Genomic DNA, 972209 nt, shown 5'->3' with positions numbered 1-972209 from the left:
GAGAGAGAGAGAGAGAGAGAGAGAAAAGATGGTTGTGTTACTAGTATTTGGCATGAAAAGGTGTTAATGATATATGTGACATGAATCTGAACCCATGTGTATTTTGACATTGCTTTCACTCACATTTCATTCCAGGTTCAGGAATCGATGCCACAGAAAATGTTTGAAGCTTCAGGAGGAATGAAACATGCTATGAACCAGATATACCAAAGTCCGAACACCCTGGTGGAAATGACGCTCGGGTAAGAAGTTGCTTCGATTGCGGACAAAGTAAATCAGCTTTCTGACCAACACTTGTTAGAGGAAAAATGTGAGACTTTTTTCTCATGTAGTGTTTGCCAAAGTGGTCAGTTCTTTCTGGTTTGCTTCATATAGGGTTACTTTTTTTATATGTGACAAATTGTGAAATGTCGATACAATTTCATGGTCAAGTCCAGTATATGAAAAAGTGCAGCAGATACTCTGAAGCGTTAGTAATCTTCCATCGTAAGTGTCCTGATGACAGCAAGCCCAGTTAACTGACAATGCAATAGTATAGCATAGCAAATGAGCCTTCTTTCAGCTGTAATCTAATACCTGCTCTATCTGCAAGTGATGGGCTTGTTGTGAAATCTAGATATCGTTGTTCTTCTGAGGTTAATAGTCATCTTGTTGCCTGTTTAAAATCTTTCTTTTCTTTTATCTCTGGTACTGCTCACAGCGTCCACTGATTTTTCTCTGCAACAGATAAAAAATTGTAATATTCTATCCATGTTTATGTCCTATCAAAATGTCTTGATTCCATCCTTTTTCATTTTTTTCCGAACTCTTTCTTCTAGACAAAACATTTTGACATCATCCGATGTGCCAAAGTTCTGAAGGTTCTATTTAGTCACTAATTGCTATTCTGTCATCCCACCAAAAACTAGTACTTTCACTTAATTTATTACAACTGAAGCTCACTGTATATAGAAATAAAACACTTCCAGCCAGGTTTCTCAGAGGTCAACTAAAGGATTTGTTTCTACCTCTGCTCATTTACCTCCACTCATCTTTTGTCTGCCCTTTCACCCGAGCTCGACATATGCTGTATTCTTTTCCTATACAATTCTGCAAATTGTGCACCCTGTAAACTCATTTGCAATCTTTGTACTTCCTATTACTATATGAAGCCACGTGTGGCAAAATCAGTGCCTGAAAAGTACCAATCAAAATATAAAAGCACTACCAGGAAATTGTTTAGTTTTAGGGAATTTTTCGTGGTGATTGAGGCATTGTGACTCCAGCATGTACTTGGCTTCAAAGTAAAAGGTGAGGACATCATTTTCCACTCTTAAAAAAATTAAGCCACCCCACCAAAAAAGAAATGTGCTTGAGTATTTAAACTGGGAAATATGGAAGGCAAGAGTATTGAGCTTTAATCCTGTCACCCCCACCCCCTTCTTAGTCCTAGTCTGTGACCTTCAGTCAGTGCTTAATTTGAGCCAGTGGATTCTGATGCTCAGCACCGGCACTTAATTGTCAACACCAATGCTTGTGACAGTCTGCCACAACATGGCGGTGTCTGGCTAATTTGGAGATGACACCTACAACAGTCGATTAGTAATTCAATTTAGAACATAGACAGAGACACTGTACAAATAAGTAGACTGCTGACTTCCCACAATCAGCAATGATATTTAATACAGAAAATTCTGTAGGTGATTAGTTCAGCAAGCAATCTTCATCACAATTGTTCAGTTGTTACAACATTGGTACAGCCACAACCAACACGTGTTCGCGACTTTTTCAAGGCTCCAATGGTAAGTATGGTCAAAGCTCGAAAATCGTGTTTGTCTAAACGGATCAAGTCATACGAGGTCTGGATCGCGATTGTCCAGATCAATAGAAAAATCCTTCAAGTGTGGAATGGTACTGAAAAAAAACACATATGTGCGTCGGTTTTCTTAGTACTCCAAAGATATGCAGTATAGCGTGGCTGGATCAATAAAGTTTTCACACGCAATGGCGCGGAGTCTGAGTTTCCTACATGTAATCCCAGTATGTTTGCAATCGGTAAACATGTGTCGCACAAAATCGGCAAGTCTCCAGCAAACTTTTTGTGGTCAAAATTTGTCAAAGCTCGAAAAACGTTACTCTCCGGTCCACAACTTTGGTAAAAGTATGAATAATGTCAGACATAGTAAAGTTTTTCGAGCTTTGACAAATTTTGACCACAACGAGATTGCTGGAGACTTGGCAATTTTTGTGTGACACGCCTACCCTATTGATGCTCATGAAGTGACCTCAATCGTGGAAGCGCCTATTTTGCCATTAAAGGTTTGCTCATTGCTTTATCATGGTACAAAGCCCAAATCCATGTCTGAAGCAATCTAGTCACAGAGCGATTGGAGGATGTCTTGTTACGATTGAATACAGGGGATTAGAGTGGGCATCGGACCCCGGCTGGAGTGGGTAAACAACGGGGCCGGAAACCGGAAGCCTTCGGCCCGACTCTATATTGGACTTGATTCCTCCCGGACTCAGGAGGCACCACCCCCTCGATCAGACCGATGGCTCACTCTGGGGGCTCATCGCTCCCGCACAAGTCTCCGCAGTGATTGCATTGCAACCCCGGCCCTCATGAGCACTACCTGCCCCCGATTGGCAAAAAGGACACCTGTGGCGGTGAGAAGTACCCCGGAGTGTGGTATACAGGTTGAGTGTGGCGGATGCGGCACCAGGGACGGATGGTGGAATATGCTGGGGCCCGAGCCGGAGAGCTGTAATGATTGTGAGTCTGAGGAGGACTGGTAACTACTTGAGAGCTTGGGCAACGGAATTTTGCCCTGAGATTCGGGCATCGCGCCTGGGACTGGGACTGGGAGAGTGTGCCGGTACGCAAGTTGAGCGATCTCAAGACTGGCTGTCCCCCCGGTACATCGGTTCACGCGCTTGTTAGCGGTATACCCGGGCGGGTCGGGAGTGAAGATAGTACCACTCGCTCAGCTGTATTCATGATTTAGCGCCATTGTCGCAAGAATTCGGACACTGAGTGAGTCGCTCATACCTCAACCCTAAAATGGCGACCAAGCCTGATGTGGAGAAACTGCAATCTAAGGCTACTAGAGGGGCCCGATACACTCAAGCCAACAAGTTGGATCGATATACACAACCCAGAGGGTCGCCTACTGGGTTGGGGAAATCGCAAGATGGGAGTGGAGAAGCTTCGGCCGCTTTGACGGAGCCTACGCTACAGGATGTGATGGCCGCTATCGATGGGGTGAAAACCTCTCTTGGTCAGAAGATGGAGTCCTTAGATCACAAGCTGGCCACAGTCACTATTGAGGCCAACCTAATTCGTGCGGATCTCACCAAAACTAGTGAAAAGGTGAAATCGTTGGATGTCAAAACGGCCAGCCTTACTGATAACGTTACACAATTGCAACAGTAAGTTCGTAATCTTAAGGCCGCTTGTGACATCGCAGGTCGTAAGCTGGACGTATATGAAGGAAGGGCCCGTAGAAATAACGTGCACATCATTGGAATACCAGAGAAGGCCGAAGGTCAGGCCGCGGACCTTTTCGTGGAGGAAAATCCACTTGAAACCTAAAGGCCTGGGAAAATTCTTTACAGTGGAAAGAGCGCACAAGATTCCAGGAGGGAGGCCTCGACCCTGGGCTCAACCCCGACCGATGATCGCGAGGGTGCTCAACTTTAGGGACAGAGACGCTATCCTGCAGGCCTCCAGACCTGGGGGCCCCTGAAGTACGAAAACTCCACCATCAACTTCTTCCCGGACTTCACGCAAGCGATTCAGAAACCGCAGCAAAGCTTTATGGGAATAAAAAGGAGGCTTTGTGATAACGGAATAAAATACGGCATGATGTACCCTGCTAAGTTGCATGTGGAACATGAAGAAAGGGCTTACTTCTTTGACAATCCCGAAATTGCTGGAAAGGCTGGAGAGTCTCTCCTCTCGGGGTGAGCCTCGGGGACGGAGCCGAGAAGACGAAGAGGGCTCGCAAGAACAAGAATGATGAGTGACATTGTTGCTGGGGTTGTTGATCTGTGTGGGGGAGAAGACTATGGATGGGACATTTCTGCGAGTATGTTTATTGTATATGACGGCCAAACCGGACTAATAATATCCTAGGGGTTAGGCGGGGAATCGGAGGGTCTTTCTCCTCCTCGAACTTACTTTTCGATAGTGCATTAGTTAGATTAAAGGGCGACAGGCACACTGCGAGTTGGGGGGCGAGCGAAACCCGTGAGCAGGGTTGTAGGGTGGGGGTGTTAAGTAGGGTTGTGGGAGGGGGGTTTATTGTTTTTTTGTTTTATTTTATATGTTTTTTGTTATTGTTTATCAGGGCGTTGAGTTTCAAGGCATCAAGTTAAAACGTAGCATGTATATGTTGCAGAAGTTGGAGAATGATCATGTCCGTTTCATCATTGATGATGGGGAGGAGGGAACTGAAGGTGTTGAGTTGGAATGTGAATGGATTGGGTGATAAAATCAAACGTAGTGTGGTTCTCCAGTCTCTTAAACGTTATGCTCCTGATGTGGTCCTACTTCAGGAAACGTATCCAGTAGGCAATTCATGTAAGGCGATGCATAGAATGGGATACAGGCTGGTGGCGCATGCGGGATTCACTTCGGGATCCAGGGGAGTGGGAATCCTGACCCGGAAGGCGCTCCCGTTGGTGATTGGTATTTTTGAAGATGATAGAGGTAGATATGTTGGGGTGACTGGTCGTTGGGAGGGGCACACCCTCTCCTTGTTGTCGTTTTATGTTCCCGCGGGTATGCAAGCTACCACTTTCGCTGCATTGGGAAAGATCACCCGAGGGGACTACTGATTTTAGGGGGGTGATTTCAATGCAGTGGTCTCTGGAGTTATGGATAGACACCCTCCTAGGGATACTGGGCGGGTTCAGAGATGGCTGCCTGATTTCTATGGGTTTGATGGATGGTTGGAGACTGCTCCATCCGCACCAAAAACAATACCTTTCACTCTGGTGCCCATGGTAGCCTTTCCCGTTTAGACTACTGCCTAGTGCCTGCGGCCCAAGCATCTTACATCGCGGAGGGGACACACCTTGCTAGGGGCCTATCCGACCATTCCCCGCTTTGGATCGATTCTGTGTTGCTTTGGGATCGAATGGTAGGGTAGCCCCCATTAATCCCTGGTACTTGCGTAACCCTATATTCCGGATGGACCTGCTTAAGGCTTTAGATCATTATTTCCTGGAGAATGAGGGGTCGGTGCCCTCCTCGGTTTCACTCTGGGAAGCCTTTAAGACGGTTATTAGAGGTCAGGCTCTGTCATTCATAGCAGGTGTGAAGAAAGACAGGAACAAAGAAATTAGTGCAGTAGAATCTGTGATTACTCTTGGAGGAGGGACTGGAGCAGGAGGTGACTTGTGCTAAACTGCACGTCCTAAATCTTAAGCAGCTCGAGTACAGATCACTGGTCACAGATAGCGCCAGAGCCCTGAGTAGAAAACAGCAGGGTCGATTATATGACGTAGGGGATAAAGCAGGGAAACTTATTGCTTGGTTGGACAAGAAGGGTAGGGCTAATCGTGTGGTACCGGAACTACTGACGGAGGAGGGAGCACAACTTACAGACCCCCAAAGTATAGTGGATAGTTTTGCGGATTATTTCCAGACTGTGTACACTTCGGTTTCGGATCTGCCTGAGGAGGACTCCCGCTTGCTGCTACGAGATTTACAACTTTCTTGCTTGACCGAGGAGGATAGTGATTTCATGGACAGCGCCCTCACCACAGACGAGGTGGCCTTGGCGGTGCGTTCTTTGAATGCGGGTAAGGCACTGGGTCCTGATGGACTCCCAATTGAACTATATAACTTCAGCCTGATAAGATTGCTCCCTACCTGAGAGGTATGCTTGTGGAGGCCCGGGAAAAGGGGATGCTACCCTATGATCAGAGAATGGCCTCTATTGTGGTTATAAGGAGGGTTAGCCTAAATCGAACTGTGCTTCATATAGGCCTATTTTGTTCTTGAATGCGGAGCCCAAGATACTTGCTAAGCTTCTTTCTAATAGACTGGTTAAGGTGATCAGCGGGCTGATACATCCTGATCAATCGGGCTTTATTCCTCACAGAAACACGGCCCTAAACCTGCGCAGACTACATGGGGTGATAGTGAGGGCTCATACCCTGAAGGAGCCGGCCATAATAACTTCACTCGATGCAACGATGGCCCTTGACACTGTAGAATGGCCGTATTTGTGGGCGGTCCAGGCTAAATTCGGCGTTGGACCCGATTTCATTCGTTGGGTCCGTCTGTTTTATACTGAACCTCTCGCTCAGGTTGTGGTGAATAACCGGGTCTCTGAGCCATTTCGTCTTGGGCAGGGCACTCGACAGGGCTGTCCCCTCTCTCCCCTTCTGTTTTCGCTAGCCATTGAACCTTTAGTGGCCTGGTCCGTTGGGAACCCTCTATTCGGGGTATTCGATGGTCCCCGCAGTGGGAGTACCGGATCTCTCTGTATGCTGACGACATTTTACTGTATTTGACCTCACCTAGAAAGTCCCTCATTGTCGTTTGTGATGTGTTGGCCTCCTACGGTAGGAACTCGGGCTGTCTATAAACTGGGGGAAATCTCTTTTATTCGTTCTTAGTGGGGAAACTCCGATTCCCCCGCGGAATTGTCACATCGTTGCAGACGGGTTTAAGTATCTGGGGATTTTCATCTCATTAGATTCTACAGTTTGTTATGCGAGGAATCTCCTTCCCCCTCTGGGCAGATTAAGGAGTTACACAGCCAATTAGAAGAAGCTTCCTCTGTGCCTACTGGGGCGCGCAATCTTATTTAAAATGATGTCTCTGCCTCGTTTTCTTAACGCCCTCCAGAATACGCTAGATATAGTGCCGGCTAGTTATTTTCGGGAGGTGGAAGGGTTGCAGCGTAGTCTGTTATGGGAGGGTAGACCCCCGTATTGCTTTAGCTAAATTGACGCTCCCATGGTATGACGGTGGTGTGGCCCTCCCTGATATCAAGCGATACTACTGGGCGTCTCACCTGGCAGCCATCAATCAGGGTACTTATGGACCCGTCTCGGATCTTGGATATTCTATGGATAGGTGGCTTCTCCCTGGCGGCAATTATAATAGGGCATTGTATGCTAAGTCAGCGGGGGGATGTCTGACTGAGCCGACCAAACTTGCAGTGCAGATCTGGCATGACGCCACTAACTCCCTGGGATGGATGGACCGATTGACGCTAGCCACCCCACTGTATGATTCGGAAAAGGTGGGCAAGCTTTGGAACACAAGAGGTTTCGACAAGTGGGATTTAATCGCGACATCAACCATTGGCGACATTTGGGTCAAGGGGAGGATTAAAACATTTGAGGAATTGCAAACTGAATTTGAGTTGGAGAGAACTGAGTATTTTCGCTATGCGCAAGTCAAACATGCGTTAAAAGCGGCTCTGCCAGAAGCCTCGCCCCTAGAAGATAGAATTTTAGATGGTCATTTGACTGAAAGGACTATCTCCCTAATCTATAAGAAGTTGATCAATCATAGAGCAGATCTCCTTGTAGAACTGAGAGACAAATGGACGCGAGATGGTATTGAATTTGATGAAGAGGACTGGCAATCAGCTGTGTCATCTCCAAAAGAAGTTGAGATCCCAGCACGATTGAGGCTTGTTCAGTTAAAAATACTACACAGGGTATATGTCACAGGGCCCCGACTGGATCGGATTGGGCTATCTGAAACTGGTTTGTGCAGACAAGGGTGTGGTCTGGTGGGTACGTTCCTTCATATCCTCTGGGAATGTCAGTATATAGTCAAGTATTGGAGTAAGATACATGATACTATGCGAGGGGTCCTAGGGGTGACAGTGCGGCCGGAGGCGAGGAGATGCCTCCTTAATATTTGGGAGCCTACAGATCTTAATTCAGCGCAAACTAGGTGGGCGACACTGGGAGCTATTGTAGCGAACAGGAATATAGCTCAACAGTGGGGATCCGAGCGGCCGCCCACCCTTGAAGGATGGAAAGATAATATGGATTGGTGTATGTTTCGTGAACAGACTGTTTATTTGGCAAGGGGCCAACCTCGTAAGTGGGTATCAGTCTGGGGGTTGTGGAACCGATACAGGGGAGAGATCTGTGTGCCACCTGTAGACTCTATCTCTGATACTCCTGCTTCCCCGTGATTTTTAATACATGTACACTCTGCTCCCTGTTCCCCCCATGCCACCCCCCCCCCCATCTTCTCCTGTAAATTGTAATGTTATGTGGGAAAGTGTCTCCTCTGTAATATGCGTTTATTGTTGATGCCTTGTCTTAATAAAAAAGAAATATAAAAAAAAAAGAATGGTTTGCGGCTCCTGCCGCCGTAAAGAAAAGTTTTGTGGCCCCTACCACAGCTGAAATTAACTTGCGGCTTCTGCCGCTTGGGGGAAATGTTTGGAGGTTCCTGTCGCGTTTGAGAAACACTCGCGGCCCCTGCCGCGTGCGAGTGATGTATTCCAGAAGTGGAGAGGCTGGCACTCTCCTGCGTCCTACCGGGGCTGGGATTCTTGATCGGTAAAGTCAAGCACCTGTGTCAGATAGGGGAGGCTCTTAAATAGCAACCTCCCCTCACCACCTGACGTGCTGTAACCAATACCAGGGGACAGGGAAAAAAACAGATAAAAGACAAAGTGATAGCAGGAATTGGACTTGAGATGGTGAAAGTGGTAACACTAACGAAAGCCCTGGCACTTATTTTATTTTTGCAATGTTAGTACTGCCTTCAGTGATCTGTTCACCACCCTCTGTCACAGTCCTTTGACAAAAAGGCCCATTAAGGGAAGAGGAGAAATACATTGACAGTTGAAACTCAAGAGGAAATTAGTACCATGTTAATTTTTTTTAATTCTCTAGGAATAATGTATACAGAGGCTTCTTGGTTTATTCTGGCAATGATATATTATTGGGAAATGACCACATAAAATATTTTGTTAGTTGTTGAGGAGTTACATTTAGAGTTAGAAAGCTGTCACTAAAATCAGTAATGTTGACGGTTTGTATTAAGAACAACCTGAGATGGACAGAATGGAAGCTATTTCTGTTACAACATTACATGTAGCAGATTAGTAAATGGAGAGTACTTTTACATAGAATAAGTTCCTTACAGCTTCAAAGTTCTTTTTTTTTTTTTTTTGTTGAAAATTTTCTTCACAATGCCATCACCTCTTGTCGAGTGTCCCTTCTGTGGGAAGAAAAAGGCTGCCACAGACCCACGCTCTGTGTATGTGGTCTGCTTACTTTCCTTACAATCTGTGAAAGACCAAGGTTTGTTAGAAAACTTGAAAAAGAACCCTGAAAGACAGAGGAGTCCATCTGAACAGAACAGAAAACCTTGGAGGTCTTAGGGCAGATGAGAAGAGGAATAAACACCATAAGTGGGCCAGAGAGTGGGCATCCTCCCTGCATGCTTCTGAAAGGGATTCCCGAAGAGGAAGATCCAAGGAGAGAAAGAGGCAATGACACTGTCCCCATCACTCCAGGCACTACTACCACTCCCAGGAGCACAGGTCAACATCATAACCGGGTTCAGAACCGATATGCTCGCAGTTGAAGGCCATGTTAAGCAGTAGGGACAGCACAAACGGGCAAGTTATGAATCGGGTGTTGATGGCTCACAAGACAGCTGAATGCTATACCTTTGCATCCTCAGGGCAGCACACTAATGTGCTGAGGTTCTGCATTTTATCCAGTCCATTTACCCTTCACTACTGTTGAATGCCTAATGTTACTTTTTGAATGCATTTCTTTCATAAAGAAACAGTCATTTTGTACACTGCCGACCCTGTGACACACTTTCACTTCGTCATACTACCTCATAGTAGAGAGCTTATGATTTGGGCTTTTAAAAGTATAACTCAACTCTGCTGGCTTTTTCTCTCCACCTGATCCTTGCTCACTCTTACAACTGGGCTTGTTGCCCAATAGCCATCCTAGCACTTGGAGGTGGATTTGAGTGAGGGGGTCCCAGAGATTTTAGCTGCTATACCTTTGCATCCTCGGGGCAGCACATTAATGTGCTGAGGTTCTGCATTTTATCCAGTCCATTTACCCTTCACTACTGTTGAATGCCTAATGTTACTTTTTGAATGCATTTCTTTCATAAAGAAACAGTCATTTTGTACACTGCCCACCCTGTGACACACTTTCACTTCGTCATACTACCTCATAGTAGAGAGCTTATGATTTGGGCTTTTAAAAGTATAACTCAACTCTGCTGGCTTTTTCTCTCCACCTGATCCTTGCTCACTCTTACAACTGGGCTTGTTGCCCAATAGCCAGTCTAACACTTTGAGGTGGATTTGAGTGAGGGGATCCCAGACGAACATCCAGCGCGGTGGCGGCCGTGGAAATCGCCTTGGAGGCGGTCGGGGACAACAGCGAGGCCAGTCCACACCTTCCCCCGCAGCATCCGCCTCCAAACCCTCCTAGTCCATGCTTTCAGGCCCATGTGACGCCAGTGGGGGGCAGGATTTGCCATCACCACTCCCACTGGCGCACTGTCACATCGGACAGGTGGGTGCTGCAAATCGTCCGAAGGGGCTACTCCCTCCCCTTCGAGACGACCCCTCAAGCCATGCCACCGCAATACCACCGCGTATCGGGGGATCATATGCGGCTTCTGCAGGAGGAAGTTTTGGCCCTCTTGGCCAAGGGGGCCATCGAGCGCGTTCCTGGGCCAGAAGTAGGGTGTGGTTGCTACTCCCACTACTTTCTGGTACCCAAGAAGGGCAAAGGGGGCCTACGCCCTATCTTGGACCTACGGAACGTCAACGGCTTCCTCCGGAAGGAGAAGTTCAAAATGCTGACTCTGGCTCAGGTCTTAGCATCCCTGGACCCAGGAGACTGGATGGTAGCGTTGGACTTGCAAGACGCTTATTTCCACATCCCCGTCCTGCCGGCCCACCGGCGCTACCTGCGGTTCACGGTAGGCCACGAGCCCTTTCAGTTTACCGTGCTCCCCTTCGGCCTTACCAGCGCCCCACAGGTGTTCACGAAAGTGATGGCGGTGGTCGCAGCTCATCTGCGTAGGTTAGGGGTTTCAGTCTTCCCCTACCTCGACGACTGGTTGTTGAAGGCAGGCTGGCCCCAGACAGTCGTCAGCCACCTCCAGACGACGGCAGACCTCCTGCACCAGCTGGGGTTCTCCATCAATGTTCCGAAGTCAAACCTGTGCCCCTCTCAGAAGCTCCTCTTCATCGGAGCGGTTCTCGATTCGGCGCAGTTTCGGGTTTACCACCCCCCCCCCCCCCACACCCCCCCTTCGAACAGCGGGTTCGGGATATACAGGCTCTGATTCTGATCTTTCAGCCGTTATCGTCTCGGTCAGGTTGACGCTGCGGCTTCTGGGGCTGATGTCCTTCTGCATCCTTCTGGTGCATCACGCCCGTTGGCGGATGCGGGCTCTGCAGTGGGACCTGAAGTGTCAGTGGGCCCATCATCAGGGCAACCTGTCCGACCATGTCCTGATCTCGGAGGGCACTGCGAGACAGCTGCAGTGGTGGCTCACGGACCGCGATTGGGTCAGCGGCAGATCCCTCTCACTTCCCCAACCGGAGCACGTAGTTGTGACGGGCGCGTCTCTCCAAGGCTGGGGAGGCCACATGGGAGAGGCGGAGATCAGAGGCCTCTGGTCTCCGGCGGAGTCCCGGCTCCATATCAACCTTTTGGAGCTGCGGGCGATTCGTCTAGCACTGAAGGCATTTCTCCCCTCTGTCCGGGGGAGTGTAGTGCAGGTGTTCACGGACAACACCACCACCATGTGGTACAGCAACAAGCAGGGTGGGTGGGGTCGTGGACCCTCTGCCAGGAGGCTCTGCGCCTCTGGCAGTGGCTGGAACATCAGAGCGTGACCCTGGTGGTTCAACACCTGGCAGGTTCTCTGAACGCCAGGGCGGACGAACTCATCCGCTGGTAATAATAATAATAATAATAATAAAGGGGCTTGTAAAGCGCATGGTGACGCCATCCCGGCGTGTCCCCGCGCTGTGGAGAAAGGTCTGGGCCAGGAGAGGAAATTATAGGGAAAACAGATGGGTTTTCAGACGTTTTCTGAACATGGTCTCTGTATCCGCTAGTCTGATGCTCATGGGGAGAGAGTTCCATTCTTTGGCAGCCACTACACGAAAAGAGCAACCACCCATTCTGGCTTTCTTGATGCGGGGAATTTTAAGCAATCCAGTTCCCCCAGAGCGGAGAGTTCTGTTAGGCTCGTAGGGGATAGCCAGATCAGTCATGTAGGGGGGAGCTTTGTGTGAGACGATCCTGTAGCACATGAGAAGTGCTTTAAATAGGACTCTCTTTTTTATGGGAAGCCAATGCAGAGTGGCTAGGGCTGGTTTAGAGGCAGCTCTTTTTGGAAGTCTAAGGACTAGGCGTGCTGCCGTATTTTGGAGTACTTGGAGTCTCCTGATGTTTTTTTGCGTTGTTCCGAGCAGAAGCACATTGCCATAGTCTATCCTCGAGGTCACTAGAGCTTGGGTCATAGTGCGCCTGGCTTCAAGAGGGAGGAGGTCTAGGGTACGGTTCAGGGTCTTCATAACCCCGAAGCATTTCCCTACCACTTTGTGCACATGGCGATCATAGGAGAGTCTGGGATCAACCCAGATCCCCAGGTTCGTGGCTGCTTTGCAGGGAGTGGGTAACGGCCCCAGACATGATGGCCACCACTCCTTGGTCCAGCTCGTATCCCTGCCTCCAATTACCAGAACCTCCGTTTTTGATCCATTTAGCTTCAGGCAGTGTTGGGTCATCCATCCTGCCAGAGCCTGCATGCAGGTTTTAAAGTTGTCCGCAGCAATGGAGGGGGCTTGGGACAGGGAGATGAGAAGTTGGGTATCGTCGGCATATGAAACTAATTCAATGCCGAACGATTGAACCACTTCAGCCAGGGGGGCCATGTACAGATTGAACAGGGTGGGGCTCAGGGCAGAGCCCTGAGGTACCCCCTGTTCTAAGGCTATGCTATCAGAGAGGTACATGCCTCTCTGAACCTGGAAGCAGCGGTTGGTGAGGAAGGCTTTCAACCAGCCCAGTGCTTCCTGGGTGACCCCAGCTTTGTTCAGACACTGCAGCAAGATGGAATGTGCCACAGTGTCGAACGCGGCACTAAGGTCAAGCATAATCAATGCCATGGTGCATGATGGATCACGAATGGCGTCTGAACTCGGACGTGGCGCAAGGTCTCTTTCTGCAGTGGGGAGAGCCTTGGTTAGATCTATTCGCCACCGAAGAGAACGCGCAATGTCATCAGTTCTGCGAGTTGGAATTTCCAAGGCGGCACTCGCTCGGAGATGCTTTTCGTCGCGAGTGGAGTTGCGGTCTGTTGTATGCCTTTCTGCCTATACCACTTCTGCCCAGAGTGCTGAAGAAGATCAAATACGACCGGGCCCAAGTCATCCTTGTGGCTCCGGACTGGGCACGAAGGTGCTGGTAGTCAGAGCTACTCAGTATGTCAGTCGATCCCCCGGTTCGTCTGCCTCTTCGGGAGGACCTTCTGTCGCAGCAACAGGGGACGGTCCTCCACCCGAACCTGTCCAGTCTCCACCTCCATGCTTGGAGATTGAGCGGCGACAGTTGAGGCCATTTGACTTGCCTCCTGAAGTCTGTAATATCATTCTGGCAGCCAGGCGTCCCACCACAAAGTCGGTATACGCCTGCAGGTGAAACAGATTTGTGGCATGGTGCACAACAAAGGCTGTGGATCCTCTCTCTGCCCCTCTTTCTGAGGTTCTTCTCTTCCTTCTTTCTCTTGCCCAGCAGGACTCTGCTCTGGGCACTATCAAGGGCTATCTTTCTGCCCTTTCAGCCTTCCTAAGGCTGCCTGATCAACCATCTTTGTTCAAGTCCCCTTTTGTAAATAGTTTTCTGAAAGGCATCACACACACGTTTCCACCTGGTCCCTTCGTGATACCTCAGTGGGACTTGAACCTGGTTCTTACTTTTCTGATATGCGCTCCCTTTGAGCCACTTCACAACTGTCCTATCCGCCTTCTTACTCTGCTTTCCTGGTTGTCATCACCTTTGCCAGGAGAGTGAGTGAGCTCCAGGCTCTATCCTCTAAACCTCCTTTCCTTTCTGTCCATCCTGACAAGGTTGTGTTGCGGACAAAACCCTCTTTCCTGCCTAAGGTAGTCACAGCCTTCCACATCGGGCAGTCCATCACCTTGCCCACCTTCTTTCCGCCTCCGCATCCCTCAAAGGAGGAAGAGCGGCTCCACCGTCTGGACCCAAAACGTGCGCTTTCATTCTATTTGGATCGCACACGCCAGTTCCGGGTGGATGACCAACTCTTTGTTGGTTACGTGGGCGCTAAGAAAGGACAGGAGGTGCACAAACGGACCATCTCTCGTGGATCGTGTTGTGCATCCAAGCGTGCTACTCTTTGGCTAAAAAGGAACCTCCTGTTGGGCTGAGGGCCCATTCCACTCGGGCAACGGCGACTACTACTGCCCTGGGCCGAGGAGTCCCCTTGCAGGACATTTGTCAGGCAGCTACGTGGGCCTCGCTGCACACGTTCGCAAGACACTACTGCCTGGACAGCCAAATCCGGAGGGATGGCTTCTTTGGCCGTTCCGTTCTCCAGGACTTTCTGGTGTGATTATTGGTTCGCACACCCACCACTGGGGTTAGTATTGCTGGGGTATCTATTCTAAGGTAAGGAATCTATCACTGTGTCTATCAACGTGTCTCTTTCAGATGCACAAGTTACTACTTGTGTAACGATATTTCTGTAAGAGACATTAGTTAGTGATAGATTCCTTACCGACCCACCCATCCTCCCCGTTCTGCGAACCGATATCTAGGGTTAAGGTCATCCCCTTTCAGGGCCCTAGTTTCAATGGCACCAGTGTTGGTTTTTAACATGGCTCTGCGTTTCTGGCGCGGAAAAGCTGTGTCTAAGAACTGACGTCAGCACGGGGAGGCGTCGTCTAAGTACTCCAACGTCATCACCTCACCCACGACGACGGACGCGGAGCCGCAGACGACGCCTACCGACGCGCAAGGGTACTGCTACGCAAAAACTTCTGGATCCAGACTGACGCCTGGGGATATTCTAAGGTAAGGAATCTATCCCTAACTAATGTCTCTTACAGATATATCGTTACACAAGTAGTAACTTGTGCTTATAACCTAACTTTGGGTACGAAGTAGGGGCCAGATGTAGCATTATGCTGGTCGCAGATTACAGCGATTATTCTTATGACCAGTATTGAATTTTACAAACTGACTTATGTACAAATGGGTCAGTTCCAAAATTTCCTAATTGGAGTGGGTCACTGTTCGACATACCTCATTAATATTCATAAGGTAGTTTGCAAATTGAGACTGACTCAGATTAGTGGCAGTCAAATGGATGGTGGCCCCTTTTCTGAATCGGCCTGCAAGGATCAGCACATCACCAGGTTTGTCATAGATTTTTTCCTAAAATGGTTTTGCCATAGGATGGCGAATAGAAACTAAGTGCATACTCCTGTTGCGCACCTTAGCTGGAAGTCACTAAACAGCTTAGAGTGACATGAAGTGCTAACCAGTTTTTCCCAGCAAACAGAGGCTAGATTGAGGGTTCACTTGGACATAGCCCATGTAAATGATGTGCAATAATGAATGGTTCATTAATTGAACGGAAGTATATGACGTAGCTCAGCCACAATGTTCTTAGAAACTTGTTGAGACCGCGGCAATCGATGGCCCTGCCTAGAAAAGGTCTAAAGAATGGACTCTTCCCTGAGCAGGGTCTCAAGAGAGATGGGCAGGTGTGCTCTTGACTTAGCCCGAGCTACTAGCTGGTGACTCCGTGGGGGTGGTCTGGTCCCCTTTGCCATTTTTTAGGATGAAAGGACCCTGGGCCCGATACAGCAACTAGAGTCATGGGTCTGGTAGAGCCCCTAGGATCCTGGACCATGGGAGACAGGCAGGTCACCAACCTTTCTGTGTAGGTCTGGCTATGGAACAATCCCATACTGTTTGTTTAGTTTGGGTGCTAGCTCCTATCTTGGTGGTAGACTAGGATCAGCTTAAATGTCTAGACAACGCTTTGTGGAAGAACCTGGAAAGGGAAATCAGAGCGCGTTGGCTCTCAGAACTGTGTGCTTTACCCTTAGGGCCTTTCCTGTAACTGGAGCATGTATCTAGAGATGGGAATGCCAAATTAATTCAGCCTATGGAGGTCAGTGAAATAATCTTAGGAAATTCAGATGACGTTGAGTTTACTGTCCTGTACTTAGCTTATTTCATAGCCCCTTGTGTTGCAGGTGTGGGTATGCCTGCCCACCTCTGCTTGATTGTGATCTTTGCTTGTGTTGTGAGATCTTGACTAGAATGGGTATAAACCTTCTGAGCACAGTTTTATTACCTATATATTTTAGTGCGGGAGTGCTCTCTACACTTTAAATTGCCCAAGTAAAGGAATGTTTGCCACACTAATTTGGTGCCTGTGGTCCTTGGGAGATGTAATGCCTTTATGCAGTTTCTCTTCAACTGACACGTCCTATTCTGCTCTCATTAGATAAAAACACTACATGAAAGCTTTGAAGTGTACACATCCATTCTTAAGGACTGTTAGCCCACACCTGGCACAAACACACGGCCCCATGATAGAGACAAAAGGGGACTTTGCTCGGTGGCCCATATTAAACATAAGGATCTGGAGCTACTAGTAACTACACTTGGATCCTGGGATCTAATTGCTGAAATGCATTTACTCACTAGAGTAAACAAAATCTTTGTCACTTGCCTTCATTACAATTGCTCCTCAACCAGCATGTGTTAACGTTTTAATGGTATTTTGTTTATTTGCAGCATGAGAAAACTCAAGGAAGAAATGCAGGGAGTGGTTAAAGAGCTTGCTGAAAACAATCACATTTTGGAAAGGCAAGTATTAATGTACTTCTAGTTTGTTTGGTTTGTTTACTTTTGTTTGGACTTTACAAATGTACTCTTCATGTGACTCCCATGGAATATGTGAGATGCAGACTGTCTTCCTTTCTGGTCTGAGCTGTAGCATCAGGATCATATGATGTTCTTCACCTCGCCAGTCCTACTTATCAAGTCACGTGGTTTTCAGTCTTAAAAATGATTGGTCATTAGCAATACAAACACACGTTCATGCTAAATATTGAAAGCTTATAAAAATGCTAGGATTGTAAACGTGTTCTATTGTTTTTATATTTCCACACTGGAACAGTAAGTACTCCTAATTATAGATGAATGATGGAGTTGTTTGAAGTAGTATGTAGAGGCAGCAGAATATGGAGGAACGCACTTTAGTGCTTGCCTTGCAACCACTTTTCAATATATTACATTTTTCAACGGTTGTACAGTAAGCAAACCTAGCTCTTTATGTTAACTGATGAATATTGGGTACATGACCTGCACAGATCAAGGTATTTTCCAAGTGAAGAATATAACTGCATAACACATCTTTAAAATGGGGCATTAGCCATTCTGACACATTTTTAAGGAGCTCTTACCTTTCTTGGTAGAAGAGATCATAGGGGCAAGAAGATGGTGTTTTGACAAATGTCCAAAATGGAAACCACACCGTATTACTGTACCCACTACTATCCTTAATCATAGTTATGTCTTTACTTTGTCAAATACATTACACAGTTAAGACCACCATATTACCTTAAATGTGTTAGATTGGTCTGCCTGCTAAAGACCTTAGTGTGAGTACATTATCTTTATTGATATCTCCTGTCAGTATTACCTATTGGTCCTCCCATTATCTCTGGTATCTCACAAATCAAGACATACTCCTCTTTTATAAATGGTTTTGCCACAGGCTTCTTCATGTGATTACCAGATGTGAATTATTGTGTCTGAGTGTTGACAACCTGACCAACATGTGGTAGAACCTTAATAAAAGGAGTGCAACCTTGCTGGGTGAAAATCAATCAAAATCATAGTTTCTGATGGATACTTCTACCCACAGGTTTCACACTTTGTGAATCTCCCCCAGGTGCCAGGTTGGACCCCCTCTCCCCCCTTGACTCTCTCTCCCTCAACCCCTTGCTTTGAAAATCTTGTTCGTTTGTCCTCAAGCAACCATGAGCATCCTGAAGGGTATGTTTTGCTGCACACTGTTGGAGCATTAGGTTTGACAATTTGGTAATTTAAATAGTGCAGAGTTATTGCTCCATTCACTTTCAGGAAACTCCTCTCCACATTATTCCCATTTGTTCTGTCACGTCAGCTGATCTGACAAGAAATTACTATGTTTTCTAGGAACATGAGCTATAGAATTGATTCTCCAGGCAGATATGGGCTTGGGGTGTTACTCCAACTACTTTTGGGTTGCGAAGGAGGACAAGCATCCTTTGCCCTTTCTAGATTTTTGCTGTTAACATATTTCCTCTACAAGGAAAAAGTCAAGATGCTCCACCTTAATCAAAGCCTTGGAATCAGGGGATTGGTTGGTGTTGCTTGATTTGTAGGATGTGTATTTTCATAGACCAGTCCTGCAGTTGCTCGGGAAGTATCTGTGTTTTGATGAGGGCTCCATTCAATGCCAGTTTGTCTTGCTTCCCTTCAAGCTTACACCAAGCTCTCTGGTCTTTACAAATGCCGGGTCACTGGAAAAGGCTCATCTTGACAGGCCGGGGATACCTGTGTTTACAGCATGTGTTGTGCATTACCTTGCCATCTTGTGTTGAATTTGAAACATTACAAGATGTTTACTTAAACAAGAGTTTAATTTTCAGTTTTGAGAAGGACTCGTGATCACATAACATCATCACCACACAACTCCACCTCAGAGTATTCATTTTTGCCATCATGTTCACAGCTTTGACTATGTAGGATCCATAAAAACTGGATTTTAAGTACTGCAACAAATAATGGATTTTACCAAACAACATTGACTTCTACAGCGCATCAAGACATGGAAAAATATTGAATTGACTTATTGACAAACATCAAATCCTACATATTCTCTTTCCAGACTCATTAGAAGTTGCGACTTAGGCACATGCGGGTTCCAGGAAACCTGCCTTTAACCACAGGGAGGTTAAGCCTTGAAAAAATACCTATGCTACTGAAGAAGGTCCTGCCTCGAAAGGCTGCCTGTGAAGACATGTTGTTCTCAGTTGCTGCTTCAGAACAGGCTAACTTTTGACACCGAATAGCTCTCAACCCCTGAAAAGTGTTGAGAGAATGCTGCAAAAAGTTCAGGATTCCAGATGAAATCAATTTTTCTCAGCCCAAGCAGGCCATATTCTACCAAGGTTTCTTGAGGCTGCTAAGTGTACCAAAACACGCCGTTATCACATTATTACGTTTAGCCAGCTTACAAAAGTAAACCTCTTCTGTTCCAGCAAACATTGCACTACAGGACATTCCATATTCATGATCTGTGCTGCCACCTCAGACCAATCCATATAGAGGTCCAACCATGTGCACTCCTGGGGCCTTATTTAGAGTATGTGGACGGCATACTCTATCAAATTGATAGCCCATTGTCTGTGTTTCAAGTGTCATAGGTTGTAAGGTACATGTAATGTGGCAGATGGGGCTCCAAATTATAAAAAAAGGGCCCTAATTCCACTTTTTGAGGCTGCATGGGAACAAATATTTAGTAGAGTCAGATGATGAACTTCTACAGCAGTACCCCATTAAAGCATCAAGTCCAGACTTAGTCTGTATGGGCTCATCATGGGCATAGAATAGAAGAAGAACGACTTCCTCATTCAAAAACAGTGCAGTATTTACCCATATTAAAGATAGTCTTAAACTATACAGAAAATTAAAAACAAAAAAACAAGTGAAGAGAGTGTATAACACTGAGAATTTAATGCAATTATAAATCTGCACCACAGGCTCCATTCTTTTATTAAAAGTCCCATCCTTTCTGTTATATGTTAGTGTTCATACAACTTGAAAGAGATCCATTAATTGTGGGGCGACTTAGGGCCACCTCCAGACAAAGAGAGCAAGTGCCCTGATATTGCAGGGAAAAGAATGTCAATGGTTGAATCAACCTCATAGCGCATTGCAAACTATTGCCTTCCTCAGCATGCATGACCATTTGGTCCGGTGATAGTAAATGGAAAAGCTATTCCAACAACTTTCTGAAAAATGTCAGATAGGGGGAAGGAATTGTCCCTTCTGGCAATACCATATTGAATCGGGTAAATACTCAGCTATTTATACAGTTCAGTTACAGCATGCTGCCAAATCATCTCCAGCCTCAACTTAGATCGCCCCCTAGGTATAGCAAAACCTTGATCTCCCATGCAATAGATATCAGTTGTTTGGCCCGCATGTGCATGAGGCCCTTGGAAAAATTAAAAACAGCATTGACACAGTCAAGTCCATGGACGCCCTTCAGTAGCAACTAACATGAAAGGCGCATCACACCTCCCAGTAGACAAGTTTATCAAGGTACTCAGTCTTTTCAGCAGCAAGAGGAGGGGTTTAATGTAATATAATTTCTGGGGATCTTTGGATGTATCAAGCAGCTATTTTTACGTGTGCGGTCCCAATCTTAAAACAGTGGATGACTGCCTAAAGGAGTGGAGGAAAATAACTACAGACAAACAGGTACTATCCATAGTTCAGCGCAGCCACTCCATTGCGTTCATGCAACTAACCCCAAATATACTGCTGAAATAACCTAAAATCATGAAGAAAATACACCATTGTTGCTAGAAAGAATTAATTCTCTATTGATCTTGGGAGCAATAAAGGAAGTGCCCATTACATTACGTGTACTTCCTAAAACCAAAGAAAGATAGCGCACGGTGTCCCATCTTGGATTCGCGGTTCCCGAATACCTTCCGGCAAGGTAACACCCTAGCAGCCTTTGACCTCAAAGACGCCTCAGTTCATTTGGCATCGCAGCACTCATCGCAATTACCTTTGATTTATGGCATGTGCAAAGCATCAACACTTAACATTTTTACATTTTAGGCATAAAATCTGCACCAAGAGTTGTTGACAAAATGCACACATTGTTCAAACTTCACCAATTAGGTTTCAACATCAGTTCCAAAAAATTCTCATCTGCAACCACTGCAGTCCAAGAATTATTTGGGAGCATAGACGCTGGAATTAAGAATGTGGGGTGCAGCAGCACCTCCAAAAATAACCAAGCTAGAGCTCAGAAGGTGATATAGAGCACTAAAGATGCCTTTAAATTGTGTGGTTATCTTGTCACATTTGCTGTGGAATCAAAGACTGAGGTAAAATGTCATGCTGTGTCTTCTGACAAATTGCTGCTTATTTGGAAATTGGAAGTGAAGGGAAACCTGTAAATGAACTCTACACATTTCAAAATATATTAGCAAAGATCAAATGAAGTTCGTTTTTTTGTAATTCTGAGATGTGGTGGAAACAAAAACTTTAATAGGATCAAAACAAACCAAGACACTGACTTGGTGATGTGCAAATGATAAATATGTGCTGAAACCGGATTTCTGCATGGTATCGTTTGTGCGCTATGGAGTTTTACTAGTAAAACTGCATTTCTATGCAAATTTAGTGAACTTTTCAACTGAAAATATGCTGGCTGTAAATTACAGTGCACTACCATACTAGTGCACTCCAAAATGCACCGCTGGCTGCAAACAATACCGATACCACTCTCCTGCTAAATGGCACATTTACTAGACTTGTGTTTTTGTGTACGCTTGGATTTTTCACAATCTCTAGGACTTCAGTGAGATCCCATTGATGGCAGCACCCCTACTCTGAAAATTGTTCCAGCACTATTGTTTGGAAGCAGCACTAAATACCCATTTTGCTCAGGCTTTCCCAACATAGGTATTTCAGAGCATTTTTCAGATGGCAAAACCTCTGACCTTGAGAATGGTGATTAAGTTGTTGGGTACAATGACTCTATGCGTAGATTCAGTTCCCAATGCATGTCGACAGATGCATGGGTTGCAGGAGTGTTTAGTATTCCATTTCTCTTTTCACCTGTGCTGCCAACACCAGATCCCCATCTTGTGTCATGAAATCAAAGGCCATTATCACACCAAACTTATTTTTGAAAACTGATTACTTGGGGTAAAAAAATGAGAATCTGTAGTCTTCTTTCTTTCCCCAATCCCTCTTCTGCCAGACCCCCAAGCTTCGCACTATCAAGTTTCAACATGTAATGTTGGCTGCTATTGTCTCAGGCTAAGTCCTCTATTCATGCCCTCTAATTCTGTGTTTAGGCCCCAGAAGCTATTGTGTTGGGCCATCATGCAAACCCTTATTCGGCACTTCAGTTCCTTGTAGCGAGGGCCTTATCTTACCTCTTCTCAGAAACTAGCACTCCTGGTTTATGCCATTTGTACCGATCCTTCAGTGGGTGTTGAACCCAGTTCAAAGCTCTATAGTGCAAGCAGGGGCTGCTGGGCCACAGCTGTGGATGTTAAAGTTGTTTGATATTCCAGAGTATTTAATACTGTGGTTCTGAAAACTGGGCCAAATATGACCCCTTTAGCACTTGACCCTCAATGTTCGCGATGTCAAGCAGTCCCAGGCTTCTCAGGAAGGTTAGTGTGAAGTTACAACAGTCTCAGCTCTCAACAGTGCAATAACGTGATTGTCCAGTCCAGTGCTTATCTTTCTTAAGAGGAAAAGTACTGTACTACATAATAAAACTTAACACTTCAGTCTGTCACAAAAGGTATGATATATCTGAGGTACCGGTGAAAGACAACTAATATCAGGTGAGGATCCCCCCTTCACCTTCCTTACTTTGCGGTCACTCTTTCGTGAGTCTCAGTGTAGGTGCAACATACCATATACTATATACCTCTTTTGCAACCATCAAAAGTACAACAGTACCTCGGTGCTACAATAAACACCTCAACAGCGCTAGCTTATCCCACTCCAGTAAGGATAGCCAGCATACAAGCTCTTCTCACAAAATGTCAGCCACAACACTCCCTTCCAGCACGAGTGTTCATGCAACTCCTAGGGATGATGGCCTCGTGCATTATCATAGTGCCCCATGCACGACTTCAAATGCGTCCTCTTCAAATTTGCTTATCACGTCAATGGAACCAGGCTCAAGGTCAAGTAACAGACCTAGTGTTGGTAGACGGTTGGACTCATGCCTCTCTGCAGTGGTGGAACACCAAAAACCTTTCCAAAGGGCGACCGTTCCTAGAGCCAGTTCCTCAAATAGTCTTGACAGCGGATGCATCATTCTCCGGCTGGGGAGCCCACCTACTGCAACACACCATGCAAGGCAGGTGGACACTACAACAAAAGTTACTCCATATCAATCTCCTGGAGTTATTAGCTATATTCCTAGCACTGAAAGCTTTCCAAAAGCAAGTATCAAACAAAGCTGTGTTAGTCCGCACGGACAACATGACAGCCATGTATTACATACAGAAACAGGGCGGAACACACTCTCTGCAACTCTCTCAACTAGCACAGGACATATGGCGGTGGGCTATACCTCAAAACATATTCCTTCTAGCCCAGCATGTTCCAGGAGTACAAAATACCATAGCAGATCTGTTAAGTCGTCAGACACAACAGACCCACGAGTGGGAACTTCATACGCAAGTTCTTCAACCATTCTTTCGGATGTGGGGACAGCCTCAGATAGACTTCTTTGCCACCCATGAAAACGCCAAATGCCCAAGCTTTGCCGCCAGATATCCACACCCACTGTCCAAAGGCAATGCGATATGGATGAACTGGTCAAACAGAATTTTGTTCGCTTTTCTACCTCTCCCACTCATTCCACTAGTAGTACGCAATCTACATCAGCATTCTCTGACCCTCATCCTAGTTGCTCCAACGTGGGCCAGACAGCAGTGGTACACCACACTGCTACAACTGTCTGTAGTACCGCACCAAAAATTATACCTGTCTCCACACCTTTTAACACAGAACCATGCAGAGATCAGGCACCCGGACCCAGCTCAGCTCAACCTAGCGATTTGGCTCCTGAAGTCCTAGAAATTGGATATCTTAACCTTCCTCCAGACTGCATGAATGTCATAAAAGAAGCTAGACGCCCAACCACGAGAGCATGTTATGCAGCTAAGTGGAAACGCTTTGTAATATATTGTCACAACAACAATATTAATCCCCTAGACGTGTCTATTCAACACATCATAGGATACTTACTGCACCTCCAAATATGTAACTCAGCCTACACGTCTATTAGACTGCATCTTGCTGCAATAGCAGCATATCTGCAAAACAGACAGTATCTATCTCTGTTCAGAGTGCCTGCTATAAAAGCCTATATGGAAGGCCTTAAAAGAATAATTTCTCCTAGAGTACCACCTTCACCTGTGTGGAATTTAAACATTGTTCTCACACGAACCCTTACATAAATGTGAACTACAATTTTTAACATGGAAGGTTGCGTTCCTAGTAGCTATTACTTCTCTACGGAGAGTTAGTGAACTACAAGCACTAACCATTCAAGAACCCTTCTTGCAAATGCATCATAATAAGGTCGTTCTCTGTACTAATCGCAAATTCCTGCCCAAAGTCATTTCTCCCTTCCACCTCAATCAATCTGTGGCACTGCCCGTTTTCTTCTCGCAGCCACAGACAGTAGCAGAAAGAGCTCTTCATACCTTAGATGTCAAAAGAGCATTGCTATACTACATCAAGAGAACACAACCCTTTCGTAAGACCAAACAACTTTTTGTGTCTTTCTCACCACCACATAAGGGTAATCCCATTTCAAAATCTGGGATTGCTGGATGGATTGTCAAATGCATACAGATGTGTTACCACAAAGCTAAACGTACGTTATCTGTTCCTCCTAAAGCCCACTCTACAAGGAAAATGGGGGCTTCAATGGCATTTTTAGGGAACATTCCCCTAGATGACATCTGCAGAGCAGCTACATGGTCTACACCGCACAGTAGTAGATGCGCAAACCAAACAGCAAGTTAATGTGGGCCAGGCTGTTCTCAAAACATTATTTCAAACTACTGCAACAGATAGGGGTGGTCTCCGCTAAGAGTGGGTACTGCTATACAATCTATGCAGAGTTACACACGCCCACCCGCCTCCCCTTGTCTGTTCCAGTATTATCTTAATTAGATACAGCTTACATGGACATCCTTCCTTTTCTTGCAAAGCTCCATCATTTCCCTAATGGCGAAAAACAATCTGAGGATGGAGCCGATGCCCATGCGCAATGTGGTCCAAAGGAGGAGTCCCCTATCTCCAAAGAACTTTTCAGGACAAAAACAAACTGCAAACATCCAGGCCAACACTAGGTGTGTAACTCTGCAGCTCTACATGCCAAGAACAGATGCATACTGGTAAGTAGCATTTTCCATATCTATATATCAGTTGCCACTGGGGTAGTTTTTTCCATAGGACTTCCAACAACGTTGGCACCTTTTGGCCAATATTCATGAAACATTCCAAAAACAAAAGTTTGCCCACCTCAGCTCCTTCCTCCTTCAAACGAGGTCTTTGGGCGGGTGGGGGGGATAGTGTCCCCCATTAATTTTTACATAGTAAAAGTTAGACATGGCTACAGCCAAAACGGATGAACGAAATTACACCAAATTTGACAGAAAGCTAGATCTTGGTCCAGAAAGTGTGCATTTCATGATTCTGTGTAAATCCATTCAAATCTTTTGGGAAATGAAGATTAAAAAATAGTGATATATATATATATATATATATATATATATATATACCAGGCCACTGAGGATTTGCTTAACTGACAGATCTTAAGATAAGCTCAGATTGGCTGCCACTGCATCCACAAAGATGTGATGGCAGCCATTTTGGTACTCGGAGACTCCGTTCCCTTTCCTGAAAATGTTTTTTTTTAAAACACATAGTGGGCAAGGTAGGTATACCCTGGCCCCCTAGGCCTGGTGGGTGGGTCCCAGGGAGGACCTCACCCCCTGGGCAAAAAATCCATCCCCTGGACGCCATTAACATGTCAGGGTATGAGCCCCATCTCCCTGACCCTTTTCTGGGCCCATATGTACAGGTGAGGGGGAGGATGCACAGCCACCCTCCCTGACCTTTTTCTGGGCTTGGGACCCTCATCCCCCGGGCTGCTTCATATGTAAAGAAAGGGGCGTCCAGCCAAAAGGCTCAGGGACCACATTCCCTGGGGCCAGCTCAGTTATGGTGTTCCGGGGATCCCATCCGTCACTGTTGTTTCCCTCCCCGCGAGAGCACAGCCAGAGAAGAATTTGGAAAATCTTCCAGGGCACAACATTTTCTCCTTGCCCTTGCTCTTGCAGGAGAGAAAAGCTTCTGCTGGATCCTGCTGCACCCTGCACGTGTGCTGGCAGGGTACCTGTAGGGGCCATGTGCCTCCCCTGCAATTTCCAGTATACAGGAATATTGTAGGGTGCCCCGGGTGGGCACTAGGGCACCCTGAGTTTTGTTTTAAAAGGAAAGGCATACCGTGTTGCCTGCTCCAACATGGGCCCATGGACTCAGGATGCTTGTAGGGAGCCGGTGGGGCTGTAAGAGCCCTGGAGCTTTCCCCCTTAGCCCCCAATAAAAATGAAAGCTGTGGATGTCCCAGGTGGGACCAGGACAACCACAAAAAAATAAGTAAATGTTTAAAACAAGAAAAGTAAGAATAGTAAATGAGCGGCTGGAGGCACTCATTTCATATTCACTAATTTCTGGCTAGGAATGCCCATATTCCCCTTTGTGGGCTAATTTGCATATACAGGTCTGCATGGTGGTGCCCCAGTCTGGGCTCATACTGAGCTTTTGTTCTCCATATTAAGAAAACTGGATGGTTTTATATCTGCATTTTATGGTCTGAGAAGTGTTAAATAAGACTGACACATGTTTGATGTTTTCAATCTAGCTGCGTTATTCACAATTTATTGACAAAACCAAAGTGTCTTGCTTTTTGTTTATTGACAATAACTTACATAAAAAAATTTAAATTCACTGAAAAAAAACAAAGGTTACAGTGACATTTATAGTTATATACTAAAATAACACATTTGAAATTCAATGATAAAAACGAAGATTAAAAGGACGTTCTATTTGGGTGAAAATGTCAGTTAAAATATAACATGTTAAATAAAAGCACTAGAATTCATCATTTGTATTTATCTCAAGTAACTATAACTCAAAGCTATTAACGTTTGTGGGGAGCCGAAAACGTTGTAAACTAATCTTATATCACATTCATAATAATAAAAAAATTATACTATTTTTCAAAATTGATCTTTTTCTTCGTTCAATAATTTATTTTATATCTCACATATGTTCTGAATAAAAAACCAATTAATGTAAAGCATTCATGAGTAAAATAATCCAAATCAGTGTCCTCCTTCGTATGCATTCAATTCACACTGGGAAGTAAGGTCTTTCTGTGTCCTCCAGTCTTGCGATCAAATTGGTTTGTATACACACACAAAGCCTGAGGAGATTTACCGACCAGCAGGGGGCGACTCCCCTACAATCTAATCGAAAACCTCTGCCAATAGTACTATGTAATCCGGTAGTGGGTTCTCTTTTCATTTGGTCCTCAAGAAAGCCACAGCACCTCTGCGGAGGGCACCAAGGCTGAAACATATCGACCCTATGACCACACCGAACCATGCAAGGTTGAATTTTCCAGGCATGAATTGCACACCATTTTTAGCCCTGACCCCCGAATGTTACATTAAAATGGAGTATTAACATACCAGGGAGTTTGTTTTAACTTCACATCTACTATCCTTCACACACTCCCTCCACACCCGGCTCATCTTAAGGTTTTAGTATACCTCTTGTCGCCTACAAATAAAACATCCCTGAGCTCCTCCCTCACAGTGAGGGGGTTGTTGCCTGCACTGCTACCAGGCTCGCAGTACGAGGAGAATCCTGATTATGAGGCATGCCACCCACGGGTGGGTGAAGGAATTCATTCTATAAAAGGGAACCCTGGGCACTCCTCACCCTTTTGTTTTTGCTCCAGGGTGGCCTGTTTTTGTGTCTTTAAATCAAAATTTTTGAACAGTACGGCAGTACCACCAAAATCCATACAGCCAACACGTGTATCGCATCAACGAGTCACTTCTTCAGGGCTGTAATGTGGAGTTGGATAATATGAATATTATCAATTGACAACATTCCAAGATTCCAATTTACATATCTACATCCAATATAAAAGTGCATATATTACACATTACAATATACTGAAACATTACCACTGTATGTTGATCTCGCTTAAGTATGAAGAGAAAGTAATAACATTAAAATTGCATCTTATCTTCCTAGTGCTTAGTGGTACATTATACACTTCTGTTCCTGTATTGGTCAATTCTCAAAGAAGAGTTTGCAGACAGTTCATCAATTCACAGATCCATTGTTATTCTTTATAGACCATGTCTATCACATCCATCAGTGCATTCTGGATTACTGCATACCCCTCATATAATAGATATTTCCTCTAAACTCTGGATTCATTATGTACTTTATAGTTTCAATATCGTAAATTCCTCAGTATATGCCTAATAGTAAGACAATTTATCTTTGTATCCTGTAGCTAGTTCTCAACTAACCTCCTACATATGAGACATTGTACCCCACATATCTATAATCTGACAATTCCACATCGAAACACTCATCTTCAGCTTTAGAAAATACTCTCCCCATAAATGAAAATATAACAAATATTCAGAACAATACCCAGAACACCATTCAGGTGATTAATCGATTAGCTCATTACTTCTTCCTTTCTGGTCTCATTCAGAGAGGGCATTTAGTTATGAACAACACTTACATCATCTTACAAAACCGCACTTTGAATCTTTATCATCCCTGACCTTAAAGTTCGGAGTAAATTCGTCTCTGAATTATTTTCCATAATCAAATACACATTGCTGGTATAAAGGTTACATGTTACTCTCTCACAGTAGTTTCCTAATATTCTCTCATTCCTAAAGTATCATTGGTTTTTCATTACTAGGAATATGATGTAAGGTTGAATTACAACTTTTTCGGCTCCCAACAAACATATATAATTATGTGTAATTTTTCATCAGTAGGCTTACTGACTAAATAGATGGTAGTCTGCGCAGGGTCACTTCTTATCAGTGTAACCAAACTAAACTGACTACAACTCATGTCTTAGAGTATCTATAACTCGCACCCTTGCCATCCATTGCTTAGTACCTTTCTTATTACATCACTCATGAGGTGTTCTAGTAAATAACTGATAATATCTCTGCAACATCTGAAATTACATAATTACAACATTGTGAGTAGCGGAAATGTGAGTTATAGTTACTTTAGGGCTAGAATTATAGTTACTTGAAGTAACTATAACTTGTGAATTTTATTGGTTTTGCTCATTTAAAATGGTATGTTTTAACTGACATTTACACCTAACTATAACGCCCCTTTAATTTTCGCTTTTCATAGACAATCAAAGGATTTGAATACCTAACTATAACTGTCACTTTAATCTTTGTTTTTTTTTTTTTTTAAGTTTGAAGTTTATTGAAATAAGAACAAACAAAGGCAAAGGCAGGAAATGAAGAAACAATCATAAGTTATGGAAGCTAAAAATCTCTCTTACAAAATAACTGCAACTCATTAAAGCTATGCCATACAGAAAAATAATAATCGTAGTAAATATCAGGTAACGCAAAGGAGTAAGGAAGTATCTGTAGTAAAAAAAAGCATAAAAATAGAATGATAAACATTACATGTAGTGAAGAAACATTATAAGTAGATAAGAAAATGTGCTCACGGTGGTTTACGAACTTCAACATTACGTAAAGGGGATTTGGGAGGAGGTCTGGCAATCTTAGATAAATAGTCTGTGATGGGAATCCATAAAAGGTCACGTTTAATTGCCAAGGAGATGGGGGAAACAAAATTAGTATCTAGACGGTGGTTAAAACAAACTGCATTCCACCAAGCAGTAAAGGAAACATCATTAGCTTGTTTCCAATGAGAGGTAATATGATGAAAGGCAATGGCTATTAAGAGGTCAATCAATTTATGTTTATGGTGCGTGTCGGTAAAAGCAGGGGAAAGAGATCCTAGGAAAATGTGAATGATTGAAAAGGAAAAAGTAAAGTGGAAAATCTTTTGTAATTGGGACCATACCAAGTGCCAAAAACGTAAAACGTGGGGGCAATCAAATAACATGTGTTTCAAATCAGCTAAGGGGCAAGGACAGGACCAACAAGTGGAGGGAGTGTCTGGGGAGAAGGATGATAGAGTCGATGGAGTAAAAAGTGTACGATTATATATAAAAAATAAGGTTTGTGTAGTGTTAGCAGCTCTGGATGTACTGTGAATTTTGGACCAGATTTTATCCCACAAAGTGAATGACCAGATTTGAGATAGATCTTTTTCCCAAGCCAACTCAACCTTAGATTTAGTACGGTTTGTAGAAGACTGCAGAGATTTATAGATAAATGAAGCGGAAAGGGATTGATCGAGAGCATTAGAAATTGAAAGATGAGTGACAGGGATAGAGTTGGTGGATGGGAGCGAAGCAAGGTACTGGGTAAGGGAAGGAATTAGAGTCAAATATTGTTTATGAGAAGAGGAAGGAAGCGAGAATTGTGTTTGGAGGTCGTGAAAGGGAAGTGGATGGTTATTGGAAAGAAGCTGGGAAATCCATTTTAAACCAAGAGAATGCCAGGTTTTCCAATATACTGAACGGTTACGGATTTTGAGGAATTTATTATGCCAGATGGGTTGGGTGTGGATAGAGGAAGCCGAGGGATAAGAAGATAGGACATAAGGACGAAGAAGAGAACAGGAGTGAGAAATGATGGGGGAACGAAGAGATGATACATTGGAGGAAAAGGAGAGAACTTCTGAGAATTCATAAGGATGTAATAAGGAAGATTCCAACGTAAGCCATAATGGAGGAATGTGAGGAAGATCCGGGGAGAGCCAACGCATGGTTTGTTTTAAGGAAAAAGCATTATGATATGATTTAAAGTTAGGGAATTTGATACCACCTAAAGACTTGTCCTTTTTTAAAGAAGAGAGAGCTATTCAAGCTTTTTTACCCTTCCATAAAAATTTTATTAGGAGAGAATCTATCGATTTGAAATAATGATCAGGTATACGAATGGGAATCATGGAGATAGTATATAGAACCAAGGGTGCTAGCATCATTTTGATGGAGTCTAAACGTCCCCACCAAGAAAGGAAAAGAGGGTGCCAACGATTAATTGATGTAGTAATTTTATTAGATAGAGATTCGAAATTAAATTTAAGTGTGTCAGGAAGGCGGGGGGCAAACCAAACACCCAGATATTTAATCTTAGAGGGCGGCCAGGAAAAGCCAGAAGAGTCAAAGAGATGTTTTTGACATAAAGGGTTTAAGGGTAAAATTTCGCATTTGTCAATATTGAGACGGTAACCAGAAACAGTCGAGAAAGAAGAAACTTGATTAAGGAAGGAAGGAAGAGTAGTTTTGGGGTTTGAACAATAAAATAAAATATCATCTGCGTATACTGATAATTTAGCTTGCTTCTGAGGTCCATAATGAAAACCAGTAATATTCTCATCAAGACGAATTTTTGTTAAGAAGGGTTCTAGGGCTAAAATAAACAAAAGAGGAGAAAGGGGGCATCCTTGACGCACCCCTCTTTGAAGAGGAAAGTAATCGGAAGTCATACCATTTGCAAATATTGATGCGTGGGGACTAGAATAAAGTAGGGAAATAAGAGAAATGAATTTAGGAGGGAAACGAAACCAACGAAGTGCTTGAAACATAAAATCCCATCCTATTCGATCAAATGCCTTTTCGGCGTCTAGAGAGATAGCGGCAAGGGGAATAGATAGGGAGGGGGCTTTACTCAAAATATTAAAGAAAACACGGGAATTGTCCGATGATAAACGACCTTTAACGAATCCAGACTGTTCAGGGCCAATGATGTCTGGTAGTATAGGATCTAATCTAAGAGCAATAATTTTGGCAAACATTTTATAATCAGTGTTTACTAGGGAAATGGGACGATAATTTTTACATAGGGTGTGATCTTTATCAGGTTTAGGAATTAGACAAATTAATGCTTCTTGGAAAGTTCCCTGAGAAGATCCGGAAGCCGAAAAAGATTGAAATAACAAAAGTAGTTTAGGGAGAAGAAGGGAAGAGAAATGAGTGTAGAATTCGATAGTAAAACCATCGGGTCCAGGAGCTTTACCACGACGAAGAACAGAGACGGCATGTGAGATTTCAGATAGGGTAATGTCCGAGTCCAACGGTTGGAAGTCAATGTGAGAAGAATCCGGAGAGGGAATATCTTGAAAATATGCAAGAAGAACAGTAGGGTCAGGAGTAGATTCGGGAGTATATAGAGCTTTGTAGAACGAAACAAATTGAGCTAATATCTCCTTGTCTTTAAACAAAGAAACACCAGCTGGGCCTTGTAAAGATTCAATTTTAGTCCTTTCAGTACGTATTTTGAGATAGTTTGCAAGAAGTTTGCCCATTTTGTTTTGTCCGCCGTAATAGCGGGAGTTGCATTTGAGAAGCGAATTTGAGGCCGCATTGGTGGTATATTTATTAAAGTCAATTTTGGCAGATATAAGTTCACGGAGGGAGGATTCAGAATTAGAGTTGTAATAGATATATTCTAGCTTTTTAATTTTATCTAATATTTGAGTTGACTTAGAAATAGATTGTTTTTTCTTTTGAGAAACAAAATTAATAATGAAACCCCTTGCGGCTGCTTTAAATGAGTCCCATATCATGGGAAAGGAGGATTCCGGAAGGTGGTTAAGTGTAAAAAATTCAGTGACAAAGGAAGTAAAACGGGTGCAGAAATTAGAATCAAGGAGTAAGGAATTATTAAATCGCCAGCGCCCTGAGTGAGGGGAGTATGGGATAAGGTCAATATCTACAAAGACAGGAGCGTGATCTGATATTAAAATGGAACCTATATCGGAATGTATAGCAAGTTGTGCTAGGGGTTTGCTAAGAAAAAGGTAATCAATACGGGATTGTGAATGGTGGGTAGGGGAATAAAAAGTATATTCTCTGAGATCTGGGTTACATAGCCTCCAGATGTCAACCAAAGCATTATTTCTCATAGCTGTGACAAATTGAGAATGCATTTTGGAGGGAACAAACTTAACTTTTGAATTTTTATCTAAAAAAGGATCAAAAACTTGGTTGCAAACACCACCAAAAATAACCTACTGTTCATTAAGAGTTACAAGCTTATCAGAAATAGCAGGCCAAAACAATTTATCAATACCTGTAGGAGCATAAACATTAAAAATAGCTAAAGGAATTTTATCAATAAGAAAATTGACAACAACCCAGCGACCATTAACATCGCATTCTTGTGAGGAAACTGAAACATCTAACTTTTTATGACATAAGATAATTGTACCATTTTTCTTACCTAAAGCGGGAGAGTAAAAAACATGACCCACCCAAGAACGTTTGAGTTTGGTAGCCTCCGATTCTGTAAGGTGGGATTCTTGGAGGAGGGCTACATCTGCTTTAAGTCTAGTCAAATGTGTTAAAACTCTTTGACGTTTAATAGGGTTATTTAAACCCTTAACATTCCATGTAACTACTCGGAATATAGATTAATAAGAGAATGATAAAAAGATAAGCTGAAGTAAAAGTAGTAAATGAGTATAGAGGAAAGGGGAGAGGTAATAGGAATGCAAAGAAAAATCTGTAAGAAAAATATAAAGAGAGAAGATCAAGCATAGGGTAATTGAAAAGAAGAGAAAAGAGTAAAAAAAAGAAAATAGAGAGAGAGAACAGTAGAGAGAATAGAAGAAAGTTAGAAAGGAGTAAAGACATAACAACAAATACAGATGAGAACTGAGGGGTGACGACGCCAGAAGAGGACGACATCAACAACAGAAACTCACGCCATCGAACACCAGAGGAACCAGCTTAAGGTCAATTGAAGGGAGTAAAAATACACCGGGATGGATAACATGAGGAGAGGATCTGTAAGAAGACAAAAATGGAAAAGAAGATATTAGGAGTACATAAGAAAAAACAAAAATAGAAACTGCGCAATATTTAGGACAAAATATACTAGGAATAGGTATGGACAATAGGATGAAGGAAACCGGGACTAGATACAATAGGATAATTAAAGGGTAAACAATTTAGTCAAACCGGAGAAAACATGAACAATTAAACAGGTCTTGCAGTGTCCATGTTGACGGTTTCATGATGAAGGAGAAATTCTTCAAGGACTTGTGGGTCTTCAAAAGTTGTAGTCTTTTCTTTGTAAGTGACCTTGAAGAGGCAAGGATGGAGGAGACCAAATCTGGCACCAAGGTCTCGTAGTCGTGGTCGTAGATCAAGAAATTGTTTCCTGCGGTCTGCTGTCACTTTAGCTACATCTTGAGAGAGATACAAGCGGTGACCTTCCCACATAACCTGTTTCTTAGCTTTGGCTGCCGAGAGTACTTGAAGTAGGTCAGTATATTGTAGAAATAGCATTATGACTCCGCGGGGTTTGGAGGAAACTTTCATATATTTTATATATTTTACATATCTACATCCAATATAAAAGTGCATATATTACACATTACAATATACTGAAACATTACCACTGTATGTTGATCTTGCTTAAGTATGAAGAGAAAGTAATAACATTAAAATTGCATCTTATCTTCCTAGTGCTTAGTGGTACATTATACACTTCTGTTCCTGTATTGGTCAATTCTCAAAGAAGAGTTTGCAGACAGTTCATCAATTCACAGATCCATTGTTATTTTTTCATAGACCATGTCTATCACATCCATCAGTGCATTCTGGATTACTGCATACCCCTCATATAATAGATATTTCCTCTAAACTCTGGATTCATTATGTACTTTATAGTTTCAATATCGTAAATTCCTCAGTATATGCCTAATAGTAAGACAATTTATCTTTGCATCCTGTAGCTAGTTCTCAACTAACCTCCTACATATGAGACATTGTACCCCACATATCTATAATCTGACAATTCCACATCGAAACACTCATCTTCAGCTTTAGAAAATACTCTCCCCATAAATGAAAATATAACAAATATTCAGAACAATACCCAGAACACCATTCAGGTGATTAATCGATTAGCTCATTACTTCTTCCTTTCTGGTCTCATTCAGAGAGGGCATTTAGTTATGAACAACACTTACATCATCTTACAAAACCGCACTTTGAATCTTTATCATCCCTGACCTTAAAGTTCGGAGTAAATTCGTCTCTGAATTATTTTCCATAATCAAATACACATTGCTGGTATAAAGGTTACATGTTACTCTCTCACAGTAGTTTCCTAATATTCTCTCATTCCTAAAGTATCATTGGTTTTTGATTACTAGGAATATGATGTAAGGTTGAATTACAACTTTTTCGGCTCCCAACAAACATATATAATTATGTGTAATTTTTCATCAGTAGGCTTACTGACTAAATAGATGGTAGTCTGCGCAGGGTCACTTCTTATCAGTGTAACCAAACTAAACTGACTACAACTCATGTCTTAAAGTATCTATAACTCGCACCCTTGCCATCCATTGCTTAGTACCTTTCTTATTACATCACTCATGAGGTGTTCTAGTATATAACTGATAATATCTCTGCAACATCTGAAATTACATAATTACAACATTGTGAGTAGCGGAAATGTGAGTTATAGTTACTTTAGGGCTAGAATTATAGTTACTTGAAGTAACTATAACTTGTGAATTTTATTGGTTTTGCTCATTTAAAATGGTATGTTTTAACTAACATTTACACCTAACTATAACGCCCCTTTAATTTTCGCTTTTCATAGACAATCAAAGGATTTGAATACCTAACTATAACTGTCACTTTAATCTTTGTTTTTTGTGTGAGAAAAACAAATACACAAACACTCACAAACACTGCTTACAATGTTTAAATCTGATTTTGTACAGGTGTGTATGCATTTATAGAAACACAGATATACACATAAACATTTTAAGCAAACATTTATGCTCATTTGTTGCCTCAGTCAAACTCTGCTTTGAATTAAAAGATAGATCGACAAACAAAGATCAGTGTTGATTTTTATCTGTGTTACTTCTTGACACAGTGACAGCTTTGGTAATGGAGAACAGGTACAAGTCCCATCTGCCCCCTAGGTTGCCACTACAAATAACATGCCTTTTTAATGGTTAAAGCTATTTTTTTAAGAAAACCATGTCTTTAGAAAATTTGCAATTATTATGATGATGATTAAAACAAACATTAGCACATGCGGTGACCAGAATATGCATTGCCAAAGTCAATAGGTCGGCCTGGATGCCAGCCTTTTGGCTTTGTCGGTGCTTGCTTTAGTGTGTCATGATTTTTTAACGAACTGCTTGGCCCTGGATAATATAAAATCATTGGCTAAAAGCAAAGATATTTTTGGGGCCAAAGAACAAATTGCCGTTGTAGCTCTTGGTTCAGAAGGGAACTACTTTGCATGTGACTTTGCTTCCTGTGAAAGGGCAAAATGCAGTCACTCACCATGAAGTTAACCAGTGGATGATGAGCGCTGACCAATTACACTGTGCTCTCCTTTAGTTTGGACGGGAAGGGAGAGAATGTGAATGACACAATAAATGGCAAAGGGACGACGAGGGCTGGCTGAAAGCCTATTATACATCTACTGTCAGGCCTAAAAATCAGAAAACAAAATCTGTTTATGGTTCACTGTACCTCTCGGTTTCCCTTGGATCTCTAAAAGCCCTTCTTAAAGTAACTTGTTTGGAGTGTTTATGCAGTTTTGCTCGTTTTGTGGGAAAATAAAACCTATCCCTTTCTGGAAAGCTGAGATGCAAAACGTGGCATTACATTTCTAACCAGGTCAGCTGTTTGGTGTGAATATAAGCGGGCCCAAATGACAGGTAAGTAATTTCTTTTCAAATATGCATAACACTGTACTTGTGGTATTGGAAGAGAAAACGGAGAAAATGTGTACAGAAATGATTTGCACTTGAATTAGCACATCTGAACAAAGTAATCTCATGGTATTTTCTGTTTACCTATAGGTTCGGCTCTTTAACCATGGACGGCGGCCTGCGGAATGTGGATTGCGTTTAACCTGCTAATTATCAGACTTTTATCAATGTATTGAAACAACTCACATTAGTGAAATGTTTTTTGGGGCCAAACCCCTCGCCTGACATTGCACTTTTCATGTAACTGAACACAAGGCGAAAATTGTAATGTACTGTAAACATTATTGTAAATATATTCCAAATTATTGTTTCCCCTCAAAAGCTTTTGTCTAATTCGTCTGTGGCATTTCTTATCTGTGTGATCCCCAGAGTCTGAAATGTCTATAAATATTGTTGTTTTCACATATGTTAACCGTTGAAAAGAAATGTGAACTTCAAAGAAACATGCAATGCCACCCTTTTGGAGACCTGGAAATAGTATAGAGTCAGGTGTGTATTATAAAAAATTGACCTGGTTATTCCTGTCAGAAGATTTAGTTTATTCTTTTTATTTTCCAGACAGCTCAGTATATCTCAGAGTTCCAACTTTCCAGTTGGATATGTTTGATTTCTCACATTATGGTTTTCTAATAGTCACATCCTTAAAATGTTTGACCTCCTTTGATATCAACTATTTTTGGTGTTGCCAAAGTCATGATTTCCTTACTGTATATAAAATACGCACCAGAGCAGAACATAAATCCCTCGGCTGAATGAAAATTGCTGGCTTTTTCTTCAATTTAGAAAGATGCAATAATGGCTCTCCTATTGTGCTCATTCAGTCTAGGACCAGCGGAGGAGAAGACAAGTTTAAATAATGAAATAATGAAAAAGAAATAAAGAAAAAAACAAACATAAGGGAACTCCAAAAACTTGATGTGCCAACATTTAGGACATTCAAAAACGTGGAAATATATGAAACATTGTCTTATCATATTTTAATAAATTTGTGTTGAGATTTTCTTTTAGGTATGTTCTTTGCTTATAGCCCACTCACTAATTGTAAAAACAGGTCTGTGAAATTAGATAAACGACACACAGCCCGATAGGTCTTACTTCATTCATAACTTGCTCGTTTTTCGCAGTTTGGCTCAAAGTTTTTACGGATTACCAATACGTATCGAAATCTTTTTAGAAGGCGAGTGGGAAAAATGGAAACAAGATAAATGCCAAGTGAGAAAATTAAAACAGAAGCCTTGTTAACAAACCAATATCATAATCTGTCAATCTGAAGTAAAAAGCACAATTTACCAAAGGAACATAATGCAAAATGTTTGTTTTTATCATGAGTCATAGCAACGTTTACTTACACTTCATTGCCTCAAGTCAGAAAGTTCCCACCTGTAGTTAATAGAAATTGAAGGCAAATAAATTATATTTTTGACTTTGCCTTTTCCCTCAAACGTTACTAGCACCTTTGAGGGCTAAGTATTTTGCACTTCTATATAGAATAGTTAATGATTCTGTGTATTATATGCATGCACGGACCAAATAAGTCATGTGCAACTCTTTAAAAAATAAATTGTTATTCTTTAGTGTCAGTTTCTGTTATCCTTGGCCAATATAACAGTCTTAGCATCTGTCTTATTTTTAACTTGTTTAAACTATGATTTTAAGTGGTGTCTCCTTGATTTTGGGAACTGCCTCCATTGAAAGAAGAGGTCCGTCCGTCCCCATGCGTAACAAATCTGCTGCAGGTGCTCAATTTCAATATCCTTCCACATTACATACCATGAAAGGACAGTGTATCAAAAATTGGAATCCGACTTGGAGAGAAATGAAGATATCTATTTATGTGTAACCTAATAAGTGTTCTACAGGTCCTGCCACACAATTCCTTTGCTCTTTGAGCCTGCTGAATTTGATGCTAAAACCAAGCTCTGAATGCTAGGACATATGTCTATTTACTCCTGTAGGATTATAAGATCATTCCTTTTCATTCAGCAGAAACACTTATATTCTCAATGGCTCCATAGATGTATTTCTTGGTAATTGGATATTATGAGCAAAAGGGCTTGAAGATAAAGGATGTTATGAACTGTAGGCCTGATGTTTGACTCCTGCTAGGACCCCCACTGTGCTGAAATCCACGTTGATACCCAGATAGTTAAAGTCTGTATGCACTTCTAATGAATACTTTTCTCCCTCTCTTGGAATACCCGAAGTAGTGGAGCCGTGTTTTGCTATTAATGCACATTGACACTGCCCCGATGTTAGTGTCCCAAGGGGTGAAGTCCATGTATGTTCCTACATTCACACCTTTTCCTCTCCTTTCCCAGCACAAAGCAAGGTCTCTTAACAGAATTCCTGTCATGAGTCCTTAACATTTGGGGCTGGGATTTTGAAAATATAGCAGAGAATATCAGTGACGGACCTCTGTAAATGTGGTGTTTAGGTAAAGTTCTTGACTTCGCTGTCTCTGACTAGAACAACTTAGATCCTTAAAAATAAAGCAAAAGAGGTGATTCTCACAGCCTTCTTGCCCGTGTACCAGTTATAACTGCAATCAGGTCAAAGGGAAAAGTTGATGTTTAAGATGCCATTGGACTGTCGTCCTCACAGACACATCTTTGGTATTTAATCTAGACATCTCATTCCAGAACCTAATACCTAGAGCCTATGAGGATGACGGGCGGACTTTGTCCGCCCGTCATCCTAGCGGGGATTGGGACCGCCCGCCATAAGGGCGGGGGTATTAGGATTTGCCCGCCACAGTGGCGGGCACATCCTGCATTTTTAGCATTGTGGCGGGCGGTGCTCTCAGCACCGCCCGCCACAATGCTAAAAATGCATTTCAGCGTTTGCATAAACAAAGCGGCAGGCACAGCGCGGTGCCTGCCGCTTTGTTTGTGCAAATGAAGGGGGGTACCACAGGTGTGCAACCCCCACCTCTCCTTCACTCTGTGAAGACCGCATGCAATGCCGCCACGGAAAGGCATGTCTGAAAGCCCATGCTAATATGGCTGGCGGTGTCTAATAGACACCGCCACCATATTAAACATTTTCCGCCCCCGCCGCAAGGCGAACGGGGCAGAAAAGCGGCGGACGGTCTTTCCGTCCGCCGCGGTCCCCCCGCCATTCTAATATGGCGGGGGAAATTCTGGAGAGGATGTCGGGCGGATTGCCCCCGCAAGGCTGGTGGTGGCTACCGCCAGCCTGGCGGGGGCAATCCGCCCGACATCATAATGGGCCCCCTAGTCTTCAGAAGGGTAAAAAAATGACAGAGGCACTTTCAATGTGTTGTTTTCTCTTATTGTGGACAACCCCCCAGAACATATTAAATTTCACATGCAATTGTGCATATGATAAGAAAAAGAGTAGTAGAAAAGCTCCAGATTGTCCAAACATGTGGCAAGAATTATTTGCGTCTCCCTCACATACGGACAAATGTAATGCTCATACGTCCTGGGTTCTGGGGTGAGGGCATTCATACGACAATTGTCACTATAATGTTTGCAATACAGTGGTCACATAAATTATCCTTGAATACAATCTACAGATTAATTTTTAGGATCTGCTTGGCATCGTTGAGCCCTGGGGTGGGACAACCCAACATGCATACATACATACATACATATATCTTTATAATCCATAGCAGCCAACATCTGATGTGGTAATATCCTTAAAGTTAGTGACAGTACATATGACCTAACAGCTTCATCCTGCTCTGTTTGTAACCTCCCCATTAGAAATCTCCATGCAATGCTTGTGGGACAGTTGCTTGGCCCAGGCATGTTGTCATAAAGACACAAGTCCCAATGGGGTAGAAGCTGAATTTGGTCATGCCTTCTGAATCTACAGTGAATCGCAAATTTCGAATAAACTTATGATAGGTTCTGCAGCATAGATTACGTATCCCAAGATACTGCTGCCAGTTCACCAATAAATAAATAAGTATTGATTTGGAGTAGGAAAGATGTTCAAGAAACTACTTGAGGCCTTATTTCTGCTCACAGGAAAAATTGGGTGATTCTGCAAAGAATATGTATTCCAGTGGGTCACTGGAATCTCAGAAACCCCTGCCTCACGCCACAATGGTCCCTCAGAGCAGTTGCTTGCAAGATAGTCCAAAGCATCCACACTTGCTACCACAATACCAAGAAAGTCCTAACCCTCCTGCCCAGGACACACTACATGTAAGAAAGGTGCAACCATGGCTTTCTTAGGCATTATACAGCAATTTACATCTGCAAAGTGGTCAATTGGTCCACCCAACACATGTATACTAAATACTGGTGTGTGGACATAATGGCTCGCCAATAGCTTATGGTTGGCCAAACAATCTTAAGGAATTATTTCAGGTATCTGCATCAAATACGAAAGTTGCCGTTATATAAGGATGCTGCTTTTTAACGTATGCAGATCATGTCTATTTACAGCCACACGTGCTTCAAACTGAAAATGTTACGCACCCTGTAAGCATCTGTTGATGGTGTGTAGTGTTGTAGATTTACAATTCTGCATACTCTGGCCAGCTAGTTTTGGGTTCAGACGTGTCAGTTTTTGTGTTTGAAAACTGATTGTTTCCAAAATTTTAAAAAAACTTGTATTTGATAGCAAAATTATTTATTTTCATAAACTGACAATCTAGTGTTTGCAAATGAAGGGACTGGATTTTCTGAAATATATTTGAGACTGATATGTAAATGCTGTTAGAGACACAAGTATCTAAGATTGCTGTAATCCATTTGCTTTCTGAACTTGTAAGTTCTTCATAACCTGGTTAATAATACTGTCGTACTGGCCTCTAAAATCTCACCAGCTCAGCTCTGTTCTTTCTGAAATTAAAACAGTTTTGTAATTGTTTTTTACATTTTGACTCGGCCACTTCTAAAGAGATTGTTAGTCATTGCATATGATTACAAATCTACTTGGACAGGAATACAACTGAAGAATAGATGGAGCACAGGTGTAGAAGTGAAGATAATAGTTATCTTAAATGATTGGCAAATAAAAGGTTTTAGATAACTGCAACTCGAGGCTTTTAATAGGAAAATTGTGCTGGAAAATGCTCCCTTTTTCCTCAGACTTTTCTTGGGGTGGGTGAGCCTCCATCATATGTTGTAAGGGGGTACCTTTCATGCAACACGATGAAAGTATTGGAATATTTCATTAAAGTTTCGTCAGAAGGTACGTGAACATTGTGCTGTAAGATACTCTGCTTCATTTTCTAAAACGTTTCTCAAAGGGAGAACCAATTTTGGGAAGTCTGACTTGCCCGCTTACCATTCGTGTCTAGTATTAATGCCCCACACTTTCAGACCTCTCCAGCTACCACGCCTGTCAAGGAGACATATTGTTGTTTTATTTCATTTAAGTTTAGTGTAGCTCTCCATCACCAAATACGTATCCTAGAACTTTATTTTAACTCCGATTAAACGGTTCGGTGAAACAAGTGGATATCCATTCAACATGATGCTTAAAGAATAGAACTATTTAAAATAATCACGATTCCTTAGAGCGGGAACATCACCTCGGAAAGTCGTTGTGGATTGAGTGCAAATATACTTTAGGAAGGGAACATGTTAATTCAGGAGGAGATATAAGAGATGCATTTTCAGATGCTTACTCAAGGCAAGCAGGGCTACATTCTGAGTGCCTGGTTCTGCCTAGCTCATTTTGTTGTAGTGGCTGCTTTTCCAGGGACTTTGTGGTCATGAATCCTGAATGGTAACAGTATTCACTCTCTTTTTGTTAACAGACACACAGTAAAGACGAGCCTGCTGCAAGTCTTGTCTAATTGAATATGTTCTTATTTGGAACTGCTTTATGATGAGGCTTTCCAAAACGGTTGTTGCTTCTGCCCACATGCTGCCATGCAGAATTTGACAAATGCATGGAACACAACAACTCCTTGACAATAGGAGGATCAGTGCTCTATAGTTACTTTGACAAAGCTTGATCTGCACTACTATAGTCCAAAGAATATCCCTCAAAGTCTGGGTGTTCCAAATATCCCAGAACACGTTCCTTCCTAAGCGCCAATGACTCTAAGCCAATTCCTTACAAGAGTTATGTGTAACCCGCTGCGGAACCACGGGCATCCTCTGGCCCTAAAAACACTGTGTACAGAAGTTATTGTAACCTGGGAGAATTAGAGCTATGGTGGAAGGGCCGTTTAACTGCATTAGAAACATGTCCATGTTATGTACAGAAGTTGCATATATGCTAAAAGGCAAGAAAATTAGTTTACATAATACATGGTCACTTTGTGACACGGGCACAGTTCTTACCAAAATTAATACAACTACTGCTAGAAAGGAAAAAATGGTAAAATAGGCCATTACTTTGTGGTGCGAATTGAAAAAGACCCGACGTACCTGCATGCTCTGGATTATGGAGTAGATATTTTGCCAGTCCATGCTGCCTACATTTTGGATGCGCAAAATGGAATTGTATTGTAACCATGTCTCTTCCTTAGGTTTGGATTTTGACAGCCTAGCTGTCAAACACCCCTATTGCTAATAATTTACATAGAGTCGCTTTGGGTCATTGGCCTCCAACTACTAGCTTTCTTTGACCTATTTCAGCTCCTAGGTTCAGACGTTGCCAATCATGACTTGGCTCATCACAGTTGGTGGAGTATCTACCTTTCACCTATTTCTTTTGATTGTTTGAGTGTATCCTTCCACCTTCACTCAAGTGCTTGTATTGAACAGCTCCTTGGGCTACAACAACTCTGTCCGCTTCTGCTGGCTCCTTCGTGTGTGGCTCACTGTAATGTACTAACACTGTATGCTTTAGGACAGTAAATCTAAACCCATGGGTTTGTCAGTGGTCGTTTTTATTAAATTGTTTTCTGTTCTACACTTTGAAGTATCGATTTTGTAAAGGTGCTCAGATGGGAAAGATGAAAAATTAGCTGCTGTTACTGCAGAATGTTACATGTGAATAAAAAAAATCATGAGTTACATATACTTATTTTATTATGTGAAATTCATATTCTGTGACTGAAAATGCTCAGAAAATATTTGAAAAAAAGTGGCTGGAATAAAGGACTTTGTTTTGCTCGTATTCTCTTATGTTTCTTAACCGTGTGCCTAGAAATAAATGAATAATTGTACGTCGCGTAAAGGCTGCAATATCAGAAAGCAGAAGCAGAAATAAAGGCTAGGTTTTCCATAAATGCATAGATGGAATAGATTTACAAAGATGCATCAAACCAGCCGTCTTTAATGTCCTTTGTTTCTGCAACTTTTCAGTGGGCCGTATTGTATCATGGGATTTGCTTTAATCCTAGTGAACATTAGAAGTTCTTGACACAACCACAGCCAGAACACCATCAGACTGGGGAAAAAGAGGTGTAAAAATGAAAAACAAGGCAAAAGCATTTTTCTAGCTTTGCACCCAGGATCTGGAATAACATCGCCTTATCCATGAGGACCATCTCAAACCTGCTCAAGTTCAGGAAAGAGCTGAAGACCACCTCTTTCAAGAACACTACATCAGATCACAATGCATTAACCATCCACAACCCAGCTTCCCCTCCTACTACTCACTGACTTTATGCTTGACTTTGAACATGTGCAGCGCTTTGCCTCCTTTTGGATGGGTTTGTGCTATAGAAATACCATATACATACACCCCTTTCATTTGAATTTTTGGGGAGAGATGTAATAAAAATATATATTGTGAAAGAGAACCCCTTGAAATACGGTAACAGTCTGCAAATCAGCTACCTCTTCAATCACTTGGTCTGTATCCTTACTTTTGATCCTATACAGAACTTCACTGCATTTTGACTAAGCTTGTGCTATGCAAATGCCCCATACATACCTGCAAAATCACCCAAAAAAGGAACAAAAACTAAATTGATGCTCTTATCTGATAGAGACTACTAGCCGCAGATTCCTTCACGTAGAATTATCCCCAGGTGCAAGACTGGATCTGGAAAACTTTCTTTGCCACAGCATCTCTGCATGCTGGGGGCGGTACCACGTGACTCTGCCCTGACATCGTCCACGAGCGTGACGTCCGCGAGGTCACATAAGGCCCACCCCGGCGTGCTGACGTCAGTTTCCTTCTTTTCTGCGTGCCACGCGGATCCGGATCGTGTCCTGGCCTGTTTTCAGGCCTTCTTTTTTCACTCTTTGCATTTCTTTTTGAGAACAGCGTGCTCGTCTTGCGCGCGCCAAATGTCGGCAACGGACCCTCACCCCATTTGTATGTGGTGTTTGGGTGAGCATCATGACTCCACAGACTGCGAAGCTTGTCAGCAGTTGAAGCTGAAGTCCCGACGGGAGCGCCGAATGAAACTCCTTTCGGCCCACATGTCCAGGTCAGCGTTGTCACCACGTCCGTCCTCCGCTGAAGGGGCCAAGAACCGCCGTTTCTGTCTCCGCCATCGTCCTCCTTCGAGGCTACAGGGGCGTCGCTCGCCCGTTGGTAAATGTCGCAGCTTGTCCCTGAGGCCTGGTCCACGCCCTGTGGGGGGCGCGGGTTCTCCACTGTTCGCGCGGCATCGCACGTCGTCACCCTACCCGCCCATTCCCGGTCTCTGGGCGACCAGAGCTCTTTGGCTCCTCCTACACCTCCTCTTCCTGGGACGCCCGTGGATCCCTTGCCTCATGCGGGCCCTCTGCCGAGTCACCAGCGGCTCTGGCTTTGGCGCAGACAGGCTCAGCTTCAGGTCTTGGAGGTGTGGCGTCGGGGTGCGGCTCTACGGGGTTCCCCCCTTTGGCACACGGCGCCTCTGCTTCACTGCAAACCCCTGTGGGGGTCCCTGTGGTGTTGCCGGGACTTGGGGCTCATCCCAGAGTCCTCCTCGGTCCTCTGGGTAGGCAGCAGCCTTGTCCGGGGCCGAGCTGATGCCGCTCAGGTGCCAGCAGCTGTCGGCCCTGGCGGTGCCGCAGGGGCTGGCTAAGGGCTGGGGCGCATCCCCGGGTCCCTCATCTCTCCACGCAGGCGGCTGCCTCGTCGGAGGTCGTGTCGGTGCCGTTCTTTAGCCGCCCCCTGCTGCTCCGATCCACCCCCGCTCTTCTGTTGCACAGGTGGTGGTGGAGGTCGCCGAAGCATCCCCTTCGGTGCCTGTTAACGTCGCGCTGACGCCAGTGGTGGACTCCACAGTGCCGGGTCGTCGACTCGTCTTCGGAGGCCCCCTCTTCTCCAGATGTTCGGCAACTTTTTGTCTCGTCTTCCCTAGAGACGGGACGACGCGTCTTGGCTTTTTACCCGGCGTCTTCCAAGGAGGGCTCTTCGCTGTCCTCGCGCCCACATTCCTCTCCAGAGGCACCTCAGGTTCCCCACTCATCTGTCAACCCTCCACCATGCCGTGCTTGGCCATTTCTGGCTGGGGAATGGCTCGCTTAGTTTACAGCCGTCGCCCACGGAGAAATTGCTCTCCCCACCTCGTTGTCCTACAGAGGCGAGTACTGTTATTGCCCGGGCTGTCTCCATAGCCGCTGGGATTTTGTGCATGGGCGCCCCGGCTACCCATTTCCCCACGGACCATTTGCTTGAGGTTCTCCATCAGGGCTCTGGTGGACGGGAGCTGCTTCTTCCCTTCGAAGCTTCGCTCCATAGTTCTCTTTTGGGGACCTTGGGGCATCCTGCCGCAGGGTACCTGGTGGCCCAGTTGCTCCTGCGCTGCCACAGTCCTGTTCCGCATGATCCTATCTGCCTTTCCTTCCACCCTTCTACCTGGGGCCCCCTTCTGCAGACTGCATTTCCCTCCCTGCCTTTGGTGTTGTCTCCTCTGTCACAGGAGGCTCAGTGCTTAGATTCCTGGGGGCGTAATATCTTCGCTTCCTCCAGCGCTGCCTTGCGGGAGCTCAACACGCTTTGTGTGTTAGCGAGAGCCACTTCCAGCTTGTGGGATTCTGCAGAGTCCCTTTTGTCCTCTGCTTCTCAGGAGGGTGCCCGCACTGATCTGCATGCCTTATTTTGGGAGGACCAATTCAAGATGTTCAGGTTGACCCAGGTTCTGTTTGCACTTGATTGAGTAGCCTGGATGGTGGATTTGGACCTGCAGTATGCCTACTTTCATGTACGGATGCTACGTACGGTATCTGAAAGAGACACGTTAGTGATAGCTTCCTTACCTTAAAATATCCCCAGGTGTCAGACTGGATCCGGAAATTTTTGCGTAGCAATACCCCTGCGTCGGTAGGCGTCGTCCGCGGCTCCGCGTCCGTCGTGGGCGTCGTTAGCACCGGAATGATGTTGTCGGAGTACTTAGACGCCGCCCATGCGCGCTGACGTCCGTTCTTCTTTTTTCCGCGCCAGCTAGCGCAGATCCGGAGAAGCTCTACCCCTAGTCATTTTTTGACTAAACTTTTTGATCTTTTGATCATTTCTCTACTCGAGTCTTCGACTCTTAACAGTGCCGGTAGGGATACCCGGGTTCAAACCCTGCTCGAAGTGCGACCGACTGATGTCGGTTACCGACCCCCATCGCCGGTGCCTGAAGTGTTTAGGCCTCGACCACCACGACCGCACCTGCTCCGACTGCTGGGCCCTGACGTCTAAAGCTAGGCGTGAGAGGTCCCGCAAGCGACTCGAGCTCCGGCAGTCGGCCCGCGCCGTTCCAGGTCCCGGTCCCACGGGAGGTCGAGGGACCGGTCGCGGGGTCGGAGTCATCGCAGCTCCGGGAGCGGACATCGGTCGTCAGGATCCAAGTCCTCAGGTAAGAGGCATGAGAGGTCGTAGAGACTTCATCGTTCCTCCGACCCACCCCGACACTCACACAATGCGGCCGGGGGTTCGGGTGACCCCACCCACGCGGCTCCGACGGAGTCGCAAGCGTCGCCACCTGCCCCACACCTTCGAGTCCCTGGGCACAGCGCATCGCCGGAGGAGATCGAGCGGTACCACATGGCCATGAGGTCCCTCCCTCCTCAGTCGGGTTCCGCGGCGCCTCCGGGCCCGACGGTCCCGGCTGGAGGCCCTAGCGGGTCGGGTGCTTTGGCCTCAACGCCGTCGGGGGCCCTGACGCTGCCGGCAACTTCGGTCCCGGCGCCGCAGGACCTCGCCGGATCTGCTTCCGGATCCGGGTCGTCGTCGGTCGACCTCACGACCGCCCCGGCCCCGCGGGTGTCGCCCCCAGCGCCCACTGTGGACACCATCCCCAATCTTCCCTTCGGTCCGACTCTGGCGCTGGAACGGCGCCGCTGGGCGCCGCTTCAGACTGCCTTTGGAGATTTTTATTTCCATGAGGAGGCCCCGTCTGTTGCACCTGTTTTACAGGAGACGGGTGACGAGGGTGACTGGGAGAGTTCTGAGGACCCTCTGGCACTGGAGTGCCAGTCTCAAGAGGACTGGACATATGAGCTTTGGGAGGCCAGTGGTATTGACACTTCGCCAGACACTGGATTTGTCTCCCCTCCCACCGTGGCTACGGAGGAGGGGGCTGCTTATAGTGTAGTGTTGACGAGGGCGGCCAAGGAATTAAACCTTGAGCTCCCCGTCGCGGCCGTGAGGACTAACCTCCTCCCTGAGGTACTCAAACCGCAGGCAAGCTCCAGTGAGCCTCTACTGCCGATTAATGAGGCCTTGTGTGACGTTCTTGTGGGCACTTGGTCCAAGCCCGCCACAGGTCCGCCTGTGGATAGGAACGTGGCCAGACGCTACCGCCCTCCCCTGGGCGACCTTGCTTTTTGTCCACCCATCCTACCCCCGAGAGCCTGGTTATCCAGGCTTCTATTTCCCAGACCGCATTCCCGACGGCTCCACCCGATCGGGAATCCAAGAGATATGAACAATTCAGGAGGTCGAGGGACCGGTCGCGGGGTCGGAGTCATCGCAGCTCCGGGAGCGGACATCGGTCGTCAGAATCCAAGTCCTCAGGTAAGAGGCATGAGAGGTCGTAGAGACTTCATCGTTCCTCCGACCCACCGCGACACTTGCACAATGCGGCCGGGGGTTCGGGTGACCCCACCCACGCGGCTCCGACGGAGTCGCAAGCGTCGCCGCCTGCCCCACACCTTCGGGTCCCTGGGCACAGCGCATCGCCGGAGGAGATCGAGCGGTACCACATGGCCATGAGGTCCCTCCCTCCTCAGTCGGGTTCCGCGGCACCTCCGGGCCCGACGGTCCCGGCTGGAGGCCCTAGCGGGTCGGGTGCTTTGGCCTCAACGCCGTCGGGGGCCCTGACGCCGCCGGCAACATCGGTCCCGGCGCCGCAGGACCTCGCCGGATCTGCTTCCGGATCCGGGTCGTCGTCGGTCGACCTCACGACCGCCCCGGCCCTGCGGGTGTCGCCCCCAGCGCCCACTGTGGACACCATCCCCAATCTTCCCTTCGGTCCGACTCTGGCGCCGGAACAGCGCCGCTGGGCGCCGCTTCCGACTGCCTTTGGAGATTTTTATTTCCATGAGGAGGCCCCGTCTGTTGCACCTGTTTTACAGGAGACTGGTGACGAGGGTGACTGGGAGAGTTCTGAGGACCCTCTGGCACTGGAGTGCCAGTCTCAAGAGGACTGGACATATGAGCTTTGGGAGGCCAGTGGTATTGACACTTCGCCAGACACTGGATTTGTCTCCCCTCCCACCGTGGCTACGGAGGAGGGGGCTGCTTATAGTGTAGTGTTGACGAGGGCGGCCAAGGAATTAAACCTTGAGCTCCCCGTTGCGGCCGTGAGGACTAACCTCCTCCCTGAGGTACTCAAACCGCAGGCAAGCTCCAGTGAGCCTCTACTGCCGTTTAATGAGGCCTTGTGTGACGTTCTTGTGGGCACTTGGTCCAAGCCCGCCACAGGTCCGCCTGTGGATAGGAACGTGGCCAGACGCTACCGCCCGGCCCTGGGCGACCCTTGCTTTTTGTCCACCCATCCTACCCCCGAGAGCCTGGTTATCCAGGCTTCTATTTCCCAGACCGCATTCCCGACGGCTCCACCCGATCGGGAATCCAAGAGATATGAACAATTCAGGAAGAAAGTGTTCTCGTCCCTGAGTTTGGGGCTGCGGTCTGTCAATACCGCGTGTCTCTTGGGCCGCTACACCCACACCCTGTGGGACACGGTCGCGGACGTGCTGCCACAATGTCCGGAGGAGGTCCGTGCTAAACTCGCCCAAGCCCTTGTGGAGGGCCGAGTGTGGGCTGGATACCACGGACTCACTGGGCAGGGCGATGGCAACGACAGTGGAGGTTCGAAGCCACGCCTGGTTGAGATCCGCCAACTTTGTGGCCGATATCCAGGCCACACTTCTGGACATGCCTTTCGATGGCCGTCGCCTCTTTGGCAACAAGGCAGACCATGCGCTTCAGCGTTTTAAGAACTCCAGGGCTACGGCCAAGTCCTTGGGCCTCTCCGCCACACGCCAGCAATCGGGTGCCTTTCGCTCCTTTCGTGGCCACGGAAGGGGCACCCCCACACGTGCTGCCAGCCACGCACCGCAGAATGTTCAACAGCGTGGTGGCGGCCGTGGAAACCGCTGTGGCGGCGGTCGGGGACAACGGCGAGGCCAGTCCACACCTCCCTCCGCAGCACCTGCCTCACAACCTTCCTAGTCCAAGTTTTCAGGCCCATGTGACGCCAGTGGGGGGCAGGGTTCGCCTGCACCTCTCCCACTGGCGCACTGTCACATCGGACAGGTGGGTGCTGCAGATCGTCCGAAGGGGCTACTCCCTCCCCTTCAAGGCGACCCCTCCAGCCATGCCACCGCAATTCCACCGAGTGTCGGGGGATCACTTGCAACTTCTGCAAGAGGAAGTCACGGCCCTCTTTGCCAAGGGGGCCATCGAGCGTGTTCCTGGGCCAGAAGTAGGGTGTGGTTGTTACTCCCACTACTTTCTGGTACCCAAAAAGGGCAAAGGGGGCCTACGCCCTATCTTGGACCTACGGAACGTCAACGGCTTCCTCCGGAAGGAGAAGTTCAAGATTCTAACTTTGGCTCAGGTCTTAGCTGCCGTAGACCCTGGGGACTGGCTGGTAGCGTTGGACTTGCAGGACACTTATTTTCACATCCCCGTCCTGCCGGCCCACCGGCGTTACCTGCGGTTCACGGAAGGCCACGAGCACTTTCAGTTTACCGTGCTCCCCTTCGGCCTTACCAGCGCCCCACGGGTGTTCACGAAGGCGATGGTCGCAGCTCATCTGCGCAGGTTAGGGGTGTCAGTCTTCCCCTACCTCGACGACTGGTTGTTGAAGGCGGGCTCACCCCAGACAGTCGTCAGCCACCTCCAAACTACGGCCGACCTCCTGCACTTGTTGGGGTTCTCCATCAACGTGCTGAAGTCGCACCCGTGTCCCTCTCAGAAGCTCCTCTTCATCGGAGCGGTTCTAGACTCGGCGCAGTTTCGGGTTTATCCTCCCGAACAGCGGGTTTGGGATATTCAGGCTCTGATTCCGATCTTTCAGCCTTTATCCTGAGTCTCGGTCAGGTTGACGCTGCGGCTTCTGGGGCTGATGGCCTCCTGCATCCTTCTGGTGCATCACGCCTGGTGGCAGATGCGGGCTCTGCAGTAGGACCTTAAATTTCAGTGGGCCCAGCATCAGGGCAACTTGTCCGATCATGTCTTGATCTCGGAGGGCACTGCAAGACAGTTGCAGTGGTGGCTCACGGACCGCGATTGGGTCAGGGGCAGATCCTTCTCCCTACCCCACCCGGAGCACGTGGTTGTGACTGATGCATCCCTCCAGGGCTGGGGAGGCCACATGGGAGAGGCGGAGATCAGAGGCCTCTGGGCTCCGGCTGAGTCCCGGCTCCATATCAACCTTTTGGAGCTGCGGGCGATCCGACTAGCACTGAAGGCATTCCTCCTCTCTGTCCGGGGGAGTGAAGTGCAGGTGTTCACGGACAACACCACCGCCATGTGGTACTGCAACAAACAGGGCGGGGTGGGGTCATGGACCCTATGCCAGGAGGCTCTCCGCCTCTGGCAGTGGCTGGAACATCAGGGCGTGACCCTGGTGGTTCAACACCTGGCAGGTTCTCTAAATGGCAGGGCGGACAAACTCAGCCGTCGGTGCATGATGGATCACGAATGGCGTCTGAACTCGAACGTGGCGCAAGGCCTCTTTCAGCAATGGGGAGAGCCTTGGTTAGATCTATTCGCCACAGGAGAGAACGCGCAATGTCATCAGTTCTGCGCGTTGGAATTTCCAAGGCGGCACTCGCTCGGAGACGCTTCTCGTCGCGAGTGGAGTTGCGATCTATTGTACGCCTTTCTGCCTATACCACTTCTGCCCAGAGTGCTGAAGAAGATCAGGCGCGACCGGGCCCAGGTTATTCTTGTGGCTCCGGACTGGGCACGAAGATACTGGTATCCTGAGCTACTCAGCATGTCAGTCGATCCCCAGATTCGTCTGCCTCTTCGGGAGGACCTTCTGTCGCAGCAGCAGGGGACGGTTCTGCACCCGAACCTGTCCAGTCTCCACCTACAAGCTTGGAGATTAAGCGGCGGCAGTTGAGGCCATTTGACTTGCCTCCTGAAGTCTGGGATGTCATTCTGGCAGACAGGCGTCCCTCCACAAAGTCGGTATACGCCTGCAGGTGGAACAGATTTGTGGCATGGTGCACAGCAAAGGCTGTGGATCCTCTCTCTGCCCCTCTCTCTGAGGTTCTTCTCTTCCTTCTTTCTCTTGCCCAGCAGGGCTCTGCTCTGGGCACTCTCAAGGGCTACTTTTCTGCCCTTTCCGCCTTCTTAAGGCTACCTGATCAGCCTTCTTTGTTCAAGTCCCCCATTGTCAACAGATTCTTAAAGGGCATCACTCATATGTTCCCTTTGTGATGCCCCTGTGGGACTTGAATCTTGTACTTACTTATCTAATGTGTGCTCCCTTTGAGCCGCTCCATAACTGTCCTCTCCATCTTCTTACCTTAAAGACTGCTTTCCTGGTTGCCATCACCTCTGCCAAGAGAGTGAGTGAGCTCCAGGCTCTTTCTTCTACACCTCCTTTCCTCTCTGTTCATCCAGACAAGGTTGTGTTGCGGACGAGACCTTCGTTCCTACCCAAGGTTGTCACGGCCTTCCACATTGAGCAGTCCATTACCTTGCCCACCTTCTTTCCGCCTCCGCATCCCTCGAAAGAGGAAGCGAGGCTCCACCGTCTGGACTCACAACGTGCGCTCTCTTACTATCTGGATCGCACACGCCAGTGGATGACCAACTCTTTGTTGGTTACGCTAAGAAGGGAAAGGCGGTGCACAAGCGGACCATCTCGCGGTGGATCATCTTGTGTATCCAGGCGTGTTACTCCTTGGCGAAGAAGGAACCCCCTGTGGGTCTATGGGCTCATTCTACATGGGCCACGGCGACTACAACTGCCCTGGGCCGATGAGTACCCTTGCAGGATATTTGCCAGGCAGCTATGTGGGCCTCGCTGCACACGTTTGCGAGACATTATTGCCTGGACAGCCAAGTCCGGAGGGATTGCTTCTTTGGCCGTTCTGTCCTCCAGGACTTTCTGGTGTGATTACTGGTTCGCAGACCCACCACCGGGGTTGGTATTGCTGGGGTATCTATTCTAAGGTAAGGAATCTATCACTAATGTGTCTCTTTCAAATGCACAAGTTACTACTTGTGTAACAATATATCTGTAAGAGACATTAGTTAGTGATAGATTCCTTACCAACCCACCCATCCTCCCCGTTCTGCGAACCGATATCTAGGGTTAAAGTCATCCCCTTTCAGGGCCCTAGTTTCATGGCACCAGTGTTGGTTCTATCATAGCTCTGCGTATCTGGCGCGGAACAGCTGTGTATCAGAACTGATGTCAGCATGCATGGGCGGCGTCTAAGTACTCCGACGACGTCATTCCGGCGCTAATGACGACGGACGCGGACCCGCGGACGACGCCTACCGACGCGCAGGGGTATTGCTACGCAAAAAACTCCGGATCCAGTCTGACGCCTGGGGATATTCTAAGGTAAGGAATCTATCGCTAACTAATGTCTCTTATAGATATATTGTTACACAAGTAGTAGCTTGTGCTTTAAGTGACCTAGGAAAATTTTCAAGTATTAAAGGTAACCAGTCCTAAATGACAGACCGGCGGTACATCAATAATTTTGTCAGAGAGATGTTTGGCTTCACCTCGCAACTGATAGTGCTGATTGGTTAGGAGTTATATACTCAGACTCTTCCCATACAGGTGTCATGTTCGTCTCATACCTGAACCTATGGCACAGCACTAGTTGTTTTTGCATTTGTCACCCCGAGTGGGATGGGTATGCTCAGACGTGAGTCCCATGCTCTCCACACCACTGGAGTCAAGCTATCCTGGCTGAAGACAGCTGATAGCCAGAAACCGGTCCTAGGATGCTTGATTCCGGTCCAGGAAAGAAATGGCTTGGCAGTTCGGGCTGGACTGTTCCCATGGGGCACAGGGTCAAGGCTGATTTGCATATTGCCCTGTCTGAACTGGGGTGGTGTGGAGTGCAAACAAACTATGGATTTAGGCCCAGATCTCTTTACTGGGGTGAATGTATGACATTGTTCTGCATTCTGTCCATCAACTGTTGTTTTTGCATTTGTCACCCCGAGTGGGATGGGTATGCTCAGACGTGAGTCCCATGCTCTCCACACCACTGGAGTCAAGCTATCCTGGCTGAAGACGGATTGTAGCCAGAAACCGGTCCTAGGATGCTTGATTCCGGTCCCGGAAAGACATGGCTTGGCAGTTCGGGCTGGACTGTTCCCGTGAGGCACAGGGTCAAGGCTGATTTGCATATGGCCATGTCTGAACTGGGGTGGTGTGCAAAAAAACTATGGATTTAGGCCCAGATCTCTGTACTGGGGTGAATGTATGACATTGTTCTGCATTCTGTCCATCAACTGTTGTTTTTACACAACACTAGTACAGGGAACAAGCAACAATGCTCAATGTACATCAGAGGAAAGTTATCGTAACCACTGGGCGGTCCAGTAGGTTTTAGAGGTTGTTCTGCTTTTCAATTTTTTTTATGTAAACGTATAAAGACTGGGGCAATGACATAAATCATCCCAATAATAATAACGGTGCCTCCGAATGAAGGACATTTTTTTTCTTACAGGGCGCGGTCTCCTATATACCTGAGTGGTTACCAGGTGAGGTGAGGCCACTACCTCATAGAGGACAGGTGAGTGGATCTGTCCTTTTGATGTATAGATGTATGAGATAAATGCATTTTCTGTTTTTATTGTTCACTACATTTCTTATGTGTCACATATCCATACAGGTGTGAAGATCACCCTGCCTGTATGGAGGTATTTGTTCAATCACTATATGTTCATTCACACTTTGCAGTAGCTTGAATATGACAAGGTCCTGAAGAAAGCCAGTGGCCCTATATGGTTGAAACTAGTTGACCAATTAGAACAGCAGCATATTTGATAAAAGCCGTTCCTGCACTTTTTTAGTAGGTTTGGAAACAATACGTGAATAAAATTGTTTGTTTGCTTCCATATCCTTTTTAATCTTCACATTTTATGGCACTGCACTTTTCTCCTTCCATTAACCACCTTGAACATATGTTAGTAGGTGTTTTCCGATCTAGTTTGGTGAACAACTTGGTTACTGCTGTCTGACTAGTATGTCATCCAATCCACAGTAGCACCCCTCTTGGTTGTGAGGTGCAGTGGTAGACATGCAGGAATTCCAGATGATGACACTGGCCGCTAAGGGCAGTAGATGGAAACCCTATAGCGTTTTTGATGTGTCATTAAGAGTCCATTTGAATGAGTAGTTACTGGATGAAACACATGTTTTTGTGACTGTATGTACAGAATTAGCATTTTTCTTTTTCTTCTCATTAGAGTTAGATGACCACCAGATTCCATTTGTGTTTGTACTGGAAATTTTAATTAACAAACTATCGAAACTTGAATGCATATGGACTCAACGAGTACAATCCTTATGTAATGGAAATAAATACTCAAGATGAATGGGGTAAGTGCATCACTCACACAATGGGTTCAAATACCCTCCAGTACATCATGATTTGTATCACAAATTAATGTACAGACAGGCACTGGCCACATTGTTAAGACTGTCTGTTTTTTTAATGAATATTGAATGAATAATGTTCTTTCTTCTTTTATCTTGACCTTCAGCATATTTACCAATTTATAATGCATGTACACTGCTTGGGTTTTTAGCTCCTTTTTAGGTCTCGGCTTCGAGACCTATTGTCACGGAGTTCACTCTCAACGGAGCCAGAGCGGTGAACAAGCGCCGATTGCATCTCGTGGACGCGCACGCCGAGCCTCCTGGAGCCCTGCACATCTCTTGCTCCACATTCACACTCACGGAAGCACACACTCACGCACGCACACACACACACACACACACACACACCCTCTCTGCCCACTCCCTCTCTGCCGCCCCCCCTCGACCCCCACTCACCGGGCTCTTTCCCTCGCAGCAGGTCAGTCATGGCAGCAGGCAGACTCAGCGTCTTCTCCGGGGATCTTCAGCTGATGTGCACCCCCACGCTGCGTCTCGTGCGCGCCCGCCACGCTGTTTCCGCCTGTTGATCCTCAGCTTGTTGCTTACAGCCAGTGGGTTGAACTTGAATGTACTCGACAAAATATCCTTATATAACTAAGAAGTGAGCATAATCTTCATCTCACGTTTGTAAAGGTAACCATGAACACCAATTGTGTTAAAATATATTGAATACGATAGATCACCTTCCACTCGCCCATACATATACTTTAAATTCCTTATTCATATTATTAGAACAAAGCAACGCAGAAGAAAATTTTTGGTTGTCTGTGGGTGGGGAGATGGGGTTAGCACTCTCTGCCCTCTTTTCCTATCATTGACTCTTTGGCGCCTATAGGAAAAACCCAAGCTGCTTATACTTTAGAGGAATTCTGCATAAGGATTATTATAGTGTGAGTGCAGAGTGCGCACAGTTCAGAGTGCGCAGAGTGTGAAGTAGTGAGGGCAGAGTGAGTGAGCAGAGTGTGAGTGCAGAGTGTGAAGTAGTGAGTGCAGAGTGAGTGAGCAGAGTGTGAGTGCAGAGTGTGAAGTAGTGAGCGCAGAGTGAGTGTGCAGAGTGTGAATGCAGCGTGCAGAGTTGAGTGTGAGTGCAGAGTGTGAGTAGTGAGTGCAGAGTAGTGAGTGCAGAGTAGTGAGTAGTGAGTGCAGAGTAGTGAGTGCAGAATAGTGAGTAGTGAGTGCAGAGTAGTGAGTGCAGAGTAGTGAGTAGTGAGTGCAGAGTAGTGAGAAGTGAGTAGTTAGTGCAGAGTAGTGAGTGGTGAGTAGTGAGTGCAGAGTAGTGAGTGGTGAGTAGTGAGTGCAAAGTAGTGAGTAGTGAGTGCAGAGTAGTGAGTAGTGAGTAGTGAGTGCAGAGTAGTGAGTAGTGAGTGCAGAGTAGTGAGTGCAGAGTAGTGAGTGTGAGTGCAGAGTAGTGAGTGTGAGTGCAGAGTAGTGAGTAGTGAGTGCAGAGTAGTGAGTGTAGATTGCAGAGTAGTGAGTGATGAGTAGTGAGTGCAGAGTAGTGAGTAGTGAGTGGTGAGTAGTGAGTGGTGAGTAGTGAGTGCAGAGTAGTGAGTGCAGAGTAGTGAGTAGTGAGTAATGAGTGCAGAGTAGTGAGTAGTGAGTGCAGAGTAGTGAGTAGTGAGTGCAGAGTAGTGAGTAGTGAGTGCAGAGTAGTGAGTAGTGAGTGCAGAGTAGTGAGTGCAGAGTAGTGAATAGTGAGCTCAGAGTAGTGAGTAGTGAGTGCAGAGTAGTGAGTAGTGAGTAGTGAGTGCAGAGTAGTGAGTGGTGAGTAGTGAGTGCAGAGTAGTGAGTGGTGAGTAGTGAGTGCAGAGTAGTGAGTAGTGAGTGGTGAGTAGTGAGTGCAAAGTAGTGAGTGCAGAGTAGTGAGTAGTGAGTGCAGAGTAGTGAGTAGTGAGTGCAGAGTAGTGAGTGCAGAGTAGTGAGTGCAGAGTAGTGAGTAGTGAGTGGTGAGTAGTGAGTGCAAAGTAGTGAGTAGTGAGTGCAGAGTAGTGAGTGCAGAGTAGTGAGTAGTGAGTGCAGAGTAGTGAGTAGTGAGTGCAGAGTAGTGAGTAGTGAGTGCAGAGTAGTGAGTGGTGAGTAGTGAGTGCAAAGTAGTGAGTAGTGAGTGCAGAGTAGTGAGTAGTGAGTGCAGAGTAGTGAGTAGTGAGTGCAGAGTAGTGAGTGCAGAGTAGTGAGTGCAGAGTAGTGAGTAGTGAGTGCAGAGTAGTGAGTGCAGAATAGTGAGTAGTGAGTGCAGAGTAGTGAGTGCAGAGTAGTGAGTAGTGAGTGCAGAGTAGTGAGTAGTGAGTAGTTAGTGCAGAGTAGTGAGTGGTGAGTAGTGAGTGCAGAGTAGTGAGTGGTGAGTAGTGAGTGCAAAGTAGTGAGTAGTGAGTGCAGAGTAGTGAGTAGTGAGTAGTGAGTGCAGAGTAGTGAGTAGTGAGTGCAGAGTAGTGAGTGCAGAGTAGTGAGTGTGAGTGCAGAGTAGTGAGTGTGAGTGCAGAGTAGTGAGTAGTGAGTGCAGAGTAGTGAGTGTAGATTGCAGAGTAGTGAGTGATGAGTAGTGAGTGCAGAGTAGTGAGTGGTGAGTAGTGAGTGGTGAGTAGTGAGTGCAGAGTAGTGAGTGCAGAGTAGTGAGTAGTGAGTAATGAGTGCAGAGTAGTGAGTAGTGAGTGCAGAGTAGTGAGTAGTGAGTGCAGAGTAGTGAGTAGTGAGTGCAGAGTAGTGAGTAGTGAGTGCAGAGTAGTGAGTGCAGAGTAGTGAATAGTGAGCTCAGAGTAGTGAGTAGTGAGTGCAGAGTAGTGAGTAGTGAGTAGTGAGTGCAGAGTAGTGAGTGGTGAGTAGTGAGTGCAGAGTAGTGAGTGGTGAGTAGTGAGTGCTGAGTAGTGAGTGGTGAGTAGTGAGTGCAAAGTAGTGAGTGCAGAGTAGTGAGTAGTGAGTGCAGAGTAGTGAGTAGTGAGTGCAGAGTAGTGAGTGCAGAGTAGTGAGTGCAGAGTAGTGAGTAGTGAGTGGTGAGTAGTGAGTGCAAAGTAGTGAGTAGTGAGTGCAGAGTAGTGAGTGCAGAGTAGTGAGTAGTGAGTGCAGAGTAGTGAGTAGTGAGTGCAGAGTAGTGAGTAGTGAGTGCAGAGTAGTGAGTGGTGAGTAGTGAGTGCAAAGTAGTGAGTAGTGAGTGCAGAGTAGTGAGTAGTGAGTGCAGAGTAGTGAGTAGTGAGTGCAGAGTAGTGAGTGCAGAGTAGTGAGTGCAGAGTAGTGAGTAGTGAGTGCAGAGTAGTGAGTGCAGAGTAGTGAGTGTGAGTGCAGAGTAGTGAGTGTGAGTGCAGAGTAGTGAGTAGTAAGTGGTGAGTAGTGAGTGGCGAGTAGTGAGTGCAGAGTAGTGAGTAGTGAGTGGTGAGTGCAGAGTAGTGAGTAGTGAGTGCAGAGTAGTGAGTGCAGAGTAGTGAGTAGTGAGTAGTGAGTGCAGAGTAGTGAGTAGTGAGTGCAGAGTAGTGAGTGCAGAGTAGTGAGTGGTGAGTAGTGAGTGCAGAGTAGTGAGTGGTGAGTAGTGAGTGCAAAGTAGTGAGTGCAGAGTAGTGAGTGCAGAGTAGTGAGTGCAGAGTAGTGAGTAGTGAGTGCAGAGTAGTGAGTGCAGAGTAGTGAGTGCAGAGTAGTGAGTAGTGAGTGCAGAGTAGTGAGTAGTGAGTGCAGAGTAGTGAGTAGTGAGTGCAGAGTAGTGAGTAGTGAGTGCAGAGTAGTGAGTGCAGAGTAGTGAGTGCAGAGTAGTGTGTAGTGAGTAGTGAGTACAGAGTAGTGAGTAGTGAGTGCAGAGTAGTGAGTGCAGAGTAGTGAGTGCAGAGTAGTGAGTGCAGAGTAGTGTGTAGTGTGTAGTGAGTAGTGAGTAGAGAGTAGTGAGTAGTGAGTGCAGAGTAGTGAGTAGTGAGTGCAGAGTAGTGAGTGCAGAGTAGTGAGTGCAGAGTAGTGAGTAGTGAGTGCAGAGTAGTGAGAGGTGAGTAGTGAGTAGTGAGTGCAGAGTAGTGAGTGCAGAGTAGTGAGTAGTGAGTGCAGAGTAGTGAGTAGTGAGTGCAGAGTAGTGAGTAGTGAGTGCAGAGTAGTGAGTAGTGAGTGCAGAGTAGTGAGTAATGAGTGCAGAGTAGTGAGTAGTGAGTGCAGAGTAGTGAGTAGTGAGTGCAGAGTAGTGAGTGCAGAGTAGTGAGTACAGAGTAGTGAGTAGTGAGTGCAGAGTAGTGAGTAGTGAGTGCAGAGTAGTGAGTGCAGAGTAGTGAGTAGTGAGTGCAGAGTAGTGAGTGCAGAGTAGTGAATAGTGAGCTCAGAGTAGTGAGTAGTGAGTGCAGAGTAGTGAGTGGGGAGTAGTGAGTGCAGAGTAGTGAGTGGTGAGTAGTGAGTGCAAAGTAGTGAGTAGTGAGTGCAGAGTAGTGAGTAGTGAGTGCAGAGTAGTGAGTAGTGAGTGCAGAGTAGTGAGTAGTGAGTGCAGAGTAGTGAGTTCAGAGTAGTGAGTAGTGAGTGCAGAGTAGTGAGTGTGAGTGCAGAGTAGTGAGTGTGAGTGCAGAGTAGTGAGTAGTAAGTGGTGAGTAGTGAGAGGCGAGTAGTGAGTGCAGAGTAGTGAGTAGTGAGTGGTGAGTGCAGAGTAGTGAGTAGTGAGTGCAGAGTAGTGAGTGCAGAGTAGTGAGTGCAGAGTAGTGAGTAGTGAGTGCAGAGTAGTGAGTAGTGAGTGCAGAGTAGTGAGTGCAGAGTAGTGAGTAGTGAGTGCAGAGTAGTGAGTGCAGAGTAGTGAGTGGTGAGTAGTGAGTGCAGAGTAGTGAGTGCAGAGTAGTGAGTGCAGAGTAGTGAGTAGTGAGTGGTGAGTGCAGAGTAGTGAGTAGTGAGTGCAGAGTAGTGAGTGCAGAGTAGTGAGTAGTGAGTGCAGAGTAGTGAGTAGTGAGTGCAGAGTAGTGAGTAGTGAGTGCAGAGTAGTGAGTAGTGAGTGCAGAGTAGTGAGTAGTGAGTGCAGAGTAGTGAGTGCAGAGTAGTGTGTAGTGAGTAGTGAGTACAGAGTAGTGAGTAGTGAGTGCTGAGTAGTGAGTAGTGAGTGCAGAATAGTGAGTGCAGAGTAGTGAGTAGTGAGTGCAGAGTAGTGAGTGCAGAGTAGTGAATAGTGAGCTCAGAGTAGTGAGTAGTGAGTGCAGAGTAGTGAGTAGTGAGTGCAGAGTAGTGAGTAGTGAGTGCAGAGTAGTGAGTGCAGAGTAGTGAGTGCAGATTGCAGAGTAGTGAGTGCAGAGTAGTGAGTGCAGAGTAGTGAGTGCAGAGTAGTGAGTGCAGAGTAGTGAGTGCAGAGTAGTGAGTAGTGAGTGCAGAGTAGTGAGTAGTGAGTGCAGAGTTGTGAGTGCAGAGTTGTGAGTGCAGAGTTGTGAGTGCAGAGTTGTGAGTAGTGAGTAGTGAGTGCAGAGTAGTGAGTAGTGAGTGCAGAGTAGTGAGTGCAGAGTATTGAGTGCAGAGTAGTGAGTGCAGAGTAGTGAGTGCAGAGTAGTGAGTGCAGAGTAGTGAGTGCAGAGTAGTGAGTAGTGAGTGCAGAGTAGTGAGTAGTGAGTGCAGAGTAGTGAGTAGTGAGTGCAAAGTAGTGAGTGCAGAGTAGTGAGTGCAGAGTAGTGAGTAGTGAGTGCAGAGTAGTGAGTAGTGAGTGCAGAGTAGTGAGTAGTGAGTGCAGAGTAGTGAGTAGTGAGTGCAGAGTAGTGAGTAGTGAGTGCAGAGTAGGGAGTAGTGAGTGCAGAGTAGGGAGTAGTGAGTGCAGAGTAGTGAGTGCAGAGTAGTGAGTGCAGTGAGTAGTGTGTACAGAGTAGTGAGTGCAGTGAGTAGTGTGTACAGAGTAGTGAGTAGTGAGTGCAGAGTAGTGAGTAGTGAGTGCAGAGTAGTGAGTAGTGAGTGCAGAGTAGTGAGTGCAGAGTAGTGAATAGTGAGCTCAGAGTAGTGAGTAGTGAGTGCAGAGTAGTGAGTAGTGAGTGCAGAGTAGTGAGTAGTGAGTGCAGAGTAGTGAGTAGTGAGTGCAGAGTAGTGAGTGCAGAGTAGTGAGTGCAGATTAGTGAGTGCAGAGTAGTGAGTGCAGATTGCAGAGTAGTGAGTGCAGAGTAGTGAGTGCAGATTGCAGAGTAGTGAGTGCAGAGTAGTGAGTGCAGAGTAGTGAGTGCAGAGTAGTGAGTGCAGAGTAGTGAGTGCAGAGTAGTGAGTGCAGAGTAGTGAGTAGTGAGTGGTGAGTAGTGAGTGCAGAGTAGTGAGTGCAGAGTAGTGAGTAGTGAGTGCAGAGTAGTGAGTAGTGAGTGCAGAGTAGTGAGTAGTGAGTGCAGAGTAGTGAGTAGTGAGTGCAGAGTAGTGAGTGCAGAGTAGTGAGTGCAGAGTAGTGAGTTCAGAGTAGTGAGTGCAGAGTAGTGAGTTCAGAGTAGTGAGTAGTGAGTGGTGAGTAGTGAGTGGTGAGTAGTGAGTGCAGAGTAGTGAGTGCAGAGTAGTGAGTAGTGAGTGCAGAGTAGTGAGTAGTGAGTGCAGAGTAGTGAGTAGTGAGTGCAGAGTAGTGAGTGCAGAGTAGTGAGTGCAGAGTAGTGAGTAGTGAGTGCAGAGTAGTGAGTAGTGAGTGCAGAGTAGTGAGTAGTGAGTGCAGAGTAGTGAGTAGTGAGTGCAGAGTAGTGAGTAGTGAGTGCAGAGTAGTGAGTGCAGAGTAGTGAGTGCAGAGTAGTGAGTGCAGTGAGTAGTGTGTACAGAGTAGTGAGTGCAGTGAGTAGTGTGTACAGAGTAGTGAGTAGTGAGTGCAGAGTAGTGAGTAGTGAGTGCAGAGTAGTGAGTAGTGAGTGCAGAGTAGTGAGTGCAGAGTAGTGAATAGTGAGCTCAGAGTAGTGAGTAGTGAGTGCAGAGTAGTGAGTAGTGAGTGCAGAGTAGTGAGTAGTGAGTGCAGAGTAGTGAATAGTGAGTGCAGAGTAGTGAGTGCAGAGTAGTGAGTGCAGATTGCAGAGTAGTGAGTGCAGAGTAGTGAGTGCAGATTGCAGAGTAGTGAGTGCAGAGTAGTGAGTGCAGAGTAGTGAGTGCAGAGTAGTGAGTGCAGAGTAGTGAGTGCAGAGTAGTGAGTAGTGAGTAGTGATTGCAGAGTAGTGAGTAGTGAGTGCAGAGTAGTGAGTAGTGAGTGCAGAGTAGTGAGTGCAGAGTAGTGAGTGCAGAGTAGTGAGTAGTGAGTGCAGAGTAGTGAGTAGTGAGTGCAGAGTAGTGAGTGCAGAGTAGTGAGTGCAGAGTAGTGAGTTCAGAGTAGTGAGTGGTGAGTGGTGAGTGGTGAGTAGTGAGTGCAGAGTAGTGAGCGCAGAGTAGTGAGTGCAGAGTAGTGAGTAGTGAGTGCAGAGTAGTGAGTAGTGAGTGCAGAGTAGTGAGTAGTGAGTGCAGAGTAGTGAGTAGTGAGTGCAGAGTAGTGAGTAGTGAGTGCAGAGTAGTGAGTGGTAAGTGGTGAGTAGTGAGTGGCGAGTAGTGAGTGCAGAGTAGTGAGTAGTGAGTGGTGAGTAGTGAGTGCAGAGTAGTGAGTAGTGAGTGGTGAGTAGTGAGTGCAGAGTAGTGAGTAGTGAGTGCAGAGTAGGGAGTAGTGAGTGCAGAGTAGTGAGTGCAGAGTAGTGAGTGCAGAGTAGTGAGCGCAGAGTAGTGAGTAGTGAGTGCAGAGTAGTGAGTGCAGAGTAGTGAGTAGTGAGTAGTGAGTGCAGAGTAGTGAGTAGTGAGTGCAGAGTTGTGAGTAGTGAGTAGTGAGTGCAGAGTAGTGAGTGCAGAGTAGTGAGTGCAGAGTAGTGAGTGCAGAGTAGTGAGTGCAGAGTAGTGAGTAGTGAGTGCAGAGTAGTGAGTAGTGAGTGCAGAGTAGTGAGTGCAGAGTAGTGAGTGCAGAGTAGTGAGTAGTGAGTGCAGAGTAGTGAGTGCAGAGTAGTGAGTAGTGAGTGCAGAGTAGTGAGTGCAGAGTAGTGAGTAGTGAGTGCAGAGTAGTGAGTGCAGAGTAGTGAGTAGTGAGTGCAGAGTAGTGAGTAGTGAGTGCAGAGTAGTGAGTAGTGAGTGCAGAGTAGTGAGTGCAGAGTAGTGAGTGCAGAGTAGTGAGTAGTGAGTGCAGAGTAGTGAGAGGTGAGTAGTGAGTAGTGAGTGCAGAGTAGTGAGTGCAGAGTAGTGAGTGCAGAGTAGTGTGTAGTGAGTAGTGAGTGCAGAGTAGTGAGTGCAGAGTAGTGAGTACAGAGTAGTGAGTGCAGAGTAGTGTGTAGTGAGTAGTGAGTACAGAGTAGTGAGTAGTGAGTGCAGAGTAGTGAGTAGTGAGTGCAGAGTAGTGAGTGCAGAGTAGTGAGTGCAGAGTAGTGAGTAGTGAGTGCAGAGTAGTGAGAGGTGAGTAGTGAGTAGTGAGTGCAGAGTAGTGAGTGCAGAGTAGTGAGTAGTGAGTGCAGAGTAGTGAGTAGTGAGTGCAGAGTAGTGAGTGCAGAGTAGTGAGTGCAGAGTAGTGAGTAGTGAGTGCAGAGTAATGAGTAGTGAGTGCAGAGTAGTGAGTAATGAGTGCAGAGTAGTGAGTAGTGAGTGCAGAGTAGTGAGTGCAGAGTAGTGAGTGCAGAGTAGTGTGTAGTGAGTAGTGAGTACAGAGTAGTGAGTAGTGAGTGCAGAGTAGTGAGTAGTGAGTGCAGAGTAGTGAGTGCAGAGTAGTGAGTAGTGAGTGCAGAGTAGTGAGTGCAGAGTAGTGAATAGTGAGCTCAGAGTAGTGAGTAGTGAGTGCAGAGTAGTGAGTAGTGAGTGCAGAGTAGTGAGTAGTGAGTGCAGAGTAGTGAGTGCAGAGTAGTGAGTGCAGATTGCAGAGTAGTGAGTGCAGATTGCAGAGTAGTGAGTGCAGAGTAGTGAGTGCAGAGTAGTGAGTGCAGAGTAGTGAGTGCAGAGTAGTGAGTAGTGAGTGCAGAGTAGTGAGTAGTGAGTGCAGAGTTGTGAGTGCAGAGTTGTGAGTGCAGAGTTGTGAGTGCAGAGTTGTGAGTAGTGAGTAGTGAGTGCAGAGTAGTGAGTAGTGAGTGCAGAGTAGTGAGTGCAGAGTAGTGAGTGCAGAGTAGTGAGTGCAGAGTAGTGAGTGCAGAGTAGTGAGTGCAGAGTAGTGAGTGCAGAGTAGTGAGTAGTGAGTGCAGAGTAGTGAGTGCAGAGTAGTGAGTAGTGAGTGCAGAGTAGTGAGTGCAGAGTAATGAGTGCAGAGTAGTGAGTAGTGAGTGCAGAGTAGTGAGTAGTGAGTGCAGAGTAGTGAGTAGTGAGTGCAGAGTAGTGAGTGGTAAGTGGTGAGTAGTGAGTGGCGAGTAGTGAGTGCAGAGTAGTGAGTAGTGAGTGGTGAGTAGTGAGTGCAGAGTAGTGAGTAGTGAGTGGCAGCCGCGGTGCGTCCATTGGGGCGTAGGGGCGTAGCCCCACTAAGCCATGGACGCACCGTGGCACTGTCTGCAGCTGAGCTAAGTAAACATAATTACGTGACTAAGACTTCTTCACAAGCAGCGCGGGAGTGACACGTCATCAATGGTTGTGCGGTCGGAGTGCGCAGGGGGTGGGGGGAGGGGGCGGGGCTGCTGGTCTGCTGCAGCTGCTTGAGTGACAGTCTGCAGCAGGCCAGCAATGTGCGCAAGAGACTCCTGGGCTGAGACTTGCCCGCGCATGCGCCGATGCCAGCAAGCATAGAGAAGGGCCGGGGGTGCGGCTTCAGCTGGGCCAGGTTATCAAAGGCTGCCCAGGGCGAGCACACAGTGTGCACCCCTAGCCAATCCTGGTGCTGCATGCAGCACCAGGATTGGCTGGTCCACTGTGGAACATCCATTATTGGATGCCGTGCGTGGGTGGGCGGGGGCAGAGTGGCGCGAGCGCGACCCCGAGCAGGTGGAGAAGCTGGCAAGCAGACCCCGGCGAGAGCCCCCGGCCCCCAGGCCCGGTGTGTGACCCCCCCCACCCCCCCACAGCCTCCCGGTGCCAGTCGTCCCTGGAGGGGCTGCGAGAGGAGCAGAAGTTGTAACTTGTGGAAAGTTTCCGCCGAAGACGGTGAGTGCCCAAAGCTAAAGTGTTACTGTGTTCCTGTATGGATGGCCGGTGGTTGTGGGGTTCTTATTTCAAGAGACCTGGTAGAGGTCAGGTGTCTGTAGCAGGGGGGAAATGCGGAGAGCAGTGTGAGATGTGGAACGGGTCAGTCTTGCCACCCTCGTGTCTGTCTCAGAAAGCCAGAAGCAATGGCTGCAGTGCAAAATGCTTTTGTTGAAAATGCATTTAAAATGGGTGCAAACAAAATGTTAGTGTGGGCCGTACTCCGCCTCTAGGCGCTCGGGGTGTAGGTTTGAGCGTTGTGAACGAACACATGTGCCATTGAGTTGTTCTCAACTTTCCGTGTGAAAGGGGCAGGGCTAGTCCTGTTAGCAATCGTCACGTATTTGATCTTAAAACCGCAGCAGGCGAGTTACCAATGCCTGTGTTTACTGAAATCTCATTTTTTTGTCTTATCTTTGAACGGCTGGGTGGGTTGGTGGAGTGGGTGGGAGGCCGGGTGGTGCCTCGTGGGGAGGGTGGGTGCTGTGTCAGGTGGCGAGCTCATTGTGAGGGCGCTTGCAGCAGAGGCTGGAATATGCCCATGTTTTTTTCTCTCGAATAGCAGAGTTATATTTTCTTCTCTCTATGTAATGAAGTGGGTCCTTTGCTACTGAACAATTATTTCATTGGCCATGCCTGTCACGAGCTGTCGGCGTGACACCTGTTCTGGTTTTTTAGTCACGATCATATTTCTTTATTGATGGCAGAATTAACATGCTCTTCTTTTGCTATTAAAATTGTTGTTAGCAATAATAAAAACATAACAATAATACATATTGTTGCTGCTGTTAGGTGTATTAATATTAGCAATATTACCATATGTGTAATTAATAACGAACACATAATTGTACCACTAGCCATTTTAATATCAGCAATGGAAAAGTCTAATAGTGCTACGGATAATAATCAAATAATTAAAGATAATAATGCAATACTAGTGTGGTGTAGATATCATGTATTCGGAGTCCTTTATTAATATGAAACACCTTCTTGATTTGAGATTGCATGTCCAGATTTTCAGTGCTGCAAACGCCATTACACAGATATTTAAAGGGCCCCATTTTGTGGTTGCGACCAGAGAGCATGTTTGACGATAAAACAAATGTTGCATGCTTCCCCCTGCTTTGTCTCTTTAAATCCGCCGGGCCTCCTACCTTCTGAGGTGGGCATGGTGCCTGGCCCTCGTCTTGTGCTCCGAAATGTGCGTATCTTGAAGGTGCTTGTGCTGGGAGCGGTGTCGATTCCGAGAAGGCGTGTAGCCCACACCGGTGCTCTCTGCCCATGTCCCGGTGCTGGTGTGGCATCCTGCCGCCCTGGAGGGTCCAAGGGGCTTGGTCATGTGTCTTTAAGGGACATGTCCCCAGATAATTGCCTTCGCCATATGGCACACCCGTGCTATGGGAGGTATGAGAAAGGCTGGGTCCTCCGAGCAGGAATGCCCCCTCCCCACTGTGCAGAGTCACTGTGGGTGCCATCCTGGCACATGCCACTCCTGGCAGCCGCCTAGCTCAAGAACGCGCGACCAGTCCATGTGTTGCTGCTGCAATGTACTCCCAGCCACACCACATCCCTCTCCCTTTTAGATCCCCGACATGTAATTCTGCAATCTGCTAGCTTTGCTTTCTTTGTCTGATGGGGCATTTGATGGGCCTGTTCTGCACTGTGGCAGGGCAGAAAACGTGTCCCTTCACCTAAAATGTCGGCTGGCGTGAACGCAGCTATCATACAACCACCCACAGTTTCCCCATCTTCCAAAGGCTAAAAATTATTCATTTTCGCAGAAAAATTGAAATTCATTTGTATGTACTCCTGTTCTCTTACACGCCCAGGAGATGTTCTGAGGGCAGGACTTCTTTTTAACCTCTTCCAATCATGGTTTCTATTGCCACCAACACATCATTTTTCAGTTCACAACTGGTCATTTTTCACCCATATTCGTATTGTGCACATTGATTTTCTTGACAGCTGTGCCCAGGATTCCCGATGATTATTTAACAGTATGGAAATCGGCAAGTCCTATAAACACCGGAAGTGTTGGTAATAGAACTTTTGTTCTCTTCCATCCTGTGGTTGCAGGTGGTGGTCACCGGCGCTCAATTTTTGGGGACCTGTTTGGAAAATCTGCTCTGCATGAACAGCTGTTAGCACAACCTGGATCTCCAGTCCAAGTGTTGCTGACTATCATTTTATTTATGGCAGAGCTATGAACATTTGCATTATTTATTTTTTAAAGTATTTTTTGGATTGGTTCTCTTTAGTCTGTATCGTTGCACTGAGTGGTCTGCTTTTACTAAGGTGAGTGAGCCACAACACGACAATTATATTAATGACTCGAGGCAAGTCAGTTGTCTTGTTTCTCATATGTAAGCCTTTGTTTTGTTTATTTATTATTTATTTATTTGTGCAATTTTATATAGCGCGAACTTTACCTGAAGGTGTCAGAGCGCTTTACATAAGAACCAGTTGAAAACATAAGGACTTCGCGTTACATGCGTAAAAAAAAAAAAAAAGCAAATTTTTGCTTTACATAAGAACCAGTTGAAAACATAAGGACTTGGGATACAAACAGAAAAAATTGTAAATGTACAAGAGGTAAAGTCACATAGAGAATAGATACAAATGGATATACTCTAGGCATATACTGGTGATAACTCTATCTACATAGGGAGGGGATACACATGGATATACTCTAAGAGACATAGGAATGGTAGAGAGCACAGCGGACTACTGCATATACTAGTGATTAGAGTTATATCTATATACATAGGGAAGGGATAAGACTGGATATACTCGAAGAGTCACATAGGAATGGTAGAGAGCATAGCGGACTACTGCATATTCTAGTGATTAGAGTTATCTCTATATACATAGGGAGGGGATATGACTGGATATACTCTAAGAGTCACATAGGAATGGTAGATATTACAAAGGTCTACTACATATACTAGTGATTAGAGTTATCTCTATATACAAAGGGAAGGGATACACATGATATATTCTAAAAGTCACATAGGAGACTGGTCGTTAGAGTTATCTCTATATACAAAGAGAAGGGATACACATGGATATACTCTAACAGTCACGCAGGAGACTAGTCGTTAGAGTTATCTCTATATACAAAGGAAGGGATATGACTGGATATACTCTAAGGGTCACATAGGAATGGTAGAGAGAACAAAGGTCTACTGCATATACTAGTGATTAGAGTTATCTCTATATACATAGGGAGGGGATATAACTGCATACACTCTAAGAGTCACATAGGAATGATAAATGGTACAAGGTCTTCTGCAAATACCAGTGATTAGAGTTATTTCAATATGCAAAAAAGCAGAGTTCCATAAATGTGGATGCAGTCACAGCACAAAGGGAGGGTGGGAGGGATGCAAGGGTATGGAGAGAAGGTAAATCAGAAAAGGGAAGAAACATTTGAGGATCATCGACTGGGAAAAGGGTTAAAGGACGAGGGAATGGAAGGAGGGTCAGAGTCCAGAGAAAACTGTCCGAAATCAGCAGCAAAGTGTCGGCCAGGACAGAACAAAAAGTAAAGAAGTCCAGGAGAGAAGGTGGGAGATGAAGCTGGAGGCCAGCCGCAGGCGCGTCATCATCTTGGAGAGCTTGCGTCAGCCGGCTCGGTGGGGGTGAGAGTGCGCAAGGGGGTGAAGGCCATGTCATGCGTTGGCCGTGAGGCGCTGCACGGCAGCCAGTGCGTTGTGTGTGGATTCAGCCGCAAGCAGTGTGGACTCCGGGAGCAGCGGCACATTCAGAACACTGTTTGTTGTTATATATAGAGCAATACTATGGCCTACCATATACAACAGAGATGTTTGATTGTTTGTACAGTGTGCATCCTGAATTGAATCATTTTAAGATTCTCTCAAAATTGATTATCATCGATAACAAGCCACAGTGTAGAAAAGTAATTGCCCAGAGTGTCACAGTTTGGTCATGCTAGAAAGCTAGAAGTGAAACCAGAGTCTCTAGTTCATGGCTCTGCCCCTTAGTTTTTGCCCCAGTTCATCAAAATGTTCGGACTGGCCTTGGCATGCTGCACTAGTGCCTTTATTTAATTGCCTCAAGCTGTGCATGGTGCGAGCGTGAGCCACACTGTTAAAACATGGTATTTCAAGCTGGTATTTATTTAAAGTCTTATAGTTTGAATTCAGCACCTGAGCATAATAGGACGGAATGTATGAAGCTCTGTGGTTATACTGAATAAGCAGCTACCTATGTTATGCCATCTATTAATGTAATAACTGCACTTTCACAATTGCTTTATTAACCTTCCTGCTTTCTCAAATTTGCTTGAAAATGCACGATTTTTCTTCTTTTTTTTCAAAATTTTCTTGGGGGGGTTATCGCCCCAAACCCCCCTTTTGGGGTTCAAGCTCGCTCGCTGCGCTCGCTCGCTACGGTGCTGGATGCAAATCACTTTGCGCCCCACCACTTTCAAATGTCACCCACCGCCCCTGGTGAGTGGTGAGTAGTGAGTGCAGAGTAGTGAGTAGTGAGTGGTGAGTAGTGAGTGCAGAGTAGTGAGTGCAGAGTAGTGAGTAGTGAGTGCAGAGTAGTGAGTAGTGAGTGCAGAGTAGTGAGTGCAGAGTAGTGAGTGCAGAGTAGTGAGTGCAGAGTAGTGAGTAGTGAGTGCAGAGTAGTGAGTGCAGAGTAGTGAGTAGTGAGTGCAGAGTTGTGAGTAGTGAGTAGTGAGTGCAGAGTAGTGAGTGCAGAGTAGTGAGTGCAGAGTAGTGAGTGCAGAGTAGTGAGTGCAGAGTAGTGAGTAGTGAGTGCAGAGTAGTGAGTAGTGAGTGCAGAGTAGTGAGTGCAGAGTAGTGAGTGCAGAGTAGTGAGTAGTGAGTGCAGAGTAGTGAGTGCAGAGTAGTGAGTAGTGAGTGCAGAGTAGTGAGTAGTGAGTGCAGAGTAGTGAGTAGTGAGTGCAGAGTAGTGAGTAGTGAGTGCAGAGTAGTGAGTAGTGAGTGCAGAGTAGTGAGTGCAGAGTAGTGAGTGCAGAGTAGTGAGTGCAGAGTAGTGTGTAGTGAGTAGTGAGTACAGAGTAGTGAGTAGTGAGTGCAGAGTAGTGAGTGCAGAGTAGTGAGTGCAGAATAGTGTGTAGTGAGTAGTGAGTACAGAGTAGTGAGTAGTGAGTGCAGAGTAGTGAGTAGTGAGTGCAGAGTAGTGAGTGCAGAGTAGTGAGTGCAGAGTAGTGAGTGTTGGACAGGCCACGTGAAGGGCCGCTCCCCCTCTGCCCGACCAGGCCCGAGCCCGGCCCCTCAAGTGTCACACACCACCACTTCACGTTTTCCGTCCCCTCCGGGACCCTTGCCTCTGAACATATCGACCTCGTGGGCCCGATCCACTACCGGCCCGCGCACCCAGCCTGGGCGCCATCTTGGACACTCCACCACGAGGCCGCGTGGCCCCCGATCGACCCCAACCCTGGGCCTGGCCAGGCCTCAGACATCCCGGCACCACCATCCACCCAGGAGGTGAGCGGACTACTTGGCAGGTCAATGGGAGAAAGAGGTGTCGATGGCTCTCCCCCGCCAGGTACCGCTCGCCCACAACCTCCCCGGGCGCTGGCTCCACCCCCCTGCTGGGTGTCTGGACTCCTTCATCCCGGACCCCCCGACCTCCAAGTGCGAGGGTCCGGACATCAAAGGGCACCAGCCCTATAACTGGGGCAACTCCAGAGCAGGAAGGCAGTTGTATCCTGGAGTCGAGAGACGCAGAGAAGAACTCATCCTTGACGGGCTATTGGCGCTGCCGTAGCTCTGCCTTGCGAACTATCGTCCTGCCTGCTGGCGCTGCCGCAACCTTCGTAAACCTTCATCGTCGTCGGGACCTGCTGGCGTGGCCGCGGACCGTTTGTAACCACCATCTTCATCGGGACCTGCTGGCTCCGCCGCGGACCGTCGCTTCCTTCATCCATCTCGGGACCTGCTGGCTCCGCCGCGGCCCGTCCATCTAGAACGCCGAGCTCGAGGATTGAGAGCTATTCATCTATTGGTAACAAGACTGTCCCGCTACCCTTTTCCCAATCCAGAGACCAGAATCGAGGGGACCCCTGAGTCCAGACCTCCTTGTATCATTTCACCGTACTTAAAGAATTGCTTATAAAGTATCGTTAAACCTTAACCTGGTGTGGTGTCCGTCTGTGGGGGGGAAGTTACTTGTCTGTACGATCGCTGGAGACGGCTCTCCCCGGAGACCTCTCCCCTTATCCTCGGCCGACCCTCCCGGTCCGTCTAACATTGGTGGCCAGCGGCGCGATCCGAATCACCGCATAATCGTACAGAAAGTAGCTCACCCCACGACGAAATCACGATGACAACCAAAGAAAGCGGATCCACCGAGAAATTTCAGATGGAGAAATTGGACGAGTACAGCCATCGTGAATTAAAACAATTCTGCATCGAACTAGGTATCGCTACCACCGGTCTAAGTACCAAAGACGATTTCAAGCATGCCCTAGAGTCCTGGGCAGAAACCGGGGCCGTCGGAACCACCGACCAAAGCATCGCAGCAGTAGAAAAAAACACCACGGCCCCCGAGGAGCGAAGAACGGGTCTCTCGCAAGACGAGATCCAGGAACGAGAAAAAACACGGCTACATGAACTAGAAATGGCCCGGCTCAAAATGGATGTTGAACTTAAGTTGGCCGAACAAAAACTGAGCTTAGAGCACCTGCGTCTCCGAGAAGAAAGAGAGGAAAAACAGAGACAAAGGGAGCTCGAGGAAAAGAGACTGGCATATGAACATGAGCGCAAATTAGCTGAGATAGACTTACGCAAGCAGAACAAAGAATTAGGGGTGCCCGAGCAACCCCACACCCCAGGGACAACAGATAAGAAGGTACACATCCCCAAGGATGTCGTTCGAGAATACTTCCGAGAGGACGACATCCAGCAATGGTTCAAGGCCTACGAAATCGCTATGACCGCCCACCGGATCGATCGAAGCGACTGGGGAGCCGGTCTATGGGGGAGATTCCTCAATGAGGGCCGCGATGCCCTGCTACAGCTCCCGGACCACCAGATGACCTCCTATGACCACATGAAAGCTGCCCTCCTCACCCGCTATGGGCTCACACCCGAGATGTACCGTCAGAGGTTCCGAGACTGCACCCGCATCCCGGGTACAACTTGGGTGGACTACGTGAACTATTTTAGCCGAGCCTTCGAGGGCTGGATCAAAGGAAGCAATGTCACAACTTACGAACAACTATTCAATCTCATGGTGTGGGAGCATCTATCAAACAATTGCTTCATTGAGCTCCGGCAGCACCTCCTCGACAGCAAATTGACTGATCCACGGCAGCTCGCAGCCGAGGCTGACCGGTGGGAAATCACCAGAGTGGGCCGAAATGGATCCTATGAACAGAACCGGAACAACAACGGTCAGCACCGTCCCCGAGGAGGAGGAGGGGGCCAAGGACGAGGAAGAGACAACGCTCCGGTCGCCTCCGCTACCAGCACCACCCCCCCGGCCAACCGGGGCAGCACCCCGGCGCGACCGGGATACAGAGCCAAGGTCACGTGTCACCGATGCCAACGAGTCGGCCACTATGCAAACGACCCAAATTGCCCACAGTACCAGAGCCCAAGACCCCGCCAAGTGGCCGCTGCTGCCCTGGGGGAAGAACAGATCTCCGAGGAGCAGGAAGAATATGAGCAAGAGCATCAAGAATGGGAGCCAGCCGCCATGGCTCTAGCATGCTTAGGGGGGAAAGACATGGTCCCGCGGGTCCCCCTACCCGCTAACACCCGGAAGTACAGCCAATGGGTGAGCATCAATGGACGCCAGGCCGAAGCCCTCCGTGACACCGGGGCCAGTGTAACAGCCGTCCGCTGTCACCTGGTGACCCCAGAACAGTTCCTACCAAACATTCTCTGCCCTGTCCGTTCAGCCGATAACTCGGAAAGTCTGTGTCGGATGGCCTGCGTCCCTTTCGAATGGGGAGGGGTCTCCGGCATGTTGAAAGTGACGGTCCGGGATGATGCCCCCGTAGACTGCCTCCTGGGAAATGACCTTGAAAGCTCTCCGTGGGCAGCCGTAGAACGAAGAGAACACCTGGGGATGTTGGGCATCCCGGACTGGGCGTGCGTCACCACCCGGTCCATGGCCGCCCGTGCCAATCCCCGACCGGAGGAACCCGAATGGCCGGCGCCTCCTCCCCCGGTCGCCCCAGTCGAAGACACCGACCGTGCCGTCCCCCCAGAACCAGCTCAACCTCCGGACCTCGCTGGCCTCGACCAGTGGCATCAAGAGGGGGGGCCCACTCAGGAGCAGTTTCGACAAGAGCAGAAGACCTGTCCCTCCCTCGAGGGACTCCGCCAACAAGCCCTCGCCCAGAGCGCAGGGGATACCTCCGGAACACATTGGATTTACTGGGACAATGATCTGCTATACAGTGAGCAAAGGATCGCGGAGCTGGGGGCCAGCCGAGTGCTAGTGGTGCCCCTCCGTTTTAGAGACTTCTTGCTAAACCTGGCCCATGATGTCCCCCTGGCTGGACACCTGGGTCAGGATAAAACCTACAGCCGCCTAGTGACCCACTTCTTCTGGCCCAAAATGAGGAATGATGTACTCCAGCATTGCCGATCTTGCCCCACGTGCCAAGCCAGTGGAAAGAGCGGCCGCAAACTAAAAGCCCCCCTGCAAACATTTCCCGTGGTCACCACCCCGTTCGAGAGGGTCGGGATAGACATTGTGGGGCCCCTGGACCCCCGTACAAGACAAGGACATCGGTTCATCCTGGTACTGGTGGACCACGCCACCCGCTACCCCGAGGCTGTTCCCCTGCGAACTGTGACAGCCCCGGTAGTCGGCCGGGCCCTGATGGGGATCTTTTCCCGTGTGGGCTTCCCCCGAGAAGTCGTCAGCGACAGAGGCACAAACTTTATCTCTAAATATATGAAGTCCCTCTGGCAACAGTGTGGGGTCACCTACCGATTCACGACCCCCTATCACCCTCAAGGAAACGGACTCGTTGAGCGGTTCAACCGCACGCTCAAAGGGATGATTGGGGGGTTGGAAGAGCCCCTCCGTCGCCAGTGGGATGCGCTGCTGCCGTGCCTCCTCTTCGCATATCGAGAGGTCCCCCAGAAGTCCCTCGGCTTCAGCCCATTTGAATTATTGTATGGACATCCCGTACGGGGGCCCCTCAGTCTAGTCAAGGAAGGCTGGGAAATGCCCCCTCTAAAGAACCCTCCAGATGTCTTCAAATACCTCCTAACCCTCCGCAACCAGACCCGACGGTTCAGAGAGCTGGCAAAAGCAAACTTGGAGGCCAGTCAAGAGGACATGAAAAAGTGGTATGACCAAAATGCCTCCTCCATCGAATTTGAACCCGGACAACAGGTATGGGTGATGTCCCCCACCGAACCCTGCGCCTTGCAAGACAAGTGGACGGGGCCCTTCAAAGTAGTCGAGCGCAAGGGTCCCGTCACCTATCTCATCGACATGGAATCTTCACGGAACCCCCTCCGAGTCCTCCACGCTAACAGACTGAAACCCCACTTTGTACGTTCAGAACTCAGCCTCCTGATGGCCACAGACAATGGAGCCGAAGAAGACTCCGAACCCCTCCCTGACCTCCTACGGACTCGGGAGAAAGATGGCTCTGTGGATGGGGTCCGACTCTCGGAGGCCCTCACCCTGGAACAACGCCAAGAATGTCGAGACCTTCTGTTGCAGTTCGCCGGCCTGTTTTCCCTCACCCCAGGTGTCACTTCCTGGTGTGTGCACGACGTGGACACGGGGGACAGCCCCCCTATCCGCCACCGGGCCTACCGCGTACCAGATCGGGTACGGGCCTGCATCCAGGAAGAAGTAACCAAAATGCTCACGCTCGGGGTCATTGAGCCCTCAGACAGCCCCTGGGCCAGCCCAGTAGTACTGGTCCCCAAAGCAGCCCCTCCCGGCACCACACCGGAACTCCGGTTCTGCGTCGACTACCGGGGCTTGAATGCGGTCACCAAAACGGACGCACACCCCATCCCCCGGGCAGACGAGCTAATCGACCGCATGGGAGCTGCCCGCTACCTCAGTATTTTCGACCTGACGGCGGGCTATTGGCAGATCGGCCTCACACCCCGGGCCCAAGAACGATCTGCATTTTCCACTCCTGATGGCCATTATCATTTCAAGGTCATGCCCTTCGGCATGAAGAATGCTCCAGCAACATTTCAGCGGCTCGTCAATCAGGTCTTGGCCGGGCTCGAAGGATTCAGCGCCGCCTACCTAGACGACATCGCTGTGTACAGCCACCATTGGTCCGACCACCTCCACCACCTCCGAGCGGTGCTACAGGCCCTTCAGCGAGCTGGCCTCACGATCAAGGCCAGCAAATGCCAAATTGGTCAGGGGTCCGTAACCTACCTCGGACACCAGGTGGGAAGCGGCCTGGTGGCCCCTCTGCAGCTCAAGATTGCCGCCATCCAGTCCTGGCAGCCCCCCATCACCCAGACCGAGGTACGCGCCTTTCTGGGACTCACGGGCTATTACAGACGGTTCGTGAAAGACTATGGTACCATAGTGGGGCCCCTCACAGAACTCACGTCCAAAAATCAACCCAAGAAGGTCAACTGGACCCCAGATTGTCAAACAACCTTCGAACAACTGAAGGCCGCCCTGTGCTCCGCCCCTGTGCTCCAGGCCCCCGACTACAGCCGGGAATTCGTCGTCCAGACGGATGCCTCCGACCACGGCATTGGGGCGGTCCTGTCTCAATTGAACACCGAAGGCCTTGATCAGCCAGTGGCCTTCATCAGCAGGCGACTCCTACCTCGAGAACAACGCTGGAGCACCATCGAGAGGGAGGCCTTCGCTGTGGTATGGGCCCTCAAGAAGCTCCGGCCCTACCTCTTTGGCACACACTTCCGGGTGCAGACCGACCATCGACCCCTGCAGTGGCTGATGCAGATGCGGGGGGAGAACCCAAAACTACTACGTTGGTCCATCTCCCTACAAGGGATGGACTTCACAGTTGAACACCGGCCTGGGCCAGATCACGCCAACGCGGATGGCCTGTCCCGCTTTTTCCGCCTCGACGAGGAGAGTCCCCAAGAGGATGGGTGACTCTCCCCGCCTTCAGCTGGGGGGGACGCATGTTGGACAGGCCACGTGAAGGGCCGCTCCCCCTCTGCCCGACCAGGCCCGAGCCCGGCCCCTCAAGTGTCACACACCACCACTTCACGTTTTCCGTCCCCTCCGGGACCCTTGCCTCTGAACATATCGACCTCGTGGGCCCGATCCACTACCGGCCCGCGCACCCAGCCTGGGCGCCATCTTGGACACTCCACCACGAGGCCGCGTGGCCCCCGATCGACCCCAACCCTGGGCCTGGCCAGGCCTCAGACATCCCGGCACCACCATCCACCCAGGAGGTGAGCGGACTACTTGGCAGGTCAATGGGAGAAAGAGGTGTCGATGGCTCTCCCCCGCCAGGTACCGCTTGCCCACAACCTCCCCGGGCGCTGGCTCCACCCCCCTGCTGGGTGTCTGGACTCCTTCATCCCGGACCCCCCGACCTCCAAGTGCGAGGGTCCGGACATCAAAGGGCACCAGCCCTATAACTGGGGCAACTCCAGAGCAGGAAGGCAGTTGTATCCTGGAGTCGAGAGACGCAGAGAAGAACTCATCCTTGACGGGCTATTGGCGTTGCCGTAGCTCTGCCTTGCGAACTATCGTCCTGCCTGCTGGCGCTGCCGCAACCTTCGTAAACCTTCATCGTCGTCGGGACCTGCTGGCGTGGCCGCGGACCGTTTGTAACCACCATCTTCATCGGGACCTGCTGGCTCCGCCGCGGACCGTCGCTTCCTTCATCCATCTCGGGACCTGCTGGCTCCGCCGCGGCCCGTCCATCTAGAACGCCGAGCTCGAGGATTGAGAGCTATTCATCTATTGGTAACAAGACTGTCCCGCTACCCTTTTCCCAATCCAGAGACCAGAATCGAGGGGACCCCTGAGTCCAGACCTCCTTGTATCATTTCACCGTACTTAAAGAATTGCTTATAAAGTATTGTTAAAACTTAACGTGGTGTGGTGTCCGTCTGTGGGGGGGAAGTTACTTGTCTGTACGATCGCTGGAGACGGCTCTCCCCGGAGACCTCTCCCCTTATCCTCGGCCGACCCTCCCGGTCCGTCTAACAGTGAGTAGTGAGTGCAGAGTAGTGAGAGGTGAGTAGTGAGTAGTGAGTGCAGAGTAGTGAGTGCAGAGTAGTGAGTAGTGAGTGCAGAGTAGTGAGTAGTGAGTGCAGAGTAGTGAGTGCAGAGTAGTGAGTGCAGAGTAGTGAGTGCAGAGTAGTGAGTAGTGAGTGCAGAGTAGTGAGTAGTGAGTGCAGAGTAGTGAGTAATGAGTGCAGAGTAGTGAGTAGTGAGTGCAGAGTAGTGAGTGCAGAGTAGTGAGTGCAGAGTAGTGTGTAGTGAGTAGTGAGTACAGAGTAGTGAGTAGTCAGTGCAGAGTAGTGAGTAGTGAGTGCAGAGTAGTGAGTGCAGAGTAGTGAGTAGTGAGTGCAGAGTAGTGAGTGCAGAGTAGTGAATAGTGAGCTCAGAGTAGTGAGTAGTGAGTGCAGAGTAGTGAGTAATGAGTGCAGAGTAGTGAGTAGTGAGTGCAGAGTAGTGAGTGCAGATTGCAGAGTAGTGAGTGCAGATTGCAGAGTAGTGAGTGCAGAGTAGTGAGTGCAGAGTAGTGATTGCAGAGTAGTGAGTGCAGAGTAGTGAGTGCAGAGTAGTGAGTAGTGAGTGCAGAGTAGTGAGTAGTGAGTGCAGAGTTGTGAGTGCAGAGTTGTGAGTGCAGAGTTGTGAGTGCAGAGTTGTGAGTAGTGAGTAGTGAGTGCAGAGTAGTGAGTAGTGAGTGCAGAGTAGTGAGTGCAGAGTAGTGAGTGCAGAGTAGTGAGTGCAGAGTAGTGAGTGCAGAGTAGTGAGTGCAGAGTAGTGAGTGCAGAGTAGTGGGTGCAGAGTAGTGAGTAGTGAGTGCAGAGTAGTGAGTGCAGAGTAGTGAGTAGTGAGTGCAGAGTAGTGAGTGCAGAGTAGTGAGTGCAGAGTAGTGAGTGCAGAGTAGTGAGTGCAGAGTAGTGAGTAGTGAGTGCAGAGTAGTGAGTAGTGAGTGCAGAGTAGTGAGTGCAGAGTAGTGAGTGCAGAGTAGTGAGTGCAGAGTAGTGAGTGCAGAGTAGTGAGTAGTGAGTGCAGAGTAGTGAGTGCAGAGTAGTGAGTAGTGAGTGCAGAGTAGTGAGTAGTGAGTGCAGAGTTGTGAGTAGTGAGTAGTGAGTGCAGAGTAGTGAGTGCAGAGTAGTGAGTGCAGAGTAGTGAGTGCAGAGTAGTGAGTGCAGAGTAGTGAGTAGTGAGTGCAGAGTAGTGAGTGCAGAGTAGTGAGTGCAGAGTAGTGAGTAGTGAGTGCAGAGTAGTGAGAGGTGAGTAGTGAGTAGTGAGTGCAGAGTAGTGAGTGCAGAGTAGTGAGTAGTGAGTGCAGAGTAGTGAGTAGTGAGTGCAGAGTAGTGAGTGCAGAGTAGTGAGTGCAGAGTAGTGAGTAGTGAGTGCAGAGTAGTGAGTAGTGAGTGCAGAGTAGTGAGTGCAGAGTAGTGAGTAGTGAGTGCAGAGTAGTGAGTAGTGAGTGCAGAGGAGTGAGTAGTGAGTGCAGAGTAGTGAGTAGTGAGTGCAGAGTAGTGAGTGCAGAGTAGTGTGTAGTGAGTAGTGAGTACAGAGTAGTGAGTACTGAGTGCAGAGTAGTGAGTAGTGAGTGCAGAGTAGTGAGTGCAGAGTAGTGAGTAGTGAGTGCAGAGTAGTGAGTGCAGAGTAGTGAATAGTGAGCTCAGAGTAGTGAGTAGTGAGTGCAGAGTAGTGAGTGGGGAGTAGTGAGTGCAGAGTAGTGAGTGGTGAGTAGTGAGTGCAAAGTAGTGAGTAGTGAGTGCAGAGTAGTGAGTAGTGAGTGCAGATTAGTGAGTAGTGAGTGCAGAGTAGTGAGTAGTGAGTGCAGAGTAGTGAGTTCAGAGTAGTGAGTAGTGAGTGCAGAGTAGTGAGTGTGAGTGCAGAGTAGTGAGTGTGAGTGCAGAGTAGTGAGTAGTAAGTGGTGAGTAGTGAGTGGCGAGTAGTGAGTGCAGAGTAGTGAGTAGTGAGTGGTGAGTGCAGAGTAGTGAGTAGTGAGTGCAGAGTAGTGAGTGCAGAGTAGTGAGTGCAGAGTAGTGAGTAGTGAGTGCAGAGTAGTGAGTAGTGAGTGCAGAGTAGTGAGTGCAGAGTAGTGAGTAGTGAGTAGTGAGTGCAGAGTAGTGAGTGCAGAGTAGTGAGTGGTGAGTAGTGAGTGCAGAGTAGTGAGTAGTGAGTGGTGAGTAGTGAGTGCAAAGTAGTGAGTGCAGAGTAGTGAGTAGTGAGTGCAGAGTAGTGAGCGCAGAGTAGTGAGTAGTGAGTGCAGAGTAGTGAGTAGTGAGTGCAGAGTAGTGAGTAGTGAGTGCAGAGTAGTGAGTAGTGAGTGCAGAGTAGTGAGTAGTGAGTGCAGAGTAGTGAGTGCAGAGTAGTGAGTGGTGAGTAGTGAGTGCAGAGTAGTGAGTAGTGAGTGGTGAGTAGTGAGTGCAAAGTAGTGAGTGCAGAGTAGTGAGTGCAGAGTAGTGAGTAGTGAGTGCAGAGTAGTGAGTAGTGAGTGCAGAGTAGTGAGTAGTGAGTGCAGAGTAGTGAGTAGTGAGTGCAGAGTAGTGAGTAGTGAGTGCAGAGTAGTGAGTGGTAAGTGGTGAGTAGTGAGTGGCGAGTAGTGAGTGCAGAGTAGTGAGTAGTGAGTGGTGAGTAGTGAGTGCAGAGTAGTGAGTAGCGAGTGGTGAGTAGTGAGTGCAGAGTAGTGAGTGCAGAGTAGTGAGTGCAGAGTAGTGAGTGCAGAGTAGTGAGTGCAGAGTAGTGAGTAGTGAGTGCAGAGTAGTGAGTGCAGAGTAGTGAGTAGTGAGTGCAGAGTAGTGAGTAGTGAGTGCAGAGTTGTGAGTAGTGAGTAGTGAGTGCAGAGTAGTGAGTGCAGAGTAGTGAGTGCAGAGTAGTGAGTAGTGAGTGCAGGGTAGTGAGTAGTGAGTGCAGAGTAGTGAGTGCAGAGTAGTGAGTAGTGAGTGCAGAGTAGTGAGTGCAGAGTAGTGAGTGCAGAGTAGTGAGTAGTGAGTGCAGAGTAGTGAGTAGTGAGTGCAGAGTAGTGAGTAGTGAGTGCAGAGTAGTGAGTAGTGAGTGCAGAGTAGTGAGTGCAGAGTAGTGAGTGCAGAGTAGTGTGTAGTGAGTAGTGAGTACAGAGTAGTGAGTAGTGAGTGCAGAGTAGTGAGTGCAGAGTAGTGAGTGCAGAGTAGTGTGTAGTGAGTAGTGAGTACAGAGTAGTGAGTAGTGAGTGCAGAGTAGTGAGTAGTGAGTGCAGAGTAGTGAGTGCAGAGTAGTGAGTAGTGAGTGCAGAGTAGTGAGAGGTGAGTAGTGAGTAGTGAGTGCAGAGTAGTGAGAGGTGAGTAGTGAGTAGTGAGTGCAGAGTAGTGAGTGCCGAGTAGTGAGTAGTGAGTGCAGAGTAGTGAGTAGTGAGTGCAGAGTAGTGAGTGCAGAGTAGTGAGTGCAGAGTAGTGAGTAGTGAGTGCAGAGTAGTGAGTAGTGAGTGCAGAGTAGTGAGTAATGAGTGCAGAGTAGTGAGTAGTGAGTGCAGAGTAGTGAGTGCAGAGTAGTGAGTGCAGAGTAGTGAGTGCAGAGTAGTGTGTAGTGAGTAGTGAGTACAGAGTAGTGAGTAGTGAGTGCAGAGTAGTGAGTGCAGAGTAGTGAGTGCAGAGTAGTGTGTAGTGAGTAGTGAGTACAGAGTAGTGAGTAGTGAGTGCAGAGTAGTGAGTAGTGAGTGCAGAGTAGTGAGTGCAGAGTAGTGAGTAGTGAGTGCAGAGTAGTGAGAGGTGAGTAGTGAGTAGTGAGTGCAGAGTAGTGAGAGGTGAGTAGTGAGTAGTGAGTGCAGAGTAGTGAGTGCCGAGTAGTGAGTAGTGAGTGCAGAGTAGTGAGTAGTGAGTGCAGAGTAGTGAGTGCAGAGTAGTGAGTGCAGAGTAGTGAGTAGTGAGTGCAGAGTAGTGAGTAGTGAGTGCAGAGTAGTGAGTAATGAGTGCAGAGTAGTGAGTAGTGAGTGCAGAGTAGTGAGTGCAGAGTAGTGAGTGCAGAGTAGTGAGTGCAGAGTAGTGTGTAGTGAGTAGTGAGTACAGAGTAGTGAGTAGTGAGTGCAGAGTAGTGAGTAGTGAGTGCAGAGTAGTGAGTGCAGAGTAGTGAGTGCAGAGTAGTGAGTTCAGAGTAGTGAGTGCAGAGTAGTGAGTTCAGAGTAGTGAGTAGTGAGTGGTGAGTAGTGAGTGCAGAGTAGTGAGCGCAGAGTAGTGAGTGCAGAGTAGTGAGTAGTGAGTGCAGAGTAGTGAGTAGTGAGTGCAGAGTAGTGAGTAGTAAGTGGTGAGTAGTGAGTAGTGAGTAGTGAGTGCAGAGTAGTGAGTAGTGAGTGCAGAGTAGTGAGTGCAGAGTAGTGAGTAGTGAGTGCAGAGTAGTGAGTGCAGAGTAGTGTGTAGTGAGTAGTGAGTACAGAGTAGTGAGTAGTGAGTGCAGAGTAGTGAGTAGTGAGTGCAGAGTAGTGAGTAGTGAGTGCAGAGTAGTGAGTAGTGAGTGCAGAGTAGTGAGTGCAGAGTAGTGAGTGCAGATTGCAGAGTAGTGAGTGCAGAGTAGTGAGTGCAGAGTAGTGAGTGCAGAGTAGTGAGTGCAGAGTAGTGAGTGCAGAGTAGTGAGTGCAGAGTAGTGAGTGCAGAGTAGTGAGTAGTGAGTGCAGAGTAGTGAGTAGTGAGTGCAGAGTTGTGAGTGCAGAGTTGTGAGTAGTGAGTAGTGAGTGCAGAGTAGTGAGTAGTGAGTGCAGAGTAGTGAGTGCAGAGTAGTGAGTGCAGAAGAGTGAGTGCAGAGTAGTGAGTGCAGAGTAGTGAGTGCAGAGTAGTGAGTGCAGAGTAGTGAGTGCAGAGTAGTGAGTAGTGAGTGCAGAGTAGTGAGTGCAGAGTAGTGAGTAGTGAGTGCAGAGTAGTGAGTAGTAAGTGCAGAGTAGTGAGTGCACAGTAGTGAGTAGTGAGTGCAGAGTAGTGAGTGCAGAGTAGTGAGTGCAGAGTAGTGAGTAGTGAGTGCAGAGTAGTGAGTAGTGAGTGCAGAGTAGTGAGTAGTGAGTGCAGAGTAGTGAGTAGTGAGTAGTGAGTGCAGAGTAGTGAGTAGTGAGTGCAGAGTAGTGAGTGCAGAGTAGTGAGTGCAGAGTAGTGAGTGCAGAGTAGTGTGTAGTGAGTACAGAGTAGTGAGTACAGAGTAGTGAGTAGTGAGTGCAGAGTAGTGAGTAGTGAGTGCAGAGTAGTGAGTGCAGAGTAGTGAGTAGTGAGTGCAGAGTAGTGAGTAGTGAGTGCAGAGTAGTGAGAGGTGAGTAGTGAGTAGTGAGTGCAGAGTAGTGAGTGCAGAGTAGTGAGTAGTGAGTGCAGAGTAGTGAGTAGTGAGTGCAGAGTAGTGTGTAGTGAGTAGTGAGTACAGAGTAGTGAGTAGTGAGTGCAGAGCAGTGAGTGCAGAGTAGTGAGTGCAGAGTAGTGAGTGCAGAGTAGTGAGTGCAGAGTAGTGTGTAGTGAGTAGTGAGTACAGAGTAGTGAGTATTGAGTGCAGAGCAGTGAGTAGTGAGTGCAGAGTAGTGAGTGCAGAGTAGTGAGTAGTGAGTGCAGAGTAGTGAGTAGTGAGTGCAGAGTAGTGAGAGGTGAGTAGTGAGTAGTGAGTGCAGAGTAGTGAGTGCAGAGTAGTGAGTAGTGAGTGCAGAGTAGTGAGTAGTGAGTGCAGAGTAGTGAGTGCAGAGTAGTGAGTAGTGAGTGCAGAGTAGTGAGTAGTGAGTGCAGAGTAGTGAGTGCAGAGTAGTGAGTAATGAGTGCAGAGTAGTGAGTAGTGAGTGCAGAGTAGTGAGTAGTGAGTGCAGAGTAGTGAGTGCAGAGTAGTGAGTGCAGAGTAGTGTGTAGTGAGTAGTGAGTACAGAGTAGTGAGTAGTGAGTGCAGAGTAGTGAGTAGTGAGTGCAGAGTAGTGAGAAGTGAGTGCAGAGTAGTGAGTGCAGAGTAGTGAGTAGTGAGTGCAGAGTAGTGAGTGCAGAGTAGTGAGTGGTGAGTAGTGAGTGCAAAGTAGTGATTGCAGAGTAGTGAGTAGTGAGTGCAGAGTAGTGAGTGCAGAGTAGTGAGTGCAGAGTAGTGAGTGCAGAGTAGTGAGTAGTGAGTAGTGATTGCAGAGTAGTGAGTAGTGAGTGCAGAGTAGTGAGTGCAGAGTAGTGAGTAGTGAGTGCAGAGTAGTGAGTGCAGAGTAGTGAGTGCAGATTGCAGAGTAGTGAGTGCAGATTGCAGAGTAGTGAGTGCAGAGTAGTGAGTGCAGAGTAGTGAGTGCAGAGTAGTGAGTAGTGAGTGCAGAGTAGTGAGAGGTGAGTAGTGAGTAGTGAGTGCAGAGTAGTGAGTGCAGAGTAGTGAGTAGTGAGTGCAGAGTAGTGAGTAGTGAGTGCAGAGTAGTGAGTGCAGAGTAGTGAGTGCAGAGTAGTGAGTGCAGAGTAGTGAGTGCAGAGTAGTGAGTAGTGAGTGCAGAGTAGTGAGTGCAGAGTAGTGAGTAATGAGTGCAGAGTAGTGAGTAGTGAGTGCAGAGTAGTGAGTAGTGAGTGCAGAGTAGTGAGTGCAGAGTAGTGAGTGCAGAGTAGTGTGTAGTGAGTAGTGAGTACAGAGTAGTGAGTAGTGAGTGCAGAGTAGTGAGTAGTGAGTGCAGAGTAGTGAGTAGTGAGTGCAGAGTAGTGAGTGCAGAGTAGTGAGTAGTGAGTGCAGAGTAGTGAGTGCAGAGTAGTGAGTGGTGAGTAGTGAGTGCAAAGTAGTGATTGCAGAGTAGTGAGTAGTGAGTGCAGAGTAGTGAGTGCAGAGTAGATAGTGCAGAGTAGTGAGTGCAGAGTAGTGAGTAGTGAGTAGTGATTGCAGAGTAGTGAGTAGTGAGTGCAGAGTAGTGAGTGCAGAGTAGTGAGTAGTGAGTGCAGAGTAGTGAGTGCAGAGTAGTGAGTGCAGATTGCAGAGTAGTGAGTGCAGATTGCAGAGTAGTGAGTGCAGATTGCAGAGTAGTGAGTGCAGAGTAGTGAGTGCAGAGTAGTGAGTGCAGAGTAGTGAGTGCAGAGTAGTGAGTAGTGAGTGCAGAGTAGTGAGTGCAGAGTAGTGAGTGCAGAGTAGTGAGTGCAGAGTAGTGAGTAGTGAGTGCAGAGTAGTGAGTGCAGAGTAGTGAGTAGTGAGCTCAGAGTAGTGAGTAGTGAGTGCAGAGTAGTGAGTGCAGAGCAGTGAGTGCAGAGTAGTGAGTGCAGAGTAGTGAGTGCAGAGTAGTGAGTGCAGAGTAGTGAGTGCAGAGTAGTGAGTGCAGAGTAGTGAGTAGTGAGTGCAGAGTAGTGAGTAGTGAGTGCAGAGTAGTGAGTGCAGAGTAGTGAGTGCAGAGTAGTGAGTGCAGAGTAGTGAGTAGTGAGTGCAGAGTAGTGAGTAGTGAGTGCAGAGTAGTGAGTAGTGAGTGCAGAGTAGTGAGTGCAGAGTAGTGAGTGCAGAGTAGTGAGTGCAGAGTAGTGAGTGCAGAGTAGTGAGTGCAGTGAGTAGTGTGTACAGAGTAGTGAGTAGTGAGTGCAGAGTAGTGAGTGCAGAGTAGTGAGTGCAGAGTAGTGAGTGCAGAGTAGTGAGTGCAGAGTAGTGAGTGCAGAGTAGTGAGTGCAGAGTAGTGAGTGCAGAGTAGTGAGTAGTGAGTGCAGAGTAGTGAGTAGTGAGTGCAGAGTAGTGAGTAGTGAGTGCAGAGTAGTGAGTAGTGAGTGCAGAGTAGTGAGTAGTGAGTGCAGAGTAGTGAGTAGTGAGTGCAGAGTAGTGAGTGCAGAGTAGTGAATAGTGAGCTCAGAGTAGTGAGTAGTGAGTGCAGAGTAGTGAGTAGTGAGTGCAGAGTAGTGAGTAGTGAGTGCAGAGTAGTGAGTAGTGAGTGCAGAGTAGTGAGTGCAGAGTAGTGAGTAGTGAGTGCAGAGTAGTGAGTGCAGAGTAGTGAATAGTGAGCTCAGAGTAGTGAGTGCAGAGTAGTGAGTGCAGAGTAGTGAGTGCAGAGTAGTGAGTGCAGAGTAGTGAGTAGTGAGTGCAGAGTAGTGAGTAGTGAGTGCAGAGTAGTGAGTGCAGAGTAGTGAGTGCAGAGTAGTGAGTGCAGAGTAGTGAGTGCAGAGTAGTGAGTGCAGAGTAGTGAGTAGTGAGTGCAGAGTAGTGAGTAGTGAGTGCAGAGTAGTGAGTAGTGAGTGCAGAGTAGTGAGTGCAGAGTAGTGAGTGCAGAGTAGTGAGTGTAGAGTAGTGAGTGCAGAGTAATTAGTGCAGTGAGTAGTGTGTACAGAGTAGTGAGTAGTGAGTGCAGAGTAGTGAGTGCAGAGTAGTGAGTGCAGAGTAGTGAGTGCAGAGTAGTGAGTGCAGAGTAGTGAGTGCAGAGTAGTGAGTAGTGAGTGCAGAGTAGTGAGTAGTGAGTGCAGAGTAGTGAGTAGTGAGTGCAGAGTAGTGAGTGCAGAGTAGTGAATAGTGAGCTCAGAGTAGTGAGTAGTGAGTGCAGAGTAGTGAGTAGTGAGTGCAGAGTAGTGAGTGCAGAGTAGTGAGTGCAGAGTAGTGAGTAGTGAGTGCAGAGTAGTGAGTGCAGAGTAGTGAATAGTGAGCTCAGAGTAGTGAGTAGTGAGTGCAGAGTAGTGAGTAGTGAGTGCAGAGTAGTGAGTAGTGAGTGCAGAGTAGTGAGTGCAGAGTAGTGAGTGCAGATTGCAGAGTAGTGAGTGCAGAGTAGTGAGTGCAGAGTAGTGAGTGCAGAGTAGTGAGTAGTGAGTGCAGAGTAGTGAGTAGTGAGTGCAGAGTAGTGAGTGCAGAGTAGTGAGTAGTGAGTAGTGAGTGCAGAGTAGTGAGTAGTGAGTGCAGAGTAGTGAGTGCAGAGTAGTGAGTGCAGAGTAGTGAGTGCAGAGTAGTGAGTGCAGAGTAGTGAGTGGTGAGTGCAGAGTAGTGAGTGCAGAGTAGTGAGTGCAGAGTAGTGAGTGCAGAGTAGTGAGTAGTGAGTGCAGAGTAGTGAGTAGTGAGTGCAGAGTAGTGAGTAGTGAGTGCAGAGTAGTGAGTAGTGAGTGCAGAGTAGTGAGTAGTGAGTGCAGAGTAGTGAGTAGTGAGTGCAGAGTAGTGAGTAGTGAGTGCAGAGTAGTGAGTGCAGAGTAGTGAGTGCAGATTGCAGAGTAGTGAGTGCAGAGTAGTGAGTGCAGATTGCAGAGTAGTGAGTGCAGAGTAGTGAGTGCAGAGTAGTGAGTGCAGAGTAGTGAGTGCAGAGTAGTGAGTGCAGAGTAGTGAGTGCAGAGTAGTGAGTAGTGAGTGCAGAGTAGTGAGTAGTGAGTGCAGAGTAGTGAGGAGTGAGTGCAGAGTAGTGCGTGCAGAGTAGTGAGTGCAGAGTAGTGAGTAGTGATTGCAGAGTAGTGAGTAGTGAGTGCAGAGTAGTGAGTGCAGAGTAGTGAGTAGTGAGTGCAGAGTAGTGAGTAGTGAGTGCAGAGTAGTGAGTAGTGAGTGCAGAGTAGTGAGTGCAGAGTAGTGAGTGCAGAGTAGTGAGTGCAGAGTAGTGAGTGCAGAGTAGTGAGTAGTGAGTGCAGAGTAGTGAGTAGTGAGTTCAGAGTAGTGAGTTCAGAGTAGTGAGTGCAGAGTAGTGAGTTCAGAGTAGTGAGTAGTGAGTGCAGAGTAGTGAGTGGTGAGTAGTGAGTGCAGAGTAGTTAGTGCAGAGTAGTGAGTGCAGAGTAGTGAGTAGTGAGTGCAGAGTAGTGAGTAGTGAGTGCAGAGTAGTGAGTAGTGAGTGCAGAGTAGTGAGTAGTAAGTGGTGAGTAGTGAGTAGTGAGTGCAGAGTAGTGAGTAGTGAGTGCAGAGTAGTGAGTAGTGAGTGCAGAGTAGTGAGTAGTGAGTGCAGAGTAGTGAGTAGTGAGTGCAGAGTAGTGAGTAGTGAGTGCAGAGTAGTGAGTGGTAAGTGGTGAGTAGTGAGTGGCGAGTAGTGAGTGCAGAGTAGTGAGTAGTGAGTGGTGAGTAGTGAGTGCAGAGTAGTGAGTAGTGAGTGGTGAGTAGTGAGTGCAGAGTAGTGAGTGCAGAGTAGTGAGTAGTGAGTGCAGAGTAGTGAGTGCAGAGTAGTGAGTAGTGAGTGCAGAGTAGTGAGTGCAGAGTAGTGAGTAGTGAGTGCAGAGTAGTGAGTAGTGAGTGCAGAGTAGTGAGTAGTGAGTGCAGAGTTGTGAGTAGTGAGTGCAGAGTAGTGAGTGCAGAGTAGTGAGTGCAGAGTAGTGAGTGCAGAGTAGTGAGTGCAGAGTAGTGAGTGCAGAGTAGTGAGTAGTGAGTGCAGAGTAGTGAGTAGTGAGTGCAGAGTAGTGAGTGCAGAGTAGTGAGTGCAGAGTAGTGAGTAGTGAGTGCAGAGTAGTGAGTGCAGAGTAGTGAGTAGTGAGTGCAGAGTAGTGAGTAGTGAGTGCAGAGTAGTGAGTAGTGAGTGCAGAGTAGTGAGTAGTGAGTGCAGAGTAGTGAGTAGTGAGTGCAGAGTAGTGAGTGCAGAGTAGTGAGTGCAGAGTAGTGTGTAGTGAGTAGTGTGTAGTGAGTAGTGAGTACAGAGTAGTGAGTAGTGAGTGCAGAGTAGTGAGTAGTGAGTGCAGAGTAGTGAGTGCAGAGTAGTGAGTGCAGAGTAGTGAGTAGTGAGTGCAGAGTAGTGAGAGGTGAGTAGTGAGTAGTGAGTGCAGAGTAGTGAGTGCAGAGTAGTGAGTAGTGAGTGCAGAGTAGTGAGTAGTGAGTGCAGAGTAGTGCGTGCAGAGTAGTGAGTGCAGAGTAGTGAGTAGTGAGTGCAGAGTAGTGAGTAGTGAGTGCAGAGTAGTGAGTAGTGAGTGCAGAGTAGTGAGTAATGAGTGCAGAGTAGTGAGTAGTGAGTGCAGAGTAGTGAGTAGTGAGTGCAGAGTAGTGAGTGCAGAGTAGTGAGTAGTGAGTGCAGAGTAGTGAGTGCAGAGTAGTGAATAGTGAGCTCAGAGTAGTGAGTAGTGAGTGCAGAGTAGTGAGTAGTGAGTGCAGAGTAGTGAGTAGTGAGTGCAGAGTAGTGAGTGCAGAGTAGTGAGTGCAGATTGCAGAGTAGTGAGTGCAGATTGCAGAGTAGTGAGTGCAGAGTAGTGAGTGCAGAGTAGTGAGTGCAGAGTAGTGAGTGCAGAGTAGTGAGTGCAGAGTAGTGAGTGCAGAGTAGTGAGTAGTGAGTGCAGAGTAGTGAGTAGTGAGTGCAGAGTAGTGAGTAGTGAGTGCAGAGTTGTGAGTGTAGACTTGTGAGTGCAGAGTTGTGAGTAGTGAGTAGTGAGTGCAGAGTAGTGAGTAGTGAGTGCAGAGTAGTGAGTGCAGAGTAGTGAGTGCAGAGTAGTGAGTGCAGAGTAGTGAGTAGTGAGTGCAGAGTAGTGAGTAGTGAGTGCAGAGTAGTGAGTAGTGAGTGCAGAGTTGTGAGTGTAGACTTGTGAGTGCAGAGTTGTGAGTAGTGAGTAGTGAGTGCAGAGTAGTGAGTAGTGAGTGCAGAGTAGTGAGTGCAGAGTAGTGAGTGCAGAGTAGTGAGTGCAGAGTAGTGAGTGCAGAGTAGTGAGTAGTGAGTGCAGAGTAGTGAGTAGTGAGTGCAGAGTAGTGAGTAGTGAGTGCAGAGTTGTGAGTGCAGAGTTGTGAGTGTAGAGTTGTGAGTGCAGAGTTGTGAGTGTAGAGTTGTGAGTAGTGAGTAGTGAGTGCAGAGTAGTGAGTAGTGAGTGCAGAGTAGTGAGTGCAGAGTAGTGAGTGCAGAGTAGTGAGTGCAGAGTAGTGAGTAGTGAGTGCAGAGTAGTGAGTGCAGAGTAGTGAGTGCAGAGTAGTGAGTAGTGAGTGCAGAGTAGTGAGTGCAGAGTAGTGAGTAGTGAGTGCAGAGTAGTGAGTAGTGAGTGCAGAGTTGTGAGTAGTGAGTAGTGAGTGCAGAGTAGTGAGTAGTGAGTGCAGAGTAGTGAGTGCAGAGTAGTGAGTGCAGAGTAGTGAGTGCAGAGTAGTGAGTGCAGAGTAGTGAGTGCAGAGTAGTGAGTGCAGAGTAGTGAGTGCAGAGTAGTGAGTAGTGAGTGCAGAGTAGTGAGTAGTGAGTGCAGAGTAGTGAGTGCAGAGTAGTGAGTAGTGAGTGCAGAGTAGTGAGTGCAGAGTAGTGAGTAGTGAGTGCAGAGTAGTGAGTGCAGAGTAGTGAGTAGTGAGTGCAGAGTAGTGAGTAGTGAGTGCAGAGTAGTGAGTAGTGAGTGCAGAGTAGTGAGTGCAGAGTAGTGTGTAGTGAGTAGTGAGTACAGAGTAGTGAGTAGTGAGTAGTGAGTAGTGAGTGCAGAGTAGTGTGTAGTGAGTAGTGAGTACAGAGTAGTGAGTAGTGAGTGCAGAGTAGTGAGTAGTGAGTGCAGAGTAGTGAGTGCAGAGTAGTGAGTGCAGAGTAGTGAGTAGTGAGTGCAGAGTAGTGAGAGGTGAGTAGTGAGTAGTGAGTGCAGAGTAGTGAGTAGTGAGTGCAGAGTAGTGAGTAGTGAGTGCAGAGTAGTGAGTGCAGAGTAGTGAGTGCAGAGTAGTCAGTAGTGAGTGCAGAGTAGTGAGTAGTGAGTGCAGAGTAGTGAGTAATGAGTGCAGAGTAGTGAGTAGTGAGTGCAGAGTAGTGAGTAGTGAGTGCAGAGTAGTGAGTGCAGAGTAGTGAGTGCAGAGTAGTGAGTGCAGAGTAGTGTGTAGTGAGTAGTGAGTGCAGAGTAGTGAGTAGTGAGTGCAGAGTAGTGAGAGGTGAGTAGTGAGTAGTGAGTGCAGAGTAGTGAGTAGTGAGTGCAGAGTAGTGAGTGCAGAGTAGTGAGTGCAGAGTAGTCAGTAGTGAGTGCAGAGTAGTGAATAGTGAGCTCAGAGTAGTGAGTAGTGAGTGCAGAGTAGTGAGTAGTGAGTGCAGAGTAGTGAGTAGTGAGTGCAGAGTAGTGAGTGCAGAGTAGTGAGTGCAGATTGCAGAGTAGTGAGTGCAGATTGCAGAGTAGTGAGTGCAGAGTAGTGAGTGCAGAGTAGTGAGTGCAGAGTAGTGAGTGCAGAGTAGTGAGTGCAGAGTAGTGAGTGCAGAGTAGTGAGTAGTGAGTGCAGAGTAGTGAGTAGTGAGTGCAGAGTTGTGAGTGCAGAGTTGTGAGTTCAGAGTTGTGAGTAGTGAGTAGTGAGTGCAGAGTGGTGAGTAGTGAGTGCAGAGTAGTGAGTGCAGAGTAGTGAGTGCAGAGTAGTGAGTGCAGAGTAGTGAGTGCAGAGTAGTGAGTAGTGAGTGCAGAGTAGTGAGTAGTGAGTGCAGAGTAGTGAGTAGTGAGTGCAGAGTAGTGAGTGCAGAGTAGTGAGTGCAGAGTAGTGAGTGCAGAGTAGTGAGTAGTGAGTGCAGAGTAGTGAGTAGTGAGTGCAGAGTAGTGAGTAGTGAGTGCAGAGTAGTGAGTAGTGAGTGCAGAGTAGTGAGTAGTGAGTGCAGAGTAGTGAGTGCAGAGTAGTGAGTGCAGATTGCAGAGTAGTGAGTGCAGATTGCAGAGTAGTGAGTGCAGAGTAGTGAGTGCAGATTGCAGAGTAGTGAGTGCAGAGTAGTGAGTGCAGAGTAGTGAGTGCAGAGTAGTGAGTGCAGAGTAGTGAGTGCAGAGTAGTGAGTGCAGAGTAGTGAGTGCAAAGTAGTGAGTGCAGAGTAGTGAGTAGTGAGTAGTGATTGCAGAGTAGTGAGTAGTGAGTGCAGAGTAGTGAGTGCAGAGTAGTGAGTAGTGAGTGCAGAGTAGTGAGTAGTGAGTGCAGAGTAGTGAGTAGTGAGTGCAGAGTAGTGAGTGCAGAGTAGTGAGTGCAGAGTAGTGAGTGCAGAGTAGTGAGTTCAGAGTAGTGAGTTCAGAGTAGTGAGTGCAGAGTAGTGAGTTCAGAGTAGTGAGTAGTGAGTGCAGAGTAGTGAGTGGTGAGTAGTGAGTGCAGAGTAGTGAGTGCAGAGTAGTGAGTGCAGAGTAGTGCGTAGTGAGTGCTGAGTAGTGAGTAGTGAGTGCAGAGTAGTGAGTAGTGAGTTCAGAGTAGTGAGTAGTGAGTGCAGAGTAGTGAGTAGTGAGTGCAGAGTAGTGAGTAGTGAGTGCAGAGTCGTGAGTAGTGAGTACAGAGTAGTGAGTATTGAGTGCAGAGTAGTGAGTAGTGAGTGCAGAGTAGTGAGTAGTGAGTGCAGAGTAGTGAGTGCAGATTGCAGAGTAGTTAGTGCAGAGTAGTGAGTGCAGAGTAGTGAGTGCAGAGTAGTGAGTGGTGAGTAGTGAGTGCAGAGTAGTGAGTGCAGAGTAGTGAGTGCAGAGTAGTGAGTGCAGAGTAGTGAGTAGTGAGTGCAAAGTAGTGACTGCAGAGTAGTGACTGCAGAGTAGTGACTGCAGAGTAGTGACTGCAGAGTAGTGAGTGCAGAGTAGTGAGTGCAGAGTAGTGAGTGCAGAGTAGTGAGTGCAGAGTAGTGAGGTCAGAGTAGTGAGTGCAGAGTAGTGAGTAGTGAGTGCAGAGTAGTGAGTGCAGAGTAGTGAGTGCAGAGTAGTGAGTAGTGAGTTCAGAGTAGTGAGTAGTGAGTGCAGAGTAGTGAGTAGTGAGTGCAGAGTAGTGAGTAGTGAGTGCAGAGTCGTGAGTAGTGAGTACAGAGTAGTGAGTATTGAGTGCAGAGTAGTGAGTAGTGAGTGCAGAGTAGTGAGTAGTGAGTGCAGAGTAGTGAGTGCAGATTGCAGAGTAGTTAGTGCAGAGTAGTGAGTGCAGAGTAGTGAGTGCAGAGTAGTGAGTACAGAGTAGTGAGAGGTGAGTAGTGAGTAGTGAGTGCAGAGTAGTGAGTGCAGAGTAGTGAGTAGTGAGTGCAGAGTAGTGAGTAGTGAGTGCAGAGTAGTGAGTGCAGAGTAGTGAGTGCAGAGTAGTGAGTAGTGAGTGCAGAGTAGTGAGTAGTGAGTGCAGAGTAGTGAGTAATGAGTGCAGAGTAGTGAGTAGTGAGTGCAGAGTAGTGAGTGCAGAGTAGTGAGTGCAGAGTAGTGAGTGCAGAGTAGTGAGTGCAGAGTAGTGAGTGCAGAGTAGTGAGTAGTGAGTGCAGAGTAGTGAGTAGTGAGTGCAGAGTAGTGAGTAGTGAGTACAGAGTAGTGAGTAGTGAGTGCAGAGTAGTGAGTAGTGAGTGCAGAGTAGTGAGTGCAGAGTAGTGAGTGCAGAGTAGTGAGTGCAGACTGCAGAGTAGTGAGTGCAGAGTAGTGAGTGCAGACTGCAGAGTAGTGAGTGCAGAGTAGTGAGTGCAGACTGCAGAGTAGTGAGTGCAGAGTAGTGAGTGCAGAGTAGTGAGTGCAGAGTAGTGAGTGCAGAGTAGTGAGTGCAGAGTAGTGAGTGCAGAGTAGTGAGTGCAGAGTAGTGAGTGCAGAGTAGTGAGTAGTGAGTGCAGAGTAGTGAGTAGTAAGTGGTGAGTAGTGAGTGCAGAGTAGTGAGTGCAGAGTAGTGAGTGCAGAGTAGTGAGTAGTGAGTGCAGAGTAGTGAGTAGTAAGTGGTGAGTAGTGAGTGCAGAGTAGTGAGTGCAGAGTAGTGAGTGCAGAGTAGTGAGTGCAGAGTAGTGAGTGCAGAGTAGTGAGTGCAAAGTAGTGAGTAGTGAGTGCAGAGTAGTGAGTGCAGAGTAGTGAGTGCAGAGTAGTGAGTGCAGAGTAGTGAGTGCAGAGTAGTGAGTGCAGAGTAGTGAGTGCAGAGTAGTGAGTTCAGAGTAGTGAGTGCAGAGTAGTGAGTTCAGAGTAGTGAGTAGTGAGTGCAGAGTAGTGAGTGCAGACTGCAGAGTAGTGAGTGCAGAGTAGTGAGTGCAGACTGCAGAGTAGTGAGTGCAGAGTAGTGAGTGCAGACTGCAGAGTAGTGAGTGCAGAGTAGTGAGTGCAGACTGCAGAGTAGTGAGTGCAGAGTAGTGAGTGCAGAGTAGTGAGTGCAGAGTAGTGAGTGCAGAGTAGTGAGTGCAGACTGCAGAGTAGTGAGTGCAGAGTAGTGAGTGCAGACTGCAGAGTAGTGAGTGCAGAGTAGTGAGTGCAGAGTAGTGAGTGCAGAGTAGTGAGTGCAGAGTAGTGAGTGCAGAGTAGTGAGTGCAGAGTAGTGAGTAGTGAGTGCAGAGTAGTGAGTAGTGAGTGCAGAGTAGTGAGTGCAGAGTAGTGAGTGCAGAGTAGTGAGTGCAGAGTAGTGAGTGCAGAGTAGTGAGTGCAGAGTAGTGAGTGCAGAGTAGTGAGTGCAGAGTAGTGAGTGCAGACTGCAGAGTAGTGAGTGCAGAGTAGTGAGTGCAGACTGCAGAGTAGTGAGTGCAGAGTAGTGAGTGCAGAGTAGTGAGTGCAGAGTAGTGAGTGCAGAGTAGTGAGTGCAGAGTAGTGAGTGCAGAGTAGTGAGTGCAGAGTAGTGAGTGCAGAGTAGTGAGTAGTGAGTGCAGAGTAGTGAGTAGTAAGTGGTGAGTGCAGAGTAGTGAGTAGTAAGTGGTGAGTGCAGAGTAGTGAGTGCAGAGTAGTGAGTGCAGAGTAGTGAGTAGTGAGTGCAGAGTAGTGAGTAGTAAGTGGTGAGTAGTGAGTGCAGAGTAGTGAGTGCAGAGTAGTGAGTGCAGAGTAGTGAGTGCAGAGTAGTGAGTGCAGAGTAGTGAGTGCAGAGTAGTGAGTGCAGAGTAGTGAGTAGTGAGTGCAGAGTAGTGAGTAGTGAGTGCAGAGTAGTGAGTAGTGAGTGCAGAGTAGTGAGTGCAGAGTAGTGAGTGCAGAGTAGTGAGTGCAGAGTAGTGAGTGCAGAGTAGTGAGTGCAGAGTAGTGAGTGCAGAGTAGTGAGTGCAGAGTAGTGAGTGCAGAGTAGTGAGTGCAGAGTAGTGAGTAGTGAGTGCAGAGTAGTGAGTAGTGAGTGCAGAGTAGTGAGTAGTGAGTGCAGAGTAGTGAGTGCAGAGTAGTGAGTGCAGAGTAGTGAGTGCAGAGTAGTGAGTGCAGAGTAGTGAGTGCAGAGTAGTGAGTGCAGAGTAGTGAGTGCAGAGCAGTGAGTGCAGAGCAGTGAGTGCAGAGCAGTGAGTGCAGAGCAGTGAGTGCAGAGCAGTGAGTGCAGAGCAGTGTGTGCAGAGCAGTGAGTAGTGAGTAGTGAGTGCGGAATGCAGAGTAGTGAGTGCAGAGTGAGTGTGCAGAGCAGTGAGTGCAGGTGCAGAGTGGTGTGTGCTGTTGAGTGCAGAGTGGTGTGTGCTGTTGAGTGCAGAGTGGTGTGTGCTGTTGAGTGCAGAGTGGTGTGTGCTGTTGAGTGCAGAGTGCTGTGTGCTGTTGAGTGCAGAGTGCTGTGTACTGGCAATGTAAATGACAATGCCATCTATTTATGATTTAAAGAAAAAAAAGAAATGTCATGAGCAATGCCAATAGCTCCACCTTTAATGATGCCGAGACCATTGCATTGTAAATGCTTGTTTCATATCATTTTGGTTATGGTCGAGGTGCAATTTTACAGAGTAGCGAGTGTTTGAATTTGCCACCATTTTTTTTGTTTCCATTCCTTTGCAGTACATTTCAAGCTCTCAATACACTCATCGCTTAGACACAGACGCAATACTTCTGTTCATGTGAGCTTTTTCCTCTGGTATACACGGTCTAGTTTCCTGATGCATGCTCCAATACTCAAATCCTTCGCCATCACTATACACATTCTAACTCACTGATGCATTGACGCAGGGCTTCTGCACACGTGACTCTCTCCACATATTTTTTTTTTATCAAAGGTTCATTGTTTTAGCAGTTGTCAGGAGCACTATACCGGCACGCCTCAGGTAAATCCAGCTTTGTGGGTCTCTTGATTTCATGACATTTAGATGGGATCTATTTGTTCTTATTAAAAATCTTTGCTTTATTCTTTCTTGGCAGTGAGGCTGATTATCGCATTTCTTAAATTCAAGTTTATTCTTGCCTCTGTTCATGATGATTTATCATATGATATATGGGCTGATATGCAGCATCTCCACTACACAATCTATTGCACTGTTTCCTTCATTGTTACGCATTACACCACAACATGATATTCAGCTTATAGTGGTTGCATCACTGTACATGTTTTCATATTGGCATTCTTGATTGCTTCCCGTTCTTTTGGAATTGTTGGTGGGTCGGTTGCATGTTACACTTTCTAGTATCGCACAGTGCATGCACTCATTGACATATTGGAGTTGCTGTCTCAGTTTTCCTTGCTTTGCTACATTTTTATGACTCATTGGCTGCTGGATTTACTCTTGTAGATTCTTTCTGTCCTGAGTACATAACATGAATGAATATGAACCAGATTGTGTTAGCCCAGTGAGATTCCGTTTCCTTAAGGATATATTCATATCATTTTGTTGTATATTGAAGGGAATCACTGATGGTTCATGTATCTTCCTTTGTAGGTTGCTACCTCTTTGTTGCCTGATGAAGCCCAGTGATTAGGGTCCACCAAAATCATTGACTGTTGGACTATTGAAACTCAAAAGCTCATACCACTGAGTTTTCAAGAAATTATCCTGTGTCCTATGGGTGGGGACCTTTTGTACATTTTATTAATATTGTCAGGGTAATATCTTTTTGTTTTTTTTATGGCTCACCTAGTTGCACTTGTCAAATTTGCAGTTTAAAAGCCTGCACTCCAAACCTAGTGGTGGTAGGCCTACAGTCATATTTGTATTTTCATTGCAATGGATGGCACAATGAGTGCTGGTGACATTTAACTTACATACGTGGGTAAACTTTTGGCACCATATTATAGGAACTTTGTGGTAATGTAAATATGCCAATTAGGGGTATGCCTGTTTCATCATGTAGAAAGTGGGATCTCACTCATTTTCCCACTATTCAACAGAAGTAAAGTATACAGAACCAAATAAAAGTCTGGGGTGACTCAACAGAAGGTGCAGATTTTCAACATTTAGGTACCGGGCTTTTGTGGACAATGGCTTTTCCTCCAGTTTTCATTGCAGCATCAATTCTCATCAGTATTTTGTAGCATATGATTCATATGATATTGGTCCATTGTTATCTTTTAGCATGGTTTCCGTGTTGAAAGGCATTTCTATCTCTGTGACAGAAGATCAGATTCCTGATTCCTGATAGAGACTTCTAACCACAGATTCCTCATCTTTTGAATATTCCGCAGACTTCACACTGGATTCAGAAGTTTTGGAGTAGTACCTCTGTGCGCCAGTAAGCGGTACTGTGTTTTTCTGCACTGACACTGTTCTGCTCCTGAAATGACATGTGTGGCCTGTATAGGCACCACTCCTGTGTGCTGACACAAGTTCCTTTCTTTTTGGGCCACCAGATGCGTAGCCAAAGTTCTCTCGTCTCTTTGAGACAGTTTATATCCAAAATGTAAACTGTGATTGAGAAGTGGCACCTCCCAAAATAACAGATTTAAAATCCTGTATGGACTTTTGTAAACAAATGTCTGTACATATCTTCGTCAGCTTTTCCGGGGATCGAGTTATAACTCTAAGTCATACAAGACCTAGAGAAAAAACTGTCGCCAAGTGCGGGAAGACTCTGTGGCGAAACTGGTCCAAGTCAAAAATGCTGCTACGACCATGACTGAGGCTGCTCTCTGCTTCCATCAAAGTGCCACCTCCTTCACTTGACTTGCTGCCACCACAAGGAAAGACACACGCGTTGTATTGCTTATTTGACACAGATTCATTTTTGATTTCAGGCAGCCATACCATGCAGAGAATTGGTATAAAGGCCTTCAAGAAGTCAGTCGACTTGGTACTTCCCCTAAGTCGGGCTTCCCTGCTCCCCCTAGTCCTGCCACTGACGGATCTTCTTATGCCATGGTCATATGTTAGGGAAGCCAAAGTTCCTCACCTCCAGCTTTTTTGAAGGGAGTTTTCCAGCTGGGGTAAACATCTACTGTGCCCCTCTTGCCCTTCAATGAGGCACTTATAAATTTCGAATTTGGGGCTTGGGCCAAACCTTGCTCTGGCCCCCACAGTCAATTGCCAGATTGCAAGACTCAACCGCCTTGCTCCTACATTTTTGTGTCAGCACCTCCCCCTGAAAGCTTTGTGGTGCAGGTGTCTAGAAGTCAGACGAATCAGAATTACTTTCTGACTACCCCTCCCTCCCCCAATATGGAGTCCAAATGAGTGAAGAACTTTGGCAAGAGAATATTTTCTTGCACCAGCTTGGCCTTCAGATCTGTGCATGCCATCTGCTTCATGGACGCTATTACCACCCTCCTGGGATTCAGTGATTCAGGTCTTCTCTGGTATCCCAGAAGACCTCCGATCTGCTCTAGCCCACGCCATTCAGGACAGTTGTGAAGCAACCAAGCTTACAAATCCTTTGGGCGGCGCATTAGCACTCACTATTTGCTGCCACGCCTTGCTGTAGTCCACTGTTTTCTCAGGCCATGTCCAATTGTCACTTATGGATAAGCCCTTTGACTGGATCCACCTGTTTGGTGACAAGGCACAATCTGCTTTGGATCATATCAAGGAGAGCAGTGCCACAGCTAACACTTTAGAGTCACTTGTCCTTCCTAGCCAGCCGCATCAGCCCTACTGTTCCTTTTGCAGCTTTGGCAGAGGTACACCATGTCACTCAATCCGGCACCAGCACGGTTTTCAACAGGTTCGAGGCTGTGGCACCCACCATCCCTGGGGCCTGGCTCAGCATGTTTCTCAATCCACTGCCTCCTGTAGCCCAACCTGCCAATGCCCTTTATTGTGCCTTTAGTGGAGCACAACCACCTTGTTGAAGGCTGGATCTGATGTTTCATGCCGGATCAGCAAGCCCATCAGGTTGGACACGTGGGTCTGGAAGTTTGTTCAGAATGGGTACACCTTGCCATCAGTTGCCACTCAACTGCACCTTTCACCATCCCCAGAGTAACTGATGGATGACTATCTGTCCATCTTACGGCAGGAAGTTCAAACCCTTTTGGCAAGAAGGGGGTATTGAGAAGGACCCTGCCCTAGAAGTGGGTTGTTGTTATTCATGTGACTTTCTGGTGCCGAAGAAGGATGGAGTTATTTGTACTATTTTAGACCTGTGCCCTTTCAATGCCTTTCTCCGGAAGAAAACATTCAAGATGCTCATACTGATCCAGGTCTTGGCCACCCGTCATCCTGGAGACTGTTTGGTTGTGTTGAACTGCAGGACACCTATTTCTATATACCCGTTCTACAGGCCCATCAGTGTTACCTGCGGTTTATGGTGGGAGAGGAGCATTTCAGTTCACCTTTGGTCTCCTCAGTGCCCCTCAGGTGTTTAGGACAAAGATGGCAGTGGTAGTAATGCACCTTTGGACATAGAGGTCCCATTCTTTCCCTACCTCAATGGCTGGCTGTTGAAGGCTGACTCATGCCAGGCAGTTGTCAGCTACATCCAGACAAAAGCAGACCTCCTGTCATCTTTGAGATTTAATATCAACGTGCTGAAGTCACACCCGACTCCTCCTCCGATGCTCCTCTTCATTAGAGTCTTTCTGAACACAGTTCAGTTCTGTGCCTTTCCCTTGGAAAGGCATGTCCAGGACATTCAGGCTATGATCCCAACCGTTCAGTCACTGTCCTGGATTTCAGTTAGGTTGACTCTTAGGCTACTGGGACTGATTGCCTCCTGCATCCTGCTAGTCAAGCATGCCCGATGGCATAGGTGGGCTCTGCAGTGGGATCTGAAGTCCTAATGGACCCACATCAAGGGGACCTCTTCAATCACATCCAGGGCTTGAAGGCAACTGTGAAAGACCTGCAGTGGTGGTTGCTAGACAGTGATTAGGTCAGCTCTCTTACCCTACCCATAGATGACAGTGGTGAATGATGCATTAATCTGGGATTGTGTGTCCATCTGGGAAAGTGGGAAATCAGAGGCCTCTGGTCTACAGCAGAGGCCCATCTCTATATCACTCTCCTGGGGCTAAAGGCCATCCATTTGGCGGTAAAAGCCTTCCTTCTGTCCATCAAAGAGAGGCTAGTGCAAGTGAATATAGACAACTCCATCACCATCTAGTATTACAACAAGCAGGGCCCTGTCGCAGCAATAGGACAGGGTTCTGCACCCAGGCCTTCACAATCGCCACCTTCATGCATGAAGGTTGAGCTTAGACAGCTGAACACCTTTGATCTGCCCCCAGTGGTGGTTGATTGCATCTTGGCAGCCAGGCATCCTTGACGAAAACTATGTAGGCTGTTGTTGGGACAAATTTGTGTTTGGTACTTTCACATGCCAGACTGACCCCCTTCAGGCAATGTTATCTGATTTTCTTTTGTTTATTTTCCTTTCTCCGGCAAGGCTTTGTTTTGGGCACAGTTAAGGGGTACATTGTGCCACTTTCAGCCTTTTTACTGTTGCAGTACCAGACTTCGTTATTAAAGTCACTGATTGTGATGTATTTTTTTAAAGGTCTCCAACACTTGTTTCCTTGCTGTCCTGTCAGGATCTTAACTTGGTCTTCACATATTTGATGTGAACTCTCATTGAGCTGCTTCACATCTGCCGCCTGTAGCTCCTCCCTCTCAAGACTGTGTTCCTTGTCGCCATAATCTCGGTGAGTGAGTTTCAGGCTCTCTGTGTTAACCTGCCATACACCTCCTCCTTCCCAGATAAACTAGTTCTGCAGCAGTGGTGGCTGCCTCGGAACAGAAGTGGTGAGGGCAGGTGGGGGTTGGGGGGTGAAAAAAAATAAAAATTCCTTCTTCTTTGCCGCCACACATCTCTCCTCTGTCATCTTCTCACGTGCACCGGAAGCACCCAGGCTCCTGGAATTTCCCAGCCAAGCATGAGCAGGGTTGTGTTGGTCTGAGTGGCCTGCATGGCACCTTAATCAATACCTGGGAGATTGGGCATGTTCTCAGTGGAGAACATGCCAAGTGCGCATGACTGTTTGGCCGGCCCCAGAGGCCCGGCTAAGTCATCATGCGCACTTAGGGAGGGAGTGCAAACCACTCCTGCTCCCTCTGACGGCGGGGAGCCCAGCCCTACCCCACCCCTCCCGACCTGACTGGAGTCGCAAAGAAAAAGAAAATGATAATAACTTCCTGTTATTATGATTTTATTTTTATTTTCCACTGCTCAACGAGCAGTGGGGCGACGCTACTCCGCCTTAGCATAGGAGCCCACACTGTTCTGCAGACGTGAGCATCCTTCTTGTCCAACATTGTGATTCCATTTCATGCCAGTCAAACCGTCACCCTGCTGGTGTTGTATCTTGTGCTTCACCACTCTGAGGAGGAGAGACTCCATCGTTTGGACCCCAAAAGAGCACTGAGTTTTTACATTGATTGTACTAAAGAACATCAGGCGGACGACCAGCTACTTGTGAGGTTCACTGGAGCGGAACAAGGCGAGGTTATGAAGAAGAGTGCCACCCCCTCTTAGATCGTATTCTATATCAAAATCTGCTACACTTTGGGCAAAAAGCAGCCTCCAAATGGTCTGCGAGCCCAATGAAACCAGGGCAAAAGCTGCTACCACTGCGTTGGCATGCTGAGTTCTTGTCTCTGCCAGGCAGCTATGTGGGTGTTGCTCCAAACGTTCACAAAGCACTGCTATCTGGACACCAGCTTAGTGGAGAGGGGCATTTTGCCCACTGGGTTCTACAGTACTTCTTGCTTGAACCACCTCACATACTCACCTATATTGCTCTGGCATCTATAGAAAAGATGAGAAATCTGCAGTTAGAAATCTTTATCAGAAGAACAAGTGACTTCCCTTTGATAATGCTCTCTTTCAATTAGAGACTATCTAACCGCAGATTACTCACCAAAAGTATCCTCCCTATTCTGTGAATTGGTTTCTACTGAGTATTAAGAGCCCAATTTTAGGAATCAGCACACCAGTAAAATGTTCTACTGGAGCCCTGTGTCTGGGGGCAAGCACAGCCATGTCCGCGCGCGGGAGTGGCGTCTATATAAACCCTGCATGTAATTTCCAGAGCGGACAGCATCAGTGCGGAGACACCGGCTGCCTATTGGTGCACAGAGGTACTGCCCAAAAGTTTCTGGATCCAGTCTGACGTCTGGGGAATATATTTAATATGTGCAGAATCTGCGGTTGGATAGAGTATATACCAGAAAAAGCGTTAAGTAATTTGTTAGTTCTTCTGCATTGGTAAGGGTATTTGAGAAGTGGTGAGTCATCTTCGATGGTATAAGTGTGCTTGTAACAGGTGAGGTACATAATTGGGATTGAAAGGGAGTGGGTTAGTCATTCTGTAAGATGAGCAGGCCTAGGAGTCACTTTACACCGTCAAGAAGGTGGATAGAAGTTCGAAAGGGTTGGTGTTTGCGGGCCAGATCTTAACTGGTGAGTGATTGTGGGAGCTTGGAGGAGGGTTGAGGTGAAAGCACACAGATACCAGGAAAATGAAAGGTGGAAGAAGCAGATGAGATACACTTGATACAAGGTGGAGTTGCAGGGGTGCAATAAGAGCCGTAGAGAGCAGGCCAGGCAGAAGAGATGATTTGCAAACGAGAGAGGGAATGCCAAAGGCTGCCTTTAAAGAGTGGAAGTGATGGACAGCCCGCGAGAAGAGTCAGCAGGCGAGTGCAGTCTGTATGGAAGGGACTGTTATTGTGTGGAAGCGAGCAGCTGGCATTCAGAGTGGGGTGTTAACGGGGGGCATGGATGGAGAACAGAAAGAAAAGTAGGTAGAGATTAAAATAATGAGGTAGAAGGAGAGGGGTTCGCAGAAGACCGGTATGTGTGGGTAAAGAATGGTGGTAACAGTGTTTGCACTGAGAAACTGCATTACTTACTTTAAAATATTGTAAAAGCTGATGCCATGTTGCAGTAGCAGCAGCCATTTTGTTTGTCAGTGAAAGCCATAGCTGTTCAGTGTGCCTCATCTCTGACATATTTAGAATTTTTTTCATACTTGGCAGCTCTGAGGAAGGACTCATTTTCCTACCGCAGCGTCTCTACGCTCCTGTTCTTGTTTCACTTTTTCGAGGTCCTTTTACCGTTTTCTCACGAGGAAGCTACGCACCTGCGGTGGTATCAAAGGTTCAGTTTCTGTCACGAGTGTTACCTTGTGATGTTTTAGTGCATAATGTCTATAAATTGCACATGTATGGGGGGCGGGCAGCATTAGATGCCCAGTTGCTGTGAGGGTAACATCTTTGACGATTATTTTTGCTTAATGAATATGTTGAGACCTGAAATGGGCTTGGGAGCTCTTTTTCTTTGACAGTAGGATGAGCTGGCAGATTTGAGGTGAATTTAAAGAGGTGCCGAAGTTGGCAGGAAACAGTTCTTTACTTCCGCGCCATTGCAGTTGGTAGTGCTTGGATTATTTTTTGCATTTTTACATGATGGGCTGTGTACTCTCTAGCAGTGAGTTCTGCTTTCAATATCACCAGTTCGGATGGTACTTTAGTTTCTGGGACAGATATTTTAATCTGCTATTTTCCTGACATGGGACCAGTCGTGTACATTTTGCCCTAGCAGTTTGTTTAATGGTTTTATTTCTGCTGCTGTAGGATTTTCAATGAGAATGCGAATTTGCCTAGCCTTGGTGCTGGTAAGTTCCAATTCTATTAAGGACTCGGAGGCGAGGATTATGCCATTCTTTCATCGCTTTATTCTCTACAGCAGCAAGAAAAAATATAACACAACTACTTTTCCCATGAACATTTGGGGGAAAGAATAAAGTCAACATGAGTCCTATTACAGTGTCCATGTACAGGTGACTCCCATCATGCTCCACTGTACTTGTCTCCTCCTCTTTCTTCGCGCGAAGCCAGAACATCCATCCACTCTTGTTTAGAATTATCTGCTCCTGCAAAAGAACATACCATTAGATCCATCCTATACCAATAGAACGTCAGCTGTAAAACAGGAAGAGCAGTACACCGCAGAGCCAGAAGCGCACATTCGAAAAGGAACATAAACGCTTTACTTACATTGCATATGGGGAGGGTACACTTCCATGTAGTCACTGGGGGGATAATCCTCGCCTCCGAGTCCTTAATAGAATTGGAACTTACCAGCACCAAGGCTAGGCAAATTCGCATTCTATGTCAGGACCGGAGGCTTCGGATTATGCCAGTTCAAAGCTTATCGACCACCAATCTGGCCACATCAATAACTGGCTTGAAATAGAACCTCTTGAACGTGGAGTCCGTGGACCAATCAGCCGCTCTCATCAGATCCTCCAACCGAGCCCCAAGGGCAAAAGCTTTAGACGCCATGGCACCTCGCGTAGAGTGAGCCCCAAACTGTCTAGTATCAATCCCCGCCTCCTGCATGATCCAACGCACCCAACGGGCGATCGTCGGAGAAGTAACTGCCTTATACGGTTTTCGCAGGGCAATAAGCAGCTGCCGTTCGCCCGGAGGGCGAGTATCCTCTGTCATATCTTCATAAGCACGGAGGCACTGCACCACGCACAGCTTAGGGGAGTCCTGAAAAGCCGGGTACGAAATGACCCTAGTATTGGTTTTGGTCCGCCTGCTGACGGTAAAGGAAACTCCTTCAGGAGAAAAAACCCTGGCCGTTATATCCAACGCTCGCACGTCCGAGACACGCCTGCAGGACACCAGGCACAACAACATGGCCAACTTAGCCGTCAACTCCTTACGCGTTAAAAACCTGTTCGGTTGCCAGGAAAGGAACAAATTCAGCACCCTGTTCACATCCCACAGGGCGGAATATCGAGGCTCCGGCGGCAAGGCAAGCCGTATACCCCGCAAGAGCCTACAGACCAAGGGGTGTTCACCAACCGGGGACCCTTGAACCAGGTCGTGCCCCGCAGACACCGCCGACCGGAACGTATTGATCGATCGATAGGCCAGGCCCTGATCAGACAGTTCCGCCAGGAAATTCAAGACACGCACTACAGGTGTCCCCATGGGATCCAAACCCTGTCGCACACACCACGACTCCACCGGAGCCAAGCCGATCTGTATCGTTTGGTCGTGCTGTCGGCCCAAGCCTTGGAGAGCAAGTCCTCTGCCGTTCTCGAAAGGCCAGGCAACGTCCAGCGTCGCCGGAGAGCCTCCACGCCATCAGGCGCAACGAGCCCTCCTGGACTAACTTGTGGGGAGCTCCCTCGGGATTCAGCAGAATGTGGGGAGACTGGGGGAGTAGGATCGGAAAATCCCAAGAAAGTTCCAGAAGAACCGGAAACCAAACTTGCGACCTCCACCACGGAGTGATCATCACTACCTGCGCCGACTGGCGTCGCAACAACGCTGACACTCGCGTTATCATTGAGAACGGTGGAAACGCATACCCCTGTATCCCCGACCAGTCTTGGAGGAACGCATCCGTCGCCTCCGCCAGAGGGTCGGGGCGCCAGCTGAAATACTGCGGAAGCTGGTGGTCCAAGCGGGATGCAAACAGGTCCACCGAAAACGGGCCCCAAAGGTCCGAGATCTCCGCAAACAGGGAAGGGTCTAGCTTCCAGACGCTGGCGTCCAGAACATTCCTCGAGTGCCAATCGGCCACCTCGTTCTGACAACCCGGCAAATACTCTGCCGTAACCGACACCTTGGGGTCTAGACAAAAGTGCCAGAAATCCCTGGCCAGGTCCGCTAACATCTTGGACCTGGTGCCGCCCAGGTGGTTGATATAACGGACTGCCGACACGTTGTCCATCCTCAGAAGGACACAGGATTGCACTCTGTCCTTGGTCCAACATTGCACTGCGAAGGAGCCCGCTAGCAATTCCAAGCAGTTGATATGCAAGGACTGTTCGAGAGCAGACCAGGCGCCGCCTGTGGAGAAGTCCCCGTACCGCGCCCCCCAGCCGGAACGGCTGGCGTCCGACTCTATCACGATATCTGGGGCGGAAACGAAAATTGCACGGCCATTCCAAGCCTCCATGTGCGTAAGCCACCACTGCATTTCGTCCCTCAGGTCCTCCGACAAAGGAATCAGTTGAGAGTACGTCAGGCCCCTCCGCAGGTGGTACGCCTTCAAACGCTGCATGGCGCGGTAGTGAAGGGGCCCCGGGAAGATAGCCTGGATTGAAGAGGACAACAGGCCCACTAGCCTCGCCAGGTGGCGCAATGAAATCATCCGCTTCGCTAGGGTCTGACGCAACTCGTGTCTGATCCGCGCCATTTTCCTGGCTGGCAGGCTCAAGGTGGCCGCCACCGAGTCTATGGTGAAACCGAGGAACGTAGCGCATTGCATGGGAACCAAGAGAGACTTCTTCTCGTTGATCACGAACCCCAGGCCTTGCAAAAGGCTGACCGCGGACTGCAACTGTGACCGCAGTCTCTCGGGGCACTGATCCATGAGCAGCATGTCGTCTAGGTAGACTATCATCCTGACCACCTGAGCTCGCAAGGCCTCCACCACCGGCCGCAACACCTTTGTGAAGCACCACGGTGCCGAGGAGAGCCCGAAAGGAAGAGTAGTAAACTCGTAAACCTGGCCGTCCCACCGGAATTGGAGGAAACGCCGATGAGGCGGAAAAATGGGGATCGTCAGATAAGCGTCTTTCAAGTCCAGCCTGACCATCCAGTCGGACTGTCGCAAGACGTCGCGCGGCAGATGCATCCCTTCCATTTTGAAGTGCCGATACACCAACCACTCGTTGAACTCCTTCAGATTGATCACGGGGCGACTGCCCCCATCTACCTTGTCTACCAAGAAAAGATTGCTTAAAAACCCTGAGGGGTGTTCGCAAGCGCAACAAATCGCCCCTTTTTGGAGGAGGGCAGCGACCTCTTCGCTCACCAAAGCCGCATCGCGCTGGGAAAAGGTAATGGGGCGAGGACGCTGTAGCTGACACGGACGGCCATAGAACTCCATTTGGAAGCCCTGAACCGTCTGCAGCACCCAAGCATCGCTGGTAAGGGAGGCCCATGCAGGAAGAAACTGCGCCAAGCGCCCCCCCCACTCTCAAAGTCGCTGAAGGCAGAACACTCACCTCGGCCACCGCCTTGCTGTTGGCCACGTTGGCCACCACGACCGCCGAACTTCTGCCCTCTCGTGGGGTAGAAATTATTGAACTTGGCCCTGTCCTGGTACTGGCCACGTCCGGAGCCTTGACCTCGATCTGAGCTGGCGCCCCGGCCGAACGAGCGGCCCCTGCCTCGTCCGGCCTTGTCAAAAACCCGGGGCGCGAAAACCTTTTTGATATTGGACTGGGCACGATCCAGGGATGTGAAGGTCGCCACGAACTTCCCCAGCTCCTTGATGAACGGGTCACCAAACAAGCCCCCCTGGGCTACAGTACCCGCCTCCGACGAGGCGAGGTCACCCAGCTTGGGATCCACCTTGATCAGCAGGGAGCGCCTCCGCTCCGTCGAGAGGGCGCAGTTGGCGTTGCCAAGGAAGATAATGGCCCTCTGGGCCCAGTTGGAAAGGACCTCAGGGGAAATCGCGTCACCCGACATCTTGGCTTCCTCCGCCATATCCAGGATCTTGGTAAAGGGCTCAACAGCATCCAGAAGCTTGTCCTGGCAAGTGCGCCAGGACCGGTCGATACCCTTCCGCGGGTCCTTGACAAATTTCTGTAGGAAGGTCGCCATCTTCGGATCGATGTCCGGGGTCATGGCCACCTTGCCATCCAACGACGGCCGGGGACACTCCGCGCGCAGGCGGCTCCTAGCATCCTTGTCCACCGGCTTCCGCAGCCTATTAGCTACGTACTGGGCCACTTTGTCGCACGGGACCCACTCTGAGGAACGGGGATGGACGATATCGTCCGGGTCGAGCATGTCCGACGGACCTGCGGAGGATGAGGGTTGAGAGGGGAGCCACAACCTGGAAGAACAGGCCTCCTCCTCCGAGTCCGGGGAGTCGTCGTCATCGCGCTGCGGGTCCGGAGACATCGCAGGTGGAGAAAGCGGCGGAGCCTCCGAAGGAAGAGGAGCGGGAGCTTGTGCGTCCTCCAGGGCCTTGAAGGCACTCTTTACCCTGGCGAAAGCCGCCGAATCAACCCCCTCAGTGCAAGGCTTCTTGGGAGGAGGCGGGGTAGGGGACGAATCAGGCCCGGAGGCCGGGACCGGCGCCGGAATCAAGGCGGCAAACTTGGCATAGGCTTCGTCCAGGCGTGCTGAAAGACGTTGTTCCAGGGGGACTATAGCCTGGTCAACCGCGTGGTAGATGGAATCGTCGACTGCCTGGTAAAAGTCGTCGTCCAACGGGACATAGTTCAGAGGGTCCTCCTCCGGATAATTGTCCGCAGTCCCCTGCATAGCGAGTTAAATTAGGCTCTAGCAGCGGGAGCGGCAGGCAAGACAATGACCCTCCTGAGGGCGCTCTATAGTCTGGGGAGTCCCAGCGATATGGGTGGCCAGAGGCACACAATGAACGGGCAAGGCCCTGGGAACGCTGCAGCCCACCGAGTCTCGGGGCGCCTCCCGGCAAAGCGATCCCACAGCACACTTACGACCCCGTAGGGTGTTCGCCAAAAGTACAACCCAAAGGGCGTTCAGAAGCAAGGGAAAACCTAATTGCGACCCCGCAGGGTGTCAGAGCCGGGAGGCTAGGCCTGGGTCCGCTGGTGACAGGAGCGCGCCAGAACACCCTAGAAGCTTCTGGGAGCGCCCCTTCAGCAAACGAGACACCGGCCCCTGGTGGCCGCGCCACCACACCGCACACTACTGGGCAAAGATCGCGTAAGGAGCGCACTAGGCGTCCCGCGACCAATCAAGGGAATCTGTGGAGAAAAAACAGAAACCCGACACCGGGCCCAAGGCCAAAGGCACCACACAGAAACCCAAACCCAGGAGAGAAGGAAAAAACCAACTTAACTTGCTGCGAGCAGCGAAGAAAGAGGAGGAGACAAGTACAGTGGAGCATGATGGGAGACACCTGTACATGGACACTGTAATAGGACTCATGTTGACTTTATTCTTTCCCCCAAATGTTCATGGGAAAAGTAGTTGTGTTATATTTTTTCTTGCTGCTGTAGAGAATAAAGCGATGAAAGAATGGCATTATCCAAAGCCTCCGGTCCTGACATAGAATTCATTTCCTGTAGTGCACTCTATAAACACATATGCACTGCTACCCTACGGTACAGATAGCTAAAGCCACTGTTTTGCACTGAAACACATTTCTTAAGGGCAGAGGCATATTTTTGCAGCGTTTACCCCCCTGACTACATGCATCTTCAGTAGATCTCCTGTTCTCTTTCCCAGTGAATTTGTTGTTATCGGCCTGATTCACAGAACGTTTTCTGTGGCTAGCTGTGTCATATTCCTGGCTTAGGTGTGACTTAATCTTTAAATTTCCAAGAATAAGGCATGCTTCGTCATGGCAAAATACTTTTTTTAATTGGGAAAAATGTTCTGTGCTAATGAATCCTTCTAACTGCAAATTTCTCACCTGGAATACTGAGAATGTTTCCAGCAATGACTCCTTAGTGTCCCGCAGGCAATGGAGAAGAGCTGCATCTAAGCGACGCCCCAGCGTGCTGACATCATTTCTCTCCTTTCTTCCAGTGCCCTTTAATGCAGATCTGGGGTTCTGCTCTCTACTTTGTTGATCTTCCAACAACTTAGAAAAAAAATCACGGTGTGGTAAGGAACGCTGTCCCTACCAACATTAACAGGATTCAAGCTGGGTCGAGACTGCAGGAAACAGATGCCAGCCAAGGATATGGAAGAAATATGTCTGTGGGGGCAGATTTACAAGTCCTTTGCGCCTCTTTTACAGCGCTGTTGCCTCAATTTTGTGATGCAGTGGCAGCGCAAAGCCAGCACCATGCTGCAGGGTATTTACAATGTGACGCATCTGGGAGATGCGTCACGTTGTAAAACCCTGCGCCACATGTAGGCGTTCTGGTGCGTGGGGGCGTTCTGGCTCAGGAACACCTCCTAAAAGTGGGTGAGTGAAATCTACAAGATTTCACTCAGTCACTTTTAAGGCCATGCTCCATCAAAACCCTGCGCCTGCTTGAAGCAGGCATAAGGATTGACGCAGCATGTTAGGGATAGGACACCCCGAGCCTTGCTGGAGCTGCGTCGCGCTTGCGATGCAACTCCATCAATACGCCGCCTTTCTGACGGGGGATGTGGCACGCATGTGCCCATCTGTGCGCCACGGTGTGCCGCCTTGTATAGCCAGAAACCGGTCCTTGGATGCTTGATTCCGGTCTGGGAAAGACATGGCTTGGTAGTTCGGACTGGACTGTTCCCATGAGGCACAGGGTCAGAGCTGATTTGCATATAGCCCGTGTCTAACCCAGGGTGGTGTGGAGTGCAAAAAAACGATGGATTTAGGCCCAGATCCTTGTACTGGGGTAAATGTATGACATTGTTCTACATTCTGTCCATCAACTGTGTTTTTTGCAATTTTCACCCCGAGTGTGCTGGGTATACTCCGACGTGAGTCCCAGGCTCTCCACACCACTGGAGTCAAGCTATTCAGGCTGATGAAGGCTGATAGCCAGAAACCGGTCCTTGGATGCTTGATTCCGGTCTGGGAAAGACATGGCTTGGTAGTTCGGACTGGACTGTTCCCATGAGGCACAGGGTCAGAGCTGATTTGCATATAGCCAGTGTCTAACCCAGGGTGATGTGGAGTGCAAAAAAACGATGGATTTAGGCCCAGATCCTTGTACTGGGGTTAATGTATGACAATGTTCTACATTCTGTCCATCAACTGTGATTTTTGCAATTTTCACCCCGAGTGTGCTGGGTATACTCAGATGTGAGTCCCAGGCTCTCCACACCACTGGAGTCAAGCTATTCAGGCTGATGAAGGCTGATAGCCAGAAACCGGTCCTTGGATGCTTGATTCCGGTCTGGGAAAGACATAACTTGGTAGTTCGGACTTGACTGGTCCCATGAGGCACAGGGTCAGAGCTGATTTGCATATAGCCAGTGTCTAACCCAGGGTGGTGTGGAGTGCAAAAAAACGAAGGATTTAGGCCCAGATCCTTGTACTGGGGTGAATGTATGACATTGTTCTACATTCTGTCCATCAAGTGTGTTCTTTGCAATTTTCACCCGAGTGTGCTGGGTATACTCAGACGTGAGTCCCAGGCTCTCCACACCACTGAAGTCAAGCTATTCAGGCTGATGAAGGCTGATAGCCAGAAACTGGTCCTTGGATGCTTGATTCCGGTCTGGGAAAGACATGGCTTGGTAGTTCGGACTGGACTGTTCCCATGAGGCACAGGGTCAGAGCTGATTTGCATATAGCCAGTGTCTAACCCAGGGTGGTGTGGAGTGCAAAAAAACGATGGATTTATGCCCAGATCCTTGTACTGGGGTGAATGTATGACATTGTTCTACATTCTGTCCATCAACTGTGTTTTTTGCCTTGTAAATGCGGCGCATCAGTGGTGGCGCACGGGTGGGCAGATGCATCGCAACTCTTCTGGCGCATCCCTGCTGATTAGCAAAGATGCGCCAGAAATAGCAAATCTGCCCCGTGGTGCTTGGGCTCAAGGCATGGTGTCAAGTCTTTCAGCAGATGTACCCTTATGCACCTGAAGCCACTTTGGGACCAGAAAATAATATGAAGATGCTGCGGTCGAAGCATAGTGTTAGGCCTCATCGAAGTCCCAGTTCATGAGGCTGTGTAAGTGAAAAATCCACTTCCTGCTCAGTCTACTTTTCAGTTGATGTCAAAGTCTAGACTGATTCAGGACTCGACCCCTGTTCGATCACTCAAGAGTCCGCGAGAAGGCGCCAAGATAAAGATCGCACTATTCCATTGTCTCCTTAATCCAATGTGATCCCACAATTTGTACGGGTGTGTTTCGAATCCTCTGGGCTCGGTGGAAGAAGGGGTAGGACTAATGCCTACTACACAGAGAGCAGTAGCCTACTAACCAGAGGCTTCCCTTTTGATGTACAACCTGCCGAGTATTGATGGGGCAAATAAATACTGACCTTTAGGCAAGGAACAACATAATTGAGGTAAAAAAAATCCCAATTATTTAAAATAAGCAACACTTTTTGACATAAGGTTCTTACTTTTTGTAGACCATACCATATAGGTCCTGACGAATCGCAAGTCATTGCTACACAGCGAGAAACATGTCGACCGTTTTTATACTCCCTAGCCTAGTCTAGAATATGGAAACATTATTTTCCGGTTAAGTCTAGTCTAGCTCCACCTTTTAATTGTAACGAGGGACCACCCGAATAAAATAGTCTTAGGTACCCTGCGCTACATTTTAACTAACACCCAGGTCTGCAAACCCCTTGGCCCCATACCCACACTTCACCCATAGACAGTTGGATTCAAAAGATCTCCGCTAAAGAGCCCCTCTCTGAGGTGAGCCCGTTGGGAATTGCACCGCCTACCCGACGAGGAGCAACGCCTATGATGAAGCATGACACCTGCAAGGGTGTGTGAGGCAAACATATCCAACACAATGGATACCCAGTGGGAGGTTAACATTGTTTAAACCACCACCTTTCTCTTGACCAGTGCACCTCACTTCCCGTTCATCCCCGAGGAACAGCCTTGTCAACTTTTGATCAATAAAAGAATCCTCTGGGCTGCCATCGACCATGTAGCAAATTCGGGACTTCAAAGAGCCCATGTTGCAGATTTGATTTTTGGTGTAATTCTGACTCCCTCTGGCATGCCTTTGGGCCCCATGGAGCCACAGGGGTCTCCAGTTGGACTTTCTCAAGCAGGTCGACCCCAAAGCCTTCTGCTCCTTCAGTACCCATTACAGGGCTCATATTAACTTCTGTTATGGTGAAAATGTCCATGTGGGTTTGTTTCATAGCGGTGCTCCACCCGTGCCAATTATTGAGCTGACCACAAACTGACGTTGGCCAACTCCAGACCTAGTTGGTGCTATAAAATCACAAAAGCGCAGCAGCGATTATACAACCAGAAGTCAATCCAAGGCCTTTAACCTCGACCTCAATACCAACAGAGAACTCAGTCTTTTTGCTGTGATTCGGACTCAATGCAAAAGGCACTCAAGGTCACTCAGGACACTGCTGATGATGAGAAAGGGGACAGATCGCTTTCCCCTCATTATACTCATGATGTATTCTATTTAGATAAAATGCCAGTGTGTTAGAGGCATCTTCTGAATCAGAGCTATACTTGCTGTCTGGGCCACCAATAGAAGTAAGTGCTTCATTTGTAGTGGTGGCTTGGAGGGCAACTGAAACTCTTGAATTGCAATTTCGTACTATTGAGAAAAAAACAAATGTACTGACTAGTATCCTTCAACCACAGCCAATTTCTTCTGAGTCATTATTGCCATTTAATGAAGCCCTTACTGGTGTGCTTAAAGCCTCATGGCCAATGTCATGCCCGCCAGTCAGTCGACTTGGGGGTAGGCGGCATAGACCAGGTACCGTTGACCTGGACTTCCTAACCAGGCGTCCTACACTGGAATGCCTGATTGTCCCAGCTTCATAAATCAAGGTCAATCTGAATTATTTTCTGATCAATCCTCTGGATGGGGAATTTTAAAAAATTGATGCTTTTGGAACAAAGACATTTTCTTCGACTAGTTTAGCAGTCTGATGGATCAATGCAGTTTGTCTTTTAGCTAGGTTTACCCGAGCATTGGGGTATATGACCAGCGACATCTTGCCAGTCATCCCGGAGGTCCTCAGGGCTTCATTAGCCTAAGCAATCCATAATGGTCAGGTTGCAGCTAAGTGCTCCGAGTTGGCTACACTACACACTGCATGGCCAGAGCAATTGCACCAATGCTGTGCTCAGAGAGCACATTTGAATGATTCAACTGGAATTTCTGGAGCCGTGTAAGCCTTCTTAATAGACATGTCCTTTGGTGGCTGGAGGCAGGGGTGTAGCTTCATGGGTGGCTGTTTGGGGTGTTACACCCTCCTAATATATGTATTTTCTGATAGAAATGTGGGTGCAGGTGCTTTCAGTTGGGCATGGTGAGGTGTCAGTCGGATTTCACCTGGAATTTTTACATCCAAACAGACAAAAAATGCACACACACTCTCTCTGGTTTTAAAGTCCTCAAAAATATTGGCTATTTTACAAAATATTGTGTTTTCTTTTAGTACGTCTCTCTTTCCGCTGCCCCTTAGGCGCCTCTCATGCGCCCTGCTTGTCGTATAATGTTATTTAACATGATATGCCAGTGGGATTGTTGGGAGATCTGAAGCTCCTCATTCTTTACATTTGAATAGTGCTCCACTGTGCTCTTCTCCTGTATTCTTACCATGGTCTTATGAGTTGAGCACTGAGCCCAGCAAAGGGACTTTGAATTAGGTTTGACCACGAATATGAGCCTGAATGTTGGCAGGGCTCTTGTGCAATTCCTTGTGCGCTTACCAAACCTTTCCTATCTGCTCATCAGTCTTCTCAGTGCCACATATACCATGCATCTTCAGTGGTGGTGTCATATGGATCAAGTGCCATATCTTACCTTCAGCCTTATCTCCTTTTGCATAAAGTGTGTTCTCTTGGCTCTTTAGCTCCGTGCTCATTCCTCTACACTGCCATTCCTTGCCCCCTACGCTAGACCAAAGATCTCTGCGGTACCATTTTAAGGATTTTCGTGGCCTCGGGCAAGGTTTATTTTGGGGTTCCTGTTCAGAACAATGTTCAGACTATTCATGCTTTTGTGATGCCAAACAATATTGGATTTTATGCTAACTTTTCTGAATTGAACACGCACATAAAATGCCAAAAGGTAAAACTGCCGAGCGTTTGCCAGCCAAATAATACTAAAAGAAAGCTTCAGCAAGCATTGATGAAGACTTTTTTTTAGGTTGGTTCTATTGTTGTGTGTGTTGTGCAACCATTTTTTACGTGAAAAGCGGTTTTGTTTTACCATTCTGTTTCAACCATTGTAAAAACACACATTAATGGGGACATAATGGATAGTTGGTGTATTAGTGCATACTCTAAATAATATGTGCACAGTGCACACGGCGCTTGAAACTGTCTTTTTAGTTGTCAGATATCCATAATCACGAATAAATCGTCCTCCAACTGGCATTCTCTCAGCAACAGTGAAAATGAAATCACCTTCCTGAGGATTTTTCTCACTCCATCTGCTTAAATGTGTGAATTTTCCCCTTAATTTTATTAACCTCCCTTATTCCTCCTTGCCTCTTTGGTTATGTATGCTTTTCTGGCTAGACCGTGACCTTTTTGCTCATTAAGAGAAAATAGCGTGACAAGGGCAGAGAACTAAAAAAAAACTATGCAGCAAGGGAAGCAAAGTTGTAGAAACGTAAGGTAGAGACGGGAATGAGTTTGAGAGATAGGTGAAGAAGGGGGGGTGTAAGGTCAAGATAAAAAGGTAAGGTGAGGTAGCTAGAAAGATACAGAATGAAAGAGGAAGAGATAGGTAACGAAAAAGAGCTAGATAGATGGGTAAGGCTTTGGAGTGAGTAGATAGGCAGCGAAAGGTAAAAACCGGGAGAGGAACTGGAGAAAGGGAGAGGGTTGGGTTATGGTGAGGTATTGAGAGATGTGCGGCCTTCATGGCCCCAGATCTAAAATCCAAAGAGGATGGCGACCTCACAGACCTCCTCCTCACGGGAGCAGTCCAGACAATACTAGCAAACTGGAAAAACACAGGGAAGGCAACGTTCAAGGGCTGGGTCAACTGGATTACCTTTCTAAGAGGGGCCAACAACATAGCAGCAACTCACACTCTCAACCACACAGCGAGGGGTGAAATGTGGGCATCGGTAGACAAATACCTGGGCACATCTGAACCCCCTTGAAAAAGGGAGGCGCAATACGGGTCACCAACCCACCACAGGCCACCAGTGCTCGACACTGCACAATCACATGCTAACCAGTCTCTATCTCCATTTCTTTTCCTTTCACCCTCTCCTCTTCATCTCTCACTCACCTTTTTGACGAGGGTGCAACAAGATTCAACAAAGAGCCTATACTATCGGATATGTGATATATGCTCCGCCATGAAGCCAGCCGAGCCTGTTGTAACCCTAAGGGCGTCCACGAGGCACTATCAACACTATTACTGTACTATGTATGACTTCAAAATTTGCTAATAAAACATGTTGCAATTAAAAAAGAAAGAGAGGTGTGTTAGAGGTAGAAAGGTGAGGCAGCGAGAGACGCAAAAGGAGATAGAAGGTAGATAAACAGTGGTGAGCTAGAGAGAGCGGAACATGAGAAGGGAGTTATAGTAAGGCCTGCCAGGTCATGAGGGAGTGATACAGGGTTGAAATAGAGCAGGTGTTGCGAAAAAAGATGAGCTGGAAAGCCAGGGTTGAATTAGAGAAAAAGAGGTGAGATGGGTGCGGAGGTAAAGAGACAGGGTGAGGTATAGGGAGATTTGTGAGCTAGAAATCTGTGTAGAAGTGAGGCAGAATGTTATATAAATAGTGAGGGTAGAGATATAGGAGGTAAAGAGAGAGAGACATTAGACGTAGAGAAAGAGGTAACGAGAAAGCATAACAGCAGTGTAGAGGTAAGTAACAATCAGTGCAGTAAGAATAGATTAGAGGAAGATTAGAGAGGAATGAGGGAGAGAGAGGTGAGGTAGGGCAGAGAGGTGTGGGGTATAGAGAGATATATAGAAAGCGATACGGACAGAGATAGACAGGGGAGGTACAGAGATTTGCTTGAGAGAAACAGATGCTATAGATGTAGGAGAGATAAATTATGTTTATGTGTGAACAGCAGTGAGGTGCAGAGAGAGGGATGATAGAGAGAAATCTGCAGTACAGAGTTGAGAGGGGTTGAGACTAGCACAGTAAATGGTAAAGAAAAGTGAAGTTACGTGAGGTAGAGTGGGGCATTGAGAGAAGTGAGTAAAACAGGTTAGGATGAAACAGTTGCAATCGAGTGGTATATGTACATCAATATGTAGACTTAAATACAGTGAAAGAAAAAGAAAGAGTGGTGTGGTGAGGTGAAGTGAGGAGGAGATCTAACCAAGCTAGAGTTTAAAAGGAGAATGAGCTATAACGATGGCTTGAAATGTTGTCTTTATCTTGATATATTTGCGGTTTTTTCTGAGCCATAGGTCAAATATGTCAGGCTATGTCTTCTGACAAATTGCTGCTATTTGTTTAGCATGGAGACTGGTGTTTTCTTTTCGTTTTCTGGCGTAAAAGTGAGAGGATTTTGTGAAGTGAACTACGTGGCAATGTTGCTGGAGCACAAGGAGTGTTGACAGGAAGGCTGCAGGATGCCAATTTTTTTCTAACAAAATCACTTTTAAATACATGTAAATGTACAAATATTTCAAAATATACCAGCACAATAAAGCACAAATGAATCACTGTTTTTGTAATTCTGAAGTGTGATGGAAGCAAAGATTTTTAATAGGATCAAAACAAATCCAGACATTTTACTTAGTGATGTGAAATGATAATCACTGAAACCTGATTGTTGTTTGTGCATTGTATAGCTTTGGCTGTAAAACTGTATGTCTGAAAATGTAGTAGACATTTCAATGGAAATGTGCTGCTATCTGTAAATGACAGTGTGCTACCATATTAATATATCTGTACAGTGCGCTCCAAAAGACACCACTGGCTACCTACCACACCCTTACTACTCTCCTGCTGAATGGTTGTGGCTCAACTGCTACACTTGCTCTTTGTGTGAGTCTTGGATTTCTCACAATCCTTATGACTTCGATGACATAACACTGTTGTTAAATATAACACTGATGGCAGCACCCCCACTCTGAAAGCTGTTCCAGCACCACTACATATTCATGGGTTTTCAGCTGCAGAAGCAAATGTGGTCCCTTATATATTGTGGCGCGTCACAATTGATTGTTTTGGGCACGATGACAAATAATTTGAAAGCGAATAATGATTGGACCTGGAGTTGTTGGTGGCATGGTATGAACACTGTGATGTGTTCTCTTCTTTTGGTCTGCCTCCACTGTTCTTTTTTAATTTTGCACGTGTTTCTCATAGCAGGTGGCAGTAGTTGAGGTTCTCTACTATCTGAGATAGCCGGACCAAGGTATGTTCCTTGGTTCCTTAGCTTTGTAGCAGACAGATCAGTGCTTTAAATGGGCCGGTACTGTCCGGTACAGAGTAACTGCACTTTTTTATTTTGAGGGGGAGAGTACCGGCACTTCTCAAGAGAAATTATATACTTTTAATTGGAGAGTACCAGGAATTCTGAGAAAAAAGCAGGTACTCTGTTACAGAGTACCTGCACTTCTATTTTCCCATTTCAAGCACTGAGACAGATGTTATGGTGAGTTTTCATAATACCACATGTGCCCAGGGCCCTATCATACAGACCGGAGCATGGTACCACTCAGTAAACATTAAAGCAATACATGCAGGCACCCTGCGGGTACCATGACCTTGCACCACAACACAAAAGTATGTCAGCACCTATCTGTGAACCGTGCCCTTGGTTGGCCTCTCCACTGAGCGGTGCCCTCAGGCCTTGCTTCAAAGACACTGTTATTAAGAGACAAGGGAACCCGAAGGTAATGCACTAGGGACCTTGGGCGTTAACTTATTACAAAAAACAGTGGACCCTAGTATTTGAGGAATCAGGGTAAGGATAGACATGCACTAAATATGGCGGCGGCCATCTTGGAGTGGTTGCTAGATGAAGCACCCATTCCATCTATGCCACATTCATCTAGCAACCACTCCAAGATGGCCGCCGCCATCCCTCCTTCTTCTCTATTAGTGATATCGCTATGTTATTAATCTTTTCACCCCTTCAATGCATTCATGTCACGGTTGGTCTATTGAAATACATGCCTAGCATACAAATTCACACTATATTCACTCTTTTTGTCTCCCTTGATCTCCTTTCACTATGTTATTTGTTTGCAGCATAATAGGCAAATGTTATTTATTTTCAAGACAAACATGATTTATATTCTTGTCCTGAAGATGATGCCATGTATTTAAGTTTCGGCATCGAAACGTCGTCGACACATTAGTACCATATGTACCAAAAATGTTCGTAAATGCTATGTGCAATGGTGCTCAAAAACGCAATCAAGTCTGTTCACTGAGTATAAGTATACAGACCGCCTTGTTCGCTTTTGCCTGAATTTTTGTTGTTTTGTCTTGTTCATTGTGGGTCACGGGTCGTGCCCACTTGATATTTATGTGAATTTTCCGTTCAATCTATACTACTATTATAAAGAGAGAACTTGCACCTTTTGGCCAGGTAAACTCGGGAACCACAGCGCCAATCTACACACCCGATACATCTAAGAAAATGTCAGGGTGTGTAGATGGACATAGGCGACATTAAATTTAAAAAAAAACGTAAATTAAAAAATTCAAATTTGTAAACAAAGTAGTCCCCTAAAACAAGCGCCGGCCGCGACGTAGCGCTGATCTCGACCTAGACGTAACGTAATGACGATATGCGGGGAGGAGCAGTGACTTGCGGCGAGGAGTGGCGGTGAAGTCCGGAGCGGGCAGCTCAGGTAAGGCAAAGGCAGGCGAGAGGCGGGAGGCGAGAGGCGGGAGGCGAGAGGCGGGAGGCGGGCGGCAGGTGGCGGGAGGCGGGCGGGAGGCTCAAGGTGCGAGGCGGTAGGCGGTATGGCCAAAGTCGGGGCGGACGGCGGGCGGGAGGCTCAAGGCTGAAGGCTCAAGGTGGGAGGCGGGAGGCGGTATGGCCAATGTCGGGGCGGGAGGCGGGAGGGATGCGGTCTGGGCAATGTCGGGGGGGGGATTGCACAGGGGCTTAAAATGCTGCCCCCAGCCCCCTTCTGCCCCGGGCAAAGCCGGGGCGGGCTGCTAGTTGTATATATTTATCAAATAAATTCCTGTCCGGTCGGACAAAGGACATACTAACTATTTAGTGTATGCCTATCCTTACCCTGATTCCTCAAATACTAGGGTCCACTGTTTATTGCTTCAAAGACACGTCATGAGCTTTGGAAGGGTTCGGATCCCCTCTTCCCCTCACTAGTGGTCCAGTTCTGGCTACTTTCCCATGGAGGGAAGACCCGTCATTTTCTCTCCCACCTCGTAGGACACTTACCATACATGCACAGAAGAGTAATTTTGCATAGCCCATGTTCCACGTTGGAAAAGATACAAAAGCTCCTGGAAGTAAGGAAATCTTTCTCTGAAGGTGTGATGATCAGGATTACTATAAAGGCACTTTAAGAAGACAGGTTAAACCGTTGTCTTGCTCAAATGATTTCCACAGTCTACCAAACAATCATACACAGCGTTCTGTTCTCTCCTCAGTGAAGTCCATTTCCTTTCAATATATGACCATTTTCAACTTTCTATCCTACGCTAGGAGCTAAGGGGTAAAGGCTGGGGTTAGCAACAGTTTAGGAGAATGGCTGGAGATGCCACACCGCAGTATCTGAAGCCAGGCCTTCCTGGTGTTATGAATGTTGAACAGAACAAATAGGCATCCTGCATCAGTCCTAAACAACAAAGCGTTCGCAAGTCTTTGGCAATGGGTTTAGATGCCTTTATGATTAAGGTGTGGTTGAAAAGGGATTTTGTCGAACAGTTTATAGGGTTTATTGTCCACTTAACTTATTTTCTACTAATATTAGACTATGCAGAGGTTGCAGGAGTTTCATGGGGCACACCCTCCAAATCATGGCTGACACTTCATACATTACTAAATGTCTCTTGCATGAATCACACCGTTTATATAATATATGGCTCCCGACAGAATACATTTTATATTAATGGCAAAGAGTAGGTGTTTCTAAATTGACTCCTTTAATCATGTCCTAGAATGGGGTTGGGATGGGGCAAGCTAAAAGCATGCATGGTCCAGGCTCCCTATGACTTCATTCACTTTAATAGTAATTCCCTTCCTCAGCATCTATTTATGTTCCTTTATGGTACATTTTATGTTTCTGCCCCATCATTGTGAATAAGCAGAGCATGACGTATCCTGGGCCCTTGAACATCTTTATTTTCTCTGTATGATGTGTTGATTGTGTTCCAGCTCGAGAGGACAAGCCAATACACCTTCTGTATGAGTTTCCCATTGTTTCATACCTCTCCTTTAGGCAAGGCATCTCCAATGCACTGCCCTATACTTCACTTCAACCTCTACCTACACTCTCTGACTAATCCCCAGACCCTATTCTATTACTACAATCCTCAAAATAACCCTTTCTACAGTGTTCCCTCCTCTACCCCTCCTTGCATCATCTCATACCTGTATTGAGATCTCCCAAACAATCCTTTATACACTCTTCTCTCTGACTCTTTCCCCCTCCACCTCCCCTTTCTTCATCCTAAACCTTCTCCCACTGTTATGAGCTCCAAAAAAGAGATGTTCTAGACTCTTCCCTCTTCTATCCCTCCACTATCCTTTTCAATCCAACTAACAGACCAACATATCAACCGCTCAAATTAATTTTGTATTTCCCTATACTAATTCCCTACTAATCCTGTATGGGTTCCGGAGTACCGTGCTACCCGCCGAAAATCTCTTGAACTCCTCATCAGGGGTAGCAAGGGGTGTATAAATGCAAACCCTTCCCTCTCTATCCCTCCACTATCCTCTTTTAATCCAAATGACAAACTCACATGTCCACCTCTCAAACTAATTTTATATCTCCTTATACTAATTCAACACTAATCCTCTTTGGGTTCCGGAGTAGCGTGCTACCTGCTGAAAAAGTGCTTTGATGCCTCATCAGGGGTAGTAAGCGCTATATAAATGCATTTACAATTGCATTCTTGCTTCACTCCCACGATGGCCAGCAACGAATTTCTAGCCCAGCTGCTGTACATGCAGGCTTTCTAAAGAAGAACATGTTCATTTTGCATACTATGAAATTCATGCATTCTTTTTTTTTTTCACCTAAAGGTTGTTATGTGAGCGAGTGAATTTAGTGCAAAGCATGCTGTGCACGGGCAGAGCATGTGCTTAGTATTTTCAAGATCCTGAGTTCAATCCCCAGCTTTGCACTGATGTTGCCTGCCATCCCCGCCACTTGACTCCAAGAGGAGGAGAAGACATTCGGAAATGCATCAATAGGGAGTAAATGACCTGCATGGCTTTTGGATCAATTTTGCAGATAAATACTGCCGGTCCCCTTCTAAAATGGCACTGTGGCACCAAGAGCCCCTTTACTCCCAATCAGCCTGGGGTGTCATAGTGGAGGAGGCCAGGCCCTCGGCTTTCTATACCTAAAGTGTACAACTCCCCCTTCTGACAGTGAAACCAGCAGTGCTCCTGCCCTCCCAGAGGCACTGCCGATTGAGAGCCGCAGAGAGGGCGCGCCCACTTATTGCTTCACAAGTTTTGGACTTGACCCCATGGACTCCACAGTTTCACATCATCACAATTTTTGGGTCTTATCTTTGAGACCGCTTTTAGGTGTAGGCAAAAGCCTACTGTGGGCCATAAGCTTTAAGTAGGATGAAAAAGGTAGCGGGTGGTCTCTAAAATGAGCGTGGGCTAAGTAATTAAGGGCACAGCCTAAATCATGTGTTTACAGTCTTGTGCTTTGCACAGCAGGCTGCCTGACTTTGTGCCTTTTCTGCTACTGCATCCAGCGATATCTCACAACAATATAAGCCTAAATATGCCAGGCCTATTGGCTTTGTGAGTGCACACTGGAGAGAGGCCAAGTATTGTAGGAGCATGAATTCTGAACCCTATTATGGCCTGCTGACACTGCTCGCAGCTTTAACTCCAGAGCTCTCAGTTGTGCCCCATTATGAACACCCTCCCGCAACCAAAAGTCACATGGCCACCTAAATGTGATTCAGCTCACATGCACCATACAAGCACTGGAACCCCCAGCAACTTAGCTTTTTTAGAACCTAAAACTCTAGGTTTTGCCATAACTTAGTAATGTCAATTCAAATTACAAAACAAAATTGCTCTAAAGCAAAGCGAGTTTACAAATGTTAGCCAATTTAAAGTCTTTACTACCGTTAAATATGCAATGTATATTCGGTGATCTATTGCCAAAACCATTAGCAAAGGTAATAGGTCCCAAAGTCAAGACCCATTGACTTTGCCAATGCTTCTTTTGTATTGTCTCTGCGATATGTTTCCTGTTCCTTATCTTTATTCATTTAACTATTTATCATTGTACTTAGTTTTATTTCATATTTAAAGACCTGTGCTAATTATCTATCCCATTTAATAATAGTCTGGGCGATTGTATAGGAGTAGCTCACTTTATAATCTGCAATTTTTTTTAAATAAACAGGTGATTGCCCTCTTGAGTTTCTTGTCTTATTATTCTTAGGTAGGTACCTTGAATTTATGTATTTGTTCAAACACATTATTTGAGAATCTGCCTTTCGGGGCACAAGTCGGAGGTTAGGCAGACTGAAGTGAACCATGATGAAGCGGGCCAGATTCTGTTGCTTGCAGTCACCAGTACTTGTGCCGACTGAACGGTGGTATGTTTGCTGGGGAAGCAGTAACCAGCAGGCACGGTCACCATCAAGCTAAAAGATAAAATACTGAAAAGCGTAGGCACAAGTATTTATGAAACTGGCCATTTTTTTGATCAAATCTACAAAAAAAGTCTGTATTAAGAAAATGTACAATTCATTTAAGTATGTTTTTATAGCATCTTTTTTATAGACGAGACCAATTAAAGTACCAACTTTCCATCAAACTGCCATTTCTGTTTGATATAATTTCCCTTTTCTTAACTGGCACTTGTGTAGCTTACAACCTTGCCAAACAATCGTTAACCCATGGAAAGGGTTTCTTTACTTTAAAATTTATGAAAGGTATGGGAGTGGGGGTTCGGATTGAGTGGTAATATGAGGCGACCAGTTCATAGTGCTGGCAGGAGGGCACGTGGGTTCCTGTTCTGGCCTTTTAGAGCCGGAGCCAAAGCAAAAGTCTAAGTAGTGAAAAGGATCTGGTCTGCCAAAAACAGCAGTCGAGAATGGCGTTGTTAACTTGAAAGTGAACCACTCGTCGCTGACAACGTAGCTAATCGTACACCGAGTTGCCATGGGAACTGAAGAAACATTTACTAAAATTAATCACTGATTAAATTAACCCTTGTATAACAGCCATCTAACTGGCCTCAGACGTAACAGCAAAGTTTGAGGCGGTAATATTTTATGCGGGTTTGAAAAATGTACGCTGTTAGGATGAACTGTAAAGGGCAGTAGTAGTAAACCACAGTAATCCGACGACGTATTTAATTGGTTGTTCTTTCTTTCAGGTTTGGTTGCGCCTGAGTTTGTGATGTGTATGATGCTTGTGTGGCTGCGCACATCTTGTGTTGTTTACGGGCTCCTTTGTTGCCAGGCTGCGGTTCTTTGGATGGGTCGTTGAAAGGCTTCTGGATTACCAGGGGCAGGGCCGGTCCTAGAACTCCTGGGGCCCCGGGCGAAAGAGAAGATGTGAGGCCCCTCTAATTTGCATATATCTTCCAGTCGCAGCCAGGCATGACTCGCGGGTGGAGGATCTTGCAGGAGTTCGGAAGGGGGGGTGGAGAACAGGAAGCAGGCAACCTCCCTCCCCTCCCCTAAGCCAATCATAATGCTGCAATGGCAGCGTTGTGTTTGATCAGGACGCCGACCAGCCAGGCGCCTATGGGGAGGCCATTTTCCCCATGTAGGCTGCATTGCAGCCTACATAGAGAAAGGCCAGAGTGCGCATGACTGGTTTGGCCGAACAGTCAGCGCCCTTAGCAGTTGGCAAGGCAATCCTCTCCTGCCCTAAAACAGACCCGCCCGCCCCCAACAAAACACTTCTGCTTTCTCGCAGTGCTAGAAGCAGAAACCTAAAATGGTCGTTTTATCATTTTGTGTTTCTGCTTTTGCGAGAAAGTAGTGGGGCGTCGCTCCTCCGCCCTAGTGAAGGAGTCGCCCTTGGTAACATCACAAGAAGTGACATCATAGAAAATGACATCGCAGGACTATTGATATTATTTGGCATCCCTGAAGAGACCTAACGTGGATATCAGTAACATGGACAAAAAGATAAATATACAAATGAAATAAGTCCATATATTTTAAAACTGTTAAATGGATTACATTTGTCTCATTAGATGGAAAAGCTAGGTGCAGGTCTCACAAAGATGTATATTATTGATCACCGGAGTTTCATGACATTTTTGTTGTTGCCGAAAATTCCTTGACACCAGGAAGGAGGCAGCAAGTGCTTTTAGAAACATAATATATTCGCAGACATGACCCAAAGTCAGTGCTCAATGCGATCTCACCGTTTGCACCGCCCTAGAACCTCCCTGCTCAAGGGTCCTGTGACCTCAATGACAGAGTCACTGTTGATCTAGGATGTGCTGCTTCGTAGGCCTGCCCAAAAGACTTGCGGTGGGCTTCAATAGGGATTGTGGTAGACAGGCCTTCAAGGTTAACCCACACTTGCCACTGCTAGGGTTCACCTGCTGGTGTTAAGACACCAGGGCTTCTAAGGTCGTGCGGGTCCTTCCAAGGTCTAGCATGGAAATATGCTCCCTCAGGGAGATTGGTCTGGTGGACTGGTCATGAAGGCTGAACCTGGCTCCCCAGTTCCAAATTCGGCAGCTCTGACCTTAGTGCCACATCCTCTCTCCACTGAACACCATACTACCCCACTGAGAGAAACTCGCACTGCCTTCAACTACAACCCAATTGTGGCCCGCTACTAACACCTAGAGGCGACTCATTTCAAATTACGCACTAGTCAAGAGCAATATGCTGCCTAAAAAAAAAGTGACAACGTTCTGGAAAAAGCAAACACTCATAAGGAATGTAAGATTAATTAAAGCATGTGAAATGTAAGCAGGAACAACATGGTTACCTTAACGCTTTAGCACTTATTCAGAAATGAATGAGTGCTTTTGCATGAAAAGTTAAGGCCATGAATACAGGGTCGGAACGGACCTGCTTCAATGCCCATTGAATATATCCTTACAAAACAAAAGCAATATGGTTTAAAAAGATCACATTTGTGAATACAGAGCAGCGGTATGCACTTTATTTTCCAGTCTGCCCATCAAGGAGGTATTGCAGTACATCCAGAAATGGTGCACTTCCCCACCCAGGGAGAACAATGCTGTTTAGAGAAAGACAAGAAAACAAAAGTAGTGCTTCACTGGTAAACTCTGTGTAGTGGCACTAATGTGATTTGGGTGTGAATAAAATCAATCTGGCCCCTTTTCGACCCACTCTGTCTTGCTTTAGTTATTTTTTACAGTTTGAATTTTTTATTTCTCTCTTTCCCAAGGCTGCACTTTGGAAGTGAAAAATGTCAAAAAAAAGATGACCTTTCCAGCAAAAAAGTTTTTCTTTTTTGGATTCATTTCACAGGGGAACAAATAAAGGAAAGGAAAAGAAAGAGGGAGTAGTGGCTACAAGGCGCTGGGAAGGGGCCCCCCACACCCTGACCTTGCAGATTTCTATAGTGCTTAGAGGCCCAGGGAAAGGGGGCCCCACACCTGGACCTTGCAGCTTGCTCTACTGCTTCAAGGCCCAGGGAAAGGGGGGCCCCTCCCCTGGGCCTGAAGCAGTAACAAGGCCTTTCTTAAAACACTGCCCCAGCACCAGTTTCTCTGGCTGCTCCCTCCTCCCCTCACCCACTGTTCCTAACCTGTGTCCGGCTGGTCCTGGAAACAAAGGGGCCTTCTGTCACCTAGCAACAAAATGCAGACAGGGAATGGCTGGTACTTAAGAGAGGTGTTGCCTCGCCCCTGACACTCTGAGCCTTAATTGCTGGCCCTGCCGCTTTGACTTCCCCACTCTGTTTGTGCCCCCCCCCACCCCTGCACCCCCAGGAATGCCACCACGCGGTCGTCGACACCAGACATCTCTGATGTGTATTGTAATGTGTGGGGAGGGGGCCCTGGTGGAGCAGGGGGGCCCCCTGCCTCTCACCTGAGCGCGAGGCCCTGGGCGGCTGCCCATACTGCCCATGCCTAGCGCCGGCCCTGACCAGGGGTGCTGGGCGGAGTGCGACCGGTCTGTGTCAGATGTTGTACGTTGTTGTGCACGCTGGTCCACAACGTGTTCAGGGACAGGCGTCTGCCTGCTGTAGTTATCTGATGGGAGAGTGTACTTTAACAAGGCACTCATTGCAGATAGAAGCAGGGCGCTGGGATCGGGTTTCACCTGTTATAGAGGATTGTGGTGTTGGTGATGGTCTGCCTTTCTTCCAGGACCATGTTGATGCAAACATAGTCATCGCGGCTGGTCATGCATGTGCACCAGGGAAGGGTATTTGTTACAGATAATATTGGTCATACAAGCTGAAGTCAACTGGATAAATCTAATCTAAACAGACCTTGAAAAAAAAGAGTAGAACATACATTCACTCCCTAAGCTCCTTCTTGGAAAGTTTTGGCCTGATCTGTCAAGTGGGGCTGAAAATAAGGGGGCGGGGGTCCTCCTCATGCAGTTTCGTTAGGGAATTATGGACAGCACTACAGCAAAAATGATTGGACACAATGACACCAATTTTGGCAGGAATCTAGATCCTTACTCAAAAGTGTGCTGTTTGTGATTTGGTTTAAATCTGTTTAGTAGCTTGTGAGAAATTCAAGTTCAAATTGTATAGATATATTGACAGTTTGGCTGAAAAGCAAAAATTCAAACCTTGTGATTGGGTGAGGAGGCTTTTTTGCAGTGAGCACTCTGATTGGTTGGCCATAACAAGAATAGAAATGTTGAAGCTGCCATTGCAGGACACAGGGACTTGGTACCCTGTCCTGAAAATGTTTTTAAAATAAGGATATAAGGGGGCAAGGTAAGGATACTTGTGCCTGTTGAAACTTGTCCTCTCTGCAGGGACACCCCCAAACATTTTACTTCCATCTCTTCTGTTTTTCTGAATTCGTTTTTTTCCGGCACTAGGACGCTAGACACATTTCCACTGATAACAAGTGCTAAAGGGCCTGTGCTCGCTCCCTAAAACATGGTAAAATTGACCTACACCTGAATGTCACATTTAATTTACTTAAAAGTCCCTAGTATATGGTACTACATGTACCTAGGCCCTGTTAATTAAATGCTACTAGTGGGCCTGCAGCACTCATTGTGCCACCCATTGAAGTAGCACTTTAAAACAAGTCTCAGGCCTGCCATTGCAGCCTATAGTGCAGTTTTAAACTGTCAATTAGAAATGGAAAAACAAACCTTTGTGCAAGGCCTAAACATTAATTCTTAATGCATATAGATAACCCCTAATGTACGCCGTAAAGACTCATAGGGCAGAGTGCAATGTAAGTAAATTGTAAGACATGTGAGATTAAGTTTTAATTGCCTTGGCAGTGAAAACCTCATAAGTACGTTTTTAGCAACTGTAAGGCCTACATCCCTCATAGACTAACACTGGGCTATCTTATTACATTTTATAAGTACTAAGTTTGGATTGGGAACAGGTAGACAGGTCATGTTTAAACTCAAATGATTTGTAATTTTAAACTGTCTCTCTAATGATAAGGCCACTGTTAAGTCACAAGTCTGAAAATGCTACTTTAAAAAAGTTGGCATTTTCTTTTTCTAACCATTTCTATCTTCTGCCAGTGTCCTGGGTCACATGGCTGTAAATGGTTCTGCTGTTGGGCTTGGTGTATTCCTCCCAGATAGTGGCATAAAGGTAATTAGGTGTGGATAGGATAGGCAACCCAGCCAAGATGGCTGGGGGCATAACCATTCCCTGTCCCACTTTCACTTTAAGGGGCTTGCCTCCAGCACACACAAAGGAACCTGACACTAGTCTTTTGCCACCCCAGACTTCTTTCTTTGAGCCTTGACAGGGAAAGGGAAGAACTTTCCAGAACCAGATGTGGGGATATGATAGGATGTTACCTATCTCCCCCCTACACAAAGTCTGGCACCAGGTACAAATGTTGGATCCACAGAACACCTCTTCAGTCCACTCCTGGACTGTGGAAGACTTTAGAAGGACTGCCCTGCTGCTTGAAGAACTGCCTTGATGCTTAAAAGAGAACTGGATCATCTCATTGAACCCAGGTCCACCAGAAGTGATCTCCGAGGACTAGTTGGCTGGCCTCCTTTGAGAGATACAGGGACATAATTGCTGCTGGAGTGAATCCTAACCCCATCAAGTGTTGCCCCCCAGCTCCTGGTCTCTTGGTAGTAGTATTGGTGGTATTTCTTAAAAAACTGGGACTTAAACATTTTTGGGATAAAAAAATACCCGGAGAACCAACCGAAGACCAGGACCTGCCTGCCAGCCTGTTCTTTCCAAGGTGCGTTGCCGGTCAGCCTGACGTTGCAGTAGATCCCTCTAAGTTCCTCTCTGTGAAGCAAATCCAAGTCAGCTGGACCTCCCTGCAAAGATATCTGGTCTTGTGGAGACCTCTTCAACTACAGCCTGCAGCTTCGTCCCTCTGGAGAATTTCAATTTCCAAAAAGCTGAGTAAGTCCGAAAGTAAAAATCTTCACCAAGACCTCGTCCAGCGGCTCCCTGACGATGACGAGGTCTCCTCCTCAGACACCGGCTCTACATTGCCCTGCTGAACTCTCACTTCTCAGGAACTTTTCTTGAGAATTTTTCTGAGACTGAAGGTAAGCCAAGACTGGGCCCAACCCACCTCTTGTATCCAACCCCTGCTCCATTGCGTTTGGCCATAACTTTTGACTTTGACCCGGTCTCATGTGGCCAGATATTTGTCGTTCGTGCATTGATCTTTTAGGCACTATTTTAGAACAAATGACTTTGAAAATGCATAACTCAAGTTCTACTGATTGTATTTTTTTTTTTAAAAAACCTTTATTATCGTATGCACAGTACACAGCGTCTGCCTACAACCCATTCGGGCCGGCCGCTATGACAATCGACAACATTCCAGGCCACCTTGCGCTGCGGAAAAAGCCAGAAATAACATCACTACGGTGTAATGGCATCAAACATCAGAAAAAGGATATCGTAGGTTTCATTTTATAATTTTGATGACATTTGAAACAAACAACACAAACACTCACATGGTAAGAACAATGTCTAGGGCACGGGAGGGGGGGAGGGGGAATCCATCTAAAAGAATAAGGGCAACCTTGTGGGGGGGCGGGGAGAGGGCGAAGAGGATTATTAAAGAGGTATAGTAGTCAGTCTTTAGGAACGTCAATTACGGGGACGAGGGGATGTTAACAGTAAAATCAAGTGGTGGGGTACAAATGTTTCCTCGGTATTCATTCCATTGTGACCAAATTCTACCCCATTTCCTGGGCCGGCCCCGAGCCTCATATACCGTCTTCTCCCGAAACATGCACCAGTCCATGTTTTCTTTCCAAGCACTTATTCCAGGTGGTCTGTGAGAGCCCCAGAGTTGCGCTATATCTCTCTTGGCAATCATGTTGCCCAGAGTGATCCAAAAAGTCTGAGCAGCCGTACAATCCGTAGGCTCCCATACATTAAGCAGGCAGCGCCTCGCCTCAGGGAGGAGGGAAACCCCGGTGACTCGCCCCATTACATCATGCACTCTGGACCAGAAAGCGGCGATCACTGGACATTCCCATAGGATGTGAAGAAAGGTGCCATCCATACCACATCCACGCTTACACAGCCCATCATTCGAGAACCCTATCCGAACCAGACGCGTACCAGTCATGTAAACTCGGTGGAGGATCTTTACCTGCACAAAGCGAAGGCGGGCCGGAATGGCCACCTCCTTGGGGGAGGAAATCGCCATTTGCCAGTCCTCGTCATCCAGTTCGAGGCCATCTGCCGTCCAAGAAGTCCTAAGCCTCACCAGGAGATCAGCCCTGGTATTGATAAGTTTTTTATAAATTAGAGAAATCGTGCTGTCCGGCACATGGCCGTCCAGAATCCGATCCTCAAGCGGGGATGATTGGGGGATTTCCGTCCCAGGGGGGAAAACAGAGAGCAAGGCGTGGCGCACCTGAAGATAACGAAAATATTCCCTGTCATCCATTTGATACTCCACCTTCAGGGCCTCGAAGGACTTAATTGTGCCACCGGCCCAAAGATCCTCCACCTTGCTAATACCGATCATTTCCCATCTATCAAACCCTTTCGTTCGCCACAGGCCACCCAACCGCTCTGAGTCATATAACGGTGTCATTCGCGTCAATCTATCACTCCAACCTGTGGCCTACTGATTGTATTTAATTTGTTTTGGTATCACTTTGTTCATTGTCCGGTACAGCTCGCTCCCACCTAGCCCCACTCAAAACCACCCTCAATGCAGCAGCCAGAATGGTCACCGGAATCAAAAAATTTGACCATATATCTCCAGCACTCAGAGATCTAAAATGCCTCCCAGTGGAAATGTGGGCCAGCTTCAGAACTGCCTGCCTCACACACAAAGCCCTGCACAAAGGGAAACCGGAATACCTTGCCTCCAAACTCAAGAAAGCCGGGCAATCAAGAAGCCATAGGAGTTCAACTCCTTCCTACTCATTCCCCTGAAAACACGTAAGCAAAAGACTGCAGCCCGCTCTTTTGCAGGAAACGCTCCGAAAATCTGGAACGCCATCCCAGTTGACATCAGAACCACCCCCTCCTTTTCAAAATTCAAAAGCCTCCTAAAAACCCTTTACCTCAACCGCACCTCCCAGAACGCAATTACGTGACGCACACGCCTCCTCCAGGCAGTCACCTGACATCGCGCCCCCCACCGGGCAGCCATCAGACATCGCACAACCACTACCTACCTCATGCCCTCTCCCCGATCTCTCAACCACTGGCTCGGCACCGCTAAGAGAATATTCCAGCATAAGACTTGCCTTCCCTAGGCTTTGAGACTACCTCTTCACCCCTCTACCTCATTGCTACTCCTCGAATCCCTCGACCTCTCTACCACATCGACACACCTCTGACGCTCAGCAGAACTGTAAAATTTGAACTCTTCTGTATTTGCCTACCATACCATTGTCCTGTATTTTGCCTCCTCTTCATCATGTTGTAAAGCGCTCCGATACCCTCGGGTCTGGCTAGCGCAATAGAAAACCTCTAAATAAATCAAAAAAATTAATTTAAATGTACTTTATTTGTCCTAATTGGTTTGGAATTTTTCTTGTGCTGTGTTTTTCACTTTATTACTGTTTGTGTGTTGCATAAATACTTTATGTATTGCCTCTAAGTTAAGCCTGTACTGAATTTGTACCAATATATTAGAGGGTTAAGTACTGATTCATTTTTGTGACTTTTGTGTTTCACCCTGACAAGGATTGTAGTTGGTGCCTTAGTTAGATTTCCACCATCCTCAACCAATAACATACATTCTTACACTGACTCCCCTGGCACCTGTGAGGTGGTCCCAGAGACCACTCAAGGGCTAAAATAAAAACACAATTCAATTTCATAGACCCTTGAGAGTACCACAGGACCACCAGAAAAAGTTTGAAAAAATAGGAAGATGCCCTTTTAACTTAAATTCCCCCCTGAGTGGGCTAGGGCCCTGGGGTCACTGCATTCATTTTATTAAATATCATGGGGAGGGGATGTATGTTTGGCACCCCTCCCCTGCCCATTCTTGGGCCCCGGGGGCCCCACTACCAGGGTCCAATGCAAATTATGAGTCTTGTGGAACCACCTACACGCCAGGACAGCACAGTAGTGTTTACAGGCATTTTGCCTATTCCTGTGCCAGTGTGTGGGGGGTGCAGGAAGGTCCGGCCCATTCACTCCCTGTCCGGGCTCCTAGCGGGAAGGGAAATGCACCGCTCCTCCGAGAGCAGGATTATGTAGATGTCGTCTCCTACAGAGTGCAGGGAGCCAGATGGATTGCTGGAGCCTTGTGATACTCTCCCATTACCAGCACCAATGGAAAAAACAATGTAGCTGGGTACCCTCGGTAGGACCGGGGCCCCCTCACAGAATATCAATACCGGTTCATGGAGACTTCAGGGAACAGGCCATTGGGGGTCACAGGACAGTGGGACTCCCGTCGCAGCCCCCAACAAAAAAATAAGACTGGTTGGTACCCGGGGTGGGACCAGGGCACTCCACTAACAAATTAAAAAAACAAGAAGAGGAAAACCAAAACTGCTCATTAGGAATTCACTGACCCTGGCCAGGAGGAACTCATAATATAATTCATGGGTAATTTATATCTGTTCCTGCTTTGTGGTGCCCCAATCTGGGTAGGGGCACCGTCAATATGTTCTCTGAGTGTTGTGGTGGGTGACTTCAAATTCAGCAGACTGCTAGAAATGATTTATTAAAACTAACGCTATGTTTCCTGGGGCCTATAGAACACGACACCAGGAAAGTTTAATAATGTTTTAAGCCTTACCAGAACTGGAGCTTTTGCTATTCAGCTGAGGATTGAAGGGACCCATTGGGGTTCGTCTTTTGGCCTTATTTTGTTGCCTAAAGAATATGAAAGAAAGATCCTAACATGTGTTTATTGCTTTCTTAAGGTAGAAACCCTTTGATAAAGCCAATAGACTTGCCTTTATGTGTTGATGCGCTGACCCTTATACAAAGCCAGGAGATCTGCCTTATTTAAAATGGCACACCCGTGTCTGGTATAGTTAGGGGGGCTGTTATTATTGGGTCATGACCTATTAAGGTTCAAATGTAATTTGAGGCTGTTCACTAAAGGGAAAAAAAACTAAAAAAATGAACTGAAAAAAACAAACGTTAAAGTGACGTTATATTTGGGTATGGAAATAATATTTAACCTTGTGTTAGGAAAACAAAACAGAATTCACTCAAAAAAACATAGGTTAAAGTGACGTTATGGTTAGACTTGTAATAATATAAAATCTATAGTTTAAAAAAAAGAAGAAATTCAGCAGTTATAACTTACTGAGCTAACTATAGCTTGTGCCCCTGCGATGCACTGCTTATGACCTCACATATTCAATCAATCAATCAGGGGAATTGTAAGTGCACTACCCACCCATGAAGGTCTCAAGACACTACAGGGGGGGTTTGCACCTCTGTTCAGTCGAAGAGCCAGTTCATGAGTGTCTTCTTGAAGATGTTCAGGGAGGAGGCGCAACTGATGTCGAAACATCCCTCGCTTAATCAGTTCAATGCGCTGTGCCATAATGGCAATTCCAGTCGTTGGATAGATTGAGAGGTGGAACATAATCTTCAAACCTATCCCGAGGACGTCCAGTATAACATGCAGATCCAGACCCCAATTAAAAAACACATACACCCACTCACTGACCCACACAACTACTCATATGCTCACAAAACCACTCACATACCCACTCACACAACCACCTAAACACCCATGCAGCCACTCACATACCCATACAGCCACTCACAGACCCATACAGCCACTCACAGAACTACTCATGGACCCACAAAACTACTCACATACCAACTAACAGACACACCCACAGCCACTCACACACCCACGCAGCCGCTCATGACCCACACAACCACTCACACATTCACACCCATAGAGCCGCTCACACACCCACTCACAGACCCACAAAACCACCTACTCAGCCACTCACACACCCACTTCCACACCCACTTCCACACTCACTCACACACCCATATAGCCACTCATACACCCACACAGTCACTAACACAGCCACCCACACACAGGTAGTGACACACCAAAAGAAATAGCAATAGCATGTGTTTGCATTAAATGTGTTGTTATTTTAGTATTGATTGTGTGCAATATAACTGGCAGACCTCCTTTTTTGTCTGAGGACTCCCAATGGATCTCCCAATCCATAAAATGAATTTAAAAAAAAGACCTGGTGCATTGCATTTATAGAAGGACTACATAAGTTATCTTACCTTGATGTTTAAATTTTTTTGTTTTAAAATATATAATAAGAATGAATCTGTGATTAGAATTAATTTACATAATTGTGAAAATGTATATTAGTAAATTGAACTTATGGGTCAAATCATAGTACAATTTATATTTTAAAAAACTGTGAAGTTAATAAAAAACAAAGATTAAAGGCATGTTAGTTATATTTAGGAAATAGCACAAAAAAACCTTAGAAATTCACTGAAAAAAACAAAGATTACAGGGTTACAGGGACATTGATCTTGGTTTCAGATGCCATGCACTGCTAACTACCCCACATATTACATCACTAATGACTGATCTTATAACATCATTGATAATATCACTGCAACATTTGCAGTGAAATTATTGATGAGACAACTGTGCATGGCGAAGGTGCAAGTTATAATTACTTACTGCTGAATGTCTATGGTTTTGTGTGTGTAAAACCTGAAACTAATTACAACGTGCCTGTAACTGTGGTTGTTTGGTGTGTGAATTTCCATGTTTTAAAAAAATTCTATTTCCTAACTATATTATGCGTGTAACCTTAGTTTTTTCAGTGAATATATATATACATATCCAGATACTCCGGTTTCAATGCACAATCACACGCAAACAAAGAAGCGGATACGGACCACAGTTTGGTGCTGGTAGTTTATTTTGTGCTCAAAGTCGCCATGACGCGTTTCAGCCCTTCCCACGGGCCTTGATCACATGACACAGTGCCATGCTATACATTGGTTTAAATAGTTTAAACTTGCTAACGTTCACATTGGTGTTTGAGACATACAGATGCAATAGACATAGAAAACATGTTCATACGCCTACAAACTACAAGTCTATCTTTACACTTTTGCCTGTTCGCAAAATTCATTGTGCAAATTACAGATAAATAGTCTCAATAAACCTGGTTTTGTATGTAAAACAATCAATACATTGCATAACCGTATTTGAATTAAATCGAAGACCTCAAATGTGAGTAATGTCAAAGAACGTCATCATATTAAAACCAATGTGCAAATAACGTGAATAATGTGCAAAATAGTGCAAAAAAAGTGCAAAAAAAATGTGAAAAATATTCATAAAGTACTATTGGGCAGCAAGTCTACTAACACGGACAGCTATTAAAAAACATGACCCATTATATTTGTAAAAATAGATCTGGTCATTGTTGTTTAAAGGGAAAGTGGTATATTATGAGTATAAAACCAATACTGGAGCCCCAGTACTGTATTACTCAAACTCTGGTGGATTACCACATATCTTCATAAAGTGCGAGTGCATGACAGAGTTTTATTAATGAATTAGCAACCATAGGTTGTCGGTTACTACATCCGTTGGAACTTGGTTAAGATACCGGTATGAATACCCGGGAGCTATATATGGGATACATACTATATTGTCAATATTTATATTTGCTTTAGTTAATAGGGCTAGGGAAAATGTCCTGCTCTTAGCCATGAGTAAATCCAAAGAAACCTTCCCATATATACAACTATTCAACCTAATTAGTACACAATAAATATTACATAAGCAGAAAAATTACAATCCAAAATAGAATAAAATGAGCTCAAAATATTTTGTTGCATAAATAATTGTATAAAATTTGTATATAAAAGCTCACCTAAATGCTCATAAATATTTAATAAATATAGTATAAAACCCCTAATTTCAAAATTCATTATAAGTAAAAGCCATTCTTATTTTAAGATCAAATACTAATAAAAACTGTCAAGAGATCCCACTATAGTTGATTAAAGGCATGTGAACAGATCTTCAGTATCGTTGAGACTAGATGGCTACTTAGCATTTATTTCAAGAATATAGCTGTTCACAAGCTGACGCAATTTTTCCTCTCTGTTCCTACCACTTCTACTGGCCGGAACAGAATCGATGACAATGTATCTCAGATCACGGCTTCTGGACTCATGCTTGGATTTAAAATGCCTTGCCACTGGATAGGTATTGTCTTGATTGTTTATCGCCCTGAGTTGTTGTAATATTCTTTTATGCACGTGGAGCTTGGTGCTCTCTACGTAAAGTAAGTTGCAAGGGCATGACAATACATGAACAGCATACTCTGTTTTGCATGTGTATATATATATATATATATTCACATATATTCATGTGATCAAGGTCCGAGTGGGACGAAACGCGTCATGGCGGCGGTGCTGGGCGAAAAAGAGCAATAAAATATTTAGCACGCAATTGGGTTTGCCTCGTCTCTATTAGAACGAATTCCTGGTAATGTGAGACGAGTACATGGAATATATATATGTGATCAAGGCCGGGGAAACCTGGTTGAAACGCGTCATGTTGGAAGGAAATAAATTTGCACTTTAAGAACTTTACCTTTTGTGTGGTCCGTTCTTGTTGAAGAAGCGCTGGGTGGAGTTTTGCCCTACTTCGTGTCTCTAAGGATTTGTTTTTCGTATATATATATATATATATATATATATATATATATATATATATATATACACACATTCCAAAGTCTTTTGAGAAAAGTATACAATGCGCACTCAGGAAATAAGGAAAATACCACGTAATGGAATTCACAGGTTTTAATCCACACAACGCGTTTCGCCTTGCAGCTTGTTCACATCAACAAAGGACCAAACATTTTGCCACAGTGGCGGCCATATTAGAACGGGCAAAATGAATTCGTCACTGATATTAACATCATTGACTTTGGACCTGGGGCACTTGCCATGATTGGGTTTTGGGCCATGCATGAGGAAGGATAGTCATGTGGGATCTAGCAGGAGAGGTGTCTATCTTTTTCTGATAGAATCTAGAAAGTCAGCAGTTAATTAGTAATGGAGCACTGGCCATTACACGATTGCAGTATACATGATGATCAGGCATGTAATACATGGGTTACTGTTAGGGGGTTACTCACACACACGTGCTAAACGTGTTAACTTGTAGATACTCTCTTATACTCGAGTAACAGCATGATTCACTTTGTTCTGTATTCCCTGTTGTGAGTAATTCGCTTTATATTTTGCATATTCCATAGCGTATACTGCACTGATATTATTCATTCATGTTTGTACACTTTGCTTTCTTGAATAGCGTCACTGTGGCCATTTCCCGATATTTTACCCGTTCTAATATGGCCTCCACTGTGGCAAAATATTTGGTCCTTTGTTGATGTTTATGTAAATCTTTATCAGTGCGAGTTTGTTTCCAACACATCTACACGTGAACAAGCTGCAAGGCGAAACGCGTTGTGTGGATTAAAACCTGTGAATTCCATTACGTGGTATTTTCCTTATTTCCTGAGAGCGCATTGTATACTTTTCTCAAAAGACTTTGGATTTTGATTTACCGGCACGCTCCGCCGGAGTTTGCGCCAACCCTCGTGGGTCCCAGTATCTCGGAAGGAGCTCATATATATATATATATATATATATATATATATATATATATATATATATATATATATTACCTACTGGCTATCGCCAGTAGGTATATATAGTTAGGATTTTTTCCCTATGGGATTTTTGAAAATTCTATGTCTAATAACTTTGGCGTTTGTGGCACATTTTGTTTCTGAGCAGACCTTGAAAATTTGGGGGGGTTTCATCAAGGGGGGCCGAGAAAAAAGGGGGGTCCCAAAACGCGTTTTCCCCATGTTAATTTCCATAGGGCGGTTGGACTCACTTTTAGCTCGAACGGCTGAATGGATTTGCACGAAACTTGGCAAAATTGTAGGGACTGTTAGCCCGATGTGCCTTTGCTAGGTCTCAATATATGTGCTCCAGTAGTTTTTGAGAAATTAACGTTTAAAACAAGATATATATCTGTAACAGCGCTCCGGGCAGCGATCCGGTCCGCTTACTTTTCGCGAAACGGAACTTTGCGCGCAGAAAGCTGATTGGCTCTCCGGTGTCTGTCAACATTCTAAACAGTCCGGAGCGGCCGCCATCTTATCTCTCGGTAGGATCGAGAGAGAAGAAGAGGTGAAAAACGAAGGGGGAATTTATTGAAAGGGGGCAAGGTATACCCCTCTTGACCCCCTAGGAATGTTGTTGGGGTTATTAAAGGGTCCCGTGGGGAAAATAAAAAAAAAAAGATTTTTCACGGTAGAAGCGCTTCACGGGCCGCGAACTGGGCCGCAAACTGGTAGCGAAACGGGAATTCGCCATTTTGTGCTTCGTTTTAATTGTTTAGAGACAAAAATTATCGCCGCACATCGGCCACAATGCATGAATATCGCTGAAAAGTCAGCGATATTCATGCATTATCCAGCAAATGCTCTTAGCCATGTTATCCACCTTCCATTGGATAACATGGCTAAAAACTGTTCTGTGCGTGAGCTTTTTTTTTTTTTTTTTGCTGCGTGACGTTTGTTAACGTTCGATTCGATGGAAATCAGGAAGTGTTGACCACCATTTTGTCACTGCGAGTAAATATTTTGTTATAAATGAATCCTTATTGATAAACATTGTCTGCGCCATCTTGCGTTTTTGTCCAATGCCACAATTTTGTCGTGCACGGCAGCCATTTTAGATGCCTTGACCAGGGCCACTCTCTGCACGCCGCCGATCCTCAGCATGGCTCCCCACCCTCGCAAGCATCTCCCCCACGCACTGGTCACCCCCGCTCTTTCTCTCATGCATGGGCCATATACTTCCCCCCATCTGCGCTGCTCTTCTCTGAGAATCACACCCTGTGCCCGCCCGACACCTCTCTTTCACCCTATTCACTACCGCACCCTCTGACACTCCTCTTCCTCTGTGTCCGATTGTCCAGGCCGGACCTAGGCTATCACCTAGCCCTGCGGATGTAGTTTATGGCCCCAGTATCCAGACATGCCAACCCTCCCGATTCAGGCGTGAGACTACTGATTTCAGTGCTAGTCTCCCGCCTCCCGATTCCTGCAAGCAAAAACCCGGGGGCATATTACCAACAACTAGCGATAATTTTTGTCTCTAACTTGTTTAGAGACAAAAATTATCGCCGCACATCGGCGAATTTTATCGCACATAAACCTTGCTATTAGCAAGGTTTATCGCAAATGCGATAAAAAACGGCCGCAATGCATGAATATCGTTGAAAAGTCAGCGATATTCATGCATTATCCAGCAAATGCTCTTAGCCATGTTATCCACTTCCCATTGGATAACATGGCTAAAACTGCTCAGGGCAGGTGTTAGGTTTTGGAGATATTCGCGCTTAGCGCGAATATCTCCAAAAGTTGGTAATAGGAGATAGCGATGGTTAGGGACTGTTTCCAGTCGCTAAAATCTTGGCACGCCCACTTTGCATGTCATTAGTGATAAATATCACTGATATGCAAAGCGGGGCCCAAGATGGTCGCTATCTCCTTTTAGCTGTCACTAACTGGTGTTAGCGACAGCTTGGTAATAGGGAGATAATTTTATCTCTTTTTTTTTTGGCTTTTAAAGCCAAAAAAGCGGAAATAAACCCCCTTGATAATATGCCCCATGATTTCTCGGGGGTTTCAGCTGACAGGGCTTGGTATTGTGTTACGTGCTAATTCTTCCAGGAAACGTCAGAGGGTCGATGCAGGGGTTCTAGAAGGGGTGATAAACCATTTAAGCCTCATGAACAAGCGCATGGTCTTTTAAAGATCTGTGAAGTACTCGGGGCGGCGGTGTGTGTGTGCCCTCTTTCAGGAGCGGGCGGGGGGGGGCACTGCCAGCAACTTGCCAGGCCAGGCAGTGTTCAACACGTGCATCACCCTTTCTCTGCCTGCTATTGCGGTCCATGCTTCGGAAAGGTAAGAAAAAGAACGTGCATTTGAGTTTGAAATGTCCGATCTTGTAGCAGTACACTTGCAAAGCCCACACATGACAATAACCCGATTCAAGGCCCCATTCACCCGATTTTTTAAACATATATAGCACTCCAACAAAGTTAGATTTTAAAACTTTATTAACTTTTAACTATAATGAACGGAACAAAAACTGTAAAAACATTTAAACATTTTTCACCCAAAAAAGCAACAATGGTCAGAAGCTGTTTTTTGTGCGAATAGTCCCAAGGCAGCACAACGTGCAGAGTTTTGGACGGCACCCAGGTGATGTCGCCTGGGTGCCGCACTGGTTTTGGGATCCTACAATGCTGCTCCGAAAATTGGCGTGGGGCGTCCCGGGTGGGGCGGGGGGAGGCCTCGTCAGTCGCGGTCTGTTGTGCGAATAGTCCCAAGGCAGCAGAACGCGCTGAGATGTTGATGGCACCCAGGTGATGTCCAGTAAACTGCCGCACTGGTTTTGGTATCCTACAATGCTGCTCCGAAAATTTGCGTGCGGCGGCCCGGGGAGGGGGGGAGGCGGCGTGAACGGGCCTCCCCAGGTGGCGGCCATCCAGCTGAGTTGCGCCCGCTCTTGCGGCTACAGCGTCTCGCTCACCATGTTGTTGAGTTGCTCCCACTCTTGCAGTGCAGCGATAGGCGCCTGCCACATGACTCTTAAAATGGCGGACGGCTCTTCAGTTTTGGGCCTGGTCCACTGAAATGGCCCTGGGACACCTTGGAACTCGGACGCTTGCCTGCTAGGGCTTGGGCTCCATTCTCGAAAAGCGTCCCCTCAGCCGTGAAGATTCTACAAAAGTCTTGGGGGCCCCCGACTCCCGCAGGCTTCCGGTGGGGAGCGGCTGCCATGATTGCTCGCGGAATGACCACGACGGAGCCACGAGATGGTGGTGCTCTCATGCTGACACCAGCTTCAGTCTGAATGATCCAGAAACAAGGTGGGGCTTTCATCGTTTGGGAAAAAAAAATGTTCTAAACCAATGAAAAGTGTTATTTTTAGGTCATATGACCAAGCCTTCCATCTTTAGGAAACCAAAAGTAAAATGATCCAATGAAAAGTTTTATAAACAAGTCACATGACCTGTTATGCGGCATAGGGCTACAAAAAGCGTAGAAAATCCGTTGGCACGTGAGGCGGCGTCAGTAGCGGACCGATGTGCGAATAGGCCGAAGGCAGCACAACGCGTCGAGATCCGGATGGCACCGAGGTGGTGTCCAGCAAATTGCCGCACTGGTGTGGCCATCCTACAATGCTGCGCCGAAAGACGGCGTGTCCAGCTGAGTTGCGGTCACTCTTGCGGTACAGTGACTCGAACGCGCCGAGATCCGGATGGCACCGAGGTGGTGTCCAGCAAATTGCCGCACTGGTGTGGCCATCCTACAATGCTGCGCCGAAAGACGGCGTGTCCAGCTGAGTTGCGGTCACTCTTGCGGTACAGTGACTCGAACGCGCCGAGATCCGGATGGCACCGAGGTGGTGTCCAGCAAATTGCCGCACTGGTGTGGCCATCCTACAATGCTGCGCCGAAAGACGGCGTGTCCAGCTGAGTTTCTCCCGCTCTTGCGGTACAGTGACTCGAACGCGCCGAGATCCGGATGGCACCGAGGTTGTGTCCAGCAAGTTGCCGCACTGGTGTGGCCATCCTACAATGCTGCGCCGAAAGTCGGCGTGGGGTGCCCCGTTGGCTTATGAGGTGATGTCAGTAGTGGACCGATGTGTGAATAGGTCGGAACCAGCACAAGGCGCCAAGATCCGAATGGCAAGTCCTGGATGTTGAGTGCCTCAGTTGAGAGTTGTGAGCAGTGCTTGTAAGACTGTCTGAAGCTTATTTGCACCTGCTGCAGCTTCACTATTGCCCTGGTGTGGCCAAAGGTCGCACATGACATAGGCGGCCGGCTCCCGAGGTCCGGCGGAAGTTTTTTCCTTTTCCTTTCTGCTTCTTTTCCTACAATCCGTTTCATCTGAAGACACGACCAGGTCCCTGAATGTGTGCAGGGGGACGCTATTGATTGAATGAAAATGGCGGCTTGACACAAAGCTGACTCAAGCGTTGCTGTTGATGCTATACAGACAAAAATTGGTTTTCAGTTTGTACATTCTTCAGGATTTTTTTTTCCATCCAAGTCTGATTGAGAGTTTGTAGAAAAATGGTTTGAGATTTTCCACATACTACTCTTTAACATTCTTCCTAAATGTAACAATGTGAAACTCACTAGGAGAACGGCTGTTTCTGTTTCCTTTCAAAATGCTGCCAACAATATTTTCTGAATGGAAGACACCATCTTGTAGCATAAAGGGCCGAAAGGGGTTCTGGTCTGGCCGATGGTTGGTGGAGACATTTTGACTATATCTTGGACCTGCCCGGCCTCGCCCAAAATGGCGCCGGTATAAATGGGACTCGTAACTCTTTGCCCGCAAATGTATATCTAGAAAATGTTATTGTAAGTGGCCCTGTCGTATTTTAATTACAAAATGTACGTTCACCGATTCCGCAACTGTTAGACACCTTTGTTCTTGCAACCTAATGGCCCGCTCGTTACGTTCCTCTACAGTGTAAATGTCTCCTCATCATATACGATTTCAGTTTGCTCCGTGGCCGGCCCACGTGGTTATAGGCCCGTATTTGTATACTGACATTTTCACAATAAAGGTTTTTAAAACAAAACACGGTAGTAGTATTTACATTGGTAAAGTTTTTACTTTTAGTCACTGTTTTCGAATCAGTAAAAGGCAAGTGAAATAAAGCAGTCCAATTACATGACGGATAAAAGGTATAATATGTAGGAACGCATTAAAGATAAATGGTCAAGGGCAGTTGTGTTTTTCATTCCTGCAACATAAAGTGATCGATAAGAATCTGATAATCAGGCGTATCGGCGACTAAGACAGCAGGCCGAATCTCTTTTACTCAACGGCTCCGTCATGGAAGGAAGAAACGCCCTTTTTCTCAAAAAAGGAATATATTTTACTTGCAGGACAGTTGTAAATTTTCCGGGAAAGTACATTAGCCTGGAATATTATAACATATGTTTAAAAAAAAATAATGTTCGAAAACAATAAAAAGCGTAATTTTTAGGTCATATGACCAAGCTTTTCATCATTAAAATAACAAAAGTAAAATGAACCAATGAAAAGTTTTATTAACAAGTCACATGACCTGTTATGCTTACGTTACGCGTTGCGCGCCGCGCCTCGGATCACTTCCGGGTGCGCTAACGCGGCGTGTCATATAACGCATTACGCGACAACGTAGGTCAAGAATATAGTCAAAATGTCTCCACCAACCAGCGTTCGGAACACAACCCCTTTCAGCAGTCCAAAAAGTTCTGTTAAAGGACAACAGAGGGGACAGGCAACAAGAACCATCAGTCAAAGAGGGTAGGGCAAGTTCTTCTCTTCCGGGTCATGTTGGGGCGCTACCGGAACTGATCGAATTGGTAGTCTACAGTGTTTCTGGATGTTTCAGACTAAAGCTGGCGTCAGCATGAGAGCACTACCATCTCGTAGCTCCGTCGTGGCCATTCCACAAGCAATCATGGCAGCCGCTCCCCACCAGAAGCCTGCGGGAGTCGGGGGCCCCCAAGACTTTTGTAGAATCTTCACGGCTGAGGGGACGCTTTCGAGAATGGGACCCAAGCCCTATCAGGGAAGCGTCCGAGTTCAAAGGTGTCCCAGGGCCATTTTAGTGGACCAGGCCCAAAACCGAAGAGCCGGCCGCCATTTTGAGAGTCCTGTGGCAGCCGCCTATCGCTGCACCGCAAGAGCGGGAGCAACTCAACTACATGATGAGCGAGACGCTGTAGTCGCAAGAGCGGGCGGTAAACAGCTGAATGGCGGAAGAGGCACAGTGTAGCAAAAGCGGGCGGAATGGCAACTGAAACGGTAAAGGGGCGCCCCACTACAGCGTGTCTTCAGGTCAAACGGATTGTGGGACAAGGTCCAGAATTGAAGAGTCATCAAAAGGCAAAAAGTTCCGCCGGACCCCGGGAGCCGGCCGCCTATGTCGGGGGCGATCTCAGGCTACACCAGTGCTATAAGACTTGGGGAGGGTGTCGGAGCCAAGCGTCTTCTCCGAGTCCATGGCCATCACACCGCCCCTCAGGGGCCTCCGTCAAGCTGTTTAGGAAGGTAACATATCACATTGTTTTCTAATGCAGTCAGGTCCACAAACGACACTCACTTACTTTGAGAATAGTGAAGCTGCAGTAGGTGGAAATAAGCTTCAGACAGTGTTACAAGCACTGCTCAGAACTCTTAACTATGGCACCCAACATCCAGAACTTATGCCATTTGAGAATGGCAGTGACATTGAAGCAACTCAGGGACCAAAACCATTAACGTACTTTCACGTATGAAAATCTTACTTGGGGAGGGGGCAGGAGCGAAGCGCCCCCTCCCAGTCCGCGCCACCACACCGTATGTTGAAAATCTGAAGCCATCGTTCTACAAAGTCAACCAACCTTGGATTGAAAAATCTAGAAAAATGTACAAACTGAAAACCAGTTTTGGTCTGCATAGCATCAGTAGCAACGCTTGCTATCAGAGTGCATGAGTTTCATGCTCGATCGATTGAGCTAGCCGGATCGGGCAATAAAAAGTATAAAATAGTTATGTAAATAGTTATTTAATAAAATGTTTTACCCTGTTTCTTTGCTGGTGTGTTGTCTATATTTTTAATATTTGCATAGGGTTTGTCGTTATTTTGGGCGGGGTGGGTGACGGAGTCGAGCTGTCTTGCAGCCCTCATGGTGTGGAGCTCAGTTCATCTCACTATTTTCGTATTTCTCATGAAGGGTTGTTCCTAATATTTCTATTTTAGCGAGGTCAAAAAGAGATCCAATTAGTGGCCTACTGATTTTGCTCGATTACTTTTATTTTTTTACACGATTTTTCACTATCTGCAAAGACTAAACAGAGTATTGCGACTTTGTGCTTGTTTGTAAATAGAGAATGATCCAAAGAGAACCAATTCTAAAACAGTAAATGCTTGGATAACAATCAATCAAATGGAGAGACAAGCAGGCACGACGGATTACAACGGGGGCAAAGGCCTGCGTTAACTACCGTTCACTATCTGCAAAGAGAGAGTACTACTAAGAGAAAAGAGGGGAGGGGGGGTGCAGCGTTCAAAGCACATCAGCGTGCATAAATACGAAAATGTTTTTATCTATCACGTACTTGACATTTTAAAGCTTTTAATATTTGCTATTAAAAAACCAATGAAATTCACAGAAAAAACCATAGGTTATAGTGGATATATAGTTAGGAATTTGCATTTACAAAACCTTGAAAATTCAATGAAAAAACCGTTGGTTTTAGGCCATATATAGTTAGGGATTTGCATTTACAAAACCTTATTTTACTCGCATAAAACCATTGAAATTCCATATATAGTTATAAGCGCTAACTATATATCGCGTACCCGCAATCCACTGCTGATGATGTCACATATTACATCATTCATGACATGGTTAGTGACATCACTGATGACATCACTGATGACATCTCAAATGACATCACTGATGACATCACTGAAAACATCTTATTTGACATGACTGATAACATCACTGATGATATCATTCATGTGATAATACCATGAACCTCTTCAGACTCTAATATAACCTTAGATACAATCAGTGTAAACAGACAGTCACAGACTGTCACTCATCCATGGAGTTACTCACACACCTAGTCAGTTATGCCAAAAATCAATCACACCTCCATTTTCTCAACTATACAGTTATACACACCTTACTTATTCAAACATATACTAACACATATTTACTTTACTCTCTTATACAATCTCTGATACATGTTCACAATGATCCATACAGCCACTCACACATTCACTGGCTCTTATGCACAGTTATTTATAGATGTCAACTCTCACATGTACTGTGTTTTACATATGTACTTAATTTGACATGTAGCACTGAGATATCCATTCACTCACTAATACACTCATGCACAGTCAACCGCCCATACAGCTGTTTGCACATGCACTTTTGAATCTATACATATAGTGAATCAACTACTCACACATCTATGTACAGAGTCACACACCTCCCAGCCACCCATACACACACACTCAGTTTCCCATACAAATACTTGGACAACCAATCAATAACCCATACAGTTACTCATATAGCTACTGATCAACATATGCAGCTGTTTGTAGAACAACAGATATAATGATGCACAAATTAAAACAGTTTACTCACTAACCCATGCACTCAGTGAGACACATTTAATCACTCACTCAATCAGTCAGTCATGCACCTAGTAAATCCTTCATCCAGACACTTATATATCCACTCATTCTTCAATATGTAAAACATATTTTAACTTTACAGAAACATACAGTCACTGGATGTTGTAATCAGTGATGTCATCAGTGATGTCATTTGAGATGTCATCAGTGATGTCATCAGTGATGTCACTAACCATGTCATGAATGATGTAATATGTGACATCATCAGCAGTGGATTGCGGGTGCGCGATATATAGTTAGCGCTTATAACTATATATGGAATTTCAATGGTTTTATGCGAGTAAAATAAGGTTTTGTAAATGCAAATCCCTAACTATATATGGCCTAAAACCAATGGTTTTTTCATTGAATATATATATATATATATATATATATATATATATATACATACATACATACATATATATATATATATATATATATATATATATATATATATATATATATATATATATATATATATATTCTAGTGGTTGTTGCCATAGGGTCGATGTTCACCTGGGCTCCTTCATGTAGAGTTTTTGGGTGATCCTTCAGGTTGGGTCTGAGAATAAAATGGGGTTTTAAATGCAGTTTCCATAGACTTTTTAGGCAGCTCTAATGCAAATAACGTTGAACGGAATGAAGGCGCGCTTCGTATGATATGGTGTAAATCCATTCATTAGTTTTTGCAATATTAAGGTACTAAAATGATTGTGTATCTGGATGGGTAGGTTCAAGGGACTCCCTCAAGAGTTCCTTGAACCCAATTAAAAAAAAATAGAGCTTTCTGATTTCCCAAGAGACTTTTTTCCCCTTTGGGCCAATTCGCTCCCAAGGTGGACCGGCTTGCAGGAGTGAGCACTCTGATTCGTCGTCCTCTTCCCCAAGGCCTGAGGTTTCAACATCAGGGAGGAGGGTGCGCGCTTTCCCTCCCTAGGTCTTTTATGGTCCCAGGGACCCTATTCCCCAGAACCGATTCTTTAACAAAAGTGGAGGGGAGGGAAGCACACAGCCCCACTCCTTGAGCCTTTATAGGCATGGGATACCCATCCCCCAGGGCCAACATTTATTTTAATAGGAGTGGGGGGCACAGCCTCCCACACCAGCCACTAATGTACCCTGGAGGGCTGATCCCCCAGGGCCAACATTTAAGTATATGGGAGGGGGCACAGAGGCCCCCTTTCCTAAGCCTTAAAAGACCCATGGCACCTCATCCCCTGGGACATGATCATATACTGTGTCCCAGGAAGCCCACCCCCAGGATACAGTGGTTTTGCTACCCCCAGGAGCTTGGGCAAGGAAAGTAACTGTGCTCCTACCCGGTGGGACTTTTATTTCCCTGCCCGCAAGAGAGCAGGCAAAGAAACTCAGATTGAGCCCACACTGTGGAAGGAAGCGGAAACATCTGCTCCCTCTAGGCAGGGGATATGGTTGTGACTGCAGCACGCAGGGTGGATGCATGTAGGGAACTGTTGAGGCTTTAGGGGCCATGGGGCTCCCCCAAAACCTCCATTGAATTGTTTAGTGGGTGCCCCGGGTGGGAGCCCACTGAGGCCACATAGGATGGGGTCTTAAAAGCCACATTGGGTTCGGGAAAGGGGACTGCTTGCTCCTCTGTCCTCTAAATGTATGTTTTGGCCCCGGAAGATGGTGGGGCTGCGTGCCCTCTCGGGGTTAGGTGCAGGTCCTGCGGCCAACCCCATGCTGCGCACAATCAAAGTCTGTGCGCAGGGTATTGTTGACTGACTGACTGAGGCTGTTGAAGGCAGGGCCAGGCCCTGATACTAACTCCACGCCATGCACAGATGTGTGCAGAGGGTGGTTCACTTTACATCTGGTTATAAAATGTTACTTACATTTAAAAACAACCCTAGACCTTCACTGAAAAAAACCAAAGTGGTGTTATAGTTAGGTGAAAAATTCAGCAACATAACCTGTGAACAAAAAAACACTGAAATTAAACTGTTCAGGTTATCTCTAGAACTATATCTCATTCCCAAAGGTTACTATAACTCGCTCCCTCGCCTTGCGCAGCTAATTACCCCACATATTACATTACTCATGACATGTTCTCTAACAACATTAATAAACATCACAGCAACATCTGTATTGACATAATCGATGATGAGACCGGATTACAGGAGTGCTAGTTATAGTTGCCTTAGGGAAACTGTTAGTTTAAAACTATATATATATATAAATGCTCTGTACGGATGGAAGGAGGTTTTGGTGATATATATATGTGTGTGTGTGTGTGTATATATATAAAACTGAAAAAAACAAAGGTCAAAGTGACGTTATTGCTATGTATGATAATATCTTATTTTGCATTATAATCAACCTTAGGAATTCATGGATAAAACAAAGGTTAAAGGGATGTTATAGTTAGGTGCGAATGTCAGTCAAAGCACACCAGTTTTAGACAAAAAAAAACACTGAAATTCATCAGTTGCAGTTATGTGAAGTAACAATAATTCTAGCCCCCACCATGGACAAGGATTGTCATCAGTGATGTGATTACAGATGTTGCAGTGATTGTATCAATGATGTCCTAGATCACGTCATGAGTGATGTGGGGTAATTAGCAGTGCATTGGGAGGGTGCAGGTTAATAATTATCTCAGAGCACCAGTCGGTATGTTGATATGTTGTTAAATGATCACATTTAACCCCTTCCGCACTACCTTGCTGGTGCTGCGAATAGCCAACGGCCGACAAGGCTCCATCCACTCCATGGAACGCCCGCACTGCAGCGAAATAATCGCTGCCGTAAACGGGTAAATGAATAAAACCTTGTCCAAATAATGAGTTGCACCTCTAAATATATATTATCGTTTTATTATTATTATCTTGTATAACTATGGTTATAAGATTTTTCATTACAAAGGCAAATTATGCAAATGTGGTGCATTTCTCAGCACACTGTCATTTGCTTCTGAATCTGTATTCACATTGCGAAACCCTGATTTAGCATAGATTGCCACTTACTAGATGTAACTAAGTTTGCAAGCAAATACAGAGTAGACACAAAAGGCCACTATTGTTACTTTTGTAAAAGGTTTTGGGAAGATTCGTAAAATGGCACCAAAGTTATAAGAAAACAAACAAAAACTCTTCCTATGGAAACGTAGACCTAACTACAACTACCAAATGGAGACAACCCCTGGATGATATATTCACTGCAAAAAACAAAGGTTATAGGGACATTAAAGTTAGGAAATAGAAGTAAAAAAAAGAAAGTAAAAAAACCTTAGAAATTCACTAAAAAAACAAAGGATACAGGCACGTTATAATTAGGTTCTTATTTTTTTACGCACACAAAACATAGAAATTCAGTAACTGAAGCTTGTGCCCTAACTATAACTTGCACACCCATCATGCATAGTTTTCTCATCAATAATTTCACTGCAAATGTTGCAGTGATATTATCAATGATTTATAAGATGATGTCATGAGTGATGTAATATGTGAGGTAGTTAACAGTGCATGGCATCTGAACTCAAGTATATCGTTCCTGTAACCTTTGATTTTTTTTGTCAATTTCTATGTTTTTTCATGCTATTTCCTAACTATAGCTAACATACTTGTATCTTTTTTTTTGTAGTAATTTCACTTTTTTTAAATATAAATTGTATTACAATTTTGACCCATAAGTTCAATTTACTAATATACATTTTCACAACTTTGCAAATACATTTTATTCTCTGATTCATTCTTATTATGTATTTTAAAACAATAAATGTAAAAATTAAGGTAAGGTAACTTATATAGTCTTACTATAAATGCCATAAAGTCTTTCTTTTTTTAAATCCTTTTATGGATCTGCGGATCCATTGCGAATCCTCGGACAAATAAGGGGTTTGCCGGTTATATTGGCCACAATCAATACTAAAACAACAACACATTTAATACAAACACGTGATATTGCTATTTCTATAGGTGTATCATTGCCTGTGTGCAAGTGGCTGTGTGAATGACTGTGTGAGTGTGTGAGTGGCTATATGGGTCTGTAAGTGAGAGTGTAAGTGGGTGTGTGAGTGGTTGTGTGGGAGTGGCTGTGTGGGTGTGTGAGTGGCTGTGTCGGTGGTTTTGTGGGTCTATGAGTGGGTGTGTGAGTGGGTGTGTGAGTCGTTGCGTGGTGTGAGTGACTTTGTGGGTCTGTGGGTCTGTTAGTTGGTGTGTGAGTGGTTTTGGGGTCTATGAGTGGGTGTTTGAGTGGCTGTATGAGTGTGTGAGTGGCGTATGGGTGCTCAAGTGGTTGTAGGAAATTTTAAACAAACGCGGCGATCAAGGCTGCTAAAGTGGGTTACAGAGGCTGCTGCTGTTTATCGTACTCGCTGCTGCTGATTTTAAAAGCACGCTTTGACAAAAGCATTTAATTTTATAAATTGTGTATGCAATTGTAACTTCTTTTTTAAAACTCATCTTACTTGCATTGACAGCCGCTCGTGGCCCCGTTACGCCCCGGCTTGGTGCCGTTTGTTGCGGAGGGTCAGTTTCCAGAGCGTCACTTCTTGCTCGCTACAGCACTTCCGCCCTGCACGCAACCTTTGCAGGTCAGCGGTCTAATGCTGCCGAGCCTGTTTCGGTATTTAGTTCCTGCTCTGTGCCTCCGCCCATTGACAAACGCGGCGATCAAGGCTGCTAAAGTGGGTTACAGAGGCTGCTGCTGTTTATCGTACTCGCTGCTGCTGATTTTAAAAGCACGCTTTGACAAAAGCATTTAATTTTATAAATTGTGTATGCAATTGTAACTTCTTTTTTAAAACTCATCTTACTTGCATTGACAGCCGCTCGTGGCCCCGTTCTGCCCCGGCTTGGTGCCGTTTGTTGCGGAGGGTCAGTTTCCAGAGCGTCACTTCTTGCTCACTACAGCACTTCCGCCCTGCACGCAACCTTTGCAGGTCAGCGGTCTAGTGCTCCCTCACCTGCAGTGTATTTATGACGACATGGAGGAAGCGCAGCGGACGAGCGCCGACTTCGCGCCGAAGTCGCGCACAAGTCAAGCCCGTCCGCGGCCGACCTGGCCCAGGGCCCTGTCGTAATGCCCAATTCTACTCTTATTCCTCCGCCGATCTCCTGAGACTTAAATCATCAGGACCCATTCCTGCCCGTGCGGTTAAAGCGGCTCAGACATGTGGCATTCTTGTTCCATCTGACTTCTCGGCACTGGTCTGTCTCCATGACCCCTCCCCCTTAACTCCTCAGATTACCGCCTCTCTATCGATCTACTACCTTAACACCCGTTCCCTCATTCGCCATCAGCTTGAGATCTTCCAATTACTGCATCAGAGCTCCATCGATATCCTTCTGCTAGCAGAAACCTGGATCACTGAAGACTCAGCCCCCGACATTCTCGCAGCAATCCCTACGGGATACTACATTATGCACGCCAACCGGCCCGTTGGGAAGACTGGTGGCGGAGTGGCGGCTATCATCCGCTCTGAACATACCTTTTCCGAGATCACGATGACCTCTATCCCTAAAACCGAATACCTGGCACTAAAATTTAGCTCCCCTAAATCGTCTTTTGTCTGTGTCCTCGTATATAGACCCCCTGATTCTATGCCTCTCTTTCCCCAACTCTTCAGCGACGCCATCGCTCAACTAGCAATCAACCACGCTAATATCGTGGTTATCGGTGACTTCAATTATTGGCCATCTGATGTCCACGAAAGCCAATCGTCGGTGGAATTCACAGACCTTCTAAAAGGCATGAATCTCTCCCAACATATTCACACCCCCACCCATCTGAAAGGTCATATCCTCGACCAAGTCTGGACATCAAACCTTGACATTTCACCTCCTTCAGTCTTCCCTTGCTCCTGGTCTGACCACTATTTCATTTCCTTTCACTTACAGCTGCACACTTTGTGTCCTCCCCCCCGTACTAAGAATATTATGGCTCGCAATTGGAAAAGGGTCAATCTGCCTGATTTTCACGACTCACTGGCTTCTACTGCACCCACGTCGCTGACCTCACTAGAGAATCAGGCTGACAAACTTGAAGAATGGCTGCGTCAGGCTTGCGACAAAGCTGCCCCTCTCAAAAGAATTAAAGCTAAGCGCCCCCACGACGCTCAACGTTGGTTTACGGACCAACTTAAAGCGGACAAACTTGCCCTGCGGCAAACCGAACGCCGCTGGCGTCGCCATTACGATCCTCAGCTCAAACTTGTTTATACTGAGACCTTAAAATCTTACAAACAATCAATCTTGGCAGCCAAGACGGCATATTTTTCACAAAAAATCTTGAACTCAAATAACAAAACGAAAGATATCTTCTCAATCGTAAATGAGCTCTCCCTACCAGATATCAACAAAACCATTTGCCAGTACTGTGCGATAAATGGCGATAAATTACATTTGAAGAGCACTCAATTGCTCTATCAAGCTGACCACTTTTTCAGTCAATGACACTTTGAAACAAGAAGCTTCCAAAAGATATTTGTTTATTAAATTTGACTTTCAATTTTGACTATTTATTCAAACTTTGTTTTTTGTTTTTTTCGATATATTTGTCGAAAAGATCATACAATATATACAACAATATACAATCAGTTGGGAGGAGAAACAAGTGAATGGGCAAGGGGAAGGTCAATAAAACATTTTAGACAACATTTAGACACTAGACGTACAATTAGACACTAGACAACAGAAACATTAAGTAGTATACAAAGATTGGGGTTGGTAGAGGTGGCTGGCGTTATTTTAAGCTATTTACAACAGAGCAACAGTATTTTTTCATCGTCCTATAGTCAAGTTTTTTGGTTTTTCTTTCGGAACAAATGAAAAAGGTATAACTTTCTTTTTTTCGATCAATGAAATAATCAATATTCTGATGAAGCTTTACAAAATTCAGCTCATTTAGCGCCAACGATTGGCCTCAATATTGTACAAAACAACCACTATAGTGGCGCCAACATTCAACTACCACCTCAATAGGTCGACGCGTTTCAAATCCTACATTGATATATAGGATTCTCTTCAGGACCAAACAAACTCAATCTGTCATTAGTTTGACTGCATATTTAGGCGTGGAGGTGTAAGAATAATATTGTAAAGTGTCCCCTTTCAACGTGTAACCAGGTAGTACTCCCTACCAGATAGTCACCCCCCAACCTCAGCCGACCCAAACCCTCTGTGATTCGCTCAATTCATACTTCATAGAAAAAATAACAACTATAAAAAATAATATCCCGACCCCGGCATCTCCTACTCCTCCTCCTCTTCCCCCTACAAACACCAGTATCTTGACTGAGTTCCCACCTATATCTCTACAAGAGTTCGCCTCCCTCCTTCATAAAGTCAGCTCGGGATCCCCCAATGATTGCTGTCTCCCGCAGGTCCTGAAAGAAGCCTTTCTTGCATGCGCAGGTCCCCCTCTAGCATTACTTAACAACTCCCTTGCTACCGGGGAGGTCCCATCCTCTTTCAAGCAAGCTGCAGTCTTACCTATCTTAAAGAAACCCAATGCAGATCCCACAATACTTAGTAACTACAGACCCATTTCCCTCCTCCCCTACCTAGGAAAGATCCTGGAGACCTACGTTACCCGCTGCTTGAGCTCTTTCATAGAGAAATCCTCCTTCTTAGACCCTCAACAAGCGGGATTCAGACCCCTCCACTCCACCGAGGCGGTCATAGTAGCAGTCATGGACACCCTCAGGAAAGGTGCTGACAAAAACACCTCTCAAGCCCTTGTCCTATTGGATCTCTCGGCGGCATTTGACACGGTCGATCACACCATCTTGATCGACCGTGTCCACAACGCCGGCATTCAGGGAGTGGCCCTTGACTGGCTCAGATCTTTCCTTCACCAGCGCTCACAGTCCGTTCACCTCTCCACTTTTTCCGCACCCTACACTTCCCTTCCCTGCGGTGTCCCACAGGTCTCTGCACTATCCCCTCTCCTTTTTAATTTGTATCTCCAACCACTTTTAGCCTCCCTCCGCAACTCCCCGGTCACAATTTTCAACTACGCGGACGACCTCCAGTTAATTTTTCCCATAGATTCCCTCCCCTCCTCCCGTATTAACTTCCAATCCACCATGCTGACCATTGCGGAGTGGATGTACCACAGCCACTTAAAGCTGAACCCTACCAAAACTGAGCTCGTCCTGGTAGGAGGCCCCAACCACCCATGGAATGCCACCTTCTGGCCTACATCTCTGGGGACAGCACCCACTCCTGTGAGCTCAGTCAAAAGCCTGGGGGTGATCATTTCCGAAGATCTATCAATGAGACCGCATATCAACGCGGTCACCTCTGCCTGCTTCTTCCACCTCAGGCGGATCCGCAAGATCAGCAGGTTTCTTACCAAAGAAGCCCTGACCCAAGTTGTCATCGCGCTCATCACCTCCAGGCTCGACTATGCCAACATTCTGTACGCAGGAATTCCTGCATGCCACCTCCACCGACTTCAACTGGTGCAGAATCAGGCTGCTCGCCTGATTTTCCGCCAGCCCAAACATCAGCACGTCACTCCCCTCCTCCGCAGTCTAAATTGGCTCCCTGTTTCCAAACGCTGCACTTTCAAACTGGCATGCACTACCTTCAAGGCCCTCTCGGATGCAGCCCCCATGTTCATCTCTTCGGCCTTGTCCCGTCACATCCCTTCCAGAGCTCTTCGCTCAACATCACTAAACCTCCTCGAGGTCCCCAGATTCAAAAGAAAAAAGTACGGTGGCCTGAGCTTTTCTGTCCTGGCCCCCTCCACCTGGAACTCCGTACCTCCTTCTCTCCGTCTCTGCCCAAAGTACGACTGTTTCCGCAGACTTTTAAAAACCCTGCTCTTCCAAGCCGCTTATGACTAACCCTCTCACTCTGGATCAACGCTATATGTCAATGAGCGCCAAGAAACCGATGGTGATAGTGCGCGTTATAAATAATTTTAATAGAATAATTTAATAGAATAGAAACAAGGCTACAGCCCGAACTGCTGAACAGAATTATACCAAATTTGACTGAAAGGTAGATGTTGATCCAGAAAGAGACCGTTTTTTGTTAAATGGTGTAAATCCATTCAGTAGTTGCGGAGTTATTTAAAGAAATTTCCAGCTGTATATATAGGGACGCAGAGGATCTGCGACCCCTTCTAATCTCGTGTTGAGATCTGATTGGCTTGCAACAATTCAAAACAGCCATCTTGTTACTCGGTTTATCCAAGAAACAGGAAAAAAACATTTAAAAAAAGGAAAGGGGCCAGGCTAGAAACACCCCGACCACTAAAACCTCTTGGGGGGATATGACTTGGCAGGAACTTCACCACTCTTGCCAAGCCATAGCAAACTCTGCTCCACTTTTAGCAAGCAAGAGCATTAATAATGCTTTTGATTGCTAAAAAGTGGAGCAGAATTGCTTTTGGACAGAGGGAGCTTCATGTTCAACAGCTCCATCTGTTCAAAAGCAATGCTGGCTCCCTCAGGACGCGTGAAGCCGGCAGGGATAGCTGGGGCCTTTAGAGAGACTCCTCCCCTAATCCCCCCCCCCACGGTCCCCAGTGTGAGACACTCGGTAGACTGGGTGGGACCAGGGTACCAAGAAGTGTAGCCAGGCCCCTGAGGATGAAGGGCTTCTTTTTCCTTTAAATAAAAAAAAGATGATGTCAGGCTCAGTCATTCTTGTCTTCGGGATGGCGCTGAAGATATATGGGTTCCACCTCCCGACGTCCCCGGTGTCTAGCTGAGAGCATACAGATCACCAAGGCAGTCGAGCGAGGGAGGGAAAGGAAGGGGACTGCGGGGAGGGAGAACTGTAACAACAATGCAAATGCACTAAGTATACACACTATGGAGCAAGCATATAACATAGAAGTACTTTCCTTTACCTCTATCCTAAGGTACGTCTAGATTCCTACCTGGAAAGGGGAAAGATGAGGGCCTCAATACCAGAAGAGATAAGGGAATACCAAAGACCAGACCTATCATATGAAACAAAGAACAATCTAAGAATACTGAATAGTAAACACAACAATATGCAATAAGTTCTTCGCATCATACCATTATCAACAGGTACATGTCTCGGTCCGAGGTTCCCTGTATCCCCCTGTGAATCTCTCTTCTGAGGTTGAGACAAAATAAACAAGAAAAAAGGTTGCAAAGAGAAAATAAAGATGAAGGCAAGGAGATCCAATTAATAAGCCTTAATCAGATCAATACCCTCTTATTAGTGTAATGTTCATGTTAATACACAATGTTTCTGTAAATGAGTGACAATTCAGAAACCAGCGGAACCCGCTAATATCACTCCTTTTGGCCAACAACAAATGTCTGATACTCAATGAAGTCTTTTAGGCAGTTCAAGGATTTGTATGTACATTGGCAATGTTCATATTTGGCCCACAACAAATGTCTGATACTCAATGAAGTCTTTTAGGCAGTTTAAGGATTTGTATGTACATTGGCAATGTTCGTGCTCCACGATTCGTTCTGCTTAAATAAACCCAAAACCAGAACCCTATAACCTCGTTTACTTGCTGCAGACGGATAGGAAAAAAGGTTAGGTCAAAAATGACAAGAAGCGTCTCGTCTCACACAGCGGCCACAAGTGAGCGGAACAAGTACCCAACCCAGCACGGGGTACTGCTCACGCTCCACAGATGAATTGGCACTTACTTCACCAGAAGCAAACAGCTCACCATCCACTCCGGAACCAGCATAGAATAATCGGCGGCGTCCATCATCCGCGATGCACATTTATTCCGGGTTTGCGTGCGCAGACGCACGTCACGTCCCTGGCGTCCTAGGCATGCTGGGAAATGTAGTTTCCTGCCCCGAAATGACGCGAAGGTTGCTGAAAGGTAAACAAAGTCAGCGGCACACATCCAGATCGTGACAGATGATGCTGGAGGCCCTGCCCAAAATTCTACAGGACTCTGCAATAGCGCCTCCTGGTGCACTGCTGGTTGGACGATGAATTCCCCCTGGCTGTTGAGGGTCCATGGGGGCCAACAAGACCTCCTTTTATCTCTAGTACATCTCACAAAGTGGGATTGCCGAGAGGTGTTCGGTGCTCATACCCCCTTTCTTCATCACTCTACAAACTAACCTCTCAGCGCAATGGCATGATGCTGGAGGCCCTGCCCCCTTTTTCTGTACTGTGCACTGCTGGTTGAGGGATGTAGTCCCCTTGGCTGCCGAGGGTTATTGGGGGCCAACAAGACCGCCTGTCACCTCCAGTAAGTCCCACACAGTGGGATTCCTGAGAGGGGTTCCCTTTCTCCACCACTCTGCAAATGAACCTCTCAGCACAATGCTTGCGGGGGTGTGAGGTCCCCTTTGATGCTGATGATCCTTGGGGACAAACAAAAGATCCTGTTATCCACAAGTGATCCAGTAAGTCCCACAGAGCCAGATTGATGAGAGGACTTCAGAGGCCACGACCCCTTTCTGCACTACTTTGCAAATGCACTTCTGACCCACTGCTTGTTGGTGGATGAAGTTCTCTTGGATGCTTAGCGTTCTTGGGGACCCAGAATCCCTCCTGTTACCTCCAGTAAACCAGACTCATCAGGATTCCTGAGAGCTGATGGGAGGCCCCGCCTCCTTTGTCAACGACTCTGCAAACTTAACTACTGCTAATAAAACATGGACGTTCACTTAAAAAACAAAGGTTACAGGGACGTTATAGTTAGGAAACAGATTTTGAAAAACCATAGGAATTCACTTAAAAAAGCAAATGATTACAGGGTCAAATAGAATTTTTAAAAACCTTAGAAATTCACTGAAAAAAACAAAGGTTACAGGGACGTTATAATTAGGCTCATATTTCACTTGTACAAAACCAGTGTAATTCGGCAGTTTGTTACTTGAGCTAACTATAACTTATGGCCCCAAAATGCGCTGCTTATGACCATACATATTACATCACTCATGACATGGTCAGTAACATCCCTTTTGCATGTGTGAATTGTCAGCCTAACTATAACATCCCTGTAACCTTTGTTTTTTCAGTGAATTTCTTTTTTTTAATTTCTTTTTTTTAATTTTTGGAAAACCTTTATTAGTAATGAAATCAGTTACAATCGAAACATAGCAGAACATCATAATCAGCCATCGGAACAGGTTCAAACAAGACAAAGCAATTAGACCATGGCAGTGCAGGGCTCCGTTCCGCAAATGCTCGATTGCAACCCAGGAGAGCAATTGTGTCAGAAAATAACAGGATTAAAGAAGGTTTTGTTTTAAAAAAAAGAAAAAGGGGCAGGATCTGTGGCATTACACTTAAGACAAAACAAATCAAGGGAAATTCGAGAGGCAGGATGATTATAGTCCAGGATTACTGTCGGCGGGACGTAATGATCCAACTCAGTACCAGGATAGTCAAAAAGCAAGCAGTCCGCCCACCAACCAGTTCCTGACCGCGGTAGCAAGGCAATCAAAATCCCCCTTATTGGTCGAAATAAGGCGAGCGTGCGGAGGACTATCTCCACAGAGATCCCAAATAAGAAAAAGAAAAGGAGAAAAAGTAGAGTCAGCCAAAAGCAAAAAGAATAAGGAAGGCCATAGAGACAAAGAAAAATAGGAAAACAACAACACCCCTCCCCCATCCCCCCACCCTGCACCCCTGCATGTGGCTACGGCCTACCCCCCTAGCAATCGTGCCTGTCGCCCAATCTGAACACGAAATATAGATAAGAGAATAAGAGAAATAAGGAAAAAGGGAGTAACACACCAGAGGTAAAACGAAAGAGGAAGGGAAATTAACCAACAGCCCACGATAGGGAAGGAAATATGAGGGAGACTCCCAGTACGGGAACCCCAACCTGCCCCCCGGCTTCACACACCGTTGCAATTGATCAGAGAGTAAAAACATAATATTGGGAGCACCCACTTAAGCAGGATGTTATCGATCGCTACACATTTCAAATCCCACAGGAGGGCATAGTTCACCCCCAGTAACAAAAATGGCGCCCTGAGCGCACTCGACTCCCACGGGCCAACAGGATCAATGGTACAGGTCACACCCGCCCCAAAATGCCGGGCCGGGTCAGAAAGCCACAAAATGGAGCACCCAAGTCAGTCAAGGAGAAACCAAAACCTCTTCAAAGTCACACGAAGCGATCCGCCAGCCACCACCAATCGTCGTCCACGGGGTCTGTTATCCTGTAGTCGATCCGCTGTGAGACACCAGGAAGTCTCCCAAGGGAGCACGTCCGCAATGCCGCCATCATTACGCCACCTCCATATCCAGCCGCAGCCCCTCCGCTGATAGCAGTAACATTTATCACAGAGAAAGTGACGGGCAAAGCTGGTGGCGGCTCACAATAAAGCGTTGGTTCAATAATAATCAGAACATCTTCCAGCCATCACCAGGATATAGGTCTTCGGCCCCTTGGGGATATACAGTCGCCATCCCCCAGCATCCTGTACACCCGGCCGCCGCCACAAGATATAATCCATCAGGTCGCCACTGTCCCAACAAGCAGCACCACGGCGCAGTACAGGCAGGCTTAAGAGTCTTCAGCCCCCCCCCCAGATTGAGGATTGCGAATCGCCGGTGCCCCAGCAATGAAGTAGCACAGGATACCATTCTCCCCCACCACTGGGTATTGCTTGCGGGCCCCCCCAGCACAAAAAGACACATTAACATCGTGCCCGCGTCGGCGCCAGTGAGCTGGAGATGAAATAGCAGTTCAATATGCAGGCATACGAAGTACATCCAGATAAACAGGGAGCAGTTCCCAAAGTCCGGCAGCCAACAACGTGCGCTGGGGGGTGGGGAAATAAGAGGGGGGGAGAAGCGAGCAGCACAAAAGGACTGTGCATCGCACCTGTAGAGGGCTTCGGCGGTGTCGAGGGTATTTTTGGGCTCCTTGACGGGAGACCGGCGCCCCACAGGTCCATGTGGCCGCTGTTGTTGTACTGGCGGCCGGGTGCAGCGAGACGCGAGGTCCCGGTCGCCGGCATCGGGCAGGCCGCCCTGCGCTGAGGAGCATATCTCCGTCCCCGGAGCGTGAAATTTCGCCGGAGTCGGACGCCTCACCTCGGCGTCCCTTTCCGACGCACGGAAGCTCCGTCCTCTCACGGAACAGGCATGCAGATCAGGCGGTGAGGGGAGAAGGTCGGCGGAGCCGGGACCCCGTGCGGCCATCTTGGTCGCCGGCCCGGCTCCGCCCCCCTTTTTAAAAATTGTTTTATTTATTTTATTGATTTTCTTATAACAAACAGATATGAGACTCAATATGACAAAATGACATCAGCGGTTACACATGTTGTACAGAAAAATGCAATCATAGCACCATTACGACAGTAAGATCATCTTATTTCAGCTGTATAAACTCATTCTCATGACCACCCTTGAATACTGAATGTTTCTCCCAACATAGCCTCAGTGCGGTATCAATGCCTAACTGAAAGTCAGAATGCGCCGCTCTCAGTGTGGCGGCCAGGAGATGTAGTCATTTGATCAGTCATGTCCTGAGTCATGTCTGCAGCTGTATCCTCCTCACTTGTCTTAGTGGCAAGGTAAGTTTTATACAATTCCTAGATGTTTTTAGGTCTACTCCGTGGAGGCAGGAGTTCACTAAATAGTTCCGTCTGTGTGCTACAGTATATCTGCTGGTCGGTCCATGCGACCAGCAGATTGCCACCCTGCATTTGGCTATTAGCAGCCCATGTCCACTAGTCTACGGGCCCCCTAAGGTATCAGTTTAGATTAGCCTAGTAAGGCAAGTGCAGGTTCTGGTGTGAGTGTCAGTTCAGTAATCTGTTCCAGTTCTTTGAAGACTAAATCTCAGAAGGTTGAGATCCCAGGGCAAGACCAGGCCAAATGAAAAATATCAGCAGGCTGTTTGGTGCAATGTACACATGCTGGATCTTCCCGTAGGCCATATCTGTGCAATCTGTCTGGAGTGTAGTATACCCTTTTGATGTATTTGAAGTATATCAATCTATGCCTACCATTCAGAGAGATACGTTGGGTATTGGCGCAGCAGTAAGTCTACATTGCGTCATCAATGTCTCTGTTTAAGTCTCGTTGACAGGCTAGCCGGGCCTTGGTGTAGTGGTTTTCTCTGTAGGACATAGATATTTTATAAATTGTGGAAACTAATCTTAACAGGAATTTCGCCTGAATGGTAGGGGTTAAGGCTAGTAGTTCTGGGGGTTCGAGTTAGTCATCTCCTAACATATTTATTAGTGCATGTCGTGTTCGGTGGAACTGAAATTGTGTTAGCATAGTGGGTGGCGGGTCACCGGGGTTTACATCCCCGCAAGATTTGGCAACGCCACCTTCGAATAGCTCGCCCACAGTCTGTATACCCAGTGTGCTGAGGGCACTTGTAACCCCTTTATCTCTGCAAGGAGGTAGCCATAGACACCAATCGAGCGGGTCTGCTGATGAGTAGAGAATCACACCTGCCTGCTGTTGTAATAGGTGGTGCCACGTGTGTGTTGTTGCGTTAATTGAGTCCAGAATGCATGCTTGGTACAGCAACGCCAGCAGTGGATGTGGAGCTCCCACAACTGTTTCTATACGGAGATGCAGGAATTCTGGAGAACCATGCATCCAATAATATGCATGTGCGCTTTGCGCAGCTCTGTAATCTAAATCAAAATCCGGCGCGCCCAGACCACCCATGTGGTGTGATAGGGTAAGAATCTGCCACTTAACGCGCACCTGTTTACCCGCCTAAGCCAGCTTCACCATCAGGGTAGTGAGTCGGCGAAAGAAGGAGCATGGAAGATCAATGGGGATATTAGTGAATAGAAATAGAAGGCGTGGCAGCACTACCATTTTCATGATGGAGATTCATCCAAGCAAGGAACTGGGAAGTTTGATCCAACCATCTATATTGTCTTCTAGTTTGCTGATCGCTACTCCATAGTTTTCCCTGAACACTACCTTGAAATCTGTGCACACTCTTATACCCAAGTACCTCACTGCATCCGTAGCCCATTGCAAAGGGTAGTGCGGCTCAATTCAGGACATGATCGGTGTGAGTGGAAATAGAATGGATTTCAGCCAGTTCACACGTAGCCCTGACAAAGCACCAAAGTGAACCATTTCATGTAGGACCGGTGAAAGGTTAGATTCTGGGTCTTTTACATATAGTAGTGTGTCATCTGCATATGTGGAGACTATGAGTTGGTAGCTCAGGAACCTAATACCCCTGTACCTATGATATTCTCTAAGTGTGCAGGCAAGAGGCTCTGCCACCAGCGCATATAAAATAGGAGACAGGGGGCAGCCCTGACTCGTGCCCCTTGAAATATTGATGGATTCCGTCACTAGGTTACCTATTTTTATTCTGGCAGTGGGAGTGTTATAGAGAAACCCTAGTAGTTGAATGAAGACCTGCCCCAAGCCCATCCTAGTGAGCACCTGCCTCATGAAGGGCCATTCGACGGAGTTGAAAGCCTTTTCCATATCGAGGTATACTGCCACTGCCGGCGTCTCCAGTCGGGTGTGCTGGAGAGCACCAAAAACTGTGCGCGAGTTGTAATTCATATCCTGCCTGGTAAAAGCCCACCTTTTCTGGTGCAACTAGGCTGGGGATTAGAGGAACCAATCGGTTCGCAAGGATTTTTGCGAATATTTTCGTATCGACATGGAGCAGTGAGAGAGGGCGGTACAAGGCACATTCATCTGGGGGCTTGCCCGATTTTAGGAGAGCTACAATCACTGCTTCTCTCATTGATGGTGGCATAGTTCCAGCAATGCACATATCGCCAAAAAGTGTAGTCAGCTGTAGAAGTAGTAAGTCTAAGAAGGCCTTATAGAAGGACACTGTAAGGCCATCCGATCCCGGAGCGCCCCCTGCCTTCATGTTGGATAGGGCTAAAAGAATGTCATCTCTTTCAATAGGTCTCATAAGGAACTACCGGTGGGCGTAAGTGAGCCATGGCAGTTTTATGTGTGTCAGGTAATCTATTATTTCCTCTTCTGTGCCACTACTGTGGGAAGTGTAGATTTCAGAATAGTATTGGCGGAATCTCTCTGCCACATCTGTCTCTTCAGTCAGGATCTCACCGTCTGCTGACCTAATCTCAGGCACCAGCGTCCTTTCTCTGTGTTTCTTAAGCAATTGGGCAGTACTTCCCCGGTCTTTCACTCTCTCCATATGTGCTCGTTGTGGCATATTTACCAAGGCATTTTATTTCGTCATCTGCCGCTGCATGATATTCCTCAAGCAGTTCTGTGAGTTCCCGCTTGGTTGTATCACTCGGTTCCGACAGTTGACGTTGTTCCAAAATCTTTAGTTTTTTCTCTAAGTCCGTCAGGCATTTACGAATGGCTCTGAAGACACCTGAGTGTTTGGACATTGTGACCCTGTGGATATGAACTTTGAACGTCGCCCAGACGACTTGGTAGCTATCAACCGAGCCACACATTCGTAACAAAAAACATTTCAATTGCCTCAGCTAATTCTTCTTTAAACACTTCATCGAGCAAGAAGTATGGCGGGAATCTCCACGTGAAGGGAGAAGTGGACTTGCGGGGAGTGTCAACCACCAGTAGGATTGTAGAATGATCTTAAAATGTGCGGGGAAGTACAATGCAAGAGCGAACCCACTCATTCAGTATCCTAGCTCCCAGTCAATAATCAATTTGGGTGTGTAGATTATGATATGCTGAGTAGTGTGTAAAAGCTCCTCTGTTTGGTTATCTCCGTTGCCAAACATCACTGAACTCAAACTTAACTATCGTGCTCTCCACTGCTCTAGCAGCCGCCGTGATATGTCTCTCCGGCCCCCTGATCTATCTATTCTCGAGTCCCTAACCAAGTTAAGATCACCCCCCCAAAGCTGCAGTCCCTCACCTGCACGGCCTATTCTGTCCGACAGTGCCGAAAAAAACTCTGGGTTGTCAAAGTTAGGTCCATAGAAGTTAACTATGAGTAGGTCCATGCCCTTCCCCCTGCACCTAGAAATTGTGTATCAACCATCGCTGTCTTTGTCTAATATCTGTCTTTGTCTACTGGTTCAAGGGTAAGGGTTGACCCAAGAGAGTATCCCCGCGCACACTGCATCATGAATGTTGCCATGCAGGCCACTGCTATGCAACATTGGGCAGTTGGGCGTGAGATGAGTTTCTTGTAGCGGGGCAACATCTATTTCATGTCTCATCAGGTATGTAAGAACTTTACGTAGCTTCATGTAATCATTAAGCACTCTAACGTTCCAGGTGAGTGCTTCGAGAGAGTCTACTTTTATTTCCCTACTGGACTCAACAGTATGCATCATGAGGTGAGTCTATGTTGTCATTCCGACTCTGTAGTGCGAAAATGAAGTGCAGTGTGCGTGTGTAATCAAATGTGCAACACAAGATAGATTCTGTGGACTGAGTCTCGTGTTCCCAGCATTCTGGGCTTATCTGTCGCTCTTTAGCCCACGCCTTCAAGGCTTATTGCAATAATTTTGGGTCTGTGAAGATTCGGGAGTGCCCTTGGCGGTTCACCCGCAGGCGGGCCGGATAGATCACAGCGTAGTCAACGAACTGATCTCTTAACTGTCGCTTCAATGGAGCAAACTGCCTGCGTGCCACCTGAACCCTAGACGAGATGTTAGAACCTTCCTATTGGAGTGATTGTTTATCTCTGGCTGCTGACAGCGCCATGTCTCTGTAGTTCAGTAATCTTGCAATTATTGGCTGTGGAGGGGCTCCGGGGTTAGGGTGAGGACCGAGAGATCGGTGCGCCCTTTCTACAATGAACATGAGGGGAAAAGGTCTCCTCTCCAAGGAGGTAAATATTTGGAAAAAGGGGACCCCTATATAATATAGTAGCACTTGCTATACATAGGGAAGAAACAGAGTTAGGAAAGGTCTATAGCAAAGTGACAGACATTGATTAGATAATACAATTTATGTTTTTTTTTAAATAAAAACCTAGAATGAAACAGTATATTAAGTCCACTTGTGTACAGAAACCAATGAGAAAAATAATTTCTGATAGAGCTTTATTGTTTATTGTTGTTGACTATTTTTCTTTTGTTTTCTACTGTTTTTTGTATATATAGTTTTTATAAGTGATTATGTGTTTAAATTTTATATAGTGTTGAATTAAAAAATACAAAAGAGAAAATACAAAATCAATAGACATGAAACATATATACAGTGATGAAGGCAAGGCGGTAGACACACTACGCGCGTTTCGGCTCTTGAGCCTTCTTCAGGTGCCCGTCTATTGTTAGAGTTTCAAAGAGTCCAGGACTCACAGTTAAGTGTGGCGTGGATATAAAAGGTCAGTCGGTAAAGGCAGCTTCTTAAGATCTTGAGATGTGGGACGATGTAGTCCTATAGCTTGTCATATGATGTTATGACATCAGAGAAAAGGAGGTGGTAGAACAGTATAGTGGAGGTAGCTTAGATTCAGATCGTTATTTGTGTTGACATTTGTAGAACCTCCACGAGGATAACTTCCAGTGAGTAGATGGTAAGGTGATGAGAGCAATAGTGAAGGAAGCGAGTATTTATCTCCACAAGTTGATAAAATATCCGGAGGCGAGCAATAATGATGTATAATTGTTAGCACAAATATTTTGTATCCACCTAAAGATAAAGTAGAAAGGATGTCCCAGGAGCGGAAGATACTATGGAGGATGATCTGGTCATAGCATTGCCCGTGAGGTTTGATGAAAATAGTGACGCTCCTGGTAGAAAAGGACTGGTAGCAGTACTCGACCGCCAAAAGACCGCACACCGGTATGCTAGAATGCAAGCCTCCTCTCCAAGGAGGGCAATCAGAAGTTTCTCTACACATTTCTCCATATTGCCAGTCGGTGTTGACTCCGACAGGCGTGTAATTCTCAGATTATTGCGTTGCGAACGCGCTTCTAAGTCCTCCGCTTTATCTTGTAGCACCTGTAGTACCCTCACCAGTTGCTTGTGGTCTGTGTCGATTTTGGTCTGTGCTTCCTCCACCGCTGTCACTCTCCGTTCTGACATGTCCAGTTTTTCCGAGTGTTTGTCGAGTCTCTCCGACATCCTGTCCATTCTGTACGACAATGAGTCCATTATGGGCACTCCCAAGACCGAGAGGCTGCTCTGTAAGCCTTTTTCCATAGCTGCCAGCATGGTGCGGATGTCTCCATCGGATTCATCAAGTTTCTGTTTGTGCGGGTTATCACCGTCTTCAGAGGCTTTGTATCACGTTTTCATTTTCTTTTGTTTAAACGTGAGTTTGGGTTGGGATCAATCGACTCTCTCCATTGTGGACTATACCGGACAGCGGTCCGTTCGTGGAGCACATTAATGTCAGCAGAGAAATCGACCTTCAACTACCTCCGCAGGTGTGTCGCCTTAAACCGAAGGTTGCCCCCAGTGGACAGCACGCCCCCTCGCACAAGTTCTCAGCGAATCCTCCTCGTTACACAGTGCCCAATCGAGTTTCGGAGCTTGGATTATGTCGGTGTTACCAGGTTAATGCATCCAGTTTTCTCCTCCACACAGGCAGAGCCCCGCAATAAATCTCCTGACGCATTAGCGTAAGGACTGGCGAGCAGCCACAGCAGGTCGTGAGGCAAGTACTAGTGCATCGCAGTGGTGTAAGGGGCTAGCATCACATCCCACGCTGTGGGAAGTTTTTCTCATGCCCAGTGTATGGCACTGGGGAGCCAGCTAACCTCCACTCAGAGCGCCTCTAGTCGGAGCCACGTCTTGGCCAGCAGTTCCAGACCGTGAGCAGCAGGCACACAGGATGTCTCTCCTCACCCAAAATGGCGGCTTACATTGGAGGAATCAAGTCAGGCCTCACAGTAACCGGCCGGAGACAAGACGCCAGGAGGCCATGCTCTTTCCCTGGTTTCCCAAGACAGCTATGAGGCGCCTCACTTTCGAGCCGCCCCAGGGGCCCCTAATGCCACAGGCAGATCTTCGCGCCATTCAGTGGGGGATTGGGGCAGTCCAGGCGCCAACCAACAGTCTCTATGGACTCCGTCACACCGCAGGATACTCACTGCGCCGCAGCTGCCTCCTGCGGGAGGCCGTCTGATTCGAGTGCCGCAAAGGGGGGGGGGGGGCACCACCAGTCGCGCCGCGCCTCTAGTCGGTCTACAAGGCTGGGCTGCAGTCGATGAGGACCGGGCCTCAGGAGCTCTTCCGGGTGTCATTGCAGAGCACCGCTTGGGTAGGCCCGGCGCCGCTACTAAGGTCGGCAGGGTCCTCTCACTAGGGTCGGCACAGGGAAACAGCTTGTCTCCTTTCCGTCTCCCGCCGGCCTGGGCACTATGACGGGGGCTCCCTCCAGCCCGGCTGGGGGACTGGCTTCCACTAAGGGGCGGATCGCCTCTCCACTGCCATGACAGGCCACGGCTTAGCCTCTCCGGTAAGGCCGCAGCGGTCTGGGTGCGATATCTGCACCATCCTCGGGGTGCTGGGGGTCCCGGACAGCTCGGCTGACTCACCAAGCCGTCCGACAACCACTGAGGGTCTCAGCAGGGGTAGTGACCCAGTCAGCTGCAGGATAATGAACGAATTGTGTGCTGGCAGATCGGAGCAAGTCACTTAGGTGGCCATCTTCTCGGCTCGCAAGCTCCGCCCCTTTTTCAGCTAATTTCTACATTTTTTAATGCTGTTTCCTAAATAGAACGTCCTTGTAACCTTTGTTTTTTTCAGTGAATTTCAAAGGTTTTTTAAATTCTATTTCTTAAATGTAATGTCCATTTTGAGTGTGGATTGTTGGCCACAGCTATGTCTATTGGGCTAAATAGGCAGCAAAAAAGAGAGGTATTGACAGGAACTTGGGTTTTCCAAATGTGGAGATTACTTGGTTTGCCCAGAGTGGGTTAAAGTTTCACCAGTTGCTGGCTGTGGTTAAAACCATTGTTGATTGACAAGCTCCTCACCTCATGATCATGCACTGTGGTGGCAATGACCTAGGCACATTAACTGGGGTAGGGCTGGAAATCCTAATGAAAGATACCTTTGCAGAACTAAAGTTGCTTTTCACTCACACTGTCTTGTTGTACTCTAATATATGCCAAAGTCGGAAATGTAAGTGGTCAAATCAATTCTGTCCACAGATTGACGAAGCCAGGAAACATGGTAATAAAACTGTTTCTGCATTCCTCAGCTTATCGTTCAATCGATCAATCAATCATTTGTAAAGCGCACTACTTACCCGTGATGGTCTCAAGGTGCTGGGGGTAGGTGGGGTGCTGCTACTGCTCGAAGAGCCAGGTCTTGAGGAGTCTTCTGAAAGGCACGAGGTCCTGGGTCTGTCGTAGGTGGATGGGGAGGGTGTTCCAGGTCTTGGCGGCGAGGTGGGAGAACGATCTGCCGCCGGAGGTCGCTCTTCGGATGCGGGGGACTGTGGCGAGGGCGAGGTCGACGGAGCGGAGCTGGCGGATGGGGGTGTAGAAGCTGTCGTCTGTTGAGGTACACTGGTCTGGTGTTGTGGAGTGCCTTGTGTGTGTGGGTGAGGAGATTGAAGGTGATCCTCTTGTTGACGGGGAGCCAGTGCAGGTCTCTCAGGTGGGGTGTGATGTGGCTGCGGCGAGGGATGTCGAGGATCAGGCATTCAGAAGCGTTCTGGATGCTTTGAAGCCATTTCAGGAGTTTAGCCGAGGCTCCTGTGTAGAGGGCGTTTCCGTAGTCCAACCTGCGGCTGATGAGTGCCTGGGTGACCGTTCTTGTTTTGGTGGGGATCCACTTGTAGATCTTGTGGAGCATGCTGGGGGTGTTGAAGCACGAGGAATAGACGGCGTTGACCTGCTTAGTCATGGAGAGGGTGGCGTCAAGGATGATCCCTAGGTTGCGTGCATGGTCGGTGGGTGTTGGAGCTGTTCCTAGTGCGGTCGGCCACCAGGAGATGGGGTGGGTCCGAGGATGAGGACCTCTGTCTTGTCCGAGTTCAGTTTCAGTCGGCTGTTCCTCATCCATTCGTAGACGGCCTTTATTCCTTCGTGGAGGTTGGTTTGGGCAGGGAGGGGGTCCTTGGTGAGGGGGAGGAGCAGCTGGGTGTCATTGGCATACGAGATGATATTGAGGTCTTGTAGTTTGGCGACGTGGGTGTGCTGTGCCATATAGATGTTGAACAGCGTTGGGCTGAGGGATGAGCCCTGGGGTACGCCGCAGTTGATCTCTGTGGCTTCGGAGCAGAAGGGGAGTAGGCGGACGCTCTTTGTTCTGCCAGAGAGGAAGGAGGAGGTCCAGTCCAAGGCCTTCTCTTGAATACCGGCGTTGTGGAGGCGTGTGCATAGTGTGTGGTGGCAGAAAGTGTCGAAGGCAGCTGATTGGTCCAGGAGGAGGAGGGCCGCGGTTTCTACATAGTCTAGCAGGGTCCTGATGTCATCGGTGGCGGCGATGAGGGCAGTTTCGGTGCTGTGGTTGCTGCTGAACCCGGACTGAGACGGGTCCAGGAAGCTGTTCCCCTCGAGGTAGCGAGTCAGTTGTTTGTTGACGGTCTTCTCGATGACGTTTGCCGGGAACGGGAGCAGGGAGATGGGCCAGAAGTTCTTGAGGTCCTTGGGGTCTGTCTTGGGTTTCTTGAGTAAGGCGTTGATCTCGGCGTGCTTCCAGCTCTCTGGGAAGGTAGCTGTCTTGAAGGAAATGTTGATGGCTTTCTGGAGATGGGGTGTGATGGTGGTGCTAGCTTTGTTGAAGAAGTGGTGAGGGCATGGGTCTGACAGGGATCCGGAGTGGATGCTATTCATGATCTTGATAGTGTTGTTAGTGTTGGTCCACGAGAGCAAGCAGTTTGTGCGTATGGTGGTCGTGGGGGCAGAGGTCTCAGTGGTTGTCGGGGCAGTCGTGGCGTTGAAGCTGTCGTGGATGTCTGCGATTTTACGATCGAAGAAGGTGGCCAGTGAGTCGCAAAGGTCCTGCAAAGGTGGGATGTTGTTGGTGTTGGAGCTTGGGTTGGAGAGTTCCTTCATGATGTTGAAGAGCTCTTTGCTGGTGTGTGCGTTGTTGCCTAGGCCGTCTTTGAAGGAGGCTCTTTTGGCGGCTATGATGAGGTGATGGTGTCTGCAGGTGGCGTTCTTGTGGGCTGCGTAGCTGTCCGTTGTTCGTTCTCGGAGCCAGTTCTTTTCTAGCTTCCAGCAGGTTTGCTTAGAGGCCTGAAGGTCTTCAGTGAACCAGCTGGCTTTCTTGCTGGTGTGAGTGTTGGAGGGTTTCTTGACCGGGGCGAGGATGTTGGTGCAGTCGTCGATCCACTGTCTGAGGTTGCGAGCGGCAGTGTCGATGTCGGTGGGGTCGGCGGGTGGGCTCTGGGTGAGGGTGGTGGTTAGCTGTTCTTTGGTGACTTTGCTCCAGCAGCGGCGAGGCATCAGTTGGGTGCAGTGGTGCGTGGTGGGTTTCCAGAAGGTGGAGTGGATGCAGTGATGGTCGGTCCAGTGGAGTTCGGTGGTGTGGTTGAAGGAGACGTGGGGACTTGGGGAGAAGATGGGGTCGAGCTTGTGGCCGGCGGAGTGGGTGGGTGTGACGAGTTGTCTGAGTCCGAGGATGGCTAGGTTGTCAATCAGGATGGTGGAGTTGGTGTCGTTGTTGTCCTCGAGGGTGGTGTTGGGGTTGGTGTGGATCTGGAAGTGCAGGTGTTTGGTGGTGCTAAGAGTGTCGTTGGTGTTGGTCGAGACTCTGAGGGTGTTCCTGTGGACGATGGCGATTCCTCCTCCAACTCCGTTGGTGCGGTCTCTGCGGGTGATCTTGTAGCCTTCCGGGATGGCTATGGCGATGTCGGGTGCCAAGGAGGGGTCCAGCCAGGTCTCCGCCAGGAAGGCGACATCTGGGGTGGTTGAGCCGAGTAGGTCCCAGAGTTCAACGGTGTGTTTGCAGGCGGAGCGGGTGTTGAGAAGAATGCATCTGAGGTAGTTGGGTTCTTTCCTGCTCAGTGGGTTGGCGGGCCGGATGCTGGTGAAGCTGCAGTTCCGGCAGGAGAATGGTCCTTGGGTGCGCCTCGGGTAGCCAGGAAGCAGGTGTGTGGTCGTCCGACGTTGAGTGCGCCGAGGGTGCTGGCATCCTAGCGGGGGTGGGCGTTGTGGCGTTCGTGGGAGCCAGTGGGTCTGGCACTGGGCCCGGTCCAGGCACGGATGGGCGCAGACGGGCTTGCTTTAGGCATGCCTTCGGTGCGCCAGCGACGCATCCGCTGCGCGGCCTCCATATGAGGGGAAGTGGGAGGGAGGAGCAGCAGGGAGGCCGGAGCGGGGTGGTGAATGGGATAGCAGGAGGGCGGGCCGCAGGGACGCAGCAGCAGGGAAAACAGGTGAGGCGGGAAAAAAACAGGGCAAAGGAAGCAAAATTAGGCAAGTAAGTAAATTCTGGCAAGCGAAGCAAAGACTGTCAATAGAACCAATGCAGCAGCGTGGGGAGCGACCTGCCTGCAAGCAGGGTCAGAGGTCACTCCTTTCACCGCTGCACGGCCTCCATATGAGGGGAGGAGCAGCTGGGAGGTGGGATCGGGGTGGCGAATGGGATAGCAGGGGGCGCAGGGACGCAGCGGTGGGAAAAACAGGTGAGACAGGAAAAAAATGGGGCAAAGGAAGCAAAATTAGGCAAGAAAGTAAATTCTGGCAACAGGATTAGGCAAGCGGACTGGCAATAGAAACAATGCAGCAGCGTGGGGAGCGACCTGCCTGCGAGAACTATGTAGCAAATTATGCTAATTATTTTAGTTGGCAAGCAGGATACTGCAGCTAAATGGAGGAGGACCAGGTCGCCCATATGTAAATCCTAGTTAGGGTGCATTTGACGCTTATTAGCCATGTTTAAAGTACCAACATAAGTAAAATGGCCTTTAAGAGGGTCTTAGAAAGTCTGGATCCCCCTCCTGGATTTCATGTCAAAGGAAAATCCATAATCTTGTTGGCACACAAAGGTTTTAGAATAGGAGTTTTGAAGTCTTGGTGTACTCTAATATATGCCAAAGACGTTTTGACATGCATGGAATTTATAGAAGTGATGGAGTGCACTTTACAGATGAAGGCAATAGGGTTTTTCTAAGTAAACTGAAACTCTGCATTCGGTCTTATGTGTAGCTGTCTTATAAACAGAATCAACACAAAGGCTATTGTCAGAGCCTCCCTAGTACCCAAAATATACATATTTTTTTGTAAAGATCCTTTTTTATTTCGTTTTTGCGAATCTTTGCGACAACGTCGCAATGGTAGCAAATATGCCATGAAATTGCTAAATAAAAGCAGACATTCAACGGCCACCAGGACATCTAAAAATATTAACTAAAAAAATCCATTCTTAACACGGCGCTGCACATATTACTATATACATGCTTGTTTAAAAACATGTATAAACGAATGTTTTTGTACTAAATTTCTATCAAAATCATCTTTAAGACCAATTTTTCTTTTTCGTAGTTATTCAGGTAGTCGAGACGACGCCGTTAGCCGAGACGATCACACCTTTTCCATCATGTAAAAAACACATATGCACACATATTACCGTATTTTACACACTAGGGGCTTCTTACTATACGCTTCATAATTCATGTTTTTCTAGTGTATTTCTAGAACAACCATCTCTAAAACCTATTTTCTATTTTCCCAGTGAGGGTGGAGATCGCGATAACGCTGGTAACACCGACCATCGCAAATATGTTGCGAATGCAGAAAGCAAAAGCAGGAATTCAATAGCCACCACCACTAACTATGGGGCATATGTATGAAACACATTTTTAGTCGCAAACGCTGCAAATTGCAAAGAACAGCATTTGCGACAAAAAAATTCACAAAACGCGATGTATGAGCAAAATCGCATCGCAATATTAAGGATTTGCAAATTTTGTGATTCCTTAATTTTGCGTAAGCCTTTAAGGAATCGCAAATTGCAATTCCTTAAACGCTATGGAACAAGCACCCAAGTTGTGTGATTTCTCCTTAAGAAATCACAAATTACCACGAACTTCAAGTTGGTGGTAATTTGCGATTTCTTTCAAAAATGCTCTTTTTGGCATTTTTCAAAGTTCCATGTGGCACACATACATGCCTTTAGGGCATGTATGTGCACCATATGCGCACACATGCTCATTTTAGGGGTGCATCAGGGTGTCCTTATGACACCCTTTCACCCTTGAAATTATTCTCAATTTGTGATTCTAAAATTGCGAATCGCAAATTGAGAATGATTTCCCATTCATTCCTATGGGCCTACTGGCCCATAGGAATGAATGGGAAGGTATTCCTTAATTGCGATTTCGCAATTTGCTAATCGCAATTGAGGAATACTAAGAAATCGCAAAATAATTGCGAATTTGTAAATACATTCCGTTTTGCAATTCTCAAATACCGATTCTCAAAAAATCGCTATTTGAGAATCGCAAAACCGGATTTTCATACATATGCCCCTATATAATTAATTCTAACCATCACACTAAATAAATCACTATCTAAATAACTCTAAAAAAACGTTTATCAGAATCTCAATATAATACAATGTGTATTAATGATTCACTGATATATTTTTTATATATTTCCACCAATATTCGCGGTGTCGACACAATACATTGTCCCCACAATTGTACATGGAGGTCCACGCAGGCTGTCGCAGCATCATCAGCAATATCGTGCACGTGCAATGAAATAAATCAATTGAGAAGACATAACTTGTGTCACTAACACACCCATTCTCAAACATGGAGTCAGAGTACCTCCAACCTGATCCCTTATGTTTGCTTTCACAGTAAATTTTAGCCCTGGGAACCATTCCCGAAAGATAAAATGGAGGCTCCAATTTCTATTCAGGTTGCATCCAGCCAATCACAGCATTCCTGTTAGCGCACGCATTCACAATTATCGTGAAATTGTCGCATGATATCCTCGATCAGAGATATCATTATAATTTTTAACTTACCTTTCTCCAAAACTAATGAACGGATTAACACCAAATAACCAAAAGGCAAATCCTTGAACCAACACCTACCCCGCCTGCTAAATTTGGTGTAAGTCCATTCCGCGGTTCGGGCTGTAGATGTGGCTAAAGGTTCATATGGGAATTAACATTACAAATGCAGCCTTATTTCGCAATCCAATTTCTCAGTCCCCACTGGACGGATCACCTTCAAACTTTCCAAGGCACTCTTAACCTACCTTGACACTTTTTTTTGAAAATTTCTTGAAGATTGGTCAAACGACACCAAAGTTATAAACAAGTAAAAAAACGCTTTTCCTATGGAAAGCAGATCCTAACTATAATATAACTACCTACTGGCGACCGCGGCTGTGGTTGAAACACGTCTTTCTGCCAAATAAAATACTTTACTTTTAATCAGTGGGCTCCTGAATCATCAATTCCTGTGATTCCTTTCCAAGATCATACACGACGACCGCCTCCGAGCCCTGACTCGCCAGGAAGGGCGTCCGTTGTCCTTCTGACCACTTTGCATTTGAATACATATATATATATTTCACTTCCCTTCTTTTTTTACTTACCTGCATTGTAAAGGCATTTGCGTGGTAAAGACATGCGTTGTAAAAAATGTGTGGTAACGGCATTGGCATGCGTTGTAATGTCAGACATCTGATTAACCAGCCTTAATTGATGTATACTGTATAATGCACAGACTGAAGAAATATGTTTTAACTTCTTGTACATATGATATTTCAACTCATGTACATCTTTTTTGCACAAGGTTTATATACACATTGCGCACAGAGTACACTCTGAAGATATGTTGTTTTTCTAGTGAAAATTACTATTCCAAGACAAAATACTTTTTCTTTTTAGGTCTTGCCTAGCGACACAGCGTCATGCGCTGCTCGCCTAAGCGAGATCGGCTCGAAGGGAGACAGAGATGTGCACTTTTCCCCTGCAGCCCATGTGCACGCTCACGCCGTCTGTTCTCTGCCGATGCACGCTCCCAGCACGCTTGCCTAGACAGCCGACAGGAGATGTGCACTTTCCCCCGGACAGCCCATGTGCACGCTCATGCCATCTGTTCTCTGCCAATGCGCGCTCCCACCGCGCTCGCCTTAACAGCCCGACGCCACAAGGACAAGCTTGCACCACTTGCAGGATGCTGCATTTGGTTTGCTTTACCATGAAAGCCGTCCCGAAGCTGCTCTGGCCTAACCACATCCCTTAATTTAGGCCAATAAGCCATTCTCGGTTGAGTTGGTGCTCCCGATAAGCGCACATACAAGACTATACAACATCTCGCCATCGTAGCGGTCCAGACACTACCGCTTAACAACCGTTCAAATGGCCTCAAATCACAGTCTCAACCACGTCACCAATCTTAACGCACCCCATCTAATGGGCTCAAACACCAACTCTTTCGATGTCTTCACTACCCACGTTGACCCCTGACCCTTTACCGCCATCCAGCTTCCCCCGAGCACGTTTGGGTGGTTACAAAGGATTGGTTGAATACTCAACTATTTGAGTTCTTCCCCGTGCGATACTCACTATGTTGTTCCAAAGCCTGGCAGGGGGAGTCTCATAGGAAGGGAAGAACACGTGCCAGTGCTCCCGACTCATGGAGGATTGAGGACATCCCTAGCTGAGCACGCGTGTTCATCAGAACAGGACCCCCGCCCCCATACCAACCAGCCAGCCACCATTACCGTGCTCGGCCGATCTTCACATCTGCCCGGCACGCGCACACAGAATCACTCACCTGCCGGTCTCACCCAACTGCTCCAGCTGTATCTGGGTGACATTTCTCGCAAGCCGGTTGTCGTGTCGGTCAGCCCAGGAAATCACACAGAACCAGGTCTTGGTCAGCAGGTACGCCTTTATTGTTTCTGTTACAGCATGTCTAGATCGCGACCTCTTCCCCCGAGGTCCAGCAGCCAAGTGTCCCCTTGTCCCCACCCCTTGACCGGATGTGGTGTCCGGTGTCCCCTGGCTTCTGTCCTGTCCCAGGGTCCTAAGGACCTAGTGCCCTCGGCCAGGGCACGACACCGGTCACTGCCCGGATAAAAGCATTTAACTTGCAGTTATCACTCATGCGTAGTGATAGAAGTTGAGCTGAGAGACGTCACATACGTAAGTAAATTCTACAGAAAACTGTGCGGGCACATTGAGAAAGTGAAACTGCATAAGGCTTAAAACGGCTGACGTGTGTGCGCAATGCAGGGAACAAAGTCTTACTCTGCATGTCTGGCGCATAGCAGTTTCCATTTGGTTGGCAGTACTTCTAATTCAATGGTCGCCAAACCAATGCTGTGCGCATGTTAAACTGCGCTGAATTGACATGGTGTGGTAGAGGTTTTCGAGACCACAGTGTATGGTAGGTCGGTGTGTCTATAGGGGTCTGTGATAGGTGGTTGAGTCTGTGGCATGCCGGTGCAAGTCTCTGGTAGGTCGTGTGTCTGGATGCGGCTTGCTGTGCCCAGTTGTGAGTGAGTGCCCTCAGGTGCGTCTGTGTGTTTGAATGTGTCAGTTTGTGAGACCAGTTGTTGGGATGCGTTTGCCTGTGTGAGTGTCTTGTGTGTGCAATGCCTAGCTGTGCATGTGCTCGCCTGCCTGTGAGTGTGTGTGTGTGTGCGGAGCAGCGTGTGAGAGCCCTGTCTGTGCCATAGCTGTAGGTGTGTCTGTGTGTGTGTGTGTATATATGTGTGTGTGTACAACCATGAGTCCGTGTGTGTGCAAAATGTAGGTGTGTCAGCGTATGTGAAGCATGAGTCAGTGTGTGTGAAGTTGTGGGTGCATGCATGAGCGCGTCGGTGTGTGTGTATGTGTGTGAGCATAAGTCAGCTTGTGTGCAAGTATGGGTGTGTGCATGAGTGTCAATGTGTGTGCCAGTTATGGTGTGCGTGTGTCAACATGTTGTGTGTGGGAGAGTGTCAGCATGTGTGCAAGTTGTGTGTGAGTGTCAGTGTGTGTGTAAGCACGAGTCAGTATGTGTGCAAGGTGTGGTGTGTGTGTGGCAGCCTGCTGCGTTGTATGTCTCTGGGCCTCGGCAGGTCCCGGCTTTTCCCCAGTCCAGGCGAGGAACGTGCTCTCCTCCCACATCCTCAGCCAGCCTCCTCCGTCACTCCCTCCTGCAGCCTCTCCCTCCCCGGGGACAGCAGCCCTCCCCTCGCCCATCCCCAGCCCGCCCCACAACCTCACCCAGCCTCCCCGCCATAGCTCCCCACCCCAGCCTCTCCCTCCCCAGGGACATCGGCCCTCCCCTGGCCCATCCCCAGCCCACCTTACATCCTCATCCAGCCTCCCCTTCTTCTATCATGTCCTTCCCTTGTCATCTACTTTACTAAGATGTCAGCTTAAAAGTAAATGCTGCTGCCATTCACTTATAATTTATTTTAATAAATAACTCAAGGACGAATCTCTATAAAACAGCCTCTGTGGATGCTAATCCAAAGGGCGTCCTATTTACTGGTAACAAATGAATAGTGTAACAGAAGCAGTAAACTTCCTGCTCTGGATGCAGGTACGTTTGAAGGTATACCATTGATAAATCAATTGTGACAAAAAACTTAGTCCAATATTTGAATTATCCTTAGTGAATGGAATTTGACTGTTGTGCTCTTATTATCGTCTCTAAGGTTGAAGCGTAAACAGATTTTGCCATTGAATCATCTCACAACCGCAAGAGGAAGTAACAATTCAGAGGAATCTATTGGTTCTTTTGGCTTTCTCTAGTATTTCCTGTCCACTAGTAATGCCATTTTTTATGCTTCTATAAATATTCCTTGCTGTGAGTATTTTGTTTTGGATCCTTTCTCATTCTAATACAATGTAGGTATCTCTTCTGTTTGCCAATTCTATCACTCAAAGTCTTGGTTAACTCTTTTATTATTCTTTCCTAATTCCTTTACCTGATATACAGTTAGCATCTAAAACAATAAGGAACACTTTCTGCCCCATGATTCACAAAACTGGAGTTGTCATAGTATTTACATACATACTTCCTATTGCTCAAAGATTCTTATACCTGTATACTAGTGTGCTATAATCTCACATCTCAATTGTTTCTCCACTATATTCTTCTGGGTGTTTGCTGAACTTGTTTTTCCATACTTTTTCTTCCATTATTGAAAAAAGAAAACTGAACCTGTCACTATGTCTAGTCCCACTCCTCTTGTTATTCTGCACATGGGTTTGTTACATTTCTCTTTGACTTTCACACAGAGTCTGATCCTTAACATAAAGAAGCATTTGCAATGCAATAGTACTCGCATTTGCAAGAGTTTGAGCTATTGGCATTGTAAATGACTATGCCTTTTATTTATGTGTTTTTCAAACCTGAAAGTGGTGCGTAAACACGCACTTTGTACAGATAGTCCTTGCCTACAAGAAGCAAGGCTGGCAGTAAAAGAGGCGCAGTTATTGCCAGCCTTGCTTCTCGTAAACAAAGGCTATAAGTAGCGAGTGCATGTTTACGCACCTATTGCAAGTTTTCAAAACACATAAATAAAAGGCATTGTCATTTTCAATGCAATAGCTCAAACTCTTGCAGAAGCGAGACCTATTTTCTGCAAATGCTTGCTTACAAATGCAAGTGCTCATTGTTGTTTCTTGTATATATGTGCTTTCCAGGACTTGTTTGGCTGATAAGAGGATAGGGTGTGCGAGGGCTGCCTATTAGTGAGAACATTTTGAAACTTGGTCTGACAGGACCATACTTTCAGTACTACGCCGATAAATGGTGTATTGAGCATTGCCATAGACCACCTCAACAGAGATTATTTTGGGTTTCCAACCCGTGCGAAAGACAGCTTATCATTGAGTGATGTGTAGCAAATTACGCAAATTGTTTTAGTTGCCAAGCAGGATACAGCAGCGAAATTGAGGAGGACCAGGGAGCCCATATGTAAATCCTAGTTAGAGTTTATTTGATGCTTATTAGCCATGGTTAAAGTACTAGCAGATGTAAAATGACCTTTAAGAGGATCTTAGAAAGTCTGGATTCCCCTCCTCAATTCATGTCCAAGGAAAATCCATAATCTTGTCGGCACACAAAGGTTTGGGAATAAGAGTTTTGAAGCCTTTCCCACTCTAATTTTTTGGAACTGCTTAACTTAGAGTGTTCTGCTTTTCAATATGATTGTATGATAGCCGTATATCATAAGGATTTATCCTGTTACCACCTCCAACCCCACCCCAGCTTCAGTGAGTCAGAATACTGAGCTTGCATCCTACCTTACAACATGTTAGCCTATTTTTGTTCGGACAACCCCCTCTTACCGGCACTCTTCCTTAAAGCGACTTTGGGACTGCTGTTCAAGCCCTCATACTCTCGCATCTGGGAGGTGGTAATACTCCGCTTATTGGATTTCCAAACTGCACACTGGCATCCATTAAGAGGCATTCCAGAGGGTGTAGTCATCCAAGGTCTGAAGAAATATGGTTGTATGGAACTCCTGCTGGAACTCCATTGGCTTCCCTTGCCAGCCTGCACACCATAAAAAAAATATCTGAATCATTTACAACCCGTCATGACGACCACTCTGATTCCACCCTAGGCAATACTAAATGAATCCAACTCTACAGACAGGCCCTCCGACACATTTAATCCGCCTATTCCCAACAAAATGAAATCCCCCTCCTATGCTTCTTGGTAAGAGTATGAAACACCCTCCTTACCATGAGACATCCTGTCCAGGCACAAGTGCCCCAAGATAACCCAATTCCGAAACTTCAAGGAAGGGAAAGAGAGGTTTAAAGGCTGGAACGAGGAAGAGAGGAATTAGAGAAATTGAATCATCTGTTACTAATTGTAACTTTACCTCTTTCTCTATTTCCTCAACCCAGTCATTAATAAATTGAGTAATACCCCAGCTACTGAGTGTGCCAGCTCAGGTCAGTGTTAACATAACACACAGAGAACTAAACTGGTGCAACACCTGTGCAGACCTTTATTCCTGAAACTCATAAACACAGTGCTAGGATTCGAATGTTTTACTGCACAGAAGATAGAACTTTAGAACCAAATATGCAGACCCTGTCCCTTTACCAACTAGAATGGTACTGATAGAGCGCGCAGGTCGCCCGACCCTTAGATTTACCAGATTTCACGCTCTTGGGCCCATGACGTGATTATGACAATATTTTTGTGAATCGGGCGAGTTTACACACCACCATCAGTAATTTGTATGTGTTTTCTCCAACACTGTTACTATGGTACCTGACTTACCCCAAGCACTCACCTTCCTGATGAATCAGGAGCTAGCAGTGGACATGAGATAAGATAATCCTAAATACTTTATTCATTCAAAAATACTTTTATACCATATTATATTGACCACAGACACCTGGAGGGTTTTAAAAGTTTTATATAGCAAGTAAAATTTAGAGTGACAAGAGTATAAGACTTATACAGATCAAAATATCAATATTCAGGATTACAACTATAATGTAGCTATGGATGAGGGCAAGCACCATTGAGTGCGGGTGGAAAACTACGGGGTAAGGGTAACAAGGAACATGCTATTCAGATTCAGGCTTATACTAGGGTAGGTGAGTTAAAACACATTAGTCAGTGGAGTGCTAGAGTCCTACAAGCGATTCAAAACCCTGATCTTAGTCTATCTGTTAAACTAAACTTAGATCCTAGACATCAATAAAGTTAAATCACACTATTTAAGTAGTACAGTTTCAATATGCCCTACAGGAAGGGAAAAATGGAACACAACTAATAAACAGTTTGTATATACGGCATTTGAGATGACAGAGAGAGTATCATGGGCATAGAGGCTTTATTAAAAAGAGTAGGAGGAAGGAGGATAGAAGACGGACACCCACAAATTATATTTACCTAGCACAGAAATGAGGACTAACCCTGGCCACGGGTCAGCTCTGAAAAAGGCGAGGACAAGGACCCTCAAGGATTTAGGATGCCAGTAGGTGAGCAGGTACAGCTCACGGACAATCAGGACAGGATACCCCATCAGGATTTGGGTCAGGACTGGGCTCACCAAAGGGCACGACCAACACCTGCAGCTTCGGATGCAAAGCCTGCGCTACCCCCTCTCTGCATGGAATCTGCCAGTAACCCCGATTGGGTTCTCGAATCTCCCAGCAAAGTGCTTCGCCAGCACTTTAAGACTATTTCCACCCCTTGGAGTTTGTGGAAAATTCGGACAGAGTGCTCCGCAGCCCTCTGTATCAATCACCTATAGAGTTCGTAGGGTCGGTGACAGGTCAGCTACTCGGACAAGTCGGACAATTTCTCTAGCTAAAACTAGGCTAGTTATACCCTTTGCGGGTCCCTAGACCATCCACAAATGTTGCAAGTGACAGGGTCCCACACTTATGATTGGTCAGGAGCGGTGGTTAGGTCATTGTCACCACCTAAAATTCTGGGTACCCATATTTAATATTCATATTTCGTACCCACCCTTTACATTCCAGTTCCCAGGGCATACGTGTAGGAAAGACAATGGAGCTCACAAACATTATCATACAACTTGATACATTTTAGGCACAAGTCGAAGTCTTCTCCCAGGCAAGAGCACCAGTTCCCAGGAGCATCTACGCTTCGGCAGCCAGCTGGCTGAGTTCCACTGTTGCAAGACTTCATTTCTCATGTCACGTGGTGAGTCCCTGTCAGACTTCTAAGATGGAGAGGCTCCCCACTCCCAGGCCCACAGATACGTGGTACATGAAAAGTAAGCGAAAACAAATTAGAAACACAGAAAAAATGAATACACTGTACACCATGATAAGCTATACTGCACCCCTTACTTTATAATAACTATAGCGGTTAAGAGTTATGCATAAATAGACAGATGTGCAAAAGCAGCAAGGGCAAGCAGAGAGCGTGTTTAGAGACAAGCGGCCATTTTAGCAATAATGCGCATGAGCGAAAATATCCCTCCAGAACTGCGAGTACGTCACATCACATGGGTATGATCGACGCATGCGCAGACTGGATTTCTGCGAAGCAGCGATGCTGTAGTATGCAAGTCTCATTAGGATTAAAAGACACATAGGCAAGCATCTCTGGGACACCCGCGTGTACTGCAAAAGTGCGATATTAATGACAAACGGGATTGGTTAATACTATTACAAGTTAACGAGGTTCATGAATGTGAACAAGTCGCTTTACGTGCGAATCCTTGCTCCATCAGTACCATCTGATAAATGTAGAAGGAACTGCTCTGGTACCAGCCCTGCAAGTGTCGATCAGTGAAGGGCCATCAGCCTCTGACCAGGAAGGAGCAGTGTCCTTGTTAGAATATCTCTGAATCTTCAGAGAACAGGGACCGTTCTGGCTCCCATCAGCCAGGGGAACGAGGTGCTGAACCCAATGACAAGTGGGAGTTGAAGGTTGTACCCCATGCCCAGCAGGCCGAACATGTATGAACAAAGAGTCAGAACTGAAAAAAGATGCTGCACTAGGAAGATACATTAGAATAGCCCTGCACACATTCAAAGCGTTGATTCAAGCTTTCTCTCGAGAAAGAGGATGTCTCTTGGCAGAAAAAGATACTTTCCTCTTAGTATAGTAGTTAGCCATTATAGGTTTTTATTTGATTCATCACGGCAGGGAGATATAAGTGGGGTTTGGCGCATTAAGATAATTCAAGGTTGCAGTATGGTGACTTTGTCTTCTCTTTCTCTCTCCCAGGTTGGTACTGAGGTAGGGTGACCAACCGTCCGTAAATTTCACGGACAGTCCGTAATTTCGGCCGTCTGTCCGTTGTCCGTGAAGGAATCTTTAACGGACGCCATTAGTCCATCATTTTAACAGGGCACCGGTTGCTCCACCCTAAAGACGGCACAGCTTGCACCCACCTCTTTTCTTCACTCCGATGCTGCACCAAAGCTCCTCAGATGCCACCACAGCGGGATGGCTACCCTCACACCTCCAGCCCTTGATGACCTGTTAAGAGGTGCTTCGAAGGTGACTGAGAGGGAGGGGCTGCCGGTTCAAGAGCAGCGACATCTATTCACATGCAAACAGCCCTGAATGTGTCATGTCTCTGCTATTTAGAGGGGGGCTCACACATTCCATTTCTACCCAGGGCCCCAAACATCCGAGACTCGGCCAGATTACACCCCTGATTACACCCAGGCACCACGTGGTTCTCTTCACAGAGCTTAATTACTGTCACTAAATTGTAAGCAAACCTCGGTTCTTCAAACATGCAGTCTATAATGTAAGAAAATAAAGAAATGGCACAATCGCACCCACACTGATTAACAAAGTATGGAGGACAATCAGTTCAATCAGTTCTCTTAGAGTATCTCCTGTAAGTACTGTACATCAAACATCACAGTGGAGGATGGCATTTTGGACAGAGAGCCTGTCTTCTCGTTGTCTTGTGCAGGAGAGGAACCCAAGATGATACTAGGAAACTGCATGCCCACCCCTGTGTTCCCTCTCCTGTGATGGCTCCTGCCCTCCACTCAGTGATGGCACCTGTCCCCCCATGTGGTGGCTCCAGTCCACCCAACGCCTGGGATGGCTCCTGTCCCCCCATGTTGTGGCTCCAGTCCACCCCCACCTGTGGTGGCTCTTGTCCCCCCCTGTGGTGGATCCTGTCTCCTCCCTGGGTGGCTTCTGTCCCAGTCCTGGAACGGCCCCTGCAGCGAGGGTGAAGTTCTTGATGGGCCTCTTCTCAAAAGGGCTCAGCTCAAAATTAATATGGAAAGGTCGGCGAGTAAGTAAGTGAAGGGATGGCTGGATGAATTAGTGAGAGGGTGAATGGATGAATGAAAGATTGAATAAATGGCTAATGAGAGAGGATGGATGGATTGATGAGTGAGGGGAAGGATGGAGAGAAATGTAAATAGCTGGATGTATGGGTGGAAGGGTAGCTGGATGATGGATGAGGGGAAAGATGGATGAGGGGAAGGATGATGGATGAGGAGAAGGATGGATGGAGTGGAAGGATGGATGGATGGATGGATGGATGAGGGGAAGGATGGATGGATGGAGGGGAAGGATGGATGGATCAGGAGATGGATGGATGGATGGATGAGGGGAAGGATGAATGGATGGGATGGATGGATGGGTGAGGGGAAGGATGAATGGATGGAGGGGAAGGATGGATGGATGGAGGGGAAGGATGGATGATGAGGGGAAGGATGGATGGATGGATGGAGTGGATGGATGGAGGGGAAGGATGGATGGATCAGGAGATGGATGGATGGATGAGGGGAAGGATAAATGGATGGGATGGATGGATGGGTGAGGGGGATGATGGATGAAAGGAAGGATGGATGAGGGCAAGGATGGATGGATGAGGGGAAGGATGGATGGATGAGGGGAAGGATGGATGGATGAGGGGAAGGATGGATGGGTGAGGGGATGGATGGATGGATGGATGAGGGGATGGGTGAGGGGATAGATATATGGATGAGGGGATGGATGGATGGATGATGGGATGGATGGATGAGGGGATGGATGGATGGATGAGGGGATGGATGGATGGATGAGGGGATGGATAGAGGGGAAGGATGGATGGATGGGTGGGTGGGTGAAAGGATGGATGAATGATGAGGGGATGGATGGATGATGAGGGGGTGGGTGAAAGGATGGATGATGAGGGGGAGGGTGGATGGATGGATGATGAGGGGAAGGGTGGATGGATGGATGATGAGGGGTGCGTGAAAGGATGGATGGATGGATGATTAGGGAATGGATGGATGATGAGGGGGTGGGTAAAAGGATGGATGGATGATGAGGGGAAGGATGGATGGATGATGAGTGGGTGGGTAGAAGGATGGATGGATGGATGATGAGGGAAAAGGATGGATGGATGATGAGGGAAAAGGATGGATGGATGATGAGGGGAAGGATGGATGATGAGGGGAAGGACGGATGGATAGATGGATGATGGGTGGGTGAAAGGATGGATGGAGAGTCGGTGGGTGAGAGGATGGATGGATGATGAGTGGGTGGGTGAAAGGATGGATGGATGATGAGTGGGTGTGTGAAAGGATGGATGGATGGATGAGTGGGTGGGTGAAAGGATGGATGGATGGATGAGTGGGTGGGTGGATAGTGGGTGGGTGAAAGGATGGATCAGTGGATTGGATGGTGGGTGGGTGAAAGGATGGATGAGTGGGTGGATGGTAGGTGGCTGGATGGTTGGGTGGATGATGGGTGGGTAGGTGGATGAGTGAAATGATGGATGGATTGATGGATTGATAAGGGCAAGGGTGAATGAATGGACGTATGAGTGAAAGGGTGGATGTAAGGATGGATGAGTGAGTGAAAGGGAGGGTAGATGGACAAAAGGATGAATAGATGTGTGAAGGAGTGAAATGATAGATGGATGAGTGATAGGATCAATGGATGGATTCATGAGTGGATGAGTAGATGGATGGATGGATGGATGGGTGGGTGGGTGGATGGGTGGATGGAAGGAAGGATGGCTAAGTGAAAGGGTCGATGGAGAGAGAAAGGGAGGATGGATGGATGACTAAAATAGTGGATGGGTGGAAGGATTAGTAAGTGAAAGGATGGCTTGATTGGTGAAAGGCTGAATGGATGAGTGAATGGATGGATGGGATAAAGAGTGGATGGATAAGTGTACAGATGGATAGGGTGAAATGGTGGATGGATGGATGGATGGATAATGGAGATGAGTGAAAGGATGGATGAGGGGATGGATGAAGGGATGGATGAGTGTAATGATAGATGGAAGGATACATGATGGATAGGTTTTCAAACGGTTGAATATGTTTGGAAATGGCTGGGCTTACTTATATACTATTGCGCGACCTCTGATGTGTCTGTAAAACGTACCTATTGTCCTGAAGTTTTGTCCTGAATTTTGACCTCCTGTCCTGAATTTGTGTCCTGAATTTTGACCCTTTGTCCTGAATTTTTACACTCACCGTCCTGAATTTGCACCAATGCCAGTTGGTCACCCTATACTGAGGTTCTCCCGCTAGTGCCCTCAAGAGATAAATCAAGCTACTGGTTAGTGTTTCGGGTTTTTAACAGCTTTCTTCCCCTTGCTGTTCACAAGGCGAGCCCTTTCTGTCTGTTACCATGAACCTCTATAAGTTACCATGAACCTCTATAAAGGACAAGCTGCTATGCTTTCTGTGCCAGCCCCTCTGCCCTTTTGTGCTAAAGAGAGACCTCCGTTTTGTGCTTCTTTATTAGTGACTGCGCCCAGGGGAGGTCAATTGCGCTCGGAAGAGGCTTAACTCGGATATAGTGCCAAAACCCAAAAGAGCAATATCATTGTATTCTCTTGTTTTCTTATAGAGGGTCCAGAAATGTAGCGCCCAGAAAAGAACGATGGCGTTCGTGCCCTCAGGACAGGGTGCTCCACTAGCGTAATGAAAACTGACGGGGCCTCCCTGCACGGACCTTAGAGGGGCCCCCTCCGAGCTCAATCAGGAGCTCTCCGGCCAGAGGGCAGTGCCAAGGGGGCCTCCTGGAGCTTTGGACGCCCCCGCACCGCGGGGGATGCGGGGGCCTGTGTTACGCCCCTGGGATGCTCAAGATAGATACCATTGGTGCATAGTGTGCTTTAAAAAAACGGCCAATGGCGTGGTTGCATTTAGCTCACTTTTTATGGTCTCCCATTACCGCCCACCCTTCCCCCAAAAGAACCACATACGTCCACGTACCAGGCTGAGCCACGCTCCTTCTTAATGCAATTCCACAAGAATGAAAACAAGGCCAACCAACTAGAGTGAAATAGAAAACTAATGCAAATCTCTTTTCCGCAATACTTTCTTTAAAAAAGTTCTCTGTTTTTGTAAATGGCATATTAAGCAATCACTCAAGTAGGCATATGGTTGGAGCCCTTAACCAAAACCAAGATCAACATTGTTCATAGCTCACAGATGTACCAGAAGAGTATTGTAGAAATGTATTCACCTTGTCACCGAAAAGAGCGATGATTGTAAACATGCCTCCTAACTTTCCCTCTCCTGAACTGAGGTTAGGATATAGGATGCTGAAACCACGAGGAGCTGTCCCTCCTCCCTGCAGCCTTGCACATCCACAACTTGGGAATGACTAACTGGTTGATTGATTGATTGATTGATAGCATTTATGCTGTGCTTCATTCCTCTATGTGGGACAGCAAAGCACCTTCCCAGACTAGCAGGGAGATTTGTGTGGAATGCATGGCTGGAACAGTGTTGGTTAGCTGTGAGCCTATGTGGAATGTATATTGATGTAATGTGTGAGTCAAAAGATAGGTGATCGTGTCCTGTCTTAGTGATATGATGGGTGAGAGATATAGATGTGCAGTTTTGTTTTGTGTTGGTCAGTGTATGTGGTTCACTCTCCATACCCATGGGTGTTGCTAGTTTTCAGTCACCTTCTTACTATGCTGTCTGCAGCTGAAGGGTGTCCACTTGAGGTGAGATGCCTCAGGTGGGTATGTCAATTAGAATACTGGAGAAGGCTTTTGTTGGCATTCTAGTTAGGGCAAGATGTCTCTCATTGTTTTAATTGGGTTTAAGGTGTTTGATTCCATATGAAAATAAAGCGTCAGAGTTAAGTCCATGGGCACTCAAAGGGTCCTCACTGAGAAATTGCTAGTGTGGCATCAAGTTATTTGGACCATACAGTCCTAGGTTGGTGTTTAGACCACTGTCTTGCGGAGTTGTGTCTTAGGCAGCTATATGCTACCCAAGCATCTAGGTCACAGGGATAATCATGGAGTCTTGATGTGTAGAGGTCACCTGGCTTGCCTATTCTTAGGATGATTTATGTATCATCCAAGTAGTTGTAACATGTGAGTTTGAAGGATTTGATTAGATCTGGTAACGGGGTTGAGGAAAGGTTAAATTGGAGTGGGGATGCCTAAGAAAGTACGAGGCAGAAAGAACACTAGGCTTTCTCTGCCTTTAAGGGAAGAGGTGATTTTCTTTTCTTTTGATCAGCCTTCATGCCTCACAGCGAGAGCGCTCCTCTACTTCTAAGAGTGAGTGGCTCTGCCCAGTAGATCCCGCCTCAGGCCTCAGACCCTTTAAGGAAGCATACACGTCATGCTCCTGCCTGGTGAGTGGCTGTTCGGTCAAAGCTTCACAGAGCAGCCCACCTCACAAAAACTTCAATATGTTGTAGATGTGTGCCACCCCTCCCCCCTTCCACCTTCGGCCTTTCTGGGTAAAAAGGAAAAAGAAATAAAACTGTAGAAAAGAGTATGAAGGAGGAGACTGGGAACCTATGCTTCAAGGTTCTAGGACAGACACAACAGGATGATTTCTGGCCCTGTAGGCATGTTATATTCTTATCCGAAAGCATAGGAAGGAGCTATCATTTTTTTGGAAGGAATAGATGGATTTGAGCAATCAGAGAGTTTGTCTGTGGAGGAGTGTTCAACTCAGTAATGACTGGAACAAGAAAGTAGATGGTGAGGTAATGCGATTGGGTGAATTCAATATAATGTTATAGTGTTGGCCTCACAGTATCTCCAGATATTTGGACTCTATCATCCATGGGTTGGCTCCAAATAGCGTTTCACTAGTGTCTCAACAGTGCTCCAGTGGTTTGAGCCTCTCCTGCTCCTGTGTGGACTACGCTTACTTTAACTTGTAGCTAAACCGTGGTCCCATAAATTGGAGTTATGTTGCTCTGGGTGGTCTCGTATTGATTTTACTTGTGGCTTAAGTGTGCCACCTGAGATTGGGTTCTTATCAACCCTGGATGGACTCCCACCAACATTACCTGGGACCTCATTGCCCTCTCCAGACACCCAAACAATGGAAACACTTTAGAAATGCTACAATACAATACAATTATCCAGGTAAGAAAGATAACTAGCCCCCCTCATCAGCACTGCAGAAATAGTCAACAGGCAGGTACTAACCCAGGAGACTCACCGGTAGAGACAAACTTCTCAGCAACAGTACATCTGGTATAAAACCAGGAGAAACACATCCAAAAAAAGCTGCCATCTTTAACCAATCCAAAAACGTGCTAACTGTCTCTGAAATCTCTATATTAAGTCGGGGGCTCCATTTTGATTCCACCAAAGGCCAAATATCTTCAAATTCACGCTGAAGTTACAAAAGTTTTTTCCGGAAGGTCAGGTCGGAAGGTCAGAATGAAGTATATTTTAATAAGAACCCATAGCAGGGCAAGATTGGTGCAAACGGTTTAAGACCTCCATATTGATTCACTCGCCCGTACATTCAATATCTAACAAGATCCTGACCTTTGAGCCGGTTGTACTTAGAGACTTATATCCCAGACACTCCTCCGTAACCTTTATTCCTCTAATTAAACTATTAGAAAGATTTAATATGAACCATACCAATCTAATGTACAAAACATTATATTATTTTTGTTTACCAATTGCATAAAATACGTTCATTTTTTATCAATCAAAACCATTTTGCATTCATTTTTCAGTACATCATCAACAGTACTTATTGGACAGTACATATTATCATTATACAAACCAACAGTCAAAACCCCCACCATTTTCCAAACCTCACTAACATACCATTCAGATACCTCAGGCAGGCACACTCATAACACTCATTCACTCACTCACCTAGCCCCACCTCTGATTTCTTAAACCATAATAGAGAGATTATCATTTATTTCTTCCACAGCAGTTATAAGGTCATGTTTCCCTTGTTAGATTCCCTTTAAACCACGTTCTTCAGGACCTGCCATTTTAAAATCATTGCTTCTTTTTTTCCAGGTGCAGAGTTTGTTCTCTAACCACAATATACAATTCATACTAATAGCCTGGGTCATTCAAATGGACACTTAGCATTCACTAGTTCTTTATGCCAATTTCTTAGTGCTTTACCACTCCACATAGATCGTGATTACATCAGTCCAGATATAAAAGCCCAAAAGTGCTCACCTTATATTAATGTGACCAGAGGAAGCCTGCAAGTGTAAAACAAAACTACAACCATCTGTCAAGCGTAGCAGTGCATGTTGGGCATGCTCACCTTTTAGTGCCCCTTACCGGTTTGTGATAACATGATTAACAAACAGTATCTGGCCACTCTCTCAAAATATTACAACATACCATACCTCATTCAGAAAATGCTTTGGAAAGTCCATTAGTAGAAGAAAACAGTGCACCGGTAAGGCTTCTAAACCTTTTTTCTTTTCAAATTCAGTTTTTATATATTTAGCGATTTGGACTGAGAAATATATAATAGTGTATTCCCTTCCTTTTTTTAAAAAACATATTTTTATTCAGCAATTTTTACAACATTGCACCCCCCCCGCACAAGACATTTTAGCACATATACAAATGTTTGGACAAGATATATGCATACAATTACTGTGTACTACCGCAAAAAGAAAGAGTGTGAACAACCCTACCTGAGCTGTCAGAACAACCCGAGCGACACAAACGGAAAAATAACCCAAAAGGCGCAACAGAGGTAAAAAGGCTCAAAATAGGAGAATAAACCTATGTCCTCTCAGTCCTATTTTTCCACTCTACTATCGGGTTCCATACACGCAAACCTAATGTTCTTCCCTTTTTCCCCTTTCTAGCGTATATCGCTTTTTCCAAATTATGAATGTGTAACAACCTTGCCATCCATTGCTGCATAGTAGGTGGGAGTCTGTCCCGCCAGGCAGAGGCTATACATAAACGAAGCACAGCCATAGCCACAAACACGAAGTATTCAAATTGCAACTGTATTATGCCCTGCCCCACTCCTAATAGTATCACATCCTGCGTTAATCTTAGTTTGCAGTCCAGAGATCTATCAAAGAAAACTTCGATATCTCCTATCAAGGGGAGCAGGTTCGGGCACTCAGCAAAAATGTGTGTTAAATCTCCTTCTGTGCTATCACACCTTGGGCAAGTAATCCCCTGCGTACCTCCCCACTGCGCAATTCTAGCTGGTGTATAATATAGCTTGTAGAGGGTTTTATAGTGTTGAGCTTGTAGAGCTGACGAACAAAGAACCTCCTGCCCTAGCTGTAATGACTTACCAAACACCTGCTGTGGTACCCCTAGTTTATCAATCCATTTTAATTCAAACCTTCCTAAATCATCCCCTCTATTCACTATGAGCTCTGCATACAATCTTTTTATCGTACACCCGTGTCCCCCCTCAATAACTCGTAGTATTACATTATCCTCAAACCCTCGTGGTCCTCCTTTCTTACTAGCTAGGAAGCTTCTCATCTGCAAATACTTGAAGAAGCTCCTTGTGCTAATACCAAATTCCCGTTGTATTTCCGAGAATTGGCCCACCCCTGTCGATCCTATCAAATCTCCCATTTTTTTCACTCCAAGTCGACCCCATTCCTTAAATATCGAATCTGCAAAGATCTCTTGCGGTAGTGTAGGATTATTACCTAGTCTAGTGTATGCATTAAATCTTCCCAGGCCAAAGCTTTTTTTAAACGCCTTCCATACCCGAAACGCCGCCTCTATTGTTTTAAATCTGTTTCTCTTGAAATAGCTTGGTTCCGTATATCCACCCCTAGAATCAATCCGTATATCGCTGTTGATCCTTCGTGCGTCTCTATTACCATCTCGGCTCCACCCATGAGACCTGTCATTTGCTGTATCGCTGCTGCCCAGTAATATAGTCTAAGATCTGGTAGCGCCCAACCCCCCCAATCTCTTGGTAATGACATAAATCTTATCGCTCTTCTTGTTTTACCCTGTGACCAAACAAAACGATTAATCATGTGCTCTATCGTGCTAAACCATATGGAACTAAAAAACAGAGGAATCGTTCTAAACAGATACAGGAATTTTGGCAATAGGTTCATTTTAACAAAGTTTACCCTACCTACTATTGACATATGCAGATTGTGCACCTGTAATGGCTGCCCTTTTGGCTCCTTTAAGGGGAAGAATGATGGAGAGTGACTCCAGCCTATTACCCCCATAGCATAGGGATTAGGACTATAGACAGGGCCCCTGCCTTCCATATATTAGAGCATTTTCGTGTCACTTTCCTTAGTGTAGGGCTTATGAATTTAAGTTAGGGGTTAGATATATAAGTATTAGTCATGATTTGCCCATTTGCTAACATGTTAGGATATTTTCCATGGAGTTACGCATATTGTGGGCCCTGTAGGCCTTAAACGAGACAGACTCCATTTTGCTTTCTGCCCGGTAGCTCGAGAAGGCTTTCTAGGTGAAGTGTAATGTTTTAGTTTCAAGCTGTTGTTCGCTTGGAGAGAACCGGCTCAGGCTGGCCCTTATCGAAGGAATGTATTTTTCTCCACACCGAAGACACAACTTCAGGCCGGCCGGCTGGGAACGTGTCCTTGGTACGGGGAGGTACAAGAATTTGGTGGGCGGCAGGTTACTGGCCGTAGCTTTCCATGAAGGAACGGGCTTTGATATTAGCGAAGGTGTTAGTCAGTTTGTCAGTTAGTCCGTAGGCGGCATCTAGCCGTTAGCATCTCTGCCATTAATTATCTCATGGCGGACAGTCGCCATCTTTGAAGTCCGAGAAAGATTTAAGACCGAAACTCTCTGAGAAAGACTGAAGGAGAATTAGCGCGGAGCGCACTGATACAGAGAGAGAGAGAGACGGTAGCTTATAACCAGCAAGGTTCCGGTGCCCTGGAGGGAAGCAGACGAGGTTGAGCCTAGCGGTGCAGACGTGTACTTGTGACGGCTGGGGTGTGACTGCAAGGCGAGCCAGGACACAGAGACGAGAAGGGAACCTAGATGACTGCCGAGTCCAGACTTCATATTAACCAGGTGACCTCCGTCCTTTTCCCAATTAGCACGCGTTCTAATCTTTACCTTTTCTTTGCAGAAATTATGTTGCATAGTAATGTGATTTGCATTTATTGTCAATAAATATCCTAATTCTTATAGAATTACAGTGTGCCTCGTGTTCCTGTTCAATCTCGGTAAATGCATCTCCTAGTTGAGAGTTGTTTATGTGAACGGATGTGAAATCCCGATCAGGTAAATGGTGATCGAACAAAGAGGGAGTGAGTGGACCTTTGATGCCAAGAATAGGAGGTACATCATATAATTTGGGAACCGTATTAAAAGTCATTATTATAGTTTTATCCCGAGTAGATAACTGAGACATTGTCCTGATGGCTGTTCATAGGAATGTGGTCGTCGTTGATATGCGGCGTTAGTGAGAACGCTGGGTAGGAGACCAGCGTGTATACCCACAAGATTGTGGCTTGAATAAGTGAGACCGTCAGGGGGGAGACTGGCGTGGAGGTTTGCCGGATTGCGAACCGTTTGGAAAAGGGAGCATTGGGTTCTGCAGGCCCATGTGTAGACGCACCGGATTGTGTGTCAGATCTGCCCTAGGGTAGACCGGTCTGGGTCGGGGTGGCCGCGAGACCAACTGATGTGAATAAGATATTGTAGAAAATCTATGCATGTGTATTGTTATTCCCCATCCTTAGGTGCGACCTGTATATATATCTGTATATCTATCCATTGTGAATACATTCTAAGGAGGGAAGGTGAGTACGTTTTGGCTGGGTCATAGGGGCCCCTGGGGGCTGATCCCATCTAAGCGGAAAATCCAGCCATTACATCTGGCGTCACGAACTGTTTACGAAGCCTGTGTGCATTGTGTTGTTTTAATCTTGTTGGTTTGCGCTCGGCTTGTACGTATAAAATTTTGTTTATAGTTGTGTATATAATTTTTTTGTGTCAATATGTTTGCGAAAAAATCATCGTCGGTTTTCAAGTTACCGATTCAGATTCCCGGCTGGGAATGTACCCCTTACGAGGCCTTGGCCCGCGAGTGGGCTGATTCTACTGGTTTGAGTGAAAATTGGTCTTCATGCTTGGAGCAGGCGGAGCCTGCCGATGTGGTATCGTGCTTACAGAAAGCGCCAGTAGTGAAGGGTGATGAGCTTCCTATTTTAGGACGCAGAGGTTGGATTGTTCTTAATGCATACAGAATACTGCATGAGAGGTTTGTTCAGCTACAAAAGCAGTTTAAGGACATGGAAGGACAGTGTGTTGAGTTGCAAAATGCGCATACTCTTTTGCGTTGTCAAAATAAATTGCTTGCCGACAAACTTGAAACATATCAGACCATTGCCGAAAGAGCTGCGGTCCGTATTGCACGATATAAGTATAAACATCGTCGTGGTCGTGTATCTACACGCAAAGTGCGTATGGTTGTAGCAAAAGCCGGAATGGATTGGAACCCCGATGAGTGGGACGGTAATATCTGGGATTCTCATACTTCTGACTCCTCGGCGGAGGAGGGTGACAAGCGCGAGTCTTCTCGCTCCGGACGTGATTGTAAATCTGCTTCATGTACTGATATAGGTCCTCACAGCGACCGTGCTTGTTCTTCCCGTTCGGATGACGTAGCTTGCCCTGATTGTTCTACTAAATCTAAGATGCGGGCTTCCTCGGAAGCTCTTCCGGAAGTTTCTGCTCACCCTGTTTTTCGACGTAAACTACAACAAGCCCCTGGTAACCCGGCTGGTATAGCTTTAGACTGTATTGAAGATTTTACTCAGCAGGAGGTTAGTGACATTTTACAACGATTTCGACAACGGCCTAGTGAGGCCTTGCTTACCTGGATGGTGCGTCTTTATGAACTTGACGCTGCCGGTATTATGCTCGATGCGGTTGATTGCTTACGATTTTGCTCTTTAAGTTCTGATTCTACGATTCAGGATCATTTTCGAAACTATAATGGTGCTGGTCAAATTACTTTGCTCCAGCTTGCGTCTGACGGCTGTAATCATAAATATCCAACTGAATCTGATTGGCCCACTGATGAGAAACCATGGTACACTTTGCGCGATGCGTCGCAACGTTTAAAGGAGGAAGTCATGAAAACGGCTATCTTTCTTAGTACTGCTGATAGGTTATTGGATGGTCTTTTAACATCTTCTGTGCGCAATCGCATTATCCGTTCTTCTCCTGTTGCTTACAAGCAGGTCATGATGACATTATTGATTAACCAAACTGGCAATCCTTTGTCTGCTGTGCTTGAGTCTGTTCGTCAGCTTGGTGAGCTGGGTGAGTGGTTTAAACCTGAAAGACAATCTCGACCTGAGGGTCATACTGGTGGGGACTATAAGTTCTCTAGACGTGACATGTTTCTGGCTCTCATTGCTGATGGTGTTAAAAGGGAGGACATTGACGGTGGGCCTAATAATCGCTTATGGGACATGTTTCGTAAGCGTGGTTTGGATCGAAAGGAGGGTGCCCGTCGTGTGCGAAAGAATGAGTATGACCGTGGTTCGGATGACAGTGGTGATGAGAGGCGACGTGTGAATTCGGATCGCCGTGATGATCGGCGTTATGAACGTGATGGATCCCCTCATCGTAATGACGGGAGGGGGAGAGAGGATGACCGTGAGAGGGGGAGAGATGATCGTGTTTCCAACAGACGAAAAGATGAAAGAAGTTATTCCCCTGATATGAGAAAAAGAGAGGATCGTAACAGACTTTCTGACCGTAATTCACAACTTTTTGAACATGACACTAATCTGTTTCGTACTGGAGACGGATATGAACAAGATATTTTGATACCAAAGAAAACTGAGAGCATTTACCCTGATTTGTCTTGGTTGACGGAACGCAGGAAAAATGACTAGGAAATAGGTCAAGCTCCGGTACACAAGTGGGCTCACAGAGACAACAGACCCTATGTAGATATTGAGATTTTTTGGAAACATCGTAATATCCAAAGGGCCCGAGCATTAGTTGATACTGGGGCGGAGGCCACTTTAATTCATGGTAAGTCGAAGAAATTTCATGGACAGTCTTTCACGATTACTGGTTTGGGTGGTAAAGAAACACCCGCAGTTCAAACTGCACTCGAAATTAAAATTGGTAGGATTCCTCGTAGAGAATACTCTGTGTTGGTTGTACCACTTTTGGAATTTATAATTGGAATTGACATTTTGAAAGGAATGACTTTGCATTTGGATGATGGTTGTTATCAATTTGGAACTAGACAGTACATTTCGACCAGACCTGTACGGGTTGGCCGTTTACGAATGCCACCTATTAAAATCCCTTTGGCCACGAAGGTGATTTCTCAGAAGCAATATCGTATCCCAGGTGGTCATGAAGAGATTACTGCTACGATTCAGGATTTGGTTGACGCGGGAGTCATAACTCCGGTCACGTCTGCTTGGAATAATCCCGTTTGGCCCGTGCGCAAAAGTGACAATTCTTGGCGCATGACTGTTGATTATCGAGAATTGAATAAAAACACACCTAAATTGACTGTTGCAGTGCCTGACATTGTCACGCTAATTCAGAGAATTCAAAAGCATCCAGGTACGTGGTATGCTTCTATTGATATTGCTAATGCTTTCTTTTCAATACCGATTGCCCCCGAATGTCAGGAACAGTTCAGTTTTACATGGAATGGACGTCAGATGACGTTCCGAAGTCTTCCTCAAGGCTATGTGCATAGTCCTACGATCTGTCACCGGCTGGTGGCAGAGCATTTGTCTGAAGTGCCCACGAATCCACGAGTTCAGGTCTGTCATTATATTGACGACATTTTGATTCAAGGTGAAACGCAAGACCAGGTACAATCCCATTTAGATCAGATCATGGACTGTTTGCGAGCGAAAGGTTGGGAAATTAATCCTGACAAATTACAAACTCCATCCCAGAATGTGAAATTTTTAGGAATTAATTGGCATGAAGGTCACAGAGAAGTGATCCCACAGGTAAAACGAAAAATACTTGATTTCGCAGTTCCCAGGAACAGGAAAGAGGCTCAATGCTTCATTGGTTTGTTTGGATTTTGGCGTCAGCATATTCCCCATCTAAGTCAGATTTTGGCTCCATTGTATCGAGTCACTCGTAAAAAGAATGCGTTTGAATGGGGTGAGTCTCAACAGACTGCTTTTAATTTGGCTAAAGAAGCTATTCAGTATGCCTTGGATTTGTGGCCCGTGAGTGAAGGTGCTGTGGATCTGAATGTGTCCGTGGAAGGCCTGTATGCCAATTGGAGCCTGTGGCAAAAGCAGGGCAGACAAAAAGTGCCATTAGGTTTTTGGACTAAAAAGTTACCTGAGGCTGGTGAGCGTTACTCACCCTTTGAGAAACAGTTACTTGCTTGCTATTGGGCTCTGGTGGATACCGAGCAACTGACCTTAGGCCATGCTGTGATTTTGAGGCCCGAAATTCCCATTATGCAGTGGGTTTTGAGTTCACCGAAGTCCCATCGAATTGGACATGCTCAGGAGGCTAGTGTGATTAAATGGAAATGGTACATTCAGGACAGGGCACGTGTGGGTCCGAAAGGTGTGGCGGTTTTACATGAGCGAGTGGCGCAGGCGCCCTCCAATGAGACTGACAGTGAGTGTTCGGTTCCCGTGGTGCAAGAGTCTCCCGTTAAGTGGGGTAAATCATTTGATGATCTGTCCGTGGAGGATAGAAAACATGTGTGGTTTACGGATGGTTCAGCGAAGTTCATCGGTGACAAAAGGCATTGGAAAGCTGTTTCGTATAACCCGATCACGCAGAAATTATTGAGTACAACTGGAGATGGTAAGAGTAGTCAGTATGCTGAACTCTATGCAGTTTACCAAGTTTTGAAACAGGAACTACCTGGCACATGTCATATTTTCACTGATTCCTGGTCCACTGCGAATGGACTGGCGGTATGGTTACCAACATGGCATTCTCATAATTGGGAATTGCATTCAAAAGAATTGTGGGGAAAGGAATTGTGGCAAGAAATTTGGGAGCTGCTCCCGCAGAGTACTGTAACAATCTTTCACGTGGATGCTCACACTCCAATTGACTCCCTTGATAAATTTTTCCATAACATTGCAGATGAAAAATCTAAAATTGCTGAGGCAGTGGTGGACATGCAAGATTCTGATTTGGCGGGATTGGCGAAGTGGGCCCACCAGAAAGCAGGACATTTTGGAGAGAAAGCCACTAGCAGGTGGGCTGCCGATAGAGGAATTCATATTCCTTTTTCTTTAATCAAGGATGTCATTCTACATTGTCCCGTTTGTCAGCATTCTAGGAAAAAGGAGGTGCCTCAGATTGTTCGAGGCCACTTGCATTGAGGTAAATTGCCCGCTCAAATTTGGCAGATTGACTATATCGGTCCGCTCCCTATGAGCAGAAATTGTCAATATATTTGTACAGTTGTTGACACTTATAGTGGCCTTTTGGTCGCTTTCCCTTGCAAGAACGCTACCCAAATGAATACCATTAAAACCCTGGAGCTACTTATTCTATACTATGGTGTCCCATTCCAAATTCAATCAGATAACGCATCCCACTTTCGTGGAAGATTGGTGCAGGAATTCTGTGCGGAAAATAATATTGATTGGGTGTTTCACATTCCATATTACCCACAAGCTTCAGGTCTGATTGAGAGAATGAATGGTTTGTTGAAAGAACAGTTGCGCAAATTGACTGATGACAGATACAGCCAGTGGAGGGATGTCTTGTTTCAAGCTTTATTGATCCTGAATAATCGCCCTTTGTTACATGCTGAATCCCCTTTAATGCGTTTGTTTCCTCCAAATGTTGATGTGAAGCCTAATTCTTTATCAAACACTGTCATGTATTGGGAAATTACCCCCGGTGCTTTGGCTCCATGTAGAGCGACCCCAGGCTCCGCAGGCCTCGACCTGCATGCTTTAAATGATGCAAAATTTCCAGGAAAAGATCGAATCATTGTTGAAACTGGCATTGGTGTCTGTATACCTGCCGGTAGTTTTGGATTAATTGCCCCTAGATCTGGCCTGGCCCTGAAAGGCGTACAGGTGCTCGGAGTAGTGATTGACAGTGATTATCAGGGAGAGATTAAGGTTCTCCTGCTTAATAGCAGTGAGACTGATTTGTTCATTAAAAAGTCTGACCGTGTTGCTCAGTTATTGATTATGCCTGTCTTCAGTGGTGAGATCAAAAAAGGCTCTGACCCAACGTTGCTAACTGTGCGAGGACAAAAAGGCTTCGGATCATCTGATCTTCCTGGAGCTAAGATATGGGTGCAATCGCCTAAAAATCCTCCTGAACAGGCTGATATTATTGCGACCGGTCATGACAACACCGTTTTGGTGAGGAAGCCAGGGAAAGATGGCTGGGAAGCTATCCCAGCTGATAAATGTTACTTACGAGAATGATTAAGGCCTGTGGTTCTATTCTTTCAGATCATTCTCTGGACTGCTGCTGCAGGATGTGTCGGCGCTGGACTCCTTTTGGCCTGCTACGCCGGGAGAGGAGAGGATCCACCGACGCCGGTTGATGGGATAATCCGAGCTCCGCGGTCCGCGTGGACCTCCTCTTCCAACTTCTGGATTACACTCGCAAAGCGGGTGACGAACTCTCCGCATTTCTGTCTTACCCCAATGAAATCTGTCACTGACATTTTAGCGACCTGTTTGGTTGCCGTCCCTGCATCTACCGAGACTTTGCGACATATTTTTAATATCTCGAATGCCCGACCCAATGTTATTCTGGGCGACTTTGCGGCCCATGAGTTTTGTCCCTCATGTACTGTTCTTCCAGACCTTGATATCACTATTAATTCCCGAATTACTACTTTTAATATTACCCCTGGAGACCTATGTTTTATAATGACATGTGACCCTAAGGCTATCACCGAATGCTTAAAATTAAAGATACAGGCTGCTACTTCTTTTTCAGCTCATCAACGATTGCTGTGTTTAAAGAGACTTCCAAATTCATGTCTTTCTGTAAAGAACAATATGACATGTCAACGTTTATTAGTAGCCCCTAGTTATTATCGTGCAATGTTATTGCCAGCTGGATGGCTGTTCTCCTGCGGGAATTCATCTTGGCCCTATATTCCTGCGAATATTTCTGGTGGCCCATGTGCCATCACTAGATTGAGCCTATTAATGTTTTCCTCACATCCTAATTCACATTCCCGTATTGTACGTGATTCAATGTCATTACATGAGGATTGTGATTCCTCTGTCCACCTCTATTCTAAATCAGAATACCTTGGTTTAGCTTTTTCTATTTTTGGAGTGCCTGCATTGGCCGTTTATAATGCCAAAACGATCGGCAAGATGGCCTGTTGGATGGTTAAGTCCATCAATCAGACGTCTACTGTTTTATCTGATCTTTTATTAGATGCCCAAGGCGAACGTAGAGCTATTTTACAGAATCGCGCTGCTATTGACTATCTGTTGTTAAAACATGGACATGAATGTTCTGATTTTGAAGGCCTATGCTGTTTTAATTTGTCTGACCATTCTAAATCAATCCAATCCCATATTGACAAACTCCATGACTTGACTGCAGAAATTAGACAACACATAGATCAGGGTTTCTTTGACTGGCTTTTTAATTGGCTGCCTGACTTACATTCTTTACGACAGATTTTAGGGGGAGTTATTGTTGCTATTTGTGTCCTGATAGCTATTTGTTGCTTTATTCAGTGCATTCCTTCCCTGCTCCAATTTTTTAGACTTGGTAAGAGACATAGATCAGTTAATTTTGTTTCCTATTATTCTTCTACTGATGTAAGTTCTATATAGTTTGTGGTTAATAGACTGGAGTCAAGGGGTGTAATGTAATGGCTGCCCTTTTGGCTCCTTTAAGGGGAAGAATGATGGAGAGTGACTCCAGCCTATTACCCCCATAGCATAGGGATTAGGACTATAGACAGGGCCCCTGCCTTCCATATATTAGAGCATTTTCGTGTCACTTTCCTTAGTGTAGGGCTTATGAATTTAAGTTAGGGGTTAGATATATAAGTATTAGTCATGATTTGCCCATTTGCTAACATGTTAGGATATTTTCCATGGAGTTACGCATATTGTGGGCCCTGTAGGCCTTAAACGAGACAGACTCCATTTTGCTTGCTGCCCGGTAGCTCGAGAAGGCTTTCTAGGTGAAGTGTAATGTTTTAGTTTCAAGCTGTTGTTCGCTTGGAGAGAACCGGCTCAGGCTGGCCCTTATCGAAGGAATGTATTTTTCTCCACACCGAAGACACAACTTCAGGCCGGCCGGCTGGGAACGTGTCCTTGGTACGGGGAGGTACAAGAATTTGGTGGGCGGCAGGTTACTGGCCGTAGCTTTCCATGAAGGAACGGGCTTTGATATTAGCGAAGGTGTTAGTCAGTTTGTCAGTTAGTCCGTAGGCGGCATCTAGCCGTTAGCATCTCTGCCATTAATTATCTCATGGCGGACAGTCGCCATCTTTGAAGTCCGAGAAAGATTTAAGACCGAAACTCTCTGAGAAAGACTGAAGGAGAATTAGCGCGGAGCGCACTGATACAGAGAGAGAGAGAGACGGTAGCTTATAACCAGCAAGGTTCCGGTGCCCTGGAGGGAAGCAGACGAGGTTGAGCCTAGCGGTGCAGACGTGTACTTGTGACGGCTGGGGTGTGACTGCAAGGCGAGCCAGGACACAGAGACGAGAAGGGAACCTAGATGACTGCCGAGTCCAGACTTCATATTAACCAGGTGACCTCCGTCCTTTTCCCAATTAGCACGCGTTCTAATCTTTACCTTTTCTTTGCAGAAATTATGTTGCATAGTAATGTGATTTGCATTTATTGTCAATAAATATCCTAATTCTTATAGAATTACAGTGTGCCTCGTGTTCCTGTTCAATCTCGGTAAATGCATCTCCTAGTTGAGAGTTGTTTATCTGAACGGATGTGAAATCCCGATCAGGTAAATGGTGATCGAACAAAGAGGGAGTGAGTGGACCTTTGATGCCAAGAATAGGAGGTACATCATATAATTTGGGAACCGTATTAAAAGTCATTATTATAGTTTTATCCCGAGTAGATAACTGAGACATTGTCCTGATGGCTGTTCATAGGAATGTGGTCGTCGTTGATATGCGGCGTTAGTGAGAACGCTGGGTAGGAGACCAGCGTGTATACCCACAAGATTGTGGCTTGAATAAGTGAGAGCGTCAGGGGGGAGACTGGCGTGGAGGTTTGCCGGATTGCGAACCGTTTGGAAAAGGGAGCATTGGGTTCTGCAGGCCCATGTGTAGACGCACCGGATTGTGTGTCAGATCTGCCCTAGGGTAGACCGGTCTGGGTCGGGGTGGCCGCGAGACCAACTGATGTGAATAAGATATTGTAGAAAATCTATGCATGTGTATTGTTATTCCCCATCCTTAGGTGCGACCTGTATATATATCTGTATATCTATCCATTGTGAATACATTCTAAGGAGGGAAGGTGAGTACGTTTTGGCTGGGTCATAGGGGCCCCTGGGGGCTGATCCCATCTAAGCGGAAAATCCAGCCATTACAGCACCCTATCCAGATCTTTCTTTACTTTCTTAATAATTGGGCATATGTTATTTCCACCAACTTATCCAGATCCGCTGTAATAACTACACCCAAGTAAACCCCCTCCACCACCACCCGTGAATCTGTACATACTGCATGCATATTCTTTATAATTTGCGTCTTTGCTTTATTCAATGCGTATCCTGCCACCCGTCCAAACTGCTCCGCCTCCTGTTCTATTGCTCTAATAGCCTCTGAGGGTGAAGGTGTAATGACCGCGATGTCATAGGCATACGCGAGAACTTTAATGAAACCCATTTTGGTGTCTAATGGCCGAATTCGATTATTTTGCTCTAGTTTACAAATCAGTGGGTCTATATACATCGCAAAAAGTACGGGGAAACACGGGCACCCTTGCCGGGTACCACGAGTGATTGCAAAGGGAGCAGTACGACCTGTATTCACCCTTACACAAGCGGTGGGACTTTTATACAATGTCTGGATCGCCTTCGCAAATCCTGCCCCAAAACACCCTCTCCTTAGTACGGCCCACAGAAACTCCCACGAGATGCGATCGAAGGCCTTTTCGGCGTCCAGGAGGATAGCTGCTATTGGCTTCCCCTCTACCCCTTGTGCATCAAATAAAGTGATCATCTTCCTAACATGTAGTGTGGTACCCCTTTGCGGAATAAAACCATGTTGGTTTACACTCACCAACTTCCATATTACCTTGGAAAATCTAGCAGCTAGTGATTTTGAGAAGATTTTTAAGTCAGCATTTATAAGGGTTATTGGGCGATATGATCCTGGCTCCGTTGGGGGTTTTCCTTTTTTAAGAATTATTATAATGTCCGCCCCTGCCCAACTGGCTGGGATGGACAACCCTGTCTGTGCCTCCCTGATTGTTCTAACTAGGTCCAGATTGATAGATGTAAAGAAGACTTTATAAAATTCCCCGGAATCAAATCTGGCCCGGCCGCTTTGCCTGATGGTAAGCTCAGCATAGCCTCCTTAATCTCCTCTACCCCTAGATAGGCATCCAGTGAATCTCTGTCTTCCTCCTCTAATACTTTACTTGGTGTATCCTGTAAATACCTCTGCATTTCTTCATGATCTCTATCCTGCTCCTCCTCATACAGCTTACAGTAAAACTCCCTGAAGACTTCCATAATTCCCCCCTGTCTGAAATCAAATTACCATTGTTATCTTGTATTTCTTTAATTTCCCCTTTGGCTTCCCTCTGTCTTGTTCGTACTGCTAGCGTGCGACCCACCCTTTCACTGTATTCATAGCATTTCTCCCTGTGGGCAGTAAAGATTTTGGCCGCCTTTGTTGCTATACTTTCCTCTGCAGCTGCTTTGGCCACCATAACCACCAATAGCCGCTGTTCCACCTCGCGACCCCCTAGAGTGGCTTGTGCTAACCTCTGCTCCGCTTCCAGCAGGGCAGTGCTTAGCTGATCTGTCCTAACCTTCTCTTTTTTCTGTTTAGCTAGACTAAAACTAAGAGTCTCACCACGAACCCCAGCTTAAAAAGTATCCCTATCATTCCCTATACTGGTGCTCCCCTATTAATATCCCAAAACCCCTTTATCCATGAGTACATGTGAGTAACATATTCCGCAGCCGACAATAGCTCCCTTTCAAACGTCCAAGACCTTGCCTGCCTTTTAAGCCCACTGCCCATTATTGTTAAAGTCAAAGGGTTGTGGTCCGACACAATTCGTGGAAGTCTTTCCACCTTTAGTTTAGCTAGCAGTGATCTAGAGGTAAGAAAAATAATCTAACCGGACACATTTTTTATGTGGGGCTGAGTAATAGGTAAAACCAGCCTCATCTGGCTTCAGTTCCCCCCAAGCATCCACCAGTGCGTTATTGCCAGCCATGCTCAGGATTGCTCAACATACCTTCTTTTTCCTTTCGTGATATTGACCCTTAGAATCCAAACCAAGGCCTGAAGCCCCATTGATATTGAAATCCCCAGCTAAAATAACCCTTGGTGCCCATGTGGCCAGTTATATATCTAAAACATCAAATAACTCCAGGTCATCCTCCGTTGAACCATAGACCGACCCAAGAGTAATCCAATCTTCTCCAATCAGACATTCAATCAAGGCCCATCTCTCCCAGTGGTCCTCCAGCTTTTTCCTTGTGCTGATATTATACAATTTCGTTAGAATGGCCACCCCCCTGGTTTTTGCCCCTTGTTTTGAATATGCTAAAAGACGCAACCCTAGTTGCTCTAACAAGAAGGGTTTCATGCCCTCTATGAGTCTCCTGGAGACATATAAAATCTGCATGCACATTTTTCAATACTAGCGCTACCCTTTGTTGGGCAAAAGGTGGAAACACAAACTGTACGTTTCAGATCTTTCTTTTCTTTCTTTTTGAGTAGCTCTTCACGCGGTGTCCACCACGCTCTCTTTATAGCTTGCTTTAATAGTTTAGACGGGTACACGCGGTCCAATAATCTCTCCTTCAGAGCATTGGCATGATGCATGTATTCGTCCTTAAAGGTAAAATTTCTTCGAATTCGAAGAAACTGACCGACGGGTACGTTCTGTTTCAAACTTCTCGGATGGTTGCTCGAATAGTGCAGAGCTAGGTTGCGGTCTGTTTTTTTCTTGAAGAGAGTCGTTACTAATTGGCCATTGGTACAGTAAACTTCCACATCTAAAAAAGAAAGTCTAGTATTCGAGGATTGAATACTAAATTTGATATCTTTTGTCCGGTTGTTAAGCCAATCGTTCAACGGCTGTCAAAAACTCAAATAGAAGAGATAGAAGCACTTGAAGCGGAAATAAAATCTAATCCCTTAATCCAAGACTCAAAAATTTTACTTGAAAAAGTTGAAAAGGACATTTTGGAGTTCAAAGACTACACAGTACAACAGAAAGAGAGCAATTTTGACAGAGATAAACGCAATTTTTCTTTTGACAAAACCTATCCATATCCTCAACAAGATTTTTACTCTCGTCCGGAGGCTAGACGCTTTCTCCCAGACAATCAAGGCCGATCACGAACCAAATACTTAACCTTCTCAGATACTTCGTCATCAGGAGGTAGTGATTCAGACCAAGGGACTTACTGCCCCCCATTTGTTCAACGGGGAGGATATCAAACAAACTACCAACAACAATATCAACAAAACTACCAACAAAATATCCCACAACAACAACAGCAGCCTTTTTTAGCACAAGGCCAGCCAAAAGCACGCGGGAAAACGCGATATCAACAACCATGGGAAATGTCCACGAGGAGGCAAAACTACAAAAACTAGAGAAATCATCAATCTACAATCTGTCAACCAAACTCCTCACATCAACAGAAATAAGTGTTTTAGAAAAAGGACTCACTTTTGTCCCTTCAAAATCTACAGACTTTGTCAGAATGAAATTAGAATTCATTGAGTTCTGCAGAAAGATCCGATTAATTTCATTCTTTTCGGACAAGGAAATGATGCCCCAAACAGAAACAACCGGACTAAAGAAAAAATCAAGTTTCTGTCCACCAGCCTACAAAGTACCAAAGGGGTTATATATTTTTAAAAAACAGTGCTATCTGCGATTGCGGCCCAAGAAGGAAAAAAGAAAAATTGCTATGTCAAATCTAACTTGTCTATAGCTGAAAAACAAGCGTTACATTCTCTCAAAAATGATGAGAATATTATAGTAAAGCAAGCCGATAAAGGAGGCTCCATTGTCGTCTGGGGAACAACTGAATATATAGCAGAAGCAAATAGACAAGTATTAGACAATGAGTGCTATCGAAAAATCAATGTAGATCCAACTATGGAACTCCAAAATGAACTATGTAAAATTCTAAATAGAGGACTTGAACAAGGTTTCCTTGGAAAACAGGAATTTAACTACCTAGTCAATAAACACCCGCGAACACCGCTATTCTATGTGCTTCCAAAAGTACATAGGAAAGAGAGATTGCCTCCAGGCCGTCCAATTATTTCTGGGTGTGATTCATTATTTGAGCCAGTCTCAAAATGTATCGATTTTTTTTTCCGAAACCTTTCACGGACACAGTCAAATCCTATCTCAGAGACACGACGGATTTCCTGAATAAATTACAGAACTTACCATTTACTGAGAACAAAGACCTTTTGGTGAGTATGGATATCGTCTCACTCTATACGCAAATCCCCCAAGACCAGGCACTAGAGGTTCTAGAAATCTTTCTGGACAAGAGAGACCGTCCATTCAAAATACCTACGGAATTTATTCTGGAACTAGCCAAGATGGCTTTGACGAAAAATTACTTTAAGTTCAAAGACGACTTCTTTTTCCAGATAAAAGGAGTCGCCATGGGCTGTCCTTTTGCCCCGGAACTTGCAATCTTGTTCATGAGCCAATATGAGGATACATATGTGGAAGTTTACTGTACCAATGGCCAATTAGTAACGACTCTCTTCAAGAAAAAACAGACCGCAACAAAGCTCTGCACTATTCGAGCAACCATCCGAGAAGTTTGAAACAGAACTTACCCGTCGGTCAGTTTCTTCGAATTCGAAGAAATTGTACCTTTAAGGACGAATACATGCATCATGCCAATGCTCTGAAGGAGAGATTATTGGACCGCGGGTACCCGTCTAAACTATTAAAGCAAGCTATAAAGAGAGCGTGGTGGACACCACGTGAAGAGCTACTCAAAAAGAAAGAAAAGAAAGATCTGAAACGTACAGTTTGTGTTTCCACCTTTTGCCCATCATCCAATTTTTAAAAAAAAGTGATTCATCAAAACTGGCACTTGATAAAAGATCTAGATGTGCAATTCATGGCAATGCCACTTTTCGCCTTCAAAAAGGACAAGAGCATTGCTAATCAAATAGTGCGAGCAGCCGTACCAAAAACAAAAGTCCCTACATTGCGTGACTATGTGAACCTTCCTCCAATCACAGGACATAGGAAATGTGTAACATGCTTGTGCTGCAATTCGACAATTGAAGGTAATGTGTTCCAACATGAAGGTATATCGTGGAAACATGATGTCTTCACAAATTGTAAATCGCGAAACCTGGTCTATGGAATCCTCTGCCCATGCAGGCAAAACCAATCAAGAAGCTAGACAAAGAATATCACAACATAAATCTAGGTTAAAGAAAAAAGTAGTGACAGCACCTCTAGTCCAACACTGGATCGAGGAAGCACATGGGGATTTGGACTTCAGATGGACAATTATATCAAAAGGGGAAACTGACCTGAGAGGCGGAGATGTAGAGGCCAAACTGAGACAGCGAGAAGCAATGCTCATTTTGAAATTTAATACTACCACCCGAGGTTTAAATGAGATGTCTGAATTGTATAACCTGTGATAATGCACCATGAGAGGTGTTCTAAGCCTCACAATAATCTTGACTCGAATGGCTGATCTAAAGAAAATACATAGTACCACTGGACAGCAAGCTCTGCATCCATGTGCAATATAGAAGGTATTTATTTTTCTGTAATAAACCACCATCTGATCTAATATTCAGAATTTACATCCCTCCAGCTTGTGCTGTTTGCTCAAACTAAGACCCAAAAAAAACGACCACTCTTACTTCACTACCCATTGCAAGCGAGCCGAGTATTTCAATAATAAGCCTTCCACATTATAAATTAATTGATTACAATCAGAACGGGAACAAATTCCAACCAAACCGAAGGACGAATTAAACTCATAAAATCTACAAATATCAGCATGCCTTTGAACCGGAAAGGATTCCAAGTTCAACCCGTTTAATCGGAACAAAGACGTTAAAACTACAAATCCCAGCATGCCTTCAAGCTGGAACAGATCCCTATTTCAACCCGCGAAACTGGAACAGAGATACGGCGTTCCCATCGAGGAAAGCGACGCCCATGGAGGACTCTTGGCTTTGAACAGGAGGTAAGAACGTATAGCTTCGACATGTTTTCCAAAGTTAAACTATGCAACTCATGATACGTCCAACTTGGAAATCGGTTGTTCTCCTCGTTTTAGAAAAAATGAACATTCTTAAGAGTAAGGTTCACCTAAGCTAGCGGCCAAATCTAACGTAGAGAGAAAGCAAGTCTTGACTATCCCCTGTTTGAATCTTCTAAAAATCCGCAAATCCCAAGTGTTTACCGAACAGTGACAATCAGCGTGAACGCATATATCGAGCCTGATTTAACATATCTAACAAAAATGTGGTGTCATTTTTAAACAAAGTAACGGATATCCAGCACACGATACCCCTGAACTAAATACTTAAAAATGAGCCAAATATCAAACGCTTATCTCCGGCTTAGTGTTCAAAGGATAGAATGCCATGGACTCAACGGAGTAATGAATATTTCCATCCCTTTATGATTGGTTCCAGAAAATATCAGCACATGAATTTCTCTCCTCCCCAAAAAATGGCACAATAATTGGCTGACTAGAACGACCTGAAGAGATCGAGATTTCTAAATATCCAAGTGAGTACCATACGTGTTTCTCTCGTATAACGCAATGCTCCATTCGAGCGTGAAGATTCATGAACCCTTTCTCTCAACTTTAACATTTTAGTACAACATCTTCCACCCTCGCACGTTTGGGACAAACAAACATCAAGACAAGCACAGGTATGAGCCGTGTGAGTGCTAGACTGAATGCCAAGTAGAGAGTTGCTCAGATGTTTGACTGACAGTATGAATTTTCAATTTATGTTTTACAGATTATGTCCACATGATCCTGAAGAGAATCCCACTACTCTATGGGATTCGAAACGCGTCGACCTCCCTCACCTATAAATTTAGACCAATCTTGAGTCATTGTATAGTTCAAATGTTAAACTGTTGATGGTCTAATTTCTGATAGAAGCAAACTCTTTTGTTTTCCATTTAGTGAATTTGGTTGTACCTGCTCCCATAAATAGGATTAGCGCAGGGCCACCACACACTTTTTTCACTTTTCCCTTCCCCTCCTCACCATTCCTTCTTGTCTGGTGTCCCTCTCACGTGTATTAACTCAATGTATTGTCTCCAGTATATTCAATGTTTCTTTGAATTTTTCTCCCCAGAACTTCTTTTCCAACATTACCCTTATCACTAATAACCTGGTTCCTCCGCAGATATGTGATCAATGTGGGTACTATCAGATCAAGTCTATTCGTATACAGTATTCTCTGGTCATTAAGAGATGATGTGAATAAACATGATGGCATATATAGTTACATATGGACTTCACATCACAATATATATTTTTCATTCTCAATATATATGCGTTAGCAATAGTGATGGCTTTTCAGATTATTATGGGGATTTCTAACAGAAATGGCCTCTACCTATCATAGGGTGGACCAAGGAATTGAATCATTCAGCCCCTCCGTGTCGCTCTTGAGTCTAAAAACCCACTTTTGCTCTTTCAATAAAAGAAACTTTGAGATGTCTGTAACATGTTGTGGGATAAATGGCTGTTCCAGTACAGTCCATTCCATATCTTCTGGATGGTGTTTTTTTTCTAGGTAATGAGAAGTCAGACGTGTAGCCTGTTTTTTACATCTTATGGTACTCATATGCTCCATAATTCGCAGTTTAACCTTACGCGAGGTCATCCCCACGTACCTCATGTTACAAGGACAGACAATCAAATAGACCACCTTTTCACTGTTGCAATTCATGAAACTTTTTTGGATCCAAGGTCTGTCTGTGCCAATGTCCACTGTTTTTGATTTCTTTGTCAATGGACAGACTTTACATAGTCCACAGGAAAATGCCCCTGTACAGGGGGTAAGTCCCACATGGTATTTTGAGTTTGTGAAGTGAGGCTTCGAGGTCTAGTATGTACAAGTTTGTCACGCAGATTACTGTTCCGTTTAAAAGCAAAAAGGGGTTCTGGCAACTTTTCTCCCCCAACATTCAGTATCTTCCAATGGCGACGGATGGTCTTCTTTATCTCATTGGACTCAGTGCTGTAGGTGTTGACAAAGGTCAATCTACAGTTAGTCTCATTTTTGGTGTTTATTTCTAAAAGACAGTCACGATTGTTATTAACAGCGCGTTTTGCTGCGCGGCGTACCAATTTAGCTGGATAGTTTCTTTGTAAGAGATTCGATGTTAGTTTTTCAGCATGTTTATGAAAGGTATCTTTGGGTGAACAGTTCCTACGCAGTCGCAAAAACTGACCGAACGGTAGATTCTCTTTCAGATCTACTGGGTGATGGCTTTTGAAACTCAATAATGAGTTCCTGGCCATAGGTTTGGTATAAAGTTCTGTCTCTAGGCCATTAGGTGATGCAACAATAAGCAGATCCAGAAATGCTAGTCTGCGCTTTTTAATGATTGTACGTTTCAGACAAGAATAAACTAGGTGTCTGATAACGCTTCAATTTTAGTATTCACTCTATATATATTTTTTTTGCACTGCATCACTCTTCCCATACACTTCATAAACAACACCTGCTCACATCTGTATTAACGAACTTTGAAAACAACCTTGGGCTCCTCCATCATTAGGGTGGAGTGTTAGCCCTGTTAAAGGAGACCCAGATGATGAAGCATGTCACCTGGAATGGTGAGTGATGGGAATCCATACAAATTTGTTGTATTTTTTTGAGAAGTCTTGGTTTGGTTTTTTCATGTGTTGCCTTTTTCTGAGACTACGGGCTATATAGTGTGTTTTATCGCTGCCTATTTAATTAATGCTGATAGCATGGCGTGCGCCGTCGGCAGAAATCGCGTCACAAGCACTTTTTGCATTTAACCCCCGTCCTTTTCAGACTTGGGACGTGTTTTTTAGGGTTGAGTGACTGAAGACGTCACAGATAAAAAGAACCTAAAAAACACGCCCCCGAATCCGAAAAAGACCGGGCTTAAAGGGAGTGACGCCCCTCGCCTCCAATGGCTGGCCAGCATTTACGAGGCCAGCCAATGGAGAAGAGGGGCGGGTTCAAGCCCCGTAACTAAGAAACATAAAATCTTAGAGCTCCGCTCACACTGCTACGCAGTGCGACGCAGTCCTCGACCTAAAAAAACTTAAAACTACTCACCAAGTCGTTCCTTCCATCGTCGTCCGTGCAGGAAGTCTCCAACACCGCCCACCCCCGCCCACTCGTTCCAATGCTATAGCGCTGGCTGCCTTTACCACGCATACGCCTTTACTGCCTTTACAACGAAAATTGTTGTAAAGGAATATTTGTGGTAAAGGCATATGCATAATAACGCATTGAAACGGCACCCCTGGTTTACACCACGTTCTTAATGCCTTGTCCCGTTTTTCGCCATTCTGTTAAGTTCTCAATAAGAGTATTTTTTTAAACACGTTTTAAATGTTGTGACATATGCAGATTCTTTATTAAGCTCCTCAGATGTGCATGTAATACAATGGTATGTTTATAAGATTTTGCAATAGGACTAGTCACATTGTTTATAATAGATAATTGTATGGACATATGTTATTAATGTTATGACTAATCGGCACAATGGATCTGAACATACCATCCTCTTTTATCATTACTTATGTAGCGAGCTTAGTTACAAAAGAAGTAGGGTCCTCTTTGACCCTTATAATGGCAACTTTAACATTAGGGTATTTTGATGTCATGGTGGGGAGCAACTTCAGATTAACACTAGGGACTTTATAAAATTTGTAAAAATTAGGGAGGTTTTAAGGCCGCCGCACATATTATGCAGGGGCAGGTCTTAATCCATGCACACTACTGGAATTTTTTTGGTAAACAATTAGTAATACTTTGAGTCCAGAAGAAGAGGAGTGTCCGATAATGAATGGAGCACAGACATTTGAGGTCAAGGTGAGGGAAAGGACATGTTCGGCTTTCTTCCCGCCTCCCTTTGTTCCCCTTTCCTATCCCTGGGGGGTTCACACAGTCCTGTAGTCTCCATTTCACTCTATGGCTAGACAGAAGGACATGGGAACACAATCCTAGCCTAATTCTGACTTTAGTTGACATAAGTTTCATCAGCACTACTTTTCTTTATTAGATGGGCAATTTTATTCACTTTATTCAGGTGGAATGTTTGTAATCCTATCAGAATGTTCACTATTCCTTGTCTCTGGGCATTTATTTTTTTACACAAAACGTCGACAGAATAAATGTAATCACAAAAAGTGAAAGATGTTTTTAGGCTATGAGAGTAACTATTTCAATTTAAAAATCTGTGAACTTGCCCAGTACTTAACAAAATATTGGTTACACGTTTTATAATCATATTTTGGGTCTGAGCAAAGGGTGATGGGAATTTCTATCGACAGAACTAAAGGAGAATTTTTTTTGAAAAGCCCATTCATAAGGCGAGGAGTGTGCTCGAGGAAGCACTATCTCTGAGCCTGTGTAGCCTCAGGGTGGGAATAACCCTTTGAGGGCACAAGGTCGCCAACGTCAAGACCTCAATGTCGAACTCGAACAATGAATAATTAAGTGATACATTGCATTGAACACAAGTAAACAGGTTTCTGAGTAGATGATGATAGATGTGTTGAAGTGGTGGGAAACCGTGCAACCTTTAGACGCATTTCAGGTAAGTTCAGGCTACCCTTAAGATACTTTTTTGGGACTTTTCAATGTGGGGAATCGAATGTCTCGGGACGGAGCCAAGACCTCACCCTGGCACGGAGCCGCCGTGCACGCACGTCTGTGCAGGTTTGGTCCTCAGCCCGGGGCACTGCTGCCACTGCTGGAGAAGGGAGGCGGCGCGCACAGGTGATGGAGGCGGAGCCGCGGCTCTGCTGCCACCGCCTCCCGCACCGCTCCGGACCGCGGACACTTCGGCTGAGGTGCACCTGACATGGCGGCCTCCCCCGTGCCCCGCCAGTGGATGAGTCCCCCGGGGAGCGCGCCCTCCCCTCCAGGGGCAGGCAGAGCCCCCCTCGGGCCCTCCCCGCCGGGCAGGAACCCCGGGCACCGCCGCAGGGTGCTGAGGGCGCACAGGCCGCCCCCCGATGTCAGGACCATCTTCGAGCCGGCGGGAAGCGAGAGCCAGGAACCCCCAGGCCGAGGCGAGGGACACAGCTTCAGGAGGGAGCAGGGGCTGCGGGCCTGGTGCGACCTGTGCACGCGGTACATCTTCAGCGGCAGTCTGCGCTGTGCAGGTAAGGACACGAACTGGCTGCCACAGTTAGAGAGCCTCCCTTCCACTGTATGGCACCCTCTACACACTGCCAACGTATTGCCAACCTACCACTGCAAACTGTTCACCACCCTAATACCACCATGTGGGGTCCGGCTACCATCACTCCAGCTGACCAGCATCTTCATTCTACCTCCTCCATACCACGTGATCATCGTACTGTAATGACCACTTGCTCCCTGCCATCCACCCGTCACTGCTGCTGCTCGCATACCGCTCTTAACACCCATCCATCCCACCACCCGCACTGCACTATTCTCCTCCCCTGCTATTCCCTTCCACTTTTGCTTCAACAGCAAATTCATGCAAACCAAAAGAAAACTACAGTGATCAAAAGCTTCATTGATTTCAGTACTTAAGTGTGATTTATTGATATAATTTAATTTGCAAATCTATCTCAGTGTGCATATCATCAGATCAGAACAGGTCCATGTTTTTTTTTAAATCTTTCAATTTATTTTCGGTTTCCAGGGCCACAGTGAACTCAAAATGTCAGGTAGCCTGATGTTAGGCAGGCAATCAATCAACGTGTGTTAAAGATCTTCCACCTTGCAGTGTGTCCCTGCACCTTAGCGTTTTACCTTCCTGCCACCTGTTCTTCTTTAGTAATCTTCTACTACTCACCACAGCCAGCCTCATGTCACCTATCGTTCGATTCTCCATCTACCTGCTCACCACTTGTACCCTCCTACCATCCACTCATCACTGCTCCCCTACTACTACATGCACACCACTGTCTGTATGACTAAGTCATACAAGCTCACCCCTTCCCACCACTAGTATCTGCTCACTACTACCCGTGCTGAATATCTGCTTGCCACTTAAAGTGCCCACCTAACACTTACAGGCTAGTACTTGACCGTACTCCTATAGATACATTCACCCATTGGCCAGATGACTCCTACCTTCCCACCACCAATAGAAACACCCACTGGTCCTGATTATTTTTTTTATTATATGTATTTTTAAAGTGCTCACTATGCAGCAATGAAGTTTCTGAGCTCTAGAAAGCGAAGGGACTTACAAGTGAGGGTAACCAAGCTGTTAATTCAGTGAGCTGAGAGATTTAGAATTAGTCTGAACTCACCTAATGCTTGATGAAAAAGGAAGGTCCCCGGTCCATGGACATATTTCCTCAAGCTCATCTTAAGACTTAGGCTGGCAGCCGCTGATCTGTTGAACTCGACGGACAGCGCTAAGAAGGTCCATTTCACTTTGTTTAGATCCCTACCTGATGACTCTTGACTAGCTATAATTCAAATGTTTATACATCACCATTGTTTTTTTTTATATGCTTGTGCTGTCCTTGTGGACTGGAGCAGGATTACTCACCTCAGGAGTAATAGAGGCGTGATAAAAATGGGATCCCTGGCTGGCCAGGGCTCGCGCCAAAGTCAGTCAGAGACCACCATTCCTAAGTCAGGGCAAGGGAGTTACACGCCAAGATAACCCCTGCTCACCCTCTAGGTAACGTGACGCGAGCAGCAAGGCTAAACTTGGAGGCTATGTAGGTTAAGTGTTTGCGCGCGCACCCAGCAACAACACCCAAGGCCCACCACAAAGGAAACTCCACACAAGGTTATATGAAAAATAGCCTTTGTATTATACCAAAACACATTAGATAAAAACACACACTTTACAATGTGCCAACAGGCACGGGCAGAATTTACAGGGGATATGTACAAGACAGGGCCACATGGACCACTGTCAGGAATAGGCACTTTTAGAACTAGCACTTAGAACATATAATTTAAATCACTGTAGCACAAAATAGAAAAATAGAGCACACAACCAGTAATCACTGGTAACAGGTAAGTACCACCTGCGCAACCCTAACCACCTTAGGAAAATGTCACGCAGGGAACCAGGACTTCACTAGCAACACCTGTACTAGCAAGAACAACCACCTAAGTATCACAATACCTGTAGGGGCATAAGCACATTACACATGATGCATCACAACACATTCAGAGGTGTCAGAACAAGGCACATGATGCATCAAAACACATTCAGAGGTGCAGGGAAAGATCACAATTGCGCAAAACTCACATGAGCCACCACCTGTGGTAGTCCCTAGGCCAACTGGCCTCTCTAGGGCTATGACGCCCTGTGTCCCAAAGTCAGGGGCAGGCTGTAGGCAGCCAAGAAGAAATGCGCCAAGCCTACACGTGGCAGCTGCCCACTAAGTGCTGGGCAGGTGAATCCAATGGGCAAGACACGTGGGAGCCTCGCAGGCTCTGGCCAGGAACACTCGTGGTCCTGTGAGCCTCGTGGGCTTGAGCAACCTGCTACCAACTGTAGGGGGAGCGGCCCGCTGCCAGCTGGGGCCGCTCTACCTCCCTAAATGCACCCTAGATCGTTGGAGTCCCTTGTGGGGGGACTCGAAATAAACTAATGTGCCCGAGCCTCTCAGGCTCTAAACAAAATCAAATGTGTCCTTGAGCCTCTCGGGGCTCTGAAGAACCAATGGCCCCTTCGGTGGAGTCCCTCGTGGGGGGACCCGAAATACACTTGTGCCACCGAGCCTCTCTGGGCTGTCTGCAAGAATGTGCCGCTGCGAGCCTCGTCGGCTCGTAACGAAATGTGCCCGGAAGCCTTTGTTGGAGTCTCCCTCTCCGGGGACTCAAAATGCTGATGCCGTCGAAAGCCTCTCTGGCTTCTAGAAGAAAGGAGGCCAGTCGTTGGAGCCCCCCCCTCTGGGGGACTCGAGAAAGAACTGTGCCTTCTTTAGGAACTCAGGCTCACGCCCAGAACTCCCCCCAGCCCGGGGCACTCACTGGGCTGTTCTCTCCGGGGACTTCGCTTCTCTCCCGGCTCCTCTTCAAGGCGGAGGCAGGGCTCCCTCTCTCTCCGACGACGAGGCTGTGGAGGCGGGTCTCGTCTCCGGCTCTTCTCGCTTACCCTGGTGCTGCGGGCGGGGCTCCTCTGCTCAAACGGAAGCCCTGCAACCCTACTCCCGGCCGCACTTCCGTCCTGCGGGGCCCGCCCACGGTCAGGCAGCCCGCTTTACTTCCAGCTCCTCTCCAGATGACGCAGCGGGAGGCTTGGCTGGCTGGGCCAATCCCAGCGCGGCCCTCCGGGTGATGCCGGCGGCTTCCTCAATCACCAGCGGCGCTTCGGGCAAATGCCGGGTGGGCACCGGCTTGTTTTAAATAAACAATAAATCGAGATGGGCACTCGATATGATCAGCAATCCTGGGCAACTATGTGGCGAGGGCAGCCGCGAAAGTGGCATAAAAGCGCTACCAAGCGCTTAGGGGCAGAGTCAAGTGCTCCCAGGTGCTAGGGTAAAATAAAGCGCTCTTAAGCGCTAAGGGCCAAAATACAGCGCTCCCAAGCGCTAGGGGAAAGTTCAAGCCCCCAAAGTCATTTTAGCAGAGCAAGGCAGGGGGGGCAAGGCTGGGCCAGGGGCCAGCTCACTGGGCCCTCCAGGCAGGAAGGCAGTCCCAAGTGGCGGTTCCTCCTGGCACCTAGCAGCAGCCCCCCTCAGTAGGATCAGGAACAGAACAGTTTGTAAGGGGACACAGCCCCTTTTTATACACTGTATTCCTTTGTCTTTGCTCAGGGTGAGGGGAAAAACCAGTTGCAGCTGGTTTGTGAGCACTCTTGATGTGCTCAGCCCCTCACTCTATTCACTGGCAGGGCTAGGGACATTAGACACACCACAGGGGGCGGAGCCAGCATTGTGTGGGGAAAGCCCAGCCCTATTCAGGACCCAGGCGCACCCCTCCCCAGCCATCAGCATGCTAATCTCCACACTCACCACCGGGCAGACCCATCCAGACTCCTGGAGCCAGGCTCACCAGCCAACTCCAGCCAATCACGTGCCAGCACACTCACTGCACACGCACACCCATGTCTAGAAGTGGAACTTCCACACTAGACGCATCATGTGTAATGTGCTTATGCCCCTACAGGTATTGTGATACTTAAGTAGTTGTTCTTGCTAGTACAGGTGTTGCTAGTGAAGTCCTGGTTCCCTGCGTGACATTTTCCTAAGGTGGTTAGGGTTGCGTAGGTGGTACTTACCTGTTACCAGTGATCACTGGTTGTGTGCTCTATTTTTCTATTTTGTGCTACAGTGATTTAAATTCTATGTTCTAAGTGCTAGTTCTAAAAGTGCCTATTCCTGACAGTGGTCCATGTGGCCCTGTCTTGTACATATCCCCTGTAAATTCTGCCCGTGCCTAATTGCACATTGTAAAGTGTGTGTTTTTATCTAATGTGTTTTGGCATAATACAAAGGCTATTTTTCATGTAACCTTGTGTGGAGTTTCCTTTGTTGTGGGCCTTGGGTGTTGTTGCTGGGTGCGCGCGCAAACACTTAACCTACATAGCCTACAAGTTTAGCCTAGCTGCTCGCGTCACGTTACCTAGAGGGTGAGCAGGGGTTATCTTGGCGTGTAACTCCCTTGCCCTGACTTAGGAATGGAGGTCTCTGACTGACTTTGGTGCGAGCCCTGGCCAGCCAGGGATCCCATTTCTAACATTGGTGGCAGCGGTGGGATGCTTGGCTGGCTGGGCCAATCCCAGCGCGGCCTCCGGGTGATGCCGGCGGCTTCCTCAATCACCAGCGGCGCTTCGGGCAAATGCCGGGTGGGCACCGGCTTGTTTAAAATAAACAATAAATCGAGATGGGCACTCGATATGATCAGCAATCCTGGGCAACTATGTGGCGAGGGCAGCCGCGAAGGTGGCATAAAAGCGCTACCAAGCGCTTAGGGGCAGAGTCAAGCGCTCCCAGGCGCTAGGGTAAAATAAAGCACTCTTAAGTGCTAAGGGCCAATATACAGCGCTCCCAAGCGCTAGGGGAAAGTTCAGGCCCCCAAAGTCCTTTTATCAGAGCAAGGCAGGGGGGGCAAGGCTGGGCCAGGGGCCAGGCCCTCCAGGCAGGAAGGCAGTCCCAAGTGGCGGTTCCTCCTGGCGCCCAGCAGCAGCCCCCCTCAGTAGGATCAGGAACAGAACAGTTTGTAAGGGGACACAGCCCCTTTTTATACACGGAATTCCTTTGTCTTTGCTCAGGGCGAGGGGAAAAACCAGTCGCAGCTGGTTTGTGAGCACTCTTGATGTGCTCAGCCCCTCACTCTATTCACTGGCAGGGCTAGGGACATTAGACACACCACAGGGGGTGGAGCCAGCATTGTGTGGGGAAAGCCCAGCCCTATTCACGACCCAGGTGCATCCCTCCCCAGCCATCAGCATGCTAATCTCCACACTCACCACCGGGCAGACCCATCCAGACTCCTGGAGCCAGGCTCACCAGCCAGCTCCAGCCAATCACGTGCCAGCACACTCACTGCACACGCACACCCATGTCTAGAAGTGGCACTTCAACACTAGAGGCATCATGTGTAATGTGCTTATGCCCCTACAGGTATTGTGATACTTAGGTGGTTGTTCTTGCTAGTACAGGTGTTGCTAGTGAAGTCCTGGTTCCCTGCGTGACATTTTCCTAAGGTGGTTAGGGTTGCGTAGGTGGTACTTACCTGTTACCAGTGATTACTGGTTGTGTACTCTATTTTTCTATTTTCTGCTACAGTGATTTAAATTCTATGTTCTAAGTGTTAGTTCTAAACGTGCCTATTCCTGACAGTGGTCAATGTGGCCCTGTCTTGTACATATCCCCTGTAAATTCTGCCCGTGCCTGTTGGCACATTGTAAAGTAAGTGTTTTTAGGTCTCGCCTGTCGATGCGCATGCGCATCGAGGAAGCGAGACTATGGGGGCTTATCCACTCTTTGTCCAACTTGCAAGGAATCGTGGCGATTCCTTGCAGTGCCCGTGACTTTTAAGCTCAATGCGCATGCGCATTGAGCTTAAAAGCGCGTGCACATGCCCCCAGCCGCCTGCCTTGCCTACTCTCCGCCCCCTCACTTCTTGATTGCACGGCCGCTAGGCCATGCCTCCCCTCCCCTACTCTCCTCCCCTCGCCGTCTGTTCCCGCACTCCTCCCACACCCCCGCTCCGTCCCCTCCCCTGCCTGCCGCGTCGCATTTGTCGAAACTGGTGAGTCTATGTCTGTGACAGGAGGAGCCACGTCGTCTTCAAAGTCAGTCACATCAGCAGATGTTACGGGCACCCGGAGCTCACAGCCACTCTCTCTGCCCGCCCGCTCTCCACTCCATCAGGCAGCCAGCTTTAGGAGAGCAATCTGCGGGGTGCCGCCATTTTGTATAGGGTAAAGGCTCAGGCGCCAGCATCTAAAAGTTATATTTAAACAGCCCCCTCTCGCAGCAATTGTGTACTTGCAATGTGTAGATCTGGCGCTCGAGGCAGCGCGGTCCGCCAGCCCCAGGCACCTTTGCGTGCTTTGGTTCGTTCTCCGCAGTTTCCCACAGCTGCGGCCTTCAGTCTCGCTTTCCGCCTCGGGCTCGATTTTAGCAGCGAAATAATGGTGCTCGGCTGCGGCTGGTTCAGTGTCTCCCAATCGGGTCCCACCTTCCTCCGGATCTCGCCCAGCGGGACACTTTTCGCTCCGTTGTTTTTCGTTCGTGTGGCCACCAAAGCTTACCCCACCGTGTAGAGTGAACAGCACGCCAGTTACAGCTTGTATTGCAGGATAAATTAAGAGGATTAATCCCCCGGTCGGCGGAGCTCGCTCACATGGCGGCCATCTCGCAGCTCGGCTAGCCACACCCCCCAATGAATCACCGAACTTAGTGGAGAATGAATCAAAATAGAGTGGGACATCACAAGAAAAACACACTCACACTCACGCAACGTCACACACCCGAAGCCTCACACCCCCTCACTCACACTCACCCTCACACCGCCTAACGCTCACACCGCCTAACACTCACACCCCCTAACGCTCACACCCCCTAACAATCACCCCTAACCCTCTCCCCCACACTCTCACCCCACACCCTCACCCCCTCACCCTCACCCCTAACCCCCTCACCCTCACCCCCTCACCCTCACCCCCCCACCCTCACCCTCCACCCTCACTCACCCTCAACCCCTCACCCTCACACCCTCAACCCTTCACCCTCAACCTCTCACTCACCCTCACTCACCCTCAACACCTCAGCCTCACCCTCACTCACCCTCACCCTCACTCACCCTCACCCTCACTCACCCTCAACCCCTCACACTCACTCACCCTCACCCTCACTCACCCTCAACTCCTCACCCTCACTCACCCTCACCCTCACTCACCCTCACCCACACTCACCCTCCCTCAACCCCTCACCCTCACTCACCCTCAACCCCTCACCCTCACCCTCAAACCTTCACCCTCAACCCCTCACTCACCCTCACTCTCACTCACCCTCACTCAGCCTCAACTACTCTCACTCACCCTCAACCCCTCACCCTAACTCACCCTCACCCTCACTCACCCTCAACACCTCACTCACCCTCACCCTCACTCACCCTCACCCTCACTCACCCTCACCCTCACTCACCCTCAACCCCTCACCCTCACACAGTGCAATAGGTCTCAGACCATTTCAGTTAGAGCTTTAAGAAATGTTTATGGCTTTTTTTATTTGTAATTCTTTAGCATTGGCTACAGGAAACAAAAATGCTAAACATTTACAAAAAAACCCATAAACAATTCTAAAAGCACTAACTCTAATGGTGCGAGACCTATTGCATTTCCAATGCTTGTTATCTAATGTGTTTTGGTATAATACAAAGGCTATTTTTCCTGTAACCTTGTGAGGAGTTTCCTTTGTTGTGGGCCTTGGGTGTTGTTGCTGGGTGCGCGCGCAAACACTTAACCTACATAGCCTCCAAGTTTAGCCTAGCTGCTCGCGTCACGTTACCTAGAGGGTGAGCAGGGGTTATCTTGGCGTGTAACTCCCTTGCCCTGACTTAGGAATGGAGGTCTCTGACTGACTTTGGCGCGAGCCCTGGCCAGCCAGGGATCCCATTTCTAACATTGGTGGCAGCGGTGGGATGCTTGGCTGGCTGGGCCAATCTCAGCGCGGCCTTCGGGTGATGCCGGCGGCTTCCTCAATCACCACCGGCGCTTCGAGTAAATGCAGGGTGGGCACCGGCTTGTTTAAAATAAACAATTAATCGAGGTGGGCACTCGATATGATCAGCAATCCTAGGCAACTATGTGGCGAGGGCAGCCACAAAAGTGGCATAAAAAGCAGAGTCAAGCGCTCCCAGGCGCTAGGGTAAAATAAAGCACTCTTAAGCGCTAAGGGCCAATATACAGCGCTCCCAAGCGCTAGGGGAAAGTTAAGGTCCCCAAAGTCCTTTTAGCAGAGCAAGGCAGGGGGGGCAAGGCTGGGCCAGGGGCCAGCTCACTGGGCCCTCCAGGCAGGAAGGCCGTCCCCAGTGGCGGTTCCTCCTGGCGCCCAGCAGCAGCCCCCCTCAGTAGGATCAGGAACAGAACAGTTTGTAAGGGGACACAGCCCCTTTTTATACACAGTATTCCTTTGTCTTTGCTCAGGGTGAGGGGAAAAACCAGTCGCAGCTGGTTTGTGAGCACTCTTGATGTGCTCAGCCCCTCACTCTATTCAATGGCAGGGCTAGGAACATTAGACGCACCACAGGGGGAGGAGCCAGCATTGTGTGAGGAAAGCCCAGCCCTGTTCAGGACCCAGGTGCACCCCTCCCCAGCCATCAGCATGCTAATCTCCACACTCACCACCGGGCAGACCCATCCAGACTCCTGGAGCTAGGCTCACCAGCCAGCTCCAGCCAATCATGTGCCAGCATACTCACTGCACATGCACACCCATGTGTAGAAGTGGCACTTCCACACTAGACACATACACGCCGCATATATCATTGCGCAGCATTCAATCACACGAGTCCGCACATACCAGACTCGAGCCTGCACACCGCACGCATCAGGACCTACCAGGGACACAGACATTCCACATGCATTCCTATGGTAGAGCAGGCCAACCTTACTCCACGCACTCAGAGTGCGCACGCACTTTCCACTGGGACACAGTGAAAGTACGCAGAAACCAAAAATCACTACCACCAATTCACATTCATAAGTGAAAAGTTTTAGGGGTGAACCTGCCAGAAGGGCCAAGTCCAACAAGGCGGAATAGTTTACTCCTGAATTGCGGTCTCTGGAGACAATAGCTAGCAGAACTCACAGGCCTGCTGAAAAATGAGTGACATTGCCACTAGTCTGTTGATACATTTACTGTTAACCATCCCTTGTGATTCACCCTGAACAGGTCCATGCACGCTGTGCCATATTTGCACATTTCTTGGCAGGTGTCTTTGACAGCTTAACAGTAAACAGTTCAAGCGAAAGTTTATTAAAGATACTTGCTGGTATCAAAGGAAAGTACAGTGTAAAACGTTGAACTGAGAGCTGTTAAATCCCCACTATGAACTTCACACAATCACCATTCAGCAGTCACCATCTTTTGACCAACTTTAAATAGCAATATCTACTATCCTACTTACTTCAAGATCACTGGCAACCTTGGCTGAAGTTTCTGGTTTCTAGGTTCAAGTTGATTCAGTTGTGTGCACATGATATTTTGCATATTGGACCTCATATGTCCAGTGAGAAAACAACAAAAAAGTTCCAAGATACATTTGGAAGCTACTGAAATGTTCCCCATATCAATTCAGTAGGTGTCAAAAACCCATTGTACAACTGTATTCAGTATAAACAGTTTGTAACCAGTGAACTGGAATTTTCCCATTGGCCCCCAACCTTCATTCACTATCCTGCTCCTGGAAAAGAATCCCACTGCTCACAGGTGTGCAGGAGCCTCAGACTCTGCTGACCATTGATTACTTGGTAGTCTAAATTCTGGTTTGACACACTCAGTCCTGCTAAACGCAGTTTTACATCATCACCTGAACACCTAACCATCTGTGTATCCCCATATGCCTACTAGTACCTTCTACCAACTATCAGTGTATCCCCTACTGACCACTTTGCAGACACATGCAGTCTCACAGAACACCTAACCATCAACATATCACAAGATACCTTCTAAAGAGCACCTTTGTTGCATACTTGAAAGTATAACTGACATATACCTGTCAACTTATGATAAGCTGACCATCATAGTCCTGAAAACTGTGACCATCTAACCGGTCTTCCTTTGACCATCTGAACAAAGTCTTCCCATATGTTCCCTGAGGTTACTTAAGCATTGTGTCTGTCGCATTAGACCCCATTACCACCATAACCCAAATCACCTGTGATAATTTAATACCTTATGATAATCTTAACCTTTCTAACCAACACATTCCTGCCCAGGCTGACCATTTATCTTGTGATCACCCGCTGTCCAATAAATCAAGGTCTTACTATGGCCTGAGACCATCTATTTAACATTATTTTATCACTTGCTGAACTATTAACCAGCAGCTCATTCATCACGTATTGTCTACATAAACAGCATCTACACATCATCTTTAACCACCAACCCAACATCTGTATGTCAGATGCTGACCACTTAACATAATCTTCCTGTCTGCCATCTGGCACCGTTGAACAGGTTTCTGCCATATGACCATGTAACAATCACCTTTATATCACCTGGACCACCTAACCCACATCTACATGTCATTTAGACATAGACAACATCAATGCTTTTCTATTTATCTTATTTTCCTCACATGTGAATATTTAACATACAAGCAGTCAGTCAGTCAGTCAAAGTACTTTATTTCGGTAACATACCATAAAAAGGCCATACATACACAAATAAGCACATCAAGATAACAAAATAAAACTGGTAATACTATGTTAGAAAAATCTCATATAAACAGTTCCTGCAGATATCAAAAACATTGGTTAAAACACCAAAATTCCAGTATATAAAAATCTTTAAAATTGTATAAAAAGTGTAGCACCTCCTAAAAAGTACCCCTTAAAGCAAGGTATTAGCTTCCAGCTTTAGAATTGCACATCTCGTGTACCACATAGATTGGAGAAATCTTGCTCTGGCAAACACTATCAGGGGGGTAGTGTCGTATTTGAGAATCCTAAAGACCTCCCTGTAATCCCTAAAGCCCCTAGCCCCTTTCTCCCTTGCCCTGGCATAGGTGGGGCAGAAGAGCAGAACGTGCAGATCTGTCTCTCTGCCGCTCGAACACCCCGGGCAAGTACTCGCCGTTGAGGGGGCGTTCCGCCATTTGTGCGTTACCGACCTCAATGGCAATGAACTGTGTCTGAACTGGATAAAGAGTTTCTTGTCCAAGGAGGGCTGGATATCATCCAAAAAGACTTCAAAGAGGGGATAAGCCTTGATATTAAAAAAAGTATCCGTTAACCTGCCCATCGAGGGATTACTTGTTGTAGACTCCAGACGGTACCTCCATAGAGCGAGATTCAGTAATTTTTTGGAAAGCAATAGGCTGGAGTCTTGGGGAGACAACCACATATCTCCTCTACCTAAAGCATGACAGAGGTACTTGATGTAATTCAACGAGGGTATTTTTCCCTCAGTCCCTCTCCGCAGGATGTCTCTCCGGTCCTCCCTATAGCTCGAAAGCTCAGGGGTCGCCCAAAGACGCCTCCAATACAGGAGAGGGCGATTTGCTACGATCTCCTGGATAGGTGCCAAGCCCAGGTCCAACCGCAGCGGAATCAAGGGCGAGCTCATAGGCAAACAGAGGAGGCGCCTAATAAAGCTATTTTCCGTAAGCATCAGAGGGGCGGCTGATGTATGGCCCCAAAGCTTTATGCCATAAAGCGCACCCCCTCTTGCCTGGGCCTTATAAATCTCGAGAGGTGGGCTAAGAAGTTTCAATGAGGTGTCATTAAAAACCTTTAAGATCCGCCCGATGATAGTGCCAATTTTAGGTTGGCCCTAGCCTTGTGGGACCCCAAATCCATCTTGTCATTGAGTGTAACCCCCAGGTACTCAAAGGTGGACACTCGGTCCAGCACCGGTCCGTTCATATGCGGCCGTGGGCAATTGGACGATTTGTTATTGTAGACCATAAACTTTGTTTTGGAGATGTTAATCTCCAGATTTCTCAAATGTGCGCTGTATACCCCCTGACGATTTTGACACCAGGATAGTATCGTCAGCGAACATTAGGGCAGGTATCCGTCTCCCCGCTAAATTCGGAGAGTCCAGATCTTTTGCTCCCGAGAGATGGTCTATTAGCCCATTAAGAAAAAGGGAGAAGAGAGTAGGAGCCAAGACGCACCCCTGTCTTACTCCCCTCTCAACTGGAAAGGGGGCCGACAACTCCCCACTCCTCCCATACCTCACCCTAGCGTATGTGCCCTGGTACAATCGTTTAAATAGGTGGCACAGATAGGGTGGCACACCCATCCCCAGGAGTAGTGCTCACAGCTTATCCCTATGGACCAGGTCAAACGCGGACCGAAGGTCCACAAAAATCAAAAACAAACTGCCCGCCCCAATAGTGACCGCCTTCCAGTAGACCAACTGTAGTCTAAACAGTTGGTCTATGGTGGAAACCTTTGCTCGAAAGCCCGCCTGAAGGGAGGTTAGGATGTGTTGGTCATCCATCCAACTCTGCAACCTTGATAACAAAAGGCAGGCAAAAATTATCTGGAGGACATCTATCAAACTTATGGGGCGGTAGTTGCCCGGGTCGAGGGGGGAAGCTTTCTTGTGAATGGGGATTATTTCGGCTCCCAACCAGGTTTCAGGGATCTCCAAACCCTGAAAGATGGCATTGAAGTAAACACAGATATAGGGGGCCCAGACCTTTTGTTCGCTACAGTAGAGGTCGCCAGGGATCCTATCGAGGACCAGGGCTTTCCCTAATTTCAGGCTTCCAAGGGCCACCCGGACTTCATTGACAGAACAAGGTGGGCAGACCGGGGCCTGGACTTCCAGGAAAGCCAATTCTGGGGGGCAGGTTTGCATTACGGCCTCCTCATGGTGATCACTATGGCCAGATGAATACAGGGGCTTAAGGTGATCGAGCCAAGTGTCTTCACTAAGATTAGGGATGATGGCAGACTTCCCCTCGGCCGACCCAACTCGCACAAGATTCCAGAATGACCTAAAATCACGGGTTCCCAATGCCGCTCAGATATTATCCCCCCTAGTGGCATCCCACTCGGCCCTAGCCTCCTTGATCAAACTTTTTTACAACTCCCTCGCCTTTCTGATGCTGGGAATTGAACCCGATTTGACCTCCCTGATCAAGCACCTCTTCGCGTCTCTACATGCTTTATTGAACCAGTGATCCCGCTTCTTTGTCCCACCGCTCCTAGCATCAGCAGAATAAAAGTAGCAGGCCAGGGAGCCAAAAAGGTTGTTTTGTATGAGTTGCAGCCCCTGGGAGTAAGAAGGGGGTGGTTCACTAGCTGCACCCAGGAGGTTGGAGACCTCCGTCAGAGAACTTACAACGAGTTGGTATAATTCTGCCAGCCTCTCAGGCGCCAGCACAATCTTCTCCCATCTGACCCTTCTCCCTCCCGCTGCTATGACTAAGTTACAGTCAGTGGCAGTCTCCTCACGCCCTTGTTCATTGTGACAGCCAAGGGGAGCTAACAATTCTAATGACAGTAGATTGTGATCGCTGTTGACCCTCGGGATCACGGTAAAAGCTCTGAGGGAGGCCCAAAACTCTACATTCACCAGTATGTAATCTATTGTCGAACTTCCCCCGGATCTATTAAAAGTGCTAGTCCCTGGAACATCTGGGGCCAATCTACCATTACAAGCCCTTAATAAATATAAAAAAAACAACTTGTTAATCGCAAGGACCAGTGGTAGTAGGCGTTTTTCAGGGTACATGGTGCAGTCCGGAATGAACCAGCTTTCGTCCTCATCCAAGGATATAGAGGGAATCCCCGAAAGTGGCTCAAAATGACAGTTAAGGTCTGCACCAATAATTTTATGAGCACACGGGGGGAGGGATTGAAAGAGAACCTCCAGTGCTTCCAGAGTTGATAGGGCCAACTGGAGAGGATGGGGGCGCAGACATATATTGAACACTGCCAACACAGTCCCCCATTGAAATTCAGTAGAACACAAAGAATGTCCAGGCAGTGAGAGTCTATGACCTTTACCGTGCAACCCAAATGGACAGCAACCCAAGTACATAGCCCCCCGATGGTCTGCCCCTCAAGCCCTGGACTGCTGGAACGTGGAAGGACGCGTGTCCCTCCCTAACCGGAGCGGTCAGCATCCAAGTCTCTTGGGAGAGACATAGATCGTAGGATTCCATCAGCTCTCCCCACTCCGGATTTGGCAGTTTCTTCCCAAGTCCTGCTACATTCCAAGATCCAATAAATGGAAAGTGAGTTGGAGCAGGGATGGGGGAGTCTGCCAGTAGTAAAGGCTCAATAGGGCTGGAAGGTATAGGATGCAAGAGGTTACCCACTTCCTCTACCAAATCGACTAACCCTCGATTAGGTGAGGGCGGAGCAATAATTGCATTTGCCCCTTCCAGGCTGACTATCTGACCAGAGGCACCTTCTCTCTGCTAGAGGTCCCCCCACCCTCACCCTCCAAATGGGGTAAATCAGATCCTACGGGGGACCAGGTTGGTAGTGGTCAGTCTACATTACTTAGGGCAGAGAATCTGTTACCCACTGGGATGTTAAATTCATAATCATGGCCATCAAGAAAGGGGCGAAAGGGATCAGGCCCGCCTTAAACTGAAGGTTATGAGTAGAAATACCCCAAATGGGCAGTGTTAATAGAGTTGACATAAGGAAACCCTCCATTGTGTAATACATGTTCCACAGCCCTTGGGTCCCGAAAATTCACAATCACACAGTCACCACTAATGTCCTTCGGTCTCGTCCCCAACCAACTTACTCTACGTGCAAACATAATATCCCCCTGCCCGGCACCCATTGAAGGTCTGTGCCTACTTAACCAGAAGATAACTTTGTTCTTCAATTCCGGAAAAGATTCCCTTATATCGCAGGGAAGGGCAGGGACGCCTGTGAGCACCACCACATAGGGCGAGGCTTCTGGAGGAAGCTGAGGTAGGGGAGGAGATTTAAAAGAGCCCAACATATTGATATTTCCTGGCGGGCGCTCTAAGAGCCCAGTTGACTTTGTCTGCCATGGCAGTTCCTGTGCTTTATATCCCGGGACAGATGGAGACATAGTAGGGCGACCAATGGGGCCTGAGCCGTTAGTAGCTGTTGTGGGAATTGGGATCTTAGGGGGGATCAGTGCAGGGGTGGAGGGATTAGAGCAGAGACTGTTGCCCGGGGGTTGACCCTTCGCAGCCTCGTGAGTGGGTCCTTTAGCCCCTGCCGAGATAGTATTCCCCAGCGCGGTGGCCGGCTGTGCTTTACTCAGGCCTTTGCTATTTAAAAGTGAGACCAGTCTATCAATCTTAGAAGACAAGGATTTAAAGTGAGTATTGATGACCAGTTCCATGTGGGCCTGGAGATTGGACAGAAGGTCGGTAGCCCACAGGGGGGGACCAGAGAAGACACAAGGACCGGGATTATAGTCACAAGTGCCCTGATCGTAATCTCAACAAGCAGGAGTAGGTACTGGGACCTTAGTAGGTTTCCCCTTTTTCTTTGACTTCTTTGGTCTAGCACCACGCACATTCTCCTGAGGTGGAGGGAGAAGGGGAAGATCGGGATTGAGCACTCTCTACTACAAAATCTAAGTCAGGCCCAATCTGAGCGCCGGGTAGGTCTGAAAAGGAGGACATAAGGGAAGTCATAAAATCGGCAGGAAAAGCTGTGGCTACCGAACAGTCATCCAAAAGAAGAGGAGGGCATAGCAGGGGTAATCGAAAGGGGCCTTTCCGTGTTTTCAATAGCGTTCGCCACAACCCCTATCGTTTTTTGGAGCATTTTATCAATAGCCGTAAGGCTAGGTATGGGTTGTGTCGAAGCCGCTAGTAGCCGAGTCGTAGGGCGGTGAACAGGCGTCTTATCTACCTTACCCATGTTGCTGATAGCAGCCACTTACAACCAATTGGGGAATAAAATAAAATACCTTAAAAATTAGATTATACCAAGAGCAAGAACACAAACCAAGATGGCCCAAGGAAATATCTTGGATACAACAACTAATGTTATTGATCACTTCGACTGAGCAATATGAAGTAACATTAAAATGAGGCACCGCTGTAAAGTTCACCCAGCAAATCTTGAGAGAAGGCTTAGAGGGGTGGCCCAGCCCGGCCTCCGGCCCCGAACGGCCACAGACGGTCCCACCCTTGTCCCGGGCTTCTCCCGGCACGTCCCGCGCGCGTCCTCGCGGGACGAGTGACCAGCCGGGGCTTTAAGCGCCTCCCGGCGCGCACTGATGCGGCGTCGTGCCCCAAGGGATCCTGGGGGTTGTAGGCAGCAGCGACGACGTGACCGGCAGAGCCAAACCCAGCCGGTCAATGTCCCGAAATCAATCCCAGTAGCAAAACTGCAAGGGAGCTGGGGGGCGGAGCCAAGCCCAGCCGCTGAAAACAACACAAGGGTCAAGTACGGGGTAACACCACAGTCCCACACGCTGCCTCCACCTTAGCAAGGGACTCAGCACCAGCCGGGGCTTTAAGCGCCTCCTGGCACGCACTAATGCGGCGTCGTGCCCCAAGGGATCTTGGGGGTTGTAGGCAGCAGCGACGACGTGACCGGCGGAGCCAAACCCGGCCGGTCAATGTCCCGAAATCAATCCCAGTAGCAAATATGCAAGGGAGCTGGGGGGCGGAGCCAAGCCCAGCCGCTGAAAACAACACAAGGGTCAAGTACGGGGTAACACCACAGTCCCACACGCTGCCTCCACCTTAGCAAGGGACTCAGCACCAGCCGGGGCTTTAAGCGCCTTCTGGCGCACACTGATGTGGCGTCGTGCCCCAAGGGATCCTGGGGGTTGTAGGCAGCAGCGACGACGTGACCGGAGGAGCCTCCACCGTAGCAATATTTAACATTCGAGCTCTTTCCATCTGTTACTATCGAACCTGAAACTTTATACCAAATTATTACAATGCCAAAAATACCTTAAGTCACTCAAGTTCAAGTTTATTTATTGTGTCAGCCTGCCATAGGCATGCCATAAAATATACATAGCAAATGTACATATTTTTAAAAATTAAATAGCATACTTCGACGGTAAAAAACATAACATAAAAATAAGCCATTCTGGTGTCAGCTCTAAAATATAAATACATGAAAAATTACATTAAGTAAAGCTGATCAGAGAGTAAAAAAATTCAGGCGACATAAGTTACTGAAAAGGTCGCTCAATTGAATTGAAACAATGTTAAAGTGCTTGCCATAATGGCCCTCCTACTAAGAAAGTGTTTGCTCTTGTGCGACCACATTTTTGCGGCCGGACAGAATTATATATTTGTTGCTGAATCACCTTAAAGATTTTATGCCTTCTAGGATTCACTCTTAGGGAGCGTTTCACTGTAACCATGATACTATAACTTTATTGCAATAGCCAGAACAATATTTAGCTAAAAGTCACAAAAAGAAGTATAAAAATTCATACAATTTTAAAAAGCTTAAAACAATGGCCCTACTATTTAAACAAAAAATGCCAGTGCCTGAGCTTTAATCAGCCCTTGAATCGATAGATCTTGCAAAAAATTGTTGTTGCACCCGGCCAGAGGAAGTATAATAAGAATGAATATTTTTCCGGGCCTAGTTGATAATTGTTTGTACCAACCAAAGTGACCAAAGTACTATAACATTGTTACAGCTGACCAAAGCAACATCTAGTTAACAGGTCATAAAAATTCATTCAAAGTTAAAGTGCTTTTCTCTATGACCCTGCTACTAAGAAAGTGCTAATGTCTAAACCTTAGTCAGATACTAAAGCATTAAATCCTCTAAAAACATCTTATTACAACCAGGCAGAAGTGAATTGATTGCTTGTCCACATAATGCATCCAAAGTAATCCCAGGACCAAGCAAAAGAAGGCGACGTAAGAAGTGGGCCTTGGCTAACCTTTTTGCGTTTTTATAGCCCCATAACGCTGCCACATACAGGCCTGTAAACAGAAGGAGATGATGGATGGAGCGCTGAAACTTCTCAGACACTCATCCCAAGTCACAGATCTGGGTTGAATCCATCATCGTTTTTTAGCTCACTTCGCCACCTCAGTTCAGACCCAGCTATATGCAAATCATTCTTGACCATGTGCCTCATGGGAACAGTCCAGCCCGAACTGCCAGGCCAGGTCTTCCCTTAAGCGGAAACAAGCATCCTGAGACCGGGTTCGGGGTAACACCCCTCATCAGCCAGGCTAGCTTGAGTGTCTGAAAAGTTTCAGTGCTCCATCCATCATCTTGTGTTTGCTTTGTTTGCCATACAGGCCTGCGGCAAGGGTGTGTGCTCTAAAGGCTTCATGGTGAGGGGGTAATCAGTCTGCTCCCCTCTATTCTGGCAAAAGGAAGTACCCCACCAGTATTTTGACTCAATGTCGCCTCAGCCTTGAGTCGTTGGGTGGACCAGGCCAACTTGAAGTCAAACGTTGCTCCTTGTCTTAGTTCTGTGGCAGCAGGGGGTGAGATACACCGACATGATGAGGCCGCAATCTCTGGCAGCAGAGGGTGAGATGCACTGAGAGAGGTGTGTCAGCCTCAGTTTCTGACAGTCGGATGCTTGAGATACACTGACAGATGATAAGGCCTCAGTGCTGTAGCGGGGGGGAGATGAGATGCACTGAGAGTGGTATAGACATCAATGCTCTATGGGGGGAGATGAGATGCACTGAGAGGAGTGTAGACCCCACAGAATGATGATGTTTATACCACTTCCCGCTCACGGACACCAAAGCTCCCACCCTTCCAGCAGGCCTCAGACACACACCTACCCGGGGGTGAGGGCGGCGGCTTGGGGCACTTACCTTTGACTTGGCTCTCGTACTCCGCCAGCACCCCTCGCTCCTTCCGCAGCTTCCCGTGTGACGTCATCCTCAGCCCTTGAAACTCCCCTTACTCCACAAATGAAAAGTTCCTCTCTGCTCAGTGCCCCCCAGCGGGCTCCTCTGGCATTGGGGGCTCCTGCCCACCGTAGGTAGTGGCAGGGCAGTGGTGCCGAGTTCAAGGGCAGTCCCAAAGGGCAGATGTTTAAGGCAGAGTGCGGAGTCTGCTCCGGAGGAGGGCAGGCATAGCTCCCAGCAGCACCGACAGGCAGGGCGAGGACACGTAGGGGTTAATCACGAGATGCAGCAAGCACTGCCAGCTTTCAGCATGAATGGGGTCAGGCGCTGGGAGTCTGCGGGGGGGGGAGGAGGTATGGGCAAGGTGATGCAGGCAGTGAGAGGTACGATGGGAAGGAAGCGAGTGGATGGTGAGAGCGTGCAGGCGCGTGACAGGTGAGGGATACCACTGCGAGGGTGAAGCGAGGGAGAGGGCGACGCGAGGCTGGGAGGTGTGACAGGGTGGGTGACGGAGGAGTGGGAGATGTGAGGTGGGGGCTGCACACGGTGAGGATGTAAGGGTGGAGAAATGCAGGGAAGGGGTGTCGGTGGGCAGACGGTTCGTGGTGATGCAGGGTGAACACTGTGGGGGGATGGGGGCTGAGAGGAAGAGGGCGTGAGGAGGATGGGAAGAGACACCACAGAGAGTGAAAGCAGTATTTTAATGCAGGGGGTGGGGTTGTGAGGGTGAGAGGTGTGAGAGGGGTGGGACTGTGAGGGTGAGAGGTGAGAGAGGGGTGGGACTGTGAGGGTGCGAGGTGTGGGACTGTGACTGAGGGTGAGAGGTGACAGAGGGGTGGAAGTGATAGAGGGGTGAGGGTGCAAGATGACAGGGGAGGGACTGTGAGGGTGAGAGGTGACAGAGGGGTGGGACTGAGGGTGAGAGGGGTGGGACTGTGAGAGGTGACAGAGGGGTGGGACAGTGAGGGTGCGAGGGGTGAGACAGTGAGGTTGCGAGGGGTGGGACAGTGAGGGTGCGAGGGGTGGGACGGTGAGGGTGAGAGGTGACAGAGGAGTAGGACTGTGAGGGTGGGCGGCGATGGAGGGGGGAACTGTGAGGGTGCGCAGAGACAGAGGGGTGGAAGTGGTGGAGGGATGGGGGTGCAAGATGACAGAGGGGAGGGACTGTGCGGGTGAGGTGAGAGAGGGGGAGCCCACACTGCGAGGCCCAGGGTAGGCTGAGGCGAGATGTGCTGCAGGGACAGAGGCTGTGAGGGTGGACTGTGAGTCCGTGCAGGGGTTCGTGGTGAGGCGGAAGAGGGGGATATGCAGCGGTGGATAAAAGAAGTCGAACGAAGAGACGAGAAATATTTTTTGGAGTAGATTTGGAGGGTGTACTCATTGTGCTGGAGACGGGGGGCAGAGGTGAAGGTATTGGAGAGTCTGGGGAGGGAGAGGCGATGTGGCGCTCAGATGTAGTCATCGAGAAGGGACAAAGAGTGAGATTTTACAGGAGGTGTGATCTGCGCAGAGAGGGAGCTGCTCTGGGTGTGAGAAGAAGCGGAGAATTGACCTAATAATGAAGTATTATTACCACAAAATGTGCCGCATCATCACGTTGCAAACTTTGCTTTTTCTGGCCAAATAATTTAGTCTACACTGCCGAATAATTTGATCCTCAATTGCTGCATAATTCCAGTTGTCGAGTATTTCAAATTATTTTGCGTGAAAGCGCCAAATAAATACAAAAAATTGGGATGTTTGTTCTTTCTGGCCACACCTCTGACTCCACCCATTGAGCCAGTCCTCAGGTTATTCTCAACCTCTGATTCTCCGCCCACAGTTTCCCTACTTCCCCCCCACCCCCTGCCCTGCACAGACAATAGCTCGGCGCTCGCTCTTTCATAGCATGGCCTACTTGGTTTTGCCAATGCTTGTTTCGTTTACAATATCAAACCTTACTCCGTGGGTTTTGTTTCTTTAAAACCAAAAGATGCACCACCCCATAATACTCCAGGATGAGGGCTAGTCCGCAGGTCGATGGAGACCCGAAGAATAGGCTGGAGCTTCGGGTGTTTCATCAACAAATGTAATTCATTTCCGGTGATTTAAAGGGCAGGTGAGGTGCTGGGGCAGGGGCAGTCACTGGTTTACATGCCGGAGTGAAGCTCCAGTTGGAGGTGAGCGAGACACTTAAGGCTCGAGCCAGGCTCAAGCCATAGACCTGGCTCTGTCTCAGCTCGATGTGCTCTCAGATGCTCAAGCCCAAAACGAGCCCAGCTTTAAAGTGGATTCTGCCTGCCATGCACGCACTACCGTCACGCACATAGAATTAAAAACAAAGCATAAACATTTGATGTTAAAAACGAGAGACGGAGGTAGCCACCTAATAGGTTAATTGCATAACGAGAAACTAAAAATCCTGGCTCCACGTGTGACCAAACTGTGTGATCCTGACTCGAATCGTGCTCTCAGAGCCCAGCCAGACTCTTATCTCGAGTCTGGCTCGACTCTCCATGTTACTTGTTGCCTCGCCCACCTCTCCCTTCAGCCACGCTCTCCTGTGTGCCGAAACAGTTGTCACTTCCAGGCCATCACCCCGCCATATCGCGTTGCTTTCCCCGACTAATGAAGTCGCTCTGCGCGAGCCTGTTTATTAGCTTTTCATTACAAGATTGCAGAGTGTGCCCTAATTACATGATACATGTCACTGACTGGCGACGCAAATGGCCACACCGACCTCTGAGCAGACTGCTGGGTAGCGGCTGGAGCCGGGCTTCGGCCGCTGAGCTGGTGTTTGCTGACCTTGAGCCGAATCCAATTAACCGAAGAGAGGGGGCTGTGAACTCCCCGGGTCTTAGGTCCCCTACAACTGCCCGTCATCCGCCCCTAAAGCGACAGCCGGGTATCATGGCGGGAAATCGGCGTTGCCATGGCGACACTGCTTCCACTGGTGTGTGGTACAAGGGCCCCGTGCCAAGAGGAGCAGGGGACACTTGGAAGCGCATACCTGTCTTCTACCAGAGCAGGCTGAGTGTGGATTGATCTGTTCCAGTCAGAGAGCTCCTGTCGTGAGGAATGTTCTTAACGACGAGGAACACCTGTCCACGGGGGTCTGTGGTGTGCGCCTCGAGAAAGAATCAGCTACGCCGTCCTGGATAATCCCTGTCACATTTTTGACCAAAACGGAATGGAGCCCAAATGCGTCCACCATTTGTGCAAATATGCATAACAATACGATTTACTTTTTGTGTAGCGCCTACACCAAAACGGCTTTACAGCGCTCTGCGGGGAGTAAGGGACGGGTGCGCGGAGGTCATGGCCGCTGTACCTCAGTCGGTGGAGGTGGAGTCTCTTCTGATAGGTGACACTGGCTGTTCGGCTGGTGAAGGAGCAAGGTTTGAGGTGTGGCAACAGCCCGAGCCGGCCTCCGGAGAGCAACTACCGCCCCGGCAGCAGCCCGAGCAAGCCACACAACCCACAGCTGTTGATTCTACCCGCACCTTGAAATAAAAAACACGGACATACAACACGAGAGGGAGGGTTCCGAGTTGGCGGAGATATGGCTAAACAGACAACAGTTAGGAACCTTACCTGGGGGCAGAAGGCAAGAACGGGAAGCCAGAGTTTGTGTCTCCGACGCCTGGAGCTCGGAACGGGAGGAGTGAGAGCGCAGGGCGATGAGAAAAAATGGCGCCCGCCAGCTTCTGTATTTTTCGTATTTGGGGGCGTGGTTTTGTGGTTCTGAGTGACAGACAACGTCACTGTCTAAAGAACGCAAAAAATCACGCCCCCAAATACGAAAAAGACGGGGCTTGTTTGAAGTGACCGTTCTCTCCTCCAATGGCTGGCCTCCGTTTAGGAAGCCAGCCAATGAAGGAGAGAGAGGGCAGGGAGTCGGAACCTTCTGCGCTACTAAGAATCATTAAATCTCATGCCTAAGACTGCGCAAGCGCAGCCTTTTAGGCCTTCGACCTAAAAAGGCCCCCAGGTAATCAACGACATCATTGATGAAGATATTAAACAAGGCTGGTGCCTGTACACATCCTTGTCTGACCCCGATGTTTATGCTAAAGCTTTAGGTAACTTCAGCATTTGAGCCATACCTGACCTGTGAGGTGTTATCTCTGGATAATTCCTTCATAGCTGACACTAGTTGTGTTGGTCATCCCTGAGCTAATGAAGTTTTTCAAAGTAGCTCACGGCTTACAGTGTCCAAAGCCATTTTTAAGTCTATTAGAGTGGGGTATAGTTTTGACTTTTTGAAGCGGGTTTGTATATTTCAGACATATATTAAATAATCTCATTGCCTGAACGATTGTTACCTGCCCTGCTTGTGAGGCATTAATTATCCCTTTTTCACTTAGCCAGTCATCTAGGCGAGTATGCAAAAGCTTAGCATATATTTTCTCCACTGCATCGAGCAGCGGAATTGGTCGGTAATTAGAGGGGTAATTTTGGGGACCTTTCTTGTATAGGGGAACAATGATTGCAGATTTCCAGGACGCTGGTACCTTCTCCTGGAGCCAAATCGCATTATACACTGCAGTCAGTATAGGTACCCCAAAAATGAGCTCCGATCTACATCTATCTGCAGGAATCTGATCAGGACCTGGGTCCTTGTTATGTGCTGTCTGAGGATTGCTAATCATACGTCACTTTCAAAAAATTCCTTATTTGTTAATTCTCCTTCTGACATCATTAATACTGGGGATGCTTCGAGTCTCCTTCATAGGACAGTCGTTATTCTTGTGTTCTTCCTTCCCCAATGTTAATCCCCCAATACTAGGGTTTCTCCAACTTGGAAGACTATTTAGCGTGGAAAAATGGTTAAACCAAGAAACAGGTAATAATAATGTTTTCCAAATGTCTTGGGGTACCTTGTGATCCAAACGGCAGTAGTTCCTAGAAGCACTTGGTGTTTTTGTTCTCGATGGCTTCCATAAGTGCCTTCCAGGCCTGTACTTGGTCTTGGCTTTTTTGTGACCTTTAGTCACTATTTCTTCTAAACATAGACTTGCCTTGTCAAAACCGACAATGGAAAGTGCTGCACTGTCAAATGAACTCCAAGTTGTGGCTGCACAAATGCCAGTAACAAAACAGAACATGAAACCGGGATGCTTCTTATAACATGCTAACATCTGAATATCATCGTATCTCTCCAAACCATTTAATTCGCACTTTTTATTCACAAAATATTCATTTATCCTGGTTCTTCGGATCACACTCTGGACAACAATATACTAAAATCTTGTTTTAACATAGGATGAAATGTTAGTAAACTTCTGTTGAATTAAGTGTGCTTGGTCGTGTTTTCTTCAACTATTTATTTCAGCTTAACAAAATGACGTGTTCATTGGGATGAGGTTTGGTGTTTTAGATGAGGGTGATTTGATTTATCAGTATAGAGATTAAATACCTGTGAAGGGATGTGGAAGCCAATTTTGTTTTCACTTGACATGTGTGGATAAGTCTCGTCCTGCAGGATTGCTGTACTACTGGACTGTTACCCACCCTCCCTGCCAGACACCAATCATGGCAACTGGAACAGATTCAAGTGACTAGGTAGCTAAAACTGGAGACCCTAGCGCGGTATTTTGGTTCACGCTGTATGCATGTAATAGCACGGAACTGGCCAGAAAGCTGCACAGCTTGGTACAGCGTCCAAGAAAATGATACATTCAACAAATGATTTAACGCGTTGATGGATTCAGGAAGCTGAAGTGGACTAGAGGTAGAAAGGCAGGTGCTAGCTAGTGAAATGCTTCTAAGTATAAACAGAGCAGGACCCAAAAAACTATCTTTTAACTTTTTTACTGGCAAGGAGCTGCTCTAAGATGGTGGTGTGTGCATGCATGCATGCTTCCAACATTTCTCATAGGAATTTAGGAGCTTTTAGGTAACAATTTTCAATGAGCACAAATTAAGCAATGCTTTATGCACCATATACTTGAACACCACTAAATCCCTTCTACCACTGGCACCCTCCTGCCATTCATCGGCTGACAAATGACCTAACATCTAACCAGCATCGTCATATCGCTTGGGAGCATTGGTTCAACATCTTCATTTCATCTATTGCTTTCTGCTTGGGATCCTCACATTACCAGTAGATATCTAATGCGCATTACCGTCTCATCTGTAAACATCTGACAAAATACTTCATTTCACCTTTTTACTATGTACAATTATCTTTACATGCTGAATCATGTTGTTTTTTTGTCTTTGTAAGTTAATATGGAAATTAAAGAGCCATATTTGCTGACATCCCATTCTGCACAATTTTCTTTTTCCCTAGAGAAATGTTTAAGCAAAAAGAGTTCTTTTCCTCGCAAAAATTGGCCTTTTAAGTTCTTTACTAATAAAATGCTAAACTGGTGAGAAACCAGTGTGCTTTATTCTTGAGTGGGTGCAACACCTATGTGTGTTGTAGTTTAAGATTATGCTTGGAGGAGAGCTTGCATGCTCCTTCCCATGATACACAATTTGCAGAAAGTAATTCACAGTGCTGTTTTCCCTATGTTTCTTTCGTGGTGTATAACTTTATGTAATATTGACCGTGTTGTTCAAAGCCTAACTTTTGAGTCTGTTTTTTAGCTCATCAGTACTTGCCTACTTATCCATCAAGAAAAACGTTAGTTATTGTGATTTGAGTTGGCAAAAATGTGTCTGTCCAACTGCTCCCTGACCTCATTAATATGCCATCGCCTGTTCTGCACTACCTATATAGATTCCCATGGAATATCAAGATTTATATCAGATTGTTGATGGTCAGGTTCTGCTATTTCATATGGGCTTAACCCTGGGTAATGCAAGAGTATATTTGCTTCCTACGGCATGGCCATTACAGGGCGCTAGATAGCCCCTGAAAGGGACAAGGCTGTATCTAGTGCTTGGTAGCTGTGGCAGAATGTCACTTTGCCTAAGATGGCAAAAGTGCTTTGACAGGCCCTGATCACATGTTCAACAAGATACAACATTCAGCAGCGGCCTTGTCCTCCTTGCACCTACCGTGCCCAGGGGTAGGTTCTTGAGGGGGCCAAGTCTGTTTGGTCTTCCTTAGACAGCCCAAACATTCTGCATCATATGCTTTGTGGTAAGGCCATGAGATATTTTGTGCTTTACAATTTTGAACACGAGTGTAGTGTTTCTTGAGGATGCAATGCTTTAGCTACATTTATTTATTTTATTTGTTAAGCTTATAAGGCGCTCAGCTACCCAAAAATGGTACTCAACTACAAGTTCCCCAAATCGTTACAATGTATTTATTTCTTTATTGATTTCTTAGCAGGTTATATGATTTAGGGTACCCATAATAAGTTTGCATTTTGTCTTGGAAAATTGAGTATTTTGGGAGTGTCCACATCAGCAGCCGTTTCAGTTGGACATTATAAACCATCTTCAACCGTTAACCGTCTTCAACAGGTTATCAAGTTTCTGGGGTGAGCACATCAACAGCAGATCTCTCCCAGGAGTGACAAAGTCTGAGTATATAAGGAAACAAAAGCCTTTACATCTACTCCACAGAAGTCATAGAATACCCCTTTTGCTCACACAGTGTTCTTTGCCCACTAAACAAGAGGGGAGGAGGGAAGATCTGTTTGTAAGTAAACAACCGTAAGTAACCCTTGCTCCAGTAGCTTTGGCTACTGGAGCAAGGGTTCCCGAGTCCTGGGCAGGGGCTGAAATCCTGCCAATATACAAGAAAGGCGATCGGTCTGTTCCTTCCAACTACAGGCCGATCAGCCTTATAGACGCGGTGCAAAAAATCTCAGCCCGTCTTGTTCTTGGCAGGATTCAGGACTGGATGGATGAGTTCAATATTCTAACTCCGCTCCAAGCTGGTTTCAGGTCTCATGTGAGTACCTTAGACCCGGCCGTCCGTTTTATTCTTCTTTATTGGAAGACGGTTCTCCTAGGAAAAGGCAACCTTTATGCGGCCTTCGTAGATCTTAGGTCTGCTTTTGATCTTGTTCCGAGGGCTGGGTTGTGGAAATGTTTAGTAGAACTGGGCATGCCAGCCCCCCTTGTCCGTCTTCTTGTGAATCTTCATGCACACACCTATGCTCAAGTACGCTGGGGCAAACCAGGGGAAGTAACGGATAGGTTCCCAGTTGCCAAAGGTGTAAGGCAAGGTTGTGTACTAGCTCCTACCCTTTTTTCTTTATATATTAATAGGGTCATTAAGTATTTTGATAACCATCCCACCGATGCCCCATCCCTGGCTGGAATGAAAATCCCCTTGCTCATGTTCGCTGATGATACTCTTCTAATCTCACAGACTAGACAGGGTCTCCAACAGGCCCTGATGAGGTTTGAATTGTTTTGTAGCGAACATGAGCTTGAGGTGAATGTGTCCAAGACTAAAATTTATGGTTTTAAGAGGAAACAAACCGATCTCAGCAAGGGTTACCATGGGGGGTACCTCCCTGGAACAAATGAAGTTGTTCACATATCTGGGAGTAACATTTAGTGAGAACCTAAATTGGTCCCACCAGGTTGATTTTATGGCCCTTAAGCACACGCAGTTAGGAGGAGCCTTGATTAAAGAGCACAAAGGTTCACACACCCGGCCAATCTCTCCGCTAGTGAAAATCTATGGATCTAAGGTTCTTCCCTCTGTTCTATATGGAGCTGAACTTTGGGGCTATAGTAATCTGGATCCCCTGAGAATAGCTCAAAATAAATTTCTTAGGGTGGCAACGGGTCTTCCACAATCAACACCAAGGATCCCACTCCTGTATGACCTTGGGCTCCAGCCTGTGGAGGACCAGGCCAGGTTTCGCCCACTAGCATTCTGGCGTCGCCTTTGGACAACGCCGGAACTCCACTTTTATGCAAGAGCCTGTTTGGAGGTTGGAGACCGTCCGGGTGCTTATAATATAGGCTGGTTTAAGGACCTAAGAACCACTCTGAATTCCATGAGGTACGGCGAATTGTGGCTAGATCCCACAAACGTAACATTCCCCTCAAAAAAGGCTTTGAAATTATGCTATTTGGAATGGGTGGTTCAAACCAGACACTCGAGACTGAGCTCTAGTACCCTCACCAGTTTATTTGTGGCTATTAAAGACGCACCCATTCCTGAAAAATACTGGGATGCCATAACAAAGCCCTTGGACCGCAAACTATTCCACCAATTTAGATGCGGTTCACTGCCTCTAAGGGAGTTTACCAAAAAGTGGGGCTCCGGTGGGACTGGGCACTGTCCAAAGTGTCCGGGTCATGGTGAAAGCCTAAACCATTTTTTGTTTGTCTGCCCCTTGTATGTTGCCCCTAGAGCCAAATGGCTAAGTCCGGTCTGTAGAAGCCTAGGAACGTGCTCGGCTGTCACTGCCAGCAGAATATTAAAATCAAATGTGTCACCATTAATTGTAACAGGCGTAGCAAAATACTTAGGTTGGGCCTGGATCCTTAGAACCAGGTTCATTAAAGCATCCTAGGTGTTTATTTAAATTCTACGTTTTTTTTTTTTTTACTTCTGGGCAGTTTGTATTAAATTGTGATATTGTGGTATTTTTCTAGTGATTCTGCAATGCTTACATTTGTACATAAGAAGTCTGTACAAGCTATTTAATTTGGTTTTAGAGGGTTTTATTCTGTTTTATATTAATGTTTACATTTCATGTATATTATGTAATGTATGTCTTTTATGATGAATCAATCGAATAAAGACTTCTTGAATTAAATTGAAATAAAAAATGTTGGGCCTTTGCTAACGCAGCTTGGTTGTAGAATAGCATGTAGATGTGAAGATTCTCTGGTAAACAAACATTGGCAATGCCAATGGCTATGGCTTTTGGATAGGGCAATTATTTGGTAATATTTGGACCAGTTTGTGCGTGTTGCCCCCAGCAATCCTAGAAAGAAAATCTCAGAAAAGCAACATTTTTGGCTAAACAGTATGGAGGCTGGAAGTAGGGTAGGTATCTTTGCTGCACAGATTGCATTAGCAGATTTAAGGTGTACCTTTAAAGAAGAGTGTTATGAAACAGAGTCTGATACGGTCTACTTCAAAGGCACGCATATACAAATATTGCATAGAGTAGATATCTTTTACAACGTGCCAGCATTTTTGTTGCACTGTCAAGAAGGTTTATACACATGGAAGTATTTACATTTCAAACAAAAATGCCATAAATCCACAAACAAGTTAAGGGGCAATCAGTGACTAGAACTCTGTCTTTATGGATGTTGATGCCTTCCAACGAAACACACTTTCCAAACAAAAAAAGCTATAAACGAGCAATTAAAATGTTGTTGTTTCAGCAAAGTAAATTAGTTAACCACCACTTATTGGCTCTCAATCACAAGGCCCGAGTCACAATACATTTGGAGTCTAATAAACAGGACTACTCCGGTCCCCATCACCTAAACCTAATGGAAATGTCACCATCCACGAAATGCCACGGCCTTGATGGACAGCCTTTCCCCCCAATGGCAACGAATGAACACTGTGTGGAAGGCAACGGCTGAACGGGGCTGAACCGTAGCCCACTCTCTCGGTGGTCTCTGGGTGCATCGTTTTTGAGGGTGTCTTTGAAGAATGGATGGCAGGTCGTCCAGACAGACAGCTAACGCAGTTAGTAGTCAGACTTCCTAGAAGCGCACGTGCCTGCAGGTTCTTGATTTTGCAGGTGATGACTTTTGATGGACATTCCCCCACATGCATCAATCTAGGATTTTGCATTTCTTAAATAGCGAAAATTAAGGAATCGCTATTTAGGAAATGCAAAATGCTATGCATCAAGAAATCCTAAAAGTTTTTAGGATTTCTTAATTTTCGGAAATTGCGATTCCTTAATTGCGAAGTGCAATTAAGGAATGGCATTACATTGATTCCTATGGGCCTAGAGGCCCATAGGAATCAATGTAGTCAATTGGAAGGCAGTAGCAAATTGCGAGTGGCACTTAGAAAATTTCATGGGTGCAGGGGGGGGTCCAAAGGACCCCCCCTGCACCCCTGAAATGCATTTGAAAGTGCATGTTTCACACACACATGTCCTAAGGACATGTGTGTCTGTAACTGGACAGTTTAAAAAATGCATTTTTAAGCATTTTTAAACAATTTCGCAAATTACCACGAGGTTGAACCTCGTGGTAATTTGCACTTCCAATTTGAATAATCGCAATTTTTTTTTAAATGATGCATAGCTTTTAAGGAATCGCAAATTTGCAATTCCTTAAAAGCAATCGCATTTTTGGAATTCGGTAAAAATACCGAATTACTCAAAAATGCTTGATGCATCCCAAACACATATTTAGGAAGTGCAAACGGCCGAATTTACCGATTCGCACCGTTTGCACTTCCTAAATAGGTTGATGCATGTGCCCCATTGTTCCTCCTCTTCAGATAACCCACAGCGTGTTCACATAGGAACCACAGCACCTGCTGATGCTTTGTGATGCGGGAATGGCTCTCCTAGAGTCCGGTGCAGGGTTGTGACCGTGTGTTTGGCAATCCGTCAAGTTGGTGATAACGCTTTCTCTGCGTCTTTAAATGTAAACTATGAACTATGCTTGCAGTAGAAATGACAACAAATATGCGCAGTAGCCCCGTCTAAGCGCGTGACCACGTTTTAGGAGGATTGCTTTGAAATCGGTCTCATGAAAGTGGAACCACCCTTCCCCTTGACGTGCTGAAAATATGTCAGTTCCAGAAAGCAGGTTCGCCCACTTAGAAAAAACGCATTCCTATGCACGTTCACAGGGGTTGCAAAACAACACCTTCCGCATACCACAAGTCACGTGCTGCGATGCCTGCTCTCTCTAGGCATTTTTAGTTGTAGAATCATTTCTGTTCCTGAATACCTGTGGACAAACGGCCCTGTCAGTTGGCCCTTAAGGTACAACGAGTTTGATGGAGGAGGTGGGGTGCAGGGGAGGGGGGGGGGGGGGGGGAGGAATGTGGTTTCGTTGTTCAGCTGTCACTTGCGGAATCAGGAAGTCCCACTCCCGCACCGGACCAAATAGTCAAATGAAATCCTATTGTTTTCTGTAATGAAATCTGCACAATGACACTTTCCCAAAAGACGAACACGTTTTCTTTTATCCACGGAATATTTTGTTCTTCGTATAAATTAGAGCAGTCAGTACCCTGGGTGAATTGACTGGTAAGGTCTGAGAAATTCACTGACAGTCCATTGCCTCTGAACTAGCAGGCCCAGCAAGCTGACTGCTCAAGCCATGTGGGTACGTTTGGCATTGGCCTGTCTTTTTGCACTTTGCGCTCGCTCTCACGGCCTTGTCCACTGATGGTTCCAGCCTTTCAAGGGTTCTCAGTGTACCCGCCTGTCCAATGGCTCTTCCTCAGAGTCTTTCAAAGGCTTGGCCTGCCCTCTAACTGCTATATCCCTTATGGTCTTATAGAATCACTTGCCTATCATTTGACGTTTCTCCTGCCTTACTGGTTCTTAAAAGATTCTTTGCCTGAAGGGGAAATCTCCTCCAGCCCCCCTAGGCTAGTCCCCTGTGGCCAGTGCACTGTGATGTTTACCTTCCTACCCTTACGTAATGTGTTCTCTCCTCTCGAGAGCTGCTTGGGCAAACATTGTGCAAGAACCTATTTTCGAGATGGGCCTCCCCACATTATAATATACAGCTTTCCGGTTACCTTAAACGAGTTTTGACAATTTTGGTGACATTCTAATCATTACAGTTTTCATCTTTTTACTAAATTGGTTTGAGAATGTTATTGATTGTTTTTTGATTTTACTGTTGGTTTGTGTTGCTTAATTTCTTTAATTACATTTCTCTGTAGAAATCTCTGTTGCTTTATGCCATAGTCATCAGGTAATTGAAACCGCATTTACCTAACAAAGTATTGGGTTTTTAACTCCGTGTGTATTCAAACTTTGCTTTCCACCCCTGTTCAAATCCAGGATCTCTTAGAGTGAATGTCAGCGTGCTGGTGTCAGCAGTAAAGATGCCAGATGGGACAGTCCAGTTGTGACCTGGTGTAGAGGTGTTTTCTTGAGGGTATCACTAGGGTGCTCTTTGGAACTTTGATGGAAGAATGCATTTGGATGGGAGGGGAATGGCATGCAGGGAGTTTGGGGGGAGAGTTTGGTATTGACACATATAATGAATGTTGGTGGGCAGTGTGTTGTGTTTCGAGTGTGTTGCATTTTGTTTGTTTTTAATGCTTCTGAAGTGCAACACTGTGCCATCTGTAAGGCTTTGACATTGTGTAGGTTGCATGAGAGTGTATTTTGGTTCATCTACTGTGCTCCTTGTGTGCTAAGATCTAGGTTTAGTGGAGTGTTTCTGGTCTCTGGGTTGTATATCCTGTGTTGAAGGTGCCTGATGTTTACTGCTGTTGTAGAGGGATGTGCTGGCATCGAGTTGTCTGTGTTTAGCTGTGCTGGGTGGTCAGTAGTTTGGTGCATCTGATGGATTCTGTTGAAGTAATAGTGTTGCTGTTCAGAAAAAGGAACAGTGCATGCAAGGGTGCTACCAGTTGTCATTTGGAACTGTAGACAGTTACTTCAGAATGCATTTTAGCAATAGTGCAGATGTTGGGGCACTCTAAATTTGTTGAAAGCTGTGAGATATCAAACGCAGGGCCGTCTGTAGGCCATTGAGCTGTCGCTACTGCATGATAACTGGGTGCTTGGTGATATTAGAGCTGTTTTTTATTGAATGTCGGATGAATTAAGGTTAACAGTTTAGATTGCATTCGATCCATGGCCAATGTGCAAAAGCCCTTCTGGTAGTGTGCTAATTGTACTGAGTACTATTGCAGTCGTTGATATTTTCTATGGCGCTTTGTTGCAACGCTCTGGGTATAATGACATTATATTCAGTGAGTTATGTTGTACTTGCTGTGATAGGGAGAGACACAGTGACATCTGCCTGACCGTTAGCGCTGTGTTGGTTGTACTGTGCAAGGTGCAGAGTTACAGTGGTGCGTTCTGTGTTTGGTGTGTGTGTTAGGCGTTGTTGCGTTTTTGTGGAGTTTTAGAGTTGCTTGGGAACAAGCTCAGCTGTATCATTCATGAATGTTTAGTCATTCGGCATTTAAATCCAAAATTAAAGCTACGCCTAAGTTTTAAATTAGCATCCTGACTCTGGTGGGACACGTCCATGTAGTAGACTTTGCACTTGCAAAGAAGGTCTGAGAATAAACACTTTAATCAAACAAAAATGGACACTTGTAACACTGCTTGACCTTTGGTTCAGTGTAAAATAAGGAAACCCTCAAAGAAGTCAATGTTCGATGGAATTGCTGTATATTTGTTTCATCAGCCCCACATTGACATTCCGGCAGTTATCATAGGGTTATTCCTATTTCTGTGAACTGCTCGCCTCATCCAGAGGCACCTCCAGTCTCGAGTGCAGTGTCCAGAGACAAAAGGATTTCCCACAGAAAGGGTGAAAGAAAAAGTTAAAAAATGGAAAAAAACCTTTGTAGTTTTATTTTACGGCAGATCTCCATTAATTAAAATGGTAGGTATACTATATAAGGGCCAAGTTACTGAGCCAAATAGTATTGCAAACAATTTTAATTAATGGAGATCTGCCGTAAAATAAAACTACAAAGGTTTTTTTCCATTTTTTAACTTTTTCTTTCACCCTTTCTGTGGGAAATCCTTTTGTCTCTGGACACTGCACTCGAGACTGGAGGTGCCTCTGGATGAGGCGAGCAGTTCACACAAATAGGAATAACCCTATGATAACTGCCGGAATGTCAATGGGGGGCTGATGAAACAAATATACAGCAATTCCATCGAACATTGACTTCTTTGAGGGTTTCCTTATTTTACACTGAACCAAAGGTCAAGCAGTGTTACAAGTGTCCATTTTTGTTTGATTAAAGTATATATCATCTTGGGGAAAGAAACGGACACTGAATTTCCTCATCCCTCCCTGTTGATTAACCGGTCTGAGAATAAAGTCACAATCTAAAGCAATTGGTACATTAAGAGGGTTACAGTTATTCATTGAAGCGATGCAAGAGAGCTGTGGGCTACTTTGAATGTCGTGGTGAATGTGTCTTTTCTACCGTTCTTGAATTAACTAAATTACCTTTTTAAATATCACAAACTAATTAAAAGCTAGTATGTCCTCGGACTTTGGTTAAGATTCTCTTTTAACCTGATAGCAATCCACCATAGCTTGCGAAAGGTATACGACCGTGTGTCGTATGGAGCCGCAAAACAATCTAGAGTTATGGGAGTATGGAGGAGAGGTATGTTGGGACTGTTGGGATAAGAATGTCCCGCCCATGGTATAGAGGCATGTTTCTCTGTCAAGAGCGCCCATACACATGTGAAACTGGTATCCTGACTTTTATTCTTGGCCCTGGAATCACACTAATCTAGCATGTGTGCAAAGGCGCTCACCTGCCCAAAACAATGCGAGGTCCGGAATCTGTCATACGACTTGAAGTGGCGCACCAAGCAGGTCTTCTTACTTAACAGTGGACTACTGTCTCTGGTCCGGGTGGAGCACATAAAAGCCGTGGAAGCAGCTCACCGTGTTTTGTGAATTTTTAGTGTGACCAGACCTTTTTTATCTGGGTCATTTAGAGTGTGGCCTACTGATTGCTATTGTGTAAAGTACCATTATGTGAAACCCAGAACCATGCACTGATATCCCATGTGCATGTCAAGTGTGTGTGCATGTACATTGAGCCTGTGACACATGTATGATAGTGGGACTGTGTGTGTGTTTGAGCACTGCAGCCAATGGGATCAATTTGGATGCCCCTACCTGTAGAAAGATGGAGGGTGAGGATACTTTCCTAAGATAGAGGGAATGTATTCTCTGTATTCCATTGACTGGCTTGAGGAAACACATACACTGAAGTGAGGAGAGAAGAGAGAGAGCTAACTTAAAAAATGTCATTAAGACTCTATTACCAAGGGGCTGCTTAATATTTCTTCCTCAGCATAACGTTTAGTAGATGGCCGGAGTGAGGGGTGGCACTGCAGGTTCTGTTGTTCAAGGTGAAGACTTTTCTAGGCCCACCGTGTCCTTTTCTCTATCTTGGATTACTGCTCAGGAAGGCTGATGACAGTCATGTATGAGAGGTATACCATCATCTCTCTTTTGATATTTTTTAGGCACACTTGGGCCCTATTATGAATTGGCCGGATTTAATCATACGGATGCTGGGGACCCGGTATCTGATTCTGGTATGTTTCCCTGCACCCAAACCAGCCATTTCAGTTTTATTTCCCCTGAGTAGGGACTAAGCACGTAGAACTGGAATTACTGAGTCAGATTCCGCTTGTTTATCCAGATTCTTAAAACATCTACCGATATTCACCACATACTCTGAGCATGAGGTACATGTCAGTAGCGGGGGGCAGGTGTTGGTGGAGCGGGAGCATTGATTGCTCCCCTTGTGGTGCTTGGGGAGGGGGGGCAGTGGTTGGGCTGTGCCTATGTCCACTCCCTTTACCCCTCTGTAGCAATGGTTTTTGCCAGGTACAGATCTACATCCAGAAAAATGGGGTCCAGTGTTTTCGGACCTGGTAATATTAGGTCCAAAAACACAGGACTGCTCGTAGCATGACAAAGCGGTATCCCACCCAGGGCTATCACTCCACCATTCTCGCAAAGAGAGCCTCAATTTGTAATAAACTTGCTCAAGAGAAGGTCTTTCTTTCAAGTGAGTAATTTCAGAACTGAAGCAGCCGAGCAGCATCCTGGCCAAGCCAGAGTTAAAAATTATAAAATCTGTGACAATATTAACAGTGTAATTATTTTGTTCTATGTATTTATAATGAGTGGTCATTGTCCAGTGCTTGCAAAAAGCTCTGTGCAACGTAGAAGATAAAAACTGGATGAAGAAGAATTTAGAATCTCAAGTTAGATGTAAAAGACAACTTAATTTAAAATTTCCAAAATATAAACCGAGCCAGTGGTAAGCGGGTAAAGGTGTCCGTGAAATAACTGCATGAGACACAGCTGAAAAGTAACAACACCGGGCAGCACAGTTCAAGAAGTCCTGATTAGGAGTGATATCCCTCCCTGACAAGGCGGAATGTTGACTTGCTTCTGAAAACGCTGTGATCAGACTGGCGTCCTTTCATTAACATGCCGCTACGTATAAATGGGAAACTATTGATAAACTATGGTGTCAGTTTAGAGAGTAGCCTTTTAATAAATATCTAATCACATGATTTTATGCTTTATAATACAAACTTCTCAATTTCGTTTAATTATCGTGCATTTTCTCTCCTATCTCAAACATCCCTCCAAAAGACACTACCACTCGCCTTCCCTTAAATATTGAAAGAAGAGGCAATACACCTGCATCCTTTAATTATAGAGTAAACTCAAACTTTATTTCCCCCCTTGTCATCTGCAGCAGATTCACAAAGACCAGGCCATTCCTTCCGAATAGCTCATTCTACTTCCACCTCCCTGATTGATTTTTACACTAAATGCAGCACTCTGCTATGATTTAGGCAAGCACGTTCCCTCCAAACTTTCTTTAGAAATAATCACTGATTGGCACATTTTGAGGAACAGCCTGTGATTGTTGGCGTCAGAATATATGACCTGCTCCCAGGCAAAGGTGTTTCTGAAGAGGGCATTCACTTTTTTTTCATTTGCTACAATAGTTAGTTTAGCCCTCATAAGGAATAATAAAAGCACTTTCCCATTCTGCCATGACATCTTTTTATTCTTTCAGAGCAGGATTTTGCATGGTATTTCTTGTGCTGAAAACCCAGTATCTCTTAGATTACAGTCGTTATTTGATTTTAGAAGAATTCATCCATGGCATCCAACCAGCCATTGTGAGATATATTAGCTTTGTGTAATACCGACTGCTCGCAATTTTGTACTACACTTCACTGTGGAGAACATATATGACATTTTAGCCTCATCTTCCCGATTCTTATTCCAGGTATTCAATCCCATCCGCCTTCCCGATCTCCTTCCATTGTCTCATACATGATTTGCGGGGGTGAAGTAGCCTAGTCATACAGTGCAGAGGGCAGAGATCAAACTCGCAGTACCTGACAATTGTGGCTACCAGTCTGTCAAACTACATATATCCTATTATCACGGCTACCCCATATAAAGATCGGTGTACCCAATGAAGGATTCACTAAAATGTCAACCGGTCTTGTTCCGTAAATCCAAATTCATATTTACATTGCACTGATGATTTAATTTTCTCCCTTACAAAGATGTCCAACATCACCAGACACTTCTCATCTTCCACCTCTTTAAACGTTTTTCATAAAATGATACTAATAAGAGGGGATAAGTGAAAACTGTTCGAAAAACTACGTTGTGAATCTATTTTTAGAACAATGTAGAGACCTATTTAAACATTTTAAGTCTTGTGTTGATTGTGATTTACTGGCACAGTTCAAATATCTTTGCCAAAAGAGGACTGGTTTCCTTTTTTATTTATTAATCACCAGTTTTTGGGAGATGTTATCATTAGGCAGTCCAGTTCGCAGCTACCTCTTCCGGCAACCTACCTTTCCTAGTTTGCTGCACATTTTACAGGTATGTTGGCTCTTTGTCAAATTTGAGCAATGTTATACTTTCCTTTAGGCGTTTTAAAACTCCCAGCAGACTTTCTGTCTCTCAATTTCCAGGAACAGAGAAAGCAACAAGAACATCAGAAAGGATAGAGTAATGAAGGAGGCAAATGAGGTAGGCAACAGGGGTAGATATTATCATTGGTGGGCAACATAGGCTAGCAGTGATTGTTGTAATGGTAATTCAGCAGAATGACAGGCTAGGCTAAGTTGGGAGCACATGTATAGCAAATGTCTGCAAGGAATACAATGAGCAGCATTTAATAATTCAGCCAGGTTAGGCTCCCTCCTATTTCTGATGATGGTGGCAAGCATTTTGGGGGCACAAACACAAAAGATGTACTGAGCTTAGGAAAGTACAGAGAACCTGGCATCAGGACACAGACTTATACGGTATGTGGGTAAATTGTGAAAATGCTTTTACATCAGGGTAACTGAAGGGTGTTTGACGGAAAAATGTGCAGTGTTTCATGTTAGATATTTCAATTATCTTGGCTCCTAAAATTCAGGGGTGTTAAAATCAAAAAAATACAAAGGGTGTAGTTTGATGTGTTTGCCTGTTCGTTTATAGTTTTGAATTGAGAATATCAGAATACATGTTCACTTCTGCTTCCACAAAATGCATAGGGGCTGAAGTACAAAGCATTTAATAATACAGGAATTTGTACTAAAGGAGTATTTTTACATACTTGTACACGCCTCTAATTGGCCCCGTAATGTCCAACTGCCAATTAGTAAAAGTGCAAAAAGAGCAGTATCCCTTCCATTCAGTTTGTATTCATTAATTATGAATAGTCCTTGACTATTCCAATTTTAGATGTTTTGTGGCCAATCTAGAATGAAATCTAAGAATACCTGTAAGAGCAGTACAGAAGTAATACTTGACATGCTTCAAAATGTATTGCATCTTCAGGTTTTAGTGCTGGTTTCACCTATTTCCGCAGAAATCTGATAACATTATCTCTGATTTTCTTAAGACAGCTGTGTTGAGAGGTTTAAAGTGCATGTCTGGTGGGCTGTCGCAAGACGGTTGGCCAAAGAGACATGCGCACTGTCGGGCTGTCGCAAGACGGTTGGCCAAAGAGACATGCGCATTGTCGGGCTGTCGCAAGACGTTTGGCCAAAGAGACATGCGCACTGTCGGGCTGTCGCAAGACGTTTGGCCAAAGAGACATGCGCACTGTCGGGCTGTCGCAAGACGTTTGGCCAAAGAGACATGTGCACTGTCGGGCTGTCGCAAGACGTTTGGCCAAAGAGACATGCGCACTGTCGGGCTGTCGCAAGACGTTGGCCAAAGAGACATGTGCACTGTCGGGCTGTCGCAAGACGGTTGGCCAAAGAGACATGCACATTTTAAACAGTGGATAGGCAGCCCTCTGCCCAGCAATCCTCCCTGCTGTCACTCAGCAGGCTCTGCCCTGTCCTGGCACTCAGTTCAGGACCGGACAATGAAAAATAAAATGGTAATGAAATACCATTTTATTTTTCATCTCGGGGGCTTTGGGGGCATTTAAGTTGGGCGACTCTCCTGCTCCAAAGGAGGAGCCACTCCGGAGTTCTGACTCCGTGCCAGTGTCCACATTGCTCAGTGCGTGCAGCTGACCAATTCAATATAACTAGAATGTGAGATTGTTGAAAGTAAGATCTTTTGGCAGGTGTACTTGCTTTAGATTAATTACCTGGAATCTTCATTCTTGGCAGTGCTTAATTTGAGCCAACGGTTTCCAGAGGGGTCCACTGCTTATTTCTCCTCATCAGACATTACCAGAGAGCAAGAGAGGGAAAATAGACGAAAGGGAAAGAAGGATGGAAAGAAACATGGAAAAACAGTCACAAAAAGGAAGAAAGTAGGAATCTCCACTATGAGGTCAACGGGCAGGGTGTGTCTGGTAGTGTTTTAAAGAGGCATGAGGAGGATTCCTTACCATGCATTGGGTGCACTGACATTTCAAAGCATTAGCGGTGGGCTTCCGAGCAGACCTAGAGGCACTGGCACTTAGTCTTTTACAAATATCGCTTAGTGCAGGACTTACCAAAATACCATAACGAGTTGCTTTGGTTAGTACTGGCAGTGTTAAACATGATTGCTGAGAAGTTTCCCCTTTGTTGGCTGGCTGACATATTGGTCAGTTTTCACCCCGCACATAGGCATACCATTTTGACCTGGTAGAAAAAAGAAAAATACTACACCCAAAATCATTTTTCCTCCAGTTTTTGTCCCTCCTCTTCTTCCTGGACATATAAGAACCCCCATCAGATATACTTTTCATTACCAAGAAGTAGCTTAACTGGAAAAGCTGAATCTGGTCTTTGAAGATGGGATGGCAATCCAGGAAGACTGATAAGGAAGACTTGAACCCAGAGAACTAAGATTACTGGTAAGAAATTAGTTTATTACCACCATATCCATCTTCCTTGTCATAGGCCTTACATAATCAGAATGTACTAGGTAGTGTCCTCACTTCTCTCTCCCCAGTATACTCCTTAAAACAACTGCGAACTTGCAAAAGAGAGGTCAAGATAAAGTATTTTGAGAACCACAGCCCAGTGAGACAGTGTGATGTACAGGAAGAGCTCTGGTCCTGGCACACCTCACAGGACATGCACTAATAGATGAAATACTGATACCTGGGCCCACCTCAGAAGATGGCACCTGAAAAAAACATACTAATAATAAGGACGAGAGGGTGAGGTCCCCGTATACACTGGCACCCACAGAGAAAAGCAGATGGAAAAGTGCCCTGCCAGCAAGTAGTAAGTAGTGTTTTATAAAGCGGCAAATGCTGAGGCGTCTTGGCTCTGAGGGAATATGACGTGTGTTGTTCAGGCAGGTTATGAAACTTATTTGGGGGGAAACAGCCCGGTCTTAATCATTTTCCTGAACTGGGGCCTATTTGGCTGCAGCCTATTAGTGGCCGGAGCTTGTTCTAGAGTTTAGCAGCAAGATGGGATTGGCTCCTGCCTTCCCATCTTGCCCTGCGAATTGTGGGAATCTGCAACAGCGCAGTATTGGTTGATCTGAGATCTAAGATTCCATGTTGGGGAGAACCATAGAAACAGTTTCTGCATATCCAAGGCTCCCTCACTAGGCAGTGCCTTGTGTACCCGACAAAGTGCCTTAAATTCCATCTGTTGTGTTTGGAGCCAATGAGTAGACTGATGCTATCGGAGATAGAATGATATTTAGCAATCTTGAGTAGTAGTCGCGCCGCAGTATTTTGTAATGACTGTAGTTTGGCCATCTGATCCTGATCAGGAATAGTGCATTGCCGTAGTCTATTTCTGAGAGGATCAATGTATCTATGACCGTTTTCCTAAGATCCTGTGGGATAAAAGGCATGCTATTATGTAGAATCTTTAATAAAAAGAAACAGGAGGACATCAGGCAATTAATCTGTCCTGCAAAGTTGAGTTGATTGTCAAACTCACTCCCAGATTTCTCACCTTGGTAGCCAGAGAATGCCAGTTGCCTGCCTCGCTTGGCCAACATGCTTGGATCCACAGGGGTAAACCCTTTCCATACTCCATAACCTCTGTTTTATCAGTATTGAGCTTGAGGGAATTGTGGTTCATCCAGCTCATAATACTCTTCAGGCAGTTGTGAAAGCTAACAGCTGTGACTTCAGCCCTCTGTAATATAGGTATAAATAACTGGGTATCATCAGCATATGAAACCAGAGTGAAACCATGCTCTCTGATTAGAATGGCCAGAGCGGTGACATAATATTAAATAGGGTCGAGAATGGAGCCGAACCCTTTGGCAACCCGCATGGGAGGTGAAATTTGGCACGTGAAAAACTGGAGTTGCAGGTAACTTCAGATATGTTATAAAACAATTTAAAAACAATGTGCAAGTGAGCAAAGGTTTTAAAAACAGTGATCAAACGAGCGCAAGATGCCAGTCCTGAACTGGACACGACACGTCACACGCTGCATGGTAGCGTCAGCATGTGTTGTTGTGCTAAACTATGCTCTGCGGGCTGACAACTAGTGCACTAACATCTGACCAGGGCTGTCCCGCTCTTACTAACAGGCACTGCGGTCGAGCATGTGAAAAACTGGAGTTGCAGGTAACTTCAGATATGTTATAAAACAATTTGCAAGTGAGCAAAGAGTTTAAAAACAGTGATCAAACGAGCGCAAGATGCCCGTCCTGAACTAGACACGACACGTCACATTGTAAACATCTACCCACAGAAATCTTTGAAGAAACAAGAACGTTAATTCAACTCCTCTGGGTGTATATAGGTCAAATACTTTAATCCCAACAAACCATAAAGCAACAAGGTTCATATGTGGTAATCAACGGTATGTCTTGCTTGGCAGATGTTGAGACATGTAAACCACCGGCATGATCGCATAATCCCATTGATATCACACAGGGACCAGGAGTATCTCAGATAAAATAAAATAACACAATAGTCCAAAGACAACATAAAAAAGTTAATTAGATATGTAAGTTAAAAGCCGGCCTCCCTGTGACCGCAAAACCTTACCCAGATATGGCCTACTAAGAGAGGCACAGTTCCAGCTGCCCATCAGAGGAGAAACATTCCTAAGACCCACAAGAGGTGGTAACACAGAAACAATACAGCAGTATCGTCCCTGAAGCAGTGTGTATGGGCAAATAATTCACCATATTAAACGAACATTGGCAAACCCAATAGGTCTTGTGTTGTCCACCAGCCTTTTGGCTTACTTAATTCTTATTTAATTTTGTCATGGTTTTTGCAAACCTATATAGTTGGGGTTGTTGCCAGACCTTTGGCAATCTAAACAAAACATTGGCAAAAAGGAAAAATATTTATATATAAATGATGCTTTCTTATCACAGTGTGATCTCTTTGTGTGCCAACTGACCCAGAGAAACATATGAACAAAGCTGGTTATCAGCACCAGTGCTACCCAAAGCAGGTCATTAGGGGAGGACTGTGACAATAAGGTTTTTGTTTAACCAGGGACCCGGCCCATGCCCTGTTTGAGTCTGCCTGCCGTATTGTAGTATTGTTGTTTGGATGTATTGCTGTACTATAATATTTTGGGAATTTTTTTGTGTTTTGCTATTTAAAATTGAGTTTTTTACGTGGTTGTTTTCAGGATTAAATTGGTGATGTGATGTAATTGTAGAGTTGGCAGACGTTATCAGGATATAGGCTTATATTGTGTGGTATTGACTCTGTCCCAACCTGACTGCTTGTCAGAGACACTGGCCTTCAGGTATCGCTGTAGATCATCGACATCTGTCCAAAAGTGTGTCCACTCCGAAACCTGAAAAATAAGCACTAGTAAAGAGTGAACACAGCCTCTAAAATAGTTACTTTTCAGAATTTTAGGTTGAGAGACTCTGCTTTTAAAAAAAATGTTACTTCTCCAGTACTTCATACAGGTGCAACACCCATTGGCCTCAAAGGGCTTCAGCCCCCCCCCCCCCCCCCCCCCCCCCCCTGTCGTGTGTGGCAGCCCGGGATGAGACACTTCCCGGCCCGCTCTCAGTCGCACCCAAGCACTTCACAGGTCTTTAAACGACCTTCTGCATGTTAATGGGGCTTTGTTGTTGTTTCACCCCTTCTAAGAGCCCCTGCAGCTCGACTCTGCGGATTGCCTAAAGATTCAGCCCCCCCGAATTTTTTTCTTAGCCCCCCCCCCCGAATTTTGACTCTAGTTGCGCCTCTGACTTTATAGTACATTTTCGAAGGAGCTCCAGCAGTCCAGTGTGGCAAGACAGCAGCAATCTGATGCTTTTACTGCGCTTGTCCAGGCAGTAAAAACACAAGTCATCAGTTTCAATGCTTCCTTCTGCAGACAGACAGACCTGGTTAGTCGGGTGATCCATGTGCAGCCAAGGCGGGGGCGCTTCGGCTTTTTCGGTAGCAGTCTTGTTCAAGTGAAATGTCCCGAACTAAAAAATATAGTCAACGGGCGCACAATGGAGCGCATATCATTTTAAACTAGTTTTCCAAAGATGGCACGCGTAGTGGAACCAAGAATTTAATGTCATCTGTGTGTTTACCAAATAAGTCAGCTGTGTGTGTACCAAAATAGTACTCCAGGTGTGTCTCCACTACACTAAAGTCATGTGCTTAGAAAATCTCACAAAATAAAATGTGCATCAGGTGAAATCCCTTCCTTATTTATCTCCGTCAAGGCAGTGAAAATCGTGTGATACTACCAGGGCCATTTCTAGGTGTTTTGCCGCCCAAGGCGAGCATTGAAAAATGCCACCCCCTCCCTTTTACTACCATCACTCTCTGCCCCTGCTTCACATTACATACACATTGACAATAAATCGTGCAAGTGTGAAAATCAATGTACAAGATGTGTTGCATGACTCCTTGAGGGTTAAAAGATGTGGCAGTCACTTATCCTGCATAGCTCACTGTGGTATATTAAAAGGTTTACTAATTATGAACTGCAAATAACGAAAGGATCTGTGTTCAAAGCAGTAACCCACTTACTTAGCTACATTAAAAAAAAGATTCTGTAATCTGCACATTACATGATGTATGTATTCATTCATTCATTCATTCATTCATTCATTCATTCATTCATTCATTCATTCATTCAAGCTTTAAAGAACGAAGGCCAGCTTCCTCCAGCATCAAGATGCCACTGGGATCTTAAACGATCATAAAAATGTGCACTGATCCTAAAAAGGACACAACACACTATGCATGTTTATTAAAACAATATGCAACCTGAAAGATAGAAAAGATCCTTTTGAGGTGGGAACTTCTGCTTATTTTACTGCTGTCTGCAACAGAAATAAAATATGATATGTGCTGGTTAGTGCAGTGGAGATACACAGCCTGCCAGTTTGTGTTCAAAGAAAAAAGGGGCAGATCACAAAAAACGAGCCTGGCTCTATTCCAAGTCCTTGGTGGTATTGCAGTGCCTGGTTCTAGCACCTTTCACCACAGCATTAGCAAATAAGATTTGTGGAGGTGGCAATGCATGGAAAGAATATTTTCACATTTTGTATTGCATTTTCACATGGTGGTCATGTGTTTTGCTCGTATTATGCGCTGTTGTGTTTTTATGCTGCATTATTCAGACCCCCCAGGATATAGCGGCATGAATTAGCAAATTTAGCGGCACAAAAATGGAAATTTAGCAGCACAAATATGGAAATTTAGCGGCAATTTTGCAGCATTTTATGTGGCCATTTTTCCTACAACAAACACAGCTATCTTAGTTTTTTTTAGTTATTTAACAACATGAAGCTATGTATATTTGGTTTCTTTACAATGTAGACACTTTGGGGCAGATTTACAAGCCCCTTGCGCTGCTTTTACGCCGCCGTTGCGTCACTTTTGTGACGCAGCGGTGGCGCAAAAGATGCACCATGGTGCGGGGTATTTACTACGTGACACATCTCCCAGATGCGTCACGTTGCAAAACCCTGCGACAGAAGAGGCGTACCATTGCAGATCAGTTTGTGTCTTGCAATAGCCTTAGAGCTTGGTGCCACTGTACCTGCTGCACTAATGATGGCTATACCTATCGCCCCTTTTATTAGTAAGCACGTTAAATAGTACAGTGTATTTTGAACACGACCTGATATCCCACCGGATGCCCGTTCGACAGACCTAACCACTAGAGAAAGAGCAGTCAAAACCGCCAAGTCGTCACTTGTTAAACAGTAGCGAACTGCATGTTGGTACTTGTAGTTTCCTTGCAAAATGTCAGCCTGCAAATCGTCTCCGATTTAAAAGCGGGGACTGGTTGAAGTTGACACCCATGACATGGGGCCACTTGACACCTGTGTTAAATTTCTCGCCTCTAGGATTTTTCCCATGGCTCACTCCCAGGGGGAAATGGTCTGCAATAGGTGAGCTCAACCCTCTGACTTCATCCCTTGTCCAGCGCGCCTCTGCAGATACCCCGTCCGTGTGCGCCTCCGTTCTCTCGGCTGAGTGGTTCTGTCTGTTTATCTTGAGGGACAGACATCTCTGCACGGCGCTCCGTCTCCAAGCCAGCGAATAGGGTGACCAACTGGCATTGGTGCAAATTCAGGACGGTGAGTGTAAAAATTCAGGACAAAGGGTCAAAATTCAGGACACAAATTCAGGACAGGAGCTCAAAATTCAGGACAAAACTTCAGGACAATAGGTACGTTTTACAGACACATCAGAGGTCGCGCAATAGTATATAAGTAAGCCCAGCCATTTCCAAACTTTTTCAACCGTTTGCAAACCTATCCATCATGTATCCTTCCATCTATCATTTCACTTATCCATCCCTTCATCCATCCCCTCATCCATCCTTTCACTCATCTCCATTATCCATCCACCCTTTCACCCTATCCATCTGTACACTTATCCACCCACTCTTCATCCATCCATCCTTCCCCTCATCATCCATCCATCCTTCCCCTCATCATCCATCCATCCTTTCACCCGCCCCCTCATCATCCATCCATTCCCTCATCATCCATCCATCCACCCTTCCCCTCATCATCCATCCTTTCACCCACCCCCTCATCAACCATCCATCCATCCATCCCCTCATCATCCATCCATCCTTTCACCCACCCATCCATCCATCCTTCCCCTCTATCCATCCATCCTTCCTCTCATCCATCCTTCCCCTCATCCATCCATCCTTCCCCTCATCCATCCTTCCTTTCATCCATCATCCATCCTTCCCCTCACCCATCCATCCATCCATCCATCCTTCTCCTCATCCATCCATCCTTCCCCTCCATCCATCCATCCCCTCCATCCATCCATCCATCCATCCTTCCCCTCATCCATCCATCCTTCCCCTCCATCCGTCCATCCATCTCCTCATCCATCATCCTTCCCCTCATCCATCTTTCCCCTCATCCATCATCCAGCTACCCTTCCACCCATACATCCAGCTATTTACATTTTCTCTCCATCCTTCCCCTCTCATCAATCCATCCATCCTCTCTCATTATCCATTTATTCAATCTTTCATTCATCCATTCACCCTTTCACTAATTCATCCAGCCATTCACCCATCCCTTCACTTACTTACTCGCTGACCTTTCCATATTAATTTTGAGCTGAGCCCTTTTGAGAAGAGGCCCATCAAGAACTTCACCCTCGCTGCAGGGGCCGTTCCAGGACTGGGACAGAAGCCACCCAGGGCGAAGACAGGATCCACCAGAGGGGGGGACAAGAGCCATCACAGGTGTAGGTGGACTGGAGCCACAACATGGGGGGACAGGAGCCATCACAGGCGGGGGGTGGACTGGAGCCACCAAATGGGGGGACAGGAGCCATCACTGAGGGGAGGGCAGGAGCCATCACAGGAGAGGGAACAGGATCCACCAGGGTGGGCACAGGGGTGGGCATGCAGTATTCTAGTATCATCTTGGGCTCCTCGCCCCCTCCTGCACAAGACAACGAGAAGACAGGCTCTCTGTCCAAAATGCCATCCCCCATTGTGATGTACAGTACTTACAGGAGATACTCTAAGAGAACTGATTGAACTGATTGTCCTCCATACTCTGTTAATCAGTGTGGGTGCGATTGTGCCATTTCTGTATTTTCTTAAATTATAGACTGCATGTTTGAAGAACCGAGGTTTGCTTACAATTTAGTGACAGTAATTACGCTCTGTGAAGAGAACCACGTGCTGCCTCGGTGTAATCAGTGGTGTAATCTGGCCGAGTCTCGGATGTTTGGGGCCCTGGGTAGAAATGGAATGTGTGAGCCCCCCTCTAAATAGCAGAGACATGACACATTCAGGGCTGTTTGCATGTGAATAGATGTCGCAGCTCCTGAACCTGCAGCCCCTCCCTCTCAGTCACCTTCGAAGCACCTCTTAACAGGTCATCAAGGGCTGGAGGTTTGAGGTTTGCCATCCCGCTGTGACGCTTCAATGCTGCTGAGTATCTGAGGAGCTTTGGTGCAGCATCGGAGTGAAGAAGGGAGGTGGGTGCAAACTGTGCCGGCTTTAGGGTGGGGCAACCGGTGCCCTGTTAAAATGACAGACAAATGGCGTCCGTTAGCAAACACTTCCTTGTTCGAATGCTCCATGAATGGTGTGGGCAGACAAGCGTGGCAGTGAAGGCTGGGCGTGGCGTAAAACTCAACACTGGATATCTTTGGCTGCTAGCCCAATTCACAGGCGATAGCCACATAAAGCAGACCCCAGGATGTAGCGAAAAATGCAGCGATTTCTAAAAAAATGCCGATTTCACAGGCATTTTTGTAAAAATCGCGGCATTTTTTAAAAAGTGCCGATTTCGCAGCAAGTCGCGAAATTGCAATATCCTGGAGGGTCTGATTATTGAATTGATGTATTGCAACAATCGACTGACAGGGCAGATGGCCAGGACAATGCAAAACAGGACCCTCGCGTTCCCCACCCCCTCTCCCGCCTCAAAAATACTCAAAACTGAAACAGTGCTTGACCTGGGCCGGTAGGACGTGATGAGAAAAAGTCAGCGCTCATTTGTGAAGAGTCGATCGAGGCCCCTTCCCATTCACATTCTCACAGCCTGGGAGATCTGAGGAAGACACGTGTTCACTTGTCCTGTTATGTACAGGTCTCGAACTCTTCCTCACAGACGACACGCCCGAGAAATACATGCAAAGGGGAGACGTGTCTTGTATTCATTCTTCCTAATAAGTGCCCGCTCTTTCCCTTCTTTCACCTCAGCTTCCCTTTGGGCCCTTCTTTTTCTATGGTGACAACATATCCTTAGACATCACATCCTTAACGCTGAAAGTACATATACTTAACTTGGTAGATATTTAATGCATTGTAGCAGGGAGCAGCTGTTATGGCTGTACGGGCGCACGTAATGACATGTGTTCGTACAGCAAATAGAACTTACCATTTTATTTGCTAACTGCTGAGAGACCATTTTTCGCGGCCATAATGGAAAAAATCGCGGTCATCGCGCTCTTTTGCCGATTTCGTGGTAATTTCGTGATATGCTGGAGGGTCGGTTCAGTAACTTCATACCCAGATTTAAAGCAGGCTCTGCCCCGTATTCATTTTGAATCTGTTTCAGGACGTCTGGTATTACCGCCATAGACGGAACACCATGTGTTTTTGTGTAGATTGCAGCAAAGACTGTACCCCAAGTGTCACAGTCTTCCAGATGTGGTGCGATCCCCATTGGTAAACAGGTTGTTAGAATCCTGTGTTTCTTATGAGGTGTACTATTGGAAAATACTGCCTCGATTTGAGTAATGTTTTAAGCTAATCAGAATGGATTTTGTTCCCTTTTTGCTGGTAATTTACCAATGACTGATTGTATAGTCTGTGGTGTAATTTTGTTTGTGTTCCCCTGACGAGGGGTGTGCTGTGGAATCCTTATAGCAGGTTGGACTGTTAGAGTCCGCATGACATATTGAACCAATTGTCTATGTATTTTGATTAATTGTTTTAGCTGAGCTAATAGTTTTACATCTGTCATTCTTTCAATGTCAGGATGTGGTGTATAGCTGGCTAGTACCGGCCAAGTTTCTTCTGGTCTACCTAGTGGACCGAGCCTGGTAATGTGATTTTGATGTTGTAGGGCGCCTTTAAACTGGAGCGCATGCTTTTGGTATGTTAATGGAATTTCAATATCCTCGAAAGGAGTGTACTCCGCTGGAGGTTCCTCTATCTTGAAGTGGAACACATGTGTTCTTGGATTTGCTTCAGGGAAGACAATCCATGAATAGAATACCTCTGTCTGCCAATATTCATGTGCCTCTATGACAAAAATTACCCTACCACCTCTTGGTGATAGGCCATTTTGTATAAGCGTATAGCAATGGTTTTCCGTACGTTTTTCGGGATGATTATAGCATCCGCATTGGTTTTTTGGAACTTCTAAACCCGGTTGGGCTGCAGTTCTTGCAGCTCCACCATTCTCGTTGTCACTCATTTTGGTGACTGGAAGTTGCAGAGCAAGTTTCAAGGAAACAAAGATAAGGTGCACAATATTTTGGAACACTGTATCCTTCAACGTTGAACAAACCAAAAACTAATACATAGGATTTTCGTCCTACTCAGTAATGGCGGATATTCTATCCTTTAACCCACTCCAGACATCTATTGGAGTATTTTGCGGGAAAAAGGGGTCTCTGAAAAGCACGACTGAGTTACTCTAGTATCTAGCGTTAAATTAGTGCCTTACCAAACGTTGGGTGCCATGTAGTGTGTGCTATGTAGTGTAGTTCCTATATTCTCAATAGGCTCTACGCATTGGAATAATATATACTTTAGATGTGACGTAGGACTTAGGTCTACTATTGAATATATTAAACTTAACCACATGACTGCTAAGCTGATTCCTCTCCTGTGCTGGAAGTTGTTAAATCCCATGGTTCATGACGAGCTCAGCTCGTCATGAGCACATGACCAGTGTACTGCATGACGAGCTGAGCTCGTCATGAGCAGCAAAGGAGTTAATAATGAGTGCCAGCTAGCTCAGAGGTCACTAGAAACTTTCTCGTATAAACAAAAAGGGATTAGTTTCTTACAACCGCATAACATAACAACTTTGTTTCCCCAAGATAAAACGTATCTTCAGAGTCGTGGACATAATAGATAGATATTTTACTCAGTCAATCGTGCATGCTTCATTTCATCAGAGGAGCAGAGAAAATGGACAGACTGGCGTTTTCAATAAAAGTATTATTGAACAGTCTTCTTTCTCATGCAGAAGAAATGAACTGCTACAATCGTAATACTGGCTGTAAAATATAATGCGTACAGCAAGAAGAGTATTATAAAATAATACTGTAAAAGCATGGTATGCTTTTTCTAAGCCATAAAAAACATACATAAATAAATAAATACTAAAAAGCACTCAACTGGTGCTTCTAAAATGCGCCTACCCCAATGTACCTAACCTAGGTCTAGTGCGAGGGAAGAAATAAGTGTGGTGTAGCATAAGTTTAGCATTCTTTTGCCAAGAATCTATCCAAGATTTCTCTTAGGGTCTAATCAGCTCCGTACCTTGGTTTAGAATGAAGGAGGTCTGGTATCTCTCGGTCTCAGGACTCGATTTCCCAGCACCTGCAAGGGGAGCTTGGAAACACCGGAGCTGGATTTCTTGGCAAGAGAAAAGACAGCGTCTCTCTCAGTGAGTCAGCTGGAGGGTTGGCTTCCTTCGGCACTTGCTGTAGCGAGTTGCGTCGAGCAAGTAGATAGTCGAACTGCTCCAAACCACCGTGTGTTTGCTAGGGCAAGTGTGGACATATTTATAACTTGACGGTGCCGAGTTTGACGTAAAGTTGGACATAATAACGTCATCAAAGAATGGCAGTTCTTTGAAAACTCCATGAGTTCTTGTACCAATCAATATTCAAGCAAGGGAAAGTCCCTAACTGCTGAAGCCGAGTTTTCCGAGAAATTGTTGTGGCTTTTCGGAAATAGTGGAAGTATCCATGCCTGTATTTGGAGTGCATGAGCTATGTCTAAATATGGTTGTGATTTCTATGCCTATATAAGGACATGGTGATTTATACCTATATAAGGGCATGAATTGGGAAAATTACACTAGGGTCCTAAAATGCTATACAACAATCATAGCATCTCTGCCTACGTGTTTAGACCATGACAAACTCTTGCCATTTGTGATAGGACTATCTGGCAAAATTGGTCTTCCATCTGTGTAAACCCACACTTCATAATCTGCTCTTCGTGTACATCCTGCTTTGATCCCCCATCTCTCTCTGTTTTACTGACTGAGTCTTATAATTCTCTAATTTCTTCAGATGTTTCAACAGTTGAGAACATTAACTTGCATTCTGCTTGATCAGATAGTGTTTTTAAATGTTCCCCATTTATTGTATACAAATTTTGACCACAAAGCTCGCAATTTCATCAGCATATCTGTTGCCAACGGTGATATAGTCAGATTTACGTGCTTGACATTTTACCACCCCAATTTGGGCCTGCAATTGTAGTGCCATCAATAGTTTTTTTTACACAATCTCTGTTTACCAATTGTGATAAAAACAACCATATCCATTTACATTACCAAAACGCCTCCTAACATCTAGAAATGCAACTAGTATTCTCACTCTGCGTGAAGCTCCATAGCGGCAAACTCTTCCATCAGTGCATTCCAATCTAGGGATATCAACCTTTTACGCAGCACCCTTTGTTCTTCCTGTTTTATCTCTGCACCCTGTGCGTATCGTTATGTATCATTTCTTTGCCAGTCTGCAATGCTAGGTGGCTTTGCTGCTTTCCATCGCCTTGTAATAGCACGTTTTGCCAATATAAGAGCAAGGTTCATGAATTTGTGTGCTGGGCCAGCCTTCTTTCCTGTAGGACCTAGCCCTAATATACAGCACTCAGGCGAGTCATTGTTCCGTATTGGTGCAATTGCGTGCAATATTTTGTGCACCTCAGACCAATTATGTACTATTCTAGGGCAGCTCCATGGCATATGGAATAATTTTGCTTGTGGAGCATGTCATCTAGGACAGCAGTCCGAAACTGCAGGGTACATTACATGTAATCTATGCGGTGTTAAATATGCTCTATGTACAATCATCAATTGTATGAACTTGAATTTCGGGTTTCTGGAGGTTTGTCTCGGGTACTCCAATATTCGCTTCCATTCTTGTCAGTGAGCGCACAACCCAAATCTGAGTCCCACTCATCTCTAAGGGATTGCAACGGGATCTCAACCAGAGTGCGCACACCTCTATATAAATCATGTGACCAAGGCCTCTGCGAAGGCCGAAACGTTATGCTGGCGTGGTGTACTGAGAAATAAAGAAACTCACCTGCACTCTGGGTCTTCCGTTCTCTTTTTGGTTGATGGCTCTGGATTGAGGGCACGTCGCTGAGAGGGTACAAGTGTGATTATATATATATATATATATATATATATATATATATATATATATATATATATATATATATATATATATATATATATATATATATATATATATATCCATCTCTTAACATGACTGCCATTTCCCATTAGATATTGCAGGTTCATCAAGCCATGCATCAATGGTTCCTGACCTGTCAGAGCCCATACCTTGCATATATAACGCGTTATCTGAGCATGAATCAAAAATAATGTGTGAGTCACCCCATGTGCTCTAACAAATACATTGTGCGTTGCAAGAGTACCATCGCCTATGCTTTGAACCCCCTCCTCACTTCATGCCCTAATTGTCATGCTATTGATAGTGCCAGATTGCAGGGGTAAACCCAATATAGGAATGTTAGGTGCGTATGGAGTAAATTCCTTACTATAATGTAGTGCTCTTTTCCAATATGTCAACGCCATTTTAAGTAAATGCGGTGCACCTGCAGGTATCCTTCCACCTGGTAGCAGTAGCCTATGTAAGAAGCCATTTTTCCATGACTGGTGTGACAATGCAATTTCATGCAGGCTCTTGCCCGCTAACTAATAACTCAACCATTGTAGTTGGCCTGCATAGCAATAAGCCTGTAAATTTGGAACCCCCATTCCGCTGCGTCTAACATCTAACTGTAGTTTTATTAACCCCTTCGCCGTGGGGGCAATTCCCCCGCTGTGATGGGAGGAGGGGGGCGCGCGGCTCAGCTCGTCATGCAGCCCGGTGGCACTGTGCTCATGACGAGCTGAGCTTGTCATGACCACACCCGTTTTCGTGGAACGTTCAGCACAGCAGGGGAATTATCCCCGCGTGTGAGCGCCAGCTGAGTTCGTCATGAGCATGGGAGGGGTTAAATTTATCCTTCTGCGTCCTTTTCCCCATATTAGTTCAAGCAGTAAAATGTTCAGCATACGAAACACCGAGGCCAGGATTAATATTGGGAGGTTTGTAAAATAATATACCAATCTGCGCAGCAACACCATTTTACTGAGTGCCACACTACCCGCTATTGAAATGGGAAGAGAAACCCAACATTTTATTTGGGACTTAAGCGAGGAGATCATTCACATTCAGTTACCGTCCAGTAAGTCTTGCGATTCCCTGTATACCTGATTACCAGTGGCGTAACGAACCTTGAGGGGGCCCCCTGCAGGGTAAGTGAAGGGGCCCCCTCCGGACTCAATCTAGAGCTCCCCAGCAGAAGTGCGGTGCTGACGGGCCCCCTGGAGGGTGAGGACCCCCTTGCACCGTGGGGGCTGCAGGGGCCTGTCTTACGCCCCTGCTGAATACCTAGATATCTAAAGGTCACAGGTGCTGTTTGGAAGGTCCACTGCCCAAATTGAAGTGCCTCTACACGTGTCGTATCTCTAAAACTATATCAGTATGATTTGTTCTCATTTATTGTCCGCCCCGAAATCTTCCGGAACTTGTCAAAAATAGTCGGTAGCGGTTCATATGTGTCATTTAAGTCATTAAGGTATAGTATTATATTGTGGGCATACGCTGAGACTATATGATTATTCATGCCAATGGTTATGCCCTTATGACCCGCCACTGTACTAATAGCGTCCAATAACGGTTCCAATGCCAAAATAAATAATAATGGGGACAGGAGACATCCCTGTCTTGTGCCACGTGCGACTGAATATTGCTTGGACACATAAAAACCTGTACGAGTTCTAGCCGTCGGATTAGTGTAAAGTAGCATCAACCATTTAATGTATTCTAAAGGGATATCAAATTTTTTAAGTGCGTACAGCATATAACTCCAGTGTAAGGAGTTGAAAGCCTGGCGAAGGTCCAATTAGATACAACCCTGTCTGCCCTCCAAAGTAGGTGCACTTTGCATAATCTGATGTAGCCTCCTAATGTTCATAGCGGTGCTCCTCCCCGGAACAAACCCACATTGATCTATGTGTATTAGTTTGAGAATCAAAGATGTCAAACGATGCGCCAGGATTTTGCTTAAAATGTTGTAATCCGTATTTAATAGTGAGAGCGGTCTATACCCCCCCCCCCCCCCCCAATTCTACTGAGTCCCTTCCTGGCTTGGGAAGCGGGACCACCAAAGCTTGTAGCAAAGAAATTGCCAGCATCCCTGTCGCTAGAGACGTGTGATAAAGCTGGTGCAACCGTGGGGCCAGCACATCAATATATTCCACATCAAATTCAATAGGTAGCCTTGCGCTTTATTCTGTGGAAGTGATTTTATTGCAATTCGGATCTCTTGCACAGTTATCTGTTTTTTCAGGTCCTCTTTATTTTTATCCAGCAGGAGCCGTAATTGCATTTTATTAAAAAATGAATCATAGGCTATACAATTTGGGTCGCCCGGAGAGACATACAATTGTTCATAATAATTTTGAAACGCAGCATTTATCTTTAGTTGTATACCTACAACTGAACCCTCCAGTGTTTTAACTTCAAGGATGGAGGAGGTTGTCAGGGCATCTATTGATCGTTGCAACTAGTGGCCCGCTCTGTCAGCTGTTGCATGCTGTTTCTGTAAGTACATAGCATGGTCAATTATACCTAGCTCCTCCAGCAGTTCGGCGTATAATATATTCACTTCCTGCAGTGTGTTCTGTTGTGAATTGTGGGCTGCTGCTTTCTGTTCCAACACTCCCAGTTGGGCTTCTAACTCTGTAAGGCGCCTAATCAATGTGTTAAGCACACCTGCCTTTGTGCTAATTGCTACTCCCCTGATTACAGTTTTATACACATCCCATTCAACTTGGTAACTACTGGCAGAGCCCATGTTTTCATCAAAATAATTCTGAGTTGCATCTAACAGCGCGGCGCAAAAGACCTGATCCTCTAATAGTGCAGGTTGCAGTTTCCACGTTGGAACAGGTGCGGGTACTCTGCCCCATTGTACTACTATTTCCAAAGGTTAATGGTCTGATAAGGTTTTCCCCAAATAAGTGGCACCACTTACCGATGCCACTAAATTCGCTGTACAAAACATTCTGTCTATTCTAGTGTGGAGACTGTGCGGGTGAGAAAAAAGAGTATTCTCTGCTCATACTCATAGCGTGGCTCATTCTCCATTCATATCCCAGCCCCCACCCCATCGCCCAACTCTGCATAGCATCCGCTAGTTTCTTGCTACTCATATTCAGCAGCGGGGGGATGGGACCTATCTAAGTCCACACTTAATACCTTATTAAAATCACCTCCTATTCTCCGTGGATAAGCTTCCCAACCCACGAACACTGTGCTAACAGTCTCAAAAAATGTATCCTGCTCCGCGTTCGGAGCATATACACTTCCTAAGACTATATTCTCACCATCCATCATGCCTCTCACCAGTATATATCTGCCATTCACATCCCTCCTTTGCTCTATTGGTTTAAAGGGGATGCCATTTCGAACCCAAATTGCAGTACCCCTCGCGAACGATGAGTATGAGATATAAAAAACTGGCCCTCCATTTTCTCTTCAGTTTAAGAACTTCCGCTTCCACCAGGTGAGTTTCCTGTAATAATACCACTTTAGCCTTCCTACGATTGAGTTGCGCTAAAAGTCTATGCCTTTTATTAATGGAGCCTAGCCCCCTGATGTTCCAGGAGACATATGCATATTTACTAGGTTGTGCCATCCCTGCACAAGGTAAGGAAATGCTTGCAATCAGAGTACCTCGATCAATCCAGTACATGCCCTGAACCCAGCTGAGTCTACATTACCCCTAAAAAAACACAATACACAGTTCCCATCTTCAACCTTGAGGGACCAAACCTGAAAAGCAAACATAGTTAACAATACACACCTAACAAAGTGTGAGGCAGTTGCCAAGGGAGGGGGGGGGGGGAGGGGGCGGCAACCACCATTGCTTGTACACACGTTAATGTGAAACAATGACATAAACATTAGAACTCGCCTGCGGCCAAGCAGTCATAATATACATCATACAATCATAACGACATTGAATTGAAATTGAAGTTTAAATTGAAATTGAAAGCCGGGACCCACCAGCCCTCCGTGTAACCCCTTCATGTCTCAGAAAGGACTTAAGATTTGGTAGATTTGGAGCTTGTTTGCCCTAGGCCAATCTTTCGGACTTTGATCAACACACCAGGCTGAAACATAGCCACCCATCCGTAATGCAAAGTTATTTGTCAGGATTCTACAATCCTAATATGACTTACGTCACCAGTGTTCCGTTGTGAGAGACCTCAACCAATATATTCATTTGCCGTTTGTGGAGTCACTAGAGGAAACAAAGCAAGGCTGGAGTCGGAGTCAGATTGTTCATTCTCGTCCTCGAGAGAGTCCGCCGTCCTGTCCTTAGATTCTTTCTCCAGTGCTGTCATCGCTGATGCGGCCTTAAGGACGTCTATCTGGCTTTCAGCTACCTGCAACACAGATGGGGTACCTTCACGGTTTATTCCCAATGAAGTGTTCTTTGCCCTTGTAGCCCCGTCCGGACGCTGCAGCATCAGGTCCCCGTTTCCAGGCGATTGAATAGGCGACTGCAACAGCTGAGAGGAGAATGTCATTTCCAACCAATCTGCCACCTCTTCAGGGTTGTCAAAAAAAATTGCCTTCTGATTATAGATCACCTTGAGTCTAGCCCGAAAAATCAAAGCGTACTTGAGGTGCTGCATTCTCAATTTCTTTTTGGCATCTTGGAAAGTTGCATGTGCCTTTTGCACCACCAGCGTAAAATCTGGGTACAAACAGATAGTCTTATTTTCAAAGAGTCTTGGAGCTTTTTCCCTGGCCGATCTCAAAAGCGTGTCCATATGCCTATAATTCAATATTTGTGCAATAAGTGGTCTTAGCGGTCTCCCAGGCTGAGGAGGTGTGGGGGGGTGTGTTCCGGTCAAATTCCCTTTTGCAGACTTCAGGTGGCGCCTGAGCGCATAGTCACATCCCAAGCCCCAAACCAATACTAGCCAGATATCAGCTCCGGGCCTTGCCATCAGTCCCCAGGTCAGGCCTGCGCACTCATAGCCACCGCCAGAACACAGGCAGAGTGTATGCACTCCTATGGGTCACCAAGCCACTCAAAAGTACCCATGTGCGCACTCCAATCCCAGCCGTAGTTTCTCCTCCTCACCCAGCTTTGACTATGCAATACCACTCCTCCTCACAGGTAACCAAAACTATTTCTAATATACCCGTGGCATGCCAAGAGTTCCAGACTTGCAATTTTTTTTTACCTGGCCGAATATTCAGTGAGTCCAGAGTCCCATGTCAAGCCCCCCATTAGTAGCACTGTGGGATTGCACAAGCCTCACTCACGTCATTCCTGGCCTCGTACTTGTGCCGAGTCATCCCCGCCATGTTGTGACGCAGCATCCAGTCCCCGGTTTGCTTTGCACACAGGTTCTGCAGCCATAGCAGTATACAGTCCTGCTCCAGGCACCGCTTTCCTCAAATCTGCACCGGATTGTCGACGTTCTCCCTCCGTACCAGCGACAAAGTCTCCGATTATGGTGTTGTTAGTCCTCAGCCTACCAGTCTTTCACCAACGGGGCTCCGATACCACAGCGGGTTCCAGCGCGTTCGGTCCGCGCACTGCTCCGTATTTCCCTCTCCGTCTGTGCAGGCTAAACCCCGCCCTTTTTCAGGGATAATTCTGCACTTGGGGGCCTCGGCTAGTGTCAGTCTCGAACAGCAGCTTCAACGCGGAGCTATTCTATCCCGCGTCCGCCATGCTCGGCGGTTAGCCACGCCCCCCCAAAATTCGAACTTCTTTTTGTGTATTTGGTGGATTCAATTGCAAAATGGCTGTGATCCGATCTTGAGACACTTTCATGATTCCCTTCTCAATGTTGTGACCCAAGTAAAGAGCCTCTTTTTGACAAAATTGTAGTTTTGCCGGTGACACATTATGCCCACCTACTGCAATTGTATCAGTCTCACATGCTTCTTTTGTTCCAGATGCAACCAATAAGTCATCTATGTATTGTACTAAAACTGAATTATTAATCATTACCAATGACTCCAAACATTTCTTCAATGTATGATTGAAGATTGAGGGGCTCTCTATATACCCTTGAGGAACTCGGCACCATGCCATGACACAGTTTCCGAACCGGAACGCAAACAAATATTGGTATTGAGATAAGCTTGGCACAGAAAAATTACTGAAAACCATTCTGCTTCACAAGGAATGTTATAAAGAATCACAGCTGGATTTGGCACTATTGGACAAAAAGGTATTACAATCTGATGAATTTTCCTTAAATCCAGCACTATTCTATATTTTCCTTTAGGTTTCTGTATTCCCCAGATAGATGAATTGTACAGACTCCCTAAAATCTCTTTTCGAATACCTTGTTCATTTAACATTTCAATCACAGGTGTTATGCCTGCAATTGTTTCAGGACTCATTTTGTATGGTGACGTTCTCACAAATTCTGCATCTGGTTTAACCGTAATCTGAATTGGAGCTACTCTTTCCATCAAACTAATATATTTTCCTGAAAAATCACACACATCAGACAGTAGTGTATCTCTCAACTCAACAGGTAAATCATTCGCTGCAGATAAAGGATATTAATCATTCACTTCTGTTCCCTTTCTTGCCATTTTAAAAACGACATCCTCATCTTTTATATGAAATGCTATTCCATCTGGTGTACAGTAAATGGAACAGTCCCTCTCAAATAAATTAACTGGACTTGGACTGGACTGGACACACCATACATTTTTGTAAATCCTGAAATTCTCCAATCTGTAATTTCATTGGTTAAGTCACTGGGGTCTTAATCATTTTATTCGAAACTCCTACAACTTGGATACTTTCTCCCGAGAGGGGTAGGTTGAGAATTTCCACAGTTCTTGCAGTGGAACGGGTAGCACCAGTATCTACGAGGAACACAATTGTGTTTCCGTCAACCTCGCCTTCCATATAGGGACCACAATGAACTTTCTCAAAAGATGCACCAAGCATGCACTCCTCATCCGACCTCAGGCACCGTCATTGAGATGTATCTGAATCATCCCTATCTACCTGCATCAAATACTGCGAAGAAACCTGCACATTGAAATTTAATTGATTACTTGTATGAAAACCTACATTTGCAGTGTATTTTTTTGTTTAACTTTGTTTTATTTTTTTTTGGCATTGGAGCAAATACAGTACAATTTTCCATTATTCCCATGTTGGTACGTAAGTGTATTTTTGCACTTGATCATTCATATTCTGCATAGGAGCTTGAGGTATTTGCTGACCCAGTCCTCTACCAACCAACATCTGTTTTTTCCAATTCTGTTGATTAATCTGCATATGATTTATTCCATTTATTCCTGTATCTAAAAACTGCGCGACCCTTGACCCTGCTTCAGGCAGGTCGCTCCCCACTCCGCAACAGCAGCACCTGTTGTTCCTGTGATCCCCGCTCACCTCTGCTGCCACTGCCGCGAGATAGAGGCCCTCCTCCACCCGCAGGCTACCACCTGTGCCTCATCCCTGGTGGCCAGTGGCAGGACGTAGGTTGGTTTATTCTGCACTGTATTGCTTCTGTTGTTGTTAACTGTATTGCTTCTGTTTTTTGTTCACCGGTCCGTTTTCTCTCCCCTCCGTTGAATTTGTTGTCCATTTCCCTCTTCTTCCCTGTACTCTGTGCCCCTTGGCCCCACGCCATCCTTGCCCCAGTTTTCCCACTGCTGCGTCCCCTGCGGCCCCGCCCCACTGTACTGTCTTGCCTCAGTTCTTTTTGCTTACTGTAATTGCCTCGTCTTTCCTCCCCTGCTGTATCCTTTGCCCTTGTGACCCTTTCTGCCTTCTGTCTGCCTTGTACTCTGTGTCCTTGTGATCCCTTTTTGCCTTCTGTTCCCTCGCCCCCGGTTCTTCCCGCCGCTGCGTCCCCTGAGCCCCACCCCTGCTCGCCCATCCATCCACCTCCTCCTCCCAGCTGCTCCTCCCTCCCGCCTCCCCTTCTTATGGCGACCGCTGCTTGGCCGTGCAGCGGGTGCGCCGAAGGCGTGCCTAAGTCAAGCCCGTCCGCGCCCCTCCGCAGCCAGCGCCAGAACCCCTGGCACCCACGAGCGCCATGACACCCGACACCGATACGATGCCAGCCCCCTCCACCCCCTCAATGCCGGACGATCATGGCCCTGCTGCCTGGCTACCCAGAAGCGCACCCAAGGACCCTTCTCCTGCCGGAACTGCAGCTTCACCAGCATCCACCCGCCAACCAGGAAACAACCAACTGACTCAGATGCATCCTTCTCAATACCCGCTACGCCCGCAAACACGCCCTTGAACCTTGGGACCTACTCGACTCAACCTCCCCAGATGTCGCCTTCCTGACGGAGACCTGGTTGAACCCCTCCTCAGCACACGACATCGCCATAGCCATCCCAGAAGGCTATAAGATCACCCGCAGTGACCGCACTAACGGAGTAGGAGGAGGAATCGCCATCGTCCACAGGAACACGATAAGAGTCTCGACCAACACCGACGACACCTTCAGCACCGCCGAACACCTGCACTTCCAGATCTTCACCGACCCCAACACCACCCTCAGAGGAACCCTCGTCTACAGACCCCCCGGACCCCGACCACAGTTCAGCGACTCCTTCGCCGACCTAGTCAGCACACACGCCCTCGCCTCCACTGACTACATCCTCCTCGGAGACCTGAACTTCCACCTCGAGAACAACAACGACACCAACTCCACCACCCTGATCGACAACCTCGCCAAACTCGTCACAACACCCACCCACTCCGCCGGCCACACGCTTGACTCCATCTTCACCGCAAGCCCCCACGTCTCCTTCAACCACACCACCGAACTCCACTGGACCGACCATCGCTGCATTTACTTCACCTTCCGGAAACCCACCACGCACCAACGCACCCAACAGATGCCTCGCCACTGCTGGAGCAAAGTCACCAAAGACCAGCTAACCACCACCCTCGCCCGGAGCCCACCTGCGGACCCCACCGACACGGTCACTGCCGCCCGCAACCTCAGACAGTGGATCGAAGACTGCGTCAACACTCTCACCCCATTCAAGGAACCCTCCAACAGTCACACCAGCAAGAAAGTCAGCTGGTTCACTGAAGACCTCCGGGCCTGTAAGCAAACCTGCCGAAAGCTGCAGAAGATCTGGCTCCGTGAATGAACACTGGACAGCTACACAGCCTACAAGAACGCCACCCGCAGACACATCACCTCATCAGATCCGCCAAAAGGGCTTCCTTTAAAGACCGCCTAGACAACAACGCGCACAACAGCAAAGAGCTCTTAAACATCATAAAGGAACTCTCCAACTCCAGCTCCCAACCACTGAGACCTTCGCCCCCACAACCACCATCCGCACCAATCACCTGCTCTCCTGGACCAACATCAACAATGATGACACCATCAAGATCATGAACACCATCCACTCCGGATCTCCGTCACACCCAGGCCCACACCACATCTTCAACAAAGCCAGCACAGCCATCGCACCCCATCTCCGGAAAGTCATCAACATCTCCTTTGAGACATCAACCTTCCCAGAGAGCTGGAAGCACGCCGAGACCAACGCCTTACTCAAGAAAACCAAGACGAACCCCAAGGACCTCAAGAACTTCCGGCCCATCTTCCTACTCCCGCTCCCGGCAAAGGTCATCGAAAAGACAGTCAACAAACAACTGACCCGCTACCTCGAGGAGAACAACATTCTGGACCCTTCCCAGTCTGGATTTCGCAGCAACCACAGCACTGAGACGGCCCTCATCGCCGCCCCCGATGACAACAGGACCCTGCTGGACAACGGAGAATCAGCAGCCCTCATCCTCCTGAACCTGTCAGTCGCCTTCGACACGGTCTGCCACCACACACTACAAACATGCCTCCACGATGCCGGGATCCAAGAGAAGGACCTAGACTGGACCACCTCCTTATTCTCCGGCAGAACACAGAGCGTCTGCCTTCCCCCTTCCACTCTGATGCCACAGAGATCATCTGTGGCGTACCCCAGGGCTCCTCCCTCAGCCCAACGCTGTTTAACCTCTACATGGCACCGCTCACCCATTTCGCCCATCGGCACAACCTCAACATCATCTCCTATGCCGATGACACCCATCTGATCCTCTCTCTCACCAAGGACCCCCACACCACCAAAACTAACCTCCACGAAGGAATGAAGGCCGTCACTGAATGGATGAGGAACAGCCGACTGAAGCTGAACTCAAACAAGTTGGAGGTCCTCATCCTTGGATCCACCCCTTCAGCCTGGGACGACTGCTGGTGGCCGACCGCACTGGGAACCGCTCCAACACCCACTGACCACGCACGCAACCTAGGGGTCATCCTCGACTCCACCCTCCCCATGACTAAAAAGTTCAACGCCGTCTCCTCCTCCTGCTTCAACACCCTCCGCATGCTCCGCAGGATCTATAAGTGGATCCCCACCGAAATGAGTCACCCAGGCCCTCGTCAGCAGCAGGTTGGACTATAGAAATGCCCTCTATGCAGGAACCTCAGCCATACTCCTGAGTCGGCTCCAACGCATCCAGAACGCCTCTGCACGCCTGATCGTCGACATCCCTCGCCGAAGCCACATCACACCCCACCTGAGAGACCTGCACTGGCTCCCCGTCAACAAGAGTATAACCTTCAAGCTCCTCACCGACGCACACAAGGCACTCCACAACGCCGGACCTACGTACCTCAACAGACGACTCAGCTTCTACACCCCCACCCGCTAGATGTGCACCGCCAACCTCGACACAGTCCCCCGCTTCCGAAGAGCGACCTACGATGGCAGATCGTTCTCCCACCTAGCCGCCAAGACCATGAACATCCTCCCCATCCACCTACGGCAGATCCAAGACCTGCTTACCTTCAGAAGGCTCCTCAAGACATGACTTTTTGAGCATTCCCCTCCCCCAGCGTCTTGAGACCCTCACGGGTAAGTAGTGCGCTTTACAAATCATATGATTGATTGATTGAGTGATTGATTGATTACCTTGTATGCTTTTACACTCACGCTTCCCATGTCCCAACTTGCCGCACCTGTGACAAGGCAACTTCTTTTTTAAATTTGTCAATATTACCACCTCAACCTTTACCTTGTAATATCAGTATCATTCGTGTTACAGTATTTCCATTTGACACTACACCTCTCAATCCAGTAGTAGTCTGACCATTTCCCTGATAAACTTCTGTAAAATCCGTATTCATATTCAAAAATCCTCCTTTCTTTGCTGCTTTCATCTGAGCCAACATCAATGTCTCTTTTAACTTTTTATGTCGCAACTCAATATCATCTCCACAGTATTTTGCAATGCAAAGTCTCTCATCAGTCGACTAACTCTGCCAACGTATTAAATGCTGTTGAATCATGGTACTTATTTCTGGTCTCAATCCATACACAAACCGATAAACAAAATATCCCATATCTTTCTCAGTGATATTCTCAATTCATCTGCTGTTTAAACACCTGTTAAAGCCTTTCATTGTATGCATGCACTGACTCCTTCAATTCCTGAGTAGTCCTATTTATTCTCTCCCAATCTGTTTCCTTCGGTGACATTTTCCCTTTCAAATATGTAACGACCTGATTATATTTTTTCATGACTTTTTCAGATGGTGCTCCTATTTTTGGATCTCTTAGATATTCTTCTTTTGGCCCATCCACAGCAATTTTACACTCGACCCACAAATCAGCCGTAACTACAATATCAAACAAGCCATCCAAATCCTTCCACAAAACTTTTGAAACATTAACAAACCTCTCCACTTGTTTGTACCATTCCACAGGTTTTTCTCTCAACCTAGGGAAATCATTTGTAAATTATATTATATCCTGCCTTGACTAAGGGATGTGAAAAAACCCACCTCCTAGAACTTCTCTCATAGGATATACTGTTGCATCAATTGTTTCAACTCCTGTTTCCCTCACAGGATACAGTCATAAAGCCACTGAAGTCACTATTGTATCCTCCTTCCTTTTCACCCATCTGTCTTCCCATTGATCCAATTCATCCCAATGCTTTAGAGTGTTAATTAATGCTTTGATCTGCAAACGCTTTCCTGAAACATTCAAATTTTCTAAAACTCTGTCACTAAAGTCTAATTGATATGTCTTTTGTGAAGCTTTTGACTTCTCTATGTCAACTCTATATGTTTGAGAAACTTCAGCAAACTTCTCATGTAAGCTCCTTGCACTCTGTGTAATATTCTTACACATGAACAGTAATTCTTCATTCCAATATTTACCTAATCTCTCTTGACTAATCATTCCCAAAATCATTTCTTCCAAATCTGCTTTCAACTTGCTCAACTAGTCCGGTGTGCGGACGCGCACTGGTAAGGTAAGGTAATATTTTATTTGTATATGATTAATTAAAATCTTTACAAAAGTATAAAAGCCATATGACAATAAAAAAAAGGAAAATGATTTAACTTTTTTTAAAATGCAACAATTACTGTGGTCAATTCAAGGTTTTACTAAGCCTGAAGGAGTCTATCAAATGTGGTTGAGTCTTTCCTTTGTTAGATCAAAGAACTTCACAACCTGGCAGTTCAGTTTGATGTTGCTAGTGGTAAAACACAGTTTAACTGCCTGCCTACAAGTCCGAACAGCATATGATATAAAAAATGATAGCAGCAGGTTGTGCCTCAGGTCCCTTAATCTCGGGCATATGCATATCACGTGGACAATGTCCTCCTTGCCAGATTTACACAGGCGACACAAGTCTGAGGCATGGGATCTCTCCCATGGAGGCAGGTGCGGTAATATCGGGATAGCCCCAAGGCGCAGTTTTAGAAACTTTTCTTTAACTTTTATTTTTATCCCGATGTTAAGATAGGCTTGTGGCCGTATGTTACCGTAATTCCCCACCGTTATCCATCCGCGAGCTCTGTTGGCTCGATCTTTCTTGTCTTCTATTGCTGAGATTATCCGAGCAGACTTTTTGGCCAATTTTTTAAAGGACTGAAGGTCTATGGCTGTTTCCCAAATGTCTGATAAACCTAGCACTTCAAGAGATCCAAATAGGTAGTCCCTAGGCAGTGAAGTGCGACATGTGAGTAGCTCTTCCCAGACGCTGGCATTTAAGGAGTCAGGGTCTGAATCGCGGATCTTGCGCCAGTTGGCTACATATGCGCTCCGTCTTTCTAGTGCTTGTTTGATAAGCCCAAATTCTAAACGAATTTGGGCCGGAGAAACATATTTGGGGAGGTTAAAGATGGCCCTATAAGAGTTGGCTATAACTGTGTCCAACAGTGCAGCGTCCTTCCCATGCAGAGATTCACTCCCGTAAGTGAGCGTTGGTTGAAGTTTTGCTCAGAGGATTTCAAGGAAGGGTTTGAGGGTGAGGTCAGGGAGTTTGGGCTTTTGTGATTATAGTGCAAGGTAGGTCATTGTTGCCTTCCCCCGGATGGACTGAAGCTGTGGCCTAGACGTATTCTTAGAATCCAGCACAACACCAAGGTACTTTTATGTGGCTACCCATTCAAGCTTTTCTCCGTTCAGGTACCAACAAGGGATCCTTTTCTTCCTATAGTTCACCGTCATGACCTTAGATTTGTTAAGGTTTATTTGTAGGGCATTCTTTACCGAGAAGGCGTGGGTACAGTTCAGGAGATGCTGAAGGCCTATTGGCGACCGGCTTATCAGTACTAAGTCGTCCGCGTATAGCAGACTTGAGAGGGTGGCTTTTCCTAGCTTGGGTGCATGATTGCGGCATTTGTCGAGTTCTCCAGGTAAATCCAAAATAAACAAATTGAATAGAATGGGCGCTAATAAGCACCCCTGCTTTAGTCCTTTAGTTGTCCTAATCGGCTTCGAGAGGTGTTGGCCAGTTCCAAGTTTGATTTTAACCCAGGTGTTAGAGTGAAGCAGTATTAGGATATCCAGGAGGTGTTTCGGAATGCCCCAGTTAAATAGTTTTTCCCAAAGTTTGTTTCGGTCCACATGGTCAAAGGCGGCAGTATAATCGATGAATGAGAGGAATAGCGGTAGCTTAGTAGCTTTTACTTCACCCATCAGTAGGGACAAGGCCATGATGTTGGTTGTTGTCCCTTGGCCTTTACGGAAACTCGTTTGATTGGGAGGGATGATGGCTTTTTCGGACGCCCATGCCGACAGTTCCTCCAGAATGAGTCCAGCGAAGTATTTTGCTTCTATATCAAGCAAAGCAATGAGACAATAGCTATTCGGATTACTCTTGCTCCCATGTTTATAAATCGGGCTTATAACGGACCCATGCCAGGAGTCCGGAAGGGACAAAGTAAGTCTAGCATCATTAAAAACTAGCTCCAGGGATGCACTCCAGAAAGCTACGTCAGATTTATACAACATGGGAGGTATCCCATTCGGCCCCGGAGCTCCATTCGGTCGCCCCTTGATGATTCGCCGTCCGATGTCTGTTGGGGTAAATCCTGTGAGCACTGTCTCCGCGTCCTTTACAGATCTTCCTTCCAATTTTAGATAGTCAGGTTGCGGTGGGGTGGTACCATTACCCTCCCGCATTCCGCACATATTTTTCCCCCTATGATTATTAAATTTACCATCATGACCAAGCTTTGTAATCTTCATGCAGGGTGACTTTGTTGTGGTGTCTCCTGTATTGTTGTCATTATTAAAATGTGACAATAAGTATTTGGTCCATACTTCCTCTGCTATGTGCGAGTTTTGACCCAGATGGTCAGGGTTCTGTATTCTTTTCACCATTTGCCAGAACCTAGAGCTATTTTTCTGCTTCCCTTCATAGAGAAGTTTCCCCCAAAGGTTGTCATTTCTTTGCTTTTTGCTTTCCCATTTCAGCCGTTTGAGTTGCTTTTTTGCTTCCCTCAGCACTACTTGCAGGCTAGGGTTTCCCTGGTCCTTTCGCATCCGCCTCAGAGTTTGGTTAATCAAACGTTTTTGTAATTTCATATTCAACCGCATCTGTCTCGTGCATGCGGTTCCCCTCACGAGGCGAGGGTTAATAGACCTGGTACTTCCCATTTGCTCACCGATGGTGTTAATGAAGTCTTGCCAGACGTTCGCTAGTTTGGATGAGCCATGAACTTGGTGGAAGAGGGTTTTCGGGGTTGCACCGTATCCGCTTTAGGTTAGCGCTGACTTCTGTCTCTGGGCCAGTATAGCGTTCTTTTTCCTCTGCCGAGTTGGATCTTATCTCGGCCACAAGGGCAGATGATCGCTGAAGTCGGTTGCATCTATTTTAAATGATGTTATCCAGCTGAACATGTCTAGAGACATGAACATATAATCCAGATGCGAGGATTGTGTACTAGAGTGGAAGGTGGCTGCGGGTGGGTCGTCTTCCGCATAACGTCCGTTTAAGGTTTTTTGAATATTTCGTTAGATTATTGTTTTTTGTTCGGCCTTGTGGCGGCACGCCCCATGCTGTGTCCAGTTCGTAAATGAGGTCAGTGCCTTGCTCTTTGCTGGTGAGAAGCATGTTGAAGTCACCAGCCAGAATGAAGGTGTCCGACGCCCTAGAATCCCTTATTTTTTGTAGAACGTGCGCCAGCTCTTCCACCGATTTTTGTTTCCGTTTGGGGTGGATGTATGTATTTATAATAATGACTTCCTGATGCTGCTTTGTTAGGGGGAGTGAGAGCTTTGCCACCTGTATGACACTTGGTGGAGTTATGTGAAAGTCCAGAGCCCTGATTTTGCCTATTGTCGTTATAGAGGCGAAGACCATCAGTCCTCCTGAACCGCGGCCAAAGATTGAGTTTTTGTTTGCCGGCATACAGAGTGACGTGAACCCCTGGAGCTCAAATGCTTTATCTTCCCAGGTTTCTTGTATCAGCAAGAGGTCAAATGAGGTTAAGTAATGTATGAATTCCGGGTCGTTCCTGTTGCTAGTTAAGCCATTGATGTTCCATGAACAAATTCTTATGGCCCCGTGTCGCGCAGAAGGGTTGAAGGGCGCTTGCACATTCTGTCAGACGTCAGCAGTCGTTATGGCGATGGTGCGCTGGATACATCTCCAATTAGGGTCAGTAGATAGCGAAAGGTTCGTGTTTTGATTATGGTTTCGGCCCAATTGAGGGCTTTTAGTATTTCAGGAAGTTTGCCCCGGTGAGCAGCTCCTGGCTCCCTTTAGTATTGAGTTAGGGTTTTTTTGAGGCTGACGTTGAGTGGAAGGTAAAAGGGGAGTCGGATAGCGAGGTTGCCTTTCCAACTTCAAGGCAATTCCCCATTGCTGAAACATTGCCTCCTCTTCCAAAATTTTATTAGCTATCTCCAGCGAGATCCAAGTTGTTTTGGTGATATCAGGCTGGTGGAGCATGGTGTTGGGTTGAAACCCTACTTGCAAAAGGTCCGTCGAGCTGATATTCGCAAGGTTTATTAAAGAGTGCAGAAGTCTTAATATGTTCCCCCTGTTCAATATGTCTTCATTCCCTCTGGATGTGTATTTTGGAATGAATAAAATTGACGTTGGAATGCTCTGGCGCTGCCCTCTTTTTGGGACCGTCAATGGGCTCTTGTTGGCCTGTGAAGGTGGTTCAGGAAAATGACTTGAGGATGCTGCACCTAAGGTGTTTGAGCCCCTGCCTTGGTCGTTATCTAACTTTGTAATCCGGAGGGTACTGTTTGTTTTTAATTTGGGCTCATGGCATGTCTCCGAGGTCGTGACCGTGGGGGTAACATCCCGCCTGATTGTTGCGGCCTCTTCACCCAATATAATTTTACTATTATCCGAAGTCTGGCCTGGCTGGATTTTTTTGAATTGGAAAAGTTTCTGTTTATTATATTTTTTTGGTGTCAGATTTTTTATGACGTTGAGCGTTGATTTTGGACGCTGCAATGGGGACTCTATTGGAGCGCTACCTCGGGCTTTGGGCGGGGGGGACCGGGGGGCACTGGGTGACGGACTCCGAGCATCAGTATCTGAAACCGTAATGGAGAGTGGTGGTTCTTCTAAATTAAGTCTTACCCCTGTTAGCGTGCGGTTCCTGCCTTTCCTTTTGTTCTTTCTACGGGACTTTGCATTGGGTTGTGTGGAAGGTTCGACTGTGCTTGTGGTGGTACTCGCTTGCTCTATTTCCAGTAGCCCAAAAGGTGGAGCATGGGATGACAAAGTAGTGGCTAGGCTCTGGTCGCCTAGCACCTTGGTCGCTGGCCTTAAAGCAGTCGCCGGGGAACTGCGGGGGGGTCGAGGGATTGCTGCCAAAGATTGTAGAGCTAATGATTTTAAGTCACTTATCAGGTCCCCTAACATTGATGGTAAAGATGATAATTTATCTAAGAGGGGGTCAGAAGGTGGGGGTTGGGTGATGGATTGTTTATCTACAAACACTGCGTCTTGGCCTCTCCTTATCAGTCCATTTAGTTAAGAGATTTTCCAATTAATCCCTGAGATTGAATCGGCCATTGACTGTAAAACAGTGAGCTGTAAGTCCATTTTTTGTGACTGAAATTCCAGGGCGGTGGCTGACTGTTGTAAGGTGCTTAGGATTGTAGTCCATAGAGTGTCTGAGCCTGGTTTGCCTAGGTTGGTGCCCCCTTCTGATCTTAGGGAGGCGTTGGTCGTCGGTTTCCCTTCAGTAGGTTTGGGATTGTAGGCGGCAATTAATTCCTCCCACTCTTGTGCTACGATGGAAGACATATCATTGTCTATAGAATTATTTATAGATTGGGAGTCATTAAACTGCAGTCAGTCAGTCAATTTATCTTTATTCGATTATTAAAAATCATAAAAGAACGAGCATAGATACATAGCAATTCATCAGAGCACAAATTCATACATGAGTTTACATGGTCAACATATTTAAAAAACATTTAAAAATCACAATATATAAACGAAATATATTAAAAATATTAAAAAGTATTAAAAAGAGCCCCTCCGGAAAACAAAGAATTAAAATTTAAGATGGGAGACATTATTCAATGGTCAGTAAGGTGGCTAACTCTAGTGCGGTTCTTATTTATCCGTGCTCCAGCAACTAAGAAGCTAGCCACGTGGAAGGCAACTTTTGCGTTAGGAAGGAGTTGCAAAAACATCAGGGCTGGTTTAACCTGAGTAAAACCTTGGTTACGCAGGATTGGAAGCAGATATTTTTTTCTAATATCAATGTAATGTTCGCAAAACATAATGAGGTGTGTCGTGTCCTGAATAGAAAAGTGGTCACAGTCACATGGTTCAGCATCAACAGGTCTACTCCAAGTTTTATAATTGCCTAAGATAAGATGGATCAGGTCAAAACGAAATCTCGTTAATAGGAAACGATGGTATGGTTTAGTTACCAGGAAAAGGTATGGTTCCATTCCTGGGCCAGATTTCAACATACAATGTTTCCTTACCGTGGGTTTACTTAACTCTATAGCTTCCCTCTCCAGAACATATAACTCAGTCAGGGTATTTTTTACTGTTTTAAGATCATCTTGAGTTATTAAGTCTGGGGAAGAAAAAAGCTCCGGGCGACCGGCAAGAGTCAACTGTGTTTGTACAAATTTTATCCACGGAATATGTAAGGCTCTATCCAGGGCTAAACAATCTTTTAAGATAATATGATTTAATGTAAGCTCCTGGTTGAGCCAGGTTTTCATCCATCCAATAACAGGGGCTAATTTTAAAGAGTCCATTATATAGCCCAAACCTAGCTCTGCGTGTAATACATAAGTGGGAGTCGATTGGGGGACTGAAAGCAGAGATCTCAGGAATTTATTTTCTACTTTCTGGATCTTATCGTGACTAGTATACCCCCAAATAGCAGAGCCGTACTGGGCAATGGAAACACATTTTGCTTTGTAAACTTTGATGATGCTTTCCATGGGACGGGCACCTAATTTCTTAGCAAAACCGAGCAACCCTGCAGCCGCTCTAGCAACAGCGTTGCTTTTAACGGAGTGCTGGGGGCCCCAAGTGCCCTTTTCATCAAAGGTCACACCTAAATATGGGAAAGATGGGACTCTCCTAACCTCTTTCCCTGTACAGTAAAATGTTTTGGTCTTTCTTTTCCTACCTGCTACTCCTGCAATCATCACATGGGATTTCTCTGTGTTGGTTTTCATGTCCAACGAGGTCATGAAATCTCCAAAGGATGAGAGGAGTTTATTTAGGGCCACTCCGGAGCGTGCTAGTAGGACTGCATCGTCCGCGTACAGGAGGACGGGTAACTTTGTCTCGCCTGCACGTGGAATGTCGATGTGAGATGCGGCCATGACTTTCTCCAGATCGTTTATATAAAGAGTGAAGAGGAGGGGGGCAAGGATACATCCTTGCCTAACTCCCCTCTCCGAGTTGAAATGGCAAGTGCATCTTCCTTCCCTAGTCACTCTGACCGATGTCTTGAGCTCCCTGTGTAGTTCCGCTAAGTAGTTGACCAAAGGGGGGTCAATGCCCATGGCCAAAAGGATCCTCCACAGCTTACCCCTGTTGACCAGGTTTAGGCATTGGTCTATGGTACCCCTTTTTGCTCTGAAACCATATTGTACGTTTGATAAAATGCCCTTCCCCTCTATGAGCTGGGTCAGTCTTCCTAAAAGGACTCTCCCCAAAATTTTAACGCTTGAGTCTATAAGGGAAATTGGCCTATAACAGGCCGGATCTGTCCTTTGTCCTTTTTAAAAAATAGGTACTATGGTAGACTTTGTCCAACTAATAGGAAAAATGAGGTCCCTAGTAACGTTAAAAATATTTGTAAGAATCTTGGTACTAAATTCTGGGGCACTTTTGAAAAAATCTGCAGGGACCCCATCGGGCCCTGGTGCCTTTTTACAGAGTGTATCATTAATCGCTTTCTTAACCTCCTCAGGGGTAAAGGGAGAGATTGTGATTGTTGATGATTGCGAAGATAGCGTCTCGCAATCTGAGGGGGTATCAGGGTGGCTATAGATATTACTAAAGTGTGTCACCCATTGATCGTCTGGTATGATACAGTCTGCTGTCTGGTTATCTTTTCCAGCAAAATATGGGTGATTTATGATTGCCCAAAATTTAGCACTATCTCGTTGTGTTTCGAGCAATAATAATTCACTCCAGGCATCATTTTTTATCTCTAGTTTCCTGAGCCTGATAGCGTGATTGTATTGCTTCCTCAGCAAAGCTATCTGTGCTTTGTCTCTTGGTTTGTTTTTTAAAGCCTTTAAGAGAATTGAATGAGCCTTGGAGCAGTTTGAATCGAACCATCTGGGGCCCCTGATCCTGTTTGCCTTTGTCTTTACAGTTAGATCTAAGTTAACCTGACGGCAAATGGCGTTATAGGCCTCAATCAAGTTGGGACCAGGGTTCTTATTGTCCAGACAAATTGCAACCTCCCCCTCTACTTTTGCCAGGGTTTCCTGTAAAAAGGTGATGGGGGTCACTTGGTCCCACTTTAGTCTTCGATTCTGGTCTTTTAAGACTAAATCTATCGCACATAAAGTATCGGCCTTTCTTTTTCCCAAGACTCCTTGAGATATGATCTCTAAAATCACAGGATTGTGATCGCTAAAAACTGTAGTTTCCACCTTGTAGTTAATGGCTTCAGGTAGAAGACTAGAGGATAAAAAAATATAGTCTATGATTGTGCCCGTATTATTGCCTACGTATGTCGGTACCCTCGGGCCTATAGGGCAACAAGATGACTCATACAAGTTAAAAGTGGCTAAGAGCAATTCCAACATCTGTCCACGTGATGTGGGTTCAAAATGTGGTGGAGAGGAATAAAAGAAGAGATCCTCTTGTTCCATGTGACAATCCACTTGGCAAGGATGAATGTTGAAATCTCCCATAAGGATCACCTCATATCCATGTGTACTATTCTCACTGTGGGTAGACAGGAATTCCTCTAAAGTTGCCAAAAGCTCGTTAATAGTTTGACTGACAGGCGAGTTATAAAAGTTAACTAATACTATGGGAGAGGAATTTGGCATGGATAGTTCTACCGCTAAGCAGTTAGTTGAGTTAGATTTAATGTGTCTTGGCTTTCCTTGGAGATCTAATGAGATATATATAGCCAAGCCCCCCTTTGCCCTTCCTGCTTTACTAGGGTCTGCAGGTACAGAAAAATGGGAAAAACCATCCAGAACCAAGCTGTCTGATGTTTCCCATGTTTCTTGGAAAGCAAGAACATCGTAGGAACTAATTATATCCAGCCAATTCTTGTCATTTAATTTGGCTCTAAGACCAGCGATGTTCCAACTCATAATTTTGCAAACACTGACTTCTGCAGAGCTCTGTACTAAAGAACTGGGAGCAAGCAAAGGGCCATCGCCTCTATTATCTTGTCTTGGGGAGAGTCAATCGTTTTGATCCATAAAGGATAATGGAGCATAGCGGTTGAACAATTGGAGGGGTTGTGCAACCGGATTAAACTGTGCTGGTTAACGGTGGTAAGCTGCTATGTTTTGCCTAGAGTCCTGATCCCATCTAAAATTCGAATCCCAGTTACTATCCCAACCCGGGGCTGGGGTTCTTGGGTAAGTGACGTTCTGCTGTTCACCGTAAAAGAACTTTAAAGTCAAGGGAACAACAGTACCCGGTCTGCGTTGGGGGGGAAAGATATTAGCAAGGATATTGGGAAGGACATCATTTGTTGAAAAACTCACTGCCACACAGTCTCCTTTGAATTTTTTTGGTCGGTTTCCCAGCCAGGGGACCCTGGTTACTGACTTGATGACACTAGCCAGATGACGCTTTCCCCCTGGTGCAAACCGTGTATTACTGGTCAGCCAGTGTAGGGCCTTACTACTAAGGGAAGTAGGGCTTTCCACTGTTCCCTCTTCTAATGGGGGCACATTTGCTAGGACTAAGACCACAGGTGTAGCTTCTACTAGGAATTGTAGAGGGTCTGATGAGTGAATTTGTGCTGAGAGGGTATTTACCTGGGGGGTTATATCTATGGGAATGTTAACTGACAGGGGGCCCTCGCTGTCAACAATAAGTGTTGGTGGTTGAGATGGTAATATCTCCCCTGGTAATTGATTTACTACATTTTCAGTTACAACATCTCCAACAACATTTCCCCCTATATTATCGCTTAAGTGTGTGACTAGCGTGGTTATATTTTCTATCCCACCAGCAACCGCAGTGTGAAGTCCACTCAACTTCTTGACCTCTGCTTGCAACTTATCGATTTTTGATATTAGAGGTTTGATGAGAGTATTTATTTTTATCTCGAGGAATTCTGTAATTTTTTCATAAAAGGCATCCTCAAGAGATAATTTTGGTGTGTCGTCATCATCGCTAATCACTTGCTTAGCTTTTGGGGTAGTAACCCTGTTCCGTTTTGCACCTGAGCGAAGTCCTACCCTCTTTGGTGGGTTTTTAGTACAACGTCGTCTTGGCCTAGGACCGTGTCTTGTGGGAGACAGCTCATCCGCTGATACACAAATCTGTTTTTCTAGTTCGAGTTCAGTGTCCATGTCTATATTACCCTCAGCCTCCTCGTGTAGTCCCTCAAGTGCTGGGGTAACATTAATAGATATGTCAATAGAACCTTGGGAGATAGGGCCGCTGGAAATCTCCACACAGTGATCTTCTTGCAAGATAATGTCATCAGTCAAGGTAGATGTAGGGGGTGACAAACATCTCATATCAGGGGATTGGCTCAGTCCCAGGGATTCTCTTCTCTGCATGTTTATTTTTTTGACAGTTTGCACCAGATAGTTATTAATGGTGTTGGACTGAACTTCCTCCGGTTTCTTAGGCATAGTGTACGATTTTCACACAGGACCAGTGTTTAAACAAACAAAAAGGTAACTGGAGAGTAAGTCTTACTTGTAAGATGACTGCAGCAAAATTTTCGACAGCGTTTCTGGCCCAGCCCAGCCTCTTTCTGCCGCTGAGGGCCGTAGAGGGCCCGCCCTTTGCCCGGGCTCGCCCCGGGCGTCCCGCTCGCGTCCCACGAGGCGGGTATGTCAGGGGTTTTAATCCGCCTTCTGGCGCGTTCCCCCGGCGTCTGGCGTCACCTCCTGCGCGCCGCCGCGTGGCCTGCCGGGTATTGAAGTCCCCGGAGCAGCGGCGCGGTCTTTGCGGTTTTCCTGACTCTTGGCGGTGGCGGCAAGTGCCTCTGGCAGCTTCGAGACTCTCGGCGGTGGCGGCAGGTAAGTTTTAGGCTCCCCCCGCTCAGCCGGTATGTTAGGGGTTTTAATCTGCCTCCTGGCGCGTTCCCCCGGCGTCTGGCGTCACCTCCTGCGCGCCACCGCGTGGCCTGCCGGGTATTGAAGTCCCCGGAGCGGCGGCGCGGTCTTTGCGGTTTTCCTGACTCTTGGCGGTGGCGGCAAGTGCCTCTGGCAGCTTCGAGACTCTCGGCGGTGGCGGCAGGTAAGTTTTAGGCTCCCCCCGCTCAGCCGGTATGTCAGGGGTTTTAATCCGCCTCCTGGCGCGTTCCTCTGGCGTCTGGCGTCACCTCCTGCGCGCCGCCGCGTGGCCTGCCGGGTATTGAAGTCCCCGGAGCGGCGGCGCGGTCTTTGCGGTTTTCCTGACTCTTGGCGGTGGCGGCAAGTGCCTCTGGCAGCTTAGAGACTCTCGGCGGTGGTGGCAGGTAAGTTTTAGGCTCCCCCCTGCAGTGGGATACGGCGTTGAGATGCCGTTAACACCGTTGGACCAATGCTTGAGGTTAGTTGTTCGATGGTTCGGCTCGGGTTCCCTTGGGATTTTTTTGCGGGAGTCAAGGGGAATCCTGGCGGTTGGGGTGAGGAATGCCCGCTTTCTTCCCTTGTTAAAGCCATTGGTGACTCCATACCTGCGCCTCGAGTTTCCATTACAGGGATTTCAGGAATTGGGGAACTGCTGACTGGATGGAGGCCAGGCGAATCTTCTCTTGCCCCCTCCCTGTGAACCATGACCTTAGTTTCCTTGGACCTGTCTTGGCTTCTCAAAGGAGATAGACCGTGCTTACTCGGTGAGTCAAATTAAGAATAGCTGAGGTTTGCACGCGTGCTGGCTCAATTGTTTCCACTTCGTTTGGGGGACTCTGCTCCAACGTATGGTTTATCCTGTCTGCCCCATTCCCCAAGGAGTTGAGGATGGAGTGAGCATGACTGGCTGTGAGATTAAGTGCGGCAGTGTCCCCTGGGTCCGTTGATGTTAATTGTGTTGAAATTGGCATTGGTGTAGCCACCCCGCTGCTAGATGGAGAAAGGGCATTGGAGCGATTGGATGAGCCTACTTGGCTCTTTGTCATGTGGGTTTCCCTACAGAAGCACCTTTTAGAAGCGGGGTTTAGAGGCCACTGATGTCCCCTGTCTTAGAGAAGATGGCTGTCCCTGGGTCTTTGAGAAAGGAGAACTTTGTGTAGATCTTAGGCTGATAGGAGCATATCCTTTTCTTAGGTGGCATTCCGTCAATTATTACCAGATTTTCCAGAGCTGTTGGTGGAATCTTCGGTATTGCTTGTGATAGCTTTTGTACGCGCCTTTGTGAATATTGGGGGACAGTAGTTGAGCAATGTGGCAGGGGGTCAGTGGATGCCTGGTAGCTTTTGTGTGTTGAGTCAGTTGCGGTTAGCGGTTGGTTGGGTGACAGCATTTCCGTGACTGCTGGCATAGGGTCCTCTCTAATATTATTACGCACTTGAAGATTAATGGCCTGGACGTGTCCTAGGTTCGGTGAGGTTCTCGGCTCTAGGTTACCCTGTTTCCTTTTCCTCGTTTTGGATTTGGCAGGTGATTTAGGCTTTAATTCTAGCCTAGCTGTTCCTGATCTCATTGTTCTGCCTGTTTGTAGACCCTTAGTTTTCCTTGTTAAGCCCTCACAGGGTTGCCGGTAATGGAAGCGGTTTGTCCTGAGCCCCCACACCCAATACCCGCGCCACATCTGGCTGCTGTAACAGCCGCTGTTGTGATGAAATCGGTGTTTGTGGCGGTCTCAGGGGTCTCAGGGGTCTCAGGGGTGAGTAACTTATGTTGTTTGTGAGCTGGCTGTGCTGGCTGGGCAGGCTTGGAGTGTGGAAACTGGCTGCGTGTGGGGCGTGCAGGTCAACCTGCGGCGGTTCTACTCCCTCTGGTCTACTTGTCCGCTGCCCACTCGCTCCTCCTCCTGACCCAGAATAATTGCGGCGCTAGCGAGGTACCTGTGGTGAAGGCTCTTCAGTAGCAGTTCACGTCTGCCGATGGTTCCCGACGCCTAGCCAAGATACAGGTGTTGTTCTCAGCTGGGCTCGGGCTTGGTGCTCTCACCAGGACGTGGCCTGGCCTTCTCTTGCTCCTTTCCCCCGGCAGTAGCTACCTGGAGGGGAGTTCTGAGTTTTTTGCCAGGTGTGGTTCCCCCAGCGCAGGTGTTGTTCTCACAGCGCTCAGCTCGACTGAGCTCAGCGCTCACATCTGGCGCCGCCTGTACTTCTCAGCTTCACGACCCCCAGCCAGCCAGCCAAGGAGGATGGCAACCGGTTGCAGGCAAATGGTGGCAGAGTACTCACTAGGGGCTCGCGGTATAATGACAGTTCGCTATATAGTGACGGCGAGCGGTGCTCACAGGGAGGACCATGGCAAGCCGGACCTAGTCTGACTGCCTTCCAGTCGACCCCCCGGGCTCTTACTCAGCGGCTGCCTCTATCGGTAACCGCACTCGCGCCTTGTCTCTGCCGCCTCTCCCACGCGTCAAGCGCTGCCTCACCTCACCTTGCCTCGCCTCTGCCAAACAAACACGTGGAGCACGGGGGCCAGGGGGGTGGGGGCACAGCCTCCTCACCCCAGCCGTGGATGCTGATTTGGGGTATGGATCGGGCTGTGGGCTGCGAATTGTACAAAAGAAGAAGCCGGTAGTTTTCTCGCCGCTGGCAGTTTCTCACCGCCTCTGAAGGTCCCTGACACCACTGACGTTTCTGGCGTTTCCACAGCAGCAGCGCTGCACTCGTTAACCCCCTCCACCACCGCTGCTAGGACTCGGACTAGCGCTGAAATTTGCGGGCGGTGGCGGCCGGCGGCACCAAGCACCCGGCACTCGGCACTCGGCACTCGAAGCCCGGCAATTCCAGGTAACTCCTGTAACGCGGTCGCGGCTCCACAGTAACTCTGCAGCGGCTCCTCTGGTCGCGCACTGGAATAGTTGCGGTATGGTGTGCTAGCTCCTACTTCTTATTAGTCATTGATAATTCGGGCAGATTTACTGCTATTGCCTATTCTTTTTTAAAACACAGTCACGCGCACACTTTTAACTGTGGCATTTATCTTTGGCCTCTCTTGTTTTTAATAAATGTATCACTGGTAATTTCCTTTCACCTGACCCAGTCTTACCTGTGAGAAACCTTCAGACGCACTGCCTCCCCCGAGCCGTTCTCCCCGGTCCGCCATAGGTTGTCCCGATTGAGTAGACAACCTGCCGGACAAACTTCCGGCAGGGTGGAGGTTAGCGCTCTAGCCTTGTCTGTACGACATAAAACTGGATGGAACTCGAAGCACGCAGCGGGCGCGCCAAAGGCGCACCAAAGGCAAGCCCGTTTGTGGCCGTCCGCCCCAGACCTCTGCCAGGAGCCAGGGACTCTGCCAGTTTAGCCTTAGACCGTGATATGTACATTACCCGATACCCAAGGACAGAGCTTTTGCTCATCCGAGAAAACAGACACCACCTAGGCCTTGCATGCCATAATGGAGTTGCACATCACCTAAAACATCTGGAAGGCCCCTTCTACTGCATATACTTTAGGCACCAAAGTATTAACCCAGTCCTATCAGAATCCTGGCCAAATGTCCCAAAAACGTCAAGGAACTGCGACACAGATATAAACAAACCCAACGTGATTAGAACGATAGATCCAGATTCGAACCTGAAGGATAAACCCACCCCTCCCAAGCAAAACTGGAAAGGCTTCCTGGGAAACGAGAGATTGCTCCCTAAGCATGCTACTGAGATCTGGGACCTATTACATTCAAACACACCTGATGTGGGTTTTTTGACCGAGACATGGTTAAAACCATCAAGTACCCCTGCAATTGCCATCGTCATCCCAGAAGGGTATAGGATCCAGAGACTCGATAGGCAGACTAAAATCGGGGGAGGGATCACCATTATTCACAATGAAAGAGTAAAAATCACAATCCTAGAACAGCGCAGTAATGAACAGAACGAAATCCAGATTTTTAAGATGGATTTATCATCACAATATAGCTGGAGAGGGACAAGGTGGTCGTGCTCTATCCTTTATAGGCCCTACCATCTGGAACAAGCTTCCATCCAACCTGAGACACAATGATAATCATCTGTGTTTCAGGAAAACATTAAAAACTTTTCTGTTTCAGGAAGCATAACCCACCCTGTGGTACCACACGAAGCCTACATTTCTTCAGTACTGATGCGAGCAAAGCGCGGAGATACCTCATTGGTCGATTCTGGCGCGATATAAGCAATTAAATAAATAAATAAATAAATAAAATAAATAAATTGGTATATCGCCCACCGGACCCCATAGGGGAATTCTCCCTGCAGCTCATTGAGTTGATAGCTCCCCATGTGATCTCCTCCAGCAATTTTATGCTGCTGGGAGACTTTAACATACATAGTGAATGGCTTGACATAGCTGAAACAGCATCCTTTTTGGCAGACTTGGCTACACTGAATGTCACAAAAATTAATGATGGCCCTACACACTCAGCAGGACATACTCTGGACATTGTCTTTTCAAATTCGCCTTCTCTTATGTGTGAAGCCCCAAAACCAGTCTGCTAGTCGGACCATGCACTTATCGATTTCCAAGTACAGGGACCCCTAGAACTCCAGATGCCTATCCCTCGTACTCAGTACTCATATAGACAATGGTATAAAATCACCCCAGAGATGTGCTCACCGGCCTTCACACCTCTTAGGTACTTTCCACTAAGTAACATTGAAGAGAGCTTAACCCACTTCAACAAAATGGTCTTAGCTGCTATTGACTCGATTGCTCCACTGAAAACTTGTTCGAAAGCACCCAGACAATCCCAGGCAGTGTGGTTAACTCCCGAACTTCACAAGAATAAAAGCCACAGCAAAAACTTAGAAAGGAGGCAAACCCATCTTGAAGTTGATAACGAGAACTACAGGTCTGCCCTCACCCTTTATCACAAAAACATTAGACAGACTTGCAAGACCCACATAGCCCAACAACTAAGCCAAGCTGATAACCCCCCCCCAAAGCTTTGTACCATATTTTGGAAGCTTTCACCTTCCCCAAAGCCTGCGAACTAGAAGAAAATTTCTCCCGGTCTCTCAGCGTTTTCATACAGAAAATCGACCCATCTATAATAAAATCACTAAGAAAAGCTGCCCCCTGCCTTTAGTACCACATCAGTACCCCACCTTAACATCAGACCAAAAACACTGCTGACCTTTCCTCCCCTATTGCGAGAAGAGACTGCAACGTTAATGTGAAATTCAGCCTCTCTTGCTAATTTCCTATCTGATCCCATGTGTGCCTTATTGAACTTATCTCTGAAGGAAGGCCACCTACCTTTAACATGGAAAGCTGCTCAGATCATCCCAATATGGAACAACACCAAAGCGCTAATGGAACATCTTTCTAACCTACGCCCTGTTTCCCTCTTACATTATCTGAGCAAAGTCCTGGGAAAAACATGTCAACAAACACGTATCTGACCATATCGAATTGGCTGGTTACCTTGATCCATCCCAATCAGGCTTCCGGTCCAATTACAGTACGGAAACTGCATTGGTGCCCATAACAACAACATCAGGCTTGCATCAGATCAGGGCTAATCAACCCTCCTGGTGCTTTTAGATCTCTCCGCCACATTTGATACGGTCAACCACCAGACCCTGCTCAGAAGAATGAGGGAAGCAGGGAGTGGGGGTGCGGCACTGCAATGGATGATTAGTTTCCTTTCTGATCGCACCCAGACTATCAATCTGGGCCCATATCGGTCCAAGACTAAAGAACTGACCAAGGGAGTGCCTCAGGGCTCATGTTTAAGCTCAACTTTGTTCAACATCTACATTGCCCCCTTGGCCTCACTTCTAAAGAACTACGGGTTTGTTCCAATATCCTATGCTGACGATACCCAACTTACCTTCTCCTTTAACAAGTCATCCCAGACAGCTCAAGCCTCCTTCTCTTTCGGCATACTGGCCGTCTCACAATGGATGAGAAATAACTTTTTACAGCTGAATGCCGGAAAGATGGAAATCATGCTCTTTGGAGAGGCCCCGCTATTATGGACACCAAGCTGGTGGCCCAAAGAGTTGGAAATTGTCCCAACCCCAAAAACAACAGTAAAACATTTAGGAGTGCGTCTTGACCAGACTCTAACAATGAAAGAGCATGTAGCCCACACTGTTGGCACATGCTTTCATATGTTGGGCCTGCTGAGAAGAGCTTTCCCCTTTTTCCCTGAACCCCTGCAAAAGATTCTTATTCAGACCCTGGTGCTGAGTAAACTAGATTATTGCAATGCTCTACTGATCGCGGCTAACAAGTCCACTCTAAATCGCCTTCATTTGGTACAAAACACTGCAGCACGTTTCGTTTTAAATGTACCTTACAGATCAGCTTCGCTCCCTCTCCTACAACAACTGCACTGGTTACCTGTACGGGAAGGGGTGAAGTTTAAGATCTGTTGCCTGACACACAAGGCAACATGGGGGAAAGGACCCTCCTAATTAGCAGAGAGGCTCCATCATTATATCCCCCAAAGGGACTTGAGATCACAGTCGAAATCCCTGCTCAAAATCCCCAGGATTAAAAAAACACAAACAGAAGGAAAGACCTTTTCATAGCAGGCACCTCTCATATGGAACCAACTCCCATTGGCCTTAAGACAATGCCCCGACCACTTGAAATTTAGAAAGGCCCTGAAAACCACACTTTGTAGATCAGTTCACTGCCACAACCTCTTATGCAAATCTTCAAGCACCGAGATACCCCTCAGGGGGTAATTTATGCGCTATATAAGCTTATAAACATAAACATCTATGTTCGAACTATAATTCTGTATGCTACAACCACAGCTATTTCTTTTATCCACTCGTTCAGTTCTTCTGGAGAAAGGCCTAATGATCTCTGAGTTCTTTCACCAGTTTCACTCATCCTTGACCTTCCTGATGTAGGTGTCACTCTTTTCTCAATGTGCAACGTCTTCCTTGAATCCACATATGCACCTCCTTTTCAGGGTTTCAACTGATTTTTCTGAAATGCAAATTAATGGCTCCGATTCTTCTTCCGTAACTATGCTCACATTTGTTCCACTATTCTCAATCGATCCATGCTTATCCTCATGTATTTTTCTTAACACTGTATGACTATACTCATAGTTCTATTTAGTATTGTCAATGCATGTACTAGAGAGACTCCTTGTTCATTATTGTATAACGGAACAATAGGACCTATAGTCACTAGAACTGACAAAGCATCTGGGTTCATTAGTTTTACTATTCTGAGCAACTCCTCTCTAACTGGAACTTGATTCTGTCCTAAGGGTATTTTTTCCTGTATTGTTTCTATATGTACTTTTGGAGCATTTGGAAAGGAATTAATCTCTACTGGATTCTGTTCTTTATGATAAGGCGGAGGTCTATTCATTAATAATTCATTTAAAAATTCATCCTCTATGTCATCAACTCCGTCCGAAAATTAGTATTTCTACCTTTTTGTTCCTCCACATTCTTCCTTTTTTCTTTACATTTCTCTCCTTCATTAATCTCAGCTACCATAACTGGAAACATTTATGTTCCTTCAGTTATATCTCTTCTCCACACTTTCTTCTGAGCATCTCATTTCACTTCCGAGTATCTACTCACAGTGTTCTTGTTTCAAGTCTGATACCTTTCCCTTTCTCTTTTATATACCTATTGTTCCCATTATTTGAGAGCTTCATACTGCATAGGTCTAGGATTAGGTCTAAAATTATTCATTTGACTCCTTGTATTCTCTAAACTTCTAGTATTAAAGGTCCCATTCTCTGGAAATGCTAAATTGCCGCTCAGTATACTTCATCCAATTTTCTAACCAAGTGCACATATGATAACCCCTTTCTAGTGACATAAATGAACCAGAGGTCCCTTCAGGAGCCAAAGGAATTCCTCCTCTAATTGCTATTGGCTCATCCTTACTAAATAAAGTCTTCAAAAATTGAAAAACTTCATGATTATTTACGCTAAAAACTAAAACTATATAAGGAAAACAACTCTCAAACAATTATTTTTCCTTGTTATGATTCTCTGCTACCAATCAAAGTTATTCACACTGTCCAATCCCAGCGCAACTCACACCAACCAACCTATACCAGCGCGCACATAGTGATGATTTCTCCCCAACTGATTAATACCAGCATGGCTCGTTTTGACTTCAGCTTAACTCCTGCGAATGATCCTCCCTTTACAAAATCAACGTCAGCCTCTTTACGAAGTCTTTAACAAAACGTACAACATGAAGACAACTTGTCTGCTCAGCTAAAAACAAACGATAGAACCATACACAAAATCTCAACCAGTGCGATTTTATCCTCACTAAAATAAAAAACTCTCACTATACCTCCAGATGAATTTTCTGAAGCAACCTGAAAAATCCTCCCTATTCACATTTCAGGATTACCTGTGCAAGTACCGACAATATGACCATTGCTCAGTACTGCATCAACAGCAGACAACACACTTAGGGGGCCATTAGGATGGTGGGTGGACTTTGTCCGCACGCCACCCTATGGGGAAATGGGACCACTCGCCATAAGGGCGGGAGTCCTGTGAGGGCAATTAGGATGCGCCCGCCACAGTGGCTGGCGCATCCTGTATTCCTGTCATTGTGGTGGGCGGTGCACTCAGCACCGCCCGCCACAATGCCATGAAGGCATGTTGTGTACTTCATGCACAACATGGCAGGCACCATGCGGAGCCTGCCATGTTGTGCATGGAACTGCTGGGGGTACCATAGGTACCCCCCATGTGCACTCCCCACCCCCCCAGAGTCCATGGGGGCAGCAACGAGCCCCAATGTCAAACATCACATGCCTTTCTGTGGCGGCATTGCCGCCACGGAAAGGCATGTCCCGTCCTGCATAGTAATATTGATGGCGGTGTCTAACAGACACTGCCACCATATTAAACCCTATTCCGCCCGGTCAACATGTTGACCGGACGGAAAAGCGGCGGACAGTCTTTCCATCCACCGCGGTCCCTCCGCAATAGTAATATGGCGGGGGAATTGGGTGGCGGGCGGGGTCGGATCACGGGTGGATCGCCACTGCCATGCGGGCAGTGGCGTTCCGCCCGTGATCCTAATGAGCCCTTTAGTGTATGCCACAATAAGACTGCCCTTAGGCTTTATCCTGGGATTTTAGGCCAATGACTGATCCGTTACTACCATTAAGGTCAACGATGGACCACAACACAGAACATATAGGTATGTATTTATAGTCAGTCTATATCTTTTAATTTCCATCTCTTCATTACCTAGTATTTTTAGTTAAAATAACCATCCACTAACGCTACCAGAAAATTGATCCGGCGGAAGCGGTGTAAATTTTGCAGTCGTTCACAAATATCCAATATATCGTAAACCAAACTATATAATTATTTACAAATCAAAGAGTTTGGGCCCATAGAAACTCTATAACCACTTACAAAGCATGAGGTCCTCTGATAGATCTTTGTAAGAGCTAATAGGGATTCAGATAATTAGAGACGGATGCTATTTCCTTCAGGAGGACCTGTAATGAAGAAAATTCCTAACTAACTACAACAGTCAAAAATACATTTCATGTCAATAGATTACATCAATAAAGACAAACCTGTATATTTCTCAAGGTACTTTTATCTCAATCATCAAATATGAATGGTCAATACACATGAAAAATTGATTACAGGTAATTCCACAATAGAAAATACAAATCATGGCAAATACACCAAAAAATCAATAACTGGCATGAGGGGAAAGAGAGAGAGACAAAGAAAATATTCACATTGCAATTTCAATATGCAATTCGAGATTCATATGAACCTAATGTCAAGGGACTATTGCACAGCATGCAAAATTCTGAGTCTGTTAAACCTTCAGCCGAAAAGGTTTAGCTATTGCAACTTCACCTGCCTATGAAGTGCGAAGGGAAAATAAGGATAGTTCAGTTCTGGGAAAGAGTCAAAGTTCGGACTGACAGCATGTCACACCCAGAATCACAAGGAAATAGCCAGCAGCCAGGAAAGCATTGAGCGAGTCGGAGAGAATCAACCAGCCTTAGTTATTTTTCTCACTGTGTAGTTATACCCCAAAAATGAACACAATTCTAGCCCCCCTAATGTAGCTTCTTCACAATTTTACATGTTTCCATTGGTTAGGATCCAATGTGTGATCGTTCTCCAGCCTAGTTCATCCGGAAGTTTAACAAGATTCTTTTGTTCACTCGCAAAACGTCATGTTACCTCGGAAATAGGAAACATATCGAAACTTGTTCATATCCATGTGCTCGCTTCCACGTTCGCTTGTAACATAGTCGACACAATTATTCATAGAGAGAAATACTCTAACCGTAGGAAGAAAGCTCTAGTGATAAACAAGTATAAACTGAAGCAAATAGATCAGCATTTTAGAAAATATGAAGGACAAAATACATTCTTCTGATGTCTCTGTTAGAAAAGAAAAATAATACACTAACAGTTTTGAGACCATAGAAAAATCAAACAATCATCATTTTCTAAAGAATAATTCACACCATTATTAATAATATATGAGAAAATAGAGAATGCCTAAGAAACGCTAGACGAACATCATTTCAATAAAACTCCTAAGCATAGTCTGATTTCAATCTTTAAAAGTATAAACAATCACTTTTTTAATGTGACTTTCGTGATCAAACGAAACATAAGCAAGAATCATTTTACTTTAAGCATTTTCATTATCATGTTTTCTACAATTCTATTTGCCAGTTACTTTTGTACTATATTCTTTAGTACATTTAATAAGTTTCTCTCTATTGACATAATCATTTCTCCTATACCATTTTGCAACCCTTCTGCATGCTTTTTATTGCAGTTTGTTTTAACTCTAAATGTGTTGTTTTATTCTTGCACATTTTCACGATGCACTATTCAAAACCCTCAAATTTTTTGAAAACTTCCACACTTTTAGTAATATTTTAAAAATATATGTTAGTACACACTTAATGAGCAGACTTGATCAAACATGATAATTCTCAAAAAAACATCCTCCATCAGCATCTATGGGGTGGTTGAAATCACCCCCTAAAATTATTCTGTTATTAAGAGGGAGTGCAAAGATATTTTTTTTAAGAGAGGACCAGAACGGAGGATCATCCACATTGGAAGCGTAGGTGTTGATAATATAAAATTCAATGTCCCTTTTTTTGGATAATATGATTGCCCATCAACCATCTTTGTCATATTTATGGAAAATAGCTGAAATGTTTTTCAAGGTAAGGGTTACAACTTGATTTTTCTTATGGTGTGCAAACGTTTATCGAATGATATTTAGGTTTCAGGGAGTCAACATAGTCTAATTTCAACTCCTGCAGAAGTATAATGTCACCCTTAAGTTGATGGCAATAATTGTCTATCTTCCTTCTTTTGATAGGATGATTATGACTCTTGGAGTTAAGAGAGAGTATGTTATGAGATTGTAAATTGGTGGAAGCAAAACATTTTGCAGCAGAAATATAGTCTAGTGTGTTCTCTGTTAGAGCCTCACATATCATTGTGAAGTTAATGAGAGTGTAGTAAGAATGGCATCCAAGTGATAAGTTGAGTTAGAATGGAAACCAGCTATGTCTTGTGAAGTATAAAAACTGTCAATAAAGGTAACTAGATATCAAGTGATTGAATGATAGCTGAGGAAAGAAGAGAAAGGGAAAACAGAAAACATACCATGCAAAAATATGCAAAAACCCCCAAACCCCAACCCAGAAGAGCACTGGGCTCAATAACCCACCCAACATTACCAGTAAAATTGAGAAAGTGGAAGCACTATGAGGGAGCCTCAGAGAACTGAGTTGGTGTCTGAGGGCTAAGAAAACCTTCCTGCAGATGATGGTTTCTCTTGCATAATCTTGAGAGGTACCAATTTTTTATATATATACTTAAGCTTTTTCATATATATCTCAGAATCTCCTCCGTGTGCTGGTATCATTGGAGTTTAAAGATCATGGTCCTTGGTTGTTTGTTAGCCTTAGAAGATTCCGATGGTTATCTACCAATGGGGATTCAATGAGCTCTCTCAATCTCAAAGTCTTTTGAGAATGTGATGAACAGTTTACAGGGGATCCATGTGTCAAAAAATACCACACAGGAGGTGGCAACATACTCACCACCTTCTGGCAGGCCACACATTTGCAACTTCCCTATAAGATTGTGGTTTCTAAGTTGGTAACTTCTATGAGAGACATGCCGATTTGGAGCAGATTGAGTTGGAAAGCTTTTGAGAGCTCTTTCTATCGTCTTCCAGGCAGCTTAAATGAGATTCGACTTCCATAATCCTGGTGGCTAGGTCTTTGAAATCATTCCTTAAACCCTTGATGTCTGCATCATATCTGTGTCCGTTTTTGTGCTTTGAACCAGATCATGCAGAGCAGTCAGACGTGGAAGAATGAATTCTGTATTGGTAGATTTGTCAGATTTGGGTTTTAACAGTGAGTCCTGTAGTAGTGATGTGGATGTAGGTCTTTTCTGGTTTGCTTTAAGCTCTTTAAAGTCTTTAATTTCTTTGTCTTCACCTTCAGCCATATTTGTACAGAGAAAAGAGTGTACACCACCAATAAGCAACTGCTAGTAGGTTGTAGACTGTGGTAGAGGTTAGACAGAGGGGCTGCAACAGTGTAAATAAAAGAGTTTTTGTTTTTATGTTCAGTAAGGGCTTGAATGAGATGAGTGGATTATTGGCACATGGATTTCAATGATCAAACACATAATATGCTGTTAAGAGACGAAAATAGAATCCTGGACCCTTCCCAGTCAGGGTTCCGCAGCTACCACAGCACCGAGACTGCCCTCATCGCCGCCACCGACATCAGGACGCTGCTGGACAATGGTGAGACCGCAGCACTAATCCTCCTAGACCTCTCCGCCGCCTTCAACCCCGTCTGCCACCACCCACTATGCGCACGCCTTCACACCGCAGGGATCCGAGATAAGGCGCTGGGATGGACCACCTCCTTCCTTTCTGGCAGAACCCAGAGCGTCCGCTTCCCCCTATTCCGGTCCGAAGTCTCTGAGATTATCTGCTGCGTACCCCAGGGATCCTCCCTCCGCTCAACCCTGTTCAACATTTACATGGCCCCGCTCGCACACGTCACCCGACAGCACAACTTTAACATAATTTCCTACGCCGACGACACTCAACTGATCCTCTTCCCTCACCAAGGACTCCATTACCTCCAAAGCCAACCTCCACGAAGGAATAAAGGCCTTCACCGACTGGATGAAGACCAGCCATCTGAAGCTGAACATGGATAAGATGGAGGTCCTCATTCTCCGCTCCAACCCCGCAGCCTGGGGTGACTCCTGGTGGCCGACGGTCTGGGAGCAGCCCTGAGACCAACCGACTAAGCAGGCAACCTGGGAATCATCCTCGACTCAACACTCTCAATGACCAAGCAGGTCAACGCCGTCTCCTCCTCCTGCTTCAATACCCTCTGCATGCTCCGCAAGATCTAGAGAGGGATCCTGACAGATACAAGAATGACAGTCACCCAGGTCCTCGTCAGCAGCAGACTCGACTACGGAAAAGCTCTCTACGCGTGAGCCCCGAACAAGCTCATCAAACGACTACAAGCATCCATAACGCCTCGGCGCAACTGACGTGCCACAGCCACATCACCCCCCACCTGAGGGACCTGCGCTGGCTCCCCGTCAGCAAGAGGTTATCCTTCAAGCTCCTTATCCATATCCACGCACACAAGGCACTCCACAAGACCGGCCCAGCCTACCTCAATAGACGGTTCTCCTTCTACATCCCCAACCGTAAGCTACGATCCGCCGACCTCTCACTCGCCACCGCCCCGCGCATCCGAAGAACAACCACCGGCAGGAGATCCTTCTCCCACCTCGCCGCCAAGACATGGAACACCCTCCTACTGAGCCTACGACAGACCCAAGACCTGCTGACCTTCAGGAGGATACTAAAGACCTGGCTGTTCGATGAGTAGCGCATGGGGGCCTTGAGACCCTCACGGGTATGTAGTGCACTTTACAAATGACTGATTGATTGATTGATTGAAGAGATACACCTGATTGAGGGATAGTAGAGGCAGAATTGCTGCTGCCAGCATGCCCCGATGTCATTTGTGTTGTTGGTTGCAATGTGGACCCTAGGGGCTGTTATCCCACTGTAGCTGTCACGGCTGATTTATACAGAGCAGCAAAACATAATAAAGTGTTCTACACACAGTAAAAGTAACACACAGGGTGCTCACCTGGATATTGTCAACTGAGCTAAATTATAGTGTATGGTGCTGACTTCATAATGCCATGTCGTGCCATTAAGAAAAATCACAACAGACAACCCTTTATCTGGACATCAACAAGACAGTCCTTGCGAAATTGCAGCTAGTCCAAAATGTAGCTGCTAGACTGATACTTGATATCCCTAAATTTCAGTCTGTCTCTGAAGGGATTCGGAAACTTCATTGGTTTCTTGTTACCAGGCAAATTACCTTTAAGGCTCTCTGTCTGGTCTACAATGCCCTTAATAACAGAGGCCCCCAACAACTCAGGGGTCTATTTCACCGCTATACCCCCGACTCACCAGACAGCTTCGGTCTTCAGGCAAATATCTTCTAATGATGCCTAGGTATAAGAGATCAAGATGGAGAGGCAGAGCCTCTTCAGTGGCGGCATCCATGCTGTGGAACTCTCTTACCCCATCAATTTCTAGTCTTCAATCCCACATCTTATTCCATAAGGCTTTAAAGACCTGGCTGCTCACTTGATAACAGCCATTAGCTAGCTTTTTTTATTTCTCTTCTTCCGGAGACTATTTGCTATTAGCGTCTTGACGCCTTTTGGCATTTGTTGGGGTCTATAAATCTTTTTCATTCATATCACAGTCAATCATAAAATTAACTGGGAATATGGGAGGATATACAGATGTTTGCCAGTAGATCTATGCCTTTTGCTTATGAAGAGAGCGAATATTTGAATCAAACCTAGAATATCTGATGGCATACTTACCAACCTATACCATCCGTCTGTTATGTTTAACCAGTCACAGTTTTGGTACAGAACTTGGAGCAGAAGTAGCGGTGATGGCCGTTGGTGGATGAGAAGGAAAAACAGGCCTTTAGGAATGGATTAAAACAAGAAGTGGATGATCATATGGTTTCTAAAACATGCTAATATATAATCTAGTTGAGTAAAATAGCTCATCAATATGAAACATGAAAACAAACGTTCTTATATTTGAACAAACAAAGGTATACAAATCCCCTTCAGTGTGTTTACGACATTTAATAGCCTCCTGATATACCTGTGTGTGTTGTAGGGTTGTGTTTGGAGGCACCCTCTGTGTCCCCATGCCGTATTTGGCAGAGGTACTCCTACCCCAGCTGTAGCAAGCAAATTACTTTTAATGGTTATTGTGTAAGAGGAATTAAGATATAAAACAATTACTACAAATAGTATGGTATATAAAGGCTGTGTGTTAGAGACTGTATGAAGATATGAATGTAGGTGAGAATTGCACTCGAGGAGTCCTCTATACAGATTAACCCTGTATGTGTGCTGTGTTGGAATAATGTCTGCTTAGTATTAGTGTACTAAAATGAAAGTGGCCTAGCCCCACTCTGGCGACTAGGACTCCAACACGCTACAACGAAACTATATGATATTCAAATTTACCAATTTATTCGATATTAAATCATGTCAATTAAATCAATGATCAGTAATCACAAAATAACAACATTTCAAATTGCAAAATCAATCTAGACAGCGGAAATGTGTCAAATCGTCATTGTACATAAATAATCCAGATTCACTTTAGAACCCAATGCATTTCGGGACTTGTTGTTCCTTCATCAGGGGTTTCTGTTGAAGGAAAGACAAGAAAAGAAAGGAAACATATTCAAGTGATGCACTTAGTCATAAGGAAACACAATAAATAACATTTACATATGAACAACAACAGTTCAACCAATTTATCAATGCTCAAATTCTGGTTAAGGTGCCTGTCTCTTAAACACTCGTATATACAGTAACAAAAATCACTGACGTATCCTATGTTAGAAGTTCCGTCACAATTAATACTGTTAAACTACTTAAACTGTATGGGCAATGCCACCTTTGACCTCTATTTTGAAAAAACTGATATTTAATGTCACTAACCTTAATGAAAACGCGACGATCAAAGAATAAATAAACATCACTTGGTGACGAATTCTTAAATACACGAGACCCTGTTGAAAACGGAATTCAATTATAGAATGCTGTTTATGCAGAATGTACTCATAACAGCCTAACTACCCAGAGCCCTTGATGTTTAAAACGAATGCTCACCTCGAATGCGAATGAACCGCGATGTAAACGAATCAGGAAAGTAACGTATTACACCACTCTCCTACAGATCGTTTGTAACGCCAGTGGAATTTACTTTCAGATAGACCTTCGGAACAATTCTAAAATAATGCAATGAAATGTAATTACCACATTTGCACACACAGCGTGTGTCGTACTCGTAGTATTACCGAAATCCTGAGTCACCTCGAATGCCAATTATAACATATCCGAAACGGGTCTAACGTTACTCGATGCACTGCAAAAAATAGAAACTTTACGAATGCAGCCGTCAGTATAACAACATTGGGTTCTAAAGTGAATCTGGATTATTTATGTACAATGACGATTTGACACATTTCCGCTGTCTAAATTGATTTTGCAATTTGAAATGTTTTTGTTTTATGATTACTATTCATTGATTTATTTGACATGATTTACTATCGAATAAATTGGTAAATTTGAATATCATATATTTTTGTTGTAGCGTGTTGGAGTCCTAGTCGCCAGAGTGGGGCTAGGCCACTTTCATTTTAGAGACTGTATGAAGGACATATGTGTGTGATGTCTGCAGAACAGTATAGTGAGGGGAGGAGGAGAAAGTTGCCACAATTGTTGTAGGATACCTTTTAGGGATTTTGGGAGGGGTAGTTCTTACCCGACCTTAAGTTAGGGTTGTCTGCAACTTGCAGGCTACATAGCAGGTCAAAGTCCACTGTGGAGAGGACACACGCTGTTATACTTAGCTTTGGCGCTTTCCCTGCTACTCAGCTGGTGTGGCTCTTGGAATGCCTGATGTCATAGTAGAATCCTGTGTGTCTGGCTTGTGTGGAGTGGCAGTTGATGGCAGGCAGGCTGAGTAGCAGGGAGGCCACTCCTGGTGGGGTTTATTTCTATTCATCTTAACTTATGTGCTTAAACCTGAACTTGTAACTAAGCCTAATTAAACCTACGTGATATTTATACCTGGCTTATGGACTTCCTTTAATTACAACATTTTTGGCGACGATTAGAGAACCTACAGTCTACTGGAAGCAACCAAAAGGAAAAGAATCTACAGCGTGCAAGAAAGGAACCTACACAAGATAAGTCTGTGTTTATAGTACCTATGCGTGAAGGAATGAGTCTGGGTTTGTGAATAAAAGAACTGACGACATAAAGAAAAGAGAAAGAATTAAGGAAACTACAAAAGAGAAGTGTCTGTCTATTTTGTGTCTGGCTTGTGTGGAGTGGCAGTTGATGGCAGGCAGGCTGAGTGGCAGGGAGGCCACTCCTGGTGGGGTTTATTTCTATTCATCTTAACTTATGTGCTTAAACCTGAACTTGTAACTAAGCCTAATTAAACCTACGTGATATTTATACCTGGCTTATGGACTTCCTTTAATTACAACACACGCCTCAAGGGGGTGAGAAGGAGAGGGGATCCAAGTCTACTTCCTTTGGCACCTTAATGCTTGAGAACTCCCCTTCGCCCACCTCCTTTCATCCTGCCATTTGTGTTTAATGCCCCCTGTGGTGCGTGCCTCAGACCCCTGTGCATTTACAGAGTCTATGACCTCCGGACTCAAGGCTGCCTTCTCTGCTCATCGTGTGCCTAGAGGAAGACCAGGCATTTCCTTGTACTATTTGACCATACATTAAACTACAAAGCCTGTCTCCTCCTCAGTGAAGTTCCTTATGAGAGTTGTTGCCGACATCCTGGGAGCAGGATGTTGTTCCTGTTGGCCACAGAGTCATTCAGGAGAATATGGCAGACTCTAGGGTGTAGGCTATATCTCGTGCTTTAAATGAATGGGTGTCTGGTGTTTGTTATTTAGGTCAAGTGCTTAGTATTTGCCTATTCCTATCCTACTGGTGGTCTTCCTTTAGGTGGCAGAAGTTCTTCACCTAGTAGGTGGAGGACTTCACCTTGGTGGCGGACTTCTCCACCAAATAATTCAATAATGGTCCCTCGCGCACTCTTCCTCTCCACTCATGCAAAAAAAAGTTTGAATCTTCGTTATTATTCTTACATTCCAGCCAACACGTGTCGTCAATGTTGACTTCATCAGGACCAGAAAACCAAATAATATATACTCAAGTTCTTACAAAGTATTATACATGCTCAGGTACCCAACATCAAGGCATATACTAAAGAGGAAACCAGAAGGCTAACTCCAAAGGTTCATAAGGCTGTGTCATATACAAAATAGGTAAGACAACTAATCAGTGAGACGCTCATCTAATCACTGTGACAAACTAAACCCATAAAACATGTTGAGAATCATACAAACCCAATGTGTCACAGCAAACAGGTTCCTCTTCTAAAACGAATTCTATTTGTGTGCAACTCGTGTCATCGTGAGTCAAAAAACTTCTAGCAGCCTTGCATGTGCCGGCAAATCATCATGCTCACCTGTAATAACGGAAGTAAATATAACTCAAAACCACAAATCCAAAGTGTAACCGGAAACCGAATGTATACGAAAGATGAAATGCAAATATTGTAACACATAAGTAAAATTCTCTCCATATACCACCACTTACTAGGACTCACACCTAGAATAATTCATCATTGTCCTAATACGTTATGTTATCAGGTAATTCACTCACCAATTTGTCCAAATCCAAGCTTAACTCTACGTTTATTTTACAAACAGGGTGCTCATATATTTAGCTACACTTTAAATCGAGTTTGAAACAGACTCACGATTTCTTATTTGATGTGGTAACATTTTGGGTACTGGAAATATAAATTACGGCGGCATTATATTCCTGTAAATTAGGGGATTTTGTGTTACACTTGATAGGTGAAAATCCTGAAATAACACCATTACTGTTTGCTGCAAAATTACAGCGCAGGAACTACTTGAACAACCAGAATGTAAGCAGTTGATTCTCTCAGCACTTGTGTTAATCGTGCAAATTTTGAATAAATGAAATGTGTCCTCACGGACGCATTTCTCAAAAATACACAGTTAAACGTTGGATTTGCATTCACGTAATTACGTGTAATTTTGCATAATTTCCCCAAAATTTAATGTAGTCACACAGACGAAAATTACGCAAATGTTGCACACCCCTAGAAATAATTACCAATAAAAGTCATAAACCCATATTTTTATATATGATTATCTTTTGATTATGGTTACGGTATATGGGGTAGATTTGACATTATCTCCATGGAAAGGAAGACAACGTAAAGGGAATGGAAAGTAACATTTTATTCGCTTTGCATTCTTCAACGCATTTGTTGACACAACACTTCATATTTTGGTTGTAGTAGATCAAGATTAGGCACATTTTAGCTTCGTTGGCTGACAACACATTGATCTGTCTGATAAAAGTGACCATGATTTATGACCTTTAAATGCGGAGTTTTGAGCAATTTGTGTTTTGTGGTAAACCTTGAATTAAACATTTTTCTTATCATAGATTTCTGCCTCATGCTCATCTACGGTTTACTCTAGACAACTTAAATTGACAAAATAACTCGTAATTAACAAATATGGGCACATGTGTTGTTGCTCTTTCTCATTCCACGGCCCTGTAGTATGTGTGTGGTGTTTGTGGGAGAGTGAAGGAATTGCATAGATATAGGGGGATTCCTGCATTTCCTGGGCCACCTTTCCTGTCATTGTATGCTAGCACTTAAGTAGGCTTGTGTCGGGATAGTTACAAAAACCCTCACATGACGTGTGTATACGAGAGGCTCTGTGGAACACGTATTTGTGCAGTTCCTGGGAACGATTTGCCTATGTTTAAGCTTGCACTTATTATTCATCGATTTGCACATTGGCCAATAAAGTTTTTTTTTATATAAGAGAAGCAAGGTAGACAGAATGAAAAATGCACCCAGTTTAAAGCTTTAAGAGATGGTGGCGATATTACTATTCGGAGTATTTGAATTTTTATTTATTTATTTATACATGATTTATAATGCGCATGGCTGCCTCAGCGACGAGGCGTCCCAGCGCAATGTTTATTTAGTAAAATTCTTGACTTGAGTAATCAGTACATATGTTTAACTAAAGGTGCTGGACTTTTTCCCTTCCAGTGGTTCATCTCTGTGCAAGCCCCATGTCAGCTTGAGTGGAAGTGCGTCCTGCTAGCAGCACAGGGTTGCACAAAGAGCCCTAGTATTGCAAGGCTCTTTGGAGCACCTATTTAATAAACTGATGGATGAGGAAACCGTTCTTTAGTTCTAACTCCCAGCCATTGACAATATGTCTACCACATTTCAAGAAATGTTTGGCTGTATCTGCTTTAGTTGTTCGAGCCGTATGTGTCCCTTTTATATTGTCATTTATTACCCTGCTTACCACAAGCACTTTCAAAAGGTGCCTTTTTTTTAAGTAAATGAAACTCCCTTGATATTGTATCAGAATATTATCATTCTTAGATGTAACAATTCTAAGCTCTTACAATATTCGTACTTTTAAATGGTTGTGGAGGGCTGTGGTTTATTAGCTCTGTAGTCCTCGAAGCAAAATTCCCCTTTTCATATTCCTCATGTTGCTGCATTTGACAGAGTTCTGAGAGTGTCCCAGGACTAGGAAAAGTGATTTGTATTGATTCCGCACAAAAAGCACATCCACCAAATAAATACCTCAATCTGATTTGATTCCACTGAACACAATTACGCCAGGATGATGTTCCCACCAATCATTCAACAGTAGCATAAAATGGAAGATAAAGTGTGTCCTTGGAGCATGACAAATGTAGAGTAGGGTTTGCTCTGAAAGGAATGAACTGCCAGGCTCTATTCCTGAGTCTGACCTTTGTACTACAAGCCAGTAATGAGGTCAGCCAAGTCCCTTGTTCAAGCATCTCGCTTAGATTTTCCTTTATTCAAGATGACCTCTGGATTGTATTATGCTGACATAAGGCTTAGGAAGAAAGAGAGGGCCCAGTAAGGATCTATACTTTTGCTATGCCATGCAAGACCATGCCCACTTAAATATCAGCACTCTTCATTCTTAAATCACCTTTCGCAATGCATAAAGTGTGCTCCTCTGCATGGAGGACCAGGAACCAGACCTCTTCAAAGAAATCAAGGTGAGGCCAAGATCAGAAAGGCATTTGAGAGCTACAGCAATCTGGTTTTCATTTTTGAGTGCGGGAAGTGCAACAATGGATGTAACATTATTCTGACAGCAATTGATCGGAGCTTTTAAACAATGAAGAGTTTGAATTTTGGAATTGATTTTAAAGGCCAACCGTAATGTGCTAGGGTATATGCTTTGACCCATCACAGTCGGTGACTCTACAACATCCTTCAATTGTAGACAGCTTGTTCAGCATCCTGAGCCCAGAAATTCAAGACCAACTGCGTAAATGTTGTAAACACCCCAGATCTACCATCCCACAACTGACACACTGTCCCTTTGAAAGATAAGTTCGCTAGGATCCAGATCATTCCTGCTGGTGCCAAATGCCAACCTCACCACACCATCACAAACCCATTACCATAGCACATCACCATCAAAGACTTCAAGTGGGTCATGGGGCAACTTAAAAACATTTTTTTTTTCAACATATAGGATAAAAGTCTGTAATCCTACGATACTGAGGGTACAATAGGTAAAGAATAAGCAACATAGTTAGCCGCATGACAGTGCAAGGACAGCGCACATTGATTATCTGCAATAAAAGTTCAATAAGTGAGCATAATAACTTGCGATAATATGCATGAACATTTGATGCTAAAGAGTGCATTACATTTCTTTATAGAGAATTTATATACAGCCAGAAAGCATTGCATATAACATGAGCATATATTTCAAGGTCTCTGAGGTCTCCGAGTGTCCAGAAAATTTAGGCTGTCCGGTTTTAGGTTTAAACCTATAATAACTGATAAAACCCCACCGAAAGGAAAATAGCCCTCACCAGTGTAATCATATAAACACTGAAAAAACACCTACGCAACCACAAACTGAATGCCATTCAAAGAAAGGAAAAGGTGAGTGAAAGAGTCATTTTTATTTCTTCCTGAAGGGGGCAATACAGTGTAACTTTGTTACATAAGCATCAGCAAGAAAGACTGGGCTAACATTATTCTGCTCGAGTTTTGTTGTTTAGGGATGTCACTAAAATATTGTTTCTTCTTTCTTTTGTTTTCTTGTGGTCTTTGGTCTAAATATACAGGGTTTAGAAGCATGTTTTAGGTCTTATTTAATTATTTTTTGAACTGTAGAGAATCAGGAAATGCATTTGATTTTTTCGCTGATTGGTAAAATGGCTGGTTTCATATGAATCTTTCCCAATGTGTACCATCACATTTACCCACAGACAAAGAATGGGGTGAAACCATTTGATACATCAGCCCCCTTTTCTAGCGAATCATTTTTGATAGTAGATGAATTGGCAAATATCCTAGGCTTTAAACATTAAATGAAAGGTGTAGTGACAGGTATATGTGAAAATAGTGCTGTCACCAAGCATCTGGGAAAGTTGAGAAAACAGAACACCAGATGTTTAGAAAACATGGAACGCAGTGTCAATTGGAATGCTGCTGCTAAAAGGTCTTACCAAGTTCAAGATAGATTTGAGGATATTGTTTGTAGAAATTCTTCTACATATATGAAAAAGTTGTGTGATGACCTGTCAAAATCAATAACTGAGCTGAAGTGCTTCCCTGTAAAAGATCCTTGCCACTTGTTAGATGGTATGCTGAAAACATCTTTACAATCTTCAGAGTTAATGAAAAATACTGTTGACTTTGTAGTTCATTATGCGCAGGAACTAAAACACAAATATTTCTCATTTGTGCTTTGTGTGGCATCAATGAAAGAGTGATCCCAACTGTGCCATTTAGCCGGTGATTCTCAGTCCATGTGGCGACAGTTTACAGAATTTGTGCTTATTGATGATGCCAAAAGTTAAGAAATGTGAGGATCTTTGATCACATATTTATTCTGATGTAAAAAGAAGTACACTCTACTGCATTCTTAGATTTTTACAGGAAAACATGATTGCTGTAGTGAACTTAATGAAAAAACTAGAGCCTGAAAACACCCTTGTCTCCCAAGCGTTCAGCGTAATTAATGTAGATGTGAAACATCTCCTTGTGAGTTGGCTTGGCGACACTTTTAGTGACTTTGGCACTGCAACATGTTCTATGTTAGAATTCATGCCACTTGGTAAGCAAAGAAATGTTGAAGAGAAATTCAGGAAATTTCATTTTACAGTGCATGTGAAATGGCTGGCAAGGATGAATAGAAATGTCCCTTCACCAACCATGCCATTTGAAGTCAATGAAACCTCACTGAGGTATTCTGTACAAGTTCTAGATCCTTTCTGTAAATGGGAATTTTCTCCGGACATGGTAAAGAACGGCTTAATTTTTGACCGCTTCGATAATTGAGGGCATATGCACCCAGTTTAATGCATGTTTTGAAGAACCTTTCCCAGAGAATCGCAATCTTCAGGTGCACCAGTATTGGATTGGAAAGCTATGTTAGTGGCCAGAGTTAGCAAATTGTGTACTGGCTGTTTTGACCTTGCCTTTCTCAAGTGCCAATGTTGAGAGGGCCTTTTCACAGATACATGTTTACATGGGAAGGAAAGAGCAAATGTGCATGACCAAAGACTCACTAAAGAAGTATTGTATGTTGTACTACAATAAGTTTGATTTTTTAAAATTTATTTGAACCTCATACACCCTGTATGCACACTGTTTATACACATGCACCATCAGTTCAGAAAGCAAGTAATAATACAAGCAAAACGTTCCATAAACACTGCAAAAACACTGTTTATGTTGTTTTTAATGGCGCGAAAATTTGTAACCACTGAGAAACAGGGTTTTTTGTGTTGTCAATACCTTAAAAAAACAGTACCAGATTTTACCAAAAATAGAAACTGAAAACAGGAAAGCCTAGAAATGTTACATAAGGCAAAGGGGACTAGAAGGTGTAGTATTCATGTAAGCCATACTGGTAGGTATTTTGTTTGCTTGGTCTGGAGAAACACAAAATCAAGATTCAGAAAGTAATACAGTGGTTAGGGTTGGCTTTACTAATAGTTTATTTTTATCCAAACAAACTATTTTTAGCAACATTAGTATAATGAAGGACTTGGAATAAAACATACTGTTCTAACTTGTCCCATGTGGTATGCATCAGGCTTTTTTATGACACTTCATAGCTCACTGTGCTAGATTGAGACTGTAACTTGGGAATTGCACAGTAATGCACATATAATATTGTTCTGTGACCTGCATGATACATGTCCCTTGCAGCAGGCATATTAACCCTTTGGGCTACCTTAGGTGAGTCAAAACTGCAGCTAGACAAAAATTCAATCTCTCTCCAGCAGGTACATTAACCACCAGAGTTATCTTGCCACTTTTATTGTTGCCTGAAAATTACAGGTCTATACAAGTAACTCTGCAATGGGTGCTTTCAAAATTGATGCAAAGTTACAAAACCGGCCCTCAATAACAAATGATCATGAATTAGAAAAGTTACACAATCTTCTTTACACACTCTACTGGCACGCTCCTATTTTTTTAAAGGAATCCAGTAAGTGGCATGTGTAGGAGTGATTGGATGCTTAACTTGTGACCCTCTTTAACCCCATAGATTGCCGTGGAAGAGGAATGCTTACCTGCAGCTCGAACTCTCCTCTTCCATGGTGACCTGTTTATGCGCAGATAGTCAAACACACATGCATGCACACAAATGTTCTCAAATGCAGACAAATGTTACATGCAGACAAACCACACACATGCGTAGTCAAAAGTATATACTCAAGCACACAAACCCATGTCACATATGTACAAATGCACATTAAAGTGTACACAGACACACAAACACACAACTAATGCACACATATACAAGTAGTTGTATACAACTAGTTGTGTGCACATTTAGCATTTTACATGACAGTTATTGATCCTTCTTTCTGTGGCGAATGTCTCAACAAGACCCTCATGGTGAACAGACTCTAAGCATGTTTGAGACAGCTGACCTTTCACAATAGAAATTTCTTCTCAAAGTGTCCCCAAAGCAATGTTAAGAAAATTGCATTATAAGTCCTTGTTAGTTTATCGGCCACATTCAGAGAGTCCACTTTCCTCTTCTCCACAGCATTGATAATAGTGAGGTCCAGGAGAAAGCCAAGGGAGGTGCATCTTAAGCATTCTGCTCAGGGTGACTTAAATTTTTTTTTAATCTTAGATTTAAACTTCCTCAATTTGCTAAATAAGAAAGACTGTATTTCTGAAGGGAAAACACTTAACTTTCTAGGCTCAGGGGCAAGGTCCATATTTGACTCTATATTTGTTTCCGCTGGTTTATTTTCCTTATTGTTAAAATTTAGCACTGATTGGGGTGTTTACAGTGACCATAATCCCCTCCTGGCGTATTTTAAGTGGGATCCAAAGCGAGTGGGTCCTACCCATTCCTATAGTAACCCTGTCATTTCTATTTTTTTTAAACAATTTTTATTGAAACAATTTGTAGAGCATTCCAATGACAACACGCTCTGCATGGCTTGCAAATACATTACTATAGTAGTCACAGTTTTCTTTACAGTTCGCATAAACCATCACACCTATACTCCCCCCTTCGTGACACTCCCCAACCCATGGGGACATATTTTAGGAGGTCGTACAGCATATGTTGTTCAAATACTTGCATCTGAATCAGAGTCCTCAGGCTGCAGGGGTTCACATATGCCTCCCCGGTAGGTGTTCCATCCCCCCAAGACCTTCTCCCACTTTTTCGGACAGCCTCAATGTATTTAGACTGATCTTTCTGCGACCATTGCCAGGTCCATATCCCTACAACACTGAGCAAGAGTGGTGCTAATCCTAGATCCCCAGCGTTGTGCGATGTTCCTTTTCGCTACCGTCATTCCTAAAGTCACCCAGTCCTGGGTCGTCGTGTTCAAGTCTGTTGGGTCCCATATGTTAAGCAGGCAGCATCGCGGACTTGGCAACATAGTGATTCGCGTAACCTCGGATTGTCCTCATCACTGCCATCCAGTATCCCACAATCTTGGGGCAGCTCCAGATTGTATGGTAAAACGTCCCTGACTCCCCGCATTCCCTGAGACAGTGGGCCTGTGTCCACCCTCCCTATCTTGTGTAGGAGTGTCCTAGTGTAATATGTGCAGAGTAAATTTTTAGCTGTGCTAGTCTAAGCCTTGATGGAATAGCAGCTTCTCTAGGGGAAGCAAGCGCCTCCCTCCAACCCTGTCATTTCTAAGGAACAAGGCCATAGAGTAAAATGGGCTAGGATTGTCCCAGAGGATTTTATCTTTAGCATGTAGTCTACCTGTCAGTCAGATTTTCAGATTTGTCTAGACGCGAATGCATCAGATGACCACATTTTCGTCACATTTGACTCATTGTGCATATATTAAGACTGCTCTTGCTAAAAAAGGAGTTGCTTTGCCACCACCCATGTAGGTTGTTTGGCAAGGTTTGTTCAAGAGCCCATAAAGAGCAGCTGGCAGCTCTTAAAAAAAACCCTGGGATGATGGTGAGGTGACAAAGGCTAGGGCCACCTATCGTATGATACTGAAGGATATGAAGAATGACATAGAAAAGGAAATATGGGAGCGTCTTCAGATGGCTAGTGAATTGCACAATTTTGGAGGGTTATTCAACACTGTTTGTTTAGCTCCGCATAGGCCACAGTCTAGGTTGCGAGAGGCCCTGCGCAGGCCTGGACTGATCACTGTATGATTTCAAGGAAGTGCAGTCAGCTGTAAGGTTGGTAATACAGAAGTGAGGGAATCTATCATATCCCTGCCAACAGGGGAAGGTACCTGGCCCGGATGTGGTCCCGTGTGTCCTGTTTAAGTGTATGGTAGATCTCTGGGCACCCATTGTGATACAACCTATAAATGCAGTACTCTGTGGCTCCATTCTACTGGATGGCACCACTGTGTGGTGATGGTGCCTATATTCAAAAAGAGGGTAAGATCTGACCTGGCCTGCTTCAGACCAATTTCTGTACAGAAGTTAAAATAATTGGTCGGGTGATTATGGAACGTCTTTCTAGCTGGGACAACGAGCATGTCATTGTCCGACATTCAGTATGGATGTAGACCGGGTGGGGGAAGGTGGACGAATAGCTCAATCTTTTGCTGATAATTTCCAAATATAACAAAGCAAAAAAAGGTTCCATGCATTTGGCCTTCATTGACCTGAGCTCTGCATTGGACAGAGTGAATAGAACTAAGCTGTTGGCAGAGTCGTGGTCCATGTGGGCAGAACCTGCACTTTTTGCCTTTCTAAGAGACTTACATGATGGTCTAATGGTATCGAAAAGATATGGGCCCAATGGCGAATGCATCAAACACTTTAACTTGAGGAGAGGAGTCCGTCAGGGATGCATTTTGGCTAACCCTGGGCGAAGCACTATGCTACGCTCGCGGAGTTCGCGAAGTTTGCGCAACTTCGCACTATGCGAGCTGCACGTAGCACAGTGCGAATACGCGTAGTGCAGCGTAGCATAGTGCAGCAGTCATTTTTTGCTTGTTCGCGGTCCTCAATGTCATGTTCGCGACCGCGAGCAAGCAAAATGACATCCCGGCGAGATTCTCAATGTGGGGAGGTCAGGTTTCTCATTGTGAGTGGTTGCGCATGCTCGCGACCGCTCTCAATGAGAAACTACCAGTTCGCGCGGAGAAAGCTGCCGCTCGAGTAATCTACTCGAGCAGCAGAAAACTACAGCTCTCACTGTGCAAGATGCCGTTTTCAATGACTGCACAGTGCCGGATGCTTGTCCGCACTGTGCAATCATTGAAAATGCATCTTGCACAGTGCGAACATGCTACTACGCAGCTCGCGTAGTGTTACGTGAAGTTCGCGTAGTGCGAAGTGCACTTCGCGTAGCTTCGCGTAGCTTCGCGTAGCGCTACTTCGCGAACTATGCCCACCCCAAATTTTGGCTCCTTTTCTTTTTATTGTGTTTAATAACTGCCACAAAACAGTGCTTACTGAACACAGCCTGAAAGCCCTGAGACTGGGTAATAGATCACTTCCTGCTCTCCTATATGCAGACAATGCCGTTTTTGGTTCCCTGAAAGGAACAGGTCCTTCAGCATCTTTCAAATGATTTTATGGATAGTCTTGACCTGTTAATTAATGTTTAAAAATCTCATTTGATGGTGGTGGGCCCCAAAAATACCAAAACAAATCGATCTAAAAGGACATCAATTGAGAAGGGTAGAAAATGTTTCCCAACTGGGCATTCTTCTTGACTCATGCTGTAGCTGGAAGCCACTGCTCAAGAAGAATCAAATATACTTGAAAAGGACCACAGGAGGCTTTGGGAAATTTTCTTGATGACTAGCCAGAAGTCAATTAGTATTCTGGTTAAGTCTTTAGAGCCAAATGCCAGCTTTGGATGTGATGTATGGGGGTATTTCCAAATTGAACAAATCCAGATAGTGGAAAATGTGTTTCTGAGGTGTCTTCTGGGTGTCCCACAGGGGATTCCCTATGAGGTTGCCCATGAAGTACTTGGTCTGGGTTACATCACAGACCAGATACAATTCCGACCCCTTTTGCTTCGGCTAAATATTTGGCTGAAGAAGGAGTTGATGCTAAATAAGTTCATTATCGAGGACTATCTGGGTCTGGACAACATGATGCGCACCCCCTAGTTACACTACATTATGAAGAATTTGAAAACGCTAGGTGGACCAGAACTCTTCTATGATCCAGTCAGAATAGTGAAAGAAGATGTTGCTTGGCGAAAGCAAGCCTTTATTTCAAGGATGACAGCAACCTGTGAGGTATCTGCTTGTTGCAAGAGTTTAGTCCGACAGTATTTTTTTGTGAAGACTGTCATTCGGATGGAACCTTACCCTATTGGGATAATGTCCAGCCATCATCGACGGTTGTTGATGTATTTTAGACTGGGCATGTTCCATCAGCTGCTGTGTCCTAATGGCTGCTGGTTCAAGAATTCATTTGCCTCTTGTGTGAGTGTAACCGTATGTCTACTTGGGATATGTTGCACATCATTTTTATCTGTCCAAAATTTGACATGCTCAGGCACAAATGTATCAGGACGCTCCTGCTGTCCATGAGTTTTGGACAGTCAAGATCCTCTTTTATATTTGCAGTTTTTATCGACTTCAATAAATTGTTTTAATGTGTCTAGTTTTTTATCAGGAGTTTAAAAAAATGTATGTATAAGGCTTTGTTTTAAAAAGTTAAGTGAGGGTTTCCATTTGCGACTATGTTTGGTATGTTGTTTTACTTTGATTAGTTTTTAATGATATTGTGGCTTCTGGTGATGTCTGTTTTTATTGGTTCTTTATTTGTTTGTTTATTATTAACTGAAAATGTACTGTATGCTACTTTTAGGATGTTTCCTGAATATTGATTAAAGTTGTTACCCAACTAAAAAAAAAGATATAACATTGTATGAAAATTATTCGGACTAGAATTAGATGAAATACTGACACATTACACAAATGCTCAACATCACTGCTGACGCTTTCTTTGCTATTGGCCTTGTGATAAAAGTCTAATACCATCGTGGACCGGTCTCTGAATTGCTACTCAAGTGTTTTTCCTTCTAATGGGACTCATCATGCTGATCACGCTATTGCTGCTAATAAATGGATATTACATTCCTGAAAAAACTGCGTACTTCCCAGTAGTTCAAGAATGCAACCACATTCTTCTCACAGAGCAAGACGGGATCATCATGCTGCGAACATCACTGCATATCCTGTGCTAGATGGTGTAATTTTGGAGACGATACCATATATGATCAGGGAACTGACTAATTCCAAATATTCCTTATCTTTTAAAAATTGCCTGATGACATATAATAATTGGTTCCCTTTCATATCATTGGGACATAAAACTGTTAACAGAATGTTGAAGGAACTCCGGGCTAACATCACTTTTGACAATGAGAATCATTATTTAAATGCTGACAGTCATAAAGAAATGTTTTGTTTCCACCTCTTTGGTCATCATGACATACACATAACCAGCTCTCCCCGAGATACATATAATTATGCACAGTGGAAGCATTGTGGAGTCCACCCGTGAGCAGCCATCCCTATTTCCATAAGAAATTACTTTATTTTAATTGTACTGACAGGTCAGATCCAACAACCTTCTAACATGTGCAGAAAGAAGAAAAACAGAAAAACCTGACAACAAATCACAAATTAATACATTCCCATACATTTGTTGAAAAATCTTGCAGTACAAGGCTATGAGTATTGGAAAGAAAATATTGAGAGAAAAAAGTATTTGGGAAACCGAATTTTGGCAAATTCGGAGCAAAGGAGCCTTATTTATTGCATGCATAGTTCCTCAAGAAATTATTTTTCTGGGTAAAAATGCCCAGCAGACTACTGTCTAGGATTTAGTTCTATTAGAGATTTGAAGAAACCTTAAATCCCAAGAGTTAATTTGACCTAGTTTCCAGAATGAAAAAGAAAAGAAAACATTACAGATTCTGAATTAAATTAAATGATACAGAATGGTAATTACTATTTTAAAATTATGTTTATTGGTTAGCATTTCTAACATAGATGATTGAAAGAGCAATTGAGGATATACATACATTTAAGTATACCAGTCACTACAAAGTTGCAGACCTTAACAACTTATCATGGGTCTGCTTTTACATTGCTGCATACTAAAACAATACAAATTGTAAACTTCTAAACTCGTTAACAGATAATGCCCTATGAATTTGTTGTATGGACTCTTTATACAAAGAACTCGATCTTGCATAGGTGGCGTCAGCGTACTATGTTACATAGTTACTCAATGGGTATCCTGATATTTATGCAAGAGGTGAGACCCCACTATAACCTATCCGTACTAGGTGAGGGTTGTGAGATTTTTCGTTCAATTGTCCCTGTGGATGAGCATAGGGAAGGGTATATGATGGCCGGGATGATGGGGCTTCTAGATTCAGGTTTTGCTATAGGGAGCAGTTGATGGAGAGGAGACAGGAGCAAGGCGTTATCATGGGGGTTGGTTCTGCGCGATATAGAATGGTGCTTACTTACAATTAGACCATGGTAGCTCAGTGGGCAATTGATATAGATATGTGCACCAACCGATTTCTTTCCAAAACTCTTGGAGCTTTAGCTAATTCCCCAGACTCGAGGTATAGCAAATATACACCTGTAGCTGTCACCACATACAATGGGAGATTGCGAAAAATATAACTGGGGGAATTAATTTTCCCCCATTGTTTTATATTGAAGTTAAGGCAGTATTAGATGGGAGACCCCTAAATTAAAGCCTTTTTTGGCTTCAAGAATTGCAAGTCTCTCGACCAAATCAAGTCTAGTGGCATGTAAGCAGCTGTGAAGGAACATCTATCCACAATTAGTGAAACAATGTTTTTCAACTCCTTAATTCTGGGTCCACACCCAGCCCAAGTTAAAAGCTTTCCATTTGAAGTAGGTTATGCAACCCATAATGAAATGTAAAGATACTCAGAAACAAAAGCAGCCAAAAGAATTTGAAGAATTGACAGGGAAATTATGCAAACCACATTTTAAGTTATTGACAATGGTATGCAAAAACTCTCCAAATTAATGTCTTCTATAAGTACTATAATGTCATCAGCCCTTGATCTTTTAAAAGAAGACTTAAATCTTCTACAACATGTATAGACTCGGTTGTGTGCAATTACACAACTAAAGTGGGGGCTCCAAACGATGAAAAGTGGTAAACTGCCTAGGCAGTTCATCAACTAAAGTGCCATTTTTGAGCCCTGCAATCTGACTTCAACACAAAGAATTATGGCTAAAAAGGAACCCACCTATACACTATATTAAAGAAATGAAAGATGTCCTCCTTTCAGTAGTGGAAAACTCACATATCACGTGGCTCCTACATGGAATAATTGTACTGCCTGTGATGACCTTTCATGTTCATGAATGTCAAACATTTAAGAACTTGGGCTGGCATGAAACAATGAATAGCACATTCCTCCACCAAGTTACTGTTTAAATTAGCTTGTTACACTCAAGACAACTCTGCATTCATAAGCCCAGATGGTTGTTCATATGCACTAGGTCATGTACTCCATCACTGTGCACAGAGCCTGTCACCCTTTGAAGCCATATTAATCGGTGCATTGTGGGGGTGCGAGTTATAGTTAGCTCAGCTAACTATAACTGCTGAATTTCTCTGGTTTCATACGAGTGAAGTGTCAGCCTAACTATAACCTTCCTGTAAGCTTTGTTTTTTTCACTAAATTTCGAAAGTATTTTAAATTCTATTTCCTAACTATAACGCCCCTGTAACCTTTCCTTTTTTAAGTGACTATATATATATTTATCAGTGGCGGTCTGTAGTTATAGTTACGACCACGTTTCCATTGTGTGGTAAATATTTGATTTACCGTCCTAATTTCTATGCAGGTAAGTACTTAAACAAAAATAACTCAATCGGAAAGAAAGACGCAAAGTCCGTGGTGTTAGAGTTCTTAGGGGTTTCATTCCTTAAAAAGGAATGGTTCTTGAACCGGATATCATGTTCCTGACACCACTGGGGTGCAGGAAGGGATAGAGCAATGCTTTATTGACAATACATAACTTTTATACTTAAATCATATAATGCAAACCAATACAGTAGGCGTAACAGCTGAGAGAAACTAGATAAGAGCACACACGTGTTAGCAATACGTAAGCAGGAGGCGTGAATGAGGCGTGTACATAGAGGTGTGTGCTAGAAAACGTCACATGAAAGTGTCACAAGTGGGTGGTTACATAGCAGAATCTTGCAATGTCAGCAGAAATCGGGGATCTGGATGCGCGCGCAGCTGCATGACGTGTAATAGACGTGAAGCAAGAGGGTGCAGGGGACTTGACATTTACACTAGAGGAAAGAGACAGAAGTCTGGCATGTCAGATCAACTCGTTCCTCTATCATATCTGATATCTGATGTTTGGGAACCATATTATCTAGAAGGAAAGGTTTCTTGGGCAGAGGCTATTCTATACTGACTGTGAGTGCGTGTATAAGCGTCTACGTGTCTGCATGAGATGCGAGGGGGCATGGGCCTACCATGGTAACAGGAGCTATGAATTACTTGCACGGAGACAGTAAGGCCTGACCCTTTGCTCTGCAGCTGGAAGGATGTTTACTTAAGCTAGTAGGCAGGAATGTATTTTTGAGGAGCGGAGCAGATAATTCGAAGGTTGGATGCAGTCTTGGCAGGCAACAGGCTGAGCTAAGCACCGTTAGCCGCGCAAGGAGTAAGGTAAAGGTCACGGATACAGAGGCAGCCCCAGGCTGAGGCATTCAGAGTCAGAAGGCAGGAAAAGGCTCGATGGCAGAATTCAGGGCCTACTTCGCCTGGGCTGGAAAACGTGTAAAGTATACTACATAAAGACGTTGGCAAGGCATACTTAGGAACGGAATATCGGACCCATTCATGGCGGATCTGAAAGAGGACATGTTAACGTTGGACGCAAATGTATTTGCGTCTTCATAGCTGGCACAGGAGGGAAGTTACATGCACTTTAAGCTTGTACATGGAGACGGTGGGGTACACGTTAAGGAACATTTCTTGACCGTAAAATTTATATTTCCTCATTCCCTCCTTGTTCCCTACGGACCCTTCATGATATATCGATCCTCATGAATCGATCAGTCTGTTCACGTAACATCATTTGCTCTTCTTTCTTCTTCTCGCGTTTTGAGAGGAGACTTGAATGCGGAATACATGATGTGGCGCACAGCCCACAAATCGCCGGCCCACATTGTAGGCACAGGCAGCAACTGAATACTATGAGAAGGGCAATGCCTAGGAAGGATAGAATCTTCCATCCCCAAGCGGACAACGTTGTCCAGAACCAACCGGACCAAGTCCAGGTGCCTGGATTCTGATGTCTCAAACTTGCAATTTTATGAAGACGTGTGATAGCTTTATAGACCGTTGGCGCGTTTTCTGGAATGAAAACACAGCAACTCGACCCGATGACCTTACAGGCTCCGCCCCTATCTGCTAGGATGACGTCAATAACAAGACGATTTTGAAGAACAACAACCCGCATGGCAGATTGCTCCTCTGTTAAGTTACCTAGAGCGGAAGTAGTTTCATTCACTACTGCTTCGAGGGTTCTAGTTAATTTTCGTATCAGTTTACTATTGAAAACAGCACCTAAGTAGGGGAAGAAACCTTTATTGAAATCGGTATATTTCTCCCATGCCGTTTCAGTGTAGTCGACAATCGGGAGATCTCTTCGGAGTCTGTTGTTTACTAGATTTGTATTTCTGTGGTAATCAGGAGGGGCTAGGAAAACAGGTGGCAGAAGGAATGCAATGTAACAGGTACCATCCCAATCTAGAGGTAAGCGTATGTATGCGGTATGGCCACAAACAAAATAAGAATGACGAGTAGCTCTGAATGTAGACTTGCCTTGATCACTGAATTCGACTATAGTAGTACATTTACTATGACCTAAGTGTACTGAACCATTCTTTCTGACACATAGTTCACCTGTGACTGGTAGTACTGACATAGCAGGGAGAACTGGCGCAGCTTCGGATTCAACAGTAAGAATCATGAGGTTAAGTGTATAATTACCTAATCCATATACTTCATTTTCTAGATCAGTTCCTATCCTAATGGGAAGTCCCTTCTTGTCAGGGTAACAGGCTTTAAGCAAAACTAAGTTCAGGTTTCCCCAAACCCAATTTCCTTCGAAAACAGCAATATCAGGATCTAAAGAATTAATTAATCTAAACCATGCACCACAGGAGCCATTGTGAGTGAACGGGTATGGAAAGAGGGGCAGAACTCCCTTGTATTTCTGGTAAGGAGGGAGTCGGCCACATATCCAACAGTTTGTAGCATTATTAGTCTGATGGGAGTGATGTAACATACTAATGAATGTGTTGTTGCGCAGCGCAAGTCTGTAAGATAACTCATGTAGGGGCAATTCACTAAAAGAATGTTCGGCAGTGACATTGTAAGCAGATTGGGCATGCTTGAAGATAGGGTAATACAGATGCAACAATATACTGACAGCAATTATCAGAAGGCTTAGAAAAAACATAACCAATAATGTCACTATACAGTGACTACGAAGTGATTTACGATATGCACGTTTCTTGAGTTGTCTCTCTCTCTCTCTATCTCGGTCTAGGGGATACATGTCAGAAACTAATTTAACCGATTCACCTAGGGGAGGACTTAAACAATTAAACTGTCTGACTTACTAGACCGTAGCTTCAGTTTATACTCCTCTTGCGGAGTTTTCTCTCTCATGGGAATTTTAAAGTCACTAGGATCGGGACAGTCCTTTGAGGGGGTGGAAGAGTCAGTCTTTGGCAACAGTTCAGTAAATTTTTTTAATATGACTTGTATGGATCCATCCTTTGCGGCCTTCCACCTTAATTGCGGTCCTCGTGGTAAGAAGGACGAGCTTCGGCTCCTGCCAACGGGGCTCCAGCGGACTCTTCCTATCGTAATTCCGTATTAATACTGTATCCCCAGGATGGACATCATGTGGCTTCACATCAGTGTTGTCGGGAAAGGCTGCAGCAACCTGTGAACGACATGATTGGAGTGCAGACATCAAGGAGGCAAGGTAATCTGTCAGCATATTACAGTCAACATCAGTTATTTTCTTAGGCATGGGCGTCCCCCACATATTTGGTGGTCTGCCAAAGACCACTTCATACGGGGATAGTCCTGATCTCGAATGCGGAACCATTCTCATGTAGAATAGTGCAACTGGCAGGGCGACTATCCAGTCGACCCCTTTCTCTTTACATATTTTTGCAAGCCGTGTTTTTAGTGTCTGGTTGTGTCTTTCTACAAGGCCGGCTGCCTCGGGATGTCGGACGCAATGGAATTTCCACTGATATCCTAGCAAAAGTGAAACCTGCTTCATGAGCTCGGATGAGAATGGCTGTCCGTTATCTGAGTACACGATACGAGGCAAGCCGTACCGTGGGAAGAATTCTCGAACCAGCTGCTTGGCAGTGGTCGGGGCAGTGTAATCTGGGACTGGATATGCTTCGGTCCAACGGGAAAGTGCACAAACAACTACGAGGACGTACTTGAATCCTCGACAACGTTCCATCTGGATATAATCCATCTGGAGGACTTCAAAAGGGTGATCGGGAGGATGAAATCCACCTTGCTCTACAGGGACGCTTTTACCTGGATTGAACTGACAACAGATCATGCAAGTACACACTTTCTGTTTTGCTGCTGCTCGTAAATGTTTGTTGTACCAGAGATTCTGTAAACTGTCTAACATAGCTTTTTCTCCTAGGTGCGCTGGACTATGTGCTGTATTTATTATGACTTGAACCATAGAATCGGGGAGAAACCATGTAGATTTTCCCTTCGTCATCCATCCCTGATCTGACTGGATCCCTCCTAGTTCAGTCCATTTCTTTATTTCATCTGGAGTAGCATGTGTCTGGATCTCGATTACATCTAGTGTGGGATCCCGAACTGTCATACAATGTGTCGGCACTATGATCTCTGTTACATCAGTTGTCTGAGTGTGAGTCAATGCTGTATGTTTTGCTGTTCGATCGGCCAGGTCGTTACCCTGGGAAATAGAGTCTGTAACTTTAGTATGTGCTTTACACTTCATGATAGATATGCCTGAAGGCAGATGTATTGCTTCTAACAGTGCTTGAATAAGGGGACCGTGTTGAATTTTGGCACCGTGAGAGGTCAAAAATCCTCGTTCTTGCCATAACACTCCGAAGTCGTGTACGACTCCGAAAGCATAACGTGAATCGGTGTATATGTTAACATTTCTATTCTTTGCTAGTATACAGGCTCGGGTCAGAGCAATAAGCTCTGCTGCTTGAGCGGACAGTGTGTCTATACGATGTGTTTCTTTGACTTCAGTTTCAGTAGTCACTGCGTATGCGGCTACTAATTCTCCTGTGCTTGTTCTCATACATGAACCATCCACATAAAGTGTCAGGTCTGGATTTGTCAGTGGGACATCTGTTAAGTCTCGTCGGGGCTTTGTTACTGCATTAATGATCTCTATACAATCATGCGGGGCTGAATCTGTCATACTCGAAGGTAACAATGTTGCAGGATTTAGGATGTTGCAGCGTCTGATTTCTATGTGTGGCTGGAATAGCGTTAATTCATAACCTGTCAGTCGTGCTATAGTCAGATGTTGAGTCTGTGTTCTGTTTAGAAGGACTTCTACAGAATGTGGAACTTGTACTGTCAATGGATGTCCTAACACTATTGAATCGCTCTGTCTGATTGCTAGGGCTGTCGCTGCGACTGACTTTAAACACGCAGGCAGGGCTTGAGCCACTGAATCCAATGTACTTGAAAAATAAGCGCAAGGCTTATGTGAACCTGCTTGATCTTGTGTGAGGACAGACAACGCTGTACCATCACGTTCTGTAACAAAAAGTGTAAAAGGTTTGCTGTAACATGGTGTCGCTAAAACTGGTGCTTGACATAAAGCTTTCTTTAATTCCTCAAAAGCCTGTGTATGTTCCTGAGTCCAAGGGAGGGCAGTCGAAGTCGCTGCCTCCTGTGTTGTTAACTGAATGAGTGGTTTAGCTAGAAATGCATACTGAGGAATCCATTGTCTGCAGTACGAGGTGAGGCCTATAAAGGCCCGCACTTCCTTTTGTGTCTGGGGTTGTGGCATATCTACAATTAACTGGATGCGATCAGGAGTGAGCTGTCTCCCCACTTTGGACAGCAAGTGACCCAGGTACACAACTTGCTGAACACAGAATTGTAGCTTCGAAGGAGACACCTTGTGTCCCTTGTCGGCCAGAAAATGTAAAACTGTCAGTGATGCTTGTTCACATTCGGATTCACTTCGTGCGGTGATCAACAGATCATCGACGTACTGTAGTAAGGCTGTGTTAACTGGCATTTGGATACTGTCTAGTTGTCTTTTCAGTGCTTGACTATAGATGCTGGGGCTTTCTGTGAATCCTTGAGGTGCGCGTGAAAATTTGAAACTTCGACCATTTAAACTGAATCCGAAGAGATATTGGCTCTCTGGATCAATGGGTACACTGAAGAAGGCGTTCTTGAGGTCTATTACAGTGAAGAACGTTGCTTCTGAATCAATAGCAGTCAATAAGGATGAGATATCGGGAACCACAGGATACTGTGGAACAATGCATTTATTCAGTTCTCGTAAATCAATCACCAGCCGATATACTGGCGGTGCATTGGGATCAGTACGTTTAAGAATTGGAATGATAGGAGAGTTACAGACATTGGAGTCTGTTTCTACGACCACTCCTTGGGCAATCAGCTCTTCAATGATTTCCAGTAAAGCCACTACAGCATCGGGTGGTAACTTGTATTGTCTGATTCGTGGTAAAACAACTCCTGGTTTGAGTGTGACACGGTATGCTGTGATGTGCATGCAACCTACATCGGTTGGGCCTTGTGCCCACAGGTGTTTCGGAACATTTTTCAATCTGACATCAAACTCTCGTAATACATAGTGACCCTTAAAGTCACGCAGAAAAAGTCTAACTCCTTCCGGAGAACAACATATCACTGCTCCTAGAGCCTTCAATGTTTTGATACCTAACAAGTTTTCTGGACATGATTTTGTGAGTAATAAGTCTGTAACGCGTGATAATGGACCTACTGCTAGGGGAACAGGTTTCGATACTTCATTCACAATAGGTTGTCCTGAAAAACCAAGGGAAACATTCTGTGAGCCTGAGAGGGGTGCCCCTGGGACTTCGTCATGGCTTATTGTCGTGCGGCTTGCCCCTGTGTCAATTAAAAACTTTCTGTCTTTTCCCAATACTTGACTGTGTACATAAGGACCCTCTTGATCTACAGGAATCTCAATAAGAGGCAAGCCAACCTCCCTCTCTAGGCTGTTTCATGTGTATCGCTGAAAATCGGGATAATCAGATTTAGCATACTGGCACATCTGCTGTGAAACTTGCTGGGTCGCGGCAATGGGCTGTGGCTGTGATACCGCAGCGGTCTGTACTGTATGTGGTGGGGCATGCTGCATATTCTGTGAAGTCTGTTGCTGGGCCTGATCTTGTCTAGGCTGACGCGGTCTTTCTTTAGTTTTACCTGTTGCTATGTTGTATTTCAGGACTGAACATTCATGTACGTAGTGACCTGGCTGTTTGCAGTAGTTGCATGTCCCTTTAACGGGAGCTGCTGAATTACCTGTCTGGGCCGCTCCCTTTTTCTGACCGTCGGCTGGAACCGACTGGGCTACTAACATTTTCATTTTCGTGTCCTTCATACGTCTCTGTTCGTGATCCTGCTCTTCTCTAATTCTGTTCTGGTGATATTGTAACATTTGTAGCATCTGGGATGGCGTATTTGCTTGCCATGTACTTTCGACTTTATATACACGGTTCTTAACTTGTGTCAGGGAGTTCTCGACTAATTTTGTTACGAAAAGATGTGGGTATGATTCGCTACCTGGTTTCAGGCCACTATTAATAATGAAACATTTCTCGAATCTTGAATAGAAGTCACTAGTATCTTCATTGTGTTTCTGTTTGCAGGCTGAGATTGCGTCCCAGTCTTCCTTTTTAGTTGTCAATAACCTTGGCAAAACCTGTACTATTAAACCTGGTAGTGCTTTAGCTTTGTCCCCAAGGCCTAGCCCTGGAGTACGACCTTTTTCCTCGTCTTCTATTTCAGTCCAGATAATCTTTTTATCTCCCACCTCCCATTCCTTTTCCTTGAGTTTCTCATAAATGCCGGTGGGCAGCAGTACTTTTAACAATTTCATAATATCCGAATACGTGTAATCTCCCATGAGTAACATGTCTTTTAGTTCTCGTTGAAAACCTGCAGGGTCTTTATCATGACAGGGTACTAGTTTCTTCATTTCTAACAATTCCAGTTTTGTTAAGGGTGTGTACACAAACACACGTTCCAAGGTATTATCGGCATTCATAACTGGGTGTACTTCTCGTAAAGGATTCTGCCTGTCAAAATGAAACATTTTTCTTTCTGGGGGCGGAGCTGGAACATATTGTGGGCCTAAGAAAGCGTTATATCTGCGCCGTTGTTCTAGAATTATTTGAATTAACTTGGTACTTAGGCCTCTCCATCTATTCATAAGTAGCGCTTCTAATGTGTCAGGTAAAGGACCTGGATCAGAATGTTGTTGTCTGTATAACGTGATGAGATGTTGAATCATGTACACACCAGCCAATTTCTGCTCGTCTGGGGAAAGGTTCAGAAATGTCTGTGCTACTGTATCATCATTGTATGTGCTCGAATTGTCAGCCCATAATACTGCTGACCGGGCTAATTCTTGTTCATCCATAGAATTGAGTACATGGTACCCCATTTGTTCTTGAAGAATTTTATCGGTACTTTGGAACAGATATTCAGGAGAGTTCGGTTTTGTTATGCCAGAGAGAAAGACTCTCTTGCTTTCCGGACGGATGCCTTTCCTAAGGTAATTTCCCTTACTTACATATGCTATTATTTCTTTAGCCGTGTCGGGTTCTTCAGGTTCGTCCTCCTCAGAGGAGTTATTCCTACCGCTTTCTTTTTCTTGTTCTTTTTCGTGTATTTCTATTACTGCTTTTCTGATTTTCTTGTACATGCTTGCTATACTGTTTACTTTGTCATGGTTCCCGTCGGCTATATTTTGACCCCACCTGTTTAGTCCTTCCATTTCTTCCTGGTCTACTCCAGGCCTGTCTCGTTCTCTTATTAGGCAATTTATGAAGAAACGTAATATACAACCTTGAATGTCAACTTTCTGGTGAGCCAGGGCCTCTTTAATACTTTCAGGATCTTCCCCGGTCTGGACAAAATGATAGATTCTATCTAGGTGTTCAGTCATTCCTGGAAATAACACTAGGTAATCTGCAACTTTTCGTAAGCGTAGTGATGCTAACAACATTCTATCGTGTTTACCAGGTACTGGATCATATCTGCAAAATGGAAGGGGTTCTGTAAGCATGTCTAAACGTGGTGATTGCTGTGTACGTTGTTTCAACATGTCCCTAAGGTTTAATCTGTGCGTTGCTGGCGGAGTCTGGAATCCTCCTGCCGCACCTCGTGGACCGGAGGCTTGAGCATTGAGTGTCTGTGGAGTCGGTATCTGTATCTGAGTTTGTCTCTTACTAGAATCAGGCGAAAACGGATTTAGTGTGTCAGTCTTAGATGTGGGAAGTGGTGGAGGTGGAGGAGCAGGTGGAGCAGGCTGTCGAACGGGTGAACCTTGTTGCGGTAATGGCGGGATATTGTCTTGGGGCGGGTTGCCACCTCCGTCACCGTCAGTAGGCGGTACGTGGGCACGTCGATTAGTGTAAGCGGGAGCTACATCGTCTAGATAGGAGGCAAGAAATATGTCTTTGGTGGTCCTGTGATTTACTTTAGTTGGAACCAATGGCGGCGGCAGATTCTTCGGTATTTCTGAAGTGGCTTCAGGCGAACCCTCAGCCACTAAATACATGCCATTTACAAGATTGTTTCGCATGCGGTCTACTTGTTCTGATTTTACTCGGATTCCTTCATTAACTAATTCGTTTTCTCGGACTTTATCCGGCGCTTCTCTAAGTCTGTCTTCTCTACGGAGTGCCTTTTCGGCACGTTTATGCGATTCTTTACGCCAAAACTCTATGGCAGCTTTCTGAGATTGTCTGGCTTTCTTTTTCCAGAGGGCTTCTTCTACTTTCATGATGCACTCGGCATCCCATGTTCCTGTAACGGGCCATCTATATTTCTCGTCTAGGTGCTTGGTATAATCGGCCCATAAATCTAGATACAGTATGGCATCTAAGCCATGCTTATGGTACATGAAATTTCCAGGAGTGTCCCTAGGGGGGATAGGAATTTCTTCCTCTAGTATCCCTTTCCTAGTTCCTATCTGTCTTAATTTATTGAACAACGGCATCTTGTTACTTGTTACTGGATACTCGATACTTGTTGCTTACTCTGAACACAGCTAGTTACACAAAAACACAGGAATGTACAGTAAACAATCACTCATACCACGACATTAATCACATGAAAACATTTTGAACACATATGACTACCCTTGATACTAGATGTACTGCTAAACAGTACAGATACACTGCCTAAACCAGTGCAGAACTTGAATGCCTGATGTACTGCTAAACAGTACAGATACACTGTCTAAAACAGTGCAGACCGTGTTTGTGTACCCAAACCCGTCTTTACCGGATACGTAGATGCACCCGTCTAGATGCGTCCCCAGCAATGGTACTCACCGGGAAGCACTGAACAGAAGGCCTCAGAAAACTCGACTGGACTGGACCGGACTGGACTCGACTCGACTCGATACGTCAAAACTTTGGAACTTCGGAACTGGTGGGCCTCTTGACACCTCGGACCTTGCTTCTTTCGGCTAGGCTCTGGTCGGGATCCTCCGCACTCCTCACCGCCTCGTCTGGGTGCTGATCGCAGTCTCCGTCACCTCCGTAGGCCTGAGGGAGATACAGGAAATCCTGCGGGTACGCGTAATTGTCCGTCTTGACTTGTGGCAGGGGGCAAAGGCTGCAACGCACCAACCGGCTCGTGGGGTGGGGGAGGGGTCCCTATTCGGGCGCCAAAATAATGTGGTAAATATTTGATTTACCGTCCTAATTTCTATGCAGGTAAGTACTTAAACAAAAATAACTCAATCGGAAAGAAAGACGCAGAGTCCGTGGTGTTAGAGTTCTTAGGGGTTTTATTCCTTAAAAAGGAATGGTTCTTGAACCGGATATCATGTTCCTGACACCACTGGGGTGCAGGAAGGGATAGAGCAATGCTTTATTGACAATACATAACTTTTATACTTAAATCATATAATGCAAACCAATACAGTAGGCGTAACAGCTGAGAGAAACTAGATAAGAGCACACACGTGTTAGCAATACGTAAGCAGGAGGCGTGAATGAGGCGTGTACATAGAGGTGTGTGCTAGAAAACGTCACATGAAAGTGTCACAAGTGGGTGGTTACATAGCAGAATCTTGCAATGTCAGCAGAAATCGGGGATCTGGATGCGCGCGCAGCTGCATGACGTGTAATAGACGTGAAGCAAGAGGGTGCAGGGGACTTGACATTTACACTAGAGGAAAGAGACAGAAGTCTGGCATGTCAGATCAACTCGTTCCTCTATCATATCTGATATCTGATGTTTGGGAACCATATTATCTAGAAGGAAAGGTTTCTTGGGCAGAGGCTATTCTATACTGACTGTGAGTGCGTGTATAAGCGTCTACGTGTCTGCATGAGATGCGAGGGGGCATGGGCCTACCATGGTAACAGGAGCTATGAATTACTTGCATGGAGACAGTAAGGCCTGACCCTTTGCTCTGCAGCTGGAAGGATGTTTACTTAAGCTAGTAGGCAGGAATGTATTTTTGAGGAGCGGAGCAGATAATTCGAAGGTTGGATGCAGTCTTGGCAGGCAACAGGCTGAGCTAAGCACCGTTAGCCGCGCAAGGAGTAAGGTGAAGGTCACGGATACAGAGGCAGCCCCAGGCTGAGGCATTCAGAGTCAGAAGGCAGGAAAAGGCTCGATGGCAGAATTCAGGGCCTACTTCGCCTGGGCTGGAAAACGTGTAAAGTATACTACATAAAGACGTTGGCAAGGCATACTTAGGAACGGAATATCGGACCCATTCATGGCGGATATGAAAGAGGACATGTTAACGTTGGACGCAAATGTATTTGCGTCTTCATAGCTGGCACAGGAGGGAAGTTACATGCACTTTAAGCTTGTACATGGAGACGGTGGGGTACACGTTAGGGAACATTTCTTGACCATAAAATTTATATTTCCTCAATTGGAAAGATTTTTTTAGTTTGGTTATAAATTTGGAGCAATTTGACAAATCTTCAGAAAACTTTCCAAAGAAATCGTCTTCTGCCTCATCTTTTTCCTGGAAAGTGTCATGGTGATCCGGCAATCGGGGGATGAGAAAAAGGGAGTGTCCCACAATGTATTTCCTTGTAAATTTTTTCATAGGGAAATTGGACACAGCTTTAGCCAAAACAGCTGAACAGAATTACACAACATTTTCAAAGAGGTCACTGCCATGAGTGGTAAACTGTGTGCCTTTAATACGACTATTACGACCATGGTGCCCAACATCAAATCCAATTTATTGCATATGCTCTTGTGCCTTGACTCAATGGATAAGAGGGTGGATGAACTAGATAGGGTATATACGCAGCAGCCAAACTGGGGGTTGGGCTGACATTCAGAAACTGCATAAGAAAGACACGAACCTGGAGGACCGCTCCTGGAGGAAATACATACAAATGCATGGGGTCCCAGAGGGCATGGAAGGGGACAACATGCTCAGATTCCTTTGCACACTTCCGCCTAAGCTGTTTCGCTTGACCTTCTCAGAACTACAGGAGTTCCAGAGGGCACACAGACTGAGGGCCCACTCGACGCACCCTTCCAATGTACACAGGGTGATCATAGCATGCCTCTTATACCACCAGCATACCTGGGGTTTTCCCACAGGTGGCAAAAAGCCATGGGAAGACAATATAAGGGGTCAACAATACATGTCACATCATATTTTTCACAAGAGATTGCAATTAAACAGAAAAAGATGCTGGACTTTTTATCCTCACCAGCAGAACACGGGGATCAAATTCAGCCACCTAGACCCTGAGAAGATGATTGTGACCATCAAAGACTGTACTGCCAAATTCAATGACTAGGACCAGCTCTAAACCTACCTGAATTGTCTAGATGGCTCAATGGAAGTACATTCTGCATCAGACTCGACCTCTCCTCAGACAGAAGGGGGTCCTGACCTCAACTGGTCTCCCAATCAGAAAGATGGACCCACCCACCAAATCAAACCTCGTTCAATCCAGCAGTGTCGCTTGGACAGAGAGGGCCTGGATCGGTGATAAATGTTTTGTCCTAAAACCATGGCAATGATGAATCCATATCCCCATTAAAGGACCGCCCTGCCCCCCTCCCCAGAGACCTAGCCTTGCTTTCCTGGGACTCAGAATGCAGACGACAAACGGGTGGCCTTTAATTGGATGCAGATAAGGCATTTGACTGGGTCGAATGTCCCTATCTATTCAGTGTCCTGAAACGCTTTGGTCTCAGTCGTGGCATTATTGATGAAGGAAAATGGCTCTATGAAGGGCTGATGGTGCAGGTTAATGGGGTACACTTACCAAGTATGATCCAGATTAAACTAGGTACACAGCAGGGCTGTTCACTATCTCCCTTGATTTTCCTGTTTGCTCTAGAGCCATTGTCAACTGCAGTTGCCCCTCATACAGGGTAGCCTCACCATGGTATGACCCATAAATGAATTGCTCTATGCTGATGATATCTTAATGACTGTCTCCCACCCTCAGACATCCATCCTGACCTTGAGGGTCTTGATAAATTCGATCTCGGAATTCTCTTGTTATCGGGTGAATTTAGGGGTAAGTGTGAGACAATGCTGATGACCATAGTTACGACCAGAGCCTGTGTCCAGGGAGTGGGAGTGAAAATGTATTTCAAAGGCCTTAAATACTTGGGTGCATGCTTATCCAGGGAACAGTAACAAATGGCACAGGATAAGCTCTTACTTTAACTTGCCCCTACCCTCCTGGACTTTGCTAAATTGTCTCATATCCACTTATCATTGTGAGGTCGACACAGGCTATGAAGATGGTTTCAGCCATGTATTGGGGATGCTTCCAATTTACGTCCTTCGTTCCCTTCTACTTCCGTAGACTTGAAGATCAAATGCTTCATATGGGGAGAGGAGAAGCCCAGACTCCAAATGCTCAAACTTTATGCTCATACAAGTGTGGGAGGGTTTCACATCCCCCCACATGGGTACGTACTACCTAGCTAATCACCTGTCTCAAAAGGCCTGCTGGTTTGGAACGATAACAGACCCACCTGTCTGGTGCAGGATCGAGAGTGCCATACTAGACTGTGGAGGCCACAAAGAAGCCCTCTATACTGAGAGGACTGAGACACAGGTACTAATAATCCCAGTATTGCAAGTACATTTTGTGTTTGGAAGTAGGGGCACATGCCCCTCAAGATGGCTCCATGGATCCACGCGGTGGCCCCAATCTGAAATAATCTGAGGGTTTGTGTTGGAGGCCAGCTGGTTAACTGGCCGTCCTGGAAACACTTGATCAACTGATCTCTGAGTCCTCATTTAAGTAATTTACTGACTTTTCTCTGGAATACGATCTTCTGACTACATCCCATTTGCAGTACTTCCAACTTCACCACAATCTCCACTAGTTAGGGACCCAATCTCGCTTGCCTCCTCTTCGTGCCTATTACAACACCTGAGGCACAGCCAAAGAGTGATGTTCGGACTGTAAAGCCTGTTGATAGACACTTACTTCTCACAGTCCTTCCTGGAAAAGTCTTGCCTTCATTGACAGATAATTGTAATCCATGCATACTCTCCTGGGCTTTCTTACTTGACATGCACGACTTTCTCTTCCAGGAAGCCAGACTGAAGTGTGCCTACTTTAAATTGCTACGTAGTGTGTAATGGGCTCCTGTGCTACTACACAGAGCTGGCTTGCTGCCACACCATGATTGTTGGCGATGTGGGAGTTGGAGGGTGTGACATTTTGCACATTTTGTTGTCTTGCCCTTTACTTGCTAACTATTGGTCAGAGGTGAGGGACGTTCTTTGTGATTTAGAGGTGCTTTGGTCGACTCACTGGGCCAGGCTGGTTCTTCAGCATGTTCAGCTGTTAGATACCCACAAAACATGGACAACTGTGATTGACAGTGGGGTTAGCTACAGTCAAGTTTTGTGCCCTCCTCTGGAGGAAGCTGACGGTCTCAAGTGGGGCCAATTGACTTTCTGATCTGGCAAAAATCATGGACTGCGAACGTATAGTCTACTGGAGGAACGATCAAATGGACATTTATGCCTTGGTATAGAAAGCCTTTTTGCATACACAGGGTGCACCAAACTAGGCAAATGAAACCACTCTTTTAACTAGTATAGCCAACACATGGAGTAGTTTGGGTGGCCAGGGACCCTTACTACTAAATAGCCTGTTGCTACCCCCCACAAGGCATGTAATCTTGAGTGTCACGCTATGCAGGGGTGCTCTGTATTGTGACATTGGGTTAGCTTTAAGTTATGCAGATTGAGAGAATGTAATTTAGTAATGTGCATCTTTTAAAATGTGCAATTTTAGTATTTACTGTTTACTGTACTGCAAACTGCATCATTAAATGCCAATAAAGGCCTTCACAAATCATAAAAATGTTACTAGACCTGCAGATCTTATGACCTAAATAACCTACTTGACCTAATGTTAATGCTCTTGACCCAACAATTGGTTTCAAATGATGTGATCCTAGGAAACATTTTAATTCACTGAGCTGCCATCTTTTTGGATCACATATGAGAGCACCTTCAGATACACGAGTTCAGCATATCTGCTGTTCAATAAACACTTTTGCTTGATTTAATAGACTACATTTTTGCTCCACATATAATACAAATCTAGCCACTTACAGGATACACATGACTGCTGACTTGACTCTTAGTTCATTAACCCCATTATCATCAGGCCGGGGCGGGATGTTTCTCAACTAATGTTTAAAAACTATCACTTTTGATAAATGCATACCTGAAGCATGAAGTGGTAACACACTTATTTGTAATTAGCAGATTTCCTATTGAAATAACCACAACATTTCCCACTGACATGCAGTTTTGCTGATAAAACTAAATAGTGTAGAATGTTTGGAATTGTAGTTTCAGCAAATATTTGTCATTTGCACATCACCTAGTAAAGTGTTCTGATTTGTTTTTTCTCCTACTGAAATCTTTGTTTGCATCACTCTTCTGAATTACAAACAATGTTCTTTCATAATTACTGATATATTTTGAAATACATTTACAAGCTGTTTAAATGTTGTGTTATGAAAAAAAATTGACATCTGACAGCCTTTTGTTTCATTATCATTGAGGACAACACTGCATGGTGGGGACGTGCGTTATAGTTACCTTAGGGCACAAGTGATAGTATATTGAGATGACTATAACTGGTGAATATCAGTGGTTTTGTTCTTTGAAAACAGTGTATTTTAACTAACATTTTCACCTAGCTATAACATCCCTTTAACCTTTGGAGTTTACAGCGAATTTCCAAGTTTTTTTTTTTTAATGGAAAGTAAGATATTACTACCATACCTAATTATAACATCACTTTAACTTTTGTTTTTTTTCAGTGTGTTTCTTTAAGTTTTTGTGCACATATATATATATATATATGTGTGTATCTGTGTGTGTGTGTATGTATGTATATGTTTTATGAATGAAGTTATTATGTGCTTTATGATAGTGTAGATGTTTTTTAATGCTGCTATCTCATTAATCCGGGTATGTCATAAACACTGTCACATGGCCTGTTTAACCTTTAATTTTCATTGTATCCTTGCCCACAAACTCTTTTTATCTCTTTCTATTAGAAAGTAATAGAGTTTAGACATGCGTAAGTGTTAGCATCATGTCTGCCTCCTATCTAGGCTGATATATTTTTGTTGTTTATATTATGGTCACTGCCATGATAATATGGAGGCTTGCGGTGCAGTTTAAAATGTCAACATGTGAATTGAGAGGATGCATTCGTGGCCATGCTCATTATGGTTTATTGGGACGCCAAACTCATAACCTTTTCTCTGGGCATCCTGAGGGCTACATCCCGGTCCCAAGAGTTAATCCGGCAGGAAATGATGGGCTGTGCAGGTGCCCCTGATGATAGCCTGAGTGCTAGCGATCAATGAGCCCTTCAACACTCCAAAGACGGGTAACTTTTTCTTTTCCAAAAGGGCAAGGGTCATCTTTCCACAAAGCCCACTTTTTTACCAGTGTTTGTAGATTCTGGAACACCCACTATTCTCAGATTGTTCTAGTACCGAAGGTGTTCGAATGATAACCAATGCTTTGCGTGCCATGGGTACCCATGGCAAATATGGTTGAATGCTCTTACATTAAACTTTTTGTAAAGAAACTAGGACTGGAGCAAATAATCCTAGCCACAGGCCAGTAGAAAATCAATGCTTCTTGGCTGGACTAACAGAGCTAGATACCAGATAGTTGAATTTACTGAAAAAATAACAACTTGCTTTCAGATGTGGAAGCCAGATCACGCTCTTGCAAAGGCACACCAACTGTCTTAGTCTCTAAAGTGGAAGAGACAGGAATGCTGGCTGATCTAAATGGGACAATTGTTTTGATTTTACTCAACCTCTATGTTGCTTTTTATACTGTCCACCATCTCACACAAGATACAAAATATAAGGATCTAAGGAAAAGCCTGGATTGAATTTCTTTTTCTTATTGAACTGGAACCCCATTGTCTTCTCACCATCCTGCACTAGCAAACCGAGGAAGTGTACGTATACTAACATTCCTCATCTACCTCACCCTTTGATTCAGTGGTCCGTCTTGTTGCAACTATGCAGATGACAAACAGATCAACATCAAATTCAAGAACCTCAATGTCACCATGACATCTAAGTGGCACCATGTTTAGTTGCTGTAAAGGCTTGGATGACTGTAACTAAATAAGTGCACCTAAGGGGATAAATTAAAAAACGAAATTTACAATGAATAATTGCAATAATTCAACATATGATAGATGTTACCACACATTAAACTTAACAATAAATGTAGCCTAATCAACTACTGAAAGAAGGTGTACATGTGAATGTTATTTATTTATTTATCTATATATGTGTTTTTATGTGCTGGAAACGAGTGTCGATTGCCCCACTGCTTAAAAAAACGACACTCGATATCTCAGACCCCAATAGCTATCGGCCCATAGCCAGGCTACCACTGCCAGCCAAACTTATGGAGAAAGTCATGAATGCACAGCTGTGTGACTTTCTCAGGTCCTCTCAGTGCTTGGACATAGCCCAACACGGGTTCAGGGAAGGCCACAGCATCGAGACTGCCCTTATCAAATCCACGGAAGAGATTAGGATGGCGCTGGATGCAGGAGGACGGGCAGCTCTGGTACTCCTCGATCTTTCCGCGGCCTTCGACACTGTCCACCACAGTATTCTGGTGGATCGTTTAGAAGGCTGCGGAATCCAGGGGACAGCCCTGAGCATATTGAAATCCTTCCTTGCCGATAGGGTCCAGGTGGTGGCCCTGGGAGATTTTGAATCTAGACCTTTCAAACTCCTAGGGGGGTCCCACAGGGCTCCTCCCTAAGCCCCACTCTATTTAATATTTATGTTTCCTCCCTCTCCCCGGTGATTCGGTCATTTGGATTTGAATTAACATCTTACACAGATGATACACAAATTGTGGTATCTCTGCTGCCGGGGAGAGAAGAAGAAATAGCGGCTAGGTTCCAGGACTGCATGACTGCGGTGAGCTCGTGGATGGCAGGCAACTGCCTTAAATTGAACTCCTCTAAAACCGAGGTTCTTCTCTTCGGCGCTGACGTTAGTTTCTGGAGCCCCAAATGGTGGCCCCACGATATGGGAGCCTCACCCATCCCGGCAACGAAAGAGAAGAACCTGGGAGTTATTATCGACAGCCAACTATCCTTTAAACCTCAGGTCAATGCATTAACCTCTTCCATCCACTGGATTATGAAAACCATTAGGAAAGTTCTCCCCTTCTTATCAGACAGTAGCAGGAAATCGGTGGTGACAGCACTTGTGCTGTCCCGCCTTGATTACTGCAACAGTCTCTTCCTGCAAACCCAGCAGGGGCTGCTCAACAAACTACAGATGATGCAAAATGCAGCCGTTCGATTAATTACTGGCCTGCCCAAGTTTGCACCGGTGGCACAGGAACTGATGAAATTGCACTGGCTACCGGTACGCAAGCGGATAATGTTTAAATCATTGTGTATGGTGTACAAGGCAGTGAATGGACTGGGTCCATCCTTTCTTCAACAGCACTTTCAACTGTACACGCCAGGCAGACAGTTAAGGTCGGCCAACAAAAGGCTAGTTAAGACTTTTCGGATTAGGAAAGCACGATGGGGAGGCCGTAGCTTCATCTCTGGAGCCTCCACCGTTTGGAATAAACTGCCCCTGGCTTTGAAACAAAGTACACACCTGATGGCCTTCAGGAAAAACATTAAAACCTGGCTCTTTGGCCTTTAGAAACCGACGGACATCTTAGGGGAGATATCATATCATTTGAGCGCCAGGACACCGCTCGGTAACAGCGCGCTTTATAAATGGTGTAAATAAATAAATAAATATATAGCGCAAACTTTACCCGAAGGTGTCAGAGTGCTTTACAATAGAACCAGTTACATTAAAAAGGGACTTCAAAGTACATGAATTCAGCCGCGGCCCATGCAGGTACGAACGGTGGTGCCGGGTTAGGGGGGATTTCGACAGATGACAAGGAGGGAAAATTAATTAATTATTTAATTTTTCCTCTTGGTCGTCTGTCGAATCCACCCCAAACCCGACCCCACCGCACCAGTGCTCTTACCTGCACGTGCCACGGTTGCATGAATTACAGAAAAGCTACAAAACAAATAATCTCTAAACTTGCATAAGAATAGTAGTAAGTACATACATCTACTACATGCCTCGTGGTAAGAGTTACATATATACAAGTTACATATTTACAGAGCAAGATCTTCTCGCCATTGCAGGGGTTTTTGCAGAGCTCCTTCAACCAGGCCTTCAGGGTGATGTTGCACTCTCGGACGATGATCTAGGGCTATGAGGGATCCCGAGCTGGTGATGGCTGTAATTGTAGAAGGCCAGGTGGTGGTGGGCGAAGGCGGCATGCTGGAGGTTGGGGCTCTTCTTGAGTTCGTGCTGGGTGCCAACCATGGGAAGGGGGTAGCTGAGCATTGTAGGGCATGAAGGCTCCGGTGCAGTGGAGTTTGTAAATGGAGGAAAGGTAGTGATTGGTTCGGTGCTGTGGGAGAGAGACTGGAGTAGTGGGAGCCGGACAGTCTGGGGTGCACCCCGAAGTTACCACCTGAGCAAGGGTGTCTCCCTCAACGGAAATCACCACTGTGGCCGTGGGTATAATCAGGGTGGACCCCACAATCAAAGGGAGGCTGCCATCTTAGTCCTGGGTCTAGGGCTGTAGCCAGGAGCAGGGGTGAGGGGCCTGCCGACCCATCCACAGGTGCCCCACAGCAGCAGCAAAAGAAAAGGGCACCACCCCCTTCAAACTCACCGCCGCTGGCATGGGTAGAAGTGGACAGTCCAAGTGCTCTGGGCAGGGACAACAGTCCGTGCTCCAGCCGCCGCCACTGTATACGTAGCGAGTCGTGAAGGGCGGGTCTCCCATGTCCATGGGCCCCTGAAGTAGTCTGCTGGGAAAAACTACCGAAATAAATCATATGTATGGAAAACATATGAATTTTTATTCAATTTACTATTTGTCAAAAACTCACAAACTTTCATCCAATCGCTTCTAGTAAAGGGTACGTTTTTAGCAAATATATGTTCAATGGATGAAAAGAGTCTTATAATGTCCAGTAATGTGAGGCGCATATGTGCTAATCCACTCCTGCACATGAAATTTTCCATTAACAAGCACGAATTCCTTTTGCTTGCGTGTTTGTTGATACAAAGAAGTGGAATGCATGTTGATGTTTTGGTCCCTGTTTCAATCAATAAGTGAGACCATGCTTAGGGCCAGGGTGGCTGACCCCGTCAATTAAGGGCACTCCGATCAATCACATGCGAATGCAGAGGTGCCAGGATAGGTCCAAAAAAAGGTGTCATTACAAGTGAAAATTGGGCATACAACAGGCATGAATTAGTGTTGAATGGCCACATAAGTAGCTTAGTATTTCAAAATCTAATATCAAAGGAATGAGTCAAGGGGAAGGAAACTACAGCAGCAACCAACAGGTTACCGGCAGCACACGCATATGCCTTCTTTTGTTAGCTGATTTAGTCTTCATTTATTGTTAGTTGAATCTGTGGTTACATCTTTCATATGGTGACTTATTACAATTTTTCATTGTAATCTATTTTAAAATGATCTTCTTGTTTGCACTTATTTTGTTATAGTTCGTACACAAGCTCACAGGGAGTTATTGGATTGATCATTTTCGTACATGGGCTTGGATGGATGGTGACCATCTTAAGCTCAACTCGAACAAAACTGAATATCTCAGATATGAAAATTACCAGCTGGCACAAGAGCTCACTTCGGAGAACAATCCCTCAACATGCTCAGCAAAAGCCTAGGAATCATCGTAGATCTAGATCTTGCTCAGGACCTACAAATGGAGGTGGTAGTAAATTCCTCAACAAATGAACTGAGAAGCTCAAAAGGATTTTTCATAGTTATGCTGATCCTACACCTGGAACTGTGGGACCACACCCTCCAGAAAGTGTATCCTTTTGCTGGCTTCCAGTGTCTCTCCTGATTGTGTTCAAACCACTGTCTATAATGTTCCCCACCACCTCCCACATGTACAAAGACTCAGATCTACAACTCTTGTTCAACTCAAAGTTTCAACAAAACTCAACTTTGAGTTTTCTCATTCTCAGTCCAAGTTATGAAACAGCAGAACTCTCTCCCTATCCAGATTAAAAAGCTAAAAAACAGCCCATAAAAACTTGCCACTTCGAATTTTCAGGGTGTTGGGTTATATTTTTGCAACTCGCAAGACAACACACGTCAACCATAGAACCACTGAACCACAACAGGAAGAATAGTATACTACACCCCACTGGTCCAATTTTTGGTATGTTCCAATAGATCTGCAAGAAGTGCTATCTGTCACTTCTCACGTGCCCACGCCACAGCACCAAGCTTGCCACAATATCATCAGACCGCTTGTCAGGGGCTCATATACCACACCCAGCTCTTCCCACAAAAATCCTACTACAACCACATAGCTCTTCAACAAAACGTACAAGTCTGTCTGTAATTGTTACAGAGAGTTAAAGTAGCACAGTACCCCAGTACTAGTAGTTGCACACTTATAAGTGTCAGATAATAGAACTTCACATGCTTTCAGCCTTGTTGTTTGTTACATGGTCTGTTCTTGTATACATTCCCCCTCTTTTAGATCTCACCTTTTTTACCCCATATGATGCACTAACAGAGTGTGTTGTTTAATTATGGAGAGATGTCCTCCTTATAATGGGAAGGGACGTGGATTATGAACAGAAAAGAGTGCTTCATGAACAAGGAGAGAGCACTTTTCACATAGCAGGAGGGCTCTAAATAAATGGTAAGAGGGCAGCTTTGAGAATGAAGGCTGGTGTGCATGTGGCTGGCCTCTGTCTAGAATAGTAGAGTGGGTGAAAAACAAATAACTGGGATGGGGTTGGGGTTGCAATAACTGGGATGCAACCCCAAGCGATCACCAATGGCTGAGATTCATTGAAGCATTTCTTCCATCACCTTAAAGGTTGTTGCACTACATGCCCTAAGTGTGGGTATGATCAGGTGTGGCCCCATGCTCACTGTGCCACAGGGACAAGCTGCACCTCACTGACGAAGTCTAAGTAGGCCAAAACCAGCCTGGGGTGCTTGTATTTCCAAGGTGAGGGAACCTGTGCTGTCAATCTGTGCTGGACCGTTCTTATCGGTGCAGGACCAAGGTTGATATGCATAAGGCTGGTCTCTGTATAATGTGGCACAGTGGGCAAAAAAACAGCGGTCTGGAATGCGGCCGGGGGGTGATTACCAGTGGCCGAGTTTAATTGATGCATTTGTTTAATCAATTTCTTGTTTTTTAAGAATGAAGAGTCAGCTGTTTAGTCAAATGGGAGAGTGAATGTTCATCAGGGTTGCTTTATTAATGGGGAGAGGAGCATTATGGGTAGGGCAGGGTAATTTGTACTTTGTGGATAGGGCTGGGGATGCGGTAACTTCACAAATGAGGAAACTTTAGGAATTGGAATGTCCGTTTTATGTGTGGGGCCGGTGGGGAGACCCGTAGCAGTTAGGGGGGGGGGGAGACCGACAGCAATTAGGGGAGCCCATATTAATGAAGCGATGGCAGGAAGACATCTCAACCATTCCCTGTAATCAAGAGGAAGTCAAATCACCTTATTCCTATAATGATCTCAAAAGGGAAGGTGCAATACTGGATGATGAACCAGCGCCAAGAGAGGCCTCAAGCGTGCACACCTTAGCTTGAAACATTCCTGCACCTGCATTGTTCTGTGCCACATGTGGGCACATACACCCTCCTTGCCAGAGCAGAGCACATAGTTCAAAAGGTCACCTGCTAGTACAGTCTGCAGACTGGTATGTGAAATATGTCATAACATCTGTCCTTGATATTGTTTTATGTGATGAGTGAGCACTGCACACCCTCATCTTGTTTGGCAAGTCGCACTGGTCCAACCACTGCCAGAGCACCAACCCTGCTTGTTAAGGTGACGCCAGTCCTCCCTGGGCCCTCGGGGTGCCAGGCGGGTGTGGGGCATGTCTGCTTCTGCATTCTATTTATAAAGCTCAAATGTAATGATTCAACCCAGCTTTAGGCGGCACAGTTATTTTGTGCTTTCATCATCATTGCATTTGTATAACTGTGAAGAGTAGACTCAACTTTGAAAAGCAATGTTGCAGCGGCGTTCAGAGCTCATTTACAAGAGGTGCAGCGGCAGGATTGGCAGGTCCAGTGGCGGGAGCTTGCTCAAGGGATTTCTTTATTTTAAAGGTTTTATATAGCGCGCTGGCTAGACCCGGAGGTATCAGAGCGCTTTACATGAGTATCGGATCATAGTTACATGTTACATTGTTACAAGGGTTACACAGTTATTAGAGCATGGCAAATACGTAAGAGAAAAAGCAGGCAAGTGGAGAGAATCAGGGAAGGGGGGTAGGAGCAGGGGAAGTAGACAGATAATGAAGGCAGGAAAGAGGAGAGGAGGACGAGAGACACCGCATGGAAAGTGGAGGGAAAGAGCAACGGGGACACAAACCGGTAGACAAGTCAAATCAAAGTCCAAAGTCCAGTAAGCTGTGATCCCAGGGGAAGTGGTATCACGTCCCCTGTCTTTGTTGCGAGAGGCTCCCTTTATTCAGTGGACTCTCTCAAAAGGGTCTCTGAGACTCCAAGGCCTACATACTGTATCCTTCTCCAAAAAGGGGAGAGGGAGTGCTTTGGCAAGGGGTGCCATACCATGCCTCGACTGTGAATGGCTCCCTTGGCGCAGTGGACTCTCTCAGCGGGTTCGCTGAGATTCCAGAGTATAACTATTAGATCTTTCCCCAACAAGGGGAGAAGGAGTGCTTAGTCGAAGGGCACAAAGGACGGTAAGTGAATCAGTTTGCACATGATTCACTTATGCGGATTATCTATCATTCTTATGCAACCAAGGCAACCCATATTTAACTAACCAGAGAGAACAGCCAAGATGGATGAGTTGTGCCGGTGCTGAAGACTGCCTTCTTGGAGGTTAAGGACAAGTTGTTTAATTCTGCGTGTCTCTGGTGTCTCTTACAAAGATGGTTACTAATGTGGATGGTTAGGTCAAATAAAGCCATACATTTTGTTGATGCTGGTACTACCTGCACCAGAACATCCTTGGTAGACTCCCCAGGTCATACTGCAAAAAAGTAACAATTTACCTGTGACCAAAAGACTGTTGTGTTTGAGTTTTGTTGTTTAGGGATGTTACTAAATTATTGTTTCTTCTTTCTTTTCTTTCCATCAGTTTTGTGTGAGTGCATAAAAGGTATAGGGTTTAGAAACATGTTTTATGTTTGATGTGATTATTGTGTGAACTGTAGAGAATCTGTGAATAGTAAAATCACATTTTACCTTTCAGCCGTGTTTCATTTCTTCACTGCTTGGTGAAATAGCTGGCTCCTAAGAATCTTGGTCAATATGTACTGTCACATTTACCCACTAAAGCGGAAAATGGGTAAATCCCTTTGATGCATCAGCCCCCATTTCTAACAAGTCAGTATAGTTAGCAGGCCATCTAACAAACACCTCAGGTTTAAACTTTCAATGCAAGGTGTAGTGGCACATACCTAGGAAAATATTACTGTCACCATGCACATGGGATAGTGGTGAAAACATGGCACAAGACTTTCCACATATCAGCAAAATTCATACCTGCAAGGTGCCCAATTGTTAATTGTGATACCTTTAGCTAATCCTGATTTTTTACCCAAATGCACTTTACTGTTGTTTTTTTTTTAGCTCATATTTTAACAGCAAAACTTGATGTTACATAATGCAGTGTGATGTCTGTTAAATATAAAAAATGCCTCAAAGTGAAACATTTGCCATGGGGGCACTTGGTGTCTATGAGCGTCCACACAACAGCAGCTTAATGCAGTAAGGCAAATAGTGCAGGAAAGCAGTGCCAGTTTCAGGTGTCTTAGAACTAAGGGCTTAAAACTAATCGGGTGTAATTAAAAATGTTAAAGGTTTCACAAGATACTATGCTATTGGCAGGGTTGACCACTCCTATAATGTCATTATATTCAGTAAGGGGTACATGAATGACCCCCAACTGTGCCCAGAAATTCGTCTAATTTACAGGACTATTAATGGATTAAGAAATGTAAGAGTGCTTTATTTTAATATTTTATTAAAGGAAGTCCTGTTTGAGTGAGTGTGAGAGGTAATGAGGTGTCTGAGACGGAAATGAGATGCAAGAAAAGGAGAGTGCCATACACAGATATTCTATGCTTAAAACAGTCAAACACAAGTCCATTGGAAATACTGCCAATTGAAAGACACAACACACATGCATTACTTCTCCTTTAATTATAAAATATGCATTTGAGCAATCCCTGCAAAAAAACAACTTGTTTTGTAAACACCAGAAAAACACAGTTTTTGTCTATTTTTGGAGGTTAGGCAACTGAATAAACACTGATTTCCAAAGCTTTGATAAATAGTTAGAATACACCACTGAATTCCACAAAATAATTCTTAACTTTTGCCAATCCCATAATAACATATGTCATTGTTTCGGGGTCTATTGTGTAATTATCTGCAAGGATCTAAGTCTGCAGTCCCTTGTTAAGTCAAAATGTAAGCGTAAACATCAAAGCAAAAGCGAGGCCTGCTCAGATTAACATGTTCCTCGTTTAGCAAAATTAAAAAGAAATGGATGGAATTCTTGAATTAATCCTAGCCCCTAGTAATTAATGATTCCAGATCATCTTTTTTTGTACACTATGCCAGAGACCAGCCATGTGCAAGGTCCTGGTCCAGTAAAAACAGTCCAGCCCTAAGCACCATGTGAGACCCATTGCAGTTGGGGGGGAAAAGTAACCATAGACCAGTTTCGTCCCAGTTCGGGCTCTGTTGTGAGGTGCAGCATGAGTCCCATGGAAAGTGAACACGGGAACCATATCTGGGTATGGTAATTGCTTAGGCATCTCACTCACCAAGCTTTGACAATGCCAGTGGCCATTGCTCATCTTTACATGCAAGCGAGACCGATTGGCATTGCTAATGCTTATTTATAGTAGTCTGTGAAGATCGATGTTATATGTCCCACATTTCTTGTACGTTTTTTTCTAGTGACCACTAGGAAGCACTGAAAGGCAGCATACTGGTTTAAAAAGCATCTGTGTTTCCAATGCTGTGTTCAGAGCAGGAATAACAATGAATCTACAGAAAAGACCTAACTACAGGCAGCTCAAGTTTCTGAATTACTGAGTGCCTAAACTCAGCAGTGATTGGAGGTGCACGTTGAGCTAAATGCCAGACCTATTTGCATTGCCAGTGCTTCTTTGTTTTTTTAAGTCATGTGTCGAAGTGAAATCCAGTGGCTGATAATAATTGAAGCATTTCACCCAACACTATTTTGTTTTCTCGGTCTCACTACAGACCCCTCCAGCTGTCTATTAGGAGACAGTATTTTATACTGCACTCGACAGAGCTAATCTTTGCTCAAGATTGAATGGCTTTTGTGTGACTCTTGCTTGCTTTGCTCCTATGTTTTGCTTTCCTTCCTTTTTGTGTTTGACCCACCTCCAGGAGCTTTTTGATTTTACGGTCAGTAGATTCTTCTTTATCTCCTGCTACAGAACTGGAAAAACAGCCACAGTGTGCTGCAGTTCAGTGCTACCTAGTGGTCAATAGAAAAAGTGAACAAGAAATGTGGAAGAAACATTGATGTTCAGAGACTCTTATAAGCAACTATTGGCAATGCCAATCAATCTTAATTGCATTTAAAGTTAAGTGACACTGATTGGCATTGTCAATGCTCTTTCTAATTGAGATGGACCTGACCCTTTTTGCAGGGTTATACCCAAACTGTTTGCCCTGTTCCTCCTATTTTTCTGACCCTCTTCATGATGGCTTTGGGACTCTGGGCACTTTACCACTGCTAATCTGTGCATGGCTTGATATGATTGGCTTACACCTGTTAGGCATATTTTATTTAATTGTAAGTCCCTTTTACAGTGGTATTCCATTTACCCAGGGCTTGTACATTAAATGCTTATAATAGGCCTGTAGTGCTGCTTGTGCCACCCACAGAAGTAGCCTTTCAAACCTGTCTCAGGCCTGCCACTGCAGAGACTGCATGCACAGTTTACTGCCACATTGACTTGGCATTTAAAGTTTCTTGCCAAGTCTGAAACTCCCCTTTTACTATATATAGGTCAACCCTAAGGTTGGCCCTAGGTAGCCCTAAGGGCAGAGTGCTTTGTAGGTAAAAGGTAAGACGTGCCTTTATTGTGTGGCATGTGCTGGTAGTGACAAACAGCCGATTTGGTTTCTCACTGCTGTGAGGCCTACTTCTCTCATAGGCTAACATTGGGAATTTCCTTAAAGGTACTTAAGTTGTAATTCCTGATCTGAAAGGCGGTGAACAGACAAAATATCGACTCCAAAATATCGACTGGACATAATATCGAGTTTTAAATATAGACTGGACAAAATATCGACTGGACATAATATCGACTACAAAAATATCGTTTTTCAGGTAAGTGAAGTAATATCGACTGTTTAAAATATAGATAGCAAAAATATCGAATTTTTAATAATATATAATATTTTATAGTGTATTTTTATGTAATAATATGTGTGTAAAGTGTGTATTAATGTTATAAAATATTTTATTAAATGGAATTTGTTTTTTTAATAATTGCGTTATGTAATTCTGTAGCGGGTTGTGGGTTTATAGGGGAATAGGGTGGGAAGTAATTTAATAATAATTAATTAATTAATATATGTTTGTAAATATTTATAATTAATAATTAATTGATAATTAATAATAATTAGTTAATTAATTAATATAATTTTGTACATATTTTGAATTAGTAATTAATTGGTAATTGATTAATTGTAATTAGTTAATTACATTAATTAGAGTACATTTTAATATATAATTTTGTGTTATTATTAAGTAATTAATTGGGAAAAAATAATATTAATTATTAAAATAATTACAGCTAATGTGCTAATATATTTACTTTATTGTTATTGTTAATTAATAATTAATTGGTAATTAAATAATATTGCTAAATTTTGGGTAAAGGGGCATTTTTAGGGTTCAGGGTCAGTTTTCAGTTTTTGGGTAAAGGGGCATTTTTAGGGTTCAGGGTCAGTTTTCAGTTTTTGGGTAAAGGGGCATTTTTAGGGTTCAGGGTCAGTTTTCAGTTTTTGGGTAAAGGGGTATTTTTAGGGTTCAGGGTCAGTTTTCAGTTTTTGGGTAAAGGGGCATTTTTAGGGTTCAGGGTCAGTTTTCAGTTTTTGGGTAAAGGGGCATTTTTAGGGTTCAGGGTCAGTTTTCAGTTTTTGGGTAAAGGGGCATTTTTAGGGTTCAGGGTCAGTTTTCAGTTTTTGGGTAAAGGGGTATTTTTAGGGTTCAGGGTCAGTTTTCAGTTTTTGGGTAAAGGGGCATTTTTAGGGTTCAGGGTCAGTTTTCAGTTTTTGGGTAAAGGGGTATTTTTAGGGTTCAGGGTCAGTTTTGGGTTTTTGGGTAAAGGGGTATATTTTAGGGTTCAGGGTCAACAAATAAGATTGTAATTTTTTTTTTTATTATTTTCATTTATTATTTAATTATTATAATTTAATTTAAGTATTTTTAAGTATATTTTAGTCATTTAAATTTAATATTAATTTAATTTAACACTGTTTTTAATAAAGTCGATATTTTTTACATCTATATTATTGTTAACGATATTTTGTACTCGATATTTTTGTACTTACCTGTTTGTAGATAGAAAGTCGATATTTTGTCTGTCGATATTTTGGCAACGATATTTTTGCAGGTCGATATTTTGGCAGTCTATATTATTTCAGTGATCCCTGAAAGGCGTAGTGTTGCCATGATTGGCATCTTTGAAATAGTGGTGATAAATCCTGCTTATTGGTGTACGTGGATTTTTCATTACTATTGTCGAAATGCCACTTTTAGAAAGTGGGCATTTCTCTATGCTTATAATTCTATGTGCTTTGCAGCCATACTCCAATCCAAGTCTAGGACAGAGTGATAGCTACGCTTTGTGCATAATTTCCAGACAGTCATCACACAGGGAGGGTTGGGTGTAACAGGGTTGCATCTGCATTCATTTACATACTGAATGGTCTTTCGGGGCTGGGAGAGGGGGAGGTGGAGCTCAGTTAAATGTGTCTAGGCTTTGTCCTGACCTCACATAAAGTGCTGATTTACTCCCAGCTGTGCATCTGGAGCCAGAGCTAGGTTGAAAATGGGGTGTTGTGGACTTCTAAGGTTTCTTTTGAAGTTCCCCAAGATCAAAGACATTTTGAGGGTAAGTACAAGGACTCTGACCCCTGTGTTTTTAGACACAGCGTGGACTTGTAACCAGATGCTGTTGGCTCTACAGACTGCACATTGCCAGAAGAAACTGCTATGCTGCCAGGAGGAACCGCCATTGAACTTGCTGCTTGTTGTGCTGACCTGTGGCCTGCTGGGCAGCAAGAAGGACTGCAACTCGGCCACAAGGACCCTGATGTGCTGGACTGCTGCTAGCCCTCTGCTTTGGTGCCCCCAGTTGTTCTCCTGGTACTGGTGACTGCCCAGAAGTGGCTGTGGGACTCTGAATCGGGCCTCGCAAGTCAACTGCAAATAGCGCATGGTGAGCGCAGTTTTATTGTCCTCCCTCCACCCTTCAAGCAGTGCATGTGGAGCATGTTGTTCTGGGTAAACATGGAGTATGGTCGAGGTACTGTGAACCAGTGCATGGTGAGCGCTCTACCTTGCCTCCAAGATTGGGAGAGCAAGTGTGTTTAGAGGCACCCGGACCGCACCAGCATGGATAGAGTGCTTTAGTGCTCCGCCTCTCACTATGCATCAGGGCAGATCAAGCGCCTTCTGTCATTTTGCAGAATAGCACGTGCTTCGATTACTGTGTGTCCCCCCCCCCCCCTTCCCAGTGCTACCCAATCCAAGGGGGGAGAGATGCTAGCAGCAACAGCAATGAGAGAAGCAACAGCAGCTGTGCCTCATGGCCAGCTATATTCCAGCATTCTTCTGCCGTGGACTCGGCAAGATCTTCACCCAGATTTCATGGGCGGGTCTGTGGCAGCAGGGGTGGTCATTGATCTGCAGGGTGCTGGAGGGCTCCCGACCCTCTTGCAATTGTAGAGCAGCATATCTGGAGCCGTCCAACGCGTTCACAGGTGGGCTCGCTTCTCCCCAGTAATCACTAGTGGTCCTAGAGGCCCCGGATACATGGCAGCCTCAGCAAGTACCTTGGGGGCTTTGGCTAGATGCTGCAACCTAGGCCATTGGAAAATGAGACTGTCTTGGTTAGTGGCTGCACTGCCGGATCGTGGGAAGGTGCCTTGCTCATTTCTCAGGCGGGGGACCCAGTGGGTCACCCCACCACATTTTGCATTGTGTGTGTCCCTTATCTGAAACGTACTTGAGGGGGTGGGCACTTGCTGGTAATGGCAAAAGCAGGATGGGATAAAGCCTCTGCTGCGGTACTGAACTTGCTGCCAAGGTAATTGCCACATTCCTGGTAGTAGGAGCGCAGATATTTCTGGCCCTACACTTTGTTTTCTGTGCCACATTACTATATAGTGTCTAATAGGAGCACAGGAGCGCTGTGCTCTATAATGTTATCGTGATATGTATGGTCCTGATGTGTATATGGGGATGCTTTGGTGATTCTATAGGTTTTGCATTTTGGGCCCTGAAGTGATGATGTTTGTCGTTTTACCCTTGCACTCGGGGCTTTAAGTGGAATGAAAAAACTGGGGGGGGGTCTCTCAAAGGGGCATGGATGATGTACTTAAGAGCTCGGCTTAAAAACACATAAGCTAAAAATCTGTGCTTAGCGTAGTGTGCTGACTGATAGGTATTTTTCAACTTCTGCCATTGCATCCAGATATACCCAGGACTATTGGCATTGTCAATGGTTGTTAGTTGCAGAAGATAAATAAGCATCAAATATGACTTCTTTTGATAGCATATTGAAAATAAATGCTTCTGTTTTGAAATGATGAGCCTGTGAAAGAACTATAACGAGTCACTTTGAAGTTACCTCAAAGGCAGTGAAGGGTGGTACTGCTGCAGAGTTAAGATTTTTTTTCTCACCCTGAGGATGAGGGCAAAAATGGAGAGCCCGATAGGGACCTGTCTCAGCACCTGCTGTTTAGAACTACCGGTGCTGAGTACTGGCAAGACTGGGCTCACTTAATGCCCTGTCATGAATACAAAATATTATTTCAGGGGCTGCAGAAAATGCACAGTAATGTTTTCTTTCAAGATGTTTTGTAACATAACAGTCATTCTTTTATTGCACGCATTGTGAGGTGTTTGACAATTGACCAGTTGGCAAAGTAATCACTGATTTATGTCGTCTTGGTCTGTGTTCATATGCACAATATACTCTATATTTTTTAAATAATAATGTGTGGAGTCTCTTTTGTGGTGTGTTTATTATGTTACTGGTGTGTGTGTTGCACAAACGCTTTACACATTGCCTCTAAGATAAACCTGACTGCCCTTGCCAAGCTACCAAGGGGGTGAGCACAGGTTATCTTTGGTATCTAACTTACTTTCCCTGACTAGATTGGTGTGTTCTACCTGATTTTGGTGCATACCCTAGACGACCATAAACCCCATTTCTTACTATATACCTAAGTAATCTATATGCACAGACCTGGCGCCTGTGCTTGCGCTCTAAGGGATTCATGTTGCACCTCACTGCAGCAGTCCAACTAAGCTATAACAAGTCTGGGGTTCATTTTGTTCCCACCTGGAGTGGGCCTTGCATGGTACTTTTGGCTAGACTGTTCTTACTGGAACAGGACCAAGTCTGAATTGCACATGACTGGTTTCTGACATAGTGTGCAAGAAAGAGATGAGCTGGAATGCATTAATTACCAGTGTCTGAGATTATTTTAAGCATTCCACCCATCACTTTTTAGTGTTTCTAAATCAAGCACTTATTAATCTGAGCACACCCCATTGGTGCTTTGAAGTTTATGCTCAACAAGGCAGTGCAAACACAATTTTCATGCAGGTAATTACAAATACAGCCCTGGGGCATTGCCATAAGTTATTATGGGAGTGGCAAAGGTGGAGGGAGCATATATTCTAATGATTATAAGTGTATGTGGCCTGTGCCTCCATTTAGCTCAAAATACATGCAAGACCTTCTTCAACTTTGTTTCCAACAAAGTTTCTTTCCTTGGCTCAACGTTATCTTCCTTGGCCTCTCCTCCAACTATCAGAGCTAAAGCAACTAGCACTTGGAATGTTTTCAGGCCTATCTTTCAAAATGACCACTTCAACATATCGAAAACCTCAATGCCACCTCACCTACAACGACCTCATCCTTGCGGCTAACATTAAAGCGAACTTTGCATTTTTCTCTGTACCCTGGGGCAAAATCGTCAACATCTCTCTCTCTCTCCCTCTCTCGCCCCCTCCGTCCCTTCCTCTCCCCCATCCAATGGGGTAACATTTTACCCCTTTTCAAAAATCCCAACCTCAATTAAGCAATCTCCAACCTTCTTCGTTTAGGAAAGACCATTGTAAAATTGGCCTCTCTTCAAAAGTAGTCTCTTTTCAAGTTGCTGAATTCATAAATAGTGGAAAAAATATGAGAACTCCACCAATCAGGATACTGAGGTCATGGAACGGAAGCAGCTTTTTTAAATATCCTGGCTGAGCTGAGATTCGCCGAATATTCGATGGGGATGAATTCTGCCTGCTCGTTTTACTGAACCGAACATCAGCCTTTGCCTTTGGCACAATTGATCACTGCAGATTACTTAATGTAATCGAACACTGCTTTGGATTTCAAGGCACCGTTCTCAAATGTTTTTCCTCCTTTCTCTCAAAGCCCTCCCAAATTGTAAGAAAGAGTGAGAATATTTCTGACCCAGCCCCTATCATTTGTAGATTTTCTAAAGGGTCCATCCTATCTCCTACAGTTTCTAGAAACACTAGTCAAAATTTGCAAAGATGCAAGTGTCTCTGTCCACCAATATGCAGATGGCATGCAAATCTACCTGAAAATCACAACATTAAAAGATATTCTCACCCTAAGAGCAGTTTTACTCAACATTCAAACATGGATGAAAAATACTTTTCTCACTGTTAACCCAAAAAAGAGAAGTCATCTTATTTTATCCAAAATCCCCAAAAATTATTTTACTCAGATTTTTACAGCACCTCAATATTCCCAGATTTCACCCCTACTTTGAAACCTTCGGTTTCCTCCCTTGAAAGCCATCAAAAGTACTAATTTCAAACTTCAGAGGCTAAAAAACTGAAACCAATCCACCACTAGGTCACATGAAAACTACTGTCTAAGCTCTGCTACTCTCTTTATTGGTCTTTGGCACAGCAGATATAGAAGAGGCATCTCAATCTGCCCATATGCCACTAAATGTGGTCCTACATGCCGCAGCCAAAGTACTCAACACGGCCAAGAAATTTGCTCATAGAACTGCACTAATTCCTAATTGAGGTCAGGATCAGTTTCAAGCACAGCCTTCAAGGTAATCAATTTGAAAGCCCTGTCCTATCTGACCAACCTACTCATGAAATTAGGATGAACCAGGAATCTTAGAAGTAAAGAAAACCTTTTTATTGCTAAACCCTTATTCCGAACTCTGCTTGCTCAGCAACGGTTCTTCTCAGTACTGGCACCCACTTTCTGGAACTTCTTGGCTAATAAAATCAGAACTGCTCCAACCCTCTTTCCTTCCGTCGTCACATCTGTTCAGACTATACCTGACTCAATAACTCTACGTTGTAAAACAGGATCGCAGTCGGTAACCACTTCAGTGTTCAAGCTAATCGATAAACTTGCAACTTTTACCCTCTTTCCCTCATTTTCCCGTCCTTTTCCAAGGTCTTTCTCCGCTTCCTTTCTTCCCTCTGGCTATTCCCCAGATCAATTACCATTCTCCTCTCCCTCTTTTCCCTTCACATATTCTTTCACTTCAACTAATAGTACTCCCTCTCTCCCTTCCTCCAAGCATCCTCCTCCGCCATTCCCCTGTATACTTACCTTGCTAAACCATATTTCTCCCCCTCATCTTCCTCCTCTTCCTTGTAATTCAAATTTATTTATTATGTTTTGGCACTCCGAAGAGGTCCACATAAAACAAAATACACAAATACAAATACACATTCTCAAAAGTAAAAATGACAACTACAACATTTTCCACTAAACAAGATAATCAACGGCACAAACCTCCATATTTCATCAATAAATAGCTAAAAATCCTTTAAAAAAGTTAAAAATATTGAAGCAAAACATTTCATTTGGGGGAGTATATAGGGCCAATAAAAAGTAATTCACATTAAGGATACCCAATTGCAAACAAATAGATCTTAACCACTTCAACCGAAGTGGGCGCAATACACGACATATACACAGTACGTGAGAACGATCCTGAACAGACATATTACAAAAGTTACATGTAGGAGAGGACCCATACCATTTTGCCAAAAGAATGTTTAGGGGTAGCAAATCCTGCCTTAGGAGGAACCAAAATCTCCACACACCATGAGGTACATTCCAAGCGACATAGGGTTGAGCAAGCTTGATTGAGTACGTATTAACAAGGAAAACACCTCCCCTCTTTACTTGCATGGACTTCTTGTCCGACGTGAAACACAAATCCCATGAAGCCTGTTTCAAAAGAGATTTTAGCTGGGAGGGAGAGATAGTAAAAAGGGTACTCTCTTCCAAATCAAGAAGTGCCACAGCTTTTCTAAAATTCTTAACGATTTGGGAGTATTCTTTTAAGCTACCCAACAATTCCCCCTTAAGAAGGGATCTCAAAGATCCCGTTTCTCCTCTAACCAGGCTAGCAACCCATCGAACTAGAGCAGACAGGCCCTGCGCCCAACTGCTACGGAGACCGAATTCAAGTCTACAAGCGGCCACAGAGCAGGCGGGGTTGAGAGAAGTTATAGACCTTAACAATCTTCCTTCTACCGTCTGTAAAAAACCCCAATGCTTTAGGTCAACCAATTCCATTCCATACAAGAGGGTAGATGGAATTTTTGCCCTAAAAACCTCCAGTAAACAAGCAAAATGTCTACTCCCTGTGGCGGAATAAAGGGCGCTCAGACTTTTGCCTTGGGATAAAGATTTACGGGAATTATTCTCGATATGGGGCTTCTCACTCAGGTTAGCAGAGATTATTTTTCCTAAGAAGGTGTATGTCTTAACCACCTCCAGTTTCTGACCACCTACTGACCAACCATAATTCTCAGATTTAGATTTTTTCTTCCCTGTAATGCACATAATTTTGCTTTTTGTGGCATTTATCCTCATGTAGTGGGTCTCTGCAAAAACATGTAAAGCCTGCAGACGATTAGCCAGTCCCTTGGGTGTTAAGTCTAGGATAAGGATATTGTCTGCAAATAGCAGGCAGGAAATAGAAAACCCCCCTACTACCGGGGCTATGCCAACACAAGACGAAAGCGAAGCTGGAAGATCAGCGATATACAGGGAGAAAAGTAATGGGGCCAGGAGGCAACCCTGTTTTAATCCATTAATGGAGGGGATAACCCACGATAGACCCCTTTCTCCACCTTGTAGCACTCGGCACCAAGTGTCTGTGTGTAGAGACCGCACCAAGTCTAATAGGAGGGGAGGCATACCCAAGTCTAATAGCTTTCTCCACAGCAAGGGACGGTCAACTTTGTTGAACGCTGTGGAGAAATCAATAAAAGCTGCATACACTCCTCCCCCGCGGACTCTTACATATTTGTCTGAGATAACCTGAAGGGCAGTGAGATTGTCCAATGTGCCATGCCCTTTACGGAAGCCAGTTTGTTCAAGGGGTAATATCTGATTCTCATCAACCCAATCAGTGATTAACGATAGAAGACATTTGGAAAATACTTTTCCAATGGCATCAAGAAGGGCTATCTGGCGATAATTTATTGGAATGTCCCTATCGCCCTTCTTGAATAGTGGAACCAATATGCTCCCCTTCCAAGAAGAGGGCACAATTTTACTAATGAAGCAAGAACGAAATAATGGAAAAAGAATCTTGCTCCATGAAACAGGATCCCGCTTCAATACTGATATGGGAAGTTCATCAGGCCCCATTGCTCCCGAGGAACGCATGTCCTTAATGGCCAATTCAATGGTTTTCTCTGAGGGTGGGTCAATAGGAAACTCATCTTCTTTCATAGTCCCCTTATATTCTACCCTCCCACCATTCCCAGCATACAAGCTGGAAATGAAAAAGACCCATGACGATTCAGCAATGGGAATAGGGAGAGGACTAACTCTTGCTCCACACCCCTCACCAATGAGTGACCAGAATTGTCTAACTTTCCCATGAACTGCGGCCTCCCGTAGGCTTATCCAGAGTGAATCTTCTTTTTCTTTTTTAAGTTTCTTCCTAATTCTGCTTCTCCTTCTTTTTAACAGATATATTTTATTATTTATTTCAATAGATCTACGCAAAAATTGCTCCCGCACTAATTTATTTATTTCCTTATTTAAAAGGGTAATCGGTCTAGGGACATAAATCTTTCTTACAGAGGGGCTAGACCTTTTGGCAACGAGGATGACCTCCTTCATAAAATTCTCAAAATGAATTATTTCGGAACCCTGCCAATCATTCAGTTCTAGTAATGTTTTACCTAGAATACACTCCAGGCCCTTTCTGGCTTTAAAATTCCAGAAGCATCTTCCAGAGTCCTTATGAAAGTTAACTACATCACTGTTAAGGGACCATGAATCGGGAGTAGGAGGTTGTAATGAGAGGCTTATAGAAATCACATTGTGGTCGCTAAATAGTGTCGGAGAGACCACCAGATGCTTCATTAAGGAGAAAATACAGTGATTACATAGTCTAGAATTGACTCACTTTGAGAGGATCTATGAGTATATTTAGCAGGAACATCAGAGGGAAGCCTGCCATTCACTATTAACCCCTCCGCCGCTGAAAGTTCTTCTAGCAACATTTTCCCTCTCTTATTAGTTTTAATTTTATTGGGGAAGAGGGATTGGGGAATAAGATAGGCTTCTTCTTTAAATTTGTTTCTGAATAGCTTTAAGCTGGAGTTAGAACCCTTACAATTAAAATCACCTACTAACAACACATATGGGGGAGGTTCTAACTCTTTAATCTGTTTAATATATGAAAAGACTTGCTTCAATATAGCATTAAAACATTCGTCGGGGGGAATGTAAGTGTTTATGATTACCAGAGATTTATTATTTCCGATACTGGTTAAACTACTGAGAGTCACCGCCTGAAAGAGGTTGCTTGGATCAACATAATGGGAGAAGTTCCACTTTAATTTATTAGTCAGAAGGCACGCAATTCCCCCTTTTGCATGCCCTTTCATTGAAGGAGAGGCCACTGCCTCAAGGACAAAATAATCTCTCCCAGCACACAATCTACTAGCACACCAGGTCTCTTGGATGAAAATCGCACTAGCGTTCAGAGAGAACAAATACTGTAATTTCTCGGGACTATTATTTATCCCGGCAGCGTTCCAAGAGAGAACTTTCAAATTACTGCTAAAGATGTTGAAAAAGTTTAGGGTTGTCTGAGGTTTTACTAGACAAAGCACCGGGCAGCCAATTCCACCGCTGGTTATCTTCTATTGGAAGGCTGTTCTGAATTAACGTGGCAGGCATTACATGCGTCACCAGACATGTGTTTTTCGATACCCATATTTTTAAATCATCAAAAGAGGATGGGGGACCATCATGACCAATGCCCTGCTGAGAAAGTCTATTATGAGGGAACCTATCTCTTCCGGAAGACAAAATAGGTAATACATCAATTCCCCTACACTGGAAATTCTCAGCCTGTTGCAATATTAGATTTGCTATAAGTTTGGAATAAAACTTTACCCTAACATAAGACACGGCAACTGTACTAGATAAGGAGACTAGATCAATATTGTTAGATTGAATTAACTTTAAACTCTCTATGTCTTTGAAGCATTTAAGTAACCATGCTCTATTTAAAGGCAGGTCAAAATCAAATAACGATAGAAAATCCACAGTCAATGTATCTACAAAAACTTCTGGTACTTTTATAGGTAAATGATGAGGCCATACAACGCCATCACCTATGGCGTGAAAAGCAGGAGCAGAGGGATTAAGAGCCACAGATGAAATAGGGACTGACCTTTTCGTCTCTACTACGGGGATAGGGATCGTCAGTCCTCCTACATCTAATGGAGGGCCTCCCACGGGAAAGATAGAACAATTGGAAGAAATTTTAATGCCTGATGCAGAGGGATTCAAATTATCGGAAGAAAGAATGGCAGCTTCCTGACTCAAAGACCCATTCACAGGCTCTTCAGTGATAGGTTCATTGATATCAGGAATTTGAGAATCCTCAAAAATTATTTCTCTGCCTTTTCTTCCTGTATCTGCGGATTGGTTTCCTCTTTTTTCCTTTGTTTTTCTGTGTTTTCCAGGTTTTACTTTTTCTTCCCCCCCTATCCCTTGAATTTCCGACACAAAAATTGGAAATAACGCTTTTTCCAATTTTGGGGCGGTAACATCAACACTTTCTTCTTCAATTTCAAGGACAGAATTTCTTACACAGTTAGATCTAGAAAGTGTGGGTATTAAAGATAGCTCATTTTTAGAAATAGCCACAAATTTACCTTGGACTGAGGTAACATTTCCATTTAGATGGCCATTACCCGACTCAGGCCCCTGTAATCCAGCCTTAGTATCCAAGTCAGGGACCTTTTCCGGAAGCTTTAACAGTAGAACATTTAGTATCTGTGTGACCGATTCCAAAATACAATCGGAGCTTGTCACAAATTTACCCAATAACAATAAAATAGAAGACAGCAGATGTTCCAATGCAATCAGGGATTCGGAAATCGGTTTTTCAGATTTATCAAAGCCTGGGGGACCAATGGGACCAATGCCGGATATATTAAGCAGTGGGCTCTTTGAGATGTTAAACTGTGAGGAAATGTCTTGCGATTTTATGGAGGGAGTACTGCTATAAAGCTGAAGACCAGAGGGAGTAGCACCGATTGGGGACTTAATAGCTTCAGAAGATTTCGAGGTAACATCAGCTAGGTATCGACCACATAGCTCCAGGTCTATACTCGACAAGTGGGAGTCCCCCTTACCATCCACCTTTGGCAGTAAACCTCCTATAGGGACATTAGATAAAGGCACTTTATGGTTTACAGACCCTTTATTTTGTTGACCACCCTCAGGACTAGAAACAGCGCACTTAATGTCACCAGTCATTTCAGGAAGCACTGGGCAAGGCTCCTCAGAAATCAGGGAGCCCGAGTATTCTTCGTTCACCACAAGAGGGACCTTCTTGACCACCATGAGTGCTGTGCCAGAAGAATAAGCTATATCAGAGGCTGTGTTTTCAACGATTAACAAGTCTTTATCCTTAGGTTTTTCCCACAATTGCAGTAGCTGGCATTGGCCCTTTAATAACAAATTATTGGCAGCCTTGTTTCTAAGAGGGTTGGATCTTGTCTTCATGCAAGACCTACCCCCCAATAATCTCCCCGAACGTAACTTTTTTGCCGTCATGCTTACACGTGGAGAGTAAGGGAGACCGCAGCCCCGATAAATGTAGTTAATAACAATTAAGCAGTAAAAAGATGAGTGTTTAGAGGTAAGTCACGGAGATTTCCTGCACAGAGGGACAATGTCTATATCGTCATAAGACAATGTGCATTATGTGACACTAAACAAAAAGTAATATCAGTACAAATAAATAATATAAATAAGTAGGCCCAGCCCAGCCTACTTCAGCCACTGAGGGCCACAGAGGGCCCGCCCTTTGCCCGGGCTTAGCCCCGGGCGCTCCCGCGCACTCCCGCGACGCGGGTGATGACGTCAATTTAAAGCGCCTCCTGGCGCGTGCCTGACATGTCCGCCTGCTCAGCCCGCTGGGAAAGGTAGTCCCCCGCTCGGCGGCCGCTTCGTTGTAAATAGCGGCGGCGGAGGGATTACAGGGCAGGGCCAGCGGCAGCAAGGAAACGTTCTGGCGAGTGGCCTAGGCAGCAGGCAGCAAGGAGGGTTACAGCGAAGCACCCACACCGGCAGAAAAGTTTAGCAAAGGCGGAACACCCGCTCCTCCGGCGATGGCGTCAATTTAAAGCGCCTCCTGGCGCGTGCCTGACGTGTCCGCCTGCTCAGCCCGCTGGGAAAGGTAGTCCCCCGCTCGGCGGCCGCTTCGTTGTAAATAGCGGCGGCGGGGGGACTACAGGGCAGGGCCAGCGGCAGCAAGGAAACGTTCTGGCGAGAGGCCTAAGCAGCAGGCAGCAAGGAGGGTTACAGCTAAGCACCCACACCGGCAGAAAAGTTTAGCAAAGGCGGAACACCCGCTCCTCCGGCGATGGCGTCAATTTAAAGCGCCTCCTGGCGCGTGCCTGACGTGTCCGCCTGCTCAGCCCGCTGGGAAAGGTAGTCCCCCGCTCGGTGGCCGCTTCGTTGTAAATAGCGGCGGCGGGGGGACTACAGGGCAGGGCCAGCGGCAGCAAGGAAACGTTCTGGCGAGAGGCCTAGGCAGCAGGCAGCAAGGAGGGTTACAGCGAAGCACCCACACCAGCAGAAAAGTTTAGCAAAGGCGGAACACCCGCTCCTCCGGCGATGGCGTCAATTTAAAGCGCCTCCTGGCGCGTGCCTGACGTGTCCGCCTGCTCAGCCCGCTGGGAAAGGTAGTCCCCCGCTCGGCGGCCGCTTCGTTGTAAATAGCGGCGGCGGGGGGACTACAGGGCAGGGCCAGCGGCAGCAAGGAAACGTTCTGGCGAGAGGCCTAGGCAGCAGGCAGCAAGGAAGGTTACAGCGAAGCACCCACACCGGCAGAAAAGTTTAGCAAAGGTACATCTATATCTTCTTTGACCATGCGGTATCTAGATCTGTGCAATAAATAAATTTACCAGCTCAGTTATACTGTATCAAGCGTAACATTTCCCACACAGCAACCTTCAGTCAAGCAGTCATAATATCACAGCTGGTAAATCAATATAACCCTCTCTCCCTGTTCTCAAGAATGCCTAGCAAGGAGTATCACATTGTAAATCATTTTTACCCTAAAGGTTTGTCAGCTGGAGTAGCCAACATCAAAACCCTTACCTACAATGAAAGTTTTTCAGATTCCTTTAAATATAATATCTCTATAGGTTTTAACACAGTGTTCCATTAATCCATACTAAAATGCCCATTTGTTCTAACATATAATTTTCATAATTTATATGGCAGGCCTATTGTCTTTGTCGTAACTTTTTTATAGGAAACAGATCAGATCCATATGTTCGATCACTGGGTTGCTATCCAGTTCAGTATAAGCAATGCAGCACAAGCACACCTTTTCAGCAAAGCACACAACCTGCTCAATCAAATTATGTAAGCAAGAAAATCAACATGTGGGCAAAGCCCAACCCTCTCTGAGTAATGCTTCTTAAAGCTCTTTTCTGTTGAAGGTCTGGTGACAGCTGTGCTGTCAAGTCAGACCTAAAACTTGATGGGTAAAATGCTTAAATTATTATCAGCTGCTGGTAGTATCAGGGCCCTTGTTTTTTTTTGTTTTTTTTTAGTAAGCCTTTCCAGATAGAGACCAGCCACATGCAAATCAAACTTCAGTGGAGTGAAGATTGGGTTCTGTGGCACAAACCACACAAGACCTGCATATCAACATACCCGACGCCTTTAGGTTCGAGTTAATCTTAGATACTAGTGACTACTCGGGCTGCATTCCAGTCCAATGTTTTTTGCTAACTACACCACTCTTGACCAATACGCAAATCTGACTTAGTCCAGCTCCAAAAGAACAGTTTGGCATGGACTGTTAGGCCAGATTAAAAGATGGGTAGTTTTTACTTAAAAAACAGGAGTATACTCTTCACGTTGTAGTGTTATTGTAGAGCCATTAGTGAGTTTTACTTTAGTTACTTGTTGTAAGAAATTGAGTTGCTGTTTGAGGGAGTGGTGAAACCCTACTCAAGCAGGAACCACAACGCTTGTCAGATGCAAACCCCACATTAACCTATGCTCAACACTCTGGTAGCTTGGCACAGGGCAGTCAGGCTTAAAGTAGAGGCTGTGTGTCACGTATTTATGCAGCACTACAAACAGTACAAAATGGAACCCTCACCAGACTAAAAAAATAGATTAGATTTAGAAAACAAAAAACAAGGGCAATACAACAAAAATCCAATCAGTAGAACTAGAGATACGCAGGTTTAAAGATATGAGTGGAAATAGCACTAAGCACCAAATGTAGTTATCTTATTGAGCTGGACTGGGACAAAGTCATAAATTCAGGCCGACCACGATGGAGTGTGGGCCGGCTACAGAAAGCACTTAGGCCCTCTGAACAACAGTGCCTTAAATCCTGGTTGTGGAGCGTTGCGTGGTCATGCATCGAGGATACGGCCAGCAGCCCAAGTAATACTAGGTATGGGTCGGAGATGCATCACGTAGCATCAGTTCCAGGGAACTGTAAGTTGGCAATGTAATGTCCTGCATCATCACTCGAGGAGGCTGTAGATGAGGGTGACTTAATAATAACAATATTAATACAGACACTTATAGAGCGCGACAGCTACTTCAAACAGAGGTGTCCTGGCGCTAATGTGGATGCATATCACAGCTGCTGTTCCGATGAGACTGCTGGCCGCGATGCGAAGTCCTGGCACGGTCTTTTCATCGATTCTGCTCTGATTGGCTGCGTATCAAAGGAGATGCGTTGGTTCTGCTTGATCAACAGATAGGGTGGCAGAGCACCTTCAGGCCCACTTCCGAGCGTTCAGGCCTTGTGTGGCACCACTCAGCTGGGTAGGACTCACAGTTGCAGAGTCCAGTTGCTGGTTACAATAGACTAGCAAAACCAAAGGGGATGATGGATGGAGTGTTGAACATTGCAAGCACTCACCCCCAGTCAACAGATCTGGGTTTAATCCATCGAATTAAGGAGTCACTCTGTTGGTCCTGGGTACAGGTTGCAACTCTGTTCCTTCGGACCCAGGCAAGAGGGCAGCAGGTCAGCAGGCAGCAGGCCTTCGGGGCAGCAGTCCAGCAAGATGGCAGTCCTTTCAGCATCCCAGCTGTGTTTCTTTATGGCAGTCTTCCACAAGCCCAGAAGTGTACTCAAGAGTTTATGTCTGAGGTCCAATATTTATACCCGGTGGCCACTTTGAAGTAGAGAAAGCGTTTAGAGGTTTCCATTCCCCTGAGATGTCTGGCGTCCCCTGCTTCCGTGTCCTGGCCCCAGCTTGTCTGGGGGTCACAAAAGACTAGTGACCAACCCTTTGTGAGAGTGCTCAGGCAGTGCCTTTCTGATGTGCAAGATGGGCAGGTGACCCATCCTCCCCCTTATTAACTCAGAGTTGGCCCTCCTGCCAACACCTATCTTTCCTTTGTCTCACTGTCTGGGAGCAAATCACAAAGACCAACTGCCACCTACACATGTTACCGATGATGCAGGCAGCAGAAACTGAATGGTTGGGACAAGAAAATGCCAACTTTCTAAAAGTAATGAGTTAGGTTCAGGTGCTAACAAGGAATTCACTAGAAAGGAAAATTTCATACACAATTATTATTACCTGGTGATGTCTATAAATGGCATCTCAAATCAACTGATTATTATTTAATCTGTACAAAGTAATTTGAAGAGATTTCCCGCACGCTTTCAAAGTATTGATCATTCCACAACACTGAGACATTGAAGTCTGAAGAATTGACTCTATCTACGGACATATTTTTACTTATCACTATTGTTCGAAAAAGTTTTGGTGATTGAGCCCCAAATTGTGATTAATTAAAGTGCAGGTCATTCCTGATGTGCTCACCTTGCTAGATTCAACTGCTGCGGTACCTGGATTCCCAATAAGGGACCTCTCTCATTTAAAACCACCATACTAATCATAAGCGGCATGCTCTAGAGTTTCAAAGCAGTTGCTGCCCAGCCCATATGGCTCAGTAACCCCATGAGACACCACAGTCTTCTCATCTAGTCTAACCTTATAAAAAATCATTGAACACAAGGAAGCATCAGAAGCACCTGTTTCACAATCTATAAGCATTGCTGAACATTACATATACTAGGACCACAATCTTAAAAGATTTCTGAATTTTCAGTTTCCCAGACCTGTGTCACTTTTGAGTCTGTGCCTTGTAATTCCTAGCCAAATACTGACCCCCGGGTCTCATAGGGGTCCTTCAGCTTCATTTAAACAGTACAGTCCTGAAGATGGCATTGGGGATGTTCAATAAATGAGATCGAAATATCAACACACAATCTATCTTTCCTCTGGACAATTGATAACAGACATAAGATTCTTGTTTTTTTCTTAAGACATTGTCTGGTTCTATGTAAGAAAGTGGATACAAAGTATGTTGACATTTGTTTAAAATAGTTTGACATTTGGCATACACTGTAACAGACAATGTCAATGTACCATGAGATATTATTTGTTTTGAACCTCTGTCATTATCTGTTTTAATATTTGTAATACAAATTCGAAAACAAATACACAGCATATCCGAATGTTTTCTTTCTCTACTAATTACTTTGTATACATTAAATATTAATCAATTGATTTGAGATGCAATTTATAGACATCACCAAGTAATCATAATTGTGTTTGAAATTTTGTTTTCAACTCAATCCTGTTTTGGTACCTTTACCTACCAAATTACAGTTACCCAAGCCTGCTAGGGAATATTGGGTTGCCCCTTTATTATATTTTAATTTATTACTTATTACATGTAATAAGATAACTCCAGTGAACTCTATCCGCTCAGGAGCGCCCATCGACGCATGACTCCATTGCCTCTTCAAACTCTGAAGCAACAAGATCAGCCAACAACGCACCACCAACCTCAACGCCTCCATATTTACAGCCACATTTCCATATGCATGAAACACATGAAGGTTAGACCCCTCCTCAAGAAACCTTCTGCAAACCCAAGCGAGCTCCAGAACTACTGTACTCTTGTTTCCCGCCAAAATCCTGGAGAAGGCCATCAACCTCCAACTCATCGATCATCTGGAAAGAGACAAACTTCCGGACCCATGCTAATTGGGCTTCAGAACCAACCGCAATTCTGAGACAGCCCTGATCGCCGCAACAGATGACATCCGAGCCCTACTTGACCGAGGAGAATCTGCTGCCTCCTGGACCTCTCCACACCGTTTACCACCACACGGTCATCTATTGATTACTCCAGAATGGAATCACAGAGGATGCACTCAGATGAATGGAAAACGTCCTTACTGGATGCACCTTCACCTCGCAACCCAAGCACACCATCTTCGGAGTACCCCAAGACACACCCCTCCAGCCAACCCTCTTCAACATCTACATGACACCACTTGCCGATATCATCAGATCGCACAACATCAACATCATCTCCTATGCCGACGATGCAGAGCTTGTCCTCTCACTCTCAGCGGACCCCCCATCGACGAAGACCAACATCCATAACTGCATGAAGGAAGTCACGACATGGATGAAAGACAACTGCCTGAAACTTAACACTGACAAAATGGAAGTTCTAATCTTCCGCAGACACATTGTACTTTGGAATGAATCTTGCTGTCTAGGGGAGCTCAGACTACCACCACACCAAAAGACCACACCTGCAACCTCAGCAACATCCTGGACAATGAACTCTTCAGGAAACATCAGGTCAACACTTCTCCTCAACCTGCTTCCACACAATCTGCATGCTCCACAAAATCTTCAAATGGCTCCCCATCAGCACAAAGAAAACTGTGATGCAGGCCCTTTTTACCAGCTGGCTTAACAACGACAACACACTCAATACCGGCACCACCACCAAAGATATGCAAATACTCCAGACAATCCAGAACGCAGCAGCCAGACTGATTCTCAACCTGCCTAAGAGGACACACATCACCCAGCACCTAAAAGACACCCACTAGCACCCCGTTCAGAAGAGATGCCATTTCAAGTTCCTGACACACGCCTACAAAGCCCTATACAAACAAGGACCAGCTTACATGAATCACCGCCTGATCTTCCACCAACTGGCCAGAAACCTCTGCTTTGCACACATCTCCATCGCTCAGACATCACATATCTGCTGCAGGTGCTCCAGAGAGGCTCCTTCTCCCACCTTCCCGCCAAAGCCTGGAACACCCCTCCCCTCTCCCCCTCCGCACTGCACCCTCGTTGAACCATTTCTGGAAGAAACTTAAGACGTGGTTCTTTGACTGATACTTGCAGCACAGCAGCTGGATACCCCCTTGGGCAATTAGCTGTGCTATACAATTACTACTTGATTGATTGATTGACTCACCTCATGTTATTGACAGTTTGCTCTATCATTCTACCACCTATTGAGTGCATGCGCTGCAATACAAGAGGGGCTATTTTATTCTCAAAAGTTCACTGAATAATTTTGAATTAAACTCTATAACTGATTGATGCATTGCATTCCAAAAGTTTATTTGTGTTGTTTTCACTGCAACAGAAAGCTTTTATGTTTTAGTCTGGACTCAAAGTTCAAGCCAGACATGTTGATTTTGCCAATGCTTGTTCCATTTGGAGCTGAAATGTTCTTGAGGATTTCCTTGGATAGCGTATCAAGTTCAAAAGATGGCATAATAATAATAATAATCCACATGTGTAAAGCGCACAATCGCCCGTAAGGGTCTCTAGGCGCTGGGGGCCGTCGGGAAGATTAAGCAAGCTATTGCCCAGAGTCACATGGTGCTGGGCTAACCTGTCGCCGGCACCGGGGATCGAACCATGATCCCCAGATTCCAGCTGTGAAGTAATTCTAGCACGTTCCATGTCCAACGTTGTGACACTTGAAGTAGTGTGCTCGCGCCTAACAAAAGCACAAAATACATACATTATTAAATATAACATTGAAAGGCGTGATCAGCATGACGACTATGCGCTTCAGATATTGTCAGTAAGTTTACGAGCCAAGATAACCTGTGCCGATGTCACTCAGGGCGCCTTCCAAAAATATAATTTAAACCTTGTACTTATATTTTAAGATGACAAAATAATTGTGTTCAAACTATTACTAGACAGTAGAAGCAGAAGACAGGGTCTTAAAGCACAGAGTTGCAGCCAGCAACAAATGGAGTCCTCAAATAATGTGAGGTAAAGCCACCGCCCCAGTAATCCCATGTAAGGCACGTGGCATGCCCCATTTCATGCCTACTGTTGTCAGTCCCACTCCTTTATGCAGGCTCTCGTGCTCCGCCGGTGCGGGTGCTGGCAGCAGGCCGCATCTCATCTCTGGGTAAGGTGAGCTTTCGCCCATGCAACCTAATATCCAGCATCACCTGCGGGCCACACAGACCACCGGGCCAGGCTCGTCTTTTCCTAGGGGACATTCAATAGTTAATCTGCCCTGTTTGTGTTTGTACCAAAATGAGTTTCTTGCAGTCTTTGCATCTTCTTGGCTGCTTTGCTGCCTGCGGGGTTCAAGCCATGCTCGTGCGTTTACACAGCATCTGAGACGTTATCATGCATTTAGATAACATTACATACTACTGAAAACGATATCTCCGTTAGTTCATAATTTTCAAAATCGTAACATTTACATTTTCTTACAGGCTTTGCAGGTCACTGAATACTGCACACAAAAGAACTCAATTTCTAATTAAAAAAAAAGTATTAGCTTTTCCTCTCCCCACTCTTCCGCATTACAATTACAATATAAATAGTGTGAAATTTGCTATATGTTTCACACAGAAGATTAATACAATACAATGTGTTGATAATCAGATCAGTCTGCGAGTCCACTGGGAGGAGAAAACACATGTTTTCTTTAAACCCTCCCTCTGCAAGAGTCTAAATATTTTACCCACTTTTGAAAGAAAATAGGTTTAAGCCAATATCTGCACTACACGGGCACACCAATAAAAATACATTAGCAAAGCAAATGGGCACAGAGGGTGGGATGAAAGCACATAAGGGTTTCGGGGGTGAATGCAAAAGCAGAACTGCATGGTACAGGGCAGAAAAAGCACAACGACAACAGAGGGTGGGGGAAATCACACATCAACAAAGGGCAGGAGGCGAAGGGAAAGCAGAGGGCAACAGAGGGTGGATGGGAGAAGAGCAGAATACTGGAAAGAAAACAATGTGGAGTGCTGGAGATGGGCAGAAAACCACCAGTGGTGGCTGGCGACATTTTAAAGTGAGGGGATTTCAAGATTTGAGATGAGTGCCCTGTGGTGAGTGAGCAAAACTGACTGCCATATATGGGTTCCTAGAAGATTCCCCCCTCACAGAATATTTTGTGAAAAAAGGTGGGAAAATGAAGCATTTTTAAGCAAATCTGAGAAAGCAAGAAGGTTAATAAAGCAATTGTGAAAGTGTAGTTATGACATCAATAAAGAGATTTCATATGCACTGCTACGTGCAACTCTTGTATTTTTCAAAATGACTTAAGACTTCGGTCAGGCACACAACACTCAGCCGCGTCGGTAGTGGGTGTACCTGCAGGGCGGTGACGTGGGGAGGGTCAGGGTGGGAGGCAGTAATGTATGGATTACGGAGCTTTACAGGTAAGTAAACATTTAAATAAATAAAACGAATTTCTTTGCATGCACTGCATCCCCAAATGCGATGCAGTGCGCGCAATGAAATTCGTTTTATTTATTTAAATGTTTACTTACCTGTAAAGCTCCATAATCCATACATTACTACCTCCCACCCTGCCCCTCCCCACGTCACCGCCCTGCAGGTACACCCACTACCGACCGCGGCACACAACACTGACAACAGCACCCCGATTCTGAAAATGGTTTCAGCACCACTAGAACAGATTACAGCCCGAGGCAACAAGTCGGTGCCATCCATGGAATCTGTCACCAGGCACGCTCTGTGTTATTCGTTTATGGCTTGGCAAATGGCTTGAATTTTACTGTTTGCATTTGAAAGAGTCTGTTTATTGTGTAGGCTGCATGCGAGCATTTGTCAGGCTATAATGACAGCACACAGGAGAACCATCTTTAGCGCTGATGGCGCCGGGAGCATCAATGTTTGTTGGCACACCCAATGACCACCTCCGCCATGGATACCCTCACTACCACCTTTTAACAGTGCCCCTCAAGTCTCCATAGCCAGTCTCTCTCTCAGATGCATTTAATTTGTTTTAGAGCACTACTCGTACCAGTGCTTTACATCTCCGACACATTAAACAGAGAAAATCAATCATACATGTTTAAATCATTGTATAGAAAATGTTACATAAGATAGAGGACCACAAGATGGAGTCACATGTCATCCATACTGGTAAGAAGCATATTTTAAGAGTGCTCGGTCTGGGAGAGATCAAACTCAGAATCTAAATTGTATACCATGGTTGTGGAGTTCTCATTAATAATAAGAACTGATTTCTACCTAAATTAGCCCTTTTTGCAACATTAGGAGAATTAAAGACTAGGAGGGGTGGGGGAATCCTAACGCTCTAAACTATACCTTGCAGTTTGCATGCAACTCTTTGTTGACAGTTAATAGCTCCCACTTCTATATTAGGATTTTAACCTATAAAATGCAAGTAACAAAATGGTCTCTTTGACAAAAGCAGTAACCCACTGATCTATTTTCATGATATGCACTGTGTGATCTGCATATTACACGTTCTTTGCAGCAGGTATATATTAACCCTCCGCACTACCTTATGCTGAGTCAAAACTTCCACTAGAAAAAACTCCGATCTCACTCCAGGAGGAACATTAATCAATAATCACAGGAGTTATCTTGACATTTGTATTGTTACCTAACATTTCGGGAGGCATTGAATGCACACAGGGCGGAGGCCAGTAAACATGGTGAAGCCCAAGTCCATTCTGATTTTTTTTTAAATGCCTGCAGGCTCCTCTCATAATAATAGTGTTTCAGTAAAACTACTGTTTTATAGATCCTCATAGAGAGAGAGGGCCGCGTCATGCATGACTTGCCTGCTGCTGCAAGTGGTACCGGCAGTTAGGGTGATTTATGTAACTCGAACAATCAGTATTGCACAGCACTTACACTATGCGGGCGCTGTTCCAAAGGAAGCGAAATGAAAAATAATTCTAAGAGGGCAGGAAAAACATGCATAACAAAACATAAGGATAAAGAAACACAGAAACTTGTTATTCTAGTCTTATCTGTGAAATCCATGTTTGTGGAGAGCGTGTTAAAGAGATGCTTGTGAAGGTTCGCAAGAGATGTCATGACTACCCTGTGTCGCTCAACGGCTGGTAGTACACACGTCCAGCTGACCTCCGGTACAGTATAGGCCACACTTGAGAAGTGGCACCTGTGTATAGCATTGCTGCACCTGGAGAGTTCCGCGTGCACAACTATCCCCCCACTCACCCCCTCCCCCCAACCAAGGCCGTTTGTGGCACGATAATACAGGCCCGGATCTCAGGCGCCGCTCCGGGTTCTACATACGAGAGATAAGTCCTCGACGGGAAACAGGCATCGTGGCTTCATAACACCTCACAGGCCTGAAGCGAAACCACAAACACGCATAAAAGCATTGGCCAAAACTGCTACACCCAATCTATGCCTTTCATTTTTTTTACATTATGTACCTTTTATGCATACTTTGATGGATCAGGCCAGAGCCTTAAGTGTGCATTGGATAAAACAATCTTGAAGGTTGAGTTGTTCATAGGGCTTCCACATGCAGGAGTGCAGCATGCGAATACGAACCCAAAGGATAAAACAAAACTTTACATGTGACGCTTGAGGGCCACCTTTGGGAGACTTGAGGGTGGAAGCAGAGGGTGGGTGACTGGCACACCAAGATCCAAGGATGCTGCTGGAATACACAACAGGCAGAATGAGCAAGTGTACGAAGTGGCTAGGAAACCAGGCAATTAATTCAACCTTACTTACTATGGATAGGAAGTGTAATGTTAGCGTTCTTGTGTACGCACGTTGCGTCACGACGCGACGTGCCGGCGGCCATTTTAGGGATGCGCGCGCATCCCTGCTCAGAGGTGCGAGTGTTGGAGCAGGAAGCACCACCGGCTCGGCGCTCTCTGGGACTAATTACTCATTAAACAAAGTACTCCCTACCACAGCGTCCTGTCGTTTTTTCATGAGACCACCTACTATTACAATGGCGATGAGGTCGGGATAAAGAAAGAAATAAAAGAAGAGATACCACTAAAGAAAAAATAAAAGAAAAACGAACAGGACAGGGAAGAGATACAAGCCTGGAACCAGCACAACTGACAGGTCAACTGTAAGTAAATACCACAGACAAACAGTGGACACCAGAGAGCGCGGCAGAGCCCACATCCACATGGGGGTAGCCGAACTGAGCACCGGGGAGGAAGCGAAAGAGCGCGCAGAGGGGCACACCACCCAGGACACCCCTCAACACAACACAACCGAGGGCAGGAGCACTGGCGACCTCTGGGAAAAGCGAAGGGGCAGAAACAGAGAGCCCCCAGCTGCAAAACGAGAAACAAGAGGAAAACCGTGCACCAGGTAGCCCCAGAAGCCACGGTGACACCCCACCCACAGAAAGGCGCGAAAAGATGTGTGCGCAAGCAGCGTCAGCGACGGCCCCCGTGCAGTTCTTACCCAAACCAGGGGAGCCCCTCATAAGGTGGGAAGATTGGAGAGACTACATAGACAGATTCATTGAAGTGCTGGAGGATGAAAATGACGAGAAGTTTACCAGTAAAAGGAAGAGGCGGATATTGTTACACAATCTAGGCCCGCAGGGGCTAAGGATTTTCAAGAATCTGGTACCCAAACCACGGGAGAGTACAGAAGACGACGTGTATGCCCACGCAATTGAAGAATTAAACGAACACTGCAAACCGGCGGTTTGCGTTTCAATTGACAGATACAACTTCCAGCAAAGGAAGCAACAACCAGGGGAATCGGTGCAAGAGTACGTGGCGGCATTGAGGAAGTTGGCATCCACGTGTAGATATGACGCATTCCAAGATGAATTCATCAAGGATCAAATTGTAATGCACACGACGAGTACTGCGGTGTAAGACAAGCTGTGGGCTGGCGGGGATGCCACGCTGCAGGAAGTAATGATCATAGTCAAGAGAGCGGAATTGGCGCGAAGATGCGCGGAGGCGGCAAAAAGAGAGACAGCAGCAAGTCCGATGGTGAACAGGATAGATGACGACGAGCACCGTAAGGACAACAGAAGCAAGGGGCCCACATCGAAGGGACCGAACAGGTGGCAAGGGAATCCGGGACCACCGGGAAAACAGACCGGGAACAACAAGAAAGCTTGCTACAGATGCGGAAGCTGGGCACACGAAGCCTACGACAGGAAGTGTCCGGCGTTTCGCGCCAAATGTATGTACTGTGGGATCGTAGGGCACTACGAGAAATTGTGCCGCAGGAAAGCCTCCAGGAGTGTGGTCAAGTACATTGACCAAGGACAAGAGGACAGAGAGGAGAATGACCACAAAGACGAGGACACCGTACTTTGCATCTACGACAAAGTGTTGAGTGTAGGCAACAAAAGGTCGACCAAGCCGGTGCTGGACATGACGATCTGAGGAGTACCGATAAGTATAGTGGCTGATACTGGATCGCCATACACCATTGTCCAGAGAGCAGTGTGGAACGAAAGCTTCAAGCCGCACCTGGGCCCAGACCTGGAAAAACTGGACATAAGACCAGTCACGTACAACGGAGACCCCATACCCATGGTAGGATTCAGGCCGTTAAAGTTTGAATTCAGAGGACGCAGCGCCAACTGTAAATTGTACATATCTGAGAAGGGAACATCGGTGCTAGGATGGCTAGACCAGGGCGACTTGGGCATCAAACTGGACCCTGGTGGTAAAGTGCAGATCCTACTCACCGAACCGGAAGCGTGGCCAGACCTGGACAAGTGGAAGAGAGAGTACCCCAAGGTATTTGGAGGCACAGTGGAGAAGCTTGAAAAGTTCACGCACAAAATCATTCTCAAGGCAGGCGCCATACCGGTGTCTCACAAAGTGAGAAATGTATCCCTCACAGTGAGAGAAGCGGTGCAAATAGAACTACAAGAATTAGAAAGAAAAGGAATCATCGAACCGATCACGTGCGCTGAGTGGCTGGCGCCACTGGTAGTGGTCATGAAACCCAGTGGGAAGGTCAGGCCATGTGTGGACCTGCGCAAATTGAATAAGAACATTGTGGTGGAGAAGTTTCCCTTACCAAGGATCGAAGAGATGCTGGCCAAAACAAGAGGAATCCAGTGGTACTCAACCATTGACCTAACGTCCGCATACCATCAAATTGCATTGCACCCAGAGAGCAGGAGGTTGACATCATTCATTACCCCCTTCGGGTGCTACCAGTTCTGCGGTATGCCGTTTGGACTAGCATGGGCGGCTGCGGTGTTTCAGAAATTGATGCACCAACTGTTCAAGAATATGGATGGCATCCAATATTTCCAGGATGACATCCTAGTGATGGGATGAGACAGGTTAGACCACGATGCAAAACTGACCAAGGTGCTGAGAGTGCTAGAAGGAAAAGGCCTCACGGCGGAGTGGGAAAAGTGCCGCCTGGGCATGGAATCAGTGACCTATCTAGGGCATGAAATTGGGGTGCAAGGGATCACACCCAAGACTGAAAATGTGAAGGCGATTTGTGATGCACCACCACCCACCAGCAAGGAAGATGTCAGGTCCTTCTTAGGAATGGCGGAGTACTACAGTAAATTTGTGCAGCATTTCGCAACAAAGACGCACCACATGAGGAAATTAACTAGAGAGAGCTCAGTGTTCTGCTGGACGGAAGAAGCACAAGGGGAATTCGAGAGCATAAAGAAAGATGTTGTGGGAGCCATACCCCTACAAGGATACGATCCTCAGGGAAGAACGGTACTCACGACAGATGCCAGCGATAAAGGATTGGGTGCGGTGTTGATGCAGGACCGAGGACAAGGAGTGATGGAAACACTGAGTTTCGCCTCTCGCACATTGAGCGACACAGAAAGAAGATACAGCGTCATTGAAAAGGAGATGCTAGCTGTGGTGTGGGCAATGACAAGATTTAGACAATTCCTGTGGGGTACATGATTTCAACTCAAGACTGATCATAAACCCTTGGTGAAGGTACTAACCTCTAGCGGGCACGTAAGTGCCACCCCCAGGATCTCGAAAATGACACTAAAGCTATTGGAATTTAGATACGATGTAGAGTACATTCCAGGTAGTCGGAACAAAGTGGTGGACTATATGAGCAGGGCGGTGGCCATGGAACCTGAAGAAGAGGACCAGGCAGGTGGAGAAGAGATGGTGGCCCTGACGGATGACCAAGAGAAGGTCATCAGCAACCAGGAGTGGAGCGAAGCCTACAGTGAAGACCCAGCCATGCAGGAGGTGAAAAAATGTATAGTACAGGGCTGGCCAGAGAAGAAACACACCAGCGAAAACCTAAGGATGTACTATGAAGTCAGGGAAGAGTTGTCTATGGATGATCAAGGAGTGTTCATGTATAGGGGAGACAAGGTCATTCCCCCAGCAGGCATAGTTGCAAAACTATTGGCGATACTCCATGAAGGCCATTTGGGGATAGACAAGATGAAGTTGAGAACCAAGCAAGGATATTGGTGGCCAGGTATGGACCTACGAGCGGAACGGTATGTCAGGGAGTGCCCACAGTGCCAGGGAGTGGACAAAACACTCAAGCCACTGCGCCCGGCGCTGGGAAGATTTGATCCCCACAGAACCCGTGGGAGGAGCTATCCATCGACATATTGGGGCCCAATCTTGGATGGACAAGGTATCCAAAAGTATGTGTGTGTCCTCATCGACAGATACTCGAAATGGCCTGAAATGAAGGTGGAAGAAGTAATGGACACGGAGACGATTTTAAGGTATTTGAATGACACATTTGTGAGGGAGGGCATTCCCAAATCCATTCTAAGCGACAACGGCCCTCAGTTCACCTCAGACAAATGGACCAGCTTCATGGAAAGAAACGGTATCCTCTCTAAGCACACGTCGATCTATCACCCGGCGGGTAATGGATTAGTAGAACGCTTTAACCGAGTGGTGATGGGATCCGTGCAAGCAGCGATATCTAATAACAAGGACTGGGAGAAAGAAATATGGAAAATGGTATGGACGAACAGGATCACCCCCACAGGAACTGGATATAGTCCCTTCCAAATCTTGAGGGGACGGGACCCCTTCACGAAGGACAATCGAGTGTGGAAGGAGAAGACCATAACGAGCAAATGGTCCCCTGCGGTGGTTCAGGCAAACTTGGAGAAAACACAGGCCGTCTACGCAAAGCACTACGACAGGAGAAGAAATGTGAAAGACACTGGATTAGAGGAAGGTGAATGGGTGCGAGTTAAGTTGGCGACGATGCAAAGAAAAGGGGATAGCAAATACAGTAAACCCTTGCAGGTAAAGGAGGTGTATGACAGAGCAGCCCTGTTGAGTGATGCCAATGTATGGTCTCTGGACCGCATGGCGAGATGCAATAAAGTGCTACAGTGGAACCAAGGTGGACGAGAATTGGAAAATGCGGAGGAGTCTGGTGCAGGAAATGAACAATTCAACGAGGAGATGGACATGGGGAGAGAAGAAACCGGTGTGGAGCAAAGTAACAGAGGAAGCCCCGGAGTGGAGAAGGAGACGAACATGAGGAAATCAAGGGAGAGCCTGGCCGCGCTGAACAATGGGGGAGGTAGCGCAGAGACTCCCGAGAGAGAGGCCACGGCTACCCCGATAAGCCTGACTCGAAGGGAAAGGACAGTGGTGAGACCAGCCAGGTTCCAAGACTTTGATATGATATTGTTTGGACAAAAAGGGAGATATGTAATGTTAGCGTTCTAGTGTACGCACGTTGCGTCACAACGCGACGTGCCAGCAGCCATTTTAGTTACTTATTAAACAAAGTACTCCCTACCACAGCGTCCTGTCGTTATTTCATGAGACCACCTACTATTACAGGAAGCTCTTTTCATATCTGCGTGCCGTAGGTCATTAGCAAAACTAGCAGCAACCAACAATGCCTTGGACTGTCTCTGTCCGTGGGGCACGAAAATGGTAGAGGACAGCCTCCTCTCACCCTGCACTAACTCAGTCATGTGCACACACAGATGTGCACCAGAACAGAGGGCCGGCCTGGGAACGAATCCATGCACCTCTGAGCCAATCCAGACGCTGCTCCTGCTGTTACATAGCGCCTGGATTGGCTGGGGCAGGCGTTCTCAATGCTCACACCGAGAACCGGGGGCTGCAGCTTTGAGTCACCCCGGCTCACTGAAGCTCAGTTGGAGAGATGACTAGGGGTCTTCTAGTGCTCATGTCAGGTGCCTCTAATGAGTGTCTGTCAATGATGTTAGGCAAGCCCCACCTCCTTTAGGCTTGCGCTGGCTTAGGACCTGCCTCAGCCTCGATTATGCAGAGGGCCTGCGGCAAAGGCAGACTGCAGCAGGCTGCCGGCAGAATGAAAGCAGCAGTACACTTTTATAAATAGTACTTTGCTCACATTAATCGGAGGTAGAGAGGTCATAATATAAGTGGGGCAATGCCCCAACGCTCTCATGTAGGAGCTGCGCCTGAGAACCACACGAAGAAGACAGCTGGAAAACATGCCGTCTCATGAGGTGCTTTACCAGAAAAAATAGTTCTTGAAAAGCAAAAACTTATGGAAGAATAGAAGGAGCCAGTCAGAGAGGCGGTAAACAGGCTTTGCTCCATGGGAGGAGCAAAAAAGATGAATGGGCTAAAAAATATAAAGCCAGTGAATAGTGACAAACCACAAAGCCAATGGAGAGCAATGGGTGGAATGCATTCCTCTGTCATTTTTCAGCATGTTCCCAAGATGTCTTTGCAATAAGACAGCTGAGCTGTCTTGTGGGCTTCGACCTGTCAATTGAGTAGATATTTTGAGGGCAGTGTCATCACACATCCAGTGCAGAGAACCTGTGAGAGATTATAAATGGTTAACAGGCCTTGAAGACTGAAAATCAGCCACGACCTGTGGTAAAGGGTTTTCATTTTTGATGGTAACCTCTCATCTACAAAGATTTCTGGAACATCCTATGTTCAAACCTTGAAGTCCTACTTTCATAGGTTTAAAATTGAGTCTCCTCGAAAAAGGCAAAGCTTCAATGTTTTCAGTACACACCGTTCAGTATTAATCCGTATCTGGAATTCATGGGTTCCAGTATATCCCATGTGTATGTGTTTAAGGTGTAGGAATCTTAGTTGGGCTTCAATTTAGGGTAATCACAAGAGGTTAGGGGCAGATTCAAACTTCCTAACGTAAACCTGCATATGGGGATTAGCCATGAGAGTGCCCAACTCTTTTATATTCCTATTGCAGCACCCTGGTCATTGCTGTTCAGACCTAGAAGTTGAGGAACTGATCACGGGGAAGGGAATTGAGGATCCTATGGCTGTGTTGGGGAATATTGAATTCTGTGATAAAGATTACTGATTTGTAATCAAACATTGATGCATGCATTGATTAATGCATTGCCCCACTTCTTTGTTTTAGTTCTTACAGTGTGAACATATGTCAAGCAACAGCAAGCCTTCGACCGACTCAGCGGTCACCCTCAAGTGATGCATAATTCATGGCTATCAGAGGATTTTTGGTTTCAAAGCACCACTTAGGAAGGTCTGTCGAATTAATGATGACCGCCTATTGTTGCTATAATCCCATATAAAGGGATCATTAATCCATCCACACTCAGGAATGAAGTGTAAAGGATGTGCAAAGAAGTGCTGCAGGACTGAAACATCCGAAACAACACACCAGCGAACACATGGGTTCAGCAGAAGGTATCTGACGTATGAATTTTGCTCACCTACCTCCCAAAGCAACAGCAATGTTTGTGCATTTGGGCAGCACTTACTACAGTTGTATTCCCACATCTTGTCCTTTTCCACTTGAGAATCGTCTTCACCTTCTCCCTCTCCTCATATTAAACCTGCGTATCTTACACTCTTGTTCACTCACACCAAGGCTTCTAACCATTGTCCATGTTTCTGCCTTCTTTGCCTCCAGGGAATCACACTGTCCTCTTGTGGTCCTTTCCCCTCCAGCCGATGATGTATTTGTGCCTTCCTTCTTTTTGCAGCATCTCCCAGGCACATTCCCAGGCACATTACTCGCCTAGGGCTGGACCTTTTCCCCCCAGCAGTGCTGTTCTCTTTCTCCACAGGTTTTGTAGGGTCAACTCCCTACAACTGTTTCCACCCTAGGATTGGTCTTCAATTGTCGGTGCAGCTTGGTGCAGCTGTCGAGACCTGCTGACCCCCCGCCCCCCACCATTCCCTCCTTGAAGGGAGGCACATGGGTCTCAACATACCTCGCCTTGGCGCCCAGTATCTCAGTTTTCCCCCAAGCAGTGGCCATTTTCTTGTCCATCTCTGCTCTAGTTGTTCTACTGCTGTCTTCCTCAGCTTTTGAGGTTGGGAGGGGATTCTGCCTCAACTCTTCACCAACGGTATCCCAGTCCCTGTGGTATGCTCTCTGACTGTCTCCCAGCTTTCCACACCTCTTGTCTCTGGAGGCGCCCGTGGAAACCTCCAAACTCCGTCTTAGAGAACATTCACTACCCCACTGCCCGAATCTGTCACCTCTCTCTTCATCATGCTCAATATTTGGCTTGTGGGCTGTCAGTGATGTACAGCGGACAAGTGGAGTGTTCATCGTGTGTTAAATTACAGACCCCTGCACCTCCAGGCCTCTTGGAACCTGGAGCACACTTTGTTATGTTTATCGACCACCATCTTGGCTGGAAACCCCTGTTTTGGTTTTCATGTCTCTGCTGGCCATCAAATTGACTTTGCGGATGCTACCTTAAGATCCCTCAGTCACAGAACTCCCTGCCTGCAGGACCACCATTCATTTAATTATTTATTAAGGTCTAGAATATCCAGAAACTCCATGGCACTAAGAGAACACAGCCTACTAACACATTGCACATTACCTATACCTACAAGCTCAAAATGACATGGGGTGGCCAATGATAAATTCCGCTCCTGCGGTGGAGTTTTGCCCACTTTGCATTAAACTTGTAACACAGAGTTCTGGCAAAACTCCGCCAATATCCTGTGCGGAGTTTTTCTCTTGCGCAGTTTGCCAATATTAAGTTGCTGAGTACGAGTGAGAATTAGAATCCCCGTGTGCGATTTCTGAGTTTTAGAGCAGCACCCGGGGAGATTTTCTCAATGCAGGCGGTCGTGACCATTCATTGTGAGAAAGCGTCCGCTCGAGTAGAAAATCTACTCAAGCAGCAGCAAAGAAGCTGCGCCCTCTGGCGTGCCGCGTGGTGCCATTTGCGCTGATTTTGCTGCGCAGAACAAGCTCCCAACACTAAAACCCAGCGCAAGCAGCGCATCATACCAATTTCTCCCCGCTTGCAGAACTCCTTGGAGTTTTATGCACTGGCGTAACGAAAAGTGAGGGGGCCTCCCTGCACGGTACTTAGGGGGGCCCCCTCTGGGCTCAATCAGGAGCTCTCCGGCCAGAGTGCAGTGCCGAGGGGGCCCCTTGGAGCTAGGGCCCCACCTGCACCGCGTGGGCTGCGGGGCCTATGTTACGCCCCTAGTTTTATGTCTCTCTGCAAAAATTCTATGGCGTGAAACTCCGTGAATGCCACCCATCCCTCACCCCTTAAAATGACCAAATTAGGATGAGAGGAGCCATGTTTTCACTTTCTTTCAAAACATCACATGAGACTTTTGCGTGCCCGGTGGGCTTCCAGGCGTTTATCCTCCATTGCTCTGTAGACATCCAGAGATCCTCTTCTGTATTCCAATACACTTTAAAGTTGTTGCACTTTTCTAGTTTGGATGACACTTTTTGCCTCACTTTTCTAGCCCACATTGTTATTTCTACAACTCTGGTCATATCCATCATGTCCTGCATAGGGGTCCAGTGAGTCATTACCTGTTCTTAATTTTCTTCCCCAAAAAGGTTAACCAAGCGTCCTGGATTTGCTGGGACAGTCCTGTTTTCCACCAGCTGTAGTGACATATTTCTTCAATTTTGGCTCAGGTCACAGTTTTCAGTGAGGGTTGACTGAAAACAATGAAGGCACGTTTTTATGTGTTACAAAACAGTACTGGTTAGCAGCTCTTATTGGAAAACTGTTTAAATAGCATGTATGATAGTAGTTTTAAAACTGACTTGTTATTTATTTCAGTAGTGCCTTGTCTGTATTTTTATATTGATGTGTGCTCTCATTCTGTGCCCCTTGGGTGATGTTGAATTGAGTCCTTCTTCTATTTTTATAAAATGTCCAGGTTTTTGGTATTCAAAATCTGAGCACCCTACATACTGTGTTTGCATTTTTAGGTCTCGCCTGTCGATGCGCATGCGCATCGAGCAAGCGAGAGTATTGGCACTTATCCACTCTTTATCCGCACTGCAAGGAATCGTGGCGATTCCTTGCAGTGCCCGTGACTTTTAAGCTCAATGCGCATGCGCATTGAGCTTAAAAGCGCGTGCACGTCCGTCTTTGTTTACCCGCTCCGCCCCCTCCCCGCCGTCTCGCATTTCCCCTGCCGCATCAAAGGCTTTCACGGCCGGCCGGCCGGCCGGCCGGCCGGCCATGCCTGAGGCCCACTCAGCAATAAGAACCGATAAAATACAGACGTCCCGACCCCCTCCCTTCTTGCGATGCGACACCTTTTTATTCTTTTACAGTATACCCCTTTTAATAGTTTGTTTTCTTCACCCCTCCCGCTTTTCAACCCCGCTTCCTCCGTGGCCTAGCCGAACCTGCATTTATTTTCATTACCAAAAATTAAATGACGCGCCACGGGTGGGCTTTACGTATTAATTATGCTCGCAAAATATTTTGCATTGCGTCTCAAGTAAACCACCTACAGTAATCAGAGTTTATTATTCGTTGTGACCTCAAACAATAAACAAGCCCTCGATCCGCGATCTAAAAAAATCGCCGTTCTTTCATTTGGTCTGTTTTTGTTTTCTTTCTCTAGATTGTTTGAATTAAACAAAAAATCTGTTTCGTGCTTATCCCAAACCTGATACTACCTCTTTTCTCCGACCCCCCCCCCCTTTCCAACAGACTCCATTTTCGAGGTTATAGGCGGCGTCGAGAGGGGGAGGGGCACATTGGACGGACCCATGTTACCTCTATACAAACAAAAATGTAAAGTAAAAATACATTTGGCAAAAAACAAGATGCTGTGCGTTCCACGCCAACGGCGGGTATATAATACTTTGCCTACATCAATTTTCTAGTTCTCGTTTAGTTACAAGCAGTATTTGTCAAATCAAGTATGTATTTTCATCGTACTGTGATAGTTCAAGCCAGCTCAGCTGGAATACTTGGCCCTCATCTCGGCCTCAGGGGTTATTGCAGTAGCTGTCGTTCACCCATTGTGTCATGGCGGACTTCTTCCGGATTGCAGCGAGACTGGTGGTGTGATTGTGCGCTGGAGTTACACTTCCCGTTTCTGCTTATTGTATTATTAAACACTAGGTTGTGCGTTTTAACCGCGTCATTGTCTCAGAGTTGAAATGTCCATTTAGTCACATTTAAAACGGTGCTTTTCAAACCACCTTAACAACTATGTTAATTATTTTAAACAAGATTATTTTGGGGAGTTAAATAATTCACAATGATTTATCGTGTTATAGGATTTTTTTTTTCTTCTAACATGATGCTTCATTTTAAGAGCATAATTTCGCCAAATCGGACAGCTATCGCTGCCAGTCGCAAATTAGCACTTTTCGCAATTAACGGCGATTTACTCACTATTATGTTATTTGCTAGTAGTTCTCGAGCACCTCGGACTTGAATACTGTGATAATTTAGAAAGCGAAACTGCAACCAACGGCAGGCACTTAAAGGGCGACTTGAATTTTTTTAAACCAAAACCGAGGACTTCTCACAAACATAGAAATAGGACTACTATTTGCATCCGTGAGCGACATGGAAATGCTTAATTAACAGTGCAATCAACATGGAATATACAAACAATGAGGCACTAAGGGGTCATTATATGCTCACATCACCTTCTGTACTAATTAAATAGTTTTCGGTTGAGGACAGCTAACCAATTAAGTAAGTATCGTAACACATGTAACTTGCTTCCTGTGTTCAGTCGTCTGAAAACCGGACGTATTAAATATTCTGAAGTCTGCTAGGACAGATGGTGAACAAAAGGGGAATGACCAGCAAATCAGGGTCGCCTTTGCATTTGAGTTAGAGCTTTTAGAAATGTTTATGGCTTTTTTTTTTAATTCTTTAGCATTGGCTACAGGAAACAAAAATGCTAAAGATTTACAAAAAAAACCATAAACAATTCTAAAAGCACTAACTCTAATGCTGCGAGACCTATTGCATTTCCAATGCTTGTTATTATTTAACTTTTTGGCCCTCATTTAGAGGTGTCCGCTAAAGTGCATAATATTCCCTATGCGGTGATGAATTTACTGTACTTTAAACTGCACGCTTTTTGAAATATAGAGCCTGACGCACTTAAAGTCCATTTGCAAAATTAGTTGCAAAATGCGCATCAACGTTTTGTGAATACACTCTGATTTTGCAAACTGACCTGTGTACTATTAGGTTGGTACACAAAATCATCCTTCCGAAGCAGTTGAAAAACGACCTACCTAATGCATAATTATATAAGACTGGTCGTAATTAGTGATCCACTGTGATTGGCTACAAACACAGGAATAATGCCCTGCAATGTATAGCAGATCACCATCCCTGTGTTTGCATTTTTAAACTGGAACCTTTTTTTAATGCAGGCCAAGTTACTGAAATAAACCGGTGCTGCTTTAATATAATCAAAGTTTACGGTTTGGAAAACATCTTGAAGAGCAAGCAGTAGCCCCGTGAACCACTGCCTTCTCGCCCTGAGGCTGCCAACAGGATTCCCAAAGGAGTGACCCCTTCCACTTTGCGAATCAGTTGCCACCTTTTTTTTTTAAAGATTGCAGTTGCCGACTATTTGCACATACCATACTGAATCACAATTGGAAAGGAAAACTCCTTTCATACTGTGATTCGGCATGGGTTGCAAAACCATTTTATGAGCCGGAAAAACTTTTCAGGCTTGCAAAAACAGGTTTTGTACATTGGAAATAGCCAATATGCAGTTGCAACTCCTGTAATTTTACATCTGGTGCTTAGCTCTTTGCCCTCATAAAAGAGAAATGTATGTGTTGTGTTACCACTGAGTCAATTCAATGGTAAATAGCACTTATTTAGGTCTAGCCTCGGCAACGCATGTGCTGTCGCTTTGAGACATGCTGTATCCACTCTGTGGGCCTACAGCCAGCCCATTGCATTTTAATTAGTCCCTTTGATTATCTTTCAAAAAAGCTTGCTTGCTAGTGGTTAATCCTTCCTCTTTGTCCCTTCTTTTTGTGTTTTATTTCCTCCCCCCGGAGCACCGCCCAATTACTGGTATGTTGACACTTCTGTATTTGTGTTCTTTTGGGGGTCTATTTGTAATTTTTTTCCTGATCATGTTTGTGTTGGCTTTTTTTTGTGCTATCTTTGGCATTGGCTTGTTCGTCATTTCCTCCCTGCTGGTTTTCGGCCAGAGCCAAGTTGCTCTCCGGGTGCAGATCCCATGTGCTGCCACAGTGGAGCCTGAGTGCAGCAGCAGCCATGTCCCGTCAAAGCACCCTCTTCACCTTCTTCACCAAGTCCCCTCCACCACCTGGTCACAGAAGCTCCTCTCCCACTGATTCAGAAAAGGGGGTGGTGATGGACAGAGTATCTGAATTAAGCAGAACACTCCTACCCAGTCAACAGATCAGGGCTTGATCCATCACCTTTTTTTAGCTCACTGCACCATCCCAGCTCAGAACCTGGCTACATGCAAATTAGTCTGTCCCTGGCCCAGTGCATCATGGGAACAGGGCAGACCAAACTACCAAGCCAATTCTTTTACTGGAAAGGAAACAAGCTTCCGGGGCCGGTTTCTGGCATTACAGCCGTCTTCGGCCCAGCTTGCTTGAATCCTGATGGTGCAGTGAGCAAGGGACTCATGTCTGAGCATACCCTTCCACGCTTATGGTGGACAAAACGATTCAGAAAAGGGGGTGGTGATGGACAGAGTATCTGAATTAAGCAGAACACTCCTACCCAGTCAACAGATCAGGGCTTGATCCATCACCGTTTTTTAGCTCACTGCACCATCCCAGCTCAGAACCTGGCTACATGCAAATTAGTCTGTCCCTGGCCCAGTGCATCATGGGAACAGGGCAGACCAAACTACCAAGCCAATTCTTTTACTGGAAAGGAAACAAGCTTCTGGGGGCCGGTTTCTGGCATTACAGCCGTCTTCAGCCCGGCTTGCTTGAATCCTGATGGTGCAGTGAGCAAGGGACTCATGTCTGAGCATACCCTTCCACGCTTATGGTGGACAAAACGATTCAGAAAAGGGGGTGGTGATGGACAGAGTATCTGAATTAAGCAGAACACTCCTACCCAGTCAACAAATCAGGGCTTGATCCATCACTGTTTTTTAGCTCACTGCACGTCTGAAATGCCAGAAACCGGTCCCCGGAAGCTTGTTTCCTTCCCAGTGTAAGAATTGGCTTGGTAGTTTGGTTTGCCCTGTTCCCATCATGCACTGGGACAGGAACAGACTAATTTGCATATAGCCAGGTTCTGAGCTGGGATGGTGCAGTGAGCTAAAAAACGGTGTTGGATCTAGCCCTGATCTCTTGACTGGGTGAGAGTATTCTGCTTAATTCAGAAACTCTGTCCATCACCACCCCTTGTTGTTAAATATTTTGTCCACCCTAAGCGTGGAAGGGTATACTCAGATGTGAGTCCCTTGCTCATTGCACCATCAGGATTCAAGCAAGCCGGGCCGACGACGGCTGAAATGCCAGAAACCGGTCCCCGGAAGCTTGCTTCCTTCCCAGTGTAAGAATTGGCTTGGTAGTTTGGTTTGCCCTGTTCCCATCATGCACTGGGACAGGAACAGACTAATTTGCATATAGCCAGGTTCTGAGCTGGGATGGTGCAGTGAGCTAAAAACGGTGTTGGATCTAGCCCTGATCTCTTGACTGGGTGAGAGTATTCTGCTTAATTCAGAAACTCTGTCCATCACCACCCCTTGTTGTTAAATACCTCTCCCACTGAGGCCTGTCTCCCCGGTCAGGGCAAACCTGGCTCTAGCACACCGCGGAGCCAGGAGTTCTCCACAAGCAAGGAAAGAGGCCGGGAGCGCCGCCATGAAAGGTGATGCTGGAGGAAAGGCAGCGTGGCCTTCCACACCCAGGTAACTGCGCCATCCTGCACCTCCACCCCACCTCCCCCAGGCCTCTGTGCATTGCACCTCCGGCTGCAGCCCCAGGAATCTGTCTCCATCTGTAGTGATGTGACCCGCACCCCAGTTAGCTGTCACCCACACACTACTGCTTTCTGGATGCCTACCTCTCTGGCTGGGCCAGCACAGGCCCTACCCACTACGCTTATTCTCTCTCTTGGCACCTGTTGGAAAACGAGGCAGCATCTGTGAGGCCTGCACAAATAACATGACTACATTTGTCCTTCACTGGGAACCAAACACCCAATTGTAGCACCTGACTCTCAGAGGGTAGCATTGCAGAGCAGTCTGAGGCTTACTCAGGGGAGGTGGTGTGGGCTAGTAATCGCCATTTGCAGGTCGCAAAAATAACACTCAATAATTGATTGTTCAGTCTGTACTTTGCTTTATAAAAGTAAGAGTACATTTATTAAACACACACACTACTCAAAACTATGCACCAATTTACAAATATACATAAGCTGTTGGAATTACTTTGTGACATTGCATAACATCTCCACCCTTCAGCAGGGGGGTGGGGTCTAGTACCACCACTCCCATGTATGCACATCATCTTGCCCCCCAATGCAATTAGCTGAACATAACCTGGAGCGAGGCACCTGCGCACTGGCACCATCACAGTGGCGTCCCCACACCATTAACTCAACAAGCATTAAACCGGATACACCTTCCTTGGTGACACATGACCCTGACTGAGCATCTCCTACTAACCATACAGTATGCACCTCTACATCTTAAGGGCTAACAGTCTGGGGTCTTAACCTAAGCGCAGCAGCAAGAATACATGTTTACGCACACTTTAGAATGACCATACTCGTAACATTTGGATATCATTAGCGATGCATTGCAATTACAGCCCCTAAAGGCATCACAGATGATCACATGATTAAGTAAATACAGTCAGACCGTTGCTTATGACACTTAAAAACTGTGAACTTCAGTCCCTTCAAAAGAAATAACCATTATAAAATGCATTTCAATGGCATTACACCATTTCACCTCCAGGGGATGGCCTTCACAAGACATCTCCAACTCAGCCCTTCAATCTTTGATGCACTTCTCAATGAACCCCCAGCTGTAGAACAAAAGTTCCAGCCTAGGAGGTGATGCAATCTTTGCCAAGCGTTGAGGGGTTATTCTTTTTAAAGCCTCAAGAAACTTATGGTGGGACTTAGCTTTGTGCTGGGGGCGAGACTGCACTTCTCCAGCAAATCCCCCCAACACCTATTCACTCCCAAGAGTGACCCCTCTCCTCTGGGGGCCACCAAAACGCCAAAATGATTCATTCCCCATGCCTTGCAAGGCATTATGGGGCGCTTCAAGCTCCTGCTGCTGAATAATAGATGAGCAGCTCTCCTGCTGTGCCGGGGAGAGCTGCGCTGGCGCTTTGCCGCTTTCTGGGTCCTCGTGGGCGGCCCGGTCCCACCCGTACCCCCAGGTAAGCAGAGACGACTCGGGGAGCCCACCCCCGGCTGCTCCTCCTCTTTTCTGGGGCCTGGTCCCACCCGAGCCCCTCGCACCGCCGAAGGTCTTCCCTTGGGGGCTATGGTCCTACCCGGGACCCACGCTGCCCTTCTTTATTGGAGGGCAGCCTGGGGAGCCCACCCCCAGCATTCCCCACCAGCTCCCCACGTGGCCAGCACTCTTCTGTGCTGCCGCGGGAGCCAGTCAATCCCTTCCAGTCTGCCCGCTCCGTGCAGACGCGAGGACTCCCGCAGTCCCGTCGGGACCTCGGGGGAGTGCGCGGCACTCCCCTGGCCACCTCCTCTTTTCTGGGACCCGGGGATGGGGTCCCGGGCCCCCAGAAATCTTCGGGTGGGGGCGCGACGGCGCTCCCCCCCCACCCCCATCGTGGTCGCTTCGAGGCCCGGAGATGGAGTTCTGGGCCCGCCTCCTGTCTTCTTCGCGGAGGCGCAACGGTGCCTCCCGCCCTGACTCCTCACAAGGGGCCCCGAGTTGGGCTCCTGGGCCCCTCCTCTCGCACCTCTTCACGGGGAGCACGACAGCGCTTCCCGGCGCAGGTTTCAGCGGGGGCCAGGGTGGGCTCCTGGCACCCCGTGGGGCAGCTTCATGGCGTGGGCGACGGCGAACCCTGGCTTTACTATTTTGGGGGCAGCCCCCGGGACTTGACCCACTCACTCTGAGACCCGCAGCGGAGCCCCACGCGCTTCATCGTCGGTCTTCTTATGGGTCAAAGGTCGCCTACCTTCCGGGGGCCATATGTCAGGCCCTAGGGGTCCAATCTGCCCCATTTTCAGGTCTTCTCGCTCCTGGTGGCGTCCCCCAGCCGCTGGGAGCACTATCCTTCACCCTCCGGGTCTCCAAGAGGGTGCATTCTGCATGGAGCGATCTTCACTGGCTCCCTGTACCTCTCTTCTCCCTGCGCCGAGGCCTCTTCTTCTGTGCACCGGTCCTGGGCTCTTTTTCTGGCGCTGTTAGGTGCCTGGGGGGCAGTCAGGGGTGTCCTCCTTCCAACTGCCCATTGCACCAGGCTCCAGCACCTTTCGCCTCAGCAGACCACACCCCAGAGAGAGCTTCGCTTCCTGTGCAAGTACTTTTAAAAGTGGAGTAGGGGGTTGGCAGGAAGTCTCCGTTTTTCCTATCAAACAATGACACATCACTTCCCTGCCCCAGCTCCCACCTTCTTGTCCAGCCTCTGGATTTGTTCAAAATGGCGTCGTCCAGTGTCTCTGGCCACATGGCCTCTGAAACCAAACTCCTTCCCCCCTCACTGCCTTTCTTCCTTGGTGCAGCCGGGTGCCTGGCAGCCAGTGACAGCAGTTGATGGATTGGCTTGTAGCTCCACCTATCTCTTCTCCTTCGAGGGAAGATCTTCGCTCTGGGAAGAAAGGTATTAATCTAACCTGCCAATGCCAGAAACCAGTCAGGGACTCAGAGAAATATGAAATTTCTGGACGACCCAAAAGCAGTCCAAATATGACTTTGGACTCTGCAGAATACTAATTTTCACATCCGCTACACTTGACTTTAGTGCTTGTCTGGAATCTGTAGGCCTTGTGGAAGTCATTTTAGCCATGGGCCCCACGTCCCCATAGGGGAATAATGAAGTGAAAACACAGTAAAACACACTGACTTTCCCTGGCATGTACCTTCCCAGGGTATAAAGCCTATTCCATGTCACCACCCCTTCTGCATAAGTCCTGCCACACCATTCACTCTGTAGCTGCTCCTGGACTGCGCACGCTAGAAATCCCCCCTGCGCAGCCCCTACACGTGTGCACACGCATGTACACCCGTGTCTGCATGTAACCTGCACGGTGCCCCATACTCCAGCTGCTGCGCAGTGGCCTAGTCAAGCCAGGGAGACACCAGTAAAATCTCCATGCAGTCTCCTTCATTATGAGTTCCCTGTGGGTGAGTCCCAGATCATGAGGTTCCTCCATAGTAAAAGATCAACAATTAGGTGCTCAAAAAGCAAAAAATCTGGGCGGCCCCTAGTGTCAGAACCAGCTTCTAACAGCACCATTTTGTGAGATTAACAGCTCCTGGTACAGCCGCTTTCTGCTGCTGCGTATGCCTGGGATACACTTTATCTCCTCAGACATGCTGAAGTCAGGTCGGAGTGCTGTGCTCTGCTAGCATTGTGGTCAGGCGCGCCACACCCATTGGGCTCACGGGGCTTCAGCACCCCCCCTCCCCCCCGTCGTGTGTGCCAGCCCGGGCTGACACAGCTTCGCGGGCTGGCGAGCATTAAATTGCAGCCGCACCCGAGTACTTAACAGGTCTTTAAAAGACCCTTTACTTGTAAATGAGGCGTTTGTTGTGTGTTCACCCCTTCTTACAGCCACTCTGTCTGTGGTTGGAAGAATTAGCCCCCCACGAAATATTTGTCAGCCCCCCCCCGAAATTTGGCTCTAGTTGCCCGTCTGATTGTGGTCTTCATACAAGTGCACTCCTGTGTCTGGGCAGGCATGGGAATGGCGTTTTCTGAAAGCTCAAACGCTTGGCTCCTGTGATGGCTTCTCTCTGGCATTTTTAAATCTATACCGGAAATAACGGATAAATTACTGTATTTTAGTTCTGGCTGCCCTGTAGATGAATGTTGCCTAACCTTAATACATAGAAATAGTTCAACAGGCCCTCCTTGGAAATGCTCTCCTAACCACCAGTTGGGTAGGAAAGCAGCCAAATCAGAACATCCATTCCTGCCGGAAATCTGCACAACTCAGTTTAGTATCTGGTTATTCGGCAGAAGGGTTTATGCATGTTGTGTGCTGGTAATGTTCAACAGTATAGCAAAAGCATGTGTTGATTTCTTGTGATGCACTTTCCTAAGTTAAGTTTCGCCTGGCATGGAGTCCCACCCTCCTCCCACGCTCTCCATGTTTCTTTAGTATCCATCCCCCACCCAACTCCATGTTACTTTCGCATTCATCCCCTCACCCGTTCCTGTGTTGCCTCTGTTCACTGCACTACCCTCCCCCTTGTTCTGGACTGTTGTGATGCAGTATTACCACGTTTGATATGCAGTAGTACTGCATTACTCTAAATCAGTTGGGTGCGGCGGTCGAAGTGCATTAAAAAATGTAAGGGCAATGTGATTCTGTGCAAAATGGGGCTGGGATGAGTAAGTGTGGGGCGGGGGCAAAGGCGTTGCTAAAAAACTAAATATTCTGCAACTTTTTTCAGTTTTTTTCCTTCAGGTAACTGTATATGAAATAAGGTCTAGCTTACATGTAAAATAAATGCAAGGTAAATTAATCAGTGGGAAATGCACTATCTACCTTATAAAACCTCTATTAATAAATGCACCGCAAAGGTCTGTGTCTGTAACCAGACAGCCACGGAATTTAATCCTGGTCAGAGCAGTGGAGAACAGTTAGGGGCGTAACACAGGACCCTACAGCCCCTTGGTGCAGGGGCTCGTTTTACGCCCCTTAAAAAGCACACTTCACAGCAAGACGGTAACTCCCTTCCAATACCACTCTAAAAGAATAAATCTGTCATAAGGGAGCCTCAATTGATTCCATTAATTAAAGCCAAGCTTCCGAGCTCCCTTCACATTTGCAGAATGACCCGTTGTGCACATTTACATTTCTTTCAGGTACTCAGGCACCCTGGCAAGGCGGCTTATTTATCTGTCAGCCCCACCCAAGGCCTCACTTTAGCTGAAGCATTTCAACCCTGTCTTTTCATAGAAAGTAGTAGAACTGTTTTCCTAAAATTAAAAAAAGTAAGGGCACGTCGTTCCCCTACGATCCAGCCCACTTCGACTGGTTGGGTGTGGTAAATGCGTGCATTAATCAAATGGTAATGTGTGACAGGGCTTTAGGTCGCCTGAGGTGACTTGTTCGGTTTGTATCCTCTTGATGAGCAGCAAATAAACTAGATTTGATTATTCCGGTTTCAAGAAAAAACTTGCTTCCTTCATGTCTCATATTTCTTACTGTAATGTTCAGTTTGTAGCATTTGGACGGCTTTCAGCTTGTTTTCAGTGCAAGGGCGCCCCCTGACGGCAGGCTGTTACTGTCGCACGCGAGATAAATCATGCGAGAAGTGACCATCAGGCAGGTTTTGTAGAACAGACGCCACTCCCTGAATAGGATATGCTTAGATAGGGCACGTGTCCGCATGTGTGTGTTTCGTCTGATGCCGAGTACAATACATGTATGCAATATATTGCTAAATGCTGGGTTTGTTAAACAAGATGAGTGTTGCCACCGACAGGCAAGAGGGGTTCTAACATGTCCTGATGTGCACCGCTTCCAATTCGAGTTTACTTACTTACGCATTTGATTTTATAGCGATAATGTAAATGACATTGTTTCTGTCAGTCACAAATATGGATTGTCGTCAAGAGGCTGTTGTGACCTCATACACCACGAGGCCAATGGTCCCAATTATTTTTAAGTTCATCAGCGCTCCAAGAGCCCTGTAATGGAGTGGTGTCACCACTCTGCACATGTAATGGGGACATAGTTTGGGGGTAAACCCAGGGACGTCTTAAGGATTTTGGGGGCCCCGGCCAAACGCACTTTGAGGGCCCTTGTTCAGCACAGCTATGAAGTTATGATCCAGTTTCAACTCTGTCGTGCCCTCTTTGGCCAGGTCACTGACAGTGCACAGTCACACTGGTCCAACTCTAAATGTGTTTACATCTGATATTCAGAGATAGTGATGTGTGTTTTCAGTATTCTAACACAGCTGCAGCTCACTAATATTACTGCAAATAATCTCTGTGACACCCTCACATTTCTCACATGTGAGGTCCTGCTTTCACCTAAAAGAAACTTTTTTATGGATGATGCATGAAACATAAACCCAACATTTAAATGCTATTTACAAAAATCTGTTTAAGAATTATTCAAGGTCATCAGGCCTCTGTCAGGGGGCCCCAGCTCACTTTGCCCATGCCTTTAAACGTCTCTGGGTAAACTATGTTGTAAAGTCTTACTGGAGAATTGCTAGTTGTCAAGAAAGTTGGCGAGCCGGAAGGTGTGGTGCTGAGGGCCAGTCTGGTGAATGATAACACATCAGCTCTCAGAATCCAAGCAGGCACCTTCAACACTCTGGAAAACCAATAGCTGGTGACTGTAGTGAAGCAGAACCTATTACAGAGAGCTGTTTTCTTTCTCTACAGTAGTTTGCCCCTTCATCAGCTGCTCTAGTCTCTAATTGCCTGTAGGGTCGTTCGGTTCCGGGTTTTGATCCAGGGTTAGGTTCCAGGGTGGATGGGCCATAGGGGTGTTTTGCTATTAAGACCCTTAGTAAAAGGTCCTGGCTAGGATCTCAATAGCCAGACATGCTGAAGGATCGGCAAATTACAATCTCTTCATTATGTTTCCTTTCCCGCATTGTATATTTGTGTACATGTGTTAAGGAAGCTGTGATTCCAGCCTTGCGCTCTTCTGGTGGTCCATCTTGGCTCTGCCTCTAATCTCTCTTTACCCGTTTGCAGATTAGACCTCGATACCAAGGGGGGTGTCGGTAAATCTGTGCAAGGTGTACACAGTCTCCCTTTCTCTGCTGACCCTCCTCTCCTTCTGTAGCATCTAAAAATTCTTATTGTTCTCTCCATACCAGCACTTCCATTAGCACTGGGATCTCTGCTTCTCCCCTCTAACACCTGAATCATGCGGGTTTGCTGTGACGTAGGCATTTGCATCACAGCAGACTAGGTGTGTTTGTGTGTGAAATATTGACATTGCTTTTAAAAAATCTAATCTGTCTATTATTTTTGTTTGGTTATCACAAAAAACAGCATGTAAAATTTCAGCTTCACGGTTGTACATACTTAAGTAAGTTCACTTGGACATCTTTAAAGCAGTACCTATAGCTTACAAACAGCAATTCACATTTCCCTCTGCACTAGATTCCCAGTTCAGCTATGCATTCGCAGAAAGATTGGCACATGAATTATCCCCTACCTTGGTTGTCAGGCTTCCCCCATAGCTTTACCATTGCTTAAATTAACCCTAGTGCCTTCCGCTGAGTGTGTGGTCCATCCCCATGCTGCACAGAAGCTTAATCCTGGGGTTCTTCCAACATGGTAAATACTTCTTCCCACAAGTAGGGTTTGGAGCACCTACAATTCCTTGTCTTACCTCACCCTGCACCGCCATGTCCTCAGCTCTTGATCTTTCACGGCCTCACCTTTTCTTCTACTATGGAGTGGGCCTTCCGGTGTTGTTCCGTTTGTGGAGTGTTAAATAGGTGTTATGCAAAAGTAACATTATGTGTACTTGACTCTGGTGCACCCAGACACTTTTTGAGGATATTCCAGTATTGTTTTCCTGTTCTTTGTCTGTCAGGTCCCTTTCTATATCCCTTCCCAGTCTGTTCCTGAGCTCATCAGGCTACAGTTAGTCATCGACAGAAGACCCTTGTAAAGACAAGACATCTTTTGGGTTCGGAGCGTAATTGGTGGCAAGGTCAGGGCAACTTGGTATGTGGAGTTTCCCTGACAGATCTCCCCAACATTGCAGTGCTGAGAAGTTTAGTTTTCCAGTGTAAGGTCTCATGTCAGTTGTTTAACAATAGACGTGCATTTGCCCAAATTTTAGAGGTAGCAGAAATCACATTCTGTGTCCTCTTACTGCTGATAATGTCTAAGGGCGGTCACCATGTCTCTCTATTGGCCCCTCAGCAGCCTCTTTTTCCTGTTAAATGGCAGAGGAAGGTGAGTGAACTTGCAATATTTCCTGAGATAGTCCAGGGCAAGCTGTCTTGATTCTACAGGCTTGTTTCAGTGTGTTTCAAACACATGTCTGTGATTGTTTTAGTTAATTGCTACTCTAAATGGATTGAATTATGATTTGCTGAGCCATTGAATGAAATGAAAAGACAGTTTATAGAGCGCGATTGCTGCCCTGGGGCGTCCAAGCGCTAGGAAGAAATGGTACTACCTACCAGACACAGTCGTCAGGGTGATTTAGTTATATGTAGTGAAGAGAAAAGTTTTAAGTTGTTTCCGAAAGGAAGGCAGATTAGGGTTGGACCTGAGTTGTGTAGGAAGCGAGTTCCACAACTTGGCCACGTTGTAAGATAACGACCTGCCCCCTGCTCTGGTTCTCCTAATTCGGGGAACTGTGGCCAGAAAGGCATGACTTGAGTGAAGCTGTTTGCTGGGGTGGTACGGGATGATCAAAGAGTGGTTAATCGCCTGGCCCGTCTGCCAATAGGCTTGATGAGAAATGCACATAGATTTAAAACTGATTCTTTCCCTAAACGAGCGCAGGCTTTGCTGACGTCCTGCGGGGAAGCTGAAGCAGCGTGCGTGCGGCGCAGTTCTGAATCAGCTGCAGTTTCCGCAGAGTGTAGTCGGGTGCACCTAAATACAGGACATTGCTGAAGTCCAACCGAGACTGGATCAGGCCTTGGATGACTATTTGCTTGGCTTCAAAAGGTAAAAGTGGAAGAACCTTCTTCAGAAACCTAAGAAGACCAAAACTAGTGGCAGATAGCTTAGTTGCCTGGGTGTTGAAAGTCAGAGACTTATCCAGCCAAATACCAAGACTTTTTATATTATCTTTAGGTGTGGGTGGCGTACCCAGGCTAGGGGGCCATACAGAGTCGATAGTCGGCGAGGCGGAAGGACCAAGGAGCATCAGCTCAGTTTTGTCTCCGTTCAACTTGAGACAGGATGCAGTCATCCAATTTTTTACTTCCTCCATACAATTCATGAAGTCAATCTGTGCTGATTGACTGTTTTCCTGCGCAAGGTAGACCACTAGCTGGGTGTCGTACGCATATGTAATGATTTTAATACCATGTGGGCGGACGATCTAAGCCAGCGGTCTCATGTATACGCTTATTAACGTAGGGCTCAATGACGAGCCCTGCGATACCCCGCAGCCCAAAGGTTTACTGGAGGACACAGTATCTCCCTCAAAGACCTGAAAGGGCCTGTTGCTCAGAAAGGATTTGAGCCAGATTAATGCAGTCCCTAATATTCCCAAGCTGAGAAGACGATGCAGTAGCGTATTGTGATTCACCGTGTTAAACGGTGATTCACCGTGTCAAACGCGGCACTCAAATCGAGGAGGACCACTGCCACCGTGGAGAAGTGTGGCTCACTGGTTAGAGGAGGCAGACCTGGAAGCAGAGGCCAGCCCGGGACTAGGGTTCAATTCCCGGCTCGGCGGGGTCTTGAGTCCTAAAATGTCCATGGACTCGACAATTCTCGCTCCGGTGCCTACTCGATTCACTGGTTCACACTCTGAGACTCTGGGCAATAGCTTGCTTAATCTCCACAACGGCCCCTCGCGGCGGGATGCCTGGCTTTCACCTTGCGGATACCCTGCCGGGGTTATCTCCCAGGGGAATACCAGGACGGGTTCCCTAAGCAAGCGCTTAGAGACCGGTTGGTGATTTGCGCTATATAAATACCTGTACATTTACATTTACATTTACCGATCCCCCCCGATCCAAGATTCCCCTGGTTTCCTCGGTTACTGCAAGCAGGGCGGTTTCCGTCCCATGTCTAGGGCAGAAACCCGTCTGAGTGACATCCAGCAGATGGTTCCTCTCGAGAATCATCGTTAGGTGTGTGTTAATATGTTTCTCGAGGATTTTGCTCACCCAGGGGAGCAGGGAAATGGGGCGGTAGTTGTTAAGATTGCTGGGATCTAAGTTCAGCTTTTTCAAAAGCGCTCGCACCATAGCCTGTTTCCAGGTGGGCGGGACTATACCTGAGGACAGAGAGGCATTGAGTAAACTCCTGATAGTAGGAAGTATGACGTGAATAACCGTGACCAGTATACACGGGGGCTGGGTCGCAAGGGGAACCTGACTTTACTTGACGCATTATCGGTTCAAGGGTCTCTAGGTCCAATGGTGGGAACTGATCCAAAGTATCTGAAGAGAGATGAACTGCTTCTAGAGATGAAGACTGATCTTGAGCAGAGTCCAATGGTGAGAACTGATCCAAAGTATCTGAGGGAGGAGGAACCGTTTCTAGAGATGAAGACTGTTCTTGGGCAAAGGGATCAGAGTCAGCATCAGAGAATGATAAATAAATTTGGTGTATTTTTTTATACAAAATTCCGCTAGATCGTTGCAACGGGACACTGTATTATGGTTAGAGACAGGGGGGAGGGAGAGCTTGGTAAGACTTTTTACTATTTGATAAATTTCTTTCGGTTTTGATTTGGCCGTCGTAATGTTTCCTGTATAGTTGGCAGATTGCGTACTTTTTATCTCTTGTTTATATGCTCTTATCGCCTCTCTGTATAAGATTTTACCTGAGGCAGTATATTCCAAGCGCCACCTCCTTTCTAGTTTTTTACACTGTTGTTTTTTTTCCCTGAGCTCCGCTGAGTACCAGGGGGCAGTTTTCCGCGATCGTTTCAGGGTGGGTTTACAAAGGGGAAGTGTGGCGTCAAGGGACTTTAGGATCCATTCGTTGTACTCCATGTTGGCTGAGAGTGGTTCCTCGCTGAATAGGGGTCTAGAAATCATAAGAGTATTGGCCCACTGTTCTGTTGGGAGTCTGGACCAATTTCTCAATTTTCGGGGGATGGGAATTAGGGTAAGTGGTTTGTATATAGACCAGGTGAGGGGAATCAACGAGTGGTCAGTCCAAGGAAGACGAGTAATAGAGCCTACCTTAAGGTCAGTACAGTTACTGAAAACATGGTCCAAAAGGTGACCTTTGATATGAGTGGAAGATACAACAAGTTGCTCCAATTGTAATGCGGCTAGACTGTCCGCCAGCTCTATAGCAGTGTGATCAGAAATATTATCAAAATGGACATTAAGATCCCCCAACAACGTAAAGTTGGCGGGAGTGGTGACCAAATCCGCAACAATGAATGGAAGTGCTTCAGTGGACCTGGGGGCGATATATAAGAGTGCCCGAGAAACAATTATTCGGCGAAAAGTCAATACAGAAAGACATACTTTCACAATCTGACATGGGATCAAAGGTACACCGGCATGAATACTGATCTTTATAAATAATTGCCAGGCCCCCTCCTTTCTCATGGGCACGATCCTTCCATTGGGAGTCTGGAAGGTCTCTCATGATCTTGTGCATTTGATAATAGAGTAGTTTAATCTTATAACAAGAGGCAGATTGTTTAGGTGACATTTTATCTCAATATCAACTCCAGAATATGTTGCTGCTAAAATATCGTGGCCTAATTAGCAAGGTAGAGGTGCCTGCAAGGGATTTTGTTTACAATAATGATTATACAATTTAGATGACTCAATTCAAGACCCAAATAAATAATGGTCTATTGATGAATTAAACAAACGTAATTATTTGTTAAAATTTAAGAGAGTCACAGTATGTGATCAAATTATAAACTGCAAAAGAAACAGGTGTATGTAGAAAAAGTATATTTTATATAGATTGTTAATCAAAAATAGGGTACTGGAAAGTATATCAACAATGTTACAAGAAGGGGGGCGTGGCTAGCAGCCGGTGATGGCGGCCGCATAAAGGACAGGCTCCGTGGTTAAGGCGGCCTCTCCTACAATCCGACTAGTGATCCAGCGTTCTTTTTCATCCCTGCAGGAGGGAACCAAAGCCCAGGACCGGGCGGGACACGCGGCTGCAAGTTACAGGAAAATCCGACATCGGGGAGCAGAGTTCTGACGGAGCCTCGACGTGATCTGAACTGCAAAGAGAAGCCGGGGACTGTCCCTTCCAGCGCAGCCCGGCAGGAAGTGGAGCTGTGCCGGGGGACGTACACCGGAAGCGCCCGGCCAGTGATTGTGGTCAACGAAAGTGCACCGATCTCCGGAGATTACGCCGGCCGGAGCAGGAAATGCTGTAGGTTGACGGTGGGGAAGAAGCAGCGGACCGGTACATCCTCTCCTCGACGATCGGACCACACATCGCGGGCTGCCAGGGAGACGAAGAGTGAGGAGGTGAGCCGCCATATTGCGTGGGGCGGACAGGACTTTGCTAGCGAGGCGCTGACTGCTCCCTGAGGTGCCTACACTGTACTCGGACTCAGGAGGCGCGGCGGCTGCGGGTAGCAGCTGCCAGAGGGACCAACCCATTCTCGGCGTGCACCTTCAGCTGCAGCAGTGCGCACTTGGCTCAACAGGCGTAGGAGACCGCCGTAATACCGGGGCGACCGCCTGACCCACATCGTGACCCCCGCCTGCAGGGACCGTGTCACTAAGCTTTTGGCGCCGAAGGGGACAAGTGGAACTATAACTTAGCCACTGAATTACCTGGGCATGTACCGGGTTCGCGGTGCTATGAACGTTTTGTATTGACGAAGATAGTGGCGCACTTCGAACACGAGCCCCGCTTGGTGACTGCAAGGCGCTGTTAACATCGCGGAGCGGCTGAGTGACCCGCACGGACGCGGTAAACTCGTGGTGGAGGACATCCTGGCTTTTAGGATACCATAAAGAGGTGCCGCACACAGAAAGGTCATACATTGCAGGTGGGTCAAACATCCAGTGCGCACCATTGGTGAAATAAGGAGCAAAAGGACGTCTGACACCCCTACACCGTGCCATGCCCTATGCGACCACAGACAATCTAATCTATGCCTTGGAACTGGGTGGCGGACTAAACCCTAGGCCCAAGAACTGGGAAAAACCAAAAGTAAAGTGCAGGTCTCCTCATATAGACCCGCCCCATCACCGTGGGTTGGTGCAACCGCGCAGTTCTTTAATCGCATTCAACCCAGGGAGAGGGAGAAGCCTCCCGCCCGACCAACTATACCGGCGCGAACAACAGAGACCAACGTCGCACTCAGGAGGGACGGACGCGGTCCTCCAACTCGGGAGTGCCCGAAAGCCGAGGAGACCGCAGGCATGGCAGGGAAAGTCCCGAAGAGTGGTACCACGCAGACCCGAATAGACAGATATGCGTGTGACAAGCCTACCACCTCCCCGACGGTCGGAAGAGAGCCGGCTGGCAAATCCGTGGATGCACCAGGGGGCAAGAAGGCCACACCGGATGATGTGATGCAAGCATTGGCACAAGTACAGGCGACTGTGTGTTCGATCTCGACCGAAATCATGTTAATCAGAGCCGACTTCCATAAAATGACGGAGAAGGTCAATGCAATGGATATTGTGACGAAATCATTAGTGGAGGATGTGTCGGAGCTGCAGTTGGCTGTGGGAAGGTTATCGACAGATAATAAGGTACTGCGGGGGAAGCTCAATGAGAAAGAAGGGCGCTCTAGACGGAACAACATCCGTATAATTGGCGTACCAGAGTCTGAAGGTACGAGAGCTATGGACTTATATGTGGAAAGCCTGATCAAAAATGAGCTAAAGCCGAAAGGACTGTCCACATTCTTCTCCGTGGAGAGGGCCCACCGTGTCCCGGGTGGCCAACCGAAACCGGGGGCGGCCCCGCGGCCCATTGTTGCCCGGCTATTCAACTTCCGGGATAGGGACGCCATCCTACAGGCAGCACGAGTCTCCCCCCTGTCAGAATCCAAAACTCTACACTGGCCTTCTTCCCAGACTATACGGCGGAGGTCGCACGCAGGAGAAGAACGTTCTTCGAGGTGAAGAAAGAACTTAGAGCGAGGGAGATCCCATACTCGATGCTCTTTTCGGCCAGGCTGCGGATAGTGGCAGATAACAAAACATGGTTCTTTGACACCCCGGAATCCGCGCAGGACTGGCTGGAGGGATGGAGAACGACCACCCAACCTCGACGATCCAACCGGACACAGAAGGGTCGTAATAACGGACGTCACCCGAACTCCCAAGCATCAGGAGGAGGGCTGGAGGACGGCTCACCTTTGAGAGAGAATGTAGGAGAAGAAGATAACGAGGAACAATGACTTCCCGGTACAGTGCTAATGGAACTACTGTAATGCACGCCTAAGGACCGCCAATGGACACTGGGCGATGGGCCTCCGGGGAGAAGACTGAGGGGCCGCTGACTCCGGAGAGTCCTTCACCCCGGCGCGCAAGTACACTGTTTTGGGGATGGGGCAAGCACTCTGCTAAGTTGGGGGGGCGGGCAGTTCTGAGTCCGTATAGCAGGGGGGCAGGGAGGGGGGAAGTTACGGGAAGGGGGGTGGTTATTGTTATGGACTGCTTGATCGAAAAGGTTACAGGTTTGACTCAAGACAATACGACACAGCACGACACTATCCCTGCGAAGCGTCACAAGCCATACGAAATGTCGCGCGAAAGTGTGACTGTTCAAGGTACACCTACCTCACCTCTGGTCGGACGCACTGCCTCACATGGGGGACAGTGGGTTCGCCCCCGGGAAAGGTCCATCCACAGGGCGAGAGGTATAATGACTCCGAGTGCAGTAAGGTGGCCCCAACACAAGCCAACGCCATGGCCATTATAGATCAGGCTACCCCGACGGCCCCACTACAGATCATGTCTTGGAACGTCAGGGGGTTGGGCGACAAGATTAAAAGGGGGTTGGTCTTTCAGGGGATTAAGAGATTGGGACCGGCCCTGGTCCTTCTTCAGGAGACACACCTAGCTGGCGCTGCTAGACAGGCAATGGATAGACGGGGCTACCAAATGATAGCACATGCAGAGTTCACCTCAGGGTCACGTGGCACAGGTATACTCAATCAATCAATCAAAGCATTTATATAGCGCACTACTCACCCGGAGGGTTTCAAGGCGCTAGGGGAGGGAGGGGTCCACTACTGCTCGAACAGCCAGGTCTTGAGCTGCTTCCTGAAGGCAAGGTGGTCCTGGGTCAGGCGGAGGTGGGTCGGGAGGGAGTTCCAAGTCTTGGCGGCCAGGTAGGAGAAGGACCTTCCTCCTGTGGTGGCTCTGCGGATGCGGGGGACGGCGGCGAGGGCGTGGCCGGTCGATCGAAGCTGGCGTGTGGGAGCGTAGAAGCTGAGGCGGCTGTTGAGGTAACCTGAGCCTTGGTTGTGTAGGGCTTTGTGTGCGTGGGTGAGGAGACGGAAGGTGATTCTCTAGTTGACGAAAATCCTCCCAATTCATAATACAGTCCACCAAGATAGACGATCAGGGCCGCTTCGCGGCGGTTCATGGACAATGGGAAGGCAAGCCATTGAACGTGGTCTCGGTCTACATCCCACCGGCACTCCATGCCGTGGCGTTGCCGGACCTCGGTAGGTTTCTCTTAGAGCTCCCGGAAGGGGATTTAATCATAGGGGGAGATTTTAATGCAGTACTACACAACACACGTGATAGGTTCCCTGCACGAGCGCACGTAGACGGCCCCAACAGACTCAGTGGCTTCCTGGAGGCACAGGGTTTGGTGGATGTATGGCGCCAAATGCACCCAGAACAACAGCAATACACCTACTACTCCGCAACGCACAACAGCCTGTCTAGGATAGATTACTTCCTCACACTAGGGAATGGTCTCCTCACCATAGATGATGCGCAGATAAAACCGAGGGGTATTTCGGATCATTCACCGCTTACTTTAACGCTATCAAGTCAAGAGAAGACTCGTAGGAGGCTATACCCGATCTATCCAGGGTTTCTTAAAGTAGCATCCATTAGTAAAGACTTAAAGAAGGCGACCCGACATTACTTTGAGGAGAATCTGACCTCGGTCGAGTCCCCTTTGGTTCTGTGGGAAGCATATAAAGCGGTACTCAGGGGACAAGCCATTGCAGTGATCGCAAACTATAAGCGAACTCGGTGGAGGGAGGTTTTAGAGCTGGAATTGGAACTCGAGAGAGGAAACGCAGCCCATATGGCGGACCCATCGGACGACACACTCCATTCCCTACAACTACGTCAACGCCTCCATGATGACCATCTGAGGCAACAGACCATGGCAGATATTGCAGCCACCAAACATAGAGTCTATGACATAGGGGACAAGGCTAGTAAGCTCCTGGCGTGGCTGCATAGGAAGCAGGGGGCAGCAGGAGTATACTACAAATTACGGACGTCCATGGGGTAGTGCATACACGGCCTGAAGAAATAGTGGACGCACTGGCTGATCACTTCAGCGAGGTATACACCCCGACGGTAGTGGTGACAGAGGAGGAAGCACTGGATGCCCTCCGTGACATATCATTGCCAACACTGACAACGGAGGCGACGGAAGACCTTGACTCCGACCTGACAACTGAAGAGATTCAGTTGGCGATTAACGCGCTTCATTCGGGCAAGGCTCTTGGCCCGAACGGGGTGCCCATTGAATGGTTTAAAATGATGTCTGAATCCCTGAGTGAACCCCTTTTACAGATGTATGTGGAGAGTAGGGATAAAGGAACGCTGCCCCCTGACCAACGGATGGCGACCATAGTGGCTATTCCGAAGCCGGGCAAGCCGCCTAACCAATGTAAGTCATACAGGCCCATCTTGCTCCTTAATCCCGAAGCTAAAATACTAGCGAAATTGTTGGCGAACAGGCTGTTGCCGTACTTGGAACAATTGATCCACCCAGACCAGTCTGGCTTCATGCCACATAGAAGTACGGCACTGAATCTTCGTAGAGTGCAGGGGGTACTGGCGAGAACCCCACTGTTGACGGAACCGGCAGCAGTACTGTCATTAGATGCCAAAATGGCATTCGATATGGTGGAGTGGAATTACCTTTTTGCAGTACTTACTGCATGGGGTTTGGACCCAATTTTATCTCCTGAATACGGTTGTTATATACTGACCCAGTGGCACGAATAGTAGCAAATGGCCACATATCACGTGAAATACATTTGGCACGGGGGACCAGGCAGGGGTGCCCACTGTCGCCCATCCTCTTCGCGTTGGTTTTAGAGCCCTTGGCAGTCACCATTCGGAAGACGCCATTATTGAAGGGAATTCGATGGAATGATAACTGGGAGGATAGGGTATCCCTGTATGCCGATGACATGTTGATTTACTTAACAGAACTGGACAGCAGTATCCCGAATCTCCTGACAATATGCAACACACATGGGCGGGCGTCCGGCTACACTATTAACTGGACAAAATCGATAATTTATGAGTTGAAGGGCCCACTCCCGACCCTTCCGGAGTTTTGCCCTCTGGAAGTGGCTACCACTTCATTTAAATACCTAGGAATATATATCACCCGAGACGCTACAGAATTCTTTAACTGTAATCTACAACCTCCTCTCATTCGCCTACGCAATGACGTAAAGCACTGGAAGGGACTTCCATTGACGCTGTTGGGCAGAGCACCTTTGTTTAAAATGATGGCGCTGCCGCGTTTTCTGTACGTACTTGAGAACACTCCGACTTTAATACCTCCAAGTTATTTCCAGAAGGTGACTGCTATGATATCGGGTTTATTGTGGGGGGACCGGCCAGCCCGTATAGCGCACGCAAAGCTTAACAGGAGCTGGTACGATGGCGGGATCGCCTTGCCTAACATGCAATTGTACTACTGGGCGACTCAGCTCAAGATTCTCAACCAATGGGTACACTCCCCACAGGATGACCCGGCATTTAGGGCTGATAGGGCCCAATTGGGCACAAACAGCTTACTAGCACCACTATACCATAAGGGTACTGCAGCGAAATTAATGGGGCCCACCAAGCACACAGTACAGCTGTGGTATAAGGCGCAAACGAAACTCCAATGGGAGGGAGTCATAACGAAACTCACACCACTATGGGACACGAAGGCGCTGGGACACTTGAGACGTACTAAGGGATTCACCCAGTGGGATAACATTGGGATATCAACAGTGGGAGACATGTGGTCTAGAGAGGGGGTGGTCCCATTCTCACACCTTCAGCAGCACTATGACTTGGGTCACACAGAACTGTTTAGAAACGTACAAATTAGGCATGCTCTTCCAGCAGTTATCCCGCCGGATACCACACTCCCTGAGTCCTCGCCGCTTGAGGACCGTCTGCTTACAGACTTTATGCAGGAAGGCGCGACCTCCTTGACGTACCGAAAACTGCTGAATAACCTGCCCGATCCGCTGGGGAAGCTAAAAGATAAATGGGTGGAGGGCGTCGGGGATATGGACGAATCCGAATGGAACGCAGCTATAGCATCACCACGTGAGGCAGGCATATCGGCTAGGTTCCGCTTGGTACAATTGAAAATCCTACATAGGATATATTATACGAGAACTACACTGCACAAATTACAGAGGGCAGATCATCCATATTGTCTTAGGGGGTGCGGTGAAGAAGGCACTTTCATACACACACTTTGGGGTTGCACGGGCCTCGTGGGATACTGGCAGCGGGTAATCCGCACCATCGCACAAACATTAGAAACCTCACTAACACTGGACCCACGTATGTGCATGTTAAATGTGTGGGGACATTCTGACTTATCATATTATGGTAGGCTATGGACCACAATAGGCATCATGACAGGCAAATGTGACATTGCACAAAAATGGGGGACGGCGGAGCTCCCCACCTTGACGCAGTGGGGCAGGAATATGGATACACTTATGGTAACAGAGAGGGCGGTGTACAAAGTGAGAGCCAACCCGCGCAAGTGGAATGGGATATGGCAGCCATGGAACACTTACAGAGGGGACATCTGCGAGCCACTACTGGAGGACGATATTGATAGTTCTGAGGATGAGGTGGACGCTGATTGATTGTTGGGGGGTACCGACAGTGACACGTATGATAGACGAATGCCGTATAAGGTACATGAGGAGCTGTGGGGAGGACCCGGTCGGGAGGGGAATTGGACTCACGTATTGCTTGAAAGTATGACATTTAGTAGGGTAGTGTTGATAACGATAAGCTGAAGAAATATCGTATGTGTTACTATTGAGTCACAATTTGAGTTTTGTTCACATAAAATACAAAAAGCAAGATGTTACTGCATCCGTGTACAGAATGATTTTAGAGCCCCAGCAAGTCGGCGGATCCGTAGATTACAAACAGCCGGAAATGAACCGGACGCCTGCATGTGTGATGTTCATAAGCAAAACTTTTAAACCGGCCCCAGGGTTGTAGGCGCACATATGTACTGTGTTGGAAATTTCAATAAAGTCTTGCAATTAAAAAAAAAAAAAAACAATGTTACAAGAAGTACATATTATGGAAAAAAAACAACTTCATTGTAGCAATTGTGTGCGCTTTTCTTCTTTGTTGTAGTCTATTCAGTAGATTTCTAAAGAAAAGGCGTAGGTCGACGTTTCGGTCTCTATCAATTGATTGTCGAGACCATCTTCAGGACAATAGCGAAGATAAACAAGAGGACCCCTTTACAATGTGTCGCAGTTTGTCAATCGTGTATGCAACTGGTGAAGAAAGTATCCAATTGGTCCTTGGGCTGAACTTGAAGCAGTATGGTTTGTTTGTTGTTATGCTGACTGTCTTCAAACGATAACTCATAAGGCAAAATTCTTAGTTTTGATGGAGTGACTAGTGGTATTAGTTGTTGCTCTTCTCAATCGTGAACACCTGAATTTGTAAATGCAAAGCCGTCAAGTTTGACTTGAAAAAAGATCAACAGTCTTCGTGCCTCCAAAGTCAGGTTTTCCTGTTCGTAGCTTCTGCTGACTCAAAAGTAGCAAGCACTGCATACACGATTGACAAACTACGACACATTGTAAAGGGGTCTTCTTGTATATCTTCGCTATTGTCCTGAAGATGGTCTCGACAATCAATTTATAGAGACCGAAACGTCGACCTATGCTTTGTCTTTAGAAATCTACTGTATAGACGACAACAAAGAAGAAAAGCGCACACAATTGCTACAATGAAGTTGTTTTATTTTCATAATATGTACTTCTTGTAACATTGTTAATATACTTTCCAGTACCCTATTTTTGATTAGCAATCTATATAAAATATACTTTTTCTACATACACCCGTTTCTTTTGCCGTTTATAATTTGATCACATACTGTGACTGTCTTAAATGTTAACAAATAATTACGTTTGTTTAATTCATCAATAGACCATTATTTATTTGGGTCTTGAATTGAGTCATCTAAATTGTATAATCATTATTGTAAACAAAATCCCTTGCAGGCACCTCTACCCTGCTTATTCTTTTGCCCGAGCCCTCAAGGGTATATTGGGTTGCTCACTTTTTGATACATCATACTAATTAGCAAGGAGCAAAATACGGACAAAGTTTAAATATATTGGCATGGGTTTACTTAACTCCACATCTATGTACCTTGACAATATAGATCATCAAGCTACTTAGATGAGGAGATGAGAAAAGTGAATCTGTACCTACCTGTGTTATCTTTTGTATTTGAGATTTATGAGGTGCACTGCCAACCAATAAACATATCCTGGCACAATCATAAGGTAAAGAACCTGATGAAGATGTTACACAATGGCAGGAGAAAAATGTCTGAAAGACCAGAGTGAAAATATATGTTTTTAGTACTTTTGGGAAAGCAAAATGATTGCAAGGACATTATCAACCATGCGCAATTGCAGGGACACACTGTTTCATTTTGTAGCCACCCAAAAAAGAAAAGGAATGGTACAGCGTGCCTTAGGGGCCACGAGAAGTCACTGAGAAGATGTTCTTAAGGAGTAAGACACAAAGTAATGACAGCATTTCTGAGGAAGATAGAGAGACTTGTACGGTGGCAACCTCAAAGGACCAAAATAAAGAGACTTAAACTTGGTAAAAAAAAAAAAAGAGAAGCCAGTGCTAAGATGCAAAGTAAGGCCACAGAAGGAATCCACGTAGGAGGTGGAAAGTGGCCTGGACACACACCTTTTGTATGCGAGAAGGCCGTGCTAGTGTGGCCGCTGGTAGACCAAGGTACAATGAATTATAATAGTTTATTTGGGATAGAATGACTGCCTGGACCACAGCCTGTCGAGCTGAATGAGATAAGAATGGGGTATTTTACATGGTAAGTGGATGTGATATAGATAGGTTGATGAGAAATGATTAATATGAACTCAAGGAGAACTGTCAAAGAGAAAGACTAAGTTTGTCACAGAGGTGATTGGGAAGGGAGAGGGCAGGAGGCTTGAAGGCCACCATTTAGATATCCTGGTCTCTGGACAATCGCTAACAATTAAGGTTATAAATAAGATTTTTGTCTTAGCTATACTTATTTTCAAGGTTTTGGTCTGCATCGAACAAACCACTGCGGATAGGAAAAAACAAGGAAGAAACAGGTTATTGTCACTGACGTATCAAAACAAACTTGTGAGGCCAAAAGAACAATTCAACTTTGCCAGTGGAATGATGTAAATATTAAACAATGTGGGGCTGAGTGCAGATCCCTGTGGGACACCATGCGAATTGAGCATGGACACAGAGACATGTGGAAGAGTTGTCGCAGACTAGGACCATCAGTCAAATAGGAGGCAATGCAACCATGAAAGAAGACTTTGGTGAGCAACCATGTCAAAAGCAGTGGATAGACCCAAAAGGATCTGAGCAGCAGTGCCATGTTGGTCCACTGTTTGCCTCATTTGAGGCCATTAAAAGTTAATGATGAAATGGTCTGTCCAAACAAAAAGAGTAGATTCTAGATAGTAAACGTCAGTTGGTGCCAATGTAGCATATTTTCCCTAATATGGGAGGGACCTGCTGCGTATTGGGAAAGCCAAGGACTCCAGAAAGTTGACATTGTCCTGCGATGGTTGCAATGGCTATATCCAGTTCATAGTAGAGAAAGAACGTCTAGAAAACTAGAGATTAACTGAGATGCGGGCCTAGGTCGGGGGTATACCAGGATACTGATCGGGCAACGATTAGTTAGAAGAGAGAGAGTGAATCTGAACCCAAACGTTTCTGCAACTAAGAAAGGGTCCAACTTGCTTGGTGACACAGAGATGTCTGTTGCTTGGTTAATATGAACATAATGAGCTTTAGTGGAATGGCGTTTACATGATCTAGCATTAATTAATTAGCAATTTACTAAAGGTTTGAGATTTTGCAAGGTGCAAGGGTGTGAAGCAACCTGTAGAGAGCAAATACGTTTTTAGAATCTATGATGGGAGGCTCAATCTGCGAAAAGTTTAAAGATTGATTAAAAGACACCAGAGACTAAGACGAAGGGAAAACAGTCAACAGTGGAAGGTGTGAGGAGATGGGCTTGGGAAAAGCAAAGAAAAGTGCGGGATGATTCATATGCTATCTGGTTGCATCAATTGACGTTATCGCTAAAGTTGTGCGTGTACGGGTGGCTTATGTAGTGGAAGAGTGAAGTGGGGTGGGCCTGCTTGTAGGTGAAGAAATCACAGGTGACTGGTCCCTGAAAAGAGATGCAGGTGTTGAGATTATCCCACAAAGTGTCACTAATTGTAGTTTTGTATACTTAATACAAATAGCCCTATCTTAAGAAGGGGAATATAAGCAGCTAACAGGTGCCTGTGTTGATCTAATAACTTGGCAAGCACAGTTGTAGAGGTCTGCTGAATCGACAGTATGGCGGGTGCAAGTTACTCCCGGGGTGCGTATGGGCACAGGCAGTCTTGCCTTTGGATTGCCACTAGGATGCCCACTCTCTAGATGTGCTTGATCTCTGTTTATGCAGTGTGTAGAAGCAGATTACATGACCCATCGACAGCTGCAATGCTCAACCAAGAACTTTCCCAAGATGGGAAAGTGCAAAAATATGAAAGAGAGAAGGGAAATTCTATTGAGTGCAGTATTTTAGCAGAAGCCACTAGATCTGTCTTTCTTAACACCTACGAAACAAAGTAAGGCAGAGTAGACAGAAGAAAGGAAGACAAGTTAATTGCTTAAAATCATTATATGTGACTGAAATAACCAAAAAGCCACAGCCAGTAATCACTGCTGTACCCTGGCGAGGGACTGTGACTGATGTGATACCATTATGGAGTCAGCAGAGGCAATGATTGAGGCTATCACACCACTCCGCTCTCACTGTGCCCAGGATGCCATTCGAATTGCTAAAGAGGAGGATATCTATATATAACTTTGTTGTCATCTTGTTGTTTGAGAAATCGGATAAAGAGAGGCGCTGATTTCACCTCAATTGCTCAGGGTGTTGAGAACAGGATTAACTAAGCTAGTAGTGTACAAACTGTGGTATGACAACATATTGTATAAAGAAATAGGCTGTCAAGGAGGGTGTTGAGTTTTGCAATACTTAGCCACGTTTGGTGGTGCAGAAGGTATTGCTTTGATGTGTCACTGTTTTATGACTATTTGTTTTATGGCAGTTTCAAGTCCACGTGAATGAGCGTGAGTGAAGTACAGTATTTTCTATCAGTCCGACAGATTTGCAGTCAGTGTTGCAGTTTTACTGTTTTGGTTGTTTTCACTGTCAGACAGATTTGCAGTCAGTGTTGCAGTTTTACTGTGTCAGGTGTTTTCACTGTCAGACAGATTTGCAGTTGGTGTTACAGTTTTACTGTGTCGGTTGTTTCACAGTCCGACAGATTTGCAGTTGGTGTTACAGTTTTACTGTGTCGGGTGCTTTCACAGTCAGAAATTTGCAGTCGGTGTTACAGTTTTACTGTGTCGGGTGTTTTTACAGTCCGACAGATTTGCAATTGGTGTTTGTCATGGATTGGCAGCAGCGCAGGCTCACACACGCCACTAACCTTAGCTCAGGGTGTCCGGCAGAAACGACTTCGGATGCTAAGCTCGCCTCCCCCCACCAGACACGGAACCCACAGTGGAAGCGAACCCACAGTGGTCCCCGTACCTAGCCGGGAAAGGGGAAGTGGAGAAAATAATAAATGGGTAGCGATGATTCCTTGGGATCCCCCAGGAGTCTGGTAACCAAGATGCGTAGGACAGCAGGAGAGGACCCACCTAATTAGGGAAGAGTAAGAAACACAATCAACTCTACTCTTCATGTGCCTCGAACAGTATCTGAATCACCAGGTAGGCGCTTCACTCACCAGAATCACACAAAACCCAGGCCGTAAAGAGAAGGCACCACAGCAAGCCTGCAAGGTCTATGACTTGTTCCGTCCAGAGTTCAGGACTGTGGTATGCAGGATTCAACAAAGGATATGTAAGGTAACGGTTGTTAAATGACACAAACCGCTCTTAGTGTTCAGCCACAAGTTAAGTACAGTGAACCAAACTAGGAACATCAAGGGAAACAACGTCTCTGTCTCTTGTGGTAGCGATTGTCTGTTGCATCAAAACAAAACAAAACAGTTCTGAGACTACGTCTCCCAGAAACCCTCTCTGGAGAGAACGTACAAGGAAAATAATAGCGCAGCGTGTCTTCAAGAAGAATGCTTCCCAATACGAGGTAATGTACACGCGCTACGTCTCAAGAGCGCCCTAAACTGACTATCTAGGGATGATCAAAACAGCCAAACAATAAACGAAAGCGAGCCCGCTTTCGTCTCTAAAGTACTTATCCGAAGAGCGCTGTAAGATCCAACGCTGGTTTACATCACGGCTTATCAAACCCAGGAAATCTTCTTGCTTCTCGCTGAAATCCGGCGGGGAACACCTTCCGCCACTCCGATCTACTCAACAAGCAAAATTGACAAGCACCGTCCGTGAGGATGGGAGGGGCTAATATGCCTTAGGTCTCATGGCTCTTCCTGCTTGCCCCTTGGAATGCTGGTCACTGTAGTTCACTCTACCTCTTCTACAAACGTCCCCACACGCATACCATCTTCGGGATCTTGATAATAGTACCATCCCCCGACCCCCGGGCACCACAATCGCTACAGAACCCCCTCTCGAGGACTGCCGACTCGGCGGTCGACCAGGCTTGCCCGGATGCAGGGCATGGAACCGGTCAACAAGTTCCGGACAGTGCAGATTCCCTAGGGGTTCCCAAGACCGATCTTCCGGGCCATAACCCTTCCACTCCACCAAGTACTGGATTCTGCCCCTCACCATACGGGAATCTAGGATGGACTGCACCTCAAATTCCTCCTGACCATCCACATCAATAGGAAGTGGAGCTACCGGGAGTCTCATACTGGGAGGGCAGGGAACCAGGAGGGAGACATGGAACACAGGATGTATCTTCCAACCCACCGGGAGCAGGAGTTTCACAGCAACAGGGTTGATCACTTCAACTATACTATAGGGGCCCACGTATTTGGGTGTCAATTTGGTATTCCCTTTAATGTGGAGATTCTTGGTGGAGAGCCACACCTTGTCCCCTACCCCATATGTCGGTTCGACCCTCCTTTTCCTGTCAGCGAAGCGTTTCTGCGCGGACTGGGCATCGGCCAGGCTGTTTCGTGCGTCCAACAACACCGCTCTGAGATGGGCGTGGTGTTCGTGGATGCTAGGAACAGGGGAATGGACAGGCCACTCAAAGGGAAGGATGTTTGGATGGTACCCATGGAGGCAAAAAAAAGGTGAACAACCCAGTGTTGAGTGCACGGCATTGTTGTAGGCGAATTCGGCCATCCAAAGTAACACAGTCCAGTCCATATCATTCCTCAGAGAGAAACAACGAAGATATTGCTCCAGGGTCTGGTTCAGGCGCTCCGTCTTTCCATCCGTCTGAGGGTGGTAGCTGGAGGACAGACGGGCATCAATGTTCAAGGTGGTACATAACGCTTTCCAGAATCGAGAAGTGAACTGAGAACCCCTGTCGGTGATCAATACACAAGGAAGACCGTGGGCCCTGACTATATGTTGAAGAAACACTTTTGCCAATTCCGTAGACGTGGGGACATCCTCCAGAGGTATGAAATGGCCCATCTTCGTCAAGTGATCGACGACAACTAATATCACTGTCATTCCATCACAAGGGGGCATCTCAACGATAAAATCCATGGAGAGAGTGTGCCAAGGTTGGGGAGGTATGGGCAAGGGTCTCAGCAGTCCCACCGGTCGAGCATGCACAGCTTTTCCTTGCGTACAGATGGCACAATTCCTCACATAAGACCGGACTTCCTCTCTTAGCTGGGGCCACCAGAAGGAACGTTCCACAATAGCAATAGTTTTGTACATTCCCATGTGGCCCCCCAGAACCGAATCATGAGACCAAGCCAATACTCGTTGTCTTAGGGCATCGGTGGGGATAAACAGCGCAGTATCCTGGTAGGCGAGATCATCCTTTTCCGTGCGATGCTCCGGATCCTCTTGTATCCATTCAAGCACGTTCATATCTGCAAGGGCTATTTTCACGTCTTCAAGAAAGTTGTTTGACGACAAGAGAGCTACAGATCCCACGCTTGCAGTTGATTCCTGAAGGATCAAAGGTGATTCTACGTCTTCGGTCTTCCTCTGTTCGCCATCCTCCAAACGTGACAGAGCATCCGCCTTCCCATTTTGGGGTCCGGGTTTGTATTTGATAATGAAGTTATAGTCAGAGAAAAACAGAGACCACCGTAACTGTCGGGGAGTGAGGGCCTTAGCTGTTTTCAAAAATAACAAATTCCGGTGATCAGTATAGATCTCAACTGTATGTACTGCGCCTAGTAGATAATGCCGCCATTCCTCACATGCCCTTTTAATAGCTAAAAGTTCTTTGTCTGTTATGGCATAGTTCACCTCACAGGGCGTGAGCTTTTTAGAGAAGAAGGCAACGGGGTGTACCTGGCCCGTACTAGGGTGTCTTTGGGAAAGCCCTCCCCCCACAGCATATTGAGATGCGTCGGTCTCCAGTATAAATGGTAGTTGCGAGTCAGGGTGACGAAGAATAGGCGCTTGAGTAAACTGCTTCTTCAGGTATTGAAAAGACGCATCCGCATCTTTACTCCACACAAAAGGTATATTCTTTCTTAACAAACAAGAAATCGGATGTATGATCTTGGAGAAGTCCTTGATGAATCTACGATAGTAGTTGGCGAAACCGAGAAAGCTTTGTACAGCTTTCACGGTTTTGGGTGTCGTCCAATTGAGTATCGCCTCTACTTTCCTCGAGTCCATTTGAAAGCCCTTCTCGTTGATGATGTACCCAAGGAAGGACACTTCCTGGACGTGGAACAAGCATTTCTCCAACTTGGCATAGAGAGAGTTACGTTGTAATCGGTCTAGTACAGACTTCACATGCATGACATGTTCTGAAAGAGTGGAGGAATACACCAGGATGTCGTCGATGTAGACTATGCAATAGGTTTCTAGACAACCCCGCAGAACCTCGTCCATAAAAAACTGAAATGCGGCGGGGGCATTGCACAGCCCAAAGGGCATTACCCTGTATTCAAACAGGCCCAGCTTCGTTCGAAACGCTGTCTTCCACTCATCCCCTTTTTTGACACGCACCAGATGATAGGCTCCACGCAGATCGAGTTTGGTAAAGTATCTGGCTCCTTTGAGTTGGTCCATGAGCACTGGTATCAAGGGGAGAGGGTACCGGTTTTTGATGGTCACACGGTTAATGGCTCGGTAGTCTATACAGGGCCTCAATTCGTCGCAATCCTTCTTGGGAATAAAAAACATAGGCGATGAGGCAGGAGATGATGAGTGCCTGATGAATCCCGATGCTAAATTTTCTTCAATGTATGTCTTCAGATATTCTGTCTCCTTCTCAGTCATGGCATAGACCCTACTACATGGAATATCTGCTCCTGGTATGAGGTCGATTCTGCAGTCGTATACCCTGTGTGGCGGCAAATGGGTAGCCTGTTGTTTGTCAAACACAGGGGAGAACGACCGATACTCCAAGGGAAGTATTGTGGCACAACAGTATCGCTCAAGAGGACATGCAGCCGCCAGACAAAGAGAAGACGAGAGCTCGGTAGTGCAGGGAACCGAAGAGACCTGAGTACAATGTTCCTGACAGTATTCGGATGACAAGGTGATAGTGCGTGCTGCCCAACAGACCTTTGGATCATGTAGTGTTAACCAGGGCATTCCCAGGATGAGCCGAAACTGGGGGGCATCAATGAGATCAAACTGGATGTATTCCTGATGATTGTTTCCAATTTGCATCAGCATGGGACAGGTGTGGTAGGCCACTGGACCCGACGATAAAACAGTTCCATCCACGGCTTTCACCAACTCCGGTTTTTCTTTTTTCTCACAGGCAATTCCGTTCTTCAAAGCGAATTCCTGATCAATATAGTTTCCGGTGGCTCCTGAATCTACCAAGGCATCTATATTCAAGGATTTCTGTGGGGTGACCCAGAGGATGATTTGAAGGTTCATATGCGCCACTGCAGGATGCAATGTGTTTGCAAGACATGGGGAGATCATTTGCGGCAAACAACCCAAGACAGAGACCTCTTCCTGGTTTGGGTTCTTCAGTTTTCCGTCGGTTGATCAGACTGTACTAAAGCTTGTATCCTTGGGACAGGGTTTCGGGCTGGAACGGTATTCCGGGCTCTACAGTCCTTAATGAAGTGACCCCCTTTTCCGCAATAGAGACATTGCTTCAAACGACGTCTTTTTTCTTTTTCTTCCTGTGTCAGCGGTCCACGGATACCACCGATTTGCATGGGTTCAGGACCTTCGGAAGGTTTGGAACGTTCTTCTATCGGACCCCTAAAGCGAGGGTAGAAAGGGCGATTGTCTCCTCGTGATCTGTCCCCTCTTCTCTCTAGGAGCCTGTGATCCAACTGGACAGTCAAATCAATGAATTCTTCACAGGTGTCGGGTAACTGTACCACTTGTGCAAGGACGTCCTTTAATTCACCACGAAGGCCTTGATAAAATAATGAGATGCGTTTTGCAGGGGGCCAATCGGTCTCTACCACCAACCTGTTGAATGAGGTGATATAAGTCAACAAGTCCTGAGAACCTTGACGTATGGTAAGTAGTTCCCTATCCAGGGTCAACATATGGGATTTGCGGTCAAAAAGTTTGCGCAACTCAACACAAAAAGCAGAAAAATCGTGCAGCACTGGGTCGTTCTTCTCCAGCAAGGGGATGTTCCAACTAGCAGCATTACCCCCCATGTAAGACATCATGAAAGCTGTCTTTGCCGAATCGTCTTGAAATACCCCGGGCTTACATAAAAAATGTAACCTACATTGGTTCAGGAATGTTTCAAACTTACGGGGGTCTCCATAAAAGCGTTCAGGGGCAGCTAAAGGAACACCTACGGTCTGCACCACATGAACGGTATGTGCGGCCTCAGCCGAGGAGGCACTAGAGGTGGCTATTTGGGGGGAACAGAGAACCCACCCCCTTCCACTTCCATAGGTTTTTTTGCACCAGGGGGAGGTAATGTAGCGGGTTTGATATAAGGACTCCCTCCTGTTCCTTTCTGAACTAGTCCTGCGACTTCCCTTCTTAAGGTACCCACTTCTTTATACAGGGTTTGATTTTCAGCTCTGGAAGTGGCTACTTCCTGTTGCAAGGCGGCCATGCCTTCCACCAGGGAGGCCAAGACTGCCTCAACATTCATCGTTCGGGCCGGTGTGTCAACTTGGGCTTGTCAATCTGTCATGGATTGGCAGCAGCGCAGGCTCACACACGCCACTAACCTTAGCTCAGGGTGTCCGGCAGAAATGACTTCGGATGCTAAGCTCGCCTCCCCCCACCAGACACGGAACCCACAGTGGAAGCGAAGCACACTGTGCGTCCCCGTACCTAGCCGGGAAAGGGGAAGTGGAGAAAATAATAAATGGGTAGCGATGATTCCTTGGGATCCCCCAGGAGTCTGGTAACCAAGATGCGTAGGACAGCAGGAGAGGACCCACCTAATTAGGGAAGAGTAAGAAACACAATCAACTCTACTCTTCATGTGCCTCGAACAGTATCTGAATCACCAGGTAGGCGCTTCACTCACCAGAATCACACAAAACCCAGGCCGTAAAGAGAAGGCACCACAGCAAGCCTGCAAGGTCTATGACTTGTTCCGTCCAGAGTTCAGGACTGTGGTATGCAGGATTCAACAAAGGATATGTAAGGTAACGGTTGTTAAATGACACAAACCGCTCTTAGTGTTCAGCCACAAGTTAAGTACAGTGAACCAAACTAGGAACATCAAGGGAAACAACGTCTCTGTCTCTTGTGGTAGCGATTGTCCGTTGCATCAAAACAAAACAAAACAGTTCTGAGACTACGTCTCCCAGAAACCCTCTCTGGAGAGAGCGTACAAGGAAAATAATAGCGCAGCGTGTCTTCAAGAAGAATGCTTCCCACTACGAGGTAATGTACACGCGCTACGTCTCAAGAGCGCCCTAAACTGACTATCTAGGGATGATCAAAACAGCCAAACAATAAATGAAAGCGAGCCCGCTTTCGTCTCTAAAGTACTTATCCGAAGAGCGCTGTAAGATCCAACGCTGGTTTACATCACGGCTTATCAAACCCAGGAAATCTTCTTGCTTCTCGCTGAAATCCGGCGGGGAACACCTTCCGCCACTCCGATCTACTCAACAAGCAAAATTGACAAGCACCGTCCGTGAGGATGGGAGGGGCTAATATGCCTTAGGTCTCATGGCTCTTCCTGCTTGCCCCTTGGAATGCTGGTCACTGTAGTTCACTCTACCTCTTCTACAAACGTCCCCACACGCATACCATCTTCGGGATCTTGATAATAGTACCATCCCCCGACCCCCGGGCACCACAACCGCTACAGTGTTACAGTTTTACTGTGTCGGGTGTTTTCACAGTCCGACAGATTTGCAGTTGGTGTTACAGTTTTACTGTGTCGGGTGTTTTCACAGTCCGACAGATTTGCAGTTGGTGTTACAGTTTTACTGTCGAGTGTTTTCACTGTCCGACAAATTTGCAGTTGGTGTTACAGTTTTACTGTGTCTGGTGTTTTCACTGTCCGACAGATTTGCAGTTGGTGTTACAGTTTTACTGTGTCGGTTGTTTTCACAGTCCGACAGATTTGCAGTTGGTGTTACAGTTTTACTGTGCCGGGTGTTTTCACAGTCCGACAGATTTGCAGTTGGTGTTACAGTTTTACTGTGTCGGGTGCTTTCACAGTCGGAGATTTGCAGTCGGTGTTACAGTTTTACTGTGTCTGGTGTTTTCACAGTCCAACAGATTTGCAGTCGGTGTTACAGTTTTACTGTGTCGGGTGCTTTCACAGTCGGAGATTTGCAATCAATGTTGCAGTTTTACTGTGCCGGGTGTTTTCACAGTCAGACAGATTTGCAGTCAGTGTTACAGTTTTACTGTGTCGGGTGCTTTCACAGTCAGAGATTTGCAGTCGGTGTTACAGTTTTACTGTGTCGGGTGTTTTCACAGTCCGACAGATTTGCAGTCGGTGTTTCAGTTTTACTGTGTCGGGTGCTTTCACAGTCAGAGATTTGCAGTCGATGTTACAGTTTTACTGTGTCGGGTGCTTGCACAGTCGGAGATTTGCAGTCGGTGTTACAGTTTTAGTGTGTCGGGTGTTTTCACAGTCAGACAGATTTGCAGTCGGTGTTACAGTTTTACTGTGTCTGTGTTTTCACTGTCAGACAGATTTGCAGTCGGTGTTACAGTTTTACTGTGTCGGGTGCTTTCACAGTCGGAGATTTGCAGTCAGTGTTACAGTTTTAGTGTGTCGGGTGTTTTCACAGTCAGACAGATTTGCAGTCAGTGTTACAGTTTTACTGTGTCGGGTGCTTTCACAGTCAGAGATTTGCAGTCGGTGTTACAGTTTTACTGTGTCGGTGTTTTCACTGTCAGACAGATTTGCAGTCGGTGTTACAGTTTTACTGTGTCGGGTGCTTTCACAGTCGGAGATTTGCAGTCGGTGTTACAGTTTTACTGTGTCGGGTGCTTTCACAGTCAGAGATTTGCAGTCAGTGTTGCAGTTTTACTGTGTCGGGTGCTTTCACAGTCAGAGATTTGCAGTCGGTGTTACAGTTTTACTGTGTCGGGTGCTTTCACAGTCAGAGATTTGCAGTCAGTGTTGCAGTTTTACTGTGTCGGGTGTTTTCACTGTCAGTCAGATTTGCAGTCAGTGTTGCAGTTTTACTGTGTCGGGTGTTTTCACTGTCAGACAGATTTGCAGTCAGTGTTGCAGTTTTACTGTGTCGGGTGTTTTCACAGTCGGAGATTTGCAGTCGGTGTTACAGTTTTACTGTGTCGGGTGCTTTCACAGTCAGAGATTTGCAGTCAGTGTTGCAGTTTTACTGTGTCGGGTGCTTTCACAGTCAGAGATTTGCAGTCGGTGTTACAGTTTTACTGTGTCGGTGCTTTCACAGTCAGAGATTTGCAGTCAGTGTTGCAGTTTTACTGTGTCGGGTGTTTTCACGCGCTGCATTTATTTAATTAATTCTGTCTCGCGCTGTGTTTATTTATTTAATTCTGCCTCGCGCTGCATTTATTTAATTATTTCAGCCTCGCGCTGTGTTTATTTATTTAATTCTGCCTCGCGCTGCATTTATTTAATTATTTCAGCCTCGCGCTGTGTTTATTTATTTAATTCTGCCTCGCGCTGCATTTATTTAATTAATTCTGTCTCGCGCTGTGTTTATTTATTTAATTCTGCCTCGCGCTGCATTTATTTAATTATTTCAGCCTCGCGCTGTGTTTATTTATTTAATTCTGCCTCGCACTGCATTTATTTAATTATTTCAGCCTCGCGCTGTGTTTATTGAATACATTTAGCCTTTAGCCCCCGGTGCCCTTTGACCCTCCATCTTGTTGTGTGTTCCCTGGCCCGCCCCTCCTCCCTGCTACCGCCTCCCAGCTGCTGCCCCTCCCACGCTCCGCCCCATCCCCTCACCATTTATGGACAGATGCCCCCACGCGCAGCGTCCACGCGCTACGGCCACGCCGAAGGTGCGCCAAAGGTAAGCCCGTCTACGCCTGTCCGCGCCTGGACCGCGCCCAGCACCAGACCCCCTGCCCCTCACGGCACCCAGCCCTCCCGCATTACCTACGATGCCTCCACCCTCCTAGCCCTTAACCCCGGTCGCGCCCCCAACTGCGTCCAAGCCGCTCCTGGACGCACCCATGGACCTTTCTCTTGCTACTCCTGCAAATTCAGCGGCACCGACAACATCTCCGCTACGACCACACCACAGATTCCCGACCCCAACCACCTACAATGCATCTTGCTCAACACCCGATCGGTCCACAGGCACGCCATTGACCTATGGAATCTACTAGACACCACCTCTCCGGACGTCGCCTTCCTAACGGAAACATGGATGAACGCTTCCTCCGCACCAGACATCACCATTGCGATCCCTGAAGACTATAAGATTACTCGCAAAGACCGTACCAGCCACACAGGAGGAGGACTCGCTATCGTCCATAAGAAATCAATCCGCATCTCAACCAGCTCTGACGCCAACCTCGTCAACTCCGAACACCTTCACTTCCAGATCCACATCGACCCCAAAACAACACTCAGAGGCACTCTCCTCTACAGACCACCAGGACCCCGCGCAAAATTCAGTGAAGACATCACTGACTTCATCACCCCACACGCGCTCCCCTCCAAAGACTACATCCTTCTGGGAGACCTCAACTTTCACCTTGAAAGGATCAACGACCGCAACACCGCCACCCTCGTGGACAACCTCGGCAACCTCGGACTTAAACAACTAGTCACTTCCCCCACCCACATCGCAGGTCACACACTCGACCCCATCTTCACATCCAGCAATCATGTCTCCTTCAGCCACACCACGGACCTCCTCTGGACTGACCACAGCTGCGTTCACTTCACCTACAACAAACCAAAACCCAACATCCACCTCCAACCTACCCTGCAAAGAAACTGGAACAAAATCACCACCGACCAAATCTCCGCATCGCTCCTTCGAAACTCCCCAGCCCTCTCTTCTAACGCCAACGAAGCCGCCGCCAACCTCACCCTATGGTTATCCAACACCGCCGACACCTTAGCACCACTGAAAAAACGTCAAAGCAAACCTGGCAGCAAGAAGACCTCATGGTTCAACGATGATCTTAAGAAATCCAAGAAACTCTGCCGCTCCCTTGAAAAGGCCTGGAAAAAAGACCCATACACCAGCACCAAGGACGCCTTCAAAAGCGCCACCCGCACTCACCACCAACTGATCCGTAAAGCCAAGAAAACAGCATTCAAGGATCGACTTGACAACAACGCCCACAACAGCAAGGAACTTTTCAACATCGTCAAGGAATTTTCCAACCCCTCGGCCAACTCAAACGACATCACCCCCTCTCAAACCCTCTGCGACTCCCTAGCCTCTTTTTTCCACAACAAGATTGCAGACATCCACAACAGCTTTGACAACCAACCCGGAAACCAACCCACCCTACCATCTGCTGACCATCTTCCCCCCGTAAACACCCTTAACGCCTGGAACCCAATCTCCACTGAGGAAACCATCCGCCTGATGAATTCCATCCATTCTGGATCCCCCACAGACCCATGCCCTCACCACATCTTTAACAAAGCAGACTCCGCCATAGCACCGCACCTCCGAGACGTCATCAACCGCTCCTTCAACTCCGCTACCTTCCCAGAAGACTGGAAACACGCTGAACTCACCGCCCTTCTGAAAAAACCAACAGCGGACCCCACCGAACTCAAAAACTACCGCCCCATCTCGCTTCTTCCTTTCCCGGCCAAAGTCATCGAGAAAGCCGTCAACAACCAGCTCGCCGCCTTCCTCGAAACCAACAAATCCCTCGACCCCTCACAATCTGGCTTCCGAGTAAAACACAGCACTGAGACCGCCCTCATCGCAGCAACAGACGACATTCGAACTCTACTGGACAATGGAGACACAGTCGCCCTCATCCTCCTCGACCTCTCTGCAGCATTCGACACAGTTTGCCACAGCACCCTTCTACAACGCCTCAATAACATCGGAATCCAAGGAAAAGCACTTGAATGGATCACCTCGTTCCTCACCGGAAGAACCCAGAGAGTCCGCCTTCCTCCATTCAAGTCCGAGGCCTCTGAAGTCATCTGCGGCGTACCTCAAGGATCCTCACTCAGTCCCACCCTCTTCAACGTATACATGAGCCCCCTCGCGGCCATCGCCCGCCAACACAACCTCAACATCATCTCTTACGCGGATGACACTCAACTGATCCTCTCTCTCACCAAGGACCCCAGCACCGCCAAAACTAACCTACACGAAGGAATGAAAGAAGTCGCCGAATGGATGAAACAAAGCCGTCTGAAACTGAACTCAGACAAAACAGAAGTCCTCATCTTAGGTACATCCCCCTCTGCCTGGGACGACTCCTGGTGGCCGGAAGCCCTCGGAAAAGCACCCATCCCGACAGACCACGCACGGAACCTTGGCGTCATCCTGGATTCTTCACTCTCAATGAACAGACAAGTCAACGCCGTATCCTCTTCCTGCTTCAACATTCTTCGCATGCTCAGAAAAACATTTCGCTGGATCCCCTCCGAAACAAGGAAAACAGTCACCCACGCTCTGGTCACGAGCCGACTGGACTACGGAAACACCCTCTACGCAGGTACCACCGCTAAACTCCAGAAGAAACTCCAACGAATCCAAAACGCCTCAGCCAGGCTCATATTAGACATCCCACGCAACGAACACATCTCTGGTCACCTTAAAGACCTCCACTGGCTACCCGTCAATAAGAGGATCACTTTCCGACTGCTTACCCACGCACACAAATCACTCTACGACATTGGACCAGATTGCCTCAACTCTCGACTGTCCTTCTACACCCCCTCCCGCCAACTACGTTCTTCCAGTCAAGCCTTCGCCACTGTACCTCGCATCAACAAGACCACCATGGGAGGCAGATCCTTTTCATACCTGGCTGCTAAGACGTGGAACTCACTCCCCGCTTACCTTCGCCTCACCCAGAACCACCTAGCGTTCAGAAAGCAGCTTAAAACGTGGATATTTGACAAATAATCCTCCCCCCCTTCCTAAGCGCCTTGAAACCCTCTGGGTATGTAGTGCGCTATACAAATTTTATGACTTGACTTGACTTGACTTCACTGTCAGTCAGATTTGCAGTCAGTGTTGCAGTTTTACTGTGTCGGGTGTTTTCACTGTCAGTCAGATTTGCAGTCAGTGTTGCAGTTTTACTGTGTCGGGTGTTTTCACTACTAGACAGATTTGCAGTTGGTGTTACAGTTTTACTGTGTCGGGTGCTTTCATAGTCGGAGATTTGCAGTCGGTGTTTCTATGGCCTTCCCACAGACCCTTTCTCTGCGCCGGGCGTTTGCAGAGTCTGTCAGGGCTACAGATCACTCCTCAGACGCGGGGATCGCTGGGGTGAGCCAGGTCAGTGTGGCTTTCAGCGCTGCACAAACACTGGCATTAGATGTGTCACGGGCCTGCCCTCTCAGGAGGCTGCAGTCTGGGCGCAGAGTGTACAGCTCATATTACCCAGACCAATAATGCACACGGCGAGGGGACTCCGGCCCCGTGCTCTGGCCGGGAAGCAGGAACTGCAGAGCGGCCTGCGTGGTCGGCTCCACAAACTGCTGAAGAAGTCCTCCAGACCACTGCTGTCTGGGTACTTAGTGTGAACCGCAATTTGAATCTAATTTCTGAACATTTTTATTAGATATGCAAGGGCAGCGTCAGCGACTTTAAATTACAGGTGCTTCCGCGCTCGTATGAACATACATGCGCATGCACGCGGCCTGTGGAACGCTGGCTGCTCCATGGAGCCCCCGCTCCGCCATGCTGCAGCTGCACGTCGCAGGGGGAGATCTCGGGGCCCCCGGCCGGCCCCCATATCAGGAGTGAGTCTCTCGCCCCCTCTACTCCTCGCATCCCCTTCAGGTAGAGGCCGGGCCCCGGGAACAGCTCTGCCGGGCCACGGGCCCCTCGAGGGCTCAGTTGGAGTCCTGGTGCTAGTGCGTAATTACGCAATATTGGTTGGAATGGCTCGTGCACGGATGATTGTATTAGGTTAAAATATAATTTCGGACACAAGCAGGAGAGTAACAGGGGCGGCCCCGTATGCGGTGCTCAGTGGCTCAGTCCATGAAGCTGGCTTCCTCTGGGGTGGTGAGCCCGAGGAGGCATGGAGGTGCCGCTTTCATCGAAAGCAGTGCACGGAACACCTGGGCCATGCAGCGATGCCCTGCCTTATATCTGCACATGTCAAACATACCAGCCCTTTCCCTTATCGAGATCAGTGGGACGTATTGTGTAGTAAGGAAACAACAAGCACCAGGCTGCGAACCAACAGACAGGATTGGGTGGGTCACTCACCCTGCTATGGAACACCTTGCGATGCCTGGAGAGCACGAGCCCCGACCCCCCTCCACCCCTCCCCACCGGATTTAGAAGCTGCTGTTGTCTTGCAGATTCCCGCAGCAGGGGCATGAACACACTGAGCCTCCCGGCTGGCTTAAAGAGATGGGTTAGGGGTTATTTTTTCCTGGATGAAAATCCTTTTGGACAGTTCAGATGTCATGGCATCTTTCGGCGGCCCGACTGTCTATTAATACAGCGCAGTGGTACAGCGGAGGGAGGCGCGCGCCGGAGCAGCTGCCCCCGGGAGGGAGGAGGGGATGGAGAGGCGAGGGGTGGGCCCGGAGTCCGTGGGGACCTCTTGCAGCTGGTCCCGAGCCAGACGTCATGACTCAGGGTGCCAGCCACCCGCTCCCTCGCTCTACCCATAGACCAGGATTGTCGCTCCATCCTCAGCCACCCGTCAGCTGTATGATGGCGCTTGGAAGGATGAAATGCTGAGCTCGGCCCACCGTGGGTTGGAGCCGACACCTGACAGAGCTCCGCAGCTGGTTGTCACTGGGTCATCATCATGCCTGCTCACTGACGCTGCCGGCTGGTGATGGCCATTGGCCGTGATGTGGGGAAGGCCCTTCGCAGGCTCGCCCGGTTCTTCTACTGCGTCCCAAAGTCCATGAGCCGGGCGGGGAGCGGACCGCTGCAGCGCCTCCTGGGACCAGCCGGTAAGTGACGCGCCTCTCGCGGCACCGTGACGCCTTGCTTTACACCTGCGACGCCTTGCTTTACACCTGCGACATCATATGAAGACACGTACCGAAGCTTGGCTTCACATTTTTTAGGAAAAGACATGATTGGTGGGAGACTTTCATATTTATTTATTCATCGGAACTCCATATTTTACACAAAAAAAACTTTACCTCATACATTTTCATGTGATGAAGATGAATCAAACGTTCATATTTTCATTACACTGCACCGAAGAAAGACACATTTTAAATATAAAATATTGAATATACGTATTGAATTGTTTCTCTAATCTTTATATATAAGGTGTGCAACTTTAGTTGTAATAAAAACCTATTCTGGTCCATGGCATTTGAGGAACTGCTGTTCGGAACCCCCCTCAATACATGATATGACAGGGACTTTAGGCTCCTGTCGCCATGCATTGCAGGGGGGGGTCGCCTACCCTCTGGGGGTGGGCCGAGACCTTCAAGGCGTCCCCGTTCAACTCAAGGTCCAGGCATCTCTGTGATACATGGGAGACTCTGGGTCCTCGCTTCATATTTTGCAGGGCGGACCCGTTGTTTTGTGTTACCTCACTAGGATTCAGGGTGATATTGTGGTTCGACTTAACAATTCCTGCAAGTATTGCCACTCCTGAATCCTGGCATTATAAGCTAAAGTTGCTGGAAAGTGGAATAACATCTGGATCTGGGAACACCGGTCCCTTGCCGCATGTGGGTTCCCGATTCTTGGAACTTTGCTGTTCATATTCTCCGCCCGCTCTCAGCGCAGTAACAGCAGACCTGTGAGTTGCTTCACTGGATAAAGAAATGTAACCGTTAAATAGAGCCCGGTGCTGCTGCACCTGGTAATCCTGGTGTGGGATCCCTGGCTGACTAAAATTCATCCAGAGCGGTGTACCCAAGGGATACTGCTGGCCAGGGCTTTAAGTGGGGAAAAAAAACTGGGGGTGCTCTAAAAGGGTCGGGGTAAATCTCTTAAAGGGGTGTGGCCTATCCCTGCAGGGGCGTGGTCTAAATCAAGATAACTAGCATGGTGTGCCTATGAAAACCCCTCCAATTAGCCTACCTTTGGAAAACTTTTTCTTCAAAGGATTTCACTTCCTCCTAAAAGGCAGCTCACCTAGCATGACGTCTCCACTCTGACCCATGATTTCGCTGACCTCCATCTGGAGCACAGTGTAGGGCACTCTTTCCAGCCAGGCAGAAGGACACAGTGCGGGAAACTGAGCCCACAAACCCTGTTGTGTGAAACACTTAAGGGGATAGAAGCCTGGAAGGAAATTAAAGGCTTTGAATCTCCTTTTTTGTAGCACTAACGATTCCTGCCTGGAGGTCGCGCAAAAGCATTTTCATGTACATTAATGGATCTTTACACAAATTCTATTTACATTCTATTTGAGCATAAAAGGTCCCGGAGCCGCACTCTGCGGGCAGCGTGCGGCGGGTGCTTGTGAACATTAACAGGGATAAAAGCCCCGTCGTCGAGGTGTGGCACAGCCGTGATTGATTATATGGGGGGTGGGCGGCGCTGCTAAATGATGTGCGAAATACCGGGCCTTTGTAGAGCCAGAGCGTGAAGGGTGGGACAGGGTTTGCTGTGCTGTTGGAGTCGGAGACACTGTGCATAGCAGACACATTCTCCTGATTGCCCCTCGAGAGCACTGACTGCTGCACTAACATTCCCTGCACGTTTCTAGGCGCTATTCGATTTTCAGTAGTAGAACATTGATTTATCCCTAAACATGCCATAACTATTATATTTACAGTCCTAAAATATATTTTAAAAAATGTATTCTGGCCCGAAAGTAGAGCCCGATAGAGACCCGTTTCGAGGCTCTCTAAAAATAACTGCCGGTGCTCAGACCCGGACAGACCCGGCCCACTTAAAGCCCTGCTGCTGGCTAACACGTTTGAGGGCATTGGAGTTTCTGGGCCCGCTTAAGGAGCTACCAATGTGGGGTTAACTCTAGAAGTTACCAGCTGAACCCAGAGACTCTTCTGTCGAATGGTGACTTACAGAGAAAGTGGGTCATTTCGGGTTCGATTCCCAAGGTAGTTCGCCATTTTGCCCCTTCAGTTTCAGCAGCCAAATCTGTGGGGAAACATGAAAGGACCACTGTAACTTTGCAAATCTTGTCATTCCTGATGGCTCTGGGTACGGGGCATTGGCAACCATGGGTCTCTTGTAGTGATGGCCTGAGATTGTCTGCAAGGATTAAGGTATATTTGATAATGTGTTACCAATTGATCTGATTTATATCATGTACACTACAATATCTGAGCCTTTTCAACATCGAGCTACAGTATCAAGAGAATTTGGCAAAACCCTTGTAATAAAAAATATGAAATTATAACTCCTGTATGCTCCTTCATACTGGCATTTATACCTAAGCACCACCCATTTTGTCAGCCAAAGAAACTTGACACCAGAGACATCAAGTAATTTGCTCAGGGTCGCACATTTTTGCCAAAATTGGGTGAGGGATTAAATGGCTTTACCCGCTGAGCTATCCACGCCACATCTTTTTCCATCGTCCCCTGGGTGAGTCGGAGAGTTTGGTTACTCTGTGAACCTGGCTCGCCTCTGAGTTAAGAATACCGCTCACAATTCATACTGGTAACTTACTGAAACACATTGCATACTCTGCATTGTAATGTCCGCACTGACACCGTCTCATGAAGGCCAACAGATGGTAGTATGAATGAATGAATGAATGAATGAATGAATACAGATTTGTATAGCGCTGGCTACCCGGGGGCATCCCAGCGCTTTAGACCCATCTCAGATAAATCACTCAGCAGAACAGGAAGGTCTTCAGCCGCTTTCTAAACTGTAAATGATTAGGCTCAAGCCGCAGGTAATCGGGTAGCTGATTCCAACTTTTTGCTGCCTGTACTGCAAAACGTCGCCTCCCTGTACGAGAACGCTTGATCCTCGGGACAGAGAGCAAATTGCGGTGGTTGGATCTAAGAGCTCTGGGCCCTTGATGGTGCCTCAGGAGAAGGCACAGAATGGCAGGGCCCTTGTTGATTATTGATTTGTGGGCCATACACAAGGCCTTAAACTGGATCCTTTCCTGAACAGGTAACCAGTGTAGAGCCCGGATGGCCGTCTTCGCCGTCTCATGATTTTCTTTTCCTTTTTCTCCCCGTGAAACGTTGTGAGAAACCCTTTCTCCAATACTATTATCTTTCCCATCCCCACCATAAAACACCTTTTACTAAGGTAACTTTACAAGGGGGTTAATCACCATGCGAGAAGGCTTTAGGTGTTCTTTTCATTTTTCATATACCAGGCAGTTCCCCTTTATTGTCTCTGATCTTAAATTTACAATACCATAATTCACATTATGTCAATTCTGTGAATCCAGATGTAGATTTCAGGGCGTCAGATGCCTTCTGATGCCGTTACATTTGTTGTGATGTGTGCCTCATCGATTCTGGATCAGGCCTGTGTTTGCACCCTTCAGGCTACATGTTTTTGGCGCGTCTTCTGCGACTTGGTTCCATCTTTGCTCCCGTGCCCAGTCACAGGTGTACCAGGGAATCTGCAGGTGATTGCATTTTGCAGTGATTGATGCAAGTCACACTCAAATTTTTGTTAGCATGTCTAAAGTAAGAACCCCAAAGGGAGTGTTTTTTTTATTTACTTACTACAATTTGCTAGCATTTTTCATAGAGGAAATTATAAATACCTGAGAGCTAGTAATCAAAATATGGATGTTTTCATGCGGGTTATGTTTTCACATACAGAAGTGTAACATTTGCGATGTATTGGGGAATAACTTGTAGGGTGGACGGTGTCGCAACTTCTGATTGGCTGGTTAGCAGCTCCCTCCGAACACGGGCCACTACAGACATGTATGAGGATTCGGTGGGTGTACGGATCCCTTCCACTCGACACCATACAGGAGTGTATGTTAGGGCAACAGAAAAACTATGATTACATGCCCAGTACGGTGCACAAATGGTAATTACATGAAACATGAGTCTACATGTCTATATATCCTTAATATGTACATCCTCAGGTATGAGAATGACCTCCTACCCCTGATTGTCAGGACACGAGGCCTTCATGAATAATTCCATTCTGTGTTTTCATCAAAAATGACACATAATTAGGCATTTCTGGCCTTACCGAGATTCACTGCAATGTGCCAAAGGTCCAGGTATATCCATATATGTCTCCAGTATGTGTTCTGTGTGATGATACAGGTGTGGTGTGCATAGATGTTTGGTTCTCCACTTGTGCTGCAGGTGAACTATTTCCCCAAACATTTTTGACACAGTCAATAGGTCCCGCCTTTAGGGCTTATTTACTTTGCCAGTCTGTTTGCCCATGCTGTGCAGCATCAACCAAAATAAAGAAAAGGAAAAACATGGCAAATGCCTGCATCATGTGGTAGGCGCGCATAATCATGAGGACATATGTGTGCACATGTCACCGTGCACACATGCACCAAAGAAATGATGCGGGCAATAGAGGAGTAAGTGGGGGAGCGCAGAGTGGAGGAGTGGGTGGGGGAGAGAATCGGATGGAAGGATTGGGGAGTGGATGGGGTGATATAAAAATAATAGCCGATTGGGAGTTGAAATGAAATGCGACGTACAGATCAAGACTGAGGGTGGGGTAGTAGCATATGAGGAAGAGAGTAACACAGAGCATGGAGGTAGGGGGGGTTGGCATGGAGAAGCATACGAGAGTGAGCAGCACATGACGGAAAGAGCAATCCAGAACGTGAGGTGGGGAATTATCCATCAGAGAATCACACGAGGAAGAAAACACATGCATTCGCATGGAGTGCTTAACCAACAATAAAAATAGTTCCCAAAAAGGGAGCAGTGGAAGGATTGTGAGTGCGGGGAACCTCCTAAATTGTACACTCCAAAAGGTCACTTTAGCAACACACCCATGGGTGGATGGGTCAGGGACGCGTGTTAAACTCAATTTCAGGAGGCAATGTGCCCCAAGACAAGGCACTGCACAACTTATCAAAAATGTGATTTCAGTGATGCAACATTGATGACGATTTAGAAAAGGGGGTGGTGATGAACAGAGTGTCTGAGTTAAACAGACCACTCTTACCCAGTCCAAAGATCAGGGCTTGATCCATCACCGTTATTTATATCACTGCCCCATCCCAGCTCAGAACCTGGCTATATGCAAATCAGTCTGTCCCTGGCCCAGTGCATCATGGGAACAGGGCAGACTAAACTACCAAGCCAATTCTTCACCAGAAAGGAGACAAGCTACCGGGGACCGGTTTCTGGCATTTCAGCCTTCTTCGGCCCGGCTTGCTTGAATCCTGATGGAGCAGTGAGAAAGGGACTCATGTCTGAGTATACCCTGCCACACCTATAGTGGCCAAAAACGATTTAGAAAAGGGGGTGGTGATGAACAGAGTGTCTGAGTTAAACAGACCACTCTTACCCAGTCCAAAGATCAGGGCTTGATCCATCACCGTTATTTATCTCACTGCCCCATCCCAGCTCAGAACCTGGCTATATGCAAATCAGTCTGTCCCTGGCCCAGTGCATCATGGGAACAGGGCAGACTAAACTACCAAGCCAATTCTTCACCAGAAAGGAGACAAGCTACCGGGGACCGGTTTCTGGCATTTCAGCCTTCTTCGGCCCGGCTTGCTTGAATCCTGATGGAGCAGTGAGAAAGGGACTCATGTCTGAGTATACCCTGCCACACCTATAGTGGCCAAAAACGATTTAGAAAAGGGGGTGGTGATGAACAGAGTGTCTGAGTTAAACAGACCACTCTTACCCAGTCCAAAGATCAGGGCTTGATCCATCACCGTTATTTATCTCACTGCCCCATCCCAGCTCAGAACCTGGCTATATGCAAATCAGTCTGTCCCTGGCCCAGTGCATCATGGGAACAGGGCAGACTAAACTACCAAGCCAATTCTTCACCAGAAAGGAGACAAGCTACCGGGGACCGGTTTCTGGCATTTCAGCCTTCTTCGGCCCGGCTTGCTTGAATCCTGATGGAGCAGTGAGAAAGGGACTCATGTCTGAGTATACCCTGCCACACCTATAGTGGCCAACAACGATTTAGAAAAGGGGGTGGTGATGAACAGAGTGTCTGAGTTAAACAGACCACTCTTACCCAGTCCAAAGATCAGGGCTTGATCCATCACCGTTATTTATCTCACTGCCCCATCCCAGCTCAGAACCTGGCTATATGCAAATCAGTCTGTCCCTGGCCCAGTGCATCATGGGAACAGGGCAGACTAAACTACCAAGCCAATTCTTCACCAGAAAGGAGACAAGCTACCGGGGACCGGTTTCTGGCATTTCAGCCTTCTTCGGCCCGGCTTGCTTGAATCCTGATGGAGCAGTGAGAAAGGGACTCATGTCTGAGTATACCCTGCCACACCTATAGTGGCCAAAAACGATTTAGAAAAGGGGGTGGTGATGAACAGAGTGTCTGAGTTAAACAGACCACTCTTACCCAGTCCAAAGATCAGGGCTTGATCCATCACCGTTATTTATCTCACTGCCCCATCCCAGCTCAGAACCTGGCTATATGCAAATCAGTCTGTCCCTGGCCCAGTGCATCATGGGAACAGGGCAGACTAAACTACCAAGCCAATTCTTCACCAGAAAGGAGACAAGCTACCGGGGACCGGTTTCTGGCATTTCAGCCTTCTTCGGCCCGGCTTGCTTGAATCCTGATGGAGCAGTGAGAAAGGGACTCATGTCTGAGTATACCCTGCCACACCTATAGTGGCCAAAAACGATTTAGAAAAGGGGGTGGTGATGAACAGAGTGTCTGAGTTAAACAGACCACTCTTACCCAGTCCAAAGATCAGGGCTTGATCCATCACCGTTATTTATCTCACTGCCCCATCCCAGCTCAGAACCTGGCTATATGCAAATCAGTCTGTCCCTGGCCCAGTGCATCATGGGAACAGGGCAGACTAAACTACCAAGCCAATTCTTCACCAGAAAGGAGACAAGCTACCGGGGACCGGTTTCTGGCATTTCAGCCTTCTTCGGCCCGGCTTGCTTGAATCCTGATGGAGCAGTGAGAAAGGGACTCATGTCTGAGTATACCCTGCCACACCTATAGTGGCCAACAACGATTTAGAAAAGGGGGTGGTGATGAACAGAGTGTCTGAGTTAAACAGACCACTCTTACCCAGTCCAAAGATCAGGGCTTGATCCATCACCGTTATTTATCTCACTGCCCCATCCCAGCTCAGAACCTGGCTATATGCAAATCAGTCTGTCCCTGGCCCAGTGCATCATGGGAACAGGGCAGACTAAACTACCAAGCCAATTCTTCACCAGAAAGGAGACAAGCTACCGGGGACCGGTTTCTGGCATTTCAGCCTTCTTCGGCCCGGCTTGCTTGAATCCTGATGGAGCAGTGAGAAAGGGACTCATGTCTGAGTATACCCTGCCACACCTATAGTGGCCAAAAACGATTTAGAAAAGGGGGTGGTGATGAACAGAGTGTCTGAGTTAAACAGACCACTCTTACCCAGTCCAAAGATCAGGGCTTGATCCATCACCGTTATTTATCTCACTGCCCCATCCCAGCTCAGAACCTGGCTATATGCAAATCAGTCTGTCCCTGGCCCAGTGCATCATGGGAACAGGGCAGACTAAACTACCAAGCCAATTCTTCACCAGAAAGGAGACAAGCTACCGGGGACCGGTTTCTGGCATTTCAGCCTTCTTCGGCCCGGCTTGCTTGAATCCTGATGGAGCAGTGAGAAAGGGACTCATGTCTGAGTATACCCTGCCACACCTATAGTGGCCAAAAACGATTTAGAAAAGGGGGTGGTGATGAACAGAGTGTCTGAGTTAAACAGACCACTCTTACCCAGTCCAAAGATCAGGTCTTGATCCATCACCGTTATTTATCTCACTGCCCCATCCCAGCTCAGAACCTGGCTATATGCAAATCAGTCTGTCCCTGGCCCAGTGCATCATGGGAACAGGGCAGACTAAACTACCAAGCCAATTCTTCACATTGATGACAGCACGCCAACTCTGACAATTGTTCCAGCACCCATGGCTGTGTTAGAGAAAGGGTATTCTCATTTTATTTCATAACGTACACTGAGACAGTGCCTTGCAAAAATAATCCCTTTATTTGGAGGCGAGCCCACCCACGTTTCAACAAACTACATGTGAGGAGCGGGCTTGGTGACGAAGCATGCCACCCCAGAATGGGCGAGGGCTCGCGTCCTGACCAATCGATTCCTCTAGGACACCCAAACACAACACAGCACTCTATCCTTGACACTACATAGGTCATTCAGGATTCCACATTTATCTCCCAGAGTAATAATTGTGTTTTTTAATAGATTGTGTTGTTTGTAATGTTGTGAAAACGTATTTTGAAGTTGTATGCATTCAAAGGTTAGTGGCTAAGAACAAATATCCTCTAAGTGGGGGCAAGCAGCGAATTTATACATTCTGATACTTTCGCTTTCATTCTGAGGAGTTCGGCACATTTTAATTTGTGCACAAATGGGAATTGCAAGTTGTGGAATCGGGTAGATTTTTACAGCCCGTGGGAGTGAAAAATAGGATGAAATGTGAATGCGTGCATGTGGATGACACTGCATTCATCTGAGTTTGAAAGGGTAAATGTGAGTCAAACATGACTGCTAAAGATTTAACCGTCATTGCCGGAGAGGGGGTCTCTCCCATAGATCTAAGCCAAAGGGCGTGATTCCATCTCGATGTTGTTACTAGCTAGCAGAATTTCAAACTTGGAGGTGTTTAATAATTTAAGTAAACTACATGCCACCCAGCGCCGAACTTCTGAAAGCCAGGAGTCACGTTAGCAGTTGGGTGGGGAGCCATGTGGTCAAGACGCGCAGTCAACTGTGTGTCAGCAGAGTAGAAAATGGCGGGAAAACCAAAGGGTCTCATCGGTTGGACCAATGGACATACACAGATTCTAAACAACATCAGAGAGCAGGAGAATCCCTGCGGGACGGCTACACAATTGCCTTGAAAGGGTGCACAGTGAAAAGGAGAGAGCGATACTGTTTGAGTCTGCTTTCTAAGAAAGGAAGAAAACCAGGCCAAGCACTGAACCCTCATACCCAGCTTCAGACTGTGGCGGCTCATCCGCTAAGGCGGAGGAGCGTCGCCTCACTACTTTTGACAGGAAAAATAAAATGATAATAACTTGCGTTGTTATAATTTTATTTTGTCCGGCTGCAGCAGCCTTGCAGGGGCAGGCGGGGCTGCTCTGACTGAAGGAGCAGAGGGAGTTGTGAGCACACTGTGTAAGTGCGCATGATGTTTGGTGGGCCGTCCAAACATTAATGCACACTCTGCATGTTCTCCATGCAGGCTGCATTACAGCCTGTGTGGAGAACATGCCCAGGCTCCCAGTCGGTATCTGAGCGCTGAACCACGGCGCTCAGACCAATCAAAATGCTGCATTGCAGCATTGTGACTGGCTTTAGGGAGACTGGGTGTGCTTCCTGTTCCGGCCAGAGTGAGGGACTTTGGAGGAGAGACACAATGAGGAAGTGGCAAGAAGGTACGTTTTTTCTTTTTATTTATTCTTTACACCAGCTTCCCACTGCATCCCCGCCCCCTCCCGATCCGTGCCACTTCTCGGTAAGCCAGCAATTGTGGCTAACCGTTTATATTTGGGCCTTGAACATGTGCCTCACAAACTATGGAAGGGTCCACACATGTGGCTAAAAAACTGGATGCAAGCCTTCTACCTTTGATATTAAAAAATACTGTGGCAACTAGCACTTGGCAGGTTACAGAGCATGCATATTAACACTTTGATGAAGTTGAGAGATCATTGGGCAGAATTGAGTCTTGCTGATCACATTCGAGCATAGTCTGTGTCATACAGTGGTTTAGCTAGACATACTGCCACCCGGGGCTGACACTAAGTTTGCCGCCCGGTGCAGGTAAGAGCGGGGGTGGGGGTGGCGGCCGATGGACTACTTGGTCGGGGGGGAGTCGGACGGATGACTTGTTCTCAGGGGGCGGGGTGGTGGTATTCAACAAACATGACTACTCACCTTCGGCACCCCCAAAAACAGTGCAGACCGGGGCGGGCCGTCCCCCTGCCCCCACACTCTGAGCTACGACACTGGTGTCATATACATATAGAACTTTCTGGCAGAAGAAATTTACTTGTCAGACCTAAAAGCCAAAAAGTATTCCCTCATTCAATCTTTTTTCAATCTTAGTTAATTTTTTAGGTCTGGTGTTCCCAAAATGATATCTATAATCTACTAACTTATAGGGACTTGCAGTCCGCCTTCTTCATCATCCTTTTGTCTATTATTGTGTCATTTGCATGTTACTTTCATTCCCCAATGAGACATTGTTATATTGCTATACTAATTACCCGGTCTCACCTGGGTTAACGGGTCCACTCCTGTTACCTTTGCCTTTACATTCCTCACAGCATATACTTCAGACATTGGCTAACTTCATTGCAAGTGATGACATTCTGCTCCTTCACAAGGAGTGCATAAACACACAATGTAGTTCAGTTCATTGACGGGAACTACTACCTCAATGTATACTTATTGAGACAAAAAAAGGTTGCACTTTTAGCCAATGTTGTTTTTAAAGGTTGAAGAGACCCCCGCAGCAATAACATTTTGAAAAAAAGCGTGGCAAAATAGAACAATCATTGACTAAGCCAAAAGGCTGGCAGCCAACAGAGGATGGTTTGGCTTTGCCAAGAGTTATTTTAATTTTTTTATATGGCATTGACTCTGTATGGTTGGCATCATAGTGCTGCACAGTAGCATTCTCATAAATCAAATAACATCAGGTAGTTGTGGTTAGAAAGTTTCTGAAAGCAGAGTGATTGCAAGCAATAATACATATATTAGACTTCATGGGGATATCAAAGATTGATTTGTAGCGTGGATTTGGTAAAAGGGTTGAAATAAGCAGGAGACTCACAGATATATGGAGTTATCAGAAATAAACAAGAAGCTGAGGGAAATAATTTGATAGGAGAATATGAGATGGAAGATGGGGTAGACTAATACAGACAGATGAACAAAATACGCTTCAGGTAAGAAATCGTGAGGATGGGAAATACAGAGATTACAAGTGTTTGATTTGAAGGTGAGCTTTAAAGGAATTTTGAAGGAGTAGAAGCTTGGAGCAAAATTAAGTTACTGTGGAATTTTGGACAAATGAGCCTCCTGCAACATTGTGCTGAGCTCCCTCTTGGTATCTCATCTTGAAATCTCTTTTCTTTTTCTTGGATACGAAATAGAGTTGGAAGTGTATGACACTGGATGATACTAATTACAAACGACGGGAGACTTTATTTCCCTAGCAATGACTTGGCAGAAATAAGAAGGGGGCTGCCAATCTTGCTTCCTTGGCTCTGATGGGTAGACGGCATGTGCTGTCACTGTTTTCATCTAGGTCTGGATTAGGGAGCGGTGGAGGAGAGAAGATTAGGAGCTGCACTTGCATTGGAGTTGTGCCATTGACCTCAATTTCTACTAGATTGTTTTTTTAGAAGGACAGTCGCTTGTGCGGGTTGCATTTCAAATATCTGTTCACCTTAGTGCTGATTCCACATTTGTGACTATTGATGCTAAAGTGGCCTCGCATCGCTTACAGACGCCTTGCACACACATATTTATTTATGCATATTTCTATAGTGTGGACATTACCCAAAGGTCTTCGAGCTCTTCACAGTAGAAATATGTTGTCGCATGCAAATTACAGATGGTTTAAAATGACTAAAAACGACCAACAATGGTTACAAAGGTCGAGAGTTACAAAACGGTAGATCATTACAGAAAAACTAAATGCACAAGAAGTATATTCAGCTAAGAGAAGGTTGTAAGCGTCTGATGAGAAGTAGAGATAGGGGATGGTTAGAGATGGCGAGAGTCAGTAGTCCTGAGGTGGTCACCAGGTCTTCTGGACCCTTGTGCACTTCGGTTCTAGGTTGGGTGGCTGGTAGTAATGTAGCCATTTCTCTGTGATCCACGAGGTTCACTCAAAACATCTCCCCTGCGAGGCCATGTAAGCTGACCGTGAGATAGCTTGGCACTATGTTAGCTTGACATGGTTGGTTGCACAGGGCAGAGGCAGGGCCATGCACTGTCCGTGATGCTGAGGAGTCAAAAGACCCTCTTCTGAGCACGTTGTATGGAGTGGGTTTAGTCATCTGTGCAAAAAAGAAATTATAAAGTAACCATTATAGAGCAAGAAAGAGAGAGTGAGATGAGAATTGGTGTGTCTTGTATGGTAATGAATTATCTTTTTCTGATATATGTAAAAACATATACTGTTCATAAGGAAGCCTCGGTATGTGAGTGTATTAATAAACGTGTAGTTCTGTGGAGAAATAATCCCTTACATTTAAATTTAAACATGCACATTTGGAAAGTCATAAAAAAAACCCGCTTGTTTGATCTATAAAAAGAGTAACTCTCGTCGCAGCTGTTCAGAATTATGCTGCAGAGGAACATGAGGGGTTCTTGTGACGTCGTAAAGGAAAGGCCCGCGAGCCCTCGTTTACCCAGAAGCGCTACTGGGGTACTTATGGGCACTGTTCATGCGTTTGACGTGGCGGCGCGAGAGCTCTTTCATCCCCCCCTTGCCCACCCCCCCCCCAGTAGAAAAAGAACCCCCTCATTACCCCACCCCCCGCCCATGAGCACTGAACAAAGGCATGAAAGGACACACACTTCACTTCGCCTACTCGGACTTTTTTTGCGCTAAAAGCATGACCAAATCTAAAAATTATACCTTTCAATTAATTATTGAAAGGTTGAATTCACGGACAAAATTATTCGAATAACGTTACTTTGGTTTTATTTGATTGGTTATTTCTACTAGTTTTGTTTCTAAAAATATGAGCAATACGGCTGCATATACTACTAAATTATTGAACAAAGAAAGAAACTTGTGCGCAACCGTTCGCGTTTTTATTATGATTTCCACGAGGTACGCCCTGCAGTGGAAATGAATTCACTTCTTCATGCATGGCACAGGCTTACTTAAATACAAACACCACCAGGCGTTCAGTTACACACTTCTAAACATGAAGATATTGTGTATACAAGTTCAAACACCAGACTAAAAATTAGCACATCCGGGGAGCAACAGGTGAATACTGTTGCCAGGGGCAGCAGGGATACGTGTGATATGTGAATGATGGTAGTAAGTACTTCAATCATACTGGAGAAAGCCCACTGGAAGAATTCTCTTACTTTTATTGAAATGCCTTTGTATTTGTCATGGATGCTCTCCTCACAGAAAATACACACTCATTGTGAAACCCGTTTCCTCCCAATATCAGCAGAAACCCACCACAGGACATTACAAGAGAGATGAAAAGGTTCTTTTTATGCCAAATCTTTTCAAAGTGACCTACCTTTATATCTTTGAAACCATATAAGTTCAAGGGAAGCATACCATTCAAAAGGTTTCCAGGTGTATGAATGCTTTAGCTGGAATTGGTCCTCCCTCTTACTTTTTTCCAGAATTACAATGCCTCTTGAAACGCAGTGGCGGACGTTGATCCTCAAAACTGGAGATGCGTTGAGGGGACCAAGAGCCAAAAAGATTTTTTTAAATAAAAAATGTACTTACCCATGTTTTGCTCTCATCCGTCATTTTATTCTTGGATGACGTCAGTGCAGTGGCACCTCGTGGAGCCTTAGGCACCCCCTTCTGCAAATCCTGATGCTGCTCTCATGCGGCAGATGAGCAGCATGAGAGCAGCATCAGGATTGGCTGGAGTGTTCTCCCTCGATGTTCCAGCAGGCACAGGCCTGCGCCTGGTCTCCACCCAGCTGTCTGAGACACTTTGGTGGAGAGGTTTACACTGTGGATGTCAGGCTGGCCGTCGTAAGACAGTCGGCTAAGGTGACTTGCGCAGTGTAAACTGGTAGAGTGAGCTGTACTCCCCTGCTGCCAGTCAGCAGAAACCCTGCCCCCAAACACTGCTCGAGCTGGGAGCAGTGAAAAATCAAATGGTAATTCATTTTGGGCCGTATGCATGAGCACATTTTCCCATAGACACAGAATGGGCAAAACCCTTTGATGCATCTGGCCCTTTATTAGCATTTTATTTTTAACTTTTGTTACCCTGGCAGCCGGCGGGCAACGCTTCTCTGCCCTAATATGGGTCCGTTGCTGTTCTAACTGAGCTAATCTGGTGTTTATTTTGTGCTACTGAGCACCGGCACTTTATTCTGAACACAGGCAATATTTTACAACCGTTCACCAGATAGTGGCTCTATGTAGCTATTTTCAGCGGAGCACATCAGTTTAGCAATTCAATATGCATTCAAATTGGAATAGCAGTGCATCCACAGGCTATTGGTACTAGTATGTTGCAGCACTGGCAGGAGCAGTAGGTACTGTTGGCAGCAGTTTCATCCTTAGCCATACCTTGAGTCCTGGCACGTACTATTTTTTTAAAAGAAATTAAACACTGAACTTATCTCACCCCTCGCCAGTCTATCTCCACCCACTTTATGATGGCGTAAAATTAAACTGCTCTTCACTGTGCACTTAGCAGAGCTGCCAGGTTGCATCATTTATAGTAGTATTGTGGAATATTGGTGTAAAGTGATTCTACATCTAGAGTAGTCAACAGTTCTTATCAGAGTCAAAAGTCATGTCCTTCAGCACCACAGCCAACTTTTTTTTGTCTTTGATATATGAAGGCCTTTTTTTATAAACTTCTGGGGCCAGATGTAGCAAAATCAGAAATACCGACTCTTAATTACCGAATTTTACCGATTCGGTAATTAAGAGTAGGTAATTCTAATGTAGGTACCAATTCGGTAAATTTTACTGAATCGGTAAAAATCGGTATTTACCGAATCGGTAAATACCGAATTTTGCAAGGGTGCAGGGGGTGTCACTTTGACACCCTCTGGCACCCCTGTTTTAGGCTTGTGTGCCTAAAACATGTGCCTTAGGGCATGTATGTGTGCCACATGGCACAGGTGTACATGCACAGATGTGCATGTACACCTGAATCGGTATTTTACCATGCAATTGTATTGCATGGTAAAATACCGATTTTCAAAGCCCTGTGTAAATGTTAAAATTGGCACCTACATACCAAACATGCATTTTCGGTAATTTTACCGACCGGTATATTTACCGAATCGGTAAAATATACAGAATCGGTAATTTTACCGATTCTGTAATTTTACCTATTCGGTAAAATTACCGATTCGGTAAAATTACTGAAAATGCATGTTTTTTATCCCCCTACATCTCCATGGCTGTTTACCGGTCGGTAACGGCCAAATTCGGCCGTTACCGGCCGGTAAATGGCCAAAATCTCCCACCTACATCTGGCCCCAAGTCTTTAAAAGTAGTCACAAAGTTGTGATAAAGGTTCCAATATCATCAAAAAGTAGACACAATAGGTCTCCCCGGGGGAGGTATCAAATTCATGTGTATTTTAGGGAGGATATAGAAATAAAGTATTCTAGGTTCCTCAGCTTTGTCAGAGCCTCCCTGTTCTTTTGGCAGCCAGTTGTCTAGGACCCCTTCAGATACCAGGTTTTCAATTTTTTATCTGATTTAATGTATTGCACCTCTGCCCAGTATACTCTGATGATCCGTGTTATTGGGTAATCTGAGACATTTCTGTCTCTAACCACCTTTGTTTAGGAAAACAATGCCTCCTTGTCTGCTGGTTTTATCAGGATGATATTATGTTTTTGTAGTTGCTCGTGTCCTTCTTTTTTCTCCTTTTGATATGTTGTGGATAAAAGGGGTGTTCTGGTTCTTCAATTTTGAATTGAAAAGATTACAGAGAATTCAGAACTCAAAGTGCCCACATCCGCTCCCTTGAAGACTCTCCTTCAGTTACTGGTTTGCCAGAAGACCCACTTTCAAGCTGCTTTTTGTAACCCTCATGGCACTAAATGACAATGGCCCAGTAAGGACTCCAATAGCTAGTTTAAAGTCATTTACTCATCCAACTACCATGGGCATGTCAGCATTTCCCACTAATAACCATGTTACCTCTATCATTTTTACCTGTAGGATTCTACGTACATTAAAAAAATTGAGCAAATGCATTAGATCTCAAGAGCTCAGTCACACAGTCATAGCCTAATTAGCCAACAATGATGCAAAAGCTAAAAACAAGTAATTTACTACTTTACTACCTTTAACCCTGGGTCTTGCAGTAGGGTGCTAATCACTGCAAAGTGTTTAAATTCCTGGTCACTGTAGTAAATCCTACACAAATGCAATAGCAAAACACTATACATGGAAGCAAGTACCTGCTGTCCATAGTAATACTCGTAATGGCCCCCAGGCTGCATAAAATAAAATCCCTTAAAATTCTTTGAGAATAGCTGGCACTGACAAACTTTGATGAAAAGTTTTAAAACTCCACAAATGTTACATTAAAGGTAACTTTAACCACATCGGTGCTCCTGACGGCTCCCGGCCGTCATGAGTCATGGTAGGCATGTGCTCATGACGGCCAGGAGCCGTCCGAACGTTGCTGCTCTGTCCACACGCTGTTAATTCCCCACCTGTGAGGGGGAATTAATCAGTGGGCAGAGTTCTGACGGCTCCCGGCAGTCATGAGCACACGCCCACTGTGATTTATGACGACCGGGAGCTGAAATGAGTACCGGAGCGCCACGCCCAACCCCACCCTCCTCGCACCGCGGCGGAGGGGTTAATCTTTCCTCCATAGGTTCCACATCACGGATTCACCAGAAAACGGTAGTGCAAACAGACTCTCATTGTTGAGGCTGTTAGTGCTATGTTTATGCCATAACAGACTATAGATAGATGTAGCTAGAGATAGATGGCTGTAAATTCATTTTGGTGAATTGAGATAGATAGATAGATAGATAGATAGATAGATAGATAGATAGATAGATAGATAGATAGATAGATAGATAGATAGATAGATAGATAGATAGATAGATAGATATTGGCTGCATGAATAAAGCGCCATACAGGACATTGTATCAAACCTAAGACTATAAGTACCGCCAGTCAGAAAGTGCGAGTGAAACACACCAGGAAGCAGGAGACAATTTGAAATAACTTGAAAGCGACACTATACAATGCAGTCAGGTCTAGTCTGTCCAAGAACACACAGCAACATGTCTGCGTTTATGTTGCAAGAAACTGTTTCATTTGACAGAGGGGCAGGAAATGCATAAAGGTAATTAGCAGCCCTTCTAAATAAACAGTCTACAATGGACCGAAGAATGTCACAGTTTACAGACAGAAAGAGGCCAAGCCTGCTACGTCTTTGCCCAGTAAGGCTTTGTGAGATGCTGTGTGCTTCAGTTAAAATGAGGCCCTTTTATCTGGTCTCCTTGGCTCTTTTTTCCCACTGTTATCGCAAAAAAGGCTGCGTTCTATAAATCCAAAGTAACTAGAGCAGGAATGAATAATGAAAGAAAGAGCTCATGGCCACAAACAAACCTCGGATGGTCTTAGAGCAGCACCTCACTGAAGGCTGGGTCACTCACTGTAGTGTCCGATGTAGAGTACCAGCCATAGAGCATAAACCTTGGCAAGCATAGAAACTTGCACAAACTGCATCATTTTTAAGTGCAGGAATAATGCTATTTTCATTTATGTATTATCTTAATTGTTTAGTTCAAATTGTGTGGTAGATAATTGACATGCAAACTGACAAGCAAATGAGCAACCTCATCACCAGTGACTTACTGCATAAAATATCATGTTAACGGCTAGTGTGCACGGTTTGTAGGCCACCTTCCCATGTGTCCTGACAATTGCAATGTCTACTGGGAAGCATTTTGCATAGGGTCAGATTGATTCCACATGATCTGCATAACTACCTCCCCAGAGATGGATTACAGCCTCCCTATTGGATGCATGAATGCATCTGACCTCCTGCCAAAGATAGGTTGAGACTATGCACAGTCACCACTTGTTATGAAATACCACGTGGTGCATCATCTTGAAGTTGTGTTTCCTTCTTCAGGTGAAGAGTTGCAAGTTCTTCCTTTTCATGCTGGGGTAGCGTGTAGTACTAGGGGTAGAACACTTCCTGATAGACTGACAGAATATGTCTTATGTTAGCAAATCGTTTGTGCCCTATATATTTTCAGTTTTTTTAACATCTTTTCCCCCTCCTTGTTTGATGTTTCCATTATAGCCTTTGTGAGTTTGAAAGGAGGGAGGGATGTGGTGTCCGGGTCGTCTTACTCCGCTGGCTGAGATGAGAGTGCATAAAGTCAGAATATGGGTAGTGGAACATCTGGATTCAGATTTTGAAGTATGGAAAGAGAGAGAACATTGAACTATTTCATATGGCTTTTCAGTTGGGGTGAGACCAGTTCTCGGTGTAATTTACCTCCTTTGAACTTTTTTTTCCTGCACGCTCAGTGATCCTTCCTCAGTGATCCTTGTGTTTACCTCTCTTCGGAAAACTCAAGCATGAAATAATATAGACGCTAAACCTTGAGGTCTGATTGAGCCTTGAATGTTACCCTGCCGGTCTGCTAACATTCCCTGGCTTTGACCTCAGGGACAGCAAATGAGGCATTAGCAATCGGGGCGTTCCCTGCGGTGACTTCACAAGCAGTCAGTAAACAATCAAATTCTGGCTCACGGGGATATTTAAAAACAGGTTGAGGATGTATTTACGGAAAGGGTGTATACTTTGAATACTCTTATCGGTCCCTTATTTTTATTTTTGTTTCAAAAGTGGTTCCTTGGGTTACACCTCTTTGATAATAGGGCGCTTTAAAGTGCAAAGCACGCCAGCTGTATTTAGCACTGTGCCAGTCCAGCTTTGCACATCATGGCGGCGCGGCGGTGCCTGATTCACCGCACTGTCAGATGCTGCGTCACCTCCGAGCGATGCTGGAAGTGACTCCCTCCTCGATGAATGACCAGGCCCTTCCCTAAACCGTTTATGACCAGACCTGGACTTAATCAGTATCCTGGAGACGGAGTATAATTCCAGGATCATTGAATTATATGTTCGCACAAAAGGAACTGCTTCAGTAATGACATTTCCTCTGTTTGAAAAATACGCTGTCATCGATGGACATAAACAGTGGAATATTTTCGGAACGGCACGTCCAGGAGCCCGCCGAGAAACCTCACGTGGCGCAAGAGTTCACGTGTCAGAGAGGACATGTTCTCTCTCCTTCCGTTTTCAGTGCGTGATCCACGCGTTCTCTCGTTCACTCAACGCCCCAGATCATTCTGGAAGGAAATCTGTGCCACCTGGCTGATGACGTCAATGCGTGCAATAGAGTTGAAGCCACAGAGACAGGAGCGGTTCTAGTTCCTATGAAGACTAGGCCACAGTTTATTGCACCATCCACCAGGTGGCACCATCACAGCAAGCCCAATGTTATTTCATAAGGCAGTGGCTGCAAAGAGCAGTAGCAATATGAAAGGCTGCAGCAATTGTGCGGCAGTGGAAGACCAAATTATATGGCAGTGTTTCCTAAACCATACGTCAAGGGAAAGTAGATTATTGGCATAAGTATAGAGGTGAAAAATAGAAGAAAGAATAACAAGAAAAGGAAAAAGTGGAGAAACGGAGACTGAGATGTCTCACAGGAGCAAAAAAAAGGGTCAGCTCAAAGATAAAGGCATCCCATGATTTCTCAGCATTGGCCCACAATAGTCTTGAACTAGTACCTACCATTATTACAGCAGAGTTTTTTTTCCCTAAGGGAGAATGTTCTGTTATTTTATATTAATGTATTTGTAGAGCGTTGCCCCACTTAGGTCTGGGCGCTAAATAATCAAATAGAAACCTGGTGACATAACACTGAAATCAAGGTTTAGGGACAAAGCCAGGTGTTGGGTCCCTTTCTGAAAGCAGGCTTGTTTGTCTCGCTTCTTAGTCTTGTAGACAGTCCATGTTTCACTGTTTTTCAGCAAGGGCACTGGAAGGACGGTCTCCAGCCCTGGACTTTATACAACGAGGGACTCAATCCAAGTTCTCAGTAGGGGGTCGAAGGTTCCGTGATGGGCAGTACTGACAAACCTTTACTTGTGAGTCCGTAGGGCCCTAACGGGGTCCGCTGAGGGATGCATGGACTCTTGAAAAGAAACCTTCTGTTCCCTGGGAGCCAATGAAGGTCCTTCAAACCACAGACTTGCGGGTCTTTCTCTGAAGGATAGCACAGTCTGTGCCGCCAAGTCTTGGAGCAGACAGTTGTGCCTACGTGTAATGTGCGCTCTTGAAGAAAGAGTTGTTTTTGGCCTCCATAGCTGGGAAGGGTGAGGTTTCAAGTGGTGCCAGCCAGCAATTCAATGGCCGCACTTCAGAAAAAGCCTCCTAGAATTAGAATATGTGTATGTTTGAATTTAACTTCAGCGATTTAAGCTGTGTTGTCCGTTTCAGCTTCGGCACACCGCTGCACCCGCTGACCAGAGCAATGGGGGCGCCACCATATACACAATCCCTAGCGAGTCACTAGCCTTGAGTGAGTGAGGAAGGGAAACTAACACAGAGTCCTGTGACTGCTGGCTAAACAAAGCCACTCATTTACAATAGCGTCCTCAAATCACTCAGTCAGTTTTGTATTCATTCTGTTCCAGCACCAACAAACTTAAAAGAAACCCTCGGTTTCTTTCCCTATTGCAGGGTGATGTGTACCCCGAGTGTCAGGTGAGGACTCAGGTTATGTTATCCAATGGTCGTTGTAAATGTAAATGTAAATGTGTGTGTCTTGTAAAGCGCACTGCTACCCGGAGGCGTCCTGGCGCTATAGACTGCTGGGGAACCCGTCCTGGCTTTCCCTGTGAGATGTTCCCTCCTGGGTATCTCTAAGGTGAAACCAGGCATCCCCGGCGTTTGTGGGGGGCCGTTGTGGAGATGAGGCAAGCTAATACCCAGAGTTGCCGAGTGTGATCCCTGGTTAGAGGAGGCACCGAGGCGAGAATTATCGAGTCCGCTGACCCTGGTTCACGACCCTGCCACGTCGGAAATTGAACCTTGGTCCCGGGTCGTCCTCTGCTTCCGGGTCTGCCGCCTCTAACCAGTGAGCCACACCACTCCACGCTTCGTTTGCAAACATGGTCACAAGACTCACAGTGAGCAGGGGATAGCTGTCTCTTGTTTGGGGACGCTTAACTATGAGGAAATGCAGATTATGTGTTCTTGCTGCTCTGTAGAGTGCTTCTGTGGCAGTAGTTTTGAAAAGAAACTATTTAGCCTTCCACTGCCTCTCTGTCACCCAGGGCGGCTGGTGACAGTTGAAAGTGGTGGGCCGTAAATACTGCACTGTGGCGAGAGAACAAGCCCAAACCACTTATGGGGGGTTCCGGGATCTCCCCCGAGAAAATTTTGAAAAAAAGAGTGGGCAAACGTTGCATTCTCAAGCAAATTTGAGAAAGAAAATAGGTGGCTTGGCGAACACATCTCTGGAAGTAGCCAGACAAGTCTCTTTGCACTTGCACAGATACATCACTCTCCCTGCATTACATAGGCACAGTCACCCTGTACTCATAGACCCACTACTCACCCTTCTCTGACAGATCACTAAGCCAGCATTCACCCATCCACATAACTCACCCTGGACTCACACAGGCACACTGCTCAACCTGCACTCACACAGACATCGCTCACCCTGGACTGACACAGGCACATCACTCACCCTGGACTCACACAGGCGCACTGCTCAACCTGCAGTCACACAGACATCACTCACCCTGGACTCACACAGGCACATCACTCACCCTGAACTCATACAGGCACACTGCTCAACTTGCACTCACACAGACATCGCTCACCCTGGACTCCCACAGGCACACCACTCACCCTGGACTCACACAGGCACACTGCTCAACCTGCAGTCACACAGACATCACTCACCCTGGACTCACACAGGCACATCACTCACCCTGTACTTACACAGGCACACTGCTCAACCTGCAGTCACACAGACATCACTCACCCTGGACTCACACAGGCACATCACTCACTTACAATGGGTGTTTCAACAAGAAGCTGTGTATTGTCTGAACGCACTTTTGAGAGGAATAGGTAGGCTCTCCAGGCACAAAGAAACCTTCTGCCAGCCAGATGATGTTTTTTTCCCTCTTTTTTTTGACAAACATATAATGTAGTCTATGTGAGGCGTAATTGACAAGCAGCACAAAAGCCTTCCAGCATCTTAAATTGGAAACACCGTTTCCTAAGACAGATCAAATTGTAGAGCTTTGGAAAATTGAACAGAATAAAACGACGCAATATAAAGTGCACATCTTCTGCATTCTGGGGTGCCGGAGAACACCTCCCAAATCACTTACATCTATTTAAATGTAATTTCATCATTTCAAAAACCAGTCCATCTCTGGCCCTCGTTTTCCTTTCCCCTGCTAAATTCGTATGAAAAACATCAAACTAAACGCAATTTTTTCCAATTGTGTTTCACTTTTCAAAATAAATACTGACCTTGCTTCAGTGATCATTTATTAAATATGTTATCTTTCCAATGTGAGTTATACAGCTTATGCATCCAAAAGGTTTCACAGCACATTTTTTCCTGCTCGGAAAGACAGATAATGGACTGTCCTAGTCTGATTATCAAACTTTTTCTGAGACTAGTATCTTACTCCTGCCTTTCATGTGAATTACATCGGAACGTTTGAGCCTGATTCACAAATCCGTCTTCCGGTAGTGAGCACTATTCCTCCTGAAATTGTATGGGTTTCACGCGGATAATTGAGTGGGCCTAAATATAAAGCCACTTAACATCACTATTCTGATCGGGCCGTACACTTCTTAAAAACCATCGCACACAAATTAGTTTGCAAAACTGCACTTTAACGACAGATGGCCACCAAATTTCAGATTTTCTGTTGCACGTCGTTCTCGAAATAAGAACAACAATGCGATATGCGTCAGAACTCTACACAAACACACTGCTATAAACTGGATGCATTTTAAGTGTTTCGTGCACAGAGCAGAGTGCTGCGAGAACGGCATTTTTTTGTGAACAGGACAGAGTGGAGTAGGGCTTTGTTTTATGCGCTGCCAACTTTCCAGCAGGAAAGTTTTTCATGCACATGTCAAAGTATCAGTGCAGGACAGTCAGTGTTGTGTGCATAGAGCAGCTTCAGGGGTGAATGTGGAATGCAGGACTCCGTTTCGTACACAGGTCTGAGTCATGTAGTGTTGAACACTGTTCACACATAGGTCATACTTTAATGCACTTGGTAGTGTTTCGTGCACAGGTCAGAGTGTGGAGAGTAGAACGTTGTTTCGTTGCCAGGTCAGAGAGTGCATTGCAGGAGCGTGTCTCATGCTCAGGTCAAAGTGTGGAAAGTACTAGAGCGTGGGGGGAATAGAGGGGCACAAGCACTGCCCTCCGTTCCAAGGGTGAAGTGCACTGTCAGATCCGGGCCCCCGAAGAAAGTCCCGGTACCCTTAATCTCCTCAGATGCAGCTGGCATGACTGGTGGGGGAGGGGAGAAGGGGTTCACATGGGGAGAGGGGAGGCAGTTATTTAATTGAATACATAAAAAAAAACTTACCAGGCATCTCCTCGCCTGCTGGTTCCATGTCGCATCATCACACACTTCTCCAGGCTCTCACACAGTGAGTGAAACTAACTTCTCCCCGCTCTTTTGTCGAGACTCGAGAGAAAGGGCACAGGCTGGCTCATGCGCACCCACCACGGTCCACATGAAGCGAGTAGAGAGAGGATCTGACGTCAGCAGTGCAGCGCGCCGCGAAATGGCCAAACACTGCATGACTACATGAAGTCACACACAGTGATTGGCCATTATGCAGTGTGTGTGCCACCACCCACGCGCGGCATCCAATAATGGATTGCCCTGCCCTGCTTGGCGGTGACCGGCCAATCCTGGTGCTGCATGCAGCGCCAGGATTGGCTAGGGGGGCTCACTGACTGCTCGCCCTGTGTCGCCTTTCTAAAGCCGGGGGCTGCGGCCCGGTTAAACAAGCACCCCCCTGGTCACTCTCTATGGGGAAACACTGATGCGCATGCTCGGGCTAGTTTCTGCCCCAAGCTTCACTTGCACGCTAAAGATACCTTGGCTGTCTGTCTGCTGCTGCAGCTGAGTGAGTGCGTCACGTGGACTGTCACTCAAGCTGCGCAGCAGTCCAGACCAGCCCCCCTGCGCAGCGCACTCCCGGATAACTCGGGTGCTTCCCAGATTCCCGGCGGCGCTCGCTCGGCGCTTACTAAATTATTCATCAACAGTCAGTGTGTTTATTTTCTTGCAGCAGCGGCTCTATGGGGCTACGCCCCTACGCCCCAATGGACGCACCGCGCCTGCTGTCACCTCTCTTACCTTTGACTCCAGAAAGGCAGCCTTGATCAAGGGGGACAAATCTAACTTTTCAAGTGGTTACCATGTGATGCTACGGGAGGACTCCATTGGTTACCTTGTGAGGACATGGTAGGAAGCCATTGGGCCCATATTGGGCCATGGGAGGTTAGCATGTGATGTCACAGGAGCCTTTACATTCTTCCTACAAGAGTTGCTTGAGGTTATGAGTATGTACCGATCGGTGAAACAAGTGCCAGCCGTCATTGTGAAGACTGAGATTGAGCGTGTTCAGGATGGATGTCCTGTTGTGAAGAAAATAAAATCAAAATCATAAGGTTATACTAATGCTTTAACGTTTTAATCCTTTGGCATTGATACCTCCAGTGGATAACCAATGTAACCATTTACTATGTAACTAAGTTGAATGTAAAGTCCTCTTTAAAGTCAAATTTATCTTACATTGATATCTGGAAAATCTAGAATGGATCTGGCTCCACCTGACCTTTGCTGGACACCTCTGATGTGAATATGACTCGTTATTTTGCATATCATTACTTCGCAGCTTTTTACTGCAATGTTTTTAATTAGCAAATACCGTTACTACGAACGTTTTTAGTTCGCATACCTTTACATTGCAAGTGTTATTGTATGCAAACTAAAAACTTGCCTAGAAATAAAAACCCAACACTACACTAAATACTAAATACAAATACACTACCCTACACATCACAAACTCTAAAATACTACCCAAACCCTCAAACACTACACTACCCTACACTACTCAAACACAACTACACTACCCTAAACCCTAAATCACTACCCACTGGACGACTCAGCCCCTACTCCCATTCCTGGCCCTACTCCCAAACACTAACCTGCAGGCACCCCTGACACTACCCTAAACCCTAAAACCCTACCCTACACTACATAAAAACCACAACATTACCCTAAACCCTAAATCACTACCCCCAGCACGACTCTGTCCCTACCCCCAAGATGGTCCATACACTGAAACACTACCCTGCACTACCCCCGAAACTACCCTAAAACACTACCCTACACTACACTAACACCACAACACTACCCTAAACCCTAAAACACTACCCCCAGCACAACACTGCCCCTACCCCATTCCTGTTTCTCCCTACTCCCAAACACTATCCTTCAAGACCCCGGACACTATCCTAAACCCAAATACACTACTCTACACTACACAAACACAACAACACTATCCTTAAACCAAAAAGACTACCCCCTACATGAACCGTTCCCCTACCCTAAACCCTTAAATACTACACAGCCCCTCTTACCTCTCTCTCCTCGGTTCCCGTCTTCCCCGACTTGAAGTCCGCAGTCACCTGTTGAATAATCACAAATTATGTTGCCGCATAGTGGGTAGGGATGCATGTGCCTCTTACAAGCCCTCTTTTTTTTTTTTAAAGGCATTTTGTGAAATCTGCTGTCACTTTTACAAGAAGCGGTTTTGTTTTTTGAGGCACATTTCAAATTCTTTATGCAGGGAAGTGAATGTTTTGTTTAGCTGTCTGTCAGAGCCATGCCTGATACTTTAGAGGTGGCTTTTCAGAGGGTGTGCTTCTAAAATGCTTCATCTGTTTTACTAACGGCAGCAGTATAACTTCCATTGGGAGGCCAGAAGCAGTTATTTTCTTTTTTAAACTGCAAAGATTTGTAGGTCGTTTGGCCCATGCTTTCACCGTTCCTTGAGAGGGCCAATGCCTCTACATCAATGTGATGAAACGGAAGCGCGTCAAAGCAGAAGTACGTCCGTTTACACACAACAATGTGGATAGCCTTTACTTCACATGCGTTACAACGCATGCGATGTAACAACTTGCGTAGTAAAGGCTACTCGCTGTAACATCGCATGTGTTGTAACGCTTGCGAAGTAAAGGTACGCGGTGTAACAGTCACGTACTAATGGATGTTTACCATCTGATGTAGCTATTCTCAAGTGTGATACTGCTGTCTGTGTGACATCAGCATGCATTGTATAGCTGTGGTGGCCACCGTGCGCAACTTCAGGTAGGTGTACTTTACCCTGCCAGGAAGCTGGTTCAACACTTGCCCCAGGCCAGTTCCAGCTCATTCGTGAGGGAGTACCTGTGTGCACATGGGCGCCCTCCGTCCCTCATATGTCCACCGCACTACATGCAACACCCCAGATCCTGTCCTCAGGTAATGAGATCCCACCTTCTGCGCACAAAAGGTACACTGACAAGACTTTTGCACCAACTAAACATGAGGCCATCTTGCCCCAGCGGAGATGGAGACGTCAGATGTTTCTGTTCTCGTCTGATGCCAAATTCTGTTTAACCCCTTCGATGCTCATGACGGAACCGTTCCGTCATGACCACACCCATTATCATTATACTCTAGCACCGGAGGGGAATATGGCTAGCAGCGATGAGGTTAACTTGCCAGTGGCACCGTCATCTCCAGAACAGGGGAACATAGTAACTAACCTAACGAAGACGAGCCAAAAGGTACATCTTTGGAAGGTCAACGAAAGAGGATGCTTTTCTTGCTGAGTATGTGACATTCTGAGTCAGAATTATGCAGCCCAGTAGGTCAAATGAAAAATTGTGTGGGCTGATTGACTTTGCCTATCCCTTTCGGCTATGTTTATGTATAAATACCACACGTACACTTGAAATAAGGTATCTTCCTTAGTGGATGTAAATGAGAGAATCTTGGAGTGGAACAGCTTTACCTTTGGATCGTAAAGTAGAGTGGTCTTAATTTATGGAAATGTGTGTTTATTTTTCTAATTTGTGTCAACGCTTTCTTGACAGCGTAGGGTTGCACATAACTGCAGTAGGACTACAACAAGTGTGTCGGGAAGTTGACACTTGAGCAAAATATGCACCATTGTTAAAGTGATGTTGTTAAAGTAATGTAAGGAAAGCTAGGCCACTTCGCCTTCATAATTACAAAGACTGCTATGGCTCTCTGGGCTTGTTTAGTTGGCAGAGAGATGTAATGTTGGCAACTCGATGCGAAAGCAAAGATAACGAACACAAAGCAAATGCCAACAAGGAAAAACAAAACCCTCAGAGCACAAAACATCCCAATTCAGAAGCCAGGAAAAACAGACAAGAACAGGCCTCGCATGTAAGTGAGCTTCTGGAATGGGTCCAGAGGCCTGGTTGTGTTTCCAGTATTGAGACACCGGAGGCAGGTTTGAACTATCCTCTCTCAGAATGGTTAGATCAGAGCCATATAGTGCCCTATTAAACAACGTCATGGGCACATCTGCCCACCGAGGCTCATGAGAAGCCCCAGGATGCATAGAGAGACCAGAGGGGAGGCCTAGAGCCCCTACTTAGGCAGTCTGGGAACCATTGTTTACATGTACATTGTCTTCACTGTCGTGCCCCCCTCCCTCCCTCCCCCCAGTTTCCATAGGTTTTTCTGGCTTTTAATGTGACCGCGGTGTATTGCAAGACAGCCGTGACCACACTACTCCTACTGGAGTTCCCTGGCGTTTGTATTCTTTGCCAACTTCTGATGGTCTGAGCCATCCACTGGGGGTGCTGCACTTGTTCTCAAAAGGGCACGTTTGATTGTCTGCGCTCCCCCTGATGGTCGTTTGTGTCTTGTCTATTAGCTCCACCAGAAGGACTATTCTCGTACCATTAAAATGCATCTGCGTTTCATTTATTTGAAATGTAGCCGCACAATGCCTTTACACAAGATAATTCATTTAATTATTTATTGATGCTGTTTTATTTAGTACAAACCACACCGTTGTCGACGTCAAAGTGCTTTACAGAAACAAAGTCATATAAACAGTGTATAACATTTCAAACACCGGCTCTGTGCAGGTAAATGAATGCAAAGAAAGTTAATGAGATGGTACAATCCAGAGCAACCCTTCTCGGCAAACACAACAAGACTATGAATAACCTGCCCCTGCATCTCAAGCTCTCCTTCACTGTAACGCTTCAGGAAACAGTGACGTTTCATCTCTGCTGCTTATTCTTGCTAAAATTGGCTATCTACCCCCTCCCTTGCCAGCCTTTTCCGGGTTTTTTTCCCCCGGAGTTTTATATAGCATGAACTAAACCAGAAGGTAACAGAGCCCTTTACATCAGGGGAGATTAAGTGATTTGTCAAGAATCACAGGATCTTAAGCGTTCCCGCTGAGACTCGAACCCGGTTTCCCTATTTGGAGGTTGACCACTCTAGCCATAGGGCCACATCCCCACCATCCTTCCCTATGACTCCACACAAGAGATACTGTTCATGCACATGGTATGTTTCGGTTCCAAGCACCAACACATAGTACCAGGACAAAATACAGCAACCAGTGGAAACCGTAGCAGAAATAAACACGCCATCTTTTTCATAGCAATGGTGCAGTCCATGGCAATATGAACTTATGCTCTTCTTGATCTGGATCCCCAATCCCCATCATGGAACAGCAAAAGCCATCAAGCCCCATTCATGTAACAACAAAAGCCATCAAGTCCCATCATGAACAGCAAAAAGAAGCCAGGAAGACCCATCGTAGAACAGCAAAAGCCATCAAGCACCATCATGGAACAGCAATAGGCATCAAACCTATCATGGAACAGCAAAAGCCATCAAGCACCAACATGGAACAACAAAAGCCATCAAACCCCAAACTCCATTGTAGAGCAGCAAAAGCCATAAAGCATCCTCATGGAACAGCAGAAGCCATGAAGCATCATCATCAATCAATCAATCAATCATATCATTTGTAAAGCGCACTACTCACCCGTGAGGGTCTCAAGGCGCTGGGGTGGGGAATGCTGCTACTGCTCGAAAAGCCGGGTCTTGAGGAGTTTTCTGAAGGTCAGCAGGTCTTGGGTCTGCTGTAGGTGGATGGGGAGGGTGTTCCTGGTCTTTGTGGCGAGGTGGGAGAACGATCTGCCGCCTGAGGTCGCTCTTCGGAAGCGGGGGACTGTAGCGAGGGCGAGGTTGGTGGAGCGGAGCTGGCGGGTGGGGGTGTAGAAGCTGAGTCGTCTGTTGAGGTACGTTGGTCCGGTGTTGTGGAGTGCCTTGTGTGCGTGGGTGAGGAGCTTGAAGGTTATCCTCTTGTTGAGCGGGAGCCAGTGCAGGTCTTTCAGGTGGGATGTGATGTGGCTGCGGCGAGGAATGTCGAGGATCAGGCGTGCAGAGGCGTTCTGGATGCGTTGGAGCCGTCTCATGAGTTTGGCCGAGGCTCCTGCGTAGAGGGCGTTTCCATAGTCCAACCTACTGCTGACAAGGGCCTGGGTGACAGTTCTTCTCGTTTCAGTGGGGATCCACTTGTAGATCCTACGGAGCATGCAGAGGGTGTTGAAGCAGGAGGAGGAGACGGCGTTGACCTGTTTAGTCATGGAGAGGGTGGAGTCGAGGATGACCCCTAGGTTGCATGCATGGTCAGTCGGCCACCAGGAGTTGCCCCAGGCCGAAGGGTTGGATCCGAGGATGAGGACCTCCGTCTTGTCTGAGTTCAGCTTCAGTTGGCTGTTCCTCATCCATTCAGCAACGGCCTTCATTCCTTCGTGAAGGTTGGTTTTAGCGGTGTGGGGGTCCTTGGTGACGGGGAGAGTATCAGCTGGGTGTCATCGGCGTAGGAGAGGATGTTGAGGTCATGCCGATGGGCGACGTGGGCAAGCGGTGCCATGTAGATGTTAAACAGAGTTGGGCTGAGAGATGAGCCCTGGGGTACGCCGCAGATGATCTCGGTGGCTTTGGAGCGGAAGGGGGGAAGGCAGACGCTCTGTGTTCTGCCGGAGAGGAAGGAGGTGGTCCAGTCCAGGGCCTTCTCTTGGATCCTAGCGTTGTGGAGGCGTGTTCGTAGTGTGTGGTGACAGACCGTGTCGAAGGCGGCTGACAGGTCCAGGAGGATGAGGACCGCCGTTTCTCCATTGTCCAGGAGGGAGTTGATGTCATTGGTGGCGGCGATGAGGGCAGTCTCGTGCTGTGGTTGCTGCGGAACCCGTACTGGGAAGGGTCCAGGATGTTGTTCTCCTCGAGGTAGCGGGTCAGTTGTTCGTTGACGGTCTTCTTGATGACCTTTGCCGGGAATGGGAGCAGGGAGATGGGCCGGAAGTTCTTGAGGTCCTTGGGGTCCGCCTTGGGTTTCTTGAGTAAGGCGTTGATCTCGGCGTGCTTCCAGCTCTCCGGGAAGGTTGCTGTCTCGAAGGAGGTGTTGATGACTTTCTGGAGATGGGGTGCGATGGATGTGTTGGCTTTGTTGAAGATGTGGTGTGGGCATGGATCTGACGGAGATCCGGAGTGGATGGTGCTCATGATTTTGATGGTGTCATCGTTGTTGATGTTGGTCCAGTAGAGCAGGCGGTTGGTGCAGATGGTGGTCGTGGGGGCAGAGGTCTCAGTGGTTGTCGGGGCGGTCGTAGCGTTGAAACTGTCGTGGATGTCTGTGATCTTGCTGTGGAAGAAGGTGGCCAGCGAGTCGCACAGGTCTTGCGAGGGTGGGACGTCATTGGTGTTGGAGCTGGGGTTGGAGAGTTCCTTCACGATGTTGAAGAGCTCTTTGCTGTTGTGCACGTTGTTGTCTTGGCGGTCTTTGAAGGAGGCCCTTTTGGCAGATCTGATGAGGTGATGGTGTCTGCGGGTGGCATTCTTGTGGGCGGCGTGGCTGTCCGCTGTTCGTTCACGGAGCCAGATCATCTCCAGCTTTCGGCAGGTTTGCTTGGAGGCCCGGAGGTCTTCAGTGAACCAGCTGGCGTTCTTGTTGGTATGATTGTTGGAGGGTTTCTTGATCCGGGCGAGGGTGTTGGCGCAGTCGTTGATCCACTGTCTGAGGTTGCGGGCGGCGGTGTCGGTATGGTCGGCGGGTGGGCTCTGGGCGAGGGTGTTGGTTAGCTGGTCTTCGGTGACTTTGCTCCAGCAGCGGTGAGGCATCTGTTGGGTGCGGTGGTGCGTGGTGGGTTTCTTGAAGGTGAAGTGGATGCAGCAGTGGTCGGTCCAGTGGAGTTCGATGGTATGGTTGAAGGAGACGTGGGGGCTTGCGTAGAAGATGGGGTCAAGCGTGTGACTGGCGGAGTGGGTGGGTGTTGTGACGAGTTGTCTGAGTCCGAGGTTGGCTAGGTTGTCGATCAGGGTGGTGGAGTTGGTGTCGTCATTGTTCTCGAGGTGGAAGTTCAGGTCCTCGAGGAAGGGACTGCAAAATCCATCAAGTGCCAACATGGAACAAAAAAAGCCATCAAGCCCCATCATAGAACAGTAGAAGCCTTCAAACCCCATTGTAGAGAGCAAAAACCATAAAGCACCATAATGCAGTGGCGGCTCCTCTGCTATGGCGAAGGAGCGTCACCCCACTGCATTTAAGCAGTGCACTGTAAAGGAAACATTAAATTATAATAACCATGAGTTATTATCATTTTATGTTTCCGTCAGTACAGGCTTTGTGGGCTGGCAGTTGGGCGGGCTTGCTCTGCTCTCGGAGCAGGGCAGGGGAGGAGTGGTTTGCCCACTCCTAAGTACACATGACTGTTTGGCCGGCCCTTTTGGGCTGCCCAAAACAGTCATGAGCACTTTCCTTGTTCTCCATGCATGCTGCATTACAGCCTGCATGGAGAACATGCCCAGGCCCCCATTCCCTGGCTGAGCGTCGAACCAGGACGCTCAGACCAATCAAAACACTGCATTGCATTGTTGTGATTGGTCAGGGGAACCTGGGTGCCTACCAATCACAATGCTGCATTGCAGTGATGTGATTGATCTGGGGAATCTGGCTATGCTTCCTGTTCCGTAAGTCCGACGAGGAGAGCAGGAGTAGAGATGTGGTACCTGGTGGCAAGGTAAGTGTTTATTTTTTTACATTTCGCACCCCCCCTCAGTGCGCCACCCCTGTGCGCCTGCCCCTGCCACTCACGAGCCATGCCAGCCGCCACTGCTATCATAGAACAGCAGGAGCCATCAAGCACCATCATGGAACGGCAAAAGCCATCAAGCCCCATCATGGAACAGCAAAAGCCATAAAGCCCCATCGTAGAACAACAAAAGCCATAAAGCACCATCATGGAACAGCCAAATCCATCAAGCACCAACATGGAACAGCAATAGTCATCAAGCCTATCCTGGACCAGCAAAAGCCATCAAGCACCAACATGGAACAACAAAAGCCATCAAGCCACATCATAGAACAGTAGAAGCCTTCAAACCCCATTGTAGACAGCAAAAGCCATAAAGCACCATCATGGAACAGCAGAAGCCATCAAGCATCCCTTGAAAGAGCGAAAGCCATGAAGCACCATCCTGGAACAGCGATTGGTATTAAGCCTATCATGGACCAGCAAAACCCGTCAAGCACCAACATGGAACAACATCAGCCATCAATCCCCATCATGGAACAGTAGAAGACATCAAGCCCCATTATGAAACAGCAAAAGCCATAAAGCAGCATCATGGAACAGCATAAGCCATCAAGCACCATCATGGAACAGCAAAACCCATCAATCACCAACATGGAACAATAAAAGTCATCAAACACCATCATGGAACAGCAATAGTCATCAAGCTCCATCTTGGACAATCAAAAGCCATCAAGCACCAACATGGAACAACAAAAGCCATCAAGCCCCATCATAGAACGGTAGAAGCCATTAAACCCCACCGTAGAACAGCAAAAGACATAAAGCACCCTCATGGAACAGGATAAGCCACCAAGCACCACTTGGAACAGAAAAAGCAATGAAAATCAAGCACGATCATGGAACAGCAATAGTCATCAAGCCTATCATGGACCAGCAAAACCTATCAAGCACCAACATGGAACAGCAAAACCCATCAAGCACCAACATGGAACAACAAAAGTCATCAAGCACCATCATGGAATAAAGAAGCGCTCATGCTGAAAATCCCGACATTCAATTGTAAAAAAAAAAATCTATCAGCCAGTCATTCTCTGGTGCAGTCTGAAGAATGTTTAACCCTTTCCCCAGTACTCGAAATGGATAAGAGTTTTATTATTATTAAACAGTCCACTAGATTAATGAAGATTCAATTTCCAGACTCTTTTCACACTAACTGTAAAAAAAAATAAAAGCATAGCGGAAATTAAGGGGAATTATTATTTCCCACATTTGTGATGAAGATTCCCATGATGGTAAGACGCGCTCTGAGGAAGCTTGCAGGTTTTTTTCATGCGTTCTGGATATGGCCTCATGAAGGATGAGCTTCAGTTTGAGGAACCGTCTTCATGTCTGGCTTGCCTCTCGGAAGCAGCCTGGTCTTATTAGTGCCAGGAGTTTTACATCTCGCAGTAGGATATGCCTTTCATGCAGGCTGACAGGAAGAATACGTGAACACGTTTTAGCATGGGGTGATATGCACAGACTTCTTTTGTGATTAGGGACATGCCGCCGACTTCCCGTGGGTCATCTAGTACTGTGAGGTGAGCGTGGCCGCTGCCAATGTGGGACCTGTGTCTCCAGCTGAAGGCCCTGGGGGTTGAGCGGAAGTTGTTAGGAAGCACAAATTATTGATTTTGCACAAGTTAGTCACAAGTCTCATTCTATGTGGAACCCGTCCCAAGGCCCTGAGGCGATGCAGGGAGTTCCGGCGTCAAGGTTTGGACCCCTGCAGTCCCAAGCGAGCCACCATTTTAGATATGTCTTGGTCTTAGATGGACTGAGTTAAAAATGAATGCTAGACCGAACGTGGATGGTATTCACGTGCCCCCGACGGCACAAGTCTTGGGGGCGCTCCCCCTCTCCTTCACGCGGCCTCCGGGCGGCAGAAGGGCTGCTTACCTGCGTCGGATTGGTAACGGGGGCATTCGGGCAATGCCCGAGGGGCCGGGGTCCGAGTTCCAGCTGAGGGCTGCTTTTGAGTAGCCTGGGGGCCGATTTGGGCGGTGTCTCTGTTGTTCGACTATACCGCCAGCGGCCCAGTGGGTGTCTGAGCGGCCTTTCTGGAGGGAGATGGGCACTCATTATCTCCCGTATAGCAGCAACAGGTAGAGGTGTCGCCCCTTTTCTTTCGCTGAGCCTCCCATTAATGTATGCATACTGAGCGGGGCAGGGGGCCTGAGCAGAAGTGGCCTCACTTGAAGTGGCCTCACCTTGTTTTCAGGTGTGTTTCACTAGTGTAAACTGATGCGTGCATTTTTTTTACAGCCCCCCTTTTATGTAAAATTACGCTGAAAGCAGTGATTTGAGGGAAGGCATTATGCAAATGTGGGCCGATTTTTATGCGTGCCCAGGACGATTTTTAATCCCAATCCAACCCTGCTGCTACGCCCCAGGCTCGGTGATGACAGATGTCCCAGGCCAGCGACACAACATGCTCAGGTGAATTTGGGTGTTGCCCGGGCCTTTGAGTGGCCCTGGTCCTGCCAGTGCTCAGCACTGGCAGTTTTAAAAAGTAGCTGCTGAGACAGGTCCCTATTGGGCTCTCTCTTTTTGCCAGCACCCTGAGGGTGAAACAAAAGTCTTAACTCTACTGTAATGCCACCCTTCACTGCCTTTGATGTAAATTCAAAAAGACTTCTTATAGTTTTTTCACAGTCCCATCATTTCAGAACTGAAGCATTTTCAATATTTTATACAACAAAACCATAGTTGTTGCTTATTTATTTTATGCAACTAACAACTATTGGCAAAGCAAATAGTTCTGGCTAGTTGTAAGTGTATTGTGAGCAGCAAAATACCAGTCAGGCGGCACACTATGCTAAGCACAGATTTTTAGCTTGGATGCTTTTAAGCCACGCCCTTAACAACACGGCCCCACCCCTTCGAGAGACCCCCCAACCCCAATTTTTTCATCTCACTTAAAGCACTGCTGTTGCCTGTATTCATGAGGAAGACTCCTTGGGCGAGTGCGATATATAGGTGCACACAGGTGGTACAGCATCGTATTTACTGACAGGGTTTTGGGAAAAAATACCACTGGCCACTTATGTTTTTAGTTTTCATATCATATCTTTGCGGAACGCTGTAAATTCTTGTCTGTAGTCGCAGAACATGGTCATTTTTGACAAACTAAAGACTGCATCTTCTCACAAATTCCACCAGATGGTGCTGCAGGCAGTAAATTGCTGTCTGTAAACCAGAAGCTCCCACATCTGAAATGTGCTTTGTTATCCGCATTTGTGTGTAGCTCATGTTCACTATTTGTTCGGGCATGTGCTCCGGGTATGTACAATAACACTGACGCATATATTTCATAAGGGACTCTGCATTTAGGATAAATAGATTATATAAATTGAGCTGTAGCCCAGTATAACATTTTCATGAAATGTTGTGTTTACAGCTGTACACAAACCTCGTGGTATACATTCAAGGAACAATCGAATGGTCTGCTGCAGAAGTATGTCTGCATCTGGCATCAGGGTAAAACAAGAGAGTACGCTGGTACTATGGAGGAAAGGAGAAAGTAGCGGCAAAGGGAGGACAGGAAGAACAAGCATTTACAATGCAATAAATAGGTCTCGCCTTCGAAAAAGTTAGAGCTATTGGCATTGTAAATGACAGTATTTTTATTTAGGTGTTGGTTTTGAAAACAGATAAATAAATGGCATTGTCATTTACAATACCAATAGTTTAATCTCTCGCAAATGCGAGACCTATTGCATTTGCACCCACACACACACACAGAGTCACACACAGAGTCACACACACACAGAGCCACACACACACACACACACACACAGAGCCGCACACACACACACACACACACACACAGCCACACACACAGAGCCACACACACACACAGAGCCACACACACACACACACAGCCACATACACACGGGGCCACACACACACACACACACGAAGCCACACACACAGAGCCACACACACACAGAGCCACACATACATACACAGAGCATAATTCCAAGAGCCAATGCAGTTTAAAAATTACTTGTGAAGAAGCATCTGGGGCACGGTGGGGGCGTTGACAGCTCATTTGATTACGTGCGCCCGGGGGTCCTTCACTGGGTGCTGAGGTAAACACCCTGCGTCACGAGGCCGCCAGAGACCTAAAAAAAGCCCCACTACTCCCAGGCCCGCCCTTCCTGTCACACACTGTAAACATTTTCAAGCATTTTAGCAGATTATGTCACAAAGAGGGGTGCGGTGGAGGACACTTTTTTTAGTAAATGTGTGCTCGGCTTAAAAGGAAATGAAGAACCTTTGACCATAGATTGGTCATTACCTATATCGGAAAATCTATGAAGCCGATAGATGTTGCTTGTAGGTAACTCCATTCTTTAGAACAATACAAGGGAACCCAGGGCGCAATTAGCTAAGGACCTTGGGTAGATACTTATTTTCAAGAAACAGAGGTCCTTAGTAAAGAAGGGGAAAATTCAGATAATGAATATAGACTAAATAGGACTATATTTTTAAAGAATGCCCAGCCGGACACTTTAATTTCTTAATAACAATGATGTTATGTTATGTTATGTTATGTTATGTTATACTATATTTTGTATAGCGTACGGCTACTCAGAGAGTGTCCCGACGCTTTGATTTGCACACCAATCTTATAACATAACAAGAAAAAAACAGAAAAAGACAGAAAAGGAACCAACAGAGCCCGGGAAACTAAGAAGTAAAAAGCCAGGTTTTGAGCCCCTTCCTAAAAGCCAACAAGTTAGAAGTGCTGCGCAGGGTCACTGGTAGCTTATTCCACAACTGGGGCGCCAACAGTCTAAAGGAGCGGCCTCCAATGCGTGCCCTCTTAACACGGGGCACTACGGCAAGAAACAAGGCTTCTGACCTCAGCGACCTGGCTGGATGGTAAAAGGTCAGCCTTTTTTGGAGGTATTTCGCTCCGGAGGCGTGCAGGGCTTTATGTGCCAGAGTCAAGGTCTTAAACATTATCCGCTTCCGGACAGGAAGCCAGTGCAGTGCCTCCACGAGGCCCGAGGCTCTAGCACGGCGAGATAGTCCAAAGATGGCCCATGCTGCCGAATTCTGGACCACCTGTAACCGTTGAAGCAGATATTCTGGCAGGCCGAGATACAGAACGTTGGAATAGTCAATTCTCGAGCCAATTATCACCTGCACTGTGATCTTCCTGTGTTCCTCCGATAACAAAGGGAGGAACTTACGCAGCATCCGGAGCAAGCCAAAGCAGGTGCCCGTGAGGCCGATTATCTGTGAGCGCAGTGAGAGGCCGTTGTCGATCTTAATCCCAAGGTTTTTTGCCACCTGGGACGAACTTGCTGGTGGAAACATGTTCTCAGGCCACCACACTTTCCAGTCCGGATCCGAACTGCACCCGAAAAAGAGGACCTCGGATTTGTCCGAGTTGCACTTGAGGCTGTTATGTTGGAACCACTGAAATACAGCCTAAAGGCAACCCTGGATCCTACCTCCATCGAAATCCGCACCCCTCTCACAGGTGAAGAGGAGCTGGGTGTCACAGGCGTAGGAAACGATCTGGGCCCCGAAAGACTCCGCCAGAGCCGCCAGAGGGGTCATGAAGATGTTAAATAGAGTTGGGCTCAATACTGAGCCCTGGGGAACTCCGACACCCAATGGCGACATCTCAGCGGAGCAAGCAGAAGCCCAGACCGTTTGTCGACGGCCTGCCAGGAAAGAACGAAACCACTGGAGCACCGTCCCGCTGAGACCAATCTCTGAGAGTCTTGCAAGAAGACCCTCATGGGGGACGGTGTCGAAGGCCGCCGACAGATCTAACATCATCAGCATCGCCCTGCCTCCCGAATCCAGCACCTCCTTAATCGCCTCCGAGACTTCCAGAAGAGCTGTTTCGGTGCTAAGATTGGTGCGAAAACCCGATTGAGTGGGGTGCAGTAGGTCATGGGACTCCAGGTAGTCGGCAAGCACCCTGTGCACATGCTTTTCAATGATCTTGGCGAAAGCAGGCAGGAGCGAGATAGGCCTGTAATTCGCCAGCACCTCCGCATCCAAACCAGGCTTTTTGAGCAGGGGGATAATCATCGCCTGCTTCCAAGACTGGGGAACCACACCCTGTACTAAAGAACAGTTCAGCAGGGGGTTCACATAAGGGTTAATAATAGCTGCCATTTTTGCCAAAAACTTGGCGGGGCAGGCATCCCGAGGAGAACCTGATTTAAGACCAGCCATCAGATCGAATGAAGCGGTCATAGAAAGAGGCGGAAAGACTGCCAAGGACGCACCTGTACTAGGCAAGGTAACAGCGGCATTCTCCACCCAACAGGGCGCCTCAGGCTGCTGCACAGGGAAAGAGTCCTGGATCAATTGGATCTTAGAAGTAAAAAAGTCCGCGATCGCCCTGACCCAAGGCTCAGGAGGTGGAGTCTGAGTCGACGCAGCGCGTGAGGTCGTAAACTCCCGCACAATAGCAAAGAGCTCCTTGCAGGAATTAGAGGCAGCTTCGATTTTTCTCGCGAAATAAACCTTCTTCTCAGAAAGGATATCACGATGGTAAACTTTCGCCAAGGATCTATAAGCAAGTTTCGCTGTCGGTCATATTTCACGCGCCATGCTCTTTCTGCTATCTTGCATTGTCGGCGAGAAGCCGCCAACGCTTCCGTAAACCAAGGGGCGGATGCACCTTTGTCAGGTTTGCGCGGAGGCCTCACAGGAGCAAGATCATTTAACCTCTCTAGGAGCCAGGCCTGCAGCCGCTCAACATCCTCATCTAGATCCCCAGTCAAAGCGGATACAAAACAGGGGGAATAAAACACAAAGTGTGATGAACGTGGGACACCAGCCGATGTCCGGCTAACACACTGGGGGAACAAAAACAGGGGAGGGGAATTTCTCAGGCAAAATCGGGTTATCTAACAATCAAAAGTATAAGAAGATAATCCACAGTATACACATATGCATGTTCAATTTGTGTGTTAACTATGCATTTAGTGCATTTGTTGTCGACAATGTTTCGAACCTCACAAATTATTAGTTCATCCTCGGGACAGAAATGATTGTCTAAAGAGTTAACAATTAAGCTTGAAACCACTATATAGGGGTAAATATATTATACAGTAACAAGGAGAATAATAGTCATGGGAAGAAAACAGGGTAGGGGAAAAAAAGGAGACATAAAGAGTAAAACATGTCAATTAATCAGTCCCTTGTCTCAATTGCATAAGTAGTACCACACTCATATCATGCCAAGGTGTTGGGAGTGGCAAGGTGCGGTACATGCCATTTACATGCAGTGAGCTTGCATATTGTTGAAGCGAGGGATTCGCATTTATGAGGCTCGTAGTACAGTCAGGCTGGCGGTGGTGGGAATAGTGCGGGGGGTGTAGTGGGATGGTTGATACGACGCGGCAGGTGCACGCAAGTTGTGAGGTGCATCCGGTTCAGGTGTGGTCGGCCCATTAACAGACACGAAGAATGAGTATTAATCGAACAGTGAAGAGTGAAGGAGTAAAAGATAACGAGTGTCACTAGACGGAGCAGTCAAGGATACAGACATGGGGTGGTAGACTGTGAAGGATAGCAAGTAACTAAGGGTGATGGATGCATCAGCTTACCAGTCGGGATAAGCTGAAAATCACTTAGCCAAGGGTGGACAATATTTCAAGTGAATTTCTTTAAAAAACAGGAGATTAGGCAATTATTCGAAATCCTAGGTAATCGCCCACATGCTGTCACCAGTGGGAAATAAGAACTTACCAAAGGGTGGGGTCAGCGTAAATAGAGAGGAATCTGCGGGGAATTAAGGGAAGGTTAACTATTGGTGGCAGAAGCCGGAGGGATTTATGAGATAGCTGCCGCTGAGCAAACATGAGCTTACCCAAGAGAACGGTGCCTTGGTCCAGGGGTTCGTGGGCAGGAAAAGATAGAGGCACTTAGTAATGAGGCCGAAGGATTCCAGCCAAGTGCAGCGCCGCATTTGAAAAAAGCTTACCGGGAATCAAAGAGTTGCAGGTCCACATTGGGGGTCCTTGCACGGCGTGAGGCAGCCTTCACGGAGAGAGGTGAGCTCGAGGTGTCGGTATTGTCGAGCTCGTATCTGGTCACGTGTGAAGAGTATCCAATGGGAGCGCGGCTGAAAGGGTCGGCCATTTTGGGTAGGGCGCCGAGTGAGAGTGAGCAAAACCGAAGAGGGGCAAGAAAGATATTATGCGGCGGCCCTTTTGGAAGTACTAAGGGCAAGAAGTCCCGGAGATAAAAACATGCATAAAGTGCTCGAAGGCTATTGTGGGAAGGGCATAAGTGAGTCGTCCGGCCTCTACGTCATGACCCTGACATCCAGATATACAGCACTCAACCCTCAGGGCTGGGCGCGGCCAAGGGTTTAAATAACAGGGGGAAAGACAGCTGGTGGTCTTCGCCCACACAACAGTTTGTGGGGTTTGGTGTCTGCTATTGTTGTGGGTCTGGTGGTATCTACGGGACAGCGTGCACAACAATGTGATCTTAGTCCAAACGCCAGGAGCGGCTGAAGGGGTCACCTGTGCCCACTTTATAATTTACCTGATGAAATAAGTTTTGGATGAAATAAGTAATCCAGTACTGTTCTGTGATCACCCGTTTAGCGTGAAGGCGGTAGGTGACAAATGGAGAGCACAGCATTTTATCTTGCAGATGGGGTGGCTCACCAACCGTTATTTCAAAAACGCTACATATCTTTAATATTGGCAAAGACTAATTTACGGTACAGCTGCTGACCAACCAGTACCAATCTGTGTCTCTTACTCATCCATAAGGACGGGATGAAGACAATTAGGACTGAGTATAACAAAGGCGATTGGCATGCAAACATTCGTAGATGCATGTATACACAAACCCATGTGGCAGTCCTACTTTAAAGAAAGAGACTGTGGCACATACAATATTTACCCCCACTGAAAATGTGTTCAAATTTGCACTTGTAGAGCAGGCTTTCTTTGCACGGGGTATGATGTGCTTCGGATGAGTTTACATTTTCATAGACATTATGAAGCCTTTTTACATTTAACATTGAAAATGCCCACATCTCCGCATCACGTATCCAAAGACAGAAAGTTCCTGGAAAAGTGTATTTTTTTCGTCGTTTGGTTTAACCTTCTGCAGATGGGTGATACACGTGTTCCTTCTTTGCTGATTCAGCAGACTGACATGATGCACACTTATTGCAAAATATTCAAATAACATTCACAAATGTACCACACAGTGTCAGTTCTGGTAGATATGTTTGTGGTGTGCAATGTTAGTATTGTGCGTACTATTCCCTAGCTCATTTGATCAAACACAGAATGGTGAAAGGTTGAGTCTGTCCTGTTTCTGTTTGATGCCAGATGCACTTTGGGATGGCGGGCCTTGGGTAGGTCCTGTCAGAGCCGGCCTTAGGCATGTGCAAGCTGTGCACCTGCACAGGGCCACCAAACCCCAGGGGCCACCACGCCAATATATATCCTTAATATAATAATCCTCTGAGGATGGATACATATTGCGTGGCGGCCCCTGGCAGTGATTCGACTGCCTGTGGCTCTGTTCCACTTCCAAACACCTTCCTGAGCTCCGGGGGAGGGGGCTCCGCCCCGCCCGGGCCCCCTCTTCCGGGGCCCCCTACCTACGCTCCCTGCCCAGGGCCACCATGAGCCTAGAGCCGCCCCTGGTCCTGTGTCAGGAGCCATTCGGACTAAATTTGGTCTCTCTCGCAACACCAGCGAGCAGCCCAGCATGTCTCATATGGGGCGGAACCCTTCCCCCATTTAGGTGCACTCTTTTCCAGAAGGTATATTCAACCTCTAGTTTTCACCACACTAGGACTACTGTTGAGTCCTGACTTAAGGGGACGTGACTTTTCTTTTTTCCAAACCAGATACACGGCGCCCCCTGTAAGTAGATGAGGATACTTAGATCCTGAAGAAATGCCTAGAACCACACGAACTGAATAAGACATGAAACATGTCGACCGCCTGCACAACTCACTCATTCAAAAACTGAAGCGGGTTTAATTTTCCCTCTCCAGTCCACAACTTTCTAGTCAGTGTTTTTTTTACTCATGGCACAGGTACTCCGCGAATAAACTATCATTGGAGAATCCTGCAGCTATTTTTAACCACATGCACACCATCCCACTTCTACTCACCACACATATGCTCCCTCCACGACATCTTTAAGCTTCACAACGGCATACCGAGAATACCTCCAGCTTAAAGAGCCCCCCTGCCCCCGGGTCGCCGCACTGCCTGCGGCGATCCCGAAGTTACTGAAAGCAAACAGGAAGCAGCCGGGAGCCCACCCCAGTTTGAGCGATTTGGGAACACAGAGTCATGCCATTCACAATGTGAGAGTCCCCATGCCTTCTTATAAACAGTTCATAGGTTTTTCGGAGCAACGAATACTCACAGTAAAGGCCACTTCCAGTTCACGTCTTGAGGAGAACCCTTAAACAATCTCGGGTTTCAAAGCACATTGACTCTGGGCTGAAGCAAGAATAGTAGTGGGGCGCTTCAGGGAACGACTAATAGGATGTACTTCCCCTGGTGAATCAACCCCCTATATCGAGCAGTCTTCAGCTCAGCAAACAAGCAGGACTTGTTGGAACCATTTTCTGTCCGCTTGTTTATTCATGTATATGTACTACACAAGGACTGGTGCCCTCTAAAAATGTTTGGAGGCATTTTACTTTTTACATGGTGTTCATGTCTTGTATAGATGTTTACTATTCATTGTTTGTATTATGTTTCCTCATTTCTTGATTTGTATGTATTGAAGGTGACAAAAGTGCTACAGTGTCGCTTTTAGGACATGATGAAATGCTATGAAAAATAATGCATACATTTTTTTAAATGATGTAAAGCGAACAGTGCGCACTTAGGATTTGTCGGCTAGATGTTGCTAAAGATTGGCAGAATGACCTATCTGGTCACTTCTATGATGAAGAATGACACCCCTCGGGGTGTGTGAGGGCTCTTGCTCCTTATTGGAGCTATCCCTGTGCAATCACGCATTGTCTTATCCAGCACCTGTTCGTAACTAACACAACTTTCCTTGTCTGTCACCCTAGTTTTTAGGTCTCGGCCTGCGATGGCTGCGCACATGCGCAGTCTCGCTGGCGAGACTTAATGACATAGAGTGAGTTTCACTAGCGAGATTAAGCCCTGCCCCTCTTTTCCATTGGCTGGCGTCACCGTTCATGCTAAACGGTGGCCAGCCATTGGAAAAGAGGTCCCAGTGAGTTAATTCTTTCTCTTTAAGCCCTGCCCTTTCTCACTGCACCATCAGGATTCAAGCAAGCTGGGCCGACGACGGCTGAAATGACAGAAACCGGTCCCCGGTAGCTTGTCTCCTTTCTGGTGAAGAATTGGCTTGGTAGTTTAGTCTGTCCTGTTCCCATGATGCACTGGGCCAGGGACAGACTGATTTGCATATAGCCAGGTTCTGAACTGGGATGGTGCAGTGAGATAAATAACGGTGATGGATCAAGCCCTGATCTTTGGACTGGGTAAGAGTGGTCTGCTTAATTCAGACACTCTGTTCATCACCACCCCCTTTTCTGAATTCCCCCCTTCCCTCGACTTTTCTGAATCGTTTATTCCATAAGGTCACTTTGGTTGGTTGAAGGCTGGCCTCCATCCCCTTCCTTAACCACTACCTGCTCCCTGGTGGGATATTGTGTCCCTCAACATCTTCATCGATTCCTTTGCATTTATTTTGATTGCCGCTATCCTCCATGATAACCCCAGCAGGGGCTTCCACCTTCTTGAACCACAACACATTCCTAGATCCTAGTCACCGATTCCTCGCCGCGGCGTGCAGTCACTCTCATGCCCTTCACGGTTGTCACCTTCCACGTTCCAGATTCATAAGGGGTGTTGAACGCCAACCTTGTCAAACCACTCAGAAGCACGAATTCCCCTGGTGCGTGACCATGCAAACAGACTCCCTGCCGTCAGCTCACTCCTTCATTATTTTTCTTCCTCCGATCTTGCGTGCCGTTTGGGTCAGAAGACCATTCAGAATGTACCAAGATGGTGTCCTGCCGTTTTCCCTTCATCATCAGAATCCATAGAGAGCGTCTCGTGGTGCAGTGGGGAGTTCCCCGGTTGTCTCGCAAGAACCGGTTGAGGCCAGGGTTGGCCCCTTCACGAACTTATTCCATAATGTTGTAGGGGCTCTCTGAATTCAGTTCCTTGAAATTGCGGGCCATTGACTGTCTTGATATCCTCTGGAAGCCGAAGGAACGCTAGGACCTTTTCAAGAGCTGGATTAACGTTCTGGAAAGCATTTGACCCAATAAACTCCACAACAGGATATTTGGAATGGCTATCTGCCATTAAACTCTGGAAACTTACCAAAGTTAAGACTTACCTTCTTCCGTGGAGTGTCACTTCATTCTTCTGTGATCACTAGCACTGGGGCTTCAGGGCTGTTTGTCACCCGACACACTTTTGTACCAACTCATCCACTACCACTTCCAGTCCAGGGAACCACAATTTTCTCCAGTGGCAGCTCTTGGTCTTGGGGGCCCCTTGGAACCCTCTGTGTACCAGCTCTGCCACACGGCGTACTAGTTAAAGGCCTAGAGGGGTTCTATAAAGGTCGCAAGGTTGGGGATGAATATGCCACAGTAAATTGCCATCTCAAGGAAGCTGCAGTCTTCGGTAGTGTAGCGAATAACAGGTGCCCTATGTATGGCCTGAGACTTCCTCAGGTCGCCCTTAAATATTTGTTGCACCTGCCCACTCACGTCTTCCATCTGGGGGCAGCTGTGGCAGGGTCACCCAACTGTACGGTAGTAAGGCCGCCACCAAGGATGTTGCATGGGTGCGGGTGGCACCAGAGTGCACGCAGTGTTGGCATCATCTGCCTTAGGGCCTCTCTTTCAGATGTCACATGCAAAAGCAAATGGAGGAAACACAGAGTGTAAGGTACAGGTGTGAGTACTCACTAAATCCAGCAGCAGGGCATTTCCCGGGTGATGACAGGACGTGCGGACAAAGCCTTGGCACGTGGTCTATGTATGGTGACTCTGTGGTCCATAAGTAACCAGGAAGTCACCCTGATGGGTGTCTGGTCTGCCCTTGTGGGTGGGTGGGGAGAGATGAAAACAGCAGTTCAAGGCAGGCTCATTGCTTGAAGACAGGGAAGCCAGAATGCAGCTTGAGCTGGATCAGATCCCGTGGTGCACCAGCAGTGCAACACCAGACGAGGGCGTGAGGTGAGTGAGTGGGCCTGGTGCAAGGCGCAGTTGGCACCACGCAGGCTGAAGCTGGCTGACGCATGGAGGCAAAAGCGGCCAGCGACAATTGAGTTTGGTGGGGGCTCGCTAGGACTGGCATGGTGACTTGCCGATCAGGGCTGTAGGAGAAAGTTGGGGACTGCAAGTGGGTCCACCTTCATCACCAAATGTTGTGCAGACTGCCCCTTGAATACCATCAGACCCTACAACAATAACAGACACCAAGCACCAACCAGGAAGTGAGTAACAAAAGATGCTTCGCTGGACGCAGTGCTTCGCACTTCTTACACCAGCTCGACCTAAAAACTGCTGTGCGGTGAAAACCTCAAGGGGTTTTTCTCACTTTTATTTATGCCATCGTCTTCGTCCGACCCCGAGGGTTGAGTACAGTGCATCCAGGTGTGAGGGTCACGACATAGTGGTCGGGTGGCTCACTACACACCTGTCATTATCAGGATTGAAGTTGCGGTCTGCGCTAAAAGGTCACTAAGCAGGGCTGAATGACTGCTGGGGTAGTGCGCGCTATACAAATGTGACGATGATGAGGGTCGCTTTGCTTTTAACACCGTAATTATTGACACAACGTCCGTGCTCCTCGAGTACTCTTGGCTGGAAAGAGAACTATGTCATACTAGGCCATTTCACATCTATAATGTCAAATATATAATTCCCTTTTGAACCGCTTCTCTAGATCAACTTCCATGGCCACTCACATACAAATATACACAACCCAAAGGAAGCACAGATTCATAGGATATCTAAATACTTATATATTCAATTTAATAAAACCATTAGGTTTGATAAAAACATTCAATCAAATATACATCATGTTACACATTAAAAAGTCATAAAAACCTACACGTTTGATCATATAAAAGGCTATCCATGCGTGATAAGTGTACAAACAGGACTCTTAATGACAACCATTGTATAGCCAGTTATTCCTCTGAAAATGTTGTACGGATCGGACCTTGTTGACCAACCGTAGTTACGATTCAGAAAAGGGGGTCGTGATGGACAGAGTATCTGAATTAAGCAGAACACTCATACCCAGTCAACAGATCAGGGCTTGATCCATCACCGTTTTTTAGCTCACTGCACCATCCCAGCTCAGAACCTGGCTACATGCAAATTAGTCTGTCCCTGGCCCAGTGCATCATGGGAACAGGGCAGACCAAACTACCAAGCCAATTCTTTTACTGGAAAGGAAACAAGCTTCCGGGGACCGGTTTCTGGCATTACAGCCGTCTTCGGCCCTGCTTGCTTGAATCCTGATGGTGCAGTGAGCAAGGGACTCATGTCTGAGCATACCCTTCCACGCTTATGGTGGACAAAACGATTCAGAAAAGGGGGTGGTGATGGACAGAGTATCTGAATTAAGCAGAACACTCATACCCAGTCAACAGATCAGGGCTTGATCCATCACCGCTTTTTAGCTCACTGCACCATCCCAGCTCAGAACCTGGCTACATGCAAATTAGTCTGTCCCTGACCCAGTGCATCATGGGAACAGGGCAGACCAAACTACCAAGCCAATTCTTTTACTGGAAAGGAAACAAGCTTCCGGGGACCGGTTTCTGGCATTACAGCCGTCTTCGGCCCGGCTTGCTTGAATCCTGATGGTGCAGTGAGCAAGGGACTCATGTCTGAGCATACCCTTCCACGCTTATGGTGGACAAAACGATTCAGAAAAGGGGGTGGTGATGGACAGAGTATCTGAATTAAGCAGAACACTCATACCCAGTCAACAGATCAGGGCTTGATCCATCACCATTTTTTAGCTCACTGCACCATCCCAGCTCAGAACCTGGCTACATGCCATCACCACCCCCTTTTCTGAATCGTTTTGTCCACCATAAGCGTGGAAGGGTATGCTCAGATGTGAGTCCCTTGCTCACTGCACCATCAGGATTCAAGCAAGCCGGGCCGAAGACGGCTGTAATGCCAGAAACCGGTCCCCGGAAGCTTGTTTCCTTTCCAGTAAAAGAATTGGCTTGGTAGTTTGGTCTGCCCTGTTCCCATGATGCACTGGGCCAGGGACAGACTAATTTGCATGTAGTCAGGTTCTGAGCTGGGATGGTGCAGTGAGCTAAAAAACGATGATGGATCAAGCCCTGATCCTTGGACTGGGTAGGAGTGTTCTGCTTAATTCAGATACTCTGTCCATCACCACCCCCTTTTCTGAATCATCAACCGTAGTTACAGCTGGTCTATAGTGACCATATGACTCTAAGTCATTGGGAATCTGTGTCCATTGCTGTACGCTTTCTCTTTCTCTCAACATACTAAGGCATTCTTGTAATAAAAGCGGTAGCACATCCACAACATTCCTTGGACTAAACAGCCGTACTAAGTTCAGACTCTTTTCTGTCTGTTATGTAAATAAACGTCAAATATTACCTCTTCGCAGAAATATCTGGCAACGCACGTGTATTTTCACATATATTCAGTTACATTCCTATATATTTAAAAATGTTCATCTCCAAAGCAGGTATGCCTTGTGAAGATAGGTCTGCACTCTAAAAAACTAGTAAAATTGTCTGGAATGAGACAGAGCCACTTGGTCATGTTTTATTGTGGCTGTCCACTGGTCACTTTTCAGGTGTCACTTTTTTCTTTTTCTTTAAGAACTCCAGTAGAGTGCATGTGTTTTCCAGCTGTCTCTTTTCTGTACATCCCCTCCCATCGTGCTTGTGTTGCTCCTTCCTTGCCTTTGTGCTTATCCCTGCATTAAGAAAGATGTACAGCATGGCTAAAACCATTGGCAAAGGCAATAGGCCCCACAGGCCAGTCTGGAGTAAAGCATGATTTTCTCTTCAAAATTGCCTGTAAAATCTACTACTTTTTGGGCAATTTTATTTGAAAATAAAGCTGTAAAATGAACATGACCCACTTACTTTGGGTCATGTCAGCTCAATCACGCTTGCTACTTATGTGCAATGTGGGGCAGTTACTTAAACGTTTGCTAAGTCTTCTTTGTGACATCGACCACGATTTTTTCTGCAAACCATGGCAGACACGCAGACTTGTGTACCTGGTCAGGGCAGCCAGGACTGCCATACTGTAAGAGAGAACTGGAAGACAGAAAGGTACAAGCTGTATCTAATATAAGAGGAAGAAATCCTAGCCAGGGATCTGAGACTTGGTTTTTGAGGTTCTTCGTCTCATCGCTCTCGCCCGGGGTGGGAAAACACACAAGTTACATGTTGAAAAATGAAGAAAACAATGGATCTGGAGACAAGCATCACGAGGACATGTCTGAAATTGCCTCAGATTAGTTCCTACTCCGTTTTATGCCCCTTGGTACCAAACGAGATAAAATAACACTTCTCTGCAACCCATTTTCTAGGCACAGGTTGAAACTCTTTTTTTCTGACAAGTGAAGGAGACAAGGAAGAAGGGCTCGATTAGCCTGATGGAGAGGGAATTGGAAACAGAGAATCCTCAAAAAATGGCATCTTCTACGTCTTGACCCTCTAGAAAGATTACCCCAGATAGCAGATGTGCTGACGGGGGAGACTTCTCTGGTAACATTAGTGGCTTCACCAAGTGGTGGTGTGAAATCCACCATGAATCCTGGTACATGGCCGCCTGATCAATACTGGCTGAGCGGCTGCCATGTCCAGTGGAGCCATGGAAATAGCAGCAGACTCTCACAGCAATGAATGTATGGTGTCCCTAACATGCCCCTGCATTTTTAGAGGTACATAAATGACTACACCCAGAGTTGAAGACATACATTTCACCAGCACTGTGGGGCATTTGTGGATTTTTCACAAGAGATTTTTCTTCCTGAATATATATGTCCATTTCAGACACAAGTATTTCGTTGAAAAAGTCTCTGCCACACAGGTGAAATATAGTGCATTTTCTACTGCCATGTCGTGCAGGCAACATGTGTGCCACATTGGGAGATGGAAAATCCATTATTTAAATTGTAACTCATGTCCAATGCCTATGAAGTATTCAGTTTAGGTCTCGCCTACCACACCGCACAAGATGCCTGGTTAAGAAAGACCTATTGTGGGCTTGTCAAGATCTTACAGTGGGTCTGAATGGCTTACCATTGATTGGTTTTAATGGCAGTCTAATTTGCTTGCTTCTTATTCGATGGCTTTTGTTGCCTCATCTTGTCCATCTTGTGTTTGTCCATCCCACGGAGCGCAGTCTCTTTACCATCTTTTAACAAGCTGATGTATATTGTTGCACTGCTCACTTTTAGGGAGCTACTTTTTTCTTTGGTTAGAGTGCATATGTTTTCCTACTCTCTCCTTCGTGTGCTCCCCCTCTTCCCCACTAAACACCCACCCTGCCCAACTCTGTTGAATGAATGAATGTCTTTTATAAAGCCCACAGCTACTCGGAGAGTGTCCTGGTGCATAGAAGAACAGGTGAGAAGAGGTGGAGCCCCCAAAAGTGTACCAAGTCCTAAAGCTTAAAAAGATGTGTCTTCAGGGCCTTCTTGAAGGGTGCTTCCTCGGTTATTAATCTCACATGAGCAGGCAGCTGGTTCCACATACTTGCTGCTCTGACCATAAAGCAGGACCCCTCTCTGAGGTTTTCGGAAACGGGGGATTGTTAACAGGCCAAAGCTACTGGATCGTAATGGTCTTCCTGGTCTGTATTCCTTTATCCTCTCATTTATGTAAGCAGGACCTGTATAATAGAGGGCTTGGTAGGCCACGGTCACAGTTTTGAACATTATACGCTTGCCCACTGGAAGCCAATGAAGTTTCTCCCAGTAATGAGGTACCATGGCATATTTAGGTAGCTGGAAAATTAGGTGTATTGCCATGTGCTATATTACTTGTAGATACATGACTAAGTAGTCAGGAAGACCCAGATAACAGAAAGTTGACATAATCCTATCAGGACAAGATCAATGCCCTGACCACGGTTACTTGAGATTCGTGAGGGATAAGAGACAGAAATTTCCAGAGCATGCGGAGGATCCAGAGACAAGATCTAACCACAGCCAAAACTTGGGCCTTACAGGAAAGTTGGAAGTCAAACATCACGCCCAGGTTTCTGGTCACTGACGTGGGTGGGCCGGAAGTGCAACCTCACTTGGCCAAGCTCCAGTCCACCCTAAAGAGGGGTTTAACCCAAACATAAGGATCTCTATTTTGTTTGGGTTGCGCTGTAATTTATTAGCCTGCAGTCAGATTAACAGTGACTTCAGACAGAGAGCAAACAATTAGTTGGCGCACTCTGAATCCCCTTGATAAGAGAGCTGTTGCTGCGTATTATCTGCATATGACATGATCTTAATGCCAAAACAGTTGACCAGTCGGGCGAGTGGACTCCTATACACATTGAAAAGGGTGGGGCTCAAAGAGGAGCCCTGTTGGACACCCCATTTCAATGATTTGGCTCTGTACGAGCAGAGATTCAAGCAGACAACCTGTTCTCAGTTTTCAAGAAAGAATTCTAGTTGACTCTATTTAGATCAACATTGGCCCACCCTTGCCAGCGGCCCTGGTTCTGATCCGTTACCCGCCCGCCCGGCCTTCCTTTCTTTTCTTTTCATGCTGTTCCCTTGGTCCCCCCCCCCCAAGTTATCACCTTAAACCATTCCACCCCACAGGTGGCCGAGCTTCACCTCACCTCTCTGCCATGCTATCAAGCTGAGTATGACCGGGCTTCGCTCCTACACTCAGTAGTTCGGGCCACCTCCTGTTTCATCAATCTTTCTAGACAACACTACCCACCTTTCCATTTGCATTCCAGTTTCCTCACCCCTTGCCCACGGCAGTCCCGCCACACTGGACACCACTCCTGTGATTAGTCTCCAGGGTCACTAAATCCACAAAGTGCTTACCCCATGAATGTATCTACTTGGCCCTCCCCTACCCAGCTTCACTGACCATTGCTCACATTGGTTCTTTCCCAGACAACCGCTTCCAGCAGCTGCCTCCTTACTGCGGATCCTTGCATTAACCCTTGGACTTTCTCTGGACTCCCCTCCAGGGACCTCCCAACGTATTCACGTCTGACCCCACCAGACCAGTGAGTCCCCCTTTCTTACTCCTCAGTTCTCCCCTCCCACTTTGATTGGCTTACTCACCTTTCCCTCTCTTACTTTAGATAGATGTGTCCTGAATTAGCATGCACTATTAAGGGACCACGCAAGACTATGATTGGGACTCCAGTTGCGATCTACGCGCAAGTCGCCATGATTCCACTTGGCTGCATGATCACAGGCAGGTACTACTGGCTTGCCTCCCTGACCTTTCCTTGAGCCTAGTCATGTGTTAATCTTCCTACACTTTTCATGTGTTCGCCACAGTCTAATCTGTCCTAACCCTTCCCCCTTGGGTTCCTCTGCATTCCTTTTTCTTTCCCCCTTCTTTCTTACCCCACTTGGTCCACCATTGAGTTTGTCCATTTCTACCCACAGCACTGTTATAGAAATAATACTAACCTGGTCCCGATGATGGCCTAAACACTTGAACAGGCCAAAACACCGTCGACTTTCAAAGTGAAAATCTCGGCACCAGCTCCTCAAGGATACCCATCTTGACTTCCATTGTATATATTAGCATTCATTGTTTGGCTATCTCTGCTATGTAAATTTCACCCTAAACTGTTTTGTGTTGCACCCTTTCGTATCGTTGTACATACTTCCTCACGTGTCATTTGCGTCTTCACCAATCTCACGAGCACGTGTGCACAGTATCCCACAGGTTACATGCCATTTAATGTAACACAGTGCTATTCTTATACATGTCTAAATATATGAAGTTATCTATAACAAATATATGTAATTACCAAATCAAAGTTATTGTGGTCACATTGTATTTTTGTCTCCCTGGTTTTTCCTTCTGCTCCCAGCAATTAATGGGGCTTCTTAAAATTAACCATTAACTAACACCCTTAGAGACATTGTTGTATGTTACAGCTGGTAATAAGAAGGCAGGTCTAATGTTTGCTTGTACTTCAGGGTCAGCGTTAGCCTTCTTAAGTATGGGAACCATGTTTGCCCTTTTCCAGGTGAAGGGAACAGGTAAACTACTACTGATAAATTGGGGCAATTTTGTCTGCTATGGTCTTCAGGATGTGATGTGGACAGGAATCTTACGGGGACCCTGATCTGCAAAGTTTGAACATCTCCTTCACTTCCTACATCGTAAGGGGGAGAAAGCGAGTCGGCTTAACTTGAGCTGGGGATCCTGCTAGCACATCAGGGCTCGGTAACAAATTGACATGCTGACTAGGACTCACCAACTTGGCCTGGATTTTGATGATCTTATCTTCAAAGAAATCACTGAGTCCATCACAGAGGACCTGATTGTTATCCGGTGGTGGGGGTCGTCATTTTAGGATCAAGGAAGCTGGAGACTATAATAAAGAGCTCCTTCCCATTATTATTGGCCTCTATAATTCAATGGGTACAGAAGGAGCCATGGGCTCGTTTTAAGTGTTTATGATAGACACTGAGGGTCCTTTTATATTGTGTTTTATCTGCTTCCTGATAGTGTCACCGACAGACTTTCTCCAATCTTTCACAAGAGGCTCTTTCCTGGACTAAGTCCTGGGTAAACTGTGCACTGAAAGGGCCTTCATGCCCATCTGAGGGGCCCTCATGGTTGCTACTGTATCCGCAGCCTTCCGGAGCCATATACTTATGGTGCTTATGGCTAAGTCGTCTTCGGCGACCCTGCCCATGCATACTGGTATAGATTCATCAAGAGCCTTCTTGAAATGAGGTAGCAATATCTTATTCCAAGGTGCTTTCTTTTGCATCGAAACGAGGAAGCTACTATCCTTAATGACAGCCATAGGGAAGGAAAAGAAAAAGGGTGTAGAAAATGATTCGACCAAACCGTCGGTTCAGGGGTTTCCCAAGTACTGCTGTATTGGATAAGATGCCATTGATTGCGTGGCCAGCTCTATGAGTAGGGCCAGTATCCACACGTGTGAGGTTAAGGGAACCTAAAGAGGGTCATCCATTTTGTCCAGATGTAGGTTGAAGTCACAGAGGATAGTACAGTTTGCATTATTAATGCATTTGGGGGCTACAGGCTGATCTAAGGAGGCCTTAAAACCCCCGCATAACCCGAGGGGGCAATAGACCAGCACCCCAGAAAAGGATTGAATGGCACTGGGAGGATATTGAAGACGAGGGCTTCTGCTTCTTTAAGATCATCCAGCATGAATACCTGCCATTTAAAAGCCTTCCTATAGATAATGGCGTCGACTCTTTCCTATCCTATCCGCATGTACACAGGTGTCGTTGTCAGGAATGACAAACTGCAAATCGGGGGAAGGTGGCCTCGTTCATCCATGTTTTGGTCAAAAAACTGAGTGTCTACACCATTGTCCATTAACAGATTGCAGATGTATAGCGTGTGGTTGTGTAATGAACGGGCATTGATCAAGGCTGCGCTAAAGTTGTCTATGTTACATGTTATGCCAGATAAGCTTTTAACAGTCCTGTTGAGAGGGTGAAACCTATATTTGCAGCGCGCACACAAGAGTGGCCCTGAGCAATCTAGGGGGAAACGGGAGCAAGATTCAAAATTCCCCCATACCTCCTGTTCTGAAGCGGTGTACATAACCCATGGGTGGACATCTAGGGTTACGCCGGCATAGTGGCTGGCGCTGGCTGCAGTCGGGTCGTGGACAGGTGCAGACAGGCTTGCCCCAGCTGCAGGGATGTTGATATAGGCGGGTAGGCTCCTCCTCACTTTCGAGGCCAAGAGCACTAGCGCGCGTCCTACAACATTTATGTTGCTTTGTGACCCAAACCTCCCCACCTCCTGTCCCCAGTAGGGTAGTGCTGCCTGAATTTCCTACCCCACACAGAATGAGATATTAAAAGGAGGCAAAAAAGTGTTTTAATACAAGAAGGAAACAATAAAAAGCCTTTGTGAACAGTATAACAAGTGCTTCGAAATTAAAATTTGAAACCAAAAAAGTGTCAAATTCATGATAGATTCATAACATTTTAGAATAGAAGCAGTTTTATAATAAACATATAAAACAACCAGGTGACACTGACCGGACCCACCTCTGCTGTCTTGGTCTATGCCTAAGCTAGCGCGTCTGCGCTGCAGCCATGTTGATATAGGCAGTTGCTCTGTGTTGCTTTCTCCCTCCCAAGTTTCACACCCCTAGACTCTGTGTTGCTCTCTCACTTGTGTGCTGCTTTCCCCCTCCTCTCCCCACCAGTATTTATTTAATCATATTCTCCCTTCCCACTCACTGTTGCTTCACCCCTGTGTCACCGCCAGGGCTTTCCTTCTTTTAGTTTTTGCAATGTTTTTTTTTCAAAGGTGCTGCAGTAAATGGCTGTCAACACTTCTGCCTTACAATCAAATGTTTTTTTCTGATGCTGTACATCACCACCAAAATGCATTGGCAAAGCCAATAGGTCCCGAAAGCGAGACCTATTGGTTTTGCCAATGCTTATTTCTCATTGTAGGTTTCAAATAGGTTTTTGTGCTTTCACCGTACCGAAGGCCATCTGGGCCCACTGCATGCCAGAACTTGGAAATACTGCATGTGATACGATGCCCTCAAGTATGAATACTGCTAATCATAATGTCCTTACATATTCATTTTTGGCTTTAATATAGCACTGCGTAACATGCTGGTGATGCTGCAACCCATGACAGTGTTGGATGTCACTACAAAGGCGCGGCTCCTTGGAGTGCGTCCAAGAAGTGATGCACAGGAACAGTATCTGACGACTCGTAAAGGATACTTCTGAGAATGTCATCACTGCTCTTGTGTGAGGAGGACAGTCACACATACCTTTCTAAACTAGGGTTGAATCATGGACGCATAGGGAAAAACAACTGGTAAAGTCAGTAGGTCTGGGTTTAATGTGCTAATGCATGTAAAGAAGAGTACGCATACGTTTGTATTTGTGCATGCTTTAACAACAAGGAGCTGGCAGAGGAAGAGGCAGAGAGATATGCAATCGTCCCTCATATATTGCAATGTATGCACTCCATTGGAAGCAGAAGGAATCTTCCAATAGCATTGGATGAGAGAGAAATGCTCCTTTGGGCTGAGCCAAGATGTGATTGACAAAGCCTCAAGCCACTGGCTGAAAGAGGCTGGTTAAAAAAACGTGAATGGCTGAAGGGGACTGACACAAAGCTCGCTACATGTATGTTGGAAACAATATCCATGTTTAGACAGCTGCGCTGTCAATCCCAGACATGAATAGGATCAGCGTAAGCAAACAGTAAAATAGCATTGCAATCCTTACCCACTACATACATGCATGAAACTGAAGCAAATGCTGTTCAGACTTCCTCCAGGTTATCAATATGTGCAGTCTGGCGGTCGAAGACAGATGCTGCGTCAAAGTACAGCGTGTTCACTGCCATCAGGTGAGGGCGATGCACCCCATGGGACTATGTGTATTAGTCAGGGCTGGCTCCAAGGGTTTCTGGTAACATTATCCCCGATTGAAGACCACGGTGCATGAGCTCCCTGTCACTGTCACCCTTCATCTTACCCTGTGAGTGATTGTTCTGGACACTTATGTATATTTACCGCTCTGATAGCCGAAAAAAACTCTTGTCGTGTTTTACTCTTTATTGACAAACTAGGGCTGTCTTCTGACCTCGGTGTCGTTCGTGAATCAAATCGGGCAGCACCACCGCGAGTTTCCAGGGTGATGAGTCAAGACCAATGGTTTTCCCCACACTGTTCAAGTAATGAACCGGGGCATTTAAACAGCAGAGCCCCGTCGCGTCACCTGGGTGGTTGAATTGGGGCTTTCAAATTCCATTTAGCTGTTTGAAAAAGTTTCCCTGGTCCTCTTATGTCATTAAAGGAAAAATAAGTAGTACATGTGACAACAAAAGTCATTAGCATCTCAACATCTCTACAGCGGTCCTTGTCAGAAGTCTATTTCAAGTCCACCCACCTCAAGATACCGCATTCTGCGAGGTTGAAGACATGGAATAGATTCGCCTTTCCAATTTTTCTATGAGGTTTTAAATTGGCTATCCATTGAAAATAAACTAGCCCATTTTCCTGAGTCCAGACCCTCTGTTTAATGATGCTTGGTTGTGCCTTAAGACCTGCTATGAAATCGTTCACTGGATGACTCCTTCAAGCACCTGAACTTTCCATCTGTATTACACCGAGAACTATAGAGTATATGGTAGCTGTGAATTATAGGATTGCTTTAATGAGGTTCCAAATGTCATCAAATAGACAACAATAGCAAAGCTAGTCTTAAGTAAGATGTCACCTGGAACACAGAAATGGAGAGTTACTGAGAGTTACCCATCTACAGTTGTATGTTGTGTATCTCCACCTCCCACCCCAAGCACGTGCCTGTAAACTGATACCAGAGGGCAATTGTGCAGGAGAAAAAGGGTCCTGGTGGAGTCACACAAAAAATACTCTCACTCTCCTCCTCCCACCTCCTTTGAGTTCTCTCCTTCTTGCCACCTTCGAACGCCCTCGTCACCCCCTTTCTAACACCCTTGGAGGTTCACCCCCACAATCATACAAAATACTGGTGCCTTGCAGCCCACCTCAACCTTGCTTGGTTGCACTCCCCACGCTAACCAAATAGAAATGAAAGATACACCTACCGCCACGCCACTCTTCCCGACCACCTCCTCTTGTCTGCCCAAATATTTTAAAAAGTTGTACCATGCTACTTTCACACACCACCTATATTAACCCCAATCTCCCACCTTGTCCAAATATTTTTTTTAACTTGTTATCCTTTCACCCTACCCCACCATCCTCTTAGCACCCCCGCTTCTTTTGACTGCCTACGGTCCTCTCCATTCCACCATGTGAAAGCCCAGAGCTGGCACTATTCTGACAGCGCCTGGCCAACCTGGCAGCAGGTGGATGCTGTGAGAACAGTGCTCGCTCGCTGCTCTCTCATTTAGAGCGCGAGCTCAGGAGTCAAGTCAGGAGGCGAAGAGAGGGTACAGACTGGGCTTTAAGTGGGCCGGGTCTCACCGGTGCTGAGCACCAGCAGTTATTTAAAGGTGGCCTCAAAACGGGTCTCTATTGGGCTCCGTTTTGTGCCCTGGCACAGTCGGTCCTTTTTTGTCTTGGACTACAGTGACAGCAGGCACATCATGTGCGCTCATGTGTGCCTCACACTGCTCACTTCTCACTAGTGGAAGTTACGGCATGACGTCATGCCAGTTGAGCGTTGTCGAGGAAGGGAAACCTTTGGTGAGCGTTGGGGTGGAAGGGACATCCTTTAAAGAAAGTCATTTTCTCTCTGGATTTCCCTTCTCTTTTTGAAGCTCAGGATCAACAACATTGTCGTGGTGTCACCGTGGCTTTAAGTGGAAACTTTTCCAATATTATATACAAGCCATATTTGCTGCTTATTTTTCTTATGCATCTAACCAGCATTGACAGAGCCAATAGTCCTTACTTGTTAAAGGTATGATGTTACTTGTTGTACAATATGTTTGGATGCAATGACAGAAACAGCAAAATACAGGTGGGCGGCACACTATGCTAGGCACATATTTTTAGCTTACATGTTTTTAGGCCACACTCTTAGAGAGACCCCACCTCCTTGAGTTTTTACATCCCACTTAAAGTCCTGGGTACAGAAGACATGAACTGAAATTCCCCATCAGCCATGGTTCTGCATAGACCCTCAGCTGATGAGGAGATGGAATATATGATGATACTATGCGATCATGTTGATCGCGGTATGTTACAACGCAAGTCGTTTCAACGCCTTGCGCTGAAGGGCGCTGGACTTAGGGATAGTACAATTTACTATTCCAACACCAGTCTACGTACACTAGGGAAGGTGTTGGAATAGTAAATCGGACTATTCCTTAGCTTACAGCGCCATCCAGCGCAAGTCGTTGAAACCAATTTCGTTGTAAAGCCCACGTTGTAAACCTACTGCGGTGAAATGCCTGCGTAGTAAAGGTCGCCTCCTGAGGAGATGAGGGTTGAGCACCTCCCACATTCTTCTGCCTCTCTCAGGTTTGTGAAGGCCAACAGTGAAAAGAGGAGGTTGAGCTGCTGGACCATCATCCGCGATCCCAGCACCTTCCTGGTACCCGGAACAGGCTCCAGACCAGCATCCGCCAGACAACATAGCCCAGTTTGTCACTACTCAGCTGGTTTTCAAATTGGTACAGTGTATGTAGGCATCGACGGAAGCTTCACATAACATACATGGCTAGGTGGCAGTGTTTTCAACACCAACAAACATCCGTACCATACGTGGGCGCTTTATGAAATACAAATAACCAGGCATGCAAGAACACACCACATCATACTTTTATCCAAATCAGATACATTTCTTTTCAAATTAAACATCAAGTAGACAACTTAAATGTTGGAATTTTGAAATCAGTGAGCAATGGATTAATTTTCTTTATTTCATTATTTCAATTGTGTACGGAATGTTCCCTTTTCAAAACTTTTTAATACCACTTCAGAACGTCCTGAAGCGAATCACATAGTGCCTGATTTTTATAAGTCAGAAATGTACTTTGCTGGCATTAGGGGGTCACAAAATGATGCACCCGCCCCCTCCCCACCCTCACCCCCCAGAATGTGAAGAGGGGCTCCTGTGTCTCCCATTTCTCACAGATATTCATTAGCTTTGCACTTAAAAGGGGGGTTGAAGTATCCCTACTACACCCCGCGCTGCAGGGTCTGTAAGGGCCTGAGCTATGCTCCGGTTTGTTCGTTTTCTCTTACATTTGGAGCAGATTTATGACTTTTATGGGGTTCACAGGAGAATGCCTAGAAATCTTCGACAATCCTAGATGTCCACGGGTACATTAATCAGCAAAAAGTTTTCAAACGAATTTTTCACTGAGTGGAAACCTCTTCATGAATGAATAATGAGGAAATGTGAATTTACACAATTTATTTTTCTTCATGCCCCAAAAGGATTTTCCCCAGTGTAAACACATCTTCCTATGTGTCCATTAAATATGGGGCATTACTTTCACTTTCCTGCCCGGAAAGAAATTTTTTCCATTGTTGGGGGTAGTTTTCAGTGTGTTTCCTACCTGCTGATTGTTTGCAGATACCCACAAGCATATGTTTGTGATTGTTGACTGCATAATACAGTAACGCCCACCTTGAATAGTCGTATTCCCACGTAGAGGTTTTAGTTTCTCTCAGTGGCATAACGAAACTTGAGGGGGCCCCCCTGCAGAGTACATGCAGGGGGCCCCCCAATGCTCTGGATTCAGTCTGAAGCTCTCTGGTCAGGGGCTGCCAGTGCTGAAGGAGGACCCCAGAGCTCGGGGGCCTACACACTGCGGGGTCCCCCGAGCTCTGGTTTTTCTATTCTCAAGTCATGTATCACATCTTTGAGGCCTATGACCTCATTATAGTGATGCTTGGTGTAAGAGCAGAGAAGGTTCAGAATGGTATATTTGAAACAGACTAGTTCAGTGGTCGAAGTGGGGGATCTGAGGGGCACGACGTGCCCATACTTTTTAGATCTCGCGACCTATCAATGCGCATGCGCATTGGGCGGAGCGAGAATTCAAGTGCTCAAAATGCTTGTGAAACCAAGGGTTTTTTCGTGCGGTTTTCTTTGAGTTCACGTGAATCACGTGACCAAACAAGCACGCGCATCAGCCTCCCTCCTAATTGCATTTTTTCACGGCCGCACAGCACATCAAAGGGCTTCTCCCAGCGTGTGCTGTGCGGCTTCTCCTCCCCTAATTATTCATGGCTGGCCTGTGGCCGGCCGTACTTTCCGTTTCCCGGCCGCTCTTGTTATTCTTGCCTGCTTCACATTCTGATTTTCTCTTGGTTCTGCCCAACGTTGCCGTATTATTTTTGGCGGCCTCTTTCCTAATCGCGTACTCGTCATTACCTACTAGCGAGCCTTTATACATTTCACGTGCCCCCTTACCTCCTGAGATAGTATTTGCTTCACTCTAAAGGCGCCTCGAATTGATTTCTTGTCATATCCTTTTCTGCCGTATCGTTTATTCCCGCCACCAGATTTACCATGTTTGTATGCTCTCCTTTCTCTTCACCCACCATCAACCCGTTTTAAGCGCGCCGCACCCCCCCCCCCCCCTTTGTTTTAAGCATGCTTCCCGCATTTCTGGCTTTATCTATTCTCTCCTCATCCGGGCTGTTGTAGTTCCGACTACTGTGCACCGACTGGGCGTTTCTCTCCCCGCCAATCCTATTGCGCGTAACTTTCCCCGTGTTGCGTCTTGCTGCAATCTACTGCCTCTTACCGCCACCCCCAGTCTTGCTTTAGTGTTAGCTACACTGATTTTGCTTACTCATGCTGCCTGTCACAATCTACACACGGTTACGACCATGCATCTTATCCAATTGATGCCCCCACTTTTTTTTTACCCTCTGTCCATCTGCATTGTGTATTCTGCATCGAGCTACAGTTGGCATCCTGTTAAGTCTTTCACAACACCCTGTACTTTCTCTCCATCCATGTACCCCATGCCATTATTCGGAGAAAAAAATGGTGCTTGTGTGTGTAAATAGCGCCGTAATGCCTCAGTTCTGTGGGATAGTATATGAAGGGGGGTCCCAGTTCATACAAAATTAAATCAAAAGTACAAACTTATAACTTCATAAAGTGAACAATAGAGAAACTTCATAAGATTAAACTTAGAGAGATGCTATTTAATACACATCCTCATTTGGCAAAATAATTGCAATGTCTTTACAACAGAACATTTTTTAGAAATTCAATAACATGCCCAGGACAGGGGGCGTGGAAAGGAAAGGAAGGGTGAAAGGTAGGAATAGTACAAAATAGTCAAACCAATTATGCAATTAGATAGTCTGTGGTCTCATCTACTTTTCACAGCGAGTACCACATAAGACATGTATTACATTGTCATTTATTGATTCTGATACTAGAGAGCCTATCCTGTTACAGCTTGCACAGTCATAAATGATCCGTTGCTAACAGGTGGGAACAAACAAGGGCGTGTCGACGTTTCGACCCCAGACGTGCAGGCGACGCTATAGCCCTACGGCGGGGTCTTCCTCAGGACAGACAGTGTTAGGGTGTGAGGGTGGTGTGGAAGGGCACAAGGGGACGGTGATTTCCGTGACTTCGTCTGAAGCAAAAGGTGGGCGCAGGGCTCCTGATGAAAAAGAGAGCGTAAACCTATTTACGCTAATGCTTCGCTGTCTTATTTTCCAGTACAACGTTCCTCTTTAACAAAAAACCGAAAAGGCTTCCATTATTCAACGTTTTTATCCCGAAAGGAAGTTCGGAGAGCGGAATAAATTCATGTATTGTTTTACTCTTTTGGAAACGAGAAAAGCTTCCTTCCCTGGAACGAGGGCAAACAGCAGCTAAATGCATTTAGCTGCTGTTTGCCCTCGTTCCATCTTCTTCGGCGTCCTGCACCACGCGCAGAGGAGTCCATGCGCGCACAGAGATCCCCCGATTAGCACGGATTCGTTCCGTCCTTAAAAGCATCTCTTCGAGACATGAACGTGGAATAGATCGCTTTTTTTGAAGGAAGCTTTTCTCGTTTCCAAAAGAGTAAAACAATATATGAATTTATTCCGCTCTCCGAACTTCCTTTCGGGATAAAAACGTTGAATAATGGAAGCCTTTTCGTTTTTTTGTTAAAGAGGAACGTTGTACTGGAAAATAAGACAGCGAAGCATTAGCGTAAATAGGTTTACGCTCTCTTTTTCATCAGGAGCCCTGCGCCCACCTTTTGCTTCAGACGAAGTCATGGAAATCACCGTCCCCTTGTGCCCTTCCACACCACCCTCACACCCTAACACTGTCTGTCCTGAGGAAGACCCCGCCGTAGGGCTATAGCGTCGCCTGCACGTCTGGGGTCGAAACGTCGACACGCCCTTGTTTGTTCCCACCTGTTAGCAACGGATCATTTATGACTGTGCAAGCTGTAACAGGATAGGCTCTCTAGTATCAGAATCAATAAATGACAATGTAATACATGTCTTATGTGGTACTCGCTGTGAAAAGTAGATGAGACCACAGACTATCTAATTGCATAATTGGTTTGACTATTTTGTACTATTCCTACCTTTCACCCTTCCTTTCCTTTCCACGCCCCCTGTCCTGGGCATGTTATTGAATTTCTAAAAAATGTTCTGTTGTAAAGACATTGCAATTATTTTGCCAAATGAGGATGTGTATTAAATAGCATCTCTCTAAGTTTAATCTTATGAAGTTTCTCTATTGTTCACTTTATGAAGTTATAAGTTTGTACTTTTGATTTAATTTTGTATGAACTGGGACCCCCCTTCATATACTATTGACTACCCAGGTCCCAGTACTTTTGGGTCAACCCGTATATTATAACATCAGTTCTGTGGGAGACGCACATTTGGGCGCTCTTTGCGTGGGGTTCAATCTGTTCTATTTTGCGGTGGGCGAGGAATCGGGGGTTTACCTTTTATTCAAAACTTTTTTTTAATAGGATTTGTTACGCTCTTTCAAAACAAGCATTGGCAAAATACATATGAAGTGCTCTGGCAAGCTTTACACTAGTTAATAATTTATATATTGCAAGCGAATGCTACAAAAAGGAAATACCAAAACGAGACTACCACATGTTTGCACGAAAAATATTAAACTCTGGTAACATTAAAAAGACGTGACCATTTCACTGCTTTTTTCCCCTCAGCTTTGCCAGGCGTTTGATTATTAGCAAAGGTGACAAGTATATCGCTGTATAAGCGAACACTCAAATTATAGGTTAGGAAGGTGTCTGATGCAGACACTAATGAATTGCTTGTTCCTTATCCATAATTAACAAGATGCTTAAAGTTGAGGATGCAACTGGGTTTAGTACCACAACCCTGTTGGTTACCACATATGGCACAAGAGCATGATGGGGATTTCCTACCTGTAGCCCCTTCATTTTTCCTCAACATCTGCAGCATACCGAGTAGAGAATGATTCTGCATAACTGGAAGAAACGTGTTCGAACATGCCCTGGATTGGATTTCTCTTTTCACACAAACTACAGCCATCACAGTGGGTCACCCATCCTTGACCATTCTCTCACAAACTCGAGACACATCACTTTACATTTAGAAGAATTGAAGCCACAATTTATTTCTCTGTTTATAACCCAAGAAGACATCCTTGCCAAACTCCTTTTACCGACCTTTCCAAGCTTTGTCTTACCATACCACAATCGTACATTGAAGGGTTTGTTACATCTTCTCACCATCTTTTCCACTATCTATGGGTGTCTGCTTGCAGCCCAGCTGGATGACCTTAACTGAAAACACTTAATGAGAAGAGAAGTCCTGCTTTTTAATTGTAATAGCGCTGTATGTTGTTAGAGGGATAGAGGCTCATGGTTACTTTTTCCTTTTTTTTTTTTTATTGAGAATCCATGAGGCACAATAAGAGATCCATGTACATGATTAAAAAATACAAAAACAATATACAACATAAGCAAACCACCTAAATTAACATTACAAAGGTAATATAGAGGTCGGTTGTCGAATTAGATAGCTTAGTGTCTAATTGAGTTTATACTTGTAAATCAAAGAATAATTGGTGTTATTAATATGAATGTAGTATACATTGTGAGGGCAAATGTACACAGAGAGGAAATTAGAAGATAATATAGCAAATAAGAACATTAGCGTAGCCATAATCCAGAAAAAAGAAAAAAAAATTCAATAAATTTGCTACAATCTGCTATCACGCCAGGCAGCAACTGGTGCCCCGGTCTTCAGCCCCACTTCTCTTAATTTTTTACCCTTAAATTCATACATAGCCGCCTCTATATTGTGTATTCCTAATAGTCTAGACAGCCACATTTGAAAGGTTGGGGCCTCAATGTCTTTCCAAGCTGCTGAAATTAAAATTCTAAGTATGGCTGTAGAGATAAAGATTAAAGCTTCAGTCTCAATATTTAATTTCAATTTGCTTTGGCATCCTATGATCATGAGTGTAGGAGACAGGGTTATCTGAGCATCCAACAGCCTCGCCCAGAATGATTCAATCTCTATTTTAATTGTTTCAAGTTTCTCACACTCATAGAACATATGGGTAATATCGGCTGGTCCTTTGCAGCATCTAGGGCAGTTGCTGTTCTCCCTCTTACCCCAATCATAAAGCTTGGAGGGGGTGTAATAAAGATTAAATAGTGTTTTGAAGTGCTGAGCTCTTAGATTGGAGGAGCGTAGGAATCGTTTGTCCATTGCAAGGGCTCTGTCTAGGTCAATGTCCGGGTCCTCTAATTTTAAAGCCCAGGCTGCCTCAGTTTTGTCCATGTCGTCCTGGGATTCCTCCAAGAAGAGCCTATACAGTCCGTTGATTCTAGGTTCACCCCCCTTCAGATAATCCAGTAACTTACACCTCTCCCTCAAGATGATACGGGGCCTTATTGATCTAATTGTACTGACTACCTGAGCATATTTATGATCTTGACTACCCTGGAAGGAGTGCCTTTGTCTTAATTCTTCCAGAGTTCTACACTCATCCCTGACCATGACTTGCCCAAGTGTCAAGATACCCTGTCGCTCCCAGTGTCTCCAGGACCCATCTTTACTTAGGTTAGGAAAGAGGCCCGAGTTCCAGAGAGGGGTGTGGTAATTATATTTAGAGATTGCCAATACTTTCTGAGCTGCTACCCAGACCCCCCATATCCCTTCAAGTGTCTTGAATCTAGACTTGTTATAATATCTTCTTTCTGGTCTCCTTAATAATACACCAATAGCCTCGCTACCGAGCAGTAATTCAAAAATAGATGGGATCACATCTTGTCTGATCGGGGGGTTTGTATTGTTTCCCCCTGGATCGAATAATATAGCCATCTGCGTAAGAAGACAAGACCAATGGTAGTATCTAAGATTTGGCATTCCCAAGCCGCCCCTTTCCTGAGGCAAAGACATATATTTCATAGATCTTCTAACCTTTCCATACTGCCATAGGAAATTCATGAAGATGGATTCTATTTCTTTTATAATTTTCCCCTCTATTTTAAATGGGATTGACCGGAATTTATATAGGACCTTGGGGAACATAGTCATTTTGATGACATTGGCACGACCTATTATTGAGAGTTGTAGTGTGTCCATTCTTTTTAGATTTTGCCTCATGGAGTTCATAAGAGGAATGAAGTTGTCTCTAATTATCAATTCTGGCTGTGCATTGATCGTTATCCCTAGATAAACCACGGAATCAACGAATCTGGAATCTGATTTATTTACATTCTTAGAACAAAGGACCTGAGTCTTACCCACATTTAAGCGATAACCCGATTGACCACCAAATTTGCTCGTAATGCTCACCACTTCACGCATAGCCACGTCGGGATCAGTAGTAATAACGGCCAAATCATCGGCATACGCCAAGATTTTTGTTTGAAACCCCTTCGTGACTACCGGTGTGATTGCTCTGTTATTGATTATTTGGCGTATTAGAGGATCAATATACAAGGCAAATAAAATGGGTGAGCAAGGGCATCCCTGCCTTGTCCCCCTCGTAATGAAGATCTTTTCCGAACTCTCGCCCATCATTTGAATTTTCGCGACTGGGGTAACATACATAGCCTGAATAGCCTTCATGAACCTTGGTCCAAACCCCCTTTCAGAGAGTGTGCTCCAAAGAAATTCCCATCTGACGCGATCAAAGGCTTTCTCCGCGTCTAGGAGGATCATTGCGACCCCTCCCTCCCCGGCAGCATGTACATCAAACAACGTGATAGCTCGTCTAATATGATCGGTAGTTCCCCTACCAGGGATAAAACCATGCTGCCAGGGAGAGACCAGGGTCCCAATGATCCGTCCCAAGCGGGTTGCCAGGATCTTCGCGTATAATTTATTATCCGTGTTTATTAGGGATATGGGTCTATATGATCCCGGATTTTCCATGGGCTTGCCCTTTTTGTGAAACACCACTATATTGGTGTTCATCATTGACTCAGGGATTACGCCTGTATTTATAATCCCGTTGAAAAGGTCTAACAAAAGTATAGATGTTTCTTCAAATAAGTATTTATAAAGCTCCATTGGTAGACCGTCGGGGCCTGCAGCCTTCCCTGCTGCTAATTCTTGTATGGCCTCCGAGAGTTCATCCATAGTAATGGATTGTTCTAAAATTTCTCTGTCCCCCTGTGCCACTTTGATCCCCAGTCCTGTCCACTCACTCCTTGGTTCCTCAATGACCGGATCTTCCTGATACAGTGTTTGATAGTATCTTTTGAAGACGTTTATAATGTCCTTTGGCTCCTCATAGGTCCTGCCCTGCTCTTCTATACGTGTAATAATATTTTTCGAGGTCGCTTGTCTAATTCGTAATGCCAATGCTTTCCCGGCTTGTTCCCCCGTCTCGTACATGTTTCTTCTTTGTGCTTGGTATTCAGCAGCTGCTTTTTTAGCGAATTGCTTTTGTATCTCGGCTTTGATTGTGCTCACCCTTTCAAAACTTATGGTATCCTGCCGTCCCTGGGATATATCTTTCCTGAGCTGTTCCTCAGCCGCTGTTAATTTATTCATTAATTGCTCTCTTTCTGAGTTGAGTCGTTTCCAATTTCGAGAGGTATAACTGCTGGTTTCTCCCCTTAAGGCAGCTTTATAACTGTCCCAAACAGAGTTTCGTTTCGCGCTATATCTATTTGCATCAAAAAAGGCCTGTGACCAGTTCTTCATATGTGTTATATAAGTGCTATCTATTAAAAGTTTTTTATCGAAGGTCCATGGTCTCATTGGTTTAACTGGTCTGTTAAGAGGTATTGTTAATAATAATGGATTGTGGTCTGAAATTATCATAGGTAATTTACTGATTCCTGCTGTACTGATCTCTGTGGTAGAGATCATAAAATAATCTAGCTTGGAGTATTTCTTAAAAGGATGTGAAAAATATGTAAAACCTGGGTTCCCTGTTTCAATACTACCCCAAACATCTCTCAAGCTATGTGAATCCATCATTGAGCGTACTGCCCGATACACCCGGGGTTTGCGTCCGGTGTACCCGGTTCCCTCTTCGAAATCTGCCGAGATGTTAAAATCCCCGCATACCACTATGGGTGTTGGCCAAGCTGCTAGCTCCTTCTCCAAACAATCGAATGTATCAGGGTCATCGCTATTAGCCCCGTAGATACAGCAAATAGTGATGCCCAGATTCATTTCACATAATGCCCAACGCCCTATAGTGTCAGCCTTGGAACGCTTGGCTCCCCCCAAACCCACCTTACCAATAATAGCGACCCCCCTGATAGTAGACATTTGGGAGGAGCAAGAAAGAATTTCGAATCCCTTTAGGTTTAACCAATGCCTCTTTCCCCATGGCAAATGGGTCTCCTGCATACACATGATATCCATTTGTGTAAATTTAACAAATTCCTCTAGTCTTCCCCTTTTTTTCCAATCATTTAGGCCCCCTGTGTTCATAGAGCAGATCCTAAGCTTTGACATATTTCTGTCTTAAATCTTTTCTTCTATTCAACCTTCCATTTAACATAATAAAAGTGCATTTGACTACATACCTTGTTACAGCTTTAAATTTCAGCCTAATTATAGTTACGATATCATGAATTCTCTTTTTTAGTTTTACACCCCCCCAGCACCATCCCAAGCCTCCCTTCCCCCCCCCTTCCACCACCCCATCCCTCCCACCCCACCCCCGCCACCCATTGAGGCATCCTGGGTCCGGCCGGATCCAGGTGTGGGCGTCTATGTGATCCGTACGCCGACGATCGCTCTCAGAGCCTCCGGCCCCGCCATTAGAGAATAACAAAAGAGCACCAAAGCCAAAAAAGAAGAAGAGGAGAGACAACTGATCAAAAAGAAATAAAAGCTTGAGCCTGTATCATAGCAGTAGTTAATATGAAGCTCCAAGAATTAATTTAATTTGTCCCCAATAGAATTACATTATTTTTTTTTTTTTGATTCATAGTATTTATCAGTTGTCCTTCCTTGCATTGTCCGATATTTCTTGCAGGTATCCTTCCGCTTGAATTTCACTATTAAAAAAGCGGGTAGTACCTTTGAAGATTACTTTCAGGCGGGAGGGGTTTTGTAAGTAGACAGTAGCACCAGCTTTTTCGAAAGGAGTGAAGTGCTGCCGCATTCTCCATCTTCTTTCGACTGTTGGATGTGCAAAGTCGGGTCTAACAAAAAAGAAGAATCCATTGTATTCACGCTTACTGGTAGGACGCGCTAGGTCGTAAATGGCTTCCCGTAAAAGAAAATTGCCAAAATACACTAGCATTGCCCTGGGGTATTTAGAAGGGTTCTCATTTTGTTTACGTGTGAGGGGAAAACGATGGGCCCGCTGAATTTCTTTGTCCATGTCCCAGGATTCTAATTCCGGGAAAGTTTTTTTCAGAAGATTGCTTATATATCCCCTAGGATCATTCCTCTTCACTGCTTCCGGGATGCCAAGAAAACGAAGGTTGTTTCTTCTGGAGCGGTTCTCCTGATCTTCAACCTTGAACATTAAGTCTCTAATGATCCCTTCCTGAGATTTTTCTTGCTTTTGGAGGCAGGCAACATCTTTCTCTAAATACTCAGTACGAGTTTCTAGGGATGTCATCTTTTCCGATATCTCGGTACAGGTACTACCTACTTTGTTGACCACCCCTTCTAGCTTCTGAATTACAGCATGATTCCTTTCACTGTCTTTCTTTATATCCTTGTGGAGGTCCCTAATAGTCATCAAAATATCTTTTAAAGAGGGCTCAGCCAGTTTCCCTTTTCTTACTGCCGATCCATTTTGTAGTAGGTTGTCGCTCCCGTTTGAATCCTCTTCCCTGTGCTGGGATGGTACAGCTTCGTCAGAATCATTAGATTTGTTCCTACTTTCGCTAACTTGCTCCGTAATGCTTCCTTGATCTGAGCTTTCTTCAAAGTTTGACTTGTTGAGCCGTTGGTTCCTTGTTCTTCTTTTCTCGAGTTTTTTTCCCCGTGGAGTATAACCTTGATCTGCGGCACTGAATTTCTTGGAGTCTAAGGAGTCAGTACCTGTGGGTGTTGAGCCTTGAGTTGGATTAATATTATCGTCACTGATCTCGCTTGTTGTAGATATACCAGTCTCATATATATCGGCATCCGAACCCTCAGATGGATTTTCTGCTTCAGATTGTCTCAATTTCGCGATAGATGGATTGCATAAGGAACTGGGAGTCTCGTTATAGCCAGATTGCTTTAAAGGAGAATTTGTTGATGGTGATTTAGATGTTTCAGGGTCTGGTGTCAAATGTGTCATCATATTCTCCTCATTCTTAGATGATTCCTCCGTAACAGGATATTTCAAGACTTTTTTTGACCCTCCCTTGGGTATAGGGCTAAAGATACTAGATATACTTGGCTGAAGTGTACTGGCTTGTTCGGTAGCAGTAGTTTTGGCGGTTGCTTTCAAGATCTTAATAGTTTGAAGTCTCTTTGCTTTTTTTGCCATTAACTCCACATCTTCATCTACTTCAAGGCTCCTCTCCTTCCCTTTATCCTTTCGTTGGACTTTCTCTTTTTCCCCATAGCATTTTTTCTTTCTTTCTTTGATTTTTTCATTCTCTATTTCTATCTCTTTGTCTTTGTTTTTGTCTTTATCTTTTTCTTTTTCTTTTTCTAAACCTTTGCCCTTTGATTTGTCCTTGTAAATAATAAAAATAAAAACCCGTTTGGTCAGGTGAGGCATAAGCAGAAGCAGAGACTGAAAATAAAAACCCTTTTCACAAAAGAATATAAACAGCTTACTTATGACCTCACTAGGTTTCAATCGGTGAGAGCAGCAATTCAAATTCAAATCGAGCTCGGAGTCTATCGCATCATAAATATAATAAACTGCATAAACAATACACCTTGTGAGCCCAACCCGCAATTTAGGATCCCTGTCCAAGTGAGGCTATATAAGGGAGAACGAGGGGTTCAAAAAGCGATAAAGGGCAGGGTTCAAGGAGAGGTGGCTATCCTAATTTCTTCGCTCAGCAGCACACCGCTACATACTTTTGGGCCAGGGAAAACACCTCATAAAATAATTGCTATGGAAGACTTGGTTCATGGAGCAGGAACTGGAGCATCAGTAACATTATCAGTCCCGAGCCTGCAGAAGGAGCAAACTGAGCCAATAAAACACAGCGAGATCAACTTGGAGAAAAAAATCAGAGAATAAACTGGAATTATCAAGGGAATTAAACAGCTCAACGACACCCTCCAAGAGTGTAGAGGCGGGCCCCTACATACTTGAAACTTGAACTGAAATTGAAAATGCTGTTGACCCTTGCAAATTGATGGATGAAAATACAGATAAACGACCAGAGATAAAGGGACCAGAAACTCGGGGAGCCAAGGCAAAGGAAATTAAAAATAAACTACGAGAGGAAGGGCAAGGGAGAGACAAAGATAAAAGCAAGGACAAATCATGGTTACTTTTTCCATAGTTCTTTTATTTTTAAAATTGTTACAAATCACATCCAAAACTCACCTTCCTTCAGGATAGTACTAGTTTTATGGGGTGGACACACACGGGTGCAGGGAGTTACCAAACCTCTTTAGTAACCACAGCGTAATTCACAATAAGTGGTTATTGTAAAGCCATTGCGGCCTTTGAATGTCATGTTGGATTCGCAGAGTTCCCTTCCAGCACACCCCAAGACATTACAAATGTCACAAAAAGATGTTAATATGTCACTTCTCTTCTTGAATTTTCGTCACAATAAAATACACTTAACATAGTCTTCACAAAAGTTATTTATAAAAGTTTAAGCTATTGCCATTATAAATTACAATAACTTTTATTTAAGTATTAAGCATTAAAAAAAAGCCATTGATATTTGTAATATCAATACATCTAAGTCACATAAATACAACACATATTGCATTACAAATGCTTTAGGTGTCACATTTGTGAAAGTTAAAACTATTAGCATTGTAAATGACAAAGCTATTAATTTCGCTATTTTCAAAACCAACACATAAATAAATATTTGTCATTTACAATACCAATAGCTCAAACTTTCCTAATGCGAGACCTATTGGCAACGCCAGTGCTTGTTTAATTTTAGAAAAACAGTTCCCCTACTTTTTCTCAAAAGACAACCGCCCCGGGACGTCCAATCTGACAGCTGAAATTCTTCAGCTGAAGTGTAAGGCACTTCCTGTGTTGTGAACTGAGGGAGGAGTCGACAGCTAAACAAGCTTTTTGCCAGGGTGCCTGCTTGGTTGAAAGAAATGTAAATGTGCGCAACTGTTCAATTTGCAAATGTAAAGGGTGCCTGGAAGCCGGCATTGGCTATAATTGATGGAATCAGTTAAAGATTCCTGATGATACACATTTATTCTTTGTGAGAGGTATTGTAAGAGAGCTACCAGCTAAGCTGTGAAGTGTGTACTTTTAAAAGACAGTTATAAAAAAAATTGCTCTACGTACAATTTTTCAAAAAAATATTTTGGAAACACTTTTTATTTTAAACCTTTTATCGCATTCTGTAGCAGCCTACCTTATACTATGTGTAATGCAAGTTGAAATTAATGATTTACATGTTCACAGTGCTTCCTGTCACAGACTGGGACCATGTACCACTAAACACACAAAAGTCACTTTTCTCCACTGCACCAACCAGGATTCAATTATGTGGCTCTCTGATGCAGTGTATTAAGTAGTAGAGGTTTCATAATGTAAGATAGTACATTTCCCACTGGTTAACAAATTGTATTTATATTTAATTTAAGCTGTGCGTTATCACATATGTAGTTACCGAAAGGTGAAAGATCAAAAAAAAGTTACAGAATGTTTTGTTTTTTAGCAACGGCCACACGCTCATTACCCTGTCCTCTTGTGTGTAGCATCACCGTTCCCATACTTTTTTTTAATGCACTTCGACAAATGGACTCGATTTTCTTTTAAAACGTTCAGATGACCTGAAATTTCTGCCGAGGGGCCTCTGGGCCATTTTCAGCTACTAAGATCCTGTTGTTCCCATGCACCCTCTGCTGGGCAGGTTGGACTTCTGCGGGTTATAGTATTTGGTGGCTAGCACAGCTGTGTCTCATGAGCGTTGGGTTATAAACAGAAGAATGCTTGTACACGCTCTTTGAATAGACAATACATGGTTAAAACAAGCATTGGTAAAATCAATAGGTCTCGCCTTCTGGACCTATTTGCTTTGTCAATCGCTTTTGCCAATGATGAACAGTATCAGGATGCTGTGCATCATCATCATTTAAAAAAAAAGGTGCAGTAATGCGATCGCTACCAACAGTTATGTCATACCACTGATGTGTGCATTCATGATTATACAGGGGCCATTTTTAGGTCTCGCCTACGCAGTGCGCATGCACTGCATAGGAGACCTTAAGCCGTCGTGCAGCTGTTTTTCCAAGCACATACTCGTGCTTGTGGCGGCATACGCCTTGCGGGAGTGCGCTGCGCCACGCCACAAGCACAAGAATGTGCTTTGAAATAGAGCAAGCACCTGCTATTTAGCGTGCGCGCTTGTGCTCCCCCCCACCCCTCCAACTTGTTAACTTTGCCTCCCAACAGAACTTAAGATACTTAACATACCGCGCTCCTTCATGTGACACTGCAATGAGAGCGCGGCCCGCTGACGGCACTTTCATTTTTTACTTGTTTTTTTTTTTACCACAGCTGTTGCTTCCGTGTATTGGCCACACACGTTCATTCACGGTGGAAAGCTGGAATTGTGTAGTTTCACACTATTAAAGCCAGCCATTGCTTCCGTGTATTGGCCATGTGCGTTTTTTCACAGTGGAAAGCGGGAATTGTGTTGTTTCACACTATTAAAGCATTGGACGTCAAATAGAGCACTGCATTCCTTTAAAATGTGCTATTGCTGCGCTGTAGAAATGGCTTATCTGGTCATGATGAGAAATGGAGTCCACACCCAGTACATCCCAAAATGCATGCCGATAGGAAACAAACAGCTGGAATCTTAGCAGCATAACAAACTTGTTTAGTCCTTCTATTATGCAGGGCCTGGGCGTTTGAGTACTGGGTCGTACTAGCCTCTCTGGTATTTTCCTGGCAGGCCCAGGCTAGGAGTAGCTGCAGACCTGGGTGTGCTGTCATGAGCCAACCATGAAAGGTGCCATATCCCCATTCAAGTCGTGGCCTCCTGCAGCTTGGGGCTGGGTTGATCATATTTGCTAGAGTTGCCCTAGGATGGTCCAGTGTGTCTCTGTTTGCCCGTACATATAAATGTTCTGTGTCATTTAAATCACATTGGGCTGTGTGGCATTTCACCGCAAGTAGATTTGATTGCACCTGGCTTCAAGATTAATGCTGTCTCTTTTGCTTATGGTAATGTTGTATCCATGGCAGTTCATGATTGGAGAATAGCAGTGACTAATTTGTAAAAAGTTAAGTGCTAGGTCTCAAAGTATTTTGCAGGAGTCCACTGCAGCCGTCACTGCTGCTGAATGCAAGTGCCACGGTGGCCTACTAACGGTCACACTCAAGCAAGTGTGACTATTTTGGCTACTCAAACTGTAGGAATGGCCTGGGAGTGGTAGTTTTATCATTAAAAAATAGATATAAAATAGTTAAACACATCACTGATGTGATGTGATAAAAATAGACATTCATCACCACCATTTTGTGGACTCTATTCAATATATCCCGGTAGTTAGAAGTGGGTGCCGGTGCAAAGTACTAGTAAACACCAGCACACATTAAACATTGGTTAATGGCATTCATAATAACCATGAAGTAGTAGCATTGCCACCTTTCAGGGTATAAACCGAATAGTCCATGTTTGTGCTGATTTCTTCTTTTGATAAAAAACAACTGCATAATGCAGACTTGTGTGTGTTTGGGACCTGATAAAGCTTAGTTTTGGTCTCTGCCCCCCTCCTCCTCTCATTCCCTTTCCCCACTTCCTGCTCTGTTACCATTCCCTGGATCCCCCTTCACTAATCTTCACTCACCCCCTCTCGACCGACCCGCTCTTTGCCCGTCTGTCATTACCTGGCCTCTCTCCTTCCTGCACACCTGTCCTCCAGCCTCCTTTCCTCTCCTCTTCCTCTGATCCGCTCTCTGTCCCTCCGCGTGATTCTCTTTCCTTCCCGTGCTGTCCCCCTCCACTTTCCTCCTCATAGCCTTTTATCCCCTCCTGAACACCATCCCTTATTCCTCTGAACCCTGATAATTCTCTCCCCCACCACCTCCTCATAACCCCTCCACCTTATCCTCCCTCACAGACCCTCTCTGGAGCTCTCATTCTGATTCCTTCTCCCACAGCCTACACTTCCACCTCTCCAAATATCTTCTCTTCCCCTCAACCTCTCCCACACTTTCTTCCTTCCGATACTCCCCACTTCTCTCCTCTCTACTGAACATCCTTGCTCTCCTCACCCGGATCTGCTCCCGGCCTCTTCTCCTGGTTCCATCTTCTTCCCTCCTCTGATCTCCTCTCTTCCCTTTTCTCCATACACCTGCCTCCCCACCCCCCGCCCCCTGGTCCCCTCCCGTCCCCTGTCCTGCTTCTAAAACCCTCTGCTCTCCTCTTCCTGAAGACGTTTCCTCCACTCGCCCAAACCCTCACATGTTCCGGCTGGTTAACTTACAGTATGATGTGTTGCCACCATTTGCACACGCCTGCATTTTACCACATGAGTGGAAGATATGTTTTTTAACAGACATCATAGACTGATAGTCTGCACTGACTTCTACAGCCCAGTGTTCCCGCAATACATTACAAAGCAGGTTTCTGTCCATGACACACAGGGATCGCGTCCTTAAACATCATAGGGCCGGATTATTAACAGGATAATGTGCTGCATGGCTAAACACTTGTAAGGTCCCGAAGGCGAGACCTATTGGCTATTTGTCGATCTGACATAGATGGGTAAAGTTTTTGAAAAGCATATGAAATTGAAGTAATACGAAAACGCTTTTTTAAGGCGGAGGGGCCTGCAGTAATTTTCTGTTAAAAGATGACTCACCAGATGGGAGGAGAAGCAAATGGAGTCGACAGGGATGCGAAGCAACATGGATGGAGATCGGAGAGGGTAAAAATAGCACAGGAGGCAGAGAAGCAACAAAATGGGAGAGAGGGAGAAGCAATACATTGGGCAGTGGGAGAAGCACACAAGCGATACAGCAACACACAGCACAGGGGGGGAACACACAAGACCGCACTTGCAGCACATGAGACAGCCAGCAACACGTAGTGAAGAGGAGGATGGACATAAGGGAGAGAGCTGGAAAACACATTCACTCTCATGGAGTGCTTAGTTAAGAAGAAAAAAGTAGCTCTCTAAAAGTGAAAAAGAGCAAGAATAGAAGTCAGACAATCAGAGGCATGACAAAGAGGCTATGCTCTCGCAGAGGGACAAACAAAAGATGGACAATCTGTGGCAAGGAAATCCATTGAATAAGAAGCAAGCAAGTGTGAGTGACAATAAAGCTAACCAACGGTAAACAATGGGTGGACTTTATGCCCCTGTAAGTTCTTAGCAAGCCCACATTAGATTTTTTGAAACCAAACAGCTGTGCTGTGTGGTAGGCTGGACCTAAAAAAGCCCAGACCCATCGGGGTCTTATGCTGAAAATATAGCTGTGTTTTTTTCTCTGGAAAAACTCTGACTTGAAAGCTGCCAGTTTCAGCACACCGGTTTCTCAACTAAGGTCAAGGTCAGGCTGGAATTCCAGTTCATGACAGAGAACACAGCATTCCTGATATGTCAGATTGTAGCGATTGGCTTTAATCATTTACTCATCCTTATTTCACCTTCTAAAATGTGCCAGTGCCCTCTTAGGGGCTTCCCAGCACAAAAGCTGGTCACACAGAGACATAGATGCCAACTCTACAACCCGAACAACTAAGTTTTAACATGATTATGAAAAGTTAGCAGGTGAGTGGTAAAACGTATGTTAAGTGAAGACTATTCCAAAGCTTAGGGCCAAGAATCTGAAAGGCCCGACTACCATGTGTAGACCATTTGAACCTTGGTACAATGGGCAAGTGAAGAACTGAAGATCTTAGAGGTCTGGGTGGACAGCAGGTCTGCAAAAGGGTTTTGAGGCATCTGAGCTGTTCAGCAATGTGACGAATGACACAAGGAGCCTTTAACTGAATCCTCTAAGTTGAGCCAATGAAGTTCTTTAGCTGACTGGGTATTGACTGAGGCTTGGGAGGTGTAACAACAGGCATGCTGCAGCTTTTTAATCAATTGGAGCCAGTTTCTTGAGGCCTTAGTAATGCCAATATAGAGTATCCTACCACAGTCAGGATGAGAGATGATGCGGGCGTGAATAATTGTTCTCTGTAAGGGTACAGGAAAGCCCCACAGGATTTTTCTTCGGTGTCTTAAGCATACCAAAGCAGTTATATGTTACCAACTTTATTTGTGTATCAAAGTATAGATTGCTGTCAGTCCATACGCCTAGACTCTTCACTGCAGGCTTTGGAGAGGGGAGGGTTCCTAATGCCTTAGCCACCAGTGAGGGCCCCACAGATGAGACTGTTTACCCTCCACCACCACCTATGATTTGCTTGCGTTGAGCTTAATGCAGTTAAGGTTCATTTATTTTGTCACCCAATAATACAGAGTTAAGCACAGCTCAGCAGCACCCTATTTGCAGAATGGCAATACAGAGTAAACCCTAGCACAGCAATACTATGTGTTTGCAGAGTGGTAATACATAGTAAGGCACAGCTCACCAGGAGCATGTGTTTGTAGAGTGGACATTCAGAGTGAAGTAGAGCTCAGGTGAAATCTGTTTATCTTCTATCTGTCTATCTTACTTTCTAACTTTTCTAAAATGTTTTATTGGAAGTTAACCAAATGCATGTCCACAGTTGCAACACTCATAGCATTCTACATTACACTGTTATTAGATTCTCTGAATATCTCAACTAACTTGTGCCAATAATCTGAAGCATTTTTATCATATCATTATTAATAAACATACATAACTTTTCAAACTTAGGTGGTTAAGTACAGCTTTCATGTTATGGACTTAGCAGATTGTTTTGAGTAACAATTGCACCAATCAGATATGGAATGCGTCTCACCCCCAGGGGGATGCCACTCACTCATCAATCATTGGGTCTACTTTGACACTAAGATTATCGTGAGTGCATAAGCTCGACATTCCAGTTCCATCTCTTCTGTGTCCTCAGGCTGATTTAGAAAATTATGGAGACCATTGCCCCATAGTTTAGCTGTTGCGTGTTTTCGCATGCCGGGAGCGTCCTACTTTCTCAGTGCCTCTTCTTCAGCAATGGCCCATTGCTCTACGACTCTTCCATCGGATAATAGAGGACCCCACCTTCCATGTCATTGCCATCAACATTTTGCTATCACCAACGCGAAATCCAGGAATCTATTGCCAACCTTTTTAGTTTTAGAGTGCCGGGAAAGGCCAACCAAGCATGTTTCCAGCATACACAAGTCTTATACAGTATGGCCACGGGATACTGGGTTACTTGTTGGCAATAAGTGGCGATGAGGGAACAGCTCCATTTCATATGAAAAGGGTCTGCTGTAGTGGGTACACAGTGGGACTATAGAATCAAATCCCCACCAAACATCTTCTTAAGATTTTGAGGCAAAATGTACGTTTGATAAAGATAATTAAGATGCTTATATTTATATCCAGTGTTCCTAGAAACTCTCCGGACCAATTAGTGTTAAGGCCTGATATTTTCCCGAATTCTGACAAGATTAATAATGTGGATACAAAGCCCGCTTCAGCATTTTCAAATATAATAACAGGTCATCTGCTTTCAGAGAGAGGGCCTGGACTCCATCCCACAAATGGATGCTCTTCACCTGTCCCTCACTTCTAACAACTGTGACAAAGAGTTCAAATACTACTGTAATAAGAAATGGGGACCTAGGGCAATTGTGTCTTATTCCCTTAAAGATATAAAATGATCTAGAAATACAACTTCCAGTTTTCACTCTGGACTCAGGTTTGGAGTACAATAATAACATGCACCTGGCCCAATCCTTAACCCTTCCCATGCGACATATCACTGATCTGAGATAACCCCACTACAGAATGTTAAATCCCTTTTCTAGATATACTGAGACCACAACTGATCTGTGTTGTTTAGGGGCCATGGTCTTGTCAAGTACCAGATAGAGTCTCCTGAGTCTGAGAGACTTATTATGTACAGGGAAGACCCTGTTTTGGTCCCAATGTGTTATGGCAGAGAGGTGGGGGTGTACATCATATTAGCCAATATTTTTATGAGTATTTTGTAGTCCAGGTTAAGCATGGAGAGTGGCCTACAATAGGCTTCTCCATCCTGCACCCTGCCTTGTTTGGGCAAAGATCTGATTAGGGCATCTCTGGTTAAGGTAGGAAGCACCCCACATTCCAGCAGCCGGAGGGACAAGAAGAGTTTCACAGATGTGATAAAACTCAGTGGGCAGTCCATCAGTGCATGGGTTTGGCTTTTAGCGAAATCCTTAATTACCCCTTTAATCTTATTTAAGTATTGGAAGCCCCAGACCATCTTTCTCTTCGAATGTTAAATTATGAAGGGGCACCCTATCTAGGTATGCCTCAATGTCCTCAGCTGGGCCCACAATAGTTTTGCTGTATAGGGTACTATAATACTCTAGGAAAACCTCATTTATGTCTGATTGTTAATACACCAGTTGGCCTGATGAATTCTAGTTTTGTGTGATCGAGGTCCCCCTGGTCGGTGGCAGAATAAGCCATTCCAAAAATGTCCTCATTCTGCCGTCCTCCTCATGCCTTCTAGCCTCATACTCTCTCGAAGTATGACACCTCAGTTTTTCAATAAGTTGGCCTTGTTCCTCATGCTCATCTCAGGTATTAACTTTGTTTTGGTCACAGAGCACTTCTCTCTCCAGATCTTGTTTGGACTTGTTCAACCTGTCAACTCCCTCTCAAGGGACCTTGTAATACCTACTGTCTTACCAATGCAGTATCCCCTTATTAATACTTTAGATCCTTCCCATTCTAAATGCACACTAGAGGAGATACCCTGGTTAGTCACAAACTATCATTTAATTGCTCTTCCCAGGGATTCACTACACAGATTATCTCCTTGTGACCCCCCCCCCCCCCGTAACTTCCAGGTGGGGATACGTTATTAACACCTTCTCAACTTTACTCATCAACAATGGGTTGTGGTCAGAGAGGGTCCTCCTCAGACAGTTCCAGATTACAAATAATTGACAGAAGTCTCTAGAACATAGCACCTTATTTAGACACATGGACAGCACAGATTCCTGAGGAAAAAAGCAAGTAGTCACTATCTTGACTGTGTTGAAATCTCCAGACATCTACTAAAACCCACTCCTCCACCTTTTTAACAAACCCACTTGAAGGCATTAGAATTATACAGCGATGGGGTCGAGCGATCTAATTCAATATCACTGATGCAATTAAAGACCTCACCCAAAACCATAGGGCAGTTAGTTGCCTGGTCCACTCGTGCTAAAAGAGAAGCAAGATATATCAACTGGTTGTGGTTAGGTGCATATATGCTTTCCAATAATATCTCAGAGCCATCCACCTTCCCTTTACCAGGAACAAACTGGCCCTCTTTATCTATCAGGACAAGCAAGGCCTTAAAGGGCACTCCAGGTCTGAATTATCTATGGGCTCCTCTAGCGTAAGAAGAGCACCCTGTGGCAAACACTGGTCCCCTCCATCTGTGCTGTAGATGGGCAGCTTCTTGTGTCGCAAGGTGTTTCCTGGAGGATTGCTGCGTATACCCCACATCATTTCAAATATGTATTCATTTTGTAGGGCTTAGCTGCCAACCCCATCCCTCTTCTGTTCCACGTGAGGAACTAGTGAGAGTCATTATTGGTACTTTGTCTCAGAATCTATCTATAATTGATAGTCTCTCCAATCCCGGGGAGTTCCTCATCACCCAGGGCACACACCCAGCCACAAACACTCGCCTATTAATCTTGCAATTAAAAATATAGAACACATTTTCAGCTGCACCGCCACCTCAAACAATACCGAACTTCTCCACCCCAGATCAAAGTAGCACCGGCTCTCCACCCAAACATTACAACTTCTGTAATCATGATATACCTTTGTCCTCTGTATCAGAGTAGGATGTTCACTGGGTGAACGTGCCATTATTTCAGAGTAACCAGCCTCTCTTCGTCAAGTGTCAGAATATGATAATGCTAACAGTACTTGGATAGGCACCACAGAGATCTGTTGAATAGTGGAACAGTAACACCCCCATCCATGAACACCTTGATCAGCTTAATCCTCAGGTACAAGGAGCTTCTGAGTAGTACTTCTGCTGTGGTTAACCCTCTCAAGGTCACTCCCACCCTACCCCACTCCTAGACCATCTGCCTTCCTAGGTGTGAGCTACGGTGGCCCATTTCTCCGAGTGACTGTGCCTCTTATTCTAAGTCCAAAATTGAAAGTTCAGAGGCTCCACTACTTTCCATGTCTGAATTTCGCTGGAGTTAATTTCCATTGCATATACCACAGCATCAGCTCTTTCCTTTTCAGTTTGATGCCACCAAAGTTTGATCATCTTTTTCTCCTTTTCTTATTCCTAGGGAATTTTTGTTTGCCCTACACATCTTCATCATTCCTGGCTTCCTGCATTTCTATCCAGATATGTCCCATAGCAGGCCTTGTCCAGATATGTTCCATCGCAGGCCTTGCCCAGATATGTTCCATCGCAGGCCTTGTCCAGATATGTTCCATCGCAGGCCTTGTCCAGATATGTTCCATCACAGACCTTGTCTTGTCCAGATATGTTCCATCGCAGGTCTTGACCCTGCCACAGCTCTGGATGCTGCTCTCCCTTCGTCCAGCTGCCGATTCACCAGGCTGCACCACTTACAGATGTTTTGTTCCATCAGGTAGTGGCCGGTGCATCAATTGCTGTGAATGGCCTCCCTGCTTCACCTGGCAGTGTCCCCCCAGCCACAGCTCAGGAACACCGTCATTCAAGGCTGGCCTGCTTCACCACATCCATGCTCCGTGGACCCCATTTACCCTCCTGGGCTCGGGCACTGCCCTTGTAATTGGACAAAAAATGGCATATGGGGCTCTTCTCACTCCCCTCTGCCTTTGATCCAGGTTACCCTGGATCCAGTTGAATGAAATGGGTCTATGAGTGCCCCGGTTTATTTGAAAGGAGCAATGGTTCAGGCCCAGACCTCAGCCCAGCACGGCTTACTTCATGCCAGGTTGCCTTGGTCCCCACCCCTCACTGTCTATATAGCTTGGAAGCCATATAAACTTATGATGTTGTCTAAGAACATCCGAATGTCGGTGTGTGTCAGACCTTGGGCCTAGATTTAGAGTTTAGAGGAGAGGGTACTTCATGGCAGACATGTCAGTGTTGGATTGACAGCGGATTCCGTCGCTGAGTGAGTGCTCCGACGGCCAGACCGAGTATGGGCTGTTAGAGTTTGGGTGATTCGCCCTCCCACTTGATTTAGAGTGGGCAATCGAATAGCCAGTTTTCACTGTCCCTCACTGCCGGTGAGGGAGAGTTAAAACGTTTAACCCCTTGCGTGCGGGGCGTATTCCCCGCCTGTGCTGACTCCGCCTTGCGCGGGCGGAGTCATGACGGAACGGTTCCGTCATCAGCACAGCTCAACCGATGCTGATGACGGAACCGTTCCGTCATCAGCATGGAAGGGGTTAAATCCTTCCACATCACGGGAGATATGGGAGACGTTTTTTAAAAACAAGCTCCCACTTTGGGAGTTTGTTTTTAAAAAACAAAACACGTTAAAATGTTGACGAATGCCCGTCAATTTAAGGGAACCATAAGAAATCGTCATGACAATGGCTCATTCCAATGACTCGAGATGTCTGCGGGTAGGGTGACCAACCGTCCGTAAATTTCATGGACAGTCCGTAATTTGGACCTCGCGTCCATTGTCCGTGAGGAAACCTTTTACGGGCGCCTGTTTTCCGTAATTTTGGCCATCACAGGGAGCACCACTGCTCCCCTGTGAGAGGCCTCACCTTCCGGATGGGGCGCGCCTCGCGCTCCTCCTTGAGCTAAAGAGCAGCCACTCCCCGTTCATTGTCATTCTGCATGGGGCTGATGATTGCCACATACAGAATGTCAATGGGGCAGTCTGGGCTGGTAAATCATGTGGCGGCCTCCTCATGCCTAGTTGTACAGCAGGGTGTTCTGTAAAATAAAAGGCAAAACGCTAATGCTGCAACTTTAGCAACGTAAGAAAACAGTTTATATAAAGAAGCCTGTAAAATAAGTTAAAAAGAACGGGTTATCGTTCTTTCACTGTCTCATCATTGTTTAACTGAAGTATTTTCAATATTATATCCAACAAAGCCATAGTTGCTGCTTTTTATTTTATTTTAAGCAACTAACAACCATTGACAAAGCCAATAGTCCTGGTTTTTGTTGGTGTAATGATACTTGCTGTATTATATATCTGGATGCAATGATAGAACCAACATAATACCAGTCGGGCGGAACACTACACTAGCGCTGATTTTTAGCCTAGGTGTTTTAAGCTACGCCCTTAATTACATCGAACACCCCCTTTGAAGAGACCCCCCAGTTTTTTTACACCACTTCAAGCCCTGGAAACAACACCATGTCACAGTCACCTCACATCCTGGCACTGTGCATCATGTGTGACTCATGACTTCTACGTTTTCAGACTGCCTATGTGCAGGGGCATAGTGAACTTTCCCCCACCCCTTGCTTTAGGAACTACAGCAAGGTGAAGTTTTTGAAGGGCCTCTTCTGTCTGCAACTCTGTAGACAAAAGCTCAGCTCATAATGTGAAAAGGTGGGTGAGTAAATAAGTGAAGGAATGTGTGAATGGCTGGATGGATGACTGAAAGGATGAATGGATGAATGAAAGGGTGAATAAATAGATAAAAGAAAGGATGGATGGATGAGTAGAAGTATGGATGAGGGAAAAGGTAAATAGATGGATGCATGGGTGGAAGGGTAGATGGATGGGTAAAAGGGTGGATGGGTGTAGGAAAGGATGGATGGATGAGTGAAAGCTTAGATGATGGGCGAGTGAATGGGTGGATAGATCAGTGAAAGGATGGATCGATTGAATTAATAAGTGAAATGGTGAATGTATGGATGGATGAGTGAATTGGGTAGATGGACAAAAGGATGAATAGATGAGTGAAGAAGTGAAAGGGTGGATGGATGAGAGAACGGATGGATGGATGAGTGAAAGGATGGATGAGTAATAGGATCAATGGATGGAATAAATGAATGGATGAGTAGATGGATGGGTGGATGATGGATGGATGGATGGATAAGTGAAAGGGGGATGGAGAGAGAAAGGGAGGATGAATCACTGAAAGGGTGAATGGGTGGAAGGATAAGTGACTGGGTGGATGGATGAGTGAATAGATGGATGGGTGAAAGAGTGGATGGATGACTGTACGGATGGATGGGGTGAAAGGGTGGATAGATGAATAATGGATGGATGACTGAAAGGGTGGATGGAGGGATGGATGAGTGTAATGATGGATGGAAGGAGATATGGTGGATAGGTTTGCAAATGGTTGAATATGTTTGGATATAAATGGGCACATAGATGAAAGGACAGAATGAATGGTGAAAGACTGAATAATAGATAAAATAATGATTACACCTTGTAGCACCCATTATCTTAAGTAGCATTTCCTATACATTGACTTTCACGTTAATATGAGTCATTGTCTCTATATAATGTGTGTGATGTAACGCATTCCGACACCCTGCCCTACATAATTGGGATGAGTAACACTATAGGAGAAATTAAATACACATGAGAGACGGTGTAAGTGAAGATGAGGGGCACCATTGAAGGGTGATAGCAAGGCAGGACTGGCCTGTCCGGGCATAGGGTGTTTCCCTGGGAGGCTGGAAAGGGGGGGGTGCGGTTTTGTTACTGGGGGCTGGCACTGCAAAGTTCCTTATATATCCAGTAGTTTTCAATCAACAATAAAAGCGGCTTCACTTATATTCAGGTGTGGTTCACCATTGTCTGGTGATTAATGTACCTGCTGGAGCGAGATGCGAATTTTGAATTGTCTAAGGCAGCAAGCTGCAGCCATACTGAAAAACCGTGAAGTGCACGATTGTCTCCACCTAATATTAACCTATTTTGACTTGTACATAGATGGTTGTCTATTTACTTACATATATACAATTGCGCGACCACCTCTGACATATCTGTAAAAGGTACCTTTTGTCCCGAAGTTTTGTCCTGAATTTTGACCTTTTGTCCTGAATTTTTGTCCTGAATTTTGACCCTTTGTCCTGAATTTTTACACTCACCGTCCTGAATTTGCACCTATGCCAGTTGGTCACCCTATCTGCGGGGCTGACGGACATCTCTAAATGCGGAGGACGGGTACTCCGTCAAGATGACGGAGTATGTTACTCTGCACTCTAAATTAGGGCATTTGCTCTTAAACAGAACAGCCAGATATTAAGTGGTTAACTGATAATAGACTGTGCACAAAAGATGATCTGCTTTTGTGATCGCCTAAGACACCCGCCGAAGAAAAAGCAAGCGTGGGGCAGATCAGGAACGTGTTCTGGATAAACTGATGGGAATCAATCAGTTGTAAAAGTTTCAATGGCTGCTCTTGGAAATAGTATTTACATTGATTCCTGCCTCTGATAATAAGATGACATATTTTAGGCGGCCTTTCGGTGGCTTGTGGCACCCTACACATCGCACATAGTAAGCAATAAATAGCATCCTGCTGAACGCGCTCTTTCTGTAGTCAATACTACATGCGGCACGTGCACCTGCACCGAGGCGCGTGGCGGTGCCCCTTTAAATATCCCCCGCGCGCCGCTGTGGCTGTGCTCTGCTCTGTCTGGCTTCTGCTGCTGTATTTGAAAGTCAAATCCTGGCCGCCGCTCCGCCGCGCGGTGGAGGTGAGCACTGCTGGCGCCGGCCGGCAGAGATGGAAGCGAGACCAAGCCCCTAGGCCGTGGCCGTCTGCCCGCGTGCAGTGACCCACGCCCGGGGCGCGCGCTGACTGCAGCACCGGGGGGCAGCGGCCCGCCGCGGCGCGGCGCGAGCCTGGCATGGGCACAGCCATCTACAAGCTGTCCAGCAAGATCAAGTTCCAGGTGAAGAAAGGCAAGGCTGGACCAGGTACGGGGGACTGATTCTGGAGGGGGGTGGGGGGCAATGCCATCTTCATCTCAGCTACACTGCTGACCATAAAGACGCCTCATGGACATAGCTGTTTAAGAGGCATATCCTATGTATGGTGGGTAGTATAAAAACAAACAATAATATTAATGATAACAAGAACACTAATATTGTTATTAATAACAATTATATTTGTTGTTATTATTATTTTTCGTATTACAGTTTTTTATTGTTAATAATATTTATATTATTATTACTAGTAATAATGTATTGTAATCATAATAATCGATGAGGCCAACTTACTGTTCCTTTTTGTAACAAGTCAATTGCGGCCTAAGCATTTGGGCTGGATTTACACTGTAAAGAACTGGTATTTCTATTAAGAGTGCAGGCCAGTCTGCCACACTCTGCATGAAGGCGCACAGAGGATGCATTATTTTCACACTGTAGTATTCTGAAGGCGTGATGAAGAGTCTGGGTTTTCCAGCTTGCAGCTTCATGCCTGTGGACTGCAGCTGGCCCTCCTCAGGGCTGCACCCCCTGCACTCCCAGCCGATAGAGTCCTTTATGCAAATGGGATATTGTCAGCAATGCAAATCTGGGGAGCGAGTGGATGCGCCAATGGGCAGCGAGCGCGGCCCGCGGATGTGGGAGCCCTTCTCAGTGAATCAGGTCCCTGTCTGCAGGGTGTGGACCCATGACCGCCCCTCCCGGGGACCGGCGCGTGGGTGGCAGTGGTGGCCGGGCACTGGAAACTTCATGGCTAGTCTTCTGAGGCGCCCAGTAGGAGTGCCCATTGTCTCAGAGCACACAGCCTCTTTTCAGCCCCACAGGCGGTGCACTCAGATGCCTCTGAAGACGTCATCACATATCTTTTCATGCATTTTACAGATAAATATACCATTTTGGCAGAATGTTTTATTACTTTTTCTTCTTCATGCGTAGATTTGCAGTGACGAGGGTGTGTGTCCCTGCTTTTCCCTGAGATGTTCTGGAGGCAGCTTGGGAGTCTGCCTGGAAAATAGATTATGATATTACCGAGGGAGTAACTATTGACTAGGATGAATTATACATGAGAGGAAACAAATCAGCCCGAGACACAAAGTATGCTCTCTGATGTCATCACTTTTCTACTTTCTCTGCAGATTAAACAAGTCTGACCTCTTTACTTGGATGTTCAGGTTTGCCGGCTGCAGGGTGGGCTCAGCGTGAACGCCTTGTACTATCTGCAAACGGATTTCAAGGTTAAGAGGTGCCCCCTGTACTTGCCACGGATTCCAACAGATATACCCTCTCCCAGGCTCTCTAGTGCCCTTGTTGAACAATAAATATACGAACAGAGGCTCCTGGCACACACGCTGTGAGTGCTGGAAGTGCTAGGCGCTGGCCTGGGCCACTGGAATTATGCGGCAGCGGAGGGGCAAATTATGCAACAGAGTTGCCAAAATTGTTCAACAAGAAAAGGCAGATTATGCGGCATAATGCCACACATTTGTGATAGTATTTCTGCCTTTTTACTCGTTTTTACACTTGTTAATGCTGTATGGGCAAAGTTTGCACCTCAGTACCGGTTTAACAACCAAACATATCAGTTAAGCAACAGAGAGGTGACCAGTCATCCTTTGCAAAGGGCTTTCCACTGAGCTGCAACACGTGTCTCTGCGTTTTTAGTAACTTTTGAGCCGTTTGGGCTAGAAACAAAACATTTTTTTGTTTATACCTGCAGATTATGCAGCAGATGATTGATTAACTGGCAAATGTGGCAAATATATAATTGTGCAAAAACACAGTGGACGCACAATAGCATGATTCCATGACCCTGGCTCTAACTTTGCAAGCTTTAAATCCAAGTATGGTGCTACCAAAAAAAGGAGGTAATTTCATTGACCGAACAGTCAGGGCCCTGCGCTTGAGCAGACTCGCCCACCCCCAGCCAAACCCTTCTGCTTTCTCGCAGTGCGAGAAGCAGAACAATAAAATGGTATTTATAATACCATTTAATATTTCTGCTCCTCACACTGCTAACACTCATCGGCCCACATGGAGGAGGCGCCTCTTGATTACAGCAGGGTGGGGGGACACTGGGTCGAGGGGGTGCTTCAGGAGAAAGAGAGAGGAAAGAGGGAGAAGGAGAAGTAGGTAGGAGAGCGAGGAGGAAGGGAGCTGGGCTGATTTGAACAATATTGCCAGGGCTGCTTTGGATTCCTAGTCTGGCCCCGATTCCACGTCCCGCAGTTCTGCAAATCTGTGGACCTGGAAATATCGGGGCTGAAAACTCCAGACCTGATCATTCCAGGCCCAGAGACACCAGACCCTGTTAAAAGCTGCAGGGGCAGAGGGCAGGATCCCAGCCCAGCCCCAGCCAACCTCTGTTGCAGCATGAGGGGAGCAGGCAGTGCTGCCGTGGACAGGCACTAGCCTAGCATCACCACCTGCCTGTTTACCCCACAACCACCAACAGCCCTCCTGATGACAGGTCTGCCTGCTCTGAGCAGGTGGAAAAAGTCATCAGTTTTCTTTCCAAAATCTTGGGAAAACACATGGAAAAATACCTGGTATCTCTAGGTTCATGTAGTTATTCCTATTTCTGGGGCGAAAACTCATAATCCAGATCTTAATGCCAAATGGAGGCATGCCCTCTAGAAGATCTTCTAGACTTTAAGAAGGTCTGGACACAGCTTTTTAAGAATGTAAAAATGTCCTTGCAAGAAAAGTAGTGATACACTGGTTAGGCTGAAATAAATAGGTAATTCCAGGTAAAGGTATCAATTACGAGAGGGTTTCTCATTGCATGTATTACTTTAAGCAACACAAGTTTGTCCAAGCATAGCCCAATGCATCTTCATCTCCCCATGTACTGCCATATTTATGCTAAGTGCTGACTCACCTGTCCAGGCACCGCCTCATATTCTGGCTGAATACCCACATGCCCAGGTCCTCCCGCTCTCTGTTCAAGTCCATCGCGCTTTGCCAAGACAAACCCTCTCATACCCTGAACATCAGTCGCAGACATACAAGTTCTACTGCCCAATTGCAGTCATCTTATGCCAAGTGCAGCAGCGGATGCCCATGTGCTGCCCTTAATATGGCAGGTGCAGCCTTATATGCCCAGGTGCTGCTATCCTGTCACATTCACAGATGCCATTTTGTATGCCCAGGTACATCTTCAATGCGTATAGGAAACAGGGACTCGACTGATTTTGGATGGATTTAGTTCCTTGAAAAGATCTACAATATGAATACTTCCACAAAATATTGGGTAACCTATTGTGGAATTGCCATTGTGATTAAAAACACTCTGCAATCAGTGAACCTCCCTCTGTCACTGACAGTCTCAGAATGAAAGATTCTCTGCAGGGGATCCTTCCAGACACATGCAGGCGTCATTGTTGGGCGGATCAGCACTCCCCACACACTACAGTATGGATGGAGGGGCACCTTTCGATGACCTTCATAACTAGGTCGAAGCATGGGGCTCAGCCTTCTGGAGGGTGAACCTCACTATAAAGGAGGCATTGCCTCATTTGGGTAAGCAACTACTTTCCGCAAAATTCAGCAACAATGTATTTGTTGCTTCATTTTATACATCATACTTTTTAAAAGAAGGGCAAACTGCTTTTACATTGCCATAATATCTTTTTAAAAAACTGCAAAAATTCAAACATAGAGAATTTTTATTTGGTTTACACTGATTTGTAATGATTGTAAGTACTTATTGCTGATGAATTAGTGAAAGAGTTCATGTTTGTGACACTTGGTGCGAAGTTCAAAGATTTCACTGCAACTAAGTTTCAGAGATGCAAAATACGCCATTTGCAATTGGAGTGGAGAAACGTTCATGGTTTTGGGAGGAAACAGGGGCAGCTCCAGTGTGAACACTCACAGGGTAGTGGGTATTCACAAACTGTTTGCAGGTTATTTCCTTTGCTACAAACATTTTACAAACTACTTACAGTGGAGAACGGGAGGAAATGCCTTCGTATTTCATGGAAATGCAGAAAAAAGACTTATCTATGGGACAAATATGTTCACAGTGGAGAAACTAAAGAGTTAAATTCGCGATTGTTTTACTCATGGAATGGGAAGAGTACATGTTTAGACGCGTGATTACTCCTGAAAATCAGCAACCGTTGTAGATTTCAAGCAATATTCTGTGATTCTTTGTGAACCCCCCACATGTAGCAATCTAAATCAAATGTAGGAGGAATCCTACAGGAATACCTTTCCTACTTTTGCAAGTAGGCTTTGTGAATCAGGCTGTGTGTATTCTCGTGATGGTGTTGGGACTTCGCCTTTGTGTGAAGGCTTGCACTATATGTTTCTTGTATGTAGATGGGCTTCAGCTTGTTAAAGTCATTCCTACAATCTAATGAATGAATGAGTGTATGTGGTTTTTGTGTAGCGCAAGCCTTGCTGAAAAGGCAATGGAGTTTTTACAGGAGTAAAGGTAAATATACAGTTGACAAATGACTGGAAGGGAAGCTGCGTTCTGGGAGCAAAAGTGGGCTCTTCTCTTACTGCGTTTTAATGTAGTGTGTCTTAAAGATGCGTTTCTTTAGCTCTTTCCTAAATTGGAGCAGGGTTGGATTGTCCTGGTGTATACAGGGGTGTCATTCCAGATCCTGAGTGAAATGAGGGAGAAGGCCTTATGTCTTGTTTTCAGGTTGAACCTACCAGACAGCACAGGTGCTCTGGTTGCAAAAGACCTATTGCCAGCTTGCCAAGATCTTACAGTGGACTAAAAGCCCAGCCTTGGTTTACAATTAATTGGCTTTATTGTCACTCTAATTTGATTGCTTCTTATTCAAAAGCTTGCTTGCCTTGTCCAGCTTGTGTTTGTCCAACTCCTGGAGCATTCCCTCTTTACTTGTGTCCTTCCACTGCTTAGTCTTGCCTACAAATGGTCATACTCAAACTGCACACTAACGCAAACCTCCTGCCCATCAGGAGCACAACACCGCTTCAAAACCATATAGTTGGCAAAGTGTATGAAATCCAACTGCAGTGTCACGCACCACACTGCATGCTCCCTTGCGACACACACATAATGTTAGCATAAATATAACACACCCTCCTGCGCACTATTTTGCATCATAAGGCATCACCCTCAGTTGGGACACTTGTACAAAGGACTATTAGACTCTGACAAAGTAAAAGACAACTGATCATCGCCAATCAAGAGAGAAACAAGTCCTCCCGCACTGCCACCCTCGCAGATAAAGCACCACAATGGTCTTCTTAGATCAGACTCACTTTAACTCACACTAGCTCTCAGAAAGCACTTGGAATCTAAACACTGTACTTATTCTCTATTAACCACCCACACAACCAAACAACAACAAAAACACAATCAATTCAGTGATTTTTCTCCTCCAGTCTGATTGAGCGCCTTCTCAGGTCCAGGTGCAGCTTCATATTGTGAGCATAGGAGCTCTGCCCCCATTATTTTCTCCCCCAAAGCAGGCCAAATTCAACATCATCTATAGGTGTTTGACACCTGTAAATGATATAAATCACACGCTTCCTGGTGGGGCCTTGACGTGGGTTGATGCGCATGAGCAGACATGCCTTTGTCTTAGGCTGACTGGAAGCATTTGCCAGTTGGGGACCTCACGACCCTGCAGTGCTTGATTTGTAAAAAACACAGAAGTGCCCGGGCTCTCGTTAGCAGGGCACTCTAGCTTGCATCACATATTGCCCCTGTCGTGCTGCCAATGATAGTAACAACACAAGTGTAACAATTCAGACCATTTCAATCCCCAAGCTATAAGAATGGCTTGGGTGCCAGGTAATAGTCAATTGAATGTTTAGTGAATGAATAATTAACTGTTGTTACGGTCACTTCTAAATTATCCAGACAGTGCCACCTTTTGGCAGACTCTCACAAGCGTTGTAGGTGCACCTATTACTTACTGGTAATTGTATTCCTCTGCGTCCTACTCTTGCTTATCTCTATTACGTAATGAGGCCCCACCCCTTCCACAACTCCTGTACACACCAAGCCGCTTAAGACACCGTTGCCTGACAACCGGGAGGGAGGGCCGTAACGGAGAAAAGCAGGAGTAGGACACGGAGTAATGCAATTACCGGCAAGTAATAGAACCATTACCTCCTCATACCTCTCGCTCATCTCCGTTACATAATGAGACATACTAATCCAAAAAAGATCAGGACAATTGTACAATTATCTGCCATGGGGAACTCAAACAAAAATGCATATCCAGGCCACACAAAAAGTAAAGACAGTCCAGTACCAACACGTGGAGCCAAACACCAAACACACTGAAGAAAGGAGACAGACAAGTCAACAAGTCAAGTCAACAAGTCGAGCGGGCACGTGGCACTGCCAGCAGAAAAACTCCAGCAATGACAGGAGGAACCACCCCACAGACAACAGAGTCCCACCCGGGGGACCCTGGAGAGCCCACAAAAGAAGTAGTAAAGATAAATGTAGAGGGTTTTTAGTGATTCAGGAAAAGGGGCGCTCTGCTCTATCTCGACGGCAATACTTGCTTGAAGGCTTTTTTCCAAGAAATCACAGTCACTGATCACTCATTATTTGGATTACTACTGACCAGATGGGTTGGAAGTATCACCGGCAGAGCATTTCAACGACACCTTCACGCTATATTTAAGCCCTGAGGAAGTCGCGTGAATACTCCAATTAGCGAAGAGATACGTGTCCGCTGATTTTTGTGTGTGTCGTTTTGAATAAACAACAATGGAAACACCGAAGATGGGATTTTGAGACTTTTGTGCTTTTGAACATTTATGAACTTTTACTAAATTGAAACCTTGCTCACGTGTGCCCGGGACTTTCTTTAACAGAAACCAGTAGTAAATCCCATGAGGAACACACCGCCTAAGGGAAAAGACAGACGACCCCTGAAAGATCCAGGAGACCAGACAAAGACTGAGCAGCAGACCCCCACAAAGGGACCGGAAACTCCATCCTGGAGGGACATCAGCACCTGGGACAGAGAAACGGAACACCGAACCACATGTAGTTGATTCTACCCCAAAGCCAGAAACGACCCAAATGCCAAGCATAAGAAGACCACCTGGCAGAACCCTTCCAGACACCAGTACAGAAGAGAAGAAAGAGGTCGAGAGACACTGCACAGGAAGCCACCAGGCACAACAGCCCAGTCCTCAACTGGTGATTCGCCAGATAGGGGACCAGGAGTCTCGGAAACCTCAGGGGAGACAGAACCAATGAAAGCTATCAAGCCAGACCTGCAGCATCAGATTGCTAACGCGGGCACTCGGGCAATGCCCGAGGGGCAGGTGCCAAGTTTCAACTGTGGGCTGCTTTTTGGAGCAGTCTGGGGGGCAGATTTGGGCGGTGTCGCTGTTGTTTGGATACAGTCAGAAGCCCAGTGGGTGCCTGAGTGGCCTTTCTGGAGGCAGAAGGGCGCTCATTACCTCACGTTAGACAATGACACCGCTGCCAACAGGCAGAGGTGTCATTGTCTTTCTCTCTCAGGGCTAGCCCATTAATGTATGCATACCTAGCAGTGCAGGGGGCCTGAGCAGAAGTGTCCGCACTTGTTTTCAGTCACCAGTGTAAACTAATCTGTGCATTTTTTGTATCTCCCACTCACCCAACCCCCTTCCTTCAAATAAAATTTCACTGAAGCAGTGTTTTGAGGACAGGTAATATGGAAATGTGGGCCACTTTATTTTTTTGTGTGCCCGGGCCGATTTTGAATCTCAATCCAACCCTGCAGACCTGCTATCGGGACCTGAAACAGTGGAAACCAGAAAGAGCTGGACCATGCCGGAGCTACCAGTCCAACATGGCCACCCACCGGAACCACACCACCGGAATAAAGGAAATGTAGGGAAGGGAAAAAGCGACCAACGGTCAAGGACACAGCAGTGCATCCAACCCCGAATCCAACAAATTGTGGCAAACACATGGGGAAAAAGGCAACCACCTCCAAATGGAGCTCGCCTGACCAGGAGTCGAACCAAGCTCCAGCAGATGCGAAAGAACCTGCAGAATCCATTATGAGGCCTGGCAATGGCACGCAATGCCCAGAACCAACCAGAACCAGGCCCTCACCAAACATGCGCAAGCCCGAAAGACAACCCGGTGGGACCACAGCGTCGTCACACAGAAATCAGATGACAGAAGAACCAGCACTGTCCGCACCAGTGAACAATACAGGGGAAGAGAAGCCCCCAAACTCCAACAGTCGTCCACACACGGGAAGAAGGAAAGCCCCCGCAGGTGAAGAAATACCCAGAGAGGAGCATATCGTGAAGGCATGCACCTTAGCAAACTAGCGTAGACACAGGCTCAGGAGATCACAGGGAAAAGTGCCGATGCCAGGTCAGCTGCGAGCACGGAATGGATGCCACCCAGTCTTGGAAGAGTGACACACCCAACGCAAGTCAAAACCCCCGACACATACACCAGCAGGAGTGGACATCCAGCCATCCACAGGCCTGACCCGAGGAAGCAGGAACAGAGTGGCGCCAATATGCACCTGGAAAGCCCAAGAGACGCAGGTCGATCAATAGGCCGCCCCTGCGAACACAGCCAGACCCACCGAGGCTGGAGGAAGACACGGCAGACCTCCGGGCCGGTGAACTCGGTCCTTGGCATGACAGGCCGTGCCCAACCCTAGCCGGAGGAGGGCACCGGAGATCTCCGGCCGGGGGACACACCACCAGAGAAAAGAAAACAAATCAACCGCAAGGAGTGCCCCGAGACACACAGCACTCCCAGAAATATGCATATGGAGACAGCTGAACGCGCGCAGCGCTATGCAACCCCCGCGTCCTCCTATCTGAGCGACAGACACAGCACCGCACTGAAGTGCCCCCCAAGTCCCTGAACTCCCGTAGACCAAGGAGTCCTGCTGAGGCAGCCCCTTACCCGCACTTCCAGGCCACACCAGAATCAGACCACCGCTTTGACGTGTGCATACCAGCGGACGCCGTGCCGCCTCTCCCATGAAAGAGGAATTGCAGACGTGCAGAAAAAATCCTCGATCCAGCCTTGAAAGACGCAGCCAAAGTAAATGAGCCGGCAAAAAGAAAGAGCCAACCCTTCAAAGTAACCCGGGCTGGAGCAAGCGCACCGCCCGCACCAGTCAGTGTCTACAGACACAAGAGAACAAGAGTTGTGGAGGGGTGGGGCTTTTATTATATTGGTAGGGGGTGCATCCACGAGGCACAGCGGCCTCATTATGTAACCAAGATAAACGAGAGGGACAAAGAGGTAATGACAATTAAGTGCAGGTGCCAAGCACCAGAAACCACTGGCTCAAATTAAGCATTGCAGCCCTGAGGCCTGTGAGGTCATCAGTCCGGCAAAGGCATTGTCTCCCAAACTAATATCCACCCCCTGACCATGTGGAGCTAAAATTAGCCCCGGGCGCTTCGGGTTCAAGCCTGCAGCACCTGGGGCTTCCCGTCAATCAGGGACTGGAGCGGTTTCGTCACCACACCCTTTCACCCCTCGTCACAGGGTCGGGAGGGGTCAGCCTCCGACCCTATGACGACTGGTGTAAAGGTGGAGTTGGGGGCTGCAGGTGGGAAGCAAGGAGCTCGTGTCTGCGCAGTGTATCAGCGCAGACTCGTGTTTTTTGCTTCTCGCGCTGCCCTTGAAAAACCACGGGTACCCACTCCCCTCCCCTTGGGCAGCACCCAAAGCGTTGTAAGAAGAACATATTTTTATTCAGCGTTTTCTAACGAGACCTTTTAATTCCGTGCTGCTATAAATAGCAAACACTATTTGCCAACCACATGCCACACTTTTAATTCATCCCGGGAAGATGAAAGGCGGAGTCAACCGGCAGGCATTTGAACTTTTGACTCATTAAATACTAGCTGGTTTCTGCAGCAGCTTCATCGGACTATTTTACTTATAAGACTTACAAGAGGGTGACATAATAGTTCCAGCAGTTGTCTTAATAAAATTGTTGCCTATAACTTGCCTGTGAAAATTGTTCATCCTTAGTGCAGTGAGTGTGCATGGATTGCACAGTGTATTCATGGAACAGGGGTGTGTGCAGGGAGAGCCCTGTAGTCCTTGCTCTGTATAAAACAATGGGGTAACATGATGCACAGAGGCGGAACCTGCTTGAACTTAATTTGATCACAGATGAGAAGGAGCGTGCTAGAGTCTGTAGGCATATGGAGTGAGCTGCAAAGTGTTCTGTGTGAGTGGGTGAATGAGTATGTGAGTGACTTACAGAGTGGGCTGGATAGATGAGTGAAAGCTAGGTGTGTGAGTGGGATCCATGTGATTGTGATCATTTTTCCACACAGGATACATTACATTTTACCATGTTTTGTGAACAATATGCACAGATTAGGAAAAAATATTTGTTACCTATTCTGAGGGAGGCAGGCTTCATACAGGTTAGGCCAGCGCTTCTGTTTTTGCAACTTTTATCCAGTGCACGTGTAACATTTCATGTAGCAAGTTTTCTAGTTGCGGGTGTTCGTATTAACAAGAAGCGTTTTAATTTACGGCACAGCCCTATTACGATTTAATCATGTTAGTGGAGTTGGTGCCTTCTTAATTTTGGAGCTAACTGCCAAACGGAAGTTTTTAAAATGTTTTACTGAATTCATGAGATATGCTCATTTTAACCCTGATATGCTATTTATATTTATTCCTTACTTTTGTAATTGGATGTACTGTTGTATAGTATTTGTTGTGATTATCTGTGTTTTGTGTCTTTTTTTGATTTTTATTAATCGAATAAAAGTGATTGACTGACTGAGTGGGATGAGTGAGTTTGAGGGGAGTGAGCAAGTATATGGTATAGGTAGGTAGTGGGATAAGTAGGTGAGCGAGTGAGAGGAATAGGTGACCCAGGGAGTCAGTGGGATATGTAGGTGTTATATGCTGCAACCTAAGAATAACACACCTCCTAAAGCCTCTCTATTCACTCCACAAACACTTACATGAGCTGACCTTAATGATCATAGTTAACGCCTTTTAGTTTACCACAAAAATAGCATTCAGCACCCATGGCAATGGGCTATAAAGAATACCTCGATTCAGAAAAGGGGGTGGTGATGAACAGAGTGTCTGAATTAAGCAGACCACTCTTACCCAGTCCAAAGATCAGGGCTTGATCCATCACCGTTTTTCAGCTCACTGCACCATCCCAGAACTTGGCTATATGCAAATTAGTCTGACCCTGGCCCAGTGCATCATGGGAACAGGGCAGACCAAACTACCAAGCCAATTCTTATACTGGGAAGGAAACAAGCTACCGGGGACCGGTTTCTGGCATTTCAGCCGTCTTCGGCCCGGCTTGCTTGAATCCTGATGGTGCAATGAGCAAGGGACTCACATCTGAGTATACCCTTCCACGCTTATGGTGGACAAAAATGATTCAGAAAAGGGGGTGGTGATGAACAGAGTGTCTGAATTAAGCAGACCACTCTTACCCAGTCCAAAAATCAGGGCTTGATCCATCACCGTTTTTCAGCTCACTGCACCATCCCAGCTCAGAACTTGGCTATATGCAAATTAGTCTGACCCTGGCCCAGTGCATCATGGGAACAGGGCAGACCAAACTACCAAGCCAATTCTTATACTGGGAAGGAAACAAGCTACCGGGGACCGGTTTCTGGCATTTCAGCCGTCTTCGGCCCGGCTTGCTTGAATCCTGATGGTGCAATGAGCTAGGGACTCACATCTGAGTATACCCTTCCACGCTTATGGTGGACAAAAATGATTCAGAAAAGGGGGTGGTGATGAACAGAGTGTCTGAATTAAGCAGACCACTCTTACCCAGTCCAAAGATCAGGGCTTGATCCATCACCGTTTTTCAGCTCACTGCACCATCCCAGCTCAGAACTTGGCTATATGCAAATTAGTCTGACCCTGGCCCAGTGCATCATGGGAACAGGGCAGACCAAACTACCAAGCCAATTCTTATACTGGGAAGGAAACAAGCTACCGTGGACCGGTTTCTGGCATTTCAGCCGTCTTCGGCCCGGCTTGCTTGAATCCTGATGGTGCAATGAGCTAGGGACTCACATCTGAGTATACCCTTCCACGCTTATGGTGGACAAAAATGATTCAGAAAAGGGGGTGGTGATGAACAGAGTGTCTGAATTAAGCAGACCACTCTTACCCAGTCCAAAGATCAGGGCTTGATCCATCATCCATCAGCCCTGATCTTTGGACTGGGTAAGAGTGGTCTGCTTAATTCAGACACTCTGTTCATCACCACCCCCTTTTTTCTGAATCGTTTTTGGCCACTAAAGGTGTGGCAGGGTATACTCAGACATGAGTCCCTTTCTCACTGCACCATCAGGATACAAGCAAGCCGGGCCGAAGACGGCTGAAATGCCAGAAACCGGTCCCCGGTAGCTTGTCTCCATTCTGGTGAAGAATTGGCTTGGTAGTTTAGTCTGCCCTTTTCCCATGATGCACTGGGCCAGGGACAGACTGATTTGCATATAGCCAGGTTCTGAGCTGGGATGGTGCAGTGAGATAAATAACGGTGATGGATCAAGCCCTGATCTTTGGACTGGGTAAGAGTGGTCTGCTTAATTCAGACACTCTGTTCATCACCACCCCCTTTTCTGAATCGTTTTTGGCCACTATAGGTGTGGCAGGGTATACTCAGACATGAGTCCCTTTCTCACTGCACCATCAGGATACAAGCAAGCCGGGCCGAAGACGGCTGAAATGCCAGAAACCGGTACCCGGTAGGATGTCTCCTTTCTGGTGAAGAATTGGCTTGGTAGTTTAGTCTGCCCTGTTCCCATGATGCACTGGGCCAGGGACAGACTGATTTGCATATAGCCAGGTTCTGAGCTGGGATGGTGCAGTGAGATAAATAACGGTGATGGATCAAGCCCTGATTTTTGGACTGGGTAAGAGTGGTCTGCTTAATTCAGACACTCTGTTCATCACCACCCCCTTTTCTGAATCGTTTTTGGCCACTATAGGTGTGGCAGGGTATACTCAGACATGAGTCCCTTTCTCACTGCACCATCAGGATACAAGCAAGCCGGGCCGAAGACGGCTGAAATGCCAGAAACTGGTCCCCGGTAGCTTGTCTCCTTTCTGGTGAAGAATTGGCTTGGTAGTTTAGTCTGCCCTGTTCCCATGATGCACTGGGCCAGGGACAGACTGATTTGCATATAGCCAGGTTCTGAGCTGGGATGGTGCAGTGAGATAAATAACGGTGATGGATCAAGCCCTGATCTTTGGACTGGGTAAGAGTGGTCTTCTTAATTCAGACACTCTTTTCATCACCACCCCCTTTTCTGAATGGTATAAAGAATACCTCTGCACTAGTATTTTTTTAATAATAATGAAGTATAGGACTCAGCCATTTGATGCTTCAGCTGCAGAGATCTGTGCACATGCTCGGTGGTCACGTGTTTAAGTGCAGGTGAGATAGTTCCACAGTAATATTCCCATTGCAGTTTTCAGTGTAAACCACATTATAGTTTATGATTCTGATGATGTAGATTATTGAGTTCACGTGCCACTTGCAAATACCCATGTGGAGCCTAAAAATTGTAGCTTTGAATCCAATCTGCATAACTTCAGTGAGGAAATTAACCTGGAGCATATGTGTCCGCATAGCTTGTAGATCACAGGTGCCGGGAATTGCCTTATTTGAAAATGAGGGTACCAACTTTTTTCAGCCAATTGCAAAATTTTAAATGGGAGAGTACTGGTACTTCTGAGTAGCAGCCAGTGCCCGGTGATGTTGTGTATATGCATTTCTTTACTCAAGCACTGCATCATATTTTGCTTCACAAAATATTGGAACAATAGTTGCAAGCTCCCAAGAAGAACACATCTTTTTGGCCTGTCATGTGTGCTCAAGCACATCTTTATGTTTAGATTTCCAAACAGCGATGTGGCGGGGACTCATTGTTCCAGTCATGGTCGATGGAGTTGTAAGGGTGCAAAGAGCTCTCGGACAAGTAGGGGAAATGAGCTTCTTAGCCCCCATTGACAGCCATAAAATGGGCCCACTCTTGGTGGCTGAGTAGGCCCAGTCTGACTGACCAGCTACCATTGACCTCAAAGTGTCAGTATGGCATGCAATAGCATGGAGGTAAAATAACTAATTTTCCAGAATTTTCGTAAGGGAGATCCCAGGCCCAAACCCTCTTGCCTGGTGCATGCAACCCTAGGGAGGTCTGGCTTTCTTTGCAAACCAGGAATTTTCTCAGATACAGAGAAAGCCCTGATCACAGCCACCAATGACATGAGGGCCTGCCTGGACCACGGCAAAACGGCAACCCTCATCTTTCTGGACCGGTCAGCTGCGTTCAACACTGTCTCCCATCACATCTTGATCAACAGACTCCACCACATCAGAATCCAGGGAGACGCCCGTCAAATGGATCACCTCTACCTCACCAGAAGAACTCAGAGAATCGGTCTCCCACTGTTCATCTCGGAACCCAAGAAGATCTGCGGCGTCCCCCAAAGATAGTCCCTCAGCCCAACCCTCTTTAACACTTTTTATGACCCCACTGACCAGCACCGTCAGATTACACGGATTTAACATCATCTCCTACGCCGACGACACCCAGCTCATCAGCTCACTGACAGAAGACCCTCCACCACCAAAGCCAACATCCACAGATTTATGATGAACATCGCCAAATGGACGAATGACAACGTCTAAAGCACAACACAGACAAGATGGTAGTCCTCATGTTTAGGAACAACACCTCTTTATGCAATGATGCATGGTGGCCTGCTGAACCCGGCCCATCCCCACCCGACAGACTTCACCCGTAATCTCAGCATCATCTTGGACAGTAAGCTTTCCATTGTGAAACAGGTAAACACAGTCTCATCCGTCTGCTTCCACACCCTACTCATGCTCTGCAAAATCTTTAAGTGGCTCCCCATCAACACCAAACGGACTGTCATGCAGCCCTCGTCGCCAGCAGGCTGGACTACGGGAACTCACTTTATGTAGGAATCACTCCATGCCTCCTAAAAAGACTAAAGATAATACAAAATTCAGCGGCCAGACTCATCCTCAACCTCCCCAGACGTTCCAAAATCGCACCCCACCTCAGGAAGCTACAGTGGCTCTCAATACAGAAGAGATGCCAGTTCAAGATGTTGACTAAGCATGGGCGAATTTTGCGAATCTGGCATTCGTGAATTTTGCAAATTTGCGAACTCGCAATCCGCAAAATCCGCAAATTCTCGCAAATTTGCGGATTTTTTTTTGTGTTCGCAAGGATTTCTGCCAGTTCGCAAGGATTTCTGCCAGTTCGCGAGGGTTTTGTACCAGTTCGCAATTGCGAACTTACATGTCGGCTCGCAACGGTCACGATTATGTTGTTTCTACGTCTGGTTCATCATCACAGGTTCCCAGAACCCTCTGTTTCACCCCTGCCACCCTCTGTTTTACCCATTCCATCCTCTGGTGCATCAATGCCACCCTCTGGTTCATCATCACTGTAGATTATGGAGGGGAAAAGCAAGCACACCTGCCTGCTTCAACTGACATGAATTAATTTGGGGTTGATTTATTAATGTGTCACTGTTTTAAAATTCCAGTCTGGCACCTGCTTCCTTATCTGTAATTTGCTTTCTGCTGCAGTGCAATTTTTTTTTCCAGGACCTTTGTGGCCTACTTGTAGCTATTCTATGAGCCTGCTGTGAGGGTCAGAGCAGGGTCATATAATTGTTGCAACTAGCAACTGAACTCTGGAGGGGCCCTTGTCAGGAAGCACTACAGGGAATGGTTACTAATGATGAGTTTGAACTTTTGAACCTGCTGAATGCTTTTTTTTGTTCGCAAGCATTTCTGCCAGTTCGCAAGGATTTCTGCCAGTTCGCGAGGGTTTTGTACCAGTTCGCAATTGCGAACTTACATGTCGGCTCGCAACGGTCACGATTATGTTGTTTCTACGTCTGGTTCATCATCACAGGTTCCCAGAACCCTCTGTTTCACCCCTGCCACCCTCTGTTTTACCCATGCCATCCTCTGGTGCATCAATGCCACCCTCTGGTTCATCATCACTGTAGATTATGGGGGGAAAAGCAAGCACACCTGCCTGCTTCAACTGACATGAATTAATTTGGGGTTGATTTATTAATGAGTCACTGTTTTAAAATTCCAGTCTGGCACCTGCTTCCTTATCTGTAATTTGCTTTCTGTTGCAGTGCAATTTTTTTTTCCAGGACCTTTGTGGCCTACTTGTAGCTATTCTATGAGCCTGCTGTGAGGGTCAGAGCAGGGTCATATAATTGTTGCAACTAGCAACTGAACTCTGGAGGGGCCCTTGTCAGGAAGCACTACAGGGAATGGTTACTAATGATGAGTTTGAACTTTTGAACCTGCTGAATGCTTTTTTTGTGTTTGCAAGGATTTCTGCCAGTTCGCAAGGATTTCTGCCAGTTCGCAAGGATTTCTGCCAGTTCGCGAGGGTTTTGTACCAGTTCGCAATTGCGAACTTACACCGCACGCAGCAAAAAATCCGCTGCGTGCGAATTTGCGGATTTTGCGGGAAATTCGCGGATCTCGCGGATTGCGAATTTACCGAAAATCCGCAAAATCCGCGAGCGTAACGGATTTTCCGCCCATGCTTAATGTTGACCCACATGTACAAAGCCCTGCACAATGAAAGACCAGCCTACATCAACAGATGCTTAACCTTCCACAAACCAGAAAGCTACAATCCGCATCCCTCTTCTTTGCGGAAACCATGCGCATCCGCCGAAGCAACAGCGGAGAATGCTTCATCTCACACCTGGTGGCAAAGCTTAGAGCGACATTCCTCTGCACCTCAGGACCACCCCTGTAAACAGTTCGGCCGCCCCCCCTCCTCTCCCCTGGTGGGGCCGGCCAAGCAGTGTGCCAGGGCCGGTTTTGGTTCTCCGTCCGGCCCTGGGGCAGACGGTATGGAGGATTGCAAGCAGATATTCAATTAAAGGTGAGCCCTTGCCTGGGCAGGGTGGAGGACAGGAACCTGTGTTGTAGGTGACTGTATGGCCCTGATAGATGGTCCCCAGCAATCAGAGGGCAGTCACTGCCTTACAGGGATTTGTGGGGCCGGACTCAGGGAAAGGAATCCACACATACCTTTTAGCTACCACTTTCAATAGAAGCAACGCTACCTAACCCTTCCAGTTAAATTGTTCGGACTTCTTTGGACTCGCTCTAGCAAGGCGACACATTGTCCCCGAAAAGTTCCCGTACATTTACTTAAAGGGGTTGCCGTTGCAGTTTTTACGTATTAATTGAGAATCTGGCCATCAATCACTGAATCAGGTGTTTGCTTTTACCTAATTTTTATTTTTATGATGAATTTCTATGAATATTGTATGGTGGATGTGGTTATATGGAGAAGGGCAATAAACAATGTGTTCATTGGCAGACCGTGCTTGCAGGCCCAAACCATTTGGACCAGCAAGTGAGAGGGTTTTACTTTACATCTGTGACAGACCTCTGCACCGTCTTCGGTGATCAGGCATGAGATCTGATAAATGAGTATGTCTTTTGTCTTTCGCAGAGACTTCAAGTCAAGTTATTTTTAGTCATGTGCACCCAAGGCATTATCAGTAACTGTCATTAAAGCCAGTACACAAAGCTCCTTTTTCTAACGTGAATCTTTCATTGTTGAACTGCATGCTTCGTCGTGTGTGTGGTGAAATACAACCTCTGGTTATATTATTATTCTACAGACAATTCTTGCACACACCACAGATATCATAGTTTTGGATTACAAAATGAAGTTATGAATCTTAACTGAAACTGGAGAGCCCCAACTAACGTGTCTTACAATCTGCACCTCTATACATAAGTGGGATGATCTCTTCTTAGCTCCTCCCCCACGCCCTTCACCCTGAAGATCAGCTTTATTCTGCAATCTTACTCCAGTGCCAGTTAGCATTGGGCCTGATCTGATCAGCCTCACATCACAGCTCTTAGCACCAGCTCGATAAATGAATAGGATTTCACAAACAGTAACTGCAGGCCTGCCTCCATGTACGTCAGCAAACCTCTGCGTCTATTCCACCGAGATGTTGTTCCAGCTCAAATCCGTTTTTGGTAGCTTGCCGGTGAGCGCATGTAGACAATACAAAGGGGTGGCTGCTACTTAACAGGGGTGGCGGATGAAAAATAAAAAGGTAAAAAATCAATTGCATGCAGGCCAGCAGCCGCCTCTCGGACCTCTTTGGTCAACTGATTCAAAAAGCAGGAAGCACAAAGGCTCCCAGACTCCCCTAGCCAATCATATGCCTGCTGTCACTAGCATGACAACAGTGCTGTGATTGGTCTCGGCACCATGGTTTGGCGCTCAGACGGAGACTGGGAGTCTGTGCATGTTCTCCACCCAGGCTGAGCAATACAGCCTCGTGGAGAACATGCTAAGTGCGCATGACTGTTTGGCCAGCCCAAAATGGCCAGCCAAACTGTTACACGCACTTAAGAGAGTGCCCACCACTCCCCCCCGCTCTGGACAGCCCAGCTTCATCCCTCATCTAGACCTGAACAAGTACAGAAAAATAAAATAATAATACCATTGCTTTATTATCATTTTGTTTTTCCTTATTGATCTTCTCACAGAGCAGTCGGGTGATGCTCCTCAGCCTTAGTGGAGGAGCTGGTGTTGGCTTCTGGGTCAACTTATTAAGAGATGTCAGACTCAGCAGCAGCCCGTCCCCTGCCAAAGTGGCGAGCAGGTCAGAGGAGAGAACTGGGGGTGAGGAGCTTCGATGGACAAACTAATAATAAAAAAGAAACGTACCGGATTGCCTCTGTCGTCCACTCCATCGCACTCTTCCTCCTTTTGGGACAGGCTCCCAGACTGCACTGCACCAAATCATGATGCTGCAGGAAAGCAGCGTCAGGATTGGCCTTAGCACTGGGACTTTGTGCTCCCAGGCAGACTGGGAATCTGTGCCTGCTTTCAACAGCCGCAGCAACTCAGCTGGGGCTGGAGAAAGCGTCATTACGCATGAAGGTTTGGCCATCCTAAGACGCCCAGGCAAACCCCCTTGCTCAGTGAAGGGAGCGTTCCCCAAACCCCCACCACAGGGTCATCCCCCTGGACCTGCCCCCAAGGCTCGTCGGAGTCCTCGGGGCGGGTCCAGGGGGATTAAAATAAAATGATAATAAAATGGGTTTAAAACTTGTTTTATTATCGTTTTATATGCTGGTGGTGGCAAGGGGGCTGTGCTCCTCTGTCCTATTGGAGGAGCAGCTGCTGGTCATACGTCTGAAGATCTGTGTATAGGAAGAGAAAGTTGGCCAAACTTTTGCTGGAAATCTCAGGACGCTAAAGGAATAGAGACCAATATAAGCCTTCCTTGAATCCATTGCTGCCGGTTTGGAAGCAGAGTAGCATGTTGGATTGATATTTCCTGCAGTATAGAGAAAGAATTACAGGAAACAGATACGATTTGAGAGCAGCTGCTGTTTAAAAGCGTCCGCATCATGTATGGCTTTTTTCGATTTTAAGATAATGGACTGACACCGCTGAGTTGTCCCACACGCCACATACATTTGAAGCTTCGATCACAATATAAGATTTGAAGCAATGTTTCTGGACATCAGTTCCTGTGGAACAACTCCACACCACAATTAAGAGCCAAAATACCAAGTCCAAGTCCTGATGAGAATCCCTGATTTGTTTGGGGATCGAAACGCGTTGGCTTTGAGTATGGGGGACTGTTGATGGGGTGTGTCATGAGGAATGTTAAATAATATTTCCCTCAGCAGCTTCTGACAACACCCACCAGTGGATTAGGTATCCCCAGCCTCTCACAGGCAGGACAGGAAACGTGTTTCGAAAATGAGTAACTGTCCGTCTGGTGTTAATATGAATGCAGGACTGGTTTAATTTCAGGCTGGCACACATGAGTTATTGATGTTTTTCTTGTGATTATTGATATGCTGTTAATATTTATTTGCAAAAACTTTCCATATATTATTTTTTTTTTTCTCACAACATTTTTTTGCACTTTGTAAATGTTGTATATAGTTCTATTTCAAACATTTTTGAATTGTGCGATTTACTAATGTGGTGTTTCTTTGAAAAGACATACTCTATTGATTTATGAATGTCTTTGTTTCAAATATCAAAAATAAGCAAAATAAAGCTTGAAAACTTTGGAATTAATAGTCTAAGATGTATCACAACTCTATTCAACATAATCCCCCCCAGACATCCTGTTTGCTTATTTCAATATTGAGGTGGTCCAGTCTGGGGAGTTATGGACCCAAGCCTTGCTTGATCAGACTTCCTTGAATCCATAGCAGCAGATTGGGTTTAGAATTTTACACACTGCCCTGTAAACACACGGATCCATCCATTTCATGTGAACTGAAAAGGCTGTTTGTTCAGACTGGATCAATAGCATTTAATTCCAGGACAACAGTTGGAATAAAGGAAAATGTAAACAGTCACTTCTTCATCAGGCCACAGTGTTTTTCACAGCTTACAGTGGCCTCGGTTTCTCTTTTAAAATCCAAAGCGAGGCATCTACTTGCTTCTTTAATATTCAACGTCTTCGTAAAATTCTATATGTGGTTCCGTCTAACTGCTAGAAATCCGTTGTCTAGGTGCCTATTGTATAACGCCTGGACTTTGGTAACTCTATTTGGGGGCACCATCTTATGTTTCTTTTTATTCTTATTTTAAAAAATTGTGCTGGAAATGCATAATTACATCCCTTTTGTGTTTTTTAAAAACAAATTCACAGGAAATTCTGTCTGGCTACCCAAATAATGCTGTGACCCCCACCCAAGGCCAAACCCAGCCTCACCACTCCCAAACTTCACCAGCCACCACTGGTAGAAGAAAGCCTGTGGTTTATGGAAATACTGGGTCAAACTCAGCAGGTTTTTACAGGGCCTTTTCTACAGACATTTCCCACCTGCCCTAAGCTGGTCAAAACTGTTACCAGAAAACACAGAGATTTTAACTGGCGCAGCCAGTAAAACGAGGCCCGGTCTTCATACACCTGGTAAATGCAGTTGTGGAAATAGCAGGCACAATCAGAATCCAACATAGCCCCAACACCCAGGGACACCACTCAGGTGTACTCGTCATGAAGGCCTAAGAGTTTGAGAGCAACTCTGTTGGGAATGTACTCTTGGTGACTCGAGCTGTCACGAGCGCTCAGCTGCGTCTGGCTGCTCGTGGCAAGCTGCGTCTTGCTGCTCGTGGCAAGCTCGTGTTGCTGTTTACACATGTTGTGTTTTGAACTTGTGGAATGTCATCGGTTGTGCTGCATCTGTTAAATGATTATTACAACTCGTGACTTCGAGACGAGAAGAGCTAATAAACCACGTCTCCAACTTTAACCTCTCTCCGTGTCTTCTTTCAACTTCCCTACAAACTCCATCTAAACGCCGGGTCCTTTTTGTAAGTCCACAACTCAGTGTGATTGAATGTGTGAAAGATCTGTCTGACGCATTATATTTTGGAAACATTTGCAAGTGGTAAAACAATATTTACAACAGCTGCATTTGTGTGTACAGTCTCCTATCTTCACCTTTATGGTTTGTTTCTGCTAATTCCACGATTTCAATCTTTTTAAATCGCGGCTGTGATTTACACGCGAGAGTGCAGTTCCCTTTTAACCACTTCACTGTTCCAAATCTCAAAAGTGATCTCCCTGCCCTCTCCGAGGCAGGAAAATATGACGTGGATGGCTGTGCACGAGCCGAAGCAATATCTCATGTTTTTCATCTTTCAGACTGCAAATACACCTGCCACGCCCACTGCCGCGACCTGGTGCACCTGGACTGCCAGCAGAATGGAAAGTCGCTGGAACGCATCCCCGCCTTTGATGCCTGCGACCCCGCCAATAACAACAATAACCAGGTAATGCATGTTTTGTGTGCCGCAGCTGGGGCGGTGCAGGCGGCCCTCGCCCAGTCACGTGCCAACGATTCTGAGAACAAGGTACTTTGTCCATTGGCACCCCTCTAAGTTGTATGAAAGGTGGTTTAAATTCAGTGCCACGTCAGTCATCACTTAATTGACCTGTTCTTCTTTTTGCATTTATTCTGTACTTTCAGTGTTAAAAAACGGGTCGACTGATGTGTGTGCTGCTCTAGGCTGCCAGCGCTGCTGCCAGGGCGTAGGGCTTCCACGTTACTGCATTATAGATTTGAACATTGTACAATATCATGATAGTTTTCTTCTTTAAAATGCCTAGCCCCTGAGATTATTATTTTGAGTATATCCTATGCAAGGGATGTTTATGTAAATCATGAGACTGCATATTGTGTTTAAAGAGTTAATAAAAACACATTTCAACCTATTGAGGAGTATTAAGAGTTGTCTTAGTTCATTGCGCACGTTTCTTTGCACTTGTTTTCGTTTCTTAGGTCTCGAGTCTAATAGGCAGTCTAAGCTGTCTGGGTGCGAAAGACCTTTTGTGGGCTAACCAAAAACTGACAGCGGTCTTTAACTGCTCACCCATTGGTTACCTTTTTTTTTTTAAAAACCTTTATTGAGGCAGATAACAATTACACAGCTTTATTCGCCTACAACCTGGAATCGCAGGCCGGCAGCTTCATTGGTTACCTTTGACTGGCTTTGTTGTCACTTTAATTTTTCCTTGCTTCTTATTTGATGGCTTGCCTTCCTCTTCCTGTGTTGGTCCCTACCCTGAAGCATAACCTCTTTACTACCGTTTGTTATCTTTCCATTGCTCAGAATTAGGGAACTAATATTTTCTTTTTGTTTCAACACTGCATGTTTTTTTCCAACTCTTTCCCTCGTGCTTCTCCCTACCAAATTACCACCCACGCATTCACTGTTGCTCTCTCCCTTATGTGCTGCTCTCTTTTTCTCTTATGTGCCTCTCTACCCCACTCCAGTGTTTCTATCTCTCTGGTGTGCTACTTTTACCCTCATGCCCACCTGGCTTTATATTTATTGTATCCCCTTCTCCCCACTCCCCATTACTCCCCCCCCACCAACTATTCCCAGTCGTTGACTTCTTCCCTGCCCGCTATTCCATTGTTCCCCACCCTTTTGGGTGAGACAGGCGCTGCGCTTGGTTTGCAGGTTTCCTAGAATTTAGGTGGCTTTTAATGTCTGTGATCATGTGCCAAAGTAATCACAAGCATTGGCAAAGCCAATAGGTCCTGCCTCTGAAAGAGTTATTGACTTTGCCAATATGTTTCAGCCATATTGTACACTGGCGTGGCTGATGTTCAGCATGGCTAAAAGTCAGTGGCGTAGAGGAGAGTGTCATGGAGTAGAGTAGTGTATTGCAGGGTGGAGTGGAGTGGCGTAGAGAGTCGTGGAGTGGTGTACAGTGGTGTGGGGTGGTGTGGAGTGGTGTAGAGCAGAGTTGAGTGGTGTGGAGTGGAGTGTAATGGAGTGACATAGATTGTAGTGGCATAGTGTGTTGTGGAGTGTTTTGGAGGGAGTAAAGTGTCATACAACGGAAGGGCGTAGAGTGGAGTAGAGGGTCGTAGAGTAGAGAAGAATAGAGTGTCAGAGTGGAGTAGAGTGTCATAGAGTGGAGTGGCATGGGGCATCATGGAGTGATGTAGATCAGAGTAGAGTGGTCTAGAGGGTGTTGCCTAGAGTGAAGTAGAGTGTTGCAGAGTAGCATGGCGTAGAGTGAAGCAGCGTAGAGTCAAGTGGGGCAGAGTAGAGTGGAATGGTGTAGGGTAGAGTGCAGTGGCATAGAGTGAGAGATGCAGAATTGAGTGGCATAGAGTTTATTGGCGCAGAGTGTTGTAGAGTTCAGTGGTGTAGAGTGCATTAGGGTAGAGGGGCGTAAAGTGTAGTGAGGAGAGCACCATGGTGTAGGGTACTGTGGCATAGAGTGTTGTAGAGTACAATCCAGTTGTGCGGGAACACAATCGCTCCCATTCCAGAAGAACTGTTGCATCGCAAAAAACATATGCCACAATTATTATCCATTAAGTCACTTTATTTACGTTGTTCCAATCTTTTAAATTTTTCGGTTCATCTTGTCACATGAAATACATTAAATGTATAAAAATCTGATGCTGTAGATATGCCCATCCAGGCCTTTTCACAACAGCAGGACATATACATATTACATCCTCAGTAGTGTATAATTCCCAATGCATTTCGGGCTTCCTCTCCGCCCTTCGTCAGGGGTTCACTACAAAGCATAAACAATAACTTTAGACTGTGTGTTTCGACTTTTAAAACGTATTACATTTTGAACTTATAGCATGCTCAATGTGTCTATATTTATAAAATGCTTCCCTCAGCGTATTGCCTCTATTGACCAACAACGAGAGACCTTAATATAATACTACCCCGATCCTCTCACTCTTAAACTAACATTGGGAGTCATATTATGCACATTGTGGAAATGTCGCCCCACTCTCTTCATACGCGAATAACCCAGTGTGCGTTAAACCAAACCTCTTGGAAACGCTTGCGTACCTGTGATGCATGTCCTGATCTCATTCCTCCTTTTTCAAAAGAACCGTCTATAAACTTGCTCATACCTGCTTCCCTTTTTACAACCTGACAAACCCCTCCCCTTCTCATCTGAGGATAAAAGATGTGCACTTCAACCCTACGTTTTTGAATAGAGTGTTGTAGAGCACAGTGCAATGGTTTATAGTGCAGAGGTTAGAGTAGAGTGCAGTGGCATAGAGTGCAGTGTTGCAGAGTAGAGTGGCATAGAGTGGAATAGTGAGGAGTGCAGAGGTGCATAGTGGAGTATAGTGCATTGGCATAGAGTAGAGTAGTGTTGAATGGAGTAATGCAGAGTAGAGTGCAGTGAAGCAGTGTGGGGTGGCGTCGAGTGGAGTGGTGCACAGTAGAGTGCAGTGGTGTGAAATGTTGCAGAGAAGAGTGCAGTGGAGTAAAGAGGAGTATGCATGGTATGGTAGCACACTGTCATTTTAGACAATACATCTTCAATTGAAATGACCATTGCATTTGCACAGGCATACAGTTTTAGTGGTAAAAGTATACAGTGCACAAACGATAATGTGTGGAAATGTCATCACCTTGTGTATTGATTTGTTTTGATCGTATTCAAATATTTGTTTCCACCACACTTCAGAATTACCAAAATTGTGCTTCGTTTGTGCTTTCTTAATTCTGGTATATTCCAAAATATCCGTTCAGTTCATTTACAGAAATTAAAATGTTGTTGTCTCCCCCCAAAAAAGCATTGTACAGCCTTCCTCAGCACACCCCCAGTAGCCAGCATGGTGGTACACCATGCTTGCTGGAAGACAGAGCCCGACCTTTGACCTCTGTTTTTGAATGGACACATGCAACAAAAATAAGAACAAGATTTAAAGGCCGGGTTACAGAAAGGGAACACTTGAAAGGATACAGTCAACAAGGTATGGGCTACGGAACGGACTAACTCAAGCTGGAGAGCCTAAAACAAATGTAGCCAGTAAATAGAAAGTAAGGAAATGTAAGTTACAGGCCACAATCCAATTTAAGCAATGAGCGGAAGGTATTCCCAGGGAAGCTTTCCAAATGTCATGAAGATGTTGTTAGCATCCCAGACAGCTGCTCTGTGTGGTAGGCTTCGACCTAAATAAACTCTCTCTCGAGGTCTCCGATCATGGTTCCAGGGGCGGCTTTAGGCATGTGCAATCTGTGCACCTGCACAGGGCCACCAAACCCCAGGGGCCTCCATGCCAATATATATCCTTAATATAATAATCCTCTGAGGATGGATACATATTTGCGTGGCGGCCCCTGGCAGGGATTTTGCGGCCTCCGGCTCTATTCCACTTCCAAACACACTGACCCCCCTCTTCACTGGCCTCCGCGATCTGCCCCGCCCGGACTCCCTCTTCCGGGGCCCCCTACCTACGCTCCCAACCCAGGGTCGCCATGACCCTAGAGCCACCCCTGATGGTTCATTCATTCACACTGCCTTCAGAAGGCATCACTCCAAGGCTTCTTCCACTCGGCCTGGTTTTTCCCTCAGTGAACATGCCTGGCCTGCTTTTCTTTGCTTCTGTGGCAGCGAGCAGCTTGTGGATCATTCCCCAGATGGTTCGTAGCAGCTCTGCTGACTTCCAGTGCACTGTCCCTTGAGCCACCAGTTGGGTTTCACTTATGTGTGTGATTGTTACAGACAGTTCATGTGTGTCATGATTTTGTGTCAATCAGGCCCAAACCTGATATGGTTGGGCGGTCACCTGTCCCTGTCAAACTGATGCTCAGTTGGCCTTCACAATGCCTGCGATTCTTCTTCACCGTGCTAGGGGCTCTGAGCTGCAGAGTTATAATAGCAACTGTATGGTATTTGCTCTCAGCAGCATCTGGACGCGTCCCCACGTCTCCCTAGGCTGTTGTCCAGACTTCCAAGCAACTTCTTTCAAGGTGGTCCACTGGCTGGGGTTTGCTCTGTAGCTTGAGTGTGAGAGCAAGATGGGCAGGAAGTTTGCAGTATAAACCCCTCCATCCGCTTCTCTCCTCCCTGTGGGAACCACAAACTGTATTGAACCAAAAGCTGATCATGCATTATGTCTGCCCATTGTTAGTGGCGAATTTTGCGCCACAGACGCGAGTGGTGGGCGATATATGGCAATGGCGTTGATGCTACTGTTACAGCTTCATATAGGAAGTAAGGTTGTGCTACTGGGAATGCTCCCTCCTGTGGCGAGGTTTGGGACTGCACTAACAGAGCAGGGGTGCAGTGCAGCAGAGTGAGCAGGTGGGAGAGTGTGACTGTTGGAAAGCGGCCATTGTTCTGCACTGTAACAGGGGTCCATCAGCAGGAGGCACGCATCTTCCCTCTGCCAGTTGATATGACCGCTCATATCAACGCCACCCTCTGAGTAACGCTGAATTCTTAAATGGGATCCGCCCAGTTTAATTTGTTCAAAGGTGCGGCCTGAACAGGGCGACCAAGCGCACTTGTACCCGATTAGAAGTAGATCCCCACAATGGAGTTCATACCGTGTTTGTCTGGGTCTCTTAGCCCCAGGGCACTTTCACAGCTCTGGAGATCACCCACCGTCCACAGGTCCATTGCTTCAGTGGGGTCATAGCGGTAGGCCGGGCCACAAAGACAGGGTTGGTAGATGCACAAATTCTTAACCTCTGTCGAGCAATTTCCATCGGGTGACCAGGTGTTAAACAGACTGTGCATTAAAGGGACTTGTTTACTTGTTTATGTTGTCACGGAGAATCGTTTGGTTCCAGCATCACAATGCCTTATTTATCCTCCAAAGTGTGGCCTTTCCCAATAGAATAACAAACATGGCCTAGATATAATAACAATATTTTTTAAAGAGTATAATGGCTTCATTGACAGAACGTTTTTCTCTGAATAATTATCATGATCAAGCTGTTTGTCTTGCAATTTACTCATCCAACAGGACGCTTTGTGCGTAGGATTAAACCAAAAGGTGGTTCGCTTGGGCCTTCCAGCATGCACTCTTTCGTTTAAATCATCACCTGGTGGGGGTGCTCAGATGTTTTTTTGCTATTTTATAGCAATGGGAATTTGAAGTGTGCACAGCTGGATTGAGGTCTCAGCGGCAACAAGTCTAAGATCTGTTGAACTTCACTTTTTCAGTACTCAAACTGCGATGTCTACTCGTGGTCCAGACTTCTAAGTGCAGTGTCCGAGAAAAACCTCCTCCAAAATTAAACATTTTGTGGCTAGAGGCCTAAGTGTCAAAGTAGCTCAGTTAACAAAGTTCCAGACATAGTAGTGTGTTTGAGTCCCAGTAACAGGGTTCACAAAGAGACCTCTATGTATAAGAATATTTTTTTCTAGTTGCCAATTACACTATTGTTTGGGGCGCCCGAGTATATACATGCATTCGGCACAAGGCGAGTATATTCCAACAGGCAGTCACAACAGTGAGCTCTGATCACAGAGGTCCAGGTAGAGTATAGGCGGTCTTACTTGCCGCCGCCACTTGCTTCAAAATACACCTGTCTTCTGTGTATTGACTTGCCGCATGGGAGCGACAAAATGTAGCTTGTACTGTCCGCCTTTTCAAGTTTCCTTGTCCTCATGCCTGTGGGGCTTTTCACTTGGCGGGACCTACCAACATCCCTAGAAACCCCCGCTTTAAGATTATACAGTACTATTTGCTCCAGCGCGCATACCTCACGCCGGATAAAATCAATAGGTACTTCCCGCTTGCGGATGCGGCCTGCCAGCGCTGCTCTCTACCGGGAGCGGACTTGCTACACATGCTGTGGCACTGCTCTGAGGTGAGGAAATACTGGGAAGTAGTCCTGAAACTCCTCTCACATGGAGCTGAAGAGAGGCTACCGCACACCTGGGAAGCGTGCGTTCTCGGGTTATACAAACGCACTAAGTCCAACAAAGTGCAAGCGCGCTTTTGGGACATGGGCCTCATCACAGCCAAACGCCTGCTCACCAAGCATTGGAAATCTGCTACCCCTCCCCACACGCAGCACTGGCGAACGTCCTTCACTAACTGGGCGCGAGCGGAAAGTGCCGTGCTCCTGAGGGAGGAAACGGCGGGACTACGCAAGTTCCCCATCGCCCAGCTCTGGGACGATCTCCTCCAGACGTATCAGGAGGCCTGCCAGGAACATGAGATGACCTAAGGCGACCACCGCCTGCCTCATAGACGCGCTGGGCGCACTCACATGCCGAGACCTTACCTGGAAGTGCACCATCTCCCCTCCCCCCCGCCCACACACAGCTCCTGTCCTCCTAGCCCTGGTCCCTCTGGCTGCTTACCCCCCCCGCTACATCACACGATGATCTCCTTCATGCCCCCCCCTCCACCCACTCCCTGACCGCGATACATTACCCGACCCCAGTTTTCCCCTGCCGTTATGACGCGTGGGGGATAGTTTAACCGCTGGTCAAGTTCCCCGACCAGACTTACACTTAGCTCTCGATATGGACACTGAGGATAGAGCGACCACTAGGCGACAGCACACTACGAAACGCATGCTACACCTGGAGTACGAAGAGGTACTGACGCTTAGGGCTCCGGCGCACGCAGTGAACAAACACGCGGCAAGGCGGAGTGAACCTGTCCTAACACTGACTGACCGCTGCGCCTGGGGCCTGAGGATTAGTGTGCACGCCCTGCTGCCGCACATGTGGACATCGCTTTTAGGGCTGCGACCTGGACTCGCGAGCATTCACCGGTAGTTTTATGCCTCAGTGAGCTATACCACACAGTGATTGTCATGCACGGTAGAGCATTGCAAATGCGAGCCATACCCACAACCTCCCCGAGACCCGCGCATTGCTATGCATTTATACAGCTCTACACACACCTAGGTGAGGTCCCGGGGAACAAGCTGCAACGACTGCGATGCTTGCCTGAATGACACATTTCTACTGTTGTTACAAAAAAAAAGAGAAAATTAGACTGATCATTTCTTATGGGCAATTCCAAATGACAATGCTGATTCCATCATGTATACTGCCGCTGGACCCCCGGGTTGCCAGCTAAATGGCTGTGTCATCCATGCCGTATCACTCTGTTTCTTGACTATTTGATTCGCCCCTCTGTGGGCCATGCAATGCACCCTGTATGATGATGGACAAATGTGAAATAAAGGTCTTCCAAAAACAAAAACAAAAAAAAAATGCCTGTGGGGCTTTTCACTCTTAAACATTTTTAGCATCTTCAGCTTGGGCGTTGTTAGCCCTTGCAGGTTTGATGGTACAACTTAACAGCATTCCCCAGTTACCTTGCCCAGAGTCTTTATATCACCAGCAGAGGCATGCCACATAAAAAAATCCATTTAGTTCTATGATAATTGAGTTGCAAATGCGTTTTACTTAGTAGGGCACATGGCTTTCCAGTGAACAGCCAAGATGGTATGTTTTAGTAATGATTGGCATTTCCAAGCTACGTGCATCACGAGGAACTCCCATCACATGGACCTACGTAAATGATATATTGAATCAGATGGGTGTTTCTAATGAAGTTCCTGCTGCTGCAATTTATATTTATATGTCAGTGCAAGGCCGCGCGCCAAAGGTAGAACAGGGTGTGTCTGATCTTTAGTTAGCCAGATAATGCATTTAATTGAGCAAAAATCAAGTTCCCATAAAATTGTTTGCAAGTCAGCAGAAGTTAAGGTGTGAATAGCTTACTACATTTAGAATGAGTCATGATTAACTCTTATCTATGAAATAATTCATTTAGTCCCTTTTATTGCAACCCACAGGTTTTATTTATGGACTGGGTAGCTCACTGACGTAGTAGTGTTAAGAAGAAGAAAGCATACAGGACATGGACAGTCAGGACATGTAAATTCATGTTTTGTCATGTGCACCCATAACAGCATTACTGTAGGGCTTGGCCACAGGGGCATAGTCCCTTCAGTGTTGGCAGATTGTGTGTTTTGACACCTTCAAACACATACTGATAAAGAACCGAAATCCAGAATTAAAAGGCTGCTTTTAAAAGAAAGTAACATCTATTGGCAGTGCTTGTGGAGAAGAAAATGAATAATGCAAGGTTGGCCAACATCTAAAGCGCATCTTCTTGGCACCGCATTTGGCAATGGATTGTAGGTAAATCTAAATTTGGTATTTGTAAAGTGCAAACTACTCAGCCCTAAGGGTCTCAAGGCGCGGGGTCTTCGGGAAGATTAAGTGAACTATTGCCCAAAGTCACATGGTGCTGAGCTGAGCTGCTGCCGGTGATCGAACCGTGAGCCCTGCACTGCGGAGTCAGCCTCCCTGGCCTCTGCGCCACACCTCCCCACCCTCACCCCTTTCCCTCTCTCCCCCCTCCCTCCAGTAGGTCTGGTGATGGAATGCATTTTTGGTGACTGGCGATTACCATCTCTTTCCTCTGGGTTTTATTTCTTTTTTTATATGTATAATGTTATTTTAATTTAGGGCATTAATAATGTATGTAGAAATCTGTAAAAAAAATACATTATTAGCAAATACTTCTCATCATTGTATATTCTTAAAACTATGGTTAATCCTTAGAATATCAATCATTAGTGTGTACAATGTATTTAAAGTCTTTCAAGAAATTAAATGAGACCAGTCTATTATATTATATTTGAACCCTCCAATAGTCCTCAGATTGTATTATAATTCTGCCCTGCTCCCACAAGGACTGTATAGAAGAATTCTACGTCACAAACCTTGTAACGCTGCCCGAAGGATATTTAGGTTACATCCACTTTCTTCCATAGTAGGTGGTTCCCCTCCCTGTATCACAATCCAGGAAATTAGGGAGCACCTGATTCTCAAAACGGTACAAAGGCGAATGGGATAAGCGAGAGAGAACGACACTCGTTACCAGCACGATGGTTGGTAGAAGCCCTAGATTGGACTTTGAGAGTCACAGAGGCACAATACGACTCATTGATTTGAGGGGAGGCATCACCTTTATTAGTCCGTAAACTTGTCTGAAAACTGAAGATGAGTAGCGCTCTGCTCCACCGGAAGGTTGATCCCTAATTGATGAACTAAAAAAGGGAAATGCTAACCTAGGAGCAGGTTCTTAGCTTCCAAAGCCACTTCAAAGGAGATAAATGGAACAGGTTCAAAAACAGCAGCCAAGTCAAATAAAAAGTTCAGTCAAAAATCAAATAACAGGAGTCAGTACAAGAAAGCAGGAGAGGGAGGATGAGGAAGCCAACAAAGGAGAAAATCAACAAAGGAGTGGGAACAGAATCAAGGGTGCGAAATATAACCCCAAGAAAAGGAGTCAAAACAACTGATGTTGCCAGCTGCGGTCGTCTGTGCCCCCTAACTCCTTACAGGGCTCTGCACTCTCTGACGTGAAAGTCATCTTCCAGCCCTATGGTGGCTGGGGCAGTGTGATTTAACCCTAAACCTCACAGACTTTAAACTTAGCATGGTTAATGTTTTCATGCCAATTGTTGAAGATGGGAATTTGCTCAGATTTCCATAAATAAGTAGGAAATGATCTAGCCAAAAGCTTAAATATAAATATTCATTTCATGTGGTATATAAATATACCTTGAATTTGATGGAGAATATCCTGAAGTACAATTTGTGGGTCTGGCGGGACTAACATTCCTCTCTGACTTCTTATGAAACTTCAGATTTCCTCCCATTATATATTTAAACACGGACAGGTCCAGGAGATATGCAGCCAAACCTGTCGTACAAGTAGGAGTACTCTTATGGAGGTAAGCTGGAGTGCAGTAAAATATCCATTTGGACAAAAATGCATAAGCCAATAATTTACTCCCCTGACTGCTAAACGTTATTTAGTTGATGCTCTTCCATATGTCATTGCTGATTATTATATCAGCATCTTGAACTCATTTATTAATCATTTCTGTAGTAGTATCTCCTGATTTGACTTTATACACCTATGCATACCCTACAGCAATGCCCCAACCACATGCTTAGCTAACTAATTGTTTTACCCAGTTCACATGATAATTTAACTTTATTTCCACCTTCACCAGAAAGCACATAATTTGATTTATGACAGCCAAAACTAAGGTTTTAGCCCACCATGGGATTTTCTTTTTGAAAAGTAAAGAAATTGAAAGTGTTCCCTAGGTTTCCATCATGTTGAAGGAGCTGTATACCCGCATTGAATACCCATACTTCGTAATTCCATGCACCTATCCCCAGTTTTGTACGCCCTGGTTCTTCACGGCATTCACACTGTTCCAAGTACCACCGTTGACACAAGACCTACTAACCAGCTTCACACATCACTGATTACATCATTGGCTAAAACACATAAAGTATGTTACGTGTTTGTATGTCTTGTCTCATAACTTGTCATGGTTAAATTATAAAATGCAAATAAAAATATGTTTTAAAAAAAATACAATGTTGATGGAGCTGTATGACACACTTTAAAGCATTGACAGGAATCCCTGTGACGGCGGATCCTGCAAATGTGCGAGATGTCCAGTGGGACAGTGGACATCTCTACATTTGGAGTGCTGTTACTCAGCCAGGGCGACGGAGTAAAATACTCTGTTGCCCTGAAGGAGTAACGCACTCTAAATCAAGCCCAATGTCAGCGGCAGGGACAAGGTAGTCTCCGCTGCTGACATACTGAAGGTTCAGACTACTGTAAGTGAGGCAGGCGGATATTCTGTATGGTGTAGGATACTTTGTCACTTTTGCAATGGAGTATCCGTTCTGCAGTGCTCTAAATAAGGCCCACAATCTTTGATTGGGCACTGATAGCCTACCATCCTCTTTTAATTGACAGAAAATACTCAAACCTATGCTAGGGCATTAATTGGCCCACACAATGTTTGAGATTAGAGTAGCTATCTGCCGAAAACCTCTGCCTATAGAATGCAGATTACTGTGGAAAACAGAAAGATAAAAACACAGAGAACTGCCATTTTCACCAAGGCTACACAGCCTTTTATGGGGAGGGAGAGGCACTTCCATCATTCCATAAGTGCGTGGACCTAATACGGGAAATATAATTCAGTTAGTATAAACTTGCATGGTTCTCTTAAATTTATATACCCAAATATTTTATGGTTTCTGTGCGTTACAGATGCGCACGATGATCGGAAAGCTCTTTTTCTATGTTTATCTAAAGAATAGAAGATCATTTTAATCCACTCAACACTGGAAACATCTTGAAAGTCTCCCTCCTGGTGGAGGTTTTGACGTCACTTGCAGAACGGCACACTTAAGTGACAAGATCCCGTGATGACGCTATCCACCGAACCACACTAAGCGGAGGTTACATTCACCACAGTCTGTGAACGTGTGGTTGATGGTCTCCGAGACCAAAAGTTCTGAGACTGTGGTACTGAGACTTATGCAGTTCATTCCCCCCTTTCTGATAGATAACAAATAGTGCCCCCAGACTGAGAAGATCCAACAAAGAAAGTGGATGCCCTACCTTTTAGGCGCTTGAAATCTCAGCTCCTTGCGTAGTAATCAGCAACCTTGGCAGACAGATACTACCGCTGAGCTTCTCTCTGCACTAGCGCACAGACTGGAGTTTTGGCTTCGTCTCTACTTTCTACAATCCCAAGCAGTTCCACTCCACAGGTCTTCACAGGAGAGGGGGAGGTGGAGAAATGTCAGAGAACTCAATGTGGATTCAGGTTCTTTTCGATCCCAGTCTATGGCTGTGATACTTCCTCATAGAGGCTCCTCTCAATTACGCTGGTTGGGATCCCCGTCTTCTGTGGCTGCCATCTTGAACATGTGCGGGGGGGGGGGGGGGGGGGGTTGGCTTCCCTTGACGTTTATTAGTGGAACCAGATGTTGCATCTTGCGGGTGCCGCAGCCTTTCAGTTTTGTTTCTTATGCATTTTATTGCAACTTTCACATTTTGGACTTGATTCAGCTTGGCGTTTTACCCACCTCAGCGATAGCATAAAATATAAACACCTAATTAAATGGACGTATTGGCATTTACATATCGCAAACCTAGCTTAATAGCAATGGAGTGCTGTACGTCAATTTGGGATCTACCGTTTTGAGTTTCACAAAGGCACTATATTTCACAGATTTACAATTGCATTGCATTTCTTACATACTTACAATTACCAAGGGTGACTTAAGTTTAGAACCCAGGTCACCAGATCCTAAGTCTGCAGTTTAGCTACTAGACCAGACCTCCTTCCTCACAGGTTATTGTTACTCTTTGGTACAGCAGCACTTTAAAGCCTCTAGGAAAACTACTGGTTGTCATGTTTCAAGATGAAATGGACAACTTGGCAGAAAGTCAAAGGACCCATCACATATCTTTGCTAACCCAAAAGATTGCCCATTTCTGTTTGCCGGGGCATCCATCCTGCAACAGGAAAATTCCCTCTTGAGCAGAAGTAATGAAGGCGTTGAAGCAGCGGTGGCGGCTGTTCCTTGGTCATTCCCTTCTTTTCCGCCTTTGGCCATTGCATGCTCCATGCGGTGACAACCATGTGTCTGTCAAGGCGATGGACAGGCCCCTCCACCAGTGACAACTGGAGTAGACTTTAGTGGAGTTCCTTTCTTTAGAATTCGACCTTTAAAACCCAGCATCTCTGATATTTGCCCAACTACAACACAGGCCTACGTAAGAAACTCTGACTCTGCTCTCTTAGGGGCAGATTTACAAGCCCCTTGCGCCACTTTTGCGTCACTTTTCCCATGTTAAAAATTACGCAAAAGTGGAGCAAGGGCCTTGTAAATACGCCCATTAGTGTCCTCCTGTAGTGAAAACAAAAAAGTCATAAATGTTTCCATTTATAACAAATGCCATTTAGATCATTTTTGTTTCCCTTTGAAAAATTGCATATTTGTTTAGAAATACACCCCAGGAACCTATTTTGAAAGTATTATGTGCATGAAACTCCTATAGGCGTAAGTAAGGGTGTCATGGGGACAGTATGGGACACGTGTGTGCTTTGTTTTAACAGTTTCTAGGCTCCAGACATCAGCTTTTTTATGGGGCTGGTTGTGGAGGGCATACTGTTCAAAAGAATGAAAGCTCATATTGTTTTTTCCTGGCCTTTAATTGCCTGGAGGGAGGCCGAGGTTTCATATACAATGTCCAGGGTGTTTCTCTTCTCTTAAAAGAAGATGCGCTTCAGAACACTTCTCAGAGTGGTAATACAAGTGTTTTTAAAGTTGACAGGGCTGCGTCAGTCTTTTGATGCAGCTCAGCATCAAAAACTGTGTGTGCGCTCCAGATGTGGCACACAGAAAACCACAAATTACTTCAGAAGCGGCCTCCGTTTTGGGGCATGCATGTTACGCCAGAAATTTGTTTTATAAGTGGTAGCAGAATCGAGAATCAGACACGGTACCCCAGCTGAGTCTCTGTGTCCTTCAGCAGTACTAGTAATACTGGCCTAAAGCACTAGACGTAGTGCTCCAACTGAGGCTCCGTGTGCTTCAGTAGCACTACAGGTGAACCCCAGTGAACTGGGCCTTATGCACTAGACGCAGTGCTCCAACTGAGGCTTCGTGTCCTTCAGCAGCACTACAGGTGAACCCCAGTGAACTGGGCCTTATGCACTAGACGCAGTGCTCCAACTGAGGCTTCGTGTCCTTCAGCAGCACTACAGGTGAACCCCAGTGAACTGGGCCTTATGCACTAGACGCAGTGCTCCAACTGAGGCTTCGTGTGCTTCAGTAGCACTACAGGTGAACCCCAGTGAACTGGGCCTTATGCACTAGACGCAGTGCTCCAACTGAGGCTTCGTGTCCTTCAGCAGCACTACAGGTGAACCCCAGTGAACTGGGCCTTATGCACTAGACGCAGTGCTCCAACTGAGGCTTCGTGTCCTTCAGCAGCACTACAGGTGAACCCCAGTGAACTGGGCCTTATGCACTAGACGCAGTGCTCCAACTGAGGCTCCGTGTGCTTCACCCAGTACCACAGAGGAGCCCGGTTTTATCTGGGCGTCATACACCGCATGTGGCTCTGACAGGCGTTGCGGTACTCCCAGTGACCAGTGAGGGTAGTGTGAGTTGTACAGTTGTAGCACAGCCTCCTCGTGTTGTTGATTCCTTCTTTCTTCCTCTCCATCCCAATATTCCTCTATCCATTCCTTCCCCAGTGGCCTAGTCCTAGTGTTTACCTACTCAGGTCATCCTATATGATAAATCAAGATGCTCTAGGACAGGGCCAGCGTGCATGCATGTGTGTGCGTGTGTGCAGCTTGCAGTGCTGCAGCACCTCTTCTTTGCATGTGAGGTCGTGTGCACTGTTGCTGCACGTGCCTCCAGCTCTGCTGGGTAATATCAGTGCGTGTGTATCAGGAAGCATGCACTACAGCTGCTATGAGCGTAAGTGGGAGGAGCTTTCGAAAAAAAATGTCATTGTCCAACAGCAAAAAACGAATGGTGTTCCCAACGCTTGCTTTCAGTTGCAATCAACCTGTTTATGAAAAATTGCAGGAGTAATGAAAATTGTGTTGCATGAGTTTTGACCCGGTGGTGACTTCACCTGCCTTTTGACATTAAGAACATCAGTAGGAGACAATAAAGATCATACAATAAAAATTAAAATAAAACGAAAACGAGCTAAACATGGAAAATAGCTCGCTAGTGGCTGCAGTGCAGCCCTGCACAGAGAGAGCAGTACCCAGACTCGAGTTCACGTCAACTTTCAATGTAAATTCAGAACCGCTGCCTCTCTTTCATGCTTCTCTGACCTTAACATGAAACCAACCCCCAGCACCGGCACACCGCGGTGCATTATTTACTGTTTACAGCAGGCAGGCCTTTTGTCTGTTTGAGGTGAGGAGCCTGGCGCGGCTCCCAGGACAAAGGGTCTGGCAGGATGGGGCGGGGCAAAGAGACAAGCTAGAACCGTGAGTGACTGACGCACATCCCTCTAACTCCCCCAACCCCCCTGAGTGTCGCACATAAACCGTGGGACGGTGGCATCCCCATACCCCACCAACCCCCCGGAAGTGACACACATAAACCGTGGGACGGTGGCACCCCATACCCCACCAATAACCCCCCGGAAGTGGCACACATAGACCGTGGGACGGTGGCATCCTCAAACCCCACCAACCCCCCCCGGAAGTGGCACACATAGACCGTGGGACGGTGGCATCCCCAAACCCCACCAACCCCCCGGAAGTGACACACATAGACCGTGGGGCGGTGGCTTCCCCAAACCCCACCAACCCCCCGGAAGTGACACACATAGACCGTGGGACGGTGGGATCCCCATACCCCACCAACCCCCCGGAAGTGACACACATAGACCGTGGGACGGTGGCTTCCCCATAACGCCACCAATCCTCCGGAAGTGACACACATTAACCATGACATGGTGGCATCCTCCTCTCCCCACGGCGAGGGCCTAGCCCCGGAGGCGTACCGGCCTACAAGGAAGTCTGGTGGCCACAATTCACGCTTGTGTCTCTGAAAGGCCAGTTGGGCTGGCTTATATGCCGACCTAGGGACCCACCTTCGTTCAGTGCTGCTGCCCTGCAGTGCAGCCTCCTAGAATGTTCCGTACTGCGGCCTGAGCTGGACCAAACTCTAGTGAGTTTTTTTCTTTCCCGAAAGACTCCATCACTGACGTGGTATCATCTTGCCGGCTGCGCCAGTGGTCGCGCGAAGTAAACCACTCTAATTCAATGTTTCACTCTCTTAATGGAACATAGTGCTGTGTCGAAATGGTGCTGCGAACCAAGGAAACGCCAGCTTTATATACTGCTTATTGATCCACTAATAGAAAGCGTCTGGTTCCCGAGTCAGTGCTATGGTTCTGCGCGAGCGATGTATTACGGCCCTTTCTATAAGTTAGGACATGTCGTTTACGTTGCAATGGATGCCTGTGCTTCTGCTAGTAAAGGGAGCTCGGTGGCTTTGAAGGAAGTCTGTGTTTTGCACAGAACGTCTGTTTGTTCTGGTTTCATTCTTTCAGCTTTGATGCTTGGTATTGTCAAAGTGATAGCTGAGATCTGAGATTATAATCACAATACCTACTGGTCATTACCCTTCAGTGCTGCACTTACACTGATGTACCAACTTCTGCAGCCCATGTCTGCTCTAAGAATCTGCACTTTTATGGCATTCCCTGAGACTTTGCTATTTATAGTAGAGGTACAGACAGCCTCTTGCAAGACGTATTGCCAGTATACAGTGGGCTTAGAGACTGCCCATTGCTTACCATTGGCTGGCTTCATCGTCACTCTCAAATGCTTGCTTGTTTGGTAGCTTGAGAGGGCTGCACTTCCTCACCTTGTGTTTGCCCCTCACATGGAGCATGCAGTAGCAGACTGAGCGTCTCCCCACTGCTTTTACGCAGTGTGAAGCAGAAACATAAAATGATAATAATTTAGCGTTATCATTTTATGCTGCTTCCTGCTGCTTTGCGGGCAGGGCTGCCCTACTCTTGGAGCAGGGCTGGGGAGGAGTGGTTTGCCCACTCCTCAGTGCACAATGACTGTTTGGTCGGCCCTCTTGGGACGCCCAAATCAGTCATGCGCACTTTCCCTGTTACATTACAGCCTGCATGGAGAACATGCCCAGGCCCCCCATTCTCTGGTTGAGCGTTGAACCAGGATGCTCAAAACCAATAATAACGCTGCATTGTGATTGGTCAGTGGGGCCTGCTTCCCGTTCCTCGATGTGCACGAGGAGAGCATCAGAGATGCCAGGACCGCCAGGCAGCAAGGTAAGTTTTTTTTATTTAAATATATATATTCACCATGAGCGAACCCAGTCTCACGATGCACAAGCGCCCACCACCCACGAGCCATGCCAGCCGCCACTGGGAGCATGGACTTGTTACTTGTGTCCTTCCACTGCTTGCTTTTCAAGCACTTTTTCATTCTGTTGAAGCACTCCTCCACAGTGCATGTGTTTTGCAGCTGTCTCCCTCGTGTGCTTCTCATACCCCCTCCATGTTCCTCTTTCTCTCCAGTGTGCTTCTCACCCTTCCACATCGTGATGTGCTTGCCCTCAAGTTCTTCTTGCCACCACCCCTCTTGCTTTCACGCACGTGTACTTTTCTTTCTTTCCCCGAGTACACATTGGTCTAGCTCAACGATTTGCCCTCTACACTCCCCCTCTACACTGCACGTTGCTCTCTCTTTGTCATTTTCGCCCCTACCCAATATTCAGTGCTGCTTAGACCCCCATTTCCTGGTGTTGTTTTCTCACACCCACTCTCCTGTGTTGCTTCCTACTAGCTATGTTTTCCCCTCAACTGAGATCCCCCCCCTTTTCAGGAAAAGAACGCTTTCATTCGTTTTGGTTTGCTTTTAAATTACCCATCCAAATTGGGTGCATAACAAAAAAGGAAAAACAGAAAAGCAGCTGCATGCATATTTTTTAGGTATGCTCATGGTTCTGTGCATACCTACAAAATGATGTGAGCAGCTGCATCCTTGACTTATTTTGTATTATTCTTTTGAGTGCTGCACTGCATCCCCGATATTGTGCAGCATGTTGTGCAGCATGGCTCAAAACCATTAGCAAAGCCTATTGGCTACCCGGTCAGGAGTCTGTCTTTTTAAATTCAGGGTGATTTTTGCCCTTAACTCAACTTTTAAAAAGCTTATGTTATTTTTCATTGTAAAGTACACATTCTGTCATTAGTAGGGCTTTTCCAACATGATTCTATATAACCATCACATACAGTAGTCTGATTCGGCTGTATTGTGTTGTATCCTGTTCTTTGGTAGGGAGCTGGCCTTAGTCATTAAACTGTGGGTGTACAGTTCTGAACGCAAGGGTTAGGACCAAAGGGCTTTACAGTTGCTTTATACATCTTCAGTGCATGTAGACAAGCCTAGGCTGTGCTGTGTGTATGTCCATTTTCACCCACTAAGGCTGGTGGCATAAAGTCATGATGTACTTTGCTTGGACCATTTACTGTCTTACTAGATCTAACAGGGACTCGTGTTCCAATTGACGTCTGTCCATCTCCAGCCAGGTCGTCTGCCGCAGAGACATTGTTGGGCTAGAGCGGCCTATGAAAGAATGCCCTCCTGTGCTTCCAGCCAGGTTATGATGAGCTACACAAAGTTACCTCACCAGGGTACCTTCTCGTTCAGGGTGGGGCCCCTCACCCTTACTAGCCAGCTCCTACAAACAGGCAGTGATGGCCCTCCCTCGCCCCAGCAGGGTCTAACGTGCATCCCATGGAGGGGATGCGGGGGCACCACACCCACAGAGATCCCACTGGCAATCTCACCCAGACTTTATCAAAGAGGCCCCTTTATGCATTTTCATTTTTTTTCTCCATAAAGCAAGACTATGATGCGTTCATGTAGGACAAACAGGGAGAATTATTGTGACAAACGGGCCATTTACTGATTTAAATAGTTCCTGGCAGCCTTAGTGGATGTTGTCAATTCAGTCTGCAAATTAATAGTTTTCTATAGTTAGGGCTCATTCACCATGCCCTCTGTAATATGAGTTTAACAAAGGGTTTATCAAATCACCCATCATGGCTTTTTCTCCACTTGCATAATCGCCACCTACTTCTTGGCTTTAAAAGCAGAAAATCACCCATTCTTCCGTTTCTTTAAAAAAAAATTGCAGCAGCCCTAATTCTATGGCATTATGTACACTCCAGTCTAAGGGAGGGAGGGTGAGCGGTCGGAAGATGCACATTACATTGCCTCAAGCGTCCCTAACTAGGCCTGGTAGAAACTTTGTATAACCCCGGACAGTCTGTTTTTTGCGGTTTTATATAGCTCAAACTCGACCGAAGGTATTGGAGCACTTTACATGAGCACCAGTTGCAATACACCGGAGCGCGCTAAGTACAACGCTTTTGAAAGTAAATGGAGACTGAGGTACAGTTGATGAACACGTGGGAAGTGTGCCTGTGGCAGTCGGAGAGTAATGCTTTTCCTCTGCTCGAAGGACAGTTTGCTGCTGTGGTTGATGTCGATTTCCAGCTGGATCCTTACATTGCCACGTGTGCAAGAACGGGCACACTCATTGCAAGTGGCTCAGAAGGACGCTGTAGCACGTACGTGCTGCCGCCATCTTGTGACCATGTCCTTGTGTCGCAGGGAACCACATACTTACTTCTTGTGATGGACAGAGTGGTTTGTGAGTTAGCGTCTTTAGCCTTCGAGAACACTCACCGTTAGCACGTGTGCAGGGGCGGCCTTAGGCATGTGCAAGCTGTGCACCTGCACAGGGCCACCAAACCCCAGGGGCCACCACACCAATATATATACTTAATATAATAATCCTCTGAGGATGGATACATATTTGCATGGCGGCCCCTGGCAGGGATTTGGCGGCCTCCAGCTCTGTTCCACTTCCAAACACCCTGAACCCCCCTCCCTTCACTGGCCTCCACGCTCCCCCCACCTGGACCCCCTCTTTAGGGGCCCCCGACCTACGCTCCTTGCCCATGGCCACCATGAGCCTAGAGCCGCCCCTGACGTGTGTCTTCATGGTACGATTTCCCGCCATGTTCCAAGGAGCGGCCCGTGCTCTGTAGTTCAGGGACAGCTATTGTCCAAATTGTTGGGTCAGCCTAATAAATGCCCTTGACAATTACCGGTCCTGGGACCACATACGTGGAATTCGTTTCCTCCTCATCTCTTGCAAATACTTTCATCCATTCCAGTCAGGAAAAGTTTTGCTGTTATCATTTCAGTTCCTTATACACACAGGTGAAATTGCATTTGCTTGATTAGGCAAGGGAAGCTCGCTATGCAAGTATGTTTATTCATTTTTTTCAATTCAACCTTTCAGTCTTTCATTCAAATAAGAAGACGAAGTAATAGCCCTTGTCTCACGAGCAGTAACATCACCGTCATATAAAATTTGATTTTGATGATCACCTATACATTTTTTTTACCAGCCTTTAACGACTCGAGGTTGCAGGGAGCTAATTAACAACTATAATTAAAGATTATTTGAAGCTGTTCTTGGACCAACTAACCCCAGTGAAAGAGCACAGAGAACTGGCTTTATGCGAGGTCAGTTCTAAAAGAAGCACAATATTTTTGGGAGCTTTAAGTTGAGGATTGTAGATTTTTCTTATTGCACAACAACTTACATTGTGAAGATATTTGGTGAGGCTAGTCTTTTAAAACAATCTTTTTTGTCATTGCTGCAAAGTGACTCCTTAGCAACATGTAGGCACTCTACAAAACAATTTTTCAATATTTTATTCAGACACTCTGTCAGCGTGGGTAAGGGCCCATTCAAATTTCGTCAAGCGGTGGGAGGCTCCCTTTCTCATCCCCGGTGAGGTTACCCAGTGACGAGCCTGTTGTAAGTGAAGAGGTCAGATGCCGGGAGTGCGTAGTCTTCCTGAAGCTGGCCAAATGGGATAATCCCATCCTGATCATATAGCGAACCTACTCTCTTACATCCCTTCTCACGCCAATGCTGGAACGGTTCTGATGGAGTCATCGGGGAAGGGGAACGTAGTTAAACTGTGACGAGTCGCTGTTGCGTCCCAGACTTTTAAGGTAGTTGCCGTTATTGGGAAAGAGTAGAGCCCCCATGACCTAAGTTTATGCGGAAACCAGATCTCCCTCCATTTATATTTACCCCTGCTATAGTTTGGTCCATAAATGACCAGTGTTTCTCTGAAAGGGAGCGTTTCCACTCCAAAATAAAGCATAGTTGGGACGCCTGAAAATATCTTGATACCACTAGGACCCCCATACCCCCTCCCGACTTAGAATTTGCAGATTTGGCAGAGTTGCGGGTGTTTCCCGGCCCATATGAAGCAATTGATGGCTCTTTGCAAGTTAAATAAGGTAGACGAGGGTGGGGAGAGGGGAATAGTTTGAAAAATATACAGTATATACGAAATAATCATCATCTTGACTGCAGCGATACCTTCTGACCACGAAAGGCCAGTTCGGCCCCAGATAGCTAAAGTTTTAGGGGTTTGCTCCAAAAGTGGACTATAGTTCACCGTTTGCGTCCTCTCGGGGGGGGGGGGGTGCGCACTAGAAGAATAGCTAGATATGGTATATGTTCATTAGCCCAGGTAAAAGGAAATTGTTTACTTAGAGCCGCTACTGTTTCAGGAGTGGTTGAAAGATTAAATATTTGCGATTTGGAGAAGTTTACTTTAAAGCCAGACACCTTGCTAAAACCACTGAACATCTTCACCAAAGCCGTGAGTGAAGTCACTGGGTTTGTCAATGATAGGACCACGTCATCTGTATAGGCCTATGGAATGTACGTCTGCCCCTAGACAATTCACCGATATTAGTGGGTTCTCTCTGATTCTTTGCGCCATTTGCTCCATGTACCGAGTGACTATTAATAACGGGGACAAGGGGCATCCCTATCTTGTGACTGTATATATAGCTAAGGATCCGGAGGAGAATCCATTCACTATTATGAAGGCTCTGGGCTTGTTGTAAATGCATCTTATCCAGTTAAGGAAGTTCTCACTGAAACCAAATCAATGGAGTATGTCGAATAGGAACAGCCAGTGGACCCTATCAAAGGCCTTCCCTGCATCCACAGAGAGAAAAAGGGCCTCTGTCCGAGATTAGCAGCAAATAAAGCCTGTGAGGTGTATGAACCGTTTGGTGTTGTCCCCACATTGTCTCCCAGGGATAAACCCGGCCTAGTCTGGGTCAATCAGACCAGCCATGTAAAGGCTAATGAGGCGCCAGTATGCTCGTGAAAATTTTCGCATCAACATTGAGCATTGAGATCGGGCGATAAGAGGCACATTCTACGGGGTCTTTAGATGGGTTTTAATATAACCGAAATAGAGGCTTCTGAGAGGAAGTGAGGCAAACACCTTGACTCTATAAATGAGTTAAAAAGCAGTGTTATCAAAGTGGCGAGAGTCTGACAAAATTTCTTATAAAATAGTGGGGTAAACCCTTCTGGCCCCAGGGATTTGGAGGTTTTGAGGCGGGCTATTGCCATCACTACTGCATCAATTTGAATGGGATGGTCAATATGAGATGCAATATTGGGGGGAGCTTAGCCAAGTGTACGTCATGGAGATATACATTGATATCCCCCGTAAAAGCATCTTCCCCCATATAAAATCTGCTATAAAATGCTCGGATAGCATCTGAAATTTTTGAGTCTGAGTCTACTTTTGCTCCAGAAGGAGCTTTAATCGCCGTTATTGTTCCTAAAACCTCCCTCTAGTGCAGCCTGTGAGCTAACATGCGGCCAGCTCTATCACCACTAACAGAAAAATGTATGCCGTAGTCGTGGTAGGGCATATTCTGCTCTGTCAAGGTCCAGGCAATGCAAAAGTAAGCTTTCTTTTCAAGCTCCCTCCATATGCAAGGAGCACCTGTACGTTTATGTATGGATTCAAGTTCTGCTACTGCCGCCTCTATCTGGTTTCTCTGTTCCTTCTGGAAACTGTTTTCACCGGTTGAGCTTGCTATGAATTCACCATCTATTACTTATTTTAAGGATTCCCATATAGAAGCGAGGCGAGCCTCCTCGCTATCATTGATGGTTAGATAATCTGGAATCGCTTTATGAATTGCCTTTGTCGTCTGGTCAGATTGGAGCATGGCGTCCCTAAAAAGCCAGCGTGATGAACGTAGCTGGAAGGCACCTAGATTCAGCAAAAGCGTAATCAGGGCATGGTCCGAGAGAGAGTGAGGTTCAATTGTTGCTTCAGTTACACATCCCCTTAAGGCATCAGTGGTTAAAAAATGGTCTATGCGCACATAAAATGTATGCGCGGCTGAAAAGAAGGTATAATTGCTATTGGAGGGGTGTGTTTGTCTCGATATGTCAGTCAGGGAGCTACTCGTAAGCCACTGATGGCTAAGCATGGGCGAATTTTGCGAATCTCGCGTTCGCGAATTTTGCGGATTTGCGAACTCGCAATCCGCAAAATCCGCGAATTCTCGCGAATTTGCGGATTTTTTTTTGTGTTTGCGCGGGTTTCTGCTAGTTTGCGAGGGTTTTGTACAATTTCGCAAATTGCGAACTTACCTGTCGGGTCGCAAGTTTCGCGAACTTGTTGTTTCTACGTGTCCAGCCTGTTTGGGACACTCTTCTTCATCACTGCCACTCTCTGTCACCACTGCCACTCTCTGACTACTCATGCCACCCTCTGGCCCACCCATGCCACCCTCTGTTTCATCACAGCACCCTCTGGTTGTCCAGGCAGTGTACATTATTGTGGCAATGCAAGCACACCTTCCCTGCCTCAAGTGACCTGAATTAATTTGGGGCTGATTAATGTGTCACAGAATATTTTTTTAGCTGGCACCTGCTTCCTTAGTGCTTCCTGATTAGTGATCTTTTGCACTTGCTAAGTGCTTTCATTGTTGCAAAATTAGTTACAACACCTGCCCTGCCCCAACTGACAATAATGAATTAGGGGCTGATTAATGGATTTGAACTTCCAGCCTGGCTCCTGCTTGTCTCCCTTAGCTGTAATTCAGGACCTTTGTGGCATATGTGTAACTATTCTGAGGTTCAGAGCAGGGTCACATAATAGTTGCAACTGGCAACTGAACTCTGGAGGGGCCCCTCAGGAAGCACTACAGGAAATGGCTACTAATGATGAGCCTGAACTTTTGAACCTGGTAAGTAGTTTCAGTTTTGCTAAGATCGTATTTCTGCAATTTTGCACTTATTCGCGGGGCGCGAAGTTGTACTGGGAAGCCGCGAACTCACGCGAACAGTGCGAGCAGTGCGAGCAAAATCCGTTGCTCGCGGATTTGCGGATTTTGCGGGAGATTCGCGAATCTCGCGGATTGCAAATTTACCGAAAATCCGCAAAATCCGCGAGCGAAACGGATTTTCCGCCCATGCTTACTGATGGCCGGTCTGTAAAAGGGTTCCTGCTTGTGTAGTGCGTTGCCCAGAGCAGTCTAATTCCGCATTAATTACCAGGTTATGATCAACACCTATCACTACCGCTCGTTCAGGAGTGGCGAGAATCTGTTTGTGATAATTAATCAGGAAACATTCCTGATGCTCGTTTGGTACATAGACTGATACCACCGTGAACTGCGTCTCACCCCATTGAAACCTGATTTCCAGTGCTCTGCCCCTAAGCTTAACCACAGTTCCAAAACCTTACCACTGAACTTCTGGGCAAGCAGTACAGCTACCTGCTTCTTTTTGTAGTGTTTGAATACCAATACTGCCTGGGGAATCTGGGAGTTCACATGCGGTGGGTGTCTCTTGCTAATAGGTGCATCTCTTGTAATAAGCAGATGTCCCCTTCTGAGTGTTCTAGATAGGATAGGATAACCTTTCGATTCACCGGACTATTGAGGCCGTATACATTAAGGCTCTCTATGCGAAGGGTGTGTGCCATGTGTTCTCAAAGCGCCCTATAGGTGCTGATTCGCTATGTCTCTGTCTAAGCAGGAGGGTTGTGGGAGGATGCTGTGCTGTGTAGTCCCTAGTGCGCTTGCGGCCTTCGTATAGCCTTACTTGGTGCGGGGAAAGAGAAGAAAAATAAGACCGACAGATACCCACGTCAAACAAAAAGGATATAACTGATAAGACATCAAATTACCAAAGTCTGTCAGATCGAACGTGTTGGGGTGAAATGTTGGGGTGAAATGTGGCCACCCAAAGGATTACAATTCCAGCGAGGGTTCTCGTAGTGGACCATGGAGGTGTTCCTTGAGCGAACAATGGGCGGGACATCGCAAGTATCTTCAGTGCTCTAGCCCCTCAGCCGCATAGTTCACACAAGTCCCTCCGCCCCGTCCCAAAGCGGTGTCGCTATTAAGTCATGACGCTGTCGAAAGAGTAGATTCTGCAGACAGGACCTACAGCACTGCCTGCCATTGTTTGGTAATGGTAGCCGGATCAGGACGAGACCTGTGGTGATTGCTTGTCAACTTATGCCGCGTTGGTCGCTTCTGTTTGGGGGGGTAGGCTGGTCCTCGGTCCCCTCCTGTGCCTCGATGTATAAGAGAGAACAGGCCTCCTTGAGAGATCTGATTTGATGAAGTGCCCCTTCATAGCGAAAACAAATATGGAACGGATGACCCAGTACATAGGGTATGCTGGCTTTCCATAGAAACTCTGTAACAGAAAGAAAGTCTTTATGTTTGTGCAAGGTAATCCTAGAGAGATCCTGAAAAAAAGTTGAGGAGTGGCCCTTGAACTGAACTGGGTGTGAAGCTCTGGCTTTCTTAAGGATGTCCTCCTTCATCTGGAAGTCATGCACACATGCCAGGATGTCTGCCAGGGGACTCTTTCCGGGTCCCTTATGCCCCACTCTGTGGACCTGATCTAGCTAAATGTTGGAGTCTTCCGCGAGGCCCAGGACATGTCAGAAGAGGTCCATGACATATTCATGTATGTTGGAACCTTCAGTTTTAGATGGCACTCCTCTGATCCTGACGTTGTTCCTCCTAGATCCATTCTCTAAGTTCTCATTATGTGCCTGAAGATCGAACTGTTGTTCTTGGAGCTTGAGTACTTCTTGTTGGAGCCAAGAAACCTCTTCCACCCTCCCAGATTCTTTGTTTCCCAACTCAGCCACTCTTTCTCCCACCTCGTCTACATCGCGTCTCATCTCCGAAATTTCTGCTGCAATTTCTGTTTTCATCATCTGGAAGTCTGTGCGCAAGGAGGAGAACAGCATTTCCAGGAACGACTTAGTTACTGGCCCTTCGCCATCTTCTGAATCTGACCTGGCGTCTTGCCCTATATTTGCGTTTTGTCTTCTACTTGGGTGCCTCCTGGCTTGGTGAACATGTCCTTTAGAGACTCTTTCTTCACCTGTTCATGTTGCAGGAATCGAGCACAGCGTATGCCCGGTACGGCTCCCCCTCATTTGCCCTGCGTCACGGTCCTAGTCCAGCAGTCCCGGACGTGCCACCGGCCACCACACTTATGAGCCTCCGATACAGAGACTAGACGCACAGTCCCTGCACATTCCAATGCTGGTGTCAGCTGCGGGTGTTTCGGTAATGTCCCTTAAGGCCTTCTGGTCTGTCCCACAGGGTTTTGAACACATGCTCCAGTTCAGCACCCGCCCAGTTCCACCTTTCAGGTACTGCTTTGTACGACTCGCAGGGAGCAGGGCAAAGCTATCTCCCTTATCTTCGCCAGTGTCACCCGGATCACTGGCTTTGCTCGGCCCAGGTTAATGGTGTTCACAACGGCCTGGGGGCCCAGCCTCTGCCGATGCATTTTCCAGTTTGTTGTCCCTGCCTCCCCCTCACTGCAATCGCACATGTACGTGTTTCTCAGTGTTCTTTGAGTGCAGGAGGGGAGGGAAGGAGAGACTGTCTGTCAGGCCACGGCCTCCCCGAAGGCTGCCTGGAGAAACTGGTTAGGGCCTACATTTGTCTCCTCTTATCCTGAGTGCTGCAGCCGCGTCCCAACACAGCCTTGTCAGGGCCGCCGTCCCTCCCGGCAGCCCCCAAGACTTGAGCAGGCCCGCCGGCGGGCCCCGCAATCCAGCACCTCGACCCGGAGCCTCAGCGCTCCTCGCTGCTAGCTGCACAGGCCAGGGGAAGCCCAGTAATGCCACACCACTGCCTCCGCCGGGCTCATGGCCCCCCCGCTCCGCAAATCGATGCAGTAGGAGGGGAATCCTCTCTTCCATGTGTCTCAGCCCACACAGGCACCCAGGACTGAAGCTGTTCCCTCCGTCGTCACCAAATCTCCTGCAGGCTCCAAGGGCAGGCTGCGGCCTGCAGGCCTCTGCGCGTGCTGCAGTCGGCACACCGATTGATTCACTGGGCAGCAGAACCTAGGTGTCCTACTTGCCTTGGCGGGGCTCTAATTATGCCCAACCCTGCTGCGCTAGCTGCAAGCCCTCCCAGGGACCAAGACAGAGGGTCCAGTGGGCGTGTTTCAGGTGCTGATGGTGGCGGCGGCTCGGAGCGACGAGAAAGCACGTCCTATCCCTCCGCCGTCTTGGCTACGTCCCAGTAATATTTTTTAAATACAGTGCTGGTGCTTTGATGATTTATTCAAAATCTGTTACTTCTTTCTGATTCACACTAATTACCCAGTTTCCAAGGAATACCATGTTGTCATAGGCTCCTGTCATATGACATGGGTGTTCCTTGTACCAAAAATGCATACAATATACCTGTTCCAGAATTTTGTTGTTAATGCCATACATATAGCAAGCGTGACCATTAAATCAGAAATTAACTCTAGTATATTAGGGCCACCATTAGTTCTTGGTTGCCCCCTCCCATATGCCACGCTTTCTTCAACGTGCTACCAACGTTTTCGGGGCCTACTATGCCGAGAATTTACTTAAGAGTGCCAGCACTAGCAGTTTTTTATCTGTGCCTTATATACCAAGAATTATGCTTAATATGCCAGTAAAAGTATTGTGCCACGGGTGTCCATTATGTCAAAAACTTTCTACAGTAGGCCTATACCAGCATTTTGCTATGATGCCTCCATGCGCCATGGATTACTTTCAGTATATCAAGCCCAATGGCAGATTCACAAGCATCACATTCTTATTATTCAACACATTCTCATCACACTCACTGTCATATATTCATTCATATTCACTTGCACTCATTAATTCTCACTCACTCTCTTGCACTCACTGACTCTCATTCATTTGAACTCATTCTTACTCTGACTTACTCATACTTTCTCACTCAACCACACTCCCTCTTATTCTAACTCATTCTAAATTATTGTCACTCACTCTGACTCACTCATTCTCACTCACAGTTTCACTGACACTCACTATCATTCTCACTAACAGGCTTTAAAACTCCCTTGCATCCATTCTCACTCATTCATCCTCACTCACACACTCATTTACTAGCAATCATTCTTCCTCTCACTCACTCTGATACTCACTGATGACCAGAGGTGCAACTAAAGCCAAATTTCGGGGGGTGGGGGGGGGGGGGGGGGGGGCTAAGAAAAAATTTCGGGGGGGGTGCTGAATCTTTAGGCAAGATGAAGAGTGGAGCTGCAGGGGCTCTTAGAAGGGGTAAAACAACAGCAACGCCTCATTAACATGCAAATGGTCTTTTAAAAGACCTGTGAAGTGCTCGGGTGCGGCTGTGTGTGTGTCCAGGAAGCAGTCTCATCCCGGGCTGATACACATGACGGGGGGTGGGGGGTGTAGTGTCTAGCCCCAAGAACTCAGGCGGGCACAGTGTGGTAGGGTCATGGACATTCTTTATTATTCATCCTCCTTCTTCAAATCCCAACAGCTCACTGCCCTTTCCTGCCCACTTGGTCCCCAGCTCCCCCCTTTCCGCCCGCCCTCGTCCCTCACTCGGGCCGGTCCTAGTGCCTGACCAGTTGGGTCACTGGGCACTTTGCATCAACATCATTACATCTCCCCCCTCTATGAATAAAAGAAAACAAAATAATATACACCACGGCAAAACAGGAAATTGTCTTTCTTTGGAATTCTTTGATGAAGCGATATGGTAGGGCCTGTCGGGCTCATTCTCAGCGGCAGTCTCCATCAATGCCTGACTGTCAGTTGGCAGTGTCTCAGGATCTCTCTGTTCCAGTTTCGTTTCGGTTTCACGTTGCGGGTGAGTCGTCTTCCGTCAGCCTCTGCAGTTCTTATAGTTCCGTTTTGTTGAAAGGCTAGACTGCATCACACTATTACATCTCCCCCTTGTTGACAAAATAAACTTAGCGTCTAACATGTTTAATAGTTCCTCGGTCAGCCACACGGGTCTGCAGGCCGCCTATTTAGGCTACGAAGATGCATCTCCATTTCTTTTGTATGGCTTTCTGTTGCTTTGACGAGAACATCTTTTGTTACAGTAGTGTATCTTTGTAATTGCGAGACGTCTCGCGTGGTCTTCTTGTGCTCAGGTTCGTGGTGGTTTCCAATCAGCTTCTGGGTGATCCACTCATTTTCAGTTTCTGAGGTGACTGTGAAAAGCTCAACTTGATGGCGGCAGCCAGTCTTCATATGGGGCTCTTGTTTGATTGACGCTCGATTTCCTTCATGAGGGGATGTTGTTCGGGTTCTTTTCCGAGCACCCGCATATGACTTTACTTCCTTTTGTCTTGTCCGGTCGAGGGCAACACTGCCTTCCTGTTCAAAGTCATGTATACCAGACGGTGAGGCGCTATCTGAAAAGACCATCTTGGTTTGGTTCGGGGACTCATTCGCTGCCTCTGTTTGCCTCACCCACTCCCACTCATGTTTGGGACTGGTGAGCTCTTTGACTGTCTGGGCCTGTGCATGTTTCTCTCTCATCTGATGATAATCTGTCTCTGTTAACACATCTTGTCTTCCTTGCGGGGTGACTGGAGATTCCTTTTCCATCCGGTTGGTAGTGTCCACTATCTTTATTTTCTTTCCGTAGGCCCTGTGGGTCAGCCTCGCTGACCCTATCAGTGGTGAAGGTATATGGTTTATATCTTGATGTATCTGCGATTGACATGACAGGTTGTCTTGTGGAGTGACTGAGTACCTCAGGGACATTGATGTGAGATACGTTACTCTTGACGTGACTGATGTCCTTTGGTTCTGAGGTGTGTTCAGGTGGTTGACGCCATGGCCGTTGTCGGGATCATGACTCGGTCGACTCAAAGGATCGAACAGACGTACTTTCTGAATCAGAGGAGTCTTCTGTCGATGTCCTTTGATACCGTTCTCTTGAGTGTGTCTTGAATAGATGATTTTTGAAATAGGTAGGCCGTGACAAGCTGCTCCTAGAGTCGGAGTTCTCTTTGGCATATTTCTCCGGGTACCTTTCTCGAAATGACTTCGATGTCGTCTTACTGGATAGGTTGTTTGATGACCACATATCTATCTCTTGTGGTTGATCTCTTGGTATATCTATCTCTTGTGGTTGATCTCTTGGTATTTTATTTCTACCTCTCTCGTGTGATGATAATGGCCTCCTCTCAGTTTCTTCATTGTCTCGGATGTCGTGGATGTGTTTGTCTTCCTCTTCCCGGTGTCCGAGTGAGTCAGTCCGTCTTATCCGGTTTGCTTCTCCTTCCCGCTTGTTTTGTGAACTGACATCTGTGTTGCGGGTGTGATCATGTACCGAATTCCAGTGCTGACGTAACTGGTCCAGTCTTCTATAATTTGCCTTTCTTGCACATTTGTTGGGCAGGCTGTCATCTGGTCCATTGGTGCGATCTGTCTCACTTGATGCTTCATCTGCTTCATAATCACTTGCACTACACGTTGAGTTTGAGGTTGAATAAGTGACGCTGTCGTACTCCTGGATCATCCCGTTCTTTTGTGTTGTTGACTCAGAGTACTTCATGTTACTTTGTTTCTCCCGTTGTCTTATCTCTGATCTGTCTTTATCCTCCCCGTTTCTGGTTTTGTTTATTTCTTGTGCTTTATTCACCGACCTTAGAGATGTCTCTTTCCTGGTATCTTGGTGTCTTGCACATGGGTGCGGTTCTTTTGATAGTTCTCTTGCTTTGGCCCGCTCTCCAGCTTCGGCCTTCTTGATTATTTCCTTTAGCGACCAATGCCCTCGAAGAATCTTGTGCTTTGTACTAGACCTTGAACAGCCTTCGATTACCCGAAGTCGAACTGCGTCCTCATTTGTAAATGTGTTGAAGTGGCAGCGTTGTACCAGACTCTGCAAACGGGTGATGAAGTTTAGCAATGATTCTCCTGGTTCCTGCCGTGCTGTGTTGAAAACGATGCGTTCATGATCCACATCATCCTTTGCGTTGAAATGGGTGCGTAGCGTCTCTTGTAGTCTTTCATAAGTCTCTGTGTCCTTTTCAGAGAATGTTCTAATTAAACGTCGGCCCTCATGGCCCACCAGCTGGAGCAGTAATGTCAGACATTTTCCATCTCTTCGCTCACCGGTGGTGTCAAGAAAGTCGTCCAGTGATTCCAGCCACCGGTTCCATTTGGGACCCAAACTCTGAATGTCAGTCTGTGTCCCTGGGGGTGGCACTTCAATGTAGGGATTGGATTGTTGGGTTGCTTTTCCCACCGCCATGAGGGAGGAAGATTTTGATCTGCTATGGTCGCAGGACTGTTTCCCTTTTAGGTTGGTAAGATCCGCAGCTATCTCGGTATGATTCTGGACCATTTATTTTCTCACCTTCTTTATTTTAATTTTTCTCTTTGCATAGCGTTAGAGGTTTACTTTGGTACTTGCCTTTGCTTGTGCTTGTTGTGTTTCAGACCTGCATTTGCTTGTGTTTGTCACATTCGAGATTTGCACTGTCTGGTGCTTGTTATGTTTCCTTATCGCTTGCTTCTCGTTATTTACTGTTGTCTTCATTTATGTCTTGAATTTGCTTGTGCTTGTTCATTGGTTTCGTTGTACTTGCTAGTGTTTGTTTATTGTCCTTATTGCACCTGCCAGTGCTTGTTTGTTCTTTTGTTGCACTTGCCAGTACTTTATTATTGTTTCTATTGCACTCGCCAGTGCTTGTTTGTTACTTGCCAATGCTTGTTTGTTGCTTGTCCGTGCTTGTTTGCTGTTTCAGGCTTTTTGCCTGACTTCAAGATGGCCGCCGATGATCCCTCGCAGGGGATTGGTCAATATTGCCTGACTTCAAGATGGCCGCCGGAAATCTCGTTTTCAGCGAGATTTTGGTCGTTTCTGCTCGTTTCTTCTGCGGGGGGACCAGTTAGGCGGCGATTTCACTCACCGGAGCCGTGGTCCACCGCTTGAGTCACGAATCAAGGTAGGGCAATTTCTTTCACTTCTGCCGCCGAGGTGGGCACTCGGTAGGCGTTTTCTTTGGCCACACGCTTCCGCCGCCGAGGTGGGCACTCGGTGGGTGCTTTTGACAGCACGCTTCCGCCGCCGAGGTGGGCACTCGGTAGGCGCTTTATTTAACGCTATTCCGCCGCCGAGGTGGGCACTCGGTAGGCGCTTTAATTAACGCTATTCCGCCGCCGAGGTGGCCACTCGGTATGCGCTTAAATTAACGCTATTCCGCCGCCGAGGTGGGCACTCGGTATGCGCTTTAATTACCGCTATTCCGCCGCCGAGGTAGGCACTCGGTAGGCATTTTTATTATTGCTCGTCTGCCGCCGAGGTGGGCACTCGGTGGGCGTTTTTCACAGTGCGCTCGAGCCTCCAGATGTGGGGCGAGCTCCGGGCCAGTCGGTCGCCTGTTGCTGCTGTGGCTGTCCACACACTTGGGGTTTCTTTCGCCTTCGTCGCCAGTTGTAGTGTCTAGCCCCAAGAACTCAGGCGGACACAGTGTGGTAGGGTCATGGACATTCTTTATTATTCATCCTCCTTCTTCAAATCCCAACAGCTCACGGCCCTTTCCTGCCCACTTGGTCCCCAGCTCCTCCCTTTCCGCCCGCCCTCGTCCCTCACTCGGGCCGGTCCTAGTGCCTAACCAGTTGGGTCACTGGGCAATTTGCATCAACATCATTACAGGGGGGTTGCTGAAGTGAAGTGGCTTTGCCTCAGCATAGGCAAAATAATGATCCATCCCGGAGCTCTGTCGTGTATAATGTTCCTGATTATTATTATTATTAGGAACTTATAGTGCGCACAGCTTCGGCATGGGCTTTCCCAGCATGAAGAAAGCACAGATTGAAAGTCCCAGGATAGTGACTTGGAATAGCCATGCCTTCAGATTTTTGAGGAAGGTGAAAAATTACTGACCGTTTTTGAGAGCGTCTGGCAGAGATTCCACAATTGAGGGTCCAAGTAGACGAAGGAACTGCCTTTCATACGAGTTAGATGGAACCTTGGTATGATGAACAAAGCTTGATTCGAGGCTCTCAAGGATTGGGTGGGCTGATAGGGAGTTACAGATTTCTGGATGTAAAATGGTGCCATGCCAAATTTGGCCATAAACTTGTAGCACAGTGCTTTGAAATCAATACATTTGGAAATCTTAAACCAATGCAATTCCTGAAGCAGACGAGAGACTGAAGCATATTTGGGTAAGCGGAAGAGCAGCCTAGGATCAGCATCTTGAACAATTTGTAAGTGATGAACAGAAGTCTTGTCTGCACCCAGATACAGCACATTGCCATAATCTAATCTGAATATGACCAGAGCCTGAATTACAGTCCTTTGGACCACTTGGGGAATTAGCCAAAGGATTGTTTTCAGCTATTTAAAGACTGCAAAGCAGGTGGCACTTACCGTAGCAACCTACAGCTTCATGTAGAGTTTTTCATCGATAATAAGAAAGTTCCTATTTTTCACCTTGGAAAACGGAATAAGCATTGAATCCCTAAGAATTCTGGCCAATGCCGCGGGCCCCAGAGGGAGATGTTGTTACCCAGAACCCTAACCACAGTCTTGTCACCATTAAGTTTAAGTGAGTTTTTATTCATCCATGGTGACATTTTTTTCATGCCCTGGTGTAACAAGGACGGGTCATGGGTCCGTGCCTAAGATAATGAAAAGATGATGTTAGCATTATTGGCGAATGAGCAGAGGGTACGGCCGCAGCTCTCTATTAAGTCCGTCGGAGTGCAGATATAGATGTTAAATAATAAGGGGCTCAAAATGGAGCCCTGTCGAACTCCGGAGGTCAGAGCCTGTGATTTAGGTTTTACATTGCCTAAAAAAGACCTGGAACGTACAGTCCTTTAGGAATGAGGTAAGCCACCACAAGGCTGGACCTTCAAGACCTAATAACTCAAATATTTTAACCAGAATAGGGTGATAAATCGTGTTGAACGCGGAACTCAAATCCAACAGAATGATTGCGGCCATTGCTCCCTCATCCAGATATTTTCTTAGATGTTCAGTCACGCCAAGAAGGATGGATTCAGTGCTCTGCCCAGCCCTGAAGCCTGACTGTGAGGATTGGAGGAAATGATGGGCCTCAACAAAAGTGGTGAGCTCGGCCTTAACATGTTTCTCCAGATTTTTGGAGAAGACTGGTGGCAGGGAGATAGGGCAGAAATTCGACAGACAGGAAGGATCCAGATTGGGGAGGACTAGAGCATGTTTTCATCCCTGAGGCACACACTGTTCGCTCAGTGATGGACTGAGGAGCTCCATGATCGTAGTTAAGATTGACATATCCAGTAGTACAACCTTATATGGTGGGAGAGGATCCAAGGGGGAACCTGATTTAATTGACAGTAGTGCAGCCGAAAAGGATGCGACATCCAAGGGAGGCCATTCGTTTACTTTGACAGCACACTCTGCCTTAGTTGCCAGATAGTTAGCCTCCAATAAAGATGCATTAAAGGCCTCCTTATTAAAATTGGCAGCTACTTGCAGTAAACATTTCTGCGATTGTACACTAGAAATTGATGACATAAATAGTTTATGGAACCCTCTACCAAGATTGCAGAAGCATTTTAATGAAGCAGGTTACATTTAATGTGCTTTCATTTCTTGAGTGGACGTACTGTGTTAAAAAAAATAATCTAACAGAAGTGTGGCACTTAATTAAATGTGCATCTAAGTTTTATTTTTCAACATAAATACATACTGTGCTTGAAATGTGAATGGCAAATAATGTTATTAGTTAAATATCTGGAATAAAGTAAAATAAATTATCTGGACGAGATATCTCGGGAAGTGTAATACAAACACGTGGTTGTGAGGCCAGGAAGTTGTCAGAAAAATAGACAAACGTTGGAGGGCATTGCAATTAACAATGTATCTTCCGTAATATAGGAGCTGAAGAAATGTTAAAATAAATGTAGTACAGATAACATATTTTTTGATCATACATATTGCACTACTGAATGCCACATCAAAAGCAATTTAGTAAATGATAATTTCAAGGAATCATTTGTCAAACCGTGCGGCCAGTTCCTAGCATTATTTATGAGCTCTAAGGTTATTTCGTGAAAACTGTAGCGGTAGCGGAAGTGATATCACATACCTTTTCACTTTCAAATACATCAGAGGAAGTTACATTACATTATCTTTGAGCCATTGGCATCACAGGAAGTGATGTCACACTGCTGCAGGAAGTGGATGAAAGCCCTTGATATGTTTTAGCAGGGTCAAAGTTTTACTGAAGCAGATAAAAGGAAGACATAGTACAGGTAGCAAAGAGGTTGCGGTTGCAAGCAGAAGCTACTCCTAGATGCTGCACCTCCCATTAGTTACCTTGATACAGACTCCATGGCCATTTTCCTTGTGGATTTGTGGGAGAATGGGCAATGCATATATTGGCCCATATCACCAGCCTTGTGGATGCCATGTGAAAACTTTGAGTCTCAGTTGTGTAGTGGTCAATAGTCAAACGATGGGGACCACAAAAGCTACTCGTAGTTGTTCTATAAGACAACACCGACAATGGGTTGGAATCTGTTCAGGTGCAGTGTGGCACTGGTGACTGGATACCAAATGAAGGCTTTTCTTCAGGTGTTGGAAAATATTGTCATATTAAAACTATCTCCCCACGTTTCCTGTGATTCAGAGAGCCGAAAGACATGTGGTGGGGCTTCTTGTGATATCATGACGTCAAAGGGAAGTGATGTCACATGTCACATTGCATAACCATATACATGTGATGCTAGTAGGCCAGGGTGAAGCTCGCAGCCTGCTCTGGCCTCCTCATTGTCCACAATCTGCCACCCACCTGTGAACCGGGGTGCGTGAGACTCCGGCCGCAGGGAGTCAGTCATGTCCAGAGCCGCAGAGTTTCTCAGTGGGCAAAAGTTACTCAGGGACCCGCACACACAAATAAAGCAAGGAGGGGTAGGAGGCAGGCAATGCCTCCTAATGAGAGCCTACTGGGTGGTACTGCTTACAGAATGTGGGCAGCTGTCCTATGAAGTGTGAAATACAGATGATTGGGGAGTACTGCCTAGTGGGAGGTCACTGTCTGATCCAGTTCTGCCAAGTAGGGACCCCTCCTTAACAAGGGACCACGCCCTCACGCGGCTGCTACTTTACCGTTCAAGCTAGACTACTGCCTGATGGGTTGGCAGGCTGGGAGACAATACAATGCCGCCGCCATTTTACAAGGAATGAGTAAAGCTACTTTACTAAATTAGATAAAATTGTTAGATTTTTTATGTATTCATTTTGTATACTTATGCTGGGCACTGGCAACAAGTGGGCTTTTCGGTGTGTTACATGTAACAAGAGACCATCAAACTGACATAACAAGAATTAAAATAGAGGAAGGGAGTTTAAGATTGAATAACAGCAAGTCAACAGAAGGCTAAAAAACAGTGAGAGGTGATGCAAAAAAAACAGATGGAGGGAGGCACTTCAGAAGTTAATAAACAAATAACAGAAGAATTTTCTAGAGAAAGGCAGGGGCTTTGTCTCACCTACGCCTCAAGATAGGTATTCTGCCTGACAATCTTGCCAGTGTGACCCATTTGCGAGAATCCACAAGTGAGTTATTAAAGGCGAAAATATCTCAGGCTTCGCTTAGTGATGCTGAAGCAGTGTTACTTACCGCATGTGCTGTTGTGAATAACATTTCGTGATGTCATGTATTGGGCATGTAAATTGGAATATATTTGTATGCAGCGCATAGGCGTTGTCCTTCGTAGCTACAGAAAGCACGCTTCAGTCCGCTCCCACTCCCCCAGGCCGCTATTCCTAAAGAAGATCCTGGCGGCCTCTGTGACAAGCAGCATTATGTAAACCTTATATTTAAAGGGCAAAACATAAACGCTTGTTGCTGAGGGGAGGGAGGCATTCACGAACAATGCTGGGTAAGGAATCCCAGGTGAGGGATTGAAAAAACCGAGAAGCTTTCTGTCTCCCCAAGGCAACGACGAGGTCTTTCTCACGGAGAGGCATGCGCCAGCAAGTAGGGAAATTACTTCACACCCAAAGAACTGGACCATTCTGGGGTTTTTGTCATCCATACCGAGGGCGCATGCGCCAGTGCTGTCACAGTGGCCACAGACATGAACACATGGACTTTGGGAATGGCCTTGACCAGTTCTCAGCTATCACCAGTGTGAGTCCGTGGAGGGCCGTCCTCGGCCTCCATGGTTTCCACTGGTGGCAGCGGGCCGCCAATGGTCTAGCTATGCCACTGGCTGGCAGGTACAAGGGAGCACAAGTGCGAGGGATGTGTCATTTGTAGACTGTTGAATAAAGACTGGTTGTTACAGTGAATCCAGACAGTTGAAAACGGGTTACAGATGCCAGGTTGTGAAGGGACTTGAGGGCGGGACAGTGGACAGAGAGGCGGCTCCTCCGCTAAGGTAGAGGAGCGTCGCCCCACTAAGTGTAAAAAGAAAAAGAAAATGATAATAACGCAACGTTAATAACATTACTTTATTATAATTTTCTTCGGTAAGGAGCCAGACAGGTTGGGGCAGGGCTGGCTTGTCACAGGGAGAGGGAGAAGGAGTGGTTGCTGCTGCTCCAAGTGCGCATGACTGTGTGGCTGGCCGACTTGGGCCGGCTAAACAGTGATGCGCACTCAGCATGTTCTCCACCGGCTGTTCTGTACAGCCTGGGTGGACAACATACACAGCCTCCCAGTCCCCGTCTGAGCGCCGAGCCACGGCGCTCAGACCAATCACGACGCTGCTGTCATGGTGACAGCAGCGTTGTGATTGGCTTACCCCCCTCCCCTGCCCGGCCCCCACCACTGTTCCCTACCACCTACCACTGAGTGGACACTCACATCTCAATACCCAGAACACTCTCCATTTCCCAGATCTGTGTGAGCTGAGAAAGTCTATTTTCTTAGTATTCCTGTGGCAGGCTTTACAATTCTGCATTGTGGCAAATATTTAAAAAAATACCATTGTGCTGTCACAGCACATTTCACAACATACATGCTTTAATTTTTCTAACCATAAGCAACACACACGTGAATAGAGCAGATGCACAATGACAGGTATGATTTCTGACCTCTTGCACCTCCCACAAGCCTGTTGAAACATGCATTTTTATTTTATTTATTGATTTTATTTATTTAATGCGATTTTATATAGCACGAACATTATCCAAAGGTGTTAGAGTGCTTTACAAAAGAACCAGTTAGGATACATAAGGACTTATGGTCAGACACACTGACTCCACCCCAGCCCTCCTGGACTGTCGAGAATTGTCCACTTCTCCTGTTGGTCGGCCTGGCTCTGCTGAAGCTGAGCATCAGTTGGGTCTCCAACAATGCTTGCATTGTGCACGTTCAGCCGCCTCCGAAGTGTCACTTATGCATTGTCCTTGCAAACGTATTTCTCTAGCAGCCTGGTCCATGATGTCATCATATTTGCTTCTTTTTGGGTGCAGCCCAAGCCTTAGGCTGAGGTAAGTCCTGTAACTGCTTCCTGAAAAACAAACATTGACACATTACCTCACCCCCTTCATTGTTGTGTGGCCTGACCTTGAGTGCTTTTTCTCTGCTGATAGCTTGTATGGGGACCGAGAGCGGCCTTGGCGGTCACAGCAGACTGAGCTACTGTTTGAGTGAAGACGAATTTGCAAACAAGAGTACCTTAGGACTTACTGGGAGAACACTTTGGTATGCACAATGTTGTATATGCTATTGTATTTACAACCCTGAAGGTCCTGGGCACACCACTACCTCTGTTAGTGATCAGGTAGTGAGCAAAACGGTCCTAGCACACATATCACCACTGAGGGTGATCGGATGGTGAGTTAGGAAAAGTCCTAGGTGCTCACACCACAGCAGAGGGTAATTGGGTAGTAAGCTAGGGAAAGTCCTAAGTGCACACACCACCACCAGGGGTGATCAGGTAGTAAGTTAGGCAAAGGCCTAAGCGCTCACACCATAACTGAGGCTGGCGGTTTATGGAAGTTCCTAATCAGTACTTATATTGAGCCGGTGGTTGCAAGTGTTTCCTACTGGCACTCGTTTTTAGGGTCTTGCATCAGTAGCGGCCGGTGTCAGAGGAGAGTGGAGGGGCAGGACCAGGGGGGAGAAGATAACGGGGAAAAAAGGTAAAACAAACAAAAAAAAGAACATACCTACCTCCTGCAGCCTGCCACATCGCCGGTCTTCTGCTCCTCTCCTGGCTCCACTGCAGGCACAGGCTCCCAGACTCCCCTGCGGCCAATCCTGAAACTGCTCTCATACATAGGAGCAGCTTCAGGATTAGCCTGAGCGCAGATGATTTGTGCTCCCAGGGAGACTGGGAGCCTGTACTTGCTGTCTCCAACCTAGCAACACAGCTGGATTGAAGACCGCTTCAGTGCGCATGACCATTTGGACGGCCGTCTCAGGCCAACCAAACCGCCATGCGCGCTGATAACAGTGCATACCACTCCCCGTGGGTGCCTCTTATCCCCCTGGCCCTGCCCCCAAGACTCCGGGAAACAAAATAATTATTATCGTTTTATTTATATTTTTTCTATGCTGCTGGAAGAGGGGCGATGCTCCTCTGCCATAGCGGAGGAGCCGCCTCTGTCTGGCATTTAGTTTTCTTCATTAACCAGAGGAAAAACATAAACACAAAAGTGGAGGAGAAAGAGGGTAAACATTGAAAAAATTGGATGAAAAAAGACCTGCAAGAGTGAAAATAAAGGGGACGGGGAGTGGAAGAAGGTGGAAGAAAGAGGCACAAGGTGGGATCAAGAGTAAGCAGCCTTGGTATTTGGTAACCCTGGCATTTGTCAGTGCCAGCTGTGGGATTCTGAGAAATCATTTGGGCACCGTCCCTATTTCTTTTAGTAAATTGAACACTGGTCCTAAATATGTACACCACCGTTGACGATTGTTGGGTAATGAATTAGGGAAGGACGCACATCACCACTGAGTGAGTGTGTGGGAATAAAGCAAATTTTGGCATGGGTGGTAATGTGATATGACTAGATAGCTCCACGTTGACGCAACACCATGGGGCCAGTCCCGGCTGCCTTTTTCCTAACACATGAATTCTTACTTCACAAATTGATAGCCCAATAGAACTGGAGACGTGGCGTCCTGGTGATCTGTGGTCATCAGGCTTTGTAAATGTAAATGTAAATGTAAATGTAGGTATACTTATATAGCGCGACCTGTCACCACAAAGGGCATCCTGGCGCTTGCCTAGGGAACCCGTCCTGGTATTCCCCTGTGAGAGGCCCCGGCAGGGTATCCACAAGGTGAAAGCCAGGCATCCCGCCGCGAGGGGCCGATGTGGAGATTAAGCAAGCTTCTGCCCAGAGTCGCAGAGCGTGAACCCGTGAGTCGAGGAGGCACCGGAGCGAGAATTATCGAGACCGTGGAGTTTTTAGCCCAAGACCCGCCGAGGCGGGGAATTGAACTCTGGTCCAGGGCCGATCTCAGCTCCGGGTCTGCCGCCTCTAACCCCTGAGCCACACTTCTCTACATCCCAAATTAATGGGGGCAACCATGACTGAGGCCCTTGGGCACCTGAGGGTTAAATCCGGTCCTTAATGCAGTGATGGCAAGTACACAACCATTCGCATCTCAGGAGTCCTCCTATAGGGTGTGCCAGATACTGGTAGCTCTTTATTGGCTGTGCACCCGGGCAAGGTACCTATTGGTAGTAGCTGATGTTCTATGGTATGTGGGTGCACTTGTGGTAGACTTGATGAGGATATAAAAGAGCTTAGCAGAGCCCAAACAGCACAGGCAGAAATGTGTTGCCTTTGTCTGCTGCACATTACGTTCCAACCTGAAGCATTGATTGCTCAGTGGATTAATGCACCATCTGCAGAGTGTAACTTGAGGGTGATCGGTAGGCACATCTCAGGCCTGTTAGATTTACATTGATAAAATGCACTCCAAGCCGGTTCCGTGACATTCGTTTTGTAACTAAGAAGGCAGGATTGTTCACTATTCAATGTTATTACTGCTGACATCTTTACTTTGAAAAGCATATCCGGTTCAGTGCTCTCCGCTTTTGTGCAATTCCTGCTGTGGAAGACTTTCGATCTTATGGTTTGTGGCCACAGGATGTATGCTGATATTTCTACCATATGTATGCCCCACAGCACTTTTGTAGTCTGCGCAAGTGGACAGCAACATCCACACTGTCCGATAGCCAGGGTATCACATTCACATTACCATTTAGATCAAATAATGCCAGTGGCGTAACAAAACATGAGGGGGCCCCCCTGCAAACTACATGGAGGGGACCCCCCTCCCATTCTCCGTGCCAGTCTAGAGCTCTCAGGCCAGCAACCCGCCATACTGCAGGGGATGCGGGGCGATTGTTATGCCACTGTCACCAATACAGCCGTTATAAGTAACACTTACCTTGCATCCTTCTCCTCTCTGCCTTGCACCCTTCTCCCCCGCCGCCTTGCACCCTTCTCTACCCTGCATCCTTCTCCCCTCTGCCTTGCACCCTTTTCCCCTCTGCCTTGCACCCATCTCCCCTTTGCCTTGTACCCTTCTCCCCTTTGCCTTGCACCCTTCTCCTCTCTGCCTTGCACCCTTCTCACCTCTGCCTTGCACCCTTCTCACCTCTGCCTTGCACCCTTCTCCCCCTCTGCCTTGCACCCTTCTCTACCTTGCACCCTTCTCCTCTCTTCCTTACACCCTTCTCCCCTCTGCCTTTCACCCTTCTCCCATCTGCCATGCACCCTTCTCCCCCTCCGCCTTGCACCCTAATGCCTGTTTTTTCTGCTTTAAGTACCTTTGCATTACTCCAGCTATTAAATGTGGCGTTCCTTCACAGACTCTTTGAACATGGCAGAACTCTCGTGTAGTTACCGTTCTTCATTGCTTTCCAGCTTCATTCAGTTTGTTGTTTGTTTTCCAAATGATTCCCTCAAGGGCAGCAATCTGCTTAAAAGCAGCAACCCTCATACATATTGAATGTCCTGGGCAATTCTGCTGTGTCACTGTTTACATCTGGGCACTACTTCCCTTTCATGTCCTGACTCACTGAAAAAGATCTAACTGACTGCCCACACTTTTGTTACACTTTGTGCACCCGACTAACATATTCAAATATTCAAACATGAAGCTCAGCGGTACAAAGCACAAAGCTACACTTGCACCCAAAAGCAACAACCTTTGGCACATACAATTGTTCTGGCATTGACAGCTGGTGAAAAGTGGCAGCCGTAATTTATCAAATAAAACTTTGAAACAAAATCAAAATGACTGGATGTGTTTTTATTAGTATGTATGCCCATGTGTCTTAGCGAGGAGATGGACTTGGAACAGGCGTAGAATCTCTTTTTAGTTGTATATATTAAAAAAATGTGATTGTTATTGGCGCAAAGAAAATTAACTATTGACTTTTAACTATTGTAACTTGAATGCATACTTTGAACATACAAGGATGACTTTTTTTTTGTGGAGCTCCTAGTTTGGTCTGCTCAAATTGTAGCCTCAAGGGGTAGGCCCTACAGTCGTCACACTCAAACCTTTTGACAATGGCTCTAGAGCCTAGCAGAATGTTGGAGTCCAGTCGCTGCTTCCACTAATGATTCCTACTAATCTCTCAATATGAATGCTCATGTTTTTTAATGAATGTCATTGTTTACAAACTTGATGTACCCGGTCTGGTAATAATGATCAGAAACATTAGAATGTGTGTGCAAGGCAAAGATTTTGTGATCACATTTGGCGTACTTGTCACTCCAGTTATCCTCAGCAACGTGAACATTATTTTGTATGACACCGCGAGAGCAAGATGGAAGACAGCCACATCCTCCACTCCTTGTGCCTCCCTTGGTTCCTTTGCTTCTGTGCCCCAACTGATGAGAATGTACCATGATTCCCGCCAGAGCAGGCCCCTGAAGGTCTTACATGTCTAGGTGCATGTGGTCACTGGCAACCAAAGGACATTCTCAGAAGAGGGCAAGGGTTGCCTTTGCCAGAAACCCCTCCCACAAGGAAAACTCTGCCTCAAACTATTTGGTTGGATTGCCGGTTGGACGGTTGGCTCCTGCCACCAGCCAAGGACTGGACATCTAAGCTGCAGCTCCACACCTGCCTGAGGAAAATCTACACAAACACTACACAGACCTTCTGTAGGGCTTCCAGTGCACGAAGCTGTGTGATGCCTATTTCTTCATAGTTAACCCTGAAGCTCTGCTGACCTGTCTTGCAACCCTTGATGTTTTGGTTGGATGTAAAGCCCTAACCAGCCAAAGTGTTCCAGAAACGCATACACTGTACCTAGAAGCCCTCTATTCCTATCACAAGAGACCAAGGGAGAGCTGCATCAAGGTACCACATCTACAAGTGATGGTTAGCTGAGAGAGGTGACTCTTCCTGGCGAGCACTCCTACCTGTACCTGCTTTGATTGTTCATGGTATCCTCCCGCCCTGTTTTGCCTGCAGAGGTACAGCATCCATTTAGGTTGCATGCTATCCAACCTGAGAAGCACCAGAGTCATCCTAGTGTGTGCTCTTCAACTTGTGGACTGTTACAGTAGGTTCATCAGCGACGTTGCCCCCCCCCCCCCATGCGTGGTGTGGTGTACCTGATCCCGAGAGTGTAGGACCCCTAGATCACAAGAAATCCACATTTGTAGGTGATGACCAACATTAAACGAAAGGTGGGCAATATGCTAATTGCCCTGTAACTTCCTTTTGATTTCAGAATTCAGAGACACTGTTTGCTGTTGAGCATCTGTCACTGTGTAGCGATTTGCCACTGTCTTGCCACTTGTTTTGCTAATTTTTGGTGATAGCAGTCCTTAAGATCACAAACTGTAGATGTTCGTGAGCCTTATACTATGTAATGATATTTTGGTGCGAGATTCCATTCCCCCTTCTACAGCATTATTGTGGAGGACATTTATTTATGGAAAATGCTATATGCTTGTGAACATTTTACTAGTGTAATGAAGCATCACCCTGGCTGACAATAACTCCATTGAGCTATATGTGCATTTCTTCATCAGGAGCATTTTTGTGTCTGCGATAGCCTAGTCTTTGCAAACACTATTAAGTGTATACATACAAGGCCCATGGTGGCATAATAGAGCATGAGTGTACATACAAAACGACAAGACCACATAATCGCCACTTTTTAAAACTTTTTGTTTTAGCTTTACACTGTATCTTGCCGATGTGGTACACTTAATTCATATTAATTTAATCTACCACATTGAAAAAGAGTAAATGAGTGGAATCGTGTGGAATTGTTTCCATAAGAGCACATGACTAACCCCCTTAACCAACAATAACAGGTGGAGAAAAAAGCTAACCTTAGGTTCAGGAGCATCGTGTTGACCGGCATTAAGAGCCCTAATGCCTCGACAAGGGCAGGAAGTTCTACATAATGCAAGTACAGTGCAATATATAATCGTCCTGGCCCACACTAGCATTATACCATAACACTCAGTGGTTGAGCAATGAGCAGTCAATTGTAGTTCATCCAGGCGGCATAATAATTCACTTAAACTGCGTAAATGTTTACACTTACATAAGACAAACTTTCTATGGATTCTGTCCACCACCCAGTACAGTACCAGTTCACAGCTTTAAACCACCCATCACCAACTGAACAGGCATGGGATAGCTGAAGAGATCTGCTACATGCTGCTGGCCAATGAAGGACTTTAATTTAGTCCACCAGTGCAGGTCCCAACTAGCTGCATACTATAATCTCTTCTTGACAGCTCACAGTGTCAATCAGCTACAGGATGATAAGACCAAAGCCCATCCCAGCAGATCTCCTCGCCATTCTCCCTTCAACCTATAACTGCTCAGACCATAATCTTTAAACAAAATATCTCAGAATGGGCAACCTCGTGAAGTAAGAAGCTTAGTGGACCATGAACATACAAAATGCAACAAAGGGACCTGCAGTGCTGCTAAACGCTGCCAACTTAGTGACAATCATAAATTGTGCACCTTTCTCTCCCTCTCTCACACCTCTTTATTCATCACACTGCTAAGAGCGACAGCCAATAACACAATAACAGCACCTCTGTGGTCATCATGCACGATATGGAAACACCTTTCGCATAGGATCAAAATAAAGACAACACATTTCCAACCACACACCCTACATGGTGTAGCATACCACCCATGTAGGTAAGTATTTCAACACCCCCCTCATAAGGGTAGTAAGCACTATATAAATGTTGCAATACAACACAATGCAATACCATACAGCAAGGCTAAAAGGCATTGCCAAAGCCAAGACCTTGGTAAAGCAGACTTGCTAATTCCCAACCCGATACATGAAGCTTCAAGGTTAGCTGGATATTAGTGGATGATCATATTAATATTTTATGCTTTTTAACATTTCTCCTTATTAGTCACATCTCAACCGGGGGTGGCCCTACAGCAATTGCATTTTTATTTTAAATATTTTTCTTTTTACAGCTCTGTAATTCATTTAAGAACCCTTTTTTGGTTCTGATTGTGCCACTAGATTATTTTTGTTTGGAGAAAAAGGATATACCCTGAGTTCTTGTGCCCAGGACCTCCCAAACCAGCTGTGATTGGACTTTTGCCATTGAGAAGTAGCCGAACCTGTCTTGTCAGGTATCCAGCTAGATAATGTGATCTGTGATATTAAACTCCGCTTAATGATCCAGATGGATTAGTGTAGCTGCTTCTCCTTTCCTTCTGAACTTTTAAGAGGCTATCTAAAACGGCTACTGCTATTTTTGTGTGACATAATAGATTCCAGCCTGGCATCAGTCCAGACCGATGCCATTTTGGGGCTAGGTTGTAACTTCTTTGCCTGTCATCTCCCAGAGGAAATACAAATCAGAAATGAGACAAAGTTGCTAATTTTATTTGGTGTTCTATTACCTTTTTTATTGTATGGTTTACTAGTGCTTATGTGGGCAGATTGCGACCGGGTTGGCTATTTCCAGTAAGCATTTAGCATAGAGTATTTTTGGTTAGGAGTGAGCATTGGTACGTGTTTTTAGGTCTCGCCTGTCGATGCGCATGCGCATCGAGCAAGCGAGACTATTGCGAGTTATCCACTCTTTATCCACACTGCAAGGAATCGTGGCGATTCCTTGCAGTGCCCGTGACTTTTAAGGTCAATGCGCATGCGCATTGACCTTAAAAGCGCGTGCGCTTGCACGTCCGTCTCCTAACAACACACACACACCCTCTCCCCCGCTCCGCCCCCTCCCGCCGTGTCGCATTTCTCTTTCTCCTCCCCCTCCCCTCTCTTCCTTCCGTTTAACGCCGTGTCGCACCTCTCCCCTCTCCGCCCCCTCCCCGCTCCGCCCCCTCCCCTTCCCTCCGTGTCGCATTTCTCCTCTCCCCTCTCCGCCCCCTCCCCTGCCCGCCGTGTTACGGTGAAAGGCTTGTTTATATCACCCAGCTTTTTCCTCCGCTGTTCCTTCTCGTGTCATCGTTCTATGTCACACATTTTTTTCTGCTTTTCACACTCCACCGTGCCTTTTCCCCTCTCCCTCTTCTCTTCCCCCTCCCCTTTGCTGTGGCTTCTGTCCTCTACCTGTTCTGTCTCCGTTCTGTGTTCTTTCCTCCGTGACTGCCCCCTCCCCCTTTCTCTCATCTCTCGTCTACTTTCTTCTTCCCAGTATGTTAGAGCGCTCCTAGCTCCCGTCGGATTCCCCTGTGGCACTGTGTATTGTACAGTTCTGCACGTCTCCTACAAGAGCTGCCAAAGCGTGAGGCCGGGAACTTGGAATGTGTGGAAATCCCCACCGGGTCTGCAATAAGTTACTGCACCATTTACTCCTGTGCTCCATAATGCTATTTTCCAACATGTGCCCAAGGGTACACAATTTGTTTCGCGAGCCGAGCCCAAAAATATCTTTTGCATTCTTTGTTGCAGAGCAGCTCATTAAACCAAATAGTACTTGTGAGACTGAAAAGCATGTCAGCAATTTGTAAATAATATCTATTGGAAGACAATGTTATGGTTGTTCTCTCTGCTCCCTCAGGCTTGCTTTTGGTGATTAAATGTAAAATATGTGGCACAAGGTCGTGCCTCCCCTACTCTCCTCCCCCCTCCTCCTGCCTGCCGTGTCGCACCTCTCCCCTCTCCGCCCCCTCCCCCGTTCCGCCCCCTCCCCTTCCCGCCGTGTCGCATTTCTCCTCCCCCCTCCCCTCTCTTCCCTCCGGCTTGTTTTACTTTAAGGTAGCTCGAGTTTGCCAATGCTTGTTTAGAACTACACTCTCATCCCACTTCGTGCCTCCCCACTTCTCCACTTATCTCTACTTTGCGTGCAGGTGGGTGTCTGAACACATAATTGCTTTCAGTATTTAAAGGTCAACCTATTGGTTTTATCAATGCATGTTTGATGTTGTGTTGTCTACGAAATTGCACTATTTCTGATGAGCGCGTGTATATTACCAGTCGGTAACTATAGCTGAGAAATATCCCACGCTCTTTTATTTTACCGTGCTTGTCAAAACCTCCTTTTCACTTTTTAACAAAAACATTTTATAGTCAATTTCCGATAAAAGGGTTATTTTGACAAAATAAGCGAAATATAATGAACGGGGGCATCTCTGTTGTGCTGCTGTTGTTTTGCTACTTGCACGACTATTAAAAACAACCTTCAAGCGAGGTCAGGCGCGACTGTGTGCTTCGGTTCTCATAAAGGGAAATTAATAGTGCTGCCATGAGTTGGCATGGGTAAGCGAGACCTCTTCCCTACATAGCCATGTTAGAGCGCTCCTAGCTCCCGTCGGATTCCCCTGTGGCACTGTGTATTGTACAGTTCTGCACGTCTCCTACAAGAGCTGCCAAAGCGTGAGGCCGGGAACTTGGAATGTGTGGAAATCCCCACTGGGTCTGCAATAAGTTACTGCACCATTTACTCCTGTGCTCCATAATGCTATTTTCCAACATGTGCCCAAGGGTACACAATTTGTTTCGCGAGCCGAGCCCAAAAATATCTTTTGCATTCTTTGTTGCAGAGCAGCTCATTAAACCAAATAGTACTTGTGAGACTGAAAAGCATGTCAGCAATTTGTAAATAATATCTATTGGAAGACAATGTTATGGTTGTTCTCTCTGCTCCCTCAGGCTCACCCTCAACCCCTCACCCTCAACCCCTCACTCACCCTCACTCAACCACCCTCAACCTCCCTCACCCTCACTCACCCTCACCCACCCTCACCCACCCTCACCCTCACTCACCCTCACTCACCCTCACTCACCCTCACCCTCACTCACCCTCAACCCCTCACCCTCAACCCCTCACCCTCAACCCCTCACCCTCAACCCCTCACCCTCAACCCCTCACTCACTCACCCTCACTCACTCACCCTCAACCCCTCACCCTCACTCACCCTCAATCCCTCACCCTCAACACCTCACCCTCACTCACCCTCACTCACCCTCACTCACCCTCAACCCCTCACCCTCACTCACCCTCAACCCCTCACCCTCACTCACCCTCAATCCCTCACCCTCACTCACCCTCAATCCCTCACCCTCACTCACCCTCAACCCCTCACCCTCACTCACCCTCAACCCCTCACCCACACTCACCCACACTCACCCCCACTCACCCTCACTCACACTCACCCACACTCACCCACACTCACCCTCACTCACCCTCACTCACCCTCACTCACCCTCCCTCACCCTCACTCACCCTCACTCACCCTCACTCACCCTCACTCACCCTCACTCACCCTCACTCACCCTCACTCACTCACCCTCACTCACCCTCACTCACCCTCACTCACCCTCACTCACCCTCACTCACCCTCACTCACCCTCACCCTCACTCACCCTCACTCACCCTCAACCCCTCACTCACCCTCAACCCCTCACTCACCCTCAACCCCTCACTCACCCTCAACCCCTCACTCACCCTCAACCCCTCACCCTCACTCACCCTCAACCCCTCACCCTCACTCACCCTCAACCCCTCACTCACCCTCACTCACCCTCACCCTCAACCCCTCAGCCTCACCCTCACCCTCACTCACCCTCAACCCCTCACCATCACTCACCCTCACTCACCCTCAACCTCATGCTAAAGATTTACAAAAAAAACCATTAACAATTCTAAAAGCACTAACTCGAATGCTGCAAGACCTATTGCATTTCTAATGCTTGTTAATCGGGGTACTATGGGGTAAGAAGGTCTTTGTGAAGGGCTTGAGAGAGCATTTGTTTGATTTAATGGTTACCATAAATTTGTTTTCTTCTTACATTCGGATGTAGGTCTTTAGGGATTCTTTGAGGACTTTCTTAGTATACTTGATGTTTTCCAGTTTAGCACGTAATCTCTTTATTCACGTCAAATCGGTGTTTGAAGGGACATAATTGGCCTACAGCAGTATTTCCAGTGATTTGCATATTCAGAAGAGGAATTAAAATGTTGTTTTTTGTAGGGCCAATCTCTAGAATGCAAAAAATAAAGTAAATGTGAACTTTGGAAGTGTAAAAAGCAAAACCTAGAAGCAAGACTGACATAAATTGCGCGAATAGACTGTTAGGATGACCAGTCCAGAGGGAGAGGTCCTTTCCAGAAGAATTATTGCCTTCTTCTGTTGGGTGCTATCTGTATGAGCTGGCTTACATGCAGGGCTTTTTCTCCCACCACCTTCTGCAGTTGTGATTGTCCACTGAAAGAAAGGCAAACTGAGCTCACCTTAAGTACCTACTAGTGCGTTGTTAAAGGTGCCCGATGCTGATCCATTGAGGAAGATAGGTGGATGTGTGTCCCAGCTGATACAGAAAAACTGGACGGATGGAGCGAGTCGCTGTTAATGTTTGGCAAAGCACCTGCTGTAGGGACAGAACACGCAAACTATCCTCTCCACAGAAATAAAGACATAAACAAAACAAATAATCAAACATCTGTAGAGCATATAAATATACTAGGGAATATAAGTTTATTCCCTCGAACTGCAAGAAACAAACAACTATAAAAGTAATTTCTCAAATACAGATAACATTTTTCCTCATTCATAATCTTATAACCTAGGGACTAGGCCTGTTACACTCCTCTTGCAAGATGAGCCGAACAGCATTAATCGGTATCTCTTCATGCCACCGACAGTTGGCTACATGGGGTGCTGGGTGTTCTTTTGTGTGCCTGTTTTTCTCAGTCATAGAGATCTGCCTCCGTTTTCAGCCTCTCCCTGAATTCTCTTTTCCGAGTCCCTGGTTTGAGCTTGATCCCCCCCATATATTAGTTCTGTAGCCTGCCTATTAGTAACAGTTGGCATCTCTACATTATAAGCTTGATGAATTCTATAAAGTCGAGCTCAGCAGTTTTTTTTACGGGAAGCAGACTGAGGCTGAATCTGCAGGAAGAACGTTTCCTAGTCAGTCAGCACTCTTCATTGAATTTTTTTTTTTACCAGTCGTCTGTGTTTTTGATTTCAGTGTAATATAACATGGAAAAAAACTCGGCTCTGGGTCCTTCAGGGGTCCAGGCTTTAACCTAGTTTTCCTTCAGCTTTGTTTATATGAACATTGACTTCACAGGAAAACTCATCTCCTAGAAATGGCCTAAAAGGTACCACTTTTGTTTACAGGTGGATCATTTCTTCATGGCCTCCTTCATCCAACTTTTCGTCAGAATCCCTGAATTTAACAGCAATTGCAGTAAAATGGGGAGTGTTGTGCAAGTATGTCTTTCATTCCAACTCTTAAGTTTATTTTGCCTTCCTGGCTGATGGAAGAAGGTCATACTTCCGGTTGAATGATCACGATAGCCAAGGGTTCCGTTTTAAAACCAGCTGCAACATCAGAAGAGGTCATTGTTTCCCTAGAAGGCACCCACAATAGGCAATACTCCAGTCTCCAGTTTAAGATAATATGCTTTCGTTTTGGGATATACCTACATGGTCTTTTGTGCACTGTTGAATTCCAAACTGTTCAGAAAAGAGAAAAGGAAACTTTAATGAAATATATAAGCTTGACTTTAGACACAAATATTTTGTCTTCTTTTTGAACCTTGGCAGTATAGAGAATTTCTATTGTCAATTATCCTGGAGAAGAGTGTTGTCAGATGTAATAAAAAATTCCAGGTACAGTCCTTGTAAGTGCCACATCGGGTATGAAAGAACAAGACATCTTCTGGGAGAAAAGCATAATCCTGCTCTTGAAATTAGTTTCACTATAACTAGTTGGTGTAGCAGCAGCTAGTATTCCTGTGCGCTCTCGTCCAGTCCCACAATTTATTTAGATAGAACTGGTTACCCTTCTAGCGTAGGCTGAGGAACAAGGACGTTGACAACAAGGAAACCACTCGTTTTATTGTATTGAGGAAAGAATATAGGTTGATGTATTATGAGGTTGTACAATATAACTTACCAGGATCCAGAAGAGGTGAGTGGAAGGCCCGGAGTAAATCTGGGGTTTAATGTAGCGCTTCTGCCAAGAAGTAAATGCAGCCAAAGCTGTCCCTTCGCCGTTCAGAATTACCCTCATTGCTATGAAGTAAACTTGGTATCTAGTGGATCCAAACTACATATCCTTCGAAATCAACTTGGAGATTTTCAGTCAGATAAAAGCTTTATTTGCAGCCAGAGGTCTCAAGAAGAACATTAGTATCCACATGAAGTACATTCATTGTGCGACCTGAAATTGCTGGTTCTTAGCTGGCTCACCAGTCCTAAATAACTCCCTTTGGAAGGCACTATAAATATATTCATTCAACATCCAGACAAGCAGTCAAAAACATTCATACTCCCAGTCTCGAGTGAGTTAGAGGTTGCAAAAACAAATCAATTGAGGAATTTCAAGAACATTTTTTAAAATAAAAATTCAATCAATATATCAACGAATAATATCATAAAATTAATGAAAGTTAAAAAACAGACAATCCGAAAAACAACATAAACACAGTGATTAAAAGAGAGAAGCAAACAAGGCAATCACATTTGTCCATGACAACCTATGACAGGGTTGTAATGACAACTTTGTTTCTGTGTGTTCTGCATAAAAGTATGATGGAATGCACACCAGCATATTACGAGTCGATTCTTTTGAATAATACATGAATTTAAACCATATCAGCCACATAATATTGTCTTTTTTGTATGACCTTCCATCCATCCATTTCTTTATGCCTCCATCCCATTTGAGGCTAGGAATCGTCCTGCAGGGCAGTGCAGAGTTCCTCTGTAGCCCCAGGATGTCTTACGTGTATTCGTCAAGCTAAGCCTCGTCTCCACTTCTTGTAAGAGCCCAAAAACCAATATCCAGACTGGTATATCCAGTTAAACCACATTAAGGAAGTGATCTCATGCTCTGTCATCCTGTTCTGTAATGAGAACTCCCACGCTAAAGGAAAGTAGGACCGCTTCCCCATCCGCTTGACCACCAGGAGTTCCGCTTAAATGTCCTGATGCCCCTGGCCAGAGAGACTCACCTTTTAAACCCTTAGGGCCCACTCCTGTAACTCAGGGGCCCCTGATTGGCAGATTGGCTCTTTCACCCCAGATGGAGAATGCAGGTAAAGCTGAACAGCGGTGAGCGCTTCTCTAAGAATTGTTTTTTTCAAATGTGAAATTTCCAATTCTCACTGTTGAAGACATCTGTACTTTTACATTGCTAATGCAGTAATTCAAGGCAACATTTATTTTAGACTTTGTATTCATACATTTTTTTTTTAGCAAAATCGTGTACGGTCAGGTGTAGATGCGGTTGCCACTATTTGAACATAGCTTTGCAGACTAAGACTTGGCCTGACCCATCGAAAGAGACAGCTAGAGAGCTCCGCCTTGCAAAGTTGCTGGATTTCTTCTCTGCTTGACAAGGTGTCTCCACCAGCGGACTTCACTGGAAGAGAAATGTAGGGGGTTTTAACACCTACACGCTTCAGTAGTTGATGTGGGAGCACATGTCTCCGCCGTGACACGTCTGCTTCCCCTGGTTTCCCCAGTGATCCTGAACCGCTCTGGTTTCAGATCAACTGTGGCCTTAGACTAGAGCATCACAGGCAGTAAGGGACGGGCACTGTTGTTCACCACTACCACCACTCCTACTAAAACTAGACCGAATCAGAGGGCCAGGCAGGCATTCTGTGGCTCAGCACTTCATTTCATCTGTGTCATTTAGGGTCAGCAACATGTATCTTGCAGTGTTCCCATTCTGGCCCTTGCTGCGTCAACACCTGCCCTTCGCCTGCTTTTGCTGGGTTTTGCCATCATTTATCTGAGTCACACTTGCTGCAGTCTTTTATCCACTCTGGGATTATATTGTGTCCCAGGCTGTGTGATATCATTTCTTGCAATATTATTGGGGTCAAATTTCAGATAACGTCACTTCCTTGATTGTCTCTCAGGGGTGTCAAAGGGCATGGTGCCTCTTCGCCTCTCCCTGTGGTGCTTTTAATGAAGTGGATACATATGCAAACATCACTCATTCTATACAGCTGTTACCTAAAGCCTTACATGGGATGGCCCAGGGCAGGCTTTGATGTATTAAAGGGTATTGGCGGTCTGCCATTCCTGACTCACATCTGTGCTTGCAGGCCTGTAAATAAAACATTAAAAAAGACATTTCCTGCCAAGGGTTCTTCGATGTTGGTCACTGGTATACTGGGTAAACCAGAATATCTGGTCATGCTCGCTGAGAAACTCAGACTTCACGTGTTTTTTAGAACACCTCGCATTATTTAGAGACATTTCATTGTGTTTAGACCAATATGTATTATGTTGAACAGCAGGCCGTGCTACTATGCTATAAAATCGTTGTAGGATCTCACCATGTTAAAAGGGTGAGTCGGCCATGGCAGCATTTTAACCTGTGACCTAAGCCTTACAAGCAGATCTATTGCTAGTCTCCTGGGTTTTCATGAACAAGCATTCTTAGCCCACAGCATATGTCTAGGTGCCAAAATATATACATAGCGAAACGAACTTTGCAATTTACTGATCCCGCAGTCATGTGTTTTTGTGGCTGTTCGTAGAGTGCTCTGTTCTTTGAAGTCCCTGGCCCTCTCAACGCCACGCACGCCTTGTGTATGCGCCAGATCACTGACGTGAGTCAATAAAGCTCAAAGAGAAACATGTGATTTCCAAGAAGTGGCGTGAGGCCGAAACCTTTCACCGCACTGTTCTCACCGTTGTAAAACATGACCTTGGGTGAAGTGCCTGCAGGCTCGCGCAAACATCTGTGCTGCACAACAATGACGGGCCTCAGGATTCCCGCCAGGCTTCCTTCCGCCAATTATAACAGGCACGAGGAGGGAAACTGCTGGGAGGACGGTGTGTGTCTTTGCACGTGTGCGTGCGTGCGTGTGTGCTAAGTTGTGTGTGTGTGTACGTGCGTGTGCTGTGAGGTTGTGTGTTTGAACGTCAACCTTTGAATCTTTCTGCGCGTGTGCGTGTGCATATGTGTGTTATGTTATGTAAAATTAATTTATTGAGCGCGCTAACACCATTAGGTTTCTTGGCGCTATACAGAGGGAGCAGGGAGGAGAGACAGAAAATAACATAACTGAGGATGACAACTAGTGGTAGGCTACAGTAAACAGGTGCGTTTTGAGAAAAGATCTGAACATGGAGTAGGGGCAGGACAACCTAAGAGAGAGAGGTAGGGAGTTCCAAAAAGACGGAGCTAAGAAAGAAAACCTAAGGCCACCGTCTTTCTTCCGCTTGAATCTGGGGACAGAAAGTAAAGCCAATTGGGATGACCGGAGGGTGCGAGAAGGGACATAAGGATGGAGCAAGGAAGAAATGAAGGATGGGCCATGACCGGTGAGGGATTTGAAAATGATGCAACCAAGCTTAAATTTACAGCGGGCAGAGACCGGAAGCCAGTGGAGACTTTTTAGGAGAGGTTGAACGTGTTGATCTCTGGGTTGATGGTAAATCAAGCGAGCAGCTTGATTTTGGATCAGCTGGAGTCTCCTGAGTTGGTATGCAGGAATGCCTACGTATAGTGCATTTGCGTAGTCAAGCCTAGACATGACTAACGCAAGCAAGGCCAAGGTAAGGGCATCGGTGGTAAGTAGGCGGGAGATTTTGCGTATTTTCCTGAGCTGGAAATGGCTGGAGGAAACTACAGCGCTGATCTGGGGTGTCATAGATAGGTCGTTGCTTATGACAACTCCCAGACTTTTTGCTGAGTTGACAGGAGAGGGGGGGTTGCAAAGACTGGCAGGCCAAAAGGAAGAGTGCCAGGGATTGGAGGGCCCCCCGACAAGGACCAGCTCAGTCTTGTCGGGGTTGAGTTTCAGATGGTTTGTGCCCATCCAATCACTGATGAAGCAGAGGGTGTTTTGAAAAGTGGAGATAGATTGGTCACTGGAGTCGATGGTGAAAACCAGTTGGATGTCGTCCGCGTAGTTGAACGCGGAGACATTGAATCGACCGAGGGAACGGATTAACGGGGCCAGGTATAAATTAAAAAGGAGAGGGGATAAGGAGGAACCTTGCGGGACATCACAGGTCAGCTCGACTTGAGAGGCGGAAAACTGGGACAGCCTGACAGCTTGATGGCGATGGGTCAGGAAAGAACGCACCCAGTCCAGAGCTGTACCCTGGATGCCAGCCTCTCTGACACGGTCGACCAAAATATCATGGTCGACCGTGTCAAAGGCGGCCGACAAATCCAGAAGAACCAGGGCCTGACAGGTGTTGGAGTCGGCGCCCCTGCGTAGTTCGTCCATCACAGAGAGGATGACTGCTTCTGTGGAGTGCGCAGGTCTGAACCCAGCCTGCTGGGGGTCCAAAACACAAGAGTCCTCTATAAAAGAAGTAAGGGTTTGAGTGACGTGGGACTCCAGGACTTTGCTGAGGAAGGGGAGGAGGGAAATAGGGCGGTAGTTGCTCATGGTGGACGGGTCAGCCGTAGGTTTTTTCAAGATGGCGACCACTTCTGCCCGTTTGAAGGAGGCCGGAACCACCCCCAAGGTTAAAGAGTTGTTTAAAAGGGCCAAAGGGGGGTCCGGACAGGAAGTAAAAGCTTCTCGCAGGGCAGAGGGGGGGCAACAATCGCTGGGGGAGCCAGAAGAGACTTTGAGCAGGAGGGGGAGAAAAATCTCTTTTGAGATGAGGGGAAACTGGGAGAGGGTGTGGGTGATGTGGTGAGAGGAAGTGCTGGCGGGGGGAGAGACAGGAGAGACATGAGCGGAGATGCTGGTTTTGATTTTAACAATTTTGTCCACAAAGAACTGATTCAAAGAGTCACACAGAGGCTGGGAGGGGAGCGGGGCGATAGTAACTCTAGCCGGATTGGACAGTTCCTCAACAATTGAGAAAATATCCTTGGACTTATTGGTGGAGTTCAGAATCTTGTTGGAGAAATAGCTAGATTTAGCCCGGGCTATAGCAGATTTGTATTCCCTCAGCTGAGAAGAGAAGACAGCCTTTGTCTCAGGGGTATATCCCTCAGGGGTATAGGGTGGGAAGGAGACAGTGGCAGTGTCTCTAACCTGCTGCCGGTTTCCTCGCCCAGGAGAACGCTTATGTTAAGGTAGTGATTTTAATTTGAATTGGAGCAACATTTTACTGAAATTGTAATACACTGTATTATACCTGTGTGTTTTTTTTAAATTGGAGCGCATTACCTGCACCCACGCATCCATTGAAAGCAGCTCTGCTTCCAGCCCTCCTCGCTTGGGGAAACGCTAGGCTGCCGCCTCCCTCGCTCACAAGGGGGTGGTAGGCTCTTTGACTAACTTCCTGTGTACTTCCTGGTCCACTGGGAGCGGTTAGCGCTCTAGTGGTTACTCACAGCGCTATATAGGCAGAGCGCTTGGGGTGCTCGCTGTGGGAAGGAGACAGTGGCAGTGTCTCTAACCTGCTGCCGGTTTCCTCGCCCAGGAGAACGCTTATGTTAAGGTAGTGATTTTAATTTGAATTGGAGCAACATTTTACTGAAATTGTAATACACTGTATTATACCTGTGTGTTTTTTTAAAATTGGAGCGCATTACCTGCACCCACGCATCCATTGAAAGCAGCTCTGCTTCCAGCCCTCCTCGCTTGGGGAAACGCTAGGCTGCCGCCTCCCTCGCTCACAAGGGGGTGGTAGGCTCTTTGACTAACTTCCTGTGTACTTCCTGGTCCACTGGGAGCGGTTAGCGCTCTAGTGGTTACTCACAGCGCTATATAGCCCTCGCGCCTTCCCGAGCGCAGCGATCGCGCGCAGCCCCGCCGAAGACCCGCCAAAGAGCTGCCCGTCTGCGCCCGTCCGCGACAGGACGGGACACAGGGGCCAGGGACATTGCTCCCTCTATTTTGCCACGTTTAGGTATGTGCCCACATCGTATCACCTACACCTCTCATGCTCTATTAGATTTAAAACCACAGACAGCATGTGGTTCTAAAATACCATGGCACACCGTAGAAGGAGCATTTTCATGTTTCCAATGTTACCACCGACTACGTGGTAACAACGCACCGCCCAACGCAGGAGCCCCTGTTACTGGGCTGAAGGCTTTCCTCCTAAATGTACGATCCCTGCCTAAACACCAGCATGAGGTATGGGACCTGGTAAACTCTATCCAACCAGACATATGTTTCCTCACTGAAACTTGTATGAAACCCCACACCATCACAGCCGTAACATTAGGGATCCCATTCGGATACAAATTGAAACATCTAGACAGAGAAGGGAAGACAGGCGGTGGACTAGCAATCATACATAAGGATGATCTAAAGGTCACCATATTTTCACAATATCAAAGTCTGCAATTAGAAATTATGTTTTTTAAAATTGCCCTTACTAGCCACACCTTCTGGAAAGGAGCTCTTGTGTACCGCCCACCAGGACCAAACCCCGATTTTTCTCTCCTTCTCCAAGAACTACTAGCTCCCCAACTTAAATCCAATGAAGACTTCATTCTTCTAGGGGACTTCAACATTCATGTAGACTTACCAACTTTACCTGATTCTAGTGCCCTAATCACTGACTTGCTAAACGTAGGTCTAGAGATAAAAAATACTGGACCCACGCATAATGGTGGCCACACGCTAGACCTTGTTTCTTCCAATGGTCCCAAGGTCATCTGTCTTCCAGCCAGAGAAATTTTATGGACAGACCACTTTCTTCTAGAATTCACACTCCTTACTCCCAAAAGACCGATACATTTATTTATTTATTTATTTAGCGACTTGTAAAGCGCCTGGTGACCCGAGGGCATCCCCGCGCTATAAAGATTAAATCCTGCTGAGGGGGATAGGGGCGAAGGGTTTATTTAGGAAACAGAAGGGTTTTAAGTTTTTTCCTGAACGTCAGGTAACTGGGCTCCAGTCTGAGGGATCGTGGGAGGGAGTTCCATCCGGTGGACGCTTTTACAGAGAAACGTCGACCTCCGGTGCGTGTCCTCTTAAATTTGGGGATATTGGCAAGGTGCTCGTTCTCGGACCGTAGGGCTCTGGGTGCCTTGTAAGGGGTGACCAGGCCGCTGAGGATCGCAGGTCCCGAACCATTGATTAGTTTATAGGCCGTGCACATGGCTTTAAATTCCACCCTTTGGCGGATTGGGAGCCAGTGCAGAGCCTTAATAGCGGGTTTGGCAGATACTCTTGAAGGTACGCTCATGATTAGACGAGCTGCTGCATTCTGGGCTCTTTGTAGTCTCGCTAAGGTGGCTTCCGGCGCACCCAGGTAGACCATATTGCTATAGTCTAGCCGTGACATTATAAGGCCCTGAACTAGTAGTTTCCTGGACACGTGCGGTAGAAGGGGGAAGATTCTGCGGATGGTCCGCAGGAGCCCAAGACAGGTCCCTGCCGTTTTGGCCGCTTGGGTCTTCATTGAGAGGTCGGGTTCTAGCCAGACTCCAAGGGTCTTGATTTCGTGTTTCGGGGTAGGGATATCCCCGAACACGTCTGGCCAGATCGCCGGGGGGATGGTCGCCCATTGTTTACCCATGAGCATCACTTCGGTTTTGGAACCGTTGAGTTTTAATGACGATTCGCACATCCACCCGTGAATTTCAGTGAGACAGTTTGGTAATTTGTCTGGGTGGTCGTCTAGTTGGGATAGGGAGACGACTAATTGTGTATCGTCAGCGTAGCTCACGATTTTTATCCCGAATGGTGTTACCACATCTTCCAAAGGGGCCATATACACGTTAAAAAGCGTGGGGCTCAGGGAGGAGCCCTGAGGCACCCCGCTGGTGAGTGGAAGTGTGGACGAGTGGTATTCACCGTCCCAGACCTGGAACGTGCGTCCGGAGAGAAAGGACTCTATCCAGCTGAGTGCCATCCCGGTGAGCCCTGCGGTCGCCAACCGATGAAGGAGGACACTATGGTTGACTGTGTCGAAGGACCCTCCATTCCTTCTTGGCGCCGTCAATGGCACAAAATCTCCCTAAGCAATCTACAGGAAACGTGGGTACAACCCACTATATCAGCAGAAGATACAGTGGATGTAGCATTGGATACATTTACAGGCTCAATCAAACAAGCCATTGACACTTTGGCCCCTTTAAAGCTATACAAAGAACATCCTGCCTCCAAACAAGAAAGCTGGTACACTAAGGAGTTAAGGGAGGAAAAACAAAAATGTAGGCAAGCCGGAAAAAAATGGAGAAAATATAAGACCAAGGATACTAGAGCGATCTTTCATCATGCTCAATCTCAGTACTACAAAAACATCAAACAGGCTAGGAAAAATCGCCTCCTGCAACAACTAGAAGAAGCCACTAACTGTCCAAAGGAGCTTTTCAAAATCCTCCAAAACTTTGTTAATCCTGCCGCATGTGAAAGCGCAGAGGAGTTCTCACAGACTTTATGTGACGAGATATCGTCCTTTTTTGAAAGTAAAATTGACACTATATATGAGAAAATAGTGGCTGCCAATAACAGTACAAAGGGTGCTAGCAGGATTATACCCCCAAACCTGCCCAAAGACAGTGGATGTCCCATATCACACTTTCCCCTTATTGAAAGTGCAGATCTCCCTCACCTTATTACCTACATTAAATCAGGGTCTCCAAACGACCTTCTCCCTGCTAAGATGGTTCCTCCTCTGCTCCCTCTCCTGGGCCCCTTCATACAGAATGTCATCAATACATCTCTTACGAAAGGACAAGTCCCAGCAGACTGGAAGAGGGCGGTAGTAAACCCAATACGCAAGAAAGCTGCTTCCCCATGGACCGACCTTTCCAACCTGCGTCCTATTTCACTCTTACCATACATCAGTAAGATAGCTGAGAAGCATGTGAACACCTATCTGTCACAACATCTTGAAGCGACGGAGGGCCTGGACTATTCCCAATCTGGGTTCAGGCCAAACCACAGCACCGAATCTGCCCTCCAAACAGTGACCAATAACATCAGAATGGCACTGGATGGGGGCAATTCTATGATTCTGGTGCTGTTGGATCTCTCCGCCGCTTTCGATACGGTGTCTCACAAAGTGCTTCTTGAGCGACTAAAAGACGTAGGTTTGGAGGGCACGGCATTGGCATGGATGGAAAGCTTTCTGTCAGGACGCTCTCAAGAGGTTAGGCTGGGCTCCCACAAATCCATCCACAGGGAGCTCAATAAGGGAGTGCCACAGGGCTCCTGCTTAAGCCCTACACTTTTCAATGTGTATGTGGCTCCCCTAGCCAACCTAGCAAGATCATTTGGGTTTACACCAGTGTCGTACGCTGACGACACCCAACTCCTCTTTCCCTTTAAAGATCTGACACCTGCGATAAAAAAATCCTTCGCAGAGGGAATGAGAGCAATATCTGCTTGGATGTCAGCAAACTGCCTCCAATGCAATATAGGAAAAACGGAGGTCATGTTGTTTGGGCAAGCAAAAACACACTGGACACCGGACTGGTGGCCCCTGGAATTAGGCCCCGTCCCTAGCCCTAAAAACACAGTGAGAAATCTAGGAGTGTTAATAGATCAAACACTTACCTACAAGGACCACGTAAACCAGGTGGCAAGCACCTGTTTCCGAGCCATCGGTATGCTAAGGAGAGTGTTTCCCTACCTGCCAGACTGCCATAGAAAAACACTAGTGCAGGCATTAATCATCAGCAGAGTGGATTACTGCAACGGCCTTCTTTTGGGAGCAAATGAAGGGCAGATCAAAAAACTGCAAGTAATCCAAAATACGGCAGCTAGGATAGTCCTCAATGCCCCCCCCAGGACTCCCTCCCTTCCCCTGCTGACCAAACTTCATTGGTTACCAGTGAGGAAACGAGTGCAATTTAAGACCCTATGCACAATTCACAAAAGTGTGATAGGCAAAGGCCCTAAATATCTGGCCAACATCTTCCTGCCTTATGCCCCTGGGCGAACCCTGCGCTCTGTGAACCAACAACTTCTGCAGGTGCCCAGAATAAAGAAGGCCAGACAAGGGGGGCGAGCCCTAGCCCACCTTGGACCAAAGCTCTGGAACTCTCTGCCTTTTGAGATAAGGACACTGACCAATCATCTGACCTTTCGCAAGGTCTTGAAAACACATCTATTTCCCATTAACTGAAATAATCTCTCTCTCTAAATGCTCCATTCTCCTCTTCATTTAACATCTGAGGATTTACTTACTGGCAAAGCGCGGAGATACCCCTTCGGGGGTCTATTCTTGCGCTATAGAAGAATATAAAATAAATAAAATAAAAAATAAAATAAATCCTCGACGCCAGCGTCTTTCGGCCTGACGGAGACTGAGTTTCAGTGCCTTGAGTTCCTCGGTGAACCACCTATGGGCGTCGTGGCTGCGCCGCGTTTTAACAGGTTTTAGAGGTGACACCGAGTCAGCGGCAGAGACAAGCCATTGGGTAAGGTGATCAGACTGAGAGTCAATGGAAGAGATGGGTCCCGTGATGGAGGGGGCTGAAGAGCTCAAGAGGGAGGTGAATTTATTAAGGTCGGCCTTGTTCCAATTACGTGCCAAAAAGTTAGATTCTCGGGTGATATTGGCCGGGGAGGGCTTAGCAAGGGAAAAGGTGATAAGTAGATGATCTGACCAGGGGCAGGGAAGGACAAGGGGGGTGGAGATAACTAAAGAGGAAGTCCATACCTGGTCCAAAATATGACCTTTTATGTGCGTGGGTGTGTGTATGTGTTGGGTACAATTGAGACCCAACATAAGGTCGGAAAAGGGAGGGAATCAGGGGTTTCGTGAGGGTCTGATGGCCAGTAATTGAAGTCACCGAGAACTAAAACGTTGGTGTTATTGATAGTTAGCTGGGAGATGAGCTTCACAAACTGGACTGAAAAGTTAGGCATGGGTTGGGGGGGACGGTAAGCTAGGACACATACAAGAGAGGACCCAGGTTGCTCTAGCCTGATAGCAAGACAGTCAGTCATAGGGATGCTGGGGGTAGACACAGGGGAAAACCTGATTGAGTGACTAATGATGGCTGCAACCCCGCCGCCCGCTCTGCCAGAGGGACAGTTGGCTTGCAGTATGTAATATCCTGGGGGGATGGCGCCAGGATATCGGGGGAAGAGTCATCTGTGAGCCAGGTCTCGGACAGGAACAAGATGTCAGGCTGTTCCGATCCTAAAGGATAGAAGATGTCAGTTTTATGGCTGACCAGAGACCGAGTGTTTAGGTACATCACAGATAAGGGGGAATTGGGGGCAAGTCCCGAGGTGGTAGGGCGAGATTTGCCTACCAGGGCCGGGGGGCTGTGAGTGAGGGGTGAAGAAATGATCTCAGGGAAGAAATTCCTGGGAGCGGGCAAGCCGCATACGGCATGCTTGACTAAGGCCTCAGGGGGAGGGAGGAGAGGTTTATGAAGAGAAATGATAGCAAAACGGGAATATGTGAGGAGGGGAGCAGAGTGACGTGCCCCGTGCCCCGGCCTGCCGGGACGGGCGCAGACGGGCTTAACTCAGGCGCAACTCCGGCGCGCCTCCGTCGCGCCCGCTGCGCTCGTCCGCTGCGCTGACACATAATGGCCGTTTAAATAGGGGCAGGACGAGGGTGGAGTCTCAGGGAAGCTTCATGCCGATTGAAGCCCAATCAAAGATGGCGCCCGCTGTCACTGGGAGCCCGAGGTAGCAAACAGCCCCCAGCCAGCCACTCGCCTCTGAAAAGCGGAAAATATAGTTAGAGCCCTGCACAACAAAAGGTGAGGTTAAAAATACAATTTAAAGGACAGTGCGCAGCGTGAAAACGCCACTGCTCGCATTCAGCGGGGCGAAAGGCTAAAAACACAGAGAGATGCTCTCTCTCACTCTCGACTCACTCAGTGTCAGCAAACAAGCCCACTGCCACCGGGCTGTCTGCAAAACACCGACAGAGGAGTGAAACGCGCTATTAAATAGGGGCAGGACGAGGGTGGAGTCTCAGGGAAGCTTCATGCCGATTGAAGGCCAATCAAAGATGGCGCCCGCTGTCATGTGTGTGCGTCCGCATTTGAGTGCCTGAGTGTGTGTGTGTGTGTGGGCGTGGATGTAAATGTGTTTGTCTGTATCTGTTTTTGTGTGTGTGTGTGTGTGTGTGTCAGAGACGTTTTAAGTCATGGGCAAAGTTGGCTTAGGCCCTAGACGCAGCCTTTCTGCCCCCTACCCCATAAAGTCAGCTCTTTTCTGCAAAATTTCACCCTGGTGACCTGTTTACTTTCAATTTATTTTGATGTGTGAGAGTCTATTACAGACATTTTGTAAAGATATGCCGTGTTAATGTTTTATGTAACGTCCATTAAAAAAAGTTTCTTTTAGTTCAAAACAGGGTCTCACATATGAGAAATGGGAAGGTGTCACAGAGATTATTTGCAGTAATGTTAGTGAGCTGCTGCTGTGTTACCATATTGGAAACACATATCACGTTACCTGAATATTAGATTTAAACACATTTAGAATTTGGATGAGTGCGCCTGTGCACTGTCAGTCACTTGGCCTAGGTGGGGATGAAAGAGTTGAAACTGAATCATAACTTTAAAGCTGTTCTGAAGAGGGGCCTCCAAAATACCTTTGGCTCAGGGCCCTCAAAATCCTTAAGATGTCCCTGGTGTGGATATTGATCTCCGTGCCCCCATGTGAGTTCCTACGTGTCTGTCCCTGTCCATATAGAAGTGCAGATAGGTGTATGCCAGTGTACGTGTGCTGGTGTGGAGGTATTGTTAGAGCTTTTCTAAGTGGCATCAGATTGATCGAGCATCGCAAATGAGCCTGGTCAACAAGTCCATACACTGAGTACATTGAAACAATAGGCTTCACAAGGAAGACAGAGTATATCAGTTTTCAAACCATGAAGGTTTATTACAGGTTAATGGTTTATAGAAAGCAACATCAGGTTAGCATCAATTCATAAGCAAAATGCATATGATTCGATGAATTTGAAGGTCAAAGTATGTCAACTTTTTAAAATCAAAGGACGAGGGCGTGGCTAGCGGCCAAGCATGGCGGCAGCGTGAAGCGGGAGCTCCTCGCGGCATAACGGCCTTTCGTAAAATCCGATAATCTAATCCGTCACACTGCCTGCCCGAAGTGGCGGTACCTGCTCAGGAACCGAAGCGGCACCACCTGAACCAACTCCGACGAAAATCGGGTGCTGGGAACTGCACCTTCCAACACTTGCGCAGTGAGGCCTACGACGGCCCGGCGACATCGGCCTGGCGTATTCATCGAACCCCGGCGGAAGTGTGGCCTGCCCGGATTGAACTCAGTGGCGACTGCCGGCCCCCCCCGGAAAGGGACGTAGTGAGAGACGCTACAGCACAAGCACTAATGGTGAGAGTCTCTGGGGGGGCAATTGAGACTCGTGGACGGGGGCGGCTGCCTGGGGTGGAAAACACCCGCAGAAAAGCCACGGCGGTGACTGAACAGTGAAAGTTTCCACACGGTGGGCGGCACCTTAGGACCCCATCAAGCGCCATTTTGGAGGTGAGGCCTGGTCAGCTCGAGTGGAACGGGAAAGGAATAGGCACGCCAGGAGTGCAGACGCCTACTAGACATGGCAGTAACGAACAGAACCATTGTTGAGGCTGCCATCGACACGGTCCGGAGCCCCTGGACCCCTACACTGCGGAACAGTGTCTGAGGTGTCATTAACGGTGTCGACAACATCCGGGAACGGACTACTGGAAGAATCCCGGCAGACCACACACCGGTCAGACGCAGATCGAGCTCCTGAAGCTGCAATCGTAGGGCGGCCGGGTGCCGAGCTGAAAGTGACTCGAAGCGGCCATTGATACCGCCCAGCCAACACCTAAGCTCACGGGACAACAGGACACGAAGCTGCTCTGCCTCGAGTCATGGCGGGCAAAGGGACCAGAAGCGCTTTGACGCAGGCAAAATTGGATAAATTTGCCTATAGCCAGCACGGCCACTCTCAAGTCAGGGGGCAAAACTCCACAGGCGCTACTCCGGACATGGAAGGTACCAAAAAAGTGACACTGGAGGACATTATGAAGACCCTCTCAGAGGTGCAAACGACAGTGGGCTCCATCTCCTCCGAAGTTACTCTGCTACGGGCGGACTTTCAAAAGATGACCGAAAGGGTGTCTCAGGTCGAGGTGGTTACAAAATCACTTATGGAAGACACTTCCGAACTACAAATGGCGATGGAACGCATGGAAAAAGTCACCAAGATGCTACAAGAAAAACTGGACGACCAAGAAGGGCGTTCCCGCAGAAACAACATACTCATTCTTGGCCTACCGGAAACAGAAGGGAAGGGAGTAATGGACCACTACGTCGAGGACCTCATCAAAAATAAACTGCAGCCTAAAGGCCTGTCCCATTTTTTCTCCGTTGAGAGGGCGCGCCGGGTGCCATGTGGGGCGCCCAAACCGGGAGCAACGCCGCGGCCTGTACTGGCTAGACTGTTTAATTTCAGAGACAGGGATGCAATCTTGCAGGCGGCAAGAGTTTCACCACCAGTCAAGCTCCAGTACTCCACTTTGGCCTTCTTTCCGGACTACACAGCAGAGGTGGCCAGGCGCCGGAAGTCCTTTACGGAGGTAAAGAAGACGCTGCGAGACAGAGGCCTGCCATATTCAATGCTATTCCCAGCCAAATTGCGAATTGTAGCCGATGGAAAAGCATGGTTTTTTGACAAGCCTGAAGTGGCTCGAGACTGGCTTGATGGTTGGAGACAGGCGGGGCAACAACAGCGTCCACACAGAGATCGACCACACCACCGTAACGACAAGCACACGGACTAGCAGGACAACCGTCCTTCACACCACGTTGATGCTGCGGGAGTGGAATCTGACTTGGAGTGGGACCCACTTGACTCTGGGCAGCCCGGCCCGATTTAGAGGTGGACTTCATAAGAGACAAAACGTGTGCAATACAGGGACCTGGAGCTGGTTAAGCTGAGTAGGGTGGGCAATAGCCGGTGCCTGTAGGGGACTCACCAACCCCACGAGCAAGTAAGATAGTAGGGAATGGGGAAAAGCGCTCTGCCAAGTTGGGGAAGCGGGCGGGAAACGGTCCGTGGAGCAGGGGAGCAGGGAGGGGGGAGGGAGGGGGAGTTCGAATGTTAATGTTATTGTACTCTATGGTACGCTATCACGCCAAAAGCCACACGATTATGGTACACTACCACACGGCGCCGCATCTGTGTTGATGTCGGCCACCGATCGCTTGCGACAATGATTACACGACCCGATGGCCCAGCAGTTAAACGTAGTACCCGTTGAGGGCGCCCCTGTGACGGCTGAAGTGCCCCCCCTGCGTATGCTTACCTGGAATGTTAGGGGCTTAGGGGATAAAATTAAAAGAGGTCTGGTCTTGCAAGCCATTAAACGCCAGGGACCTGACTTAGTGATGCTCCAAGAGATGCACCTCGCAGGGTCAACATGTAAAGCACTTGACAGACGTGGGTATGTTATGGCAGTGCATGCAGAATTCACAACAGGATCCAGGGGAACTGGGATACTCATGAAAAAATCATCCTCTTTTCTGGTGGAGTGCCGCAGGATGGACGATCAGGGTCGTTTTGCGGCATTGCACGGACAGTGGGAAGGAAAACCTCTGAATGTGGTCTCCGTGTACATCCCCCCGGCACTCCACTCAACGGCATTGCCAGCGCTTGGTAAATTTCTCCTGGACCTCCCAGAGGGTGACACAATCATTGAAGGGGACTTTAATGCAATAATAGACCCCACGCTAGACACCTTCCCCGTGAGAGACCGCCCGAGGGGTTCTGCCACACTCCCTGGTTTTATAGAGGCGATGGGCCTTACGGATGTATGGCGACAGTTGAACCCAGCGGCTACCCACTACACATATTATTCTGCAGTACACAATAGCCTTTCACGAATAGACTATTTTTTATTTCTGGGGGTAGGTCTGGGATCGATAGATAAAATAGATATCCTGCCTAGAGGTGTGTCTGACCACCCCACAGTATCTCTATTACTCACCACCAAAGAGAGGAAGTGTGCTAGAATATACCCAATATACCCCAACTATTTGAAAATCCCTAAGATCAGGAAGAAACTCAAATTAGCAACCATGCAATATTTCAAAGAAAATATAGGGACCGTCTCCTCGCCCTCAGTACTTTGGGAAGCTTATAAAACAGTCCTCAGAGGGGAAGCGATAGCAGCGATAACGGGACACAAACGGGATTCCAGACGTGAACTCACGGAACTAGAGCTAGCACTTCACAACGCGAACGTCACACACATGTCAAATCCCACAACGGAGACAACACACTTATTACAGCTCCGCAACAACAATACCGGGATCCTCTTAAAACGACCGTCAAAGGATATCAAGCAAACACGTTACATAGAATATATGATGTGGGAGATAAGGCTGGGAAAATGCTAGCATGGCTGGACAGGAGAGGGGGCAGTAACAGAGGTATACAGAGACATTATACGCATGTTGGTCAACTACAGACACACCCTGAGCAAATAGTACACACCCTGGCACGTCACTTTCAAGAGATATATACCCCAGAACGTGACGTCACTGCGCAGACGGCGACAATTTTACTAGAAAACATTACCATCCCCACGCTCACACAAGAGGCACAACAAGAATTAGAAACTGACCTGTCGGAAGATGAAATCCAATTGGCGATACAAAATTTGCAATCCGGTAAGGCATTAGGCCCCAACGGACTGCCTGTGGAGTGGTATAAAGCAGTGGCTCCTATGCTAAGCAAACCGTTGCTAAATATGTATACCGAAAGCATTGAAAGGGCGGTACTACCGCTTGACCAGCGTACTGCCTCTATAGTGGCTATACCTAAGCCGGATAAACCACCGACTGCATGCACCCCCTACCGCCCCATATCATTGCTTAACGTGGAAGCTAAAATCCTAGCAAAGATCCTGGCCAGCCGTTTGACACAACACCTGCACACACTGATACACCCTGACCAGTCGGGCTTCATGCCCCACAGGAGCACAGCAATGAATCTCAGGAGGGTCCATGGGGTGTTGGCACGTGCACACCTTATTGCTGAGCAGGCGGTGATCCTTTCCCTCGATGCCAAAATGGCTTTTGACCTAGTGGAATGGGAATATCTATTTGCAGTGCTTACTAGTATGGGCTTTGGACCAAAATATATTGCATGGGTGCGGCTGCTGTACACGTCACCAGTAGCACAGGTTGTGGCGAATGGACACATTTCAGCGTCGTTCCCACTGAAGCGGGGGACTAGACAGGGATGCCCGTTGTCTCCTTTGCTCTTTGCCCTGGTGCTTGAACCACTGGCAATCCTGATTAGAACAACGCCACTATTTCGAGGTATCAGGTGGGAGGAGGGGTGGGAAGATAAGATCTCCCTATATGCTGACGATATGCTCATCTACATGGTTGACCTTAATAACGGGATCCCTGCCCTGTTGCACCTCTGTAACACACACGGAAGCTCGTCGGGTTACACCCTGAACTGGTCAAAGTCGGTGGTATATGTACTCAGAGGCCCGGAGCCATTGTTGCAGGAGGACTGCCCCTTGGCCTTAACGACAACCTCCTTTAAATACTTGGGTATTTTCATCACGAATAATGCCACTGACTTCTTTGACACAAACTTAAAGCCACCTATGGAAAGCCTACGTGCAGACGTTAAACACTGGGCGACTTTGCCCCTGATCCTCCTAGGGCGGGCGGCTTTGTATAAAATGATGGCGCTCCCTAGATTCTTATATGTGTTGGAAAATACCCCTTATTTGGTTGCACCGCGCTATTTTAAGCAAATTGCAGCGCTGGTCTCCAGCCTACTCTGGAATAATGGCCCGGCACGTATAGCGCATGATAAACTGGTGAAGAGTTGGTATGAGGGAGGGATTGCACTACCCAATGTCCAACTATACTACTGGTCGGCTCAACTTAAGATAATTAATCAATGGGTCCACACCCCACGAGAGGACCCAGCATACAAAGCGGATTGGTCTCAACTGGGGACAGACGGCATGCTCTCCGTTTTATACAACAAGTCCCAGGTTAGAAAACTGATTGGCCCGACACAGCACACAGCGGCACTGTGGCATAAAGCGCAAACACGGCTGGGCTGGGCAGGGAAACTCACCAAACTGACGCCACTGTGGGATACAAAATTATTGGGGAACCTCAGATTATGCAAAGGATTCACGCAGTGGGACCGCATAGGAATCTCCCCGATAGGGGACCTATGGGAGAAAGGCACAGTGATTGCATTTCCGCAACTCCAACAGCAATATGGTTTAGGCCCCAATGAGACGTTCAGGTACGTACAGATACGTCACGCACTGCTCCAAGCAATTCCACCAGACACTGATCTGCCAGAATCTTCACCACTAGAAGATAGACTACTGACGGACTTTATGCCGCAGAGTGCAACTTCTCTCACATATAAAAAGTTAGTCAACAACCTGGCAGACCCCACATTACACCTTAAGGAGAAATGGGTGGGGGAAATAGGAGAGGTAGATGAATCGGAATGGAATGAAGTGCTTGCCTCACCGAGGGAAGTAGGCATATCGGCGAAATTCAGATTAGTGCAAATCAAAATTCTGCACCGAGTTTACTATACTAGAACGTTACTTCACAGGATACAAAGGACACCACACCCATTCTGCCTCAGGGGATGCGGTGAGGAAGGGAATCTGTTCCACACCCTATGGGAATGCCCGCAGATACAAGAATACTGGAAACAAATTATGCGCACTGTCTCCCAAGCACTTAAGATATCTATCCTGCCTGAACCTCGAAAGTGTCTGTTGAACATTTGGGACCCCAATGATTTGGACAGGTATGGACTGTTGTGGGTCACGCTAGCCATTACAGTAGCCAAGAGGGACATAGCACAAAAATGGGGTGTTCCAGAACTACCTACAGCGGCTCGATGGGCCAGAAATATGGACTTGTTGATGGTGACGGAAAGGGCGGTGTATGTGCTTAGGGCTTGCCCCCGGAAATGGAACAAGATCTGGGCTCCCTGGAATACTTATAGAGGGGAAATCTGTGAACCCTTGCCAGAAAACGAAGATCTAGATTCTGAGGGGGAGGATGAATAGGAGGGTGGGTGTTTAGTTCTTCATGCACCGGGCTGTTGCACGACTGTGGCTTAATCATACACCAAATTGTAATTAGAATGAATGGCTGATGGATGTTGAAGTGTACAGACGACATACTGTACGTGATGACAAATAGTTGGATTTTCCTTTATTTTATTGTTATTTTAAAAACCTTTTGCGCATTATTGAACATGATATTGAGGGCTAGAGGGATATACCTTATATATGTATGAGGCAGATAAGTTATGATCCAACTACTGTACTGAGGACAATTAATGTTACACATCCGAGTAACTGTTCGGACTACATTTACCAGATGTTAAAATACGCACTACCATACTGTACTTCCGGTCTATTATTGCACAGAAAAAGATGAATCCTATTTGCAATATTGTACATATCACTAATGCCTTCATGTCAATAAAGATTTTTTTTTTTTTTAAATCAAAGGACGAACCAGCACAGGGCCACCTCAAAAGGAAATACAATGGAAAGCCAGGGCTTTCCCTAAGAGAGTAATGTAAAATCTTTGTTCCGCTCTTCTCTCATCCAATTCTTAGTCCAAGTCTGCTCTCTCGATCGAAATCTGTACTATATTAAAACACAACTCTAACATGTTTCACACCTTCACACAGCCCCTCATAAGGCTGTCCAATCAAGGTAAAGCAAGATGATACAGTTACATACTTGACAGGTTCTCAAGACTTTCTCACAAACGAGCTTCTCAGTGACGTTCAAACTTCTCTGTCTGCATAAGATATGTGCCCCTGGATGCAGACTGCAGGTGTCTTCTTGAATGTGCTATTCATTAAAACATTCCACAATAATCACAAAAAAAGAAAACATTCCTACACATGGGAAAGAAGGAGAAAAGAACCTTTCATTTGATAATTAGAACTAAAGCTTCACCTATGCCCGCATATGCATGATATGCAGCCTGGAGCCAAAATTCATCAAGTCCACTATTTGCAACTCTAATGAACTGTTATTGGACTTATACTTTATTGTTTTATGCAAAACCGAAGCATACGTTCATTTAGTGATCGGTGGCCCTTCTGGGCACCTTCTTGCACACCCTTCCTGCTTTTGTACTATCTCCTACCATGTCTAAACCTGGCAATTGCTCCCCAGACAGACAGAGTAGCTAACCAAGGACTCGAACTATGCAGTGAGGAATGCATGCACTGAATATGGACTAGCTCTCCCTGACCTCAACATTGGTGGAATTATTAGCAAGAAATGCTGATTCATGTGTGAGGAAATGAACAAACCGGATGATCTACTCCCAGCGAAATGATACTTGGGGTTTCGCAATGTTTTTGAAAGAGGGTAAGTAACTATCAAAAGAGTTTGTTAATTTATTAAATGAAACTGTAAAGAGAATAGTGTGTTTTTGAATTCACCCTTTTCAGATAGATGAAGCTCAAATCTTCACAGCTTCAGGATGTCCAGAAAGGTTGCATTGACCTTGAGCTGAGGATCAGTATCTTTTCATCTACTCCTTGCAGAATTACTCGCTCTAAAATTGATGCTATCAGTACAAAGCGTTTGGGAACCACCTACTTTTAAAAAATACTTAGACTTTAACTACGCCCTCTCCGTTGTTTAGCGCTTGGAGCCTGGAGTGGCAGATTGAAGACAAGCCATGTATTCGACAAGTGTCGGAATCTTTCTACACGGAGAACGTTGGCCAGAGTTCAATGCAGTGGCCGCCCTTTGAAGAGATGCCTATGCAATTCGGGAACCGGACGACTTTGTCAGCTCTATAGGGGTAGATATTTTGCCCACACGCCTCGATATCCCAATTTCTTTTATCTTTGATTTCAGCAGGAAGTGGAGGAAATCGTATCAGAAGTTTGGAAACTCCTGCCCATATCTTCTTAGAGTGCATTCTCTTAAAATTAAAGTACAACTTTTCTATTGTTTTGACTGTCGCACAAGTACTTTTACAAATCCACTTAAGAAACTCACTGAAAGAACAGGTGTGTCCAATAGGGGATCCACAGTAAAGCTTTGTCCTTAAAATTTGATCTCAAAGCAAGCCTATTGGTTTTCATCAGCATTCTGATGGTAGTGGCCATATGTCACATTGCCAAGTAGTACAAGTTTATTCGTATCTAGCCAACTAGTTGCCCATCATTCCTTTAACTTGCCGTCTGCAGTCAGTGCAACATTGCTGTGTTTTTTTTGTGCCCACTTGCTTATAAGAGAATTAGAAGGTTACCTGAAGACTTCTGCCACATCACTTGAAAAGCCAGAGAGAAGTCTGCCAACCCCAAACTTATCAATCAATCAATCAATCAGGAGTTTGTTAAAGCGCAACTACTCACCCGTAAGGGTCTCAAGGCGCTAACTTAAAGCATTTCTTTTTTAAAAAGTCCCAGAGTTTGGAGTCTAGGGAGAGGGTAGCTTTGTGTTGAATTTAGAGAGAGTCGTAGTTATCGTGTGTATTTGAGACAAGTAGATGGAGACAGCAGACACCAATGTAATTTACAAAGAAGGAAAAAAAACTATGTAAAAAGAGTGCCTCAAGAACAACAATCCATTAAAGGAGACTTGTCAGAAGGCGGAGTATCAGAGAAAACGCGAACCAAACAGCTTCACCACTGGTTGATGAGAACTGATAACATTTCCAGTCCAGTCAGACAAGTTATCGAATGTTCTTTTTCTAGACCAGTGTAACTTTTCCATTATCTTCACAATGCAAGCAAATTCAGCCCGGCTGTTCTTTGGGTAATCTGTGACAGTAGTTTTTGGTGCCTCTACAGGTGAGTGCATCCGAGAGCCAAGGAGCCACTTTAACGATAGCCAAGCAGTGTGGAAAACTATACCACAACATGATTCAATCAAACAGACATATGCAGGCACACACGATTAACCAGTATTGAAAGCAATGTAGTGTGAGAGCAAAGACAGAGCTGGCGACCACGTAATGTTCTGCAGCAGACAGATAAATGAGGAGACCAGAAGTCCCTGGCAGTTTTGTACTTTTGAGATCTACTGGCCAGATATACAAAACTTCTATAGCATGTGTGGAATATGGATCTTCCTTGCTGCTGGGTGTGCAACTGCATTTTAACAACATGCTGATCCTGTAGGCATGAACAGGAGTTAGGTGTTCTGGAAGAGCCGGGAACTAAGAGCAAGCTTGAGAATGTCTTCTACACGGCCTTCAGTGACCCTCGTGGGTTGGTGGAGAATGCCCTGATGACGACAACAGGAACCTGGCTCGAATCCTACATGGGTGATGGACCTTAAAAGATCTTCCCCTGAAAATTTACATTATTTCACTTCTGTCGCCAGGGATAGAAATTAAATCATGCATGCAAATGTTCATGCCCTTCATAAAAGCGCAAGGGGGTCAGGTGTGCAAATCGGAAGACTTATGCATGCACCTGGGTGTAAATTATTTGCCCAGAAGATTCTTCATGGTTTTACCTATGGGCAAATAGTACGAAGTAGGCAATTCTACTTAGAGGCAAATAGCTCATATTCAATCATATTATGGGCAAAAACCACCCTCTTGGGAGATTGCTCCTGAAAAAGAATTGGAACTAGCGTTGTAATCAGGGCCTTTGTGTATTTTGCACAAAGACGCTCTGGCCCTGTCAATCCCTTCTGCTTCGTTGTTGTTGCTTGAGGTGCTTACCCAGTCTTCCTCCTGTGACCTTGGCTCCTCTAAATCCTGCCAAAATCAAAGTACCCAAGATACTGATGTAAGTTGTTCCAATCTCCGATTTTTACAATTAAATTCTCAGTTTTTGCTAATTAAAGATTACCTGTGTTTTCATGTGTAATGAGTTTACATGAGTCACTTCCTCCCAGTGAGTCAAGAACTTGTGAGTGACCTTGTCTTCTGCGTTGAACACATCCAGCTAGCAAGTAATTTAAGGTCAGAAGAGAAAGCGTTAGGAAAGTCACCGGTTTTAACGCTTTATTTATTTTTTGCAGTTTTACACAGCGCCAACTCGACCCAAGGTTTTGGAGCTCATTACACGAGTACCAGTTACATTACTCGAGGCCATATTCATTTTTTAAGGCACCGGGAGATTAAGTGATTTCCCCAGAATCACAGGATGTTGCATGTTGAGCACTCAAGACCGGTCTGCCCAGTTCCGATGTCGCCAGCTCTGCCACAATGCCACATCCTCTCCCCACTCCTTCCATAGTTGTGGGCTTGGCATGCTATGCTGCTCCATCTGCAAGCAGTAGCCAACGGTGGGCGAGGTAATGGGGCTGAGGCAAGATTTGCACGGTAAGGTTGAAAAGCCCCCCTGGTGTCTCCGAGCCAATGGGCCCCTGGGGCAGTTCCATCCCATCACAGCAAGAGGGAGCAGAACTGCAGCAAGCTTGGGGGTAAGTACAAATGGGGGTAGTTCCACAGTATCAAATAATATGCCCTGAAATGGAGAAACATTTTGGGCGCGTTGTAAGGCCTTTCCTATCTTGCCTTCTGTAAAAACATTTTTTTTAAAGTAGAGGAAAATAGCAAGGTGGGGGTCTCGCTGGCCGACTTCACCAGTGTGGTACTTAAAACTCTATAAGAGCGCAACTGGGAGGTGCTGCCCCTCAGAAGTTAAGACAGTAGGGTGGTGGGGCCTGTCATAGAGTGGAAGACATATCAGGAATTTGGATCCATTGGAGGGCAGGGAGTCAGCAAGACAGTGCCGCAATGAAACGGCGGAGAGGGTCTTGCATAGAACTGGAGACAATACTGGGATGTGGCTGATCCACACAGGTGATGGACACTTTCATGGGCTTGAGGCCTGATGGCCTCGCCACCATGGTGGTATAACCTAGAAGGATGATGGCGCTTGTCACAGGATAATAGGGTGTTAGGACCTGCAGAAGTGAGGAACACAACAGGGCAGTAGAACCTGTCAAAGAAAGAAAACAATAGGTTGGTGTGGCCTATCCAAGGCTGGAAGTGAGGAGACAACAAGATAGCACAGCATGTGAAAGTGTGGTGTGGTTTGTCTAATAGTGGAAGACATTGACAACAGAATGGTGTTCTATGTCCCAGGGTGGGAGACAGCAGGGCAGGGAAGCCCATCAGAAAGTGTCAAGAACAAGTGGTGATGAAGATGGTGGTAAAGTCTCCTGTTCTATGCTCTTTACACCTCGACCACCAGAATATCCTGCCCGTCCCCAGTTTATATGCGACCACCCCAAATTCCCCTCATTCTGGTGTGCGACCTGGGTCCAAAACCTGCTGTCTGATACTGTGTGAAGTGTGCGTTTCTCTTTCCGTGATGTGATTTGGAGCTGCCTTTGTCTGGACTGTTGAATTGATTGTGTTAGGAGACTGTTTGTTCTCTCTCTTATCAGATGACAAACTGAGGATTACTTAAAAATTGTCCGCACTGCTCGCAGCCAGTAAACACCGAGCTATTGTCTTGTGATGACTTTTGATGCTGAGGATGGCGGATGCCTGTTGCTAAAGTATTTTGGCTGTTTGCCACTTGGATCTATGAAGGCAAGCCATGGTCAGTGAATGCAGGATGTGTGTTTGTGATGTGTGTCTCATTCTACATACTCTTCTTTCTCTACTTCACATTACACCGGATGTTTTCCTCATTTTGTTTGACTCGCCATAACATTGAAAGTGTTTGATAATAAGCATTATTTTGTTAGGAAATGAATGTTATTTGCTCTACAGTGCATTGTCTGACCCAGACAAAACACGTCTGTGATTGTATGGACATCCTTGAGAGAAATCTATCTTCGGAAGACCCATGAATGCTAAGATTAAAGCAAAGCTGCTTTGATGCATGATGTTATCCTGAGCTTTACTTTTGAATCATTCAACCTAAAAAAGTGGGGTTTCCTCACAGAAAGCGGCCTGCCTACAGCTTCAAGCTAAGAAGGAAAAGCTAAAGGAGTGGAGTTGGTGTCCAAGGGATATTTCCTAGTGCACTGTTTTTCTCTGCACCTTTGCACTTACCTGGGGAATATGACGATGGCAGCTGAGGAACTGCAGTGCTCTTTAAATCCGTTATTAGGGTCCTCTGAAGGAATGAATTAATAATATCCGGCCTCACGTGGGGATAGGAGAGCTCCCGAGCACGGACAGTCAGTTGGAAAATAACAAGATGGCGACTGGAAATGTGTAGGTACTGGCAGGAGGTGGTGAAATGACAGGAGCTGATGCGTGGATGGTGCTTATCAAAGTCGATGTCTTCGTGTATAAGCACTATTACTTATGAGCACGGAATGCATACAAATCCCTGACCTTTCCACCTGTTAAAATTAGTCTTCAATTCCATACGTATACCGGTGGTTGTGAGTAGGTGTGGGATCTGTACCTACATCTCCACCCAGGGAGGAACCTGGTCAGCTGATAGACATGTGTGCTTTACATGGTCCATGGGGTACCTTCTCTCCAATAAGATCAGGGACTCTTATCCAAAATAACCCTGGCAAAAATGTTCACACCAATCCCACACTGCAGGTGGGGGCTATATGTCAAATGTGTGGTAGACTAGCCATGTAGCACCCGAAATAGGTGGATCCAGGAGCCCCGGTAGCTTGTCTCCTTTCTGGTAAAGAATTGGCTTGGTAGTTTAGTCTACCCTGTTCCCATGATGCACTGGGCCAGGGACAGACTGATTTGCATATAGCCAGGTTCTGAGCTGGGATGGGGCAGTGAGATAAATAACGGTGATGGATCAAGCCCTGATCTTTGGACTGGGTAAGAGTGGTCTGCTTAATTCAGACACTCTGTTCATCACCACCCCCTTTTCTGAATAGTTTTTGGCCACTATAGGTGTGGCAGGTTATACTCAGACATGAGTCCCTTTCTCACTGCTCCATCAGGATTCAAGCAAGCCGGGCCGAAGACGGCTGAAATGCCAGAAACCGGTCCCCGGTTGCTTGTCTCCTTTCTGGTGAAGAATTGGCTTGGTAGTTTAGTCTGCCCTGTTCCCATGATGCACTGGGCCAGGGACAGACTGATTTGCATATAGCCAGGTTCTGAGCTGGGATGGGGCAGTGAGATAAATAACGGTGATGGATCAAGCCCTGATCTTTGGACTGGGTAAGAGTGGTCTGCTTAATTCAGACACTCTGTTCATCACCACCCCCTTTTCTGAATCGTTTGCTCTACAGTGCATTGTCTGACCCAGACAAAACACGTCTGTGATTGTATGAACATCCTTGAGAGAAATCTATCTTCGGAAGACCCATGAATGCTAAGATTAAAGCAAAGCTGCTTTGATGCATGATGTTATCCTGAGCTTTACTTTTGAATCATTCAACCTAAAAAAGTGGGGTTTCCTCACAGAAAGCGGCCTGCCTACAGCTTCAAGCTAAGCAGGAAAAGCTAAAGGAGTGGAGTTGGTGTCCAAGGGATATTTCCTAGTACACTGTTTTTCTCTGCACCTTTGCACTTACCTAGGGAATATGACGATGGCAGCTGAGGAACTGCAGTGCTCTTTAAATCCGTTATTAGGGTCCTCTGAAGGAATGAATTAATAATATCCGACCTCACGTGGGGATAGGAGAGCTCCCGAGCACGGACAGTCAGTTGGAAAATAACAAGATGGCGACTGGAAATGTGTAGGTACTGGCAGGAGGTGGTGAAATGACAGGAGCTGATGCGTGGATGGTGCTTATCAAAGTCTATGTCTTCGTGTATAAGCACTATTACTTATGAGCACGGAATGCATACAAATCCCCGACCTTTCCACCTGTTAAAGGTAGTCTTCAATTCCATACGTATACCGGTGGTTGTGAGTAGGTGTGGGATCTGTACCTACATCTCCACCCAGGGAGGAACCTGGTCAGCTGATAGACATGTGTGCTTTACATGGGCCATGGGGTACCTTCTCTCCAATAAGATCAGGGACTCTTATCCAAAATAACCCTGGCAAAAATGTTCACACCAATCCCACACTGCAGGTGGGGGCTATATGTCAAATGTGTGGTAGACTAGCCATGTAGCACCCGAAATAGGTGGATCCAGGAGCCCAGCACAACAAAAAGTAACATTTTCACCCAGGCCATTGTATGTATGTGTACGTGCTGCATGGAAGGCCCCATGCAAGGTCACATTTCCCGTTGTGTGTTAAAAAAAACCTGAAAGAGTTATTAGTTCGTTCTAGTTATTCAAATGTGCTCACCTCAAATTTACGAGCTCATTTTTCATTAAATATGTTCACTATATAAACTTGTAAAAGATATTTATTACAAGGAAATCGTTAGAAAAAATCTTCAACTAAGGTCTTATTTTTAGAAATGCTACTTCACCTGTAATCTTCCACAATGGTAAGATGCTTCAAAATATTCTTTCATAACAACAAAATATTAGGCAGCCAACATGTGTTTTGTAGTGAAACCCTCTTTTACAAGGCTAGGTACTGCTGTGTAGTTAATTATAATTATAGGGCCTTATTTTCAAAGCTATTTTGCCGTAGCAAAAGCTCAGATTCACAAAATCAGAGCTTTTCTGACCGCAAAATAGCTTTTGGGGATGTTCAAAACAAAAATTCCAAGTCGGTAACTATCGCAAAATAGGTTTGCGGCTACATACTGAATCACAAATTGAAAGGGGCATGTTTAGGCCGCCCCTTCCAATTAACCATTTTTATGGAATGTACCAATGGTTTGCGACCATTGATAGGCTTCTGACATCTCAAAAGAGGTGGTAATCCACTCACAAGTGGGAAGGGATTCCTTATGGACCCCTTCCTTTTAACCAATTTTGTAAAACAACAGTTTTTAGAGCGAGCCTGGGCAGCGCATGCGCTGTTCTGCGAGGCATGCTGTATTTGAGTATGGACTTGAAGCTCCGCCCACTCGCTATCCATATTTTTCATTGGCTTCTGTCATTGTCCTTTGTAAATGCTGGCTTCCGATTCGTTAATAGGCTTGTTAGTCCCTCCTTGGTACCGCCTTGTCTTCATTTGTAACCTTCCATGAGGACTGGCCCTTTTACTTCTGTTGTCACACTGTATGTTTATTTAGCCTGTAAGCACTATTTTCTTTAATGCGTTACTCCTCCTACAGGCATGACATGCTTTCCTGCAACAATCAGCGCGCCATGCGTGCTTTCACTTTCCAAGTAGTTGCCACTTCTTTGAAATGAAAAAGGTCTTGCATTTACAAGAGTCTGAGCTATTGGCATTGTAAACGGCAATGCCTTTTATTTATGTGTTAATTATCAAAACAGATAAATAAAGCGCATTGTTATTTACAATGCCAATACCTTAAACTCTCACAAATGCGAGACCTATTGCATTGCAAATGCTTGTTAGGAGTAAGCAGTGGTCCCTAGGACCATTGCTTACCGTTAAAAAAAGTTTTTGAAATTAGTTTTTTTTTTTTTAACACATCCCGTTTTCCTTTAAGGAAAAGAAGCAGCATTTTTCATAAAAAAAGATCGCTTTATTTGAAAGCAATCACACAATCACAAACATGGTGGCCTGCGGACCCCACCGGGCCACCAGCCATGTGATGCCAGAAAATCGTAGTGCATCGCAATTCACTACTTGACACATCAAATTGCTACCGACTAAGAATCGGAATTTTACAAACCAACATGTTTCAACATCTGTCTGTTCACAAAAAAAAATCCATTCAGTAAAAGTTAGTACACAAACTGCAAAACCTTTTACAGAATGCCTTGTATGAATATAAGGCCCTAAGTTTTCTGCCTTCTCCAAATTAATTAGCATTTGAGTGATCTTGCACTTATTTCTTCCCTTTCCCTAATGCGCTCCCATTACACCTGATATAAAGTTCCTGAGACCCCCTATTCTAGGACAAGGCAGAAATGATGGACAGACCAGCTATCCCTCAAAAGGACAATTGCTATATCAGTGAACATGACTCTAGGCGGCCTAAATTGCTGGAAAGGCCATAGCCCTTAGTACAAGTTGGACAAAAATCTTGATTTGCCCGCTAAATACTGGGTAGGCATAACCCGTCCCAGTCCGGATTCAGACGAAACCACAGCACCGAGACAGCCCTCATCGCCGCCACAGACGACATCAGGCACCAATTAGACAACGGCGAAACATCAGCCCTCATCCTCCTGGACCTGTCAGCCGACTTCGACACGGCCTGCCATTGCACTCTAAAGACACGCCTCCAAGAAGCCGGAATCCAAGAGAAGGTCCTCGACTGGATCACGTCCTTCCTCTCCGGCAGAACCCAGAGCGTCCGCCTCCCACCCTTCTGATCCAAAGCCACCGACATCATCTGTGGCGTCCCCCAGGGCTCATCCCTCAGCCCGACGCTGTTCAACGTCTATATGGCCCCCCTCGCACAAGTGGCCTGCCACCACGACCTCAACATCATCGCCAACGACACCCAGCTCATCGTCTCCCTCACCAAGGACCCACACACCGCCAAAACCAACCTCCACGAGGGAATGAAGGCCATCGCCGACTGGATGAGGAGCAGCCGTCTGAAGCTGAACTCGGACAAGACGGAGGTCCTTATCCTCGGACCCACCCCCTCAGCCTGGGAAGACTCCTGGTGGCCAACCACACTGGGAACAGCACCGACACCCACCGTGCATGCACGCAACCTGGGATTCCTCCTTGTCTCCTCGCCCTCCATGTCTAAACAGGTCAACGACGTCTCCTCCTCCTGCTACAACACCCTCCGCATGCTTGGCAGGATCTACAAGTGGATCCCGACCGAAACAAGAAGAACGGTGACACAGGCCCTCATCAGCAGCAGACTGGACTACGGAAACACACTCTACGCAGGAATCACAGCCAAACACCTACGACGACTACAACGCATCCAAAACGCCTCCGCCCGACTGATCGTCAACGTCCCCGACCGCAGCCACATCACCCCCCACCTGAGAGACCTACACTGGCTCCCCATCGACAAGAGGATCACCTTCAAGCTCCTCACCCATGCACACAAAGCACTCCACAACGCCGGACCAGCCTACCTGAACAGCAGACTCAGCTTCTACACCCCCACCCGCCAGCTCCGCTCCGCCAGCCTCGCCCTCGCCGCTATCCCCCGCATCCAACGAACAACCTCCGGCGGCAGATCCTTCTCCTACCTCGCCGCCAAGACCTGGAACACTCTCCCTACCCACCTATGGCAGACCCAAGACCTACTCGCCTTCAGTAGACTCCTCAAGACCTGGCTCTTCAAGCAGTAGCGGCACCCCCTCCTCCCCTCAGTGCCTTGAGACCCTCACATGTACTCTGATTGATTGATTCATTCATTCATTGATTGATTGACTGCACACCCGTGGAGTTTTGCCTAGACAATTTCCACCAGGTAAGACCTCAAGCAAATTACATTTTGAGTTTGCTCACCTCAATAAGCGAGATAGCATAACACTTAGTGCCTTATCCCCCATGGTAAGGTACAGGATTTATGAATATGCCCAAATGACGCTGATCACCCAGTAAATATCATACCCCACACTAACAGTATGTACCAAGTGCTTAATATGTACATGGGATTGCACCCAACTTGTCATCCACCGGAGTATGTTGAGTTATTTGATTGTCCTTGTTTTAGTCATATACTTTCAAAGCGCCAATCTTCTTGGTTCCTAGTTCAACAGCACTATGTATTAATAACAGTGAAAATAAGGGTGATATTACAATCCAATATCTCAACATACTCTTTCTTATGACAAGTGGATCTTCTTTTTTATGGTCTGCAAAATGCTCTGGATGTGTCTGAAAAATCTGAAAAAAAACTAACCCTGGGCAGAGTTTGCGGAGTTGCACTACGTGAAGCTACGCGAAGTGCAAAAAAAAAAACTCTGTTACACTACGCGGAGCTCCGCGAGCGGCGGACTACAGTAGAGAAATGCTGTTCGCTGTGATTGCACAGTGCCGGATGCCTGTCCACACTGTGCAATCATTGCGAACAGCACCATGCACAGCGCAAGCTTACCTTTTTAGCCGCTCAAGTAGATTTTTACTCGAGCGGCAGCTTTCTCAACACAAGTGGTCACGAGCATACGCGACCACTCGCAATGAGAAACCTGCCCCCCCCCCGACATTGAGAAATCTCATCGGGAGGTTTATTTTTCACACTTGTGCTCGCCAACTTGATGTTGGCGATCTGGAACGAGGAAAAATCTCGCCGGGAGGTGGAGATCCTCACCCGCGCTCACCAACTTGACGTTGGTGAATGCGAGCAAGGAAAAAAGATCCGCTTCGCGCATTGTCGGAACTACGCAAGCTATGCGTAACGCGGAGTGCGGTAAACTCAGCAAACTCCGCGACCGAAGAGGAGTTCACTGCCCAGGGTTAAAAAAAACATAAAGACTATGTATCAAGTATATGTTTTATGAATGTTTGTGATTTGCTAAATAATCTGTGTTAATTGATTTGTAAAGCAGGTTTATTAAACTGTGGTTTTAATCTAATCTGCACCTGAAATACTTTTGCCTGTTGCCCTCTACAAGCTTCCTTCATGTTTTTATAAAAACATTACAATGATCACTTGCCTTCTGGGCACCCAAGCCGTGGAGCAATTGTCCCATCAAACTACAGGATGAGGTCACCCGCCAGGCAGAGAAGAGCCTGCAGAAGCACCTCGTCCTGTTCGAAACAGCCTGGCCCAAGCACAGTGACAGCGACACTAGTGTTTTATAGTTATACTATATCCTTGCATTATGTCTCAGCCTCACCCTCACCAAGCAGATCTCTACCTACCAGCAGCCTTGCCTACATTCCCCGCCGGGGCTGCTCCACATAACTCACTATAGACAGCATTTCTGAGCTTCATGCTAAATGCATGCACGTGCTAATTTATAATGGAAAAAAACTACAAATGGCAGAAAACATAGAATAAAACAAGATTTAGCGAGCATCTTGCACTTGACATAGTGTGCCTTCAATTACTCATGGCATAGTCTTTCTTCAGCCCAATCTGTCAGTATTTTTCTTCCAGAACCCAATTTAAATATCAAATGGCAAATTGGTTTAAGGGATATTTCCTTTTACGTCCAGTGACCTCATTGTGATTCAGCAGTTTAATAACTGCGTGTGTCACTTAGGCTGTGGCCGTAGTTTTGCTGCTGCAAGCCTTTCACTCGGGGCCCATCTGCTACAGGGTCACCAGTGAGAGAATGTCTGAAGGACCGCACTATTAAGGGCGGATAGAGAGCTCCTTCCGGAATTCCGTTTTCATGCCTGATACAGCCATGCAATGCAATGGCGAACCCAGGCAGGAGCAACATTTTTTTTTTTTTTTAGTTCTGTCTTTTTCTGTTAAAGACAAAGAAATGTTGATTGGGTCGCCATGTTATACCAACACTCCCGGCTTTAAATTTGTAATGAAATTCGTGCTGCCTTGCTGGGGTCCGTGCTGCCCCCTCAGTCTAGAGGAGACGCCGTCTCCACCGCCCTGTAAACGACCCACCAAAGTCTGAGACCCCTATTAGGTACATACAGCCTGCTCAGTGTCTTTTGCAATGTTTGTGCTTTTTAAGCATGCTCTTGTCTAGTGAAGTATTTTATTCACGGTCAAATGAGTCTTAGGGTGACCCAGAGGTGTAGCCTTCACTCATCATCAGGTCAGCCAGTTCTGAGTAATCATGCGTTACTGGAACATCTGCTGTATTTCCTCAGGGCATGAGTACATTTACTCCACCCTGGAGAAGACCTGTAGGGATTCACTTTGGCTCTGCAGATAAACCATGTCACAGATCAAGCTGGCTGTAGTATCCATTAATATTTCCTGCCTTCACTCCCACGGGCAGTCACTGAACTCTGTAAACCCCTATCACGCTATATAACAGCTTGTTATCCATGGGGTGAAACTGCTGAGTAACGCGCAAATTCAGAATATTAAAGCGAGCAGAGAAGAGGATGTGAGTCATGGGACCAACTTTGGAATTGTAATTGATATAAGCAAAATGCAGCCCTCAGTTGAACTGAACGGTCTCTTATTACCTACATAAGTAGGCAGTATCACCACAGAAGTCGGTGGTACTCATTTTATTAACCTCAGAATGATGAAATACTGACTCTACCCATTCCATGTCTAAGCCTGTAACCATCAGGCTAGGACCTGGCGTATAATAGCTATGAATGTCTGTATTTCTTGGAACTGATCACGTTTTTTGTGTTTTTATTTACACTGTGTCAAAGTAGACGGGAAAAGCGACTTGCTGGCACTGCAAGAAACACTTTAAACAGACCAATACGTAAAATTTCATTTTCAGAGTTACTCAGAGAAAATCTGCGCAAAAAACTTCAATAAAATGCATGCTCAAGATTGTTGCACAAAAGAGTGCCAAGGCACATATTGTGGACCCAGGGGCTAATATGGGATTTTGAAGCATCATTTTGTTAGTGACAAACACAAATGAGTTAAAATGTTCTCAATTAATAAAGCCGCTCAAATATTTACTTCATTAATTTATGTTGCAGCATTACCAAATAGTGGTGTCACAGCACTGTACATCATAGAAGGGAACGCGTGGGGGTTGCACATAAAACAATCTAAAGTTGAGAGACTCTTCTCATTCACTTTATCAAATCATACTTGACAGAATTCTAAAAACCTGAGTCAATCAATCATCTGACGTGAAACCCAGGATTATCTCCAGTGATGATTCTCTATGTGGAAGGAAAAGTAAGGCTGTGAATAAGTACGACTCCCTCTAGACCTACTTCCCTTGACCTCCATCTTCCCTCCCTTGTTACAGACTCATACTGAGTTTGTCAAATACATTGAAAATGGCATTTTTGCCTAATTTTAGATTCCAAATCGGGCATTGTTTCTGGTTCAACCAGAGTTTTTTTTTCCCTCCACAGATTTCTTCATGTTGCTCCTGGAGGAATTTGTGCGAGGAAATGACTCCTCCTTCTGAGTTTTGGAAAGGAAAAGGACATGTTTTCTTTCTTTCCGGTAAAAGTAAAACTGCAGTGGTTCCCTCATTCCATCATGCAGAACTTGTAACGGGGAGTTCAAGTTGCCTTTTAGTAAAACAGGGGGTGTGATAATCGTTTTCCCTGGGGTGAATTTGGTTTCCTCTTTTCCTTCTGGTGGGAGATTTAGAGCCCAAGTGTCTGCTACAGTTGAATGAAGAGGAGAAAGCAATGCTGTCAGAATACGTCTCCATCGCTTCATTGTCCAGCACTCACTCACTGGATGACTTTTGTAAGACAAATCCTCCACCTTCTCTGCTCCTGTCCTTGCGACTATTTATTCTGGACAGGGGACGAATCTTGCATGCATTGAACCTAACCAAAGCTGTTATGTGAATCCCTCGCATTCCCTTATGGTAAGTGTTTCCCTCTTCTTATCTGCCCCAATCCCCTCCCCTGGGACTTTCTCCTTCTGAACGTGTATTGAGATCATGTGTCCCTAGCACTTCACACAGATGTTTGGCTATGTGAAAGGGCTAGGAGACACTCATGCCCATCAGAAATATGCACGGGCAGGGATAATACCCAGGTGGTTCTATGGGGGGTATAGTATGCCGCTCTGCCACTGTTAGTGCATATTCTCACACACAGATTGATCTGAATTGACAGATGCAGTGTTGGCCATTTATTGTCTGCAGAGCGTTCTGAGGCCCCGGGACTCCCATATGTAACAGACAGTCATAGTCTTGAGGCCCCGGGACTCCCATATGTAACAGACAGTCATAGTCTTGAAGCTGAATGGGATCCCCTAAATGGTAGGCCCCTTGCACCACAAGGCTGCAGAGGTATGTGTTAAAGCCTGCTACCAACATTAAGGCTATTCCACTGGGAATTTTTCTCAGTAGACACCTCAGTTCATCACAAGTAGAAAATCCATAAGCTAGATTCTTTAGGAGTGGCTGGTCATAAGAGTTTGAAGAGCGTCTCACCCCGGAGACAGGAGAAAACAGAAAAGCGATGGAAGGGATGTTTGCATTCATCTCAGCCACTGGCAATTACTGTCATATACAAACCAGCCTTCAAGTCCCGGGGCCTTCAAGCCCTCTATTAGGAAGAGTGCAACCCAACTGCCTGGCAGTCCCCTTGTGAACTAACCCTGGGAATAGGACTACGCTACGCTCGCGTAGTTTGCGCAACTACGCGCTACGCAAATTGCACGTAGCACAGTACAAAAACGCATAGCGTAGCAGGCATTTTTTGATTGCTCGCGGTCCTCAGCGTCAAGTTGGCAACCGTGAGCGAGCAAAATTACATCCCGACAAGACTTTTTCCTCGTTCGCGATCAGTAACATCAAGTTGCCGATAGCGAGCGGGAAAAATAAACCTCCTGGCGAGATTCTCAACACGGGGAGGTCAGGTTTCTCATTGCGAATGGTCATGTATGCTCGCGACCGCTCGCGATGAGAAACTACCAGTCCGTGTTGAGAAACCTGCAGCTCGAGTACAAATCTACTCGAGCGGCAGAAAACGACCGCTTGCACTGTGCAAGATGCGGTTTGCACTGATTGCACAGTGCGGACAAGCATCCGGCACTGTGCAATCAGTGCGAACAGCATTTTGCACAGTGCACTACGCAGTTCACGTAGCTACGAGTAGCTTGCGTAGTGCGAAGTGCACTTCGCGCAGCTACGCGTAGCGCTACTACGCGAACTATGCCCAGAGTTACTGTGAACAGGAAAAGGAGCATCCCCAGACCAATTTCAACCTATTTGGCCCTTTCTAGTAGGGCGTAGCTCTAGTCCTATGGCACAGTGAGCAATGCACCCACATCTAGGCATACCAGTTGCACTTAGGGAGTTCAGACTGAAGAAAACACAAAAGAAGTGGGTGGAATGCATGAATTAATCTCAGCCGCTGGTAGTTACATTAGACTGCAGCTCAGTCCATGGTTTTTTTTTCCCAAATGCCAACTCAGACAGGAACCTTTCATATTCAAACCAGCCTTGGTCCTCCTCCAGGAAGAAGAGCCCAGCCCGAACTGGCAGGCCAGGCCCCCCTCCGAACAGGAGTACAAGATGCCCAAGACCCATTCCAGCTTCTCTGGGATTCTTCGGTATGATGTAACTAGAGTCCAATGGCACAGTGAGCATGATACCCTCTTCTGGACGTACCTATTGTACTTAGTGCATTGCTCTGAAGAAAACAAAAAGGTGATGGTGGAATACTTAAAATATTCTCAGACTTTGGTAATTACTTGGTCCACATCCCAGTCCATTGTTTTTTCCCCACTACGCCATATCAGACAGGAACCAATCATGTCTGAAACAGCATTGATCCTTTTCCAATATGGAAGAGTTCTGCCTTAATTGCCTGGCTAGGGATTACAAGCAACCTCAGACCAGTTTCAGCCTAGTTGGGCCACTTCAGTAGGCTGTAGCTTGAGTCCTATGGTTCAATGAGCACAGGTCTCATTCTAGTCATACCTGTCATTCTGATGAAAACAATAAAGTAATAAATGGGATGCTTGAATTAATTTGAGTCACTGATAATTACTTGGAACTTCATCACAATTCATTGATTTTTGCCCACCATGCCACCTCAGACCAGTGCCAGCCATATGCAAATTAGCCTGGGTCCTCCTCCAGTAGTAAAGTCCATCCCAAACTTTCAGGCTAGGTACCCACTGAACGGGAACATAAGCAACCCCACATCGGTGTCAGCATACATGGGCCCCTTTGCTAGGATGAGGCCTCGCATAACAGTTCGGGATGGACTGTTCCCATGAAGAGCAGGTACGGTACGGATTTGCATAAGGTTGGCCTCTGTCTAGAGTGGCACAGTATGTGGAAAAAGATGGGACGAAATGTGCCAAGAGCGAGTGCCAGTGATTTTGACTATTTGCAAGCATTTGTTCCACCACCTCTGTGTGTGTTTGATGTAATGCCCTAAGTGGCCAAGGGTATGCCCAGACATGGGTCCCTTCCTCTCTGCGTCACTTGTTCAAAGCTACACCTCACTGATGAGGTCTAATGAGGCTGGGACTGGTCTAGGGTTGCTTGTATTCTCTTCTGGAGTGGTCTCGTGTGGCAGTTCAAGAAGGACTGGTCCCATGAGGAGCAAGGTTTGTTCTGATTTGCATGTGGCGGGCCTCTGTCTAGAGTGGTACAGTATGTGGAAAAAGAGGGTATGAAATGCTGCCTGGAGTGAATGCCAGTGGTTTGGACTGTTTGCACTATTTGCAACCATTTATCCCATCACCTTTCATGAGTTTGATGTAATGCCCTTTATGGGCAATGGTATCTCCAGACATGGATCTCATCCTCTCTGTGCCACAGGATCTACACTACACCTTACTGATGTGGTCTAATAAGGCTGAAACTTGTCTTGGGTTGCTTGTGTTCTCTTCTGGAAGGACCTTTCGTGGCAGTTTGGTATGGACTGTTCCCAACAGCATTTGGGTTGGTAATGGTTTGCAATAGATTGAAATGCTACCCATAGCGATTGCCAGTTGTCTAAACATTTTTGCAACCGTTGGTTCCATCACTTAATGTGTCTGGTGTAGCAATCTACCCTTGAGACATGCCACTCGTGTTATGCAATGGTACACAAAGTGTGTTTACATAGGCCTTCTTTAGTGTTAATACCATTGACCCATAAACCCCTTACGGTCCTCCAGGTCGGTCTGTGTTTTTTCTGTCTCACAGAGATATGGCGTTTCTGTTAGTGTCTACGACTGACATTTAAATTGAAAAAATTTACTTCAGTTACATGATAGACTTCACTGCAGCGAGCTTGGTCATACACACTCTCTGGTATTGTAGCCCGCTTTGCTGCTGTAGATGCGGCAGATGGGGCGATATGCACCAAGACTGCGAGCCATCAGAGTCCAACATTAGCCAGTACTCTGTCAGAGCATCGGATAACACTTTACATAGGGAAGTTGGCTGCAACCTGAGGCCCTTATATTGTATTGCAGTCTAGTGTAGTCTTACAACTAAAAATTGGCATCAAGGTATTTAAGAGTCCAGGTGTAGTAGGCTTTCAGTTTTTATACAGATTGCAAGATAGAACGTTGCACATGTGCATAAAAAATGAAAGCACACAAAGACAGAACATGGACCTCAGAATGGAGAAAAGATTATTTCTTTCTCACCAGAGGATTTGCAGAAACGTGTTGATAAGCCAGGGTCATCTTCAGTAACAAAAGCGAAAATCTATCCAATAGTGGATCAACCCAGTGATGAGGATAAAGAACCGGAACCACACTGAGCACAATTGGTTCAATGTTCTCAGCTGTCGGAAGTGGTGGCTCACATGAGAGAAAGGTTTTCAAGTGGCAGAGCAGAGTGCTAAATTGTTTCGGTCATCCATTCCAACTACTCAGGATTCTTTATGTCCGCAAGATGCAGTCAAAACATAATTTTAAAAGAATGTACATATATATATATAGAAAAGATGGTATTTCCAAGTTTCTCAGCTGCTGGTTACCCTCAAATTTCAATACACAATTTCCTCAATCAATTAAGGTCAACTCGTTGGCAAGTATGTCATCATCCTTAGCCAATGAAGACTCACATTCATATGACCCAGTGATTAAGAAAAAGTTTTGTCACAATAATGAGCTTATGCTGAAGACAGTTTTTTATTCCGGACAGTGATATTAACCGATTGTGCATCACAAACGCTATTGAAATGCTTCTGAGAGCTTTATGATGACAAGCAGAAGGGTGACGACTGTACAGATCTTCTGGGGATGAAGGACTTTATGTTTCACATACGTTTTGATACGTTTAACAGTCTATGTGCAACAGCAACCTAGTTTGGAATCTTTACAGCTAGTAGTAGATACATCTGGGTGACACTGTGGAACTAGATGCGCCACAGAAATCTCGTTTTCAACATCTAATATTCAAAGGGCAAACATTCTTTGGCCCAAAATTAGATGAAATGGTTAAGAAATCAATGAAACAGAAAAAAAGCAGTCTTTTAAATACCAGTCTCAAAGACCCATATCTTTTCTGCTTTTTAAGAGGGCAACGTCAACGAAGAGGTCCCTTTCATGGGCAGGCCCTTGGTCTGGGGGTTACCAATGCAGATGAAAATGGTGCCATCTCCATCACCTTGCCTCCCCAGCCACATAAATCATAACTATGCTGAAGTAGCTACAGGTCAGATATGAGATCATTTACTAATGTTCGCAGATCATTGAAAATATCTCTAGGGAACCAATGGGCAAGATGTGTGGTCTTAGAGAGTTATCAGATGAGTTTTGTGCTGAGTTTTGTGCATACACCACCAAGGGTATTATTAGGTTTCGTTCCACCCCTCTCACAAAGAATGCATCAAAGAAGCAAACACGTCTAGATGGTATATAACAACCAAAACAGAACAATGTAATTGTAGAGGTCTGCTAGAAGAAAGGAAACTATGAATATATTAAATCCTACTCACAACAAAGAAGGTAACCAAGGAAATAAGACTAGTTTTAGACTTGAATGAGTAAATCGGTATCTGGTCTTAATGCCTTTCACAATGGTGTCTCAAAAGCTATAGACTGTCATTCCTCTATAGCTTCAGGAGATTGTTTTGACTACATTTGGCTTACAAGGTGCTTAAATACACATTCCAATTCTTACATATTGCAAACACTTTTTTCGATTAGTAGTGGGAAAAGATAATTTCCAGTTCACATTCCTACCATTTGGGGTCGGCTTTTTCCATTTGTAGACCTTTTATCAAGTTTTACAACGATCATGAGTTATCAGATAAAGTCCTCAAAATGGATGTCAGTTATGGTCCTGAGTCAAAGGCCACTAAGACAAAGCAGAAATAAGATAACACTACATTCACAGCAGAGTCTGGAATTGACCAAATCAGCTATATGAAATTCAACTGAGGAAGAAAAGAGAATTCTTCATGCTCAAGATCATCGTCCTAATGTTTGGCTTATCAACAGCCCCAAAGATGATCACAATGGTATTAATGGCAGTTGTAGCCTTTCTTCAGACGCAGGCTAGTCAAATGTTGCCTATTTAGATTATTGATTAATGTGTGCTGATATTTTTGAAAGGCACAAGAGAAGATTAAGACAGTGTGCAGTATATGTTAGGAATTTAGATTATTTCTAAAGTAGAGAAAATCTCAATTGCAGCCAGCAGAAGATCGCCATTTAGTAGTACCCCACGTCCGCACGGATATGAAGAAGCTCTTCCCACCAGATGAAATGATTGTGACTCTTCAGGAGCATTTATTGGCATTGTTAAGGGAAAACTGTGCAACAGCACAAAAGATGTTCAGGGTACAAGGATGCATGTAAGCAATAACAGCAATAGTTCCACAGGCCATGTTGCATCTGAAACATTAATCCAACATCTGTAACTCATTGGAGGCAGTTCAATCAGAACATTATTTCCCCTGTCAGCAGGACTCAGGGAAGAGATGTCCTGGTAACTGGTCTGGGAGTTCACTTCATGAGGAGGACTCCATTAGCGTCCCCAGAACCAAAAGCAATACCAACAGATGCCAGTGTGGTAAAATGGGGACAACTCTAGGAAAAGTCAAACTACAGGACAGGGTGTCACAAATAGAGGGGATCTAATCATCGAAAGGCGAAATAACTCAGCCACATTTCTTGCAATTAAGACATTTGCTCTTCTAATCCAGGGCAGGGAGATGTTCGTCTAGACAGGCAATCAGGCTGCCATAAACTGCTATGGGGTACATGGTGTCTGAACCTGGCTCAGATGGCTCAGAAGATTGGTCTTTCAGTGGAAGTTTCTTTAACAATGACATACTTAATAGGGGAGGACAATATAGTGGGATCAACCGAGTTGTCAGTTGGCTTCCATGTGGATCTGCAACTGCATCCCCAGGTATTCAGGGAAGCAACAAAATCCGTAGGATATCTCCACCTAGGTGGTCCAGAAGATTCAGCAGAAGAATGCTTTGGTTCTGTTAACAACTCTCCCGGGCTATGGAGGCCTTAGTTTCCATTGTTATTCCGGCTATTGATAGTACCAAAGACAGATCTTCCAGTAAGTTCCAAAAGTCTAAAGTGGCCAATTCTATCTTGTCAGTCACTCCTACATCTCAGACTAATGACATGGAAATTGAGCGGATAGAGAACATTGAGTTTCTAGTGGGGTGACGTCAGCTATTCAGAAAAGTAGGCGACCAGGCACTAGATTTTCTTATTCTATGTACTGTATTTTTCCAGATGGTGTGTATCCAATTGGTTGCATCCATTGTCATGTGAACATTTACAGGTTATCACATTTCTTAGAGGTGAGTTCATAAAGGAGTTATCAACTCCAACACTAAAAAACGAATGGGCATCCATCAAGGCCTTCAGAGTGTAAATCCATGGACATCTGTTGAAGAGTTGGCTTCTTAATTGTTAAATATTTTTGCCTTGAAGCAGCCAATAATTCATGCTTTATTACCCCCCTGGTACTCACCATTAGTTATTTGGGCTTGCAAGATCCAACTTTCGAACCTTTACTGTTGATTCCTTAAACTTTTCTAAGTTATAAGGTAGCATTTCTTTTGGCAATTGCATCAGCCAGATGTTTAGGTGAAATAGGTGTCTTAGTTTTAGATGAAAATTAATTGAAGAATTTACCAGACAGGGTTATTTTGAGAACTGGCCCTATATTATTTCCGAAGGTAAATTTTTGCCTTCATTTGGAACAAGGAATCGTCTTTGAAGTGACTTTTCAGAATTTTCAAAAGGAAGAAGCAGTTTTGCATGAGATTGATGTAAAGAGAGCCTTGAAGAGTGTTTTAAATCCTATCATTCTTTGTTTGTGACTTTAGGTTCAGGTAGGAAAAGAAAGAAACCCTCTGCTACAATGATTAGCAGATGGGTTAAATATGCTATTATATCTCAATCAATCAATCATTTAGTACTTTTTAAGCACGACTCCTCAACCGTGATCATCTCAAGGCGCTGGGGGGAGGGGAGATGGAGGTCTGACTGGGCACTGCGGTTCAGTCGAAGAGTCAGGTCGTAAGATCCGACTTAATTGGGTCAGCGACTAGGATGGCCTGAGGTGGAGAGGCAGGGTGTTCCAGGTTTTGGCAGCAAGGTAGGAAAGGATCTTCCTCCGGTCCTGGTCATGCAGATCCGAGGGACAGTGGCATGGGCCAGTTTAGCGGAGCTACGGAGTGTGGTGGGTACGTGGAATGAGAGTCGGTGGTTCAGGTATGCTGGTCTGACGGTAACGAGGGCTTTGTAGGCGTGTGTGAGGAGCTTGAAGGTGACTCTTTTGTTGACTGAGAGCCTGTGGAGTTCTCGTAGGTGTTCGGAGATGTGGCTGTAGCGGGGGATGTTGCGGACCAGTCTGTCTGTGGCTTTTTGAATGTTTTGTAGTTTCCTGAGCAGTTTCTGGGTGACACCTGTGTAGAGTGTGTTGCCGTAGTCAAGTCTGCTGCTGATGAGTATGTGGGCAAGCGTCTTTCTGGCCTCAGTGGGGATTCATCTGGAGGTCTTTCAAAGCAGGTGAAGAGCATGGAAGCATGATGAGGAGACGGTATTAATCTGGCGGTTCATAGTGAATGAGGAGTCCAGTATGATGCTGAGGTTTCGTGTGTGGTCCATGGGTTTGGGGGGGGGGGTACCTAACATGGCAGGCCTCCAGGAGTCTTCCCAAGCTGAGGTGTTGGGTCCCAGAATATGGACTTTGGAATTGTCTGAGTTGAGCTTGAGGCAGCTGTCTCTCATCCAGGTGGTGATGTGGAAAATTAACTCAAACTTGGTGAACATTATCGGCGTCATCTTGCCCCTTTTCAAGCCCATTCGTGCGCGTAAGCGGCAGCCATTTTGAATGCCATGGCCTCCCTGCCCCTCGCTGATAGCCAGCGCGTCTCTCTCTCTCCCTTAACCTCGCAAGCATCCCCCCGCACACTGACAACCCCCGCTCTCTCATGCCTTGGGTCATAAACCCCTCTTCAGCGCAGCTTCACCACTGAATCCCATCCTGTTCCCAGCGCGACACCTCCCCTCATTCCTTTCATGGCCTCAAACCCTTTTGATGCAAACCCCCTTTTCCTGTGTCCCCGTTTGTCTTCCTTGTTCCCAGGCCGCCACCTGGCCCTGCGGATACTGTTTATTACCCCGTACAGTAGGAAGCTTCCCCTCCCCATCAAAAGACCCTCGAGCCGATCAAAGCCCCCACTCTATGAGATCCGATCAACCCCATGCATTCCGTGAATCGGCGGAATGCCCTGCTGTGCGACAACCATCACCTGTTGTGACTGGGGTGGGGAATCCAACTGTAAATGTGTGTGGGAACGGGCCTGTAGGGGAGATTCCGAGGATGTTCTTTCTAATACTAAAGTGTTGCGAGAATGTGTTATGTGCAATAAAGGTCATAAACCCTAGTATAAGAGGCCAGGCCTCAGAGATGTGGTTAGAGCACCTCGTGATGATACTTGCTGTCTGAATTGATGTGTTCTCCTCCGGAGAGAATAAAATCCTCGTTTCCTGCCTTCCAGTCTCCAGCGCCTGCTTCTTCATTGATTAATATTGGTGGGTCATAGAGGCGATACCGCCGGGCAACATAAAAAGGGTCTTCGGTTACCGGTTGTCTTTGGAACCCTTTTTAACAATTGGCGTCCCAAACGTGGGGCCCATCAGCGACTCGTGGATCCAGTGGGAGAGGTCTCGACGACAGAGTGAACGACAGCAACGATCGGAAGGTACCCTGTCCGATAGACCCTCGTCTGACAGCCGATCATCCGAACTTCACTGGTTCCGAACAGACCTCTCTCGAGTGATCTGCGGTCCTGACTGGGAACCATCAGGAGTGCCACGAGAAGTACGAAGAGAAGAGGACGATCGGGCGCTGGATTCGGAAGACGAGAAACTGTCCATGCGGTCCGGGTAAGGTCGTGTAAACACGACGAATTGCGAAAGTGATAGATAATTGAAAGTGATTGATAATTGTTAGAAAATACTAGTATTACTTTTTGTTAATTTATTGGAGATTCACTGTCTACAAACGGAGAAACAACAGGCTCTCCCTTTATAAACAGCGAAGGATAAGTACGCACCCGTCGGACCTATCTTTCTCCCCCATTGATTAACTGTTATAGACTGTTTTCTGGAGATTCTCTGTCTGCAAACAGGGAAGAATAGGTCCCCTCTTTGCAGATAGTGAAAGGGTAGGTGACGCGAACCTTTGCGAGCCTACTTATTCTCCCCATTGACCATATTGATTTTTTATTTTCGACCTAAACATTGATTAACTGTTATAGATTGTTTTCTGGAGATTCTCTGTCTGCAAACAGGGAAGAATAGGTCCCCTCTTTGCAGATAGTGAAAGAGTAGGTGACGCGAACCTTTGCGAGTCTACTTATTCTCCCCATTGACCATATTGATTTTTTATTTTTGACCTAACATTGATTGCTCAGAATTGGTTCATGAGGTATTCACTACGTGCAAACAACGTAGAATAGAAATATTCTATCTAGTCTTTGCGCGCAGTGATAAGATAGGTAGTGCTGACTATTATCCCATTGTGATCCGTCATGCCTGTCTTCTCCCCACTGGTTAGTAGCCTGTTTAACCCGGACCGCTTATTAGAGATGAACCATCCGGCTCCGCTGGAAGGCACCCCTAATAAGGACATGTTCATGAAGCATGGATTAATTGCTATAGCCTATAGTGAGCTGTGGCATAAAATTACGAAAAAGGATCGAGAAAGACAGTGGCCACTGAGAGGATCCTTTGATCTTGACAAAATAGAAACAGTAGAAATAGCCCTTCGTAGGAATGAAACAACACCTATTATGCTCGATAGTCTCGGTATGTGGCGCAAAGAAGCCGCACGACGAAGGGAAGGCGACGAATTCGGAGAAGGTGAAGGGACACGACGGACAACCCTCCAAACGTCTAGTAGGCAAAGGGAAGGGCCAGCGATGGCACAGTCCCGAGGAGTAGACATGAAAAGCGAACGGTGTAAAGGGATGTGCCGACAAGCCAACCCCGGAACACAACGACCCGAAGGTAATCCCCCGACATTACGCACAGGACGGACAGATTTAAAACAAAACCAATGTGCTTTCTGTAAATGTCTCGGGCACTGGAAAGCCCAATGTCCGACTTTGCAGAGCATAGGTAGGAATGGAGGGTCGACAGAAAGGACAGGCCGACAGAAAGGGAAAAGGCACGAAATAAAAACCAATCAGACTAGTACGGACAGGACAGATAGAACCACCCCGTTTGATTATGCTCGGTGGCACAGATTTCGTCAGACCAATTTTAACGACATGTTAGAGTTCTGGGACTGATTGCTCTCTGTTGCTCCCCCACTCTGAAAAACCAACACAACTGCAGGTCAGTGTAAACAACCCCCCGTTAGAGAAAAGACTCAAGAAAGCCAAGCGTCTATTATATAACTTAGGATTTAATTACGGTAAAACACACAACCAACAGTAAATAGAATAACTAGTAGAACTCTCTAAAAAAAAAAAACTTTACTAATAGGAAAAATACAAAACATATTATGCTCACTCCGGAAGTCTTCCAATGTAACAGTTCGATGGTCCCGCCCATCCGAAACACATAGCACGTGTGGGGCGGGGCCTGCCAGCAACCATGGGCCAAAAAGAGATCGCTGGCGAGAAGGTACTGGAGACTCCACACAGCAGGCAATGAAATGGTCTTCCCATACTACCCTTCCAGGGATGGCGTCCCCCGGACCGCGAGTAGGGAGGGGGCGGATGAAAATGACCCCCTCCCTTGTATCTCCTGGTCCGGCCATCACGAATTCCTCCATCGAACGGATGCAGGGTGGGCAGGGAGGAAGAGGCGACGCGGACGAGCCTCTTCCACCTCCACAGGTAGGAGGCTTCCCTGCCCTGGCCCGACGCCGATGTCCTCCAGCCGGGCGACGGCCATATACCTACGCTGCACAGGACACATAATGCCCGACTGGTATATTTTCTTAGCACAGGACATACAATGCCCGACTAGTATACTTCCTTAGTACAGGACATACAATGTCCGACGGGCATATTTACGGAGCACCGGATGTACAGTGGTCCCCCAAGAGTCGGAATCAGGGGTGTAGGGTGGTCATCATGTGCGCCCCTGATTCCAAGGGACGGTGTAGGATGCGCCGGGAGAGGGAGACGGCACGGGTGAGCCTCCCTCACCTCCCCAGATGAAGGCTCCACTGCTGCACCCTGGCGCCCGAACCAAAATGTCCTGCTCCAGCAGCATGATGCTCTGTCTTTCGTCATCACAAGAAGTTTTCTTCCACTCCTGATGGATACGGCAAAGGTGGCTGCCACAGGGTCTCAAAATGGCGTCTGGGCCCTCGAAAGGCGGGTCTAGGCCGCTGGAGTAACTTTGTCCGAAATTGCAACTCGGGCACTTGCCCACCTGGGCGCAAGCCCCCACCATCGACAAACATCCCCTCGACTTTGTTGATTCTACCAAAGTCCCAAGAGCCCTCGGCCCCTTCAGGCTTCCGGTGAGGAACAGTTGCATTGATCTCAAACGAAATAACCACGGCACAGCAACAAGATGGCGGTGCTCTCGTGTCTGCATCAGCTTCCGTCTGAACCACCCAGGAACATTATGGGCTAACGAACTCGAGCAAGTTCCGGCTGAACATCAACATGACCCGGTAAGAGAGACTCTACCCCCTCCCTCTCTTGATTGACGGTCCACACCACCAGCCCCTCTGTTAGCACAGTTTTCTTTTGAACTGCCGAAAGGCACTCTGGTCCAACCGCCAATTGTCGGGGATATTTTGCCCCTGATGCTACTTCCGGACTAAACCGGCCTCGCCCAAAATGGCGCTGGTATCAATGGAAACTAACGGATGCCTCGTGGTGTTCCTTAGCTAATGAAACTTGATGTACTAAGATATATATATATACGAACCATTGCGCACTCGATGTTAAAGGGAGGAGGGTTCACTTGGCGAACATTTAAGAAGGGTTCCGTAAAATGTTGATTTCAATGAACGATTTATTTTTGATATTTGTTGTAACTGATACATAACGTCGCTTATGATGCACACCCGCGGTTTACATCTAGGAAATGTGATTACGATGAACTTGACTGTGTTTCCATTTATGAACTGAAATGCCCCTGATTCCTTCGTCACGCAATGAAATGTTTTTGGTTACTTGCAAATAATTAATTAGACCTTTTTTACATGTTCTTGTGCTACAAAATAACCCCCTACTGTATGTGCTTCCATCGACGACATGTCAGGCCAAAATATGAATTGCGCTCTCACATTTTTACGTACTGAATAAATCTACAAATAAAGGTCTTAAAAAGCTATGGATAGGCATCGCATACTTTTGTAAATGCGGGTATCGGTGGGAGGGTTTTTCTGTGCGCAACTGTTCTGCTCTTTTTTTAAGGTTATCCGAGAAATGGTTGTTCGGCCCTGGGTTGATGGTCGAATCAAAGGTATGATACGCTGCCTCCAAGATATGCGACTAAGCTCAGGAACTGACGTATGAAGAAGGACCTCGACTTCTGAGAATGGGTAAAGTAAAACGGTGTGATTGATAAAATATTATAAAGATATGGTGGTCGAAGGTACTAAGGTACAGGGTTGAACGAAGAACTGATATGCCTTAGAACATCACAGCTTTGGGAATGATTTAGGGATCCCGATGGCCGGATACATCTACAAAACCGGGTACCTCACGCTAGGCACCTCTGATTCCTCTTTTTTTAGCGTTTTCACTACACACGATCCTTAAATGCCATCCTCGAACCTCCCCATGAACCACCTATCACATTGCCTGCCCCCATGACTTTAGGAAACCAAAACCCTAAGGGATTATATCCCGAAGAGATAAGTACGAGTATGTGGTAAGTAAAGGACTTTCGTGCCTATACATTTGATGTGTTCGAATGTTGTCCCCCTACCTCCCCTTTTTTCCTCCTTTCTCCCTCTGCAGGTTACATTAGAATTCCGATTAGAGTATCGTAAGGGATCTGGAACCACGTCACGCCCGATGCATGAAAACGGACTAGCGCTGCAAAACGGCACAACAAGGACGCTCTACCCAATGCACGACCTTTTTACCTGATCTAATGCTCTTCTGTCCCAAAAACTGCATGCTTTCTACATCCTAACACAAACCCGAAACGTCTAACGTTGGGTAACGCACTGAATAGCCCGAACAATACACGGTCATTCTCCATGTCCCACGTGTACTGTTTGACCTATTCTCTCTCTCTCTCTCTCTCTCTCTCTCTCTCTCTCTCTCTCTCTCTCTCTCTCTCTCTCTCTCTCTCTCTCTCACTCTTTCACCCCTCCACGCTTTCCCTTTTCCGAACGACTGGCACCTAATTGACGAACCTGGTGCACCTCCTGATTGGCCCCAAATACCACAAGTATTTGCACTAAATTTGTCCTACATAAAATTGTATCGGTACCACGTTACTACCTCTCCTTTTCTGCTAAATATGGATGAAATTTAAATTGGCCAAAAGGAAAGGGACAGGTAAGACGACTAAGGTTCCCTAAATTTGACCCACAGCCAGGGAACTACTTGTCAGTGGCTTCTATGATAAAATATGTCTGTGGTAATGCGACCATCCCCATTGAAAATTGTCTCCGTACCCCAAGCTGTAAGAAATGATCGAGACACCCCCATCTACCCAAAATACCCCCAGTTTGGTATCAGCTGCCCTGAACGAAAACTTGAAAAACGCCCCTTGCTCCGATTCGCTGTGTTCCTAATCGTTTTTCATAAGATCCCACCTTCCCCGAGGATAAGTTTAATAATTATCGCAAACCACCCCCCGAGTTTTTGTAGTAACCAGGTTGCGAGGATTTATATAGAAAGTTAGAAAGATGTATGCAAAGTTAAAAATTAGATCGAAAATCGAAAGACCTTGTTGCTGTAAGCCTTGCTGAAAATAAGATGTTTTTGATGTAATGAAGACTTGTTTAGCCTATGTTCATCCCTCAGAAGGATGCCTATCAGACTATGGTGAATAGCACGTTGCACTTTTTGTAAAATACAAGGCCCTGAAGACCAGCCTAGCCTTGCAAGACTCGTACTAGGGAAATGGGTCTCTGCCAGAAGAACTGACATCTACTATAATAGACATATGACAAATGAACGTAATAATCATCAAAGCGTCAAAGAATTAGCCAACAAAAGGAAGTTGTAAGGAATCCAGCAAATCCATCATCAATTGTTTATACGTTAGCCGCAAAAATCTCAAATGTAGCGAGTGCTTACCCCAGTTGCTTGGTGTTGGGAGAGAAAATAGATTTATGTAATTACCTTTTTCTGCAAAATCTCTAAAGACTGTCTTTTCAACACTCATTTAAGGGTATCACTGTCGGAGGAGAAAGAGACCGGATGTGGGAGCACGCGGCCTGACTGCGGATGGTGGAACATCAGCGACGGAGGCCGAGGCGAGACCACAGCAGTAAGGAGTCGCAGGACGGGGCACTGTTTCAAACAAAGCTAAGGAAAGGGCTGACCTGAAGCCCCTGCTCTATGATCAACGTGTGCCAAAAAGTCCCCGCTCTCTGAACATGGTTACGGACCCGCCTGTCGCAAACCCTCCGTCCCCCTGATCTGTTCCCGACTTGGCCTTGCTCCATCCCCTCCTCCTCCGACCTACCATAAGGACTGTTCACACCCGCACCTTTCCACCCGAACTCCCAAGTTCCTCCAAATCCTACTGAGCTACCCAGAGAAGAGTACTCCCTGCGTCAGAAGGGAGGGAGCTCCGACTAAGTAGACCACGAACTATGTTAAATCCCAGAACGGTGACCTAGAACTCCACCAAGGGTCGCCCCCGAAGAAAAGATAAACAAAGTCTGTGGTTCTGCCCGCTACCAAGCACCTTGAAGATGATGGAAGCAACAGGAAATGCCCACCACAGAGACTCAAGAAACGAACAGATCTCACAATTCTGGAACAATTGCATTTTCCATTGCAAATCTATGCTCTGCGTTACAAAAGAAAGTGCACCTGCTCCAAAACCGTAACGCATTGCTCCTATGAGGCCTGGCGAAACAAGACAAAATGTACCCCTGCCCGCAGACCTCCAACGACTCAATCCACATGAACATTCCTGTTGACAGACCGAATTGTAATCCAGGTGCTTAACAGTGCCAACAGAAGACGACAAAAGACAACGAGAACTCTGATATTTTTACTATCTCTCCTTTCTCTCCCAAGCACCATTGGACTAACTATGCACCCGCCGAATGCTAAGAGGACTTACTTATATGATAACTTACCAGCTCCTATTTCGAATGACTATAAGCATCTATGATCTATACCCAACGCCCTCGCTACGTAATTCTAGTCTGATATTACATTACGATGACTTTTTCTGCAACCAACTTAACGATGAACCCGCCTACTAGATGATGAGATTTTTTTAATATAATGTTTATAATGTGATGTTTATGTACAGCTCTTTTGCCTAAGTCCCCTCTCCCTTACTTATGATCGCTGCATACAGGTATAGATAGGAAATAGGCCAGCAAGATGTCTTGGAAATGTTAAAGGGAGGACTGTGGAAAATTAACTCAAACTTGGTGAACATTATCGGCGTCATCTTGCCCCTTTTCAAGCCCATTCGTGCGCGTAAGCGGCAGCCATTTTGAATGCCATGGCCTCCCTGCCCCTCGCTGATAGCCAGCGCGTCTCTCTGTCTCCCTTAACCTCGCAAGCATCCCCCCGCACACTGACAACCCCCGCTCTCTCATGCCTTGGGTCATAAACCCCTCTTCAGCGCAGCTTCACCACTGAATCCCATCCTGTTCCCAGCGCGACACCTCCCCTCATTCCTTTCATGGCCTCAAACCCTTTTGATGCAAACCCCCTTTTCCTGTGTCCCCGTTTGTCTTCCTTGTTCCCAGGCCGCCACCTGGCCCTGCGGATACTGTTTATTACCCCGTACAGTAGGAAGCTTCCCCTCCCCATCAAAAGACCCTCGAGCCGATCAAAGCCCCCACTCTATGAGATCCGATCAACCCCATGCATTCCGTGAATCGGCGGAATGCCCTGCTGTGCGACAACCATCACCTGTTGTGACCGGGGTGGGGAATCCAACTGTAAATGTGTGTGGGAACGGGCCTGTAGGGGAGATTCCGAGGATGTTCTTTCTAATACTAAAGTGTTGCGAGAATGTGTTATGTGCAATAAAGGTCATAAACCCTAGTATAAGAGGCCAGGCCTCAGAGATGTGGTTAGAGCACCTCGTGATGATACTTGCTGTCTGAATTGATGTGTTCTCCTCCGGAGAGAATAAAATCCTCGTTTCCTGCCTTCCAGTCTCCAGCGCCTGCTTCTTCATTGATTAATATTGGTGGGTCATAGAGGCGATACCGCCGGGCAACATAAAAAGGGTCTTCGGTTACCGGTTGTCTTTGGAACCCTTTTTAACAGTGACGGCTTTCACCCCATCGTGGGAGTTGTTTCTGGTGATTGTGTGCTCGCTTGTGAGGGAGAGGATCAGCTGGGTGTCGTTTGTGTAGAAGACGATGTTGAGTCTGTGGTTCCTGACTATGGCAGGGAGTGGGGCCATGTAGATGTTGGAGGGGTGGGGGTCAGGGAAGAGCCATGGGGACTCCACAGCCAATCTCTGTTGGTTGTGAGAGGAACGGTGGTAGCCTGAATCCCTTTGTTCTACCGGTGAGGGAGAAACTGCTCCAGTCCAGGGCTTTCTCACGGATGCCAGCGACGTGGAGTCTTGTGCTTAGGTTGCGGTGAGAGACAGTGTCAAAGGCGACCGAGAGGTCAAGGAGAGTGAGGGTTGCTGTTTCTCCCCATTCAAGGAGGGAGTAGATGTCATCGGTGGTGGCGAGGAGGGCGGTCTCAGTGCTGTGGTTGCTTTGGAAGCCAGATTGAGAGGAATCCAGGACATGGTTGATTTCGATGAGCTCTTAGTTGGGCATTGAAAGTCTTCTCAATGACCTTGGCTGGAAAGAGGAGCAGGGAGATAGGTCTGAAATTCTTGAGTTTTGTTGGGTCGGCGGACTGTTTCTTCAGCAGGGGGTTGATCTCGGTGTGTTTCCAGTCGGGGAAGGTGGTGGTCTCGATGGATCAATCGAGGGTGTGGCATAGTTCAGGGGTGATGGCGGCTCATTGGAAGTTGTGGTGCGGGCATGGGTCCAAGGAGGCTCCGGAATGACTGCTCTTCATGGTCTTCCGTAGTGAGCGGAGACCAGTTGAGCAGGGTCTGGGAGTCAAAGCTGTCGTAGATCTGTTTTATCCTGTGGTGGAAGTAGGTGCCAAGTTTGTTTCAGAGGTCTTGGGAGGGTGAGACTTCTGTGGTCTCGATGTTGGGTTTGGAGAACTCCTTGATGATGGTGAAGAGTTCTTTGCTGTTGGGTGTGTTGGCGTTGATTCTGTCCTGGATGGCTGTTTTCTTTGTGGTTTTAAGGAGGATGTGGTGTGCAGTGATGGCGGCCAGGGTTTTGTTGTTCCTCCATCTCTTCTCGAGCTGTCTACAGGTGCGTCTGTACTTGTGGAGGGCGGCAGTGAAAATCTAGCTTTCTTGGAGTTTCTACTTATGATAACTTGGTTCAACCTGAACCTCAAGGTGTTCAGGGTCGATATACTAGAAGACTAAAAACCTTAGAAGGTGTACTTTCCTGTGCATCGATAAAGTAATTATAATTTGGTTAAATACATTTAATACAGTAAGTTGGTGGTCTCCTGCGACAAGTAAGACAGGCTGGGACAGAAGATGATGGACTAACTGTCATTGCTCCTGGTGCATATCTCTTTTTTTATAGTCACAAATTCCTCCTCTCCCACTCTAGATGCTATAAGTCAGGACTTGGTATAATCATCTTTGCCTTAAGAAAGGCAAGGAGCTTATCAGAAGAAGAGGTAAGGCAATGGTAGTAACACTTAAGAAGGACTACGCTTACATTTTGTGTTTACCATTGCTTGACAAGGGAATAGCCTGTCATGGGATGGAACATCCTTCCAGCTGTTAGGCCTGTGACAAGAAATACCTGAGCCATGAGTATTGAAGATTACTGTTAAGTAAAAGACCATTAATAGATGGTGAACTGCCCCTTTCTAAGGTAAGACTTCCCTTGATCAAAAGAGTCCCAAGTCTATTTAACACTTAAAGTAGTATAGGATAGCCTTCATTACTTTCAAACATATAGTAATCATGTGCTTCATTTATCCAATGGGAGTAGAGGGACTACATTAAGGAGCATAAAGAACACTTATCAGAATAACTACAATGAAAGCTCTTTACACTAGGCAGCATATAAGGTGTAGAAGCTGCACTGGAAATATTAAGACTGTATTAGCTTGATGGTCCTTATCTAAAGCACATATGACAGTAGATGTCTCTAGCCTTTCATGAATGCCATTGGGGCTGATTCACATGAGACAGTGCCTCTGAAACTGGTTTGCAATGACTGATCAAGTGTAACTTGGAGTGCATGGTGTATGAGGCCACACTCCCTCTGGCCTTCTGACAGCCATGACAACATTTACACACAGTTTACATATCCTTCACAGGCACCCAGCCCAGGTTCCACGGGAATGCTGAATTAGTATTTTTACACCGGAATTTAGCAGTACCACAGAGGTTGATAATTTCAGGATTGAAGAATACAGTTGAATTCAAAGTGTTCCTCCAAGAGTTCCCCGAGAAATGGGAAATGTTATCCATTCGCACCCAGTTGTTTCACCAGCTCCCAGTTGGTGAAATACCCAGGGAAGATTATCGGAAATATAGTATTCCCACCGCACTACTTGGAATCTCAGATTCAACAAGAACCACTGTTTGGAACTGACCAGGACCCTTGATGGAGGCCATAGTGCGCATGTCTTTGGTATAGGCAATACAATACCACTCTACTAATTGCTGAGCTCCTTTGATGTCATTAGTGCATCATATTTCCTCTACTGCTGTGACCACAAGTCGGGTTCACCACTGATCTAAAATGCATCTTTCTGTGGTCCATGTATCTAATTTTAATAAATGTATTCTCGAATGAATCTCTTCTAGCAGAAACGCTGTACATAGAAGTCGCATTTTACACCGTAGCAAACGGAATGGTCACGTAGACCAGTAGAGGTAATTGGAGATGAATTGATAGCGCAATGTCAGTCTGTTCATTTGAATTGAACATTTTCACACGTTGCTCCCACATTTACAATTTTAGCTATAGACAGATGAAGTGGTTTACATGGATTCACAAAAGAATTAGTCAAATGCTGAAGCTTCCAAGGTCAGCAACTTAGACACTAGACCCCAACTCCTGCACTCTGTGTGGTGTGGGTTGGTAGGAGGGAGGATGAGGACCAGACTTTACTTTGCTTTACTTCAGCAGCACACACCTGCGCCATCGCACTCCAGCAGTAGTCGACACAACAGCTGAGGCGTTAGGTCCACTGGCTGGTTGTTCCTTCTCTACTCCATCCCTGCGGCTTTGTCAAATTTATGAGTGTTCAATTGTATACAACATTTCTAATAAATGTTCCTCTCATGGCTCTTGTGTGTAGCCCTGCAGATCTGGACAAGTGAGGGCCCCTCCCCACCCGCATCCATGTGAAGTGTGGCAACTTCCAGCTCTGCTCCACCCCTCCAGCATCACTTCTCTCTCCAGCAAGTACTGAAAGAGTGATGGTTAGTGTTCCCAGAATCCTCCTGAGCTCCGTCACTATCACTATCTCCAGATGCTTCTGCTGTCCACATGGCTGGACCTGCTCCCCTCGCCTGTTCCATCCTGACTATCAGTCTGTGATGAGAAACACTTCAAGGACGTCCGCGTGTGCTTCAATGGTGATGATGCTCTTGGATCCCCGGCCTCAATATCCCTCATGAGTTTATGTCCTCCCTCGCTGTCGGGACAACTGAAGAGTCCTTACCATTGACCCTGAGGTGAAGGAAGGACACAACCACTCTGCCACAAACCTGACCAATCAAGAGTGAGAGATGCAGCAGTCGCGGGTCCAGGTCAAGTCTTCCTGTGCACTCTTGACTACTATATGGGTTTGGGTATGGCTATGGTCCTCGTGCAAAACCCCTGTCCTGCCTGACCTTCAATAATGAGCCCAGGAAATAAACCTGGTCCTAGACTGGAGACTGCCAAGAGCTATATCAGGCCCTGGAAGACCCAGCTTTCTAAAGCTCCCGCCATGCTGCCGTGGCCGCACACTTCTCTTCTCCATGGTGAATGCGTCAATGGCGCGTACTTCCGCAGTAGCGCCATGCTTAGCCTCTTCTGTTTAGCTAGTCCAGGCACAGCTGTATTCTTTCAATCGATAAAACATGGCATCCAGACCGGAGAATGAACTAATGTTTAACCCAAGAGTAAATAGGTGCAGAGGGGAGCAGCAGCGGAGTGCGTGCGCTAACATGTCAAGAGACGCCACTAATAAAGACCAGCTGACAGACGGCGTTTTCTTTCTATTCAGAAATTAGATAGATGATATTGACCATGTATAGAATATATGCCACAAACGTACAGTAGAAAGTGAGTGCCTTCATTGACTTTGAGTTTATTTACATAGGTTTCGCTCTTGTTCAATGAGCTCGTATTGGATGCAAAATGATGGCCATTTCACCAAGACCAAGTCAATTCGCCTGCGGCAGATGTTGCGAGGAGATCCCACGTGTTGACATAATGTGGCCTAGCATCGCAGAGCAATGGGGGAATGTGCCACCGCAAGCACCAGGTCCATTCTTTTTTTTTTTTTTAAAGGGGCACACATGATCCATGCACTTCTTTGCATATGTGAAAGACTGCAGAGCCAAGGGTCACTTTCTCACTGGTAAGGTCAGGGTCGGATTGGGACCAGAAATAGGCTCGGGCAGCCCCAAAAAAGTGGCCTACATTTGAGGAGCACAACCTTTCACAAAACATTGCTTGGTTAGCACCAGGAGGCTCATTTTTGGAGAAATTTGTGGTACATTAAGCATTTTTAAGCTTGAAAGGTCAGTAGCATTGCTGAAGACTGGAAACACTATAGCTGTAAAAATGTAATACTTATTTCCGTCTCAATGCTTTGTACAAGGTTCCAAGAATCCTGCTCTCAATCAACTCGGTCTTCGACTCTGATTATAACATCAATCAGAAATCTAGTACAAATCCAAGGGGCAAAAGGGGTTAGGTCAGGATCCCTGGGAAAAGAACCTACAATAACAAGTGGAAGAGAGAAAAGGCTCTGAAATTCCTCCTTTTGATTCACTACATATTCACTACATATGGGTTCCTTAGAATAAAACCTGTTATTTTCAGTAACACTCGTCCTTTTTCGGGTCCCTTTTTATAATACCAGTAATTAACAATAACCTATTATTCACTAGTATAATAAAAAATACTCCCACCCTTGCTGCGCCCTGAGGCAATAAATCATGACTGGCAAAGGTGCATAGAGGCACCTGCAACAGTCATCAGTGAGATTGACCAGGAGTAGCAAAGTCCTAGTCTTGTCTCTGGATCCTGCCAGCCCTCAAGACCTCCCCATTAGTGGTATGCTGCAGTGTTACTGTTGCCGGTAGCCCTGAGTGCTTCTGTGGTAATTACCGTGCCCAGGGCTACCCATCATTCATGCTGTCAGCTCATCCTCTCCCATCTCATCACGGGGAGAGGGGTTGGCAAGAGCCTCGTACACCGCATCCTACTTCATGACAAGATGAGGGGGAAGAGCAAGGAACTGACAGCTTGAGCCTATGCATCACTGTGCAGACTCCAACGTTGTGCTTCAGTTACCGAGGCTGGAAGAAGCCCTGAGAATCTATCTAATACCATTATCTGAAGCACAACAGGTGAGGTGATCCCGGTTCGATCCCAAGCACCAGCGGCAGATTAGCCCAGCACCATGTGACTCTGGGCAATAGCTTACTTAATCTTCCCGACGGCCCCCAGCGCCTAGAGACCCTTACGGGTGATTGTGCGCTTTACAAATGTGGATTATTATTATTATTATTATTATTACTATTAGGTAGCTGAAGGTAAGAAGGTAAAATAAATCCCTGTGAAATGTGGTGTGAGAGTGTATGTGTGCTGTGTATATGAGTGATAGTGTAACTAAGGGAGATTGAGTGAGTCAGAGGGAGTGGGAATAATTGAGACTAAGTTAGAATTAGAGAGTGAGTTAAAGTGAGTGTGAGCTAGAGTGACTGAGTGAGTGAGAATGAAGAAGAGTGAAGGCGGTAATTCTTGCTATATGATGTACCTAGATAAAATGTTGGCACACAAGCTGTAATTCCTGGCATATGGAACAGCGATGGAAAAATACTGGTCCTGACAAACTGGGCATAATTCTTGGTACAAGGGAAGCCTATGACAACATTGCAGGCACTGGCATATTGGAGGTAATTCTTAGCATGTGGGATGCGGCCCCTGATGGTAAAATGCTGGTGCTGGCGCACTAGATGTAGTTTGATGTCTATGGGATGCCAGTGGTACAATGCTGGCACTGGTGTATTGGAGATGATTCATGGCATTTGGAAAACCTGAAGCAAAATGCTGGTGCTACCATGCTCAAGATAATTCTGGACATTAGTGAGGACAACTATGGCATTTTGGGCGGGGGATGTAGGCAACCACAACAAAATTCTGGCCTTGACATTCTAGTGATAATTGTGACGGTTGGTTCACCCATCACATATAAATGGATGCAGTCAATGGCAACATTGTGCCACTGGAATAGTGTATGTAATTCTTGCAATTAACAGAGTGCCCATGGCATTTGGGAACCATCCATACCAATATATTTCTAGCCCTCACACATGGAGATAATTATTAACATATAGGGGCACCCGCTGCACATTTTGAATTAAATGGGGTCAAACATTTTATTGACTTGGCACGCCTTTAAAGAACTTCAGTATTTAGTAAGTGCACTTTGAAAGACAATGGATTTTGAGCACGTTTATGTGAAAATACTGCTTTGAAATACACTATTTAACCTCCTTTTAAAAAGTTTTTGTGGAGGAGACCCCCATGAATCTTCATCAAAGTTGGGCATGCGCGCTTTTCTTGCTCACTGGAATGCAGAGCAAGTATTACGCAGCTCCACTTTCAAAGCAGCTTTTTGTTGTCTTTGGTCAACCCCTGTATGTAAGGGACAGGCAAGAATTAAAACATAACACAGTGGTTGGGGTCTGCTCTAGTGAGAGTTTACCAAAAGAACCCTTTTTTTGCAATATCAAAATAAATAAAGATTGATTAAAAATTAAATAAGTTTCTAAGCTTTGCAGTTTGCTTGCAGCTCCTTGTTGCTGGTTCATAGCACACTGTGCTCTAGTTGAAGGATTATAACTAGGGGCACTCGTATTATATGATTTAGCAGCCACTGCATTTTCTGTGTAATTATGGATTTACCACATTTGCAATTTAATTCTTCATTTACTGCATAATATGCAGAACAAATTGTTTCAAGCTCAGTCAGTTTAAAAGTTACAAAAACTTGGCAACACATGTTCCTGCGCATTGGAAGGCCCTTCTCAAATGTTTAATGTTGTGTGGGTAGCGCACAGGCTAAAGTTATGAACGGTTTAACTATTGTGGCGTGCTCCTGAGGTAACACTCTCTACCTCTTAGAGTGTTTTGAACATAATCGAAATAACACCCTCTTGTATTTAGAGGATGGCCCTCTAGGCACTAGAGAGTCATCCTCTAAATACAAGAGGATGCTTATATCGATTACCTTCTTAAATGTTGACTGGTCATCTTTCAGTTGTATTGCTGTAGTTGAATGTTAAACTGATTCTAATGGGGTGAAACCTTTTCCCAGACTGGGAAGACAATGTTATGAAGTGACAAAATAATTAAACAATAGCATCAAAAAGTTGCATAATTTGTCTTTTCTTGACCCAAAATGTTGTCATCTGCCGCATAATTTGGTCCTCCCTACCGCATAATTACAATAGCAGAGATTATAATATATAAACTGTAAGTAACAAAAGGATGTTTAAGCAGTAACCCATTGACCTTTCTACATAAAATACAAATCTTTGCTCTGCAAGCTACACGTTGTGTTTGCAGCAGGCATATAAACACTATCTGCTAAATTATTGATGAGTAAAACCCGACTAGAAAAAACACAGATCTCTCCAGCAAGTAAATGTTACAAGTAACAAGTAATGTTACTGGGTATGTGCTGGGTAAATTACTTAATGAAATTTGAACTGGCGAGGTCGAGGTGAAAATTGACACAACACCTGACCTGGTCTTCCAACGAGGACTTTCAGCCTTTGTGCACTCCACCACCCCCTCCCACTATGACCTAAATGTGAAGTCCTAGGGTGGAGGAGGGGGCAGGTGAAAGGTGAATGACATTGCTTCACTTCTGGGGTGGACTGGCCCCATGGGTGCCGTGGTGAGAACTGACAACTAGGTGAGAATATCCCAACGGCCACAACACCACCTGGCCTCTTCACGCACTGTGGGCTGTTGACAGAAGCCCCCCCAAAAACCAGCACCCTGCTGACACTTAAGCACCGGCCCATGCCCGACTGCCCGCATAGGCAATCCGACCCTGGCTGAGGTATATGGACACACTGACATTACATGGCTTGGCAGGCCTTACATGTAGACGTTCTGTTCTCATGTGTATACACCATAGGAATAAGAATGGGTTCATTCAGGCATGACGTGTACACCGGACACTGGCACAATATGTTCACTGACGCCCTATCATGATATGATCACAAACAATCCGATAGAAGATGCACAGTGACACCCTAGCATGATGAGGCTACGACACCCTGCGCTGGCAGTTCATTTTAACACTGTATATATTGATGCGGTGGCATGACATGTTTATAGTTTATAAACACACTGCCATGACGGGTATATGAACACAGAAGACTGACTTGTACAAGTACATACTGCCATGGCTTGCTGATACATACGCCTCTCATGACAGGTACATAAACACGGCCGCATGGCATGGGCCTGCACCCTGGCATGGCAGCACATAGACGCCCTATGCTGATTCCCCAATTTATTATTCCAGATTACTTCTCTTAAAACCCAGAATATCTCTAATGTGGTTTTTAAACAAGTAACAGTTCATCCCCAAACTCGAATCACAAAGGAAAAGTAGACTGAACCTCAAAAGATGTCCATCATCATCTCCTATCCTGGTGAGGTTCCCAAGAGTTCTGGAATTTGTGGTTCGTTGTTGGGTGCATCGCCTAGAGCGGTGATACTCAAAGTAGAGCCCGGGGGCCACTTGCGGCCCTATTGACCTTTACATACGGTCCCCATGGTGAACAGCAGAATGAGCTGCTGTTTAGTAGCTGAGCACTGATATTTATTAACCTGCAAGTAAAAGCTTCCGTTCATTTTACATTCTTTTAGACCTCCTTACACAATCCCTGACCTATCCAGACCCTCCCTACTGCCCTCCTGCTGGTATCAGTGCTGCCCCCGGTCACACCACAGACCGTACTTTGTGGCCCCTGGGCAACTGGTTGCGAGTACCCATTGCCTAGAGTGAGCACCATAAGCAGACAGGCTTCCTGCAGCCCGCGCTGATGCTTGCAGGACAGCCTCTCCACCCCAAGCAGCACTGATCTCTGGCAGCCTCGGGCTTGTCATTTCCCATGCTGTCAATTACTGCACAGACTCTGTAGCAAAAACTATGGATCCTGAAATTGAAATACATTTGTGAATAATCCGTTTATGCCATGTTTTCATGCTTAGGTTCATGGGCGATACACTTTTATCATAAATCAGTCACAACTTTAATTTAAACTTTGAATCATGGACAGCATTGTACCTCTCAGCATCCAACTTTAGCGCCGTGATATCCTACTCAGGATGATTGTTAGCGCTCTATAAATAAATTAAATACAAATACAAATACAGCAAAACTCTCCCTGCCGTGCCACATTTTTGAAACACTGATTGACATGGACATACTTGATGAATGCAAGGCTCACATATGTATTTATAGTCCGGGCAGGAAGTCTCTTCACGGTGCTTTACCAATCCATTGATTAGTCCTCATCTTTAGCAAGGCCTCTGGATTTATGAGACATGGGAGGATCAAATTATGACGCAGGGTTGACTAAATTAAGTGGCAACAAAAGGCAAATTATGCGGTATAATGCCGCATATTTTGTGATGGTTTCATTATTTTGCCATTTTTTACACATATTAATACGGTCTAGGTAAAGTGTTCACATTGTAAGTACCAGTGTAACACTGAAATACAATATTAAGCAACAGAAAGGTTACCAGTCAACCTTTGTGTGGGGCCTTCCACTGTGTTTTAGTAATTTTTGATCTGTTTGAGCTCGAAAGAAATGTGTTAAAATGTGAGGATTGTGCAGCAGATGATGGATTACCCGACAAATGTTGCAAATCTACAATTATGCGGGGAAACGTAACAGCCGCACAATCACATCATTTCAGGGGCCCTGACCTTTAAGACAGATGCCACATGATGTAGTCTGATAGGTGACTTTTTGTCCTGAAGAGACCCATGGACCCTGGTAAAGTAAGTATGAGTTTGAACTAACCTTGTGTGCAGGGTCCAATGAACACCATGCTCTATTCCGCCTCTTGGTGCTGGTGGCAGACATGGTGAAAGGGGTATGGGATACAGGGGCGGCCTTAGGCATGTGCAAGCTGTGCACCTGCACAGGGCCACCAAACCCCAGGAGCCACCATTCCAATATATATCCTTAATATAATAATCCTCTGAGGATGGATACATATATGCGTGGCGGCCCCGGGCAGGGATTTGGCGGCCTCCGGCTCTGTTCCACTTCCAAACACCCTGACCCCCCATCTTCACTGGCCTCTGCGCTCTGCCCCGCCCGGACCCCCTCTTCCGTAGCCCCCTACCTACGCTCCCTGCCCAGGGCCGCCATGAGCCTAGAGCCGCCCCTGTGGGATAAGAGAGAAAACAGAGACACCGGACTACATTCTGACTTGTCACTTCTTTTGGTCACAGAGATCCTCAGGATGTCGTGGGTCTGCTAAACAAAGACATATCTTAACTATCTTGTCATTAGGAATGCAAAGCTTAACTGTAATTGTGAGTGGATGTGCCCAAGCAATATCTATGTGTAATCAACAGTCTGTAAACTGGTAATTCCGGAAAATTAAACATATGGAAAATATGTATCTTCAATGAACATGAACACTAGCATTTTTCCCTTATATTTGAATACCCATTCCAAGCTTTGTTACTTTAAGCTTTTTTGCTGGCGAAGACTAGGTATAGTTTGTACTTGTCATGTATAGAACTACACAAAAATACATACCGTTAACGTCTTGTTATTCCCTACTCTTAGTTATTGTGTGCGCATATTAGAACCGTAATAACTTGCACATAACAGTAATATATATGCAGTGTAGTCCATCCCCTTAAAAAGTCCTTCTGTTTCTTCACAGAGAACCCTAGTAGAATACACACCCCAGTCTCCAAATGTTCAGATAAAAGTTCAATGAAATAATTCAAACTTTGTTTTCATCAACTCACACCTTTCCGGAGACTTCTCTAAAATCTCCAGAAGTCCATCAAATTAATCCTTCTTGAAGAAATTGGCTTTGGCACAGATAATCTGAAATACATGTAGCAAGGCCTTAGCTAGAGCAACATTGTAGATAGAAAAGGAAGCAGTGAACCACAAGGAGGTTATACCTGAGAATCAAAGATGCCCACATTCTTTCTAGTAGACGAAAGAGTTTGTGGCCTGCTGGGAATTGTAGTTTATTGTTAGCGTACTAATATGTACTGTGTCTTCTGCACATATGCAGCCTGAGTCCAAAGAGCACTGACACTCCATGAGTACTGCCAGATTGTTGCTCCTTCAAATGGTCTTATAAGCAATGTGGCTTTCTAAAATCTCCTAAATAAAATAAATAATTAAAATAAGCCATGAGCCACACATGCAAATCATATATGGGTGGTATAAGATTTTTGAAATCTCTTGTCCAGTCCTCAGCGAATGCAGGGGCCGTTGCCCATAGATGCTTCTGTACCTGATAAAGTTAATCTAATGCAAGCTACGCACATGCTGCAGTAATGTGTGTTTCCAAAGTCTGCAAAATAGTGACGTCAGTGAGATAAAACAGTTTGGCAGTTACATGCAGGAAATGACCAGAGAGACATAAAAGGTTGCTTTGAAGCACTGCTAAAGACATTATTTCAAATGCAATTAGTTTTAAGAACATTATAACTCAGAATACTGATGGCAATCCTAAGTGCTTGGAGTCATGAAAAATCCAATTTTCCTGTATGCTAACTGGTGTTATTCAGAGCTATTTTAAAAACAATCATCTAGGGTGTATCGAGGTCATAGGGAGAGTATAACTCCACTCCCTATTCTGTCGGGTAACTGCAAGAAGTCCCACCCAGGAGCGCGAGTTCCCTTTTATATGATATTACTAGAGAAACTCTAGGTATTTACAGATTATTATAAGACTACGACAGAGATTTTCAAGTTTATTCTACTAGTGCTAGATATTTTCTTTCTTCTTGCACTTGTATTTTCTTCTGGTCAGTCAATGGTGTTATGCTTTTATTTTTTCACTGTGTAATATGTCAGTATGTTTCCCTGCTTCATTTTACCATTATTTGATCGTTTAAAGTTTTTCGTTCATTCTTCTGTAGAAGACCGGATTCTGGTGACTTCGGCATGTATTACCTTACAATTTACCATAATAGATGTAGATGCTGAACCTTCGTTTCCGCTATGCGCCACGAGGGTCTATTGTTGACATGTAGCACAGTAAATACCAATTAGCGTCATAATTACCCACTCTCAGTGAGGAAATTAAAGGTTTCAGTGCTAACACCAGGAAGGCTGGGTGCCCCATGATTATTTTATCACTAAAGAGATTGGAAGCTGAGAATAGTGCCCATGGTGTAGTCCGCATCAGGTAGACCACTCTGTTCTTCCTTCTTATAAACATCAGCTTAAACTTTCCTTTCTTTTTAAATTTTTGTTTAATTTTTGATTCCATACAACCAATACAAATTCCAAGAAGTTCATCTTTAAAATAATAGTGCTGAAGGAAGTAGAAAACATGCCTGTGTTTGGTGAACAGGTTAAATACCCCAGCTCTACTCAACAATACCTAGAAGTTTTCTAAAATAATTTCAAAAGAGCAAGGATAACATGTGATTATAGTGACAACATTGGCAAAGCCAATAGGTCTTACCTGTGCAAAATCAATTGAATTTGCCAATGTTTTTAGCCGTTTTGCAAATGGCTGAAAGTAAAGAAAAAAAGCTTTGACAAGGCCAGCGTTGACTGTGTATAACATTTTTTTTAACTAGCAGCTGTGCTGCACTGAAGCTAGTTCTGCTGTATAATCTGTACTATAACATCCCTGTAGCTCAGTAGATTGGGGGGCGCCAGCGTACTCATGACCGTACATGCAGCCCCCTGTTCAAAACGGGCAAGAATGTATTTACAAGTTAATCAAGGTGAAAGAAATCAGGTAACTAGGGTGTCCTGTACAGTTAACTTTTGGGCCACCTTCATTTTTAAAGAAATACTGCAACAAACAAACAAAAATATGAAAAAAGCCTCTTAAAAATGTCAAAATTGTATTCTGTTCACATGCAGAACTGTTTCTTCTTAGTAGTAGTATTAGTAGAAGTAGAAGTAATACACCAGACTAAATCAATGCAAGTATTTTTTTAAGGAGTAGTTTTCAAGCATGAATTTTGAAACGTTCATACTTCAACCCACCCTGACAATGCCAATAGTGAACTAAGAGGCAAGTCATTTATGTGCTCCTTTTTGGATGGCCTGAGTTGCTATTCTACATGGACAACATTTTAGTAAAATCGAATGTTGGATACGTTTTCGTTCAGCACACATCCTGAAGATATGTATTTCAAGATTCTATTCTATGTAATAGTACAGAACAAGCATTGGCAAAGCCAATAGGTTTTGCCTATGCAAAATCTATTGTCTTTGTCAATGTTTTTTGTACATGTTGCAGATGACTATATGAAAAATGTGAAATAATGGAAAGTGCTGCCGACTTGGGGAACCAAGTTCAAGTCTCTGCATTGACTCAACATCCAGTGATCCTGGTCAAATCATATAATCATCCCAGTGCCAAAAAAGGGTGTCTTTGTGCAATATAACTGGTGCTCCTATAAAGAGCTGAAATACTTCATAGAACTTTTAAGTGCTTTTTATAAAAGCTTCCTGTGCTGTGAAAAAAGGTGATCTGTACATGTTTAAGGTTTGCCAGTGTTCTAGGCGAGGAGCAGAGGAAGCCTGCGAGGGGAGAGAAAGTCTCAGGAAGCGCGGCGGTGGAGGAGGTGGCATTCGCACTGCTCCACAGTGGGCATTAGGATGGTAGACAGTTGGTAGGGTGTGGGGAGATATCAGACAGAGCTCGTTCCAAGTTGAGGTTAGTAGCAGGGCCGTTTCTAGGTGTTTTGCCGCCCTAGGCGAAAATTGAAAAATGCCGCCCCCTCCCTTTTACTACGATCTCCATCGCCCCCGTCATCCAGGCTAGAGGAATTATTCCATGTACCTGGAGAACACTGTATAGCCAACAGACGCTACTACATACATTTCCTCTCTCTGCATCATTGTAAATGAACCAGCCAGAGCGAACCCTTCCCAGCTCTGGTAGAAGGTTGCATTATGTGCGATCTCCTGGGACACCGTTCTGCCCATCCTTTGCACCAATCACTACTCTCTAAGCCCTATTGGTTCAATATCTCCATGTCTACCTTATTTTATTTATTAGGCCTGGCTAAACGCAGCAGCTTCGGAAAGACCTATTGTAGCCAAGTCTACAAAATATCCACAGAGTAGCCGGAGGAGAATTTCCCTCTCCTACCTCTTGCTACAGGATGTTTAATGCACCACTCCTGCTTCCATTGCAATGCAGGACGGATTATTGTACATCTCAAAAGCACAGGGAATTCTTGCACATTATTTTTTTCATTTTATGTGTGCATTGCATACAGAAAGAAAATCGTTTTTTTCTGTGCATCAGGCTTCTTTGCTCTTTTTGTCAGGAAATGTGCATGAGTCATACACACACATATTTTCAAAAACTTCTATCCACACAGCCCAGGAATCTAAAATATAATAGCATTGGCTAAACGAATAGGTCTGGCATTGCATGAAGCACAGGCACTCACACATACAGTTTAAATATTTTGCACGAATACAGTTTAAATAATTTGCACAGTAACATCAGTTCTATTGGCTTTGCCAAACCTTGAGGTTCAGAGGCTCGCTATCTTCTTTTTATTTTTTTCGGATGCCTCCACGCACGTCTTTAGTGCTAGCTAGGAGCAGCTTCGCCTTATTGCCTCCATGTTTCCATTCCTGGCTTTTATTTTAAAAAGTATAATCAGGGTTAGGGCCTGCTGCTGCAACAAACAAATGAAACCCACGCCAACATCAATATCCCTCACAGTTGTGCGCCCGTCTCTGGGGCCGTGAGGACCGAGATGAGTTCATAGACTCACTCACAGGCTTCTTTTAAAATTACAAGTAAGGACTCATTACAAATATTTTGCATGTTCGCAGTCACATGCAGCAGGCCTGAGTGAAGATGTTCTAACTTCTTACTCACCTGTGGTCACATCCACACGCAAGTCCGCTCTAGCAGAACAGACCCTGGAATCGGATGTACAGTTTGCAGGCTTCGAGGCTCGTGGTGCACTGCTGGCTCGTGGTCCTGCTGCTGCCTGCATGTTTTTTGCTGCCCCCCACCTTTTGCCGCCCTAGGCGGCTGCCTAGTCCTGCCTAATGGCAGAAACGGCCCTGGTTAGTAGTAAAATATAGGAATAATTAGTATTCAGTGGATTTCCTAGACCCTTTGGCCCCGGTGCCACTGCACCTTCTGCACCATTCAAATCATGAACCTGCTGCCTGCAAGGTAACTGCACTTGTGACTGCTTGTTTAATAGTGAAATATAGAAAGAATGGGTGTTCAGTGGGTTTCCTAGGACTTTTGGCCCCAGTGCCACTGCATCCGCTGTACCATTTAAGGCATGACCCTAGTGCCTGCATGGTAATTGCACTCGACTTCTTGTTTAGTAGTAAAATATAGCAATATTCGCTGTTCATTGGGTTTCCTAGACATTTTGGCCCCTGTGCTACTGCACCTGCTGCACCATTCAAATCAAGAACCTAGTGCCTGCAAGGTAACTGCACTTGTGACTGCTTGTTTATTAGTAGGAAAGTATAGCAATTATCGGTGATCAGAGCGTTTTCTAGAGCTATTGGCAGGCCCGGACTGGCCGTTGCGGGCACCGGGCAATCCCCCAGTGGGCCGCATGGTTGGGGGCCGGTTTTGGGCCCCTGGGGCTGTTTTTGTTACAGGGCTGTTTTTGCTGCAAAAACAGCCCTGTAACAAAAACAGCCGAAAACCGGCCCTGGCACAGAGCGTGGTCGCGCCCCCCCTTCCCCTCCTCCGGGGAGGGGGGGGGGGGGCGAGGGGGGCCGGCCGAGCACTTTGCCAGGGCCGGTTCTGGTTCCCAGTCCGGCCCTGGATATTGGCAGCTGTGCCACTGCACCTGCTTCACCATTCAAATCATGACCCTAGTGCCTGCAAGATAATTGCACTTGTGGCTACTTGTTTAGTATTAAAATATAGCAATACTGGGTGTTCAGTGGGCTTCCTAGAGCTTTAAGCCCCTGTACCACTGCACCTGCTGCCCTATTCAAAGCATTTACCAATGCAGCACCATTGACTTTCTTGGATACTGAAATCTAGGACTCCGCCACAGGGAAGTTTTTGCATACCTAATATACATACATGCTTTGCTTATTTAGTTTAAAGATTGTTCCTGTGTTTTTGACAATAGATCTTCAAAAAGATGTTCAGGCAAATTCTTATCTTCCAGTGCTTTATTCAATATAGATTTTCACTTTTGTATTTTGTTCTACACAATGTGTGACTCCAGACGATGCACGATGGCACGCAAAGTTGACTGAATAATTCCAGTTCACATGCAACTCTATTACCCTCCCCCTTTCAAAATAAGAATTCATGCATTTCTACTGTGACTTTGAAAATAGATTCTGTAATGACCTCTGTGAGCTTTACTTTTGAAGCATTTATGAGCACCTGGGTTTATTTTTACTTTCTTTGACATTAGACTAAAAAAATGTTATGGGTATTCAATTGAGCATATGGATTGCTGGAAGATACCTATGCTGTAGCACTCATACTACAGATAAGTAAAATGTTCCTTTGTGAAACGTGTCTAGGATGATGTAAGCAGTCGAAAATCGAGAACAGTTTTCTGAGATTTTTACTTGCTCTCCCACAAAGTTCTTCGCCTTTTTGTTGCCATTTAGAATTGGGTATGGCATATATTTCAGACATCATTAAACTCCAACCAATTCTTTTATGGCTCTGTGTCTGGACGTTCCCAAAAAGTGAATTATCCCGAAACCTTCTCCATGACTGCCTCTTGCTCGAAAACAGGTACAAGATTAACTGGCTTGTCTATGTAAAAAAATACATTTTAGGACCTGGGCTTGGAGAAATATTATTTGTTTCCTTTAACTTTATCGGAACTGTCAAGAAGTTCTCTTAAAAAGACCTGTATGTCACATCTGGAAGAGCTAAGATTAAACACAGAGGTCGGAAAAAGCTCATTGCAACATATTTTAACTATTCAGATTACCTTTTCCATGCAGCCTTATTTAACATACAAGCTGAGCAACTACGAGAAATTCTTACTGACATGTTTTAGGCTCAATATCTTCCATCGATTGGTGACTTTTCCACATGTTAATGACTGGTCTAAGATCCTCTCGGTATGTCCCTGTGATGATGCTTCCCCTCAGTCATTGATACATACGGTTTTATTTTGTAAGTTTTATATTGAGCCCAGGAAAATTTGGATAATGCCAATTTTAAAAATGCTTGGCATACGCAGATGCCGCCCTGCCTTTCTTGCTCTCCAATTTCTGGAAGATGAGCCATACGCAAAAAATATTGCATGTTTCCTTAAGTTTTGTGTTAGGCATAGAGCAAATCTCGGTTAAAGCTATCTCTGGCCCTTTCCACCTAGTGTATTTCTTCCTATTTTACAAATTGATTCCATTAAAGCCTCTGAAGAGAAGCATATGGAGCTTCGAAACGCGTCAGGCAAATCCATTACGGAGCAGCATCTACAAGTGGATCCCCATCCTTACCTACACATAAATCAAGCTGCTGGTCGTGTGCTACTTAAAGGTGGACAACTTTTGGAGCGATAATATATATATATATATATATATATATATATATATATATATATATATATATATATATATATATATATATATATATATATATTGTCGCTCCAGGTTGTCCACCTCTTGAGTAGCAAGCGGATCCCCGCCCTCACCTACACATAAATTAAGCTGCTGCTCGTGTGCTACTCAAGAGGTGGACAACCTGGAGCGACAATTTACACGCGGCAGTCCAGCCGCGGAGTATGCACCACCCCATTATCCTTGGGGGTCACAGAAGTGAAACAGCAGCCGTACATGGGATCGAGGACGGGCCCACTTGTGGGGTCCATACAGGACTTGATTGTGTGCTTTCCGCACCACACTTCCCATAATGCACAGTCTCATCGGAGCCTCCCATCGGCGGGTGTGTCATATGGAAATTGGAGAAGTGTGTCAGCGGGTGCGCACACCGCTTCCGTTAAAGCCCCTAAGAGAAGCAGATGGAGCTTCGAAACGCGTCAGGCAGATCCATTACGGAGCAGCATCTACAAGCGGATCCCCGTCCTCACCTACACATAAATTAAGCTGCTGCTCGTGTGCTACTCAAGAGGTGGACAGCCTGGAGCAAAAATATATATACATATATATATATATATATATATATATATATATATATATATATATACATATATATATATATACAAAGTCCACAAGTTTCCCCACATGAGCGAGGTGCACTCCCAATCGGCGTCCATCGGGTCAGGAAAGATTGCAGGCGTGCCCCATGCCTGCAGCGACCTGACATGTTTCGGGCTCCGCCCTTCCTCAGAGGCTTATGCTGCTGAGCAGAGATGCTACCATATGACTCTCCAATATACACCCTTTAATCATGCATCAAACTCAGGTGAGTATCTACGCAAGGAAACCTGGGATTGGAAGTCCAAATAACGCCCAAGTGAGCTGGCAGCATTTCTGAGCAAAAGAAAATGTTATTCATCGCGGGCACACCGCCAACACCAAATCAAGCTGCTGGTCGTGTGCTACTTAAAGGTGGACAACTTTTGGAGCGATTATATATATATATATATATATATATATATATATATATATATATATATATATATATATATATATATATATATATATATATATATATATACAGACATACATGCATACAGGAAGACTCTCCACACCACTACCAGCTACGATACGCCAGCGAAGAAGGAGAACAGACCACACGGTTAGGCAAGATGTTTTTCGTTTATTTTCTTGCTGCCAAGTTCAACAGATTCTACTTGACTTTTGCAGAACTGCAACATAATCATCAATATTAATATCCTGCTATTTTATAATTCAGCAATTTGTTCAAACATACAATTAATCTAATACATTATACTTTGACATGTATACATAACAAAAGTAGCATGGTCCAGGCTAAGAAGCTTTAAGGCTCCATCACAGCACAATCCTTAGGAAATTTAACTACCCACTGTCTTAGAGGAGTTAATATAACTGTTCAAAAATTGCTCAACCTTTGTTTCCACTAACAGCACCACATAATGAAATAATTCTCTCCATTGCCCAATGTGCTTCATTACAAATCCACAGGGCATCAGTTAATACTTGAGAAGAAAATCCCAGATCTATTTAGCATGGTTCCAGCTTCGGCACCATATAATCATGATTGCCTATCAAAGGTGATGTGGGCCACAGGGGAAGTTATTACCAGATATCCAAGATGGCCACCACCTCTTCAGCCCAAGCAGGAGCTTATGACAAACTGGTAACTGTAGTTCATTGTCAGTACACTGTTGCGTAGTGCATACTTTGAACATGTGAACCGTCAGTTCAGACAGTGCTAACACACTGCAAAGACCCCACACCTTTCCTTCCCTGAAAGACGCTCAAATGGGTTTGGAGTATTCTTTACTGAAAGATGGTAAAAAATTATGACCTGGGACTCAAAAGCAGCTCCTTCCACAGCAGCCTCTATTTCTGGCAAAACAGTGCTTTTGAGAGACGGCTGGTGATGAGGGCTTGTATTATGGTGCATCTCGTTTGTGGGGGAGCCACTAGAAGATCTCACTTAGCATGCACAGAGTGAGGAAGCAGGCAGCAGAGACAGCGTTGATCTGTGATTTAATGGTGAGCTTGTTGTCAATGATGATTCTGAGGTTTCTGGGGTGGTTGGAGAGAGTGAGTGCGGATCCTAGGTCTTATGGTCAGCAGGAGTCATTTTATGTGTTGCTACTGTTGCCAAAGGTCAGTACTCCTGTCTTGTCTGTGTTCAACTGCAGACAGTTGTTATTCATCCAGTTGGCGAGGTTTGCCATGTATCTGTGGAAGTTGGCTCTAGTGGTAGTGGGGTCGTCGGTCAGTGACAGGATGAGTTGGGTGTCATCTGCGTAGGAAATTATGTTGACACCGTGCGATCTGACGATGTTGGCCAGTGGGGTCATATATGCATTGAAGAGCGTGTGGCTGAGGGATGAGCCCTGGGGGACACCGCAGGTGCTCTCCTTGGATTTAGAGGTGAAAGGTGAATCCTCTGCCTTCTTCCGGTGAGGAAGGAGATGATCAATCTGAGCGTGTCACCTTGGATGCCGATATGGTGGAGTCTTTCAATCAGTGTGTGGTGGGATATGGCATCGAAGGCTGCCAGGAGGTCGAGGAGGATCAAAGCTGCTATTTCTCCTCACTCACAGGAGGGTTCGAATGTCGTCGGCGGCTGCAATCAGGGCAGTTTCGGTGCTGTGAGTAATGTTTTGTCGAACAGTGTGAGATAGCAAATTATGCAGTCTGACCTCTCAGTCCACTACTTTAGCACTGTAGCACTCATTATGAGTGGTCTGTAAAAATCCCAAATATTTCCTTTACCCAATTTACCGTTACCAGACATCCTCATAATTCCAGAGGGAGGAATAATGGTGAATAGAGGCTTTTGGGGAGTAGCATGTGGAAATCGGTCTTTAAGTGCTGATGTATTTGTGTTGGTCATGGTATTTAACCTGGAGACTGCAAATGCTTTCAATAAGGTGATAATGTGGGTGGAATACCACTCAGCAGTGGTATTCCCACTGAACTCATATTTTCAAATATGACTGTTAACTGTTACTAGGTCCATCGGATCTGATGGGCCACTCTAAATAAAGGCCTAAGAGGAACAGGGGAGAAGATGTAGCTTTACGGCTAGAGCGGTTAACCTCGAAGCTGGGGAACTGGGTTCGAGTCTTGGTAATGACGCTCAACATCCTGTGATCCTGGGCAAATCACTTAATCCCCCCGTGCGTAACAAATAATTAAAAATGAATGTGTTCTATATTGAAACTGGTGCTCATGTAAAGCGCTCTGATACCCGATGTCTCCGGTCTAGTTCGCGCTATATGAAACTCTTTAAAAAAACACCTGTGGGACCTTCGTGCAGTAGATATCTAAAAAACGACATACCAACCAATATTTTGATGTTCAATGGCATTCATCACTGTCTTTTTAAATTGGAACAGAGCTGGGCCTGTACTAATAAGGGACACCCTAGCTTGAAGTGCTTGTCTTAAGGAATATATTTGCTTTTGCACAGAGTAGTAGATGGTGATTTTTATTTTCAAAAATGTTCAGATAGTAGCTTCATGTTCGGGAAGTGACAGCTGCTTTCACAATTCCACAACTTCCTCTGTTCTCATGAGACCCAAAAGGGATGTTGGCTTGTCTCTGGCCGAACCCTTCCTTCCCCAGTACACTTCGTGTGTAAGACTTAAAAATATGCACTGCATACCACATATGTTTTTGTTTGAGTTCTCTTTTATTTGAGATCTAAATACCTACAACAAGTTTGCACACACTTGGTTGTGCTTTTCGGAAAAGACGATTCACCGCTTTCAGTTATCATCAAGTGTTCAGTGTCTGAGGGTCTTCTCCTTCATCGGGTCTTCTTCAGAGGCGTCCTGACTTCGAGAGAGATCATCTCAAAATTTTAGGAAGGCCATTGCCTCAGAACAACTAATGGACTGGCACAGAGTCCACCCGGTGGCCCTTCATTTTAAGTCTGGTCTACAGACTACTACTACTACTACTGTTTTGCCAGCCTTGTGTAATAAAAATATTATAAATCAAAAATACATAGGTGGCTTTGGGTCCACCCACTTCATCCATTGGTCTGTTCAGTCGTCATTGCCATTTGGTTCTTCGTTATTCTTTTTTGTTTTGGTCATTCCTGTGTGTTTAAACTATTTCTTCGGTTAAAAGTAATTCAAAAGCTGTAGTATTTTTTTTTAAACAGATTTTATTTATCAAATTACACATATATTGCAGGGCTCTGTACCCCAGAGACATCTGCACAATCAGAGCATATTATATTGACTTTGATATTTGCAATTTAAAATACAGGAGACAGAAAAGCAATAGCAATAAAATCTAATATCCCCCCCCTGCCCCACCCCCACCCCCCCTCCCCCGATCGCACCATACTGCCACAGTCCGACCGAATCATTTGGATAGAACAAAAGGTCTTCCCATCAGAATATCCCAACGCGCTGTACGCCAGTTCCCATCTTTAAAATAAGGATCACATCAGAGGAGGTTCCCTGCCATCGGGACTGGCTCTACAGCAGTCCTCGATAGTCCGCCCCCGGGCCGTTTCCAAATTTTGAAGTGTTTGTGCGGGCACCCCCTAAACCACAGTACTTTTACCAAAGCGAATAATATTTTCCTGTATATATAAACTATATCTTCTGTTGCACAGATTGAGCTTTAACTATTCTCTTGGCTTGTGTACATTTAGTTCCACAGATTGGGCTGTTCCCTTTCTTCTCTGCTTTACTTGACTGACCAACATGTTGACTTGTACCTTTCGCACTCTTTGTTTGGCTCAGAGGTTATGCTACAGTATTTGCCACTCTTGCATGTTGGACACACAGAGTCTGTTGCTATGTCAATAGACTGGGCTGGAATCTTTCCTAGTCGTTGTTGCATGTTTGACCCATAGGCTGCCTTCTGCCCACACTCTATGTTACAAACAAAACAGGTGATGGACAGAATGTGGATCAATGTCACACATTCACCCCAGTCCAAAGATCTGGGCCCAAATCCATCGTTTTTTTGCACTCCACACCACCCTGGGTTAGACAAAAGCCATGTCCTTCCCAGAACGGAATCAAGCATCCGAGGACCGGACCGGTTTCGAGGTAACACCTCTCATCAGCCCGGCTAGCTTGACTCCAGTGGTGTGGAGTGCCTGGGACCCACGTCTGAGCATCCCCAGCGCACTTATGGCGGCAATTGCAAACAAAACAGGTGATGGACAGAATGTGGATCAATGTCACACATTCACCCTAGTCCAAAGATCTGGGCCCAAATCCATCGTTTTTTTGCACTCCACACCACCCTGGGTTAGACAATGGCGATATGCAAATCAGCTCTGACCCTGTGCCCCATGGGAACAGTCCAGTCCGAACTACAAAAGCCATGTCCTTCCCAGAACGGAATCAAGCATCCGAGGACCGGACCTGAGTGTACTGGGGTAGCTCAGACGTGGGTCCCAGAGCCTCCACACCACTGGAGTCAAGCTAGCCGGGCTGATGAGAGGTGTTACCTCGAAACCGGTCCGGTCCTCGGATGCTTGATTCCGGTCTGGGAAAGATATGGCTGTGTAGTTCGGACTGGACTGTTCCCATGGGGCACAGGGTCAGAGCTGATTTGCATAAAGCCATTATCTAACCCAGGGTGGTGTGGAGTGCAAAAAACGATGGATTTAGGCCCAGATCCTTGTACTGGGGTGAATGTAAGACATTGATCTACATTCTGTCCATCAATTTGTTTTTTGTAATTTTCACACTCTATGTTACAGCATATTTCTGTATCTCTCTCAATCTGTGTTAAATCTTAAACCCATCAACGGGAGTGCCTAGATTCCAATAGGCTGTTATCTCTTAGTTCCAGAGACCTGGGTGGCAGTCTTTATAAAGACAGGACACATGATGAAATCCAGCCACTCTGTTCACTTGACAAAAGTTCAATCCAACTTGACAAACTCCTTATGAGATAACAACATCAAACCTCTCGGCAGACAGACCGGTGGTCAGTCTCTAACGCTTATCAACAGAATGTAATACAAAATACTGTCTTACAGACAAACAATGCTGTTATACTCCACCTGACACGCTTGAGATGGCATGCAATTTCAACAAACCTCCCTTGTCTTTCTAAAAATCTACACAGAAAATTAACCGTGGTTTACAACTATCAAATACCCCTTTTCTTCTTCCTTTCCTACTATCGAACAACCCCTCTCACTACCTACCATCCTCTGCAGACCCTACTCTCACGGTGCTTCTCCAAGGGGCATGCCCCTTTGCCTTCGTTTGCTATTATGAATCTGTGCGAACTGGCTCCTTCCATTTAGCATAACCTCTCCCTTAATCCCAATAATTAATCCCAATAATACCTAATCTCGTCAGCCCTTCCATTCATCCCACCAATTATTTGCATGATGCCAGAAACCCCCACTACTACTTTTCTAACTCCTATTAACTAAATTTACTTCAAAATAAACTGAATTAAAGACATAAAATGTTTTCCCTGGGAGCACAAGACCCAACCTAATCAATTAACCATTAACCTTGGGTTCCAGATTAGCATGCTGTAAAGCAATTTAATTACACGTCAGGGCAGTAAGCACTATGCAAACGCAATTACAATACCAGTACAGCACAAAATATATTTGGCATTAAATAGAGTGCGAATTTAAAAGTCTCTACAAAGGCCAATGATCTCCTCCAATGGTTTGCCATTGATCCTCATGGCTTGAATCTTCCCTCGGAGCCAGCTGTAGCCTTAATAAAAGACTTCACTTTGCTAATTGTTTGCACATTTAATATTTACCCTTAAAAGGGAAAATAACTCAGGGCTATGACGAAATCCTTGTCACCTATCCCTGAAACGTCCACCTTCCACAGGCCTCCTGATTAGTCCTCCTGATTGTTTCTTTAGCAGATAGGAACAACTTCAGGTTCCCTACCCACGTCTTTTTGGTAATCTTCTTCGCAAACCGATACCAACTACTTCATTCCTATAGGTGTTCTCTAGATTTTCGTAGGAGCTTTTGTGTTTTCATGGATTTTTCACTTGTTTCCCAGGTGAACGGTAGAGGGATCCACGGATGCCACATGTCCATCTGTCCTATCCCAGCATCCTGAACTCAGATTTTCTTACACCTGGTGTCTGATGCGCTTGGGTAGGAAACGCAGCTTACATATGTGGGGAGTGACAGAGGTTGACCTCACAAGTTAGAAACCAGGGAGATGGCCATCTCTCTCTTCACCCTCAGATTTTTATTAATTATACAATAAAATGTTTCTTACTTACTTACTTACTCTTCACCCTCGGGAAAAGGTAGGCCTGGAAGGACTCCAAAGTCCTTGGGGAAGGACATGCATCTCCTCACACTTAGGTACCAAGGCCTTTTTTCACCAGGGCTCAATTATGTCCAGTTTCTCTTCGTTCCCTCTAGGATCACTGGAAGTCAAGATGGCTCAGTAGACGAGATGCTTGGTGTCCGTTCTTTTGGTTCTCTGCTGCACGGCAGCTCTGTTGCATGGGGTCCAGCTAGGAATGCGCTAACTCCAAGAAAAGTTTGTCCTAGGAGTATAGATTTATTGTAGAAGAAAGGACTAAGATGATCAACAGATGGAGTGAGAAGAAGCTAGGCATAGGGAGCATGTGGGCCAGGCCCTACCTGAACCTAACGGACCACGTTTATACCACCACACACACGCTCACATTCCACAGCCTTCACATTCTGTGTTCTATTCGTGTGCATATAGCATTCTACGAACCACAACATACCACAACCCGCTTGTATCCAAGCGCTGCCTGACATCATCTTTGGCGGGACGGGGGGGGGGGGGGTCTGTATGCCGACAGACGACGGAATAGGTATTATTTATTTATTTAAAACCCATTCTGTCGTTGTAGTATGCATGTATTGTATTATTTAGTTATAACTAGGTTGCTTTAAGGAATGTCTTACTTATGTTCCATTTGGTGTTCTTAGAATTGTATGATGATATGTTATTCTCATTCTGAGCCTGTACTCTCTTGTTACTGGTCGTGGGTTATTTACTCCTGAATTAAATGATAAATTAATCATATCATTTCCTGCTTACTTTGGATTTATTTACTTGAAGAACTCACTACATTTATTGGCGACGGTTTGTTGGAGGATTCTTCGATTTTTTTGAAACCCACCGACAGCGGAAATTTAAGGATTTCTCGAAGAACGGTCTTCGAAAAACGAGAAATTAAGAAATCGGCTTGAAGAAATCTGCTTTCTGCAATTTATTATTACCACGGAACTCTTAAAGGATTGGAACTGTAAGTTTTATTTTTAATTTCTTATCAATTTTGAAGATCCGACTATCTTCAACTGACTATTTCGTACTTACTTTGTTGTGTTTCTTTGAACACCGAGCTGCGTTCTTGGCTCGTGACATTCCGCGTCTTACGAACTCACTACAGTCGTCTGTCGACTCCCCCCCACTCCACCACCCCACCGCGTTTATCTGTGCCGACTGTGGCTGACCTCCTGTCTCTTTATCTCACTCTTGCGGGTTCTTTTCCGTCTTCGCTTCCTCCATTTGTAACAGTTTTCCCGTCTTTCTCTTCCTCGCCGTTTCTTTCCTTTGCTCTGGGTCAAAGTCTGGTGTTCAGAATGAAGTGCTGGTGCCCACCGCCTTCAATCACAGGTGGAAAGGAAGACCTGCTTACTTACTTGGGAGGTCTGGGTTTCACCGGAAGTGACCCACCTGAGGTTTGCCTTTGAGTGGGGTTTCTGCTTCGGTATGTGTGGATGGTGCTCTCAGCTAACTTCTGCTCGCCTGCTCCGCACCGCTAATCTCCACTTTTAAATATGCATGCCATTCATACATGCAATCATTGTGGAACTCATTCTAACTCTATTAGCAGGTGTGATTCAGGGCCGCTGCCTAGGTCGCACCCCTCAATACCCAGTGCACTTTCTGCTCATCTTGACTGCCTGGATACCGCTGACTCTTGGTATGCCAAGCTACACTGGAATGTCGAGCCCTAATCAGGCGAAACTGGTTTGGGTTGCTTCTGTTTTGGTTCAAGGAGGACCTGACCGTTTGAGCTGGACTGTTCCCATTGGAGCAGGGTCAAGACTGATTTGCATATGGCTGGGTCGAAACTGAGGTGGCATATTTTGCAAAATAACGATGGACTGGGATGCGGCCAGAGTAATTACCAGTGTTTGGGAGGAATTCAAGTATTCCATCCATCACCTTTTTTGTATACTTTAGTATGACACTGTAAGTGCGTAGGGTATGCGCAAACATGAGTCTTGGGCACACTGTGCCATTGCAACCAAGGCGTCACCTGACTGATGGGCCCCAATCAAGGTGAAACCAGTTCTGGATTGCTTGTGTTCCGCTTCAGGGAGGACATGGCCTGAAAGTTCAGGCTGGATTGTTCCTATTTGAGCAGGGTCAAGACTGATTTACATATGGCGGGATCCAAACTGAGGTGGCATGGTGTGTAGAAGATGGGGTCCGGAATAATTACCAGTGGCTGAGATTAATTCAAGCATTCCATCCATCACTTTTTTTTATAATTCAGTCTTTCAGTCTGCGAAGCATGTCTACAGTGCCTAAGAGTGACACATGTTGGCAAATTGTCACTTGCGTTATAAAGAAATCCCAGATTTGCCAGATATTCCAGTTTAGTACAGTGGACATAATGAAATAACAGGGGAGGGTTAATACAATGAATTATGCATTCCCTCATTTAATCCAAACGTCATATCAGTGTTCACAGTTAGAATTAAATGAGACTTTGAAGATATGCTTGTCCGTCTGAATAATTCTGCTCTTTGGCAGTTTAAGCTTTTGCATATTTTACTACAAAATATGAACAATGAATGTATCATGTGTTTCGATGGCCATCCTTCCGCTCTACCATTATCATTAGAGCAAGATGTGAGAACCAGCCAACCGCACAGCCACGTTTTTTGAACAGTTTGCCATAAGTTGGTCTTCTTCGTTCCATTTCAGTATGTAATATTTCTCCACATAGCTTCCCATTTATCCTTAGGAATTGATGTGCCCTGTAATATTTTTGTTTCTGTTTCTCAGTTCATCTTTTTTCCAGTTTCCAAGACTTAAATTCCCTTCCTAGTTTTTCCTTCTTTTCTGTATCTTCCTAGTGTGTAGGTGTCTTTATCACATGAACTGTGCTCCCATAACCTTTCCAGCATCATGATGAGCAATGCGTCAGCCACGCCTGGAATTCACCCCACTTTATGCATCACTAAACTCCTGTCATGTTTTAGGATTATTGTGTGGCTAGTTCCTTGGAGTCTTTCCAGCTGTTCTGTGAATGTTTCAGAATTTACCCGAGAAGCATTCCTCTGGCATTATCCTCTCCTGCATCTATAAAATGTGCTTCCAAGCAACTGGCACGCACGATAGAAGCCCACTTTACTGCTACCTAAACTTCCTAATAAAATATCTCTGCCTTGAATCCCCTTCTTTTCATTCAAAAATTCTATAAGCGGTGTGGCACCCTTTAAACATCTCTGTATGCCAATGCCACACAATTCTTACGCATTTTATCGCAAAATGTATTCCTACACTGTCTTCTCTATGGGCCTGAATCACAAAGCCATTTGTACACGTATGTGTAATAAGCTTAAATTCACAAAACGTGGATTTGCACTTGCTAAACAGTTTACTTGTATATAATGTGTAGTTGAGGAGATATAATGGGGAGAGGAGTTGGCCTAAGAGCTAGGGCGGTCGACCTCGAGCTGAGAAACCAGGTTCGAGTCTCGGCAGGGACGTGCAACATCCTGTGATTCTGGGCAAATCACTCAATTTCCCTGTGCCTAGCAAAAATGAATGTGCCGTGTCCTCATGTAACGTAACTGGTGCTCGTGTAAAGCACTCTGATACCCGATACCTTCAGGTCAAGTTCGCACTATATAAAACTCTGTTAAAAAAAAAAAAATATATATATATATATATATAGTATGGTATACTATTTAATGCGAGAAAAACTATTCAGATGGGTGTGGATTGGCCATCACAAAGTGGGGGTGTCTTGGAAAGTTGGTGAACACTTGTAACTTTGTGGATATTTACAGTCCCACCTTCGGTATGGTTGAAGTTTTACCCCTGTAAAGGGCTGGAGTAAAACTGCATCCAGCAAGTAAATGGAGAGAGAACACCCATAACGTTGTTGAGGGTAGAAGAAGAGGCTTCCCTATGGGGAAAATAGTTTTCCTTTGGAGAAAAATAAAGTGCATTCCCTACTGCTTTACATTTACACTTTCCTAAATGTAAGCCATGTACAGTTAAATAAGTGTGCATGGTAATGCAGAAGATTAAAATGGAATTCACTAAGTCATTCCAAAGCAACTCTTGGGATTCTTAGACTGGAAATGTATTTTGAACGTAGAAGGCAATTTTTTCAATTACTTTTTTGTGACTTGACCCTAACATGGTAAATGGTGATTCTGCCATCATTTCCGGGTTAGTGCCTCTAGACCTCAGATACAGCATAGACTGCATTTATTACAGCCTGGAAGGTTCAACTTAATCCCAACTTTATCTGTTTTTACCACATCCTTCTCACATAGCACGGAATTGCCTTCACACTCTCTCCTCAACATATAGAGAGTCCCATTTTATGAAACTAAGGAAAATGTCCTTTCACACCTCATTTCTGCACTGCTCCTCCCTAATGCACAAACATAGGGAGACTTTTGAACCCATGGGTAGAGAGGGCTCTGGCCCTGGGCACCAGCCTTTCAGGGACCCCACTGACAGAGCAGAGAGTCTTGGCCATATGACCTTTATTGATTTTTGAACAGATTGGTTTCAATTCCGTTTCCTTATGTTTAATATGGGTGATTACAGACGTTTTGCAGCGAAATGTTGTGTTAATGTTTCATGCAACATCCATAGAAAGGTTTCTCTTAGATCGAAGCAGGGCCTCACATATGAGAAATGGGAGGGGGCCACCGAGATTTTTTGCAGTAATGTTAGCGAGCTGCTGCTATGTTACAGTATTTAAAACACATGTCACTATTCCTGAATATTAGATGTAAACACATTTAGAATTGGGATGAATGTGCCTGTGCACAGTCAGTGACTTGGCTGAAGAGGGTATGAAAGAGTTGAAACTGGCTCAAAAATTCAAAGCTGTTCTGAAGAGGGGCTCCTAAAATTTCTTTGTCCCAGCGACCTTAAACTCCTTAAGATGTCCATGCAAACATACCGCAACTAAGACATGTGCTTGCACTTCCACTCTATCCTGTTTTGGTAGACTAGGGAATGCTTTCTTTGTCAGCAGACATGAGACGCCACAATCTTTCCAACACGCAGCTGCTTCACTGATGGCGTGGCTGTGTTCATTACCCCCTAGAGCAGGGGTCTCCAAACCGGTCCTGGAGGGCCGGATCCATGCCAGATTTTTAAAATTACTACATGTATCTCAATGGGGATATCCAAAAAATCTGGAATGGATCCGGCCCTCAAGGACCGGTTTGGAGACCCCTGCCCTAGAGAAAGCTCTGTGTGTCCTATTCCCTCCTCGACAGGAATCTCCTGTGCTAGAAACAGCACCACCTCTGATGCTTCTGAGACCTGCTAAAGCTATGGGGCAGCCAAATTGCAGAGTTAACAGGTAAACATTGTCACCGCTTTTACTCTCTAATAATAGAGTGTCAGTCCCTGAACTTATCGCTCTATTCTCCACACAAGAACTTCTTGAAATAAGCGCCTGCTCCACTATGTTTTTGGATCTTAGAAAGTGAAGTACTCTGCCTCATCCATGTTGACACACTGTGCATTCAGTCGGTGCCGCTTATATAGCAACCCGTCTGCGCCCGTCCGCGCCTGGACCGTGCCCAGGGCCAGACCCCCTGCCAGTTCCGCTGATTCTACCCGCACGTGCTGGACTAATACCCAACTACTTCTTTTAAACCCCTCCCCCTGTTCGGCCACTACCCTCTGCAACCCTGACTACTTGGAAAATGTTCCCTTCCACTGCCCTCAATGTAACTTCACACTCCCGCCCTACTTACCTCGTTTGCCTTCTTATCCTAAACCGCAGCTCTCCTCGTCTCACCACCGGACGCTGAAAGCAGGCTTGGTTAATTGCCGGTCGCTACCCCGTCATGCCAACGATATCTGGATGTCAATTTCCTCTGACGAGTGGGATATTTTATTTCTCACTGAGTCCTGGATCTCTGATTCCTCCTCTCCGGATATCTATCTTGCCATCCCCCCAGGCTACGATATAAAGTGCATCAATCGGGCTGGGGGAAAATCTGGAGGCGGATTAGCCGTCATCCTCAAATCCCATCTTCAGCTGACCGCCACCAAACTTACTAACATCGGTATAATTGAAGCCATGTACTTCTCTGTATCTGACTCCGCGGCAGCTATACTGGCTGGTACCTTAGTCTACAACCCCCCAACTGCTGCCTCCCCTTCTCTTACTGCACTTACCCACCAGCTGGCTGACCTATCCCTTAAACACCAACATTTTCTAGTCTTAGGTGACTTTAACCTCCACGTAGACAACCCTCTCTGCGTGAAGGCCAACAATCTGTTGGAAACCATGGATAGTCTGAATTTCACACAATTAGTCACTGGTCCCACTCATGTTGCTGGTCACACCTTGGACCTTATCTTCGCTAACTTCTCGACTATCACAGTCCTCCCCCCCTTCCCCTTACTTGGTCCGACCATTATCTTATCCCCTTTTCTCTTACTCTAGGCCGAAAACCTGCCCCCTCGGTCCCCAGGAAAGAGTTGGGAAGAAAGTGGCATAAGGTCACATGTGCCACCTTGGACCCAGTATTCCACTTCCAGGCGGAATACCTCTCCACTGATATTGATGGAAATGTCTCTAGGCTGAATACCGCCCTAATCAAAGCTATTGATGCCATTGCTCCCCAGAAAATCATTGCCTCCACTAGATCTCGTCCCTCCGCCCCTTGGTTCTCCACCTCCCTCCGTGAGGAAAAAAGTAGATGCAAGGCACTCGAACGTAAGTGGGGACAAAACTATGACCCTGAAGCTAAACTTACTTACAAATCTGCTTTGAAAAAATTCCTCAAACAAAAAAAAATTACTATGAAAGACCATTTCTCTCTTCAAATTGCTAATGCCAAAAACTCGTCAAAAACCCTTTTCACCATTGTCAAAGACTTCATTAATCCTCCTGCTAGGGCCACACAGAACTCTGCTAGTCAGGCCCTAGGCGAGGGTCTCTCTGATTACTTCCTTGAAAAAATAAACAAACTCTGCATCTCCTTCCCTAATGGGCTAGGCTCCCTGCCTCCCTCCACAAGGTTCCCAGCTTCTCCGTCCTTCCTTTCCTTCAATAAACTTACCCTGGACGCTGCTATTAGGTTACTCACCCACTGCAAATCTGGTGCCCCCTCGGACCCGGTCCCTGCTAAACTTATGGGAGAGCTGGCTCCTTCATTAGCCAGCTCCTTCCTTTCCATCTGGAACGCCTCCCTCCACCATGGCTTTTTCCCTACCACTTGGAAGGAGGCTTTGGTGATTCCCATCCTGAAAAAGTCAGATGCTGATCCCACTATCTTCGCCAACTACCGCCCCATTTCCCTTCTCCCTAAACCCGCAAAAGTCCTGGAAAAAGCCGTGCAGCTGCAACTCACGGAGTATTTGGAAAGCAACTCTTTGCTGCACGACTCACAATCCGGATTTCGAGCGGGATTCAGCACAGAGACGGCCCTGCTGGAAGTATCGGAGACGATCCGGGAATGCGTGGACAGGGGCGAGGAGGCCATGCTAGTCCTCCTCGACCTGTCCGCTGCATTTGATACGGTCTCCCACCCCATCCTCCTTGACCGACTCAAACAGATAGGCATTGGCGGCACCGCCTTCAGCTGGATCGAGTCCTTCCTCTCAGGAAGAAGTCAGAGGGTTTTGCTGCGGCCGTTCAAATCTGAGGATAAACCCTTGTCATGTGGTGTGCCACAGGGCTCTGCCCTCAGCCCTCTATTTTTTAACATCTATCTTGCCTCGCTGGCCGACGTTGTGGAGTCCTACGGAGTCAGGGTGGTCTCTTATGCTGACGATACCCAGCTGATGTTTTCCTTCAGAGACCACTCGGACTCCGCGTTCACCAACTTCCGCCAGTGCCTCAACAACATCAGTGTCTGGATGACTGATAACCATCTTAGACTCAATGCAGACAAGACAGAGGTGCTGTTTTTTAATCAGAAAAATTCCATCCCTTCCTCTTGGTGGTGGCCCACGGCACTTGATCCTGCTCCCTCTCCCGTTCACTCTGCTCGTAATCTGGGATTCCAGTTTGACGACTCTCTCTCATGCAAAACTCAGGTTAATAAAGTTACATCTGCCTGCTTCCTGAAGTTGCGCATGATCAAAAAGATACTTCCCTATCTCCCTCTGGACTCCCGTCGAACAGTTACCCATGCTCTCATTACGTCTCACCTGGACTATGCCAACAGCCTTTATGCTGGTGCCCCTCAATATCTGATAGACCGGCTTCAGATTGTCCAGAACGCAGCGGCCAGATTGATTGGTAATATCCCCTACCGTCAGTCAGTCTCCGCCTATCGTAAGGAGCTTCACTGGCTACCGGTGGCCAGCCGTATCCAGTTCAAGATCCTTACCCTCGCCTACCGAGCTATCAATGACCTCGGACCCAATTACTTGAAAAAACGAGTCTCAATATCCCACTCCATCAGATCCCTGAGATCCAACGACCTCCGCCTTCTGATCTCTCCCCGTTTCAGACTCACCAGAATGGGCGGCAGAGGGTTCAGTGTTATCGCGGCAAAATTGTGGAACGCTCTGCCAATCGATCTTAGATTCTGCCCTTCTGAATCCATCTTCCGGGCCAGACTCAAAACTTGGCTCTTTTCTGGACTCTGATTTTTTTTATCCTCTGACTCCCTCCCTGTTCTTTTCTTTCTCCCCCGGAGGTTCAAGTTCTAGCGCCGGGACACCCCCTCGGGGGTAGCTGCGCGCTCTACAAACTACATAAATAAATAAATAAATAAATAAAATTGTTAAAACTATTATTACCTTTCTATATGTAAATTCCTGGCAACATTGCTTTTTCCACAGTACACATCACGAAGAGGGGAAAAAATGAGATTTATTTTGAAACCTCTGTTTTGTATATCTTAATCAGGATTTATAAAGTGCAGCTAATTACCTGATATGGTATCCAGGCGCTTGCAGGTCCCGGAAGCGTTTTCAAGCATCCAGATCTTGAGGGCCATTCGGAATTCCGGAAGTGAGGTGATGGTCTAGAGGTGCGTGGGGAGGCTGTTCCAGGTCTTTGATGTGGGAGAAGGAGCATCCTCAACTTCTGCTTTGGTAGATGCAGGAAGTATGAGAAAGTGGCGGGGAGGCAAAGTGTAGTCTTCTTGATGGTTGGTGGAAGTTCAGGCAGTGGTTAATGTAGGCGGGTCCTTGGTTGTGTAAAGGCTTATGTGCATGGGTCAGCAACTTGAATTGGCATCTCTTCTGTATGGGGAGCCAGTGGAGTTGTCTGAGGTGGGGTGTGATGTGAGTTTGTCGGGGAAGGCCAATTACGAGTGGCTGCGGTGTTCTGTATGGCCTGAGTCTAGTCGGTTGGTGGTGAGGGCCTGTGTCATGGTGCGTCTTGGGTGTAGGGGTAGTCACTTGAAGATCTTAGATAGCATGCATGATTCTGAGTTTCTGGCATGGTCAGAGGGAGTTGGTGCGGGCCCTAGGTCTGATGGCCACCAGGAGTTATTCTATCTGTTGCTGCTGCTGCCAAAGATCAGTACTTCCATGTTGTCTGTGTTCAGCTGCAGGCAGTAGTTCTGTTTGTCATGCATCTGTGGAAGTTAGTTCTGTTGGTGTTGGGGTCAGCGGTGAGTGAGAGGACGATCTGGTTGTCGTCTGCGTAGGAAATTATGTGGAGACAGTTGGATCTGATTATGTTGGCCATCAGGGTCATATATGCATCGAAGAGCATGTGGCTTAGGGATGAGCCCTCGAGGACACCGCAGGTGATCTCCTGGGGTTCAGAGGTGAAAGGTGGGAGGTGGATCCTCTGGGTTCTTCCGGTGAGGAAGGAGGTTATCCATCTGAGCGAGTCCTTTTGGTTGCCAATGTGGTGGAGTCTTTCGATCAGCATGTGGTAGGATACGGTGTTGAAGGCTGATGAGAGGTCGAGGAGTATCAGAGCTGCTATTTCTCCCTAGTCGAGGAGGGTTGGGATGTTGTTGATGGCTGAAATCAGCTCTGTTTCAGTGCTATGATTGCTATGGAAGCCAGATTGGGAGCCGTTGAGTAGCTGGTTCTGCTCCCGGTGTATTGTGAGTTGCTTTTTGATGATCTTTTCCATTACCTTCACTGGGAATTGGAGCAGGGAGATTGGCTGGTAGTTTTTGAGTTATCTGGGGTCGACGGATGTCTTTTTTGAGTAGTGGTCTGACCGGCGTGTTTCCAGGCTTCGTGAAATGTTTCAGAGGTGATAGAGGTATTGAGCTGGGAGGTGAGTTCCCGGCTGATCCTTTTGTTTCCAAGGATGACGATGTGATGCAAACATGGGGAAGCTCTCACATGGATGGATTTCATGGTTGAGGTGGTGTCTAGAGTAGAGAGGAGGTTCCACATGGTCAATCTGTGGTTTATGTGGGTTGTGGTGGTGGCATGTTTGCAGAGGAAGTCCGAAGGTGTGGGTTGGGTTTCAAAGTTTTGGTTTATGGTTGCGATCTTGTTGTGGAAGAAGTCTGCATGGTTGTCACACAGCTCATATTAAGGTGTGATGTTGTTTTCGCTGGCAGCCGGGTTGGAGAATTCCTTATCTATGTTGAAAAGATACTTTGTGTTGTTGGCGCTGGTTTCATTGCTTGAGGCTTGGTCTGTCTTCTTTGTAGCCCTCAGGGGGCGGAGATAGAAGTTTGCGGAGGTCCTGAATGCTGCCCTTTCTGAGGTATCCTTGCTTGCGTGCCATCTCCTCTCTAGCTATTTGCTGTCTCATTTTGCTGTTCTGTGTTCTTGAGTGTACCAGCGGGCCTTTTTGAAGAATTTTCTCCGGATGTTGCTTGTAATGGGGACGATGCTGTTGGTTCAATTGGTGATCTAGGTGTTGAAGTTCTTCCCACCCTGTTCGACGTTGGTGGCAGTATCGGGGTTGGAGGTGTTGAGGGCCTCCGTCAAGCTGGTCTGAGATTTTGTTCCACCTCTGATGGGGGGCACTGGTCATCTTGGGGGTGGCAGCAAAGGGTCTAGAGATGTTGGAGTGGATGATTAAGAGATTGGTCCATGCGAGTTCTGTGCCATGGCTGTTTCTGACACAATTAGTGGAGGTAAAAGTTGGGTCCAGTGTGCGTCCTGTGGTATGTTTAGGGTCATGGATGATCTGGATCAATCCGAGGGTGCTCATACTGTCGAGGAGGTGTGCAATGTTGTTGATGTTGTGTTCGTGAATATGTAAATTTAGATCTCCGAGGAAGATGTAGTCTTTGGAGTCTAAGGCTGGGGGCCAATAAAGTCTGCAATGGTGTTGCAGAAGCTGGAGTGTGTTCCTGGTGGTTGGTATGCGGGGGTGCTTGCGATAGTTGTCTTGTCATCCGTGTGGAGCTTGAAGTTGAGATGATCCATGGGACTGGTGGTGTTGCACTGTATGATCTTTGTGGGTGATGGCTGTTCTTCCTCTCTGCTTATTGGTGCAGTCCTGGTGAGTTTTTATATCTTTGTCAGGGATTGCTGCGGCAATGTCTGGGCTGGATGTGGGATTGAGCCAGGTCTCTATGAGAAAGACTATGTTGGGTCTGAGGGTGGAGATTGTAATAGAGTTGGCAGTCCAGTAGTTGGGGTGGGCGGAGCTAGGTGGGCAGAGGGGAAGAGGTCGGGACAGGACAGGAAGGGGCCAGTTAGAGTAGGGACGGGGACCTGTGCAGTAGCAGAAATAAAGAGTTCAAGCTGATATCAGTCGTGTCCGTGTGTTACTGGTGTGGGACACGACAGCTGGCGACGAGGGTGGGATCAGGCAGTAGACCCACCAGAACGAGCCCCGTCCCGCAGCGTGGAGCGCCCAGAGCTCCGCTGCGACCGCGATCCTGAGGAGTGACCAGGAGAAGCCCAGGAGTGATCAGGCGGCCCTCGGAGTGACCCGAGAGAAGCGGACAGTGCGCCAGGTGAAGGCGCCAAAGGGAGAGCCGATCGCGCTGGACGCGCGAAACCCGCCAGGATCAAAGAGGGAGCGCTGAGTGCGAGCGCCGGAAGAAGGGAGCCGGTCGCGCTGAATGCGCGAGACCCGCCAGACCCGCCAGACCCGCCGAACCGTGAGTGAAAGTCGGGAGCCCACTCCGACATTGCCCCCAGCACGCTGCAAGACGCTGCGCAGGCGAGAGAAGCAGTTTGCCGCCTGACGCGCGAAAGTCAATGCCAGGTCGGCGCGCGCGCGAGATAAGGAGTCCGCGCTGGGCAGCTAAAAGCCCCACAACACGAGCCTACCTGGAAGACAGGAACCGGCAACCGCCTGCACATGTGAGCCCAACAGCGCAGCACCGCGCGTGTATCCTGAACAAGAGAGAAAACCTCGTGCTCCACAGAAAGGGGGCGGCCATCTTAAAGTCAGGCAACATCAGAGACAGACCCTATCTAAACAGAGGGTGGCCATCTTTGGGTCAGGCGAAAACCCAAACAAGCACCGGCAGCGCCAAATTAATGTATTGGATCCTGGCACCCAAGCAAATATCATCAAGTGAGTGCTAGTAACAAAGAACAAACAAGCATTGGTGGCTACAGTGAACGGTGGGGAAAGCAGACATCAGCAACCGCGACCCGAGTCAAGCGCAAGACCTGAAGGCCCACCGCCAAGATGTCCAATCCTCCCGCGCAAAACGCGCAAAACCCTCCCGCGCAAAAGGACGTCAAAGGAGGCACGCACCTGCGAGCGCCGGAACCCTTAACGATCACGACGGGAAGCAGCATGGGCCTAAAATGGCAAGAATGGCTAGAGGACTTTGAGGACTACATTGAAGGCTCCAGAATTGAAACAGACAAAGATAAGATAATAACCCTTCGCAACTTAGGAGGGCGAGAGATCAGCAAAATAGTGCGAGAAATCCCAACTGATGACGGCGACACCTATGCCAAAGTGAGAGACGTGTTGAACAACCGTTTCCTACACAAGAGAAATGTTGACTACGAGCGACACAAGTTCCACCAACAGCGCCAGGACAAAGATGAGCCACTAACCTCCTTTATACATCGACTGCGACGTCAGTCCCAATACTGTGACTTCACAAACTTCTCACCGGATGCAGCCATCAAGTCCCAAATAATCTCCGGGTGTCACTCGGAGTCACTAAGACGACGACTACTGAGGAAACCGCAAGAGCTTGCGGAAATTGAAGAGAACTCCCGGCTGTATGACCAGGCCGAAGAAAATGCAGCGGATAGCGAGGTCAAGCCTACCACTAGCCGCGAACATGCCAACCGTGTCTCTGACCGACGACATGGAAGACAGGAATACAGAGGCAACCCGCGTGACAGATCACGCAGATCCAGATTCTCACCCAGACGTCGAACGGACCATCGACCAAAGGATTCGGAGAGGAGAGATCGACGGCCTGAACGCACAAGGCGGTGCTTCAGATGCGGGTACGACTACCCTCACATTGACTCTTGCCCCGCCATGGGTCAGCGCTGCCGAAAATGTGGACGATCTAATCATTTTGAGGCTATGTGCAGTGATTACCACAGAGAGAAACGCGGCAGCAACGACCGGCGTGCCAGCCGGCAAAGACCCTCGAGACCTGAAACCAAGCGGCACCATGCCAGAGCCGTTCAAGATGAACCAGCCCGATCCCCTGCGTCTTTCCACTCCAGCCACGAATCCAGACGTTCCAGATGGGATCGTCGCTCTCCTTCAAGAGACTCCAGATCCTCATCATCCAGGCGATCTTCATCCAGGCGATCTTCCTACACCACGGAGTACATCAATATCGCTGACAACGATCAGCTCAAGCGCTACCCCCGGCTTGACATCATGGTGGGTAATCATGCAGCAAAATTCGTAATGGACAGTGGCGCATCCCTCAACTACATCTCCGTTGCCGAACACGACCGAATGGTTCCCAAGCCTCAGTTGCGTTTTGCACCCGTCCGGGTGTACACCTGGATGTCGAGGAAACCGCTTCCGTGCTTAGGAAAATTCGACACTACCCTCACACATGGCGATATCACCGTCCCAGCAGTCATTCACGTCATCAAAGGGCCTGATGCTGACTGCCTACTGAGCCTCCCCACTGCTGAACGCCTGCGCCTGGTGCACATCCTGTTCAACGTGAATGATAGTTCCAACCATGCCTTGAAGTTCCCATCATTATTCCAGGGCCTGGGGAAATTGAAAGGCCGGCAAGTACATCTGCACATCAACGAACGAGTCAAGCCAGTTGCTCAACATCCGCGGCGAGTGCCTTTTCATCTACAATCCGCTGTGGCCCAAGAATTGCAGGACCTCTTGGACGCTGACATCATCGAGCGCACCGAAGGGCCCACTCCCTGGGTGTCCCCGGTGGTAATTTTCCCCAAAAAAGGGACTCCAGACAAGGTCCGTCTTTGTGTGGACACGCGCCTGCCGAACACGGCAATCGAAAGGGAGAGGCATCCCGGTCCACATTTGAGCGACATGATTACGGCACTCAATGGGGCAACGGTCTTTTCCAAATTGGACCTTAACAAGGGCTACCACCAGCTCGAATTGGATGACAGCTCTCGCTCCATTACCACCTTCGCCACGCACCTTGGCCTCTTCCGCTATAAACGGCTCAGTTTTGGCGTCTCCTCAGCTGCCGAAATCTTCCAGGAGGCGATACGCTTGATCATCCACCACATTCCAAATTCCCTTAACTACAGTGATGACATTCTGGTGTATGGCACGGACCTCCGAGAGCACGACATCGCCCTTGACCGTGTCTGCCATGCTCTCATGGACGCAAACTTAACTCTCAACAAAAATAAATGTGAATTTCATCAGTCAACATTGAAATTCTTCGGTCACATCTTCTCATCGAGTGGTATGAAACCAGACCCCGACAAGGTAGCTGTGCTCAACAACACCAAGAGCCCGGCTGACGTGAACGATCTGCGTTCCTTTCTCGGAATGGCGAGTTATTGCGCTCGTTACATTCGTGACTATGCCACAATCAGCCACCCACTGAGACTCCTCACGAAGGCCAACCAGCCTTTTGACTGGACCCCGGAATGCGAGCGTGCCTTCAGAGACATCAAACATGCTGTGGAATCGTCTGACTGCCTTTCGTACTTCAATCCCAGAAGGAAAACGGAGATCACTGTAGACGCCAGTCCAGTGGGCTTGGGGGCGATCCTGGCTCAGTATGACGATGACTCGGAACAACGGAGAATCATCGCCTACGCCAGTCGAAGCCTCACTGATCCAGAAAGGAAGTATTCCCAGCCTGAAAAAGAGAGCTTGGCCGTCGTGTGGGCGTGCGAGCACTTCCACATCTTCATCTATGGGAAACACTTCACGCTTATAACCGACCACCAAGCGCTCGTCACGATTTATGGCAATCCGAAGTGCAAGATGCCCCCCAGGATTGAGCGGTGGGGCCTCCTTCTGCAGGAGTACACCTTTACAATCGTCCACAAACCGGGGAAAGGGGAGAACCCTGCCGATTACATGTCCCGCCACCCCCGGGACTCTGCAGAGTCAACTCCTTCCATCGCGGAGGAATACATTCATTTCGTTACAAATCACGCTCGCCCACCAGCCATACCCATGCACACCATCAGGGAAGCAACGAACAAGGACGCCACTCTACAGATTGTAATGAAACGCATTCAATCCAACCGGTGGAGACATCACCCACAAGATGAAGAAGAGAATCCAGACACTAGGAAAGAACTTCAGGCCTTCCGACACGTCTCTGAGGAACACTCGATAACCGAGGACGGCCTCCTTCTAAGAGATCACAGAATAGTCATCCCAGCTATCCTGAGACAAGGAGTAGTCGACCTAGCACATGAGGGTCATCGAGGGGTCGTATCCACCAAAAGAGCACTGAGAGAGCGCGTCTGGTTTCCAGCTCTAGACCAGATGGTCGAGGACACTTTGAAAGACTGTCACCCCTGTCAACTGACCAGCCACAACAATCCGCCTGCACCGCTACAGATGACCCCATTACCCGACGGGGTGTGGCAAGAAGTTGCAATGGATTTCTATGGGCCCCTACAATCTGGGAAATACATAGTTGTCATCGTGGATGAGTACTCCCGGTTCCCGGTCGCTCAGTTCATCTCTTCCACTAGTGCCACCTGTACCCTCAAGGTACTTGAGGAAGTCTTCGCGACCTGGGGTGTCCCCAAAATCATCAAAACGGACAATGGGCCCCCGTTCAACGGGCACAAATTCGGCGACTTTGCGAAACAAATGGATTTCCAACACCGCAGAGTCACCCCACTCTGGCCGCAAGCCAACGGCACCGTTGAAAGGTTCATGTCCACCATCAAGAGAACTTTCCAACAGGCCACTGCCAAGAAAAAGGATCTGCAGTCGGCACTAAACGAAGTCCTCTGTGCCTACAGAACCACCCCTCACTCCACGACGGGCGTATGCCCCGCCACTCTCATGCTTGGGAGGACAATGCGAAACCGGATCCCAACGTGGGAAGGAGCGCTGAAGACATCCCTCTCGGATCAGCAGCTCAAAGACATGGCCGCAACGGATCAGTATCACAAAGAGAAGATGAAGGAACATGCTGACCATAAACGGAGGGCACGGTCACCCTCCCTCAAGGAAGGCGACAAGGTTTTCGTCAAACAGGAACAGCGCCAGAAGACCGACTGTCGCTTCAAGGACGAGCCTCTCACAATTGTGCAACAAAAGGGCACCATGGTGACCGCAGAATCAGAAAATCGGCGTGTCACCCGCAATGCATCCCATTTTAAGAAATGCCCTCCTGAGAAACAGGACTGCATACCAGCAGCTTCCACACTTGAGGATCACGACGACCCGGAGGCTGGCGCACCCGACTCTGCACCCTCCATGGTGCGGGAACCGGTGGTGGAGAACATTGTGTCTACACCGGCTCGACCCAAACGTCAAGTGCGGCCTCCAAAGAGACTAATTGTAGAAATGGATTGACTTCCACGGTCACTGCTATTTTGTTAAGCAAGGGGGAGATGTAATAGAGTTGGCAGTCCAGTAGTTGGGGTGGGCGGAGCTAGGTGGGCAGAGGGGAAGAGGTGGGGACAGGACAGGAAGGGGCCAGTTAGAGTAGGGACGGGGACCTGTGCAGTAGCAGAAATAAAGAGTTCAAGCTGATATCAGTCGTGTCCGTGTGTTACTGGTGTGGGACACGACAGCGATGAGGTCCCATCATTTGGTGGAATGCTTGGATAGTGCGTGTGTGTTGAGAAGGGTGCATGCAAGTTGGTGTTTTTGTTAAGGTGGTGTCTGTGGTGTGTTCGGGGTTGGGCTGGTCAGTGGGCTGGTATGTGCGCTGTGGCAGGTGAAGTGGCAGTGGGTGCAGGTCAAAGGTCCTACCGTGGAGCGTGGGTCGGCGCAATGGCAGTGTCTGCTGCAGCATCTGGAGTCGAGGGTGTAGAGATCGGCAATGGCGTGTCTTCTGGGAGGTGGCAGGGCCAGGGCTCATGGCACTGGGTGCAGCCCAGGCAAGGATTGGTGCACATGGGCTTGCCTATTGGCACATATGGGGTGGGCCAGCTGCCCATGTCCCGCTGTGTGATCTCGCTGTTGCCTGCATAAAGTAGGTCCAGGTGTGGGCAGGGTGTCTGTTGGCGGGAAGAATGGTGAGTGGGAAAACCATGGTGGGAAAACCTGGGTCAGTTGAGGTGTCACTGGATCAGTCTGGAATAAGCAGGAAGTGGGGGCCACAGGCAAGTGGCAGGCTAGATGACCAGCTGCCTACTGATATGGTTGTGTTGCAGCCTGCATTAAGTAGGTCCTGGGGTTGGCGGGAAGAACGGTGATTGGGAAAACCCGGATGAGAAAAACCTCCGCAGGAAAACCCAGGCAGCAGCGGTGTCACTGGATATATATATATATCTCCAAGAAAGAGAGAGGGTGGAGATTGGAGAAAATATATAACCTAGATAACACCTTGCATTATAGTCCAATATTGCCATTGAGGTCTTCTGGGGATCGCATAAACCACAGTGCAAAGTGCTTTGTAAATGTTACCAGAACTCCACAATTGCAATATTGGACCATATTACACAAGTTACCTGTTATGTATTGTTTATGTTGCATGTTTATTTTGGGTCAGTCAGTTTCAAATAAATGTTTTGATAGTGTAGCTAACAATGGACACTGATAGGAACTGGAATGTTTAGTTTTGTCTACATGTCTTGAATAAATTGTTAATAAAACAATGGACATAGGTGAGGATCAGTGGATGTATCCAATTCTGCAGCTGCAACATTTACCATAATATTTGTGGGTGTACTGCATTTGGCATACAATTTGCAAATTTCACCCAACATGTTGTTTCCAGCGCAAATGGATGTGGCACATATTTTGCATTTGTTGCTGCATAATTCAGATAACTTTGCATAATTTGGTCTGGAATGTCACATAATTCTAGCTGACAATAGTAAGCTCTGCAAAGTTGTTTGGGTGCTATCATTATGATGATGAAATCCATAGTCACATGGAACGACATATTTTCCATAGTCCACTGTTGCTTGTGAAATATGGATTTTTTTTTTACTTTGCATTTTGTGGAGATCAGAGTTTCAGTAGGAAACATTTTTTTGTTTTCTTAATAACATTGTTGCCATTTGACAAATGTGCACAAAACTTTCCCCAAAAAGTTAATCCACCATGGGTCTTTAATGGATAGTTTTGCACTGATACGTCAAACGGGCGTCAAGAAAAACGAAGAGGGGGTCTGAAAACAGCCATTTCCCATGTTAAGTTCACTTTACTTTTTGATACAGAAAAAACAGCTGAACAGAATTACACTAACTTTTACAAAAAGTTAGAACTTTACTCAGAAAGCGTCCTTATTGTGAGTTAGTGTAAATCCATTCAACTGATTTCATGGAATTAACATTAAAAAGGGCCTCAGGTTGAGTATGAAGAGCCTAACCATTAGAAAACGTGTGGTGTGAATTGACAGTTGGTCCTGCGGGACCAAGAAAGTAAAAAAAAGACCATTATAATTAACCAAGGGAGTTTTTTCATCCATTCGCCTTTTTGGTACTGCAGTACTGAATGATCTGATTGGCTTCCCGCAACAAACAACAAAATGTTGCACTTATCATTGCAAGACACTTTAACTCGGTCCCTGAGTCCTGAAAGTAAAATTAAAGGCCACATAAGTGGGCAGGGTTGGCATACCCTTACCCCCAGGGCTATGAGGGCAGGAGTTCAAAGGGACTCCCGCTTGAGTCAAATAAAAAATAAAAAATATTTCAGGTCACCAGTACTGCAGTACCAGCACTTGGTACTGGGGTTTTTGGTACAGCAGTACCACCAAAAAATTAAAACAAATTATAAGGGTCTTTTCACAGACCATATCTTGCAGCCAACCGCCATTGTGCAGGTCGAAAGGTGGAGGGTTTGGCTGCGTGCAGAGGTTGGTATGGAAAAAGATCTTACTTTAGGTTAAAAAATAATAGAAATTCACAGAAAAAATTCTAATTTGAAAGTGACGCCATAGTTATGTATGGTACTATACGAGTTTTGCACGTCTCTTCTTTAAATCATGTTGAAAAAGCCAACAAAGTGATGCCTCTTCTATTAGGACGCAAGGCGAAGCAGTTGAGTTATATATACTGAAAAATGTAAAGGTTAAAGTGAAATATGGTAATAAGATCACAACTTACTTTAAAAAAAAAGAATAAAATTTACTAAAAAAAACAAAGGTTAAAGTGATGTTATAGGGCCCACTTTAAATGTTGCACTGGTAACGGAGCATGCTTATCGCCAACATAATAGTCATTTAAAAGCGGTCCAACAATATCTTGGCCACAGTGGAGAATACTCTTTCTCTGTCGTGGGCAAACTTCTCTGATGGCCCGATGGATTAAGGGGCGTCAGCGAACTGTTCCAATTAGGTTAGGCGGACATATCGCTGTTTTCTACTGCCCTTCACCACTTGGAAAACCCAGGCAGCAAGGGGCAGTAAAAAACAAAAATGGCGCCCTTGCCTTGGCAGGTGACTTCCTAGGCGAGGGGTGCATTTTTTTTCCCAACAAACCCACTTTGGGTTTTTGCGTTTGAAAATTGAAAAACTTTGCCATACAGCTCCGTCATAGGGCAAAGTTCCAATGTATTCACAGGAACCATCTTGTCAGTGGTGTCTGTGAATGTTAGAAATGTCTGTCAGCTCGACTGATATTCCTAAATTAGGAGGCCAGGTCTACCGACAGGGCAACAGAATATTTTACTCTGTTTCCCTGGCAGAAAATGGCTTGACCACCAAGAATTAAATCGGACCCATAGTTAGATGTTGTAGTAAGATATGAACTAATGTCTAAAAAACAGAACAAATGGAAATTCAGAAGTTATAGTTTAGTGAACTAACTATAACTTGTTCTCCCATGATGCACTGCTTATGACCGCATGTTACCCCCTCATAACATGTTAAATGACATCACTGATTACATGATGACATCTTCATTTACAGATGTCATGTCCTTTCCCTGAGTAATTAACTACTGTACCATATGGTAGTATACTGGCAAATATTCCTACGAATAGCCTCAATGGCCCAATCCCGACCATAATATACCAAAGTCAACCTCCAGTGACTCACATGCAGACTCTTATGTTATCCTCAGTAAATGCCAGATATAGCTACAATTTTCCCGGAATGACCATTGGATACCAGGAGCAGCCACTAGATGTCAGGGAGAATAACATTTCCTGGATCACAGTGTGGCAGGAATTCTAACCATGTGTCAAATAGGACCACAATATGGCAGTCACAATATTTCAGCATGCCAGAGTGCCCACCAGATTCTAGGAGGGTCCTAGTGGGCGTGGGCTGTGAATGTTGGGGGCACCATAATCATATTTAGGGAATAACCACAAACCCCAGGAATTCTCATCAGACGTGTGAGATGCCGAAAGATGTTACTGATGCCCATCAAAAGCCAGGAATAACCACTATAAGTTAAGGGCGATCACAGTATGCCATAGGTGGGGCATGCAGAGCCATTCTGTGCCAGGGAGGCCCACATAGGCCACAGATTGCTCTCAATATGAGTGAGATACACAGGTTACTGAACCGACCACTCGTGTGATGGTTTCTACTTTTGTGCACAAAGTATGGGCTGTACCCAGTGCATGCAGATCTGAGGGAATCGGTTCTTCTAGCCACATATGCCCATCTCCACCGTTCCACACTCTCACCAATGAGCTCATACCACCATGCAGTGCAACTGCTGTTTGCATTCTTGTAAGGCCATGTGCATGTTTTTACCACGCAAGCACACATTGTCTCTCATTAGAGAACCAGTCTTCCACTGGTGTACAGATGCACAGATGTCTCACACAGTATTATGGCTGGTTTGGCTCCACGAAACCTTAAATATAAACAATACGCAGATGTTATCCAAACCAGTGAAACGGGTTTCATTGGCTGCCGCCCATAAACCCATACAGAGGAACTAAGCAGTGTGTCCTGCTGTGGTCCAGCAACGATTGTTCCCTCTCATTAGCCAGAAGTCTTGAACAACAGTCATTGCTCTAGTACCACTCTGCAGCCAGATGGAGTTTTTTCGCCACAGGCCTTAATTACCAATGGAAAGACTGCAGCTGATTCTTCTACGTGGCAGACCCCTGTGGAAGCATTCATTGGGAAGTGAGACAGGGTCATCCAGGTAGACGTCCCAACTCACGTGGCCAGTTTCTTCTTTGTAGCAGACACATTCAAGATGTCAAGTGTGGAAACATAATTTGTGTGCCAGTAGACAGGGGAAGGTGGGGGTTGGGTCACATAAATCAACACACACACAACTCTCAAAGAAGTCTGATTTGGCACAACCAAGGTCCACCAGGAGACAAAGTAAAGTCTTCAGGGGCTTCCAGAGTTGGCCTGGTCACAGGAGGGCTTTTGCGTCTCTCACTTGTCTTTAATCTTGGCAGATGAAGACACTGTTTAAATCAAACACACATTTTTTGTTTTTTAATTTTGTTACTGCCCTTTTATTTTAGTTCTACCTGTGTAAAGTGTGTCGGATGTTGTTGCAAGGCCAGGGCTGCTGTAGGTCAAGGAAGGTAAACAGGAAGTTGAACAAGGCTTTCATTCCTGGCGCATACACCAGCAGCTGGAGGCTTCACAGTCATACCTCACCTCCTGGAAGTTTCTGTGGACTCTCTTGACCTCACTGACTCTTAATCTTAGTTTATCTAAAGTGCTTCTGACCTGTAAGATCACAACGACCACTGTCTAGATTGCTCAAACTGCGCCATTGTTGTGCTGTATATTTTTAGTATTTCAGAGTCGGGTGACTACTGCAAATAGGTCGTAATGCTGAATTTTACGTCCACATAAAAAGCCAAAACTATCCAAGCCCACCAGCGAACGCATACATGACTAAGGGTGCCGCACAGGTTTATAAAGAATCACACCAACTCTGGCAATACACTCAGACAGGGAGCTTGTGGCACGGGCCTGGCAGAATTTAGTAACTTGCCACATCACTATGCATGTGCCGCTCAATGATAGAGGGGGGTATATATGTAACTTGAGCCCCTCCGCCCCTCTTCAATGCTGTGCATGCCATCACTATAATAACCACAACCGTGAAGACAGCCCACCTCACATTCCAGACTACTTCCCCACTCTGAAGTCCTACACAACAGACCTCACGCTCTTCCGACAGTTCTTCGAGACAATCTATGGATAAACACACTCAATGTTTTAGGGTGGCGATTACAGCCTATCCCCTCTTGTCTGCTGGGTGCATTTTGCCCGCCTTCTTATCTTCTTCATTGTTTCCTTGCAAACTTCATCATTTGACAATCTCCTAAGCGAGGCATACAGATTGTTTCTGCCCATTTGGCCTCGGCTAATGCAAACACTGACAGCTCAAACACAGCTGATGGCTGGCTCCTCACAGGAGGGCATCCTTGCCCTCTGCACCAATCATTGCCCAATAAAGGGAAGGATTAGCGGTGACTGGACAGGGTGTTAGCCTTGACGTGTGGGAAGTTTGAAAGGTGCAGGTTTATGATACACGAGAGGGTTAGCTTACATCCGATTAATAGTCAGCATTGGAATTCAATTTAAAGCTGGATTTTTAAATGCTTCAAGGAGAAACTTTTCACTTCAGAGCAACATATTCTCTTGGGCCAAGTGCTTCTGCTAGGTTTACTTCTGGGTCATAGATCAGTTCCTTGTCCTGGCCTGCTGCAGTTGGTCAGGGCCTTAAGCTGTGAATATTGTGTTGATATAGGATTGTGTTCTTCATTAGGACGGGCTTCTTAGTATCACAGTGACTTCAAGTAGCAAACAGCAGCCAGCTTACACTTGCTTCTGGGTTGCTCCCTTATATTGAGTTACAATCTTAACTCTGCTTCTCTGGCAGAAACCAACATTAAACATAACGTGAATGGTACATATGCTTGCTAGCTACCACAAGGTAAGGTGCTTTGAACGGAACTCCTACTTGTCAGAGCAATACCAATGTGAGGAAGAAGAAACGGCCTTGTACGTGATGGCCGCTTTCTGAATGAGCGCCAGCCTGGCTGATTCGTTTTCGTGATATTCATCATCTTTAACTCGGTCTCTTCGAATATGGAAAGCGATACAGTGAACAGGAACCTCATGGATAACTCACTGACGAACTCTCTGTCCATGGTTTTGACGTGGCATGCCAGTTTTAGCATTCAGCGCCAGTCCCTACGCCTACCTGCAAACACTGATCCCGGTGGGACGAAGGAGACACGCTGAGAAGACGTGCATGCCTGGGGCGGCAAATGAGGCTCTTACAGTCCTACTTGACACATCTCCACTCGGGGTGAGTGCAGGGGCTACCACAAACACAAAGAGGCTGTGGTGTTCCACTTACCTGCATCCGACTCTACTCATCATTGCGGGCAAACAGAAAGTTGTAGGCTTCTTCAGATGAACGACTGCTGGAGCTGAAATCATGGCATTTTTGGATGGGGGAGAGGTTTTCTGTTCTCTGCTAGTCTCTGCTGAGCTACCGGCCAGATTATTCCTCTACCTCTGTCCCCATTGTCAGTGATTGCAGTGACCCTTGTGGTTTGGTCTGGATGCAGGACAAGGATGTCACGAGTTCCCATTTTTGGAGGCCGCCATCCTGCACTTTTGTTTGTTCCAATGCTCACTCAAATATACACAATCTCAGATTGGAGAACACTGTCCCTGTTGCCTAAAAATATTATTATATCCTCAGAGAAGCTGGTCTTCTGCTCCACTGGTATTTACAATATACCATTAACTGGATGCTTTGAACTCAATTACTTTGATATTTCATACTGTAAATTGTGAGGCTCTTCCCCATGTCTACTGGTAAGCCCTCTCGGCCTTTGCTTTATTCAAAGGGAATCACAGTAAAGAAATCCAGGATTGCATGTCTCATAATTGCCCATCCTGGTAATGGTAAAATTGGACTCCCTTATGGCTTAGCTCAAAACCTTTTACCTGCTGGTGACTACAATGGAACTACCGACAGCTGACACTAACTGCAAAATTAAGTCTATACGCGTCAAACTTGCATTTTTCAAATTGGGGTTCGAGGCTTTTGATAAAAGGATGAATATTTGCCAAAACCAATATGTCAAAACAGTGAGACCTCTGGGCTCTGCCAATGCTTGTTCTTCTGGTTCTTACACCTCTTTCTGTCCTGATTTGATGTTCTCAACAGGTGATGTGCATCCACACAGATACAGGCCAGCTGAAGCTATTTTTTTTAATCAATGACATTCTTCCACTGCTGCTGAAGCCGGCAACTTTGCTACCTGAGGTGTTAGAGTTATTATTGAGATTTTCCCTTTTTTTCTAGATACAAAAATAAAGGAGGATAAAAGTATTGACAGGATAATAAAAAAATTCATCAGGGGAGGTCAATGCCCATGAAATAAAATAATCAAACTTTTTGCAGCCATAACTTAATGAAGCCTTAGTCTCCCTTACATGGATTTGTACTAGATTAGCTCATCTAACCTATAATTTCTCTCCGGAACTAGAGATTCTGGGCTCAGTAACCATTGAAAGGTACAAAAAAGGCAGTCTATTTAGCCCAGCAAGGTTTCAAAATTGTTACGGAGCAATGGATTTTTGCACTGTCAGTTGTCAGTCTGGGATAATGCATCATTCCTGAATGATGGTAACATGATTAACTAGAGAGAATGGTCAGGAAAATGAATTCTCGGTCTTGATCAATGACTGGTGGATGGAGTAATCAAGCCCATTGTAATTCTATGTACTGAGTTATATACACTGACCCAGATCAAGAGGGGAGATACATTAAATTGAAACATTGACTCCAATCCAAATTGCGGTCTATGTCTGGCACCATGGTTGATTCTCCTATACATACGTATCTAAGGAGGTGGACTCGTTTCTAAGGTGTCATATCTGATAGAGGAAATTCTCTCTAAACCAATATGACAACTCCTTAAGATAAAAGGCAAACCAAATGTGTGAGTATTTGGACAAAGTCTGCTCTTCTTTACTAGAGACTCATGACAGTAGCCTCCTTGAAGAGACTAGAGCCTTTCATTAATTTTTTTCAAAATACTGCGCAATTGACATTAGTTGCCTCATAAACTACGAAGAGCTATCCTGAATCACACATACAAATGCTCCATGTGGGGATTCAAACAGAGATGAGCTACACTTGGTCTGCGGAACCACTGCCTGCCTCTCTGACGTATACCCAAGAGGAAAACATTTGCTTTCTCAAAAACAGCACCTGACTCTTTAATGAACATAGGCCGGGTTGCTTTAAAGAAATATTTTCTGTTTGGGAAAGTAAATGCAGGGATGGTGGTCTGCTGTCCCCTGATGCACACTTGCGATGCATTCACAGCCTTTTACAGTGAGTTGCGAAATGTAGCCTGTCTAGTTAATATTTACTAAGCAGATTGTTTTGTGACCTCGGCGGACGAGCAATTTCTGATGCAATCTATTAGTACACACAGATAGCATTCCTGTTGACAAACCACTTGTTTCCACACACCCGGTTTGCGAATGGAGATAGTACAGTGTTAGACCTGGCATCCTTGGTGTTGTTTCTCCTGTCTTTTTGCCTCTACCTCCTGTATTTTTATGCAGTGCTGGATTTCATTTTTGCTGGTTTAGATGCTTTGGGCTCTTTGCCACTGCTGTTTAGTGTCAAAGTGCAAGTGCTCCCTGTGTAAATTGTTATTGTGATTGGTTATCCATGATTGGCATATTTGTGTCACCAAGAAGTCCCTAGTAAAGTGCACTGAGTGTGCCAGGGCTGGTGATAACAAATGCTACTAGTGGGCCTGCAGCACTGATTGCGCCACCCACATGAGTAACCCTAAAATGGTGTCTCAGGCCTGCCACTGCAGTTCCCGTGTGCAGTCTGTGAACTGCCATGTTCTCCTGGCCAGTGTCCCCACTGACCAGGCCTAACCCTTACCTTTCTGTACACATTGGTCACCCCTATGGAAGGCCCAAGGTACCCCCTTGGGCAGGGTGCAGTGTATGTGAAAGGTAGCGCATGTACTAGTGCAGGTGCCATGCTCTGGTGTTGAATTACAGCCATTTTCGTTTTTCACTATTGTAAGGCTATCTTGCCCCATAGGCTATCATGGGGAATGCTGGCTACAGTGGCTACCAGCATATCTTCCCATAGAAGAAAGATAGGACATAAAAGTCTAGTATCCCTGAACTCAGAATTTAATAACACATCTTTTAGGAAAGGTTGTTTTTAAATCCTGTGTTTGAGAACAGCACTTTTAGAAAGTTGCTGTTCTCTTGTCTGACCTTTCTGTGTGCCTTGGCCTGTTTGTGAATTGACTGTCTGGTTTGAGAGTGACAGAGGCTGGGCGCCCCCAGGAGGCTGGCTGAGTCAGCCCTAGGCTGAATGACTGCATCTGCATCTTCAGTGGTGGGAGGGCATAGCACCTGGGATTGAATAGGGCCATGCCTGCCTCCCACAATGCTGGCTCCACCGCCTGCTGGGCGGCTGACAACCCTGCTCCTCTCCCTGAAAGGAAAGGAGAGCCCAGGAAAACAAAGTGCTCAAGGAACACCCAGAACTGGTTCATACCGGGCTCAGAGCTCTCCTGCACAAAGGGAACAAAGACTTTTAGGTGTATCGAGGAGCTGCGAGGGGAAGATCGCCGCTGGACCGCGCATCGTCGCCTCGGAGATCGTCGCAGCCCCCAAAGATCATCGCATCGTGCCTTTGCAAGCTTTTTCACTACGGAACCTCCGCACCGGAATCCATACAAGGTATCGCCTCCCTCCCCATACAGACCAGATTCGTCGCAACACACCCGCTACATCCAGCGGGGTTGTCACATCGCCTCCCCAAGGTCTCAGGAGTGACGCATCGCTTGTTTTCCACCGCACCAGCTTCTGTTTTGGAACTTTGTCGCATTTAAAGGTACTGTTGGCTAAACGTGACGCAACTGTGAACTATTTTCACGCAACTGTGGATGATTTTAACGCAACCTTAAGAACTCTTTTCAAACCATATTCTTGAACTGTGTATGTTGGATTTTTGGTGTTTTGGTCTTGTGTAGTTTAGATTAAAACAGCTTTATTTTTCTAAACCTTTGTGGAGTCAGTTTGTGGTATTTTCACTGTATTACTGTGAGTGTTGGTACATTTTACACATTTCCTTAGATAAGCCTTCACTGCTCGTGCCAAGCTACCAAGTAGTGAGCAGGGGTTATATAAAGAGTGTATCCTCCTTACCCTGACTAGAAGCAAGGGTCCCTATTTGGACAGTGGTACCTGCCTCTGCCTACTAGAGACCCTCAGTTCTAACATACAGTATGCCATTTGCCATTAACTTTCTGTAGCAGTGTTGAAATTATATCCATTGCCCAGCCTGAATTGTTAATGCTGTTAATTGGCACCTGCTGGTGTGGTAATGTTTGGCCAACTCTATTGCCATGCTGCCGTGTTGTGTGGGACTGAATGTGATGGGAGTAAGCCGATGGCTCCCACTCCTGCACATGCGAACAATTGAATATGGCTCCCAGGCAGACATCAAGAATAACTATGGGACTTCAATTTTCCCATTAATTTGAAGTGGATAGCTCGTAATGTGAGAGGAAACTAAAATAATACAATTTCCTACCTGCACATTATCTAAAACTATATTTTACAATGGTAACAGTGCACTGTGCAATCCAGATCCCAACTCGATGCAATCAGTTAACAAAATTATGTAAATCCTTAATGACGGTCTTTTCCACATCTTGAGACAATCCTGTACCTGTCACACCACCCCTCAGAAATGGAGCATACATTAATGAAATGTTCTTGCATAGATACCCTAGCACCAGCGTTGTCACCTGAACTTGCCTGCCATTTTGTTATCTTGGAGCCCACCCTTTGCACTCTTCAGACTTGGCTTCCCCATCTAATCACCTTCATAACTTCACCTGTGGAGTCTGTGCAGAAATCACCAAGATGGGTGCCCTCTTGTTTACAACCAACCTGGACGCCTTTCATTTTATGTCCCATGTAGGAGAGTAGGATCTGCATACTATGGTTACCCCCACTTTTTGCTCGTGTTTCACTGTTTTTCGACTTTAGTCTGACTGGGGCTTGTACCACTTTCTTAGTATATGGTTTGTGAGGCCCCTAGGGCTAAACATATACTGTGCTAATTTACTGTGTGCTAAATAAGTTTAACTGATGTACTTTTGCCTCTAGCCTCATAAAGAGACTAGAGGGATGTGTTTAGAATAAATACATATATTTTATATATCAAAAAAAGGTCCAGAACCGCTGATTCTCGAGCGACACCAAGCAGGTACCGACCTCTTCCCCAAGAATAGAACGTTCAATAACGGGCCATTGAACACGATGAAGTGCAAGCAGTCACTATTTATTTGTGGAAATTTCGGGCAGCTGCCCTCCCTGACGCGTTTCGCTCCGTCAAGCGGAGTTTGGATATAATATATATATATATATATATATATATATATATATATGATCAAGCTCCGCCCCCGGAGCGAAACGCATCAAGGAGAGCACTTGCTCTGTCAATGCTGTAAATAAACCTTCACTGCAACACGACTAACAGTGTGATGGCGATTCATTGAAACTCCTTTTTGAAGTGATTTCCTTGGAGAGGTGGTCTGCTCCTGCTGTGTCCGCGCTGATTGCGGTCAGGATTTCTTTATATATATATATATATATATATATATATATATATATTTTTTTTTTTTCAACAATGTGCCCATCGAGCAAGGACGCACACTCTGCTTTGGAAACCATCCGGTTTATTCATGGCAAACCAGCAAGCATGCCAGGTACAATTTCGGCCTGACGCGTTTCGAGGTACAACCTCTTAATCATAGGCTTTGCGCTGCACAGATGGCTCCAATCATATTTTAATTACATGCCTTGCCCCCAAGGGAGCCGAGTTTCCAAATGCATGTCGGGCTTTGTAGTCCTTGATCGGAGCATTATTTTTCCTTTAGTAAGTTCTGCATCAGCGCAAACAATTTAAAATGCCATTATTCACCCTACGTGGGCCCCAGGATGTTGCCGGTTTCATTTTTCCTCCTCCGCAGCGCTTCGTGGCAATAAGATGAAGTTCTAAGCCACAGCCTCTCACCAAGGTAGGAGATGGTGCCGCCCTTCACGGCCGGGCCGCCGTTGATTATTTTTCAACAATGTGCCCATCGAGCAAGGACGCACACTCTGCTTTAGAAACCATCCGGTTTATTCATGGCAAACCAGCAAGCATACCAGGTACAATTTCGGCCTGACGCGTTTCGAGGTACAACCTCTTAATCATAGGCTTTGCGCTGCACAGATGGCTCCAATCATATTTTAATTACATGCCTTGCCCCCAAGGGAGCCGAGTTTCCAAATGCATGTTGGGCTTTGTAGTCCTTGATCGGAGCATTATTTTTCCTTTATTAAGTTCTGCATCAGCGCAAACAATTTAAAATGTCATTATTCACCCTCAGTGGGCCCCAGGATATTGCCGGTTTCATTTTGCCTCCTCCGCAGCGCTTCGTGACAATAAGATGCAGTTCCAAGCCACAGCCTCTCACCAAGGTAGGAGATGGTGCCGCCCATATATATATATATATATATATAGCAATGGAATTCAGTAAGTCAGCAAGAATTCAAACGAGCCCATAGTCCTTTGTTTGGTATTTATAATGGCACAGCAAGCAGACGAGGATAACGCGTTTCGAACAACCCTGGTAGTTCTTGGTCACATGACCCGCGTTCCACACACACCACCTTTTTAAAGGTGTATTCGCGTTTTTTTCAGTTTTTCATTTTTCACAGCACATAGTACTTTATAAATTCATAAAACAAAAAGTTTTTAGGGTTTTATATTCTTAGTACATGCATGCTTTCAATCAATATTTCTAATTTGTTTGATGAAAAAAAACTCGCAAACATGATATAATCAATTGCACTCATTGACCATACGTACCAATTCCGTGCATTAATCGTGATAAAAGTGCTAGTAACCAGCTATTCATTTTTCTTCTCAGCATTCTATGCACTTTAAATAGTGATCGTTTTCTGATATATATATATATATATACCTGGTGTGGTTCTCCTTTCATTTGGCCATTCATTAGATTATAGACTGGTAAAACAAGCTGCTTTACATTCCTTCAAGACTTAGCCTGAAGGCTGCTCTCCACAGCTACCACTAGGATAGCTTTATATATAGGTTGTGTTTAAACCTACCATCAATAAGGGTCATTTGGACTGGTGCAAGGTGCCCACTAGAATAGTGGACAGCATCTGCCAGGCCAACTTCTCACATTGGTGTGCAGCTTGTGGGATTCCAGCTTGCCATTGTTTTACCAGATAATCTCAAGTGTTTGATCATTTGAAAACCACTAAAGGTACCAGAGGTACATATAATACAAGCTTAAATACAGTAAGTTCTACTGACCTTAGAATTGTCTGTCAAGGGCTTAAGCACACCCTTTCGACAACTCAAGAGAGTCCAGTAGGTACCCAACTAGAGTAGGTAATGCATACACCACACCTCTCTAGGTATGTCTTCAAGGCCAGGAATCAGTGGATCCCTGCCAGATGTCAGTAGATTACTGACATCCAAGTATGAAACATTCCCTTTTCAAGAGTTAAGGGCTCTGTGTACTATGAGGAAATTGAAGACACCAAAAAATGCAACCACCCAACATCTCAGAGGTGTTAATGCTTGATGACCAGAGAAAGGCTTCGGAGCCTGTAAGGGTAGGCAGTGGGGTGGAAGCAACAGAAGGGGAAGAGGCCTTTAGTACCAATCCACAGGACTCAGACTCTGATGTTGACCAGACAGGTGACAATGACCTGGACCTGGGAGAACCAGCTCCAACTGGAGATGAAGAAGGCCAGCAGGGCCCTTTCTTTGTCCCCCCATGAAGAGTTGATGGTGTGCCTAAAAGGCCAAGATCTCCTTCATTGGAGTCTAACCCTTCTGGTACATCAGTAGGGTCTGTTGCCTCTTTTCATAGGAGGGCCTCCTCCTAAGAAAAGAGGGAGAACCAGTTGAGGTTTGAAAAAGCACAACTGGAGATAAGGAAACAAAGAGTGGCCTTAGAAAGGGAGTCCCTAGATCTTGAAAGACAAAGACAAAAGATGGGACTAGAGTCTCATGGTGGCAGCAATGTCCCTAGAGGTAGGGATAGGTCTTATGACCCTAAAAACTTAAGCAAGATTGTCCCTCCCTACAAGAGTTGGGATGACATCCACAAATGGATAACTGCACTGGAGAAGGCCTGCAAAGTACAGAAGGTACTCCAGGAGCAGTGGGCAGCAATCTTGTGGCTCTCCTTTGCAGACAAAGGTAGAGATAAGCTCCTCACTGTCAGAGAAGAGGATGCTGATAATTGCAAAGTCCTGAAGAGTGCACTTATACATGGGTTTGGCCTAACCACTGAGCAGTATAGGATACAGTTCAGAGATACCCAAAAGGCACAGACTCAGGACTTGGTTTACTTTGTTGATTGTGCAACAAAGGCTCTGGAGGACTGGTTACTGGGCAGTAAAGTGTGTGATTATACAGGATTGTATAATTTGATCACGAGGGAGCAGATCCTTAATAACTGTCAGAATCAGCTGCTGCATCAGCACCTGGTAGACTCTGATCTGACCTCTCCCCAAGAATTGGGAAAGAAGGCAGACAAATGGGTCAGAACCTGGGTGAAGCAGAAGGTACAGAACCAAGGTGGTGACCAGAAGAAACAAGATCCTAATAAGGCTGGGGAGAAGGGTAAAGACCAAAAGTCTTCACAAGGTCCCCAAAAATCTTCTCCTGGTGGTGATTCCCAATCTTCTAAGAAAGGAAAAGGCCAAAAGAAACCATGGTGTAAAGTATGTAAACAGAATAGCCATTGGACTAGAGATAGCACCAAGAAGGATGCAACTCCAGCCACCATTGCCCCTAAGGCAACTGTTGCCCCTAGTTCAGCTTCAGGTGGTGGTACTCAGCAGAAGGGTGTAGTAGGGTTAACCCTGGGAACTGAGATGGGCTCTGGCCTAGATCACTCCTGCTACCGGGCCACCCCCACCCCCTCCCGCACGCAACCTGGGAGTCATCCTCGACTCCGCCCTCGCCATGACCAAACAGGTCAACGCCGTCTCCGCTTCCTGCTTCAACACCCTGCGAATGCTCCGCAGGATCTTCAAATGGATCCCCTCCGACACGAGGAAAACCGTCACCCAGGCCCTTGTCACCAGCAGACTGGACTACGGGAACGCCCTCTATGCAGGAACAACAACCAAGCTCCTGAGACGGCTGCAACGCATCCAGCACGCCTCGGCACAACTGATCCTCGACGTCCCCGGACACAGCCACATCACACCCCACCTGAGAGGTCTGCACTGGCTCCCCGTCAACAAGAGGTTCACCTTCAAACTCCTCATCCACGCACACAAAGCCCTACACAACGCCGGACCAGCATACCTCAACGACCGACTCAGCTTCTACACCCCCACCCGCAGCCTCAGCTCTGCCAACCTCGCCCTCGCCACAGTTCCACGCATCCAGAAAACCACCGCCGGCAGCAGATCCTTCTCCTACCTCGCCGCCAAGACCTGGAACACTCTCCCTACTGGCCTACAACAAACCCAGGACCGACTGGCCTTCAGAAGACTTCTCAAGACCTGGCATTTCGATCAGTAGCAGATACCCCCCCCCCCCTCTCCTCCCTCCCAGCGCATTGAGACCCTCACGGGTATGTAGCGCGCTTTACAAATGTATGATTGCTTGATCCAGTGCACACTATTTGAGCAGTGCACCCCGCCTGTAAAACGCAGACACACCTTGCACCACCACCGAACTGGGACAACAGCACAATTGAGTCAACAATGCTGCATAATTTGGTCCTCTAAGGCAGCACAAATCCAGTGGCCTGCGTACTGGTCTTAGAAAAAGAGAAAGGACAATAAACTGGGGGGGGGTCCCTTGTCAAGGTAGCCCATCTGCAGGGGGCAGGGGCTATCTACAAAATTGTGGCTTCCAAGTCTGCAGCAGGCTATAGTTTTACAGTGCAACAAAAGCCAGAGACAACAGTCAGCTGAGGCCCGCCTCTGTGCCGATCCCTACCTCGGACCCAACATGGCGGGTGCCCGCTACCAGCCCAGGCTCAACAATGACGAGGAGCGGAGCCCAAGACGTCCTGCCGGGGGCGAGTCTGACAGGCACTGTACACCCGAGCGGTACGTTGGGCTCTAGCCGCGTCCCCCGCTGCCACCCGCCGAGACTCTGCAGTATTCCAGGGGCACACCAGAAAAGGGCCGGTGATTGACGGCGGCACCCTCTGCTGACGACGGCGCTGCCTCGAGACCATCTTCACTCGCCAGCTCTGGGGGCCATACCTCCGCTAGACGGACCTGGGCCCGAGGGCAGAGATGTGCTCCCTCCCCCCCTTGCTGACCGCGCCAACGGTGCCTGACTCCAAGATGGCGCCCTTGGGGACACGCTTCCTACAACCGGCAGCCACAGGCTCCAGGGACACCAACGCATGCCAGGGCCGATGAACCCACACACAACTCTCCGGGAACCAGCGCGACCGCATCCATAGCGTCAACATGGCCTTCACCCCACACGCTCAATGCCACCACCCACATTGTGCTCAACTGGGCTCTGGTGAGAGGCCCCTCCTTCCCTTCAAACCTTGTTTCAAACTTTGCTGCCTCCCATCTCTGCCTGGGCGCCTGTGGTCTTTCTCCCCTGACCCTCTGGACACCGGATTGATCTCCTATGCCCCAGCTCCTCTTGAACGATGAGGCTGCGACTTTGCTGCAGACTGCCCTTCTCCTCCTGGACCTGCTGGCTATGTCAGCCCTCTTCCTGGGCTTTCGGACTTGGACCTTTGTGCTCCCCGCCATTTTCTCTGTATGACTCGCCTCTTCTTCTACCTTTCTCCTCCGCCATTTTAGCGTTCTCTGACCTCCCCCTCTGTCCTTCCGACCTCTCCTGTTGCCTCTGACACACTCCTCACTGTCTTATTCACCACTATCTGCTTCCCTCTCTTGTTTATCTCACGTGCCTGCCCTTCTCTGTGACTCTTAGAGTATATCCAGTCCTATCCCTTCCCTATGTATATAGAGATAACTCTAATCACTAGTATATGCAGTAGACCTTTCTACTCTCTACCATTCCTATGTGACTCTTAGAGTATATCCATGTGTATCCTTACCCTATGTATATAGAGATAACTCTAATCACTAGTATATGCTGTAGCCTATATGACTCTTAGAGTATATCCATGTCTATCCCTTCCCTATGTATATAGAGATAACTCTAATCACTAGTATATGCTGTAGACCGTTGTGCTCTCCACCATTCCTATGTGGCTCTTAGAGTATATCCAGTCATATCCCTTCCCTATGGATATAGAGATAACTCTAACGACTAGTCTCCTATGTGACTATTAGAGTATATCCATGTGTATCCCTTCCCTATGTATATAGAGATAACTCTAACAACTAGTCTCCTAGGTGACTCATAGAGTATATCCATGTGTATCCCTTCCCTATGTATATAGAGATAACTCTAACGACTAGTCTCCTATATGACTTTTAGAGTATATCCATGTGTATCCCCTCCCTATGTTGATAGAGATATCACTAGTATAGACCTAGAGTATATCCATTTGTATCTCCTCCTTGTGCGATTTTATCTCTTGTACATTTGCAATTTTTTCTGTTTGTACCTTTTTTGTAACGCATGTAATCCTAAGTCTGTATGCTTTCAACTGGTTCTTATGTAATGCAAAAATGTGCAATCTTTTTACGCATGTAACCGTCAGTCCTTATGTTTTCAACTGGATCTTATGTAAAGCGCTCTGACACCTTCGGGTAAAGTTCGCGCTATATAAAATTGCACAAATAAATAAATAAATAAAACTAGGCAGGCGTAGTGCAAGGGCCAGACACTACTGACCCAGCATCAGGTAGAAGCTCCAAAGTGCAGCAGGTGGGACAGGGTCGGCACTAAAGCAGACTGTAATGCTGCTGTGTGAAGTACAGTAAGTACAGTGCATTCTGTCCCAGCAGCAGGAAGACGTGGGGGCAGGGTGAAGAAAAAAAAGTTCAGGAGGAGGGGCCAACCCATGGCTGGAACACGGAAGGAGGCACAGCAACAGGCAGGCACTGCTGTGGGGGCAATATAGAGCGCCTAGAACGGCCTGCCGGTTGTTTGAGTAGTTGCGAAAAGCAGGTAGAGGTGCCACCAGGAGACAGGGCTGTTCTGGGAGGGGCCGGAGCGCGGCGAGCGGCAGGAAGTGCTCCAGGGAAAGCTCGAGAAACATTAGCATGAGGTGGTGGGCGTCGACGTTACTTCATTATCTAGTGTGAGCCCCGGCGTCCCGTTGAAGAGGGTAATTAACGCACACGGCGCCTGGGGGTGGGGGCGGCGAGCGGAGCAGCAGGGGTGCGCCGCGGGGAAGCCCGGAGACTCCTGCCAAGGGAGGGACGGCAACAAGTGGGAGTGGACTGGAGCGCGGTGCGTGGAGAGCAACGCCGGGAGTGCCGAGGGAAGGACGGGTGCAGGAGGAGGGTTGGCAGCTGAGAGTAACCACGACCTGGCCCACAGCTGGACTCGAGCACCGGGGCCGCTGGAGCAGTGAGGGAGCCCGGGAAAGCGTGGAGTGCCGGCCAGAGGGCGCGCATGCGGTGCCACGGCGTGCAAACCGAACGGCTGCGGGGTGGCTTCCCCGCAGCATGTCCCCGGCGCCCATATAGCTCCTGGTGATTGCTTCGAGGCGCTGGACAGCCCCTCGCCCCTCTGTCCCCGGGCCTGGCCGTCGGATAGATGACGTGGAGCAGCAGCATGAGCAGCGGGTACAGCAGCCTGGAGGAGGACTACTCCACGGGCGAGGAAATCTTCTACACCGCCCGCACTTCCCTACGGACCCCGCACGGCAAGGGCGCCCGAGCCCGGGAGGTGAGTGAGAGAGTACCGGGAGGTCCACGGTGCTAGCTGCTGGACCATTTCACTGTAAATACACCCCAGATGGGACTGGCAACACCATACAGTAACGCTTTCTTGCATGCCACATAAAGCAGAGTTTTCAAAATGTCTTAGTTTACAGTATCTTGTATATTCGGGATATAAGATTATAGCCCACAGAAAGAAGGGGGGGGGGCACTCAGATGGGACTGGCAACACCATACAGTAACGCTTTCTTGCATGCCACATAAAGCAGAGTTTTCAAAATGTCTTAGTTTACAGTAACTTGTATATTCGGGATATAAGATTATAGCCCACAGAAAGAAGGGTGGGGGCACTTTATTGTATATACGATTAAAGTATACGCTACACTGGCGTTTTATTCTGCCTGTACACTGTTTGGAATCTCTGCTTGTATTGAACCCCCACCCCAATGCAAGTGATGTATATTCCTACAGGTTCCTGACAGACCCTGTCCGCATTTTTGTCTCATTTGACTTATTATTTTGAAACCCTTCCCTTCAAGGTGCTGTGGGCATGTGCACCTTCTCTCTTTGTGGCTGTCACTTGGAAAGGGGTGTGGGCGTAAACACAAACCGCAGCGCCACCAGTTGCTGTTTGTTTGCTTGTTTCCTGAACTTTGCACTTCGTGTATTGCCCTGCCTCACATTCATGTTTTATATGGAACGGATAATTACCGTAAAGATAATTGCTCTTTGATACACTTTAATGGACTGTATTTTTTTTTATTTCCGAACTTTTTATAGCGCTATGCTGCAAGTTAAACTACACCTGGGCACTTTTCAGTCCACTTAGTAGATCCTGGAAGTTTGACAAACCATTGATCTACAGAGCTTTCCTAACTATAGCCGCCATTGTAGAAGCTGCACTTGTCTGAATTTTCGACCACTAACACATTCTGTTATATTCCGTCTTTCTGACATCACTAGAGGAGTGGGTGAGGGGTATGAATGTAAGTGCACTGCTTCTGTGCAGTCACGGTCTCCCGCAGAGCCGGTTACAGATGGAATTTCCCAGCAGCACTATGCACAATAAGTTTGGGTTTGTAATCGCGGGAGGGGCCAGTGGGTCGAGCGCTCACCAAACGCCTTTTTTGAATTCTCGAAAAACAGGCTGCAGAAGGTCAGTCAGAATTTTGTTTAGGACGTTTGACCCGCCCAGCCTTCCCTTTGCATCAACACGTTTTATACTCACTTTAATGTATTATCAAATCCAATTTTCTTTACCTCTGTTAATTATTTCTAGCCGGTAAACTAGCGCAGTGTAACCTACTGCAAGGTGCAGGTTTGAAACCCCCGAACATAGGTCGGTGGGCTAATGCACCAGCTGGAGTGCCCAGTGTACAGCCTGAAGAATAAACCCCGGCAAAGTCCCCGAGGATTGACGCATAGGTGTGTGTGTGTAAACGGTATATTCTTCTATTAACTTTAGTTACCCCCTTTTATCTTGGCGTATTTTCTCGGAACTGGGGATCATTCAGAAACCTCACACAAACTACTGCAAAATTCAGACCGACTTTTCATCTTTGAATTCAACTCCTGTCATTTTCACTTATGATTTTAATTTGAAGGAACCAAATATGTTATGACATCCATCAAAAGGCCTCTTAACCCAGACCCAGAAAGGAGGAAAACTCCAGGCGCTTTAGTATAGAAACCCTTAAGCATAAGCAATGGCAAAGCCTATAGGTCTGTCGAAGGGCTGCAGCCATTTGGCTTTGCCAATGCTTGTTTTATTTTGGCTAGTAACTTGCAAAGCTTTATTGTTTAGGAAGCAGCTTTTTTTGGTCATAAAATGTATATGTTGCTAGAGTAATTCCTGGCACCTGAAAGAACTGCTCTGTGGGTGAATGTGCTCCTTCAGAAAGGGCAGTCCGCCACTAACAGTGAAGTTAGCCTGGCTGAGGTAGGCTGATCCCATGCTGTATTCTGCAGTGGGCGGAAGAAATGTGAATGACACTACAACAGACCAATAGATAAAGAGGATTTGTTGAAAACCCCTTATTACAGTCAGTGAACCAAATAAGATGAGGAAGGGGGTTTGAGGATCTGGCATGGCAGACCTGCCCGGTAAATAACTGCAGGTGGAGCACTGGAGTCTAACAAAGCTATCCACCTGCGAGAGAGTTTTCACACTCAGTAACACTAGTCTGAGTTCCATCAAAGAAACTTCAACAACTAACTTACTTTCCAGACCTAGCGACAAAGCCTTTGCTGCGGTATCCTCCTCTTCTCCACGCCCATGGATCTTCTCCTTCGGCCTCAGTTCCATCCACCTATAGAGATGGAGTTCATTGTGTGTGCTCTAGAAGTCCTTAAGACCATCATAGGTGGTCTGCTAGTGTTTGAACACCATACAACACAACTTGAAGATGGACAGACACTGCTTTTCAGCCATGCAACTGGTCCATGGGGCAAAAGCATCATGAGTTGGCTATGTGAAAACCATGCTGCGGAAGTAAGATTCTGTCCTCTGTGGCTTCTAGGATGGTTTCTGGCAACCACCCCCCTCCACTGAATTGTATTAGTGGAAATCTACAGCAATGCCAAGTCTCTCGTGGCTCAACAAGCCCTGGATGTAGTTGGCAAATCCGTGTTGTCTGTTAGGCCTAATTTTCTCCCTGCCTTTTGTTGACCTCGACCTCATGACGAGGAATATATTGACTTATGGCTTTGAATAAGGTATTCATCTGAAATCAGTAGGGAATTCTGATATTCCACTTTGGCGTTCCCCTGCATGCAGATGAGTGCAACACATAGTTGAGTACACATTCAAAATGGTATTTTTTTCTACAGAGCCAAACATGTTGCCTTTTGAGCATTCTTTGGCGACCTAACAAACATAGGTATAATTTCAATTTACTGTGTGTAGGCCTAGCACCAAAATTTAACTCCATCTTGGAACCTTGGGCCTGCTCTTGCTTGAACCTGTTCGGTCTGGCTAATCGCACGCTTCTTCTTTGGATACATTTGACTATTTAGCTTTGTTACCTGTTGGCCGGTTGGTTAAAATAGAAGTCAATTTAACAAGTACAGTGATGGCCATGACACCTGCCGCCCCCCGCCCCTGGGGGGGGGGGGTCACTTTTCATCATAAGGTTGAACTTTCATTGTTGCTGAACCTCGGGAAAGTAGCTCGCCAAATACCTTTGTTTCTCATTCGCTAAAGACTGGTCCAGTCAGCATTGAGCCACATAAACCGGTACTTCCTGTATAGTGGAGAATTTGGTCAACACGTTGTGGTGTGCATGACGCTAAAAGCTCTTAAAAGTACAAGCGCTGCCGCCAAAAGAACTGCATGTGCTTTAGAACCTTGTATAAAAAGTCAAAAGTCTGCTTGACTCATTGTATATCACGCAAGACACAATACAGTATTCACGAAATTGGCCCCGGGTGCAATGCATACATTAGGCAGGGCGCAGGCCGGCAGGAATCCGCTCTTCTCTCCTGCAGCGCCTGCCGTGAACCCGGCATTCATCTAATTGCAGTGCCCTCTGTGGCAGCCTTTGTTTTCCTCGACTAACTTAAAGGAAAAAAATCAATTTGTAAAGTTTACGTAATGTAGAGCATTAATAAAATACTTAAAATACTGCAGCGCACGGTGCTGGGATCAGCGGGGCCCCGTCCCGTCACCTGGGTGCTTGAAGAGCGTTCCGGAGCGCGGGCCGGCTGCCAGCCCGGAGCCATGGCCATGGTCGTATAAGGCTCGCTCTGCGCCTCGGCTGCCGCTCAGCCCCCCCATGAAGCACGCAGCCGCCTCGTGCCTGTTTCTAAATACTCGTCTCACTGCAGACTAGTGTACTTTATGTGGCTACGTTATACGGGAGCATTGCGTTCTTAACCAAGTCGACCTTCTTTTATGTATAAATAATGTATACGCTTAGGGCAGACTGCTTCATTGAAACCATAATGGAGTCTTCCAGGAAATGTCTTTTCTACGTGTCGGTACAGTTGAGATCACGCTATTGTGCAGCCTTCAAGGGCAGGGTTAGGGTAATCTTGCTGTACGAATGTAAAGGCATGGAAACAATTGGTATAACATATTACGATTTAAGAGTATTTTTGTATTATTACGTCTTGTATTGATTCTTCTAACCTAGCCTGGGAATCGGTCTTTATGATGTAGCATCCAGGTAATAAATACACTATGCCTTGTAAGTAGGCGTGGCTGAACTAAGCATACGCCATCTTGGACTGGGCAAACTAAGGTAACTATCGATAGTATAAGGTAAAACCCTGGTGCTATCACTTTTAAGGGATACATTTGTTTCGTTGAAGAATGTGTCCAGATACCAGTACATTGTAATGTTATGCGTGGTATAAGGCCCTGTAGTGTTTGTGTGTGTGTGTGCAAGCACCATTAATGTGGCTAAAAGGGAGTGGCAAACCCCCCTCTGCATAGACGTCAAGTTTCCCAGTCCATGTGTGACTACTTAATCCAGCCCTGTTTTATTTTCCTTAGCATTCTGGGACTTGTTGACCTATTTTTATACTGGGTTAAATAAGACTACAAGTCCCAGAGTTCTAATAAAAAGTAAGTCTGGCCTAATGACATGCACATGGACCTTGGAAATATTTGTTTCGTGGACTGTGTTTGCATCTGGTTGACATCAGCCAGCATAATACAAGCATTTGGAAAACCAGTAGATCTTGCCAATGGAAGAGCTATTGGCTAGTGAACATAGAAGACCATATTGCCAGCAGTAGCCTCTGTAATGCTTGTTGGGCTGTATGTATGTAGGGGACATTGAGGCTGTCGGATATGGACTCGTTCTATGGCTCGCACATCTACCTGTGCTTTAAAAACAGGCAGCTTAGAGGCTTAATGGAAGAGGCTGTTGGGTAAGCTCTACAGGTTAGGCAGGCGGAGTAAGAGACGGGTAGCAGGAAGAAAGACTGCCCGAGACGTTTCTCTCTTTTGGCAACACTTTGGTGGCCGAGGCACCGCTCCACTCCGGATTTAATACCCATCTCTCATTCTAAAGTTAGTTGATAGACCTTGTTTATGCACCTGTACAGTTGGCTGAAGACGAGCACCATCCAAAATGCACAGGTAGATATCCACATTTATCACTTAATTCCAAGCAGAGGCAGTCTACAGGATAAATATGGTGAAAGTACTGCTCTGGTACAATTTCCTGCTTTACAAGGATCCAGTGGGTGATTCATAGTGTAAGTTTTGTGACTGGCATGTGACCATTTAGCGGTAGCCTATGGGACACTATAATGCAGCTCTGGGGTACTTCATGAAAACGTTGGCGATGCGCTGCAATTTCATTTTCATATAGAGTGAATAATGTCGTGCCCTGTTCAGGTTAATTTCACGCACCGCAGAACAATCATTTTTTGGCTATTTTAGAGCATTTCGTAACATTTCTGCAGCCCTCCTCAGCTAAGTTGAGAATAAACTATTTTCTTACTTTTGGTAATTAATTGGGTAGAACATGACCTCATAGTTTCAATGTATTCTTTCCTATTCCAGACTTGTAAAGACAGCCCTGTTCTGTTTGTTATAGATGCTCAGCCTCTTCTAATCAAAGCACCCAAACTACTGTTTGTGTTCCATTGTGAACTTTTTTTAAACTTTCGGTTCTGTGGATTAGATGCAGTGACCCTTAATTTCAACCCTCTTTTATGTCTGGTTAATGTGAATGATTCACTGATGCGGATTGCTGATGTCGTAATTAAACTTCTGTTCAAAGGCCGTTTAGGGATTGGCAGTGCCAGCCGCCACCTTGTTTTTTATCTTGTTAATGATTGCCTTCTTTAACCACTAACAAAGGGGTGGGGCACAAACATGTGGAGGACTGGGAGGAAATACAGTTTCATCATCTCGCACCTCGGATTAATAGGTGCGTAGCTGTGGTGATTGTCTTTGCCACACCTACATTTTTGCTCACAATGGATAGTGTGTAAAAGGCGCTTAATAGGTAACTAAATCTTCCTAGTCAATGACGTTATACTGAAAGAAGACGAAAAGTCAAAAAAGTAGGTAGAAAAAGCTGGGACAAAACAAGTGAAAAATCGAAAATTGGTTTAACGTTTTTTCTGCCGACAAAACGTTTTTTCTGTCGGCAGAAAAAACGTTAAACAAGCGTTTACAATGCAATGGTTTCGCCTTTTGAAAAGTTTGAGCTATTGGCTTTGTAAATGACAAAATTTGTATTTGTGTTGGTTTTGAAAACAGATAAATGGCATTGTCGTTTACAATGCCAATAGTTTAATCTCTGGCAAATGCCACACAAAAACACACAGAGCCACACACCAACAGAGCCACACACCAACAGAGCCACACACCAACAGAGCCACACACCAACAGAGCCACACACCAACAGAGCCACACACCAACAGAGCCACACACCAACAGAGCCACACACCAACAGAGCCACACACCAACAGAGCCACACACCAACAGAGCCACACACAGGGCCACACACACACACAGGGCCACACGCACACACAAAGCCACACGCACACACACACAGAGCCACACAGAGCCACACGCAGAGCCACACGCAGAGCAACACACACCCACCCACACCCAGAGCCGCACCCACCCACACCCAGAGCCGCACCCACCCACCCAGAGCCGCACCCACCCACCCAGAGCCGCACCCACCCACCCAGACCACACACACCAACCCAGAGCCACACACATCCACCCAAAGCCACACACAAACTCAGGAGAGCAAGCACAGCGAGGGGGCAGGGGAGCAAGCACAGCGAGGGGGCAGGGGAGCAAGCACAGCGAGGGGGCAGGGGAGCAAGCACAGCGAGGGGGCAGGGGAGCAAGCACAGCGAGGGGGCAGGGGAGCAAGCACAGCCAGGTGGCAGGGGAGCAAGCACAGCCAGGGGAAGGGGAACCAGGGGGCGGAGGAGCAAGCACAGCCAGGGGGCAGGGAAGCAAGCACGGGCAGGGAAGCAAGCACAGCCAGGGGGCAGGGAAGCAAGCACAGCCAGGGGGCAGGGAAACAATCTTTTGGAGAGGCTAGATATTAAATTATAAATTACGCTATAGTTTGCTGTGTACAGTGCGTTCATTTATTCTTGGGAAGATACAACTGTGTTGTCAATATCCCCAATCCCCCTTTTAAGATGAGTGCAGTTGACCTGGTCCCTAAAAGGTGCCCACAACCTCTCCTTGTGGTGGACCCAAATGGCAGCTTTGCTTTTGGTTATCACTCTCACCCACTGTAGAGAACCCTACATCTCCACTCGTGGTTGAGCCCCCCCCCCCCTATCGTGAAGCCAAACTAAAAAAAATCCCACTAAGCCGACCCTCCCCCAAATGTTATATAATAAGCGACTGCTCTCTCCTGTGCAGTCTAATAGCAGTGTGGCCCCACCGCAGCCCACCCTTGATTTTATGTCCACCAAGAACTTCATGGATCAGAGTGATTTTTTTCACTTTTAACAAAGCAGGGGTAGCTTGCAGTTGTTTCAAGAAAGCAATTTAATAAACAGGCAACCTACTGGGTTTCAAAATTGCACTTTATGTATGTTCTTACTGTCTGTTCTGTAATTCTCTGCTGAGGACCGCTGTCCTTCTGTGTGATGGCTTGAAGTAAAATTACAGTCCTTCTATTTTTGTGAAAAGTCCCGGTTTTTGCTTTAAAATTCTGGTCACCCTATCCAGGGGCGCCGAGAGACCTCTCTCGCCCTTGAATAGGGTAGTAAATGCTCGGGGTCTGATTCCACACCGTGCCCCCTCCCCTAGGTGCGGACCTCAGCCGCTCCCCCCCCCCAGCGCTCCACGGTGTGGTGTGCCCGGCCCCTCTCATTCCCCCGCCATCTGCCCTCTTCCCAGCAGGTCTTGGATGCGGGTCAGACGAGGCTGCCTCTGGGCCTGGAACGCATTACTAGCCGGGCTGTGTGTGAAGCACGCGGGCTGCCGCTCTGCCTTCCTTCCGGTGAGACTTGAACACACAAACAGTTGACCGGGGTTCACACATGGCCCACACAAGTCTTACAGGCTTATGCTCCCTCCCACCCCGCGTGGCAAGAGACAAAACCCCAAACTCGGAAACACACTTGTACGCCCCAGCCGGCCTGTCGGGAAACAACCACCCCAACACACAAGCTCACACCGCGCCAAGGAAGGCAGCCACGCACCTACACAGACACATTTAACACACTTACAACATGCACGCACACACACGCCTCTACCCCTCTCCCCGCATACAGCCACATTCATGAGCCCGGGGCCTCCGGGTGGAAGCCGCGCATGCAGGTGGTTTTAATGAAGCGTGTCCTGATCGGATTAGCACCATGCTAGGGGGGAGGAAAAAAGAACCAGTCGACTGCGCCGTGTGCTGCGCGCACTAACCCCCGCCTCCAGGTGCCCCATGGCTAACCCCAAACAAGCAGAGAAATAAGGGAGTCAGTCTCTTTGAAGTGGAACAAGCAATGGCATAGCCAACTGGCCTGGCTTGTATTTTCACTCCTGATTTAAATATTTAAAAAAAAAGCCTGCTGCAGAGAATACATTGACTAACGAGGGTAGGGGAAAGGACAGCGGGAGGGGGGAAGGCACACGGACAGCGGGAGGGGGGACGGGCTCACGGACAGCGGGACGGGGGTGGGTTAACGGGCATACGGACAGCGGGAGGGGGGGGCGGGAACAGGCAAACGGACAGCAGGAGGGGGGGCGGGAGCGGACAGCGGGACATCGCGCAACCTACCCCTGCAAACAACACTTCCACAATGGTGAAAACAAAGCGTTAAAAAAAAAAAAATAACCACCGCCGCATGACGATCGCAAGGGGGGCGGGATGAGTAAAAATGGCCGGAACGCCCACGAATCTGCTCCGGCAATGACGGACAGATCTCTCTTCCAATGGCTAGCCTCCATTTATGGAGCTAGCCAATGGAAGAGAAGGCGAGACCAAAGCCAGTACTGTTCTAACATTAGATTTCGCCTGCGCGAACGCTGCTGCGCAGCGGACGCCAGGCAAAACCTAAAAACATAGTTGCCAACTAAAATTATGTTTTACGGGTCAAATAGAAATAATAGACAATAATGACTGGAAATGCATTGAGAAGCTGTACAGTTATTACATAATGCAAGTGAATGCATTGAAACAGTGGGGCCTATTCAAAAAGGTTTCTATGAGTAGAAGTAGTTCAGCCGGAGTGCTACTTCTGGTACTCTAGAAAACCTTTGTGACCGGCTCCAAAATGTCATAGTCTCTCATCAGTAAAAGTGAAAAGAGGTCCCTTCTTTTTTGCACCAATTCCATATGAATATTGCCACTATAGATGTTTAGTGGCCAGTTCACCAAGGCATACACAAGTAGTGACATTATATCGTAGGAACACTGCCCAGGTGTATGTCTGGAAATCCATACATAGTGCATATTTCCAGGAATTACGTCTGGAGAAGAAAAGTTTATGGATACCAAAAAAAGTCATAAATCTAAGACAATAAAAGATGTGGGTTTCCTCTTCAATCTGTATCTTCATGAATCGGCTGCAAAGTCTGTGGCCATATGCCCTCTCTGACTATTTAACTTTAACCTTAAGGCTTAAAATGTCCTAGGACATAGGTTGGGAAGGGTGCAGCACCCATTGTGGTTATGCTTTTTAACAGTATTGCGTGGCTCAAAACTGATGGATTACCACTCCATCGCACCTGCAGGTTGACATTCAGAATAATTAACAGGAAATTCTGTGGGAGCGCAACATTTTCACTGATCGACTTTGGTTCACCAGTTTTGGCAGATGTTCATGATGGTATTGCTGTACACTCCACCTGTGCAATGGTAACCGGCCCATTGTATTTTTCTGGCTTGTGAAAGTAATAAAAAATGTTTGTGTGACACTTTCTGCGCTGCAGCATGCCCCAACCTATGCATTGCAAGCAGCTGTACTATTTGGGGCTCTATTTGGGGTGAAAGAGATGGAAACAAGAGACCCTCACAAGTTCAGTACTTTTTCATTGCACACTAGTAAATGATGGTGCTTTGCAGAGTTGCACGTCCCAAAAAGTTAAAAAGTGTATATGGACATAACATAGCGTGTATTTGTAAAGCGCACGTTCACCCAGAGGCATCTTGGTGCAGAATAACAGATTAGCCAACTCAATGGTACTCATTTCATCGACCTCAGATGGATGAGTGGGCAGTGTTCCCTCCACTTCCATTTGTAATGGATTGTGTCGGTGGCACCCGGTTTTGAAGTGGAACTGCATAAGCAGTAGTTTACAGGCATTGCTGCCCATGAGCATATATCTCTGAGCTTTAATCCCTGGGCGAATCTCTCATTCCTCCCTGTCTGTTTCTTTGCATGCTAGTAATTGAAGTTATATTTATCCGTTTATAAATACAAGATTAAAAGTACTAGAGTACAAACAGAAACCATGGACCAAATCAACTACAGGCGCTTCTACCTACACAACTTGAGAGCTCAGCCATATAAGCTAACAGCCATTTACATTTTTTGGTAAATCTGCCCCACCTCACTTGAACCCTCTCTTGTAGCTCTGTCTGGGGATGGAATGGGGTAATTCGCACTGTAGTCTAAACACAGATGCCTCGTCATGTTATTCCCTCACAGTGCTGTGGTGCTGACGGCAGTAAATGCTTCATCAGCATGTGCTGTGCTGTGCTTGACGTGTCATTACTGCAAATGGCTATTAACGCAAACTACGACCTGGAGCCATTAAGACTTACTAATGACCGGGGAAGCTCTGTAATGTTGCGATTATTGAATGCCTTTATTTCTTGGCACCATTGATATTCATTTATGAATGTGGCCATTGATGCTTATTAATACCTGTGACTATTGACGCTTGTTGTTGACTAGATTAATTACGCCTTGGAACTACCTGGTGATATTGCTGAAGTTCCCTAATGTCTGCCAACATTCTTACTGAGGGCAACTTAGTTTCATACCTGTCTGACAGTGTCCGCGCTCCTTCCTACTGTGGACATTCCCTGAGACCCACTCATGTTGATTCCATAGGTAATTTGTTCTATTTTGGGACCATTTATGGTTGTTAATGTATTACCCCATTAAAACTCTTGACAGACTGTGGACATTAATAGCCAGCATTACCTGTGGTTATTAGGGCCATCATGAAAGCTCATTCTTACTGGGGGAAATAAATTCTTATTAAGGTCTAGGTTCATTACCACAATGGATTCGGTTTGGAAACACCAAATATTCACTGGAAAAATCAGCTTGTTTACTTGAGGTTAACTGTAGGAGCATAGTGTTTACACCAAAAACCTAAAAAGTTGAGAAATACAATAGTAAAGGTACTACCTTAACTACCCCACCATCAAAGGTGATGGTGCAGTACTTTCAAAGATTTAGTTTTTAAGATTGTCAGGTGATAAATATAATTGGGCAATTATATTATGCGCTCGGTACTTAATAATTACTACGTGTCCCCTATTGATGAGATGATGCATAGGATCTTCATATGCTGAGGACACCTCCTAAGTTATTAACTACTCCTCATATAACACCGGATAATTGCAGTTTGGGCCTTAAATGCTGATGCCAGGACCATTTGTAATGAATAGTCCTGCCATTTTACTGAAGGGATGTCAGTTTTTACCTTAATGGCTGTGTCCTCTCTTTTGATGTTTTGTGGTTTGCTAATAACTTTGGCGTCGGGTGACGAATATTCAAAAAACTTTGAAAAATTAAAATAGCAAATTTGCCTCATTTACTTCCTGGAAAGTTTCGAGGTGATCCTTCAAGCAGGGGCTGAGAAAAAATTTCCAATGCATTTTTCCTTAGACGACTTTAGGCAGCACTACCGCAAAAATGTCCGAACAAAATTACACCATATTTGGCAGGAAGCTAGATCTTGATCTACAGATTGTGCTTTTTTGTGATTTGGTGTAAATCCGCCATTTGTAAAAATGTTTATATGAGAAGGGGGGTGGGACGTGAGTAGGGCCCTACTCCTCGACCCTGTTTAGGCCCCAGCTCTATCCGCATGGCCGATTTCTTAAAAAAGGGGGAGGTGGATCACGCGGCATTCCTCCCCCTCCCCACCCCCACCCCCACTCCCCGTCCCGAGGCAATGTTGGCCACTGGGACCCCATCTCCTGGGGCTGAAATCAAATCCGGCCCATGCAGTTCCTCTCTCTGCGCCTTTAACGGCTCCAGGGACACCATCCCCCAAAGCCGCTAAACTTTGCAAAAGGGAGGGGGGGGGCCATACGGCCTCCTCCCTGAGCCTTCTCTGGCTCTGGGAAGTCCACCTCGAGGGCTGACACTAGCTATGTCCAGGGGAACTCACCCCATGACATAGCAGTTTCCCTGCCCGCACCGGCAGGAAAACCTGTGCTGGCTCCTGCTAAGTGGGAGCATTTTCAAAACTCCAGCCACGCTGGAGCAAACACAAAGCCTGCTTGCAGCCACCGGGAGCTTTAAAAATGCTCCTGTTGGCTGGGAGCAAACTTTTGATCTTTTTCCCTGACTGTACAGATGCGGGCAGGGAAAAAGATAAAAATATTTCTCTCACCTTAAGGGAGCAGCATTAATAGCTGCTACCTCTGGATATGAGCAATGCCGGCACCCCCTGCATGCGGGGAGCCAGCTGAGGCCTTGGGGCAGCCCCCAATGAATTTATGGTGGGTGCCCTGTGTGGGCTTCCACCTTTAAATAAAGCTGGTCTCAGGGGAGTGTGTTGAGTAGGTTTGGGTGGTAAACTGTATCAAATGCCGCGGAAAGGTCAAGAAGGATGAGATGGTAGGTCTTGCCCTTGTCCAGGGCTAGGTGAATATCATCGACTATATTGAGAAGCGCGGTTTCCTTGCTGCACCCTTTGCAGAAGCCAGATTGAAGGGGGTCAAGCAGGTTGAACGTTTCAATGTGTTTGTCCAGTTGGAGGAGGGTGCATTTTTCCAGAGCTTTGGAGGGGAGGGGGAGCTTGGAGATAGTACAGAGATTATAAGGGTTGTTGGGGTCAACTTTGGGATTTTTGGGGATGGGGGTGATTTGCCTGAGGTTGAAGGGAGATGGGTGCACTCCCTGTTGAGAGGGAGGTGTTGCTGATGTTGGTCCAGTAGGGTACGATGACATGTTTGAGATCTTGGATGAGTGCGGAAGGGAGTGGGTCTTTGGTATAAGAGGAAGGTATGATTTTGGCTAGAATGTTGAAGACCTCCTGTTCAGATACAGGGTGGAAATTAAGCCATGAGGCGTTATTTTTAAGCGGGAGGGAAATGGGTTCCAGTGGGGTAAGAGTAGGGAGGGAGTGAGAGGGGGTTGGGGAAGTGTTCAAGGGGAAAGGGGGGTAGAGGTATGGTAATCAGGGGTGGTTGAGGGGTGAGCAAGGGTAGAGTATCGAGGAAAGCAGTCTATTTTAGTGATTTTTTTTTTCCACAGAAAAAGTTGTCAATTTCTTCGCATTTGTTAGTGGAGGCCACCGGGTTAAGAGGTGCAGGGTTGGTTTGGTGTCTAATGTTTTTTATTTTTTTTTTAACCTTTATTGACAGTTATGATTATACAGTAACAAGCATTCAGCCACCCCGGGACGGCTGCCACCATTGTCAACAAGTGTATGGGATGAGTTTGTTACACAGCACTTCAGCCGACAACCCGGGGGTCCGGTGGCAATTAAGCAAACCTGTCGTAGCAATGCACTTTTGAACTCAGGAGAAATAAGGTCTTTGTCTTTTATATTTTTTTAGGAAAACCAAAAAAACAAATAAAAGGGAAAATTATAAATAACAATTGAGGCAAAACATAAGGCTTATACACAAATGATCCCTCGGGAGGGGGGGGGGAACCACATCTAAAAGGATCTCACTCGACAACAATTGAAACTAAGGGGGGGGGGTAAGGGGGAGGAGAGCCATCTAGCAGTGTATTGAGGAAAATCAAGACTAGAAGGAACATCTGGCTAAGGGGATTGCAACACCTCCGGTGGACTCACCAAGGGGGGAGCACAGATCTCTCCACGGTACTGGTTCAACTGATTCCATATCCTCCCCCACTTCTTAGGCCTGCCCCGGGCAACATAGACCGTTTTTTCTCGAAACATGCACCAGTCCATGTTTCTTGACCAGGCTGATAGACTAGGTGCCCTGGAGGATCCCCACAGTTGTGCAATGTCGCGCTTGGCGACCATATTCCCTAGGGTGGCCCATTGTGTCTGAGCCACATTGTAGTCGTTGGGCTCCCACACATTCAAAAGACACCTCCGGGCCTCAGGCAGGATCGAAACACCCGTTACGTCTTCCATGACGCCATGCACACGGTTCCAAAATGACACCACCACCGGACATTCCCACAGAATATGGAGGAAGGTACCCATCATTCCACACCCACGCTTACACAATCCATCCGCAGAGTATCCCATGCGTAGCAATCGAGGGCCCGTCACATACACTCGGTGCAGGATTTTTAATTGCACCAGTCGCAGACGGGCCGGGATTGCCACCTCCTTCGGGTAGGATATCACTGCCTGCCAATCCTCGTCGTCCAGTTCCAATCCATCGCTGGTCCAGGCCTCCCGGAGCTGTAAAAGGCCTGCCCGGTCATTTATCAATTTCTTATAGATAAGAGAGATCGTACTGTCCGGGACATGGCCGTCGAGCACTCTGTCCTCCAGGGGTGAAGATTCCGGAACAAGAGTGCCGGTCGGAATGACCGAGCCGATGGCATGTCGGACCTGTAAGTACCGGAAGTATTCTCGATCGCAAAGTTTATATTCAATTTGTAGCTCTTCAAAGGTCTTTATCCTATCTTTCCGCCAAAGGTCTCCCACCTTACTGATACCAATGAGGTCCCATTTCTCAAAGCCCTTGGTGGTCCACAAATTGCCTAACCTCTCGGAGACATAGAGTGGAGTCGCTAGAGTGATAGTATCTGACCAGCCCATAGCTGCATTAGCACTATACCAAATCCGCACCGCTACTCTGATGGGCCCCGTTAACGTCTTGTCTGTCCCCCTGGAGTAGAGCGCCCTGTAGTAATTCCCACCCGGAAGCAACCAGTTATCCATGGCAAAGGCCGGGTTAGAAACTGGGCCATATAGTGCATGATTAACCGAACTTAGTTGAGAGGCCCAGTAGTAACGCCTGATATCTAGCAACGCTATGCCGCCATCGTACCAAGGCATCTTGAGCTTAGCCAAGGCAATCCAGGGACGTCCGGTCCACAACCGCTTTCTTTGAAGGCTCTCGATCTCATGGAAATAGCTGGTAGGCATAAGGTCAAGAGTGTTTTGGAGTGCATACAAAAATCTGGGGAGGGACATCATTTTGAAGAGAGCTGCCCTGCCCACCAGGGACAGCGGCAGCTTACACCAAGCTTTCACATCAGCCTTCAAACGGAGAAGCGGAGGGAGCAAGTTACGTTGATACCCAACGGCAGGATCACACGAGATGTATATATACCCAAATACTTGAAGCCGGAGGGCGAGACTTGTATCAGGCAGTTGCGCGGCACAAGTGGCGTATCGTCAGTGAGCGAATAGACACAGGACTTACTCCAGTTGATCACCAGGCCCGAGTTTCTGCCGAAGGAGCTAAGGACATCGAACAACACCCCCAAAGATTTCCGAGGTGAGATAAAGGAGAATGTCGTCCGCATACAATGAGATGCGGTCTTCAAAGTCAGGGGACCACCGAATACCCTTAAGCGACGGTTCCCTCCGCAACCAGGCGGCTAATGGTTCCAGAGCCAAAGCAAAGAGCAGCGGGGACAGGGGGCACCCCTGTCGCGTACCTCTCCCGAGGACAAAAGAAGCGGAAACCCTACCATTATCGACCACATGAGCCAGGGGCTCTTCATAAAGTAGCCGAACCCAGCTAATGAATACCGGTCCGAAGCCAAATTTCGTCAGAGCCGCCCATAGGTACGGCCATTCCACTGTATCAAATGCCATGGTGGCATCCAGAGAAACCAAAATGGCCGGCTCACGCAACGTCTCCGCCCTCGCCAGAATGATGTGGAGACGACGTAAATTCAACGCAGTGTTGCGGGTTGGAATAAAGCCAGACTGATCTGGGTGCACCAAGTCCCCAATCACTGTAATCTATAGATTCGCTAACAGTTTTGCCAGGATCTTGGGTTCGGCATTGAGGAGTGAAATGGGTCTATAGGAAGTGCACAACTCACAGGGTTTCCCTTCTTTATGTATTACGGCAATAGACGCCAATCTCTGGTCTCGGAAGTGAGCCTTTCTCCCTGAACTCCAAAAACATCGAGCGAAGGTACCATTTTGTTCGGACACCACTTATACATCTCGATAGGTATGCCATTCGGGCCTGTAGCTTTCCCAGAGCGAATGGATCGAATAGCGAGCGCTACTTCATCGGTGGAAAAATCCGCCTCCATAAACTCTGTCAGATTCGGACAAGCTAGGCAAAGCGATATCCCTGAGCAAAAGATGCGAGTCCTCCGGCCGATCAGAAACTGGTGCATACACCGCTTGGAAGTGACAGGCAAACTCTTCCATGATCTCCAGTGGATCCACCACACGTACACCATCCGCTCGTTCAACAACCGGCACCACTCGATTCAGTCTTTCTTTCTTGTCCAACCATGCAATCAACTTCCCAGCCTTGTCACCCACATCATACAAAAGGCCCTGTTGCTCCCAACTCATGGCTTTCGCAGCATTCGTCACCAAGGCTTTATAGTCAGATTGTTTCAGTCGCAAAACATGTACCTTATCTTGCGTGATCCCTGATTCAAGATCTGCCTCTAAAGCAGCTGTATCAGATTCCAACTGCTCAACCTCTTCGTTGTGATTCAGAAAAGGGGGTGGTGATGGACAGAGTATCTGAATTAAACAGAACACTCGTACCCAGTCAACAGATCAGGGCTTGATCCATCACCGTTTTTTTAGCTCACTGCACCATCCCAGCTCAGATACCTCCTCATTGTGGCGTTTCTTTGAACTGGCAATCAGCCAGGAAGACGGAGATGCCAGGGATTGATCGGGGCGACCCGGCCCCCGGTGCCCGGATGGAGATCAATGAATATCCATAGCGGGGAGTGATGCGAGATGCCTCTGGGCAAGTGTCGGACTTCTCTTACCGATACTGACTGGGCTGCAGGCATGAGGATGTAATCAAGTCTAGCCAAGCTCCCATGCACCCCAGAGTGGAAGGTGTACTGAGACTGCCCGGGTTTGAAGCATCCGCCAACAATCAACCATGCCAAACGTTTCCAAGAAGCCGCCAAGGCCGGACTGTGACTGCGTGAGGGCCCTGGGAGGATGACGATCCACCAAGCCGTCAGCTACCAAGTTAAAATCACCTTCAACCACCAAAATCCCCTCGGGAAGCTCCAACACCCGTTTCCCCAGGTCGGCAAATGTGGTGGTCTGTAGACCCGGGGGAACGTATATTGAAAGGATGGAGATCGCCTTCCCTTCCCACCTACCAATAATGGCCGCATATCGCCCCCTATCATCCACTACCGTGTTATCAATCTCCATGGGGAGAGAATTTCGGACCATAACACCGGTCCCTCTGGATCCCGAGGTGAACCCAGAGTGTGCAGCCAATCTGTAGCCCATCCTGTTCATAGCATTAAACATGTTCCCCACCAAGTGCGTTTCCTGCAATAGTACAATATATGGGGAATGGCGTTTCAAGTATTGAAGTAAGATCCCCCGTTTTATCTTGTCCCCCAAGCCTTTGACATTCCAACTTAAAACTCTCAGCCCCCTATCCCCCATCCCATAAGTATTGGCAGGGTCCCCCAAACCCCGTGAAGGAAACGCAGATCACAATATGCAACAGTATGCAGCCTCTGAAACAGTGCAAACAGAAAAAAAGACCCCCCCCCTCCCCCAAAATGTCCCACACACACATCCCCCCACCCTGCACCCCTGCGAAAACACAAAAAACCACCCCAATTTGCAGTGTGCCTGTCACCCTACCCTAGAAAACTATTCTACAAGAAGAAAAAGGAACACCCCTGGAGGAGGACCAGTCCTAATCCCCCCGCCGCCCCAGGGTTAGTTTCATGAAAATGTCAGTGACCCAAAAAGAGAACGAACCACCGCAACATGGTACGACAGTTACACATGCCGGTTTCCTTACTCCTCCTGGCCTCCCTTTACGCCCTTGGATTGCTCTGCAGTGTCCTGTTGTGTCGAGAAAGTATCCAACCAGTCACTAACCCCCCCTGGCATATCAAAAAATAACACACGCTCATTATGTTCGATACGTAGTCAGGCAGGGAAGAGCATGGCATATTTCATGCCCAGGTCTCTCAGTCTACGCTTCACCGCGGTAAATCCCAGTCTCTGTTTCTGCACCGATTGAGTGAAGTCGGGGTAGAAGCTGATGGATGCCTTCTCAAATTTAGTGGGGCGGTTGGTCCTCGAGGCCTGCAAGATGGCGTCCCTGTCCCTGAAGTTAAAGATCCTCGCAATGATGGGTCGTGGTGTAGCACCCTGTTTGCGTCGTCCGCCCGGAACTCTATGGGCATGCTCCACCGCAAAAAAGTTACTTAGGCCCCTAGGGGCGAGATAGTTCAGAATCAGGTCTTCCACAAGGAGATCCGTCGATTGATCGGCTGAGGACTCCGGAACTCCGACGATGCAAACGTTATTGCGCCTAGCACGGCTTTCAAAATCCCCGAGCCGGCGGGCAAACTGTTCACTCGAGGTTCGTAGGGTCCGGACCTCGGGATGGAGATCGGAAACGTCGGTGGGGAGACTGGCGGCTTTGATGTCCAGCGACTTTACTCTCTCGTTTGTCTTAGCCAAATCCGCCCTAATCAAACTGACATCCACAGCCACTGTGTCCATTTTAGAGGCCAAAGTCTCATATTGTTGGCCCATGGATGACTTCACGCTCGCAATGGCGCCCATCACATCTCGAAGAGTCAGCTCCTCCGTTTCAGGGGGGCCACCACCAAGGTCCTCAGAAGTTTTGCCAGTTCTGCTAGGTGAACCCTTGTGGCGCGCAAAGCGGTCCATAATGGCAGTTTGGGTAATGCCACCCCGAGATGCGTTCTTGGTCGTCCGCTTGTCGCTGTCAGGCTTGCCCGCCATGGTAGGCTGCGCGCCCCTTGGGGGCTTTTGAGACCTGGTGAGAATGGCTCCCGACGGAGAGAAACAGCAAAAAGTCAAAGCGCAGGGAGCCGGTGAAGAGCAATTAAGCAAGTGAGCACACGGGCCAGCTGGATCAAGGGACAGTCATCTCCCAGCCGTCTCGGGCGGGGAAAACCAAAAGTAGACCCCGGGCAACTATCCCTTCCATACGCCGTTGTTGTTCAATTACTCTCGGGGTGTTCCGAATGCCCAAGTCCCTGGATGTCACACGGCGTAGGCCTTCAGGCTTCAGGACGGAGTATTTCAGGTGTCCGGCATCCGATACAAATTTCGAAAAGGGCCATATAGGTCAGGAGAGTCTCAGCTACAATAACCCATAGTCAGAAACAGGATACGTGACCGGATAGATGTAGGAGGCGGCGAGGGTTTCGGGAGCTCACAGCTCACGCGACCATCTTGGATGCGCGCTAAGCTCCTCCCCCGGTTTCTAATAATGTTAAACAGTTCTCTGGGTCTATTTTTGGCGCGAGAGAGTTGAAGACGAAAGAATGATGCTTTCTCTGAAAAGATGTGTTTTTTGTAAGAGGATCTCGCAGTTCCAAGGAGGGCAAGATGGCATGGGGAGGGGTGTTGTCTCCATGTTCTTTCTGCCTGTCTCAGTGAGCGTCTTTCTTTATTTTGGTCTAGGGTGAACCATGATTTAGAGGGGGCATTTTTTAATGTCTTAGTTTTCAGAGTGGCAAGTTGGTCTAACACCTCCGTTACAGTTTTGTTGAAATGCTCCGTGAGATCATTAGCATTTGAAGAGGGTGGGAGAGTCTAAGTTGGGATTGGAGTTTATGTTCAAGTGCGCCAGAAGGATTTGTTTAAAATTTCTAGCAACAATTGTAGCTTTATTTATTTTTATGGGGGTAGGAGGCGCTGCGGGGGATATTGTGAACAAAATGAGATGATGGTCAGACCAGTCAATGGGGATGATGTTGGATAGGGATGTAAGATCTGGGTTGGAAATGATTGCGTCTAGGATAGCTCCTTTGGCGTGGGTAGGGGAGAGGCAAATTTGCTTGAGGTCGCTAATCTCAAGGAGATTATTTATGAGGTTGATAGTCGGGTCATTAGGTTCGTTCCAGTGGAGGTTGAGATCTCCAAGGAAAAGGTTTTTGGAGCTGGAGAGTAAAGATTTAGTTAGGAGGTTGGAGAATTCTTATGCAAAGGGAAGGGGTTTCCCAGGGGGATGATAGATGTTATGCATTCGTATTGGGGGTTTGAGTTCAACGCACAAGCATTCAAACGTTGAGTAGTCAGTGTTATTAATAGGGGAGAGTTGAAGTTCTTCTTTAAAGATGATTGCTAGCCCACCCCCTATTTTTTCAGGTCTATCTCTTCTGAGGATAGAGTAGCCAGGTGTGGTCATAAGGTCAATGATGAGTGTCGAATGGTCTTTGAGCCAGGTTTCAGCGAGGGAGGAGATATCTGTTTCTTCATTAAGAATGGTTTTCGAGATTTCTGTCGCATGTCGGACAGCTGAACGGCAGTTTACGAGCATGCAGGTAAGGGGTTTGGGTTTGGCGATAGGAGGGGGGAGGGGGGAGTAATTGAATATTAGTAAGTTGGGGGGGGGTCTTGGGGAGCTAGGAGGCTCTGGGATTCTGCTGGTCCCCAGAATAACAGGGATTTTGGAGTGAGAGGGTGAGATTCTTTAGGTGGGGGATTGTTAAGGTAGGAGAGGCAGAGGGCAGAGAGGTCCGGGGCGGAGTATGTGTTAGAGGTTCGAAGGGGTCTGTGAGAGTGGGAGAGGAGTGGCGTTGTTAATCCTTGTTTGGGCTCTAAGTGTTTTCGGGAGTTAGCATAAAGGGGGGCGGGGCAGGAGGTGCGGGCAATGGGTTTGTAGGATTTGAATCGGTTGAAATCTTTTCGGAGTAGGGTAAGTAGCTAGGGTAACGAGATTATTGTCCAAGTTACAAAGTGTCTGGCTGAGGTTAAGGAGGAGGGAGGTGGTGGTAGTTGGAGTGGAGGGGGTGTTAGGGGCAGAGTGACTAGAGAGATGAGGTTGGCATCTAGGTTTGAGCGATTCATCCGGGGGGAGCGGTGTGGGTAGGTCTGTGTTTAAATGAGGAGTGTGGGAGGCCAAGGGAGGGAAGGGTAGTATGGCCTGATGTTGGAGGGGAGGGATAGGAATGACGTGCAATGGCTTGGAGGGGGTGGTGGGGAAGGGGGGGGGGAGGCGAGGGGAGCATTTGAGGTGTGAAAGGGGAAGTGGTATAGGCGTAGTGGGTGGGTGAGAGGTAAGAGGAAGGTGGGGTCAGGACCCCGGGGGGGGGGGGGGGACGGTCGTAAAGGGATGGTTTAAAAGGTGAGGGGGTGTTAGGGAGGTGATAGGGTGTTGTAAGTGGATGGTATTCTGGGGATATGGGAATTTGAAGGAGTGGGTTAGCTTTTAAATATATTAAAGGGGCTTGCAACCCACCCATTATGTACCATTTGTTGGCTGGCTTGTCACTCTAATTACATTGCCATTTATTGGTTTTTGCGTGCCATTTCCTGTTGGTTTGTGGTTTCTCTCATCTCCCCTCATATTTTGCGGAGCACGGACCAAGTATTTCTTTTCTGTGAAGTCTTCCACCGCTTCTTTTGTTGCTGGAGCTACTTTTTTCTTTATAAACTAGGTATTTTGGCGTTTGCATGTTTATTTTGTAGCTGTGCTCCTCCAGTTTTCTGTTGTTTCACCCAACCCCCCTCGTTTCAGCCGCTTCCCCCTCCCTCTGCTGTTTTAAGCCACCCTCACCTTGCGTTGTTTTTAACCCCCGGTCTCTGCCATTTTCACCCCCTCTCTTTCGCTCTCCATTGTTTCAACCTCCTGCCCTTTGTAATGTTTCCCACCATCTTGACCCAACCCCACCTTTTTTATTTATTTTTTATGTTTCACATCCGCACGGGCTGCTGTGCTACATGGCGTAAATGGGAAGAAAAGCGCTATGATGCTGTCTGTACTAGCCACGTCAATGCTTTTAAAATTTTTAATTTGTTGCACAGCAGCTCTCGCCCCTGTGCATCATGTAAAAAACATAGCAAAAGCCAATATATTTTGCATAGTTGAAACCTATTGGCTTTGCCAATGCTTGTTGTGCAAGTAGCCTTTGTGCTGTTGCTCTGTCCTGATATGAAGTCTGTTGGAATTGGGGGTTGCCCAAGTCTCAAAGGGGGTAGCATGGCATCAAGCGGGCAGGCCAAACTTGGAGGACATGTGAAGCACTCACGCAGTACCCTCAGTCAACACACGTGGCACACTACAAAAGAGGCAGGACACCAATCTGAGTTGGAAAATTAAACAGTTTAGTATCTCCAACCTGCAAGGCAAAAATGCATTCACAGTGTCATCATAACATGGCGCCAACTGGCACCAGAGCCAAGTATTTCAGAGGGGGATTATTTACATGGGACCAAAAAGGGATTGAGTCCATAGTCCATAGCTATAAGGAAAAAGGGATGGTTAATCAAACATTAGACCTGGGGCCAATCTGGCGGGGCCAACTCAGACTCTCATCCTTAGGGGGTTGGCTGGAAATGTAAGATACAACATTATGCATAAATACACCTCATGTATTATAACGCCAATCCCCACCCCTGTGAAGGAAACTTCAGGGCATCACAGAAAATCCCAACATACAGGAACACCTGCAATAAATCAGATTAGGGATATCAAACATCAGTCGGAAGCATTAATATGCATTAGCATCAGTAACCTCCTATCACTCCGACACGACCCCTGTAAGGGAAACATCAGGGCATCATGGCACAGAATAGACAGGAGCACCTGTAACAATTCAGCAAGGCTTGCTCCTTAACAGGGGATGGGACTAGGGGCCTGGAACAACATGTCAGCCCAACCTCTGGGCTCACCTGCAATAAAGGGCACCACCCGGTCTACTCCATCATCCCTGTGGGTTTATCACAACAGCCCAAATACATTTAAAATTCGGCACACACCTGCAAAAGAAAAAGTCACCTTCACCTGCCCGGAGGCACAAAAGCCTTAACTATAAAACCACCTAGGCAGTACATAACGGTAGTATCAATCATAAGCAGGGGCGCAATAACCTAAGCACCCAGCATTGACATAAGGTGTGGCCGTGTCTCAGGGGGGCATCGATAATTCCCTGGGGGACCCTATGGGCTAGCTATCGGCCTCCTCCTACTGGCACAGTCTACTGGGGCCACAGACTCCGGCGGGGCCCAACGTTGCAGGTACCCACTGCCAGACGGGGCACCTGATAAGGTAACTCAGTCCCCGGGGGCGGGCACCGGCAATGTACCCCGTTGCCCCCCCTCCCTCCACCAACTTAAGACAGGCCCACACTCACCGGCAGTCCAGGGACTCCTTGGCGGTAGGGGCAGGCACCGACAATGTGCCTCGAGGCCCCTGCCGCACAGCGTTCAACTCACGGGGCTTCCCCGACCAACCGGGAGCCTCGCGGGTCCTGCAGCACCCTCACATCAGGGTGGAAGAAAGGAGGGGTTTGCGCTTCCTCGAGCGCCCCTCCCAGCGGTATCTTTCGGCTTCTCCCGGGCCCTTCTGCCTCACAGGGGCCCGGGGTTTTCAAACGGCGTCGGCGGGGCCACCGGGGACGGCGCAGGGACCTGGCCCGCGAGGGGGAAGCCTGCCTGGCTTTCCTCCCTCCTCCTTCGGGTCGCTTCTTCCGTGTCGGCGGGCTGGCACCGACAGTGTGCCCCGGCCCCGCCTTCTCCACTGGCCCCTCACTCTGGGGCTCAGACCGGCGGGGTGGCCTCCCGCGACGGTCGCTTCTCTCGTCGGGGCTCCCCCTTCGTCCACGGGGGCCCCACACCAGCGCTTCACCCGGGTCCCCCTCCTTCCTCACGGGGACCCGGGGCTCTGATTCCGCCTCTTCTGGCCTTGCCGGCCGTCAACCAATCCCTGCGCGGCCTCTCAGGTCACGGCCGCGCAGGCCAATCCGTGCGCGGCGGGGGCGGGCCGATGACGCGGCCTGGCTCCCCCGTCACGTGATGCGGGAGTCGGCGGCCTCAGGGCCGAGCGCGGCCCTTCCTTCACTTCGGCGGCCCTCTCCTGGTACCGGGGGCCGCCGCAACGACACCCACGACAGTGGGGGGTCCCCACGACAGCGCCGGGCCGCGGCAGTGATATCGGCAGCACAAGGGGTAGGCTCCCTTTTTAATTAATTATTTATATGCAGACAGCGCGCTGACACGAGGGTAGGCTCCTCAGCGCTGTTTTCTCCTCACAGTTCCCTCAGTGCCCGGGCTGCGATAAAGGGGTAGGCTTCCTTCCCAATTAACCAATTAAATGGCGGACAGCGCCAAAACGAGGGTAGGCTCCTCACACTCGATCCTCCTCACAGTGCCCTCAGGCCACAGCGCGATTCTCCTCAGCAGATGGCGCTATTTACAGCGCACTGCTCTTCAGCGCTTCACCACACAGCGTTATTCTCAACACACTGCTTCCTGCGCCCACACGGCAGTTCTGGGGCAAATTAGCGCTATTTCTCCTCACAGTCTTCTCAGTGCTATGGCGCTATTCACAGCGCACTGCTTGTTCAGCAGTCCAGGGGCAGGTTGACTGAGGCAGGTCAGTGAGGCACAGTTCCTCAGGGGCACACTCCTCACCTCCTGGGGGGTTCAAGTCCACAGCATTCCTCCTCATGTGGGCACCTCTTTCCTTCAGCGCTGGCGTAGTTCAAGGTCCCACAGCGTCAGTGTCCTGGGTAGGGCCCTCCCTTGTCAGGGGCCCATGGGGACAGCAGCGGGGGGGGTTTATAGGGGTGCAGGGCCCAGCTCACAGGCCCATGTGGCGGTCGCACCTCACAGCAGGTCCCCCTCCCTTCCTTGTCCCAGCGCTGACTAAACCTCTGGTGACACTTTCCCCTATTTATACCCTCCTCCCAGGCAGTGCCAGGACCTTCTAGAATGTTGGCACATCTAGCCTAAACTGGTTCTAGGGGAGGGGGTGAGCACCCTGGGTGCCAGGCTTTCCCTCCAAAACTAGGGGTAGCTGGGTAATATTATCTAGACCGCTGACCTATGTCAGTCCAGTGGCAAAACCCATGGCCATGGCATCCATTTTAAAAACAATACATTTCAGTCAGGTACATTTCCAAAATGGGGGTGCAGTTTTAAAATGGGGGATTTTACAAGTGCTCACATTATGTCAGGTAATTACATGTTTCAAAAGGGGTCTCACACCACTCATGGCCTATACAGGTTTAATCCCATGGGGGAGACATCCTAGGTAAGGGGGTCAAAAGCGAAAAATTTTGGGGGAAAAAGGCCAAGTCCAACAAAGTCAAACTGTAATTGTTTCTGCCGCCCTGGGCACAGAGGCTGGAGCTGGACAGCTAAGAGCCCCTGCCAGCTGGAGGCCTAATTACAGCAGACTTAAAACACGCTCCCTGGCTGCCAGACGCTTTGAATTTAAGCCTTTGTGCTTGGCCCATTAATCCTTTTATCAGGTACCTTAACCTTCAGCTACTTAGCGAGTCATCTGACCCTGTAAGAGCCCCCAGGCCTGTCAGTAACGTGCTGCTCTGCGCATCGCGCGCCATTCATTTGATACTGAGCCTTTTCTAAGTCCCTGGAAGGAGGTGGAATACTCTTCTTGCCTTCATCTTGACCTGCAAGGAATTTGCGGATTTTCCAGGCCGAAGTGAACTCGAATATGTTCTATCTTCTGGCCAGTCCACCAACACACGTGTCCAGTATTAAGCTAGGAAAACTTTCCAATACGAAAGAAAACCTTTTGAACTTTCACGTTGAAGTTTTAAATCAGAAACAAATGCTCTCTGAGGATGTGGCATTTCATCGTCTGTAGAAAGGAGGTGTCGGCAGAAGGCTAGCTGTTTAGTTTGTAAAAACTTGCTGCTGTCAATAACATGGGAGGGGGTTCAAAATGGATAACTCTGGTGGGTGTTTTGACTTTATTACTTGGCCTATCCAGCGGATCTGGCCTGTTTATTCTAAAACCCACCAAACGTAACTTAAATCATATTTAATATTTGTCATTTATGTAACTTTCACCAATGCTGAATAGTGTCTTGACTCTTCATTCTTATTTTAGCTAGATTAATAGTACGGATACCGAGAAGGATGGGCCTGTCTACCCTGAACCCTCAATCACCTTTTTATACTGGTTTGACTTTGCAGTTGTATTCATGACCTATTACTACCAAGACTTTAAAATTGACAGAGAAGACTTTAGCTTCACCCAGAGGAGTTTTAATCTCACTTCCTACTATTGGCTGTTTGGTGTATCAATCCGCCTGCTTGATTGCCATGTATGAGACACTGAGACAAATCTGAAAAGTGCATTGAATCCTTGCATTCTTTATCTTGGCTGCATTGTGTGCATAAGCAACCAATGTTTTCGCTGCTTCTGCAGTCTTTTAACCTCATGGCTGCTTCTGACGGGCAACGGCCGTCGCGTGCACTACCTTTGTAGTGCTGCGTAGTGCTGCGCACATCCGTTGGCCGTCGCGGCCCCGCCCGCTCAATAGAACGTTCCGCACTAGCGCGGAACGTTCGGCGCAGCTAAGGGGTTAAAATTTTTAGCTACGACTCAAAGTACACGACAGACCTATTTGCTATAGTAGCCCATTTCATTATCATATTTTTAGGTCGAGCCTGGGCAGAGCATGCGCTGCTAAGAGGCATGTAGTATATGGCTTTGAAGCCCCGCCCACTCTCCGCTCGTATTTGTCATTGGCTTGTGTTATTGGCATTTGTAAACACTGGCTTGTGAGTCGTTATTAGGCTTGCCATTCCCTTATTGGTACCTTCTTGTCTGCATTTGTAACCTCCCATGGCAACTGGCCCTTTTACTTCTGTTGCGACACGGTATGTCTTATTTAGTCTGTAAGCACTCTTTTCTTTAATGGGTTTCTCCTACTGCAGACACTACGTGCTTTCACTTTCAAGCAGCCCCGTAGATTGGCCGCTGCTTTTTTGAAGTGAAATGGGTCTCGCATTTACAAGAGTTTGAGCTATTGCTATTGTCAATGACGATCGTAAATGCGAGACCTGTTGTATTTCAAATGCTTGTTTTAATTGGGGTCCCCACAAGTTTTCAAGGGGGAAGATAGGCAGACCTCAAAAAAAGTAATTTTCAAAAACTGGTAAAAACTTCAAGCCTACCCCATATAATTCTTTGGTATGTGTTCATATTACCCTTTTATACAATGAGATATTAAGCAGTAGTAGCTTACATACAAAACCACCCATGAGATATCATTAATCAAATCCTTTATCTACTTCTGTACCTTTAAGGTTTAGTGCTAAGAATCAACAGTAAGCGCCTAGAAGCCTATTCAGTTAGCTGATTCGTGCTGGCCTTTGCTTGGAAGGCCCCATTGTCGCCACAGCCATGGTCTCCCACCAATAGAGATTCAACCCCCGCCTTTCTCCTCCGTCACCAACGAGGATCAAACTGAGAGTTTTTTAAAACCTGCATATCCGTTTGAGGCTTGAAACCATGCTAACACAATCACGCGTTTGTCTACAATTATTAAACTGGCGGGGTCATTTTTCCCAGTAGTGTGATTTGTAATGCCTGGCCCCGGGCCACACATCAACTCACTGCGACACGAGATGAACCGGAAGCAAGAAGAACTGACAGAGCTCTGTACGGCACCATGACGGTCTTCTGCCCTGCATGAATTATGTTGCGGAAGAATGCCCCCCTTTCAGCTGGTGGACATGAAAGTCCTGCCGCGTCAGCATTCTGTGAAGGAAGTTGGGAGGCTTCGCATGTTCCACATGCCTCTCGCTTTTCGGTTTATTTATGTCCACTGTCGCTTTTGTGTCAAATGACAAATGTACACAGGTTCCTGTGTGCTTCATTGTAAATTCAGTTTCCTGTAAAGTAGGCAGAGCAACATAAAGTGTGAATTTTTTTAATTTATTTAAGTTAAGCGTTTGTGTGTGCGCTGTAGGCGTTCTAGTATTTGGGCGAACCACAAATGTTTTCACCTAGTGTTTTGTAACATAGTATGGAAAATTGTTCTCCATGTTAATTTGATGGGTCCCATTCCCCTTATTCATTCATCTAGTTAGCTAAGCACAGACCAAAAAAAAGGTGAAGGGGGCTTCTTCAAATACTGCAAGCAAGTGTTTTTTTTGGTTTACTAAACTGAATATTGTGTGCTACACCTGCTCTTTCCAAATGCCTTTCCCAGCTCAAAACCTGTGTGCATTTCACGATTTTTCTAAAACTGTGTACCATTCCCCTCTCTCCACAAGCCAATGTCTAAACAGTGTCAACTTCGATACCCTTTTTCCTTTTGTGACGCAGAAGTGGCCGTTTGGTGCAGTGCATATTGAGTGTCATCATATATCCTATATCTCAGACAACAAGATTGAATACTTTCATATAGCGCAGAAGTGGGGGGTGGCGACACCATGCCTGAGGGACTGGGCGATCGGCATGGACAGGGCAATGATCGCTGAGAAAGACGTCTTTAAGCATAGAGGGTGCCCCAAAAAATGGGACTATAAGTGGGGTAGGGGGAACAAAATTTTGAGGCAAAAAGTGTATCCCCCACCATCGAATTGCAGCGAGATTTACGCCTCCTATAGGAAGTCTGGCATTGAGGACACACTCCCGCCCTGAGGTGATTGTTATGCTCACTCCATCACAGTTACCATCACAGGTACCCAATGGAGAGGACCCTTAATGAGTATAATACTCTGTCTGAATGCTGGTTGCTGCCGCATTGTTATGCTCCTCATATTTCTGATGGGAAGTGGGGTGGTGGATTGCGTATATTCTGCACTTTCTGAGCTGCATCTGATGTTTTTCTATTGTGGACCTGAAAATTGTTTTCACGGTGCACTGTACCTTTACTTCTTATCAATAAAAATAGTAAAAAAAAAAGATTGAATACCTTAACTTGTGGTCTTTTGTTGCCATTGTTTTGGGGTTAGCATATGATGGGCTTTAGGGGACAAAGAAATGATTCATAGCAAAGTTTTAGAAGACAAAAAGGAGCAAGGACTGTAGTACTTAACTTGGGCGTAGTGATTGATTGCTCCAAGAAATTTAAGAGCCATTCATGACGTGGAAATTAGTAGTAGCACATTTATCTTATGACGTATCCTTATGTCATTGGCATGAGTTTCTGTAGAAGTTCTTGTATTTAAGGAAGCCATGATGGGGTCAGGCATTGAAAAACTTTAAGTGCAAGCCAATACTGAAACAATGAAAAGAGCACTTCGGGATAGGCTTGAGTTGCGAATTCGCATGAAGACTGTTGATGATGTCGAATCGTAATCATGTGTCCCTAAGAAACCCAGCAAAGGGAAATCACAAACTTTAAAAGATTATCATGTGTACTACGACACGCTACTCTTATATAAAACCACAGCAGTCTCGGACTTGCAGAGTGCAGTTTATTTTGGTTTCCTAAAGTTTCCTCATATATGTTGGATCACATGTTTATCCTGCCATTCAAGATGGCAGTGAAGCAGAATGAGACACTCTGCAGTGTTTGTGGGTTGTAAACTATAATACCTTGATTGCAGCAGCACCAAAATGTAGCATAGCAACTGTTCTGTTAGTATTTTCTCGTGCATAGCATTTTCGTTTTCATGATCTCATGGCCAGCAAGTTGGGTCTGCAGGATTTTTTTTAAATCGTCCTTAAATAACAATTGAAAAAAAAGTCTAAAACCTCGAAAAAATTGATTATCTGTGAATTTATACTTTTACATTGTTTTCCTTGAATTCCAAAGTTGCTTTTTAACACATTTTCCCTATTAGTTATGTGACCGTTTTATCACTGTTATTTTGAGTGAATTGGTCCCAACTCACACTCAACTTATGTCCTTATTTATTTAATTAGAAGATGTATCGACTCACATTTTGCCAAACAGTGAATATTGCTTAAAAATAAATAAATCACCCTCGTTGCTGTGGGCGAGTTAGATTTACCCAACCCTACGTGCGAGGTATATATATTATTGTGTAACATTCTCGTTGCCCTTAAACGTGGGAACAGTAAATACTGTGATAGTGAGAGCAGAAAAGAAAGCAAAAAAAAAGGTCGTTGAGGTGTGTGCATGCATGTCTGTGTATGTGCATATATTTGTCTCAGTGTGTGCCAGCGTTGTGTGTCACAATGTCCATATAATATGCGCAGGACAAACTTATGACCTTTGCTAGTGATTTTTTTGCCCTTATTTTTGCCAAGATCAATAGATTTTTTTTTTTTATTATAATTCTTGCGACAGCTGGGGTACTGTAATGCTATTTCATACAAATGGACCTGGAAAGCCCCTTTACAAGGACTTACTCAAATCGTTGCCAATGTCGGTGTCTGCCAGAAGATTTTGCAGCATGAGCGAAGCATGCCTTGCATATCAGCCTAGTGATGTGTAGGCGTCCGTTGCTTTTTTCACGTATGTGTTTTTTCGCTCCTGCATCCTGGGCCCATAGGGCTGGCTTCCATGGAGTACCTGAGCCCACAAAAAGAGCTTTATGCTTGATTTGTACATGTCAGTAAAGGGAGGTGGAATGTTCCTTCACGGTGACGACGCCAACGATTACTGTTCTCTCTTGTTACTGGAGAGATTTTCTCACGTTTCGCAAACTTTTCATACTTTGGTGTGAAAAACAACCACGAAAATGTGTAACTATTTGGAACGTCGGAGTGATGCCACGCTAACCCTGGCTGATGTTGGGTGTTTCTTGATTTGAGGTGAAGTTAAAGAATGCCACAAAAGTTAGCAATTTATTTTTATTTGTATTTATGCCACTTTCTTCATTGATGCACTTGTCAGCCTGCAATATTGGCCTAGTTATGGGGACAGATCACAGCCTGAGAGTTGACTTTTCTCTGATAAGTTGGAGTTTCCCATTCTTTCAAATCCACTTCCTCTCAACCTCAAGATCCTGTTGCCTTGTGCTGCAGTCATCATTTCGAAGTAAAACCAACATTGGCAAAGTGAATAGGTCTCGTCTTTTGGCACAGAATGCCTCTGGCAAATGCTGTTCAAAATCCATAAAAAAGGGGGAAAGAAAGCATCATAATGAGCACAAACACGTATTCGAAATGATGCAACTGGCGCTTCTGTCAGTCAGTGCCCGATCCCACTGTATGACACAGGCACCATTTGATTTAGCAATCCAAGACGCCAAATCGCTGCTCGGCATGGTAAAAAAAAAATTACCTTTGAATTGTGCGAAAGCACATTTAAGCAAAAAGGAGCGCCCGGCAGCAAATGGGAGGATCCGGGCCCTCCAAAAATTGTTTGAAAAACGTTTCAGAAAAAAAAGACGGCAAGGGGTGAACGAGCAACAGAAAGGTGGAGGGTGGGACTAAATAAAAATAAAGCTGCCTAAACAAACAAGCATTTGCAATGCGAAAGGTCTCGCATTTACCTGAGTTTGAGCTATTGACATTGCAAATAACAAAGCCTTTTATTTTTGTTTTAATTTTTAAAACCAAAATCAAAGGCATTGTCATGTACAATGCCGGGCCCCGGGGAAAGCAGAGTCGCAGACTAGTCTTTCCCCGGGGTCTTTCGCGCAGGGGATAGTCCAGGCAGGGGAAGGGGAGGAGTCAGGGGGTGGGTACTTAAGCGCGGGGGAGGAAGGGATCTGTAGTAAAGGAAGTACAGGAGTCCACTGTATAAGATAGGTTCCTTTATTGTAAGTTCCTTCCAAGATATAAAGTACAGAAGTAGATAAGTAGAACCCCACCAGGAGCTAGCTCTCATCAGTTCAGCCTGAGAAGATCAACTGACGTTAAGAGCCAGAGAGTCACCCCAGGCATTCTATGATGTCATCAACATTCCAATCAGTAGAGCACCACAGAGAAGTAGTTTACTACACATCCTCTCTCCTTAGTGAATGAGGAAAGAAAGAAGAAAACACAAAGATACGTCAAGTGTGACATTTGCATAAAAGTACAAAAGTGAAGTACGCAAATAAATAAAGTACAACAAGTACTGCATGAGGTATGATTAGCATGAACAGAAATACTATAATCATAAGTATGAGCAAAAGTAGAACAACATGCTAAATTCTAGATAAAAAGAAACTACTAAATGCTACTATATGCGACATCCCCTTCCCTTGGAGTAAAAACATGGCATGGATGAATAAAGAGCAGAGTAGCAAGGAAAAATGGTCACGCTGCCAACTGGATACACCAGAGAGAAAACCCCCTGAAAAAAAAACAAAGGCAAGCGTAGACACAGACCCTTTACAAGCTCCCCTTACAAAACAATCTGACAGAGAAAAATGAAACTTCTCACCCAAAGTCCCACCGACATGAAACCCTTGGCCACGAATCTCAGGCAGGTAGACTTTGACGAAAGCAGAGTGTCAAAAAACAACGATGTTAAACAATCTCCACCAAAAATAGGGAACACAGGGTACTAATACTTAAAAATCACAACCTCCCCAAAGTAGGGTACACCACAGGAAAGACAACCTGGAACTGAAATAGGGCATTGACTACCCACAAATCAACAACCTCCCCTCAAAATTGTGAGCATGACCACCTTTCTTTGCTACTTTGTTTATCTTCCATTTTGAACCATGCTTTTACTCTAAGGGAAGGGGATGTGGCATACAGTAGCTTTTAGTTGTTTTTGTTATTTATAATCTAGCATGTTATTGTATCGGTTCATGCTAATATTATTTCATGCAGTACTCGTTGCCTTTAAAGTACTTTGCCGAGTTGTTTCTTTTTCTGTTTGTTCTCCTTAAGGGAAGAGGATGTGTGGTAAATGTCCTCTCTACTGCTCTCCTGGGATAGACTGTTCTATTGATAAGTTTATTCGTGAAGCCAGAAGAAATCTGGTGTCATCCCGTATTGGCACACACAGTTTCGTGTCTTATGTGGAAGAAAGACACTTTCATACCTTTTTCATGACATCTTCTTATTTATTTCATCATTTTCAATTTTTTCTCATATTTCATCAAATATCATCATTTATACCTCAGGCGTTATCAGAAAAAACATATCCAATGCATTTCGGGCATTTGAATAACATGCCCTTCATCAGGGATTGACACTACAAAAAAAGAATGTGAACGGATATTAGGATCAAATCTCTACAGTAAATATATCAACACGCTGGTGGTTATACTGTTGTAAATTTTGCTAACTCATGTTCATTGTTATGTTGTACATTTAAAAATGAAACTCGTGCTCTCGGAAAACCAACATGGATAAAATGTAAATAAATTGGTGTCCACTTACAAGCCTGGTGTGAGTAATCGCGATAATCTGAAAGGTGGGGGGAAAAAAGATCGTGACTGTTCTATGACATCATAGAATGCCTGGGTGTCCCTCTGGCTCTCAGTGGCTCTCTATAACTTACTTGGCAGTTGGTCATCTGAGGCTGAGCTGCCAACAGCTGGCTCCTGGTGGGGTTCCACTTATCTACTCTTGTACTTGTCATCTTGGAAAGAACTTACTAATAAAGAATCCTACATACACAGTGGACTGCATCTTTGTTTACTACAGGATCTTCCTCTTTTCTACGCCTGGCACCATCGGGAGGGAGCTCGAAAGGCCGCCCACCCACCCGGCAGTTGGAGGTGGTACTTGGGCCGGTCATTTGCGTTGCCAGTTTAGGCCAGAGCTGCGGTAGGCAGGTTTCGAAGGGATAGGGGGTCAAGAGCGGGCATACCCATCCCTTGGGGGGGAGACTTGGCGCAGGAGGGATCGAAGTTTGTTTGAAGTTGGCAATGACTGGGGGCTGGAAGGGTGATTGACGGCAAGTGGAGGGTGTTTGGAGCCGCTAGGTCTCAGTATTGACATGAATGATTGAAACGAATGGGGGGGATGTATGATTGGGGAGTTTGCTGTTATTGTTTACTGTTCTATTGTTATGCGCAGTTCTGGTCTAATAAATGGCCTTTTACGCCTATAACTGCGTGGTCTGTTTATTGCGCGATGCCAATAGCTTAAACTTGCTTAAATGCGAGACCTATTGCATTGCAAATGCTTGTTTAGTGGGCCTCCAGGCATGGGTAAGTGCCACACCCCATTAAAAAAGTTTTGTGCCCACCCCCTCTCCTGCCTATCCCTTCTCCCCCTTGAGATCAGATAGACTACTGATGCTAGGGAACAACAAGAGGGGTAAATTCTAAGTATTATTATAGTTGGTAGTTTTCGAATGCACGTCCATATATAGCGTACATTCTGCCAGTGGTGTGGCCTCGCAGCGCTAATAGGAAAATAGGAACATATGGCTTTGATGCGGCACATGTCTGGTGTGAAGCGCTATATAAATAAGTAATTTAAAAACCTGGGAGGAAGTGGTAGCATTAAAAGAGCGACCGATCTCCACACGACTATAAGCACCTATCTCTTGGAAATGCGCCCACATACTGCACCGATGGGAGGTAATAATGCAGGATTTTCAGTATTTTAATGACTAGGGATTATGGATGAAGCTGGATCAATTATGGGATTTAATAGATTAAAACATGTGAAGCAAACGAGCAGCTAAAAGTTTAACAGATTAAACATTGTTAATAAATCTTGCTTCGGACATCTTTATATTTTTAAGAACGAAAAATATAGATTAGAAACTTCCAATAATGTAAAAGTTAACAGTGGTACAGACAAAAAAATATTCATAATAAACGTCCTATTGAAGAACAGCTCTCTGGCTTTGTGGATATTCGGGAGCCGAAGCGCACGCCATTATTTGGGTGGAAGCGAAGTTATTTAAAGTTTTTGTAAAGCGCTACGTGGAGCCATTCAGTTACTTCAGAGCGCTGAGATTAGACGGTAGACATTGAAAGAAATAGGGGTGGATGGAGACCTATCGGAGTGGCAGTCACTATTCCGACGTTTTTTAGTCACAACTCCTGAATCAAAATACATTTCTTTTTCTCAGTATTGAATCGTACAACTGTCAAAGCGATTTTAATCAAAATATGGGACGTGCTCTTGTTCCCTCTTGAAAATCGCTTCCCTTAAAATGTCCCAAAAACATTTCCCACAGAGTTGCAAATGGATAGTTGTTGTTTCAGTGACTCCAGTAAAAATATCACACTCTGGGGTGTTTGGCGCAAGATCCTGCAGCAGAAGTACGGACGGTGACTGTCTGCCCCACCTACAGGCTGTCCTGTGCCGGAGACCCCAAAAATGACCGGGCTCATGGACACATCCGCCTCTTCGGCAGGCAGGTCGTCATTCGACGAAAATATGAATGCGTTTACTACATCCTTAAGTTTGTTTACACATGTACTACACTGGCTTGCTTATTGAAGTATTCGCTTTTCACATAGCGCTACATATCGCATATGTGCCTTTTCTAAGCGCTGCATGTAAACAAATAATGCCCTATGGGCGGTGTTGGGATCCTGCCGCTTACAGCTCTTCTTAAACATGCCTGGAACTGCAAATGTTCATGTGGGCTTTGGATACGGGTAGATTTAGTCTACAGGATCTTGCACTGGGGATAGTGGGTATGTCTCTGTAAACAGTGCTGAAATCCGCCGTCGGCAGAAGTGGCAACGACTTGGTTTAGCAAACCAGTTTTTATGGCCCAGTTCAAGTACCAAGAAGAGGCGAGCAGTCCGCGGGACTAATAGGTGGAGCACAGATCAATAGTTTGCCAAATGTTTCGTATTGTTGACCGTACTAAACAAGAAAAGCGAAAGTAAATGCCGTGCCGCAAAGCGCGTGCAGCCGGATTCCGACACGCGCCTTCGGATTGGGCCGCGCGATGTCACGTGAGCTGTCTATGGTAGAAGCTCACGCGCACGACCCAATCCTTAAGCGAGCTTCGTAAACCGACTCTGAAAATGCTTTTCCCATTGAGAATGCTGGGCGCGCGACCAGGTCTTGTCTCCCTTCGTCCTTCTGAGACGGCTGAGACGCTGACTATAGTGCTTGCTGCGAGAACGCGCATTCAGTGTGTTCGTCGTAGCAAGACCTAAAAAGCAGTTCACTTAAAGTGATCTGTGGAAGGATGCTTGTCAGCCAGACAAAAGGATGGTTAAGAGGATCTACTGCTGGGGCAGGACAAACGCAAGTAGAGAAACAAAAGTATAATGTCTTTTTGCCTGATCACCCCAAAGTTTGAATTGTCGATGGTTGATTTTTCGGCTCGGAGTGCACTGAGGTCTGCTAACCAGTGCCAGTGTTCTCACCCTCTACAAACTAGAAGTTGAATTGACTATCCCAATTGACATAAGTTAACTTGGCTAGAAGTCCCTAGTATATGGTTCCAGAGGTACCCAGGGCTTGTAAGTTAAATTGTCTACCGAGGAGGGCAACACTGACTATACTCGCCCTTAGTATGACTATGCACATCATGGCAATCAAAGTGCCCCTATCGACTGGGAGAGCAGTTTTTAAATTACTAGTTTGACTTTGCCATTTAAACTTAATGCAAAGCCCAAACCTCCCTTAATATGTCACCCATGAGGAAGGACTATAGAGCCCTAAGGAAGAGTGCTGTATATTATTAATTAGGGCATGTACTTTAATGTGTCCCAACAGTAAATCCCACAGCCGTCTTTACTGTGCAAAGGCTAGTAGCCCCTTTGGAAGGTACAGTGTTACAAGCTGACATCTCATCCTTGCTAACTTCTGAATTGGACCATTAAAGTTGCTACTACCTGATATCAAATTATTTGTGACATTAAACCTGACTTAATTCCCAAGTTAAACTTCATGTAATTGTAAAGAAACGCAACCTTTAGAAAGTTGTCGCTCTGTTGCCCAGTTAATCCTGTGGCCATTCACAGATGATGACCGCCAGACATTCTTCTGCTCTCCTGGGGAGTAGTGTAAACAACTCCAAAGTACATGAACCATTGAGGCCTGCCAAAGAGTAAGGTGTTACCTCTCCCTCACAGGAAGCCACACAGGGTTTTGGCCCAAAGGTTGAGCTTCAAAGGAGAAGCCGCCTTTGATGGGCAAATGGCACCCGCCCTTGAAGGGGCTGCTATTTTTTCCACCTGGCAGCAGGAACAGAGTGAGCAAACCAGTTGCCAAATCCTTTTTTTCTCTAGGCGTGCAGCCCAAAGGTAGCCAGACCTGTAGGGTTTCGTGCCAAACTCCCCAATACCAATCGAAGGGTTCAGCCATCTCGGGAGTGGGCGTAATAGTGCACTCTGAGATAGCTAAGATTCAACACTTAGCCGGAAGTAGTCATAGGGCAAGAGACAACCTGGTGGCCCTCTGGCTAGTGACCGTTTCGTCCCCCAGGGCAGTTTCTGGGCATAAAAATAGCACCCAGAACATCATATCACATCTGGACTGGAGAGAGGACTGAAGGACTGCCCTGCTGACCCCAGGATTTGGCAAGAGATGCTGCACCAACCGCTGGACTGCACCTGCCGCTTTTTGGGCTAGCCTAGCAAATAGATGATTGGGTAGGTAATACCTGGCTAATGGAAAGTTGCTCCTGAGCCCCAGACAGAAAAGGTGAACTCCAAGAGTCAGTCGGTTAACACAATGTCACAACCCCAGGGCCACAAAAGCTGAAGTAGTTTGTTCTGGCCAGTCAGCCACTTCATCGAATCGACACTGACAGCCAACGTGCAGCCAAAAGGACAACTTCTCGGCGCTCAAAAGTGGCATTCAAGCTTGCCGGACCTATGAGAGTCGTCAGAGTGATAATTGGGACAGACGGACACTAGTCCTCACCAAAAGAAATTGTTGTTCCCTATGTGACTGGAGACCTGCAGCCCTGTAGTAGCTAGACTTCAGCTAGCTGAAAGAGGACTTGGAGGAACATAGGCCCCTGTGACTGTCTCCCCACTCAACCGAGAACCGGGGAATAGCCCCGGGAAGATGCGTGCCGACCTCAGAGCATCTTTCAGCATCACGTATCCTCTCCATCAGGATCACTCCATTGAAGCCCATGGCAGTCCATGCATAGAGTGTGGAACTGGACTAGAGACTGCTTTGGTAACTAGAAAACTGCCTGCTCACTCCTTATTAACTCCCATGACCATCTCCTTGCCGGAACTGGTTGTCCAGTCCTGGCAAGAGTAGTCAAACACAACTCTTTAAAACTGTTTCCTCAAAAGTTTTAAAACTTTTACGGCTACCGATGCTTGTTTGTGCTGTGGACTAAAAAAGCTAACATTTACGTTTTACTTAATCTATGTCTCTGGAACTTTCCAGTGGATTTTGCTCCTCTTAATGTCTAAAAATTCATTAAAATGTAAGCTACTTTTTATAAATCGGTGTCAGAATTTTTTTGTGTTGTGTAACTTTATTCTGTTTGGTGCATCTAAATCCTTTAGACTAGTTTCTTTGTTTTAAGCCTTGCTGCTCGAAGCCGCAGTTACCCAGGGTTGAGCAAGATGTTTTACAAACGAGTCTGAATGGACCCAATACTGTTTCATGAGTGTATTACACAGTGAGGTCACTCAACCACACCATATTATTAAGGCTCCCGGTTGATCATTTTTACTCATTTTATACAGATAATTACAGACAGAAAACAAAGTGTTTCCTGTCTATATTTATTTTTAAAAGCGTAAAAATGCGCTTCTTGTGGGTTACTCTCCATGCTGTTTTTCCAGATATCTAGGACAACTGCTGAGCAGATAGGCAGCATGAAAGTTAAAAATAGGTTGAGATTTCCCTGAATGCAGGTGTATGGTAACATATTTGTGTTATAATGCTCATATTTACCTTTAGGTGTAGTGTGTTGCTATATGTGGCTGCTTAATTTAATAAAACGCGACAGCCAGCAAAGTATGAATGAATGTTTATCAGTTAAATGTGGAAATATACAATTGTTTTATACAATATTCGCAAAACACAAAATAAATATGGATAAATACCAATAAGATGGGCAAAAAATAAATATGGATAAATACAGTTGGAAATAAAAATAAAAACCATTAAACCGGGAGACCTGCATATAATACACCTCAATCCTCGCAGATAGCCATTGAATAAGCAGAAACAAAAGGAAAGTGTCAATAAAGCCAACCATAGGAAGCAGCTGGTAGGTTCTAAACCCCCTGTATATTCTTTGTATAGCCCACAAAATGTTGTTTGCAACTAGAGGGCTTAATGTTGTCTGGTAGGCGAGACCTAAAAAGAATTGTGCCCAATGAGTGCCATTTGAGGTCTTGTAATTAAGTTACTTGTCTTCTCGAAAGACCTTGTTTTCAAAGAGTCTACAGAAAGTTTTTACCTTTCCAGAGACTCTGATCTCCTTTTTTCAGTGCTCACATCTAGTTGTCTCCTAACTAGCAGAGATTTAGTTTGCTGAGCTGCATATCATAATGTTCTTGAACTATTCTTGCAGGTTCCTAAAACAGAAGCATTGGCAAAGAAAATAGATCTCACTTTTTGGCTTTGCTAATGTAAAGCTTTTGACTTTGCACATTATTTTTGCTGGTGCTGTTCTGCAAAAGGTGGATGCAATGGAGGAGCTTAGGGGGTAGGTGGTGAAGTGGATAAACACACTAAAAGCTAGACTGGGAAGGTTGATGGAAGCAATAGACAAGCTGGGTCGGGGTGAGGGGTGTGGTAACATGGTGAGTTTGAGGAAGGTAGGTAGTAGACAAGGGAGAGAGCAGGAAAACCCATGCACTCCCATGAAGTGCCAAAAGTAAAACAAAAAATTGTTTTCTGAATGTGAACAGTGGAAGGTTACAAGTCATCCAGTTAAAAAGATGGTAAAGAAGCTATGCTGTAGTCGAGGACAATCTTGTGAAAAGGGACAAAGTATCAAGAAGCAAGCAAATGAGTGACATGAAAGCCACATAAGTAAATAATGGGCTGGCCCAAATCCAATTGTAACTGTGGGCGTAGTCTTAGACACTGGCTGTAAATTGTCTGTAGGCAAGACCTATCCAGTGTTCCCTCTGTGCTCCAGGGGTGGCTGGTCCAGCCTTGTCTGGAAAAGCACAACATGATCTAACTACTTACCAGTGGTGGCAGTCTCCTAGCACCTAATTGGCTTGGCTGGGGGCTCTGGTTCTCCTTTGATCTCACAGCTTGTAGATATCAGTGAATTTGTACCGTAAATAATCAAGCAATCTGTAGGACTGCCACACATGGACTGTTACATTTCCCTTCTATAAAGATATGTATGAAAAGGCCCTCTGGGTTTAATATCAGCAGAATTACAACCCTTTCCAAAGTGCTTTTTGCTGACCGGCACCTCTCTTCGATGATGGTTCATTGTTGCAGCAAAGACCTAAATGATGGATTGCGTCTGAAAGTGTCCGGCAGATGTGTTCTAAGGTACTACATGCAAGTCTCTGGCCAATGTTTTTAAGAGTCTCCTCAATCTTATTGTTATGTATAGTAAAGCTCAATCCTCATGGACAGTCTAATTCGAGCTGCTGTGTGACGTGTAATGCTGGATCTCTTTACGCAACCATTGGAAAGTATGTACTGCCAATCCGGTCATGGATGTTGGATTGGATGTTTTGCATTACCATGGGTTTGTTAAATACCTTGTGTTGGCCAGATGATAACCTTAAGCTGCAGGGATGGTGGCATTTTTCTTTAGTTCCCCTAGGTTTTTTTTTGTTTTTTTTAACATCTGCGTATGTTTGGTTACTTTTGGAATGAAAAGTGGGCACAGATTGCTCAGTATCCAGACCCTCACTGAAGTTGTGTAGAAGGGTGCAGTCAGAAGAACCGAGATTACATAAACTGCATGTGGGTGATCGGGCGAAGGGTAATGGAGTTGGTCGCTGAGGGTGTTGTAATTCCAGGGTGAAGTAGCAGTACAACTATGAACCGGTTTCATGGTTTGTAAATGACTGATTCATGGTCAAAGAGGGGTGTTTTTTGGAATACAACCATAGTTACCACTTGTAGGAGAGTGAATCCCACTTGATTTTTTTTCTTCCTTGCTAAATTACAAATATTTTCTTGGATTAACAGCAGTTCCACATTTTCCAAGGTTGTCATTCTCTACTGTGTAACAATACCATATAGTTGGTTAATGTTTTGTTTACTACTGCCCTTCCTTTTCTAAGCGTTCTAAACATATAGGCATTACCCAACTTACTGGCGTTCAATATACCGACCTCCGAAGAATGGAAGGAAGAGGTGGTGTTGCAGGGATACGAACTAGTTACCTGCAGATTTTGCAAACCCATCATTTCCTAGGCCATGTGACCAGATGTCTCGAATTAATGCGAGTGTTACCGGTCTTTCATGGAAGAAGCCGTTAGTTTCTATGAACTGTATAAAGTGAGACTATGTAGACCTCATTGACATAAAGATTTAATCTATTTATATATTCAGGCAGTTGCCAGTTTACATTTAACTCCCATTCTGTGTTTATTGTTCATTTGTCGTTTCCATACTTCTGATTTATTGAAAATATTTGTTACGTAGATATGATAGTGATGTATAAGGAACTGGGCATTTGTGGTATGTATTGAAAAATCTTTTATTCCTTGCTATATACTTTTGGAGAATGCTTCAGAACTTGGACTGCCAATAGAGCATCAAGTACACAAGAAATCCTACATTAGAGGACAAAAGGGGGTTCGATTGGTAAAGTGTTGCCTGGAATATGGGTCCACAATTGAGTTGTACACATGCCTGACTAAATTAACAAGGTAACCGGTCACTTTCTGTTTCTTTGTGGTGTTAGATCTTGTGGGACAACTTTGCAGCAAAATGGGTCCTGTACCACAATAGAACTCCTTTGTTTGTGGTATTTTGGAACCAATAGGTTAATTAATTTGTGTTTCTCTTGGGGTGGGGGCTGTGGTATGTGTGTGTGTGTTAGCCTGGTATAGCGAAAGCTAAGACTCCAGCAAGCCTTGCGCACCGGACAAAGCACCTTAAACCTAATACACCATTAAAGTAGGAGTTGATGCAAATTCTTGAAAGCCGATTGTATAGGTCGTCTGAGTTTCAGATTCAAGATAAGCAGCTCTGTCTTGGAATGCTTCCACTTTTCAAGTGTCTTCTGTCAGACGTCTAGCACTCTTACCTGAATAGAGCGTACCAAGAAGTGAATCTCTAAGATGTGAATTTCTTTGCATTCTGTACAGGATTATGGACGTTGGGGTGAGTTTTTCGTTGATGTTTATTTACTCCTCTCAAGACCTTTTTGATCGGTCATGGCAGGGTTCCGGATGCATGAGACAGCTGCACCGGGATGTTTTGGAAGGCTGATCAGTGTTCCATTTATTGGATCACTCAGTAATTGTATTGTCTCTGCCTCTCATAGTCCTTGATAATGTAGTTGTGTGTAGAGTCACTACCACCTGCTGTAGATCTTGATTTCTCTTTTTTTTCCTTCTGAGTACAATGTAACCATCAGCCATTTGCATACAATCATGTAACTGTTGACTTTGGTTGACCATTGGCCACATTTATAATTAAAATGAAACCGGGTGTGCACTCCTTAATACCCCCTTCATTGTGGGGGTATTTACAATTCATTGAAGGCCACCAATATTGTGTTGAGTATTTTTGTGATATGAAGGATCATCTGTCCAAGAGATCGCGGTCTGTTGCCTCAAAGCCTTCAGCAATGTGGTGAACGATATGCTCCGTCTGTAGCCTCAACCAACTGATGCATCGAAGACTCGAGACTACACATGCCACTCCTATGCTTGGCCTAGTTGTTCTGTCAACAAAAAGGCTTACTGGACCCAAACCTCAGTTGACGAGTCGAATATCTTGTGCAGCTCTCTATGTGTTTGAAGCAGAGCTATAACCATCCTCGCTGTCTTTCTCCAGGCGCTCTAACTTTGAATAAGATTGTTCTTTTCACTATGACTAGTGGACATTATCCCCAGTCAGATTACACTTAGTTGAGATAATTAGCTTATTTCTTTTACACCTTGGAGCAGTTATGATCTCTGCACACAACCAACCCTTCAGATTTTTCAAGCAAAAAAATGGCACGGATTTCTTCTTTTTACGTAGAACTTTTTAAACATATGCTTGTGGATTCTTGGCCTTGTAATATAATGTTACTAGTATGACCATCTTTGACTGATTGTAAGCCTCGATGGAGCCCTTGGCATTTGAAAAATCGGCCCTCATACAGGCGAGGTAACCTACGGCTTTGTTTTACCTGCTTCTGCAGTTTTCGTGGCTTCTTTTTTTTTTTTTTTTAGCATTTAGCAGCAGGGGCTGGTCGCAGCCTGCCCCCATTTTTTTCAAACATGTAGCTGTGTTAAGGGGGGGGGGGTCGTTCTTTGCTTTGTATGTCGTTGCTAAGATGGACAGCAACATTTTGGCTCTGTGGCCTTGTGATATTTATTTATTCTTAAAATATATATTTTTTAATGATCTGTTCCTCCCTCCCCCCCCCCCCCCCCCCCCCACCTCCCCCTCCCAACACGCCCTACTGACCAGGGGCACTACATTAAATATGGAATCAATAAAGAAACCTGAATTGTTATATTCATTTATTTACTTGCACGCCCTGGATTATTAAGGCACTTTTTTGGCGTTTTCTATGAGGACGATAAACACAGGCTCCCAATAAATCCAGCGTGTTTGGAGTTTATTAGAAAAGTTTTTCACCTGGACTGGTGTGACAAGGTTCCCTTCTAAGGCAGAGTGAGTGCACAATACAGAATTTTGGATTCACTGTACCACAGGGCCCGCGGCCAGCACAGATCGCGTGCATGCAGGTGTAGAGAGAATGAGGGGTCTGGCAATTCAATGAAGTACAGGGTGAAGCATTGCGAATGCCTTCATGTTTTCTTTTCCTTGAGAATGCCTGCAGAAGCCTTTGATATTTGCCGTCCACTGTATACTACAACTCAAGCAGGGCGTTTGCTCTTTTAGTTGCCAGACTAAAAGCGAGGAGTTGCATAAGTGCTATTTGAGCCTATGCTCACCCTGGAAAGGTGACTGAATTGACCTTCCTGAAAATACCTGTAAAGTGAGAAAATTACACGGATGCCGGTCTCTTTCTTGACTGTCCGCCTCCTTCGTCCAAATCCTTGTCGTAGGGCGGCATACAATGGGGAAGTATGGCCCAGGAGCCCCATTGTGTGGTGTTTTCAGTATTTACTTGGTTGGTTCCCTTTGTTTGGAGCACAGGGTCATTCTCTGGCGTTAGATTGTGCCTTATCTCCAGAGGAGGAACAGTTGTGCCCTAACCCTGGAGTAGATTTCCACAGCGCTGCATAAGCGCCACCGTCGCCCATCTGATAACTACGGATTCCGGAGCCCAGCAGCGCCACCGAAAGCTATCAGGATATTGTGGTTGGAGTGGAGCCACCGAGCTGTATTCATGAGAGGAGCCTTGCAGCTGCTCTGCAGCCTGTGTCTTGCTGATGTACAGCTCAAAGGGGGATTCTTTTCCCATGCTTGGTACTCAGTGCGTCCGCAATGCAAGCAGTTTCTCTGCCAACCCGATTTAGCAGAAGTTTCCTGCAGAAACACAAGATGTCTTCCAGCTTTGGGAATCTGAAATTAGCGGTGGGAGGGCCTGGCTGGCTGAGGGGGGGGGGGGGGGGGGGTTAAGACTGGTCTGCTGTGGGACTCTAGGTAGCAAGAATATGAGCATTGCTGAAGTTGGGTTGTAAACTTAACTCGAGGATGTTTTGTTGGGATATGATCCCTCTTGACTGAATTGTATGAAACTAACTTCCATGCAGAGCTGTGATCACCCTCTACATACATGTACCATGAATTGAGCTGCATTACGGAAGAATTTACTTCTGGCGTTCAGATTGCTCTCTCTAAACTTAGTAGACCTGGGTTTAGGACATGTCTTATTGTTGTTATAAATGATGCAGCCATCTCCATGCAGTATGTATGCAGATGCTCGAAATGTAATGTGCTATTTATTTTCATGGTTGAGTGTGGGAATAGTTCATAATGCACTCAAGGCAACGCCTCGAGGGAGTCATGCTGCCGCCCTCCCTCGGGAATGGTAATAAATAGAATATTACACGCTGCACATCTGCATACATGGTGTTGCATTTGTGCAGTAAGGTAACATCGCATTAAAGATGCCTTCCTAAAGTATGCAATCTGTAAGGCTGTAAACAGTGTTTCTTATGTCAGTTTCTCTCTACTGTGGTAATAAAGTGAAATTTGACGTTTGTACTGCAGTAATAGTTGTGTGAAAGTGTCACACAGATATGGCATAAATAATATAAATCCTGCCAGTCAGAAGAAATGTGGCCTAATAAAACATGTCATTTGGGAATGTGGCCTAATAAAACATGTCATTTGGAGCAAGAGTAGTAAAGAACACAAGTTTAGTCATTCATTGCTGCATTGCAAAGTTCAAATCCCATAGTTTTGTCAGCGTGGAACTGCATCTTCGGGTCCTTCTGGACCAGGAATATTTTGTAGAACTTCACTGCTTTACAGCATGACCCTACGCAATGAAATTGTGCTGTAAGGCTGCTTTATTCACTATGCTAATAACTGCAGCGCAAGGGCGAACAGAGCAGCATGAGCCATACATGCATCTGTACAAAGACAACTGTGATATTGCCATTGGCGAGGGAGGCGATGGGCGCTATGAACCACTGCGGGCGTTGCCTCTTCTGAGTTGTGATAATTCATGATTGTAACATTACACAACCACACAACATGAGTAACTATAACATGCAAACAAATTATTGTGGATCCATAGCGTTGTCATTGATTGTGATGTTATCAGTTACACTATCAGTGTAATTTGATGCAAAATGTGAGGTCTTGATCAGGGTTATGTAAGCTTTTTCATAACTGGCGAATTTCAAGTTTCTTTTTTTCCCCAAGGAAAATGGTATCAACTGTGCTTTTTAACTGAAATATATAGTATCCATGCCTATGCGCATAGTGTAATATCCTACACGTCCCCGTTGTATGTGGGAACGCGTTCATGACTTGAGGCAAAGTCTCGATTGGTTCTTGATGCCTCGCCCTCGGTAATGATAATAATTGGGATGTTATGTTGTGTGCGTCTGCATCTGTGCTTTATGCCATGTTGTTTTGTCTTTGCAACCGTTATAAACAAAGGTTTCAAACCAGACCCAGGAAATAAGAGATTAAAACAATTCTTTGATATACAATCGAACAGAGTAGGCCTCATGACGTATTAAAGTTGATTTTCCGTATTCAAATCATCATGACATGCACTCTGAGACAGTAAGCATCATGTTAGTTATGCTGTACTGTGGTTATAAAAGTGATTTTTCCCCGCTATAGTAAAAATGTGCGTTTGTAGCCCGGCTGCTCCTAATTGGGCCACATTTATTTTCTGTATAAATTGGGCCACATTTATTTTCACTGGCGGTGCGTAGAATCGTGACTGATTGAACTTTACATTTATTTATCTATGGATTAGAGGAGTGTACTTTCTCATAGCCATGGGCTTTTATGGTTTCTGTGGCGGATCTTGGTACGAGCTGTTCAATTTAAAATTAAGGTATTTTTGCAATAACAGTAATTCTTTTCTGTGACTATTTCATTTTAGCATTTCTTAGTCCATAGGGAGTTGCTATTGAGATTTGCTACTGAACGTCCAGTATGTGTCCAGTGTTTCTAAAGCGCGAACAATTACCTGAAGGTGTCACGGCGCTAGGGGCCGTCGGGAAGATTAAGTGTGCTATTGCCCAGAGTCACGTGGCACCAAGTATCGAACCCTGAGCCCCCCGGTTCCAGAGTCAGTCGCCCTGGCCGCTGCGCCACACCTCTTCCACATCTGGCAAACATTTTGACTGGCTTATTTAATTTGATTACTTTTCGCAGTAGTTCCACCTCTGTGAACATCTATTTAAAAGCAGAGTTTGTGATCTGAATGATTGATTGAAATGTATGTGTATTTAAAGTGTACTCTTATCTTTCTATTATCTGACTTTCAATATGTGTCAAAAGATTGCAGGAGTCCATTGTTGGGTAGGAAATTTACTTGTAGTTTTTGGCAATTGTCTTGCAGGTTGCAGTTGTCCTACGGGTGACTGGGGTTGCATTAGTTGCGGTTGTGTTGGGAGTAGGGATCTATAACTATAACTGTTAGCAGGGGTTGTGTATGCTCCTCGCTAACTAGTAAAGTACATTAAAACGCCATATTAATACTAGTTAACATACAGAAAAGTTGGTTGTTAGAATCGACTTGTTTTTCAAGGAATTTGAAATAAATGGATTCAAAATTTAAAGACTGTTATTTTTAATTTATAAACACACTCGATTATTATATATACATGAGGTAGTTTACAAACTTAACAGTTAAATAGCTAACCAAAATAATTTGAATAGTTGATTTGACATCTTTGATCGTGGGTGGGGGGCGCATCTATGCCTCGCTAATGTCTACAAGTTATCAAGTTTCAGGACATTTCTGACATTGCCTTTGTGACCTTGCACAGCAGTTTCTTTTTTATGTACCCTTAAGATTGACAGGGAAACATTTCTTCAAGAGGTGGATGCAGTCGATCACGCCGGTCACTGTCTTAGATTTCCAGAAGAGCATGTTGCTACGCACACTGCATGTGGAGTGTGTGTTCGTTTCTAATTACCTCCTTGTCGGTCTGCCTAAACACACTCCATACTTGGTGAGGTTTAGCCTTCTTCAGGATGTATGTACTGCGTTGCTGCTGACTGATCAGTTTCTTTAGTAGACAGCATACGTGCGCTGTCAGCTAAATCTTTTGCTAACAAAAAATAGCTTAAAAAGTGCTTAGAACCCAGCCATTACTCCCCATTGGTTCGCTTCGACGTCACGTGTTTCCTTGCTTCTCATTGGTTATAGCTCCTGTTTGCCTCCTTCTGGGTCTTGAAGTGTTTCAACCCAGCCATGGAGCAGGGACTAAGTACAGTTTCCTGTCTATGGCCAGTGTCCTTCCCCTGGGTAAAGACTTCCTGGGGTACGTGCACACTCCTAGAGTGCATGTGTCTCCAGGCTCCCCCTCCTACCACCATCTGTTCTCTTGCCCCCATTGCAACATGCTCTCCATTGTGTTGCTGTTCCCTCTCTTCTCTCCACACATCCCTTGTGTTGCTCCCCCAGTTCCTTCTGCCTCCTCCAACCATCCTGTCGTCCACAAATATAATAAACCAAGCCAAATAGCTCCTCTGCTAGTTGGTTTGGTTTAATATCGCTTAGACATATTGTATGTATAGCAACGCGAACTGCTGTGCAGCATAGCTTAAAGAAAAAAAGTGCAATGAAGCAGTGAACTAAGGCCATGTCCATTTTTTAATTTTAAGCCATGTTGTGCAGCAGCCCATGCTACTGTGCAACATGTATAAAAAAATTAACAAAGTCAATAGATTGCGCATAGAGGAAACATTTGCCAATGTTTGTTCCTATTGCCAGCAAGTGACAATTACACTTTTTCCAAGGTCCTTGAAGTTGTAGGAACAGCATCGCTGGGACTAAAGTGTTCTATTTTTGATCAGGATGACTGACACTGACTCTGCACTAAAACGTTTGACTCTCCATGGGTGCTTAGGCGAGGTGTAGCTCGCTGATAGTTGATACTTGTGCCAAACACAGTGTAAAAGAGCCATCCGTTGAAAGTAAAAAGCCTGTTGTTTAACCCAATATTACGTTATTCTTATTCGCCAAACAATATGGACTCCAGAAATTATTTCGTTTGATTTGTTAGATAATCCACTAGCTGGCCCCTTTGATCAATACCACTGCAACAAAGTTTAATGTTCTTTTGAGGTTATTTCTTGGATATCTTCAGAAACTCTTTATTTTACGACATTAAACATTAGTAAAAATGGCATGTCTGATGCTTCTAGTATTGACTGTTAAATTTTAATCTAGGCCTCTAGAGGTGATGTTCTAAATTATGGCTGACCCTAGGCACACTTTGCCCCCCCCCTTTCATCTGATGCTTGCGCCTTGCTGAAGGTGCGGTCGTGAAAGGTAGAAGTGTTATTTGGTGGTAGTCTTGTTTTATCCCCTAAAGGGGTGGATTCTGATCTCTTTTGGAGTTAGCACTAGGTATTTCTTGGCAGTTTTCGTTGAGTGACCCTGTAATATGTCAGATGTCCCGTTGTATTTTTACCTGGAGATCTGGCAATTGAAAAGCAAGCAGAGTAAATGGTGTTAATGGGAAATTGCATTGCATGTTCTGTCCATTAGTCATCTCCTCTAACTGCGTATTTGCAGTAGCGGCTGCAACCGGACGGGGGTGAAAAAGAACAAAACCACATACCTGGCTACGGCTGGCTGCCGCCTCTCCTCAGTCCTTTTCATCTTCTTCCTGTCTGGAGCCCCAGCAGCAGGAAGCACCTGGGCTCCCAGGTTCCCCTAAGCCAATCACAGCGCTGCAATACAGCGTTGTGATTAGTCTGGGCGCTGTGGTTCAGACTATACAATTCAGCCTGTGGAGAACATGCAAAGTGTGCATGACTGTTTGGCCGGCCCAACGTGGCCGGCCAAACCATTATGCACACTTGGAGACTGCCACCACTTCTCCCCCTGCTGTGCTCCAATGTCGCGAAGCTCAGCCCCACCTGCTCATAACTAACAGAGCCTCTGCAGTAGGAAAAATATTATCATATTATTTTTCCTTTTTGAACTACTCCGAGAGCAGTGGGGCAAGGCACCTCTGTCTTAGCAGAGTAGCCGCCACTGCGTATTTGATTAGTGCTGGTGGTTGACTGAGGGCTTCACCAGCACTTATTGGATGGTACCGGGAGGTGGGGTAAATCCCTGCTACCTCCAACACTGTCCCACTCTGCATCTTATGCCATTTTCATTAACTATGAGTTAGGTTCATGGCAAAAGAACCATCTCTGTGGTTTTCACTGTGACCTTGAGGGGAGGGACTCATTGTTTTCCATGTTTGTAATGCTGCACCTGGACGTTGCTTCATACTTTTGTTGCACTCTGTAACGTGGTGGTACGAATGGGGCTTTGGACGGGGGGGGGGGGAGGGGGCGGCCGACCAGCGGGAGGCCTGCCCCTCCCGTGGGATTTTGGGCCCGGGGAAGGGGGGGGTAGTGCCAGCACCGTCCGTGGGCTGGTTTTGGCGGGTTGGTGCTTTGGGCTGGGGGCGGGGCAAGTTTGGGCTGCTTTTGGGCTGGTGCCCCATGAAAACCGGCATTTCATTGTGCAGGCCACCATTTCGTCTGGGTGCCCCAGCTGCCGGGCGGGGGGTGGCGGACAAATTTATTTTGGGGCCCCTGGTGCGGTGGTTGTCGGCGGGGGGGGTGATCGGTGGAGCTATGAGTGGCGCGCATCGGGGCACGGCACGGCTCGGATGAGGTGGGCCGCGCGGACTGGTGCGGCCCGACGTGGTGGTAGGGCTGCTGGCAATGCCGCCGCGGCTGGTGTGGCGGTAGCGTCGCCGAGTGCGTGACATAGGTAGGTGGTGGTGGCAGTGCTGGGCCTGGGGGGGGGGAGGGCGGCGCAGTAGGGCCGCGGCGGGGAGGTGAGCAGAACGCACAACACCAAGCACTCTACAGCGGGGCAGGGGGGTGGGGGGGGCGAACATGTGGCAGCAGAGGCGGCGGACCTTCCTAGACATGGCGGGCGGGCGGGGGCGCTCGGAGGGGGGTGGGTGGGAAGATGCGTATGGTGTGGGGGCCGGGGTGGGGAACTTGCCAGTGCTGGAGGAGGCAGGGCGGAGGGGGGAGGTGAGCTGGATGGGGCCTGGTGGGGGTGGCGCCAAGGGAGGGCGAGAGCCTGGGGGAGGGGGCGGGGGGGAGCGTTTTGACTGCGAGGGTGCGAAGGGGAGTTTGGCTGGCGTGAGGAGGGTGGGGGGTGGCGGGGGGGGCATCTGGTCGGGGGAGGCGGTGTCCAAGGGGGGGGGGGCGTGTGCTGGGTAGAGAGGGGGGGAGGTTTGTTGTCCCGGCATGCTGGACCCATCTCTGGTGCTGGATTGGGACGCAGAAGTAAGCGCTCGGGGAGCAGCGTGCGGCTCCACGCGGCCGAGAGGATGGGCCGGCTCTGCCTGGTGCGGGCGGTCGCGCTCCCACGAGGGACCAGTCTTGGAGGCGCGACGAGAAGGGGGCGGTGCGCCCCCGCTATCCCCACCCGAAGGGTCGGTACGGCCGCCGGGGCTTGGGGACGTGGAGTATGGACTTCTTTATTACATCTGCTTATGGACTTAGTTATTGCATGTGTTGGCGCAATCTTGGAACAAGGCTTCCCTTGACACTCCTACCCGAAGGGTCGGTACGCCCGCCGGGGCTGGGGGAAGTGGAATATGGACTGATTTACTGCATGGTATTATGGACTGATGTATGGCATTGTGTTGGGGCAAACTTTGAACAAGGCTGTGTGAGCTGCCCCTGCCACCCCCACCCGAAGGGTTGGTACGGCCGCCGGGGCTGGGGGAAGTGGTACATGGACTGATTTTCTGTATGGACTGATTTACTGCATTGTATTATAGAGTATTTATGGATGGTGTTGGCGCAAACTTTGAGCAAGGCGGTGTGAGCTGCCCCTGCCACCCCCACCCGAAGGGTCGGTACGGCCGCCGGAGCTGGGGGGTATTATGGACTTAAAGATGGCAATTGTTTCTGGCCTTAGTTATGCATGGTGATGGCGCGCACTTGACCAAGGCTGTTGGAGCTTTCTGGATGAGAATGGAGTGGCTCCGGGGGGTAGTAAGGGAACGTTGGCATAGAGTTGGCATAGTGTACATTCTAGGATAGGATGTGTATAGCAATGTTAGCGAAAGAGATGGCTCACTGACAGTTCACATGTGCAGGGAGTGCTTTAATTAGGCGGAGTGGAAGCAGGGGCGAACAACTTGCAGGAGGTGGTGATACGGGGGGGATAGCATGGAGGTGCTGACACTGAGGTACCGTTCTTTCAGGAGGCGGGGTATAGATAGGGGAGTCCAACATGCAGGAGGGAGTGATACGGGGGTAGCACAGAGGGGAGGGGGGAGGCACTGTTTTCCAGTCATGAGGCGGGGGCAAGCGCGCGCGGACCAGCTAGATGAGGGGCGTGTTCTGGAGGGCAGGGTTAAGGCGTATGGTGTGATGGCTTTTCTTTCCTTGAGGGAAGGTGACACGTGTGGGCAAACATTGGGCGGGAGACTGCAGTCGGTGTGTGCAAGGGAGGGGTGGGTGGATGCAGGGGGGACAATTTTACAATAAAATCGCAGTTTTACTGCTCATACCTTCACTATATCTAAGCACATTATGCAAAAGGAGTGTTCTTCGTTGTGCATCAAGTGCGCACTTTATAAAACTTTAGAAATACATAAATAAGTAAAGATGGATCACACTCTTGCACAGACATGGTTTGTGCATTTTACAGGCGGAAAGGTGCAAAGTTCTGTATCTCGCTACTTTGCAATTGTTGGGAAGAAGCTGCCAGCTTTGCTAACCATGAAGTGGAAAAATTGTAGAGAAGCATTAGCAAATTCAACAGGTCTGGCCTTTGGCAAGCTGGTGAGGAGAAAAAAAAAAAAAGACAACATGCCGCCAGCTAAACATGGTCACCAAATAGCTGCAATGAAAAAGTTGAGGTTTTAAAAAACAATTAACCATTCCATCTAATTTAATAGAAGTATATGAGTGCTCCATTGGAGGAAGGTGTACTTAGAACAGGTGTAGGAACCCGTTTTGGTTTTAACAAACCACTCACAAAAACCTGTTATTGGTGTCAAGAAAAGATAGTATTCCTTTATATTATCGCACCCTGTAAACACAGTTTAAACTCTCAAAGATTACAATAATAAACAAGCGATGTTAAAGGCCCTCAATTTTTTGGTCCTGGTGCTGCTGTACCAGCTGCACCATTCAAATCATAAACCTATTGCCTGCTAGCTGAATGCACATGTGACTGTCTTGTTTAGTAGTAATATTTTGCAATAATCTGGGTTTAGTGGGGTCCCTAGAGCTTTTGGCCCAGTGCCACAGCAACTGCTGCACCATTCAAATCAAGTTGCTTTTAACTGCAAGGTAACTACAATGTTGACTTCCTGTTTAGTAGTAAAATATAGCAATGTTTGGTGTTTAGAGGTCTGCTTGGAGCTTTGGTCCTGGTGTCACTGCACCTGCTGCACCATTCAAATCATGGACCCTGCAGTCTGAAAGGTAATAATCTGGGTTTAGTGGGATCCCTAAAGGTTTGGCCCTGGTGCCCCTGCACCTGCTGCACCATTCAAAACAAGTCCATTTTAACAGCAAAGTAACTGCAATTGTGACTGTCTGTTTAGTACTCAAATATAGCAATATTATGTGTGTAAATGAGTTCTGACAACTTTTGGGCCCAGTGCTGCTGAACCTTCTGCACCATTCACATCATGACCCTGTTGTCTGCAAGGTAACTGCACTTGTAGCTGCCTGTTTTGTAGTTAATATATAGCATAGCTCTGATATACTAACTTTAATTTTAATGTGCAATGTTTATTACAACATTTAGAATTTGTTCTTAATGACCAAATAGATTACGGTGGAAAAAATGGATCCGATAGTGCCTACAAAGTGCAACGAAAAGTACTGAGGCATGAACAGTAAATGTCACAAACGTTCTAAGGCTAAAGCATCTGCTTTACTCAACTAATTAATAAAAAGCAAGCATTCCAGAATACTGTTAGAAGCTGTCTGCCTTTTCTGTGGAAAGGGATCTTCTGTTATCAGTGAACGAGGCTTAAACAGTGGGAACAGCTTTAGTAGAAGCATGGTAAATGGGGGCAGTCAGGGGGAGTTAGCAAAAGCGTATGGAAACAGTACTTTGGCATTGGGAACTTATAAGAGACCCCTTTTAAGATATATTAAATACAAGGGATTCACTAGCACAGTGCAAATGCGGTGCAGGCGAAACCTAAAAAGCGGTTGAAGGTTCTGGAAGGAAGGTCCCTATCAATCAAGCAATCAATGACACTTATAAAGCGCGCTACATACCCGTAGGGTCTCAAGGCGCTGGGGGGGGGGGGGGGGGGGTGCCGCTACTGCTCGAACAGCCAGGTCTTCAGCTTCTTCCTGAAGGAGAGGTGGTCCTGGGTCAGGCGCAGGTCGGGAAGGGAGGGAGTTCCAGGTCCTGGCGGCCAGGTAGGAGAAGGACCTTCCTCCCGTAGTCCGCTCTTCGGATGCGGGGGGACGGCGGCGAGGGCGTGGTTGGCTGATCGGAGGTGGCGTTTGGGAGCGTAGAAGTTGACTCGGCTGTTGAGGTAGCTCGGGCCTTGGTCGTGTAGGGCTTTGTGTGCGTGGGTGAGGAGGCGGAAGGTGATTCTTTTTGTTGACGGGGAGCCAGTGAAGGTCTCTCAGATGTCCGGAGATGTGGCTGGTTCGTGGGATGTCGAGGATGAGTCTGGCTGAGGCGTTCTGGATCCGCTGGAGTCTCTTCTGGAGCTTGGCGGTGGTACCCGGCGTAGAGGGCGTTGCCGTAGTCCAGTCGGCTGGTGACGAGGGCCTGGGTGACGGTCTTCCTGGTCTCGGTGGGGATCCACCAGAAGATCTTTCGTAGCATGCGTAGGATGTTGAAGCACGCCGAGGAGACGTTGTTGACTTGCCTGGTCAAGGAGAGGGAGGAGTCCAGGATGAAGCCCTAAGGAGTTAAGAAGTAGCCCTGAATTACAAGCAAACTCACAGATCAGCTGTGACAAATCCTTTTTTAGCATATACAGGAATTGTAATGGTACAGACTCAATGGAGCGCACGGTTTCATTACTAATATTAACGATTCCAATCGGCTCGGGCCGGACATGTGACTGTCTTTGCCCCAGCGTTACCTGCCTTTCAGACGGAATGGGCGTTCTTAAAATCGGGCCTTTCTTGCTGGGCATCCCGCTTTCGGGCGCGTCGTGGGGGCGAGCAGTGCTTGTTGGCGGTGGGGTTTTTCATGGCGGACTGCCAGCGGAGCTGGACGGTTTTACGGGCCTCGAGGTTTACCTGGGGGTGTTCAGGGCGCCAGAGAGGAGGCACGGTCCCAGTTTGGTGCTGTCAATCGTCGGTACAGAGCTCGACTCCGTGGCCATGGAAGCACGCCTGCCGGAGCTATGACCGGACCGGGGAGGACTTGCGGCGGTAGGGAGTTGACGGGGTGACGATTCGTCGGTGGGGGACTGGGGGGACGTAGCGTTTGGCAGTGGGGGCAGGTTGTCTCGTGGTCAGGGGCAGGGAGAAGAGGTGGACGCTGGCACGAGTTATTACCGGCTTGGTCCGAAGGGGTATAGGGGCGGGGGGGGGTGCCGGCCTTTGCCGTGCCTAACACAAATAAATAAATAAATACATACATGAAGAAGGAAAATACGGGGTGAGGGCCTGGGTGGGGAGTCGACGCTGGGGGCGGGGGGCTTGTCAACTGTCGGATTTTAGGTCAAGGGCGTGGGGGTAGGGAGGTTGGAAGGCCATGGACTCGCCACTCTTAACTCTCTGAATACTATAGGCGGGGGAGTTAATAAATTAACAGGATACGAACCAGAGTCAAGCCAAGGGTATGGCTCGAATCTTAGAGGGGTAGGACGGTGTTGACAGGATGGGGCACCCGGAGATTGGGTATGGGGCAGTGTCTTTTTGGGGTACACCTGCCGCACGGACCGGATCTGATGTGGTACACTTGCTGGAGGCTCTGGAGCAAGGCGTTGGTGGGCACGGGTGTCAGAAGGTGTAGGAGTCCTGGGGGGGGGGGGGTCGAGGGCCGTTAGCACGTCCCTCGAGTGGCGGTTTTTGCCTAAGATAGGTGGGAAGTGTAGATCTGTTTGGATTATCGGGGGGTAGGTAAAGCAAAAAAAGTGTGTAGCCAGGTGGAGAGGCAAATTGACGTTTTGCTAATTGTTTACTGTTGCGGATTGGGGGAACCAGTTTAGGGGAGGGGGTGGGGGCGTGTGTCAGGAAACTGCATATTTAGTGAGGCCTAGCTTTGTGCGGCGCAGGCCAAGGAATTCATTGTGTAGGATGCACCTGCTTCCAATAAAGCGGCCTTTATCACACTTAATTGGAGTCTCTGGTCGGTGTTTTGCCTCAGACCCCCCCCCCCCCCCATTCCCCAATAGGCCCCAATGGGGCTTTGGGGGGGCGGCCGACCAGCGGGAGGCCGGCCCCTCCCGGGGGATTTTGGGGCCGGGGAAGGGGGGGGGGGGGGTAGTGCCATCCGTGGGCTGGTTTTGGCGGGTTGGTGCTTTGGGCTGGGGGCGGGGCAAGTTTGGGCTGGTGCCCCATGAAAACCGGCCATTTCATTGTGCAGGCCACCATTTTGTCTGGGTGCCCCAGCTGCCGGGCGGGGGGTGGCAGACAAATTTATTTTCCCTCCCTCCCTGGTTTTTCCTGACAGTAAAAGGGGGGGAGGCCCAAGGGCGAGGTGATTCCCCTTTTTTCGGGGTGGTTTGGGTTGGTTGTTTGGGATTTTCGGGGGAGCATTGGGAAGGTTTATTGGAGGCCGGTGCAATGGGGTTTGTTGATGGTTGTGGGGTCGTCGTGTCGCTGGAGCAGGTGTGGTTGTGATTTCTGCCTCTGGGGCGGTTTTTTCCTAAGATAGGTGGGAAGTGTAGGAGATCTGTTTGGATTATCGGGGGGGTAGGTCAAGCACAATAACCTCTTAGCAGCTATGGAACGTCCAGCTCCAGTGCTGAACGTTCCATGCGCAGGTGAGGTTCGAACGTCCAACGGCAGCACTCCTGAGGTAGTGGTGCAGTCTGCCGTTGGAATAGGCACAGCACCTAAGAGGTTAAAGTGTGTAGCCAGGTGGAGAGGCAAATTGACGTTTTGCTAATTGTTTACTGTTGCGGATTGGGGTAACCAGTTTAGGGGAGGGGTGGGGGGGTGTCAGGAAACTGCATATTTAGTGAGGCCTAGTTTTGTGCGGCGCAGGCCAAGGAATTCATTGTGTAGGATGCACCTGCTTCCAATAAAGCGGCCTTTATCACACTTAATTAGAGTCTCTGGTCGGTGTTTTGCCTCCCCCCCCCCCCCCCCCTCCCATTCCCCAATAGGCCCCAAATTCAGTCGTTGGCCTTTGGTCTGCTGTACCCGTTAGTGCATCTGACTAACGAATGCCCTCCTTTGCTGGTCTGTTGTTTGTTCAGTTTTGTATTGTTCTCTTTTTTAGGTACTTTTTAACATGATTTAAATTTAGTGTGTTTCCTTGGGTATCTTAAGCTTTTTACGGAACAGTATTCATGATTCAAATTTACCGCCGGTTTTTTTCAGTTAAGTGAATCACTGAAGCCCATATTTGCATACTGGCTAGCTGTAATTATTCTGTGAATTTAAAGAGGCTAATGAATGACATTGCAGATTGAAAATAAGAACCGTCTTTCTGCAATGAAACCGCTAATGGTTGATGGTTGTGGCCAACCACAAGAAGTGTCTTACACTACCCATTTAGGGTGGTTGACGGTACAGATTGCAGACACTGCTGTGAGTGTGCTTGACACGTGCTCTAGTGACGAATAAACAGCAAAACCCTAATCTTGGCAGTAGAGCCCACACATCTGACATTGAGGTAAATAGCCATTCCCCTAACCTGCAAAGTACAACAAGGCATTACACGCACTGGATGTTGCCCCGAGCCCCATCTCCTGTGATGATCGTGTGATCTCCCGTCCTCAGACCTCTCCCTCCTCCATTGTGTGCAGTGAGTACCTCCTGTGTGATGGTACAGAACATGAAGCCAGGAGAATGGCAACAATTATGACTATAAGCACCCGTGCCAGGGGACCACTATGGCACAATTTTTGACACGCCTCTGTCCAGTCTCTTCCGTGTCGCTCTGGATGCTTGAGTATTCTGGCACAAATATTGAACAACGTCTGGTAGAAGAAAATTTTCTGTGTACTGGTTTTAAAGTTGTACTGTGTTTATAAATATAGTGGTTCTGAAAGTTGTTATGTACAACATGGACGGGTGGTAGGTTTGAGTTGGTTGGAAGAGTGCGCAGTGTTGGAGGTGTTCGGGTCTGTGGAGTGTGTGTGTGGTCCATGCACACCAGATATCTGGCCCTCCATTTCCTAGTGGGATATGGCAGGCTCGTTACCTCCGATTAGAGCCACAGTGCATCTTCGACTCTGTGGGAAAAGGTGTAGCCACAATAAAGCACCTTTGTGAAAACAGAAAAGGCCTGCATCACTGTTTGCCAGGAAGTGGGTAAACTCGATCGAACAAGTTCTTCTTTATGCTTTGTGTTGGCATAATATTGCACACTGCGAGCACCAGCGCAGTGCCACTGCTGCAATAAATTCCCACAGTCAAACAGGACCCTTTGTGTTATAGTGATGGTGTAGTCTATAAATAAGTTGTTGTCACAACATTCCAAGACTGGCAATTTGGAAGTCGTGTACTTGTTTAGTTTAGACACGAGTGTGGAATACACTGTGTTCGTAGTGAGAGTTTAGCCTCCTACCACAAAGTGCTGTGGTAAGTGTCCACTTTAATTTCATGTGGTTTTGTAGATCTGGGATGGACAAGGTAGTGGCTTCTGAGGTCCTCACTTTACAAGAAGGCACTCTCAACCAGTATATTTCCGACAAGGGACTATATTAACCAACCACAGCACAGTGTATGTTCTCTAGGTGTATACCTAATAAGTGCTCTCACCCAACTCAATCCTTTTATTGACCTCAGAAGGAAGGACGGTTGAGCCTTTTATGCCATGGTCCAAAGACTTTGACTGCATAATTGTGAGGAGACACTCAGGCCACTGAGACATCTTATTGGATGGTTGAAAAGAGCGGGGCTGCTGGCCCGACATCATCTTACAACTCGTGACCAGACAGATGTTCTCTATGAGCAATACACATCTGTTGAAAAGATGGGGTTCAGCATCAAGGAAACGTGAATGCAAAGGCTTCTAGTAAAGTGGAAAGAAAAAAATGAGGTTCCCTCGCAGAGCCTCCCCTGGAAGAAGAAAAATCAACATATTTGTTCAATTCGGTATTTTCACACTATTTCTTTCATAATTCAGAATCTTCTTTTCCATTGCCATGCTTTAGAAGCATATTTGTGTTTGACTTGGAAAGGGTAAAAAGTATGACAACGTCTGAATGTAAGGATGAACGCTTCCACACATGGGCCTTCTTCCTGTATGGATGTTCAAGTAACTTTACTTACTTTCTGACAGTGTTCACATAGCGACACCACACTGAATTTCTTTTGCTTTTTTAAAAATGTATCATACACGTTCATATTGTAGACGACAATTTTTCCCAAAGTTTTTTTTTTTAAAAGGAATCTTAAAATGTGGCACACAACGAGTTGTGAATGTGCATTTTAATTTATTTGGAAGTAACGAGTGGCCATAGCTATAGTAGTTCACTTTTGAGGAATGGGTTAAAAAAGTTGCATTGTGCCAAGCCTTAAACCCCATCTCCCAGGATGCTGAAGAAAGTGGCAGATATCTTGTTTAGTCACTTTTCAAGTGGTGTAAATAATGCCATATAAATCAAGTCTGGCTCGTGGAGATTATGCAATTTGCCTAGGATCCAACATTTGGTTTAAAAAGGTAGCCTTCTGACTCAAAAGAACAGCAGCTCCCCTCCATTGACGTCTTTGTCATTGAAGATATCCAGTGATGATATTATGACGTCAAGGTGCCCTGGTAGACCGGAATGCCTGATGAGGCTGATTGCGTACTATTTTCTTGGTTACATTTGTTTTGAGCCATGAAGATTGCATGAGGGCTAAGTGGTCAGAGGAAAAGCAAGACTTGACATTGAACAGTGCATGGACAACGACGACAGGCAGACTAACCAGTGGTAGTTTTCAAGATTTGTGTGTCTCCCTTATTGTATCTCCCCCACTGGTTACCCTACATCATCTTTAGTCCTTTACGCTGCAGTAGAAAGGACTAAAGATGCCGCCTGCACTTATGGCCTTTTTGATTAAGTACCTGTTATCTCAGAGAAGGGACTTTGACCTACGGAGTGGGTGGTGTATATGGGCTCTGTGTCGCATCTTCTTCCCTGGATTGTCCTTCTCTCTCATTATGTGTTGGACGAAATATAGCTTCCTGATGCCCTTGCAAAAAAGTGTGGGAAGATGTGTCTTCTGCAGAGTGGTCCTTCCAGTCCTATCAGCCTTCTCTTTCCAGAAGAAACATCATTCCTTTTCAGACTTGCTAGCATTATGTTGTACATATATAGGAACTGGACCCCGCCCATACCAAGTTGGCATCCTGCCACCTGTCTGTTGTGACTTTGGGCTTTTGTCTTGAACTACTATCATGAGACCTTCACTTGGCTTTAGAGGATCTTGAGGAGCAGACTGAAAAGTGACCACTTAAAGGGTTAAAGGTGATGCAGATCCAAAGGTAAAGAACTTCCCTCGACTGTGCTAGAGGTTGAAATGCCAACATTCTTTCCATCTTGGTCCTCTTTGCCTGGGCCGAAGGAATTCCGCAGAAGGCCAGGTACAAACACCGGCAGGAAATTGGCAAATTCCTTACTTTTCTCATATGAGGAATACTTCAGTGATGGGACCATGAAAGGCTAGCATCATTGCAGGCTTTCATTATGAGAAATGTTGTCAAGAAGTGTTTGTTCACATATCTAGTGATCGCAGCCTTCAGGTGTGAAAGGGATATTGCGGTGTGAATTGCATTCAGTGCACACAAACATAAAACATTGTTTTCTTTCAGTACACAGTATACAGAGATGCCAGCGGGCCCACTGACTTTCTGAGCTCACTGGCTTTGTTCAATGAAAACTTCTTCTCGCAGACACAGAGTTTGTTGCAAGTATCCCACATCTGAGGACAGCTTTTGTTGGCTATGTTGCCCAGAGATTAATGTTCCCATCTCGGAACTACCTGCTATTTAATTTTTTTACTGCAGATATTTTTATAGTATGGACTATCCTACATGAGAAGCGATTTCGAAAGGACTGCTTTGAGTCTCTTGGTTTTGCCTTAAGTTATTTTCAGTCTATCTTAGAAAATTATCCAAGCCTGTGTGAGTGCTGAAAGTATGCTCAAGGCAACTAGACAGTAAAGCGTGTGATTTTTTTACTTCACTATTTTTTTGTATCTTTATTGAACTTTTTTTAAGTGATGCAGCAATTAAATATGCATGGCATGCACTGGTAGGAGTCCTTTAGCGCTATTATTCAACTTTCTAGAGTTTACATCATTGTGCTTCAGTATGTAACTTTTGAGCTCCAAAGTCCTGGGTCTCAGACCTTATTATTACAAACTGCTCACATGCATTTGGGAATAGTAGGATAATAGTAATCCCCTACCAATAGTCAATCTCCATCTCCATCACTAGCACTACCTGATTCAGCATTGTAACACCAAAGCCCACCCCAGACTTCCTTTGGGCATTTCTGTAGGTGGGCTACCTCCCTATAGGCTTCTTCTGTCATTTTTCCATAGAGAAGTGTCTCAACTCACCTACAATATATCTGATGGAGTGTCTACACGCCTCTTCACGAGCACTGTGCCGCAAACAAAAACTTAGCTTGCAACAGTGTCAGTGCTACATGATCTGGGCCATGGTAGATTTCCAAAATACTGTTAACTTCATTGAAGACCTTAAGTCAAAATTTGCGTTTATTGGGACTGCCCCCTGAGTAGATGTATATGGGTAGCTGATAGGGTTAGAGGGCTCTGACATCTAAGTTTGTATTTGAAGTCCATCTTTAGCAACCTTGTGGGTTAATGTAACTTCTTAGTAAAATCTAACGGATCACCAGTGGATCTCGCACCTAAATTGATACCTCCTGAGTCTTTTCACAGAGACTATTCTCGCAAACCACACAACCCAGATCTTTGGCCCAGAATGCAAGGAATAGCCATGTATCGTACCTGTGTTTATCCATGTGGATACTGGGATCTGTGCTATCCTCTGTGTGGCATGTTGCAAATGTGCTGTCAGACCTGCACATCTGAGGCTGCCAGGCCCCTCTTATTAATTGTGTCAGTATCCATCTCTATTCTATGTTCTCTCTCAGCCCAGACTAACCACCCCACTTCATTTTAGTGCTTGTCTCCCTATTGTTATTTGTATAATTTAAGCAGCCCGGTAACCAAAATGCTGTGGCGGCACAGCATGCATGCACATCAATTTTTTACACTCCTCTGGCACTTTATGTATTTTAGAAAGTGAAGTCAACAACACTTGTGCAACACCTTCTGAAATTGATGTTGCATGGATGCACATTTTGTACCTTTGTAATATAAAGTCAGTGTCATCTCTTTATCTGCAGTGTCACCCCATACAAATGAAGGGCGTCTTTGTCAGTGCCATATTACTGATGGAAACAGATGCACACTAGTTTTGAACCACCTAAGAAGTGGTGTGCAGTTAGCGTGCCCCAAGAGCACTGCTTTGAAGGGACACGAATCGTTCTGCCTGCCTGCAATCAGGGTGGGTATTAGGGGGTTGGACACCTGTCCCTACTCCAAACTCAGGCTGCTCGTCTCCAGAATAAGATGGAGTGGTGGTTACACACTGCTGAGCCCTCTTTCACTGTTGCAAACTTCTAGCACAGGTGCAGACATGCCTCCAATTGGGTTGAGCACAATTTTTTTGTAATAGGGCACACTGTCTTAGTGTGTACCATGCACACTAAATGAGACTGGGACCATATGCCCTTTAGAGTAATGTGCGGTAGTGCCCTGTATTTCTGTTAACAACACGCCTTGATGATCACTTGCACTGGAACTCTGGGTATGTAGAAGGAAGGAAGGAAGGAAATGGAGACTGCACAAGTTGGCAGAATAAAGTTAATAATGCCTGAGTGTCCGACCAATATGTTCTAGGAAGCTCCGCATACTGATCATTTTAAGGTCGGATGGATGAGTTTCCCCTCTCTCTCTTTAGGGAGGTTATGTCTAGTCATGTATTGTGTGTTGTTAAATAGTTGTACAGACAGACTTTAACTCAGATCTGCTCCTCTCTTCCTTTCTCTATTCACCTGTGTCTCGGAGCGGCGCACCACTTGTTCCCTGGCTAGCATAAGGATTTATTATTTTCAAAATGTTTGTTAAACTTGTTTAAAGGTAGAGAAAGCATCACACATGTCACAAGAACTTAACCTATTTCTTTAAGACTGCAAAAGAAATTATTTCATTAGTGTTAGACCTGACATTCTTGGCGTGGTTCTCCCCTAACTTTTAGCCTTCAGCCCTCCTGTTTTGCTGACTTTAATGCTGGCCTTAGAACTCTGCACACTCTACCACTGCTAACCAATGCTAAAGTGCATTGTCATATTTAATTTACTTGCAAGCCCCTAGTAAAGTTATAATTTATGTGCCCAGGGCCTGTAAATTAATTGCTACTAGTGGGTCTGTGGCACTGATTGTGGCACCCACTCAAGTTGTCTCAGGCCTGTCTTTGCAGCCTGTGTATGCAGTTTTAAACAACCTGGGTCTGTGGCACTGATTGTGGCACCCACTCAAGTTGTCTCAGGCCTGTCTTTGCAGCCTGTGTATGCAGTTTTAAACCACCATTTTGACATGGCAAAATAAACGGCCTCCCCCCTGACTCTGCGTCTGCACTGAGGTAACGACTGACAGAGTGGGGCCTCCATCTTCCAGAGCAGGGTCTAGGAGAGGTGAGGTCTAGTCCCCGGTCAATCTGGATGTGAGACACAGCAGTTTTGACACAGAGGAGTATGAATATGGACTGAAATGTCCATCTATATCCTTTTATATTTAAATAATATTTCATCTGTTTTCTTTATTCTCTGTATTCACACCAGCGGTAGCAAATCATTTGAACAGAGGCCCTGAAGAAAGCCTAGGGACACAATTCCCATCAGAGGCTGAAACATGTTGGCCCTTTTTGGTAGTCAAATATTTGTTTGAGACTGCCGTTTTCTTACACTGTTCTTGTTTTTAACTAGAGGGTAAAACAGTCTACAGAATAAAATGTCCTTTTTTCTGTCTTTGCCACTCTATTTTTTCACCACGTTCTTCTTTCTTTGCACTGCACCCCATATTTATTCTATCTACTTCATGGTCAGAACAGTGATTGTGGGCTAGACTCACGGAATCCTTTTGGAGAGTGGGAGTGGAGATGGTCTCAATGATCTAGAGACAGACCGCCCCACGTCCATGGATGACCAGATGAGAATATAGATCATCACAAGACATTTGATGGGAATCCATTTTCACGGAGTCTCACTGATAATCACCTGTGTTCACGATCACAGTTCATTGTCGCGTACTTTACGTTTAGGCTCAATAGGAATTTCTGTATTCTTAACTGATTTAATTACAGTAGCGCCTACTGAATGGATGAATAGATCCATTTCTCTTAGACCCCTAGTTCTCTGGTTGTATTAAAAATAAACCTTTTGCCAGGCCCAAAGTTTCCTTTTTAATACATACAAGTCAGGGTGCAGTGTAGTAAGAAAGTTGGACATGTACCTTTTTAGGTTTACATGTCTGAGTAGTGAAAAACTCCTGAATTTGTTTTTCACTGCTGCGAGGCCTACCTCTTCCATAGGTTAACATTGGAGTTTCCCTATTACATTTAACAGGCTGTAACTTCCAATCGGGAGCAAGTAGACTGGTCAAGTTTAGAGTCTAAAGAATTGTAATTAAAAGCCCTCGTTGCTGGTAAAGTCAGATTTTTAAATGCTCCTTTTAGGGGGTTGGTGTTTTCTTGTCCTAATCATTTGGTGTCAGCAGCCTAATCCTGGGTCGCATGACTAGGTGTAGCTGGCAGCTGCTTTTTAGGTTTTGCCTGGCGAAAGCTGCGCTTTCTGCGCAGCTTTTTCGCGCAGGCGAAAACCTGATGAGAATAGTAGTGTGCTTTGGCTCGGCCCTCGTCATTCATTGGCTGGCTCCGTAAATGGAGCCTTGCCATTGGACGAGGGGCCTGTCCGTCAATGCCGGACCAGACACGGGGGCGTTCCCGACATTCTTTGGCTTTTGCCGACGTCACGCGACGCCGGGAACGCCCCCGAGTCTGGTCCGGCATTGCCGGCACTTCTGCGTCTCTCCTGCCCCGTGACTGGCCGGCCGGCCAATCCTAGCGCGGCCGGCCGGAAGTGCCCGCCCCCCGCAGCCCGGGGGAAGAAGGAGAGGAAGACGGCAAGCAGTATGGCGGCGCCCGCGGGGCTCCCGTGGCCTGGAGGGAACCCCGGGAGATGCGGAGGACGTTGCCGGTCTCCCATGCCGAAGAGGGAGACCGGAGAAGTGCCGCCGTCGCAAGGTGCAGGTGAGTGCCTCTGTCCCGTGCATCCCCGTGCGCCTCCTCCTTCCCTCGTGACACTACACTCCCTAGAACAGAGCTTTCCAAACTCTGTGTAAAGGGAGACCGTTACGCGAGTTACCTCATCTCCGGCCTGCAGATCTCTCGTGAGGCTGAGGCTGCCATTTTTCACCGCCAGCTGTTCGAAGCACTGTCCCGTGTCACTGCTAGCTCCAGAGACCCGGCTGAGGCGGTAGCGATAGGCGCTGTGGAGGCCTCCTTTAAGAGCTTAGCTGCCGCTATGATAGTTCTGACAGAGTCCGGCAGGTAGGGCTTCAAATTAGCAGTTTCATTAAGTGATAGCAGTATAGATGTGAGTCTTTCCTTCCACAGGCATCCACCCGAATTAGCTTTCAAATCGATCTGATTTTGCAGATTGCTGCTCAGTTTGGTGCAAGGTAGGTAAGGGGAGCAGAATCTTGGCAGTTCGACAGGAGTGTCAGGGAGGACACTGGAAGGAGGAAGGTCTTTGGATGACTCGGCAGAAAACTTTAGCATGACCATGTGAAACCATTCCATAGGAATGTCATTCATTTAATTGAGTTTTGTGCAAAGTGCACTTGTTACACAGTGCATCAGTGTATATCGAACCATCCTTTGTAATGGTTTCTACAAGGCATGACACGCTTGTTAATTCTGCTGTGGTCTCCTCTCAGGCTGCCTCTATCCTGTGCCCACCATGTGCTGACTGACTTGTTTCCATCCCCCTCCCCTGCACACGTATTGCTTTGTAGATTGCCCGCGAGGCAGAAGCTGCCATCTTTCACCGTCAGCTGTTTGAGGAACTCCGGCGGGTATCACCCCTAACTTGTGACCCAACTGAAGCAACTGCTGTTGGAGCTGTGGAGGCCTCCTTCAAATGCTCCAGTGGAGCCATTATCGTCCTCACCAAGTCTGGAAGGTAGGAGATCGAAGGTCATATTGTGGTCAAGCTGTTGGAGGTCACAAATCGGGTGTGGGATGGAAAGCAAATGTTAAGTCAGCTGCCTTTTGATCCGGGGGGGACTGGAAAGCTTTTCTTAATATATTGAAATGTTTTTTTCTTCCTGTGAGGGATATGGTCTAAGACACAAGTGCGTGCTCTTGCTTGGACTCCTTGCCTTTCCAACATTGCTGGGTCTGACGTTGATATTTTAAGTGGGTATTCTTAGCCTAGTGTAGCTGGCTACTTTCCCCACTTCTTCAAGCTCCTGACATAGTCTCTAGTTTCTGCGCTGAGCTTTCATACTGATACTTATACTTATGCGGTTTCTGGCATGCCTCTTCCTTTTTCAATTGCAGAATGTTTTTAGTGCTAAATCTGTATTTGAAGTCATTACACTTGAGGTGGTGGGATAGATTAATGGTCCTTATATTTACCGAATCATTGGTGTAACCACCCTCCACCAAAATGTCATCTCCCCTTCCTATGAAATCTTAATTCTCTTCAATCAAAACCTTATTATTCCAAGGTAACTTAATTACCGTTTCTGATTAACAGAAAAATGTTGCAGGCCTGTAAGTGCTGTTCTGCAGCACTGGTATCCTTCATAGATTCTCATGCGTCTCACCTCCTTCGCCTTTGTGGCTACCAATTACATATAGCAAGCTATGAAAATCTGAGGGTTGAAGCCCTAAGCCTCTCCGCCTAACTGGCTGGACGTCCACTCCTATAATGGGGGATGAGCTATTTAGTTTCCTTTATTTTCAATACCATTTGCTGTTTGAAACAGCTCGGAAGAGTGAGGTGCCATCTGAGGACAGGAAGGTGCCAGTTTTTGTGCTCCTGTTGCCTGCTTGTGCCTCCGTTTTCGTGCCCCCGTTGCCTGCTTGTGCCTCCGTTTTCGTGCCCCTGTTGCGTGTGCCCCTGTTGCCTGCTTGTGCCTCTGTGTGCCCCTGTTGCCTGCTTGTGCCTCTGTGTGCCCCTGTTGCCTGCTTGTGCCTCTGTGTGCCCCTGTTGCCTGCTTGTGCCTCTGTGTGCCCCTGTTGTCTGCTTGTGCCTCTGTGTGCCCCTGTTGCCTGCTTGTGCCTCTGTGTGCCCCTGTTGCCTGCTTGTGCCTCCGTGTCCCCCTGTTGCCTGCTTGTGCTGTGTGGGTGTGTGTGGAGGGCTCTGTGTGGCTGTGTGTGTAGGAAGCTTTGTGTGGCTGTGTGTGTGGGGGGCTCTGTGTAGCTGTGTGTGTGGGGGGCTCTGTGTGTGTGGGGGGCTCTAAGTGGCTGTGTGTGGGGGGCTCTGTGTGGGGGTGTGTGTGGGGGGGCTCTGTGTGTGTTTGTGTGTCATTTGCGATAGATAAAGCTAGTGGCATTGTAAATGACAATGCCATTTATTTATGTTAAAAAAAACATAAATAAAAATAATGTCAAGAGCAATGCCAATAGCTCTAACTTTAACAAAGGCAAAACCATTGCATTGTAAATGCTTGTTGTGTATTGCTGCCAGACAGCAAGACAAATGGAAGATAGGTTGTAGGAGCTGTCACCTACCACACTTGCACATCACATATATCTATCTATATATATATATATATATATATATATATATATATATATATATTTTGTCCTCCAATCCTGCTGCTCGGGCTGCCAAACAGAAATGTAATACCTCCGGTGCACAATTGCCATACAATGCATTGTCCACAATTACACCGTCTGGCAGACTCGTTTCGGCGTGTGCCTCATCAGTGTGTATATATATATATATATATATATATATATATATGTATATATATATATATATATATATATATGTATATATATATATATATATGTATATGTATATATATATATATATGTATATATATATATATATGTATATATATATATATATGTATGTATGTATGTATTCCATCTGGCCCAAGTTGGAGGCTCCCGGGTGCTCTGAGGCGGTGCACGCGAGGCACGGCAGGACCCGCCGCGAATCAATAAATTCAGCTTTTCTCCTTGCAGAGAAGTTTGTTCCTCGTGCACTCCCGTGTGTCATTCAAATTCAACCACACTGGTTTTTTAGTCCATTGTAAGTTTTATTACCAGCAACACCTTAGTGCAAATTAAAATTAGTATTGGGCAGGGTAGGTATCAGTTGTTTCTGATGAATGTTTGGATAATGTTTTTCAAGTACAGTTACAAGGACTGGCTGAAAGTGTTACAACCAACATGAGGTCACTTAGCTAGCCAGGATATTATTATAGTAATGTAATTTCAAATATAACCCATCTGCCCTCAACAAAACCAAACAAAACAAGTGATGGACCGAATGTGGATCAATGTCTTACATTAACCCCAGTACAATGATCTGGGCCTAAATCCATCGTTTTTTGCACTCCACTCCACCCTGGGTTAGATAATGGCTTTATGCAAATCAGCTCTGACCCTGTGCCCCATGGGAACAGTCCAGTCCGAACTAAACAGCCATATCTTTCCCAGACCGGAATCCAGCATCCGAGGACCGGACCGGTTTCGAGGTAACACCTCATCAGCCCGGCTAGCTTGACTCCAGTGGTGTGGAGGCTCTGGGACCCACGTCTGAGCTACCCCAGTACACTCAGGGAGAAAATTACAAAAAACAATTTGATGGACAGAATGTAGATCAATGTCTTACAAAAAAAAAAAAAAAAAAACGATGGATTTGGGCCCAGATCTTCGGACTGGGGTGAATGTGTGACATTGATCCACATTCGGTCCATCACCTGTTTTGTTTGCAAATTCCGCCCTAAGTGCGCTGGGGATGCTCAGACGTGGGTCCCAGGCACTCCACACCACTGGAGTCAAGCTAGCCGGGCTGATGAGAGGTGTTACATCGAAACCGGTCCGGTCCTCGGATGCTTGATTCCGCTCTGGGAAGGACATGGCTTTTGTAGTTCGGACTGGACTGTTCCAATGGGGCACAGGGTCAGAGCTGATTTGCATATCGCCATTGTCTAACCCAGGGTGGTGTGGAGTGCAAAAAAACGATGGATTTGGGCCCAGATCTTCGGACTGGGGTGAATGTGTGACATTGATCCACATTGGGTCCATCACCTGTTTTGTTTGGTTTTGTTGGGGGCAGATGGGTTATATTTGAACTGATATTACTATAATAATATCCTGGCTAAGTGACCTCATGTTGGTTGTAACACTTTCAGCCAGTCCTGGCTTTTAGATTACATTTTGCATGCTGACATTTAGAGCCCAAACTTACTATTCTAAAAGCACATACACAAGGCCCAGAATGGAAAGTGCTAGTAGGCAGAAAGCCAAGATTGGATGAAAGTCTCATGTGACGTGTCCACTGGCATCTCTGGAAATGGACGATGCACATATATTTATATAAAGACACATTTACACCTTGCTCTTCCAGCCTTCTGTTATGGTTCTTTTGCTTTGATGTGACTCAAATACATTATTTGTGATTCCAATCTTTATTATTTTTTGGGAAAACGATCTTCCTTTAAAACTGTATTTTCTTCATTATCACACTTGGCCATCTGCCGTGGCTTGCACAGAATGGGCGCGCTTTTGTGAACTTGACCGAACTGCCTCCATGTGTGACACACCTTGACACGCATCTGTTGTGACTACCGAGAACACTGCTTATCTGCCGTGTCAAGATGTTTGCTGTGTAAGATAATAGCGGGGCAGAGTGCGCCTCGGGCCCTCCGGCCTCTGCTACTTCCAGTAAGGCGGCGGCGCTAATGGATGTGCAGCGTGACCCTCCCCCCCCCCCCCCCCCCCACCCACCCACCCCCCCCCTCCGACATTACGCACATTTGGTACATAATGGATGTGTAGCGTGACACCCCCCTGGCATCAGGCACACTTGCTGCATAATGGATCATGATCTGTGACTTCGCTCCACGTCCCACAGACGGACACGTTCGACAGACGGACACGTTCGACACGTTCTGACAAGTTTCGCTTTACCCTAAAAACGATCAGACATGAGACTGAACACAAACACTGCAGCAAGCAAGCCTGGTGTTTTATTTAAGCGCGCCTTAGGAAGTGACACTCTTACAAAACAGGGTTTTGTAGGGTTCCAGCTAAACATAGGGATGAGAGAAGTACCCTTTTCTATGCAGTTGAAGTGCTTTCTCTGCAAATTTAGAATCGCATGCGTATGATTTTGATGATTTGCAGTTTACACTGATAAGCTCTTGAAACTCTAAAAGCAAGCACTGTCCCTTTAACCGGCTTCCTCTCAAACCTTCCGGTAATTCACACTACGTCATCCTTCTGCCTTCCTCTGGCTCTTGTGAGCAGCAGGAGCTAAACAAAAAGAAGAATAAACACGAACTGGGCGCCCGGCGCAGCTCCTTGGAGGTTGGAAACAGGCCTCTAAAATAGTCTTTTCAACCGGTTTGTTCGTTCATAAGTAGACTTTAGACGCCAAGCGCCACGTTTCACTTGTTCTGAAGGAGAACTGGGATTTCAGGAGAGTTTAACGAAAAGTATTGTAAACTAGACGAAGTGCTTAATTCCTAAAAACTAAATAAATAATTGCCAGGGCTGTCGTAAGGAGGCCACTGCATCTTCCACCACACATTGCCCTGCTATGCTGCCAATGATAGTAACACACAACTAACCATCACACTCCTACAAGTTTGACAGTGCAGGCTTTCCCAGGCCCCGAAAGCTATAAGAAAGGCATTGGGTGGCCGGTAATAGTCATTTTAATGAACATAACATTCATAATTAACTGTTTTTATAGTCATCTCGAAATTACCTAGACCGCGCCACCTTGTGGCAGGCTGTCCCAAGCACAGGAGCTGACAATTAAGTGCCGGTGACCAGCACCGGAAACCACCCGCTCAAATTAAGCACTGCTAGACGGTCTCAACCAAATTCCCCTGCTGGGGGTGGAGGACACCTAGAGAAGGATAGGGCAACATCCTTTTTGGTGACCCTGCGCGGAAGGTTCCCTTTCTCCTTATATGCCCTTAAACCTTGGAATAAGACACTTTTACTCTCCTTCCATAGTTGTTGGGGTAAAGTTGTGGCCTAACAATCACAATGCTGCAATAGTCCCCAAACCACCTACGTCTCCTGTCACTCTTTGAGTTTATACTTGTATTTAACTCTGTACAGTGCTTTGCTGCTTTTCGGCTAGGGTAGCGCTATAGAAATACCATATTCCTACATACGCCTTTGATGCCATTACTAGGGAGTGTCCCCCAGGTATCAACTTTGCCTCATTAATGCTACATATGTCTAGTGTCCTAAAGGTACATCACGTGGATGTGTTGTGTAGTCGGTGACACCCTGCGGATGTCGTGGTAGCTACCCTCTGGGAGACTGGGCTAAGTGGCTGCTAATCATGCCAAGGCGGAGGGTCGTCACTTGGGCACCTCTGTCCAATTTTCCGTGCCCTTCAACAGGCCCAGAGTGTTTCTGAACCCTCCCAATAGGGTAGCACCTAGGGGTACATCTTGGCTTCTTAATGTATTCAATACAGCAGGTTTGAAAGGAAAATATCAGCGGCACAGAGCCGGGCTTGCCAGCGAGACAGAGTAGAATGGATTTGGGTGGGAATTGGGGAGAGAAGAGAAGTGACAGACAGCAGTCACTGCCAGGAGGGCAGCCAGGGAGAGGGATAGGCATTTTGAACGAGTAAGGCATAACATTGACAGTGAGATAAGAGGTAGGAGTAGGAGGAAACTTAAACCATAGAGCTCTGCCCCTCTGTACACCTTTAATGCAAGGTAATAAAACAAGAAAGCGGGAGGGAGTATGCACTGTCTTCATGTTGGTGTCCCATATGTGATGCTAGTGAATGAATGTCGGACCCGAATGGCTGAAGCTTGACTGGCTAACGAGAATGACCCTCACCGCATCTACTGTATCAAAACAATCTGCCATTGACTTACAAGAAGGACATGCTAGCAGCACCTACATCAACAACAACAAAAATCTGCTTTTCGGTCCTGCTCCACATTTTGACCAATATCCGGGAAATCTAACCAGAACAAAGCATCTGGAAACAGAAGAGTTTCTCTACTCGGGTACATGACGACCTATAACATTGTAACACATTATGGTTGTGTTGGCTCAACGACTTCTTTTTGGGTGTACCGCGTTAAATTTTATTCTCCAACTTTTTAACACGTGTTGGATTGGTGACCGAACTCTGGTGAGGGCGTGCTCCAGGATTCTCAGGTTTTTAGTAGCCCGGAGTCATCCTCTAATCTTGGCCTTTGCTGGCCTTGATCATCTGAGTGGCTGTGATTCTAATGAAGGCAGCTCTATGTGGCATTGAGAGCATTCTCAGGACTCCTATATTCTCAGCAGCAGTTAGAGCCTTCTCTCCCTTCCCCAGTATTCTTGTGGGCTGTGAGACCCTCCTCTGGTCTGCAATCCCCATTGTTCTTGGGGGCTGAGAGACCCTCCTCTGGTCTGTAATCCCCATTGTTCTTGGGAGCTGTGAGACTTCCTCTGGTCTTTAATCCCCATTGTTCTTGGGGGGCTATGAGATTTCTCTGGTCTCTCCGTTCAGAGTGGCTGCGAGAACGTTGTCTGAAACGCTTTTTCCTAGGACGGGAAAAAGATTTTTTTAAATGTTAAGTTATTTTTATTATTTATGATTTTATAGCATGCTCGTCAAGACTTGCTATGTAGTTTCCCTAGATTTGCAAGAATCAGTTGTCGACCATTAATTACTCAGTGGTGCATCAAATCGACCTTGGAATAGTGAGGACTAAATCCTCACTATTCTGGTGCCAGTACATCCGCACAGACACCAGTCAAGTCAAGTCAAGTCATAAAATTTGTATAGCGCACTACATACCCAGAGGGTTTCAAGGCGCTTAGGAGGAGGAGGAGGATTATTTATCAAATATCCACGTTTTAAGCTGCTTTCTGAACGCTAGGTGGTTCTGGGTGAGGCGGAGGTAAGCGGGGAGTGAGTTCCATGTTTTAGCAGCCAGGTAAGAAAAGGATCTGCCTCCCATGGTGGTCTTGTTGATGCGAGGTATAGTGGCGAGGGCTTGGTCGGAAGAGCGTAGTTGGCGGGAGGGGGTGTAGAAGGACAGTCGAGAGTTGAGGCAGTCTGGTCCGATGTCGTAAAGTGATTTGTGTGCGTGGGTGAGCAGTCGGAAAGTGATCCTCTTATTGACGGGTAGCCAGTGGAGGTCTTTAAGGTGGCCAGAGATGTGTTCGTTGCGTGGTATGTCTAGTATGAGTCTGGCTGAGGCGTTTTGGATTCGTTGGAGTTTCTTCTGGAGTTTGGTGGTGGTACCTGCGTAGAGGGTGTTTCCGTAGTCCAGTCGGCTCGTGACCAGGGCGTGGGTGACTGTTTTCCTAGTTTCGGAGGGGATCCAGCGAAATGTTTTTCTGAGCATGCGAAGAATGTTGAAGCAGGAAGAGGATACGGCGTTGACTTGTTTGTTCATTGAGAGTGAAGAGTCCAGAATGACGCCAAGGTTCCGTGCGTGGTCTGTCGGGATGGGTGCTTTTCCGAGGGCTTCCGGCCACCAGGAGTCGTCCCAAGCAGAGGGGGATGTGCCTAGGATGAGGACTTCTGTTTTGTCTGAGTTCAGTTTCAGACGGCTTTGTTTCATCCATTCAGCGACTTCTTTCATTCCTTCGTGCAGGTTGGCTTTGGCGGCGCCGGGGTCATTGGTGAGTGAAAGGATCAGTTGAGTGTCGTCCGCATAAGAGATGATGTTGAGGTTGTGTTGGCGTGCGATGGCCGCGAGGGGGCTCATGTATACGTTGAAGAGGGTGGGACTGAGTGAGGATCCTTGGGGTACGCCGCAGATGACTTCAGTGGCCTCTGATTTGAATGGTGGGAGGCGGACTCTCTGGGTTCTACCAGTGAGGAACGAGGTGATCCATTCCAGTGCTTTTCCTTGGATTCCGATGTTATTGAGGCGTTGTAGAAGGGTGCTGTGGCAGACTGTATCGAATGCTGCAGAGAGGTCGAGGAGGATGAGGGCGACTGTGTCTCCATTGTCCAGTAGAGTTCGAATGTCATCTGTTGCTGCGATGAGGGCGGTCTCGGTACTATGTTTTGCTCGGAAGCCAGATTGTGAGGGGTCGAGGGATTTGTTGGCTTCGAGGAAGGCGGCGAGCTGGTTGTTGACGGCTTTCTCGATGACTTTGGCCGGGAATGGAAGACGCGAGATGGGGCGGTAATTTTTGAGTTCGGTGGGGTCCGCTGTTGGTTTTTTCAGAAGGGCGGTGAGTTCAGCGTGTTTCCAGTCTTCAGGGAAGGTAGCGGAGTTGAAGGAGCAGTTGATGACGTCTCGGAGGTGCGGTGCTATGACGGAGTCTGCTTTGTTGAAGATGTGGTGAGGGCATGGGTCTGTGGGGGATCCTGAGTGGATGGAGTTCATCAGGCGGATGGTGTCCTCAGTGGAGATTGGCTTCCATTCGTTAAGGGTGTTCACGGGGGGAGGATGGACAGCAGACGGTAGGGTGGGTTGGTTTCCGGGTTGCAATTGTTTCTCGTGCTTTCTCACTTTCTTTTGCCTTTTGCTTGATGCTTTTTTATGCATTCACTTTCTCTTTTTTGCTATTGATTATACAATAGCCTTTCCTTTATTTGTCACTTTATCTCCTTAATCGTTTTTCACTTTCCTTTTGCTTTTTGCGTTTTCACCTTTTTTCTTTTTTGCCTTTATCACTTTCTCTCTCGCTTTCGTTTTTTCAATCGTCCATTAGAGCTACTTTACTACTGTCTTGTGGGTCAATGTTCCGTTTTATTTTTATTGGCGATTTTTTGCGAAAGAGACTTGTTAATTTCACACATACCTAATAGTTGTGAAACCGATAAATGCCCTGGAGAGCCCCCTGTGTTTTGCAGCTCATTGCGAGAACTGGCTAGGAGCTGCTCAGGGACAGCAATAAACATGGGGAGCCACATAAGGCCGCAAACCGATGGATCAATATAATTATGCGAATAGAGGGAAGGCAAAACACTATGGCTTTGAAGACGGCAGTGCAAGAGATCTTGTCCAGATTAAAACATGATTGCAGAGCTAAAGAAGTCCGTTAAATAACGCGGTAGAGACGAGGTCTCCCGCCTCGTGTAATATTTCTTGCACTGTAATCTATATTCCGTGCATTTTGCTGACAGCCCGGAAAGAAGTGCGGGTGGCGTCTGGCATTCGCCTCCAAGGGCACTGAAGCCCTGAGGGGCATGCGGCTCTGTGGAGTTTGCAGATAACTTTCCCGTAAAACGATTAGAAAGTGTCCGGCTTACAGCACCTGTTCCATGATAGCTAAAGGTCCTGCTTCTGGGTGGTAGATGGGTCTTGGCGATCACACACAACACTTGTTTCTTGAACTTCATCTGGTGGCGAGACGGAAAATGGTGCTTTTATGACCAGAGATAGCGGGTTGAAGGAATGCGTGCAGCATGCGACGCCGGGATCAACGAGGGGCCACCGGCTAGCAGGGCTGGGACCCCCACTTGCATACAGCTGGTTTAACGAGAGGCGAGATTAACTCAATTTTCTATATAGCACAACTCTAGCTAGTCGGGTGTCGGCATTTTAGAAAGTCGAGAGGTAGAGGCCTGACTCTTTTACATCCAAGTAGAGATCTGGAAACAGTGAAACAACGAGCGTCAGGCTAGTTACATTTGGCATCTGGAAAGGGTTTGAAACACAAAGTAATGCAGGGACAGAGTGGGATGAAGAACAAGCATTTGCAATGCAATAGGTCTGGCGTTTGCGAGAGTTTAAGCTATTGGCATTGTAAATGATAATGCCTTTTATATGTTTTGATATTTTACACCTAAATTAAAGGCATTGTCATGTACAATGCTAAAAGCTCAAACTCTTGTAAATGCAAGACCTAATCAAAGAAGCGGCTGCCATTGTCCTCGGCTGTTTAGAAAGTGAAAGAGCCCATTTCGCGCTGAATGTGGCAGGGAAGCATGTTGCGCCTACAGTAGGAGAAACCATTTGAAGAAAATAGTGCTTACAGACTAAAAACAGACTGGTTGTGTAACAACCAAAGTAAAAAGGCCAGCCCTCGTGGGAGGTTACGAATGAAAACAGGGCGGTCCTAAAAAGGGATTCACAAGCCTATGTACGAATCGGAAGCCAGCATTTACGAAGGACAATGACACAAGCTAATGACCAATATGGGCGAACGGTGGACGGGGCTTCTATTCCATACTCCAATACAGCATGGCTTGCAGAGCAGCGCAAATGCTCCCCAGGCTCGACCTAAAAAGTAGCTCCGGAATCTTGTAGAGCAGTTGAAGGGCGCATACTGGGCAAAAAAGCAGTACTTAGGAAGGACGTGCTAGCATGTGCTGATCAAAAAGAAGCAAAGCCTTGAGAGTGACAATGAGGCCAACGAATGGTAAGCAACGGGTAGGCTCTAAGCCCCCTGTAAGTAAACAAAATGTCTCCCAAGCAACAGCACTTGCACGGTCTCAGGCAAGAGCTAAGAATGGTAAAGCAGAATTGCTTAGGGGCAGAACAAGCATATAGAAAGGAAGGCAAGCCATCAAATAAAGACCCAAGAGTTGAGACATACAAGAAAGCCATCCAATCAGGAGTAGTGGGTTGGTCCAAATCCCACTCTATGCATGCTGCATTGCAGACTATAAGTCTTTGACAACTTGTAGCTCAAGCTGTCCGTAGGCTGCAACAAAAAATGCAATTGCCTGAGGATTCAAGCCGGTGTTCCGCTTGTTGCCAGAAGCCTATGACACCCCTGAGTTTCAAAGCTTAATTAAAGCAATTGCTGGGTGTGAGATGTTTGATGGAGGCACAAGCTTCCCCTGCACACAGAGACTGAAGGTACAAACTTCACCAGTGGCAGTTCAAGCTTCCCTTGCACACACAGACAAAAGGGTTCTACGTGGCCCTCAGCAGAGAAAATCGTTTCTTTCACATACACGATAGGTACTGCATTGGGGATGAGAAGTGCAAGCTTCCTTGTCACATGGAGCACACGTGTCAAGAAGGCAATCAGTAAGACACGCTATCCTTGTACACAAAGAGCGGATATCAGCCCTGCAAGCCTCCCTGCTCAGCCAGGGAGTATAGGTATTGCATGGGCGTCGGATGTGCAGGCTTCAACAGCTGTCAACATGGCAATCTGTATTGCATGCTACCCTTATACACGCCACTCCTGCAGCTCCTTTGAAAGCACATAGTTTTGTGAGTGACTGCCTTGAATTATGTGCCTATTGCTTCAGCTTTATCATTGGGTGACTCAGCTGGAGTAGCTTGGAGAACACCCAATAGACTCCCGACACCCCCTCACCCAACCTGAATTGTGATTGCCTGCTACAAAACCTTAACCTCCAAGGCTACTTTCAAAGGGTGGCTGAACTGGGTGATGTACCTAAGAGGAGCCGACATCACTGCACTAAGGCACACACCTTGGAGAAAGCCCAACAGAGAGATGTGGTCATCCTTAGATAGCTTCTTAGACCCGTACAAACCACCTTCGACTGCTGCGGGAAAGCAAAATAGCAAAAACCATCCACAGTGTTCGACGGTCGATCCACAACCAGTTGCCAAACGCCTGTATGTTATATGTTTGTTATATGTTAAAACTAGGCACAGGACCGACAGATAAGGGGTCCTTTGCAACCATGCCATAAAGGCCGCTAGCTCATCGGGACATTCGAACAGCCATTCAACAACCATCTACCAAACGCTTTTATGTAATTTATGTATGCTGAATGAAACAGCGAAGTGTTCTAATTGTTATATGTATATGTGTATCTTGTCCAGGAAAAACAATAAAAATATATTTCAAAAAAACAACCTTAACCTTATTGGCTCTCAAACGGTCTCTCGTTTATGAAAAAAATAGATTTTTCGATAGGCAGATGGCCTTGACAAGCCCGCAGGACTGGGGCAGTGTCACAATTAGTATTTGTCAGGGATGTAAAAAGTTATGAACGGTACCCCAATGAGATCTCTGGATTGCACACTCGTGTCATTGAAAACCAGTGCGGACCATGTGACTCAACGGTGAGCAGGAAATTTAGGACCTGCCCGTTCAGCTCTTGGCTTCTTAGCTGTACTTGCAGCCACGATTTGGCTCAGACTTGATATTTAAGTTCAATTTCTAAAATATGAATGTGAATAACTTCTGTATTAATAGCACAGGATAATGAGTGGCACTTCCGAAGTCACTGTCTGTGCCAGAGTGCCCCAATTCAATTCATCACTACCACAGAACAGGCCAGTCATAAATGCAGGCAAAGCTGGTGGGTGGGGGAAGGTGGCAGTCTGATAGTTTGCACGCTTTACAGTGACGCTCCAGTTATATTGTCTGACTCAGCACTGACAAAAGAAGCATTTGCAATGCAATAGGTCTTACATTTACGAGAGTTTAAGCTATTGTCAATTGCAATGGCAATAGCTCAAACTGTTGTAAATGCGCGACCTATTTCACTTCAAAGAAGCGGACGCCATTGTCCGGGGCAGCTTGAAAGTAAAAGCAGGCAGAGGAAAGCACGTTGTGCCTGCACTGCAGTAGGAGAAACTCATTAAAGAAAATAGTGCTTACAGTCTAAATAAGACCTACCATGTTGCCACAGAAGTAAAAGGCCCAGGCGCCATGGCAGGTTACAAATGCAGACAAGACGGTACAAAGGAGGGACTAACAAGTCTAATAACGACTCTGAAGCCAGCGTGTGTACAAAGGACAATGGCAAAAGCCAATTAAAAATATGGGCGGGGCTTCAGAGCCATTCTCCACTACTGCATGCCTCGCAGCAGCGCATGCGCTGCCCAGGCTCGACCTAAAAAGAAGAGGAATGAAGATTGGAAGGAGGAGCAGGTTGGAAAGGCGAAGCTACTGGGAAATTAAAGAAATTAAGGGTGATGTAGTCGGTGGAAAAAAATTAGTGGGTGCAAAGTCAAGTATGAGGCGATGGGCAGAGAGAAAGGAAGAGGGACCGGCAGGTTGAGAAGAGTTGGAGAACGAGGATAGAAGAAAGTAGAAATTGTAGATCAAGATAGTTAAATTCCTTCGTTCTTATTCTGTTTTTGAATTGTAGGGGTATTCTAGACATCGGAGGTATAAAGTCAGAGGGGGCTGTAGGGGAAGGGGCAGCACCGGAGAAAGATGTGAGGCAGCACTCAGCAGAACATGTTATGAACATCTTTGCTTCAAGCCTGAAAATCGCTCTGCTCCTGAGGCTTTTTTTTAATTAAACACCCCTCTACCTCTGTCCCCTGCCACATCAGTTGTTTCAGGCAGATGAGACGTGAGTGAGTGAGAGAGATATGCTACCATTAATGCAATTAAAATACACAAAATGGTGTGACTTTACGAATTTCACGTAACCAGTGTAATGTGACGTCCCCCAAATAACACGAATTACGCATAAACTAACTTTCACACGGGCCTACAAATAAGTGGTGTACGTTTTTTTTCTGGAGGTATATGTAACCATTTCACTGATGGAAATCAATCCTGGTTAAAAAGTTAGTGAGCACTATACAAGAATAGTGTACTTGTGGGGAGGGGGCAAGTTTCTCTGCTTGTTCGGTAGCACTTTTCGGTTCCTTCTCGTAGTTGTGCATTGGTATGCATATTTGTAGCGTGACAGCAAGTACCACCGTGAACATTTTGTGAGGCTCATTTGTATGTTTATGGATGGGCGGCTCAGATTGTTTTATATTTTCTAAAAATGTGAAGTTATTTCCTTCCAGGTCTTTCATTCCAGGCCTTCGGGATCTTCTCTCCTGTCGATGTTCCAAAGAGGCCGCCCGGTGGGCATCACTGATGGGCCTCGATGGGCAGGTCTGTGCAGGCCTTTGTTCTGCTCCCCAGGTCCCTGGCGCCTGTGAGCACAGCATGTGGACTCGCGGCGGCCCTTGGGGCATCTGATTCGTTTCAAATCAACGAAGCCCCCTGCAACTTTTAATGCTGGCCTGGCCTCCCTGGAGGGAGAGGCCGTGCGGGGCAGTGGTCTTGTGAATGCCGATTCTCAGTGGGAAACGAGCTTGCCCCGAGGGAGCAGATCTGCGTCAGTTTCTCCATTTCGAGTCCGCGTCGCACTCCCTTGTTACCCGAATGGATGAGGGGGCGTGGCTCGCCCTGCCTTAAGCAAAGGTATGGTCTCGATTGCTTGCCTGGGAGGGGAACTGGTTCCGCCCGGCGCATATTTAAAGACTGTGATATTAATACAGGATTTGTGAGACGTGATTAGACGTTTTAAGATTTATTTTGTATGTTTTGGGAAGGGAGTTAATTGGATTTATATATATTTTTTAATTTGTATTATTTTTTGCTGTTTAGTAAAGTGCAACCATGGCCCAGCAGGGACTGCAGAACCGGCTGTGCGTGTACACGGATTACACTATGAAACTTGCAAGCTTTCAAATTCGGTACACCATCAGCACGAGGGAAAAACTACCAAAACGTCCCAATAATAAAGCATATTGACTTCAACGAGTCTCAGAGGTTATCATACATGCCAGTAGACCCGATTCAGGCGATTTTTCAAGGCAAAATGGCTTTATTTTAGCTGTCTCCCGCCTCAAATTGCATTTTCTACAGTAGACGTCAATGGGTAATTTCCATTCTCCCGGTTTTACTTCAAGTCTCACTCATCCCTGTCCTAAAATGTTGGCATGTATGGGTTATAGTCAATAACTGTATACACTGTGCTTTTTATGGAAACGTGGAGGTGATCAGTGGAGGTGATCAGTACCAGACAGTGCCTGCCCATTGAAAGCACTGCTTGTACTTAATCAGCTGACCGTATTGCAAATAGTTTCTTTCTCCTCCCCATCTACATGGTACAATTATATCCACAGCAAAGAGCTTTAGTGATTAACTTTTTCCTTAATGTTCCTCCGAAAAATGCCTAGCTACTGGATAATAGTTTATTCTTTTGATAGCCCTAGTATGTTCCACAGTTTGTTTTCGACAGTGTGCGTGGTGTAGCAATGTATCTTTGGACACGGGATTGCCAAGATTTACACGGCAGAGCCAGAGTTGCATGAAAGAATTTGCATATACCTTTACATTGCACATAAAGGGCACAGTGTACTCTTTCACATCCGAGCTGCTTTTATGGGCGTACAATTCTTGCATGCCAAGAAGCCTGTAATTTCTGTGTAGTGTTATTCCTTGCCACTACATTGTCCCTTAAGGAATTACTTCTCCTGTATGTGATGAACGGATCTGGACTAGCAGGTTCACCACCTCAGATTTGGATCTCTGCTGCCCGGCTGCAGGTATATATCTGCACCCTCCTTGTGGGGGCCTTCTTGTTCTCCTGTGCAGTCCCGCAGTAGGCTCGCCTGTCCCATGCCAGTGGATCATGTCTGCTCTACTCATTTTTGGGCGCGTGTCAGTATCTTGAATCAACAATGGAGGCAGTGCGAGGTAGAGCTTCACTGGCAGTGACTGTCCAATTCTCGTGAGATTCTTCTTACAGGATTCCTGATGCACTTAATGCGCCTCTGCACCTCACATCCAAGAGGAACGCCATCTTGTGCCGTGCTGCAACCCCCTCTGAGGGGGCCCTGTTCCTGAGATCTACTAGACTGTGCAGATAATGTTCTGGCTACTTCAACAAGAGGGTAGTCCGGTTTCTCAACAAGAGGGTACCATCAGTTTCTAAAGTTGCGCAATGTATGAGGCAGACACGGTAGCCTTTTTTGGGGGGGGGCGGGGTTATTGTATCTATATAGCGTTGAAGTGCTTTTTGAAGAGTAGCACGCTACTGCAGAACCCAATAGATTAGTGGTGGATTATTTTAGGGGAATATAAATTGTTAATATGAGCAGTCATGTGTGTCTGTTAATTTGATTGAACAGTATATAGAGGAGGGAAGAGACTAGATAATGTTATTTGGGAGCTCATTGGGGGAAACGTGAATAAACACCTCTGCAGGAGGAGTAAGCTCTATATAAACACAATTACAATAAATAAATGAATTAAGTTGGTCTGCTTCCTACAATGCACAGCTTTAGAAAGGTTCACATTCCTATTTGTTCAGATGCTGCAGTGACCGAAGCACCAACTCTTTAAGCTAAGAGACAAATAGGGCTGTCTTGAGTTACTGCGTGCAGAAGAGCATCCCAGGGCAGGCAATAATTCACGTGCTGTGGAAGCGAAGGCTTTCCTGGCAGTGTAATCTTCTCTGGCTGATAGATGCATTTTTTTCTAGGAGAGCAGCCTGAGCGCTGTAAAATTGCTCATAAGATGTCTCTGGTGCCCATATTAAGTATGGCACCGTCTGCGAGATTTGCAGCCTCCAGCAGCCCGATAACTTTTGCTGGCAGCCATCCTTGCAGAGGTGCTGTCTGACTTGGCAGGAGATGTGCCGGGCATTCAAGGACTATTTATCCCCTCCCATAGCTCTGCCACTAGACCGTGCAGGTCAGCAGGCAGGTTGCCATTTCCAGAAATTAATGTACCTTATTTCCAAGTTGCCAGTATTCCCCTCTGGAGCCATCATCAGATGCTTGATTGGTTCGAAGTCAGCTTCTCTCCCCTGCCCTGTGGACCTCTGTTTGGTTTTTGACCTGCCTGATTAATGCAGCTGCATTCATGCAGGGAAACTGCATCTAAATTAAGATAATATGGTCCTGTTGATTTTGAAAAGTGCGTCTGCCGTTTCTCTTTATCGAGTTGAGGTGCAGTGTTTAGTACCTTGAAGTTGAATATTGTTTTATATTACTTTTTAGGTCGAGCCTGGGCAGCGTATGCGCTGCTGTGAGGCATGCAGTATTGAGGTATGCACTTGAAGCCCCGCCCATATTTTTCATTGGCTTGTGTCATTGTCCTTCGTAAATGCTGGCTTCTGGTTCGTTAATATGCTTGTTAATCCCTCCTTAGTACTGCAGTTTGTCTTCATTTGTAACCTTCCATAAGTGCTGGCCCTTTTACTTCGCTTGTTACACAGTACGTGTTATTTAATCTGTAAGCACTATTTTCTTTGAGTTTCTCTTACTTCAGGCACGACATGCCAGCTTCAGCTGGCTTTGAAAGCAGTGGGCACGCTGTGCTTTAGCTTCTCAGTCTTGTAAGTTTCATTGCATCTCCCACCAGGTCTAGATCTGTGTCCCTTCTTTGCTATAGTGTAAAACTGCTACTGCTAATGCTAAGCAGCGAAGGTACCTATTCCAAAAAAATGTCATCACTTTTAGTGTTTCCTTTAAATGCAAATTCGGGCTCTTGCTCAACTTCATTCCGCTTTTCTAAACCAATATTACATTTTGTCATGTAAGCATTTATTTAGCATGCATATTTTTCAGTCCGGCAGTATAAAAAAGAGTAGGCGATTTGGTATTACATCGTTCCTAAAAAAACAGCCACTTAATACCGTATGCATAGGGTTTGTGCTCAGAAATTGATGCTCATATTCAACACGCATTTGCAATGCAATAGGTCTTGCATTTACGCGAATTTGAGCTATTGGCATTGTAAATGACAATGCCTTTTAACATAATTAAAAGACATTGTCTTTTACAATGCCAATAGCTTAAACTTGCGTAATTGCGAGTTCTATTACATTGCAAATGCTTGTTTCTTTAAACATCCGTATATTGTTACCTGGGCTGTTCCCATCAGTTCATCCCTATGAATCCTCGTTTTTTACTGAATCCAACATTACTGTGTTGCGCAAGACCAGTGGCTTCCAGTTTCATAACCTGAACTCATCTTGTCATATGTTTTGCATAACTAGATTGTAGCGTTGCGTGTCCTGGGGTTTCAAAGTCCAACACGTGGCAGATTGTTTCTTGGACTCCTGCTAGTGGAGTCTTAAAATGTAGGCCTAAAATGAACCCATGGTTCAGAATTTTCCGTCTGCAGCTGCGTGAGCTGTACAGACACAGTATAAACTGACATGGCCATTTCTTCACGACAATGGTTTCAAGACTTCGAAATATTTTAGAGGCTGTAAAGCAAAATATGCTATGTGTGTAAAGCAAAATATGCTATGTGTGTATATTAATAACATTTTCAACTCCCAACGTAATATTTTCTTGCCGCTACAGTAGCAATTGCATCCAAGTTGGATGTTCTAGTTCTGCTTGGTGAATGATCAGGGTTGCTTTAGTCGTATATTTAATAAAAAATCTAAATTCTCCAAGAGATTAGATTTATTCAGATATGGAGGTGGCACTGGATGTGGAGTTATAACACAGGCCCAGAGTCAGTGGGGCATGCCACACAGGTTGCATTATAGTTATGGATTGTGTGATGGTCTTAAAACGGAGGGATGGAGATGGTTATGGCGACAGGCTCACAAATGGCGAGTTTATTTGAGCCCTGTATTGCTGGTGGCTCTCCATGGGGAGCTTATTCCAGAGGTGGGAAGTAAATGTTGCGCATCCGCTCCCCCACCCCTTGCTTTTTACATTGCACCCTCAGCATGACTGGCAGGTTCACAAGAAGGGAGCACAAGGAGTCACATCCATGACTTGGTGACCATAAGACTCTAGAAACACCCAATCACAGGCTCAGCTGGCTTGTGGCACAGGAGCAGAAGCGAGTGTAGTTTGGCTAGCAGTTCGGTCTGTAGGTAGTGTGAGTGAAGGGCTGAGAGTTGTTATTGAGAGTCCCGTTTGTCTCTTCTGAGCAGATCAAATGGGAATGATTCGAATCTTCTTAATGCGGTGAAACTTCGGTTACCATTTGCATGTCGTGGTCAGAGGAGGTCATGTTCTATTGCAATGAACACTACAAAGAGGTCTTGTAGTATGAGTGTTTTTTTTTTAAGCAGTGATGGCCTGCTTTGTGTGGCAGCTCATCTCGTACTAATACTTGTGCACATTCTCCTCCATGGGTTGGCATAAGTCCATGATGGTTTTATCCAGGGTCTGGTGCTGGGCCATCAGTACTCTGCCTGAGATCTTACAGTCCTATGCACAGGCCTGCCTGCAGTGGGTCTGTGGTTCACTGGTGATCCAGGCGCTGGAGTCCCGAAGTTGTACTTAAGAGCCTTGGGAGCTTCTTGTTGTAGAAGTCTCTTGACGCACACAGGCTTTGCTAGAATCTCGCATGGCACGGTGACGGCTGCGGAGCAGTTGTTTCCTACGTCTTTACTGAATTGAAGTCTTTTAAGTAGAGCGAGTACTTACAGGGCCAGCTGAGGCTGCTCTCATACCTGGGTTCTTGGGATGCTTTGGTGAGTGTTATTTTGGGGTTTGTCTGTTTGCTCTGCTACTGCAGTTTTAAATAGTTTCATGTGCCTTACCTTTTCTAGCCAGTCATTAGCTACAGTGGCTCAATATTTCTGAGTTTGGGCATCATTAGAGGCAGTCCATTTGGTACAGAAAGGGCCACTGGAATTATGTGGCAGGGGAGGGCCAAATAATTAGACCTGGTTGGCTAAATTATGCGGCAACAAAAGGCAAATAATGTGACAAAATGCGGCATATTTGTGATGGTATTACTCTGTTATTTTGTAATTTGTACAAGTGTTAATATTGTCTGTGCAAAGGTTTCACCTCCATATAAGTTTAATACCCAAATACACTTTGCATAACAACTCGTGATCAATTTGAGCTAGAAATTGTTAAAATCTGCAGATCTGCAGCAGATGATGGGTTATATGGTAAATGCATATTTATGTGGAAACACCATGTGCAAAATTCCATCATTCCAGTGGCCTTGGGAATAGGTAAATCTATGTACTACTCTTTATAACTTGCAAGGGCTATTTATGGCCTCTTGGATCGTGCCTGAGAAGTTTGTTGTTTTGTTGTAAAGGTTGTCATATTCGTTGTGCATGCATACCTGGTGTGCTTCTCTACGAGAGTTACATTATTGGAGAGGAGTTTCCTGCAGTAACATTTAAAAATTGAAGCTGCAAAAAATGCATAGACTCTAAAACATAAACGACAACAATCTCGACCTTAGATAAGTTTCTCCATGCAAAATTGTGACCTTCACTTATAATGCCTTTCATACTTTATCCTAAATGATCTAGCCCCGCAGTTAGAATGTTAAAATAAGCAATTTCTAAAATGAGTTTAGCTGGGTTAAGAATTAAATGACAGTGAATATTTTTGTTGACAAACTTGTCAGGTCGAGATTTTGGCAGTCTGTGTCTTAGGAAATGTACATTTGCAGAAGCTGGTTTTGCCCTTGGAATACTTTCTTTGAACTGGAAGTTGTGCATTTTGATTCGAGTCTTGTTGATGGAGTGTGCGACTGGGATGAGGGTTTGAGGAGGGAAGATTTATGATTTTCCAAGGTAACAGGAGAGCGATTGTGTTGCTGCTCTGGAGCCTTTGTGGTAGAACTGTGCCTGGCAGTGGCGGCTGTTGTCAGGGGATGCGCTTTAAATGACCTTTAGGTTGATTCATTAACGGGTATTCGAAAAAACAAACACTTTCATTCAGTTTCTGAAATTCCCAGGTATTTGGAGGTGTTGTGATGAGTAGAAGCCTGTACGAAAAGTGCCAGAAAGAATTACATCAATGCTCTGTGGGGACGGGACGAGGGTGGGGACCCATAGCATGTGGTGAATTTGGATGTGTGGTGGGGGCCCTCTGGAAAGCCTAGCTCACTGCAGAGGTGCCAGGTGCTTAGAAATGTGAGGGGTGCCTTTGTGCTAAATGCATTCAGTAGTAGTAGTATTGGCAAACCAAGTCTCTTTCGGGGGGGCAGTCAAGTTTTTATGACAGTAATGTGGTTGCGGAGGTGAGCCAACATGCGAAACCGCAGACCAGGCATTGTTCTTGCAGCATAGCGGTTGCCTTGAGATTTTGTCATTGGTAGCCTTTTGTGAATAGGGGCAAAGTGTTACCCCTGTGGGCCTAGTACTGTTGCGAATCCTTATCCGGGATATATTTGGCTTGAACATTTCTGAAATTATCAGTGTTCTGACTTTCAGCTGGAAAGAGTGTAGCAACTACGCTCTCCAATAGTGGATGAAATTCTTACGCACATGTATGTTGCCATTAGAAGTCGATGCAGATGTTCTGAATCAAACGATCCACAACAGGACAGCAGGTCCGCCAAAGATGGCTTATTTTAAACCCTCTGCCCTTCTCTGAAGATTCCTGACTTGGGGGCCCGTGGACGATGAACCAGAGAATGAACCACAGGGCCAAGACTGCTTTCGACTCCTCTGCTTGCTGCAGTACAAAGGGCTCAGAGACAGCCTGTGTGTCCACTAATTGATCACATCATGTATGAAAGATGTACTGACTCCAACTTCTGGGACCCTGGACTTTGGGAGAATAGTCTCGGGACAGGAGAGCATATCGTGACCACCCTGTTTCCTTACTAGTGAGGATGACTGCATAAATTCAAACTCCAATTCAAATCTGTTGATTACCCCCTCATTTAAACACAAAAACATGGGGGGGCTCAGATTTGCCGTCTTGGCTCTGCAATTTTGGAACTCGGTCCCTGTTAAAGTGAGGTTGGCAACCCCCTAGGTGCAATTCAGAAAATTGCTAAATACTTTTTTATTTTCTCAGTCATATCAGTAAATCAACTGTGTTGTTAATGCAGCTTCCTCTTTTGTTCTCAGCGCCATGAAACCGCTTGGTGTATGTGCACTTTAGAAGCACTTTTAACATAACATAAAAATACTGCGGTGTGTACTCGCTGATCAACTTTGTGCCTGAACTATTGGACCGGTGAATGAAGAGCATGGCCATGTTTCTCATATTGACATCCAGATCACAGACTTGTAGTGATAAACGTCTGGAGTTTTTGTGCCGTGTGGGGAGTGCACTACTTAATAGATCAACCAAACGGCAAGACCCATGGCAGTGTACTGGAAGGGGTTTGCACTTTGTATCTTGGGTCAGGATCAAACACACAGTGATGGGATTGGGAAAATCTTTGGTGGTCTTGCCATTCCTGCAATGTGGCAATTGAACAGCGCTCAAAAGGCCGGCTTTAGGGTGGCTCAAACTGTACTATTACCAGGAACCCATAAGCTACAACATATCTCTCTAGTCCCAAGGCACAGACCACAAGTTTTAGCCCTACAGTGTGTATCATTTTCAGTTCTTGGGAGGTGTTCCAATGTTGCGTGCCTCGTGTCTGGTTTCTGTGCATTTGATGATCACAGTGGATTCTTTAATTACCAGGCACTCCCAGCGAAGCCTGGAGCCCACAGGATTGTGTGGCACATAACTTGTACTTATAAGAAGTCTGCAGTTACAAATACTTTCTGAAATCAAACACTTATGCTGAATTGGTCTATTCGTGCGATAAATGCCTGGTTCGGGCTTCTGTTAAGTGGGACTTTCCATGTTTGGAATCTAAAACCTTCCTTAGTGATTGGTGAACGTTCGACTATGGAATAAGCTCAATCTATTCTGAAAAGTGAATCCTTACAAGGCGGCATACAACTTACTGGGCAGACGTTCTACCATGTCGCTTCTCAGACTACATGACCTATGCACATTTCATTTTTTTCTACAAGTTTGTGTTATTTTGTTTTTAAAGTTGGCCCCCGATGAGTCCGACATCCCACAAGCGTACCTCTTCTAATGTGACTTTGTATATTGGTTGAAGAGTAGTTTACATTCTTGTGGGATTGGCCTCGAACATGGTATTGCTGCTTTGCTAGTTGTGCCTTTTACTCATGTTTGCACTGCTCACATCAGAGGACTGTTGTCTGTTATGTGACATCACCTGAGCACTGACCTCCCTAACAGCTCTGTATAGATAGCATTAGACTGATGCTAGACAGCCAGCCCCTATATCTAACGCCCCACTTTGATTTAGCAGAGGTAGTAGTAATCTGTCTGCCATTTTGATTATTCATTGAGCATTATACTTGAAGTTCTGAGTGAGCTGTACCTGGCGTCTCTCTTCGTGCCGTCTGCCTTACGTGCCGTCTGCCTTACCTTGTGCCACATTGCATCCAACAGGCAGTCCACCTGCTCAGTGCCCAAGCTGCATATTGTGATGGAATTATTCGTACTGTGGTTAGTGTTGCACAAAGCATGTGCATGCATGTTTGTGCTGCTGTGTGCCTGTTCCAATAGTTCTATATCAGTGGAGACTAGCATGACTGGTTATCTGATATGCTTGACCTGTTTTTTTTAAATCTAGGTGTCTTTCTTGTGGAGCACCTCCATGGAGGTCAATGGCGTTTTCTTGCCTGCCGACAGCAGCCTTTGTCAGTTGTTGGCCTCATAGTTTGTCTATTATTTCTTGTCTCATCCCAGTGTTTGTGACCTAATGCTATAGGCTCTGTGGATGTACCCATCTGCCTCCACGCGAGTACTTGTACTGAACTGCATGACGGAGTACTTTACACGTATAGACTTCAGTCCAAGCTGGCTCCCACTCATGCATCTCGCTGCTAACCCTGTATGCGTCAGCACATTATTCCCTGGCTTATTATCTGTGCCAAAGCGGTTTTATCTAGATAATTTTTTTTCTCAGCCAATGCCAAGGGACCTGTCAATGATTTTAGCTTCTTTTTATTATAATTGGTTATGCTTCTGTTGTCCTTTTGAGAATGAATTGTGCTTTTTGTTCGCATAGGGTTCTCGGGATATATTTTCTGACTGTAACATGATGTTGATGGTACTCCCCCACATTATTCGGGGTTTAGGGTACACTGTTAAACAATAAAAGCTGTTAAATTCTGTTGGAAAAAAGTGGAAGTACCTTTTCCACTAAACTCATTTGTCTCCTGGAACTTTTGTCTGACCTGGAGAACACACAATTCATTACTCCCCAAAAACTGGTGGTTGCTAGTTAATCTAGCTGACATCTTGCTGCTCATGCTTGCTCTTAACCTGAAATGAAGCACACTGGGTCACAGTAATTTTGATCATGTTGAACTTGGTATATCAACCAACTTGATGTGGACATTGTGCTCTAGTTTACCAACGTAGCTGGATGCATTCGCTTTACATGCATTTTAAGATGGAATTATAATCTTTTTTGTAGGCTAACTAATTCCCTGCAGTTTAGTTAAACCTCACCTAAGGCTCGGTTCCAGTGGGAAGATGCATACTTACTGCTCTGAACACCACCTTCTTCCTTCCTTACATGGTTTCATCTTAGACTAAATGATAATTTAGTTTAGTGGATGAAATATTTGCTACTGAGCTCTGTTTGTAACCTGTTGGGCTGTTTAAACGCGGTTTCAACCTTTTGTCTGAGATGGTTAAAATAATGCTACTTATTTTGATGCCGTCTACACCTAATGATTTTTTTTAAAACCGATTTTATTACATTTTTCAGCGTACCAGATGGGCGAAGCCCAAAAAAGAAAGATGCAAAGGAAAGGCATAAAATGATACCTCTGGGTACATTATACAAACCTCATATAGCCTGCAAAACATTAGACCAAGAAACCATTAACCCCCACCCTCCTCCAAAGCGCACCATACATACTTAAAAATCATTACATGTAAATGCTAAGGAAATTCCCAGCCACGTTTCATTATCATCAATACACTAAACAGGTAAGTTGTTCACCACTAATTGTTCAATGGGATCACAAGAGGCAGACTGCGACAAAGGGAGCAAATCTATACCTCTGTCGTCGGCCCACCAAGACCAGATCCTTTGGTGCTTCTGTGGGCACCCCTTTGCTTGAAACACTACAACCTCTGCAGACATGCATCTGACTTGTGCCGTTTTCCAGTTGGTGACGCTGGGTGGGGAGGGGTCCTTCCAATGTTGTGCTTTGTCACGCTTAGCTAAGATGAGGCCCAAGAATAAAAGATGTCTCTTATAACGGTTCCCCCCAATGTCCTCTGTGCTGTGTAAGAGCGCCAGTCTGGGGTCTAATGGGCTATCCCACGCCAGGACACTGCCCAGGCTGGACCAAAACTGCTGGATTGCCACGCAACCCCACATCGTGTGTAAGAACGAACCGTCGTCCGTATGGCAGCGGAGACAGATCGGAGATTGGATTGCTCCCATTTTCCAAAGCCTAACGCGAGTCAAATACACCCTATGGAGGTATTTGAACTGAATTAGCCTGTATCTGGTAGACACTGCTGCATACCGAGGACTAGCCAGAGCCTCTGCCCAGTATGTGTGATGAGAGTCTGGTAAATTTGCCGACTTTAGGGCGCCCCTAGATCCCCCATCAATAAACGGCCCTCCAGCGGGTGGATCCAATAAAACTTTAATCTAATTGATATCACACATGAAACCACCATACCATGTTGGAATTAATGTTACCTTCTACAGAGATTATTTATTAACTTTTGATCATTATAAAATGCAATTCTAGTTAGAAGGGAACTGGAGAGCTACAAATTCACGACTGTATAACATATATTAGAAAAGCAATGTACAGTGTGAATGCTTTAAACTAAGTTATCTTCAGGATTTTGAAACAAATGTGCATGTCGGGCATGTACAGTCTATCCTAAGGTATCAGACAAAGTCACATCCTTACAAGGTAGCCTGGAAAACATTGACTAACTAGCAGTATTCCTCACCTGAGTCAGTTTTAGTATGTTTTCATACTTCTGGAGTCCAACAGGGCTTTCTTTCCACTTTTGGGATACCTTTATACTGCCGTTGTAAGGCTACGTCTGTAGGGCATGTTATAGCCAGACCCAAGCTATGTCACAAACTTTATCTAGAGAGGGAAGTTCAGCTCATTCCAAATAACCTCTTGCATGATGGTGCGCCTGGAGATCGGAATAGTTGATGTGACCTTAAACACCAATATAGCTTTCTGGTAAAAGACATTCCCACTCTTAGCTATTCATATATTGATAAGAATTTAATGGCGCCTTGAAATGTGTAGTTGCCTCTAGGCTCTTTCTTCCAACTTAATCAAACCCTTATTTTCAGTTGAAAGAATGTAATTTGTTTTCTGTACAGCTAGAAGACCATAGAGGGTGAGTGAATGATATTATACCTGTTGTGCTTTTGGTCGATAGACACTTTTGTCAGCGCTCAAATATACTAAGCGTGATAAAACTGTTTTTCACAATCTTGACAGTAGGCCCACAGAGTATCTTTGTGAATTCTGCGACACATGCCTTCATTCCATCTGGTGTTTTGGCTACAAGCTCGAAGGCTTGTAATAACCTGCAAAAATGCGGTCTCTGGAAAGCACCAGTCGTGTCCCTTCCCATTAAACCTACCATGGTGCGTGTCTCTGTGGAGAGTGGTCATTGTCATCATTCTTTACTGTTGTTAGATAACCTGTGGTATTTGAAGTATCTACCATTTTGCTTACTGTACATTCAAAGCAGCTTTGTAATAACATGCAGGTACCTTCAAACAAATTCTTTTGAGAGTGTTAACCCTATAATTTCAACACACTGCCTCTCGGCCTTTAGGTCTTGTTTATTATTGAGAGATGGCAAGGGCTTAAAGAAATGGGATCCTAGAAAATCTTACAAGCCAAGAAGAGTTTGCAGGCATGTGCTATGGTTTATCAAACCACGGAACAGACTTTTTTTCCTGCCGACCGCGCAGGTGGGTTTGATCATGCTGTACGGGCCATGCTCTGCCTTGATGTTACCACGACTGCAGCGGTGGCCGACTGGGGCCAAAACAGTGCATGGTAAGAAAAAGAGCCGTGGCCTTCAATCACAAAAGGAAATTCTAGATATTTTGCAACCCACTGTTTTTGGTGTGCCTGGGAGGTGAATTGTATGTTTTTAAGGGCCGCCCTTACCTTCTTTCCTTCAACCTGCGTTTCCATTTTTAGTCATCTAGCACACACCAGCCTTAGCACCTGCAACTGTATTGCTAATCTAATTTAGTTTTTATGGCTGTAAGACACTAACCGCAACCTAGGCACCAGCAAAGTGTCCTGTTCGAACAGTACTAGTTCTATTGCCATGTAGACCCACTGAAGCCAGCACCTCTTCTGCTGTTAACCAGCATGCTGCAAGCTTCAGAAAGCAGCATTGGAGCGGGGTAGATCCAGATTCCTCTTGGATGTCATTCCAGCACGTGGATTGTTGGTTGGTGACCAACTTCTTTCCAAACTTTGCATGCACTGCTCTGTGAGCCTGTTATACTGGATCACAAGGAAACTAGAAATAGAGTGGCCCCTATGGTGCTCCACTGCCACTCTGCTGGCTTTTAACTATTTTACATTTGCTAGCTTTCGAGGTTTTCCCACTTGTCGCTGCATGATGGGCCACACAGGGTATCTTAATATTTATACTCTATTTCATCTGGAATCCTTGCAGTTAGTGGAAGATTAGTGTTGCATGCTCATATTTACTTATTGTAATGGGATTTGCTGCCTTTTTATTCCATGGAATCTCATTAAAAGGCTTGTACATAATAGCAGTCAGTACTAGGTAGTATGACAGCTGTGACTAAAGGTCTTCTGTTTTGCATGATCTAGTAAGTTGTAATGTTTCTCAGGCATTAGAAGCGATATTTGCAGGTTTGTCACTTTTTTGATTTGCGTTTGCATTGCTTTCTGTGAAATTGGGCCACAACGACTTGCATGGTCCGTGTTCTTGATGCAATTGACAATATAAACTGAATAGTACTGGTATTGGGTCAACCGTGATCTGAGACTTCCATTTTCTTATCACTTAGAGACAGTTTTTTTATTTTATATTTGATCGAATCCAGGATTAGCAGTCTATTTCGAATTGGACATATTGGCTTCCTTTAACGTGGGTGTCCAGTTCCTCCATTGCTCTCATTTGCAGTGAATTGAGAGAGAAGTTTAATATTAGTATAAATGAGGTATACAATTATGTTTTCTTAACACCTGATCTACAATTAAAAGTGAGGGTAATAGTAGACTTGAAGAACTTCTACTTGGGACACCACTTGTGGTCACCAAAAGCCTTTTAATCTTGCGTGTCAGTTTCAGAGAAATTAAGAGATGCTTCCTGGTGCTTTTTTGATCACAATATACCAACTTTCAGGTTTTCCCTGCATTAGATTTACTGTTGAATGCAGCAACTGGCCTATAAGTTACTAAATGGTCAGTGCCACGCCCCTTTATTTATTTTGTAAACATTACCATGGCAAAATCGAGATAGTTACCCTCTCCCCACTCCTTTTTCTTAGATTTCTGGCTTGCCAAAGGTTAGCTAAGTGTCCTTGAAGGATCTATTGAGTATGAGTGTGGCCTTCCGTGTACTTATTGTTTCACTACTGTCAGGAACTTTTGCCTCCCTCACACACTTCTTTTTTGGGGGGAGCGGGGGCGAGGCCTGTTACTGACTTCAGTTTCCCTTCTTCATCCTTTATCTTTGACGAAGAGGGATATTCAACTTGGAAATTAGCTACCAATTCTGTTCATAGTAAAAGCATCCAGTTTCTCAAAAAACATTCATAGGTGTTAGTATTGCCTGTGCCATGGTTGAGTATTGCTCCAACGGAGCATGCATGGTGTTTGCCAATGCACCATTTTAAAAGCAGTGTTGTTGGCCCTTTAGGAATGCTGGATGGTCTATACTCCCTTCTTCCTGGAGATGTTCCCATAGGCTAAGTAAGGTTGCTTCTCTTCCATGCAGCACACGGAATCCTATGGGAGGAAGTGCTGTTTTGCATTTGTGCAATTACTCCTTTAACGTTTACTTCAATAGGTTTTTATTGACTCTCATGACCCCAGCACGCTATAAGATGATTGTTACCCGATCTAGTTGGGTCCAGCTGTTATATCACTGCAGATTGGAACATATTGGTACCATGAAGCATGCTCTATAGGCTTCACCATAATAGGGCAAAATGTGAGCACTCCAGGAACAAATGTTTTACACGGATTCTGAAACAAGGACTTCTTTTTCTGGCACCTAGAAATGTGAAAGGTACCAAAGTATTGAACCCAACGCTGCTGCTATTGCCTTTCTTTGAGGGTTGGTTTGTAAGGCTCAAAGCGGCTGGCGCTTTGTTACACTGCTTGGTCATGTGTATCAGAGAACCGCCTACCATCCTGTAAATACTTTCTGGAATCATATTGGCCACATTGAATTAAGCCTTTATTCCTGTAGATATTAATTTAAGAGCCCAAATACCTTGAACAATGGTGTCCTACTTCCTAGGGCTTGGGATCAGATGAGCATCAGCTTCCGAAGAAGAACTTATTATTGTGGGCAAATGCATATGTCTGTAGTCCCATCAATTTACTAAGGATTAACCAAGAATTAAGGGAGTCACTGCTGCGTTCTGTAGCATGCAACTTTAATAGTAGTTTCTGTCAGTCACATGACTTGCACAGGTGGAATTGTTTTTAGGACTTGATAAAACCACAATGTCTTGCATGAATAAGTAGACGGTAGCATTTTAGAATTGATACTGTTTTCGTTGTCAATTGAAAATGTTCACAAAATGCCTAAAAGTGAAGGGTTAAAACAGCCTATCTCCTCAATTATAGTATACATTTTCCTGGTGTGATGTCATGAATGGATAGGTGTTTCATGGTTGATATGTCACTTAGCACATATTACAGAAAGGCGTGCACGTTTTCATTATTTATGCGACCTCGGCGATTGTCTGTGTTTACTTGGTGATTTTTGTTAATTGTGTCCTCAGTAGGGCTATATTACTGTAAATTAAATCCTGATAGTTCTCTGCCACCAAAGAGCCTCCTCCATTCAAGTTGTAGCATCTTAGAGCCTTGGTTCTAAGTACAAGTACTTCTTGAAGTCCCTACAGAGCGCCTTCTTCCAGACAGGGCTTCTATAAATAAATGTTCTCTGGTTTTTCCCACGCAAGGTTTAAAATAGTCTGCTTTTTTCAAATCTTTTGAGCTACTGGTGGTTCGGTACCAGAAGACAAGGCCTTTTCCCACATGTCTTTTGCTGGTGGGCTTGACCTATCCTTTCAGGCGCTAACGATTCCAGCGTGACTGTTGGGGTGCTCTGCTGGCCCCGCGTATCACCTGCGTGTGCACTACACTGACTCATGGGAAGAGAAGTCATGGCCAAAGGGTAGGCCCACAACAACTGCACGAGGTCTTCGTGCACAGAAGCCAGACATCTCTAGTTTCATCACTGTGCAGCGCAGACACTAAAATGTGGTCGGACATTTTCGGAGAAAACGCGTCTTTTGAAAAGTCTTTGCCGAGATAAGCAAACTTCTTTGTTACTCAAGATGTTCAGTCCGAGATCTTGCTGGTTCCTCTGACAGGAACCCTGTCTATCTCTGTGCAGTATCTCCGATAACACCCTGCCTCGTCCCTCCCCTAGCTTCTTCAGGTCTGTTTGCAGCTTGTTACTCTCTTCCTGTCTAATAAACAACATCAGTGGTGATGGTAATTTAGCAGGCTTCCTCCTCGAGTCGAGCACAGGCCCCTAATCACAAGAACTTCCCTTTCAAGTCCTGCCCGGCTCCAGGTGGCAGCTTCCTGGCTGTGACTAACTTTTGTTGGTTGGAGGAAAGGCATGGGAACAGCAAGCAGCGCCTTTTAATTTGTCTTTCCTGCGTACAAACCTCTGCTTTGAGAGCTGGAGGAAGTGTTGGACTTTGATGTGCCCAGTAAAGACTTGTTTTAAAGGTTTGCTAGGCAATGAAATGATAGTTTATGTACCGCTTTTTTGCTCGACCGTTTCAATGACTTGGCGTGATAAATAAAACTGGGAAGCAGGCTTATACTGTCAATCTGTGCTAGTTTAGATTTAATAATAAATGACCTTTACGATTATACTTTTCAGGAAAATTGCATGAGTGAGCCTAAGTTTCACAGATCCATTGCTCCTGCTAGGGTGGGCTAGAGCCCATTCCTCTGGCCTACCCATCATGGATTGCTCATAAAAGAGGGTGGTTTGGTAAGCCCTGAAAGGGTCTCTTTAGCTCAAAAGGGAAGAAGTCAGTGCTTGGCTGCCAATTGTCTATGGGCACTTTTCTTTTGAGCACAGTGCAATAGTCCTTTAATGGCTGATGGTCTGAATGGTAGTACAAGCATAGCATCCATCTTTGCTGCCGTCTGAGGGCGATGGAAAAAGAAGTTGACCACCCCCCAGTATCTTCAATAAAACCCTCCTTGTTTGACCATTGTGTTTCAGTGAGACTTGAGGCAGACAAGCTCTGACCACAGTTGGCTTTGGACTTCTAGGCCTGAAGATTTGCATTCCTCTTTACCAAAAGCCCTACTGATGGATTTGCCTTGGATCTGAAGGCCTGGGAGGACTTACTCTATCTCCTTACATCTGTACCGTTGGACATAATTGCCAGTCTTCTCATTTGCTTCATCCTTCCAGCATGAGATGGATCACTAGAAGGTTTAGGCATGCGTGGCTCCCTTTTAAGGGATGATATCCCCAAGTTTTCGAGCAAATAGTTTCCTTGTGTTCAGTTGCCCACACTGAGCATGTGGAACCCTTGGGCAATGGTGAGCGGAAAGGGTAGATAGACTGTCGGCGAGAGTTTAAGCCAGTTCTCCTGACACCTTTTTGTTGACCGGTTCTTCTGCAAAATTCTTGAAGATTGGTCCTGGTGTAAAAGAGTAACTCGTAGCAAGGCCTCCTGTCTCAGTATAAAGCATCTCTGTGGTAGAGAAAATATTGAAAAAGTGATAGAAACACAACTATGTCTTCATCCAGGCTCAGATTTTAGAAGGTTATCTTATGCTCAATTGTATCAGTTGCCTCATTATGCAGCATGTTTATAGGGAGGTCTTTGCTGATGTGCACAATTACCTCATTTGAGAAATCCTTAAAAAGCCACATACCAGCTATTGAAACTTTGTTAGGTAAAGAACATTAAAAAGCAGTTGGCTACCCCCAAAACTGTCTTTGAAAGTCTTGAACTCCGAGGAAATCAAATATTTTTGTGCTTGGGTTACAAATCTTCACCTACAGTGGACAGAGTAAGTGTCTTGGTTTTGTGTGGATAAGGCAAATGGAGGAAAGGTACCTCGAGAGGTGTTGGCTGATTCTTCCGTCGAAACTCATTATGAGGAAAATGCCTGAGTTACCAAAGTAACGAGTTTGTTGACACATACACCTTCAAGGTTCTATGGTTGCCAACCGGTGCAAAACATTTCTCGCCTTTGGGCAAATGTTTTAGTCCACACGGAGGGATGAGGGCCAATGCATTGTTGCTTTTGGATTCATACTGTGCCAATATGGGGCCGGCTGCTTCCAGGGCATGTCCAACAGTTTTCATTTGACATTCAGATTATTTCCAGGAACGTGGCCAGATAGAGTGGCTGTCAGCCAGGACCATGATGGTGCAGCTGCCAAGTGCACAATTGCAGCTTGCCTTCATAGCTCAATTCGCTAACAAAAGACTTTATTTTTTCTAAGGACTAGGTCTGCTTATTTTCTGTTCAATCAGGCAAGGAAAGCTGACTGCTCCAATTGAGGTTTAAAAATAGCTACATAAAAGACCGCTTTCTATTCCTTGTTTGTCGCTTTTACAGAATGAGCTATGTGGCAGAATGTAACCAGTAAATAAAAAATGTGTCGCTCCCCTTAATAATATCTAACAGGATTTTGAAAGGTAAAAAAAGAACAACGGTGATTTACTCAATCAACATCTGCCTACCCCCCAACAAAAGAGCTTCTGTTTTTCATTTTTTTGCACCAGTGTCAGGCAGCTGAAGAGCTTACTGGACGCTAAGTATTAATCCATAAATGTGTTTATAGAGTGATAGTCCTGCTTCTTATAGTTCCTAACTTTTTAATACAATTCAACACTAACCGGATAGGTTTCAATTTCAATATGTATTGAACTCCCCCTTTACTAATGTTGTCCACCCTCTAGCATATTTAGCATACTTTTAATTTGATAATTTGTGTTTTTAATGTGATAACGTGCACCTTTTTGTTTTTCTATTCTATTATCCCAGTACCGTTTTCAAATCCTGTATTGCATGTTCGAGTTGAGAGCTTGTGAGGGTGGTTAGGAATGCATAATGGCAGCCACTGTGTTTTTGACCAATGTCTTCCGTTCCCGGGTTGTACTGCATGACAATCCCTCTTCTCCTGCTTGTAATTAAAGTTGGTTGCATTTCAGATTTGTGACCGCGTGCACCTGGGGATTTAAGGGCACTGAGATACCTGGGAAGTAACTTTGGGGTCTACGAAATGCCATGCCCTCGATTTGACTATAGCTTCAGGAAAAATCTTGGATGCAGCGAAAATTTTGCTCAACCTCATTAGAATTTTACCCAGGACCAAGTGAAGAAAGGCAGGCAAGCCCTCTTACCTATGTTAAATGAAGCCCAGATGCTGGGCGCGAAGGACTGGTAAGCAGAGTGGCATTATGTAAATCCACTTGGAGCAGGCCCGCGACCACTAGCGTACACTCAGATGAAAACTCCAGAAACTCTGCATTTGTCCAGAGGGACTCTGCGGCATGCTCAGAGGGCTCCTCTAGTTTGGCCCAAGCCTCCTCCAAAGAGGACCACCTCTGTCTTAGTAGGGTTGCATTTTAACGAAGGCTGTATATTCAGCAGCTAGTTTACAGCAGGCGGGAAGTGGAAGCAGATGCAGACCAAAGGACTCTTTGAGGACTCCATGTAACCTTATTCTTTCATGACCACTTAACATTCTTTAGTTAAAATGGAAAACATCTCAATTGCACAAACGAAAATCCTCAAAGTAATAATGTCCACACTCGAATGTGTTTCATGATCCTCTTTGGTCGAAAAGTAATTTAGTTTACTTTGAAAATATGTTCATGATTTCAGTGCAGCCTAGTCCAAGTCAAGTACTTCAATTGAACCTAGTCCCGGGGCTCTTGCTAAAAAAGATCAAAACAATCTGCTTTTGTAAAACGAAAAAATAAAGTGACATTTGAGGGAGACAAACAGTCTTTTCATGCATATTGACAGCTCTGCGGTGTGTTCTGGAAATCTACCTGTGCTCCGGTCCTCTGGTTCAGAGGTATTAATGCCATTAGGGGAATTAACTGTTCCCATTTTTTGTTTGATCTTGTTATTCAATTTTCATATTTGTAATATACATATTTCAGTCGCACATAAATTGTTCGGAACCAGTATACGTTTACAGCAATTAGATCCTTTGCAACCAATATATCATATTATAGGCAAAAATCGGCAGAGTTGTCAATGAATAAACTATGCAGTGAAAGAAATCCAGTACAGGAAGACCAGATCATATCTATCAATGCGGTTCACATTGTGATTTATTAATAGAATTACAGACCTTGTGCAATAAAGGGCAATGGACTGTTCCCATAGGGAGCAGGGTCAAGACTGATTCGCATATGGCTGGGTTCAAACTGGAATGGCATGGGGAGCAAAAAAATGATGGATTTAGGCCCTGATCTCTATACTGGGGTGAATGCACGACATTTTCGGCATTCTGTCCCATCATTTGTTCATTTTGCATTAGGGTAATGGTAGCACTGCCCGGGTGGCAGCACCAGCTAAACTAGCATTCCGAGAAGGATGGCAGTATTACTGCTGGTGGCATGGCTACGCAATCTTACCTACCTCGTGACTGCTCCATTGTAGGGCGAAGGGATGTAGCTAGAGAGTGACCTAACTCAATCAAGAGAACCAACATGCCATCTTGCCTGTCTGTAACGGGAATCCATCGTTACTGAGCCCTGAATTGTGATCATTGGTTGTCCATTGCTTGGCCGGAGTACAATCACGCAACCTAGAGGGAAAAAAAGCAAAGTACAGCTCACCCACCCATAAGCGGAAGACACTGCAAAGAATGACGTCAATGTACTTTCATGTTAATCTACACAACACAGTTCGAAACTGAGTATTAAGCTGTTTACTTCCCTTACACAAACATAAAATAAAAAAAGAACAACTCGGTTGATGGAACGCATAGTTAAGCATTACTGGGTGCAAACACAGAGAATTGTGACAGGGCCGTATGATGGTAGTTAGGTGTTCGTCGATGCATCTGATAGAGCCATGAAGTGTAAGTCCCGGAGCAGAACTAGAGTGCTTCTGACATATTTACTACATAGACAGTTTTAAGGTGTCATTGGTTGGTGGGGGGTGGTGGGGGGGGGGGGGGTCAGTAAGTTTGTGCAGCTTGGCAGTAGGCTGTGCAGTCGCTTGCTCAAGCAGTACACCCTGGTGGCGGATGCTAGGCTTTCAGTAAGGGTGAGATGTGAGGTCGGATTTACCGCCGAAGTAGTCAAAAAGCTGCATTTTTATTACTGATTAAAAGCGCAGGTTGTAAATCTAGACAATCTGCGGGCAAGAATACATGTATTTCAGTACAAAAAAAAACTAAAGCGAAGTGCTCTTTTTTGGGACTTAATACAAATGTATTCCACGCAGTAGAATTAGTAGCTGAATATTAAAGTACACCTCTAGGAAAGTGTGTGCACCTAGAGGCCCTAATCATGAATAGGGGCGCTATATAGAAGCATGGGTTTACTCATTGGTGCACCAGTTGAGTGAGCCCACCAATCCAGAGCCTTCTTCCTTGTGCGATTGGTTCTTTAGATGGTACTGTGGCCCGACGTGTATTGTCTGCACTTGTTGGAAGGTCCCCTTAGGAAGCGCTCAGACTCCAGTGTCAAATGTCATGTCCCCCTCCCTGTGAGTGTGACATAAATAAACTCAATGTTGATATTGGAGAAGCAAATTGAGGTGAAGTCGTGGTTGCTTTTCGTGCTGAGGAATTTCATAGACTTAAATAAGAGGGCTGGGTGAGGAGTGACCATGGCGGGAGGAGGGAAGATAGACTGATGGGTAATACATATCAGAGGGTTTTTTTTGGGGGGTGGGGGGGTTCCAGTAGGAGTGGAAATGTGTGGCTGAAGCCACCGAGGCTGAGTAGAGAAAGGAAATCCAGGAATGAGGAGCCACAGTCTTACATGAATGTGGGGCCTTGTCGATCAAAATGTAAAAGGTATGGCTCATGAATGAGTTTGTGACTGCATTTGTTCTAAACGTATGATTTTGATTTGAAACTTAATCCTGCTAGATGGATCTAACCAGCGATTCCTCACATTAGAATACTTGGGCGCCGGCAGTGGAGGCTCCTCCGCTATGGGGAATGAGCGCCGCCCTACTGCATTTTTTGCAGTCGAAAAAAAACAAAAACAATGAAAACACCGCGTTCTCATTTTATTTTCCCTTTCTCTTGCAGCTGGACGGAGAGGGCTTGGCTGTCATCGCAGCCAGCAGGGAGAGGAATGGTGGCCACTTAAGTGCACATGACCGTTTTGTCGGCACTCTTGGGCCGGCCAAACACTCATGCGCACTGTGCATGTTCTTACCAGGCTGCATTACACAGCCTGGTGAGGAACATGCACAGGCTCCCTGTCCCCATCTGAACGCTGATCCACGGACTACACGAGGCAACGGTCTGGCATTCTGGCCTCCCCCCCCCCCCCCCCCTCCCCCCCCCCCCCCCTTCCTCATCCATGCTCCTCGGTGGCAGCAACCACTTGGGCCCAGACTGTATTTGCAAGCTTTATTTCAACAATGCTCCTGCATGCTGCTAAGGGGCGCTGTATTGCTCTGTGCTGGTTCTGTACTGCCCTGGAATTGACTGTGTAGCCACATATAAGCATCACCCCTACGTGCTGGCTTTAGGTACTTTCTTTCAGGCCATCTTGTGTTTGTAGAAAACCGATGTGGGCCACAAACTTGCACACAGTGTTTCTATAGTGTTTGTGCTTGGAACACGTTAGTGTCACAATGCTGGTCTGTCTCCCTGGGAGTCCTTGTTCCCAGAGTAGACTCCCCAATGGATCACGGTGTGCCTCTAGTTTCCTGGGCCATCGGCGACGCTGCCACAGATTGAAGCTTTCAAAGAAGCCATTCTTCAGGTTTTTGTCACACAGCTCCCTCTGGCGTGCCTTGATGAGCACTTGATCAAAGTCCTGTTCTTGCACAGTGGTAAATAGGCAGGTGGTCAGGTGTCGTAGACCAAAACCTGGTGATCGTAATTTTCCCACTGAAAACCCTACCCCAGAGAGCCTGGTAGTTCAGACTTCAGCTAGCAAGGTGAACCACCACATCTTGGATAGGGATTTCAAGAGGATTGAGGCATCTGGAAATTGTTGTTCTCTTCGACTAGCCTGGCACTGAGATTGTTCAGTGCTGTCTTACTGTCTGGGTCTCGACCTGTATGCCCTCTGAGATGTGGCAGCAAGATCTTGCCAACAGTCTTGAAGACCTTGAACAAACAATTCATGATGATCAAGACTAGGCCAAATATGTGACTCTTGCCGAGGAGTGCCAGGGAAGGACTGTTGACACCTGCGTTGTGCTCTGATGCCACTTGTGGAAGCATTCCACAGGTTTATCTGGAGATATAGAATCCTCTCATGGACATGCCCTTTGATGGCTCACATCTTTTTGGTGAAAAAGGTGATTCTACGCTGGACCATTTTAAAGGCAGCAGAGAAACCGCATGCTCCCTGGGTCTCTCGACCCGTGCCAAGTAGTTCCCACATCAGTTCAGAAACATCAGAGGTTACTCTAGGAGCTGGTGTAAAGACAGTGACAGTCATCCCAAACTGCTGCTGCAGCTACCCAGCACTAAGCCACTTTAGTTTGCCTGTAGCAGGGCGCAGTTACCCAGTGGGGAAACTGTTCAGTATTTACTCCACTGGTGATGATCCAGCATGTCCCAAAAGATGTGTCCTACAAACGGTTCAGCATGGCTATATCCTATCCTTTCTTTTTGCTTAACCACATTTTTCCCCCTCCATCTGACCGACTTTCAGAAGAACACCTCTCCATTTTATTACAGAAGGTGCGAGTAGGTGCTGTTGAAAGGCTCCTGGGCCTAAAAAGAAGAATGGGTTGTTACTCTCCATTTCCTTCTATATTTGACCTTTGACCTTAATTCCTTCCTGTGGAAGGACAAATTCAAAATGCTTATTCTAGCCCAGATCTTGGCTGCTCAGCATGTGGGAGACTAGATGGTGTCATTTGCACAACACATTTTGTCAAATACCTTTCCGTCGGTTCCACAGATGTTACCTGCGGCTCATGGTCAGCCAGGAGCATTTTCCATTGGCAGTGCTGCCTTTCATACTCTCCAAAACCACTTGGGTGTTGATGATAATAATTTTATTGGACGTAGCACAACTTTGGAGGTTGTGAATTCCAATATTCTTCATCCTTAGCAAATTACTTTTGAAGCCAGGCTCACCAGTCAGCTGTAGACCCCCTCAAGATGACCACAAACTGCTTGATATCATTAAAGTTCACAATCAACGATCCAAAGTTGAACCGGACTCCTGTGCAGAGGCTGACATTCATTGGAGCTAACCTGGATCCAGTTCATGGTTTTTCTGCCGCAACCTGTCCAGGTTATTTGGGCTATGATCCCACAGTTTCAGCCTCTGTCCTGGATCTCGGTGACAGCAGCTCTTTGGCTTCTTGGCCTCTTAGCCTCCTGCATCTTTCTAACAGACTATGCCAGGTGGCACATACAGGCCCTGCAATGGACTCTGAAATTCAATTGGGCCGAGACTAAGGAAATCTGTTTGATGCCATCCAGATTTCAAAAGAGACAACTCATGATTTGCAGTGGTGGCTGATCAAACGCAATTGTTCCAGCAGCAGGCCCCTTTCCCTTCTCCACACAGAGCTGATGCTTGTGGTGGACGCATGACTACTGGGTTGGGGAGATCACCTGGAATGGTGGAGATCGGAGATCTCTGGTCTCTGATGGAAGCCCGGTTCCACAGCAGTCTTTTGGAGTTGTGGGCCACTCGTCTGGTACTGAAGGCTTTCTTGAATCCACCAAGGTAAGGCTGGTGCAGGTTCTTGTGGGCAACATGATTGTCCTGTGATATTGCATTAAAAGGAGAACAGTGGGTTCCTGGGTTCTGTTTCTGTGCCAGGAGTGTCTGCACCTCAGTAGTTGGTTGAAGCGTCAAAGCATTTCCCTTATCGCTAACTGTATGGCTGGATCACAAATGACATCTACATCCCAAATTAGATCTACAGGGCATCTGTCGACAGTGAAGAGCACCCTGGCTAGATCTTTTCACCACCACCGAGAACACGCCATGTTCAAGGTTTTGACCATTAGCTTTCCCATAAGAATACTCTCTAGGAGATGCATTCCAGCCGGAAGGGAACATGGGACTCCTGTACACCTGCCTCTCCTACCCTGAGTTTTGAAAGATCAGGAGCGACTGGGCCAAGGTCATCCATGTGGCTCCAGATCGAGCCAAGCGGATATGATACCTTGAACTTCTGAGCACGAGTATCTGTTCTCTGATTAGGCTTCCACTGCAAGAGGGTATTTGGTTGCAGCAACTGGGAAGGTTCCTGAACACAAACCTTCAGAACCTATATCTCCATTTGTGGAGATTAAGTGGCAGCAGTTGACCGTGTTTTGATCTGCCACCTGAAGAGAAATCACCTTATCTCCAGGCGCTTTTCCACAAAGTACATTTATGCCTAGTGCTGGGACAGAATTTTTTGGCCTGGTGTGGTAGCCACAGTATGAACTCTTTACAAACTAAGCTGTCGGATGTTCGTTTGTTTTTGTTTTTGGCCCTGCAAGGGGTACTGTTGAAGATTATTTTTCGTGCCTTTCGGACTTCCAACTTTTGAAAGACTAAACATCCTTGTTTAAATCACCTGATTTGATGAGATTTATAAGCGATTTAACACATCTATTTTATCCTAAACAGTTTGTGATGCCATAGCAGGACCACAATGTGGTCTTAACTTTTCTCATGTGCATGCCCTTTGAGCAGTGCATAGACTATCAATCCCAGATCACTTGGATACCCACCTACAATAGATTTGTTGATAAGATACATTTCGTGAATGTTAAAACACCTCTGATCAGATCTCTTGAATTTAAATTGACCTTCCAATGGAAAATTTAATGTAAGTTTCCTTAAGCAATAATATGTATTTTCATAAGTAGCACAGAGTGGAACCCATGATACTGTCCTGGTAAGGGTTGTGTTAATATTACCACAACCTAGCAGCCCGTAGCAGTAATAATATTTTAATTAAACTGGGAAGAGCATTAGAATGTTGGGAGCTATGGCAGCTGTTGTAAACTCTCTACCACTATATTGTTATTAGTAGAACTTTTTGTGTTCGAATACTTAATATCTGTTTCGCAAAACTAAATCAATGAACGATGAGGGCATGTGGTGTGTCATATTCTGAATATGTGCAAGGCATTTAAACTTTACTCTGCCGTTCCTAAACCTGCTAAACGAAGCCTTCAGTCACCAAAGTTAGTAACTGCTTTATACCATATATGGGGTTTGTGTGACTAGAAAAAAAAAAGCAGAGGGTATTTATAACACAAACTCTCCTCGCTGCAGTGACGTGCATTGAAACAAAATGTTTCTTTGGATGTTCCCTAGTTGTAAAGACAAACTTTTACAATGGCTCTGTATTGGCAAAACAGTTGCATTAAAAAAGAATATTTCTCATTCAACAAGGCCGCATTCTAAAAACAAAAAATCGGGTTGTCCAAGAAAAAAACACTAAAGTAGAATACATCTGTGGAGATAGCTCTTCCACAGGGTCCCCTTCAGTTTTGACGCGGTGCCTCTCCTACCCACTTGCCCTGTCCCTGTAGTACTATGAGGTGACCTTAGTGTGGCGCTATTCCGTAAAAGCCCATATGTGCTAAAGAATAGCTCCTGAGTGATCCTCATGTCGACCATATTTGGAGTAACATTACATGACAGTGTCCCTGATGTGACCCTCCCGATGTTCATCCAGCCCTATTCATTTGAGCTGTGTAGGAAGCAGTCTCTCTATATAGTGGACAAAAACGAGTTACACTGTGCAGAGAGTCCAGGCGTCCCTTATGGCTTTACAGAGGCACACGTAACAAATCCGAATGCTCTCTGTTGTGGTAGTGTGGGTGAGCAGTTTAGGCTTTTCAGAGGGTAGTGCTAAGCATTCTTTTTACTCACAGAGGCAATAAATGAGACGCATACTCAAGAATATGTCTGAGATTAATTTAGAAAAATAACACCTTTTTATATAAATTTCAACTCCAAGAACTTCAGGGTCAAGTAAGTACTTTTCAAGATATTCATTTTTACAGGCAAGTATAATGTTCACTTAAATGCTTCTTTACACAGCAATGCTTTCTTATGGGGAAAAGGCATGTACTGCATATAGTTACTTGTTATAGGTTTCCGGGGGGTCCCCTTCAGGACTTAAGGTGGTAGGGGGCCAAGGTCCAAAGAACCACCAGCAGGTAATCTTTGACTGCCCTAGAGTGTCCGGGTGCAAAGTTGCTGGTCGGGTTGGTAACTTTGAACGCTACACCAAAGGAGTGGAGTTGGGGGCACCTAGAATAAGACCGCAGAGGAGAACCAGTCCGGGAGCTCCCAACCGAGGGCTCAGTTCATGAGGGCCCTGTGAGCAAGGAGAGTTAATAGTGAGCAACCCAGTATACCCTTGAGGGTTTGGGCAAACAATATGCATCTAATGCTGAAGCAGCTACAGCGTGAGGACGGTTTCTGACTCATTTAACCCAGAGTAAACTACCTCACCTAGAAATATTGGCAAGAAGACGCCTTTATACCTTCTAATGTGTAAGGGAACCTTTTAAAATTATTGAGGATCCCTTTTCTCTTCTTTTCAAACCTGTGGCTTCTGGAAGTAATTGACTTGACAGGCTTCCTTATGGCAATTCTCAGCCTACGCGGTGTAAAAGCATTCTTTCTGCTCGGGACACCTGCTGGCTCCCATAAGGGCACGTTACCGCTAAACGCTAAGCACTTAACCTACATCAGCGCTAGGCAATCAAGTCTCTGATCCGTGCGATTATATGAACAAGGGTACTCAAGATATGAAATCCATGTCCTGAGGATGGTCTCTCACACGAAAGAATAGAGACCGAAACGTCGACTGTGCTTTTTCTACCATTGAATACTTGTTTAATTCTGTGTTGGGTAGAAAAGCTTTAGCAATTGATGTAGTAAGGACTGTGTAAAGTAATGTATTTTTCCTTCTGCGTCATTGTTTTTCATCTTGTACCCAACATTTTAACTTGATTTGGTAAATGATTAAATATCCTTTTTAAAATATACACCCGTCTTTCAATCCCTTTTTGCTCTCTTTTTTCTGATCACCAATAAGTGACAGTCTAGAATATCCATAAATCTTGGTTGTTGCATAACCAGCACTAGTGGGCTCAAATCACTAAGCCCACCTGATTACATCTCTCAAGTGATTTTAAAACTTTTCCTTTACTAAAATCCCTTGAAGGTATCTTTACCCTGTGAGCAAGGAGGCATCTGTTCTCTGAAACCTGGGCTGGGGCTCACTGGTGCAGAGTGGTTAATTCTGTTAGGCTGGTGTCACAGGCACTCACAGTTGTCGGTCTTTGCCGGTTGAGGGGACAAAAACAAGATGGCTGGATCACTCTTGAAGTGAGTCTCTATGGTGCTGACATCCCTCAACGACTGCTCAGTCTTGGAATCCAGAATCGACTCAAACAGGCTTATGTTGCTGCAAGAGGTCCAGCGCCCCGGGTATTGGTGCCTAGCGGCTCTGGTTGTGCTTGGCGTCTTCTTATTTGGTGGGGAGATGGATCTGACCTTCTGGAGCACAGAGACCTCTTCCTGGGCAGGTGCTGCATCATTGGAACCGGGGGCTCGTGGGGGGAAAGGGGAGTGGCCCTGACTTTGCTTTTTAGTGCCAGCAAGTTGCAGAGGAGTAGCTCCTCTACTCAAGGGAGATTGATGGGAATTTGCAAAGTGCTGGCAGCCCACTGGTAGTTTTGGCAGATGCACAGCAGCAGGACGAGTTGGTTTCTTGCGATTGCTGAGGCATGTGCCGGTGGACAGGGTTTGGTGCCAAAAAGTCAGCAGCTGGACCTCAGTTCTTGCGTTCTTCACTCTTCTTTGTCCTCTTCTTGTGTCCATTGAATCTGAGTCCCCGGTGTCATGGATGCCACCTAAATGTTTAATTTAGGGGCATTAAGGGGAGTGTAAGGTAGTAGCCAATGGGCTACTTACCTTTGATGTGCCTACACTCCCTATATGACCACTTGCTGTGAGGAGTTGGGAAGATAACCCTGACCCAGTGTGTCCAATTTCACCAAAAACCAAGATGTTGGAATTCTACTTTTCGTGTTCACTTCAGGTAGCCTACCTTATGACTGTACCTAGCCTGATCATGAACAAGCCTACTGACTAGCTAATTTTCCCACCTGTCCTGGTGCCAAATGAGCCCTGGGCAGGGGGTGGCATTCTCCCTGTCTGGGGGAAGCCAGGGTCACATATCAAAGGTGATAGAGGCCTTTGAAGCCTCCTTCCTTTATATGCTGGTAACTAGCAACCCTGCTTTGAGGAGGTGACCATACCTCCGGCCAGAGCAGACCTTGTTTCTGACCTCCCGAGTGCAGGGGCTCACCTCGAGGGGGTCAGAAGTGCCTCTGTGGTGGCAGGCTGATCGATGTCAGTCAGCCAGCACCCTAGAGGCTGGTAGGTTGTATGGGGTTGATACCACACACAATAGGTCTCAGTGAAATCATCGTGTAGCCCGGGAACTCGTTAATGACCAGTGCCCAGTACATGTACTCACGATGGCTTCCCTGTTCACTTGTACCATCTAGTAATTGGACTACATAGCACAGGAGCGTGTCTGCTCATGCAGATATGTCCTCCCGTGTAATATAATGCACCGTACCTTAGGGCTGTAAGGTCTACTGTATTACAAATATTGCATGCAATGGCTGTGGGCATGGTGCACAGGGTGTGCTTTGTTTTGTTTTCACTTTTGTTTGCACCATTTCAAGCAGCATGAAATGGCAGTCTGCATGAGTTTTGGTGGTGGGTCCCTTAGGGTGGTACAATACATGCTGCAGCCCTTAGGGGCCCTTTACTGCCCATGCCCCAAGTACCAGGTGTACCATTTACTAGGGACCTACAGGGGTGCTAAAAGGCTTGCCCATTGTTGAACAATTGCACAGTTGCCTTGTTTTTGGGAAAGAACACTGGTACTGGGGACCTGATTAGCAGTAAGAGAATGTGGCACAGCAGCTAGAGCTGCCGGCTCGGGAGTTGGGGATCCGGGTTCGAGTTTTGGCATTGGTGCAACATCCTGTGATTCTGGGCAAATCACTTAATCTCCCTTTGCCCATGGACAGCGCCTGGATACCCTCAAGGGTTTTAAGCCGCACTATATAAATCTACAAATTCACTAACTACAGGGGAGTTTCTTTACAAGATTGGTAAGTTAAAACATATGCATGAGGAGGGTGAGGTCACCACCTGCCTCCTTCCAGCATTTGTGTATTCTAGTCATTAAAAAAAAGGGAAAGCTGAACTACTCCTTGGCAACTGATTAACCGACTTCTTGGGAGTGGTGGCGTATCTCTGGTCCCCTGATATCCCAGCCCTGTGCCTCCACCTCCTTACACAAACAATCCAGGGTCATGTTATGGTCCACTACACTAACTTACTCCTTGCTTTCACCCTGCAGCAGCTTGTAAAAAACATAAGCACTGACTAGTGGACTTCTTCTAAAACTTGCTGCTCCTGTTTTTGTATTCCAGGATACTGAGAAGGAAGTCCATCCTCGTCTTACAAAGGAAGAAATCAAGGAGAAGATCGACAAGTACAACTCCATCGTGACAGACAAACTACGGATGACCTTGGTAAGGGTATGCATGTGCGTTTGGTGTACGCAACCCGCCTTGTACACTTGGATATGTTTTTAGTAGTCAGTTACCAAAAAAAAAAAAAAATCTTCATCAACAACATTGCTTATGACTTTTTTCTAGTCCAAGGATTCATGTTATTGTTAAGGCTGGGAAAATGAGGGGCATTAAAGGTCCCGCAAAAACATCTTCGTACAATCTTCTTTTAGGTCATTTTCAACACCTCGTGTAACTGAATTTCAATGCAGAGCCCATGCTTTTACTAGCACTACTAGGGTGTGTGTGTTTAATTCATTAATCTTGTGTACTTTAGCCATTACTCTCCTCACTATGACTGTTCCACATTTTGGCTTATTAGTTCCTGTAGTTTAGTTAATTCCTGTACCTTGTCCCATTCATCACCCATTAATGCACCCCATGCCATTCCTCACCCATGAGAGCCTCATCAAGCACAGGTACTCTGCCATTTTCCCTCATTCATCCATGCACTATGCCTCCATAGGTATCCCTGTCTAGGGAGGTAGTAAATCTCCTTGTAATGTACCAAGGAGCATCGACGGTCAGTCATGCCCCTTTAGTATAGTTTCTTATTAAGGGATGGGATGAGGTGGTAATGGCTGAATTACTTACTGCTCATCTTCATTACTCCAATTCTCTTTTCCTCTTACTGATGTTAAGTCACTTCCTTCTGGAGTCCTTTAATCTACCTACCTCTGCGATGCTTCTCATGGTGCAGAAAGGCAGGACTGCCATTGGAGGACTCCTCTGGAGGCACAGCGGAGGAGCTCAACTACATTTTTAGTGGTTTTAGGTTAGGCATTTGTGTTACTCAGTCATTGGAAGGTGTGCCTCATTAATAGTTTGGCCAAGAGACATTTAATAATTCTAATATGTTTTTACAAGATAGTCCCCTACCGCGGTCACCAGCGAGGTCTAAGGCGAGAAAAGGACAACAAGTGAACCTTGATCATCTGCTTTCAATAAATGCTTAGCTTTGCATCGCAATATCTGCCACTGCTCTTGGATAACTTAGCAGTAAATGGGCTCCAGAGGACTGTTTACAAGCTATAAATAAACATTCCCAGCTCGAGCTGTCCCTGCAGCTGCTGTCTACAACCGCTATTACCGTCCGTGCCTGCGCAGTGCACTCTTTTGTGACCCATCCCACAAAAAACTACAAACGGAATGTTCCATTCACCCTGAAAAATACAGGGGCCTCATTTATGAGCCCTTGCGTCACTTTTGCGCCGCCGGTGCGTCACTTTTTGTGACGCACCAGTGGTGTAAAAAATGCGCCTTGTTGCGTCATATTTGCAAAGTGACGCATCTAGGTAGATGCGTCACTTTGTAAACCCCTGCGCCACATTATACCTGCGCCAGGTATAATGTATGCAAGGGGGGCGTATTGACGCAAGGATGGGTCGTAGAAGTGACGCAGTGAAATCTATAAGATTTCACTGCGTCACTTTTAGGACACCGTTGCGTCAAAATCCTGCGCCTGCCTCACAGCAGGCGTAAGACTGACGCAGGCCCTTTCACATGGGGCTTGCCCCATGTGAAAGGACGCATTGCTGGAGTTGCGTCACTTTTGTGACACACTCCAGCAATGCGTCACTTTTGCGCTTACAGATACGTCCGAAATAAATACTGACGTATCTGTAACTCCTTGCGACATGATGCGTCATACATTAAATATGACGCATCAGGAATATCGCAAGGAGTGCGCACTGAGAAGTGACGCATCGCTGCTTTCACGCAGCGATGCGTCATTTCTCATAAATGAGGCCCCAGGTGTGTTTTTGCGGTCTCAGATGTTTTACATTAACAAAAGACCCACGTTATCTGTCAACTGAATATATTTGCAGCCAGATCTTAAATCATTGCCTGAGATTTCTACAACGCACTTATTGTATGTATAATAAACAAAATCGTGCTGGGATTACGGTTAATTTTACTTTTCTTATAGGGTTCCGATGGGATATACACTGGCTTTATTAGAGTGCAAATGGAGCTGCGCAGACCGATCACAGTCCGGAGTCGAATGACGTCTGCTAACCCGGCTTCCAATAACAATAACGGGACTGCTTTCTTCACGCCCAAGGGCAGCACGAACATTTTGCACATAAGCAGCACCAACACAGTCCGCCAGGTCATCGAGGCGCTGCTGAAGAAGTTTCTGGTTGCAGACAATCCTGCCAAGTTTGTCCTTTACAAGCACTGTCAGAAGGAAGATCAAGGTACTGTGTGACAACGCTCCTGTTTGTTTCTTTATGCATGTCATAGGCTTTTCTTCAAATCCTACAAATCCTCTCTGACTAGCCATATATGCCTTAATGCCTGATTTTCTGCTACAAAAATACAATAGGCAATAACAGACATTGTATTGCTTTCTATTGGTGTGACTTGCACTTGCAAGGTCCAAGGTGCTTCCTTGATGTGCTGTCCATGATAATCCCACCAAAAAGAGAAATCCAGAGAAGGACACATCCACAGTATAACATTTTTTTACACCGTAGGACTGCCTTATATATTGAAATGCAAGGCTTGCATGAAAAACGAATTCTGCACGTGCCCAGCACAATAACCCAGTGTGACATCTTATGCCAGTGGTGTACTTGCAGGCACGTCCACCACTGAAATTTCGCTGAATTTGCAATTGGAAGGAAATCTGACACACACTTCTCTATACATAGCATTTCCGGACAATCCAGAAAATGTATTTTTAGACATCTAGCTTGTGTCGCTGCAGATGTTGTGTTGAACTGTCTGTTGGTGGCAGTGGCAAACACTGACAGATGGTTATCAGACACTTTGAGCAATGGAGAGCTCTCTCTAGTGTGTCTGTTGTCACATGGGGACTGACCTAGAAGATATTTACCCGCAGAAGGCGCTCCTAGTAGTTCAAGTATCTGAACTACGAGTAGCTGCCAGTGGTGTTAAAACCGCGCCATGGTATCTCAGTGGGTTAGGCTGGTGGCTGAAATGGCGATTTACACCACACTCCACTTCAGCATCAAGTGACTCTTTAGTGTACATGTGTCAGTCCATGTTTGACAAGTCTGTACATCAAAGCGCCACTGGCCTGACTTTCGCATCGAAAAAATGATGAATTATGTAGCAATGAATTGTGAAGTTTGCTCCTGTGGAGTGTGTAATTAAATGTAGTTAATGGTGCGTGTGATTGATTTTGATATTTATATAGCGCAGCAGTCACCCAAGGGCATCAAGGCGCTAGAGAAAGACCTACATACCACGGAGTCCATAAGCAAAATGAGAGAACTTCAGCTCCCCGTTTGCCTGAGAACAGCCAGGTCTGAAGGGCTTTTCTAAACGGGAGCAGAAGAGGGATCGATCTGAGCGCCAGGGTTAGGGACTTCCACAGCTTACAGGCTGCCACTGAAAAAGCCTTACCCCCACTCCTCTTCTTGGTACCAGAAGTTGCATTTGAGGTGCAGAGCGAAGTAATCGGCTTGGGGAATACCATTTGAACATGGCCTTCCTCCTTGGAGGATAGGAGGCGTGCAATGACTTATGGACCATACACCGCACTTTAAAACTGATATGTTGTTCAATGAGAAGCCAGTGCACGTGTTCTAGTTCCTTCTTGGCTGATTGTCTTTTGGGAATGTCCAGAATCAATGCATTCTGCTGTACCTGGAGTTTATGTTGTAAGCCCTTACTTGCGGCCTGGTACAGGGCATTGCAATTATCAAGTTTGGACATTACCAGAGCCAGTGCTACCTGGATCCTAGCTGAACGCTGGATGAAAGGAAAGATTTTTTTAAACATCCTTATGTGCCAAGAGCATGTGGAAATGGTACAGTTCACTTGGGCCTTAAAGCTAAGTTCCGTGTCCATCAGGACTCCCAAATTCTTAGCCTTTTCACTCTGGACAGGACAGCATCCTAAAGATTGAGGCCAGCAGTTACTGTTCCATTTGATTGCCCCTGATCCGAATATCATCACTTCTCTTTTTCCCTGTTAAGTTTAAGGAAGTTAGCAGACATCCAGTCTGCTACTCCGTACATGCATCCACGGACATTCTCTGACCATGAGCCCTGCTCCTTACGGATGGTGATCATAATTTGTGTATCATCTGCATATGACACCACCTCTAATCCAAAAGAGTGGATTACAGATTAAAAAGGGTGGGACTCAAGGAAGACCCCTGCGGGACTCCACAAGGAAGTGTGTAGGAGTCTTGAGTGAAAAGATTTTAAATTCACCCTTTGGGATCTCCCCGTCAGGAACGAGGACAGATGGGGCAAATGCTTGATGAGAAATACCAAGGCTCCGGAGTCTGTCCAGCAGCAATGTAGGAGAGATGGTATCAAATGCTGCTGACAGATCCAAGAGAATTAGCACTACACCCTGCTCCAGTCCACCGTACGCCTGATGTAATCCGAGGCTGAAACCAAGGCCGTTTCTGTACCGTGATGCCTTCTGAATCCAAACTGCGACTCATTGAGCCAGGGTTGCTGATCTGCAGTTTCCATAAGCTGCTTGTTGAGATGTGATTCCAGAATTTTTTCTGGAACGGGGAGCAGAGAGATGGGACGGTAATTCTTGCAGTCCCTAGAGTCCAGATTTGGGTTCTTCAGAAGAGGCCTAATAGCTTGTTTTCAAGAATGGGGATAAATTCCAGAACGGATGATGATATTCATTAATTTTACGGGGGCGGGTCTGCTATGGTATCGGCAACCATATGTAAAATTGCCGGAGGGCATGCCTCCATACGAGAGCCTGAATGCGTTCTTGTTATGTTATTTTGTGTCTTTTATAGCGCTCGGCTACTCAAGAGTGTCCCGGCGCTTTATTGACAACCTGAGAAAGACAAACACAACACACAGATTAAAAGAAACAGGGTCAGCAGAATACGGAGATCTAGGAAGCAAAAAGCCAGGTTTTCAGGCCCTTGCTGAAAGCCAACAGATTTGAGGTGCTACGTAATGCCAGGGGCAGGGAGTTCCAAAGCTGTGGGGCCCAGAGCATAAAGGAACGACCTCCCATACGAGCCTTCCTCACACGAGGAATGATGGCAAGGAACAGCGACTCTGACCTCAGAGATCGGGAAGGACGATGGGAGACGAGCCTCTTCTGAAGGTATTTAGCCTCTGTGGCATAAAAGGCCTTGTGTGCAAGAGTTAAGGCTTTAAAAACTATCCGCTGTCGGATAGGCAGCCAATGAAGCGACTGCAACAAGCCAGAAACTCTGACTCGCCTATGCAGGCCAAAAATGGAACGCGCTGCCGCGTTCTGGACCACCTGCATCCGTTGCAGGAGATATTCCGGCAGGCCAAAATATAGGACGTTGGAGTAGTCCAGTCTTGAACAGATCAAGGCCTATACCGTAGTCCTCCTGTGGTCCTCAGAAAGCAAAGGGAAAAACTTCCGAAGCATACGGAGAAGACCAAAGCAGGTGCCAGTGAGGGCAAGGATCTGAGATCTTAAAGTCAGGCCATTGTCAATTTTGATCCCCAAATTCTTAGCTGACTGAGACGACCGCCCCGGGGGAGACATGTCAGCAGGCCACCATACCTGCCAGTCCGGATCGGATTGACAGCCGAAGAAGAGCACCTCCGATTTATCTGAGTTGCACTTGAGGCTGTTCAGTTGGAGCCAGTTAAAAACAGCCCCAAGGCACTCACGGATGCTCTCTCCATCAAGAGATAATGTACAAGAATAGGAGGTGTAAGGTCGCAAAATGTTTGGAGACCTCTGTGTTCAGTGTTGGACATCAGTGGACCATCTTTGGTAGGGCTGTTGACTGTTGGATTTGAAATGGACATAATTGAGTTTGACTCTAACCCAGTGTATATGTCTGATCTTTTTTTGAAAAAAGGTAGCTAGTTGATCACAGAATATTTGTGATGTATCCGGTTCTGCCAAGGAATGGGAAGATGAGAGCTGTGTAGATTTAAAATTATCAATTGCCTGTGTGTAGTACATAGATTTTTCTTTCGTAAGTGCACCTTTATATTCCTTGACCCTAGCTTTATATATAATTCTGTTCTGATCCTCTAGGGTTCGTCTCCACACCTGCTCAGCCCGACAACAGCATTGTTTTAAATGCCTTAATTTGTAATTCGACCAGGGAGCTGAGAAGCGGCATTTTTTCTGAGTATATAATGTAGGCGGTGCCACTATATCCGCTGCTGGTTTAAGCCATGTATCAAACGCCTCCGCTCCCAGATTAGAGTCCTCTTGGATAGTACAGGGAATATTTTCGAAGGAATTAATCAATGTGGCGGCTGAAATACCTTTCCAGTTTCTAAATGTACTAGGACCTTGGCAGGGTCTCTGTTCTTTGCTTTCTATTGGAGGCAGGAATTCAAACTGAATTGCACTGTGGTCTGACCAACAGATAGGTATTGTGTGTTGGAAGGCGATACGCGAATCATTGGAAAAAATACCATTCAGGGTGCACTTTGTATAGGCACATGCACACACACCTATATACACACACATATATATATATATATATATATATATATATATATATATATATATATATATATATATATATATATATATATATATATATATATATATATATATTCACTGAAAAAAACATAGGTTTCACACCAGTTATAGTTAGGTGGAAATTTTACTCGCATAAAACCATTGAAATTCCCACGTTATAGTTAGTTGGACTCACTATAACTTGCGCGTGCAATGCACTGCTGATGACTTCACATATTACATCACTCATGACATGGTCAGTGACATCACTCATGACATCACTGATGACATCTCAAATGACATCACTGATGACAACATCCTTGTGACAAAGTGGCAGACCTCCTATCAGCATAAAATAACCTTTGACACACACATTCAAAAATAGAAACTAACATTTTCTTAAAAAAGGAGAAACCAATACCAATTACAACAACTTATTAGGTAATTCCAACATCTACATACACATCCACTCATTCACCAACAGTTCTATATAGTCACTCATGCATGTACTTACTCATCATATGTACTCATACACCTATACATCCTGTTACACACTAATACTCATCCATATAGTTACTCACACACAAATTCACACATGCAAATAAACTATCAAAAAACCATTTACTTGATTATACTGCTATATACACACCACTACACATACTTCTACAGAAACGGAAACATATTTACTCTCTTAAACAATCAATTATAAAAACACATACTCACTAACCCACCCATACACACAATCATCCACCCATACAGTCTTGCACACATGCTGTCTTCAAAATACATACAAATAGTGAGTCACTCATTCATGCATCTGTGCTCTAAGTAATATCCCCCACCGAACCATACAGACACTGATACTCAAAAAAACAACTAATAACCCATATACACACATGTAGCTACTCACCAGCCCATGCAGCCACTTATACACAAAGTGAGACACAGATACAGATATTTAAATATTTAAACATTACTCGCTAATTTATGTATTCACTAAGATACATTTAATAAGTCAGTTAACCAATCAATTTTACACAAAAAAAATAATCCATTTAGACATTTATTTACTCATTTATTCTTCCATCAACCTTTAGATATACATATGTAAAAAATATGTATTTTTCAGAAAGATACACATTCACTGGATGATGTCATCAGTGATGTCATTTAAGATGTCATCAGTGATGTCACTGACCATGTCATGAGTGATGTAATATGTGACGTCATCGGCAGTGCATTGCACGCGCAAGTTATAGTGAGTCCAACTAACTATAACGGGGGAATTTCAATGGTTTTATGCGAGTAAAATTTCCACCTAACTATAACTGGTGTGAAACCTATGGTTTTTTCAGTGAATTTAATAGGTTTTTTAAATGCGAATTCCTAACTAACTGGTGTGAAACCTATGGTTTTTTCAGTGAATATATATATATATATATATATATATATATATATATATATATATATCGCTCAGTCCCCTGCAGGTTTTGTGAAAGTGAAAGTTCTTGAACCTATGTAATATGTTAATGATGATTGATAACTAGGACTGTGGTAAAACATCTGTGAGTCAAGGGAGAATTGCCGATCCACGGCTTGATACTTTAAATCATCACTGGTACTGTTAAAGTACAATGGTTACGCCAGTATATGGCTAAATGGCTCATTCTAAGACTGGGTTTGCAGTTCCAAGATGGCGCAATAATTGTCAATAGAGAAGATGTTGGTGGCTTTGGTCCGTAAATCTCGGAGATAGAATTAGCCGCGTTGAAATATATGTTTAAATTGTGCAAACCCTGATTATGCCGAAATAATTTAGCCGATACACGGCGTAGAAACGTTATTGTGGTAATGTGCGCGCGATTGATAATTTCAATCTTTGCGCAAAATAAGTTTGATTATATTGTGCTTGTGATTAATTGAGCAATAATAGTGGCAAAATCACAAAGAAAAGTCACCATGGTATCATTAATGTACTGAAACAATACGTGATGTGTACTGCGAACAACATCCAACATGGCGTATGATCTAGTCCCTTGTTTGTTTTTACCACTAAATCACACGAGAACGCTGTTAAAAACATGGCACCGACCATCAATGTTTGTAACATTGAGGAAGGCGGAGCGCCAAAACGCGTCTGTTGCGAATTTTGAAATAAATAACATCGGAGAACTACCCCCGGAGTGCGTGGTTTCTTGGGCAAATCTGGTGGAAACCTTGAGCTGCATATATATATACATATATATATATATATATATGCTGCAGAGAGCACGAAACGCGTCAGGGCTGGACATTATTCTTGTGAGGCAGCAAGCTGTTCCTTCGCTGTTTGCATCATCATTAAAATGGCAAAATCGAATTTTCCTGTTTGTGGCTCCCTCATTCCAGGCAAGCCTTGTGTGATGTGTGTATATGTGTATATATATATATATTCACAGAAAAAACCATAGGTTATAGTGGATATATAGTTAGGAATTTGCATTTACAAAACCTAGAAAATTCAATGAAAAAACCATTGGTTTTAGGCCATATATAGTTAGGGATTTGCATTTACAAAACCTTATTTTACTCGCATAAAACCATTGAAATTCCATATATAGTTATAAGCGCTAACTATATATCGCGCACCCGCAATCCACTGCTGATGATGTCACATATTACATCATTCATGACATGGTTAGTGACATCACTGATGACATCACTGATGACATCTCAAATGACATCACTGATGACATCACTGACATCTCATTTGACATTACTGATTACACCACTGATGATATCATTTATGTGATAATACATCTTCAGACTCTAATATAACCTTAGATACACTCAGTGTAAACAGGCACTCACAGACTGTCCCACATCCATGGAGTTACTCACACACCTAGTCAGTCATGCAAAGAATCAATCACAACTCCATTTCCTCAACTATATAGTTATACACACTTTACTTATTCAAACATATAGTAACACATATTTACTCTCTTATACAATCCCTGATACAAGCTCACAGTGATTCATACAGCCACTCACACATTCACTGGCTCTTATCCACAGTTATTTATATATGTCAACTCTCACATGTATTGTGTTTTACATACATACTTACTTGCACATGTAGCACTAAGATATCCATTCACTCACCAACACACCCATGCACAGTCAACCGCCCATATAGCTGTTTCCACATGCACTCTTGAACTCATACACCTAGTGAATCAACTGCTTACACATCTATGCACAGAGTCACACACCTCCCAGCCACCCACACACACACTCAGCCTCCCATTCAAATACTTGGGCAACCAATCAATAACCCATATAGCCACTCTTATAGCTACTGATCAACACATGCAGCAGCTTACACAACAACAGACATACTGATGCACAAATTAAGACAGTTTAGTCACTAACCCATGCACTCAGTGAGACACATTTAATCACTCACTCATACAGTCAGTCATGCACCTACTAAATCCTTCATCCAGACACTTATACATCCACTCATTCTTCAATATGTAAGACATTTTTTAACTTTACAGAAACATACAGTCACTGGATGTTGTCATCAGTGATGTCATTTGAGATGTCATCAGTGATGTCATTTGAGATGTCATCAGTGATGTCATCAGTGATGTCACTAACCATGTCATGAATGATGTAATATGTGACATCATCAGCAGTGGATTGCGGGTGCGCGATATGTAGTTAGCGCTTATAACTATATATGGAATTTCAATGGTTTTATGCGAGTAAAATAAGGTTTTGTAAAAGCAAATCCCTAACTATATATGGCCTAAAACCAATGGTTTTTTCATTGAATTTTCTAGGTTTTGTAAATGCAAATTCCTAACTATATATCCACTATAACCTATGGTTTTTTTCTGTGAATTTCATTGGTTTTTTAATAGGAAATATGAAAAGCTTTAAAATGTCAAGTACGTGATAGATAAAAACATTTTCGTATTTATGCACGCTGATGTGCTTTGAACGCTGCACCCCCCCCCCTCCCCTCTTTTGTCTTAGTAGTACTCTCTCTTTGCAGATAGTGAACGGTAGTTAACGCAAGCCTTTGCCCCCGTTGTAATCCGTCGTGCCTGCTTGTCTCTCCATTTGATTGATTGTTGTCCAAGCATTTACTGTTTTAGAATTGGTTCTCTTTGGATCATTCTCTATTTACAAACAAGCACAAAGTCGCAATACTCTGTTTAGTCTTTGCAGATAGTGAAAAATCGTGTAAAAAAATAAAAGTAATCGAGCGAAATCAGTAGGCCACTAATTGGATCTCTTTTTGACCTCGCTAAAATAGAAATATTAGGAACAACCCTTCATGAGAAATACGAAAATAGTGAGATGAACTGAGCTCCACACCATGAGGGCTGCAAGACAGCTCGGCTCCATCACCCATCCCGCACAAAATAACGACAAACCCTATGCAAATATTAAAAATATAGACAACACACCAGCAAAGAAACAGGGTAAAACATTTTATTAAAAAACTATTTACATAACGTTGGTTTATAAGATGTAAGTAGTGGACCGATGTGTGAATAGGTCGAAAGCAGCACAAGGCTCCAAGATCCGGATGGCAAGCTCCTGGATGTTGGGTGCCATAGTTCAGAGTTCTGAGTTTGAGCCTTTTTCAATGCCTGTGCTTTGTTGAATCAAAATGGCGGCTTGACACAAAGCTGACTCAAGCGTTGCTACTGATGCTATGCAGACCAAAACTGGTTTTCAGTTTGTAAATTTTTCTAGATTTTTCAATCCAAGTTTGGTTGACTTTGTAGAACGATGGCTTCAAATTTTCAACATACGGTGTGGTGGCCGTGACTGGGAGGGGGCGCTTCGCTCCTGCCCCCTCCCCAAGTAAAATTTTCATACGTGAAAGTACGTTAATGGTTTTGTTCCTGAGTTGCTTCGATGTCACTGCCATTCTCAAGTGGCATAAGTTCTGGATGTTGGGTGCCATAGTTAAGAGTTCTGAGCAGTGCTTGTAACACTGTCTGAAGCTTATTTCCACCTACTGCAGCTTCACTATTCTCAAAGTAAGTGAGTGTCGTTTGTGGACCTGACTGCATTAGAAAACAATGTGATATGTTACCTTCCTAAACAGCTTGACGGAGGCCCCTGAGGGGCGGTGTGATGGCCATGGACTCGGAGAAGACGCTTGGCTCCGACACCCTCCCCAAGTCTTATAGCACTGGTGTAGCCTGAGATCGCCCCCGACATAGGCGACCGGCTCCCGGGGTCCGGCGGAACTTTTTGCCTTTTGATGACTCTTCAATTCTGAACCTTGTCCCACAATCCGTTTGACCTGAAGACACGCTGTAGTGGGGCGCCCCTTTACCGTTTCAGTTGCCATTCCGCCCGCTTTTGCTACACTGTGCCTCTTCCGCCATTCAGCTGTTTACCGCCCGCTCTTGCGACTACAGCGTCTCGCTCATCATGTAGTTGAGTTGCTCCCGCTCTTGCGGTGCAGCGATAGGCGGCTGCCACAGGACTCTCAAAATGGCGGCCGGCTCTTCGGTTTTGGGCCTGGTCCACTAAAATGGCCCTGGGACACCTTTGAACTCGGACGCTTCCCTGATAGGGCTTGGGTCCCATTCTCGAAAAGCGTCCCCTCAGCCGTGAAGATTCTACAAAAGTCTTGGGGGCCTCCGACTCCCGCAGGCTTCTGGTGGGGAGCGGCTGCCATGATTGCTCGTGGAATGGCCACGACGGAGCTACGAGATGGTAGTGGTCTCATGCTGACGCCAGCTTTAGTCTGAAACATCCAGAAACACTGTAGACTACCAATTCGATCAGTTCCGGTAGCGCCCCAACATGACCCGGAAGAGAAGAACTTGCCCTCCCCTCTTTGACTGATGGTTCTTGTTGCCTGTCCCCTCTATTGTCATTTAACAGAACTTTTTGGACTGCTGAAAGGGGCTGTGTTCCGAACGCTGGTTGGTGGAGACATTTTAACTATATTCTTGACCTACGTTGTCGCGTAATGCGTTATATGACACGCCGCGTTAGCGCACCCGGAAGTGATCCGAGGCGCGGCGCGCAGCGCGTAATGTAAGCATAACAGGTCATGTGACTTGTTAATAAAACTTTTCATTGGTTCATTTTACTTTTGTTAATTTAATGATGAAAAGCTAGGTCATATGACCTAAAAATTACGCTTTTTATTGTTTTCGAACAATATTTTTTTTTCAAACATATGTTATAATATTCCAGGCTAATGTACTTTCCCGGAAAATTTACAACTGTCTTGCAAGTAAAATATATTCCTTTTTCGAGAAAAAGGGCGTTTCTTCCTTCCATGACGGAGCCGTTGAGTAAAAGAGATTCCGCCTGCTGTCTTAGTCGCCGATACGCCTGATTATCAGATTCTTATCGATCACTTTATGTTGCAGACATGAAAAACACAACTGCCCTTGACCATTTATCTTTACTGCGTTCCTACATATTATACCTTTTATCCGTCATGTAATTGGACTGCTTTATTTCACTTGCCTTTTACTGATTCGAAAACAGTGACTAAAAGTAAAAACTTTACCAATATAAATACTACTACCGTGTTTTGTTTTAAAAACCTTTATTGTGAAAATGTCAGTATACAAATACGGGCCTATAACCACGTGGGCCGGCCACGGAGCAAACTGAAATCGTATATGATGAGGAGACATTTACACTGTAGAAGAACGTAACGAGCGGGCCATTAGGTTGCAAGAACAAAGGTGTCTAACAGTTGCGGAATCGGTGGACGTACATTTTGTAATTAAAATAAAACAGGGCCACTTACAATAACATTTTCTAGATATACATTTGCGGGCAAGGAGTTACGAGTCCCATTTATACCGGCGCCATTTTGGGCGAGACCGGGCAGGTCCAATATATAGTCAAAATGTCTCCACCAACCATCAGCCAGACCAGAACCCCTTTCGGCCCTTTATGCTACAAGATGGTGTCTTCCATTCAGAAAATATTGTTGGCAGCATTTTGAAAGGAAACAGAAACAGCCGTTCTCCTAGTGAGTTTCACATTGTTACATTTAGGAAGAATGTTGAAGAGTAGTATGTGGAAAATCTGAAGCCATTTTTCTACAAACTCTCAATCAGACTTGGATGGAAAAAAAAACCTGAAGAATGTACAAACTGAAAACCAATTTTTGTCTGTATAGCATCAACAGTAACGCTTGAGTCAGCTTTGTGTCAAGCCGCCATTTTCATTCAATCAATAGCGTCCCCCTGCACACATTCAGGGACCTGGTCGTGTCTTCAGATGAAACGGATTGTAGGAAAAGAAGCAGAAAGGAAAAGGAAAAAAGTTCCGCCGGACCTCGGGAGCCGACCGCCTATGTCATGTGCGACCTTTGGCCACACCAGGGCAATAGTGAAGCTGCAGCAGGTGCAAATAAGCTTCAGACAATCTTACAAGCACTGCTCAGAACTCTCAACTGAGGCACTCAACATCCAGGACTTGCCATTCGGATCTTGGCGCCTTGTGCTGGTTCCGACCTATTCACACATCGGTCCACTACTGACATCACCTCATAAGCCAACGGGGCACCCCACGCCGACTTTCGGCGCAGCATTGTAGGATGGCCGCACCAGTGCGGCAACTTGCTGGACACCACCTCGGTGCCATCCGGATCTCGGCGCGTTCGAGTCACTGTGCCGGAAGAGTGACCGGAATTCAGCTGAACACGCCGTCTTTCGGCGCAGCATTGTAGGATGGCCACACCAGTGCGGCAATTTGCTGGACACCACCTCGGTGCCATCCGGATCTCGGCACGTTCGACTCACTGTACCGCAAGAGTGACCGGAACTCAGCTGGACACGCCGTCTTTCGGCGCAGCATTGTAGGATGGCCACACCAGTGCGGCAATTTGCTTGACACCACCTCGGTGCCATCCGCATCTCAGCGCGTTGTGCTGCCTTCGGCCTATTCGCACATCGGTCCGCTACTGACGCCGCCTCACGTGCCAACGGATTTTCTACGCTTTTTGTAGCCCTATGCCGCATAACAGGTCATGTGACTTGTTTATAAAACTTTTCATTGGATCATTTTACTTTTGGTTTCCTAAAGATGAAAGGCTTGGTCATATGACCTAAAAATAACACTTTTCATTGGTTTAGAACATTTTTTTTTCCCAAACGATGAAAGCCCCACCTTGTTTCTGGATCATTCAGACTGAAGCTGGCGTCAGCATGAGAGCACCACCATCTCGTGGCTCCGTCGTGGTCATTCCGCGAGCAATCATGGCAGCCGCTCCCCACCGGAAGCCTGCGGGAGTCGGGGGCCCCCAAGACTTTTGTAGAATCTTCACGGCTGAGGGGACGCTTTTCGAGAATGGAGCCCTAGCAGGCAAGCGTCCGAGTTCCAAGGTGTCCCAGGGCCATTTCAGTGGACCAGGCCCAAAACCGAAGAGCCGTCCGCCATTTTAAGAGTCATGTGGCAGGCGCCTATCGCTGCACTGCAAGAGTGGGAGCAACTGAACAACATGGTGAGCGAGACGCTGTAACCGCAAGAGCGGGCGCAACTCAGCTGGATGGCCGCCACCTGGGGAGGCCCGTTCACGCCGCCTCCCCCACGCGCCCCCCCCCCCCCCGGGCCGCCGCACGCAAATTTTCGGAGCAGCATTGTAGGATACCAAAACCAGTGCGGCAGTTTACTGGACATCACCTGGGTGCCATCCACATCTCAGCGCGTTCTGCTGCCTTGGGACTATTCGCACAACAGACCGCTACTGACGAGGCCTCCCCCCGCACCACCCGGGACGCCCCACTCCAATTTTCGGAGCAGCATTGTAGGATCCCAAAAACCAGTGCGGCACCCAGGCGACATCACCTGGGTGCCGTCCAGAACTCTGCACGTTGTGCTGCCTTGGGACTATTCGCACAAAAGACAGCTTCTGACCATTGTTGCTTTTTTGGGTGAAAAATGTTTAAATGTTTTTACAGTTTTTGTTCCGTTCATTATAGTTAAATGTTAATAAAGTTTTAAAATCTAACTTTGTTGGAGTGCTATATATGTTTAAAAAATCGGGTGAATGGGGCCTTGAATCGGATTATTGTCATGTGTGGGCTTTGCAAGTGTACTGCTACAAGATCGGACATTTCAAACTCAAATGCACGTTCTTTTTCTTACCTTTCCGAAGCATGGAGCGCAATAGCAGGCAGAGAAAGGGTGATGCACGTGTTGAACACTGCCTGGCCTGGCAAGTTGCTGGCAGTGCCCCCCCCGCCCGCTCCTGAAAGAGGGCACACACACACCGCCGCCCCGAGTACTTCATAAATCTTTAAAAGAACATGCGCTTGTTCATGAGGCTTAAATGGTTTATCACCCCTTCTAGAACCCCTGCATCGACCCTCTGACGTTTCCTGGAAGAATTAGCACGTAACACAATACCAAGCCCTGTCAGCTGAAACCCCCGAGAAATCATGGGGCATATTATCAAGGGGGGTTATTTCCGCTTTTTTGGCTTTAAAAGCCAAAAAAAAAAGAGATAAAATTATCTCCCTATTACCAAGCTGTCGCTAACACCAGTTAGTGACAGCTAAAAGGAGATAGCGACCATCTTGGGCCCCGCTTTGCATATCAGTGATATTTATCACTAATGACATGCAAAGTGGGCGTGCCAAGATTTTAGCGACTGGAAACAGTCCCTAACCATCGCTATCTCCTATTACCAACTTTTAGAGATATTCGCACTAAGCGCGAATATCTCCAAAACCTAACACCTGCCCTGAGCAGTTTTAGCCATGTTATCCAATGGGAAGTGGATAACATGGCTAAGAGCATTTGCTGGATAATGCATGAATATCGCTGACTTTTCAACGATATTCATGCATTGCGGCCGTTTTTTATCGCATTTGCGATAAACCTTGCTAATAGCAAGGTTTATGTGCGATAAAATTCGCCGATGTGCGGCGATAATTTTTGTCTCTAAACAAGTTAGAGACAAAAATTATCGCTAGTTGTTGGTAATATGCCCCCGGGTTTTTGCTTGCAGGAATCGGGAGGCGGGAGACTAGCACTGAAATCAGTAGTCTCACGCCTGAATCGGGAAGGTTGGCATGTCTGGATACTCTACATCTGGGGCCATAAACTACATCCGCAGGGCTAGGTGATAGCCTAGGTCCGGCCTGGACAATCGGACACAGAGGAAGAGGAGTGTCAGAGGGTGCGGTAGTGAATAGGGTGAAAGGGAGGTGTCGGGCGGGCACAGGGTGTGATTCTCAGAGAAGAGCAGCGCAGATGGGGGGGAAGTATATGGCCCATGCATGAGAGAAAGAGCGGGGGTGACCAGTGCGTGGGGGAGATGCTTGCGAGGGTGGGGAGCCATGCTGAGGATCGGCGGCGTGCAGAGAGTGGCCCTGGTCAAGGCATCTAAAATGGCTGCCGTGCACGACAAAATTGTGGCATTGGACAAAAACGCAAGATGGCGCAGACAATGTTTATCAATAAGGATTCATTTATAACAAAATATTTACTCGCAGTAACAAAATGGTGGTCAACACTTCCTGATTTCCATCGAATCGAACGTTAACGAACGTCACGCAGCAAAAAAAAAAAAAAAAAAAGCTCACGCACAGAGCAGTTTTTAGCCATGTTATCCAATGGAAGGTGGATAACATGGCTAAGAGCATTTGCTGGATAATGCATGAATATCGCTGACTTTTCAGCGATATTCATGCATTGTGGCCAATGTGCGGCGATAATTTTTGTCTCTAAACAATTAAAACGAAGCACAAAATGGCGAATTCCCGTTTCGCTACCAGTTTGCGGCCCAGTTCGCGGCCCGTGAAGCGCTTCTACCGTGAAAAATCATTTTTTTTTATTTTCCCCACGGGACCCTTTAATAACCCCAACAACAATCCTAGGGGGTCAAGAGGGGTATACCTTGCCCCCTTTCATTAAATTCCCCCTTCGTTTTTCACCTCTTCTTCTCTCTCGATCCTACCGAGAGATAAGATGGCGGCCGCTCAGGACTGTTTAGAATGTTGACAGACACCGGGAGCCAATCAGCTTCGCATCGCAAAGTTCCGATACGCGAAAAGTTCGCTAACCGGATCGCTGCCCGGAGCGCTGTTACAGATATATATCTTGATTTAAACGTTAATTTCTCAAAATCCACTGAAGCACATATATTGAGACCTAGCAAAGGCACATCGGGCTAACAGTCCCTACAATTTTGCCAAGTTTCGTGTAAATCCATTCAGCCGTTCGGGCTAAAAGTGAGTCCAACCGCCCTATGGAAATTAACATGGGAAAAACGCGTTTTGGGACCCCCCTTTTTTCTCGCCCCCCCCTTGATGAAACCCCCCCAAATTTCCAGGAGCTGCTCAGAAACAAAATGTGCCATTTTCCTGAAAATTTCAGCCGATTCCGTCCACAAACGCCAAAGTTATTAGACATAGAATTTTCAGAAATGCCATAGGGAAAAAATCCTAACTATATATACCTACTGGCGACCGCCAGTAGGTAATATATATATATATATATATATATATATATAACATTTCTATGGCAAAATGAAACCCCTCATTTTGTTCCTTTTCAAATTAAATGTATTAAGTGTTGCCACTTTATTCCAATCAAGATGACTTCAGGTGTGCCATACTTTTGTCATAAGTAAGACTGTTAGCGTTCTAGTTGTCCTTTAGAACACTCTGGGACATTCTGTCATTGGGCTATAGTTGGGCTACATCTGGCTGATATTTGGGCTCTTTTGTCTCTGGTGGCCATCTTGGGAGACTGCATATCAGAATTTTTTAATGAAATATAAGAGGATTTGAGAAGTCACTTAAAGTGCCCTAATTTTTCTTTCTTCAGCACTAATCATAATTTCTATGGCAAAATGAACCCCCTCATTTTGTTCCTTTGCAAATTAAATGTTTTAAGTGTTAACACTTTATTCCAATCAAGATGACTTCAGGTGTGCCATACTTTTGTCATAAGTAAGACTGTTAGCGCTCTAGTTGTTCTTTAGAACACTCTGGGACATTCTGTCATTGGGCTATAGTTGGGCTACATTTGTTTTTTTTTGTCTCTGGTGGCCATCTTTGGGCTACATTGGGCTACATTTGGGCTCTAACATATATTTATATATAGACCAATGTAGCCCAATATATATTTTTTCAAAGTTAATTTTCTTAAAAACCACTGGAGCACATATCTTGAGACATAGCAAAGGCACATCGGGCTACCAGTCCCTACAATTTTGCCAAGTTTGGTGGAAATCCATTTAGCCGTTCGGGCTGAAAGTGAGGTTGACCGCCCTATGGAAATTAACATGGGGAAAACACGTTTTGGGACCCCCCTTTTATCTCGGCCCCCGCTTGACGAATCCCCCAGAAACTTTCAGGGAAGGACCGGAGCTCCGCAAGGCAAATTTGAGGAAATTTTCAGGCAGATTCGTCAACCGGCGCCAAAGTTATTCACAATAGAATTTTGAGATTTTGCATTGAAAAAAATCCCGTGACCAAGAGGTAGGCTTACCTCGAAACGCGTTGGGGCTGTATACTTTTTTTGCCAATTAAACCTTGAGCACTGAAAACATAATTTGGGCCTCGACTCTGGTTTCTACATATAGGACCATACCAGTTTTCTAAACTCATATATATATATATATATATATATATATATATATATATATATATATATATATATATATATATATATATATATATATATATATATATATATATATATATATATATATATATATATATAATGAATTCAAGTGAGGTGTAGTGGTCCCAAAATGGGAAAGTACCGCACTTCAAAATTGAAACGTTCAATATTATCATATTTTGTGTAAATCAATATTGTACCAAATTACAGTCAGGTTGAGGTGCTCCCAGCTTAAAACACCCACTACTAAAAGGTGCTAATTACACATTAGAAAACTGATGTGTATGCAAACATACTAAATTAGAGCTTCGTTCGGCACACTCAGAAAAAATATACAAAGATCCAGACTATAGTGGATTATATCTTGAATTTAATTTTTTACAAGTAGTTCCAAGCAGATCAATGATATCATTTCTCAATGTATAAATAGTCACAAGAGTCCGTGAATTTAGTGTTCAAATTGTTAGTTTATTCTTTTGGTATTCCCAGCATGGATTTAGCCAACTTGTGGTTTGTCTAAACATAGACTTTTTCAAGGTTGGAAAAATAAATTCCATACATGTTGTTAGTTGATCATACAAAGCAAGTTAAACAATGTTGGTGAGATTATAACTTTAGTTTTTGCTTAGTGTTATAGCCATTGGTAGGCCATAACGTGAGATGTGAAGAAAAAGATTGGAGAAAACGCAAGTAGTATTTGAATTGGAGTTCAAAGAGAAAGGTCCGTAGTTTCCACACTTTTGCAGAGAAAGAGTTGATGTGAGGAAAAAAGGATAGCATTAATATTCCCATTTTACCAACACCAAGAAATAGATCAGGCCTGGTTTCACCACTGATTACAACTCTTTCGCTGCGAAAGTGTGTAAACTACGGACTTTTATCTGTTTGAACTCTAATTCAAATAGTACTTGCGTTTTCTCCAAACGACCATTTCTACTTGTGAAGCCTCACGAGAACTACATTGACATCAAAGAAGGACCTCGACATAGGCTAAATGTCGCGGCCATCTTACAACATGTTTTGTAGAATACAAAATTGCTCAAAAAGCCATTTAGTAAAGTGCTGTGTGCATTAAACAAAAACAAACATTTACAAGTCAGGGGATAACAACTTAAATATAATATTGGTAATTTCACAAGGCTTACTATAATACTTCATAACCTTGAATTTACATATTTCTTGAAGACCAATCAGTGTCAGTAAATTTTGATGCGTTCTCGCTCACTGAATCATATGTTGTATTGCTCCCCTATGTTACTATTTAGCCCTGAATGGGCTGGTGTCTCAGTATCGTTCTGATAATTTTAGCAGTAATACGACCTCATAATAGGATTTAGCTCCATATGGAGCAGTCACCCAGTTGCTCAACATTTTCAGTAATTGCTCCCTGAGAGTACTTGATGTCATGTACCACATTATTCTACAGTTTTTGTAGATGTACCCACATTTATTCATCGTTGTTTAACCCTAAGGGGGACTTGGTCTGGAGATTGCTGATATATTTCGATTTTAAAATTCTGAGCGCTTTGACTCTGTCTCCTCCCCTTTCCCTCTGATCTACCTGGTCTAGGCAGTAGAAGCTCAATAGATCCCTATTGCTCTGATGGTGTTGGGCAACGTGGCGTGCTACAGGATAGGTTTTATCTTTGTTAGTTATAGCACGCATGCGCTCAAGTATTCGCTTCTTTGCAGGGTGAATAGTACTACCGATATAGTGCTTGGCACATGAGCATACCAAGCAGTATATCCTGTACTCTGAATTACAATTCAGAAATCTTATGATCTCGCTAGTGGGTTTCACATCATCAGGTCTTCCTTGATAATTCAGTACCTTTTTGCGGTATTTGCAGGCCTTACAGCGAAGACACAGGTAGACACCCTTTACAGTTAGTGCCTTGTGGGACTGTGGCAGAGTGGATAAGTGGCTATGGACTAGATGGTCCCAAGGGATTGGCAGCGTCTGTGGGTTATTGATGGATGTTCTGGGAGGTGTTTTCTGAAAACATCTGTTTTCAAGATGTCCCAGTTTTTGTTAAAGATATGCACCATCTCTCCTGATTCCATGTTAAAATCTGTTATCATTCTGGTAGGTTCCTCTCTCTTAGTTATGGGTTTAACCACCAGAAGATCTTTTCTGTCAAAAAAAAAATATGAGCAACAACTCAATTCTTCACCGCTTGAAACGCGGAATCACGGGCGCAGATCACACTTTAGTGCAGCGTTATTTTATTATCCACACGTATGTCAGGACACGTTTCGGCCATATAATTCCACAGTTAAAAGCGAAGTTATGTTTACGAATCAAACTCGCGAAACCAATGAATTTTACCTGTCATGTTTATGAACACACACACCCATGACATAACTCCAGCCCGCTGCCATGTTCTTCTCCTGTTAATAGTTTTTGTATATCTGTGGCATTGAACAAATAGGTGTTTTGTCCATAGCAGATGACGACTGAGCCAAGAATGCGCTACAGTATGCTTGGGCCAGCAGCAGACTCTCAAGCAATGGAAGAAAGTGTTTCTCATGCGGTGATCATGTGCAGTGTCAAACGGTGCTAGAATGGTAGTTGCCTACATTCGAGACTAAGGCCAGCATTCTGGTAGAAATGTGGTACCCTGTGCCCTTGTTGCCATTCAATGAAGCTTGAACTACCACCTTTATGGCGGCCTGATCCAAGCCTCGCTCAGCTCCACCAGTGAGTCGCCTGATTACCAACCAGACTTGCCCCAGGTAATCTGTCTTTCCTGATCCAGCATCCTAGTGTAGAGGACCTTGTAGTCCAGGTCTGTACAAGCAGTCGATCTAAATTTCTTTCCCACTTGATAGAATCAAAATAGACACTATTAGTAAAAGTTATTTTCACTGACTAGCCTTCCTCTAAGCCCCAGAATGGGGCACGGACAGCAGACCTATGGCTTGGTTTGTAGGATTACTTGTCCACCAATTTCACCAGATGTATTAAAAATGTTGAGGCTATTCGAGGAGCCCTGCCTGTCATGATAAGCAGTCCTCGCTACCTATTCAGCCCTTTCGCGGCTCCAGGGGTGGGGTGGTGGAAGGGGAAGAGATCACCAACAGCAATCCTCATCACCTGGTGCCACTGCTGCTAAGCCCCTTATATTTCCCCTCAGTCTGCCAGTTGGGGTCCAATTCAAGCATTACCCATTCCATTAACACTCCATCACATTGGTCCAATGAGTTCTGCGGATTGTTTGCCAAAGTAATGCCCGCCTCCTTTTTATTCACCCGGCTTCCCATACCTCCAGTTTTTGCTCTGACTTCCACAAATTGTGATGCTATTTTGTCCCAAGAAGTGATGACGTCACTTGTCCGAAGGAGCGATCATAATCCGGTGAACAGAGACCTTGGATTGCTATACTGGGAACTCCTGGTTTCCAAGAAAGACTGGGGTCTCAGACCTATTTTGATCTTGGTCTTGAACTCATTCCTCAGAAAGAAGTTCGTATGATGCTTGCTCAATCTGTGTTGGCCTTTGAACCTGTCAACTGAATGGGGTTCCCAGATGTGTGGGACATTTACTTTCATGTGCTGCTTCTGCATACTCCTAGAAAGTATTTCTACTTGTAGATGTTGGCCAACTTGGATATTACTCTGGTCTTGTCAGTGATGGCAGCCCATCTTCGGGATACACTTAGTTCTGAACCTCAATGGCGGGCTAGTCTAGGGCCCCCTGTAGACGATGTTGTTACTGTCTACTATGAGATTTTCCATCAACTAGGCCAAGTCCCACATTTGACCTGTTCCGAGGCTTCCCTTTATCGCGCCATGGTAGATATGATTGTATTAAGGCGTTCCACTGCTGCAGAGAGTCCAGTACATTCGGGCTATGATCCAGATTTCTTCGGGTGAGATGTACTGTCCCAGCATTCATGGTTCTGAGGCTACTGGCCTCCAAGCATCTTGTATCTTTTTGTTGCTTCATCCTTTCTGGTGCATGAAGGCTCTTTAATGGAATCTTCGTCTGCAGTGGTGTACATATCAGAAATTTAGAAGCGGAGTCCACATGCTGGGATCTTTCTCCATTCAAACAATCAGTTTGGTATATTATTTTATACTCTGTCGCATTAGTGCTTGATGCACCAGATGTCACCGACATCCTGTTCTAGTTTCCAAATGCTGTTTTATTTCCTTCCTTTTTAAATGAATGCTGCATCCCAACATTAAACGCCTTAGAAACAGCTGATTCAACACACAACCCTAATTAGGATTAAAACAAATTACAAGTTAGTCCAGTCGAAGATTCAAACTTATAATTTCATAAGATGGTGTATATAATTAAACATACTTATAAAGCATAGACCTTCACTTGCTACAAACCTCTTAAACATTGGTTCCCAAGCCCTAGTATTATTTTACCAGAGAATAACAAACATAACCCCCCTTCTCTTTTATGGTGAGTTAAATAACTGCATATTTTCTCTTTCTGTAAACAGTACTACCCATACAGGAGCTGCAAGGCAGATGCTCTGTTCGGTCAGACCATATTCAAAACACTGGACTTGAGTAGATCCAGGATTTCAGAGCCTGCCGACTTTCGCCGACTGTTCCCTGCATTATAGTCTTTACGCACATTTTTTTTTTATAATAATACTAGCAGCCCGCCCCGGCGTTGCCCGGGGCAGAAGGGGGCTGGGGGCAGCATCGCAGCAGGAGAGGCGCAGCAGAGCGGCCGGGAGCAGCAGAGCATACTTACAGTGTTTCCTTGCTCCGGTTTTGTTGCTCCTGGCCGCTTCTGCCCACGCTCGTGTCCGCTGTTTCCCCCGACGTCCCGACTTTGAGGAAAAGGCTTCCGAGCACTTATGGCCCCCGCCCGTCCCTCGGTGCGCACCCGCGGCTCTTGTCCGCTGTTTCCCCCGACGTCCCGACTTTGAGTAAAAGGCTTGCAAGCACTCATGGCCCCCGCCCGTCCCTCCGCCTGTCCCTTGGTGCGCACCCGCGGCTGCTTCACTTACCTCAGCCGCCGCTCCTCCTTGCGCTGCTGAGTTTACCGCTCCACTGCTCCTCTGCTTCTCGCTGCTCCTCACCTCTTGTCCGCCGCTCGCCGCTCCTCCCGGCCTGTCCGCCGCTCCTCCCCGCGCTCATGTCTGCCGCTCTTCCTCTTGCTCCTGAACGACGCTCCTCCCCGCGCTCCCGATGTCATCATGCACGTCGCAGCCAGCGCAACTTGCAAGGGACTACTTTTTTTTTATTCCTAAATTTTTTAAAGAACGTATATTTTTTATTTTTATATAGCCTATGTCCTTCTGCTTGCCCTGAGGTTTTCAAAAATGTCTTGGGTGTTTGGATTGGTGGTGTACTTTTCGAGTTTACCTGGCTCAAAGGACACCGTTCTCTCTTTATAATAGTAGTATAGATTTTATTGAACAAAAAGCAGAGTCAGCATCCAATAGTCATTTGATATAGTACAGAATCAATATAATGGGCATTACACCATGAAAACATCTCATATTAAGGATTATTGCGGCGTTAGGGTCCAGCCTTGTCCATGGCCATATCAGCTGTGGGGGAACTACACTTTACGCACATTTTTAAAGAAAAAGTTACTAGTATCCTGGGCTCTTGTTAGCATCCCTCCATGTGTACATATTTTTTATTTGCAGTCGTATCATCTTGACAAACTCTGAATATTTCCATCAATATAGTAGAAATAAACTGGTTTCCTGTTACATTAAACCCAATGGGGCCGGGGGTCATTGAGTTTTACTTGTGTGTATGATGTGTATTTGTCTCTGTGATTTTGTTGTGGAGTCTGGTATCGAAAGTGATGGAGAGTTCAGTGTGGTCCAGCAGATATGTGGCATGATGCTTAGTTTACCTTAAGGCTGTTAGCGCTTCTACAAAATATGGAAATAATGATCCCTGAAGAGGGCCTTCCAGTGGCGGGCAGTTAGGAGCATTAGGGTACAAAGCGCATTGGTGAGTATTGGGGTTTCGAGGTTGTCCGTAAAAGCTGGGGTGCTGTCTGCCAAACTGGCAGAAATGTATGCACTGACATTGTGGGCCTCTAAGGGAAATGAGCTGTTTACAAAGGTTGAGAAGATCTTCTCTTTGAGCACAGCAGGCCTGCTTTGTGGTAGTACTTTTAGGATGTATTGGACAGAGGGAAGGCTGAAAAGGTTGCTTTCGGCGAGTTGATGACTTGATTCAGAGGGTGAATAAGTTCAGCAAAAGGATGTTTCATCGGTCCAGTCTGCCGGTGTAAGGGAGTTGACCATTATCTTGGAGGAGTGGAATGGGAGACGCAGTCAAATCCTTTGGACTTGGAAGAATTTGAAGTGGATGTATTGGAGCCAAGCAGTTTATTTGCATGTGGGTCTCAAATGCTCCTGGCTGAAAGATAGGTGATGGCTTGTGGGCAAGGGGTGGGAAAGGGAAGGGATGCTGTCATCTGGGGCAGACTGTTTCATTACTCAGCAGTGGTTATTAAGGTACCGAAGCTGAGGCATCCTGGATGTGAATGGAAGTATGTGCAAACTGCACTGATTCGGATTCTTTAAGTGCTATAATAGTTGCAATCCGTTCTGGGTGCATAAATTAAGTAACAAATCTTCCTGAAAGACTTATTGACTGAGTCCTATGGTGGGCTGTGTCTACATTCAGCCCCAGTGCTATTGGTTCGGATGGGGAAATATGGTAGTTGAAGCAGCGGCCTTAGGGAGGCTGCACCAATCATGGTGATGACCAAGGTTGATTGCTAGCTTGCAACATAGATGACCTTCATCGCTTCATGTCAGTGGTCCACTTCCCTCCACGGGATCCTTAGATTATTTTTCTCATTCATTGTTCACGGGATATCTCCACGATGGCCTAGTAGGACATTTTTGGTGGGTGGGAAAGCTTGTGCTAACGGAGAGCAAGGGCTGCTGGTTGGCTTGCCTGCTCAGCCTTCACCCTTCGGATCCCTGTCCATCCGTGTGTTCTGCAGGAGACGCAGACTCCAGCTGCTGAAATGTGATAAGGTTTCTTCCGCAGACAAGGATAGGAAGATGACTGACCGGTGGGAGAGCAGGAGTTGACCAGCACATCTGTTTTTTTCCTCCAGCTGCTGATGTAAGGGAGCATGTAATGTGAAGTAGTCTAGTTTGTGTAAATTTCCTGTCTTTCCACACTATGCTTGTCTGTTTTCGGCATCACGCTTGACCATTGATGTTACCTCTACAATATAACCATTTAACTTGAGACTTGGTTAATCTTTTGCCTGAAAGTGTTGCCTGTGCACCGCATTTCAAGGACAAAAAAGCCAGAATTGAACTAGAAAATATATGTTTACCATAATGATTTGCTACTCCCATACCGTGAGATTTGGGCTATTTCACCTAGTAGCCCTGATGCCCCAGTAACTTTTAGTGAAGAAAGTTTCTAATTTCACTGTATGTTGTGTATAGTGATAAGCCATCCAACGCTTCCCTCTGCTCTTTATTGTTAGTTTGTAGGCATGCCATGTTACTTATTTTTGTTCTTTTTCCCTTGTAGTTTGCATGTGCCAGCTTTCAGATCGAGAACAACCTCTCTACCTACGTTTGGTGGCCGGTCCTAAACTAGAAGCGCTCAGTTTTGTGCTGCGGGAACATGAGACCGGCGATGTCACGGTAAATTTTCTATATAACATTCTATGCTCATTATATATACTCGTGCCACCTTATTGGAAAGAAGCTGTATTGCAGCATGCATATGCAAACAAACCAATGTGGGCAATTTGATAGCTTTCCTTTATCATTCGAGTTGCACCTCCTCAAAGGTGTTTGAAATTCATACCTGATTATGAACTTCGCCTCACAATGTGCTGTTTCAGTGAGGCACACCCCTGGGCACCTTTCGCTTACATCTTTGTGCATCATTGACAAATGTGGCTCCAAGTTCTGGCATCGGTTAAGTGACTCCTTCTCCAGGTCGCCAGCTGTAGTCTCCTCTTGCCTCCTGGACTAGTGCTTCCTTGCCCTTTCAATTGCTTCTTGGCATCCATCTGTGGGTTGATCTTTGTGTCACTTTCCTTCTTCCTTAGCATGGTGGACACCATGACCTGACAGCCTTCCAATAGTGTCCCTCAGAAAGCGCCTAGGACATTACACTTACAAAAGAATTGCTGTGCTCGAGTGTTTTGTTGCAGAGGATTCTGAAGAATGGAGCAAAACACCCTTTTAATAGTGTCAGGAGTTGCTGCAACTCATTTCTTCACACATCTGTGGCACATTAAACAAACTTTGCTGCTAACCATTCCCCACAGTAACCCCTGTTTGTGCATCTTCCAACACTGCCTTCATTGTTTGACCAGCTTACATGAGCGGTGTGTGGGGATCCTCTGTGCCATCCAGCATGTTAGCTCCTAAAGCAATCCACAAGAAAGGCAGGAGGAAAAGGATGTGTGAGTATGGAAGGGCTGAAATGGAAGGTAGGGGAATGTGGTGTGAAAGCGTGAACACAAGGTTGTAGGAAGGGAGAGGACAGTGTACCTCTTTGGCATCTCAGGCTTCGTCCTTCCACCGCATAGAGACTTTTTCTTTATTTTTTGCACTTATCCACAGGATGAATAGTGGTCTAAGACATTACATATTTGCCTGTTGACAAGATTTTGTATTTGTGGCCTGTCAACAGTGCATAACCTTTCGAAGCACATGTTGATTTCTTCTTTTTGGATATTTAGTATTTGTTTGTTGAATACTTTTTCATTGTTTTTGCAAAACACATAAGTGCAAACAACCAACATACTGGGGTCTTGTCACGGACATTTAGTATTTTATTGTTGAAGCAGAAGCTTTACTTAAGAGGAAGAATTTGTCTTGCATATTTTGATGTGTAATTACTCAACAGTTGAATGATAATTGGATTTAAGCGACTTTTCCAGCAGTGTTACAGAACGCACCTTCCCCTTCAAACCTTCTATTTACTCCGAGCACTAGATGCATTGTGTCATGTATTTAAAGTTCTGGCCTGTAATTAATGCTATAAGCTGGTTACTTAAAGTGGAAAAGAGGCTTAAACATCTGTCTGAAGGCTGCAAACCCTGCGATTCGCCACAGTCGAGATGAAGTGCTGCTTAACAACTTTTTTAGCAAAGAATATGTTCTCCGACCATATTAGATGTTTTATTTTTTGGGATTTCTTGACAGAGTATTTGAGCAGCACGCCTTCCTATCCATCTCATTTGCGAATGGGGTGTTAAATTTATTTACATGATAAATTATTTTGAAAAATTAGTTTTCTGCATATCAGCCTCTTGATTGGGGACAAGCGAAAAGAAACTGGTATAACAAAGTACGAGAAAGGATCATTGTGGTGAGAGCTTACAGTTAGGCTAGGTGTACTACCATTTTCCCAGTTTAGGAAACTTTCTTGGCAAGGGCAGTGACCACAAAAGAAGTCTACTTCTGTGTATGTTGTGTGGTTATCAGAAGGCAAGGCTGGACTTGCATCTTCCGGCTTTTATCATGGAGAACAGATATAAGTAGCACCCTCCTCCAGAGAGGGGAGCAAAACCGGAGATTAGGTATCCCATGGCAGCAACAATGTCTGGGGTTAAAATACCAGTCAGTGATGGATACTGTTAGCCTTAATTTAGTGCGTTGCTTTTAAAATTCAACACATTGACTTTTTTTTTCCTTTGTGTGATGTAATGCGCTTTTATCTGATAGAGACTTTTAACTGCAGATTCCTCACCTTAGACTATTCCCTAGGTGTCAAACTGGATCTGGAAAATCTTCAACAGTATCGCTGTGCGGTGATAGGTGACATCTGCTAAGGACATGTCCTCTGCGAAACCCTCAAGTTTCAGCCCTTGTGGGGAGTGTCACCATCAAATGTCAGTGTCTGATTCCCTCCTGGATTGTCACTGGTGCCTGTATTTGGGGCATCATGACCCCAAGTTTGGGTCTGTGTCGTGTGCAAGTCGAAGCTCTAGAAGGCGATTCTCGAGTAGGCGATGAAGCTCCTGGCAACAATGTTATAAAAACAGCACAGGAGTAACTTGTAGGAGTGGGGTGTAGAATGTTAAGAACCACAATACCCAATTAGATGTCATTTTGCAACATATACATTTTTCTTTTACCAATAACTAGTAGGTGTATTGTATGATGCCCAAATGGGTCAACAAATGGAAAAGAATTTAGGATATGAACAGGAATGCAGAAAGCTCAAAAAGAAAATGTATTGACATCATTTGTAGTCAAATGAAGTGAATCTCATAATACAATCACTGCAATAGGTGTTCTGTGAAATGCGAACACAGTGCTCAGAACATTCGTGCAAAAAGCAGTACAAGAGATAACAGGTGATCACAAATAAAAAGTGGGCTGAGAGACCCAATTGGAGGTTACAAGTTCTAAAATGAAAATTTGAAGTAAAATCAAAGGAAAAACATTGAAATCCCGTCCCAAAGGGGTCAGTTAATGATTATTTCCCTTAACCAGAGAGTGTTGACTGCTTTCCATCCCTTATAACAATGAGGGGTCATTATCAGGACAAAAAAGCTGAAGATAAAGCACATCCAATTCAGGATTCTTAGTATCACTATAAAGGGGCCGAAAAGGATCCTCAAAGTGAAGTATTGTGTGCCTGGAAAAGCCTTGAGGTCTGCTAATCAATCAAAGCTGGTTCGGAAGTAACATGTGGTGTCCAAAAATCATCCGCTCAGAAGGAGAAACTCTGGGAACTGGAAATTGGAATTGCTTGAGGAAAGTCAGCTGGGAAAGGGAGGAAAGACTTTCCCCACACAGTTAGATCGATCACAACGGGTTCAGAAGTGACACTTGGTGCCCAAAAATCATCTATTCAGGAGAACCTTGGCGGAATCAGTAAAATGAAAACGCTCAAGCAAAGTTAGCCGGGGTGGGTAGGAAAACCTTTCCCCACACAGTTGGATCAAAGACTTGTGCATTGATTAGTGTATCAAACAAGTTGTTCATTTGTTTTATTACTTTTATGGGGGATCTGCGGTTAGAAGTATCAATCAGGTGGACATGTTATTTATCTCTGGTAACGTCATATTTGGTACAGACTCTGTCTAACCACAGATTCCCTGCTGTGTGACCTGGACTCTTCCCCAAAAAGATCTTGCTAGATTCTGCACTCGGGTACATTGTTTCTGCACCAAAACGCGAAGCCCTGTAAAAACCAGTCACGAAAGAAACTGATGTTATAAAGGAACTGCAATGTCACTTCTGGTACGGACGGAGTCAAAGTGAAGCTGATAGACGCCTCCTATCTGTGAGCAGACTGCTCATGATTTTTCTGATTAAGTCTGGGGAATATTCTAAGGTGGGGAATATGTTAGTCTCTACCATTTAAGGCGTAACTGAAGGTAAGAAACTTGTCCTGTACTGTTGACTGATAATACAGACCTCTCTAAGTCCTTGAATGATCCTAATTGCAGCCAATGAAAGAGGTTTGCTGTGGAACAGCCTTGGTTACTGACCTCTCAGGGCAGACAATCCTAGGGTAGATGGCGTGCCCGCAGCAGAAACGGATGGATGTTCTTCTGTATGGAAGTCTGCTGGTAATATTCCTTAAAGCTGCACCCCTAGTCACGAAGATGGAGTATCCACAAGCTTCCCATCAGGTCTACCAAAGGGCTTCATAACCGGTTCAAAGATTTTGTAAGGAATAGAGACCTTTATTATCCAGAGTTCATAGTCGCCCTCTATCTAAGTTCATCGCATAAGAGGTTTTAAAAGCAGTATCTTTTTTGGTAGGTCTAGCCAATCTAGAGCAAATCACTTCTAAGTCGAAAAGAGCGAAAGAAATAGCTGGAAAGTGAAGAACCCCAGCCACTTGCTCAGTCTTCTCCGGCCTTGCGTAGAGACATCTGGGGTGGATAGAGGGGGTAATCTATCATCATTCCAGATGCCACCTACAAATAAGTATGGAAAGCACGGTCACTTGTATTAAGAAGGTGAGCTCGTCTGTCGACTGACCAGCTTGATGATGCTGGTATGAGGGAGCCGTTCACATTTACAGGTCTCTGCCCCTCTAGTTAGGTTAGAAAATATCACCTGCGTGTGTGGCCCGGAAGAGTTTACCTTCGATCTCCAACCATGAAGTGTTTCTGGTTGGGGGCCTGAGGAAAGCATCTCAAATTAGATTAGCAATTTATTTCTGCAGGTGGTGACCAGACTCGTGGTATTATGTATGCCTGCATGACTGACCAATTGTTTTTTCATAGGTTCGGCTGTAATTTGTGCTTAATTAATCAAATCTTCATGTGCAGGAGTTGAAGGAGACCTTTAAAAGCGGGTATGCTGGATGACAGTGCAAACTGGTATAGGCCTATGGGTCAGTCTTGGATTCGGGTGTGCACAATGGAGTTAGCATAGAGGTTGTGGGGACTACTTGAAGACGTCTGTCTAGGGCACATTCTGGGGTTGGAAAAAAAAGCTAGTCCGTTCTGCAGCAGGATATGAGTAGTACAGCTTTGAGATGTTGTTTTGCTGTCCTGTGTACATGATTTTCTTTTCACACTGTTCTTTCTGTTTTAGTGGGAAGCCTTTAGTATGCCTGAGCTGAAGAACTTCCTGCGGATGCTGAATAAAGAAGAAGAAGAGCAGCTACACATCATACAGAGACGATATTGTTCGTACAAAGAGAGGCTAGAAGAAGCCCTCAGCGGAGCTAGGAAACCAGGATAAAACTGAGGCTCCAAGACTACCAACTTGACTTGCTGCTCTTGCTTTGGTAGCCTATCTTCAGGCAAGGTGTAGCGGAACAAGCGGTGTACCCATGCCTAGAGAACCATTTTTACTGGCGATTCCCTGAATCCTGCACACTTGTACTGTAGATGGATTCCACAATCCTGTATCGGTTATCGTCTTGTGGGGGGGTGGTCCTGAAAACCTCTTGAAAATGGATGGCGATGCAGTATTTTTGCGATGCTTGCTTGTAGCTTTTCAGGTGACTGAACCTGTGCAAGCTGTGAATCTGTTGCAGGCAGCAAGCCAAGGTGTTGTAAAGTTCAAAATGCCTTTATTTTTTTAAACCTCTAAATTCCTCACTTTTAAGTGACGGCAGCCTTAAACCGAAAGTATGAACACGATGCCGCTAAAACGAAGGCTCCATGGTGAAAAATCAAGACAGGGAACCATTTTTGAAATAAATAATACACCTTGAAGTCCCAACACACTAGGGTTTTGATGGTTCTAAAGCCTAGCTGTTATAGTGCTTATGAAACTTGGAAATTGAGAAATTTATGAAGGGTTTGGTAACAGATGTTGAAGAAAAGGTACTGAGTATGTGAAAAGAATACGGGCTAGGAAATTGTGATTATGAAATTGATAGTTACGTAGGATGGGATTGTGACGGAGGAAAGGTTAATCTCCTTTTTTGGGTGGTACAGGTGTTTCACGTCTTTTAAGACTAACATGTTTTCATTGATGAAGGGGTCGAAATCAGGCGGGTTGCATCTAGAAGTTCTGATTAATGTACGTGGAAGAGTTGTGAAACCTGATGATTGTAAAATCCATGAAGGGTTCAGCAGCAGACAGTGACAGTGAAAGTGAAGAGTAAGTGTAGAGAGAGGACTGTGGGATGGAGTAGTGTTAGAGGAAGAGCTTTGTGTGTGGGATACAAAGGGAAGTGTGAAGATTGGCCTCTGAACGTGGCATTGACTGTACTAGAATGTGGACCCTGGGATGTGAGGTGAAGGACTTTGGAATGCTTTTTATGTTATGGAAGGCAAGTGTCCCCATGCGATGGTATGTGAGAAATGCAGAATTTGCTTTACAGGAGCAGCAGTCAAACCGCATAAAATGTTGAGGCACACCAACTGGTTGGGTGGCTTGAATCAGTTTCGAGCTCTGCAGAGTGGCAAATGTTTCTAAAACAAGCTATCACTTTGTCAAGAATATGACTACATACAGTCAACTGAGTGCTCCTAACTGTAAAGTTGCAGTGTTAAGAAAATGTTGTCTGTTCATTGTATAGTTGATTTTAAAGGAGAGACACACTTTTTTCTTAAATACAATACTGCTTCATATTACAAGAGTTGTTTTATGCAAGATTCACCAACTAAAACTTCTTTTTAAACCTACTGTACACATTGCTCTTACTGCACTATCCTCCATTTTGGGAACTGCCCTCAGTATTTAAAACAGGAAATTGCAACAGACAGGAAGTGCCATTCCGCTTAATTACAGTAGTAAAAATACAAAAGTAAAGGGTTGCTTTCATTACTTTGGACCAACAAAAAAACACAATCTTAATTGACGCATTGGACTCCATGTTCTGATAATGTTTATGGAATTAAAGGCAGTTCTTGGAGGATAACCTAGTTAAGAAAAATGCTTAACTAAATTAAAACTAATGTGTATGGAATTTGTTTTATTTTGTTAATCATACAGAAGTTTAATCATTAACGGTAAGGCATAACGATTTAGTTTTTTGTATAAAATATACACTTCCTCTGTAATATTTCTAGATTACCCGTATTCACACCTCCTTTAAATATATGTACCAAAACGCACATCCAAACTATTCTGATAAAACACTACAGTTAAATAACTGGATGTTTTACTGTGGTTTAAAACCAAAGATCTCGGCGGATACTTGGGCATGCGCGAGGCGACCCTTGACTGTTTTTGTTGTCCTTTGGTGACACCTAGTGGACAGCACTGAAAACTACATTTTTTGTCGTTAAATGAAAGGAGCAAGAAATGGATGTGCCTTGCAAGTTTCTTCCAAATGGAGAAATTCTGTCTCGTCTGAAACTAGTATTTGTGGACATGATACGAAGGTTTGCAACGCAAACCAGTCATTGTGACAATCATTTTTAATCTTAAGAAATTCACCAAATATGTAAGCTCGTGTTTTATTTTTGCATGCAAGAGAGTAAGTAGTGCATGCGCGAGGTTTCAACACAGTTGCTTAGAGCAGCCACTTTAATACATATTTCAGGGAATGATTGCTCTTGATTTTGTGTTGCAGTTGTCGATTTTCCTACCAATTCTGCAGCATTTCTGTATGCTGCCTATTGTTTTCCTGTAAGTTTGTGCATTAGTAGCCCTGTTTCAAGAGTTCAGATTACATGTTTTATTTGTAACTTGAAATCTTTGCTGTTGGCCAGCTAGATAAACCTACCAGTAGAGAGTGAGTGCAATTTTTGATGTCCAACTGTGAATTTTTTTTTTTACTTGAAGTATATTTTAAAGTAAGATATTAAACAAGCATATATTTCGCTTAAGCCAAAAACTGTCTTATGCACTACATGTTATGCTTTTTGTTGTTGCAGGGAAGGGGGTAAATTTTACTGTATTTGCTTTTTATTTTTGTCCACTTAATTTATAATTGTAAGGTTGAAAGTAATCAGACACTGGGGATCATAGAAGCTTTTATTTTAAAACGTTGGAAATGAGTGAAGATATAGAGCAGAGAACATGGTCTAGAAAAAGATGTGATATTCTATAAAGAGATGATCTGTTAAGCTTTGATGCAAAACGGTTTCTTGATATTTGATGGTACAGGAAAGAGATTCTGATGCTATGGGGGGTAATGCAGGGATATGTGTAAAAAGTGCAACTTAAAATTGTTATACTATTTATAATTTCAAAGGAAGTTCAAATTTATTTTTATAGGAAAGGTTTCCTTTAAAATTGTTATCAAATGGTGATTACATCATTAAAGTTGCATTTGACCTCATTTGTTGCGTGTGATCATGTTTGTTAGAAATGTTGTAATGTGCACAAATAATTCCATATGTTTTGGGAGGAACCTTAACCCCTTGGGCGCGGCCGTGATTCCGCGCCTGTGCGGCCGTTTTAATGAGTGACGGCCCCCAGCCATCATCAGCACACGCCCACCGTGATGCATGACGGACGGGGCCGTCATCAGCATGCAAGAGGTTAAAGCCACGACGGTAAAGTGGATGCCTGCGATGTGCATACAAAAATACTATCCATGTTGAACTTACATACAGCATTATTGAAGGCACTATTCCATCTCAATGTCCTTGTTCTGGTAAAGGTTATTCATAAAACTGTAGCGGCATCTTTAATTAATCATCTGAATGCTGGCCATTTATCAGCAGGTGGTCTTGAAATATTTCTGATCTGGACTACATTTTTAACTGATCCATTTTTAACTGAAGGATTGCCTACTCGTAGATGAAACGTCTTAAAATAGAATGAGCATCCAATGGTTAGATCCGGTAAAAGCAATTAAGGAAGAAGCATAGTATGGACTGAGCTAAGAGACCAGGGAAATGACTGTATCCAGCTCCATGCTTTGTTCTGACCAAACTTTGGTCTGGTATTCAGTTTCAGATAGATGCTGGAAAGCAGAGCACATCCTCAGGTCATGAGCCCTTGAGGAAGCCAATCCCCTTTTCAGAAGATGGGAAATCACTGTATTGCTGAGAGTCCCCACAGGTGTGCTCCCAACTCCGGAATCCCCTTTTCATGGCTCCCGGTAGCCATTTAGCTGACGAGCTGGTTGGAGATACACCTGCGTGCCAGAGAGGCAACGAGGCCCGTGACGGGTGTTTGGCGACCTGTTCTGCAACCCCGAAACTATCTCTACTGATGAGGGAATCGATCCCGAAACACGAGCTAGGCTCGTGTCTAGAGATGATCACAATACAAGTACTTACTTGCACCGATTGAGGTGAAATACTTTGGAAATTTGAACTTTGAACCGTTGTTGAAAATACTTGAACTGCACAGACCATGATGCAGTGGGGCGATACGGCGGAAGAGGTCAGCGGTGTGCTCCCAACTCCGGAATAACCTTTTGCCAGAATTTCGTATAGCGGACTGTAACAAGCGACACTTCCTTCCGAGGATCGCTCATTTAGAAAGAACCGGAATAAGGGGCTTGTATCTTTGTGCCCCGTTAGAACACATTCTTCCTTCGAAACAAGCCCTTGCGCCCTCAGCAACATAACACCCTGTGCCAGTAAAACAGTAATAGAACAGGCTCCTGGCCAGCCATGCTCTAAAAAGACGGTTTATCTTAGGGCAAGAATAAACCGATAGAGGCAGGATATTCACATCTATTTCAGTGTTTGCTTCAAAGAACTTTAACATAACTAAGGAATCCTAACTGTCCGCCGCAGGTTGTCAGCAACCATACCAGTGTTTTCTGCCACACTCCAAAAAGACAACAACTCACCTGGTCGCAGATGAAGTACTCGTCAATCCACACAATCGCACAGACGATGAAAAAGCGACCCTGGATACAACCAACCAACCAACTGACTGCTGCAAACCTCCCTGTGAAAGTTGGCACCAATGCCCGGTCTGATATTTCACGGGATGGGAGAGGGCAGGAGTTCTCTACCCACAGCACTTCGCTTAGTACGTGCTTGTTAACTTACAACTGTGCATGCGTCCCAGCGTTGCTTCGATTCCCGCAAGTGAACTGTCGAACGTTCCGGGATATGACGTCACTGGGCAGGTTGCTATTGAGTGCCTCCAATGGAAATCCCGAGACGGGCAGACTGCCTCCGTGATCAATTGTTCAAAAAGTGTCAATCGGAGGGGCACGAAGTAAGCACCTGCGGCGAGGGGGGAGGGCTGGAAGCATCGTAGCGCCACCATCTTTCTCCGAAGCGAGGCAGAAATGCCTCGGAGAAACACACGGCCATTTTAGGATTCGGGGGGGCGTGTTTTTATGTTTGAGTGACGGATGATGTCACAGACAGAACCTAAAAAACACGCCCCGAATCCGAAAAAGACGGGGCTTGAACCGAGTGACGCCCCTCTCCTCCAATGGCTGGCCTCCGTTTAGGAAGCCAGCCAGCCAATGGAAAAGAGAGGCGGGTTCAAGTCCCCTAACTAAAAGACATAAAATCTTCGGCTACGCAGTGTGACGGTCCTCTACCTAAAAAGGATGGTCCCAGCCCCAACCCTGCATATTATGGAGGTTTAGAGGAGGCTCTCTGTCCATTTTGGTCAATCTATTGATAGCTTCTGGGAGGCATTTCGCAACCTATTCAAATGCTAATTCCTGGTTGGCAGAAGTGGTAGAGCAAATGCAAATTTAGGTTCCAGAAACTTCAGGTAGGTAAAAGGTAATTTTCCAAAAGTTACTTTTCCCTTTTACTTTTCCTTAAAATTTATTAAAAATCAGACTATCTTTGAATTGGGTTTTTAATGAATATTAAAAGTAGTTTAAGTATTTTTTCTAGCTTTTCCTAATCCTGCGATACAGTATTAGGATCTGAATCTGTACTCTGCTTTCTACATAGGACAGCTATGCCTGTAATATTGAAAAATAGCTTTTGGGTGCTAGTCACTGTTAGGACATGGTGAAAATACATTTCTACATCTCTTTAAATACCATGCCCCTTGCCTTGTGGACCACAAGAACCTACATAGGAGATGGCTTATTACTAGTTTAAAGGGAGGTTTTGGCCTGTCAAAAGGGCTTGTTTTGACAGGTTGAATTCGAGGTTGATTTGGAGTTGGCACACTGTTAAGAGTCAAACACAATGTTAGGCCTGAAGCTATGTTTTACACTGTGACTGTAATAATGGCTAATTAGTGCTGCACCCCACTAATGAGATTTAAATTACAGACCCAGGGTACGTTGTGTATCTTACACTAGGGCTTTGTAGTTCACTTAAATATTTCTAAATACCAGAAGAGGGAGGAAGAAGCAACTGTTTTTGACATCCACTTTGCTTTCATGCATGTATATCAAAGGAGAATGGGATCAGGTTGTCTGGAAGGATTCCGGAGGGGAAATTTGTGGGACCCTCAATAACTACTTTCGGTTGGTGGTTTATTTTCGCCACTCACGCACTGGTAACTGATAGCGTTATTATTGGGATCTTGTCCTCCACGTGGAGGTAATCTCTCTGATGGAAGAGATTAGGTGGGATCCCCAAAGCAGTAAAAAGAACTATAATTACCTCCTATCTATGGTTGATTGATTTATTTGAACCTAGAAGGGGTAACATTAAAAAACAGATGGATGTGTGAATGTATAAGGTGTCCCTCACATTTTCAATTTAAAAACTGGTCTACTTGTTTGTCTACTTGCCCCCCACAGGTCGGGGGCTTTTGCCAGGATAATCAGAGGTAGCAGGATCCCTTTCTTTTCTCTGTCTGGGGACACTGTTCTAATAAATCAATCAACCCTAGATAGGAATTGGGATTCAGGCAGCTTTGTTTATATAGCCTGAACTGTGCCACAGACACTATGCCTCTAATCCCGCCATTGTCATTTGCTTTGTCAGCAAATTCTACATGCATGATCAGACTTGCACATGCAAGGGCATTACTTTGGCACACTCTGCCCATGATCACTATCTCCCACCTTTGTGTCCATCCAACCAGTCACTTATGGCTAGGTGACCAAATACACTACGTCTATGCTAGAATGTGAGGTATGAGCATTTTTGGGAAGATCATTGCATCAAGGTTTCTTTTCCCACAGTTCTTTTCATTTTTGTGGTCCTCCTTAACCACTCCAAACACCACCTCCCCTTCTACCTGAGTGGATGAAATCGGGATGTGTAAAGGTATTTACAAGCAAACAAACTTGTTTTTCCTTTTACTAGGCTTTTTAAGGAAGTAGACATTTTCAATTCATACTCCTTCAGTTGAACAGTAACATCTACAGAAACAAGGTTTTCTAACCAAATCACTTTAAACTATATATTAAAAAGTGATAAAATCTAAAATGTAAAATACTGAGACCGTCAACTACCAACATAAATTCAACAGGCATGGTAGGCCAGAATATTTGGGTAAATGATAGTTTGAGAAGTAAAGAAAGGTAGGGATCAAGGGCTCAGAGGTTGGACAAAAACATGTTTTAGACAATTTTGACATCATAAGCAAAATATGATAGCTTTGACTCCATGGAAGTCATCACTATCAAAGAAAATTAATCTCGATCCACTGATTGTGCATCAACATCAGGTGACTATTTTCTCTAGCCTACTCCCAAGATTCATCTTGTAGCATTCTGTGCAAATTAAATACTTGTGAAAGAGCAAGGCCAAAATTAAGAGCATTCGAATAGTCCAATTGAGCTATGTCTCTATAGTAGGAAACAACCATCAGTTATTAGTGGTAGCCTACATCAGCAGATTTTCTTGTGGGCTCAAAGACTGAGAGCAAGCACACCTTTGCATCTCCGAAGGAGCCAGTTATTTCTAAATGAAGGTCAAGAGCTCCTTGCTTCACGTCTCATGTGGCTAGAGAGAATAGGTTGATTTTGCATACCCGGCAGCTTTAACATCTAAGTAAGAGTGCCAGAAGCACTGGAAATCACATCTCGGACTTTACCAGAGGAGGCAGTAAAATTAGATCCACTCGATCTTCTGGCCTGGGAGGTCATTCTTCGGATCATGACAAAGTGGTAAGTCGTAATTCAGTTCCGTTCCACAGTCTTGAAAAACACGTGTCACCAGAGCTTGCAGGTCTGCTTTCCAACTGAAGATTTGTGCAAACTATTTGCCCAGATGAGACTCAAAAATATCTATCTTGCAAAGGCCCCAAGGTCTGAAGAGATTCTAAAAAAAACAGTTGGATTCAATATCCAATCGCTGGAATAGTCTAGAAACCAGGAGTTCTGTGCTGCTACCAGGCGAGTCTTCCTAGGAGGTATTCCGTGTCTCTGACAAATTGCTTCCCAGGCAACAACGCCAAAAATCCTTTGCACGGTTTGGTTGCATCTTTAACTTTGTTCCTCCGAGACAATTGATGTACTCAACCTCTGAAATAGTGTCTATCCGTTAGTGCTTGTAACACTTCCTGTCCTTGGTCAAACATTTCACTGCACAGGAATCCTGCAGATATTCCAAGCAATTGATGGGTAATTGTAATTCATCATTTGACCACTTTTCTCCTGTAGAAATATATAATCCGACTCCCCAACAGTTTGCTGGAATAACATCCACAGTGGAGCCAGAAATTGATCTGTTGCTCCAGGCCTCCATATGCGCCAGGATCGCTTGTCTGCGTCAGATAGGTGAACTTTCTGAGGATGCCAGTTTGGGGCTTCAGGGCATACAGGGGTTACTGATCCTCAGTCATGGTAAGTGAGTCCATTTGCTTTTGTCTCTGGGCCATCATTATATAAGCCCTGAAAGCTTACCACCAATTACTAGGGCCACTAACAGGCCAACGCTTAATCAAGGAGCTAATGTGAGGTTAGATAATCTGAATATAGCTCTTAAATAGATTACCTGGAATTAGTTTTATCTCCGATATGGAAAAGTAACCTACACGCCGCACAGTACTAGACCGGGGCAACAATACATGAATACCGTAATCAACTACAGAAACATAGGCAGACAATGCTCAACATGATCAAGTGATTTGGCTTCTGTCTAGAACGGTAACCCTGTGGTCAGTCCATATATCTCTAGTGTCTACTCTTGTGCCTGCAGTGCTCTGATGGGAAAGTTGGAAGTGACCAAGTTTACTCAATGTCTCTCAGTGGAATGTTGCCATAGGGTCGCTGTGCTGGTGGCGTTTGTTCATGGGAGGCAACTGCCAATTGCAGGCTACTGGCTGCAGTGCTGCAGCCACTGTAGTGTCTTGTGAGTGAACAGTGACAGAACCTCTTTGGCTCCTGTTGGACTCCACAGAGCTGTGATGTAGGTGTTAGACCGGAATTCAATGAAGGCTGGTTTAGAATGTGGAGTTCGCAGTTACACGCAGTCGAATAAATATGTCTATTACAAAGCTTTGTGCGTGGCATAGTCATGGGCGAGTACCCAGGCTAGGGAAGACGCTATAACTGGTGACGAATTAGGGGATAAGTAAGCAGAAGATTGCCAGTGCTCTACCAGGGAGTTTGACATGGTCCAAGCAAACTGCTTGTGCATGCCATGTATGCTGTGTTCAAAGTACGGATTCAACGCATAATGCATGTGGAGTCAAAGCTCGGCTCCAGCCACTGTAAAGAAGTTGAAGACCACGAAAGCATTGCAGAGAACCTGCTGGTCAAGGCATAAATAAAGGTACTGCGCTCCTAAGCAATATAAAGTCAAACATCATACAGAGTGTTACTACCAAAGGCAAATAGGTACAGATAGACAAAAAAAGTGCTAAAGACTGCAGTAGTCAAATACCAATAAAATATATGAAAGCAGTGACTGACAGAACAATCAACAAGCAAGCATACTGGTATTGCACCTACCAGAGCCATGATAAGCGGAGCACTACAACTTCATCACTGGGTGAAGAGAACCAAGAAGAAGCATGAGTTGTGCTTTCTGAGCTGTCCAATACCTGAAGCGGCACACCAACAAAGCTGCCAGGTGCCGGCTTAGAACAACTCCAGAGGTCTCCAGAAAGTGAAGGGGTTCCGATAAAGACCAAGAAGGTGGTCAGGGTCCCACAGACTGTTAGGGACGCGCCTCAGGCTGATCCATTGTAGAGCCTCAGGGGGCACAGATGATGCAGGTCCTAGTAGACAGCTGACCGTATCTGAAATAACTCCACCCTTAATGTCAGCCACTCCCATAAATGGTTACAATGCTGTCACCTTTCTAAAAACCACCACTGCCTTTTGATATTTCCAAGAAGCAAAATATTGGTGATAGATGGACTGTTTGAATAGACATTTGATGATTTCATTGATGCACTTGAGACTTCTAACAAAAAGATGATCACGTATCTCAAAAATCTTGCTGGTGATGGTGTGAAATATGTCCTAAAGAAAATGCTGCAAACTGATGAAGTCCTGTAAAATCAGATTTAAAAAAGCTTTGAATCTCAAGTTTGATCCAATGCCAAATGTTGATTATGAACAATAAAGTTTCAACCAAGAACGCCAAAAAGTTGGTGAAATATTGATGAATTTGTGAAGAGACTCGACACACTCAAACACTGTCAGTTCAATTAATTTAATGATGAACGAGTTCTTGATGGATGGTTGTCTGATTCATTCAGACAACAAATGCTGAGAGAAGCTATTATTTCTGGAATGAGTGATAAAGTCTGCCAAAGCTGAAGAGCGTGCTAATAGACAACCTGCTGACATGGAGTACGGAGGTTCCCAAAATTAATCTGTCATGAGTGTGAAAAGCAAGTCAAAGCATAAGACTGAAGGACACGGGTGATGTCTACCTGTAAAAAGGTGTGTTTTAGGTGTGGATTTTTGTTTTTTGTTTCCACATGAAGGTAACTGTCCCCCCATTAGACAGATATGCAAAGGCTGTGTGAAGGAGGACCGTTTTGTAACAGCTGCCTGAACGTTCCTGAAGCAATGTTCCGCGCACGCCCACAAAGCTAAGCGGCGACATCAGTTGGGGCAAATCGGCACTGGACTAAGTCGATAGTTATCTAAATTATTGTTAAACAGTTCCTCTTCATCATTATCAAGTAAAAGTGAAGAACATGGTTGTGCCGTGTATTTTTACCTCAGAATAGCGTGCACATGTTGGACTGGCAGCATGTGAAGAGAAATGTCAGTCAAAGTAAAATTAAAATACCAAAGTCATTCAAGCATTGCCAGAAGATTATAGTAAAAGTAAATCGTTGCTCAATACATTTCATTATCGACCATGGTGCATTGATAAACATGCCAGAGGAGAAATACATTGTATTGTCTCCTTTACTGCAACTTACATCATTGAAAACTAACGTGTATACATGGGCTGCATCAACACCAGTAAAAAATCAAGGTTTATTGGTAGCGACAATGAATCAAGAAAACTAAGGTGCAAGCGCTCAACCATGTGCTTCAAGTTTTAGCGTCAAGTACCTGTTTACTCTGCTTCAGCACAGCTGCGGATATGGGGCTGATCTCCGTGAGTTACAACATAAATGCTCACTATGAAATAGTAAGTCAGTTCCCTACTTTGCTTCATGGTTTGGGAAAGCTTAAGCATATGAAATTAAAGTTGCATATTAAAGAGGATGTCCTTCCTGACCCTCAAAGACCTACCCGAATTGCTTTTCGTTTACAAGAAGCAGTTAAATGCAATTGAATTGTTACCCAACTGTGATATCATTGAGCACTCTGGTCTAACACAGTAGGTTTCTCCCATAGTGGTAGTGCCCAAAAAGGACAGTGAAGAAGCTGTACACATATGTGTTGACATCCGTCAGGCAAACGAGGCATTGAACAAGAACGACATCCAGTTCCACACATTGCTGACATAACGCAATTTAATTGTGCATGGGTTTTCTCTCGCCTTGATTTGAATAAAGGGTATCATAGTTGGGAATCAAAGAATATTACAGGTACATTACAACCTTTTCTACCCATGTTACTCTGTTTCGACACAAAAGACTACATTTTGGTGTGCCATCAGCTGCAGAACCTTTTCAAGACGTCATTCGACGTTTCATGCAGCCTGCCATGAATATGTTCAACTGCAGCGATGCCATATTGGTTATCAGAGTAAACTAAAGGAGCACAATAAAGTTCTCACAAAAGTATGTATTTTACTTGCTGATTTAGTTTTGATTTTGAATGCAGATAAGTGTGATTTCCATATGACAAAGCTGCAATTCTTTGGCAATATCTTTTATGGTGCGGGTATGGCACATGAATCTGCTAAAGTGCAATTGTTGAATGCTGATAACCGCCAACCCCCAAGATGTTTCTATGGTGCTTTCATTTCTAGGCAGGGCCAGTTCCTGTTCTAGATGATTCAAGACTTTGCTACTTAAGTGCTCCATTAGGAGACTTGACCAAAATACGTTACATTTCATTGGTCACATGAATTGCGAGAAAAGTTTAAAGAAAAATCAAACAAGCCATTGAGAATGTTACTGAAATGGCATACTTCAATCCAAAGCTTTATACATAGGTTGTTGTTGATGCTAGCCCAGTTGGGTTAGGTGCTATCCTACCACAGCGCCTGAATGTTCAAAGGCATATCGTGGCATATGCAAGTAGAAGTTTGTCCCAAACAGAACATACTTATTCACAACCTAAAAAAGAAAGCTTAGCCGTGGTATGGGCTTGTGAACATTTCTATGTATTCCTGTACGGAAAACCTTTTACGCTGGTAAATGATCATCAAGCTATACTGACTAGATTTGGCAATCCAAAGACCAAAATGCTTCCTCACATTGAATGATGGGAACTACGATTACTAAAATACCATTGTGCAATGTACAGGGAAGGCTCATAACCCTGTTGACTACTTTTCCAGAGTGCCTACACAAGGTCATAGTACTTCATCAAATACGGCTGAAGCCTATATTAATTTAATTGTAAAATCTAACACACCAGCTGCAGTTTCATTAGCCCAAATTAGAACTGCTATGATAGTAGACACTAGCTGCTTCTGTTACTCCTGAGGCTAGTCTCTGTCTTTCACTCGAAACCTCTGTTACTTCCGCCCCAAAAGTACAAAAGCAAAAAAAAAAACTTTGCGTATCAACTGAGAGATTTCTACCCCAGTCAATCAAAATAGGAACTGGACTATGACTCAACCACTTTCCCCTCTACTTAGACATTGGTTTCCGCTATTACCAGCCTTGTTAACACTCAAAGTTGCCTTTATTTTGTATTATGTTCCCTGGAACCGCTACATCTCAAGAGATACCAACTATGCCCCATTTTCAGTAACCAGTGCCTTAAAATGTAATTATTGTCTGTCGCCTCTCCATTAATGCTACCACTGGTCACTTAAAAAAAATCTATCAGAAAACACGCATAGCAAGTGAGTTTATTATAAGCAAAACTGTGAATAGACTTACTTTATCAAAGGCCTACTTTAGCCATGGTATTTCAGGCCAGTCTAAGCCACACTCATCCTGATTCCATTGCCCCTTGTATTACACAATCCACAACCAGGTTACCCTTTCCACACATGCATCCAAAATCTGCCATTAAAGTACAGTCTAAGCCTTTTTCAGGCTGATATGCCTGTTGACCTTGATAGGCACCCAATAAACCTCCCTGTTGTAGCTTTTGCAAGAATAACACTGTCTGTCTTATTTCAGCTGGCCACAATCTTCAAATGCCTCTCCCACCACCTGCGCCAATGGAGTTACCTCCGTTCGGCACATCTAGCCAAATCTTCACTTTGGAACCTTTGCTGACTTCCAGTCCCTTGACTACAGCCTTCTGCAACTCACTCTCCATAACCTCGACTGGCGGTGCCTAAATCACAGCCCCTAACAATTACCAATGTAAATGTGTTGTATTTGTATAGCGCGAACAGTAACCCGTAAGCATCCCAGCGCTTGTACTCCTACCACAAAGGAACCCCTCCTGGCTTTTCCTTGTGAGGTGTCCACTCCTGGGCATCCCATGGTGAAACCAGGCATCCCTTGTGTATCGGGGGCCGTTGTGGAGACTAAGCAAGCTATTGCCCAGAGTTGCAGCGTGGGGCCCATGCTTAGATTCGGCACTGAGGCGAGAATATCCGGTCAGAGGAATTTAAGCCCGATCCCGCCGAGGCGGGAATCGAACCCTGGTCAGCGCTCTGCATCAAGGTCTGCCGCTCTAACCATTGAGCCACACTACCTAGTCTGTATTATCCCACTTTTCCTTCTCCTTTTTAAGGCAATCACTATTAAGTCTGCCATCCTATTATCCTTTTGTGGAAACATAAATCCTGTAAGACTTCTTTTCTTGAATGTTTAACTCTGCTACACTCATCTGATGTTCATTTTCTAATACCACCTGGTCCTAATACACATAAAATGGATTTGTACAATTTGATGTATAAGAAATTGGATTATTAATTGGTGGAGGTGAGTTGGGGGAAATAATCGCAACCCATGTCATGGTGAACCCTCAAAGTCACTAAGTGACATCACATTCCTGGTAGCTATGGCACAATGCAGATAGACTTAAATTAGGGTAATATGTTAATGCAGTACTAAAACGCCAATCAAGTCGAAATGCAAAACAATAAAAATCCCAAAATGAATTTGAAAAAGAGTAAAATGTAATCAACATAATGATTCCAAAATCACAAAAATCCAATAAGGGCAACTGGAGATACAATTTCTTTTAAACGCTTAAGTAGAAATAGCGCCACAAAGCTCAACGTACCAGTGATAGTAAATGGTCCTGGTAGACAGGTGCCTGGGTGCAGTTTAAGTGTAACTGCAACACATAAATGGAATGCTGAATGATTCAAACATTATTCCCCAGTCAAGAGATTTAGTTGGATCCATTGTTCTTTTGCCCACTATGCCACCCCAGTTTGGGCCCAGCCAAATGCAAATCAGACTTTACCATTAGCCTCATGGAAACAGTCCAGACCGAACTGCCAAGCCAGGTCCTCCCTGGACTGGAAACAAGCATCCTGGGACCAGTTTCGGGGTATGTCACCCTTTATCAGCCAGGCTAGCTTGAATCCAGTGGCACAGTGAGCAAGGCCCCACGTCTGGGCATACCCATCTCACTTAGGGTGAAAAGTGTAACAGCAACAAATGATGGACGGAATGCTGAATGATTCAAACATTCTCCCCAGTCAAGAGATCTGGTTAAATCTATTGTTCTCTGGCAGTTTAAGGCTGACCTTGATGGAGTGTGAATCTGATACACCAACCAGGTTCATCCTGGTCAAAGATCTCAACTTCTGACTGAGTCCTTTAAGTCACACTCCACAACAGAAGTACAATCAAAAGTACCACAGTGAAAACACTTAGTGACTCATAGCGTGTCAGGCAGAGGCCAACAGCAGTTCAGTCCAGATGCAGTTACCATTGGTCAACGGAGCAGTTGCCGGAAAAGACCTCTTGTAGCTTTAACAAGAGATTAGCCATATGCCCCTTGAAGTTCACTTCTTTGTCCTGGGTACAAGAGGAAGCAGGTCCATTCCTTCAGGGCTCTCCTCAGGATACAAACACCAGGCCCAGTACTCTTCTGTTCTTCCTCTGATAAGCAGTGTTCTGAAGCGGTTGTCTTCAGATGCCTATCTCCAGCTTGTGAGGTGCACACGCCTTAGAGGGTGGGTAAATGTTCCTGAGAGCAACTCTATCCACTTTGGCTGTCTTCAAGATGGTGAGAATCTTGAACCACACTAAATGTGAGTTCTGGGGGTGTGTGTGGGGAGTGTACTATGGCAATCCTAGTGTCCTCCAACATTTAACACCAAAATCCAGTATGAGGCCACCACTGTACCCCCAATAAACCCAGAGACAGAAATGTGGTAGCTCTAAATAGACAGACAGGGGATGCACAAGAATTATCCTAGCATCCTGTACCGTGCCTTTCAGTTGCACCCCAAAGTGTTACATGAAAGCTTAGTAGGCCTGACACTAATATCAAAAAGGATGTCACAGCCCCATCCCTGCATATTATGGAGGCTTAGATAAGTCTCTCTGTTCGTTTTGGTCAATCTATTGTCAGCTCCTGGGAGGTATTTCACACCTATTCAAATGTTAATTCCCGGCTGGCAGAAGTGGTAAAGCAAATGCAAATTTAGCCTCCAGGAACTTCAGGCAGGTAAAAGATAATTTTCCAAAAGTTACGTTTCCTTAAAATGTATTAAAAATCAGACTTTACCTTTGAATTGGGTTTTTAATCACTAATGCAAATAGTTGTTTAAGTATTTTTTCTAGCTTGTGCTATTCCTGCGATAAAGTATTAGGATCTGAATCCGTACTGTGCTTTCTACATAGGACAGCTAGACCTGTAATATTGAAAAATAGCTTTTGGGTGCTAGTCACTGTAAGGACATGTTGAAAATACATTTCTACACCTCTCTTTAAATACCATGCCCCCGCCTTGTGTACCACAAAAACCTACATAGGAGATGGTTTATTACTAGTTTAAAGGGAGGTTTGGGCCTGTCAAAAGGGCTTGTTTTGACAGGTTGAATTCGAGGTTGATTTGGAGTGGCCACACTGTTAAGAGTCAAACACAATGTTAGGCCTGAAGCTATGTTTTACACTGTGACTGTAACAATGGCTAATTAGTGCTGCACCCCACTAGTGAGATTTAAATTACAGACCCAGGGTACATTCTGTACCTTATACTAGGGACTGTATGCAAGTTAAATATTTCTAAATACCAGAAGAGGGAGGAAGAAGCAAAGGTTTTTGACATCCACTCTGCTTTCATGCGTGTATATCAAAAATATCAAAGGAGAATGGGATCAAGTGGTCTGGGAGGATCCCTGAGGGGAAATTTGTGGGACCCTCAACAACTACATTGGGTTGGTGGTTTATTTTCGCCACTCACGCACTGGTAACTGATAGCGTCATTATTGGGGTCTTGTCCTCCACGTGTAGGTAATCTCTCTGACGGAAGAGATTAGGTGGGATCCCCAAAGCAGTAAAAAGAACTATAATTACCTCCTATCTATGGTTGATTGATTCATTAGAACCTAGAAGGGGTAACATTAAAAACAACAACAGATGTATGTGGGAATGTATAAAGTGTCCCTCACATCTTTCAATTTAAAAACCTGGTCTACTTGTTTCAGCCTACTTGCCCCCCAGCAGGTCGGGGGCTTTTGCCAGGACAATCCGAGGTAGGAGCATTCCTTTCTTTTCTCTGTCTGGACACACTGTTTTAATAAATCAATCAGCCCTGGATAGGAATAGGGATTCAGGCAGCTTTGTTTACGTAGCATGAAATGTGCCACAGACACTATGCCTCTAATCCCGCCTTTGTAATTTGCTTTGTCAGCAAATGCTACATGCATGATCAGACTTGATCAAGGGCACACTCTGCCCATGATCACTATCTTCCACCTTTGTGTCCATCCAACCAGACACTTATGGCTAGGTGACCAAATACACTACGTCTATGCTAGAATGTGAGGTATGAGCATTTTTGGGAAGATCATTGCATCAAGGTTTCTTTTCCCACAATTCTTTCAATTTTGTGATCCTCCTTATCCACTCCAAGCCCCACCTCCCCTTCTGCCTGAGTGGATGAAATTGGGCTGTTTAAAGGTATTTATAAGCAAACAAAATTAGACCTTTTATTGTTTTTCCTTTTAGTAGGCTTTTTAAGGGAGTAGATAATCTCACTTCATACTCCTTCAGTTGAACAGTAACCTCTACAGAAACAAGGTTTTCTATCCAAATCACGTTAACCTATATATTAAAAAGTGCTAAAATCTAAAATGTCAAATACTGAGACCGTCCACTACCCACATAAATTTAACACGCATGGTAAGCCAGAATATTTGGGTAAAAGATTGTTTTAAAGTAAAGAAAGGTAGGGATTGAGGGCTCAGAGGTTGGACAAAAACAAGCTTTCGACAATTTTGGCATAATAAGCAAAATAGAATAGCCTTGACTCCATGGAAGTCATCACTATCAAAGAAAACTCATCTAGATCCACTGATCGTCCATCAACATCAGGGGACTGTTTTCTTTATCAGACTGCCAAGATCCATCTTGTAGCATTCTGTGCAAATTAAATACCTGTGAAAGAGCAAGGCCAAAATTAAGAGCATTCGAATAGTCCAATTGAGATATGTCTCTATAGTAGGAAACAACCATCAGTTATTAGTGATAGCCTACATCAGCAGATTTTCTTGTGGTCTTTGTGGGCTCAAAGACTGAGAGCAAGCACACCTTTGTATCTCCGAAGGAGCCAGTTATTTCTAAATGAAGGTCAAGAGCTCCTTGCGTCACGTCTCATGTGGCCAGAGCGAATAGGTTGATTTCGCATTTCAGGCAGCTTGAACATCTGAGTAAGAGTGCCAGAAGCACTGGATCTCACATCTTGGACTTCACCAGAGGAGGCAGTAATATTAGATCCACTCTATCTCCTGGCCTGGGAGGTCATTCTTAGGATCATCACAAAGTGGTAAGTCGTAATTCAGTTCCGTTCCACAGTCTTGAAAAACACATATGTCACCTGAGCTTTCAGGTCTGCTTTCCAAATGAAGATTTGTGCAAACTATTTGCCCAGATGAGACTCAACTTTTTTTATCTTGCAAAGACCCCAAGGTATGAAGAGATTCTGAAAAACAGTTGGATTCAATATCCAATCGCTGGAATAGTCTAGAAACCAGGAGTTCTGTGCTGCTACCAGGCTAGTCTTCCTAGGAGGTATTCCGTGTCTGACAAATGGCTTCCCAGGCAACAACACCAAAAATCCTTTGCGAGGTTTGGTTGCATCTTTAACTTTGTTCCTCCGAGACAATTGATGTACTGAACCTCTGAAATGGTGTTCATCCGTTGGTGCTTGCAACACTTCCTGTCCTTGGTCAAACATTTCACTGCGCAGGAAACCTGCAGATATTCCGAGCAATTGATGGGTAATTGTAGTTCATCATTTGACCACTTTTCTCCTGTAGAAATATATAATTTGACTCCCCAACAGTTTGCTGGAGTAACATCCACAGTGGAGCCAGAAATCTGTTGCTCCGGGCCTCTATATGTGCCGGGATTGCTTGTCTGGTTGAGATGGGTGAACTTTCTGAGGATGCTAGTTTGGGGCTTCAGGGCATACAGGGGTTACTGATCCTCAGTCATGGTAAGTGAGTCCATTTGCTTTTGTCTCTGGGCCATCATTATATAAGCCCTGAAAGCTTACCACCAATTACTAGGGCCCCTAACAGGCCAACGCTTAATCAAGGAGCTAATGTGAGGTTAGATAATCCGAATATAGCTCTTAAATAGATTACCTGGAATGAGTTTTATCTCCGATATGGAAAAGTAATCTACACGCCGCAAAGTACTAGATCGGTGCAGCAATACATGAATACCGTGATCAACTATAGAAACATAGGCAGACAACGCTCAACAGAATCAAGTGATTTGGCTTCCGTCTAGAACAGTAACCCTGTGGTCCAGTCCATATATCTCTAGTGTCTACTCTTGTGCCTGCAGTGCTCTGATGGGAAATTTGGAAGTGACCAAGTTTTCTCAATGTCTCTCAGTGGAATGTTGCCATAGGGTCGCTGTGCTGGTGGCATTTGTTCATGGAAGGCAGTCGCCGCCACTGTAGTCTCTTATGAGTTAACAGTGACATAACCTTTTTGGCTCCTGTTGGACTCAGCAGAGCTGTGATGTAGGTGTTAGACCGGCTGGTTCAGAATGTGGAGTTCGCAGTTACACGCAGACGAATAAATATGCCTAATACAAAGCTTAGTGTGTGGCATAGTCATAGGCGGGTACCCAGGCTGGGGAAGACGCTATAACTGGTGACAAATTAGGGGATAAGTAACCGGGGTCGGTCGGGGGGGATTGGGAGGGATTTCCAGGTGGCGTCGGTTTCTGGGCCATCGGCGCAGGTGATTAAGCATGGGCGGATTTTGCGGATCCATGATCCGCGGATTTTGCGGATCGTGGACCCGCAAAATCCGCGAATTTTGCGGATTTGCGGATCCGCGGATTTGGGGCGGGGCTTCCATGCGAGTGCACATGCCTCTTGTGTGCATAAAAGGTCAGAGAAAGATCAGTTCAGCAGATGAAGAGAAAGACGCCCCTGGTCGCAAGAACAGCACGGGTATTGTGCTCGTGAAAGTCAAGGATGCAAAGGCCTCTATACAGCATCACAGCTGATTTTCCACGGTAGAGTTGGGAAAAAAGGCACACCTGTCCAGCCTCAACGACGCTCGCGATTGTTTTTGGGCTAATGAATGAGTCACTGAATTTGAGCATCAAGTAGTTCGAGCGACCATGTGTGTGTTACTATGCAATCGCCCCGAAGGGCGCAGGGGTCCCTTGAGTGAGCTGTCCATCATAGTGGGTGAATGGCGGGAAGACGGTGCAAACCGCGAGTGTGTGCGCGGGGCCAAACGTGCGGGGCTTCCATGCGAGTTCACATGCCTCTTGTTTGCATAAAAGGTCAGAGAAAGATCAGTTCAGCAGATGAAGAGAAAAAGCTCCTGGTCACAGGAACAGCACGGGTATTGCGCTCGTGAAAGTCAAGGATGCAAAAGCCTCTATCCAGCATCACAGCTGATTTTCCACGGTACATTTGGGAAAAAAAGCACACCAGCCTGGCCTGTTGTAACTATTTTACGATGGCGCCGGCAAGCTGCCAGCGCCATCCTAAAATAGTTACTAAATTAGCTTCAACAGGAAGCTCTAATAGATAAAATCGAGCACCTGCTTTATTTTATCTATTAGAGCTTCCTGTTGAAGCTAACTTAGTAACTATTTTAGGATGGCGCTGGCAGCTTGCCAGCGCCATCGTAAAATAGTTACAACAGGCCAGGCTTCAACTTTTGCCCCCGGATCCGCCGCTCGCGGATTTGAGAATTCTCGGTAAATTCGCGGGAGTTTGCGGATCGCGAATTTACCAAAAATTCGCAAAATCCGCGAGCGGAACGGATTTTAAGCTCATACTTACAGGTGATGTTGGAATCGAGTGAGGGTGAGCTGGTGGGGGACCCCTCCCCCCCCAGTATGCTCGCGGGTAAGTAAGGGCAGGTCGCTGGGTACATGCCAAGGTAGCGCTGGGACGGGAGTGGGCGCTTTTGGGAGCGATCAGGTGAATAGGCCAGTGAGTTTGTGGCGAGGCCCCAGCACACCAGTCCAACATTTTTCTTCACAGGTTAGGGAACATCGCGGGACAGCAGAATCGGTAGGGCGAGGTGCGCTCCAACTGCGCCGAGGAGAAGAGAGGGTGGAGCCAAGCGCGACACATTCCGTACCAATGAGGGATCCCGACGCGGCCAGCGCACGAAGGTCCAGCGCGACCTCGCTAGCCCCGACAACCAGCAGGACCCGCTGGTCTGCTGGTCTAATGGATAGGAGCCTTCAAGACACTCAACGCAAGGGGGAGTATCGGCGGGTACAGTCAGCTCCCCCACATGGAGCATTTTCAGAGGCCGCTAGGGCTGGTGTCAGCAGTGTTGGGTCGGGTAAGGCCAGGAGTGTTGGTTTTGTGTCTGATCCTCTACAGATAGAGGAGACAGTGGTGTTGGATTATGATGAGGACAGCCCCGAGGAAGGGGAGTTGAGGGACAATGAGGAGGGGGGGTGCCTTCTCATATGTCTCCTAGTGTTTTACAGGCGATGCAGGTGGTGCAGCCCAGGAGGGCTGTGTCGTTGGGACCCAGGATAGAGTACGGCCCCTTGGTGAGGGCTCCTTGAGCGGTGGACCCAGTTGAACAGTTGGCATGGAGATCAGCGCCGGGTCGGGCACCCTTGTTAGAGCCAGGTGAAAGTGTTGTCCCACGGGCCAAACAAAAGATGGTGTCGGTGGGGACAGTGGGTGACGAGGTACGGGAGGAGCTGGGTGATAAGCTCCATAAGGGAAAATATGTTAAAGATCAGGGTGTGGGGACTGTTGAGAACATAGCACCAGGCTCTAAAGTGGAGAGTGGGATGAATACGGAGCCAGAAGTGGCAAGACCCTGCTCCGAGCAAGGAGTTAAAGATTAAAAAGTTGCCATATATGGGTGTGACGAAGCTCCTGGGTACACATCTGATGCTTGCCACGAAAGAGCGAATTTGGAAAGGGGAATATGTTGAAATTTTAAAGTTACTGCACAGAGAAGTGCGATCCAAAGAAGGGTCCAAAGAGGAGGAGTATGAGTTGGCCAAGCGGCCTAAGGTGCCATTAACAATTGAAAATTGGATGGCAGCATTTCTAATATGTGCCAGTGTATATTGCGAGAGGTTTCCTGAGTGCTGTGTGGCCATATTTAAATATATGGACGTGATTAGGAAAGCACAGATTATGCATGGGCACAGTATGACGAGGAATTCAGGGCCCGGATGGCGTGGGATCCAGAGGCAAAGTGGGGAGAATTGGATTCGGATCTATGGCAGCACACCATGGGGGCAAGACTATATTCACAGCAACCGGTTTACCTTTAGTGTACCGGCCCATTCAAGGGAAACCCACCCGGGGAGGGGTAGGGATTTCAATAGCCACGCAAGTTGGATCAGGAGCATGCTGGGTGTTTAATAAGGGCATGTGCACAAGGGAGTATTGTAGATTCAAGCACGAGTGTTCACATTGTGGGAAGAAACATCCTTTGGTTAGATGTCGGGGAGTCAAGCCGCAAGGAAAACAGCAGACAGGTGGGAACACAGCCCGGCCTTCACAGCAGTTCCAAAGTGTTAGGGGAGCTAAGGGACCTCAAGGGGCTGGGCCCAAGGGCTCGTACGCCAGTTAGGCTGGCAGCATTGAGGGCTGGTCTGCAGGATTATGAAGATTTGAGAGCCAAGCAGGTACTGTTGGAGGGTTTTGAAGAGGGATTTCGTTTGGGTTACGAAGGGCCTCGACAGAGGCGGTGGGCAAAAAACTTGAAGTCAGCATTTGAACATAAGTCAGTGGTACAGGACAAATTGGATAAAGAAGTGCGTGAAGGTAGGATGGCGGGTCCTTTTCACGACTGGCCATTGGAAGATTTGATTGTGTCCCCGATCGGGGTGGTGCCCAAAAAGGAAGTCGGGCAGTACAGACTAATACAACATCTATCGTGGCCTGAGGGGTTTTCTGTCAATGATTTTATTGACGAAGAGGCAGCCTCAGTGTCATATTCCTCAGTTGACGTTGCTATGTCACTGGTAGTGACCACGGGCGCAACTGCAGAGATGGCGAAATGCGACATAAAATCTGCATTTCGTTTGCTTCCTGTACACCCGGACGATTGGAATCTTTTGGGAATCCAATTTGAAGGTCGTTGGTACGTGGACAAGGCATTGCCGATGAGTTGTTCCATGTCTTGTGCTTTGTTTGAGTGTTTCAGTACATTCTTACAGTGGTATTTCACACAACACACTGGTCAAAGGCTGGTAACACTATTTAGACGACTTATTTTTTGTGGGTTCCCCGGGCTCAGTGGAGTGTCTGGTAGCACTGGACAGGTTCCAGGACCTTATGTGTGAGCTGGGTGTGTCTTTGGCACCAGAAAAAATGATGGGTCCATGTACAACCATGTCTTTCTTGGGCATTGAAATTGATTCAGTTGGAATGCAGGCACGACTGCCAGTTGAGAAGAAAGAGAAAATGTTGGATTTGTTGGAAGAAATGCTTTCGAAACACAAGGTGATGATGAAGGCTATACAGGTTTTGTTAGGTCATCTCAATTTTGCCTGCAGGGTGGTCAGGGCGGGGAGGACCTTTTGCAGGAGACTGGGGCGTGCGTTTTCAGGACACCACCTGCCTCATCACCGTGTCCGCTTGTCAGCAGGGGTGAAGGAAGATCTGCGTATGTGGAGAACATTTCTGCATTCCTTTAATGGTATACCATTGACCAGGGAAGATGATTTTCAGTGGGATGTTCAGATCTTTTCAGACGTGGCAGGCAGTGATGGTTTTGGTATATACTGGCAGGGCAGGTGGTGTGCGGAGCAATGGCCTGAGCAGTGGAAGAATGGTGGGAGGAGCATCGCCTTTCTGGAGTTTTTTCCGGTGCTGGTGGCACTGACATTGCGGGGTGAAGAACTGGCACATAAGAAGGTTTTGTTCAGGATTGACAACTTGGCAGTGGTTCAAATCATCAACAGACAGTCTGCCAGAGATGAACAGATTTTAAAGTTGCTGCGGGTGTTTGTTATTGGTTGCCTGAGACATGATATTGCTTTCAGGGCTCTGCACATTCCTGGTGTGGACAATGACATTGCGGATGCTTTGTCTCGTTCGCAGTGGGAGAGATTCCATGGGCTGGCCAAGGAGGCGGACAGGACACCAACACCAATGCCAGAACATCTGTGGTATGTAGGCAACGTAGGGTTGTACAGCTGGTGGTAGGTTCATTGTCAGTTTCTACGCGTGCAGCTTATGCATTGGCTTGGAGGGAATTCTTAGCGTCAGGGGCCTGTCGGAGGAAGGAATCCTGGAGGCGCTCAGAGGATGTGATTCAGTACCTGCGTGATTTGATTGGGAAAGGTCTTTCTAAGTTCACCATTGCTGGAAAGTTGGCACGTATTTTGTTTATTGGAAAGCTTTTGTGGGGTTATTCCCCGTCTGCGGGGGAGGTGGGGAGGAGAATGTTGGAAGGATAGGAAAGGGAGCGGGGCAGGGCACGTTTGGCTCGTAGGCCGTTATCTTGGCAGATTTTGGCGCGTTTATTAGCAGTATTACCTGCTGTTTGCAGCGATGATTTTGAGGCTTGTTTGTTTTCTACTCTCATGATCTGGATGTGTTTGGAGCTTTTAGGGTTTCTGAGTTGTTGGGTTCTAGATTGAGAGTTGGTATCACCTGGCAAGATGTTTTCTTCGCTGAGAAGGGCGTTCATATTTGGTTGGCTTGTGCCAAAACAAATCAGAGAAGTTGTGGAAAGGGAGTTTGGTTGGAGGCAGCTTCCCGGTGTCGACATGCCCATTGCATTGGGCTGGGCTTTGAAAGAGGCGGCTATCTGGTGGAGAAGATAGTGCGAGGGTTTTTCAACATGCTGATGTGAGCAGGTCTGGATGGGGCGCAGTTTGGGACACATTCTTTTAGGATCGGGGCGGCAACAGAAGCTGGTAATCGAGGCTGGACTAGAGGGGACATTATGCAACTTGGGCGCTGGTCATTCAACTGTTTTCAACGCTATGTGCGGAGCGATGCAGATGAAGCGCTTGCGTCAACCTCTTTTTCATGAAGCTCATATTGTTTTTTCTTGTTTCAGATTCCGTAGCAGGCCCCCCGCTCTCCGGAGTTGACCATTTGGATAGTGGGGCACTCTTTTGTAAAATGGGCCCATGTTCAAGCTGGCAATTGTTATTTCGGGAGAATGTTGGGTTTTAATGAGTGCTTGTTTAAAATTGTTTGGAAGGGAAAAGGGGGGATGTTATGGAAGGAGTTGGTTCCGTCTTTTAACAAGTGGTTGGTGGGGGGGGGCAATGTCCAGATGTTTTGTTAATGCATTTGGGGGAGAATGACCTTTGTGGGAGTAAAGGGTGTGGTTTTGTTAAGGGCCATGAAAAGAGATTTGGGGCTTTTGAAGGACAAGTGGTCTGGCTGCCATGTTCTGTGGACCAAGCTTGTGCCGTGCAGAAGTTGGAGGGGTACGCGGGATCCCAGGGCGATTGATAGGGCGCATAAGAAGGTCAATTTAGACATTTCTAGATTTTGTAGGAGCCTAGGATTTAGTAGGGTGTGCCACAGGGAGTTTGAGTCTGTGGAGTTTTTCAGGAGCGATGGTGTCCATTTATCCCGGATGGGTATGGACCTCTATTTGTTGGAGATGAGAGAAGTTTTGTCCTGGTGTCTTATCGTACAGGAACATTCGAGCATGGTTTAATCAAGTTTTTTCCATGAAATGTTTGATTAGTGGTATATATCAGATGCTTGTCCGTTTTGGTTTGGGGGGGCAGAAAGGGGGGTAGTCTACTCCCCCCCCCCCCTCCCCCCCTCCCCCCCTCCCCCGGCTTTCTGGGTGGCGGGGATTTGGTGGTATTTTTGCCAGGGTTGGCAGATTTTTGGTGTTGGCTAGTTTAATAGTGGGGTCATTGACAGGGATTGTTTGGGCAGGTTGATTGTTGGGGCACTTACAGAGGTTGGGTGATCGTCAAGTGGTGAAGGGGCAGACAGGGGAGTTTTGGTATAATAGATGTTTAGTTTTATATGCCTATGTGTTATGCATTGAATTATGATATTGTATTTTTGTAATGTTGTAATGCTTGGGTTGGGGGCGGGTTTCAAATAACTGTTAGGGGCAGGGGAAGGGAGTAGGGGTTAGTTAATGTTTTATTCAGTGAGGTTTCGTTTTGTAAGGCATTTGGCCGAGGAGTTTTTAATTGTTATGTGCACCTGTTCCAATAAAGCGGCCTTTTTCACACACAGAAGTTGTTTTTGTGGTCTGCTCCCCACCCCTCCTTCCCAACGTGTACGCAGACATACGTCATCGGAGGAGGGAGCAGGTTATGGAGCCCTCTAGCGGCAATGTGCGTCCTGCACACACAGCCTGTCATACCACGCAGAATGTACTCTGCTGCGATGATCTGTTAATGTGCTGCCACAGTTACATAGTTCAACTCTGTCTCCAACCTCGTTCCTTTTTCCCTTCATTTTAATATCTTAATTCCAGGCCATTTTCTGACCTTGCCATCTCTTAAGCAGGCTTTGTATACCTTATTTCTTCTAGTTTTCCCCTCTCTTTCTATTCCCTTCTCTTACCTCTTTATCACTTTCACCCTTCACTCTCTGTTCACGACCCTCATAGTTCTATCAGTTTCTCACTTCCCTAACACATTGTCTTTCTTTATCTATCTGTCCCAGGCACACTTTTCTCTTTAGCTGCCCCTCTTGTCTTTGCTCTTCATTATGTCTGTGCCTTCTCTAAGTTTTTCCTCCATATGTCTTTATTGCAACATAACATCTCTGAACCCTATTTTCCTTACAATCCATCCTCTCCCCAGCCCGCTCTTCCTATTTTCATTGTATCCCCTCATTCCATCTCAGTTCATTTCTTACCCTCCTCCTGTCTTTCTTTTTACATTGTCCTTTCTCGCTCCTTTCCCTCTACCCCTCCTTTCTGTAACTTTTAATATTATCACCCTTTGCTCTCATTTGCATGTTTCTAGACTCTCTTCTTTACTTCCTCCGTGTCCTCCACTTACCTTTATCTAATTTGTTATCAGTATCTTCCTACCTGTCTCTCATCACCTCCCTTTTTGTCTCTCTCCCACTTTCACACTCTCTCATTCACCTACTCTCTCTCTCTCTCTCTGGTTATCTCTTTGCTTTATTTTGGTCTTGTTCCCTCTCTCAATCTTTTGCTCTCCTTGTGACTGTCTCTCCCTCTCGTTCTCTCTGCGACCCTACCCCCCCCTATCTCTTTCCCCTCAATTTGATTCAACAATGTTTTACTAACATGCCCTCATAGTTTGTAAGCAGGGTCAGACTGGGCATTCGCCGACGTGGCAGTGTGTGGGCTGCTATTTAGGTCTTGCCGGCAGCAGTGCATGTTCTCTCGCTCGCCAAAGATATTGTTTTCTACAAGGGGCTTCCCCCAAACACTGCTTACGATTCATTGGATTTATTGTCACTCTTACTTGCTGCCTCATAATTGGGCAGCATGTGCCAGCTTCAATTAATCTTTTTTCGTGTTAAACATGGACCAGCTACTGATTGCTTCACCTTGATTAGTGTCCGTAGGCTGATCACGTTGTAATTGCGGTACTATGTTTTTCTTTTTCTTTTTCTTTATTCTTCCCATGGTGTTGCTTCTTATTGTCAGTGCTGCTTGGTTCCTCCCATCGCCAGTTGTCCATGTTGCTTCTTCCCTCCCATCCCTCTCCCACCCGTTGTCCTAGTTGCTTCTTCCCTCCCCGTCCCTTCCCTCCTGTTGTCTATGCTGTTTATTCCCTACCAGCCCCCACCCTCCAGTTGGCTGTGTAGTCCCCTAACCCATATACTATTAGGAAACCAGCATTGGCATAGCCAATAGGTCTCGCTTTTGGGACCTTATAAGTATTTAGTTATGCAGCACAATATCCTTGGTGCAACAACACCAACTGTTGCTTGGCTAAACACTTATAAGCTCTCAAAGGCGAGACCTATTGGCTATGCCAATGCTTGTTTTCAAGAAAGGAGATAGAGTGCTCACATGCAAATGCAAGGAAGAAAATCTGATGCTCCATTTGATGCAGAACCCTTTCAAGTAGTTTCTACAAAGGGACACATTGTGACTGCCCAGCACCCTGGGAAGTATATCGCCAGAGACTCTTCTAATTTTAGGCATTTGACTCCTCATTCTTCCAATCTAGATGTTGAAGAAGAGATTGGTTCTGGAGCCTCTGAAACTGCAATTGCTCCTTAACCGTCAATGCAGATCCTGGACATTAACTGTGACGGTTCTCATTTTCCAGTGACCAGATCAGGTCGAACTATTTAAGCGCCAAAAAGATTGATCGAGGAGCTTTAATTACACATATCGATGTATATTTTGAAAAGAAGAAAAAAATAGTACATTTTTATTTAACAGAGGGGAAGATATAGTACTTGTGAGTTCACAAAGATGGAACCTTTTTGGCTTCTAATAGACTCAATAGAGCTGTGACGTAGGTGATAGAGCTGAATGCAATTAAGGCCGGTTTAGAATGTTGAGTTTGCAGTTACACACAGATGAATAAAGTCTTTTAATGCTAAGCTCTGTGTGTGGTGTAGTCATTGGTGGGTACCCAGGCTGGAAAGACGCTACTGCCACCAGTAACCCGCTTCTTCCAAGATGATTGCATTGCAGAGCAGTTGTGGTCAGATCCGGGAGTGGTTGCAGCTCTTCTCACAGAGGTCATAGGCCCAAACAATTCTGTCAACCAAATGGAAAGCCCATCCCCAGGAGTCTTCAAAACTGCTGAGGTGGGGTGGGTCTACTGGGTGTCGACAGTTTTTGACCCCATGCTTCACAGTCCCTGTGATTAGCAGTCAACTATTCATATGGGGGGTTGAATGGGTGGGGAGATCAAAGGTAACCAGGCACACTTGTAATCGCTAGTACAGGTGTAGCACAGAGTGGGCAACTGCTGGTTGCGGTTCAGCCAAAGGTAGGTCACAGAACTTCAGGCAGCTAATGGATGTACATGGGAACATGGAGGGGCCTCCCATCAGCAGGGCTCACACCAGCAGATGTCAAGTAAATGCTGTCCACACCAGAGACTACACCAACTCTGTGAGGGCAGGGAGGAGGGCTGCAAAAATATTGAGGCTGAGCTGCGAGTAGATGGGCGCACACGCCATGGGCTCACCACAGTCTCTTTTAGTGCTACCCTCCCCCAGGCACCACAAGATTAATGTTGCTGGTTGTTTATAAATTGGTCCTCTTCTCTGGCCAGCCCCCAATGGTATCTATGGCTATATCTAAAGGTAGTATTCTGCTTATAGTTGTCTCCAGTGTCCCTCTCTCAGAAAGGCCAGATTCTCCTCCCCAGCAAATCTTCAGGTCCTCCAGCTGAATGCCGGGAAATGGCACTTCATCTTGCTGGCAATCTGCCATTCAGCAATACTAACTCTGGATCTCAGCTTATCTAACACCCTGCGGGATGTTGCCTACCACTGCCCAGTTAGCAGTCCTGGGACAGTGGCTTGGGCATTCATTCTCCTTTTATACCCTATTTCCAAACAGTCTGTAGTTTCTACAGTCATTGTATTTGTTTTCTCATGCAAGCAGGAAAGAGGTATGGAGTTTGGAATCTCAGTCTAAGTAAGATTTCATGTGAAACAAAACCAGCAACCCAGCTATACTAAGATAAAGGGGCTAACCCTCCCTTTGGGAAACCAATAGGTTTTATGTGAAACCCTCACCCACCAGGGTTACCCCTTGGTGGTATGTTTCATCATCGGGTCCATCCCATTCCGCTGAGGAACAGGACGTGCTGCTACCTACGGACTGCACAGGAGCACTTTTAGTTATGTATATAATGATATAGGTGGTGGTGTTTGGGAGAGGAGTGGGGGGTAGAATTAAACTTAAAAATACCCGGCTAGTAGCTGTAGCCTATATATTCTGACCTCTAGTCGGTATCATTAGAAAGGGGTAAATCTTAAGAAACAAGTTATAATGTGCCTAGTCCCCTAAAAAGTCAACATGTATCAAGCCGTGCCCCTATTGGCTTTTCATCAGGACCTAGGGAGCTAAGCTCCCTGTTGTAACTTGTCTCAGGGTGTCTCACCTCCCCCTTTTCCCCTCCCCCGTCACCTCCTCCCCTTGGTACGGTCCGCGCTGTCACCTGAAGGCACTGTTAGAATGTTGGGTGTTGAGACTAAGCCGTCAAGCTGGGAGCACCTGTGTATTCAAGAACTTATTAAACGTTCATGAACCCTCTGTGTAGTGCCTCTTTACTACACTTTTGGCGACGTTGGACAAGGAGCTGAGCCAGGGTCAGCGTGGTGTCTACCCCCGGGAGTAGTGTGGTGCTTGGACGGAGAAGAGTAAATTGTGGATTCATTTAAAACGATGAGATAAGGTGGTAACGTCATCGTTAAGCGTGTATCTACAAACACGAAGAATTATTGAGATAAGGAAACTGAGCAGCATCCGTGTATACCGGCAAGTTTAACTTATGAGTGAAATTTATGAATTGAACCTTGGACTTTAAGCGGATTAGTGTTTACCAATGAATACTGAGGGAACTTTGGGCGTTCTCGTGAAAATCAGATAATAAGGAAAGTAAGACCCGAAGTAGGTGGACATTGGAATCTGCGCAATCCATGAGGTGAGCCTTGGTGGCTGGGTGGAGGAGATGTGAGCGGAGCAGAGAACAAAGTTAAAATCTCTGAAACTGCATTGATATTGATTTAAGTTGCGCGCTAAGTGTGTGAAGGTTATCCTCCTAATATCTACAGCGTAAACCCAAGAGCAAATGTGATAATGTACTGCCGGCGTGAATTCATGAGATGAGACTTGGTGGCTGGGTGGAGGAGATTTGAGCGGAGCAGAGAACAAATTTAAAGTCTCTTAAACCGCGTTTGATAATGATTTAAGCTTCGCGCTAGCTTGTGAAGTGTTTTCCTCCTCATATCTACAGCGCAAATCCAAGAGCAAATGTTATAATGTACTGCCGCCTTGTGGCCGTGTAGCCCACGAAACAAATGAAAATACTCCATTGAAGAGTGAAAAAAGATGTATTTAAACTGAACGGTAAGCGAAGGAATAATACGAGGCAGTGAGGTAAATAAAAAAAAATGAGCAACTGAAAGTATTGAGCAGTGAAATGGATTCGGCGTGATGAATGTGGTGGTTTTGACGAATATTTGAAACCGCGTTACCTCAGTTAAGCTTATTTAAGGTCATTATCGAGTTAAATGAAATTCCCCACAGCGTCGATGCTTGTGTTTAAGTGTTTCTAATGAATGGAGCAGCGCATGACATCTTAGCCGTACTAAAAGTTGAAGAGGAGAATTTAGAGCGACGTAGTCACTCGAATACATGAACTTCCTGAATGAAATAAGTGTGACTCTCCTCAACACGGACCGGAAATATTGACTACAGCATAGAAGCAATCAGCATCAGTGAGTGTCGACTGCCCTTGGAACAATTCTGCTGAACTATTTTAAGGAATTATTAGCTTACCTGGAGTTGACAAGTTCAGGAATGTGAGGTATATACGACTGGCAGTTTCCGGCGGCGCTCAACTAGCGTAGCACTTTCCTCAGCATTGTGGCGCGAAAGGGAGAGCGACGCACATCACGTAGTGGCGCCACCTTACTGTTGAATGCCGCAAACGCATCTACACACAAGAATTCCAGGCAATAATTGAATCTAGTGGTACAGTAAAGAAATTGCATCTAAAGCGTATTTGGATTAAAAAAAAAAAAAGTGTATAAGAGAAGTACCCCTTGGTGGAATTTCTTAAAGGTGTTTTTGGAAATGTTTACTTGATATACAAAATAATAAAAGATGGATAGAAGGAAACTTTAAGACGAAAATAAATACTCCCAGGTTATGTAAAAAGTATCTACACTCATTTATAAGTGAGATTTTTTAGGAAAATAAACAAAATGAGCTATGTGAGAGGAATATGAACTGGATTTCATATTGTGTGAAGGAACAACAAAACTAAGCACATCATCTACTCCGTGTCAAAGCAAATTCTTTCCTTTTGGAACAGTTTCTACAGAAAGAGTTCAAAGACTGTATCCTTAAAGTTGAACACATACAAAACAGGAAGAAATAGCTGTACTGTTAAAACATATATATAAGCTGTGATTTATTGTGATATTTACATGGATAAAAACATGATGTATAAATTACCGCCACCTGAGCCAGTTATGAAAGGAGATGATGTTAATATGGCAGAATGGGAGGTGTGGATGGAATATTTTAACAATTACAAATCCATTCTTGATGAGGAGGAAGAACCTTTAAAACCAGAGGAGAAGATAGAAATATGGCCACACAGTTTAGGTGCCGGAGGACGGAAAGTGTACTATAACATAGAAAAGGAAAACTATAAGGGAACGGACAGGAATGTTTTTGAGAATGTCATGCATGTTTTAGATGAACATTATAAGCAATTAACGAATGGCTATGCACATAGGAACATAAGATACAAAGAAGATGGAGATATCAAAAAAGTAATGCACAAAAAAGGAACTACACATGAGTATACTATTAATATGGGCGTTGTGGAAATCGACATTAACGTTGACTCTGGGTCACCTTATACAGTAGTAAGCAAAAGTATATGGGAAAATAAATTGGCAGTTACTCTAGGGAATGTAGTGGAAGAAACAGACACGTCCCTGGAAAAATACACTGGTGAAAACATTATCTTGACTGGTAGTAGAGAGATGAAATTGAGTTGCATGAAGAGAAGTAAATGGAGTAAAGTTTATATTTCAGAAGAAGAGCTATCTGTACTAGGAGGGGACGAACAAAAGAAATTAGGATTAACACAAAATCCCACAAAAGCAGACCCCATGAGTAGGCTGACAATAGACAACAGTAGAGAATTTACAAAGTTGGAGATGTTAAAGGCGAGAACACCACAGACTTGGGTCGATGTTGGATGGACAAGGGCTGTTGAGAAGAATGAGAAGAGAGGAGAAGCAGCTATTGGCGTATTCAAAAGAAACCAAAAAACATCCTTGGGGAAAGAAGTTGAAGAAAGAATAAGTAAAAATTTCGGAGAAAAGGCCTGTGTGGATGTTGTTGTGGAAAAAGAAGAACTGGTTCATAGGAGAACTGGTATGAAAACACTAACCACGAGGGTAGAGAAGGACCTTCGTGAATCTTCTCGCCTAAAAGATGAGAACGTGTGGCACTCTACTGCACTGGCCGAGTCTAGACCTGGGACCAGAGAGAAATGTGCTATTGCAATTGACCTTGCAGGAGTAAATAGTCTGAGTCTAATTAAATCAAAGTGTAACAAGCAAGGAGAGTACTTGGACTGGATATATAGCGAAGTGTCTGATATGGAAATTGAGGAGGCGCACCATAACGCGAGGAGTTCACATTTCAAAGTTCCGATAGGTATGAACAGGTTACTAATAGAAGGCGGGAGAGAATATGGGTACAGAGACAAAGAAGACTCAACCACATTCTTCAGTAGTACTCGTTTGAAGGAATCAGAAGACAGACTGGTCTTTGATGAGGCATGTACAGCAGGATTTACTAGTGGCACTGGTACAAAGTACAACAAGGGAACTTATGTTGGACCCGACGCTGATCATGATGATGAGAAGGTAACCTGTCGCATGAGTAGATGTAGACGCAGTGCAACCTGGTCCTGGAAATTCCCCAAGAAAAAGTATTCTATGGCTGTTGCCACACACCTCGGGGGAGAAATGGAACAAGTATTTGTGGACTAGAGAACTAGTGTGAATCGTATTGCAAGGGCCAGTGACACTGCATCCGTTTGGAAGTTCAATCATCCATGTTGGGGAATGGATTAACTTTGTATTGGTCCACACGGAACAAACTAACCCTTGTTACAGTAACCACTACTTGTTATAGTGGAATGGGTGAGAACTATATGTTTGTGTTTGAACTAAATGAGGGTTATTACTACATGGAATCTTACCATTTTTCTGTGACTTCTAGGCCACTTTAGGAACAGACTCTTGTAGTACTAGAACCTCAGATTACAACTGTTATATGTGTTTCTAATCTTTTCTTCTTTCTCTTCCTTCGGTAGGAGGTGTTACTTTGGCACTTTTCCCAACCTGCATTTATTCTTCCATGTTTCCGTCCCCTTGCCGCGCGACCCCATTAGCTTACTGTATGTCAGATAGCGTGCCGGCTTATCTGACAGTTAGTTCCGTTGATAATGACAGTTGCTGCTGTCAATGTTTTAGAGCTGGCTCCGGCATGAGTTAAAGGGTTGATCTGCCACCCAGGGAAGGGGCACACTACTTTTTCTGTCAGGTTGTTCTATGCTTGAAACTAGGAAGGGGTCTTCTGCGCAAGACTCAATGTCACGATGTTGCAGTACTTTACTTGTTTGTCGTGATTATCCTCCCCTGCGCTTATCAGCTCCACCCTTACTCTCTCTCTCTCTCTCTCTCTCCCTCGCCCTCGCGCTCTCTCTCCTTTTCTCCTTATCCCTGCTTCTCCTTCCCCTTCCTGCTCGCTCCCGCTCTCCCTTGTTTTTGGGCCTTGCTCCATCTAACCTTTGAGGTCTCCCTAGGGAGGATGATGTGTTGTAACTTGTCTCAGGGTGACTCACCTCTCCCCGCTTCCCCCCGTCACCTCCTCCCCTTGGTACGGTCCGCGCTGTCACCTGAAGGCAGCGTTAGAATGTTGGGTGTTGAGAGTAAGCCGTCAAGCTGGGAGCACCTGTGTATTCAAGAACTTATTAAACGTTCATGAACCCTCTATGCGTAGTGCCTCTTTACTACACTCCCTGGTACCACTCCTGTTAAATTATAATAGACGCATGTACAATGCATGCATATGGAAAGGTGTGTATAGTTACCACCTTTTTGGGAGATCACTGTCTCTGTGAAAATAAAAAGGAGAGTTAGTTTTGACAGCTCCGTAGCTGTATGGATGCTCCTTCGTTATTCTGTACAACTTTATGATGTTGTATGGTGAGCACCTTTTAGTGAATAAAGACTTTGTAGGTGAGCAAAGCTGGTGTTCTCCCAAAAAAAGAGAAGGAAAACACCCAGTGTTTTCAATACAAGGAGACACTGCACACATCTATTTAATCAAAAAGAATGGAGACGGCTAGCAGCCGAGCATGGCGGCAGCCTAGAGGGCGAGCTCCGTAGTTAGAGCGGCCTCACAGTGATCCGTACACTGATCCGATACATTTAATCATCTCCGTTGGAGGGTCCCGATGCCTGAGACCGGGCGGTGTCGTCGACAGCAACTCCGGACGTGCTCCGACACCAGGGGCAGCAGTTAAGTGCGGTGGCAATTCTGGCCGAGAGAGTGGCTTGAGACCGGGAGCTGTCCTGCGGGTGGACCCGGCCGGAAGCGGAGCTGACCTGGGCGAGGTGAACCGGAAGCGCCCGGCGGCCTCAGCACACAGCGTCGGCGTCCCAAAAAGACACTAGTGAAGCGGTGTCTTGGAAATCTGGGGGCACCGGAGACAATACCGGTGCAGTGGCGGTGAAGCAGACACATAAGCAAAGAGCCGGACTGCGGGCTGAGACGTATGAAACTAACATCGGTGGAGGGGAGAGCACCGCCAATTTGAAATAGCGCTAGCAGCCCCGGAACCGGGAAATAATGGGCATCATCGGCGACTTGGGGAGATACTCAGACAAGGACTGCACGCCGGATCCCTGAGGAGGCAGGTGGGAGACGACCAGGCCTCGCAAATACAGCACAAATAGGGCCGTGAGTCAGCGTGGAGGGACAGCGAAACACTGGGAGCCCAAGGGAGGAATACAAGCAGTACCTGGCTGCCCGGAACGACACGGTGCACTTTTAAAATTGTAAAGCGCAACAGCGCTGGGAGGCACGCGAGGAACTCCACATCAGGGGTGGTGCAGGGGGTACAGTCGAGCGCGACAAGACGAAGAACTGGACAAGGGTGTGAAACTGTAAATTTTCCCGCAAGTGCCGTGGAGTAGGGGCCCCAGTAGACTTAGCCACAGGGCATACCACTGCGGCTGGAACTGTGCAGTCACGAAGTGCTGAGTGCCTGGGGATGCCCAGATGAACAAAACTGAGTCGCTAAACCGCGAGTAGTGGAAAGACGTCCTGGGCGGCACCCTGGATCATTGAAAAGGCGGGCCAGAATATAGATCAGTGCACTGGAACACGTGGAATCCGTTGCAATAGTGCTCACCATGGCGAATAAAGGGGGAAAAGGGGGCACCACGCAGACCCGATTGGAAAAATTTGCCTATGATAAAGGAGTCTCTTCCCCGACGGAGAGCAGGATCCAAGCTGGTAAATCGGCAGACGGTGCCAGTCGGAAGAAAGCAACACTGGACGATGCCATGAAGGCCCTAACGCAAGTACAGGCGACGGTTGGCACGATCTCCACCGAGATAACTCTCATCAGGGCGGACTTCCACAAAATGTCAGAGAAGGTGAACTCCATGGATGTCGTGACGAAATCGCTGGTAGAGGATGTCGCAGAGCTCCAGACGGCGACGGAGAGGATGTCAACGGAGAATAAGATATTGTGAGAGAGGCTGGAAGATCAGGAAGGGCACTCTAGAAGGAACAATGTACGTATTCTAGGGGTTCCGGAGTCTGAGGGTGCTGGAGCAATGGACCTCTATGTAGAAGAGTTAATAACGCAGAAACTCCAACCCAAGGGCTTGTCAACTTTCTTCTCTGTTGAGAGAGCTCATCGGGTCCCGGGGAGAAGGCCGAAACCAGGTGCGGCCCGCGACCAATTTTAGCCAGACTGGGGGGAGGAGCTACGACAGCAAGCAAGATGGCCGCATAGTCTCCCGGCTCCGCTGACCTCCGTCTTTTGCTCGATGATCCTGTCATTCATCCTGATTTCCCGCCCCATATCCGTGTGTGTGGACTAATTTGCAATCTGATGGAGCAACCCCGAGATCTTTCCGACATTGTGGAGTGGAGTAATGTCGAGGGTTGATTTGAGGCCTAACCCAGTCTGGAAGCCGGGGTCTCGAGTGCTGGTCTAGCTGGATCCGAGTTGAATAACAGCGGACCAGTGAGGGCGGCAGGGTCCGGTCCACGAACTTCCGACATCTTTTGGATCGCTTGACTGCCGATCTGCTGCCTGACGCTGTATCGGAGGTGAGGAGGCGAGTGACGCCCAAGGCGGTGTGGTGGGGGTCCCTGACCCGGAGGCCTGGCGTTCAGATTGCTGGTGCCGTGGGATTATAGACTTGGCGAGCACTAACGCTTGTTACCGATCTGTCCCTCACGGTTCATCCCTGCTCCGACTAATCTTACCCCGGGGAAGGCGCCTCTCCATGGGGATAACGATGCCTGCTGTTACGCGGAACCTGGCGGAGCGGGTTGAATGCGACCAGACGTTGCGGTCAGTGCTGGCAGCCCTTGAGGCGCTACGGGCGACTATGGAGGCCCAGGCCCTGACTTTGATGTCGGCAGCGGATGGAATTAGTGGATCAGGACCGGACCCTGCCTTGCTGCCCGAGGCCCGGTGGCCGGATCACTTCCCGACGGCTACTTCAGCGGTGCATTTGGACCCGGTGCTTGAAGCGCTGCCTGCCCGTACAGAAGCGGAACGATTCGAATGTGCGGAGATCGGCGTTTCAACTATCTGGTCAGAACCTTTGGTTATGCAACTGGCGGAACATTTAACTGCTGTTCCTGTTTTGGAGACTTTTGGTCGACATCGTGAATTGTGTTTGACTGTGTTGCATCCCCTTCCCAGTGGGTCTCCCACGATGGCGGCCGGGAAGATGCCTGGCCTTGGAGTCGGGGAGGGGCATCGTTGGAACCGATCGTCTACTTTGGGTTTTGCCATTCTTTCCCCATCCAACAGCCTATGTATCGCCAACTTCTGTGTAAATTTGGACAACTTGACGGTGGGGCTCTATTCGTCGGAGGGACTTAGCAAAATTGATCGGCAGGGCCAAGGCTGATACTATTGTCTGGGACTGCACATTATGGTTTCATTGGTAATGGGATTGCTTCACTTGATTAACGGAGACCGGGGCGGGGTTCATAGTTTCCTCCGGCATATTTTTACTGTGGTCTGTTCGATTGTGCCAGTTTAGCGGGGGATTCTTCATTAAGGCGGAGGGGAGGGGCCGGGAATGTGTACGATATAGCCCTCCTCCACAATTCCTTTTAGGTAGGGGTTTAGTCCCTTCTTTCTTTCCCTTTCTTCTTTCTATATTTCGGGTTTCCGTTTTGGGGCGACAGGCACGCTGCTAGGGGGGTAGGCCGTAGTCATCTGCAGGGGTGCAGGGCGGGGGGTTGGGAATTTTGTTTTTCAGTTTGTTTCTATGGCCTTTTTTCTCTTCCTTATCCTTTCTCGCTTTTTCTTTTGTTTCTCCCTTTTTTCGGGTCAGTGTAGTGGGTCTATTCTTCTGTCAACTGTCGACTTTTTACCTGTGCTTATACTCTTCACGGTATTTTAGTATCACTGGGCGGGTGCTTAACTGGTGCAAATGGTGATTATATGCTTGTATATCCTGGATTGTATACTGTTGCGCCAATGTCTCCAATGCGATCGAGTTAATTGTGGAACTCCTATTATTTTGCCCGCCCTTTGTACGATTTCGTGATAATGTATGGCACCTGATCCTTCTATATTATATTATAAAATGGAACTTTTAGTATCCTGTTATTCGTATTGTAGGTTCACCAGCCAGTGTTAATTGAAGTTGTGATACATCCGCTACCCGATAGACTGAGTCTTGTCCTAAATAGCTTGCTATGATGTCACTGATTAGCGGCCAGCACTAGTGGTTATAGGCCCGTGTTTGTAACTGGTTGAAATATCAATAAAGGTTTTCCAAAAAAAAATAAAAATTTTTTAGCCAGACTGTTCAATTTTCGGGACAGAGATGCCATCTTACAGGCGGCACGAGTGTCTCCACCAGTCAAAATCCAGAACTCAACACTGGCCTTCTTTCCGGATTATACGGCAGAGGTCGCACGCCGCAGGAGGACGTTCCTGGACATAAAGAGGGAACTCAGGTCGCGAGAGATACCATACTCTATGCTGTTTCCAGCCAGGTTGCGCATTGTGGCTGATAATAAGACCTGGTTCTTCGATAATCCGGAGATGGCTCGCGACTGGCTGGATGGATGGAGGCCGGCCGCTCCACCACGTCGCTCTCATAGGACAAACCGAAATCAGGGAGCACGTGGCTCTCCAAACTCGCAAACCTCAAGGGGCGGACCGGAGGAGCGGTCCCCACTCAGAGAAGAGGTAGAGGAAGAAAATATCGAGGAACAATGATTGCCCGGAGCATATGGAATGTAGCATTGAGGCAACAGACTGTCGACTGACCTGACACTGGACACTGGGCTAAGGACGTCCGTGGAGAGTAAGAGGGGCCGCCGTCTCCGGAGAGTCCTTCGCCTCAACGAGCAAGTACAATTGGTGTGGAGAATGGGTTGAGCACTCTGCTAAGTTGGGGGGGGTGGGCGGTTTCGAGTCCGTGTAGCAGGAGGGCAGGGTGGGGGGCAGTGGGGGGAGGGGTTGTTTTTGATGTTTTCTAAATGTTTGACTCATGTATGGAAGGCACGATGTAACCATTATTTGACACGTACAGCTTGGGTGGGGCACGCAGGCAACAGCATCTGGACAGATCAATACATGGCGATATGGTATAAACTCATGGCGCCCACGGATCTTATACCCAGGGGAGGTAATGGCAAGCAACACTCAGACAGGACCCATAGATAGGGGCTCTCGCGTGGGGCAGGTGGCGCCTCTACTTTTAATGTCATGGAATGTGCAGGGTTTGGGGGACAAGATTAAGCGGGGGCTGGTCTTGTAGGGTATCAGGAGGGTGGGTCCAGCGTTGGTCCTGCTGCAAGAGACACATTTAATGGGTACAGCTAGTCAAGCGCTGGATAGGCGAGGATACCGCATGGTAGCACACTCAGAGTTTACCTCTGGCTCACGAGGGACGGGTATATTGCTTAAAAAATTGTCTCGATTCATACTGCAGTCCGCGAAAACGGATGATCAGGGCCGCTTCGCTGCGGTACATGGACAGTGGGAGGGGAAACCATTGACAATAGTATCGGTGTACATCCCTCCAGCGCTCCATGCGATCGCCCTACCCGAGCTGGGAAAATTCCTACTAGAACTCCCGGAGGGGGACCTTATAATAGGAGGAGATTTTAATGCAGTGGCACATAGCGCGCAGGATAGATTCCCGGTACGTACACCACATAACGACCCCACACGCTTTGGCAGTTTCCTGATAGCACAGGGTTTGATAGACCTATGGAGGCAGTTCCACCCAGGGGAACAACAGTACACATATTACTCCGCTGTCCATGACAGCCTGTCCCGTCTCGATTATTTTCTAGCATTAGGGGGAGGTGTCCTTACATTAAGTGACGTACAAATTAGGCCCAGGGGCATATCGGATCACTCCCCATTGACACTGACGGTGTCATGCCCAGAAGTGGCTCGCAAACGCATTTTCCCAATCTTCCCAGGCTACCTTAAGATACCGAGTATACGTAAAGAGCTGAAACAGGCTACCCAACACTACTTCGCGGAAAATACGGCCTCGGTCAGCTCGCCGTCGGTCTTGTGGGAAGCCTACAAAACGGTTTTGAGAGGGCGAGCGGTCACGGCCATAGCGGGCCATAAACGCGCTCAAAGGAAGGAATTGCTAGAGTTGGAATTAGAACTTAACAAAACACATATGGCGGCCCTGACTGAACATACACTGCACGCACTGCAACTCAGTCAGCGACTTCATGACAATCACCTGCGCCGGAAGACGGTTGAGGGCATTAATGCGACAGCGAGCCGAGTCTACGATATTGGTGATAAGGCCAGTAAACTTTTAGCCTGGTTGGATAAAACAAAGGGAGGTACCAAACACATACTGCAATTGAGGGGATCCAACGGAGAGGTAAGTGCGAACCCGTCCGTGATAGTGGAAACTTTGGCTGATCACTTCCATAACGTGTATACACCTGAGGTACTCGTAACGCAGGAGGAGGCGGCAGTGGCTCTTGAAGGAGTGCCAACGCGGACTTTAACGCAGGAAGTAAGGGAGGAGCTAGACGCTGATCTGTCTCCAGATGAGATTCAGCTGGCCATTGATGCACTGCACTCGGGTAAAGCAATGGGCACCAACGGGATATCGGTAGAGTGGTATAAGGTAATATCGGAAGAACTCAATACACCCCTGCTGGAAATGTATACGGAGAGCGTGGAGCGGGGGATTCTGCCCCTGGACCAGCGCGTAGCAACCATTGTGGCAATCCCGAAACCAGGTAAACCACCGTCCGAATGCACGTCATACCGCCCGATCTCCCTCATCAATGCGGAAGCTAAGATTTTAGCGAAGCTTTTAGCCACTAGATTGACGCCCCACCTGACGAAGCTGATCCACTCGGATCAGTCGGGCTTTATGCCGCATAGATGCACGGCACTCAATTTACGCAGGCTGCACGGGGCGTTAGCAAGGGCCCAATCACTGACGGAACCGGCGGCCATTCTGTCCCTAGACGCCAGGATGGCGTTTGACATGGTGGAATGGCAGTATTTGTTTGCAGTGCTGGAGCACTTGGGCTTTGGCTCTAAATTCATCTCCTGGATTCGGCTCTTGTACGCTGATCCAGTGGCGTATGTGGCGGCAAATGGCCATATCTCCTGTGACATTGCGTTAGCTAGAGGCACGAGACAGGGTTGCCCGCTCTCGCCTCTATTATTTGCCTTAGTCCTAGAGCCACTGGCCACAGTCCTCAGAACATCACAACTGCTGAAAGGAATAAGATGGGGGGAGAACTGGGAAGATAGAGTGTCCCTGTACGCAGCCGATATGCTCATTTACCTTTCAGAACCCGAGAGGGGCATCCCGATACTGCTGGCACTGTGTGAACGACACGGGCATGCCTCGGGATACAAGATCAACTGGGCTAAGTCGATTATTTATGTACTTCGGGGTCCCCCCCGAATCTTCCTCATGACTGCCCATTATCGGTAGTGAGCACCTCATTCAAATATTTGGGGATCCACATTACTCAGGATGCTAAGGCTTTCTATGAGCTAAACCTACTGCCACCTCTCGCCCGGCTGACGCGAGACACTGGAAGGCGCTTCCGCTGACACTGTTGGGGAGGGCGGCCATGTTTAAAATGATGGCGCTGCCTCGCTTTCTATATGTGTTGGAGAATTCACCGGTGTTGGTGCACCCATCATATTTGCGCAGGGTAACATCGGTGGTGACTGGTCTACTGTGGGGGGACCGCCCGGCCCGTGTGGTGCACGTGAAACTGGTCAAGGATTGGTACGACGGTGGGGTAGCGTTACCGGATGTGCAATTGTACTACTGGGCGGCACATCTTAAGGTCGTCAACCAGTGGTTACACGCACCGCAGGATGACCCGGCCTTTCTTGCGGACAGAGCTCAGTTCGGCACGCACAGTTTGCTCTGGCATAAAGCTCAGCCGAGGATGAAGTGGGGAGGTATCATTACAAAGCTCACGCCTCTATGGGACACCAAGGCATTGGGACAGTTGAGGCACAGTAAAGGGTTCACGCAGTGGGATAATATTGGTATCTCCACGGTGGGCGACATGTGGACCAAAGATGGAGTGATCCCCTTTGAACAGCTGCAGCAACAATATAACCTAGGTGTTAACAAAATGTACGGCTATATACAAATTAGACATGCACTGATGACGGCGATTGAAATGGGTACGGTGGTCCCGGAATCTTCACCGTTAGAAGACCGACTACTTACGGACTACTTGCAGAATAGAGCCACTTCACTCACATACAGGAAGTTGTTAAATAATGTGCCAGACCCTCTGCAGAAGCTAAAGGAAAAATGGGAGAATGAGATAGGAGAGATGGACGAGACAGAATGGAACGCTGCAAATACGTCTCCGAGGGAGGCAGGCATCTCAGCACGGTTTCGACTGGTGCAATTTAAGATATTGCATCGGGTTTATTACACAAGGACCGTGCTGCATAAATTTCACAGGGCTGAACACCCGTTCTGCCTTAGAGGTTGTGGAGAGGAAGGTACACTACTGCACACACTTTGGGAATGCCCTATAATTGCAGATTACTGGACACCGATAATGCGCACCATTTCACAAACTTTGGAAGTATCAATTACACCTAATCCACAAACCTGCTTATTGAATATCTGGGGGCAAAACGACCTGACACGACAGGGGCAGTACTGGGCCATTATAGGCATTATGGTAGCTAAGCGTGATATAGCGCAAAAATGGGGGGCGGCCGAGGCACCAACCTTGGCTCAGTGGTGCAAAAACCTGGACATGTTACTAGTGGTTGAGCGCGCAGTATATCAGCAAAAGGCCAACCCGTGGAAATGGAATAAGGTCTGGCTGCCGTGGAACAGATACCGAGGGGACCTATGTGAGCCATTGTCAGAAGAAGATCTGGACAGCTCAGAGGATGAGGAAGAGGTGGGCTAGTAGCCTTAGATGGAGGATAGGATAAGGGGCCCAGCTTAGGGAGTGGTAAGGGGATGGGATGACCATGAGAATTTATGAAGTGGGGGGGCATACAAGCTCAACCAGGGATAATGTGCTGCTGGGTTGCCCGGAATGTGATGCCTTAAGATATTATGATACATTAGAGATATTTGAGTCACAAGTTGAGTTTTGTTAGTTCAATTTTTAAAGCAAAAAAACAAAAAAGTAAGACGAACATTTTTCTTAATCAAAAAGGTCGTATTTTCTGCTAACAAATGGGTTACTTGATGTCGGAATACAAATGTGTGGAAAGGAGAAGAACTTGATTGCGAAAGTAATATATAAGTAGCAGCCGGCCTCCGGGTTGTAGGCATATGCTGTGTAAAATGAGCAGACATAAATTAAAAAAAAGAATGGAGACTCAAATTTAAACATATTAAAAAGCACAAAATTAAAAACCACGCACACAGCACATGCATGTAAATAAGGTCTAATATCGCCTCATGGTTCCTCCAGGGGAGAGGGAAACATGTATGTGAAAACCAGTATTCACGAGAAATGTTGTATTGATCATTGAACTGTATGCTAATGAGTGAGAGGAACAACACCAGAACGCGGAAACATCTGCACTGATGTAATTATATTGATTTGGTGGTTATAGAGAGTAATTTGGACAAATTGCTAGAATTGCGGCGCACTTACTACATCAAGGGTTCTCCTCTAATGCCCATCCTACTGGGTCAGCTGCTGCAAACCGCATATCGTCGGCGCGGTGTGTGTTAAATCCCTGGGTGAGTGCTGAAACAGCACATTCTCGTCTGTGTTATGTGATACTAGATCTCGTATAGTTTAAAGATGGAAGTCACTGGTGGCAGCTTTGGGCCAAAAAGGGGGGGGGGGCAAGCACAGACCACAGACTAGCTTGTTGGTGTGAAAAAGGCAGCTTTATTGGAATCAGGTGCACCTTACAAATAACTTCCCTTGGCCTGTGCCGTACAAAACTAATCCTCACTAAATATAGTCTTCCTATCTTACCCCCCACCCCCTCCCCTAAACATGTTTCCCCCCCTGCAACAATTATAAACACAAACTTGCTATTCCTAACTTTTCTACACCTATCTAACTAGAAATGAAATGAAATGAAATGAAAATGAGATTTATAAAGCGCTACAGTTGCCCTGAGGCGTCCAGGCGCTGAAAAACAGATGGGGCCCTCTTGAGGTTACTTTGCTATGCATTAAACAGCAAGGTTTTTAGCTGTTTACGGAAAGTGGTCACTTCTTATGTTCTTATGTTCTATCCCAACTGTAACCATACCTCATTATATCCCCAATGACCTAGAAAAAACACCCCTAGAAGCATAGCGCACCACACCAGCACCTGTTCCAGCGAAAACCCCATACAAATGTTTTCTCCCCAATGCACCTCCTCCCAAGAATACCACCTAACTGAAAACTGAATAAGCTAACCCAAACAGAGGAAACTAACAAAAGGGGTGAGCAAAGAAAAAACACATTAGGGAGGGAGGGCGGAACAAAGCAAAAAGCCCAGTGTCCACCCTGAAAAAGGCTGTCATGTCACAACCACCAAAATGGTGGCTCGTGACATAAGATGGCCGGTTATAAAGACTCCCAACCCAAAACTAGCCCAACCCAAGCCCAAAGCCAGCCCAAAGGAGCCCAACCTGCCCACTGAGCTCTGGCTGCCCCTGGCCCAAAACCCCCCGGGGGCAGGCCTCCCGCTGGTCGCCCCCCCCCCCAGGCCCTATTGGGCCAAAAGGGGGGGCAGCACAGACCACAGACTAGGTTGTTGGTGTGAAAAAGGCTGCTTTATTGGAAACGGGTGCACCTTACAAACAACTTCCCTTGGCCTGTGACGTACAAAACTTATCCTCACTTAATATAGTCTTCCTATCTTACCCCCCAACCCCTCCCCTAGGCATGTTTCCCCCCTGCAACAATTATAACCACAAACTTGCAATTCCTAACTTTTCTACAACAACCTAACTAGGTACCTGCTTATGTTCTATCCCAACTGTAACCATACCTCATTATACCCCCAATGACCTAACACTCGAAAAGTCGTCACTGACTGCTTCCCCGCCCTCCCCCAGGCATCCTGACGTTTCGGGTCTCTGCACACACCTATCGCCCTGTCCAAAGCCTCCTTCAGCTGCACAATGTACCATCCCATGCCATATCGAGACAGATGAACCCCATCCTCTCTAAAGAAATACACTGCTGCATAACCCAGCTCCAGGTGTTCCATCCTACCAAACCCCTCCTTATCGCAGAAAATCCTCATGTCCCTATTAATCTTCCTTTGCGCCCTATCTATGGCCGAAGGCCGCTCAGCCCCTCTCCAAATTCTCCTAGGTATAAACTCAGACCATATTATATGGCAACCTGACCACTGCTGCAGAATCTCGAGCAATTCCCGCATCATTTGCTTCAACAACGCAAGGCCCTTGCATTGCACCAGATGGTTATCTCCTAAGTGGATGACTATAACATTCAGACAAATTCCCCCCCTGACCACCTTACTCAATGCTGGAAATAGCTCATGCCACCCTTTCCCTGCCAATGACAACGGAAAAGCGTAGGATCTAACTCTAAATTAAGATTCCTGTTCTTATCCCATTCGGAACGCTCCGTTCGCTTCACAAAAGTGTGTCCTAAGATGAGGATGGACAATCCTGCCACGTCCGGCCCCGCCACCGCACCTGAAAAGACACACATGTAAGACAAGGGAACAGCAAATCAGGCATCCTCCTCCATCCCGACACCCCTCAACCTGATGTACGTCTTGTAGCAGTCCGATTTCTAATGCCCCAAGCGTTCCTCCCTCCCCCACCCCTTCCTCCATGCATCCGTCGCCGCACCTATGCGAAAAGAATGCGTCCCAAAAAGTCTGGGGTCCTCATCCATGACGTGCAGGGCGTGCCAAAGAACCCAAAGCACCCTTCTACCACTGACCCGGCGAAAAACCTCCCCTGCCGCCGCCTTCACCCTGGACGCCGGAGTCTCCCCCCACCCCACTGTGCACATTGCTTGATCCACCATGGGTCCCATGACAACCCACTTCCCCACTCCCCGTTGGTTGGTCTTCGAGTGCCATAAAAGAACAGCCACCTCCCTGGACCACAATTCCACCTCCCCACATCGTATCCCTGGCTTTCCCCTTCGCCATACAAGCTCTGACACCCGACAGGACCCAAAATACATCCACGACATGAGTGTGGAAAACAAAGTGGTCTCCTCCCGGTTGCGGCAGATATTCAGCAAGAGCTGTATCACACAGACAAAGAATACTTGGCGTGATGGGACTGTGCTGACGGGCCTTGGCGCCCCTTTCTCGCCCCTATCCTTCCAGTACACGTGCGCCCAATTCACCCACCGATGGCGCATAGCCCCACCACAACTTCCCCATAAATGCTATGGCTGACAACTTGCCTGCAATCATCGCTTTCGACATCCCTCGGTCCATCATCGCCAGCATAAACTGCACTACCTGTTCGCCCCTCACCCATCGATTGTCATGTCGCACCGCCCCACTGTCCAAATATTCCCGCTATGCCTGCTCATACGCCTTTCAGGTGAAAACGGCCACTGACCCTCTTACCAGTTGTACGACCCTTTCTCTCCTACTGACCACAGTCCCGCTGGCACCGGCGTCTTGCGTTCGTCCGCCTCCTTGGCTAGCCCGTGGAACCTCTTTAACTGTGATCAAGACAAAGCATCTTTGCTGTCATTGTCCACCCCCGGCACATGCCGGGATTGAAACAAAATGTCATGTTCCAAACATCGCAGCACAAACACCTGAGGGTCCCTGGCTGCCGGCCTATTGACGACATGTACCACCGACATGTTGTCCACTTGGAAAATCACCCTTTTGTGTGCTAGCTCCCCTGCCCACACCGTCACTGCCACCACTATTGGGAACAGTTCCAAGAAAGCGATGCTCCTCGCCCCGTCCTGCCAATGTGGTGGCCAGACCTCCATGCACCACCTCCCCTGCTAATACAAACCAAAACCACCAACTCCCGCCGCGTCCAAGGAGATGGTCACGTCTCATTCCCACTCTTCCGGAGGAGCCATAGGGATACCATTAAATCACTCCAAAAAGGCCCGCCGCATGCGCAGATCCTCCTTTGTCCCCGACGACAAGCGCAGATGATGGTGCGGTAGTGTCAAACCGGACAGGGCCAAGCATCTACAAAAAGTACGTCCTGCCCGCACCACTCGGCACGCGAAGTTCAAATGCCCCAAAAGAACCTGTACCTCATGCACTGTCCCCTTCTGTTTCACCAACATGGTGTCCACCAACAACAGCATGTGCACCTTCTTGTCTCCCGGCAAGCGTGCCTCCATGGCCACCGAGTCTAGCTCAATTCCCCGAAATGACGGCACCGTTCTGGGACCTTGCATCTTCACTGGTGCCAGGGGCACACCCAGGTAGCCCATGAGCTCTATGCAAAACTGTCCAGCTGTTGCTGGCAGTCCGCCAAACTGGGCAGTCCCACCAGGATAAAGTCATCCAGGTATTGCGTCACCGTCTCTTTGCTTGTGCGCCACGAAAAAAAACACTTCAAGAAGTTACTGAAACGTTCAAACAAAGTGCACAAGATCGAACAACCCATGGGCAAAGATTTGTCCACAAAAATGGCGGCGTCAAACTGTATTCCCAACAGTTGGTAGTCCGGGTGCACCGGTAACAGCCAGAAAGCCGACTTGATGTCACATTTTGCCATGAGGGCGCCCGCCCCCATAGTCGCCACCAACCGCCACGCCACATCCACGGAGGAATAAGATACCGACGACAGTTCAGCCGCTATGTAATCATTGACCGATGCCCCCTCCGGCCATGACAGATGCTGAATCAGAGGATACTGGCCCGCATCCTTCTTCGGCACCACTCCTAAGGGGGAGATGATCAGATCCCGAATAGGGGTCTCTCGAAACGAGCCTGCAATCCGCCCTTCCCGTACCTCCTTGCCCAGTTTTTCCCGAACCACCATCTTATGCGTGTTGGCCGGTTTCAGATTTTTGGCCCACCTGGCGATTCTCGGACCCTCGTACTCCAGCCGGAAACCCTCCCGAAACCCTTGCCATAGCAGCCCCATGTCTTCGGTACGTGGATAAGATGCCAAGAAGGTTTCCAGCCGATCCTGTTTTACTGGCATATGAGCCTTTTCCCAGAGTCCCATGTCCTCCCCTACCTCCCCTGCCTCCTGACTGTTGCCCCGTCGGCACGGACTGCTGACCCTGAGTGCCGCCTCCTGTTCCCCAGCATTACACCACCGGGTGACACTTTCCGCATTTGGAGCATTCGTGCTGGAGTTTGCAATATTGTCTTGCACAAGCACCCTTGTTGTAATCCCAACACACTCCCACAATGGCACCAACGGTACTCTCTCCCTGCCCCACCGCCCCCGGGTGGGGGGGGTTGGAAAGGGGCGAGGCGGAAGTGGTAACCCTCTGGCCGTGTATATCGTTTTGCCAAACTTTGCCCCTCCCATGGTCTGCTGGTACAGATCCAAATAGATTTCACCCCCCCCCCCAGTCCAATCGCGCTCTAAACTCCTGGTCATGGTGCGACCAATCATAACCCCCGTACGTGACATGCGCCCGCCGGATCACGTCCATATATTTAAAGAGCGCAACCGACCTGTCCAGGTACTTTTCGCAGTGCACACTGAAAAAGATCAAGAAACCTGCAGACCAATTTTCAATGTTCAGGGGTGACCTCGGCCGCTTGGCAATTCCTGTTCCTTCTCCTTAGACCCTTCCTTCAACATCAGCTCGCGATGCGATGCCAGAGCTTCAGGATATCCACGTGCTCTCCTTTCCATATCTTCTCCTTGGTGGCCAACGACAAGTGTGCCCCCAAGGGCTTCGTAATGCCCATATACGGCAGCTTGTGCACCGGGACATCATGACTCTCCTTCCCCTCTTTACCTTCCTTGGGTGTCCCCCATCTACCTTTTTGTCCGAGGACCCGCCCCGCCTGTACCTGCCTCGTCTGGCCCCACCCTGTGTCCCGCAAGTACGTTCCTTTATTCAAACGCACTCCCTGTCTCCCCCTCCCCCACATCCGTGCTGACCAAGACCCTGCCCTGTGGGGCCCCGCCCAACCCGCTGCCCGCTCCGTGCCGTGCCTTACCTGGCATCTAACCAGTGGAGCAGGGGGGGGGCGTCACTCTATCTGCCTTGGGCCTCTGGTGCGCACCCTGCAAGAAACTAGGAACAGCATTACTCCGATCCCCACCCCATCCTGACCCTCCCCCCACCTTTGCTCCAGTATTTCCCCTTCCTCCACACTCTCCTCATCGTAGTCTAACTGGGACGTGCGGCCCTCATTGGGGTCCAGCCCTGCTAGCCACATGCGTTCCTGCCATCGGCCGCCCTCCGCGGGCTCCAGCCTGCTCAGCCCTGCCCGTTCCCTACATGTGCAGAGCAGTTCTCCCAAATCCAGACTCTCCCTCCTCCGCTCTGTGCGCCACTCCTCTGGGTCCCGATGTGAACTGACAGACCTCTGCCCCGTCCCCTGGTGGCCGCCTCGACTCTTTGGGGTGGGGCTGGCGGGGACTTACCGCCCGCCTCCAGTAGGATGCCATCATCAGGTCCGTCATGGGAGCGCGACCGCCAGCATAAGGCAGAGCCTGCCCAACCGCCGCATGCTGCTCTCCCGAGCACCTCGCCATACTTTCCTGCCAAAAGAAATAAGTGGAGTCCAACATGCCGGGGTGAAAACTGTCGCCTACTCCACTACATCCCCCAGCGTCCCCGAGATGCCACACTCCCTGCCACAAACTAATGTCCCCTGTGCCGTGAAGGGGTAGACCGCCATGCCCCAGGCTCGCCTTCACTGCCTAGAGAGCCCCATACCCCATCCCTCCAGCCGCCTGCCCCCTCCTTCCCATCGCTCCATACCAGAGACTCCAGTTCCCGGCGGATCGCTCCGCCCCGTGGTCCCCTTGGCTCCCCCGGACCCCTGCCCATACCCGACATTCCCACTCTCTCCCCTCAGGCCCCCCGACCGGCCACTGAGTGCGCTGGCCCTCTGGCACCCTCCTGCGCCCTTTCGCAGCGCCCAGAGCCGGCATGGACCCCCAGCGCAGAATGACCAAACCCGCCGTCCCTCCCCTAGCATTTCCCTGCCCCCGTGACTCTCATGGAACACCCCCGCCTCCCGCCCAGCAGGCCCCTCACCCACCCCAGGGCTCCGTGGCCTGGCCTGTACCCTTGTGCCTCGAGACCCCCCTCACGGACCTTCTAACACCCCAAAACCCTCCCCTGCTCCCTCCCCCCCACCCCCTTCCCCTTCCTCTGAACTGTCAATAAGTAAATGGGAGGACCCTTGTCATTTTCAGGTGCGGGCGCGTCCCCCACACCGTCCTGTCCCTGCCTCGTGACCACCTCTCTTTGACCATTGCCCCTCTTCCGGGCGCCACCCCCCCCCTCGCCCGCTTAAACTCTCGCGTTACCTGCCCTTAGCCTGGCTTTTTATGTCCCCCCAGCCCCTTCTTTAAATATCAACGGGGGCCTCGGAGCAGCACTCTGCCTCCCACCGCGCCGACTTTTCAAAGGCGCTGCCACTTGTACCATGCTGCCGCTCCCCCCTCCACTGACACCCATTTCAGTGCACGCGGGGCTCGCAGGCGAGTAACGCCGCTGCAACGCCACTCGCTGCGCGTTTAGGGGGCTTCGCCTTAACGTTGGGCCGCAGCATGTCTGTGCGGCCCGCGTCTTCCAGGAAGGTGGCCAAGCACCCGCGGATCCTCAAAGTGCGCCATTTCGCCTCGTCAATTGCTCCCGTGCAGCAGCGCACCTCTGGTCGCCTCACGGCTTCTCCTGACTGCTCTCAAACCTCCCGCTGCCACTAATGCCTCGCCTGCCACCACCAAAAGACTCCACTCCACAGTAAAAGCTACCCGACCCCCAAAACTACAGAAGAAACCACAAAGCAAAAAGCCCAGTGTCCACCTTGAAACTGGCTGCCGTGTCACAACCACCAAAATGGTGCCTCGTGACATAAGATGGCCGGTTATAAAGACCCCCAGCCCAAAACTAGCCCAACCCAAGCCCAGCAAGCCCACAGCCAGCCCAAAGGAGCCCAACCAGCCCACTGAGCTCTGGCTGATCCCCGTCCCAAACCCCCCCAGGGGGGCAGGCCTCCCGCTAGTCGGCCGACCCCCAAAGCCATATTTGGAAGCAAAGACGGCACCTCGCTTAATGCGTGTCTTAATTTTGGCCGTCAGAGGGTGGTTGTTCATAGTGGGACAGTCTTGGTATTCTAAAAAGGGGATGGGTCAGTCATAAGTCCATCACACTGGAATATGTTAATTTCAAAGAAAAGGGCAGGTGTCTTTTGTTTATCTGATGTCTGTATTGTTGATGCAGAACTGCACATTATTAATAAATACAAATATTTTTTATGTTATCTTGATTTGGTAGTTTAGAGAAACTATCTGGTTTGTTTGGATTTTGTACTTCCAATTGGTATAGCGGAGTCCATGATGGGCTACCGCAGGCAAGGTAGGTGATTATTAAGAAAACAACATTTTTAAATTGAATGAGGAATGAAAATTAGATGGGGGTAGAGATAATGGCCCTGCTAATACTGTTTAAGTAGGATGTAATTATTTTCATCTAATGAATTGGCCCCACGGTATGTTTTCATTTCGGCCCTGCACATGTGTCCTGAGTTTAAAAATCCATTGTTGTTCCATCTCAAATAATCTTGAGTTCGAGTTATCGGTTGCCTTAATGTGTTCAAGTACAACCCGCTGATAATCCCGGGCTGTGTGCTGTTTTTCAATGTAGTGGGTGGACATCATAGTTGTGTGTCCACATCATAGATTACTGCGGTGTTCGCAAATCCTGGTCTTGATCTTTCTTGTTGTCATCCCTATGTAATGTATTGTATTGTAATTGCATTTGTATAGCGCTTACTACCCCAGACGAGGCACTGAAGCACGTTTTTGGACTCTTAGATGATTAGTGTTGAATTAGTATAGTGAAACATGCAAGTACATTTTAAGTGGTGGATAGGTTAGTCAGTTATTTGGATTCGGAAGGATAGCAGGATAGGAGAGGAAAAAAGGTTTGTATTTATATAGCGCTTGTAACCCATGATGGATGTTGAAGTACGCTACTCCGGAAACCCATACAGGATTGGTGGTGAATTAGTATGGTGAAATATGAAAGTAATTTGAGTGGTGGATATTAGTCAGTTATTTGGAGTGAGAAGGATAGCGGAGGGATAGAAGGGGAAGAAAGGTTTTCATTCATATAGCACCCGTTACCCCTGATGGATTTTGAAGTGCTTTTCTAGCGAGCAGCAAGCTACTCCGAAACCCATAAAGGATTAGTGTTGAAAATGTGTATAGTGAAATATGAAGTAATTTGAGTGGTGGATATGTTATTCAGTTATTTGAATAGAGAAGTGTAAGGAGGGGGATAGAAGAGGGAAAGAGGTTTTTACTTATATAGCACTTGGAACCCCTGATGGGGTTTTGAAGCGCTTTTTTGGTAAGTAGCACGCTACTCTGGAACCCATAAGGATTAGTGTTGAATTAGTATGGTGAAACATGAAATTAATTTGAGTGGTGGATATGTTAGTCAGTTATTTGGATGGAGAAGGGTTGGGGAGGGGTAGAAAAGGGAAAAAGGTTTGCATTTATGTAGCGCTTGTAACCCTGATGGGGTGTTGAAACGCTTTATTGGTGAGTAGCACGCTACTCTGAAACCCATAGAGGATTAGTGGTTAATTAGTATAGTGGAATATGGAATTTGAGAAGTGAACATGTTAGTCTGGTATTTTGGTTGAAAAGGATAGTGGAGGGATAGAAGAGTGAAGGATTCTTTTTTAAATTTTGTTATTTCTTTTTTTAGGTCATAGCAGTAGGGGGAGGCTTTTGGATGAGTAAAAAGGGTTTTTGGAGGGGAAGAGTCAGAGGGAAGAGTTTAGAAATGTTTGTTTTGGGGGGATCGCTATAGGTTACAGGGGCATGTGATCATGTACACCACACCTTTTGTGTTACAGTTTGTGAAGTGCTTTAATTGCCAAATCATCTGATTGTTAAAAGCAACAGTATTCATAGGTTTTGTTAGGTGGTAAACACTACAGTTCCCACATGGGTAGTGGCCCACGATTTGCGTCAGTGTGCTCTGTGTGCCCAATGTGTTGTTTCGGCTACCCTGGGAGCGTGTATGAATACGGATGTCCCTCGAACTTTTAGCTCTCCTATAGGAAAACATTGGGTGTGTTATTGACAAAGGCTCACTATTCAATATTTACCTTTGTTGGTTGATGATTTTGGTCAGGATGGGGTAACCCTGGTGGGTGAGGGTTACACATAAAATCTATTGGTTTCCCAAAGGGAGGGTTAGCCCCTTTATCTTAGTATAGCTGAGTTCCTGATTTTGTTTGACATCATTATCTATGCAGGAGGAACCCACTGCATCCTCTGACTCCCACCCCACCCTGTTTTTTGATATAAGTGAAATTTCAATCATATATCGCGATACCTTTCGCCTACGCACAGAACCTTTAAGAATTAAATCATGCGAGGCTCTGCATTTTACTTTTATTACTCCTTATTCTACCTCTTTTAGAGGCATCATGCTCTATCGCCCCCAGGCCCACGCCCCACCTTCCTGTCCTATTTGAGTCATCTTCTGGAGCCAATAACTGGAGAAAACAACTTCACCATTTTGGGTGATTTTAACTTTCACTTAGAAAGGAATGAGGATCCGGATACTTATTCCCTCCTCACTGAAATGAATGCAGCAGGTCTTATCCAACTTGTTCACTCCTCTACGCACTTAGCTGGACAAACCTTAGATGGAATTTTTTCCAATCTTGATTCCTTAACTATAGAGCACACTATACCACTTACATGGACAGATCACTCAGCTGTCTGTTTTAATATTCTCCCATCTAACCCAATCCTTACAAAATCTTGCAAACCCAACACTTTTAAATCCTGGAAAAACATTAATGTTCTTGAATTTATTAATGATTTAAGTCCTTTAAAGGATATTGATACCTCTGATCCAGAAGCCGCGGCCATTGATTGCACCACATGTATCAAAACTGCAATTGATATTTCTGTCCCTACAAAAAAAGCTCTACTAATAGAGTTTTAAATTCTGCTCCATGGTTTACTGAAGCCCTTAGGTTGGAAAAACAAAGTTGCAGACGACAGGAACGCAAGTGGCGTAGCAACTATGACCCTTATGAAAAAAGCTGCTATAAAGAGAAGATAAAGAACTATAAATCATCAATTATCACTCAGAAAAGTATATTTTTTAACAAACAAATTGAATCAGCCCAAGATTCAATTAAACAGCTTTTTCAGGTGGTCTCCCATCTGTCCGGACACAACAAATCCCCAACTACAGAAGCCTCTCAACTTATGTGCAATGCACTCTCTACTTATTTTCAAGAAAAGGTCTGTGATATATATTCCAACTTCAATAAACTCACTAAAGATTCATATCAGGCCCATACTTTGACCAGACCTAAATTCATACCGCCTAATCCTTCCAATTTCTCTTTTAATCACATTTCGTCTAAGCTAGTTCATAAACTCATGTTGACTACCAACTCTGGCTCACCCAACGACCCCTGCCCACCTTCTGTTTTCAAAACTGCTCCACAAATGATCTCAACTGTTCTTGTAGATATTTTCAATGCTATGATCACATCAAACATCTATACTACCATATGGAAAGAGACAGTAATTAAGCCCTTACTCAAAAAAAGCACATTAGATCCTTCTAAGGTCACAAGTTACAGATCGATATCATGTATTCCTTATCCATCGAACATAATTGAAAAAATTATGAATATCCAATTATCTGAATACATAGATACCAACAACTGCCTAGACGCTTCCCAATTCGGATTCAGGAAGGGACATGGGACGGAGACGGCATTAATAAAAGCTTCAGATGAGATAAGAATGATCCTCGATAAAGGAGGTGCCGCGGTGCTCATATTACTTGATCTTTCCGCGGCATTCGACACAGTCGATCATTCTAGTCTGATCGACCGTGTCGGAAAAGCCGGAGTCTCATCAAGTGCCGTCTCACTCCTTGCCTCCTTCTTGACCTACCAAGAGCAATCGGTTTCCATGGGCGCATTCTCCTCTGACTCCTTTTCACTACCTTGTGGAGTCCCCCAGGGATCCTCGCTGAGTCCAACACTTTTTAACATTTATGTGGCGGACTTAGCGAGGGTCATTAAAGCTCATCGTCTAGCAGTAACATCGTACACGGACGATACACAGCTTGTCCTGGCCATTAACAACAATGGAATGGAAGTTGCTGATAACTTCCAAAAAGGAATGCTTGCCATATGTAATTGGATGAATTCAAACTGTCTGAAACTTAATTTGGAGAAAACCGAAGTGATGGTGTTTGGAAAACTCATTCCTGCATGGTCCCCCACCTGGTGGCCTCAAGATCTTGGCCCCCCACCTAATCTGGTCACCAAGGTTAGAAACCTGGGTCTGATTTTTGACAATATACTCTCATACATTCATCAAGCCAACTCTATAGTTTCTGCCTCCTTTTTCACACTTAAAATGATTAAAAAGCTTCAACCCTACCTTCCTTTAAATACCATAAATACTTTGATTTCAACTCTATTGATGTCTCGAGTTGACTACTGTAATGCTCTTTTGCTTAATGCTCAATAACAAGTAGTCAATAAACTTCAGCTGGTCCAAAATGCAACTGCAAGACTCGTTACTGGTACACCCAAATTTAAACCCATTTCAAACATCATTCACAAACTGCATTGGTTACCGATCAGGCAGCAAATTAAATTCAAAGCCCTGTGTATTGCTTTTAAAAGCATTCATGAAAAATCTCCTTCTTTTCTGAAAGATGCCCTCTGTCCCTATTAACCATCAAGCACTCTCAGATCTGCTAATGCTAACCTTTTGAAGGTAGCCAAAACCAATAAGGCCACTTGGGGAGACAGATCTTTTGCAGTGGCCACGGCTAAATTATGGAACACCTTGCCAGGTGATCTTAAGAACATCCCTACACTAATAGCATTTAGAAAGCAGTTGAAGACCTGGTTATTTAAATATTAGAGTGCATCATTTCTTGGGTATAACCTTCAATTTTTTCTGTCAAGCGCCAAGACACCCTTGGGTAATCGTGCGCTCAACAAATTGCATAAATAAATAAACATGGGCATCAAATTGAATTCAACTGCCACACTTTACACTTGTCAGCCTTTTGAACGTAGGGCCCTTTTGGAACATAGAAGAACAGGATAGGTCACAGACTAAGCACAAGAGACTCACTTTTCAGATCATTCAGGGTAGAGGTACACACTCCCAAACAATTTGAGATTAAGGCAGACTCCTGCCCAGATGCAAGATCTTTAGCTGTTGAAGAACCCTCTGATGTTTAGAGCCAGAAGAATGGCTTGGATTGAGGATGCTAGTAGACCCACATTTCGGCCAGCTGCTTTAAGGAGACCTGCCAAGTATTCAATACCTTTACACCACCTTCAAGGACAGTATTTCTTGGTTCTGCAGTTGTAATGTGGCTGCCAAAACTCTATATGTTGTTTGAGAAGTAGCTATTCTATCAACGTATTCAGATCTTGTAGAATGGTCACAAAGTTAGACATGAAATTCATGCTTTCTAGGTATATTATCATTTTCACATCTTTCGCTCTAAACCATTCAATCACTGATTTCATCAGCTTGGTAAAACACCATTGGTGGAGGACAATGTAACAGAAGAGCTTGGAACATATACACCTGGTTTGACAAAATAATTTATAGTCCTCCATGATAAGTCAGAAAAATCTGGTTTGTTAAATACACATCTTTCAAATCTAAAAAGAATCTTCAGTCACCTTCAAATAGTATGTCTCAGAAGATAGACCCAGGTCCATCTTGAAATAGTCCTATTCACTTATTAAATATCACTTGTACTTAAATATATATTCATATAAACATGTCCTAATCAGTGACATCTGGGTGCAAGAATTCTTTAGTTCCTTCACAAAAAAACAATGTTCAACAAATGTAATAAATGCCAAGGTCTGTAACTCTAAAGGCTAAATGTTCAAAAACTGATTAAATTTCATTTTCCAATGTGGCTTATTGTCCAGAATTTGTCTCTGTATTCAAAATGCTTTTTGCCAATCTTCTAATACGAATCACAACTCCTAAAGCAAGAGTCCTAGCTTAAGCAACATTGTAGACAGATTGTCTAGCAAGAATGCCATGAGACATAAGCTAAGTTATACCTGATAATACAAGATGGCTGCTGCCATCTGAAAACATTGTGAGAGTTCAAGGATCTTGCGATGTCATTTTGAAGTCTGGCGTTGTCACATAGTGCATTCCCCTTCCATGCAAAGCCTATTTCTATGTTGGACCAACATTGTGAACACCACCAGCCTCTTCCCCCATGGAATAAACTGGGCATGGGCAGGATTGGAGTATTGCACCACCATGTTTGCTAAACTATCATTGATAAGCCTGGTCTCCTGATACATACTTTGTCAGAATTTCATTGGACGGTATACTCAATAGGATCAATTTTAAATTTACCTCAAGAAATCCTCTTCGGGTAGTCTCTAGCACTATCTCATGCCCGAATCTGCCTGATATGTAAATTGTTAGTCCTGTTAGTGAAAAGTAGTCTTATGTGTGTGCTCTGTTTATGTCTTTCAGATCTCCCTGCCCGCTGTCCCTTTCCTTTCCTTCCCTGATCATTTCCTTTTTTTTCCCCTCACTTGATCTTCCCAATGCTCTGTGCCATTACGGCAATTCAGGCGTTGGTTCGATCTAGAGGTGGGCGTACTATTCAACAAACCGATCCCGAGGACGTTATCATAACAACAGTGCCCAAGTGCCCACGACTGCTTGGCCGTCCGTCTTGGCCTGGCCAAAAAGTCATGCGCACTTTGCATGTTCCCCACCATGCTCCATTACGCAGCCTGGTGGGGAACATGCCCAGGACCCCGGTCCCCATCTGTGTGCCAATCCACAGCGCTCAGACCAATCACAACACTGCTTTGCAGCATTGTGATTGGCTTTGGGGAACCAATCACATTGCTGCATTGCGATTGGCTATGGGGAGCCTGGGTGCTTCCTGGTTCCGGGAGTCGCCGGAGGAGAGATACGGCCGGCAGAAAAGTTAAGCAGTATTTTATTAATTTAGCCTATGAGAATTTTGAACAGAATAGGGGTTGAAATAAAGTCTGTGGTAAAAAATAGGGTTTGGGTTGTATTAGCTGTTATGGACATTTTGTATGGACGTAACCATACCTTATTCCAGAAAGCAATATGCCAGGTCACTTCAAAGTCCCTTTCCCAAAGCTTTGGACTTGGTTCTGATAGGGATAGAGGGTAAAATACATTTATAAATCATGGAGGGGTATCTACAGTACAGAAAGGAGATAGGATAATCATTTTCAAATAACTGTGTTATCCACAAAATACCTTTGTTCCTTCAAGAGCTCCAGAAAATTGATCTGATGAGGATTGTGATTAACTAGTTATTCCTTATAAACCTATTAAGAAAAATAGAATGTGATATAGTAGTAGGGGTATACGTTGTTTTTATTTAGGAACAAGTGTGTTTAAAAAGGGGGTAGTTGGTAATAGAAGATTTAGAGGAGAAAGAACTATTTTGGGGGAAAATGGTGGAGGAAAGCTGTCTTGACCCCAACCCAGAGAGGAGAGAAAGGTGAAGGGTGGTGGAAATCCAAAAAGAGGCCTGACGTAAACCAAACACCTTATGATATTGACTAAAAGCGGAAAAATTTAGACCTCCTTCAGGTTTTGCTTTTTTTTTTAGGAGGGATAGAGAAATGCTACCTTTTTTTTTAATTCTTCCTCATAAATTTAAAAAGTACAGAATGTATTTTCTTAAAGCTAGTTTTAGGGATCTTTACCAGCAGCATAGAATTTGTATAAGGCAAAAGTGGAAAAATCATCATTTTAAGGGAGTCTAGATGGCCACACCAAGACAAAAATAGAGATTTCCAGATGAGAGTAAGTTTTAAATTTTGACAGACTAATATCTCCTTGAAGTTAATAGTAACAGACTCTAGTACTGAATTTGTAAACCAAATACCTAGGTATTTAATCTTAGAAGAAGATGACCTCTGAAACCCAGCATCAATAAAGGAATGTTTATTTATATATTTATTTAAGGGGAGAATGTCGTCTTACTTCTATTGACTTTGTAACCTGAGACTTCAGAGAAGGAGGCCATTTCGCTAAGCAGTGCTGTTAAGAACATCTCTGGGCAGAAAGAGAAGAATATCGTCCGCATATGCTGCTAGTTTTAGATGCTGATGATCTCCATATTGAAAACCAGATATGGATTAATGAAGTCTAATACGAGAAAGAAAAGGTTCAAAAGCAAGAACTAATAATATCAGGAAAAGAAGACAACGCTGTCGAACACCACAATGTAGAGGAAAATATGGAGAAATTACGGGGGGGCGCTAGAGGGCGCACTGCGGAATGGCCGCACTGTCGTGAGGCTCCCGCTGCCCGGAGCTATTATCCGCCTAGGGATCCTGTTGCCCATCGCTGCGCCCTGATCTGACCCCACGGATCTACTGGGATATCGACTGACCACCCACGGTCCAACTCCTGGGCCATGTGGGGGTTGCTGGCCGAAGTTACGGGGACCCCAAGTTTCCCCGACTTGCGCTCTGGAAGACTGATGCCCCCTTGCCCGGCGTCGCTGCTCATGCCAGTCCGGTGCTCTGCACGTGGGGTGTAGGCCTGGCTCCGCCCCTCTTCATCGAGGCCCGCTCGCTGGCCGGGCAAGCCGTTTGGCTCTTCCGTGCTGTCGGACTTATCTCTTGGCTCCTGCATCTGCCTACCATTGCTCACGGAGGCGCAGCGGCTCCCCTTCTTGGTTTCTGGGGGCTCGCTCCTTTGGACTGGGAGCGGGGACGGCCATTCTCTCGTCGTTGGGAGTGGCGGGGCGCGCTGGCCTGCTCGTGCCCCCACGATTCGAGCCTTTTGTTTTTGGCCGTACCCCTTGGTCCGCTTTCGGTCCTATTGGCTTTTTGTCCCCCATTACATCACTAGCGCACCATTATGGGGAAGCAGGACACTAAACAATCCAAATTGTCTTTTGACTCTGGAGGGGCTAGGCGGGCGACGCGTTTGCTTCAGGACGCCGGAACTTCGCGGTCCCCCCCCCCGAATGTCGCTGATAGTGTCCCGCAGCCGCCGCCACCGGACTTTGCCCAAATGATGCAGGAGATGAGGCAGGGGTTTGCCACGATAGTGGACAAAGTGGACAAGATATCGTCGCGCATGGATGCGGTTGTCCAGAAGTTGGACGTGCACGAGGAGCGCTTGACGGCGGCGGAACAGCGCATCTCGGACCATGATGACACGGCGACCACCCATACCACCCAACTGGCGAGAATGGACAACATCTTGCGTGTCATTGCCGCTAAGAATGAGGAGTTGGAGGCGAGGAGCAGGCGCAACAACGTGCACATTGTAGGTGTACCGGAATCCACGAATGTGGGCAAAATGGAGACTTATGTGGAGAGGCTACTTGTGGGTGCCGTTGGGGCGGAAGTGTTCTCATCCCAGTTCATCGTTGAGAGAGCGCATCGGACACTGGGACCTCGGCCGGCCTCTGGGGCTGCACCGCGCCCCATCATTGCGCGCCTTTTGAACTATCGAGACCGGGACGCCGCCCTCCAGGCCGCCCGCACTAACAGGGCCCTCTCTTTCGAAGGGGTGTCTTTCACTATGTACCCCGACTTCACGCCGATGGTGCAGGATCAGCGTCGTAAGTTCCTGGGGGTGAAAAAGAAGCTTCAGGATCTACAAGTGGACTACGCCTTGCTGTACCCTGCTAAACTTAGAGTGACGCACCAGGCTAAGCAACATTTCTTCACCAACCCACAGCATGCTGAGGATTTTGCGAAGCGCCTCCAGCGCGAGCGAGCAGCTGCGGATCGGGGTGGCGATCGAGGCCCTGAGGACGAACATTCGGCGGCTGAGGAGGAGGTCGCCTGATTGTGGTGACTTTGGACTTTGTCTCTCTTTTTCCTGCTTTTGGAGTGTTCTTTCATATTGAATTTTACTGCTTTCCTTCTCCGCATTTGCGGCCTTCCTTTTATTTTTGTTGGTGCGGGGGTCATGAGCTGCGTGAATGCGTGTTGTGTCCTGGGGTCGGTGTGGCACCGCGGGATAGTGCTATCTGATGTCGCGCTCCGGGCGCCCACCCCCCCGCGCGGCGCCTGGGGCTGTCTGACACCTGTTGGCGCGGACACTGGCGTGGCGTGAGGGAGTGGTGTCGTGCACCTCTGGAAGGTTCCCCGGAGGGTGTGCCCCTTGTGTACCTTTGGTTTGGATTCTAGTCCTTTGTTGTTTGACTGGATGTTTGTTGGGGAATGGGGGGGGGGTGGGGACGCGTATGGCCTGATTGTTGGGGTGGTCTCAGGTGGGTGGATGGGGCGGGAGTGAAGCTGTCCATGTTTGGTTGCCCAGGATCTCTGGGTCGGTATGATAGGTGCTGCTGCTGTCTGGGCGCACGGGTATGGTGCTGTAACCGCTATCTAGGCTGGTTCATCTCTCTATCTGGCGGCTCGGATCCTGTGGTCCGTACTGCCGTCCATCTTGGGCCCGAGTGCACTGGCCGCCATCTTAGGCTGCCACGTGATGGGGTGCGCTGTGCAATAGAAACACGTGTGCGAGTTGTGGGTCGCGTGAGATGGATCGGTGGCGTGCGACGTGCAGTATGTTCTGAGTGCTTGTTGCATGGATGGTTTGGTTGGGGGGGGATCGTTGTGGTTTTGGTTGACTGGTTCGGAGATGGCTGGGGAGTGTGCGGTGTGTCTGTGGGGGGGGTGTCTGCGCCCTAGGGTGTGGACCTACTTTTGGCTGTTGCTGGTGGTTGGATGCCCTGTATTTGCTTATTGGGTCCTGTGGGGCCCTGAAACTGGGTAATGTCGACTGCTGTTATAGATCAGATATCGATTCTGTCCTGGAATGTACGGGGACTTAATAATGCCAGGAAATGTCGTAGTGTGGTCCAGTACCTGGACAGGCATGCTATTCATGTTGCTCTCCTCCAGGAGACGCATCTGCGTCCTGCTCCTTCCCCCAACTTTGGCGGGAGGTGGGCTGCGGCCAGGAGGTTTGCTTCCTATTCTTCTTATGCTCGGGGGGTTGTTATCCTTGTTAAAAGATCGCTTGCATTTCAGGAGCTGGGGTTTGTTGGGGACCCTGAGGGGCGCTATGTACTATTGTGGGGGCGGCTTGGGCAGAACACTGTATTGTTTGTTAATTGCTATGCTCCTAATGTCGATACGCCAATTTTTTTTGTCACTTTGTGGGGTCATGTTCTTGCTGTGGATGCCGCTTACATTGTGTGGGGAGGTGATTTCAATCTTGCATTTCATGCCCAGTCGGACAGATCGGAGGGGAGCCCTCAGTATAATGTACAGGCCAGAGAAGTGCTGCGGGAGATTGTGGAGGAGGCCGGGTTGGTCGATAGCTGGAGGTACACCCACCCTGCCACCAAGGAGGGCACTCATTACACCACACATGCTCGTTCATGGGCAAGACTGGATTATGTGTTTCTCTCTAGGGGGCTGGGAGCTGGCCTGCGGGAGGCTACACATCTGGCTCGGACGTACTCAGATCACTGTCCGGTGAAGGTTGTTCTCTCCGTCCCTGGGCTGCATAGGCCGCGCCCACCTTGGCGCCTGTTTCCGACTGCTTTGCTAGACCCGGTGTTCAAGGAGGAGCTTGGTGTGGAGGTAGAGGCGTTCTTCCCTAGGAACAAGGGCTCTGTGGACAGCGTCGAGGTCATCTGGGAGGCGTTCATGGTTACGATCCGGGGTGTCGCTATTTCTAAAAGTTGTGGAGTACTTCGGCTGATTGTCCGAACCATCGAGGGCTTGGAGGCCGACTTGCGAGACTTAGAACGCAGGATGCAGGTTGACTCTGATCCCGACCTTCTGGCGCAGGTCCGTACTAAGCTCTCCGAATATGAGGAGGAGGCTGCTAGAGAGGCTAAGCATAGGGGGAAATACTGGACGGCGAGGCGATACTGTGAAGGGGAGCGGCCCGGTAAGGTCCTCGCTGCCCTTACTAGACATCCAAGGCATGGGTCTGACGTGCTGGAGTTGGTGTCGCCGGATGGCACTCGCTGCCGAGACACTTCGGAGATCCAGCGCACTTTTATTGACCATTATACACACCTTTACACGACACAACAGACGGGTGAGACTCGATACGGCGGATTTCTTGATGAGCTGGCACTTTGTTGGTTATCGGATGGTCATCGGGAGTTCTTAGGCAGGCCCCTGGAGGTGGAAGAGGTCAGGAATGCCATCATGTCTCTGTCTAATGGGAAGGCCGCCGGTCTGGATGGCCTTCCTGCTGAATTTTATAAGTGTTATGTGGACACAATGGCCCCTGTGCTCCGTGAGGTTTTTGAGGAGTCCCTGGAGGAGGGGCGTCTGCCGGGCTCCATGCGCGAGGTCGCCATTACGTCGCTGCTTAAGCCGGGTAAGGATCCGTTGGATGTGGGCTCTTATAGGCCCCTCTCATTGCTCAACTGCGATGTCAAAATTCTCGCGAAGGTATTGGCAGTGAGACTAGCCGAACTCATGCCCGTTATTGTGCTGCCTGACCAGTCGGGATTTGTGCCTGGCCGTGCTACCTCCCACAATCTTCGCACCTTGTTTTCGCTTGTGTCAACCATTGACTCTACTGTCCCGGTCGCCGCCATCTTTCTCGATGCCACTAAGGCGTTTGACTCTGTTGAGTGGGGCTATCTTATTGATGTTCTTTGTCGAATGGGTTTCCCCCTGGATCTTCATCACATGGGTTAAGCTCTTATACACTGATCCGATGGCGAGGGTGGTGGTGAATGGGGTGCTATCCCCCTCGTTCCCTCTTACGAGAGGGACCCGACAGGGATGCCCCCTCTCGCCCCTCTTGTTTGCTATAGCCATTGAGCCACTGGCCTGCAGGATTCGTCAGTTTCACCAGCAGAGCGCCTTTAATTGTCTTCAGCGGCAGATCGGTATTTCTTTATACGCCGATGATGTTACACTTTATGTCAAAGACCCTGAGAACAACCTTAATTCGCTCTTACGAGAGCTGGTCGCTTTTGGGGGGGTCTCCGGTGTCCATATTAACTGGCGGAAGTCTCAACTTTTCCCCCTCACCGCTGCTGTCGCTAGGTTTCCCCTTGACTACCCTCTGGAATGGTGTGATTCGGAGTTGCGTTATCTCGGTATTGTCGTGTCCTTGGACAGAGAGGAATCGGTTCGGCTTAATTATGGGGTAGCTATTACCAAACTTGCAGATGATGTCACCAGGTGGATGTCCTTGCCTCTTTCCATGGCCGGTAGGGCGTCCCTTATCAAGATGGTAGTTTTACCCCGCTTTCTTTACCTCTTTCAAAACCTTCCGTATCATCCTGGTGCTTATTTCTTTCGCAGGCTCCGTTCCGAGCTCTTGCGGTTGTTCTGGGGGGGCAAGCAGCCACGGGTGGCTTGGGCTACCCTCACGTTGCCCTATGCTGATGGCGGATTTGACGTCCCTGACTTCGAGCTTTATTATCTCAGCGCTCAGGCGCATTACGCCTATCACTGGATGCGCCCCACGCCGTTCATGCCCCAGATTGCTGCTGAACATTGGGTCGCCCACCCGCTCCCACTGGAGGGGATGGTTTTGGGCAAGGTGTCCGACGTGGAAACACCTCGCACTACTGTGACGTGCACGGTGGATGCCTGGAAGCAGGTGGCTCAATTGCTGGGCGTCTCCTTTCTCTATTCGCCGGCTCTGCCTCTGTCTTATAATCCTGATTTGTCGCTGTTGCTGGAAACGGGGTTTCAACGATTGTGTAAGCGTCTGGGCATCCTCACGTGGGGCGATTTGTTTCATGAGGGTACCTTCCGAACGCAGGCTCATTTCTTTGGAGCGGCTGCCTGCACCCCTCTAGAGCTGTTCTATTTTATCCGCTTACGGCAGGGCATGCGTGCTCTGCTTTCAGATTTCCCTTTGGAGCCTGGGGTTACCCTCCCCCTCCACGTGCTGTTAGTTTCTGATGGACGACACCTGGTGTCGAAATTATACGGGGCTATACGCAGACAGCGGTCGGTCCCGGCCAATCGAGTGCGCGAGCAATGGGTTCCCGAGTTGGGTGCTCCTATTACCGACGAGCAGTGGACGTACTGTTGTGGGCTCACGGCCAATGTTTCTTCTAGTTGTCGCCTTAAAATTATCCACTACAAGTTTGTTCAGAGGTACTATTATACCCCGGCGAGAAAACTACGGTTTCATTTAGCGGAAGATGACAGGTGTGCTAGATGTCGTGCGGAAGGCGCTGACTTCCTGCACTTGGCTTGGAGTTGCGCGGGTGTATTGGAATATTGGACTCAGGTTCATGAGGCCCTGCAAATTATGGCGGAGGATGGGGTAGCATTTGACCCCTTAGTGATGTTGCTGGGCTACTCTAAGGACGTGCCTGCCTCTCACCGTAGATTTGTTGACGTGGCTCTGCTGCTGGCTAGGCGTAGGGTTGCTTGTTGCTGGGGTCGTGGCAGGGTGCCGCGCTTTCAGGATTGGGTGACTGACCTCATATACTGTCAGGATCAATACAACGTCTATTCTGACCTTATGCCTGTCCGATGCAGACCGAGGGACTTTTGGAGCCCGCTTCAGGTGTACCTCCTAACTAGAGCTGTGCCGGACTCTGATTCTGAATCAGGGGACCGTGAAGGGATTGGTTGATGGCATCTTGATGGGCTGGGATTTTACATTACACCTGCTGATCTCCCGGTGTTGGGGGAGAGGCTGCGCTGTCTCCTTTCCATGCGAGCTAATGGGGGCTGCAGTTCCCCTTACGACAAGTTAATGGCTGGGAACTGAGGTTGTGTCCCTGTCGGGTACCCTTATTTTATGTGTCCCTTACATCTGTGTTTCCTTTGTTATTATTTATTGCACGCTGATCGACTGTGTCCGCATTATATTGTGTCATTGGCTTGCCTGAACATACTGGATCATTGCTCTCTAATTTGCACTGTGCATTCCGATGTTGCTCCTTGTATTGACTGGTCTGCTGTCCTGTACTGGCTTGTATATCATTTTTTTTTTTTGGCTCTAACGTACCATTGTAATGGCCATGAATGTCTGTATGTATTGGGTATGCACTTCCCTTGACCCTGCTTGTCTCCAAATAAAGGTTTAAAAAAAAAAAATATGGAGAAATTACACCGTTGACAAGGGATGATGCTAGCGGGAACTGATATAGTAGGTAGATTAGGGCAATGATCTTGGGGCCGAAACAATGCCTGGCTAAATATTTTAACATAAATTCTCAATTGATCCTATCAAATGCTTTCTATACATCTATAGTTATTGCTGCAAGTGGAGTTTTTTTTTTTTTTTTAAACCTTTATTATATTCATGCACAATACACAGCTGTCAGCCTACAACCCAGCGGGCCGGCCGCTATGACATTTAAACATTATGACGTCTCCTAATCAGGCCCCCCGGAACCTTGTTTGGGGGTTAAGCGACCCGCAATATAATCCTGTACATGACGTAGAATCAAAAGACAAGTATTGTAGGTTTAGTTTTGGAATTTTGATGAACTGAACTAACAACATAAAACACAGACACATGGCAATAATCAATTACAGGGAATCAAAGGGAGAGGGCGATAGAATCCGACTAGCATACTATGATGGAGCATATGTCTCGAGATGAAGGGCGGCGAGGAGATCGGTCAGTACATACTATTACAAACTTAAGCCTGGAACGCCAACTAAGGGGACAGCGAGATATCAATGGTGTAGTCTTGTGGGGGAGTGCAGACATTCCCACGGTAAGTGTTCCATTGGGACCAAATTCTACCCCATTTCTTAGGTCGGCCCCGGGCCACATAGACCGTCTTTTCTCTGAACATACACCAGTCCATGTTCTCCTTCCAAGCCGCTATCGTAGGTGGTCTGTGGGAACCCCAGAGTTGCGCAATATTCCTCTTGGCCACCATATTACCAAGAGTCGCCCAAAAAGTCTGGGCCGTGTTGTAGTCTGTAGGTTCCCAGACATTAAGAAGGCATCGTCTGGCCTCAGGCAATAGAGAGACCCCGGTGACTCTTTCCATAATCGCATGCACTCTAGACCAGAAGGCAGCCATCTCAGGACACTCCCAAATGATATGCAGGAAGGTACCACTCATACCACAGCCGCGCTTACATAGCCCATCAAGAGAGTAACCCATTTGCACCAGACGCGTACCAGTTACATATACACGATGGAGGATCTTCAACTGTACGAAACGGAGGCGGGCGGGTATGGCCACCTCCTTAGGGGAGGAGACGGCAGTTTGCCAATCCTCGTCATCTAGTTCCAGGCCGTCCGCGATCCACGAAGCCCTGAGGCGCTCGAGCAAATCAGCCCTGTTATTGATGAGCTTTTTGTAAATCAGTGATATGGTACTATCCGGCACGTGACCGTCAAGGATACGGTCCTACAGCGGCGAGGATTGGGGAATCTCCGTCCCCGGGGGAAAACGGAGGTCAAGGCATGTCGCACCTGAATGTACCTGAAGTGTTCCTTGTCATCAAGCTCATATTCAATTTTGAGCGCCTCAAAAGTCTTAATACTACCTCTGGACAGAGATCCTCCACCTTGCTTATACCAATCATGTCCCATTTATCGATGCAAGTGGAGTTTTAAGTAGGGGAACTTTACTGAGGACATTAAGAAATAATCTAATATTATCTGATGCTAGTCTTCCCTTTTTGAACGCTGACTCTTCCTTCCTAATGAGATGTGGAAGAAAAGATTCTAAACCGATTTGCAAGAGTTTTGTGAAGATCTTATAATCCACATTTGCTAAAGAGATAGGCCTATAGTTTGTGCATAGAGTAGGGTATTTGCCAACTTTATGTATGATGCATATTGCAGCCTCTTGGAAAGTACAGTAAGTATAACAAGAATAATTGAAGTGATGAGACGAAAATTTGTACAGCATAGCTGTCTAACCCAGGTGATTTTCCTTTCTTTAATGAACTTAGTGAATTTAATTGGAAGTAGGGTTCTTCTCCAAGGATGCAAAGTCTACATGAGAAGGAATAGATTTAGGAGTTTGACTTGAGTAAGTGTGAGTGGTTACCACTGGAGATTCAGGAGTATATAAAGTTTTATAGAAATGAACAAATTCCTCCAAGATATTATCTTTAGTCCGTGAAATTGCGATTCTCCTATTAACATGACCAGAGAATCTGGATTTCATTAAAGACACGGAGGCTAACATTATGCATTAATCTTTTTAATGCAGCTCACAGCCGCTTACATCACAAAGGTTTAGAATAGAACTAAATGACATAACAGTGTCCATAAAAGGCGTGTGCCAAGAAAGATCAGCCTCTTTTAGAATGCCTCGAACGAAGAACACATCTTGAAAATTGAAGGGAGTACTTGAAACTTGTAAAATCTTGAAACTTGTAAAATCCATTGCGAGTCATCAATTCGAATTGTCTGAAAGAAAATAAAGCAAATCAGGAAAAGCACAAGGAAACCTTCAGAAGCAAAAGAGAAGCAAAGGTTAAAGGTATAAAACAGTCGTGTGCCAAGATAAATCAGCCTCTTTTGAATGCGGCTCACAACAGATAAGTAACTCTCTTACAAACCTTACTAACTCTATGCCAGTTTGCCATTTATAACTGTATTTTTACCTTGACATGATGTTTAACTTTTACTGAACTGCTTACTGCTATACTACTGAACTTTACTTTCATAATTAATATATGAAAATGTTCATTTCCACGTTTTTACCTGCTTTTGTTGTGTGACTCGTTCCCAACCTTCTCCTCGATCGCTGCCATGCCCCACGATCCTCCCCCCCTTTCACCCCCTTGACTTCCAATTTATGGTTGTCACGCTTTTTCCAAAATTCGATCGCTTTCTATCCCGCGATCCCCTGCGCAGACCCCTCCTTTCCCCTTCGTCATACAATTTATTTAATTACCGGCGCTCCCATAATTACAGGCACTCCGCCGATACACTCGCGCCGATTTTAGCATCAAACGCGACCTCTAACGCGAGGCTGAGGAATGAACCCTGGCAACGGCGGCGCGACGCGGTGTGCCTCCTAAGTATCATACCTCTGTCACCAGGCATCAGCTGCTCGAGCGCTTCGGTTATTTTACCGATTGAGCTACGATCAGCTGTTTCCCCATTACAAGCGCTTAGGTGGCATTTTCGACGTGTGAATTCACGTTTCAATAGGTTTAGGTTTATGTTTTAGCCCTAATCTCTTTACCCTTTCTGGCATTACTAGTTACTGGCTCAACCTTAACAAAACAATATATATTTATCATTAATTTAGCCCAACTCAAATTACCTGCAATTCTTAACTGATTTTACCCTACTTTACCTGGAATTACCTAAGGTTCTTAATTTACATAAAAAAAAAAAAAGAGCTAATTTGTTACCTAACTCTCAAACCCATAATACTAGCTATTTTATCTAATAACCTTGTTACTTTACTTACCTGCCATGTCTGATCTAGAATCAGATGACGCTATGGCAAGCTCCCCAAATCACAACAGTGATAATTTTAAATCCTTCCTTCAAAGGGAAATGAGGACCTGTATGTTAAATACATTCGGTGAATTTATGTCTAATAAAAGGTCCCTCTTACCTGATGAAGAAACTTCTGATTTAGAAGCTGAACACTCTAAGGCTACCAAAAAACAGCAAACACTCTTTAAGCACTGACGGAGGTCGCGCTACCTCATTTGAAATGGGAGGTCCAAGCACCTCAAAAGGCATCGGAGGTCCAAGCACCTCAAAAGGCATGGGAGGTCCAAGCACCTCAAAAGGCATGGGAGGCCTAAGCGCCCCAAAAGGTAATGTTGTCCCGAACGCCATTGACAACGCAACAAATCTCAGTGCTCCCCTCAATTCCAGCTCAGAGGAAGATGAATTCTTCCTGGATCCTGACGACGAATTCGTCTTGGACCTTGACGAGCAAGATACCGATGAATGGGACCTTAACACTCTCTCAGAGACGCACTCCTCGGACGCAATCCTTGACCCTCTCGGCGGGGAAATGTTCTCCCCCGAAAACATCTCCCACCCTAACAGCAAAAAGTGGTACCCCCATGACCACGTAGCCAAGTTTGTCACCAAGTGGCTGAGAAACTCTCTTCAAAGAGAATCTCGCAACACCATGAGATCTGAGTGCCCCCGTCCATTCATTGAGGGGAAAGTCTGCCAAACTCCCAATCTAGACCCCGACTTAATCAAATTCCTATTCAAACTAGGCAAGGACCCAAGAAAAGGCCTAGAAAGAGCCCTTAAAACATGTCAAGACTACCTCCTTGACCTCCTGGGTCCCCTTACCAGAATCCTAGACCTCGCTGAGGAATCACATATCTCCCACACACCCCTAGACATTAACCTGATTAAAGGCTGGAGCCAGAGAGCCATTGTACTACTGGGCAATGCCAACTCCTCCCTCAATATTGAAAGGAGAAAATCTGTCCTCAGAATTAACCCCAAACTCGGGGACCTTGCAGAGAAAGAGCCAACAACTAAACCTAATGGCCTCCTCTTTGGACAAGATATGATCAAAACCCTTGGCAAGTACGTGGCAACCTTTACAGCCTTAGACAAAGCCCAAAACAACATGAAGCGTGTTTTTGGCCAGGCCGGTGGAAGAGGCCGTTCTTCCGGCCGTGGTAATTTCCGGCCTTTCACCTACGGAAGAGGAAGAGGTTCGTCCGGTAGAGGTAGAGGCTTCTACCCCTCCAACTCCAGACAGTACTTCCCTCAAAGAGGAAGAGGCTCACGCGGAAGAGGCTTTCCCGCTCGTGGTGCTCCCAACAACACCACCTCAAGTAAGTGCACCCCTTTCTTCTTCCACTCCCAAAGTCGGCGGCAGACTAAAACATTTCCTTCATGTTTGGGAATCCCTGACCCAAGATCCATGGGTTCTAGAAACAATTCAGGGCTTCAAAATAGACTTCACAGAGATTCCTTTCCAATCTACCACTCCCAATCCTATGACTCTTTCTCTAGAGCATCTAGAAATCGTCAAAGAAGAGGTTTCCTCTATGTTAAAGAAGGGCGCAATAATAGAGGTCCCTTGGTCTCAAATGAATTTCGTGAGTACCCTCTTCCTAGTCAAAAAGAAAGACAAGGGTTGGCGCCCAGTAATAAACCTTCGAGAGGTAAACAAGTACCTCGTCTACCGTCATTTCAAGATGGAGGGCATCCATCTGCTCAGAGACCTTCTTCTCCATGGAGATTGGCTAGTCAAATTGGACTTAAAAGACGCATATTTTACCATTCCCATGGCAATAGAACATCAATCCTTTCTCCAATTCATCTGGGACAATCGCCTTTTTCAATTTCAGGCCCTCCCTTTCGGTCTTTCTTCCGCCCCTTGGTGTTTCACCAAAATCATGAGAACGATAGTCTCCATCCTAAGAGCCAGGGGTATTCGTCTCATCATCTATCTAGACGACATACTAATAATGTCCCAATCTCACTCTCAAATTCTAGAGGACTTACAAACCTCTATGAACCTCATAGAAAGTCTTGGGTTCATTATAAACAAGGAAAAATCAATCCTTTTACCCTCCAAATCTCTCGAATTCCTCGGCTTCACCGTGGATACTTCGACCTGTCTTCTCTTACTCCCCAAGAAGAAGATTGCCAAAATTCGGAAAGAAATCAGATTCGTTCTCAAACATCACTCCTTATCCCTGAGAGAACTAGCCAGACTCCTTGGTCTACTCTCTTCCTCGATACAAGCTATCTTGCCTGGCCCCCTCAACTACCGTGCTCTTCAGAGAGTAAAAGCCAAAGCTCTCAGATCTGGACTTTGGTACGGAGACCAAGTCTCTCTAGACGAAGAAGCCAAACTGGAACTCTCCTGGTGGCTGGACAATTTGGACGCCTGGAATGGAAGAGCTATTTTTGGTTCATCTCCAGACTTCGTTCTAGAGTCGGATGCCAGCCTTCACGGTTGGGGTGCTCGTCTTCTCGACCAGGACACTGGTGGTATATGGACCCCTTTGGAATCTTCCCACCACATAAATTTCTTAGAAATGACAGCCGGGCTATATGCTCTGATGAGCTTCAGACAATCTCTCCAAGGCAGATCCGTCCTCTTGAAGATGGACAACGTCTCCGCAGTCTCGTATATCAACCGCCTTGGCGGTACGAAATCTGCCGACCTTTCGGACCTAGCCAAGAAACTCTGGATGTTCTGTTTGGAACACAAGATTTCCCTGAGGGCCGAATACCTCCCCGGAAAATCCAACCTCTCCGCAGACTGGAACTCGAGGTTCCTAGTAGACTTCAGCGATTGGAAACTCAATCCAACCATTTTCAATTCCCTGTCCGACCTCTGGGGCCCCTTCGATGTGGACCTTTTCGCAAGTCGCTTGTCCTCCCAACTTCCTCAGTATTTCAGTTGGATGCCAGACCCGGGTGCTCTCGCTGTCAACGCTTTTCTCCAACCTTGGGCCCCTCTCAGACCCTACGCCTTTCCCCCCTTTGCCATGATTCAGAGGGTTCTTCAGAAAGTGAGACAAGAACAGTGCTCCCTGGTCCTGATAACTCCTTTCTGGCCGTCTCAAGCATGGTTCCCCACAGCCTTGGAACTCTCTTACGACATTCCTCTCCTAATCCCGGCCTCTCAAGGTCTCCTCCTAAACGCAAACGGAGAAGATCACCACCTGGTTCTTTCAGGGAGCCTGAACCTTCTTGCTTGGAAAGTGTCAGGCAATCTAACCAATTGTCTGGACTTTCGTCATCTGCTCTTACACTCCTCGGAGAATCTTGGGCACCTGGAACACACTACAGATATAATAACATCTGGAAAAAATGGTCTAGTTGGTGCTTGGAAAGGGACTTGGATCCCGTGGAAGCTCCTATCGTTAATATAGTCAATTTCCTTGTGGAACTTTTCGACAGTGGCCTCTCTTATAGATCCATTAACTGTTATAGGTCTGCCATTTCCGCTGGTCACTCTATCGTCAACGGTAAAACGGTAGGTAAAAACCCTATTGTTTGTAGGGTCCTTAAAAGTATCAGACTTAAAAGACCCCCCAGACCTAAATATCAATCTGTTTGGGATGTTAAATTGTTACTTGACCTTTTTTGCTCCTGGCCTGATAATTCCCTTCTTAACAGAAAATGTCTTTCAATTAAACTTGCCTCTCTTCTTTGTTTAATCTCCTGTCGCAGAGTTTCAGATGTTAAAGCTTTGGACATCTCCAATAGATCTTATGAGATGTTCGGTGTTAAATTTGAAATTTTTAGGAGAACTAAGACCATGTCTGATTCTATCTTCTATCCACGCTTTGATTTCTGTAAAAAGCTCTGTGTGGTTGATTGTATGAAGGAATACGATTCCAGGATGTCTAATCTTCGACCCCCTGATGCAAATCAACTCCTCGTTTCCTACGTTAAACCCTTTAAACCCATCTCTTCCTCCTCTATCGCAAGGTGGGTTAAATTGGCTATGAATTTCGCTGGTATTGACCTTTCAAAATTTCAAGCTCATTCACTAAGAAGTGCAATGGCCAGCAAATCATATTGGTCAGGTGGTAAGTTAGATACTATCCTTAAAGCTGCTGATTGGTCTAATGCTTCTATCAAACGAAGAATACATCTTGAAACTTGGAGGAAGTATAGTTGAAACTTGTAAAATCCTTTGAGAATCATCAATTCGAATTGTCTGAAAGAAAATAAAGCAAATCAAGAAAAGCACAAGGTAACCTTCAGAAGAAGCAACAAGAGAAGCACAGCAAAAGGTTAAAAGGTATGAAACATTCAAAACATTGTAAACCAAATTAATCCTCAATATCCCTCAAGGGAGGGACGGGAGGGATAATGTTAGCCTCCATGTCTTTAATGAAATCCAGATTCTCTGGTCATGTTAATAGGAGAATCACAATTTCATTACAAGACAGGAGGCTACATTATGCATGTTGGTAGCCTTGAATCACAACATCAGAAACATGTTCAATTGGTTTACAATAATGATGAGCAAAGGTAGAGGCATTAGACCAATCAGCAGCTTTAAGGATAGCATCCAACTTACCACCCGACCAGTATGACTTGCTGGCCATTGCGCTTCTTAGTGAGTGAGCTTGAAATTTTGAAATTCATAGCCAATTTAACCCACCTTGCGATAGAGCAGGATGAGATGGGTTTAAAGGGTTTAACGTGGGAAACAAGGAGTTGATTTGCATCAGGGGGTCGAAGATTAGACATCCTGGAGTCGTATTCCTTCATACAATCAACCACACAGAGCTTTTTGCAAAAATCAAAACGTGGATAGAAGATAAAGTCAGACATGGTTAATTTAAGACCAAACATGTCATAACATCTATTGGAGATGTCCAGAGCTTTAACATCTGAAACTCTGCGACAGGAGATTAAACAAAGAAGAGAGGCAAGTTTAATTGAAAGACATTTTCTGTTAAGAAGGGAGTTATCAGACCAGGAGCAAAAAAGGTCAAGTAATTATTTAACATCCCAAACAGATTGATATTTAGGCCTGGTGGGTCTTTTAAGTCTGATACTTTTAAGGACCCTACAAACAATAGCGTTTTTACCTACCGTTTTACCGCTGACAATAGAGTGACCTGCGGAAATGGCAGACCTATAACAGTTAATGGATCTATAAGAGAGACCACTGTCAAAGTTCCGCTTGGAAATTGACTATATTAACGATAGGAGCTTCCACGGGATCCAAGTCCCTTTCCAAGCACCAACTACACCATTTTTTCCAGATGTTATTATATCTGTAGTGTGTTCCAGGTGCCCAAGATTCTCAGAGGAGTGTAAGAGCAGATGACGAAAGTCCAGACAATTGATTAGATTGCCAACACTTTCCAAACAAGAAGGTTCAGGCTCCCTGAAAGAACCAGGTGGTTATCTTCTCTGTTTGCGTTTAGGAGGAGACCTTGAGAGGCCGGGATTAGGAGGGGAATGTCGCAAGAGAGCTCCAAAGCTGTGGGGAACCATGCTTGAGACGGCCAGAAGGGGGTTATCAGGACCAGGGAGCACTGTTCTTTTCTCACTTTCTGTAGAACCCTTTGAATCATGGCAAAGGGGAGAAAGGCGTAGGGTCGGAGAGGAGCCCAAGGTTGGAGAAAAGCGTTGACAGCGAGAGCACCCGGGTCTGGCATCCGACTGAAATACTGTGGAAGTTGGGAAGACAAGCGACTTGCGAAAAGGTCTACATCAAAAGGACCCCAATAGTGGACCAGGGAATTGAAAATGGTCGGATTGAGTTTCCAATCGCTGAAGTCTACTAGGAACCTCGAGTTCCAGTCTGTGGAGAGGTTGGATTTTCCGGGGAGGTACTCTGCCCTCAGGGAAATCTTGTGTTCCAGACAGAACATCCAAAGTTTCTTGGCTAGATCCGATAGGTCGGCAGATTTTGTACCGCCAAGACGGTTGATATACGAGACTGCGGAAACGTTGGCCATCTTCAGGAGAACGGATCTGCCTTGAAGAGACTGTCTGAAGCTCATCAGTGCATAGAGCCCGGCCTTCATTTCTAAGAAATTTATGTGGTGGGAAGATTCCGAAGGGGTCCATACACCACCAGTGTCCTGGTCGAGGAGACGAGCACCCCAACCGTGAAGGCTGGCGTCTGACTCTAGAACAAAGTCTGGAGTTGAACCAAATATAGCTCTTCCATTCCAGGCGTCCAAATTGTCCAGCCACCAAGAAAGTTCCAGTCTGGCTTCTTCGTCTAGAGAGACTTGGTCTCCGTACCAAAGTCCAGATCTGAGAGCTTTGGCTTTAACTCTCTGAAGAGCACGGTAGTTCAGGGGGCCAGGGAAGATAGCTTGGATCGAGGAAGAAAGGAGACCAAGGAGTCTGGCCAGTTCTCTGAGGGATAAAGAGTGATGTTTGAGGACAAATCTGATTTCTTTCCGAATTTTGGCAATCTTCTTCTTGGGGAGTAAGAGAAGACAGCTGGATGTGTCCACAGTGAAGCCAAGGAACTCCAGAGATTTGGAGGGTAAAAGGATTGATTTTTCCCTGTTTATAATGAACTCAAGGTTTTCTATGAGGTTCATAGAGGTTTGCAAATCTTCTAGAATCTGATAGTGAGATTGGGACATTATCAGTATGTCGTCTAGATAGATGATGAGACGAATACCCCTGGCTCTTAGGATGGGGACTATCGTTCTCATGATTTTGGTGAAACACCAAGGGGCAGATGAAAGACCGAAAGGGAGGGCCTGAAATTGAAAAAGGCGATTGTCCCAGATGAATTGGAGAAAGGACTGATGTTCTATTGCCATGGGAATGGTAAAATAGGCGTCTTTTAAGTCCAATTTGACTAGCCAATCTCCTTGGAGAAGAAGGTCCCTGAGCAGATGGATGCCTTCCATCTTGAAATGACGGTAGACGAGGTACTTGTTTACCTCTCGAAGGTTTATTACTGGGCGCCAACCCTTGTCTTTCTTTTCGACTAGGAAAAGGGTACTCACAAAATTCTTTTGAGACCAAGGGACCTCTATTATTGCACCCTTCTTTAACATAGAGGAAACCTCTTCTTTGACAATTTCTAGATGTTCTGAAGAGAGAGTCGGAGGATTGGGAGTGGTAGATTGGAAAGGAATCTCTGTGAAGTCTATTTTGAAGCCCTGAACTGTTTCTAGAACCCACGGGTCTTGGGTTAAGGATTCCCAGACATGAAGGAAATGTTTGAGTCTTTTTTGGAGAAAGAAGTGCACTTACTTGAGGTGGTGTTGTTGGAAGCACCACGAGCGGGGAAGCCTCTTCCGCGTGAACCTCTCCCTCTTTGTGGGAAGTACTGTCTGGAGTTGGAGGGGTAGAAGCCTCTACCTCTACCGGATGAACCTCTTCCTCTTCCGTAGGTGAAAGGCCGGAAATTCCCTCGGCCGGAAGAACGGCCTCTTCCACCCGCCTGACCAAAAACACATTTCATATTGTTTTGGGCTTTGTCTAAGGCTGTAAAGGTCGCCACATATTTGCCAAGAGTTTTTATCATATCTTGTCCAAAGAGGAGGCCATTAGGTTTAAATGATGGTTCTTTTTCAGCAAGGTCCCCGAGTTTCGGGTTGATTCTGATGAGGACAGATTTTCTCCTTTCAATTTTGAGGGAGGGGTTGGCATTACCAAGTAGTACAATGGCTCTCTGACTCCAACCTTTAATCAGGTTAATGTCTAGGGGTGTGTTGGAAATGTGTGATTCCTCAGCAAGGTCGAGGATTCTGGTGAGGGGGCCTAGAAGGTCAAGAAGGTGATCTTGACAGGCTTTAAGGGCTCTTTTCAGACCTTTTCTTTGATCCTTGCCTAGTTTAAATAGGAACTTGATTAAGTCCGGGTCTAAATTGGGAGTTTGACAGACTTTGCCCTCAATGAATGGACGGGGGCACTCAGATCTCATGGTGTTGCGAGATTCTCTTTGAAGAGAGTTTCTCAGCCACTTGGTGACAAACTTAGCCACGTGATCGTGGGGGTACCACCTTTTGCTGTTAGGGTGGGAGATGTTTTCTGGGGAGAACATTTCGGCACCAAGAGGGTCAAGGATCGCGTCCTTTGACGATGGGGAGGAGTCCGCCTCTGAGAGAGGGTTAAGGTCCCATTCATCGGTATTTTGCTTGTCAAGGTCCAGGACGAATTTGTTCTCAGGATCCAGGAAGAATTCATCTTCCTCTGAGCAGGAATTGACGGGAACACTGAGAGTAGTTGCGTTGCCAATGGCGCTCGTTAAATTCATGCTCTAGGGGCAACATTACTTTTTGGGGCGCTTGAGCCTCCCATGCCTTTTGAGGTGCTTGGACCTCCCATGCCTTTTGAGGTGCTTGGACCTCCCATGCCTTTTGAGGTGCTTGGACCTCCCATCTCATATGAGGTAGCGCGACCTCCATCAGTGTTCATACAGTGTTTGCTTTTTTGGTAGAGTTAGAGTGTTCAGCTTCAAGGTCTGAAGTGTCATCATCAGGTAAGAGGGACCTTTTATTAGACATAAGTTCACGGAATGTATTTAGCATACAGGTCCTCATTTCCTTTTGAAGGAAGGATTTGAAGTTATCACAGTTATGATTGGGGGAGCTTGCCATAGGGTCATCTGATTCTAGATCAGACATGACAGGTAAGTACATTTACAAGGTTATTAAATAAATTAAATGGCTAATATCAAATTAGCTCCCTTTTTTTAATATATTTTTTATTTTATTGTTATATATCTTGAAACAGGAAGCCTAAGCTAAATTAATGTAGTAGTAATTTCAGCTTAAAGCTAAGCTAGCATAAGCTACATTAAGGTAGTAATAATTTCAGTTAAAGCTAAGCCAGTAACTATTAATGCCAATTAAATGCTAATTAAATTAAGCTATAGACCAGATCTGAGGAGAAACAGCTGTTGGCAGGAGCGCAGTCGGTAAAGCCTCGAAAACGGCAACCGATGCGCTCGAGCTGAAGGTAAATCAGGTCGAGGAATGGACCCTGGCAGATACACAGCGTTGCATTGCTGTTGCCGAGGTCCATTCCTCAAATCTAGGCGAGGGAGATGTCGGGCTTTTGCGGGACAGAACTGAGGCAGAGGGCGAACGGGGGAGACCAATACCACAGTGAACGGAGGAGGTAGGAGGCCTGCGCGAGACAGAGGGGGTGCGCAAAGGGGAAGAAATCGGGTAGAGACACGTGATCGACAACCATAGATTGGAAGTCGAGGGAGGGTGGGGGGGGAGATCGCGGGGAGTGGCAGCGATCGAGGGAAGGGTGAGGAACGAGTCACGCCACAAGATCAGGTTAAACCGCGGAAATAGGCATTTTTCTGTAATAATTATGAAATAAAGAGTTCAATAATGACATATAATAATAAGCAGTTCAAGAATAAAAGTACACATCATATCAAAATAGTAATATAGTCATCAAATGAGAATAAATGGCAAACTGGCATAACAGTTGAGTAAGGATAGTATGAGGAGTTACTTATCTGTTGTGAGCCGCATTTCAAAGAGGCTGATCTTTCCAAAAAAAAAAAAAAAAAAAACGGCTCACAACAGATAAGTAACTCTCTTACAATCCTTTCTAACTCTATGCCAGTTTGCCATTTATAACTGTATTTTTACCTTGACATGATGTTTAACTTTTACTGAACTGCTTACTGCTATACTACTGAACTTTACTTTCATAATTAATATATGAAAATGTTCATTTCCACGTTTTTTACCTGCTTTTGTTGTGTGACTCGTTCCCAACCTTCTCCTCGATCGCTGCCATGCCCCACGATCCTCCCCCCCCTTTCACCCCCTTGACTTCCAATTTATGGTTGTCACGCTTTTTCCAAAATTCGATCGCTTTCTACCCCGCGATCCCCTGCGCAGACCCCTCCTTTCCCCTTCGTCATACAATTTATTTAATTACCGGCGCTCCCATAATTACAGGCACTCCGCCGATACACTCGCGCCGATTTTAGCATCAAACGCGACCTCTAACGCGAGGCTGAGGAATGAACCCTGGCAACGGCGGCGCGACGCGGTGTGCCTCCTAAGTATCATTCCTCTGTCACCAGGCATCAGCTGCTCGAGCGCTTCGGTTATTTTACCGATTGAGCTACGATCAGCTGTTTCCCCATTACAAGCGCTTAGGTGGCATTTTCGACGTGTGAATTCACGTTTCAATAGGTTTAGGTTTATGTTTTAGCCCTAATCTCTTTACCCTTTCTGGCATTACTAGTTACTGGCTCAACCTTAACAAAACAATATATATTTATCATTAATTTAGCCCAACTCAAATTACCTGCAATTCTTAACTGATTTTACCCTACTTTACCTAGAATTACCTAAGGTTCTTAATTTACATAAAAAAAAAAATAAATAAATAAAAAAGAGCTAATTTGTTACCTAACTCTCAAACCCATAATACTAGCTATTTTATCTAATAACCTTGTTACTTTACTTACCTGCCATGTCTGATCTAGAATCAGATGACGCTATGGCAAGCTCCCCAAATCACAACAGTGATAATTTTAAATCCTTCCTTCAAAGGGAAATGAGGACCTGTATGTTAAATACATTTCGTGAATTTATGTCTAATAAAAGGTCCCTCTTACCTGATGAAGAAACTTCTGATTTAGAAGCTGAACACTCTAAGGCTACCAAAAAAAGCAAACACTCTTTAAGCACTGACGGAGGTCGCGCTACCTCATTTGAAATGGGAGGTCCAAGCACCTCAAAAGGCATGGGAGGTCCAAGCACCTCAAAAGGCATGGGAGGTCCAAGCACCTCAAAAGGCATGGGAGGCCTAAGCGCCCCAAAAGGTAATGTTGTCCCGAACGCCATTGACAACGCAACAAATCTCAGTGCTCCCTCAATTCCAGCTCAGAGGAAGATGAATTCTTCCTTGATCCTGACGACGAATTCGTCTTGGACCTTGACGAGCAAGATACCGATGAATGGGACCTTAACACTCTCTCAGAGACGCACTCCTCGGACGCAATCCTTGACCCTCTCGGCGGGGAAATGTTCTCCCCCGAAAACATCTCCCACCCTAACAGCAAAAAGTGGTACCCCCATGACCACGTAGCCAAGTTTGTCACCAAGTGGCTGAGAAACTCTCTTCAAAGAGAATCTCGCAACACCATGAGATCTGAGTGCCCCCGTCCATTCATTGAGGGGAAAGTCTGCCAAACTCCCAATCTAGACCCCGACTTAATCAAATTCCTATTCAAACTAGGCAAGGACCCAAGAAAAGGCCTAGAAAGAGCCCTTAAAACATGTCAAGACTACCTCCTTGACCTCCTGGGTCCCCTTACCAGAATCCTAGACCTCGCTGAGGAATCACATATCTCCCACACACCCCTAGACATTAACCTGATTAAGGGCTGGAGCCAGAGAGGCATTGTACTACTGGGCAATGCCAACTCCTCCCTCAATATTGAAAGGAGAAAATCTGTCCTCATCAGAATTAACCCCAAACTCGGGGACCTTGCAGAGAAAGAGCCAACAACTAAACCTAATGGCCTCCTCTTTGGACAAGATATGATCAAAACCCTTGGCAAGTACGTGGCAACCTTTACAGCCTTAGACAAAGCCCAAAACAACATGAAGCGTGTTTTTGGCCAGGCCGGTGGAAGAGGCCGTTCTTCCGGCCGTGGTTTTTCCGGCCTTTCACCTACGGAAGAGGAAGAGGTTCGTCCGGTAGAGGTAGAGGCTTCTACCCCTCCAACTCCAGACAGTACTTCCCTCAAAGAGGAAGAGGCTCACGCGGAAGAGGCTTTCCCGCTCGTGGTGCTCCCAACAACACCACCTCAAGTAAGTGCACCCCTTTCTTCTTCCCCTCCCAAAGTCGGCAGCAGACTAAAACATTTCCTTCATGTTTGGGAATCCCTGACCCAAGATCCATGGGTTCTAGAAACAGTTCAGGGCTTCAAAATAGACTTCACAGAGATTCCTTTCCAATCTACCACTCCCAATCCTATGACTCTTTCTCTAGAGCATCTAGAAATCGTCAAAGAAGAGGTTTCCTCTATGTTAAAGAAGGGCGCAATAATAGAGGTCCCTTGGTCTCAAAAGAATTTCGTGAGTACCCTCTTCCTAGTCAAAAAGAAAGACAAGGGTTGGCGCCCAGTAATAAACCTTCGAGAGGTAAACAAGTACCTCGTCTACCGTCATTTCAAGATGGAGGGCATCCATCTGCTCAGAGACCTTCTTCTCCATGGAGATTGGCTAGTCAAATTGGACTTAAAAGACGCATATTTTACCATTCCCATGGCAATAGAACATCAATCCTTTCTCCAATTCATCTGGGACAATCGCCTTTTTCAATTTCAGGCCCTCCCTTTCGGTCTTTCTTCCGCCCCTTGGTGTTTCACCAAAATCATGAGAACGATAGTCTCCATCCTAAGAGCCAGGGGTATTCGTCTCATCATCTATCTAGACGACATACTAATAATGTCCCAATCTCACTCTCAAATTCTAGAGGACTTACAAACCTCTATGAACCTCATAGAAAGTCTTGGGTTCATTATAAACAAGGAAAAATCAATCCTTTTACCCTCCAAATCTCTCGAATTCCTCGGCTTCACCGTGGATACTTCGACCTGTCTTCTCTTACTCCCCAAGAAGAAGATTGCCAAAATTCGGAAAGAAATCAGATTCGTTCTCAAACATCACTCCTTATCCCTGAGAGAACTAGCCAGACTCCTTGGTCTACTCTCTTCCTCGATACAAGCTATCTTCCCTGGCCCCCTCAACTACCGTGCTCTTCAGAGAGTAAAAAACTCCAATGATTCAATCTTGAATTGCTGTTTCTTCACTTAATTTACCAACTTTATTGCATCCTTTATAAAAACAAGCACTACTTTTCAATACGAATGAAGAAGCTGCATTAGTTGAGAGAGTATTAATATGTAATTTGGCTTTAAGAAGGTTTTGAAGGTCACTATTTCGCTTAGAAGAAATATATTTTTGCTCCATGGTCTTTATAGAGGAGATCAAAGATGAGTGTTCCTTAGTCTGTCATTTCTTTTTTTAGACGCATAATTGATGCTAAAAGCTTGAGTAGCTGCTTTAAATGTGTCCGATAGTAGAGTAGGTGAAATATTGGGAGAATCATTGATTAAGAAATATTCAGAAGCGAATGATGGAAAGGATACAGAGAATTATGTATCACTTAGGAATGAATTAAATCTCCATTAATGAAGATCAATTTGAGGAGAACCTAGTCCAAATCCATAACCACCATGGCGTGGTCTGAAAGTAGAATGAGACTAATGGAGGACTGAATTTTATGTTGTGGTAGAGGTTTAGAAACAAAAATATCATCTAATCTTCTAAGAATGCCATGTACAGAAGAATGGAAAGTGTAATCCCATGAAGTAGGATTAGAAATTCTCCAAGAGTCAATGAAAGCACAATAAGAAATGTTGGAGAGGGGAGGAGCTACGCTAGCAAACAAGATGGCCGCGTAAGCTCCCGGCTCCGCCGACCTCCAATTCCTGCCAGAAGATCCTGTCATTTATCCTGATTTTGGGCCCTGCCTCCGTGTGTATGAACCGAACTACAGCTTAATGGTGCAATCCCGAGATTTCTACCGGTTTGGTAGACAAAGTTACGTCGTATGGCAGTTTGCGGCCTACACCAGCTTGGAAGCCGGGGTCTCGAGTACTGGCCCAGCCGGGTTTCAGTTGAACAACATCGGCTGTAGTTGTGTGACAGGGTCCGGTCTACCGAAGTGGAAGTATTTTTGGGCCTAAGTTGACGGCGATTGGCTGAATTGGTAAACATCGAAGGAGGGGGGACGATGCACAACTGAAGTGGTGGATGGGGTCCCTGGCCCGGTGGCCCGGTCTGGCCACCACCGGTGTTCGCTGGGTTGGGATCTCCACCTGCGGTAGCGGAGTTCGGATTGATATTGAACCGAACGATAAGTCCCCCTCTGCCGTCTTCTGTTCCACATTTATCTGTTCCCCCCGGGGAGACCAGGCTCTCTGGGGACGTGAACATGACTGAAACCGACCGAGGAGTGGTGGAACGGACTGAGAGTGACCCGTCACTACGAACTGTACTGGCAGCCATTGAGTCATTTTATGACCGCGTTGAAGCCCGCATTCACAAAATGATGGAGCGTTTGTCTGGAATCGGGCGGAGTGGAACGGACCCTGCTCCACTACAAGAAATGGAACGACTCGAGACCCCTAAGATGGCCACGAAGTTGGAAGAAGCAGACCCCGTACTGTGGGAGGTGTCGGAGCCTCTGACCAATGTTTTGGTTGATGGGAGCGAGCTCGTTGCTGTAAATAGATTTTCTGGCCTACGATCGTTGCCGATCAAGGAAGGATTGCTAGGTGCTCCCTTTCCGGAGTCTTTTGATGGGAACTGTCTTTGGCTTGAAACCGCTTTTCTCCCCCGTATATCGGCACCACTAAGATGGCGGACGAAGCGAAGCTGGGAGCCCATAACCGAGAGGAGTGTTTTTGGACTAGATGGTGTTCTCAGCGTTTTCATCTCTCTGCTACATCTTGATTTGAACTTTGATACATCTTTTCCGTGTTCTGACTATCCTACGGAGGCGACAGTTTGTCCGGAAGGGGTTCGCACGTCTGATCGGACGGGTCAAGGATGAGGCTGAGTGACTGGGTTTAACATCGAGTCTTTCTGGACATAGGGTTTGCTATCATGATGCGTTCGGGAGGTTGGGCGGTGTTTAAAGTTTCCCCTGTTGCGCTACGTATATGCGGCTTAATAGATTTCTTGAACTTAGTCTGGGGATTCTTGGTTCTGGCGGGGAGGAGGGGGGACCTGGGGCATGTCTGAATATGCCCTCCTTCACTTTCTATTTTTAGTAGTTTGTTAGTTGGGGCGACAGGCACATTGCTAGTTGGGGTTAGGCAATAGCCATATGCAAGGGTGCAGGGTGGGGGGATGGGTTTTTTATTTTGTCTTTGTCTTTTGTTCTATGGTTTCTTTTTCTTCACTCTCGCCGCCTTTCTTTATAAATATAGTTGGTGGAACATCCTGATTTCGATTGTCTTCTAATATCTAGGGATCATGCTTCTGTTATCATTCTGATTTTTTGGGTGGACAGGCTCTGAGGACTGGCACTTAACGTGGATTATATATTGTACTGTTACATATCCTGCTACTCAAATGTTAGCGTGGGCGTCTCAACTATTCTTGCATTGCTCGTATATATCCTGTTTCTATTCCTGTTCACCTTATTATTGTATCTGAATGTATGACACCCGATATGTCTATTTCTTTCTTTGTTTTGAAAATAATAAAAAGATTTACAAAAAAAAAAGAAATGTTGGAGAGGAGTTGGTTGTGCATTTTATGAGGAAAGAACCAGACTAAGGATTGTCTGTCCATATACGGGTCCATAACTTGGTTACAGTCACCGTCTAAGAATGTATGTCAGTATATTTCATGCCTTTTAGTGTGATAGCTGGTCAAAAAGTGTGGTCAGGTTGGGCATAAATATTTAAAGCAGGTGAAGGTATTTTGTTGACTAAAACTTTAATAATATTCCATCTGAATATGTCATTAGTTTTTTTGCTAGAGTACATTAAGGTCTAAGGGCCCCATGTAGGTGGCAAATACCGGTCGGAAACGGCCGAATTCGGCCGTTTCCGACCGGTATTTGGCATCTTGAGATGTATGGGGCCAGATTTTACAGATTCTGTAAATTTACAGAATTGGTAAATTTACAGAATCTGTAAAATACCGAATCGGTATTTTTACCGATTCGGTAATTCCCAGATGTAGGTGGGACTCTTCTGAGTCCCAAAGGCCCTACAAATTCGGTATTTTACCACCCAATCCAATTGGGTGTTAAAATACCGAATTCGGGAGTGCATGCACATGTGTGCATGCACACCTAGCCATGTGACAGACAGACATGCCCTTAGGGCATGTCTGTGTGCCACATGGCGCACATGCCTATTTTTGGGGTGCCAGAGGGTGTCAAAGTGACACCCCCTGCACCCTTGTGAAATTCGGTATTTTAATCGGTAATGCCCATTCATTCCTATTGGCTTCAAAGCCCATAGGAATGAATGGGCATTACCGATTCGGTATTTACCGAATCGGTAAATACCAAATTCTTCCGATTCGGTATTCCAGCACATCTGGAATACCTCCATACCCACCCCTTAGATTTACCGATTTTTAATTACCGAATCAGTAAAATTCGGTAATTAAAAATCGGTAAATCTATTCTACCTACATCTAGCCCTAAGTTCTTTGTACACAAATTTATAACACCATTGTTTTTATTGGAAGTAGGAGACACAAACAGAGCCTACCCAACCATGTTTGAGTTTTAGAGCTTCAGATTCTGTAAGGTGAGTTTCTTGAAGTAGGGATACATCTGGAGCATACTTGGCCAAATGGGATAACACTCTCTTCCATTTCACAGGGTTAATATATACTTTTATATTCCATGTGACTACCCTGAATGTAGCCGCGATTACAGGAGCAATAAAGCATGAGGACTATCCAATCACATAATTGAAATGAGGAGAAAAAAAGTATAAAGAGGAAGAGCAGTATATAAAGTAGTGATCTGTACAACGTAAGGGACATGGGAGAGCAGGGGAAAAGAAAGGGAAGAGAAAAGTAGAAGTAAAAAAGCTAACCAAAAGAGACAGTACATGTCAAGAACTGACGACTGAAAACACATCCCTGAATACCTGACAAGAAGGAGGCTGTGGTGGTGACAACACAGATTACAATGGCACATCTGACAAGGGGCTAGGTACCACAGCAGAACGAAACATAAGAAGATGGGAATGAGCAAAGCATGATGAGTATATGTAAGGAAAATGGTAGAGATTTTTTTTACCTAAATGTAAAAAACATTTTATAGAAAAATATGTAAAGATGGAGCATTATATATTTATTTATTTATTGGGCTTTTAAAGCGCGACAGCTACCCAAAAAGGGTTTCCCGGCTCTAGGAGATACTAAACCTCGTGGGCAGATCGAATAGCTCGGGGGAGAGGCAGGAGCTGGTTACTGGTTAAAAAGCCAGGTCTTAATGGCTTTACGGAAATGGGTGTAGCGGGTTTCCAAGCGTAGGTGCTGAGGGAGGGAGTTCCAGAGCTTGGGGCCCAGAAGGGAGAAGGATCTTCCCCCCCATCCTCGCTCGGCGTGTTTTGGGCACACAGAAAAGGCCTTGAGTTGAAGATCTTAGGCACCGAGCCGGCGTGTAGGTTTGCACGAGGGTTTGTAGGTATCTGGGGACATTGCCCCATTTAATTCTGTGAATAAGGCTAAGAGTCTTGAATTTGACCCTATTTTCGATTCGTAGCCAGTGGAGTGCCTTAAGGTGACCGGACATGCGTTCCCTTCTGTGGCACTTACAGAGCAGTCTTGCTGCGGCGTTTTGCACCAGTTGAAGGCAACGCATGACTGCCTGTGGTGCCCCTAGGTAGAGGACATTTCCGTAGTCTAAACGGGAGGTGATTAATGCGTTGACCACAGTCTTTTGTGTGTCGTCCGGTAGCATCCAAATTATTTTTCTGAGCCACCTCAGAATTGTAAAACAGGTGGATGTAAGGTAGGTAACTTGTGGCTCCATAGTTAGGCCATTGTCAATGGTAATGCCAACATTTCGAACTTGTTGCGACTGGATGGGTAAGGGGCCCATTTCGGATGGCCAGTGTCTTGGATTCCAGAGGTTTTGGTTTGGACCCAATATTAAAACCTCAGTTTTGCTGCCATTTAGTTTGAGCATATTGGCGCTCATCCAGGTGGCGATGTTCCTAAGGCCTGTCTGCAGGAGGAGGGAGGAGGAGTCATGGTCGCCATTGGAGAGTGAAAATACGATCTGTGAATCGTCGGCGTAGGTGAACATGTTTAGACCTGCTGCTTTGGCAATCTGGGCGAGCGGGGTTACATAGAGGTTAAAAAGCAGGGGGCTTAACACTGAGCCCTGAGGCAATCCATAGGGGGATAGGTGGACATTTGAGGCTGCGGTACTGGAGGTGATTTGAAATGTCCTGAGTGTCAGGAAAGATGCAATCCAATCCAGTGCATTGCCCCTGATGCCAATGGTGGAGAGTGAGTCTAACAGAATGTTGTGGGAGATGGTGTCGAACGCTGCGCTGAGGTCAAGTAAAATCAGCGCAGCGGAATCCCCTCTATCGACCAGGAGGCGAAGATTTTCCATCACTCCGAGCAGTGTAGTCTCCGTCGAGAAGCCAGGGCGGAAACCCGATTGGGAGGGGTGAAGTATATAATTTACCTCCGCAAACCTGGCGAGGTGTCCGTGGACATGTTTCTCCAAGACTTTGGAGAAAACGGGTAGGACAATGTAGAGAATATTAGCCTGCAGATGATCCAGCTCTGTCCATCTTAACCTCCATATGAGAGTCTACACATGTTTTACGTTCAGCCGGCTCTTTGTATATGGTGGTTTTAGTTTGAAGAAAGCCACCTATTTGCCGTGTACTGTGTGCACAGAAGCCTGGAATTCTTTTTAATTTGCTTCTTTTTTTTATTTTTCGTCTTGTATGCAAATCGGAGCATTTTTTACTGTCATTTTGCCAAATTGGTTTGAACATCGCCACAAGTCATACACACTCTTAGGCGCTTACCTGCATTTAAAATTTGACGATCATCTTCTCGCCACTTTGGCGGGAATAGACTATCGCCGGCCCTCACCAGTGCTATCTTGGGTGCAGGGACCCGTGTTTTGGGGCACTTCCGGGTTGCGCTCTAGTTTCTTGGCCACCAGCACTTGCCTGCCTACTTAGAGCAGGTAGAGCTTACGCACGGACACCTAGTTCGAAGAAAGCCACCTATTTGCCGTTTACTGTGTGCACAGAAGCCTGGAATTCTTTTTAACTTGCTTCTTTTTTTTATTTTTCGTCTTGTATGCAATTGGGAGCATTTTTTACTGTCATTTTGCCAATTGGTTTTAACATTGCCACAAGTCATACATACTCTTAGGCGCTTACCTGCATTTAAAATTTGACGATCATCTTCTCACCACTTTGGCGGGAATAGACTATCGCCGGCCCTCACCAGTGCCATCTTGGGTGCAGGGACCCGTGTTTTGGGGCACTTCCGGGGTTGCACTCTAGTTTCTTGGCCACCAGCACTTGCCTGCCTACTTAGAGCAGGTATAGCTTGCGCACGGACACCTAGTTCGAAGAAAGCCACCTATTTGCCGCTTACTGTGTGCACAGAAGCCTGGAATTCTTTTTAACTTGCTTCTTTTTTTAATTTTTCGTCTTGTATGCCATTGGGAGCATTTTTTACTGTCATTTTGCCAAATTGGTTTTAACTTTGCCACAAGTCATACACACTCTTAGGCGCTTACCTGCATTTAAAATTTGACGATCATCTTCTCGCCACTTTGGCGGGAATAGACTATCGCCGGCCCTCACCAGCGCCATCTTGGGTGCAGGGACCCGTGTTTTGGGGCACTTCCGGGGTTGCGCTCTAGTTTCTTGGCCACCTGCACTTGCCTGCCTATTTAGAACAGGCAATGCAAGCGCGCAGCGCACGCGTGCAGCGGGCGCGCGGATGGCGTGCCGGAGGCGCGCCAGAGGCAAGCCCAATTGCGCCCGTCCGCGCCGGGATGACGCCAGACGCTAGACATGCTGGTAGTTCCCAATCAGGGACGCTGAGTTACACCAGGGAACACTTGATGTCTATCGGTCTGCACAGCGGATCCTGTGGTTTACATCAAGGGACTGTAGAGGTAGGCTCTTTTTGCTGCTCTACTTGCGGCTATAGGGTTCCCTCCCCAGGGTCCACCACCCCTCCCAGACCTAACGTGAAAATATTACTTCTGAATGTTCGTTCATTGGTAAAACACCATATGGAGGTCCACGACCTCATTGAGGATGAGTCACCTGATGTGCTCTTTATCACCGAAACATGGCTTACAGGTGTTTCTGTGGCCGGACCTGGTCTTGCCCTTCCCCTGGGGTTTAGTATTTCAACTCTTAATAGGGAGTCCAGAGGTATAGCAGTAATTTTTAAAACTTGTTATAGTTGCACCTTCGTTAAGGAAGTGGTGGCTGGGTGCGAATGCGCCCGCTTCGCCATCTCCTTTAATGCTCAATCATCCATCTCTGGCCTACTAGTGTATCACCCCCCTGGGGCCATCGGTGACTTCAAGGCATCCATTATTGATGCAGTTGGCTCACTGGCGCTAAAGGCCTCGCACTTCTGTCTGATTAGGGACCTGAATTTGCATTTTGATCACCCTAATGACCCCGAAATCAGTGGCTTGCTTGCTGATTTCGCAGCTTGTCAATTAAAACGGTCGGTAGTGGGTCCCACCCACTTAGCCGGGCATCTACTTGATCCGGTGTTCTCCAATATCCCCTCTATCATGGTTGGGACACCTAGTCCGATGTGTTGGACTGATCTTTTTCTAGTCACTTTTTTTGTTCCCCTCTCTACGGTCATACCTAGAGCTAACCTTAAGGCCACTCTCAGACGCTGATGGCACAAACTTAATATTAAAGATTTGTGTTCCACTTTGACATTCTCCCGCCCTGTTTTAGGCACTGACCCAGAGCAAGCTTATAGCACATTTTGTGATTGGATACGACAGGCTCTAGACTCCCTGATTCCAGCCAAATGGTCAAAGGGCCGTTGTTTGAAGTCTAATCCCTGGTTTGACGATTTCTTGGCTGCTTTACGTAGCTTCTGTAAAAAGCTAGAGCGAGCTTGGAGAAAGGCCTATGACCCTGGGGCAAAAAAGCTTTATCAGGAAGCGATTAAACGCTATCACAAGGCCATACATCAGGCCTGCTCTGCCTTTCTCACCAATGAGATCAAGGCCAGCAAGAATCCTGTTAAAAGCATTTTTAAAATACTCCATGATTTTAAAACCAGGAAAGATCCCGCTACGGCATGTATCACGTCTGAACAGCAATGCGAGGATCTAGCCACTTTTTTGTGCAAAAGGTTGAAACTATATATAAATACTTTGCCACTGTCCCTATGGACCTTGCTCACACTGCTATCCTTCGGCCTACTACTATCTTTGCTGCTATCCCTCCTATGTCCCAGGACGATTTTCCTACGTTAAGTAAGAGGGTCAATCTGGCTCCCCTAGCGATCCTATGAAACCTGCTCAATTCAGAAATGCTCTACCTGTATTGCTGTCACCTATACACCAGATCATAAACTCTTCTTTTACTATAGCTGTAGTGCCCATGCCTTGGAAAACTGTGAGGGTGGTCCCCTTACTGAAAAAACCTACTCTGAACCCTGCTATGCCTGAAAACTTTCGCCCCATATCCCTGCTACCCTGGGTTGCAAAAATTGCTGAAGCCCATGTTAACAACATCCTTTCTGGCCACCTGAACAACTCTGGGGCCTTAGATCTGTCCCAGAATGGGTTCCGCCCGAGCCATAGCACCGAGACCGCACTAGTAGCAGTGTGTGAACATCTTCTTACCATCCTGGGTGAAGGGCAGACTGCGGCTTTCATCCTGCTTGACCTAAGCGCTGCGTTCGACGCAGTCTCCCATAAGATCCTTCTGCGTCGTTTGGAGGAGGTGGGTATGGTAGGTCCGACCCTGGAGTGGTTCAGTTCTTTTCTATCCGACAGATCATTTCAGGTCACAGCCCCCCCTTTCTCTCCCATGCTCATGCCATCAAGCAGGGGGTTCCTCAGGGCTCAGCTCTTAGCCCGGTCCTGTTTAACCTCTATGTGCAACCTCTGACGGCGGTAGCAAGAGACCATGGGTTGACCATGATTTCGTAGGCTGACGACACACAGCTGGTGGTGGCCCTCTCTGAGGACCACACTCGGGGTGCCGTGCAGTTTCAGGCTGGCCTTGCAGCAGTAGCGCAGTGGAGGCCACTAACTGCTTGCAACTCAATGCTAACAAATCAGAGGTGCTATTGGTGGGGAAAGACATGGGATTCTGGAGAAAACATTGGTGGCCGGATTCCATGGGTAGCGCTCCCACCCCTAAGTCTGCTGTGAAAAACCTAGGGGTTTGGTTTGACACCAAGCTGGATTTCCAAGAGCATACCAAGAAGATCGCTGGCTCCTTCTTCGGTCTTCTCTGAGGATTGCGACCTATGCTTGGTTTCTTTGACCCTCCAACCCGTCAGCTGATAGTACAAGCAACCATCTTGTCCAGGCTGGACTACGCTAATTCACTTTTACTGGGAGCCAATAAGGCGGACGTTACGCGCCTTTTAAGGGTTCAGAATGCAGCTGCCCGAGTCCTTTTGCGGCTCTCTAGAACGTGCTCTGCGTCAGGCGCTCTGCGGCGCCTGCATTGGCTGCCTGTGCCTCGATGGATTCATTTTAAGGCACTTTGTCTAACTTGTAAAATTCTAAAAAGGTCCTCTCCTGAGATTCTGTCTAATCTGCTGATTCCCTATGTACCCACTCGCCAGCTGCGCTCGGTCGAGCATTGCCTAGCCACGGTTCCCCGGGTGAAGCGTTTTAGAGCAGGGGGCCGATCTTTTCGGTATCTTGCTTCTAAATTATGGAATTCCCTCCCTTTGCAGATCCGCCGTCTAGACTGCCATCTGTCCTTTCGTAAAGCTATCAAAACTTTTTTATTTTCCAGGGCCTAGCTTCCACTCCTAGGGCCTAGCTTCTGTACTCTGCTGGCTTGACTACAAGCGCCGGGACGCCTCTTCGATGAAGCATCTGTCGCGCTATATAAGATTTCCAAATAAATAAATACATTTTGGTAAGTAACTTTAAAAAGTCATGGATGAAAAAGTCAAAATGAGCACCAAGAGTAAGCAATGCAGGATGGAGACTGAGAACGTCTTTCCTTCTGTTGGCTATGGCATTGGAGACATCCTACGAAATTAAAATTTAGTTTCTTGACCATATAATTTGGGTTTTTTTATTTGGCCACACTAATTACTTTCAAAAGGTCTCTGAATTAAAAAAAAAAGGCTAACTCATCAGGGTAGGTGACACAGAAGCAGAGAGACGAGGACCCAGTCTATTTGCTCTCTGATTTGTATAAGGAGGTAAATCCAATAATTGTGGTACAAAGGATGTGGAAAAGGAGACTGGATCATGTCCCTCTGTAACATCGGGAAGACCATACATACATAGATTATTGTGTCTATTCCTGTTCTTCAAGTTTTCCGAGTGTTTCTTTAACTGAAGGACCTCCTTCTCCAAAATTAAAATTTTATTGGTTACCCTCATGTAAATCACTTATCTGTTGCCCCACCAAGGATATTTGTGTCTCCATGAATGACTATCATCAAGATTTTGGATGTTTTTTTCTGTCTCCTCAAGGATGAAGGGCTTGGATTTCCTCCAATAGAATTTCCAATGATATAGTAGATGGTGACTTTTCTGGTGAGGGTGGGAGTCCTGTTAAAATCTCTTATTCTTGGAAATGGGTGACTGAGCTTTCACTGAGGTGACAGACACAGACGAAGAGCGAAGAGTAGCTGAATATGCCATTTCAATGGAAGACAGCAAAGTATCCATCAAAGGACCCCTAGGAGAAGGGTCTTTGATTGACTTGGAATTAGTCTGTACCTTGGTATTGAAATGAGATGTTTTTGTCTGCCCATGCACCAGCTGGATAAAAGTCACTTAAATCACTGTCACCTATTTGGAACGTCAAATCCACAGTGTTATTTAGAAGAGCACCAGAATTGTCATGTAAAATTTCGAGGTCATAAGTGGTGCATACAGGTGTGTAAGTTATTGTTCGCTCAGGTAACTATAACTGCTGAATTTCACTGGTTTTGTACGAGTGAAATATAAGCCTAACTATAACGTTCCTGTAACTTTTTTCTTTCAGTGAATTTCTAAGTTTAAAAAAATTATATTTCCTAACTAGAACCTCCCTGTACATTTGATTTTTCAGTGAATTGCTAAGGTTTTTTTAATTCTGTTTCCTAACTATAACAGCTCTGTAACTTTTTCTTTGGTGAATTTCTAATGTTTTATTTACATTTTATTTGCTAATTGCAACATGTGACCTTTGTGAGTGGATGTATAGGTCAATTGGTGGGTGTATTTGTACGTGTGTGGCTGTATTGCTCTGTGAGTGGGTTTGTGAATAGTCATATGGGTCTGTAATTGGGCATGTAAGTAAGTGATTTTGTGGGTGTGTGAGTAGTGTATGGATAGGTCAGAGGATGTAAGTGGCTATATAGATCAGAGAGTGGAAATGAAAATATGAGAAAGGATGTTGTGCGATCTGGGGGTCTCTAGTTGGCAATGGTATTCACCTTTGTCCAAATAGGGACCCTTATTTCTAAGTCAGGATAAGGGGATTACACTCCTTAATAACCCCTGCTCACCCCCTTGGTAGCTTGGCACGATCAGACTGGCTTATCTCAGAGGCAGTGAGTTGAGCATTTGTGAATATACACAGTAATACAGTGAGAACACTACAGATGGGCACCACACAGGTTTTATAAAAATAAGTATTCTTTATATAGACTCGACACAAGACCACAAACAACAATGAATCCACAATACTATACTTAAGATTGCGTAAAAGATGATAAAACGTTGCTTAGTTTAAGTTGATGATCAATGCAACAAAGTTCTCAACAAAGTATCTGGATGCATAACGCAAAGAAAACAAAAAGGCTCGTAAAAGGGGAGATGCGTCGGTTCCGTGATCCGGGGGAGATAATGTGTCATGCCTCAATGCTCGCGCAGAGTAGGGGATGCGTCGTGATCCTTACCGGTGCGGAGGTGATGCATAGATTCTCGGCCTGCGGGACTGTTGCGGTGCGCAAGATGGCGCCTTGATGCGATGCGATGATCCGGTTGCGATGAGAGAAGATGGCGCCCTTGACGCGGCTATGCGATGACGATTCGCAGACGCTCTGGCAGCCTTACGACGACTCTGTACTTTGGAGCCACAACAGGCCCTGTGACACGCTTCTCCGGTGATGTGATGGCGACTCTCTCGATGGTGTCACTCTTTTCCGGTGATGCGACAGCAGGCAGCTTCGATGAACACTCGCTTCCAGGGAGATGCGGCGAAGGCTCGCTTCTCCGGCGATGCAACGATTTCAGCTGCGCCTGCAACACGCTTCCTCTCGATGCATCGCGCTTCCAGCTCCCAGCGACATGCAAATGTCTGGAGTTGAGAATTCCCAGCAAGGAAATTCAGAGGGGAGCTGGAGATGAAGCCTTTTGTCCCTGAGACTTCAGAAGGAGGCAAACACAGTTCAAGCTCTTGGAGAATATTCTGTAAAATGATGAAAGTCCTTAAAAAGTTCCTTCTCCTTTCCTTGGCAATGAAGCAACCACTGCAGGCCAACCCAGCAAACAGCACACTGGCAGAGGGGCAGCCAAACTCCTGCAGCTTCCTTAGTTCTTCTCCTTGGCAAAAGGTTTTTTGTTCCAGAAGTGATCTAATCTCTTGGAATCAGGGTCCCAATATTTATACTCCAAAATCCTTTGTTCTCTGAAGGCAGAGAAGCCTCTGCCTAGTCCAAACCAGTTCCTGGGCACTTTGTTTACATGACTCTCTTTTTCCTTTCACTGTGCAGGGCAGCCCCACAGGAGGTTGAGCCAGCACAGGTGAGGGAAGATACAGCCCTGGAGAACTTGGCTGACAAGATTCCTTCTCTCCTTTCATAGTGCAGGGCAGAGACATCAGACAAGCCACAGGAGGTGGAGCCAGCATTGTAGAGGGACGGCCCAGCCCTTTTCAGGTCCCAGGTGCAACTCCTCCCTCCCATCTAGATGCAGATCTCTCTATTCATCACTGGGCTGCCCCAGCCTGTCTCCTGGAATACGCCAGCCCTGTCACTCACAAACCCAGACAAGAAATACACAACCTAGCAGAGGCAGGCCTAGACAGTTAGGCAAGAAAATACCAACTTTCTAAAAGTGTTATTTTCCAACACAGAATATTAAAAACACCTTTACTAAAAGATGGATTTTATCATTCTGAGTAGAGGCATACTAAATTCGAAGTTCTACCATGTTTCCTGAGTCAGTTAGGATTATAAGAATGTAATAATCTAACTGCCCATTCTAGCCTATGGAGAACAGGTAGCCTTCAATAGTGAAAAACGAAAATGGCTGTCATTCACTATTAGGACATGCAACACACATCAGAGCATGTCCTACATTATACTTACAATCCACCCTGCTCTTGGGCCTACCATAGGGGTGCCTAATATGAAGCAAATGGAAGGTTTAAGGACTGGCAAGTGGGTGCACTTGGCCAAGTCGACATGGCAGTGCTAGAATGCACACAGACCTTGCAATGGCAGGCATGAGACACACTTTAAAAGCTGCTTCTGTGGGTGGTACAACCAGTGCTGCAAGCCCACCAGCAGCATTTGATTTACAAGCCCTGGGCACACATGGTGCACTGTACTAGGGGCTGACAGGTAACTCAAATAACCCAATCATGGAATCACCAATTAGTACATCAATTTAACATAGGGAGCACTTGCACTGTGGCACTGATTAGCAGTGGCACAGTGCCCAAAGCATATAACCAGCAAAAAGATATCAAAACAGAAGAGGCAATCCGTCAAAATGGAAGGGAGACTCACACCAATGATGCCAGGTCTAACAGGTGTGTAAGTATCTGTGTGGGAGTGTCAGCAGCTGTGTATTGATTGTGCCAGATTGTAACCTCACATCTCCCTTTATCCTTCAAGAGATCACAGTTTCAACAAAATGTCTACCTAACTAAAGTACTTTCTTCTGATTAATTACCAAGAACTACCTCATTGGTTAAATGTCCAGTGCTTATTCTACATTAAATCTGCATAATGGACCACAAGGAAATGTCTCAAGTGACCATGTGTGCGTTTCAGCAATGTCATTGTTCCTTGTGCATCTTTAGCCATAAATCTGTGACAATATGAGTTCCCCTATAGAGAAGACAACAAGAACGCAAAGAGATAAATCTCCACCAAAGATACTTTCTCTAACCTATATGAAGTAAGTGCTTCTTTCTTTGGTTGAGCTGTCCTCATACACCACGGCCTCAAGTATGCGCGTCGCCAGCACCCTGTTGGTTTTCACCTGACATCTTGTGAAGCCACCAATCTCCTCTCTCATCAACCTATCCCATGCCCCCCATGTGAGTACCTATCTCAGGTCACTTACAGACCCGCACTATTGTGAGGACAAAGGATATTATGGAGGGGGAATGAGGAAGGTCTCCGCATCTCAACAGGGTATGGGACACAGGGTGTGCTTTGTCCCACCTCTCCCGGAAAAGCCTCCATGGGGAAGGAACTTGGTCAATAAAGTGAGGGGACCATGTGAGGAACTGACACGTGTGGCATCCCTGGTGCACCTTATATGGGCACCCACTGTCTGTCCTCCACTGAGCATCCCAGATCAGAAGTGTATCTAGAAGGGCCGTCTCATCTGATAATTCCCGTGTTTTTCTTAATATCCTTAGCAAAGCTTCCTCTTTGTCTCTCCCCTTCGCGGCTATTTCTTTAGACGCGAAGAAAGCCTTTGACAGAATTGGATGGGATTTCATGTTTCAAGCCTTGCGTTGGATCGGCTTTTCTTCCAAATTCATCTCTATTATCTCCTTACTATATTCTAACCCTCAGGCTTCTATTTTTGTTAACGGGATGACCTCGGACTATTTCTCTTTACACAGAGGAGTGAGACAAGGTTGTCCTCTGTCCCCCCTGCTTTTTGTTTTAGCCTTGGAGCCTTTCCTTACCAAAATTCATCTGGACAACTGCATTTCGAGTTTAAAATTTGGTTCGCGTCAGGTTAAACTCTCGGTCTGGGGGCGCTAGAGGGCGCCGGACGAGATGGCCGCACTCGCGTGAGGCTCCGTCTAGACCTTAAAATATTCGCCCATTTATCCTGATACCCCGGCGCTTTTGCCCTGCACCCCGGTGGAGCACGATCCGCTGCCCTCTGTGACTGACTGGGGCGAGCTGTGAGGTGATTGCAGCTATCCTGCGGGCGCCCGGAGCTGAGAGGTCCCAGGCCGGGACGTGGAGGACGGCGACTCCGGCGGGCGCGGACCGAGGCTCCGCTGCGAACTGGACCTTTGCTGCTGTTCCAGCCTGCGGGAGCGGAGCCCTGGTGGCGGCGCGTTGTGGCTGAGGAGGCGGAGAGGCGGAGCGGACAACGGGAACCCCTGGACGGGCTGCGGCTCTCTGGACGGCCTGGACTTGGCCCTGCTGGTCCTGGTGAGTGGGGCGTGGGCGCTACGCTAGCCCGGTGCTGCGGAGGTGGCGCTAGGCCGCGGGAGCCCGGGCCGGGGGGGGGGCCCGGGGAGAGGGTCGGCTGGGGAGCGGAGCGGCTGAGAGGGGCGGAAACTTCGGCGGAGCTGCACTCTGGGCTGCCAGGGACAATATACATTGCCGCACACGTGGCACTGGGAGACCTGCTGCGCTGGGTGAGGCGGGCCTGTGGGGCGTCCGCCATCTTGGGGCCTCCTACCACCGGGCACCTGATGGCAGCACACCGGCGATCAGCTCATCAACAGCGCTGCCTCTCCTGATATTGGCATTGTCCGAGAGGGGTCACGGACCCTGGAGCCTTTCTGTGCCGCCTCTCTGTCGCCCTAGGCGCTGCGCTCTGCTGCCCATATCTGCACTGTAGGCCTACTCGAGGACTGCCTGGCACACCTTGCTTGCTGGGGCGACGACACAGCTTGGCCTGGACTGGGGGTGCTCATCGGCCTGGGCCTGGACATAGTCCGCGGCGTGCGGTGGCTGCACTCTGCGTTGCTCATATTTTGAAAGACTGCCCTAAGATAACTGCCCTGCACAGCTGAGTTTCGGACCGCGCTGAACCACGTCGCAGTCATGGGAAGGCCTGATAGAAACCAGCCGAAAATTACCTTTGACGCAAAAAAGACTGCGCATTCATCCTCCCAGGCGCCAGCGGACACCGACCAGGGTGGGGCTGTTGGGGGTACACCTAACCTGGAATCCACGCTGGTAGCTATGCAGAAGACTCTGCAGTCTATTGAGGGCACCATGGAGTCTGTAAATCATCGTCTTGATCAGATGGCAACACAATTTGACCGCCAGAACGAGCGGATGGGAGAGGTAGAACAGCGAGTCTCCGCCACGGAGGATGGTCTGGCCACGGTCTCGTCCAAAGTCTTCAGTATGGAAAGAGTGCTGGCGGTCATACAAGCGAAGAATGAGGAGTTAGAAGGGAGGTCCAGGCGGAACAACGTTCGCGTTACAGGCCTGCCGGAATCCACGAATGTTGGGCGCATGGAAGACTTCATGGAGCGCATGATCGTCGACATATTCGGGGCGGACCAGCTGTCCCGTGTCTTCATTGTGGAGCGTGCGCATCGGTCCCTAGCTAAGAAGCCTCCGCCGGGAGCGCCGCCGAGGCCTATTGTGGCAAGGATCCTGAACTATAGGGACCGAGACACTATTCTACGGTTCGCCAGGGAGAAGGGCTCCATAGACTATCAAGGTAACAGGCTGGAGTTTTATTCCGACTTCACCATGGCAGTGCAGACGGCACGTAAGGAATTCACGTCGGTGAAACAATTGCTGAGGGCGGAGAACATTGCTTATGCCATGCTGTACCCTGCGCGTCTTCGGGTTGGGCCTCCATCGGATAACAAGATCTTCTCCTCGCCCAAGGCGGCTCTGGACTATGCCAAAAAACTGAAAAAACGTGCTAAAGAACCGCCTGGACGTCATGAAGGGGATGATGAACGGCTGGATGAACAGGACTGACCTGCATTGATCTGCTGACTATGTCGATGGGGGAACTGCGGAGTATTGCATTGGGTTCCCTCTGTAGCGATGTTTGCAGTACTTGCTGAAGCGCCGCTCGGGCATTTTAGCCCCTGGTACTCCGTACGTTGTTGCTATATATGTTGCGCGAGGGGGAGCGTTATGGTGAATCCTGCCTTTGCTGTGGCTGCCACCCCGCAGTAGCGGGGACTCTCTTTCAGTGGAACTCAGCTAAATGTGGTCTGTTATACAATATGTGCTGCTGCGCTGGATGAGGTGACCTCACTGGGGCTTAGGCGATATTCTTGGAATGAGTACGCTTACAGGGGCGCCCAGTGTAATGTGCAGCTATGTGAATACCATTGGGTCTGTTGCTCTGACCGTGGGGGCGGGTGGAGGGGTTGGGGTTGTTGTCAACGGCAATGGTCTGCACTCTCGTCAGTTCTGGCGAGGGTGGTGTGCCACTACGCCTCCAGATTAGGGAGATCCCCAAATGTTGCTGTTTGCGTTGTTGGGGGATGCAAAGGGGGGGGGCACGGGGAGGCTTTGGCAAGTTGGGAGTGCTGAAGTGGGCGGCGGGATGGGGGTTGGGTTGTGGCAACTAGTTGGGTTGTTGATGTTTTTCCTGGTCAAGGGGATTGAGACTGAGTCATCTTTGAGCTATGAGTGGGGCTGCACTTGGTGGCTCCGGGCCTTCCCAAGCACCGATGGGGCTATATCTAGGAGGGTAGGAGGTAGGGGAGGGATTGGAGAGCAGGGGCAACCGAGGATGAACGCACTGCTGGGATACTTACACCTTAGGCGATATGGATAGGGGGGGTACTATCACGTGTGTTACATGGAATGTGCGAGGGCTGAACAAGCCGCAGAAAACTAGACAAATGCTTGCCTTTTTGAATAGACATGGGGCGCAAGTGGCATTTTTACAGGAGACGCACCTCAGGGGGGCAGCGGCCGCAATGGTGGGCAAACAGTGGGCGGGAGCGAGGTGGGCCACGTCATACTCTTCCTATGCTCGTGGGGTAATGATTCTGATAAAAAAAAAAATTCCATTTGAGGTGCTACATGAGGAGGTGGATCAGGATGGTAGATTTATTGTTGTGCAGGGTAAACTGTGTGGCACGTTGATCACGCTTCTTAATGTCTACGGTCCTAATATAGATGACCCTGATTTTTTCATTGCACTTTGGAACAAACTGTATAGCCTGCCATCGTCTGCAATCCTCTGTGGGGGGGACTGGAATGTCACATTGGATTCTGAGTTAGATAGGAGACACGATCGGCCTTATGACCGAAAGAGAGGGACGGATGCGGTGCGCGAGGGTATGACTGGGCTGCAATTGTTGGATGTTTGGCGCTTACAGAATCCTGGCAGGCGGGAGGGAACTTGCTACACATCAGCGCACAATACGTGGTCGAGATTGGATTATTGGTTAGTGACACGAGATGTGAGTGGATGGGTGCTGAATGCGGAACACCTGCCCCGAACGCTTTCGGACCATGCCCCTGTCGCACTGAAGCTGCGGATACCGACGCATGCTCCTGCCCCATTCACCTGGCGACTCCCCTGGAGTGTTAACGGATCAAGTGTTAAGCGAGCGTCTGCGGCAGATAATTGAGGAATTCTTCGAGAACAATGTGGGCTCCGTCGATAGTATGATTACGGTGTGGGAGGCCTTTAAGGTCTCAGTGCGGGGTGCATGTATCGGGTTGCGGTCCGGGGTCCTCACGTCCATCAGAGACTCTATGACCAGGCTAGAAAGGGAATTGTTGGCTTTAGAACGCCGGCTGGAGGAAGGGGCCGACAGCGCATTGCTGGCGGATGTTCGGACAAAGGTCACCGAATATAATGACTTGGCAGACCAGGAGGTGAAATTTCTATCCAAACGCGCCACAGCCAGATATTATGGAGAGGGGGGTCGGCCGGGTAAGGGACTAGCTGATAGAATTCGAGACCCTTGGGCTAGACACTGCACTGTATTGGAAATTGAGGATCAGGGGACTGTGGTGACTACGTCGGATGGCATACTTGCCTGCTTCTCGAGGCACTATGCGCAACTCTATGAACATAGAGAAACGGCGGAAGAGGCAGACATATCGCGGTATTTGGAGGACGTGGCGCTGGTATGGCTCTCCAGGGGTCAACAGGAATTCCTCATGCATCATGTTACCGAGGCGGAATTCAGGGACGCGATAGCAGCCCTGCCGAATGGGAAGGCGGCTGGTACAGATGGCCTGCCTGCCGAATTTTATAAAACATATGCAGATTTGCTTATTCCGCGGCTGGCCATGGTCCTGGAGGAAGCTTTTGAAAGCGGACGACTTCCGGAAACTATGAGGGAGGCGCTATTGGTGGCGCTCCCTAAACCCGGCAAGCCTCGAAATAGGTGCGAGTCATACCGTCCCCTCTCACTGATAAACACTGATGTTAAAATAATAGCCAAAGTGCTGGCCACAAGACTGCGTCTCCTCCTCCCGGTTATGGTATTGCCCGATCAATCGGGGTTTATCCCCCTCCGGTCCACCACTCACAACCTGAGGACCTTGTTCGCCGTGCTACATCTCCTTAAGCCAGACCTGGCCGCGGTGGCAGTCATGCTTGACGCCGCCAAGGCTTTTGATTCAGTGGCCTGGAAATATATGCTGGCCGTTCTGCATCGGATGGGAGTGCCTTTCTTCTTCACGTCACTAATCGCCCTGTTATATAATGCACCCACGGCGAGAGTTAGGATTAATGGTCACGTCTCTGCCCCCTTTCCAATACAACGGGGGACAAGGCAGGGCTGCCCTCTGTCGCCCCTGCTTTTTGCCATCGTGATGGAACCGTTGGCCTGTGTGTTGCGTCAGAGATATGCGGAGGCGGCGCTGAAGTTCCCTCTCAGATCGTTGGCCGTATCAATGTACGCTGACGACATGGTCCTATATGTCAGAGACCCGGCGATTCACCTGGAGCGCATACTTCGAGAGTTCATTAAATTCGGCCGGTACTCAGGACTGTCCATAAATTGGGACAAGTCAGTGGTACTGCCACTCACGGACGTCACTCACCAGGTGCCATTGGAATTCCCGCTGGAGTGGGCAACGGAGTCAATTAGATACCTGGGCGTTTGGGTGCACAGGGATAGTCAAGAAGTCATACGGGCCAACTACGGCGTCGCCATTTCCACTCTGGAAGATCAGGTGGCGAGATGGACACGTCTCCCACTGACTCTGGCAGATCGCGTATCTTTGATTAAAATGGTAGTGTTGCCGAAATTTCTTTACCTATTTGTCAACATTCCGGTCCCGCTAAGATCACACTTCTTTGCGAGACTGCGATCCCTGCTGATAACTCTCACCTGGGCCGGCAAGAGGCGGCGAGTGACTTGGGAGGTACTGACCAAGCCGTACGCTCTTGGTGGGTTTGCCCTGCCGGATATGAGACTTTATTATCTTTGCGCACAGGCACATTTTGCAAGTTACTGGATACACTCTCCGCCGTATACTCCGCACGTAGCGTTGGAGGCGAGTGCAGTTCTGCCGTATCCACTAAGGGCTATGATAGTAAATAAGCACTCAGTGTTTGAGAAGGGGGAGATTGATACCGTGCGCCTCACGGCGACTGCATGGACTACCCTGGGTAAACGGGCTGGCGGGCTGGCAGACTGCCGCTATACGCCCCGGCCATGCCGCTACTTTACCACTCGGATATTTCTGTCTCGGGCGAGCCGGGAGGGCTGCAGACTCTGCGGGAGGCTGGACTACAGACTATGGGGGACCTATTTCCGGGAGCGTCGTTCCTCTCCTCTCAGGAGATGACCACCCGCTCGACGAATGCTACTATGTCCACCTTTGTGTATGTCAGACTGCGTGCTGCTGTGCGTGACTTATACCCAACATATCCGGAGGAACCTTTGGCCCTAGGAGCATTGCAGTTGCTCTATACGATCAAGGACAGAACTAAATTGCTTTCTAAATTATATAAGGCTGCACAGGAAGATGAGGGTGGAGGGGCGACCCTGGCTAGAGCAAGATGGGATAGGAGTCTCCCGGAACCGCTGAGTGATGACGACTGGAATGAATGCTGTGCTATGACCGGAGGGTATTTGATCAATGGCAACTTTCGCCTTCTGCATTATAAATTTTTACAACAGTGGTATTATACGCCGACTCAACTGGTACGATATGGGCTCAGGGCTACTGCTCAATGTGTCCGCTGCAGAGCTGAGGACGCTGACTTTATACACCTGGCCTGGGGTTGCCCACGCATCTATGACTATTGGAAGGAGGTGACTGAAAGGCTTACTGTCATGGCCTCAACTGAGGTAAAGCTGGATGTACGCCTGTGTCTGTTGGGCATTGCCTCTGGGGTGGCTGCGCCATTGCGGCGACTTGTGGTGTTGGCGCTTCAATTAGCCAGAAGGAGGGTTGCTATGGTCTGGGGAGCTAGGAGAGCGCCTGAGGTGCAACTGTGGCTGAAAGATAAGGCCTATTCCAGGGACCAATTGAACTGTTACTATGACGAATTACCGGAGGCATCTCGCCCGAGAGACGTCTGGGCTCCGTTTACACTCTATATGCTTTCTTTAACAGACACTAATAGCGACGAGAGTGTGACTGCTGCTTTATCAGACTGCGAAGAGGGAACGGCTTGAGAGGTTTTTTTGGGACGGGACGACTGTTTAGCCCTGTATATGTGGTGAATGCCTGGGCGGTGATCATGGCAGTGAGAACGTGGTGGGATGCAAGGCCTGGCGTGATGTCCACAGTTGCTGATCCTCGCTATGGCATCTGGTTGACTCTGGGAGGAGGGTGAATGTTCCCTATCTGGGAAGTACTGTTAGCCTTACGTTGTCTTAATCGCCCTGCCACATCATGCTTCCTAAACTTGGACTACTCTCTGAAACCAGGATGGAACGGGGGGGTGGGGGTGGGATTTGTTGATGTTACCTTTCTTTATAAAAACTGAAAATTAGACCGAGATCACATGGGGGCGTGCGACCGCAATCTATAGGTGCGCTTTAAATAATACATCTGGATTAACTGTGAGTGCCTACGTGAGCTGAGACTTTTGGACTCCTGCAATTGTGCCTCTGGCGTTTGATGTCAAGCTTGTATGATAACTGTGGTACACCGATTGCGGCCGGCCCCAACAGTGGGATGTAGGCACTCCGCTGTGTATATGAATAAGGTGCAATAAAGGTCTGCCAAAAAAAAAAAAAAAAAAAAAACTCTCGGTCTATGCTGATGATATTCTTTTTTACTGCTCTGATCCTGTTTCCTTCTCCGTGGTATCCGGTTATCGAATAAATGCTGATAAATGCGAGATTCTACCTTTAAACCCTATTTGTCAAAAGCATCTTTTTTCTCAAACGGGTTTTTCATGGCAACCATCTAAGATCAAATACCTGGGTGTTTGGTTTGCTCCTCTCTTGTCTGATATACTCAAATTCAATTTTGATTATGTTTTTAAGAAAATGGACACAGCTATTCTACGTTGGAATCCACTCTTTCTGTCCTGGTGGGGTCGGCTCAATTCTATAAAAATGATGTTGTCCCTTCTTCTTCTTTTTACCATTTCCATGCTTCCCGTACACATCCCAGTTTCCTTCTTCAAACTGATTGACTCCTTGTTGCTAAAATTCTTATGGAATGGCAAGCGGTCTCGGATAGCTTTGACTTCCTTGCGTAAGGATAAGGCCCAGTCTGGTGTGCGCTTTCCGGATTTCAGAGAATATCATCGAGCCTTCTCTTTGAAACAATCGACCCGTTGGTTCTCTTCTGACCTTCCTTATTATCAGCCCATCTGGTTAAGTATGGAATCTTCCTTCCTTTCCCCTTTTACCTTTCGCGAGTTCTTATCCTTCACATCTTCTTTAGTTCGCCTTTGCATGCCTGTTATCTCTCACTCTCGTATTCTTCTTCTCCCTTACGTAACTTCATCTTATACTTCCCTCCTTTCCATTCACGTACAACCGATCTGGCACAACTCTCATTTCAAAATTCGTAATCGCACCATCTTTTGGAAGACATGGCATTCTCGAGGAGTACGTTGGATCGCTCAATTACTCTCCCATGATACTCCTCTTTCATTCCAGGAACTTCAATCCTCTTTCTCATTGCCCTCTTCTGCTCGATCGCAATACCACGCCCTTCTTCCAGTCCTGAGCTTATATCTTCGTTCCTTGTCGCCGTCTACTGATATTCCTTCGGACCACAAAGCTACTTCTTCTTTGTTATTGGAGACCTCTCCTTCAGCCTCTGCTATTTATAATTCTTTCCGATACACCACTGACAGACTAAAATCTAAAATCGAAGATGCATGGGAGCTGGATCTTTCTCAGGACTGGCCAGTACTTTTTTGGAACAAAATATGGACTAAGCTTCATAAAACCTCTAGGGCTGCTAATACGACCCAAACCTTATATTTCAGTTATAACAGAACTCTATGTACTCCACTTGCTTTATCACGTTTTTCACCTGACACATCCCCTTTTTGTTGGTCCTGTTCCTGTCCCGTTGCTGATCTCAAACATATGCTGTTTGAATGCCCACCTATTTCTGCGTTCTGGCGCCTAGTTTGGACGCAAATACAAACGATATTCCAGTTCCAAATCCCCTTTTCCCCTTCACAAGTTTTTCTAGGTTCCCTTTCACCGACACTCCCACAATCTTCTTCTCATTATCTATTACTTGATCTTTTAGTCGTGGTGGCTTTCCATACCATTATTTCTAATTGAAAGCAGGCTGCAAATGTCTCCTATCAATCCTGGTGGAATGCAGTCTGCTTCCATCATCGCCTCGATACTAATTACGTATCTCCCATTTCCCTAGCAATTAAACGCGACCTGATTTGGCTCCCTTTGGTATCATATCTCTCCTCCTTTGCTCCAGCACATGCCCCTTCAGACCTGAGCACAGTTGAGGTATGCAAACCACCATGAATTTCCTGTTTCTTTAATGCCTTTTTGCTATGATATTACATTCTACTATACTGTATGGTGTTTTTCATTCATACACGTTGGTTATGTTCATGTAATCCTCATGCTTGTTATATTTGCCTTTAATGAGAGTTTCTATTGAATTGCTTATTTTTTGTATATGTTTACCATGATGATTTTATCCCTTTCCCTTCCCCCTCTCCTCTCCTTTCCTTTTTTATTTCTTTAATAAACTCAAACGTAAAAAAAAGAAGTGTATCTAGAAGTAACTGTGGTATAAACAAATGTCAGAGAAATTTGAACATCTACCACTAAAGCTTACATTTTCCAGTAATGGCTCTTGAGTTTGTGGCCTCCTCTTCTGATAATTGACAGTGGATAGCAGATGCGCTCTTAGTGCTGGCGTAATGACCCCAACCCCATGTGCTCTGTTGTTCAGTGGTGCCTCCTGGCACGTATCTTGGTGGGAAATGGGGTACCCAGGCACAGGTGAGGTCAAAAGGGGCTAGTTGCCCCAAGATGAGGTTGTATATTGTCCTGCAGGGTGGGATAGCAGAGAAGCTTTTAGCACTGGGGTGATGGCTCCACCCCCTTGTGCTCTATTCTGCAATCGCACCTCCTGACACAGCTGAGGTCAAAAGGGGCTAGTGCCCCGAAGTCCAGATAGTGTATTGTCCTGCATGATGGGCTAGCAGACTTGCTTTTAGCACTGAGGTGACGGCCCGTCCCCTAGAGTTCTGTTCTGCAGTCACCCTTCCTGGCACGTATCCTGGTGGGAAATGGGGTCTCCAGGCACAGGTGAGGTAAAGGGGCTAGTAACCTCAAGTCCAGGTAGTGTTTTGTCCCGCACTTTGGGTAGCAGATGCACTTCTAGTATTGGGTTGATGGCCCCGCTTCTTGAGGCTCGGTTCAGCAGTCCCGCCGCCAAGTAAGTTTGTTGGTTGAAATGGGGTCTCCAGGTACAGGTGAGGTCAAAGGGGCTAGTAACCCCAAGTCCAGGTAGTGTGTTGTCCTGCACAGTGGGATAGCAGGGGCACTTTTAGTGCTGGGTTGTTGGCCCTGCCCCATAGGCTCTGTTCTGCAGTCCCGCATTTAGGCACATATCCTGGTGGGAAATGGGGTCCCCAGGCACAAGTGAGGTCAAAAGGGGCTAGTGAGTCCCTTCTTTAATGTTAATTATAGCCAGGGCCGGACTGGCCATAGTGGGCACCGGGCAATCCCCAGTGTGCCGCATGGGTGGTGGCCGGTTTTGGGCCCCTGGGGACTGTTTTTGTTACAGGGCTGCAAAATCAGCCCTGTACCAAAATCAGCCGAAAACCGGCCCGACAAAGAGCTCGGCGGCACCTCCAAACCCCCCCCCCCCACCTTGTGTGTGGGGAGTGGGGCCTGCCGAGCAGTTTGCCAGGGCTGGTTGTGATTCCCAGTCCGGCCCTGATTATAGCCCCGGGAGGTGGTAGACACTGGTGCAGGGCATCCATTCATACACCCTATTTAATGTTACTTGTAGCTTTGGGGAGCTGCTGTTCCCCGGTGGTTCACAAGGTCCTTGGGATTTTAAATTAACACAAGTCCCGGGGAAGATGGTGTTCCCTGGGTCGTCTAGGGGGCGGGGGTCTGTGCTGACCCCTATTTGTTTTTTTGTAGACTCAGAGAGGTGGTGGTCCCTGGGGCCCGCACGCCCCAGCATAATTTTATCATAAGCCCAGGGGAGGTGGTGGCCCATGAAGGAGGGGCACATGCATACCCTCTATTCATTTAAATAAACTGCCATGCTCCCGTGACCTGGTCCAAATGGGGCTTTAGAAAAAAAAAAAGCAAGCAAGAACGTGCTTGTTTTTGGTTTTTTTTCAATTTAGCTGCAAATTTGTGAATTCACCCACGATTTTGCAGCAAAAAAATATTGTAAAACTCCTGCAGGCCCCTCTTGTACTGCACCGCCACATCTTGGGGGGCCAGGGTATTCCTACATTGCCCCCTTTTCTATATTTTTAACATTTTTTGTGGGACTTGGCTTCGGATGACTGCCAACACTTCCTGGTTGAAGTGCTGTCAGCCAATCAGATTACAGAACGGACACTATCGGATCAGCGCCCCTTCATATGAAAATTTGGATTTCAGTTAATATCTGTAAAACTACTGAACTGATTTACACCAAGCTGCCAAAAGGCACTTCTCTGGACCAAGATCTATCTTTCTGCCAAATTTGAAGAAATTCTGTCCAGCGGTTCGGGCTGTAGTGATGTTCAAAATCTCTGAGAGAAACGTGTTTCTCAGCCCCTGCTTGATGGATCACCTCAAAACTTTGAAGACCACAGCTGAAGTGAGTGGCAAATTAATTTTGAATATTTCGTGAAGATTCACCAAACGGTGCCAAATTTATTTGCAAAACTAAAAAATGCATTTCTAATGGAAACTAGGTCTTAACTATAACTACACACACACACACACCCTAACTTGGGGTATAGGAACTTTATAATTACATTACAGTATTAGGTTGAATGCATTTAAAACTTTATTTACAGTTTCTTTTAAAAAATTTTACCAAGCGAATTCGAGGATTTGTTGCGGAATCCGCGAAACCTGTGGAGTCGCTCGATAATAAAAACTTAACCTTTATTTTCATTGATTCCTCTTGAACCATTCCCAAATTTTGGTAAACGCATAACAGTCACTTTGATCATGGCTGTTAGTGAAGAAAGAATGAAAGCTGATTGGTGCCTTTAATTATGGCAGAAGCAAATATATCGCCTGCGGTAGCTCCAGAAGAGGAAGAAGGAATAGTGGAAGAAGTTACTTCCAGCTGGAAGGAAAGTTATATCTGGTTCTGGTTCCTTGTGTCTTCTGGGGAAAAGAAAGCCACAGCCAGGTATGTGGAATGCAAGTTGTGTAGGAAGCAGCTTTCAAGAGGTACCATGACAAAGCATAGTTGCGGCCCATCCTCGATGTGGAAGCACAACAGGAGTAATCACACAACCGTCTATCTTAGAAAGCTGAAAGAGAAAACAACATCATGTAGCCACACAGGAGCATTGTCATCTACCTCCAACCAACCTTCAGGAAATATCAGTATTGCACCAACTTGCACGCAATTCAAAGACATGGTTGTTAACTGTTCCTAATGTGAAGAACCTTTGATAAGGTGAAGCGGCATAAATGTTAATTTCTTCTTATTTGCTTTCTATCATTACACAAGGACATGTGCTAATGTTAGATATGTTAAACACCAAGGAAGCTCCTCAAGTGACAGAGAATGATGAAGACGTACCAGCATCCTATCATCTGTGAACTTTAAACAATGATACGCCCAAGATCTCATTTGGAAATCTGAGGACATTATTTTCATTTTCAAGAAATACAAGAGAAACGTTTGGCAATTTTTAAACTTTTTTTTACTTTTTTAAAACAGTTTTTTTTCTTCGTATGCAACAGTTTTGCTTAGAATTTTACTCTCTGCATGTTTGCTATCGGATTACAGCATTGGATTACAGCATTTTTTCTGCAAAATAAAAAAAACACCACATCTTTCTTAAAGAGCTGTGTCAATGTTATTATTAAATATCTTGTCTTATCTTATCTTAAGTGTCATTTGTAAAGCGCACTGTCGCCGAAGCTTCCTGGCGCTATAGACAGAGGGAGTGAGGAGGAAGTACGGGAAGCGGAGAGCCTAACTGGGGGGTGGGGGGGCAGGTGCGTTTTTAACAGTTTCCTGAATTTAAGAAGGGATGTAGAGGATTTGATTAAGAGGGGGAGGCGGTTCCAGAGTGCAGGAGCCAGATGGGAAAAGCGGCGGCCGCCAAATTTTTTGGTTTTGCTTTTGATGGTGACTAGCAGATCACGGTGGGCTGATCGGAGGTTGCGTGTCGGACAGTGAGGATGGATAAGGGATTTGAGGAAACCGGGGCTGCGGCAGTGAAGAGCTTTAAAGGTGAGACAGGCCACCTTGAAAGTGGACCTCTGGTCTACTGGGAGCCAATGGAGGCTACGGGGCAGAGGCTTGGCTGATAGCCATCTAGGGGATCCGTGAATAAGGCGAGCCGCCTGATTCTGGACGACTTGGATAAGGTGGATCAGAAATAAAGGGAGACCGTGATAGATTGCGTTGGAAAAATCCAGTCGGGAAAGCACAAGTGGCATAACAGTTTGGGTGAGTGCTTCGGGGGGTAGAAGATGACGGACTTTGCGAATCCTCCGGACTTGGTACATGCAGGAGGATACTACAGCTCCAACTTGGGTTTTGAGGGAAAGTTTGGCGTCAATAATTATGCCCAGGCTTTTTACAGCTTTAGCTGGAATGGGAGGAGAGCCGAGCTCTGGAGGCCAGTACTGTGGGCCCCAAAAGGCATGGCTGATTCCCGGAAGAAGGAGCTCAGTCTTGCCGGGGTTTAGTTTTAATTGGTTCTGGTTCATCCAGAGCTGGATGTGAATCATAACCTCGTGGAATGTTTTGGTGGCATGAGGAGAATTGAGGGGGAAGATGAGTTTCAAGTCGTCTGCGTAATTAAAAACTACGATATCCCATTTCTGAAGAGATTGGATCAGTGGTCGAAGGTATAAGTTAAAAAGAAGCGGGCAAAGGGAAGAGCCCTGGGGGACACCACAGGAAGTGAGGGTCTTATTGGCAGTGTAAGGACCCATGCGGACTGCCTGTGTTCTTCCAGTAAGGAAGGACTTGATCCACTCGTTGGCTGTACCTTGGATGCCCGCCTGCCCGACACGGTGGAGAAGGATGTTGTGATCCACCGTGTCGAACGCGGCCGACAGGTCCAACAGGACAAGGGCCTGGTGACGTCCGCCGTCCGCGTTGCTTCTGAGTGTGTCAAGGACTGCCAAGATTACAGCCTCTGTAGAATGGGCAGGTCGGAAGCCCGCCTGATTAGGCTCCAGATGGTAGGAGGATTCGATGAAATTTGACAGGCACCGAGTGACATGGGCCTCCAAGATTTTGGAAAAGTAGGGAAGGAGAGAAATAGGACGGTAGTTCGACGGCTCCGCAGGGTCGGCGCCAGGTTTTTTTAGGAGGGGTAGTAAGATGGCCTCCTTGAAGGAGGTAGGAAAGATGCCGCAACGAAGGGATCTGTTAAGTAGATTTAGAATGTCGTCTAAATATGTGCCTAGATGTGTCAGTGTATGTGGAAATGTGTGCCTACATGTGGAAATATATACGTTAGTGTATGTTTTGGTGTATTACTATATGAATAATCTTATACCTGGGTGTTTTAGTGTATGCATCTGTTTGTAACTATGTCAGTGTTTGGGGGGTGGAGTTTGCCTGGCCTGAAGATAGCCGCGTATTGACTAAACTCCTTCTGCCGCGCTCGATATCCTTAATTTATCCTGCACTCAACTGACCTCCATAAACTTTAAATAGTACCTGCCACCCTGGAGAAACTATGGACATCAGGGGTTATCAAAAACAAAAGCCGTCATCGCAGCATGGAGCAGAAGCGAAATTGCGGCCTGTGTGGAAGACGGAAGAGCGCGGAGAAAAAGCAGGTGGTTTTCAGGGAGGCCTGGAAGAACGAGACTGGCGCCTGCAGAGCGTAGTGAAACGTAGCGACCGCAAAGCTGATAACGCGCCTAAAACCGGAGAGGCACGTAGAACAGCAGGTGAGCGTTATAAGGTGTAGTGATACACAAGGCCGCATGAGTAAGGAAAAGGGCCCCCAGTCGGGAAATAGACATTAGAGCAGCAAGCAGATAATGAACAGAGTTCACAGCAGGAACACGGAGCTGCCAGCAATAGCAAGCACTTCCATCCCATAATAATAAAGGAGAGGAAACGAACAGACAGGCAGTGAATCCTCAGAATAAAAACGAACTGCTGATGTGCTGTGGTGACTGTAAAGGGGTGAGTGCATACAATTATGGCAAAATGCAAATAAGCAGGACACATGCAGACACTGTGGAGGTTTGGTCGGACCGGAAGTCCCGAGCGACCTCCGACCATTTATTTATAGCCTTCTGGCCACGCCTGGCCAGAAGGTTATACATTTGGCATACGTAGTTCCGGCCGAGGCCGGAGCTACTAACAACTAGAGCGCTACATTCCTTCCCAAATTGGTTCTTTGAAACAAATTAGTTTAGCGCATAAAGTCTGCGAGTCTTTGACTGGGCCTAGGGTTTGGCCTGAGGCTGTACTGCCTTCTCCCTCTTACCAGAGTGTTCTCAGGGCAGGCTCTTGCGGATGGCGTCAGTGGTTCTGTGGCCACGGTGGACTGGGTGGATGCCGGACTGCTCACCGGCGCACCTGTCGGTTCACTGCTGGTGTCCGGTCTTTCTGGTGTACCCATCTGACGCTCTGTGTTGGCAGGTGTTGATGGAATTCGCTTGAACCATGACACGTTTCTTGTTACTTCTTCACCTTCGCGTCGGGCTGTCACTGCTGTGCCTCTGCTTGTTCTGACAACCCATGGTTCGGTCTCATATGGTGTTCTGAATTTTCCCCTAGGCCTACAGGCCCGGATTAGCACACGATCCACGGGAACCAATAGTCGGTCTTGATCACCTCTTCTCTTGCTTGCTTTGTCATTGGTTCTCTTCCTCCGGGTTTGGGTTCCTTCCGGATGATATGGCTCAGGCCTCCACTCTTCTGCCATGGGTAGCAGATCATGCCTGGGTCCTGTGAACATAAGAGCCCACGGCGATCTTTGTGTGGTGCTGTGGGGAGTGCTTCTGTACTCTCGTAGAAAGCTTTGAAGAGCATCTTCAGGGTTGGTTCCCTCCACTGCGGAGATCCTCAATACTTTATTTATTGTCCTCATGAATCTCTCCACTTCACCATTAGCCTGAGGCCACTGTGGTGTTATGCGGCGATGATGAATTCCTAGTCTTTGCATGAACTCTTTGCACTCACTCCCCTGGAAGGGAGGCCCATTGTCCGTCTTCAGTTGTCTAGGAATCCCAAATAATGCAAAGGTTTTGCTCAATATTGGTTGTATGTTTGTGAAGCTTGTAGACTGGGCTACTTCCACTATCGGATACTTTGTGTAGCTGTCCACTAGTACTACCGTGACTCTTCCATCCGGGAAGCTGGCAAAGTCTAGGCTAACCCAGGACCACGGTGCTGGCGCATGTTCCTCTGTGATGATTGGTGCGGGGGCTTCAGCTCTTCCCGTTAGCTGACACGCTCGACAATTCTTTACCATGGTGTCCACAGCATCCTCCAAGTTCGGGAACCATACTTTCTCCCTCATATGGGCTTTCATCCTCCTGGTGCCTTGGTGGCCTTCATGTGCCAACACCGTTGCTTGTTCTTGTAGGGACTTTGAGATTATCACTCTTGATCCCCTCAGGATGTGACCATTCTCAGCGATGCTGATCTCATTGTGCATCTTCCAGAATTGATTTAACCGTGCACGGTCATCTTCACTCCAACCATGCACGTCTCGCAGGAAACCTTCCCATGCACCTGTGTGTACCGCATTCTCCACTCTCTTCAGGACGGCATTGTCGGCATATTGGTCTATGATTTTGTCAGCTGACATTGCTTGGGGGCATGATCCTTGTGATATCATTTTAACAAATTCTTCAGTCTGTCTTTCGGGTTCTTCATCTTGTGCTTCTTCCTTGGCGGGATGTAGAGACAAAAAGTCTGCCGGGTTTTTGGCTCCTGGTCGGTACACAAGGTCCATTTGGTACTGTTGGATTTGTATCGCCCACCTTTCAATCCGCGGTGGCGGGTGAGGGGCTGTACCTTTGAACAATGGAATGAGGGGTTGGTGATCAGTCACCATCCTGAATGGGTGTCCGGTTATATAGAGGTGGAAATGGTTACATGCGCACTTTACAGCTAAAGCTTCTCGTTCGATCTGAGAGTATCTTGCTTCAGTGGCCGTGAGGGCCTTGCTCGCAAACGCTAGTGGCGCCCATACTCCTGGCTCCGTTTCCTGCGTGAGGAGGGCTCCTAGTCCGACTGGGCTGGCATGTACCAGTATTTCGGTGGGTTTGGTAGTGTTGAAGTAAGCCATGGTCGTTCCATCTAGTAGGGCATTCTTGATCTTCTTGAATGCTTCTTCCTCGGTCTCCGTCCATCTCCATGGACTCTCCTTTTTGGTTAGATTTTGGAGGGGTTCGGCAATGGTTGCTAAGTTCTTTATGAATCTGGTACAGTATTGGGCCATGCCCATGATGCTCCTCACTTCAGAGGCTGTGGTCGGCGCTGAGGCATGCTTTATGGCTTGTGACTTCCTGGGATCAACTTGGACTCCATCGGAGCTGAACATGTATCCGAAGAATTCTATCGATTTTTGAAAGAACTTACATTTGTCCTTGTGTAGTGTTACTCCATGTTCGGCTAGTCTCTTGAGTGTGGATCGCAAACGCCGGTGATGTTCTTCACTGGTCTTGGAATGTATCAGGATATCGTCACTTACGTTTAATACTCCTGATAGGCCAGATAGTATCTCCCGGATTGTATTTTGAAATATTTCCGCCGCTGATGAGATCCCGAAGTTTAGTCTCTTATACCTTCTAAGACCAAGGTGGGTTGAGAATGTTGTTATGTACCTGCTCTCTTCCGCCAATCGGAGCTGGCGGTACCCAGCGTTGAGGTCTAGCTTTGAGAACCATTGGGCTCCGTTCAGATCTGTCAGTATGTCATCTACAGTGGGTGTTATATGTCTTTCTCTCTTTATTGCCTTGTTGGGCATACGCATGTCTATACAAATCCTGATTTTCCCTGGTTGCCGGGGTCATTATCTTGATTTTGGATGGTGTCAACTGGGGTCTGGGATTGAGGCTTTTGTAATGCTGTATGCCCATCACGTTCACTGTTGCACCGGTATCTATTACTCCGGTGACCTCCGACCCGTCAATTTGTATTTGGCATTTCGGTTGTGGTCTCCGCCTTCTCTTCAGGTCTTTTGTGAATGACACGAAGTAGCATTCTCCTTCATCGTCAGTGGAGGAATCATCTAGCCGTGCATGGCGGTGTTGCCTGGTTGTCATGGGTCTTGATTCTTGATTTTCTTCTAGACTTAGTTGTCTGACTGTTCCTGTTACGGTTCGTCTCCCCGCTGTGTTCCTTCCACGAAATCCTCCTCTGCACACGCTGGCAAAGTGGTTCGGTGTTCCGCATTTTGAACATGTCTTCTCTCTCGCAGGACACCCATCTTGACTGTGCTCATCACGCCCGCAGTAACCACAGGGTGTTCGTCTCGGAGTTCTGGTTGGCCATCTCCCCCGTCCACCCCTACTTGAGGCGCGGACGGCATCTACCCGCTCTGTCTTTACGACGGCGCTTGCTTCAGCCTGGGTGGTCATGGCGGCCTCCATTGCTGTAGACCGGACATCAGATAATTTGTGTGACCGTGCGAGCATGAGTATCTCATCGAGCGTGATGTTGGGTTGGCGCAGTATCAGTGTCCTTAGGGTTTTGCTCCGGCACCCTTGAATGATCTGTGCTGTGACTTCTTTAGTATGATCATCTTCTGTGCACGTACTCACAAGTTCCCTTAGTCGGGCATGGAAAGCGTCCATCGTCTCACCTTCTCTTTGTCGGGATTGTCTGAATTTGAACCGCTCATAGTGTGGGTTGAGCTGGGGGTCAAAGTGTGCATTGAGTGCACGTACGGCGGCGTCATAATCATTGGCGTTGCCGGTGTCTGGAAGGTCGGAGAATAGCTTGTATATCTCGGTGCCCCCGAAGTGCAATAACAGGGAGCGTTTGACAGTGTTGTCGGTTTCACAGGTGGCTACAAAGTAGTTGTTCAGTTGTCCTATCCATACTGCCCATCTCGGTGCTGCTGTGGATGGTTCAATTAGCTCACTGAATGGCGGAAGCGCTTGAATCTGCGAGTGCGCAGATGGATGTGTTGGTTGAACTGGAGGCGCTGCCTGCTGTTGTGCTGCTGGTTGCTGTACTACTTGCTGTTGCGCTGCCTGCTGTGGAGCTGGTTGTTGTGGTGCTGCTTGCTGGTTCTGGTTGCCTGGTGGGTTCGACATTGTGTTTGCGTGTGTATTACACCTAAGTACTGCCTGCTGCCCAGTGGTTCCTGGCTTGTCCTGTGTTGGTACGTAGCTTGTCTATTATATGGCTGTTTATAAAGACGTGCAATAATGTCTTTCCCCTTTTTTTTGGGGGGACTTGCCAATGCTTGTTGAATTATTAATTTTGATTCTCAGTCTCTGTGCTTCATGTGCGGTCCCAGCGCTCGCGTCGCGCTGTTTTAGGCAGTAGCGGGACACTCTGGAGCACTTCGTGGCTTCACACGGCTTTCGCGCTCTCACGCGCCTTTGTTGGGCGTTGCTGCCGGGTCTTGACTCCTGCGCGCATGCGCGCCTGATGCGCTCGGGCCTACCTGCACTCACGCGTGCAGACGCTGGTTCGGGCCTTCTCCAGCTCTCGTCTTCGCTCCACCGGTGCCCTTACGCAGCACGGCGCTCTCGCTGCTCACCGGTGTGATTGCAGACGTCGGCTGACCACTGGGCACTGCTTGGGATCTGCGATGGGCGGTGTTCCGCAGCACTGGACTTCTCTGGTCGCTCCTGCGGCGCCCCACTGCATTCGGTGTCTTTTCGGACAGCGGCTCGACAGGAGACATCGCAGTCCGTGTTCCCCCACTCGTCGCCAGTGTAAAGGGGTGAGTGCATACAATTATGGCAAAATGCAAATAAGTAGGACACATGCAGACACTGTGGAGGTTTGGTCGGACCGGAAGTCCTGATCGACCTCCGACCATTTATTTATAGCCTTCTGGCCACGCCTGGCCAGAAGGTGATACATTTGGCATACGTAGTTCCGGCCGAGGCCGGAGCTACTAACAACTAGAGCGCTACAGTGACAATGGAGCAGGCATATGAGAAGACAGTGGTAGAAGTGTGTGAGAAGTACACATATTGGCATTGAGCAGCAGAGTTGGAGTAGGAGCCCCACTGTAAAATCACCCCGGAATTGACGACAGACACCCAGAGAGACACATGTCCTAGTATATTACAAGGGCTCACTCTGCACCAACAAGTGTGCGTCAACATGAGGAAGACTGACAGGACACAGTCCAAATTAACATTTGAGCTGTGGAAAACACCTAGCACCCGCAGACAAGACCAGGCTGAACCGAAGATAGATAATATGGAGCCAACGATATGAGGTTAATTGCGTCAAATTCTATCCACTATGCAGTCCACTCTAATCACAGTTAATGGTAAATTGGACATGTTAACATACTCGGTGGACAGGCAATCAGAGAGAATGGACAAACAGGTCCAAAGAATGGATATGGTAGTGTGCAGAGTATCAGATAGTGAAGATGCACAGACCAAATTGGAAGATTTGCAGCAATGGCAGCAAAAGGAAATAGCACCACTACAAGCCAAAACAGAAGAATTGGAGGCGTGCTCTGGAAGAAATAATATCAGAATTATAGGAGTAGCCGAGACCACCAACACCGGTAACATGGAAAGGTTCGTCAAAAAATTACTGACATGTGTTGAGCATAGACACCTTCTCTGACCTGTTTGTCATTGAAAGAGCACACAAATCTCTGGCCCTTCAATCGCCGCCAGGTGAAAGATCGTGACCAATAATAGCAAGAACAGTAAACTACAGGGCTAGAGATGCAGCTCTGCTGCGATGTAGGGAGTTGAAAACACTTAATTACGAGGGAGCAGCGATTTCGCTATTCATCTCAGTTAAAAGGAAGCTCCAAGATATGGAAATACCTTACGCCATGCTACATCCGGCACAGCTGAAAATAACTGTGGGTGGCACGACAAAAATATTTGGAGACCCGGAAAGCATTCAGCACTATCTACAGCAACGAGCACGCACAAGTGACAAAAGGAAATCGCCTCGAAGGGAACCGGAAGCCACGAGGCATGCTCTAGTCTTGACAACCCGGAGTAGACGGAAGATAGTAGATGACGGCTGCCACGGTGCTGATCTTTGGTACACTCCAGAACATAACTACTATTGGCTGAAACAAAATGCACATATGTCATATCGTTGGTCCCCAGTAATATAATTCAAAAGGAAGTAAATGCCTCCAGAAGGTGGATAGAACACTGAGAATGTGATGTAATAACGGAGCGCTAGAAGTTAAGAGATAAGTCAATAAGAAGAGGAGAGGTAACAGTGCACTCGATGCAGTCTAAGGCTGCCCCCTCTGCAGGGAATGCAGAGGGGTCTGGTGGCTACTCATTCCCTTGAGTGTGCACCACGAAAAAGACATTAAGAGGGGACTGTTTGAAAGGAGGGGGGTGGGGGAAGATATAGGGGGGAGGCAGAGAAGAATGTCTTTGGCACGATTGGGGAGCTAAAGTGGGAGGGGGTGGGCGAGGGAAGGTTTTCGGGAAATAGAATGTTCAGAATGGCAAGAAGACGCTTCCATGAAGAACTGCAATATAGGAAGAGATGCTCACACCAAGTTAAGATACAGAAAACAAAGACAAGCAGATGACACAGTTAAGTAGATTACCCACATTCAGGACATGGAACATTAGAGGTCTGAACAATCTTCAGAAAATCAGGCAACTGCTAGCATACTTAGACAGGCACAAAGTGCAGGTGGCATTATTGCAGGAGACACACCTCACAAAACACATTGAGACAGGCAAGGCAACTAAATGGGCTATGACACGCATAGCATCTTTGTTTTCATCATATGCATGGGGTGTACTACTGTTAGAACTGGGGTTCTCTAGTTGGCAGAGGTAGGTACCACTATCCAAATAGGGACCCTTGATTCTAGTCGGGGTAAGGAGGAAACCCTCTGAGATAACCCCTGCTCACCCTCTAGGTAGCTTGGCACGAGCAGTCAAGGCTATTCAGGAGGCAATGTGTAAAGTATTTGTACCAACACTCACAGTAACACAGTGAAAACACCACAAACGGACTCCACAACAGTTTAGAAAAATAAAGGTATTTAATCTAAACTACTCAAGACCAAAACGACAAAAATCCGGCATACACAGTTCAAGAATATGGTTTCAAAAGAGTTCTTAAGGTTGTAATAAAAGTTCTTTAGGTTGCGATAAAATAATCTATAGATGCGTGAAAAGTTCACAGTTGTGTCACGTTTACTCACAGTACCTTTTAGTTGCGACAAAGTTCCAAAAGCAGAAGCTGGTGCGGTGGAAAACAAGAGAGGCGTTGCTCCTGAGACCCTGGGGTCGTGATGCGACAGCCCCGCTGCAGCAGCGGGCGTGTTGCGACGAATCCGGTCTGTATGGGGAGGAAGGCCACTTGTATGGATTCCGGTGCGTAGGTTCCGTAGGAAGTTTGTTCTCACTAAGGCACAATGCGACGATCTTTGGAGGTGCGACGATCTCCGGGGCGACGATGCGCGGACCAGCCGTGATCTTCTCTCTCACAGCTCCTCGACGCGATAGTTTCTGCGACGACACTCGCAGCGACGTGATGCGGTCCGCAAGCAAGCAGTGCGGTGATCTCACCCAGCGACGACAGGCTCTGCGATGACACTTGCAGCGAAGTTAGGCTTCCTGCACCGATCGGGTGCATCCCGCAAACGAAGCATGCGACGGCTCTGACAGCGGCAACAGGCGCTGCGACGATCTCGACCTTCGTAGCGGCGGGAAAGTTCTCGCACTGTCAGGGATGCGCTCAGCAGCAAGCAATGCAATACTTTTCAATTGCAAAAAGTCTCTCAAGCTTAGTTTCAAGCTTCCCAGCACAGGTACAACTTCCAGAGGCCCCACAACTGGATCAAGCACTCTAGGAAGGACAGAACTCTCTCAGCAGAGTTCAGTGAAGTTGGGGGTGAAGTCCTTTTGTTCCTGGGACTTCAGACCAGGGAGCCAGCTCTTCTCAGGCCCTTGGAGATTCCTTCAAGACAGGGGACACAGCACAACAGCAAAGTCCTTCCCCTCTCCTTGGCAGCAAAGCAACAGGTCAGTCCAGCAGAGCAACAGCAGGACTGTCTTCCTACTTCAGATTCAGTTTTCTCCTTGGCAGAGGTTCCTTCTTGATTCCAGGATGATCTAATTTTCTGTTGTCAGGGGTCCTGTACTTATACCCCTAAAAGTCTTTGTTCTCTTTGTGCATGTGGGCCCTGAGCCTGGTCTGAACCAGTTCTGGGTGTTTCTTGAGTACTTTGTTTTCCTGGCTTCTCCTTTCCTTTCAGCGTGAGGGGCAGGGTCATCAACCGCCCAGCAGGAGATGGAGCCAGCATTGTGGCAGGCAGGCACAGCCCTATTCAGGCCCAGGTGCTAACTCCTCCCACCACTCAGGTTGCAAATGCAGTCATTCAGCCTAGGGCTGACTCAGCCAGCCTCCTGGGGAATCCCCAGCCCCTGTCACTCTCAAACCAGACAGTCAATACACAAACAGGCCAAGGCACACAGAAGGGTCAGACAAGAGAACAGCAACTTTCTAAAAGTGCTGTTCTCAAACACAGGATTTAAAAACAACCTTTCCCCAAAAGATGTGTTATGAAATTCTGAGTTCAGGGATACTAGACTCTTATGTCCTATCTTGTTCCTATGGGAAGAAATTCTGGTAGCCACTGTAGCCAGCATCCCCCATGTTAACCTATGGAGCAAGATAGCCTTACAATAGTGAAAAACGAAAATGTCTGTAATTCACTACCAGAGCATGTCACCTGCACCAGTACATGCTCTACCTTTCACATACACTGCACCCTGCCCAGGGGGGTACCTTGGGTCTTCCATAGGGTGACCATTGTGCACAAAAAGGGAAGGGTTAGGCCTGGTCAGTGGGGACACTGACCAGGAGGACATGGCACTTCACGGACTGCACACAGGCACTGCGGTGGCAGACCTGAGACACCATTTTTCGGCTACTCATGTGGGTGGCACAATCAGTGCTGCAGGCCCACTAGTAGCATTTGTCATCACCAGCCCTGGCACACCCAGTGCACTTTACTAGGGACTTCATGATGATACAAATATGCCAATCATGTATATCCAATCATAATACCAATTTACACAGAGAGCATATGCACTTTAGCACTGATCAGCAGTGGTAAAGTGTGCAGAGTCCTATTGCCAACAGCCACGGGTCAGGAAAAATATGGGAGGAAGAAGCAAAATGTTTGGGGATGACCCTGCAAGAAGGGCCAGTTCCAACAAGTACTATTTGTTAAAAGAGGGACTCTGTTCACAGTGTTGTACACCAGAACTGACACACAAGGACGGTATATCATCGTTCAGGGAGACTTTGAAGGTACAGGGCTCACACTAGGTATTATATATACTCGAAATATAGACGAGTCATGATCCTATGAAACTGTTTTATTGTACCGTCTGGAGAAGAGAAAGCCAGTGCTGGATACATTGAATTTAAGCTGTGTGGGAAACAGCTTTATAGAGCTCATATGGAAAAGTAAAGTTACAGCACATTCTCAAAGTACAAAGACATCAAGAGCAACTACGAGTGTGCATATTTTAAAATGGTGATGGAGAAAGCGACATCCTCTATTGATGTTAAGGCATCCTCATGTACGGCCGACCAAGCTTTTGCAAATACCACCATTGCAACAGCTTGTGCAAAGTTTAAAGAAATGCTCGTTAACTGTTCCAAATGCTAACAATTTGTTTTGAAAGAAAATGATGACTGTATATCATATTGGAGAAGGTGAAGGGACACGTTTGTTAAATCCTTTTTGTTTCTTTTGTTTTTTTGTAAAAGCACAAGCACATGTGCTAATGGCATAGTTGTTATAGACACCAGATGTTCCGGAAGTGACGGAGAAGCAGGAAGATGTATCATCCGCCAACATTTCAGAAAAATAAAATTCATCAGCAAGCATTGAAGTTTAAATAGTGGTTCTCTCAAGACCTCATTTTAAAATATGAAGACATTATTTTCTTCTCAAAGAAATAGAAGAGTATCTTTTGTTAATTTTTCATCTTTTTTGTTCCTCTTCTTTTTTAGAACATTTCTTAATTTGTGAAACATGTACTCCTTCCTTTTTTCCACTTGATGTGCAAATTACATTTTTAGATAAGACTGTACTCTCATTCAGCATTTTACAACATATCTTTTTGAGAAACTGCTGAGTACTCTTACCAGCTTCTCTTTTTTTTCCTTTGCAGATTCCCCACCTTATTTTGTTTGTCTTTCTCACTTAGAAGTTGATAAAACTGTTTCCTCTGTTTCTTTCTTTTTTGCCAAGCTAAGTAGTTGTTCTTTTTCAAAACTGTATACCTGGAAAAGTAATAAACAATACATTAAGGTCCAGATTAAATCATCTAGGGCCAGATGTAGGTAAATTAGATTTACCGATTTTTAATTACCGAATTTTACCGATTCGGTAATTAAAAATCGGTAAATCTAAAGGGTGGATATGTAGGTATTTCCAGATGTGGAACTACCGAATCTGTAACAATCGGTATTTACCGATTCTGTAAATACAGAATCGTTTTTTCCCATTGATTCCTATGGGCTTTGAAGCCCATAGGAATCAATGGGAAATACCGATTCTGTATTTACAGAATCGGTAAATACCGAATTTTGCAAGGGTGCAGGGGGTGTCACTTTGACACCCTCTGGCACCCCACAAATAGGCATGTGCGCCATGTGGCACACAGACATGCCCTAAGGGCATGTCTGTCTGTCACATGGCTAGGTGTGCATGCACACATGTGCATGCACACCTGAATTCGGTATTTTACCACACAATAGGATTGTTTGGTAAAATACCGATTTTATAGGGCCTTTGGGACTCAGAAGAGTCCCACCTACATCTGAGATTTACCGAATCGGTAAAAATACCGATTCGGTATTTTACAGAATCGGTAAATTTACTGAATCGGTAAATTTACCGATTCTGTAAAATTGTGCCCCTACATGCCAATTTTTGAATACCGGTCGGTAACGGCCGAAAATACCGATTTTCGGCCGTTACCGACCGACCTAGATCTGGCCCCAAATTCTTAATTCACTAAGTAACTACTGTATCAATAAAACAATACAACATATTAAGAGGATGGGTAGGAGCCTGTGCATAGGTATGTGAAAGGGTATAATAGTATTTGTACAGCTATCTCAGAGGATGTGAGAGTATCTCCATAGGTATATACATAATTGCTAGTGTCTGTATAGCTATGTGAGAGGGTCTCACAGTCATTGAATGGATATGTGAGAGGGTGTAAAAACCTGTGTATTAATTGCGGGTTTTTAACGCGCTAGAATCGACTCCAGAAGGAGTATCTCTGTGCAATAGACCGCTGGGGAACCTGTCCTGGCTTTCCCTGTGAGATGGTCCCTACTGGGTATCTCCAAGGTGAAACCAGGCATCCCCGGCGTATGTGGGGGGCCGTTGTGGAGATGAGGCAAGCTAATGCCCAGAGTTGCCGAGCGTGATCCCTGGTTAGAGTAGGCACCGAGGTGAGAATTATCGATTCCGCTGACCCTGGTCCACGACCCTGCCGCGTCGGGAATTGAGCCCTGGTCCCGGGCCTTCCTCTGCTCCCGGGTCTGCCGCCTCTAACCAGTGAGCCACACCACTCAACTATTGTATTGGTATGTAAATGGATATAAGGGTCTCTTCGCGGGTATATCAGAGTATGTGAGGGTCTCTGTATGGCTATAGAAATGGTTGTGAAACTGTATGTATAGCTATGTAAGAGAGTGTAAAAGTCTATGTATGAGTATGTGACAGGGTGTGTGAATCTCTGTAAGGGTATGTGAATGGGTATAAGAGTACTTACATGGGGATGTAAGAGTCTCTATATGGATTTGGAAAGAGTGTGTGGGAGTCTCTACAAGGGTATGTGAATAGGTGTGAGACTGTATGCATATGCAGATAAAAGGAAGGTCTCAATATGTATGTGACAAGCTGTAACAGTGTACATACAAGTATGTAACAGGGTGTGACAATCTCTCTATGTGTATGTGACATGATGTCAGAGTCTGTGTATCAGTATGTGAATGGCTATAAATTGTCTATGGATATCTGGCAGGGTGTAAGAGTATGGGAAAAGATGTTACACTGTCTGTATAAGTATCTGAATGGGAGGGAATGAAAATAATTCTCAATATGTATGTGTGAGGCTGTGAGAGACTGTACGGGTATCGGAGATGGTGGGAGAGTCTGTATGAATATGTGAATAGGTGTTACGCTGTCTGAATAAGTATGTGAATGGAAATAAAGCATGTGTGAATACGTTTATGAAAGAGTCTCTATGTCGCGACGTGAATGGGTATAAGGGTGTCTGTATGGATATGTGAGAGGGTGTGATAGTGTCTGTATAGCTATGTCAATGGGTATAAGGGTGCATGTATCAGTAGTAAACAGGGTATCATGATGTATGCATGAATATGTGAGAGGGCCTGATGGTCTGTGTATGGGCTTGTCAATGGACATAAAGCTCTGTACATGGTATGTGAAAATATGTGAGAGTCTATGTATACATATAAGGATGATTATGACACTATTTGTAAGGGCATGTGACAGGCTATGACAGTTTATGTTTGGGTGTGTGAAAGGGTATGACACTACCTGTGTGGGTATATGAATGGCTGTGAGAGTCTAATTATGGGTGTCTGACAGAGTGTGACAGTCGGGCCATAAATATGTGCCAGGATGTCACAATCACTGTATCAGTATGTGAATAGGTATTACACTTTCTGTATGGGTAAGTGAGAGAGTGTAAGAGTATTTCTACGACTATGTCAATAGGTGTTACTCTGTATAAGTACATGAATGGAAATAAAGGAGATCTGTATGATTATCTAAAAGTATGTCAGAGTCTAAGTATAGCAATACAAAGAAGCATATCACTGTATATATGAATACATGAGAGAGTGTGAGAGTATCTCCATATGTATATAAATATATGTGACAGTATCTGCATAGATAAGTGACAGATATGACAGTCTATGAATGGATATCTGAGAGGGAGTAAGAGCCTGTGTATATATATGTAAATTGATACAAGTGCTTGTATATGAGAGTATGCACCAGGGTGTGTAATTCTATGTATGCATATCTCAATCGGTAGGAGGGCCTCTACATCAGTATGTGAAAGGATATGAGTCTCTTATGGGTATGTGACAGGATGACTAAGTCACTGTATCAATATGCGAATGGGTATTACAGTATCTCTAATGGGTAAGTGAGAGGGTGTAAGAGTCTCCCTATCAGTATGTAAATGGGTGTCACAGTCTCTATAATTATGCCAGTAAGAATAAAAGAGCTCTATATGATTATCTGAAAGAGTGTAACATTATAACTACAAGTATGTGAATGTGTATGTATATTTACATAAGAGGGTGTGAAAGTATCTCTCTAGGTATGTGAATGGTTGTGACAGTAGTATCTGTATAGATATCCGAGAAGATCTGACAGTCTGTGAATGTATATGTGAGAGGGTGTCAGACCCTATCTATAGGTATAAAAATAGATATACAGGTTTCTACATAGGCAGCTCAGTGTGTGTGAGAGTCTGTGTATGGCTATATGAATGGATGCTATATTATCTGTATGGCTATGTGAGAGGGTGTGACGGTCTGTGTATGTGTATGAGACAGGGTGTGTGAACCTGGATATGCATATGTCAATGGGTCTACATGGGTGTGTGAGAGGATGTAAGAGTCTCTGTATGGGTATGTGAGAGACTGTGATAGTCAATGTATGGGTATATGAAATTCTCTGTATGAGTATGTGAATGGGTATAACAGTATCTACATGGGTATATGAGAGACTGTGAGAGTCTCTGTATGAGTATGTAAATGGCAATAAGGGTATCTACATGGGTATGTGAGAGGATGTGAAAGTCTCTTTATGAGTATGTGTGGGGGTGACTCTCTGTATGGGTATGTTAATAGGTGTCAGACTGTATAGGTATGTGAATGGGAATAAAAGAAGTCTGAATGGGTTAGGGAGAGGGTGTACCAGTGCATGTATGGGTATGTGAGAGGGTGTAAGAATCTCTGCTTGGGTATATGAGAGGATGTCAGAGTCTCACTATCAGTATGAAAATGGATATAACAGTGTCCATGTAAGTATGCACACGGCAGCTTACTTCTGACTATCTAAATATATGCATCATTGTACCTTTTGATCTGTTACTTTATGTGTAGTCATTTCATTATGTGTAAAAAGTAAATATATTTAACTAAACCTTGCTCCCTTGCCAATAGCATCAGTGTGAACCAGCTCATCTTAGTCTACATATCTAAGTGTATGTTATTCCATTCCTGTATACATAATAAAATACCTTCATATCTCACTGCATACATTAGCATTTCACTCCTTGTGTCACTCCCTACATTAGTGCATACCTCTGTTTTGTTTTTCTTCGCAGCTTTTATTTATAGTTCCTGATTATCACATTTTACTTTATTTTCCTCTTCTACTCACTTTGAACATTTCCTTTTACTATTGTCAACCATCTTACTCACTTCCATCCACCTTCCCCACACTCAGTCCTTCTGTATCAAATTTTTTCATGCTACAGCTTAATACACTTACCTGTTAAATGTGATTGTTGGTGATTATTTTTCTTCCTCAATATCAGGTTGTCAACTTGCCTCAAGAAAGCAATGAAAAACCGAGTATAAGAATGGTAAACCACTCGCATACGTGCCAACCAGTAATGGCACCCTATTCACCTTTGCTTTCAAGGTTACAGAGACTGCAAACAAAGAGAAACAGTGATTTCATTTTATTTCCTCTCCTTACTTTTCATACAGCTCTTCTGAATAGTCACATTTCTTAACCCTTTGTTCAACTCCTTTAAAGGAACCCCAATTCGGTAGCGAGTTTGGGTGGGATCTGTGGATTTACGAAGGAATCCGAGGATGCCAGCATGGACCCTCCTCCTGTGTAACCTTACAGAGAATTCACAGATCTGCTCGGCAAATCGAGATCTTTTTTATAAACTACTTCCAAACACTACAACTTACGCACCTCTTCATAGCAAACCCTAAATTTAGACCCAAACAAATTGTATTCACTATTTATCGTATAAACAATGTCTTCTCACATCAACATTCTAGCCTTTTCTTCGTCCCTTCCCCCATACTCCTGTAGCTCTATTTCCATGGTAATCAACACTGTAACATTCTCTATTAGCAGTAGTTCGGAAGTTCACAACTGTCTCTACAGCAGCTAACTGCCAAGGCAAATTTCACAGGTGTGGTTGAGTGTGTACAATTGTAAGCATATTCCTCATAACTAATCACTAAAGCTCTTATTTAAAATTTATTGCACAACCTAGTTTAAATCATTACCACCATCCAATGAAATGTGGTGTACTAAACTTTACTTGCTAGAGGTATTTATAATTGACATTATGTAGAAAACAGCCTCATTGAGCTGCAGATTTCTCCTCCATCCTTCAAAATGGTTAAAGTGTGGATTGTGGGTCATAGTTTTGTGTTCTGGGCAAGAGAGCTTGCTGGAAACAGAGGTATTGACAGGGACCTAGGTTTGCCTAATGTGGATATTAATTGGTTTAGCCAGAGAGGGTTAAAGTGGCATCAACTGCTCCCATTGGTTAAAAGCATTATGGAGAACCAGCCCTCATGCACTGTGGTGACAATGACCTGGGCATACTGACTGGCGTAGGACTAGAAATCCAAATCAAGAACACCTCTGAACAATTAACACAACTTTTCCCTCACACTTCCTTTGTGTTTTCTAACATATGTGAGAGTCAGAAATGGAACTGGTCTTCTGAATTTTGTCCACAGATAGAAAAAGCCAAAAAACAAGTTAATAAAAACAGTTTCTGCATTTCTCAGAGACCATAACATGGGCTCTGTCTACAATAACCTGCGCATTAACATGCATATAATATATTCAGAAGAGATGGTGTTCACTTCACAGATGAAGGCAACAGAGTGTTTCTGAACAACTTGAAACTGCATTTGCTCATATATGTAGTCATCATATTTACACAATGAACACAAAGGCTCCTCTAAGAGCCACCCCATGTTCCAACCAGTTGTTATTTCTATCTGTAAATCCTCTTTTTAAATAAATGTGTCGACTCTGTGGCTCTCTCGCGGATTCACAAACCAAAAGACCACATTCAATGCACAAGAGCACATTTAATATTTCTAGTAAACGTTTCTGAATGCATATCACAGTGGGGATAATAGAGTCTAAATGGGTATCATTTTAGGTGCATAAGTATGTTTCTAAATAGGTGTAAAAGTGTCTTTATGGTATATCAATGGTTTTGACAATGTCTCGATAGTTATGTAAATGGGTGTTAGAGTATTTATATCAGTATGTGAATGGGTATGTGAATGGTGTATCAAAGTCTGTATGGGGTTTTCAATAGGTGTAACGGTGACTGTATGAGTTTGTAAATGGTGTGAAAGTAACTGTTTGTTGTTGAATGAGTGCCACAGTGTATGTATGGATTTGTCAATGCGTGGCACAGTGTCCATATGGGTTGGTAAATGGGTGTGACACTGTCTTTATGGGTACTTCATCAGGTGTGATAGTGTGTCTATGGGTTTGTAACTGGGCGTGACAGAGGCACTATGGGTATATGAATGAATGTGACAGTGTCTGTTTAGGTACATGAATGGCTGTAACAGTGTTGGTATAGGTTTGTGAATGCATGTGACAGTGTCTGTATGGGTGTCAAGATTTTATTCCAAACTCCCAGGATCGGTTTGATGCTCAAGTGGGTCCACCTCTCAATCGACCCAACCTCTGAAGCTATAATAGCACAGACTTGTTGGAGTGATTCAGCGAGGGAAAGAAAGGATGGGGACTGTGAGGAGGGAGACTTATAAAACAATAAACACAAAATAAACAACACTAAGATGAAGTTCTAAAATACCCTTTGACTACTTTACTGTCTAACACCATGTATATATAGGTCTCTAAATACCTGCAAAGGAAAATAAAGCTGAGCTGTGTATCACTCCAATATGAGAATTTTTTTTACTTTATTTCGACAATTTGTCATAAAAGAGAAATTAAAAACATTTATTACATCTAAAATAGTTAAAACGAGGATTAAAAAATTAAAACATTTAAACCAATCCATGTACATTAAACAGTAGAAAAGTGCATAATACATAGTTCCTCGTACCCCAACAGAGATAAGAGGGGGCAACCCCCTGTAGTCCAGTCAAATAGCCACAATTCAAATCTCAGAGGGTGATTAACAGTGACCTTCTCATGTTCCACATTGCTGCTAAGTACTTAGTTACTTAGTGAGACTTTATGTCTCCTCATACAGCGACCTGAAACCATCTATAAGAACACTTGACCTTGACCAAAGACTAACATAGCAAGGTAAAACAATCCCCCTAATGGGAATATTTTGGTACCAATCACCTTGCTTGGATATGGTATATTGATGTTACCTTAATTAATTGTAGGTACCTATTCACCATGTTATATACATGAAGTATCGCCTTCCCTACATGGATGAGGATATGGGCTCAAGGTAAATAGATCCCTCTGCCACATTAATAATGTTAAGTGAATTGTCTACTATCTGATCTAGATACAATCTGGATTTCAATTTGTTCTTACAGGATATCTGTTGGGAAGTTGTAAATTTGGATCTACTCCCATCGCTTGCTCTATTTTGAAGGGTAAGGAAAGCTACCATACCCCCGTGTGGGTTATAGGTTTTAATCTTCACCACGGATAGTAATTTCCTTAATTCTTCTCTTTTAGGGTTATTAAAAATCCCTTGGTTGCCCCTGTTTGTTCCTACAGTCCTGATGAAGACTCGCAATCCCCAGGTCTAAATCACCGTTTGGGTATAAGTCGAGTCGAAACGTCGACACCTTCATTATACAACCTTGGACCAATTGTTTATCAGCATTGTATACAGTGCAAAACATAGGATATATAGGCCCATGTACTACAATGTTTATGATTGCAATAATATAAATTACATTTTTGGCCAGGGACTCAATACGGCGAATTATATGTCCGATATTGATTGTAAAATAATGTGAATTATTTCTTATCCACCGCTGTGTATTTCTTCTCCTTTCACTTGTCTTATTTTCCTGATCACACCTTTTCTTTGCACGCTCCTGTTTTGGGGCAACCTACGTGCTTTTACCTACCAAAAAATATATTGTAAAAAATATGAATACAGAAAAATAAAATAGGAATATATTTTTTTTAACCGTGGTGTAAGGTTTCTCTTAGTATAATTAAGATTTTGAGTACTATAGAGCAGACTTGACATTGTTGCTCCACATTAAATATCGATCCATTATTGATTAAGTCAAACCCTGGAATCTATAGGTTCAGGACCACTGTTTGTTTATAACAATATATACCCAGGTCCATTCCGTATGGGCTACCCCATTTTCTTAAAAGTACTTAGTTACAGCAAAGACCACAACCGACGAGAGATTGGACTTAAGAATCCTGTATGCTTGGGCACAGTGAGTTAACCCCAGGTTTTTACATAACGGGGCAACCCACCTCCTCCTTGGACTAACATAGGCAGGGCAGAAAAAGACAACATGGACCTCACTTTCTAGATTGGCGCTACAACCTGGGCAATTCCCAGGGAATGAAGTGCTCCACTTTGAAGTCAGCGCTCTAATAGGGAGAGAGCCGTGCCGCCATTGTAGGAAAAGCTTCCTCGCCAAGGCTGGGCTCATATCATCCAAAACTTGCTCGTAAAAATAGCAGTCCTTTATTGCTAGAAACGTGGCTGTAAGTGTTCCCGTTTGGATGTTGGGCAGTAAACGCGTCCTTTTATTTTCCCAGTGCAGCTGGACCAGCTTCAATCTCGAGATCCCTGCACATGTTTGCTCCGGGTCGGACCACATTGCCTCAAGGCCTAGATTCTCAAGTTCCCCTCTGACATGCTTAAACCAGGGTAATTTAGCAACATTGGTTAATGGCAAAATCTCAATTAACTCTCCCCTGTATACACTCAACTTCGGAGAGGCCCAGAGCCGCCTCCAAAAAGTTAATTGTCTTAGGGCAAGCTCTTCTTCTATCGTCCGTAAGCCCAGGTCTAGTCTCAATGGGACCAAGGGCGTGCTTGGAGGTAGAGCTACCAACTGCCTAAGAAATCTGTTTTCAGCAATTGCAATTCCCGGGGCAACCTTAAATCCCCACAGCTCCGCCCCATAGGTCACAGCCCCACGTGCTCTCAGTTTGTATATTTCAAGAGGGGGGCCAAGCGGCTTAATTGATGATTTGTTCAACAGTTTCAAAATGCTCCCGGCTATCTGGGTCAGCTTAAGTTGTGATCTTACTTGGTGATGAACCCAGTTAAATGATTCATTGAGGGTCAAGCCGAGGTAGTCAAAGGTATAGACCCTTTCAAGCCGTACTCCCTCTATGACGGGGTTTGGGCGGGTTTTAGCAGGTGGGTTAAAAATCATAAATTTGGTTTTTCTGGTGTTGATTTCAAGACCCCGGTCCTGGCAAAAGGAAACAAACCCGTCCAGGACTCGCTGAATACCCATCGGCGTTTTTGATAATAGCAGGGTATCATCCGCAAACATAATTGCGGGAATCCTGGACCCTGCAAGCTTTGGGGCATCGGTATCCGCTACGGACTCCAGGTGTGCGATTACCCCGTTGACATAGAGGCAGAACAGGGTCGGTACCAAGACACAACCCTGTCTTACCCCCCTGCCAACAGGGAATCGAGATGTTAGAAACCCAGCACCACCACATCTAACCTGGGCATAATTTCCTGCATGGAGGCGGATCAAGATATTCAAAAGTGAGGGCGGAATCCCTAGTTCACTTAATACCGTCCACAGCTTCCGGCGTGGGACTAGGTTGAAAGCTGCGCGGAGGTCTACAAAGACTGTATAGAGTAAACCTCCACCGGCCTTCACAACCTTCCAGTAGAGCATATTCAAGCGGAAGATTTGGTCTGTTGTGGATACATTCTTTCTGAGCCCGGCTTGATGGGGCTCAGAATAGATTGTTCCTCAGTCCAATCCAATATGCGGTTTAGGATTAGCCTAGCAAAAAGTTTTTGAGGCACGTCAATAAGACTAATCGGCCTATAGTTGGCTGGGAGCAGAGGCGACCCCTTTTTGAAGATAGGGACAATCTCTGCCCCCAGCCAAGTATCGGGCACCGACATGCCTCCCCCTATTGCGTTAAAAACAGATGCTAGATAAGGTGCCCATACCCCGGGTTCATGTTTCAGTAGGTCACCAGGAACTCTATCCAGCCCCGGGGCTTTCCCTGATGGTAAACTTAGAACCGCCATCTCCACCTCCCCAACGGAAAATTCACCACCTCTAGTACTACTTTGGTGAGGGGGGGCAAGTACCTGGCACTCAGGGTTATCACAGTCATTAGCTCCCTGGTAAAGGTTTCCAAAATGCTCTTCCCAAACCTCCGCGGCGATATTGGGTGACACGGCCGCCACAGGATCGGCCGATCCTGTGTTTACAATTTGCCAGAAGTTACGGGCATCTTTCGCTGCCAGTGATGCAACCAGTTTCGCCCAGTGGTCCACCTCCCACTCTTTTTTTGCATGATGAATAAGATGGCGATATGATGCCCTTTTGATTTTAATTTGGTCTCTGTTTTGGTTATACTTCAGAGCATGAATAGGTTCAGTTTTCGCCTTCCTGCACGCTTGGTTATACCAGGAGGATTTTCTACCTGGCCTAGTCCCTCCTCCTATGGGGTTACAAAATCCCTGCAAGGTTAGATGTCAAAGCCGGATGCAATGCCCCCAATTCGGCATACAAGGAAGGGGAACTGCCCCTGATAAGCAAGGCACCAGCAGCTTCCAATGCCGTAACTACATGGCCATAGATCTCAGCCAACAGCTCTGGGCGGGTTATTGCTTTATCCCATCTTATCCTTCTTCTATTACTAGATAGGGTTGTTCGGTTGTCCAGTCCATTCTCACACTGGGGGCTAGGAATAGCAGTATTAGGGAACTGAAAAAGTAGTATTAGTGCGTTGTGATCACTATCACCTTGCTCTTCCACCCTAAACTACTTGACCCTGGCCCATGTCTTGGTCTCTACAAAAATATAGTCCAGGCGCGCCTTCTGTCCAGGCTTGTTATAGGTGCACCTGGCTGGGATATCTGGGGATACCCGACCATTGCATGCCCTAATTGAATGGCCTAAAGTCAGGGAAAGTATTTGTACATTCAAGGGCGCCCAGGATTTTGGCGGTGGGCCCACCACCCGAGGGATTTCCCAGTAATCTTCCTCTTCCAAGATCAGCCATCTAGCCGGTCTACCAGTGGCTCAAAGTGTGAATTGAAATCACCACATACTAAAAGGATTGCATCCTGAGGGACCTTGTCTAAAAACCTAGAGAGTTCGTCAATTGTTTTTGACTCAGCCGTGATGCTCAGCGGCCTAGAATAGACATTAACCACTATGAGTTTAGACAAGTTGGGCCACTCCAGAAGGATACATTGTATATCCTCAGAGGAGGTATCCACGTTCTTAATACTACAGCCTAGATGGACTTTTAACCAGATTGTTAACCCCCCTAACGGCCTTCCTCTCCCTCCCCACTTCGCTGGAACAAAAAAAGAGACAAAACCAGAGCGGAATTCCTCCTCTCTTGCCCAAGTCTCCTGGAAGAGGCAGATATCATTATTATCGATAAATGACCCCCAATCTGGGCATGCCACTTTATTGGCTAGCCCAGCGATGTTCCATGACAAAATTTGTAGGGGCAGTCTATCTATGCTGGCCGCTGGAGTCGGCCTTGGGGGGTTCTCAGAAAAAGATGTTCTTATCCTCGGGAGAGAGTTGATGGTAAGAGACCCACAAGAAGGCTCCTGCACCTCCATCTGGTCTTCAACTATGGAAGTGACATCTGACAGAATGTTTTTCGAATTGGTACAAGCCCCCTCACAAAGCACCCCCCTCACAATCCTCTGGGGTTGATGTCAGTCTACCAGATCCAAGGTGGAGTACCTATTCTCATGAAGATAGGTGATTTGCAGTGAAGGGGCGACATAATGAATTGACCCCGTCCCCCCCATGACGCCTTAACCGGGCCACCCTCGTCCAGCCATCTTCCCCAATACTGTCAGATGCATTGGCCGGAGGAGGGTAGAAGTACGCCAGAGGTCGGGTCTGGATAGAAGTATTCCCTGCAGCCCCCGCCCAGTTGCAAATATAGGGGACAATACCTTCATTCCTAAAATTGACCAGTACACAGTCCCCTTTAATATTTTTAGTGGTACGTCCCACCCATGGTACCCTTCTAACCATGACTATTTCAGTCACTTTATGTGAAGGGAGGGGCCTGTGTATGTTTAGCCAGCTAATAACTTTGTTCTTTAGGGAAGGAAAGGATTCTGGAGCAGAACCAGTAAGCTCGGGTACTCCGGTGAGTACCGCTACCAAAGGGGCAGCCGCAGGGGGTAAGTTAACAACCTTGTTCCACCTCACGTTGCCTCCCTCAGCTATGGAACACACCTCCTTGTGGCTGCCCATATCCGTACTACCACCGGAGTTGGTCCTATCGCCACCAGCCATCGCCGGGAGCACGGCGGAGGTATCCGTAGTACCACCGGAGTTAGCCCTATCGCCACCAGCCGTCGCTATAACCACGGTGAAGCCCCCTTTGCTACTTGAACGGAGGGTCTAGGTGCAATCAGGCCCTCCCTTGTAATACCTTTGGGCATTTGAATACTAGGTGCTGAATTAAGATGATTCAGCATCTCTCTGAATACCTTTTCCAAATTTTTGAGGGTGCATTCGATTTGGGTGAGTCTATCCGCCACAGGTTTGAGGAGGGCTTTAAGCGTAATATGAGAATTACTTTCATCATCTGAAGACTATCTAAGAATAAGAAACATAGGTCAAGTATATAGTTGGCACAAACTTGAAACCTTATACACATATACACCCTTGTCTTTACCACCACAAATGCTGAACGGTCTTGCATCACGGGGGTTGAGTTAAGACACACACCTCATTCCTCTGCTAAGGAAAGAAAAACAAAAGAATTATGCTGTATGGATAATAACATCTCAATTCAGCCCTTCATGATAGGCATTAATGAATTCATGCCCCTTGAAGGTTTATAAGTAACAGCAGGACCATGCTGTTTGTGTCACAACAAAGGTAATCAACAATTAGCACTCTGGCAAGTGTAAGATAAATGTCACAAAGGGAACTGCACAGCAACTGGGAGCAGTATTAAGAATTGTTA

At 46.1% G+C, this 972209-nt stretch overlaps 2 protein-coding genes across 8 annotated transcripts in view; both read left to right on the top strand.

Moving 5' to 3' along the window:
- The window catches only part of TBK1 (TANK binding kinase 1), a 431625-nt gene extending 393503 nt beyond the window's left edge, over positions 1-38122 (top strand). For all 3 annotated transcript variants that reach the window (XM_086919050.1, XM_086919051.1, XM_086919052.1), the window contains exons 19-21: positions 136-242; positions 16810-16881; positions 36919-38122. In XM_086919050.1, the coding sequence (XP_086775176.1) occupies positions 136-242; positions 16810-16881; positions 36919-36970 (231 nt within the window). In that variant the 3' untranslated portion in view covers positions 36971-38122. The remainder of the gene's footprint in view (positions 1-135; positions 243-16809; positions 16882-36918) is intronic.
- Positions 38123-212814: 174692 nt separating this feature from the next.
- RASSF3 (Ras association domain family member 3) lies at positions 212815-840036 on the top strand. 5 transcript variants are annotated; one of them, XM_086919044.1, is made up of 6 exons: positions 212815-213164; positions 530946-531073; positions 805198-805299; positions 807269-807539; positions 831892-832007; positions 836886-840036. In XM_086919044.1, exons 1-6 carry the CDS (start codon positions 212861-212863, stop codon positions 837033-837035), a joined length of 1071 nt encoding a protein of 356 aa, XP_086775170.1. In that variant the 5' UTR covers positions 212815-212860; the 3' UTR covers positions 837036-840036. The 5 variants fall into 5 exon arrangements, with proteins under 5 accessions (XP_086775170.1, XP_086775171.1, XP_086775172.1 ...); XM_086919045.1 differs by lacking the exon at positions 212815-213164 and adding an exon at positions 423779-423919; XM_086919046.1 differs by lacking the exon at positions 212815-213164 and adding an exon at positions 508995-509257.
- Positions 840037-972209: the final 132173 nt, after the last annotated feature.

Source organism: Lissotriton vulgaris, chromosome 1_1 (assembly GCF_964263255.1).
Source record: "Lissotriton vulgaris chromosome 1_1, aLisVul1.2, whole genome shotgun sequence".
Lineage (NCBI taxonomy): Eukaryota > Metazoa > Chordata > Amphibia > Caudata > Salamandridae > Lissotriton > Lissotriton vulgaris.
Note: the sequence above shows the minus strand (reverse complement) of the source record. Positions and strands in the feature narration are given on the sequence as shown.

What these genes read in the sequence shown, in the direction of transcription:
- RASSF3 (XM_086919044.1), top strand. Translation starts at nt 212,861, where the DNA reads ATGGCGGCCTCCCCCGTGCCCCGCCAGTGGATGAGTCCCCCGGGGAGC. An exon ending in CGGCAGTCTGCGCTGTGCAG is followed by an intron (nt 213,165 to 530,945) that starts GTAAGGACACGA and finishes TTCATCTTTCAG; the next exon opens with ACTGCAAATACACCTGCCAC. An exon ending in ATGAGACCGGCGATGTCACG is followed by an intron (nt 832,008 to 836,885) that starts GTAAATTTTCTA and finishes TTTCTGTTTTAG; the next exon opens with TGGGAAGCCTTTAGTATGCC.